Genomic DNA, 1084599 nt, shown 5'->3' on the forward strand with positions numbered 1-1084599 from the left:
TTCACGGCAAGAACATATGGAGTGATACAGAATTTTTGTCTCCCCAAAGTTAAAGCAGATGTGGTACATGAACTTGCAGGGCAATGAAGGCCGCAGAATGCCTCTGTGAGAATCCAATAATGTTTCACTTTATTTCAGACAACAAGCACGATCATTAGGTGATGTTCCCCTGTTTGCCTTTAACTCCGCATCCAGCTCTATATCACTTTCCACACAGACAGGACGCAGACCTTCCTAGTTCCGTGGCTTCTTTTGTTTTCACCTGCCCAGTCTGGAACCCCACATCAGGAATTGTTCCTTTGCTATACAAAAAGCCATCTGGTTAAAGAATTTTCTTATTAAAATTTAGAACCTTAAAGGTACTGTGTGGCAAACACTAAAGATAATTGGATTGCACTTATGAATAGAAAAAACTAACAAAACAAAGGAGGTGCTTTTATGTCCTTCAATTAACAGGTCTTGCACTGTCCTTTAAGTGTCTTACACTTTCCTTTAAGAAAATACCCGTTAAAATTTCTAATTAAAATTTCACTTGCAAATCACTGCTCTTGCAACACGTCCACCAGAACAACAAAGCAGGTAACAATCATAAAACTTTACGCCTTGAGGGTCTACTTCTCCAAATTATGTAAATTTTCATTAGTCTGATGTTTTAGTTTTAACTAGCTGTCCTGAAGCTTTCCTAACTGCCTAGTTCCACACCAAATTAGTTCGAGCTGTTCTACCTCTGAGACACTTTTATATGAGAATTTCACAAAAATCATCGCAGCTCAAAGACAACAAACTCCAGGAAATTTTAAAGCTTTAGAGAGATGAAAGAACTATGAGCTACTCATGATTACAGGAAAAAAAAAATATTACACAGTTCAGCAAAGATACATGAATAGACTCATACACCACAATTACTATGTTTTTTGCAGGGTATTTTTAGGAAAGGGAAGGTGAAACCATATAGGTTGAAGCCAGCTCTATCTGTAATTCCAAGTGTGATACATAGGTTTATACTTTGAACGGTGCTTGCTAGATTTAGTAGTCACTTCCAGAGTTGATAAAAATAATCCTATCAACTCATTAAGGTGTAAGTATGCATGCTTAAATTAAACTAATTTCATACTGATAAAAAGATACCAAAGGGAAATTGAAGGTCAAAGATTTATGCCATAACTGATTCAGAGACTGTGAAATGTTCTAACAGAATTTAAAACTGCATTTTTTTCTACAGAATTTTGCCTTTCTCAATAAAACTGTAACCAAGGGTCCATTCCTCAGAGTTACTACACAAGTGGCATAAAAAAACCACGAAACAAACCAAAAACCACAGAAATGCATTTGAAGAGCAAGAATATCAGAGGGAACACTACACAGAACAAAAGATAAATCTGTTTCAAATTATCTCCCAAAAGACCAAAATATGTCAGCAGTATGGGTTCACTGGTCTTTAATCACTGTGTGTTGAAATAAAAGCAAATTAAAGGCCCATTTTTGCAGGTTGTCACATAATTCCTGTGAGCTGCTAAGTGCCTCTGGCTTTGTGAAAGTTTAGAGAGCTTGAATTTCCCAGTATACTGAAAACTCTTAAGAATTGCAACTAAATATTACAATAAAGTAGTTACATTTTAAAATTGACTGTACTTCATTGAAGTAACACAAGTTCAAACTGGTTTTAGAAAAGCCCTCTGTTTCACACTGCCTGCTTCTACATCTCAGCTTGAGATACAAAAAAATAAGAAAAGCAGCTTAGATGTGGTGTAAACCAGCATCACTTTTAGAATTCACAAACTTAATCCAACTTACCACAGTCTTGGTTAAGAATAAGGCTGTAAGCATGTCCACATTGCTGCAATATGTTCACTGTCATTCTCTTCCTTCAAGTGATTCTGAAATGTGAAAAAGTCAATCAGAAAGCTGAAGAGAAAGATCAACCTTCCTTTTACCACCAACTGTGATTGACACTTCAGGCTTCACAAGTTTTATTGGACTGTGATCCTTGCAACCTGTTGACAGGAACTGCAAACCCAGACACACACGCACACACATCTTTTTATTTCCATTCTTATCTAGCACTCCTACCACTGCGTGCTGTAGTTTTATATAAAAGTTGATCTTCCTAAATCACTGACCATGCACTCCCTGAGAAAGCTACACCAAACACTCCCAAACACCTGCATTTCCAAAAGGGAAGGTGCTTCATCAGACCTTCAAAGATTTCCAGTGTGGCTGAATCTGGGTGGGAAACTGGAAGAACAGGGATGCAATTCTTGATTCATCCCGTTTCTAGCAGAGAGAAGAGGGGCCACCAAAAGGTCTCTAATAGCAAGGAATATCCCAACCTGCAAACCACTACCAGACAATGGCTGTGTTCCTGTGTAGGGGAGAGAATACATTCCAGCTATAACTAGAAGGATGTGCTGAACCTGCTCCTTAAGGGCATGCTCGTTTGAGATAAAAGCTGGCATAGTCATAGCTATTTGCTTGCTCAACTCTGGCTAAAAAGCAGCACTGAGGACTGCCAATATTTATGCGACTCTCTCATTTTATTCAGGGAGCAAGAAAAACCAGCCAAAAAGTCTTGGAGCACCCTGAATGTACCAAGACAGCAATAGCACTCATTTCTCTTAGCTGCTGAATAATAAAGCTTATATTAGTTTTGGAAGTTTTCCTCTTCCAAAATGTGGTGGGTAAGTCAAGTGGCTTCTAAGCTGAAGACTCCACACAGAGCTTAACCCTGCCAAAATTTATGCCTTGTCCCAAGGAACTGTATTTGCACGACTGGGTCCCATGAGGTAGCAGGGAAGCAGACCTAGAGGAACAAGTACTAATGCAGGTTTTTCCTCAGGAAACCTGTGACTGTCCATAAGAAATTACTCCAATTTCCATACCTTACTGGTTACAACAGATACAGTTTCCTCTTTCTTTCCATTCATGCCTTTTGTGCTGGATGGGGTAATCCATTTTTAATTCATAGGCTTTAGGAGGATCACTAAACACCCTGTGCCATGGCAGACAGTTTTTAAGCTAACATCTCCCCAGCGGTGGCCTTCAGTTGCACATCTGAGGAGCAAAGTGTATCTTTGTACCACTGCATTGGCCTCCCTCCCAATACAGTCACTCTGTGTACTTTTACTGACTGAAGAAAATTATTGAAGCAGCATCTTATCAGCATATGCACCAAATGTCCACATGAATGTAACAGATTCTGCAGGAAAATTGCTTTGGTGCTGAGCCAATATTAAGACATCAGTGTTCAGGATTTTCTCCCACTCTTCCAGCCCATCAAGGAAGTGATGCACACATGGACGGATGACATGCTCTTTCAGGGGCTGCAGTCCAGCTCTGTTCCAGCCAGATCTGAGCCTACTAGTGGTCAAACAGGACCCCCACAGTCAAGTCACTCTGCTGGTCCCCTTCTTATTTAACATCTCTATTTTGTTACTGCCTTGTGAGACAAACACTTTGTATTATCACAAGGCAGCTTTAAGCTACACTTCTAATGCTGTTATACAAATTATAACACTAAGTTGTAAAAACAGAAAATGATCCAGTGATTTAGCTCTTTCTCTCTCTGGGACCTCTGTCTCTTCAACATAAGAATTACCAAACCAAAGTTCACTTAACCTGACACCAATGGCTCAGAGAGATGCCTCCAGCCTACAAAACCCTGTCTCTGAATCACAGAACGGTTTGGGTTGGAAGGGACCTTAAAGACCATCTAGTTCCACCCCCCTGCCACGAGCAGGGACACCTGCTACTCGCCCATGTTGCTCCAAGCCCCATCCAGCCTGGCCTGGGACATTGCCAGGGATGGGGCTGCCACAGCTGCTCTGGGAAACCTGTTTCAGTGACTCACCACCCTTATAGTGAGGAATTTCTTCCTTATATCTAACCTAAATCTACCCTCTTTCAGTTTAAAGCCACCCCCCCTCGTTGCTGCACGTTGCTTTCCAAGTCAAAACATCAGTCCATTTTTAATTAACAGTGATGATTCGCATCATACAAAGACAACTCATCATGACTGAATTTACCTCCCCACCACCAAACTTTCTGACAGTTAAGACCCCACCTCAAAAACACTTTGTAAAGGCCCTGCATTGAATCCTGCTCTGCTCTGCTCTCCCAGAGGTCCTCACACCTTCTGTCTGACAGCCATCTAGTGGTACCTGCACTGCTTCACAAGGTAAAGGAGCCACTAACTCAGGGCTCAGACAGATGTGTCTTCTTTTAGAGCTAGAAGGAGCTCTGGGAGGATGGAATTTATACTATATATTTACATCACTTTATTTATTTGCCATTATCCTATTAAAAATTACTATGTATTTCTGTACATTAAATAGATCAACGATGCCAGCTGCACTCTCTGATGCATCTTGCCTCTGAGATGAGATAACAGGTAACAGGGCTAGCACTGCTTCTTCCTTCAAAGAAATGGTGGTGCAAGACCACCCCCCTCCTGCCACCAGGCTTCTCTTCCTCTCTAGGGGGAAATTAAGCACAGGGTGTTCCTGCTTTCTTCCTGCACTGCTGCCCCATGGATGATTGCTCCAGGGCATATACAAGGTATACAAGTGGTTCAACCATGGGCACAGACACTGAAGAGTCCAAAAGTCTTGCTGAAAGGTTTTCATTATGAAACACATACTGCAGTGATTCTTACTGCCGCCTTTAGCTGCTGCACACTCCTCGGTGCCCCTCTTATCCCTCCCCTGCTTTCAAGCATGCATCTGGTGCAACTCAACTAAAAGCTGTCAGATTCCTTCTGCAGACTAAGCTCCTTGCTACAGTAATTTCCAGTTGACTTAAAGGACTTCCTGCCCACTGTAACACTTACAACCTGAGCTTTTCTAGTTTCTTCCTCAGTTACTAACTACATCTTTTGTATTCTAAATGCTCGGATTTACACCATATGCCCAGAATCACCTAATGATCTTTGTCATGCTTTTGTCTTCACATATCCCCTTCTACCTGAGCCTCGTTCTGCACTGTTCCCAGCAGAAGCAATGAGGACTAGAACAAATGTATGAAATACTTTGCGTGACAGAGTAACAGAAACTAAAGTAAGGCTGAGCACATTTCTAAGCTCAGTAGACCATTGTACACATTCCTAACTATAGACATCATTCACTAGGCTTGAGACTTCACAGGTGCTGCATTGCCTTGAGGTTCTGAGAACTGTGAAATTAACAGTAAAATATCTTAGGCAGCTTAGCATGAAGGCAAGAAGATTGCAAATTAATGTTAAGTTTTATTCAGGTTTACCCAGAAGGCAGGAATGTATTCTAATATTAAAGGAAGAAAAAAATGGGGCGGGGGGGGTGGGGTGGGGGGGGGTGGGAAGAAAGATTAAAAGAGTCAGCAGAAGCATTCACTCAGGTATGATTATTCCATATACTACAGGCAACCCAAAGGAAACCACCCACCTGCAGTGTTTGCCTTTAGCTGTACAGTAGGGGAACACCTCATTGCCAAAAGCTTGATTTGGCCCCAGAATACAGTAGCTAGACAAACTACCACCTAACTGGTGCCTGGCAGATTACTCAGCCCAGGATTCCTACTAGAAAGAAATGTTGTGGATAGGATTCGAAGGAACACAAGTTCTGGTCAACTACAAAGATAAGAATCTTGGCAGATTTTCCTCTTGCTTTTCCTCTACCTTTAACACTAACTTCAAGCCCTAACTTAATTAAACCCCTCAGCTTATCTCAGCAGAGGTGCCTTGTAGAGAACTTGTATGCCATGCTTCTCTCCAGCACTCAGAAGGGATACATAAAACCCTACAACCAATAAATAACATAAGATAAATGAGTCCTAACTTTTAAAGATTGACAGAGAACATCATTCCTCCCCCCTGCCCCTTATTTTCTCCAACCTGAATTCCCCACAGAATAGAAGATACTCTTCCTTCTGCCTGCCAGCATGCTGACCACTCAGACCCAGGCACCTGAACTTTCCACAAAGCCCAAACTGTTGCTTTTCCCAGCAATTTATAATGGTCCCCAACTGGCCCTCATCCCCCAGCCTGATTAATTACACAGAGATGTTTCTCCCTTTGCTGTGGCTCGTGTCTCTTTGCAAAGTTCTGCAAGGCAACCAAAAAGGAAGAAGAGAAAGAAAAAAGCTTTACCTGGCCCCCATCCAAATGTATATCTTTATGTGGAAGGTAATATCCTTAGGAAGGAAAACCGACACAATAAGTTTCTGAGGACATAGTACAGCAAAAGAATGCCATGTTAGAGCACTCTGAGATATTCACTTTCAGCTTTTTTTGCCCCTATTAAAAAAGGCAGTAGGCTTTTTCATAGCCTTTGTACTAGCTCCTTTCGCAGTTCAGAGCCATCAATCACAGAGAGGTCTCAGGGCCGGCCCTCCTTCACAATAAATTCACACTGAAAGAAGTAAAAGACTTGATTACTGGTGTATACCTTTCCAGAATGGGAGCTCCAACTAATGGCTCAAAAGCTACCTGGGAGCTCCTGGTGAAACAAATTACTTCTTTTTTTAATGTATCAGAGCAAGTGGACCAAATTACAGAAGTATTAAAAATCAGACTAGTATTTCCTCATTTACAAATGCAAATACAATGTGCTTAAGCATACAGAAAAGCAAACAAACTACGCCCTATCCCTCTGGAACTTGAAAAGGTGGTTGGGAAGGAAACCTAACAAAATTAATTGACCTTTGGACTTTCTGCAGATAAATCTCTGTCAAAATTAAACACAAGCAAACCAGAATAAAAAATCTAACCACAAAACCAAAAGAGAATTCAAGTTAGTAATTAAGAGCAATAGGAAAACAGGGAATAATTGAAAATGAACTCACATCTTTATATTGGCAAAAGAATAAGTTCCATGTTTAAAAAAATTCAATTCCTTCCATGATTTTATATTACATTAAATGTATTTAGTCTATAATTGTCATATTTTTGACAATGGTTTGTTTTTACACTTAGTGTGATATCCAGTGCTATTTGAAGTACAGCATAAAATTCTTAAAACAATTATGTTTTAATAATTACAGTGGTTATTACTGTACCATGTTAAATTGACAAGCACCTACAAATGTGGTTCCCTTGAGCTGGAAGCCCAAATCACGATTTTGATCATCCAGTCTTGACCTATAGACTTTTCCTCCACATTAAGCCACTGAAATGACTGAATTGAAGTCTGACATAGCATTACTCATGGCAAATTGTCTGTAGGTCTAGCAACCTAGTATCATACCAAGTGTATCACCTGTAGAGAGAATTAAGATGTCTGCTCATGCTCAAACAGTTCACAGTCAATGCAAAAGGTAAAGGAGGGAAAGTGATTTATTATGAACATTTTCCACGTGTCTTACTGGTTCCACATTTTTATGTAATGTTCTTATCTTCAGCCATCTATTTTTAAAATGTCTCAGAAGGCTGTGCTAGTCGGTAAGTCAGGGGGAAGATCTGAAGGAGGCAAATTAAAAAGAGAAAAATGAAGCACAGCGGACAAGAAGGCAAATCCATGCACAGGGAACTGGGCCTGAACATGTGCAAACTAGGAGAGTTGTCTCACTGCCATAAAAGAACATTTTGAAATGTGGCTTTAATTGTAGGCCTGAAGCTTGTCATCGCCAGGTCTCACTGATTTTCACTGTGCTACTGACTTGCCTGTGAAGTAGTTAAGCCTGCATGTTGTGTGGCGTGCACCCAACTCAGTATTTTCCCGTCCCACACGACAGCAGTAAATACGCAGTAAGGTTAACATTACTACTATTTAACCATTTTCCTTACTTCAAGAACAGTGCAAAATCATTAATTACGTTATTGATGTGACGATTCAAATCCTGGGAGAGCACCACACAAGATTTTCACAAATTTTCCAGCTGAAAACCAAAGCTGACACCTGACAAAGTTACAAAGCTCAGCCCAGACCCAACTCTCTACTTCTCTGTCCCTTATATATTAACGTATATACTAAAGTCCCTCAGCTATTTAAGAATCACAGACTAAGCATGAAGCAGCACAGTAGGTCTATGACAAGTAGCTTAAAGTATACATCTCAGTCTGATCAGACATCTTGCTGTTGGCCTGGTAGATTTAAAATTTATTTAAAGTTATCTTTTTGCCAGCTTGTATGATTGCTGCTGTGGAACCTGGATTCTTGGGTTGATTTTTATGCAGAAAATTAGCAGAAAGTGGCAGATTTTGAACTATATATAAATATATATATACAAAATATATATCTATAAAATAAACATATATACAAATACACATCTTTTGAACTAGCATAATACCGCTAAAATGTCTTTAATAGAAACTGTTGATATGACATTTTTGTCTCAAACTGTCTTTTTTAAAAAAACATTTTTTTCTCACATCAACAAAAAAATGAATGTAATTTTGCAATTGTTTTCTATTTACAGATTTGTTTTCCTCATTATCAAACAGCTGGTTTTCTTTCTAAGACAATTAAAATTATCGATTTATGTGAAGCTGGGTCAGTTCTTTAGACACAGACACCACCTCTAATTCACAGGTTTTCCTTTCTTATTTGCTGATGAAGCAGAAGGGTAGATCTGTGGTCTGCTCTAAGAGAATATACAGTGAAAACCAGTAAAAACTGACTATCTATGATGAGAATGCCTGAAATAACTGAGAATACTGTGATTAGAGAGTTCACTGAAAGAGGAGAAAAAAACCCCACATTTCTTTTTTTTTCTGTAACAGCAGAAATTTTACCATAAGCTTTAGCTGGCAGCAGGAAAACAATTGTTTCTTAGGCTGAATTATCACTACATGTTTCATATGGATTAACTAGTATGTTGTTATTAGAGTAGTCAGTGATTCAGTATGATAGAAGATTGGAAGATTAAACAAAAGCTAATCTCTAGAAAAGTAGGACAAAATGCTTTGTTTCTTTTTCAGGAAAGAATTCACAGCTTGCAGGTTCTCAAAAGCTGGCTTCCCCTTGCTGTCTCGGTAAGACAAAGCTTTTCTCAACAGCAATACTTTCCCATCATCTCTCCCAGAGGAATGCAGCTTCCAACAACTGTGTGTTGCAAAACATTAGGGTACAGGAAACACCAATGTTCATTTTCTTGACAGTTTACACTAATAATAATGACTTTTTCTATAAATCAGGCACTGGTGGTCAGTTTGACCCAACTGGAAAAGGCAACACATCAGATCGCTGCGAAGTTTAAGAGGTATTCAGCAAACCCCTGATAAATAAAATGCTTCGGAAAGTATTTGTGTGTATTTAATGCAAACTGTTGGCAGAGTTAACATTTAGTTTAACCTGAATGCACAGCACAGCATATTTCAGGTTCTCATCACTGACTTAACAGCTGTGGGATCCATCATCTAAGTGAACAACAAGATCAGTTTTACATGTCATGTTCTACCAGAAATCCTGTACTACAAGTGACTGTCACTTTCACATAACTGTGAGTGCTGCCAACCTTTAATTATTTTCAAAAAAGAATAACAATCAGAGTTTTGGATGCAAAACCTGAAATCAAATTATTCTGGGTTGTAAGCAATGTCTTGTTATTCTTTTCTTGTGTTTCTGTGATGGCCTGTAAATCTAACCCAAAGCAGATAGATACATGTTCAAGTCTTACTTTCTGGCACTCTGTTTCTAAATGTAGAAACAATTGATATTGTTGTCAATGTTTCTACATTGTTGTTGAAGTACTCTTGACATATTGATGGAAAAGGTTATATCCAGTTCTTGACTAGGCAGCAATGTCACATTCTTCAACAGAAGAATGAAATAGATTAATTTTAATTTAGCATTATATTTACATAATGTTAATTTTTTATATGAGAAAGACGGTGAATTTAGAGCCAACCTCCTAATACAATTCTGCATCAGGTTTGCCTTTAATATTTAAGTACTAAATTTTCAGCAGCACCTCTCGATAAGTTCTCTATTGGAAGCATCAGTGGTATTCCGGGCTCTGATAAACAGGTAAAAGATAACAATGATAGATACAGTTCCTGGTAACATGAGACACAAACAGAGAGCAACTGATATGCCTCCTATATAATACTTCAGATTTTCAAAGGTGGCTTAGGTTCTGGACATTTTAAAGAGATTTTTAGTATTAAGGGATCTTTGGTAGGTATCAACAAAAAGTCTGAGTTTTTAGCACTCAACTTATGCAGAAAATTATAAAAATGGTCTAAAATAGCCTTTGAAATGTGCAAATATCTCCAGTAGCTCTGGAAAATATTTAGTGTTGTGCTGTATGACAGAGAAATGGAACATATTAGGTAGATCTCTTGTATACTTCTATTAAATATTCTCCTGCACTGGAAGAAACTTCCCATCCAAGTGCAGGAGATTGGCCAGGAATGACAGCAGCAGAAATAATGTGGCTCCTGGGAGGATTTATCCAGGGGAGGGTGAAGCTTTGAAACATTTGGCATTTGTACCTGAGTGATCTTGTACTTTCCTCCAGGTTCCCTCTGCAGTCATGTTCTGCTGAGAGTCCAAATTAAACAGATGCAGCTGCTAAAATTAGTTATCTTAACAGCAATGCATCGGTTCATGCTTCCTCTCCTTGGGATCAAAGGCACCTCCGCGGGAGTGCCTCTCTGATGGCTGGAAGGTCACCTAGGGAGTTCCTGTGCATCTGCTCTGGGGTCAGGTCTTTCCCATGGCAAGGTCTGGACCCAGCAGTTGGTAGTGGGCACTTTTTACCTTCAAGGAAGTTCTGACATGGATGCGGTGATCTGCTAAGTAATTGGCAGCAGCAGGAGTGCGGTCTTAGGTCTGCACAGCACATCCCCTTCAGTTGTACTATGCAGGAAAATGTAAGAACCAATTTTGACTTCCTGAATTAACTAATTTTAATTTTTCTTGTCAGTCCTGCAGCACACAACTGTCTATCCTTTGAGATTGAAACTCAGCATAGATTGACAAATTATAGATAGTGATCTGCAGGAGAAGAATGTTAAGACTACTTATCAGAAATAAAGTACATGAAACATCTGTCTCAACAGGATTAGGCAAATTAGAACAAGCTTAAAAGTCCTTGTTCCTTTTATCTCTGTTTTGCTTTGCTCTCCACCTCCTACATATCCCACTTATGGTACCTGACTTAATGCTGCCTTGTACCTCTTCTCAAGAAACATGAACCAAATTAGTGTTCAGTGAGCCCATGGGAAGCCTCCTACTAATGCAGAGTTTCAGCAAGGTCCATCATTGCATAAACAAGTGAGATCGTGAGCTAGCTTTAAACTCAGGATACTCCAGGCCAAGGGCTAGTACTCAATGTTTATTAATCAGCTCATATATTCACTTACTAGCTTGTTCGGTTCCCACGAATTCCTCTATTCAGTCCCTCAAAATTAGAGCAATCGTTCCTCAGTAAAGGATGAAGTTTCCAGAGTTTCAGACCTCACAGAAAAAAACTAACTGTTATCAGTGTTACAATATTTAGCATCTGCTATAAGTCACTCATGGCTAGTTAACAGCTTTTCTATGGCTCCCTAATGACTTTCTAGAGACGGGGGGGCAAGGGCAAAATCCATTCGATCCACAGTAAGATGATTTAGGTCATGCTGGCAGGCAGATCTGGCAAATGTTTCTCTTGAGTGACATTTTTGATGGACATTGCTGCAGTGACACTTGCCAGAGCAGCATCTGTAAGAGTAAGGGATGAGCACATCTATAACCATTTCTGTGCAGGCCAGCTGAAAAAAGCTGTAAGGAAGAACTCAGCAGACTTTACTGTTTGTAAACAGCCATTTTAGAGGATTAATAGCTCCTGTAGCCTGAATAAAATGGCAAAGCTGGGTTTTCTTCCCCACTGGAAAATAACTTTCCTAACAGACCCAAAATCAGAAGCAGAAGATCCGTTCAGTTTTACATGCATCATTCTAACTTCAGTGAATGTGCCACTTTGAAATCAAAGGTATGAACAGCATCATTTCCAAGGTGTTTTGGGCAGATTGCACCCACATACACTTAATAGGTAGGGCATAGGGTCCTTCTACACATCTCAAAAATCACACAGAATTTTTTATTTACATTCACAGGTATGTATTCCCCAAATATTGCATCTGCAGTGATTTGTGGAAAATCCAAGGGAATATCCATCATATCCTTAGCTGATACAAACCAGCATACCTCCATTGAAATAAACAAAGCCAACTTCTAACAGATTCAGCTAATAATTTCTTAAATGAGCTGTGTGAGATTGCCTCTGTGCAGTTCATTTCTAAGGGACAAGAGAGATGACACAATGATGTCTCATTTTTAACAGGCTACAAAATGAACCTGAGGAACCTATTGAAATTATTAAACAGCAATGACTCACATCTCAGCAGCTGACCTCATTCTGTGATTCAGGTATAGTTACCTGCCTGCTTTGTTACTTAGATTTTCATTGCATAATCATTTTGGTTGACCCCGACTCCATCATATTTTGTTATTCTAGGCTCAGCATTCACTTGAACAAAGAAGCTTAAAAATTGACTGTTAATGTCAAGACTTACGGAGTGATGTAACAAAGTTTCTTGTTAACGAAACACACATCAAGACTTAAAGTTATGGTAACAATTCTTGGTTTTCCTGAGACAGTTGGAAATTAAAAGAATGCAGAATCTGGGTAGTTTTATGATCTTATGACTAAATATTAAATTAGACTTGAAAAATAATTTTTACATGCTGGTTTACAGTTACCTGAAAATTCAGGCTTGAAAATAGGGATAATTTTTTCAGGGACATATTAATTGTTATTTCTCAAATCAGCTTGTTTCCCTACACGTTAACAGTCCCTTGGTGGGCAGCTTTTTACCTTGAAAATATTGCTGATTTGTAATCTATTTTTGTGTCTCCATAGAGTTAAATGCCATAAGATTTTTTTGTTTACATCCATAGTTGTAGTGACTGGTTGGGATCTCAAAACACACAGTAGGACAGCTACCCATAAGAAATGCCTAGTATAGCCTGGAGAAGAGGAGAATATCATGGGCAAACCCCAGTAACCATCCCTCCCTTGAAACCCAAACACAACCTTACACGACTGGTAGCTTTTGGAGTAGATCTGACCAGTGAGAAACCCCACTAATACGCCATATCCACATGGAAAGAAATGGTAAAGTTGGAGGATGCCTTGTCCAGTGTTCCCATTTAGCTAGGTAATTGGGGTCCCAAATCATCATTTCCAGTACTACCTTCTATCCTTGGTATTAGAAAGGTTGAATTACTGTTTATGATTGTTACTCAGGGCAAGGTACATTAATAAGACTCAGAGTGCAAGGGCATTAGAAATCAAGGCACCTGACTTTTATTCTTTGCATTTGCCACAGGTCCTAACAGGGTTATTCTGTACTCAGTCTACTAAATGGACACAGAAAGAATTACAGTTCCCTAGTTGTGGATGACTGATTACTCTCCTTGAATTCTAATTTTGCCTGAGCAAATATTTCAGGTTCTGGTCTTCAGGTTGTAAAATAAATCATAATATAATTATACCTTGTCAGTGTTTCAGAGGAAAAAAGTGCATGAATTTATTATTTCTGATAAACAATCTTACAATAACAGAAGCCTGAAGTTTACCAGCAAGACAAACAAATGAACTCCTTCTATCCATGCATTTCATTCCAGATTAAAATAACTGAACTCAGAATTCAAAACCAACCTATTTCATTCTGGAAGATGAGGCTAGTGCTTATAGACACAAGGAACATGCAGCAGGGCAAGCACTTGCACATTTGGAAGGCAGCTAGTTTCAAACTATCAAATAGGTCAAGCCAGTGTGCACTAAGCATTGTATCTACTGTCAATGGATATGAATTACTTTATTTTACATAATGAAAGAGCAATTTTTAAAGCCAGTGTTTGGAACTTGAGACAGTGAATTTATGTTGTAAGCTACCTGATTTTTTGGATATCAAGTTAAAAACCTGTCTGGAGAGGATGGAAGTCAAAGGCTGAGATTCACTCAAGTTACAGAGCAAGATTGCCGTGACAGACTGGACATAAACTGTGTGACAGAAGAGAAAAACACTTAATGGTATGTGATAATTCTGTATGTTTGTCGTTGGAAGTGTAATTTCCTTGTAACCTCATCGCTGTCTAGCCTGGCTCTTCCTTTCCTTTCCTTAGGCACATAGGTAATAACTCTCCTCCAGTGCATAAATAGGAGTTGGCCTCAGTCAGCATGCAGAAGCAGAAAAGTGCAATTTGGAAAGGCTGAATTAACTCAAACACTTTTGATTTACCAAAGCAAACACATGAAGACTTGATCCTGAATTAATCCTCAGATACAAGAGGCAGACACTTCTCTTGGACATTTTCTGGCCCACCCTGTTGCTAGAAAAACTGTGCTTTACTCAACAGCCATGACGGATAATAATCTAGCTATCCGAGTTAATGCATACTCACTGAGCCAGAACGGGACTCTGCTTGGCAGTAATCATGACCCAGACCCATAGCAGCACTTAATGTCACCAGTCATCTAAATTCACTGTGATAAATGGAATATTTCAGCGGATCCCTAATGATTTCTATTATGAGAGGATAAAAAGCAGAGACCTGAAAAACCTAAATCACACATCTCATTGGTATTTGAATGATAATAGCTCTGCTGCCTGTTTGCCTGGCAGGCAGGGTGAGCTGCACAGAGCAGAATGTGGCAAAGCTCTCACCACATTTCTTTTCCCTAACCCATTCTCATCAAGCAACACTTGATCTGGGAGACATTCAGGCTACATCTGGCATATTATCCGAAAGCAAAGGGAACTGCAGCTTGAAGAAGCTGGAGTCCATGCTTGCTCTGGACAGCAGGGAGTCTTTCAATATGGATTATTTTCAGCTTTCTAGTCTTTTAAAATTTTTTCTCTTCTGAGAACTTCTGAATTATCTACCAGTATCTCTTTTAGCAATGGAAACTCGTTTTAACCACTCTGCTTCCTAATACCATTGCAATTGTAACATTCAAGAATGAAAGAGTCTCAAATTACATTAAACTCATCAGGACGCTCTGGGAAATGCTATGTTTTAAACATCAGATAGCAACCTGAGCCATAAACTCAGAATAATAGGCTGTACTAACTAGATAAGGAAAAGGGATTTAATTTCCAATTACCTGATCTAAAAAGACACTTAGCTGTAGTCTCCCATAATCACCAGGCTAATTCTTCCAGGACTCAGCTCAGTTAAAGCATTAGATTTAAAACAGATTCCTGCTGTACCTTATTTCTTGCTCATTTCAAAGATACGGAATTGTTAGACCAGTTCTGTGAGATTTGTATTACCTACCACCGATGCTTCAAGAGGGGGAGCTATGCTAAAAATTAGAGGTATGGAACTCACATCCTGCACAAACGCAAGAGATTGAATACCTCCGTTGATGCAAGGCACATTGACACGATCCTTGTGGGAGAGAAAATGAACTACTTGTCTCTGTGCGGCAGGGAGTTTCACTTCTACTTGCACTTACAACCTATCACCTGGTGCAAGCAAGATCGAAAAGATCATGCTGATCATGACAACAGATCTTGCTCTGCACTGGCACTGGCTCAATTGAAACATCCTGGAAGGAAGACAACAAAGGTTTAGGAACAGTGTGATGTCCCCAAAAAAATAGGATCCAAACGTACATAAAGCTCTAAAGCTCAAGTCTAATATCTTTTATACAAATACCTAAATTCAGATATAAAATAATGTGCTTGGACAAATCCAGGTCTGGTGAAAACACTCCAGGGTTTTGGCTTAGGTTGCATCCAGATTGAAAATGTATATACTTAAAAAAAAAAACCAAACCAAACCAAAAAAAAAAAATTCCACAAAAGAAGAAAACCCCCAACAATACTGATTTTGAATGCAATGAATTTCAAGAACTATGCAGTCATATACTGGGAGACTAAAATTTACTCACAGTGGGTTGAAAATAGAACCGAAGAAGGACACTGATGGAGCAGAGCTTCATGACAACCCCTTGCTCAAGGCTGAATTTCTCTCTGAATACCTAATACACTGCAGTGTACTGAAAAATTTCTATTCATCCAAGGCTTTTAAAATTCAAATGATCTCTGAAACTGGTGATTTGCCTCTATATTCAAATGACTCCCCAAATATCAATTTAATTCTTTCCTGTTTGCTTCAAAACTTCCTGTTTCAGAGCACCAACAATGATGCAATGATTGTCATCATCTAAACCATAAATAGAATTGCTCAGGTGGTGGTCACACTAATACAGTCATTCTGGATTAGACTTCTATGATTCACTGTGGCTATCTATTCAATTAATTAAAAGTTCTATACATTGTACCTATACAGATTTACAGCCAAGTGGCAATTGACATGTGAATGGGTTTAACCTGAGGTTAACATTAAATGAAAAACAAAGGCAAACAGCACGGCCTTTGAATGGATAGTAATGCCAAGAAATACAAGTTTAACACACGGAAAAAGAATTTTAGAACAAAATCTTGTAGAAAAAAGCAACTGACTATTTGAGGATATTAAACAAAGATTTCATACAAGCCACTTCTAGGTAATGTAATTTTGTAGAAAGGCCACAGTGAATTGGAAGAGTTCATACCATGGTCAATGGAAGATTGAAATAATGAAATTTTGACCCTGCTAGATATTTTAAAGCATGTGATTGGGATAAGGCAATCCCATTATCTGGTTCATCATCTAATACTATTGAGGAAAGTAGCTATGAACATTTCAGAGAGTGGATTAGATGCTCTGAATAAGGACTTCGATGGCTGCGAAAAAAGGCCAGGGTGTGGAAATCCATCCCTTAGTGTTTGCAGCAAGTCAGAATGCTGAAAATAATGTAGTTGGAGTGACACTGAAACTCTTACATGCATCAAAGGATGGGAAATAGATGAAAATCCCTAATGAATTCCTTAATGATTTCCTGAGAACTTGACATTCTATAAAAGCACTGGAACACACAAGGATGAGGTTATCTATTTAGCAACAACCATCAATAAAAGCATGTACAATAAATACTAAATGCTAGATCCTATAAGCAATCAGACATTCAGAAGTCTCTTTTCCCTCATGGGAACTATTAAAATAATAAAATATTCAAAATGGCATTACACAGAAAGAAATTTGTAAACATGCCTGCTACAGAGACCAACCCTATTGACTGCAAAGGATTCCCAGGGCAAGACACAAAAGTATTCCTTCCCAGATCAGTCTTCAGGAACACTCTGGTGACCAAAAGGTTTCACGGTAGATGAATCTGAGGCCTGTGATACGCAGCACAAATTCTGCTATTGAATGAAGGCTCCTTCTACAGAATACCCCATTGAAGAGAAAAAATTTGTTCCAAACTGATGACTTTATTGCCATTGAAAGCTGTCTTTTAATAACAAAAAAGAGTTTATATGACAACAGAATTCTGGTTCACAACCCAGGCTACTCAAGTGCTAGAAGAAAATGACTTCTCCACTAACTCCTTCTTTACACACAATGTTTTCTCTCATAAACAGAACCGTGATTCAAATACTGAGAAAAAGGAATTTCATGACAACCACCAGAACTATTTATGCTTTCTTGAAAGAGAAAGTTTGGGACATCATGCTTCTTTTTTTTCTTGCTTTGTTAGTAAAGCACCGATGTTAACTCTCCCATACCAGTCACTTCTATTTAGCTTTGTATTTCAGGTAAGACTTACCACCTCGTTTACACATCTGTGGCTATCATTGAAATATCTTCCTTTTCAGTGCACATGCTAAGTCTCCAGCAAGCGGCATTGATCACTCTATTATCACTGTGTTACGCTTAATTTCCCCTTCATCTTTCAAGTCAAACTCTATCTCAGACTACATTAATTGTGGTGGCAACACACTGATTGATTACCCTTGCCTTTGGCAGGCTGGCATGCTGCAGGTACGCTGTAAGAATGCTTTTGTGTTACCCCAGCACGACTGAGCTCGCCTAATCAATTCAACGAACCAAATTAACAGGTGCATTGCAATCTTTAAACACTCTGATATGACTTTGTAACAAGCAATTCACTGATGCAGGCAGACAGCTTGACAAAGCACTAAAAATCTCTGCCAAGAGGGGGACTCTGCTGCAAGCATAAACCAGCTTCAACATCCACCTGGGCAGCTCCTTGCCTCAGTTCTGCCCCAGACAGTGACAGGCAGGGCTCAAGTGATCTTACGTGTTCCTATGCAGCCAAAGGAAGCAGCATTACTGCGATATGGAACAGCAGGGATAGCCATTCAGTATTCTCCACTCTGAATAAATGAAGGCAGAGCTGAAAATTAAATGCAAGAAATTTTGTGAAATGAAGGAACTCCTTCATCCTTCTAGAGCAAAGGAACTCGTGGGAAGGAATGTCCCTAGAGTTCCTCCTGGTAGTAGCAGTCGTTTCCTGATGAAATCAACTGCTGCCATTAGCTTTGATTTAAAAGATGAAAGAAGAGCTTTTCCTCTTCCTTCTCCTTTCCAAATCCAGCCAAACCACCAGCACTTGCCTCATCCACAGCCCAGCCAAAAGGCCCCATTTTCCTATGGCCATAGAATTGAATTACTGAACACAGTGGACACTGGGCTTATAAGAAATGCCAATTAAAAAAAACCCAAATAAATCTCACCAGTCCATCTTTTCTTATACCTGAAGATCCTCTGAACCTTTGGCATTTCCAAACACACCCTGGATGTTATCAGTAACTTGATTTCATGGTTTATCAATATATTATCTTGCAAACTGTCCTGCATAACAGTAGTCCATAGATATGCAACTCTGCAAGCAGAACAGAAACTGAACAGCCGGTCAGAAGCACAACCTGGTGACCTATTCTTCTCTTGCTTTGTGAAGCTTTCATCCTGTTAGATTTAGCTGTGCTGCCTAAGGCCCAAAGCGATGGAAGTTTGCTTCCCACAGAAGTGTTGTCCTGCAGGCAGATTCATTATCCGGTGCACAGCGCTAATTCACACACCAAGTCGAGGTATTTCTATTCCTTTGTTCTAGTTTGCGCAAAGCAGGGAGCTAGGTGGTTACCCACAAATGCCTAGCTCACCAGTTGTCAAAACTTCACAATATTTATACAGTTCAGCAAGCAAAGACTTCCGCATTCATTGGTTACAAGTTGCATAATTCCTTCATTACTTAATACTCAGTTTCCTATTTGTCCAGAAATTCTTTTGCTTCTCATGTTAATTAGTTTGCATGCTCAGTCTCAACTTTTGGGGTCTGGGGGTTTCTTGAGTCTCTGGTCAACGAGTCGGTGGTCACGATCTCCCCCTGCTGGAATAACTTTTCCTCTAGTTAGTGCTTCTTGTGGTAGACTTCCAGGCAGCTCGTTCATCTTGTGGTGGTACTTCTGAACAGAAGTGATAACTAAACCAGCCAGCATAGATTATTAACTCTGCACTAGTTTAATAGCAACAGTCTGGTTATGGAAAGTGCAGGAAAATAACCACTAGATTTAGATGGAGTTTCATTCATGGCTGGCTGAAAAATGAAATCACAATATGCATGAACAACACGTTGACAAGTATTGATTCACAAGTATTTATCACATTGTTTCTAGGATTGTTTTCCAGTTCTGATTTATTTTCAAAATGTGACTCCCTCACCTTCCATCTTTTTCTTATATGCCTATGCATTACTGACCCTGCTCAAGTTATGTATCTTGACATCTAAAAGTAAGAAACTTACAGTATGTAACTTTAACTCTTCCCTTGGCAGTCATGCATACACATACAATTTTTGAAAGAACACATTGCTTCAAGTTTTTCAGCCCATGTAGCCTTGGAGCAGGGAAGTGAAAGGTGACCTCTTTGTGTCCCTTTCAGGTTATACTTCTAAAGGATTTCTTCTACAGCTTAAGATATAGTAAAAGCATTTCTAAGATAATGTAATCAGAATTATAAGTGTTGAATTTTACTGCCATGCAATTAGGGTGTTGTTAAGAGTTTAATTTCATTCCTTCTTAAACTTGCTGGTTGTTTCATCCACATGGGCTATGATTATGTGATCCTTTCAACAACCTTCTGCTTGGCATAGGCTTCACATGTTTGCACTGAGCTAGATGAAATGATATTCATGCCACAGATTCCAGCAGTAGTCCTGCATACACTTTTATAGCTTGATATTGTATATTGTTATGCATTTTAATGCATAAGTGAGCACTCAATATTGAATATCAAAGGAAATGTATGGAAATGTATTGCATCTAAGAACTGAAAATAATCATGTACTATCAGTGCAGTCTAAAAATAGGCAGTGTTTTGAGACCCAAGGACAAATATGTTCTCTCACATGCAGACAAGTGTAACTCTCATTTATAAAATGCACTGAACATTTTATACAGTTTATAACAACATAGAGAAAGATCTAGTTCTTTTCAGTATTAGCCACTCATATTACCAATATAAGGGGGAAAGAGAGGAAGACGTTAAAACTTGGTCTTCATCATATCTGGCAATGAAATAGCTCTGTAGCATGTTCTTAGCACTGTGCCACAGATAGAACAAACTGAATCCAGAGTGAGGAGCTGGAGACACAGCTTCCCATAGGAAATGCTTACTTAGAAACAAAACCAGAAGAAATATGGATCAGTGGACATATTTTCACAGCCATGCATTAACAGCTTTCCCTGCACTGACAGTATTTAAATGTAATCATGCAGGACTAGTAAGTAGGATTAAAAAAATTATTTTACAGCACAGCTGAGGCAGAGACTGGAAGACTGTGTACACTTCTGGTAGCCATGTTTGAAAAGGACATTGGAACCATGACATGATGGATGAGCTGTGTCTGGTACCCAGGGTTCTGTCTGACTGTTGCGTGGCAACAGGGGGATGCATATTCTCATGTTCTCAAAGGAGTGCCTTTAAAGGGAACCAGTCTGCCAGCTGCAATCTTTCCTACAAACCCTCCTCCATTGTCTGATCCAGTACGTGGATTGTCACAGTCAGGCTCAGGAAAATGGTGAAAAGTTTCCATTCCCCCTGCAGATAAAAGGAAGGGGCTCAAGAAAGAGACGATCTAGGAATGTTGTGCTGATATGAGATATTGCCTACAATTAAAGCAGTTTCTTTTTTTTCTTTGAAGCACTTCATAGTGCCAGTTATGATGTGCTTGAAGAAGTACTTATTTTTCACTAGTGGTATTTCTGTTTGTCTAAGATAACAATTTTCTTCTACTTTTTTTTTTTTTTTCCTACTGAATACACTTCAAGCTTTTACTGAGGCTGGGAAAGGATTAAAACAAAGGATGGGGTTTCCCCAGTATTAGACAAAAAATATATCAAATATCCTTTGTTCTATCAGTTTTTGCTGTGTGGTAGAACAAATGATACATATGTGGCTTCCATGACACATTAACAACTTGAGAAAATCTAAATCTCAAGGCTTAAATTTTACAGTACCATTTTGCCATTTTTTAAACACCCAATCTTCCCTTTCTGTGACAGGGGCAGCAGAAGTACACCTGTCTTTTACACTCTACCCTATTCCTCAAGCCCTGACTGTAGAGTTGAAAAAATAAATCAGTCTCTGTTGCTGAGGCAACTGATATAGTCAGTGTCTAGTGCTAGCAGCGTGAAGACTCAAAAATCCAAAGTCAGACTCCAGAACCTATGTGATTGCCCCCAAACAAGAAATGTTTTACAAAAAAAAAAAAAAAAAAAAAAAAAAAAAAAAAAAAGGATGCTCATTTCCACAAATGCATTGTGTCTTTCTGCCCCACTATCTGTTGAAAGGGATCCGTGTGAGCCACAAATCCCACCAGGGTTACTGGAGAGACCCCTTTCACTCCAGTGGTTTCTGGTGTGGATTCTTGTGAGCAAACTGCCTTTCTCTTTTCTGATTCCTACTCATTCTCACCTGATCTAAGCTGGCCTAAGGGTAGGGAATGCACTACCATTAAATGACAAGGATCTTGCCTTCACTTTATTAATGCCTCCCTTGGGAGTGCTAAGGACAGACTGGGAGAAGACAATCACATTATCAAAAGCTCTGCTCCTCAAAGAGACAAGTCTTGGGAGTTTGTTTACATCAGATGTAGTGATTGAATTTCACTTGACATGTCACAAGCATCCAGTCTGTTGGCCAGAGAATAAAGTGAGTAATTTAGCAGGGAACTGCTCTATGCCAAGCAAGCAGGTTGTAAAACAGTTCTGCACAAAATCTGGGGAACCAGCTGTCTAGATATGAGACACAGAATAGTATTTATTGCTTATGCATCATGCTGAATTGCTAACAACGTGGCTCAAAATTAGGAAAAGGACGATGAACACGGAGGAATTCTTTTTTGTTGCCCATCGTCAAAAATTCTTCTAGCACATGGACAAATACAGGGAACTGCAAGCATTATTTTAAGGTTGTTAACATTTAAAGAAGTGTACACTAACCAGATATATTAATGTTGCAAACAGGGGAAGATCATAGTCTATGTACAACAGATGAGACAACTGCAGATTTCCATGTGATGAGAGCACTGCTGCACAGTTTGGGCAGAAAATGAAGAAGTCATTCTAATGAGTAATTTGGGATGTGAAATGTAGACCCATATTTGCCTGGATATTGCAGTCAGAAAACCTTTCCTTTCCTATCATGGTACTGAACAAACAAATGCTGGCTTTATTCATTCCTCAGCGGGTGGACTTTGCACAAGAGCTCAGCACTGACCTAAATTGTGATTGTGCCAGAATCAACAGGAATTTAACACCAGATGCAGCCAGAGTAGGAACTGGCTATCACTGCCCCAACATGTCCAGTGTTATAGATTTACACATTCTGCAAAGCCTTTATAATTAACCCATTATTCAGAGTGGCTGCACAAACATCCCCTTTTCTGGTTTGGCTTTCCTGCTGGCTTCCACACTTGCCTGTTTATTTTCTAGGTGGCACCTCTGTCCATTTACAAATGATTCTTTTCTCCTGGCCTTATAGAGTTGGAATTGGAAGGAAACATTTCAAATTTCAATAAGGAAAGACTTCTCCTGTCCTTAATTTTAGTCTAGGATATGTAGTCGTAAATTCATGATTGATTTGCCAAACTATTCTTATCTCATTAACAGAGGGAAAAAAATCTTAGTGAAACAGACACTGAGAATAATTACCTATTCTTCTCCACACATTAAATACTTATAATTAAATACATCCAGCTTTGTCTATTCAAAGCAGAGAAATGCCAATGAATTCTTCACAAAATATTCAAGGAAATGTCATTCTTTACATTCTCAGCTAATTCTTATTGTTAACTTTCAAAAAGTAAGATATACCTAAACTTAACTGATCATCCAGAAGATGGCCAGAAATAAAATAAGGGAACATTTAGTTATTGTGCATAAAAAACTGTTAGCAGAGTACAGCCCTTTCTTTTCTTCTCATACCACCTTAGCTGCGGTAGCACTGAGGCAGGAGCAGCTCAGACAACTTCACACTAATGAAGACTTTCTCTTTCCAATAGGAATTCCTCCTGATCCTTTGGCACTCAATTGTAACAATTCCACAGCCCAATTTTTCTGTCCTGTACAGATGCCCATCAGAAATAATGGGATTTTGGATTCAATGGTCCTCATGAAAATTTTATCAAGTCAGAGTTAGAACTGTAAGGTGCAATGTTAATGTCAAGTCTCTTTCTGAGGTCCATCCTTCCTTACCCCTCCCATCTGCAGTCTTTTCTCATGCTCAGTTTAAGATGTCCCCGTATTCCCAAGTACCCCCAAATACCAAAATTCAAACAGCTTTATAAAGTTACTACACTTTCTTGCTCTCGTACAATCATACATTTCTCTTGGTGAATTTAACTATTACATTTAATGGACTTCTACCAAATGAATTGTAAAAATGCTAATCAAGTAGATCATGTGTATGTTTTCATACGTGTGCTAATCATGGATTCTTTGACCAACATCTCCAGAGACTGAATCTATCAGAGGACAGATGGCTGTGTGAAGCAAATCACATCTGAATAGTTTCTTTTAAGGCTCACCTGTCAAGAATGAGTATCTATATTTAGTCAACTTTTCTGTTAGTAAAATGTCTGGGTTTGTAAGTATGACTTACCCTTTTCCTTACAGAACTATTGGTTCCACTAAAAGTAACCCAGTATAATCTTATAACCTTTTCATTGTCCTCTTATAGGTTGTTCCCTGAGCACAGTTCCTCTTGCCCTGGCCCTAGAGATGCCAATAAGCAATGCCATACATTACCATGAACTACAAAGCGTATATTATTAGGCCACTGATATTGCCATGCATTGTCATGCTTTGGCATTGTTTCTGATTGCTTTCTGCTGCTGAAAGCTTTGCAAATCCAAAGAAAGAACAGTGTAACATCCTTCCCCTTCCAGCACCTCAGCAGGTCTTTTGGAAAGGGCTTTTGGCTTTGTGGTCATTGACCATCAGCAGGCTTTTCCTTTTGGAAAAGGATAGATCGAAAAAGCTTTTCTTCTCTCAGTGACAGAGGCTTTAGCAGCAATGCTGAGGAATTAACATTCTGAAGTGTCTGTGTACAAGAATGAAGTGGAAGAGTGAGGAAGAAGGAGGCAGTGAAATGGTAATTTATGAAATATGATAATATCCCTCATATCTCCATCGCTTACCTTGCTCATCTTCCCCTGGTCCAACCTCCTAAAATGAAATCTAGTCTTAACGAATCCCTGCTTGTCCTTCTCTTCCATCATGTGGCCCAAAAGATCTGAAGCACCCAGGGAAGTACTCCTTGATCAGTTCTGATGGCAGGAAACAGCAAGCTAATCAAAGACTGAAAATGCAAATATAGGATAAATTACCAGAGGGGAACAACTACTGTAAAAATTAATTTATTTTGCAACAAGAGTTAACTTCATGTGAGAACTACTCATACAAAAGCTATTTGGTTTAGTCGCTGAGAATAATCTGAAAAAAGCACAATAAATTGTTTCTGGTTTAATATAAATAATTTTCACATTTATTCTAGACCTGGTTTGCTGTTTCTATAATTTATGCTTTATCCAGTTAAATATTCACATGAGTCATGATACTGAACATTTACTTTTCCCTTGACAGTTGTTTTTCTAAGCACAGTTCCTTTTTTAATATGATCTGTCCTTGTGCATATTTGACAGTGTCTAAGGAATGTTGTTCCTCTCGAAGTAATAAATGAGTACTATTTTTTATATTTTCTCAATCATTTGCAACTGAGGTTGCAATTGAGATATTAAAATTTCATTCTCAAGATTTCATCATAAGTCTTTGGCTTGAACAAAAAAATCTATTTGTGATTTTACGTGCTGAGTATGTGAAGATCCATAATGGCAGCACACTCAAATGAAGGAGCAGGCAAGAACAGCTGCAACAATTCGAGTACACAGCCATTGTACAAATAATACTCAGAACTACCACAATTACCTGAAAGTCATCAGGGAGCCCAAATAAGATCTGATAGTCAAAGCAATTAAAGTATAGTTACCATTTACTGCCTCACAGAATACACAGACGTAATAACACCTTTTCTAAACTCTTACCACTGAGCTAATGCACCAGAGATCTACCAAGAACAAGGTCCTCTGGAAGAGCTGCTATTAAAAATAAATGTAAATATAGGACCACAACTCTTTGAGGTCATTATAGATTCAACAACAGTGGTTCTGGTAAGAACAGGGTCTTTTGCAAAAACAACTGTCTTTGCAAAAGTTGCCTTTGGGAAATTTTATTCTGCCTTTTTAAACTTATATTTTATTAGATGCCTCCCAATCCCTGTGTTATGATTACTGGAAAGAAGACCTAACAACAAATATACAATTAATTCTGCAGCATTAACTACTTGAGGTGATTCTGGCATTAACTAGCCCCAAAAAAAAGCTGTTACATTAAAAGACTTTTTTCAAGTTGTTGTGCTCTAATCCTATGTCACTGAAGGAAACAGGAACTGATTCCAACCTAGAGACACCAGTACCAGAAGCCTCTGTCATGTTTCCACAAAGGTGAAGTTCATTTTGAGTCCTCTGGAAAACTGAAAATGTGCCTGCTTTTGCCCAAAGCCTGACCATGACTTACTGCTACATGATGTCAAATCATTCTGCACTGGAACTACATATCTCTGCATTTCAGAGGAGTTTCATTAACTGGTTTTAACTTTATTTTTGTAAATTTCCCTTGATTTTAAGGAAAACAACAGGCTTTTTGTAAATTGTAATGGTCCTTATTCTCTGTATACTTTAAATTAAGACTTTGTCAGTAAAAAGCTAGCAAGAGAATTCAGCCTTCTCCAGTTCAATTCATTTTAGTAATCTCTGAACATTACTGTGAAAGGATGATTAATCCTACCAGTCCTCCTTGCATAGCATTTTCTTTCAGTCCAGTCTCAAAAAGAAGACAAAACCCTGCAAATTTTCAGCCATTGTTTAACTATGCCATGCTAGGAGACAAATTAAAATGTTTTATCCTGACATGAAAAAAAATCCTGAAGTTATAAGAACAAGCTGACACTTATTAAAAACCTTAATGGCCTGAGGAATCATTTTGTTAGTCAGATCTGACTCCCTGCATCACAAGGACTGTTACAGCAGCTTAGTGGACACAGATTTTAAGTGATATCAAAACCATCTAGGGCTTATCCATACCTTACAATGGAAGGCGGTATTGGGATGTTTGAGAAAGGGCACCAGCTGAATCTCTGAAGTGGCTTATTTGAACTTGCCACAACTGGTAACAGTATGGTCACAAAGTGTGGAGTCAAATCAGTAGTGTCAAGCTGCAACAAAACCATTTACAAGAAAAAAAGCTGGAGAATCAGGCCAACCTGTAATTTTTTCTTGTTAAATGATGGAGAACCAATAAAAAAATGTGCATTTTCCACCCGCTGACAGCTGGAGGATTGCTGCAGGGAGGAGGCTTTGGACCATATGTCTTCTCCTGGCAGGCATCTGGCCTATGGGCTGTAGCCTTGACACCCTGGCCAGGAGGCTAGAAAAGACCGAAATGGCCTCCAACAGCTTGACACATCAAGCAGTTTCTGAAAGCTCCTCCCTTCTCTGCACTACCCGAGAGCAGCAAATACAAACAAGATACCAGGACACAGCAACTTAGTTTACCAGAACACATAATTGAATAAAGATCACTCAGCTCGCGGCGAGAAGGTGCGAACCCACATGTCAGACCTCTCCCTGCTGTGTTTGCATCTGCTGGACTCACTGCAGAAAGCTACAATTGTCTGCCTGAGCAACACGTGGTGCACACAGAAAAGAGTCCATGTCAGTGAGCCCCATGTTATTTCCCCGTACAGTCATATGTTCAAAAGTGTACTGGGGAAGATACAGTCCCCAGACAGACACTGCTATGCTGCATCCTTTGGGGTCTGGAGTGGCCATCAGCAGCCACAGCTTGTGTGTCGTGTGATCCCACCAGCATTCAGAGCTCTGAGAGATCTGCATCAAGAGACCAGATATACAACATTTTCAAAACAACAGTTTATCTGATTCAAGACAGGGGTCATAAAACCAACTGCCTTTCATAAACACATCAAACAAATAAATGGGAGTTAATTTCATAACATATTTCAGAACTAGAAGCCATATTTACTTTTAAAGAGACAACAAAATTTCCCCAAACTAGCACTAAGTATTTTTATTACTACTGCAGTGCTCCAAAAGGCAGATTAGTAATACAAACGCCCTGCATCTCACATTTGTTATCAGTTATGGGATAAAGCAAGAGTATCTCGGTGCATTGAATTGGCTTTCAGGTGAAATGAGACATGTGAGAATCATCTACTGCTAATGGGGAATGTTCCTCGCTTACAAATTCATATTCAATGTATTTTTAAATATTAATATATAAAGTGCCTATCACCATATTGATAAACAATCTTTGGAACCCCTCTTCATGGTGTCTTATCTCAGTACACAATAACCAAGCCGTGTAAACATTGGCTCGCTTCACAAACAAAAACAACTAATGAGTTTTGGTCTAAAAACCCTCTAAAATTACACTTAGTAAACGCTTATCCTGCTTCCATCGCCACCACAAAAAATCCAGTCTATGGAGCTTTATAGTATCTTAAAGACCATGTCACTAATCTGTGGTAGACATGAATTTAATCTATTGCATGCAACTTTGTTATTTGTGCTTTCTTTCATGAAGCCAATATGCCACAATAATTTCTCCTCTTTAATCATCAGTCCACTTACGTAATGTTCCTGACTTCCAGTGCTAATCCCTAATGCTGCCCTTCCCACAGTGAGCCCCCTTCTGAAGCCAGATTACCTGCAAATGTTTGCTGGCCAGGCTTAAGTGCTTAAATGAAAATGATAAAAAGGGAGATGGCCTCTTCAGACAGTACCGTTTTTCAGTCTAGAAAAATAACACGTGTAATGTATCTCCCCAAGTTGCAAAGTTCTTGTTTAAGAGCCTGAGCAAAACTATTGTAGCACTGTGTGAGGAAAGCTCTCATCCTAAATGGGAGATTACATGTAACCTTATGGTTCGGGGGATGGTGGGGTGTGTTTTTTTAACGCCTCCCTTTCCCGTACACCTGTGCCAGTGCTCTTTTCATACGAGACTTCGCCTCCCACTCGGCGTTAGCACACGCGGGGACCCCCTCCAGCGCCTTACTTTTCAGGCCCCGCTGCCAGTGGGGCCAGCAGCGCTGTGAGGGGGCGGCAGGGGAACAGGCCGACGGCCCCGGGGGCCCAGGCCCCACCGCCACGGGCATCTTGGCAGGTGTGCGCGGCCCCGCACGCTGCCGAGGGACGCCCCCACACCACGGGGGCGGGTGGAGGGGAGCTGGCGGCCGGGAGACGGGGCTTTGGGGGCCGTTCCCCGGCGCCCCCCGCCCGCCCGCTCGGCCCTCCGGCGCCGCGCCCGCGCAGACTGCGCTGCCCAGAGTGCACCGGGGCCGTCTCGCGAGAGGCGGCGCGGAAGCGGGGAGCGCGGCCCGGAAGCGCCGCAGCCCGGAGCCGGGAGCGCAGCGCCCGCCGAGCCGACCATGGCCGAGACCGACCCGAAGACCGTGCAGGACCTCACCGCCGTGGTGAGGCCGCCGGGCCCAGCGCCCCGGGCGGAGCGGGGAGCGCCGGGCAGGGCGGCCGGGTTGCCGCCGGCTGAGGAGAGGCGCCGGCGGAAGGGGGGCGGCAGCCTCCGGCCTCGCCCCGTTGGCGGCCCCTGGCGCGGCCGAGCTTGGCCTACTCGCGGCCCTTGCTGCGGGGGCTGCCGGGCCAGCGGCCTTTCCCCGGGCGCCGTGTGAAGAGCGTCCGGTGCAGGGCTGCTCCGGTGGGCCCCTCGGCGGGGCGCAGGCTCGGCCCGTGTCCCCGCGCCGCGCTGATGCCGGGGCTCGCCGACCCGGGCGGGTGACCCGTGTCGGGGAGGGCTGGGGAGCACCGGGGGACGGCAGGGAGGCTGATACCGAAAAAAGTGGCACCGTGTGATTAACGTAGGGTGTAAAAAGTGTCATCATGTGGTTAAGGTAGGGTGTGAAGTGTCATCATGTGATTAACATAGGGTGCCGGCAGCAGCTGTTGTGGTTTGACTCCCGGTTGCGGAACACAGGCATTTTCTAGACCTTAAAGTTGTTTACTGTGAGCCTCAGTTCTCCTGTGTGTTCCTATATATATATATACGTATGTAAAATGGTACTTAAATATGGACTTCTACTGCAGAGTTTGTGTGCAACTGAGCATACCAATGAAAGCAAACGTACTTATCTCATTACATGAGATTAAATACTGTAACAACCTCTTTAATGGAAACAAAACAGACTTCTTTTTTTCCTTTCTATTAGGTGCAGACATTGCTTCAGCAAATGCAGGACAAATTTCAAACTATGTCTGACCAAATAATTGGAAGAAATATCCTTTTTTTTTAAAGTCAGATAGGTGTTATACACTACAGAATCATAAGTATTTTAAAGTATATTTACCAGTGGGATTTGTAAGATAAATTCAAAGTGACCATAACAGCTTGAGCAAAGCTGTGATAAAAACAAACAAAAAAACCCCAACCACCACTGGATTGCAGTCGTATTCCTTAACTCCGGTGAACTTGATGACATGAGCTGTCGCATAGACGACCTGGAGAAGAACATAGCAGACCTCATGACACAAGCAGGAGTGGAAGAATTGGAAGGCGAGAACAAGACCCCTGCTGCTAACAAGAGTTAAAGTGAGACAGTTGCTTGCTAGCCTTGAAACAAATCCTTGGGTTGCTTGAAATTACTGACTTTAAAGTAGATTGACTTTTTCCTTTGGTTTGTGAGGTAGTCTGAAATGCACGCAGAGCAGAATTATACATGTGTGTATATATATATATAATTGTGTGATACATATACACAATTATGTATTATGCTATAATACAGGAAGCCTTCAGAATCGGTCCTTAGTAGGCTTCTGCTCGCGTCTTCACTGAAGGTGCTTTCCTCATAAATGTTGGGAGGAGAGCTATTTTGTTGGTGCCTAGTTAGTTTTGAGGGGGTGCAAAAGCTGTATTCGTCCTCTGGTACTCTTGAGTGAGATCTGAAATAGTGGCTATCTTTGCAGCATGGGAAGGAGAAGAGATGGGAAAAAATTATCGGTAACAAACAAGTTGTTCTCTTGTTTTCTTTTACTGTATCTGAGTGTTTCGAAAAAGACTGTAATCTTGTGTATGTTACCTATAGCAGCTCAAATTTCCATAGCTGGAAAGCCAGTGTGAGTGTGGTGCTATTTTTCCATCTGCTGCTGCATCCTGTAGACTTCAAGTCCCAGTAAGTTGCTGGAGACCAGACTTGCTGCTGTGCACTGGGCCTAATGAGTGAGTTACTGTCGATCAGCTGTAAATTCCTCCTGTGTAAGTTAGGAGCTTGCTGAGAGTATGTGACTCACACACACCATTGCAGAGCAGCAGGTCCTGACTTGGACGGTGTAAGACAGCACTCAGACATGAGGCAAGGTGTTTTCTAGGGCGACACTCACTGGAAAAAAGAAATTTCTTATTGATAAGTAAATGTGGTATTATATATTCTTATTATGTAATTTCTTAATCGATAACCTGCCCCTATATTACACCAAAATGTTGGAGGAGTAGATGTTTCATCTACTTGGCAAGCAGCAGTTCAAAATCTAGTACAAAACCATGTAAATAAATTCAGGTAACACCACACACGGCATTTACAACAATTGCTAGAGGCATTTCAGAAGATGGGGGCAATTCAAGTATGCCAAAACTATTTAAAGCAGAAACAAGGGGGGTTTGTCTGTGTGGTGCTTAATTATTATATGTGAGCGCTAAGGTTTCACTTCAGTTTTTGTAGAGCTTGATTTTTGTAATCCATGGAAGGCAACTGTTAAATAAAATGAAGTACTAGATGTATCATGTTAGATTAACTTTTTGGTTGAGGTGGCTAAGACATGTCTCAGCCTCTCTTTGGCTTGAATTTCTGAATTCAAGTCTAGAATACTATGCAGCCCATACCGTAGGCGAGTGTGTTTGAAACGGGTATACATCTTGTTTGTTAAGGTGCCTATTTTTTGTGATACTTTGACAGACATACAAATTATTATGGGCTTCATTGTCCCCAGTGCCAGTTCCCTTAGCCTGAACCCCAGTGAAGATTTCTGATAAGAACGATTCCCTTAATTCTTTTGAGTAATTTTAAAAATTATTTTTCCCCAACAGGTTGCTGATAACTTAAGATGAATCCTGGAAGACTTCCTTTTTTTTTTTTTCTACAAATCCTTGGAATTACAGAACCGCTTTTTGCAACTACTGTGTGTAAAAGCATTTTATATTGTTACAGAGCTTGCATTCCTAATGTATATTGTATAGTTAGGGATAGGTTAGTTTATATTTTGATTTGTGTACTGTAATTTCACTTTCTGAATTCTTGTTATGAGGATCAATTAGTTGTGTTATTAAAACACAGATCTTATGTATCTCAACTACTGGGTGTATTTTTTGTGAGGCCACTTTTTTCTCTTTCTTACACTTTTTTCTAGACATTTCATTTTTGATAGCTAAACATCTAGTGATTCCCATCAAATGGAAATCTTAACGTGTCCTACGTAACTTTGTGGAGTGAAGCACAAGACCGAAACTTAGCATTAATCTTAGCTCTAGCATCAGTCACTTAACTAGTTCAGGACTATGTGTTGTTTTCTCATAGATGTAATAAGGTGATTTTGGGAACATGAGCCACTGAACATCAAAATCCTATCTCCTACTCCTGGCGTTACCTTACCTGTGTGTTCCTAGAGCATGAACCAGAAATAGAGATTTAACATAGAGATGTTTGTACACAGTTGAGCAACCACTGCCATTCAAATCTGTTATATTTAGACAGACAAGGAACTATTAACTATGAAAAAATCTCACTATGGGATTTAAGTTTTTTTAAGACTTTAAAACTACTTTGACAGTACATTGTTTAGCATCACCTTTGAACAATAATTCTGATTAAAATAGTGACACTAGACAGAACAGGGATGGGATTGTGGGAGTGTCTATATGTGGTCTTTCAGTTTAAATCACAGGCTTGTTGTACAAAACAGTTTGCTGACAAAGCAATGATATATTGAGTAACAAAAAAGGAGAGAATCCAGTTAGAATTGTAAAGCCTTGCTTCTTCAATAACAACTAGCTGGAACTCTTCAAAATACTTGGTTTAGAAAGGTGTTTGCTTTTCTGATCATATCCACGTTTATGGGCCTGGAGTTGAATGGATTACATTAGAGTATTTTTTGCAATGCAAACTCTTATTTAAAGAGTCTGTACTATGTCACTTGTGAAGAAAAATGACCAATGTCAGCTGTTACTGACAATCATTGCAATGCTGCTCCAGCTTGCAATACAAATTTAGGAAAGCAGTAGTGGCAGTCAATGGTTATATGTGGACCATGCTCAAGACTGCTCTTTGAACACCACCAAATTAGCACCTGTGTATTATGAAGGCAATATGACAGGTCATTTTTCAAAACTGAGGGGAAATTGTAATAAAAGCTCATAATAATAGGGGAATTTTGTGAACATAGGAAATGTATCGATATACCTTGTAATACCAGCCCTTAGGCTCTTTGTAATGTCATTTTAAAAAAATCTAATAAACTATTATGTGGTAACAAATAGGTCGTATATATTAAAGCAAAAATCTAGCGTAATTACATCATTATATGTGAAGTTATATTTAGTGTAAGTTACAGAAAGACTTCAGCACAGCTGCTGCTTATAGAATAGGTATTTGTATAATAAAAGGGTGAGCATGATTCATGCCCTGTCAAATCTGGATGTTGCTAGGTAATTACAATGTAGATAACATTCATAGGAAGGTGTATTAAAGTGGAAGATCATTTTGTATGATGTTTATACAACTACAGATTCTCATTTGGCATTCCTCCTGTGGGGGAAAAATGGTCATGCCTGAATTTGCTTGCACTGTCCTGTATACAGCAGTAGTAGGCCTGCTTTCCCAAAGTTTATTGTGTCAGAATAACTTATTGGAAAATTATTTCAGCTTTAAGAAGCAGCTAGACTCTCCAAGCCGTTGGAAAGATTCTAATAACTTTTCAGTAGGGGTAGTTTTCCCTTATAAATACAACAACTGATTTTGAAAAGTAGCAATTCAATTCAAAACAAGCCTTTCAGACAGAAAGGCATTACTTGTAGTTCTGCATGTTTTTGAGAAGCATGTTTTATTCTTACTCAGAAGCAGTGATAGAGCTTCTACCTATGAACAGCACGTACAAGCCGAAGCATGGTCCCTTTTGACTACATTTTCTTGAAGTGCAGTTCCTTTAATAGACAAAGCTAAGCAGAAGGTGACAATTCTAAAGTTAGTTTATATGGATTTGATAACACTTTACAAATAATAGTGGTGGGTTTTGTTTTCTTTTTTCTGAATATGTGGGTTACATCTTATCTGACAAATACTTGTCCCTGCCACTAGGCTGTCTCACTTGGGAAGAAAGGAAGGGATCAAGGTTTTTAATAGGGATTGTCTTCCGTATTAGAACATGACAAAAACTGGTCTATATATTTATTAGAATCAAACTATGTGCTGTGTTTTATTTAGGACTGTTTGCAGCTTGCATTTTTTTAGCTATTTCTCTCTGTAAAGGCTGTAGAAAGACTTTAAGAGAAATTTTCTGCTACCTGTCATCATGGTTAACATGCACTTGGATTTTATCATTGACGTATTTACCTCCTACAGTTTATTTGCACAAACAGTTACAGATTACATGCATCTTGCTCTGATTTCCTTGTACAAGCAGGTGTAGTGGATGCTGCATTTTCCAGTTTGCAATTCAAAATATGGATTTGAGCAGACCTGCTGTAATTCATAGGCACAGCAGATCCACGACATGGCAGCAAAATTGTCTGCTCTGCCTGTGTGGGTGAGCATGGGTATCTGCTCATGCCTGCCTTCTGCCTGTCTGCAAGAGGGGAAGGGGGTTCTGGTGTAACAGATGCCTTCTAGGAGGAGGTGAAATAGATGGAAATGCACTCTCTTCAGCTTGCTGCTTCCTCCATTCTTTCCCATCCTAGCCCAAGCAGAAGCAAGGGGATGGCAAAACTACTTTCTGTAAGTGGGCACGAGGTACAGAATAATGTGGAACGAGTAGAAAGTCTACAGGTCCTGCACTTACCGGGAAAACAAAGAACAGCTAAGGATGGAGAAGACAGACCACCCCCGGCCCCGCGCCTAAGTTCCTCAGGCTCTCATTGTCTCTGCTCTCGCCTTGCACCACTTGTGCTCCAGATTCCCATTACCACCATCTTCTTCAACCCATGCTTCTCTTCCACTCTTCAGAGCTCAGTTTCAGTTGTTACTGGGGAAAAAGCTGTTTCCAAACTGTCTCCAGGTAACTACTTAGTATAGATGTTCTGTCACAAAAGATCTACGTTAGGAACAGCAAATAGGGTATTTTTTTTTTTCTATGACAAGAAATATGAGTGACACCATGCAAGTCTTCACAGTTTTCCCAGCCAATCGTTAATAGCAGCATTGTTTTCTGAATGGTACACTTAAGACCTGAGAACCCAGAAACAGGTTGAAGATCTCAGGAGCTGTATGGCCTGTGCATTTTACACTAGGCAACAGAAATAAATTTGAAACTCCTGCCTTGTCTCGTCTGACGTCTTGATTTCTGTCTTTTTAGCAGGAATGATACTCTCAGTACAGAGGAACAGTGTTACAATAAATCCCTGTATTGAAACGCATAGGCCTACTGATAAGTAATCCAGAATTACGGTATCCCTAAGAGGATTTTTTATTTAATCTCTGCCCTAAAGACAATATATGGTAAATAAGACTGCACCCACACAGCTCTTCAACTAATACCATCTGGTCCATGCACTAAATGAAGCCGGTTATAGGCCAGAGAGACACTGAACTGCGACACCCGCTGCCTGCGAGAGCTGGGCTCCCAGATGGCTGGCGAGTCCCGCTGCCTGCATGGCTGCCTGCCTCGGGACGGGGGCACGAGACAAGAAAGACCTGGCCTCATCCTGCGGTTCCTGCAGGCTGTCGTTGGCAGGGGAGACGGGGAATATTTGTGCAATTCATGTTATCTGCAAATTCATGAATCTGCAAAAACATGAAGGCAAATTCATGTTATCTGGCCTCCTCTAGACTGACTATCTTGACGCTCCCAATAAAGAACCGTTGGTTCCTTAGGTGAGTGAGGCACGGGGAATTGGTTTGCCAGAGATTACGATGGAAATCGGTAAGACCTAACCCGCCTGTCTCCCAAACCCTGGGGGAGGGCTGAAGTCACTCGGTGGTTCTTCCTCCAGATTGGAAAGCTCATGGAATTCATTCCTTCGTATTGTAAATACATCTGAGACTGTGCCTTCAACAAGAACATAATTTTGATTCCATATGGGTTTGCTGTGAAGCCCCTGCAACCAAGGCGGGAGGCACTGTCCAAACTCCCTCTAAAATTACACCTGAGCCTGCAGTTTTTCTGGAGGTATTCACAGGGAATTACTTAATGAAGCTCTTAGCTTTTCCTCAAGATTGTAACTTCCTAGCAGATAGTGCCTTCTAGTGGGCACAGTCTCACTAATAGAAGGAACACTACTCAGATTAATTATTTGGTTACCTTTAATGTACAAGGTCAGATGTTAGGACTTCAACGAGCCACATGCTGCTTTGAAAATTGCTTATTACACAAGACACTAAGGCTTTATTTACAATTAAGAAAATTAATAGAATACACAAATAACGTCCTGAGCTTTAAGCCTTACCGTGTTTTGAAAAGCCTTGATGCTCACTGAGATATTTTTTTTCTGACTCCGATGTAGAGTTAATGAAATTAAGTCATTAAGAAAGCCTGGGAATAGAAACTTTACATCTTGTAAGTACTGTGAGATAGGAGAGGTTAAACAAGAATTGTCTCTCTGAAAAATGCACATGTATTAATAGAAAGTATTCTTTTATAGTGCTTTGCTACAGAGCTGGCATTTTTTATTTATGAAGCTCTTGTAGTTCCATACATATGTAGAAATTCCTTCAGCTTACAAAGCTGTATGCCATGGTTTAACCCCAGCAGGTAATTAAGTGCTGCGCAGCCACTTGCTGGATAATCGAGGAGAAAAGAATTGGAAAGGAGTGTAAAACTCGAGGGCTGAGATAAGATAATTAACAACTGAGATAACATAAACCCCAAGGAACAATAATAATAATAATAACCATTATAATGAACAAGAGGGCGAAGGGGAGAGGAATGAAATCCAAAGGGAAGGGAGAGAACACTAGTGATGGACAGTACCACTGCCCAGCACCCGCTGGTGCCCAGTCAGACGCCGAGCAATGACCCGCAGCCCCAGCCAGCCCCCCCTGCCCCCTCCCCCAGTTTATATACTGAGCATGCTGTCCCATGGTATGGAATATCCCTTTGGGTCAGCTGGCCTGGCTGTGTCCCATCCCAGCGTTCCTGCAGCCCTCCTGCCAGCAAGGCTTGAGGAACCAGACAGTCCCTGACCACAGCATTCCCACACCAAATCCAAAACCCAGCACTGCATCAGCCACCAGGAAGAGAATTAACTGTCCCAGTCGAAGCCAGAACCCTGCAGAATATACAGTCCTTGCTCAAGAGATTAGACTCTGTTCAGAACAGCAGCTGGAGAAGCGGTGGAATTAAGTGTTTACAAGTTTCAGATTCATGGCTGTTCATGTGACAAGTCTGGGTGGAAGATCGGTGATCCTTTTGTGCAAGCCCCCCCCCGGATATGGAAAATATAGCAAAATAGTCTATTTTACGGGAAAAACGGAGAAAACTGGCAAAGGGCTACCCGAAAAGTGGAGGTGATAGAGAGGAGAAAAATTACATCAGGTTTCACAGCAGATCAGTGGCTGGGCCAGGCCTTAGATTTGCATCTTCCTTAAGCAACCTGCAAAAAACCCTGGGACAGACGAGAGGGCACTTACTTGCCCGTCTCCCAGGCAGGCAGGCGGCTGCACTTGCAAAATAAGGATCTGCCCCTTCGCACCCGAACTCCCTTCAGAGTTTAGATCAGAAAAAACCCCGCATGCTGCACAGCCTGCTTGTCTTCAGCAAAAGCTACCCCCAGTTTTGATGCAGCGTAGCGGTCCATGTAGGTGTCGGGTGGAGAAATGTTTGCCCAGGTGCCATCTCATGGGCACGCAGGAATCTCATCCGCTCGGGCTGGGGGGATTGCTGACACAGACCGGGCTGGCATTCCGCCAGCAGACAAGGCCAGGTGCAAATTACTTGGGCTCAAAGTAGTCCAGCTGCAGGGCACCTCTGGTTTACTTATAACATTCCTCCACAGACCAATTCCTCCTCTAAGAATATGAATTTCCCAATGGATAAAATTCCTGATTTTGCTTATTTCTGTTGCAGACACGCTTGAAGACCAGATTCCTGTGTCTTTGAAGCATATTAGAGAAGCTTTTTGTGTATTAACCAGCACCACCACACCGGAGGGAATCGCTGAATTCAGCTGCTCACTGTCCACTGGCATAGGAATACCAGTCCCTTCGGAGCAACACAGGACTGTTCCCAGGAAGATTTTGTTCGCTCTTTCATTTTTACATGCACTTTGAGAAGTCAGGAGGCCAAGGATACCCAGGACAGGCATTGTATAGTTTGGGAACATTAAACAACTGATAACACAGAGGAAAAAGAGACAAACTTTAAGACATGAGGCTAGCTACCGGTGTCTAGGCATTTAAGACCCCATGTGTGAAGACTCTGTGTGATGAAGTGTCCACCATGGTCTGAGCTCTGACATATGACACATCCCAGTGGCGATAATGAAGGAGCATTCGTTAGCTTCCCAAGAGGCTGCTCAACATCAGAACAGCAATTCATTTAGCTCGCCAACCGCTGCAAACCAAAAGTTTTGTATCATACAACAGGTGCCCAATTCAGCTAGACTGTAAAAGGCTGAACCTCAGCCAGATCCTCTCTTCAAAACATGTTTACTCTAGAAAGTATTCTTTAGAACTAGAAGGCAATAAGAAAAAAAAACCAGAGCACTGCAATAGTTAAATATCTAAGGCCCAAAAGTGCAAATGTCATTGATTTTTGCAAACAGATTGATTCTGCAAGGATTTTGTTCACTTGTGAAGCACCAGAAAGATGACCCTTCAAGGCTCATCACCAGATCTTTTAGGAAAAGTTATACGACTTCCTTCCTGGCTTTATAGAACAGTACATTTTTAATGCAAATGACTGGTCACCAAAGATAAAACCACCTGAGTGCTTGCTTGCCTAAATTCATACTGAGAAACACAAGTACAGGACCTCAGTCATGCTACTATCTTTTAAAAAAATACCTACTTCCAACAACTGGAAGAGTGATTGTTAATTAATGTTAATGTGATATAAGAGGGGAAAACCCAAACCAAAACCTCATACTTTTTCCAGTGAAGCCAGCCCTCCTGCTATAGACACACAAAACATATTATAAATCAGACCAAATCTTCATAAAAATTTAATGGGACTGCAAACGTTAAAATTAATGACAAATGCAATCGACATTTATTAGAAGGGACATCACTGGGATCTCCAAGAAGTCAGGCAAAAAATTTAATCAGGTTCTTATCAGAGGGTTACAAATAGATGTGTCATTTTAATAAATTTGACAAGTGTACCATGCAACTGAGAATTGGGTGCATCTTAAAAGACTATTAACCACAGATCCTTGAACAGGATTCACTGCTCTGGAAATTCTTTGCAAGTCCTTTTTCCAAATTACTAGTGTTACCCTGTCATATCAGAAGAATTGTGCTCTTCTTCAGGAGTAGCCCCAATTCTCACCTTTTTAAGTGAACATTTTAATAAAAATATATATTCAGAACCAGTATAGAATCCATATGCAAGAGCTCTGCAGTTGTTTGAGTGTTGCAGGTGGCAGTTAAGGAGACGATTGTGGTACCTTTGATAATCTGGTTTTAAATGCTCTTTTTTTTTTTTATACAAGGTTTTCACATTAATATTGTTTTTCTTTCAGGTCAGAACCACTTTTAAATAAAAATTAAGACAGCAGTTTAAGACTTTGCTACTGAGCAACTGTAGAAGTGAATATGACCATGAAGTTTTAATTGCTTCACAGAGATCTCAGACATGATCACGCCCCCGCCAACCCTGCATCCCCACTGAAGAGACTCTTTGGGGTTTAAGGTGATTAATGAGTTGGATTATTAGCCCCACTCATTAGCAAGAAAAGTAGTAAATTGAAGCCCTTGAAGGACAGGTTTGTCGCTTGCACAATAAAGCTCTTGCTTCAATTTCATTTTGAGCACTTCTAAAACAACAAAGAGTAAACAATATTTAGCGGAATGATACCATCTGCCTTTTTTTTTTTTTTTTATCATCTTTCCAGTGTTTTAAGCAAAGATTTGGTTATAAATGCTAACAAATGGCACTATAAATTATGATTTTCTGCTCTCTATAGCGAGGAGCAAAACCAAATAAAGCGCAGATTTAAATCTCAGTTTTCAGACATTATGGAGCTTGTGAGATGTGTTTCCAGATTAACCTGCTCCTGCCTCATGCTGCTGGGAGGGGATCCGGGCACTGCTGAAGCACATTCACTGTGTTTTGTAATTGATTCCTGGTTCTGCATTTGGTTGGGCCACCTGGAACTGAGGGTAGCGTTCTGCTTCATGGAGATAATGACAAAATGAATGGCTGAAAGAGTGGAGCAAGGCAAACCAATTCCCTTGGCATCTTTATTTGGAGGCCTTTCATGTGCCAGCACTGTTCTTTCTATGCCTTGGACTAGCAGAAGTGCCCTGTGCTTTCAAACACTGCAAAATTTATAGGAGCTCTATGTTCTTCCAGTGACACAAGACAACAAACAGAATGGAAATTTCTACTGTCTTTACACTTTTGTAGACTCATTGATCCAGAGTGTTTCAGGAAATACAGCTCCACCCCCCCGAAAGCACTGAACAAAATCACTGTTTCACACATCACACAAAATCAAAAACAAGTTTACTGAACCTGGGGCGTATTTAAAAATCGGGAGGCTTTTCATGCTGTAAGTTATTTTAAAACATCTTTGAAACTACTCCATAGACTGAAGTGAAACAATTAAAATGCATAATCACATTTAAAAAGCAGCACCAAAAATGTAAGTCATTTTGTCACAGAGGCTGCTCCAGCATGGTTTGATTATTTAACGTTATGCTCTAAAACCAATTTATACCCTATACCCTTGATCTCTATTTCAATTTCAGGATGTTAATGCATGCACCGTTGCTGTATTAGCTGATAGGGCAGAACAAATACTGCAGGAAAAGTCATGATTAGAATTTGAAATCTTTCTCAGCCATGTTTAATACTCAAATGTACTCACCTCGCTGGCTTTTCCTACAGATTTTCCCCACTGGAACCTCATGTTTTATACCTGGAAAGGATGATTATTTAACATCAGTAACAGGTGAACGCAGAGCTCTACAGGGAATATATAGGTGCAGTCACTCTTGCCATGAATGTTAAAATTATCAGGCATCGACTAAATCCCCTCAAACTGAACTGTTACGCAATCGGCTTGTCTCTCCGGTCAGGGAGAACAAGCAGTCGCCACGTACTGTGCTGCAGGAACCTGAGAGCCCGAAGGTGCCAGGGGCTATCTGCTCATTTCCCTCTTGGCATTACCTGCACCTGCAGTTTCTGCAAACTTCCTTCTGTTCTTTGCGCCGACTTGGTTTCACTGCCTACAACCCCGCAATGAGAAGACACAAGGGGGTTGGATCACCACAGCATACCTCATGTTTTCACACCTCTAACACAACCCTGAGTTCCATTCATTCACTACTAAAGGAAACAACACGGTAGAAAAAACAAGGAGACAGAATCACTGTTGCAGCATAAATGATTTTGTATTCTGAGTGCTGGCAAAGAAATAAGTGAAATTTAAGGAGAAGCTTATTTATAGGAATTTAGCCGGCAGGCAACGTGAACGCAGGGGCTACCACCCCCTGTATTATTAATGCTTTACCAATTGCACGGGTACCACCAGTAAAGTGATTCACTACCTTTTACTTGTTCAAAACACATTGTGTATAAATATAATCCACTACTGGAATATGCGTTCCCAAGCATCTGAGCCGAAGTACTCGTCTAGCAGGAGGATAGAACACATACTTGTGCTCTTTGAAGAAGGCACAGAGGGGCAACTGTTCCCATCCTCCCTGAATTCCCCCAAGAAAGGAAGGACATTGGGGCTGATTGCTTGAAAGGCACAGGGAGATGGGGGCATTGTAAAGTGTGTGTATCCATACCCCAAAAACCCCCACTTGGCATAGATGCAAGTCTTTGCCCCTTCAGGTGCATGTGCAGGTATGATTCAGTGCCGGTTACCCGCAGGGCAATCGCCATCTCAGGTAGCAGAGACATGGGCACTGGAGCGGGGATTTACAAGGCTGGTGCCTGCTTTGGAGAAGGCAGAAGTGCAGTGCAGTGCAACAGGGCTGTCTCAACCCCCCTGCTAAATAAGCCCATTCCTATAAAAAGGAGCAGATCATTTGGAGGAGACAGCTTTGCCTAGAACTAAGTGAACAGTTATTTTCACTGCATTCTCCAAATTCACTTTTAAAGATCTGTCTGGTGTTTGTGTAACGAATCTTCATTCCGAGGACAGAAAGCTTTCATTTTTGGTATCAGTTAAGCTTTTTCTTACTGTTTTACAGCTTGCCTCAAAAAAAGATAGAAATCTCTCCCTCTAGTAACCTCTTAAAAAACACAGAAACAAGCTGCTCATTCTTGATAGCAATACCCGCATATTTTCCGTGGAAAGTTTACTAGGCAAAGGGATTGTGACACTTTGCAAAAGTTCTGCAGTTTCTCTGGTACAAGATAGGAAGGGCTGGTAAAAGTAAAAGATTGTCCTTCAAGTGCCCTTGCCTAAACAAAATGAACAGCTTGAGTGCCTATCATTAGCAGGCAGAACACCTCTGCAGGAGGCACACGGCTTGAAACCCGGCGAATTCTGTATGATTACAGCTAAGTAACTCCACAAAAATCAAGCAGAAAGTTTTTCCTGAGGGAATTTATCTATGAAAAAAACAAGTTTACACTAAGGTTAGCATGTATTAACTGAGCCTGAGTATAAAAATTGTTATCTGGAGATAAACAAGGAATTTCAGCTCTCAGAGGGAGGAAGGGTCAAGGGTGCATGCCCTCACTGCAAGGACACAGACGGTACATGCTTCACCTCAGGGTACCACAAACAGTATCTGCAACTCCAAGGTGATGGGCGAACTCACACAGCATAGCATAAATATACAATTACTGGAAATGTTATTTAAAACTGGGAAAGGCTGTGTGCCATGGAACGCAAGACTACTTGAAATCTCTTTCTGTTAAATGGGAAATTGGAACTGCTAACCACAATTATGTCATATCAAGGTTCTGGTTCTTTTTTCTATGATTCTGTCTTTAGAATCATAGAAAAAAACTAGAAAATACCTTGAGAAATCAGCTATCTCAGTCTGCTCCAAAGCATAACTATGGTATGAAGTCTGACAGATTTAGCTGAACTGTTCTTACAGATGCTCAGTGATAGAAATTTCAGTGAGGTTTCATGATTTTGGAGCACTCCCACTTGACCATCCTCTTGGGCCAACCTCAAGGATGGTGTTCAGCCTGTAATTCTTTGGGCTTTGCATGATGCATGCCAAGGTGGAAGACCAGAAACAGTGAGAACAGGTCAAGCAGGTCAACTTCTTTATGCTAAACAAGGCACTTGTACTGGTGTAGGAGATCCTACACGTTAAGCTTTAACACAAACTAAATATGCATAGTATAATTCCTCAAAATTGTTGTACAAATGTCACTAGAATTTTTATTTACCTAAGGAATTTGGATCCATGACTAAAATTCCTCTAATCCTCACCCAAATATATATTGTTATTTACACATCAGCCCGTCTTACTTGTTCCAAGGGCTGTCAAATCCTGTCTTACGGTAACGTTAACTGATTCCATTCCCACTGGTCTCTAGTACATAGAACTGAATTGTCAACTGAGTGGCAAAAATCTTGCTAACAAAGGAAATATGTCTATAGGTTCAGCAGCAGAAATATGTTTTTTTTTTGAGCAGATGTCTCTGAACTGGTGCTATATTTCTATTACAGGAGCTTATTACAGCTGAAGTTTTGCTTCACTTTGAAATTAGCCCAGGTTTTTGAAAGTCCGTGTAAGCTGGCTTGCACAGAACATCTACTTTTGCCATTGTTTTGATTTTACCATTTTTCAGGTACAGCTGTTGGGACTGATGAGCTTCTGAAGAGATCACATGGGTGAGCAGACACCCAGGCCAGACCCAGCCAAGCCCCTGAATTTTGGTAAGATTCAGAGCCAAACTTCCTTGTGTCCGCAGCCTTTCACCAGGTAGCTCAACAGCCTACAGACCTGCAGCTGTTACACTGGAGCCAGAGCCTTGCGATGACAGCGAGAACAATCCCTTGATTTTTCCTGTTCCAAGGAGCAGGAACAGATTTATTGCCTGAAGGAAAGGAGTGAAGCAGCGCTAAAGCATTTACAACTGTCAGACCTAGAGCCTGTGGGACAGCCAACCTCCCCGATTACGTGAAAACAGCAAATCTCATCCATTTTCCCCTTAGATAACCAGGTGTGTATAGCCTTGAAAACCACCCGGGACTGTACTAATTAATTAATTAGCTACAGAAAACCTCAATGTTTGTCTGAGTTAAGACTCAATCTTATTTTGTCTGTTTACTTTAGGATTCTGGCCCACTAAGTGGATTCCCCATTCCCTTCCTCTCTCAGAACAGCCACGTTCTGTACACGTTTGTCAGTATGACTGGGTGGCTTTCAAGTGGCATATACAATAATCATTCACAACAGCTAAGAGTTCGAGAGCCACACAACTGTAAAAGAGCCTAAAAGCTGATAGACATGTATGAGACTTGGATAAAGATTAGACATTTTATATGAAGCCTGTCAAACAGTCTTCAAAACGACACGGACAAGTGGTTGGAATAACGTGATTTGGAAATCGCTCGTGTGACTGTTCTGCACTGCTCACGCTGTTATTGTCCGTTCTTTACCGTTAGCGCATGCAGCTCTAGGCAGAACGTACAGGAGGAGTCAGAGCGAACCGAAGGAGTGGAGAGTGCTGTCTTAAATGAACAGGCAGCAGAGAGCACTGGGATGAATCGATAAACGTACAAGATCATGTCGCATTTTTGAGGAAGGCACAAACCCACGTTGTCAGCCTGATTCAGCAGATGGCACTCTACCCTCTGTAATGAAGCCACGCTTCAGCGCGGCGTTAAGGGAAGGATCAGGTTCTGGATGAGGACAGCTGAGATCCTTGCTCCTTGTAGCCATTAGATGCTCAGGTACCGTGGCAGTAAGTGCCGCTGATAGGCATTAACAGATGGCAGGATCCAGGGTGCTTTCAACTCCAGGCTTGATAGCCCAATGACCCGGTGGCAGGCTGGGTATTGACAATCTGCCTCCCAAAATTCCTGTGAAGTTGAAATTGGGCATAAGGGCATCATTCATTTCCCGTCCTGAACTCCTTGGTCACTTCCCAGCCCAGCAGTGAGTTGTATTCCGGGTTGTGCTGGGTGATTTCTGGGTGTGTAAGTGTAACACTTGGTAGTTCACTGGGGATGAAGAGATGTCTCAGACAGCAAATACATTTTGCTTAGGCTTACGGGAGGCATTTTACAAGTTACATAATTAAGCAAATGAAGACATAGTCCTTCAGCTTTTCCCAGCCAGTCTCCTTCACAGTGTGCTTCCCTGTTTTCAGCTGTTTCTTTGCTAAGGGAAGTCATTCTCCGACCTCAGTCTAAGAGACAGACAGACAGACACATTTCCATAGTAGCACCTTGGGGACCGTGACCCTCTTATTGCAGGATGGGGTCAGATTGCAACCAGATTCCCTATGGCGTTAAAACTGGACAGAATGGTACTCTTTACTTCAAGTCTTAAATCACGTCTTTTACTTCATGTCTTAAATACTTCATACTTAAATGCTATCAGCAGTATTCCATCCCAGTATATATGCTGCACATCAGCTATGGATAAAACCACGTGGGCATACGTGCACAGGGTTTTAGGGATGTAACGGGGGTGGGAAGGTACTGCAAAAGTGAAGACAAGTAGTGCAACAATCAGAATGCATTTTACTTACCATAAATCTGGTGTCTGAAAAAAGAAATTGGTCAGAAACTTAGCAATGAGATTATGTTGGTGACCAAATAGGAAGCAGCATTCCTGGCCCACTTTATCCTACAAGAATAGATATAGAACATTTTAAACTTCTCTCCAAGCACAGCAAGAATCTGTAGCATCTCTGTGTTCCTCTGCAAAAATCCTATTCTCTTTTATTATCCCAGCACAAATCAGAAACAACCCACTTCAATGAGACAGAATCAGAACAATGTGAGGAAATAAATCTTTTTGTTCTCAAGGGCTGGGACCATGAGTGAGATGGGATGGATGGGTCCATTACTGATGTCCTTCTTCTCCCCCCAGCTCAGGTGGCAGATCGGAATATTAAAGACCCGTGATTCCAGGGATGGTGAGGCAGGGAATCTGCAGATGAAAGCCACAGATCACACTGTTATCTCACTTTTGGATGAAGGTAACAACTTACTTTCTTATATTCACTTGAATTTCAAACCCCATCCTGACAATCACCGGATAAGCACAATTTCTGATTACAGTAAAAGTCAAATTTTAGTTGTACTTTTATACCTGCACTATTCCACTCTTATAAGAGAATACATGGTCAAGAGAGATGATGTTCCACCCACCCTGGTACTCCCATCTCCCCAAGAAAAAAAAAAAAAAAAAAAAAAAGAGAAAAGAATAGCAGATTCAGCATTCTGCTGATCAGAATTCATCCCTGTCCCTTGAAGTTTTGGTGTTTCAGTCCAAAAACCAGCAAGACTCCACTTTAGTTCAGAATAGTGATTTTTCAAAATGAACTCATTCTACTATGATTCTTCTCATGACACTTTCCATGTTTTTTCCACATCAGCCACTTTCTAATAGCAGCAGAAAAGGAAAGAAGAGCTCCATAAAATAGTATAAAACAAGGAGCCTCATTGGCAATTAAAGTGGGAATGGAGATAAAAGAATACAGGGTAAAGCCTACTGGAATGCCTCTTTGGGATATTTCAAACAGTTTTTTGAAATAACATTTCTGTATTTCTAGAGATAATTGTACATTTGCTGCACACTAAGCAGAAGGCTAAATTAATTGGAAGAACAAAGGTAATTTGTTGCGGGTTGGAAGGAGGCCATGGATGCTTGTTTCCCTTGTGGAAGAAGAACTGATGACCTATCCTAGGTTTGCCGTTGACAAAAGATGGGATGTAGGACCAGAATGTGCCTCCCACTCAGCCCATCATGTAGTAGCACTATCCTCCAGCCTCCTCTTCACCCCCAGCTGTGCCAGCCACTGCGACTGCTGACTGGGTAGCAGCAGGTGGAAAGTCCCTCTGCCTACCCTTCCAGCCTCCCTCCATTCTTCCACCATCTGGCAGTAGATTGCTTCAGTAAGAGCTGCCAAATTCAACATGTCAATATTAATCACCAAAGTCACAATGGTGTTTTTGTGGGGCCCATACTCACGTTCTGCCTGTCAAATAGATCATCTCCTTTGCGCTGGTTCTTCATAAACAGCTGGAGATTTTTAAACACCTTATTAAAGTAGAATAGATCATCAGCAGCTGGAGCATTTCAAAGATGAATGGGCTTTATGCCAGTAAATATAGTACTTGCCAAAAAACAGGTGGCGACTGTAACTGCAGTGCTCTACAAGACTGCTGCCCTTCCTGGTGTGTTTATTGATTTGGACGGGCTACACCACATGGGACAGGTGGCGAGTACCTCCCTCCTTTCCCCAGGTTGTCCAAAGTTGCAAATAGAAAACATGTATTCTCAGACTTCCAGAGTGTCTGCTTAAATACGAAGCAATGAAGTAGTCCCTTTTTCTGATGGGGGGCAGCGGGAAGTATGATAAAAAATATCTGCTGAACATTTGCAGAAAATCAGTTTCTCCAAGGTACAAGGGAGCCTATATTGCCAAACTTGGAAGCCATTCAGAAATATACATTTCAGTTTGAGGTGTTAGTACTTTTATGATAAAACATACACATGCAGTTGGTGTCTTTAAACTCAATTTTATCCCCCTGTGAGGAGGATTTAATTGGCTTCAAATAAGAAATCACTGTCTCACGTAGTACAATCTTTCACTTAATACCCCAAAATCCATGTCATGTATTTAAATTGCAAGTAAAATACTTACTAATGAGCTAATGTTTTGCAAACACCCACAGAAATATTTGAACTTAACCACTTTCCTTTTAAACAGGACACGGTGTAGAGAGGGAGGTAGCTTTCTCGGGTAGCCACAGTGCTGGTGAGAGAACAGGGTTGTTAAACAGAATTGTGGCCCTTCATTTTACTCCTAGCATTTCCCTCTAATTCACTGTTTAACTTCGGGAAAGACACTTAACCTCTATGCGCCTCAGTTCACCCATCTGTAAAATAGTAGATAAGTCACCTAATTCACAGGGATGTTATGGAGATTAATTAACTAACGTCTGGAAAATGTCTCAAGATCCTTCTGTGAAAGGCATTATAAGGGCAAAGGATAGTAGTATAACCATATGCAAAAGGTTTTATCACTTGGCACAAGACAGTTTGGTTTTATCCTCTTTCCCTCTGCAACATCACTGAGTATTTTCACAAGGGCCATTGACTAATAGCAGCCTCATGCAGCTTTGCAGAGTAGCACTGTCTTAAGTCAAATGGCATGTTGTTTCAGCCTAAGTAAAATTGTATTTAGCTAGCTCCAGATACTGCTTCAAGATCCCCAATGAGATCAGAGCCTGGCAGGCTAGATGCTGTACACACAGTCCTTGAACGTGTAAGAAAGCTGCATCTATTTAACATAAGAGATCTTTTAAAGCTAATTTAATTGAACTGACAAACGTGCTATGCAGGCTGTCTTTCACAGCGGTGTGTTTTCACAGCCAGCCCTAGGTAAGGCAAAGCAGGCGGCTGCCTTGAGCAGCAGGCTACTGTGGGTAACAAAACGGCCATGGGCTGCCTGCCAGCCTTGCCTGTGCTGGACCCATGGAAAGTCTGACTGGCTACTGCTGCTTCCTGACAAAAGAAGAGTTGGGATAGGCGAGGGTGTTAGTTAGTGACTCCTCTTACCCCCAGAATTGGTGGCAGTAGGCTCCCGCTCCTGGCCCTTGCTTTTCATTTGCCATTCTGCATGTGCTGTTTCAAACTGAAAGAACAGATTGCAGCTCTCTGACATGAGTTTGAGTCAATCAGTTGATTTGAAGTCAGACCATACATTAATCCAGCTTTGCAGTACCCACAGTCACTGCTCTTTCGTGCTTGACACATGAAGAGGGGGGAAAAAAAAAAAAAAAAGGTAGAGCAGAACAGGGATGAAGCAGGGAAATGACATGCCCTTGAATAGCATAGCCAGAAATCCCAGAGTCCCGGATGCCTAGTGTCCTAACTCTCAGATCTAGCTGCCTCCTAATACAGATTAGAGATTTGTCGTGGTCTACCTGCTTTTCCACCACACTTTGTCCTATTATCTGATGGAGCTTTTACCCAGGAAACTGAATTCTACCGTGTTGTTTTCTCCACTGAGCTCTGCATGCAGCTTGACATGCTCCACTCCCCTTCACTTGTTACCTGCTCTAGGAGTCACTTTTGAAATAGAAAAGTGTCTGTCACAACCATGTTGCTTTCAATGGTGGCACAGCACGTTGCAGTAAATTTTGGTATTAGGAAGAGAACTGGAAAACTTTTGTTTTAAAGCAGCTGCTTATCTTCCTGAGCTATTCGGATTGAATTTCCTCTTCAAACAGCAGACCTGGAAGTGCAAGGGAATGGGGAGAAGGAAAGATTTGGTCACAATTTAGAGTCATTTGTTCCTGTCAGAATTTATATGAGCTGAATCTCAAGCCTGGACAAGCCTTAATAACGATCATATTTAAAGTTCAGCTTTACAAGGGAAGACTGTGTGGCCCAAGGGAGTAAGTAATAGAATACAGAATAGTTCACCTTTCGTACGCCCATTCATACCCAACCCAGCAAGGACAGGCTGGTGCTGGCCTTTCAGAGGCATACATGACATGAATTTAGCAGTCTCTAGCAATCCCATTGGACTAAACTACTGCTAATTGGTGTCCTTGCTGGATAAAGTCATTCAGTAGGTCACTGGCAAAGTCAAAAGAGCTGGCTTTATTGCTGGCACTGTACTGGAGGGATAGGAAATGTCTGCTTCTCGTGATAAACTGACCCACCCAAACAATTTTTAACGTTCCTATACATACTTTATCTTTACAGGCATGCAAGGTTTGTTTCAAGAGAATGCACCCTACTGAGACAGTAATCTAAAAATGAGAAAAAGCAAGGTGTAGGCAGACAGGTTTTCTGCGGAGTGAGGTGCACTGTGGATAGTAAGGACAAGAAAAAGTACCAAAAGATTCTCCTCCATTGAAGTGTCACAGTTCACAAATGGAAAAGTCCTCACAGAAAACTCGGGAATGGCTTTAGCATATTTTTACCACTGCAGACTGCTAAGCAATGAATGATTGCAGAGCAAAGCAATAATCTGCCAATTACCTCTTCAGAAATTGGCCATAAACAAGGACGTGCCTCCCATTATCAGCTCTCGAGTTCAAAGCTTCCCTGCTTAAGATTACAATATATGATCATGTTCCAGAACAGAGGAAAGCCAACACAAGTGGCCGGCCTTTACTAGAAATATTTCTATTTTAGCTGATAGAGGCCAGTGCTTTCTGTATGGGAAGTCCCAGAGCTGGTCCAGGCTGACCTGCTGCTGCAAGGTTTATGATCAAGAGGCATGAACAATACTGCTAAGAATCCCCCCTTGTCACAACCACTTCTGGCCCTAAAGCAGGATTCAAAGCTAGGGTGCTCAGCAATAGCCTATTTCTTCTTCTTCTTAGTGGTTCAGTCACGCACGATATCCACAGCAGTGGTCAGTGTTCCCCATGGAACTTAATGGAAGGGGCAGCTGGTACAGATGAGGGTCTTTTCAAGAAGGGAGTAAGGTAGAGTGGAAAAGAGGACAATAAAAGGGGGAAAAAGGTAGTTAGAAATAAGTTCAGTTGAGCAACCACCTTGGCAGTGATGTGGATGAATGCTAATGGGTGTGAATTATTGATGTGTAATCTAGTGTGAAGACCTTCAGCCCAACAGCCTTTTGCGGTACCTCTGTGGAGCAAGAAATCTCATTAAAAACAAGATCTGAGAGAGAGACTGATATGGTGAGAAAACAAGAGCGAGGGGATCCTCCCGTAACAGCTGTAGCTAGAAAAGACATATTTCTCCAGCACTAGAAGCTGACAGCTTTCTCCAGCGCTAGATTTGTTTTGGCAAAAGGACAAACACAAAGAAAAGGTCTGACATTCTGCATCGAGTCTTTAACCTTTCCCCCCGTGTCTCCAGCTCCTGCACATCAGGCGGTATCGAGATAGATCAGGTGAATCCTGACAGCGGCTTCCACATGCAAGTTCATCCCCCCCCCCCCCACCTCCGGACACAGCGACAGCCCCGGAGTGCAGGGGCTTGTTATTCCTTATGGATGACCAGTATGCCCAGCATTGCTCAGTGCCACCAACCAGTTCTGCTGGGGGACAGCAGCAAAGTCCGAGGGCTGCAGGCCACAGACCCTCGTTACTCATTACAGCCCCAGGGTGCCACAGGGTGTAGTCACGCAATGCCCATTTTATCAGGCTGCTGATTGGGATCCTGACTTGAGGTGGCCCCTTTCTATCTCCCCATACAATACCCTTCAGCTGGAAGCTGGGACCTGGTGAGTACACTTCATTTATAACGTGCTTACTATTAGTGGGACTCCACAGTGAAGAATATGCGTGCATGAAAGATAAAGTAGGGGAAAATAACATTTCCTTATTTTTTTAAATGAATCGCATCATTTGTTTTAAATTTTGCGAGCTGAAGCTGAGGCCACCTTCTAATTGCCAACACCAGGTTTCATAGAAGAAAGCAAGAATCAGCTCTAAAATTAGATTTTAGATTAGAATCTCAGGTTTAAAGGCATCACAAATGCTAGTCTTGTAAACACTCTCATCAAGAGAAATACAAGTATGCTTGCCATGTAATTGCATATTCAAAAATAATATGGAGAGAACATTTTGTAAAGAAATGCAAATTTAGCACTCGTGAAAGGTTCTGCCTGGACAGCCTACAGAACGAGGTTGCTCTGCTGGCTCACTCAGGTGATATGGCAGCAAGGCAGGTCAACCTCCCTTCTGTTCTGCTCACAATGGAACAAAATCAGTGCAAACAGCCCCTCATTTACACTTGGTGTTCCTGTAGGTCACTTCTCTTGCCCCAGAGGTTTCCAGCCTTTCATTATACCATTACAGACAGCAGACCCGTAAGGGTGCAAGTTCACTGATAGAGATAGCTTGTCTACAAAAGACAGAAAACTACTTGCTGACATGACTTCCTTAGACCTCCAGGCTCACGACATTCAGACAAAATCCTTGCTATGCCTCTCTTTCACTAGTAACTCCCCATTTTTCCAAATCCTTTTCACCCTGAAGAAAAATGATAGGGATAGGGAAAGATATTTCAAGATGAAGGAGCCAAAGGTGTTAAAATAACCTCAGTTTTCAAACATTTTAGGGGTCTGCTGTAGGCTAAATCTATCTCCAGATACCTCTAGGACTTCTGGGAAATTCAGGATCCAAATACGAATTTAAGTAACAGTCCTGTTTCTTTAAACTGGAATGCATTTCAACTATTATGAAACAGATGCTGCTAGTCCAGTGATCACCCAGACACTCCTACTGGTGGTTGCTCAACCTTCAAACCCAAATGTTGCAAATTTGAATTATCTGCAGTTTTTTCACACTTAATATGACGTTGAGTAGGGGATGGATCTACAGAGCTGCTGCTAAATGCTGAACAGAGGCATATTAGGAGGTTTCCCAGAAAACTTTACTCTGCATCTTCAATGTCTCAAAAGGGCATTTGCTAAAATAAACCAAAACATCACCGTTTTAAACCTCTGCTCATGGCTTTCACACAGGTCTAGGATCAGCACTGAGCTACCAGATGGTGTCACATGCACTTACCGGGGGCTGCAACTCAGGGACCAGACCAAATTGGTTTAAAAAGCAATAGAAGAAAAACCCTGGATCTGGTGTAGATTATAGATTTGCAGCTCTTGCAGCACATTCACACACAGACATGTTCTTCAGATAAAATCTGAATCTCTGCTATAATCAAAGGATATTGAGCAGTACATTATGCAGCTTAAAAATAGACCCAGAGACGGGTTGTACCAGTTACTGTAACTTTAATCGGCAAGAAACTTTTTTACTGAGGCATAAATAGACCCTGTCAAGAGCATAATACAAGTCCTATCTGGTAAGTCTTAGCATTTAGATTCCTTTTGAATATATGACCTCCTTTACAGTGTGTAAGACCCAAAGTGAGTCCTGTCGAACAATTTTTTCCATGTTAAACTTAAGCACTATTCTTGTGGGCTAATTCCAGTGAAATACTGGTTTATCAAGGGAAAGTTAAAAAAAAAAAAGGCACGGATACATTACGTTCCCATTGACTTCATTCAGATACTAAAAATGCCCCCATCAAAGTAAAAGTCTGATGGAAGCGGGGTGGAAAGCAGTATGCTTTGAAAAGGCACTTTGAAAATACTTCAGTGGGCACTTTCTAATGAGATTCGTGTGATAAGATCACTTGTAGCTCTGTCTCTGCAGCCGCATCAGTCAGAAGCGATAGGGAGTTGTAACTGCAGCAGAGGTCTCCAAGTGTTTCCAAAAGGAATTCTCCATTTTGTCACTTCCCATGTGATATTATGTGCTTGCAATAATGCCCAAAAGACTTCAAAAAAGCTACCCCGAGGGCCTGCCATGCTAAATTCTCTAGGTTTACCTAGGAAGACAAGCACCCTGAAAAGCTCAGTCTTACTTTTCCTTGCTAGTACAACATGCAGGATCTGCATTGGGAACGGTAACACAGGGTGAAGAAAGACTTTAGTGGCATGAGTAGGAGTTGACCATCTTTTCAGACAAAACAGCAAGGTTATATGTGGCTGAGAGAGTTTAGCAGAATCTACCACGATTCACCGGGGTAGGAAGAAGGGGCATTCTCCTGCCTCCAGTAGAGGTTAACACCATCCAATTACGAGAGAGAGCATCCTGGGGAGTTCAGCCACCTCACCCTTAAGGCTGTTCCATTCAGACAAATAAAACCAGCTTCCCGTTCTGCAATACAGGCACTTGAAGCAGAATTTATAAGTGATGTTCAGCCAGAGTGTTTGCTTTGCACTAACAACCAACATGCGTACATCCTAGCTCAGATCAAATGTAGCACAGACTATATGCACTCCCTCTGAGGATTAATCATCAAAATAGGGCTGGAAGAGAACCTCAAAGGTCATTCAGTCTATCATCCTCCCTAAGGCAGGCTCAGCCACACAAACAATTCTTGACAGACGTTTCTCTAATCTGTTCTTGAAAGCCTCTAAGGATAAGGACTTCACCACCCCTAAGGAAATCTCTTCCATGCTTAACCACCCTTGCAATTCCAAAGTTTCTCCTAGTAAGTAAAATCTCCCCCAGTTTATGTGGCTTGTGAAATAGCAAATCAGTGCAAAATGAGGTCAGAGAGACTTTCTTGTCTCCATCTTACACCTCATTGCAATGATTTTTTGAACTTTTTTTTAAGGCAGAGCACATGGCCATGACACATTTGATAGATGCCTGTATCTTGTCTGTCCAAGACATTAGCCAAGTAATAGGATTGCCATGGTGAACTTCTTCCCAGTTGTGACCCTATCTTCCAGATTGTAATGGAACAATAGAAAAAAGTTTAAAGTAGTACCTGTAAAAAGAGTGCATCTATGAACTGGAATGAATTTAAATTTTATCTTAACCTGATTGTTAATTGGGCCCTTTTTGACACTTAAAGACTTCACTACATTTCTGCTTGTTTTTGCTGTGACACAGGAGAAGAGCATTGATTTAAAAGAGATTCTTTTGGCAATCATGCTTATATACTGTTTTTAAAGATGGGCTTTTCATAAGGTTTCCCTTGACCTGAACCAGCATCCATCCCATCCCCAAATCTCAAGTCAATGATATAATCTCACATTGGACCAAAGTGAGGTCCTTAACACAATTACTTCTTTGGATGTTCAGTGTTTCAGAAGGACTTACCATTTGGTCAAGATACACAGATTTTAATGGTCAGAAAGTAGCCCAGAAGAATTAAATTAAGGCACTCGCAACCAAGTCAGAGCCTAGAAGAGGGAATTCAGTGCAAGAATACAAGTAGCAGGACAATGCAGATAAGTACCCAAAGCCAGCCAAGAAACACAAAGAATTCTGAAGCCCTTCCCCAGCTCCACCACGAACGGACAGGTCAGAATGCTGCCATGCCTGCAAAAGCAAGTGAAAACAGTCCAGACAGAGCTTTTGCATCTGCTAAACAGAAAACGCCAGCGAGCCCCCCGCCAGGCACGGGTTTACAAGCTCTCACTTCTTCATAGGCATCTTCCCCTATAAGCAGAATTTGATTGAACCTCAGCAAATGGAAAGCCAGGACAGCCAGAAGATGGTGCTCTTGGGTAAAGCACAACTTCTGGACCAAAAAAAAATAAAAAATAAAAAAAATAAAAAAAAATTAAAAAAGTTTCAAGATTCCCTTGGCTTTCATGGTATAGCAAGGATTCCTGCACGTTTTGTTCTTAATTCACAGAGGAAGCCCGTGCAATAATCACCAGGTAACAGAAAGGCAGATTAACGGGAATAGCACTGTGCCATTGAGCAGTGCCCCTCACCCCTGGTGAGTATGCACACGCAAACCATAAAACAGCAAAAATAAACAATTTTGCCAGCAGTTTCATCAAGGTCTGTGGAGGATCACAGGACTCCTTGCAGTCCTCCCAGATCAGAAAATACGGCAGAAATTATGTGGGGAAAGGAAACAAATAAAACATGAAGATCATGTCTAGCAATTCCATCAGTCATCGCATATTCCTTCCTGGGATACTCCTCAGGGACCGGTGTGTGGGGCACACCACCCCCGACTGTTCCCCACAGAGGAGGAGGGGTTAATCCCAAGGAATCAGGAAAGGAAGCAGCTGCATTATGAAGCTTCATGAATCAGTATTATTTAGCTAGTGTTTAATCTTTAAATGCATCTATTAAGTAAACAGTATTTTCTCTCAAGGATCTCCAAGTATTTTACCAAGAAAATAAATAAAATTATCTGCATAACAGAGATTGAAATGGAATTCTTTTCACTGCCAAGGAAATCTGTTTTCCTTCCCTTTCAAAAGATCAAAACAACTATTGTACTGTGGAGATGATGCACTGGAGTAAGCTACTGTGCCTTGTTCTCAGATTTTGATACAATATATGCACACTCCAGAAAGAAAAGAGAATATATGTTTGTGTAGATAGATACCTAAAAGCTTGATTCACAGGAGATCTAGCCGCGCTTGCATCTGAGGCGCAGTGACATCAAAAGCAGGCTGAAGGCTTTACAAATACCCAGGTAAGCGTCGAGTGCCTTCCCAGGCTGGAGGCTGAATCCGTGGCAGTGCCAGGGGTAGGGCATCTCCCACGTTCAGCTGTACCCTTGCTGCCACCTTCCTCAAGCCCTTTGTTTCCCAACAAGCAACCACTTCAACCAGCCCTATTGTGGGCACGCAGTGAATCCCTATGTGGTGGAACTGGGCCACCCAGTGAGATGCTGAAAGCAGTTTCTCTTTCTATTAATCTAAAAAGAGGTTAGTAGCTCTCATCTGTCTTTTTTTTTGGGGGGGGAGGATGTTTTTTGGGTTTTTTTGGTTTTTTTTTTTGTTTGTTTGTTTTGTTTTTTGGCATGGCTTTTATGGTTTTTTTCTTGCTTTGTTTTGTTTTGTAATAACCTTGTACATCAGTCCTTGGGTGGAAGAAAGAGGCTTCACCAAAAACAAATTAAGACCAGACCAGCAGGCTCAGAAACCTCTATTCCCTAAACTGAGAGTCAACTAGTTATAATCAATTAAATAAAATTAAGGAAAACAAAGTCACGTGGGCTTGGGAAAGGAAAAATGATAAATGGACTACCATTGTAGTCACTTGGGGAAAAAATGTCACCATCAAAGAGAAAAAAAATTGAAGCAATTAAAAAAGTTAAAGACTTTCCTTGTTGCAGGGAGACGAGGGAGTGCACCAGCCCCCCAAGGTTTTCGTCAAGACTTTTCAATTCATTTCATTTCTGTGTCTTTGCTGACAGTTTCTGGTGGGCTGGGGGAAGTACTTGAACCACGGGGCCCCGAGCTTGCAGGGTGCCCTACTTTGCAAACCCAGGTGTAGCTGCCATCACTCGTGCTAACACAGGCCAGATGCTTACGGCTGACTTCAGCCCAAATGTTTTGTCCCCGTTACATTTTAAGAACACCCTCCATGGGCAAAGAACAATCCTGGAGTCTACGCAACTGTCAACTTGAGAAAATGGATATTCACAGCCAAAAAAAATGACTAATTAGAGTCTACGACTGCTCTACTAGCTGCGTTCAGCAGACTCCACCAGAGAGAAAACCCTTCAGATGAGGAATGCAGATTACAGTAAAAACAAACTCAGAGACGTCTAAACTGCCCAGGACATTCTGCATCTCCTCGATAGCTTTGAAGCCTGCACTGTCTGGATTTGAGTCCAGGCAAATCTGACAAGTCTACTATTAATACATCTCACTTTTAACAGAGGTGGAGCTTCCATGACACACTGCCAACAAGAACGTCAATGAATAGCAGCCTTGGTGGTAGGTTTCAAAATCAATATAATCAGCGCCGTGTTCTATTCGCAGCTTATAGATTGCTGTCACAGTGGCTAACTTCACAGTCCTATCAGTTCCAGAAGCCTTGTTAAAACTGCCTCTGAAGTTTGCTGGACATAGTTCTGTCAAAAGGTGTTCTGCCTGAGCTTATCGTGGGCACGCTGTTCAGTCCCTACCCAGAACCTCCCCACATGGCGACAGCAGAGAGGCCACAGAAGAGAAAGAAAACGTGCTGACAAGATTTCAAGAGTCAGGTAGAAACAGAAGCGGCATATTTGGAATCATCAGTTGTTTCTGTTGCTTCCCAAAGGGGCATTTTTAAAGGCCACTAATTTGGAAATCTTCAAAGAGAAGCAAAAGGTAGAAAAATAAAGCAAATATCACGTAGTGCTTTCTACTTCAGCAGTCCCCATTAACAGCACAGACTTTCAGATGTCTAAAAGCACATGAAGGCTGAAACAACCTACTTTTCACCACAGGACAGTCCTACACCATCCACAAGGCATATATCCTTCCCATACAAATTCACATCATTATCAGCATAGTTGTCTTTCACCTATTGAGTAACTAGGCGAAGATCTCACCACCCACTTTGAGTAAGCTCAAATACTATTTCAGGATTCCTGTGCTATGTGCCTTGGACCTGAATTTCACAGTATTTCCTAATCTTTCAGTAGCTGCTCCAGAAGCATCTAATTTTTAAAACAATTTGAATAAATAAATTCTTGGTATAGCTCCCTTGATTTCAGTTGAGTTAAACCTTTCAGTTTCAAACTTGTTAACATATTCTTAAAATTTTGGAGAATAAAGTGCAGTTTTTCCCCCAGACAATCCCTTAAGGCCATAATGTTTCATCATGACCCTTAATAGTGAAATGTCATTTATTAAAATACTTTTCCTCTACTGTATGCAATGTCGTGCTGCTGTTAAGATCTTCAGAAATCAAACACCAAAATAAGGTGGAAAAGTACTACCGCAAATCTACAGAGAGGGAAATAGACACAGACATTAAGTGATTTGCCTGAGACAGTTGAAGAAAACTGTATCAGGGCTGGGAAATGAAGGGATGCCCCTTGGCTCTTCACTCAATACTTTATTCTTGGGATCACTCTTATCTTCCTCGGCTTCAACAGCCTGGAAAGACAACATTTAAGTGCCTTGGGTGGTGTCATCTTCTTTCGTTCAGCCCTGCAGCTCCTACAGCAATGACAAGCTCAGAAAGCATGAGCTGCTTTAACAGACAAAGCAAGTTTTTGCTTTTTAACAAGAACACTTGCCTCAGTAATAAGTTTCAGTTTCTTCCGAAATGATTTCAGGAAATATAAACTACCGAGATTAACCCATTATTCTTTGGATTGTCTCATTTCTTCAGTGTTACTGTGAAACAGATTAATTCTGTTATTGTCAAACTCATGATGCCAAAACACCAAATTGCCACAGCTATGAACTCTATTAGGTCGCTTGGTATTTCTGCTGAAAGAGATAGACCATATAGGAAATAACCCGTATAAAAAGAATCATATATATATGAAAATCCTATATATAAAAATATAAAAAATAGATGCTTTAGTATATGAATTTGGAACTGAACTGGTCTATTCTCCATTTCTGTAGATAGAAATCCTTGGAGAAGTTGTATAGAAGTACAAAAGCAGCTTGCTGGAAAAAGGAATCACAGATCACTATCACCTGTCCATCATCTTTCCTTCCCTAAAGGACTGTGAACATACATAGTCCTTATTGGTGATATTCTACTCTAAATGCAGGAACATGTCCTCACTTTCTTTCCCCCTGCTGATTTGTTTACAGGCATCTCTCACCTGCAAGAGATGGACAAATACTACCCCTTTTGTACCTAACTAAGTGGAAAGATAGAAAGTGTCTGCCATACAACCTGACTAGAAAGCTGAAAACCATACTTTCTCATTTTCGCTTTCATCTCACTTCTGCACTATCTCCTATGAGCCATCACATATCTGCTGTGAATTTTCTTGTATACATCTGCCTGAACTTTCTCAGTTTTTTCTGGAATGTTTTGCTGCATTCACAATGGAAGTCACATAGGGAGCACTTCACTCAGATCCTTCTGCATCTATTATCTCATGTAACATCACCAACATTAGCGAGAGATTCAATACAATGCTTTCAAACATCAGCTGCCGTCGTTAAGAATACTAAATCAGACGAAACCCAGATCATGCTAGATTTTCACCACCCTTCTCTATACTATCCCCTCCACCTGCTCACAGTTCTGTAGCAAGATAGTTCTATTTAAAGATAAGCCTCCACAATTTCTGCTGTAATTATACCTCCCTCCCCCAAAAATACAAGTTCTCATTACTTCAAGCTGCATTGCTGCTCATTTTCAGTGCGCTGGAAAAATCTGTTATCCAGGTCTTTCAAACAGGCCTGGTTTTGGTATGGACAAGACATTACATTTCAGCTTTATTTCACATCTGCAGCCACTACACAGGCAGACTCAAAGGCCTTTTGCACAAAAGGACCATAATTTTCCAACAGCCATGTGGGATGTTTTTTTTTTTTTTCCGTGCTGAGTATTATCCACCTTGCTGAGTTACTCGTACCACCTAGCTACAGACAATTAACTTCCAGTGTGCCATATTGCGTGTTTGAACGTGAACCCATGGCCTTCTGCAAGCAAACCTGCCGCCCCTGCAGGTCGTGATGGATGCTCTGTACGGAGTGATGTGAGGGATCACTGCAGAGCAGTGGAGCTGTGAACTGCTATTTCCCAGTCCCATGGGGCTCAGACTTGTCAAAACATTCTCCTCTGTTTATGCTCACAAGAAAAGCTCATATACATCCTCCTACTCTCATCTAAGGCATCAACAGCCAGCCCTGTGTTTTAGTTGCTGCATGCTTGTGAGCCTGCATTCACAGAGTCTTAATTATAAAAAGAGAGAGGTGCTGAGGTACCTCTTCCCCCACAGTGTGCACCTCCAAGGAGGCTTCTAAGCATCCTCAGAAGGGATGCCAGGACTGACCATGGAACCGAAACGTTTGAAAGCTCAGTGGAACTGAATTCTACCTTAAATGCTGGCTCAATTAAGTTGTGGGGAGCCCTTTTTCATCACTGACTTCACAAGGAGTATGAAGACCTTCAATATCTCCTCAGGGTGAGGTCCAGCTCATCTACTCCACTCAGCTGAGCTGCTCTTTGAGGCTAACCTTGCCATCTGCACTGCCTCGGAGCCAGAGAGAGAGTGGCCTCCAGGGAGCAAGTCATATACACTCTTAGCATGGAATCATCGCCTTCTGGGTGACCCGTCTTCCCATAGAGATCAAGCTTAAAGACAACGCCTGTTTGAGGGCAAGTAAAGTTAGCTGAATGACTCCACCCTTAACTTCACTTTCATAGAGCATCCTGTACCTGCTTCACACCTCGGCAGCACTGCACACATGACACTGTGCACTGACACAGCACAAAGATCTGTTTTTCCAAGGGAGTAATTAAGGTAAAATAAAAATCCATGTTCTTTGCCTGGCTTTCGCCACTGATGATGTATGTCACCCTGGGCAAGTCACTTCATTTCTCTCAGCTAAGTTAGTTTCTGGTGTTTCATGTAAGTGAAACAAATCAGAGTGCCTCACAACAGCAGTACCCAGTATAAAAATAATGTCTACAGAGAACCTTCAATCCTCCCATGAAAGAGGCAAAATCAAGACAAGGCATCACTTACCTGGGTATTTTTAAAGAGGCAAAGGCTATAATGCATCTTATTCCATTTGACAGGTATCACAGACTCAGATGAAGTTACCGTGGATTCCAGCCCAGTACTTTTCTATAATTATACAAATTACTCTGGTTACAACCACTGGATATATTCACATAAATGACCCTGATTTTTCAGAAACACTCCTCTTTTTCAAGTGTAATTTTGCATGCACAATAAACTGTGGATTTCAGAGAAGCACTTTAAGCATCTAAATATCAGACTGTGCCTACAAATTGTTTAGACAGACATTTTAATACTGTAATTTGTTAGTGCAATTACTTAAGTAGGGAAGACTGTGTGCAGGCAGGCAGTAAATAATTAAGATCGCCAAACTGGAGCCCAGGGCACCATTTTAAAATCTTTAATCTAATATCTAAATTTGGCAAGTGGAAGGAAAAGGTGCTTAAGGAGAACACACATAGATAACCAGCACATAAGCCTCCCATTGCACCATACAATCTAGTTTCACTTATTGCTGAAGACTTTTTGAACGCTCTGATTCTAAAGTTATCAGAATTGGCTTTTGTAAGTAGTTGATGCTGCTTGGCTTTTCAAAGCCTCATCAAGTTTTTAAAAACACAGATGGCTGTTCTACAATAAAAAAAAAGAATCTACCTGCAGTGATGCATTTACACCAGAATAATCAGGCTGTAACAAGAGAAAGAACAAGCCATATATTCAATATGGAAAGTTACATTCATGAACTCTAGTGCTGTCAGTATAAACAGGTGCTATGCTGAAAATGTAAAGCCTCATTAATACATCGTTTAATAAAATGCCCCATTTTCTATATTCCGGGTCTCTTTACATCTTCCATAAAGATTTGCTTTCCTAAGTTACTTAACCCAATGATGTGATAGATCTTGAATCTCAGAAATGGTTCTGACTACAGCAGTTGACAACATAAAACACCATACAAAAGAAATACTAAAACCTTTATGTATGTGATTAAGGCTACTCGGAATGCTCCATCTACAGCCTCGAAAATAAAAAGCTTCTTGCTGCCTGAAAACGTTGCTCCAGCAGCATTTTAACTCAACGACATTGTAGGAAAAACAAGAGACAAAAAGCCTTCAACAATCCCCCTTGTAGAAACCCATTAAACACAACAAATTTCACAATGTCAGATCAGTAGCTTGCAGCTTTTTTTACAGGCTCAGTATTTGTAGTGGGGAAACTGTCCAAGGCAATACAGCGTGGCATGAGAGGGACAGAAAAATGCTGCAGAATCAATGTGGGAGAAATCCTGGAGCCAAAGAAAATGAGAGGCAGCGGGGTGGAGATAAACCCATCGTTTGGAAACTCATTTTTCTGTGGCCAGCAGAGAATTCCCTTCAGAGTCAGCAAGCTGACAAAACACTGTCTTCTCTACCAAGAGGAGGTGGGCAGGGTGGTCTCTGCCCCTGCATGGACACAGTAACAGACTTTCAGCCTTAGGACACGAGGAGGAAAATATGACTGGGTTGCTCTGACTGAGACTGTATTTTTGGGAAACTACTGATCTACCCCAAAAAAGTGAATGGCAGCTTTAAACTGCAATTTTTCCTCACCTCCTCAGGTTAAAATAAGCTTCTGAACTGCCTCTGGATTTCTCAGCTTGAAAAGCTTACACCCTGTAAAGCCCAAGAACTCTGGGTTTTGAGATGCAAGGATCCTAAAGATTTCAGATCTTTGGACAGGAATTTTCCAAAGAAGTCTTGACCCTTTGCAGTTTCCACAAAATCTTTGTGTCAAGACTATCAGTAGCTTTCTGTAAGTACATTTTGATTGCACAAGGCTTAGATTTAATTGCCTAGTGGAACATTCAAACTTAAATCCTGCTTCTGGATCATCTCCATTTTCCTATGGAGATGCAATACCTGGACAGGACCTGCTCTTCAGTCTTCTCTTGCTTTTTCTTTTGACACTTCCCTCGGTGGGCCAGGCTCCACACAGGCCTGATGCACGACAAAGTTGGACTTCTACAAGTTCTTACTGCCCTCGTGTCTCTTTTCCCATCAAAATCAGAAGCAAAGTTCTCCCTGACCATGCAGGAGTTATACTAAGGACATCTTCAAATTCAAAGAAAGGCAAAAATGACCAGTTGAGGAAACTGAAATATTTCAGAAATAAGTTCAAAATGTAGTGCAATAGCAGAGATCTATTTTGGCAAGGTAGTGTAGAAAGTCTGTAGAAATAACAGGAATAGTGGATATGTCTGCTGTAGTTGCATAAAAATACTCTTTATCTTGTTATCAACAGTAACTATTTCTTCACAAGACTCCATAAATCTAGGTTACCTATACTGTCTTGTGTAGATTCACTGATGTCTGATAACGTGGCTGAGCTTACGTTGCAACCTTTTCCACTGTAAGACCGTTCACTTGGCTTTCTTCTCCCTGCCCAGCTGCCTATTTTCACAGAAGTGTTAACAGAAAATATCACTGATGCCATGATATCTCTATCAAGTTTCATTGAAAAGAGCTAATAGGATCCAAAGTTATTAGAAGAACAAAGAGACAGTGAATTAATAAATCTTGTTTCTTTAAGAAACCAAAATAAAAGAGATAACGTGCTGTATTAAATAAAAAATCCTGTACTAGAAATTGAATAGTTCACCTGTTGATGATAATGATTGATGATAACATGTATTTTAAGAAGTGCCTTTCAGTCAATTTCCTTGAAGGGGTGGTTTTTCATTGCTTAAAGTTATAATGTTAAGCTGTGGTGTCACCATAATCTCTTAGAGAGTAGCTTCTTAATTTAATGAATAAAGAATCTTTCACTGAAGTGAGGAAAAATAGATGGATCAAAAAGAAGCCTTTTGTTTAACCAGAGATCACAATCATCTAGCAGGTACAGGAGAAAAATTCAGGCACTCGTTACAGCTGGGCACATACTTGTTTGAAGTCCTGTTGCATAGCTCCCTCTAGGATATGAGAACTTTCCTTCTATTAACTCTTGTGTGCTGCATCCTTACAAATAAGCTGAAATTAATGTTTTAAACTGTATTCTTATAATAAAATTTCTGAAGACTTCTAGAGACAAGCATACCATTAACTCATAGCCTAATACTTAATTGAAGAGTCAATTAAAAAATGCTGTGTTAAAGAGGGGTGGAAAACCAGTTATCCTTTGCAAAGTATTCAGAGATCTAAACACGAGATCTGAGGTACTGCATTACTACAGATTTTGCTAGCCAGATCCACACCTACCCTTTGATGAATGAAACGCAGAGTAACATCAACACCATTGCTTAACTGTTAGACTACCTAAAAGTTGTCAGATTTTGTACAGTGTACTTGTCATGTTTCTCTATCTTAAAGTATACCATTTCCTTTCATCCTCACACCTCAAGGTAAAAATAAACAGAATTCATATACCACTCACATAATCTTTTCCCTGTTAGACCAGGTGTCCTTGAGATGTAAGCACTTACTGCCAGTACCTAATGAAAATATTTTCAGGCAGTTAGCTGGGTTTGGTTTTTGTTGGGTTTTTTTCTTTCTTTTTTTTTTTTTTCCTGGTTGTTGTTGTATTTTTTTCATTGGGGTTGGGTTTTTTTAAATCATCATTTATTTAGGGTTATCCCCTTGTCCGCAAAATAAGCCAGGAACATTCTATGTTGAGGTTACCAGCCTTTTCTTGATAATGATCCAGGACAAATTCCTACACAGCTTTTCCATTTGCTTCCTTCATTTCCTTAAAGGAAAAAAAAAAAAAAAAAAAAAAAAAAGGAGCATCTTTAACACAACTGAAGCCAGTCCATAGCTGGCTGTTCTATGTGTTCTAATACATAGGAGACTCAGCCAGAATCAAGTCACATCATGTTAACAAAATCTCATGAGAGAATCCTTAGCCCCAGGGAGCCTGCAGTATCAGAGGAAAAACATGAGGAGGAAGGGGGAAGCAGACAGACTACAGAAAGATACAATGTGCTTGAAGGAGGAGAAAACAGCACAACGCAAGAGCTTTAGGGTCCCTACAAGTATTTCTGGGAAACTTTTTCACTAGAAAATCCACAAACAGTTTGCATTTATATTCCACCTGGTAAGAATTGCTTCAGTCTTAAAGCACCAGAAATTCTTCACACCATTACCTCTGCAGGACCTTCTATCATGTCACTACTGACTGAAAAGGAAGAGAGGCAAGTGCATGCTATGCAAAACCCATTACTTATCTAAAGTAGCGATTCTATTTTAGTGTGAACCATTCATATTTTTCAAATAGAAGAAAAGATGTTTCCTTAAAAATAAGGCTCTTAAAAGCAGGTAGCTGACATACACTTAGGTTCAGTGTGTTACTTTTCTTGGCAAATTTCAGAACAGAGATAATTTTTACCTTTTAGCTGAAGTATTTGGGGATGGGGTGAAGGCAGTGAAGTGTCCTTACGGCTGATAAATCCTTCAAGCAGCAGCAGCATGAGGAGAGCAGCAGACAGACTTCAGCACAAAGACAAGACCCACAACCAGAACAATTCTTGCTAAAGTGCAGTTTTTGATACTAAAAGCAAATAAAACAAACATAACAGGAAAGGTTAATGCCCTGCTTGCTAGCTTTTTCCTAAAGTTTATTCTTTTGTGCAAAATGCTTAAATCATGCTGAATGCTATTTTTATTTTAAATATAATCAGGCAGAATGAGAAACTAATATTCTCAAATTGCAATTATGAAAGCAAGTATGTAACATTTTAGGCGCTTCATTTAGAGAACACTCCAGGTTAATTACATGATTTTTCTAATGAAGATATTTCCATGAATACTTAGGATTGTTGCATTCATCTCATTTGGTAATGAGTAGATTGATACGCAGATGATTTCAGCATTTCATTAAAATAGCTGCAGAATAAATGCTGAAATTCATTCAAGTGAATTGAGGATGCTAGTTCCAATTATGCTGCTTCCCAAGTTTAATTAATAAGTTGTATTGTAACAATTAATCATATTCAGATGGTTACAAAAAGTGAGGTTTTATGGTCCAAATGCTTTCTAAATGCACACTGTGATCCATCTATACCATTCAAGTCCACATGCAGTAAATCAAGCAATATTTACAACAATATCTAAGTACTTGGTATAACAGCCATGAAGCTGCTGTGAAACTCTGTGTTGACCTATATGGTAACCTGCTTTTTGGAACAGCTTTATCTAGCTCCACCTTAATGATGTCATGGAGTGTAATAGGAAGTTGTGTGTGAAACAACCAGGAATAGGGCCCCAGGCTCATCTCCTGCCAGAGCAGGATCAGAGAAAGCAGACTGCAAATCTGGAAGGATCAGAGGGTAGAATAATTGAATGACATTTGCATTGGATCACTGAGTTTGCCCATATACACAAATGAGCAGAGGAACAATGACTGGCAGACAGCCCTGGTGTGTCACCAGAGCAAAGGGACCACCTAGACCCTGCTCCTACTGGGCTACTAGAAGAGGATGGCCAGGCCACGATCCACACGTGTCACTCACCACGTGGATCAGCAGTAGAGGTTCTCACTGCTCACACGTAAGCAGGTGTCTGCTCAGTACATTTGTGTGGCCATGCCCTGCACCTCACCACAGCAAACTCTCCTGCCTTGTGTTCAGCTCAATTTCCATTTATTTTCCTGGGTGAGGTTCTCTCATATCTGTGCATGTATGGAAGTTTTAAGTGTCAGCTACCGAAGATGCAGCCACAGGTCCTACAGGTCCACATGCTTCAGGTACCAGCAACTGGAGAGACTCGAGTACATACACACTGTGTGAGTGCGCATGTTGTGTGTGCATTTACCAGTGAGCATCAAGCTCGATAAACCAGCAAGTGGGATAAGAGGCTTGGGAGCCAAGTACTGGAGTGGCTGTAACTCTGGGTTGGCTACTAGAGAAAACAAGTGACCTAAGAGTAACCATCTGTGTGTGTGTGTGTCTGCATGGGGCAACAGGGAGATCAGAGGACCCAGGGGCTAGCTACTGGAGAGACTGTCCCAGAGCAGCTACTGAAGGGATCTGTGTCATACATAGGTGCACATTTTCCACTAACAGGCTTTCATCCTCCTCAGTGCTGCTGCTCGTGTTGATCAGGAGCAGCCAGCCATGTGCGTGTGCATGGTTTGCATGTACATCTGCTGGGACAACAGGCTCAGGGGCACTCCTGGCTGGACCTGGGGACACCGAGCCCTTACAGCCTACTGCATCTGGCAGCTCCTAACACCAGGTACTTCAACCGACCCTGCTCAAACTAGGGGAGCAGGCAACTGGTATGGATAACATGCCCTAAAGGAAACCGGCAACTCTCCTTGACAGGTTCCTTTTCTATGATTTTCTCTATGTGCATGAGGAAGCAGGGAATTTGCAATCTCCTCACAGCATCTGCTAAAAATCCTGGCTAACCAACCGTGCACCCAGCCTGGCTATTTCCAGGCAGCTTCACAACTGCTGCTTCTGGCCTTCTATCTTTCTTAAAACCAGCTCTTCTCACTGTTTCTTAACTGTCCAGTTTCTCCTGTCCCTTTAATTTATGTCTGAACCATAACAGCAGTGAAAGCCCTTCAGAATACAGTTTACACCGATACCCATTACTTTCCTTGAACTGGAGTAGTAAAAGGCTTACTGTCGCTCTCAGGTGAGGGCTTATTTCTATACTGTAAAACAAGTGACCTTCCTTTGACCTGCTAAAAAGCATTTTTTTCCCACCTTACCTGGTAATTCTGCAGCTTTCTAACCCTCCATCCATCTTTTATGGTGTATTAAAAGAAAACCTCCATTTGACACTGCATCTGAAAACAAGTTTTAAGGACTTTTTGCTGACAATAAACCAAGGGCCTGAACAAAGGCCAGAGATGTTAATGGAAAGATTCCACTTGTCCATTTCTGTGGGCTTCAGATCACAACTTTTTGTTTATTGGTTTGCCAATAGGTTTTGAATCCTTTCCACACGTACTTTTGTCACAGTTCTGCATAACTGAGGGATTTGCATTGTGAAGAAAGAACCTTAACAACATTGCAAGTAAAAATTTGTTGACTTTTTCTCTTTTAAGGGTTGAATCTCCAAGAGTAATACAACTGAAAGGGATTATTTCAGATTCCCTTCCTTTTTTTTTTTTTCATTTCCAATTACAGTTAAGATATTAAATAACAACAAACTGCAGGCTCTTCTCAGAAGATCAAAGATAAATTGCTTTTACTGGATTCTGACTGATTGAATAAAAAACTGTGCTAGCGTTTACACATACCTTTATCTGCAAAGAACACCGTGGTTTCATTTCTACACCAAAGTGATACCTGATTTCCTAATAATGTTATTTTGAAATGAAAAACAAACTATATGATTTCAAACTGCCATAATTTGGGAGAGCTCTTGGTCCTGTAATTTCTTGAAGTATGATCTGTTAGCAATGTGTTGTTTTGACATGCTATTTATTTTGGAGTGGACTAGGAAAAGCAAAGATGACTTGAATAACTAAGCCCAAGTTATTAAGTGATAAAGATTTTTTTTTGAAGGTGTAGGCCAAATTAATTTTAACACCACTGTGATTTATTTCTGGATTCTTTTGTGCTAAGTGTGATCATATTATTTCTATCAAAAATTATTTGGTGATGGAAAAATATCTATTTTTAAGAAATCAAAGTATCACTGGCAAGTTTTCATTCTGGTCAGATATGACTTGATAAATAATTTAAATATTCTTAATTTTTGCCTCAAAACTGACTATTGGAAAAGAAACTGACACTACAGAAGGGTTACTGCTTTTAATATTGTGAAATTAAGAGGTCATGTAGGAAAAATATTGATTCTTTTATGCAGAACTTTAAAGAGAAGGAAGAGAAGAAAAAAAATATCATTCCTGCCCTTTCTCCAAGCCTGGCTGGATATACATGTTTTATCCACTTTCTTGTTAAATTGCTCAAGAGGTTGAGATTTTTGACCCATGCGTGACTCCTGATAATACTTTGCTAATCACGATGTAATCAGCACCTTAAGATGTCTAAGAAACGCTGCCCAGCTAACCAGCGAGCACAACAAGGCTTCCAGTCTTGCAGTCCTCACAATTCCCTTTGATCCGTTTTCTGGAATCCTCACATCAGACAAATTACAAGGGACCCAGCCAAAGCGAAGCCTTGCTGCATGGCACCCTGCTCCAGCCTGCCTTGCTTCTACAGCCTTGTAGAACTAAAGGCTTGCTTTAAAGATGTTAGCATATAATTTAAGTTCCCATTATCAGTTTTGCTACTTGAACACATCTCATAGGTATCTGGTTTTAATATTTTGTACACAGGTGTGCTGAAGGTCAAACAAGAATATTTTAGAACAACTTTAATATATTCCAAAAGATCTGGCTGTAAGAGAATTCCTTGGCTAAAGTATCCCTACCAGGATTTCTAGATTTAAATGTTCATTCACAGGAGATTCTAGATGAAGTACTAAGTAAGGGTTGAGGAGGCAGAAGACATTACGCTTCAGTAAGACCTCAATTTAAACAAGTATTAAGTCATAAAAATACAAGGCAGGAACAATAACCACTTCTAAGAGGTGTCTTTTAAGACAGTTGGGAAACAAGTGTTCTGCAGAATACATACCACGCTCGGTCTTGCCTAAGCACATTTCTAGGTACATAAAGTATAGGTAGTTTGGCAACAACACAAGCTTGCTTTAAACATTTTTCACCTATAGGAAGGGAACTCTGACAGTACAAAGTTTGATGATATTGCCTCATTGAAGAAACATAGTTTCTTCTCCCTAATAAGCAAGGGCAGTACAGCAAACCCACCCCTGATGAAGACAACTGGTCTTTAATAACCACTTCTCTACATTTTACACTAGGTATATATATTTATACTAGGTATTCAATCAAGCCCAGGAAGCATAGCACCTTGGTCATACCAAAACGATATAAACTCAGAATATAGTTTCTACAGCAGTTCCCACAGGTCATTTATGCTAAAATGCGTTCCAAACCATTAGTATAGTATATGAGAGGAGACCTACATTTCTGGGAAGCTCCACTAAAAAAAAATAATAAAACCTGATAGTTTTGTGATGGCTCTCCACATTAACCGGTTGATGTGGAAAAGGATGTGAAATCAAACCACATCACAGCCCTATGATTTTTTAATTAAACAATAAATTAACAGTGTGGAGATCAATACTCAATTCCATTTGAAAGTGCCAGATGGGTCCAAATTCAAAAAAGGTCACACACATTGTAGATTAGCTCTCCTGAAATAATTAGTAAAAGAAGATGCAGTCTAGCCTCTTAATTTGGAGCACATTTTGAAAAATGTGAGTAATTACTTATTTTCAGTATTAGGAAATTAATACAAAGATTATTGAAAGGCTGGAAATTTTACAACAGCTTGAAAAATGTGAACTAAGGGTTGCAAGACAGATGTTGCATTTAAAGGAGAAATTTAAAACTAGCTGGGCAGAAGTGGGAGAGGGATGAGGTGTTGCACTTTCATTCTGGTTTCCTTAAAGAACTGCCCAGCATAGGCACACAATTTCAAGCCATATAGAATTGCTTCTTTTCAGAAACGAATAGCCAAAATCAAGTTTAGCTATCTAAGCAAATTCTTTTATAGGTAAATAGAAAAATGGCAGGAAGGAATAATAAAAAGTGATAGTTTTGTGATGGCTCTCCACATTAACTGGTTGATGTGGAAAAGGATCTCAAGTGATGTGGATACCTGGGATCTCAAGTGATAGAAGAGAAGTATCAAGACTGAAAATGCAATTCTCCTAGATGCTACAATGTTTGATACACTGTATTTTGCTACATATATAACAACTACAAGGAAAATCATACTACTAACACCAGTTTTCCAATCTACCTGTGTGCCCGGTGTTCTAACAGAGCTGAGATGCAAACAAAAGACAATTTGATCCAGAAATGCCAAAAGCACCAGGGGAAACTTATACCAGGTAAGAATGTACTCATGTGTCTTCTGACCACCAAAACTGTGTGTGGCATTGTGCAGTTTGGACTGAGCTTTTTATTTGCTTGTGGACAGCTAAATCGCCTCCTCCTGCACCAGGCCAAGCAGTCCGAAGCCCTGCAGGAGACCTTCGGGAGGTTAGGATCAGCTGCAGCAGGAGGCAGATGCAGCGCGCACGTAGTGCTCCAGGGGAAAAAGAGATGAGCATCTACCTCACGACAGTCAAACCTACATAGTAAGTTTACCCTTATTAAATGGCCAGTTCAATGTTATTGCTCTTTTCTTCAAAATCCCGAGCAAATCAGTAAGCTGGTCTTTTAAAGGGTGTGAAAGGGAGAGACCCAAATCAACAACCTCAAGTACCCACGGCTGGATTCCAGTTCCCTGGACAAGTGGTCGGTTCCTGTATTAGGCATTTCAGAGCATGAGCTTAACTTCAGAGCTCTGCTCTCTATTTATCATATTAGGAGATTAATTTCTCTAAGCTTCTAATATATTTTACTAAAATTAAGCACTACTGATCTCTCTGCCTTTCCCCATTCTCCCAACTTTTCCCTGCCGATGTCTCACATAACTTGAGCCGCATGGATTACGGACGAGAAAGAGGGTTTCATTCTAGTGAAAAGTTCCCTAGCATAACTGACAGAAAAAGATGCCTAATTATTTTAAGCAGCTGTATTAATGGGACTACCCTTCGGGATACAGGCAGACTTCTGAATCTCAAGCTAACCTGGGAGGACTTCAATTTACTCATATTAAGAAGCTAGCTCAGGAAAGCTGAGCATAGATGAGTTTTGCTACTTGAGATTCCTTATGTTACTGATGAAGAAGATACTATATTCTTCAACAGAGCTTAATAAGGGCAATAAATTGAAATGGACACACTGTAGATTTCTGGTGTTCCAGCAAGCTGGAAACACACCTTTCACCTCTCAAGTATCATTCTTGCAAAATGACTATGAGCCTGCAACTGTCAGGAAACAGGTCCCTGCAGATAATTAGAAAATTATCAAGCTGGAGTCACTCCTCAAAATGGGAAAGGCTGACTTAACAATAACTCCATCATTAGTACCCTAGTAGCCACAGGTCCTAATTACACCTAATATTTTGTACTCTATGAAGTATCTGATGCAGTGTTGAAAGAAAAGCACAAAGGATACAGAAGCCAAGAGAAACACACAAATGAAGCATGCATCTTTTATAAGGTCTTTTTTTCTTCCTCTTTACAAAGCAAACTCTATTCTACAACAGACTGGAAGATTGATTTCACACAGCAGCTGATGTCCTCCCTCCCCTCCATCCTTTCTCCCCCCCCCCCCCCCCCCTTTTTTTTTTTTTTTTCTTTTCAAAAAGAAAGTGCTATTCAGCCAAGGGGTAGGTGCCAGTCTGTCTGACACCTCTGGCAGAATAAGTACTCTTGCTCTATCTTGTACCCTTTAATGGCCTGAAAAGAAAATACAAGGGAGGAAACTAGAAGGAAAATGCATGCACTCACCTAGAAGGAATACAGACATCAGTCTTAAAAAAAAATAAATAAAAGAAAGTGTACTATAATTCCAGTTCTTTAATCTGTACGGATATAACTAGGGCTTCAACAAAACCACATTTTTCCATGGGACATCTTATCACAGTACATGAAGGAGCTGAAACTTTTCTTAAATAGAATTGGCATTTAAGAAAAGTAGCAAAAAACCCCTTGAATTCAGGACCGAACAAACTGACAGAACTAGACACTCTGTCAATTGCAAAGAATACAGGCTTTCCCCTCACCCGCATTGTATTACTTCAGTGGTATTTAATGGAAAAATCTGTGTTGGAAATTGCTGCATCTTTACAGATAAAAAATGCAAGTAGCTGAGCAAACTGGAATATTTGGGAAGTGGCAGAAGGAATCTGTGCGTCTCACTTGGGCCAGTCACATCAACACAGGCCAAACAAGAACCTGACACACGGTATGTCAGATGTTACATCTCTGCTTAAGCTGTGGAAAGGCCAGTTTTCCCTGATAATTCTGTTCCTGGGTAACCAAACCTGTCACACACAGCCTTCCACCTTTCACAGAGGACACTGACAAGAGCAGCACAGACCGCTGCTACCAATGGGCAATGCTATAGCTTTTTATTTTTATAAAACATCACAGACACTTAACATTACATTGTCCCCTATGACCGGGGGTAGAGCAGAGCCCAGGCCAGGCTGCGTACGTTCACATAGCTGTGCACGCTGTAGTAAACCCTTCCATCTCTGTAAAAGCATCTCACGGGGCTGGAAGGCAGCAACCTCAAGATCTGCAGTAGCATTCCTGGTTGAGGAGAACCGTGCTGTCACAAGGATTAGCCCGAAAGCTGCGAACGCCTGGCAGACTTTGAGCTATTGCCATCTGCAGAATGAACAGGCTGATGAGGAAGCAGCTCGGATGCTAATGGTCCCTTTGTACGGCAACGCCAGAGCCTTGTGGCTGCAGCTTTCTAGACAGGTGACAGTTTTTACAGTTATTCAAAACCAGACTGGCCTGTCAACAGCAGATAGGGCAAGGCAGAGGATGGCTAATTGTGGGGTTTGGGGACTGACTGATACCACCCAGGAGTGTGCAGAGAGCAGCATCCCTTCGGCTGTAACAGCAGACTTTGCTGCATTGTTTGAGGCTGTCCCTGCAGCAAAGGGCCATGACGATCTCGTGTGGAAGGCACCAAGCAGCTGAGCTGCTTCCTAGCGTGCTCACAGAGGCAGATGACGACACTGCCAAGAAATCCCTTGTGAAGAGTGGAAGCACACACAGAGAGGAGGCAGCAAGGCTGCAAGTCTGGCAGTTGTGCAGCTCAGAGCTGCCCATTATGTGGGACTGTGACAGTCCTCCAGCGTCGCCGTTCACGCTGCTGCTCACCCACTCCCCTCCAGTGCCTTTAACACCGAATTCCAAGCCCAGCAGTGCTAGTCACACCCAATGCAATACTATTTTAGAAAGCTTTTCTACGAGGCATCCTATGTTCTTATAGAGGCCTCAAGACAGATGATACGGGCAGTTGATAAGCTTCACTTAAGAGCCCCAAAATATCACCATGAATTGAAACCTCATTGTGAATAATATCCTTTGGATGGAAACAGGAAGATGTATACAAACTATTTTTTTTTTTAAGAGTTACAGTACACTACTTTTAGTAGTAGTTTTACTTTTAGTAAAACCTTTATAACTTAGGAATAAAATAGCAAACAAAAATAACTACATTTCAACCAGGAGGGAGTGCCAGGAGGCATTACAGCATTTGATGGGTGACCTAAGCACCCTTAACAAGCTCTGTAATTGTTCAACACAAGGCAGTTCCTCTTCTACTCTCAAGACAGTCTCTCTTTTAATACTTATTTCTCAGAGAAATGCATCAAGGCATGAAGTAATAAAATAATAAGCCAAAGATCAAACTATTCAGACAGTGCCTGGACCAAATATTGAAGGCTTACTTCCTGGGAAGCAACAGATCACTAAAGGCAATAAGTTACCTTAAATGAATATTATTAGCAAAGCAGTAAGTTTGGAAAGAACCACCACTGCTTATGACTTTCCTATAAAATTGCTCTTCATATGTGGATCCAGTTGAAAACTGATATACCAGAAAGATCGCCATAAACTTTTAACCTCAGCATAAAACCTTCATTGTGATACATCCAGATTTTATAAGCTTGAGGTAAATGTTTGCTGCATACATCAGAACTGGGTCAAAAAAATTCAATGATTTATTGATGAAAATTACATCCATCAAAAACAATTACTTTGCACTCAAGTCTACATAAAAAGCCCAGGAAACCATCCCTGTTTCTCACAATCAGGTGGTTAGATTTATTTTTAAATATACATAATAAGGGGAAATGAAATTATCTTCAGGTTCTTGACATCCGCTTTAAAGTCTTAAGGCTCTAGCAGTAACAAAACCTTAGCTTCTCTCATCAGTGATGCCCCCCCCCTTTCTCTCCTATGAATCACACCAAATGCTTGGTTGTCGGCATACCAGACGATGGCTGGAAGAACAGCTAAGAAGTGGTGTGGCATTTCAGCCCAACTGGAATAGACAGATGGGCCAGAATAACTAAACTGCCAAGCTAAATACGTCTTCGAAGAAGCCCTCAGCATTAGTCTGGTCCTGCAATCGGTACTCGCTGCTGCTGCACGTGCCTGAGAAGAGAGGCCTTGATGAAAGACAGCAGGGGATGGACACATCCGACACAAAGGAAAGAAATTTGACAGGGAATGAGTTGCCTGATCACTATATTATTCAGCTCGGAACCCTTAGAATCTGCAAACAGGTTGCATGGACTGACAACAGCGCAGTCATGACAAAATTTGGAGTCATCAAAGGCTGTGAAACCCACCTGCTGTTTCAGTTAAGCACCAAAATAGCCAACTTTGGTGTCCCCCTGTGCTACGCTGCTCTCCATCCCCTATTACCAGTAGGTGAACCGGTTCACTTAGGCTGTTCTGTCCTGCAGCCCTCCCATTCCCACAGGATAACGCTAATGCTAAAACAAGGTAACAAGTCTTTACATGGGCAAGATTCCTTAAATACATAGTATTCATAAATGTAGAGCTATTAATTACGTTTATACCCCCCAGATTTAAAGTCACAGTTCAATATCTAGCTTTCAGAAATGTATTACAATATGTGTTGTCTTCCTCAGTTGGACCCAGGAGCTGCTGGGTACACAGTTAAAAAATAAATAAATAACAAAGGTCAGCGAGCAAGCCCGCACATTTAACCAAGAAAAAAATTTACCTCTGATTTTATTCTTGCAGCAAGTTATAAAATTTAACAACTCAAACCCTGTACACACTACTAGAACAGTGAAAGGTACTGTTAAAGCACTCTTGTAGTGAGAGCCTGGATTAGGTTCTTGAATTTTCAGCTCAGTCACATCCTGTCTGATATGTTTCTACCTTTTCCACTAACTTGTTTATTGCTCAGGTTTGCATTTTTCCAAGATGGGTATCTCTGTTCTGGCCAGATTTCTGTCTATTCCCCTGATTCTGCTGCAACAATGACAGAGATCTTGTGACACCTGTGGAAAAATAGCATACTTTATGCATCACTAAGTGATGCATAAAAGTGTTCCAGCTCTGATACGGATTAGAACACTAATTCCCACCCACAAGGCTACTGGGAAAGAGAAAAAAACTGCACGAGAGGATCAAAATCCTTGAATCAAAAGACGACATACTTCCACTTTCTGTTTGAAAATGTCACTAAAGAGAGCTTAAAAAAATCTTGCTGATGACAGGACAGGATATCTACTGTTTTCCTGTAGCCACAAGTGGTTTCTCTATCAAAGAAATAAAATAGATTTGTCAGGAGAAGATTTAAAAACAATGCTGGTTCTTACTCATGTCTCTTTTCTTTTCTACTTTCCCAATCATTTGGTGACTTTTCCAGTACTTTTCCTGGAACTGAAGCTGGGCCAGTTCCCCTTTATTTCCCTGAGCCCTCTGAGCAACGCCGCCTTTTCTAGTGTTTCTAGCACCTCATCCATCCTGAACAATCAGTTCTCAGACAATTGCTAGCACTGGCTAACACCATCTGAAATAAGAGTTCTACCATCCCTGTCTTCAGGATTTCTAAATTACATAAATATTCCATAGCCTGTTTTTCGCTGTCTTTAGGTAGAGGAATTCTGGCATTAACTGGATTAACAATCTCATTGTAAGTCACCTTCTTTGTGAAGGATGACGCAGTACAAAAATGCACAAACAAGAAAGTTTTATTTGTATCAGGTTATTTGGGTCAGCAGCAAGCCAACATTGTCTTTGCTATTTCTCTTATTACTTCTTTGATGATCAAACTAACGTTACATATTCACATCATTTACAATGGACTATAACTTTCCCATTGGTCTAGAAGTCAAAATGACAGAATTAGAACAGGCTGTTTATGTCAAAGGCTTGAAAATTGCCGACACCCTCCTCAGACTTTTGAGATACTAACACCGTACCCTGCCCTTTTCTTCACACACTGAGCAGTTACACACGAAGCATCCATTGTCCCCTGCAATTATTTCACACACGGGCAGAACTTATTAACTTGGCAAATGGCCCCAGCATCTGCACTGCTTTAAAAGACAAACTCAGAACTAAACCTTAGGAAGTTGATCTCTAGAAAAGGATAGTGGGGTGAGTGGTTTCCTTCAGATTATCCAGTAAAGAGTCTGATGAACACAGATGCAGAAGCTACTACTGAGAAACACCTGGACAGGATTCAAGTTTGCCCTGGTTTGCTCTTCTGACTACAGGAACCAATGTGATATTTAAACAAAGTTATTAACAATAAACAACTACATTCTCAGTCTGGAGAGATTATTTATTGGAAGACAAAGGTGAATTCAAAATGGTTTCAACTCCTCAAAGCTAATTTATATACTACCCTAACCATTAAACGCACAGAGTATAGCGGATTTATTGTTTGTAATTTGTGTTTTCCAGCTCCAGGATTTAATGTGATATCGTGTATGCATCACTATAAATTAAATGACCATTTTTAAACTCATGTGAACTCAAGGAATGGAAGGATGCTGCTCTGGCAACTGAAGAAACATTTCTCTGTTCACTCTAACAAATACAATACTGAAAGCAACTTGTATTTCTCATGGGTTGCCTGTCCCTTCTCACTCCACGTCAAATAGAGGTTTAACACCAAACCTGTCAGAACTTTCCATTCCTTTCTTTTATTCCATGACAACTTAAATTCATGAAGATCAACAAGTTTTCAAAAATTCATACTGATTTCTTGAGTACTTCAACACCAAAATGCAGGATCTGGCCAAAACATCCAATAATGTCACACTTAAGGAGATAGATTCAAATCTCTGCTGGACCAGATTGAACCCAGAACCTCCATCTTCCACGTATCAGTGGAGGGTCCAGACGAGAGAGCTGCAGAGTATTCAGATTTCTGTCTTTATTAAAAAAAGGAAAAAAAACCCCAAAACACAACCAACAAGAGACCTCATTTTGACCAGAGCAGAACAGGTTGTTTTTTGTTTTTTTTTTTGTTTTTTTTTTTTTTGCAAGAGAAGAAAGCCATTTCCTGCCCAGGAAGAAAAGCAGCCGTCAGAGGTTGGTGTTCACACAAATATTCACAGCTAGCTTGCCTGTTCATAATTATGCTGGGTGCAGACCACATCAGCTAGTACCAAACGTGGCGATGGGTGGACACGAGCCTCAGGCAACTGAATCAACAAACTCGTTTCAGATGGTCTAATCAGAGGTTAACGGGACTTCACAGATGTTCCAATGCATCGTCTGCAACTATAAATTAGTGATTCCAAGCATCAAGAATTCCAATTATATCTGCATTTCTTCCACCCTTGGGCAGAAATTACACAGAGGCACAACTATATGTCACTGGTACATATCATATAAAAAACATGAGGAAAGGTGTAAGAGCAACATGTGAGGCTAGTCACATACCCGTATGTCACACACTTCATGTATAGAAAGGGAACTACTGCAACTTTGCTATTTATAAAAGGACTTTTATGGTGATATATCATCTGTTTGGAAGTTGGGTTCTAAGCAATACTGGAAGCATGTGATTTTTCTTAATCCTAGAACTTCAAAGCTGTAAAAAGTATATATATATATATATATATATATATATATACACACATACATAAATAAGTATGTTATGGAGTATTTTCTCCTGAAACTATGGAACCATCCCACTAGCTTTCTTTATTCAGCTATATGGTGATTGCTATTAGAGTAATGCCATTTTGTCAATTGCCCTTTCATCTTTTTTTTTGTTTTTTCTTAACATGGATCCATTTTTAAACCTATCACAGGTTTTATGACTCACCACTTTAATGTGTCATTTATACTCTTCCCACTTGAGTCTCAGCTTTTGACCAAGGCTCCAAAGCTACACGATAGTCTGTTCAATCTTAGAGCAAAGCGAAATAATCCCGTTTCACTTACACAGGAGCAAGCCAGTTTACTTTGAAATGTAGATAATTCTAAGTGTTGGAGAAATGTGAAAGAAATTTCCTCACACAAATTTCTTATTTAATAGCTTACAAAAGAGAGTTTCGTCCCACTGCCACTGAACTCTAAACATTCTGGCTGCAGCTCGGCAGAATGGCTAATGTGCATTTAAATCCTGCTGATCAATATGGGATTTAATGTGCTTTGTCAGATCAAAATTTATAGAAATACATAAAAGTCATTGGTACCTCCCTATGCTTCACATTAAAACAATCTGTAATCCTAATCCACAGACAAGCATATAGATAACTAGGACACAGACAACCCTAGAACATACATACATGCATATATATATATATATATATATAAATAAAATCACATGAGCCGGTATTCCACAGATTGGTGTGTTTTTGTGTTATGCTGTAGCAACTGCAGGGCAAAGTCATTTATTCCATCACACAGCAACAAATGCACCTTATTTACATTATATATTTACATTATAACCTGCAGTTATCTCTGGGGAGCAACAGAAGCCCCAACTCATCTCAATTAAACCAGCATCAATTCAGAAGAACCCAATGAAACCAGGCTGTAAGTAGGGATGGCATTTAGTCATTTTGATGCAGGTAATCCATTAATAGAACTCGCAACATTCTCTGAAGTTCATAATTTAATAGAATTCCAGAACATTTTTTGACAAAAAAAGCTGGTTTAATTTGTTCTTAAAACAGTTTTAGTTGGAGCTAGAAAATCAACAGTTTAAGATAATTCCAACATGTTCCGAAGAGCCACTCAAGTGTAATGGTATTAATAAAACAAATGCTACTGTTATTGTGGAAACATCACAAAGTGGTTTTGGGAGCCCTTGTTTTCCCACAACATATTTTTGCTTTTAGTCCCAATCCCTATTTACTGTCATTGGCACTCCGATATGGAAATAGAAGCCTAGCAGAGATTATTTCACAGAAAAATCAGAACAGGCACCACATTATTTACCCGGGTTGGCACCCAGTTCTGTGTTACATATATAACACATTCAGAAAATGTCTTCACTATAAAGCAAGTTGAATGTTCTTTAAAATCAAGTCAGATTATTGGCTGGAAAGGTTTTTGTTATTGCTCCTTTGCAGTGAAATACTGTAACATTTTATTGCTTTTTCAACAGCTGCAGAAGGCCCTGTTCCCTCTGCACTTTCTCATGTATTATTTTTCAGATTTTATGAGGCATTTCATTATAAGAATTATGGGTGGTAGACATGACCTTGTTGCAGTTTAAATTGACCAGTCATGGGCCCACATTTGCAAAAAACACTGAACATCTGAAGTTGATATAAATTTTTGAAGTGAGTTATAAAATAATAAAATTAGTCAAGAAAAGCAGCATTTTAAAATTCAGATTGAAAGAAAGATAAAGTGGAAAATACATCAGGATTGATGCTGCTGAACCTAATAAAATTTTAATTTCTTCTTTCCACATGCATCACCTTTTGTTTAACTTTGAATCAATTACTAAGTTCATGTAAAACTCAATGGCTATGCAATTACACTGCCTGACCTGAAGATATGCTCAAAGCTTATTAGATGTGGGGAAAAAAAATGAGCAAACTGGAAACTGTTCTGCATAACACCATCCCTGTAAACAATGCAGTTATATTTTACATCTTAAAAACCAACTTAAAATGTTCCAGTACATGTTCAGAACTGATTTTGACTAAGCTCTGACATTTTAGATCAAACCTCATGCATTCATTTATTTGTCCATCTGGATGAGGATGTATCTGCCACGTCATTATGAACAGGGGTTACTCTAATGAAAAGCTCAGGGAATCCACCTTCCCACCCCTGCTTGTTTTCCTCCACGTGAACAACTACCAGTACTACATAGGTCCAATCTAAAAATTAGCTAAGATAGTAGATATATTTCAATTGTTTTGATAGGCTTTTGATCAGAACTCTGTATACATTTTCATGCCAAAAAGAAGACATGTATTACAGGATTTATGAATGAACACTATTCTATTTTTGGAGTAAGGTACAGGATATGAAGGGAAGGCAGTTAAAAGATGGTTTCAAGAAGCTTTAAAATAAGGTATTTTCCTACTACTGATCTCACTCACAGTTCTGATATTGATTATTAGTCTACAGTAGAAAACAACTTGCTTAGCAAAGTTAAGGTATTCAATTATTTTTTTTTCAAATACACTATCATCAGGTGATCCAGTGGTAGGACCTGTTGGAAAAGATCAATTATATAAACCACTAAACTCGTTTCAGTGGGTACCCTGATACCAAATAAAAACCCATACTGAAACAATTAGTGCTCACAAGCTCATTATTCAACTCATAACAGAGAAGGTAAACTTTCTACAGACACCTGCTGGGAGCCGTTAACAAGACAAATACATCTCTAGGGGCTAAATAAAAGAGGGGTTTTTTTTCACCTTATTACCTCTGGCAAGGATGTGATGTGATTCTAACTCCCAGAAAGATCAATCCTCAGAACAGGGAAAGCCAAATGCCATCCTGGCTGTTTCCCAGTATTCTGGTATTTACACCATAGATAAGGAAAAAGCTAGAGAGACGTTTGTCATGACAACCTATTACCCAGGATAACTTCAATATCAAAGGAAATGAGTCTTACATCATATGAAATAATTATTTCTTCTAGACTTTATTATTATTATTGAAATGAAGCATAAGGTCGTTGCAGGTTGGGTCTCTGCTGCTTGATTTCCGAACTGTCTGATCTGTACCCCAAACCAAAAGCAACCATTCCTGGTACACAGTGGGTTTTACAATCACTGTCAAATTCAGCTTTCAAAGCTTCTTACACAACACACCACCAGGTCAAAAACTTGATAGGCTTTTCATCTTTAAAAGCCCAAATATTAGTTCTCAGTAGAGTATTGAGAAAGCATCTTCATTCTACAGAAAAGAGAACATTTATTAGTCACTATGATAGAATCAGTTCTCCAAAACACCGTTGACAGTAATGTTTCCGAGTATAGCAGAAAATCACGACGTGCAGGATTATACTCAGACCACCAAACAATATCTCTTCATGAAAAGTGAAAAAATCTAGAATTAATGTAATGCAATTCAGTAGCATGTCATTATTAACAACTTGTCTGTGGTTTGGCACTGAAGTGACTTTTGCAGCTGTAGCTCTTACCACGCAAATGATGCAATACTACTAAGAAAAATGTTCCATGAGAAACATGCCCTGTAAGTATTGCTCCTTCAGGTAATGCTACAAATTAATGCTCAGAGCACTACGATGCCACCATTGCTAAAGTTTTCCTCTGAAATGTATTTTAATGTGCATGGCAAAGGTTAGCTAAAGAAAAATGCCTACTTAAAGTATAAAGCAATTATTAGGACAATAGCACAAATTTGTAGGTAGACTTGATTTTTTTTTTAATGAAACACTGAGGTTTTTTTATTAAAACCTTATTCTTGCATAAGTGTAAAAGCTCTGGAAAACCCTGGGGAACTGAATACAGGAGATGTTTGATCATTTTTCAATATAGAATATTCTTAAACTGATTATTATGCTAATTCACAGTGGGTGGTTGAACATTTAACAATGTTGAGTCATTCGGATACAAGTTTGCGAAATTACCTCTGAACTTCTCATAATCACACAAACAGGGAAGAAAAATACTCTAGACACAGGTCATCCTATTAGCATTGAATATTTCTTCAGGAAAGATTTTTCCAGTTTCAAAACTATATTGGAACTACAGTTTCTGACTGCATCATTGAATTGGAGCTACATTGGGAAACTGATCTGCCTTGAAATAATCCATCGCTCTGACTTCCCAGAGCGGCAGGAGGCAGTGGCAGTATCGAGGAGGCAGTGTTTTTATCCCGAATGAGTTTGGGATAAGATACCTCAATCATTCTACAGGATCCTTAGGCTGGACTTGCCATTCTGCCTGAGCGATCATGGATATGGAGTGCTGATACTAGTTTATAAACAAATATGACATTCAACTGTATGTACCAACCATATCTAATTCTTGCAATAACCCAATATTTCAAGTAAGAATGACCTAATGTCAAAAAAATATGGGATTCAGTTTGGAAATTACAATTCAATGACTGTCATCCAGAACCTAACTTCAGAAAGTTCAGCTTTTTTTTACGTGATAAAAGCCATCAAAGTAACCATGGAGTTATTTACATGCATCCCCTTGCATGCAACAGTTGATTTGGGACCTTTGAAAGAGAAGACAGAATCAAGGAGGAAGTTTACAGATACTGAGTGGGGTTAATTTCCTCATTTGCCCCTACATGCAGAAGACAGTGCAGCGACACACAGATGCAAAATGTGCACAAAAAAGCAGATTTAAACTGGCAGAGTGGTACTATGCAGCCAAATGAGAAAATCTCATCATTATTACAATGCAAGGCTCTGAACATCTGTACAGAGCAATATGATGCTCCGTTCTATCAGACAGTAGGTATATGGATATAATAAGGCTTGATAATCCCTAGGAGCTAAGTAATTTGAAAGGTTTTCCCATTCCTTGAGGCAATAAGTATAAAGTGGTGCTTCAGTACAGTTCAAAAATTATTGTTAGCATAAGTAAGGCACTGGCAATTGAGGTGAGGACAGATGGAACACTCCATCATGTTTGAGGGTAGGTGGGAGAAAACAAAGGAGAGTGCTTCTATCTTAAAGCTGGAAAAGTTAACAGCTAGACAGGAAAAAAAGCCCGCAGCTTAAGCGAGAAACCTGGTTTTTATTTGTTCATTCAGAGCTCTCCTAGGCCAGCCATCTTACAAAGAGCTGCCTTTTTCTAGAGATGTGTGAGGACACCACCACAGGATTAGGAGGTTTAGATTTGTTGCATCAGTTTTGTCTCCTGTTGTTTTTACCGTCGTTCAAGGAAGTCACACGGCACTTGGCTCTCTGGTCCTTTATCATCAAACCTCCTCTCAACACGGCCCAAAAATTTGGAAGGGAAGAGGGAAAGAAATTCTACATATGAAGGAAATAGCACTTCTAAAAGGGAGGAGAAAGCCAAACTACTTTCAGTCTCAAACATTAAGGACCAAACCTGAATTACAAGGTTTCATATAAATCTGAATCACAGGAAAAGCTTTTGATCCAAGTGACATGTACATCCTGAGAGATATATCCCTCAGAAAAGGTCTCCAAAGTGTAACTGGAGCTAGATCAGGGACAGAAAAATCTTTTCCTGAAGACTGGAAGAGTTACTTGCAGCAGAGGAGTCAAGGGTAAATATCAAACCAAGTTTGCTTCTTATCTGGGCAACATAGTTTTTAGTTATATTCACTGCCAGACCTGTAACACCAAAAAGACAAGTTTAGGGGTAAATAAAAGTGAGTAAATGGCCACTGCATAGCCTCTTCACCAAGTCTGTAGGAATGATCTAGCACATCACATTTCAAAGTTTCCCCAAATAAATACAAAATGCTTAAGTACCATATGCTGACTGTGCTGGAATCTAGAATAAAGCATGAATAACTGTACTTTTTAGGTGTTGCCGTAAGAATCAGAAAATTTGCTATAAGTAAACAGCTTTAAAAAGTGATTAATATGAAGCTGATCCATGAAAAAACCCCACATCCCTATGTCTTCCTCAATATAATTCTGGGGTGAAAAGTCAACAAATTACTAAGTCAAATTTGTCCATACTGAGTTTCCAGGAATGCATTTGCCTCATGTCTAGCAGATTCAATATTCATTTAGTAGAATAAAAATGGCCGAACCAGTCCCTTTACAACTCTGAAACTATAAATAAAAGATATCAAAGAGGAAAACCTCTATTTTTGCTTCTTGTCTGTGGAAATAACTTAGGATTTAATTCCTACTGAATACTAACTTGCTCTAGGGAAGAAATCCAAAAGAAATAAATTCAGGTGGAATGTTATGTACACTCTAAGAATTTAAAGTAATTCATAAATCTGGGGATCAGCCCCGATGTTAATTGCAAATAGCACAGATCAGGAGAAGAAACATTATGAAACAGATGCAAATATGTGAGTAGGAAATCTGTGACAAAAAGCAGCCTTCAAAGTAGCTTATTGTGTCTCAGTGAAGCTGGAGGCTGAGAGAAACAAGTCCTCATTTGGGAAACTGGGCAACTTTTGACATTAAAAACCCCAAGATCCTCTGCCGAGATAAGAAAACCGTTTTCTTATCCCCCTTACTATGCATGGAATGATGTCCCTGAAGTGCAGTGCCTGGAGTTCAGCGAGTTGCAGTTTATCTCCCCAAACACTGACACTGTGCAAATTTCCTTTAAAAACTCTCTCAAAAGTTTCTTTGGGAAAATGGAAAATAACAGCCACTTGTACTTTGAAATACACATTTTTATCCTTGGTGGAAGACCAGGAGGTTGACAAGCAAGACCTCGCTTTCACTGTGCAAACTTCTGTACCTCCGAAAGGACAAAGGGTAGGTCTCAAATACAGATTAGACAGATCATACCTGAATCAACTCTTCTCAAATTCACCTTTTGCAGTGACTTTAGCCCAAGATACACCTGGGTGCTATTTGGTTTTTATAATATCCTTACTTGGATTTCTGAATTTTAAGTCAAGTTCATCAAAAAATGGGAAAATTTTCCATTCTTTTTGAGCCCTCACAACCCAAAACACATCAAAAGAAGTGCTGTATACATGAAAAATTGGGAAAGGGGATTCTTCAATTCAGGTGATAGAGTCAAGCGTTTAACTGTATTTGGAAATAAGCTAGTAGTAGACCATCACATCCTTCAGCTACTAAACGATAATGTGAAAAGAAAGTGTTTACAAGCGAGTCCTCCAATTTTAAATCAGTAGTACAATATGTACTAACCCGGCAATGAACTCTGATATTTATGGGTAATTGCTTTGTGAAAAAAAATATCAAAGCATATTTGCATTGATCGTGGGTGCTGTATGGGGAAGACATTTCAATTCAAGAGATAACAGCAGCAAGTAGCTGGAAAGAAGAATTTTAGTCTGCTCCAGTGGAAAAAGAACAAATAACTACAAGTAGCAGAGTAATGTAGGAAGTGATTTGCAAATGCCTTTATGATAAAGTATTGCAAATGAATTCTTTCTATACTTACATTTGTAATGTGTATTTAACTATTTTCTAATAGATATTGGTTTGTCTGAAAACATTTATGAACCCTGAAGCTGCAAGAATGATATTTCATTTGAAATATGTTTTTAAAAATACACTTTGCAACTTTCACTTTTCTTGAAAAAGACTCAGCAAGCCTTTACAAAAATGTAAAACAAAGAACTTTTGAGCACAGTAACAAATCACACAGAGAAGTCTGACATCCCAAACAGGTAGTTTGGCCAAAATTCATAGTTCAGAAGTTATCTGCAAATGCTGACAATTAGAAATATCAATTAATACTTCCAGATTTCCCCTCCTTATGAATGACAACATGGAAGACTTGCAAGATAAATGACTAAATTCATAATCACTTTATTATGCAACATGGTCTTTACTCATCTTGATCTAACATGGGTAAAACCCTTAAATCCCTTATAGAGCACACACTTCATTAACCCTCTCACTGACTGAAGAGACACACCTTTGAGCAGCAGGAACAGAGCTGAGGAGACAATTTATGGAATTACAGCCGCTTGGCCTGAAATGACCGTGGACACATTGCGTATCCCATGAATTGCGAATATAATTCTAAAGCCAGGTAGTGAAGTTCCCAAAGCTCATCTCCCTCCTGCTTTAACCAGCATTAAAAATCTGTCCAAGCGCTCATGCAGAGGGGTTCAGACCACCAGACCTCAGAAGCTCTGCTAGTAAGAAAACTGGAGATTTGGGTGTCCTGGACAGAAAAAGTTTGCAAACCTTGACCCAGTAACTCAAGTGCAGACAGTCTAAAGTGTCCTGTGGTCAAACTTCTGTTTTATATCCAAATCGCTGGCCTGAAATCCAGCAGGACTTCAGCAGTGCACAGACTTCCTCATGTTGGTTAAAAAAACCCCAAACAACAGACCTCGTGCCTATGCATTAAAGCTGCGCTGCCTGGTTTAAAACCAGCACGATTTAACTTGAGTCATCTTGACCTGGCAATCTCAGCATCCTCTGACACTTGCCTCAGCCTGAAGAGTCTGTTCAAACTCCGCATGCTAAAGACCGATGAACCTGTGCGGTGTCCTGGGGGTTACATGAGATGACCTTTCAAGATCCCCTCTAACCAAAACTATTCTGATTCAAGAATCACTTTTAATGACTAGAATGGCTCATGCAAGTCTTGGAATGCTAGACAAAAATAGGACGTTGAGTAATCGGTAAAAAGTACCATAGCAAGGCTGGTAGTGTTCATGTTAACTTAGGGCTTAGAAACATCCAGCTTTCTGAAGTGGAAAGTAACAGAGTACCCAGGGAAAAATAATACATCTTCTAGGTATTTTATTTGCAAATCTGATAAGCAACTGACTAATCTAATATTAGGAGATTCCTCTGTCATGTGTTTCATATTTTTGGTACTCGCTTTTACTCTACAGAACGTTACTCTACAGCACGTTATTGATTTTTTTTTTCCCCTCCATCCTGAAGGCTGCTGCTGATGGCACCAACAAAGTACGCTCCCAGGCACTACGTGAAATACTTCACCAAGTCTGTTATCTGCTGTCGCAGCTGATGGGAGAGGTTTTATAGCTCTATGAACTAAAATATTCTTTCAGAGGCCCTCACCATTTGCAGATATTGACCCATCCATTGAGGCTACTGAAAACGAGAACATGGACTCTCCAGCTGCATCCCAGCCAAGAAACAGCAGCGTATCATTTATTCCAAGGCAATTACCATAAATGTGGTTTCCCTCCACCCCCAACAGTCTGAATAGTTTTGATTAAAAGACATGTACCGACTAAGCACTTTCTCACTGGATTGTGGCAGGTTTTCAGTGCTGCCCCATCTGTGGAATGTTTTCAAGTTATTCTCTTAAGTAAGCATAAGACTATAAAATGTAAATATAAGCATTAACAGTAAAAGTATCATTTGAATAAATAGGGAAGCTAATGAACCACCATTACATGTAAAAGACTATAATCTCCCTCTATGCACTAATCAGTGAACTTGCAACTGCAAATTCAGAATAATTAATTTGGCTCAATCTTTTGATTTTTATGAGAGTCACAAAAAAATGTGTTCCTATACATTAACCATTAAAGCTACCTTGCAATTTTCTTATTGTTATTACCTTTTCAGCCTTGACCTACCAATTGAGAGCAGATGAACCACTTAACTGTAAACTAACAATCAGGACAGTGGAAACAAGCAATCACTAACCTGAACTGCAAAACTCATATAAAGGTAGCAAAATATTTTTTTAAGATGAATAGTTAATAGGTTCCTCAGCATTGTCAAACATCTGTCATTGACAGGACAGTTTTTTCAAGAATGTATGAAAAAATTCTGATTTATAAGAAGTAAAGTCACGTACACATGTGGTTTTTTTTAAAGTGATCATGTAGATTTCATTATGCATTTGGATCAATACTTTGATTTGAGCACAACAGTTCCATTCGCCTATCCTTTAACATATAAAGAACACCAACTTTAATTTTGAATCAAGATTACTTTTGAACCTTCCTCCCTTAATAATATTTAGTGTTCTCTACCATATATTTAGGTCTTTAGCTCTAGCTGTCTAGTTACAAGCAGAGCTGAAAAGTGGCATCTACAAAACCATACAGCATTATAAATTATTATCTATAAAATCTGGAATTCTTTAGGCCTAAGATCAGTCTGGTCTGTTTATGTTTTTCTAAACAGAAAACATTAATCCACATAGTGTAGTATAAATATGCAAAAAGAAAGAACATCGAAATAACAAGACACCTCGCTTTGTTACAAAACTTTCAGGATTCTCTGTTACCATATTTTGATTCTGCTTATAAAGCACAGTAGTAGAAATCTGTTATGGGGACATTGGTGACTGTTTGGAAAAAAAAAAAAAACCAAAATCAAAAAAACCCCCAGGAAATGCTGCTATTTCAAGTTAGACAAAGCAATTTAAATCTGTAGAAATAATTAGACATGAAGTACTAAATATACTATTTCTGCTATTGTTTTGATAGCTTTCATCACAGTGATAAATTTGAAAAGAGGTAAGCATACTCAAACAGGGGTTTTTAAGTGTAGCTGTGATTGTCAATTAAAGAGATTATATCGTCAACAAAAGACAACTGACTTTTAAATGGCAGTTTACATATGTTTACCTAGAGTGCTGAAGACTGAGACTAGATTTTCCTCATTTGAGTGCTCTACTGTTAAACCAGAATGTAAATTCTAATATGTACTTACCATTTCTTTTGTTGCTTGCTCTCTAATTTCAAGACAGAACCATTCCCTACTCATCCCTTAGCTTGCTTTTTTACTGTTTCAGATAATTCCACTCTCCCTTAAAGTACAGACAGACATACACACATAAGAAAACCTCTGGAAAGGAAAACGTATTGTGCTGCCTGAAGTCATCTATCACATAACAACCATAAAATGTATTGCTCTAAAAGGTAATAAATGCAGCTTTGCTTTACAAAGCAACAGTGAAGAAAAACCAGGAGCTATAAAAAAGTAGAATCTTTGCTACCTCGTTCTCTTTGCAGCCTTGATACATTAAGACAAATTTAAAGATACTGCTTTATTACCGAATTCTCAAAAAAGGTTTGGTGTGTAAAACAGGGAAAGGGCCTTAACTTTCTGAAAAGTAAAAAACAAATCAAAACAAAGAACGACCACCCTCTCTCTGCACCAACACACAAAAACCTTTTCAAAACAAGGGACCCTGAGCCCGTGCTATTGAAGAAGTAAAAATCCTCATACATGGTGCTGCACTGAAAACCTGAGCTCCTCAACTCCTACACCAGGATTTCAGGATGCAGACCCAGAATTTGCAATTGCACTGGGGTTCTTGCGCCCAACTACAACCCCCCGGGCTCTTACAGCTACTCAGGAGCCATAAAATGGCCTACAGACAGATCAGAAGCACCTCTTACCACCCATGTAAGAGGAGCAGCTGCTTCAGGGAGGAGGGAGACAGAGGCAGGCACCTATTCAGGCAGCGCCGCTGCGGGATGCCTGCCCTTCTGAACTCTCCGGGAGCTCCGTTAGAAGCAGCTCAGAAATTGACTTTTAGACACGTTAAGGAAAAAGCTAAAATTCCTCATCAAGCTGAACAGAAGTTCAAAACTGTTTCTCTTCTCTTTCTGGCTATCTTTTTTAGGAAGAAAGGTTTGCCTGCCTCTGCCTCAGTTATGACAGGAGGTCTCTGTTCCAAACAGGTCACTGATTTCAACGCATATGTGTTTTCTTAAGTACGTAATTTCTACTCTGAGATTGTTAGGAATTGTCTCTGACTCAGAAAGTGCAAGTTACCTTGAAGTCAGTTAAATAGCCTTCCTCAAATCTATACTAGGACCTAAAATCAAATGAAAGCACAGGTAACTGGAAGTATAATAAAGAATGAGCAGAGAATGTCTTGAGCTGCTGATATAGTATGATATAACACTGATAGGGTATAACAGATCATGTTTATTCTAATGCTTTTTTACCAGCTTTGCCAGGAAAGGACATAAATACATGGTTTCTTTACAAGCTCAAACCCCAAAACTAAGTGGCGAGTCACTGCACATAGTAACTGTAAAAAGTATTGTGTACGTATATATATTACATGCATGTGTAAATAATATATAATGTAAAACTTGAACTAGGCTTAGTATGATGCTTAGCATAACACCATAGTCACAAATCATCAGTCCCATGGTACAATGAAAAGCACAAATAAAGAATAACCTACACACATCTACCCAAATCAGTTAGACTAGGAATAGGAACTTGCATTGTTGGCCTTCATGTTTCTCTCTCGTTGTTTTAGAATTCAGTATAGTCTGTTTCAGTGCACTAAACCATATTACTTCTTGAGAATTCACCTATCTTGGTCTGGTTTTGCTTAGTAGTCCTACAGTTGCTCAAGAGAAACTTAATTAAACAATAGTGATGAACTGGCAGGGTTTTACAAACTAATGAATGACTGCTTTTCTGATGATTAAATGCAGATGCCATTGGTTTTAAGAAGTATAGTCATCAGAAAAAAATATAATTGTTTATTTCTTCATAAACTTCTGCTGATTGTTCACACACACCATACCGGTACAGGGGATACTCAAGTTCACTTTTAAGATTTCTAGGCAGCTTTTGTGACAGCATACGTTCCTGAAGAGGCATATCAGAAGTTACAAAATTGTGTAGTCTCCATGTCTCACCTGGGGCAGTTAGAAGCATTTCCCAGGTTGGCACAGCCATACAGTTTAGATTATACAGCCAACAAACACATTCTTAGCTTGGAAGACCCATCCTACTAAGTCAGACTGTTCAGACATATTTGCAAAAAACAGAAGCACATGATCACAACTCACTCTTGCTTTTCAGAGATGATCATAAGAAAGCAAGGATATAATCTGTTTAATAAAATTCACAAGGACTGACTCCCAAGAATAAGTGTGGGCCACTCTTTATTGATTACAAAGAGCATCTCTTTCAACTTTTGAGTAAAAGGAATAACATTTTTTCTGAAAAGTTCTGAGTATTTGTTCAGAGGAAAAACTGTAGCCAATGCAATATGGCTCTCAGACTTACCACTGGTTGGAAAGCAAGGAAAAAATCTCTAAGACTGGTAGCTATATTTTTCTTATGAATACAATTACTGTAACAGTTGTTTCTCCTCTTTTTATACTTAGGTGACAAAAGTGGATTATTTAGGGTTTTTTTTGCTAGTTTAGTACCACTATTTCTACCCATTATATCTTCTTTTGTTATGAGAATGCTATCCTCTGGGGGGAGAAATTATAACTCTTAGTCTGATACTAAAACACTTTATGTAAATTGAACACAAGACAGCTTTTGTATTAGGTATAGCACTTTCTACAAAATTAGAGCAATCATGAGGCAAGCCTTTTACAACTCACTTGGCTTCACTTCCCTAGCTCTCACAGGGATATTATTATTTTTATTTGTTTTTTCATCTCCTGAACATTATGATCACGGAGGCAACTGCTCTCCAAAACTCTTAGTAATCAGCTCCTTTCCATGTTCATAAGAAAGGTCTCATGAACATTATAAATTATGCTAAATGAAGGGATACCTTATTCCCTCCAATTCCAAACCTCCATAAGAAACTTATCTGTACCTGCATTTCCAGTATCTGCTCCTTTTGAATTTTAAAGCCCAACAGGACTTAAGCTGGCAATGGAAACATGATTTTATGACTGAATCAGATCTGTCTCAAGAAAATTTCACTTCTCCCAGGAGAGACCTGCTAAGCTTCACCTGGAAAAAATCTTGGGATTTACTCACGTGGACTTTCCATGTTATTCTTCCCCCCAGCCCCCATCAGAAGCAGTTCCTAACCTGAACGCTAGCAGACCGACCATCATTTCCTGCCTCGTCATCATTCCCTGAGGATGCAATTTTTTCAGAGAAGTATATGGGACTAAATCTATGACCTGAAGAATAAACAGCTCATGCTAGTTTAAACAGACTCAAATGACAGTTCTGGATATATGGCCATCATTTGACTCAAAACTGAATCATCAGTTAACTTTGATATTGGCTATTTGAAAACAAAAAGAACAGAAAAAATCCTTGTCTTTTTTTCCTTGGTGATGACTTTGTTTAAAGAGGATCACTCAGATGTATTTTTTTTGTCCAAAAGTCTTGAACTGGAAATTGTTCTTTTTGTGCAGCCATATTTAACCTGAACCAACAGTCAATGACAAAACTGTAGACACCAGTTCCTATTTCCCCCTCACTTCCTTTAGCAGAATGTGCTTTTCCAGCCAGAAGCAATTCTACTTCAGTACGGTCTCATTTCAGCTGAGCACTAAGGAAATACATATATATTATTCTTATATCCAAAGCACACACTAGAAACTTAAATAATTGGAAATTCAACTGACGCATACAGTAGCTGCTAACTCCACAGTGCCCATCGGTGGCATTTTCACCTGATCTTCCCTGTCTTCTTTTATTATATGCAAAATAATTTGCAGAACAAAGAGCTTCACAGAAAAGAAGATATGTGAAATAAGAAGGGTTATTTTTTACTAGCATTTTCTATACTATATTTAGTTTCATCAAATCTCAGGAAACCTTATCTGAAGACGTCATCTTGATAAAGCAGTATCAATGCACATTTTCCTCTAATCTATAACCAAACCCAGATTTAAAAGTAAGCCTGAAAACTTAAGAGTCATTTTGGTGCCTAACATACTTGTCCACCTAAGAGCTATTCCCTTGCTGGTGTGATTAGCAGTACATTAACGGCAGGGATTACAGCAAGTACAGCGAAGCTTTGGCAGCCGTATGTGAAAAGGGCACAGGGGAGTTCTGACTTCACCTAGCCTGGCTTTCCTTCACAATGCTTAATATCTTATTGTTGCATGCACTTAATTCACTCCAGACATACTAAATGTTCACTGGCAACGATTGTGACAAACCTGGCAATCTGTGTTTAAAGGTTTAACTTGATGACACAGCAAGATACAAGCACATCCTTTTTTATTAGGTCAAGAATTTTGTAGAGACTTTAAAAATCAAAATATATGGTTTAGTATTAGTTTAGGTTCAGTGATTTTAAAATATTAAGTACTTAAGTACATGGTATTAAACACCATGATAAAATGTTCAGACTTGAGGTTTAGAAGTGAGAAAGCCTCCAAAATGGAGATAAAAGACTAAAGACAGAAAAAGCAATAGCTTTCTGACACTGATGTCAGACGGATTTGCTGAGTGTTCTTTATCTCCCATCACTGGCTGTTCCAGCCACTCTTTGCATCTTTTCACTCTAGCTTTACTCTAGTTGTCCTGCGTGCCTTGCTGTATCCTTTCAACCTTATTCTGTTTAGCAGTACCTCGCTTCACCTCTTCCTGCATGACTTTTTTTTTTTTTTTTAATATACCTTTGCCCTTGCATACATCCAAGATGTGAATTTCACCCCAAAATAGCACAAATACCTGAGAAGCCCATAAGCCAACAAAAACTTCCACTGTGAAACCAATTTTCATCCCAGTTCTCTGAACTTGCCACTTAAGAGTTTCCTAAAAGCTACCATGTCAGGCATTTTGAGTCAAGAGAAACATTTTATTTCAGTGTTATATTTTAAAATACATAGTATAAAAATTAGCACACTGTGAAAACCCCTAGAAATTCTCATTCAGAAATGTTTTGACATTAATTGAAATGACTGATTTTGACTTCTCTTTCACAACTACATTGTACTGAAGTTGGTAAGGACTCATGGAAAGTTTCCATTTTGGCAAAAGTGTTTTCTTGTGAGAAAATGTGCAGTTGGAAAAGCTTCAAGTAGTGATAGTTGCACTTTTTTTTCCCTCTGCTTCTCAAGGAACCTATTTGGATTCCCAGCTCTGAAGCAGCTATGGCTTTCTTTTGTAACTGAATAGCCCCAAACCTCACCGAGGACCCTAAATACCATGTTGATAAATAAATGACCATTTAATAATAGGATTAAAGGCCAATGAGATCCGTATGAAACCAGTTCAAGAGTGATGCTTTTATAGGAACATGTATTAAAAGAGCCTACACAAAACCAGACTATGGTGGTCAAAAAACAGACATTGCACAAATCTAGAGCAGTAAGTTCTTTCCTCAAAGTAACATCTGAAGTAGAACCACAAGAAGGAATACATACATCCATAATTTTGCTGAAACACAGTATCTCCAATTTCACCCTCGTATTTCAAATAAAAGCAATTAAAGTTGGAACTGCTTATTCAAACTTAAATATTTGAGTGTCTGAAACATTTAGAATTTTTAAAAAATTACGTAACTAGAAGTATTAATTTTAAAACCTGCTACACAAGTTCTGAGTTTTCATGTCTTTATAAGAATAGCTTATAGACAATATGCTGTCTTCATTAGATGCTGTTGATGAATACCATAGATACAATTAGCAAGGGAGCCAGCCTTCTGCTTCAAAAGAACGGTATCATAGGTTTACAATATAAATAAAGAAAAAGCCAGATATAATATGTTGTTTGCTCCATTGTCTAATCTGCAAACACAACATTTTCCCCGTTTCAAATCAACAGTATCTCCTAATCTAACAGAAAAATGCCTGTGGAAAAATGCATTTATCACATGACAAATTCTATAGTACATTGCAGACAATGTGGTATCTCTGAACTCCCAAATGCCAACACATAATAAATAGAAAACATTTTTACAGGAACTAATGCCTGTCACAGCAAGAAGGTTTTTACAGTAGATTTATATTTTTCAGAAAGTTCCTTTCATACAATTGCGTAGAGAAGCTTCTTACTTTATATTGTTATTAAGATGCATTTAACTGGAGACATCATGCCTTCCCTCAGACATGATACTAACAGTCTCAAAATTCTCTGACTACTGAAACCAGCTTTGTAAGCCTGTTGCATCCTGCTTTCTCCCATTCTTCCAAAAGCCTACAGAGAGCAAACCCCCCAAATCATTGTGCAACAAGAAATGTATTGATCAAAATAATACTTTCAGCAGATACTTTTACAGCCATCTTACTACTTGGTCACAGTCAATGCCCTGAAGCCAATGTCTCGATTATCAAGACCTCTGACCTCCACTGGGATTATCAGCATGATGCCTATGACAGCTTGTGCTACTACAACAGATGGGATGTTGCTGTGTACTAGGGCTTCTTTAGGACTTCAGCATCACCAATCATACACCTTTTACAAAAGCAACAGAAAAATACACTAGGAAATTAAGTCCAGAATCTCTCTTGGGTTTTGCTTCAATTATTTTCCAACGTCCCAAGTTTCTTCACTCTTGTTTTGTATTTCCAGCTGCAACTCTAAAATAAATAATTTTTAAGATAATATTATACTACCATATATTTACAAATTTCTTTCATGGACTTGGCATTTCTTCTCATCTGGTGCATACTGCAGAATGTACTAACCTCTTTCACTCCTCTATGTGTATCTAATACATAGTCTGGATGTGATCTGGAATGACTGATGGTGATTTCAAATTAACTTACATATGCCTTTCATCTCTCAAACAGCCCTTGGCCTCTTTTCTCTGCTCTCTTTGGACAGGGATGAAGACAGAATCTTCTGTTTTTTCTTTGATTGGTTTTGAACTGGAACAATTTTAAGTTTTGACAAGAAAGGGGGGAAAAAAAAGACATCCTTTTAAGTAGTAATTCTGTACTTCAGAAGGATCAAACTCTTAAGATTCCTGCCTCAAAAAGGGAGGAACACCACAGGAAAGAATTGAGGTAATGAACATTTCTGTCATTCACCTTACAAACTCATTTTTCTTCTACATTTTATTAGATGTGCCTTGGTCTCCTCCTTAAACACAGATGACAGATTATATTAGATTCATAAATTATATGGATTATATTTGTCACCAGTAAATTAGCTGTTAAATTCAGTTTGCATGATGCTATTGACAGGTCCCTGATTTAAGAAACTTTTCTCTTTTTAGTTGTTTTTTTCCACCTTTTCTTCTTTCTTTTTTTGTCAAGATCTCCATCACATTTTGGAATAACCCAGTAAAAGTTGCAAATATGTGTCACAGACTTCCAAGGACAGAGGGGCTACGTTTCTCTTAAAAAGGTGGGAAAAAGAAGGCTTCTAAATGAGTACATAAATTAAGTCAATATTACACAAGCATACTGTCCAATAAAAGCAGCTTTCAATGCAGTTAAATGCTTTAGTGGACTGATTTTCTTACTTTTTGTCCAAGTTTTTTCTAAGCCTAACAAGTTTTTCTATTCTAAGGAGGAATCAGACAACTGATAGATTTAAAATATTGCTGAGATTTAAGCTTTATTGTTGGCTCCTCAGTTTGGTTTTGTTTCCAGACCTCAGGAAACAATCCCTTTACTACGAAACCATTTCTACAGACCATGGGCAGCTGAAAAGCTACAGCATGGTTTGTTCAAGCTCTACAGCTGCAAAGTTCTGCCACGTTAAGTGCAAGCAAGTCTCAGCAGGATGCATTAGCTTCAGCACAATGAGGCATGATCCAGATTGATTTTTACTGGGGCTTGAACTTTCAAAGTTCAACAAATACGTACTCATTATTACCCATGGTTAAATGTCACAAAATAAATAAATACGTTTTTGAAAGAGTTGGTGATTTGTGTAACATTTCCTAACTTGTTATGATTGATGAAGTACTTTAAGAACACCACAGCCAGAACGTCTCACCCAAAATTACAGACACACTGTTCTGTCATCATTCCTCCCCAACTGGACAACATGGCTAAGCCTCAAGCTGCCATTTTAATAAATAATCAGGAAGGCGGCAAGCACTCATCTGAAGGGGCATGCAATGCCAGATGTGCCGTAATGAGCAGTTTGCTCAAGTCCAGCAACTTGCAATAACACATTGTTCAAAAACTTACATATTCAGCTCACTATCCGTTCCAGTATATTCATGCCAAATCCTCAAATCCTGTCCCCTTTAATTAGACTGTTGTTGTGGAATCCCCAGGAAGTTATTGGCATCATCAAGCTTTGCTGATCCTATTATATTTGTGAACTAATAGGAATTTCCATACACACAAAATTATAACCAAATGATCAGTCTGAAGATGAATAGTTTCTCCTGGGGGGCACTTTATCAAAAGTCTTAAGTATTCGATCACAGTAAATTCAAGCCCTTGACAAACAGACATTCCAGGCAGCTCTTGCTTTACTTGCACAGAAACATTTCTTCTCTCAGGACTGGTTCCTGAATTACTGCATAACCTTAAGGCAACTGTGCTCTACAAGCTCCATGAATAAATAGGTGTTTTAATGTCTGGGTTGAACTCTGGCTCCAACACGCAACAATCACCTCAAGCTACTTCATAAAGCCGCTGCTATTAGAAACAGCCGCATATTGTCCCAAAGTTCACAGCATTGGTCAGTTATCAAGTGGTCATTTGATTTCTGGGTGACATTTAGAACTATTTATGTTGCCTCTGGTTTACCTATGAGGGTAAATCCTATGGCACAGCAGGAAAAGAACCAAGGAATTCCCTTAGTTACACATCATACCAAAACTGGAACTTTCATAATCATGATGAAGGATCTGTTATTCAGGGCTCCAAGAAAGGGCAAAAATGCATTATTAAGCAGTTAACTTGAATAAACACTGAAAGTTGAAAAGGAGTCTGTGTTTAAAAGCTTTTAAATGGGCATATCAAGAAATCTGTTCTAAAGGTTTGCTCCTGAAGTATTTATTACAAAAACTTTAAAAGATGGAACCTTAAATGTGTTTTTAGCATGAAATAAATGCAATGATATCTTAAAACAAAATAGCCCAAGTACTGTTGTTTTGTCAGTGCTTCCACAGATACAAGTACTCTATAGACTACGTGATATTTGGCATGTTCAACTGCATAACAATCATATCAACACTCCTTTAGCTTTTATGCTTCTTTTTTTATCAGAAGTTCTGCTTGAACTCTGAACCAACCAATAGATTATTGTGTGCCTGCACAGAAAAACAGGGGTAGTACGGGGGGCAGCACGGCCGGGGGGGGGGGGGGGGAATTAAGACTCTCCTCTCATTTAGGTTCCTGATCCTTTAACATTCTTTACTGTATAAATAGAAACCAACACGATGTAGTAACCACCCAAGGAATCACTGGCATTTAAGCCCTGCAGCACAACAACAATCATCTTACTAGTGATATGTATCCCTTCCAGGGCTTTGGATTTTTTAGGGCTAGTCAGATTTTGTTTAGAAGCAGTTCACTAGCAGAATCAAATTATATTTGACAGAGCCAAATTATCAAAATAGATGTATAGACAGACATTTCTTAAAATCCTCAAATTTCCACATTGACTCTAATCTTCTTACAGTAACAATTTATACAGAAGTTAAAAATAAAGCATATATAAATAAAGCATACATAAATATATATGAGTCAGACTCAAGTTCTTGCATTCCCCATTTGTGCAAACATGAATTCCAAGGGGACCTACCTATCAGGGGTATATGAAAGGAAGCTTTGAAGAATTTGGCCCTAACAGTTAATCATAAGTACCATAAATTAAAGAGGAAAGCCAAAAGAGAAGAAAAATCACGGGTTTTTTTCTTGTATGCCTATATGGTTTAGTGTGGACAGAAGCAAGCTTACAAAAAAGTGTTTCAATTTGCTAAAAATCATAAGAGACTCCCCCCCCCCCCCCCCTCCTTCAGGCCCTGTTGCAAATTCTCATCTTTTAGGATTTAAAAAGTAAGTTTTAATCCTGGCTCTGCCAATAATCTTCTGGATGACCTTGAGCAAAGCGCTTTGCCTCTGTTCTTCCAGGCTAGCTGTAAAGCTGGATTAATTCTTACCCACTCATAGTGGTGTAAAATAAATGATTGTCATGCAGTATTCTGAAGCACTACAACATGCAAGAGATAAGCAAGACATACACCAGGCTTTGCATGAACTTGGCAAAGATAAGCTTAGAAACAACTGTCTGTAAGGTTTGAAGAGAAACTATCAATATTCTTATTCAAAAAGGTTTTCATTTTACATCCCAAATGACTCCTACCTGAAACTCAGCTCATTTTTATGAAAAGCATTTAAGACAATAAGCACACAAGAGTAAAAATACTAATTACTTCTTTTTCCTTGATTTTTTTTTTAAGATTCCTTTGCTGACATAAAGCGCTGGACTTAACCAGAAGTATGCATTGCTTCAGCCTTTTTTCAGTAGCATCCAAAATCTTAAAAAAACCCATTGAAATGGCTCAATTTTGCAAGGCCAGTCATGCAAAATCAGACCACCATCTCATTGCACCTGTAGCATGGCAAGATACCAAATAGTGCAGGATGATGACACAAATGCCTGTTAATCTCAGTCATTTTTCTAGTCAGTAACCAATTAATTTATATTTTGAAGTATAGTCACATACTTGTTTTGCAAAATATCCCTATTAAATGCAAAGCTATATTACCTAGTGTTCTTAATAAGAATTTTAATTAAACTGTCAGCTTTTTGAAGCCACGGTTATCTAAAGCCTGTTCTTACTGGTCTCTCATTACAGCTGGATTTTGTTTTCATTAGTTTCTTTCTTGTGGTGGCTTTATTCTCTGTTCTCATTACAGTGAAGATTCATAGATCAAAATGACACTTTTGCAGGAAACTCCCAATACAGCCAACACTGTGTTTGCTCATAAAAGATACAAACCTGCTTATCAGGAACTTATTTCTTCTGTATAAATGAACACACAAGAAAAACAATGACCTACAGCAGTAAAATTATTAAGTGTCAATCGTTTGCATGGACAGAGAAAAATCGTTCCAAAGGATTACAGGGCCTAATCCTTCAAGTACTCATCCAGGGGAATAACATCCATGCCCACATAGATGTTTGCAGGAATACAGCTTTTCATGAGTAATGAAATCATCTTCTGCCTTAGCTATATGTTTGTTTCTAATTTATAAAACAGTGGCAATGTACACCAGAAGACCAAAGCCAAACTTCCTACATGCATGGATTATATAGTTTGAAACAGTTTATCCTCTCAGATCTCAGCATGCAGAACTCCTCACATGCTAGAGATTCCAATTCCAATAATCAAGGAACTGTCATGTCATTAAAAATCCTCTTTTAGCAAGACTTCAGTCTCATTGTTTGACTGCATTTTAGCATCTATTCTTTTAATACACTGATAGTATATCCATGGCAGGACACTCATATCACAGTCAGGGGTAACCTGTGATAGTTTGCTGAAGGAGATGAAAGAAAACATTTATAAGATGAAGAACCTCAATAATCAGGCATCATAACAATTGCACAAAAAGGTCTTAAGACTAACACAATGATGTTCCCAGATGAGTTAGCAAGATCTCCTCAGTCCCTAAATTACTATATAATTTATTTAAAGTTCTTTAAGGTGATCTTTTCTGTACAAGTCCCTGGGACTAATTAAACATGTTGAAATCTTGTGCAGCTTCATATACTTCTTGAAGGTATTCTAAAATCTCAAGCAACAGCGTCTCAAGGGAACAGTGCAAAGCCATCATAAGGATTGCTCTTCTGGCTGCCACTGAGCTGAGTTACAAGTTTACTGACCTTAGCAGCACTCCGTCCCTACCTCCCTGCCAAGCATTACTATCCTCTCATATCTGCTGATAGAAGTGCTTGTGTAATTGCTTTCAATCCTAGTCATGTCAAGCAAACCTGATTCTTTCTTTTTTTTTTTTTTTAAGAAAAAAAGGACTTGCTATTAGAAGTGGACAACTGTTGAAGTAGAAAGACTTCGTGAAAACCACAAAATCCTAATGCATTATCTGGCTTCTCATTAAATATTCACATGCCTAAAAAAAGGAACCAGAACAATTAACAAAAAGGATCAAATTAAAGATTCACAAGGTCTTCTGCTAAACAAGTAACTTTTAGGAGGAGGCCAACCAATGGGAATGAAACCAACAGAGAGTGGGAAGCATGGCAGACTGAATGCAAGACAGGCATGAGAAAAGCAAAGCTCTCGCATAAGAACTCCATGAGTTTGTCTATGGGAGTTTGATAAAAATAACTCCACGTTAATGACCATCATATACAAGCCTTTTACAGACTGCTTTGTGTATTGGTGGCATTCTCTATTCTGTCAAAGTATTGCCCTAAATCTAAGGGCAATGTCTTTGGGTGATATATTTAATGCAGCCTTTCCTCCCTCTCTAAATGTCATTGGTCTTTGTATTTCAATTGCAAGATATTCAAGACAGGTACTATTTCCACATACACATAGAAGCAGTAGGATTACATTATTCAAGCTTTCATCCTGCACATGTTGTACAAGCTTTTGCTACATTCAAACTACAGAATCAGGAGAATAACAAATTTCCATCAGTTTGCACTCACCTATTCAGTGGCCTTCCCCACCTGTATGTACATTCTAGAAAGTTTTCTTTAAATTAAAAGGTTTGTAGCACAGCTATCCATCAGCAGAGACTAGCTTGCCTGCAGCCCGGTGCTGGCTTCCTATGCGTAGCAGAGAAGGCTCAAGCTTATTGCAATAAATATGAATTTCTTCCCCAGTAAAGGCAAACAGTGGCTGCACTTCAGCCAGTGACTAAGAGGAACAGCACTGAAAGATGCCCGAGTACATTCCGTCAACGTGACAAGTTATCCAATGCTTACATGAACCAAAAAACACAGGGAAAATGCAAATTAATTCACAAACAAAAGGGGTCAGAATAAACAAATATAAGGACATCAGACCATAGACTCATAGGATACCTACATGAGGTTAAGTATATACTTGCAGTCAGAAACAGATCTACTTCCAGAACTGCTAGGTTCATTTCTGTCCTATCACAACATACTATTGTTAAAATCAATTTAACTATGTTTATTATGATCTGATTTTGACAAGGCCCTATATATTTGACTTTATGATCAGAAAAAGGTTGTTTCTTGTCAATTTGTATATATTCTTTAGCAGGCCACATGCAGAGAATTAAGTGTGTTTAAATAAAGGATTTGGGTGAAAAGATGTTTGCTTTTCAATTGAGCTACACCATAGGAGACAAAATGCATAGTATGCAAAAAGCAAGTTTAGTTGTACATCCAACTTAAAGCTTCCAGGAATACATGACTTTTATTTATAAACATGTATTACACAATACCATTCAGAAGTATACACAAGTACTTGGCTTAAACACTGTACGCCCTTGTTACCAATATCTATCTACAAAGATAAATCATTTTTCAGACTATGGAGTAAATTAATATGAAAAGCATATAACTTAAATACAATTACAGTAATTAATGCATTATCTGATAAAGTAGAATCAGCCTAGACTAATACAAATGTTGGGGCTGTCACTACATGCATTCTCCACAACAATTTTGTTTTACGCAGTCATTTAAACTGTACACAAGAAGAAACCCAAAGAGAACAATTAAATGTCAAAGGCAACATTAAGAAGGTTAGAAGTACAATGGAATTTTAAAATTGTAGTATTAACAAATATAGAATTACAGAAGGGCCAATAGTTGGACAATTAAGGGGCTAAACTTTAAAATTTTGGGGCTGGTATATCTCCCAGCTCTGTATTTAGGTATCACTCAGACTGAAATTCCAACAATTTTGAAGTCAGGAAACTCTGCCTGACATGACTCAGGGGTGGCCATAACTGTAACACTTCATCCCTAAAAGGAGAAAAGTCAGGCAGATATTTAGTGTGGTATTCATAATTATAAAGATTGGGTAATTAGTCCTTTCTCCCCTCTCTGTATTTGCTCTTATTCTGTAGAGCATAATAAATGAGATGTAACTTTAAGTTCAAAAAGGTTATAAACATGTATAAACGAGCAACACTGGATGCTTCATTACTGCGGAACATAGGAACAAGAAGGCGGCTTCAAAAGGCATCAAATGACAGAATGATAATAAAACATTATGGACTCGCTTCTTCAGAAGATAAACTGAACTCTGTTTCAGTAAGTTAAATGACTCTTCATACAAGAAGTCCTGTGTTAATGCTTGGCCCCAGCCTGATGTTGGGCTCATGTGGGAACAGGAATCAGACAGTATAGTAAAATGCCAAACTGGGATTTAGGTTTGCAACATTTTCAGCTATCTATAGCTTAATTGTACTTTCAATTATCTGGCAGTTCTAAAACATTTCCGTTCACTTGGGGTCAATGGCATGAAAACTGTGGCAGTCACTAGAAATTTATGTATTCTATTGGTACATGGGGCCTCTTGCAAGCTGCTTAAACTAAGTTCTATTTTTACAAAAGAACTATTAATTTTCCATTTAAAGCTTATTTGTAGTAAGCTGCTGAAGACAAGTACAGGTTTGTAATGATCGCTAGTGTCTAGAAATATTTTGACCTGAATTTAGTGCATTTTGAAACAAACATTTTAGAAAGAAGACAGCTATCATTTAACTTTACGGCAGTCATGCATTAATCCCGAAACAATGTCCTAGAAGACCTCAAAACTATGAAAAATATATTTCTGACATACTGTGTGTATAACTGCTTTTATGGTGGCCCTCCAGTGCAAGCATTGTAAACCACTGAATACCTAACAAATACTTTCGAGCCAATAAAAGGCATGTGTTGACCCGAACTGCATCACAAACTTACTTTTTCTCCAAGTTTGCTTGCCAAAGCACTGTAAGAGTGCTAAAAGTGGTTAAAAAAATTAAATAATTTTAATATGACTGGCTTCACAAGTATCATACAAGGAAACCTATATTTTTCAGTTGCATGAGCTTGCTTTGAAGAAAAGAACATTTTTTTTTCCTTCTCTTTTTTTCTCTTCTCTGTTCTTTAGATGTGTCCTTGGGCTTGAGTAAAAATAATCTCTGTGTCCATGAGATACTATAATACCCTCTTTTTTTATATGTTAGTGTATTTAATGGTGCCTAGCAATGTAAAAGAATAAAGAATGGTACACATTTCTGAATCGTTCTTTCCTGCATGCCACCCAGACCATCTTAACACATTTCAGCCTGGGCCACTTGCTACCTCATGCTCAGCTCTCCTTGAGGCCACTTTCCATAGTAGTCATAAGTGTCAAGGAAAATTACATATCACAGTCCTACACTCTCTAAGTGAAAGAAATACTTCTGTTGTTGTTACCATGATCTGATATATGGTTAGAATAAACATCAACACTAATAAAATATTTAACAGCCTAGATTTAACTTGGCTTGCTATAGGGTGCAATGAAGCTTTTGACTTGATTAAATATTCTACTTCGGTGTGGGATGCAGGTTTAGCATTTTCTAATTCTTCCCCAGAGCACCATGCCAGGTTTTCACATAATTAAGTGGGTACACTCCAGACTGTTTACAACTGGGATCCCTGATGAGACTACTATCTGAAAACTTTATGTTCTTTTCAAAACTACATATAGGCTGTCAAGTTCCTTAATAATTTCCCTTGTAGTGGCTGTTTCAGAAAGAGTTTTAAGCAATTTATGATTAAAGGAAGCCAAATAGATGCTTCCCTCCTTTTATTTTTTTGGGTTTTTTTTTTTTTTTTTTTTACTTTCTTATTTTATTCTCTGCTATGGGTTTATGGGTCTTAATTACAGAAGTAATTGAGAAAAAGCTGAAACAGAACTAGCTTAATTTGAGGCACAGAAATGAGCCCATTTACAATATATTAATCTGTGGAATAATTAAAAAGCAAAGGAGAAACATTTAGTTCATTTTAAAAAAAGTGTGCCTGACAAAGCTATAGGAAGAGAATGATGCTTAATATATTAGAAACACACTGTATCTGAAACAGTCATCAAAACACCTGTGACTGCAAGGAAATAGTCTAATAGCAGATTAAACAGGTTGGGTTTTTTTCTTTCACAAATTTAATAACATGGAACAGCTTCTTTATTTACAGGTCTTCATGCTTTACCAGTCTGCTACGCCCCGTCACATCTCGTTAGGATGCAAGTATAAAAATCAAATAGGAAAGGGGTTCCGAATAAATACTTCATTAAGGAAAGCACAACAGTAGACAAGGTAGGAAGTTTGTATACAGGGCAAGTCCTACAGTTAGAAAAAAAGACATTACTATCTACATTTTCTTTGTTCAGTGACACAGATGACCCAATCAGCTAACGTTATGTGAATTTGTCTGCTCCTACACATCTCTTCCTTAGTATCCATGAGAAAATATAGTAGCCATGAAATAAATTTCACTTCAAATTGTAGGTGATGAATCCACAGCCAAAGAAAGGAAAACAGAAGAATGTAACAAACACTTCCAATAAGCAGTAACAAAACATCCTTGGAAGAATCACAACACTGAGCCTTCTTTGTTCTTTTGTTTTACACAAATTATTACACACCTTGAATGCCACTTCCAAAGATCTTTAGTAATTCCAGAGACACAGTGCTTCCTAACAAGGACCTTATATTTCCATGTGCTGATCCCAGCCAGATTATCACATAGGTAACAGTTGTTCTTCCTACAGCCCATCCATAGCGTAGACATTTGCTTATGAAGTGTTTTGAAGATTAAAAAGTACAAATCTATTAATTATAAAAATATCATATAATTAATTGTTATTCTGCAACTTAATCTGTGTTTTCTTGTCCTGAATGAATATTATACAAAGTATTACACTTCATATTTCTTAAACTACTACACTAATCTTTGTTAATCCCTACAAATTCAACTTAAACTGATGATAAAAGCTTCTGCTTTGAAAAAAACATCAAATAGTACAGCAATTAGCATGTAAAATAATCTTTATTTCATTGGTTCAGCCACTGGTTCCTATATTATTCATTACTGATAACCAGAGCATATGAGAACACTGAGCCGTACACAAAGCTAGGTAATTCCAGGTGGATGTAAATACCACATATGCAGGAAAAAAGATCACTCAATATTAATGCAAATACCTAGTACACACCCAAGTCCTTTGAACACACCATATAACAATGAACTCATTAAGTACACATTCAGCATTTCCTTATGATCAGTTATAAGCATGTGACTGTGTGCACCTACGTTTAAAATCCTCTACTGTAACTGCAGTGTAAAACTCAGAAAAGTCATTAGCCCCAGTCTCAAACCACTGTAAAAAGGAAGACCAGAAACACTGTACATCACCAGTACCACACTCAATTACAGGGGCACAGACACAGCAGCACAACAAAAGACACAAAATCACAGTTTCCTCCTACAAGGTGCATTCCCCAAAAATCCTTTCTATTTCTAATTTTGTTATGCTGTAAATTGAGGTTGTGGCCTTGACATTCTTTTTTTCTATTCTTCAGAGATTTCACCAGCCACTGGTATAGTATTTGCAAAAAGCCATCTGCAGCATCAGACAAGTCTCCCTGAGATTCTTCTCCCTCTTGTATAACTATATTTACTGTCACGTTAAATGAAATACACCTCTGCACAGCAGAAGTTTTCATGTTCCAGTTTGTGGGTAATTCCTTCGGGGTCAGTAATCAATAAAAGTTTAAATGAGAACTATGGACTACACTCCAGCTGCATTTAGATCTCTAAGTAATGGCATAACAGCACTTTCATACATGTTAGCATAAAATTCAGAAATTATTCCTCCCCTTCTAGAACTGGACAGACATTTACATTTCAATTTCTGCTCACAAGCCTCATAAGTATACATCAGCTGCATGCAGTGAGGCTTAAAAATTCAGGCCTAGGAATAAGGGCTCGCAGCCAACACTCCCGAAAGAGCTCCCATGCCGAGTTTGTATTACATTTGAGCCTTAGCCCTTGGAGTGACTGACACAGAAGTGTCTGCTTTTCACCATCATTTTAATGACAACACAATGAGGAGTTTCATTTGAAACGCAAGTGTTTGCTGATGTAAGACACTCGCTCAGGCTTACAGATATGCTATTACTTCATTATTGAATGTGTTCATAACTTACATGAAGGCTTCCCCATATGTTTCAAAACCACTTCCTTGCCCTAAGTCAGTGTTACTGAATGCAAGACTGCTCCTAAATATTGTTCACTGTAAAGCAGAAGAGTGCAGGTCTTCAGGTAAAAATTGTTTGTGTAACTATTCAGCAAAAAGGGCGCTAGAGGCAAGGCGCCAACATCTGCCATTCTGAACTACTGCAGTGAGCTTCCATGACGGGGAAAAATTGGCTTGAACCTGATCATAAAATTATTTGCAACTCTTGGAAGTAAGCACACTAAAGCACTTTTAATCTCCAAGATCCATTTTATTAGTACATAAACTAGAACAAGATCCATTTTTGGCAGGGAAAACAAATCTACTAAGCAGGAAAGAGTTAAAGGTTTAGTAACAACTACTTCAGTGCACACTGGGCTCTGGCTGATGGGTCCATACCTCCAGGACTCCTGAAGTTCAGGACCTTTCACTGGCTTCCTGACACAGCCTCCTCTGGAGCTTAGGGAGAGCTCTTCCCACTGCCCAAGAGGCCTGACTGTGACCTATTTATAATAATAATGAATGTTCTATGAAGTCTCTGCCCTGTGATCTGAAGGTATACGGGAATAAACGCTAGCTAGTTTCCTTGGGTAATATTGACTACAGACACCAGGATCCCTCTACAGTCAACGGAGAGAGATGAACACATTAAGTTACCTTCTGGAAGAACCTCTCTCCTCTCATCAACTATGGGAATAAATGTAGATCAGCAGAAGAACAGAAGCTAATCTATATGTATCTCCCATACACCAGTAATAGCTCTTTTTCAAACATCATTTAAAAAGGTGAGATTAACTGGCTGACAAAGCACCGATTTTTTTAATTCCACAGCTGCAGCAGCTTTAAGAAACTAAACAAATAAATGCACAGAAACAATAGAAACGACCAAAATAAGCATCACCTTTTCCTCACTGGCAATTCACACATGCATTGCTGTGGGAATAAAGTGGAGACACCTCATTGGTAATTGAGCTTTTAGAGGCCTTTAGAGCTGGTGATAGATTAATAGGTTGACATCATAAGTTTTGACATCCTTGCAATTTTGGTATTCTTGGTTTTATACATAAACAAACTAAGCGCTGTGAACACTTCAGTGCACCAACTGTAGCGTTACACTGCTGGTAACTTTATGAAATAAGACCACATGCATATTTCCATGTCACAGAGCAAGTCAACATGTTAACAAGAGAGCTGAGTCCAAGCACCAAAACTATTCCAACAAATAATTTTCAAAAATAATTTCCTCAAGGAAACTCCAGCAACATTAAAAATCACGTCTGTTGAAAACAACAACGTAAAAGTATTATTTTAATTGCCACTAGTATAAAAGCAAAAGATTTAAGAATACTTTGTTTCCTGAATATTAAGTTCCATGCTGTGTAAAGTAATTATCACATCTCTCAATTTCCCAATCCTTGTGTTATTTTATTAAAACTAATGAATGTTTTTAGCATACAAGAGATTAAATAAATTTGCATAGGATTATAACAGCCAGCCTACACTCATCGCTGTAGACATAAATACTAACTGGAAAAGATGTAACATTTACACAGTAAATAATGATGTTGCATCCTGAAATCCTCTTCACCTGATCTGGTAAATCCTTTAACTCAGCAAATACCTGAAGCTGAATTGGAAGGAGCTGGAAAACACACTCTAATCCCAGACAGAAAGAGACTGGTCATCCAGGGCAATGCCAAGGTCACTCATGGACAATTTAACACTTTACACGTAATCCAGTTACAAGAAGTCAGGCCTTTACTTCAATAAAAAACTGGGATTGTCAGTGCTTCAGGTCATTTATTCCCCTAAGCACTGCAAAGCTCAGACTCATTGGGCTGTAATGAGCTATTCATCTAATCTTTTATGATGGAGAAGAAAAAAAGAAAGCAATGAAAACTAGAAAGCTCACATAGTATTCTATAGGGTTCACAGTCTAAGTTACAGCTCAGGTGAGTTCAGCCCAACATCTATAACCCTGTCATGACAGATGAAATGTTATACGTCCTCCCCTGAAGAATCACAAATATATCATTAATTTTCCCATTCAACTTCTGTGACAAAGCACATAATTAAAACACAAATTATTCTGCATATTCCCTCCACATTTGGATCATGCAACTTCCCCTTCCTGACAACCTCTGTTCTTCTTCCTCCTTGTTCTGTTCCATTATGTTTAACAATCTAGTAATTTTTACTGTAAGCAGAAAAAGGGGAGACAGCTTCTTGCTCTTACATCTAGCCTTATTTCTACAGGCTAGGAGGTAATTTAACTAAGAACTTACTGCTTTGACATCCAAATCCATGCAAGTATAAAAATCCAGGTCAGCAATCAAGATGAAAAACTACAAATATCGGTTTCAAAATAACTATTATAAGGAAAAATTTGCTACCATCCTGTATGATTTGTGCTGTAAGCATAAAAGTTTTGTACAGAAAAGATCAGCTTTACATGCTGGATTCTGTCCACCGTACATTAGAGCCAGACATAATTAAAAGTATCTGCTTAAATCTTTGGTCTCATTTTCCTATACTGTGCCACCTGAGCCTTAACAAGAATTAATATCAAGGAACTGAATTAACTGGTTAAATACGAATAGAGGTATTATCTAGGAAATGAATCATCAATAAGACTTCTCAAGTCTAAGACAAAAAAATAAGGAAAAAAGGAAAAGACTATTTGTAAAGAGGTGGGAGGGGAACAACTTTGGCTAATATTTACCTTTTATCTTTCATACCGAAACAGAAGTTAAGAGTTTTGTTGCTGTTTCTCATGAGGCCAGCATAAACAGGGGGAAAAAGAGCAGCCTGAAGCCTGTATGCTGCCAATCACTGTGCTATTTATAAGGATTCTGTGGTAACAAGGGTGAAGGATATTCTATTTAATTTACTATCAAACCCTTTAAGAAAAAAATCAAGCTTCAGACAATAAAGCAAAGCAAATCACGTCAACGTTCATAAGAACATTAGCAACTTCCAACATTGTACTTAGGACCCATGACTGGGGAAAAAAAAAAGAAAAAAAAGTATCACATTCATTCTAACTATACACTGAAATCTTAAAGACATTTCTTAAAATCTCCAAGAGCACTTATTTCCCTTCTTTAAAAAAAGATATTTGAGTCTGAGAAATAAACTCAGTCCACTGTCAATTATAAATATTCTTAAAGTTGGTAGAAAAAGATATATAAACCAGTTTTATCATAAAAGTTCTGATTCTGCAAGCAGCTAAATAAAAATCCTTAGCATCAAACCCATTATTTCAGAGAACTACTCAATAGACAGATTAATCACATGAAACAAATACTACCATGATCTGATCTCAAAAAGAGATACCTATCCTGTTCCACACTTCATTACCTAGTGAACAACTCACCGCAGGCAAATTAAGCAAGCACTTGAAGATCTGAAGAATCAGGAACAAAATGCTGAACCCAGCTATTCTCACAATGGAACTCGTAACAAAATTGTTCATTTGAGCACATAGAATTTATTCAATAGCCTCTATGTACAAACCTCATGTGCTTAAATTCAGGTAATTCCATAAAACAATATCTTATTTAGCTAAAATTAAGATTAAAGCGAAACACTGGCTACAGCTCTGACAATTGAACATGACTATCTAATTTTAAACAGCCAGCTTTGGGAGTTGTAACAAAACAAGCCACAGAATTGCCATATAGAATTGCCTGTCTGGAAGGTCTAAATAATTGAAGAGGTAGTGCAAAAGCTGAAAAGCTCCCGCTTTTTACTATGTCAATACAGCAGATACTCTCTTTCCAATACCTTATGAGATTTATGAAATCTTCAAAATGGGATATTCTCTCATTTAAAGTCATTTTACAAACTCTTTTCCAAGCTATTACAAAATGCATTTCTAGCTTGCAACACAGCTTACAACTGTGCTATGACACTGTAAGCACTGCTAATTCAACAGCCTTGAAAGAAAAACAGGGGAAAGAGGCCTTTTACTGTCTCTCAGCCTTTTTTCTAATACCAACCTAAAAAGGGCTGTTTTTCAATTAAATAAGTAGGTCTTTTTAACGAAGTCTTTAGTTTGAGAATTATGCTTAGAAAAGGAAAATTTGTGTATACACCCCAGTATTATACACAAAAATAAAATCTTGGTCATGATACCTTTTGACAGGTGGGAGTAACATTTCCTTACAAATCTCCCTAGGATGACCACTATAGAGGCACAAACACAGACTTTACTGGAAATGCATGGCTCTGTCTTGTTTCCTTTGAAGTTAATTGAAGTTCTGCTGTTCCTTTGAAAAGTAACACAGTCTGTTCCTCATTTAAGACTCTTGTCCTACGTACACTTATATGGTACTCTAACATATAAGTGCAAATACTGAAAAAAACCCCAACACCAAAACTTAAGCCACAGGACTATGTTCACATCTAGCATAAATCAGTTTGTCTTCATTACAGTGGAATTATCAGCGGAGAAGCCAGGACATATATTTTATTTTCACTTGCCATTTGAACAGATCAAAGAGGGGAAAAAAACCCCAAACCCAACGAAGGATCAGACTGGCTTTCCATCTTTTCCACACTTCTCTTCTTGCTTGGAGACAGAAGTTACAATTACTAAAGCATAATTAGTCTCTTTCAGTCTCCAGTTTTCTAATAATATTCAGTTTTCAAAAAAGCCCCCAAATTTTCACTTTATAAAAATATAATAAATTCATTTCCAAGGTTTAGCATGGTCTTGGTTATTTCAAGGAAGTTCTTGGACCTGAATGATTTGCTTATTTACCTTTAGATTGGTGGCCTCATTTGCATAGGAAGTGTCAGGGAGTAGCAAGAGCTGGCTGCTCCCTATGGGACAGGGAGCCAAGGACAATAACACAGCCCCACCATACCTGAGCAAGGCGAGCAGGGCAGGCCCCAGTAGCAGCCAGGTTCAACTAAGAGTCAAGATCAACAAACAACTCCATGGTGTAAGACCAAGCCAGGAACGTGAGTCAGGATCAGGCCCAACGACAGAAACCAGAGTGAGACTCAGCCCACTAGTTGCTAGGCATACCCGCAGAGACAAGGCAGATCCAAAGTCAGGCCAGGAAAGTGAGTCTGGAGTTTGGGATTAGACACCCACAGCCAGGCACCGGCACGGCTGTACCTCAGCCGGAGAGCCACGCTCCTACCGCACGGTTCAGCAGGGGCTGAAACGCCACAGCCTGAGCTGAAATGGGGTTCCAGGGCCCACAGGGTGGTGTCAGGGAGGCCCCAGGGCAGTTAAACTCCATTAGCACCCTCAGGTCCTGACAGAAAGAGATGTGTTTTCATTTTTCAAGCAGCAGCTGAAGCAGATAATAGTTTTCTCTAGGGGAAAAAAAGCAGCAGTAGAAGATTTTGAAAGGAATATCTTACTTTACAAAGCCTTATAACTTACAGTACAATGGTTTTTTGTCGATGAACAATATACGTAGCTAGTTTTTATGGCCTGTGGGTTATGCAAGAGAACTATGTTACAGTAAGAAGGCCAGTCTGAGAGGGCTGTCAAAATGAAAAGACTAGAAGCGAGTTCTATATAGGATTTTTAAAAGGATTTGATCCTGAGAAATGCTGACCATTTCCTGGGAGGTTGTAAGCTTTCAACTCACATCACCACTCTCCCTGCGCTAACATCTCAATCTTGGTTTTCCTGAAATTTCCAGGAATCTCTAAATCACACAAGAAACTGAACTGGTGCATAAGGCTTTCTGCTACTATTTTTGTAAATACCTTAATGCTTTGATTTTATTAATTTACACAGACTTACAGGAGTGCTTTAAAACACTGAAGAGATATTGACCTGTCTTGCTGTGGCTACATACGTGCATGAGAGTATTTAGGCTTTCTGGCCCAGAAATCAAATGAAAGTTTTTTGTCCTAATGGTTTCAGAAGCTGATGTGCACCAACCAAAACTGCCACAAAGACGAACTAAGCTCATGGAGACTTTTAGCACAATTTTTAGGCTTGTATTAACCAAATTGGCATCATGGGCTGTAAAGAAGTTTATTATGTAATCATATATATAAGAAACATATAGCAGATTAAAAATCATCATTAAAGATATAGATGGAAAAGTTCGATTTCTAGCTACCCCTTATTGGAAAAAAACAAGCCTGTCCACCTCTTGTTATGAAGTATTGTTAAAAAATGTTTTATTTTCGTTTGCAAATGGAAAAAGTTGTACTTGGCTAATGGATACCCATTTAAAATTGCAGCATTGCTGTCTATAAACAGTGCATATACAAATATCATGATGTTATTTGGTGAAAGTTCATATCCATTCCTCCATCTCTGAAAATACTAGCTTGGGAATCTGACATGGACAGCAGCTTTCTTTGACAGCCCGCCTCCTGTAGAGGTGAAGCAGAAGGACTTACCAGTCAACTTTTCAGGGCTTTCACTTATGCTGAAAATGAAGTTATAAAGTTGTTAAGGGTATTTCTGAAACTTAATTTGTTGCCTGTGGGACTCACATGTTTTAAAAAAGTATTTTTCATATATTGTAATGCGTCTGAATTATGCTTTCCCTCTCTTATGGGTATCTTAGCTTACCTTATGACCCCTTATCTTATAACCCTCAGTTCTGCAGGGCTACACTGCTCACAAAGCATTTTTTCTTTCTTTCCTTGGGAAGCTCAAACATACTGTTCTAGAAATTTGCAATTAGGTGGTGCTCTGTTTTTATATTTGCCTCTTCACTGGTAGAAAGGGCTCGATTCCCTTCTCAGTTCTTCAAAAGTTGAGAAAAAGAATTCCCTGTGCTTCTGAAGGTCAGGACAATTGGTGCTCAATTCTAATCTCACTGACATCAATCTGACCTAGGTGTTTTTCTTGGTTTAACTGGCATGTAACAACAATAATGACAGAGCACATGGGATGTCAAAAGGAAGCAAACACATCTTTGTAAAAATGAACCAGGAGCAGTATGTATATATTTAGCTTCGTGCATGAGTAGTCCTGATGCAGTTTAGTGGACTTTGGGCTCATGACGGGAATTTTTTGCTAAAGATCCCAAAGGGCACACTACTTTCAGGACTGTGCCCTCAAATTGCACAATCAGATTTGCATGATTTCCTGCCCTTATTTCAGAGCAAACAGATGCCAGCAGGCCTGGGCTTCCTGGGGCTGTGAAGTCACCCCTGCCTGACAGCCAGCCGGCTTCCACGGCCCCAGCCTGCTGGCCTCCTAAGACCATGAGGGACAAAACTTTCTGGATGCCACCGCTATCGTTGGTGCCATCCTAACTCTGCCAGGGCCACGGGCCCATCGCGATGGCTGACTCTGATATTCTACGAATTCACTTTAGGACAGAATAAATCTTGTAGTTCAAATGTAATGAATATAAGATATATGACATCCTCATGTGTATTGTGTTTGTCAACATCTTGTAATGTTCTCCTGTTATCCGTCGACCTTTGGTGTCTGTCGACATCCTGTTATCCATCTACCTTTTGTTGAAACCTAAGCTAACGTCCTGTTACCTGTTGTCCTTCTGTTATGTTGAAACTTAAGCTAAAACACCCCAGTGGGGGAAAGACAGATAAAGCGAGAATTGGTTGAAACTGGCCAACTCAGCCAGCTCAGCATTTTCTAGCAAAAGGTGAAAAGTACACCATGAGGAAGACCTACGGCCTTCCTCCCAGAGACCCCTGCCCACAATTCTTGGAGGAATTTGCGCAAGTGCGAAGGACTGATAAGCTAATTAACATACGAAGTGAGAGTAGGTGGGGTTAGGTAATGCATATGTATAGGCATTAATGGCATATTCATTGTTTTATTGTAAAAATATAAGATAGTTACTTTAGACATGCACGTTAGGCGGAAGGATACCCCGTGCATCCAGCGCTGCCAATAAAGGATACTTAGTCACTAAGAAATTTTGACTTCATTCTTTAAATCACTCGGCTCATGTGCACCTCAGGCCTCTGTGCCCTCTGGTGCAGCTGAGCTGGGAGGGAAAGCGGCAGGAAGGGAAGAATGAGAGCAACAGCTGAGAAAGGTTCAGGAGCCAGGGGGTTGTACAGTGAAGCCCTGGGGAAAGCACACTTAGGGAGAGGCTCTGCGCGATGAATAAGCGCTGGTAACACCGCCGGGCGCAGTGGCCACCCCGGGAGGCGGCGCGGCAGCCATGAGGCAGCCCGGTGACCCGATCGCCCCTGCGCCACGCTCAAGATGGCGGCCGCCACCACCTCAACCCCGCCACACTCCTCTTACTTTCGATTGGCCAGGCGGGCTATCAGTCTGTGATGCTAGCCAATCAGCCCGCCCGCTGCGGCGCGAAGGCGGTGCTGCGGCCTGGCCGCGGTGGCGAGTGCTCTCCCCCTGTGGCAAGCGGCGAGGCGCGGAATGAGCCGCCTGGGCCCCAGTCTGAGCGCGCGGCCCTTCCTGCGTGGGCCCTGGGCGGCGCCGCGGGGGCTGCGCCGCGTCTCGGTGGCGGGCGGCCTGTGCCAGGGCCCGGCGGGCTCCGGCAGCGCCCCGGCGGCGGGCATGGAGGAGCTGCTGAGCCGCTCCGTACCGCCGCTGCCGCCCTACGAGACCAAGGAGAAGGCGCCGCCTCCGGCGGAGCTGCGCAGCGCGGAGTTCGTGCGGTACTACCGCGCCCTGGAGGCCGGGCCGCCCCGGGCCGAGCTCCTCACCCGCTTGGCCCGCGACTTCGGCGTGGACCATGGCCGGGTGGCAGAGTTCAGCGCCAAGGTGCTGCAGGCCCGGGAGCAGCAGAGGGAGCTGGGGGCCCTGCTGCAGGCCGAGGACCGGCTCCGCTACTACCTCAGCCCCCAGTACCGGGGTCTCTTCCAGCACCTGGGCCGCCTGGAGGGCGGGCTGCGCTTCCTGGTGGAGCTGAGGGGCGACCTGGTGGAGGGGCTGGCCTCCAAGGCGGTGGACGGGCCTCATGTCAAGGTGAGGGCTGGGCTGGGTGTGGGTGGCCTTGAAAGGGAGTTGGGGATGTGGGCTTGGGGCTTCCTACTCATGGCGCTACTCTTGGGGTGTCCATGGTGGGCTGGAAAGTGTCCTGTAAGCCTCATTCACTGTTGGGGTCCCTGTGGTGTTACACGAGTTAACCCCATCCCACAGGCCATGGCAGCAGTGGGAGGTGGCTTTGCTGACGGCTCAGGGCAGGAGTGGCCCGTGGTGTGACGCCATGGGCTTTCCAAGGTCAAGTGACAGCTGGAGGCCCAGCTGTGGGACATGCAGCATGACGTGATGCTGCTCGTGCTGGGGCTTCCAAGCGGTCAGGAGCTCACTGCAGGAGCGGTATGTAGTGGTGTGGCTTCTGAGTCCAGTGTGGGCCAGAAGTGACGTAGCAGTTGTGTCATGCTGGTGATGAAGAGTATCAACAGGAGGAAGGAGTTGCCATGGCTTAGCTCAGTGGTATGTAGAAAGGAGATGAGGCGGAACATCCCCATTCATGGCGCAGCGAGGAGGAAGTGTGGAGGACCGGATGGTGTGGGAGATGACTGGCAGGAGGTGCCCAGACTTCCCAGGAGGTGCCAGGACTTCCCAAAAGGCAATGAAGAAAGCAAGCTGGTCAGGTGTACATCCATAACTTATTTGTTGATACTCGGATCCAAATTAAGTTTAACAAGAATAGGGTGGTTTTGATGTTAGTGCTGCCAGTTAACTGCGGTCATCACGTAACTGAAGTAGCATCAGCATTGTGAAGATTCCATATCCAGTTGGATGATCTTAAGTAAAAAGAGACGAACTTTGCAAAATTAGCAGGATACAAATGTGTAAAGCAGCTGAATGTGCATGCATCAAATAATACAGTATGATGAGAAACATATTAAAGCTGTTTGAAAGTAGGAAAATATTGTCTGCAAAACTAAAACTTCAGTAAAAGGGCTGTCATAAGCATTCTGTTAAGTCTTCTCAAAATATTGTGCTTGTTGTTCAGTTTTATTTTTCAAATGTGATATACTCTAAAAATGAGAGGTGGTCATAAATAGCATGTAAGCCAGGAAAGATTAAGCTAGAACTGGTTTGCGTTGGGTTTTGTTTGTGACTCTATTGGCTGTAAGAATACTCTGGATACTGCTTCTTTGTAGTTTGGAGTTTCATTTAGGTTGTTCTCATCTGTTTTCTACAGGAACCAAGACCTAGAACTATGTGCTAGTCCAGTGTTCTTGCTGGCATGTCTGGGAAGGGTATTATATGTTGCTTCTGAAATAAGTGTCTTGCTTGGCCTTTAAAATCTAATTGCTTCTATTGCAAATAAGTGTCAGAATAACTATGAGCACCCAAAGGAATGCCCAACCTACAGGAAATCTTGACAGTTTCTGCAATGGAGCCGGTTACTAGCTGGTGCAAGTGGTTTGAGAGGAAGTTCTATGAGGGCGTGTGTATTTAATTTGATACCTTAAGCTGTAGGTGTTGAGATACTGTATTACCTGTTCTGAGGCTAAATGTCAAGAACAGAGAAAACTGTATGGTAGAATATTCAGGCTACAGATTTGGTGGTGAGAGGGGTTGTTAAAGGTTTGGGTTTTTTTTTCTTTTTTTAAAAAAAAAATGATCTTGAGTAGAAAACTGTTCTTGTGATACAGTGTGTATTTTGGGATCTTGGAGTGGACCATATCAGAATTGTTCTTCACTGGTTTCCCTAACTGCAGGAAAGAGATGAAAAAAAAGTATAGAAAAGTTCTGGAATTTGGAATGGATGTTAACGTGTCAGGATTCACTGTTAACATATGATGAATTCTTGTCTCCTGACTTTCTTATGGTATTATTTTAAAATAAGAAGATGCAAATTACCTGATGATTGTTTCTCCATTGGTTTCACTGTTTCCAAATCATTAACAAAATAGATGATGCACTGCAAACTGGTGCAGTATTGTCTTCTGTTATTCCCAGGTACATCTTCATAATGCCCTCAGTTGTCTCTCTTAAATCACCTCTTAAATTGAATTGATGTTTGTAGTAAAGGAAGAAAGGCAAATGCTTAACTTTGATTTTATGTACTGTGAGACATGTGCCTAGATGCACTGTGCTCCAAAATGTGTCTCATTATTAGACTTGTGAAAGATTCTGAACACTGAAGTCACTGGACTATTTTAGCAGTGTCCATTAAATCAGAAGTCATAGTGCCCTAGCTGTCAGGACCCAGTGTAAGGCAAATTGGATTGAAAAAGCTGACTTAAAAGAAATGGAGAAGAATGGTGACTACCTTATTGGAAGAATTCCATAGATCTTGAACATAGATCCTGAACAATGTATTAGAAATACTTAAAATGACAGACCGTGCAGAAAGGAGGAACATGCTACAAATAAGGTTTAGTTTATATTTAAGTTTGTTTTAGAAGGCAGAATCGTTGCCTAGAGCAAGACAGAAAAATTATGGGTTTTCTCAGTGACAAGTTCTTACGACACAGTAAATGTCTTTCTATGAACATGTGACAGATGATGGATACTCTTGATCCAAGTTTCTTGGTAATGAGATGGCAAAAATTTAGTGGTAAAATGTATTTTTTAAGCTATACAGCCTTTTTTTTTTTTTTTTCTTCAGAGTGCACCAAAAATATTTGCAGGATATATGGTGAAGAGAATTTTTCCTTTGTAATCTATCTTGGGGTGGATTTTCTTTTCTATTAAATATAAATATATGAATCAATTATTACTGTTGTAAGCCTCATGGTTAATGTTAAGATGACCATTTCAGAAAAACAGTACTGACACATAATACATTGTTTAACCAGTTAAATTACATTAAAGCTGGGCCTAATTCTTTTTCATGATGCTGTTTGAATTTTTTTCCCCTCATGTTCTTTTCATGTGTTCTGTTCCTTCCTTCCACTAAAGGACACACACATTTTCCACTGTCTTTATAAACAAATTGACTTTCTGATGAGCCCTTGCAATGCACAGAGTGAAATTGTTGAAAATGTGTTTCCTAAGTGTAATTCTTCCTCTTACTGTTCAGAACCTTCTCACCTGCAATACTACTTCTTCTGTGCCAGCATTTCCCTCTTGATATTTTTTATATTTTGCTTACTTACTCGATTTCAACATTTGAAATATGGGCTCTGGTGAAAATTTCACAACGTTATTATTATTTCAGGTAGCAAATCACTCAACTATTGCTTTTAAAATATTCTTCATCTTTCCATATGATTTAGAAAAATCAGTGGAAGGTTCATATTGCTGGCAAGATTGTGAAAAAGATAGCATTTTTGTCAAATTGATTTATACACAAATCTGCTTCCATAATTAAGCAGTTGTTGGAGTATATCTGTAAACTTGTTGTTCTTGTATTGGTCTACTAGAAAAAGAAATACTGTAATTGTTTTGGGTGTCTTTTGCCCCATAGTAGCAGCTCCTAAATGCAGCAAGGACCTAAAGTTGGACTTTCCCTTGAGTTCTTTTTTTTTTTTTTCTTCCTTAAAGTTTTCTTACAAATTTGAGCACTGACCTTCCTGTAATCAGGGAAGATGGTTTTCAGTTTTAATAGAGAAATTGAAAATGGTAAAACAGTCTTCAAGGGAGAATATTTTGTGTGTAAGCTCTGCTTGGCTTTTTGGGGAGGGGAAATACTTGTGATAGATGTCTTACATACATGAATCCACAGAAGGATGTATTTATTTCACCCAGTTGTACTGCCTTGAAAGAATTGTGGTCTGGTTGATGAGGATTCATCAATGGATTAGAATAGCTGTTTACTCAAGTGAAACAGTGGCTATATGGAGAATCTGAATGTTGAAACAGTTTGCTTTAAAGATCTAAGAAGCCCTTAACTAGAGAAACAAATGAAAGTTAAAAGTTTTTCTCTGAAAAAAAATGTTTGATATTAACGTATCAAAAGTCTTGTATAGCCATTTCATTATTGTAGATTTGATTTAAATGCTAACATACATAAAGACAAATGTGCAACAAGAATTTTATAACTTCTGTCTATTTTAGTCTGCATTGCCAAGTAAATGTGGAAATAAAATTAAATGGATCTTTGTGATGCTGGAGGAAAATTACAGAATGCATTATATGGCTTATTGGGATTTTGGTTTTGCCCAAATTGTCTAAAATGTTTCTTAAGACAGTCCTTAGTTTCTACTTTGCATTTTGAAAGACCTATTAAAACAAGGATTACCCGCTGCTGCATTCTAAACATAAAATACTTTCCTATTTCCTCAAAATGTATCGACACAGAAGCCGCTTGGACTGTTGGATAGTGGTTGATAAAGCATTTCTATTTTGTGTTTGTTCAATAGCATACAGTAAAATAACTTATACAGGTGATTAAGTCACTTGAAAATGCTCGTGCACACTTTACTCATCTAAATGAGCAAAAAAAGGGGGGGGGAATAAAAATTATTATTTCTAGGAATAAGACATCAAACAACATAAAACACAAATGCCAGGGAAGTTTTCAGCACTACCATTACCACTAAAGTAATTACTATTAGCAATAAAAAAAGCAGAAAAACAATTCCCTTTTATGTGTGTCACACTATTGAATCCCATTTTGCTGATGGGGATATTTTTCAGTATCTTACCAGGGGTATTCTGTATATATATTTGAAGCTAATTTGTAAAAAAAAATAAAGACACCTTTAAACACTCAGCAATATCAGAGTAGATCTCTAAGTCAGTATGCTTATATGATGAAGCATATTGAGTTAAATACTTCAAACATTCCACAGCTATGGAAAAATTTGACTCTTGTGAGGCTGGCAGAGTACTTTTCCTGTAGCCCTGTCAGGTACCTAACCAGCAACTAACAATAACTGTGCCATCTGTTTGATATGTGTGGAGTGTTAGTTACTGCTGTTTTGTATTATGTTTGTCTGTAAATATCTGCATATAAATTTTGTTCGTAAAGGGTATTTTATTTTTTAGTAATTTGAGAGGGAAATTTGAATAGTTCTTTCATCAGAGAGGCAGTTTTTTTCTTAATAAAATAAATTAATTTACATTTTTCATAAGAGTTTTACCATTTGTTGCCCCATAATAGGGACCTGGTGTGAAGATTAAAAAGCCTGTAATTTTCTGTCTTGTAGCAAGAACACAGAATGAAGAAAAATAAAAATAATCACAGTTTATTATAGTAAGGTAATAGAAACTTAAGTATAGCTGGTAATATTAAATACTAGTCTGAGTATTTCTTGTTGCTCAAATTTAAAATCAGGATGCTGAATAATAAATTGTTTTTTGTCTTTTTATTGAAATGTTGAAGATGTAATTTCATGACTAGAAAGCCCTCTGAAATGAAAATAAGAATTTACTTACTGCTAAATTTATACAATAAGGCAACTTAACTTGAGACTGTCATCATTGTAGTCAAGCCTTTCAGAAACTTAGCATATACTATGATATCAAACAACTCAGAATTTTGCTCAGATGACTTGAATTAAACACAGTTTTGGATAGTGTAAAGTATGTTACATCTTTCTGCACTAAGATGTTTAGTCAACATACACAGTTGCAGTTGGACTACGTGATCGTTGTAGGTCCCTTCCAACTGGAACTATTCTAATTCTTTGGTCTGCATGCCACTGGGTTGTTTTATAAAGCATTATTATATACAGCTGACAGATTATTTGAATTGAGTTGTAATTCCCCATAAACAATATTCCTTTCTTCCAGAATCATTGCTGAAAACACATCTTCTTCACTTTCTTCTTTGGATAGAATTGCATTGCTTTTATACAGCTGTATCTTGAACCAAAAGTAGCTCTAGAATGTGTTCTGCATCTTGAAAAGTAGCCTTTGGTTCAGTTGGGCATCAGTATGTCCCATTGTATGGAGCATGCTTGCTAAACCTGTAGGTGCTTTAGAGAAGCAAAATGCATGATTCCTATGTTCGCCACTTTTACCAGTTTCTGTGTAGTGTAACTGGCTTTCTCCCAAGTCACTCATTGCCATCTGAGCCATGTACTGCCAATAGATGCAGAGCAGTGTGTGCAAAATAATGACTGGCAGGAGTGCAGCCATCAGCAGTTTTTCCTCCTAGCTGCTAGACTGCAGCTCGAAGTGGTGCTCCACAAAGCAGATGGTTGACAAGAGAGCTATAGGAATCTGTTACTTTGACCCCAGATCTGACAACGCTAACTTAGTTTTTTGGTTTACAGCGTGCGCATACAAAAGTAAACAAACCAAACAATCCTGAAATACCTGGAGACTTTTGCTACACCAAGGGGTATTTGACCAAAATGAGTTATCGTTATTTTCTAAAAGCTTTAGAGCTGTGCAGAAACAAGTATTTACAAGGGAAGTACCTTAAAGCCAGAATAAACAAAACAATCAGAATATACTTGTTTAGGACAATTACACCTTTGCAGTTCAAGAGGAAAAATGTGTTGAGGGTGGGGGAAAGATGACAGACAAATCTGTATGAGAGAGTACTTGAATTAAAATTCAGCTTCTCTCAATAAAACTGTTGCTGATGCAAGCCTTTTTGAGGTTGAAGGCCGGTACCTGCTCGGTTGTACTGCCCAGGAGTTGCAATTCCTTCATGTCTTAGCTGTGCCAGAAAGAGCCTCTTATGGTAGATGCTGTTTTGCAGACAATTCTGGGCTCTTCGATACAGCTTGTTTTACCTGCTGCTTTCTTTTTAACCCACTAGCCCAGAAGCATCAGCAAAACAAGTTTTGCCCGTATAGATTACAGCTACTCTAAATGCAGCTGAGTGATGTTGAATTGCATCAAGTGTTGAGGTGCCCTGAGCTGACAGTAATTATGCATTTTTTACAGTAATGTCATATTATACAAATTGTCTGCTCTTTTGAGGTAGTAAGGCAGCACAGGTTTAACATGCGTCCGGTAACCTCCCCAAAGCATCAGATTTGCTATAAATGTGTAATAGATTCATTTATTAGGCAGGGGAGGGTATACTGCACGTGTCCCTCTTAACTATCCTAGTAGCAAAGTTTTGACATAGCTAATCTGGTCCATATTAATGTCATCTGTTTTGTTGCCTCCTCCCCCTTTCCCTGCTACTGTTGTATAGGATAGTGTCACCTTGAAACAGAGAAGGCAGGGCATTTTAGTCAAAGCGTTGGTGAAAAATTATGAAGACTGTCCATTGCCAGGGTGGATTTTGTTCAGTTTGATCCCTCATTTCTCAGCTCTTCATTGGTACTTGTTGCAGATAGTCATGTATGTGTATTTTTTTTCCAGAGTTTTCTTTATATGCTGGTGCCGTGCAGTGTTGTGGCTTCCGTTGTTTTCCAGTGCAGATTGCTTATCCTATAAATGTACTTAAGGTGATTTTTTTTTAATTTATTATTGCAATTTCATATTCATTTAGCAGCTTTTTTTACTAGCATATGCAGGCTTTGTTCGGCCTTGTAGTACAAGTGCAGGTGGAAGTACAATTTGGCAGATGACTTTTAGCAGCACCGTTTATTATATAACTGAAAGAGGCCCCTACTGAGAAAGACCAATAAAAAAACTAATTTACAAATCTTGGGAGAGTTGACCTCATGGAAGAGTTCATGGATACTCCCTCTATTTGGAACAATGCAATCAATTTTCTATTTGAAGTGTATGTCAATTTATGCTTCAATGAGTAAGCTTTTATTTTCTTAAATACTGGAGGATGCTACTGAAGGAAGTACAGAAAGATAGCATAAAATTTTCATGCATGATAGAATTGTTCTATGCAGATGAATGGCGGTTTTCTTCTAGATCATTCCTATAGTAGTAGTATTTCTGCATAAACAAAGATTGATGCCAAACAAAAGCCTATGTATTTCACTAACGCAGCTTTGTAAGTTGTTGTGGTTTCACACTGACTGCCAACCAAGCACCACGCAGCTTCTCGCTCACTCCCCCCTCACCCAGAGGGATGGGAGGAGAATCGGAAAGGAATGTAAAACACAAGGGTTGAGATAAGAACAATTTAATAGGTAAAGCAAAAGCTGCACTTGCAAGCAAAGCAAAGCAAGGAATTCATTCACTGCTTCCCATGGGCAGGCAGGTGTTCAGCCATCCCCAGGAAAGCCAGGCTCCATCACGTGTAATGGTTATTCAGGAAGACAAACGCCATAATGCCAGATGTTCTCACCTTCCTTCTTCTTCCCCCCAGTTTATATACCCAGCATGATGTCATATGGTATGGAATATGCCTTTGGCTAGTGTGGGTCAGCTGTCCTGGCTGTGTCCCCTCCCAAAGTCCCGTGCCCCTCCAGCCTTCTCACTGGCAGGACCTGAGAAATGGAAAAGTTCTTGGCTTAGTATCAACATCACCCCATAACGACTAAGAACATCAGTGTCCTGTCAGTGCTGTTCTCACACCAAACCCAAAACATTGCACTGCACTAGCTACTAAGAAGAAAATTAGCTCTATCCCAGCTGAAACCAGGACATAAGTGTAGAAGGGGTGGGTAGGAAAAAGGGGAACTGAAGGAAAATTTGACTCTGCACTTCAGGTATGGGAAAGAGCCAGGATTTGTTATGAATTTACCTTGCAAACTCCGTGATTGTGGTCATTACCATCAACTTCACTCTAGGAATTTTTAGGGGAGGAGTTAATTCTGAGTTTGGGTTGGTCCATGTAGATTGAAGTATCTGATCACAGTCGGGGTTTGAATATTTTATTTTTTCTGGTATGTTAAATTAAACAATAGAACTGTCCTTTTTTCAGTCTTGGAATACTTGTATCGGTTTCTTTGGCCCACAGGAACCTTCTTTGATGCTTGTCTCTACAATTTTAATCTTTTTTAGGTTGTAACAGGAAATATTTTTGCTTTTTTATGGAAGTCCCGAGACTATATCAGAGCTTTGGAAAGATGTTTGAAGTAGTTAAGTGTTTTCTGGATAGGTTTATTTTTTTTCCTTCTGCTGTTTTGGGTAAATGTAGCAAGTTGAAATACTTTGTAGCATAATTTTTGTCTATTTCATGGGCAGCAGCCTCTATTTCATAAAGGTCTGAAGAGGGTGAAGAGGTTTTGTTTTTAAATAAATGGTTATTTTGTTAGTTTCAGGTAAGCCTGCATTTCTGATGAGGCTGTTGGTAAATTGGTGCTGGTATCACAGGGTGTCCTGTATATAAAGCAAAAGTAAGAAAGAAAAATAAGCTCTAGAATCTCTGTAAGGGATATTCATGCTGCACTGAGTTCAAGAATACTTTCTAAACTCAACTTTAGACAGGAAAATCTTTAATAATGTAGCCAGCAGGAAATTAGTAGGTGATATAAAATTCATTATTATGATGAATGTTTCTGAAAGTATTTGATATTACAGTTGGCTTTAATTCTGTCGTACTATTCCAAATTTGTTGTGATTCTTGAGTTCTGTAGTCTTATGTTGCTGCTTTTGTTTGTCTTGCTCTAAAATTTTCATACTTATAGAGAAGAAAAATTCTGTAAAGATAATGGTTTTATCTGCATCCTGTTGAAAGATACTAATTTTCTAATTTATCATCCTGAGTGGGCACGTGCAGCTCCTGTGCCGAGTTGAACAATCCATGCTAAAGTCCAAACTGAAGCATTTTTTGTAGTTTACTGATGCCTAAATGTGCCTGTATGTGTTCCAGTCACCTCCAGTAGATATGTTACGTACCTTGGAGTTCTGTCAGAAGTAGAAAGTTCCATTTATTAATCATGGTGCAGACAGTGCAGGAGTAAATTTCTATTCTGTATCTTTCTCATAAAGGGAGATGGAAAAAATGTTTACTAAAGTATAGATGACTTTCTTATATTAATAAACTAGTACTAATAGTCAGCATGAACTGCTGAGCACTGAGAAGAGACTCAGATGTAGAAAATTATAGTAAAATTCAAGTCCTTATTTTCATCAAATTTCCCATGATTTTTTTTTCTGAGATTTAAATCTGAGCATCCCTGCAACTGCAGCCTTATTGTCAGGGCTGCTTGAATACTTCTACTTACTGTCTGCTTTTAATCTGCATTGTTTTGTGTTATCTTCCATTTAATTGTCTGCAGTTTACTATAGACAGTGTCTTTAAGCATTTTCATTGTTTTAGTCCAGTGTGAGGAAAGCTGAGTTATTATGTAGTTAATCTTCTCAAGCATATGCATTAATTTCCTTGAACTTTCTTATTTTGTAGTTTGAAATAATCAAGGTTATATTTACTCACATTGCTATGTTCTACCTAGTTTATTTAGCAGATAAGTCCATCTTTCTTCTGTTTGCAGGAAATGAATGGAGTTCTAAAGAACATGCTTTCAGAGTGGTTCTCAACAGGATTCCTGAACTTGGAAAGGGTCACTTGGCAATCACCTTGTGAAGTACTCCAGAAAATTAGTGAGTAAGTGCTAAAAGTTGCTAATGCTCATTGATGAAAAGGTGATGAAATACTTTGGGCTGCAGAGATTGACTATTTTCAAGATACTGCTTTTCAATATTGAACCATAGGGAAACTATAATTAAGGAATAGTTGTATTTAACACTCTAAAGAGCATGATTTTAAAACCTGAATTAAATAAACAGTGAAAGAGATAATTTGTCTCATAATTTGATCCTTTAGTACACATACTGCACTTGTAGACTGCTGTCTTTTCTTCCAACCTTAGTTATTCTTCCCACATTCCCAGAGGTGCTGCTGTCACTTCTACAAACCCAGATTTTTGCAGCAGTGCCTTCTGGCACTCCCTTTCCTCCCACAGGTGCTGCTGTCACTGCTGCCTCCATCACCACTGCCACCTTCTTCTCCCCTCAGTCTACACTGTGTTGTGTCTGTAGAGAATCACTATTTAAGTCTGAGGCAGCATGGGGTGCCTAAACCTCAAGAATGCGTTTTACTTCTAATTTAGTTAGGCTTCCCTTCCTGGCTGGAACTAGTGAGGTGCACAGAATCAATTGTAAACTATAGGTGAAGAGAGGACCCTGTTTTCTAGAAACGTTCCTTAAAGTCTACATTTATTTCTGAACTTCTGTCAAATATTCAGAGTTGTAGTGATGAAGATGACTGGCTCAAAGTTATGTTGTGTGGCCTTTTGTTATATAAAAAGCTTGAAGAAAAATGAATCTCTGAAGAGTTCTGAAAGTACATGACAAATGTTGATGAGGCAAGAAAAGAGACCTCATACAAGCTAAATTTTCAAAATAGAAATAATTAGTAATATTTAATCTTAAAGGTATTTGGCAAACACTGGACTTTCAGTATGTAATAGGGAAAAAAATATTTTGAATGATTCGTTGAAGACATGACTGTGGGAGTGCTAAGAGACTGCTTTGTAGCTTGGGAAAACTAATTCCTTAGAGGTGTGTTCACACACTGAATGAAAGTCATCTCAGTCGGATATTGAACAGAAACTGCAAGTGAAATCTCAGAATGTAATAAGCATATCCCAAAGAAAACTAGAGAGAGCAGGTGTTGCCACAGTTTGCTGAGGAATTTTAGTTTTTTCGCTTACAGCCCGATTCTCCTTTTTTGGTTGGAGAGTTTTGCACTGACATCAATGGGAAGAGTACTGAGCTTGTTTGTAGGATTGGCAGTTGACCTCTTTCTAAATAAAATCATAATTTTACTTTTTTTTTATGTTCTTATTGAGTTCTGAAGCTGTGCATCCTGTTAGAAACTGGATGGATATGAAACGTCGAGTTGGGTCATACAGAAGATGCTACTTTTTTTCTCACTGTGCAATCCCAGGAGAACCATTGATAGTCTTGCATGTTGCACTAACCAGTGATATCTCCAGCAACATCCAGGTACAGTCACTGATGCATTCAGTTCACAGCAAAGTGCTCAAATTGGAAAAAAAAAATCTTTTAAAACCTGTAATTCTTTATAATTTGGGAGTATTTGTTTTTGTTTCATTTTTTTTAAAAGATGAAAGAATTGGCATTTAAAAATTACAGGGATATTCTCTCTATCTCTGTGTTATGTAAGTTGAGATTTTGAGGTTTTGCTTAAGTGCAAGAAGAATAAAAAAAGAGAAATACATAAGAAAAAGATAGCAAAAGAGATTAAAAGTTCAAAGCAGTTGTGATTACTTCTGAAAGTTTTACAGTTGTTCCCTGCACTTTTTGATGGATAAGCAGCTCTTCTTTCTACTTTTTTATTAGATTTGCGGTTTTTCTCACAGAGGATAACAAATAAAACAGTGGGGAAAAGTGTTAACACATTTGAAAGTCAAAAAGAAAGGCCCCCCACCCCCATAGTGAGGTTAATATCTACTACTAATATTTTTTTAGTTCTTATTTTCCCAGGCCATAGTGAAAGAAGTGCCGCCTTTAGAAACAGAAGATACAGACAAAATTACAACAGCAATTTTCTACTCAATCAGTTTGACTCAGCAGGGACTGCAAGGTGTGGAACTTGGGACTTACCTCATTAAGCGGGTTGTAAAAGAGCTGCAGGTAGGTGTGGTGGGGGGTACTTAAGATGCTGCGTGACCAATGGTCCCCCCCTTATGTTGCTGTTTACGTTTCCATTTTGTGTCATGGCTCAAGGCAAGGAGCTGCTAGGTCTTGCCCTACAGGTGTAGCTTTTTAGCAGGTGTCTGCCAGGTGTAGATACTGTTACATAGTTAACATATATAACATAATAAATTACTGTGTGAAATATTTGTGCTTGCCTAATCGTGAGCATAGGTTGCCTAAAAGTCAAATTAGTACATTTCTGTTGAAAGTAGCTTTAATGGAGCTGCATTTTGCAATGTAGTGTATTAATATGATTCACTACTGTCTCTCAGTTGAGTGGGTGGAGCCTGTTAACAGGCTCTCTACCAGGCCTCTGATCAACGTTTTCTCTTCAATGGACCTGACTGTGCCTTTTTCAAAATCTTGCAGCTGTTCCAGTAACAAAAATAATTCCTGTACATTAATTAATCAGTTTTCTTGTTTGTTATGTTGAGTTGCCACTGATTATGCAGTTTGCATGCTTGCCTTAAGTATGTCTATTTAAAAAAAAAAGGGAGGGGAGAGAAATTTATTTGCCCAGACATTTCTTGCAGTGTAGTAAGTAAAGAAAATGTCTTTAACATTTGAAAGTCACAGGAATCGGTTACTGTATGCAAGTCAGTTCTGTGCATTTATATAATATCATTGCATGCTATGGGATTATTGCTAATAGTTTTAGGACTTCTTGTGGAACCTTCTTCCAAGCAACTGGAAAAAGTAATAAATTCATTATTTTATGTACAGAATGGTGTGAAAGAGACAGTTACATTTCTTTGTTGGGTACAATATTGTATTAAGTAGTCTTTACTACTTAAATTATTAACACAGCTACCACTTAAAAGGAACTTGTGTCTACATTCAGTGTTTATATTCATTGTTCCAACATTTGGATCAGTAACGATGTCTGGAAAATTGTATGTGATTTAGAACTTTTATACAAATAACTTAAAAGTGGATGTACCAAACTTCTGCTACTACAAAACGATTGAGTAGTCAACTACTGAACCATAGCTTGCTGCCCTGAAGTGTTTTGTTTTTGTTTTGTTTTGTTTTTAATTGATATTTTGGCTGAATTTTGTTGCTTCTTGCTTTCAGAATGGCTTTTAGATTAATTGTTAGAAGTGCGGTAGTCCAGGTATAATTAGGCCATGCCATCTGTCTGATCTTGACTGAGGGGAAACTGGAATAAATTCATGCAGTTATCTGCTTTCACATCTGAGAAATAGTTTCTGGATAATTGAGTTGCTCTCACGAAATAACGCTATTGACAATGTAAGCAATTAGTGATAGACAAATACAACTCTAGAAAAGTTATGAATGAGTTATAAAGGAAAATAGACACACTATACTTAGATAACCTACCTGCAAGATCTAAAATAGGATGTGTGCAACAGAAGGTGCTTTTTATTTATACTTATGTTGAAGTTTCTACATGTCAGTGTTATAAAATCCAGCCCTTCTTCAGTGTTCATCAACACATGATGAATAAGAAACACTTTGGCTGAGATACCTTTAAATACATTCTAATCATAAAATTATTGCTTCTAGCTTAAATAACTTAATATTCAAAGCTATTGAAAGCTAAGTGCTTTCCATACAATGCCAAAGATGGAGGTCTTCCTCCCTGCTTAAATTCCATACACTGCTTTAAGATGTTCGGAAAAATGTGCTGTTATTAGTAAGGTTTTATATGGCAAATTGGACATGTACTTCGTTAACTATGAAGCTGTAGCAAAACTTGAACAGCCTGTGTATATTTATTTCTGTACATTAAAGGTAGAATAACCTCCATGTATTGCCGCTACACCATGACTTCTTGATGTTAAACTTTGTAGGCATACCACTGTAGGGCTAAAAAAGATACAAAGGATAGTCCAGGATTATTTATCCATGATGAATCTGGTTCTCTAATAATTTATCTTCCACTCTTTGATGTGTTAATATATTTTTTTCTCTTCTTCCCATTCCTTCACGCTTTCTTTCTCCTCATTTCAAAGTGCTTTTCTTGATTTTGTTGTTTTGAATTCTGTAAGAACCGTCTCCCATTACGTATTTTACATCTGTGAAGTGACCCTAAATCATTATACTGTTGTTATCAGAATTACTTGATGTGCTCATGTAATACTTACTCAGCTTTTGTTATAAATGTTGTGATTCACCTCTCAGTGGAGAGAAGCCCTGTGTACTTCAGCTTCAAAATAAAGCATATACACTGTAAAATTTCTGTGAAGTTAGATTATTCAGGGCAAAGGCAGGGCATGTGACTCTTGGCAGCCTGATTTACCTGTCTCCCAAAATTCTGGAAGTCCTACTTCAGTGCATTAATTGCACACATGTATTCTTTTTCTCTGTGGTCAGGTGTAAGCAAAGCGAAGGACTTTCCAAGGTTGTCTGTGTTCAGGTTGGACATAATTCTTTGGAGCAGCATTATAGTCACTTTAAAAGGGACAAATGGTATTGCGGTAGTGCTGAGTTGACTTGGTGACATCAGCTGAAACAATATAGCCTCAGCAAGAAAATCTTGGTTCAGAAATTACATCTCATTAAGCAAGCTTCCAGAAGCCTTTGTAAAAATAGATAGTTGGGTTCTCTGATGGGAAGAGGATTTTTTTTATATAACCTTTGCATGGCTTTCAATAAACAATTTTTTTTTTTTAAGTGCTACTAAATCACCAAGTGTTCCAGGTTATATAAGTTGAGACTGTCTTTAATTTAACTGATAATAAAATGCTTTGGGAGGAGACCATTTGAAGGGTTGAGGATTTTGTTTTTCATTATATTTGAATTGTTGATGGTTAATACACTTTTTTTAACTTGCCATTTCTTTGAGGTATCTTTTGTGAACATCTGTTTGATCTGCAGAATGTTACTTGATTTGTATTTTCCCAAGGCACTACAAACTCTTAAAACTTTTCTCTAGTAAGAATCCTTTATCTGACTTTGCCTTAACTTAACCTCCTCTGACGCTTCTACTTGTAAGTGCCATTATAACCTCAAAACTGAATTCTCAGCTGTCAGTCTTCATAAGGAAAACCCCAAATTGGACCTGTCATGAATGCATATTATTAGATCGGAAAAAGACATGCACTAAGTTAGAAATATGCTAATAACCACTCTTTTTTTTCTACCACTGAAGCCTTTATTTGGTAAGGTTTTTAAAAATTGTTTCTGAAACATTGATCTAGCAGGTATCTACACTACAAAGATACGTCTATAAATTCAGTTAGTACCAGATTCCTTAAAGTCTCATTAATAGACAATTAAGATAGAGCTTAATCTTGTAGAAATCTTTTTAATTTGCCAGAACTGGTCGTATACACTGCTAAACGTGAACGTATGTAGGGTAGCACTTCTCATCTTCAAAGGATGTCAAGTACAGATTCCCTCATGGAAGTATTTATTGCAAATGGGTTTTTATTAGGACTTTAGGAAAACTGCAGCAGTAGAGGCTCTGGTGAAGATTACAACCCTCAACGTTAAGCACTGTTTGAGGCACTGCATAGAAGTTAATGGCCCCTGCTTTTGAGTCTTTCGCTAATTTAAGCAGATGGAGGACGTATGAAGTTGAGTCACAGAAATGGGTCCTCAGTTTCATCTCTTTATATGTGCACAGTTCGCAGTTTGAATCCTTAATCTCTACCTAGACGTTATGATTTGGCATTTGCCACAGGTATTGTAATATAACTGGGAAAGGGGAGGGATATAATGGAGATCAGAATAGGACCTTAGGGATGTAGCTTGTGTTGCATACAAAGGGCATCCTGGGAGAAAGTGTGCTGCTCTGAATAGGAGGTTTTTCTTGGTAGGTGCTTGACAAAAATTTGCTACACAAATAATATAGAAGGGGTTTGTTATCTGAGCACATCCTGTTTGGGTTATTTTGGGTAAGCAGTGGGATGAATTCATTATTCCACTGATACCACTTTGGTCCCAGTTCTCCCTATATGAATCTGAGAGTAGGCTACCTCTGCGTTCTGTGTAGTCTCTTGGTTATATTAATGTATGTAAAGCAGGGAGCAGACAACAAAAATAATCTCTCGTATTTCTTAAATTTAAGCTTGGATTGTTCCTAGAAATGAATTGGATTTTGAAACAATTTCAGGCAACTAGTAAGAAAACAACCCCCAAATTGGGTGCTGGAAAGTGAGCAAGCAGATGCATTTCTAGCAAGCTGGTAGGTGCTGGTGAATGCGTAGACAGATAGATCCCTCATTAGACAGACATTTAATTCATAATGTGTTTATAGCCACTCCAAATGGTCTGTAGCTCCACAGAAGGTACATCATAGCAATTCCGTCTGCAGATGACAGACACAGATAACTGTGGTGAAGCCTTTGAGAAAATTGCTTAGAATTTTATAGCCTGTGGCATTTGGGGGAGAAAACTGATAGCTACTATGTGGCTCAATAGAATGCTTAACAATTGGTGGCAGATTTTAGCTTTCTGGTTGGGCTGTTGATAATTGCTACCTTAATTTGATCTAGGTGACCTGGGGAGATCATAATTTCCAAAACAAGCTTTGCTTTCATTGATGAAAAATGTGACCTTGGACTACAGCTTTTAGAGTGCAAGACAGTTTTAAATGAGATACGGATAATAGGAGAAATCTGCACTCTTCTGCAATGAAAAAAAAGCAAACTAAAAGATGACCAAACCCAGAAATCTACCCCAAAACAATATGAGCAGCTGGTTCTTAATGGTGTGTAGGTTTCTGACAAGCAAATAAACATTAATGGATCTCCACCAATAGCCTTAGAAACTAGCACATCAATTTAGCAACAGCATAACTGTGCACACTTCACTGCATCTATTTATTTTTCTACAAGAAATGACCGCCTCAGATGAGCTCCTAAGCTCAAGCATTTATCAGATATGTAGTAGACTGTACTGTAGCTTCAAAATGGGGCCCTATGTCTTATCTTCTATTAATAGAGTAGGAGCTGCTAAATTCTGTGGAATACTTCGGGTTGGGCTTGGTGAACAGGTCGCCTCAAAGTGAATGATAAACAAAGAGCAGTCAACATCACAAGGAAGCAAAGTATCAGTTTCTTATTTAGGAGCTTTGCAGTGGTTATTATTGGTACACAGATATGAGAAGTTGGCGTTCCTTCTCACTTCTGTCATCGTGGATGGTGCATAGGTACCCTCTTGGCTTTGCAAGCTGGGAAATGAGATTGGAATTGTTACCCTATGGAAGCAATGGGCATGGCTCAGCTCCTGTGTGAAAAGCCCTATGCATTAGCTCTGTTCAGTAGCAAAACAGTATTTTCAAATGCTGTACTTTCTTAGCAGAGGTGGTGCAGAAGATTTCCAGGCTTGACTTCATGGTAAGCAGCCTTTTGTCTTGGTCCAATCAGTTTTTCCTTTTACCTGAAAGAAGAGATCTGCTTCTCAAATTTCAACATTACCTTCCTTCTTCCCTTCTCAGGTTTTAACCCCAAATATCTGTGAAGAGCTCATGAAAGAGACCTAAGCAATATGTTCTCAAAGGCACTATCTCTTATGGAATGGTTAATATAGTTAGAAAAAAAGGAAAACCTTCAAGGAATGTTATCCCATTTTTGGGTCAAAAAGAAACACATCGAGGATTTTTCATTTGATATGTCATTGATTTGAAAACTTTTACCAATTTATTCCTATCTCTTGTGTTCTCTGTGTTCGGACTAAGGAGGAACTTTGAAGCTCAACAGGAATGAAGACATAGAGGAATGAAACCTCATTTTAAAATCCAGACTCTTTTGCGGGGAGCTTGCTGCTGCTTAAGGATACTGACATGAAAAGGGTACTTCTCATTATAGATTACAGGTTTGTGTTTCTGTACGTTAAGGTTCGTTTGCAGGTCTGTCACGACCTAGGCAGTTGCTGAGTTGTCATCCATCATTATTGTGTGGACAGGCAGAAGGGTGCTGGGTCACTGAATCTTCAGAAGGGAGTTGTGGCCCTCCCTTCTGGGCAGAAATTCATCTAGTCACCGTAAGAGCTGACATGAAAAGGTCAAATTACTAGACAGCAGATTGTCTCAGCAGCTAAGTTACAGCCGGTCACAGTAGAGTCATCACTGGTCAGCTTTCAGAGTGCCGATGGAGAAATGAAGGTAGCAAGTGATGCTGCTTGTTACCATCTCGACAAAACTTGAATGCTCTCAGCTTTTTCTCCAGAAACAAATATCTTGAAATATTTTTCCAGTGGCCTTTAAAAACTTACGTCTGTGCCATCTTCCTCCCTCCTCCTTCTCCAGGAGATCTGTGGTTCTGTGCTAGTAGTGTTGTCTTTGGTGGGACCTAGTGTTTAAGCGAAGTGTAGCTGGTAAGGGGGCATCTGAGTGTAACTCTCCTCCACAATACTCATTAAGATCCTGCTGCTTTAAAGAAGTGGATTCCAGATGTGATGACTAGATATACTCCTTGACTGAGAAATCCTACAAGGAGACAGATAAAAGGTGACCAGAGGAAGATCTAGTGAATGCATTTTGTTCTGCATTCAAATTTTAAAGTTATTTTGAATTGATTTATGGATAGATAGTCTTTAGATCCATTGGGATGTACTTAACGTGGGATTGGGGAGGGAAAGATTTTTGTAGTCTGTAGAGTTGCTTTGTTCTGTTTTCATTCTTGCCTTTTTTCTGCCTCCAAATATATATATATATTTAAATTTCCTGTGGTCATTGCTCTCTTTTTCAACAGAAATGTTTCTAAAAAGGCTGAACTGTCTACTCCAAGAAACGTTCTTTTACTTAAAACATATTTTCTATAATCATGCCTCTTGTAGCCATAGTCCACAGTAAGAGCACAATCCTAATAAACTGTTCTGTTTTATAAATGCTGTATTCTCTAAAATTGTAGAGTTGCTAAGATACTGGCAGAAATTGTCTTCCACAGACATCTCTTTTTTTTTTATGAAATGCATATGTGATGAAACCTTATAGTTGTAGTTCACAGATCTTGTTACAGACTTCTGCTTCAGAATTGCTCTTAAAAATAAAATATCATGTGCTTTAGCAGAGACTTGGAAAAGTCACAGGAGGTCAACACTTTACTAGTATTGCACTACCAGACCACGGTCGGTATAGCAGTTGGGAATATGATAGACAGGATCTCCTGGGCGTGCTTGTTGCAAAAATGGTTGTTTTGTTCAGTAAGATACAGAAAGGAATGTTTTTATAAAATGATTTGCTTTTTTCTTTATCCAGTCCTCTAAGGAGATTGAATGTGGTGTTTTGTTGTAACTTGGTCTGCTTTTCTTATTCCTGTCGGGTCCTGAAAGGGGAATTATTTGACTTATGTGATTGTGTTATAGTCAAAGAACTTCAGATAAGGGAAGGAGTGAGATTGTCCAGTTTATACCATTATAATTCACAGAACCAAAGAGGTGGTGGATTTGAGTTGGCTGGTGTATTGTAGTGCTGGAAGCCAGGAGAACAGCACTAAGCTATTTGGGAAGCTCTGTGTGGGAAGAAGAAAGATGTAAATAACTAGCTGAATATTATTCTGGTTATTGAAGTTATTGGAATTGGTGCTTGGCTCGAGTCTGTAGCGGAGGTATGCCATGCCCGTGTTCCCTGGCTTCTGCATCCCCACAAAACAGAATGCAGGTGGCAGCGTTTTGTGGACCGCAGCGGTACCTGAGGATACAACAGCGCAGGTGCAATTCAAACAACCCAGCAGCATGCATGCCATTAACATTTGCTAGTATAAGGTAGCATCTGAGCAATGATGACTTTTTAATGGTTATCTCGGTAATACTCAAAAGTAGAAAAAATGCATTTTGTAGTCATTTAAAGACAATTTTGTGCTGACATTAAGATGCTTCTGTAAGGTTGATAAATGTCTTGGTTCTTACCACTTCTTCCTACATGAACAGTAATTAAAACAACACTGTGGTTGTTTCAGTTCAGCTCTGTCTTCCCTCTGTTCCTTGCCCCCCTCCTTCAGCAGAGGTGACTGACGTAATTTTTGTTAATTCCAAGTGACAGTAAGTTTAACAACCTTCTTTATTGTTCACAGTGGTGTGCCTCAAAATTAACATGATTTTCCTTGTGTATGTCTTGCTTTTTCCTTATGTATGTCTTGCTTTACATGATTACATAGTTTAATAGTTTTTACTCATAAATTAGTAGGAGTAGAGAATAAGTTCTATTTTGTTAAAATAAGTATTGAACTGTGTGATTGATTTTTTTACTGCAAGTATATATTTCTTATCTTGCTATATTATCAATGTATTTTATAGTTTGGGAATAGCATGAAAAGTAGTAGCCTGTATAAAGAACCTCTTTCACAACTTCAGGAAATACTCTTTCCACTAAAATCTAGAAATTGTACCTCTCCTGACTTTACAATAGAGTGAAATAATAACCTGCCCATGATTTAAAAACAGGTAGTTACCTATGAAAAATAATTGATATTTAAAAGGTTTTGAAAACTTCTATTTATTTTTTTTAAATTATTCCTTAGAATAACTTCTTTATGGCATGCACTCATATTTGTTTATTTCTGCCTATAAAATGATATACCAGAACTTAGTGTTGGTAAGTACTTTTATATAGATTATGTGTGTGGACTGTAACTCAGCGTTAAAATTTTCTTCATGGTCCAAATGCTTTCTAGTCACTAACCTATTACTGGCAGGGTAAGGTGTGGTTTGGTTTGGGTTTTTTTTTTTGGTTTTTTTTTTCTTTTGTCTGTGTGTATCAGTTAGTTCTTAGATTCCCTAGTCTTCGCTTGACATCGAGTAAAGGGTATCAGCTGTTCTTTCACTCAGACTTCTCGTTGTCAATCATGAAAAAACTCAGGATTTTTTTTCCTCTCCTTTTGTCTGCAGAAAGAACTTCCTCAGATAAAAGCTTTTTCTACTCTTTCACCTATCCCAGGATTCACAAAATGGCTTGTTGGTCTTCTCTCCTCACAAACGAAAGAACTGGAAAGAAATGAACTTTTTACAGAATCAGAAGGGCAAGAAATCTCTGAGATCACGGGAGACTCTACTACTGAAACACTAAAGAAAGTCTTGAATAACAATGAGTGGGTGAGATCAGAAAAATTAGTTAAAGTGCTCCATTCGCCACTTATGAGACTCTGTGCCTGGTATTTGTACGGAGAGAAACATCGTGGCTATGCTCTTAACCCAGTAGCAAATTTTCATCTTCAGAATGGCTCTGTGATGTGGCGGATAAACTGGATGGCGGACACAAGCCCTCGGGGCATTGCTGCTTCTTGTGGCATGATGGTAAACTACCGGTATTTCTTAGAGGACACAGCCAGTAATAGTGCAGCATACCTGGGGACTAAACACATTAAAGCCTCAGAGCAGGTTCTTTCCTTGGTGTCTCAATTCCAGCAAAATAGCAAGCTTTAGTTAAATATTAGGAAAACTAAGAAGTGTTCCTCGCCTGTAAAGAGCTGTAATATGTTGCAGTGTCTATATTTAAATGAGAATGTCCCTTGTCAAACAAACTGACTCAGCACAGTATGATGCAAAGTTACCTAGGTTATCGGTTGTCTTCCTTATATTGCCATGTATTCAAAACTTGATTGGGTGTGATTGAGTCACTGCAAGTTACATTTGTGATTTGTCACAAAAAAACCCACATTTGATGAGTCACTGTTACATGCAGATGGGTTGGAGGTGTGTATTAAAGGGTGAGTAAAATTATCTCAGTCAGTTACAACTCAGTGGTGACTTGAATGGAAAATACTTGTCATACCATTATTCTGTTGGTAATAAACCTATATAAACTGTGTCTTTGAAAGGAACTGCACTTTGTCATAATACTACTGTAGATAGATCAGTACCAAAGTACCTGGAAAGAAGTACTGAACGAAGGTAAATTTTTGGCCAAATGTATTTGAAAAACTGTAATCTATGATTTTATTTCAATAATATCTGTCCTTTTCACCCTGAAAAACTCAAATAAAACCTCATGGTATTTTCCTGTTTCAAACCTACTAAAAATCTCCTTGAATCCTTACTTTGTTGGAGCATGGAAAAGCCTTGCATTAATGTTGTTGAAAAAGCAGGATTTCTCAGTGCAGCCGGTATGTAGTATTATATTTGCACCTTTGTCTGTTAAAATATAATGAGCAGGGAAGGAGAGGGGAATAAGAAAGACTGATAATTTGGGATCAGTTGAGAAGTTTCTAAATATATATATATATATTATACTTTTGATAAAAAGCTTTTTTAATAATGAGGCGGGTGTGACCTGTAAATCAATAAAATAAACTTTCTCAATAAATCATGTCTTGCGTATTTCAGCATGTACCTTTCTTCACTTAACAGCCCTGCTTGATAGCAGTATCACCGCAGCAGAAGGACCATTTTGACAGAATTTCATGCTTTTTTGTAATTTCTGATGTATTCCATGTCTGGTGAAATTCCAGTACTGTTTTCAAGAAAAGAATTATGCAGAGGAATTGAATGTGATAAAGATCCTGCTCATGTGTGAAAACAGAAGTGAAGAAAACTGTAAGTGTCCAATTAGTTGTACTCCTAGAATGAAATTGTGTAATTGGATACACTTTTTCAAATTCATTATTAGAAAAAAATCCCATCCTCCAAGCTGGTAACCTGTTACAGGAATTTATTATACGTATCTTCCAAGCAGAGAAAAGCTTGTCTTAACTGCTGTTCATGGTAGATTTTGCAACAGTGATAGTCAAAGGAGAGAGTACATTCACTGGCTGTTACTTCCTTGAGAGCAAAGACATTTTTAAACAGTAGGTAGTCATCAGTGGCAGTGATGGCACGTTACCAGTGGCAACTCTTCTATGCCATGTTGCCTTCATTATGTTTTTAACAATAGTTCTAAAAAATGCAACAGCTTTCTCACACACTTATACATCAGCAATTAAAGTTAGTTTATTGACTTTGATAGGTATGATTTAAAAATAACCAATCTGATCATCTTCTTGAAAGCAAGATGTGTCCAGCAATTTTTCAGTTGCCAAAACCACTAAAGAAAAGTTGAGTTCCCCTTGAATTGTGGTGATGGTGGTCTGGTGCCAAATAGATAGATACATATATTTATAAGCCAAAATATAAGTTGATTTGGGCTTTATTTTTTTGCACTTTCTCTGGTTAGTAGGCTAAATGTGTATAGTATAAAGAAGTATAAAGAAATCTGAAGATTATTTGATTACACTTTCTTTATTTTCAACTGAGGAGCTAAGGACTAAGGATTAAATGCTCAGAGCATTGGAAACTTTCAGTGAGAGACTTTGAACGGGCAACTCCATCCTGGCCAACCTGAGGAAAAAACTTTAGAGTAATTGTCAGTTTTTGCTTTTGGATCGGTAGTTACAGTAAGTATTCTGCACAACCACATGTATGTATAGTCTTTCTAGTACTTCATATGGAAGGTTTTAAAAATGAAGTCTGTGGTTCACCATCAAGAAATGCTGAAAGTTGATCACAGGTATTGAACAAATGCATGTCCAGAGGAGACTTCAGGCTGGAAAAGAGACGGGGGTTGAAGGCAGCTGCATGACTTGAGTCAAATGTATATAATCTTTTGGTTTAATACATCTTCTCCTGGCATGGCATTATTACATTAAGAACCTGGTTGCCACTTCTATTCCAAAACCCACCTTTTTAAGGCATTGTAATTCTGTTAAAGTTCCCTCTGAAGTTTGTTATGCAAGTTTTAGAGCTGGAATGTTAACATTAGGGAGTACACTGTGTGTGTATATAGGTACACATACATAAATATTTTTAGCACCCTGTGTGAAAAGGTTACTCAAAAGTAATTCTACACTTCGGAATATGAGACTGAAGAAACTATTCACACATTGCTTTTTCTTTTCTGTGTAGCATGTGCATTTTGCTAGCCAGGTTTTTTCGGAGCCTTAGGGTGAACACATGCACTGAAGTGTATCGGTACAGAAATTTTCCCCGTGAAAATTACCACAGGACACATTACTTCTGTTTTTAACAGTGATCAGAAGATGGCTTCATTCTCCTGGGGGTTTTCTAAGTTTTCTGAACTCCTTTAGAATTCAGGTTTCAAAGTGGAATTTAGCTGTTTCTGTATATATGTACGAGCCATTCTTGGCTGGGAGGAACAGAGGAGAACTCTGTTAGGTTAAGCTCTTCAAGTTTGAGGAAACTGGGTTACTCACTTCAAATGAAAGAGTTGTGAAAATGCAGTGATTTTGAAAGATGTTTTTATTTTGAAACAGGAGGAGCTATGAGGGCAATTAAGTGCATCCACCTGCCCATAGTTCAAGAAGTACTAAGACTCCTGCTTTAATTGCATCTGGAAATAGGACATAATCCTATATTCCTAACAACTGGTCTTGAAATATAATGAGTTTTTTCCTACTTGGGCCCCCAGACAAATGTATGAGAATTGGTTCAGTGGCATGAAATGGTAGTAGTTTATGAGGAAGAAAAAGCAAAGCTGCTAATACTTTGTTAACGCTTCAGTTATTTCCGTAGACTTCTGGCTTCTTATATCTAATACAGGCACTACGGATACTTAGATCTGCCCTCAGCCTAAGAGAAGCAGGCATATCCCCCCCCCCCCCCCCCCTTTTTTTTTTTATTTCTACCAATCTTAAAATCAGGAAGATAGATATTGCCATTTAGGCACGTTACACCAGCCATAGGAGTTTCTCTCAAATTCAGATCTGTACCCTGTGGTTCCAGGACTGATTGCTCAGCTGCTAACTGATGTAGTTTAGCTGGCATGGCATGACCAGGTCTACCCCTTCTGCCTCACCCCATGCATATGCCACATGGATCTAGAAATTGAATTACCAGTCACTTCTGCATTGGCAGTCAATTTAATTTACTCATATTCACAGGGGCTGTTCTAAGGTGTTTGAGACATGGGGCTGAGAAGCAGATTACGGACCAAGATGTAGCAGCATCTTGCTGGAGCTATTATGGATGGGTGCGTTTGTTATATGACATCTGTTCTCCATCAGAACCCTAGCACCTGCAGAGTTATTTCCTTTTTCAACAGTTGTTATGGTTTTGGTTATTGGTTGTGTTTTGCTTTCTGAGGTCACTTCATCTGTTACATTGATAAGTTAGCAATGTGAGGCCAGAAATTCCTACAGTGAGTTCTGTACCAGAATCAGCACAAATTTAAGTGCAAAAGGATCATCTGAAGATGAAAGTGGGACAGTCTGTGCATAAAAGTCATCAGCTGTTAAGTGTTACTAGTTTTCTTTCATTGGTCACAGACTCTTAACTGTCCAGCAGTGCTTGGATTTTCCAACTTGCTACTAAAGAGTGATTTTAGCATGAACGATGCGGAAGAGAAAAAAAAAGCATATTCACCATCTGTACTACTTACTAGGACAATAACAATGTCGCTTGAGAGGGATCTTATTCTATCAAAGTGAGTCTTCGCAGGTCAGAAGAGAGAAGTCCAGTTCCTTTTTCTCCCTCTCAGTGTGTAAAAATTGTTACACCATTTCTGAGGTGCGTGCCCGTAGCGTTTAAAGATGCGTAATGGCTTGTCTTTTAAAGAAGCTGAAATACTAAAAGTTCTCAAAGTCATTGCTTCCTGTTACTGTAGTAATGTGTCTCAAAAAATGTATTTTAAGATTAATTTAGAGTATGTAATACTGCACTATGTTTCACTTTGAAGTGCCGAGGCTGAAATCATGAGTAAGTTTTCCTTTTTGTGGATAAAAAGCCAGTTCTTCTGAACGGCTTCTCAGGTGATTTCATTTCGTAGCAAATACTGGTTTGTTGCTTGCGACTGAGAAGTCTTGCAGCTGTGTGTGGGTCTTGTTACAAAACTGGCCACGCTGCATTGTGAGCTCAGAACTGTTGGGTGTGGAAGCTGCTGTGGTATATCACAACAGAAGCTGGCACAGATCTGATCTGTACATCAGATCCTTCCCTTTACCATCCTCAATTTTAGAGGCTGCTAACTATTTTGCAACTGTTACATTATTGAAAGTATCATTATAGTTACCAAGGCTTATGCTGTTAGAAGCAGTGGTATTGATAGCTGTAGAATAGCCGCCCAAGGTATGTCTTAGGGGTGGAAAAGTGGCATTAATAGAAGGGCAATAGCTTAAAATCTATAGCTCCTTCCATTCTTAGGTTCTAAAATGAGGCATAGTAAAGACTGAGAATTATTTGGTAAAGTTACAATTTTCTGCTACTGGCTTGCATCTACTTTTCAGCAGCTTTCACAGTTCTGATTTTTTTTTCTAGTATTCAGACAGGGTGACATGCAAGTTTCTGGGTAGGGGACAGTGGTTTTGAGTACAGGTTTTTAACCAGGACTGCTGAATTGATGTAATGCTGTAGGTCATGATGTAACACTGAGGCAGTAAACACTTCACATTTTGTACTGCTATCTGGACTGCTATATGAGACTATAGACTGTAGGACTTCTAAGTCAGAGTTTATTTCAGCCCTTAAAGCATTGGGAGGAGGCGTGCCATGTGTTGGGTCAGGGGCTGCTTTGTTTTCTACAATCATTTATTTTCTCAGTTGCCCTATGCAGTGCAGTTGGTAACAAACAAAATATTCCTAAGTTAGTGCCATTTGTTCCTCATAGAAACACACCTGACAGCACCTCCTGCTAGAAATGCCCTCAGGATGAAGTAATGTGATTGCCTAGTTAAAAGCACAGGTTTTGCCAGTAGGCTTTTGCATCCCTGACTTTCTCAGGACAGTTTCTGTTACCGTGTGTCTAGAAAGAAAAAGTGGTGGCTGGTTTCAGTGGCTCACTTCTTCAGGAAGCAGTAGGGCAGCTGCGGTGCTGTTAGGTGTAGCATACAAAAGCATCACAGTTTCACAGCTGCATCCCACTTTTGAAAGCAAATCAATAGAAATGATGCTACTTTGTCAATTATGCTTCTCTTATGATCAGCTTACACAGTTTTTCTTGTCACGGGAGTAGGGCCTGTCTTTGTACATGCATGGAGTTAAGTAGGACCCATGTTCTAACGTGTGCCTCTTCATAAGGAGACTCCCCTAGGAAGGGAGAGATCAGGGTTATGATCAGCATGCCAGGAGCAGTTTACACATTTACACAGTAGCATTATTTTCTTTAGAAAATGAGGAGTACGAAATCACATTTATTGTGTTTTATTGCTTCCATAAGCATTTGAATTTCTCAACAAATCTGATAGAACAGCAGGTGCCTCGAAAATACTCATTTCCAAACACAACAAAGATCAGGCGGAAGAAAAAGGCTGTGTTAGTATCACTCAGAGGTGAAAGCCCCACGTTTCTCAAGTCTGGTAACCACTAGGATGTTGTATAGATGTTTGTCACCATTTAGTACGTGTCTTCAAAAGAGGACTCATAAATGGACCTAAAGGGATGTCCTATGTTGTAGACCTGTTCAGATGTGTTCCTGCACTTATTCAAGTTACTGTCTGTTGACATATTTTTCCACATGCAGCTGCCATAAATCTTCCGTCAAGGCATCAGCTACGTGGTGCACAGGGTACTAAGGCCAGCTGAGTTGCCTTGATGTGTCACATCCAAGCTAGAGGCTTATAGTTAGGGAACTAAGCATAGTGTAAGTGGGTTCCATTCAAGGCATTTCATGGATCAGAATTAAGGGTTTTTTTTATTGAGGATACCTGAAACTGTTCGGAAAAAAAATAATCACTTGTTGCCACATTATATCTAATAAATGAATGCATACTCATTCCTCTTAAAATAAATCTGTACCAGGACTGATAAGTACTTGGAGAATGCTGAGATACAGCAATATGTAATCTGACATGCTGGATAAGTTATTAAAACCTTACACTCAGATTGCAGCTGAAAGCCCGAGGACAGTTTAACATGGGCTTCTGTCTTCCAGTCACTGTTTTCAACAGTGGTTTATTATGGCAATGCCTGGAAGCCATTACCCACCTGATAGGCCTTGCAGTTAGAGGGTAGTTCACAAAATACATGTCAAGCCCTGCTAAAGTTGTCACGGTTTGTCGGCTTCTTTGGATTCAATACCAGCCTGCTCATTAGCTGCTATTCCTGGAGATAGCTTGGGCCACTTTCCTGAGGTTCTCTTAATTCCCTCAGTGGTGCAGGGCTGGAAGAACAGCTTCTGGCATTTTAGCCACCTTTTCTCTCGTTATCAACAAGTGTTAAAGTCTGGTATCATCTCCAGATGCTTGCTGTCTATGTAGGCTGCTTAAAGAGAAGCTCAGAAATTCCATTTTAATTTGGTTTGCTAAATGCTGGAATCTGCTGATCTGGTTTAAGTGCTAGCATTGTTGAAGAGATTTGTTTTCTGAAAAAAATGGGGGATTTGGGTTGTATTGATCATTTTGTCCCAGTGATAAATGCAAACTCAAACTTTATATATGCTGCAAAGGCTATAATGGAACATGTGCAAATACAGATTTTTATGTTATTTTAAAGGAGTTGCATTCATTTTCCATGTGGCTATTCTGGAGATGCAGTAACTCCCTGCAGGACACGTTACCTCACTGCAATAGCTCACCTACTGAAAAACAGAAGGTTGTATTGCATTTTTGTATTATGTATCATATTTATCAATACCTTCCTTTCTATCATCTCTTAACTGTGGGTAGAATGAACAATTGCAATCCCTGAAAGGCACCACCTGCAACTAGTAGCTGAAAGAGATAACTAGGCAGGAACTGGGTCAGTAGTATTGTGAGGAAATAAAAGACACTTTGCTTCCATTTTTAAGAAATGGCAGTCAAAAGAAGTTTTTACTCTAATTGTTTAAACTAATAGACCCTTTTTTAAAGAATGGGAAGTACAAAGGAAAATTAAGGTAACTCCTTTGCTGAAACAAATATGCAAATTTTTCCCTAAATGTGATTTTTAAACCAGACAACTCCTGAACTCAATTACTGGGGATTAGGCTGGAATCATTTACTGAATCTTAACCAGAGCTGGAATTCAGGAGTGTTGGGGGGAGTGGTGGAGAAAAGGAAAAATTGAGAATTAAAATAACCTAAGTTGTTTCTGCTTAATTACAAAAAAAAGGAAACGATGCAAGAACTTTAAATTGTGAAAAAATCATTATTACAGTCTGTATCTAAGAATATACTTAAATAATTTCATGTTCCAGAATGGTATTTAAAATGCAATTGAAGTATTTAAGATATGTTTGCTTCAATTTTTTAAATAAATGTTGTTGTGGTTTTTTAAAAGAGTATTCTCCTGAAAAGATGGCCTTGAAAGTTCCTGTATTTGCTGCAAGTAAAGGTCTCATTATGAGTTATGTTAAAGTTAGGGGGATGGCTTTAGGGAAAGGATAAAGTTTTAACTGTTTTTTTGAATAATTCTTTTGAGTTCTAACCAAACTTCAGATAGTTCTGTGTTTGAAATACGTATTACACCATAGATCTTTGATCTTGTACTCAAAATCTGAAGCTCTGTGTTTTATTTATGGCATACTACTCAAGCCTTTCTTTAACATGACAGTTGCAGATTTTGTCATGAGATGCGTGTCACTGTGGTGCTGCATGGGATTGTTAGCTCTGCTGCAGCAGGAGCAGGGTAACTGCTACCGAGCTGTGCCTGACAGAAGTGTCTCACTAATTCTGAGAGCCCGGCATGAGGTGACTGCAACTTGATTGTAGCAAGTACTTTTGTAGCCCATGACCTGTGCGAATGGAGTTTCGGTTGGTTGACTATGCTGCTTGGCAACTTTTTGAATGGGGACTCACCTGGTTTTTGCTTGATGCTCAAAAAGAATGGACAAGAAACTCCACTGTGCCTGTGAAAGCCTGGCCTGGCCTGGGGCTAGCTCTTCAGCATCTTAGAGAAAATATGGGGAGAGACTCCAGCAGAATTCAGCTCTGTGGGTGGATATCAGATCTCTGCTTCTCAGCCACCCATTGACCCCCTTACAGCACCACTTGCTCCCCTTCCTGCTTTGCTTTGGTCTGGCCCCCCTCCCTTTCCCTTTTGGCGACCAGCAGCTGATCTGATGTCGCAGGAGACAGTTTGCCCGCATCCTAAGTGCCCTGTGCTGCACCCTGCTCTGGGTGCCAGGGACACAGCTGTAGGGGAAGTTCTGGCTCAGACCCTGCAATCCCAAGCAGTGGAGCATGCTGTGTACAGCTAAATGCTTCAGAGAATTTAGCTGTCTGATTGTTTTCCCTCTGAGCCTGTCCAAGCAAAGATTTTCAGAGGTTTAAATCAGGACAGCTTTGTCTGCCTTTCACAGGAACAAGGTGATCTCCCAGGTTCATCACCAGAGCACTGGGCTGGTTGGAAGGTGCTAAAGCATCTCTGTGAAAAAGCAACAATATACACTTGAGCAAAATGATACCTATTCTTCATAACTGGTTCTGAAAGAAACACCTAGGGCTTTTCTCTTTGCTGGAAAGTTTTACCAGCAGTTATGGCGGTGTAAGCGTTGCACAGGAGCTTTCAAGCTGAATGGACTAATCCAGCTTGGACACAGGCAAATGAATGTACAGTATTTTTAAAATAATACTGGGCTAGCCTAATTAGGGACGTCTGTCCACTGTTTCCATCCTAACTTTTCCCAAACAGCCTGTGGAGGGATGCTTGACAGATCCATGGTGATACATGATTGTAAGAAATTATTCTGTGAGTCAGAGCACCACAGGTGTATTTCTCTGTTTTTAATTATGCATCTGATTAAGATAAGATCACTCAGAAAAATCGTAAAAACAAAAAAGACTATTGTAGACTCGTTACACAGTTTGATCAGGAGCCTGTGAAGCGTTAGGTGAGAAAGAGCATTAACAAAACGAATGATGTAGGAGTGAAAGCTTTTAAAACAGAACAAGGTTGTTCTCACTTCTACATAGGTTTATAATTTCTTTTCCAGAAGAAAATTATTCTGAGGACTTGCGTATATTCAGGCTGAAACAAGTGGCTGAGAGAGGGAGTATTGAAAGCAGGTTTTTGATATAAAATATACTGAAGAAAGGTATCATGTGGGTACTTTACAATTCCCTGAAGTGTGCACTTATATACTTAGGCCATTGTTAATGTAATCGGATTTATTAAGAGGAATGTATTTACTACGTTGACACTTCTCTTGCTGTTTCTCCTCCCTCCCTAATGCAGAGTGTGTATATACTACCAGTATGTATTTGATAGGTTTTGATCATACATAATAGAAAAGTAGGAGGAAAGAAAACACTCATATTGTCTTGTGCGTAGAAAAGATCTTAATGAGTTTGAGATGAATACAGGTTTGGGTCTTCTTGAAGCAATCAAGCCATTTTCTTTCGTTAAAGCCTGCTAAACTCTATATGAGGAAAAAAAAAAAAGAGAAGAGAGTGAACGATGCCTTAACTATTAGCATGTTCCACTTCTTTTTTTTTTCCCTCAGTGAACTTATTTATTGGCATATCAGTGAGTATAATTTCCCATAATTGAGCTTATAAAAGTGGATGAGAAAAGAACAATAATTTGGTAGTCTCTGACTTTTATAGGATTAAAAACTTCATGCCCACAGATAGACAGCTGAAATACTGGTTCTTTTGAAATCAACATTGAAACTCCTAATGACTTTCATGAAGCCAATAGTGATTTGTCTGTCTGCTTCCTCATTTGGTCTGTCTTGATTTATCTCAGGTTTGCTCTTCTTTTGTGTGCTTATTGCTCTTGATGCAGCCTGTCAAGCCATGCAACCCCCTATGATAGCTCTGTGGAGATATATTTAATTTGATTTGCTGCTGTCCCCAGGAGTTTATTCTCTGTCAAACAGCTGCCTGTTGCAGTGAAACCTCAATATAGAAGAGCATAATGGCTTATGGATGGAGCATTTAACAACCACCACTGAATGGCATATGTCTGAAAAATATGTTCAAAACGTAGTTGTGGCATATGCAAAGGCCATTGTTCTGAAACAGTTATAAGGCTGCATCTACAAATACAGCACAGTAGAGATTTACCTGACAAGGGTATTCAAGAGTTTACAAACATCTCTGCTGGTTCAATGTTTCCGTACTGTACATTTTAGTCTGTTACTTCTGGTCAGGTTTTTAATGTAAGAATAAGGTAGCTTCAGTATTCATTCTTGTGCTTTGTTACTCTGCCATTTTTAATCTCTTTCCATTACTGCTCATTGTGCTCTCTTCCTTCTACCTCAAAAGAAAGACAAGATGAAATAAACGTCTATTGAAGATGACCGAAAAAATCTCTGTTAACAGGGAATTAACTGAGGTTGCTAAAGCAAAAAAGACACAGAAAGGCACATCATTTGCATGTGTTAATGGGAATAAGGAAACTAAAAAATAGAAAGTGCCTGTGCTCCATCACTGCCAGAGCAGTCATTTGTAGCTACCCTGACACTGATCTACTGCCACTGGCTTTATGCCAGAGTACATCCAGTAAGTGAAGTCCTGCCCTTGGTGAAAGTGCTCTGATATTAATTTCAATAGGGCCTGGATTTTATGCACTTATTTTAACAGAGCGATTAATTACTATTATTCCTATTTGTATGTTGCTTCTCACATACTCTCAGGATCATAGAGAGGAGCAGTAAAACTGAAAATGGAAACACTGGAATGCCATCTTAGAATAAGATTTTCAACTGAGCCTAAAAATGTTACCTTAAACCTTAATGAAGCTTGATGGGAGCTGGATGCCACATTCCCTAACACCTTGCCTGCCCGCTCGCCTTCCTCAAGGTGCTATCTACCACATTGCTCCTCAGCGCTTCAGGCAGCTACTTCCCCTTAAGACCTTCCAGCTCACTGGCTGCGAGGAATATTCGCAAACATTTCAGGGCTCTGAAATGCCTTGTTGGCATTTAAACTATTTGAGCCAACCCAGTTCAGTGTGAGAAAAACATCTCTGAGATGGCATGTCAGAAGGGGTACCAGCCTCCAGCAAGAGGTCACCAGCATGCAGGTAGGGAGTTGGGATAATAACCAGCTGGAACAGGGAAAGGTTGTGTGAACAAGCCCTTATTATTGTCCTCTGAAAATCCTGACCCTGTGGATCAAATCCTGACTTCACATACAGCAGAGGAGATGGTCAGTGCCTACTAGGACCCTTTTGAAATTAAGCTGAGCGTCATGTCTGTGGCGTTGAATTCAAGTTTGACTCGCCTGATTGATTCTTCGTGGTGCAGCTGTATTGCCCTTTGGCCCCGAGTCCTTGCTGCTCCCCTCCAGCTGACTGACCACCTGGATTTCTGAAGTCTGTATTCATCCAGGTCCTCACACGCTGAGGAATTCCAACACATGGCTTAGGTACTCACACATGTACAGATCCGTTCACTTTTAGGAGCATCTGAACAGATGTCAGGAAAGCCTGGCTTGATTTCTAGATCCCAGCATCATCTCACGGACTGGGCAGCCAGGACATGAAGTAGGGTCCAAAAGCCCTCAGGAGTCACTGCCAAAGGGACCTTTTTCGCAACTATGCTTCAGTGCCAGAGCCATGCTTTTGGGGCAGATGTTTACTTCTTAAATGTTTTTGGTGAATCCCAGTTCTCAAAAATCCAGAATTCTAATAGATACTCTTAAAAAAACCCCAACCAAATGAATGAACAAAAAAACCGCCACCCCAATTTACTTTTGAAGAGATATCTTCTTTCTCAGATAATCCACAAGAGTTTTGTGCTTTTGTTAACTGGTGAGTAATGCTAATCGTTGCATGAAAAAAATAGCCTGAAAAATTATGGGGGTTTACAGGGATGTATCTCCAGTTTAGATTCTGTTAGGTTTTTTTTATAGGAGGAGTCAATGTTTGTCCTCAAAATGTTTTGGTTTTGAGGACTGACTACTAGAGTCTTACAGCATAAGCATGAATTTGTCATCAGAATTTCATTGGTGTGAGGAAGAAAAAAATAATTCTTCCTCACATGCTGCCAGTCAAATGACTGACACTTGTATTACAGTCTCAGCTGAGCTCTTCACATTAAACTATGGTGTATTACTGCATACTTCCAGGGAACTGCCCTTTTTAAGGAGAAAAAAGAGAGGAAAAATGATATTTACCTCCTCTCACTAGGGTATGTCTGCACACAGCAAGCAAATTTCATAAGCTTGTTCTGTGAGTGACAGACTATCCTAGAGTGGTCATGCATGTTCTAACCATACGAGGCATCAAGATATTTTGAGAAGAAAAAATCTGGAGAATAACAAATCCAAGTAAATCAGAAAACAGTCGTAATCAAGATTGAAGTCTTGATCCAGATCTTTCATAATTTCTGTAAGAAATATTGTTGCAAAATTGTATCAGCACTATAACAAACACCCAGAATACAGCAGATGAATTATTCTTATTCTTATTCTTATTCTTATTCTTATTCTTATTCTTATTCTTATTCTTATTCTTATTCTTATTCTTATTCTTATTCTTATTCTTATTCTTTTTTATTATTATTATCATTACAAACAAGAATATTTTATTTAGTTATTTTTAATTTTTTAAATTGTTATTATTTTAAATGTTTGTGAAGTTACCATCAAATCCTCTTCATGTCTCCTGGGGTCTGCTTAGACTGGCGGCCATGTGCAGGTTTTGAACGTACCTTTATTTTAACCCCTTCGGAGCCCCGATGAGCTGCTAACCTGAGAACTCAGGCTGTTCTGAGCCCTGCTGTGTGCTCCTTCTGGTGCCTCCACATCCAGACATTCCCATTTGTTCTCCGCTCATCTTTCCCCTGCAGTTAGTTCTGTATGGCTCTACCCCAGATCTCAAAGAGGCTGGCTTAGTTGAAATCCTCAAAAGGTGCCTATAGGTTGTTGTAGAATTTGCAGTCTCTACGGTAGTCTTTACGATTCTCTCTTACCTGCGTTTTTTTTGCTGTGCACTGTAAAATAGTGCATTGCTACTCTTACACCGACCTTTAGTAATTGTTTTATACAAGACTTCAGACAGTAAATCTTTTCTGTGTAATAGTAATGCAGTGTCATCTTCTGGAAAATTATTGACTATATTTAATCAGTTTTATGGGATGCGTGTACCCCCCTGAATAACGAGACTGTGGTTTGTGTGTTTTGAGTTGTGTTTGGTGCCTTGGGCTTCAGGTGTTTTTCTGCTTCTTGGAGAGTACAGAAGCTTCAGGATGTGGCAAAGAGGTCTTAGGAACATTTGAAAATAAGAACAAAGTTATCAACGAAGGACAGTAAGCAAAAGGTGATTGTAGGAGAAAACTGGATTAAAGTGAAACCTACCACAGGTCTCACTTCTGCTGGGTCAGTATCAGTCTGCCCTGGATCTTCTGATGTCCTGAAGTTTTTCCTGAGGAATCTGAAATGTTGTTTTTTTCTGTGCTCAAACGAGAAATGTACTTATATATTTTTAAACAAGGTGTTGTTTTGCCTGGATGTATTGTTCTCTGAGTAGAATGTTGCTGTGCATTTTGAATGGGCAAACAATCCAATTAGGCAAGCATGAGGAGGTCTGATAAATACTGCTTGAAGTGGAAAATGAAAAATGTCTGGAGGCACCAACAAAACATATCTTTTGAATGCTAACAAAAAAAACATTTAATGCTTTATGGTAAACCCATCTGCATCTCTAATATTCTGGAGAGGACATGAGTACATGTTCAGGTTTTGTATGTTTCTTGCAGATTATTACAGGAGTGATCTGGGTTGAATTTTGAAGCCTTTCTCATGAATAAAGTGTGGAAGAATGTAATATGTTTAGTTTGTAAAAATAACAGCTATAGAGACAAGATCAGAGGAACCTTTAGAGGAATTAGCACTACCTTTTTGATTCAGTGGGACTTTTCCAGCTTATCCTGGCCAGGATATAACTCAATATGTGTAAAAAATGCATTAAGATACATGAAGATAAGAAATAAAGCAGCATGAAGATTGCTTTTACAATCCATCCTTAAGTGGCTTGGGGTTACTGTTTTATAAGAGAATGAATTTATCTTGAAATTTGTCCAAAGGGAAGGGGAGCAGCTGAGCAGGGAAACCATCAGAAGGGAACACATAAAGCTTAAAATTCCAAACCTTCATTTTTCTTACTAACTTCCCCCTCATGAACCCAAATCAGTCTTATTTCTGTACCATGACGGTTCTTTGTAGCTAGCTATATATACTAAAACATGCACACTACCTGTTCGTATTTTTTTCATTTGGTAGCGTCTGTAATTCTTTCTAATCTACTTAAGGGATTTAACCAAAGTGTTAGCATGAGCCAGAAGGCATAATGTTGTTATTCTGTCATAGAATAACATGAATAACCTTTAATATATGTAATGTCTGTGCTTCATACCTCACCTTTTCTATACTTTACCGTTTTCTTCCTTTCCACTCTTTGTTTTCGCTTTGGAAGTATGTCAGTTCTCTCCATCTCTGTTTATTTATATGATCAATAATTCAACACTGGATATTTCCCAAACAACCCCTTGAAAAAGGCCTAGGTGAGAATACACAGTCAAGGGGTCTTTCAGACTTGATTTTATTAACTTCAGTGCAACAAGCTACATATGCGTGTGCCGAGTCTTAAGCCAGAGCGGTCCCATTTCTTTCACTTAATTACTGGTGTACCCTGATGAATTAGGACTACAGATTGTATCAACATTGTATCAAATTATATCAGACAAATCCAGCCTCCATTGTCTGCTCTCTAAGCTGGGCAGATGTGAGCTAACTCTATTTTGGAAACCGTACAGGCATATTAATGAAATGATTTGTTGAGGCACATAAGCTTTGTGGAGCTGACTTGGGTACAAGCCTGGAGCCATGTGTTTGAATGGTTTCAGATCAGAGAAAGCTCACGACCTACCAGTTGTAACATGGGCAATCTGTGTTTGCCATTCTCTTACCTCTGCAGGGGGAAAATGATCAGATGGGACAAGCAGTGAAGCCAGAGTCAATGTGTACGGATGAGCACCTTACCCAGGGCTCTGCTAGGTCTCCCTCTTGGCCAGCACCACTGGGCCAAGAGCTCGAGTTTGTGTTTCACACCTTTGCAATACCTGGACATATGCTGACGCTGGTGACCCTAGCGTAGTGTTAGGCTGCTGGCAAACTGGGAGGGTTCTAGGCTGGTAGGTACTGAGGCTTCTGAGTCATGCATCTTTAAACCACATTCAGAGGCAGAAAATACATTTTTGCTTCATTTCAATGGCTCTGCAAAAGACCTACTGTTATCCTTGTTTACTGTAGACAAACATACCCAAAGGTTCTAAGGTTTAATTTGACAATTGAGCTTATAAAATAACAAACATAATCCCTCCATCCTCCACTGAACAGCTGATGAATACTTATATGGCAACTCCATGCTCACTCCACACATTCTTTCTTTTCTGTATTTCCACTAGCCTTTCTTCTATTTATGTATTACTTGTATTTCATTACCTTCTGCTTTGTATGACATTTGATACTTTGCTTCATGTACTATTATTACCTTCGATCTAATGCCTACCACCGCCTCAAATGCTGTCATCATTCTTGGCTTCCCACTCTATGATATTTCTAAACTACTTTTAATATCAATACTTTGCAAACTTTTCTAATTGTCCTCCCTCCCCTACCTCTCTGTGTTTGAAAACTTAGCATATTCTTATGATGGCACACTTCATTGCTGTCTGTTTTCCCATCTGCTTACTTTTCTTTGGGACCTCAGCCTAACCCATATGCATTTTTATACAAATAATCTGTGTTAGTGTTATTGGTCCTCATGAACCAGCAGGTATTAAAGAGAGCCTTGGTGTTCAGCTTTCCCCAGATAAGAGATAAGCAACACAGAATCAGGTTAGATGGATATTTTACTTAAACTGTGCATGGGAACAATAAACTCCTGGGAAGAGATAGTTGCACACAGAGCGTGTTCAATCTCTTCAGTAATTAACCCAGATATGAATACCTGGCTCCCACATGACAAGAGCTTAGCCTAATGCTGGAGAGAGCTTACCTCATACTGGATACTCTCTTGTTGCCTACTGTAGTTTTAGCCGTAATACTTAGATTAATTTACTGCTTCTTGACTACACAGGTCTTTCACAGATTAGGAAAAAATTTTAAAAAGTGTTCAAGTGCTGTTTCATGGTTTTCTTATAAGGGGGTAAGTGTGGGTGCAAGTGTCTCACTAAATACATAAACATAGATAATCCTTGCTTTCTCTCTTCTTGCAGGCAACATTTTTTCCTTTATAACTCATCCCTGGAGAAAGGTTCATGAGTGAAAAATCATTGCTAACTTCATTTTTTGCCTTCACTGTGAGTTTCTTTCCTGGAGCAATAATAAGAAATAATGGGTGTAATGCTTTCCTTCACAATCCATAGCATGTAATAAATTGTCTGTTGTTTTATTTGTTGTTGCCATATTTAATTTAAGTGCATTAATTTTTCTCCTTGTCTTATCTATTTCATTTTTAGGTTCAGAGGGCCTTCCAAACCTTTTTTGTAATATTATTTTAGGAGTCAGATCAGCTTTGTAGTAGATGTGGAAACTAAGATGCGGCTCTCAAGTCTTCCACTTCCTGGATTAAATTCAGGAGTTCCATTTGTTGGTTTTTTTTGGTTTTGTTTGGTTTTTGGTTTTTTTTCTGAGCAGTCACCAATAACCAGTCGTAGATGTTCAACTTAATAATAAACAGATTGTAAAGCAAAATCAGTCAGATGCTACAACTTAAACTGGCATAAGAAGAGAGGTCTTTTCTTGGTGTCCCCAGAAAGCAGACTAGCTGAGCCACAGAAATCAGTGTCTTGTTAGTCTTAATCCCTGTATGTTTCAATTTACGTTTCTGTAAAATGCTATAATATATAGTTCACAAAGAAGGAATGTTTAGTCTATTTAAAGCTTGTGAAACGTTGCACAGCGCTAAGTGAATTGCATTTGATGGGTGCTAAGTTAAATGATGATATTTTCTGTCGTTGTGAGATGGTTCTACTTAAAACAGATTTGGAAAAAATGGCTGGATGGGCAGATTCTTTTATCATATCTGAGCAAATTTAGCAAATCCAAGGACAAAAACATTTCCTTAGTTACAGTTTTGTGTCCCTGTTCTCTTCATCAGTTCATTAGTTAGAAGAAGAGACATTTGTAAGTGTACACAGTATGAATAATAACCTAGTGTTCACTTTTTGGTCTGTAGGTCAAATTTATTTTGACAAGTGAGGAGTCTCATTAATTAAGCGTGGGAAAATGGAGATTAGAGAATCGTTAAGTCTGCACTGTCTGGGTCAGACTTGCTGGGACCTGGTTTGTGCAGATAGTCTGTGTGTACCTGGACCAAAGGTTGGAGGGGCAGAGGGACAATGCACACTAACCCGTTCTTCTAAGCCCTCAGGGCTTACTCAGGCTCCAGCTGTGTAAGGCTGTCACAGAACAGAATTCATCCTTGTTGACAGCTGAAGTGACACCCAGGTGTGAGACTGATCCTTTGTGCTCTGTGTCAATGGCACAAGAAACACCTCACTGGCCTTTATCTCCTGCTAGACACTCAAACCATTCCACCATGCTGCTGAGATCTAGGCTGTTGCCCAGTCTGGTAAACATCAAAACACAGAGGAGATTTTTTATGTATGTTAAAGAAAACAGGATTTGCAGAAATGTAAATTATTCTTTGAGACGTCTGTTAGAGCTCTTAAAAAAATATAGTAGTAAATAACACATTAATATGTTGGTTTAAAAAGTCTTTTCAGTATCTAGATATCTGAGGAGAGTATATCTGTTGTAATTTTCTGCTCCTTTGGGTCTTTTAAAATATACAGCTGCTTCCTCAACACAGGTAACGGGTTTGAGGACAGGCGTTCTTAATTATGCTGCAAATAATTAAAGACCTTTCTTCGCAAAGCATTCTTAAAGGTTCAGTTTTGCAGAATCACTATAAATACAGAATCGCTGCTTGGGCATTTCATCCCGCAAATAGGAGCTCCCATTCTGTGGCCATAATAAGCAGTGAAATGCAGTCTTAGCAGCATAAGCATGGGTATGATGACTGATGAGTTCTTTGGCTTACAGGCACAGGTTGGCATGGGGTGGTTTTTTCCTCAATGCTTTCTGGCTAATATTTGCTGAGTGATTTTTTTCAGAAATAATTTGATTTCTTTTGGCTCCCTTGCAAAATGGGTAGCATTCTGTTCTTACTCACATAAATGTTGTTTGATGGTATACTGAGATCCTGAAATGAAAGCTGCTATAGAACTTCAAAACATTGTCGTTAAGCTAAAAGCAAAGCAGCATCGTGAAGTATGGATTCAGCTACTAAAGCTGTAAATGAAAAATTACAAAGGAGTTCTGCTCTGATTTTCTAGATCTAGATGACTTTTTAGGGCCCTAGTAGATTGCTCCAAAACTGACAATATTCCAGTGCCTCATCCAAGCAGATCCCCAGTAAAGCAGGACAACAGTTTAAGCAGGAGAATTTGAGGTCTTTATCTGCAGCATAGTGTTTAGTATAGGTAGTAATTTATTTCTTTTTTTTTTGGCTTCCACTCCAGATGTGAAAGTTTTGTGTGGCCAGCTCAGTTTGGCTTTCCAGGTAGTTCTCGCATTACATTATTTTGATGGCGGTAAATTGTAGTGCAATTGCAGTTTATACTATATGAGATGACTCTTCTACTTTGCAGTCTGTTAATTTCTAAATTTCTTCTCATAGCTGTAAACTAAAAAAAGGACTCTTTTCTTGGGGAAAACCACACATGCATTTTATTGTATTGTTATTAAATGCCACTTATGTTGTTCCACTTGGACTAAGCGAAGACCCTTTTAAAAATAACAATAACAACTTACACTTGCAGCCAACCTATGGGTAATCTATCCTTTACATTAAGAAAAATCTGTAATAATCTTTAAAAAATTTACAGATCCCACCAGTATTCTCTTCCAAACCTAAGCCACACTTTTTTCTTGTCATCTATACATATTTAATATACTCTGGGACTTATAAAACAATATGTCTTAGGCCCACAAGAACACAGCTATTCAAAGCAGGTTTTAAATTATGTTCTTGGCCTGTAGGTAACAGTATGCTTATAATATACGATAGTAACAGTAAATAAAAGGCAAAGGAAAGCCAGGAATTATAATCAAGAAAGAAGAAAATGATCTCCCTTAATAAAAAGGAGATTGCATTACATAGTCATGACTCCAGGTGCCATGAGGATGTTGGGTTTCCATTACCTATAATACCTAAAATATTTAATTTGCAGCTATAAGCAATCTTTGATACAGGAAAAGGCAGGGCTTATGCAAAAGTGATTTGGAAGGAATCAAATGCCCCAACTTTCAGCCTCTATTGTCTGAGATATAATTGCTGTACTTCAGAATATGTTTTTCACACTGCCACATTGCTTATTTGCTTTGTTGTATAACCTGAACTATGCCTTCTTTTCCCCTTGTTTTTGTTTTTGTTTTGTTTTGTTTTTTTCTATAACATATTCAGGGCTGGTGAGTTGCCGTTAAAGGAAAGCCTGCAGTGTCATAAAGAAAACCACTGTGAAGTCAGGGGCTCTGTCACAAGATGTTAATAAGAGGGGCAGGTATAAAATCAGGAGATTCAAATCAATGGAACCATCTTATAGGATGAATATTGGTACTGTATTTTGCAAGGATGTGTTATCAAGCCCTTCATTTGCACAGCCATGAAGAGCCGCATGCCTACGGAAGTGCTTCACTGAATTCCCACCTGTGGCATAAATATACATATATTCATTGGCAAGGTGCAGCTCTGGAACAGTAAAGCGTTCTCACGGGGACTTGGAATTTCTGTTGTACTATGATATTCCAGATTTTACAAGCTTGAATAAATTTGGAGTTAGGCACCTTTTGCAGAACTGATAAGGAACACATGCATGGGAGATAAAGCTTAAGACTTCATGCTGCAACACTGAGGCAGAGGTAGATGTTTCAGTGCAAAACCTGCTAGTTTGTCTTGAGGATCCACAGGCTGGCCCCTAAACTGACATAATATGCCTTATTTCTGTTGATGTCACTTGAATTATGATGGCTTACTTAATCTGAGGGTCTGATCCTATAAGTCAGAGGAAAGATTATTCCCTTTGGTGACTTAGAGCCAAACCAGAATAGAACTGCAACAGTAGGAAACTGAATTAGTCATAGGTGATGATGCAGGGGCACTGGCCTGAAGCTCTGCTCAGGGCACAAGAGGGGATAAGGCGAGATGCTCCCTAGTTCAGGGCATGAACATAAGTCTTTATGCAAGTTATGCTGCTGGGATATAAAGCTATGCTAGTGATGTTGTGTGCTTTTAACCTTCAGTACATTTATGTGAGAAAGCAGGGGGAATGAAAATGTGTAAATGTGCCTGTCAGAAACCTTGATCAGTCTGGGAGGTTTATAATATGCTTGTAAAAATATACTGTGGTCTATGGCTTTTATATGGTAGTTCTTAGGATGGAATCACAATTTTTTTAAATAACTGATACTTAAGTCATAGGAGAGCAAGGCCTAAAGAAAATTGTGCTATGTCTCTCACGTTAAAAGGCTTTGTGACTTTAACAAACAAAATGATTCAGCCTCCATCAGACAGCCTCTTATTCTGTACATATTTATTCATACGCTTAACCTTGGGCTCTGTGAATTGTCCCATTAACCGCCCCCCTGATGCCCTGCTTTAATATCAGTTAGTTAAGCTGGGTAACAGCAAGGAACCCTGGAGAGAGATCAGGATGTTATTGCACTAAGTGCTGTACAGGCACACAATAAAAAAGACAATCTCTGCCCCAAAAGTCTTCAGGTAAAGCCAAGAGAAAACAGATGGATACAGAGAAGCAGGCTCAGAGAGAGTATAGAAAGTGCCAAAATGTTATGGTTGGTCTGAAAGTCGAAATTCTAGCCAGGGCTGACTTTTGGCAGGCTTGATGTTACTGCAGGGTTTAAAAGAAGGCAAATAAGTTATTTCAGAGGTACTTGAAAAGTATGTGCCTTAGGAGTGTATCGGCGAGAGGACAAATGAAAGTTCCCCCTGGAAACCTTAAATCAGTGGGTTGAAAATTATGCATATCCACAAATACTTGCAGGACTGTTGCCTATGTGTTCAGGGTGATTTTTCACATGTTTCTCATTATGTATTTGGATTGTATAGTCAAATCTTATAGGCTTAGCTCTGTGGGGAAAAATAATTAAAGATTAATAAATAGATTCAGCACACGGAAATTCTATTTATGAACAGGCTGAGTTCTTCACCTTGGAAAAGTGCAAGAATAGATATATAGAAGCTATGTGTAAATACTTTCCATAAGATTGGTATTGTTTAAAGGCAAATATAGCTTTAACTATTTATGACTCCTCTTGGATGTTTGGTGTTTGGTTTTTGGTTGTTGTTTTGTTTTTTTTTTTAATTGATATTTCCTTAATTTCCTTCTTTTCCTTCCTATTCTCATTCTGCCACAGTTGAGGAATTGCCACTATGAATATTTCATAACCTCCAGAGTATGTGCTAAAAACATAGAAATGTGGAAACAAATCACCTTTTGGTATTAATGTGATATTGCAGAGTGTAGTTCTCAAGGATGTGCAAAGAAAGGATTAGACTTTACGGGGGGAAAAAACTAGCAGTAAAAATGTGTCTAGCAAAACACATTGAGAGTTTTTAAACAGTTTAAACAATTTTATCACATCCTGTAGTGACTTATTAACAGTGTCTTCAACCTTTATATATTCCAATAACAACCTGGTGTCTTCATCTTATCTTATGGAACTATAATTGGCTGAAACCAGGTACCAGTGCCTGGAGGCCATACAGTCTTATAGACTTTAATGGCTCATTAGGTATTTATTCACTTTAACTTAAACAGCTCAGCCATTTGTGGAAAATGAGCCTTTAAAATAGAATTAGGGTTTTTTTACCTAAGTGTAGTGTATAACCTGAACTGCCACTGAATTTAAATTTCCAAATCTGCCAGTTTAATTTGGCCTTGCTGTCTTCCCATTTCAAAATGGGTTATGGCTTTGTAATAACTTCATATGCTCAAGAAGTATACTGGTGGTACTTAAGACTGCTTGAATTAAACAGAATGATTCCTTTAGTTAAAAACCAAACCAGCCCCCACTAAATGCGTGGCTAATGTATTTCGATAACTCATGCTGACAGGTGTCATCTCTACAGGCTATCTCTAGCCTTTAATCATCAGAAAGCAGAGGCTGGAGGGGTCCTAATTAATCTGAATTTGAGCCAGGGTGGTGGGTGGTTCTACTTTACTGTTCAAAATAGCACAAGCCGCAACACACATGGTGCACCTTGGGTTGTGTCCAAAAACATGAGCCTGTGAGAGAAAGGGACTGTAAAAGATCACAGAGGATGGGGGAACATGTCGGCGAGTTGCCTTTAACGGTTCCAGCTAAAGCCTGCACTTTGCATGTTCAGCAGTTGTCGCACAACAGGCAAATCTAGTCTTCTCTTCTGCTTACTGATCTGGAAAGGCCTGACACAGAGAAAAATGTGGTTCTTGTGCAGGATTTTGCAGCCCTGTGCAAAAGACCTCAGAAGGATGCTGGTCTCAAGGCACTCCTGGCCTGATGAAGCACAGTCCTCTCTGTGGAAGGTTACCCGCGGTACAGCAGATAGGGCTTGTCTGAACTGAACCCACCGCTACCCAGGGGTGGTTTGGGAGTCCAGCTCTGCTCGATACGCACTCTCTCGTCTCACATTCATGCAGATTCTCTCTGTTAAATTGGCTGAGAGTCAGCTCCTTCCATACTGATTGGAGTCTCTGGTTTTTTTCCTAAAAAATTTCATTGGTTCAATGAAAATTTACCATAACCATAACGCTGTTGAATGGTCTTGGTACAAATCCCCATGCAAGGAGGCATGCTCTTGGGCTTAAAGAAAGTTCATTTCTGTAATGTGGTTAGCTTTATGTAGCAGTCACTGATTGCTTCTCGGTGCATGCAAGTTCTGCTAAAGTATACTCCTGTCCTTCACTGCCCAGTGCAACCATGCCAGGTGCAACGACAACATGGGCATGTGAGAAGAGAGAATTATGTGAAGGATGCCATGGAATTTATTGCAGCATTAGGCTTTTTGGATCATCAGGTTCTCTGTAAGAAGGATGTGGAAGGCTAGGGAGAACTCTTGTCCCTTGAGATGCCAGCTCTGGTAGAGAAGTGGTAATGACAGGTGAAAATTCTGTTCTAGAACCAAACTACATAATTTTCCATTCTAGTAGGTCTGTTTCAGACACCTTTATTATTAGGCTTGGGCTTTACAGCCTAAGAGGAGTTTTATTTTACAGATGCATAACATCATAACATCTGAAAAAATCTTTAAAGCTGCCATTTTTCATGTTTCCTTTGTTTGTGCATTTCCATTATTTCTATGATCTGAAAATGTCTATATTTCCTCTATTTTATTGGAAAAGGTGCTATATATTTTGCTGGCTGGCTGGCTGGCTGCGTGGATGGGCTGGACTGGTTTTGTAAAGGGGAGAATATAAAGCTCTTAAATGCTCAGGAATAAAAATTGAATCTTTAATATGAACGGATTGTGATGGACTATGCATACTTCAGACTCATGCAGGCATGGAGGTAGGGGCTAAAATACAGCATTTTTAGAGTTGTGGTCTGCTGAGTGAACAGGACAAAGCAGGTCTTATTTGTTCTTCCATTTAGAATTAAAGAAGCAGTAAAATACTGAAGGTTTCTGTGTCTTCCAAAGGGATCATTAAGGTTAGTTAGTTACTTTAATTCACTTAGAGTGGTGCTTAAGGACAATTTGTTCCTGATTCCCCCCTGCCAGCTGAAGCAAATGTTTTTCTTTTCTTTTCCTCCCTTTTTACCTGAGACCACAAAAGGCATTTTGCAGAGGGAATGGCCAGAGACAGGAGCCTGTGTAGTCACGCCACTTCCCCTTTTCATTATCCCATGTCTGTTTTCTGCATGCAGAACAGTATCTACATTTAATACCCAATTCAAATTGATTTCAAGTAAGTGGCACAGGAATCCATAAGCAATGAACTCTGTTTCATGGCAGGGGCACTACAGAGAGACAGTGGCTCGGTGACCCTTTCTTTTAAGCTTGTATAATCTCTGCTGCTCTGACGCTACATCCATTGATCAGCACCTCTGACAAATGACTCCATTATTGTCTATACAACATGTTTCTATGAACCATTTTTAAAAAAGCACTATACCTACAAAATTAACCCCTGAGCAGCTTTTAAGACTGTCCCTCTCCCCTAATAACATGGTTACATTTAGAAAAGGTGCCTTGATATTTAATTACTGCAGACAACTGGAATGACGTCTGTTACCTATGATATCGGAAAGCTAACAGTGATAACATATTCAGGACCGAATGTAGCTATAATGCACATAAAATGCTGCTATATACTCTACCACGTCAGAAAGACCGTACCCCACAATCACATAGTGAATAGAGGGGCCACAGTCCCTTAACATCTTCTCTTTCCCTCCTAGTAGATCCATCCCAAGAAACATTATTAGGATAATGGTTCTTCTGGGGCAAGATAGTTACTACTAAATCAACATTACCTCCTAATGAATAGCGGTTTTCCATGGAGCTCTTGAGCTGGGCCTAGCTCTGCTTAATTTAAAGTAGCTGTGTTGACATAATATATTTAGACTTCTGTAATGTGTTTGACTTAGTAGTGCACAACATTCTGATTAAAAACAATTATCGCTATACAAAATCGGTGTTGTACATATTAAACGGCTCCCAAACTGTCTCGACGATAGCTTGCAGAAGGAAAAGCTCTAAATCAGGAATCGGCACTTGGGGGAAGTTTCCAGTTCCTCTGGGGTCTTGCCATGGGTTTGGCACAGAAACTCCACTGAAGTTCTGCCCGTGTAAATGAGGCAAAGGGCTGATTTCGGTAGCAAATCAGGGTTGTGTGGTGGGTAGAAGTCGTCCAACATCTGCTTTGTAATGTGACAAGAGTCAGGCTCATCATTTAGGCTACACTTCTCCAGTAAGTGCTGCAAAATAGGAGTGAATTAATGTGAAAAGGCGTGGAGGCCATTGCGTGTACGTGAGGAAGCTGCTGCCTGGCTGCACAGAGCAGTGCGATGGGGCGGGCTGCACTGCTGTACGCATGGTGGGACTCGTGTTCTGGCAGAGGAACCCCACGGCAGCTTTTGGAGACGGTGCTGCTTCTTTTACAGCTTTTGTACAAGGCATCGGTGTGCGGGCTGGGTGGGGCTCAGGGCTCTGTGAGGAGAGGCAGGGCAGCTGCGAGCTGGACAGCGCCAGTTCCAGCAGGTTCCAGCAGGTTCTAGGCGGTTCCAGCTGGTTCTGCAGCTGCCTCACCAGAGGGCGCACCTGAGCTCATTAGCGCTGCTGGTGAGGACGGGGCAAAGCGCGGCCTGGGCGTGAGGCGTGAGGGGAAAGGTGTGAGCGGGAGCGAGCCGCGTGAACCCGGGGCGGAGGGGGAGCGGGAGGAAGGGCTCCATGCGCCGGAGCGGGATCCCCGCGGCTCCGGGAGGACCCCGCGCAGGAGCAGGTGGGTATGTCCCGAGGGGAGCTGCAGCCTGTGGAGGGGACTCGCGCGGGGGAGAAGTGTGAGGAGGAGGAGCCGCAGAGGAGCCATTAGGTACCGGCTGTGACCCCCCTTCCCCAGGCCCCCGCTCCCGGAGGGGAGGCAGAGGAGCTGGGCATGAAGGAGTGAAGCTGGGCCTGGGCAAAAGCACGGGGAGGGAAGGCTTGGGTTTAATTTTGTCTTTTTCTCACCCTCCGAATCTATTTTAATTGGTGATTAATTAATTTTCTCGAAGTCAATTCTGTTTGGCATGTGACGGTAATTGGTAAGCGATCTCCCTGTCTTTATCTTGACCCACGATATTTTTCATCGTGTTTTCTCCCCTGGTCTTGCTGAGGTGGGAGAGTGAGAGAGCGGCCGGGTGGGCGGCTGGGTGCACCCCAAGGTCAACTCACTGCTACTTCCTTTCTGAAAAGGTTCAGAATATACATACAATAACCTGATGTGTAAAACTCAAGGTAATCAACATATTAATGTGGTTGAAATGAAGGTTTTGATGCACTTTGATTAAAACCTATGTGAGGGAAGAGCTTGTATGAGGCACAGCAGACATTTCCTTAATTTAACAAGCAAAGTCAAGATAAGATCCAGTTAACTTTGTTTAAACCATAGTGACTTATTCTAATTGAAGATCTGGCCCTATAGGTCAGTGGAAAAATAACTGGCCTGTGTTGACTTTGAGCCAAAATACAGTAACATAGCAACTGAAAGCAGGATGTGACCCAGTGGCGACAATCACAGCCAGCAGAAATTCAGGTCAGGCTTCAGGTGCTAAAATTTCACACAGAAAGTAAGCAGATATTGGGATGATTTGCGGAGAGCTATAGAAGATTTTTCATATTTCATTTTATTATCTTTCTAAAAAATTGTTATAATTCGTACCACAAGATATGATCAGGGTGCAGGAGCTACCAGCTGACATACTTTGACCTGGATTATACTGGAAGTCACATAGATAAATGTAGTATTCCCTTCTGGTATAAAAATTCCATGAGGCTGAATGAGATCACAGCCTGCAATGATAGCATTCGCTGTCTCCTAGCTCCACAGATGATTAGAAACAGAATTATAGCATGGTGATTTCATGTCAGAGGACAATGCTTTATTACTGTTTGATTTACTTAGTAATATAAGTACATTGAATCAGAGCAGGGGAAACTGCTTTAGAATTAATTTTTTCATTAGCTCAGTTATTTTTGTTTTGTTCTGTCTTTCTAGTGACCTTCATCTGAGTCTAAGGGATCCTATAAAACAGGAATGTGACGGGTTTCTTTAAGTTATGATTCTTCCTAATATAACACTAGTGAAACAGCAATCTGCCAAGGGGACAAAGGATATTCAAGGGACTTGACAACAAACTGATGACCTAGATATTAACATGGAATAGATTATTTTTATAATTTTCATGAAGATGATAATAGCTACTGTTGATTACTAGGTGGCTATTGTTGATTCACATTCATGTACTCGAGTGGGAATTTATACCATTTAATTTTCCCATGTATAAGGTAAATCTGGTCTAATTTAGGAATATAGGTTCTCTCTACAGTCCAGTGGAAAGACTTAAACTTCTCCAAAGATATCATCCCGTCATAAGTATCCACCATAAGTTAGGTGGGCTAACATAACTTCTAAAAAGAGCTGTATTACTACATATTATTAGAGGTATTCCAGATAGGTGCCTAACTTGTAGACTCCAACAGAAAAAATGTTCTGTGCTGGCATGAGCAGCCCTGTCTCTCTGCCTGTGGTTTCTCATTCCATGCTGCCCTTTCAGAAACGCCAGCTGTTTGTGGAGCTATGACGGGAAGTGCTGGGGAACTGTTCTACTCCCTGCTGCAAGGGCATGACAGGAGAATGGTGAGATAGGGGGGAATAATTAGAGCAAGAAGACAAGTAGGCGGGTGTTGCTGCCCAGGAAATCTTTAACTTTCCATTAAGGATAATTCAGTGTTTTTCATGGGCACTTACATTCACATAAAAATAATTGCTATTGTATGGTTTCTGTCAAAATAACCCCCGCATACCCCACCCTCAAAGGTAACACTTGTATTCCATGCAGCAATATGACATACCACATCTTCAGTGAATGCATTGCCCTTGGGTACACCAGAGGTTAGTTAAGCGGTATTTCTGGATGTTTGATTACCATGTTGAGTTAATTAATGGGCTGCATGCGATCTCTATTAATTAGACCATGCTCAAGCCTTGATAAAGTGTATGTCCTTATAGTACAGCATAATAGTTTCACAAATCCCCTACAAACTGTGGTTAATTACAAGCTCATCATGATTTCAGGATTTAGGGGAAGAAAAAAAATAATAAGTTTTTTTTTTAATGGTTGTAAAATGGCTCTAAGAAAAATATTCCATGAAGTGAAAGTAAGGATGCTTTTTTGAAGATAATTTGGTAGAAAGAAACAACTTTTCTTTTAGAAAGACAGTTTGACAGCTTTCCTCTAACTACATCATCTGTGGGAGGAACAAGCTTAGGAAGGAAAAAAAGACAGGGGGTACACATTGCTTCCGTGGAGGGGGGGAAAGAGAGTAACCTATAGTTAATATTTCTTTGAATTTGATAGTCAGCTCTCCTCAGCAGTGTGAACTCCCCTTTCCAAATGCTGTGAGAGCACACCTACCACTTCTCACATCACAACGTCCCACCACAGAAAACTTTTGCTTCACTCCTGCAATTGAGATTTCATCCCAGTTGTCCTGGTTTTCAACCCGTTTGACTGTTACGCTCTTATGAATGCTCAGAGGCAAAGACATATGACCAAATTTGGTAGCAGGGCCGTACTGCCTACACTCTTCCGGCAGAAGATCACATATATAGGCTTGGGAAGACAGATACTGCTTCTCTGCCAACTCTGAAGGGTCAAATTCAAGAGTATTTAAGGAAATTAAATAGACCTAATTGATGACTGCCTGCAGTAGGCAGCCAGTAGCTGCCAGGCAATTTGTGTGTACAATTCTAATGCACCACTGACACATTTCTAAAAATATACCTTAAAAAAAGAACAGTTAATTAACTTTTCACTGACAGTGTGTATTCCTTTATTTTTATGTACCTACCATTTGAGCTGTCATGCAGGATAATCAGTTCAATCTCCAGGTTCATGCCAGTTTGACTTTTGAATTTGTGCACTCTCACAAAGTCCTTATGATTGGTGTGGGGTCCAAAGAGCATCTTCCCAGTGAACATAATTATGTTGCATCTATAGAAACTTCTACATTTTTTCTGTTTCTATTGATCTACACCCTGCAGTTCTTTGCCCTTATTCTAGCACGGCTGCCTTTACAGTCTATGAGAGTTTAGAAGGACTTTGTTCCACTGGGTTCCATAAAATGAATAACAGGTAATACTAAATATAATAGTAAATATTTTTATTACATACATATATGCATATTATATACAATATTTAATAAAATTAAAATTTGATGAGCTATGTGGAACTGACTGTGTTTAAATTACAGTTTTGCTCTTTCCTCAGTTATCTGAAGAACAGTCCTTCTGCAACTTTAATCATTGCGTGTTTACACCATTTTGCTGCAGCATCATTTGACCTCTTCAACTATTCCTCTCCATAGCATGAAGGCCAATGTAATGGTAAGCTCAAATATAAATTTTAAAATATTTTCAAAGCAGATTAGAGAGTTATTGTCTATCCAAGTCATTTTGCAGGACATGAAAAGCAATCAGCTTCATTTTAGGAGTGCTGTTTCACTTACTAAGTGCCTTGATTAAAATAGATGCAACTCTGGCTAATTTTAAAATGGTGGCTGATCATAACCCTTTTAATCTAAGACCACATTTAAAATTACTATGAAAATGTAATAGTTGCTGGGGAAAAAATAACATGTGCTACGTAGACAAAGCACCTGTCTAGGTAGACAAACAGCTTTCAAAAAGAAAAAGAGGAGAAACCCAGGAAAAAATGTGCAGAAAAAAGGAACAACAAGAAAACACCTCACCTCAGCAGGAGCTGAGATTACTCAATATTTCTTATAACAAAGCAGGAAGAATGATTCTCAGCACTGTTGAATCAAACCGTCATAAAAGAAGTTTTAGTACATTGTAAAGGCCAGATAAACTTTTCCATTTCCCTGTAGAAACAAGCGACAGTATTGCAACACAACAGATTTCTCCTGCTTTGATTTCCTTTTCCTAAACTTAACTGGAGTGTGGCCAGCGGCAGGACATATACCTCAGTAAACTACCTGCTCACAAAAGACGGGGGACTGTACTGCTCTGTACACCCAGCTTCAGCGCAGATTTTGTCACCTTTTCCCGTACTAGACGGGTGGCAACGAACAACAGAGGTTTAGTGTTCACCTGTGCCTTGCAGCAGAAGGACGGACGTCAAATGCGAGATGGATGTTGCTGCTGGGTTAATTTTGAGGAGGCTGACGGCAGGTGAGCGCGGTGCGGGGGAGCACGCAGCGGCGCTTCCCGGTAGATGGCTCTGTCACACACCAGACAGCCCTGCAGCTCCGGCACCTCTCCCCGGTGAACCTGCCTTTTGTCTCAAGCAAACCTTTTCAAAAAAACCAGATGCACAGATCTGTGCCTTTTCGTCTGGGCACCAGTGTCAAGCGTAGGTGTCTTCTTTATTATTACTAGTTTCCCTCCTGATCATAACATGTAATTATGAAACTACCATGACAACAGAAACTTTCACAGTTAAACCCCGGGACACGCTAAACCAGCACTTGGTAAGCTGAGCGAGGACTAAGAGCTGATGTAGACAGTTCTACTGAATTATTGGTTGCACATTTATTCAGATAAAATTTAACAAGGCCAATTAAAGCCTTTTGTTTAACGCATGGTTACTTCACAAATGGTATTTCCAATTTCAGAATTTTTGTTGTTTTGATTTTTGCAAAAAGCACAATATGGGATTGATGAGTCTTGTTATTTTGCCTATAAAGAGAGGTCTTAAATGCTTACAAATGCCTGCCAAGTGCAGCCATTCAGTTCTACACCACAGAACTAGACGAGTTTTGCTTGAGTTATAAAATGCATTAATTTAAGATTATACCCCTGTATGCTGTGGAACATATGTCGGTACAGCACAAAGCTGACAATTTGTCAGGCCCTTCTCCAAGGCCTTTTCATGAAGAATGAGATCCCATTTGGATCAATTACAAGTGAATAGACATTATACACTCAAAACCATGCCTTTGTTGCTTAACAGTGAAAAATATTGTTGGTATAATTATTTTTGTGCAGTCCTCTTGCCCTGTGGCATCAGTCCAAATGTGATTCCAACTCTACCTGGCTCTAAACCAAGACCACTCCACATAAGGCCCTCAGGATCCTAATTCTCTCATTCAACTAACTATGACCAGTGTCTGTGTGGTTTTGGTTCAACATACAATGGTACATGCAGGGAAATCCAAACATTTTTCCACTTCTCAGTGGCCTTCTGCAAAAATTGGTACAAATCTCTTGTATGATATAAGTTATTCATAGATTTCTCCTATGTTCAATGGAATTTTAAGTGCTATCTTTCTGAATGTCTTCACTTTGGCCCCTGACATTTTTAGAGCTGTTATATCATGCTGATGTTTAACTCCTGATACATCTGTTGCATTACACACAAGCAGCCATGCATGCAAATAAAGTAGGTCCCCAAAACACCTTTATTAACTGAGGCACCAGTCCATTTTGAGTAGCACATGATTTAGAAGGGAGATGGAGCATCTGACAATTAAGCGGAGAGCGGGAGAAATGGGTTTGTTTAGCCTGGAGAGGAGAAGGCTGAGGGAATTTCAGCCTTCCAATACATAAAGGAGGATTATAAACAAGTCAGTATCTATTCTTCTCAGAAGTGCCCAACAGAACAGCAAGACATAATTACAAATTTTAACATGAAAATTTCAACCATGAAAATTTCCAACTAGATATGAGGAAAAGGCTCTTTGCAGTTTTTAAGCACTGGGATAGGGGCCAAAAGAGTCAAAAAGAGCGGGGCCAGTATTTCTATTTTGGATATTTTCAGAATTTGACTGGACAAGGCCCTTGGCAACCTTATACAACCCCAGAGCCAACCCTGCTTGGAACAGGAGCTTGGATTAGATGACCTCCTGAGGTCCCTTCCATAGAATTTCTGTACAATTCTATGACTAACATCTCTCCTGTTTTGTTTTGGTGGTTTTTCCCCCCCCCCCACTTCACCTCATAAGGAAGGGGTACATAATGTATTTTTCTAGAAGTTTTGGGTGAAGAAAGCTGGGACCTGGGACCAAAGTCCTTGGATTAGAAGGACCTGGAATTTGTGATACCCTTTAGATCTTTTGGAGGGAGGAGGAAGGGAGACAAAATCTTGGTGTGGCTCTTAGGACAGTTCATTGTTCTACAAAGAAAGATGTGTGTTACGATTATAAAAATTTTCTTTATGCCAGAGAAACAATGATATTTACCTGTGGTGCTCATTCTCATGTTCTCATGCTGGAGACCTGCTATTGAATGTATTGTAGGTACTTCCAGTCCAACAAGAATCCATTCTTGCTTCCTAGAATCCTCAAACCCTTATCCATACTTTTACTTCTCAAAATTGGGTGGAAAATAAGTCTGATGTCTTATGCCAGACCATAATACTGAGCTGAGGAGTATGGTTTTCTGTGTCAACTGAAGTATGGTGACAGGTTCCTTCTGTTCCTGTCCTAGCAAGATTAACGCAGGACCCCTCATATGGTGCAATTTAACAAATGAGTCTTTGACTAAAGCTAAGGCTAACAGGCCCCTGATTCAGGAATGTGTCCTGCACTTTGGCATATGTAACAGATCCCACAGAGTTTCTCTGATGTTTTCTGAAAAGTTGGAGAGAGGTGGAGTTGGGCACTGTAGTCACTGGAAAACCAGAGCTTTGGAGATTTATGCTTCAGTATACAGCTTTAGAGGACATTGAGGAGGTACTTTTTACATTTACCTGCAACCCATTGCAGCAACATGGAGGATACTTTCTCTCTTACCAGACATTAGGAACAGATAATCAAGTCCAAGATTTTCTCAGAAATAACTTGCAAGAAATAAGCTTCTCATGCTATGTAACATAAACAATTGCTAAAATATGCAGATCAGGAAAACTAATGATGTGTAATACTATAATGTTTCAAATGTCTTAATTTAGTTTATAGGCACTCGAAAAAAGGAAAAAACAACAAACCACCTCTTAAGGAGCCAAGCATCAATAATGTGAGCCTGTGCTAGCTGAGTAATTACCTCTCAGTGCTGAATTCTTAAATATTAATTTGCTATATACTATTCATCACATGCAACACTGTAATCTGTGAAGGCAAGGCAAAATCAAGGCTCAAAGTATAAGGAGAGAGTAGCTTTTTCAGCCAAGGTTCAGAGTTGCCAGTTCTTCAGACTTACATCTCCCCTACCACTTGATAGGCATGCATGTAACAGTTTCCAGTGCCTGTTTTCATGGCAAGTACAAATACCGAGATGACATCACAACCTACTCTTCAAAGCACTGCTGTAGCTTAGTTGCAGAAACCAGCTTGGTGTGGTGGTTTGCAGGGAGAAGGTGTGAATGTCTGAGACTTTTACAAGTTTACCAGTTTGCTCTTAAATTACTGCAGCATCACTTTTATTCCTTGTGAGGTGGCCAAAGAAATACTCATGGGTTTATTTTTGTGCTTAGCAAAGAAGTGCAGTTCCTATTGTTAGTGGGGTCAGTGAATATCTTTGCAGAACAACTTCTATGTAATCAAATCAGGGTATATTTGCATTGCAAAGTGCAGCATAGTAAAGATACCCAAGCTAAGCTCAAACAAATGAGGTCAGACACTAAAGGCACTTCAGCTGCAGTAGTGTACAACATCCCCAACTAATTGTCTCATAGACTGTAAGGAAAAAACCCCAATTATTTAACTTTGAATCCTGAAATGTCATATTTACAATGGTTCTAACATTGTATTTCATGCTTTTTCACTAAGAAAACTACACTTCATGGACTTCAGCTCTTCCTTGTCTTGTGAGAGGCAATCTGTATCTAAGACAGGTAAACAGAAGGGAAAATTGATGTATTTCATATGCCCTGAAAATAAATAAAATTGATTTTGAGAGTTTTCTCCTAGTTGGGCAGGCTGTATTAGTTGGGTAGGCAGTCTTTTAATGCAAAGGTACATTCTGCTGCTATGGTTATGGTCATGCTGTAGTCACGCTTTTGTATGGTTATGCTGTGGTCACTATTGCTAGCTGTGGTAATCACTAGGATAACAGCTTTCTGACTTGAGAGAGAGGGAAACTTCAGCCCTGATAGAAGTCTCTAGTTCTGCTATTGAAAAGGTTGCTACAAGTATGTCAGTGTGCCTAATAGACAATGCCAATGAACACTGGAGTGGAAAAAAATAGAATATTCTGGTTTTACTACTTATTTGGTGTAGGATTCTTCATAAGGGATTTCAACCACTTGGGGCATCAAGGGTCTAATAAAAGTGGCAAGTCTCCACAGAGCCTGTGAAGTTATAATACTTAGTGACAGAAATACGAATAAAACTAACTCCTTTTTAATTGTTCTTCATGTTAAAATGTGTTCATTTAATAGGAGAGATCCATCAGGGCGGGTGTTTTCCTTCATTTGGAAAGCAGTGGACACCCAAAATCATACAGATGGAATGTTTGTTCCTTTCTTCTCTTCCACAATGGTTTATTCAGTAGTAGAATAAGGATAATTCCACTTACAGTCTCACAGGAGTGCTGTGGAGGCAGGAGTTTCCCGAGGTCATTCACAAATTTCCTGCAGAGTTTTACACTGGGTCTATAAGCCAAGGTATCAGTCCATGGGTGGGTATCACGTGTTTGCAACTGTCTGAAAGTCTATGGCTTTCTTCCCCTTCAGTGTATTATGAACTTGAGGTTTTTTTTATCTTATGAGAAGACAAAACTCTAGGTAAAATCTGCTGGGAAATATACATCTTCATGGACTCAGTTTTAACATCTGTAAACTTTCAGCCAAAAATCAGAACATGTTTGTTCACCTTTGCTTGTGCATTCCCTGGCTGCTCACACTTCCTTTCACAGCCTTCGTCATCCTGAGCCAGTGAGAGTATCCCAAGAGCATGTGTGGGTGTGTGCCACAAATCCGTACTGTTATTAAGGAGCAGCTAGTGTAGAAGTAATCATGTTCTAGTTTGTCAGTTCCTCAAAGAGCAAAGCCTCTTGGGAATGAAGATTGGAAAATGAGATGGGATACTCAGACCTGATCTTCCACCAGCTGACCAGAAAGAGACACACAATGGGCTCCTTGGACTGATCCTTCAGGGAAGCACATTTTCCAATCCTGCATCATCCAGTTTAGAAGTTGTTTACCTCTTTTAACATACAATTTTTAAATGATACTTAATCACACCAAAGAGCTTTCTTTTCCTCAGACAAATTATGTATTTACATACAATTCTCTAATTGCTTACAACATGTTGTCTTCCAAATGTAACACCTGCTTGGGGATGCTGCTAATTTAGATATAACAAGATAAACAGTAGAATTTTGCATTTTATAAGGCAGGAGAAAAGCAATTTTAAAAATATAATTAATTAAGATTACATAATAATAGGGATAAAAATAATGTTGTTTTCATATTTCATAGCAGTTTCTACAGAAAATTATTTGTTTTCCTGTTGATTAGAGGGCATATTTCTAGGAAAACTTGGCCTCATTATATGGCAGAAATGAAAAGAAAAATCACGCCTCCTATTTAGAATTAGGATATTTTAAAGACACGCAGCTTTACAGGTACGAAAGAGCATAGTATTTGGCATATACAACTCAAGGAGGAAGAACCCTTATTCTGAGAAATTGGCTGCAGTTCAGTGCAGGTGCATTACCTGTCTGCAGAGTGGCATCTGCACTTCAGAATCCTTCTTCAGAGGTAAGATTTTGTCCCAGGCTTTGCAAAGGCACTGCATAAATTTGTTTGTTTAGGGCTGGCAGGGTCTTTGCATCCTGCTGCAGTGCTCTTGTAGATGCAGACATCTATGTATGAGTCTTTGCTGAGTGACAATATTGTGATAATTCCCTCAGCATATGCTTGATTTCTGCGTCTGGCACTGTCACTTTGCATCCTGCTGTCTTTATTGTTGCCACTATGCCCACCAGAGCTAAGACGGAACATACTGTGTTTTCTCTGACTCCTCTTTTTGTTTTCTTTCACTTTCCTGGGTCTTACTGCAAAGACCTCTCCAAAACCTTTTTCTTCCATTTGCGGCCACCTGCACAGTACACTGAGAGTAAACATTCTTTGACCATGGAGGCTTCAAAGGCAAAGTTAGGTAATTGTTGATAGGCAGAGCTGTACCTGTCCTAGTGGAAGTCTTGCCCTTCCTAGTTGCTTCTTTTATTGTCAGAAATGAGTTTCTGTTACATTTAGTCTGCTTGTCTTGTTCTGCTCTGCACATCATAAACTAAAAGACCGATTTGGTTGTGGCTGCAAAATGTTGATTGAGATGAAGCACAAGGAAATTACCTGGGCTGAGAAAAGCATTCTGATTTTCATTAACCATCTTTTGAATATTGTCTGAGACCATTCATAGAAAATAACTGTATAGGGATGTTGTGTAATTTTTTTATGCCTACCACTCAGTGTCATTTACTGATTTTTCTTCTTCTTAGGACATAGCTTTTCTTTTCTGAAGATCTAGAAGTGCATCAGAAATTGCTGCTTTCTCAAACTCATATGTAGTTAAATGTAGTTTGTCTCCTTTTTAAAAATGGAGGGAAAATAGAATACCTCCTTTGTCCACTGTATCCAAGCAGATGGGTCCTTGCCTCACAGCTTGGGTTTTGCTTCATTCAATGACTTTCTGAGTTGCAGCAAAACCAGTTCCCTATGGTTCCAGAATTTTTTTTCATTTTCCTCTGTGGCATGATTATCTGTTCTTCACATTTTTATCATGAGCCACAGGTTCTTGGCTGTGCTGCAGATCTCCTGCCTACTATCCTTGAAACCCCTGAAGAATTCTCAGCTGCCCATCAGAATCCATTTACGTCCATTCCCTCCCACCCCCCCATACGTCACCTGAGTTGTTTTTAAAAGGAATATAACACAACGTGATAACCAAACAGATCAGTCACAGAAAGGGGTTTAACTGACCTTTGTGGACTCACATGCAAGTCTGAACCAGAACTCAGATCCTGTCCATGCTTTTAACATTTGATTTTGCTATGGAGCATTTCTGCTTCTGTAAAGATGGCTCTATTAAATTTAGTGCAGTGTCTTTGATAACTGCTGTGACAAATTGTAGTTATGCCACACAATGGCTCTGATTTCTGTTGCCTGCGAATATTTACAGAATTGTATAAAGTCACTTTGGATTTTTTTTTTCCTCTTGAGGAACATATTTCATTTTACATCCGTGTCATACTAAATCCTAAATGAGCATATATAGAAGGGACAGGAGGGGTGTGTGAAGTAATAGAGTCTTTTCCTTCATACTCGAAGTCCATTCTGTGCTGTAAGTAAGCAAATAGCTCTGCCACCTGCATCCATTTGCAAGCCAAAATGAAATGAGCTGATGTTCTCTATTCTATTCCAAGCATACAGGTGTCCACTGTATGAAAAGTGTTATTGCCATTGGCATCATTGTTAATAGTGTCAGCACAGGAACCAAATGGCTCTGTTTGGAAACTGCCCTTTACACTGAACTGGGGCATTCTGGCTGGCAGTACGGGTGAGTTTTGTCACAAAGCTGTACCTCGTTAGCAAGGTAACAGGATTTCAGTCTTTAATGGTTGTAGTCCAACATTGGCACCAGAATATGAATCAAAGTTCATTAAATCACTGTGGTCTGTTTATTGAATGCAAAGACCCATATACAAGGTCTTGAAGTCCTTTTTGGAAAGGATATAAAGCTTAAATTGCAAGGCAGACCAAACTCCCTCTGTCCTCACACATCCTCTTGTCTCTGATAGCGTTGTTACCCCTATTAGAATCATAGGACAGTTTGGATTGGAAGGGGCCTTCAAACGTCATCTAGTGCAGTCCCTCTGCAATAAGCAGGGACATCTTCAACTTGATCAGGTTGCTCAGAGCCCCATCCAACGTGACCTTGAAAGATTCCAGGGATGGGGCGCCTACTACTTCTCTGGGCAACCTGTGCCAGTCTTTCACTACTCTCATTTCTTCCTTATTATCTAGTCAGCAGAACCTGTTGGAATTTTGCTGTGGCAAAGATGTAGTGCCAAATCTTGTTGAAACAAAAACTTCTCATGGAAATATATTTGCTAGTTTTGAGCGGAAGGATGTCTCAAATCTAAGGTAGAATTTCATCAGTGTATCAGTCTAGTCACAAAAGGAAACATGGCAGTGACCAGGGTACTTCTTTGCCTGCTTCCACCCATCAGTCAGAATTCCTCTGACTGAGGGCAGGAAGGTACCATGCTGACACAGAACACAAAGCGTTATTCATGTGTGTTCAATTCATAAGCATATTCACATACTAAAACAACCTGCCTTGCCTCCTTTTTGTTGTATCCAAGAATCTAAACATTTTCAAAATTTGAAGCATTTTCAAAGGGCAATGAATCTTTTCTTCTCAGCATTAATTTATAATTCCTGCCCCCTGCCCTACCCCACCCCAAAAATCTTAGACTTTTTTACTACTGTCACTGTTTGTTTTTTTCTAAACATAAGGGTAGCTACTGAGTTCAGCTCTGGAAGCCAGATTTTTAGAAGTCTTATTCTCATAACTCTTCTAATACTGTTATTAAATCTGGTGAAAGATGACCATAATTTCAGCTGCCATGTCAAAGTATTGGCTATTTTAGTCTTATCATTGGCTTCTGAGCAACATCAAGGGGCCAATACAGACTTTGAAAGAACCATCAATTGAGAATCCCCTCCACGTGAATTCTGGTCCAGTTCAGAGGTGAGCGTGAGAGAGCAGGAAAGTAAAGGCTGTGCAATGGCAAGGGAGTCAGCAAAATAAGAAAGCCTGGCTGAAGCAAGAGGGGAAAATATAACAGTGATGCAAATCAAAGCATATAGGCGGGTGAAAACCACACATTGAGGCAGTCAAGTTAATAGGGACTTAGAAAAATCATGTTATCATTTGGTTGGAAACCCCATCAAATGTACTTGGCAGAAGAAATTTATTTAGATATAACTTCAGAAAATCCCATAAAGGATCCATTCTGACATGTGAACACTTTGCATTATCTACGAACACACAGGTGGCTTCTGGATGCAACATGCTGCATAACAGATGCCTTTGCCTGTGTCTCAGGAGCCACTCTGCATTCATTTTGAGCCAAAACACTTCGATAATGCAAAAGAATTGGGAAAGGCTGCTTGTCTGATGCTTGTGTGGTGAAGCTAGCATTTAAAACAGAAAATCTGGATTGTTTTCATTGGTCATTAGAGGATAGTTTAACTAGCTTACTGCTTACTGCTTTTATTCCCATAAAACTACTTAAAATAATTGGGGAGACTGAACCATTGCAAAATAACCCCTGCTTATATGTGCGTATATTAACATCACTGTCCAATTTGGTCTTTGGTACAAATTTCATTAGCACAGAATGCATAAACACAAGTCTCAAATAGCAATCAATACGTCACTAATATGCCATAAAGTGCTACATCATACATTTACATAAATGTTTAAAACTTCTGCTTTGCTAATGCATGCAAACTTGGTGCAGTGCAGATATCAATGCTGCACACATGGCATTTATTAGCACTGACTTCGGTGTTACTGAAGTTCACAGACAGGGCTCAAGAAACTGCAGCAATTAAATCAAAACTCTTTCCTGCAATGAGGGAGTTCTAGCCAAAGAAAGGCAGATTGGTTTTTCTTCTTTTTAGTGATTGCGCTGATTGTGTCAACCTCCTTGTCAGCTGTATCTGTGTCTGGGCTCTAAGACATCTAGGGTTTAGTTACTTGCAACAATTCTTTTGGAAGAACAATTCTGTTGTTACTTCAGTGATTTAAATGTGTAGGGGCAATGACTGTTGTGCTGCTAGCCCACAGAGACATCTGTAACTTAAACTTTCCCATATATATTATGGCAATATTATGATGATTATTCTGGCCTCATGGTCCTGAACTTTGGGTGACACAGGTGGGAAGAGATCATGTGGGACATGATCAAAGCCATGTACCCAGAACTACAGTTCTGTGCACCTATTTCAACAGGATTTGGATTAGTTCCTCAAAAAAAAAAGTTTATCCATCTGTACGCAGTCTCCATTTCCCAAAATTCACAGCACCTCTCTGACGTACTTGTAAACACTTCGATATTTTCATTGCTATGCTACTGCTTCTCCTGTCTTTTGCAGAAATACATTCTTATTTCCTCTTTCTGGAGGGATGTTTGCTTATCTCCTTTCAGCTGCCTTGGCCTTCAGGAAATTGAAACAGAAAGGCTAAGACCCCCTGCAAGAAATTTTGTTTCACAATGCTACAGTACTCTTTATTGTCGAATGATGAATACCAATTTAATTATACTTGGGAGTCCTGCCTGTGTTTTCTTTTGTTAAGTCAGAAATGTGGAAATGAGTTTCAGCTACTGTTAAAAAATTGCTACAATACTACTGTAAAATACAGGATTTCCACTGTATCTGGCTTGTTCTACAGCCCTTCTAAATTGAACTCAATTAGGCTGCATGTCTCTTTTATTGTGGAAGATACAGAACTGCTACAGTCACATGTGGGATGTTGTAATGCATTAAATCAGGAGATTTGTCAATATCTCTAAACCATGTCCTAAGGTGCCCTTTGCTGAGGCTCCTTTCAAACTAGTGTGAAGGATTGCAGGTATAATAAATACATCTTTATCTATATCTAAGATATTTATTATGGAATGGAACTGAAGGTATGCTATAAGACAAAGAATTTTGCCACTTTAAGACTTGTGAGCCATGCCTGTGTTCATAGATGGATAAATGACTTTGATCACTATAAAATTTCTTTTGTGACATGGGTGAGGAGCCTTTATACAGATACATTTTGCTTGAGTTTGGTCTTTCTGCAGAAATATTGTAGACGACATGCTTCTGGCATAAGCTGGTGCATTTCCAGAGATTTCAGTGAAGCTTCATCACTTAACATTGGCAAAAAATTTGACTTTGTTTTGAAGAAAACAAAACAAAGCAAAACTTGTAAGAACCTGATGCAAAATTCCTTTAAGTTCTCAGAAAGTCTCAGTGACTTTCATAGGCACTTCATGAAACACTAAAATTATTCATAATATATGCTTTTGGGTAATTTTGTCTCTGTTGTTTCGGATTCTTTCCCCAGCCCTATTAAACTTTACTAAGCAACACTGGTATTGAAGTAATATTTCCCAAAATATGTGCTCTAGCTGAGAAAATGTCAGCATACTGTTAAACAAACAAAGAAAAAAAAACCCAAACAAAAAAGAAAAAGAACATTTATTTGTTTTTCCTGAAAAAGTGGGATGAGGTGAAAAGCCCCATTGTCAGATATCTCAGATATCTATCAGAGCAGGCAGCTAGTATACTATGAAGTATACTGAAGCAGCAGTATACTAGTCACATTTGGAGCATAATTCAATAAATACATACTACATATTCATATTCTACAACTAGTAATTATAAACAGATGCAATCAACAGGTCTTTTTCAACATTTTTGCAAATCTCATCGAACTGTTAAGAAACCTCAAAAAGGAGATAATTCAAAAGTACACCTACACCACACACTCTGTGCTCAAATGTGCGTGCTTTTAGCACACCTCACCTCCCACATCCAAATAAATAGATAAACAAATAGAGAAACAGAAATGTGTGGGCAGAAAGGATTTATATAAGGAGAGAATTAAAAATTCAGCATGATTTCAATCACAGGAAAGTGCCCCAGGTGTCAAGTTTTAAAACAGACAGGCTAGATTCTCAGTCCGTGTCACTTCCCATTGTGCTGTATAAACTGCTGCACAGTGGTTTCCTTTGGGGAGGGTGTAGTTACTCTGTGATGCAAAGGTGGCTTTTCAGAAGCAGTCCCTGTGGCTCAGCTGCTCAGTAGTCAAAACACCAAGGGGAAGAAAGTGTTGAGGAAGAAGATACATGTAAAAAGAGGTTTCCTTCTTCTTCTTCTTGAGTGTACAGATGTCATTCATAAATGCCACACTTACTTGATGTGTGGGAGTAGCAATGCCTATTCAAACCTAATTATTATTTTCATACATTTTGTAACACAACTAACACTTGCAGTTCCACCCGCAGTCTTCTTTCTATACCCTTGAACAGCATCAAACAAGAAATTGTGATCACAAGACATGTTGTTTGTTTTTCCAAGTGGTGTAGCAGTTTATGTCACAAGAGGCATAATCTAAAACATGGGGAAAGATCTGGAATGTACAGCAAGTATTTCTGTGAATAAGCTCAAAGCATTACAGGGGTTGACTTTTAATACTTCAAACAGAGGACATGGCATGAAAATGCCCCTCACAATATTGATGTAGTTATCACTTAATGTTCCAACCACAAAGCAATCATGTACCCTGTAATGCCATTATATTTTCCTGCCTTAAGAACAGGATGTCATAGCATGGTCTGTCAGCACTGTGAGATCTCCCACAGAGAGTGAGAAATCTCAGATCCCTCATTATGAGAAGGTGAAAGATAAAACAAATCCTGGTGACCGTGAGCAGATCAGGAGGGAATGATCTGGAGGGATTCAGGTTTTGTTACAGTTTTCCTTCCCATAGTTCAGAAAGTTTGTAACTTCCTTATTGCTTTCTTGGTTCCAATAAGAGCAGGAAGATTTCCTCCCCTCTACAACTTCATTTGCTGCAGATTTGATAAAAAGTTGTAGCTAAGAAAAGAGGGGTCTATGGAACATGGATGGATAAGGCATTAGTAGAGGCATCAGAAACTCTAACATTGATTTATGGGATAAGTGACTTGGGGCTATATCCAGTAAACAACTTGAGAATTGTTCACAATCTTTATATTACATCCCCAAACTATTCCAGCTGAATACTATAATCACCAGGCCATGTTTTCTAGTGCTGCTGTTTCTGGCTTAATTAATCTTGAATTCCTCTCTGCACAGGACACAACTTTAAGAGGACGGTTGGAGGGTAGTACTCATTTTGTGACAGTCTTTCCTCTGAAATCTCCTCTTTCAGACCCTTTCTCAGTCCCTAGGAGACAGCTGTTCTGGGAGAACTCATTGACCTAAAGCCCTGAGAGTAGTGGCTAGGGGAGACCACACCAGTAAAAAGTGGTTGTTAGTGGACATCTAATTTCTGCATCTGACCATGTTCAGTTTCAAGTGGGAGTTGTTCCTAGGGCAGGGGCTGTAAATCTTTCATGGTATCGTATAGGACTGTATTTTTAAATTTTTTTCCCAAATTAGATGTAAGGATGATGTTAGAAACTTAGGGGGAGCTGGGACATACTGTATCTCGATGAGATATGCTACTACCAATCAAGTGATGAGCAGTATCATCACCATCTCTGCAAGGCAGAGGCTATCTTGTTGCCAGCTTTCACCGAGTTCAGGATTTTGCTCAATTCTTTGTTTGTAATCATGTGTGTAAGCTGTTCACCTTCAACTAGGATCAACAAATCCATTCCTCTTAAAAAAAAAGATGAGTCTGCACCGTATGCTATGAAATTTAATTTTCAGGTACTCAAGGAAATTTTGAGTTAAAGTTGTATTACCTCTGGGAAGGATGGTCCTGAAAGACAGGAAGAGGGGGCATGAATATACTTTGGTACCTATATTTTCATTCGGCCTCATTTTATAATCTTCAATAATTTGATATAGTTTTTCTCCATGTGTTGAATGCTCATTTACCTTTGGAATTTTTTATCAATGGGTAGAACGTGTTTATTAAGCACAAAGTATCACTTTATTTAGTTGGTGATTGAGCAGAGGGCCTTGTACAGGTTTATAGCAAAGAATAAACCAAGACAAAAAGAAAAACAATCACTCAGTTGAATTACAAATAAAAAGAGGCATGGCTTTGCTGCTGATTTACTCTAGCTGTATGAAATGCACATAATTTTCATTATCTCTGGTAACAAAGGAAGGACAATTGCTTGCTTCACATCTTTAAAATATACCAGTTGCAGAGTTTCCTGTAGCCTTCTTCACCCCGACCATCCTGAAGTGCTTCCCGTACTGAGACTCTATAGGCCAATCATTTTCCTGAGAGGAAATTTCCCATAGGACAGAAGGTAGCAATTGCTCATTGTAAGCAAGACCATTCTGGAGTGTCTGAGGCAGATGGGATAGTCCTGAATCTGAGTTACCCAAAGGTGAAACTTCGCCCATTTTAAAAAAGGAAGACTTAGGGAGTTCTTTGGTCTTCTCTAAAGAGACCGTTGTGGGTTTGATACTGATTTATTTCTGGGTGATACTCACCAGACCAGCTGGAAGAATGAGAGAGTCTCCAGGGTGTTTGTGGTAATGGCACATGGTCTGACTTCAAAATAGAGCACCAAATCAGCTATATAGCAAGCAAAATTCCCATTGGTTTGAATTGCTACAGGATAGGTCCCAAAGACATTTTATGTAACGTGTTTCTAAAATGAGCAGCAATCTTGTTCTCCTCATACCAGTTGTGTGGCCACTGAATCGTCAGCCTCTAATTTGCTGTAGCTCATCTTTTCTCATCAGATCTGCACATTCATCCAGCACACCGAAGAATTCTTATTTCATTTTGTTTCCTAAATACAGACAATCATAAGTGCGTAGATTCAGGTATACTCTTTTAAGGAACCCCCTACCTATGCTGCTTCTTTGTTCAACTAGACTCAAGGGTCAGTAGTTTTCCATACCACCATTTCTTTCTCATCTCTTGTTCTGCTTCTTTGAGCCTGGACCAATTTTTCATTAAGGGGAGCTCAGCAGTAGAAAGAATACATGTGGCAGCAAAAGCAGAGTGGCTTTTTTCATTTCCTACTGCCATATGATTTTTTATTTTGAAATCTAAGCACAACATGTGGCATGCTGTTCTTCAACTCAATGAATTGGTAACTTGCTTCTCTGTATGTTGTCACTAGCAATCATGAACTAGGGAAAGGCAATCTCTCCCAGAACTGCTCCTTCCTAGGCAAGTGTAATAGAACCCTTGCCATCTAGATGAAAGATTATTCATACCTTTCTACTCAGTCAGTCTCATATGGTGATTCCCTTTGGAGGAGGCAAAAAACCCATTAAAATTTGCACCATCAGGATCCTGTCTAAACACTGCAGTTTATTTCATGCCTGTAAGCGGGAACTGCGTTAATCAAAATACTTGCCGTAGAATTTCTATCACTTTACTGGCTAATCTGTGTTGGTCCCTGAAATGTTCACATGTGTAGGTTAAATGAAAGATAGAGCAACAGGGCTTAATTTGTCTTTGCAGACACTGATTTTTCCCTGTGTGAGGATGGTGAATGCTACATTCTTAATTGGGGACATTTCTTTCAAGTGATCAAGTGCCTTACTTACAGTCAGAGGGAATGGAGTTTGAAGAGGCTCTACAGGTATGGCCTGATGATCAGAAGCAATCGTATTCATGGCAATGCTGCCCATCTGCTGAGGGTGGTGATTTTCAGCTAATGAGTGGTTATGTTTTAAGATGCACTAACTTGGTCTCTTGTGATCATCTGTCCACATCCTTACTCTTGTTGGAGGTACAGTGTTGAAGGCTTAATTAAGCCCTAAGTCTCTCAAATATTAGGGAAGGAATTCTGTTTCCTTCTATGGTCTTTCTGCCTCACAGCCCAGAATGCTGTAGGCAGCGAACAAGGTCCCCTTAGTGCAGTGCAAGTATGACACTGGATTATGGTAAGTGGTCACATTCAAATTCTGGCATCAGAGGGAAAGATGTTGAGAGGTGATCTACAATAGGATGAAGCATAGAATTAATAATGCCAAGCTGTACCAGGCTAGGAGGCAGCCCACAGGCAGAGCCTGAAAACCTTAACGGGAAGAATAGTGATTTCACAGCACCTCTCATGTACTTTGCTTAGGCCTCCTGGAGAATCCCCTCCCAGAAGTAGATGCTGCCATGGGAACAGAAAGAAAGAGCCTTTAATATTCTGTGCATTAAGTAGACTCGCTATCAATATGCTTTTAGGATGGTAGCATTTCTGAGTTTAATGACTAAAGATGCAAAGGTATGGTTTGGTTTTGTACTTCCCAATGAAAATTAGACCCTCCAGAGATTATGGATAAATGACAAGGTATCCCAAAACGTAATTTGAGCAAGTTTCAGGCCACTGACCAGAAGAAAATTCAACTATTGAGCACAAAGACATGTTTACAGCCATGAACGTTATCTGACAGGGTAACTAGATCATGTCAGATTTTGCTTACAGGCAACTGAAAGTAAATAAACCTGAAAAATTACTTTACAGTGTATGACTGTAGGTGGTGAAAAATACCACTCATGAAGAATTATGATCCAGGCCAGAATTACCTTTATGTCCCTAATCTGCTCTCAAGGCTTCCTTTTTGTCTTTAAAATAATAAAAAAAAAGCTACAACCTTAATATTTCTTACATGTCAGCTCAGACCCCCTTGGGTTAATACATTCCGCAGTCTCGTTGTTTACTTCTCATTAAGCTAAATGTTTTATGCAAATCATCTGACATAAAGCCAGACGACCAATCTAGAAAGGCTGTAATTCCATCTGATGAGTTCATTCAACTGAAATCTGTACTTAATTTCCATAATTATACTACCCTATTCTCATAATGTGAACTGATTGCTGCAAAAACACAAAATAACTAAAATGCATTCAGATTTAAAATATGAAAATGATATGTCCCTTTGGGCACAAGAGTTATGTTTTACAAACAGTTTCTGTATTTTCTTTTTTTTTTCTCCTGCAAAATATCTCTTTATTTAAGGCTGTGCCAGCCTAATTTAAAGACTATTAAAATGATAAGAGCTATTTCTAATGCAGTTTTGTCTTGATAGTAAAAAAAAAATATGGGAGAAGAAAGGAGAAGGGGAAAAGAATAGAAAATTGAGAAAAAAAATGCCACCAGGGCATTAACAATTATATTAATGTATTATGCTCAGAAGCCTGAAGATTGCTATCTTCCTTGTCATGGAGCTTAAACTTAGAATGAACTGGCTGTGCTGTTGCTGACAAGTCTAAGCATCTTCTTAATTATAGAATCAGCCAAATTAAGTTACTACCGCACCAATCAGGCTGTAAAAGAGCTAGTGTGGCTGCTTTTCACATGGCTTGAAGGAGCTGACAAGGGTGTGAACTCTCTTTTGGGAAACTCATGGCTTTCAAAATTCATGCCCAAACATCTTGCTTGGCTGCCCAGAACCAGCTAGCTTTGTGCTGCTAGTTTTGAATCAGATTTATTGTGGTATTTGAAGGAATCTAGTGTAACAAGCAGTGGTATCTATTCAGCATGCTTCATTGAGCAGGTTCCTAAAGGATTCCAAAGTTTGAGCTTAGCATCTCTCCTAAAAACTAAGTCACTGAGTAACCAGAAGGCCGGGCTATTTATCTTTTTTTTTCTGTCTGGTTCTATTACCATAGTCGTATTACTGAAAACATGTTACAAAAAATTGTACTTAAAAAAGTGGACCAATACTCAGAAATCCTGATTCAAAGGGCAGGATGCCAAAGACATTTAAAGAGGCTGAATGGTATTAACCAGATGGTGTTACTCCTGTTCATGCACAGCCTTCACCATCAGTGATCCAGGAGCAGCCTGCAGGATGAAACTTGTGGCTGTTACCCAGAGTAAGAGCAAACTAATCACTGCATCTCATACGTGCTGTGTAGGAAGGTACTCTGTTATTCAGAAATGTATGCTTCTGTTCAATACAAAGAATCTTATTATCTTTCTCCTGCATTTTTTCCTTGGATTACTCAGAAATGTAGTGGCTATTTTTGGTATCAGTCACTGACTCCCTCAGGTTCTGCCAGTCTGCTTGGGGTCCTTGAGTATATCATGATTTGTGACTGCCCATTTGTCTGTCATCTAGAATCTGTGTTACCAAGGAATTCTTTTTTTATGTAGGTATTTTGTAATGTATTTTTTTTTCCTTCTCATTAGGAAGCAATGCTATGGCAATTCAGCTCTACTAATGATAATTGTAATACTGTGCTTTGAAACCCAGCCTCCTTCTCTGTGGGGGAAAAGTGGAAATTGCAGCAGTTTTATTTCTATTATATTTTTAATCACTCTTGTCTCATATATTTCTTCTTCATCTAAACTTCTTTTGTGTGTGGTAGCTGGTTTTAGGATTTGCTTGAACTCTGTGTGCTCTTAATTTGCAAGGAGTTGAAAAATGTAGTTCAGGTTTTTGAAATCTTCCAGAGGCTTGAGCGTGTAGTAGACAGTTACATATGATGGATGGTGAAACCAGTTCAATATGCCACACCGCTGTGAGTCTGTGCAATAATATTGCTGCAGGAATTCTATAGAATGCAGATAATTCTGCTGTTACCATGATGACCTTTCTGAGGAAAAAAGGGAGCTGAATCACATTATAGCTTTATAATAAAAATAAGAAGTAATCCTGTTAAATTCAAGCTCATCCAGCTAAATCACTTTAGCTTTCTCATATCCCTAGTTTAAATATCCTCAGCTGCCTTTCTTGAAATGAGAAACACTTGCAGATAAACAGCATCAGCCACTGCTATGTGGGGAGATGGATGGCAGCCCATCTGTCATCCTCGCCCAATAATGTTGAAATATGCAGACTTATATCCTTTGGTCAGGGAGAAGTTCATAGGGCACATGCATGTGGGAAGTGATTAAAGAACTGGGGTGAACATGGTACTTCTCTGAAGTTGCCTGATCCTCCATTTAATGATTTGTTCAAAGAAGATACATGTAGTTCAACAGAGCTCCTTGCTAGGACACTTGCTGTTTATGCTTCAGAAGAAAGAGTGTCACTTACTTAATTGTCAGCATCACTTCCTGGAGCAACTGGTTATTCTGGAAGAATGAACTCTCGCTTATTCAATTAGTTTAATGGACTGGAAGTGTCTAAACCCAAATGCTCACTCCAGCTAACTGAAAATATTTCTGTACTGAATACAAAGGTTGTTCATAGCCTTACGGATTATTAAGTTTATACTTTTTAATCAGAACTCAGAAGAAAATATTGTTCCATAAGCCAAGTCCTATGAATTTTACAGTTGAGAGAAGTCCCTTTAAGAAACTAAATTGTATTTTACTCATATGTGGGAAAGTCTAATGAAGCCAATTTGAAAAGGATGTCATTTGTTCTGAAAAGTGTCGGCCATTGTAGATTTCTTCATCTATTGGAAAGAATGACCTAATTTTACACAGGATGAGCCTAGTTCTGGATCTAGCAGTTTGGATATGCATGCACTCAATGAATCTACCTTTACTGGGCTCATTTGCATGAAGCAATTTGGATGCAGTTTGGTCATAAAAAAGACTCTTGTCTGTATTTCACTGGAATTTTCTAAGTGGTAAAGCACAGTAATTACTTAATGAGGAATATAAGAACCTTTTTTCAACGTCTATGGCTCCCTGGAATTTACCTTAAATTGATCTCAGTATGTTACTGCAACAGTGTTCCCCAAATACATATTTTGCTTGTTTCCCTCCTCTCTTCCTATTCCTGCCACTCAAAATTACATTAAATCAAGTGGATCCGCTTTATAGTACATAAAATTTGCATGGGTTGCAGCAATGACTGGCATTCCAGTTGAGCAGGCTTAAAAATTAGTAGTATTTGTATTGCGGGTGTAAGTACTACAACTTTAATTTACTACACAAGTATCCCCACTTTTATTTTTATCTTGAATTCTCTATAATGAGATACCTGTGTGCATCAGAGAACTTGTTGGTTTGTGCATCTGAGGAATGGAGTAAACTAACCTGCTGTGAGCACTCTATTGCTGTTCTTCCAATATCTTGTAGCTTGTTTAGTTACCTTCACTATCTGTATACTGTTCTGCAGGCTGTGGTACAGGCACGCCCCAGATTGTTTTGCTAGCACAACTCAGTATATTGATTCAAAATCTAGCAGATAAAAGTATTGTAGCTGCAGATGGCTGTTGCTGGAATTCTTTTCCTTGTTCAGCCAATTTACAAACTGCCCAGTTAAAGTAATACCCAACAATTAATAACAGAAAGTGTGGTTCTTAAGGCTTAGCTGCAACTCTTCTAAATATCAGACTGTGGGAGCAGAGGGAGTTGAATAGTCATCAAGAAAATGACTCAGGATTTTCAGCATGACTGTTCACTGCCTGCAAGACAGCAGTCCCCTAAGCAGAGCTTTCCCACTGAGGATACTTTGAGTTATTCTCCACCCAGTGTTAACCTATGATGACAAAAGACCCAAACTCAATTGGCTTGTGGAGACATGCAAGCAAGCAAGTTACTTCATTTTCTTGGCCCCAAATCAGCAAAGCAGTTAAGCATGTACTTCTGCCTCATTAGAGTCCAATGGTGCTTTAAACCCATACCTTAAAAAGTAGTTTTAATGTTTGCACTAGGTGGAATGAAAGTAGGTAGGATGAAATAAGCAACTGAAAAGAGACTTGAGGGATAGCAGGGGAACACTACATATATAGGAAACATTTAATATGAAAATAAATATTTATGAACATGTGCAAATATTATTGCATTGTACATGAAGCACCTCTGGTAATAGCTTAATCTTTTTCTAGGCTAAAGGGAAATTCAGTAGTAGAATCTTCCCTTTGCTAGAAGATCTTTCCGTAAGAAGCAGACAAGGGTGCAGAAGAAGGGGCAAAAGTAGAACTGCTCTGGTGAAATAAAAGGAAGTAAACTGAGGAGTGCAGATGGAAATCTGCTTTGCAGACTCACACTGATTTTATAGACCCCCAAATTAATTGAAGGGATTCAGGTAAGCTTAAACTATTGGAAGGCTCTACTCACTCTTGGTCTAAAAGTTTTCATTGAAAATATACTCTCTGAATACTGGGTGAGTAATTGCAATTCCTGTACTGTCTACTAATTGAATGGCTAATCAAAATATATTACTGCAGCTTCTCATAACAAAAAAATACCGAGTGTAATTCAACTCAAATTATCCACCATGTCCATAGATTCAGCCCTCCTAATCTTCAGAGAAACAGTTGTGCAGAGCAAATATTGACACATCATGTATATGTTACTATGTCCATTGCTGGTTTTTGTACTGCATTTAAAATATAAACCTGATTTTAATTTTTCTCTAAACCTCGTATGATAATCCATACATGTTTACTTTACAAAGAAGCTGCCTAATTAGTAGACTTCTAATTAAGTTCATATACAAAATGGTTATATTAGGTCAACATTTCAAGCAATAGGCTCTTTGGAGCTCCCAGAATTGCTTGTGGCCCTGAGTGGCATCCCCATTTGCGTGAAGCAAACTGTTTTAAAGTACTGATTAAACTCATGTGCTTTTGCCTAATAGATTTAATAACTAACAGCAGTGCTGTTAACAAGTTTAGCCTGAAGAAGCATGATCAGGTTAAGCTGCCCAAGATTGTTGGGATGGTTATGAGACATCAAGATTGTCATTAGGGTCTTGATCTGGCTGTAAATTAACTGACAAACTAACCCCATGCACATGATTTTGCAAGCTTATGTAGGTGAAGTCAGACATCTGCCCACAAGTCACAATCATGGAATCGTTACTAGCTCAAGAATGAAATTAGAATTAGTAATTATCTTATTTTTATACTGCCAGTATAGCACAAAGACTGGTACCCTGAGTGGTACGTTTGCTTAGTAGAGCATAGCACCAAGTGGGTATGGTAGATTAGGTCTTGAAAAAGCACCGTTAACACATCCTTGTGGTGTAGTCCCTGTGTTAATACCTAATTTTTCCTATTCATCCTGCTTGAGTAAAATACCCTGCTAGCAGTTTCCTAGTGTTGGAACTTAGTCTCCGCTGCTTCCACTGTATATTGGTCTGCATTGTGCAGAGTAAAGAAATAAACCTACTACTTAGTAAATAAATCTACTTAGTCTCAGTGTCGATAGTACGGCAAATACATAGTGAAAGATTAATTTTATTGTTAATCTTTCATATGTAATCAATTTATCTTCCAAGCATATGTCCGTTTTCTCCTTGAGTCCCTGTAAATTTCTGGCATCTGTAGCATCCTTTTGCAAAGTTTCCCAGGTCTGCTACCGGTAGTGGTAGGAATTACCTCTCGGCAGTTTTAAATATAAACCCTCCGCCCCTTCACTTGATGCCCCTGCTCTTGCATGAACGAGATAGTGAACAGTTAGTAAAAAGTTACTCCCTCTCCATCCTTTCAGAATTTTGTACACTTCTATCATATCCCACCAAATGATTCTTTTCCTAGGTTGAATAGTCCCAATTTACTCTATTATTGCTTTTATAGAGAGTTATTGCACAGCCTAGTTTCCACTTTCTGATTTTTTTTTTCTGCTTCTGATATATTCTTTTTGAGATGAGAGAACCAGCCCTACACACAGTATTCAAGGTCTGTTAATAATGCCTCTTTATATGGTGTATGTGATTGTGTCTTCCCTTTTCTCCAGGCCTGAGATGTTCAGGTTCTTAGATGTCCCTTTCAAGGGCTTTTAGACTGGCTTTGTTAGAGTTTGGCTTTATTAAGTAATCTCTTTTGCTCCCTCCTTTTTTAATTTGACTTTTAGAGGCATCTCAAGAATATACCAGAAATATGGTTATGTCTCCTTAAACAATTTGTCTGTATGCTTTTTGTGTTGGGTACTCTTTTAACAAATAACTGTATCAACAGGAACCATAAAATAATTACTTGTCCACTCTTCAGAGAGGTCAGCAATACCCTTCTTTGTGAATTGCTGAGGAACACAGTTACCTGGAACCCAGCTGTGTCTCTAGGGCTTTTCCTATGACTTTTATTCATTAAAAGGCAAAAAAAGAATGAAAATATGGAATTTGAAAGTTATTTTGTTATCATCCCGAATCTTGGCTCTCCTTCTCCTGCTAGTCAGTCCTCGTCACGGACGCAATCCCATGCCACCTAAATTCCAGCTCATCTAAATCTGCAGCCCCATCAGTGGCAGATGCATCATGGGAACGTCTGCCTTCATTTTAAATGGTATTTGGCTGCCAGTAGGGCCAACAGTTGTGCCCCAAAAGGTAAACCAAATGTATACAAACATGTATTACCCACTTTTCAGGACTGCCTTCCAGATTACCTTTGTTATGGTTCTCAGTGCTACTTCATTCACTTTTTGTGAAAGAATGTTCACCTGTGAGATTGTAATGAGCAGGATATTAGAAGCCAGAAATATTTAACTACGAATCTTTGGAGAGATGACAAGGTCTCTGCATAATCAGCATGACTTGAGCACTCAGCATCAGCAGGAGCTTATTTTCTAGTTCTAGTCCATTTATAATCCATACAATATTTCACTGTATTGTCACTAAAGACTTATGTTCACTTTTATATATATTTTATATGGACTTTACATTATGGCTTCTCAGATGAGTGTCTTAATATGAGATCATGCATACATTACCCACATACAAATAAATTATACATGTTCTATTAATTCTCCTTTTTCTTTATCACCTGTCATGTATGAACTGAGATACCAAAAATATATATTAAATGGCTTACAGTGCTGCTTAGGATATTCTCACTTTTCTAACACATTACTTATTTCTATTTATTGGACTAGAATGAAGATTAAAATTGGAAAAGATTTTTTCATATTTTTTCTACTTGGGAAGAGAAATCAAACAGAATGAACTGATTACTGCATCAATGGATATGTAGATTTAGTGTTAGCTTGTAGGAGAGAGACAGGGGTTGAAATGAAAAATGATTTTGGTTGGTAGCTTACGTTTATGATGGATTATAAAATACAATGATTTACTATTTATTGCAGGGGGAAGAACTGTGGCATTCTTAAGCTTTGATTCAGGGAGGGAATGAAATATTCACACAATTTTTAGCACACAGGTGGCCCATGTTATTCTAATAAAAGTTCTCATAGGCTGTAAGTCAGCCTTAGTTGTAGGTAAGCCTTTGTAGTAACCATGGTATCATTGACTTTTTAATAGGAGCCACTGAAATAAGGACAATCAGGAATTAAAGGTGTTAAAGTGAATCATCTCTTGAATGACTGGGTAATTAAGCCCCCCATTTCTGAACATAACCTTCTAGAGGACTTTGAAACATTAGAAGGGCTTGCTGCAAAAAGATGAATAGCAGAAAGAGTTTGGAGTTGTGATGAGCAGCCTGTAGCAGTTATCCCTGTAAGCACAAGTGAGAATCTTGTTTTTCCAGTGCTTTGGTAAAGAAAGAGACGTGGTAGGTATCCATAGATTCCAGGCCAGCATTTCCTCCCAGAGCAATGCTCTTGTACCAGTAATTGTAACCATCTATGAGATGTGACAAGCACAGAATGACTGTCTCTTCCCAATAAATGCATTTCAAGATGTTAATTAGAATTCATTTAGACTGCAAAATATATATCCTCTCAGTGTGCATTCTGGGGTTTGGGTCAAGAACATCGAGGAAAATGGCATGATTTTGATGCCTGACTATTCTGCGTACTGGAGGCAAGACTGGTAGAATACTTTTCATTTTCCACTCCCACCATCCCTCTTGAATATTTATTTAAGTTCTGAAAAGAACTTTCATAAAAATTGAGTTCAGTCCTTTTTCAGACTTCATTTCTTGTGAATCTTCCACCAAGCAATTTTAATCAAAATAGCCAAGCTAAGAGTAATCTTAACAGAAGGCACATTTGTAACTGTCAGTGTTCATTCCAGAAACCTTGATCTAAATGTTAAATTTTGGGAAACACAAATATACAACAAATTCTATGTATGCAGCTGAAACAATTTATATTCTTAGTATTTTTAAATGAGCACCCAGCCAACAACTATTCAAGTAGATTTATTGGCACTGAAATAATGTCAGAAACTTATGAGCTGTTCATGTACAATTCAAGCAGAAAGAAAGAGGTGAAATAACTTACAACTGTAGCTTGGATTTTCTGTACCAAGACATTCTCTCTTGCTCCCTCACTTTCCCTTTCTCTAGGTCCCTCCCCCTCCTCCTCCCCCCTGTTAGCAGCAAAAGGATGAATCCTTTCCGGAGAGATTTTCTCAGTGCTAGGGTGCTGAATATGTGTGATAATATGCTGAGACATTACTAATAAGAAACCAAGCTGACTCCTTAGATCTGATTCCTTAGGGTTGCAACCAATTTGAATCGTGTGTCTGGTGTAAAACAGCTCATTTTCACCCTCTCCCTCTAGAGATTAGTTAGGTTGTGATGGGAAGGGAAATCCAGCTGAGAAAGGGCTTCCTCCAGGGAGATACTTCGCTGAATGTTTGCCACTTCATTTTCAACACCAACTGTGGCTTAGAGAAATAGGACTGCTTTAGAGGAATAAGGTGTGGCCAGACCTCTCCTTCAGGCCAGTTGCCCAGATAGCCTCTAGGTAGGCTGCAGCCAGCATGGTGCTGGCAGGCTTAAAAACAGCCAAAGTTCAGGAAATTTCATGCACAATCTAAAGCCACCTCTACTCACCACCTTCTGTGCTGCAATGTGTTCTTAGCAACAGCTGAGGATCACCTTTTCTCAAAACTTGCTTTCAATAAGAGACATTTTGATTTAAATGGATTGTCCTCAATTCCCAAAGCAGTCCTTGAAACAAAGGCTTTCCTCATGCATTCATTCTTGGTTGGCAGCACCCACACAAGACCTAACAGCACTCATCTATTAATCTGCTCTGTGGCATGGCACTGTGGATCTAATCCAAATGCACTGCCACAACTATTTTTGGGAATAAGTTCATACAACAGTTACATAAATAGGAAAAAAATGCATTTCTAAGACAGGTTAAAATGCTGTAGATATAAAATGTGTTTCCATGTGTTTCCTTCCTGTAATGCCATTCAGTAAGAAAAGTCTTCCAACATGTTCCGTTGTACTAGATGCAGTACAATGCAGTCCTGTATACTGCAGTCCTCATGCACCTACATCCTTTTCCCTGACCTCATTATCTGGATGGCAGCACTCTAGAATTAAATTTTCAGCCTTATAGAAATAGACTGTATTTCTTACAGTGAGCATTCCTTTCCAGCAGAATTACTGAACACTTTTTTTTTTTTTTTTTTCCTTTTGTGCAGCAGTAGTTATGATCAGTCTATTCACATTTGTTCAACCAATGGCCATAATTTAAAAAGGCCCATCTCCTTGTCAGTAGGTAGTATTGCCCTTAAATACTCAAGTCTTTTAAAAGAGTAATGTATCAAAAAGGGCCATAACACAAAATGTTATCAAATGGAACACGGAATCTAGTGGCTTTATTCCAAGCTGCAAGGTAAGGTCAGTCACAGATGAGTGGATTAGTCACACCAAGGTACAAGCAAACCTACATATTTTCTTAAATTTCTATAAAAAATCATGCATAAATCAATTTTTAAGTACTTCACCTTTGCCCCAAAGGGTAAAGATAGGTGTCATTCAGCCCTGATCTCATTTTTGATGGTCTACTTCCCCTATTTGTCAGCACAAATAGAAAAGCAGATCAACTGTGAGTGCAGAAAAGCTCTTGTGTTGTCTCCCTTTTGAAGGAAGAAAACAAACAAAAAAAGAATAAGATGGGACCTCTTGGTCCCCCATCATTGGGACTTGCTCTTGGACTCAAGTGTCTAAGAGCAAGATTTGAATAACCTTAGCAGGGAGAAGGATTCTTATCTCCCAAAACTTTAGCTGTGCCACTCAGCCAAAAAGATACCATTTGAGAGCAGTTAACTTTGAACACAGCAGAAAGAGTTGAAGCTAGTTTATTATAGCAGACAAGAAAATCTTTAATAGGAAAACAAGACTTTTCTGAGAGGAGAAGGTTGCAGAAGATCTTGTATAGGGTCTAAAGGTGATGGAAAAGATACAGCATTTGACGTTCATGTCAAAATAGGTGTTTTCTTTGGTTGAAGTTTATTCTTGGAACAATATGGCATGATGGCACTAAACCATCACACTTGTTACATACTCCACTTTCAAGTACAGGTATTGCAGATATTTTAAAAGTACATGGAAGTTAACATAGCCCTGGACACTGGCATACCACAAGAAGTCACACAGAAAAGAAAAGTTGCCTGCTTTTGACCCATTTGTGGAGCGTTTGCAGAGGATGCAGTATAGTATCAAGAACATGGGTACCAACCCCAGTCTAGGGTGACTGCTTTTCTTCCTCTTTTTAACTGATCTATGGAAGCAGAAGAGGCATCAAAAATAGTCAGGTACAACCCAAGAATTTTTGGCTGCTAGAGCAGTGTCCATTACTTAGAGGAACCTGTGTTTACAACCTTTGAAAAAAGATGGTAGGCTGGATGAAAGTACCTTGTAGGTTAGATCTGACCTATGACTGCACCTCGCCTATACTGATCTAAATTTTCCATCTCTGGTATGAAAGGTCATGGATTTCTCCCATGCTGATTTTGCTGAGGAGTGTTTTACTAAAGCAGCTTCTGTAAAGACACATCCAGACTGAATCTGAAAAAAAGTTATTTTAATTTTGGAGGCCTCTATTCCATTCTCTTATCTTCCTGTCTTTTACTCCACTGGATTAGAGAACTACAGGACATGGTATTTTTATCTTCTTCGTCCTCAAGACACCTTTTTTCTTTTTTATGATAAGCTAAACAGAGGGAGCTTTTAAGCACCTTATTGTAAAGCATCTATTTGAATGCAAGAATTTCTCTATCAGACTCTTGAGTGAGGAGATAAAAATCACATTTCTGTTTCTACTCACATTGCCTCTGTTTATACAAAGATTTCATGAGTTCTTTTTGGTACAGCATCATCCTGGAAACTCATCCATTCTACTCCATAGCCACTCCGAGCAGCAAATCTTTTCAGAGTAATTTCTTTCAGGCTATAAATCCTTTGGTAGGCATGGCCAGCATTCATTGTGTTTAGCTATGTCCAGTTGCATTTGGCTGTGTGTAAGTGTCCTTTGCTTGAATTCCCCCAATTTACCAAGCAGCTCTGTTCTGGTTTCTTACCAATTTTTCTCTCAAGCAATAGCTACAGCAGCCACCATTTTTTTCAGTAGTGATTTTATATTTAATTCTGGATCACTGATGAAAAGATCAAATTCTAGTAGGCAGTGATGCACTAAAATTCCATTTTTCCATGACAACTTTTGTTTGTAAAATCTGCCATATGGCTGGTTATTAATCCACTTAATGTTTATCTTAAGAAGGAACAATGCTACATTTAAACAGAATATTGTGCATTGCGCATTACATTTATGGGAATTTAAGTGTGTTACATCCATAAGCTGCTGTAATTTTACCAGGATATGAAATTATGTTAGTCTTAGCAAACTTTCTTCCACAGAACTATGGTGACTCACAGACCCTTTAAATTTTTTTATCAGAGGAGTTCCTTTTCAGATATTTGACGATAAGCTAACAAGCCTTTGCTGAGCTGTGTCACTTGGTCTTCCTGAATAGTGGCTCGACATTTGCACTCTTACACATTTCCAATTTTTTTCAGTGGTTTACTTGAGTAGTCTAGGTATCTCCTAAGCCCGTTCTCATCGAACTCTTGAAAGATACCTATTCTTTCTGATCTTTGATTTTCTGATAGACTCTATCGAACATGCTCTTGGAAAGTATTTAATAATCCTTCTGACTAGAAAGGATGTCCGTGTTTCTTTCACTACAGCATAAAAACTTAGAAAAATAGAATTTAGGTACAAATCAATCACTTGCTGTTGAACCCTCCTTGCATTTGTGGGTTTTGTTTTTCTTTTTCCTGACCAACTAAAATGCAAATACAAGAACTTGTTTTGATAAATGAACCTTTCTGTCTCTCAGGCTTTCTTCCTGCTTGTAAAATTCCACAATACTTGGTTTAGAAGGGCTTTTTGGGTTTGCTGATTTCAGTAAATTCAGTTTTAGTATGTATGTACTGTTTTAGCTGGAGTCAGCGGGGCACTGGGAATTTAAAAGAAAAGCCACAGGAACAAAAGAGTTTGGGAAGGAGAAAAAAAAAATCTCCTTTGAAAAGCAGAGAGTTCTTTTCCTGGTTTTCCCTGGATATATTTAGTAAGAGGAGAAAGACTCTTGCAGTGACACCTAATTGCTTTAGTTCCTGCATATTCCCTCTGCAAAACATTAAAAGTTGCAGATCTTTTTCTGGATTTGAGGACAGTTGTCAATCACTTTTCACTAGTGAAAAGACAAAGGGTCACAGCCCCAACCCCCCCGCCCGCAATGCAAACAAAAATATTGATATATTTTCTGTATTTCCTGGCACAGTATTTTTTCATATTTCTGGACATACACTCATTTCATACATCATATTACCTCCATAACCTGTAGGACTTGCACCACTGGGTCAAAAAATGCCCCATATTGGATGTCACCCTTCAGGTGACAAGATGTAGCAAAAGGCAGGCTTGCTAGGTGCAATAGTCATCTCATTTGAGCAGATTGATAAGCAAATAGTCACAGTTCCCCTGATAACAGGGTGCATTTCTTCCTAAACTTGAATAGGATGTTATTAAAGTCTTTTTTACAACTCATTTTACATGACAATTTTTTCAAGCTTTAATATTGGTCTAGAATTGAAAGGAAAACAATGTTTACTTTTTAATTGCACTACTTATTTTTAGTTTGATCTCATTATTTAGCATTAAAATGAAATCTTTCTAAAGCAACTGCTCCATAAACCCAAGTGACAGCACTTAACACTGCTCCAGCACATATGTCTGTCACTCAAATAGACAGCTGTCTGAAAACACATATAAGCAACTTCATTCTTTCATCAGAAACCTTACTGTTCCCAAGTCAAAACAGAAACATGGGTAGAATATAATTGTTTTGAGAACTTGTTCCACAGTTTCTGTGCTGCGATACTGGCCTAATTTCACTGGGGAAGAATAGGAGCTTTATGGAGCTGGGAATACTAGTGTTCAAAAATCACTTATAATTTATGTGTGCCAAATGGTACTTCTGGCACCTTAATTATTTCTTATTTCTATCACTGGATTCATGACAGCAGACTGATTCATAGCTTTCACTTTTTCTCACTCTAAGATAATACAGGGAGAGGCAAAGCAGCTGCTGTTTTGCAGCAATATCTTTCACAGGGGAGACTCCTGAGCAGCACCTAGGGGAATCCTTTGAAGAAGGTCTATATGATGTGCTGGTTTCTTTGAGGAGTTGTGGAATACTTTGAAGGTTAGTTTAATGATACTCACTATTTTGTGGGAATGAATCACCTGAAATTCAGCAGCAATAATACCTGTATTCATAATGATGTCATTCTGCTATACATCTCAGAAAATGGACTGCAGGCAAAAGGCAATGTATGCAGGAACACTCTGCCAAAACCAAGCAAACAAAATACTCAAAACTATTGCTTTTACCAGCCATTGCTTTTTATTTTTCTTGTAGTGAGTGAGCATCATCCATGTGGGCTCCGAGTTCCTCTCAAGTTTGCAATCATATTCTGCATACAGTGACTTTCTAGAATTTACCTACTTGGGAGGAGAGGGACACAGTAATTACAAATTCATCAGCCTGATGTGATCTCTGTCCCATTTTTCTGACATGCCAGTGCCTTATGAGTCAAGTTGCAAGGTTTGGCTTTAAAAGCCAGAGCCTGTGGTAGACACAACCACCACGTGCACAGCAGGAATGGGAGCAAGACGAGATCTCAGTGTTTGGGTCCCTCATGCTGCCAAGGTAGTTGCATCAAATCTTCTACTTGCATTGGTCCAGGAACTCTGAAGATAGTTCATTAGGCTGAAAAGATGTGCAAAAAAGTTCATTTTAAATTCAGAGTCAGTGAACAACTTTGTCCACCAATGTCTGTTACAGTTCAATGACATGTTACTAGGTATGCTCCAGGAACTGTGAAGCGTGGTTCTTTAGATCATCATGGCCTTGCCCGGCCTCCACATGTATTAGTCTGCTGTGCTGCTTTGTAGGTAGATGAGTGAGAGTTTTCTGGAGGCTGATTGTATTTCTGTGATACTATATAAAAAATTCCACTCATGGCTGTCATAACTCAGCTCAATTTAAACCGAATAACACCTAACTATAGAGACTGTGGCATGCTGTACTTAACCAGATCTGGCATTGCATGATGGCGTTTGTAATAAATGCCTCTTTTCCTTCATCACTCACTCCTAAATTCTTTCCTTCTCTAAACATTCTTTTTATTTGCAAAATTGAGTTGAAATGTCAGTGCTTCATGCTGACATGCTTCAGTTTCTGATGGATTCATTTCTTCTGTACTTCTCTGTGTTTCTTTTCATTTGTTCTATATAAGAAAAAGGTAATAACTATATTAGATTTCCAGGGTTAACATCTTGTGTGTAATTTATATTTTGAAGGACCTTACACAGCGCTAAATGGGAATAACTCTTTAGGCTGTTTGAAAAGGTTCTCTCATATAACTTTTTATGATTGTTTCCTTTTGTTGTTGTTGGGATTTCTTTGGTAATTATGTTTTCTTAAAAAAAAAAAAAAAAGAAAAGCATGTTAACACAATATACTAATTTTGCTGAATACATTCTCTTTACTGTTAAAACACATTACCCTTTTTAAAAGGATCCCCCATACTAGTTAGAATAATGAGAAACAAGAAGTAATTTTTTAAAAAAGAAATTCTGAAGTGCCTTACAGCATAGGCATAGCTATGCAGTCTCATTTCAATAGTGGTCCTTGAAACCATTCAATGAAAGGTGCTCTAAGAGGGCAAATTATAAAGAACTTGCAATTTGCAAGGCCATATTGACACCAAGTATTAATTCACTGTGTGAAGAGTTGGGACCTCAGTAAAATGAGATGAATGCCAGTCCTTCTAAGTTTTTTGTACTTTTTTAGTTATGTCTAGATTCTAGTGTTTATTTTTCAAGAGCATCTTTTGCATGTCTTGCAGTGAATTGCCACTATCATTCTTTTGCTATCAGAAATAATCTAGGCTTTCTTCTATCCACAATTTAGTCTCATGTTGCAGTTGTAGGAGATATTGATTCTATGTGATTTACATAAGAGGGGTTTTTTTTTTTCCTCAGCCTATACTCAAAATTCTCACATTGTTAATCAATAGGTAATAGCAAGGACAAAGTGTACTAGGTATTCCTCAAATTCCTTTAGTAGTCTTAAGTGATTCTGTCCTCGATTTTCATTAATTCATTTTAAACATGTAAATTTTAGACATAATGGGTAGAAGAGAATATTTTTCTCATTTGCTCTGGGCCTGTCACATACAAATGATTTATTTGTAGTTGGACAGTTCCATTTCTAACCAGGTAAAAAAATATTGATCGCATTATGCATTTCTCTTTTAAGTAGAAGGACAATTCAGATTACAGAAATCCCCAAGATTGTGTGTTATGGATGTGTGACCTGGTGAAGAAGATAAAATACGAACCAGACTCTTCTTGGAATGTGAAATGAATCTGGAAGAACAGGTTTAAAACTGCTCAGAGATCTTGCGAGTATTCACTCCCTTATATACTGTATTTCCTCCTTGTGTGAAGGGCAGTGGACCCATTTTTGGCAGCTGCTTAGCACTTGCAACCTTCTCTATATTGCCTGCATTTTGAAGCTGAAAGGTGAAATTCACCTATACATTGAAAGCGAGCACTTTAAAAATCCTATTTAATGGGTCTCCTATATAGGAAGGGGGGGGGGGGGGAAGTAAAAAGAAAAAAAAGGTGCCCGATTAACTTTTCAGTAATGTGTATTAGAAATACCACAAGGAAATGTGTTTCTTGGTATTTAGGTAGAAAGCTACAATTTAAAAATCTTTTAATGAGCTTTCCAGCCATGCTGAGTATCCCCAAGATGTCTGTCTAGTTTATATACAGTCTAAACTTTTATAAACAGTAATTATAAAGATTTCATTTATATAATACCACATACTACCATATCACTTTGCAGAGATACAAGACAAGTCCGCCTTGCTAATAACCTTACTGCCCAAACAAGCAGCTAACAAGGCTGGATGCAGCTTGTTGATGGGAGGTAGCAGCGGTTTCTCCCATTGCATGATATTGTGCACGCACCTTTTAAAGGGTATGCTAGTTTCAGGAATTACACTTTCCCCAATCCCCTGGATAGCGTCAGGTCTGAATAACCCATAATATAGATATGCTCCTGCAAACTGATTCCTGTCTTTCCATGAAATTCATCTTTCATTAGCTTAGGTGCTATTGTTATACCCAGCAACCAAGTAAACTGACACACATCTAACTTGTTATGATTTAAAAGTTATTATTACTCTCTTTTTGTGTTGACTAAGCCCTACAATCCTCACTCACATCAGTAGCCTTCCTCCTAGTACCCAGGAGCAGTGTAAGGCATTTCACTGCCCTAGCAGAAAAATGCTGGAGAATCTGACTTGTGGGTGCTGTAAACTGACACTTTCAGTATTTCTTCCTACACAAGCAGAACACAAAAATGTGTAATTTTCACTTGCTGCTTAAATTACTTAAAATTTCATTTAGACAATTTAAAAAGGTGCAAAAATGTAATCAAGAGCTGCCAACCCATACCAGATTATTCAGATTCTCAACTGGAAGGAGGATATGAAAAATAAGATTTGTTAATGTTTCTAGTTTGTGTTGTCTTGCTGTGGCAATTATACTTTCAAATACGATGTGCCTGGATACGCAAGGACTATATGCATAACTGATTGATTAGAGAAGCTGTGAATGAGCTACCTGTGCTGTGCTAATTTGAGAAAGACAGAAGGCTCTAGAATGGCCCCAGGCTGGGGTTCACATGGCACATGCCTAGGGCTGAGGGTAGAGCTATGTGTCTTATGGGGCAACTCAGCTCTGATGATTTGCAAATATTTTTGTTAGCTTATACTAAAGAGCTTGTGATAGGAAGTTCTTACTGGTAGTAAACCGGTTGTATGTCTTGAGACAATTTTTTTTTTATTTTATTTCATGATGTGTCATGAGGGTATGGTGTCTGCCTTGGCTCTCTTTGCCTATTGTCCTTAAAGCAAGCATATCAAGAACACCAAAAGGGCTTTATAAATTCTACAGCTAAGTCTGATTAGAAAAGTCCAGAATCATGAACAATGTAAACAACTCATCCCCCTACACAACTTGTGGCTTTGTAACAGCTGCCCTTCTTTTCAGGATTGCTCTCAGTCCTGCAATCTCAAGGAGGGTCCTGGGCTGCCACAATCTCAGTACACTTTTCTTTCATACCTTGAGAATTTTTTTCCTTTCCACTGCATCTAAAGCTTGTTTTGAGTCTCCTCTCTTCTCTTCTCAGAAATGTCCTTCTTGCATACATTGCAGGGTCTGTGCTAGCTGTGTTTCTTTTTTTCTCTGCCCACATCATCCTGCACTGCTGTATCTTATTTCCCTGGGCATTATGGTTTCCTCTCAAAGAAGATGCAGTTGTATCCCCATGCTGTGTGCAGTAGTCAGCACAAAGTAAAAAAGAAGGCCTTCTTTCCTGTGGTCCAACCACAAACCCTTTAAAAGAAAACTGCACACAGTATAAGCAGTTGCTGTGAGCAGATGCATTGAATCATTACACAGTGTACTGCAAGAATGTTCAATGTCAGATCAACAGTGCACATGTTACACAACCTAAAGGAAATGATGGGGTTTAGAGGACTTCCAGCACAGCGACTGAAATTCAGCTGAGTGGTCGCCAATATTTTGACACACAGTTTACCAGGAGGAGAAGGAAGAAAGAAAAGAAGAAAGGAAGAAAAGAAGAAAGCAAGCGGCTGTTTTTTGAGTAAAGCTTCAGAAAAGGTGACACAGTAAAGTAAGTACAGCTTAAGAAGTGTCCTTGCTTAGGAATAGCTGAAAAAAGTTACTTTGTGTGGGTGGCTTCTGTCTACCCTTCCACCTGTTCTAAGGCCTTCTGTCTCCTTTCCTTCACTGATTGTGAGCTGCACTTTCCTTCCTTTTCTCCATCATGTAATCACTGCATAAATGTCTTTTCTTATGGGTGCAGTTTCAATACCAGGTCTACGTCATATTTTGTTCTTAAAAAAGTATATAAATCCTGGCCAAATATCACAGGATACATCCCTCTCAAGCTTGGTGAGAATGGGAAACCAGAATAAACACTGTCACATTAAAAGTGGCTTCCTCCTCTTTTACATGTATTCCAGGATGCATTGCAAGGACCAGACGAATATGCTTCTGTCCAAAATAATCAATACACAAGGACAAGGTTTCTTGGATGCTGAGGGGAGCTAACCATCCAGCTCCTCCACAGTAATTTACCTATTTAACACCACTGCTACAGCTCAGGCTGTCTCCATTCAGTCTGTTCGTAATTGTTCCTTAGAACATTCCTCCAAATAAATATCTACTGTGGCTTCCACTGAAGACAGGTGAAACCTGATTATTTGGCTCTCTATTTGTGAAGGGCCAAATCCAGCTGTTTTGCAAGTGGGTACAATTCTGGAGATGCTGTTACAGTTCCATTCACCATCACAAAATGGGAATTTAGTCCATCATCTCTTTCCTTAGAGAGATATCACAGCCTGGCTTTTGTTCCTCCTTGATGGATTTATTTCCTTTTCTGCCATGTGTCCTGGCAGGTAAGAAGCAGGATTAGGTTATAATGAATACAAATGGTTTTACATATTGAGGCTGCTGGCCATAGACTTTGCTTTTCCACCTGGCTTTTCAAGTTGCCAAAAGGACTGCATGTACTGGTTCTGGTTCGTGTCACTGCTTTGAACATTCATCCTGGAGGCAGCAGCCATTGTAGGGGTGATGCCACACTTTCAGCTGTCTTGGTTCTGCCAGAGAACTGGGGATTGTCCCTTATTATTATTGTTAATGTCTGATTTGGGGGGACTTAGCGTATCATTTTACAGTGTGTTTTTTCCATTCTCTGAAACTGTCAAGGATCCTCTTAATAAAAATGGAAAATTAATTTCCACTTCAGGAGTTGCTTTGAAGTAGATAATATATTGCAATTTGCTTTTTGGTATAGCATCTTTTCTACATACTGAATCCATTACTGAATCCGTATCTCTTCAGTGATTTTGATATTATAAAAAACAATGGATAGTATAGTTTATCCATCCCCCTTTCTCCCTCCCAAATCTTTTTAAAACTGAGAAAATAGCCTAAGGAGTTTGTTCTTCATACCCGTCATTTAGAATCATTATCATCAACTTTTTTCCAGGCTGGACATTATCTTGTCTTAGCATCACTTACCAAGATTTAAACCACTAGGGGGTCAATAGCATAGAGGAATGTCTGGCCTACCAGAGCTTATGGACAGACTAGTTAAATGACTCAGTTATATTCTCCATAGAAAGAGATTTTCCTGCCTTACTGCCAGCACACTGAGACATGAATGTGCCTTACCGTCTACATCGTAAGGTGTCCTTGAGAAAGTTTCCTGTAACAGGAATGATTTATTCTATGAGCTTCAAAACTTCTCATCCAGGAAAAAAGACAGAAGCAATGGCAACAATGAATACATACTTGGCATTAAGACAGCAGACAGAGCAAATGAGACTTGTATTTTCACAGATGCACTATTTTCAAGTAGGTAAAGCCGAGAACTCAGAAACAGAGTTGGCCTTTCGGATATTACTCTTTCTTTCTTAGCTCGCAGTAATTCAATGCCTAGCCTCAGTTTCTCTGTCAGGTGGCAGCAACAGTACTTGCATATTTTAAAGGTGAACTTGTAATTGCATCCTTCAAAAGACTCCTTAAGAGTACTTGATATGTACATCAGGAACATCTTTATTGGTACTTTTCAAAGTGCATCTGGTTCCAACTAGTTTAAAAGACCCAGAAGCACTGTGATAGCTCCTGGCACTTCTCTTTCTTTGCAACATAGGTGAGAATTTTTAAGGTGGCTGTTTATGTATGGGAGAGACAGAAGTGATGGGGAAAGCAAAAGGAACAAAACAAACCCAAGAGTTCAAATTCTGCATGATGTAAAATCATTTGGGATTGGGAGAACAATAGCAAAGGATGTCCTGAAATCAGAGCTGGTTTTTAGGCATGCAGAAATGAGGATATATTGTAGTATGCATATCCAAAGTGAGCCAAATAAAAGAGCAAATCAAATACTTGGCTGAATCATGGGGGAAATTCTGTAATGTGCATGGTTGCCATTGCACAATGGGTGGGCAGCCCTCAACCAAAGCAGTCCATTCCAGTCAATGCACTGGAAAGAATATTATGGCACTTGAAGAAAGAGGAGAATGAAAGTAAAGCATTGACATTGTTGCCTTCAGCTTTAAAAGAATGAGTTATGAGGACTAGTTTAAAACCTTAACGTCAGAAAAAAAGTTGAATAAGAGAATCTAATTAAAGAGCTCAAACTCTATAATGGTAGAACGAATGTCAGCATTATTCATAACTCAATGCAGAAAATTTGACAAAAGAGCACAAATGGAATTTAAATTGAAATAAAGACACAGGGGAGCATCTTTTCTGTCTGAAAGTAATAAATGTTTGGAGCGAACTACCTGGCAAGGTTTAGGAGGTGATGACACCAAGGGCATTTTCAAGAAGCACCTAAATTTTGTTCTGTAGAAACAAGGCATTAATATGGATGAGCTCAGATAAGCCAAATAGCCAATTCTCATTTTCATATGTTTGCTGCCAGCACCAGCAGCTGCTTGATCTCTAATGAGCGGGAGATTGGCAATGGCAAATGGTGTCGTCTTTCTCATGCTGATGGCATGAGCAAGACCCTATAACAGATAAAGACATGCCGACCTTGGATTTATGTTTGATGTCTTCTTTACTGTAATCTTTATGAAAATGTTTTTCTCCATTGGTATATACTGTTTTTCTGTCCATATATATGCCCCTGAAATATTTTACAGCCAAGCAAAAAAATGTTTACTTTCTTTTACTTGCCATAGAGCTAAAATAAGCCATTTGATCCCATTTGTTCATAAAATGTAATAAAAATGAAGAAGAAAAGGGGAAGAGAATGGATTGGAGTAAGCTTTACTAAAAGATATATTCAAGATCAGGTTTTACCTTTTGCTAACTCTTACTAACACCTTTTCTCACACTCACATCTCATTGATCCCAGATGAAATGCTGCTCCTATTGGCATTTGGACTGTCTTTTGAAATGCATACCTCTTTCATAGTTTAGTATTTCCCTGCTGCCTCTGGCCTGATGAATCCTGTTCTGTTTTGTTGTTTGTTTGTTTGGTTTTTTCCCCTATTTTCCCTCAAACTGAAGCCACTGCTAGAATTTTATGAGTCTCACAAAGGAGTTTAATTCCATATAATAACATGATAGTAGTTGTTTTGACAACTTTTTGAATATTCAGTATAAACACAGGTGTTCTGAAGGAATTACACTTTCATTTTCATCCATAAATGCAGTGGAAATTAAATATATTTAATCAACCATCACTGGTCATTATGAGTTTCCAAGAGAAAAGGACTGCATGGACCATAAGCTGTTCTCCCTTGTATTTTAAAGGCCACATTGTTCATTCTAGTTATACCTTGAGAAGATTTCTGGTGACTCTGATAACTGTTTCTGGTTGTAGGGCCTGAACTGTGGTCACTGATAGTGTAAACCTATCTCTATACAAATTTCAATAGAAATACTCCCCAAAGTCAACTGTTGCTGATATGAAGCAAAGCTATCTACTGATTAGCACAATGGAGCATGGAACAGCTTTTGGGGTTCCATTCTTGATTTTGCTACCTACATTTTTTGTAACTGTGGATTATTTGTGGGTTTAGGGACAAACGTCAAAGCCTGGTGGAATCAACTGATGTCTTTCAGTCTGTTTCAGTAGGCTTTGAGAATGGGACCTGTTGCCATTTGGGTGAATTGAACTTTTCTTTACACAGATCCAGATTAATCAAATTCTTTCTGTAAACTTATTCTGGATTTCATGCAAAAGCATTAATTCAGAGCGTTGAATTTCTTGCCTTTTTCTTGTAAGCACTTTTGCATGCTTCATTAAATATTTGACCATCTGGAGAAAGTTTCATGAGAATCACCAAAATGCTTATTTTGGGGGGGAATTTAGGCATTTACAATGGTAATTTTTCTGGCAAAAATTAACATACAAGTAGGTTACACATGGTGGTTTTCTCACATGCCATAAAATCATCATTACATCCATCTGTATGTGTATCAACAGCATTTGTTTCAAAAAGGTCAATTCTGAACCTGTTTTCAAGTCCAGACTCACCTGACATCCATATTGTTTACGTGTAACATGGACTAGTGCAGTGCATGCACCTCATGACCAAGCTGCAGCCAGACTAATAGACTGCCACAAAGCTGCATTGCTGCAGGCCACAGTTTCCTGTACTTGTCTGTTCATGAGCCCGTTCTCACAACTCTAGTATAGAAATAGCCAGGAATCGGTAGATCCAAGGCCAGGCTGGATGGGGCTTTGGGCAACCTGGGCGAGTGGCATGTGTCCCTGCCCATAGCAGGGGGGTTGGAACTAGATGATCTTTAAGCTCCCTTCCAACCCAGACTGTTCTATGATCCCAAATGCATGAACTCCTGCAACTGGTGTAAGAAATTAAGGTAGATTTTAATTGGGTCCTTAAGAAGCTTTATATAATTGCATGTCATGTCAGTATCAGCTAAATTGAATTTGTTATGGTGCTTTCAAATTACATTCCACAGAGCTGCTCTTTTTTGGAGAAATTCCCCATAGTCCTAAACACCAAGTTAAATCGTGTCTTTGTCGTCCAAGTCCTTAGGGGTTGTATGTAATTTCACTGCTTGCATAAGTTTGGTCCTTTATGAAATCCTTTAGATTGCTCAATAGAGTGGGAGAAAACATTGTATAAGAAACGGCTATTTTAAAAAAAAATATTTTTTTTAGTTTTTTTTTTAAATAATTAACTCCCTGCAAGCTGTGTTTGTTGGGTAGGAAAAATGTATACAGATGGCTAGTCTTCAGAGAAGACAAATAAAGGTCCTATAGAAAAATAAAATCAAAACACTTTGGGTTGGAAGGGAGCTTAAAGATGATCCAGTTCCACGCCCCTGCCATGGGCAGCGACACCTGCCATAGCCCAGGTTGCCCCCAGCCCCGTCCAGCCTGGCCTGGGACACTGCCAGGGATGGGGCACCCACAGCTGCTCCGGGCAGCCTGGGCCAGCGCCTCGCTGCCCTCACGGGGAAGAATTTCTTCCTCATCTCTAATCTAAATCCACCCTCTTCCAGCTCAAAGCCACCCCCCTTGTCCTGTCACCACAGGCCCTTGTACAAAGCCCCTCCCCAGGTTTCCTGGCGGCCCCTGTAGGTGCTGGAAGCTGCTCTAAGGTCTCCCTGGAGCCTCCTCTTCCCCGGGCTGAACAGCCCAGCTCTCCCAGCATGTCTCCAGGGAAGCGATGCTCCAGCCCTCGGATCATCTTTATGGTCTTCTCTGGACTTGCTTCAACAGGTCCAGGGAACCTGCAAACACAATAGAAGAACTTCCTATGACTGATTTCTTCTAATTTTAGCAGATTTCTACTTTCAGTTTGTAAGAGTGGAACTGTCAGTTCAACTAATGCAATACTTTGAATTTGATCAGCTTAATTTATTCACATTGACCAGAAACAGAAGTACAGGCTTCTTTAATTAAATAATAGACCCACAGAATGCAGAAAAAAATGTGATAGCCATAGGGGATTATTATTCCACCTTTCCTTCTTCCAATAATGACTTTCAAAAACCCCAAGAGTAACTTATGGTCCTTTCCTATTAATGAAATGATTAGGAGAACATCCTAATTACTCTTTAACAAGGCAAGACATATCTCCCTCTGAGCCAAGGTGAAGAGCAAAACAAGGATTATTCTAAAATATTTGGTCAAGCAACTGAGAGGTAAAGAGAGGAAGACAAAAACCCAACCTGCTCACCTCACCCCCCAGTAAAACCCCAAACTGCATTAAACTCAGGTATCAGATCCTTTAAACTTTTCCTTCACAAATCCCACATGAAGGCAATGGTTTCATGCAACCACTTATATTTCTACAGGATGATATGAAATATATTGAGGAATTAAACTTTAACATTTACTGGAAATCGTGACGTTTCCCTGCTCTTTCACCTTCCTTTTATTTGTTCATTTTCTTATTAAAGTCAGACTATATGGCTACTTAAACCTATGAATAAGCAGTGAAGTTGAGCTTTAAAGCGATACTCTGATGGACTTACAGAATGTTTACCTACTGTAGGGTAGAACCAAAAGTTTGACCTCTAGAAGTTTTTAGAGGACATACGCTTGCTCTTCTTCAGCCTGAGCTTACCAGAAGCTGTTACGATATTAACATAATACTGAATCCAAGCTAATAAACCTGCCATGTGCTCAGGTATTAAATGTGCCTTTAGTCACATCAGTGTTCCATACTCTGCAAATACTTTCACTATAGTCAATAGATCTAATTTCTGCAGCTGTAAATCAGCGCAGCTTCAGGGCAGTCACTGCTACTCTGGCAATTTATATCAGCTGAGGCTTTGATTAATTATATCAGGAAATCACAATCTTGACAACAGAGAGCTGTGTGAGAGTTCTTGCAAAGTACCCTTTGCTGCTTGAAGCCTGGAGATCTCCAAGCACAGTCCTGTCCGCCCCATGGATAATGAAACTGGTGCCATGCTGCCGTTAGCTGCTTCAGAGTTTATAGTGCGGTATCACTGTGTGCTGTGGTCCTGCTGTGCCAGCTATGATGGGCTGTGCTGGATCAGTTACTGAAGCTTAATGCCAAGATTTTGAGGAGCACCTAACTCTCTGGAGTCCCTCAGAGACTGAGTGTTCTGTGATATACAAGGTAGGACTGGAGAGATCTGTAGATCCAAGAAAGTTATAGGGTTGTCTAGAAGCCGTGATGTGCTAGGCTGAGTAAAGACATCAGGAGACTTCAGGAATCGGGCAAATTCTCTCACTGACTTGCTGTGTAATTTTGGGACAAGTCACTTAACCCCTTCTGTCTGCTTTTGTCATCTCTTGACTGGTAGTTAATGGCATTAAATAAAAAATTCTGGTACAAAGAATATTATTTAAAATAACACCAGGGAAGAGCAAATTAGCTCATGCGTTTCATGTATTTTATTCCTGGGTGGTGCCCTACAAAAATATCATGTCTAATAGGCAGTCTGTCTCCAGGAGTCACAAATTACTACAGTTAGAATGGATTATAAATCTCAAGTAAAGCCTAGTCAATTCTACAAGTGATATATTTCTTTTATTACTGACCCTTTATTGCTTCTTTCTCTCACATACATCTATCTTTTTTTTTTTTTTTTTTTTTTTTCTTGGGCAGAGGAGGTGTCATGCTGCATTAATATTCTTCTCAGCAGCTTTTCTAGTCAGCCCCATTTTCTTTCCTTCTTGCATCAGGAAATTTGAACCTATCTCTTTGCACCCCTCCACCCCCAGTGCTTGCTTTGCTATGTAACAAAACACAAGTATTTAAAGGTATTTAAAAAGGCAAGCTGGGAAATTGTGACATCTAAAAACCCCACTGTTTCCCAGAACACAGGGATTCATTTACTATCACTATATTTTTATGGGGGGTGGGGGGGAATAAAAGGTCCATTTGAGTTTAATTTTGCATCAGAAAGACAAACCTATAAATTAGGGAACAGTAATTTCATTGGTCTGGGTTGAAATTATGACAATGAAATAATTTGCTGTTTCTAAATAAGCATCGCTAGAAGCATTTAATTCCCTGAAAAGTTTTTGTTTTCCAATTTTCATCATGATTCACCTTGGGGAGAAAGGAGTTGAATCATCTCTAGGTGTTGCAGAGCAGTACCAGTGTCCAAGTCTATTAGCTGCTCATAGTGCTTGAAGGAGTGACTTTCAAGGGATGTGAGGGACCTGGTATGAGTCCAAATCTAAGCATTGGAGATACAGGACACAGTGGCCTCTCTGGTAATTGTAGTCACAAACAATAAGCTCTGAGTCAGTTACGCATAGTTGTTTTAACAGCCAAGTTGGACACTGGACCTTCAAGCATGAGCAATCGGAAAACTGCTAAATTAAATCCACTTACAGACTGGAAGAATGTGTGGGCTTCAATCTCTACTGCATAGCAGAAAAATGGGATAGACAAAAACCCTCGTGCCAAGTTCAGGATGTTGAGGGACAATACAGGCTCTATATTACAGAAGAAAATCTTGATCTGCTCCTGGTAACAGAGGAATGTTCTGCAGATCTTGAAGTCCATGCTGTTTTGATGCCTGAATGTAAAAATCTCCTGAAACAAATATACAAAACATGCTATTCTGGAGAGAGACAAATCTCTCTTCCACCCTCAGGGACTGAATGCAACTTACAACTGCTGAGTGAATAATTAGTGTTAATTAGCACTAGAAATTGATGCCTTTGGAGATAGTCTGCCAAGTTTTTAAGCACTTTAATACTAATGTTTTTTTTTTTTTTATCTGGGATAAATCTTTATAGCGGAAGCAAGTGCAAATTGATTTTTAAAGAGCCTGTCCAATGTTGAATTTATCTTACAAAAACATTGGGTTTAAAAACAATTACATTTACCTTCACTGTATTTTAATGCTTTTTCCAGTGGTTTAATATCTCTTTAAATATTTTTGCTGTCACTTTTTATCTAGTTTCTTGGAAAATGACTATATGGAATCTTTGGAAGGTGTTAAGATAAAATATGACACCATGTCAAGCTATTTAGTTCCTAAATAATTTTTCTGTTATGAAAAAGAATTCTGTTTTAGTGATAATGGCAATATAATGACACTTTGAATCATAAGAGTAAAGTTCACTGAGCAGAGTGGAGGCAAAGACCTAAATGTTAAGAAAATTATGCATGTGGTTTTGTGCCTTCTCTGTCCAAACAGTTGTTGACTGAACTCAGAATCCTTATGTATGTTTCTTTTCAGATCCTTCCAGCTAAAATCAAATAGTAAGGCAATAGGAGTTGGAACAAGGACTTGAAATTGCCCCTCTAATTCATGTGGTATATTAGATTTGGGCATTTCCATTGGGAATTAAACATTAAACATGTGAACAAGGGCTTTAGAGCTTGTGCACTGGCAGGTCAAGGAGCGGCAGATCAGGCTCCTGTTGCACTGCTGGCTTTGTGCAGGGACAGGGATGCAGTGCAGTCTGGTTCCAGCTGCTTACCTAATGCATTAGACTGAAAAGCCAAGGATAAATACAATATCTTGATTTCCAGAAGTTTTAGGCATCTTGAATTCTTTCTGAAGTATCTGAGAAAGGCATATATTCAAGACCTCAAAACTCTGATTGGAGAAAGCTTAGAGATTTTTTCACTGCCAGCTTGATATGAAAAACTCTAAAATAGCATAGAAAGGAAGCTGTCTTATTATATGGTATACAGGAGTCAGAGCATTAAATCAGTGCAGTAGTTTCTTTGTTGTTATCATCAGCAATACTCTGGAATTTCTGGAGAAATCAGAGCTGAAAGGAAGGTTTGAAACATCTACATGCTAAATATTAAGTACATTAATAAGTGCAAAAGTATGTAACTTCAAAAACAGGTGGTATCTGGATGCCAAGTTCAGTGAAGCGGTCTGCTGTGGGTTTTTTAACACTGTTCAAATTGTGCAGACAACATACAAATCACATCAATTTCCTGCAGCAAGAAAGAAGGACCAGTTTTTATTTACAGGGGAAAATAGTTCTTTTTCACTGCCAGCTTGAGACATCAGAATATTTGTTTATGGCAGTATAAACATGAGAATTACAAAATGAACAAAGGCAGACAACAGCCTCTCAGCTCCTCCCTCCCTTCCGCTTTTAGAATAGACATATTTTCTTACAGATCATGATCCAAAACCATCTCAAATCCATGATATGCCACTAGCCATTTCCATAGCCTTTGGATGAGGCTGTCTTTGAAAATGACTAACTACTCCATGAAAGTTTCTCTGACCCCACAGGAGACCTGTGTGGACAGGTTACCTTTGCATTTGCTTTAATAACAAATTGAACTTTTGTTCCTGAAATGCATAAAAGGGAGACAGGCCACTGGATTTATCTTGTGGACTATAGCAATGCCAGGTTAAAACCTGTCACCAAAGTCCAGGCACTATTTTTACAACCTAGTTCTAAGCACACTGCATTTATAAATTTGGGGGGGGGGGGGGGGGTTGGATAAACATGCGTTTTGGTGTTTGTCTTCTAGTTGAATACAATGTACACCACACTCTGGATTTCCATCCAAAATTACAGGCATGTGGACCATAATCTGCCTGTAATGGAACAGTGAGAGAGGGCAAGTATGTGAGGCATGGGAACAAATGATGTATAGCTGGCCCAGCCTGTGTGTCGTATCTGAGCAGAAAACACAGTGTTGGAAAATCCTATTCAGAACTCGCTGTGCACATTTGCACCAAGAAACAGACATTTCTCAAGTGGAGAGGCCTTTGAAAGTCTTCAGGTTTACAAAAAAGTTTAAGTCTGCAATACACTGAGATTTTTTTATACTTTGAAAACCTCAGACACCCTAATCCTTTGTGAGAATGCATCAAGTTTTGAGTTGTGTGTAAACCTCAAAATAGCACTTGGACAACTTAGGCAAATTATGCCTTCCTTTCTTATTTTATTGAAGTTCCCTCTTAAAATTTACAAAAACAAGTGACTTGCTTTTACTGTAAATAAAAAGTAATTAATGTAAAAGATGTTTTACCCAAATAATCCCTATGTCAGTTGTACACAGGTAGTACCAATATGAAGCCTCTGCATACACACCTTGTTCACCTTCACTGTTTATTATCAGGAGGTACTTGAGACACACATTGAGAAGATGTGCATTTATGCCTGTTTGGGCTCAAGTTCTTTTAAGTTGCTTGGGTGTAAACAAAACATCAAAGGAGACAAACAGTGATATTGAACTATTTTTGTTTATACCATCTAAGAGGCTTTGGGGATCACAAATATGTTGTATGCTGGTATTGGGAAATTCAGTACTTCACCAAAATTTTTTGTTTACAATATTCTTTAGAATGTCAGTTTTCCTTGTTTTCCAGTGAAAAATTGTACTGAGATGCAGTATGCTTTGCTCACACCTTTCCCTTTGCTGCACCCCTCCTCTTCCCCCATTTAATAATGCCCTTTGCTCTCTGGGTATATTAAGTACAGCATGATTACTCTAGAGGTTATTTGCTCCTTTTTTATTGCTTTTGACTCTTTATTACTGCTCATTAGAATGTTATTAACTTGGCCTCAGTTATGACAATATTCAACACCTGCTTCATATAACAAGCACATTTCCTTTCCCTTCCCTAGCATTGCACACCTGGGCCTTGAATTATTCCCTTTGGCTGAGTTGAAAGAAGGAGCGTGAGAGACTAGGTCCTTGATTTTTCTGAGGTAAGAGGCTTTTAATTTGTGACTTGACATGGATCCTGTTATTATTGATTCTGCAGTATGCTTTTCATCCTGATTGTACGTAGTGACTGACACTGACAATTATTTTGGAAGCGCAGTGACGTGAGTGGTATTTCAGTAGAAAGAAAAGCAGGATTTAGCCTGCTTTTAACTGAACTGGATTGTTTGCTGAAAAATCTCCATGTTGAGAACACAGACCCTAGACCCATGCAGACCTGGCTGTGGCTTGACTGGAGCATGCAATGTGCCAAAGGCAAGCAGTCCTCTGGAGTTCTAGCTGTGTTTTATGTCCAACACTGTTAACAGCAGGTTGAAAACAGAGGGTCACTGCTTTGTTTTACTCAGAGAAGGCTAAAAGCCACGATCTCTCTCCTTATGAGTAATGTTTCTGAACCTAATGCTATTAAATGCTAGTGAAGCAGAGACCTATAAGAGAAGAGAAAAAGCATGGAAGAAATGGAGAGCATTATATGAGGTTACCCTGTGATAACATGTTATCTGAAAACTGAGGAAAGCTGCATTGTTTGTGACTGTATTGCAAAGAAATGCTTCCCCACCTCTGTGGTGATGGTTATGGCTTACAAATAATGACCACAGGTGTTTTCTCTTCAGGGTTCATGCTTTTCCCTTTATTTAGTCTGCATTTTTCAGTTTTCAAAGATGGAATGAAATCACAGCAATATCCCACGGAGAGGTCATTAAGGGCAAGGGAAGAGGAACAGGATATAAATGTATCCATACAATTTAGATTCTATTTTTACCAAATTATGAAGTACCAACGTTTCTGTACCTCATGCATTGATAATCCTGAACCAGTGTTGTAGGAATTGTCAGCATTTGCAAGGAAATAATAAACCATTGAAAGTCTATTTTTACCAGTGTGAGACACAAGGCAAATGGAGAGTGGAACTTGTAATAAAGAATAAGTTTCATAGCCCATTTTATCCATTAAAATCAGCCATTTACTTAAGCAAGTTTTGGATCAGATCTGATCTCCAGTATGTATGAAACTCATATGTCTGTCTGCTTCAAATACAGTTCTTAAGTGCCGAAATTCTTTAAATCTGAAGAAAGCTGTATTTCTTCCCAGAATTACTCCCAGTTTTTTTGAAAGAAAAGAATTGAATCAAATTCAAATTATGATTTTCTAAATGTACAGTTTGATATTGTGAAAGTAGAAAAATAAATGAATCTGTGTTCTATAAGGGCACTGTTGTCAAAGGAAATTTGACTTTTCCTTGGTAAACTGAAAAAGTATCATTTGAAATCATGTAGTTTATCTGCTATGAATTGGGATACCTTCAAGTAATTCTAAAAATCTTAACTAATTCACATTTCTAATTAAAAATTCATTTTGAATTGAAAAATAAAGCATATTTTTTGGGAAAAGTAACCACTAAACGTACATTTTTTAGCATTCAGAGTAGAATTGTTGAGGTTTATTCAAGAAAAAATTAGCAAAAAGTAATAGTCATTGGATGCTTTTTTGCCAGTTTGTACCCAACTGCAGGATTTCTTTTAACATTAAAAGGATATGAAATGTGATCTGTTTATAAAATTGAAATAGAGAAAATCCCAGAGACTCCAAAATGAAGTGCCACTGTGGAATGATTCAGGCAATTCTATTTCACCTGCACTGAGAATTCTGTGGAATACTGAACTTAACCTCCTCACTTCCTTCAACGTCTTTATCAAGTAGGCAGAGTGCTTTTAAAAGAAACAGCAACACTGCATCTTAATATCCTTCCAAAGACCTTAAGTAGAACCCATACATCTTTTGTGGTTATAAAAAGTCTTGTGCAATCATGGGGTTGCTCCCTTAGTTTGTCCTATTTCCAGAAGGGTTGGGTTTTCAGAACTCAGCTGAAGCTACTGATGATGATGTAACTCTGAAGTTCAGCCTCCTGGAAAACCTGCTATAAGGAGGAGGACTACCTAATTCTCCTTTGGCTGATACATGGTTTGCTTTCTGGAAGGGGAGCTGACAGTCTTTACTGCTTGTCTGTTGATGTCATATGAATGGAAACACAATGTGTTAAAATACATGACCTCTATGTGTATATATGTATTGTGAATATGGGTATTGTCTGAAGGTAGTGAACGTGTATGCTTGGCATCCAGTAGACAGAATTTTAAATTTTATAGCCAGTTACTAGGCAGCTTTTAAACATTCTACTATTTGTGGGTACATTCATTTTCTAGGCACTATAAGATGATAAAAAGATCAGGATTTTTCTTTATAGCCTCAACTCTTTGACCCAATCTGGCTGTATATCTTGATGTCTGGAAGTGTGAAAAGATTCAAGGCAGAGTATTTTTATCCTAGGTCAACTTTCTCCAGTACCTAATGCATACAAAGGAGGCCTTCAGGAGATTTCAAACACACTGGAGAGTGGTATGGGAAAGTATATGCTTATGACAGCTCTAAATATAACATTTGTCACTAAGAATCCTTCCCAGCTGTACGCTATTTTCTCTTGCATTTCAAAGGGAAAGAAGGAAAGGTAAGTCTCAAATGACCAGCCCAAGATGGTAGTAATGGTTTCCTCTCCCCTGGGTTTCATGAGAGCAAGTGCTGTAGAAGTTTTCTATGTAACTGTGTTAGCTATAAGCATTAATCAATATTTGTCCATATGAACTAAGAAGAAATTAACAGCGGCCTTTAAAATAGAAATCTGTCTTCCATTAGATACCTTATTTTATTTTATTTTTGTCATCCATTGATAGCAATGGATTTTTATGTACACAGTTTTCTTTGCATTTCTCACCACCTGTCTTTTGCCTCTATTCGTTCATAATAATGTGATTATTAGTCACAATAATAGCTGGAGTAACTGATTGTGCTGCTGGAATTGAGGCTATACTGATATTTCTGTAATGAGCTGCTTTTTTTTTTTCTCTCAAGGCTGTAAGTCAGCCATGAAATAGCTGAGAGTGAGGCAGCAGAAGGTCGTAATTTGGGAAAGCTTTTTATTTTTGAATAAATGTTGATGCAATGGAATTGATTGTTTTGAAGTTCAAATGAGGCAACAGGCACATTTTTGTTTGTTTCTTCTTTTGGATGAATTTTGTGTCTCAGCCTAATAATGGCTTTTTTATTTTCCCTTTCAGGAAAGAAGTAACTTTTTCTGCCTGAAATACTGTGATGTAGATTGCATTAAAAATAAAATGGATATCTGTGGAAGTTAATTTTTTGGGGGAGAGATGAATGGAATTATTATGTGATATTATTATTAAAAGGTAAATTTGGAAACAGGAGGGAGATCTGTATTTAAACGCACACAGCCAGGAATTTGGCAGGGTGCAAGCCTTAGGAATGTGTTTTAGCTTACTGTTTCAACATCTTTAGAAACCTCTGATTCCCAACTTCTTCCTTTAGAGAGGAAATGAAATGTTTGCTCATTTAGACTTTGGTAGAGCAGCCTCAGGTGTACAATGCTGGGTTGGTTTTGTACCTCCATTACCCAGGGGAAGTTACACAAATCTCTAAACCCTGGTTTTGAGCAGTAGTGCTAGAGCATGGCAGGTGGGTTCTTGTTAGCTGCTACAGCCACGTCTGGTGCTCTGTGGTATTACAGACTTGACATGTCTTTTTATCCTTTTTTTTTTTTTTAAATGCAACTTTTGTAATGCTTCAGTGAATCCTATAGCTGTAAAATTTATCAGCTAAGCAACACTAAAACACAGAAGTGAAACTTCTGAGCTGGCCAAAGTTGTCATGGATTCAGTGGCTGCTGTGAAGCTACAGCCGTTTGCACCAGCTACTTGTTTGTGGGCAGGCAGAGGAATTGCAGGGGAAGAGCAAGCACCTTATGAGCTGGTCAGTTCTCAACAACAGGTACCGAGATGTTTATGAAGGGAAGGGTAAGGATAATTGTGTGTCTCAGCATGGTTAAAACCTGCTGAGATGCCCAGAAAAACAGGATTTATGATTTTGTACTCAGTTGAGCAAGAACAAAACTCCTGAAGTAGCAAAAATAGAAAAGGCAACTTTCAATTTGGAATCATGCTTTTCTCCATGACTAAACTGGCCAACAACACAATGATCACTAGATGAAAAAATCGCTTCATATTTCCTTTAGCAAAAGAACCTGTTGCAGACTCATTGTGCAAGTAAAGGATCTAATCTGACAAGTATAATCTCTTTCAGTCACAGGAAAAATACATAGGAAAAATAAGCCACATGTGTCCACACCATGAAATTTACCTGATTGGTATATGAGAGGCTGGATGGACCTAAATATTTGTTAATTAAAAAGAAAGAACATTAATATTTTGTAATGCTTGTAGTCCAGGCTGAATAATAAACAGCTGTCATTCTAAAACACTTCTAGTACCTTAAAGGCATATTTTACATCCATTCAGTTAGAACTGAATTAGCACTTTTGGCTGTGTGCCTGGATCACGTGTTGACAGGTAGATTTGTACTTGATTGGGAAAGTTATACCTGATCTTCGTGAAGACGGTTCCTGTACCTTATGTCACATCAAAGGAACAAAAGGACATCTAACAGACTGCTGGTTATTAGTTTTGTATTTTTCTTGATGCATAACCAGCTACTGGTTTGTTTTTGTTTTTTAAAATATAGTTATAAAAAAAAGTGGTATGTATTATTTTTAATTGGTTTCAGTAATTCAAATATATCATGAAATCATCATGTTTTTCCTGACTGTCCTATTATGAAATCCTAGTTTAAGGGAAGACTTTGGGAGTTATGCTTACTGAAAGGAGATGGGAATTTTATCTAAGGTATCCTGAACTGAGTATCTTGTCTAGAGATGCATCAAGCCTCTTGCCTTCAATTTAAACACCAGTGAAAATCTCCCAGGCTTGTCAGACCAAATATTTCAGTTCTCCAGAGCTGCTGGCTATATTCTACGGTAGGCAGTGCATGTATGATGGGGCTAATTACAAAATCTGCAGACAGAAGTGAATGACAGTTATGTGTAATGGGAAAGAGAAAAGAACATGATACATGCAAAAATTTAGCTTGTAATACTAAAAAGGGGGGTAAAATATGAAATAGGATATACTAGAGACACGGTGGTTGAGAAATTTCCCAAAAGGGATGCCTTTCTTTTTGCAAAAAGTGTTACCTGATTTTTTTTCCTCTTGGAAGATTTTTCCTGAGAGCCAGTTATCTGCCTTTTTTGAAACCCATATGAAAGCTATTTGCCAAGCATAAACTTTGACCGTGAATACCATGATGTGTATCTATGTTACCACTGATGACATATCCAAATACAGAGATCAGCTTCCAACTTAAGAACGTAAAGGGGTGGTTTAGAAAGAGCTGGGCCACCCAGTACATTGGGCTTTGTGTCACTGCGCTAGCAAGGATCTCCTGGTTCCCTAAGACCTATTGATTTACAGATTGTTCTAAGTTGTGATATGCTGGGTATGTCCCCCAGATGGGAATATTTTGCAGTCCCACTTCTTTTTATTACATCGAGGTGTGTTTTGTTTAGAAGGCCCAGCTGAAATATTTGAGTTAAAAAAGATTTTTGTTACAGATTGGAATACTGATGATATTCTGTTTTTCCTTGGAAAGGACTTAGTACATTTTAGGACAGCTGGTTTATTGGCTTGTGCATTGATGCCAAAATATAAAAGTAAATATCAGTTGTGTCTATCTTCATTTTAAGATGCATTTTTGCTTCCTCACCTATGTTGGTTATGGCTTTTTTCCCAAACGCCAGGAGATCTCCAGGAAACCACATCCTTCAAACTACTGCCCCTGTGCTTGTGTCTGAATTTCCTTGTTCTTCTCTTGAAAATACTTCTTTTCAAAGATCATTATTATATTAGAGATGGGTCATGCAGAAAGCCCTAATGATCTTTTCTGGGGGCAGATTTTAGTTGTTCATACAGCGTCCTGTCCATCCTGTCCTCTGCTTCATGGGGATTCCAGGCTATAGAAATGACTCTTCGCGTTTCTCGGTGTTGCAAGCATCTGGTGCCATCCATTATTCCATTCAGAAAACTGATGTCTTGTCTGTGCAGTGTCCCCCTTTTTTCATAGTTTTAGTGGGAAATAATTGGTTTCCTGCATAAAATGCCTGCATATTTCTAAAACAAGCAAAAAATACTTGACAGACAAGAAGGCTTTGCTGATCAGAATGTAATGTGCAACGTAGAAGCATTTGCCAGATTTTGCTCCCAGAAAATCTGATGGAATTATGCCATAACTATAGGGTCTGAACAGTTCTGTTTATTTTATCCTTTTTAAATATACTTCATTAGGTTTTACGTTATACAGACATGCAGAATGAACCAGGGAAAATGGCTGGAAGCCTAAATCACCAACACAGAGAAATGTTAGTTCTCTTTTCATGTGTAAAAAGACAGATGAAGAAGGAACACCTTGAAGATTGCATTTTGTTAATGTCTTACTTTCTCACTGTTTCTTTGCCCCCCTTCTGATTCCACAGAGAAATCTGCTCATTGACTTTTTTTGTGTGTGTTTTTTTTGTTTGTTTGTTTTGGTTGTTTTTTTTTAATCTGGAATGTATGTCTGTACACAGCTTCATGCACTGTGTTCATGCAGACAAATCCCACCCCTTCTCCCAGGTAACATTTCTATATCCTTAACTGCATAGTTCATAAAATTAATTTCTACTGCTTTATGTATATTTTCTAATGCTATTTGTGGCGGTGATCATAGTACAATAATGCTTTCCCAATAGAAATGTTTATGGCAAACTATATTATTGTTACAGAAACAATCACTCTATTTTGATTTGTATGAGGAATTGACACATTTCCTGCAGACTTCATTTTCATTTCCCTTAGATATCATGAAAGTCAAATCAAATCAAATCACCCCCAATTTATTACAGCATTTAACACCAACACAACAGCAACACAGGCTTCTCACTTTTTTGAAACTGCTTTTAAAAGACAGTTACATTTCTCCCCACCCTCCTCCTCTGAATAAAGCTGTAACCATAAAAGAAACAAGGATACTAGTACAGGAGGATAATTTGAACAGCTTCTTAGTCTGCTGCCTGAAAATTGCCTCCCCAGACTATTAAAAGGAATTGGAGTCTTCTCAATGCCATTGTGTGCTCTAGGTCAGACCTGAATTTTCTGGAATATGCTGTCTCTGGTGAGCAGGCAGGCTAGATTTGCATGGGAGAGTTTCATTTACTGTGCCTTAACCATATTGTTTGTCAAGCTTCAGATTTTTTCCTACATTTTGATATGTTTGAAGTGTTTATCAGTCAAACTTACAAATTAAATTTTATCAGTCTTTCAAATGCCAAGACTTTTTGTGTTTTCTCTGCACATGTATACAGAATAAAATTACTGCAGTGAGCAGTGCTGGGAGACGAGCCAGAATATAGCTTTGATTAATACTTTGAACCCATTCCTAGATTAAAAAAAATTACATATATATATATGAAAACATTTAATAATAACCTTTTTCCTGGCTGAGATGATATGATTAGCATTTTATTCTCATCTGTTTGGGGGTTACTAGTTTGATTTCTGAGGTTAGGTTTTGAATGCTGCATTTCTCAAGCTACACAGACACGTTATTTTATTGATAAGCTATAGGAAAATGTATTTGCAGCTGTACTAGAATGGTTATAGCAGCAACACAGGTTATTATTCACGTGGTTAGGTGGTGATGTGGTAAACATGACTGTAAGTTACTGTGCAGTAATCCTTTTTGTCAATGCACGTAGCATGGAGACATTAAAGGCTCCCTGCAAAAATAGTATGTGGCGTTTCACAGCAACTAATCTAACTTGCATGCCTTGTATCAGCACTACAGCTCATCTTAGCTTTCTGTCTAGCTGAAATGCTTAGTCGTATAATGACTTTATCCTGGGGCAGCCAAGAGAGGAAAGCTCACGGTCTGCATACACTTTGTAGACAGTGTGTAGGTGGTTGAGGGAACTCACTGGTAGAGGACATCACCTTTCATCGGATGAATTTAAACAGATTAGGTTGTTATATAAGAATGTCTTTATAGCAGAAATGGTAACATTTCATGTAGCATAGTTTAAGCAGGGAACCTGCAAGTACAGTGGGTTGCAGAGGTGAGCAAGTGTTGTCTCAATGCAGGGCCAAGGAGGAGAGACTTTCCACCTCTGAGTGACGAATCAGAGGCCACTTTTGGAGCTGGAATGTTGGATATGACAGGCTCTTGTCAGAATGACAGGGCAGTAAGGCCATCACTTGGAATATACTATTGCACAGCAGCACACAGTTTCCCTTATTAGATACTCTGGCTAAACAGTGATGTTATTCTTTAATAAAGCATGCTGATTAATGTCACATAGTAAGAATGTTTATGCATAGCTGTCTGTGTATCCAGCTGAAAACCAGGTGACTCAGAGATACCTGGTGCTGGCAGCACACAAACTTTGCAACTTCTGTTCTGCAACTTTTGAAATGTTAAAATATTAGATCAATCCAACTAACACAAGGAGCTCACAGATTTAATATGAAGCCTGAAACACTTGCAAGAAAAAAACCTTAACAGTATTATTCCTTCATTGATAAGATCCCCAAATCCCTTGCAGTTGAAAAATTACAGAGGATTTAAAAGACTTCATGCCCCAGGTTATAAATTGACAGTAAGCCAGTCACAGTGAGAAGTTCTGTGTTGTAGGAACACTGAGCCACTATTACTTCAAGCTTTCTAATTCTCTGCAATAAATCTTGACAGATGACTGCAAAGAGAAGCCAGAAATGTCACTTGTTCCACCTCCTATCATGGTTTAGTTATTTACTTAAATGCTTCCTACACCATCCTCCTAGAGAGATGGAAGAATAATGAAAATTGAAAGGAAATCTGTCTTGAAAACACAGTGAGCTCCTCTCACTGAGAATCGGCTTCACTGAAACGCAAGGGTGATTCCTGAGGGAGAAAAACCATCTGGTTGCCACATTGATGGGGAAACCACAGAAAAGAGGGTGTTCTGCCTGCTGGGCTAGTAGCACAGGCTTTGGGACAGGCAAGCAGAGAGTATAGTCAATGCTGTAGGCTGAAGCCAACCTAAAACTCAGCAGCCACTGAAGGACATGCTCTTGGAGAGTTCCTGGTGTACATTAGATCTTGTACATTCCTGTGGCAATGTCACCTAGCTGAAAACCAGCCCTGATCTGTTGTGTTGGTTTTGTGAGCGCTGGTGCCAGCCAAAGTGGGAAAAAGGGAACACGCAGCTAGCAGCAGAGAAAGGGACACTGCTGGGGGTTGCGCAGGTGGAGGTGTTTTCTTTGTGCAAGTGCACCCACTGACTGCTCCTGCAGGGTTGCCTTAGAGAAGGCATTTGCTCCCTACTGTTTAAACTGTGAATTCTGAGTTACACTTTACAGAAACCAAAGGGCTTTGAGCTAACAATAAACAAATTTCCCTGGCATTTTTAAATTAATGGGCAAGATCAATAGTAAAGGCAGAGGAAGTTTCTAGGACTAAATATTTACCGTTGCTAACTTTCATGGAAGTTCCCTTTTTAATTCATTCATTTCAGTTCCCAATAAGTTTAATGATAGAACAGGTCTCTTGAAAGAATTTTTGCAGATATGTAGACTTTTAAAATTATTTTCATGCCCTTTATTCCCTGAAATAACATCATCCCCCAACCAGATTAAATGGGTCTATCAGCTGCAGACCCTAAGCAAGAGCTCAGGTGGAGGTAAGCTGTAGTCATTACACTGAAATGAAAGCAGCTGTGCTGACTTGCACCAGCTGAGAATCTAGTGAGGTGCATAGAAATGGTTTCTTTAATTTAAGCAGTATCTGGGGTAGAAAAACTCACTTCCCTGGAGACAGCCTAGAAAGTCAGGCTAGGCTCGTTTCTCGCTGTACGCGCAGGGAGCTATTCTATACTGCATCTCAGCTGCAGTCCCTAAAGCACAGCAAGATCTTCAGGCAAGGTCTCTGGTGTGTTGAGTCAACACATTGGAACTCATGGGTATGTTCAAGAAAGCACAACCTAATGATGCAAGACTGCTAAGTTTGCATTTATGAAAAAGGGAATGCTAATTTAATGAGTGCATGTGTCTCATATAACTAGTTTCCTCCATGTTTTTTTTCCTATTAGTATTAGTTACATTCTTAACTGCTTTCTTAAGCTCACTTTCTTTGTAAGTCCATCAGGATGGTTTAACTGATAAACATTTTGCATTTAGCTATTTCATACACATACAGAAAACAAATGTAGGCCTCCCTTGAGGAAAATAAGAGCATTATTTTGTCTAAAATATTCTTTTTTCGCCTGGATTACTACTGACATGCAACAGCTTGGCTGACTCATGGCTTCAACGCTTCCCTAAGGGCTTTCAGCACAGCTGGTATGCGTAAGTGCTTTCCAGACCTCAGTCAAGGCCTGTAAAGAAGTGTTTTCCCGTAATGGAAAAGAGAAAACACATGGATCAGCCACCTGAAATCTATTAATATTTACCAGAGGGTAATGCTTTGGGTGTGGTTAAATAGGTAGCATTCATGATATGAGGTTACGGGTGTTGTAGCTGGATGGAAGTGCCACAAATAAAGTGTGGAATGCTTAGCTAGTAATTCTTCTCATAAAGACACACTTTCTCTAAGTGTCTGTGTTATTCTTAGACTTAATGCTTCTGTTTCCTGCTACTGGAGGTCTCAGATGAAAAAGCAGGTGTTTGGGGTATGGATTTCTTATCTAGCTCTCCCTTAGAGGTAAGTGAGATGTTAACTCATAATCTTTACAGATTGCTAGGTCTGTACTAAGTCAAAATCAGAAAGCTGAAGTTGTGAGTGAGGGGTAATACTGATTAGCCCTTTAACTGACGTTTTTCCTCCTTTCCCTCAACTTTTTCAGAAGTTTTCTTTGTTTTTTTAATTCCCTTGGGAGTATGGAAAATAAAGTTACTTATGGATAATTCATGAACTAGAGACTGAATATTTGGATTAAAGGTTTAAGGTTTTTTTCTAAACAACTTGATGAAATGAGCAAATAATGTATAGGTATATTTCTTCCATGTGTCAATCATTCTCAAGCTATGTTAGCACCTTAATTTTTTTTACATGTTAATAACATCCCCTTATTCCATTAATGGTCTGTACCAGGATTATCTGTATTTATTTTTCGTTAGTGCTTATGCATCTTGGTATGCCTATGGAAGTATTAGAAAGTTAAGCTTCAACTTTCCGTGGGAACATGGGAGAACTGAGGCTTCTTATAGATATTTTCTCAGTATGCGTATTTAAATGTTGAGTTTTAATTTTTATTTACTTTCTGTTCCTGTAAGTGTTATTCTTTAACTAATAACTGAGTGATTGAGAAGTTAGTGGGAATAAAAGCTGCCCTGGTCTCTAACAGCAATCTCCTACAGAGTTTTTAAAATGATATGAATGGATACACTTGCTCTGGTCAGTAGAGCTCTGTTTGCTTATACCAGTAAAGAATCTGGCTCCACAGCTTCAGTGAAGCTGTAAATATCCTGTGAGTCCTTAGAATCTGCTGAAGTAGGTTACCTTTATTAGTTATGTTTGTAGAGTATTTATATTAGGAAAAGGTGGAATAAAGTCACTAAGTTTGATTTAGGCAGTAAAAAAAAGGAAACATTTTTTAGTTTTTGCATTTATTGGTGAAGGCGGCTCTGGAATCCTAGCTTAGCAACAGTGCAGTGTTTTCCCTTGTGATCTCCTGCACAAGTGCTTTCCTGACTTGGTGCAAGATTTAACAAGATCAAAAAGCTTCTGGAATAGGGGTTTGGACTGAAGTTGGTGTTACCCATTTGAAAATGTTTTCTAAGTTGTGAGTTAATATCTATTCAGAAGCAATTGTGCTAACTCATCTAGCACAGGGAGATGGAGGTGTTGAATGTATCAAGTGTGATCATTTCAACTTGGCAATACTAATTGATGCTTAAAGATTGTCATGCAGGAAAACCTTGTGTTTTGTTGTCACTAAAGCAAAGTAACTTGTCACTTTAGAAAATAATGGGCTGGTGGCTTTTCCAAGATTTTGAAATAATAATCAAATACGATATTTGATAAATAGTTCCTCTGCACGTGGTTCCTGTTTCTGTCATGCTTTTATCACTGTTATTTGCTGTCTTAGTTGTTTTCCCTCACCATAATGATAAATCTCTTTGTGTAATACAAATTAAAACCTGTGCAATGATTTTAAACTTCTCTTAAGCAAGTGGAGACTTAGTCCAAAGAAAAGGGTTTTTTTTTTCTCTTAGCTGTTTCTTTGTTTGGAGCAGGGTACTACATTTCGGTTCATGAGGAAATCCTCTGCTTGAGGCAGGAACTGAAGCCAGCGTTGAATGTGTTGGCTAGTCCAAAGCTGTGTGTTTCAGTAGTACCTTCTTCATCTTTACTGATTATATATTGTTTGTTGGATTAAATCAGAACTGCTGCTTTTGAAATACAAAGTCCTGTATTGGTTGGGATAGCACTACTAGAAATTTCTCTCTTCTTGTGTTATGTTGCAAGCGTTGCAATAGGTAGAGGGACTTGTGCTGGTTTGCTATGGGCTTTGCCCAAAGCAGAGGAAAGGTGGTGGTTTATGTTAAGAAGCTTCAGCTGTGAAGTAGGCTTGCATCTTGATTTGCAAAGGCCTGAGCCTGGTGATGTCTCCTATGGCCTAGGTCTTTGAAAGAAAACTAACATCTGTGGTCAAGATGAGTTATATGTCCTACAGGTGAATTAAATTACTGACTTTGACCAAGAACACAGATTTTTCAGGTGAGTGCTTCATTAGTAAATTGTTCACATATGATTTTTATAAAAATAGATTAATGACGGGTAAGAATTCAGATAGGAAATCAGTAGAACACAGTACTTTCAATATTTTTTTTTTACATCTTTCAGTGTTTTTTTCAGTTCCTTTAAAATATTTCTCAGATTGACCTTCTTTCCTCCTCAGTATTGCACACTACACTTCCTACAACCTAACTAGATAGTAATTTACTTTGGCCCAGTAGATTTGTGGTATTTCTATTTTTTATCTTAGTCATGAGGTTCCTGTGATGCCTTGGAAAAGCACACATGTTATTTATTCTGTACATTTATCAAATAAGGTCTGACATGAAGACATTGGATTTGACAAGAGATTTATAGTGTTTTCAGTTGGCTTTACGTTATCCCAATGATATTCTTTGACAACATATTAAACAGAATTGGTGAAAGAGGTTGTTGTTGGATTTTTTTAAGGCCTTGTGTCCCATCAGGTTTGTAAAAGAGTTCATAGACTGTTTGTGGTTCAACCTATCTAACCCCTATTAAATTTGTGAATGTAGTATAATACTTTGTTGGCTTTCTTGCCAATTTGTGTAAAGCAAGTTCCATAGGTTTTTATCTACTGCTAGTTCTTCTGCTCCCTATCTTGGCACTTGACCACGTGAGTTGCTGTTTTTCCCCCACTGCCCTTCACTTCTGTGCTTCTGCTCACATCTCTCTCCAAAAATGGTCTGAAGCCTTAGAAAAAAACATTTAAAGTATGATTTTGGCTCTAATAAAGAGGAACAAGAAGTGGTAGAGAGAGGGTTGGAAAAGAGACAAATATAACTGGCATGGAGAGGAACATGCTCCTTCATACTTAAGTCCTTAACCTTTGGTGACCCTTCTGAAGGAGTGGTCAGCATCATTGTTTTGAGAAAAGATTCACCATGATTCTGACTGACATTCTAGAAGACCTTGAAAGTTGAAGCTTGTCTAAGAATAAAATCAGAGATGTTTAATATTAAACTTTTTTTTAAAAAAGTGCAGTCCAAGATGCTTTGACCTTCAGCTTAGAGTAGCCAGCTTGGGCCAGTTAACGTGTGATTGTAATAATACAACAGTCAAAAACCCAAAATAAATCACCCCAAAACACCTTGTGATCTTGAATATAGGCTTTGTGTGCAAAAGCTACCCATCAGTAGGCTGTTAATATTGACTGTGGTGCTTACAAAATTTCTATGCTATAGAACTACCTCTGTAATCACATAGAACATCAAGAATCAGTCTGCTGGATAATTCATTCTTTCACTAGGGCCTGGGCTAAAGGTCTGAATTTGCTTTCTATACAAGAATATTAGAGTTGGACCAAGGCAAGCTGATGTTTTTTCTGGTGCCTGTCATATTTCTGGTAATGCTTGGATCCAATCTGTAACTAATATATCTTCAAGAAAGTGAATATTTCCTTCCCTGCAGCATTATGTCATACAGAAAAGACTAGAAAATTACTAAAAAATTCATGTGAACTTGACATGTACTATAGTTGTGTCTAATATCTGATTTGAGGGATAGCTGGTTTGTTTTGGTGGTGACTACCTTTAAGAGCTACCCCTCCACCATGAGGGATTGGTGATGTTTTAGTGGGACTCTGAAAATTTTGACAGAATGGAAATAAACGTTCCTGTGGAAGGTGTCAGCTATGGCAGAATTTACAGTGCAAATCTAGTGGTCTAATTGGTGAACTGTTCTGCATGCCTAATTTCCCCCCGGTTTTGGTCCCTCCTCCTCTGTATGTGTTTTACTGGGGCATCAGGAATATGTTTAAAATGAAGTTGCCTCAAAACAAATTCTGCCATGAAAAATTGCAAAACTGTTTTATACTGAGTTGGATTATAAAGTCATCTTCTGAATATTGATTTCTTTACTTGTAAAATGGTAGAACTGCAAAATATGTCCTATAAGTCAGCACCTCCTGTATCGAAGAACAGTTTCAAGGACAGATGGCAAAATATAAATGCGTGACAGAGCTACCTAAGGTGGTTCTTTGACTGTGATACAGTGACAGAGTAGAAATAAACATCTATTGAACACAGAAATTAAGAAACATGCTTTCCTGAAAAAAAAAAAAGTTGGCACTCTTACTATACCACACGTGCATCAGCCAAGCCACTGTTTTCAAGAGTATCTGGAAGATCTAATGTTAGACTTGCCCCTCTCCCAGCTGAATTCATAAGAGGGACTTCCTCCCAATCTGCTCATGGGAAAGCATGCTAGAAAATACCAGTAACTCTGTTCCCTTAGTGCAACATTTGAACTTCTTGACTACAGCGGAAAACAATCTCAAATTTATTGTACATTTCAGAAGTGCTCACCACACAGCTTTGCAGCATTCATTTCTTCAGTATGAGTAATCAGTTGCATTATAAATGTATTGGACCGTTTTACCTTTTTCTTTCTTTGGCTCTGTTTTACATTACCACATTGCATTTACTGAGAGATGATTTTTACCCATCAGTTTGCAGAAGGTCCCACAAAAGTCATAAATAAAGAGCAAGCCACAGGGCATTGTGGAATAATTCTACCTTTACCTCCTGAGTAAGGAAGCCAACCTAATTAATGACTTCTCTCCAACTGGAGAGGTGCAGAATAGTAATTTGGATACTGGCAAACCAGGGATTTATTGTCAATTCGGAAGACTCTGAGTGCCAACTCTGCAGTTCTCTACATCTCAACTTACAACTGGGATCAATACTGCACTTGCAGCTTCCACTTGTATATTTTATTTATGGAGCATGTATTTTGAAACTTTTTCCCCCTGTTGTTTTTAAAGTTACTGCCACTACCTACTTTGATTTAGGCTAGCCAGATTTTATTCTGCTTTTCTTTTGAAAGTGGGGCAACAACTGCTAGGGATAACAGGATGTATGTTTGGGTATATATGCACGTTTCCTTGTGTGTAGTTAGAGGTAAATCTGTGAATTTGGATTTCATTTAACTTAATTTCTCCTTCAGCCTCCTCTTGCAGTGTTATTGTCATGAACACATATCATGACCAGCAGAATAGAATAAAGCCTTTGGTACATTTAAGAATTATACTATGTCTGGAAAATTCCAGTGAGCTTTCTATGGGTAAGTACAATTTGATGGTACATTTGAACCAAGGTCACAGATCTGAATATCTCTCTCCTCTGGAGCTGAGGTCACCATCTCTATTCAAATATTCCAGCTCTTTCCATGATGTGCTGATACCTATGGATTATGCTTGATATTAGATTTAAGGAGGAAGTATACATTAAATGATTACTAAAATAAAAAGGACTACTTCCAAATCCTTTGTGTGCATTTTGTGTGTGTGTGCAGAGATAGGCTTTGGGTAAACACTGGAGGTATCCAAGCTCATGATGCTCTTTGAGTTACAGATGCAATATGACAGTAAAAAGATAATGTAGTTATTCTAATGAACGAGGGGATGAGAAAATGCATATTTTTTAAAATGTCTAGCATAAAAAATACCTGGTTAACTATGTATAAGCAACGGGAAAACCAAGGAATTTTGATATAGAAGCCAAATGATGTAAACTATACGGTCAAATAGCAGAATGATGCTTTGAATAAAAGAGGGAAAATGCTTCACATTTTGTCTCACTTATATTATGTAGCTGTACTTTATCAATAGTATCACTGATGCCAAAGTATGTGGTAGACAATTCCGGCTTGATCCTTACTCAGTTTGTCTTTATGGGAACTCTTCTTTGTTTTGTGGCTAGAGGGTACTTTGGAGTCAGTCTTTAACAGCTGTCACGCACCAAGCAGTAAACCCAATGGTTCTCTCAGCCCAGCTGTCTTCTCTGGTGGTTTGCTAATGTAAGATGAAAGTTTCTGTACTGTATACAGAAAGATTAGATAACTAGATATTTGCCGTAACAAATTCTCAGGACAGATAAGGCTTGACTGTAGTCTTTTTGCTCAGGAGCAGGAGTCCCAAATACCAAACTCTTTTCATGTTTACTGCTGAACAGAGACCAAAAAAAAAACCAAAACCACCACCAAAACAAAACCAAAAAAAAAGAATCAATGTACGCTAGATTTCAAGCGGTAAGACAGTAATGAATGTGTAAACGAGTTCATTATTAGTCTCCTTTACTCTCACGCAATAAAGGTTTGGAGAACCTAAAATTATTTAACATACCTCTGTTTTTCACTTCTCAACATTAATTTTCCTTTTTAAAAAAGTATGCAACCAACAATTATCTACTTAACCCTTTTGCAAAAGGGTTTCTTGCATTTTAAGTTAATTGCATCACCATAGTGCATCTCTGTGTAGGTTTGTATTCCTTGGTCATTGCTCTCTGTTAAATACCTGTAAATTTATTTAATTTTGGGGGGAGACCAGGGAAAGACTACTAACAACTGAACAAAATGGAAATCAGGCACTTATATTTCTTTATCCTTTCCAATGAATACATTCACATTTGCTGGATTTAGTGCTTTACTTGTGACAATGACTGTGTTCAGGCAAGTCACAATATCCCTAGATCTCAAGAAAAACAGCTAGAAAATTTTAATTAAATTCTTCTTAAAATTTTTGTTTATTCCCTCACCCAACAAAACAGTCTGCCTCCTTAACCCCTACTACTGGTTTTTTTGTTAGTCTGTGGTTTATAGAACAGAAAACAAACAATCAGCTTAGCTGTTCCCTAAAAGGCAATGTGATGGAAGCCTGGCTATAGATTTGATATATCACAGGAAGGCTGCATTCATGAATTGTGAGTAAGAGCAACAATTTTTCAAATATATATTGTCAAAGCCGTTTTCTCTCCAATAACATTGCACATAAAATGTTACAAGTGTAATGGCTATTTTACTTGCAGTTAAAAAGTGCATACAAATGTAATATATCAACTGTTGTTAAAATGACATCTGGGAATATATGAAGGTTTTTTTCTTATCCTGTTTCAGACTTCTTTACTACCAGTATTGCCTGCTAAAGGTACTAGTATTAAAGAATTACTGGAGAGAGGACAGCACCTACGTGCGTACGTACACACACATATATGTATTTGTTCTTGGCAGATCTCAGTACCTGTATTTAGTAAACATTACTGTCTATTGAATGACACATTAATTTCTTCATCGTTCATATAATGGACCTCACTGTATACTTTCACTTGCATCTGTCAAATACTGAGTGACCATAGCTGACCTATGGTCATGCTGAGTAGCTGTTGTTTCCAAATCTCATAGAATTCTATCATTGACATTCATTGCTGTTCCAGAGATCACAAAACTGTAGGGATGATCTTGATACAACTCATCCAGAAAGTCAGTTGCAGTAAAATTAATTCTTCAACTGCACTTCAAAGGTATTCTAATACAGGTTGTTAAAAGCTCTGAAGGTCTGACAAAGAAATTCAAAGTGACTTATAAAGAAGGATTTCTCTGTTATAAGCAGACAGCATGCAGTCCTTGATCAGTTCAGGACAAATGCAAAACTTTCGCTGAGGCCAGGATTTCATCCATAGCAATGGATGTTTGAAAAGTTCCTATCATAGATGTTTGAAGTCTTTAATCGGAATACCAATGTTGAAAATCTCTCTTAATATGATATGTATATGGCACACACAGAGAACATCATGTTCCTTCTACTCATCCTTGAATAAGTCACGCTTAAACTTCATGCCTTTTCTACAGTTTCTTGTTGATCCTGCATGGGATTGTGTACTTGCAGAGCACATGCTAGAATTTCTGGAAGGACCAATGTTAGGTGCTTCTACTTTGCACTAAGGTTTTAGAAGACACATCCTTGAGAGTAGGAAACTGCACTTACTCTTTTAGAAATCTATAAAGCTCCTCACCTTAGTTCTAGGTCTGGTGTCTGATACTGAGAAATGTGGTGTGGGGCTATTGGATTAACTGGAAGATGTCTGTCGAAACTTCCTCTGCTTGACAGTAATCCTGGATTAGCAAATGGTTTCTTGCATAAAATGACTGCAACCCCCTTCTGTAGTCTGGGATGGAAATGCAGCTGAGCTTCCATGATCAACCTTAATTCAAACCCTAGAAATGAGGAAGCTGAAAGCAAGAGTCTGTTATGAAATTAAATTTAGTTGAATATTCTTGCTTAGTCTGAAGTGGCTGTTTTGTCCTTCTGCCTGCGTTTCCTGAGTGCTTTGATACTGCAACATGCTTTATCAAGCTCTATTCTGAACTGGTTACCTCATTAGTTTTAATGTTTGATTAGTAAGTCATTAAATACTATATAAGTCAGAACACAAACTGTATCCAATTCTTTTGTTTCCTGTAATGATTTGGAAAGTGTTCAGAGTACATGTGATATATCTTTGTTGTAGGCAGGACAGAGAGAATGATAGTTCCTAAAAATCAATTCTAGCCAAATGTTTTGGAACACAATGTTATCCAATAATTGTAGACTGAAATTGCTAATCTAAGGGCATTGTTATTAAATTTCTAATATGGTATTTGACAATAAGTTGTAAGTAGACCTTTATACTTTGAGTCTCTGGTGTCTACTTTTTCTGGTTGTGTTGAGCTGAAGAAGTTGACTTTCACAGGATTCAGTCTTCCTAAGAAACAAGAAGCAGAGGCTGACATAATACTGAGCCAGGAATATGCTACAAGACAGTTTATCACTGACAGCATTTTTGAGGTTTAATTATTCTTTTCCCCCTTCACTTTCTTTGTTAGCCCCCTCCCTTGTCATAAATGGTCTTCCTCAAAATAGTTTGATACTGCCATTCCTAATACAATCATGCTGAAATTATGGAAAAATTGAGCAAAGCTATGATCAAAGCTTGTGATTTTTTTTTTCTCCTAAGCAGACTGTAGGCTCCTTTTGATAATAGTTACATGCGTTTCTGCCAAAAAGGAGAAGTTGCTCGTCTTTTGTGTGATGTTATCTTAATTCTGCCATTTAAAAATTAAGCTCTGTCACTGAAACACTAGCTGTGAATAATATCTTGTGTGTTCCAACATGTCTGCCCAAGATGTACCTCTTGGGAAGTGATCAGTAGTTAACCTTGAACAGTATGCTTGTTGAAAACGTAGATGGAACTCTCAAGAAAATCGATCCATTAAATCTTAAATGTAATAAACCCAAATGTGTGCTGATGCCAACTAATGTGCATGGTGGTATGTAACTGCATGCATATATTGTTGATGGGTAAATGTTCTTCTGCCCCTGCTTTCTGTGGTGAAGGAAAAGCGAGGAGCCTCTAACAGGATCAAAGGTGCTGAGCTGCAGTGGCATCTTGCGCTGCGCTGTCTTTCATTAGTTGGGGCAGCGCTTCAGAACAGGGGAGAGAGTAAACACTATAAAAATGTGACTAACCTATAAGGTAAGAGAGAAGAGTATATGCTGTTCCGTTACTCAAATGCTATTTCCTCTTCCTAAATAGCCAGAGGCTTTTTCTGGATTCTTTGTGGTCACTTCACTCTCCACGTTGTTGTCTGTTTCAGTCACTGTTACAGTCAGTGCATGTTTACTCACAAGCAATCCAACCAAAATTGTACCCAACCACTTGATTTCTTTACTTCAATGGTAATAGGAACAGCAAAATCTCGATGCTAGTGGGCTGGGTAGTGACACTCAGTGTGAGCATTAATAAAACATGTACAAAGTGCTAGCTCAGGTCACAGAAACCTCTGGCAAGGAAAAAGTATATTTCCTTGCTGCAGGGGAAGTTACTGGATGAAGAAAAAAAAATCCATACGGTAATAAGCATTCTGAAAAGTTTTTATTGTGTTACTTGCATAAAAATGAAGCCTCTGAACTATTTTTTTTTGGTCATTGCATTGAAAAAAAGAATAGAAGACACTTATTCCTGGGCAATTGAGAGACAATATGTAATTTGTGGAGGTGACAGAAGAGCTGATGCAGATGAAGCTATGCAGGAGGGGAGCAGGGGAGAAGAAACATGCCTCGCTCACAAACAACAGAGGATCTGAAGAAAAAGGTTATATCTGGGCATGGCAGGATGTCCCCTGGCTTTGTAATTCTGTATAGCAGTTTTTTTGTCAGACCACTTTCTAGCAGTTTGTATTGATTCTCCAGCTACCCACAGAAATGCCTTTCTTCCTTGTAGGATCAGTGCTCTCCAGCATTTAGGAATGAAGTAAAAATCCCCATCTATGTATTTAGTTGGGTGTCCTAGAGCAGCTGAAGATAAATGTCAAAAGTTCAAAGGTTCCTATCACAGGCTTAGTCGTAGTGGTGGCAATGACAGGTTTGGCAAGTGTCGCACCAGGCTGGTAAAGAGGGAAGCTCAAAGCTGTGGCTTTTGCATATCTTAAATACATACAGCATATCCTGAAATGAGGCATGAGAGTTGTGACCGAGGGAAGCAGAGAAAGAAACTTTGTCTAAAAGGAATTTGGCCTAAACCAGTATTTGGCCACTGATTCAGTTTCACTTGAAAAATACACATTGCTGTCTCTTGAGAGTTATTCTTAGAGTTTGGTTTGTTAATAAAAATAACAGTAAATTTGTTGCTGCTATGGTTGTATGGAAAATTTTGGGAAAAAGAAAAGCTGAGGTGTTTCTGAAAGTCTAACAAGTATGAATGGCCTTATATGTTGCAGTGAAAATACCAAGTAATAGTCAACTTCCCCCTGGTTTTAACTTTCCTAGTCTTTCCAGAAAACCAAAGTCATCTTTATAGTTACCTGGATTTCTGAATTTTAAGAAAACATGAGGAATTGTATGACTTCACAGTCTTCCTGTGAATACAACCTCATTTTGGTATAGGTTTGTCCTTTCTTTAGTCTGCTTTTTCTCCAAAGAATGATATTTTCCATGTCTCGTGGCGTTGTCCAACCTCACTCACCTGACAAAAACGTTCAGGTGTTCATGGGGTTTTATCTGTCATACACTACCTTTTGTTGAACATCTAGAATTTAGTGTGATTATGTTTTCATGTTGATGCCTTGCACTGCCACAGGTCTCATCTTAAAGGTCAGCTCTACTCCCCCGCTTCAGTCCTCTCCCCCAGTCCAAGCTCTGACTGTGTGTTCATCTTTTTCTGGTGGAAACTGTTATTTATTTATTCCAGTTCACTAAAAGATGAAAGCTACAAGTAAAAAAAGGAATAGTCCAGTATCCTTCTTAACATTGTGCTCAGGGTGACAGACTGTCCAGGCAGTGGGGGCAGGGCTGTGAAATTGGTGATAATTCAATCCTCTCTTTTCATTGTAGGAAAGAGGTTTTAATTTTGTAGGGGAAAAAGGTAAAGCTTCATAAAAAGGAGGAAAAAGTTTGAGTAGGTAAGCGACATAAAACCAGTCTACCTATCACCAGGAGACAAAGCAGAGATGAGTAGGACATTTCCATTGGAAACCCTTCTACCAGTAGCAAGTAGTGCCAGGTAGAGTAGCCACAACAAATTCAAAAGCAAGTTCTTGTCAAAAAGGAGTAAATGCATACTTATGATTGAATGCACATCTCCGGGGAAGATGTGGTTGGAAAGCATATGAATTGCAGATAAATACCAGAAGAGGATATAAGGTATGTAAGGAAATTGTGATGCTGAGCTAGTGGAAAAGCAGATACTGCTAAATATAACTGGGTACAGATACGATGCTGATGCTCTCATTTTACATATTTCATAGACATCACATGGGGAAGTGACATGCAGTGGGATAACTGCTTTGGTATTTGACAGTCTTAAGTTGTGTCTTGCTTACACAAAAAATCCTGTTACAGTATGCAGGTAAGGGCTGTGCAAAAGGAATAAGAACTGCAGGAGAGGTAGCTTGTGATCGTGCACCTGGCCCATAAACGGCTGCTTCCTTAGAGGGAAAGAATAGAGAGTCATCAACCCAAACTATCTTTCCTTTCTTTAAGTTTTGGTGAGGCCTGAACGAAAACTTGCTCCTGCTTCCCTATAAATCCCAATGACTTCAGTTTAATATGTGAAAGTAGGTGAAAGGCAGAGTAGATCCGCCAGTACTGCTGTCTGTCTTCTGTTCTTGAACTTCTCTCAGGTGGTAATTTTTAATGTTTGGAACAAGTGCTGCTGCATAATCTGTGCTGGTTTTGACAGGTCCAGATGGTCAGTAAGACAACTTTATCTTGATGGGTCCAGAGAAGCTTTAAGAGTCCAGTATAATAGCCCTCTGGGGTTGGCAGGAAAGATGTTTTAGAGCTACCTCTGCATTGTCTGCCCCTTGTTGAGTTTCCTGCTCTGTCAAAGTCACACCTGGTCCAACCACTTGGCACTGGCAGGGCCTGGAGGCTGCTGGTGGTGACTATGAAGAACATGGATAGATAACTGTTCTTTTTTGTGCCCTGTTTTCAGTCAAGGAGTTGGGGTAGCCAGGGTTGGTAAACTTTCTGATTTGGTTCCTTCATGGTAGTGCCTTTCTGGACAGTGAAAGTGACTTAGCAAGAGTGGGGAGGGTGGAGAACTGCCTTGCTCTGTGGGAGGGGAGGGCAGGGTGAAGGTGAAAGGGCATCTTGAGACCCTTGTGGCTGTTCACAAGGCCGTGTGACAGATGAACAGTCTCAAGGGCTGTACCACAGAAAGTAATGTTTGCTCTTAGAGGTTTTATGGGGGGAGGACTGTCTTCCTTTGAGGGCCTTCTTGGAGGGATCCTAATTAATTGAAATGTGGGTTTACCAGCAGTCCACCAAAGGAGCTGTTAGTGTTATTTGTAACTGATTAGGTCTATTTGTACTGTTTTTCCTCTCCCTGTATGTTTATCTGCTAGATTGCTGCAGGCTTCCTGAGCGTTAAAAGCAGCAGTTTGGTAGTGATGTGATATTTTGCCTGAGCTAGAGAGCAGCAAATTGGCATCAACATCAACTCCCTAGCTTAGGCTGGTGTACAGAGTAGGTGGAGTCACCACTAACATCATAAAAAAATTACAAATGGACATTTGTTGGCAGCATACCCATACCATTGCCCTGATACTTTTTTTTTCTCACCCTAGTGACAGGTGGCTGCACAGCAGCGCTCAAATATTCATTTTGGTATCTTCATGTCATGAAGCCTTTTCTAACATTAAAGATTCTTGTTCTGACACATGCTCATATTCCAGATTGCTACCTTAATCCTTTCCTTTATTATTCTTGAGTGCTAGGTATTTATTAACAGCCACTCTTTAAGGGACTTGGCCACAAGGGACTGGGATTAATAGTCGTACTGGTCAGAAGTTTTGCTGTGCTCTGGAGGCTGAGTGTATCTCATAGTGGTTTTGGCACCGTGTGGCAAAATACAAGCTAAAGCAGGAACTGTCTATTATTTGAGACTAATTTAGATTTTTCACCTGCACTTGTTCCTTTTCTAACATTGATAACTATGATGGAGCAAAGATATTTCAAGATAAATTCTTCTTGAAGTTCTTTTAAGTTCTTGCTTGATGATGAGTTTGGGCTCTGGGAAAAAGAGCTGGGGAGATGGCCGAATGCATCTGAATTGGACCAAAAACACTGCTGGTGTGAGAAGAGAGCTAAAAGCCTTTAATCAAGGAAAGGGCTTGTAGTTTGAAAACTTGTAATGACACCTGAATAAGCAATTCTTTCATATACATTAGGGAGCTGAGTGGTAATGGAAGACACAGGTATTTTGTGGAACAATACATTAATAGAACATGGTCTTTTAGTGTGAATGTTTGTGTTATTAATATTGTACTATCACATTACAGCTTTCCACTCTAGAAACACAGAATTTTTGGTGCCTGACAGTACAGATCGGGGGATTTGGGGGGGGAAGAGGGTGGCAGGGCAGGGGGGGGAAGCTTTTAGGAGTAAATTTTTAGGAGTAAATTTAGGAAAAAGAAATCTAATCCCAGACTTTTTTTTCTTAAAAAAGCCAAAATACTGCCCCCAGCAAAAATAACAAAACCAACCTACTGAAAGAAAAAGACCTCAGAATATAAACAGAAAAGTATATCTAAGACACCTGCACTATAAACCCCTGCCTTATTTTCTCTGTTACCATAGGTTATAGTTTTAAAAATCCCTCAAATAAAGAATGTGGGGAAAAGACCAGTATCTCCACACAGATTTCCATCTATGTGGACTGCTTTGCTTCAAAATTAATCTGATGGCAAATGAGATATTTTGGCTGTCTTACTACCTGAAGACAGTTAAGGTTGTTTTATCAAGGCTGTTTTCTCATTTGATTTTACTGTTGATCTTTATTTTATATGAAGTTTATAACTGACTTGACTTTGCTCTTGCATTAAACAGTAGCTGAATTATTGTGTGGTTTCCTGTGCAATCAGTAATGCAGGCTAATGCAAGTAATATTCTGCTCCTGAGAAATGATGAGGTCAAATAGCAGGTAAGGGAATTCTTTTAAAATTCAGAACTGCAATACTAACTAGTTAGACCACAGGACACGTCTGCAATAGGATACAGAGCAAGTATTGTTACATGTGGGGTTTTGGTTGGTTTTCAGGACTCTACAAACTCTGCGAAAGAGATGTTTGCTTAAGGTCAGCTGTGGAAAGGGGATAACAGGGAACAATATTTCAAATTTCTCTTCTTTTGTAGGCGGCACTGATAAGAATTAAGAGTGTGAGTTTGATAATTTTGATATCTGAATGGGAGGTTACGCGCTTAAGTTTTTCAGTCTCCTAGTTTTATGGATGACCAAGGAGCACTTGTAAGAGACTGTCTGTCCTCATCTTATTTTTATTCTTCAGATATTTTTTTTTTAAAGAAAAAGCTAGCACTTCAGTTAAATTATATTTGAAATAATAATTTCAAGTGGTCCTGGTTTTGGCAAGAAATACAGTCTCCAGCTAACTGACACTTGAAACACTGATTGATAAATGTTTGGATGCTACAAGAGTAAAGATCATTCAACTTATTTTCTTACCCAGTTTTCCAAAGCATTTGCTGGTAATGGAAATAAGTTGCTGGGTTATATGAATCTCCTAGGCATCTATACAGGAAAAGACCCATCTTATAAAATTGGGAACAAATTATTTTTCTGCAACTTTTTTCTTTGTTTGGGTGCTTCTGTGGGTTCATTCTACCCTCTTTTTCCACTTTGCCATTTTGATACAGGGGAGGAGAAATAAAGGGCAAGGAAAATAACACAAATCTTGAAAAATGACACACTTCAAAACCCTTCAATGGAAAAAAAATTCCATCTTGCTGTAACTAAGGGACTGAGTTGGTATGAAGTTGGCTCATCCTTTCTTTACTCAGAATCGCTGTCGTGGGATCAGGAGCTAATAACTCTTCTTTACCTATTGAGATAGTGGCATATTCTATTTACTGTTGTCCCTTGTACAGCTAGGGCAGAAAGGAATGAGAGAGGATAGGATAATCTCTTGGAAGGCAGCATTTAACACCTGTCTGGTAGGAGATAATTGCTGCATTCCTGGGGGATTAGCGCAGTGGGACTTTATTATAGTGTAGCGAAACTGTACCCAGCTATCTTTCACCAGATGAATGTCAGGCTATTCTGACACAGAAAACACAGAGCACAGAATGAAAGATGCATGAATAAAGCATGTTTGTGCTGATGAAATGTGGTTTGTACCATTCTCTCTGCTTCAAAACGGGATAGGGATATTTCTCACTGCTGTCCTACTTCAAAACTGTTTAGTCATTCCTAAGCATTCCTTAAAGTGGTGTCTGTACTGCACTAAGAGGAGTGATTGTACAGGAGGCACAACCATATCATCTAGTCTGCTGAGCACCAAAACCAGTTTCATAGAAGTGTAGCTTTTGGATAGGTAGCCCAAAAAAGCATCCTCAATCAGAAGTCTGGGTCATTATGCCTGTGTTGCTTTCCACTGAGCAAGTTAAAGATGGCTTGGGAAACATTCACTGCTTCTCTGGCTGGTTTCTGCTGATGTCCTTGGGGATTTGTTGATACAGTGAACTATAGACCAGCATACCTGAGCCACCTGGAAAAACTGATTTTTCATAATCTGTACCCAAAGTAATATCTTGGGCGTGTGTCTACTCCTGCTATGTAGACATAGCTTGACACTTTTCCACTGCAGCTTCTACCTTGCTGTGGTACCCTTTAATGTGTATTGATCCATGTGATTTAAAAATAAAAATAACTTTCAAATGCATACCAAGAAACTGGAGCTTTCCTATAAGAAGTAAACCCCCCTTAACATCTGAGGCTGTAAATTAGAGGGTCTTCATGCATTTTCAGTCATTGTAGTTTGCTTATAGTTGGATTCTCAGCATGGAGTTTGAATTGTGTTAGTTAATATATTAAGCAAATAAAACATACAAAAGAGAAAGGAAAAGAAGATGAAAATCTAGCAGAGATATCCAGGAATTGGCGTATACTCTGTAACATACAAATAAGCTCTGCTAGGTTTGGATGCCAGTTCCTTGCATCAGCAGGAAGAACAAATTGATAGCTTCCTAATTCTGCTATTCATTTGCTTTTTATTTAAGTCTGTCCTGCATGTGGATTATAAAATACTGTATTGCTTTTTCTGTAAGCATGAATGTTGAATTGCATTACACAGCACACAGGGTTTAAGTCTCCTGGGGATTGTTGAGCCCTTAGTCTAATTATTTAATTAGACTGTGCTAGAAAGGAAATTATTTTGTAATTTTACTGTCTGCCCTATAAATTCTTCATGCTTTAGAACTGGGTGCCCCAAATGAGAAACTACTTAAAACGTTGCTTTGCAGTTCTCATATCGTGCTGGAATGCTGCTTGAGCAAAAAAACATGTTATTTTTGACACTTAATTTGCAGCACAGAACTATTTTAAAAATAGACTTGATTTTATCTACTTAATGACCTTCACTAGATATTAGAGTCTGAAAACTGAAAGTTACTGAGAGGTTTGTGATAGCAGAACAATTCTGAGTGAGATGAAATATTGTTTACTAGTTTTCTGAAGAATAAACCCATAGCTACAATACTTGGTGTGCAGCATTTAAATTTAGCAGTGAAACAAACCCGCAGTAAGATTTACAGTTTCCATTGTAGCAGTGTGGCCACTATCGATACAAAGCACTAATGGTACTGTGTAAAAGTAGTGTTCTTTACCTGCTAAAAGAAACACAGAAATGAAATTTCCACACTAATTGGTCCTGTGAATATCTGGGAGCTGGACTCGGTGGTCCTTATGGGTCCCTTCCAACTTGAGTTACTCTGTGTTGTTGACTGGTTAATTGCAATGGAAGACAACAGTCTGGTTTTGTGAACTTTACACTGAAATTGGATCTTTTATTTATTTTTCATTGTACACAGACTTGTATCATTTTGCAGTGATCCTTGTTGAATGAAGTTATGGCCTCTGAAACATAACTAAAAACCTGAACACAAATCTCTTATAGTAATAACATCTCAGGTTAAAAAAATCTTTGGATATATTGGGTAATAGGTATGTATAATTTCTAATGCCATCTCAAGTGAAATTGCAAATCATTGTGGAAAATGTCTTGGGAATAATAATTCCAAATCACCTTCATCCTGGGATCTTTTGAAAATTGTCTTCCATTTTGCTGATGTGTCAGGAATTACCTTGCCTGCTAAATAAGAAGTCATGACCCAACATGCCGCCATGGCCTGAAAACACCTAACGTTAGAATAAAGATTTAATCACAGCAGGGAGGCAAAAAATGAGCTGTTTATGTTACAGTTGCTTTCCTGTCACACAGTGTGAATGGTGTTAATAGAGAGGGGACCGTAACTACCAAAGGTGTTTTCAGCTAATGCATCCTACTTTGCATTTGTAATAGGCAAGGAATATGCAATAAAAATTGCTTATTGCATCATGACTAAATATAGCTTCTTTAAATGCGTCCACTCAGTTTTTGTTATCATAAGGGCATAAATGGAGAAAAGCCTTCTCTCAGATATGCTATGAATATATGTTGGCTTTTTTAAAAACACATCTTTTATCATGTTGGAAACATTCAGCACTAACTAATTTCCTGTAAAACCAAATGATCAGAAAATAGTGAATGATCTAGTAATCAGAATCTGCAAGTGGAGTTTAATTCATTTTCTGTAGAGTGCTTGCCAACACTGTCATGTAGAGCTCACTGCTGTTCCAAAAGCCACTTGTGCTTATAATAATTAGAGTTCCAATGATCTGGAACTGCTTGATTCAGCTAAAGTTTTGGCAGGTGGTTAACACAGTGAAGCATATTTAAACACTGTGCTAGTCTTGAAAAAGTCACTTCAAATTATTTGCATGCCTGTAATACTGTTACAGTAAAAAAAAAAGTGGCCAATATATCAGTTATGGATGCGTAGTTATCATTTTCTGTCACAAAATACAGAAATGACTGATATATTTTTTTTTAATAAATGGATTGGGAAAGCTCAATTGGTTAGTTGCATTAAAAATTTCACTATTATAAATCAAATTGTTTCTCTCTTTATTTTGATATATGTTAGCTCATGCACACTTAGCACGATTAGTAAGCCTTCATAACTGGAACTGTGCCTGATGAGCAGGTCTAGATGTGGAATTACCAGGAAATGGGTGAAATGTATGCACTTCCTCTTCTAATACCAAAAGAAAAACTCTTTATAAATATTTTGTTTTTGAACCTTTGCAAATTTGCAAAGCCTTACATATTAGAAAATGACAAGTTTGCCATCAGATGTCAGTTAGGATCTAAGGAGCTACTATTTTCCTAAACTGCTAAACCCAAAGGGACTATTGAGTTAATTTAGTCTATATCAGTTCCAAACAAATGCTAATGGACTTTTCAAAATTTTTACTAGAACATTAGAATAACTTTTAAATTAAGTACAAGATAGCACATCTTTTCAGTTGATCACTGACAGTTCAGCTGACTTTGCTGTGTTTGTGTAAGGTGGTCTCACAGGCTTTGAGGATTTGCTTGATTTTTTTTTTGCTTTTTTTTCCTGCTCATTTGGGGAAAAGATGAATATAGAGCTATCGTTCTTAACGTGCACCTCAGAACCCACTAAAGTTTTACCTAGGGAGTCAGACTGGCTCTGACCATGATGAATTTCACATACAGTGCAGGAGTTTAATAGACATGAACTCACTATCTGCTCAAAGTTCCTGGAAGTTTGTATTCAGATAATAATGTTTGGGTTCTTTGTGTTCAAATTCCATATTCCAGAGCTAATGAAATACTGGTTACACAGGGAACCAATGTGATGAGCTGATATGCAACAAAGCGCATTTCAATGACAGAAATGTTCATGCTGGTTATGGAGGAGTAGTTGGCGTAAGACGCAGAAAAGGGAGGAAACAGCTGGAAAGGGACTGAGATGAATTGAGGACTGATGCTTTTTTACTGATAGCTCACTGGTTCTTTTAACATGATCATAAACTTTCTTTTGTTATCACATGGAGTACCTGCGTAAAAATGGCTGCTAGCAATCCCTATTGACTTAGGAGTTGGGGTTTTCGGCCTTAAGGATCAGTCTCCCTCTTTGTAAAATTTTATACACCATTCCCTGTGATTAATTCTACTATGTCAAATCATGGTACTGTTTCATTTGCTGTCAACAGCCTTTTGTGATATGTTGTTTACCTGTCACAAGTCCTCTGGAGGGAGAGAACTCCAAGTGCTTTGCATTTCTCATGCAATTCATTTGTTAGCGGCAGTAGATACTTATTTAGGAGAATGATAGGCAGAAAAGAAAATGAAATAAGCTTGTGATTCTTGGTTTTGTTTGTTGCTGTTTTTTTTTTTACTGTTGGGTTTTTGTTATTACTTTATCTTAAACTCAATACTAAGCCAAAGGGAAAGCAACTCACATGACTGTTTCCACCAAGAAAAAAAAAATTATAAGCAGTTTTTCATAAGTTTTGGACTGCTGAAAGCCAGAAAGCGTTATAACTGAGAACTTGCTATGCAAAGATGCCTGTTTTCTGGCTTTTTGATATTTGAGTCGTGACATAATGTCTGCTTTGTAGACTGGTACTGTCCACATGCATTTTATTAGGTACTAGTAGGAATGTTTCTTGTACCCATTAGCAATATATCTTCAGTAAAAACTGTCCTGATCTACTAATCACAGCCTGTCACCTAGTAGAAGTAGTCACCACTGAAAGAGCCATGTTGCATTGTGCAAGCAGCATTCATTACATAGTAAATGATGCCAGCATATAAACGTGTTCTGGCCGCGTGAGAAGTCTGCATCCAATTTTGCTGCAAAACAATGTGTCTTACTCCCATCCACAACTTGGGCATTGTTAAAAAGTCAAGGAGTAGATGTAGATTATAGCAAGAGCTACTGCTTTTCAAGAATTAACTGCATGGAAAAACTAAAAGGTTGAGAAAAGAGCTCTGTGATTGACTCACTCTGGGACTCTAGTCCTAATGTTCAGTCTTTCATTTAGGAAGAGACATCTGACAGTAGACATTTTGTTAACCTTTGCTGGAAAAGATATGAGATCCAGTGACTGAGGCTAGAAGTAGACAAAATCAGACATATTTCAGGATGGACGACTTTCTAAAGAGTGTGTTAAAGCTCCAGGAGAAGTGAAGTGCGTGATGCAGAAGTTGTATGAAGGTTCTTGCACTGTGTTGAGGTAAAGGGCTGAGAGAATTCCTCCTGTAGTCTTAAGATCAGTGAGGAAAGCTTAGAGTAAATCAATTCGGTGTTTAAGGAGCAATAGCTGTGGTTCTGCAGTGGAGAAGCCTGAGGCTCTGGGCTCCTGGGTTCAGTTCCTATTTTGCTACAGACCTTCTGGTGATGTTGAGCAGATCCTCCATTGTGATGCACTACAGACTTTTCTCTGTAAACTAAGCAGAGCATTGTCTCTTGGCTGTCAGGCTGTGGATTAACTGCAGAGGCTGGATACAGAAGCGCCAATGCCCACTCTTTAGGACCCAGTTTTCCCTGGGAAGTAACACAACCTCCTATGTGCAGCGTGTTATTTGCCATATAAATTTAAGTCAGTGGTGATGCAGGAGCTGCACTTTGCCAGAATCTGCAGTGATGCTGATCTTTATCTTCCTTTTGCCTCACTATGTCCTCCCTGTGTGTCTTTCTACTCAAATTTTTGCATTCTCAATGTTTTCCCTTTGTGTAACCCTTTGTCCTAACCCTCCCTTCTTCCTTCGCTGGCCTTGATAACAGAGAATTGACAGAGATGTGGAGTTAACTACAGTAAAGGTTGTGAAGTACTTGGCTTCTATTGTGACAGTGTGTAAGTACTTGAGAGTGATACACATAAGCACAAGACCTCATGACATACATACTTATTCTTGGTAACAGTAACATCTAAGCTTCATTCATTACAAAGTCTGATCATGTAGTACTGTAGTTTCCTTGGTCTTTTATCTATTCTGACTCCATTAGTTTCTGAAAAAGTTGTAACTTATTCTTTGTCAGTGTCATACCCCCAAAGGAAGAAAATGTAAAACATGTTTCAATCTTTTCAGTAATAACATAAAAGTTGGCTAGTAAGAGCTTGAAATGAAGTTTGAAAATGGAGTCTCTGTAGATGTGAATGATTTTTTTTTTTTTTTTTGTGCACGTGAATGTCAGGTTCCATGTTAAATGAACTGATCTGTAATTTTGCAAATAAAGCACCAATGAGCTTTCCAATATGCAGAAAGAGGGCTGCAATCTTGGCTTCTGCAGCGATTCATCTTGGCCTTAATACTCAAATGTGAATGCAACAAAACTGGAAGCGAAATGTGCATGTAGAAAGCTGCACATGCACAAACAGTCTGAACCAGATCTCTTTGAATATTCAGCCCTTAGTATTTAGTGATTAAATGTTACACATTGAGTTTAAATAGAATCTCTGATGATGATGATGAAATAATTAATAAAGTGGTCTGAAATGTAGTTCAGAGCCTCTCTCTAGGGAGTCTTGCTTTGCCAGTTTTGGCAAGATGGCCTCCTACAGCAACAGAATCAGAAATGCTAGTTGTAATTGAAGTCTTTAATTGCATTTCCTGCTTTATTTCAAGGTAACAAGCATTTGTTGGTTGTCTTTTTTCTTTTCTTTGAATTTTGGTAATGCTGAAAATGTGTATAGGCTTCCTGTGAACCCTTGGCTTTCTGAAAATAATAATAACAACAACAGATGACTACAAAGAAAAAATGAGTCCCTTCCTGGAATAACTATAGTGTTTTGTAAGTCTTTACAAAGTTCTGTCAGGCCTTGTCAGGCATGCTGCAACTTTACTTAAATATAATTCTCAAATTTCACTTCATGTTAAAGGAAGATTTGAGCAAGTAGAATGGTGCAGCTGAAAAGAATAGTATGTGCATGGGCTCTTCAACCCTTGCTGCACGAACCATGTCTTAAATCATAAATCATGAAGAAAGGGCAGAAGGAGACAAAAACAACTAAGCCATTTCTTAGTGAGACAATTTCTTTAGTTCTTGTAAAAGGTTAATGCTACCATCATCCTTGTCAACACAAAGGAACACAAAAAGGCCACTGGAAGGATGGGTGATGTTACCAGGAACAGACCAGAACTGGAGAAAATAACTCGGGCTGAGCCTCAAGAAAGCATTGCAGCCTGGTCACCAGATGCTGAGCATACGCTGCTTTCAGTACTGCCTGCCGATGGTGTTCTGGCCTGGTATCTAGGTGATGCTTTGCTGCACTTAGTCATAACATCATGTTCATACCAAATCATTCAAATGAAACTATTTGGGAATTCTGCATCCCTGCAATGAAAATGGTGCAGTAAAAGGCAAAAGACATCTCCCCAAATTTGTTTTTCCTCCTGTTGCCCATTTAAGCAATAAGCAATTAAGTTTAGTTACAGACAGCTGCTTTTTGCAGTGATGATTTTTGCACGTCAACCACTTTTTAAAAAAATTCCTAATGATTTCAAAAGGTCAGTGGGGAAAAGATAAAGCAAGTTGTAGTTTTGACATTAGCAGACCATCAGTTAGCTTGATGGACGTCAATGGTGCTCACATGCTTGATAGATTGCAGCAAGGACTGTACTAGCCTTTGCTCTGGTTTGATGTTAAAATTCTGAGTGGCATATTTTTGTTTCCTTTGGGTAGAACTGAAGAGAAAGAAAGGAGAAATAAACCTTTATTCTGACCTTGTTTTCCCCTTTTTTCTTCTGGTGCATATGTGCTGCAACAGAATCTTTTTACTTTGAAGACATATCCTGTCTTCAGCAGTGGATGTTTCTAAGTGGGTGTTTATAAGTAGCTGTTCTTTCAGATCTGCTTCTGGTCATACTGTTTCTTCTGGGGATCAATAAGATTCAGTAGTAGCGTTAACCACAATATCTGTACCTTGCTGCTGTGATGATTAGCCTTTCAGATGGGTTTAGTTCTACTTTTCATGCTGAAATAGAACAAGCAAGGTTGAGGCTTTGGCCTGAAGACCTGCTGTTTGACACCTTTTGTATTATATTTTTAAATACAGTTTGTTGTTATGCTAGATGTCATGCAGACAGATCGTTGGTACTCAAAGCTGATGTACCTCTTCCTGAAGAACTTCCTTTAACTTTTGTATTTCAATTGGCCGTGGCTTTCATACTGAAGACACGGAATTGTTTGCTTAAGGAAATGCAATGAAAAGCATCACTCTTGTGATGGTTTTATTTGTTTGTGATAAAGCTGATGGCAATATTTCTTACACGTAGCAGGGTCAAATTCCTCGTTCGTGTGACTTTCCACCTCAGATGATACAGCAGAAATCTCTGTCAGGCTGTGTTTTCAAAAGATATAATCTCTTGTTTGAGAACAAGAGTTGCCGATTTTTCAGAACATTTCAACATAGCAAGGACACTTTGGACACAGAGTATCTGAAAACATTGGGAGTTTCTAAAATTTTCTTCATTTTCTGGATGTGTAAGTTGTCTTACCTATTTACAAAATCTTGTCTTGGCAACTGTGCTGACAATGTTAGTCTGTGTTTGAACATCATAAAAATTAAGCTCAATTAAATTTAGCGTAATGAAGTCAGTAGCTGTTTTTTACATTACAGGCTTCTGTAAGTATACACTTATTTTTAAGTATCTCATTTAGAAACATGAATTAGGAGTTTCAATAAACTGTAAGTGTTCTTTTGCAGGATGTTTTTAACTTTAGAATTTTTTCTATTCCAATTTGCTTTTCCTGTTTTTACTTTTCAAGAATTTATCTTTGAAGTTTAAACCATTTTTAGAGGGAACTTAAGATTATTGGGGTTTAGATCATGGGGAGAAAAAGTGTAAATCCATTTTCAAAAGGAAATTCTAGAATGGAGGAAAAATTAATTTTTGTTTTCTTAACAGGCTTTAAAAACTCCCTTTAAACTCTACAGTGTCTGAAAACCATTGTGAAAATTTACTTGGTGTTCCTTTAAATATGAATTTGTATAACCAACATTTTAGCAGATGATATGGAGCACATGGTTTTTTCTGTGGACTTGAGGTAGAAAAATTTTTCTATCCTTTTTTTTTTTGGAGGAGGATTCTAGGTTTTGATTTATTTTTTTTTATACATTGGTTTATGCTTTGCTTTTGGCTTCATTGAGATGCCAACTGCAGCAGAGACCCTGGAGTGCTTTGTCTGTGTTCTGTTGGTGCTTATTTTTACAACTACCTCTTGCACGACAAAGATGGTTTGGGTTAAGGCTCTGGAAATTCTGTCCCTGAAGAGGTGGTCATCAGAGAAAGGTTTTCTTTATTCTAAGCATATGTGTTTGCTATACATGGCTTCATGTGGGTAAACCACATTACCGACTTTAACACTTCTCCTGAAAAACCCTCTCTACATTCTCACCAGGGACATAATTGGTAACTGCAGGGGAGCACGATAGTACCCGAAGTACTACATACAGCAAGATCTGCAAGTTGCTACTTTCTTGTTCTGCCTTTATTCTGCCAAAGGGTGATGCAGCACTTCAATGTCAGAATAATTCTTGACATGCCTTGCTGCTGCAGCTGCTGCCACTGTTTCTTTTGCAGCGGTGAAAGGGAGCGTGGGATGGTTGGAAAGGTAAAGCGGAGGGAGCACACGGTGTTGTCCTTGCAGTGCTGTCAGTGGCCAGGTGCCCAGCAGGCGACTTGGCTGCGTTGCCTGAATTGTTAGTAAAACCTCTGGTGCATGTGCTACTATTTTGTGTGCTTACTGCCTCTAACATCTAATAAGGAATTTCTCATTTTCAAATAAGAATTTCCTTGGGAGAGGAATTAAAACACAGCTGCCAGCTTCCTTCTTCCTTGATGCAGCAATAAATATTGACCAGACAGCAAAAGCTAGTTTTATTTGCTCGTGTTCTCCTTTCCCTGTGGTTTCTTGTGCCTCACTTGTACTGTATGCATAATTATTCTTCAAATGGAAACAAAAAACCCAACTTTATTCAAGAAATTTTCTTCATGTGAACACAATGCTCCATCTCAAGGCAAAAGTTACAGGTTTGGGTGGCTTAATGGAATAGTGAGAGAAAGAGGCTGTAGATTATAAGAGAAACTTTTATGGAGCTGGTTGCAAAAATGAATGTTTTATAGCTTTTTAAAAAATTTTTCCTAAGTTCCAATGTTCATACTTAGCTTGAACACTCAGATTCTTTTTCTATAACGTTTCTGGAATACGCAGCCGTTCCTGACCATCCTTGTAGATAACATTCTCAAGAAGGTTCACATATAAGCTGCAGCACTGTCCCTTTTTCCCTTGTGCTTGGATCCATTCTTTTGCAAAGATCTTTTTCCTTATCTTCCCCTTGGACCACATCACTCACTGCTCTTTACATTCCTTCTTTGCCTCTCTTTATCACAGCAAATCTCTTGAGTTCACTTTTAAAGCTATTTGCTGCCTCTCTTTGCTTTAACCCTTATCTCATGGCTGGTATCGGAAGTCTGCTCCTGTATCTGATCAGCCTCAGATGCCAGTCCCTATGTCTCAGCTGTGAAATATTATGGACAAACAACATTGTGCTTCACACTCATCTCCCTCATCCTTGGGAAAAGATTCCCATGCTCACAGCAAAGGCACAACTTGGTCCTCTTTCAGATTCCTTTTCTAAAAAAAATAATAAAAAATTTGCTTCTGAAAGTTCATTTTGTTACAATGCCTTCAAAACTCTGAAGTGTTTGGCTGCTGCTGCTAAGACAGACTGTTGCTGTATGATGCAGAACTATTAATGGCTTGCTGCTTACTTCTGTTCCTTTATCTGTCTAAATTAAACTTTTTTTTTTTCCCTCATGTGTTAGATTCTTTGCATGGGCCTTTTTTTTGTGTGTCTGTATAGACTCTGTCTGGCCCTTAGCTATACAGAAATGCAAATAATGTATGCACGTGATACAAACCAAAAGGTTTATGCTCTTCATGCTATCTTTAAACTCATGTTCCCTAAATATCTGCAACATTAGAAGGTAAGTATGTTCTTTGCAGCATGAACAATTTCTCATGTTCCTTATGGGAAGTTGCTGAATTTTGCTGTTTGAAGTACTTAATGCTTTTATCTCCATCTGAAAACACCCATATAAACTTCCTAACAGTGTGAATGACTTGTTTAAATGTGAGCAGCTTTTCTTGGTTTTGCTTTGTTTACTTTCAGTGTGTGTGGAGGCAGACAGGATCTGTTAGACAAGTACAGGCATGAGAAAAGCGACCTCCTGCTTCCTTGTGCCATCACTGGTCATGTGGTCACACACAAACAATGTATCTGATCTCGCTGAGCACTGATCCAACAATAACAATAAATAGCAACTAAGATGAGCAATGGTCCTGTAAGCTCTCCACTGTGACTTGCCAGGCGGCCGTGTGACTGGTGCAGGCGCAGGGATGGGATGGCAGCGGAGCACCAGCCAGAAGGCAGGGGCTAGCTATCTCTCAGCACCAGCCAGCCCGTGGATTACAGTTATCGTGGACTGCAGCCACAAACCAGAATGCTGAAAATTAGAGAAAATGGAAACAGCAGAGGTACAATGAACAAAAGTAGTTGGGTTATGAACTGGATAAACATATCTAGCATTGCAGTGCTGCCACAATGAGAACTAGCTGGAAATACCCATTTTAGCATTTGATTGTCACTTCCGTCTTTGACAGAGCAGTTTACTTGAGAAAGAGCCATATTTCCAGAGCTCATTACGTGTGTATGGCCATGGACATGCTCAATACAGTATGAGTTTTGATACCAAAACCAGAAAGGTTATACAAGCAGGACTGGACTAATCCTAAATGAAAAACCATTTTAACAGACTAGCAACAACATTTGTGGGAGCCTGAGAAGCTGAAAAGAAAGAATGTTTAAACAGAGGTTATTACAGCCTTGTTGATGAGAGAAATTGTGTTGTGGGTGGGTGGTTTTTCTTTTGGGGATTTTTTTGTTTTATATGTAGGTCATCCAAAACAAGTCACAAATCAATATTGAGTCTGTCTCTGTTAAGATGGGAAAAAGGTTAAGAACCATTCTGAAAAATTGGGTAAAGGTTTATTTTGACAGTCTTTAAAGTTTTTAGTCTTTTGAATGACAGCTCCTGCAATAATCTTTTTCTTCCTTCCCTCCCACCCACCACCCCACCCCCCCCACCCCCCCGGCAAGTATAACAATGGAAAATCAATTAATGTTTCAAAATAAATGGTGTGAGTGTAGAACCAAATACCATGAGTTTGGAGACTAATAGAAGTATATGAAAATATGGTTGGCCTTTATTAGGAGACACAGGAACCTTTCCTCTGATAATAGTGGAACACTTCTGGGGTTTTGTACAAATCTGATACAAACCTGGTGCCTGTCAGACCTCAGACTACCACAAAGAAAAAGGAAATTAGAATGCCCCTACATAACTATAGACCTAGACTAGATCTCAAAGGGTCATCTTGTCGCTACTCTTTCCCCATGAGGGCCAAGTATACTGTATGCTTTCAAGATCTCTCAGACCCTGCAGCTTCCAGAGGCAGAGGGTTTTGGTACATTGCTCAGTCTGAGAAGGTTTTTCTTAGTACTAATGTGACTTTTCCTTTTTCCAGTTTAAATCTATCATTTTGTCATAGACATAGATAGAACACTTCTCTCCCCAGCTTTTATGTGTGTAAAGATCACTATCCGTTTCCCCGTCTGCTTTTTTCTTCTTCAAGGTTCGCAGCCATGTTTGCCCTCTGAGGAAACACAGGATGTATTTTTGAGACCTCTGAGCCCCATCAGAAGTTGATATAGATGATTGTTCCTCATGTTCTGAGCTTGTATAAGACTTCAATCCCCCTTTTTCTCTCTGAAGACATAGACATACTTAAAATTATATGCAGCTTCACAGGGAATGTCTGTCTTTACTGTGGTCTGAAGCTTTAATAAGTAACCAAACAAAAAAAGAGAGACAGAAGTTTGATTTCTGTATGCAAAATCAATGACTCTTCCAAGTCCTGTAATCCTAGATGGAAAAGGATTTCATTGAGAAGAGTTTCTGCAACAAAGGGACAAATGGGTGATTGAATATTCAGTTAGGAATTCAATCACTACATAGATTCTCAGTAGGCCTTAATTATACTCTTCCATGCATGATCCTACAAGCCTTATGCAAGTAAATTTTCATTAAAGTTAAAGAGAGATTTTTATTGCTTGAGAATTACAAATTTAGTCTGTTGGCGTGCATTGATTTGCTTGTTTAGTTTTGCATGGTTTAGGTGGATATCCAATGCTTAGGTTTTTTAAGCTCTATGTTTCAACCATCCAGATCTGCCCCAGTTCTAGAAGGTAAATAAGGACAAAACTATGCTTTTCAGAGCAGTGAGGTAGAAAGAATCAGTAACTGGCTATTGCTGCTGATATTTAGACTTCATGTCTTCAGAAGGAAATGCTGGAAAGTATATGATTTCCTAGCTTTGCCAGAAAACTCCTCAATGAAAGGAAGCAGCAAAGGAGATACAGAATAGTGGGCAAGATTCTGCATAGGTATAAAGGCAAAAAAATCTTAAGAAGTTAAATGAGATTGCAGTGCTGGAGCAGTATGTTACATGTTGTTGGAAAGTTCTTGCTGATCTTCATACAGGAAGCATAAAGTAGTGGCAAATCTTGCTAAATAGTCAGCCTATTGTGTGCTTAAGTAGCTTGCCATTCCTAGGTTGCCTGCCATGAATATCTGTGTGAAGTTAGCTGACCAGGTTTGCTTTGCATTCTTACGTAAGACTGGGAGAAAGTATTTGAAACATATATTTTTTTTTCAAAGCTGGAGTACTAAAAAAGGCCTGATTTTTCTGTATTTTAGCATGCCCTCTTTGCCCTGACCCCCCCACCGCCACCCACAGTATTTTACAAAAATGCTGAGGAAAAAAATGGTAAAATTCACTGTCTTCACCTCTCCACTTTCCATAGTGATGGAGGGGGATATTTTTGATAACCTGTTTACAAACAGGAAAGCTTTGCTTGTATGAGAGAAATGACATTTTTCGACTGACTTTCTAAGTCTTCACAGTGAATTGGCTGTAAGGTGCCACGGTGTGTGTTCAGGGCTCGAGATGAAGTGTTGGGTCTGAATGAGATGATTCTTTTTCTGGTTTCTGACTTGGATATTGCATTTGACAGTACAGCAAGAGGAGTAACAAATTATATCCAAGTTTGTTGTGGTCTGGTTAAAGTTCACTGCCTGTGCTATGGAATGGGTTACACATCCTGTAGCATTTGCAACTGAAATCTTTCGGAAATTATTCACATAAGTAATATCCACATAATTGTGTATAATTGAATGTATTCGGTAAGGTCGTGATTAGAATTCAGAATTTGCAAAGGATGAAGAACAGGAAGAACAATAAAGATTGGTCTGTGGGATGCATGATCCTCTTACAGCATTCACTTCAGAGAAACGAATCTAAGGATGGGGCAAGGGAAGAAAAATATTTGGTCAGGCAAAGTATGTGTGTCTGGCTGCCTTTGTGTAACAAGTGTTGGCCAAACAAATCCATGGCTCTGGCACCTGGATTCTGTGTTGCTAGCAAAATACAGTTCCATTTTTGTGGTAGCACTTGCGACTTAGGAAGAACACTTTTATTCCCACAGGTCTGTGAGGTGCCCTGTCACTTGCCTTACCTGAGATATTGTCTGCTCCAAGGAAACATTAGTTGACTTAGTATTGAATCAGCACCTGGTGGTTTTTTCCTGGGTCTGGGACTTGAACCAATTACAGCTAACTGCTATTCTGCCCCACAAAAACAGAAATAGTGCCTGTGAGTCCCCGGTTTATTAAATCAAGCTTCCAGAGACTGTTTGATTAGGAAACATACACATGTACCTATACTGTTAAGTTTGCGATCTCCTATATTCTTCCCCCTCCCTTGGTTATTAACTTCTGTTCATTGCGTTGTTTTTTGTTTCTCAAAATGATGTTTTCACAAACATAAAAAAATTGGGTACACCAATGAGAGAATTGCTTTGTTCACCTGTCCAGAGTTTGCAGTTTTTACTAATATTTTACAGCCTAGTTCTACTTATTCATCCTGTCTGAGAAGAAAAGTATCCTGTGAAGGGGGAAAAGAAATGCCTATGTGTTTTTACTTGACTGTAAGTTTAGGTCTTTAAGGACAACAGAACAAATATTTTCTATATAACAAGAAGGAAATACTTTATTTTTTTTAACCGTTAGGTCAAACTTCAAAGGGAAGGATAAAACCCTGATGTTTCCTTGTAGTTTCTTTTCCAATCATTTATTATGTTACCTTTCTAATCTTTGGTAAGCCTTTTGTGGGGCAAACAGCTATCTCTATTGCAAACAAAATGACATTTCCTAGGCTGTCATGAGAGCTCATACGTAAAGATTTAAACCATGGCACAGGGCTTCAGGCACAACTGGGCATGCAAAATGGTACATAGAAAGAAATGACTTATTTCAGCTATCTTCAGTATCCCTTGGGACAGAACTATTCGGTGCAGCATGTACAAAGTTACAGCTATTTAACCCGTATTTTAATATTTTATGCATTTTCATTTGGAATAAGTCAGTTGTTATCAAAAGATCCTATGCCTCCAGGTTGGGCAGCAAAAGACTTAATAGGGTATAAATTTTTTGCAGGGTGCCCCTGTATTCAGTCGCTGTGGGTGTATTTGCCTGTGCAATAACAAAAAGTCACCAGCCACCATGGTGGAGTAGAAAGGGAGCAGCAGCTGACGGAGGAAATGAGAGAGGGTAAACAGTGAAGCCCTGTGGTGGTCAGGTTGCTGTATTCCCTCATGCCCTAAGGAGAGAGAAATGCATCCTAAACACACTGTGATACAGCCTGCACATGTGGCAACTAACCTAGGAAGCGCAGCCTAGTAGGGGGATGCTCACGGAACTGGTCTTGGTTTAGTACGTCCCTATAACTCAGCCTTTGCAGCACCTTTCTGTTCTAACTACTGCTTGAAAGGCACTGGAAATATGTGTCTTATTTTTCTTGCTGGTCTTTCTTGAGGGTTATTTATTAATCAACTCTTATTCTCAAAACTCGGGAGACATTTAGCTCTGGCTGAAACCTTGTGGTATATTTACTTACTCCTCAGAAAAGGTCCCGATCCTGTAAGATCAGGCTAGCTCTGACAGATTTGCTTTATTTATGGTTATAGCCATTGACAATTACTTGGGTAGCTATAACTACAGACTAATTAGAAAGAAGTACTATTAAAATGCTAAATAGATAAGGGAACTAGAATTCTTTTAGTTTGTCAAATTGATCCATTAAATCTGTGTGTTGTACCTGTAATTGCAAAGTTCCAATTATCATACGCTTAGTGAAAGGAGTGATAAGGTTTTCTGGAGTGGAAAATGATAAGAGATAAAAGCGAAAAGTTGCCTAATAATAACTTTTACTAAAAGCTATCAACGGCAAATGTATACTGATAAGAACCAGAAGCCAAGAACTTTAAATCCTGATATCCCCAAGCAAACAAATTGAGGGAAAGTAGAATTTGGAAGGAAGTGTCATCATCTCATTTGTACAGGTGGTGTTTTAAACAATGTAAGACCCTCTAGTCTTTACGGTCTGCTCACGTTGCTCCTGGTAAGTGCTGTATTGATGTCCATGCACCACTGGCATCAAGAGACCATGGCCTTTGGAGAAGTTTAGTATTTAATGTTATCTTGGATAGAGTCTTCTTCCATAATACCGTTAGAGAATGAAAGATCTGACCTAGGGTGACATTCTTATTTTTTTCTGGGGGTCTTTTTTGACTTCTTATCGTTCCTGGGAAGCAGTCAGATCATAGAGATGGTTACGGTTTGTTCTGAAAACAGTGCTGCCTTGCAGGTTCTCTTGAAGTCTTTGGGGTAAGATGGGGAGGAATGGCCAAAATACGGGTATCAGTTCAGGCACCGATGAAGACTGGACTTTATGTAGAGAGGAGGGAATTGGAGTTCCTTCTATTTCTGCCATAATTCACGATGGTGGAAAGTTGCATAAAGGTATATCCTGTCTGAATACTTTTCTGTTGCTCTGAATCTTTGAAATGGGAGCTGAAAGTTTTTAGAAAGCCTGCAATCAATTTACAAAGAGGTATAAAGGTGAAAGATAGTGTAAGGCACCAATAATTTTGAGAAATACATAAAAGGAGGAGAAGGGTGTCCTTAAGAGCAGGCAAGATAGAAGGGATTGTTGTTGTTAAGCAGAACTTACTTCACAGAAAAACAATACCGAACTGACTGCTCTATGTGAGAAGGGGAAAGCAAAAGAATCATTCTTTACTGAGAACCCAAGAGGCTTTATCCATTTTAAAACCAATTCCGTGCAAAATAAAGGCAAGTGAGCACATGTATTCTAAATGGCACTTCAACCTCTCTCAAAAAAAGTCATCAGTGTTAAAATAGGCATCGTTACTCTGTGGTGTTGCTTGCTTGCTTGCTTGTTCTGTTGGTGGATTGAAAATGACAAGCCTGACTTCTAATTGGTTTTAGAGATATTGTTTGCAAAGTTTTGCATATAAAGAGGAGGAAGCTGAGTTTTTCTGCTTGTGTCAAAAGAGAAAAAATGGGAAATGATACAGATGAAAGACAAGAAAAGGATGATAATTTCTGCACTTTAGAGTGGCTCTGAAAATTTGACTTTAAATGAAAGAATGTTTTCTTCTGAATGGTTGAGATAAAACAAGAAAAAAAGTTTTGCCTCTGAGAAATCAAAATGTTTGTTCCAAGTGAAGGAAGGCTGATGGTCAGATGGTGAAAATTACACTTTTATTGACTTCTGAAGCTGAATCTTTTTTACTTGACCAGTGACAGTCATGCATGATACTACTGGGGGTATATAGATGGAAGAAGAAGGGAAAAACATGCAGTCAGATTACCAATTTCTTTTTACATCTTGAAAATACAATATACCATTTCTTCAATTTTTGTTTAGCAGAACCTTATTCTGAAAAGGATTTGTGTTTTGCAAACATTTAGATTTTTTAATAAGGCTTAAGATGGAGGAAGGAAGCAACAGTGGCCTAGTGCAGATGTAGTAGATAGTAACAAATGAGTCTGCTGTGTAGAGAGAGGAATGTTTACACTAAAGTTGTCATTTATGGTAACAATTGGCTTGGACTTCGGTCTTGAAAGCTATGGTTTGTTAAGCCTTGTTAAACTGTCCACCAGCTGTGGAGCTGAGGATTTTAAGGGGGAGGTCTCCCATCCCAGCTCCTCTGTACTTGAGCCCATTGGCGTGCTTCATCTGGGCCTCCCTGTTGCTACTTTCCCTCTTCAGTGTCCAATAGTGATGTAAAGTACTTTGCACTGATGCCTGCAGGAAATGGGTAAAGGAGGAAGAAGGATTCACTGAATGCACTCTGCAGTATGCCTGTTTGAAGTGGTACTGACCATCCCCACTGTGGCAGTGGATGCAAACAGTTTGACAGAGGATGTAATGAGACAATCACCATCTAGTTGCTTCAGAGTGAGTTTTTGATTGATGCATCAGAACAGTCACTTAGAAAGTAATCCGGCTTCATAATAGGACCACTTCAATAGCAGTGGTCCTAAAATTATAGTTCAGCTGTCATAATATTTGTCTCCCTGTTCTTGTAAATATAACTCTTTTTCAAAGGTTATTAGTAACAGAACAAGTTTAGAATTATTAAATGGTGAAAATTGTGAAACCTTAAATTTAATTATATTTCCTTAAGTGGTGGGAAGATCTGGTCATGTTGTGATTTATGTGTGATGGACTGGTAACAACCTATCTGACAGGACAAAGGGGAAGACAATTACTCAGGTTTTTAAAATTTTATGATACCTTTTCTGTATCTTGGTTCATAGCAAATGATTCTTGGGACAATCTAATATCAGATCAATAAATGAAGAATTTAGGCCCTGACAGAAGGGGTGGGTGGTGAGAACTGGCTGCAGATTTTTGGCTGTGGGGACATGATCTCAAAGAACACACTTTCCCAACACCAAAGACTCTGTCCATATCCATGCTCTCCGAGAAGCAAATCAGTTTTGGAGAAAGGTACATAGCTGCTCCAATATTGCCTTGACAGGAAGCTTTCCACGTGGAAAACTGTTGCTGAACTTCAGTGTGAATGGAAACAACCAAGTGATATCCCTCTGCAAAGGAAAGCAGCAGCTTTCACAGTGGTTACATCAGGAATGTGCTTTTGGCTTATGCAAGTGTATCTGCTGAAACAGCCCAACTTCTGAGCGATGTGCTTCGCCGACATGAGGAACAGTGTGCCTATGGTTTAAGACTGGATCACGGGATCTATGAATGCTGGCTGCTCATTCACTTCTCTTTAATCTGCAGAAAGCAATTCGTTTGTATGTTAGAGATTCTGTGGGATAAAATACAAGAACTTCATAATAAAAATAATAATACCCGAGAGGCCACAAGTCTCACTGGGGACTTTGATTTTATTTGCTAACATTTATTAAGTGTAACTTAAAACCTAAGCATTGCATCAAAAAAAGGTCTGGAGTAACACTTGCAACACACACATCTACAGGATAAAATAATTTGTCTGGGCCAATTTTAAAATTTAAAAAAGCTTATGTTTAATCCAGGCACTCTGTTTGCACTTTTTTGAACACTTTTTTTTTTTTTTGCTTGGGAAGTGAAGAATGACTTTTGATCACATAAAGAGGTTTCTTCAGGGAAATCAAACATTCTTAGAAAACCACAAAATCCCTTCTCTGAACTGCAGCTGCAAAAGGAGAGCATTAGACTACTGTGTCATGTTAAATGTTCACAGCAGGAATAGAGCCAGGTACTTGAACTGACGTGATGGATTCCCCCTTCACCTGCTGCCTCTATCTCATTAAACTGCAGTGATTAAAGAGTTATCAAAATTTAATACTTCAAAATGACTGCACAAAAGCAACTTCTCCTTACGAGAAGCAGTCTTTATAAACTGTCACCCACATACACAGGATTTCTCCCACAAATCTCTTCCTCTGTGCACCCCCTCCCTTGTTACACAGGCAGTCCTTAAATTTATGAAGAAGTGGTGAAACCTTTAGCCAGTAAGAGCCACCTTGAGAACAAATACAGGCTTTAAATTATTTGAGCCCATCGGGCATATTGGTTATTAAACCTCATCTGGTGCAAGAGGGCAGATGGATGTGCTGTGTCATTGCCAACTATATTAATTGCATGCTAAAGATTTTCAATTTTTGAGGTAGAAATATGGATTGGAATTATACCAGGATTATTCAGGTGACTCTGACAAGCCTGTAGCTTGAGAGATGTATTGAAACAAATTAGGAGCAGCTTAGTTTCATCAAGCATTGAATGTTGTTACCTTGCTACTTTTTTTTTCTCTCCCTTCTGTGCATCCATGCACAGGTGAGATTAGTGACAGAATACAGACAGAAATTGGTGCTAAAACTAATTCTTAACATTTTTCTATCAGAGGATCTCAGTGAAGTAGATCTGCCTTCACCCTTGTAAGTCAAGGAGAAATGCTAAGAAGCCAAGTGACTTGCCCAAAGTCACTTGGAAAGAGGTGGCAGTGTTACTTATAGAGTATCTGGAATTCTGATGCATTGTAATGTTTGCTAAGCGATGCTGTTTCCCCATATACAACCTACAGATGTGAAAAAGTTCCTTAAGAGGTTGGTGTCTGGCCTGAGGATCAGTACAGATTGCATCAGCTAGTGGCATGGCCCCTGGACAGTATTGTTTGCTCATGCCAATGAGGAAAGCTTGGAAGCTTTCAGCATCAAGCTGCAGAAGCAAGGGGATGACAAAGTGGGGAAAAAAAACACTTTGGAGCCTCCAATTCGTCAAGTCTGCCTGCAGCTGACAAAACGTGAATTTTTTCTTGGATAGCAATAGATCCTGTGAATTATGATATAGTGCCTGGCAAAATTCAGCTATACAACATGGGTACTGATAAAGCTGACAGTCAGCATGGGATGGGGTCCCTCAGTGCTGCTCCGTGTACACTGCGGTTTTGTCTTTTTGAGGTTGGATGCCTTCTGTGTTTAGGTATATAACATTTTTATTAACTAAATTCCTGGTGGCAAATAGTAGAACCACCTTTATGTAAGAAAAGGAAAAACTTCCTGCAGCAACCCAAAAGTAAACAAATATTACAGCGCTGATTTTTTTAAGCTGTAAGAGCATCAGTATTCAACAATTCACAGTATTAGTAATGGTTCTAGAATATTCGGGGAAATATTTTAAGGTGTAATTTAACAAGGTCTACGTTATATTGCAGAAATTACACTATAAAGGAGTTCTGTATTTAAATGAAACTTTTAAACTACTGCTCTGCAAGCTACTAGTATCACAATGTATTTATTGCTTTTGTTGAGTGTGCTGGGAACCTCAGTCATGCAGTGGCTGGGGTGGGTGGTGCGTGTATGCAAAGAACTCTGGCCTCAGAAGCTTGTGGCTTGCATATAGGAAAAGCAACATATCAGTATAGGCGAATGGTGGGGAAAAGGAAAGGAAGGCAGCAGCACTGGTTTGCCCTGGTGGGTAGTTTTGGCATGTGGCTGCTCAGCTACTCAAGCTGTCTGAGGCATTACAGAAAGAAAACTCTGGACAAAGGGTGGTAATGCTACACCTCTGTTTTGATCAGAGTTGATCTGGCTTTCAGAAGTGATGTCAAATACAGAAAAGTCTGAACCACGTAAATAAGCTTAAAAGTTGCATTAATTGCCTCTAGGAACTGCCTGATATGGTTCTGCTTATAGCCCATTTTATACCCCAGTGTAACAAATCTGAACTTATATACACGTTTTCATACATCCACTGACAATATATTCTCAGAGATTACCTTTTAAGAAAAAAGGAAACAATAGCATAATACACATTTTAATTTCTTAAGTTTTGGGGGATATTTATTAAAAATTAGTCAATCTGCATTCTGTCCTCCGTTACAGGCTTTGTTTAGCAACTCACTCTTCTATATCAGACAGTGTCATACCTCTGCTTTCATGTAGATTGTTTACTTACTAAGAGGTTATGTTTGGTTCTTAATGTCCTTTCCAATTTATTAGCATGTCCCCTTGGCTGCCTCTGTGTTAAATATGTCAAAATGTTGTGGCCAGGGTAAATAAATGTTAATTTAGGATGTGCAGCAACTGTTGAAGCACTGAGCTTGCTGGTCAAAAGTTTGTAATGTAATTTCCAGAGCACAGGAGTGTGTGAAAGATGAAGCAGTTAACAATGATGTTGGTCAGAGACAGCACAGGATGGCAATGGCTGGAGGGTACCTGTGGGATACATGTCTCATACAAAAGCTGGTGGTATGGTATTTTTTTGAGATGGTGGAGACAGAAACCCTCCCCACCTTCATTACTGTATGTCAGCTTAGTCAGTTTTCATTAGAAAGTGCAAATGGTAGCAGAGACACAAACAGTGGGAATGGAGTTCATTCTGTTATTTCTCTCATACAAATAACACTGGTCTAAACAGCTTGCACAAGTATTAATAAGCAACAGAAGGCAAGAAACATCGGGGAAGCAATAGTTACATCTATAATAAGAACATGTGAGATGATGAGTTTATTTCTAGGCAAGCTCTACAACTGTTTTCATAACCTGCTCTCTCCCCATATCACATGGTGGTTTACTATTCTTTTTCTAATTGATTGCACTTGTTTGTGGTGCAGGCCTACATGGCCATTAGGACAAGGTGCCCATCCCCTGGAGTTCATAGTCAAGGGGCCTGGCCTTGTGTAGCACTGAACATGTTCTGCCTCATATAGATACTTCCACTCAATCCAATTCAATTCACTTTCTGCAACTGCAGAGGTGAAGTGTTTGATTTGTTTATGTGTAGACACCTTTAACACTATGAGAGCATAGAGGAGCTTTGCACATGAGTATAAATGACCTTGTAAAACTTGCTATGCCAATATGCACACTCTTTTACCCTTGGAGAAATGTAGCTAGTGACAGCTTGTGAAGCTTCTAAAGGCCAATGTTTTCTACTGTAGTGTGAGTGAAAAATGATTACAAATGGCAGCCAAGATGGCCACCAAGAGGTTTGTGTAGATGCAATGTTGGAATTGCTAAGTATGTTGCCTACTTGCGTTGTAATTTGTTTTACTCTGACCAAAACCGAGGATGCTGCTGTTAGCTGGATATCCCAATGATTTCAGAGCTGTTGACTGTAGATATGAGAGTTGTAGCTCTTCTGTGCAATAAGGAGCTGCACAGAAGCAGGAGTGATAATGATGGCATGAATATGCAAGTAGTTCTTAGTGCCAGCATCATCACCACAGATGTTCTCATGCATCTGGGGTCCATGCACAATACATTCATTTTGCACATGTTCCCACTCAACCAACTACTCTGAATATTTTCACCCAATGGGGGATGGCTGATTGTTCAGCTTTTATCATATTTTCCTCAAGTTTACTCCAGTAACATCTGTGTATAGTCATTATAGACCTGGCACTTGTTCTGAGTCAGTACTAATTTTCTCTTTTGGTGACAGGCAATGCTCTTTTTCTGTCCCATTGAACATGCAGAATAAAGAGCAACCAATGCTATCAGATACTGTCAGGCTACATTCATTCCACCGCAACCCTGAAGTGTCAAGTTGTCTTAGTGCTTCTGTGATAAGCTGTGGAGCACTGGCAAAGCTGACTACAGCACCTATTCTACCAGGAGACCTAGGCTGTGATTTGGCTGCTGTTAACCTCAAACTTGGCTGGCCAGCTGGGCAGAGCACTATGGTGTCAGAACGTTTTCTTACACTTCTTCAAGTGTATAAGGCACTCCACCAATACACTGATCAGATTTTGCACTGCTTTTTCCATTTCTACCATATGTTAAAAAAAAAAAATAAAAATGGAGCAGCTGTTTAGTCAAATGGTTACAGACCCTTCTAGGCTGCAGGTTTGCTGGAGTCTGTCCCATTTTGGGTAAGGATAGTCTAGAACCCCGTTTCCCTTTTCTGGGAGTTGAGTGATATACATGTAAGGTAGTTGTCCAAAAATTATATTTTGCTTCTAACACATTATGTGGAGAAGTGAATGCAATGGCTATCAGCTCAGCATGACCTTATCCTGCCCATATTTGAGTTTTGAAGCACTTCCAATGATGTTACAGGAGTCTATGAAATCTTGCCATTGAGAAGTCAGGAGCCAAACAACTGGCGATGTTTGCAAGCTCTGACAATGACAATAAAGATCTGCAGCATTCACTCAGATGCTTACTAAGTTACCTGTCTTCCTCTTGGGCAATGTAGAAATAGTTTAAATGAGGGAGCTGAACAGCTCTGAGAATTCCCTATTCCTAGGAGAAGGATTGGGGTGAAGTTATTGAGTATACAGTGCAGTTTAGTTATCAAAATATGTTTGCAGTAGTTTGGCTGTTTGGACAGGAGATTGTACTTGGCTGGCTTGTTAGTGGTGTGTGCTTTCCATGAGCAATAATTGAGATTAAACATTCTCTAGGGAGGCAAGTAATTTATTTTGTAGTAAACTGATACCTGTTGATATTTTAACATTGCTTACATTATTTATATGTAGATTTGCATCCATGAACTGGAAAATATAATATTTTATTTCACAAGAAAAGTAATTTAATGTTAAAAAATTAATAAAATATTAATTACATATAAAAAGGCTTATGTAGCACCCGACACGTACGGTACATTATTACAAATTGTTCATGCTGAATAAATTGCTTTGCACAGGAAATGGGAATACATTAGCACAAAATACGAGCAGCAGAAGTTAGCTGTTCTTTCTGGTAGACAGGCAGGTATGGTTAGGAAAGTAGCATACATGGACTCATCTCCTGTACCTGAGGAGAGCAAAGCAGGAGAGACGGTGTATTGTAGCTACCTATCCTTGTTTTTGGAAAGGATCTGCTGGCTGAAAGCTTCCCAATTCCAATGTGCTGTGTTACTGCAATACATAATTGGTTTATGTCTATATTTTTTTCCCCTCTTTTGTTGGAGTGCCTGAGAACCTGTAGTTGGGAAATTTTGGGCTTCCACAGTGCTGTTTTCCAGTTCATCAGAACTGTAATGATTCAAGCAATAGTGTAATTGGGCAAAGAGTTGGATTAATGTTGTGACAATTAATTTAAGACTTTAATTCTTGTCAGGGAAAGGACAAGCTCAGCTGGCACTGGGGAGAATGGTTAAGTAGTGTTGGGGAAAGCATTTTGTTTCATTGACAATACCAATATTGTGTATTAACAACAGATTTCATTGCAAGCCATCAGCACATGATTATCCCTGGATTTTACATTAATTTCTATGTTGAGTCTTGGCCTCACTTAATGTTTTATGTGCTGAACAGAATGACATCTGAAACAAGGAGTTGCTTCCTTAGATGGATAATCTCCTGCCAGTAAATGCGATACATCTGAAAGTTGTTTGAATAATGTGCATGCTCTCTCAGGCAGAAAAACCTACCTGACTTTCATATGGTTGAGAGAAGTCATGCCTTTTAACTTTGCACTGCTTTTGGTCAAGATGATTTATTCTGAGGAAATACTCTTACCTCATGCACTCTAACCTTTGCAAAGCTTGTTCTATTACATGTTCATAGCCTCTTCTGCAGGAATGGTAGTTCTCCTCCTAATGTGCTCTGTAGCTTTATAAATGGCAAGGTCACGTCTTTGTAGGGTTTGCGACAAAGATGAAAGTTCTCTCCAAGCCTCTTTCCCAAGAGCTAAATCTACTGAAAAACAGGGTTTTCAAGATTTTTCCAAGCTGAGAAATGTTGAGCACTCAGATAAGGATCATACCTTTTTTTCATGGCAGCATCTACAAAAAAACATATGTATTTAATTTGCAGACACTCTGCATACATTTGGAACTGTCCTGCAACTCCCGTTACCTTCCTACAACCATTGTAATACTGAGCTAATCTGAGTAGTTTTTGTTCTTATGTAAGCTCCATGTTTCTGTGGGCTGGTGTTTGAGTGATTAATATTGTGTATGTTTCTTCTGAATATCTCAAAGATGATGAATTTTGAAATATACTCGAGTGCTTTAGATTGTCAAGTGTCAGTTAAAGTTTGTGCACACAAAGCAATTGTAAAATTTATGGAATAAGGCCTGAATACTTGGGCAGTAGTAGCTAACTACGTTTTAATAATATCCTCAGCAAGTGGTACAATAATGTACATATTTGGTATATGTAGTTGTTGTTGCGTGTCCATTCCTCATGTTTTCCTTACCTTTCTAAGGGCCTTTACATCAAAGACCCTTTTTGGTGCGTGCAGTGATACATACATTTAAATTCGCCATAGTGAAATGTTTTTCCTAGTATTTCTTTGTACATTTGATAGTAAATTGTAGTGTGCTACTTAATTATGATTCAGGATGGTTCCTGCTTAGTTGTCTCTCAAAACTATAAATATATTTCATCTATATTTCCTCCTTGTCTCTCTGAGCATCCAAGAACAGTGATGAATTCCACTCTTAAAAACATGCTGTCATCTGGCAACACAAACATGAAAAATAACATTAACTATATAGAACATTATGAGTTTGAGGAAAGTGCTGTTACGTGCCACTGGCTGCCCACAAACTGTTCAGGGCAGCTGTGATGGGAACAGTAGATGCCCTCTTAAAGCTGAAGTTGAGCTTCTGTATGGCTATAACAATACTGAGTCGCTGCAGGTGGAAGCAGAAATTCCTTCATTCCAGCATGTGTTCCCATAAACATATTAAATTAATATATACCTCTGAATCAAGATGTTGAGATACTTTCTCATAGGAATGCTATTGGGATTCTATGTGCCTGTCATAACATTGATCCAGGCAGACCGCTCCAATGGATGTGTTAAACAAGTTTTTACATCAGCACATAAAATCAGGAATTTATGGCTTGCCATAAGGCGTACAAACTGAGATTTCAACTCCCTGTAGTGCGTGGCACATCACGCATCAGGAATGTCACTGTTCCTTGTAGCATCTATTACTCCAGCCTGCTGCTAAAATGCGATTCTAGGCTGTGCTTCATGTATTTCAGGAGCTAGGATAAGACAGGAAGATGGATAAATTACTGTGGGGTGGTGGCACAGAGGTGGTATAGCCTATCATTCCCCAAAACTTTTTCTAATGTTGTTTCTGAACATGACCCTTTCTAAAACTAGTTTTGATAACCCTGACTATTCAGATGTCCACAAACAGAACAAATTAAGTAGAAGTGGAAAGCCAAAGCACACTTAGCATACGGAATTTAAAAATAACAACAAATAAATGATTTATTATCGGTCTGAAACAAGCTTTTATTTCATGCCAGCAAACTCTTCTGCAAGCTCCATTTGTGTGTAGCACCTGATGTTAATTGCTGCTGGGAGTACTACACTGGCTCTCCTCTAGTGCCTCTCTGCTGCAAGGCCCATTTCAGTTCTTACGAGCAATTTTTGTCCCCTGTACAGCCAGCAGCAGTTACCTAGCAAGTCCTTGCAGAGTTTCAAAAGCCTCTGCCAAGACTTTACAATTTCCTTTCATCTGCTCATGATCTCTAATTCTAGTTTTGCAGTGGCAATAGCAGTTATCACTGAAGAGACACCGAGTGTGGTTGTACTTTAACTGTCGAATAAAAATATTGAAACTTAATACCTTTTAAAAGCTGTGATGTGCTTCATAGCAGCTAGTGTTATGTAAGTTTTAACCACATCAGCCGCTGCTCCAGGTAGGTCATAGTCAAAGTGAACGTTTTGCTCTCTTTGAAGAGGTGGAGAATCTAGTGACGGTGATACTCTGGGGCTGACAGGCGTAAACTCAGTTGTGCAGATTTTAATTACATGTGAGCCGTGTTTCTCTCACTCAAGGCGTGAAAACCATTTTCACACGTATCCAACAAACCCTTGAGTTGACTTCTGTTTTGCTGGATGAATTTCAGCCCTGTTTCATCTTCATTTCATGTACTGGTGCACGAACTTCTTATCGGCTTCTTGCCAGAGTAATGCATGTGACATGCTATGGAACTGGATGTCAGGGTAGTGTAAGAATAAAATTGTTTCCATTGGCTAGGCTTTGGGAAGGGATAGTGAACTGAAAAACCTGTTACATCCTGGCCTCTGTTTCATACACTTCTCATGTAAACAGTGACCATAATCAAATAGTTGCCTGATGGCTGATTGATGCCTGGTATGAGGAGGAATAACAGCACTTTACTACACTGACAATTGACAAGTCCTGTGCCTTTTACAAATATAATCATCCCTGTCCTTGTAACCAGTTATTAATAGAAGATGCCAAGGATGTCGGTATATATAGCATGCTATATATATATTTATGCAGTCAGACTTCTCAAGGAAACTGCTACTCAGTCCCTCTCCCATGGGATCCCATCTCAAGCTTTCAATCTCTAGTTCTTCCATGGGATCCAATGCAACTCTGGAATGGGGTGCTGGATAGCAATAGGGATGCTGGTTGGGTGCTGTCTGAGCTTCATCTAGCCTTTTGTTTCTCAGCCTTGTGGGCTCTTGTAATAACAGAAATTTTCTTTATTTCAGGATGCACACACCTTTCCCTTAATGCTGATAACCCATCTTTCAGCTGGAGTAGAACAGACCTGGAATGGGGCGAGGGCTGGATTTTGTGCCATCTTCTTAAGTGAGTGAGGGTCAATGATTGTGACAGTTGGCTTCCTTTAGCCGATCGGGGCTTCTATCCAAGTGTTAGCAGCCATCCTGCTGAGCAGAGAGAGCAGGATCTACCCACGCTCCAGACCAGGGATACATTTTCCCTGCTACATTTATTCTTGCAACTGCATTCACTTAAGAGACACAAAGAATTGTAGCTTTGCCCTCTGAACTTTGACTCCAGCCTCCCACATTAATGGAGATCATGGATAGAAATATATCCATTTTTATTCACCATTATGTAATTTCTCTTTCTCTCTCATTTATTTTGGCATTGACAAAAACTGAGGAGAGGCTGCTGCATTACTCTTATTATTTGGCTCAGTTTCAAGAGAAACCTAGTCGATTGAGGTTTCTGTGCTAAAGACAGCTGGTCTGCCCTGCTCGAGGGATTTCAAAATAGCCTACCAGTCTTCGCATGGGTCTGTGCTCCGCTTCTCAGACTCCAAGGCCATATTCCAATTACTCCTTCACAAGGGCTGATTTAAGAATGAGGATAGGCATGCAGAAAAGTTGTATTTTTTAGCTTGTAGCTAAAATCAGCAAGTCTGATGTTGGTCTTCTGCTTTCTGGCTATGTGGCAGAGTACCTTGGCCCAAGAAATATCAAGTATTTCCTGCTAGCGTGGCTAACAGGCTGTTCTGTACAAGGCAGGGAATAAAGGGGACTGGGTTCAAGCAGGAATACAGGAGAGAAAGAAGATAACAAGGTTACCAGTTCAGCTGAATTCTACCAGCTTTACCTATCCCCTGTAGCGTAAGCTACAACATAAAGCCAGAACACCCAAAGTCCAGGGCTGCGAGCAGCAACTAGTTATGCTACATGCTGCTGCTCTCTGTTGGCTGTCGCCTGCTGCATACTACTCGCTTTCACGGTGCAACTCCTCCTTTTTTCAGTTGAACTGGTATTTCATATAACTTTTTCAGTATCTGTACCTTGAGATGGAGAAAGAGTATAGCTGTAGGACAGGACTGAAATAATGAAAGATCCATCAGAATTTACTGGGCAGCATCTAAGTATCTAAGAGAGTTTATGAGGGACTGGTGACTTTCATGTGTCTAGGGAAGTTGCATAAAACCAAAACTTTGTTGAAGATACCACCCGTTTGAGAAATGGGAATTCATCCACTTCTCAATCTGCTGGAGCAGTCGCTTTGATGCTGCTTTCAGTAAATAGGCAGGAAGAGAGAAAGAGAAACTCTGGGAGTGATGTGCTGTCAGAGGCTGAGAGCCAACATTCCACACTTTATTGCTTAGATTGCTGTTTGCAAAAGTTTGGTCCAAATAACTTTAGTTATACGAGTAGACAAATTAATGAAGCCTGCTTTTCCATGTATTTGGGTCTATGGTTCATTGATCTAGAAGACCTTTAAACAGACCTTTTTTTAAAAAAAAACCACAAACAAACCAACCAACCAACTGTGCACTGTGGCCATGCCCCTGAATCAGACATGAAAGCCCACATGGCATAAATTCTTGGTGTGCTTTAAATGGTACTGTCAAGGTTTCCCTGTCATTGGAGGTGAGAGCAGCCTTAAGAATGGATGATGTGGTGTCCGATAAAGGTCTGGCTCACAGGGCAGCCTTTTTCCCCAGTAAAGCTACACAACCTCTCTCTTCTCTATGTGCTTCCTCTTTTCATAAAGCTTGCAGGAATTTTGTGTCTTTGAGACCTGTCCCCTATCAAATGTGAAACTTGATGAACAAGCTTAAAAGTGGTTTGGTGGAAGAAAGACAAAGATATCCACACGCTCATGTATTTTATTGCCTGAATGGGACACCAGGCTACAATCTAAATCATAAAAAAAGCTACCCTAAATTTTGCAAGTTAGTCTTTGTCACAAGGGGGAAAAAGGGATAATTTGTTTATACTCTGGATAATGTTTCAGACATCATTATTCTTGGAACCCTGTAGTTTGCCATATCAAGTGAAGCATCAGTTTCTAGACACCCTGCTGACCACACAAGGAAGAATGCCAAGTCCTTCCCAAAACCCAGGACCTTCACAGAGCAAACAGATGTGCTGCCTGCAGTGCTGAGCCACCGAGTATAAAGGTTGAATCAGTTTCTAGGAAATTAACATTATTTAGCCTTTACCAGAGAAATCCTATCCCTGGTACTTTTCTCGTAGCCTCTGTTTCATTTGAATATATTCCCCAGTGTCACATCTAATTTTTGTATCTGTAAAGAATCCATTGCGGAGGATCAAACAGCAGAGTCTGAAAAAGCAAGCGTATGAGCATGGGTGATATGGCACAGAAGTGCAGTCTCCTTACTCCGTTGGCTACTGATCTGAGCACAACAAAGAAAATCGCTTTCAAAATACAATAACAATGACTGTCTGAAGCCTATTCAAACCAATGCAGGACAAACCTCAGAAGGGTCTGAGGTTCTGTTTGGCTCAGATAAGATTCAAAAAGCATCCCACTGTTTTGATGATTATCGGAAACTCTTGTATCTGCCGGACTGGGCTAGAAAACTTGAAAGAAGCTCCCAGCTTTCTTATAGGATTTTTCCTATTACCTGCTTTGGGCCAGATGTGCTTGTGGAAGGGCCTCAGTAGTAAAGATGTGCGGTATGCTAGAAAGAACTAAAATGGACAGAAGTGTTTGGTCTCCAAGGGATGTGGCCCTTCATTTTCTGATTCCAGCTGGGAAGAGATGATAGAGAAGTATATAGAAAGGAGGAACAGCCATTGCCTTTTTAGATCTCAGTAATGGCAATAAAACGTCCACTCTTACTTCTCATTGCAAGACTTTTCATCTTTGTGGGCCAGTTGTATCTCTCGTGCAGACCAGAGCAGAGAGTCTGATCTCCTCCTGCCATCTCTATCATTTTAGGTGGAACAAAACACAGATCCTGGCTAGCGCTCTTAAAAATACTGTAGTGTAAATATGTGGTGTTGATGTAATTGTTTTCTGTTTCTTCCATTGAATCTGGTCATCTTCATGCTGACTCCTTCTGTGCTGATCCTGCCTTTTTGCTGTTTGCCACCACGCTATTCCCAAGTATCGTACGAAGGAATTGACAAGTAGTAGGGAAGTTTGTTAGAAAGGAACATCCTTTTAAGAAAGTACACAAAAATATTCTTATCTCATCCTGAACATTCTGAATGTTGTGCAGTATTTGTCTTCAGGTGTTAGACATATGCGTATTCTCGAGACAGTGAGAAAGTATTCTGCAATGAAAATGTAAACATTTGAAAGTAGCATCCATCTTTCAAAGCTTTTCTGTTCACTGAATTCCAAGACACTTCTTTCATTAGTTAGGTTTGTTAGATTAGCTTAGTGAAATTAGATCCTTGAGAAAAAAGGAAAACAGTGAGCTGTCTCTACTGTGTTTCACACTGCATCTCTGTGCTTTGTGACACAGTTCTGATGACTGGATTATCTTTGTCTTGTATGTAGCACATCACGTATGTCGCAATGTATTTTACAGCTAGCTTAAGGCTACCATGGTAAGTCCTGGCCTTCTGCTGTACAACTTGGGTGAAAGACCTGTCCAAATGTCTCATGGCGCTCTCTCTGAAGTTGATAACCAAACTCCCCTAGGAATCTTGGTGTTACAATGTGAAACCGAAAGGTATACCCATATGTGTCCTACTCTGAATCGTAACAGATCTTTGTTCCTTATTTCTGAAAGATCCACAGATCAGAGTTGTGGATCCACAGGTGGTGAGCATGTTCTATTAAAACAAATGCACATAGATGGGGTGTAAGTTTGCAAGCTCTCTTTGGTTGTCATCAGTTTAAAATTTTCAATTTCTTTTTGTAAAGAAAAGATTGTAAGGCTGTTAAGCATCTTTAGCTTTAAAATAATAAATTATATTTCTTCTGGTTTTATTCTTTCTAAATCTGAAGGGGCCTTGGCCACAGCTTTATCCTTTGTTTCCCACAAGACCAACTGATTAAGTCAGTTGTAAGGGTTCAGAGATAAAATGCCAGTTCTAGGTAAAAAGTGAATGACTTGGGTAGGAAGATTCCCACATTAATGTTTTTCTATCACTATTTGAATGTATTTTGAGTACATGAATTTCAATATATTACTCTCTTTGGTGATCTGCAATAATATATTGCATTTTTAAAATAAGCTTTTTTTTTTAAGTTATATGCTTGGTTCAGAGCTGTGGCTGAATTAATTCTTAATATTATCAGGGTTACAGCATCATCTTTATTTGAATACCAAGGGAAAACCTCAGGGTTATTCTTTTTATATACAAAAAATATCTCTAGGGATAACATTTGCCAGTGGTTTCCATGTTATCTGTGTTACTTTAAACAACTTGTGCAAAAGGATATGTTGCTATATCTCTAATTGTGTACCACAGTCACTCCTGATGGACTTTTATTCCTTATTACTTCTATTGTCTGCACTGCATTACTGGAAGATGACAACACATCTGGTCTTCACTCTGTTAAATTCTGGACAAACGTGTGATGAGTGACTTGGGCACGTTGCAGTGTAAAAGTGATAAGAAGAGGTAGATTAAGAAATAGCAAGGCTAAGGTGAAGCATGGTAACATGAATGGACAAGTACTTGTAATAATTACATTTTTAACATTGCTAATGGTAAATCTGATGTTTTTTGGGGTTTTTTTTTGCAGCTGTAACTTTTACAGATGTTCTTGTTACAACTATGCCATCTTCAAATATTCAGTTAGGGATTTTTTTGCTAGCTTGCTCACAAGACTGTTTGTTGGCTTTTTTTTTTTATTTGTAGCTCTGCAACACATCAACTTGGACTGAAATTAACTGCCAAGAAATAAAAATTCTAATTTAGATTCTTAATTACCTGCCTTCAGGTATGCTCATGGATCATCAGAGACTAAGGAAAATCTGCAATGATTGTGTAATAATTTTGGACTGGCAATACATTAAACAAATGTCTTCAGCCACAGAGGTCTGCTGAAGCAGTTACCTTGGGGACAGCTCCACAAGCTGCCACACATGTCTGTAACCTGAAAGGCACCGGAATTGTTGCAGATCTATGGACATGAACAGCTCTGTGCCTGCACGAGAATTTAGTCAAGGAGTGACTCTAGTCGTGATGCTTGAATGAAGAAGTGCTTTGTAGGTTTGGTTTTGTTAGTGCAGAAGAGAAGCATTTTATAACTAGCACGTCACCATGTTCAGTTATATCAACCCACTAACTAGTTATGCCCGTTCATAGGTCTGGTGATAGGCAGGTAAAATTCTACACTGCTGTCCCTCAAGGGAAAGCAAGCTATATAATCAGCCTGTCATTTGGGAGAAAAATCCTGCTATTTTTATCCATGCTGATAGCCACCTTATCTTTAATTAGAAAATTTGTGTTGATAATAATCTGGAAGCTTTTTGTTTCACCAAGAGAAAGATAGCACCATCTATTCAGACATCATTCCATTTAGTTAAGTACACTAGTTCAGTACACATTGTACAGATTATCTTTAATTTTGGTGGCAAAATTCTGTTTTGTGATATATTTAATTTACATGGTAATTTTAGTAATTAATTTTCAGCAATCCAGCAAAATCGTTGAATTAAGAGGATCCTAAACCTATTGCTGCAAGCTAGCTGGTAACACTAGTCATCTGGCAACAAGCACAAATAGTGTGAGAGAAAGCGCTGCACCAGTGATAGAGGCAGCTGAAAAAGGGTCATTTCTACAGACTAGTGAATTCTCTTTTTCTTTTCCTAAGAACCGGGAAGATATAGTGCATGATGTTGGGTGAAAGATTTAGATCTATTTTATGTCTTTTCAGATTTGGCAAAACATTTCATTGAGATACTATTTTTTGTTGTTGTTGTTTGCTTTATCAAGAGAAATATTTTTTTCTTTTTTTCTTCACCCCCTTCCACTCTTCCCCCTCCTCCTTCTTTTCTCTTCCTTTTTTTCCTCTTTTCCTCCTCCCTCCTTCTTTATTTTCCTCCTCCTTCTTTTCCTCTAGCATGAACTCATTAACCAGAATATCTCTGCTTCTGCACTACTATGGTTTGTGCTGGGTTGAGTAAGAGTAGCTGAACAGTAAAAGGTTGGGGTGCAGGTTTGCTTTCCTGATAAATGAAGCTATGGTGAGGGTGAGTTACTTGTAGCTTACATCCCCTGCAAGTGCTAAGTTATAAGGGATAATCAGTGAAGATGTTCCTGTTGCATAACTGCTGTATGGCACTTCACGAAACTGCAGTAGACTACACAGGATTTCTTCACTGATTTGATGAAGTACCTTTTAAAACAAGACAGCTGATTAAACCGTGTCATTTAAGTGAGAGTGGATAGTGAGGGTCCAAGGTTTAGGATATGCTATTAGATGGTGATTAAATATAATCCAGCCTTGTAGCCCAACCAAGAGTGAGGCAGCACTGAGGAGATAATGCTCACAAGGGCAGATTTCCTCCCAGTCTCTACAGAAAGCTGGTATCGGTGTGCCAAGCGGGCTACCCATCATGCTGAACAGGACTGCCTGCTTTTGCTCCCACTCAGCTGTAAGGTAACTATATGATGTCTGATTGAATTGTTGTTGGGGTGGGTGAGCTTAGTTTGGCATGGAAGAGGAGCAGAGTGAGGAGGCATTTTGTGCAATGACAATATGCGTGCCTCTAATCTTTGTTCAGCTGTTGTCTTTGCTAAAACTCTCTAGGACTGGAATTAGTGTACTGGGAAGCTGTTTATGATGAGGCTTCCTGACCTTGCTGCAATACAGTAATTGTATAGAATAATATTTTACTTGCAAATGCTTCCTCATTGAATTCCTTGGCTAAGTTTAAATTAAGCCACTGTTCGGTGTGAATGAGGATGACAGAATTTAACCATCAGAGAGTAAAAAATTCTGCCACAATTTAAATTGTACTCCCTACCACTTTCCCACTTTTCTGCAGGAAAATGAGCTTCCCTTATTGCCAAGAATAGCATGCTCTGAGATAATCCAGCTGAAGCATGTAATGTATGAGTCAGCCTGAGTTTCCCTTTGAACCACAATGTTCATTAAAGTCTACAAAGTGGTGTTGAGTTTCAAACAAAACCCAAGCAATGAAAAGGGCAAAATTCTTCAGATTTGCTGAGTTCTACTTTGAATTTTGGGTGCATGTGTAGGGCTTTGGGTATAGGAAACTAGGCAAAGACCAAGGTTACCAGGTTACTTCTCTAAGGGCATCTTATTAAAGAATTCATTCATGTTAATCTTAAAGACACATCACCTAATTTAAGAGTTTATCCAAAGGCTATTGGAGTTGATTGGAGTTTTTTCCATTGACTTTAGCAGGCTGAAGTGTCCAAGTGTCACAGTTTAATCTGAAAATGCATTTCAGTGAAGCAAGCCATGTTTGCTATTACATGCCAAGTAGCTTTTTGCCTTGTTGATATAATGAAATATCCAATTTGAGCAACAGTTTAGTTTAATTGAGCAGTTATCTGATAATCTGCACATGCTTAATGGGGTAAATGTGTGAGGCAGGTGCAAAAATAACCCTTCAGTAAATTAAACTAATACAACATTCAATGAACTAATAAGGTGCAATGGGAGTTACATTTCAATTAAAAATCTATGAGGATATAAGCAACTTATGAAAGTTGTTTGTTAGTTTTGCTTGCTTTCAGTGGATGGAAGAATCAATCAAAGGCTCCTTAAACACATGACTGAGTTGGAAATGACAGCCAAAAATATGTTTTAATGAAGATATAACAGTTTCTCTTCCAACTGCATTTGGCAGTGCTACTTATTAACAACCTGCCTGGCCTCACTTACGTTCCACATAGAGTGACTTGGATTTTCTCATAACACTTTATGAAAGGACCAACTTTAGAGAATGACCAACATACGTCTCAATTCCTACAGGCATAGTAGAGACTACCTGTGTGTCTGAGAAAACCATTAGGTTTATAGACTTTAAGAATGAATAACTCCTGATATGCTTGCAATAAGCGAAGGGGATTGATCTTTAGTGGTTTTCCAGATATGCTGAGAGTTATTCAGCAATTTGAAACTCCAGGGGCTGCAGCTGAAGAGACCAAGAACAGATTTGATTGCCAGCCTTGCAGAGGTCCAGTGAATATATAGATCATTTGTAAGAGCAGCATGTTACAAATGGGCTATTTGAAGAGAAGCAAAGCAATAGGGAGAAGATGTACCAAAGGGAGTGCCATCGGCAGGACTTCTGTGAGCCTGAACCAACGTTTTCTGAAGGTTCTGAGACTTTCTTGTTAATGTAATGACTATAGAACCAGATGTCATCTCTCTTTCATGACAGCCTAACAAGGCTTTAATGAATTGTAATTGCACCTCTTGAATTGCAATTACAACATAAACTTACCACCAATGTCTACGTCCTTCTGCATCTTTCCCAGCAACAACCCAGGTGAGGCAGAATTTCTCTTGGGCTTTTTGTTCTCCCTATTTTGTAAAATGGAGGGAGGGGTGGGGGGTGGGGAATTATTCTGTTTTGTTAGAATCTGTGATGTGTTGTTATATGTGCTAAAACAGCACAGAGAGCAAAGGGATCCTGATTCAGCCCAGAGATCTAACAAACAGTCAATGGAATTAAAGGCTAACTAAACAAAATTAGCTACAATATACCCCCTCTCATATGGAAGGCCTTACTGAAAGAGAGGAATGGCCTAGTAGTATCTTAGAACTGAGATTACTGATAGTGATTGCTCTGGTGTTTTGCTAGGGAACAGATCCCCAAATAGTAGTAAAATGTTATTCCTGTCTGGTTTCATCGTCCTGGTATGCCTCGAGGTATCTAACCTGTAAGTTTCAGTTACGGTTTTGTCCCCAAAATGAAGTAAAGTTAATCTTTTACAGGGATTCTAATGAGGCTTTCCACAGAAAGGTTACAAATAGTCTTCTAAAACATCAAAATGATAGGGGTAGCATTCTTTACTAAAGTAATTACCAATCACAGGATTAATGAGTTTGAAATTTGCTGTTATTTTGTTAACCTGAATGCTTATATGTGTCAGTTGATATAGGATTATTCTTGACAGGTGGACCTGTAATTTAGGCTATCACATTCTTTCTATCAGGAGGAAATTATTTGTCATACTCAATGTGTCAAAATATTTGGAAAGTTGCCCAGAACAGGAGTTAACCAAACACCATACAACATTAGTTTTAATGTAAATTCCATTAGTGGATCTATAAATTACACAGTGGTTGTATTTCCCATATCTCTACTGGTTTATCCCAAGGACCTTGTCAGCATGAAGATTGTGTTTTGATGATGCAGTAGACAAACCATAGAGAGACATGCAAAAGTTGTGCTTTAGAAGAGGGATCAGACTTTAGGCTGCAAATGGTTCCTATCTGATGTTCTGCATAAGCCTATCTCCAAACCCACTGAAATGAAAAGAAAAACCTTCTGCTTACTTTAGTAGCCATTGAATCCATATAATTTACTAAAAATAACTCAAATCCCTACCTTCTCTGAAATCCATGGCAAAACTCCCAAAGTCTTCATCATGGCTATTGTTTTAGACTCTGGTTTTGATGGGGTTTTTTTTCAGCTTGCATATAGATACAAATTCAAGAATGTATTTGAATTGAGAATGAGAAGTTCATGCAGCCCTCAACATCTCATGGCATGTGCTGTCCTGTTTAAAGATTCAGTGTTGCATTGCACTGCAATATTTTTACAAATGCAAATATTTTTCTTAGCAATTTTTTAATGTCACATGGGCGTTTGCATTGTTATGGTCAGGATCAGTATTTGGTCTTTCTTAATATGCTAGTGACAAAAATAGAGTTTAAAATATTGACCTGTTTTGACATTGTCATTGTGGAAAAGTATTTTGGAGATACCTGCAAGTAGTCTATGAAAATGGGTGTTTCAGAGGGGGGCATAATTCTCTTTGATGAAGTGCTTATTTTAAAGCAAAGACATTATCTGTATTGCAACCTTGTATGCATTGGAGTTTTGCATAATTTCTAGCAATCTCAGTGTCTGTGTTCTTATCCATTACATATTCCACTGGTTAATTTATGAAGTGTGAGGAATAAAGCTGGTTAAAAATAAATTTACTTTGGTGATACTTAATCTTTTTCCACAATACGTGCTGTAATTAACATATTAATCTGTAACAAATGCTAAAAGTTTTTTCCTAATCGCTTTGCCATACATTTCATTTGACATTTCAGTTATATTTCACTGGCTTGCCCTATGAGCATAAAGCAATAAAAAAAATTCAATGAAATCAGACATTCATACTAAGAATCTGATTTTTGTATAAGATTAATTTGATTTTTGTGAAAAGACTCTGTAGCTGGGAAGACTATGACTTACATGAACAAAAATACCATTTGCTAAATGCCAAGCGGAGGGAATAGAATAAGAACTTGAAAATGATTATGTAACATTTTAGATATACTGAGATAGCTCAGAGTGTAAGTTAAGTGAAAAGCATTACAGAGGCACATTAAATTGCATCTTTATGGGGAATAAAAAGCCTACAAATCACAAAACCTGCTACACTCTGGAAATGAACGTATAAATATGCTGGCATCATACCATGCGGGGGGTCAAATCCCTCTCTCAGCACAACCGCCCTACTCGGTTTAACTTTGCAAATAGTTTGAAGAACTTTAATGAGATTGAGTGATTTGTATTCTTACAATGGTGGCTATATGTGGGATTTTACTTTTTCTTTTCAGTGTTGGGAATTAAATATGGCAGTACTGAGCTTAATCTGTAAGAGTTATAGAAGCAAGGTGATTACAAAAATGCTTCATTTAGTTTCATCAGTGTTTGTGTTGTATCAGCTCTTCTTTCTAATGGCTGAGAGCATTTTGGTAGACATATTATTATAGTTATTTTATTGTTTGTATTGGAGTAGCAGCTTAATGTGCTAGTTATGGACAGTGTTCCACAGTGATAGACATAGCAACGTAAGAGTATGAGTTGGGCCCTGCCTCAAGTTGTTTATAATCTACTATAAAACAGCAGTAGGAAACCTTACGATAGAGTACTAAGGTGGTACTTATGGCACACCATTCAATGTGCCATACCTAACTAAGCAAACTAATCAATCCATTTATCTATTTTGAATAATTTTCCCCAAAGTGTCCCTAATGGGTGTTTCAATTACTGAAAAAGGGAAAACTTTCTTTTCCTGGGATTACAGGAGAAGTGTTTTGTTAAATAGGAGCAACTGAGAGTTAAGGTGCCAAATCCCCTGTTATTGCTTCTGCAGGAAAGAAAGCCCCAAACTCTCATTCTCAAAATTACTGTTCACCTGTGATCACATCCTGGCAGCCAGCAATTATGTTTTCATCAGTAAATGATCTATAAGTGAAAGCTGCGATCTTGGGCTGGAGGACTAGGAGTATATAGGCAGAGATTATGGTTTCAGATCCTGTCAGAGCATTGACCTTGAAAGTAAAAATTACAGCACAACATGATTTCGTTCTGTATGTGGCCCCCTCTGTTATCCTTTCCTGAATTTCTCCTGCCTACTCAACTTCTTTTCACATTGTATTTGTGCGTTTGAATTTTCTTTCCAAAATAAAGCCATTTGCATTTGTCTTTTTAACAAATTTGATAAACTTTGGAGTATTTTGTGATGATTTTTTTTAATTGGCTCACTGATAATCTTTGTTTTCAAAGTGCTTTTTAGTTACCTGTCTAAATTTGCATCATTTTTATAGTGGATGCACAGACAAGCCCTCTATGCCCCGCTTAACATATTACTGATCTTGGAGCAGATTTATCTGGCTAATGTCCTCCCTCCTCACAGTAACTGAATGCTGGATGGGAAAATGCACATGGTCTGTCCATGGCCCACCAGAAGAGTTTGGTGCTCTACACGTTCCCCTGGAGCACTCTTCCCTGAACAGCTCCATTTGTGGGTGCCTGGTGAAGGTGGTACCCTGATGCCAGACAGTGGCACGTCCAGGTGTACATCAAGCAGCAGAAACCCTTCAACAACAGCTTCAATAATCTGTGCTGCTCTTTAGGAATTATTAATCAAAGCCTTACTAAATTTAAGATGTGTGACAACTGCTGCTCTATCCGTTAGGCAAGTTGTCTTGCCAGAGATGGAAACCAAACAATCTGACGTAATGGATTCTTGAAAATTGCCAGCCATTTCTTGTCACTTATTTATTCTCCAGGCACTGACAAATTAATTCTCTAATAATTTGCTCTAGTATTTTTCTGGGCACTGAAGTTAAACTAGCATGTCTCTGTCTGTATCTTCCTTTTCACCTCTCTGTGAAGTTAGGTATGATATTTGCCCTTCTTATTCTCTGGGGCCTCCCCTCTGCTTTGAAAGCAAGCCTGCTTGTGGGAACTGAGTTAATCATTCCATTTTGGCTTAGAGTTACTGACTGGCATTTGATTCAGCAGTTCTCTGATATTAGCGTTTGAGAGCATACAGAAGAAACTGCTTGCTCTCTTTTCCTAGTTAGTATTCAAGGAATGACTGAGGCAGAATAGACAGAGATGTCCAGGCTTAGCAGGATTATAATTAAAGGAGAACAAAGAAACTGAGAACAAAGGTGAAAAATAGAAGGGAGGGGTGAGAAAGAAAGAAGGAAAGAAAAGACCAGAAGTGTCAAAGAGTAATAAGAAGTGGATCTCTTGATTCAAATCACTGATATGTTTTTAGGTCATTTGTAGCTTAAAGTCTTACTGTCTCTCCCTCTTTTTTGTCTTGATCAGAAAAAGGAAGTTTTACTGCATGAAGTTGCTAAAACAAATACTGACATTGGGATTTCCTCCTGCCAGGACATCAAGGTATGTTGCATATGGCTGTATGTGTATATTTTTATTTATAAATAAATATGTAGATATATACACTCACCAGAATTGATAGTTGCTTATGAGAATGCTAAGCCTCCAACCTATGCAGAAATAGATGTTACTTGGGATACTGGCTGTAGCTAATGGCACTGACTCACATAAGATCCCAGTGTTCCTGAATTGTGGTTTAGTTGCTGAAAGAAAAATTCATTACAGCTTAGCACTGGACAGCTGGTACAACCCTTCTTTGGCAGTGTGTTTTACAAATCACCTCTAATATTCTGGCTGGAAGGTGGCTGCCAATGTATTCGGCATCAGACCAGAGACCAGAAAAAGCTGGGTTTTTAAGTCCTCATCTCTTATGTAATGTAACACTCTGTGATAAGTGATTTGGCTCTCTGGGCTTCAGAGGAAGAAAATTATTCTGTAACTGGTGTATTTGTAACCCAAATGGATTGTAGTGAATTCATCACTGAAATTCTGCTTTGTTCTTACACTAAGAACACTAAACTGCTGATTTGGATGGGTATTGTTTTGATTTTTATTTTTTGTTTGATGAACCATTTTTAGACAAGGTGAAGTAAATAGCTGCTTTCTATTTTCCAACCAGTTCCATGTAGGTGCAGTAAACAGACTTATTCTTCTAACGTAACTGTGTTTTTCGCATCTTGGGTTTTTTGTTGATTTTAAATAGTTTTTAAGACTTCTAAGACCTTTGCTATTATTTTTTTCACTACAGTGCACTCATTTATTGGTTGAAGGCCACTTGATCACTATGCTTTTGTGGGAATACGCTGTATATCTCCAAAAATCTCTTACAAAAAAGGGGGTAACCTTCAAGAGGATTTTGGAAGAGGAGAGTACCGTATATAAATTATCCACTTATTCTCTCATCTGTGGTTTCCTATTGATTTTTGTTTGAATGCAGAAGGGTTTAATTTAGTTACGTCAAGTGATTCTGTTGTTCTGCTTAATGACATCACATATGGGTTTATGTAAGCAGTGTAGAGGACCATCTAAGAGCATCCTCCCAGATTTGCTTTTGAAGTATGCATCATGTATCTTCTGACAAGAGATGTTCAAACAGCTTTGGATGCTAGTGTTGCCTGAAATCTGCTTTTGCATGATGCTTCTGGCTTATTTGCAGAAACATTTAAACATTTTTTTTTTTTTCTAATGCTAATAACATGTCCTTTTGTGGTTGGCAGGGGTGAATCTCACTGAAAGATCAGGAGTGGTTATGGTGAGTTTTTAGGAAAGGCAGCTAATCTGAGATCAGCACAAGAAGGAAAGATGACATGCCAAAAATCTATGTGCTTAGGAATAAATTATCTGGTAGGTGGAGTAGGGCAGCAGGCAGATCTGAATGTGGGTCACAAGTCCCAGAAGTGAAGTCTCAGGCAGCAGTCTCCCACTGAGGATTTGTGCAAGGGTTTGCAAGAAGGGGCTGTTCCTTTCTAGCTACAGCAGGAGTGTAAAGTAAAAAATGCAAAGTGGAAGAGTGTCACCTGGCCAAACAAAAGGAAGAGGCTGGAGGTGCTGCTGGGCTGAAAGAGAGGAGAATGATGTGCAGTCCAAGCTGTGCTCTGCCTGCACGGCCACCCAGCGAGTGGCTCTTCCCCAGGGGTGGGGGCCTGCTCTCCAGCGCAGGGCAATATTTGTGGCCTGAGCAGCATGTTTGATTTGGTTTCCTCTGCTTTCTGAGGTCCCAGAAAGAGCAATTGTTTTCCATTCAGTTTTCCTGAACCATCTGCATTTTGGCATACTCCTATCACACATCCTTTATTACTAAACAGAAGAGCCCCCTCTTACCTAACCGTCATCAGTACAGGAGACGATCAGTGCCCCTGTACGAGGTGCCTTTCTTTGTATGTCTCTAATTCTGCTAGGTCCCTCTGGTAGAAAAAAAAGGCAGGAAACCAACCAGCAAATCAAAAAGGAGAAGATAAAGGGTTGATGACAGAATGTTATGCTATGGGCACTGATATGAAATATGTGATTATGGCTGCAAAGACAAAAATACTTGAAGGAATGAGGTCTGGTTATTGAATAATGGGGTAGTTCCAAAGAATTTTCATGTAGCTGGAGAAACTTGTGCCCTTGGGGAGAAGTGCTATACTGTCTCCCCAGTGGAGACAGAAAATGGATGAAAATTCTAATGTGATTCTGGTTCACAAAAAAGAATATGAAAATTGCACATTATACAGAAGGTATGGAGAGGAGGAAGGTCATTATGTAACTCCTGGGAGGGGAAAAAATAAAGCCCCATTATCCTATTGGATGTGCTTAACAGCTGCTAAAATATATACCAGATGATCGGAGATGAGTATATTACAGTATTGCATATGCTTTCAGGTGCTGCTTATAGACTAGGGAATTTTTGAAAAAGCTGCTGTATTATCAACAAAAAGAAGCAATAATTAAAAAAGGCCAGAGAACTGAGAGGATAGGCTTTTAAGGAAATAAGGTGCAAATTTATTGGCATATCTCTGTAATGTGTTTGGAACGAAGGGAGAATAAAATAAAGTAACCAAAATCTGGAGCAGGGGGTGAATTTGCCAGCGTCAAGACACAGTCTGCCCTTTTACATGGCTACACTCTGCACAGCACCTGTGTCACTAGGCAACATTATCATGGGGCTTCCGTCAAGTTAATTCTCATCACCCTCTTAATTCTCATCTCAAAGACATTGCAGAAAGCCTTCAGGCTGTTTGTAAGAACATTTTTACTTTATTAGGAACTAGAACCAGGGGTGGCAGGATTCTCTAAAGTAGTCAATCTTGATATGAGGAATGAGGATGCTCCACAGGGACTGCTAAAAGGCAGCTCTGCAGTGGAATCAACAGATCAAAAAAACCCCACCATCTATCTAACTATACTAAACTGAAAGATGCTGCACAAATGAAAAGCCAACATGTCACTGTAAAAAATCACAGTTCTGAAGGCAGAGGAGTATGAAATGAACAAAATAATTTTTCAGGTCATGGAGAATTCATGTGTGTTCTCTGAAGGATATTTTTTAATGCTGAGTAATATAAATGTAGTTTTATGTTATCTCTTTGATGCATCTGGAAAGCATACACATGGAACTTAACCATTCACCACGTGTGTTTATATTGAAGTAGAGCACAGATTTGTAGATTACTTAATGTCATAGAGGAAAGTGAAAATGTAGCAAGTGTAGAACTTTATAACAGATAATTACATCAACAAAGACTGTGGTTATTAGTAGAAAATAGGAAGTGTGGCATGTATAGGTGAAGACAAATAATATCCAAAGTAATTTGAATAAACGCTGGTGTAAGGATTGTAATACCTAATATATTATTCTTAGAGAAAACTCTTAAATGGGGAAAAAAACCTGATGTCTTTGGGGCAAATTCATATCTAACATAAATTACTATACTTCCAATGTTCCAGAAGAGCTATGACATCCTACATCAGCTAAAGAATCTATCTAAAAATTGTACTGAAAGTAGCATCTGGAGGGAAAAAAAAAAAAAAAAAAAAAAAAGAGCAGGCATTCTGGTATTTAAAGACACCCAAATGAAATAACTGTTATAATCAAATATTTAGAAATGTAAACTTGCAGCCAAATATAGCTCATTAAAACAGATTAAAAAAACCCCTTTCATAAACACTGTTGTAGGGTCTGAAATTGATCTGATTTTCTATTTTTGCACAAATTTTTTATCACCTTAAGCAAACGCTTCTATTAAATTGCTTTAAAAATGAAGAAAACCCACCTTAACTACCTATTTTTTCCAGAAAAATGAAATTATAATCAATGTTATCAGTGATTGACAGAAATACACATATACTCACGCATAAGCCCCAGTGCCAGTATACTATATTCGGCAACGTTAAAAATCTTGAAAAAGTTTCTGGCAGCATTGTAAAACTCTTAAAGATGTTGCCATCTTCTCAAAACATTCTGTATTCAAGGAAAAGCCATTTACCATAGAAAACATATTGTATAACAAAGTGTTGTGGTTTAACCCCAGCCGGCAGCTGGGCCCCATACAGCTGCTCGCTCGCTGCCCCTGGGTAGGAGGGGGGAAGGAATCAGAAGAGTGGAAATGAGAAAACTTGTGGGTTGAGACAAAGACTATTTGATAGGCACAGCAAAAGCCGTATATGCAAGCAAAGCCAAACAAGGAATTCATTCACTGCTTCCCGTCAGCAGGCGGGTGTTCAGTCATCTCCAGGAAAGCTGGGCTCCATCATGCGTAACAGTTCCTTAGGAAGACAAATGATGTGATTCCAAGTGTTCCGTTCCCCCCTTCCTCCTTCTCCCAGCTTTATATGCTGAGCATGATGCCACATGGCATTGGGATGGCCCTTGAGTCAGTTGGGGTCAGCTGTCCTGGATGTGACACACCACACCCCACCCCACCCCCCCCCCCCCAGCCTCCTTGCTGGTGGGGAGGGGTTAAGAGCAGAAAAAGGCTCAGCAATAACGAAAACATTCCCTTATTACCAGCACTGTTTCCAACACAAATCCAAATTGTAACCCCGTAATACCTACTATGAAAAAAGTTCACTCTCTCCCAGCAAAAACCAGCACACAAAGTTACAGTCTCTAATTAATACAGGAGATTTTCACTGTGATTGGAATCCTGAATTTGGAATTATCAGAGAGAAAGGTAATTAAGGATAAAGCTGCTGGAGATAAGGAAATTTTCAGCCATCTTCTGGGTGACATATGAAAGCATCTGAACACCACTGTGAGCAATTAATCTTCTATAACTTGCTTAATATGCAGATTAAAACCAGACCTAGAAATGAGCTACACAATGCATGCTGAAGTTTTGAATCTGTACATGTAGTCAGCATCACATTTCAAGTTCTGCCTTAGTGGGCCTTCCATGAAAGGTTAGTTCTGGAGACAAGAAAAATAATATATGCTGTTAAATTGTTTATTAGCGCAAGAACTTCACCCAGTGGAAGAAATGATTGTTTATTGAAACAAGACCTTCAAGGGAGTCTTTAATTATAAAACAGCTTGATATTTTAAAGAAAATGACACAGACAACAGAAAGAACAATTTACTGTGGGTAGCAGGTTGAGTATAGCTTGGGGCCTATTAATCAGTCATGCATAACAAGTATCCTGTAAAGAAACTGGAATAAACATACAGAAATTCCTGCTTCTGCAAGAGGATTCAAAGAAACATTGCTAGGTTTTAAAATATACTTAACAGTTGCATCATATTACGTTAAGAGGAGCAAAAGTAGTCTCTGTCTTACAACAATGAATAAAATGAAGACATAATTTCTCCAGCCTTGGAACCCTCAGATAGCAAAATAATTGCAAGTTCAGAAGAAACTGGAGCATGTCAGCTACGTACCGTCAGCAGCTGCAGGCACTGGTAGTAAGACACCAAACAAGGCTTTGAAGCAGATGGGTTTTTTGTTGTTCTCCAGTTTCAAAGCCAGAGAGAATGGAGCAGCAAATTTTGTCTTGAAGTTTTCTGGAAAGTAAATGCAGACCATAGCTGTTATCTTTTTAAAAAAGAAACATCTATAAATATGCATAAATGCTTAATAATGGAAAGAGGATGTTTCCCCATCAAAATTGCATACAGTGATGTAATGAAACATGGACAGGGATAGTTTTCCATGTGTGAGTTGTTGGTGTGGATTATCTAAACTGCTGTTAGTGCAGGGCCCAGCAAGGTTATTCAGTGAGCTGTGATAAAACTCTGGGCTGCAGCCCTGCAGAAGCATAAGGTAACCCTTTACTACTTTTAGGAGACACCGAAGGGCCTTTTCTTTACCCCAAAGCACTACTATAAAAATTAAAGTCTTTTGAAAAACATTATCTGTCTGATCATCTTGCTAAAACACAATACATTGGGCTACTCTTTAGCAAGAGGCGGTAAATTTTGTTGTTGTTTTTTAAAAGGAAAACAGAACAGCGAGGAGGTACGATGGTGACTATGTTATTGGACAGATGAGATTAGATGAGGTGACTTTCACATGAGGCTTCTCAAGGTATTCAAGGAATTTAAGAGCTATAATTAATTTCAGGGTTTTTTTTTTTTGGATCTAGTTTTACAGTGTTGATGTTGGTTTGTTTCATCCCTTGAATTGTAACTTAGCTATGAGTATTTTGCTACCTGGTATGTGATTCTGTCTAGTTTGGCTGTGATAACACGTAGGTTTTCCTGCCCTTCTATCTTCCTACTGGCAGAGTGGCGGGGCAGCTGTTCTTTACAGGCTTGGGGTCTGGTTCACTTGCAGTTCCCAGCTAGGTAGGTAACATTCTAATTAATATCAATAAGGGTATAGTGTTTGGTTGCCAGCATCAATACAAGAGGTTAGATGGTACATTGAAGTCCCTCCACAAAGTATATAGAGAACACTCAAGAGACTTCTCATGTTGCAGCACGTGGTAATGGATGCAGAGAGCAATGATCTAATATTTTGCAGCAGTAGGATGTATTTCTGCTGGAAATATTTTTGCTATAGCCATCAATAAGCTAGGCAGCTCGTCTAATATAGTCAACAGTAAGAAACTGGCCACTCTAAAGGGCAGTTTGTCCTATCCTAAAATAAATTAGATTGTGATTCACACTAACTGCAAAGCTAGCTAATTACCTTAGATTTAAATCTTGCTTTTTAGTTGTTTAAAATTAAGCTGGGCTTGAATGCAAAAATAAGTAAATAGTGTTCTTGGTCCCTCCAGGCACAACGGTTGGTCCTTTTTCAAGGCCTCACAGAATTTTGGGGGTTGACACCAGAGTGCTTGCAGAGGTGCTTACGCTCTGTCAGGCTAGAATTTTAGCCATTCTTGTTTGCAGCATCTCCAAATTAGATGCATTTTTCTTCATTAATCACTGCTAGAAAATACCACATTTTATTGACCCTGAACCCAGAGTCTGATCCCCATCATTAACTGCCATCTGCTACTCTGTGATAAAGTTATCCTCAGGCTTCCCTTATCTGAGTCAGGTAAGAATGTCGAAATGGCATTATTAAAATTGGAAATACTGTTTTCTCATTAGTATGCCTAGAATAAGAGGCTGTATGTAAAATTAGATGAGTTAGGCTGTTTGCAATCTGCAGTTTGCTTTCAGTCAGAGACTGTAGTGACGGGTACTCCTGATTTTCAGTCTTTTACAGACCTGTTGCTGAGGCCAAATCCATGACTGCCAGAGAGGGTGGTGTGAGGCGTTGTAGTCCAAAATCTAGGCAGACAAAATGAGGCAAAGACACTGGCAGCACCGTGCTGCGTGTCCTTGTAGCCTACCTATTATATACGGTGGTACTATTGGTAGTGATAGCTCATATGCCACATTGCTTCATTTTGGCTCAAGGAAATTTCTTGACTCTTGCTTGCTTTAGCTGCAGAGCAGCTGGGAATCTAAAGCCTAGTAGCAACAATAAAAGGTTACATGGTTACTGCTTAGTGATGGGTCTTGTTTACTAACCTTCATCCTTGCAGTTATTTGGACTTGTTTCATTGAGTTTTGTGATCTGATGCCTACCTACAGCATATCTGGTAATGTTGAGTGATACGTACGTGGCAAAAGCCTAGCAAAGAGCTTCCAGTGAGCAAAAAAAATGTAGCATAACATGATACTGCTGATCATCAGGAGAGAAAATTGTTGACAGGCAACAAAATCAAAAATACCGTAAGCTAACGCCGAAGTGGCACCATTGACCCCGATACCTTGGCAGGAGCGTGGGGTGCTAACAGCACACTTCGACCCTACGTTCTTCCCCGTGGCATGCAAGGCTAGCAGCACCGGGATACCATGGGTGGAGAAATCTCAAATAACAGGGACAGGTATTAGGTAGCATACCCTATATATTACAGTTTTAACTGCATTCTTAACTTTCTCCTTTAATCAGACAACTTGTATTGCTGTGCAGGTGATTTTAACTGAGTTAGTATTATCTTTCATTTGATTTTATTTGGAATATAAATAAATTCTTGCACTCTTGCCTCCTTGTATGAAGTGGTTTTCCTTTTTGCCCATAGCAAGGTTTGGAATATAACAGCTGGAAGGGCCTTCCCCAGTCCTTTAATGTCTCCTGCTACTGCAGACAGGTACCATCTCTGTTTAAAAAACTTGCACAATCCCACCTAGAAGTAGTTAGGGTTTATGAGTTTTTTCTGAGGACCTCAGTAAAGACAGGTTATATGTTTATATATTTTTTTTAATGTTCATTTATAACTATGAGCTGTATCCTGATAGGAGTGGGGTACAGCTTGTCCCTGAAAGGCCTGATGATGTCCACTGAACATCTGAGATGTCTCCTCAATTGTCTGAAGTCAGACACCAACATATGTGGCAGGATCAGGACCCTGGGCGAGGTAAGTGAACATGTGTAATGAGTCTACCTAGTGCTTTGAGGGTTTAGCATTGATACTTCCCTGCAGCTGTATCTCCTGAGAGTTAATGAAGATTAGATCTCACCTAGATATATAGCTCCAACACACTGAAACTTCCTTAATAAATTGTAGGATAGACTTTAGTGCAGAATTACAGTGTAGGTCTCCAGCCATTTAAAAATGAATTATTGGCACTGATGTAACTCAGCAGCAGAGCACCCTGACAGCAATGGCCTGAGCTAATTCCCCCAAAGATTAGTCTCTGTTCCTGAAAGATAAGTGCTCTAGCCTTGTTTCCTTATGTTGTATTTTTATGTGGTACCTTGTGTAGCACCGCACCATTTCCATTTGCATGTACCGTACAGGACTGTATTGACAACATCAGAATTGGTGAAGGTTATCTCTGCCTGAAGCAAAGATACTACTAGGCTGACTATAAAACTGTTAGAATAATTTTTAACGAATAATGTATTAAACTATTTTACTTCCCCTCCCTCTGTGCATTAATTGTTTGAGGTTGGTGTTTTGGTTTTTTTGTTTTGTTTTTTTTTTTTAAGAAAAAAGGAACTGTTTAATAATGAGACTATAATAATGTTGAGTACGTAAATTAGTTACAAGTGGCAGATCCACAGACAGACTTTAGTCTGGTTAGATACTTTAAATACTTAAACTGTTAGCTACTATTCTTTGCTGGTAAGTTTTGATTTGCAGGTCGTTTATGAGTGAGCTCTTATAGGCAGCTGGCGCTTCATTTTCAAGTTATTTTGACTGGATACTCAAATCATCTGTTACTATTTTTCCTCCCCAAATGGCTAAAGGTGATTCATAGGATCGCATGTTTTGCACCCTTTACTTGTCAGATGAAATTTAGTTTGTAGCAGCAAGCTGGAGTGCCCATTGCTCTGATAGCCATTCCCTTTTTATTATTTGTACTTTTTAAAGCTGATAGAAACAAAACAAAAAATGGGCAAGAGGTCAATCTTTTTCAGACTATGACCCTTTTTTTATGATGATATTTGTAACACTCAGCTACATGTTTACAGGAAGATAAATATAAGAGATTCAAAGGGAGAAAATGTCTGTAGAGAATATTTATTGAAGTTCTCAGGAATGCGCTATGTTTGCAGAAATTCAGTGGTATGTAGGAGTAGCCTGTAACATTCCTGTTTTTATGGTAAGTGTCTTTATTTTTTCATTATGCCATTTTGCCATGAATGGTGATGTGGTCCCCTGAGGCTTTGGTGTCCTGGCGAGTGACAGCTGTGGACCGATCTCTCATGCTTAGGTGCAGGCTGATCTGGGTGGCATTGAGCCTGCAAGGCAACTCGTTCCCTTTCCAAAGTTGTTATCTTGAAATGTTTTAGATTCTTTGAATTTCTTTTTTTTGGGGGAGTGGGGGTGGGAAAATAATTTCATCTGTGAAAAGGGAGAAGCTTATCTCTGCTTATGATTTTGTCAAGCTTATTCAGATGTAACAACCTCATTGATAGGAAGTTGCTGTAATTTTCTTTAGGAAAAACAGGAAGGTAACGGCTTTCAAAGAAGTAGGTAAATATATTTTCATTATATCTTACCATTCTAGTAATCTCACCTTTTTTTCATTAGTGTAGTTACACAGTATTCTTTCCTCCTTTATATTGTTCTCTCTCTCTTTTTTTTTTTCTTATTTAAAAAGGCAAATGTAAAATAGCTAATTACCCCTATTCAGGGATGTGTGTGATATATTTCATAAAGATGAGATAGATTCAATTAACATAATATGCAGACAAAGCTCATAATGTTTGAGCCCCCCACACACAGGGCACGCATGCTAAAACTTTGGCATTTTTTTAATAAACAGAAAGGCAAATCACTTCTGCAGGGCTGATATCAAAAGAGAAGGACTTAATAAACAATTTAATTGAACATTTGTTCTTAACTTTACTCTGGGACATTTGACATGAAAATTCTTCCCATGTTTGGCAGGAAGTCCCACTGATTTCAGAGGTGAAACCAGTTGCGTGTATCCAGAACTAGGTGGTTTAGGGAGATAGTAGAAGATGATTGCATATCGTACAATCTCCCAGGCTCTCTGGAGCAATTAGAAATGCAAACCTGTTACCCTGGCAACTGCAAAATTTTACAGGACTTGAAACCTCTGATCTCTTTGAATAAGGCAGCAGCATTTATAAATTTTCCTCATTCACCTTACTATAGTTGTGATGTTGGATTGCATCAGATAGCCTCTTTGCTGAAAAGACCTCACGTGACTGCAGAGCTAATATATAACAGCAATTGTACGCAATAGAGGTTCCAAAATTTCTCTCCATGGACCACTGGTGAACTGTCGAGTGCCAACTGGCGGCAAAATAGCGGTTCACTCCCTGTGTTTCCAGCTGTTGATATTTCACCAAAAGGCAGCTAAACACATTATATGTTCTCCTAATAGCTCCAGAGAAAAATAAAATAAATGGCAAACATCTAAACTGCTAATACCAAGCTTGTTCTCTCATAGGTTTTCTCTTCCCCACCGTCTCTTTCGTTGTCATCACATACTCTCAATTTTGTGGAATTTGGAGGCTTGGCTGCACTTGACCACAATAAAGTCATCTTTGCTTAGCTGCATATTTTTGTTGTAAAATAGAAAGTGGGGAATTCTGCCTTAGATGGAGCTGGATTCTCTCTGGAATTTAGCACTGCTGAGATTAATACCGAAGATCCTGGTTTAGTTCTGGTGCCTTTGTTTCTTTAGGTTTGTGGCAAATTTAGAGCCAGCAGCCAAAAGGCCCTGAAATGATTTGTGAGGAGCAGAGAGAAATAAAGGTGATAAGTAGCATGGAAAGATGACTGGGAATAATTTAGTGGGGGAAAAGCACAGCAGATGCAAAAAGGTGCTTTTGCTAAGAAAAGAGGTATCAGGAACTAACTGCTAGTTAAACACAGAGAAAATGGAAGTAAAATACAAATTTTTCACCATAAGACAAACACTGTGCATAGGGAATTCCCTGTCTTTCTCAAACTGTTCAGGGAAGGACTGAATTTCCTTTGTTGTGGATGGTTGACGTTAGTTCAGTCAATATAGGAGTAATATTACAGGGGTCCTCTTATTAAAAGATCTGACAAGATGAATTTATATTTGAAGCCTTAGTATGAAAAACATACTTCAGCCTTCCTCTGTTGGTTTTTTGTTTGTTGGTGGGTTTTTTTGTGTTGTGTTTTTTTTTTTTTTTTTAATATATCCCCAGTTAATACTCGACATCACCATAATATTTTCATGCAGTTGATTGGCCTACTTTAGAGTGTTTTCTGTAATTTTATGAGGTTGATATGGAAGAGTTCACTGGAAAAAAATGAAATGTGGACATATTTTGCATATCCCTGTGCTGGAAAAGGGCCTCTTTTCTGTTCTCCCTGCTTCCTTGAAGTGGCCTCCTGTATTGGGAAACAGTTTCTTAACTTCAGCTAAGCTCAGTGTGTCCTGGGTGAGTTTTGAGAAATGTCGGACTCATTCGCTGTTACTTAACTAGAGTCTGTCTTAGATTGTTAGTCTTGGTTTACCCTCCAATAACTAATAAAAACTCAGCTAGCCATAAAATTATTCTTCTCCTAATTAGTGTTTTGGATTCTACTCATCCTCTTTTCCTTTCAACTTTCAGCAAATCTGGCATTTGTGCCCAGCACTCGTTCACAGCCTTAGAAATAAATCCTTCTATGCAGGGAACTTCCCTATTACCTGTTTTTCCTCTCCCTGATGGGGAAAGAATTACCTCCAAACTAAGGTGCTTAATTAAGTCATTGGCATTGTGATACAGCTGCTGACTTCACCTACTCTTCTTAATAACTCACACTAGTTAATGATTTGGCTGCTGCTAAGCTCTGGCTGGCATTAAGTGGCAAACTCTGTGAAATGGCTCCACGTGCCCACAGCTATCTAAACCCCTGTAATCTTAAAACTAGTTATATATTTTTAACTTCAGAAAGAAGTTTCAGATAATTACGTTTGGTTTTTTTTGGCAGATGTCAGTGAAAGGGCTGAAGGATTTCATCCCAACTGCATCATGGTTTTGTTTACTCTGTAGACAAAATACACTTAATAATCTATAAAAATCTGCATCAGCTAATAATAATCTATTCACTTTTTTCTAGAAGCACTAAGCTTGCTTGTGTGTAGATGCAGAGATGGAAAATTCTGTTTTAAGGTTTGGGGTTTTTTTCCTCTTTTTTTTTTTTTTTTTTCTTTTCCTTTCTTCCTCCCCCCCCCCCCCCCCCCATTACATTTGAGGTTCTGTACTTGTGGTATGTCAGCTAATTAGTTTTAGGCGAATTAATCTTCAAGTGACACTGGGAGGTGGGAAGTTAATTTTCACTCGTTCCTTGTTTCTTTATGACTATCTAATTATTCATGAATGTTGTAGGGGTTATGTTCTAGAAAGGCAACTCAGCATGGGGTTAAGCAGTGCCCGAACAGAGGAAGCAGGAGAAAAAATTTACATTTTTGACAGGCATACAGCTGCTTTGAGATTGTCATTCTCCAATTTTCATTTCTGTCCTGTTGGTATTGTAAATTATTAATGAAACAATGATTACTTGTACAATCCTCTGAATTTCCAAAGAGCTTTGTTATTATGAACTAAGACACCTGTCATGTGCTCGAGAGAAGTTATGATCTCTGAGCCAGATTTCCTCTTCCATTATGCTTATGAAACTTGCTTATGAATCAAGGAGTTTGGCATTCAGGAAGAAGCATATTTATGTTGCGAATTAAATAGAACAAAGAAAGACTTGTGATACAGGTTGGAATAAGGCCTTTTAAAAACAGAGGAAGAAATGCTGGCTCAGGTGGTCGTAAAGGATCTTACAATGCAGAAAAAAAAGTAAAAATTCTGCAGGTACCATGGTTTAAAGGACAAAAAAATGTAGATAAAAATAATAAGGGAAGAACTTAAATAAAAGTCTCAGAAAGAGCAAAGAGCAGTGTCTTTATGGAAAAAAGGAAGATGAAGCCAAACAGGTAAGATTGGGAAAAGTTTACATTATTCTTTTTTGTTCGCAGTTGCTACAGTTGTTTTGTTTGATATGCAAGGAGTAGAGATGGTCAAATGTGTTCAGTAACTAGCAAAAAGAATGTCTCCAAGAACACAGCTTCAATATTTACAGTCAAAATGGGAAGAGGAGAAATGCCTCAATTTAAAATAACCTTTCCCCCAAAGGCAAGTGTAAAATAACGTTAGTAATTTCTCAAAAAATGTGGGATATATTTGTTTTCTTTGGACTTTTCCAGATAAATTTTTGACTTTTCTGAACCCAAACTATATAGTTTTAATTTTGTTCCACTTCAGCTTTGGTGTTCTTCAAGACTCAAGAGCAAATATAAAAAATGGTTTCCCCACTCTTCCCTTTTGACCTTTGTAGAGAAGAAAAGGAAACTGTGGCCAGTGCTGAGACACCAAAGAGACGAGATGTGTAAGAAAGAGACACCAAGGTTAGCAAAAGGGTTCTAAAACTGAAAAGCCAGTTTTTAACTGAATGCAAACCAGAACAGAGCAACAATTGAAACAGAGAAAACTCAGCAAGACATTAAATGCACAGATCACTCACCATTTTCATGCAGGACCCTTGAGGTCTTAGTTCAACAAATTTCAGTACATTTCTTCTTTGCAGCAAGTTCCTACCTTAAGGACTTCTGGGATGTGGTGCTTTCTTCTTACCATCACTTATAAAGCTTGACTCTGCATCTGCTCCCTATCATGACTAACAGATTTGTGTTGATGGTTTCTTGTTTTCTGCCTAGTTTTTCCACCTTGTACTCCATGATCTGCTTTTCCTCATCGTTTTCTGCACTTTCAGTTGCTTTACAAGACTTAATGACTCCTGTTTGTGCCAGAGAGTCTCACCTTGGCAGCCTTTTCAGCAGAGCATAGCATACAAACCAAACAGATTTTATCCATCCCAGAAACATTTCCCCTCCCAATACCTGCTCACCTTCCTCCCTCACTTTTTGCACCACTATGAAACAATACTTGGAATATTTTGTTAAAAAAAGAAAAAAGACTAAATTAATAAGCTAATAAACCTTTCCTTTACTACTTGGTCTAAACCACACTGTTTATTAAGTGATTTATACAGTGATCATTTTGAAGCTGGCTTTAACTGTAATGGTACTGAAGAACAGCCACATACTCATCACTTGAAAGAAGCAGATGAGTTTGCCCATCTCAGTTTCAGGTAAATAAATGATGCAGGCATTAATATAATATTTGGCTGTTTCAGAGAACAGAGCAGACAGCTGGATTTTCAGTGATGGCAGAAGAAAAGTTGAGGATCCAGATACAGGAAGCAGTATTAACTAAAAGAAGTGAGGAGGTAGTCCTCAAACTTGTCAATGTTTCTAAGAACTGCAGATAAGACTACAGAAAACCCAGTAAGTACTAGCTTTCCCTCTGTCATTTTATTATGATCCATTCCAGGCAGAATTTATTTTTTCAAATGGTGTGTATCCAGCCAATTTCATGTCACATCCTCCTCTTCCTCTTGTTAAAATCTAAGCAATATAGCTTTCTCAAAAAAAAAAAAAAAAAAAAGGCAGCATAGTATCTTGATGATTCTTAAGAGATCTCTTCTTACAGTTAAAGGTATGTTAGAAAGAAAATTGATGTATCTTCCTTTCTTCTTTGCATGTTCTTGGTACCACAAGCTGTGCACAGCATGCTTTCAATTAATTTAAACTAAGTTTCCATCTGCTCCAACAAATGTAGAATTTGAGTGAAAGACAGTGTGATGGAGTGACATGAAATACGCTAATAGCAAACACTAATGTGAAAACCAGTCTTCTGTGGAAAATGTAATATCCATAGTGCACTCTTTCTACTCCATATTAAAGGCTCACTTTAGTGAAAAATGATTATTGTTTTCAATATTTGCCTATTCAAGATAGAAAACGAAAGCTTTGGCAATGGAGATAAGAGATTTACATTTTACAGAGTATGGTAATGCAAAGAACAAGATGTATCAGATCGATTCCTTTTTAATTGCCACTTTCATCAAGCTTTATGTTATGGAATTATTTCATTATGTTTCTACACTTAAAGCAAAAGAACACAAATGCTGAATATGATTAGCACTTTGGAAGCTTTGGCTTTGTTATCAGTTTGATCAGAATACTGTGTATTTTGCAGATATTCTATTTTACCCCCAACAAATTAAAGTTTCAAGAAAGGTATGTAAATTAGAAAAGCCATGGCCACAGCAAAATAACTACAATGGCTACATTCAAGTAATGACACAGACTAAATTACAGTAACTGTGTACAACAAAAGCAACAAAAGCTTTTTCCTACTAAATGTATGCACTTTACAGACATTACTGTAGTCCTTTGGATGTGGGTTTTGGTGGGGCTTTTTGTGTTCTTGCTGTTTTTTTGGTTTTTTTTTTAGTTTGTTTTGTTGTTTTGGTTTGGTTTTTTTTTTTTTTCTTTTTTGTTTTTTTTTTTTGTATAAAGTAGGAACCTAACTGTGAGTCTGGTACCAGCCTTTCAAACAATAACTCTTTAAAGCCATGTGGTAATTAAATTCTCCCTGCAGCCCAGTCTTGTTCCCAATTGAACAGGTTATGGCTTTTCCCCCCAATTTAAATTAGCATGTGAATTTGAAAAAGGGAATTTATTTTGGACACTGGTTCCTCTTCCCTGTGTTTCTTACATTAACTAGTGTGCTTTTAACAATGGTTTGACCCCTTCAAGTGATCAAATAAATGCAAATCAAAACTCTAGACCTGGTGAGATGCACAGGGAAGAATGGTGACAGCATTACTGTGAGCAATACAAGTAAAAGATATTAAGATTATTCTTGATAATTCATACCTTAACCTCAATACCGATTGCACTTAGAAGTAGAGTTTCATAGAGGATAATTCTCTATAATCTTGTGCAGATCCATGGAAAGCGATGTCACAGTTTTGTGGCAATTGTATACCTGGGTCCAAACTTGCAGTAAAGAGAGATACTTCTCAACTGCTGCAGTCTATAGCCACCACCTCTTTCTAGGTTAAAGTTCCTCAGGCACTGATGGGTTATTTTTTGAGTGTTTGTTTAGTTCTTGTTGTTTGTTTGTTGTGTTTTTTAAGACACGCCTGGAAGGCCTTCATTCTTGGCAAGGCTGGGCAAGAGCTGAATTGCAGGTGTCCTCATAGCCTACCTACAGAACAAACAGTGTAAGAGATACCCAGTAGATACAGGAGAACATCCTTCAAAGTGAGAAAAAAAAACCCACTGCATTTCTTCCTTTCCCTGGGACTATATAAGCATCTAGCATTTTAGCAGTGTGCCCTCATCACTAATTTATGGCAATTTTGGGGGAGACATTGCTTGCCATAGCTGTTCCATTCTGCAGAAAAGAATTATAGATTTCCCAGGGCAAGATGATGTGTGAGTAGAAGATGTTTAATTTTCTGTAGTTTGTTTTTAGTTTGCTGCAAACAGTCCCAACCAAAGAGAAAGTCTGTTCTTCAGATAGGTGCTTTTCTTCATTATGTGTGCTTTAGATGTAGCCATGGTTTCAAAGACAGAAGGATATGAGACAGGAAAGGTTTATAATAGTTTCATCTGTCCAGCTGGCACAGGTTAGTAAGAAAAAAAAAAAAAGGACATTCTTTTGGACATACACTAAAACCATTCTTCACTGATAGTTAGCAAATGGTCTATGTGTCCAAAAGCTTGTGCGTTTTCCCAATTATGTCATACGGTCTAATAAAAAGTATTAACTTTCCCTACAGATCTCTCCTCCGTACTGCTCTATAGGACATTTATACACCTACAGCAGATAACGTCCTCAAAAATTTATATGTTCAACCTGAAACCTTTGTAAGAGAAGTAATTAGAGAGGCTTAATTAGGGCTGGCATGACAAAATATATGTCAATAAACCTGTCCAATTCTGCCCAGAAAGGAATCTTCAAAGGGCTCTGACTGCTGTGTTAGTCATGCTCATTTTTCAGGTACTATATATAACAGTATAATACTTAACCACCATTCAATGTTTTTCCAGTTGGGACCGTTTCATGCATAACTCAACAATTTAATCAATCTATCTCATTCATTGTTAGATTATAACTGGTGTGACTGCAAAGAAGTGAGAAGAAAGGAGAAAATGAGATGCTCCATTAGAAAATACCATCCAGAATTGACAGATTAAGCTATTTGAAATGAAGGCAATCGTGAATGATTTTGGGGATATTTTATTTTATGTGTAAATCGGATCATTGGCTGAAAAATAATCACTTGGTCCATCAAAGACATAACCCAGAAATGAGGTGGAGATAGAAGTTAACAGAGGATGAGTAATAGAGGTAAGAGATCAAGCATGCAGCAAGGCAGGATGATAATACAAGTTATTTAACACGGGAAACAATAGCAACTAATGGTAATTATCAGTAAAGCGAACACATTTTTCCCCTTATAAATCTGGGGCTGGTGTTGGTGTGACTTGCCTGAATGCAGATTTAGGAGAGAACTTTATGGATACAAAATGCTAACAAGAAAACAAGAATTATCAGAGCATCATGTGTGGGGGGAGAAGGGGAAGTCCAAGAAGATTAGGGGAATTAAAATCAGAATGTACAGGAGAAATGTGCAGCCCGCTGGTATATGTGTTTCTAGACATTTCCTGTGTCCAAGAGAATAAAAGTCTCTAACGAACATAACTCTAGAGATCAAGCTACATATTTTTAGCCTGTAGGTTCCAAATTACACACTGATAGTCATTACTGAACAAAAGATGAACAAACACAGTCCCTTACATCTCTTACAAGATGAAAATCATGTCCTTAAAACTATGCCTGGTTTATTATATGTGTTAGCCAGAATTTTTTATCATGTTATACAAAATGCGGTATCTGCAAACATTCACTGTTACATGTGGGTGAGTGTAAATTGACAGAGATGAAGCAGAATATTACTAAAAAAATCTCCCTCTCAGAAGCACAGGAGAAAAGACTTCTCTGTCACATATGAACAGGTATTGCCTCTATGTGCAACTTCTGTGCCTAATGCCTAACATCAGCTGAGGAGAGCTCTCCTGGATGATTCTAATGTTTGTTAGCCATAACAGCTCCCTGCTAAAAGCTATTCCAAACTGATGGATTCCTTCCTTATTGAAGTGCAGTTTCAGTATTTCTCGCATTGTTAATACAATGGTATAGTGTTTTGCTAGAATAGGAGAAAACATCCTGAATGTTAGTTCAGATGTTATTTCCAATAATATTTGGGGGCATGATAGAGAATAACATATATTTATAACTTAATCTGCATGTTTGAGGCAAATTACCTGAATCCATTATCTGACTTTTCTCCTTGTTTCTTAGAAGCCTAATTTGAAAAAAAAAAAAACCACCATACATATACGGTGCATACACATTTATATATGGTGTGTCTGTGTATAGCTCTCAATTGTGATTTGAGCAATCTCCATAGGCAGAAAATATTTTTAGGCAGATTATTCTGTGTAGCATACAAAAGACAATAATTCAGCTATCAAGTATTCAATATTATTCACTCTGTTATATGGTGCCAAATTCTCTCTCTCACTTCCCCATCCTTAGGAATGCTCATTACTTGAAGTAAATTTGTGTTCCAGTCCTGAAGGATAGGATTTAAGATTAAGTATGGTTGTTCGTGACTAGAAAGACATGTCAATCTTGAAGCTTCTAGATTAAATTCAGAAGTTAAATTTGTCTAGTATTATCATGAAATGGAAATACACAGTCCTACTGTCAAAGTAGTTAAATATTCAGGAGTAAGACCATGGTTAATAGGACATTAATCATTAACCATTATTCAGAGACTGTTTGGATCAGGCTGGAGGAATTATAAACAGTATAAGTGAGCTCTGAAAAAGCCAGCTGAGGTTGGGTGACAAAGCTATTGAGTGGACAGGAGGAAAAAACTAATCTGTAGCTAGATAAGACTTGCACAAGTGACAGACCCACGGACTGCAATGAATGAACAACTTTCTGGCTGATTGATTGACTCAGATGTTAATAAGCAGTTCACTACCTAGACTTGTCCACAGTGGCAGTACATCACCGGTCTCCCGGGAGTCATTCATGGACAGACTTTGGGCTGGCCTTACGGTGGCAGGCTGGAGAGCCTGCTGGACTTCAGCATAATTCTTTCTGTTCAAGAATGCCTTCCCAAATGGCTTCTTACAGGAAGAACACGCTGCCTTACAGGATGATTGCAGGGGCTGCACAGGGGTGTGAGTCTATATAAAGCAGTCAAATAACGGATCTTGCATCAGCTCCCAGTAAGTACGTGAAACTTCTCCAGAGTGGGAGAGAGAGTTGTCCTGCATTAATGCCAACCAGAAACGGTGTTCTGTCAGAGCTCCCGTATTGTATATGTGAGTAAGAGCTGGGTCTTTTTAGGGCTGCACATCATTGCTGGGCCACTAAATGAATACAGATGTCTTTTAATTTTATAGTAAGCTATTGATAATACAAATCTATTTATAATGCAGGTAATAGTTTGTAATATGTAACACTTTTAAAATACTTTTAGACGTTAAGTTTTAGCTTCCCAGTCTAAAACTTTTTACTATATTTATTAAATGTTTAAGGTATTCCACCATTGAAAGAAAAGTTTTCTGGTGTACTTTTTACCATTTTCTTTGTTCAGCTTAATTTCTTTTTCTTTTTTATTGTTTTTTTTCTTTTTTCTTTTTTTTAAAGCAAATCTTTCTTACATGATTATAATACCTTAGAAGTAATCATTAAGATTAACAACTTTGCTTATATAAATTGTCATCTCAATTCACATTCAAGTAAACCAGAAGATAAACAGGTCTTTCTAGAATCCGTTTAAAATGATGTTGTTTGAATACTCCAGTTCTTCATATTCTCATTTGTGTTTTGGTTTGTGAAGGCTACTTCTGAATTAGTAAACGTGTTTTCAAGGCTTATATTAGATAAGGTGCAAAATGATGCTAAAATATGCAGTGATAATTGACTGTCGATTTGAGAACATGTTCCCCATTGAACAGGTGCCTGTTGTTTCCTGTGAACTTGTGGTTATTGTTAATACACTGTTAACAGGTTCCCAGGAGTTCCCATGCAGCTTATTTCACACTTTGGATGTTGCACTATTTGCAACAATTCATGGAGTTCGGAAATGTCCAGGAGACCTTGTCAGGGACAGACAAGCAAAATGCTAATAAGGAAAACAGAAAGTCTGAGCCAGGATGCGACTGTTGCCAGACTCCATCAGCACTACACAATGTTGACATGAAAAAAAGAGTCCTTTCATCTCTTACAGCCATAAACCAATGGGGATGTTATTTATTTATTAACGGAGAAATAACAGAATGAAATACAAGGGAGGGCTTGAAAGAAACCCATTGTGTTACGCCGCTGACATCTCTCTCAAATGAATGAGTATCTGTGAATGGGTTTTGCTTCATAATGCAGCTATATAACACAATGATCTAATGGTCAGATCACTGTTTGCCATCCTGCAAAGTAATTTACAGTTCTACAAACTCAAAAGAAGATACCAGTGTATCCAAGCTGATCTGATTTATAGTCTTATGCTTTGGTGTAAATGCACCAGCTGTTTAAATATATACAAGGTGTAAAGGAATAGAGAGTCAGCCAATTGGACTTCCAAAGTCTTACGTCAGTCAAACATCAGACGTGAGGAATGCCTTAGATCTATGCTGCACTTCTGCTTGGAATAGTTGGTAAAGTTTTGTTACATAATGAGGCTGACCTCCAAAGGGCAGGAATCGGAGTAGGCTGGCCTGTGTTCCCACTGAGATGTAAAACCAGACCCAGACTTCTAGGCAAATAGCTCATAAGCACCAACAGCATCATCAAAGTTTGGTTTGGCTTTCAGTCTGAAGCCCATCCTGGGTTTGGGTGTAAACAACTATTTATAGCAAATCTCTGCAGCAGGGCCCTCTGCTACTTAAAAGTTTGTGTTCTGCCAGTACTATCAAAACTGAGTGGCAAATTTTCACAGTCTTGACTCATGTGACTTCCTACTTCTACAGGTTAACTTTTTGATTGAGTGCTAAGACAAAAAACAAAAACCCAACCAAACAAAAAAAGAGGCTAGCAGGCTCCTTCAATGGTATTTCCTTAGAGATTTGGCATTCTTCTTTCATCTCAATTATGAGAAAGGCAGCAAAATACTTTCCATGAAAGTCTGGTTTATAACGAGTAAATGTCTTTGACTCGCAAGAAATTGGACAGCTGGTAAGAACACTTCTTGACACAGCGGCCTTTAGTAAGAACAAACTATCAGGGATCTCCCATAGGCAAAAGCTGTTACATGACTGAGGAGCTAAGCAGGCTGAGAGTTTTATATTAATAAGTCTTAGGGCATTTCAAATTTATTTGTGTAAAAGAAAGACACAGAATGCCAAGAGCAGGTCTCTACAGAAACAAAGTGAGAGCTGACTGTGTTACGGGGGTAAGTAATGAATATGTTCTCTTTTTTGTTTTTTTTGGTTGGGTTGTTTTTGGTTTTTTTACACAGTGTTTCTCCAGACTTTGTGAAGACTCACATTAGAAAACATTTTTTTCTGCCCCAGATCTCCTTTGAAACTAAAAATAAAAAACAGAACCTTCAGCAAACCCCAAAAGTAGCAAAAAATCCATCTGCTAGGCTAATGAAGATGATTGGTACAAGTCTGTGCTGCCTACTGTCCCCACTTCCCTCTCTTTAAAGGTATTTGAATTGCCCCAATTCCCATATTAATTAGTCTGTAGTACAGTTTAATTGCATTGTACTATTTTTTTCCCAATGAATTGAGCTTTTAATGAGTATTCACTGTTTAATAACCAATTAAAAAAATAGCCTTTTATTTGGTGCTAGTGGGATAATGAAACTCATAACCTTAGCTGCTTATATTTATATACACACATCTATTTTAATACTTTGAACAATAAATCTATTACATCTACATATCCATCCTTGTTATAAGTTATACCTTCACTAAATAATGACATTTAAATGCACATACTGCCTCCCTCTCTTGTTAGCCTAAGCAGGACAAGAGATGAAGAAGAGCTGCAGTAGCAAGAGGATTTTTGTATAAAATTGAAGAAAGCAAGCCTTGGATGCCATCCACTCAACCCCAGAAGACAGAGTTGTGTACAGCACACATTTTCATTAGCTTCAGGTATTCAGTGCTCATTTGCTAAAGAACAAAGTACACAGTGCCAAGGAACAGAAATTAAAGAGTGTGAGAAAGTACTGCAGCCCACAAGTTGTGCAAACGATGACAGACAACTACAATTAAAAGGTAGGTTTATTACAGAACCGATAAAAGAGTAAGCCCTGATGGCTCTTTAATAAGGTTCCAAGCTAGAGCATCAATGCAAGAATGATGACTGGATGTCAATGGCACAGAAACCACATGATAACGGTCTTAATTGAGTGGGGAAGGGTGGGGGGTAAAGAACCCAATTGAACAAAAAAAAAAAAAAAAATAAAAGCCCTTCCAGGTAACACTCTTGTTTTGTTTGCTGAGGTGGGGAGTCTGCTCATCTTGGACAAATGCTGACTGGCAGCTCAGCAGTACGTGGGGCCTGATGTGCACATCAGGGCTGATAGAAAGTGCAATGTCTGGCAGGAGTCTGGGGCAGTCTGACAACTGCTCAGCTGCCGCATGACCGCAGGGCTGCCCCACGTCCCCAGCCCTGTGTCTGGGGGGCTGAGGTGGCAGTCCCTGCTCCGGGAAGGGTCCACAGCTTAGGCCAGTGCCTGCCCTGAGCTACTGGCATGGCGTGCCTCTGCACCCTGGCTCCCTGGTCATCATGCTGGGGTGGCTGTGCTTGCCAGGAGGGTAATGGGCTCTGCTGCCAGCATGGTTTTCAGCTGTGCCCTCTGACTGTTTCTGTATTTTTATCTTTATATTGCAGTTCTGTCCTTATCACTGAAACAGAGTGAGAAGAGGGCGCTTTGTGTTCTGATGGGACTAAAGACACAAGAGAACACAGCTTGACGGGTATGCGTAGGTCAAAACCCTGCAGTCGGCTCTGCCAGTGTGGCGGTGAGCAGCTGCACTGGGCCCTTGGCAGGGCTGAGGATATAGGGGTTTTTGCCCAGCTCAAAGGATTTCTCTCTAGAGTCATTATTGTTTTGACTTCTCTGTGCAGGGTCCAAGAGCAAGCCATTTTCTGATTAATGTAGTTTTTGCCATTAGTAACAGTGGCAAAACTTCCCAGGCACCATGACCGGGCTTTCCAGCACTGGTCTTGTTCTTACGTGATGTAGCTAATAGTCACAGCTTACAGAGGTGAATTTTATTGCACCAAAGTCTAAATCTTTCCTTTAGACTTATTGTCTTGTAAGGTGGGTTATTCTAATTACTACAATATATCGTTTCTACTTTGCTTTATCTGTGGACTCTGTCCCTTTCTCTATGATCACCATATGAATTAAATATCCCTGATCTTGTTCTGTTTCTTTTTGCCAATCCACTGTACAAAAGGCAGAGCATCTGTTAATTGGGGCACCTGTTCTCTAGAGGTTTTTCGGTCTCGCTCAAAATCAAAGATGATGACAATTAACTTACCTTGGAGATACGGGGCGGGGGAGGGGGGAAGAAAGTATACGAGCTCATGATGACTTAAAAAAAGAAATAGTTTATAATTATAATTATTTTATCAGTTGGGGTGGCAGTGAAAAAATTCAGCTCTTAGACTTATGGCTTTCTAGTGATGTCAGGGAAACTACATGTTCAAATCCCACTAAAAGATAAGTCCCTTGGCACTAGCCAAGCCGATAATACCTGCTGTAACCCTAAGGCAGGTTTTAATCCCTGGTTTATGGCTACTTGGAAGGTATCTTACAGCACTGTTGCTTTACTGCAGCTGATCAAATAGCACAAAGAGTGACACACAGCTGATGTGATTATTTTTTTATTGATTTGTGTACAAAGAGGCATCATTTGATTTGCTGTCATTTCCAAGTGCAGGCTAGACTCATTATCTTATCACTGTCCCCAGCAGATCAGTTACAGCAAGGGTGAAGTTATCAGGATAGCTGGAATGGCAAAATTAGCCCAGCATAAAATTTGTTCCCAAGTGGCTGCTGGCATAAAGAGAGATAACAGCTGTAAACAACAATGGACACATTTATAAAAGCTAAAATTTCAAGAGCTTATTAGTGACTTGAAGAGTTAATGCAGTCCATAAGCACTGTCAACTTATGTTTGATCAACCTTCTGTTAAAAATACGTGTGGTCACTTTTAAAAGGCAACGCTATAAGAGTTTAATTTTGGTTTTTGTTTTTCTTTTAAGTGCACGACAAAAAGCTGTTTATGAATGTCCCCCTTTCCAAATCAATTACTTCATTATTGTTACTGGCTTGCAGAACACTGCAAGCAATTAATTACTTGTAAGTGTCCAGCTATATTTTACACTCTAAATTTTCAGCATGCTTTGCAGTGAAGAAGTAGCGTAAACATTTTTGCTTTTCTTGGTTTGGACAGTTAGTCATAAAAAGTATATCCAGCCACAGCAATGATGATGAGGATCCCGCAATTGCATGTGGAAACAGTAAGTCATAAGTAGTAAAATATACTGTCATATATTGTTGAAGTGTACTGGTCTAGAGTGACTTGCTGCTGTAACCGCAGGAGCAGCGAAGGTCATCAAGCACTGGGAGGTGGATGAGCAGAGTCCAGCCAGAGGCGTGGCAGTTGAGGAAGAGCATCCCAATAGTTTTACAGCAGGAGCAATGACCCTTGCTTTTTTTCTGCAGTTGAGAAGGTTGTACTGAAGCCAGAAGGGACTGTTCTCATTTATTGCTACTGGAGAAAAAAATGTAACTGGATTGAACTGTGCAAAGTTACCGAGTAACAGTAGACTGCAATCCAGATCACGTGGTATTAGATGAGACAGGAGGAGGTTGAAAGGGCAACAGAAAACTTCTAACTATCTAAAAACCATTCAGCATTTTCTAACTCTGTTAACATTTCTTTGCTTATGATTTAACTTTGTAGTGTTTCAAACATCTCTTTTAAGGTACGAAGCACAGCATTAGTTTAGGACAACGGTATCAACTGAGACCAAAGGAGGAAACGCTTTTTTGCTGTGGCTTTCAGGTAATGACCTTTTGCTCAATTACACCACAAGTTTCACATATGCTCTTTTATCCTCTACTTATTACTGACCACATTAAAAAGCCCCATTTAGATTCAAAGTCTGACAGAGCATTGGCAATAGTCAAAAGCTGGAGGCGGGTCTTGGTGAAAGCAAGCTGCTGTGGCTTGTACTCAAGTGTTTCCTTCAAATGCTGCCCTCCCTCCCCCAGCTTCCTCTATCCTCAGATGTAGTAAAAGGCTATTTTCAGGGATATTCTTTTTCTCTCAGTCTCTGTCACTTTAGATAACTTCCTATAAGATCTAAAAAACAACTTGCAGGAATTCCAGAAAGCCAACAGGTTCTATCCAGCTTTGTGCTGGAAAAAGAATTTCCTGGTAAAGAGGCAATAATGTCATACTGCTATGGTGCAAATTTCCTGCAGGATTTTCATTCTGCCTAGCCTTCTATTCTTTTTTGTGCCCTGGATTCTGGGCCAGAATTATCATGTATTTATTTCACCTGCTGGGCCCTTCTGCAGTGTCTGGGAGCAGCTGACAGCACAGGAAAGAACACTCCGCTTCCTTTCCCTTCATAATCACAGATTATGAGAGCTCAGTGAAAAAAAAGAAAATAATATCTTACAGACCCTAAGTCCTGCTACTGGGAATGCAGCATGCTAAAGCGATAAGCCTTGTCAATGAAGCCTGCAGTTCCCGGTACAGAAGGACATTGAAGCAGTGCAAGCTTTTTGGGGCAGCCTGGACTTGAAGGTAATAAGGGCTCTAAATTTTGGAGTAAGGTTTTCTGAGCCAGGGCAACAAGTAGATCAGGCCACACCTGTATACGTGTCTTAAAGGAGGAGTTAAGCACAGGGAGAGAGCACAGCAGGTATGACTACAGACTATGGCAGCACTTGCTGTTATAAGCCGTCTCATAATCGGCCCTGCCAGCCGTGGCAGGAATGCAGTCCAGTAGCATCGTAGCATCCCACACTGGTCCTTGCTGATTGACGCTTGCTCAGCCTGTTTCTGCGTTGTTTGCAGCGTTCACTTTTGGTGGCTGGCTGTTCTGTGTAAGCTGGACTGCTGGAGGTAGGTGGGGCAGGTGGCCAGGTGAAGCAGAAAGGAAGCGCAGCAAGGATCCATTAAAGCTCCTGCACACACACCCCCTCCAGCCGAGGGACATCTGACCCAGCTTTGGCTCAGTGCAACTCTTTGTACTGAAAGTGTGGGGCTCTATAATGCAAATCATTGCTGTTCGCTAAATGGATACTGAATAATCTGCTACTGCTTTCTTCTATGGTCAAACCTGATTTACCTCTTAACTTCCAGATTCTCATTCTATTTGCCATGGCACGGTGATGATGAAGGCTGCAATTTCTCTTTTACGTAGAGCAACGTGGAAGTTTCTGGTATTAAGCGCAGGCTATTCCAGCCCTTTGGCAATCTCAAGGTCATTTTGCTGTCCTCCATTCCTGCTGTATTGCATCAGGAAGGTCTACGCCCAGACAAAAGGTAAAAGCCCATACATCCTTTATTTGAGCATTTCACAAATAAATTACAAGTTTTTTGCAACCACGTCATAAATCGAAATGTTTATTTACACCTCAGAAACAGCAAGCAATTCAGCAACTAGGGCCCAAAGAAACAATTAACTGGAAAAGTAGCTGAATTAAGTGTGCTTAAAAAAAAAAAAAAAAATCCACCTTGCTTGAACTTTAACAAAAGAAAGAAAACCATAAAAAATAATCTTGGTGGTAACTTCAAGAGACAGAGTTTGTTATGGGGCAAATATGATTTTACAGGAGGGTACTGTCTGAAATGGCAGTAGCAACAGTTTGTTCTGAATTCACCATCACAGTTCACCAGACATGCTCTTATTCTGCAGTCCCAGGCAGGGTGTGTGTGCATGCGTACACACGCTGTGACACACAGCCTGTCTTTAGACTACGTTCATTTTAACCCCAAGTCATTGAGTACTTCCATTTGCCGATGCAGAGGTGTAATGTTCAAAGGATGGATAAAACTCTCCCAAATAGCTGTCCCACTGAAAGCACAGTAATGCAGAATTCTGGCTATAAACCCTTCTCTTTCCACTATTGGTGACCTGCTGATACCTAGGCAACTAAAAATGAGTCAGTAAACGATTATGCATATCTTCAAATGATATAATTGTGTTAAGAGGGAACAGCTAAAGGTAGCATACATACAACACAGGAGCTGGGATAAGCCTGGGTTTTAGTGTGTGGGTTTTTTTATATTTTTTTTTTTTTCTCCTTTAAATCAAGCTGCTTTGGCATAGGTAACCCGTGCTGTCCCTTAACTCATGTATTTCATCCATAATTCATGGAATGAAACTGCTTATTCCAAGTTCCCATGTTGTATTAGTCTCCCTCCATCTGCATATATATTATACATATATTTATATGTGTATGTGTATATCTCTATATATCTACATATATACACACACATAGCAATTGTGCAGCTAGTAACTTTCCACTGAGAGTGTATAGGTGTATCCATTTCATTTGGACAAACATAGATCAACTAGCATATCTTGATGTGAGGCAAAAGAACAGTGTAGTCAATAGGTTATGCGTTTTAAATAGTAAAATAGCTATATCTGCTTTAAATAAAATAGTTCTAATGATAATTACTAATGCACTTTGTATGTTAGTTCTAAAGTTTGTAGATCACAGAGTTAATTGAAATAAATTGCTATTTTAGCTATTTATCTTTTTGTTAGCATCGTACTGTATCTCAGGCAACAAAGTTTCTAGAGATGCAATAAGGGGAAGATGGGATTGGAGCTTTGCCTTAGACTTGGTGTTCTCAGGCTGATGTGACACTTTTAACTCGTGGTTTGTTTTTTTTTTTAATTAAATAAGACATTATTAGACCCATGCAGAAAGAAATTTAGCCTTTAGGCAAACAGTGGTGTAAAATAATTTATGTAGAAAATTCTGCTATGTTTCAAGTGGCTGAGTGTATTATTTGCAATCGAGAAGAAAACTGGCAGCTTTCTCAGTACTTCAGACAGGAGGTCTTTGCAAGGGAAGGACCAATGATGGAAAAGTTGTTAATATAACATATGTCTGTCTTTTTGTAGTGATAAAACATTTAAGCTAGAGCCCTACAAACTGATTTTAAGTCCAGAATTTAACAAATAAGGCTTGTAATATAGTGATCCCTAACTTAAATGACTGTGCAAGAGACCAGGATGACTTATTTGACCACAGGCCCCAGCCATTTAAAATAAACATTAAACCAAATTATGCCGGGTGCCTTAGAGACACATTAAAGTGGTCAGTGAAGGAAGCACGTCATCTGTGGGGGCATCTAAGCTGTAGGTTTCTCTGTATGTCACAAAAGAGAGACACTTGATAATACATAAGCACTCAACAGTCCTTTGACAAATACTGCTGCTTTACTGTTCACAGCAGACCCGTAAAAGCAATATGGGAAGGGGAAGTTTAGATGAAAAAATTCATTTAACTATGATTAACTGAATCTTGAACAATTCTAGTAATGGAGTTTTCTTTGATTTACACGTGTAAACATGATAAGAACAGGGCTCAGAAAGTGTATTAGCCAGTGTTCCACTCTTACCTAATCATCCTCTAAACCCAGTAGGATATTCAGCTCATTTCCCTTTGCTTTAATTTTCAGACCTACAGTTACTGAACAAAACGTACATTAATAAATGCACATAGGTGTGTTGCAAAAGCATACATATGAGGTGTACAGAAATGGTTCAATTAGCAAGTACAACACAAATGTGACCTTTGTCTTGCTGATAAACTCCTCTTATTGATTGTTATACACAATTTGTGTTTTAAACAGCAGATACTCTTTTCAAGTGAAATGATTTTTGCACAGGAAGTTTTGTGCATGTTACAAAATGAAAACCAACAAATTCACTGCCTTTCTGACTCTAGACAGTATTACATGTCTACAAACAGATTAAAATAAGTGTGGCAGTGACCAAAATAGCTAGGTAGAAATAAGTTCTGTGTTATAAAAACAGCAAGCTTGGCTGAACAAACGTTAAACATAATTAACTATTAAAAAAAATGACAACCAATTTTGTAAACTCTCTACTTTTTCATGATATTGTAGAAAAACTAATAAATTATTGTTGCTCCTTTGTTCCAGGAAACGGGCATCATTTTTTGAGCCAGATAGAGCCAACAATCTTACTCAGGTAGGAAAACTCAGATTCTAATATGGTTCCTCACTTGTATAATGCTACAGAAAGTGCCACAACCTCTTTTGTGTTCTCGGGTACAGAGAGAGAAACATTAACATGGTAGCTTTGTCTTCTCTTTGCATGCTTAGGTAGTCCAGTGATTAGCTCCGTTTGAAGCCTAGGGATACGCAGTATAAGCTGGGAGGCTTTAATCTAGGTGTAGAAATAAAGTAACAATGGTGAATGAAGGCTCTGAGGCATCTTGATTCAGAATTTAGCCATGATACTGACCTCTCATGTCAAAATGCTGCAGTATTATCCAACAAGAAAGATTTCTTGTCATAGGGCACAAAGTGGTAGAAAAAGTCTTCCCATTGTTAGTGCAGCTCCAGACAGAAGAGATTTTTCTTTGTTCCTCATTGTGGATGCCCTTGGAATGATCCACCAAATGCTATGTCAACCTTGGTTTAAACAAGAAAAGGGTAGCTTTATCTGGTACTTGATAGAAATGACACTAATGTCAATGAGTGTCTTTCCAGAAGTGGGTTTTGCTAGATAGAGAAGGGATGAAAGCAAGTAGAAAAAGAGTATTTGTAGGGGAGGATGTTATAACTTCTTTTATTTAAGATAGAGGTTTTATAGATGAAAGCATAGGGTGCAGCTTATCTTTGGGTGCATTTGGATGCATTCATTAAATATACATGTTGAAAATCCAGTGGTGGCGTGCATTTGTTGATTGTTTTCCTTTTGAAAAATTTGCCTGAAAATTATATATATATATTTTAAAAGACATGACTGTTGATGATAAAGCAGCATCATATGATTATTACAAGGCATGGGCACAGAAAGAGAACCAGAAGCATGCCCACATTAATGTTTGAGATCAGGCGCTTTCCTGCTGAAATGCCTGTAGCTGCCTAACAGCCCACTCCTGAAGCCCTCGCCCAACCGGAATTCGCACTAACCTCCAAGTACCACTTTGGTAAGGGAACACCTAGAGCGTGCTGCAAGAGAAATAAGGTTGGTGGGAATTTTACTTGTTCAGGACTGCAGGAGTGATGCTGGAAGACAAAAATAGGTTCCTGTCTGAAGGCAGCTTGTATCTTACTAAGAAATTTACAATGTTAGGAAAGTTCACAACACAAACTAATTTTTCCTCTGTCACTGTTGTTGTTACTCCTTTTGATTAAAAAAAAAAAAAGAAAGAAAAAAAAAAAGGCCTGTTTCATATTTGGAACAATACAGGAAGTCAGAGAAAAGCTATTGTACAGCAATTTTTAACCACCAACACACATTTAATATCTAGTGTAGCATTATGGAAAACCAAATGTATGTTTGGACTTTTTAATGCTTCCAAAAATCTTTACTATTGAAACATATACGTGGTGTGGAAGATATGCTCATAATCTCACTGTAGTAAAGACAACATACAGTATGACTCATAAGTACTGTAAAAATGCTAACTAAAGAATGCAGCTGCAAAGTTCTATTGCATAAGGAAGCTTTCTTGTTTAAACTTTAAATAAGCAAGTTTATTAAAATATTCTAAGATACTTACCTTACCCTAGTTACTGGCAAGCTCTAATAAAAGCCACAGTCTGTCACTAGTATACCTGTTGTGTTAATTTTATAAAAATTTGGTGTGAGCTTTGATGGATCATTTACAATTTATTAACAAGATGATCATCTTGATACAGTTAGAAGGTTTGTTTTTTTTTTTTTAACCTTACATGCTCACAGAATAAAAAAGGATTTCATATTCATATATAACGAACACCCTTTTTTCCCCATGTCTGCAAACAAGTGTGGTAAGTTTACACACAGAAAGAAATGCTCTTGTTACTTGTAACTGGAAACTGCGTGTACATGTGTATGTATGTATATATATATTCAAAACTATATATATGTGTGTGTGTAGATATATTTATAGAACTGGGCATCTGTTTTCCTCCTTGCACTTACGGATGTACTGACAGCTGCATAGAGGCTGAGAGAGAGACCCGTGCTGCTGAGAAATACTTTGCTTTTGCTGTTCCCAATCAGTTTCTCCCATACAGACATCTGCCTATGTAACGGTGTCTGCAGAGCGGATGAAATACTTAAAATTTTGTAAACTGCCCCAGCACATAATTATCTGCAGGAACATAAAAGGCGCTGACTTTAGCCCCGTTACCGTCAGGCCCAGCGCTCCCATTGCTGGCAGCGGTGAGCCACACAGCGCTGCTCGCAGCTGGCTGCTGCCTGCTTTCTCACAAATCAGAGCATCACTGAACCTCCAGGCACTGCTCCTGCGGGATCAGATGGTTCCGTTTGGGGCACAGGGAATGCAGTTCAGATCAGAAGGAAGCCAGGGGGCTTGCCTTTCTTGTTTGCTGAACCTGAGGTACAAGAAGTGACACTGCAGAGCCGAGCCTGCTTTATTTGTGTCACCAAGGTGGCTGTTGTAGTGGTACGATTGCAACAGGCTCTCTCCTTCTGGCCACGCTATAAACAGCAAATACAGTAGGTTTAGCGGTGGTAGAATAGTTACCATTCATCTGTGGCTGTATTATTCTGCTTTGCCCTTTGCACGCTCAGATGAATATTTTATAAAAGCTAAACCTGTCGTATAACTCTTCTCTCTATATAAATATATATATATACATACACTCATACATATACAAATACTAACCCACAGACAAAATATTTTCTGAACAGTTGAATAGCAACAAGTCAACAGATAGAAAAAAATGGAGTCAATCTGTTTTCTGCTCCCCCAGGGTCCGGTTTAGAAGTCATGGTCTTTCAACATTCAGAGAAAATTCGCATAAACTTTGCGTCTTGCAAGAGGAACCCATTAACAAACGGAGGTGAGGGTAGAGGCTGTCAAACACCAATGTAGAGTCAGATTAAGTGAGGTTGCAAATTAAACTGAATCTGGAGCAACTGAGGCCTAGTAGTGAAGAACAGTTACTGTAAACTGCAATCTTCAGATCTGACGTTTTCTTTTTTCTCGTTGCCATGGCAACTCGGTAGGACAGCTTCAAATGTCAGGAGTTCTTACAGACCTAAATGATGGGAAATGTGGGTGATTACTACTATGCAGATCACAGTATTTTTTAACTTTTTTGGGGTTTTCCCCAATTAAATTACTGATCGAGTGCATGCGCGTTTGTCAGTAATTAAATATAAATTAACCAGGTTCAGAAGCAATTATTAGTGAAGATAGAAATATCCAAGAGGAAACCCCAGAATGTCACCTGAGGCATTCAGAGACCTTTGTAGCGTAATTCAGGAAGATGTAGTGCGGAGGTGTGAGCATAAATCTTGAGCCAGGACGCGATCTTCCCCATTTGACACCTTGATCACTTATGCTTAGTGCAAGAGTGCAAGCAAAATGCCAGTGAGTCACTTCCTTGCATGCACACACCGTTGACAAGCAAAGAGCAAACAAACAATATCTTTTTTATAATAACACATTTATAATGCCTTATGGTTTGTGAATATACCAGGGAATAAAGGAGCTGGCATATCATCCTAATGTTGCTACAGAAATACAAATCTTATGTGGACTGCCTAACATTTGTTTTTTTTAAATAATGTGGAGGTGGCACAACTTGAATGGTTTTACCTATTTTAGATGGGCATTCTGATAATGCAGAGGTAATAAAGAAATTCAGAAAACCAGAGATTAAGAGCAAATATAACATTACTTATAGCTAATGGGTCATATTCCTCCAGGTTCCCTTGGACACTAGTAAATTGCTAATATTTGTCTTCACAGTAAACCCACACAAGAATAGTAAGAATAATGATAGCAAAATTATTGTTACTGTATTATAAAAACACTAGCTAAATTTGATCTGGCTCCTCTTAAATACAGCTTCTGGCTTTACAGTGTTGGTTTACTGGTTGTACTGGTTTTGGCTGGGATGGAGTTAATTTTCTTTATAGTAGCTCATATGGTGCGTGCTATGTATTGGATTTGTGACCAAACCGGTGCTGATACCACACCAGTGTTTTAGTTATTGCTGAGCAGTGCTGACACTGCATCGAGGCCTTTTCTGCTTCTCACCCCACCAGTGAGTAGGCTGGGGGACACAGCCAAGGCTGCTGGTCCCAACTGAACCAAAAGGATGTTCCACACAGACACATGCAGCATAAACAGTAACATAATGGTCATTATTAGATGCTTGCTTGTGGTTTTTATTCATTTTTAATTATCTGCTTTTCTTTTTGGGTAAATCAAGTTTAATATAATTCTTGATAAGGCTATTTTACTGTGTCTGTTTCCTTCTTGTTATTATCTTGGTACTATTTTGAATTGATTTCAATATTAATTTTTTCCAGGTAGAGGCCTGTCCAGATGGGCTATGCAGCAAGGCAGTCACCTGGATAGCGTGCAACAGCCTGTCCTTTCCCCTGCAGCATCACCTCGCTCTGTTAAAGGAAGGTAAGTAAAGCAAATCAAGCAAGCCTAAGAATCCATAAAGGAACTGATGGAAGGGGCTCATTGAAATGAAAAGTATCACTGAGATTTCCAAATAAGATAAAATGTGGATTTTTAGCATGCTGTTTAAAGAAAAGGTCCGGCCACAAACATAAGGAGCCAGACTTACATATAAGGAATTTGTGATCATGACTGCCAAAGTCTGGATATATTTGGTTTAGGGATTCCAGCTAGGACTAAATTCTCATTAACAACTTGATCTCCCAGGATAGTGAAAAGCAAGAGTTGAGGACTCTGATCTCCCAGACCACCTCAAAAATAGCACTTCCAGATCACAGTGAAGCTTAGTATCCTTAAAGGGCATTGTTCAATCCTGACTCAAAGGAAGTAACACTAGCTTTTGTGTTGGCAAAACTCCTCTTGATATTTAGGAGATCCCTGAAGGTCTTCATGCTAAGGACAGGCACTTGTATATGATGAATGCACAGCAACTGTAGCACTGAATTTCTGTACTATCCATAGGCTGAAACTTCATCAGAGGAATCTGTCAGCACAAAGTTTATAAATACCACACAAATTCAAGCAGATAGTGACTGCTTCACCAACAGCTTGTAAATAAAGGGCAATATATGTTGATTTATGGGCAGACCTGAAGAAAAGCTTGTGTATTTCACATCATATTGACAGATATAATGAATGCTACTACCTTATCTTGCCTTTTCTGAGTAAACAAATATTAAAACTAGTGAGTTCAGGTTTAATTAGGAATATGCTTTTTCCTATGCTAGTTTTTGAAGGCTAGCTTCTCTCTCTCAATATAAGCATGCTTTTGATTCTCCTTGTTGCCCCATCTGCCTCTTCAAGCACTACCCCATTCCTTCTCCCTTTCATCTAAAAGCTCTATAGTCCCTCTCTGCTTTCTTTCTACTGAAATTGCTTATCAACTGGATCTTTTCTGACCTATCAGCTGCCTTCTAGCCATTTAATCACATGCCTGGAAATCTGATGTTTGCTTGGCTCCTGTGACTATCCCCTCCTGCCATTTTACTATGATTTCTCTAATCGCTTTTCCAGCATGTCCTTCTGTACCATTCCCTCCATCCCAGGTTTCTGGGGAAACCTTTTTCACCCCCGCTTTAATTTCTTCCCCTTCTCTGTGACACCATTCATACACATCCAACAATCTCTTCAGTGCTGACAGACCAGAGATCTTACTCTCTTTACCTGCTTTCCCATTTAGACTAAAATGTCGACCTCTAGCTCTGATACCTTTTCAATGTTTAGCTGGCAGCTCTGCACAGGTAAACTGAGCTCTTAAACCTTTCCCCTAAAGCACTCCTTTCTAGTTCTTCCTTTTATTGCTCAGGACAACACTATCATCCTGCCTCTCACTCAAATCTAAAACCAGACCCAAACTGGAGAAGGTTTTTGTCACGGAATCTCCTTTCTAGGTCTGTATATTTAGGTTATGTCTTAATCTAGAGGATTCTTTTTCACATATTGTCCAAAAGTGCTTTTTCTAGCCATTCAAACAGCTAAATCTCCTACCCAGGCTCTCCTCAGTTAGCAGTTTTACAACACCTTTTCAAGCTCTTGACAAATTCAAGGTACCGTGTGTTCCTACCCTGTCAATCTTTTGCTGTACGGAGCATTTTCCTAGTCCATAACTTTGACAAAACCTCTGTTACTGTGACTCCTTCAAGGCCTCTTCCCTCTCAAGTTATCCCTACACGACCTGTTTTTCCTCTCATTCATAGCCCGTGATATCAGCTTTCATTGACACGTTTTCAATGAAACCTGTTTGGGCTTTTCCACAGGCTTTCTCATGTAATAGGAGGAGCTCCCTGCAAGCAGCTATAAAATGCTGTCTCCTTAACATCTGCTTTTGCTGACACCTCTACAAAAATCTTAGCATTGGCAAAGGGTGCCAAGACTGCTATGAATTCAGCTCAGCCCTTTTGCCAGCCTTAACTGGTTGTGTTAAAAGAATTACCTTTGGATAGCATTATATCCCTCTGCTCATTAATGCTGACTTGACCCTTTTATAAAGGTGGATGACTAAAGGAGTAGGTTTTGGCTTTTAAAATCAGATTCAACATTCAGAATTTTGGGCTGTAACATTTCAGTAGATAATAATCTTTGGTACTTCCAGTAAGAGCACTTGATTTCAAATCTGTCTTTGTTCTTTCTATTGCACACAAGGTTGATACAAAATTGTTCATGTCTAACAGAGAAGTTAAGTTAATCTAACTTCTGTGGTTAATAACAAAGTTTATCAGTTACACATTTACTTTCAAAAATATTCAAATATAGTCATATAAAGCGTTATTTGACAAACATTCTGGCCAGTAACTAACTCCCTTAATACAAAATCTACAGAAGTCAAGAACAAGTAAAGTATTGTGCAGAAAACTCCACGATGAATGTTAGCAGATCTGCTGAAATCAACAGAACTGCGCTATTAGAATTTTTTTTGGGATCTGATAAGCATCTGGTCCATATTGAAAATCTCTCTTTTTCCAGCTGGATTTCCAATGTTCATTATTGTTTTCTGTATAGGAATTGTAGTATTCTTGTTAGCTTTTTTTCTTGTTTATTTTCCCCATAATGAAGGACCAAATGAAAGTTCCAGAAATACATACTGCCAGATTATTAGGGTCTACTTCTTGAGTCCCACCTCTAAATAGCTCAGCTACGGACTACTGACTTCTGGTATTATCTACTGACTACAAGGGGTCTGTGTTGATTTTTTTGGGGTTTTTTTTGGACACATTTTTATGTATTTTATATCACACATGTTTTAAAGTTTGCAGCTGGTAACAGCACATAAAAGATATTAGTATTTAAGGAATACTGTGAGCATAAAATGTGCAAATAATGTGTGCAGGGAGCACATCTGCTGATCCACACTCTCTTTTAGGCACTTAATGCCCTGGTAAGCCTGTGCCTGGCAGGTTTAGAGCCGAACACTAATGATCATTATGCCTAGTAATTATTTTATTTTCTTTGTATTGGCTGTTAAGAACAACACTGTCTCCATAGCTGGTCTCGGCACTCAAGAACTATTACACACCATGTGTTGTTTTAAACGTGACTTCTGTCTACCTACAACAAGTAATTTTCTGCATACGGCTGCAGGCGTGAAAGCCACAGAGGCGGTGTGTGCATCCTTGTTCTGACATGGTCACCCCAAACCTTTCCCTCAAGGTATCTGGGGAATGCACGAGCAGCATAAAGCTAGCGTAGCTATATATAACTTCTTTCTGCAGAAATCGCTCTCACTGAAGCCTCTAATGTGATCCTCACCAATTTTAGAGGGTTTCTGACTATCCTGGTATTGTCTTCTCAGAAAAAGAAGGGAATCTTTTTCACCCCAAATCTCGATGAATTTGAGGTTGAAACAGCTACCCCATACAGATACCATGTGCCCTTATTCCTGCAATTAAGATATTTAGTTTTAGTGTCAGGAAGAGCAGTAGGTATGCTTGTGACTGCAGCAAATTAGCCATTTCACTGAACAGTAATGCCTTGTGGAAAAGTTTATAAGGAAGAGAGAAGTAAAAGAGTTTATCCTGAAAATTTTCAGCTTAAAGCATTGTATATAATTTGTTTCTCATTAATGTGAGTAAATTATTTCAAAGTTCTTAATGATAGGAAAAACACAGTATGCACTAGTACTGTGTTTGTGAAATGAGTGTCTCATAATTCTGCTCAAAGCTTCAGTAGGCTCTCATGTATCAATGTCAATATTTAACTTCAGGAGCTGAAATGATGGTGCGTGCTATGCAGTCGGCCAAAACTGGCAAGACAGTAGAGAAACATGCCAATCCAAAGCAATCAGCTTGCACATGGGACTAAGTTGCTCAGGCTGAAGTAATTTTCAAAAGGTATCTGTGTGTGTGTCTCAATGCAAATTTATTTATTGTAAGACTTTACTGGCAGATCTTAAACAGTGCTGATTTATGCCAAAGCACTCTTACCCTTCTGGCAAGGGCCCTGCTCCCTGTTGAATCCTTGTTTCTGCTTCACCTCTTCCTTGTCATATATACTCACTATGTCACGGGCTGTTCTTATGAAGTGCGAAATGTATGTGCATACAAGAAACACCAGCTGAAAGGAAAGTTCCTCAGATCAACTAAAGGATTAGCTATGTTTGCTTAAAAGTTTAGAAACATGTACAACTCAATCCAGGGCACTGCTACATTTATCACATAAAGCATCTTGTAATAAAATTCCTGTCCACTAGGAATATGAAGCACCGTACTGGTAGTGATGGTAATTTCTAGTGAAAAGCAACTAAAATGTCCTAGATTACTATTTTTTTAATTGATATGTATTTTATCTAGATACTTTGCTAAAGCAATGTTGCCTTCATTTGACCAACAGGAAATAAATGCTTCCTTTCTTTTCCAGTTCTTTCAAAACATAACAATTGCAGAACTGACTGCCTGCAGTCTGGAAGTATATTTCCTCGTGCTTTAATCTGATAAATTTCAGCAAGTGAAATGAATAAGTACAGTTTTGAAATAATAGCATTGAACAAGTCTCCTAATTTTTCATCTTTATGCTGAAAATGAAATGCATCAAATGTAATGGCTAGCCAGCCTTCTACAGCAATGTGTAACTGCTTAAGCAGTCAGTTCTCATCTTCCACAGCAGTACAGCTTAGTTTACTATCAGGTTTTAATAAGTAGAATGTGAACATAAGTAGTCCAGACGCATTCAGATCTGTAGGTATACATTAACCCCAGCCTGAAATACTAAAAGAATCATCTGAAAAAAAAAAACCCTTAGTAAATAATACTTTTCTCTCATTTATATTCTTATGCTTAGAAGCTATGGAAAAGGAAAAATCAAATTAGAAAATTTCCAGGTTTGGCTGTCTTGATTTCAACCTATTTCAGAATATTTCAAGAAGAACTCATAAGCATGACAGTTTACATAAGTGCTAAGAATGACATGTAAATTAAGTGTATGGCTAAAGTAAGGCTTTAGGATGTAGCCTGAAATACTCCAAACATCAATGGCCTTCCAAAGGACTTAGTAAGTATCAGCTGTCCAGTGGAGAAACAAAAGCAACATCATCTAACCTTTGCACACATTTTAGTCTATGCCTATTAGTTTTTAATATCACATATCACATTTAAAGCTGAATAACAAGCTGTCCACATTTTGAGGCATTTGGATGTTGTTGGATGTTTTCCCACTCTATAACAGAGACAGCTAAAAGAAACAAAAATCCCATGGTGTATAGTAGCCATTAATGACAGAAAACATATTTGAACTGGTCATTTATTCAGTTCTCGTTTTCAGCCATAGTCCACTACAGAACAAATTCAGATGATAACTATCTGAAGTTATATATTTATGTGACTTTAAGAGGTTGTTCAGAAAAGAAATACAATATATTATATATCAACAGTTACTGTTGAGAACTGTTGAGAAAATGAAAACATAAAATGTTCATTTGAATTCACAACACTGAATGGTCTATCAAGCCAATCTCTTTAAATGTTCATTTCATGTCTACAGAATGACCATCAGGAACAATATTACAGCTCTTAGGGAAGGAGCTGTATTTGCTAGTAATGCTTTTCTCTTTTGCATTCCAAACACGCATCTTCTAAACTGTCGTATTTTTTCATGTCTATACTTCTGGAACATGTTTGGATGGTTTAAAATGTGCATAAAATGCCATTTCCCAGCTAATTGACTCAATAAAATGTAATGTCATTAAGTACATTTTAAATATGCTGATGTACAATTTGAGAGTATTTCTATTTGTCATGTCTATATGACTAGGTATATAAACATCGTGTCTCCAATTATGTACATACATATGGACTTCTGTGCCATTTCAAGCCCCATTAACTTTAGGTGGGCTCCCAAAGCCAACTGCACAACAAATTGCAGGACTGAGTAGACCCGTAGAGAAATTAGAAGACTGGGCATAGAGGTCTGTTTAAAAGAGAGATTCAAATTGGAACCATCTTAATTTGAATGCAGTCCTTTAACCCCCCAAACCATCCTTTCCTTACTAAAGTCTAATGGACCAAAATCTTTAAGATGACATGTAACAATGGTATTGTTCTCATACATACGTTTGAGAAAGCATCTATATTCACTGATAATTTAGCGGTAACATGAATAATGTTTATATGGAGAAAAGCATCTGTAACAAATATAATAAGTATTAGAGTAATAGTGGATGTTGCTGCTGATATTATTTGTTTTAGGAAGTGAGATTTACATCACTGGAACTCACTAAACGTCAGTAATTTCAAATTACTTGCTTAGCATCACTTAGCTGCTACTTTAGGTACCCACATGATATGCACTTTAATGCAAGAATATAAATTAGAATAGTGCAACACCCACCCCACCCCCAACCTACCCCCTACCTCCTTTCCACAGCAAAACACTCCCTATCTTGGTAGTTTTTGAAATTCTAGCCAATATAGGGATGTTTTACTTCTCAGATATGGGAAAATTTATCTTGCAAACTGTCCTAGTCTTTCTAATTAAACTGATATTTTTTTTAATTAAATGCCACGCTCTGAAAGGAAGAAAATTTCTATAGAAGATTAAAATATGATCAGATAACCTAAAAGGTAAAAAAAAAAAGTATTTTTTTTTAGCAATTTCACCTGTTGGGAATGGTCCTTTTTGGAATATATGGAATAGGGATGAACTCTTTTCTTGGGAAAAACAAAAATCCTACTAGCTGCGCCATGAAAAAAATACGCTACCTGATTTTCTAAAACTAAGCCAAGTAACTCACAATAAAGGCTGAAAACTGTGAATCTGCAGGTAACAAATCTGCACTTGTAATGGAAAGAGCAATGACCTTAAAGGTCTTTTCCATATGAAACCTGCTATGATTTGTCTTAGTCTTGTGCCATTCAAGAATGTGTTGCTTCAGTCTTCAGACGTTTGATATTCCTGCACAAATAACATAGGATGTACAAGAGATACAGATGCTTCTCCTGCTTTGAAAAATGAACTGGGTGAAAGATAACACTGCAGTTTTAACTCCAGCTGTCTATGTTCAGGTAAATTCAAATCCACCAGTTTACTATAATTTGAATTTTTGTGATAGTTTAATACCAAATACGTAATTTTCAAGGGACAAAAAAGAAAAAAAAAAAAAAGACATTATTTCTATTTACCCTGTAGCTGCATTCCTCAAATCAGAAAAAAATTATGGTGTGGGATAGCAGGCATTAAACCAGGAAAAGTTGGTGGAAATTAATAAGTTAAATTCAAGGGTGTCACTAAGGCTTCTTTGCAATCACAGTACAGACATCTGTGCAAGCCTCTGTTTTTCAACACACCTGAGGCCTTTCACCCTCAGTTTAACAAATTAATTTCAATGTAGAGACCTTGAGCTTATTTAATTTCTTCATAGCAGTATTTCCCCCCCAGTCTCTCACCTTACATGCTGTTCATAATAATGGAATACTTTAAGCGCAAATCAACTTAGAACTTTGTAGTCTGCTGGCCATGTTAACAAAAAGAAGTTTCTTATCAATGGATGACAGTCAACTAAGATATCAAAAATATTTTATTTTCAACATGAAGTGTTTGAAGTCTAGTCTTCCTAACAAGAAAATTTAAGGAAAATATTGCTAGTGTGACTGAGTTACTAATAGAATTGCTCTGAATTCTGCTTCTTCAGGACATGGCTGTTGTGCTTTTAGTTCTTCTTTTTCCCTTGATTCAACACATTTGAATCTAACTTGATCTTTTATGCTGGTAGAATATAAAAGGAAACATTAAATGCAATTATCACTCTATGAATATGCCATTAAGTGAAATAATTATTGTCAAATCAAAAGTCCTGAAAATGCAAATATTCTTTTAAATAATGTTATAAACAATTTGTAATTGCTATAAAGTATAGTTCTGCCAGCTAGAGAAGTTATTTCGCAGTCTCCCATAGGGCCTGGGGCAGTTTTCATTGCCAACTTCATTACAACAATATACACAAATCTGGTTTTCTCTTAGTCTTTCACTTTCTTTTTTTTTTTTTTTTCTCAGTCACCTGTATGTAACTTAAGGCCTAACAGTTCTTTGATGCATGCCTTTGATTTGGCTTGTTCTGACCAAGTTCCATATGGAAAATTACTCTGCCATGTCATTGCTAGTGGGCAAAAAGAACAGCTTTACCAACCCCTATATATCTTGAGAAGAGATTGCTGTTAAAGGTTTTCTAAACATATTAATGACAACTTGTTGTGAAATTGATGATAAATAAAAACTTTCAAGGTCCGCTGTTCTCCTTTTTAGGTCTGGTTCAACCAATACCCAAATGAAATACCAGTGACCAATTTGCAATAAGGGGCACATTTCCCCCTATCTCTCTCTTCCCACATCCTTATGGAATGTTGTAGATACTCTCTTACTAAAAATGATCAGGAGCCTTCCAGAGGGAACTTGTTTATAAATCTAGTCTTATTGAGCACATCACTTTGGTTACATTCATTCTGAAAAGGAGCTATTTTACCTGCGTCAGTTGAAAACATGAGGTGACTGAGATGACAGAGCAGTAAAGGACAACACGGACAACCTCAGACCCAGCACCAGACAGCTGCATAACACAATTTCTCCCACTTTTTGTCTTCCTGAAGTAACTAATTTCTGCAGTCTTTCTTCCTGACTAGGAAGCCAGATCTATTTTTTTTGATCCGTTCTTTTAGAATTTAGTAATTCAGGTTGAGCAAACTTTAGTACATTTTGGTTCTATCTTTCCTCCAGTAGTGGCTGGGAAAAGCTAACAGAGGACAAGATCCCACTACACTAGGTCTCGTCTTAAACATCATGTCTGCAATAATGACAGCCTTAATATTCTCTCCAATATTTATTAGCATGAACTATTAGAACTTCAGAAAGTCCTCTACTTGTTCACTATACATCTTCCCAGCTTAACTTCAGTGATTCCCAGTGGTAACAAGTTAGGTTAAATATAAAAGATGCACCTTTTTTTCAATCAACTCTGTATTCACCATCTTTTAATCCCATGAAAGACCTTACTCTCTTGTTGTGGAAAACCAGCAATCTGTCCACATACTTTGGCATCCTGTATTTTCTATTTCTGACTAACAAGAACTCCTAAATATTTCTTCTTCCAAGTATATCTACCTTTCCAAGAGCTTCTGGGCAACTGCAGTCTGTATCCCATTATCCCTCAATATACTGAACACAGTAGGGCTGCTACAGAGTAAGCAAAACTGCTCCTTTTTGCATGCATTACAGTTTTAATCAGGCTCTTCAGTTCTATGCTCAGATACTTCAGAAATCTACCACATATGACTTCCTTCATGATTTATGAAAGAGGCACATATTCTAAGTATAGATAATAATTGCATCATTTAAATGATAATACCAAGATGTTTTGTATGGGGAGGAGATTCATGCAGGGCATTTTTACCATGAACAGCTCTTTCATAAGGCTATCTATCCTCACAGCAGATGTCAAATACAAAAAGAAATACTTTGGCATGAATAACAAAGTTCATTTGACTGAAGGATTTACCTCCTAGGAACAAGAGCCTCATAAAACATAAACATTGGGAGCAAAGTGAGCTACGTAAGGGCTTTTGCAAAAATTAAACCCATAACTTGCCACTAGAAATGGGATGTTTCATCTGTTCAATAAGCACTAAAGTTCTCTTTGTTTTTATGGCATCGTAATCTTTGATTACTCTGATAAATATTTGGACTATAGAAAACATTGCAATGGAACTAATCGCAGTTATAAAAAAACCCTATGTGTGAAAATGAATTGGGAATGCAATGATACCAGCACATTCTAGAGAAGTTCAAATACAGAACGACATTATTTTAACTGGCTCCTGGCCTCATTCTTTTACGTCTCCATGTAGCCATTTACACCTGAGGAAAATGGTTATGAAAATTGTTATGTGTGCTGGCTTTGCATAAGCATGATAAGGTGACTGTACCAGACATGGAATAACCAGCCTCACTTTGTGTCACTGGCTGAACCCAAACCCCACAACTGAATAAGCAGAAAATTTTAACAAAAACCGTGGTCCTGTGTTGAGGATTAGGTCTCCCCATGCTGAAGTCTATTGTGGAATTCACACTGTCACTCACAACAACCATGTATAAAACAGCCTCTGTCCCAAGAGGGAGATCTTTCCTTCCCCTTCCTTTCAACACACCTACTATTTCTCTTTGTTTTGGTTTTATTACTCAGATAACAGAAACGAACATCATCCTGCTGGCAGAGTATGTGCGTAATCTTACTCCACTCTTTGTTTAAAATTACAGCTCCCTCTATACTTATTACAGTACTCTGAATGAATGTAAGGTATCAGAAAGGCTCCAGGCATGTCTGTATTGTTCACAGTGTAAAGACTCTTCAGTGCTATTTATTCTTTTACAGTAAGAGAGGGAATCCCTGTCATTCAGAGCACCATTCAGGTGCCAGAGGCCTATATGCTGCCCACAGTCCAGCTGGACAAGATCTGTTAATCAAGAGGAGCAATGCAAGAAGAGCTTTCCACTCCCTAAAACTGCTTTTTAAAATTCAACATAAGGAAAATGGTCAGACTTCTTTGGGGGATAGAAGAAAGCAATGCGAATACTTTCAAAAGCAAAAAGCTTTTCTCTACCTCATTGTATTCTGAGCAGATGCATTAATGTAAATAAAGTTCAAGTGCAAATCATGTCAGATATGAAAGTAATTGCTGTGGTGAAAGTCATGCCTAGTATAGCACCAGCAACATTTATGAAGTAGTAACAAGAATATATTTGAATCAATGGGCTGCATATTTATATCACTGATGTAACAGTGTCACGTACTGTCAAATATTTTTAACAAATTACAGCTGAAGTCTGTATTTGGTTCCAGCAGACTGCACCCAGAATAACTGAGCCAAAGCCAGTGGAGATACTTCAGGTGTCACTGATTGGAACAAAGAACTTGAATTCGCACTTAGCATTTATATAGTCCTTTTCATCTTCAAAGAGCATCACAAACATTAGCTAGTTCTAATTCTCTTACAATGACCTTCATGCTACCCTTTTGGGATAAAAGTAATATATTATAAGACAAAACCTGACAAGATGTGTAATCAAGCATACAACACGCCTCAGATGTGTAAACTATCTCTGCCTTGACCTCTATCTCTGCCTCATGGTAGATTTTATCTCATCAAGAATATAAGGCCTTTCACCATGACTCAGGTATTAATTCACCAGACAATGTATTTTACTAACATAGAAGTATGATAATAATCCTTGAATAACAGATTTACTCTCATAGTTGTAGGATACTGCTATTGCTTTTTAGCAGACAAGAAATAAAAAATAACACTGCATCAAAACTTTTGCTGGAAGCCACCACAGGACAAGCCAGGGACATATCTAACTTAGATGCTGGGATCCCATGGCTTTGAATTCCTACTGTTCAGTCGTTTTGGAATTATTTAAAAAAACAAAACAACAAACAAAACCAAAAAAACCACAAACCACCTCCTTCCAATTCAAATTAGGGATCTTGTCTCTTTTAGAAAGCTTTCTCAGAAGCTTCCTTTACACATCAGTTCTCTCTGCCCTCCAACCCCAACTTGCAATTTCATTATCAATTCTGGATGGCTCTAAGCCCAGAATCTTGAATAAGTTCCTCATGTTCCAGTTGCTTGCGCACTTTATACAGAGGAATAGATTGAAGCAGACAGTACTCATTTTCATGGTGACCCTGAACAGCTATTGTTAGAAGTACACCTTTAATCTCCTGTTTCTGTTCTTGAATTGAATTCAAGTGGGGAGAGATGAAAGAAAGTGTCTCACAAATCTGCTACTACAGCTGGTGCTTCTTAGTTTATCATATGCTAGCTCTAATTCCCTTTGATTCTGCTTAAAATTATTGCTTCTCTTTTTTAATTTGACAACCAGGCATTTGTTGCTATTTTTTGACTATGAAACCCCCTCCCCTCCCTCTGCCTTATAGTTACTTCCTCAGGAAAAAAGACACCAAAATTTACTGCATTATGATATCAATGTATGAATTCAACTTCTCCCTTGGTAGGTTTGCTTATGCAGCGTACAAATGAGCAGCTAAATAATACTTCATTACTTACAGTTCAGGAAAAGACTTACAAAATAAACTGAAGAGTGAAAGAAGGATAAGGGTCATGCTGATATGAAGGGCATCAGTTGCACTGCAGTCCATTTTGGATTTCTTGCAGGAACACACTTGTAATTTCAGTTCTGTGTTGTTAGTCAGAGGTGGTTTTCCAGAATCTGTCACTGAGATTGGGATGTTGTAATTGGCCTTTTTCAGGTTTTGAAGCAGGATGACCTGGGCATGAGTATCTGCAAAGGATAAGGGGAAAATGAGCCAAAGAGTGGTTGTTTGGAAGGCAAGAGGAATCTGCAAATACCAGACGTGCCACAGTTACTCATGGAAATTAAGAATAAAATGAGAACACTCTAAGGAAAAGATTAAAGAATTGAATTGCAGGTAAGAAGAGGCAGTACAGAAATTCATTCATGGGCTGAGAGCTAATTGCAAACTTATTCTAAACCCCATCAAAAGAAAGACTTTGAAGAGCCCCTTTTGTTTGGTCTGCAAATTATTAGCAGAATTTGCCTGTGGAAACTGATATACTAATGAAATGTTGAGGCATCTCATCCCCAAAGCAACACAAGAGGGAAGAATACATCTATTTCCTAAAGGAAAAAACTCTTCTTGCAAGGAAGTACAGGCAAAACTGCTTCCCCAGCTTGACTGAGAAGGCAGTAAAGGGAAGCAATGCCCCTTCAAATTCACAGATCTGCTCCACCTGAGCAATAGTGGCTCATAACAGCTCTTGGTACCCAGGTGAGTGCCTTAACTCTTTTAGGAGGTTTGATGTTTGGAGAACAGCAAAGAAAATAACACCTCCACTTGCAAGTACAGGCATCACGCCAGTCTTTAGTTTTTTCTAAGAAGAATATAAAATTAACTGCTAGAGATTTGATAGTGACAGAGATAAATGATACATGCTAGAAAACAAATAGAAATAATCTACATTAAAAACAAATGTAGTACTTTGTGCCCACAATTTGCCATACAAACCTTCTTGCAACTGCATAGCATGTGCTTTGACCCTTTTAGCAATAACATATGGTCCCAGTGCATTTGGGCATTTTATTTGTGAAGACTCTGTACTTAAAATCAGGAAAATTTTCAGGTACATTGCTAAAGCCCATGAAAAAGTTTCATGCTGTCCTAAAGCAAAGCCTTGTGCATCTCATGCAAACAAATTCCATGCCATGAAATGTGGCAATCTTTGCAAAACTATGCCATTAGTTGTCTTTCATACAAAGCTGAAAGAGAAAAGTTTGGTCAATGTAATGAGAAGAGGAGAAAAAGTTCAGATTTCAGAGAAAAAGCAGGCAGGTGGTATGTCCCACCAGGCAGCTGGTCCGAGCCAAAACAGCATGGTGTAAAAGCTGCAGCAATGGGTCCATCCTGCAAGACTCATGCACAGCTGCTCCTGAATTCACATAATGGGTAGCCTCAGGGCGAGTATACTGGGATGTAGAGGTGGGAGGACCAAACGCATAAGGAAAAAAATAAATGTAATTGACTTACTGTTAAGCTTGGTGATTCTCCACAATTTTTCTGGGCCAGATTGCTTACTCAGTTCAAATTTGAAGGGATCTGTGTTGGGATGAAGGTCTTTGTCTGACGCTCCTAGTACCACTACCTTGAGATCTTTCGCATCGTCACAAACTTTTGCCAGTGTTGGATAAAGGGATGGGACATTGTCATTGACATCCTGCAAGGTGATGTGTAATGTTCCTGTACCTGTAGCAGGAGGGTTACCTATACGAAAAAAAACAAACGCATGTTTATTAAATCATAATTCCATAAACACTTCCTCTTATTTGTACCTGCATGCTTGCAGAGGAAATAATTTTTATAGTTCTTACCTCTGTTATATGAAAATTATGGCTTTAAAAACCTGATGAGTCGGTATTGTAAATTTGTTGCTGTATTTTCAGAATGCAGACTGCCTGATTCTCTACAGTATGGATAATTATTCTAAGGAAACCTCTGGGAGAGGAATATTTTGAAGTTAAAATGAGATTAGGACATGAATAGATATCTGGAAAACAATCTGTTCATAAACACATACTGAGAGAAACATAGTAGGAAACATCCCCTAGATAGACAGCACGGCATTAAAATAATCAAGAACAAGACAAGTAAGAGGAAAAATGAGAGCAGAGGGGAATCAATTTTTATGGCGGGTGCCCATAAACAGAACAGGACCAGATCGTTCCCCAGCAACCCTTAGGGCCACATTTAGTTATGTCAGCAGAAGTGAAACCTGTCAACATGCAACTCTGGAAGATGAGATCTTTTATCTACCCAGAGCCAGCCTGCGTTAGCAGTGGAGTTTCAAGCTTTCCCAAATTGTTTGTCAGCCTGCCTCAGCCCTGACCTGAAAGAATCAGCTTCAGAGGTGTGTATGTTGTTTATTCACCATGGTACTGCTACAAGCCTTTGTGCCAAGGCTGAGACTGACAAACCAGCCGTGGCACTGCCAGTGTTTGTAACGTCTGCCCACTGGGAGCCAGACTGAGACTAGCACCTCATTTCAGGGAGGTCAGAGAGGAGCTGACAAGTGATAATAATTTTTAGTCACTACAGATGTGGCCCATGTTGAGCCAGTAACCTACTGCTTTCAGTCTAGAGCTCAGTATCTTATTACGGATCCCTTTGCCATCCCATTTTACGTGATCCAAGATTTTTAAATGCACATTACTTCCTTCGTTGTATACTGTACTTAATAATTATTTCTCCTTTGAAATGCTGCGCTTCTGGTTTGTGTTATTCGTTCTGCTGGTTTGGTACACAAGATCTATGATCTCTGCACATCCCTTAGCTATAAACACTTAGCAAGTAGAAAGGATTCAAGAGGTTGCACTTAACCTGTAAAGCACTAGTGCAGTGTGTCATGGTAGTTTTAAGTTTAGCACTGAAAGAGGTGCACTTTAGCATAATTACCCTGCCTATAGCAGCCCAATAAACTATGGAAATACTGCTGCACTGTGAGTGCATCCTAAGGGAGAAGTAAATACCCTGTGGTCCAGATCTGATAAACTACTAAGTGTAGCAGAATGCAATTAGTCCTTTCAATAACAAATGTTACTAATGGTGACACTTCATCTGTTTCATGCACATAGAAATGCTTAACAAAGGCAGAATTTTCATAGTTCTTTAGCTTCCCCCCCGCCTCCTCATCCTGCACTTTGTCATCAGAAGGGTTAGGGTTGAATTCTTTTTAATGAAAAAGAAATTATTTTTCACTTTTTATTGGACTAATTGAATTTGCAGAAAGACTCCAATACATTTTTTGTTCTTGATATGTTATTAAGTAAAGTCATACGGCAGAATGGATGAAAAGACATTTGAGTATTTGAAATATGATCATAAAAGCCAGCCTTTCATGCACTTAATTAAACTGCTGTCTTTAATTTTGAATGCATTATTTCCACACTGGACTGATAATGTCTTATGCACTGCCCTTCTTATCTTTCTCTGAAGTCAGTAATATTAAAATCTGCCTTTTGAAATTAAGAAGCCAACAGCATTATGAACGTACTGTTATTTTGTCAGACGCAGATATGGCTGCATTTTCTCTGCCGCGCAAATGTTTCACTCTCTTTATATGGCTTATGGGCCAGTCAACTATTACACACAAATCGAGAGAAAGGAAATTGCTTCTGTCCATTTCAATGACTTATTCTCTGGTTGGTTTATTCATAATGATTTAAACAAAATCTTTTGGTGATTTATGAAGACCTCCAAAAGAAAAATAAGCAAATGTCAAGGTCATAAAGTGAAGCTTGTTAACACGCATGTCATAAAAAATACAGCAAGAAATGAATCAATGAAAAATGGTCACAACATATCCATTGGGAATATATGACTTTCATAAATTTGACAGTATTATGCCTTTGAAATAATTAAAAAAAAATCCCATGATCTCCAGACTGCTTTGGTTTTGAAATGAAAGATTTCCATAGCATATTTTAATTCTGAAATAAAACTTCTCCTGATTTGTATTGTAAAACCTTGTGGCTGAAAGCACAATTAATGCATAAACCAAGACACAAAGGGTTCTGTCCAACAGCCCTTGGGAGCAGCTTTTCAAAAGAGCTTTGCCCCATTTTTGTCACTGAACTGAATTGGCCATTCCTCCTGAAGGTGAACACTTTAAACCTTTAGTTGTCTTCAGAGTCATTTGGGACAGAGATATTTTCAAAGTCCTGCTAAGCTCCGGTAAGTGTCATAGCTGTGATTATATTATGGCAAACATGGATGAAACAGCATTACTCGTGTGTGTAAAAAACTAAAACAGAGACTGAAGGATGCTTAATTTCATACTGCAAGAAAGTGAAATCTTGGTATTTAATCCGGATTTAATACGCTAGGGCAAGGCTGAGAACTTTAATAAGTTACCTTCATTGAGACCAACACGCAAATAAAATCTTTCAAATTAGGTCTGTGGGACTGAAACTTTGGTCAGCAGCACTAAAAACATACAGATTCACCTTAGAACATGCTACAACTGGGAATGTGCAATACACTTATCTGAACTGGATCAGGACTGGTAATGTCTTCATATCCTGGCATTAGACTGCATACAAAACTACTAATAGCAGCCTTCAGTTAGGCAATAGCTACTGCTGTTGTAAGATGCAACAAGTGAAAAACAGACTAAGAAAAGTAGTTCTGTTCTATGAGTTAGAGAGTGCATAGAATATGATGAGGTCTGTTGTCTGGGAGCTAGAATCTGCAATGCAAGGGACTGGTACCACAGTATGTAGATGCTAAATTGGATTTTAGTGCTATCAGCATAAACCATGTTGCTACCTTTAGTTAAAAAAAAAATAATATAGTTTCAAAAGAAATATTATAGAAACAGAAGCTTTGTGTACTTCTGTATACTTGAATTTTAAAGAAAAGCCATGTAGAATCATATTAGAATTATTAAAGTCTTAAATTTTAAGCCCTCTGCAGGAGCACACAGCCAAGAAATTTGAAAACTGGCATTGAGTTTTGGTCCAAAAAATTCCCGTAGGAACAATGATGACATTTAGACATTTAACTACCCAAATGACACTGCCAATCAGGTAGTTAGTTTCTTAAAAGATACCAATTATGCACAATGATGGCCATGGACTAAGATGACATTTCTCTTAAGTATCAAGACTTTCATAAAATGGCATGTCTAACAAGCAATCATATGGTTGAATGGCTGATGATGCATTTAATCTAAGCATAACATTTTTATGGACAGGAAGAACCATTTCATGTTCCACTTTCTAGTTTTTCTACAGAAATGTGATGCTATTGTGTACAGAGGTCTAATACGGCTGAGCTGTGCTCCATGAAATTAAAGACAGTATCTGGACCGCTTTGAAGCTGAATTAAGGTATTCCTAATCAGATCACATTGAAATACCAACGGCTTTCATTTTTTTTTTTGAAATGACAGCAAAAGTACAGAGTTAGGAATTGCCACACAGCAGAAGAGATTTTATCTGGTATGTCTCGCACAGTAAGAAACCAACCACCCCTAAAACAACAGTGAAAGCTGAGAACAATTTTAGAAGTATCCAAAGAAAAAGTCATGATGTGATGGAGGGTTGCCTACACAGCACCTTACTTCTTTACATGATGTAAACACACTTTCACTTCTAACTTGCCTTCCTACTGTTAGCATCGTAGAAGACAGATAGAAGGATCCATGCTGGGTAAGTCCATAGCCATGCCTCGGTGTCTCACAGTATCGCGTGCACACATATCTACAGAGGCTATGAAATAGTCAATGCAGATGTGAATAACAATGTAGCTTCAAATTATTAATATGAACATTGGTTTTATATGTTTTAACTCAAAGTGTAACTTTCACAGAGCATTTTGAGGTCATACATTTTTTCACTTAATGGTAAGGAAGCCTTGGGGAACACAGCACTGGCCACACTGGTGTCTGGGCCATATCACCCTGTTATTTTCACATTCAGTAGTGGTTTTCCTTCACTAAGTGAGCTCTATCAACAGCAGCAAGAGTGGGAGAAAATTTAGGCACTTCATTGTAGGAATCACAACAGCTATGTTTAGACAATCTATTCTCTTCTAGGAGTACAGCTGAGCATGAGTGTAGTTAAAAGTAGCCATCCATCCACACTAAATTGCCAGTGTTTACTTACAGAAGGTGATGGAAAACATTGTTCTCAACTGGTAAAACATTTTCAAGGTAGAAGAGACGTTTAAATGCATCTCAAAGAGAAAAAAAGTCAGGAAGATTTAATCCTTATCTTCCAGCTTTTCCTTTCTGAATTGCAGCAAATCTCAAGATTAGCCTAAACGAACCCAATTATGTTTTCCAAGCATTCAAAACTGTAGTCAGAATTTAGAAAATGAACACATTTGGACATTTGAGACTGCGGTGACTTTAGACTGTCCTTGAAAATGAAGATGCATATTCCTTAAAGCAGTAAAATGGTTCTTAAGAACATATCCATGTAAAACAATTGCTTGAATGTTGCTGCTTAAAATATTAAATCATATTCTCTGGTCAACAGACCACCCAAAATTGAAGAATTTTTTGTCCATCCTACCTTGAGCTTTCTGAAATTTTTAAATCCCTTATTGGAATAACTGACGTGTATTTTGTAATATTTTGTAATATTTTGTGATTTTTTTCTTCTAGAATTTGGTATTTAAATTGGTTTTATTTTAAGAGTTGAAGGATCTTATAAGCTAAACAAATTATATGTAATAAGAATATTCATCCAGGTAAATAAAATTTCATGTAATTCTTCAAGAAATATTTCCTCGTCTAGTTTGATTTTTTTTCTTTTCCAGTTTGACACCAAACCTGACTAAATAGAACAAAATAGTTCTAAATAGTTCTAACATAGAACAAGCTGTACAAGGGAGAACAAGGATTATCAAACACAAAAATGTACATTTCCACACACTGGGTGAAAATGGGCTTTAAATAAATCAGATGAAAGTCAGTTCACTTGTAAATAATATAATTTGTTTAGTGGCGTGGCTAAGGAACAAAGCATTGATAATCAACTAACAAGAAAAATGCTGGTCGCACAAATCAGAAAGTGTTAAGACTGGGAGGCAGTAAGACTGTGTTTTCAGTTATATTTAAAATGTTCACCTAATGGTATCAAAAGCTAAACATAGGAAATCTTCTCTATTTAGAACTCTAATGGTTTGTATCTTGGTCATTACAGCAAAGGAATATTTATGTAAAGGCATTTACATAACAAAATCTAGTGAGAATGTAATTTTTAACTTTTTTTTTTTTAGAACATCAGAGACCCTGGATTCTGGCAAAACTTATCAAATTTCCAAAGAAGAAAAGTAAACCATTCTAGAGTATCCAGCTGCCACAGATCTAAGCCACAGTATTGCTGGAAGCCAGAAGAGTTTTTAGGAAGAATGCAGCATGAACCGTCCCATTTCACATGGTCATTATCAGTGGTAAAAAGACTTCTGTACTCATTTTTCTTATTAAATTAAGGTTCCAGCACCATCAAATTAATACATGTTGTCTATGCCCTTATATGCTATGATGCAGAAATTACAAGGCCATTTAATTCCTAGAGCAAGCAATAGGGTATCAAGTGCCATATAGATTCCCTCTCAAGCTGACAGAGTGGAAATTAATTTCTTCAAATTTTCCTAGAATATTTATGGTTTACCATTTAGCAGCAGTTGTTAAATCACTATCACTTCAGTGGCCAAGAAAGCTCAATTCCAACTTTTTTTCCCACTTTTACTTTTTTGCTGGTTAACAAAGTTAAGACACAAAATGAAAGAAATTGCAGTAAGAACAATTTTTCTTCATATCTGAGCAGGAAAAAAAGCCTTTGAGAATGTGGGTTTGCTAATTTCTGGCACAATTACCTCTCCTCTGAACCATCATGAATAAAGCCTTATCTCTTAAAGCTTCTATAAACTGTATCTGAATCATAGTCATATTGAGGTCAATTTGGAATGGCAGTGATGCCTGCAGAATTTCCTTCATTTTATTCCCATGTAACTAACTGTAAAATGTAGGACCTAAAATGCCTAGGATCTCTCCTTGGATGTGGATTTTTCACCAAACTTTGTATTTTCAGCTTTGTATTTCCCTGAAGGAGAACACAGCAAGCAAGGAGAAGAATAAAGAATTAAAAGAACATGTTCTCTCTTTAAATTACTTTAGTTCAAATATAGACAGCAAGAAATAATGTTGCATGCTCTCTAATGATACTATTATGAAAATCTAAACACAAATTTATGTATCCTCCCTCTTTTTTTTTTTTTTTTTTTTTTTTGGTATATGTGTGTGTGTGTCCCTGCTCTTTTTCTGATCAGAAAATGTGTGCATACTAGGTGATTTGGTAGCAGGTACCCTCACTGCTGGCATAAATTCTGTTCAGACAGGCATATTCCATTACATTTTTTCTTCAAGCTGAACTCTGTCTATGGTTCAACCAAAGGACAAAGAACAAGTAGACTGGGAAGATACCAAGATTTGGGTGTGCTGCTCAGAATCTGACGTATTTGAAAACTGATGTCATAAATGCCATATGCTGACATTTTATATAAAAAAGGTCTCAAATTTCCCACGAGTTGAAATTTCATGTGCATTTTCGGTAAGTATTGGCATATAGATATTTTTAAAAATGTGTAAAATAGTCTTTAAAAGTTATAATCCTTCATTCATTCACTGAAATAATATATGCAGATCCTATTTTTGAGTAATTACATTTCAAAAGAGCACAGCTCTTTCAGCATATCAAATTGCTACTGACATATGCTATCCGTCTTAAATACTGTTTTCAGCATTCTAATTTCTTTTTCTAATCATGAGTCCGTGATGACAAATTAAAACAATATTTTGTGTGCAATTCATATTTTACTGAAATTTAAAATGGCAAGAAAAGGATGAGTATCCAATTTATTTTCTCTTCCCAATTAATACAGCAATTAAGATAAGGGGTATAAAACTGGCTTAATTGGGTTGCCATGGCAACTAATTGCCTGATTTCTTCAAAAATAGCATGTTTTAGGTGGAATCAATCTGTGGTAATTTAATTATGTACATCACGAAGCAAGAAGACAGGTTAGATACACGTAAGGAAAAGTTCTAATTGCAATTTTTTTTACACATCTCTTTGTTACTCCAGTTTTTTCTAGATGTTGCCTGCTACCGTTCATTACACATAGTGCAGAATGGTAATTTTTCTTTTTAATGATTAAGAATATCGAGACTTGCACATTAAATGAGATTCAGAATTGCTTGGGTGTAGTTCAACTGGTCCTTGGAAACAAGGAAAAAAGTGAAAACTAGTCCCTGACTCACTTCTTCCTCATTTTGCTTTGCATGTATAACAGGGAAATTAAAATAGTGCCACTCAGCTAGGCAACTTATATATGTGCCGCTGGCTACAGTCATACAAGCAACACCCACATTGGTTTTGTTTTTTAAATGGCCAGTGTAGCTCAAGGCAAACACTGAAATCACACCAATCTAGAATCAGACCTTTGTATAGCCCTCCACACCTCTCAGCCTCTGCCTTGCTCACACACATGTACTCCACTGAGTAGAGGTTACCGCTCCTGAAGCTTATTTCCCGCAACTCAGCCCTCCCGTTGGCCACCCTGCCTGTGATGGTGGGTGCTGCCCTGCAATGCTTAGCATGTCAGGCGCTGGAGATGGTGATGTCATGTAGGGAGCAGACCACTTTCAGAGAAGAAAAGTTGTTTTCACTCACGCAGTAACAAGAAACAGCGCTGAGTGTGGTTTCGAGCATTTAAAGACACATCGGTTAAAAATTTGAACCCTTAAGTCCATCTCTGAGTGTCTTTGACATCTGGAAGAGACGGCACATTTGTAATGACATTTATCCTTCTCTATGTTTAATGTAGTAGAAGTACTTATACTCCCAGTTTTTGTCACAGTAGCTCCCTGGGGATGAGAAGAGCAGGGGAGGAAGGTGGCCCGCTTATACCAGGTGAGACCATCTGTCTCGGTGGGAGACCACCGCTGCTGGCTTTGTGTGGGTGACTGCACCAGGGTGGCGCGGGCAATGTGAAGCTCCTAAATGCATTTAGCCAAAGCAGCAAGGCTGGCTGTTGTGTGCCATCACCTGTCACCAGCAGCTGACGTACTTGAACAGCATAGGTGGTTTTTCCCTGAATCACACAAACAAAGGTAAGCAAAGGTTTTTTTCTAGAGAGATAAAGTCACTTGATGGGAATATTAACTAGAGTATCATGCCCCTCTACAATAACATGAGTGCTTATTGCATAACTAAGTTAAATCTGGACATACTTTATTATTCATCCCTCTTAAAGGAAAGGGAGAAACGAGTTTTAGCTTTTTTTTAGATTTCACACATTTTCCAGACATTTTTTAGCTTCACCTCCAATTTTTTCATGTTTTTCTTCCCCTTTACTTTTTATAAATACTGACTCAAACTCTGAGAAAACAGGAAAAAAGACTGTTCCTGGAGCGTTTTCAGCATGACTGACCTTATGAGAAAAACATACAGGTATTCTGCTTCATGCTAATCATCCCCAGAACTCCACTCTGTATAAACAGAATCTGTAGGAAGACACTACAACATGGTCACACAGCAAATCTGGAAGGTCTATCCCAAGCAGATTTCTCAAACTCAAGTGATTTCTTGTCTGTATTTAACAAATGTATGTTTTACAGATATACTGCCAATAATTGCACTGTATGCTTGTGAGACTGCATTGGTTTTAGCTATTAGAATCCTAAATTTAGGAAATAAAATGATCACCATTATTGCCACTCTTGTTAATTGAATGAAAACTATGGTGTTTTTCAAGTCTGCATAAAACTGGCTTTGTCCCATTGTGAGCTCATTCCCAGATTAAACACAGTTCATGACACTTTAATGTGTTAGCTCTGCTTCATGATATTTCCTACCAGTGTTTAATTTCTTCTTTAATAGACTGGAGACTCTATGTCCACACAAGTCATTATTAAAAAGTTTTCGAATTCTAAAACCACTACCTTGATTTTTACTGAAATTAAAAGAACAGAAAAAAATAGGGCATTCATGCCAAAAAGTCCTTTTTAAAGTGAAATTTCCCCCCAATAAAGGGTCAAGCATTATTATCTATAAAATTTAATACTGTGTCCATCAAATTTACTCTTACACATTGTTTCAGTTATGTCTGGGAAAGTACAAAAACTGTTTAGGTCAGAAATAACATAATTCATACTTAACTACCTTTCTCTGCAGTTAATCTGATAATGCTGAAAAATAATATCATAAAGTTAAAAATAATATCATAAATAACTAAAAAATTTCCTGCAGTGGAATAACTCCATTTTCTGTGGTCCATTCATGGTTGCTGTCCTACTGGTATAGAACTGGTTTGTGATTTAATGAGAAAAGATAAAAGTCGTGATGGATATATATATAAAGAACTACCAAGCATGTTTACTTCCTACAGAAATCGTCAACATTATACAAATAAGAAAAACACCCTGTCACTGGTCCCCTGTGCTGAGGCATAATAACAAGAAGCCAGCACCTGCTGAAGCCAAAGACAGATTCTCTATCGACATCAGTGAAAGGGTATGGAAAAAGTGTCACTGTGAGTTTTGTTTTCAGCTGTACGCACTCTTCACCCAAGACAGCACAAAAATATAAGGTTGTTTTAAAAAGAAGTGATCATGGAATATGATGGAACAACAGTATCTTTTCTGTAATTATAGAAGCTCTATATGCTATGAATACTAATAGAAACTAATATGTTTGTTCACTGTTTATAGTGTATGGCTAAGGTTCTTTAGCAAGTCTATGGTCCAAGGTTTTATTTGATTTTAGAGCCTCACCTTAATCTAAATATTGTTAAAAACCAGTGCAGAACTCAGGCAGCCTTCCGCAGCAAGCATCATGTTTGCCGTCCCTTATACTGGCAATTAATGGTGCTAGTGCTAGTGCTGTCAGAAACAGAACTTGGGGAAGGATGGATTAGGCGCTGTCAATACGGCCACAGGGACATGCAGACGTCTAATGGAGCTGGCTTGTCTAGGAAGCTTTGCAAGCACCAGCGTGGTGCTGGGCCGGGGCTGAGGTGCTCTGTTACGTTTGGAGCTGTGCTGGGTACCAGTTCACACTGCTGTGCAGTGGTCGTCAGCTGAGCTCTTCTATATTCCCCAGTTAAGGAAAAGAAAGTCTGTGGCAGCTCAGGCTTCCTCAGTGCATGTGCCAACTCATCCCAGATTTGATTTAGATATAAGATGATAGGCCAAAGGAAATAATAACATACACTGAATGCTTTTGAAAAAAAATATCTCTGATTAAGTATGGGTTTTTTTTCCTCTCCTCCCTTTTTGTCCCAAGTCTGTTGACCCAAGCAAATTACTTGCTTTATTGGAAATGCCTCTGAATTTTCAATTTATCACCCTGCCTCATTTGGCAGTTCTTTATCCTGCCTTTCCTGCCCTTTCACATAGAAGTCCTAACCATATTCACCAGTATTGGATAGGCTACACTTACTAACCTGAAGAAAGAAAATGCTGTTTTAAAGAGAACCCATACAGTTACGTTCAATCTGATTTTTGTCTTTTTTAAGTTAACATAACCTTCTTTTAAAGTCCTGAAAGAATTTGGTATTCATTTCTTATTATTCTACCACACTTTGGCTTGTTGTCAAATGTAATATCCCTTTTCAAGATGGACATTAGCTATGATGGCTGGAAAAATGAAGTGGGTTTTACCGCTTTGTTAGTTGGCATTATCAGTGGCCTGGAAATAAATTGGGGAACACCTTCCAGGGATATTATCAGTGCCAGTTGTAACTGCAGAGGACAAGGCAGACCCCCAGACCTGCCTGCTGCAATCAGTTATAAACCATCGTGGGCTGCTGTAGCCAGAGTCTAGACTGACACTTGTGAGCAGCAGCATGTCGGTGCACGCAGCACCGCTCACTCCATGCCTGGAAGCAGTCCAAGCGCAGTCGGCCAGTGTGGGTGCTGGAACTTGCCTGTCTCCCCCTGCCCCCCCCCAGTGCAGCGGTGCTCCCCCGCAGCCCCCAGCCCCGCGCCACCGGAGGCAAGCACCTGCCTATGGCCAGGGCTGGGGCTCCAGCGGAGCTCCTGCTCCTCTCGAGTCCCGAGTCCCACAGATTCCACTCTTACATACTTATGCAGACCAGCTGAAAATTTTTCCAGTTACCAACCTGCCTCTGTGTTTTACAGTCTGTTCGGTAATTAATCAGGTGTGATACAGACCACAAGGTTAATACTAGCTACTTCAGTTCTGCTGTCTATTGACACTTTCACATGTGGCTCAGGTACATGCACTGAAGTAGTGCAATACTCCTAAATGATCATTATTAACGCCTTAGCATGACAGTACTAAATACACACATGTGGTTTCTAATTACTTCATTCTAAGAGGTCAAAAATGATGGAGCAGATTAGCCTCTGTGCTCACAGTACTGCAGGATTACAAATAATCACAGGAACAGCCGCTTGAATCAGATGCTGACTCAGTACCTCAAGTGAATAGGATTCCTTTTCTCTAGCCCACGTTAAATATCTTCTCTTGCTCTGCTGTTCAGTGCGCAGACACCTTTCCCTTCTCTCATTTTTCCAGAATGGAAAATTCTGGGTTTTAAGAGGGGTCACCCAACAGGGAGGATCTTGGCTTAGAATAGATGAGCAATGTGCATTACTACCCTAAGTGCAACTTAAAGGCATAACCCCAAATCCACTTTCATTCAGACTGGTTGCCACAGCTACAAATATTCAGATTCTTGTTCCACCTATTCTCTTTGAGGGTACTTGTCTACCTTTAAAACATGCAGGTTTGTCCTTTTGATATTCCCTCAATAACATTATCTTGAATTTTTACTTTCATTGGAAGATGACATTTCCCAGGGTACCAGATTTTAGGATGCATTTAAAAAAATCTTTATCTAATAGCAAGTAAAAGACAGAAATAAGTTGCACTACATTTTTCCATGGAAATTTCTTAAGAAAAATGTGTTTGAATATATAAGTAAATCATCATCTCAGCAGATTTTTTTTTCTTTTATACTTAAGGCAATATTTTCTTTTTCCTGTCAGGCCCTGCAAATGTTCCCTGAGTCATGTGGTTACGAAAATGTAGAATTACTCTCCTAAAAAGAACATTTTACAATTCATCACCAGGGCTAAACCAGCTGCAGCTGTGAAAAAGCATTAGCATATTAGCTGTTATATTACAGACAAATCTTTTATTTATTTTGTGCCTTTAGCTCTGGAGATTTGGAATGTTCAGGATTTTGTCTTTCTTTCTCTGCTCCGAAGTCACTCACTGAATTTTCACTAGATAGTATAATTTTGATTATATTTGACAGAAGGAACTTTAATCCACACAATATGTAAAAAATATTGCATTTTAACAAGGGTTTTTACTTATGTTTTTATTGTCACTGTCATTGTATTGAATCAAATAGAACTCAGCATATCAGGGGATGAGTTGTTATTGGTATTTAGGTGCCTTAGGCTTACTAACTGCTCAAATATTATGAAAAAATTAACTCTGATAAAGCTGATTTATTACTTTCCAAGGATGTTCACAGACAATTTGCATCTAGCAGTGAGATCTCAATGTAGGATTAAATGTGTGAGACGTAACCTTAAATCAGAGCTGTTCTAAGTTTGAAGGTTTAAGTTGATTCCTTTATTTTCCGTTTGTCACAAAGATCTCCGATATCTTTAGCTGGCACCTAGCAAAATGCTGAAGCATATGCTTAACTTTGTGTGTGCACCCTTCTGAACAATACAATTCAAGCAGGAAAAAAAGTCATATACTTAATGAATATAATAGTTACTCACCACTGTCTATTGCCAGAAAGAGAGCAGTGTATATATTATTCTGAACGTAAGGAGATTCCCGATCCAGGATTGCAGTGGTGCTGATGGTACCGTTGGTAGGGTTGATTTCTAGCCAGCCTGCTGGATCCTTGAAAACCGAATACCTAGATAAAAATATAGAAATTATTAACAAATTAAGTATCTAGACATAAAACAATTACATTATTGCAAAAGAATATGGTTTTGCACTCTCTGGCTTTCATGGGGTGGATCTCTTAATACTTAAAAAATAGACTTTAAACCCTATGCCTTCCCTTTGAAATTCATTATTGTTAGGCTTACCTGACAGATGGAGAAACAGAGAGGTTTGAGTCAATTTCTTTGGATACATATGTCACAAAGCTTAGTACAGAAATCAATGTTTAAAACATTATGTAATACGTGTTTCCTACTGCTGTGTTATACAGCCAGAGCACCTACGTACTTTCAAGGGACCTCTGCATCAACACCGGTAGTTGTAGACTTCTCACAGTCTCTTCTTTTTCCAAACTCGAAATTCGGGCTGGACTAGGAGTTATATTTTTAGTTTGTATTTCAGGTGTTTTTCATTTTTTTATCACAATTAATTATTTTGGCTAAGACTGGAAATGCAATAAACCGCGGGGTATGGTAGCAAAGAGAGTTAGACTGTGGATTCATTAGGTCTAACAGGAGCTGGTTTTAAGCGACCCGGTTTGCACACATTTGTCTTGCAGTCTGTGATCTGTAGTTCCCTGCTTCTGGTGTTTTCAAATAGATGCTCAGAATCTTGGAACAGTTCAACCACATACATGTTGTCTCAGTAAGGATTTGAAAATGCTGTCTGTCAAGGTGCCTCGACACAAAATTCACTGTCAGGCTTTCTTTGCATTAATCTGCACACTCTGACACTGGAAATGTTAGAGAGATTGTGGAGTTTATGCACTAAGAACTTGCCCTACTTGACTGAAGTAATAACCAAAAGACTTTTCATGATTAGGGACTAATTCTATACTCAGTTAAATATATTAAGTAATATAACAAGACAGAGCTGAATTAACTGGTACCAATTCCCTCTCCAATGAAATGTAATATTTTGAAACAAAACTCCAATTGTATAATCAATACTTAGTATAATAACCTGTTCATTCTTTTTGAGGTGAATTGTTATAGATCATAAATGGCCGTAACATCTTCTATAGACATTTCAAATTACAAGTAATTGACGTGAGACCTGTTAATTGTTTAACGACTATGTGCCTAGCCAGTGCCTCATAGTGGCATTCATCTAAAAGGTGTCCTTTGTGATAATGTTGCTAAAAATAATTTATCAGTGCAACTATTTCCTGAGGGAATAATCAAAAATAAAAGATTGTTAGTGAGGTAAAAATAAAAGTAAGCAAAATGAAGTAAAACGTCAGTTGCTAGAAGAAGAAAGAATAAATTGCAGGCCAACAAAGACAGACACGTTCTTATTGAATGCTTATTTCAGACGCTTGCTTTAGTCTCCTGTGCTGTCTAGAAAGCGGAAAAATAAGTTGTGGTTAGTTGCTAAGTCCCTCTAGCAGGCTGTTAAGGGATGTCCATTATCATAGCTAACAACGAGAGGGCAATGTGTGGCTGTCCTATCCAGCTGCCTCTGACCCCCAGTCCTTGTTTCAGACCTCTCAGTCCCATATAACTAACTTGTGCGTTTTCACTGTCCAGGTATGTTGATCAGGCAGAGTTTGAGAACTTTGGATTTTTCCTGGGATCTCAGAAAAGCTTGGCAGAGCCACAGGGCTGAGCTGTCAGGTGTCCGAGATAGCCATTAGCACCGTTCATTATACATGCAGCAAATTTTACTGTGTTTGAGCACTAGGTCTGATCGTTGGCCAGGGGTAAAAGGAAAACAAAAGCAGATGACTTAGTGCATGGCTTAAGCTTAAATTCTGTCATTAATATGGCACTGTAAAAGACCATTGAATGAACAGAAGTATGGATCCTTCCATCCCTCATCCCAGGAACTTCCCTTCGAACATTTGAAATAATGCCATAGGAAGGTGTCACTAAGCAAAGATGCTTCCCCCCACCCCCCACCCACCCCCCAGATTAGAATGGATTTGGCTCATAATAGCCTTTGAATAATAAATTTTGGGCATGGACACTGTACTGTTCAGCAGGAAGAAAACTTAATTGTTGAAAAGGGAAAAGTTCTGGGCAAATTGTTTTCCTCATGCATAAACGAGGCAGTGCACAGACAGCTACTCAGGTCTGAGAAAGACAGGCCAGAAACATAGGCACCTTTTCCCAGCCCACAGACCAGGTACCCATTATAACTGGACTAGCTGGTGCCTCAGGAAGCACAGGGCTCCAGAATCCCTGTGAATTTGCCATGTGGCCCACAGGCCCATTTAAATAAACTATTCTAAAGATTGACATTATACTTCAAAGATTGATAAAGTGCTCATAGAATCATCTAGGTTGGATTGCCTTTAGCAGAAAGCCCTCTCAATTCATCAGAGAAATACCTCTCACCAAAAAAAAATCATCAGTTGCCATGAAATTTCTTTGGTGTACCTCCAGGGAAAGTGATACCATCCTACAGAGATGAACACGGCTGATCTCAGGGGTGCTGACAGACAACACTCCACACGAATGCCGTTCCTCACCAAGATTTTGCTTCAGGTTTGAAAGGTGCAACCTCCTCAGGGCCACTGAACCAGGGTGACTTTTCCATGGTATATGGGAACACACTGGTGTCCAGGCAGCCAGTGTCAGGATCAAAACTTCAATATAGACAGCCAGGAAAAAATTCCACATTTTTATGAGGTATTATTATGTTAAAATAAATTAAAGGACAAATTTGGAAACCAGAACCTTTTGGAATTTATGAGAAAATGAGGCAAATACTAAAAAAACTGGCTTATTCATGCTTCCACAAAAGTCACTCAAAATTTCACCACTGGCTTCCCCAGGAGCAGACATTATCCCTTCAGGAATATGTGGAAAAGAATCAAAGGCAAATGCTAGTGCATCGTGAGACATTCCATCAACCCAGCATGTCCTTCCACTTAATAACCATTTAAACATTAATCAATACCTAAGCTTTATCTCCCATAAAAACAAGTTACTAGAATAGTAACAATGAAGATCATTATTTCATTTCACTTCTTTGTTTCTTCTTTTATTGTTGTTTTTATAACTTTGGAACAAAGGTATGCACAAAAATATGAAACGAGGGCAGCCTAAACAATTCCTAGTCTATTGTAAAACTGCAAATTCTCAATTAACCCTGAAACAATTTAAGGAGATTCAACACTTCTGAAGTAATGAGAATTTAAAATGGATTGTATTATCTTCCCTGATTGCTCTACAAAGCACTGTTGGCTGTGCAAATAAAAAACTGAATTGTATAACCTGTGATTTGGCGCAGGATATTGTAAAAGTAGTACTTTGTCTTTCCCACTACATTTTTTACTTATTGTAAGTGTGTTCTGCCGTACAGTTAAGATGATTGTTCTTTGTTCAAGATTTTGAGGGCTCTGCTGGCAAAGGGTTTAGAATAGACTCATTAAGAACAGCACTATAAAAATCCAGAAGTACAGAATACAAAGTTTCACATTCTACTTTTGACTGTAGTGGGATCAGCTGACTGCACACCAGTTTTGAAAATCACGTCATTTTTTTAAGTGGTTAAACATGAACTTATGTGCCTGCCTGTACCTACTCACTTTGAAAATTGTAAGTACATTGATGCTTCTGTGTGGATGGATACAGAACTATGTTCTTTGGTGTGCCAATTACTGTTTATTTTGACCTTATTCTACACTCCAGCAGTGAAATTTAGTGCTGCTTTGTGTAGTGTCTTTATTTCATTGGTTTGTTATTTTTTTTTAATTTTAAATCATGCCAACAGCTTACAGTTCCCAAGGGCCTATACGACAACAGGCAGGTGGGTGTAACATATTTTGATTGTGACCTCCTTGCACTAGGTTCATGTCCTTGCACTATCTATAAGCCAAGTATTGCAAAGTAAGCAGAAAAACCCCAATTCTCTAAGACTTGAAATTGTCTGCTGCAAAGTTTAAGTATTCACCTTAAATATAGACCTACAAACAGATGCAAGAAGCTATAGATGCAAAACGAGAAAACACAAATCAAAATCTGCACTTGACCTATTTAGTGCAGAGCTAAAATAAATTAGCAAATAAATGGAAACAATTTAAAAATTTTAAGTGGCATCTTCCCCTTCCTGTATAACACAGGAAAATAATTCAGAGAACAACCCCTGGGGTTGCTAGTAGACATGCAGGGTGCCGGTGGCTGGCAGCTTGATTAGCACAGAAGATCGTTATGCAGAACAGTGATGATAATATGGCCATAGAAATTTAATCAGAGTCACAGCCTTGCACTAGCCATAAAAAGAATTTCACAGCCAACAGTGCAGTAGCCCAGGGTGTCATAGGAGAGCAGCCAGGCATCGAGGCACAGTCACGTGCTGCTCTTGGCAAGGACTTCCAGGGCTTTGCAGTTGCCAGACTTTTCCCGTGTGGAGTCAAGGGGTCCTGGCCCTTATGCTTTAACAGAAAGAGAAAGAAGACAAAATGAAGCCGTGCCAAATCTGTGCTGAGTGACACATCTGCACCGGTTTGATGTGTGGCATTGACAGGAGCTAAGGTGAGCAATTTAGATAGGCTTGCTGGGGTGGCGGTGTTCAGCCTCGCGCATCTGGAGACTGCTCAAGTCATGTTGCACAGAGACTGTACGACCAGAAAGACACCGTAGAAAAGCAGTGGTACAGTGGCATCGGCCCCCTGAAATACCCATCCCATTCTGCAATCAGGCTTTGCTATGATAATGCGTAACGGGGTGAGAGACTGTAGGCAGCAAGTTGACTCGGTGGAGGACTAGTGAGCAAGGCTGGTCTGGCTGAATGAGGACTGGGAGAACTGGGCTTTGAGTCCTGGCTCTGTCACAGTGGAATTCGGGCAGCCTTTGAATTCATGCTATGCCCCCAGCTCAGCTTTAAAATGGTGAGGATGTGTTTCTGCCTTGAAAAGCTGTTAAAAGGATAAAATCTGGAAATCACTGCAAAAGGACCAAGAACATATAGCAATGAGGGACATCAAAAGTACTAAGACAGAATAGAAAAGAATAATTTCAATAGCTTTCTAAAGATGTAGGAAGATATTTACTGGAATTTTCAAACTGTAGAGTTGCTCATCTCCTTATTTTTTGAAAAATTACATTTAAAATAGAGTTAAATCCAGATGAGTAAAAATTAATATTCTCTGTGATACATACATGTATATCTGCATGCATGCTTACTTCGTCTTGGCTGAAACTGAAAGTGTCAAAATATTGATAGTAACCATTTTCATACCATTTCAATCTGCCCGGCCAGGAGTCAGAATCAGAAATATAAACCATCTTATCCATATATTAGATTTCCAAATCATATTTGCTGCTTTTATGGATCGTGATGCCAGTGAAATAAGTGACAAAAGTATCAGTTGGATAGACCCAATATTTCACCTAAGAAGTATAGCTGCACGTTTGTATTTTGAATGAAAAGCCCTCACATTATCCACGTTTCTGAAACCGTAGCAGTTCACCTACAATTAGGTAACATATTGAAGTTACCGTATCTGCCTTGCTCCTGCTGGGACTGTAACATATAATGACAGTCCCTGATTTTTTCCTGTGAGCTCTTGATGAACTATTCAAGTAAAATGATCAGTGGGGAAGGTAAATTCGCATTGTCTGTGCCTAGGAGCTCAGTGTGAGAACTCTTTTGCCTCTGAATGAAAAACATCTCTAAACACAGACATTGTGTAAATCTTTAAATCAAGCCAATATGAATTTTATCTCATTATATCAAGTCCACCTGAAAAACCAAGACTGACTGCCTCTGGAAAGAGATTCACTGGTGTCTGGGAGAGAGCTGGGTAGCAATTAACAGCATAAATATACCCACCCACGTAAACAATGGTGGTTTTAAGAGAAAGACAAAAGCACTACCCCAGACATAAGTGTAACATTAAAAAACTGGGTTAAAACTGCATTGTGCTTCATATGCTCTATGTATGGATGCCATAATGTAGAGCTGTAGAGATCAACCTGCTTCCCGTCATGCTCCATCTTTTCCACTGTGCTATCATTACCTTTTGCCTGCACTAATTACAGCAGCATATGGCACAAGAAAGAGTAGAAAGGAAACCTTATTGCAACGTAGCAATGCTCCAACTAAAATATCCTCCAGACGCATTAATGATGACACACGGCAATTTTTCTGCTGTTTGGCTGCATGATAACCAAGGTATGCATGCTCCCATACTGGTTTAGGGATAAGCTTTGGGAGGGCAACTTACTTTTCATAGATGTATGTTCACAGCCTTGCACAGCAGGGTCTGTAATTGCATGCTGAATGAAAACAATAGTAATTCCTTACCATATATTACATCTAACATTCCATAACTATATTAACATTTAACTTGGTAAAGATATTTTTTATGCAAACTTGTTTGTTTTTTGGTTTTGTTTTTATTTTAAAATATTTGTGTCGTTAAAGACATTGGAAGATTGTCTTTGGAGCATTGTAGGTTTTCACTTTTTTCAGATATTGAAAAAACAATGTTGATTAATAAAATGTATTAATTTCAAGGCGCAAGTGAATATACAGGTTTGCTTTCCATTTTATACCGGGATATAAAGCTACTGCCTAAATCTTGTGCTGCAGCCCCTAAACACCATGTTGTACAGATCAGTAACACATGATCCACGGATCTTGTGTTTAGTATGACAAAACATGTCCTAACAATAGAAAACAGGCATTATCTGGGATAACTAAATTCACCACATTAACAAAATATTCTAGCAACAGAGTAGAGAGATTGCCAGTAAGACTCATATTCAGCTTATCACATTAGCCTAAAGCATACTACCAGTAAGCAGTTCTGTGGAAAATCAGCTATTAAAAAGGGCTTTTCATACCTCCTTTCAGTACTACTTCCTCATCTGCTTTCCCATTTAGATACCCAAATACATTTCTCTTTTTTATGACCCTTGAAGAGCTCTACAGTTTCCACTGAGATCCATACAACAGGATGCCTTCACATCCCTCGGTGCAAGGTAAACTCTGAGGCTGGAAGCTGGCTGTTCCATTTGGAAGTGCCTGGATCTGAGCCTGCAAGTGAACGTTACGCTGTCTCACGTCTCCGTCAGCAGTCAGTGATGGGCTGTAGTCCGTCAGAGCGCTCATGCCAACCGCTCATCTCCACTGCAGCTGGCATCAGTCTGCCCTAACAGCTCTGTGCCTTCTTTTGCAACTCCTCTTAAATGACTGCATGCAGTTAGAGTGGCAGTGTTGTCAGAACTACACATTTACTATTACGGGCACCAGATCATGACAATTTCAACGTAACTCTGCTGTTGCTTAGTGTTCTGTTATGCAGGCATAACTAATTCAAAGCTAAGACTTTTTTTTCAGAATTTATTTGCAATTCAAATAACACCGCCTGAAATAACAAAAGCATGCCAGCAGGTCAGTGGCTGTGTGTTGGGAGAGAGGGGCAAAACCTGATGGGTGCTGTTTTTCCATACATACACAAGTGACGCTGCGGCTGGCAAGTGGATACGCAGTGCTACCCTGGCACTTGCTGTATCCCCTCTTCCACACTGCTGTCACCACACTGCGCTGTACCTGGCGTGCAGGTCCCTCTGGAGGGGATGCATTGGGCACTTTCACGCTATTTATAGACATACTGACTACTCGAAGTGCTGCTTGCAATAGGTCTGTGGTTCGTATGCAGGAGACTTGGATACTATGCAGTTCAGGGACACGGGACATTTGAGGATCTAGAGTAACAATTTGGCAATTCTGGGGAACTGGTAACAGGTAAGTATTCATAACAGAGCTAATGATGAATAATGGCAATAGGTTTGACATCCAACATATATGACACCCATAAGATGATAACAACACACGCAGCCCTACCCAGCCAGCCAGCTGAACCAGTTCTTTAGTTGTAGCATTTTCCTTTTCACCCCTGTAACACGAATCAACATGAAAAAAAGATCCTGCTTAAGCTCAGTGCCAGCAATAACAGCCTGTTACTAGTTCCAGCTAACTTAAAGCTAGCCCAGATACATAACCACCGTGCTGCCAACCCAGCCTAAAAACGCATTGCTGTTGCAGGTAAGGACTAAAAAGCACCAGAGGATTTCATTTCACAGAGAAAGCAGAAGTGCTTCATCACCGAATGCTGTTGAGGCAACGTGTAAGCATGTGTTCATCTCAACAACTACAGGCCAGGTTATACAGGCTATAAGAGAAATGATAAACGCGACAGTACTGAGAGCCCATTAAAAGGTTTTTTTCAGATCTTTTCTGGTCAATATGGATGTGCATGTTAATCACTGATCCTCAAGGCTTTCAGAAACTGCCTTCTACAATAGATGCCTAACTTTGCGATTCCACGAAAAGATCACTGACAGTTTTTCAGACCTGTTTTGAATCTTAAACTTAACTGCGTCTGGCCGAAACCTTGACATACACATACCCTTTGTAAATGTGTTCTATTAACACGAAGTTAAGAAGCTCCCAACAATCTTCAAAAAATGCTATTAAAAAGTCAGAAAGGAAAAGAAATCTAAACCATCATCTGATTGTACTTTTCAGCCCTCATATTTCACTTATGCACTACAGCTGGCAAACTAAGCATAGTTAGCCGTCTTTTCCCATTAAATGTACGATCATACAAAATGCATGGTTTGAATTCGGCTTGAAATGCTCTCACTGAAAGTGTGGCTATATGCTAAATGTGCAGTAGGCTGTAAAATATCTCCTGCAGTGCTCTCCAGCAGAGATTTGGACGTGCTCAAATTACTTTGGCTAGATTCTTTAAAATAAAAGATTTTAAAATATACAAAGCAAATTCAACTGAAATAAGCTATTATTAATCAGAACAAGCATATTAACAAAATCTCAAACCTGAAATTAATCGGATTTTCTGGCAACATTGTTGAGAAAGTTATTAGGTCGGATGCATTTTTAAACTTACTGAACATAGAAGATTTATGCAATAGCCATTTTTCAGCTTCATGGAACAGATTTATGGGTTTGCAGACCGTCTGTATTTTCACAGGCTGGAAATGTCAACTTGGAGTAGAATTTAAAAAAATAAATTAAAATCTCCATCAATGCTCTGCCACAAGTCTGTCTGTGCATTTTTGGTCACTGAAAATTCATGTTTCCCTTTGATAAACTGGACATATTCCAGGGTGAATTCATTAGCTACGCACCAGTGCATAGCTTAGCTCTCAGGTCAGGCATGGCAACCTTTGCAGTAACTCACTGCAGCAGTTTTTTCCTGGGCGATCCTCAAGCATCTCTCAAGTTTCTAGGAGTTTATGGACAAACAGAGGCGTGCACACACTTTATTCTAACACTATCTCAATTGGCATCACACTTTGCTGGCTTCAGTGCCAGTCTGGCACATGAAATAATGTAATGACCCTCTCCAAAGCACATGCATACCTGTTAGGAGGGACCGTGGACAGGACCTATAGACTGCTAAATTCAGTGGTGCTGCACAAGACTTTTTAAGGCTTAAGGTTTATACACATTCATGTTTTGGTCAGACGTTTGTCGTTAATATAAATTTTTCCATTGGTTCGGGTCTCAAGAAATAATAATTTCAGCTTGGCCCAAAGAAACATGTGTTTTACAGAGAATGCTGTGGTGCAACAGGGCTGAGCATACCACTGAAGCAGCTCAGCAATTTTTAGTAAAACCCCTCTGTATAATAAACATGGAATATTCTGTAAACAAGTTTCCATCGGAGCTGCCTTCTTTCGGTCATCCTTTCAGTTTATGAGTAATATACAGATATTTATTGCAAGAAAAAGAGTCTGCCCAGTGCTTTGGAGGACAACTTGTCTCTGCTACAGCCTTTTGACTGATACCTGCCTTATGTCAACAAGCCACAGGAAAGTCTGCTGAAAGTGTAATACAATTTTTTCAAAAATATTTTAGCTATTATTATTATTTTTTTACAACCAAAAGTGCACTTTTACAATACAACATATTAAAAAAGGTAGATGGAATAACAAAATGGAAACTCTAGACACTACCTTGTCTATACCAATATGCCATTACCCTTAGAAACACTGTAATGTAACATTTCCAGTTTACAGAAGTAAAATTCCTATTTAAAATTGTAATAAAAAAAAATATTTAGCTAGAAATAATAAAAATTAAACCCTCCTCCCTGCAAAGTATATTTTCTACAGACAAGAGATCTTGGCAGGAACGATTTTGCTTAAAAACAAAGCAAACAAAAATAACAAAAATCTTGCTTACTTCAATCTTTCTTGCAGTTAACTGGGCTGAGTATAAATGCCATTTTATAGGGCTGGGAAGAGATTATAATGCTGTGATACCTCTATTTGTGGAATTTTTTCGTGCCTTCTCTCCGAGCCTAGTGCAGACCCAGCAGACAGAATTAAGTAGCACACCTCTCACAGAAATGTTTTTTGTCTCATTCAATTAAAAATGAAGTATTGCTGGTACAGGCAAATCAGAGCATACGGGACAGCATGAAAGGTCAAACGACAGAGCTTCAGCTGCTCATCCTTACTGCTAATGACAAATCAATATATACCCAATATTGGCTCCTGCTACTCACAGAATCAGAGGGAGCCAGTGAGAATTAGAGTCAGTGTTACAAAAAGAAATGTTGGTGCTACTCTGCATCACACTTAGAAGGCAACGAGCTCCTTTGCTCAGACATGAGTGACCAAATATTTTTTCAGGCTGGGACTCTGGTAGATTTTAGCACTGGAACCAGTTCCTGTGCTCCGAAGGAACGGTTTGCAGGGCTGCAGCCACACTTACAGGTAGTATTGGCTCTGTTTCCACCTGCAGAGCATTTTTAAAATTATGCACCCCACCTCACCTTCTGAGCAAAAAGATTCATCCCTTCAGCATTATTTTGTTTGTCACATTTGTGATTTAGCAGGCTGGCTTTCACTACAGTTCTCTATCTACAATGATATGATAAAAACAGAATGAAAAATTAGATGAAATTCAGTTTCTAGTTCCCTGCCACTGAGAAGTACCTGATGAGAAAATGGTTGACTAATTAGTTATTTGTGTGGTGAAACAATAGACGTAAAACCTTTGGTAAACATGAAGAAAATAACAGGAGAGTCATTGCAACTAGAACAATAAGAAAACCCAAACAAAAAACCTAAAGCAATTAATCAAATGAAAACACTAATATTGTAATCATGAGGCAGTTAAATAAAATGTTATGAAAAGGAAAATATTTTTTGTTATTATTGTACAGTCTTTCAAATATTCCTCTATACCAAGATCTAATTTTCAAGGTTTCTTTCCTTCAAGGGGGAAAAAAAAAAATCCTAGAAGCTGAGGTTTAACAACAAAAAAAATTCCACAAGCTCATTTATGTATTTTTTAATCAGAAGTGATTAGGGCTATAGTTAAATGAACCCAGAGGCTCTATCTGAATTATTCCTAAAGCTAGGGAAAAATACACCATATCTGGGATTAACACACTAGTATAATCAGGTTGTTACTGTTAGAATAATTGTCAACACATGCAAATCAGTAAAAGTTTTTTTTCATTGTAGCAATTGTGACTCAAAAACTAATCAATGTGAGATGAGCTGGAGGTTCTGTTATAAACTACCTGGAGACTGTTTTGGCAGTAAAACTCTATCAAGTTTCTGCACATGCCAGTTCTTTGCAACTGCACTCCCAGCAAAAGCAGCTTCTCCCACTGCTAATCCATTTGCTGCTTTCTCTTTCAAGCAGGGGTCCCGGCAGCTCTTGAAAAGATAGGAAATTTTTTAGAAGAGCCCAGCAGATTCACTACTAAAATGACACTATTGAGCACAGCCATGAAATAGCACATTTCTACAGATTCCGTGCAAGTTATTTTTTTCCTAAGGGATGGGCAGAAAATAGGTGCAAAGTGGCTCGCTACTGTGAAGCATTAGTCTGTCCGGATCGATACAGCTCCTATTGGACGGTGGATCCTACTGGCGGGAGCTGGCTGGTCCCAGCAAGGGATTTACTTCTGCCAGTTGCCGTAACGCCTCCAGTTTGCCCTGGCTAATGCTCTAAGGTCCCAAAGAAAGCGCCCGGGCCCGGCTGCACCCCCAGAGAGGCAGGGCAGGTTTGCAGCTGAGCCCGTGACACAAACGTACTCACATGATCCAGTCCTGGCCCCCATTAACACCTATTAACTGGGGGACTCATCTCATAAGGAAGGGAGGGAATTAAGGTGTCTGCAAATTAATTTCCAAAAGGAAAGCATAACGAATTGGTGTATATGCTGAATAATCATTTTAGCACCGTTTCCGCCCCGTGCCAGGCTAAGGCCTCGGCAGCACCGACGCCTTTCGAACCGGCCGTTCATGCAGCCCTGCCCTCGCACTACTCCAGCTCTGTCACACTCGCCTGCCTCTTTTGTTGCCTTTTTCTTATCAAAAATTTTCAAAGAGTTACAGTGCAGTATAAATCTAGAAAACAGTGGGACTAGGTCATTCCAGAGATAGGAAAGAACTCCATGTCACTCAGGGGGAGAGGGCTAGAACTCTCAGAGCCCCTTCTCCCCATGGCCAGAGCACCACGACAGCCGGAGGGGGACACCTTGTCACTTGGTTTCTGCAGGTTTAGTAGAATGACTTGATAGTAAGCATGCACAACCTTTCCCATTAATTACAGATGTTCATTGGGAAGTGAAGAATGTTCGCAAATGACACAAACGGAAGGAGGTGTCTAAATGAACATACACACGTGGTATCTCTGGGACCACAGCTCCTGGCTTATCTCTAGGCATTCAGAATTATTAATAGCATGACTTTCCTCTGTCTTATCCCTTACTGCATGCAGTAATTTTTATCTCTTCACTGCTAGAGAAAATGCTAGGAAAGAGTGCTGAAACTAGGAATTTCACATGAATTAAAACTAAAATGCTCCCTTGATTTATGTGGGAGAACCTACACAGGAATTTGAAAGAGGAAAAAGTGTGAAGTATTTTTGTCATGCTGCTTATAAAGAAAATAATTACCCCTAGCAGAAGATTAAATTATGATCCTCAAGGTGAAAGATGATGGTTTTGTCAGTGTTTTTTTTAAGGACTGCAACTTTTACTAGGGAAAAATGAGCCCAGGATTTATGAACTATAGTTTTGGTTTTGTTTTAAATTAATACCTGGGAAAAATAAAGGGGTAGCAGGGAGGGAGGTGAACTACAACAGAAGTCAGGAAGTAGGTATTAGCCAAAACAGTGCAATTCCAAAGAAAGGAATCTTATGAACTGTTAACGGAGTTGAAAGGCTGTAAACACTACTGAATGGACAATTACTTAAAAGTTAATGGGACCTTGAAAATGTAGTGGCTTGGTGAAATCTATTCTACCACAGAAATCTGGACCATAGCCACAGGAAGCAGAAATATTGACAAGATGGACTTTTTGTTAAAAAATAAGTTTCAGACTCACAAACCCCAACCTTGAAATCACCAGACAACATTAGTTAAAGTTGTAAAAGAGATGCCACAAAGGAAATGTCTGCTCAGTCTGTCAAGTCAAGGTCAGAAAAGATAAAGTGAAAGGTTCCAAGCTATGAAGAACAAGGGGCTGAGTCCCTGTCTTGGACAAAGTGGGAAATACTCATCTCTTAAACAAAAACGTGAAGTATCTGCTATGAATAACACATAACCACAGTAAAGGACAGACCAGTGATTCACAAAAAAGGTAACACATCAATCACATGGCAATTTTCTTATTCTTAAGTAACTCTTTGAAACAAAAATTTCATTATAAAGGCCAAATACTTCAAAGTTATTTGAGACCCGGGTCCTAATTCCATGAAATTTATATTTTCTTTTATTTATTTTTTTTTTAAATAAAAGTAAATTAGGGCTCCCCTGACTATATAGGGTATTTCAGCCACAAAGTTTAAATAAAAGTGTATTTACTGTGATAAACCAGCATAAATATCTTCACTAGCTTTTTCTTAGCTTAGCAAGAAAAGACAAAGAAAAAAAGGGGACAAAAAAAAAAAAAGGACAAAATTTAACACACAACAAATTGACCATGCAATAAGTAGCAATTCAGAAAGAAAATCTGTGAAGAAGCTGAGACTGCCAGAAAAGTAATGGAAGTAGTTTCCTGTGCTGACAGAGCTGGGGCATTCCTGAGTTGGCTGAACTTGCACAGGACTTATTTCTAAGATTCAGCTATTTCTAAGGTGAGCACCATAACACGAGAGATGATAAGAGAGCAACAATGTTCTGCTGACTTAGACAAGCCTCAGAGTTTCTTGGCAGGTTACAGTTATGGGCCTGGCAGGAAAACCAGCCCCAATTCCTGCGTGTTCCCTCTCCTTTCCCCATCAGGCGTGCGACACTGTCCCCTCCAGCTCTGTTTAACTGCATGTATGGGACAGCTGGTATAAAATACACAGCTGGTGCAGGTTTCCCTCTCCAGAAGTTCATTTTAATGAGATATTGATTACTAATCTTATTATTATAAGAGTATATTTCACATATTTGACAGGCATAATCCTGAGTAGCAAAGATCCGTGTTAGAATCCAGACTTCACCAAAGTGAAAGGAGAATGTTGATCCTGGGGGTAGTGTTGAACCTGATCCAGGCAAAAAAATCTTGCTTTTTCTCACATTAGAGCACTGCCTGAGCCATTATTTGTAGTCTTTGCTGAATACAGAGCTGATCCCCAGAAGTATATTTCATGTTACCGGTTCACAGTAACAACTGAATTAACAACTGACATCTCTTAGAGAGGATTTGTTCAACCGGGAGAGGTGTGCGAGCCCACGGCAGCCTGGAGCATCACCCCTCAGCCTCCCCTGCCACCCCAGAATGCTGCACGCTGCTGCTGCTGCCAGCACCTGCAGACTCCATTGACCCTGCCGAGCGCTGTCCCAGGCACGTCCTGTCACACGGACCCGAGCTCATACAATTACACATCTCCCATTACAGGTTTCTGTACCTCTGGGGTGGGTTGAGTTTTATCAGCAAGGCAGGGTGATTTCACTAAACCGTCCCCCGTACTCATCAACCACAACATCGTTGCCAGCTTTAAACCACCACAATGTTCCTATGTGTCTCCCTGGCCTGCCACCAGATCCCTGAAGCAGGGAGCTGGACAAAAGCAAATTCAAGTTCCTGCTGGTACACGGCACTGGGAGGAGGAGATTGGGAATAAAAGGCTTATCCTAACTCAAGCCCTTCACGTGGACTTCCAAAATGCTACCCCTAAGGAGGAGATATATGGAGTTCTGAACACACTCAAAATATTTTAGAATGAAACAGAATCCAATCAGAATGGATTTTGGTCACAATTGGGTGCTAACCCATGAGTGAGTTAGGAGATAGTTAACTCCTTCCCTATTTAATCTACTAAGCATCTATTATGAAAGTTGAATTCCCTAAAGGTCAGTGCAAGAGCAGGAAATAAGGATGTTGTTTTGGCTGGTTTGATGTTGTTAAAGAAAAGGGTTTTATTAACCTTTTTTTTAGTAGCCTACATTTTCTTATATTTCCTCCTAATTCTTAGTGTTTTTTCATAAAAATATTTTATACACACACAAGTGCATGTAAATAAGTCTGTCCAAGAAGGATTTCTTAAGGAAATTCTATGAGTTATTTATGCAGATATGAGAGAATTAGTCTGCGTAGGCATTAATTTTGAAAAATTATAGAGGCAGTGATGTAAAAACTTGCACTAAATTGATGTCCTAGTAAAAAAAAAAATACCCTTACCATAGCTGACCATCAGATTATGTTTTCAGTTGCATATTACAATACATTAACATGATAATGTTAATTTCATGTCAATATCTATTTGAAACATATATGCAAGGCTGTCTAAAATTTTACTAATGGTCTGAACTTATCTGGAAGAACTGGAAATTCTCATAGGGTTTTATAAATTAGTGAAAAGCTAACAAAATAACTTTGTTCCTATATAAATAGAAGGCAACTAATTCCATAAAACATGTCACTGGTGTTATTATTGTAGCAATTAAGATGTTTTACCTTTTAGTTTAGCTTTGTTTAAAATAACTGTATTTGTAGTAGGAAAATAGACTCTCTTGACAGTTTTGTAGCCCAGAGGAGTTAATACCCACCGATTAAAAATTACTTTCCAACCTTTTAACATTCAATAACAAAGAAAGAAAGGGCAGGTGAGAAGTTCTGTAGGATGTGTGATAATGTGAGTAGATAATATTCATGAAAAACTCACACTACCATCCAATCCGATAACATAAAGAAAAAGGCACAGTTATTCCTTGCTAATGATAACACAAATTAAGTTTTCACTTTTTCTGGCTGATTTTGAATACACCATGCTCTTCATGGGTGCAGTTCTTATAGAAGAAACTTAATTAATTCCCTTTCATTCTTTTTGTAATAACAGGCAATCTCTATCTGAGCTTTATTTGACTGAGTACGCTGAACTATACAAAACACATGCAACTGCTTTCTGTCCTAAACGTTGGAGTGGCATCATGTCACATCTTTTCCTTTATTTTAGGCCAGTTTCTTTTGATTGCCTAACTCACTCTCTTTAATAACCATGAAAAATGGAAGTGTGATTTACCTTTTCTAATGTCTATGAATCAGATTCACAGACATTCAAGCTGTCCAAATGCACTTTAAAACCCACGGACTTCCCTCTTCCCTCTCTGGCTCTTATAACTTTTCAAGATTGTGTATAACCATGTCTTAGTTCTTTTATATATAATATCGTCAAGTCTAGGTTGTTACATTTGTTACAGGTTGCTGTGCTGAATTTTCCCCTCCCTCCTCTTTCTGCCTTCAAGGGATGTTAGAAAAATGAAATACGACTTTTCACTTGTTGAGCAAAACCATTAAAAGTCAGATTCCACACACAGCTATATTCACTCCAGGGATATTCATTGTAACATCCCTTGTCTAACTAATGTTACGGCAAAACAAATTTGGTCCTATACCTGTAGATATAAATAGAGAATACTGACAGAGATTAAATTCTGCTAGATATTTGAACAGCTTGTCACAAAGATTAAGAAAATGGTGCTTTTGTATATATTTCAACATATGATATATGACCTGTGAAAAAAACTCGTGTTTTTCAAAGAAAAACTACAGGATGTTCTTTACATGGAAAATTATCCTTTATTTGCTAAAAGGTAAGTTTGTGCTGAACACTTCTCAGTACTATTCCTTTGGAGGTCAAAAAGCATTTTTTTTGTTAATTGACCTGTGTGCACCTGAATGCTTCCTTTGATATACTGCCTACAACCAATCTACTTCATATACAGCACGATTTTTATATCATGTTCATCATCATAATAGCCAAGACCCTTTCAGCAGTACATTAAGCAAAACGACAAATGTGTGTCATTTAAGAAATCTGCTGGCCAATTATGGAAAATGTGAAGTTAGAGGAAAAAGCTCCATGTAAGTATTTGTTTATGACACAAAAAGACTTTCGCTAGGTGTTACGGGGTTAGGTGTTGAAAGGACAGGAAACAGAAGAATTACCGGTGTTTGTTTAACCTTAGTTTGCCACACTGACAGATGCTCAGATACTTTATATCTGAGCCTTCCCCGACCGCAGTGTGGGACTGGTGAGGCAAATACTTTACCAACAGTCTTCCACTATTTGGTTCACGTATAGTTTTATTTTCTGCTTGATATCTGTCGTGTTCAGTGCACACAATATATAGTGCTCTAAAAATCAAAAGTATTTAATTGTCTCCTAAGCTTCATATTCACTATTATGTCCCAGTTACTCTGTGCTATTTAACCATGGATTGGATGCCCAAGAGTTAAACTTATGCACTTTTCCCTTGCTGTTAGGGACTGGAATGTTTTGCCAGCTGCCTTCCACACATGCCCATAGTATGACTGTGGGATGAATTTTAATGTTTCAATTTGACAGACAAAAAATGGGAGCCTCAAGACCTTTAAAACTAAAAGTATCTGCTATTTTTTTTCCTGAAATGACAGAAGCTGAAATGAAAAAAAACACTTAACTGCACAAAGAAGGACTCATTCAAAGGGTTACAGTTCACCATGATTAAAGCTGTTACGGCTTTTTCATCTTTTTTTTCCCTTGTACTTAAATGCCTAAGCTCTGTGGCAGTTTCCAGGAGTCAAACTAATTTCACACAATTGACATGGAGATAAGTAAACCCGAGACAATGGTGTTTTCTTTCTCTACTAAAATGTGTTTAAAACACACGGTAATAACTTAGAAGCTTCCAGGGCCAGAAGCAACTTTTGAGTGCTCTGTTTTGAAGCTGCAAACCTTGTGCCCTACCAATACAAAAATTTCTTGTTTTAGCCCTGAAGCATTATCAGATAAACTCTGTGGCTGCATTTATTTTTTATGTATAAAATGCTACCAGTGGCCCAGGGCTGAATCTCTTGAGAGGCTGGGCCTTAGGCAGGTAGAATTCTATTGGAAATTTCCCATTTGAAAGAAAAAAGAGGAAACATTGCTCTGACAGGCCCACTAAAATAGGTAAACGTGTAAAAAGGTTCTCCAGGGTTTGTGCTGTTCAATGAAATATGGGTGAGACAGGTTAGTATCTCCGAGGCAGTGCTATGCTAAGTACTACCCAATGGAGCTGCCCCAAGGGATCACATGGATAATAATTATCTAGCTCCATGAAGAGTAGGCATGCATGTCTCGAGGCATATTTACCTAGAGCATAATGGTCATAAAATAGGAAGAAGTCAGTCCCTAGTAATTTGCATTTGAACCCAGAATGAATCTGCAGGGTTACTGCTGCTTAACAAAGTGCATAATTTCACTCTTACTCAGAAACTATTTTACAGAAATTGGCATCCTTATTATTAAGTTAATAGAAAAATTCCAATTGAACTCTACAAGACTTTTTTCCTATTACAGTAACATTGCAGAGCTCCATTTAGTAAAAATGAGTGCTTAAACCTTCTGACAATTTCTTCACTGAACTTAAATTCCACTCCAAGAATAACCGTATGTGAGTCTGAAAGAAGATGGGGTTCTTTATGCCTCGAAATGCACAGAACTAGGTACGCCTTGCAGTTGAGCAGTGGCTGTAGACATACAACAGGAGTTGTATGTCTTTGGGAAAGCTTCTCCTCTAGGATCAGATCCTACACCCAGATTCAGTGGGAGCTTTGCCACTGAACTCAGCGTGTCCATGATTTAGTCTGTCCTTATTCTGGAGGTGGCAAATTAATGAAATATAGCCGTAACACTAGCATCTCTTATCTTCCCAGCAGGGCAAGAAGCCATGACAGTACTACAGCATTTCCCTTTTCCAGTCAGGACATGAATTGCCAGACAACACCTGCTCTGTTATCATCTGATATCTATACCTGCTTTAAAGACAGACGTGATGAACTCCACAACAAGTACGGCTTAATTATATACTCCCACTCGACGTCAGGAATCTGGCGTAGACACATTACCAGCCTTTCTGCAAAACTTTTGAGTGCTCAGTTTTCCAGCGTTTGCCTTTGTATAAAATAACACTAGTCACTGGATCTACAATCTTACACATTACAAGTCCAAATATATTTCTGTCAAAGAACCACTGAAAATTGTAACCACATATGGGTGTGCACGTGTGATCTAACTTGGTTGAATGGGACTCAAGAATTCAGTGGCTTTAAAACATTAACAGAAATTCATATCATGCCTGTCCCCATCAACTTGCCTCTTCACACAGTGTCCTCAAACTTGATAGCTAACAGTATAATTAAGATACTCTTCTTCCAGAGGCAAAATCCTGCCTTTTCTGGAACTAGAAGAGAACAGTAAATGACATAGTGAGTTATTGTCAAGATCCGACTTCCAATGCAAGCATAACTTGTGACTGATATATACTTTTGTTATATTTCTCAAGAAGATCTGCAATATTGTTTAGTCAGTGACATGAAAAATGCACCCTATAATTTTACAGTTCACAGCCATTCATTCTGAGTGCTGACATGGTTGAAATCATAATGTGGCAAAATATTGTTATGCAGGATAAAGACAGAGGGTCTAATTAAACTCCCCTTAAATGTTACATTCATCCTTATTAATCAAGAATTTGGGATTCTTAAGGTAGTATCAAGGGAAGTTAAAATTGGTTTCTATGGCTTATTTGATTACATGGATACACAGATTCTCAATTCTATCATCTATAGCTTTAATATCAACATATTAAGTCTGATTTATGCCAACAGAGCAGGGCAGATGGAAAATTTTAGGAAAACAATCTTCTGACAAGTATTATCAGGAGTGATAAAGTCTGGCTTCAGGTAGCTAGGCTCCCTGCAAAAATGTGAATTGCTGGGCTGAGAATCCCTGGGACATCTGCTTTAGGTAGTCTTTAATAATTTAACTCGGACACTTCTGCTATTTCAGGGACTAATCAAAGGGAGAGGGATTAATCTTTTTTTTTCTAAGTAAAGGCAGCCTGTTCTTCCAGGGAACTGCTTCATTCAGTCTGGGTGAAAATTTGCTGCCTCTTTTCGACTAGGAGAGGATAAGGAAAAAATAGGTGCTATAGCAACCTGTTTATGTACACTAATCTTTCCCCCAACCTTGGCAACTACTAGGAGGAACAAAGCAGTAAGACAAGATGTTAGCATAGATAAAGTAAGCGTGGGAGTTCCCCAACTCCCCACAAGGCAAAACCTGGCATGGCAAAGTTTAGCATCAACTGGTTAGATGGGGTTGGCCTTAAGTACTAAAAATTAAGATATACAAAAGCAGACAAGGAGAGAAGAGGCCTGACATCTGCTCCAACACAGAGAATATCAGTAAGAAGAGGGCAAAAAGAAACAAGGGAGACTTAGAGGAGTTCACCACTAGGAGCAATACCAGAAGCAACTGAGAAATCAAGGAGCCCTGGGGACTCTCCAGGGTGCAATAAGGGAGGTGTCGACAGGTTGGCTGTAAATTAGAGAAGCCAGGGATGCCTGTGAGTGATAAAAGGACTGAATAATAGACTTTGGGAAGAAGACTATTGGCATCTGTTCACTACTCTGAGGAAAAGAAGGTCCTGCAATAGTATAGCTCAGCTACTAAAGCTGACAGAGTTGAATGTGGCTTTCCTGAATGGTCAGCGTCAGATGCTGTCCACAGCTTTTATAGGACCTGGCTTCCAGATTTGGCAGTTTTAATTCTCTCAGCACTGGGATTTTTCTCCAGTCATTTATTTTCTACAGAGAATTTTTTTTATTTTATTATTATTTTTTACCAGCTGCTTCCTCCCCGCATCTTAAATCAGATTCAGTGATATATCTGCACAGTGTCGACCAGCTACAAATCATCTTCTGCACAGGAAAAATGGGGCCTGATTTTCCTCTTCAGCTATTTTCACCCTTCCAGAGTTACATCAGCATAGCCATGGGTTTGAGAGGAGAATAAAGGAGGTACAGTACCACTCCAGAAGCAACTTTGCTTCTTTCCGACCTTGCTGTAGGCCTAAAGCATTTTCTGTATGGGGAAACGGGGATTTGTTCACTTTGTTCAGTAAACAAAAAGGAGAAGTCAGTTTGTTCAGACAACAGCAACAACAGAAAATGCATTTTTTTTCCATTGGTTTTCCCCTTCAGATATTAATATTATGATAGTTACATCTGTATCCAGTGATTAACTACACAGATAGTATTAACACATTCATGAAACAGTTTCAGTACAAAGGCTGCTGTGGAGAATACTGTTGAGCTAACAGGTGACAGGTAAGTACCTGCAATTTTAAGTGGCAGTTGTGTAGCATGAGGGAATGGGCTCAGTTCTTCCTTTCAGAAGTGATTAAATCTCCCTTTCTGGCATTGCTTGCTGGATACCCCAATACAGGCAGCTACCTAGGGTTAAGAAATTTTGTGTCTCAAAATTTTGCAGGAACGACAGAAGAGGAAAAACTTTTTGATTCAAGCAGATTCCCTCTCTACCTGGCGTTCTTTCTAACTTAAAAAAAAGAAAGGTAAAGAAAAACAATGTGCACTGTTCAACATACAGCAACTTCAGTTCTAGAGATGTGTTACAAATTCCCAGTGGCCGGTTTCAGGCGGGCCATAAATAAAACTGCAGAGCCAACTTGAGATGCTCTTGGGTGTAACTTACAGTGAAAAACTCTGGTGCTGCTTGCTGAGAGCATAGCCCAGCCATTCATTTTATAGCAATAGAACTATTCTTCTGTCTGCACAAGGAAAAGAAATCTCCCGTGGTTGGGTATCAAAGAGAAGTCTTTCAGACTCTAGGAGACATACTTAACAATGACTAAATGTGTTACTTCATAAGCGTTCACTCTTTAAGGCGTTCTATCCCTCTCTCATTATACAGTAGTTCTGTAAGTGATTGTAGCGTATCCCAAAAAGCAAGTTTATCGACCTCCACCTGCAACAAAAGTGCTTTAAAAAGACTTAATGTGCAACTAAGCATGCAAATCTGATCCCTTAAGTGTTTGTGAAGAATGTGATTTGAAGCCTCATCCTTGTTCAGAGGGGGTTCGAGATCTCTGAAAAAATCCTGGCAAGAGACATGAAAAAGGTTTTGAATTGTCTTTCCGATTCATGGCTTATATATTCCCTACATGTAATGGTGGTGATTAGCAACAAAGAGAAGTAACAGAAATAAACTTGCTTTTTCCAGTGAGTTCTCCAGTTTTCTCAAGTATTTTGAGATCTGTAAGAAACTCACTGAATTATAAATCCTACTTCAGTGCCATTTCAGCACTATTTTACAGAATTTTAGGCAGTCAGTTTTTTGACAAAGAGCATGCAGATCATAGTTTCCACCATTAAGAGTTTGGAAAGTTTCCACCAACTTCCACCAACTCTATAGGCACTGACCTCAAAGTTACGATGTTGCGATCTCATGCAAAATGTGGCCCAGTAGTAAAAGTTCCCAGTCCCAAAGGCAATGGCCATCCCATTATCCAGTGGCTCTTGGTGAAATGAAAAATAAATGAACACGATCTCTTTTAATTCAGTGTCTGTTAGGTCCAGCCTGACCCATTCCCATGGCCAAGGATGAAGCCTCATTAATATATACACGTAGCTTACACTATAGAAAAATGCACTTTATGTAGAGAGAAACAGAGACTATCCACCTTTCAGGCAGACCAGCAGCTGTTATTTGGAAATGATGACAATAATAAATATGACTTTGCTCCCATTTCCAGACTAGCAGAGCTATCGCATTCACAACCGGTACAACAGCAGTGTTACTTAGTCGAACGTCCAGGCTGTGGGTTCAACGAGCAGCTGGGCAGCTGGATCCAGCACAGGCTATTCTAATCTGAAATGATTAATCTCAAACAAATGGAGGTTTACTGGTTTCATATTTGTGTAATTCCACTAAATTAATGATATGGTGGTAGAAGGAGACTAGAATCGAATAAAAGGATGTCAACTTCTGAGCAAAAAATTGACATTCTATAGATGAGACTTCACCACTAAGGCAATGTACCTATGCTTCCAGAAACAACAGCTATATGGGGTAGCAGGATTCAGGTGCAGATAAATTGCACACACATAGACAAGTATATAACTTATTTGCATATATTGCTTCCATGCCACTTTTGGCACTTTCATATTCCCATGAAACTCACTGAAGTTTGGGTTCTGTTTCTAAGTTCTCCAGCTTCAAATACTGCATTTTAATTCTACTTAGTAAATTAGATATGCTTTAGAGCTATAATAAACTTTTCTTGTGAAGATATTTCTGAAGCATTGAGTCACATTGCTTACTGAGAATAAATATTGCAATAATGTATTTACATAAATAATTCAAAATCCAAGAGCACAGTAGGTAATAAAAATATATTGCCATGATAAACCATGAAACCACAGAACAATGTTGCTTTAATTAAAAATTACAAATACACTGCAGTAAACAACTTATTTACATGTACTTAAAAGTCTAACTATTGAATACCCTGGACTTGTTGAATCCAAGAAAGGGAAAAATACTGAAACCAGTCTCTTCATACAAATACCGAGGACTGTAACTGTGTTTAATTAAGATCTACTGTTAATAATGGATTTCAGAGAGTGAAGTTCTTTTAATTTCCCAAGGTAGGAAATGTTATTAAATTTGGCCTTTAACTTTTCATTGACATGTACACTTGAAACTTCTGATTAAAATTTCAGAGGTTGAGAAGAAGCACCCAAAATTAAACTCTTAAATCTGGCACAAAAATAACAATGATCCCTGATTAAGAAATCAAATTTCAGAAACTTCATTACTGTTCTATTAATAAATTGGTGGGTTATAATTAAAATGAGGCCTGCTGGATTTCTTTCATTTTTTAATTCTAAAAAAGTTTGAATCTGTAGAGGGAATTAAATACTTTTTTTAAAAAAATAGGTTAATGAATCTAAGAAATGTGATCCAACTCAAACAGGTTCCTTTTCTTTCTGGGAGTGATCACAGCAGAACAAACATTATTGTCCACCCAACGGGGTGTGCTCATGAAAAATTACTGGTTCTGTCTGCTCCTTCCCTTTTACAACATCCATAGTCCAAAGCTCACTATCCTCGTAGAATTTTCACAGGAAATTATAGATGTAGGTATAGCTGTGAAAGTCGGTGTTAACCAAGTTTTAAAGGGGTATGTTTTAGAGTAAGATTAAACTTGATGCTTACATTATTTAGCTGGTCAATATGAGCGTACAGTTCTTGTTTCCAGGATGATGTTTCTACCTCTGCCTTGAGTTTCTTTGAAATGTTAACGTCAGTAGATCAGAGAAGAGCTGACACCATGAAAGTTCACTGCTAATCGTGTGCAGACAAATAGCTAGAGCTCAAGGTATGTGCTTTTGAGTCTTACAAATACTTGGAGTCATATTTTTTTCAGTGTGATACATTTTGCCAGCTTGTTTGAGCTTTTAAATGAAATTCTTTCTCAGTCTGCAAAAACACTTCAAGCTGAAGAATAAGAAAGAAAATTGCTTCAAAAGTACAGCTGCCTTTAGGAATTTTTACAAAGTAAGCCATGTTTTTCAGAGAGATAAGTAATTTGAATCTGATTCAGATATGCAATGTTCAAAGAATAAATTCAGTCTAGATGTGGACAATGGCACAAATGGTTTCTATATACTATTCATGGTTCTTGAAATGCATTTATGATGTTATATCTAGTAACTGAATTTCCTGATTACAAATAATCATCAGCTCACCCTACAAGTTTTATATAGAAAAATAACTAAAAATATCTCCCTGCAGTTAGGCATATCTCAGTTGTTATAGGTTGAAAATAATAATAAAAAAGTAACATTACTAATTCTCTGTTTGCATTCACCTGCACATTTTCAACAGATATATAATTTATTGGGGGTGATGCATATTGTTCACACAGCACACAATACAAATTTATTGCTTCTTGCAGACACAAAACATTGCTTGCCTGTGGTCATTGTTATTTAGTGTAATAGCTCATTCAACAGTCTGTATCGTGCCTGCTTAGCCTTTATTTTACCTATATAATCATAGTAAGGATTCTCATGATCTATAGCAGCACGGTCTGAAAACCATGCGGTTTGATATATACTCTCTATAAATATGAAGTCCTGGACCTAGACCCAAATTCTAAACATGCCTGTCTGTAGATACTTGTTGGAAAACATTTTGGCCAGACCCAAACTAGCGAGTAGCTGTTGCCTTTATACATGCATTTTTACACTACCCTTAATTGCAGATGCTGTTCTCATATACTAGTCTTCTTTTTTTCACGGCTAGTAGCTATGTGTTTCAATAATACCTGCCAGTGTTAAAAGTATCTTTTAAAAATGCTATTTTACGCTTTCCTGTTATTTTAGCAAAAGGACATACAGGTAGTCACATCAGCCCTTTGTGAATCATTCCACCATTTCCCAGATTTTCAGTACATCTGCATTATTTTCTTCTAACTTATACAGCCACTTCCTTCTACATAGTTGCTGTATATGATCATGCCCCATTCCCAAGCCAGTCTAGCTTATTTCTGCTCTTTCCTGCACATGGAGAGTAAGAAAAAACATAGTCTTGCTTTTGGCTAAAATCCTTCCAGGTTTTGGCCATCCAGGTATGGTAAAACAACTGGGAAAATTCTATTTAGATTACAACCTAGTTACAGTCAAGATTTGAGAGTTCCTTTGCAGCCAGCTGTGAGATGTGGTAGACTCAAAAAACGTTAATGTTACCTAACTGGTTACACACAATACTTAAAGCCAGGTTCGAGTTCTCAGTGACTCATTGGCTATGTCCTATAATTTTAATGGCAACATAGTTCAGAGAAATTCAGCAAAATCAGTAAGTAGGTCAAGGAGAAAAATTCAGATAATAGTTTTTGGATTGTTGGTTTTGATAACCAAATCTTTATACTTTCTTGGCTTTTCTAGCATAAAAAAAATATCAACTGTTACATTAATTAATATGACTTTCCTTCCATGAAAATACATAGATATATGCAGAACTTCAACAATTATGTTTCTTAAAGTCAGTCCCAATGCAACTGGGAATCAATATCTTTTCCCTACACAGTCCAGATTCTGAGTAATGCTTATGAGGGTGATATTGCTGCATCTGACAAGCAATAGAAATTCCACAGGTTTGCCACCCATAGACACAAATCTGTATGACCACAGTGAATGAAATAAGGAATCTTTGGAGCAAAAAATAAAATTAGGAATCAAAACGCATTCTGCAAATAAATAAATTTAGAAAACAAGGGGAACGACATACGCTAAGATATTTTAATGGCAGAAATCAGAGGTGTTTTTGATAGAGAAAACCTGAAATATTCATACTCCATTAACTAGGTATTTCTTAGATGATACAGAGAATTGGAACTTTTAATTATCTGCCTTGCCTTTTTCCCCCTTCCCTGGAGATGAGCAGGCTTGCCTGCTTAAATTCATCTCACCATTCGAATCCACGGCTGTCAGCACGGGGCTTTGCAATGGCATGCTTACCAACACTTGCTACTGACAGAGAACATCTCCAAGATCAGTAGCTTTCTTTTATTGTAGAACTGTACATATGTCAAAACTTCTTTAAGAAGTGCTAAATAATCCTGATAGCAGAGAAATCTATGTCTATGGTATAGATTGACAGTGCACACTGTTCAGGTTACACTTTGAAGTCATTCTCACAGAGATGTTTATGCCCTTTTATATACATTGATATCTAGGGGAAATTAGACTCACAAGTAAGAACAAAAAATTAAACACAATGCCTAACCTGCAATTCTCAAACGCTGAGAAAAGCATTCTGCAAAGTCAATTTAGTAGGAGAGAAGAAAGGAGTTGATCTTTCATTGTTCAACAAATCTAAAAACAAAAGACCAGACCAGGTAGATTAACGTATAAGATGATGGCACCACTTCATAGTCCTTGCACCATGGCACACATATGGGATTATATTGTCATACCACAGAAATAATAATTTACTTTCATCTATCAGAGCAAATCCAAGTCTTAGTTTACTGTAACTTTAGTGCTTCACTGGGAAATACTTACTCAGCCCTTGAACACGAATGGACGGTCATTATTTCACAGAGAGACATCATAAACTGACTTAAACCATATGTAAACCAGGTAAATTATTTCTATACACATTATCAATTTTTACACATTTTTCTCTGGCTCTCATGAAGGAAGAGGAATAAACAAGCAGGCAAAAAGTGATTTTAAAAGACTATGTGCAGCTACGTCTATTGCTTGTGGCACTCGAGCGTTCTACTGCAGTAATCTCAGAGCCTGGAAAACTACTGTCCTCTGTCTAATGTGGTTCTTTGCTTTCACCATACTCAATATCTTCATTGCAGTGGGAAAAACAAGTGAATTGGCACTTATTATGTAGGGCCCAAACAACTTTAATTTAATTCTGTACTCACAGGCAAATTATTGGGCACAAAAGACATATTTTCTGATAGATGAAAATTAGAGGGTACTGCACTCACCTGATAGTCTGATGTTGCAAAGTATCTGGATCAGTGGCATTTACTGTTAGCACGACACTGCCAATGGGGATGTTTTCTTGTTTTGTCACTGTCATTGGGTTTGGGTGGAAAAGTGGACCTTCATTCACGTCTTCAACAGTGATCTGAACTGTTGCCGTGGAGCTGGGGCCATAGGCTATGTCTGGAATCAGAGGGTCCTCGTTTTCTACTTTGATCAGCAGCGTGTGAAATGCCGAAATCTCATAGTCTAAAGGCTGTAAAACACATTATAAAACCAGAGTGCAAGGTGCAAAGACAGTACTTAACACTTTTTCCTTGTACCCCATTGCAAACTCAGGGAAGACACAATCACCCAGGCAGGGACAACAGCATTCCTCGCATCTGGTACTTGGTCAGAGTTCAGCATTAGACACAGTGGTAGTTATAAAGTGCATTGAAGATAATGAACGTAATGGACTTAACGAAGGATGGAGACATCCCTTTATCCAAGAACATATACTTTTTTGCCATACCTCACACATATAATTTAATTCTAATGTATACATGCTTATTTATGATGTAATATACATTTAGCAAACAAATCAGTCATACTTAGTAGCTACTTATGATAAGTGACATGAAGTTATTTTCTCAACTCCTACCTTGAAATTAAAAGCATTACCATGGAAATACATGCCATTTGTCTTAAGAATTGAAAATGATTCTTCTGAAGTCAGAGAAAATTCCGGTACAGGCAGCAACCAGGGCTATTTTCTTTCTTTCTTTAAGTATGAGATATAGGATTATCTTCATACAAAGATAGGCAAGAAAAATTTTCGTGAGACTTCAGAAATGTGGGGCCAAAGATGGCTCTCCAGTTCAGTCCGAAGCCACGTCCCTTACTTCCCTGGTATTTGCAGCTGTGTTCTCTAACTGAGAACAAAATGTGGCCCTTGAATTCAAATGACCCCTAGCCACAAACAAAAACTTTTTGTGAAGTCTCACTATTAATTTTGACACTTACTGCAAAACTACCTGTTATTTAAGCACAGTGGTGATATATTTAGCAACAGGCAGGTCCTTATAACTAAAGAAGTAAGGTTACTGTGACCGAGGAAGGGGTTATACATATTTTTTGGGGCAAGGGCTGGTAGCCAACTACATATTTTTGAGTTAATTATCCTTGCTGTGCTTTTGCTTATGCACTATATCCAGTGGGTGGACCTTACAGTAATAATGCAGTACAACAGCAAATTGTTCTTACTTTGACAACAGAGAGCATTCCCTCATTAGTCTGGGGATTGGTATGGATTTCAAAACTCTGCCCTGGATTTCCATTAATAATGGTGTAGACAGCTCTCCATGCTCCGGTCGCTGGGTCATCTCTGTCACCAACGGTCAAGTTTACTATTACACCTGTGACTCCCTCCTTCACGGTGGCTTGAAACTAGGAAAAAAAAAATACATAGAGAAAATTGTTACTATTTTCAATTAATGACCACATACACACACACAAAATATCCAAGCCAGAATTAATTATTTATGACAACAGGAGAAAGATGTAATCCTTGATTAAAACTGAACGTTATAGGCTCTAAATAATACATTCTCACTCATGAAATATAAGGTAACACATTACAGCTGCTCTTCATTTAATAGATGGCAGATAAGCAGCAATGTGATAGGAGTCAAGTTGTGAAAGATTCTGATCACAAGACAACAGTCCATCTTGTAATACTGGAAAAGTGAATCTTGGAAATATATAGTGTTGCGTAGGTGCCCATGCTATCAGAAAGGGAACTATACTGATAGCGAAGCAGAAGATATGCTGACTAACATAGCCCATTCTTGCCCTTGAATGTACTGTTATTTAAAAATAATCCAGTTTTGCATTTCAGACTATTATTTTCATAAATTACTCCACCCATAATAATTTTTCACTATACTGTTACCAATACATGAAATATTTTTCACAAAAAGTGTTCCCATACCATTTTTTTGAGGGGTTGCTCTAACATGCTCAAAAATAATTGGACCTCATGCTACCACTTTGTCTGCATAACTAAAAGTCAATGTTAGCTTCTTTTTCCAGTGGAAGAATTTTTTATGACCTTGTGAAGTTTGTTGCATTGCTGTACTATTCAGCCAGCCAAACCCTGTGAGAAAATTCTAATTTACTATCCAGACAAACAGTGTATAACAACAATCTTATTTATGTAGGAAAAATATTAAGCAAACCATTGGAAAAGCTTGTAAGGGTCAGACTTAATAACACTCCTCACCTTTCAAGTACTTGAGGCTGACGTGCTAAAAGCACTGTATATAAAAGTGATAATACTTGCTTTATAGGTGGATAAACCAGAATGATAACATACCTAATCCTGAGAAGTGCTGAACATCAGCAGCACCACTATAGATCATTAGAAAATCTTAGCATTTCTAGGGATTAAGCCTTGAAAAGTCTGAAATTACAAACTTTAATGACACAAATAGGCTTTGCTGTACGTGCACTGCTTAAAAGATACATCATGCGGTGACAATATATCACTCAAGGGCAAAAATCACCCAGGTGGCCTCAAGACCTGAATAGACTAAATGTGTTTTGCTCTGCCTTATAGACCACATGAAGCCATAACACTACAGAAGATTTTGTGAGACTACTGAATCCAGAAAATGGCATTTTATTAATATATAGATTTTACAATCTGGACAAATAGCAGGTAAAATGGATTTCCTCATAGTAAAATACAGCAGAGACAACTATGTTTTTTCCTGCATTCAGTTATCTTTGTTTTCATTTCTTCCAAAAGATTTATGTTTCCAAACCGTTTTTCAATTTAGCTATTTGAATGTAGGCATTCAGTTCAAGCTTTCCAACCTCAAACCTGATTTTATTAAAGGATGACATTAATGATTGGCTATTTCTACCTTCTTTAGTGTATTTAAGGAAGAAATGTAAAGATTATTTTGATTTTTATATTTAATATGTGACAGGATGTGATTGAGCTTTGTTTCCAACAGATTATTAAGTTCATTGACAATTTAATTAACTCTAAATGAGAATATAACAATATTTTTGCTTGCTATAAAACAAACAAAAAAAGCTCTATGAAGAATCTTGGAAATAACACAGGAACGATTACCAAGATTGTGTTCCTTCCTGCTCAGCAAAATGCTGCCACTGGAAAGCACACTTGGACACCTCTTACTGTAACTGAAAATAAGCGATTAGCCTGATTGATATTTTTGTGTTACTTCATATTGTCTCAGCTAGAGGATGATCAGAACCATAAAGGCGAGAATTTTTTCCAGCAAGTGTTCAGTACCAAACAATTCCTATCGAGCTATGCAAAAAGGTGACTGGATTTCAAGGAACCCGGTCCTAAAGAATCTAACCCTTAGATCTGACTTGGCATCTGCTCCTAATTCATATTGATCCTTCTGAAAAATCTTTTCCTTAATCCACTAGTCTGATTCAATTAAGTGTTCAATACTCCCTGGATCACCTTGGGAACAGTAAGACCTGTTGGGAAAAAAAAACGTTTCAAGATGTGGCTATTTTATTCAGATACATAATTGTGAAGCCGGTGAGATAAATTTATTATGCTTACCCCACCACTGCCAGACTATGATAGGAAAGGTTGCCATGATGCGCCAGCTAGTTCAGAAAATATTGACTATCACTTTAAGGATACCTAATTCAAGGATATCTCAGCTAGGGTCGGCTTTCCTCTGCATTCCTATTTTCTCCTTATTTAGGAAGGGCTCTCAGCAGCTTCGATTGCAGTGAGCTAGGGCAGAAAGGGGACATAGACTTGCTGGGGGTATAAAACTGCAGAGCTGCTGGCACCTGCAGATCAAGGGAATGACAACGTCTACCGGCAAAGGCTGTGCCAAGCCAAGTAACACCAAGAGTAGTGGTGCACACACCCCTAGCATTCCTTGCATTTTAGAAATGACCCTATAAACGCAGAGGGTGTTTTGAAGCTGTCTGGAACATTAGACTAAAATCTGTTCAAGATGGGTGAAAAAGTGGAGTGATCGAATCACAGAAGCTGTCACATGGATCTACTCTAAATTTATAACGTGAAAGCTGTAATAAATCACAGATTTGTGATTGCAAAAGATAAATACTGACTGTGAAATAGTGAAATATCGTGTATATTATCTGAAAGTTGAGCCCTTCTTCCTGTTCAGCCACCTTTATATAAAGAATAGACTGTATATCAAAAATAGCCTTCCCAGTATCTAGAAAAATCTGTTACATTTATACTGGATCCCTTTCAACGATAAAGTACAGGAATTTAAAAAACTATGAAAGGACAAAAATAGGAATTACATTTGGAAATAGAGAAAAGATAACCACAAGTTCATCATATTTCAAAATAAAAGGTTTACATTCTCAAAGCATGGTGCTTAACTGAGAGAGTCTGATCCAGTGCTCTAAAATAAAACCCCACAGTGGCTAACACAACTAATTGGATCACAAGTTAATTGATTTCAGTCTTTTTAAATATCTGCACATCCCCTAAGCACCACTATAAATTAACAATAAAATAGATGAGTTCAGTACTCTATTTAAACTGCTATCTTCTGCACCCATATTAAAAATAGTAAGTTAGAAGGCTGGAAGGAGCTATGTTCATTTACTACTACTGAGCATTTGAATATGTAAGGTTAACTTGTTCTGTGGAGTGCTATGCCATGTTGTCATTTCTTGTGTTTATCATGCATACAGCCTGGAAATTTTAGTAATTGTCATATTTATTTATAAACGTAAGGAAAAAAAAAAAAGACCTTATTATCCTCTTCTGCACCCAAAAGCTTCTGGAAAAAACACAGAAGAACAGACAACAGACTGATAACAACTCAGAAGGAAACAGAGTAAACAGCAGCCAGCAGTCTGTGCTTGATCATCTGGGTTTTGTAGACAAATGAGACTTTTAATGTGTAACTGAAACACACTGAGGAAATACAATGACAGATGTAGATGAAGAGATCCTCCAAGAGTATGAAGGCAGCTTGTGAGGAAGCACAAAGAGACTTGAAAATATAACAAATGAGCAACGTTTGCCATCATGATGGACTGATGGGAAGCAGATATTGACCACTGGATGTTCTTGTGAGAGCTGGCAAAGGCGGTTCCGCTAGGCATGGAGGTCCCTGACAGCGAAAGCAAGCAGCTCGTATTTCTTGCAATGAAGTCAGTAAAGGGATGGCGAGGAAACAAGTACTGTTGAAAACACTGCTAGAGTACAGCCTGCGTAACAGTGCCTGGGATGGCTCTGAGCGGAAGGGATATTCTCAGTCCAGCAGTCAAACTCTGCTCCTCCCTCCCCTGGATATTGCAAGCCTGCTCCTAAACTGCGTGCAGAGCTTGAGAAGACAAAATGAAAAATTATGATTCCAAGCTGGCAGGAATTTTCTTTTACTGAGTATAGGAAGTTCAAGATGGCAGGTATCTAGTGAGAATAATTAGGCCTGCTAAAAGGCTAGCTAAAGGGAGAAGTGGGGAAACAAACTTAATTGAACAACAGCTTCATCTTAGTAGCTGTTCCCTGGCAGACCCAGAATATAACACTGAGCCAAATCCTCCTCCACACTGAGGTCTGCGGTGAACTGGTGGGACACGACAGTGACAGCTCCCACCAAACAGCAAAGTGGCTCTGTGCAGTCTCAAGAAAAAAACAGTCTTGTCAGATTTCTGCCATGGGGCAGAGACGTGAAAAGATCACTTTGCAAAATGTTGTCACTTGAGAATCCAGGCACTAACCCCATTCTTAGCCTCAAACCCCCACTAGAAATAGCACCTAACCTGTATGAAAGTTGAATTCTTATCAGACAGCATTATTTAAGGCTTCTGTAGTAAGTGAGATTTTATTTACTCTGCTTCTCAGAGCACAGGGTAACAAATGAACTGAACTGCCTCAGAATCAGCTGTATGCCTACTGTCCAGCAACAGCATGAGCATGCAGCACTAACCTTAATACCTTTATGAAACCACCAAAAACTGTCTCAGAGTGGGTACCGATATACCCAAATTAAAGAGCTGCCACAAGCAGCAAACACAGCGCAAGATCAACGTGCCTGGGGTTGGTGATCACTACCCCATGACTCATTAAGATTCTGCGTGCTGTGATTCCCAGTCAAGAACAAACAAATTAAAACTGCATGTCAGTTTGCATTTATCAGGGTGATATTCCAGTTGAAGGTATTCTGTGCTCCTATCACGTGTTTGTTTCCTCATCTATATCATAACAGATAAAAAATAATGGGATGTATTAATTCAGATGTCTCTATTAGAAATTTCCCAGGGAAACTGTATTATTGTATTTGTCCTCCTCCACTGAAGGCCACTTCTCTTGCAACTGTATTTTTCCTACATACTTTCTTGAAAATATGAAGACAAGCTCACACAACCTCTTGCAATCTGTTTGCTCTTTGTCTGTGTTTTCTACTTTACACGCTGTCATTCGGTATGTGTGCACTTGAGTGGCCAGTATTTATTTGCTAAGGAAACAATGTATTTTCCATAGCTCTGTATCTGGAATATCTCCAAGGAAAAATGAATTTTCAATGTGATCACAAGGGTTCATACTCTCAAGCAATGAGGACTAAGAACCTCCTAAATGTCAGTAATGGAAATTTCTTGTGGAATTCACTGGGATACGAAGCCCAGCTCAAGCACTAACCACAAACCAAGCAGTCTGGCACTAGGAGCTCATCAGACTTCACAAACTAGGCAGGTGAAGTACTAGGTGGAGCTATTTAGTGTAACATCTGTGCACTGAACAAAGTGATACTGATGGTTCTTCAGTCACCTTTCATCTTGGCACCATCACCAAACGTGCTGGCCTGCTTTCGGGGGCCCCGGGGCGGGCTGAAAACAGGGGAGCTGAGCAACATCAGTTTATCCGAATTTTCCACGTGAGCAATGTAAGTGCCAATTTTGTGGGCAGGGCAAGTTGTAACTTGGTATTACATTCACCCTAATGTTTTCTACAGATTTTGAAGGTATTTTTCCTCTTAAAACTGTGCTTAGCCTTTACTATATGGACAGGAATAGCTGCTGTATTTCACTATAGAGAAAGCTGTATTAACGTAATGGATTCAGCTGATGTAAGGTGTACATGAAGCAACATATGAAGCACTTTGGAAGCCATTTAGATGAAAGATACTATGTAAAAATATAAAGCATTATCATAGCGTGACAAGGATTTGATGGTGTAAACTAGATATAAAACACAAATTAAAGCTATGAGTCACCTAAACAGTCTTTAGTAATTGTCATTGTCTTACTGCCATAATGCTGGCTCGTAGGCATTATATTAATTCTTAACTTAAAGTGTTTCTTTCATTTTATTCTATATTTTTTCTAAGTACGTAATATTCTTCCATTTCCCTGGTGAAATTACAGAAAGAATTCAATTGTTGCTTAGGAAAAATCTTTCCGAATATATGAAATTGACCATAATAATTTTAGAAGCATTTTCACTTTTTACTTTTGAATTGTTTTCATAGGCTATGTATTGTAAATGCCTTGTGATCTTTCAAGGCACACACCAGCTACTTTACAAAAATAAAAGTACTGCTTAACAACAAAAGACTTAATGAATATTTTTGCCTACTAGGTGTTGTCATTTGCAACAACAGCAACAAATCCAAAAGATTAATTAGCTAAAAGGAAGGCCAAACATTAAGTTCTGCTCCCTGTAACATGGCTACAATTTCTGCAGGCTCCATGTGTGTGCCTTTTCATTGAAAACCATAAAGATGCTGGATATCACTGGTATTAATCACAAATGATCAAAAAAAGGCAAGTTTCAACATGACTATCTCATTTTGCTGCTCATCAGTCTGCTTGGAAAAGTACTGCCAAGGACTACTAGTGATGCAACAAAGAAACAAGAAAATATTAATCAGGGCTCCAGGTACAAGTCCCTCTGTGAGCAGTTTTCCATTGTGACAAAGCCAAGCTGTCTCTGGGATTCAGTGGGACCCCTTCAAGAATTCTTTAGGTATTAGGATTCATGACTGAGTAGGACAAGGAGAGAATGCAAAAATAACAGGGTAAAATGGATGGCTGGGTCATCTGCTGGGTGCTGTGAGAGTTGTCTGTGAAGCTGCCAGAGTGGTAATGAGAAAAGTTCTTCTATCCCTCTTGCAGACATTGTAAATCTTAGAAAATATTGGAAGATCTACAGATTAAGATCCCCATAAGATTCACAAAAGAATTTAAAGAACTCTCCTTCCTGCTCCTTTCCCACAGCAGTGCTGAAACCCCATTCAGGGCTGACGTTGTATTTCTATTCTCTCATTTATGTGCTTGCAGAAGACTAAAAAGCCATTCAGGGACTGTAAATAAGTGATGGTGAAGGATACTTGAAAATAGCCACTTTTTTTGAATCATTTTGAAGACTTCTGTTTACATTAGACTTTGACTCTCTCAGCCCAGCTCATGGCCTCACTGAGTGAAGGCAAAAAGATATTCCTAATACGTATTAATCGTATGTTGAACGCTTGCTTCAAAGCCCGTTACCTCCAGGGTATACGTCAAATGTAGTACAGTTCTCTGAAGATTCAGAAAGAAGACAAACATGCTCCCTTTTTTTCAGAATATATAAGTAATTTAGAAAGGATTAATTCTTTTTTTCACTTTTCCACCTATAAATGCAAGGTGCATTTTTATGCAATTATTTCTAGAATAAATCAAGTACCCACAAATACAACAGACACTTCCAGACTGATGGTCGTATCATAGAAAAACAAAGAGTCTTTTCTCCAGGTGGACAGAGGACAATGAAACATCGCTATAAGATTTACTACACTTAAGGTACTTGTGAGAAAAAAAGACTTGAAGAAATAATGATTTTATTTTCTTACCTGTCAAAAATTCTTTCCTTTCAGGTAGGAAAAACCTATGTTTAAAATAACAGCATCATAGAAAACAACGATCTGACCAAGCCTGAAAGAGCAGACTACACCTATTCACCTCTTGCAGCATCAGTGCTGCCTAGGCACCAGGAAGAGATCTGCTTTTCACATTTATGAGACCACTTGTGATGTATTCAGCCAACTCAGCAATGTATTATTTCTTCCTCTGTGCACTTCCCATCGAGAGTAGTGTTAAGCCTATCTTCTTTCTAAGATGCTGTATGTCTTCTTTAAATAGAACGAACTTTAGATAGAATAGACGTAGCTGGATTTTTCTTTCTTTTGCATCCACTGCATTTTAGGAGCAGAAAGGTTTTACAGGCTTTTTCCCCTATCAATCCACACAGTTCTCGCTTATGCTAATGACAATCATGAGGGATGGGAAGGAGCCCTTGTTAAATGCTCCTCTTTCACTTTTAGCAGACTTTTCCAATCCAAACCAACTTTTCTGATGCTGAAGATTAACATCTGAACATATATGATTGAGCTTGCTGAAAATGCCTACTAATAGAAAAAAATGTGCAAGACACCTACTTATGTGACAAGGAATTTATGCAAACTGTCTTGAGCCACTAAGACTGCTTCACCTGCCAGTCCTAGTTACAGGTGGGACGCATTTGCTCCATGGGTCAGATCAATAAGCAACAAATTCCTGCTACTGGTTCCCAGCCTGTCACTTTTGGGGGGTTTGGCTGGATGTGGAAAGGGTTCAGAAAAGGTGTCATCTTCAACTTAATGGTTGAAGTTAGCACCTGTACCATTTAGGCTCCCTTAACAGCAGGACAGATGAATTTGCTCCCCTCTGAACACTGAAGAGGTAGGTAAAAGGGGAATTTCATCACAACAGAAAAACTGTTTTGATAGCTTTAACTAATGTCCATAGGCAGAGACCAGTTCATTTGCTACAAAGTCTGGAAGATCTGGAGGAATGAAGGAGAAACTACACTAGTGGCTTTAGTCTCCTCCCAGATATAAATAAAGGCAATATGTCCTCTGTGCTGATGGAGAGGGAGCTGGGCAGTGACAAGAGCTTCAGTCGGTGAAAACTACTGATGATTTTTAAGTTATTGTCATGTTTACATTTAGGAGATAGAGAAGGGGTTTTGTGACTTCTTTTTAGGAAGGTAACTTCCAGGGTTTCTTCTCATATTTGTACAAAACCTGTATTTTAGTGCTTATAAAAGCAAACTAATGGAAGAAGTTTAATAGAAAATGCTTCATTCTAAATAGGTCAAAGAACAAACATTTCCTAGATAAAATTCCGGAGAGATCTTGTTCACCTATATAACTACTAGTACAGTTAGGAATGAATGTTCTGCGAAATCCTAATTTCATGATTTCTTACATTTTTATCAACACAAATTTGTTCACTCCTCTATTCTATTATTTGAGGACTTAGCAATGAATAAGGTATTCCTGAATACCTTACCAAACATGCCCTTAGAACTGAAAAGATCTACAACCGTGTACAGATTTGATGAAAAAAATAAAAGTCCAAGAAATCCGTTCTGACAAGCAAGGATTTATACATGTCTTGATGGGGAAAAAGAAAAAGGAAAAAGAAAAAGCTCATTAAGATGATGCTCTTTTTACTCAGGCAATCATTACCTAAAGTGAGATACATTTTTCTATGCGTTTCTCCTGACATATGTGAACACCAAATAGAAAATGCAGTCAGTTTTTTGAATGCACATAGTCTAATTTATGTGAATTCTGTAATGCTGTTGGCTGTTTTAAGTATTTGCTCAAACAAATTCTGAATAGTCATCTCCAGTGACTCAGCATCAATGCTGACAACTTGAAGTTCAGCACAATTTTTTGAAAACCCACCAGTCCTAGATTTAAAGAACCTAAGTGATAAGAATATCAGGAAATTCTTTGACAGTCAGCTCCAATGGTTATTTGTTCGCTGTTTAAAATGATGATGATTACCTCTCAACTCCACATAAATAAGGAAATAACAAATTAGTCTATGAAGCTCTTACATATAGACACTAGCTTTATAGCAACTGGCACAATATTTCAGAACCCAGTTCAAGATCAGGTTTAAAACATAGGTCAAATACAATTTCATTATTAAATTGTAGATTGGAACCAAGTCACAATTCAACAGTATTTCTAAGTAAGATTGCCTGCCTAAGGAAATCACAGATTAACATGGGGCTTTTCAAATCCTTTACACACTTTTCAGAATGTTGTGAAAACACTCTGTTTTGGTATCTTATTATTGCAAGACTGAACCATACTCTTATCAGGTTAAGAAGCCAATATGTCTTTGCAGAGAGGTAGAAAGTACAATGTAAATGAGACTTTCTCCATGGCAGAATCTTTGGGCTCTTTGATAAAAAGAAGCATATGTATCCAAACGAGAAAACCTTGCTTTTTCTGCCCTGAGAGGATATTGCTTCCAAAGAAGGTAGTTATTCACTATGCCAGTTTACAGCTGATCACGACCCATGCTGCCAATAACAGATGTTTTGACAGTGGTTAAAGCTTCTTCACATGGTCTTTGGTGAGCCATGCCTAGCAGCACCATTTGAAGCATTCAAAGCAACTTGTATCTCTAGAATATTTTAGCAATGAATTTCATCAATTCCCCAGACTTCTGGCATTTTAGGTTGTGCCAGCTGATGAGGATGAGATGCCCTACATTTACATGTCCCTCCAGCTGAGAGCTGTCTGAAGTTAGCCCAGTTTGAAAACTCTTTTTTTGGAAGCAGATAAGAACTCTGCAAGGTTTCACACTGTTCCAGTGGAGGCAGGAGGTACAGATGGAAGTTTACAGGCAGTATTATCTGCAGTGATACAGAGTTTGACTGAATTTTAAAAATTAAATCTCTAGCCAGCATTTTGTTTTCTGTGGAAAACTGGGCGGGGAAGGGAGAATTTGGGCTCACTACTTCATATTTCAATTTATCTGAACACAGTAAGTTTTCCAAGTCTGCCAACAAAGCGATGAATGAAGTCTCCTGCATGTAGTTTTTTCTATTGGATATAAATGATTTTTTTTCCTCAAATTGTCTAGCCTACATCTGGTTTGCATAACATTCATTGAGCATAAATATTACTGCTATATCAAAATGCTATGATAGACAAAGACTCATTTAGAAATCACAGACATAGGTGAACTTTCATGATTAATCTTTTTCCTTTTCTCTTGTCCTCCCAATGCAGAAAAACCTTTGTCATCTTTTGAACATCCAGGTAAGCACAGAGCTCTCATTACCCTGATAGGGGACAATGAGGTCCTGGAGTCTCCAACCCTATTAACACAGAAAAATTCTTTTCACGAGGTCATCAAGAAAGAATAATAGAAATAAATGCAGCTCATTTGACTAATGACTACAGAGTGATCTAGGCCTCCCCAGCTAGCAATGTAATGGGAGGTTTCAAAGGCAGTTTGGGAGTTCACCTGCAGCTGGGGTGGCCTCCTCTGAAAACACGTAAGATTTCAGCATATATTGAGACATACAGTACTAAGCAGTGATTGAAGCAGGGAGCCACAGATGTATGGTTTGGCACTGCACATGTGGAAAAGGTCAGGAAAAAGGCAAAGGTATGCTAAATGGATTTATTGCTTTCTGCTTTAAGGATACCCATGGCCGCCTCCTCCCATTGCCCAGCTCCTTTTGTCAATGCTGGTTTCACCTTTTCTTGAAAGAAAAATATTTGTACTAACAGCAGACAAAACATTTCTTTTGTGAGTGCCCACTGTGTGCTCATTTCCTGTCCAGAACATGGCAGAGGGAACATTCAGGGCCCTTTCACTTTCTCACCACTAATTTATGTCTTCCTGACTATACATTCACTGCTTACACAGCTTTCTGGAACACCCACAGAGGTATAGCCTCCATTGGATGCGTTTTGCTGTAAATAGGTAGGTATCCATTTGGTCCTTTTTATTAATAAGGAGTATAAAGCATGAACTAAGGGGTTTTGTATATCCTGACACTGAATTCTCTCTAAGCAATTTGGAACATGTGGCTGACTACAAGCTTGGTGGCAGTGCTCCTCAGTTTGTGTCTGAGCACCAGGAACTGGGAGGGAGGTCAAGACAGGCTGAGGCACTACACTTGTGCTTCGGACAGAAAGATGTGCAAGTACATAGTGAGGTCTACATACATCGAATCAAGCTTGTCAGACTGACCTTGTATGGGTGACAGAGGTTACCTGAACAGGAGCAGCAAGTGTGGCCTGTCCCAGTGGCACACCATGGATATTGTGGCTGTGAAGACCATCAGTGTAATATGTTGATGGAAGGTGAGAAGCATCACACCTAGCTCAAACACACACCTCTGGGTAGGAGCAGAAAGTTCAGTGCACCTATGCAGCATGTAATCGCTAGAGCTGACTCTTGCTGGGATGTCCAGAATTCATAAAATTACTTCACCCTGGTCACAGCTAATGAGCAGCAGCTTAAGTGCTCCAGTTCCAAGCAGACCAAATTTCTAATGCAAATAAAGGCAATTCCCAGGAAATACAGGTGACGCCAAAAACCTAAATGTTTGGTATTATCATTGGTGTGCATCAAAAAAGCTTTTCCACAGGATTGAATATTTATTAAATCAGGACATGTATGAAGAAAATTAGTTTATTAAGCAACTGTGCTGCTACTCTCTCTTAAGACTGCTTCCCCTTCTTCTGTAGCAAATCTTGACATAATATGCTAATAGATCTGCATCAAAATTGTACACTAAACTCTTCCCAAGGAGAGAAAGCAAGTACACTAGCAATTAATTGGATCCTAACACACATTTCTAGATACAGATTTTTCAACTTAGCTTACCAGTTCTAGGGGAAATAATTTTAAGGGACAATAAATACCACTTTATTTTTATACACAGCAGTATGATATACTGTAAGCAGCCACCTCTTCTCCCCTTGGAAGGGAGAAAAATGCTGTGTTTGCAGGTACTTGAAGCATATACTATTTCTTGCTTCTGAGTAAGCTCGTAATTAGAGTAGAAACATGAGGAACAATTTCAATGGAGCTTTAAACTCCAACAGGAGGGAAAAATCTATTTAAGGTTAGAACAAAATCTTTTTTAATCTGGCTAATGCTACTTTTGTGCTGATGCTGATCATTACATTTATTACTAAACGGTGGGACATTCCAAAGTGTCGACATCTGACTTCACTTACTAGAAGAGCAATCACTTTCAGATATCCAGCTTGGTGATCAATATGTAGATACCTATTTTTTAGTGAATCAAACCATGTTGTATCAATTTGGTGGTCTTTAGGATTTATAATCAAACTGCGATGACATCTGATTAATGCCAGCATAGGCTCCCTGAACCTTACAATATTCTTGTTCGTTTGGAGCTCAGATCATGGCAGGCTGATTACCCCCCTGAGTAACCGGGTCAGAGGTTAGCTAGCACCACAGCACACATTTAATTCAATCAATTCAGTTAGTGAAGCAGTTGGGGGAAAAAAACCATTCCGATTGGTGTAACACTGCATTAGAAAATTTGTCCAGGATTTCTGTGCTCCAACTGATGAACATTTGTGCTCAATTTCTGATTTAATATTCTTCTGGGGTTTGCAACTTCAATTACTTGCAATATTTTCACTCATGAAGTCAGGGGTATTTAGCCTGGAGAAGGAAAAGAAAACCAGAGGAGGAAGAGCTGCCTGTATTAACCTGTATAATGCCCTTTTCTCACAGACACGCACACTTGCATGGCTCAGTTGTGGTTTTCCTGGTTACACACTCTGGTGGTGGCTCAGAAAAGACCTCTTGGTTCTCTCCATTTGTCTCTTTTGCCACTGCCAGATTTTAGCTCTTCTTATACTTTTTGTAGACTTTTAATGTCGTTAGCTGAGTACCACTTCATCTGACTTATAAGCAAAGAGACTTTGATCACTTGTGATATCCCAAGTCCTACATTCAGACAGCCCAGTACGTTTGTGTGTGCTCAGATGGAGATTGGGGGAGCTCATTAAAGATACCAGCACTGAACTTCAGTCACCTGGAGCAGCAAGGACTATGTCTGGGATGACATATCAAAAAGGACCTCTTACTACTCCCTAAAAGCCTCCAGGCACTTCTCACGAGTACAAATGCCCAGCAACTCAGTTTGACTCCTGCTAGTTAGGTTTGCATCCTACATAACGATCCCAAGTCTGCTAATACACAGATATTCTTTGTTGTGAGTCCTGAGGCTACTGCCACAGCACTGACTCTGCCTTCCGACCCAGAAATGGGTTGGTTATCACAGTTTCAGTGGATTAATTACAATGGAGAGCTTTCATCACACTTCAAAAGGAGCCAGTGCACATCACTCTCCATCAGTCAAGGCACAGGCCACAGCTGCACAGTCCAGACCAGCCATGATACTTAAACTTCTTTCTGCTACATGTGGGACCCAAGTGCTGTCCCAATTGTTAAATGCTAACGGCAGCCTAGAAAACACAGAATGACACAGTAACTGTGTTGCTCTGTAATATGCTGTTGCCACTGCTAGCAACACACCAAGTTTTGAGTTTGCAAGGCCTCAGACCTCCGGATGGAGGTTTGTCAGGCTGGCTCTGCGTGAACTGTCTTTGACAAAACTGATTTTAGGGGCAATAAAGAAAAAGTATCCAACAAATGTAAAAGACATCATATATACTAAATTTGGACGTAACATAGAGCTTTCGACCACTGAAGAAACAACAATGTGTAAAAGTATGTTAGCAAATACATAAAAATGACCCCAAATGATCCCAAAGGGAGGAAGAAGAAATGACCAACATGAGCATCATGCTTGTCCTGGCAAAGGACTCCAGTGCTGACAGCTTGCCACAAGACTTCTACCACAAACACTGGAAAAAAACACCAACTTTATGACTTAGAGGAACCACAAAAAAGCAAGAATAACAGCACAAAAAGGGGTAGAAACTAAGAAGAATGTGTACAACAATTTTATAACTGTCATATTATCATTAATGAAAGTTTTCCCGAGTAGATTTTTTTTTTTCTGCAGCAATTTAATCTGGATTAACAATGATTCTTGGTTTAGTTTTCCAGTTTACTAACAATAAATTCTTGGCTTTATAAATAAGGTGGGCTTACCCTTTGCACATCAACAAGATTCTGAGTGTAACAATACAACACCAGGGTTAGCCATTATTTGCAATGCTTCTTTAGAAGTTAAAGGAACTTTCCTGAGTAAGATTTTTTAATAAAGGAAATGAAGTTTTACACCTCCATTTTCCCTGCAAGCAGCAGAAAGTTGCAATTTAATCTCCTGCTTGCCCACGGAGAGGATCCATTTTCTGTATGTTCCTTTGGGGTTCTTTGGAATGAAAAACGCTCTATGGTTATAAAACATTCTCTAATGAAACTCACTCTGAACTAACTTTGGAACTGATGAATATCCTCCTAAGCCCATGTGTACATCTGCCCACGGCACAAGGTCTGACGCAGCTGTCAGACTCCCTTACCTCAAGAGAAACCTCAAATAGGAACTCCAGGATCACTGCAGGTCCGAAGTTAGGTGTGTTAGCAGAGGGATGTGGAAAGGATCACAGTGTGCCTAAATGGGACACAAAGCTCCCTATCCAGTGCTTACAGACTCTCACTTGTGTATGAAATATCCTCAGCCTGTTTATAACAAAACCCAAAACAAAGAAAACACTCAAATGATATAATCAAATTCTCCCTATTAAACACAAAACCACATGTATAGAAGAAAACAAACAGCAGCAAAATCCCATCACATCAAAATGCTTAAAATATGCATATTCTTTTCCTCCTGTGGTGAGGATGAAAGAAGAGGAAACCACATATAGCAGATGTTAGTTTTGTCACTTACTCTGCTACTGGAAAAGAATTGTGGACAATAAAGGCAATTTGATGTTGCAAAACCAGCAAAACTGTGTTGGGATGTGTAGGAAGTTGCACCGTGTGCAAGACAGAAACAGGAATTCTTCCATCTGCTCAGCGCTGGGGAGCCCCAGCTGTATTACAGCACCCGACTCCTGCCCGCAGTGTGGAAGGCAAAGAGCAATTGGAGAGGCAGATGTCTAAAGCTCACGGTCTCGAACAAATCTGCATAGCAAATGCACACAGGGCTGCTGTAGATGAAAGGACTGTCTGTATGTCACCTTCCTAGTGCACAAGGCCAAGAAGTGATGGGCTTCGGTGCAGGCAAGGAACGTTCTCATCAGAGGTGAGGCAAAGGTTGATACTAGCAGGGTAGCTGCAGCACTGCAGTAGGTTGCTGGGAGATCACAGATACTGTATCTTCAAAGCTCTTAAAGGAAAAATAAGCAAATACTGGCACTTATAAGAGGGAGGCACTTGAGGATATCCTGAGAACCCTCTCCCTGCAGATTTCTTTAGGGGAACTAAACACTTCTGCATAGTTTTCTAACATTTTTAAGGTCCATGGCGCTCATTAATTTCCATGAAGCTCACTGGATTGCCTATTTTTTTTTTCTGTGCCAAAAATCAAGTGATAGCAAGGAGTTCCCCAACTGAGGTTTTAGTCTTCAACTCCCCATCACACAAGACTCTTCATTACACTGGATTTGGTGCTGACAGCTAGAGATACAGGGTGTTACTGCAAAATCACGTTTGCTCTCCCTACTGCAGATAAAAGATGAAAACGATGCCTCTGGCATTTGCTTTCCTAGCTGGTCATATTCTCTTTTGGCAACAAAACGTAAGGAAAGGAGAGAGGAAAATAATTATGATCTCAGCTTTGGGAAGGATTAAAAGGGAACAAGAACAGCAGAGCTAGATACCCAAATTTAATTGTTTTGAGACTGTCTGCAACGTGGCCACTATAAAAAAACAAAACCTGCTCCAGTTACAACTCCTCCACTCTTACTAGTGAATAACAACTCTTGCCCAGCTGTCTCACAGGGACAAACTCCTCCTGCCACTGCAGACAAAGTTTCTGAAGAAAATCATGCTTTTTTACAAATCTCAACCATTACTTCATAATTTTCCTGAATTGTCTGGCAAAGAGGTATTTAAAGGCCTACCTTTAAATTCCGGAACAGTTATGAAATGAAGAAAGCAGATTGATTCACATTCTGTTACACTACTTGCTCTGCCAAAGTGATTTTTATCAGAGAAGAAAAATCCCCCCAAAAAACACAATCGGAGCCTGAGAATTCTGTTGTCAACTTCAAACCACTGAAAATTTTTACAGTCTGCTTACAATATAAACCCTTAGAAATAAGGCTTACAGAAGGAATGCTGCCAGAACCCCTAGGGCATATTATCCACTCATTCCTAAGATGGAATTAATGCAAAATATCACCCTTACATTGCCCACAAACCTTGCCAAAAAATAAGAATGGTAATAGGCTGACATCACACTGTCTGGGATTTTTATACTCATTTTTTTCCATGGCAACATGTCTGTTTCATGCATCTTTAAGCCTCCATAATTTTATTCTATCTAATGCCTGCATTGTCTTGTTTTGTTTGTTTATCAGTTCCAGGGAGCACCTGCCACGCTCCTTGGTTGCCACAAGACAAATAAAAGACATCTTCATGAGTGGTTGGGGCCAGCTGGTGTGTTCCTTAGCTGCAGATTTCACTATAATTACACCCAACCTTCTCACCTCTCCCACTTTCCAGTCATTATTTGTCCCTTTCTTGGTTTTTCCCAACTTGTTGCTAAGAAATTGCATAGCCTCCACCAACATCATAAATGCCAAGCAAAAAGATTAAACGCAGCTGTGTGCCACCTCATTCTGTCAGACAGAACAGATAGTGTCCTCAGAGTCAGAGTCCACCTGCCAATCTTCAGTGTAGATGGCAAGGGAGTTTTCCAATCGGATCCTGGGTGTTCCAGTGCCTAGGTTTTGCTGAATAGCCTTGAAGAGATGGGATTTAAATTGCATTGAGGGTATTAGTCTAAAGTGAATGAAGTGGAGAGTATACTTCTCGTTTATATCCCCAGAGTGATAAATGTGAGAGTGTAATATTTTTTTTTTCTAAGACAACGAAAATGGGAAACCAACATGGATTTCAGACACATGAGAAATAGCTTATGAATTTAGATGATAGTTCAGCAGAAATAAATTGTACATCTGTTCATTCATTTTAATAAAGCAGGGAAATGACACACTGCTGGAGCCCTTTGAGAATGCTGGTATTTTGAAATTATGATCCTATAATAGTAACATTAACATTTGTAATGCTGCCCATACTTTATGAATTTAAGAAAAATAAATTTGTGGAATAAGTGAGCTTCAACCTATAGTCTGGACTCTGGGCATTTAAAAGTGAATAAGGTGCTTCCTGAATACTTACACATTAGTCCAGGAAAGACATTACAATAACTTCACTATGTAAAACAGGTAACCCTCTGTGTAAGTGTTGACAAACCATGCTTATTATTTCCGATTAAATAATTCAGATGTGCAACTTGTAGCTGAATGCATTTATTTCTGCTGACTAGTACTTAGTGTTTGCATTTATAGGCAGCTACAGTCTAGTACTTCCCCTTGAAAGTTTTCTTGTGAAGACACTAACTAGATGCTTTTCTTGGCTGTGTGTATGCATGGAAACACATAAAGACTTTCTGCCAAATCCAGGCATCTCCCATAACACAAAAATGAGAAACAGAAAAAGTTATGAGCTGAATACAATTGCTTCACTGCTTCTATTTTACCATTACTTACAAAGAGGATATAAAAATTTAAGAAGTAAACGAGACTGCAGGGAGTGTCATATTTTAAAAGCTTATGTTTTGATTTTTCCAAACTGATCACCATGGGAAATAATAACTTAAGAGTTCAATAGTAGCTGTCATGTTTCCTTTAAAAGCACAATTAGTAAGATCATTAAAATTCCCTTTTAATCGATTGCATTAAAACAATTGCTACTAGAGTAAAGAGAATGTAAAGCTGATTAGTTGCTCCCATATTGCCTCATTGATCAACTGAGATAATCCTCATTCAAGAAAAGGGTAAACAGGCAACCCCGACATCTAGAAAAGTGGTGAAGCTCAGCTGAAATCAGCTGTCAGAATCTGAGACCTCTTTTTGTAATCCACCCTATACTGCTTCCTATTTACATGCCAGATAAGCCAAGAGTGCATGCTTAAAAATTTAATCTTCCTAAAGCAAAGACTTCACAGAGGCTATGCTGGAACTCAGTATTGCTAAAAGAGGTACCTTAATGCAAACATCTATATCTATATCTACCAGCATGTGAGTGCGTTCGTGTGCTCTGTATTGCTCACTCCAGTTCCAGCAGGTGGTCTAAACCCAATCTCAACAGGCAGCCTAGGTAAACAAGACTTACTGTAATTTGGTTTTCTCATGAATACAGAAGAACTGAAAAAAGGAAATACCTCTGGGACAGAGAGGACCCCTAGGCGAACACTTACCGTTGACAGAAACTGTACAGATTTATTGATTAGAACTGCATTTTAATCATATGGCTGGAGGAAAGAAAACAGTTCCTGGAGACTGCCAGTCAGCCCCAGCATGGGGCACGATAAAACTGGTTCTGTTGTTAATATCAGGCAGTGGCTACGTCGGAGTAAAAGGACATTAGAGAGTTCAACATCTGCAGGCAAAGTTGAATTTATTTACTCATGGCTTCAATTATTATTTAAGACGGAAAACTTGAAAAGGTCAGAGCTGCTAACTTAGAAAGCATGTCCTTCATTTGCCTTCAAACATACACTTTTTTTCTTAGCTTAGTTCAACAGTGAATCAATTAATCAGGTACAGTGTTCTCTGTTTTCAAATGCTAGTTGTGTTATTTTCAAGTAGACGAGTAAACCCAAACTAAATTTCATTTTTGTTTAAATCCATATGAGAAAATGCAATTTTAGGACAATAAAACATCTGGTCCTCAGTTTAGGTAGGGAAGCATCTGTAGGCCTATGTTTCTATGTATATAGATCTGCATATGTATAAAATCCAGATTTACATTAATAGTCTAATCCTGCATTCCCGTCTCCATGGAACAGCCTGGATGGGAGCCATAGCTTGGATACAGGCAGCTAAGGATATCAATACTATAGGTAAATCTTTTTCCATGATATTATTTCAGCAAAAGTCAACTCTTGGTTTAGATTTAAGCTTATTTAGCAGGATTGATTTTTCTTGCGTATCTTTTGAAAGTTTCTCACATAACTCCTCAGATTTTTAAAACTTTTTTTGAACTAAAAGATTGCTTTCAACCCTGTAAAACTTGTTGAGGACAGCAGTACTCTCCTTACCATCAGTCTTCTAAATGAAGAAAAATCATTGATCTAAGAACATCTGACAGTGCTATATAACGTATGGGCACTGCTGGCCTCAGTGACTGAAGGCGGTCAAAACAAATGAGCTGAGGAGGAGGAAATAAAGCATAAAAGAAAAAAATGAGATGATGTGTGGAAGCAGACAGTGATGGGACTCGATTTATAGAAGGCAGACAAGGAGTGTACATGAACTTTTGTGAGCCATAAGCAAACAGTCAGTTTAAGCCATGGAAACGGAAAGGTGGTTCCCAAGGGAAGCAGAAACTGAGGGGAAGAAGAGTTCACTGGGGGAAAGCATCAAAGAATGGAAAAAGGAAGATCTTCCAGAAACAATACTAAAGGAACAAAATCATGGGGACAGAAAGAGGATCATAAGGTGACAAAGGTCAGAAACACAGCTTTTTATGAAATACTTGAAGAGTTTTCTATATAAAAAGACAGTGGGGAAAGCAATGAAAATAAAAACAGAGAGAAAGGGGACATCACGCTCAGCAAAAAGAAGTCAATGGATACATCACTGAAATTAGTTTTGGTAGATCTGACGCAGGAACTGGAAACAGGAGCAGAGAGGTATTTAAGGGATGCTACGTATTCAGGCTCTGGGAGTCAAATGACAGAGTCAAGGAGTTTAAAGAGGAAGGAAACATTAATTAATTATTAAAGTTCAGAGAAAGCTCTTACAGGCTGGTGACTCAATAATAGGCTTGAAAGGGAGGAAACCCCCCTAAAAAAATGAGTTTTCTGTTTGACTGGTTGGTTTAGGGTGTTTTGTTTTGCTTTTAAAAAAGAGAATGATGAAGCAGGCAGAAGGGATTTTGAAGTATGATGCAAAAAGACAATGATGAATTTCAGCACTAGGCAAATTAAATATCAAGAGGACTAGACAAGTAAGTAGCTATAAGAAATCTTCCACAATATGCAGAGACATGAAAAAAACATCTCTATAAAGTTGCATCAAGCTAAGTAGAAGAGGAGAACAGGAGTTACAGCGCAAACTCAGAAGGACCAGCCATAATCAATAGTGTTGGAGGGAAACACAGGGTCAGGCAAGCAACTGGGATTCAGGGATTTTTCATAATGGGGTCAACGTCGAGAACAGGAAAGTGAGGATAACATCAATACTCTGTGTAGTGTTGGTATTATACTTTTTCTTGTGACATATGGATGGGGAACACAGGGGAAAACATTTGTAAAAACAAATAAATATTAAGTGACTGTTAGACAGCCGGCTAGAGAAAGGGCTACCCTTTAAGCAAATAAGCATCTGGGACTCTAAGGCAAACAAGTCCTGGAAATAAGCCAAAGTAGAAAGCACAAGGATATGAATAAATTACACTTTTGGACCATTTTCCTCAACAGAGACTATAACTGCAGAGAGTTCTGTCTGAATCCCCTAATCTGCTTTTTCCTTAAATGTATCAACACCGTTTTCATTCCAGTAAGTTCAAGAGATGATCAGCCCTATAGAATTTTATTACTTTCCAAATGAGTCTCTTTCATAGGCACTTACTAACAATTTTACTTAAATAAATGTACAGCTCCTTTTAGCATGGTGATTTTTATCGGTTCGCTATTTTAGTGTTTCAGAGCAGAAGGAAAAAAGATATTTTGTCTAAATAATCCTGACATTTTGATTCGTGTGCACAGATGGTTAGCAAATTTTGTAGTAGCCAAATCAGTTTTAGTGTTGCTGACGAAAAATCTTAAAATCTCACTTGTCAGTGAGGGAATTGATAAACTGATCACAAAACTCATTCCACTCTAGTGGAATGACCTGAGCAGTCATATAACTATTATTTTTGTATGAATATACTTCAGCTTTATAAATCCCTGCTGCTCATATAAACTGCAACTATGATACCAGCTCACACATATTGTGTAATTGCTATTAAATAGGGTTTTGTCTGGCGCAAATTGAATATGTTAAGATCTATAGTGTTTTATCTTGTTTAATCCGACTTTTAAAATAGAACTCCTACAGATGCTAGAGGCGTATTAACAGTGTGGGTTTTTTAACTCATGGGATTAGAGTGATATTTTCCTACACATCTAACAATTCCTGTATTTATTACTCCTCAAATCAGCTGTGCTGTCAGACAAGGAGATTTAGAATTCTTCGTATTTCTGTTAAGATTCCACATTCCACATGCAAGGAACTGTAACTGTTTATGTACATAATATAAAAGTCCCTTCAAGGCACAGAAAATGTTTACTGGCTGTACCACAAGGGTAATCCCTGGTCATCTCCTCCCCACTACCTGCCCACCAATGTACATACTGTCTAGGCTGAATCAGATGATGATTTAGGAGCCACCCTGCAATAAGTACCATTGTGTGGAAACCACAGCGTTTCCACACTGAACTTAGGATTTCAGTCAACTGGATGTCACAGCCAAATGAGGTCTCCCAATACAGAACCCAAAAGTTAATTTGAGAAAAAGAGATTGATGCATTCTTTCACCTTGATCTGAAAATAATTGTGTTAAGTTTCTTTGAAGTCTGGGTGTCACCTGCCTGCACTTGATGTTGAAGATGGAACTCCTTGGGCAGTTAGTGAGGTACAGCACCACTCTTGGAGAGGAGTGAAATTAAAGGAAATTTCCATAGAGTGCTCAAGCAGCACATTCAGAGGAGAAAAAAAAATAATATTAATTGCGCGGGCAAAAGACTCCAATTTTTAAATTTATATTAAAATTGAAATCTCTAGAAAGCAGTTCTAATTTGATTTGAAAGCAACTGCAAAATTCCAGCTGGAGAGAAAGTTTAATTGGAAAAGCACATAGCCATTCCTAGCAATGACTGCTAGTAATTATGTTTATACAGCTTTCCTGAATAAGTGGCCCAAGACTAGGTCTGGAGACATTACATTATCTTTGTTTAGCTTGTGCTTCTCTCAAGAGCCTTTGCTTGAGCCTTCCCTTCCTCTTTAATTTCTACTATCCAGTTACTTACCCAAACGTATTTGTGCTAGATGTAGTCATACTCTTACTGCTACTGTTTGCTTTGTAATTCAGACCTTAATATCTATCGTAAAGTTCACACTTCATAGACCACATTGAGGAAGCATATTAACCTTCACTTCTTGTAGAAGAGAGCAATAAATTGTGGGTTTATGGCTTTTTTGTTGCTTGCAGTGTTTGGATATTTGCTGTTCACAGAAGCAGATGGAAGAAGTCTTCAGAGGATAGTCAGCATTGGAATGGTTTTGTGGTGAGAATTTACCAGCTGTAGAGAGAATTGCTGTTATTACCACTGACCTTCCAAGCATAACCAAAGGGTTACAAAAGGCAAGGACTCACGCAGAAGTTTGCATCAGGACTCCTCAGATCAGCTGATCATAACAAATCAAGGAAACTAAATAAATGTCAGGAAAGGAACACTGAAAATAACAAAAAAGAAAAGGACTGGCAAAAATACAAGTTTACTATGTAAGCTGACTTGGAGAGCAAGAACGCTGGGAAAAAAATTGGATCTGGAGCAGCAGTGAAGCGCTTTTGCGTTCCTCCCCAATTTCACACTGTTTGAATGATCATTTCTATTCATAGAACCTTTCCTGTACTTACACAAGTGTTTCTCAGCTGCTTTCAGATTATGAAGCAGGCACTCTGTTGTTTTATGTACCACTGAAATGTGTTTATCTGGAGATTAAATAGACAACTTCATGTATTTCATGACCTTGGTGGAGAGAAACAAAGCAATGAACTCACCCCTCACAAGGAAAGATAAATGTAGAAGTCTGCTGCCTACTGCTATGCAGTGTATCCAGCTCTAATTATGTGATAAGTGGATGGACTCGGTGTTAAACATATTTTGCAAAAGTTCTTGAACAAAGTGCTTACACTGGTTATGCAGATAGCTTGCTGAAAGCCACATGAATACAAATTATTATGCACGCAGTATGAATCTGGATGAGTACAGGAAACACTGGTCTTCCAAACCCTGGTTTTTGCTGAACAGTCCTCTATTACAGTCAACGCACAGAATAAGAGTATTTATTTTTCTTTCTCTCTCTAAAATTATTCCATTCCCACTTGTGATGCTACAGCAGAGTATTTGTTTTAAGGTCATTGGTAATTCAATCCTGAGTGGTGCTGAGCATTTCTCATCACATGTGAAACCTCAAACCAGCTAATTCTAATAAGAACTGACACACACTATTGAAGAAGAAGAAAAAAAAATAACAAAACAGTAATGTCATTATCCAGATAGCCAGATTGTTTAAATAAGCCTCCCAGATGTCCTGAGTTTGGTACCACCACAACACAACTCAGAAATGTTAACAACTATTCTTGATCACAGGCATTTTTCCAAGTTATTTGAAAGTGGTTAGGTTTAAAAGATGGAAATTTGTGAACCTAACTGCACTGAGAGTGAAAGCCATCTATGCCCTTAAACCAGCTTTTTAAACTCCAGTGGGGATTAGAAGTCTTAACGTCTATTTTTAAAGTCCAATAAGATCTTCTTTTTTTAACTGTGACATCCAAAATGAATTGGAGGGGGGGGGGGGGGGGGGAGGAAGTGGTTTACATACCTATGGGTTTTAGATACTCAAGATTTCTAAAATGCTGATGTGATTTTGAAAACGTGTTCTGCAGCTCATGACAACTAAGAAAACTCTGAATGCCTTTGACTTTAACACAACTGAGAGTAGTGACCAATTATTAACCACGAAGAAATGGTGCAGTTAATAGAGCTTTACTGAAAATGTCAAATATTGTGTTATTTTGCAGTGAGAAGAGAATGCCCACAGTTCTTCATTTAGAAAATAAAATATTTATAACTATTTAGGTGCTTGTTTCCTTTGACATGGATTTAATGAATAGCTTTTCATTTGACTAATAGATACTCTGTAAACTTAATTAATAGGTACTTTGCAATGGACTCTAGTAGAAACAGACATACATCTACATCTTTGGCTCGGCTTAAACATGACAGAACACAAGTCAGCTATGGGACAACTTGATCTCTTCTTTCACCAAAACTGCTAGGTTAATCTTCGTGGGGAAAAAAAAGTATCACACATTTAACACAAGAGTTATTTCAGAAATAGACAAGATATCCTGAGTTGCAAAGTTGTCTTCATGCATGCTCCTGATTATAAAAGAATAAAAAGAAATACTAGTGGCATAATCTGTCCTCCACATCTATGAGGATAACAGAAGACATAATGATTTTAATTTCTAGCATAGGAAATTCAGATCAGGCTATACAGAAATTTTCATTGCTAAGATTTGTGCAGGAACAGACTGAGGAGCCTTTTGATTTTTAATCTCTGGATGTTTTAAGAACAGGTGAGACAGATGTCTTACAAGGATGACATAGGATTAGCAATCCTGCCTTGAACCTGTTTCCTCTATTTTCCATAACCAAAGAAATTACTTTTGAATTCTGCCTTTAACATGTGAAAAATATACCAGGTAATGCCTTTCATTTGTTTTCAAGGAGGTTTTTGGGCACCTGGAACTTCAGATATGTCAAGTGTGTTAGTGAACTGCTACAAGAGTATGAAGTGGAAATAAAGCTGAGTGAAAAGGTCAGTGCAAATATTTATCTAGTGTAGGGGGTTTCTGAAGGTTAAGATGTGCTTCAGGAGACTTGCTAGCTGTATTTACAGCTCTAGAAAAAAACAAGGATAGCCAAAGAGCTCATTTCCGATGAACTCTAGCCATCACAAATCTGATCTGTATGCCAAAGTTTACTAATAGCCGTAGAGGCTTTGTCCTGCTCTGTTGAGTTTCTGTATGACTTCTGCTTTCCCTGCATGTAAATTGTCTCAAAGTCCAAAAATGGGAGCCAAATGGAAATTCCAATATGCATTTTGTTCATGTGGTTTTGCTAAAATGATTTTATCCATTCCACAAAATTATTTCTCGTGACAAAGCAGTACTGGAGATGGTTTGCTCCAATTTGAACAGGCTGCTAGAATTTAAGTCTGGTTCCCCTAACGTTTAGGTCATAGTACAGCTCTATTTCTTAACTATTAGCCTGGCAATGGCTTCTTCTCATCAGGTCAGATCTGCTTGTTGCTGCTCAAGTACCTCAGCTCGGTCTGGCCTCGTAACATCCAGCCGGAGGGAATGGTAGATGAAAGGGGAGAAGCCAACTGAGCTGGTTGTAACCACCTTGCTGAGCCACACCAGCAGCTCCTGCTGGTATTTTGCCTCTGTTTAGTCTGGTTTACACAGCGGCTTGCCCCCAGCAGGACAGTGGAAGAGGGCTGGTACCCTGGCCGTGCTCCTGAACTGGGTGGTAGCTAAAGGACAGACTCTTTTGCTCAGTTTTGCACACAACTGTGGTCCTCACTGGTGATTTCTCCAAATTAGATGTAAAGGTCTAGAGGAGGGAGCTGCAGGGGAATCACCTACTGTTAACAGAATTGTTAGTTTTCAAAAGTAAGGTCCAGCTCACTGGAAAGACCCACAGAGATAGGAATATGTTTAAATAGGAGTCCCAAAGCGCAACATTTCCCCTCTAAGACAAGATACAAAAGACCAGGTTTGACTTTCAGATGACAGAAGAAGGGGAGGCGAGATTTGTTGTTGTTTTTAAGTGTGCAAACTAAATGGACAGATCTGGCCTGTGATGCTAAGGTATATCTAGCATGGAAAATAACAGTATCATGTCTAAGAGAGAAGATTTTGTGAAAGACATATGAAAGAGAGAGCCAGGAGCAACCTTAAAAGTGCTTTTAGCTCAGTATTTGGTCTTCAATATGATTTAGCCAATACCAAGAATCAAGACAGGGACTCACAAAGCTACAAGTGAGTTTCTCAGCAGCCTGAGCTGAAAAATAAATCTCTCCAGATGGTGCTCTGGAAGTCTCATATCCTCTTTGAACCAGAGCAGACGGAGATACATATTGTACTCCAGGGGCTGTTTTACCCCAGTGGGTAGCACAACTGAATCAGAAGACAGTGCTGGAAGTCATCGTAAATCATGGTGACAAGCAACCTATTCACTTACAGGTCTCTATAGGAATTGATGAAACATTTATTAAAGCACACATTAGTCATTTATTACTCTTTTATAAACCGTTTATCAGTAGGCATTCAAAATGTGAGCAGACCATAATTTTCACTTAAGACTCACAGCACTAGTACGCCTCAGATTTCACTGTGGTGATATTTTGTCAAATTACACAGATTTTATTCTGTTCAAAGGAGGCAAGCTACTTTATTTAACTGAAAAAGAGATTTCTAAGAACACATATTCAAAGCCTCTAAACTAGGAAAAATCTTTTTCCAAATCTTACTGTCCCTGATGTGACAGAATTCTATTTTACATTGCTTTGTCCCAGAAATGGGTGAAAGTGAAGGTGAGGGTGAAAGTGAAGGTGAGGGTGAAAGTGGCAGAAAGAGGAATTGTCTCAAGAATGAGACTATTCCCTGTCTAGGTGAAGTCTCTCTTTCTTATGTGCAGGTGAGAGCACTCTGACAAGTCCCACTACTTTTCAATATACAGCTAGGGACATGCTGCTGTCCCAGCTCTGCGGTGAAGGACAGATGTGAGAACTAGGTGGAGTATAGCAAAATCATCCCCTTCAGCCACATGACTTCATTCTTCTCTCAAATGCCTGACAGCATTTACAAAGGAAAAAACATATCATATATTAAGGAAAAAGAATATATTACTGAAGAGCAGCAGTGGAAGCTTCTTTCCTAGGAACAGATACCTTAAAAAATCAGGCCAGAAGCAGGAGGCCAATATACTCAGTAGAATCCCATTTTTGAGCATATACTCTGCTTTCAGGAATGGTATAAGATCAGAAGTAGGATTTGTTGAACTATTTTTTTTAGAGGAGGAAGAATAGACAGGAAGGGGTCAAACCCATACTTTTGTCATGCTGAAACAACGTGGGTTTTTTTTCCACTGAGTCTTAGGGAAGATCTGGGCAGAACCATGCCTACAGGGAAAGATACAAGGGAAGTATTTGCCAGCTTGTGGCTTCCAGCAGATGCTACATCGCTAATTTTTCATCACACTTCAACCACAGTGATATTAACTATAGACTAAAATCACTGTTTTGTCGGCATACAACACTGCAGTGGTCTGTCATCTGTTGTTAAAGTGACACAAGAAAATAATTCTCATTTTTCTGAATGTGCTAGGTATAAAACCAGTACTCAGCACCATTAATGTTCACTCAGTCTAGCTCGTTCCCACACAGTACACAAACCAGGTATCAGATTTTCCAGAATGATCAATTCCTGCTCCTTGCTTTGCTTCATTTCTTACTTTCACATAAGTAATCCCTTGCTACTGAACAAAAGTTGAGCCTAAGGCCTTAACTTGCTAGAAAGGAAATGCCAAATTGGTTTTTGTGATACCAAATACATGCTGTATTCAGTAATAATTCACAAATTTAATTTAAAAACTCTTTCATATTATAGAAATAGGGTTGTAAATTTGAAAAAGAGGCCACTAAATTTACAAGTATCTTAATTTTAATTCTCTATAATTTAAATCTGGCACAGTATCCCAGCCATTGTGACCTTTTAAAAGGTAGACCTTGTTACCTCACCTGGGATTTTTGAAGGAGCTCTTAAAACATTGCTCTTTTAGGCATTAAAGATGAGATTATTTAACCCCCTGAAGGGAACAGGGTATTGTTTGAATGTCTGAATGGACCTTTGCAATGCTCAGAGCCTATTATGAACAGTAAGGATAAGTATGTATGTGAAATACAAGGCAGGTACTTTGGAGGTGTGTAGAGTGATAAGACAGTAACAAAATAATTAACTGGGTTGAATCCCACAAAGGAGTGTCTCATACATTAACCCATCCAAGTACCCGACACATACTTGTAACCTCAAGGGCTTAAACTATTCCTCCAAAGTTAATGGAAGTGCCGCGTTGGATCACAGCCAGGTTGCTCAGCTGCTTCTGTGATCATGCCCTGACATACGAACAATGAATTTGTCCCTAAGCATGAAGGGCACTGCATCAGCAGGAACCGCATCAGAATGGCACGGGCATGGAAAAAACAGGAGATGGAAAAACAGATCACCAGATGAGTACCCTCTCCTCCAGCAAGGTCTACATAAAACCAAAACTGAGTGCAGCAACAATGGAGCATTCAGACCTTTCTGAAAACATCAAATAAAACTGTTAATTAACATTTTGAATAGGTGGGTAAGGACCTGACCTCCAAGGAATAAATACAGTAAACAGAAGTACACAGCAGTATAACAGTGCTTAGAAGTAGATCCATAAACTTCTTTCTAGAGCAAAAAGAGGAGGAGATTGGTCAAGTGACAAAAGATAAAACTCATCTTTAATGGACAGAGACTTGCTCACGCATGACTGAGATTGCCTCGCACTGAGGAATCAAAGAAATATCCGTTAAAACATATAAGTCTTCTTGGAAATAGAATTATAGACATTTTTCGTAGCTTTCTCCACAGTTGAAAAAGTAATTAAACTTCTGACTTGGCATTAATATTATTGAAATAATATATATCTTTGTTAAGATATATATAATAATGCATTCTACAAACCCCTATTTAGTGCCCAGTCTGGGGTACCCAGTGTTGCACTCATACAGTGTCCAGACTTTTGAACAAATGCGTCTCTCATAACTTCGTCGACTTTCACTGTGTTAGATCAGAAATTAATTTGGCCCCGGTGTTTACAGATGAAGAGAACGGCAGAGCTATTTTAAGTAGAAATTATACTGACAGAAGAAACATAGGCCACTGAATAAGCATTTGTTTTATAAAAGGGAAAAATGCATTGAGAAAAAGTATCTTTAAAGAGAAGGAAGATAGCTGGGGAAACATGTCAATACCATAAGAACCCGATTCAAAGCAGGCAATCTCAAAGTAAAAGAAGATGCACTCTGAAATCAAACCTTCAGATTTACTGAATGTGAGCTTTCTACTTCAAAAGTTATCTTGTAGACTATGTCTTTTTCTTTCAAGTCTTATTCAAATCAATGGTACTGCAGCAGTTGGTATGCGACTGGTATTTAAATACAGTAACTAAGTATGTTAAGCAGTAAGCCAAACAAAGTGGCATTAGCTCTATTAATAGGCACTCTCCTTCTTACGCTACTTATTTTAAATAGAGCATATGTTCCTAAAGGGGCCTGACACCATACATCTGAAGACTGATTTTTCCTGCCTTATTCACAGAACAAGAATATCCCTTTAGCAAGGCAGAGGGAAGATTTCTGAGGTCATTAACATTTCTAAACAGCAAAAGGTTCAAACCCATGTCACAATATATTAAAAAAGAAAAGAAAAAAAAGAGACGTCTCTATGGGAATATTTGTATGTCATATAAAGTACAAGAAAAATGTATAAGACTAACTTTCTTTGAAAAGTCTGCATAATGCTGTCTCTTCACACCTCCTATTTTATTTCTATACTCCAACCACCAGACTTTTTAATATCACTGACAGAACTGGATTTATAAACATTTCCAAATTTCCACAGAAATAGACACTAACAGTACGTTTAGGGCTAAGTAGACATTAAGTATTTTAACATGTTTGCCCAAATTAGCAAACTATTAAGTCAAACAGGACATATAGTTGTAGAAATATTTCTTCAAAAGAAATCTGTAGAAAGATATATAGAATGATTCATTCAAAAGAAGAAATGTCAAAGTTTGGACATTCGAGTAGGTAGGACTCTGAATGTCATGAATTGCTATCAGTATTAATACAATTACTTCCTATTTCTAAATACACCAAGATGTCCTTGTATGTTGTTATGTTCCAGAGGAATAAAAATTAGCATGTTTTAAATACATTTTAACTACTTATTGTCTGGAAACAGCTTTCAGAGCATTAAAAGCTGATCTAAAAGGTAATTCCAAGGGAATTAACAGTTTGATCGAAGCCACTTAGTTATCATCTATGTACTTGAAAGTTTTGGATCAGGCTCTCCACGGTACTTTTTAGGTTAATAAAATGCTCTGGCCAAAGCATTTTATTGAAGCAATTATAGCTATTGTCACTGAACATTCCTGTTTGCAAAATTTTCATTATTTGTTATTTCTTCTCCCCTCCCCCCGCCCCTTTTTTTTCCCCAAACTTTCTCTGTCCTTTTTTTAATCTGGTTATCCACTTTGCATTTATAAAAGAAATAATTATTTAAGTAAAATTACAGTAATTTGTTTCAAAATAATCTATTGTCAAATCACTAAAATTAGGTCAGAAAAAAAATGTAAAAATATACTGTAAGCAGAAAACTGAGACTTCTATAGCAATAAGCTTTCCCTTTCTTTTCCTAAAATTACCTTAAAATCAACATCTGTCATGTTTACTTCTCATCTTTTGGGAATATTCCTTAAAATTTGAAGAACCTCAGGAAACTTTTACAAGAAAATCCAAACCAGCTGTTATTAGGTAAAACTTTTGAACTCTAATTCTCTCCAAATATCAGAAGCAAAAAAAGCCCACAACCCAAAACAAAAACAAACAAACAAAAATCCCCAACAAAACCCAGACTAATAATAAATGTGGGAGAGGGAAGGAAGCAGCACGAGAAGGGAGGAAATTTGGTAGGTGCTTTGCCTGGCACCAGAAACTTTGCTGTAGCACTCTTACACCCTCCCACAGGCAGTGAGTATCTTTTGGTTTGGGTTGGGTTTTTTCTAACTTTTCAGCACACTTCCGTGGAAAAAAAAAAATCATTCCCTGAAAATTCCACCTTTAGGTTAAATTTAAAGCTTTTAAGAGTAGAGCTTTCATTACAGAACCCTCAACACACTGTCTCACAGGTGACTACTGAAGCCAGGACAAAACATGTTGCTTTCACCCGTGTTCCTGCTTATCAAAAGCCCTCAGCTACAACACAGGCAAGAGGGAATTCTCTATTTCCCCTCATAGGAGCAAAAGAAAGAAAGTCACCGCTAGCAAACTTATTCTACGGGTACTCATCCTGCTAGCCAACCTCTGAATGATATCTCTTGGCATAAATTTTTACCTTGTGGTTGCATTTTGTCATGGAAATAATGCATACGCATTTATTAACGTAGAAGAAAAAAGAAGCTCCAGGAAAGTCTATAACATTGAGCTACAAAGATGTCTTTAAGTATTTTCTTCCATAAAGGAACATTTTTATATTTAGAAAGAAGATAAATACAATTGCATACAACATTTTATAGAACAGAGATGACAAACTCTTACCTCCTTCTGGGTAAATTCTGGTGGATGGTCATTTTTGTCATCAACAAGAATAGTGGCAGTTGCTGTGCCAGTTAGTCCCACATCAAGACCACCCATATCCTTAGCTTCTATAACTAGCTCGTATTTCGGGGTTTCCATAGTCTGAAAAAAATAACAAAAAGGAAAGGTTAAAAAAGCCACCACAACAGATTACATACTACCTTTAATTCACATTAAAACAATCAACTTTTAAACCTTAATGTGGCCTGATAAAACAGCATAGAAACAGATCTGTTATCACAGTGTTTTACCAAAACAGAAGCACAGCTTTCTATGAGCTTCAGCTGCTACACTGGAAACCTTATTAGGAACACAGCGTGAAGGAGTGCAGGTGAATATTGGTAAACAGTACATAATCTATTCTGTTATTTAAGGAGATTAGGAAAGAAATTAAAATATACCTGCTCTTCAAAAGTAAGCTCTCTCTTCAGTGCACCAATATTTAGCAGCTTGCTTCATCAGTGTTATGATGGGTACATAATTAAATACTAATGTCACAATCTACATATAAATTCTCTTTATTTTATTAAATCACATTTATTAGCATTTAGAATAGTAATTTAAGTCTGCTTCACTGTAAGAAACAACAAAGCAGTTTCTAAAGTGGACAACGGCTGCCAGTTATTGCACAAAGCAAATGTGTATCGTAATGTTAATGATTTACATCTAATATATCTGATGCCTATGTCATGGTTACTTATCTGACTGCCCAGCTACTGCAGAACCAGACAGCATAGGTCCACAGCAAAAGCCATCCTTAATTTCCCTCCTCCAAAAGACAGCCCTAATTTAGGCAAAAAAAAATGTGGCCAACGTTCTGCAATGGGAATGTGACAGCATTTCTAATTCACCTCTCTCACATCAGGCACAAAAGCACATCTGTTTGCAAGTTAAGCAACAGGGTAGTAATACATCCCATCCAAGGGATCTATTATCGGCATCAGGACCTGCTCCCATGGAAATCATAATTTTGACATGGATTTCACTGGAGACAAGACTGGGCACCTAATTACAATGAATATTTTCCCTGTTTGTATGACTGCCTTATATGGAACCATCTGCCCAAAGACCATATGTGCCGCATCATCAGTGGAGGACACAGATGGGGAAGTGCTGCGGTCACCTTTAAAACTATATGGTAAGAATATCACATATGCTCAGGAATGATTTTTCAAACTTTCCTTGAAAAATAAGTCTGGATCTCAGGGGCAAAAGGACATAATGGTGCCTGAAACAGTGGCTAGGGCACCACTCTTAGAGGGCTTCTTTAACCTCAGAGCAGCTCTATCAGCCAACTCTGTTTACAAGAACCAAGGCTACACGTTTGACACCATTTATCCTATGTCCTTTAATACTTCTCCAGAGAATCAGCAACTGGTGTGAAAATCCATATAGCAACACAGTGATCTCTCTTTACCATCCATACACTGACTTATAAAGCAGAATCAAGGAAGGTGAGGGCTTATCCCATAGCAGAGAACAGAGAATGGCTTGGGATGGAGAGGGCCCTTAAAGACCATCTAGTCCAACCCCCATGCGATGAGCAGGGGCATCTTCAACCAGATCAGGTTGCTCAGAGCCCCGTCCAACCTGACCCTGAACATTTCCAGGGATGGGGCACCTACCACCACTCTGGGCAGCCTGTACCAGTGTTTCACCACCTTCATCAGAAAAAAAATTCTTCCTTATATCTAGACTGAATCAACCCTATATTAGTTAAAAAAAAATTAAAATTAAAAACTAAGAAAAAAAATAGTTTAAATTACCCCTCATCCTATTGCAATAGGCTCTGTTAAAAAGCCTGTCCCCACCTTAAGTCCCCTTTAATTATTGAAGGGCTACAAGAAGGCCTCCCTGGAGCTTTCTTTTCTCCAGGCTGAACAAGCCCAACTGTCTCAGCCTTTCATCATAGCAAAGGTGTTCTATCCCACTGACAGTTTCAGTGGACCTCCTCTGGACCTGCTCCAATGCGTTCATGTCTTTCCTGTGCTGGGGACCACAGACCCAGATGCGGTGCTTCAGGTGGGGCCTCACCGGAGCAGAACAGAGGGGCAGAATCACCTCCCTCAACGTGCTGGCCATGCTTCTTTGCATGCAGCCCAGGATACAGCCGGCCTTCTGGGCTTTGAGGGCACATTGCCAGCTGACATCCAGATTTTCATCCACTAGTACCCCCAAGTCTTTCTCCACAGGGTTGCTCCCAATCCATTCATCCCCCAGCCTGTATCTCACCATTTAAAATTTTAAAAGACTTATTTCTGATCTCTAGCTTAGCAAAGCAACTTCTCAGATCACACAGTTTTCTCTGTAGCTAAGAGATTTGAAAGCGTTCACTAAATAGTGCATTTTGCATTATGCATTTTCCTTGGTACATCACAACAACTTTTTTTGAGCATGTGTGAGAAGGAGATCCCAACACTTAGATTGTGAAGCATTTTTAGGCCATGAGAGAAGGAACCATACCACTTGCTCATCAGATCAGTAATTATGAAGCAATATATTTGCATGTAAAATCAATGAGTTAAACCAGAAGATATATTTAGTTCTAAAAACATATGGACTACTAGAAAATCAGATGCCACTGCCACGTAGGGGATCCTAAAAAATATATTTCCTTAAGTCTTACAACATCATTCCATGAAATTCATCTCAGAAGAAAGAAAACCAAGAACAGGATTTTGATTTATAACATCATATAAATATACACAAAAAAGTATTACATCTCTCCAACACAAATTCAGAGTATAGAGTGGAAAAAAATTATAGTTTTCATATATTTATTTTCTAAAATGCATTCAATGTATTAAAACCTGAATAGAGCTTCCATCCCCTCCTGTAGATGCAAATTTTTCATTACTTTGATTAGAAAATTGTTATTATTGTATGAAAAACTTGCAAAACCATTTATCACTTCATGCCTGTAAGCCTCTTTGTTGAGCAAGAGGCCCATTTTTACTCTCAAACTGGCCTTTTTTCCTTTGAAAGCTGTCCCGTTTTCTATTGAAAGCAAGCCCATTTATGCTAGAAATTGTGCCTACTGCAGCAGAAATTTCTGTGACAGGAGTCCAATGTTTAAGCTCACAACTAAATGTGAAAAACATTGAATTTTGAGTAGTATTTCATATCATTATGAATACTTCACACTTTCCTGTTATGCAGCACTTTTCTATGTCTCGTTCTGTCACCAAATATTTGCTTTGTTAGAGAAAGCAGCTCCTACAAGTTCCAAACCTGAGAGCAGAGGCACATTCCCTTCAGATGCTCTTTACAGCAGAGATTGCATGTAAAGGGCTTTTTAACACTTCTCATACTCCTAGCCCAGTTTGGGCACTAGTAGTAACTACTTGGACCTGTGTGGTTTATCACATTAGTGGCAAACCCTGGGACGTGGCAGTGGGTATCTGCGGACAGCGATGGGTCCCCGCGCTCTTCCTGAGCCTGTTACACTGTGATGATGGTGGGGAGGGTGTGGGGCTGGGCTGGGGGCACCCCTGCAGTAGGGGCTGCAGCACAAGCTGTCCTGCCACCTCCTCCTCCTCTGTTCCCTCGTGTCTTTTTCCCCCGTGCATTGTCTCCCTGCCCTTGCTCACATCTTGTGAGAAATGAGTGCTCCTGGAGGGAGGGAGTGAAGGAGAAAAGCAGCCTGCCTTCACCTTCTCCGTCCCTGCTACACTGTGCAGGTTAGGGATAAATGCTGCTGGTAATACCCAGCTGGTAGCATTTTGGGACCCTACAGTAGCTCAGACTGTTGTCACACCATGACACTGCCTGTCACTAAACCCAGGCCCCCTGCTTCTTGAAGTAGTGACGCAGCCCCTGAAGCACGCTCTTGCAAAAACAGCCCCATTAATACCATTTGGAAAGCGACACGTGACGAATATTGCAACAATTCTCAGCAAAGTAGATCTACAGCTAAAAAGGATAATAGATTATTTTAATAAATGAACATTCAGTCACTGTTTGTGTGGCTTATTATTTATCAGCTGTGACTTTGTGAAGTGTAACACTGTTGAGAAGGTTTATAGAATTACAGCAGGAGAACCATTCCTTTCCCCATAAATTTTCACTCGTCATTTAGCCGCAGCAGGGGTGACACCAGCAAATTGTTTGGTTTGCCAAGGAGGTGAGCTGTGTTTGTCTTTGACGGTCCACCCACTGCCATTCTCACCAGTGTAAAACATTCCTGTCAGGTTTTGCTCCCCTGCTGCCTTGGTATAACCGGTTCTGCGCTAGCAAGGAACCAGAGGCTGGAAAGGCACTTTTCCAGGTTTCAGGTTCCTGACAAAGCCAGTAGGATCTAATCACAACAGGGGCAAACAAACAGTTCACTGCAGATACACACAGGTGGAACAAACCAAGCGACCACTTTAAGGTAGCGCTAAATGAAACCAGATAATGATGGTTTTCTGCGGAGTTTTAATCTTTTAATATTTCCTACAGATACAATAAAAAATTATCAGTGACTTAAGAGAAGCGAGCCATGGCTAGTATTTCATACCACTGGCAGTAACATTCCAAGTCTCGGTGTGGGTTATCACTTGCAGGCTGTAAAGCATTCAGCTGGCATTGACAGCATCCTCAGCACAGTAGGACTCAAAATGTAAGACAGAAAAAAGTGGGACTACTTGCATAATTACAGGAAAGGTTTAGAACCCTTAGGTGACCACTGGTCTTTTCAAACTTCAAGTCCTGAATTTCTAGTTATGAACATGGACTCTTGGTATGGCTAGAACAACAAATCCCCTCTCTGCAACTTCAGATGTCCAAAGCTTTTAGAAGTGTGACCCATGTATCCTCCCTTGTTCATCTATCTTGGTAAGGAAGTGCAGTCACTCAGGAAATTCATGTTTTCACTGAGGCCTGGCTTTTTTCCATCTAACTTTAGAATTCAAATTAAGTGTCTAACTTTTGGAGCATCACTGTCATAGAGTCAAAGGACAGGCACTAGTTCTGTGTTTGGCTGCACTGATGATCGCAGGAGCCCAGTGCTCCCTAGCGTACCTGTCTTGGTGCGTGACTAAAGCTGGCTGAAGATCTTAATGATTTCATAAAGATCAAAAAAGGTAGCACTAAAGTGAGGAACAGAAATCATATTCTGGCACTGTATTCAAGCAGCATATTCAAGCAGTGAATGATTAATTGTTTATCTGGATTTGATGGCCCTAGTAACTTTACTTTTGGTTGTGGGAGAAGGTAGGAAAGAATCTAGTTTTGCTTCTGAAGTTCAAAAAATTCAATCAGACTTTTTTATCTGAATATAAAGAAAAGTAGAATAAGTAAAGCAGATTCACAAGAAGGAAGAGTATGAGAAAACTCTTGTAATAAACACCTCCTTTTGCCATTGACACCCGAAGCAGTTATTACTACATCTGATCTCTAAAGCTGGCATATAGATTGCACATATATGAAAAACACTTCATTTTGGCTAAAAAATGAAATCCTGATCACTGTTAGAGTCTGTTAGAGACTATGAACATTGGGAAGCCTATTTACTAAAATAACGCTTTGTGTTTTTCCGATATAACTATCTAGTTACTTTCTGCAAGGACACACCATGGGGTGTCTGGAAATCCATTTGCAATGCAGAAGCTAAATGAAGAAGAATTTGGGTTAAGCCTTAATCTTCTTTGCATCATGTGAAGATGGAACAGGTTGAAAATTTTAGGCTACTTTAGCCTTTTATTTAATCTGTAATTCAAAGATGTTTAAACAGGAGTTCAACATATTTTCTTGCAGATCTTCACAACACTTTTTACTACTGGTGTTTAAATGATACGCAGGGGGGTTGAAAAAGAATAGTTTTGTTAAACGACATTGTTTTGTATTTATTCACATCATCAGCCTGCTGCCCAACTCAGTATATTTTCTAGTTCCTCTTTCAGTGAATTTTAGTCTCTTGCTAATGATTTCAAGGCTGTGAATCCCTGCCTCACATCAGCACCCAGCTAAAAGCTGCAGAGAGGCACCAAATTCTGGAAAACAACAGGACTCCAGAAACCACCTCCTCAGTGTTTCCTCCTGGTTGGGTGTCCCCCATGAAGTGCCTTTAGCTACACCTTCATCCAGTGCTCTCCAGTTATTGCAAGACACCTATGAACTGCATGGCCAGAAAAGGGCACACAGCCTTCCCTTGGTGTTTCAATGCCTCATCTGAAAATAACTGGGGAGAACAGAAATTCCCAAATTTACACAAAGTACTCAGTTGTTAAGATTGAGACAAATACTGTTTGGGAAGGAAATACCGTACAGAATGTTCAAAACTCTTGTAAAGGTTTTAAAGGCTATCTTACTACTTATTACCAATAGGGTTTTTTTCACTATTTCATGGAAATTAATATTTTCTGTAACAATGCCTCAATATTTCTATTTATAATTGTGTTTATAAACTATATGTTAATGCATAATGCTATAGCAATAGTTTGCTACTCTACCATAGGTATTACTAATGCCTTTATAACATAATACTAACCAGAAAGAAAAAATTTTAGGATTTAAATAATTTCAGTTCATGCTAAATAAATGCTTGGGTTTATTTAAGATGATAATTGCATATAGTATGCATTGAATACATTCTATTAAGACATAATCAATGTTCTTGTTGAGTAACAATATCAACACTGAATCTAATATTGTTCCAGAGTATGCTGTCAGGATTTTGACTAATGTAGAATAAAAAAAAGAAGTAATATGACTATTAACAACTCTAATGGACATAATGCTTTTATAATTATAATATCAGCATTTATTTTAAATGCCAATTGCCGCTGCTTAAAAAGGTCAATATGCGCAGAGGCTTTGCATTTAGAGCTTGAATTACAGTTTGATGAATACAAAAACCAAAACAATTTTGTAACATAAATACTCTTTAGCTCACCAATTTCCAATTTTTTTTGTATCATAAAGGAAGGTCTACAGTTTAATCACTGTAATAACGTACTTCTATTATGAAGAAAATCAATATCTATTTACTAACCACAGGAGACATATAGTTCGTAGGTATATCTGGAAGGAAAAGGAAAACTAAATTTTCTCCTTCAGGAGTTGCTGTTAAAAAAGGAAAGAAATTGTTCCAAATTGTTCGATACAGATAGGTTTCCTGGCCAGAGATATTTGTTTCCCATGAAGAGGAAATCTATAACTATTTAATAGATAGGATGTGTAGGATCAAGACTTTAATTCTTCATAATGCTGACACAACTATAGGGTTGATACACATGGATATGTTTGTTATATTTTACATGGAATTACAGGAACTCTATGTACATGTTTCCAATATTTTGCTTAAAATTAGCAGTTTTGACTGATATGCAAATTAGGATTTAGAATTGCCATTGAATTCATATCATTTGGAGAAGGCTGCCAGCCATGGTGGGGTGACAAGCTTTCCTTGGAGAAATATTAGAAATCCGCAGAGAAAACCTGTTTGCTGCTTGCTCACTCACTGCACAAATGTGCATCTCAGCTACTATATACAAGCACCACAGTCTTTGTGCAGACATTAACTTCACTTAAGGGAGCATCCTTACATTGAAGATGTTAGTAGTAAGGAATTTCTCCTTGGGTAGAGATCATCAATATCTAGGACAGAACAGTGACTGAAGCTCCATTTAGTCTGACGTATTTGCACTTAAATTATTATTGTTAGTTAGGCTACTACCAAAAATAAACCTTGGGAAGAGAGCAATTATTCAGTATTCTAAACAAAATCCTTAATTATCATAAAAGATATAACACCATTGAAGTTAATACCCTACACAGAGTTTTACTAGCTAAAGATATTCCCCTGAAGTATAATTCATTTGAAACATTGGAAGGAGTGGCATGTTGATCTGCAACAGCTATTACTAGATGCTCATGGTTCAGGAAAAGAAATGTTTTCCATGTCAGCTAGAAATATAAAGTACATTAATAATTTTAAATACTAATGGAGAATAAGAATCACAACGTCCCAAAGAAAATAGTCCCTGTTAAATGACATTAAATCATACTTATTTAAAAAAAAAAAAAACTAAACAAAACAACAAACCACAAACCAAACCCACAAGCTATGTTTCAGCTTTCCTTCTGGACCAATGTATGTAATTTCTTTTCTCTTCTCCCCCCCCCCCCCCCCAAAAAAAAAAAACCAACAAAAAAACCCCAACCCCCCCCAAACCACACAACAACCAACCAATCAAAACTAAATCAATTGATCCTTATAATTAAAAAGTACTGCAAAAACCTTTCATTCCAGTGTGAAAGCATCGGTTATTATGTAACTTCTTTTGCTGATTTTAAACCATTTAATCATTCTATTATTATTACATACATTCAGAGGTGTTGGGAATACAACTACTACATTCATCTCACCTAGAACTTCTGTCAACAGCAGAAATCAGCTGTAGTGTCTACCCTCCAGTAGTAGGTCTGAATAAAGGACAGAACTACAGTATAGCCTATGTGCAACTACAGACCTTGATACAAACATTCCCTTTGTGTTTACATGTCACTAAGACTCATTTCTGCTATGCCCCTCCAAAGATTGTCTTAAGTTTAAAGAATATGTATGGCCATACTTGCTAGATCCAAGTTCCTCTGAGCTCTGTGTTACACCATAGTCCAACTTGCCACCCTACGGCCAGTTGAAGTTTGGACACCCTTCCTGCAGCCAGATATACCCTTCAGGAGATGAAGCATTTAACTCAGCTGAAGGTGAGTTTGGAGGCTAAGGCACTGGTGAGCTGCTTTTGAAATTGCTACACACAAACCCGATTTGGCAATGAAACCAGCCCAGGCTGGAGCATCCTTTCCACTATCCATAATTCTTCACAACTCTGACTTTTCACAAAGTGACATGCTGCCCTAACACACCTTCCTATGTGCGGCGTGTTCCTAACGATAACACTTCCCCTTTCACAGTGCTCACACCAAAAAGAACCCTCAACCCTTCTGGTAAATGAAGCGCCTACTGTTCTGCTAGCTTGGTTCTTTAACAGAGTACCAAAACATTGCTGAAACCATGGCACTACATCTATTCCTTATTGACTATATACCTACCAGTGTTTCTATTCTGATTTTTGATGCTGGATAGAAAACACTATGTTATTTACGTTAATTAATTGCACCCAGATAAAAACTATTGAGGGAGTGGGTGGCAAATAGTTTCCCTGATGCTTAACACTTTCCAAGCCTTAACATACTGAACCCTATAACAATGCTAACAAGCAAAACCATCCAAGGACTTTTTCATCAAAATCAGAGCATATGATCAGAAATGCTAACAGTCTGACTGATGGGCGTAGGAACCACCATTCTCCCCAGTCCTCATTAATACACTTGTAAGTGAATATTGAACATACTACCCATTCTGCCAATTTATACTTGATTATTTTTACAATGGTAACATTTTGAGCAGAGTGTACCAGAAGACCTTTGCCTCAGAACAAATAAATGTCTGCGTCAGCACAGCTCGCTGGATAAGGGAAGGTAAGATTCACTTCTGTCTGAACAGGACGTTCAACTTGATTGTCTCGACTGCTTCAGAAAGTACTAAACCCCAAGCTAGCTGTCAGGAGCATTCAAGATAAGAACTCCCTTCTAGATTACAGCTATTTATTTCAACAAAGTTGTTTTTTTTTTTTTTCCCCCAAATCACTGTTTCTGTAGCAAATGTTCATTTCAACAAATCAATATATTTCCATAAAAACTATTCTCCTGTAATATCCAATCAGTTCTATTTGCAGTGTTAATTATATATTTCAACAGTCACAATTTGCAATTCAAATAATCTGCCGACCAAAAGATATTTGCTGAAAAAATGTTCAAATAATTTTCAGCCATTAACATATTAGACTTGTACAATCTGTTTGCAGACAATTTGTGAAGAGAAATAAGGGCAAAGTTGTTCTAATAAATTATTAGCTGCAAATTACTGAATCTTTCTCAGTCCCTGCCAAATGCAGAAATGAGTCTATTTAAATCTAAAAACATGAAAGGAAAGACAAGTTTCTCCAACACAGTAACCTACAAGGGTTATCAGTAGAGACAGTTTTTCTAATACCTCTATATTAAAATACCTCTGCCAAGAGAATTCCCTAAGTATATGAAGGGTGTAAAGGTCACATAATAAGGATCAGTACACAGAGGTGAGTGCTGTAATTTAAAGAGGAAAAAAAAAAAATCATAAGCAACCCCCAAAGTATTCAAGCCTGAAGAAATCCTCAGGCTAGCATAAATCAGCATAGCTCCATTGACTTTAAATGGGTTACCCTAGTTTATTTACACATTTATTAAGCTATAACTTACCATGTTTATGAAACATGCATACGCACTTTCATGTCACAATGTAAGATGCTTGTGTCTCTTGTAAAACTGGCAGATTCCCATAGATTTGCATTTAAAACAAAGCAGAACTAAGGGCAAGACACTGCCTTCCAAATCATTATAGCATCAACAACAGGAGAGCCAAAGTTCCCAAAACACACACTTTGAAAAGAAGTCCCCAGATTCTTCAAAACAGGAGGATGAGGTAAAATTTCCTGCCTTGTTGCAGGTATAATCACATCAGAATTAGGGAAATCTTGCTCATCAGTAATCACAAGAGGGTGTTTGTGCAACAGGCTGTGGAAACTAACGAGACGTTCTATGCATTTAACCCATTGGGGAGAGGGATCAATCCATGGTATAAATATTTCATACAAAGCAATAACATGCAGCTGGTCAGCACTCCCCTCTGTTTACTGGGGAAAAAAATTGCTTTCCTAAATTGTGTGGACAGCAGCCAATGTCAGTTATCAGTGATCTTATTGCTAAACACACATTACACCTGCAGCCCTGAATCACGGGAATCCTTCACTGAGCAAAGAAACAAAAGGCTCTGTCAAGCATGCTTATCAGTGTTTGAATTTGCTCCTCCTTGAGTCTGAATCAGGCTCCAGAAGCCCTGAAGTGTTTCCTACAGGCTTTGGAGGAGGATACTGAACAGTTCCGAAAGCGAGCACTGCTTTTCATGGAAGCATCCCCCGGAAAAAGCATTGCCAAAGCAGGGTGGAAAAAAACTAAATAGCTGGAGTTTTATCTTCCTAAGGTGCCAAGAAAAGGGTCTGAACAAGGCAGAGGTAAAACCTGAAGCAATTCAAGTTAATCTTATTCCCAACTCCTCCCTTTCCTCACAGAATCCACTGAAGGAAACAGCAAACCAGTAACATAGCTCAGACCCTGGACCCTATAGGTCTCTGTACTCCCAGACTGCACTTACCAGCACATGTTTTTGAAGGAATGCATTGCAGGAAACTAAGTGAAACCTCATGCTGATTATTTTATTATCTGCCACCATCAAGCACTCTATCATAACACCAGAGCTGAATTTAGATTGATCAAGTTTATGCATTGAGGTCTGCCTGGATGCCAATGCAACACTTGTACCAATCTATCCCATCATTCCAAGACATCACAGACCCACCCAGTGCTTTTCTTCATCTTTTCATCAAACATAAAATCCCAGATGGATATTCAGGCAAGTCAAGTTCATTTAAATGCATTCAGTTGACAATAGCAATCCTAGAGAAAGCTGCCTGACCACGTGCCCATGCAGGGTTTGTATACAGTGTTGCTTCAGCAACTATCGGGAAAGACCTATTAAAATGAACTTTCACACTGTTTACACTTACTACGCTCTAGTTTGCAACACCGAGTGCGGCATCTGGATCTTGTTCAGCTGAAATTCAACTGGAGAATGTACCCTGGACATCACCTAATTCTTTCCACCCCCTGATTCAGTCTGGGGAACCAGGAAAAACAAACAAAACCAAAACAAAAACGCCAACCACCCAAAACCAAACCAAAACAAAAGAAAGTGAAAAGTTGCAGCATGCAATATGGATGTCAGGTCCTCAGAATGAACTATTTCACTCTACAGATGCGCTTCTACTGGTCTACTCTACCTGCTAACACACAAATAGCTTTGCACTTCACAACAAACTAACAGATACAGAGTTTACAGTAAGCAACTTCTTAACCCTGACCAGGCAAGGAGACAACACCAGGGACAAGAACCGATAGAACTCCTGAAGTTCCAAAGGCTGTGACACTGCAAGAGCGTTGCAGTTGCAAGACAAGGATGAACCATCCACTAAACCATCTGACAGTACTTTTTGCAGAGGTTTTTTCTGACCCCCAAACAACACCTCTAGATATAGAAAAGCTTAGTGTTATTCCTGTGCCTAGTTCATACTGAAGGATGTGAACATGGCCATTTCTTCACTAAGGTCCTGTGACTGATCACTGGGAAACAGGTTTCTCGAGGGTCTTTGCACAGCAGCTGAAAATGAAAGTTTTCCTTCAGTTCCAATTTATAATAATCTAAACCAATATTCTCTGCCTAGGTAATAAAAGATAATAAGTTTTACGATCCCTCCCTCCCTAATGCCAAGTCTTTACATAATCTGTTATTGAATGAATCAAAATGAAGCTTACTGGGTTAACATCAGAAATCACATTCTTACAAATTAGGTGCACTTAGATTATATTTCCCTCCATAAACATTCCAATCCCCACAACAGAAAGCGATGTTATAAAGGTCACGATGGAAATTGTGTTTCTGCTGTGTAATCTGCTTTGCAAATTTGTACCAGTGGTCAAAATGCTCAGAAAACTCAATTACTGACTTACTATGACAACCATACATCAGCAGGCCCACGCAGACAGAGGTTATTTCTAAAATTAGTACCCTAATGCAGAAAGCATATTCTATGATTCCAGACGTACAACCTTTGCCTGATGTTTATGTTGTTAAATATTAATGGAAGCACTGTCTACTATTTTCAGGCATATTATCAGGAGCATAATATTGTACTTAAATAGGTGCATTCTAAGTTGGAGCTGCAAAAAACCTCTCCATGCTTGTTTGAACCACTTACTATTTAAATGTGGTATTCCAATCAAAATAGTCATCAAATGTTACTTTTAATCACTAATATAATTTTCCTTTAACTTTAATTTTTTATGCAAATCTTATTTTAGAGTTTAGTGTTCTATTGCCAGTAATAATTCCAGGTAGCTTTTGAAATAAAGGACCCTGCTGGGTGTGTAATGAATCAGTAAATGATATTGGCTTTGCTCATGGACAAAACCAATTCTAGAAGCTGCATTTGTACTCTCATTGGGTTATACCCGCAGAATATAAATTGATCTAATTCTAAATCATCCAAGGGAAAATCATGTAAAATGGATTTCAATTACACTATTGCTGTTTTACCAAAAAGCTTATCACACTATGGGGTGAAAAAGCAACCCCTCCATAGGATTTACTTTCTGATGAAAGACGTAACCATAGTATTTTCCATTATAAATTTCTCCAGTCAATTTCATTCTTTCCTTATTTAATTCTACATATCTTTTTATCAGCTTCCTTTCAGGATAAAAAATAATTAAATGCCTTATTTAGAACTCCTGTACTTTCTGCTTTGGTTAATAAGTTCTACTTTTGCTAAACTTCCATAAACCTACTCATATCTTCTAAGAGCATCTGTCAACAAAAGAGCTCCCTCCAAAGTCAGGCTTTGTGTTCTTGCAACCAAAGCAAGATTTCTAGTTTATTCTCACTTCCAGAGTTAGTAAGTCACTGCCTTGTGCAGATTTTGCACTGTAGTACAGTTACTTTTGGTGAACAGTAAGAGATGTTGACCTGCTACAGGTTGCTCCTTTTGTAAGTTTATGCCTGTGTACTAGAACTGTACACAGCTTCTTTCTTTAAATCAATCTTCAAAAGCTTTTCACATTCACTATAAAAGAAAGAATTGTTTTCTAACTCATTTGTTTTATTAGCAACACTAAGATACAATCTACTAATAGTACGAATGTAGTGTGGTTACCTAGGGGAAAACCAACAAAAAATAAACATAAAAAAGTAAGTGTGGAAAGATCATTCATGAGAATATTTTTTTCCTTTCAAGGATTTTGGAAGTTTCAATAAATGCATAACTTTTTGGATAAATAAAAAATATCACAAAAAGGCATAATCATCAGAACCCTGGCAGATACTTGACATAAAATATAGGACACATTGCTCAGTAATAAGAAATAATACTGAAGTATAAACTTGACTTCCCTTCTGTACAATCCAGCAGCTGTATGTTCTTTTAAACGTTTAACAGCATTGTTTTCTGGCCCAAAACTTTGCTCAAGGCTTTGTCTCAGTGAAAGAAGTTTTGCTTGATAGGAAATACATTATATTTTTATTCACTGCAATGCTATGGTATTTGTTAAAAAATTCACCTGAAGTAACAGCATTCTCAAAAAGTAAGTATTTGGCTGATTTTGTCTGCTTTCCCCCATGAAGTATCACTGTAAAATATTTGTATCGGGTTCCTGAGGACCTGTTATCCTGGTCTTCCTGTTCAAGGAACTATTCTGCCAGGAGGTCTGAGATGTGATGGATCTGGGAGGTTTATGACCATCCTGGCCAAGAGATCAGGAATGTTAATAGAAAAGTTCCCTTCAGCTTCAACAGGTTTGGGTGACACATTCTGTACAACCGTCTCCTCAGGTAGCAACACTCAGTGATGCAGTCCTCATTATAATCAGGACATCGCACAAGCAAGGGTCTAAGAAATCTTACGTGCTGTGCTTTAATAAGGAGACAGTGAATCTTTTACAACATTGTCTTCTTTTAACTGTTTTATATCACATATAAAGTAACTTAGTTAAACTGGTACAAATGAAGTTATAGTGAGCTAAGACTGCACAGCATATTTTATACTAAGCGCGGTACCAAAACATCCTTTATTCATACTAATCAACGTCAGAAATTTATGGAGGACTTTTGTTTTACAAAGTGGCTTTATATACCACTTTCCTTTAGGAGAGATCCCAAAACACAGTGTAAAGAAAGAAAAAAAATATCACTACTAATTTGCAAAATTAAGAAAGAAATAAAGAGAAGAGTTAATGACTGAGAGAAATCCACTGTTGTGTATTAAGGAAAGACAAACTGCAATTAAGTGAATAACGTCTACTATCATGGAAAGACAAGAAGGGAGGTGAATATACAAGGTATGATACGGGTAGCTGTGGGGGTGAGCAGAGGTCAGGGAACTACAATGGAGTGAGTCCGTAAAGAGCTTTGCAAATCTGAAGTCCCATTTCCAGGCAGTTCTTATAGACTGAAAGCAATAAAAGCAGCAAAGAAGAGAATGGTATGGGAGGCACTGCTAGCATGAAAAAGAAGTGGGGGGAAAGAATGCTTAACTGCCTTGAAGAAGTGGGAAGAGACACCCATAACATTATTAAAGGAACTATTCAAAGCTAGAACGTGCTGAGCTGTAGCTGTGGATCTGAGAAGCACCACCATACTTAGATTGGCCATGGGGAGACCGTGCCACAGGCATAGTGTTCAAAATTGCAATCCTGTCCTGCTTCCCTCATTTCTTGCTATGAAGGTGAAGGATTAGTAGTTTGCTGCTTGTCCAGAAGCATATTGTGCTCCATGTGTCTGTGGCACGTTCTTAAACTGTACGTTTTTGTTAGCTCTGCCAAATTCACACGCATCTGTTCTGGGGAGGTCTGTGCGCAGAGCCTGCTTTCTCCGTGTGCCTGGAGGGCTGATCCAAGTAGCATGGATGTCTGAAGGGATCCATACATCCTTGTAATCCCCAGCATGGCATTTTAGCATAGCTCATATGGCAGAAGACAGAAACTATACTATAGACAAATTCTGGGCATAGTCCAAATGTTTTGATAAGCAAGTCTGCCCACAAGCAAGGCAAGAGTTTTTAATAGCATGAAACAAACCGGGTCAAAATCCTTCCAGCGCAGCGCATCTTAGACACGTGTAGATAAGCGCAATTTTGTATTACTGCCTGACATCTCATAAAGATTTGTGATTTATGCCAAATAAGTGACCGAGGCACCTTTTCAATTCTTTACAGATTAGCATTTTCTGCGTCTAGAATGTAACCAGGGGAACGTATGAAATCCACAATTCATATTTCAGGATGTCGTTCAACAGCTGTTGGACCAACGGTACATTTGATACTGACCTCAATCAAATCAAGACCTAATTCCTGACATTTCTGCAGGTCAGAGTTTGGGTGTCACTTTGGAATGCCCTGTAACCTTTACTGAATCTAAGAAACATTCATATGATTAATTTATATGCACAAATCACCTACTGAAACCAACAAATAAGCCAGAGTTGCAGGATCAGGTTAATGTCCTGGAACAACTCCAAAATATTTTAGTAACAAGGAAATCAAAGTGGGCACAGCAAATATAAATCTAATGGGATTTAAATATAATTTATATTGAATACTAAAAAATAGGGTGTATAATCATAATGACAATTCTAGCTTAACAAGAGTAGCACAGTAATGAAAGTATTAAAAGCAATACCCTTTCTCTCTCTCTCTCTCTCAAGGGAAGTGTTTGAAACTATGATTTCATACAAATCCACTATTTGAACTGAGATTAAAAAACATTAGTCTAATTACAAAGTTTAATATTATTTGCATAAACTTTATTGAGAGAGGAAGAAAAGGAACAGAGAAATTTCAAATTCACAAGAAAATGGCAAAATAGAATTGAATTTGCTGCTGCTCTAAAAGCCTGCTGAGGTCACTTTAATTTAAACAGATTTCTAGAGGTAGAAAATGCTGAGCTAACATTACACTAAACAGAACCGATTGGGAGGGAAGCTACAAGTAAAAGACTTCGCTCAACAGACAGATGGAGAAGACACTTTTAAAATATTGTCTTTGTCAAATGTTCAGCATCTTAAGCCTAGAAGGATCCTATTTATTGAAGGAGGAGTGCAATTACTGGTGAAAATGTAAAATAAAATGTATATTAGATATGTGTTAACCTATTAAAGCAAGAACCATCATGCACAAACAAAAGTAAAGTGGAATAAAAAGATCAGCATCTATGTTTCTCTCTCTGGGAATTCAAAGTCTGGCAACAAATTGTCAAGGCAGAATTCGGTTATTTTCCAGGATTCTCCCTCTCCCCGAGCTTTGCTTTCTCTGCATCTATCTCTGTTTCAAAAATATTTCAAAGGCACTGAATGAGAAACTAGCACAGCCAGATGTGCTTCCTGTCAGGAGGGATATCACAATGGGAGATAAAATCGAGCAAGGTTATTGCTCCATGGGAGTGAAACTGTCTGCAGTTCTCCAGGCTTGATGAGAAAACACTTAATGAAATGCATGATTCTCAACTAATAACGATATATATACAACAACTAAAAGCTGCCTGTAAGGTCTGAATGTGCCCTGGAGTATACTGTGTCCCAGGACAGATGTGTTACATTTTCATGGGACTTAAAAAATGCAATGAACTCAGCTATTAAGGTCAAGAAAAAGAAAATCCTTCCTTAATAAACAGTTAGGATAGCAGTTTGCACGACCCCCATGCCTCAGGATGGGGACCACGATCACGGTGCCATAAGAACTCGCTCATGCTGCTGCCTGAACATTGCTCCAGTTGAGCCTAGTCTGGGGGCATACTAATACATATCTAGTCCACGTGGAGCTTTGCCTGGGACACTTTAGGTTATTTGCTTAAAAACCTGTTTTGTGAAGGAGGACCTACAACAAAGCATCAGAGAATAATGAGTTTGCACTCCACTGATACCCCTGGACTTAAAGCTTTACCCTGTTTGTAGCATAGGTAAAACGGATTTATAACATCCACGAGTTTATCAGACACATTCTCATTTTCAGTGTATTCTGGTTCCAGGTGGTGAAGAGCAGCACCAAGCAGCACCCATTTTAGTAGGCATTCAGATCATTCATCATCTTGAGTAAACCACTGAACCATACCCACACAGAGATAACTAACACCTCATTATTTGGTCCACAGTGCATAATTCACAATGCAAATTTTCCCTTACAATACTTAGGAGAGAAGCACTTTAAAGAAAAATACACAGAGAAAGGAAAATATACAGTTTTTAAAATGCTTTCCTAATAACAGCAAATTACAAAGTATTTTCTGATCAGTGCTGGAAGAATGAAGGGTTGCGTTGAGTTTAATCAATATTTTTGAGATATGGTTCCACAGAATCTAAGCATTTTAACAGAATTTTATACCACTGAGACATTCCTCCATCAATATTCAAACTAGACAGTTGATGGTATCTGTTAGACTACAACTTCTCCAAAACCAGCCCTACATTAAAAAAAAGCATCAGATTCTGCCCTTAAAGTTTATTTATGGGTGCCCTGTTTACCAGAGGTCAACGTATTTGGTCCTGACAGTGTCCAGAGTAGCACTGGACAATTACTGTGAAGAAAAATATATCTTTCCACCTGTAGGGGTCAAAAGAAAGAGTACAGTATCTTTGACTTTGATGTAACTGGTAGCATTTTTGCCAGCAATCCCAGAAACAATTGGCTACTAATAAAGGCACCTCCAAAGATAATGCTCTCTTCAAGGGAAACTATTGCAACACGTAGTGAGGACTCAGCCAGGAAGGCTTCAGTTCCACTTGGGAAGCAAAAGCCAGCAGGTGCCTACTTCTACCGCTCACATACGCACTGTTGGTAGGAACTGCACGTGGTCTGCTAGTGTAAGGCAGCCAGTGCCTTGTAAAATTACATGCTGCTGTTCTGTTCACTCATTTCCCCACATAGACAAGTTACCAGGATATGCAATTTGTTCATAATTATAAAATGAAATGTCTTGATTACAGGCTAAAAAGGAACAGGAGAAAGCCTGTAAAGAAATCCACACTTTAAGAGTGAGCTGTGCTTCAATAACTCCCATGTAGGCAGTTGTATGGGTTCATGTGAATGAACATGTTTAGGAAATAACCAGTTTTAGTTAAGCGACTCTAAAAAGAGCAAAGATTTCATCTTTACAAGTGCCTTTGTTAACAGGACTTCTTTATCCAAGCCTTTCACTAAAGGAAGGATTCAGCTATTAAATAATGCACTATTTAAACCTATGACAGAGCAATAGGCTACTCTTACTGTGTGTAGCCATTTAATTAACATGCAGCATAATAACCAGAAGTAATGAAATGTGTCTTTACATGACGATCCTGATGTCCACCAAAACCATCCATTAACTGGGTACAGCAACACCCCATAGACGGGTTAATGGAAACAATGATAAATGGCATGACTGAGGTCGTGCTGAGAATCAGTCGTAGACAGAACAAAAGACTTCTAGTTCTTAGTCCATAACTCTTACCACTTTCTCTCTTTTAGTTATAAATGAAAAAGATTATGACCCCCTTCCTATTTTTACAATGACATGCACAATTTCCTTGCTTCAGATGGCTGATGTACACATCCCTCGTGTTACTCCCTCGCCTTACTTATTGACCAGCTTGCCTTTCTGGCTGAGAATCTGCAGTTTGCGTTCCCCACAAATATAACATTAAGGTAAAAGAAAAGAGCATGTGTCCTACTTTCTGCTGGTCATGGTTTCTGTGATTCAATGGTTTTCTTTTTTGAATATTACAATCTTTACTAAGTGCTCCAGTAAAATCAGAAGTATAATTGCTTTAGAAGGCAGCAGGAATGGCAGGGTTTCAGAACAGGTCAGTCGCTCACTGCTTGTTACTGAGTGACTCTAATTGGAATATTTGCCTCAGAATTCTAAAGGCAATAAGCTTCAGGGATATTTGCATAGCTAGTTTGGTTTGGGTATATCCTTGCTTATTAGCTCTCCTAAGGAACCAACATTTGTATGCTTATTTTCCTCAGACAAACTTAAAATCCTCTAAGCCTCCAGGAAGTAGATCGTTTCTACCATTTAATTGCTATGTGTGTTGGCGTGGGGGTTTTTTTTTGGTTGTTTTTTTTTTTTTTGTCTTTGGTTTGGTTTTTTTTATGTGACAGGGCTCTCTGATGATCACAATGTTCAGATGCATGGAACATTTTTCTTTTTTTATCTGTTGTTTTTACCTGGAGGATAATACCTGAGCTTCAGTGTACTTTGGGGGGGGTAAAAAAAAAAAAAAAAGGAAAATTGAAATTCTTAAGCCACTTGCCTTAAATTTGTCAATGGCCAAGTGACACACAACTATTTCTGAAGAAGTAATAAAAATATTCTAATATCATAAAGATCATCACACCCACTTGAAAAAATGGTGTGTATGTCAACCTTTGAAGGCCTAAGGAAAGATCTCTCTTATTCATTGTATTGTAAGCTCAGCATACATTCCAATTCTTTATACAGAAAGCTTAATGGCTGTGGATTATTTGCCTCATTGGTTATGGCACTAGGAAATAAAACAATGGGAAATATTCATTATAATGCTCTCTTATATTGAACTTCCACTTGGTTGAAGTATTAAAACAAGCTGCAAGGAAAATTAAACCTCAGAAAGAAACGGCAGGTGTATTTATGAATGCAAAAGACAAACTAAAGGCTCTATTTCTCTTGGTTTGCTGTGGTTATACTGTATGTGCTCTTCACTATAGGCTTACTCCTCTATCTACCCAACAGCTTTTCCTTCACTTCTACTACCAGGTGGCAGCCTAACAACAGAAACTGGGGACATGGGGGAGGTGAGACTAAAAAAAACACAAAGCAAAACAAAAACCCCACCAAATGACAGGAAAAAATAAAAAAAAGAGACACATTGTTGTAGTCAGTATTGCAAGAAGAATGACACTGAGTTATATATATATATATCTGTGTGTGATTGCAGAAGTACAATATAATTTTTTCTACTAAAATTACTGATTTATGATTAGGTTAACTTCTGTCCAGCTATTTGTGTTGATAAATTTGAAGGCATTGATAATTAGAAAATTCAAAACACACCGACTAAAATGTGATCTCAGAAAAAAAATTAATAGAACAAAAGCTGTGCCTTAGGCCTATTATGTTGAAAATTTAGCTTTAATCTCTTTGGCAGTTAGCATAGACTGTGAAAGACAACATAAGGTCAAAATTAAATGGTAAGCCTTGATTTGGAGGCACTTGAAACGCTGTCTCTGATGGATTTCCTCCTGTGATATTCACAGGATCTTCAGAAAGCAGGCAGACAAGACTGTTTGCGTGTAGCAGGAGCACCTAGCTTTTTACATTTCATACAGCTGCATATGCCAGCCACAGCCAGAAACACATAATTACTCTTTCCTTCTGGATAAGGCTAAGGCTGAGAGTACGATTTCCCACTTTTTGCAACTGGTTTATCCCAGTAGCAAATAGCACCAAGTTCTGTGCTCTGACTGCCAACTGATGACAAACTGCTAAGAAAGGCAGTCACCCCTTTGACACATACACTGCCCCCACAAGTGGGTAAAATACTATTTTGCGTGTGTTAGAGGTGTAGACTAGGATCTAGTGGGAGAACCATCCCCCATAGGAGAATCCTTACTGCTACACTCACATTTGCAACTCAAAGTCAAAAAAAGTGCAGTGGGTACCCACACCATTTTGCAGTAAGTTTCTACACAGTATCATTATAAAATCAGTTCAAAGGCCTTCTTTATCTACATATATATTCTTCAGTTCACTACAGTCACATATTTGAAATGAGGTAATTTCATTAACCAGTTAGAGACACCTCACAGGGTGATGCATTTTGCTTTCTTAAAAACAAGCAAAAGCCAGGACAGTGCTGGTTTTGCCATGTCCCCTGAGATCAATAAAACTGAGGCTCTAATCCTTTGAAATAGGAAGCAAATTTTAAAGACAAAAGTATGGTACACTTCACCATGGAAATCTATCAACTGCACTGTTATGTTACCAAAAATGGTTCTACCACCTACTCAGGCCTCAAAGTGATACACAGAGTAATTATTCATATCTGCAATTTGTCTAGGCGCTACCTTTATCCTGTTCCAATAAAAATGAGGGCAAAGCTGCACTACATCCACCTATAAAAGGCTTACAAATAGTCAGTCTTAGATACCATGGCTTCCCATTCAAAATGAAGAATGTGAAAGAATAAACTCCCCTAACAAGTCAAAAAGAAGTGTGTTAAAGCCAGCAGTTTTGAAGATCTCTAAAAGAGGACTCTCCCAAGAGCAATGTAATGCCTTTCTTGTGACCTGCAAGACCTTTACTCAGAACTAATCAACCACTTGTAGACTTGAAAATGGGGTAGGCTTTCCTATAGGTAGGAATAACCAACCGCCACTAAGTGAAGTGGAACCAGAGCAGGTTCTGGGCAGTAACCAGGTCTGATGCGGGACTGGCAACAAGCAAAAACCATGCAAGAAGTCCACATCCTGAAATAGTTGGCTCATTACTGCTTTTTGAACAACCTTGCCTGCAAGGACAGATCATATAACAGGCATTAGACAGCAAGAATTTAGTTTCAGAATCTCATCCAGTACAATCTTGCACAGGCAAATGGGAAGCAATGAATTTGCACTACAACTGAGGAGGATCCAGCACTCCTGTTCCCCCATCTTTGGGAGCTGCTGCTCCTTCAGGGAGCAGGAGCAGCAGCTCCAATAACACCAACAGATCCAATAATCAGACTGCTCTCTGCGAGGACAAGAGAAGGCGCTCGGCAGCAAGTTGTTTATACCTATTTCAAGCACCAGGGTTTATTTATGACAGCCATGGCAAATGAACTCTTTAAAAACTAGTCCACTGTGGAGCAAACTTGCACATCTGTTTTATTACCTCTTTCAGTCTTTCTATGTTAGTGGAGGTTTTCTTTTTTCACTGGTACTATGCAGATTAGGTCATAAAGCCACATCTAAACCCCAAATATAGGAAATTAAGACACATAATTTTTGAGAAACATCTGCAACGTATTTTGAAAAAAAAAACACCCCACAGTGTCAAGTTATCATTTGAAACAGTAAATAAATATTACTTTATGGTATTATTTTACTGTGAATAAAGGTCATAGATTTATCAGTCGATTATAGTTTACTATGTGGAATCAGTTATCTCGGAGAGGCAGAATAATCCCTACAAACCTCATATTACACATAACTACACAGTTAAATATAGGCTTTTAATGAATGCATATGAAAACTGTACCTTATAGCTGGATATTGTCAGTTTATTAGCCAAATACCAATAACTTTTTTTACACCCTAATGGCTAGTGCTTTCTTCTGTCAATAAGACATGGCTGTAATTCAGAATTACTGCTGCAGGTCAACACCGAACTGAACCCACATCACTCAGTAAAACTGATAAATACGTGCATTGAAAATATACCACCTTAAGCTGTGGTTAGTGCATTTGATGAATGCTTCATTAATAATAGAGCAAAAATGCTTCAGGAATTTATGGTGGCAAGAACAGACAATTAGATCCCTTTTTTAGATTTAAGGGTGACAAGAAAGTGCCATCAGGGATCTAGGAGGAGCGATAGGAATTTAGTCTTGCTTGCTTCTTCCTGAAAATAAGGTTACTTCCTTGCCAGCACTTTTACATTTCATCTTCAAAATAAATTAATATTTTTAAAGGCCAAACTTGTGGTTTCATTTTTCACTTTGACAGCTCCTGAAATGCAGATAGATTTTGCATCATACATAATATTTCCCCTGTTTTATGTTAGTCTTCTTTTGTTCTAGTGCCATACAGCAAACCACTCACTGACTTTTCAAATAACCTTGTAAAAACACAAGATCAGAAAACAAAGCTATCCCAGAGCTGGACAGGAACACTGCCTTCTCATCTTGAGAAAGCTGCTTTTTATTTTGATTTTCTTCCTTTCCAGCATTTCCTTTTTAATCTATTCTAGCAAGAGGTTTAACCACTCAGGATCCTTTTGCAAAATTCTGGTGAACTCTATATCAGTGAAAATTCTTAGAACTTAAGTTCAAAGGTGACATAGGAAAACAAGTTGCTTGTTCCACCTAAGGCCGTTCAACTTTCCCTGTCTGGTAGCTGTTTCTGAAAGTTTTGCTGTGCCAAAAGGAAGCAGCAAACACTGAGATTTAAGTAAAAAAAATACAATCAGATGAATATGGCACAGCCTGTAAATACAGATTCCAGTAGATGAACCTATCATTTAAGTCAAGACAGTATCTATGAGTCGTAGGTGCATACCTCAAAGATAACAAGTGTCTTCATATGCATCAGCCCAGAGAAGCTTGAAAATACTGCTTAGATAATAGCTTTGATATTTTGAAGATAATATGACTTCATTTGCCACTGAAAAGCATATCTAGTTTTCACTTTTTGAAAGAGCATACAGTTTTCAAGGTATGTTCACCTTCCAACTGCCTGGATGACCCTTGTGTGCCCAGGGGAAGCTTTAAGAATTGTTGAAAGGTATCAGTACCTTGTTGAGGTATTGAACTTCCACTTGTTTTTCTAGAAGTGCAAGTAAGGATTCTGCTTCCCAAAAGATGAAAAATTTGTTTATAAAAAGCTTGTCTATCTAGTGCATGCAGAAGTGCAATAGAGGTGACAGTTGGGCTTACCCAATACATGCATTAAAGCATTAGCATCAATGTGCTACGCAGAACATTGGTCTAGAAACTTGCTCTAAGTACTGTAATTTTGATGGTAAATCAGCTATTAAATTATAATATGTGGTTTACTATACAGTAATTAAAATTTAATTTTTATTAATGCTGTGAACGTTAATCCATCCCAGGTTCATTTGTTTTATATAATTCTCATACAGCATTCATTACTGCTTTTCTCAAATATTTTTTGTGTAGCATATCCTTCGAGAGGGGTTGGAAAAGGCCCCTGTATGTATCCAACAGTTCTCAGTGTGATTTATTCTTGAGAAACTAACACCATATGGGCTCTAACAGCACACGCTATAATGGTATTGGGCACTGGCTTATTTTTCTGTGCTGTTTTGTAGACACCAAGGACATGAGGTGAATGCAAAACCTGACTATAAGGTATCAAACTGATGGGGTATTAGTCAGTGAAAGAGAAAACTTTTCAAACTGATGATTGACTAGGGATATGTTTTCCTACAGGCATTTTACATTGTATAATGAAACCATAATATGAGCATAAGTTATTCTGTGCCTTCATTAGAAATTTAAACAAGCTGTAACAACACGAAGTATAGGCCACAACGTGCACAGCAGAGCTCGGTGGGCAATTTATTATCTTCTTAAATAGAAGCAGAATTGGACTTGACACTGCAAACTTTGATTCACCTGCATCAAGACAATAGTATGTCACTAATTCCGACATTAAGTAACACTCAGAATATTAATTATTAGTGGAACAATATTTTTCACCTGTTTCAATTTATTCTAAAGCAACAGGCATGTAATGACAAAGTAGAAATTAATTAAAAGATTCCAAGAATATCAGGCCAGTACCTGATGTATCAATTGCAAAGTCATCCAGTCGCATTATGTAGCTAAAAGGCTAGAATTTTATATTGCCAGATTAAAGAGAAAATACAAATCAATTGGTGTAAGATGCAACCCTGAAAAATTTATGTAGCAGCAGGAGAAAAATTAAGCACGAAGTGTTTAAATATTTCCCCAGGTTTGTGTCAGTGGAGGATTCTGGTATCCTCACTCCCAGGACAAAGCTGTAATTGCAAGTCTATGCATCTTGGAATAGCTTCTGATTCCCAATACAAAACAGCTTTTTATTTAGCAAAGACATTCAGTCCTTTACTCTACCCTATACGGAAATGAAAATGAGACATGGATATTCGCAACCTGGGTTTATATTTGGGAATAGACAGATGAGAAGGTAAAAAGCTTTTTAAGTTACTGACATATATTTACTCTAGCAAACGCACTGCTCAGATACTAACTGGAAACTACAAACAAAAAGAAAAATTCTCTTTCAGCAATAGGCACCTTTTAAACCACTGTTCATTGTGCTTAGGAACAGAGAATTACAATATAGGTAACAGAGGAGGGATTCAGCAGTGAAGACTGGCATGATGCACAGATGCCAGGTTGAACATCCCTTGATACATGTCTGTAACTTTACAGGGAAGTAAATAAATCAAACAGGATTGCCTCTCTCATGGACTGCTCGTGCAGCTAACCTGCACACACCTGGGCAGACCTGTCCATTGCCATCAAGGTACAGTAGACACTTTTTTGTAACGTTCTTTTTATTTGCCCTTCAGGAACACTTGCGAAATGAGGGGCTATTTGGCTTAGACTAGTGACAGCCTTTTTGACAAGTGATCTCACACTTTGGCTCTGGCAATAAGTGAATGGGCAGTTCCAGATACATTAACAATTTTTGAGACTGGAACTGATTGAAAAGTCTGTCTACCCTGACTTCTATGCCAGAACAGATGATGTTCCCCAGTTCCTGCAAAGCTGGGTGGATTGTATTTGGTTTCAAAGTTCGTAGACTTTGATTCTGCCAGCCATCACTACATAATGCGTAACAGGCACTCTGTTTTCTTTTTCGGAGTAAAAAAATCCCACATTTGTATAAAAGTCAAGCATTAAGAGTTAAAGTGATTCACAAAATAGACTAAATTATAACCAAAAATATCAAACTTAAGTCCCATATGCTTTAAAAATAATGTAAAAAATTCCCTTACATATTTCTGCATCTGAATTTCAAAACCTTGCCACCATTCCATCAATCTCCTCCCCTATTTTCTTGCCTTCTACCTGAACTCAGCAATATCTGTCACTGTCTGCTCTGAATTACTTTCTCTTAATTTATTCACTTTTTAAAAGGGCACAATAAAAAATAATGACCATCTAAAGACCAAACCTGAGGATAATGAAAATTCAGTCACCAGCAGCACAGTCTGTCACTGATCTAATGATGAAAGACTGTTTAAATATGATAAACCTCTTGTTAGGAGTTAAAGTTAAGATTAAATAAATATAAAAATTGCCTCATTTAGGTCATTTGGTCTATCATTTCATTTAAGTTATGTGAGAAATAAATTAAACATTTCATGATCTATGCTGTCAGCAATTCCTTAATGATTATATATTATCCATGCACTCCTCACTCTACAAACACAAGTCTTAAGGCTGCACTAATCAGATTAGTCCATATTTATCACTAACTTTAAGGGGAAGAAGGACAGTTTCAGTTTCAGTAACATCAGCATACAAGCAAAACACATCGGTTGACAGTACAGTACAGCCAGTGGCTTCCACAGCAGCACCTTCTGCACCACTACAAAACGATGAGTGGTGTTTGTTTTTGTTTTTTTTTTTTAATAAACCATCTCAGTTATAAACACTTTGCAGAACTGGACATCAAACGACCACTAAACTGCATTGGCTTGTGCAGCCTTCGAGGCAGGACCTGGCACTGGTTATTGATCCTGGCCTGAATATTGCTCCTATCTCTGCTGGCCCTGTTGCTATTTTTGACTAGAACTGCTTTTCTGCTCTACGACCTACCAATGAGTCTGGGTCCCCAGAACACCCTGAGGCACATCTGACAACAACAGAACCGCACAAAAAAGGATCCCAGAGTGTGCTATTATGTGGCAAAGGTCAGCAGAGGAAGAGGTGGTGGTTGGTGTCCTATAATGTCTAGGGCTGTTAATGTAGCCCTCCACCAGACCCAATCAGCCCTGTCTGTCAGCAGAGCTAATTAGTGGCAGTTCAACAAGGTGTTGATGTAGCTACACTGCTTCCAGTCCCAGTATAACTTGCTTGTTGCTAGCTCAAAGTTGCATGATGCTTCGGCTGAACCTCCACTACTCCATGTTCCTCCTAAGTTGACTATTCAACCAGAGTATAATTGACAACTCACGGCAATTAAACTCTCCCCCCCCCCCCCCCCCCCCCTTGTCCATCTAAATATTTTGGTCCAGTGAGGCTTTACAAAAGGTGACTGAACAAGCTGATTTTCAGTCGACAAAAGTGTACTCAAAAATAAAAGCAGCACTGCTAACAGCTGCTCAAACCCCACATACAACCAGAGGCTAGGAGTGCATTTCCTGAGGCTACTGTATAATGCAAACTTATCACAGGCTGTCCTGGCTTACTAAATGTGCCAGCAGAAGCCCACTTCAGGTTACAACTCTAGATCATTCATCCAACACAATTCCCACTCTTTCGCTGCTCCTCCTGTATATCTGTGACTCAATTAGGACAAGCAACTTACCATTACTGGTGTCTTAGTGGCTCTCCAAATTAGCTGCAGCTGTGTTGGACAGTATCTGGTGTCAGGGACTGAGACTCACTACCTTATTGCTTCATGGATTCAGAAAAGTCATCTGCTACAATATACTTCAAACAAATGAAAATATGCTTGAACTGAGAAACAAGGAAAAGAGGTGGAAAAACTAGGGAATAAGTTGATATTTTTCCACCCTACCAACAGATACCAATCTACCATGGTCAGATCAACTTCCATTCTTGGTTTATTTATTATCACTTTGCTACATAAACAGCGCAAAAAAGAATAATCCCTTTAATACAAAGTGCGGATGCAAAAACTGGCTGCTACAAGCATAAGACAACTGATGGATGTGATTTCCAATATATACACAGAGCATCCCCAGCTTGTGAGAAACTGTAACACTTCCAGGAAGAGAATAGTGGTCAAAACAAGTACCACCTTTTCTCCCATTCTGGTTTCCCCTCCTATTAGCTGGAACAAGTTGCCAAGAAAAAAGCTAATCCTGTGTTTTCTAAGAGTTCTCCTTTAAGAGCAAGACTTAGACTTTAGTGCAAAGAACCACAGGGCTCTCTTAAAAATGGGTATTAAAGAAAAAAAAAATCATAAAACAGACATTATAGAGGGGTTCAAGAACTTGTGCAAATATATAAAAGAGTTCTCACGATTACCAAAAGCACAAGGCAAACACTGTGCAATCCTCCATACAGTTTAGCTGCTACAATTCTGTGCTTACAAGCAGCCATTCTGCATATCATCGCTAATATCTCTCTAAAGACAAAATATAAGCTTTCCCTTGGTGCTACAAGGTACTGACTTCCTAACATAAACATTTCTGTAAGACTGGAAGGCAATTACACATAAATTATTTTAGTGGAACACAAGCCAAATCTGCAGCTTGACATGCAGGAAAGAGTGTGGGGAAGATCACAAGGGGGACAAAGACTTAAAACTAGTGCATTAACTTACTGAACTTTCTATCACTTACTCTCATGTCCCTCTCTATTTAAATGATTTTCTATTGAATTGCTCAGCAGTGCCTCACCATTATGGTCTGAATATGTATAGACACAGCAGGTGGTTTAAAAATAGCTGCAAGTGTCTCCGAAAAAATATGTGGAATGTATTAGGTTGTTTAGGGAGAATTTTAATGACACCTACAGCAATTTAAAGTTGACAAATTTTTATGTTTCTGTGGTGCAGAAATACCCAAAATGAATTATCTTGTTTATCACTGGGAAAAGGACAGTAATGAAACATGCTAATTTGGAAAGCAAAATTAAATTCCAGTCAAGGCAGTATTCAAACAGGTGCCACCCGAATTACATTTGTTACACCTTGGAATAACATTCTGCAATGTTAAAGGCAGAAAGGTATCACAGATTCATCCAAATCCATTTAAGTGAGCTCTGCACGGGACTAGTGCTGCAAAAGCCTGGATGCACGCTTCGCACTGCCTGCATTACATCTCAGTAGGCTTTGCCCATTACCCGGTAAAAGAGTTTGCTCCAAGGAATGTTGAGGAACAGCCGTGTCACCAAATAAAAAGCCACACATTCCCAAAACTAGACCCTCTACTTAAATTGGATCCCTTCAAATATATACCGTGATAGTAGCAACCTCTTCCTAAAATACATTTTATGACATAAACAACAATAACAAAAAGCAAGCATTATCTAATATTAATTTATATTCTAACAGTAGTATTAGTACTGGTTTGGAATAGTTCTGTATGCACATATGATTTACTGCTAGCAGTAAATTAGAAATATTCGACTATTTTCCTTCTAAGCCCTTTGATTATGAACTCACAGGTTTAATTCCAATAAATTGTAGTATTAAACTCTCTCATGAGAAGGTGATGCCTCAGTCTGTCGAGACACATTTATTGATGTGGATCTGCAGTCCCTCTGCAGCCACCCATCATCATTTCTAATTATCACTTCAAATCATACAAAGTCTATCCCCTGCTATGCACACAACACAGGTGAGTGAGTGGAAATCTATTATAAAAATAGGGCTCAAGGGATTGGGAATTAAGCTATGCTATTTTTCTTGGTTTTCAAAAAGTAGTGCTGTTATAGCCCCTTTTCTAGAATAACTTAACAGCTTTAGGGGCATCCTTATGACCTGACAAACCACGTACCAGGAAAAGGTGGTAGTTATAACACAGAGAGAAAAAATGTATGTGTTTCAAAGTAGTAAGAAGAGCACCAGTTACTACAGGATGACATACATGACAAAATGCCTCCAGGACAACACAGTTGTGTATCTATAAAGCAATCCTGAAAAAATGTTGAGAGTTCAACACCTTCAGCACCTTCTGAGTCTGAAACGAGCTCAGTATCTAAAGGACAGACCAGAAATCACTGTTTGGCACAAGACTGAACATATTTGATAAAACTAAGCTAGGAAATTAGGAAATAAAAGATAACCCTAGTTAAGAAACAAGCAGAAGCTTCTTCTGCATCAGGGTATATTACTGTCTATTATAATTAATATATTAACTCTCATTTAGCATCGAGAGCAGGCTCTTATGCTTTCTCCTGGGCTGCCCTGGCCATATGTGGGAATACTCAGTGCATCTGGGAAGGTGTTTCAGTATCTTCTTTCAACATCCCCTTCAGGGTCCCCTAAAATCTGGTCTTCCTGGATGCTACAACTATTGTCCACCGTGCTGAGAAATTCCATAGTTTCACCTGTATGTGTATTTCCCATTGGCTTTGCTTTTCCTATATGCTTATCATAATTCCTTAAAGGAAGTATTAAGGAGTTTTTACATCACATTAATACAGTTATGTGACATGCTGGGGTCCTGGTTCAGGACTGAGATTCCTATACACTAGTATTAATAACAGCAGAACAGTCCCAAATGTGGAAAAATGACCTACGATAAGGTCCAGTAAGACATGGCAATAAGAACAGCAATAAAAGGACCATTTAATATGCCTCTCAGCCACGATGGAGATTTAGAATGGACAACATGATTTGCTTTTGCTAGTCATCAGTCAGAAGAGGGTGCCTTCTGAAGGTGTCTCCTGTTGCTCAGCTGGATTTATTAGCTTCACTAATGAAGCTTTGCTGCAGGTTTTGAGCCCTTTAAGGAACACACATTTAAATACAGCACAGCTGGCTAGGATGGGACAGCTAAGCTCCCTGCAGTAGTATGTCTGGAAAGCTTTCTTAGTTTAGAAACGGTAAGTAGTGCACAGAACTGAGATGAATTAAATCTTAAATTGCATTTATTTATTAATTTCTATATAAAGCCTTATCACAAAAGTGCTAGAATGTTTTTTGCCTGGAATGATCTAGTACTGCAATACAAGAAAAGCTGCATGGATCTTTTGTGTAATCAAAGCTATTCCCCCACATAAACCAAAAAGGCCAAGTAACCCATTTCTCTGTAAAGACATAGGAGGACATATAAAAAACCTCTCTTAGTTGTAGACCTGGTAACAGAAATATTACAGGTCGATAGTATGCTATATCTTCAACAGACAGGTACAAAACCAGTCCTTTAATCTACAAGTTTTTTACTAAAGAGAAAAGAGGCAGATGGTGAGCTGGGGAAAAAAAAAAAAAAAAAAAAAAAAGAAGAGAACCAATGCAGCATTCTACATTTTGTAAGTCAACGATGGAGACAGGATAAGAAAATAAGGCTATTTCAATAGTTCTCTGAAAATCATAGTCGCAGTTCCATCCTCTTTCAAGGACAAAATTAAAATACCAAGACCTTCCATGTGGGATGATAAAAAGGGCAAAAGAAGAGAGGTATGCCATTTCAGAGAGTATTCCTACTGGGCTCTAAAGGGGAAAATCACCAAACAAAATCCAGAAATATAATATGGAGAGCAAACTGAATCCATCAGAATGGACATGTTTCATAGGAGCAGGTGCGCTATGCACACCATCTTTACCCAAGGATATGACAGGCTGCCGAGTCAGCCAGGCATTGAGGAGAGACAAAATCATCAGTCTCTGAACTGCATCATATTAGAATACTACGAATAGTAGCTAGAGTAAGTTTGGCATGTGTGGTGGGTGGGTAGTTAGAGGCTTTTCACTTTTAAAAGAGAAAATTCAGCTGTGGTGGGTGAAATGGATTTAAAAAAAACTGGAAAAAAGAAAAAGTTCTCTCCCTGAGCACTGTGAACTCTTGGTGAGGATCAATTTTCCTCTCCCTCCAGCAACTTGCACTGCCTTCTCAATCTGTAACAAACTCACACAGACCTCCTAGGAATTCTCTTTTTCTCCACAGCCACTGAGGCTTGGCTGGAGATCTGCTCCCTGCTCTTTTTGGGTGTCTGCTGTTGTTTCCTGCATGAGAGGCTCTCAGCTTGCTGTCTTTCTCTTATGCCTGCACTCCCGATACCTCTGCTCCCACATGAACACACTTTGTTGCTGTCCCCAGATAAAGAAAAAACCTCCTGTCACTGCTCACCTCCTGTGGCTGCATTTCTCCACCCTACGTTCCCTGGATCACAGTGTGCAGGAAAAAGGACAAGGCGATCAGACAACATCCCTTGCAGCTGCCAGCCTACCACATGAACCACTCATACTGTTCCCACCCAAGAACCAGGAAACGCAACAGAAACACCTCCTGTCCCAAGGGATGAATATGAAGAACCTTAAGCAAGCTGGAACAAGGAACCAAGAATGAGAGAAAAGAGGAAAAAAGTCAGCGTTGGGGTGAAAAGCAACACGTGTTAAAGTTGTGAAGGCAACAGTGATCTTCCCAAACTCTCTTCAAATACAACTTAATGAGATAATCACGTTTACTTTGAACATGTGATGGCAAGAAACAAGTATTGCATTCATTTCAAGAAGCATTTTTTCTTTTTTTCTTTTTTTTTTTTTTCTGTATGAAACCACCAGGACTTCTAAATTCTGAGAGACAATCTTTGTTCCCATTATAAGCAGTTTGTAAGTTTATTATTAAATAGACTTTTAATCACAAAACACTGTTCTTTCAAGACCATCATTTTTAATTGGAAAGCACTACTTTCAATGAAATATGTGTATCAAGATAAACTTGGTCTTATTAAAAACACACTGAGGTTCACATCCTTACATGGAACACACAGAGCGTGCTTCCAGGTGAATATTCTAGCCATGTCACTTTATCTTTCTTTTTTTAACAGTCTCTACTTTGTCCTAATGCTGATTCAGATAATTGTTGAAAACTAAACAGGAAAGGTGTGCTCTGTCCTAGTCTAATTAAACTATTCTTAAAATTCCTAATCTAACATTTCTTCTTTTTTTCCTGATTAAACTTCTCTTTAAAGCTTCCAGTAAGGTTCAAAAGCTTAAAAGCTGTCGTAGGAAACCCTGCATTCTGATGAGGTTCTTTAAATCTCACACCCTATAACACATAAGAGTCCAACATAAATCACGCATTAAGTCACTATACTGCCAGATGGAACCCATTTGTATAGTGCTTGGAAGACAAGGACCTTCATTTCATTTGAGTATTGCTTCTTATTAGTTACAGGTCATTCAGTCACAAGATGTTTCTAACACCCAACACAAACCAATTATGACAGCACATTCTGTGCAAGGATGGAAGTCTTACGGTCTCGCTGAGTGGCAGGCATTGCTAAAGGGGCTCTGATTAATATGCAATCCAGCCTGATTTGATCTGTGCAGAGCAGAGCAGAGCAGAGCAGCCCTTTTTTCAGCATGCTGAAAGGAAGATGCAGAATCTCCTGAGCAGTTCTTATTTTTGAAAGCAACAGAAGCATGCAGTGTTCCTGAAAAGGAGAACACAGACGGACTCTATTCTGTTTGATGTGCCGTCTTATGTCTGTTTTTACTGCATTTAAAAATTCCATTTCATTATGTTCATAAAAGCTGAATCTATCACACTGCTGAGTCTAACAGCTGTGTTGCATATAGATATTGATACCCACAGGCAAAACTCTTTTATGGGACATCTCATGGGATCAAATAGAGAAGCTCCAAATGTTTCAACTAAGCAGTACTGGGGATGACAAATAAATATTTGAGACAGACAGACATGTACTCAGGCTTTTCACTTTTGATTTCTAAATAAAGTTTATAAAATATGTAGCTATGCGTAGATTCAAATGCCTTGTACCACACACACTGAAATGTATTACCTGCCTTTTAAAGCAATACCATCATCTGTTTAAGCAGACAACTTAATCTATGTCTCTATCAGTGACACAGAAGATTAGGTTTAATATTTATTACCCCTCCTAACCCACATCTAAGGCAACACAACTGTTGATGCTACTGCACAAGGAACTCTTTCTGTGCAATTTCTAATCCAGCTAAAGCAGGAGCTGTCCAAAATTGCACAAAAAACTTTCTCTTGTGAGTTTTCAGGCCCAATATTCTAATTACGGAAGCTCATATTCAAAATGGTTGCCTAACCTGTGCAGGTGGAATTTTTACTATCAAACTAATGGAAAATATACTCCAAAGTACTGAGAACTTCATTGCAGTTAATTTACTGCATTGCCTAAGAAAGCTGAATTGTAAAAGCATAAAATAATGCAAGATGACACTAATTTCTTCCCATATTAATCACAGCCTTAAACATCTGTAAGGCACTGAAAAAGAGAAAATGAACACTTACAGGGCCTGATTTAGAAAACTGTGTGAGGGTAGTTATGTTTGGTTTAACTTGTATATTTTCCTTTTATTTTAATAGTGATTTAAGTAAATTTTATGAATTGAAATTTCCTAGCTGATTTTAGCCTAGATGGTCATTATTCCCATGCATCATTCTTCACCTTCTCCATCTGTGAAGCTGGTATAATAACTAATAATAACAATAGCAACAACTTTCACTCTCAGAGGCACTGAAAGGTATTCTTATTACGGGCCAAGCACCTGGGAAATCTTGAATGAGGGGGGCCACAAACAGCAGAATAATTTGGGAGCAGTCATCAGTGTTGAAAGGTAGCTGCAATTTCAGCTTAGCTGCTCTTTTTGTCCTTTTCTGTTAGTTTTAGTGGTTATTTCTTTCATAACGGATTGCTGCAGCAAAGGACTGGAAATGAGTAATAAGAGTAATTTGCTGTTTTCATTGCAAGACAACACAAGTTATATTTTCAGTGTCTAACAGAGAGCATTGCAGGGAGAGCACACACAGAGATCTGGCCAGAAGTGAATCCAGGGGAAGGTTAAAGGAAAATGCCAAGCCTGCGAGTAGCTCACTCACTCAAAACCAGACAGGCAGCAAAGTTCAAAACCCTGTGCGGGAGGGCAGGGGAAAGCGTGACTCCAGGCTATGCAGTGGCAGGGTGAGGGCGATAAGGAGGTCAAGGCCAGAGCAGGGGGGAGGATGCCTGTATAGCCAGGGCTAACAAGGTCCGGTAAATCCTGAGAGAGGGTGGGAACAACAGCGGCTAGTTTGAATTAAGCGCTCTTGCCGAGCACTAGGAGTTGATGAGCGTGTCACTGTCCTGCCTCCCTCACAGCTATCAAAAAGTCAGATTTCCTTTCTCAATCAGATCTGAATTTGATTCCAACATGCATTTTCAACCTGTGTAAATTCAGGTTGCCTTTCTGCTGACACATCTGTGTCAGTTCAGTTAGCACTGGATAAAAACCTAACCAGCTGGCATCCCTGGGTGACCCAGTGACACACAGAAAGCACAAACCCACGCGGACAGCTCGGGAGATGCATTCCTTAGAGTACCAACATCGGTACAGCCCACACCAACGGAGGCACCGGGTGGCTTTCAGGGGAAAGAATCACCTGGACTGAGAACATAGTTCAGACCTTATTCCAGCAAGTGTAATTGCATGCAGTATTTTTTAGCATTATCATCCTCAACCATCCAGAGTTTATACTGCTGCGGGGTCCCTGTTTAGAGAGGTTTTTTCCTCCCCCTGCCCCTATTAGTGGCCAGATACCTGTGTTATTTCTCATGTTTCAGCTCAAGAACAGTAGCCCCAAATTATTTCTGGCGTTACTCCCTCTACTCGCCTGATCGTTAACCTCTACCTTTGGGTTTTTAAAACCAGTAGCAGAATGAAGGTGTGCTTTTTGCTGAGCTCACATCTCAGAATGAGCTACTTCACAGACCAAATGTTCCGGCGTGGTTATAATGTTTGACAGTTAGTTTAATTTTGCATAAAATTTTGCCTGTTGCAACTAAATAACCTTAAAAATATACAGCTAATGACACAAGTATTACTGATGGAAAGAATATACACAACTTTAGCTCAGTTAAAGTACTTTTATGTTGTCAATACATTAAAATCAGTATCAGTTAATAAGAAATAGCATATCTACACGAAAGTCAAATGGCCTGATTCAGGCCCGGGCATCAGTTTAGAGCAAATTAGCAGCTAATGACCGACTCTGCCTTTCACTTGAAATAACTCTATAATGTAGGGTCAGCACAGGGAATGGTCATGCAAGAAATGTGAGCAGCATCGTATTACCAGCATTTGTGGTTCTAGGTTGTGCACGTTTTTTCAAAGCCATTAAAACTATTTCTAGACTACTGCATGAAAGAGTCAAAACCCCTTTTGGAAAACTCTGTGTTCATCATAAAATCTATCTTTATCTTATTTTCATACACTGTGAAACATTTCAATTTTTATTTTTTATATTAAAAAAATATTAAAAATCTGGATTAATTTAATGACTGAAGATATATGTGGACCATAAAAGCCTCTACGTGGGCCAAACATCCATTTTTTAAAAACCTTTTACTGAACAGCTTAAATTAAGGTTATGTTGAAGAAACATTGGAAGTCAGAGCCCCAAACAATGAAATGTTTTTCTACATTTACTAAACACTGGTAGGTAAAACAGGTACCAGTAAGTAAAAAACCTGCTATGATCATGTTGTTGTATGAATAAAGTAGATTTTTACTGTTTACAGGCTAGATTTTGAATTCATTACACTAACGTAAATCCTAATATAAATGGCATTAAAAGACTTTTAAAGCTTAGAAAACATGAATTACATGAAGTATCCCCTAGATGGAGCAAGTTGGCAAGGGCTATACACAGGGAGGTGAGGGCATTCAACTGTTCTGCCACAGGCAGCTTCACAAACAATTGCTAAATAACCAAATTTTAATGCAGGACAACCATTTCCAAGTCCTTAAGCACATGAGCGATCATATTCAGTGTTGATCATCTAAAAAAAAAATAAATTCCTCAGTCCATTTTTGTGCTGAAAATGGGATACAGGTTCTTCTTACTCACATCTCCTCAATCTTTGCCTGAAATAAGCTGCAGACCAATGGTCCCCCCTCCACTTCTCTTAGCCCTGTAAAGCCTGTAAAGCTACAGGAGAGTGTAATGTTAGCTTTTCCAAATGCTTTTTTAGTCCATCAAAGGTCCATGATGAATGAAGGTTTCAACAGAGGCCCAGGTATCAGTCTCAGTTCTAACACTTGAAAGTTCAGAGTAAGAATATAGTAATAAGCATCTATAGTGCTTAGCACTAAGAAAAAAAAATAATCATGGCTGTAAGGCAAGCAATTAGATTTATTTGTCAATTATAAAAATATATTTGGGAGTCACCAGGGAATATCAATTCTTAATGCCCCATAAAACTCTGCTAATAACTATAGATACACATGATTTTGACCTTTCTATTATTTAGACTTATTTTTTCTTCTGTTTATATAGCCTGATAAAATTAACGATGCTTCACCCTTTAACTAAACTTCCCATGCTTAAAATGACTTCTAAAAATGATTTTGTCTCCTGTGTTTTGTTTGTTGCACAGACCAAAGTTAACAGGAAATCAAATGGCCCAGTTAAAATCAGGCCATGCAGAAAAGTTTTTGGAAGGTAAGGAGCATCTGAGAGAGATCAAAAATTCTCTCTTTAATGCAGTTAAATAAAACCCCTTCATAAGCATACCCATCTCACATTCTCTAAGAAGGAGAAGGTTTGTATGAAAAGCCTCATGAGAATTTACAAGCTTGTAAAGCTCTTCCCAATTTGCCTCTGTTTTTTTTTTTTTTTCTTTTAAATACTATAAATACAGCATATAGTCTCAGATGGCAAAAAGATGGGATTAAAGAGAGCTATTTTCATGAAACAGGTACTGTTTTCCAACATTTCAATTCAGGGTATGAACATTTCTGGCACCCTATTTAACAGAACAAAATAAGAAAAGCAGCAGTTTCCATGGGGTGGAATATTTACTCTGAGGTGAAAGATATACAGCTACCTGTACAGAAGTACATTAACAAACATGAATCAGCAGAATGCTGGATATGAGAAAACCATGACGTATAAGAATCCGTCTACACATGCCCTGGTTGCGAACACTAAGAGCCGTGGACTAACACCTAATTCTGCTTTTCTCTACCCAAGACCCATTAATGTCACCAACCACGTGCATGCAGCCTCGCTGCCTGCACCTCAGGCTCTGAGTCAACAAATGGACCAACTCATTACAAGTCTACTATAAATCTAATATGAACAGTCTGTGCTGAATGCCAATGCCCTCTGGGAAAAGCTGTAACCTAAGCTTTGTCTTCACTAGAGAAGAAAAAAATATTTTTTACTTGTTTTAATTATCTAGTATAAATAATCAGAATTTTACTCATGACAAGCCTTTTGTGTTTTTCACCTAGGTTAGGAGTGGAAGGACAGGCTCTGCCCCCATCTCTAACTAGGCCTGCTCTAAACCTGAACTTCTACAAAACTTAAAGCTCTTTTTTCTTTCTTACTCAGACTCCTGTATTACCTGCATGACAATAACAACACACCAGCTTTTCCTTCACTAATGTCCTGGAAAACTACACACATCCTTTATATAATGAGTTCTTTCTTCAGTGTAAGACTTATTCAGGCTACATTGTCCAATATTTACACATTTCACTCCTTTGTTTCAGTCTTGTTTCATAAAACTGGAATATGACTAAAATTTGAGGTATTTATATGTCTATTTTCTACTGTAATAACACTAATCTTTCATCGTGCATTTGTTTACATAACTACCATCATCTTGACTCAGGGCTTGTACGGCCTTATGCAGCCAGACAAATACATCTTGGATCTGGGATTTCACTGTAACTGGCTTAAGGGTTAGTTGTCTTGAATACATTTTCTTCTTTTACCTTTAAATAACTCTGATGTGTTTTACATATTAACTTAATCCTACTGATTTAGTAAATTTAAATGAATACTCCTATGTAGCGCTACTGCATGAACACACCTGATTTCTAGTGTTTGCAACATTCCATAAGTTTTGCAATTATCAAAACTATTCCCTTTGTAAATAATGGGGCTTTCTGAACTTGAGCAACAAAAACGATACAAATGCATAATTATATAAAATATGATCTAAAAATCTGTGTGTATTGTCAAATAATAGGGATCACTATCATCGTGCATGCTGTGTTTTACTTTAGGATCACACAACCACAATGGTTCAAAATTAAGGAAGAATATAAACCCCAAGTTTAGGAAGAAAATAAGCCCATTTTGACAGCAAATTACATCTCAATCTAAGATTCACAGTTCAAGACCTCAGTCCAAAATAAGACTTTCCCTGTGCAGAACAGTCCTTTCATGCATGTTCCATGGAAAACTATGTTACTACCTTCCTTTTCAGAACAACTCTTTATCCACTGAAATGGCTTTTCACAGTACCTGAGGATACAGAATTGCTCATTAATGTATAATAAGGGACTCACAGACTGCTCCTATAGATGTGGGATCTCTGTAAGGGGGTACTTTTACCTCTTTGTTTAAGGCTGTAACTTAATATACTCATGGCATCCATATATGTTTACAAAGAAATTGTATACAAAGGAATAGCAACAAAAAGGAAGGTTCTGATCTGTTGGGGTCTGGATCCATTTGTGCTGTTTTAACAAATTTCCATTTTGTTGATGAAGTAAAGATTCAAAAGATTTCAGCTGGCAGTAAACCAAACACACTTTACTTATGAACATTGTCTTTAAGCCTGTGATCTGTTTTAAGTGTTCAGTACATCTTTTCTAGGCAAACATTTTTCAAAACCTTACTATTATTTCCTTATCTGCTAACAAGTGTGTAAAAGAAACAGGTCAAGTGAACTACAGGCTACAGAGTGGGGCATCTTCAGATGAAACACCTGTTTCAACCTGCAAGAACCCATCATTCTGCATATCAATAGCTGATTAGCTGAAAATGGATTTTCCTGTGATTAAAGGGGGATGTAATAAAATGTATAGCTGTCTTCCTCCTTCTATTAGCTCATTTGATATCCTTCATATCCTTTGTATTTATAATGCATGTCTTTGAGGAACATTTTCAAGTAAATTATATTTTAAAAGTATTACTTCCCCTCTGCTGATCCCTGGAATATTGATACGATCACTCTATTGCCATTTCCTTTTCATCAGATTGCTAAGATTAAGCCAATGCAATTGAATCTGACATTCCAGTTGTCTAAAATGAAGTTTTTACATAGTTCTTTCACTAACCATGTGGAAAACAGTCACATTTCAAACGTGTTGAGCAGTCCCACCTCTTGGTAAAGTCCATACTTTTAAATCTCTGACCCTGTCTATTTAAATGATCAAATACAGAGGAAAACATCTATCTTTACCCATCAGGACAGGAATTTTTGCCTCAGATCTCTAATGTTCAGCATCCTATTGCCACATGGTCTCACTCAGGTGAGGTATACACTATATCATCAAGTTTTACTTTGACTGGGTTAACTTCATCTTTGCTAACGGCGGGAAATGACGTCTAAGCAAGGGCTTTATGTCAACAGAGATTTTATGTAACTTCTGGAGGAATGTGTCTTTGGCTTACTCTCAGGCTTGGACATGTCTGCCGTGGTGATCAAGCTACCAGCCCACTCCTACAACAACTAAAAGAATGTTAATTGCTGTTAAATAAAGTACATTTTAACACATAGCTTAAGCAATTACCTCCCGCCCCCCCCCCCCCCCAAAAAAAAAAAAAAACAACCCAAACAAACCAAAAAACATCAGAGACTTCTCACCAAGACTATCTTTTCTTGAAGCTTAACCTGTTAAAGTTAACGTAAATCTTTGCAGTGTGCCTTGGAACTAGTATATCATCTTTGAGAATAAAGAAATTACCCTCATCATTCAGCAAAATTCTCCCCATCAATAAATAGGGTCAACATGCAGCAAAGCATTTGGCCAGCAAGCTCCACTGGGAGCTGGTTTGCTGGTGACAAAAGGAGGAACAGAAAAAATCCTTAACACAAGCCTCACAGATATTTATGTTTAAAAATTATGCTTAGGTTTCAGAAAACCTTGCACCTTAATTAAGTTCAAAGTCTGGGACTAAGACCAAAGTATTTCTAAGCGTCCATTTAGAGTGGGAAAATGTGAACAAGTGTAGGAAGTCTATGAACAAATCTGGAAATGTGATTTTTGAGCTAACAGGCAGAGCAATTTCTGAAACAATTTTCCACAGTAGAGAAGAAGCTTGGATGACTCACAAAATCTAAAACAATGCGGATAAAATATCATTTTAAACCCCTTCTTGTTTCTATTCTTCTGCCACGCTTATATGTGTTGATTTGCATTTTTTACTGAAGCACTCAATTTATATCTTTTAAAAGACTTCAAAAGTCTGATGCTATCTAGAGAGATAGAGGGAAGTTTGTGCTAACTTTAAATAGCACCTTATTATAGGAACATCTGGATATTCAGAAATGAACTGTTCTTCACAAAAGTCATCAGGGTTCTTCAGAAATAACACAGATGCTTTTCACCTGTTTCCTTTTCCATTACATCCACTGATATTCCCCACACATCTGAGGAACACTGCTATCTACAGATTGATTCATACTGTACATTCCGTAAAGGTCTTATTTTAATAGGTCTTTAAAAACAGATATTCCTTTTTGTTTACTTATTCTATGTTTTTGAAAGCTTAAACACAAAGTTATGCATGAAGATTCAAAAATAGGTAAATTTGATTCCATGCTGTAAAAATTGTCCATTTACTTCAAAATAAATCTCTAAGAAACACCTCTAAATGTAGGAAATAAAAGATTTTTGCAGCCTGAAAATTATTTTTTCTGACTGGTACATTATTAAAAAATGGCTTTGTTTTGTTAAAGCACGGACATGGAAGTTACTTCCTTTTCTGTTCTACTTCAAGGTATACCTGTGAACATTCATTTAGAAGGTAATTTCATAGTTAAATCTTTGATAGAAAATGTTTCTGGATATTTTTATTCATCCAGTTTCATTCGTTTATTCATAAATACAATACATGCAAGTGAACTAGACAAAATTCTAACTGAACAGATTATTTTTTATGTTTTATTGTCTTCTACAAATTTCCCTATCCCTCCTTCCCTTCTCTGACTGTTTTTCCCATAGTTTTGCTCTGATGTATTCCAGAGTGGCAAGTTCACCTGTGTTTTGTTATTGCAGTAATACATTTCTAATTCCTCTTGGTCCCTTTATATTTTTTCTTTAACCTCACTGATGTCGAACACTTCAAAAAATAGATTATTTTCTTAAATATATGTTCATTGAAACAAAGAAATTAATCAGAAGGTGAGTCTCACTGAAAAGATACTACTTATCAGACTATAACTGTAGAAGGAAAAGGAAAATAAATAGAACCAGATGAGAAAATAGCTTTAAGAGAAATAGTTCAAAGACATTCTTTTTTATTCTGTCATCACCCATGCAATTATTTCAGGACATAAATTTCTAACCTACCAGCTACCACAATACTCTGTTGCCAAACACGCAAGGATTAGCAGAGGAATAAATCAGTGTGCCACCAGCACAGGAGTCTGGTCCTTCCAGGCAGACAATTATACATATGAAAGATTGTTTTCAGAGACAGATTACCCAGGAAAAGGTAGATGTGTAGACAGGCCATTTGAGGTTTTCCCTACTGCAGGAAAACAAAGAGGATAAGGAGCAAAGGGATAAATCTTAGTTGTGCTTTTCTTGGTCAGTCTCTACCAACATCAGCACACAACTTACTGCAGAATTTTGGAAAAGCAGGAATGGGTGGTCCTGCATTAGCTAGGTCCTAGCAACTTGAGAATGAGTATTTGTCAACAACAACAAAAATGGAATAGGAACAGCAACTAGATGTGCTCTTCTTAATTCATGTTACTTAAGAACCAGATGGATGCAGACAGTAGCAGAAGTGTTCATGAATCTTTTACAAGTAGATAAAAAACAAAGCCATGAATTATGTGACTGGTTGAGGCTCTTTTGAGATGAATCATTGTCTTTTATCTGGTAAGGATGGTGTTATTTTCTTCTCCTATGACAGAGAATGCTATTAGCTAGTATAATCTACGTATCACAGAGATAAAGTTTTTGCACTCTTCAGAGTTTTAGATGTACACTGAGCTAAAAGCAAAAAGGAAGGAGAAAATCCTAGAATTATTTTCAACTGAATTCATGTCACTGAGATTTTTGAATACACATAATTGTACCTCTCCAGATGTTTGCACAATTGTACAAAAGCCACACAGCAGTATTCCAGGGAGAGGAAATGATCATGCAAAACAGAATTTGTCCTGGGGTCTTTTTTCCCCAACTTTTCCTCTGCTGCTTTTTTGCAGATGGTGACAAGAGCAGTCACTCACCCCTCGTGTCTGCAAGGGGAGGATTCATACCTTCTAATGTTTTTAAGCATAGTGTGGCTCGTCATACACCAGCCTAGTGAAACAGACATTTGTCATGGACTAAGCAACATGTCTAAGAGCAAACTACCATTTCCTCAACGAGTATACAGGAGCACATCTTGCCCAAAAGCCTAAGTGCTGTGAATTCCTTCAGAAAATCTGGAAGAATTTGTATTTGCTCCTCATTTTCTTCTCGATTCTTGTACTTTCTCCTAGAATTCTTATAAGAGCGACTATTCATTTCTTGGCCTTTACCTTCTATATACAACAGATTCATTTTTGCCTACAAGTTTTAAATCAGCTGTCAGATCTTTGAGTGGTTACTGTTATGCCCATATATGAATAGGAAATATATTTATATGTAAATTGCTATAACACACTTTTCTAGTTTTCTCCAATATTTATAACTAAGGGAAAAAACAGATGTAAAATGATACAAAATATTCTAGTATGTTTTCCACAGTGCATTGTATGATTTGTTTTAAAGATACGGTCTATTATTTCCTGAGATGTGCTGTACAGAAAATAGGAAAGTGCTTGGAAAGGTTTTCTCACTACTATTTACTGAAACTTTGAATATTCTGTTTGATCCATTACACTTATCAGTAACAGTCTGAATTATACTATATAATTTATCCTCCCTGGATAGGATTGGAAAAGACAGGCTTTGCTCCAGCTAAAGCACAAGGCATCTTCTGCTTATCCACTACCTCAAAATGTCATCTAAATTCTTAATTTATATTCCAAAATCTGTGTCAGTTTTCTGTCTTCCATCTTCATGAAACAAAAATTACATACTTCCTTCTATCATTTCAGGGATGAAAAGAGAAAAATATATCTTGCTTTATCTATTGGAAACTAATATCCTTGTTTAATTTAAATTCTGACTCTTCAAGTAGGAGTAACTTACCAAGTCACTAAGATCAAACCATCAAACCCCTTTTGCCTCCCAAAAATAACATTGACATGTCAGATCATATAATCAAATCCTCTTGGCCTCATATGAAGGCTGATAAACTAAATATGATATATGAACTACAGGGGAAAAAAATAACAAGCTGATACATTGATGCTAGTGGAAAGTGCCTAACAAGACAGGAGTTTCTATTAAAACTTTTTGAAGCCAAGTATTCATTATTCTGCTCCTTCCACTTGGAAGGAGACAAGACCTGCTTTACAGCTGAAAAGAAATTTTGTTCATTTACACAGCCTTAAACCTTGGTTTTGCTTGTTAAAAATTACTTCCTACCTCAAATGAAGTTGTGAGCCTCCATTTTTGTATCTGCTTTAGTAAAAGCTTGATTTAATTGTATCTATAACTTTCCATGTGATGTGATTGGTCTTTCATGCTAAGATATGACAGCCACAACAGAAGCATATGAGATTTCATGTCCCTTTTTCCAATTAAAGGCAAGCCAGTTAGAAAAAGTATTTCAAAGAACTCTTAATGCAAAAAAACCAACCAAAAAAAAACCCCACCCAACCAACATATATGTGTATATATAGATTTAGATATATATAAATCTATATGTACTTAAGCAGTTCACAATTACTAGTTCAAGGATCCCTGTCATTTTTGTGTGTGTGTCCTCCCTATTTGCAGTGTACCCCAAGAACTGATTTGTAAAGAATTCCTGTTACCTGAAGACAGTTCTTCAGATAAACTCACCCACCCCTTAACAAATTAGGCAAGATAGAAACTCCACTGCAGGCTTGTGGCTATTGCTAGTGGAATGTTCTACTATGTAAGAAACAAATTCCTTTTCTTATTCTCTGGGGAAGAAGGGCCATATTGTCATTGATGACATAGTGCTGAGAGCATTTTTTTTACAAGGCGGAGAGTGCCTTCAGCTGTGTCATTCTGTACTGGGAAGGAAATCAATGCACTTTACGGACCCAGAGCAGTGTACAGGGAATTCAGTGGCAGTATGATCTGAGATACATTACATCTGCCACCCAGTGAGGTAAAAGTGTTTTGCCAGCCTTATCTGCTGTTCTGCTGCTGGATGAAATGGAGTGTAACTCTTGAAACTTTGTTCAGTTTTTTTATTTGGTTTATTTTGGTGTTTTGTTTGGGAAGGTTTTTTTGGGGGTGGTGTTGAAAATTATGGTGCAGCAAGGTTAAATGCAATCTCTGCATTGGGTTTCTAAATAAGCTTCCAGGCATTACGCATGCTTGAAAGAAGGAATAGTTTATATCAATTAAACTATCTACATAAGTGACAGTAAGCTGTGGACCTAGGAGAGGGGATTACCCAAAGCAGCTGAGCTAATGAATGTCTCACCGCTGCTGAAAAAGAAAGGCTTTGCTTCATGTCCCTCTGGCTCAGCCAGATGGTTCCATCCCAGTGACAGTTTGGGAGGCACCAGGCAGTTCTAGGAGCTGATTCAACTCAGCAACCCAGCAAGCTCCTCTTGATGGGTTAGCCTCTTGCTAGGTCAGTAAACTAGACAGATGTATGGAGAGATCTAGCATGAAAGATGGAGGTAGAAAAGAATTCCTCTTAAAGCACAAGGCGGCATCAGACACGTGGCTGGTGGGGTGGCACATCGCCCTTTTGTAAAGGGGACCTGGCAGAGCAGCACACCCTGCCTCACCCCTCATTCTTGCTGCAAGGGCAGCCTAACCCAAACGAACTCATAATTTCCCAAAACTTCCTGAATGGGCTTAGATCTTTTCAGTTCTTATCAAAAAAACAATCTACTTCGAAGAGCTGGAATTTTCTAACTGAACCACTGCTGACTTCCCTGAACCTCTTACAACCGTCCCTTTAGCCACACTGCTAAAAGCAATGCTTTTACCTTTTGTCATCTGAAAGTGCTACCTTTAAAACTGGAGGGATGACAGTGTACAGAGCCCAGTGATTATTTTCCCTTCAAGGCAGGAATGTGATGCCTTAACGGTATAATTAGGCTCTGGTGAGAAGTCAAGAGTCCAGCCAAACCCCCGATACTTCTAATTCCCCTGTTCAACTGCACAACTGCCTTGGACCTGCGGCAAAGTCTGCCGCAAAAAATCAAGAAAGCCTAAATCACACCTGTATTACCATCAGCATAAATTGCACTGTCTTTCTCTTGTATCCTCAAATATTCAATCACATTAGTAGAAATCTCTAGACTTCCAGATATTAGTGGTACGCTTTTGACAAATTCCTCTGAAAAACTCTCTCATTTCAGCTCTTACCATTTATCACCCATGCTTCAATTAAAAGGCAGAAATCCTGTGGGGAAACTGATCTCCCTTCAGTTTGTCTCCACTGTAAGTTTTGTGTTTTATCAAGGATACATTAAAGAAAGTACACAGAAAAAAAAATCAGAAATTTCTAAGATAACAGAAATGAGGGTAATGAAACATAACGCAGCCAACAGGATTTCTGTGACCTCTCATGGGTGAGATAGCATTGCATGAAAACACGTCTCAGAGTAACAGTTTTCCTTAAGTCACGCTTTCTGCCAAAGATTTTCATGCACACAGTGTCAATGCTAAGGTAAATGTCAAAGTAGCAACTGCTTCAGTCTTGTAATTTTTTAACAAATCCACATATTCTTTTTATTACTAAGCAGACCTTTTTCCTCTCTAAATTGTGACTTCCACTGAATTGTTACCTGGATAGCTATTTAGAGCTGCATTTGCCTATCTTCTGGTGCTTCACTGTCCAGTGACAGCTGAACGGAGTGTTCAAAAAATCATTGTGCCAAACCAGAAATAATTCAGAAGTGAGATATTAGGCCAAACACCTATATTTGGTCAATTGTAAGCTGCGCCACTGTTTCAGCATAGAAAGCCATCATCTGTGATGGCCATAGCATGACTATCATTGTCCTTTGTGATATTTAGATTAAGATATTAATAGGAGAAACTCCTATTATAGGAGGCCTGAAGCTGAAAATTAAAGTATATTGGAAGAAAATTTAATTAGGATCTTTTAGTTCATCAGAGGGACTGTAGAATGAATGTGAATGAACTTACACGGCTATAGAGACTTGTATCTCCCATAAGAATATGGCTCCATAACTTACTTTCAAGATTTTTAAAGGAAATTCAGCTGTAAAAAATTGTGATAAACCTAAATTGAACCAAAGCAGCATATCTAATTTTTACAGTCTAGTTACTGCTAATATCAAATATTCATTTCTCCCAACAAGTGGGTAACTATAGCAACAAACACAACATGGCTGTATGCAAAGGTACTGAGGAACATAAGAAAACCGGTGAAAATCTTTATGTTTATCTCAGGTTTTTAAATTTTTTAACCTTCTTGAGAATTACCAGTACAGCTGTCAAGTATTTAAAATATTTGAAAATGATTAATTTAGTAAAATATTACAGACACTGAAAAACTTCTGTACACACACAATGGAAAGAATCCCATTCCTCTCTGAAAACTGCAATCTAAAATAATTTCCAATTAAAATACTTTGACAAGAAGAAGAAAATTAATTTAAATTTTAGCTCTAGGACGAAAGGAGAAGGAGCAACGTCAAGTTTCATTTTCTTCAGCCTGTCACTTCAATTCTCTTCTGAGGAGGACTTATTTTCAGATGATATAATTACAATCCTGAAATGGCAGTTTTAAATATACATGACAGATGTTTATTAAATTGAAATACATTTGGAATAAAATTTACTTCCTCTCTGCTTCACTGCAGAAGCAAAGGCCAGATTCTAGGGCCTCTTTTCTGTTGCAGTCCTTTCAAGCTGAAATATTGTCATGATTGTCAGTGAATTATCCGCCGTTTCAAAGAGCGCAGCTCTGCTCCCCCATCAGCACTACCATGCATTACACCTGTAGCACGCATGCTGCCTGGGCCATCTGAGTGTGCCTGCAAACTTTATGCAAGGCAACATCCTACTATAAATACTATACAGAAAAATTCAGGTGGCAAGGATATTCAATTCTTATGTTGAACATTAACACCTCACCTAGGGCAGGTTGTGGTCCAGTATTCTAAAAATCATTAAACGAGCAGTATCAAGCAGCATAGTCTGAAAACATCATATGTTGTACGTCAAAAAAGTAAAGTCAACATTCATAAATACTGCTCCATGGGACCATCAACCTATGAGGCAGAATTCATATTTTAGATGGAGGTATCTATTTGAAGATGGTAGTATAATATGGCTCAAACTTAAAAGTGTTCGCAAATCACTTTTCTGAGTGAGCAATGTCTTCCCTAAAGCGTGATTTATACATGATCTTAAAGAAGTCAGCTTATACTTGTTCTGCAGGGAGAATGATGCTTTATGGATTTCCTCTCAAGGAAATTGAGTTTGCCTTAAAAAAAAAATAAAATATCTATGACACAAGACAGATCAAATTAAAGATGTCACAAGCAAACTGTAAAAAGTAATAAGCAAAACTGAATTATATGCATAAACGGCAGCATTTTGATCACTGACAGATAATTCAGTGATCTTCCAGCAAGGAAAAGTCAATCATTTAGGGAACTTTCACAGCCGTATCAAAAACTATATAAAGAAAAGGCTAGCCCTTCTGTGCTAAGTGGAACTTCTTTAATTCTACAGTAATCAGCCACGTGATTGAACAACTTCATTTCTGCTTTACATTTTGAGCTTCTGAAATGTTTATATATGGTTGTGAAGTCCAACATTTACAACTAAAAACAGACTCAAAGGCTGTCACTACTCTCTCTGGGATGTTCCAGCTATATTTCAATTATGATTTAAAATTTCACACATTGCTTAATGTATAAAAATGAAAGACAAGTATACAAAAAGTTACAGGAATGCATCACAAGTGAAATTACTAGCGAATTCTCCAGTCCAAAAGAGAAGCAGAGGAGAATTTGATTAGCATGAATCTTTTTATTTATATGTGCTTAATTCAATGATTTAGCCATCTCCAGGTCCCTTCAAAGGGATGTTTGTTCAGGATATTTCTGTCTATTTACCTGTATTTATCTGTTCCAAGAACTAAAATGCATAATTCAATCAAACATACCAACATCATTCACATTCTGCCTTCTCAGATTACCTTTTAATTGATTTACTGAGTATATAAAACAGGAAACAAAAAAAATAACATTATTAATGTAGACTAAGAGTTTGTGTTTGGTTTTTTTTAACCTTGAATTGAGTTTTATATAACACAGTAGTCCAGACTGAGGACTATGGGTTGTTGACACAATGCTTTGCAGAAGCCAAAAGAATACAATTACACTGAGAGTAAAAACTGAACATCCACTCCCCAATTTTAATTCACATGATTGTGGTTAGATACTTCAGCACAAATGATAGGTACAATTGGGCAGAGAAAGAATTTTCTCATTGATAGTATTAAGATAAAATCTCCTACAAACCAGCATATTTTAAATAATATTTGCTACATATACCCTAAAAATAGAAAGTTAAAAAAAAAAAAGAAAGATAAAAGAAAGTGAAAATAAAATGAGAAAGATGAACCTGTTATGTGACTGGCATTTGGGGAACCAAAAGTAATGCCTATTGATACTAGATGAATTATCCCACAGTAACGGCACTGGGAAATCTGAATTATGCTATCGAAACACTAAAAATAACCATATAAGTATTTGGCATTATCTTTTATATGTTTTTTAAAAAAGGTGTTAAGGAATCTTGATGCAAACCACAATTGTAGAGCTATATTCTTTTTTCCTTTCTGGTAATAAACATAAATCTAAGGATGTTCTTTATTTTCTCTTGGGAAGATGACCAGTGTGCAATCCTGATTTTTGGAGCTGGGTAATTCTCTCCCTTGCCAAGGTGTTAACACAGCATACGGATGCACGTATGTTTGGTGAACTTCTAGAGTTAGGTGTTTGTTAATATCATGAGTATGTAAGTATATATTTGGTACTGCTTTTGATACTGCTGCAGTTAATCATTCAGTTTCCAAAGCTTTATTGTATGTTGAGAAAGGAAAGAAAAGTGATTGACTTTCATATTAAAGCATACAAAACTTTCTCTTCTGAAGCATTTCTAGGGTAACTCTCTTAGAGTCCCAAGTACTCTGAGCTGCAACTCTGACATAGCTAAGCAATTATTCCTATAGTGTTTTTTAAGTAATTCCATTTACTTTTTGGTACTAACTCTACTTGAGTCATGCTACTTCCAGATGTTTTTCTTTTTACTCTCATGCACTAAGCATTCTGAAAGTATTGATATTTGACAGAAAAAAAGCAAACTTTTAAGACAGAAGTAGTAAGGATGTATCGCAGTTAATGCTTGAAAAAGACTTTTTTCTATAACAATGAGAGTTCATCTTATCCAGACAGCAAAACCAGTTTAGAAACTAGGGATATTTGCAAGAAAGAGAGGATCTATTGGGATTAATCAACCGAAACTTACTTCTACCTCTTGTAGCCATATTCCTTGGCCCTATGGCAGGATTGAAAAACATAGTCAGTGAGACTCTTTCAGATTTTTCTCACCTTTTGACCCTTCCAATCCTCTCTACTGAACTGAAACTATTGCCCCAGGCATCCACAAAATGCATGGTATGTCTCCAGTCTGGAATTTCTAAGTTTTACTATCTTCCATTTTAGGTGCAATCTAGTGACCGTTAGGCCATTTGTACCAGCAGAATGTGTGTCAACATTTAGTAATTAACCAGCTGTCTCTGCAAAATCTACCACTTCAAGTTTTCTTGTATACTTCTTTCCCTCTTACGTACTTATTTGTCACAGTGGGATTTTAGCATCTAAACATCCATAGAGCTAATATTCCTTTCAATTTCTTTAAGTAAAGAAAGTCTAGCAAAAAAAATAACATTTCAGTTAACAGCCTCGATTCAAAGTATATGGGCAGCTGATATGCTTTGTGTCACTCTTATAGTGTCTTGAAGATGATATTTTTTAAATCTCTCCAGTAGTGTCAGAGAAACATGTGATGTTTAGATGAGCGACACGTCTAGAGGATCTGCAAACTATCTGCCACGGGAGCCAGTACACCAAAACTCCTAACCCAAAATGTGAAAGGGAGAAAATAAATATTTCTCAGTGCAGCTTACAGAGAACTGAAAGTTTGAAAAATCATATTCACATGTTTTTGTGGAAAATACGGAGCTTTTTCAGAAAGTAAGCTATTATGACAGTATATATATTTTACAATTATGCTTGGAGTCATCAACAGCTGAGAATCACTTGTTTTTCATAATGCGATGGATAACGTACTAGAGGAATTAAGAGCTTATAGCCGATCTAAGGAATAAACCCAGGATCCTCATGAAGAGCTGAAAATGCTCTTTTTTTCTTCCCTCAGTATCAGAGGGAAATGCAGAGAGAGTAGAAAAAGATTCCTTTGAGAGATGGCTTGGGATTTCATGTGGTTTGTCTACACAGAGGAGGGAAACGTGTCCTTGCCGAAGCTTGCCTGTTAAGTGGGTTTTATTTATCTCACTTGCAATCTACAGTTTAAAAATCTTAAGTAATATATATAGCTGTCATCCCAGTTTATATTGGATGAAATTGTAAATGAGCACCTACACACGGATTTTGGCCAGCAGATCTGGCAGGATGATAATGTGGAGCCTACAATGGCTAGCTGTCAACAAACCGGAGTTTAGGACTGCAAAGGAAAACCTGCCTGTGGCCTCAAGCATCCACACACAGAGGAGCTAAAGCAAGACTGTGAAGGGAGCTCCAAGGGTCGCTAGGGTTTTGCAGCTAGTCAAGCTCCGTTCAGAGTAGGAAAGGTACATGCAAGACACAAAGTATAAGCAGTAGCTTATGCAGAGATTCTTTCATTTACAAAGAAAGCAAATGTGTGTGTTCACCCAATGGTTTTATTTTTCCCAGAGGTAGGCTTCTTACACGTTGTGCTTAGTGTTTTGAAAAAAAGCCATTCAGTGATTTCTCTGCCTTGTGATCTTGATACTATATTCACTGCCCAAAAGAATAACATTGTGCTGAAATGGCTGTCTGTGAGGTTCTCTATGTGATATGTTCATCCCTCACAGATTTTTATAGAAAAGAAAATCTGGTCCCTGTTATTGTCAGATAAATTTCTTTTTTTTAAAAAAAAAAACACCAAAATCTGACTATCAAAATGTGTGTTGAATTAAATGAAAGTAGAAGCAGATAACAACAATGTAATGAAAGATTTGCAGAAATTCTGCCACTAAAGCTTTATGCAGATTGGATTATTATTATTTTTTTTTTTATGAACAATTGTTCTAACGTTCTGGCAATGGGAATCTTTACTATTCCTAACCTGAATGATACTACTCATATATTGACATATTTTTTTAAAATTTTATTTACCTCTCTTGCACAGCCTCTTTCGAGATTTAAGAATATGTCAGAGAGCTTTCTTATCAAAAACGTAATAGGAATCAAACTATGAATTACTGGTACATCTAGTAAAATAGATGTATTTTCTCACTGTGGACATTTAATCCCAAGTGCTAGAAAGTTCATTAGAAATTTAACTTTAAATAAGAGTTTACACCTCACTAATGAGCATTTTCCATTTCTGTCCATTTGTTCATAAGCTAGCATTATAATCGGAAGCTTTTTCCTCCCCTTTTTCTATTTTCTAATATTTGAGACACAATGGACTATGTAATAATCTCTAAAAAGTGATTGAAGACCCACCACTTTTTCTCTGACCAAAGACCCACTGCTCTTCACATTTACAGGCATCAGAACCACAGTATAAGAAATGCATTAATCAAGGGAAAAGGATGAATGCCTTGTTTATCTTGTATTTTAAGCAGAAATGTGAGATATTGCTATATCTGTCACTATAAAACCCTAAACCATAGAAATTGGGGTCCAGCTATGGAATTTACTATATTGCAAAACAAGTTAAAGGTGTGCAAGTGGGAATTCTGTCAGAGAAGACAAGACGAAATGATACAACTATTCCAACTCAGAACTGATATGCTCCAAGGTATAAGTTTTCTCACAATCACTGTAAATATGAATATTTTAGAGGTTAATATGGAGATCAAATGTGGAATGCATTTGCTGAAAAGATTAATATCTTTTCATTAAAAATGAGAGTGCACTGTTGGTTCAGCATTTGCATTTAGATCGAGTAAGTAATAAGTATATTGACTGCTTAAGACACCTATCTCCAAAATGGAAGATATGGGTAAAGAGGGTAGTGTCCATATGCAGAAGTGGCCAAGCTTTTCCTATTTCCTACTGCTACCCCTTCAGAGACCTTAAGCCCTATCAACAAGAACACTGTGATTTACTTATCACAGCAGAACTGGTTGCATAGTGTAAAGAACATTTATGCAAACATCCATTCCTTCATGAGAGCAGCGTATTGCTGAATATGTATCGGTGGGCTGCTGTTGACTTGAAAAATTGCTAACGGCTGTACGGTCATCCATCAGTGTATGGACAGGAATGGATATTTGCAACGCTGCTTTTTGTTGCAATTGCTGTTTAAAGCTTAGAGACATCCGGTTAAGCGGGAGACTCAGCCAGCTATTACATTATTACCTGTAGTCCACATAAACATGAGCAGGATCAGCTAATATAACTCCAGGTTTCGCAACATTTATGGCTTAAGACTTTCAGCTCCATGTTTCCAAGTAATAAAGAGAGGGAAATTTATATAAGACTCAAGTAATGGTAGATTGATGCACCAAGATTGGTTCTAATGGTTACAGAACATAGCACTTGCCTGCTGAAATGGCGGCATGGCTTGCAAAGGCACACCAACTATCAGTCTTGCTGGAAAACATACATTTCACATAACTGAATCAAGGCCAGGGTTTCTCAGAATCACAGAATACTTGAATTGGTTTTCTTAAGGTGTTTAAAAACATATGGGACAGCATATAGCAGATATCTCAGACTACTTGTTAACCTTAATTCAAATTAAGCACAGCAATTCCTATCAAACGCAAAAGCATATTACTCCTCAAACTGTGGGAAGCAAAGTAAATATTTCACTTGAGCAACTGTGGCGGCAGCTTTCTTAGTACTTTAGTCATATAAAATTTATAAAAATCACACAGCTACTTTCCCACCGAGCAGAAGGGTCTGCAAAACAGGCAAAACAGCACTGTGGGTAAGCAGAAAAAATGACTACTGATCCATAAAGGGAATTTACGAGTTGGTCCTACAAGGGAACAAGAACAAGTGTTTTCTCCTCCTATACACGTGGGGAGTTTTATTTTTCTTTTACTGTAGGGAAGTGCCACTTGGAAATGGACTGTCCATCCCTGAAACACAAAATTCAGGACATTTTCTCAAGGTTTCTTTCATCTTTTTTTCTTCTTCTCCCCCCTCACCCTGTTGTGCTCTATTTTGGGTCACTTAAACCATAGACTTTGATGGAGGGCATCCTTCTCCTTTGAATTTATAAATCAAAATATATTCTCCAGTGGGTATCTGGAGGAATAATTTGCCCCCTAACACTCTTCAATCTTTATGGCTGACACATTCAAGGATGCTTAACTCCCACAAGGGGAAAAAAAAAACCAAAAACAAAAACCCAGCACATTAATCTTCAAAAATACGTCCTTACCTGCCTTCTGAAAATGAAAATGGATGTTCTTTTAGAAATTATCTCTGAGTTTTGCTTTAAACCCTGAGGATAATGCACTTTTCAGAAACAATTTTGAATCTGAGAATTTTATAAATAAAAATACACTGGCATATAAGTACAAATCCTGCATGGTACTAAGTATTTCCTTGAAGGCATGAGGCACTCGGCTTCCCTCAGCAGATGTCAATAGAAATCAAAAGCACTCAGCAGCTTGCTGGATGTAATCCATGGGATTCCTACATACACTTTTTCTGCATACTGGAGAGAATGACTTTTTTACTTGATGCTTTTATAGATGATACTACACTATGGAAATAGCTCCAAAGCACACAGAGTCACCCATCTGTGCAAGATCACCACCCCACCCCCCCCACCCCCCCATTCAACTACTACCAAGGTTAAAAAAATAAAATAGCTAGGTTGGGGATGTGAATGCAGACATGCAACTCAAAGAAAAGACCTAAAATGACCTTTCTGATTCTAGATAGTGCAAGAAACAAAACAACCCTGAAGAGGGAGTGTTGCCTTTTACATCACATATTACTTCTGGTGCTTTATGCACAGAAGACCTTTGGAATAGCCTTTGAAGGAGAGGACACCTAACACACCAGGGAGCATTCCCGTCTCCATACTATCAGTTTAGCAAGAGACCTGGTAAATGCTATTCACAGAAAAAAATGTTTTGAAGGCCTGTAGGAATTTAACAAAATTATCTTGATTTTGAGCTGATCCTGTAGAGCTAAAAACAAACAGATGAACAATTGAGGTTCACCAGAAACAAGTTAATTCTTTCCTTTTCCCTTTCTTTTAAATTTTCCTTGATTTTAAAAGTGTCTACTTAGAATTTACTTTTAACTCTAAAGTATTACCATAAAAAATATTTTTATTTTCATCTCCTAAAAATTTTTAACCTAGATGTTTACTCATGCATGTGAACATTCTCCCACATATATTTACTTGGATATAAAAACTGAGCTCTCCAGATGGTCTTTTTTTTGTTTTTTTAACTTTAGGGTAAATACCTGTATTTTCATTCTTTGCACTGAAATAAGAATTTCTGAGGCTATGCCTTAGCAACTCTTCTGAACATGCTGAAGCATGGAAAAATAGCATGGACTATACAATATGGGTTTAATCTGCCAGATACTTTGTATCTCCAAATCTCAGTATCTCCCATTGGGCAGTACCCTTGGCTCCCTCTGATGCACAAACATGAAATAAATTATACTTAAGACTTAAAAAGGACCCAAATCAAAATATAAGCTCAAACAATTTATACTCTTTTAAATATGTTAAATGAAATGGAAAGTTTCCGAAAAGCATCAAGATCCGAGCAATAGTAAAACTTACTAAAAGAGATGGAAAATATGAGTAATTTTAATCAGTGTTTTAACATGCTTTAGAAGAGTTTATATCACCCTCTGGTGCATATGATTGATGAGACATAGTTTTCTCTTTTCTCTGTGTCCACGCTAGAGAAATTTTTACTTTAGTTCAGCTTCTTAATTGGTGTCTAGGACTAATGCAGTTTTAATCAGCACACTTACAAGGAACAACCACGAAAAACCACTTTTGACTCTACTCACTTTTAAGATTCAAATAGAAAATAAACAGAGTTAGCAGAAGACAGAAAAATCACAGGCAGTTGACCCAGTTTAGAGTTTAAGTAAAATCTAGGAGAAGCCGCAGGTCTGGATTGGCAGCCGTGGATAATCAGATTCACCCAGACCAGTTTCTGGAGCTGTGGAATTCCCCAGCAGAAATGCATCTCCCCTGCCGCCCCTGTACGGTGTGCACCTTCAGCAGCTGCACCCACTTACTTGCAAATACTGCTGACTCAAATCCCAGTCATAAAAAGGATCAGCTGAGTTGCTCAATATTTATTCTCTTTTCCAAGCAATGGAAAACATTATGAAAAATCTTGCTGCTCCTGACGCATGTCTGCTATAACACACTCTCCAATGAGACACCAACAAAAGAAGGGTAAGACCTGAGGAGGTAAAAGCATCCGCCCTTTTCACAGATACTGTTTAATGCGGTCTTTGCCCAACCATCACTTTTTTGTCCTCTGATGTCACACATGTATTAGCAAGGCTTTCAGGGGAAAGATCACTTCTTTGTCCCGTGTTTCTACAACGCACCTCCATAGGAGATAGTGATAATAGCCAAAATGTTTAAGACCTAAAAAGGCTCACCAGGAAAATAAAACAATAACATCCTTATATCAGCTGATACCCTACAGAGGAGTGCCAAATAGTACACTCCCCCTGCCCACCACCTTTCCAGCATCCTGATAATCACTTCTTCAAGCCTGGTGATATGCAGACACCATATTCCCCAAGCAGTAGCCAGAGAGCCATTTCCTCCTCAGCTGTTACTCCCATCTCTCTCCACCCAAGGCAGACAGTTCTTTTACCATAGTTCAATTTCATGAGCTACACAGAAATCCATGTTATTTATATAGTATCAGGATTATGTTGGTACCCAGAATTGTTCATAATAGGACCATTAGGCTGCTCATCCCTAAAAGCCAATACTACAGTTAAAAACAGAAGTTATACATCTTTGACCATGAATGGCTAACTCCACAGATCTAAAAAAGGAGGCATGACTACCAGTTTCTACACAAGATGTACATAAGCAGGAGAGGGGAGAAGAGGCTGAACCCACGAAGATGACAGAGAACACTTCTTATGAAGAAATGGAAAACATGCTTTTTCCTACACCTTTCACCTGACAAGAAAATATTAGGCTGGACTTTTAACTGCAGATAATGATTAGATTTAGTGTTAAAATTTTACATAGCCCTATATTTTGGCTTATAAAACATACAGCATTTTTAGCAACAACAAGAATTTGCAGTTTCAACGAGACTACAGCTTGCCATGTCACCTTTAAAGCAAAGGTATTGAATCTACTATTACTAAAAATCATGAGGAATTCAGATCTTGCTTTCAGGATATACTATCCAGCTGTAATACCAGTTCGATTGAGGCCAGGGTTCTTGTATGGAGACAGCATCATTATTTCATGAATCACCAGTGACCTTTGGGAGATACTAGGAAAAGCAGGCATGTTCATTCCCTTCCATTGATTTTCTAATTTTGAGTAAATTGGTTTAATCTGGGGAACAGTTATCTGCTAGGAATAAAAATACCTTAACTGACTTTAAAAAAACAGTATAAAGCTTTTGAACCAAAACAATGAATTTAGAAGGGAAACTTGAGGTAAAAAGGCAGCGATTATGTAAGTCTTGGGCACGATTCTGTGGCCAGCCACACAAGTGTGAAAGGACTGGAATCTCTCTAAACTTGACAGACAGATCCTACATGCCCGGACCTTACTTTTACTGCACTGTCTGTCTGGAATATGTGTCTGGTTTACCCGTTAAACACCTGCTGTTGGAAAAGCCTGCAGGAAAATTACTGACCTGACATGGGAAGTGGTATGGGTATCATTTTCATCTGGTTAAAATGAGAAATAGCGTGCTGAATATTGACAGTCCTCAATCTAACCAGCTTAGAAGATAAGTTCAGTAAATTAGCATGTACCTGAAACAGCCTGCAAGAAAAGAACTCGGTCGTCTCCACAAACCTAAGAGTACACAGGGCTACATAACTGGTAGGAAAATGGTGATTTATAGATTGACTAACTGCTCAGGGTCAACACTGTATTGGTGCCCAGATCTCATTTATTCTGATAACTAAACCTTTGTCTTAACCGATTGGCTCTGCTTTATAATCTTCTGGATGTGAAATGATCATACCTAAGCTTTCTTTGCTATCAATTTACACTCTTATAATGTTTATGACCTATAATAAACATAGATTTTGGCACTATGGTAATTCACCTTAAAGCCACACGCAGACTACCTTTACTATTCCTTTTTTGCGTTTTCATTTTTGCCTAGGGGGTACAAATTCGATTAGTCTATTAAGTCCACTCAATAAAAAGAAAATTCTAGAAAAGGATTTAAGGCACCAAACTGTAACAATCACGTAGCAAGCTATATATACAATTAGGTTTGTGGTTTGGGTTTTTTTACTTCCAAAGAGTCATTTGGTAACCCTAAATTTAATTCCACTTATTCCTAAGATCTTTGCTCTTGCCAGTCCAAAACACTAAACATCTTGTCCAGAAATTATGAACTACAAAATTTATAAATATTGATCAGAGAATATAACTTCTTAAGCACAAATAAGAAATAAACAAAACTCTTGAAAAGACTCCTCAAAGTTGAACATCTGAACCCCCATTGCTGCAATATTCTGAACCTCTTTTCAAGCCACAGAAGAAGATTATAGACATAAACGTTAAAATATCAGACTAGCAACAGGAAAACATTCACTTACCTCACGATCCAACAGTACAGGTGACACCACTGTAACAATATCTCCCTTTTCTGGGTCAATGTAGAACATATTTGGAGATGGTTTGGTAGGTGTCTGTTTGAGGATGTGATACCGCAGAAGAGCATTGTCTGTGCTAGAGTCATCAGCATCGAATGCAGTCATACGCATCACAGTCGTACCTGAGAGAGAGGTAGACACACAGCAGGATGCAGTTAGCAACAACGTGTAAAATTATATTGCCTTCAAGTGTGAGAACCAGGTGGGCACAATATATAATTATCTCATCAAGACCACTAAGTAGTTTCACCTGATACTTATTTTGTGCTTTTAATTTTACTTGCTACTGAGCCAGCAACAAAAGACCAGTGTTTCTGGTTTGCAGCAGACCTAAAACTCTGTAAGTTCCCCACGTTTGTATGCCATCAGACTAATTACATTTCACTAAGTGAACTACAGGTGTATCTTTTTCACTTTAAATTCTACGGTACATTTATGATGAAGATGACCATGCTGAAGGAAAAGTCTATCTTCACTTTAGTCTTGCACAGTTTCAGAATTGGTTGGACATTATAATTTCTGTCAGTAAGGAATTTTGTAATTATTAAAGCCTACATTATTATAATTGCAATTTGTACAAGTTTATGGGCTTACTGTATCAGTGTCAATAAAACAAAAAAACCCCAACCAAACACGCCTCTATTGCCATGCTGTCCTTCAAGTGATGAAGATTGCTTTTAACATTAAAATCCTAAAGCATACAGTTCTGCTACACAGTGCAATATGGTAAACACTTGACTGCACAGATTCCTACAGAATCTGTGTACGGAGGAAAAACGTTACTCTTCTATATCATAATTAATACAGGAGGACTGAGATGCTGCCAATTCTGTACTTAGCTACTGGAACACATACTCCTGCATTGCAGGATCAAGTCTTTTCCTCTCCCTTAGACAGGCTGACATAGCCTACAAAATTCGGTCATAGCGTTCTTTTATTTGCTTTCTACTGCACTTTAAGAATGGGAGAAAAGAAGTATGTAAAGGTGAACAGTAAAGTTCACCTGGGCTGAACCATGAGATATTCACCCCTAGATCATTGTGATTTCTTAATCCATTCGTTTATAGGTATAAATGCAAGCATTATTAAAAAAAAATATTGAAAAGGAATATATCAGCACACCAAAACAAAAGTATTTCTGATAATACTGACCTGAAGAAAGAGTAAAATCCTACCAAATAACAAAATAACCAAGTAACCAAATAACAAATCAATAAACTAATTTCAATGGTGAACCAAAGTTAAGTAACAAATTAATGCAAAAGATATTTGCAAACTTGATACAAATAAGGAATCTAGAAAAGCATCCGTTCTTTTGCCTAAAAATCCCAACTGAAATAATGTATCAAACTCCATCAACTATACAATTTACATTTAAGTAGATTAGCACTGAAACCATATTATCTAACGTGTGAACCACAACGTCAAAGTTAGTTATAATTCTTTATTAGAGATTAATTCTTATGTGGTGGCTAACAACTACTTTACCCTCATAGACTTTCAAATAAAAGTATTATTTTAAAATATCATGATGAAAAACATTTCAAATTAGACATTCTCGTTGCTTAACATGTCTGTAAGACCTTATAATCTGTTCTCAGTATCTGTATAGACTTTTGTGGCGAAAAAACTACAAGTGATTAAAACCTTCTGGTCAGACAAGGTCTAAGACAGTACATCACAAGTGCCTGCAAAACAAATATATATCATTCAGGTGCAATGCTAAACAGCGAGTCTATATTCTTTGTGAAGGTCTTGAAGCACAGAGCACTTAAAAATCAAAACAAAAAAATAAAATAAAAATGAAATATTGTGATGAAAGTTCAAACAAACCCAGCTTCATTTATAGGCTGACATAACAACTGCCTTGTTCACTGTTAAACAAACACAACTGGGTTGTTTAGATATGTTTCTCCTTTTTTTTTTTTTTTTCCCCCTGCACTTCCCAGAGTACAAAGTATCGCCTCTTGTTGTAGTGACCTTGAATATAAGCGCTCAAAGGTTTTTCTTCATTGCTACTTCAGGCAGAGTTACCCCCTTGAGAAAAATAACAGAGATCTGACAACATGTTGGTTTTATTCACCAATGATTAGAGGTCAGACAGCTCAAAAAGAAGCTTTACCGCTGGATACCATGCGGTGTTTTCCAATATTACAAGATGATTCTAGGCCTGATATTTTTTCCTTTGTTTGAGACTTCCTCTGAAGAAAAAAAGAGCAGCTTTCTGTTTCGAAGAATGAAGATTCACCCACCCTCTTTTCACAAGTACAACACATTGTGCTATTTTTTAGATATTTATCACATTTTGAGAAGTTTATTTATGTTCACATTGGATAACGTGTTTCACAAACATCTCCTAAATCACAAGACTTCAGTGAGATAAAGAAGAATTAAGGCAAATCTTCAAGGGAATACCTGAGTTAAAGTGAAACTGAATGGGTTTCAGCACGCAACTCTTTCCTGAAAAATGCAATTTACTAAGATGCTATACTCAAGTACATTAGATTATATTTTTAATGAATATACAGTTGCTACTATTATTAATCTATTAGATGAGTTGATGCTCAGCAGAGGTTTAGAAACTGATTAAAATATATGCTTAAGTAGAAATCCTATTGCCCCAGACAGTTCTACTGAAATATTTCTGATGCTAAGACTGTGGAAGGCACATGTAGGTTTGAAGATCTAATGTAAATCCCCAAATCTCTAGTACACTGGCATAAAACTGGCTTAATACAATGGCTGAGTCTGATGCTGGTTTGCCAGCTGCAGTTCTTTAACCTTTCAACTCCATGGACATTAACTTGTTCTGTGCAATCATTCCTTTGGTGCATACAGATAAGAAATTCCAGCAACACAGAAGAGCAGAATGTTAACATTTGTTTTGCATAGAAATGATAGCTTCAGGAGGAAAGCTGTACAGAAATAGATCTATTTCTTTCTATGTTGCTTCTGTCAAAAGTTTTGTGATGCTGGTTTCTAGCTACCATCAGAGTCTCATTTACATTTAAGTAAAAGTTATTCTATTCTCACAAGTTAATATAACATGTAAAAATGCACATAAAATGGGGTTGTCTTTAGATGTCATTATGCATTAGTACAGTCCGAGGTTGTACCTGTTTTCTGTTCATGAACACCAATACAGAAACCTACATCTCTCTAACCATCACCTATACGCTCACACCACCGCAGCCAGCGGAGCTGGAGTACTGCAGGGAAAGGGAGCCCTTGCACTGATCTGAAGGTTGGTGCTAGGCTTCAGCAGCCGTGCTGACGAGGGTTTGTCCCCCAAACATATCCTTTCCTCTCTTGCACTCACAAGCAAGCTCACAAACTAACCAGAGTTCAATGCTGTCTGTTCATTTCAAAGCACAGTGGTGCCTAATTACATTCTACTTCATTAAAACAAAACAAACAAACCCCACACACGTACAACAAGCTAGAATGGGCTAGTATTTGTGGTTGATGCCTCAAAAATCACAACCACTTTAAATCAGCAGCTAAAATATATTCCAGTGACCTTTTGGAGAAGTCTGATAGCTATATTTCCAGGGAAAAACATTCCTGTCCTAGCTGAGGTGTTCACATAGAGAACACACATGACTCTACATTTGGAACTGGACCACCATAAGAGATAATGTTTATAGAGTTCTTTTTCCTAAAAATATAGTGACACATATTTTCATTTTAAAAGGCTCTACAGCATACATCCAAGTCCAAAAGAGTTTAATTCAAGATGCACACTTCCTCAGTGTTACTCCTTCATCATAAAGTTTTATTCTTCATAAAAGATTCATTTCCCCAGACCCATAAACTGACTACTTCTAATTCAGTGTCATTTTATAAATACTTCCATTCCTGGCATCAATCAAATGCAGCTGGCTTTCAAACCACAAAACAACAGCTTTCTACATTATCATGTTAAACAATATATATTAACTTATCAAGCTAGAGGAAGAAATGTCTGCAAAATCAGCAACTTTACAGTTCTGCCAATGATGCACAGAGACTGATTGAGGCAGTCTCTCTCAGTAAAGGTATAGTTATGCCTTGGTGTATTTCAATATTCATGGTTTGTCACACCTTCTGGGCAGTTTTGTTATTACCATAATCACTCAAAACCTCTACTTGCACCTCCCAGAGCTCCTCATTGATCGGACATATATCCCAGTAGCCAGGTCATTGCTCCAGAGGCTGCAGCTATCAATCTGTTGTTTGCTCATTTGGCCTGGAAGTCAGCTTGGAAATATTGGCAAAAAACTCCCCTTAGGCATTAAGAAGTAAAACACAATGCTTGCACAATTTTGTGGTGATTGGAGCAGATGGTTTCTTGGGAAAAAAGCTTGTTGGCATTTTGTTATTTACCTCTTAATAACCTTTCCATTTCCTTTTTTTTTTTTTTTTTTTCCTTTTAGGTGCATTTTTTTTTTTGTCAAGATGCCAAAAGAACCCTGGGAACAGTTCAGCTGATGGATGAGATTACTACTAACCACCTATCCTTTCTATTTATTTATTATAGTCAGCTGGTGGGTGTACAAAAAGGACTGGAATGTACTGGAAGGGAGGCCTATTTCCAGCTTAGTGAAATGTGAACAAGTGTCATAAGCCTACAAACTTAAAAGACAAATTTGAATACTAACATTAAAATATTATCCAGTTTAAGGACTGAATAGTTTTAACTTAATGAGTGCTCAAAAGCTTGATATTGGTTTTCTCATGTTATTTTCACTCTTTTTGTGAGTCTCAGCACATTAAATACTCTACGGAAATGGAAGGATCTACTTGCCTAATTAACTTGGATTGCTGTGTTTTATTTCCACCTTCTTCACAAGTTCAGATATACGTCTGTACACAGATAATAATCAGTTGAACAATGGTATACTTTCAAAAAGTAAAGCTATTTCAACCCAAGGGAGCCAACAAAGAATGAAAAACAGGATGAAAAAGGAAGAAATCAAGGTTACCTATAACTCCAGAACACATCACATTTATCACTACAGAAAAAAAAAAAAAAGATATAAACTTTCAGAAAATGGAGCAAAGGAGAATACCCTCCTGTTATACTCATCATAACTAATTGCATGTTTGACTGTCATTTTGTACTTTAAAGACAATAAGCCCTAGGGAAGCAAAACAAATGTAATGTCTATAATGTTTCCAATCAAGTGCATTTGAATTGCAACTACAGTTATTAACTTATGTGTGTTATTAAAAACTTGAAGCCGTTGTTCAGTAGAGAAGATACTTAGTAAGAATTAAGTAGCTCAGGCTTTTAGCATATCTTATGTTTGTATAGGGCAGTAATTTTCTACCCTACAGGACATTTTCCATATCGTCTATTTAGATGTCTGGCAAATTCAGGATATGTGCATACTTTTTAAAATAGAGTTTAGACAGCACAGCTGATTAGTGTGCTGGGCATGCCATCTGAGCATGCAGTAAGCACGAGTGGAGAGATGCACTGGTGAACTGTCAGTTGTGGAATGAATAATCAACAAACTTCTGTTGATACACAAAAGAAATTTCAGTAATGTTAAGTAGAGAAGAAGACTGTTAAGAATTGCTGCTATGTGTAAAGACTTAATGCAGTCAGAAAGCATATAAATCGAGTAGGAAATAATGGAACATTCCTAGTTGAACATTATGACAAAACTGTAAAGATGAATGGGCAGGTCAGCCTTTAGCAATACTAGCATTTAACCTTTTTTTTCCCCTGAGTAACACAGCCGTTTTGGTAGAATAAGTTATTCACTCCTGGGGTTTTTTGAGAATGAGTTACATACAGTAGTGTCCCTAGCCGTACAGTCGGGTAGAGTGTCTCATGCCTGGAAATGATGTTAAGAACTTGCAGGTGTCTGTTGCTCAAGGAGAGACATGGATACATGAAATGCCCATAAATGAATTTGTATTAGTTGAAGTTACGTGAAATAAATGCTACTTTGGTATATTGTGCTTTGTCTCTGGTGCTATGAATGCTTCTTTCTTCAGCATAAAATTTTTGGGTGAAAACACTGAAAATTGTCAGCCCCAACAAGGTTTCCCAAATCATGCATATATTATCAGTACATACCAGGTTATGAGATGTTGTGGTAGCATATACTTACGCTCTTCTTTGTGCAGATACAAGAAATTATGAAGCAAATAAAAAGAGCATTATTTATCCTTTCAGAATTCTAAGATCCCCATCACAAATCTTGCATTCTACAAAATATGAAATTTGTGGTCCCTGATTGGGATAACTTACATTTTAGACACCATGCAGTCTTCCCTTACACAAAAAAAAAAATAATAAAAAAAAATAATTGCACGTAGTTTTTGCATTTGTCTGATAGACTACAGATAGTATGAGACTACAGACAGCATGAAACAGGCAGTTCCATGAGAAGTAAAATCAATGAAGTCTCATTTCTTTTCCTGTCTTTTACTGTCCAAAGGCTAGTGTCCTGGATGGATAAGATGATGATTTAGAGGGGCTAAAGTCAGTCATTCCCTTAGGAAGACCTTTCATAGGATCTTTTTCTCTTTTATTTTCATGAGTTGTATGAATTTAAGGTACCCCTTCAGACAACTTTATCCCTATGAGAAAATTAGTGGAAATAGAGTAGCAAGTTCAAAAGTTTTGAGGGACTGACTGCCCGACAGACGGGTAGAAACACATGCTAAAAGCTAACTTACTCAGATGGCTTCTTATTTTTATGTGCCAGTTTCTTTTCATCACGTATCTATATTAAAACTCAAAAATAAAAACTATTCCCAAGCAGTCAGTCCATCACAGGAAAGCAATATGCTGTTTTTTTCTGTATGCCAAGTGTACTACTTATTAAGTAAAAAAGTAACAACAGAAACCTTGATATGCAGTGACATAGCTATTAAAGGCTTTTACGTAAGAGGAAGAAGGGCTTGTTGGTGGAAATGTGTTCTTTTTCAAAGTACATGTCAAACTCCTCAACTTTTTAAAAAATATTAACTTTTCACCTTTAAAAATTAAAAGGGTTTAATATTTTAACACACAGGGTAGCTGAGACAGAAAGTGTTGTGGTGTGTTCCCGAACCAAGTTTATCCTTTCTTAAATGTGTACCTAAACCTCCAGACAACGGGAACAAGGGAAATAGGAGAGGAGAAGAATAGTGACTGCTCCCCACCAAATAATATCTACTACAATTCCATCTTCCATTAAACAGTTCCCCCAGTATTACTCAACATCATTGTTACCCCTTCAAGAAGCAAGCCTTCCTTGTTCAGACATGGGGAAGTCATCACACTTGTTCACTTACAGCCTCTTCAGATGGACTGGGAATTGCAAATTTAGTGAAAGAGGGCTTTGAACAATAGAGCTGTAGATGAAATGAAGACATCCTTCCTCCAGATATGAACAGGCTGCATATTTAAGCAAACCACTAAAGATTTTTTCTTAACTAGGATTCTGCTTGATTCCTGGATCCATAGTAAAAATGTCGCACTCTCATGTCTGCTTCCCTTTTGACCAGTGAAGTCTATTAAGACATGAATTACTTCTTGGATCATAACCATAAGCTATAAAAAGTCCCACTGTTCTAATATTCTAACTGCCAATTCATAACATAATCTTATATGTCAGATAACATAATTCATAAAGCAATATAACACATTCTCTTGAAGTAAATGGTTTAATGTAAATGATGATATGCATTGAACATCTCACAGCAGGCGAATATGACAGAATGGTGATTTATGTGTGAAGGAATAGCTATTCAACATACAAAAAGTAAGATTCAGTCCTAAGCACACTCAGAAGACAGTCAGGCTAGCACTAGAAGTCAATCAAAAAAATCACAGGAAATAAAGACTAGATGAGACATTACAACATCATTAAAACGAACCCCCTAATAACAATGCAGGACCATTCTGAAAAGATAGAGAACAATACTGGCCTCATTTCTGAAAACCTCAAATGGAGAAATTTCCATAATCCCTATGTAACTTATCACCACGACAAGTGCATTTGGCACACACCTGCCAGAAGCTAGCTCAAATCCTAAGAGGAGGCAGGTCAATGCCTGAAATAGCCAGTCAAACGCTAGACCATCACTGCACCAGTGGAGATGGAGGATGCTGAGCTCTTTCCTCACCTTTCACAAAACCAGAATAAAAAGTCTGAGACTCAACACCTCTTGCCTAGTGACTTGCTCATGCACTCAGCACTTTGATCTGAACTGTTTGACAGCCGAAACACTTTGGCAGAGATGCTTACAACTCACATGACTCACCATGCTGTTTTCCCAGTTCCCATGTAAAATTGGAATAGCCTGCAATCATTCAAATTTGATTTCAGGCGCATGCAAGCTGTTTAAATGCAGATGCAGACTTTATAGTCAAGAACATCCAAGCAGAAAGCTTACTAAAATATATATATTCTGCACTTATATCTGTTTTATAATCCAAATATTTTCTTTTAGCTTTTTTCTACCTTTTATTTAATAGTTTCCCATTCTTCTGCTCTTCCCTGTTTATCTGTGTGGTATAATTTTGGCCAGAGCAATGCAAATTCCTAATATACAGCAATTTTTAAATAATACAAATATATAAAGCCTGATGTGAATTTCATATCCAGAAATAGCCATAAGTAATTACCTTTTGAATGTAGCAGAAAGCTTCCCCTGAACCTCAAGACAGAAAATAAACCAGACAAAATCAGATTAATCATTTCACTTTCTCCCAAAAAATAAGTTAATAACCAGTTTCTCCTAGCCTTTAAGCAGGGAGGCATTTTTAATCAAGATAAATGAAGAAAACAAAACACATCTCAGAGGCTTCACTTAAGCTAGTAAAAAAGGATTGTCAATTATTTGCATTCTGAACTTCTGGGAGAGAACGGGCTGTCTTTCAGTTCAAAGCCACTTTCACCTTGTCTCCATCCAGCCTTGTCAAGAAGAGTTAGCAATGTGAAAACGTGCAGGAATGGCAACAAGAGCAAGTACCGACTCTTCTCTTAGCCTTTATATTAAACAAAACATAGCTAAACATTGGGAACCTAGCTCACATTCAGCTATCCATTAAGCCATGAAAGCCTCTGAATTCAAAGACCTAGCAGCATGCACCAGCCCTCGGAGCCAGGTGAGCACCCTAGCTGTATTCCAGACAGCAATGCTTTCTTCAGCATCCATGTCCTCTGGAAAGGAAACTTAGGTGCACTGGTAGAGACAAAGCTGCCGTGTATTTTAATAGGTCCACCAATACGGACTAGTGGAGAACCTGGGCTGTGAGGGCATACCTTAGCTGAGAAAGAATTACGGTAACACTTCAGACTGTTATTCTGTTATTATTTTTTAATGGTGAAATCCCACATCAGTAGTGGTTACAACACAGAGGTGTTTCTCAGTCATATTTTCTTTTTAAGCTAGGACTGTCTGTAAGGCAGAAGTGAAACTAGTTTAAAATTCATGGAAAGAGATCAGTGCCAACTGTAGGCTTTAAATCAGTAGTGTATTAAAATCTAGTAACACGTTGAGAATGAAAAGGAAATGAGAATATTTTTCCTTTCATTCGAACAACAAATTATTTCAAAATGAAAAATAAAAGCAATGCAATTATTGACAGTAAGTGTCTGCTTTTGTTTTTGTGGGGTTTTTTTTAATATGTGAAAATACAGTCTGTGTGGAATGGGTAATAAGAAACCTTGCATTAGGACTTGTTCAAGAGCAACAACACAACTGAGAGATTTTTCTATGAAGGTGGTGTTTTCACAGATTTCAATAGTCTCTTGATCAGGGCCACGCTTCATAAATGGAAGATCTCATTCTTTAAATTAATTACTTTTGTAAAGAAACTGACTGGCTTAAAAACATCTTATAAGAAAGCAAATATACTTCCCTTTCACAGTGGGCTTTAATCAAGAATATGTCATTACTTTACAGAAATCACTTTGGACTATTCTTCTCTGTCCAAGTAAGGCACACTGGCATGTTTCATGATTAAACTGTAATAATATTACATTTTAATAAGATCTCTCAGTGCAAGGTCAATCTTCCCTGATTGGAAATACTTTTTGAGACAGTGGGCCAGAATTTCTGTTGATCTAAATCAGCCCAGCACTACTAAAGCAAAGATTTATATTAGGTGAGGCTATGGAATACAGGAATGACCTTGAAGCTCTATATCAGGTATACACAGCATTACACTACCTTTATTCCCTCTTTACCTTCCTAATTTCTCACTTCACTATAAGTGAAATGAAAAGAGAAACGTAAAAGGACAATCTGTGCCTTTTTGCGCCTCTCCTGTATTAGACCCTTATATAAGTTGCTGGTACAAGAAATAAAAGTACTGATTTTTTTCACCTAGATCTATATGATAATGATAATACACCAACATACACTTCATCAGTAACTGCACCTCAAAAGTCTTTATTCTTTGCCTCTAACCAATATGAACTGGTTGTGCATTAATCTCATGTTAAAAGGTGGGGATATAATTGGAACACCCATCCTTGTTATCCATGCATCTGTCACTGATTCTCATCATCTACGTCAATCCAAAATTAATCCATATAAACCAAGAGTGCTTCAATATTATAAAAGTGGCGCTAATGAAAGAAGAATCAGACCTCATAACGAGAAAGTAGATCTTCCTCCATAGTTTCTAGCTTCATCTGTAGAACCAGAGCACACACTTATTCTAATGTACCATTTCATCTTTGTATTGATCTCATAGTCAAGCCCTAGCCATTTGATCTATTAAACATCTGAAAGTTTTTGTCTGAAGGATAAGTGTTTCCATCTTAATACAGGATCTTTTTAGGTAAGTTTTGGTTTTCTTTCCCCCCTCCCACAGATGAACTACTAGATAAATTATTTGGTTGGTCTTCCAGTGTTTGCTTTGTTGAAGTTATTAAAATTCATCCTGCCCAGACAATACTTCGTAATGAACTTCTTCACTGCTACATCAAATAAATGAATTGGACAACTATCCCCTGTTCTTAATCCAGAGAATTGCATTGCCCATCACACTTTTCTAGATAAATCAAAGGTGCACTAATCTCTGTTAAAATTACAAACAGAAGTGGAATATTTGATTGTAAGGTATCCAAGCTAGTATTGAAAAAAATCAGTACAGAAGGATCATAAGGCATGTCTTGGAAAGATATAATTTCCTTTAAAAAGCATTCATTCTTCCCCCATACATTCTTCTGAATGAAGTTCAATAGCTTCCTACAGTAAAAGGGTCCACAGTGAGGTAGGATAAACACCATCAGTTATTCTGGAAACCTACACTTTGGATTGGCCAGCCTTTAAATCAAATCCATAGCAACAGCTCATTCCCTAATAGCATTCTAGAATAACAGACAATGGAAAGTTTTTCAGCCATTTCTCCATCTTGAGACTGAAATATCTGCATATAGAAATCTTTGCAGTGCAACTCAGTATCCTCTTTACGGCTAAATTATATTTGAAAGCCATTGATAGCTGAATTTAATAAATGACTCGGATGCTGAAAGAGTATGGTCTATGATTTTAAAGCAGGTCTTTGAAACTACCTTATAAATCACAGGTTTCAAAAACTCTATCCATATACGTAACAAGAATACAGTTTGGAGTGTGTGGTATAAGTTTTCAATATGGGCCTTGGATATTATTTTCTGATTTAAGTCATTAATTAAGTCACTAAGTTCAGCAAGTTTAGGGTTAGTGTGATTAATTTCACTCAGTTACACCCTTTTCAGGGTCAGAGATATATAGTCTTTAAGTTTCTTAATAGTTACTAGAGAGGGACTGGCAATTTCGGATGCAGTTCATCCCATTATAAGCTAAACATTTTAAGAAAGGTGAGATGAAGAATCTTTAGAAGTGATTAATTCTGGAGGAAACCTCAGAAAAGGTATCAAACTCCCAGGCACTTAAAACAGGTGTTACCACTCCTATTAATTCTGCCCATCACTACACATGTGGAAAAGAGGGTTAGAATGAAATTATTCTCTTGTATTTTTGTTCTAGTATCACACCCCCCCAAAAAATCCCTTTTTTTTTTTCCCTATTTATGACTACTTATGGCTGAAGGGAAAGCATGCTTGTAGGAAGTGCATTACAGGCATGCCCCAGCCGTGCCGGACAGTTTTACAGTCTGCACTGATGCTTGACCCTTGGAAAGTGGAGGTCTGCAAGGATTAACAGCAGGCCTTGATAGCATTGTTCTTACTCTCTCAGAATTGATGCATCATATTAGGAAAGAGCCTTAAGCAACAAATCAAGTTATTTTAACTTTGTGTATAATTGATTTAGTATTGAAAGGGCTACATTATGTCCCTGCAGAGGAAATATGGGTATGGAAAAGGCTCTGTATGTCATAAAACATCTAAATATTGACTGTGGAACTCCTTAATGTAAAATTAATAATTAAACACAGAACAGCTCATGATATATCACTGTCAGTAATTGGATCCTTAGAGAACACAAGGATTTGCACAGCTGTGTGCAAATACAGTTATTGAGTCACAGGCCTGTTCAAGTACATTTACACATTTGCACATATTCATTTGAAGCCTGAAGAAAACAAGCATCAGTCAGCGCTATATTGTGTCAAAAAGGAAGACCCAGAGACAGATTTTAAATGGTGAAACACTTCTACCTTTCCACCAAGGCCTTTTACACAGCCTTCAACTTGAACACACTTAAAATTCGAGTGGGTCACATGGCTTGCAGTGAACGGATTTCAACCACTAAAACTTCCTAAATCACTGAGCCCTTTTTCCTTAACGTCTCTTTGCCACGTGTTGGCTGGCTGAGGACAAAAGTGGGTTTGTTCCTTCACTCTCCAAACTGACTGGCAGGGATCTAAATAAAGTCCATAAGCTATAAACAATACCTGAAGAGTGCTGATAAGCTCTCTCTCTGCCATGACTTTCATCGCTCCCTGATTTTGAAGCTGAGCTTCCCATCTTCGAGAACTTCATGTGAACCTGGCAACATGGTCTTTGGTGTGAAGATGGCTCAAGTGTGGGGCAGCTTGGAGTGCAAAGGAATGAAGCTGTATCTGTCTTTGGGTATCCATTTTGACCACTTCTTTCCTATTTTCCCATATTGTGGTGCTGTACTTAACTGGCTGAGTTCTAAACTGTAGGAAGGCAAATATATAGACTGTTTTCTGGGCTGAAGGCCACCAGAAATAGACATAGCGTTATACAGCCCACTAGTTCAGTCACCTCCGTACCTGTTCTTGCACAAAGTGGAAGGTCATTTCATGTCCCAAAACAAATATCGGTTTTCAGCTAGGACAATTTTATAGGCAAGGACATTAAATGTACACTAGTGGTTCAGTCCTATTGTATTCAATGACATATATCAGGCATATAAAGAATAACAGCTGAACTTTTTACTTCGTTTTTACTTTTCAAATTCGGGATTTCAATGAAATACAGTTTCTTGGGGAGAAGGTTGGTCTTGCCTGCATAAAGGATGCACTGAATGGAGCCAAAACAGGTGAACATCCATTCCACCCATCTTCTTGTCCTCTTAGAAGTAAATGGAAAAGCAAATGGGACTTGGAAGCAGACGTAAGTGGCCCTGTCTTGGGTTGCCTGTTGACTTTTGCCCTCACAATTTCCAGTGTTGAAAATGTCAATAGCAATATAACACTAAATTTAAAGTCAAATACATGCATAAAACTTCCCCCCTGCCGCCCCAGCTCTTTTGTAATTCTGAGTGGAGCCCTGGTGCAAGGCATACAGAAGAGTGACAATTTCAAAAGATATCAACCTTCAGGGTACAACGTCTAAGGGTTTGAGTGGCATTCTTCCATGCAAAACTTCAGTTAGAAAAATCAAGAAATATTTTACTTTACCCCTTGTGCTTCTGTGACTTATTAATTTGTTTTTCCACTAACTTCTATGAAATCCTACTTTCTATGGATGTGAGCTGTAAATCTCCCTGCTAGTCAATGAAGCCAAGGTCAGTACTGAGTCATAGCTTTTGTCTCCAAGATGTCTGCTAATATCTTTTTCTTGAAACTACCATACACTTCAAAATTGGATGAGATCATCAGTATATTATTATGCATGATATTTATGTAAACTCAAGGGAAGAGGACCACACAATCCCTACTACAGCTGTATTTTAAATTCCTTGGCTTTTGGCAAGAGCAGTAACTTCCAAACACCACTAGCCCCAAACTAAACACCTGCTAAAGAGAAAAAAATAATAAAAGCACACACCCCCCCAAACTTATAAATTTGGATACCTATAAAATACAATTTTTTTATGTCTATCTACAGCAAATTACCCTTGACAGTTATAAATGAGCCACAATTATTTTTATCTATGGATTACATGTAAATTTAAAAAATTGTAGCTTAAATCATACATGCATGACTGATCTTGAAAGTCTAAGAGAAAATAGGTATTCCAACAAAATGTACCAATGTCAAATAAAGTTATTTTGTGGTTTTATTACATTACCAGAAACATGCATTAGATAGCTGCAAACTCTTTTGTTCAGGGAATTCACTTTGTGCTTCCTGCCCCACCCCCCAATGTAGTATTTTAAAGAGAGAACAGTTTGTAATTTCAATCACTTGCATGCAACTTATGAAATAAGCCATTGATACTAATCCCAGCAGCATTCTGTTAAGCATATTGTGCTTTCTATCCCTCTAACAAGCAGATCTGATAATGATCTTTGCACTGAATATATCTGATGACACAGTGCAACTAAGAATTAGACCAAATGGATAATTTGCTAAAGCAAATAAAAACCAACATATTTTACATTTCCCAGTTACTCTGTAATGACACAGAATACTGATAAAGTTTAAAATCCAGAGAAAACCATCATGTATACTCATGCAAGCACTGACTTTCGAAACTACACAACTGGTGACAAATCGGTTATGTTGTCAAAAGCACAGAAATGCAGGTGCTAAGTCCCCAGCTTTTTGCATGGTGCTACGAGTGTAATGTTCTCAAAGAAATTAAGCTCTAAAGATATCAGGCATGCGATTTCTTTCCCTAGTTAATAAAATTCCATCTATATTAAAATATACATAAATACTTGCCCAAATAGAATATATTTAATAATACATATTAACATTTTGTAGAGAAACACTTACTTCTCTGTATTAAATACCAGGGATATATTGTGTCCTTGAAGTGATCATTGTGCTAAGTTATAGTTGAAACTTCTAGATGCATTCAGAGCTCTTGCTAAAAAATCCCAGACCAAAAAGTCTCCTCTAATGTTCCATATAGTTTTCACATTTAACAAATAAACAAGTTGCGCATTACATTACTCCCGCTATAGCATGCCATTCTCTCAGTTTCATGTACCATGAAATACTGTGATCTACTAACCTGTTATTTTATTTGCTGGAATCAAACACAACAGCAAAAAATAAAACAGCAGTTTATAAACCTCCTTCAGTGAAAGTGGAGGCTCCCAAAAACGGGTCCTATGCAAACTGCACTGCAGGCTGACTCCTTCCACCAAGTTGCAGCTTTCTCAAGAATTAAGTGTCCCTCAGACTTGCAGTTCATAAAGAAAGTTGCTTTTGTTAATGAAAAATTACAATTACAAAATGGTTATTTTGATGGCAAGCGATAATGCTAGAGCATTTCTATCATTGACACTGACATTTTGCATAAAGCAAGTTTTTTCATTCAGCATAAAGCAGTTGCTAGCTGAATAACTGAGCTGCCTATATATCCAACTGGAACAGGCACCCTGGTGCCTGCAACACAGTCCAAGCCAAAATTCTCTTCCCCTGCCCCCACCTTGGCTGGGAATCTGCTGGTGGTGCTGGGGCAGGAAGCAAGATAGTTTTGAAGAAGCAACATTCACACCTGGGTTCTCTACTAAATAAAGTGAAAAAAACCGCTGCCATTTTCTGCTTAGACTTTGTCCATAAATCAGTTCATTCTTTTGCAAAATTAAGAGGTAGTAGAAGCTGCAGAAAAGCACCACTGAAGTTTTTGTTTCAGTTTAGCACTCAACGCTAGTTCATAATATCATTCAGCTGCATCCCACTTGCTAAAACAACCTAGTTATGCTAATTTCAGAGGCATTTTGTCACATTTACATGTCAAAAATAAATTTATATATGTTCTGTTGGCATATCAGTTATGGAATCTACTGTGTATACTGCTGGCGCTCCACATACAGGCACTTCCTTCTGCTTCACAGCAATAACCTTCCCGTGTACAGGAAAAAAGTTATACCATGAATAGTTCAACATACACGTACAGCTTGTCTCGAAAACTTTTATTTTTACACTAATGCTTTGTTCACCATTATGCCAAGGTCTGGGCACTGTAAAAAAATGCATCTGAGCTGTTTTATGTAGGACATCATGAAGGCATTGCTTCATCAGAATTTGAATGGAAATGCTATGAAATGGTACCAGTGCATAGTAGTTGGAAAGCAATTAGCAACAAGTAAATAAGAATTTTTTTAATTCTTTAGTTGTGTGCATGTTTCTGAAGCAGGAGATCTATGTACACATCTACAAATTAGATTATAAATTAGGCATGCTACAGATGTTTATAAGCCATAATTAAAATCAATCCAGTGACCCTCAATTAAACATTTATGAAAGATTTTTTCAAAACCGGTTAACCATTTATAAGGCACTTATAAAGAAGCAGAGTATAAATGATGACTTTCAGTTTTCCACGCAAACTTTATAAAGTACTTTCATTTTGTCTTCTGTCCTAGTTACTGCATGTGGAGACACTGTGCTACTGGTTATGTGGTAATTTCTTGCAAGTTTTGACTTTGTAGTATTGGAATGACAGTACGAATAATAGTACAGGAGTGTTACAGGCTCATAACAGCAAATGAGTGCTTCAAGAACTGTCAGTGCATACATTCTTTAAAACTGGAACCTATTTAAATGTATTGCTCTGAAGCAAAGAGATATATTTTAATATATATACAATTATAACTGGCTATGTGTTTTTCTTTGACATAATTCCATTTTGAATAGTACTATTTAAATATGTAATGCCATTAATTTTGTATATTATATACACACACATATATCCTTGGTATAACATACACACAATAGATGTATAGATATAGGGAAAGGTAATAAATAAATACATTTTAATGAAGTTACTTTTAGTTTATATCAGTGCAGATGACTTTCAGACTCAGGTTCTTTTCATTGACATTTTCATCTGCTGAATTACCCACATTGATTTGGCTTGACTTAAATAATACTAAAAGAATCCCTCGTGAAATAAGCAGCTTAGCCTCACCCTTAGCTGCTGCAGCCAATGTCCTTCTCACATGCCCTGCTTCCTGTGCATCTCTAAGATGCTCAACAGCTAACTGCTCCCATAAACACCTGCAGCTCTAGAAAAGAAGGTACCTACCCCAGTGCTCATTCTTCCTACAAAGTGTAGTATGCTTCCTTTTGTGGTTTTCATTATTTCAGGAACTTTTTTATTTAGTACTCTGTCATCAATAGCTGAAAATATAACTCTCCAGTAACGGAAAAAACAGTTACAGAATTTGAAGGTAACAATGCAAGCTCTCTTTTCATGCTCTTTTGATGCATGCCAGTAGAGCTCTGGTCAGGCTGGAGTAACAATATCACCCATGGCATACACAATTCTTAACTACTCTGCTGAATGTCAATTCTAAATATTTTATTATTATTGTTGTTACTATTATTATTATTCCTTCTGACGTAGACTTCGGGAACAAAACCGGGATCTCAAATTAAGTTCACATATGTTACCAGTAAGGCATCAAAGCTTTTCACTATTGACACATTGACCAATTGATACGGTTTTGCACCAGTGAGCTTAAAGATGGGAGGTTACACAGTCCATCAAATTCCTGAGAAATTCAGGTGCTTGCTATTTTGTTTTCTGAATTAGAAATATTGTCTTCACCTGAAGGCACTGGTCAAGACCTGAAGTCTTACCTGATCAGCCAATTATGGAAACTAACAATATATGAATATATGAATATAGCATTCATACTGTTCATGTTTTGCATGCATCAAAAGCAATTAGTATTAATGAAAAATTATATATGTTGAAAAATACACCAAAATTATTACACAAGGAGGAAGAAAACATAATTTCTGCTCTTGCTTAAATAATACTTTCATTAAAATCCCCAGAAACTGAAATGTGACACTAGAAAAAATATATCTGTTATTCATAAAGGTGACATTTTTGCAACCTTTCTGTATGGAACTGGTTAACATTTATTCTTTACAAGATTTATTCATTTAGAATATTTGGAAAATATACAAATGTGTTAAGCAAACAGACATAAATAATTACAAAATTTAAGAGTTTGACTTCTGACTTCGGAAGCACTTTCAAAAGTATCATAAATAATTTTTCCATTTAATGTTTCAATTCCCAAACATAGTAACAGAGAAGTAATTACAGAACGCTAACTAGCACTAGAATTTAGAGAGAAAAATATTCTGATTTCCCTAATTTCTTTCATGTAGGCAAACATACAAAACCCAAACAAAAGAAAATCTAAAGATCCCTCTCCCTTTGTAAAAAACCAGCTGCATTTGCATAATCTCCTACAAGTCTGAGTTTCCTTTATGATATTTTGGAATGTTTTCCTGATCAGTGAATTCCCTACAGCAGTATAAAAAGTTCTACACTCAGTAATGAAACACTTTTTTAAACCACAAAATGAGGACTTGCAGTACAAATATCCCTGGCACCTTTCCATAAGATGAAACTATTTAATTCCTTCCTTTAACCAGCATCCATACAATCAGTAAGAGATTTATGCTTCTGTAATAGAGAAAATGAGTTTTCATGAGAGGGGCATACTTGTGCTTACGACTAACCACCTGAAAATGTTGTTTTGACTGGCTGGAACCATGAAAGTGACTCATTAGCAATCTCTGTGCTTCCTGTCCTTAATGGAATAGACAAAAGGACTTTGAACAGAAATCAAAGAAATGAGCAGCAGTGTTTGTGAAGCATGACCCTAACAAGTATTTCACTAACTTGTACTGCTAACAAAAACCGGTACCCAGATGGCTCCAGTGGTAAGACTCTTGCACAGTGTTATGATGTTCAGGCTTGGGTGATTCATACCGGGGTATGGTATCGTACCTGCTGCCAGAAGGCAACTTAAGATGTGCCCGTTATCCTTCCCTCATCCATCTTAGATATTATTTACTTGCTGATAATGGAGAGAATCATATGGAAAAGAGCTGTTTGAAGGGCCCTAGAGTTATGGTAGAAGTGAGTGACCTCTGAGTCCACCAAGAATCCTTGCAATGGCAATATCGCAGGAAAAGACACTGACACAGAGATATCATAGAGATTCAGTACTCTTAACAGCTGCAACGCTGCCCTTAAAGAAAGGCTGTGGATAAAGCAAGCGCAGTTGGTGCACAGCAGCAAGAAGAGCTCTCCTACGTTAGGGTCAGAGGGCACTACAGAAATATGCTCAAGACAGATGAAACTAAATAGAAATATGAGCAGGGAAACATGAAAGGACAATCTAGGAAATCTATTACTGTTGATTCTGAAAGCCAAAAGTGTTTATCCTTCTGTAATTTTCAGAGGGTGTTTGATCACATACAAAAGGAGTGAATGAAAAGTTGGTGGTGATCAAGGGGTGAGTAAAGTCATACTGCTTTATGAATCACTGCACTTTAATGTACTGCACAACTGGTTAGCGGCCTCTTATCGTACTGCTGGAGAGTTACATAAAATGAAAAAAATGTTTATTTTGCTATGTACAACCTATGCAGAGAGGGTAGGCCAGAGGTTTTAGAAGAAAATACAGACCTCTTGAAATATTATCAGCACAAGACCAATATAAAATAAAACTGTCATAATCTTTCCTGCCCTTGGATATACTGAAGAGTTATTGCTTTGCCAGATTTCAACCTTCTTCAAATATTTAGTAACCACAGAATTTTAAGGTCCTGAATTTAAATCCACATTAGCAAGCAAACTGGTTCCCAAGTATGGCCCACACATATATTTCTAGGATAGTGACACTTCTCCTGCTATGTATAAATCTTTCTCTGAATGGAGGATCACTTAGGAAAGGTGCGGACATAGGATCAAGTTCTTTGGAATATGGATTATATTTTAATATATATACTTTCATATTAATGCAGAAGAATCATTAAATAAATATTACTACTGCTGACAGCAGTAATATTAACATGATGAGCAGATCATTATTTAGTTTCCACATTTCCAATTTGTTCTATTTATTTCACAACCACACAAGCTTGAAAAGACTTCTTAAAACGAATCATAGAAATGAGAGTGTCAGAAAACCAATTAGATCATCAAGTCTACATCATTATGCTGTTACTTTCTTGTTCTCTCCAGGTTACATATGTGGGAACATTTTTTAAAGACATTTCCAATAAACTTTCTTTGCTGATTTTCCTTTCCTTCCCTCCTTCCCCACCTCTACAGCGTGCAGCAGTGACCAACAGGTAGTGCGTTTATAAGTAGTCTGAGACCACTTATAGTAATACTACTTCAGTAATGCAACAGCCTCACAGCACACTATAGATTGTGCTTTTTACTCAGCTTCTACTTGAAACCATAGGCAATGTTTCTTTTTCTCTGTATTGTTATTTTTCAGATCAATGATTTTCAGCTGCATTTTACTTAAAAAAAACCATAAAATAATCTATTCTTCTTATGTATACATAATGCAAACTACTCCAAGAAATGTATATAAGAAACGAGGCTTATTCTGAACATAAAAATGAAAAGGGCTGATTCAGCCTTTCTTCCAAAAATAAATGGACTCGATTCTCAGCTATATCAAGCTAATACTAAAGGTTGTTCAGGAATGAGGGAGAAGATGAAGATGCAATACGCCTTCGCATTTCCCCAGCCAAAGGACCAAGCAAAGCTTACCCAAAGCAACCTCCATGCATCAGTTACTCTTGTGACATTGCACAGCCTCTGTGCTTCCTGCTTATACCATTGAAACTCTCCTTGTACTGATAGTGGCAGTGATAGCTATTCCGGAGAGGAGTCTTTGGCTGTTAAATTCACTGAACAAATCTGAACCCAAGACCAGGTAACTCCTCTACCTTAAGAGGTCCTCTATAGTACATGTAGGGACCAAAATTCCCATTGAATACCAAAGCACACAAACCAATGTTCTTTGCGGAAAACAAGTATTGTTTTTGATTGACTAAATAATATAACTCAAAGAAAACAGAAAAGCTTTTGGGCACATCTCTTAGTTCAAGGGTACCTTTCAAAAGGGCTTGGTGTCCCAAAGGTAGTCATCCCTTTCCAATTCTGCTGGACACATAAAAAATATTATTTTCCCTTACAAACATATGCTACTCGAACTCTTAGACCACCGCAACCACAGAATACTACTGTACAAAGAGGTTTATACTTAAATTTTTAGGTAAACTTGTCCTGTACTTCAGCTGTAAGCCAGGCACAATATATCATCTGTGATCATTTAGTCCTATGGTGGAATCTCAGTAGTAAAATAATTTCTGAATGTTAATTTCTGAATGTTTCTGGTTTACAATTAAATAATTGCATACTTGTGCTGCAGGAAGGATGGGGCTGGCAGCCCAAATCCTGACAGAAGAAAGAGTGTATGACTGCAAGACACTTCTTACCCAGCTTGTGATCCAGGCAATTGTCTCTTGGCATAAGCCCTTCAGTCATGCAGTGGCCTGAAGGGAGCAGCTAATGCTCGGCCAGCCAGTAGATTATACCAAATTGTTGATCTTCATTTCCCCTGCACAGTGAAGATTTTGGTATGCGTGTGAGCATCACACTGCACAGACCTCTACAGGGTCTCTGTGGATAGAACCACAATATGTAACACAAGCTAAGGGAAGTATTTGACTGGCTACTGATCTTTGTCCTCTTTCTGTTAGGCTGTTTTAGCAAGATTCATTTAATAGGGAAATTTAACTGCATCTGCATGAAAATCACATAGATTGTAGAGCAGAAATAAATATTTTACTCATGTCAGCCTTTTCTGTTTGTAAACCTCAACAAGACTAGTACTGTGTGTTTCAGAGAGGAAATCTGCATAATGCCATATGTGATAAATTTCTGAAGATGAAAATTGATAAATGTTTTTGTTACATTTCCTACTTTGTCCTTGGAAAACCTGCCTGTATAATAAAACATATATAGTTTTTCTGAAGCTGATTAACTAGCTTGTTTCTAGTAAAATTACTTTCCCTTGAGAGGAACATTAAGATTTCTTTAATGCAATCTTCATCCATTACCAATGATTATGGCTTCATTAAATATGAAAATGAGGATTTACTCTTTGCAACAGATATCACTTTCTGCATAAATGAGTAAAGATTTTCCTCTGTATGCTTTGCTCAGAGAGAAGCGCGAACAAATATTTTATTTATGTACTATTTTGAAGGAAGAAATTGCCTGTGGCAAAAACCAAAGCACAGCTCACTGGAAAAATATTCTTCCCTGGCAAGGATGGAGCAACAACAGGGAAGTCAGAGGCACAAATCACTCACAACCTAGGCATCCTCTATGGCACCAAGAGGTTGAATGCAATAAATATTCATTAGGGAGATAAACTGAGGAATCACACAAATTCTTACTGGTAAATGAATTGATAAATTTATGAAGAGGCTGGTTGAAGACAAAAGGATATTTCAGTCTGAGTAAAGTTAACTGTCCAGTCAGCTTGGTAGTAAGAAGGGTTTTCTCGCAGGTGCATTGCTTTAATTTAATAGATGTATATAATAGACATAATGTAAGGCAAAACAGCAGAGAAATTACATATTAATGTGCTAATAGCACTTGAGCAGCACTGAAGATTTTTTAATTTTCTTAATTATCTTTCTTGCTAAATCATTATTTGGAATTTCATTTTGTCTTTGAAAAAAATTAAGAATCTTCTAGTACTGAGAAAATATCAGGGGTTTCTCTAATTAATACACTGTTCTATAGTAAATACTTAGTACACAAAGATTTGAAATGTTAAATTCCAGGCATAAAGGCAACTCTTGTGCCTTGCTATGTGAGTTTCCCAGCATCAGGTGAGCAGGTCTTGTACTGGCTTCTTTAAACCAGTTCACTCCCATGGTGTATGAGATATTTTAAAGACCACATTCAAATTCTACCTCTACAACTTTTGCACACATTGTAAGTATACAAATTCACCAAGTACTTGCTGTAAAGGCTATTCCCAGTTTCCACATTTATCAAGGAGATGTTTTAAAGGGCTGATCTATAACCTCAGGGATCAATTTGGACAAAAGCACATCAGATCAATAAACTAAGGAAGAAAAAGTAAAATGAGAGAGGAAAGAGAGTGAAATGGGAAGCTATTACTTTTAAGAGGCACTGCATACATCCCCTTGCAAACAAGAGCTATTCTCATGAGTAGACAATCTCACTCTTGGTTTCCCTCTGAACCACTTTTAATACTCATGCATCTTGTTATCTTCACATCATAGTGCCAGACGCTGGTTTCTCTCTCAGGGCCAGACATTTCCATTGGTACACACTGAACTGCTCTCAGCAGCTTACTACGAGGAAATGCATTAAAATAGATTATAAAATGTGTATACCTCTCTGAATAATAATCCTATACGTGAAACAACACTGATATAACACCAACATTTGAGAAAAGACACCCAGTCACTCTACTGCATAGACTTAGCTGTCCCCAGCAGAGGGACCATTTTCTTCATGCTTTGATCCAACCCTAACCAAAACCCATGGAAATATTTCCACTGAGATCAATGAGATCTAGCTGGGTCCATAGGAAACAGTGATACCAGAGTATTGTGTCCCCTCTGTCATGCATTTGTAATTAATATTCACAAATTCCTAGTGAGCAAGGTACATTCACTTATGATACATGCTCCTGATACAGGTAATCAGAGATGACTCATTGTCATCTACCTCCCACACGGCAGGTAGATTGTAAATAAAAGTTTTGCCTGGATTTAAATGTCATCTGCTTTGTCCTAGGTTCTCTCTAGGACTTGCCAGCACAGTCAGAGGGCATTTCAGTTTACCTGAAATGTAAATGCCTTCAGTATCTTATGGGATAAAGAAACTATACAAACTTGAAAGCATAGCGCAAGAAGTTAATTTCTAAAAATAAGTGCTATAATTTCAATAGCATATAATAAACTGTACTTGAAAGAAAGTGAAATCATTCTGTCAAAAATAATATAGATTGTCAATCAACAGATTTCTTTGAAAACAGACTGTAATGAGCATAGCAAAAAAAGCATCCCTCCAAGAGGACTGTCTGCAATTAACAATGTTAAAATGGTATCTTTTCAATTCCTCTAAATTCAGAAAAGAGAGACCCCAGAGAACACTGAATATTAACATCAGCAGGCAAAAGGTAGGCACATATTCTGAAGGCATTGGACTAGCTCAGCTCTACTGTTTTCAAAGGAACTGCAATAAGAGTGGAGAAAGACTGGAGGAATCAAGCTCCAGAGCACTACGTGTAAAGATTTAAGAAGTGATAATCGGAAGCCCACCATCTATAACTATGCATGGGAAACACTCCTCTTTGTCAGCGATTTGATATCCAGAGTGCATGGATAGCCTATACTCTTTTTCCATGAAAGTATTCCATTAGAGGTGAAAAACAGACAGGAAAAAAGTAAAGACTGAATTTTTCTTATGATGAGCTTATACTGTCTTGGAGCAGTATGTTTTCTGCATAACTTTTGATCAGTACAGAATAAAAGGTAAATATTCAGGTGTTATAATCAACAGCTTACAACAGCATCAATATTAGAGTCACAGCATGGCACTCCTGCATTTACACTGGGAACGGAACCCTAATGAAGAACATGCACCTTTAAAAGGTGCTAACTGAAACACACAATAAAACCAAAAGAAATTTAATTACGGAAGTGAAATGCCATATAAGTCATCCATTTACTGAACTATTCAAAATTCTGCTTTTGATCTATCACAGAAATCAGACAGATACAGAATGAAGGATGGACTTAGTGGGTTCATCCATGTAAGATTACCTTTTTCTGTTTCTCATGAGGATTCACAAAAGCTCACTTCTTACACTTCTACAGTGTAAACTTGGCAAAACATACAAACAATTCGTAGCCTTAGTGGAACACTGAAAAGCAGCTGATTAAGTATTTATTTGTTTATGATGCTCTTTAATACTTCTTGTTCATTATCATCAGGGATATCCTTTCACAACTTTCTCATATTTACCATGAATCAACACTGATTAGCATTAAAAGCTGTACAATATTTATCACACCAGTGTATTGACTGCCTAAGGAAAGAAGCTAAAGAAAATAAGGATTTCAATATTAAGAACAGATAACACAAGATTTAAACATACTTGGCCAAATATTTTTTCTCCATAAATGTAAATTCTATGAAGTTCTCTTCATAGGGCATGGTCAGAGCAGCTCTTATCTGATAAGTAAAGACAGAAGTGAAAAGGATAGTCTTGAGCTAAGTATAGCATTGGAAGTGGAACAAAGGGATCTTTGCAGCTCTGCTAAACATTCCCTGTGATCTCAAAAAAAGTGTATTTTTTCTCATTATTGTTATGGCTCCCCATTTGTAAAATATGATCAACACATATGAGGACAGTACAGTTGGTGAGCTGTAAACCAATGAGTAGACCTAATTAAGAAAATTTTAAAAATAATTTCAACACTCAACTCAAAAGGTAAACATGACAGATTTGCACTTTAAATAATATGGAAAAATGTGCATAGTTGCATAGTAACCAGTTTAATTGTTTATTTCAATTTTTTTTTTTTCTAATGAAATAGTAGGAAAACTGACAGAGGAAGTAACAATACCTTGACTTGCAAATTGGCCCATCAGAAATCTTTTTAAAGAGCTGGATTTTCACATCATAGTGAAACCTTACCTTAGAAAGGTAAATATTCTAAAACACCTTGTACCCAGTCTCCCAACTTTGCGGCTTTTGAAAACATGCCCAGCTTTCAAAATCTTTCTAAATCATTATAGTAAAACTTTACAGAAAAAAAATTTCACTGATATCAAATGAGATTCCCAGGACAGTGTGTTAATATGAACAAGGCTTTGGTTACAAAACCTATTAAAGACAAAACCAGTCAGGAATATGTTTTCCTTTAACATTATATATTATTTTGAGGTTGTTCTGATTTTTCTAAGGTAGTATGCTTCAATAACCATGTGAATTCTACAAGTTTTTCTGTAAAACTTTTAAAATACCACTTAGAAATTCTATCAATATATTTACATTTACTGTATACCAAAAATAAAACCTGTCTGTACTATGCAGATACAGAGGTAGATGAAGATGACCTAACATGAGGGAGATATCCAGTATTAACTGTCAGGAACCCAGACCTTGTTCAGAAATACAGCTATAGTAAGACCTAAGTGCTCTTTGCAGTGAACACACTGAAAACATAAATAGCTTATATACGCATATGTGATAACTCTAACACTTTACTAAAAGAACCCAACCCAAACTAAAATATATGTACACACATGTTAAAGATCACAGTCTGAGAGTAGCTCTTCAGTTCTTCAGCTAAAGCAGAAGAAGTAACAGCAATGAACAAGTACACATTAAGGCTATCATAACTCATCATCAAGCTGAAAGAAACCACAAAGGTTTCAAAAAGATTTACTGATCAGCTGGAGACTTGAGAGATCAAGGTAATGATGAATTTTAAGTGAAAACAGCATGGTTGGACTTGAGCTTCATTTTCTCCCTTGCACTTCAATAAAAAAAACAGTTTTCTTAAGAATATTTTTCTTAACAAAGACAAAATGCAAAAGGTATGTCCAGTTATAGAATTCTGCTAGACACTGCATTCTTAATGAAATACTGAGATGGTCAGAACTATACCTTAGATGTCAGTAACTGATGCTTTGAAATAGCGCTAACAATAAGTACATAAAAAGGAACATTTAAACATACAGTCACCACTAAACTGATCACGACACATCACTTTTTCAAAATTAGAAGTCTCCAAATGTAGGAAAACACCTCTTTTGGCAGGTTTAGTTCTACCAAAAGAGCAGTCACATAATGTGGTGGAAGTCGGGGACCATGTTCATCAAAGCTTCTAAATTCAAAGGTAAAATTCAAATGTTTCAGGGTTATCAGCCACTCTTTCATAAGTGATTTTAGCCAGCTTCCTATAGAATATCCATCTCTAATTAGAAAAGTAATGAAAAATTACCATATCAATCAAGTGTAATAAAACACTTAACAAAAAGCATTTAGTTTGTGCCTGTTCACCTCGTGCTTTGTGTTTCTCACCTGATCAAAGATGAGGTAAGTGAACATAACATTGACAGAAAGTCCATATGCTTTCTCAGCTTTAATTAGGCTCCACTGCTGGAAAACTGTCACTCATGTTGATCTGTTCTCTTTAAACCTCCACCGTGAATCTTTGCTTCTGGTGCTCTCCTCCTGGGCACAAATCCCCCAAGATTATCCCCAACTATTAGAAAAAGAACCCACAGAAAGGAAAATAGTTTTGTATTAAAGCAGCTTGAGAAGCCAATGGGGAAAAATGAGAAAGAGTTGTTGGAATGACTAATAGCACAGCAGGTGTTATATTAAAAAAGGTGTAGTATAAAATGAGATAATAAAAAACAGGTTAGTAGAAATTCATCCCCAGTGAATCGTAAGTTTAAAATATTTGCAGAAACAAATGGAATTACAATATAAAATTCCAATTATTTAGAATTGAGGTATCTTTCTGCCTTACATATTTACCAAAGAACTATAGAGATGCTGAAAAAGCTTTTTAAAATATAAAGTAATGAGAAAAATAATTTTCTCATAATGAAATCCCTGACAAACAAGTTATAACTGCATAACAAAAAATTCACCTCTTAAAACTTCATAACTGCCAAAACTTCATGCAAATGCACTGAAAGCTAACCTTTAAGAGGTGTAGAAAATCTCTTTGCTGCTAGGAGACTCCAGTGAGACATCTGTACATAAAAGCTACTAATGGGAAAGCATTGACTTCATGCTTTGTTCTTAACAGTTTGCACACTCTGACATACTGAATAACATTTGAACATGGAGAGTCATGATTCTTTTATTTTCATGGGAATAAAATTTATTTGAGGTATTGCTGAATTTTGAATGGGTTGCAGAACTTACATTTTTAGACACAATCTACATTTGGGAATGGAACTTTCTTAATTCTTTTGATTTACTGGTTGTTGCAGAAGATCACACCATCAAGAAGCAATGTTTCATTATCCTAATGTATGAAGAAATGGAGAAAAAGCCTTTTTCTTCCCAGGATGTGTATACTATCTGTATTTTCCTCCCAAAGGTTGCAAGTAATTGATGGGAAACCTATCCTAGTGTTCAAGGTTGCGAATTAAGACGTGAATAGTTAGGTAGCCTAACTCAGTTCTCATGGCCTTTTTGCAGCCTTTCACTGTACTGTTAACAGGCTCTCCTGTGTCCTCTTTAAAACAGTTATCAATTGGTCAACACAGTCAAAATTTCCAATTTGCCGCCATCTTCCCTGGTCTCTTGCCATCAGCAATTAGCACATTATTCTCAAAATGACAGCTTCCTATTACTCTCTATATAGTTCATGTGATTGTCAGCTGGCTAAATGCAATGGAGAATTTATTCTTGAATATATTGCATGCACGTAATCTTTTATGTTATTGGCATATCAACTGGCTATGTCATTAAAAAAGAAATTTACTAAATGGCAGGTGTGAATGGCTGTAATTTATTCATTCTTTCTGCGACTCAGCTGTCAAAATATCAACCTAAAATTATATTGTTAAAAATAATAATAAAAAATATAACCAATAAGAGAGAATTTTTCCTTTTTTTTTCTAAGTACTAGAGACAGCAAACACATTCAGCCTTAAACAGTGTACCCAGTCTTAAAATTTTTGTTAAAGTGACACTAAGAAATCCCTAGGAAAGCATGAAGTGAAGCATCAGTGTAGAGACAATGATTTCATTTGAGGAACTCCATATATCAGTACTGATTCTGTATTGCACTGGATAACAGCTGCTGAATCAAAGAGGAACCTAAAGAATATAGTATCAGGCCCCAAACAGACATCCACAAAGTTCTGCTCTTGGAATGCTATAGAAGCAGAGCTCCTAACTCACTTGATAAACACTGTAAAAATGATTACAGAACACAGGAAAACGTCAAGAAGGAATGTCTCCTGGCAAAGCACCTAACTTACACTCAACAAAACCCTAGCAGTCATCTTGAAATGCCACAGGATGATCTGGATATGAACCCTTTGTTTGAGAACCATGTCTCTAGTTTTGCACAGTGGCTACATCCCAGCTTTGTAACGATCGAATTAATCTAATAAAATCATAGCCATGGAAAAGTTAAACCTACAATCTAAGATAATAACATATATTCCTGTTAAAGTTAAGAAGAGCAAGAATCCCTTTTGTAGTGCAGTTCATCTGCTGCCCTAAAACCTCTTTGAGGATGAAGTGAGTGGTTCTCAAGAGCAGAGAGTAACTAATTTTTTATTCAGCTGGAATTCAGGAACATTAGTGTTGTAATAACTTTGTTCTGAGTCAAGTTTCCAGACCCACAATGCCAGGCAAGCCTGACCTTCACACCGCCTGCCCTCACTTAATTTGATCCCCGTGCCTACACCAGCCATCCTGATTCCCTCTAATCACTTGCTAGATCACCTCTATTTCTCTCTCACTTAACAATGAAGTCAATCTTGTGAGGGGCAAGGCAACCTCAGCAAAAAGCTGAGCTCCTTTCCTTCCAACAGAGGAAAATGGATGCACTTCAGCATCTCGAAGGATCTAAGCCTTCTGGGGAAAATGAGAAAATTGCGGAAAATAAATCATTGGGATTTGAGACTACAAAACCTCCTCAGTGGCAAAAGCAATGAAAAAAATGTCACTCAACAGCAGGAAAAGGCTTTAGACTTTGTTGATAATTTAGATATTGGTGAACTTTGTCTGTTTACAAAGAAACAGACACTAAGTTCCATTAGCAACCTGGCAGCTTGAGGTTCAGTTTCAATTGAGAAAACAAACAACCGAACAAAAACAAACAGGGAAAAAAGACGACACTTCCCCAACCCTAAGGACATACCCCCTGAAACTGTGAGAAAAATGTAAACCCAGAAATCAGACTGCTTTTTAATGCATATACAACACCAAAGGAGTGATTTATTAAGGAACCTGTGTCTTAACGAAGGTGTGGCCCATAGTTAGACCTTCCAAATTAAACTAAAAGATCTCTTCCTGCCCCTGCACTGTCCTTCAGCTGTGTCTGTCTTATTGTTTTGATAGATCACAATTACTTAGAAAGGTAGCAGAGGCTGTAAAATAACCAAAATAACATCTGTAGTAAGCCATGAAAGTGCTACGCCACAAGCTACACAAACCTCCAGTGTAAGTAGAAAGAAAGCACAGCATGAGACAGGTTGTGAAACCTTTATGCGAGCCAGTCAGCACTGGGTTCTGCAGGAATACTGGAGAAAGGGAACTACACTCCATCTCTATTCAAATAATAAAGGTGAGAGTCAAACTGTTTGCCAAATGGTATTCTGGGTGAAAAAAAAAGCACCAGAAGCTAACAATCTTAATACAAGGGAGACAAAAAAGCAGTTACTCCTTTTTATATAAAGTCATGCTGCACTTAAAATTTATCTTTGCATATATTATATAAAGCTACATATGCATCTTCAAAAAGACTTGGTCTTTCCACTATCATCCACTGCGATTGGTGAAAGCTTTTCACTCCCATTCTTAACAACTGCAGAAGGGCACTGTCACTAACTGATGTCTTCAACTACTTCTTGTAACATGACTTAAATGTGGATTTGTTCTTGAAAGTTCTGCTTCAGAAGGTGAGCTGTACCTCTACTGGAAACACACTGCACAAAGGATTTGCACTATGCTCACACGGTAAAATAGCTCTTATTGTATGTGAGGGGTTCATACCCCTGCCTAGTAATCTTATCCAAACAAGACAGACATAAGATTTCCCAAAATCAATAAAGACACGCATCCCAGAAAACAGTACAGACTTCTATATGCTGTCCGTATTGTATTACTATACACAATTCTTATTGCTTTACTTAAAATATCATTAGCTTCAAGTTCTGAATATTATCACTAAAAATGGTTCAGTGTGACAGCTCTCCCTGAAGAAGGAATCCGAAAGATTTCATAATCAGAAACGCAGAGTCTATAAGCACATATAAGGAAACCTAGCAAGTTTCAACGCCAGAGTGGCTACAAACATTTCAGCAAAGTTTTAACTAATTTGCATGGAGCAAACTGTTGTGAGCCTTATTAAAACATAAGCGAAGTGCAAATTTGCCATCTCTTTGAGATGGGTTTCTAATTATTATACGGTGCAACCAATTCCCCAAAGACAGAGTAAGCTGTTTAGTCAAGGTTGCTGCTTCAAGAGAGACTAAAATTACCCAAAAAGTTTACTAAGTCAATCTCAGATACCTCGTGATCAATAGGCTCAGGAAATCTCAGGCAAAATATAGCTTAGACCACACAAAGGACCACCAAAATCCACAGGTACAGGATTTAACCAGTTGACTTCAAATGAAAGCTAAAACATCAGTGTTATAGCTAATGTGGTTTTTTTTCTCTTGCTAAACCTAATATAGAATGCAAACAGAGAAAAATCTATTAAAATTATTTTTATTATTGGACCACACTAATTTAAGGTATGTGAAATGCACGACTTGGGAAGAATGCTGTTACAGTAAAACTGAAATAGTTTAGCAGTAATTTCAGCATCTCCAATTATGCATCCTAAGCAGACTGTGGAAAATGATCATTGTACTATTAAAAATAAAACATGCTCCAAAATTATTTGAGCACTATGGGTGAAATATAGCTTTCAAAATAAAAATATATCATGAAACAATATCTTTAAATCTGAAAAACTGTAAAAAGCTCTGACATTACTTGCTGTTAAAGGTGTTTCTCATGAGTCTAGATGACTTTGTGATTTATCTGTATTTTCCTACTGTAGTTCCAAGTCCAACCTACAATTTCATGCCAAAATATTAAGTAATTAAAAAATGATTACACACCACTGCTTCTGAATTTCTGTGTCCTTCAGATAACTGCTAATTTAGCACCAAAATGGCACATTAGAGCTCAGGACCTAGTGGTTGTGGCAATGTCTTGCTTTACAAAGTTTTGGGATTAAAATACAGTGGGATGCTGTGACAGAGCTGTATGATGATCCAGTTTTCACCTGCTACTAGCACTGAACAAAGAACATTTCTATAGGATTGCAAATAAGGGCAGAATATTTTAGGAGATCAGTTTCCTTCAAACAACACATATGTACTTTCAGTGCCATAAACATTAACTCATATTGTAACTTGGCAATTAGGGTATTACAGCTGCAGCTTACAGAACAAATACAGCCTGTTCCTGTGCTGCAGGAACACAAGTGGAAGGCACTCCATGTTGGTCTGCTGATGGTGTTAAGGGAAAGAGGGCTTGTAATAGTTCAGCTCGGAGCAGCAGGTAAGAGAATGTTCCGAACAGGGAATGGACCATATGTCTTATTTCTATCAAAAATGGCAAAATAATGAATCTGGCCTGCTGCTGGAAACAATGTGGACTCAAAGCGTGGACTTAAGAGATATTGCTTTAGGTAAAAAAACCCACCCGTTTTATGAACATAAAGATCATGTAAGTTCTCTGCTGTAGCATTTGGCAATTGCCTAATTGTTTGAATTACTCTCCAATTAATGTGTTTGCAGGGAACTACCAACCAATATTTTCTGTCATTTAATAGTTTCTCTTCTTAGTCCTTTTCCATTTTTTTCCCCATACTCTCCAACAAACAGTTGCCTGTTACAAATTTAACTCAGTTGTGTCTTTTTAACTTGTATTTAATTGGTTTTTTTTACTCTCGGTTACCACAGTGCCCTTTTTCATGTAATGATAGACATCAAGGAATGACAGAAAAGCTGTGGATTTTGAAGGGTTACTGCAATTTTTTGTTCTTGTAAATCTATTCCTCACGATAAAGAAGCAGTATACATCTGTTCTGCAACAGAGAACTCATTATCTTTTGGGGCTTCTATTAGCTACAAGCTGTGCAACATATTTTTATTTAAAAAGGATGATCATTTGCAAGTGAAGTAGGGGATTTGTTGTATACATTTAGCAAGAGAATTCCTTTATCATTTATACAGTTGGAATGTAACCCTAAAAAGTTAAGAAATTAAAGAAAACCAAGAAAAATAATGAACCTTTCAAGTTTTTTGCCTAAAATGAAAATGTTGCAAGAGCACTGGAAAAGGCTAGCATTTCCTTTTGAACACATACTTTCCAAGGGGGGTGGGGTGGGGGGGTGGGGTGGGGAAGAACAACCCCAAAACAAACCAGCAAGGCTGGGTCAATTACTATGAGCATGAAAATCATGGACCATCACAGGAGCAATTTACCAAACTCCATTGGCAATACACAGTGCTATGTCAGCTGTCCAGAAGGTAGAGCATTTCTTCTACTTTATGAGACTATCTTAACAACTCAAAGTCTGTATTAGATTAATAAATGCGTTTCACATCCAAGATCCTCTGCACAGAATAAAAACAGAAAACATACTAGACTTAAATATATATGTTAAACGCCCCCGCCCAAATGAAAAAAAAACCCCAAACCACAAATAAAAAGCTTATAGGAATTAGCTGTCTGCAATTTGCTAGCTACCATCAAGAAAACAAGGTTAATGAGACATCCAAATTAAGAGGAGGGTATGTCTGTATAGGGGAATCCCACAACCACAAATATATAGATGTCCTTTGTTGCTACTCTTTTTCATTTCTCACTTACAGATTTAGCAAGACATTAAAAAACCTATAAATTTTTAACACTCTGGCTTTTTATTATATTTAAAGTACTGGAATGATGTCACCTTCAGTAGTTCTTGAATATCATTAGTAGGTGTCTCCCAGCCTCTCTGGAGGTCTATTTCACAAGATGCTTTAATTATTCCTAAACTATTCTTAACAGAAATTAGCACATCAAAGCAATGAGAAACCAATGAGAAAAAATTCCCTTTGCAGAAGTCCTCAAGTTCATGTATAGAGCCTGCATGATTATAAAAGGTACCATTTCTGTAGAAATGTTGTAAAAAGAGGACACAGAACGATAAAGTATTTTTTTTCCTAGCTCCTAAAAATTCAATTAAATGAAAGATCTCTTCAAAACTTGATGTCTTACAGAGTGGCTGCTCCAATGTAGTTTTTCAAAGTACACACTTATTCAAAACCAACATCAAACTGGCTTGTTAACTTAACCTAGCTTCTGTTCAAGTCAACAGTTAAGCTAGAAAAAAAAGTAATCTCACTTAGGAAGTCCTAAGAGGAAGCCTGAATTTGGTTTTCTCAGTACCTGGCTCTCTTATTTCCATTAATGGGCCAAATCATTCTCCGCTGATATATAGTGGCGTCAGATTTGAATTCAATCTTTAACAAGAGCTTTGGACATACTGCGCTGAAGGCACTTGGACCCCTGGTATTTTGATTTTAAAAAGAATTCCAGGATGAGTTCACATATTAAAACCAAGAAACGAGAAATTGTCAATTATAATCAACCATTTGATAATTCCACTCCATAAAACAGAGCTCCCAATAACTCCTCTTACCCAATGTCATAGCTGAAAGTCTTGTTAACAGAGATCTCAGGGAAAAGGAGTTCCAGACTGTTGTGCATTTTATGTCACTTTAATGTGTAGGGAGGCAGCTGAGGAAACATATTAACTTATGCTCTACGTTCAAGCATTCATAAGTGACAGTTTATGGGCTAAATGAAGGACGAGGTTTCTTTTTTAATAGATGCAAAATTATTTCCATGGTATAAAGCATAATTAAATTCAAATATTCATTCTATTATGCATTTTAACTTTAGGTTGAATCAACCACAGAGATACATTGGCTGACTTGTTTTGCTAAGCTAACTGTCTGCGGGGAGATTAACAAGGGAGACAGGCTGTGAAACAGATTCATTCCAGGACTTGTGGATTTTAAGATTAGATTGTCCATTGCTTTTTACGCAAAATGTAAACATATTTGCAATTACTTCTTAGAGAAAGCTAAGTACTCATAAAATATAATTAATATGGCACACTACTGTATGGAGACATATAGTTGTGTTTTTCCTTTTACTTAACACTCAAATTAGTCTATGGTAAAAACTGTCACTAATCATGTCATCTGAATTAACTGAGATTAGCAGGACTGATAAATGACTGCTTCCTTACACTCTTTTGAAACAAACAAACTAAAACCCCTCCGATAAACTATAATTTCTGTTCTCTCACGAGAGGGAACATGAGTTTGATGGCTGATGTCTATTTAGCAGTCATTACTTGTAAATTTGACATACACATTGATGAAAGAAATTTGTGTTTAGATTTGCTTTTACTCTATAGCTTTTGATTGTGACTGACAGATAAAAAATAAAAGCAGTATTAACAGAACAATATCAGATTATAACAGACTTGTAGGAAGATTTGTTATTGCCTGCTGTTAAATTCACTGACTCAAAGTTCAGTGATCTCATCAAAGATGACTGCGTCAATGTCCACCTTCCCTACTGGTACCAGCTGTCACAGCCCAGCATGCAACAGGACTACCCAGCAGCTTCCCGGGTAGGGTAGAGCAACAGTTGTGACAACACAGGACACAACAAGGACAACTCCTACAAGTGCACTTTCTCTTGAATAGTGTGTGTATATGTGTGTGTGTAATAAAAATCTGTGCTAGCTAGATGATGTAGTTTTCACCCACCATCTCTTACTAGCACAATAATAAACACAGAATAACAATCAGAATTACAGTATCAAATCCTACAAGCATGGCAAAGCTATGTTTAAAATTCCATTTGGGGACACAAATTGTAACCTCACACAGAAAAACTCATAGTGAGGGCTCTTCAAGGAAGAAATGTCCTTTATGTTTCCTTTCATTCCATTTCCCATTATTCAGTGCTGGATTACCATTAAAGGTTATCAAGACTACCTCCAAAACTAGTAGAGCTGGAACGTTGTAAGAAAGAATATCTGTTTCTTTTTAAGTCTCTTGGACCTGAATAGTCCTTTTATCTAGAGAATCCAGACGAGAGTGCCCTTCTGGAGAGCTCTTTCATCTTAACTTCCTGAAGATGAACATCCCTAGCCAAGCATCAACACAGGACTGCACTGTAGCAGTGCTGCACAGAGATAAAACAAGGCTTGGCCAGCACAATCTCGTGTCTCCTGTCCACAAGATCAGATAATTTTTCCTTCCCCTGTAACTTCGCTCTTTTTTTTTTTTCATTTAACAGCCTATCTAATCACAGCTACCCAGACCTAGACTTTCATAGCATCTAAAACCAAGAGCCTTTGGAAAGCATATTTAGGAGGACATGCAGAGCTGATTAAGTCACAACTGTTAAGTTAGAGAACTTTTAGAATCTTGGTTTGAATTTTACATGGGTGTACAGGGCAGCATTAACAACATACGTTTTTAAGAAGAGGCAGATCCATAAATCTGCCCTCAGATCACTGATTAAAATTTTGCCACACTGGCAGTGATACTGCAAAGTTATCAAGGAACTTCTGAATTTAAGCTAGTTAATCACCAACATCCAAATCAAAATGATACTTATTCTAAGGCAGTATACCAGCGTGCAGTTTGGAGTGTCCTGGACCTACAAATTACATTGTGACTTAAGAACCTATTATATTGCATTGCCTTCAATCTTCTACTGGGTTACAGTTCTGGGTGAAAATGAATGAATGAGTAGGTATCACATTAACAGGTACTTACAGTATTTTATTGGAAGAAATGGGAACAGCTAATCTTATAGTATAGTTTTGTGCTGTTGTCCATAGAACTCCCAAATAACCAAGTATACAAGGAGAGGCCTGTTCCTCAACAGAAATCAATTACATTATCAACTTTTTTATTGAGTGTTTTTATTGTACCACCTCTAGAGAATGATTTATAAAAAGTTATTGTAGATAGAGAAGACAATTTGAGTTAGTACCTAGGTTAGATTTGCAGTCTTCTCTTTACTCATAGAAAAAAAATATGGAAAAAGCAAGAAACTATGTGCTTAAAGCAAATTAATAACATACACCAGTCATGTTAGTAGGGCTGTAGATGTTAATACAGTTAACTAATATCAAGCAATAAAAGAAAAGTTCTCTTTCTTTAAAAAATCTAATCTCGGTCCCTGGTTTATTCACTGTACATCCTCTTTCCCTTCACATCACCCACCTTTTGCAATAAATGAGATGTGTCCTACAGAACACAATTTGCAACCGTGTAAACAGAAAAGGAAGTAATGCATGCATGGAGTGAAGACAGCTAATGCTAATAACCAGCATTCACTGTGGCATTGCCTAGCTTTTCTTTTAAACTGTGATAATAAAACATTCAAGAATTCAGAAAAAAACCTGCAAGATTAATATATACAAAAGAAACCGAACAGACTCTAACCTTTCTAATTTCATGGTGTATAAAACAGAAGTAATACAGATGATTATCTCACAGGAAGAAACTCAAGACCTGTTCTCCAAAAATGTCAGTAGTTCTGCAATATTTCTACTAGAGGCATAGACGTTGAAGGTTAAACACAAGATCAGAAAAATAGGAGCTACATGCTTATGTGGAAACTGGATCTCTATGCTATATTATATAGTCTGCTTATTTTCTTACTATTTGTCATTTCTTTTAATTTTATTTCACCTTCCTTTGTGCTACATAACAAGTGGGTATAATGTCAAAACACTTTATCAAAAAATGGAGTAAACTCACCAATTTAGTTGTACTGCATTTGACATATTGAGACAGAATCACAGAATGGCTTGGGTTGGAAGGGTCCTTAAAGATGATCTAGTTCCAACGCCTCTGACAGGAGCAGGGACACCCACCAGGTTGCTCCCACCCCTGCCCTGCCTGGTCTTGAGCATTTCCAGGGATGGGGCACCCACAGCTGCTCCGGGCAGCCTGGGCCAGCGCCTCGCTGCCCTCACGGGGAAGAATTTCTTCCTCATCTCTAATCTAAATCCACCCTCTTCCAGCTCAAAGCCACCCCCCTTGTCCTGTCACCACAGGCCCTTGTACAAAGCCCCTCCCCAGGTTTCCTGGCGGCCCCTGTAGGTGCTGGAAGCTGCTCTAAGGTCTCCCCGGAGCCTCCTCTTCCCCGGGCTGAACAGCCCAGCTCTCCCAGCCCGTCTCCAGGGGAGCGGTGCTCCAGCCCTCGGATCATCTTCGTGGCTCTGCTCTGGACTCACTCCAACAGGTCCATGGCCTTTTTATGCTGGGGGCTCCAGTACTGCAGGTGGGGTCTCACGAGGATACTCATAAAAAGGTATTTTTGAGGAAAGAAAAACTTCATTTTGACTTTTAGCTTTTCATTACATAATTGGGTGACTTTTTTTAACGGTATGAACATTCATGCCTTTTATCATAGTTTTGTATTTAATGTAAAAGAAGAACATCCAGTAAAAACAAACTTAAGCTGAAAGCACACACAAGCTTACAGTAAGTGAGAAAGGATCAAGTCAAAACCAAATCTAATCTGCTTAAAGTAAAACTTAGACTGCTACGTGCATGCAACCACAGAATGTTTTTCATTGGTGAAACAAAAAGGAGGCATTCAAAATTGTAATATCAATTATCTTAATGAAATTAAAGAATTAAAAAGAATTTATAGGTGAATGGACATGTTTCTCATAGTTAAACCAACACTGACTTTTGTGCCTTTTAAATTAAAATAAATATTTTATAAATGCAATGTTCTAAACACAAACCTGTTATTCAAAATAGGAAGGAAAATATTTTTTTCTCTCACCCCCCACCTCCCCCCCATTTTAAGTGAAAATTGGTCCTCAAATTTGATAGAAGAATGTGCAAAGTTTCAGTGTGACAAAATACAAATCTGAGATGCTGCCTGCTGCGTACAGGCAGCACATCATGATTGATAGCAGCTTCCAGTAATAACTGAAACAAGCAAGTAAATGAGCAAACCAAAGATGAATCAAATGCAGATAGAATTTGAAATTCTACCTTCCATTTCTTTGTTTCACTTTTCTGTAGCACAACACGATCATTATTAGAATTAAGTATCTATGATGTAGTAGCACAGTAAATGCCTGCATAACCAACCAAATGTTTACCGTTACTAAACATATATATGACCGATCTCTATACAGTGAAAACCAAGTTTATGATAGATGTTGATTTGATTTAAGAAGTTGCCTGCTTGTACTCTGATGACACCCAGCTTAAAGACATCTAGTTACGTAGGGTGACATTTAGTTTATTGATGACTAGACATTTAACGTAGTTTTCACAGAATCACACCAATTCACTAGAGGATTAATCACCCTTTAGAAATACCTATTTCCTCCCACTGACTCTAGAGGGAAGTAGAGGACCAAGCTATAATAGACATCTCATACATTAGATAAATCTCCCACTTTACAGCTATGTTTGTTTTTCTGCCTTATTTTGAAGATGACTGCAGAGGTATGTTGATGCATGACCCAGGATCTTCCACATTTTAAATTCTTGCTTCTTTTATTATTTTTTTGTGTGTGTATGGATATTGACTGTACTTGGAAGTCTGATGCAATTTTTCAAACATTTGGAACTTTAGAATATTGAGTTTGACAGCCAAGCTCCCAATGTATTCACCAGAAGCAGGATTTCACCTTGGAGCAAAAGAAATTTTTAAAGAAAAATAAACCTTGAACTTTTCTGAACAGCCTTAATATCTCAGTATTGCTTCTATTATAACAATAATGTGTGCCAACATGATAATTTGTGTTTTGATGGCTATTTTAAAAAAGCAGAAGCATTAGTAACTCGTATAATATCACATATAACATATGACATCTTTCTCTGATAATTGAAGGGAATTATGAATTCCCTGTATCTTTCTGCAAAATTCCACTTGCCATATGTATTAGAACTTATAAAGAGAACACTAGGTTCAACACTATTCAGCATTTAACAAATAATTTACATAATGTAAATATTCACGTAGCCTTTAGCATTATAAGGCTAAGGAATTCTGAATGCTATGCATTTAACTACTTCTAATATTGCAGCTAATTACTTATTGCATGACACTGGGGAGACTCTTGGAGGGATTGATATTATGTATAAATAAAATATAACATGAACTTTTTAAAACTCAGAACATTCTGCTAGAACTACTTAAGTATCCCTTAATGACCCTGTTTCTACAGATCTTTATTTTCATTGTTAAAAGATTTGGAACTATTCTTCATTGGAACTCTCCCAGATGCACTTTTGTTTATAAATCTCAAGGGTTCATGACTTCTGTCCATAGGGTAACATGATTGATAGCAGAGAAACAACAAAACACCCCACTCCCTGCACCGTACACTAAGCACTGCTTTTTTGTAGACACAAATAGGAATGGTAAAGCATGAGTTTAATATGGAAGTATTTTTTTGAAGATTGCAGTGTTAAATATTTCTTTTTCACTCTTGGGTTCTTAAAGTTAATGATAGCAAAAAGCTGTATGTGAAGCCAATATAACACACCGGCTTCTTTCAGCTTTGAAATACACAATTTTTTTAAAAAAATAAAAATCAGTATATGTGCATGGGGGGTCACAAAAGAAAATGAGGTTTTAGTGTCAATCTCATTAGCTTCCATCATCTTACTGGCATTTTCCATTCCAAGCACGGCCCTGAGGCAGATTTTCTATCCCTATATGACTCTTGCTTCCAACACTGCTGACCATCCCCACAAACAGTTGCATATGATGTGTGAGACTTAGACACTGAGAGAAACTGCAGCATCTGAAAGGTTTCACACTGGTTTGCTTAAAGAATATACCTAACAACTTTCATGACTGAGCCTTAACATACTGTTAACTTCACAATTTGCCTAGTTTATGAAATCATCAGGCAGTGGTGTTATCACACTTAGCTTTGTATATCCAGAGTTTGACCTCAGACCCAGGAGATTAAAATCAATTTAATTCTTTAGTCTCCTGGGCAAATTAAGGTCATATTTTTAAGCCTTTTCCTGCAACTTAAAAGTGTATTAAGTTTCTGTTCTGATGTATTCTCCTGCTTATAGAACTAAAGTTATTAAAAAATATAGATTAACTTACAGCTCTCTATTATATCATAAATTTTGGTAATGTCTTCTGTGTTTCCCAACAGTGCACTGAATTTCTAAGATAACCAAACAGGAAGTAATGAATAACATCTGAATAACAGCTGTCTTAAAACGTAAAGGAGGAGGTTATGGTTGCTTCGTCTCACTGCAGAGCAGAAACTCCAGAGCTCACTTAATCTTTTAAAAGGAAACTGCTCCAGAAGTTTCAATAGTGCGTAGGCTCTTTACTGATCTGTGGCAGAACAGATTTCATCAATGAAAAGCATCTGCCTCCCAACTCTATCAGCTGGACCAAACTGTTAACATTAACTTGTATGAGCAAAGGAGTCCACAAATATGGTCAAATCAAACATTCATGCAAAATATGAATAATAATAGTAAAGATCTTTCTGGCATTTGTGTGGCCTTTAATCCATCTAAATAAGCTGTCTTCTACCTAAAAACAAGTCTGCCTTTTAGAAACTATTCAGGGAATCTGGTTTAAATTGTTTCCATGTCCTGAAGGAGTATTCCATGACAATGATCTAACTATAAAGTTGGCCCTGCTTTGAGAGGGGCTGGACCCCAAAACCTCCAGAGGTCCTTCATCCTTCGATATTCCGTGACTCTATATGGAGTAAACCATCCTTTACAGTTAATCGTTCCAAACAACATGTCACAGTTTGACCTCAGTTACAAACTCCTTCCTAAGTGCTTTTCCAACCTACACCAGCAAGTGCTTGTTCTCAAATATATAGTACTTCGCTATATAATGTACATATAAAGTAGTCAATATTTTCTCATTAACAGAAAATATACTCCAAACTCTAGTGGGACCATATTTTCCTACCTGCTTTCTATTAAACCTACACACAGAAAGTATTTCCATGGCAACTTGCAGTTCCCAACTGTAGCAGTCATTTCCAACCATGCAAAAAAAATTAATTAGGAAGCAAGAACTTATGTTTTTCCAAATTAATTCAAAAAGTCAAAAGTAGGCTTAACAACTTCTGTATCCTATGCCAGTGGTCTTCCAAACCAGTCTGAAAAGCTCAAGTGATATGCTTAAAAGTAAACATAAAGCTATAGGTGTTCAGCATACTTCAGAAAATTTAGGAACCAACATCTTAGACTAGTTTTTATGGGACCCATTCCCAATAGTGATTTGCAACAAAAGGAACCACATGTGTGCACACATAAGCGAGAATGTATTCTATAAAGTGCCATCTACTAACACATGGAAATATGCATTGCTTGGTAGCTTATGGGCAACAAAATTCTTACCATGTCACAGATATTACTGACAAGATTACAATTCCCATCAAAGCTGAGACTTTTAAAGTCACTTAATATACCCAAGACGCTCACTTGGAAAAATTCCTGACACATACATAACAAAAACCCAACAACCCCAGCCCCAAAAACCCCCACAAAACAAACAAAAAAACCCCAATCAAACAAAAACAAACAAACAAAAAAGAAACCAAACCCAAATGTGTACTCTTTAAGAAATAAAACAAAACTAAAGTTAAAAAATACAGCTTCTGGGTTTTCCAGTTTAACACATGAGAAAATACACTGCATACGTGATGCAAAAGAGGTCAACAGTGCCGGTAAGGCAAAATGGTTTAAATTCCTGACATACACGTTTAAGCCTGTGCCCACATAGCTCAGCAGCACTTTGCTGCTATTCCTCAACAAGGACCATGACAGAAGCAATGCAGGGTCAGAGATGAGGAAACATGCTGCTCTGGTAGGTATAAGGCAACCCAGATTTGCTACAGCCAAGGGAAGAAAAGATACTACATAGAGATCACAAAGAAGCCACCAAACTTACTGCTTGGGATGGTACAAGCATAGCAATCCTAGGAAACCCCACCAACTCCTCCACACAGGTATCAGCCATTACAAGCATTTAAGTAATAGTCTCTCCACAGCTGTGGTGAGTATACAGTAGAGGGGTGGTTAATTTTTCAGATTTTTTTTTTATTGCCCCCAGGAAAAGAAAAAGCAAAAATAGCATGACTCTTTTTTTTCCAGTTTTATCTCCTTAAGCAGCTGTTTTCAACTGGCAAAATGTTTCAATTGCAATTTTTGACCAGGACACTCATTTCTTAAAAATAACTCCACCTTTTCACTATAAAGCAATCATATCCTTGAGAAAGATGTTAATTTTTTACCTTCTGGATAAGAGCAAATGCCAACTAAATGGCAGAAGTTGTACCAAGTCTGCAGGGCATCCGTAAATGCATCCGTAGATGAATTCTAAATGGATCCAAAGACTAAATCTTGCCATTTGCCCTAAAGTCATTCAGAAATAACCTGACTGGATCTAGTTTTCTCAGAAATTTGACATAAATTAGAATTTTGGGGATACAGCATGCAGAGATGGAAAGCAAGAACAATCCTCAGCTGGCGCATTACCTTCAGCTTACAGTTGTCTTTGGCCCAGGATCATAAAGAACAAAACACAAAAACTGATAATTAATTTGCACACCGTCAAAACAAAAGCGAGGAGAAATGAAGATTCCACACTCCCAAAAAGCTTTGTACCCCTTCCTTCCATGCACTAATAAAGCCGACAGTCTCAACTACAAACCGAAATATCCCGCCAAGAAAACTGTCCAGGAGAGGAGACTTCAAGGAAACCCAACGGCAATCACAACAGCTATGTCTGCTGCCAAGACCCCATCAAGCAGTCACGTTCCCCTGTCTCTTGTACTCTGAAGACCTGTCAGATAGGTCTGGGGGAAAAGTGTGCTTTATGCAGAATTAAAGAAACGAAATAAATAGAATACCTGTGAACAAAACTGCAAAAAGTTTTACTGGAGCACAAGTCCTTGCTTCTTAGCATCAAGCCATTAAAATTCTTGGCAGAAGCACACACTCCTGGCTTGCCAATGGCCTACTTTAATGCAGCCTATTTTTGTTTAGAAAAAACTTCAGAAAATCCTGAATATTAAACCTTTCTTCAAGCTATAATGATCATGGAGATTAGCTCTGATCAGCAGTTTTAGGCCATATGTAAATTTGATATCCCTAGGCAGAATAGCAAACCACAAAATAGCCTTCTTTTTTCCCCTTGCCTAGCAGTAATAAGGAGATGGCTCTACAGACCGTCATTAACATTGGTCCACACCACCTACTTAGCATTCAACAGGTTGCAATCTCCGGACCATGTCAGGGACTAGCCTACAGCTAAGGTATACCAGATTTGCAAGAGAAAATATAATTTAAGTATTGAAATAATCAGCTACAAAAACAAAGAAACCTTTACCTCATTCTGTTTCTCTTAATTAATGCTTTTTTAATGTTTTCCACTTCTTTGGCTGCTCCAGTCCAAACAAATTTAGTAGTATTTAAGCAGCTTTACCACTACCAAACCTCACAGACATGCTTATGAAAATGCTAGGATACATAATTAAGGTGTTTTTTCTCTACTCTAGCACATATTCTTCAAAACCCTCAGGACAGGCCAAAGTAATACTAGGATGCACCACTCACAAGAAAAATATCACAGCACATTTTAGGCAACAGTATAGTCAACACAGAGCCATGGTGGGAATGAACAAACTCCCTGTTACAGCCTGTGCAGTACAGCATCTCTCCGTGGATGAAGCCTAAGAAAACAATCCTTGCCTTCATCAGAAAATGTGATTTAGTTTCATTTAGGAAAGAGGTATCTACATTCAGCAGCAGACCACACAGAGCAAGGGTTCCTTGGGAAGTGGTTCCCAAATTCCAGTGCATGGCAGGAGGCGGTAGCTCTGAATGCCTCTGCGCAGGGGCTGCTCTGAGCATAGTACGACCTTATCTCTTCACACTGGTTTGAAGTGTATGCTAGTAATACTGTAACTGCTGTTTTAATTTATATAGTGATTGAGGAAAATATTCTGAATTTTTATGTCCTTCCCCTACACCTTCCAGTTATAAGTAACTATTTGTAAAGGAACTGTCTTGTAATCTAGAAACAGGAAGAGGGGAAAACAAAGAGATCTGCTTGCTCACTTCCAAAAGGATTCTTTAGTTTGAAGAAGAAAAAAAAAAAGAGAAATGAATTAAAACTTTATTCAATAGCAATGAAGCCTGAAGCTGATAATTTCAGCCTTCATGGATACAGCTGTAGCAATGAGAAAATAAGAGCCCAAAGGATGGATAAACTGTATTATCTTAACTAGCAAAGGCAAACTTTCAAAATATGAAATTGGAAAGGAAAAGCTTTACTATTAACTTTTTTTCCCTAGCTAAGAAAATATGATCAAGTTTTCAATTCTTTAGTTCTTATTTAGTAAGCCTGCAGCATATACCAAGCCTGCTGGAAGTGTAACCTCCCAGAATTAAACTGCCAAATAAGCAAGATTACAACAAGCCCAAGAGGCATGTCTATCTTTTTGTCTTATAATTGAGTACTGTATTTTTTGTTGTTGTTGTTAACAGAAACTATGATAGAGTTCAGCTTAAAATCAAGAAGGTAAAACTGTTTAAATTAAAAAAACCAAGAAGTTTGCAAAACAACGCTTGCAAGTGTGTCCAAACAGTAATGTATGCAATTTCATGATCCATTACACTGTCTGTTAAGTACTGCTGATGTGCCTGTATTGCTTTGTTTTCCATAGTTAGGGCCCTTCTCTGTTACAGCTGGGAAGGGAGCTCCCAAGTTCTGGCCAACCAGATTCGGGGACCATTTAACCCACATAAATGCACAAAAGCTGACATAAGAACAGTACTGCTCATGGTATCCTGAATCTATCAAACTTTGCTTGCTAAACTAGCATTAGTTTTATTAACATTGCATAGTTTGCCTCTATTTAGCAGTGATGATAGGCAGTGCAAAATCCATTTATTCATAGCTACACTATAGACATTTCTCAGTATACTCCTCTGACAGAATTGAATTCTTCTAGCGTTATTTATATTTTTTGGTTTATACAACTACTCATTCAATGTCTGGCCACTTTAACTACCAGAAATTCTCGTAGTGGTTTTAGGGTATGAGCTTTCTCTCCAATAGGATTTGTCTGAGTAGTCCTCAAACTAATTCATATATCTACTGCAGAATTTGACAGATGAAAACCTTAAACCACTTTGATTTAGTTGCTACTCATACTAGTGTTATTATAATTGAGTGTCCAGTAGATCCTGGACACGAAGTACCTCTAGATACCAGTTCTCTGACTTAAAACGATGAACTGATGTCTCTTAGTGGAAGAATCCAAAGTTCAGTTGAAACAGATCAGTGGGATCCTTACTTATCTTACATTCACCCTGGCTTCATGCCAGCGTTTGCTCAAAACCAGGCCAATCCTGCAAACGTTTACAATTCTTCTGACTGTAGCACTTATATTGCCTGTGGGAGTAAGAACCTATTCTTGCATATAGAAAAGAACTCTATATTGTTTAATAGTTTGATTTGCTATTATATGCTACTGCATAAGTTTTATTTTAATATCATGCAATTGCTGGGATTGCATTTTTATAATTGGTGCTCTACCCCAGAGGAGAACTTTTTGAAGAGTAAAAAATGCTACCTAAGTGCTGAATCAGGGAATTCACTGAGCATGCTTTGGGTAGCAGTACTTAGCTACAAAGCTTCCCAGCATAGGTGCTGCAGCTGCTAAAGATTTCAAACTACAAGATCAGTGACATTAATTAATGGTTCATGCAACATAATATGAAAGAAAATTAAAGTAGTGAATTAAGTCTTGAAAGAAAGGTCCTGAACAGAATCCAGCTCAGATGTTGATGCCCTCCTGAAATCTGTGTAATACATTATCTCCAGGTTCTGGATCAAAGGTGTGGTGGTGTAGCAAGAATTATTTTTGCTGTGCTACATAGTAATGGTTGCTCATTTCATCTCCAAAGACTTGGATTTGCAGTATATGGGGTTTTAGCAATAACAAGCCTGCATGAATTTCATTGACATTCCTACACCCATTGATTTCACAATATGCCTATCTCAGCTGACACAAAGGATTGTCATTTAACAGGAAAACACAAAGAGTTCTTTCATAAACACTCCCTTTATCTTAAGTGTTTTAGATGACTCTGAAAGGCCTCCAATACACCACAGGAACACAGGGTTGACGGCAAGAAAAGACACAAAGAACTTTTAAATAACTACCTATAAAAATTAAAAACAGCTTTAAAGAGAGTTATCATATTTATAATTGCCAATGAGAAAAGAGAATGATTGTTCAACAGAATTTTTTAGATCAAACATCATGGAATTTAGATTGTAAAAACATACTTGGACACTGGCAATGTTTTCAAAGCCCAAAGGAGCTGTATGTCACTATAGATGAGAGAGTACAGCTTGGAGCAACAAATCAACACAACTTCATTTGAGAAAAGGAAAAAAGGTTTGACCAACTGAATTTGCAGAGTTGTTTTTTTTTTTTTTTTTTGTTTGCTTGGTTTGTTTGGGGGGCTTTTTGCCCCCGACCAATCTGGGAGAAAACATATATCTTATTTCCCTCTGTGAGGTCAAGCATAATCCACCTTTTTAAAGCCTAAAGCAGCGAGGCCAGGAAATACTCTTTGCCTGCGTACTTAATAAAATTACACCCTTGACTAGGCTGGAAGAAAATACATCATGTATATTCATTGAAGGAGTAATCATTTGACCCCATGGACAAACCCTGCAGTGTACCACAAATTACTTCATTAATTAAAGTATCTTTGTCTTAAGGAGTGTGTCTCAATTTCAAAACCACATTAAAAATAAATTTCCCTGCCAAGTTTCCTAACAATGCTTTTGATCATTAAAATGAAATTATATTAAAAGTGGAATGTGCTCTTTACTTTGAAAGTACACATCATATTCTGCTTTCTTCTTGGAGGTTCCACAGAGGAAACAGATAAATTTCACCCAGTAACATCCATCTGATTTCTTTGCACTACTACATGTGCTGTCATAATGTTTGCATGTCAAGTGTTGCTACAGAAGCTTATTTTATTTAAAACTGCATTTTTTGTAACATTCTTATTTCTTAAAATAATTATTGAATACTTCTGTTCTACTCTTAAGATCACATTTTGCCAACACGAAATTTTAGAATAGAACATTCTGTAGAAGTATACTGTTAAAGATCAGAATTGGAGCAGGGACAGGCCTGTCAAAGAAAACATCATTATCTTCACCAACATAATTCCTAGCTCAAGCATACTACTACCCATTTCAAAAGTACAAGTAGCTTGTAAGTATAATATGTAATGGTTGTGGAAAAATCAGTTAAAATGTTCTAACCAAATTATTTTCTACATCTAGCTTTGAATCAAAATTTATTTTGCCTTCATTGAGTTGGTTTGTTGTGCTAAACTGAAAACCTGAAACTGAAGCCATATACTTTACATCTGAAAACTGTAATATCCCTTAATTTTTTTTTATTCTCCTTTTTACTGGAAAACCATCAAGAAAATCTTTCCCATTCACTTTTGCCTACATTGCTGGGAGACAAAGGGGCAGAGCAGCTACCTCTAACACAATACAGTCAAAAGAAATTTCTTCAAACTTGAACTACATAAAATCTCATCCCAAGCCCCCAGTATGCTGCAGGTTGAAGTCAGAGTTGCATATACTAAAGCTGTGAGAACTGAGATGCTTAGAGTCTCCCAAGCTGCAAATAGTGAAAAATCATGTTGTCCCTGAGTGGCAGCATTCCCGTTTTGTGCAAGGAGAATGTATGTACTGCAAATAAATGAAAAGAATATTCTTGTTCCTATCAGAAAACCTGAGATTCCAGCACCACATTATTTTTTTCTCAACTCTTTGTAAAAAAAAGGCAGGCCATTCATCTGTACTGATACTAGATTTAAATGATAATAATAAAGGCTTTATTTGATAAACAGCCATGAAATTTAGTGATAGGAAAACATTTATATTTCAAGTATTTCATTAGCTACATGTGAAAAGCGAGATTATCAGTCATGATTTTTTTAACTTTTATTTGCTACAAACAATCGCTGCTGAAAACAATTTGGAAGTTGACTTAGTGTTATGAACTACAAGGTGTGAAACCTATTTCTGAAAGCTCTTTGCAAAGTGCGTGCTAAACCTTGGTGTGCTGAAATGGCCAGTTGAAAAATCAAGAAGTGAGTCATTGCAGCTACAATTATGCATCATTGTATATCATACACTGCTTTTTGACTTGTTTACTACGATGGGATACACAGTTCCAGGTAATAAAGGCATTTATACATTTGGTCAATATTGGGGAAGGAATCAACAATTCTGAAATCAGATTCAGACACAGTTGTGGTGGCAGGTCACCCCAGACAAAAGCTGGAATACTTAAGGAAGGAAATGGCACAGTGTTGTCAGGTAAGTTAATACATTTAAAGACTATGTTAACTGTTCCCTAACCCCTACGTTTCTTACACTGTGATTTGACCTACAGTGTTTTAGAGACAGAAAGGTAGTAAGAATCAAAACAAATACTCTTAGCAGAAAAATATGAAGAAAACTTATTAAAGTTATTATGGTACCAAAATATGTAGTTCAGTTGCACTTCTGTTACTACTGAAACATTTTGAAAGACAAAATGAATTTCTCCAGAATTTTTAATATAGAGAAAATCAGAAAAACAATTCATAGTGTTAAAAGTCAACCATAGAAAACAGTTCCACTTTTTTTTTATCAATTGCTTTGAAATTACTTTAAAGTTTAATTATTTTAGATTCATGGATGTAATTTTCTTCAAGGACAGGTTTGCTTTTACTGTAATTGAAAAACAGAGAAAATTTCAAACTCAAAATGTTTTTTAAATACACCTTTATTGTCTGTTAACCCAGTTCTAATTCAGAACTAGAAAACAGACACAAATATATATACATAGGGGCTTAAAATGATACATTTCTGTCATCTGTTTAATATGTTTTTATTTCTGGCATCTATTTAAAAAATAAATTTGATGTTCAATAGAATCCCCCCTTGCAGCAGCACTTGCTATAGGTGAATGGTTTCTAAATTCTACCACACACTTTTGCACAATTTTCCTCTTTATTTTTTTATAATAGGTATTCCTGAAAGAAATTTGTAAACCATCGGTGAATGCATTCAGAATCAGAATGTGGCCCTCCTATCCAACTGTCTCTCAGCTGCTTCAAGTCAATATATCTTTTTTAGTCATGAGACACCTTCAGAGTAATCCTCTGTGTTTTGGCCAACACAGCCGTCATCGTGTATCAAACCTTGGAGAAACTACAGTGCTGCTTAAACCAGCAAAGGGAATTAAAACTCAAGTTCTTGACTAGTAAGTGATCCTTAAATTTGTTGTTGTTGTTGTTGTTTGTTTTCCCTTTCTAGGTTTAGAGTTTTATAAAATAGTCAAACTTGGAACCATGTAGAAAATGTAGGATATCCTTTTGATAACAATTACAATGATAACCATATCATACGTATGCTTAAATCCAATATTGATGAGCGACATTCATATTCCAAAGATTAGTCTTGAATACATATCTCTTAATATTTTCTCAGATCCCTATTTAAAGGACGTTTCTACTAGGAAATTCCAACACATACTAGCAGAAGATGGATGGAAAGTAAGAAATTTGCACCACTGAGAGATTTCACCTTTAACCTATCACATTTCCTACATGTGATTCTAACCTAGCCATGCATTTTTGCATATCTTATATACCAGCTGACAGCAACTTCCCTCCTGCAAGAAACCCATAATAAGCTTTTCAACTTTACAAGAATATCCTTGGGGTACAAATGTGTCATTTTTTTAGTTTTCTTACTTTCAGGCGTGTTAGTGGTGCTCACTAACAGGACTTGATTTCTAACAAGAAATTTAATTTCCCATCTATTATTGGTGGACAGCCATGGAAAGCTGCTACACAGAAATATGTTTGCACTTAGTGCAACTGTGTGCAAATGCATAGCTGCATGGAAAGGTAGACATTTTCTGCATTTCAAAGACAATCTGAATGAAGAAGCCAAGAAATTACATTTTCTAGAAATTTTGCTCAACATAAGTAAGCCAAGTGAACTATTTTGAATAATTCTATATGACAAAAAAAAAAAGCGCCTTATCACACTATAAAAAACAGATTACCTCTCATTATTGCTCCTGTTTACTTTTTACTATTCAGTCATTCTCACTAAAGTTTCCTTTCTTATTGCAATTGCTTTCAGTCTTCCAAATGTAAGGTGCAACTGTCCTTTGACTTCATGGGGCTACAGACTGCAATTTAAACCCCAAACACTTTATTTAAGGGTGAGAGAAAAAAACCAAAAAGACTGCGAAGGCATGAAATAAATGGGAAGGAAAAAAACAAAGAAAAACACGAACCCTCAGTTTTAAAAATAACATCCCTTTTTTCTCTCTCTCTTTTTAAAAAACACTATCTACCTGATATTATCTTTCAAATAATATTGGGAAAAATATTCCATTAACCTAAAATGGAATAAATAATCCTGCCATTCTGCAATGATGAGGTTTTTCTTTCAGCTACATTTCTCTCACCATAAAGGTAGTATGGATCTGTCTATTGACTGATCCTTGCATTGCATACTAAGGCAAACAAATCCTGCCTGCACTGACAATTTATAGGCTTTTTCTGTTTACTACTTGGAGTAGCAGCCATCCCATAGCATTACTGCCAAAGGAAATGATGTCCCACTGTTATAATACCTGGTAACATAACCGCAGGATTTACGTCCAGTTGAGTGAGAGGACAAGGAAGGCGGTGTAGGACTTCAACTATTGTATCTACTGCCATCAGTCTCCAAATCATATAATAAATTTATGGTACATGATTGCAAGTTGTGAGAATTTATCACCCTTTTCATGCACTTTAAAGGGCCTGAATGAAATACAGTGGTGTGGATGCTGACAGTCCACTGACTTAAAGCACAACTCACCATATAGCCTACGGGGCTGCTGGCCTGCAAATAGGTGATGGGAAGGTAATATCAAGAAATGGTGACTTAGAAGTCTATCAACACAAGCCGAGGTTTTATACTGCTAATAAAGTCTATCAAGAGAGCCACAGCATCCTCCTCCTCTGCAGTATGCCACACAGTGATGCATTTTTTTCAAGTAACTTCTTCCTGGCACTACAGTGTCTTTCAATTAATTGATTATATGGATAAGGTTGTCTTGTGTCCAAACTGCTTCAACCTTTATAGCTCATCCTTCTCTTTCCTGAGAGAGCAGAAGTGGATGCATTAAACAGCTGCAAAAACTCAGGTACCAAAGCCACTGGTAAATCTATTACTGTATAAACTTCCCTTCACAAAGAATTACATATTGAATTACATACACTCATTTAAGACCTTGTTTTTCAGTACCCAGCAAGGACTCCAGCATTTTTTAAAAACATAATATTTTGTTCTTTAATTAAGAATCATGCTTATTTTTATTTAATGAAGCTGGGCTATAAAGAAAAAGAGCCAAAAGAGCTAACCATCATCGTTTTCACTGTTCTGTACATTGAAGTCCGAATACTTGAATTACTTGAAATGTCCAAGGCAGAGAGACCATAATGCTTTTATAACCTTTAATATTAGGCATTAATGCTGATCTGGCCATAAGACTAATTTTGGGGATATCATTGTGTGTAGCTCATTTTTGCAGGAAGAACAGTGAGCAAACAAATCAGTTGTGCAGTAAAAAGCAGAAAGTCAAGGGGAATTTTCCGCTGGCGCTGAAGATGAGGGTGACTCATAAACAGGCCAGTAATTCTGACCTGTGCACCTCAGCTGATCTGGAGTCTTTTCTGCGTCTAACCTATTTCTGCTGAAAATCAAGAGCAATTCAACCCTGGAGTGAAGTGCGGAATCCTGCTTCCAGACACTCACATGCTCAGTTTGAGCGAACTACTAATTGCTACACATGAGATGATTTTAATTTGCTCAGAATATACTGGTTTAACAACAACTTGCATGGCTGGGCACCTGTTAATTACTGGATAATACTTTAACTAGTTACTCCCTTTAACTTCTTCCAAAAAACACAGGCAGATTAAACTGAATGTACATCTTTGTCTGCCATAATACAAGACATTATTAATAAATACATATCTTTTATTTTCATCGAGTACATACAAAGTAACTAGAACATACCAAGATCCCTAGGTCCTACTAAAGGATCAGATAAGCATTTGTGGTTCTGTTTATCTTTCTGTAATATATACATGTCATATAGATATGTAATATATATGTATAGAAACAAATATACACACATACACACAATACATTGATATACAACTATAAATATTATATATAGCTGTACTACATCTATCTCTCACAGATTTGAGAACAAATTCCTAGTGGGGTATACAAAGCAGCTGTGCATAATTAGCCAGCTGGCTTCTGCTTGGAAATTAAAATATTGACATTACAGATGTTTCTACCTAGTTCACATCCGTTACATTAACAGGCTAGATGACAAAAAGACTTCAAGGCAGCAAGTACGTTTTTGCTAAAATGCACATGATTAATCCCAAGAAAAAATTGTTGAAAGTTTATCATCCATAATTTTTAAAGTACGCACAAAACTACACATATTCATACACAGAATTTAAAAACTATAATGATGAGTCATACTCAAAGCCCAGCATCCCAACTCCACCAGCAGAGACCTTGGGAAAAGGTATGTGAAAAAGGCTTGTTTTTCCAAAGATACACTTTTCTACATTCTTTTGCTTCCTTTAACTCAGAGGCGTCCTAGGCCACAGTCTCATTAAGTACCACTGTGCTGAATAACCAAGTCGCTTCTGAATATTTCTCCCTGGATTTATCAAATTCCTTGAACCAATTTATACTTTTGTTTTCCATAACAGCTTATAGCAATAAGTTTCATAATTAAATGTGTAGCACTTGACATTTCAAACCTCTTCTAAAATCAAAGTATTGCTCCAAGAGACACTGCTCTGATTCAAAAAAACTCTGGTTCAAACATTTAATTTTGAGATAGTTTTGAGGTGGACTTATGGAGATATTTGAGCTTTGCAGTTCAGATCTATATATACTTCTGCTGATTTTTTTTTTAAAGTATGAATATTTTAATATGAATTAATGAGCTCACTCATTACATACCTTTAGCAGCCAACAGGCAGAAACTGAAAATGAATTGATAGGTCTTCAAAAACAGATAAAGCATCATCCCTAAGAGGGGATGTAAAGAGCACTTCAGTTTTCAACAAAGCTTTTAGTCAGAGCTCTGGTTTATACGCAGGATATAAAGCTGAACCATATCTGTACAAGCTAATTTTTTGTTTGTTGCAAACAAAAAGAACAAATAATAATAATAAAAAAAAGTTGAAATCATCTTTTGCTTAGCTTGAGAGAAAAAAAAAAAATTGATTATACCAGTATAGTAAGTACAATATGGGACAAATATATCCCTCAGGGTTAGCAGATCATGCCCACCCAATTGAGACCAAGACAGGATCTAGCAGGCAGGCTATTAAGGACCTAATTTATTATGTAGTGAGACTCCTATAATTAAAATTTACAGCAAAGTGCAATATTTTACTTTCTAGTATTAAAATGCATCAATATTCCCATATCATAAAAAGCATTTCTACAATGCATAAATGCAAGCTTCGATCATATGAAAATTAAATCTTTGTTTCTTATTTTCCTTGGTAAACCCAGTGGTAATATTAATTTTCGTAAAGCTGAATACCCCAAAGAGTTCATTATAATTCTCTTATTACAAGAACTGTCAAAAAGCATTTGTAAGTAGTCGGTTCTCCTTATACATTGTAAGCAGAAAACCATTTCTGTTACTGTCTCGAACTCGTTTTTTCATTGTTTTAAGACAATCATTAGCATCAGCAGTATTTCAGGCACGTGCCTTTACTTAAAAGTGCACTTTGAGACCCATCAAAATGTACATCTTTGCTTCGATTACAGTTTTCTGCCATTCTTATTCAAACAAACCATATTTTATTCTCATTATGGTCATGAACTCTATCTACACACAAATTGTTTTTCAAGTATTTGCCCCAGACTACTTTGCTTAGGAAGCGTTTTGCTTGGTGAAATAGTTTTACACAGTGGTTGCATCCCACTAAACCAATTGCAAATTTTCTGTGTAGAACTCTCAAAAGCTTTGTGAAGCTTCCCATCATACTTTCAGTAAAATTCAGCACAGTAAGAATCATCAGCACAATAAACATATGCAACCCACATCCAACTTCAGACCTAGACCATAAACTGACGATTAGTGCTTGCTCTAACAGGGTGATGTTGACACTATCTGGGTTTTCATGCTATTTAGGCTTTGATATCCTGAACTACCCCTCCAATTTAATCTTCCAGAAAGTGTATTCTTATTTTTAAAACATGTGCAATGCATTAAAAAAACCTGCCACTAAAAAATGCATGTATATGCAGAACGCAGTAACTTCTGTGACAAAAAAGCATGAAATATCATCTCACCACTGACGCTGGAAGAATCAGAAGACACTGTGAAATTTCAGATGCTACTTTTACCTACATAACAAGAAACTATATCCCTTACTATTATCTTCTAATGACTCTTTGTGAAATTTCTTTTTTTAATTTTAATATTTCAGTTAAAAGAAAACACTTAAAAGCACCTTTGCATTTCCCTCCATGTTGCTGGATTTGTAGGTCAAAAGGAAGAAGTAGGCTTAAACACTTCACCAAATTCAATGCAATTTTATTAATTTTACAGGTTTTGTAGCCTTCTTACTCCATAAACCAGCAAGGATTACACAGAACAAAAAAAACCATACTCCAGAAAATACTGTCGTAATATTGGAAACCTACCAAAGATGACAGCAGATGCATATCAAAGAACGATGCCTTGTATATCTCCGCAACTTTGTTAGGCCTGCCTACCCATAGTTTACCTATCCTGGTATCTTTTGATTTTCATCTATCATATTCAATCTCATTTATATTCATTCATGTACAAATCTTCTTCTTGTTGTTAGGTTAAGTATAAAACAAATCCCAACCAACCAACACTTTGACAGGTTGTTCTTGATAAGAAGCTGCCATCTTTAGAACCAGTTTTCATTTATCTGAAGCATATCAATGCACTATTATTACACAATGCAGAGCTATCAATAATACTTAGTGCTTCAGACCCTTCCTCATGCTTTATCCGTTTTTGCAAATTATTATTTTATGATACTGAACAACACTTTAGGCTACCCATCTTAACTCCTTCTGCTTCCTCTCTAAATGTCTTCAAATGTCCCTTTATTTCTAGCAATAATTTATAGACCTCTGTCAGTACTGATCTGGGGCTCCTTGACCAGAATACAAAGGCATTCAGGCTATTGTGCATCATGGAAAACAAGTTATTTTTTTTAAATGTAATTCTCAAACAATTTTCCCAACCTCTGCAGTTTTTACCCCACTGCGCTTGTAGCATATTGTTACAAGCCACATAATGTCAAATGTGTTTAAAATAATTTCTGTTAAATGCCTCCAGCAAGTGAAAGGAGATGGCTGCCAAGTTCATTTAACCAGCCTTCACTTTCCAACCTTTAAAAAGAGTGAGATGTCCAAATGTTTCTGTCTGCCTATGTAATCTATAAGATTACAGCCACTATCATTAATGTACTGAGGCAAGTCTGCAGCAGGACACAGATCCTAAACCCTAGAGTTGGCAGCTGGATAGATCAGAGATCTATAAGAAATAAAATGAGTCATAGCTTAGAAAATAAAAATGTAAGAAATCAGCAGTACAGTTAACGCAAAACCCATTACAGTTAGTAGAAAAACTGCCATAGGTGTTACTGCATCAGACTCAAATTTTTTTACTAGTTATGAGGCTGACTTCAGTCTCATACAAAAATTATAGACTTTAAAAAAAAGTACAAACTATTTCTCTGTTGGTTTCTGGGGTGGTTTGGGTTTTTTTTCGGTTTTTTTTTGTTTTTGTTTTTGGGTGGGTTTTTTGGGTTTTTTTTTTGTTTTGTTTTGTTTTTTTTTTAAATAAATAGCCTCCAAATTTGCAGTTTATCCAGGAAAAGATACCCTAATAGAAATCTGAAAACGTCTGTGGTCACTTTAAGTATACATTTGAGTTTACTTTTGTTACAATTTGACTCCAGGCTATTTCCAGGAACAGGATAATTTTCCATGTTACCTGTTAACTAACTATATCATTAAATTTCTTCTGAAAAGACATATCAGGCAAGAAATACATTACTATACCACCTACTACTCACATATTTTAATAGTTAATTATAAGCTATGGCAAGCCCTAGCTTGAAATTCAGATTAATATTAATTCATGTAATAGACATACAATTTTATATTTTCAGTAATTACACCCAGGTATTTGCTTCTGTAGTAAAGTCACGACACACAAATCGTAGATGTCCAAATAACCTGCTGTGCTTACTGTGAGTTCAAAAAATCACACATGCAACAAAAGAAGGTGCATGGCCTTAGTAACACAGAAAATGTATTTAACACCATCAAAACACATCCTCACTGGGACTACACAGAAAAAGATCCTTTAATTATTCATAGACAGATTAAATCAATACAAGAATTACACACTATCTCCATTTTCTTTTGGGTTTTTCCACTTGTACCTATCTCCAATGGCACAGAAAGGAGGGTCCCTAAAACAAACTTGGCATAATATTTCACTGTAATTTCTGTCTTTCCCTAATTAAGAAACTAAACCTTCAAATCATTAAGGAAAAAAGCCATTCTGAAAAACAATAAAAAGTTGGATCATGTGTCTTACAGCAACATCAAGGAACTCCAATATAAACATTAACTTGAATATTAAAATTAAGATTTATAGAAATAAATTTGTGATCCTCACTCTCTCCCAAGATTTATTTATTAGTAAATCACTGATATTTCTGATGAAAAATAGACAACATATAAGTTCAGCTTTAGAGTCAATAAATAAGTGGAAAGTCACTAGAAAACTCTATTTGGTTTGTGACTACTAAAATTATGGTCCCACAGGAAAACACACAGGAACCTGGCAATGAATAATTTAAAGCAAGATAATAATATCATCCAAATCCCTTAACAAGGCCTCAAAATCCTTCAGGCAAGTTTCATAGTCCAGTACACCTATAACTTTCTCAACATAATTATGCATCTCTCATCACTGAATTATTGAAATCCATGGGCATTTACACTTTAACCCAGTGATCACGAAGACAGATCCAAGATCTGTCTTATAAGAACATTGTTTATTTTTCAGCAGAAGACTTTTTCAGTGAACGGATTTGATTTAGAGCTTGAAGATAAAGGTGGCTGTGACAGGAAATAAGGTTATGCATATAATGCAGAGCCTTTCCTTTGGAACTTCAAAAAAGAAATACAATACAATTTTAATCCAAAAGAAGAAATCAGGAATCATACATGCAAACACACACACATAAGACTTCTATCAAGCTGTGCAGTGCAACTATTGATTGGGATCAGCAAGACAGCAGAACCTGATGAATATTTTTAGGATATATGTCATAAAATTGGAAGAACTATGGAAAACAGAAGTAAACAACATGAAAACTTGGTTGGCTGGGTGCCATCTGCACAGAGAACTATGACAGATTCTAGCTAAATCTGATTCTACAGGTTCACTTTTGCACAAAATAATTTTGCAGGTATTGGTGTTCTTGACACCAGCAAAATGAGGTTATAAAGTTTAATGTGATGAATACCTGGGGAAAGAGGGAGAGGATAAGAAAAAGATGAAGTTGAGAAAAACTATTCAGACTTTGACTAACAGGTAAGACAACCAAAATGCCAAGTGTTATGCGGATAAATACCAAAGTGCAGCAAGAAAAGAAAAGGGATAAAAACAATTACAGAATTTACTGGAAGTTGGACTGAGAAACCTATCTACTGAATCAGAAGGATAAACTTCAATATAAGGAGTGAAAGAAAGGAAAAGCAAGGATAGTTTATAGATGAACAAAAATAGGGAACCGCCAGTTAAAAATTAAAAGTCCTTGGCAGAGAAAAGAAACTTGGTATATAGTTTGAGTAAAGAGGGAACACTGAGCAGATTACAGGTAAATATTTCCCTATAACCTAGAATTAACAAAGCCAAACCTTAGACCAAATATTGTTTGGGAGGGGCACATGGTACATTAGAGGTGAAAACTTCTGCTTTGATGGAAAGAGATGAGGCCACTGAAAGACTTGGAGGAACTCACAGCTTGTACCCAGAGCTTGTATACTATGAGCAGGATTAAAGCTTAAAAACTGCAGAGTATGAGCTGTTTGGGATCACTTTCTTTTGCTGAAATACTGGATTTAGGGGCTGTGAATCGACTAGAACTACATCATCCTACTTAGTGGTCTAGAAATGTGTATCTAAATGGGCATGACAAGATGCTGTAGTTTAAATCAAAACATTGGTCCCTTGATCCAATTAGATAGTCACACATACTATTGACTGTGCAAAGGCATCTCTGACATTTGTTAGCAATATATTCTCAGTTAGTTATGAAACTTTTGTTACAACACAGAGGGAATGGAAGTGGGACAGTATATGGAAGTTTCTTTTGAATTCTGAATAAGTGATCAATACCTGAAATAAAGAACGTACAAGAGACCTACAAGAGAAAAAGTGTTCTACTTGCAACCGTAGTCACAAGGATGAAGCACATTTCTTGTCTGAAGGAAAAGGTGGTCAATTGGTTCATTACAGGCTTGTCCCAACTAAGTTAAAAGAACATTTACCTGAAAGCTCTTTCTAATCTGATGAAGGAGCAGCTCATAATGCATTTCATACCTGCAGCATTTCAAACAATGGCAACTATACATAAAAATGCAAAACTCACTACAAAGGTTACAAGATTCCTAGAAACTACATAAATAATAAAATAAGGACAAAGAAGAACTTCTAGTCTTATCAATATGTAATACGAGGAAGTGAAAGGTAATGTCTATCCTTGTTCAGAGTAAACAAAGCACATGTCACCACATTAAGCTTCAATGAATATTAAATATTCATAAAAATATAACATACTTGATCCCAGCGTTCATTTCAAAGTATTCCAGTACGTCTATACAGCCAAAACCTTATGTCTATACTCACAGCTTTGACTGTATAAGGAGGATAATGTGTTCATGAAAGACATGCAAATATATAACCCAAAACTCTGATCTCAATTAAATCACTGTCACTCTGCTGATATTAATAGGAACGTCTACTGTTTTAGATTTCTTTCACCAAGATCCAGGTTAACTTCATAACATAATCTGATCAGACAATTACTGCTTACAAATGCAGTGGAGATACCTCTTGAGCGGAATGCAACAGCTATTTAATAGCTCACAACAAAATTGCACAACAGCTAAGGACAACAGTTGAAGAAAACTAATTCAGCCTTCACCTGCAGAAAGAGTTTAGCTACAATGGTTGTACCTAAACTGAATTTTGGAACAATATCTTATTCTTATGGAATTTCATCATCAGACAAAACCAGCAGTGAATTTAATCAGAAAATTTTCACTGCTAACTTTAATACTCTAAGTGTGTTTTTATTTTGTTGCAACTGTTGTATCAGCGTTTACACAAGATACATTGTTCACTATTTCAATCTGCCTTACAACATAAACATATTCATAATGAACTTACCATTTATTCCTATTATTTACCTAGCCTCATGCTATATAAACAGATAAAAACGACCCTTCCAGCAGCTAATCTTACAGAGAAAAAGGTGGAATTCCAACTCTGAACTGAAATTGTACATGTAATTTGGTCTGAATCTTAACCATATCCAAGGCAATATCTTTGTTGATTCCAGATATAAATATAAAAATGTAAACCTAGATCAAAGTTTTCATTCCAAACTATGTGTTTTGGGTTGGGTTTTTTTGTTGTTGTTATTTGTTTTTTTTTCTTTTTTACTGCACAGAGTTGACTGTTTTTCGAAAATCATTACCTGTTTTCCTGAAGGGCTGCTCCCACCCTTTTATGCAGAGGAAGGAGCCACAAACTCAGCAAGAAAAGTTGTACAGTATGATAATAATGCATTTATCAACACAGAATTTGTTCAGGCATTATTTTTAGATGTATTATTGACATGGACTTACCTGTAGGGGATCCCTCCATGACATGACCAACATAGGGTCCTTCTTTGAACATCGGCCTGTTATCGTTTTGATCAATAACAGAAATATCTAGGCGGACTGGACCATCAATGGTTTTCCCACTTAAATCTGTGACCTCAACTTCAAGCTGTGTGAACAAAAGGAGAGGAGTAAATTCATTAGTTCACTATCACTGTGAGCAAAGAGTAAGGAGAAAAAAAAAAAATTAATAGCTGAGATCATTGCTGCTGTAACCAGACCCTGCCAAGGATACTGCTAGAAGCCCATTCTTTTGGACCAGGCTCACAGTACATTTGCAATCTAAGCAAAACAAAGACAGCTGTATGTTTAAATCAGGATACCCCTTTGGCAGCTTGAAATGCCATATTCCCTAAAGAGTGAAATTACTCAAGTATAAGAAAAAAAGATTCCCTTTAATTTGATAGTAATCATGTGAAGATTTAGTTAAATTTTTCTTTATTTTTTCCATACACATTTAGAGTAGACACATATAGAACTATCACAGTACAACTGATACATTTCCTAATGCCCAACTGAAAGAAGCAAGAATGCATTGCACATATTAAAAAAAGAAATTCTCAATGATGATATGAAGTATTATGTTAGGCAATGTTGACAGTTTTCCAGCTTTTCTAATAGGTTGTAGAAGGGCAGAACATATGCAGTCTTATATAAGCTGGTATATACACTCACAGTGCAATGTACAAAAGCATCTATTGAACTTAAAGCTGACATATGCAGCTGAAGATTTGTTTGGACTTCCTTGATTTCAAACAACCGGGTGTATTTCAAACAACCGTGCCTCCACTTGCAATGGAAAGTCACAATGAGTTACCAAAACTTATTCAGTCATTAGGGCAAACTATGCCAAAACTACTAAGACAATAGAAAAGATCAATTTAGATTGCACCTGCATGCTGTACCTGCAGTTCTCTCCTCTCACCAAGACATCAGTAAAATACAGCAATAAACATATTAGAGACACAGCGATCATTTTCACCTACCCTATTCGTCCCCAGACTCAATCTTTATTGGAGTTAAGCCAGCCAGAAAATGAACCTGAGCAGAGATGTTAATATCACTCTCTTCCAGTGTTTCCCTGAGAAAGTGGTAGCAGCAGGGGCTGGAAATCTCTGAGCATTTTGTTTATTCTGCTAATTTATTCCTCATTGCCATGTCTTATACCTGTAAGTTATTTATAAGTTAGTGATAAATCCTACTGGGGAAGAATTAGGTCAGAATGCTAACTCCTTATTAAAATGGATGGCTTTTTATCACATGTCTCTGTATTTTGTTAGGTTTATAAATACATTCCACTGTTATAACTCAATGTGCTGGGTGTGAGTAGGAGTATTTGTTATGAGTAAACTATCTACTCACGTACACTATTTGTAAATAGTGTCACAGTCCATTTTAACATCTGCTCACAGCTTACCCTCACTTCTTTAGCGATTGTTCTTGCAAGCCTTATTTTTTAGTGGATATATAGCTTAACAGCATAAAAGCAAACAAATACTCTGATGTGAAGATAGATGATTCATGGGGCATTGGCACAGCTGAAACTTTATGGGAAACATGCTCCTTCAATTTCCAGGGCTTGTTTAACTCTGCACTCTAAAGTCAACGTAGGATTACAGATGATGTGATGGGAACTACAGAAAAATGCAGTCTTATTACTAAACTACATTAAAGCTCAATACAGTTTTAGATACAGTTGGAAACTGCTGACAAAAAGTATCATAGAATAGTTCGAGTTGGGAGGGACATTTAAAGGTCATTTAGTGCAGCCCCCTTCCACGGGCAGGGACATCTTCAACTAGATCAGGCTGCTCAGAGCCCCGTCCAACCTGACCTTGAATGTTTCCAGGGATGGGGCACCTACCACCTCTCTGGGTGACCTGTGCCCATGTTTTACCACCCTGACCATAAAAAAATTCTTCCTTCCAACGGGTCTAAATCTACCTTCTTTTAGTTTAAAACTATTACCCCTTGCCTTATTGTAACAGACCCTGCTAAAAAGTTTGTCCCCATCTTTCTTATGAGCCCCTTTCAAGTACTGAAATGCCGCAAAAAGGTGCACCTAGAGCCTTCTCTTCTGCAGGCTGAACAACCCCAACTCTACGAAACATTCTTAAGAGCAGAGGGTTCCATCCCTCTGATCATTTTTCTGGCCTCCTCTGGACCTGCTCCAACAGGTCCATGCCCTTCCTGTGCTAAGGGCTCCAGAGCTGGATGCTTTATCTTAGTAAATGTTGACTCATCAGAACTATGTTAATTGCTTTGGGGAATGGAAGAATAGCAATATTTCTCTGTGAAATTCCAGCAAATTCATTTTCAAATTCAAGATGATTTGCTCTTAATCTATCTCTCAATATTAAGTGACTATACTGCTCACTGGAAAGAACAAAGGCTTTGCTAAATTAAAAAAAAAAAAAAACTACTTCAGCTGCTTTATCAAATTTTAAGTCATCTACAACAAAGGCTGATCTAATGCTAGGGTGGGTGTTTTTTTTTTTCCCCAAGACTTGCACAGATTAAGGAAGAGAACAGGAGATACTTACTAATGACTGAAATATATTTTCTTTATCATTGCCAAGTCCACTGTGCCTGAGACCAGCTGGCCAAAAAAGCTGGCATGATAGGTCCACAGGAACAGTTACACAATCTCTGCTTTATTTTACTAAGATGACAGACGGCTTTATTAGTCTTTGTACAATAATTTCCAGGCTCATCCTAAGCATCGTGAGTTAATTCACCAGCTCCTTTTAAACAGTCTTCTACAATGTTTTTAAAATAAAAGCCTGCAGCGCTGAAATTATGACCATCTATATTTATATGAGCAGTTTGTGAAAGAAGCTGCCGTATATCTTATCTTGCCCCAATGACACAAAAACAACCAACCCCCCGAAATCCATAAAGCCTCACCACCCACAAACCCAAAAAACACCACAAAGAAGTAACAAAACAGCAACTGAAGTATATTGTTAATTCAAAAAACTCAACACATACAAGAGAAAGAAGCATTCAAGTAAAGACAATATTGGCACAAAAAACAAATTACTTTGAACAGGCTGTAAATAAAACCAGGTGGGAAATTAGATTGTGCCTAACTATCAGAAGAGTGAGATTTCAGTCTTTCAATAAAGAGGAAAGGCAGGAAAGCCTATCTAGTTTTCATGTAAAACTTGGCTGATGTATGAAAGATACTTCATCCATTCTTTTGATAGCAAAAGATTGTAATTGAACATTCATAAAGTATCTAAGTTCCTCCCTGATTATAACAACATACCCCTAAGGAAAAGCAGTAAGCATAAAGACAGACTTGGACAAATTGACAAAATAAAAAATAAAAATCTGCAGAGCTCTATAGCTATTTATTATGTGAAAACTGGATAAGCTGAAACATTGAAAGCATAATCAATCTTAAAAGTTATGGAATTATATCCCTTATGATGAAGTTATGTTCATCATAATCTAACAAAATGTATTTTCTGGAACACCTGAGGCTAAATCCCAATTTCGTTTTTGACAAAAGTACACACAAGACAACTACAAAGGATAATCAAGGGTTTATAAGAACTGTTACACTTCACAACACAAGTCTCCATGATAGGATATAAAGCAGACTTTGGCTATTGCTTCTAATGCAGCGGAGAAACACTGATAAAATTAAGCACATCAATAACACAGGGAAAAGCAATATAAAACTGAAAACTGAAAGCAGTAATAGTTTTTTAACCTCTTTGTCTAGACAAATTCTTACTCAATACTCTCCCTTTTCAAAAGGGACTTCTTGACTTCCCATGCAATTTCCCTCACCTTATGCGATGTGAGGATCTTTCTCATCACTACAAATATGATGTTATTACCAGAAGTTTAGTAAGCATAGTCACAGCTGCACAAACCATTTTAAGCACTCTGCTTTATTTTATATAGTCTTAATTCCCTTCCACTCCGCACTCAGCAACAGCATTTACTGGAAAAGATAACCAGTGTCATTCTTACCATTACTTAAAGTAATTTCAAAGGTTTTTCTTCACAGAACAGTTGTTTTCATTCATTTATTGCTTTTGGTGAAACGATTCTGGATAGCCACCTTCCTTCTCTGCATATAAATGTCTATTTTTATTTGCAGCCAGCCAGCCAATAGCACACACAAAATTACATTATAAATTTAAAGGTTTTCATAAGTAAATCTGGAATATTTTTTAGTACTTAATTATCTTCAAAGTCTAATACAGGTTCTTTAGTCATTAACTGCCTTCTAGTTTTAATTTCCAATTTGTTGCTGATAAGCATGTTTCTTACAGAATTCTTCCACTTGATTAATGGGTAGTTTTTCTACATGTTCCTTGTACCCAACTTCACCCGGAAAAAAAACCACCCAAGAACAACAAAACAACCAAAAAACCCCAGTGGTTCCTGTGTGTCAAACCAGCAGCTTTGCAGAAGCACAAGGTCCCTATGGTCAGGAGCACGCAGGTGCATTGGGTGTCCAACTGGGTGTCCATACCTGGATGTTGGCAGTGGGGGCTGCAGGGCTTCTGTGAGGCAAGGTCAGGGCTGCTCGGGGATGGGGACAGCCAGCTCCAGCCACTTCCATGGCAGCCCCACCTCAGGGGACAGCCTGGTCCCCCAGCCACACTGGTGGCACCTCTGGGAAACCACGCGTAAGAAAGGGCAAAACGCTGCATGAGTGTTTTGACTTCATCTCGACCCATGAGTTTTTCATCCCATTGCCCTAACCCCCCCATGGCAGGAAAAGCAGGTGAGTAAAACCGACTGAGAGAGAAGAAATGGGCATCATCCTGGACTTGGGCTACACTCAAGTACCTGAAAGGAGCACTGCACCATTACAGAAGGATGCTGTACCGCTACCTGCCCCTATCTGTTATGCCAATATATCCACAGGTACAGACCACTGCTGGCTTTATTTATTCCTAGCTTGATGAGATTTATTATTGAGAATATTTTAGGTTTATTTATTATCAATTTTTAAGTGTGGATCGACAGTAAAGATAGGCGACAGAGTTACAGATGTTTCATGTAGGCAATTTCCTGGTAAGAAAAAAAAAATAATTTGGCTATCTCTGGGTCATAAAAAGAAGTAAAGAAATTCTCTTTATAGTGAAAGGTTTTAATAAAAATCTGATGCAATTACATAAAACAACTCAGAGAAGACAATAATTCAGACACACAGAAATTAATTACAATTAATTTTTCCTGTTTTAAGAATATGAATAAAACATTAGCTAATTTTTCTGTGGCACAAGGAGACATGGAAGGAGAACATATAAAACCAAAATACACTGTTTTAATAGGTATGCATAATTCTGTCTCAAACTACTTGATGACAGGATATCGATAATCTCAGGAAGGTTGTACAGATGATGGCAAAAAATGGCATCATTAGCCACAACGGGAGAATTTAACCTTGCATTCAGAGTTAGAGCCTAGGTGGGAAGGGATTAATTAGCCATTCTAAGTACTACTATGAACATCTTACAGAGGCCTTATCTTGCTAATGCATCCACTTAAAAAAATAGATTATGATTCCTTAAAAAAATATACAATTTATTACTCTAATTTTATTGGCTTCTTATCTAGCAATAGTTACGTCAGCACTACCTTGGTATCACTGTATTTGTCTGTACATTCTATACTTATGAAGACTAGAGGTTGCTTTTATTGTAAGATAGGTGCCTGTCTTTATTAGACATGTTTGATCTCTAACATGTTTTGCAGAAATAAAAATGATTGGAAGAAAATGTAGAGCATTAGAGAGTTTCCTGAATGCAGACTTTCTTTTACCCAGAGCTGCAAAACATTTTACCTACTATGCAACTGCTATAGGTCTTCTGATTCATTCTTCCCCTAACAAGGATCCATGTAATGTCTGAAAAGCTGTTAGATTTAGAAACGCAAAGATTGTTTTCGGTTCCTATTAAGTCTTTGTAACCATCAGCTTATCACGAGGAAGTCCTAGCTTCAAGTGTTCCTAAACAGTATCCTATTTCTTTTCTTGGATATTTGCAAAATATAATCTTACTTTTTAATCAAGCTTCAAATGCTAGTTGTCTCATAACTGCCTTCATAAAGAAATAATTTGAAAAGTGATGCAGCAGCATATACTTTGTAATGACCCGTCAAACTGTAACTGTTCTGCAGCTCTGAATCACGTGAAAGACCAAAGAGTTTTAGCAAAGATGTCACTAAAATAAAGGTCTGCACTGACTTGTCTTACAGTCCTAGAATCACCCTGCAGTTATTTCATAGTTGCTATTTCCTTAGCACACCTACCTCTTTTAACTGTGTGCATTAATTAAACAAATTATTTTTAAAAATACAAGACTTCTGTCTCCCAAAATGATGTATTCTTCATTAGGTAAGAGTCACTTAGTCTTCTTTGACCACATTAGATGCAACGCTTTGTAGATATATTAATAGAAGTTTTGTGAAAAAGAAAAGGAATTTAATATTATAAACAAAGATCTTTTCTCACTGGTTTTGAAGGGAGTGGTCTGAGTATTGTTAAACTACCTAAGTAGACTGAAAGGACAATGTCAATGTCATAATATCATGGTTTGTGAAATGTAACATATTGAATTCTTCCCAGAAAGTACCAAAGAATAAATATTTAACTGGTATTCTTTATATGACTTAACTTTTTAAAATGTCCTTGAACTTAAACCTAATTAAGAAAAAAAAGAACGACCAAAAACACCCCCCAAAACCACCCCAGTGACAGTATGAATGTGTATTTACTTACAGTACTAGACTTGGGAAAAAGGGGATTTAACTTAGGTACTAAAACTGGTACAGAACTCCTCTGAGGAAGTAAGAGCAAAACAAACTGGAGTCACTGGTCTAATGTTTGATAACAAGACATACATCAACAGAAGAGCAAGATCACACATGTCTAATGAAATTAATTGTGCTGTAATTTATGTTTGAAGCTAAATGTCATTGGACAACAAAAGTGCCTTTTTTTCTTTTTTTTTTTTTTTGGGGGGGGGGTGGGTAATGGGAGGGAGTCAAGGATTTGGGAGATAAGCCATTAAGAGTGAAGTAATAGATAATGTGAGTAAAGAGAAAATTATGAAGAATACCAAAAACCTTTCTTAGACGGTCTTGTGTAAGCAGAGTGAAATTCTGGAATACTCTACAGAACCGACCTGACTGTTGTCCCATGGTCTAGCAGGAGGCTGTCTGGTAGAACACTGGTGGCAGGACCTGTCTGTGCCCACCTAGTGCAATTCTGACTGGTCCCTGCAACTGCATCCTTCCCAGCCCGAGCTGCCACGAGATCATTCCTAAATAAAACTGTCAAGTTTAACAGCTCTTTTCTTTTTGAGAGAAAGAAGGGACAGAGGAGGAGAAACAGAAGTACAAATTGCATTTTCATAGTTCATACACTTTTTACTAATAAGGATCTTTACCTTTCCAAAGCTAAAGCTGCATCTGAACCTGTCACCAAAGGGGTTTATATGTGACATTCCCGTTACTTCAAAAGTTTTTCTTTAAACAAAACCAGCCCAAGTCAAGAAATTTGCCTCAATTAAATAGTAACTTTCTGTATATTTTCCGTATTAATTTTTGTGCAGTAAATATTTCTGTTGTGATTCTCTACTGTTTTACCCTTCCCTTGACGTGTGAAGTGCAAGAACATTGTCTTTGCCAGTTTACATTCAGTAAAGGCCAATCTCCAAAAGCACATTGCACCCTCACCTCCTGTTGGCTTGAGATAACATCAGAAGTTGCCCAATCTCTCAGGAAAACCTGGCACTGGCAATCCAGAAAAGCCAGAACACCTTGGAGGAAGGAACTCTCTCACTGTGAGTTTGAAAACAAATCTTGAATGATTAAACTAGTGTTCTTTATCCCATATTGGCAGTACTACAGTCTGTCTTCTAGCATCAGCACGCCTCTTGATTTGCAGTTCACTTTATAGAATATGCCTAGAAGATGCCATCAGTGAGATACAATCATTGCCAAAAAATGAAGCTGAAATACTATAAATTTAATATTTTTCATTTTAATATATTAAATTCCTCCATTGCACTAAACTAAGCAATTATGAATTCACTATCTAATTGAATGTGTATACTGTAAAGCTATTAGTGTCACAGTAAATGTATTTTCTTCCACAGCTGTGTGTCTCTGATTCACAATATTCCTAAAAAGGCATAGTTTTCTTGTAGAACTTCAGTTCTGAAAATTTCTCTCTGCTGTGTGAGTATAAAATGGTCCCTTTCCTGTGAAAAAGATCACAGTGCAGGAAAACAGAAAAAAAATATAAAGAATTATGGAATCAAGCTCAGAAAAAACAATACAGTATATACATATTCATAGAAAGCTTATACCAACATGAACTCTGCCTTTTCTGCAGGAAACACCTAATCTAATTAAAAAAATATTTTGAGGTTTTCAGCTCATTGAAAAATAAAATAAAGAAATAAATAAATCGTCACTTTGTAGAAGCTTTCTTGTGTGTCAACAGAAAAAATAAACCCACAAAATGGATAACTTAATCTTATATTTTTCACCACTTATTCCTGAGGATAGTTTTAAAATATTAAAAGCAAAGCTGGTTTTCAAGTAGTAAATAGTATTTTCAGTCATTCGTGTTAGTTTGGAGCAGACAAGATTTACTCTTGTGAGTTCTTGTGACTAATTTTAAGATTCCATATTTTTGAGATTTAAATATTTGTAAGAAGTAATTCTTTGCACATGTCCGATTCCTTCTGATGCTCACAGAATGTTTAGTTTTATACATAAGATCAAACACTAGCAATTCTTCAAGGCCTCAGTCCATCTTATGCCTCAGATCCACCTGTCAAAATCCAGTCCCTCCGATAAATCTCATTGCCTGGAGACACTGCACTCTGAACAGTCAGGTTGCACAGGATAAATTTGGTTTAACTGGTTAATTATGCAAAAGTCACAGTGAACAAAAGAATTGGCAGCAGTTAATGGAAGACACTGGCATTATCACAGAACTCTTCTGCTGTGCAGGGAACCTCAGCCACACTGCACGCAGCAGGGCACGTTGGGGTCGGGAGCTGGTAGCTGCTCCAAGGTCCTGCCATCCTGGCAAACCTTCCCCATGGGCTCTGGGCACACGTGCAAACACTGCTGCACCTGGGAGCTATTGAAATGCAAGCAACATAAGAACTTCCAAAAAGGGTCAACATTACCATCTCCATTTTAGAGGTGGACATAAAGGAAATATGAGGCACTCAGGCTGATCGTAACCATCCTGATTAATTATGACAGAACTGATGGAACCAACTGACGCTATATAGCAGCGTGTTTCAAAAGAAAATCAATTACTTGAATAAGATAGGTAAAAGATGGGAGAAGGAACAACGATGAAATGACTTCACCAAAGCTATACACAAGACAAAATTTAAATCAAGCTTGAATCCAGGGGTTTTGATCTCCGAATACAGGACTGATAGCTAAATTCTATCTCTTGCTGAGCAAGTGATGTAAAATTAGATTTACAAAGGTTATTAAGCTACCAACATGCACACAGTGTGATTTTTCAGTGTCTTACAAGACTGGATAATATATCCTATTAAAATCAAAACACCTTTGAAAGAGCTTTGAAAATCTGATTGTCCTCTCAGTTTCTCATTTTTCCCTCCATTACGCACTATTCTACAGCCGTACAGACACAACAACACAACTGAAAATAATTTTCTGCATCCTCAGAAAGCTGCATATTTCTGAGGTTCTGTCATACAGCTACAAAAATAGAATTCAAATTACTTTGAAGCATACTTCCTGTTAAATATTATCTATGAATTTTGAAATTAGAATGCCCACTCCAAAAATAACCTCAGTGAACAAATGAGAAGGACATCCTTCAAATCTGTGGAGCAACACAGCTCTTCAGATGAAGCCATGTGTACTTCACACAGACCAAAAGCATTACAGATGATCATATAAACACTAATTAAAATCTTCCCGTATCACAAGAGAACACATGTTGAGCCCCTCAAAAAGGGGGGTGTGTGTGGGAGAGAGAGAGGATATCAGGATTCACCAAAGCAATCAAGTCTAATCGCCACAAAAATATTAAATTAAAGAAAATCAAAAAGAAAGGAAGTAGGACTGAAATAAAGGATTAAGACACAAGCTGTGCCTGAATTTTTAGGCTCTATGCTGCACCACAAAAACAACAAAGACACTTACAAAAGAAAAAATGAAAAATGGCTTTGCACTTTTAAATAACTCCTAGCAGTATTCAAGCACTTCTTACCATTTTTATTACTTGAAAATAACTCCAAACAGCATGTAGGGAGTGGCAAGTGTTTAACAAATTTCATCTCACAGAAGAATTCAAGAAACAACAGGGTCAAAGACAGCCCATAACTAATCAGACCAACAACAAAACCCCAAGATCTAAAATGCATCGGTTACAAGAAAACTGACTTATTTAGGCATAAGAAATAAAGGTCAATGTAAATGTCAGGTATATATCACACACACATATATTTTGCTTTGTTATTATTGCTCAACATATCTGTTCCTAAAAATGAATAGGAAAAGGTCTTAGAAGTCAAGGATCACTCAAGCTTATAGCAATCTAGTACAGGTGGAACCAACCAGGTTTCTCTACTTTAAAGCAACAAAACAAACAATGACAAAAGCACTTGTATGGGGGCCTTTACAGGCTGGGCTGAAGGGCGTGCAGCATACTGCTGTCTTGCTGCCCAAGTCTGTGGCTTGGTCAGCATTCCTGGGATGACATCTCATCCTCTTTACACTGCCAGCTTTCGACCAATGGGCTGCAGCCAGGAGTGCTTCAAAGCCCCATCCAAGAAGGGAGCAAGAGTGCCTGGGATCTAAGTGTCAATGAAGAGAAAAGAAATCTGATAATTTGGAAGCAAGGTTTTCCTAGTGGACTTTCTCAGAGATTTGCTTAATCTGTAAAAAATTGCTCTCCTCTTTAAAATTTGAAACAGCATATTTTATGTATTGTATTTGCCACACGCTCATAAGATGCAATTCTTCTTTGTCTTTTTAATTGTCTTTTTAAATTTCACCTTTTTAAAAGTTAGTCTGTAGAATCCAGATAAAGAGAACTAGATGAGATTTATTTGTACGTGCTTCATAGGGTTTAGATGACTGCATTGCAAATCATAAAGGCTGTGGGTTATGAAACCCATTCCAACTGCAGAGCTGCAAAACACCCCTTGCCGAGAGTCTTTGCTGTGAAGCATTGTGTTATGGTACAAAATGCCTGTCATTCCCTTTTTCTCCAGCACACAGCATGCAACGATGATAAACTGTTAGGTACCCTGTTTCTGTACCTATACAATCACTAGTAGATTTATTTATTTTTATTCTGCTTATAAATCTAATTCTAACTTCTTTCTCAGTCTCTGGCAGCCTCTCATATACTCAGTGCACCTGCATTACCAACCAGAGCCTGCCCGTTTGACCACAGATCTGAACCACCTTCCACGGAGCATACCTCTCCTTCCTCAACATATTCTACTCTAGTAAACATTTTACACGTTGTTGAGACTGTTTGCTAAGCCAAAGATAACATATTTCAATGCTGATGATAAAAGGCTGGGTGCTGGAAATGCTTTCTTCATGATTTGCTACCCACTCTATTCTTCATCATGTATGTCAGTAAAAATGAGTTTATCAATCTTCCTCAAAATCATCACAAGAGGTTGTAAACTTAGATTATGAAGGTTGAATTTTAACATCTGACTGGCTAAATACATCACAGAAGTATTCACAGTTAGCACTTTGCTTTCATTTCCCTCCCGTGTTCTTCGCCCAGCCTCAGCAGTAACAATGATGTACGAGCACTGAAGGTAACAAAGCACTGTTTATCTTTTCCTGTTATTCTGAACTAAATGAGGTTTTGCTGATTTTGTCTACGGTCAGCTTTATTGAATTTCACATTATGCCCGGTTGTTTTTTCCAAGAGGGTGTCTATGGCAGATACTTTTATAATTCAGACAGCTGATCTTCCTGGTAACACCATCTAAAAGGATTAGCACATCCCAGCTCACAAACATGCAGCAGCTTCTCTGCTTCAGTGTAACAATGTACTACTACTGCCTACTTCACCAACAACCGCAAGGTATATATTTCAGAGTTAGAAAACAGAACTATCTGAATGGTTTCTACACCATTTTAGTAGGAAAATAGTTTACAGACATGTACATAATGGAAAGATACACCAAGAACAGCCTGATCCAAAATAAAAGGTTGTGTCTAATTACCTGTTTTCTCTCTCTATAACTAATCTTTGTAATTCTTAATGTGTTTGACCATCTCTCTACATGAATTGTCAATAAAGAAAGATTTAGTCAATGAGCCTCAAATTAGCTAAATTAACACAGTAATAGCCTCTTCTGAGTAGTCCAGCACTTCTAACTTAGCTCCCAAAGGATCAACAAGGGTCTGCTATGTAGTAACACATTAAAAGGAAAAAAATATTTCATGTTCTTTTATTTTTTATTGCTTACATTTAGCCCAGGAACTTTCTGAAATGCTTCACTGGTCTTCAACTCTGATGACAGCATTACCTGTTAAAACTATTAATCTTAAGGTATAATTACCAGTTCTAGCATCTCTCAGTGGATTTTTATTTATTTTATTTTTTTATATCTCAGTCAATCCTTAACTACCACATTGAACATGTCAGTAAAGGTATCTCCTCAGTAAACTATATGCTCCATCACCACTTTCTTTCAATTCTGAACTCCCACTTGGTGTTTTACAACATACAACAGCCGCAATTCCTGTGTTTCATTTTCATAAAGTTAGATCTCAAGCCAAATCTACAGACTCCCAACATACTGATTTTTGCTATCTTTCAGACTTTATCCACTCTACATTTCTACACTTGTTTTGTTTCTGGAGATAAAGTAGACCTCACTTTTTCTCTCCCTCATACTCCTTCTAAGCTGCAAATTATGTCAACCCCATGCGAGCAATTTTCTGAATTCCAAGACTCAAAACATAACTGTCATCTTTTGTCTTCTACCCTTTTCAAACCCTCTGATAATTTAGACATCTGAACAGACATGATTTTGACTCAAAAAATACAACTGAAATATTTTTTGCAAGGAAAATTATTATGTTGCAGGTCACTGCTTTTTCACTGCTTACATCAGTTGCATTAACTGGAAAAAAATGCACAGAAGAAGAAAATTTTACGTATTTTGCAACAAAGGGAGAACTGGAAAGACACACTTATTGCAGCAAAAATGGTGTCTGGACATAGTCAAATGAAAAAGACCTTTTTGAATCACAACAATCAGCAAAGGCTCTTCTCCATGTGTCTGCCAAATAAATGACCATGAAAGGAATAACTTCCAGAACTCACCACAGCAAGTTGTTGCAGTAAAATTTGCTTCCCCTATTACAAAGCTGTAACTGAAAAAAACCAAGAAAAGTAGCTTTGCAGCCACAGAAAAAAAACAGTAACAGAACACTGGGAGGGAATTAGATTAATAACAGAAATAAAACTATGCCCTATTGCAAACTAATAGCAATTAAAACAAAGGTAACTGTAATTTCAAACAGGATTACCATAAGACTGGACAATTAAACATACAGTACAAGCAAATATGCAAAGTAGGAGAAATCTTGAATCATTTTACACCTGTTAACATCTACTGAGGCATAGCATTTATTTTTTTCAACCCTTAAATGACCTAGAACAGGAAGTCCTTGAACAGACCCTCCAAAGTTCATGCCCTGAAGCATCACAGTGACTTCTTGTATAGAGTAGACGTTTCAATCTTCATGGATTCAGTCCCCACAAAGTAATGGAAATTCATCCTCTGTTATTTTACTCCATTATGCTCTCCTTGAGTCTAGCTACATCAATTAAATTAATCATCACTTAACATCAGAGTACAGATCTTTTCTAAAATAATAGGCCTATGTATATTAAAATCTGAAGGTGTTTTTGGTTTTGTTGGGTTTTTTTTTTTTTTTTTTTTTTTTTTTAATAAGGAGGTATTTTAACAATACAGTATGCTTTTCATGAATAGTATTCGATTATAGCTAGTACCCCAGTGAGTGGAAATAGTATCTTATTGCACAAGTTCCTGTCTAAAAAAAGGAAAACAACACTGCACCTAGTATTTATTCTTCTAGATTCTGGTGTTGTCTGTGACTAGGTCTAGTCCTGTCTCCATTGCATTGGTCCTGTCTCCTTCTAGTTTTTAAAATTATATATGCAGCATGCATAATGATTGGACTTTACTGTTCAATAAAATAACAATTAGTTGCAAATTGCATAAAAAGTTCTTCACTCAGTTCTGCTACATCACCAAAACGTGGTGTTCTCCTTCAACTTGGCAAGGTCACTTTTCATCAATATATTGCTGGTTCAAATATAAGATAATTTCTTTTATTTGGAGTAACCTCTTTATAAATCCATCACTATTAGAGTAACTTGCTAGCTCAATGCAAAACACATACAGAAACTCAGTCCAATCAATACTAAGAGTTTGATTTTTGAGCTCAAATCAGTGGCAATCCATCAACCATACAGAGCCTATCAAAAAGAGTAAAACTATTTTGTTCCTAACTGAGGCGTCTTGTGGAATTAAAGGCTTGTTACTATGACACAAACTAAATTCTATGCCATCTGAATAACAAAAAGCACCGAAAACTGTATAGCAACCATATTTATAAAGTCATAGAGTATTTTAAGAACTATGGAAGTAACAAACAGATCACTGTAATATGATCACTTGCCATATAAAAATTGTCCAGTGAACACAGAAGCTGGAGACACAAATTAAAGAAGATATTGCATGAAGTGGTATCATAGAGTCAAGTTTATCGTTTGGGAGAAATGCCTTCATAAGGAATGCTGAATCAGCTGTGAAAAAAACAACTTAAAAGTAATAAATCTTCTTATGAAAGCAGAAAGAACTCCAAATATTTTCTCAAATGTAAAGTAGGTCAGGAATAATTATTTTATAGGCTCCGTGTTTGTTTCATTTTACGTCAAAGAAGGAAATTAAAATGAAAGGAAACATACTAAAATTTCTAGTAAGCTGTTAATTTTTCTGTATGTTAAATGTTTAACAAACATGGTTGTGTCCCACCTTCTTACAAAACCAGGGCTGCAGGCACACCTCACTGTTCAATAGATGGCACTCTATGTTCTTCTACAGATAGCTTATACACACCATTAAATGGAGACAGCTGAGAGATAGGAGTGGACTGAGTTTAGTTACCTGCCCTAATTTTACTACAGACACCACTTAAAAAGAATTACTCTTTATCAGAAGTTAAATGAGCTTCATACTAAGCGGTTCAAAGAAAGCGTAAGTTTTAACCACAGAAAACGTGCCTGACAAATAGATTTTAAGTAATCAGACCTTTATATTTCTCACTGAAAGGTTAAAAAAATAAGTATGCCTGCGGATTGCCTCTTCAGCAAGGAACTAAAATTGTACAACAGCAACATTTTCCTGCTGGAAAAAAAAAAAAAGACGGTCAGAGGAGGATGCACTGTCTGTTTAGTAGAAAGTTGGGGAAAATCTTAAAAAAATGCATACTACTAAACACAGTATTCATAGTTCATCAAATCTTGACATGTTCTGGAATATGCTAGTCCCAAATTATGTCACTTCAACTGGTTTTGACAGCAGGTAAATTACATCATGTAAGAGTTTAACTAAAATGAAGTTGCTTACCAAAAATATCTTGATCTAGACAGCATTTTCAAGGTTAGAAGAAATTTCTATTACTAATAAAACAACAGACAGGAAAAGTGACATTAAGTTTATTATTCTGCTTTATGTTCTGCTTTACCTAGCAGAAGATTATAGACAGCAGAACAGAATAATGTATGGAAACTTTTTTTTTAACCTTTTCTCTGAACAGCTTCATTTTCAGAAACACATTTATATTTTAAAATTATCCATCAAATGCTGTAATGGAACACATTTCAGCTTTTAGATTTTTAATACAGTGTTGAATAGCCATGCTGCCTGATCACTTCAGTTCCATGGCATTGCTGGCACGCTCTGACTTGACCTCCCTTATAAACATTTATGGGGCTAGAATAAGTAACTTCCAGCTCAAAGTTTCATGGCAACATACGGCGGTATGATTATCCTATCCAATAGCATGACTACTATTTTAACCTACAAATAGTCACATCAAACCCAAATTTCTTAAACCCATATTATTAGAAAGCAGATGCATGAACAGCCACTACCACCATCACAGCAAACCTGTTGTTTGCTGTACAAGTAAGTGTTTGACTTGCCGGTTTTCAAGATTCATATCATACAGCTAGTTTGGGCTTTTTAATATATATATATATAATCTATGTATTATATATATAATAATATTTAGTAATGAATGCAGTTAGATAATTTAACAGATACAATCCAGTAACCTAGAAATAGGTTTACATTGAAACCTATAGTACAAAAAACTATTTGCAGTTTCCAACAGCTGTGAAGACCCAATTTTTGTCCAAAAATGGTTTTATCAGTGATTTTGTTGCTGGCAGTGTCTTAAAGTGTCCTCAGCGTTTTCTGGAAGAATGCAAACTATCTTTCTGTGATCTTGCCTTTATAACTGCTGTGTTTTGTAAGCCGATCAGAAGAAATAAGATTAGTGAATAATATGACACTTAGCCTACAGGTATGGAGCTAAGTATTTCTTAAAGTCCTATCCACAGAGAGAAACCTAGTATCTGTTCAGTCTTGTCAAGTCACACCACATACGTGGTTGTTTTCTTTCTTGTCATATGAAACCTTTTCTTGTATAAGTAAGTTAATATTTAGATATTAAGAGGTCAACTAAAAAGTGTATCATAATCAAAGAATAAAAAAAATAATAGGGGAATTCTGGAATTCTGCATTTACCTAGGTGATAGTTGATACAATAGCCTAAGAAATATTTCTCTAATTGTCATTCAGCTTTCACACCTATTCTATAAATTCCAAGAAATGTCAATGTTCTCTTACCAAGACAGGTTTCTGTACATACATGTTCCCTCAAGTATTTTTTACTCCAAAACTGTGTATAATTATCAGCAACATTTCATAGACTTATTTCTTGTTCCTTCCACCAACAACCACAAAAGCTCATTTACCTTATACAGAATGTAATTAGTAGGTATGGTATTTATTTGACGGCTTTCTCATTTTCTCAATTCTAAACAATTTGACAGGGACCATTACAGATCCATAACTAGTCTTTCAGAATGACTTTCACAAGGTTAGTTCACTTATTAATTGACCCTTGGTAATGGTAATTTAAGAAGCATATTAATCTCATCTGTCAGTTCTAACACATACTAGATGTATAAAATAATTTGTCTTTCGCAAGGAGCCTTGCAACAGAAATGAAGTGTCTAAATTTTTAATTAATATGCATTTTCTTTCAACAAATGGGATTGAAGTGGAAGGAGACTTCTTTTCAGTGGTTTTCTTTATTCTGCTTTAAAGGTCCTGCATTTTCTTATTATGAAGATAAACACTATTTCACCAGTCAATAAAGCCTATGATCTAAATAATCTTCTACAAAGGACATTCTGGTATTCTGAACACAGATCCTGAAACTTAAAAATGTGTGAACAAAGCATTAAGCACTTCAACAGCAGTGTCTTATTATTACATATACAGATTAAAGGTTTCTAGAATTCAAGAAGATTTAATTCACTAAGAATATTAAACAAAAATATACTCTTCAGAAATTGAAAAACTTCAACCAGTACCAGATGCTTAAAGTTGTAATCTTTTTAAATCTGGTTTTCTAATGTATCATAGGTTGAGCAGAGCCTGCAGTTTATGGCTAAGAAAGTAGTATATAATATTCTTAATCCAAAGTACTGGAAAAGGGAATGTGTGAGTTCTCCTCCGCTATTCCATTCATTAACTAAATTATGGGACTAGGTAACAGCAAGGGGAAGAGAAAGAAGAACTCTGTGAAGAACCAGTTGTGCACTTAGCATGTGATCATCTGCACTCGTAACACATGGGTGAAACAGCTCCCCGTGTCAACACTCCAAAAGGGCATAAGCATTTATTGATGAGTGTGCACAGTTCTCATTCAGGCTAGCACAGGTCTGAGGTGGAACAAAAATCCTATGGTCTGCATTTAAAAGCAGAGAAGTACAAGAAGGTACAAGGTAAAAAGGCTGAGGTCCTCCTCCAGCCTCTTCTACTTTTTCTTTTGTAGCCAAATAATGAAGAGACCTCCTGACAGGTAGCTTTACAAAAGGGTAGACCCTCATGCTGTAAGCCTCCCTAGGCTATACTATGAAAGCAGGTCAGGCCAATATCTCTGCATTACTCTGCAGCTTCTTACAGACTCAGCTATCTTTTACTTCATGCTGACAGCAGACTTTACTGTTAGCACATAGCAGCAATGCAAAATCCTTCCAGCTCTACAGGGTATAAAGCCCTTACTAGGAACAGAGATATTACTATGTAGACACTTTGCAAAATTAACCATGCAGAACAGACGGCCATACAGCAGTTACAGTCCCTGGGTCCACCACACACTCACAGAGGGCCTTTGGGGAGAAGGAAGGTCTGGAGACTGCTGAGGGTGGGTGACACTATCCAGCCCTCTGGATAGGGGTGGGGGACCAAACGCTGTGGGAATCCATCTCACAGTGCTTGTGTTTTCCACCATGGAAAGCCACTGTGGATTAGGAATGTAGAGGATGCTATACTAGTTCCTCATACCATTCCATATGTGACATTCCCCACTAATGATGACTATATGTGTTATTTAGATTAATCCAGCTCCGAAGTGAAGTAACAAAGAGCAAAATGTTATCAACAGTACTGACAAATGCCAAAACTCCCACAAGTTCCACATGAATTCAGATCAGACCAACAATTTGTTAATTAATTGTTCATGAAATGAAAAAATACCTTATATAAATGTATTATAGAAGATATAAGCAGTAATACTATGATCCCCTGTTTACTGAAGCTTATCCCACCGGAATATGCAAGCCACTAATAATTGTGATGATTAAAAACTAGAGGCAGCTAGACCAAAAACATGGCTTTGTCTTTGCAGAATTAAAGAGGTACATGAATATCCATTTCCTCACGGTGATCAGGCTGGATTTTGTTGGCATATATTTCAGATACTTTAAAAAAATAGTAACCATCTTATTTATTGGCTGTATCGTCACAATGTCTCCCCCGCTGTTATAGTCTACTGCGTAAACAGGTATTCAAGCAATTTTTTAAAAAACCAAATTACCCACTTGACAGAGTATAGTGTCTCCTTCAGAATCATTAGTGTCAATCATGTGAGTACAAGCTTTAAGTGCTGTTGAAATGCATGCTACTTAAACAATTGATCATCATATGGAACCACTTCAAACTCAATACAGCCCATGAGCATACCCAGTATTAGCAACTCAGCTACTACAATATTATCTTTGGTTTTAACAATACAGTAAGAATTTACTATATAACCAATGCCTACTTCTTCACTCACAATTAATCAAAGTAACTCATTTTCTCAATTTTTAACCTTCTAACTTTTGAAAAGCTATGATTTTTTTTTATGAAGATGACATATATTAGTGTACTTAAGGAACAATCCTTCAAGAAAGGACATGGACCCTGTATGGAGATGTTAGAAGTCAACGAAATCAAATCAGAATGTAAAACTGGTAAAGAAAATTATCTTGTCTTACTGCTTGTGTTTCCTAGAATTCAATGACATGAATTGATTTTTTCCAGCTAAACATTTGCATTTCGTTTGAGGATCTGAATCTAAAATGATTCTGAAGAACTGCTAGTGTCAAAGAACTCCGTGCAGAAAGAACAAGTTTTCCACTCTGTCACAGTGTATGCTCCTACCAGTTTATAGTACAGCAGGGAAGATCAGAGATTACCTGGACCACGTACTACACTTTGCCACTGTTACTACAAGATTGGCAAACTACACTGTAATCAGCAACACTTCTGTAGCCAAAAGTTATTGACAGCTGGAGAATCCTGACTGTTATCCACTGGTTTGAAACATCAAGTGAAGAAACCAACCAAACTGTCAAACTAAACACATTCTTAAAGTTTTACTTTATAATTTCTCGGTCCCTAACTTCCATCCAGTATCTTCACCTAAGTTTGTCTAGATCAATATCTGTAAGAACAAAATGAAAAATTGAGAAGTGAAAGGCAGACTCTTGGACTTTCAGCGAAATCCCTTTCATATACTGCAACGTTTCTGAGTAACAAAACCCCATATTTTTCTGTTTGTTCATTTTTATACTCTGCTGTGATTTGTCTTCTGATGATCACTTATGTCAAACACTTAACAAGAAACCCACATGCCAAAACCAACTTTCTTTACTTCCTAGTTAGGGAGAACAACAGAAATATTCACACATACACACAAAGAGAATGTAAACAGCAATACATTAAGTGTTTAATTTCTGGTTTGGAAAAAGTATGAATCTTTTAATAGCAGAGGCAAAATCTCTCTCTTGAAAATAGGCTGCTTTGGAAACTCAGAAGAGATAGATGATAAATGCCCTATTTAATACTTTCAAAAAAAGCTGAATTACTGCATGGGTGGTGATCATCTCAGCAGTTCTCACATAATTATAGAAAAACTTCACACACAGTTTTGCAGACCTAAGGCAATTTTATCGCATCTTCTGGATCCCTTCAATAATATGAAAGGATCCATGTTTGCAAACTAGCATGTATCTTTAATAAGAGGACAAATAATTATTCGGTGTGGTGTGATGCATGGTGTTAGTATCCAAACAACAGGAGATGCATGGAGCCAAAAGTCAGTGAATAGGCCCTGAAGCCTGTACTCCGCACCTCTTCAACTAGCTCCCCTCTCGATGAACACTAGTATGAAAGATGTGTTCCCAAGCATAATTTTCAGTTTGTTTTCATTCAAAAGGAGTCCTGATCACGATCTCCAAGCCTGCACAACCTGAAGCTAAAACACAGTAAGAGGTGACAACTGGAGAATTCATTTCAGAAGCTCCCTCCCGATCTAAACTAAAAGCTAACGAAGAGGTACCCTTAGATAACCTCCAATCTCACCTACTTAGCCTCTCTGCAGCCTGCACACTATAAAGTCTTACACAAGTTGTCACCAGATATATCTTCAAAATCAATTCAGTTCTGGATGATGCTATTACTGACCTCACCTACTAATGTTAAAATACAAGCTTGTGATATGAAATGTTTGCATCCTGTCTGAACAGCAGGTATGCAGGAAACCTCATACATAAAGTTGTTTGTCCTTCATGAAGATGAAACTCCAATCAAAAATAGGCTATTATGTAGAGAGGGCTTAATTTATGCCTCCCAATACAAGCTGGAATGAAAGCAGCCCCCAGAAGAATTTGAATATTGAGCTTTATCTGCGTGCAAGTCAGAATTCAAGCTTTTAATGTTCTTTTTGCTTTCAAATTGTCCAGGAGAAAAAAAAAATAATTGAACACTGTTTCATATAAAATGTGCATTCTGAATAGCCATTAGCTGGCAAAAATCAAAATAAAAAAAAAAAAAGAAAGAAAAAGAAAAAAAAAGAAGAAAAGAAGGGAGAGGAAAAGCAGGTAATACAACCATGTAAATCTTTGATGAGAATGGAAGCTTCAGAAAGATGTAAAAGTCAGCATGGAATATACTTAAATTAAATTGAATTCTCGATTATGCTGTTTGAAAATGAAGTGGGTATAAATCTAATATTTCTGCAGTTGCAATCCTGTAGGACATTGACAAAAAGTCTAAAAATCAGTGAAATCTCTTCCACAGGTTACAGTATAAGGCTGTTTCAAGACAGTTATGTAATTAAGAGTTTAAGAGAAGTTTTCTTTTTTATTGGATGATGGCAATGCTATGTATATATGCAGAGATTAAACATGAATAGAGCAGAAGATGGGATAAGTAGGGAGAAGGTAGAGATCTGTAAAAACCCAACCATGACTTTTTAATGAGCCAAGCCGATTTTGTAAACTAAGCTTCAAAATGCAAATTGCCCTCATTCCTTCAGTAAACTGTCAGCAGAGAATTTAAAAATGCGAATGACAACATTTCTAAAGACTGCTGACTAAAATGTCCGCTCTCTGTTTTCACATTATTTCACCTTATTGCTGCTTGTTATACCTATTATGGTAATAGCGGGAATAAATCAGGATCCTTACTGGGATGAGCAGCATATGAACTAAACTACGTGGTTAGAAACAGGCCCTGCTCCAATGAGCTTGAAATCTAAATTAAAAGATACCCTTGTGACTGCAGGGAAGACATCGCAGTGCTATTATTTCAAATTAAAATACAATCTCTGTGACTAATTTTGTAGTAATGTCTCAGAAACAACCTATGCTGTACTGCCTGGACACTGTGCCATGATCTAAGCTGGGAAGAATGAATTTTCAAGTGTTAATACTATCAAGTAAGTCCTTTCTAAAACTCATGGATGGATTTCCTAGATCTTGATAGATCCTTACTTAAGTATTTCATCACAGGAAGCAGTAAAGGCAAGTTAGCTAAAAGTGAACCATCCACATAATAGAAGAGAGTGTCTTACAGGTAATATGTTATTGAAAGAGCTAAATAGAACTTGGAAGCAGCATCACTACCATGGCTTCAGAAAGTCAAAGTTAGCACAACGCTCAAAATTTAGTGATTACTTCAGCTAGAAAAATGTCTGTGAGATTAGTTGTAAATCCACCAGTGGCCAGGAATCAGGAAAGCAAAACAATAATTAAAGGCATAGGATGGTATCGGCACAAGAACAAATGAAAGAACATTCAGCATGGACATACATGGATTTTTCCAATCAGAGCAATGACAGTCTGGATAAGTTTTTCAATGGGAATTTGAGCGTACAAAAATCAGATTAAAGGTGGAGCTAGATCAGTTTATGCAATGAATTGTAATGGCATAGATAATCACGCGTGACACTCCTTTCAACTTCTTTTCTAAGACTTACAATCATTCTGGTTGTGTTCTCACTTTCCCTTCCCTTCAGCAAAGGATTGTTAAAACACAGTGAAATGCCAAGTGAGCCTGTCTTCCTTTTATTAATAAAAATATGATGGTTTTATTCATGTTACTTTTGAAGAAAATACCCCTACACACTATTTTCCAACACATTCTGGCCACTGTGGTCAAAGACCATGACTCTGCAGTTTTTGCTCTAGACACCTCTGCTCTTTTTTTCTACTGTCAATATTTGTGATTTTCTTTTTTACTGTGAACTGCTGGATTTTGCAAATGCAGAGAACTTGTTAAAAGTAGTAATGGTAGCTAAAATGCAAATATCATAAGTCTTTTCAAAATTAAGGAAAATGAATAGCTAGACAACAAACTGACAATTGTACTCACTGAAAGCAGTAACGAACCTGGCTTGGACTGCAGTAAAGCCAAGACTTCATGTTGTGTATGTAATCTGAAAATACTCAGTTTGCCATATTTTGCTTGTACCATATGGAACGTAAATATAAAAACTTCACTCCCACTCTAGAGCAATCAGCCTTGACTACAGCCACACCTAACATCTTTGCACAAACAGATGGCAAGTCTCTTAATATTTCATGGCACTGCCCCTCATAATTACAGGTTTTGCACAAATAAGCAAAACACACATTACACAGCACTTTGCATCTTGCAATAAAATAGATCAATGGTAACATTTAACACAAATTTAGGAGGTAGAACAGAAGAGCAGAAAATAAGGATTTTATTTTTTTTAAAAAAGGATATACAACAGGCATTTACTGCCTGCAAAAATTCTGTGACTTTTCAATGAAGAATGCCTTGGGTAAACGTGCTTTTAACTTTATAAATGTATCACTGCATGATAGCTACGACTGTAATAGCTATAAAGTCTAATGCACTACTTGCTAATATTTGGTAGTTGACCCCTTTGATGGTTTAGGGCTCTGACTTCACTAGGGTTATTTAATTAAATAGATGTTGTTATCTCGTATTAACCACCAAATCAAGTATTACTGATTAGTGAAGATTGATTTTTTTTTTTTTAAATTAGATAGTATTTACAATGAACAAGATAAATATTTAAGGGACATAAGTTTGGCAAGTTAAGCTTAAACACAGTTCCATCTAAATAGTCACATGTAACTGGACAGTAAAATAGTAAATCACTTACTGATTCTGATAACTTCTGCCTTTCCGCTGACTTGAAAGACAAGAAACAATTTGCAATCAAAAGCTGTTTTTCTGTATTTTCAAGATTTTGACATGGATTGAGGAAATGAAAGTCAAGATGAAGCAGCTTATTCATATTTCTTAACATTAATTATCTATGGGTTTGTTTCTCTCAGCTATGAAATACATGTTTAGAATATAATGCAAAGACCATAAAAGCCAAGGGAAGTCTCCTTATTCCTTTTATTTTATTTTGCTACACTATTTGCGAATCTAAATTCCATTGAAAATACAGGTATATGCCTAATGATATGCTGAATTTGTTGTATAGTCTTGGTACAGGAACAAGTAGCTACAGGAACCAGACATGGTTCTCAAGGTACAAATGGAGGATTTTCATAATTTCTGACATTGCTGTTTGGACCTGCAAAAGTCAATTAACCTGAACAACCATTTCACATCATTTCGTATATCCTTCTGTTCTATAGAAAATCCATATGGAAGGACACTTTATACAGCTTATAATTTCCTAAAGCTCTTTGCATAGGCTTGGTATATTCTGATCTGTTGTGAATGCCGCTGATTTCAAAAATGTATATTCAAGCAATAAGAAACACTTCAGAAAAGCTACAAGTAGTAAAATCTGGAACCCGGATGGAAAGTTCTACACAGGGCAAGCTATAAGACTGGGTTAATTCATCTTTTTCAGTGGCTTTTACCCCACACCGCCTTGCCTTTACTAGCCACAAAGTAAAATGGGAGTCTATGAAAATGCCATTTCTCAGAACATGCTCAACTATCTTTAAAGTTTTTTAGTATCAGTAGCAGACAAAGCTACTGTTACAATATGACACATACACACATTTTCTTTTCTGAGTGAAAGAAAGTAGGTCTCTCTAAAACAAACTGTAAGTAAATACTTCTTGAGATTCTATTCATAAAAAAAAAAAACCACATCTGATTTATAGTCAGGACACATTTATTCCACAGGTTTTGGTGCACAATTCAAGTTGATTTATTCTATTCACTAAGAGGGAAAAGAGTACTCTTTTTTTTTTTTTTTCCTAGTGAAGACCAGTATTTGACTGGGGTCAGATGAGTCTTCCTTTACTTTTCTAAGTAAAAGTAACAAAAATTACTAAAATAAATTTGGTATCAGAACATTGTTTCCTTCGTGAGCTACCTGTTAATTGAAGCACCATGGTTCACAAGCACACGTGGATATTTCACCCCTATTCAATGGCTCATCTCAGGATCACCAGCTACTGAGCTCTTGTTGCTAAGAAACATTACTCATTTATATTTGAAATATATATTATGAAAAGGTGCTGCTTTTCTTTGTCAAATAAGTATGTTGCCAGATTGACAGCCATGGAAACAGGCTTAGCAGTATGCATTGTTTCTTTCAGTGTTTCACAATATAGCCAACTATGCTACCTGATAAAGCATTCACAATCGTGAAATGCCTCTTCAGCTGTTGTCAGTATGCTAAGACAGCCAAAAAGTGTATTGAGCCAATTAGATTCATCCTTTGTTGTACAAGATATTTCTTCACATTAAGCTAGAAACTGAAACTCAGAGTCCTCATTATCTGAAATAACACAGAATCGATACATGCATATGCTATACCTATGTATGTGTATCTCTGACCTGTGTCTATGCGTGTACATACACACGTACATATATGCAATAGCAATAAGATGTGCAACTGCTGTTCTGGAGCAGACTGATACCCATGATGCTGTCCTCACTTCTTTCAACAAGACTATGCTTGGTGCTCCTGAAGATGAAGAATTTAGATGTTACATTCACACCTTCCTTTCCATGGAGGCAGACGCCTTTAACCTTCATCAGTAAAAAAAGTATGCATAATTCCAGACGATTATGAGAGGAAAATGTATGGTTTGTTGAAAGGCATTATTTTATCCTAGCTATAAATAAGCAAATAAATGAATATATAAATTCATTATATCTTGCTTCTCTTGACCCTAAGATTTTAAGACTATTTTGCATTTCCTGCTTTAATAAGATTAGTTTTTGCCAGCACATTAATAATGGGCAAAACACACACATTAGGTAGGGTTAATTAATCTTAAGATGACACAGAAGATGAATCTCTTCTTAATGCATCAAGTTAGCTCTCATTGAAATACAACTGAAAAATAAGACTACCACCGTTTCAGTGCCATTGAATTCCTATTATTTTTTCCCCAAGAGTATTATCTTACAGATTATCAAATCTCTTTTCCTTTAGTTATAATAAAAGTTAGGAGTTCAACAATCATAACACAACTATATTGTTGGTAGTCCTAAGGTATTAGCATTTATAAGAAGCCTTTTCCAATGGAAAGTTATTCAGCATGTTACCTCTAATTAATCAGGGCGGATTTTCCACCCTCATCACTAGTTTGTGACTTTGGCAATTCAGAATATATGATAGTTGCAAGATCTTATTATGCTTACTGTTACTGCAGTAGTTTACCATCCAGCATTCTCAATCCAATTTTCAGTTCATAGGAAGGCTGCATCATATCATATACTAACAACGCAATTAGTTCTGTACAATAGTTGCACATATTTAGTTGTTCATTGGCACTGTGCAATATAACGTCTTCTGTGATCCTTTTACTTCAAATAATGGGAGTTTGAACAAATTAATGTTCTGAAGAACAATAATGGCAGCAGAAAACTGAGTGAGGATTTGCTGACGTAAACAAATTTTAACAGAAATAAAATTTTCGACAGATGCAGAGTCATTCTTACTTCTTTACTTTTTTTCTCATGAAACACTGATTCTGAGTCTGTTTTACACCAAGGACCCTTTACAGATTTTTTACAATTTGAGGTAAGATGTGAAATAACAGTGGTTGTTAAAATAGTTTAGATTTAATTCTGGAATATTTAACATCACCCTGTCATGTGAAGAGTTTTCATTTTAAGTTCCAGCATGTATCCACTTCCTAGCTGATACAACGCAAGGCCACAAATATTCTACAATTTTTTCTTTAATAAAAACCTCACATACTTCCATTTTAAATTATGCATATGTTCACACAGATACAGACATATGTATATTTTTTTTTAATGCAAGGATGTAAAAGTGATCATCAACAAAATTATTCAAAACAAATTTAATTAAGAAAATTAATATTCAAAAAGTCAAAGAATTCAAACACTTTCAAATTAGCTGATGCCACTAACTAGAAATTAAATGATCTGTTATTTCAAAATTTGATCGTTAATTTATACATTTTAATTGAGTCAAATAAGATTACACAGAATGAGAAAAAACTCACAGAAAATTCTCAGTTTCTTTTCTGCTCAAAACTTAAAAAAATATTACATGAATGAAAAATATGACATGAAAAGAGTACTAATAGCAGAATTTTCTCTATATCCTCTAAATAGCTTTTATATTTTTTAGTTAGACAAAATTTGAAATTAAACTATTCCTCAAAAAATAAAATTTGATTTTAAGCTTTAGAAATAAATTTCAAATAAATACTTCACTTGAAATGTCTGCTTTGAAATAAGTACTTCAATGTCAGAATCACACTCCTGAAAAATAGTAAAAATACTATTTTTCATAGAAAATGCATATTTTGAGTACCAGTCTCTTAAAATATCCAAATAGTAATCCCTGATCTTGTTTGACCTTTCCCTCAACAACTACATAAGACATAAATAGGCATTTCTGGGAAAGTATTTGATAAGTAAATGTTATTAATACTGTCAACAATCTTGAACATGACATAAACGCACTCTCAGGTAGTTGATGATAATTCAACCAGAGTGTGCTGATCCACACCATGAAAGAATCAACTCCAAATGATGCCATCTAGAACCCCCAAAATAATTCAGACAATAAAAATCACTGAACTAGGTAACAAATAATTTGGTGTTGTTAAACAAGGAGTATCTAATTCAAGGTTAAACCTTTATGTGAAATATTTAAGTCAATCAGACATTGACTGCAGAAATAGTTACGTTGAGTTGGAAAAAGAATCTTCTACTGTCTGTTGGGCTAACTCTCCTTTATTTTCCCTCTCTTCATATACACACGGTACAATATATTTCTTCAGCAAGTTCTCCTGCTTTACTCATTAATAATACCTCATGTGACTAGAACTATCAATTCCTTCATCATATCAAGTGTGTATATAACTCTAGCCATTTACTCCTCAATATAGTAGGAAATAATGTAAAGAAATAGTTGAAGTCTTCTAGCTCACTCTGGCTTGTGAGATGGTGGGAAACCTCAAAACAAAACCTAACCTTTACAGGTCATACCAACAACAAAGCATTGGCTCACTGGGGGTTTCTTTGTACAGATGATATTTACTGAGAAGGAGTGAAAAGTTTACAGTTTTAAAACTGGAGACTTTTTTCAATGAGTGCAAAATGACTTTAAGTAAATAACAGTGCAATGCTCTTAAATGGAAGCACATGGGGTTTGTCATTGGGTAGGACAGATCACAAAGTTGAAATTCCATCCAACTTTGGGAATATTACAGTTAAGGTTTTAGTTCACATAATTGCTTACTCCAAGCTGCTCTTGGGAATCAGAGACCTGATTCTCCCTTTCAATGACCAAGCCTCCTCTGACTTTACAGAACCCCGACAAACCTCAAGGAAACCAATGGCACAGCACTGAGGCAACAGCAGTGTAATGGGAAGGTTTCTAAGTAGGTCATGAATATAGAAAATAGAGGGTGATACCAAAAGTATCCTGTGGCCTTCCCTAAAGAAGTCTGGACACAATGACTTAAGGGACAAAGATAAAAAAATGTAAGGAAATCTATAGTACTTCTTGGGACAATTTTGCACTTAACAGGAATCATTCTGGTCTTCATATGTTTGTTTGTTTGGGGGTTTGTTTGTTTGTTTGTTTTTTTTAACGACTCTGATGTCCATCTACCTATCTGTGTGGTTTCTAACACCACTTATTATTCTACTTATTTCTAACTGATTTCCTACAGTGCTAACAGCTCACTCAAACCGTTCTTACCCTCAAGACCATTCCCAACACAGAGGTATGATACCAGGGACAAAAAGATGATGTTGCTTGCCAAAGATGTAGTAAGTAGAAAGAGAACTAGGAACGTAAAATATATAACTTTGTAGTTTAGCATAACCACAAAACAAATCCTTCTTTTCATCCCTCTTACAGTCTATCATGCATAAAAATATATGAATTGTGAAATACACGTTTTAAACTCTGGTCATTAAGAAGCTTACTGTCTCAGAGGAATACTATAAATTACTTGTCTTAACTTCTTATCTCTATCCATTTCATAAGGACACACAGTTTTCTTATGCCAACGAATTAATCCACACTTTTAACTTTGATTCCTTTTCCTAAAGTACAACCCCCTCCCTAAAATACATCAAAATTTCTTTAATCACTCTTTATTTATGTTTTAACCAAACTCCCTTCCAATAAAATATATCCAGTGTGCAGCTTCAATGAAGGCTCAGCATGTTAACGAGGTTACTTAATGAGCTTAAAACTGTTAGCTTTGGTACAAAGGCTAAGACTAGCTGAGATGTATCTCAGCACACTTACTAAATAAATGATTTCATATTACAGTATTTATTTTTTTCAAGATAAAAAAAAAAAAACCAACAAAAAAAACCAAAACACATTAAGGCAGAAAGGAAGCTCACCAGGACTTCCAAAACAAGAACACAACAGAAGAAATAAAAGAAAAGAAAAGAATCCCCAAGCAGAAAGAATAAGATGATTACTGCCAAAGTCTATGTGCTTACAAGCTGAAAGTTATAACCTGGGATTTCAATAGTGGTTGAAATGTTGGGACTTCAGCCCCCAGCCACCACACAGGCTACAGGCAAAACAAACATCTGATGTCTTAGTATAAGACTTCCCATTATAATACTCTGCTATAAAGCTAAAACATAAATATACAGTTGCAATGGATGTAGGTGATAAAAGGAAAACTGCAGAGATAGTAACTCTCCTCTATAGAAGATTTAGAAATTTAGAAATTTATTTTTTGTCTGGAAATGAAAACCAAACCTGAATTTCAATCCTATGAAAGATAATGAAAAGAAATTATTAAGGAAATCACTTAGTTTGCTTTAAGACACAAGAAAAGGATTTCTTTGAAAGAAGGCACCAAACTGGATCTTTGGAGCCTTTTGACCCTCGGCTGCAATACATGATGAACTTAATGTGAATTTTCTGAACAAGATCATTTTTCAGACAGTGGTCCACAGAGAATTTTAACAGTTTGGAGTTTCATTTAAACTTGCCCTTAAGAAGGCACCAGTACATCTTCTCTGATCATAGAATATCTTCTCTTCAAAAAATTTGTGATGTTCTGCAGACAATCCTGCTAAAGTGACATCAAATGTCAGCAATAGATTAATTTTACAGTGTTTGTGGGGAAAACATCCCAGTTCAGTTTCACTTGACAGCTTCTATTAATGCTATGGCATTAATTCAGTGGTAAAGTTGTTGGTTAGGACACAGAAAACAACTACAGAAACTACTTGCTACTTTCAAGAGGTAAATGCACTTCAATTTAGCAATGACATCAAAATTTAGTTCCCCAAGGGTGAAAAAATTGGGCTCTAATATAAGCTGTAGGGTTGGGTTTATTGGTTTTGTTTTTTTTTTGGGGGGGGGGGGGGGGATGGGGGAGTATGGGGCAGGGTAGGGGACTGGCTTTTATTGTTTTTAACCATATTTAATCAACAAGAGGAACAACAAAAGTAACTTACTGCCTATTCCTACTTCAGGACTCCTTGAGGACCACTTTTCTTAGTCTGTTTGGACCACCACTAAGGCTCTTTGATCCCAGACCATATATATTTTTTTTTTTTTTAATAAATTCTGAACAGAATAGAAGCAGAAAACAGCAATATTTAAAATTTCTCAGCATTAAGAAACGATGTTGCCATCACCTGGTATTCCATTGATTTGCATAGTGAGAGACTGCTGCAAAGACATTTTGCAAGTGATAGAAGTGCCTAAAACTTGGAGATTATAATTTTCTTCTGACAATTATAGAAAGGAGGAGAAAGACTGTTCTCCAGCTAAATGCAAAACAATGTAAACACATGCTTTATACAAGACTTCAAAACTGAAAAACTTCTAAGGGGAAGCTTTAATTTTAGTGCACCTCACCAAATCCATAAATTGCACCATTCCAGTGGAATTCAGAATAAAATCAATGGTAACCTTGCCAGGTTTGACATGACTATGCAAAACCAACACAATGTATACTCTAAAAAATTCTTTCATCTCTCCTTTATCATTTCTTCTTTGAAACAATGGACAAATAAAACAGCTAAGTTCAGCTCAAGTATTAATATTTGTATTACTAAATATCTTATAAAGGACTTTGAATCAGTTGGACAAAAAAGCCCAAACCAAATCAATTCCAAAAGACAATTTTGTTTTCATCCTGCTGTATATTTCTTCTGAGTGAATAATAATACACAGGATTGCAAGGAGAGGTTTGCTGTGGCTGAGACTACAACTAAATGAGAATATAAAAAGCAGACAAATAAGGGCAAAAAGACTATTCCCCAAGCCACAGGATCCTGATGGTTAGCTGTCACAGCAGGAGCCACGCTGCGTTACTGAGACTATTAGTCTCTCTCACAATCTGAAACATAAATGATCCATATGAGAATTCATTGCCTTTCTACTCAATTAAAAACCCAAGTTACAACAAGGAAACAAAACCAAAGTCCAAATTAAACATGTCAAACTTTTTTTGTTAGAGTTTCTGAGAAAGGAAGATAGAGCTAGGGGAGCTGAAAAGCATCAGGACTTCATGGAGTCCCAAAATGCGGCAATAGGGAAACTTCTACTGCTTGGTGGAAGCATATGGCAAAACATGGGAACTTCTTAGCAACCGCTTCTTATACCACACTGTGTCATCGGATGTGAGTCAAGAAATTGGCTCATCCTCTTGAAGTTCACTGAAGACCTTCCCATACAGGATTTATTGGCAGCTCGGATATTACTTCAAGCTTGTTGTAAACCACCTGGTTTAATCTTAACATCAGAGGGCTGGGGATTTTATTTATGAAACTTTTAAAAGTTTTGCTGGGCCCATAGCAGCGAAGTATATTTTACATCCCATCTGCTTTCATTCTTGTTTCCTCCTCACAAAAAACTATTCTGGTAACAATTGCACTTGGGCAGAAGTTGAAGCCAGGAAATGCAATAAACGAATACTCTGGAAAATACAGAAATGAGGAGCATGATCACATCTATTTCACTGCAAAAGCCCAAGAAAATTACACTTGTATTTTTTTTTCTACAAAAATATTAAAGAATTATTTTATAGTCAGAAAAAAAAAGAAAAATACTTCACTGAGTAGTTCTGAGAGAAGAAAGAGGAAAAACAAATACTAGTTAATACAGCCAGTTTAGAAGAGCAGAATTCCACTTCAAACACTATCAAGTATTTCCACTTTTTTATTAATAAAAGCAGAATGGTATATTCCATCGCATGTTACATTCTTTGGTGGTCCATTATGCCATCCTTTTGACAGCTACTTCCATTTATAGTGTTGTACAAAGTCCTGTCAATATTCTACAAAGTTGTAACAAATGAAAAAGTAGCAAACACTCTCCTTTATCTAATAAGAGATGTTCCATTTTCAACAGCACTCAGAACCTCGGAATGTGCCTTTCTTCCTACTCAGATTCCTTGAATTTTTTCTGCAAATGGCTTGTTAAAGACATGCATTTTCTGTAATGATTCATAATTTAAATCAAAGCTGAACTAAATTTGAGAGTAGAGAAAGAAATTCTGGAACATACACTGTACTGTAACTGTCCCACTTTTGCACAAAATGAGATCAACCCTTTGTGCCTTTAATATCTGTGGTATTTCCTCCCCCCCCCCCGCCCCCCGCCCCCCATACATGAAGAGAAGCATTGATAATTAATTCCTCCCTGCAAGACTGGATGTTACATCGCACAGTATATTCAGTCTCAGTATAATTTCAAATCTGCAGACTTCAAAGCATCACAAAATCCTTCTATCATCAGTACCATTGTCCTTAGGTCTCCCACAAGTTTCAGAATTTGATCACAAAATTTATATTTCAGTGGTCTCTACTGGGTTCCACCACTGCTTCTTCTAACACAAGGTATTTGCAGCATTAATTTTACTGCCACTGACAGGATTTCTGTTTTCCTAGGTGCTTTTTTTCCATAAATTCTAACTACCAATCTCCTTACTTGAATTCCCAAAATACAGTTCCTCAAACCCCTAAAGATCATAAAATATTTCAACATTGATTGTTTACTGCACTTTTAAATAAAAGTTATCTCTCACATCCTTATATTCTAGGAAATCAGAAGTGGACTCCTTACAATAGAGATTTTTTGCCAATATCAGAGATGCTTACAAATACTTAGTGGAAAGCTCCATCCCTCCTCTTCCATAGCAGCTAATTTTTTTCTATTGTAACTTGACTGCTCATATATACTGGTCCTAATCAAGTCATATATGCTTTATTTGCTTACAAGAAGCATATTAAAAAACCCCACAGTTTTCACTGGCTGTCCCTCAGATGAGATTACAATCCAGAAGAAAGCCAATATTATTCCCAAGCGATGGGTTACATGGTGGGGCCTGTGGAAGGTAGTCATTCTACAGACACCCAAAGCACAGTTTTAAAAACATGGAGAATCACAGAGGATAAGTTAGAACAGGCTTTAATCAAAGCCTAATGCAGATGGAATGAAACTGAGCCCCTCACCTTCCAAAGAAGCTTTAAAGAATTTATCTACTACCATATAGACATCAGCTCACTCTACAGAGATCAGTTTTTTCGTTACCTCACGCGTTGGAACCAGCATCACCCAAAGATTTAAAGCAAAACTGCCCTACTTACTCTTCTAATTGAGTATACAGAAATACTTGGACTGACAAGGACAAAAGCTGTCTTTTATTAGATGCACCTATGACCCAGTACGATGCCTCTCTAACTAAAGAAAAAATTAACTGAACCAAAACCCAGATCTGCTGGTTGTGATAAATTAAACAAAAAACATTTGAATACAAATTTACTCCTCACCCACATGTCCAGTTTTAGTACTTAGCGAAGAAAAACCTCGTTGTACTTTTTGAACGATGACAGCTTTTTCACCTTGGTCTTTATTCACTTTTGAGACAGATTTTAACATTAAGCAAAATCGTACAATAAACGGACTTCTTGGCTTTAGGGAAATTTGCAAGTATATTCATTATCAGGGGGGGTTTCCTGTTCCTTATTTTAGATTATTGCCCTGCTGTATGATATGTCTAAAGCAACAGTAGTACATCTTACCAGTGTTTTCTGAAAATTAAAAATCTTGATACCATGCTAATTAATTTCCACAGGGAAAACAGTTTACTTTAGCAAAAAGATTAATGAAAAATATTGCAGAAGACAAAATTCCGTTAGGCAGCCACAGTGCCAAATTCCTCTCATTGGAATTGATTTGACTATGCTATCTGTTACTGAAACGTTCTGCCTTGTTCAGGCTATTTAGCTTTATAGAATAAAGAATTGAGGAAACTGCTGGCCCACAATAGGTAATGATAATGGAAGAAAGTGTTAGCCTACTTAAAACTGATGAAAAGCAGTAATTTTACTGCATCACCTTCTCAGCATAAGGAGCATTTTCAAATACAGCATTATTTATTCATCTATATTATTTAGAATAATGTTTACCAGTCTTGCATTAACCTGGTCATATCAAAATGCCCGATTTGTACATAAAGTACTTGAAAACAAGCGGTTCATATTTCATTGCTTTTTTTATATTTGGACAGTTCTAAACAAGCCATGCAAAGAAAAAAATACGTGAGGAAACAAAGAAAATTAACCAGCCCATTTATACTCCCACATTTATGCAACTACCTCACTCAGTTGCAGAAAAGAACCATCTGGAAAACTTCTGGGACATGGAAAAACAGGACAAATTTTATTATTTTTAATGCAAAATTCCTTATGCTTTTTAAGGTGAAAGAATATATTTTTAATATTTGAGTAATGTAAGTCAGAGCTTTCTTCTATCATTTAATCACAAAGCTAGACAACTTGCCACTTTATTTCTTGGCAAGGTAACTCATTGCTTTCCCATTTAACATAAAGATAACTACATTTTAACCACAAATACATGTCCAGTCTCCATATGTTTTATCAAAGTGTGGATGCTAAATTTCAGACTAGTCCTTGATCATACTTAAAAGCATTCTGGATCAAAGGGTAAATAGATGAGCCATTACATTTCATGTCAGCCAAATGCCAAAACTTTGGAAACTGTAACAGGCTGTATGGATAACGAGAAGCTTAGACTAATTATGAAACAACAAAGGAAACATTTCATTTTTAAAGGTACTAGATCACATATATGTGCCCCCTGATGTGTTAACTAGCATCAGCTGCTCAGCCTGGAGGTCAATATAATTCATATTTCCCTGGATACACATAATTCCTGTTAATGTCAGAGACTTTTGGGCATGATCAGTGAAAAGTAAATAGTGTGATGTCTGCTAGAAAGTAACCACAAAATTAGATTTAAGAGGGACCCAAGTTCAAGTATCATATCATGGTATCCGCTGTAGTCAATCAGCTTTAAGGGTCTTGCATTGGAATAGAATATCGATGAAACACGGAGTGCAAGAGACAGAAAAACACAGGAATATTAATTGAATTAGAAGCTGACCTCATGATATTAGATATTCCCAAGTGTTTCATGTTTCATAATAATGCAATAAGCAACAAAGAACAAAAATAGAATTTGAAAACAGAAGTTCAGCAGTAGGAGCAGTGGGGAGCCAAAACAACTGATATTTTGGTGACCATGCGGTACCAGACTGACCTCATCCTTTCTGCTGTAAGGTTAACTCAATGAGCAAGCGGCTCTCCTCCTACTTAGAGTTAAAGCCTCCTGTAACACCCATTGAGAATGCTAGAATAACAAAGTCACAGTGCTTGTGCTTCTTGAAACAATCCTGAAATAATCTTTATTATTCAATAGGATAAAATGCTTGTATTGATCCAATATATAAGCTGGGACAGCTCAAAATTCATTTTATCTTTCCTCCAAACAACAAATTTACATCTGGCTTCTCTAAAAACACTTTGCTGGGCTTCCAGCAAATGGTAATTTCTAACATCTTACAAGCAGATCTTAAAAGCCATTAGCTATAAATTTTCCTCTGAACTAAAACCTATACATTTCATTTAGAAGTTGATCTTAATAAATATTGAAAAATGTATTAAGACATAGGACTTAGACCCATGGGCTTCATTATATATTTTTGTCTTCTGCATGTAATAAAGAAGCAGTAATGGTGTTTTGCACCTCGTACCACTCACACAGTTACACAACACTACACAATGCCATGACAGAAAGAGAAAGTCTGCTGTTTCCAAAAGAAATACTCAAGTGAGAGGCAAAGGTAAGTGATGGCTAAAAAATTCATAAGAACTGAAGATAAATAAGTGTTGACCAAAAGGACAGCAGCAACTTGGGAAAGACCAACTTGCCCAAAGTTTCAATATAGGAATAGCCTGAATTTAATCCAATGGAAGGAAATCCAGTGGGTGCCCGGTAGTAGAGGTAATAGCAGCTTCATTTGCAATTTACAGAAAGTACACAGTATTTTTGCACTACAGAAAAGCTGGAAGAGATGTTAAGACTGAGAAAGGCTTGGCCATGGCAAGTGTATGTGGAGCAAGCAGAAAAGAAGACAGTGTTGGGCTGATTGACAGAAGGATGGTTGCATTGCCTGTTAACAGAAAAGGGGGAAGAGCAATGTGGATTTCTGACGTGGCAGTGAGACATCCAGGAGGACACGTCAAACAAAAAGGTTTTGATATAAAACTTCATTAAGATAGAGGTCAGGATAGAGATGGAGCTGTCAGTGTATACAGAATTGGAAGCTACAGGAGCAGGCAAGGGGTGCAGAGCAAAAGAAGGTGAGGACAGGCCAGAGAAAACCCCACAGAAAGGACATTCATCAGAAGAGATGCTTACAGATGAAACAGAGATAAGACGCAACTAGAAAAAAACCAGATTCATGAAAGATGAGGAAACTGAGATTTTCTTATCAAAGTACAATGGACAATGTAAAAAATAGTATACTTCTCTTAAGGTAAACTAGAATTTTCTTCTCCTATTTTACTAGCACTCTCGTAAAGCCAATGCTTTCCTTAACAAAGTGGTTGGAAACATCACACGTGATGTTTATATTGTGATATAATGAACCAACCTAAACTTTGTCAAGCTTTTAAAAAATAAACACATTTCTACATGCTTACTCAGGATGAAAACATTCAGTGATGTGAATACAATCAGTGCATTTCCAAAGTGTCAATATGAGGCACAGTAATTGAAAGCACCATTTAAATAACAATAATATGGATATGAAACATGTACCTGTAGTTTATAACAACATGATGTGCTCTATACGATTAACTTTTAATTAACTCCAATTTTGCCACAATTAAACTCAATTAGAGCGGAATGTCTGACATTGCAATTAGCTGTATATAAACACCCCAGTTGGTGTCACATTGAATTAATGTCTCCTGATGGTGGACTCTCTTTCCAAGGATAATGGATTTACCACCATCAGACTGTTAATTGGACCTGGCATCTCATGTGTATGTATCTGAGACGCAACACCAGAACTTAAGTTTCCTGAACAACTGTGCTTGTCAGATCTACACAGATTTCAAATGCAAAGAGTCAAATTCTTTACTGCACTGTACATTCTGTAATCATTCCCATATAGAAAAGCTCTTAAAAATTTGAACATTCCATTTTTTACATCCCAAATTTTACATTCACTTTTCTACTCACTAGCTTGTCAACAATGAAAATTATTATACAGCAAAAAATATAACAACATAGGAAAAGAAATCATGTCTGTTAGTAAGCACTACATTTAACACAATAAATCATGTCTTGTTAGCAGAGTTTATTTTGAATTTCTATTTCTTTCCTTTTCCATATTAGAAGTTCAACCCTATCTCATGAACAGTCCTACTGAAATTATTGGGGTTTGGCTTAATATACTACAGTCTCAATGGGAAGCAGTTAGACAACTTTAGTCTCAGATCAGTATCAGAATGTTGATGCAATTATGCTACCCCTAAGATAGATATTGAGATAACAATTAAGATAGATATTAAGATAACAATACCTATCACTCCATTGTCAACCTCGCCACTGTTGAGCAATGTGTGCATGACAAACAAATTGGCATTAGTCATAGAATACAACATTTACTACTAGTTAAGTGCACTAGTATCCGACCTTAAACAGCGAGTCTGTGAGATTAAGGTGACAGCATCAGAAAACTGATCCTAACACCTTTAAGAAAATGGTTATTTAAATACTCTGATCTCCCCAACAGCTGTTAGAAAAAAGTTACAACCAAATTAACACAACAGACAAGTGAAACTAAAACACTGGCTTCACAAGGGAAAAAAATGAGCATTTGCTTCCCTGCACATTTAACCCTAAAAAAGCTGTAGAAAACATATATAAACCCCAGAAAACTGGAAGATAATATACCACATGTTTTAAAGAGCTAAATCTCATTTCACGAGATTAGAATCTAAAAATCTAACACTAAGTGAAAACAATGGGAAGTAGAGTCACTGAAATACTCAGTGCTTTGGGTTTTTGTATTTTGAAAAAGATACATTTCAGCTCCAGTTTGTAAAGAACCCCTGGCTTCTTTTCCTTCCATCCTAATTCCTCCATTTCATTCCTGTTTAGGATAAAGCAAATAGCCTGTGCAGAAGCTAGTAACTTCTCCATGCTACTCACATAGGACAAGTTCTGTGTTACGAAAAGGAAAACATTCTCATTAATAAGCAGTTTTAATAAGTCTAGCTTAAAATTATGCTTACACGTTTCATACCTATGTCCTCACATTCTCTGTGAAAAGATAAAAGAAAATTGACCTGTTGGATATACCTTACCATAATTAAATGCTTCTCAAAAGTTTTGGGATTTGGAGCAGAATGCATAATTGATTCAAATCATACCTTTTTTACATTTGCCATAAAATACCTTAATTTATGGTGCTGAACAGCAAAAATTAAAATTGAGTAGCTAATATCAGCACACTAGCTTCTCACATAATCCAAATGACAATATCAGCAGGAGCAAGGGATCCTTCAACACAGCTGTATGTTTGAGTCACTACTGATATTATATGAGTAGCAGCATCTACTAAATCACTGAAACTACTTCTTTGGGAATTTGAATGTGTTCTTGAAGTCTGCAGGCTATGGTGATTAAAATATGCACATTTTGCAAGAACACAGAGATCAAAATGTCAGGTTCTGTGGTCATTTCCAACAACATTGGACAATCACATATACAGACTGAAAGGGAAAAACGATGAGAGATTGAGTAAGTGATGAAAATATGTCAGAAAGACATTAATAAATATTCTAACACAGCCCAGAACAAAACATAAGGAAGGAAGAAAGGGAGAAACCTCATAACAGAGTAGGAAAATACTGCCAGTATTGGGAATAAACATGTTCATAAAATCCTTGGCATTTTATCTGTCATCGGGGAAGGTTCTGCTTGAATCTCAAATGCAGATGTGTATGCCTGAAGCATTCCCTGAGACTGCTACAGCAAAGCATACATCAATACACTGTAAATAATAATTGCAATTGAATCGACAATGCCCACACTGTCATTTTAAATACCTTGAGCAGAGTCTGTTGAGGGAAATAAAATAAAATTATAAGCTGCTGATGGCATTTATTTATAATTATTTTTACTGCATCACATATTCAATATTTTGAAAAAGCAATGGAATTTCCTCTGTAAACCAAAAAACTGCAAAAAAATATACTGTATCTTTTTTGTTTACTAATTGCTATTATTCTAAGAGTCTGATTTACAAATAAAAAAAAAGGTTATTGAAAATAGTTTTTATTCACCATGCAAACTTTGTCAAAAGCCTGTAAACTGACTGTTATACTTTGGGGAGATGACTTGAAGCCTTTCTAAGAGATGCAATTTTGCCTTTAATTGCAATTTGAACTCAGAATTCAACTAATCAATTCACTAGTCCCACTCACTAGAATTTAGGAGACACCTTGCTTTTCATATTTGAGCCTGGGTATATCAGCAGAAAATTGACATGGGAAATTATTTATACACTTGCATCTACAAGTTCAAAGCGTGTTGTAGAGGTAGTAAGCACAGCATTGATCAAAGCTACCAATAAAGAAATGGAGTGAAATTAAATGCATACCCTCAAACATCTAAATTCCTTTAAAACATTTTCTTTAATACATTGGAAACAGGTTTAACAGGAACTGAGTATTGGTATCGTTAGATGACTTGGTACCTTAAAATTAATAGTGAACATTAATTTTGCAATTTAAAACCTGACCACATGCAGTGTGTTTTTCAGGTTGATGTATTGTTAATATATTAAAGATTGCAAATGCAGTTACAGTCTCCTACTTCCGTACTGCCACATCTGTGTTCTGCAAAGCTGAATGACAAGCAAATTACATGTTTGGAGAATCAGTTTGCTGGCTCTTCAAGCCCATAAACATAGCAGATTGTGCTTTAATTTTGCTGGTTTCACGTACAGCAGATCCATGATTCAATAAGGTCAGCATCATTAGATACATTCTGCAGAGCACAGTAAATGCCCAGAACAAATTTTCACAGCCCAAGGTTTGAACTTAGAAATGCTTTAGGCTGACAAGTACCAAAATTGCTGGGTTTTCTCCAAGTCTCCATTGGAAGCTCTAGATTTCTGACTGCGACAAAGATTGCAGCCATCTCCAAGGAAAAACTCCAGTTTCTGGGAATAAGGCCTTCAGGTCTGTGAATCCCAAGACTGTTGAATGAAACTCAGTCTCTCCTTATAAGTGGGGGATAATTGTCACACTGATCATGGGAAAAATAGAAGCTCATACAAAATGGCAAAACAGTAGGGTATTCTTCCATATCAAATGCTTTCTTTCCTCTTCAGAGGGGAAAATGCAAAATACAGTAAAGTTGCACAGCATTTAGGGATTATATGTATTTTTTAGAATAATGTCTTTACTCTTTTGTTGTCCTCTACACTAGGTTTCCCTAGCAGCAAGGAAAAAATTGAAGTTTTTAAAAATTGGTTTAGATAACAAGAAAAATTGGTAGTTTAAAACTGTCATGATTTTCCTCCCTCTAAGTAGTAAATCATAATCCTGTTATTTAACTATATTAAACCTTCTAAAACTATTGGAAATACAACAGCAGCACGTTGCTTTATTTGTTCGTATCCACAAATAAAATCTGCAATCTGTATTCATATCACCTGTGTATTATGTATATATAATACATTTAAGAAATACATATAACAACAGAGCCTTAAATAGATAATAGTTATTTTCAATGCACTGCATTCAGATCTCTGAATTACCATTATGCAAAATAAATATTAAGAAGAATGTCAGAGCAGAGGTTGGGAAGAATTCTGCAAAGATGAACTATCTCTATTTTGCAAATTTAAACTGCAAATACAACTGCAAAGCAGGGTACACTGTATAAACATGAGCTAATGACAAAAACTAGAAGAAATATTTCTCCAAGCCTCTGATGCATATTACCATTTCAGATAAAGGTTTTCTTGCTCCATACCACCTTCTCCAATATTTTACCCATGTCTTTTCCTACTCAGAAGCCTTTACTCCCAAGTGGACTGTTTTATGACCCTCTACATTTTAGTGTTAGACTTTAGGAGAGATTGAAGTAAAACATTTACCAGCCCTTACTCCTGTTGCCAGCAGCCTAACAACTTTAGACAAACTGTTTCAAAGCCATTACAAATGCTCTGAGAGAAAAAATGTCCTTATGGGGTAACTTCGAAAGGATCAGGATTACAGTTAATGTATCCATCCTCACAAACTTCTAGTCACACACCTGCACAATGAGTTTTGCCAGTAGCTACTGAGACCTGTTCTATCCTCTAAAGAAAAACTACAAAGCCCCTCATAACAAAAAGATACATCATGTGAGTTTAAACATACGGTGTTTTACATCAACTGATATAACCAAATTATCTAGTGAAAAATCTTAGAATAAAGTCACATCTCTGGTTAATGAACCTCTAGAAAAAATAATATCAAGAAATTCACATAAATATAGCTTCATTTTAAGGAATATGTGTAATTAAGAAATAATTAGTAATGACCTGAGTAAACCTGGACAAATACAGCAAGACTCTTATCATTTACATGTTATCAAAACGATGCCAAGTAAAATTTCCATAATACGAGAAGTCTTTTCACATAATGATCTCTAAATATTTATAACTGTAGTCCCCTACACCTCTCTCTCATCTCCTATTATGCACTGGAAAAGATTTAAAGAAGGAAAAAGGTGAACACAGAAAAATCACCTGTTTCTATGAATGTCTTCACCACAAAAGACTAATAAAGGAAAAAAGAAGATTCTTACAGCTCTGCTTGTAATGTGTAGCATTGCCAACTCATACATTTTTATGAGTTTCATTAGTTAGCGGGTTTTCTTGAAGTTCCACCTATTGAGTTCCGTCATATTTTCATTTCACAGAGATAAATATATAAGCGCCAAAAATAACTCAAAAGGTCAGATGATGTGGCTCAAAAAAGTCCAGATTAAAAGGGACTCAATGCATAAATCAAACTCAGGCAAATTTTGGGGCTCTGATACATTTTAAATTCTTGGGACAGGTAACATTTCAGATGGTGAGAGTCAGATCCCTAACGTTCAGCGTGACTGAAGCCTCCACAAATAACTTAGAAATACTGTAATTAAGAAATAATGATAGTGCAGTAGCGATTTCATGCTGTCAAGCATGGAAACAAGATTTCCATTTGACTGCAACAGAAGTGAGATTTGAGCAGAATAGACAAAGTAGTTGTATATAAATCTGTTAAAATATGCTAAGGTTTATGATATCACATATTTGTGTTTATGCTCTGATGTATACTTTTGGACATATTTGTAGGTATTTAATCAAAGTATAGCAGAAAAGCAACCTGCATGCACACCATATATGCAGACTGAAGTGCAGCTGTATTTTTTCATTTTTTGAAGTGCATTGATACATAAATTAGTCCCTTTTTGTTTGATTGGTAAATGTTATCAGTCAGAACTATAGTCGCAAAACATACATTTTCTTAGATTTTATTTCTTGTAAACGCTACAGAGTTCACCTGTGATGCAAGAGAAAAATGGATTCTCTTTATGCTCATGCAGCATGAGTCAATTTGTTAGCTTCAGTATAGCTACAGGGCCAAATTATGCTGCTAGCTATACCCATGGCAAGCTACTCAAAAATACTTAATTACCATCAATGTGGTAACAGAGACACAGTTGATATATTCCAGGGTAGGGGGGGGGAGGGGGAGAGTCAACCCATAAAGGGTTCTAATTTTATTTCCACAGATGAAAATATAAAGTTTTACTATCACCCACCCACAACTGGTCATCTGCCTCATCTACAGACCTGAGAAACAGATGAATCCTGCAGTGGACTTAAAATACAGCAGTCAAAAATGTCAATAATGGAGACTTTATGTTCAATACTGCCATTTTTCCACAAAGTCCATTACAGACATAGAGAAAATACATAACAATGAACATGCCATAGTAGGGGCCCTATGAAGAAAGTGCATCATATTAGGGCTCCTGAACCTTGGTGCAAGAAAAAGCAGATGCAGAAAGGCTGTATTTTTAAGGTAACTTAACTGCACATTCAACTGTACCATGATATTTAAATGATGAGATTTCTTGTAGCCTAATCCCCCTAATGAAGTTTAAAAAAATGCACAATGGAACAGAATCCAGAAATTGAATCACTAAAGCATGCTTATTTCTTAGTTTTATACAAATTCTTTTTACACATTTTGCAAAAAAGTCATGCCACACCACATTAAAACTTAACTTTGCATAAAAATCACTAACCTGGTTAGTGTTTTTGCCACAAACACATGCATATACAGCTTTAAAACATGGCCCATTATCCTACAACAATTTTACAGAGATCAAGTATTAAAACCACAGTTCTGAAGTCACAGAACTAATTATTATGTAAGGTGTTCTATAATACAGCCCCATTCAGAGGCTGGCCCCTTTTGAGCAGACTGAACTTCGGTGTTGACAGAATTATGTATTAGAATAATTTTTAATAACGTAAATTATAGCAATTTCTAGCCATTCATATACTTCTTTAAATGAATATCCATAATTTGATGGAAGAGAAACACAGTCTAAAAAGCATTAAAAATGGACACACCGCCTCAATTTTCCAATTAAATTTCTTAGTATCACATGCCAACTACCTAGGCTCTTCCACAAAAATTGAAGAAAAGATCATGTATTAAGTAATCCAAAGTCAAGGGTTTCCAGAACATAAGTTTACTTACGAACACAGCAGATTAGAATGGATAAAGCAGTACAGCTTTTATGAAGACAGTGGAAGGGTTCTATATAATAACAAAACCAATTTATGCTTAGATGATGGTTATGCATACCCCTAGCAATGCTGTTTATAAAGAGCATGAAACAGGTCAGTATGTCTGAATAAGGAATTGCAGAGAGTATAGGGAGAGTGTAAGTGAATGACATAAAACATCAAAACAGACAGGGGGAGCAGAAAGGTTATGGAATGAAGTTAAAAGCACAAGGAGAAAAAAAAAATGTGAGAAGGTGGAAAATGAAAAGAAGATTGTAGGCGAAGATAAGACAGGTAATATGATTTTTTTCAGGTACATAAAGAACAAGAGGTCAGAAAGGCGACAGCAGGTCCTCTAGCTACAGACAGGAAATTATTTACAAAAAAATATAATGAATTCATTGCCTTAGTTCCCAAAAAAAAAGAAAGAAAAAAATATCGTTATTACAGACCAAACCTCAGTTTTCATTTTAAAAAAGGTATAGATTGTTATGGACTCACATTTACAAGATGAAGAACTAGCTATAGAAACCAAGGTCTTTCCAGCAATCAGAATATTAAGATTGTGGTGGGTTGACCTTGGCTGGATGCCAGGTGCCCACCAAGCCACTTTTTCACTCCCTTCCTTGGCAGAACAGGAAGAGGGGGAGAAAATAAGATGAAAGAGAAAGAGAGTTTAATGAAGCAACAGCAAAAGTCGCATGCAGTGAAGCAAAGCAATACAAAAGATGTTGTTCTCTACTTCCCGAACATCAGCAGGTGATGTTTGGCCACTTCCCAGGAAGCAGGGCTTCAGTAAGCATAGCAGTCGCTCCAGAAGACAAATGCCATAAATAATGCGTGCCCCACCCCCCCACACCATATTTCTCTCAGCTTTTACATTTGAGCAGACATCATATGGTATGGAATATCCCATTAGTCGATTTGGGTCAGCTGTCCAGGCTACGCCCCCTCCCAGGATCTTGCCTACTGGGAAGAAGGCGAAGGGGGGGAGGGTTGGAGTGGCAGCCTTGGTGCTGTGCGAGCACCCGTGTTATCACCACCTTTCCAGCTACCAGCTCAAGCTCCGCGCTGTGAGGGTTGTGATGGGGCTCAGCCAGACCCAATACAAAGATTCTAAACTTTGACTAAATATCTAAATAAGACAGACTTCTTTCTTTATTGGGAGAAGCAAGAGATATGGAGATTTGAGCAACCAAACTTCAAAAAGTATGTATTATAGTCTGAATGTTAATAATGCATTAGGAAAAGCTTAAAGTAGTGCTGCAAAATAACAAGCAAGGCCAGATCTCCAAAACTTTGACTTGAGTCACAGGAAAGGTACTTTAATTCAAAATACACACTGCAAGATTTTTTCAGGCTTAGTAAAATATTAAGAAGCTCAGAACTTGTACACTTTTTGCAGAAAAAAAAACAACCGAAAAATACATCCCTAATGAGAGATGAAAATAGGACCTTCCTTGCCATTCATAAAAACAAGATTAATAGTTTCTGCTTAATCTATAGTTAGTTGACAGAATGCTAATATATCAAAATGGGTTTGAGTAAAGTTTTTGAGCAGATTTCCTTTACCAAGATGTTTGACTCACACCAACCAAAAAAAAAAAAAAAAAAAGTAAAATATTTCCATCTTCCTTCTAAACTTCTAAGCTGCACCTTTGCATACCTGAGCATACTCAGGCACATCTAGTAAACCGCAGACAAAACCTGTGACAAATTGTACACAGTTGGGAAACACAAAGTTAATGGGTATACAGATTGAAGCTGTAGGAGCCCACATAGTCTTTCCCTCCCCTTTTCTCAGACCTGACATGCTCTTGCTAGAAAGACATAAAACACCAACAGCCTCTGTGAAACTGTCACGTCCATCACTGCATAAGGCTGTGAAAAATTATGAACATTTGCAAGGCAAATGCTTACTATAGAGAAACTTGAGGTGTGGGGAAAGGGCAAAGTACCTTCCTAGGTATTTATGCTGCACCTAGAACAGTGAGCCTTCAAGCAAGTTATTTTGAGGGTTGCTATAATACAAATAGACATGGAAAGGAAATGAACTGATCATGCTGAAGAGTGAAGAAGTATCATGATGATATTTACATGCCTTAAAATGCAATTAATATGTAACAGCAAAAGTAGTTTCACAGGCTATTAACATAATATGACAAAAACATTATTATTCTTGTTTTACTGAACACATCATTATTCTTTCTAGGAATTGTGTTCTATTAGAAAATAATAATAATAATAAGCCAAACAAACAAAACAACCATGAAAACAATTTTTATGTCATTTGTTACTGTCTCAGTAAACTCCCAATTTTTCTTTATTTCTAACTGCTGTGCATTTCTACCTCCCACTCTTCAATGAGAAAATACTAATTTTGCCTGGAGTTTGGAGTTTGCATTATTTTTAACGTGGAAATCCAAGCCCACTACCTTGTCTTGACAGTTATAACTTATAAACAAACCTTTGCTGATTTTTCCCTTTAATGAAACTTCACTCTGTTCCTCCTACAAATGACATGATGGTGCTGTTGAACAGCAGGAATGTCAAAGCCATGAAAGCAGTTATATCTAAGAATAAAGCATATACCCTCCAACAAAACTAACTGTTGACTTTTGTATGCTTTCCACATAAATGATATGAGGATTCTAGTGGCTTCTGAAATGAATCACAGTACCCTGCTGATATATCATAACATTAAGATCTACAGTATGTATTGAATAGACTACAGTAAAAATGAACAAGATACGGTAAACTAGAGAGTTTATATAAAGTAGATATCTTGTTCCCCCAAGACAAAATGGGAGAATATACATAAAAATAACATGAATTTTAACTTCATTTCATGTCAGGTTTTCTTTTTATCCCATTAACCAACCTTAGGAGAAAAAGAGATATTTCCAGTAGCTGGAAATTCCATTTATATCCCAGCTGTGCAAGCAATTATTTAAAATATACTTCTAAGAAATATGACTCTATAAAATTTATATGCTCAAATATTTGATTTATGCAAAGTTATGGTTACCACCTTGTTTTTGACCTTGGTAAACAATCAATGCCAAAAAGTTCCCCAGGAATTCAGAAGTCTGTCCATAAAGATCTCACTGAAGGATCTACACCTTTGCTTCTACTGGGTTTGCCCCTGTTACTACATTTCTGCTCCCAGGTTTGACATACCTGTTAACACTTAATCTTGCACTTCATAATCTAAACAGAAAAGAAAAAAAAAAAGATTCAAGAAATACTAATTATCTTTTAACAAGCCACACCTGTTTTTCTCCATTTTTTTGTCATCCTAATAAAAGTCTTTCTATGTCTAAATGCCTTTGTTACATAAGAACAGGAAGCAACAATTTTTTGACTAATCCATGACTTTTAGTTTTTAGATGAAAAGTGGGATTTTTTAGATTGGTAGATACATTTACTTCATCCTTTCCCCACACAAGTAAGGAGTGCTAAGTCATGAACAATCATGTCAGAAACAAAGTTCAATACCAAGCCAGTATTGTCAGAACAAAGAACAAGTTTCCATAAGATTCGTAGAATCCTCTGTAGCATAATCCTATTTTATGGACAGAATGCTTTATTAGAGATTACAGACAGCAACAGCCACTTGATGAGAGATAAAGAGACATACAGAGCCTCATATCAAGAACCTTAAATTCATTCAAGGCATCTCAGCCAGGCTACACTGAGAAGTTGCACTGGAATAAAGGTGTTGCTGAGGGATGAGATTTGTGTAACTGATGCAGTTCTTTCCCAGTAACAGAACTTGTGTGATCACATGAACACTGCATCAGCCTCACACACCATCAACAGAAATGAAACTTTGCTGCTCCAAAAATTTTGGCCACAGTGAAAGTTTCACAAAGAACATTAACAACAGAGTAATGTTACCCCCAGAGCAGACTATCGTAACTTCTGGCATTTTGATCTTCAAGATTTGTTGAAGTAGAAGGGATTCCGATATAAAAGTAGAGTTGATCTCTTCTTCCTATATGAAAATGCCTATATGGGAATAATGCCAATTAAACTGAGTTTCAACTATGAATTGACCAATTTCTGATGCTAAGCCTGATGCTGTGCTAACATAGGTTTGCAGAAATTACAGTCTGTGACTATTATATGAACAGAGTACGACTGCTGAGACATAAGTCTCTGTGATAGGTTAAGATTATTATGTCTACCTTCGGATATGGAACATCCTGCAGTTCCTTCATGTGCAGCCATGACAGAGGAAATTCAGTGTTTTTTCAAGAGGCTTCTCATGTTTTTTTCAGAACCTACCTAGAGCAAATCATTATTTTTAGCATTCATAGTGATGATTTTTCCTCTTTTGCATAGGCGTTATCATCAGCTTGCTTACTGAAAAGTCCATGTAGGGATAGTTAAATTTCAAGTAATGCTGCCAGGCAACAACCTAATGGCACTTTCTCAGTCAGTGTTCATTTTTCTATCTGTAGTCAAAATATGGAATTAATTCAAAATAGTCCTCTCTGAATTTACCTGGTGCTCCAACATATGAATACATTAATGAATGTATATGTAAACTTATCATTATAAAGAAAAAAACCCCTAACAAAACATCTCAAGTATTCTCTACATACACATATGTAACGCAAGCTACAGAGATCATTTTCACTGCCAGAATTTTCAGCTTTATGTCAGTTGATGTAACTACAGCTCATTTATATGAATCAGTTTCCAGCTTATTAATAACAAATCCAATATCTGCACAAGAACTCTTCCCCACCCCCACCCCCAGTGATTTTTTCTTTCTTTTCTCCTTGTTAAAATATCAGGATTCCTCCCTGAAATCTTGTACTCACTCATTATCCCAAGTTTGTTTTTTTTTTTTTTACAAGGTCTAACACACACAGTTTGGTCTTATTGCTGATGCTTAGATTAAATCAAGCACATTTTATTGCAATTGAAACCTCTACAAGACCAAACCCCTCCTGCCACCAAAGGCTGAGTGACTTTTTTTTTTTTTTGGGATACTAGTGGGACATGACTGAAGTCTGACATTCCCATCAACTGGTTTCATCTCAGGTCAGAGCAGATCACTTACACTTCAGACAATTCTGCCACTACAGACAACCCAGATTAAAATACATTTTATACCTATCTTGAAATTAGAAGCAAGTTTGTGGTTTTCCCTCTCAAAGAGAAGCATGCTTCTGTGTGCTGGCTATGCATCTCCACACCACATGGGGCAGAGATTCAATACCAGGTATGATAAATGATTCTGGAAAGGATGTGGCTGCACTAAAGTGGACTTACACAGAAGACAAATTCGTTCCTCTTACAGGATGATTTACAGCTGTTCACTTCTAGTTTTTTGCTACAGTATTACTTTCAAGTATCTGCAAAAATGCATTCAAGTACTTAAAAATCTTTCTCACAAAATACTCTTTGGGTAGTTTTCCTTATGATTGGGAAGCATTCCATTATTTGTTCCATATTTAACATAGAAATAGAGTCCATTAGGACTGCATCATCATCTTAAATATATGCCTCTGTCACAGAAACAACAGTTTCACGTAACCTAAACTGAAGCAGTTCACACTAGAGATTTGATTGCTGTTGATTGGTCTGAATTCTTTATCTTGTTCTCAGTCTACCTGTTATCCAACACGTAAAAACAGTACTACATAGAACGAATACTTCTAATTTGCTTTTCAGGCCTGTTAACATAAGTTTTCTAAATATCTCTGTCTGTCACTACCAGTTGCAAGGTGTCCTTTCACAGAATTGTGATCTGTCATTATAAGAAAATCTGAAAGCTGATTTCACACCTCTGCTTGTTAAGTATTTTCTAAAGCAAATAAAGCTCTTTACCTAAAAAGTAATTAAAACTAACTCTTCATTAACAGTCCAAATTGCCTAGGTAAATTTGGTCACAGCTTTAATTTGCCCACTGTCGCTGAATAGTTTTATCAAGCTTCCTCATTTCATGCTTGCAAAAAATCACTTTCTGATTATTTCTCTTCCACACATATTTACACTTGGCAAGCAGTTATGAAAAAGCCCATCAACAATGGCAACATCCTTTAAAATCTTGAGACTCAATTGAAAGTCCCCTATTGACCAGATGGCTCTTTGCCACTGATGCTTAAGAGGTTACAGAACTGGATTTTACTGCTGCAGGGATTACATGCAGTGATAAGTGACGGGAAACAAGTATATAGAACTTCAGGCTTTGTCCTGTATCCAAGGAATGTCTAACCAAAATTTGATGCATTAACTGCAAAAAGTTAATAGAATATTGTTCCCAGTTCTTCTGAGCCTATCTAACTTCGAGTAAAGAACAAAACATAGTTCTTTTACTTCACAGTTTTTATCATCTTGGTCATGGTAATCGATATATGCAACTCTTTCTGCTTTTACTTGCATGAAAGCATTCTGCTTACAAATACATCATCTACATAAATGTGAGGTTTTGAAAATGAGCTCAGTGTTTTTAATTAACAGATTACCCTATAACCACTGTTTTTCAGGCAGTCTTCACTGGCTCTGTATCTGAAATGTTGTTTCCCAGTGCACTACTGTTTTATCAACACTTAGTACAGACTACCAACTTCATTGGAATCCTTTTGTTCTGTTTCTGCAGATCTTTTTAGAAGCACTTGATTTTTTTGCTAAAAAATGCAACTGAAAACTCATTAATATTTCCGCTCTGTTGGAATCAGAAAAGACTATGGATCTGAAGTGACTCTAGAATTGCAATAGATATCGGCAATTTTTGGATGGTAGGTACCTCAATGATTTGGACTAGAAACTCCATCTTAGGTCTCCCCACCCAGTTCCTTCATTTGTTTTTAAACATCTGCATTTTTCAACACTAATAAATGATTTGCCATTGCATTTTCTGAAATTTCCAACTGGTCTTATTTATTCAAATCTTGAGAGAAAATGAAAGAATATTTTTGAGAGCATATTTGTACAACCGAACACCTTTTGCTCCCACTAAATACGGGCTGTAGGCTACCTGCTTATCTCACCAAGCCAGAAGCAATTCAATAATATGCCCATATTCTGCTTAAGCCCCTTCTTCAGAGCATCATTTAGTAGTTTCATCAACAGGCTGTAGCAAGCCCCAAAATAAAACCATTCAAAGTAAATCCACTGGTTTACTCTGACCCCGGGAACTCCTATCAGGATGTTCTTTATCAAACCTCTTTAGAAGAAAAAAGGAATTACTACACAGTTTTGCCTGTCTGTGCTAGGCATAACAACATCCTTACATCCTCTTGATGTTCTTCATAAACAGCTTTCACTTAAAACTGAAGCTGACTGACATTCTTTGACCTTAAAGCAGGCATCCCACAAAGTTACCTGGACAAGCACACCAGAAGCATCTACTTTTTTTCCCTTGGTAAACACAATTTCATTGGCATAGTTCTATACACATAAGAAAAAAATAATACTAATGGCTAATCTCAATGTAGTGGCTTTTGGACTTTTGCTGTGTCACCCAGCCTCCAAATGTGCAGGAGAAAGGGCAGCAAAAAGCAGAATTTCAAACACTTAATGAAAACAACTACAACACATTTTTAGATTAAATATTCTTAGCTAATTTAAAACATTTTGTGATACATGGATAGTAAAATCTGCAAAGTTCTACGAAATACTGCAATCACAAAAGCTCTATTTTTTGCCCTATAAATATTTTTTTAGTTCTTATCCTGAGTGTACATGAACTAGGCATAGAAAATAAATCAGTGCTCATGCACAGCACCCTGTCTGTGTAGTTGGAAGGATTCAAACAGATTTCATGTTTTTATTCTTGCCCCACCACTGATAGTATGATGACTTGCAAAGAACTTTTATTTTTTCATGGAGATCTATCTATTCTTTCCTTGTTTGTCCTTTGCTTTGAACTTTGTCTTTTAAGGCATCAATACTGGGCAGGGGGGAGCTACAACAAAACCAGAAAACAGAAACACTTGAGAGAAATTTAAGGGTCTTTCAGGTAATTCATCTTTCCATGCACCAAGGAAATCAGAGGGGAAAATCCTGCTGCCTTCCTGACACCACGATACATCTTTATTGGAAAACAATGGGCTGGATTCAAAGGCAGGCTAATCAAATTGAGGGTTCTCCTACATAACTTTTTCAACTACATTTTGCACAACAGGATGCCAGTGAGCATGCTGAGCAGAGTGCTATATAACAGGTTAGAAAGCACTACAGCCTATAAGGATATGCATTCACATTCCTCTGGATAATCTACCACACTGCACTATTTGTATATAACTTTCATTGCTTCAAAAAGGCTCCTCTAGGGAAATGTTTTTGCCTTAATTTAAGCGTATACTTTGTCAGATCATAGGAGGGCCATTTGTGGTTTGATGCATTAGGTTGAAAAGACTACTATGATTTTCCAGTAAAAAAATATGCAAGGTGTATACTGAATACATTAAAGTTGAAAGCCACTGATAAAATAAGAAACAGCTGGTAAATGAAGACAAGGAACAGTGTTAAAAAGAGAAACTGCAATGTTTTTCTTATAAGAAGGACATCAGTAACTACCATAAATCCTATGCGAGTGGTTAACATACATTTCACTGTAGACCCGGATGAGAAATAGATGTTTAAGTGTTGAAAACCAACATATGATAAATTTTAACAGTACTGTTTGAGCAAGTATGACTAGTCATCTAACTGGCAAACTCTTCCAGAGGAGGAAAGAAACAGCATTGAAAGTACAAGTAGTGATTACTACGCTGCAGAAGACAAAACGTAGCGGTCAGGGATGGCAGTCAGAACTGCCACCAGAGCCTGTGCCACCCACATGAGCTGGAATGCTGTGTGCTCACTGCTCACATGAGGATACAGATGTCAGTCCCCCATGCTGTGGCAGAAGTGGCAAGATGCAAATGTACTAACCATTTCATGTTTTGAATTCTGCTGCTCATCTGTATTGAAGTGGCCAGACACAACTTATCTGATTGTACATTTCAAGAGCTAGAATGAAAACATGAATTGACATATCTTCTATTTATACTATGCACTTCAGGACATTGTGGTGCAGCTACTTTGCAGATTTCAGGGATCATTTATTAGAATTTCAACGGGGAGAAACACAGCATTTATTGACAAGTAAAGGCATCTTTAGCAAAATCTTTGTAGGAGACTTACATTTGACAGAGATTTATCTGCTAATATTTTCATATTAACAGAATCTTCTTTATCTCTGCTAAAAGATACACATTACTAAAAATGGAGTTGAATAGTATATTCCATTGACAGCTTCATAACAAAAAAGAAGTATAACCATGTAGTACCTTAGTAGCAACTTCCTGAAAAAAAATCTTCTTTTGTCCAAACATAATTTTGTATTCACAATTCAAATGCATACAAGATGTTCAGACAGTATTTTGACTAAAGATAAATGACAGAAATTACATGCAGAAAGCAGAGTAGAGTTTCGATTGCACGTAAAAATAAACACATTTACCATTTCCAAAGGACAAATGCTTCTTTTGGGAATTTTATAGGACAGCACCTGCAATTTAGTCTTCAATAACTGCAGCCCTTTCAAAAGCAAATACGCATTCAAAAAATATATGTTATCAACACAGAGGCAGAGATCATTTAGCTATGAGTACTCACCTCATAATTGGCAATTGCTTCTCTATCAAGGGCTCGGGTCACGGAGACATCCCCACTGATTTCATTGATTCTAAAAATTCCTTTTGGATCTTGATCTACTCCCTTTCCAGAGAGTCGAAACTTTGCTCCCTCTGTCCCTTCACTTCTGATGACCTGCGAGGCAGAAAACCAGAAGTTACAGACCATATTATAAAAACTTTAAAAATCATTATGAAACTACATAAGCCATTTCAATCTTTTACCTAATGATGAGGTATATTCCCTGCCAATAATATATAACTATAAAATATAGTTCATTATAATAATGTAACATATAACCATAAATTATTGTTTCAGTCATTCAGAAAACGCTGTACAATTCTTATGTTAAACTCTGGAAAAGCTACTCATGTACTTAACTGGTTCCCAGCCTATCTTTACTATCTTCTATTTCACTGCTTAAAGTTTCTATTATCCTATTGCTACTGTATTCGTTCTACGTCTAGAATTTGACATTTTATTTAATTCTGTTTAGTTTTTCAGTTAAATAGATTAAACAGCTACAAACTTAAAAAAAAAAAAAACAAGCAAGAAAAAAATGTGTTCCACTGAGCAGCATAAAGCGTACTTATTTCACAACAACCCTTACAATACCAGAGAGCCATTGCACATTATTTTCCAATTAGTCAGGCTGTTTTATTAGCCATCATAAAGTCATTACAAAATAGACTTATTTCAGATCGCTTTTTTTTCCCCCTGTTCCCCTTTACACTGCTCCTTTCCCAGGATTTTAAACCAAGGGGAAAAAACTCCTCATGAAAACATCTGGGTATCCTGGCCCGAACCCTGCTTAGTCACACAGTTGGAATTCTTCCACTTTCCAAATTTATGTGTATATTTTTATATATATATCTCTATATCTCAGAATTTCCTTGTTACTATCACAACCTTATTTCCCCATAAGAAAACAAACATCCCTAAAAATCCCATTTCAAGGCTATCTCATATAAGTGACAGTAGCATATAGCATATATTGCAGAGATAAACAATGTTTGTTATAAGCTACATGCTTTGCAAATTTGTATTTGTACAATAGAATCTAGAAGGTTTATAAATTAATCTTGCCCTTTAAGGCTGACAATCTTGCCAAGATACTCCTCTCTTTTGCTGTTTCATGTTCTTTTGTTTCTAAATATTTTATATTGCTAATATTTCTACAGAAACATTAAGTCAAATATATGCTGGTCTGAATTACAGCTCAGGAAGAGGAAAGGAAAAAGTGGCCTTAGAAATCTGGACCTCTTCCCATTTTGAGACAATAAATATGCAGGGTGTTTAATAACGTCCCTGAGGAAATACATGTTTGTTGCCCTGTTGCTGTGGGTTCAGCAACACTGGTTTGCAGATTACTGGGCAGAGAGATTTTGACTTCACTCCATAATTGTTATTCCTTTATTTTAATTGAGGGAAAAATGGCCACAAGTTATGAAATAGGAAAACAGGAGTCCCAAAGATAAAGTTTCAATTCTCAAACCCTTTGGGGAAGGGAGAAATTTCAAAGTAAAAACTCGTTTCACCTTTTTTTCCTTTCTCCTTCCAAGTCAGAAACACTAATGGATGAAGTTTTCTTTTCATGTATTTTTGAGTATGTCATGCCAAAACACAGAGACAGACAACACTGCAGATGACAAAAGGGCAAAGTAACTTTGTAACTTCAGGTTTTGTGATGAAACTGAAACTTAACAGTTCCTACTGAAAAATTACCTGCTGTTCAGTTCATTTTCTAACCAATCTCTGGTATTTTTTACAGCAAGACTAAAAATATGTGTTTTTCTTAACATAAAGCTATGCTTACAATTTTGCAATGTCACGACCATTGCTCACTTTTGTAGGGAAAAGATGAACTGATCATCTCCTGCCCTGATTTCTGAGACTTACAATACAAGTGCATCTTCCCATCCAATATAAGAACAGTGATTTGAAAGGCCTGAAGTCAGCCACAGGCCAGCATAAAAATCTAATTCAAAGGCACCTACACAACAGCCATTTCTACCATAGCCTTCAAACATTACCCAACTGTTTACCACGAATTTAAGATGTAGTATAAGCACAACGCCCCAGTTCTAACAAGCAACAGAAAGAAAGCAAAACAAATAATGGGCTCTGCAAGGGAACTTAACAGAAAAATTCCAGATAATCACATACAGAGCTTTCTCCAGACTAGATAGAAAAGCAGGTGTATTAAGAGTCCCTGCAAACCTGACCAGAGGAAAAATTTGTTCTTAACTCTAAATCTGGCAAAGATTTTAACCCTGAGGTTGGTGGCAAGACATCCCAATGTGGTACCTAAAAGTTTTGTACTCCTTGGAGTTATGACACATCCCATATCTCACCCTTGCTTTAGCTGTAAACCGCTCTTCAGTTTATAATGTATAGGACCAACAGAGTTACCAGACAGCAGAATTTTTTCTAAATGACTAAATGTGTCCATTTTAAAGCTTCAGAAAGCCGTCACATTCATGGTGCAAGTATGTACAGACCTTTCTCTCCTATCTATTTGCCCATCTATGCATCTAGTTACAGCACAGCGACTTATGCTTGGTATAGTAATAAGAAGCCCAAGTTAAAGATCCTCTATGTGCCACTGCATCTTTTTTTCCAGAGCAATGATGGTCGCACAAAAAGTAATTTTCAGAAATAAGATCCTTTAAAAAGTTTAATTAGCCACAAGAGGGAGCTATAAACTCCCAGGAATGTAAGGAAAAACATTAACATCTCCTAATTAAGATCCTTATATAATGGCTGCATAGTTCAAAGAAAGTGCATTTCCCAGTTCACACTAAGCTCAGTACAATGAAAAGTTTAATAAAAAAACAGGCTTAATTTGCCATATGGTTTGATGCTTTAACAAGAGCAAAGAAGAAAGAACAGGAAGATTGTCTGACATCTCCTCTGGCAAGACTGCTATTCAGAACACTGTCATAAACACAGCACTGTTCATATGAAAACTTCCTAGCTTACAATGTATTTACACAGCGATGCTTTCTCAATTTACTGGCTGAGAAAAAACAAGGCCAGATTATTTCTGCTGGAATGTTTACTTTGGGATGTCATTTTTATGTTTCTAAAACACGTAAATTACTTTCCCACAGTTACTACTACCTGAAACCCAGACAGAAACATTTATTTCTGTAATTTATTCACAGCTCTTGGAACTTCAGTGCAGGTTATAATATTGAAAATGTCTGCATGATATGACAGTGGCCATGCATCACATATAGACTCTTCATTCTTAGGAAATGGTCCAGTTCAGGTAGCATAGACCCAAGCATCCATGTACTGAGGACAGGGACAAGGCAGCGTCCTGGTTTCAGCTGGGACAGAATTAATTTTCTTCTTAGTAGCTGGTGCAGTGATGAGTTTTGGATTTGGTGTGAGAACAATGCTGACAGCACGCTGATGGCTTTGATTGTTGCTGGGTGATGTTTGTACTAAGCCAAGGACTTCTAAGTTTCTCAGGCCCTGCCAACGAAAGGGCTGGAGGGGCACAGGACATTGGTAGGGGATACAGCCAGGAGAGCTGAACTGGCCAAAGGGCTATTCCATACCATATGACGTCAAGCTGAGTATATATAAGCTGGGGGAAAAGGAAGAAGGGGGGACATTCGGCATTATGACATTTGTCTTTTCAAGTAACCTCTATGTGTGATGGAGCCCTGCTTTCCTGGAGATGGCCGAACACCTGCCTGCTGATGGAAAGTAGTGAATTAATTCCTTGGTTTGCTTTGCTTGTGTGTGTGGCTTTTGCTTTATCTCAATCCACAAGCTTTCTCACTTTTACTCTTCTGATCCTCTCCCCATCCCACTGTGAGGAGAGTGAGCAAGCAGTTGCATGGTGCTTAGTCGCCGGCCAGGGTTAAACCACAACAGCAGGCATACTTAATCTTCCCCCCACTTTCTACCTATTTCATTTTTCTAGTTCTGATCTCACAGTCCAGAAGAGATTTGACTTTGCGTGGGCAGGATGCATAGACACAACAGATTCCAGCTGAGCATTCCACTAAAACAGACTCTTGAGGGCTATTTCCTCACCCAGGACCCAAAGGACAGTATTTGATGTAGACTTAGACATCACTCACTTCCCCACACCTGATAACACTTTCCAATGTCAAGGGTACATCAGAGAATAAAGGTATTGAAAAGTGAAGCAATCCATGCTAGCCTTGTCAGGACCACCAAGACAAACCAGTATTTTATTTCTTTTTTCCAAAAAGGCGGAGACTGTACAATTCTGCCTAACTAAAAGACACTTTGAAGAAAACAGAGTGTTACTTAGCTGACAGGATCTGGTTTTTGCTGAACCCTGGCCAAAACATATTTACCAAGTGCTATTTTTCAGCTGACATTACGTATCCCTTCCAGCTCAACTCATTTCAGCAATGTGATCCCCCTGTTGTTACGGGTTTATCATGAAAGTAAATCAGAATACTCCCAAGAGAGAAAGAAATACTGAAGTACAGAAAAACCACACTTCCCCCAGAGTAAGACTTCACAGTTCTGCAACCCCAGCAAATCTGTCCTTAACAGCACCATCCCAGTTTACCAGTTTCATTCTTTATAAAGTATTTGCCTCAACCACTTCCATAATTTCTTAGTTCTCTACACCATCTGAATTTGAGATGCACCATATCAGTTTCACCTTTCAGTCAGAAAACAAATCCCACCCTCAGACAGGAATATTTAGGTTGTACCCCAGTACTTTTCATTTCAGAGCATTACACACTCTCTCGTGGGGGGTTTTGGGGGGCAGTGGGGTGGTGGTGGTATTTAGTTTTGGAGTTTCTCTCCCCTAGTCTCCTAGAATGCACATTTATCTGCGGAATACTTAGAGGTGAACTATTTTTTCCTTTAATCACTATGCTCCACAGACTGGTTTAGGCCCATTGTTTAGATATCTTAAACATATTTAAACAGACACTTCCTGTCCGGCCATACTGAAAATCACTCTTTGCAGTCAGAGGCTCCCTCTGCTCCATACTAACTCCAATAATCTTTCAACCAAAACAAATGCCAAATATTCCCATCATTATTCAAAAGCACTAACCAACAGAAACTGCTTCATTACTATAAGATAAACATACATAGACCATGGTTAGAAAGCAATTTATATAATTTGCTGAGTTTAATAATTTATTACATCTATTGGTTCTCGATACTGCTAGCCAATTAATTAAATACTAGATAAATCGGTTAAGCATGGGAACCAAATTCTGCTCTTTGACAAAGGGAGACATGCTAGCCAAATCTGACCTTTGCTTTCTCTCTGACTAGGACTTTCTTCCAAATTCATTGAGTATACAGGTGATAGCCAAGAACACCCAGGTGACTTATTCACATAAGTGAAAACAGAAATTATAAAGCTTCTGTAAGCAGCTATATCCTTCGTTGATGATAATTGGGGATAAAACAATATACTATAAGACAGTAGATATTTTAGGTAACAGTCTTCTTGTTCACATAGTAATCCTTGCTATTAGCTTAATTAGATCACCAATCAAAACACATCCGGACAGATGCCCATCCTGTATGTTATCCAAAACACAAGCTAAATTAATATAGACACATATGAACAATATTTGCAAAATTCAAGTACACAACAGAACAAAACTTCAGCAAATAAAGATACTTATACAATACAAAAATGCAGGCAATGCCACAGTTCTAAATCTCAAAACATTTCCAGATCACTTTTCAATCTCCAGTCTATGAGGCAAGATTTTCAAAGCTGTATAAATCTCCTAGACCATGTGCTTTCACTGCAAAGCTTAAACCAACCAGTCAACCAATCACTCAAATTCTAATATTTACACTTGCACTGGAACAGTACTCCAGAAACCACAAGCGCAGAATGAAAAGGGAAATGTGAGCAGCAATATGAATACACAACACTGACCCAACCTCCTATGACAGCTGAGGTAAAGGAACACAAAGTCAAGGTGAACAGTTTGGTTTCTGGGGGAACCACAGCTGGTGAAAACTACTTGTAGAACAACAGACATTGCTTCTGTGTCATCAACTACAAAAATATTTTGCTTGATGCTGTTGACATTCCTAATAAGAAAATATATATATATCTCCCAGACTGAAAAATCTATATACACAACAGACTTAACTCAGTGAAGAAAGCCATAATTCAGTTATTTTAAACTTCAAAAATGTATTTTCTATGCCAGATCCCCAAGACTCAGTTTTAACTAGGTGAAACACATAACTGAAGCGTGTCTGAATTTTGCACTTCATTGTACACTTCAACATATTCAGTGGCCACTGGACAAAAGTACTATTACAAGATTAGTCAGTACTTATTTACATTCTTTCTCATTGCTTTCTTAAGTTTCTTATGAACTACCAAAAAAAGTTCCTCAAACAGGGGCATGTACTATTACAATTGTGCATCTGTAAACTAAAGACTTTTTAATAGCTGTATCAAATTTCTAAGGCGTTGAGTACGGGGTGTACTAACACCTTAAATGTTGAAACTTTTATGCCAACTGTCAGAGATCTAACATTGAAATAAAGAAATAACCAGGAGCTGAAATTAAATGAATTATGAAAATGAAAAATCATACACCGATATGGTGTATTCTCAAGAGATTTTTTTATTTTTTAGCATCTTAACTAAGAGCTTTGTATGGAAAACATTCCAGGAAGTGTCAAATTTAGGAACAACATTGTGAGAACTAAAGCATATAGTTGTAGCATATTTTTGATGCACATTTGCAAGGCTGGTTGGCGGCTGCAAATGGTACAAATGTTCCTTGCCTGGAGCAATCCAGACAAAACTACATGAATACTCTTATCAGCTATCTCAGGTATTGAGAACTTTATGTATGTTAAAAAAATTGAACTCATATTGCTTGAAATACAGATGATATATATAGGTATTTTGTTGGACTGGGGCTTTACTTCCTATAGAAGTTACTGTACCAACTATTATTTCATATACACCAGTGCAAATGCAATGTTTTAGTAACTAATAAAAACAACTCTAAATCTCAAGTTTGAGAAGTTTAATAAATTTTATAGACAAATATTTCAACAAAATATCTTAATGGATGAAATTAATATATTGAAAACTAGTGAAGCTGTTTCACCACCAGTGCTCATTTTTTGAGATATTTTTACAATAATCAAAAAAATAGGGTGTTTTATATTCAACCAAAAGAATAACTTCTCAGCATAATGGTGTTTTATCATAATTATGCATAAACATCTACAAAATTCAGATCAATTTTCTAGTAGGATGTACAGGTGTCCAAATTAAACACAATGAATTCATGCATGTGGAAGCCCTGTGAACCAATGGATCCCTTCAGCCTGAGGTTCATTATCATAGCTGTACTCAGATGCAACAATTGCCCTTGAAGAATCAGTTGTAGCACAGGGGCCTGCAGGTTTCATGTACAATTGCAACATATTTGAGGATTTTAACCAATATAAATAGCTAACAGTGAGAATTTGCTCATAGATCGAAGTAATTCGATGAACACATCAAGATGTGCATTATATTTTGTAGCAGGTTCCTTTTAATTTATGAAGAGCAAAGGATTCATTAAAAGTAATTTTCACTTCCCCTTTTCTTAAGTAATGGTTGATTTCACATATATATCTGCAAACTCTGGGTTCAGTACACAACAACATCATCCTACTGACAGCACAGAATTTGCAAACAGTTTTTCATAATCTCAGAGGAAAAAGACTTAGAAGTATTACTTGTCACAGAAGGCCTGGATATTTCACTGGCTGACCTGGCCTTTCAGCAGCCATCCGATCACCACATTTTAATTGATGCTTAAGTTATCAACTTGCAACAAAACCTGTTAGTTGAAGGAATTTGAGGACGACTGTTTCTTAAGTGACAGCCAGAGTGGCTCAAAAGCTATGGTCAGTTGTTTGGAAAAATCTGACTGTGATTGACAATACTAATGAAGAACTCTAAGGATGCCCTTAAAAAAAAAAAAAAAAGGATATTCTGGTTTATAGAGGTGCTTTATTGCACATTTATCACAAATCTAAAAAGGCAAAAATGCAGAGACAACATTACAACATTTAATGGTTTTTAATTGCAGTAATTCAGGACCTAAAACAGAATACATAACTTCTAATCACTACACATGTAGCTAAATCTACAAGAGCGGAAGAGAAGAGCCAATTTACAGTACCTTTTCCCAGGTCTCTCACAGTACTATTTATTCCAAATAAGATCAAAGTCTTAATTATTACTGAAGGCCACTTTTGCAGCATCCAAGAAGGCATATGTGTGCTGATTTAGCACCAGACTGGAAGCAACACAGAAGCATCTCAGCTGCACTGTGCCCAGGCTAAAATAATCTGCTGATAAGGTCTAGAGAAGTCTGCCCTGGGTTGTCTGGAGAATATAAAAAACCTAGCTGCTTCCCCTCCCTGCAGCTACAATTATTGCCCATGGGACTTCACTACAAATGTTATCTTTAGATCCATGCATGCAGCAAAGAAAGAAATCAAGATCTGGATTAAATGGGAACTTCCAGCCGGGTAGAGTAATTGGAATTGCAGAATAAGGCACTGAAGTTGCAGAGCCAACCTGAGGAACTGAATAGGAGTAATAAAATGAGAAAAATGGAGCTGCTGAAAATGATTCACCTAAAACCACTCTTGAAAACTAAGATTCAGTTTAAGAAATTTATTGGAAGATGTGTCTAATTTTATTTTTGTTTTAACTAGCAACTGGCTGAGTCTTGATTTTTGAAAATACTTTGCAGTTACAATGAACCTAGAGGAAAAAGTACTCTATCAAAAGTATTTAAAAATTTTAATTGAAGATATTAAAAAAGAAATATCACGATGAAGGGCATTTTAAAGAATTTGGTTCTATTACATTAAAGTAATACTTCTGGATACTTTAAAAACCTGCTTAGCACCCAATTCCCATTTGTAGCAAACAACCTACAGATCTAATTATAGATTTTCCTCAGTCACTAGTTCCCTAGGAAACAAATCCATGGCTCACATCTTGTGCATGGAAGGTCATAGTAAGAAGATAAATATTTTTCTGTGTATAGAAACTTATCTAGAAGTCACAGGTCTGCATCTCAGCAGATGTTGGCGCTTCTGTCAAGGACAGATGGTAGCTATATTTGACAGTTATCTCAGATATTTAAAACTTTAAACATTTTAATCTAATGAAGAACTTAACAGTTCTATTAACAACAATGCTTTATGATGCTTTATGCTGAAAATAAAGGATTTTAATTTTCATTCTCTAAACTCATTTAAGATTTTAACAATGGGTCCACTTCACTCTCCATCTTAAATGGTTAACTGTCAGAGGTCAATTTTAAACAGCTGTAAGTATATGCAACTTAACAGAAGCGATAGGCAGAAATCTAAGTTAAAGTCATGAATGGTAAATATAATTTGTGTTTTCTGGTATTGGCCCTTAAAGTTAACAATGTCAACACAAACCAGATTAACTTTTTTTACCTACATGCATGTAACTGCAATAGCCTTAGAAAAAAAATAGTGTAATTATTGTTACTCTACTACTGATTTTATTCTAACTCATGGCTAGAAAAAATAGACAAAATATAATTCATTAGGAACTCTTAGGTGTTTTTTATTATTTTTATTATATAATTAGAAACAATTATGTGTGAACACATAACTGGAACAGGGGTGAACTAGAATGAATTCAAGTATGACAGACGGAAGCTTTATCAGATTTGTGTTGCTCATTTATAACACAAAAACACTATTCAGCTCTATACTGACCCACCTACAATGACAGCTTAAAAGGTACGCAATTAGGCAACAATCCTGCTCACACTTAGTATAATATTCAGCCTGACTTAAGATCAAATAAAGGATTTAAGCTAAGTCAGAGTGTCTGTAACCTGTGGGAAGTGGAAAAGAAGCCTACATTGCCAGCATGCCAAGTAACATGCAGTGGACTCAGAACTGACCCCCAAGCCTTGCTCCACTTGTCTCTGTGGAAAGGCAACCATCCACACCCAAGCCCACAACTAATACCACTAAAACCTGCTTTCCTCCTTAGATCACTGGATGGTTATATAAATGAATTTGAGTCTCAGAAATGTTTTTGTTTCCCTACATTGCTCTGTTAAGTGTACATTCTTTTTCCATGTGCTTTTTGGTTTTTTTACGCTCCTTCCATCTTTTGCAGATAGTACCAATTGTGCTACATTGCCTTTGTTTCTGCAGCTTTAAAGTACTGAAATCTCATTAGCTAGGTGTGAAAAAAAAAAAGGTTGGTAAAACTGCTACCAATACAGAGCATTTCAAATCTTTTAGTGACTTCTGCTCTTCAAATTGGTATTTCTCTGCTGAGTGAGGGGTTACCCAGTTTATTGCATAGAGTGCCGCAGGCATGATTACCCAGCCAGGGAACACATATAGGAATCTGGGATCTCCACACAACATCATGCTCGCTCCAAAAACAACAAAAAAAAAAGTGCAAGTTGTCATGACAGCTTAGCAGTTACCTCACTCACCAAGGCTCAGACAGCCTCATCAACATTTGCTCTGCTTTTCTGAAAACTTCACCCCTTCATGCTCTCTTCTGTTTCCAAAGGACAGACTAGCTTTCTGTAGCTGTTAATTTCCAGAGGGGGCTAATAAGCATTTTAACACCACCATTCCTTGATTACCCAACTTTTAATAGTAAAAGCATTAATTGAAAGTCTTTTTTGTTAGCAATTCTATAAATGACTTTACCACCATTAACAAAGTTTCAGATTCCAAGTTAATCCAGACCTGGGGTTCTGAAATAATTTGGTTTTGTCAATGATGGTGTCACTAACAAAGCATGGTGAAACATGCCTTCAGTATTCTGTTATGGTCTTTTCAATACATCATTTGTTCTTTTCCTTTTCTTCCTTTTTTCCCCTGTCTTCCCCAAAGATAAAGGTTCAAAATCCACCATACATTTCACAAATTATCACCTTCTGTTAAAAAGCTGCCACCAACTCTGATTCACTTTCCCACTTCAAAGAGGTCAGGTTTTAACCTTGCTGAATGCTTGGCCAACTCTTGCTAGAGTTAGAAATGTAATGTATCAAAGTACAGGTTATAACATGCGAACATCTTGATAGAGTTGCAATTAGTGACAGAGTTACATTACTTTCTTAAGAAGCTTTCAGATGACTATATAATTGCAATACAGTCTTATATGTATATCGCTTCACAGAATCATGCTGGGGAATTTTGGAATCAATCAAGATGAAATGAGCTGAAAAGAACACACAATTGCCAAACTAGTCATTGTCAATCTACAGAACTTAAACTTCGATTTAAACTTCTAAAAGCTGGAAGATCTCTAGAGTAATGGAACAAATAAGCTTCAATAATAGATATGGTACACTGTTGTAGAGCATGTCAGTTATTGTCTTCCACGTATATTATTACTGTCTTCAAGTAGTCAGAATTAAAAGTTATCTAAATTTAATATTCATTTACTGTGCTGCAAAGCTGTATACTCAGATTTGCAGTTAATAGCAATACCTGAAACAGCCTTCGAAGACAAGACCTATACTTGACAAACTTGGGCTAAGAGGAACTCTTAAACTTAATAAAAGAGGAAGTATATGATGAAAAAGCTATGCATTGTGAAAAGCTGTCTAACAGGGAGCCAGGAAAGCAGCTCTAGCCAGGGAATCAGATACCCAGAAAAATCTACTGTATCTAAAGAACCTGGTCTACTACCAAAGGGCTGCACAAATGACTTTCCCAAATCTTTCAAGGTTGAAACAAAAATGCTAATAAGATTGAATGAGATTGAAAAAAATACAACTCTGAAATCACAGTGAAAAATAATCATTATTTATAATCCTGCACTCCTGTATAGCGAAGTCCAATGTCCCATTCAAATTCTTCAGTGTTGAACTTTCTGCTGCCTGGGTGAGAATTTTGAGCTATCATAGGACACAAAGCCACTACTACACACCACTTGTTTATCAAACATCTCACGTAATTTTGTCAATGGTTAGGAAATACATGCTTTGACGATCAGACGTAACAGAGCTATTTTGGCTGCATTTATAGACATAGAAGAAAACAGTATGTCCTAAACCTGTGAAAGGAATATTGAAATTCAAAGAACAAATACCCATGAACACTCTTTAAGGTTATTTTCGCACCTCTCTTTTATCCACTTTTTATTACTACAGTACATTTTACAGTTAGTTTCAATTCAACATTACAGGAGACAACTGTGACCATCCTCAACTCCAAGTCTATTAGAGTCAATATAAAATCTCCCATAACGTCTGTTTATGCAGGCCCTCATTGCTTAGGCTGTGTTTGGAGATCTAACAGAAAGACAACATGGCAGTAGTTAGTGATAATGTTATATACTCAAAAGGAAGTTATAACTACGCCTTGATAAATTTGACTGCTTCTGCTCGAGTAGGTAGAAAAATTGAATGGTGAATCTCTGATCCTAACATTTTCATTGGAGGTTTTGCAATTTATTCCCTGGTGGTTTTAGTTCTACCTAACAGTTTTCAATACAAGTATGCTGTTTCCTCAAGATACAACACGCTAAACCATACAATAATTTAAGGTGTTTGTTGAGCCCCAGAAAATGGAACATTTGTTCTTTCCAAGGTACTTGACAAAAATACAGAAGTTTTTTAGAGCGTACTTCTAAAAACTAGCGCTAAATTTCTACAAACCCACAAACGGATCAAATCATGAATTGCTGATAGCTATCATGAAATCAATATGGTTCTTTTTACTGGTAGCCACCAAGAACTTACTTTATCTCCACATATACACTGTAAAAAGGTCTTCACCAGTCTGTAGCTAGGGTTCTCTCCAACAAAATCATAGACAATAAAGTATTATTTATGTTTATTTGCATCGAGATTCCTCAGTACACCTCATTTTGAACTTGCAAAGCTATTTAATTCAATTTTGCAGTAACATCAATTACAAACTTAATTTACGGAGAAAACAGTCACTCTAGGTTAGTGTGATAATTCATTCAAATTATATAATTTCCTTCCTAGAAAAATTAGAAGCTGAGCCATAACATTTAAATATGTACATCTCATCTACATTTTCTGACTCAGCAAAGCAAAAGTTGTCTTAATTCCAAGTGAGCGCATCTTTGTTATAGTTTTCTCATATTGACACAGATTTTTATACAAATACACATGCATAAACATATGCATATACAAAAATTGGCATCTATAAATTAAGATAAATTGTAACGTATGTGCATGCAAACATTAATGTGCTTTCAGAAGTTTCTCTTCAGTCTATGCTAGTCAGCAAGAGAAATGACACCTAAAAGTTTGCAGGTAGCAAGTCAAACACGCACTTATCTTTCGCAGTTACTAATACAAATCCCTAGTTCAGTTCATGGTGTTAAATCAAACTGCATATTAAAATTTGCACTGTCATTGGAACAAATGCTTTACTAAGGAAGTAGGGCATAAAGCAGTAATAATGTATACCTCAGGTTACCAGAGGTTTTGCACTGTGGAAAAAAAGACCAAATTTGTAACAGAAAATAGAGGTTCTGTTAATTATCTTTTTAACATAGCGAGATCTTTTACAATGACAGTATTTAGCAGGTATTACATTAATCATCTAAATTGCCACTGATATTTTCTGCTATAAAAGAAATGTTAACCTGATTTAATCTAACAACTAATTTAGAAAAAGAACTCCAAATATTTCAAAAAATTGCCTACAGATATCATCTAAAACACTGAAGTGATTTCAAAGGTATTGGAAATAACTGCTTGCTTTTAGCTCTGATAGTTGTAAATTTATGAAGATTTATTGATATCTCTGAGAATAAGTAACAGATAATCTACACAAGCAAACATAATGTTAACACTGTGGTGTGATTAATTACATTGTAATTAAAGTTTTCTGCAATCTCTGATTAAGAAGCCTTATGTAAGAATTCAGCTAAATCAGTATCTTGTTGACCATCACAAGCAAAAAATCCCTTTAATTCAGATGAGACAGATTCTTCAAAACATTTTCCAAATTTTCAAAGCACATTGATAAAGGTCTTTCCCTCAACTTCCACTATGTAACAAATAAAACTACTATAAAGTAGCATGAAGCTATAATTTTCACAATCACCATTGTCTACTTTTGCAAAAGAATCCAACAACAAAAAAATTAAATCTACAAACTCAGAATTCAGTAAAATCTTGAGTAATAGCTTCCTTTCCTTCAAGATTACACATGATAACCTTTGGATGTTTTAACCAATAATTGTTAGAGATGGGCTTAAACTGTAAATGCTCTGTCTAGATATGAAACAAAGTTTAAGATGATCTTTATAGGAAGCTGTAGATTGAACTCAGTAACACACTATCTATACTGTATTCTTTTAGAAAATAACTTTCTCTCAGCTACCTAACAGACATTAAAGTTCTCATGTATATCACCATTTAAGAAAAAAAAAAGAAAGTTTCAGCCTCAAAAACTTCTTCTTGGTCATTTATCTTTGGTTTTATCCCATATGCAACTGAGCTTTGCTATTTTTTATGAAACCTTGTCCATCAATACATAGCTTATGTCTTTTCATAACAAATATACTTTAAAAAACCCCAATATTTCATGACATCTAAGCCTGCAGAAAAAATATTCTATGTTATAATCTAATAATGTAATTATATTTTAAGGCTTCAATACCAGCTATTAAAAATTTAGGATTCAAGAACCTATAAAATACAAAGAACAGAAATTCTTTTCCTTAAGTGGAATGAAATTTACTTTTTAGAGGAATGAACTGGATGGTAAACACACACAAGGTCCTATAACAAAACTTCTTCATGTTGCCCAGTGGTTGCCTGAAGACAAAAAAAAATATTGTAGGCAATAGAAGAAGATTGAATCTTTTCTTTTTTCTTTTTTTTTTAAGGCAACAGTACTTTGCTAGTTAGTGTCAGCCCATGAGTTTATCAATTATCAACACATAAATCTTAATTCCAGTTATTATACAATTAAAACATCATTTTTTTTCCCCAAAAAACCCCAAACAAAACCTTCCCAGGCTTTCTAGTCCTCTTGTGACTAAATACAAGACTTTTTTCCCTACCTGTAGCAGCATTATCTTTTCTAACTCTGAAAAATTATATGATTTCCAGTCACATACAATTGCTTACCAGAAATTGTTCAATGTCAAAAAATACAATTTAAATATAATGGTAAGATTTTTGTGAAAGTTTAAGCTGTTAAATTATTAAACTGTTACATACATAAGTGTGGTGGATAATGGCTATGCATTCTATATCTTGCAGAATGTAAATGTAGCTATTAGTGTGGGAGAAAAAAAAAGTGTTTAACACTTTAGTTGAGATTGAAGAAAAAAAGACTAAAGATATTCAAGAAGCAAAAGTCTTCACATGGAATAAACCAGAGGGGAAAAATAAAACAAAGCCAAAACAAAACAACAAAACCCACCAGTGGGATATTTGTATGAAGTATTCTAAATGTAAAAAACATTTTCTTGTAGCAATGAGGTCTTGCTTCTCATAAGTTTAGGAGTCAAGGAGTTCTTAAAAAAAGCTGTTCAAACCTCTTTAGTAGGGATGAATCTGATATAAACCTGACTGCTTCTCTGAGACACACCAGGATTCCACAAAAAAAAAAAAGCTATGCTGAGCTGTGCTCTGGCAATATCTGGCACAATGGAGCCTTGGAGAGTGATTCACACCAGGGGTTATGTGGATGCCAGCAGCTCTGACCTGCACACGTGGCTTTCTGCTTCAGGTTGGTCAGGAACGTGAAGCCGATGTTAGTGTCTGGAAGGCAGTCTGCTCCGAGTAAACTGGGGCTTTGGTGATTCCCTTAATTCATTGATATCAGGGTTTTTACTTATTATGTGCAATGAGCATGATTTATCTTTATAATGATGGAATTAAAATAGAAACAAAATAGAAATGTAGATTTTCAGTACCATTTTAAACTGGCAATATATATATATATCCAACCAGTACCTGCTCCACCTGTACTGTACAGAGAGAGGATTCAGCTGTATTGTGCAATTACTGTAAGTAGCCACAACCATCCTGGGGCTTGGTTTTATACCTTGTTCAAAACATAGCTATGAGAAGGCACTGGCTTACTAACAAAGAGAAAAGAGAACAGACACCTCAAAAGGAAAACATGATTTAATTTCATGGCCTTTTCCACTTCATACTAACCAGTTCTTATTTGTACTAACTGACATTATTAAAAATAATCTATAATCATATATGGCCATATTTGACTCCAATTATATAGGTGTAACTCAAAAAAATACCTAGTTTTCATAGATATTTCTTCAACTCAGTTTTAACAAATAGCACAATCCACACATCATCTGATACAGGGTCAGATCACTACTCTACTTTCATGCTTTAGAATTAAAGAGTTAAGCACTATTTCTTATGTAATTAATTGCAGTCTCCCTCTGTTTAACTGCAGTTATAGAATGACTAAAATCTCTAATGATAATAAATATAAAGCATGTTGCTTATAATAATGCACCTGCTTTAATCTTAATATATATTAATATAGCAACATTCAAATTGCACTCTCAGGCAAAAAGGACTGGACTTATCTAGAGGATTATGAACTCCCCAAAACAGAATAAAAATATTTGGAGATCCTCTGAACAATAAGCTGACACATACAATGATGAAGGCATAAGACTGCATCCATCTTCACAAAGCATTCAGCAACATACCTAAAATAAATGTTTTTCTCTCCTAATTTAAGGGAAATGCAGCTTTGAAACTGTAGGGATAATTAATGAGGTAAGGCAAACCTTCAGATTAACAAAGCAAGTTATTTTCCCCAGGATCAGACTTTTGTTTAATTTTTTAAAAAAATTAATGCTTCAGGCACATGATCACAATTCTCAAATAAATGGCATTACTAACTATATACTTTTCCAAGTATATTTCCAAGGTCTACTAATTTTATTAGTAATGAAAATCACCTTAATATGAATGTTTCTATGGCTATACTTACTTTGTCTAGAATACAGAAAGATCTTAAAACAGTCCCAGGACCACCAGATAATATGAAGACCAGAGAGTGTTTTGAAATTGGTATTTAGGAAGAACAGTCAAGTCTTTTCAATTACAAATCATTCATTTCAATTTCAGCCAAAGAAATCAATAGGCAAGAAAACCTATCTCTCATCAGTTAGGATTACTTCGCTACATTCATCACTTTAGCATATCTTAGAAATTTTCAACTGACAACACTGTATATCAGCCTTAAACTAAATTTACAGAGCAGTACAACAATTTAAACATACCAGTATGTGCAAAAATTTAAACCCTCAATTTACACAATTAAGACTAGAGTTATTTTTCTCATTACAATGACAGTTTTGATTTATGGCACAGCATGTCTGCTTACCATACAGTAACAAAAACATTGCTAATGTACAATAGTATTTAGTGGATATCAGACATATTCTGTACCCTTAAATTCTGTTACCTATCACAGCACTATATGTTACTGAAAACTAGATATTACAGTTTTATCACTCATAACACACAGCATCTCTGTGCATTTCACTTCTTTGAGTAATAGGAAATACATATATCTAGAAAATAAACATCAGAAAACAGAGTTGCTAAATTTAGCCTATCTCCAGTGCCTTGTAGGTGAAGAAGTAGAAGTGAAGCCTTAAATAACCCAATTAAAAAGCCGAACTTCAAATGACCTTAACCTTCAGGGACAACTTCTCATGGTTAATATATTAGGTTAATTTTACCTGAAAACAGCATACATGTCAGCCCAGCATCACAGGTGTGAATAGCAGTAAGGAACCAAATCAAATGACAATAGCACTTTAAAAAAACAAGACAGCATTTTTCTCCAAAAGGAGTCACACTAAAGACAAGGGATTTCTTTCTGAGCAGCTGTAGGAGCTACGCAATATTCAGGAACATCCAGAACTTCTCCAGAGGCTTTTGGGGACCTGCTCAGAGAGCTGCACTCCATGGAAGACAGAGTGGCTCCTACTGACCACTGCCTTTTACTACCTATTTCAATAAATAGACATTCTAATATTTGCTTTTACATTACAGGAGAGCTGGAGGTGCTCAAATGCTCATAAATGTCAGAAGAAATAAGTGTTTAACTCTGCTTCCTAACTGTGGATTACACACCATCATAGCAAAGGAAATGAGGGACCTAAATTCCCCTGAAAATGTGGGCTTTCGTAACTTAAATCTCACTACTTTCAGAAACAGCTTTTTATTTCTAACATTGCCTGCATGCTTTTGAAATGCTGAATGACTCTATAAATAATAAAGCAATATCTGAAGACAAACAAGTCAGACATTCCTCACCCTTTCTCTCTACTTTCCAGACACATTTGCATGATATAAATTGTATTTAGAAGAACAAAAGCTTAAACTGCAAAGAACGTATTTGGGCAACCACCCTGAAATCTTTTTGCAGTTTGTTATCTTTGCAAAGAGCAGTAAAAATAACATGCAATTCAAAGATGAACGATACACATACATTTGTATTTTGCATATATGATGCAAATTACATAAGGATGGTCACTGGTCAGTCCCAGGAAACACCTGCTCCTATATTCTGCCTGTAACAATGACTGATACTACCCTGTACCAGCATCAGAGGTCAAACCATCAGGGATAATAGCAAGAAGTATACCCCTCGCCTTTGGCCTTTATATCTTGTGACAATAAGTGGAGTGCCACAATACTTGACAAACAGAATTTTTTTCTTTCAATCCACCACCTGGTAATCAATGGAAGTTCCTTAGTTCTCCAGCAGGGAAAAGAGTAGACAAATGTTCCTGTTTCCAACATGCAATCAACAATTCTCTAGAGCACTATCATATCCATCCTTAATTGCTTCTTTCAAACATGATGAGCCTCGTTCCATTTAAACTCTCATTTTCTTACCTTTGGTTATCTACATTGCCCTTCTCTGAAGCTCCTTTAGGTCTGCTGCATCCTTTTGAAGATAGTATGACAAGAACACAAAATACAAATTTCTATTTGACATCTAGTAACTGTTAGGGATTGAGTTTACCTTTTCAGAAACAAATCCACAATGGTTCCAGAACTGCTCTTGAATTTTATATAATATTATTTTTGTAGATATTAATCTGCAGTTATCAACAAACTCAATCGTTCCATACTGTTAAATTCTTCTGCAACACCACGATATTTTCATTGTCACTCTCTTGAATCATTTTGGATGATATAAAAACTCCCTTCACCTAAATATCTGCTTTTACAGATAATTTTTTATTGTGTTAAGCATCACAAATCACTGTATGAATCATTGAAAACACATTGGTAAAGCCTTCTTGGTAGGGTTAAATACAGAAGAACAGTGAGGACATAGGAGATGGAGGTCACTACAGCTATAAGCCACATTCCTAATAATGAAGCACTCTGTGCTGTTTATTCTACATTGTAATATATTGTTACTTATATTGTCCTTGGTTAAGTCTTCCCAAATGTGTTATGTATGAGGCATTTTCCCAGAGCTAGGCATGCTCTTTTCACATGATTACTTGCAAGGATGCTTAGGTAATTATAACACTTCATGCTCGTGCACTAACTCACATAAAAGCTTAAGAATCTCCTGCCCATTGTTCTCCACGATGAACTATCACTCCATGGTGCCAGGGACCTCCCCACTTGCTGCTTACCTCACTCAGGAAACTACTGGGGACCCCTCGTTGCAACACTGAGGCGATTAAACACCTTCTGACCATCTTTGTGTGTGCTGCGTTTGTGTATCTGACCCTGCCTGAGTCTGGACTGGCATCACTGCTGGAGAGGCCAGTCTGGGGCTGCTGCCTGTACAGAACACTTCCCTCTGTAAATTTCCACACTGATTTTTCAAACTTTCTTAGCTAAAAGAAAGTATTCCCTCTTAGTAGAGAAATCCCAGTATAGTTTATGGATCAGTTTTATCTACACCTTTGACTCCTTCACAGATCTTCATACATTTATGAGGTATGACTTGCCTTTAAAAGAGCCATGTTGACTATTCACTTTCCAGTGACTGTTACAGCTTGGCTTTGAATGATTCCCCTAGCGTGGGAATGGGACTCAGTTGGCTGTAGTTCCTATGGCATTTCAAGGCTTCCCAGGGTCTTTTCTAAAAAGGATGGGCAGTATATGACACCCACATTCCAGCGCAAGCAAAGCCAATGCTTGTGAGTAGTCACATACCATAGTTATGAATTCAGTAATTCCCTGTTTGACCTCCCTTCAAATTTGGACTTTGCTATTTCATAATACTCATTTTTCTGGTTTGCTCTGCACCTACTTCTTTGGACACTCCAGCTTGAGATGCTCCTTCAGACTCCTGTCCTCTTCCTTCATTCAGAACATCTGCAATGCAACACAGCTTCCTTCCCAAGGCACACACTATTTTCAAAAATACTTGAAAAACCTTTACCAGTAGTTACTCTTTCATTTTGACAGGACTTTCACTTTTTAAGGGAGGTTAGGGGTTTTGAAGAGCCCTCTTACAGTCTTCCTGAACCTCCAATGGAAGTAAAACTATTTATGTTAACTGTGTCAGCTATTTGCTTGTCACTGAGATACATGAAAACTAAAATCTCCTGACAGTAAATTCATGACTGAAACCAATGGCAGATCCTGCTACTAAATTATATGCGATGAGATAATTTCCCTAGTTCTTCAACCCAATAATTTCTTACTTTGAAAGCTACTGCATAAGGGTCCACATGGTTCATTACACAAGCAGCAGGGAGTCCCTCCTTGAGAGAATGAAGGACAAAAAATAGCAACCTAGCTGTATTTTGCCTTTAGTCCTTGATTTAAAAAGCTGATGGGAAAACTTCCGTCTAATTTAAAAATATAATTAACTCTGACAGTCTAATAAGAATTTTAGAAAATTGTTCTTTTGAAAAGCATGTGAAGAAAAAAATATTTTCCCTCCTACCCCTGCTGTAAGTAAATATTGCACCAGAATGCATTGTACCTGTCTCCATTGGCTATGCATTACATACATATATGTGTACATCTAAGTTAAGATCAGTGAATATGTGCTTAATTTGTTCCAAGAATTGAAAGGGTGTTCAGGATAGGAAGGTTTTCAACGTAATAAAATGTGGTCAAAATCTTACTTTCTTGTAAACAAGATAAAAGACCTGGAGAATTCTTTCAGCAGCTAGCACATTCAGAGCTCACAGCAGGTGGCTGTGAATTACATCTGTTTCTTTTTATTTGAAGAATTTGAAATCATCAATCTTTGTGGAATCTTAGAAAAAAAAATACAATCAATTTTCTACTACTTACAAAGAGTGTCCTTTATCAATCGTTCCCTAAAAGAAACAATATGCCTGGTTTTTAAGATTTCTCATTAACGAATCATTACACTTTTTTTCCAAAGCATTACTGACTGTTATAATGATGGTGTTAATATTTTTTTAAAGAACATAATTTGTTAAATAATAATTAAGATTCTCACAAGACAATAAATTAATAAAATTCAGTAATGGTACTATATGACTTTTTAAAAAAAAATAAACCATGTATAATAGTTTCTATTAATTCAAATTAATTTTCATGTTCCAGTGACCCTTAGCAAATTCAGATTAGAAAGCCCAACAGCACAGTAATAATGGATGAAGTTGATTTATTATGTTTTCCTATTTACACAATTTCAGCATGCTCTCTATTGTTCATTACATTTTATTGGTGATAACGTTCATATAGATCCTTATAGTCTCCCTTTTACATAATGAGTGAGTTCCCCATTGCAGACATTGTTTTCTGAATATGTCTGATTTAACCATTATATTCCAACCCTACAAGGAGCAATTACTTCTTCAGTAACATTTAAAGGCTTTTTATCAAGTAGAAAAGAGTCTGTCAAGGAAAGGCTGTTATGCTAAATACCTACTTCTCTCTTATCCCAGTTTAAATTGCCAGAAAGTAAAAATAAAACCAGTGGTGCTGAGGGCACTGTGGGATTACTTAGGGTGATTGTGCTTGAGGTGTTATCATAAGATGACGATTTGTGTTTGTTGCAGGAAACTAGTATTTGTAGGAAAAAAGCCCTCATCACTTCAATTGTTCATCAAAAATATTTGTAATATATTGTAAATCAGATTTGAACATAAATTTCTGTTAAATTAATATAGACCCAGAATTCAAGCTATACTCAACACTCAGCTACAGCCACATTTCCTCTTTTTCCTTTTTTTTTTTTTAAATTATAGTAAGTAAAAAATATATTAAGACACATTTTATTGGATTATAGGGATCACTACTACTTTCAATTTCTGGACTTCATTGTTGTACAGATTTCTATTATCAAAATCCATTCACAGTTCCAGCAAGCTCAATTGAAAACGTAAGCTTAATAGTTTTGTCTGTGTTGTAAGAATGGAAAGAGAAACTTCTGAAGCAGTGCAAAAATGCCTATGACATTGAAAAAGAGCCATATTTGAACCTTCACTAAAATCCTATTTTCCAAATGTACTTTCATAATTTTCCCTATAAACATAGTGAAATAAAATTTGACCTGGTATGTACATGATCAGCTTAGTTCACACTTCCTTCAAGTATCCTTTTTTCCCCCCTTACAATCTCCCAAGATGGTTGGCCTGATCGATGAGATGGAGGAGTTCAGGATTCTGATGGGTGGGGAAGGAAAATAAAACCCAAACTCACTACATCCTAGACTTAAGGAGAGCAGACTTTTGGCACTTCAATCCTTGAGTCCCATGGGAAGACGGGCTCAAGAAAACTGGTTAATATTCAGGGATCACCTCCTCCAAGCTCAAGAACACTCCATCTCACCAAATAGGAAGTCAAATAAAAATGCCAGTAGGCCTGTATGGGTGAACAAGGAGCTCCTGGCCAAACTCAAACAGAAAAAGGAAACACACAGAGGGTGTAAGGAAGGACAGGTAACCTGGGATGACTACAGAGACATTGTCTGAGCATCCAGGGATAAAGGAAGGACAGCTAAAGCCCAAATGGAATTGAGCCCAAATAGCTAGGGATCTCACAACCAAGAAGAAGGGCTTTCACAGGTACATAAGTGACAAAAAGATGACTAGGGAAAATGTGGACCCATTGCTGAATTGGTTGGGGGGCTGGGTTACACAGGACATGGAAAAGGCTGAGGTACTGAACACCTTCTTTGCCTCAGTCTTTACTAGCAAGACCAGCTTTCAGAAATCCCAAAGACCAGAGGGAAAAATCTGGAGCAAGGAAGTTGTACCCTTAGTGGATGAGGATCAAGCTGGGGAATATTTAATTAAAATAAACGTACATAAGTCCTTGGGCCCTGATGGATGCACTCACAAGTGCTGAGGGAGCTGGCAGATGTCATTGCAAGGCCACATTCAATAATCTTTGGTGGATCACAGCAAAAGGGAGAAGAGTCCAAAGACCAGAGTAAAGCAAATGTCACTCCTATCTTCGAGAAGGGCAAGGAGGAGTACCCAGGGAACTACAGGCCACTCAGCCTCACCTTGATCCCTGGGAAAGGTTATGGAGCAGATAATCTTGGAAACAACTTCCAGGCACATTAGCAACAAAAAAAATCTACAGTAATAGTCAGCACAGATTCAGCAAGGGGAAGTCATGCTTGACCAACTTGATAAACTTCCCCACTTAAATGACTGACCTGGTAGAAGAGCAGTAGATACTATCTACCTGGACTTCAGTAAGGCCTTTGACACTGTGTCCTGTAAGATGCTCATAGGGAGCTGCTGGTGTATGGACTGGATGAACAGACAGTGAAATAGACTGAAAACTGGCTGAGCAGTTGGACCCAGAGGTTGGTGATCAGTGGCACAAAATCTAGGAGGCCAGTAACTAGCAGTGTACCCCAGGGGTAAATACTGGGTCCACTCCTGTTTAACATCATCATTAATGATATGGATGACAGGGCTGAGGGTACCCTCAGCAAGTTTACTAGTGACACAAAATTGGGAGAAATAGCTGATACCAGAGGGTCCATACTGCCAGAGGGATCTCAACAGGCTGGAAAAATGGGCTCCATCAAACCTCATGAACTTCAACAAGGGGAGGAGGGGAGGAACACCTGGGGAGAAACAAGTCCATGCAGCAGTATATTCTGGGGATCACACAGCTAGAGAGCAGCTTTGCAGAAAAGAACCTGGGGGTCCTAGTGGACACCAAGTTGAACATGAACCAGCAGTATGCCCTTGCTGCAAAGAAGGCTCATGGTTTCTTGGGCTGCATTGCCAGCAGGTCAAGGGAGGTGATCCTTCCCTTCTACTCAGCTCTGGTGAGGCCACACCTGAAGTACTGTGTCCAGTTCTGGGCTTTTTGGTACAAGATGGGCGTGGACGTTCTGGAGTCTAGTGAAGGGCCATGAGATAATTAAGGGACTGGAACATCTCTTCTATGAGGAAAGGCTGATAAAAGTGGGATTATTGAGCCTAGAGAAGGCTCACGGTGGATCTCATGAACATATATAAATACCCAAAGGGAAGGAGCAAAGACCACCAAATCAGTCTGTTTTCAGTGACGGGACAAGAAGCAACGGACAGAAACTAAAACACAAAAGCTTCTGTCTGGACATCAGGAAACCCTTTTTTAGTGAGGGTGGCTGAGCACTAGGACATGCTGCCCAGAGAGGTTGTAGAGTCTCCCAATTAATAAAAGAAAATTGCCTTTAGAGGGCAGCTGGAAAAGAACAACAGATGTTTTGGAAAGGAGAAGGGAAAATGTTTATTGAATTAAAACACAACTGCCATTATAGATATTAGCATCATACTCCTTCACCTACCCTATTGATCTGTTAATATACATCACTCCAAAATGTAAAAGAAAAAAAATTCAAAATAAGAATCAGCCATGTATGATAAAACCAAGAGCAAGACACAAAAAGGTTAAAATTAGTTAGTAATCAGTGAAGAGATCCAGTAGTTTGTCAGAAAGAAGAAAATTACTATTGTTGTTTGAGTGACAGCTATTTACTCCACCTTACAGCTGAGCCATATATTATACATATCATTTTTCCTTCTGGAAATACTCTGCCAGCCATCTTTTCTTAATACCACTTTAACAAGCCACAGCTAGCAATATGAAATTTGTCACCAGTCCAGTCCACAAAATGACTTTATTAAAGTCTTTCATTAATGGAAGTACCAAGGTTGACAGTATGACAGTACTTAGTTTGTAAATTGGCAGGGATAAGTTAGTTTTCTTTCAAAAATGTCATTCATTTGGGTATTGCTTTATATTACTCTATACACTGGCTAACAACTGACTTTGCATAATAGGAAACCAAAGGAATAATTTGGAATGAAACAGGAAAATGCTTGGAAGGAGACGGTAATATATAACAAACAGCTCATGTCCAAAGCAGTATGAATCAATTCACAGCTATAAAATAAATACCTTAATTGATTTAAAGGAAGCTCTGTGGTCATATTCTCTCCACTGATTTCTATATTCTGCAGATCTCATCTTCTTGATAGCGATATATTAAGAGAGCACACTGCTAAGTAATGCTGGATAAGTCTGTTGCATTTATCATCCTGCTTAAATAAAAGTGCTACTGTAAGTAGATTTGTAGCAAGAAATTTTAAAAATTAAAAGGTACCAAGCAAACAGAAACCCTGGATCCCAATATCTCATTTTATCCTAATCTCATGAGATTAGAGAATTAGGCCCTACATTTTGTTAAGGTTAAAATTTGACCCTACTAGGAATGCAGAGATCAAGGTTTTGCTCAAAAGAAAATAGCTTTTTCAAGCTGGACAGATTGAGCGTTTATTTCCAATAACTGAACTGAACCAAGACAGAGAAAATCAAGGGGAATAAAAAAAAATATAAATGTTTCCATTAGTCAACTGAGGATATAGAATCACGTTTGTAAAGACAAAAGTTAACAAAAAATCAGCGTCATCTCATGAAAACCACAGAGAACCAAGTTAGGGAATGGCAATTAAATAACTATTATTCTGCATCCCTAGAAGGGGCTTTCTGACTGCTGCTGATGGCACTCTGTTTTTAGTATGCTCAGTAAAACCAGCTACAGAGTCACACCCTACATGTGTCTCTTAAAATATGAGCCTGGGGTTTTATTTGGGTCAAAGAAGATGGAGTAGGCCTAGAGTTTTGGGGAGATTCTTTGGGTTTGTTTTTGCAAAGTGGATTATAATTAACCATTTAAGAAAAAGCAAAAAATAAAAGAACCCAACAACAACACGAAGCAACTACTAAAAAACAAAACACACATTACGGAAGGGTGTCTAACATCAGGCATCATTAAACGAAATAGCTGTTGCAACTAAAAATATTCCAAACATTTTCCTTAAACTTGAGTCTAGAATTCAGTTAGTGTGCCAATGAAAAATGAGTTGCAACGGTTTTATTTCATTTTAGTTCTTTTCATAGGTAATTTACCAGAAGGGACAGACTTCCCCCCCCACCTTCACCTGCAACACCGTTTAAGATATCGACTTCTGAGATCAAAGTCAACACAAACAACGTGACAGTTAAACTGCAGTATACTTTGCTGAACAGCTTCAGAGCTTAAAAATCTCTTCTGTTTGGTGCCCTCCTAAAGGTCATTAGCATGATTTATTATGAAGCAGGAAATTAAATACTGGGTATTTCACTATTGGGCAGAAAACTTAATTCCACTGTTGCCATAGAACTGCTTTATCTCCAACAAACTTGTAGCCATAGTAACTAGATTAGAAAGTATTCCTCAAATGTTTAAAAAATTTTTATTCTTATTAACGCCACCAAACACTTAAAAATAATAGTAAATTCTTATTATTTCCCGGTTTTCCAAGGAATCTGCTGCTCAAGTGTGATTCTTCTGAAAGATCTTAAGTAAACAGGAGTATTTTAACAAAGCTTTCTATTAAAATTCTGTTAGCTTAAAGGGAACAAATGTATTATGTTGGAATTGTTTGTGTGACTATCAATATTTTAAGAAAAAGGGAAATTTGAAGAAAGAACTTTCAGAAAAAAGAGATAAATTTGAAGTGCTGTCTTCACTTAATGGTTTGTTAGGACATCAAATACACATCCCTTAATGAAAATTAATATGCTGTACTTTAATAATTCATGTACTTGCATCAAAAGCCCTTTAATTTAATGGAGCGCTGTTCATTTCATTACATTCATTGCTGAGGTAAGTTGGTATTTTTCCATGAAGGTCAGAAGTGTGCCATGCTTTCATTCAATACATGAATTTGATCAGATGTTAAACTCTGACATCTCCAACAGCCCATTCAGGTCCAACTCAGCAGGCTATTACACATTTTCAAGAACACTGGAAAGCCCTAAACCTCTAGGTGTCTGTTCTTTCAGATCAGAAACAGCTGTATTATGCAACTGTGATCATATATTTATCAAACTTTGTATTCCCTCCTCAGTACCTCTGTTGGAAATTAATTCCCCTTCTCTGGGGACTAGAAACTTTTCTTCTAATCTTATGCCAAAATTTGTATCCATTAGTTACTATGCCAGTGTATTCCTTCCACTGAAATCATTACACTCACTCTGGATTTACAGAAAACACTTACTGTGCTGGGCTGAACAAATTGAGCTCATATATATTTCTGCCCAACCTTACTGTACTAGTATCATAACTTAATTGTGCTCTCGTGCTCTAATCCCAATCTTTTTTCTGGCTGGATTAAAGTGACCTTTATTTATTAAGAATGTCTTTATTGTGCAAGTGCTATTCAACAATAACACTTTTTTTTTTTTTCTTTTTCTCCACATCTTTCTACCCCTCTGCTGCTTGCTTATATACCCTCATCATGGATGTGTCTTTTCCTGCATAGAATGATAGGCATACTTTAGCAGAGTGCTCGCCTTATATGCCATCAGACTTTGATGCAAGAAAACAGAATTCTTTCTACCTGGGTAATTCCATCTGCTCTCTGAAGAAGGTCCTCACTGAATGCTTGTCAGGAGTCAATCATTCCCACATCTCCCAGGTGGCACCACTTTCTCAGTTCTCACTGAAATATTCTTACCTTCTGGACAAGTCAGAATTGCTGATGAACACCTCTCCCTTTCCAAGGGGACCCTCTGGAACAACCTCATCATTACATTTGATGTGATGATGATTTGAAAACCACCAAATGGATATTAAAAAGTAATTTTAAAAGATCCAATGGATTTTTCCTGTAGACCTCAGACCCACTTCTAGTTCCCCAGTAAGAAATACTTATGTTGCTTCTGCATCATTTTTAGCAACTGACATGAAGATTCAGACCTTTACCATCTGAGAAGTTGCCAAGGAGTCACACTGCCCTCTCAGTGTTGCCAAGGATTTTAGGTATAGCTCCTCTTGTTCTGCACATCATTCTCTTCTCTATTAGCACACACCGTTACCTCCAGACCTGGACATCCATCCTGGCTAAGTCTCTTTCCTCCTCCACTTTCCTTTAGACTTTCTCCCCCGACCCCCTCATTTTCTGCCTAAATTTCCAGTAGAACAAATGCACTTCTTAATTCAGCTTTTATTTCACTGTTGTCCTTTTTTTCCTCTGTTGTCTTTCACAAATCCTCCTCTAATCTACAATCTCTAGGTTCTCTTCACAGGTTGCTGGATCATGATCATCTCTCTTGACACTTCTATCGCCTTCTTTTCAAACTTTTGCCTGAAGTTTGGCATTTTCTCCAGCTGCATCTTTAGTACTTAACACTTGTCTTCTGTGAAGCATATAATTTATCATATATAAATAGCCTCAATCAGATAGCCACTCAAAAATAATAAGCTTCCAGCAGCTTTTCCATAGTTATCTTCCTCCCCTCTTCAGCTTTTTTATATTGCTGCATTAACAGACAAGCTGTGTTTTCTTTTTGCCTTAAATTCACAGCTCAGACGGAGGGAAAATCAACATCTCCTCATATATCTTAAAGATTTCTATCCTGTTTGCTAGCCTGCACCACTTTTATGCTTGAGCTTTGTTTGGAGTGAGCCCTGCCATCTAATTGTTATCTGACAGCTAACTGCCCATCCACCCAGATCAGAGGCAGGAAGCATATAAAAAGTATCTGATGCAAAATACTTGAACACCCCCTCCTTCCAAAAGGACAAAACAGCCAAGTGACAAAGAAAAAAAGTATCTTAGTGGAAAAAAATGGTTTTGCTTTTTCTTATTCAGCAGTTTCCTACAAAGTCTCTTGTGTACCTCTCTCTGTCATCTGGCCTTCACTAAGGATAAGAAGTTCTGCGAATTTTTACCAGTCCATTCATGGCTTCCATATCTTATGTGGCAACAGTTAAAGTATTCATACCTATGAAGAATAATTCCTTTAAATTATAGAATAGAATCATGGATTCATCATATGTTCATCAATAAAATCCACAGAAAATCCTCTCAGCCTATACTAAAGCACTCTTAATTTGCAGATGTCCTTCTCCATTAATGCCTGGAAAAAGCTGGCAATTGATCATCTCCACAATTACTTTTTCTGCTCTTTGAGCTCTTTGTTAGTGTAAGGATTAACCTTCAAAAAGTACCATCATGCAGTTCATCACCATAGTTAAAGTGTGTCTGGAGATTGTCATCAAATAAATGTGTAGAACCACCACTCAAGTTAGTCTTAGCAAACATCTCTGTAGCACAGTGGTGAATAACCTATCGCCATAATTACAAGAGAATCCTGCATCCCCACTGTTTTGTACTTCATTTGACTTGATGTGGACAAATAAACCGGAAAATTAACATATGGAAAGAGGCTAAAAATTGAATATCGTATCCCTGTGCTATATCAGCAAGACCTAAAGAAAACACATCAATAACAGTCAACAGTTGTAGCCTGGGCCATCTGGTCACAAAGGCCTATATTACCAAGACTGTATTAAAATATTTTACTCTCACTATTTTCCCTCAGGAATGAAGGATAATATGCAAAAGCTTAAATTCTACTAAAAGGTGAGATTCCTCTACCTACAAGCACAGCGTGTTTATGATAGTTATTTAATGAAGACATACTCTAATGAAGGGTGTGCAAATGGCAAGGCAATAACCTAATTCCTAAGCAGGTATGCTGGAAAGCCAGCAACAGCGCAGAGAACAGCCTCTACACATGTATTTCTTTGTTAAGCTAAAACCTAATTTGAATTTTTGTAATTAAAACAAACCGATTTTTTTGCTTGTCCAGTGCAGTATCTCCTTCCTGGTTTATATGACCAAACCTTAATGGATAAAACCCACCCCTCTTTTTTTTTCCTTTTTTTTTTTTTTTGTTTTTTGTTTATGCTATTGCTTGCTAATTGTGAAATAAAACATAATTTATTTTTCTCCCCCTGCTCTCCTGTTTTCTTGCACATCTGCCCTGCTCCCAACTAAGTGCTAATAACCAGTTTAACTGTTGGCAGCTGCTGCAATCACCTCCAAACAGCCTTGTGCATTTCCAGGCAACTTAGCATGGGCTGGAAAGCAAGAGGCAGTCAGGACAGCTGAATAAACTACACTGGTAATTTGCTAAAGCAGGTAAAAGAAAGCGGAGATAACACACCCAGGGTGCAACTGGAAACATAACTTTTATGCAGACAACCAAAACAAACCACATGATGGTATCAAATAGAACAAGTCATATCTGAAAAAATCACTAACCTATGTATTTCATTCAGTTAGGAAAGCTTCAGTTTCCTGATGAGCAGAAAATATAACATTGTAGTAATAAAGATGAAAGCAAAACAAAAGCTGGAGTTATTTTTCACACAGGAAACTGTGTGGTTATTCCCTGCCCCCCCCATTACTGTATTGGAATTCCTTGTTTCTAAATGATTTTATTATGTTTATTGTTATGTCTGAATAAAATATAAACTGCCACACAATGCAATCTCACAGAGATTTGACCCAGAATGCCCATCGCAGGGCTCAGAAGGATACTGCTCACGGTGCTGGGCAGAGAGGGCAAGTCTTTGCAAGCCCCCACGGTATGAGACAAACTCTGCTGTTCCCATCACAGCAAACCTACATGAGACCTACATGACAAAAGTTTGCTCCAGAATCTGCTTTCCTTTCTTCTTCCTTCTCATTTTTAAAATTCTATTATAACTCTCAAATTTTCCGTTCTCTGTATGTTTTCTTTCTTCCCCAAAACACTGTAGAAACCACAGCTACTAAATACGTCTGCAATGTTCCTTCACAGTGATTCAACAGACCAGAGATGGCAAAGTTTAAGTTCAAGAGAAATTCATGCAGATCCTAAGCTGTAATTCATCAGTCCACTTAGTGCACTGTTGAGGATTCTAAAGTTAAGCCCCAAAATATTGTGGAAGAAGAAATAAATGTATTTTTCTCATGCCACACAGAAGTGGGAAACTAAATGAATTTTTGCAGTATCATGAAGCTACATACAGTTAACAATAAATATCTAAAGTTAAATGAGACAGATGATCAATTTTTTCTACAGCTTGTGCAGGACCTGAAACAAGTTCATGAATTGTGTGTCCCAGGCTCTCTAGATTAGTACAGACTATTCTATTTATGAAGACTACATGGCCTATTTTATGAAGATATGTGACATGTCAAAAAGACCTGAAAGAATTGCTTTTATTTTCAGCATGGACTCCTACTGATTTTTTTAGTTAGGGAACAACAGACTCTCTTTCCTACCATCAGTATATCTGAGGCCTCAAACCTTTTTATTTATGCTTTGATAAGCATTCAGTTGCAAATTACTGCAGTTGGCCTAGAATATTTCATTCCATTATTTTAAATATCTCTAAAATTTTCGCCTCACTTGACACATATACATTCTGTGTTACTACTTACAATAGACTATAGCCTAAGTACTCACGTCTAGATACCTAAATAAGAAATATACTGAAAAAATTATATTTAAAGACTTCTAAAACTGATGACAGCTCAAAGTGTTTCAAGGTGCCGTTCCTATAATTTAAACATTAGTTAGGCATAGGTATCTCAGGTCCTTTGAAAAACAGACTGCCAGATGCTTTTACACTTCTCTGTACATCATCTAACGCGCTTGTGATCCCTGACTAGCATTACAGGAATTAAAACAAATCAAGATGACAAGATGCTAGGAAAACACTTAAGTACAAATAGGACTCAATTCATCTCCTCTTGCTTAAGGAGCCTCAGTTACCAGGACTAGCATCCTGAACTCCCAATGAAAATACTTAGTGAAGGCACTTCTAAAGCGCAACTCAGACTACCTCAGATCCAAAAATTCAGTGTTCATGAGCAGTAGGGGTGGAAGGGGGCAGGGAGAAATAAATCAATAACGAAAACAAGGAACTCTGCAGATCTATGTATAAGTAGCATTTTAAATTCTCTCACTGTGTTAAAATTGCACAATAGAAGTCTTAAAAATTAACTATTTATCATTAACATACATATCTACTTTAGTTATTGATCATTAATTCTCACTGAAATGTGAAGGGAAAAGTTGAGAAATGGCTTTAGAAAGTTTATTTCACATTAAAAAAATACTTCAGAAAGATAGAAAAACAGAAATTTATGAAATCAATATAAATTACTGATGGGGAAAGGGCAGAAAATGAAATCTTCAGAGGTTATTCTTTCTTTTTACTGCTAGGAGAACAATCCTAATTATTAAAGTAACTGATAAGATGCCAGCTGGCTAAATTACACATCAATTGTAGATCAAAATTCTGCCCTTGAGCTGTGCATTTAGCCCCAGCAATCACATTGGTGGGAATCAGACTCCACAGCTTATATGCCGCTGTGTCATTAACACACCTACTAAAGTCAGAGTGATGCATACAAGTCCCTATTCCAAAGCTGTCAACATGCAAAATAGATTCATGTAATTACAATCTCTAATGCCTAAATTGCCATTTGAACAATTCTTGGTCTTTCGGTTTTAATGATTTTGTATGTACAAGCTGTATTATCTGAAGTTCTGGAAAAGGAGCTCTTAGAACTCTTGCTTATTGCAGACATGAGAAAAAAAAAAAACCCTCTCCATTTCTTTGCCAGACCTTTGCAAAAAGCAAAGAATAAAACTGCAAATGTCTACAAATATTTTTTTTTCCTTTGGACACCAGAAATTACCAAAGGAATGAACAAAAGATATTTCTACATGTAATACCTTATGAATTCCTTCTAGGTCTTAAGAACAGAAGATAATCCACAAAAGCAGTAGGATATTCTTTGTAACATTCCTGCCCTAGATTTCTGCCCCAGTTTAACGCACAGATACAGAGGTAAGCAGCTCTACTGAAGAGAGTAGCTGCATGAGAACATACATCTCTGATTAATATTTTTTACTAGAATGTATGCTATTCAAGTCTGGCATGAATAGAAAGCCATTTTTATCTGTCTACACAATACAGATGGAAAAACAATCTTCTCTGTTCAGTTTTACATTTCTTAATTATTTCTATGATATTAATACTAACATGATAAACATTACAAAATTTAAGGATAAATAGATCAATTACTTAAGATCAAAATTTGATCTGGTCCTTTGTTGACTTACCTTGCCAACAGATCTGGGAAACGGTGGTCTTTGATTTTCGGGAATTAATATTGGAGTTGCCAAAATAGCCCTTTTTTGTCTTGGGATTCCAAGGTTGCCTTCAATCTTAAAGATTTCCTGAAAAAGTCCAATTACAAAGCCTTTAAAAATAATATTCCGTTGTTATTTTCATTCCCTGCGTCTTTAGACAAAATTAACATGAGCTACGAGATTGTAAGTTTTGTATTACATGTTTTCCAGCAATTAGTGAGCGCATATAAAACAATTTATTTAAATCTGTCAGGTTACTGCACTTACTACAGATACAGCAGACAGGATGTATTCATTTTGTATTCCTGTAGACCAGTTTTAAACCTAAAGTATTGCCTACCTTCCTAACCTGACTGCTTAAATCATAAGTCTTAAGCAAGGTCTGGCTTACCTCAAATACTTGCATGAGACCTGTAAAAAGCCACAATTTAAATGTCTTACATAATTTTCACATCTCAAGTCACATCTAAACTTAGTTGTTTCTCAGTCCAGGCTTTTAATCAAACAGAACTTAGAGGTGAATTTGCTGGGACTGTCCCTACCTAATGAACTCTCAATAAAAACCAAAAGTTTGTAACAAAATTAAAAAAAAAGACACCAAAACCCAGGTGTAACTTAGAATATCAGCTAGTAGGGGCTTTTTTGTGTTGGGTGTTTTCTGGCAGGTTTGTTTTGAGGGTTTTTTTTAGTTAGAGAAATCTTCATGCCACTGTATCAGAAAGAACAAAAGTAGAAGTGATTTATACATAATCTTCCTTTTCCTTCTGTGTTTTCTGGAGTATTTAGTTCTAGCTGAGCTTCAGTCTAGCCAGCATTTTATAAGCTACAGCAAACTCTTCACTGTGGCCTCTGATCCCTGAAAAACTCTGTCTATCACACCTTTGCCTTCTGATCTCTGATCCTCAGTGCTCTCTCTGCATGAGCTGCAGTTTCCCAGAGACCATCCCCCTCTTCCTTTTGCTTCCTCCTACAGTCTCTGCAACTCTCTTCTCCAAGCACAGTTACCACCAAGGTCAACACCAGCCTTTCCCCAACTCCTAGAGCCCTCCCCTTGATGCAGGCCTCTTTTTTGAGAAATGTATTGGGGCTCGCTGAGCCCTAGAGCAGCCCTCACAGTGCTGTGCTTGAGCTGGTAGCTAGTAAAGTGGTGATAACACCCCAGTGTCTTGATCAGTGCTCCCACAGCACCGAGGCTGCCTCTCCAACCCTCCCCCTCGTCCCGCCCAGTTGGCTGGGGGTGGGGGGGTAAGATCTTGGGAGGGGACATAGCCAGGACAGCTGACCCAAATTGATCAGTGGGATATTCCATACCATATGACATCTGCTCAGATGTGAAAGCTAAGAGAAAGGAGGAGGAAGGCGGGTAATTCATTATGTACAATGTTTGTCTTCTGGAGCAACCACTACACGTACCGAAGTCCTGCTTCCTGGGAAGTGGCTGAACATCACCTGCTGATGGGAAGTAGAGAATAACATCTTTTGTATTCCTTTGCTTCACTGCATGCACCTTTTGCTATTGCTTCATTAAACTCTCTTTCGCTTGACCCACAAGGTGGGTTTTTTTCCATCCTATTTTCTCCCACCCTATTCTGCTAAGGGGGGGAGTGATAGAGCAGCTTGGTGGGCACCTAGCATCCAGCCGAGGTCAACCCACCACAAGAAGAAAAAAAAACCACTAACAAAAAAAGAAACCGCAAACAAAAACAACCACAAAAAAACCCCCACAAACATACAATCAAAACCAAAGAAACAAAACCCAAAACAACACAGAAATTTGTAACGTGTTGGGAATTGTGAAAGTGAAAAACATTTACATCACAACTATTCATTCAGGTTGTTGTGAGAGTTTTAGAAAAGAAATCATAGGTTGAATTAAATGTCTAATTCCAATAAGGTTGTTATATCCTACAGATAACGTTTTGCTCTCTTAATGCAGAAACTCCAAAAAACTAAATTTCTCAATCAGTTCTGCAATTCATGTTGTTGTTTGAATAGCTGCAACTTTATTACATAAGGAGAGCTCCATCCCAAGGTTATATTTTTATAAAACTGAGAAACCAAATTAGTTTTCTTGGTGCATATCAGTCTGCATATCAACCAGCCAAGAACACAGGCTGCTCCTACTGCCATCCATATAGGTTCCTCCTATCTAATGAGTCTATCATCACCAAAACATTGCTATACTCTACTAGTTTTAGCATCACTTTTCAAATTTGGCAACAAACAGTTGCAAGGATAACTCAAGTCTTCAACAGTTAGCTTGAATCATGCTAAAGTCAAAGAGCAGTGGGACCCATGCAGAGAATCCCTTCTCACAATTTGGCAATTTTTGTAACTTTTTGAGGCTCACCCTGATATGCAGTTCCCATCTCTCCCAAAGGCTTTGCAACTTCTGTCTAATCTTTCGGTCTGCAGGCCACTTGGGTCCCTATTTTGTCTTTCAATTCCTCTCCCAAAAGAATTTCCCTTAATAAAAATTCATGAGAAAGTTCAAGATAAAAACATTTGAAGTGTCAAATAAAAAGGAAAGAGCTGAATTCTATCCAAAGGCAAATGCACAGAGCAGTAAGCTTTCAAAATCACTTACACTATAAACACAGCAGACAGTTTGGCTGGCATGTGTCTGTGACATTTCTAAGCAGAGTGAAAATGACTACTAGTATTTCTAAAAGGAAGTAGCAGTTCTTTAGCTTCGCAGCAGCAATGCTCAGCTGATCACAATTCTCACTCATGCTAACTCCTACCTTCATGGTTGCCCTTCAGTTCATGAAAATGTAAGGAAAAACTCCCAGATGCATGCCCTTTGGAAATAACCACGACGTTTATGCAGATTTACATCTCTTTGTACAACAGAATCATAAAATAGTTTGGATTGGAAGGGACCTTAAAGACGATCTAGTCCAAACCCACTGCTATGAGCAGGAACTACTTCAACTAGACCAGGTTGTTCAGAGCCCCATCCAGTCTGATCTTGAGTTTTCATGTTTCTTTCTATGCTATTTAGTCTGAGGACTAAAAGGAATTTTCAGGTTGTTCATTATATAGATCTGCTAGATCTTTGGTAGTCATAGACCCATAAACAATTAATTCATCACTTTCTCATTACAGGTTATCCTTACACTTTCCCAGAAGGTCCGCAAATGGGTGAAAAAGTCAAATTATATTAAATGAGTCAACATTTCAGTCATTAACACAAAGAATCATACAATCATAGAAACCTTTAGGTTGGAAAAGATCTTTGAGATCATCAAGCCCAACCATTAACCCAGGACTTCGGAGTCCATCACTAAACCACGTCCCTAAGCACCACAGCTACGTGTTTTTTCCAATACCTCCAGGGAGGGTGATTCCACCACCTCCCTGGGAAACCTGTTCAATGCTGGAATACCCTTTTGGTGAAGAAATTTTTCCTAATATCCAATCTAAACCTTTCCTGGCACAAATCTGAGACCATTCCCTCTTGTCCTGTTGTTAGTTATCTGGGAGAAGAAACCAACACCCACCTGCCTACAGCCTCCTGTCAGGCAGCTGTAGGGAGCAATAATGTCCCCCCTCAGCCTCCTTTTCTCCAGGCCAAACACCCCCGGTTCCCCCAGCTGCTCCCCACAGGATTTGTGCTCCAGCCCCTTCCCCAGGCCCGCTGCCCATCTCTGAACACCCTCCAGCCCCTCTACGTCCCTCCTGGAGTGAGGGGCCCAAACCTGAACCCAGCTTTCGAGGTGCGGCCTCACCAGTGCCGAGCACAGGGGGACAGGCACTGCCCCGGTCCCGCTGGCCACCCTGTTGCAGACACAAGCCAGATGCTGCTGGCCGCCTCGGCCAGCTGGGCACACTGGGGGCTCATGCTCAGCCCACAGGCCCAACCTGCCCAGGCCCCTCTGCAGAGCCCCCTGCCCTTGGGGACACCAGCACTCCCCCCAGCTTGGAGTCATCTGCAGACTGACTGAGGAGGTACTCAATCCCCTCATCCAGATTGTAGTTTTCTGATTTAATTTATTATTATTATTATTTCTTCACAATGACAGCTGAGAAATTCTACCAGGTTCTTTATTTTTACTATTTAACTGCAATATCACATCTGTGATTGCTATCCTTTAGTGCTGTTTTCATTGACAGTGGATTATCTGATTAGTATTCAATTATCATTTCACTGCCCTCCATTTCACAGTCAGGTTTTACACCCTATTTTTGACTTCATTCAATTCCCTTTCTAGACATTGAATAGTTCAACACCCAATATGCTGATTCACTGGCAATAAAGCTTGATTCCCTATTCACATTAAGCAACAACAAACACAGCCTCCTCATTTTTCCAGCATTTAGGTTACTCTTTTATTGAAAGATGCCACTTTGCCCAAACTAAGATGCTCTATGCAAGTTGCTGTTTCCCTATATCCCTTGAGAACTCTCCACTCTGTTTCAGTTTTCTTTCTTTTTAACCAGGGATTCTTGGGAGCATTGCAGTACTTGAATATTTGAATGAATGGCCTAGTCACTATCCAGTAGCAGGCACCATTACTCTTGGCAAAGAAAATTTCATTAGAACTTGTCACGGGAATAAGGTGGCTGGATACTGGTATCGATTTGTCCCAATAAGGGTTGGAAACATCACTGGATTAGCAATCTGTAATCCACCATGGTGACCAGAAAAGTGGTTGCAATTCTTGCTATTTAGTTGTTTTTATATACTAAGCTTGATGGTATAAAATGAGGTCAGTCCCAAATACAAAAAGATAAACAAAATTAATTGGATGATTGTTGCAAGCAAGATTCCCCAGAAATAGCAAATGGGATGTGATATTTGGTGGTATATTGGTATTCCTACAAAATAACATGACTATGTAAGACTGAAAAACTAAAACTTAATGCAGATCAGCTTAAGAAGAAATAGTTTTTGTATAATTCTTAGCTGAAAGCTCACTATTGTGCTGTAATACTTGGTTGCTTTATGAATTTCATTTATATCATCATAATATTATTATCAACAGTATTAACAATGATCTTTAAAACATGTGCCAAAACAGAAAAATATTTTCTCATGTTGTTAATAACATGAAAATTTAAGAAATGTACTAGAATTGTACTTGTAAGTTAAAGAACAACTGTTTAAACAAATAACTCAATGAATCAAGTTAAGAATTGTAAAGGTCAATGGCATACACAAAAACATCTGCTCAGTAGTCGTCTGTCCTCAATACCTGTAAATGTCACACTGTATGCTTTAGAAGAACAAATCCAGCTAAAATCTAGCATGCTAAGGGGAATTGGGTATTTCAGAGAAGATAAACTTCCAGGCTTGTGAAGCATGATCAGATATAACATCTGGGTAATGGAAATTGCTAGTGGAACTTGATTTAATTACTCTGGGTGTTTCTACTATTATAATTGTTACATAAATAGAGAGGCAGATCCTTACACTGCCTAACCAATATGCCCATTACCTTCATAGATACTTGGTAATCTCAGACTACAGCTTTGCTACTGTGCCATTCATCCAGGTGTGCTACATGTATTTTCATAGGATGGAAGTTCCTTTTATCTTTAGAGCAGTTAAGAATACACTAGGAAAAAAATTATTCTTGTTCAAATCATTTGGTCATGTGTAAATTCTAACCATGTTAATGCTAGTTTATTCTAAAGTATTTTTGTACTGCATACATGACAAAATGTTAACTAACATGGAGACAAATCTGAACTTTTGCCTTGTGAAATGGTACATTCCATTATTGCCCTGAACCTCTGCATTACCTGTCATGATGGAAAAGTCCCCTTTCTATTCAAGTATAAGTTCCATTTATATTCACACCTGCCTTATTATGTGTCAGGGAAAAGTTTTTCTAAGGTGATAATGGACTAAATGCCATTAACATTCCTTTTGTACACATTAACCATGGGAGTTACCTTTTGTGAGAATAATACAGAAATGACAACCATTTCTTTTTTTAAATTAACATTTCAGACTTTTCTTGTCATCGTTTAGTGAGTGTCATTTTCAATTTGAACCATGTGTGAATCACCCCCTCTTTCAGGAAATCTCATATTGGTTCCACACTGCTCATTAAATATAATGAGGTATCCCTTATACACAAACAAGGAAATATGCTGTGCCTGACTGCATCTGTCAAACAGCATTGCAAATATGGGCTTAAGGAAAAAAAGACAATGGCTGACCTTATGCCTCTGTCTTCACCAGGATACACTAACAGCATTACTTATCACTATGAAAAATGCTCTTCTCCCCATCTCTACTGTGCTTACACTGGTTGCAAAGCAAACAAAACCAGACTGCTTTTACAGAATGCCAGAAAAAAAAAAAAATCAGAATTGTTAAAGATATCCCAAAACCTTCAGCACCTTAAGTAAATGTAGCATAAATAAGGAAAGCACTTCCTGATGCAGTTGCCAAGGCATATAAGCCTTAAGAAAAGCGTAGTGCAATAAAAATTTATCTTGAAAACAGGTTTTTTGGCTTTGTTTTCCTTTTTTTTTCTTTTAATGAAAGCATCTCCCATTGGGTTAGATACCACACTGCTATTGAAAATAGTACTAGACACATTAGCAGAGTTCTGAAGCAATTAAAAACTTTCACAAAACTGATCCTTTTGAGACTTAACCAAAGCCACATGGAAAATTCATTGCACAGCACGGACACAAAGACTCAACTTCTTACTCTTAATATTCCTACTGAGTCCACTGAGTGGTCTCCTTTCTTCCCTTGTACTGGAGGAACTCAAAATATGAGAGCTTCCATTTAACCCCCAGCAAGCTTCACACATGTTGAAAACACCCTGATTTCCAGAGCGAGAAGAAGAAAGAACACAGAGAACACATATCTCAATTCTAGGGCATGATAAATGAAGACAAACTTTTTTGGTGGAGCAGTAACCCATATAAAGCTGCAAACTCCAGATGTGGAATAACATGAGCAGCCATGAACAAGCTGTTCCATGTTTCACCTCTGGGATACAAGGACAATTTCTAACAAAGATTTACTTATGTAAAATAAACCCTTTTCATAGCATAAGTTCTACCTTGGAAAAACAGCTTTCTATGTCTTGCTGCAGGGCAGCCAACTATAAGTATAGAGAAGAAAACACATTTTATACCCATGTTCTGGATTGCTCAAGTGCTATGGAATTCATTGCATTGTAACACTGCTGCACAAAGGCAATTTCATGATACCCTAAAGCAAAAAATACTCTATGTTAAAGTCATGTATATTGTTCAATAGATCTAGTGGCTGCAGTCCTAGTTCCATGTCTGAATGGATGCATAAATCACACTTCTTCCTAGACCCTACAAGGCTCCAAGCTGTGATTACAATTAAAACCTTCTCAGTCCTTCTCCCGAACCAAAGCTCTGTTGCCACATATTCTTTGTTATCCCTTAATTTCTTCACCATCTCCGTTCCCTCAACAAAACAACTCCTCATCTCACAGAACTGTAGAATGGTTTTGGGTTGGAAGGGACCTTAAAGCCCCCCCGGTTCCACCCCCTGCCAGGGGCAGGGACACCTGCCATAGCCCAGGTTGCCCCCAGCCCTGTCCAGCCTGGCCTGGGACACTGCCAGGGATGGGGCACCCACAGCTGCTCCAAGCAGCCTGGGCCAGCGCCTTGCCAGCCTCATATCTAGCCTAAAACTATCTTCTTTCAGTTTAAAACAAATGATCTGTGTCCTATCATTACATGCCCTTGTAAATTCTAATTCCAAACGTTGATTATTTACCTTGCTATTCTTTTCTAAACTCTGCATGATCCTTCTGTCCTTCCTCTGTACCTCCCACATTCCCAGATAACACTTTCTCTTTCTCCAGGTGTCACTGCAATTCTGCAAGTTTTGCTTTTCTTTGGAAAACATTAATTCCTTAACTTCATATCTGAATTTGTCTTGATCACTGATGATAGAACTCTATCCAAACTGAAGTCATCTCAAATTCGCATTTTTGATTCCAGAAATAGCCATTTTTTTTTCAATCTTCCTATGTTTTTTTTTGAGCAAGACCTGTCTTTGCATTACCACTCCAAAGATTCCCTACTTTGCCTATCTTTATCAGCTAACCAGTTCCGTTCAACAAAAGCACAGCCAGCATCAAAATTTATGAAATCCTGGTAGATTTGGGAACACTTCTGATACAGGTCCTTCAACTCATTCAAGACAAGAAAAATAATAGCAATTCCTCATAATGCCATTTTTTAACCTCTGACATTCTCAATGGAAGCTGACATGACATGTAGGAAGTCCTGCAGCAAATACATTTGTAGATGTTATACATCAGTCTAAAGCTGGTGAAATCCCACCATAACACATCCAGGACCCTGTTTTCCCCTCCCCTATAATTTTCCCAAAACACAACTCCCCAAGCCAATTCAAGGAATGCACAAATTCTGTCAAATCACAACAGTGGCATTTTTAAATCAGTGTACATGATTCGGGTACAAATTCAAGAAGCAGCACAGCAAAGAGTAGCCCCGTGTTAAGCTACCAGCAGACCCACAGGTTCTAAAGCCTTACAGTCATTGTTTCTCACTTTAAATAGGAGCAGATCTTTATCAAAAATGAGAATTAATTCACGTCATGTTAGACAGATACACGCATTAAACATAATCTCTTCCTTCTCTCACAGTATATAACTAATCCTGACTGCCCAAAAACCATCTTATTTTCCCATGCCATAAAATTCTTGGGGTGGGGGGGGATATATGAGGTGTTTGACCTGAAATTTCACAAAACTAAGAAAATAAATGACAATGCAGACATTGACTGTGTGTCCTACAACCCTACCCTATACATTTTGGCAACTTGAACTGTGCATGTGCAGTCAGTTTGGCACACACAGATGAATCACGGTATTTGCACAGCACAGATTACATTTAGGAGACACGGTCATGGGTATTGCAGAAAAATTGCCAGTTACCTCATGCTGAAAAATAAGACCTCTTTTTATTAAGAGTCTGAGAAGTCTGTTTCTTGTTGCAGTAATCAAAGACAGTTTAACTGGGAGGGAGTTTCAATGCTTTTCTGTTAGCACTGGTACACCCTTGCATGTAACATCATTGCAGTCACGTGCCTGCACTACTTACCTTCCTCCTTTCCATTACATCAAGACTGCATTGGCTCCCAGCAAAAATAACGTTGCATAAGACTGCAAAGCAGGAATATATTATCTTTAGACCACAGATCCACACAACAAAAAAATCTGGATATATTCTATTAGACTTGACTATGCATACATGGTGCCCTACAGAGCTGGCATTCTTGTGCTTTTCTATATAGGAGCTGCCAAACTGGCAAACAAAGTGGTAGTCTGTGATGAAGAGAGAATGCCCACTTAGATCTAGGTTATGGCAAAACTCCTCATTCACCAAGCTAGATTTGAAATTTGGTTGAAAGATCTGAAATGTTAGTGCATTAATTCACTTCACCACTTGGTCCAGCTACTCAGAACAAATTAATTAATAGACATTAACTGAGTTTAAAGAGCTAGAATCATAGTGTATTAACCCACTTCACAACTTGGGCCGTATTTTTACTCTTCAATACAAACACATTAACAGACAGTAACATTCTGATATCAGAAGCTTAATTCTGTTCTGTGATACAAATAAAGCATTGTGGTGTCTTGTGGACAGCTTTTTATTACTACCTGAGTGGTACTAGAGTTGGGACTGGACTTTGCATTTGTCAAAAATGAAAATACAAGAACTGAACAAGCCCTGTTATTTGTTCCCACTTTAGTGACCCAATCAAACTCACAGGACAATGCCCCTTAGTTCTAAACCTTTCATTAGTCTGGACAGTGCCAAAGACCCACATCGTTATTACTGAAGAAGAAAGTATGCAGGTGAAGTTCTGACTTAGATGAGAGGTATCTAAAAATTCACATGCAAAAAACATCTTTTTAAAAAATATGACTACTGATACACTTAAAACACCCAGTCATTCACTCAAATTTTAATTAAAGATCCAACTTCTCTAGAACTTGTAAAATATGCTAGTCCGAAACATCAACTTTGTTTCGGTTTTGCTGTATCTGTTCTGCGGTGTGAAATCAAAGCTCAGCTTTTTTGCAGAACGTTTCCAAAAGAAACGTGGAACATGCAAGACACAGACATAGGCTTGGTGCTTTCACTGGATTCTCACATTTCTCCTTAATCACATGCTGACAATTAAGTCTAATTCATGAAATTCAGAGAATGTACCTGTCAGGAATCAGAAGGAAATTAATTGCTGTAGTGGAACAGATCAATGATTCATAAGCTGTAACATCAATCTGTTAACAATATTAATTGCCACATACTTCAGGAAAAAGAGCCTAAAATGGCAGGAGTTATAGTTTACAGTGCTTTGAAGGGTTGTTTTTCTCTGAATTATAACTGCTGAAACTAAAGTTGAGTACAGCTTTACAAAACATGAAATGTGACATTGATATTTCAATACTGATATTATTAAAATTTGTATGTTTGGATCTGAGCATTTTGCCCTAACAACCTGCAAGCCATAGTAGCATAGAAATATTTATATTCCCTACTACAAACTTGTTGACTTTTAACTGAGTGTCTCCATGAGATGAGAACAGTCACCACCTACACAACCACCAAGTAAACAGGTTTTATTCAAGTTTCCTGGCCAAGACAGAAGACGGATCCAACCTTACTCCCTGCCTGCATACCATCTGTTTGGCAACTCCACTGCTACTCCTACTGCCTTGCTTTTGTAGCATTGGCCATGGGTTACTTCTCGGAGTTTCTGGTCAGTGGGAAGCAGCCTCAAAGAAATAATACTCTCAAAACTGTCAGACAGAGTTGGAGCACCTCGTAGTTCCTTATTGACTACATTGGGGTGACTGAATAGGGACAGATAGTCCAGTGGTCAAAGCATTCACCAGGTATAGAGAAGATAAAGGTTCAGTATTGTTCTAATGAACGCTTCCAGAGACTTTCCAGTGAATTACATAATTTTAGAATTTACACCCCACAGATCTAAAAAACCCTACTCAGGTCTCTTGATTTCTAATCCAGTGTCTTTCTGAGAAAGAAGAGATGCATTCAAATGCATTCAGAAACCTGGGCTCTGACCAAAACAGAGTATTATATCCAGCCCTTAATTTCCACTTCACTTTTTTGTTCATATTTCATATTTATTCAGTTCTGTCAAATAAGTTTTATTTTTATCTATATGCATTGCCTTACTCCCAAAGCCACTGAAGTCATTAAAGCCAGACCTGTAATGTCTGCTGCCTTTACTGACATATTGAAATTTAAACAGAAAAATTCTAGAATTAAAAACCTGAGTTCACGCAGCTTGAGATAAATCAGCAAAATCTCTCTACTTCTCATAATTATCCATCACACAGCTAGCCCCAGATTAATCTCAACTGGACTGTATTTAAATGGTTTTATGAATTTGAAGGATGAATTCTTCAGTTCGCATTGCACATGCCAAGTACAAATGTTCTGCCTCAAAATGTGACTGAAGACCCATTGTGTATATCAGATTATGCACAGCATGTTGCTTCTACGAAGTACAAAATTTCCAAGGAGAGTAAGAAAATTGATACTGCTCTGTGTCATTCGACTTTCTTTATACTATTCCCTTTGGTATCTGAATGTAACACTGCAACAAAATCAAACTAGCAGCGTAGTGCTTAAGGTTCTGGTTGCTATTGCCTGACCATTTCACAGTGGAGTGAAGCACTATCAGTTTCTTGGCTTAAAATAGCTTTATTTTGCGGATATTGTCTAATAAAGACAGGTTAATAAACTGCAGCATTTGTAATTTGATACATTTTTGGTCCTGTTTCAGTTTACAAACTGTCCATTAACAGACCTTGAAACCTGTGAACAAATACGTTGCCTACCATTATACACAAGTTTCTCAGATGAGTAATTTTTGATCTTCAGATTGCTCGGGCAGTTGCTTAGAAACATTTGTCTGTATTAGTTACACAAGTCACGTGGTATTATTTTTCTTTTCAGATTGGATGGCTTCTGTGAATAAGCAACAGAGCATGAAATGCAAATTTCATGACATAAAATTCAAAACTTGCTTTTGGCAAGGATTTGATTTATTACATTTACAGCACAAGATGAAAACAAAAAGGTTATCTCTGTGATCTGCGTGACTTGACAGGGGAAGCAATGCCTGTGCCACTTGGAGAACTAGTGGCATAAACTGCAAAAACAAATAAATATATTAAAAAAAAAAAAAAAAAAAGGAACTGCATGGACTCAAGAGCATGGCCTAAGGAGCTTATTTGGCTGAAAAGATCATTCACAGAAACACGAAGATAATAAAGAACAGGATGGAGGTTTGGAATATTCTTGCAACGGAATGGAAGGGGAAGCTGTGCAATAATTAATTTTATTACTTATCTACATATAAATTATGTGTTTCTCTTCTGTCAATTAGTATTTTCCAGTAATTAGTACTTTCTGAGATTAAAGCACAGGTAGTTAGGTCAGAAAAAAATAATCATGTAAACTCAAGTAAATTATTATTTGCCTTTTTTCAGAATTTTGAGCAAGCAAGAAAAAGAAACAAGTAAAGAAATAAGTAGTCTTGTTCATATTGATAGTGACAGCCAGATCTCACTCAGTAAGGCTCGAAAAATTATTCACTAGTATTTCATTGTAGATTATACAGGAATATAGTCGAATCTTTTTCCTGCTGATGTTATCAGCATGAGAAACATTGAAACTCACACCTTTTTGCTTTTTTTAACTTTGTAAAACACCTCTGTTGGCCTAAGTGTTTCTTCACTGATAGTAATGATTTTTCTTCTCTATTGGATGCAACAATTTATAAAAGCAAAATCATTGGTTCAAATTAAATATAGAATTTTACTAGCAGAGGCTGCTTCTTTCAGTTAAAGATAACCAAATATGGTAAAAATATTTTACTGAGTACACTCTCAGGCTGTGATCTAGGCTACTTCTACAAACCATAAAGTCTACGTTCAAAGTGTCCCCAAAGTCATGAAGGCCAAACCAAATAAACCCTGAAGGGGGAAATACTGCTAAAACAATGGAGAGAAACTTAGAAAACAACAGTAATTCCACCCCTCAAGTAAATATTTAAAGCCAGGCTGCAAGGATTGATGTAAAATAAAACTATTTTCAAAGAAGAAAATATATCTGTGTTTTCTTGCTGAATTGTAATGCCACATTAGAATATAAAAGTATTGGGTCTAATTTTTAGTGATGCTCATTCTAGCCAGCAGAGACACATCATCTTATCCCACTACTAATTAGGTAAAGTCTCTGACTAACTTTCCTAGCGCTCCCTTTCAAGCCAGCAGCTCTGCGAGAAACTAATGCCAGTGGGTCCCAAATGACAGCAAGTGTGCCTAGCAGCTGAAGCCTGACATCAATGCAAAATACTTCTGCCACCCATGATTTAAAGCAGGCTTAGTTTTGGGTGGACTATGACTAACCCATGATTAAGAACAAATCCTTTTGCTAGCAGAAACAGCATTGAGTGAATGTGAAATATGTATGCACAGTCCTTGCTTACTGTTTAACAGCCTATCTCATAAATCCTAGTAGACATTCCACAAAACCAGCCAGACGTAGTGTCACACTCTCAGCACTTTTCTCAATATTCAGTCAAATGCCAAAGTGTTATTAATGAAGTATTCAAACACTGAATATGAACTCTATTTAGGGGAAAAAAAAAAAAGTATAAATTTTGATCTTGGCTAAAACAAAGTCTTCAATAATCCCAAATTTCTCCACTGTATACTCTCAATGCTTGTATAAAAATGTACGCATTTCTTAAATACCAAAAAATCACTTGGTTTTTTCCCCTCCCTCCTTTCTCTAACACACATCTCAGTCAGGTCATGCTCATGCATTTTCAATAGTACATTGCTGCCTTCATAGCTGCACTAAGAAACTTGGTTTAAGGAATACAAGCTTATAAATTGCCATTCTTTGCCTGTCTCTTAAATAAAGCAGAACACCCCACCCCCACAAAAAAAACCCCAAACAATAAAAACACCAAAAAAAGATATCAAAACCCCAGCATCCTGAGCTAAGATTAAAAGCTGCATTCACGTTAAAGAATGCTGTCTTTTACCACTGAAACTGTAGCTGTACGTTATTCTGTGCTGATAAAGTGCTACAGTGGGCAAAGAACTTTCTCGTAATGAACGTTGCTGTAAAACAATTCATCTGCAAGAAAGGAAACAAGTTTCCATAAACCATTTATACTTGATTCAGCTTTAGAGGAATTTGTTATATAAATACATCTTGCCCTAGGGAATTGTTTTCCAAAATAATAAAAGTGTTTGAGCAACTTAACACTGATAATTAATAGGATTTTTCAGTATCACAATGGACAATATCTTCCCATGTACATTAACCATCTCACCAGCAAAGAGACAAAATTGGCAGACTCCAAAAGCCAAATACATCAGAAAGTGAAGAATGAACTAACTTAGCATTTGCAAATATGCTAAGTAGGAGACATGCTTTAACTGATCATCAAAAGGTATTTTAAAGTACTTTCTTTAAAAACATCCCATAGCTCTTAATTATCACTTTAAAAACTTAATTAATAGTTGGTCAAACAATTGATGAACATTTCTACTATTCTGCTATTATGCTGGAATGTTTGACTAAACATAATCAAGTACCATTACGTTGTTATACACCTCTAGCAATCACAAGTTATGTTTTAAGTTTAGGTGTCAATATTAAATCATCAAGAAGGATTACCACAGGTAACTCTTTCACAATCTCATCAATATCTCTTTGCCAACTACAATTCTGTAGAGACTTAAAATTTACAGTGAACCTTACCTGCTTTTGTGGTCACATAATTATTTTTATTACGCTTTGTGGCAATGTTGGCTGCCAAAAAGGTTGTCCTAAAATCCCAGTGTGACAAAAATCAATTTTCAGATGCAAATGAGGGTGCCATAGGTGACATTTTTCATACCCAATAAATTGCCTGTCTGTGGCTTTGAACTAATGGACACATAAACAAGAGAGATTGGTGCCAAGGTATTGCATTATAATCTTCGTGAAGTTTTATGAGACTCATGCTACAGGCTGCAAAAAGAAACTAAAACGAAGTGGGAGCATGAACAATTTCAGGAAACTTGTGAGAATAGATATAGATTTATTGGGGGTTTCACATTCTTTTCCTTTATTTTTTTCTGAGCTCTGTTATCCCATCTCTCTGCTTACCCTTCCACACACAAACCCTTTTTTTTTTTTTTTTTTTTTAAATTTTAGTTCTCCTTGTGTCCTCTTTGGCTTGCCACAACTCTTACCTCATTATTTTCCTCCACTTTACCTCTGTCCCTTACCTGTCTTCCCAGAAAATTTGTACCAACACAATTCCTTCCCACTATTCTTTTTTTTTTTTTTTTTAATTCTGGCAACATGGTTTCCATTTATTTCCACCTCCTTGAGGTGACAGACATTCCCTGGCAGGGAAGTTATTCAAAGCCACCCCACTGTAGCTGACTAAAAACAGATGTGAAGAGCCACTAAGGCAGACCTCAAAACTTTGGCACGTACTTCTAAAGCAAGATGTCCAGAGGACAGCATAACAACAGTCTGTCTACACTATTAAGAATCTTTACAGCAGTTCACTAAAGGGAAGAGCTCAGATCAAAGCTGCTGAACATCTGGGTAATGAAGCAGAACCAGCAGGTAGGCATCTCAGTGATGTCTCACCAGAGTCTCAGTGAGACATATCCTCTTCAGGCACTAGGTCTACATGAAACTTCAGTTGAAGTCTGCAGTTTCAGACTATTTTGTTTGCTGCACAGATACAGAGATTATGACCAGATCACTTGTAGAAAGATCTCCCCCCCCCCCCGCCCCCTTTATTTTTCTCTGAATAACAAGCACTTCAATTTGTGTATTAAATAATGAAGGGATATTCATTAGTTCTGTGCTACTAAATCTGTGTACCACAAATACTGTTAATTTTTCTAGGAAAATACAAGAAATGCACTGAAACCTGCATTACCTTTAAAAACAACAAAAGCTTTAAGTGAACACACTGCTCACATCAGGTATGGCTACAGTTCAAAAACATGAGGAGGTCTGCATTTGTACAAAAAAATTGCAGGGTTTTATAGGCTCATCTGAAGCTTATCTTGAATAATAGAAATTTCTTAAGCCTGTGAATTTAGAAGTCCTGAGAGATATTTAGTCTTGCAATACAAATAGAAACATGATAAAACCAATATTTTTATGCTATGTTGACAGTATTGTTTCCAGCTATAGCTGAAATGAAAGATGCGATTATATAATAGGTTTTCAAACCTCCTCAAGATTTAAGTAAAGTTAAAATCTTAAGCTTTTGAAACTTTAATCTTGAAATAAAGATGAATCTTTCTGGTATTTCACCTTTTTCTCACGATAGGAAAATATGAACAGTACTAAAATGACAAAAAACTGGATCCTGGATCAGACTTATCCCCGTGTATATCCAGTTGCAAGACTGGGATAATAGTACATAGAACAACTTTAACATCCTTTCCAATCTCTCATCCTGGCATCCTTGATGAACAATATTATTGCTGCTGGTGCTCTTAGTTTTGTTTTGAGTTCTGTTTGTTTTGGGGCAGTAGGGAGAAAAAAACTGTTTTCTTCTGGACATCTAGCTCCCTCCTCCTGAAAAATCAGAGCTCCCCCTAAAGTCAATAAACCAGTGCACCTTGACTTTGCCTGTCAGCATCAGCACCACAGGAGAGCAGAACAAGCTCCTAATACTGTGCAGGCATAACTTTGAAAACACATTTTAAAACTTTTTTTTATGCCACTTGCTGGTTGGCTGGATACCATTAGTGTATTCCTTAGAGAAAACAGTTTATTCCACTGCCAGAGCAACGCCTGGCCAGGCGTGCATATGGAATTCAGGGCAGCATGCCACAACCATCTCCACCCTGTTCTTCTGAAATGAGAAATTATGATGTAAAGTATGAAACAGAGTGTTCTCTGCCTTTTAAGGTCACCACAGAAATTTACTTCACAAGCTAACTAATACATACAGCTTCTCATTCTTCCATCATTCTATTTCTGCATGGTCTTGTAACTAGTACAAACATTTGGAAAGCAAGTTTCATACCAAAAGTCCACAAGTGACTTTGGTGGCCAAATTCCCCAATCAGATTAAGTATCTGTATCACTGCTAGTAATGCAGAAAGTGTCTAGCCACAAGTTCCCAGGTGGTGGAGAATTACTTTCGAGTAAATCTACACCACAGAAGAGTATGTCTCTTCTATGGTCTCTTCACCCTCTACAAGCATAGCAAGTACTTCAGGACCGCACACGTTCTAGATTGGCACCTTTTAACATAGAGCTCAATTTTACCCGGCTTTACAGTTCACCCTTTCTGGAAGAAGCTTCAAGTTGTATGAACTAAAAAAACCCTACCCATAAGACTAGGAAAGAGTCCCAACGATTTTCAGCTTTTTCTGACACTGAACCAGATTTGACCAGATTATAAGTCCCAGCAGCAGGAGATACCAGCGAAAAGATCAATTGCATCAGATTCACCAATTTATCTGTGTTAAAAAACAGCAAAATCAAAATTGGAATAATATATACAAACAAGCACCCAAAACACAAGGGGCAATCTTCTTGGATGCCAGATATATTCATTGACAGTATATCAAGGCAAAAGATTTACAAAACAGTTTAGTTAAAAAAATCTGCTGAGAGGTAGTTCTACAGTTCTGTTCTTCACTACTATTGTCCAAAGCTATTAATTTATACAATAAGTTAATTTAAAAACAGGAGATATAATGCAGTATAGTTTTATGAATATTTACTAAACGTAGAGCCCTAGGGCTCAGGGCACTTTCATTTTAAGTAATTGTATTCCACTTGCAAATACTAAAGACTTAAATATACTGGGATAAATGAATTTAGACTTGCTAAAAGGTTTCTATAAATAGCACCCTATTATGTCACTTCTCCAGATAGTCTGCTTTGTTGACAGTTACTATAAGAACAGAGCATTCCAGTTTCCCTGTAGCAAACATGAAACAAGTCACCTAAGGAAAACCTTTCATAATTGGAACAAGGCAGGTACTAAACCTATCCCTTGGCTTATCTATGTATTTGTAGCTGGAGTTCATTAACTTGTCAGCACTGATTCCTTTTGAATAGGAAAGGGAAATGAAAAAATGACGTATAAATCAATATCAACTCTTAAGTCATGTTCTCATTTAGCACAATGTCAGATATGAAATACTGAGAATTAAAAATAAACTTTCTAATAGAAAAACATGTCTAGTAATGCCTTTAAAAAAAATAAATAAAATTACCACAGTGACTTAAGCTAGCTGTCCTACAATAGAAGTTACAGCATGTTATAAGTTAAAGAAAATCTATTAAACCCTATTTTTATTTTCAGGTATTTTTAAAAACTACATTAAGTTTAATAACTAGGAAAAGCATTTAATAATATATAATTCATGCTCATTAGTTGGCTCAAAATCTGTGTAGCACATCCACATATATCTAGAGAGAGAGAAAGATCTGCTAAAAGGACTTTCACATAACTCAGCATTAACCACAAGTCCATGTATTTTTTTTAAATAATTTTCATACATGTAAATGACACTGTTATTAGAAGGGACTACAAATCTGTCTTCATGGACATGTAAGATGGTGATAATGGGTGTCAAAATCCAGAGGAAATCTGTGGGAGATGAGCATAAGGTAAAGGCAAAGATCTGTTTCTACATCCTGATATACACTGAATTGCTTATTACCTTCCTAGAGAAAAACAAAGTCAGCAAGCTCTACCCGGTAAAGTGCAGGCCACATCAAGATCTCCAAGATGCCCCTGCATGTGCCCCCTAGAGCTGAGCTCAGATGTAACCCATCAAGTAGATAGCTTGGGATAGGGTAAAATCGAACAACCAAGTGTAACAAATTTCAAAATTGTTAGGTCTCTGCCAGCAAAAGGTAAAAGCTCCCTATAACTTGGATCTGAGTATCTTACCTTTAATATACTTATTGAGTATCTCCATTTTGTACACAATAATCTGAGGAAGAGACATATAAAGTGAATTATATAGAATATATAGTATGAAAGTCAGTATTATAACACTTTTTTCCAATTGCGCAGCCTCTGATACATCTGGAATTCTTTGGGCAGATGCTATCTTTTACTACATGTATGAACAAAGTCTCAAAAGCCACAATCTTTGTCAGCAGTTCCAGTAAAATGAAGGGGGAAATAATGCAAATGCAGAATGTTTTCTCTCTCTCCATTGATTGTCCTAAACACGCAGTCTTACACTGGAAACCAGTCTTATCTTCCTTATTGTCTACTCACAATTAATTTCCCTCACCTTATTTTTTCATTTTATAGTTTTAAAGACTCAGTCTTGATCAAGTCACTTATCTAATTCACAACTGTTCTGAAACACATTTTCAATTAATAAAATGATCTTAAATACAGCCTAATACACTGAGCACCAGCTAAAAGAAAAAGACACAGTAATTACTAGCAGTGGCAAGGAATTGGGAATGTAATTGAACAAAACCAAAATAACTTCTCCCCACAAACCCTTTAACTATTCTATAATTTCATACCACTAGAAGACACAGTAATTATGTCCCTCAAGTAAATCAACTATTTTTCTGTTTAGTAGACAAGCATTAAAGAAACTCTTTTTTTATACTTCTAATATATTTCCCATATTTTTCCTTTAATTGAATTAAATATGATATGTTAAAGCAGAAAACATTTCCATTTGGGATACAGATGATTGAACTTTTCCAGCAAATGTTAAATTCATTAAACATCATAGGACTGAACAGAATCTGCCTTATGGTATTTATAAATTTGAGTTATAATTTTTAAGTAATTATAGTCAACACATAAAATCTGGGATTAAAAGCCACTGAGTAAGTGTGAAACTTCTGAGATCCTCTAAAGAGCTATTTGATCAAAAAAACATTAATTTTTCAGGGATTCAGCTGAAAGCACAAGCAACATCAAAGATAACTGAAGAAATTTGTTTTTCTTTTCCTGTTTCACAGGCACAAAATATAACTGGCATACTGTGACTGCCCATTAACATTATGCACACTTAGTATTATATATATCAACTTGATGCTAATAGTATCCAATAGAAAGGCCTATACCATATGATGGCACCACTAATACATTCAGTTTTCCTGGCAATTAAACAACATGGAAGCACTAACAATTAACATCAAGGTCACCCGCAAATAAATTTTGATTTGGACACTCCTCATAGCAGATTTATGAATAGATTCAAAGCTCATTAAAATAGGTGGAACGACTCCTGTTGACTTAATGGAGATTGCATTTGGTGTACTGCTCTCTTTTTCCTGTGACAGATTAATTACATGGTTTTGTGAATAATCACACCTAAAATCAACACTGTAACTTAAAGCTTCAAGCCGTACCTCACGTATATATGTTACTTTGTCAGCAATGAGTTCAAGCGAGCCATATCTTCTCCATTTTTACTTTCAATGTTTAAACTGAAGTTTTAACATCCCCTCCTCCTACCTCCACCTTAATTCTTGGCTTGCAGGTCATACAAAGCACAACAGACTTTTCTGACTTTAATGACAATATCACCCTCAAAAGGATGGTTGTTAGGAGTGGGGGGTCAGAGACCAAACCACGTGAGGACAACACAATACAGCAGCACAGAGAAAATAAATTTGTCTGCAGACGAAGTCAGAAAGTTACTTAACCTGCCCTACACAGCTACATAAGCGATAAGGACACACAGTTTGAACTATCCATAGTCCTTTTGACATAGACAGGAAAATTCTTCCCCCTTTACCCCCTTTTAGAATTACCAAAAAGTACAGGAGGTGGGTAGAACTTTGCATCACTTTAAGTTGATCACATGGAAGAATTGACAAGATTTCCCTTGACCTGCTACTGAAACAATTCACCTCTGTGGAAAACCAGAAGAGAAGCAAACAAATAAAAATTCCTTAGTATCAAATTGCAGGCATTATTGAAACAGAGTGGACAGAACCACCAATTGTATCAATTTTATGGTTATGATTTCAGTTAAGTAGCAGGAACATGACTGTCAAAAAATTGACACATACTGTTTCTTTTTTTCATTAAAAAACCCAACATGTGCATGTTCCTACATTATATTTCTCAACACAAAACTACTACGCATGCATTAAAAAGAACATATTTTTTAAATCTCTCTTTCACAATATCCCACACCAATGTAATACTAGTAATGTTTCTATGAACATATTTGGAAATTAAATACATGTGAACAGTTCTAATGAACCTTTCAGTATGGTGGCTCAGTTTTGATATATTTAATAATAGTAAATGAATAAACCTATGACTGATAAGATAACTGTTGACTGAGCCAGTACCCAAACAAATAATGAAATCCCCATTTCCTAAATCAGGAATCCAGCCTACGTGCTTTTATTTCTAGCAGGCAATTCTGCTGCAAAGGGTAGTATTAATGCATGCCAAGTCAAATACAGAATACTAATGTAGTAAGTATCTTAATCTAAGGCATGACTTTATAGTTTGCAGCAATGAGAACAGAAGATCTAATCTGAGTATTCTTGTTGCCAGGTGCTGCCATGTTGGAGCACAATGACCAAGTACATCTGACAGAGGTTTTGTCTACCTAGTCTTTAAGCAGTCATGAATTTCGTATCAAACAGGAGTGGCTGACTTTTGATTTCAACTTCAGGGGAAAAAAAAAAGTCACAGGTATGCGAATATTCTTCCTGTCTAGAGCAGAAACTGCCAAGTGTAGTATTTGTCAGCCAATCAGGAATTTTTAATTTACTGGAATTCTTGTTGGCGAGTTCAACAATATCCAAATCAGAATTATATGCCTCATGAGAGCACTCAAGTGTCCTATTTCATGGGGGCTGATACGATATGCTACTTTATCACCACACTGTTGTGCTTGAAGGAGACCCTCTGCATTTTGATATAGCCTTTTAAATTATTAGCAGCGCAAACACGAACAGGTTTCTTAATAGCATTTCCTTTTTGGGGACATCAACAAAGTTGGGTGATATCAATGTGTACTAATGTCAGTGCATGCATAAAATCTTTAGCATCTCCTAGGATAGTCCAGTAGTTCACAGGATCATACCCTTGAAATCCCTATAACAAAAATTTCTGTATTAATATCTGATTATTTAAAGCTTGGTACAGTCTTCCAGATTTTAAAAAACTTGTACTGTCACCTTTCTTCCAAGTAATTATAGGACAAATCTTTATACAGCACAACAGTGTTCAATACTGTAAAAAAAAAAGGCAAAGAGCAAAAAACCCCCCACAAACATTCAACATGTTAACAGGCAGCATCAAATGGGATCTAGGAGAATTAAAAAGAGATTGGATTTTTTTGAAATACTCATAGATTATTGCCTTTAAATCTGCAAAATGTATAAATCCTCATCTGATGTATAAATTTGGCATGCTTGTTCTAATAACTCTGAAAAGACATTGGGCATCATGAGGATATGAAAATGTTTGTGTTATTTATTATTAGCAAAGTCCTTAAAGCTCCAGAAAATCTTGTCATTCACACTCATGCAAGATACAAGCAACCTAAAGGCAAAGTTTACACACACACACAAGACTCCAAATTTCCATTTGTGAATACGTAAGTTATGTCACAATGTTCAAAATAAAAATAAATGAACACCCCCTGAAAAAAAACCCCTAAAACCCACCAAAAACAACAACAAAAACCCCCAAACCTACACAAAGAAACAAACTACCCAGTTCATGCGTACTGCCTTGACAAACTGTAGAACAGGGCACTTGGCCACGTAAAATATTCAGTTGTTCTCCATTGTGGCAAATGTACTTTAAATAAAGTAAAGCATTTAACCCATTTCTGATTGATGATGCAAAAAAGGGCACTTTTAAGCAGCAGAAGCTGCAGTATTGTATTAAGGTCATACAATTTAGTCCACCAGAAGGCCAGTACACCAAAAGCTAGATCCAGCTCTCATTTTAAAAAGATTATACTCTATTCCTTATCTTAAAAGCTGCATATACTAGATCCATGCTTCATTTATCTCAAAACCACCAGGTAATTCTGGAGGTAGAAAAGAAATGAAAGACAAATGATTTCAAAATAATTTCCTACTGAGTTCAAACAATATGCCAAATGGTTTAACAAGTATTGAACACCATCAACCACAAGGGTGTTTACTGACTTGCAGGTAAATTAAGGTGTATTTGTTCATGGTAGTTAGAACAGTTGCTGACTAGATGACTTTGTGCTGCTGGAACTTGAATAAAAGCAGTCACCAGAACAATTACTAAAAATATTTTAACAAATCTATTCCTACTCACCAGGAAACTTCTTGTTTACAGCTATGCACCAAAGTATAGTCATAGTGAGGTTGTTAAGAAACTAGAGGCTCTTCTTTCCTACTATTACATCTGTTTGCCCATAACCTTAAACAAGAATCTACCTTTTCCATAGTAATGAAGAACACTGAGGAATTGTAGCGGTACCAATAGTATTAGCAGCAGCCAATTATTGTACCTAACAGAGCTACTGGCTGGCTTAAATCAACCTGTTGCCCCTCCGCTCTCTTCCTGTGTAATCACTATCACTAAGTGCCTTCTTGGTAAGAGGGGAAGCTATTTTTAAGATAGATCAACTGCTTAATACAAAGGTTATTTAGTTTGATTTGGTGGTGAAATATGAAGTGAGGAGCTGGGTGATTAATAACTCCAAGATGATTGTAAATATTAACAGAGTTGTTTATTATGGAGATACCAAATTATATTAAGATTTAACTCTGTCATTCTTCAACTTGCCAAGTTATTCTAGGTACTTAAGAAAGCTAGCTGTAAAATAAGATACAAAGGAATACTCTTGAAAGCAACAGAATTGCATCAAGTAAGGAATTTTAGGTCCACAAGGAGCCATCTGTCCTTGTAGTAGCAGAATCAATTCTTGTGGGAGGACAAATGTAGATTTTTATCCTGTGATGCTCCATTAAATGCTTAAGATGTGTGCTGAGATAGGTGTTACTATAATAACCATAATAAATGCTCCTTCAGGTTTGTGAAAACCAGCATGGAACTATTGGGGCAATCATTAAGGATGATTCTTGATGTCTCTGATAAAGAGAAATGACTAAACCCTTACTCAGGGAATCATCTCTTCATGTGAATAATTTCTCCTGTTATGGCTTTCTCAAATCCACCCTGTTTCTGGAAGCTGATGGAAAAGCTTGTAGTGGGAAAATACCAGAATATTTTGCATCTGACACAAAAAAGAACACTGAGTTTCATTTTGGACAGAACTCTGTCCTCCTCTTGGAATTGTGTCTGTTCCTTAATAAATCTGAGGTATCGCTGGTGAAACTGGACTAGTTCTCATATACTGACTGCATCATTCCTGCATGTCAGATGAGAGAAAAACTGTGGAAGGAAATGGACAATTTTTCTTCTGCACCAGAAGTCTCACAGGTTCTTCTGGTTTCTGTAACATCTCTTGTTCATTAAGGATTTGAGGACATTAAGGATGTCATGGCGATTTTAATATTGTATAGAAATGACCACGTCTTTTCCCAAACCTCTTGCTTAAAAATTAATCTTCCTATCCTGATGTGGAAAAGTCTTATAAACAATAAAGATATCTGTGCAAATAGCTCTTTTTACAGATGTATGTATACAGACATGCACGCATAAATATTCTTTCTCTGTACTTAATAGTTACACTTTAAGGGTCTTACAGGATGAAAGCTGCTTTATAAATGAAAGATATTACGTATCCTAAGAGACATCTACTTATCCTTTATGATCTTGCTTAATGTTCTACTAAATCATGCTTAGCCTGTTGCTTTCCCACTTACGTCCTCATTTACTACAATGAATTTAAAATTTAAACCTTTTCCAAATGGCTCCTGTAAATGTTCCCCACATTTCTGGCACAAATTGCCACACAACTCCATCAGTCTCTGGAGACTAACACATAGGATTGGCATAGTCTTCTGTATGTCAGAATACTTTCAGGATGAACGCAGACAATAACAACTTGGAAAAAAATTACATGTCAATGCATGACGGTTTATCACTCATCCACAAAATTTAGTAGATTTTTTTTTTAAATGGGTAAAGGACAGTTAGCATCCTAGATCATAAAAAGAAACTAATTAAATTCAAAATGTCTTCACACAAATTATCTACCGTTCAAACTCTTCTAAAAATGTTTTAGGGGCAAGAGGCAAGTAGGTATTTTCTTGGCACCCTGTGCCAGTGTGAATTTTAGTCCAGTTAAGAGACTTCATCAATCTTTGAATCATCTCTCCCACTGAGATTTATGGAAGCTTTGCCATTAAGTCTTATGGATGAAGGATAAGACCTAAGTGTGTTTCAAAAGAAAATAGAATAAAATTGTTGCATTCCAGAATCGCATTTGGTGCGGAGCTTCCACAAAGACCTTTGGTTTACACCAGAAGCACACCAAGCAATAGTGAAAACGTCCTGTGGACAATACTTGTTACTGCAGGGAAAAATAACAAATCTAAATGTAGTTCAGGGCTGAAAGGAATTATGATTTTAGCAGTTTTCAAATAAAATGCAGTCATTTAGAATATCTTTGTCTGTCTTTTTTCATTAGTCTGTTAACAATTTGGAATAATTAACAAGGTTTGCATTTGTTTCAAAGATCATCTCATTTCACCTTTAAATCCCTGTTAAACATATTCTATACTTGTCTTAGCTCTGCTTGCTACTGAAAAGCACAAAGTCCCTTTTCCTGGATAAATGCATCCCTAGCTCACATAAAATCTGAATGTAGATTACTCATAGAGAAAGGCACTGAACATTCACAGAAGCTAACACCTTCTTGTTTCACAGTCAATTATTCATGTTTCCAGTCTATAAGACCATTTTTCTCTCCTTAAATAACCAAGTACTTCTCATTTACATGCTGAAGTTGTGCACTGAAGGAAATAGAAGGAAAGCTAGCCCACATGTTTGATCCAAGCATTTATATGTACAGTGAATAAACTTACAAGACACACTTTGCCCAAATAAGGAACATTAAATTAATGAAAATCACCAGTGGCTCGTGTTCTTTATAGTATTTACTCTGGTATTCAACACAATATGTAATTGTTGCTATGGTAACTGCCACATCTCTTGGCACCATAATAATTCTCAGATAAATGGATCTTTGTCAGAGCAAACTCCAAAGCCAGTGTATATGAAACCTGCATTTCTTTGGTGGTGGGAATCTGCAGAGTGAAGCTGGAAGTATAAATTCAGTCCAGGCCTGAGGGAAAGCATAAGTCCGTCAATAGAGGTGAGGTTCTGCTGCAGAGCCAAGTAAAAGCGAGAGCGTGGCTATGTATGAAAAATCCTAACCGCTGCGCACTGCCATGGGGCTTGCAGGGTCACTCAAGAAGAGCCCAGCAAACAGTTACGGGACTCACGCCGGTACGGCACTGTCAGACAGAACTCCAGCTTTGTGGGTTTGATCTAAAGTCTGCTAGAATCTGATTATTTCAGCAGGTTCTCGATCAGACTGAAGGATAAAAAGGGACAGTAGGTGACTGGAATTTCTATGGAAAATAGCTTATTTCAGTAGTTAAGGAGGTTTCTTATATAAAGGAGCTCTTGTTGTTTCCTCAACAGCAAGTGGCCTGCAAAGAGGATTTTTATAAAAATATAGTCAAAAAGGCAGCTAAATGATACTACAGAATGACCCATTGATGAGAACAAGCTCTTGCTTTCATAGACATTAATTAAGATGTATTCTGTGAAACCTGCAATGTAGCATTGCAGACTTAAAAAAAAAAAAGAACGCTTCCTCTCTCTGGTGATTAAAGCAGGGAAAAGTCATTTACCAAAATACCATCAACACACAAATATTAAATTCTAAAATCACTTATACCTCAGCTTTTTATGCATGAATTCCAAGTCAACAGGCACTTGCAGTGTGATAAACTGAAGTATAAGTAGTAATAACAAGTTAATAATTTAATAGCTAGTAGGAGAATGTTACCATGTTAAGCTTTCTGCCAAACTGAACGCAAAAGTGAGAACATGATTTTTCTTTTCTTTTCTCTTTAAGAAAACCTACCTTTATATGCCAGAAGGACACCATCATAGCCAAAGGCAAAATATCTCCACAGTTTTTCTGAAAATGCTATTCTATATGCTGTTTTGATCAGTACAACCCTCATAAGTGTATCATAGATATCAGTGTATCCCAGTGACTTACTCTATTTTGTGCCTTAAAATGAAATGAAAAAAACGGTATTTTATTTATGCAGTGCATTACTTTTTGCAGCAACTGCTATATGCAAAATCTAATAATATTAATCTATTCTAGCCTGTTTATCAATATCTCATGAGAGTCCATATTCATGCTTTTTGCACAGTCATTTTCAGCCTTCTTGGAACTCTATTCTAACCTAAAAAACCCACACTAATATACATTAATGGGAACAATTCCTTGCTGTATGAGAGAGGCTCATTCTTGATCTTATTTTCCAAATAAATTATTGAACTGCCAGATGACTAAACTGAGCTATTCACTTCCTTGCATGAATGTTTTTTGTATGAGAAGATCCTGATTCATAATAAGATTATTGATCCTTCATCATCTGTTCGAAGACAGAAAGCCATACAGGTAGGATTTTAGGCTCTAGGCACTTTTTTATCTCATATCAATAAAATTTGCAATCTCTACTCTGCAGGGCTAAAGCAGAGAGTAAGACACAAACAAGAAATGCTAATGTTTAAATCCAAGGAGCTTAGTTTCATTATTTCAGTTTGATACTTTAGAAAACAGGCACAGGCATAAAGCAACTTGCATGAACATGTACATCCAGGCAGTGACTTAGTAAGAAATAGAATTCAGGTCTGCAAGGCAGCTGGGGAATTTTTCAGCGAGGCTGCCTCTCCTGTCCCTGCTATATAAACATAGGAGGGTACTGATGCTGGGAAAAGCAATGGTTTAACAAAGGCAAAAGTAGAAGCAGAATACCTGACTAGCCCCTAGCTGTTACAAAGTGGACTGGATAGAGTAGCAGGACGAAAGCAACTTCATTCCCTTCAATCTGAGCTGGAGATTATTTTAAACTTTCTTTGTCCACAACATGCTGTTTCAGGGTGTGCTTGTCCCTCTTATCTCTTCTTTTCTTTCTCCTATTCTTTTTCCATCTAGTGCCTGAAAAGTGTCCTGAGGGTTTGACAGTTTCTATTTAATCATTTTATCCTTCTGTATGGAAGACCGCTGAGCACCATACAGTGAAGTTACTACCAGCCTGGAATTTCTGAATATCTGCCTGCCCTCTTACCTGCTTTAGTGCCAGACTCTTGATATCTCACTCCCCCCATCCTTCATCCTGTTTCTGTGATGCAATAACAAATAAAAGTTCTAAATAACTCCCTTTGCTAGGTGGGGGGAAAGGTTTGCATTTTGCCAACACACTGAAAAAAGCAGAGAAAGTTTCCCAAGGTTTTCCATTTAGGTCCCAGTGTATTAAGGGTATATTCATTAAAATCAGTGTTAGATTACAAAGGGGGAGGATAAGCAGACAACCATTTTATTTAGCTTTAAAGAATGCTGTTCAATGCCCAGCTTGCTGCCTTTTGCAACTCACAATTTGTTATGAGACTCTACAAAAGATTGGCTATACTTGCCACCTTTCACAAAACCAGACTGTCTAAATAAATAAATAAATAGATCCACTATTTCTTGTCAAATGCTCAAATGTGATCAAATTTCTAACTTTTTTCCATAAAATTACCTACTATTTCCTTAAAACAAAGCAGGGGCAAAGCATTGGGTAAGACATAAGCTAAAAAAAAAAATAAAATATTGCCACTTATTGGCTCAGTCAGTTTGTTCCCAGCTAGGGTTTGCAAATGATTTATTTTTCCATTATGGATTCAAACCTTCGCAAATCGATTAATTATTCAGAATGAACCCAAAGTTCATTTTGGGGTCCTGGGTGAATCAAAACATTTCCATGTCTTTTTTTAATGTCACCAAGAACTTAAGTCCTGACTGTGTAAAAGGTTATTAAGCAAACATCAGGCAAAGCAGAGCACAAGCACAGATGTTCATGCCTCACCAGCCCTACCCCATGGTGAATGCAAGGGAACGTCATTTCTTTTACTGAGCACTCCGACTGCCTGAGGGTGCAAATGTGTACACACCCGGAACTATTAAAAATGACACAATATAACGTTACACCTTCCATAGGCCCTTGGCAACCCTTCTGTACACTCATTCTACATCTCTCTCAAAAGTGACAGGTTGTTGGGGTTTTTTTGTGAATACTCCCCTCTGTCAAGAGAGACAGAAACCAATATATCTAGCCAAAACCATCAGAGGAAAGGGGCAGTAACAACAGGTTGTAGAAAGAAATCTCACTGTAATCTGACATACAGATTTTTGCTCTCAACAACATGTATGCATATCTGTAGGTACAGATATTTTGCAGAAACATTCAGACATCTGGAAAAGTAGCAGTGCTATATGTACTCTTCTGACACTAGACCCTGCAAAAGGTTCTGTGATCAGAAAGCAATAGCGAAGTTGGCTGATGGTGTTGAGGAACCATCTACTCATATTGTTGTCATGGCCACCTTTTAATAGAAAGGTGGTTTTGATCTGAGACGCAGGGTCTGCAGATCTAATATATATGCACTTAAGACTCAAAAAGCAGAGTTAAATAGTAAGCGGTATTCTAGCAGCCACTGACTATACTATGGCCATGAAGTTAACCATGTAGGAGTGATCAGTAAGGCCAGCTGGAATATTCCCACATCTTCAGCAGTAAAGAACCACACCCCTCCACCACAGGAATACCAAAAGCTTTTCTGCACATGCCAGATTACACCTCTAAATATTTTCAGTATTTGTCTAAAGTATGGTTGGTTGCAATCAGAAAGTTTTATGAATTATACTATCTCTTCCTAGGCTCTGAACTGCCAGTCAGCACATTAGAGATCATTGTTGTCAGTCATTTCCAAACACATTGGGAATCTGCAATTAGAAACATTAACAATGGGATTTCACAGATGTAGGTTACATGCTTTCAGAAAAGAAACAGCAGTTGCTGGCAGTGGGGAAATACTTAAGAACTACTTATCCCCTAATTAAACAAGGTACTGTACTCTAAGTACTGAATGCTAAGCAGTGCTCTAGCATGTGCTCATCTTAACCCTACAGAATTATGCTGAATTACTAAGGATCCATCTGAGCATTTTGTAGCCAAGATTCCTTGCATAAACAGATGGAGCAGTTCTGCTGTTTCCATGCTGACACATTTAGACTGCAAAAGTACAGGATTAAGTTCAAATTTATCATAAAATCACTTTAGATAGGACGCTAAAATCTTTATATCCTTCTCAAGTATGACAGAGTGACAAGAGTGTCTGCGTTGTGTTTAAAATAGGCAAACAATAACTGAAACAGTTGTTTAAAAAAAAAAATACGTAACAGCTACAGAGTGCTGGCTGAGGCCAGAGTAGGACAGCCAGCCCTAAAGATCTTTATATTCCCTTGAAGAAGGGCATGATCCTCATCGTGTAACTCCCAGTGGCACTGCACACACCAAGACTCCCCATACTAAAGTGTAATCTACTTATGAGCTGAATATCAAAATCCATATAGAAGTTATGAATGCAGGTAGAGATGATGCTGTAATATTGTTTTGAGGAGTCATCTATGAGGGAAGACGGGCAAGTGGCAGAATGTGCCATATTTAGACTGGGTTTCTTTCTCTGAATCAACACAAAGTGATTGGAAGAGAATTCAGAAGCGGGGGCAAATCAGACTTGGCTTTTGAATGTAGTCTGGTGATAGATTTCAACACTAAGCATTAATTAATATCTCTGGAACACTTTGAGGGGATACTACTCAGAACCCAAGCAGGACATAAAAAGAAAAGGTCACTGGCAAAGCTATGTTATAGTCTTGTGCAAATACACACCTGTTAGTCCTTACTACAAGACAAATTTCCCCTAGATTGTAACTTCTATAGAATAGCTCCCCTCAAAGACATTGAAGGGCTGCTTCTAGAAGAAAACCACAATAAAACAGAATGATTCTCAGAGAATCAGATCTTCAGACCAATCCCCTGAAGTTTAACTTCAGACAACCTGTCAGAGATGTCTCAAACTCCTATGTGGTTTCAGTAACTTCTATCTGGAGATGAAAATTCCCATTTTGAAACTGTTCCTAAGATTTCAAAACCTGGAGCGAAAACAAAATTTGAACATTCTTGTGAATGCATCAGAAGGAGAATGCATTACTAGTCTGAGACACAGGACAGCCGAATGCCCAACTCCAGCAAGTGCAGCTTTCCTACACTGAATTTGGCACTGCGTGGTCCTAAATCCACAGCTCCACCATGTAAAAGACTCTCTGAAGTATGACTTTGCTAAAATTTAACTTTGTGAGGAAACAGCGTATTTAAATACAATTCAATTCTATTTCAGTGTTCTGATCAGCTCTCTGCAGTTACACATTCTGGTATTTTCCTGCTAGCAATCTATATTCACGTCACATTCTGCTTAAAGTGCAGATCAAAACATTTCCTCAGCCATGGACAGGGGTTTGTTCAACCTTTCCCCTAAAGCTAACTTTTTTAAATGGAAGACTTAAGTTATACTAAGCTATTATTGGATATATGAGAATGCTGGCAGCTGAAAGCCTAAATTCCAAAATAAGACAACAGATCAGTCATTTTTGTCATGGTTTCTTTATACTTCCTTGAAATTATAGCTCTGTGAAGGTAGCAGGCTTAACAGTTTAATAAGCCACTGCCTTGCCTGCCTCTCACCTAAATGCCATGACACAGAAGCAAAGGCTATCTCACATTTCCTTTTGTTACACTTTCATGGGTGTGAAGTAAACAATTCTATCAATTAGTGAAGCACTTTTCCCCCCATAGTAAGGGGTTAGTATTACACTGAAATTCAGAAGCGGAAAAGAAGGGACACATTCAGTGAACAGGGTGGAACAAAAAATACTAGTGCATAGAGACAAAGTTTAAATATCTGTTGCTATTTGTGTGCAGGTGTTTATAGTTAACACATAACAAAATCAGATAAGCAGACCTACATGAAAATTTAAATTCCACAACATACGACTTAGTTCTCAGACACTTAAAGACTTGAGTGAACATGAAGATTCTGTAAATTCTAAATTACACAATTAGACAGTGTTTTTCCATTTCAGTTGTGGCCAAACTGTGGTTATCTGTTATAATGTACATCAGAAGAACCAGCCATTTTGACACTTGAGTTCTTTCATTTGAATCACTTCTTTATGAATGTTTAGCATTTACACCTGATGATGCAATACATCTTTCAAAGATGGCAAATTTCTATTTAAGTTAAACTAAGGGCTAAAATGTTACAGCAATATCTAGACTGAAGACAGATTCTAATCTCTGCTTACAGATTAAAACAGCCTACAGTCCTAGATGGCACATGTAAATATATAGCCAGCCGTGTGCCCAGGTGGCTGAGGCCAATAGCCTCCTGGCTTGTATCAGGAACAGGGTGGCCAGCAGGCCCAGGGCAGTGACTGTCCCCCTGTGCTTGGCACTGGTGAGGCTTCACCTCAAACACTGGGTTCAGGTTTGGGTCCCTCACTTCAGGAGGACGTAGAGGGCTGAAGTGTGTCCAGAGAGAAGCAACAAAGTTGGTAAAGGGTCTGGAGCACAAGTCTTATGAGAGGTGGCTGAGGGAACTGGGGGTGTTCAGTCTGGAGAAAAGGAGGCCCAGGGGGGACATAATCACTCTCTATAGCTACCTGCAAGGAGGCTGTAGGCAGGTGGGTGTTGGTCTCTTCTCCCAAGTAACAGGAGAAGAGGAAATGCCTTCAAGTTGCACGAGGAGAGGCTTAGATTTGATGTTAGGAAAACTTCCTTCACTGAAAGGGTTGTCCGGCTTTGGAACAGGCTGCCCAGGGAAGCGGCTAAGTCACTGTCCCTGGAGGTATTTAAAAGACCTATAGATGTGGCGCTTAGGGACACGGTTTATTGGTGGACTTGGTAGTGCTAGGTTAACGGTGGGACTTGCCCGTCTCAAACACCTTTTCCAACTTAAAAGATTCTATCCCCTTGGCACTTTCTTCTAATCTTTTATATTTATCTTACCTTTAATGCACCATGTTTTTCATTTGCTCCAACAATCAAAATTTCTGCCATATCCTCAGCATGCTCAGACCGCCGCGTGGACAAACAGGCTCTGCCAGCTTCTGATACATTCTTTAGTGCAACTAAAGACCCGTCACGTTCCACCTTAAAGTCTGGGTTAGAAACTTCGAAGTTCAATTTGTTATTCCCCTTGCAGTCATCAAATTCCACTAGGGGAGGGAAAGAAAAAAAAAGAAAAAACACAATTATAAGTATATACTTCGGAACATAGACTTCAAACATCTTTATGTTATTGGCTTGTCTACAGATCTCAGGAAGAAATGTCTCCCAATCTAAGGGGAAAACATTTCAAAGAAGCTTTATATTTGTGTTACTATAATTCATAGGCAAATGTTATGAATATGCGCTTTCAGAAGGATGAAGAGATTTTGACCATGCTAATTGGGGAGGAAGGAGGTAAACAAAACACTCTGGACATGAACATTTTGTGATCACTCAAATCAAATGCACAGAATGCACACCTAGTTCTACAAATCGGGCAGTAGAGTCCTTATTAACTTCTTCATCATAACCCAGGATCTCTAAAGGCTCTTCTGCTGGCAAAACGGTTTCAGATATACAGTAAATCCTTATGCTTGGAAGCGGTTGTTTACAGAATATTCAACCTCAGTCTACTGCAAAAGTGTTACTTAACAGAAAAACCAAACTATAACATTTCTTACGAACTACCAGGATTGTGATATATTGCATGAGCCGTACTGTTTGTATAGCTAAGGATTGAGAACTTTTAATTACAACCACAGCTGCCAACAATACTGTTTCACTTTACGTGAAAGATGTAAAATATTTAGGAATGCTGACATAAAGAGGAAAATGTCTCTCAAGTACAAAGTTTTGAGACTTTGCCTCAAGTTTTTCTTCTCCAGCTGCAGTAGATTTCACTTTGCACAAAATATTTGAGAAAATATTAGTGATGTAACTACCAGCTAATATGATTAAGAGGCCTTCACCACAAACTTGTAATTGCTAAGTAAATTTTTCAGGTTTTGACATCTCAGAACAATATATTTGCATGAGAATGGCTTTCTTTTTTTTAGACAATACGTTCTATACTCCCCATCTACTCCTTGAGTTACAGTCAGTGTAGACTTTTGACTTACCTGTATGTTATCACTATTTTGTTTTTACACTTCATTTCTATTGAATCTTTAAAAACTGCATTACACATTCAGAAAGGAATACAGACAGGGATACAAACTACAGAAGATCAAAGACAATGGGGTTTTACTGCAAATAAAGCACTCTGAATAATTGTTTAAATTAATTGTATAGACTTCCTGTATTGGATCGTTGTTTTTAAAGGAAAAAAAATAATCCCAGATTCTCTCACCGTCTGGCCAATACCTAAGCTTTTCCTGACTATTTAATCTCTATAACTGGTCTTGAAGCACAGACAGAATCTCATAGCAGATGGCCACATTTCACCAAAATTCCATCAGATTTTGCAACTACTTCCAGACTTGAAGAAAGGGCTGCCAGAGGACCTCATGGAGATCCTTCCTCCCTGGACATTCACTGGGACTGAATCACAAAAACCACAACAGGGAAAAAGAACTGTTGCTGGTTCCAGAACTTCAATACAACCTCATTTTATGATGAATATTGATGAGACATGTTAAATTAAGAATTGGCCAAAAGCAAAAACCTCAAATGCTCAAACTTCAGAATAAGAAACAGAACACAAGACATGGGACACTATTTGCCAAATTGACAGTGGTCGCTTGACCTTGGGGTGCACCCAGCCACCCACCCAGCCGCTCTCTCACTCCCCCACCTCATCAAGACCAGGGGAGAAAACACGATGAAAAATATCGTGGGTCAAGATAAAGACAGGGAGATCGCTTGCCAATTACCGTCACATGCCAAACAGAATTGACTTGGAGAAAATTAATTAATCACCAATTAAAATAGATTCGGAGGGTGAGAAAAAGACAAAATTAAACCCAAGCCTTCCCTCCCCGTGCTTTTGCCCAGGCCCAGCTTCACTCCTTCATGCCCAGCTCCTCTGCCTCCCCTCCGGGAGCGGGGGCCTGGGGAAGGGGGGTCACAGCCGGTACCTAATGGCTCCTCTGCGGCTCCTCCTCCTCACACTTCTCCCCCGCGCGAGTCCCCTCCACAGGCTGCAGCTCCCCTCGGGACATACCCACCTGCTCCTGCGCGGGGTCCTCCCAGAGCCGCGGGGATCCCGCTCCGGCGCATGGAGCCCTTCCTCCCGCTCCCCCTCCGCCCCGGGTTCACGCTGCTCGCTCCCGCTCACACCTTTCCCCTCACGCCTCACGCCCAGGCCGCGCTTTGCCCCGTCCTCACCAGCAGCGCTAATGAGCTCAGGTGCGCCCTCTGGTGAGGCAGCTGCAGAACCAGCTGGAACCGCCTAGAACCTGCTGGAACCTGCTGGAACTGGCGCTGTCCAGCTCGCAGCTGCCCCGCCTCTCCTCACAGAGCCCTGAGCCCCACCCAGCCCGCACACTGACAAAGCCATTAGGAACCTGAAGTGGGATTTTAAAAGAACAAAGTTGTGATTCTGTGAATTTGTGCAGGAGTTTCCTCTGAGAGGAGTCCGAGCTCTATATTAGCCAGTCTCTTGCACAAAAACTAACCCAGCACCTGAAGGATCTGCTTCTGCAGAACTTTTAGGCTTGCTTACACATTTTTAACTAAAAGCTGCTCCCATTTCCTCTGCTTTACTTGAGGGCAAGAAAACTATCCTTGGAGTCACAGTGGGATAACAAACCAGACTTTCATCAGCTCATTTGCCATTTCATTGAATTTTGCTGAAAGCAAGAGGGATTATAAATAAAAAAGAAACAAAAAGCTCTCTCCCCTCAGATACTCCGATCCCTCCAGACAAACCTATCTCAGTCTGTCATGCCGCAGACCCCTGCTTGCAAAGTCTTACCCTACAGTGGAAGCAGGGAGAAAAAACACAGAATTTGGGAGCAGTAGCAGGTTAGAACAATTTCACAGTGCTCAGACTGTGCTGCCCGTGCTGCTCTCCATGACCAGGAACCCTTGCAGAAAGGGTCTTGTGCTCACAGTGGGGTTTTGACAGAAGGCTGTCAGTCAGCAAGACCTTCCTGGTGTAAAACCACCCACTGCAATTTACGTTGGTGACATGACAGGCATTTTAAGAGATTCACTGCAATCTCCTAAAGCTATCAACCCACAAAAAAAAAGAAAAACGTTCTCCTGTCACCACAAATGTGGGAAGTTGAAACTGTCTATTCTAATCAGCGTATAGATTATAGCCTTGATGAATTATGAATTATGAGTAGATTAACTTATTCTTTTGCTCCCATGGAAAAAAAACAACCAACCACCCAAAAAAACCCCAAAAAACAAAAAGCCTCCACCCAAACAACAATGAAACAAAAAAGCCTCCACCCAAACAACAATGAAACAAGGTCCTAAGAAGGTACCTTGTTATAGTGAATAAATATGTGCTTCTCATAGTCAAAAACTTTTGGTGATCTGCAGTCTTACAACTGGAAAATTTGGCATCACTCTCTGAGAAATTAATTATGTCAGGAGTAAAAAGTAAAAAAATATATTTAAAGTCTAAAAAACCTATGATAAAGTAGTTACTCAAATATAAACGTCATAGTTCAGAACTACAGCATCACCCAGCAAAACACTACGGGTCACATTCAAGAATACGCCACACTGTGTCATGCTTCAAAAAGAGGGGAGAAGCTAGCTGGGAGTGTACTTCTGCCACCTTGCTCCTCGGCATTCACAAAGCTTGAGGTTCCTGCATTGCTGCCATCTGCACGCATTGCAGAAATTCAAAGACTGCATGCAGATTCAACACATGGAACCAGGAGAAATATTTGGATCTATATTCTATGCTTCCTTGGAGTTATGAATTTGACACTTCTAGACCTTTTATGTTTTTCTCATTTATTGACCTTGCTTTATGAAACCCTGCAACTTTTTCCAATAAAGGCAGAAGGAGAGTTGTTTAAAAGTGGGAAACTGTTTTCTTACCATATCTCATCCAAAAGCACTGATGCTTTCAATTCCCAATTCTACCACAGAAACAAGAGTATTTGACAAGGTTAATAGCAAGGAGAGGGAAAGAAAATGGGAAGGCGCTGAGAAGTACTGATATGTAGGAGAGAATTAGAAGTGAGTGGAAGTAGGTGAAGTGATCATAAGGATAGAGGACATTGAAGATTATTTGGATCAAGGGCCAACAGAGATGGAACTGAAGCCAGTTGTTAAAGAGAGTGGAGGGGAACTGTAGCCTTAGATAAAATCCGTACCCTGAAGTCAGGGGCAAATATACGTTATTAGAATGACGTCGTCTCCTGGACTGGGATGACCAGGGAACATTGCATGAGATTGCACTGCATTCCCAGTCATTGTCATGATGTCACCCACTGGGACCATTTGCTTCCTTAAATTCAGATGGCTTCTGTCAAATGATACCAAAAAAATTACAATACTTGAGCTGCTTGCACCAGGCTCCAGTAGCAGCTACATAGCCCAAGGACCTGGCCCTGGCACTGACCAAACTTTCCCACACTGCCAGGCACTCAGGAGAGACCTGAAGAGTTTCAGCTTACTCAGGTTTCCCACCTGTGGCACTACACCTCTTAAACCAACCTACACATTTCCTATGCTCTAAAAAAGCATAGCCTAATAAATATAGGACAAATAGAATTTTTATTTCTTATGCTCAAGTGAGGAAAACTTGTTTTGTACACAAAGCCTGTGTACAAATCTCAGTGTAAAAGAGTGATTAATTACTCCTCATGTCCTCCAAGTACTAACTAGTATAACAAGAAGCTAGAGAGGGCTTTGTGGGTATCAGTTGTGGGAAGGTTCAGACAGATATTGAAGAAATCTTTCCAGCTAACCATTAAAAGAGGGTGCTGAGGACATGCTGAATACCTACGATTGCAGGGTTTTAACACTAGGTTAATGGAATGCCAACTTAATCCAAAGCTCACTCAAGACTGGTCTCAGTACCTGATCCTGCTTTAAATCAAGAGGATGGACTAGGTGGCACCTTTAAGTCTTTTCTACACGTAAAGGTTCTAGATTCAATTAATGTCCCTGTCCTTTCAGGTCTATATTAGGCCTATATATGTGGGGTTCATTCAAGAAAAGAAAAACTACAAAAATGCAGTTAATTAATCACTGTGCTTTACTACACAGCTTATTCATCTAGCTGAGCCCTGGACACTGAACTCTCTTCCGAGGACTGAAGGAAATTTGAGCATGGGACTGAGAAGTTCTGAGTACAGGATGAACAAGCACATGCAGGAAAACAGAAAACAGCTCAGACAGTTCCACTGAGAAGCTAAATAATCAAAAGTACCAGGTTTCAAGAAGGTATGGATGTCTTTTTTTTCAGAAATAAAACATTCCATTACAAAGAGTTCTTCCAAGATTTTTTTTCAGATTAGTGTTTAAACAATCCCCAAGGCACCAACAAATCAAAAATAGTTACCAAAATGCATGTCACTTGGATGGATAGTGCATGCTCTAAGGAGCCTGCCAAGATTCATGGAGAAAAGAGACCAAACCATCTGGCAGTCTGCCTGAAATGAAAAGGTGGTCTCCCCATACACAACACTTTGCTGCTTGGCAACCGTGATGACGTATGATCCTTATGATGTATGATGATGTTTATAATGTTTATGCATTTGTCAGACAGATTAGCTGTGAGGAAAGCCGTGAGGTGAATAAATAATATTATTCATACGACCCAGCTGCGTTATAACAGACTGGATAAATAGCAGCCCGGTGAGAGTGGCCACACACACTAAAAGCTCCCATATCCTACCGCACACTCACCTTGTGTTATAGCCTAAGGAGTCTAACTACTTACAAGCTTACAAAGCTCTTCAGAGCAAAGACCACTTGTTCCCTCCGTGTTGGTACGGCACTTGCAACAAAATGATTCATGTTTGGTGTTCAAGGTGCTAGAGCAGTGCAAAAAATTAATAACAGCAACTGTTCAGCTGTAGCCCTAAACTAAAATTTTGTAATGCTACACCAGACGTGACCAGTGATAGTATCTCGTTGTCATGAACTCAATAGGTAATTAAAACAATGATCTAATATTTATTTACATGAAGGTGGAGTTCCTCATTTACGGATGCATGTGTGACTCTCTTGATGTTCCTAGTCATGCTCCAGCTGCCAAATGAACATCTTTATTGTGCTTAATATGCCACATGGTATGAGACAGGCTCCAAAACTCCACACAAGCAAAATGAAAACACTGCCAAGCATCTCTCAGTGAAAAAAAACAACGTGCGTGTCACTCATCACCCTCTGTTCATTTCTCAGCCTCCTATATTAGACTTTTACTCCTTTCTGTAAGAAAGCTCATTCACATGTGAATTGTGCATAATATTTTTGTGCATCAAGCAATATTCATTATTAGTAATATCTGCATGCATGTCAAGGCTTTAATCGCTGACTTTGGGCTTGTTATTATCAAGGGACCTGTTGTAAAAAGGAGTTTTGTGCAAAATCCCAAGTCCATTACTGTAATGATGGGAAACTGAAGTTGTAATCGGAAATACTACTACCCTTTATAATCTCAGCAATAAATCTCAAGTTCCTGGGATTCATAATTTTAGTGCATCCCATTCTCACTGTTACAATATACATATGTGAGGGTTCGACACAACTGTGAGGTTTATGATCATGAGCCACAGATGTTTTAAAGAGTATCATTTTAAAACATTGGAAGGTTAGCAGTTAGATTTCTTGTAAACTATATGAAAGGAAAACAAGCTGAAACAGATTTCTTAAATTCAAAAGCATATATTAGATTGATATAGCCCTCTATCAAAGTAATTTTTTTCCCCAATTTTAATGCTCAGAAGTTTAATTTGTTTTGAACAAGAATACAGAATACATAATCTTCTATCTGACAAAATCTCTACAGATGATTCTGATTAAATATGCATATTTGTCTATAAGCACACAAAAACTTACTCTGTATGTCTCTATGTAGGAGTATTCTTATTTTCATGTTAGCTAATAACTAGCAACCAAATGGTTCCTCAGTGAAGAAATTTCACATTGAAAATACATACCAAACACATACTTAATTACTCTATTGATGAAGTTTAGGAACCTTTTTATAAACAACTTAGCTTTGTTCAAATGAGGGAATTACACCATCATGTGAATATTATCCTGTGTATTTTTTCTCATCCTTTTTAACAAATAACTTTAGATCATATTGAAACCACAAGTTGGAAGCTGTACCTGTCAGAGGTCTAGAGATGCAAGAAAAGTACTTTATAGCTGCACAAAGGCAACAACTCTCCAGCCCAGCAGGGTTCCCTCAGTTCTGCTAAAAAGTCATCCATGCTCAATGATACTAGTAAAATAGAGAAGTCAAAGAGAAACTGACAAAGCTGAGCTTCATTAACTACAAAGAGAGAAAAGTGATGGCTGAAGCAAATGGAAATGCTTCTGAGTGCTATTGTTCTATATAAAAATTCATAAAGTACCATGACCTAGCAAAGCTCTTGTTATCAATGAACATTGATGCTGGCTGCAGGCAGCTAACTAAGGAGATGGTAACAGGCCACCATGTGACAGCATTCGTCACACTGTCAAATGCCTGACTCTGGTACAGGGTGTCATATAGCAGCCCAACACAAACTAATAGCAACGCAGTATTATGAGTCTTCAAGAGATTAATTATTATGTCCATGTGAAGTAGAAGAAATTTATCTGGAACCAACATATATGGACAACCTAAATCCATCCAAGAACAAAAGAGGAAACTATTATAATGGCTAATGGCAAAGGAAGCTGAGAAACAAAAGAAATCCTGCCTTTCAAGCCAACAATATTGTCAATTAGGAGAAACAGCTTCTCTCCCTTCCTTTGAGATGCCTTCAACATCATCTCTGGAACATGGGTTCTGGCAGGGAGCCCACAGCATGTTTATTTCTGCTGATTTTCTGCAAAAATACCTGAAGAGCAGAAGGAAAAAACAGAAAGAGAACAATGCTGCCCCGTGACACTTTTGGAGCAGCCTAAAGTCCAGACAAGACATTGTCAACAGTTAAGTCAGAAAGGATGATCCTTAAGATAAAGGGGTTATCGTTATTTCATACCTAAAAGTGCTTTAGAAATAATAGATTTGTGGCTTAGAAAAGCTGCAAGCATAACTATAAACCACTTTGCACAAAAAAAAAAAAAATCTTATTGAACATTTAAAGAAAATTTTTAAAGTGAATGTTAAGAAATCCCTTTTGAAGGTTTTTTTAAACATTTTAATGTTAAATTCTAGCCCTGTAGCAGAATTGCTACAGAATGATTTTTTTTGTTGTTTTTTAAAATCCAGGAAGCAATAGTACATTATTATCTCCCACTACATGTTTATGATTCTCTTGTACCTGTATAATGTCTTTTTGTGGCCCTGAAGTAAATTATAATGATGACTTATTTAGCATCCAGGTAGTAAAAAACGGAGGAAACATGAGTAATGGTACCATGTTCATCAAAATATAACAAGAATTACTTAATACAAATACACATCTATACTTAATTACTTTGGAAGAACAAGTACTAAACAATAGACTTTATACTTGCATGCACGTATAATGTCTACAAAAAACAAACTGATTACCTAAACGGGAAAACATCTCTGTGCAATTTCTGTGTGGTGACCAGATTTGTGCATAGCCCTGTTAAAATGCAAAAATTAGGCCAACAGTTCATCCAGTGGGCACTAAAGCATACGTACCTGCCCTTCAGAGAATACCCTTCCACAATATAAATGGTACTTATTAATAGTCAGGGTTTTTTTCTGTGCTGTTAAAATGCATAGCAAAAATATATCACAGAGAGCAGATAAGCTTTCATAGATCAAGAAAGATGAGGGTTTGCCCAGCTGCAGCCCGTAACAGCTGTGACATTTTCACTGGAAGAATCATATTGGTCCCTCTCCTGCATTACCTGGCTACCACCAACAGTCCTAGCAGAGCTGGGAAAACTGTTTACAATTTGAAATTCTGTAGCACAGCTCACCCAAGCCGTAAGCAATACTAGAGTGAAGGTTCCCTCTGCCTTTGCGTGATGGGTACAATGCGTGGTTCCAGAACAAGCAACTCGCTCCACACTGAAGACCCACATTAGCAATGCTCTGCTCTCTCTCCTTGCTCTCCGCTATGCCCAACACTGGACTCTGGCATCTTTTCACATCTACCAAGCTCTGCCTCCTTTCTCCCAGCACATCGCAACACCACTTGCCTAGATACGAGTGTCACATCAGGTACCCTAAGCTAGAGCTGAACAACCCAGCCCTAAAACCAGAAGCCTCACAACTTGTATCAGCCCAGCACTGAAGCAAAATATATTAGCTCTGCAGTGCTAGGGTTGCTGTTTGGGATTCCAGTGAGTATTTTCAGGGAACATTATGTGAGCAAAATGGCTCCATCAGCACCAAACTCAAGGATTCCTAGCTTTGTCAGCAAATTTGTCGCTGCTTCTTGCCTTTTTCCACCATGCCCCCCTCTTTTCTTTCTCCTAGAAAGGAAGATCTTTCCAGGAAGGTGATCTCTTGATGGCATCTCATGCTCTTCAGCAAATGTATTCTACCAACAGGGCTCCATCAGCAGTTTCTGGCTGCTTGAAATTACAGGAAAATACAAACACAACAGTCAAAACGGAAGGTGTTCCCTCCTCCCCCCAGCAGACTTCACCGACTCACATTACATGATACCTTCACACATCATTTTGCTGCCTGTTGTCTCACTTAGGGCAAAAATCTAATCAAGTGGAAGGAGTTGTAATGAGTTGTTCTCTGCTGGAAGTTATCTTGACTTATTCATTACAATGTAGACACATTATTGACTGATCTCCTGGGTCAGTGGCTGCATTATAAGGCACAGTAATACTATAGCTTCCACTCTAAGCCCTACAGATAAATTACTATTTCACAAAAATATGATGTCAGTCACTGTATCCGAAGAAAAATATAAAAATCAAAACCTAGATGTTATATCAGTCATTGATCTTCTGAGCATAACATATAGTTCAGTTTAAATGGGGCTATTGTCTCTTTGTAAATGCAGAGGACACTTAAACTGATACTACATTTGTGAAGCTACAGTCTCAAAGGAACTGTCACATCTATGGAGGAACATGACATTTCACTATTAACACCGCATTGATTTTGAACAGTCCAAATGACCCCAAACCCAGAAGCAATATGTAGAAAAGACTTTTTAACTTTGTTAGTTTCAGTGAAAGAGTTTCCCATTGCAATGCAAATGATCAATATTATTCCATTTTAGCAGATTTACATAACATTTTGCTAAACCCCCAGCAGAACACAAGATGAAATTAACTTTAGATTCTTAACAAAATCTTCACTGGCTGAGCCTGAGACACAAGCAGACAGAATGAAAGACATTCAAATGTATTGAATATGTTGCGGCTCTGCACATTGCTGTGAGAAGTTTGTCGATGTGAAATTAATTGTATACTATAGTGGAGAAAGATGGGACAGAAGTCTCTGTTTGTACAGGAATTTCCAGTGGGATATAATGGATAATTTCCTTTGAACGCTGGCTGAACAAGCGTGAAGTGGCAGTATACTACTGACCATGAATTTTCTTGGCTTCTGCACAAAGACACATTTGATCTTTGAGCAGTCACCCTAATTGCTGCCGAAATCAAATTTCTTGATATATGTAATTTATTGAAAACTAATCAGTTGAGGTTGTATAAAGGGGAAGAAACAGTGTCCCAGGAGATTTAACGATGTAAACAAATTTCTGCCAGCAGGTGTCAAAAAGCAACAACAAGCAATCACTCACAAGGAAATAACTACTGTGCAACCGGCACAGAAAGTACCTTATTTACACCAGTATGTCTTTAAAATGCTTCCAAAGCCACAAATTTATTTAGTAAGGGTTTTCAGTTAACTAGACAATTAGCCACAGGTCATGGGGATATTTTCCCTCAAGTTCACAATTAAAACTGTTTGTCTTCAAGGTCGGCTTGTTATAATTACAGTGATCTGTCATTTCTTAATGTGATCTGTCATAACTTCTTGGGGTTTTTATTTTCTTTTATTTTTTTAATGGGACAAGCTTCTGTCAATGCTCAGCTAAGATGATTTTTCTATGAGTCTTAAGTTAATTTAATTGAAATTATAATATACTATTAGATTAACAGAAGATTCACTGAATTATGCACACATTTAGGTTTGCCTGAAATTTTGGCTATTAGTATGAAAACTTATTAAATGACAGAAATGAAATATTGGGCCTCACTGGAGGAGTGGATGCTTAGCCTGCTCTTTCAGTGAGAAGCACAAATAAGTCTGTGATTTGAGGATGGAAGAAGAAATTATTATTATAAAAAATATTTTGTCCTATACCATGGCAGTCACTTGCACCCTTATACACTTGTTTTTTTCCAGAGATGGGAGAAAGAATATTGCCTAATACATCTCTCTTGTTGTACCAGTATGTTGAGACAAGAAGTCAAAGTGCAAGAGCTTTACATTAATAAGTTATCAATTCAAATTTCTTTTTACCCATTACCAACAAATACTGCGACAGAGGCAATAATGCCTCCATCTTCTCAATCTTGGATCTTGGTGTCACCATCTGTGTGAAATTACAACTAATCTGTAAGTCAACAGTAAGTTTCCTAGATTGCTTCCTAACCTTAAGACTCTGATAAGAAGCAAACTATCAGTCACTACATGCTAGGAAATGTAAAAAAAAAAACCAAAAAAACCCCAACCAAACGACCAAATATACATACACACATGGACATCTACATACAGCTGCCCGGACTCATAATCATATAAAAGTCTTTCCTGATATACAATAAAGTTTTCTTTAAAGCCATCCACAGGAATAAAGCTTTCAGCTTGTGCTATGTGCAACTAATTTCCAAATAACACTCAGTGGCAGGAGTTTGCTTCAGAAATAGAGAATGACGCATCATTTACAATACATAAAAGGAAATGAGAGCGAGTAATAAATCCACTGTGTAATATTTTCCTTTCAAAATGGATACTGTAGGTTGCTGGCCTATTTTCCCAGCTGCTGAATGAGTAATATCATGCCTGAAGATCCGCTCAAACCATTTATTCAGTGGATTGTTCAACTTTCCCAGTGAAAAACTGAAACAAAGTTCCTCCTGTTTCCAGGTGAAAACTTTTGCCTTCTCATCTTCCCCATCAATGAACCTGACAGAGAAATAACAATTTCTCTTAATGCTTTTTACCAAGTTCTCTCAAGCGAGTTCCCTCAATCTTTTTGTAAGTCACCAGTAGAAAGTTAATTTTTCTACACATATCCAACAAATGCACAAACAATAGATCTACACTCCTTTTCAGTCCTCAGTCTAAAAATCAGGTTATTAAAATATAGCCCTGGGACACACTTCATGAATAGCTTTTCAGAATGCCTTCATAAAATCTAAATTGTGTTTAAATTTGCAATATTAGTTAGTAGTTAAGCTTTTGTTTTACTCAAGTATCAAGCCAACTCCAAGACACAGATCATTCTATAAACCATGGGACAACCAACTGCTTAATTGCAGTCTGCTAATGTACAAAACTTCTGAGATTAATGAGGAAAGCCACCTCCTAAAACTGCTGGATTTTAAACTTGCTAAACTTATCATCATCTCTTTCAAACAATATCAGCGCTTGACTAACAGTTACAGAACCAAATAACCTTGGTTCAAATTTTGACTCTCACACTAAGATCAGACAAGTAGCACTGCTGAGAACAATGTAATTAAAATTGCACCATGTAATCTTGCTCTGCACAGTCATTCCCAGAACAGTTTCTATTCACATCAAACACAGGCTTTTATACTTTAAAGAAAGACAGGCTTTGGCATCTTCCACAAAAGAATTGACCTAAGGGAAACTATATTCTGTCAGTCAGGATCACTTATAAGCAACCTGAAATTTGTTTATATAGATAAACCAAGGAAAGAATGTCAGACTACTGAAGTTTCTGCTTCATTTTAATAACTAAAAAATAATATGGGGGGGGGGGGGGGCGCGTGGCGGGGAACAAACAACAGGTAAGACTACAGCCCTGTAGTGATTATCCGATGAGCCAGGAGACACTACTATTCACATTTGCTACTTAAATGGGTGGCGTTGCTACACATGTTCACATTTTAAAAAGTAGCACTGTATATGAAGCAAATGACAACAAAAGGCCATGTCAATTACTTAACACAGTCTACATCTCAAATGTACACTACGGTTGGTAGCTCCGTTTAGCTGCTTGCTGGTTTCCAAAGGTGAATAACCACTTTCATTTAGCACTGCACATTTAGCACTTTTGACGTGACCAGCTTAGTTTGCATCAATGCAACTATAAGCTAAGGTTGAGATCAACGCAGTGTTTAACTCAAAGGTTTTTTTGTCAGCTCCAGGAATATGGATCAGGCCAATAACTCACAGTTTCTGCAGAAAGCTGTGAACAACAAGTAGTTTTCCTTACATCAAACCTCAAGGTCGACAAAAGGGTGCAACGAAAAGCTATCCGAGCCAACATCCCAGATATGAACACCCACAACAGGGACCGTTTGTAGAAAAAAAGCATTACACAAAAAATGAAAACAGAACATCTCCTGTGTGGAGATTAATGACACCAGAATACCCCTAGTGAATAATGTTCTTTCAAGTGATATAGTTTTTATATTATTTCTTGTAAGCATCATATGTAATTTCATATGCTGATCATCCTGGAGACAAGGTGCTGGCCTACCACCCAGTAATTACAACACTGACTTGGTAATCAATGTGTAATTAAAATTGTATTACCGTGTACTCTCAGATTTAATAAATTACAGTTCTCTCTAAAACGACATGAATTCCATGTACAATCATAGTTGCCAACACAAGAAAATTGCCAGTCACTCAGTGGCGGACCTACCCCCAATCAATTTATTTTAAAAAAATCTAATATTTACTTTCATTTTTCCAAGTCAAAAAGACGAAAAAACCCAAGATTTCTCATCCTCCCTTCTCTCTTTCTTTAGACTTGGTATAGGTACCATTAACTGCAAATGTTGTGCTGACTGCCCTGAGGATTAGCAATATAGATTTCCTAGACTGTCACCTGACTTTGCAGTATCGAAATGCAGAAGTCTTAGCATATCTGTTTGAATAACTGTCTCTTTTCTTTCACATTAGAATAACCACAATGATTGCAATGCTTATGAAGTTTAAAGAGGTAAGATAATAATCAGTCAATCTTTACTTTGCTTCTGGTTATAAACCCATTAAAAAAGAACAACACTAAATCTGTGCATTTTTCCAGCTCATGTCCCCTTCTAAAGCATTAGTCTCTTGTGACAAATAAAGCACTATCCTTCTGTACACTGATATCCCTCATTTGTGTTGCACTTTGCTAATGGCTACAAACATGACAAACTGAGAATTCATTCTGGCAAATGTGATTTGCCAAAAGTTTTCAAGTGAGACAATGTTATATATTTATACACATGGCTGCTTAGCAACTTTGTAGTAGTTCTGCTGAGGAATTGAGGAGTAAATAAAGAGTTATGCTATATCAGAGTGTGTGTATAAGACATATATAGATCTAGGAGCAGAAAGGTTATCAGAATTCATCACCTAGCAACAAATATAGTATTATCAGCTTCCCTGTCTAGCAAGCATCTAGGAAAAAACACATTATAAACTCCACTGACTAGTGAGTTAACTTGGTAGTTTGAAGTTTAAATGAACTCTTCAGCTAATTAAACTTAGCTCTATGCTTCTGTGGGCTGTATGTTTGCATTTTAGCACATGCTTTATTCTGCAGTAAACAGTTGCCATTCACTCACCAACAGATGGGTCACATTCAAAAGCTGACAGATTCTGAGGAAATGAGAATACAAAAATGCCATACATTTTCTTACAGATACCAAGAAAATGAGAACAGTTACACAATGCATGTAAACACAACATACAGAAACAATTCTGCAAACATGCTGAGAGCCCTGCAGACTCTGAGAATATGATCAAACTGTAGCGTCAACATGGTTTCCACAATGCAACTTTGGTGATGATTCCAGTAGGAAAGATTGGGTTTACAACTCCACACTTGTCTTAAACATTTCAAAGTGATGGATGTGTAATGATTCACTAGAATCATTTAACAATAGACTAGAACTTGCATCAATGAATATTAACGAAAAATAAAATCAGTTTTCAGGTACCAAAGGCTTTGTGTATTCAGCCTGCTAGACAACTTTCATTCCCTGCCTCTCCGTCTCTCACTCTTCAATGTTTTGCATAAATACTCTGTTATTATGAACTCTGCTGTCTCAAAACGGATGACACATATTATTGCATTGGCAATGTCTGCTATTGTATTTCAATGTAGAGTGATATAGATGCAGTGTTACCATCATGCTTTAAAGTTGCTTATGTGGCATTATTTTAGGAAAGCAAATTCTTCATCATCACCTCCAAGACCTTTGTTTTTGCAGACCTCTTTATGAGAATTTCCTTGCAAGGCTGAAGACAAAAAAACTAGATTTCATTACAACCCTGACAGATGTCCATTAATATTTTGAAGTTCTGCCAGAGACAAGTCTAGAAAGAGTACATTCTTAACCATGTAAGGTTTCACAGAAGGCTAAATTACAGAGCTGGGATCCTAAACTGGCATAAACACCACAGCCCTACTAACAATTTCCTACACTTAGAACAGTTACCTTAGATGTTTCCCAATCCCAACATATGAGAACATTTCCTTGCAGAAGGAATGAGAGCCCAGCAGCCCTGGCTTAGTGAAATGCAGTTACCTGGCCAATCACGACAAGAAGTCAAGAAAAAATATAGACTCTTTACATTCACCCACATCTTTGCCTGTCTTCGCAGACCAAGCCTTTATACCATTTGTATAGTCAGTCTCTAGGCTACTTGCATGGCTCCCATCTTGAGAGCACATGACTGAGCAAGCACCAAGGATTAATGTGCTCAGTTCTTCAAGGAATTGTTTCTCTTACAGTGACTTACAGCTTACGTGCCTGCCTTCCATCAGCTCTTCTGCTGACGCTATCTTTCTGCAGAAGGCTCCTATAGAGTAAATGACAATCAATTATACTGTTCAACTTCGTTACTTTTCCAGAGCTGTTTCCCAATTCTATATTCCTCCTTCAGCCTCACAAACTACCAGAGGAGTAAAAAATATTTTACTATTGCATTCACTTGCTGTTCCAGGGGACTGTTTTTCTTTCTCTTTTGCTTTTAAAGTATCTGAATACCTTCATTTTATAGCTGTGGAAAATAAACCAACTTTTACCCTAGCTTAATATATTGGGAGTTCCAGGTTCTGTAACTGTAAATCGCTCATTTGAGGTCACACCAGCCAGTTCCAGAGCCGGTACAGGAACTCCAGCTGGCTCTCTCCACTGCAGGGTCCTGCCAACTGGCCATAGGTCTGTAGGGCACTACTCGTATATAATAGTCTCAATCAGAACACCACATAAAGTTGCACACACCCCAGAAGAAAAGCAGGCGCTTTGATGCAATCATCAACACTTGCTTGGGAAGAAATCTGGAACCGAAAGGATAGTTGATGGGCACTTGTAAAATAGCCTCAGAAAGTTAACTACCACCTGAAAGCACCATTTGACAATAATGTTACAAAGACTGTCACTCTCAGAAATGGCAAAGGTGTTCATAAGCATGTTAAATCTATTTCATTGTCTCCTTGTACAGAAGCCATCAGTTTTTTATTTGCACTGAAATGGGTTTTGGCTACTAGTATTGAAAATTCATTTGTTCAAAATGCGTACTATGACCTACAGAAATCAAGTACAGCCACAAAAACTGCCTGAGAAAGTCCATCTCAAGGGCAAGCACATATAGGAAGTGCTGAAAATCTTAGGGATGTTCAAATCGATATTTAGGATTAAATAAAGATATTTAAAACTCAGTAGTACCAACATGAGCATCCAAATGTTGAATATGGACAATAACTAGTCACCAATATTTGGAAACTTGACCTAGTGCATTTAACCATTATTAGGAATGGAATAAAATGCACAAAGAAGCTTCAAATACTGTCAACTCCATTCCCATCCCCAGCTAGGCATTATTTATACAACCTGGACCAACTTTTTAACGGGCAGGCACCAGTTCCTCTCCAGTTTGTGCAAATGATACAACATGGAATAACATCAGTAAGAAAAGTCAAGAAATGGCAATTAGATTCCATAATGTGATACAACATTATGGTTAAGAGACAAATGAAAAAGGAATTCATATATTCAAAAGCAAAGTGCTACTGGTTATTTCAGTGAATTCTTTAATTCCTAGGCCATAGGACACATAGAGATTTCATTAACATTGAGAGTGTTTGATTCCGTGTGACAGAAAAACTGCATCTAAAATGAGTGTTCATATTGCTGAGCTCCCAGAGAAAGATAATACTAGCCCTATACTTTTGGTAAACCAAAAGCAACCCTTTTTTTAACAATTCTGCCTCTGCCAGTTATTCCAAACATGATTTTTCACTCTAGAGCAAACAAAATATTATTCTTCTTCTCTTAATATTAAATATTCTTCTTCTTCTCTTAATATTAAGAAGGTTTTTATTTTTAATTTAAGCAAGAGGGGAAAAAAGCATACAAAAAAGAAACCCCAGCTTTTCAAATTCAAATGAATTTCTGGATCAAAAAGCAGTTGCTCTTGCAGGTCCATAAGGTTCATTATGTGGTGTTAGCCAAATAAACTAATGAGTAATACTACCTAAGTTACATTAAACACAAAATTTCAGTATTTTTAAATAAACAATAAAATTAAATAGGTTTACAAAAAATACAAAAACATCAGTGCCCCATTAAAAAAACACCACCTTCCAACCAGTAAAACTGTCTAGTGTTCTTTATCTTGTTTGAAGTACTGTGTGAGGTAAACCAGATTTAAAAAAAAAATCTATTATTTTTTTACATAGACCCAATATCCTTTCTATGTAGAAACAAATACTGGTGCTGTGTAAATTAATTTCTTGCTTATTAAAATAATATCACATTCCCAAAGGCAAAGACGACAATTAGGGTTTTTTCTTTTCAGATGTTACTTCCTCCATAAATCTTAAAATTTTATACATAATTACAAACTGATGCAGTGTATAAATCATCATTATATATATAAGCTAATAATTCTTTTTAAAGGCTATGGATTTTGCAATTGCAGCTGCTGCATGGTAAACAAGGTCTTTTTACATGCTCCCCTCATAAAACAATCTATGTTACAGATTCGTATTGGTTTGTTGTTGTTTGTTTTTTTTTCCCCCCCGGCAGGTAAGTACATTTCTGCTATTCCTTTGAGACAGCATTTACCTGAGAAACAGGAGTCTAAATCCGGCATTTTAAGAAATCCCAAAAAAGACACTTCTTGGCAAACATCAGAGCAGAGCAAATAATTCAGAATAATCATTTATTTATTGGATTTGCCATTTATTTTTCTATTCACCACAGACTGCTAAATTATTTTATGTAAATTATTCATGAATTTCTGCCAATGCTTCTTCCATTTAAATTACTACGAAAATGTAGTTGCAATTATTCAGATTTCAACATTGGCTCTGTCAGCTTTTTGGAGCACGGGTTCTGATCCATGATTGGTTGCAACTTGCCAAATTGGGATAGGTTGCAAGCATTACACTTGAGTACACAGTTCAAAATTTATTTTGTCAGTTCTATACTTGCAATTTGTGCTCTGAATATAATGTTTTCTGACATTTCCATACTGACAAAAGCTGTAGTGTAGACACAGCTATATCTTGCTTCAATGGACTTTTCAGTGGCATTATTTCAGTTATTTTCAGTGCCAAAGCCATTACCAAAATACAGAGGACAGGCAGAAGAGTTCTTTGACATTAACTGCCTCTGTGTTTTCTACTACTTATAAAGGTGCTGCCTGTGTCTGAGTCAATAGAGCTTTTGCTAACAATCCCAGCTGGCTGCTGCTCAGACTGCATACCCAGCACTTGAGGGAGTAGCACAACAGATCACATCCCAAGGGTCCAAAAGAGGTAAGGGCATGGCAACTAACAGTCCCTCTCAACAGTCAGTTCAGACCTTGGCTCATCAGTTGATTCCCTCCACCCAGGAGAGAGTTTCTCTGCTCTATGGTGCTGTCAATCATTTTAGACAAAGCATCCTGGCATCCCATCAGGCCACCCCCAGCCAGAAGTTACTAGACATCTCCAGCACCTGGAGCTCATGCATGTGCACAGCAGAAAGTCCTCACTACTGCCCCTACAAATCTTCTCTGTCAAAAAAGAGGTGATGAAACTTAAGGGCGCAGAGACTGTTCACTACCAGATCAAAACCAGAGCTCTCCTAACGTAAGGCAAGTCCTAGCGGTTCTGGTTCCCATCTCACCTTTTGTTTCTGTGTTTTCTCCTAAGCATCTCACTGTACCTGCTTCAAACTCAAGTAGAGGTGTGAATATAAAAAGGTTTCCACCTCAATATTAGCAATACTGAAGATCATCACATTTTCATCTCTAAATCTACCTGTGAATCTACATTTGCACCTTTATTATTAAAATATTTATACCCAGTGCATGCCATGCACATGTTGACAGTCAAATGACCTGACTATCATGCAGTTAAACAGAGTTCAGAAGGAGGGACAGGCAGAAAACATTGCGAGTTGCAAAACGGTAATTCGCCAGTCTTCCCAACTTTCAACAGTTTACTTTTCCCATCACTTTTCAGAAGATATGCCTTGGAAAAGAAAGATTAGAATTGAATTTCCCAGAGTTAGCAGTAATGCATTTTACATTAGAGAACCTGATCTTGCTTCACAAGATTGAACAATGTTTGCAAGCTAGTAAAGCCACAACGCTTACTGTAATACATTCCTCTTTCCTCAAAACAGCAAGCTCCAGCCGTGATGGAGAAGGCACTCAATTGAAAAGACCCAAATAAGCAGGTATCACCATGTGAAATAAGGACAGGTTATGTACCATATTCAGACTGTGTATTTCAAGAGTGAAGTTTACATAAGAAATGTACCTTTATAATGGTACAGACAAAATACAGTCAAAGAAATAGTAATATAATCTAAAATTAAATCTAATGTAATCTAAAAAGCCAACCTAAAATTACATTAGCAATTGTAACTGGGATTCATAAACAAAGCGTTTTTTAAGAGGATGTATTTTGTATAAGTTTTTCTTTGAAGTCCCTGCGTAGCACATCAAAGAAGGGAATATATCATGCTTATCCTCTAGGGATGATTCTTAAGAAATCATCCTGCCACAGAACAGGGATCCATAAAAACTATATTGTGGACACGTTTTGTCACTCCTCTCAGCAGAAGAAATGCATGTAGGCAGGTTATATCTATTGCCTTCAATGAAGATTTGATCAAATTGCAGCTGTCTGGTAATTGCCTTTTGGTATGAAGAACAGCATACATGCTACCGAGCTGGGGAAATCGTCATCTTTCTTTAAAAACACAAACAGGAACATGGTATGCTGCTCAAAGAACTACCCAGTGAGACATCTTACTGGGTCCATTTGGAGTGGGTAGAGATTCTTAAATCACTGTGTCCTGATTTTTAGTGGAAAGCAGGCTTGAGCCGTGATGTATGAAGGCAAAACTGAGAAAAAGATGTGCATTTCATACAACTTCTTTTAGCAACACAACGCTTCTATTTTTTGTTTTCAAACAAGTATTTCAACAGTACTTGAATGATTGACCTGAATGCTTTTGCAGCTCAGATAGAGAAGTAAATCAGTTAAATTAAAAAAGAAAAAAAAAAAGAAAAGAAAGAAATCTAGATGTTGCACTGCAAAATTTTGTGCAAGCCACTGATGCCGCAGCAAATTGATTTTCCCACAGGTTCTGCAGCTTTGCACTGCCTTTTGAAGTACAGAAGCTAGATATATTTTGCTACGTATATTTCTCTGAACTAGAGCCCATAACAGTTTTATATTTTACCGAACATTTTCCAGCTGATTAATGTTATATTTACCAAACTATAAATATAGAATGATGCTTCCTTGAAGAAGTAATTTAACTTTTCTCCTCTCTTTTTTAAAATTGTTTTTGCTGTGTGTTTTTAAATAAATGGTGTAAACATAAAATTAAAAATAGATCCCTGCATTACATATTATATATATTTTTTCTTTTTAACCATGAGCAGCATCAAAATAGCTGTAACCATCCCGTGTACAAACATGACTCTGATATTAACCATACAGCTGTTGAAGTTTAATACAGCCTTAACTAGTTATTCAGTAAAACAGAAAATTGTCTCAATCAGACAACTTTATAAGAGGTTTTTTAAGTAGCATCTGAAGTTTAGCAATTTCTCCATGTCCCTTCTAGGAAACCTCTTTGCTGTCGCAAACACAGACTTGGTTTTTTGTTCATTTGTTTGCTTCAGAGGGGAGATTCAGGACATACAGTCCTTTGGCTGGCTGTATCTGTTAACCTATTTCTGCTTTTACTTCCTCACATACAAAGGATACCAATTCTTGCCCGCTGTAAGTTCTTTAGTACCCACTGACAGAACTGTTCAATAGACTTCTCAGATCCCTCATGTCAAAGGGGGTTTTGCATAGGTCTCAGAAGGTTTTGATTAGGTTGTAATTAGAAAATATTCTGTTGAATTGGTAGGTAACTGTACCAACACACCAGTCTTCACAAAAATATTTTTTCCTTCTCACCTTTCTTGATTTGCACAATTATATACTGGTAGTGCCCAGAGGTGCTGGAGAAAATGGAGAGCTTCTCAGTGCCAGGTGCAAGACACACGAGAGCTGATGACATTTCTCCCTTGGCCACAATGTCGTATATATTCTTCAGTGCTTTGTGAAGCACAGGAAATGTGATTCTTCAAACTCAGACTACATCATCCGGTGTAAGGAAATGTCTTTGCTAATGATTTTACTGATTCAAACCAGGGCTTCTTTCCAAAACTCATTACATAACAACTAATTTCTCATATCTCATTTTGACATTTTGTACATAGCTCAGTACTTTTCCCCCTGTGCTAAGCATTCTGTATTGTGTAGTGTACAGATTATAAACAATGCTAAAATTAATTTGTATCTCATGCATTTGGTTTCACCCCCACTTAATCATTCTGCTGTGTGTTTGCTTAGATAAATGCTTGACAATGTTATTGACGCTTCAAAGAAAATAAGCCATTTTCTTTATGCATGTATATTAACACGGCTCACATTAAAAAAAAAAAGGCAGAGAGAGAGATAAGATCAAAAATAATCCTGTCTTAATCCAAATTCCATTTTTCCATTTCCCCAAATTTGCAAGCATTGCAGTGCAAATATTTCACTAAATTATACTACTCTGTCCTCCAAACAGCAAGGAGCCACGAACAACACACTGATTAGTCAGGCCCTGTTCTGAATGGCGCTGAAATGAGTTGTTTTTCTGACACCTCTCAAGTATCTCTCATTTGTGAGCACCATTCATTTTTGTCCCGGAATAAACTCCATTCTCAATACACTGATGACTCCTGACACTTATTGGAGAAAACAAATTATTTCCATCAGAAATAAAGAATCCAACAAGGTAACAGAAAAGAGTACCTTTTTTTCAATAAGTTAATTGGTTTTCCTGCATCAACATGTTTAGATCTTACCTTTGGACTTAACAGGGTAAAGGAAATAATCATGTTTCTATAAACCTTATAAGACAATGCTTCCTTACCTGCCTTACCTAAGACCCATAATATAACTGAAGAGAAATAAAATAAAATCCAATAACTTTATTTTCTTTTAATATTAAACTACAAAAAATTCACAGAAGCATGTTACATTTATTTTGGAAAATTAGAATAAAATCTTCTCTTTGCTTCAATTCATTTCAACAAGCCCTTTGGGTCCCTAGATATAGCTTTCATAAACTTATCCAACACTGATGTTATTCAGAATCTGCAAACAAAATGTTTTGTCATTAGAATGGTTAGGTGTTTTGCTGTGCTTACTGCAATGTTTGTATTTCAACATTTTTCCATTACTATTTCACACCTTTGATTTTTTATCCAGATCACAAAGAAATGACTTCTTTTTTTTTTTGTTTGGGGGCTTGTGGTTTGTTTGTTTGGGTTTTTTTTACAAAATGTGCAAATTTCTATTGGACAAAGATTTTTTTCAAGACCATGTTCAGTTTTTATGATGGCTTCTTAGAGCACTGCAAGGCTAGAACAGGGTGAAATATGAAGAACAAGCACCAGTGTGTGCAGAAAAAGTCACAAAACCAAATGTTACACAGCAAGGCAGTTTCCTAGCCTTTAAATCCAACATCTATAACAACACTGACAACTTTACAAAAGCTAACTTTATAATACAACTTAGGTTGACATCTTAGGTAAAGAAAAAAAATGGTTATTTTTGCTCATGCTGTTATATAGTCATAGATTCTTTTGGTAAAAGTAAGATCCCAGGAACCGTACTCAGGTTTTCAGAAGAACATCTGTAGAGATATTAAATCCAGATTTAACATCAAACCTTTCCTGCACAGACTACAGCAACACTATCTCATTCCAGACTTTCAATACTACTCACTAGTTCTAGGGACACAGATTACGGCATCAGAGGCGAAATTCTCACAGATAAACCCATAGAATTAGTGAAACTGGAATTTCTCCCTCATTATTGCCACATGCTCATTCAAAACAAGCGGCTGTTTTCAAAGCAGCTGCAGTTCTACCTCCAACAAGCATCTTTTCCCATTAGGAGGTGCTTATAATTACACATAAATACTTCCTTCACTTGAAGGAACTCTATTTCATCTGGTGTTTGCTTAAAAATGCTTTCTGATTTAAAAATGAAGAATTGGTACAAACACAGACTTGTCAGCAGCCATCCCAACTTGACAATACATCCCACCTACATTGCACATTTGATTGCAGCAAGGCTTTGCATAACGCCAGGATCTACTTAAGCAATGTGTTATATGTGCTTTTCAGGTCTGATTCTGCTCATTTTATTTAGCCGAGTAGTCTTTTTTGAAAAGACCTTGTCAATATTAAAAGAGTATGATTTTGAACTATAGTTCTATAAAAGTTTATTGGAAATTGTAGGTGGAACTCCCATTGGTGGAGCATTAAGCACACTTCTAAAATAACATATAAACCACTTAACAGATTATTAATATCAATGTTATCAAAGTTTCTGAAACATTTTTCCATCTTGCTGTGTCTAAATCACTTCGCATTCTCTTCTGTGTAAACATTAAGATGTACAATTTTTAAAGCAAGCTGACACCAGTTATTTTATGTTCTGCCACTAAATAGTTGTGTGATCTTCTATAATTTTGCAGAAAAAAAAATTCAATAGATTATGCCAAAGGTGGACTGTTTCTGTAAATATCTCCTTTATTATAAATATTAACAATATAGGCTCCAGTTGAATTTTTCCCTCCATACTTATTAAATATTTAAAGTTTGTGTGAAGAGTTTGTGACATTCCCATGAACCCATGGTCAGAAAGGCTGGCAGTCACGTCTTGCTTCTCTAGTTTCCCCATGACTTTAACTCAGTCACCACTGTCTGAATGCACAAATGTGAGTCATGTTATGCGCTCTGATTACCAACTGCAAAATGTGATAGCGGTCTTTCCCCGATCTGAACACTTTTACAAAATACACATGCCCTCCACAGCTCCTCTGGTACTCACTGGAAAAACCTGAGCCAACTGATAAGATCTTGTGTAAAGTCCTCATGTATTTAAGTAATACTAAAGCAGTTATGCATGCACTCCCCTCAATCACAGGGAGAGATGTGTATTTGCTACCTAATAGATTATCTGTGCATTTACTTACATAATTACTTGTGTACTTTTGAGAATTGAATGCACTTAGGAGCATGTTGAAGTTCTGAAAACCTGAGCTGCCTTGTTTTTAAACAAAAAGGGACATTTTCTCTTCCCTAGCTTAATGGTAATGTTGCATGAAAACAACGAGGACTTCAGATAGAGCTGTGAGGTATTTGTCTTCCAAGAATGCTGCTGTAAGTGTAAATTTGAGTAGTTAAAAACACAACAGCTTGCTGCATTCATGTAACACTTCCAATAACTGATCAGGTGTCATTAAAACCTAGGAAAGAAACCCAATTTGGTTTGTTCTTTCAGGTAAAAAGATTCATACAAATTGACCTAATTAATGATAACTAAAGCAGCAAATAACTTGTGTTAATTTTTATCTCAGATCACAAAAGAAAAAGTGAATACTTACGGACTTATCACAGATTCCACAAAGTTGAAGCAGAACAAAAAATCCTCACCTCTGAGCTGTCAGTTAGTTATTGTGCTCTTCCATTGTGAGGTTTTCTTTACGTTATGCATTAAGAAAGTGTAAATGATAGCTTCATGACTATATTTTCTATAAACTTGACAGCTGCTTTCAACACTGTTGTTAAATTGAACTTGCATTTAATAGTTTCCTTCCTATGTTATTGTGAGGAGTGTTTACAGTCCATCTTTGTTTAGTACCTTTCTTCCCCTCCTGACTGTTCTTCACTGATAGTTTAAGCTTTATCAGCTAATACTTGCTTTTTTAAGTGTTCCTGATGCCTAGTAAGCTGACTGCAGAATCATGGTTGGTGGCTGTAGACAATACTCCCCCAAAGCAACGTGATTTTGGTCTCAGCAGAAGTGTGCATTATTACAGCAGAATTCAAAACCAGTTTGCCACACATGGAACAGAGCTAAGTATTTCAATAACTGTGCTGGCAAGTGTAAGAGATTTATTTGTCATGGCATGGAGCATTCAACAAAACACTGCTAATGCTCCACATAGTCAGCAAATCACCCATCTACAGCATCGTTCTTCCTGAAAGAGGCAATCCTTGCAAGGAAGGAGAGAAAAGGAAAAACTTCATCAAAGCACTTCTGATGGGACTGAGACTGCAGCACTTCAGGACATACAAAAATGGATCAGCTTGCTCAGCAAGCTCATCCACTGACCATCCTTCAAAGAATGCTTGAAAGTGAATTCACGGGCTCTTCCATTCCTCCAGCCCTCTGAGACGAGAAGGGAGGGCTGCTGAAGGCTGCCTCTGTAACTGCTATCTGCCATGCCATGCTGGTTTTATTCTTATGAAAATTTTGTGTAAAAGGAAGGGGTGTCTTAGCAAATATCAATGAATAGGAAACAAAGGAGACTTCTGAAGTCTAACTGTCTTCCAGTGAGGCACAGGGCACAGAAAATTTTATGCAGCACTGCGTAATATAACATGAATTCATCACAAACTAAGAAAAAAGTACAAGTTCAGAAACAAGACATTTTATGTGTTAAGAACACATTATATGTGTTATAGAATCATTTTTCTGACTCTGCTACTATCAAGGTCACACATATAAGAAATTCCTCAGTAAAACCAAGGCCACCTTCCCCCTGAAGTATTATCACAACTGAACAATAAATTATTTAATGCACTTTTCAAAAACGTCTGAAGATATGTATCTTTCCTTATACACTGCAAATACCAGTTGAAAGACACAGAAGAACAGAACTTTGGGAGTCAATTTAGGCAAAACAGGGGGATCTGAGAGAAAATTAAGGATTATGAAAAAAGTAACCAAGTCAAAGGAATAAAACCAGGAGCTCATCATGAATCATAGTATCAGGCTTGAGCACTCACAACCCCTCCTCAGTACCAAGAGGCGGCTGTGGGCCCCAAACAGTTCTTGGCCTGGTCTCTCACAGTTTAGTTCCCTTAAGTCTTGACACTTATTGAGACTTCACGTTCCTGTTCTCCAATTCCAACTTTAACTCCAAACAGTTCATCTAGTGGGACTTTTAGCTTTTCCCTCAGCCTTGGAAAGTCCAGCAAGGGACAGAAACCTCTGAAAACACTTGCACAGCTCTGTAGCATATCCACAAAGAGAGGAGTTGGACAGAGGTGAAAATAGGAGGGGACCTTCTAGTTGTCACAACATCCTATATCATCTTAGTGTTTTATTAAGTCAGCCACTTTGCAACTGTAGTGGAAAAAAAAAAATTAAAACCCTGCTTTACAAAGTGTTGCAGTGGTTTCAAGGTTATCTCCACGTATCGAGGGGTTGCCTCTGACCCTTATTTGCATGTATTTGGGTGAATCACTACCGTACTGCAGGAACAGAGAGAGGGTTTTGAGAACTTTCATTTCCCTGCTAGCTTCCATTTACACAATTTGCAGAAAAGGGGCCTTTTTGACCTTATATTTATAGACTACAAAACAGCAGGATACTTCTGAAGTAATAGCAGCTATTAGGAGAAAGAATAGGAAATAGATTAAACTTTTACTCCTTGAGAAATAACCTTAGGGTCAAATCCTCCTATCCATTGTAAGGCAAATCCTTCTCTTAACATCAAGGACATGAAAGTTAGGATTCTCAGCTTCCCTCTTCCTCTAGCTTACAAAATGGTACAACCAGAAAAATAAATCCTTCCATCTAACTTTTATAATCTTGGAAGAACAGTTCTGTCTTTTAGGAATTCATGATGGGAAAGAATGCAAGGCTGTGCCTTATGAAGTAGAGCAAGAAAACAAAATCAAATATTTGAACAGTTAATTTCATTCTGCTCTAAGCAATTATTCCATAAAATATATTGCTACAGAAGAGCATAAGATGTCAACGTTCTTCTGCAAAAAGTAGTACAAAATGTCTATAAATAAGCACATAACTACTAACAGGTCCTTTTATTAGCATTATTTTTGCTGTAGATATTTCCGTTTAAAGATTACTGACTAGAAGATGCTGCCAAATGAAGGGAGAGGGTAGTGAAGAAGATCATAAATGTACCGTTTTTCACATTTTTTTAGTAGGGAAAAGCTGCTTATTAGTTTTAGAAAACAGTTGGCTTGGTGACTAACTCACCTTTGAAAGAAAGCCATAAACATATAACGACCTCTTTCTGTGCCATTTCATCAGTTGGACTCTTCCCATTGGCTTTGTTATTGGGCTCCATGTTAGATTAATTAACAAAAGCATACCCCCTTCAGTACAGTGGTCAACATGTGTGTGCAGGAGGAGTTCAAAATTTTAATCAACTGTAGCATTACACAATGTCCTAACTGATTTCGTGTGCCAGTTCCTTGCATATTCAGTTCTGCACACAGGTGCCCAGTTGTACCTGCAGATCAAAGACTTCTCACCATCCAGTGCTTTCATCTGCTAAATATACCTCACCAAATGAATTTTTGCTCAGCAGCTTTTTAAGTAGCCTTACACTAAGGTATTAAGAGATATCTTGTATTTGAGTAAGTCCCCTAAAAGTTTGACAGGAATCAGTATTTTCCCAGACGAACGGCGAGAAAAAGGCGAGAGAGCTTTTAACTGTGCATCTTGAAGGTACTGTGACATGAGGGTAAAAGCACCAGTCATGATTTTCTCTCTGAGAACTTAGTTATCAGCTTTGACCAAGTCAGTCACTATCACACGGCTATCACACAGTCATCCTTCTTTTGTGAAACAGGCAGAAAGACACACATTTAAAAGCTTCCTCCCCCCATCACTTATATTCATCACTTGTAATCCTACTACCTTCTACCAAAGCCCACCTCATTCACAGTAAACATTTAAAGTGAATTGAAATAGAAGAGGGGGTAGGGTGTTTAAGTCTATGGGACAACACAGCTGAACCATCTTAACAAAAGGACTGAAAGCAAGGAACAGCGGATGCTGCTGATTCAGCCTGGAGACAGAGGAGCAACAGCAAGAGAACCACTGGAAGAGCTGTACACCCCACGGCTTCCTACCTAGCCATTTCCATTATCTTAAGGTCTTTATACCTAGGTGAGATTAAAAACAAAACCAAAAAACCCTCATAAACAAACAAAATACCAAGAAAAAACCCCACCCTACTAGAATGCAGCCATTACCCCATTCAGTCTTTTGCTACATACAGACCCCAGGGCTTCAATCCTAAACCAGACAGTGCCAAGCAGAAAGAGAGTTGAAGGCATTCTATTACAATGAGGTTGCTTCAGTGGCCAGTCTTTAAAGCCTCCTACATTTGTATTAGGCAAAATACAGCTAGCTCAGTGTTTTAGAGAGATTTAAATTTAAACCAGGATATGCCTGAACTACAACACTTGCTGAGGCAAAGTATTTCTTCTAAAAGACAGTGTATCAGGGCAGTTAACAATCTTTGAAATCTTGGTAATTGCTTATCCACTTGCCAGATACCTGAGGACTTTTTAAAACTGAATGCAAAATATAGGTACAAGAAATTCTGTACAGACCTACCCTCCAAGAAGATGACAAAATGATTCACAAAGTCCATTAAGCACGTTCTCTGCCCTGCTCACCCTATAAGGTCCTAAATAACGGACATAGTATAAACCAGCCTAGATTAATGACTTTTTCAGTGAAGAGATGATTTTACATCCAGAGTTAGGTTAGGAATCAAATGACAAAAGATATGTCGGGAAACATTCTTACCCCTTACTTCAGGCCCAACTAACACCTGATCTACACAGTGATGCAAGTGTTGCAGTTGACAGTGATTTCCTTAAAAAGCAGTCTGTTAGCATGGATTCCACAGTGCCTGACATCATACTTTTCCTATAAATTTTACGTAGGAGCTGTACCATTTAACCATACAGATTTGAAACAAAGTAAAAGCAATACAAAAGCTTCAAAGGCTTTGCTTGTTTTCTGCTCATACTTTTACAACACTTCGACATTACCATGGCCTTTACCTGTACCTTTCTACCTGTATAGCTTCCAAGGTAACTGGAATATCCTTGCTAGCTTTTCATCGAGGAGCATTCACCGAGGAGCAGCTCTTACTTTACCCTCACTGCCATTGGTTGGGGACCTGTGTTATCCAAAGTCAGAAAGTTCCTTGGCAAAGGTAGCAGGGTACAGGATAACCCACAAGCTGGGAGGCGAGTACTGTAGGGCCATGTTCTTTGGAGCTCCACAGGGGCAATGGGAGCTTAGGCAAGGGGACATCTCCTCGTGGGACAAGTGGAATGACTACTGCTTTCGCCAGACAAACCCCTTCTGACAGCCAGCATAAACCAGAGCACTAGATTTCCCCACTGACCAGTTTGTTGAGCTACAATTTTCATCAAGAACTTCAATTTCCTTAACACTTTTTAAAACCAAACAAGACTTTCCGTAATCTGCATAAATGCAGAGGAAAACTACCACCTGGTTTTACGAATTGCACACAGAAATGGTTAAAACATGAGAAGATATACAAGACAAATGCATTACTGCAATCAAATCGAGAACATATTGAGAAAACTGTTGCCTGGGGTAGTGTTGTGTCTTCAGCATCCATAACCCAGATCTAACAGCCTCTCCACAGCTGAGAACCTGTCACAACTTCCAAACCTTCCTGCAGTCCTGAAGGAAGACTCAGGCACGACAGCCGCTTGCTGCCACTCCATCACAGCAGGCTGGAGCTGCATTAAGGAGGAGCAATGGTTAACGCAGCTGTTCAGCAGTTGGCCCTTTTATCACTAGCCAGGGAACACTAAAACCACCACAACTGAGACCAGGGCATGAAGATCTTTACTGTAACACAAACCACCTGCCCTCGTAGGCATTAATCAGCCTATACAAGTACAGAGAGCTGATTAGACTAACAATTCCTCTCTAAGGCTCCCATGATTAAAGCAGAATGAAAATACATATACAGTCAAAGACACACAAGAGGATACTAAATACAATATAGGCATCAGCACTGCTAAGACCATAGTTTGTAAGCAGCCATAATAGCCAGTTATTGAGCTACGTTTTAACACCGGGCAGTGGTGTGATGCAAACATAAGGCTTTGAAGCCTCCAAAGTATTTCATATGAGACTTATAGGAAACCATATAGACCTAATATATTTTATCAGTGAGGCCATAACTGATTTCCTGCCAATACACCTAAGAACAGCCTCGTTCTAAGACTGCGGCAAATACCATTTTCTGAAAGTAAAGCAGTATCTTCTGGTGCTTACTTCTAGTAAATGGAGCTTCAGCCAGCACTTTTTCCTTTCTCATCCAATTGTCCCAGCTGAACTTCCCAGGAGAGTTCTCTCATCTAGGAACGGTTAATTTGTGATTCTGAGCATTAATAAGTAGCAAAGCAAACATCAGCTCACAAGGCACTTTCAATCATTGTCTCCTATTTGTCAGATGTTAAAAAGCATCTCGAATACTGTAAACCTCACAAAACTGTTAGCTTATGTACTTCCAATTTTGTGGTACTTTTGTTTTCCCTGTATCTCCCATAACTATTAACATAAGCATAACAGTAGGACATTCTGTACAGAGGGAGAATATTGCCTTGGTTTTATTTAGCACAATGTGTTGTTCTGGTTTATTTTGCAGAAGGGAGAAGAAGAAAATTGCACCCTGGTCCATCATTTTTTAATGGTTGATCCTATTTTCCTAATTGGTTCTTGTGCTCCAGCAAAGCCTGTCCAGATGACAGATAGCCAGAAGGAGGTGAAAAACCACAGCTCCATAAGCACCTTTTTATATAACACAATGATATTTCTTGCCTCATCAAATTCAGGATTCATACAGATTTTTCTTGTGCCTCTACATATTGTAATGGATATAGATTTCATCCCACAGGCATAGCCTTTGTTCTTTTCTAGCTTTCTCCTGACAGTCTCCTGCCATATATCTCTGACCTCTTCCAAAACATGTTTGTTCCAAAGCCTCGTTTCCCCACAGCTGGAGCTATTCTCACCCTGCACCACTTCTCTCTCTTGAGTTAGGCACCCTTTCCCCCATCCCAAACCCTTTTTTAAAAATTTCCTTTTCTTAGCTCCTTTTAAAGTTTTCTCTCCTACTGTTACTAGCCAAATGACAGACTTTTAAAATTCATTCACCGCTGAATATCTTTAAATTACAATAACCTGTAACTTCTATTGTGCTGAATTTCCCTTGTACCACTTAATTCCAGAATGTGTTCTGGGATGCAGACAATCCATTAAATGGAACTGGGAGCAGCAAGTAGCAAATATAGTTTGGAATTTTGTGTTTGCATTGAAATATGTATATGTGAGATATAGTTAATGGATAGAGCAGTATTGTCATCTTCAACTAATACAATACTAACAAAAACATAAGTACATGAACATTATTTTTTTTAACACATAAGCCAATGAAATATTAACACTCCACAAAAGTAATTTGACGTATTTTAGAATATTAGATTAAGTTTTCAAAACGTGACACCATTTTTTGATTTTGTTATGATACTGGAAATACAGTTTCACAGGGAAGGGAAATTAAATTAGCCTTGTTGTCATGTGCAAGTTGTGCCTATTTTATGTGTTTTTCTCTCACTGGCTTTGATTGTATAATCCTAGCCAAAATAAATGTTTTTTAAAACCGTCTGGTTTGTGCTTTAAATTATTGTAGGGCTCATCTTCAAATGGGGAAAAGGCAGGTTCATGGCCTGAATTATCTGTTTAAAAGTTTCCTAGAGTGGCCTACAATTTACAACAAGCCCTGGCTCTTCTGCTGCTCTTAAATATTATTTCTTCTCAATTCAAAAGAAATTAATTATCAGAAGGCCAGAGAACTGATGACATCAACATCTAATATATTAATTTTCATTTAAGTGTAACCTGACTGAAAATGAAAATGAAATTGGCAGGTTTTGTGTGCAAGGCTGCTCTGCAGTCATTGGGCATGGAATTTTTTTATTCATCAAAATATGCACAGAAGAAAAAGCTCAAAGAACCAAAGTTAAAATCACCTCTAAGATTTGCGGTAGATGAAACAGATGATCTATCTTTCAAGATAAATAAACAATCTAATTTTTTTCTTGAAAATGTGTATGTTCTTCCCATATAGTTAAGTATTTTTTCAGAATTCCTCAGAATTTTGATGCAAGTCTCAAGTACATTCCAGTGGAAACTGTATTTGATCAGAAAGAAACTCAGTCTTACTGTACCTCAGCTAAACATCCAACACTGAGCATCAAGGTCTTCTTTCTAATGAATTCTTGAAATTTTTGGGCTTTCTGCATGGTAGTAAATACAAGAAACTCCCAATGAGAAGTCTGAAAGATCCTTTACAATATATAACTCTAATAAATCAGTGTTAATATAACTTAATTCACCTTATTGGCATATGAGGAAGTTTAAACAGGATTTCAGAGCTGTTCTCAAAAGATGAAATCCTACCTGTTTTTTCCCCCTAATGAATGACATCTAATATTACTTGATCGTATTTATTTTAGATTAACCTCATCAAACCAATACCTGTGAAATAAAACCATCACCAGCTGCCTTATGTCATGTTGGTCATAAATTCAATACATGGAGCAGGTTCTCAGCTGTAAATTCAGTGGACACAAAGCAGAACTATGTCAATGGACATTTTCTACAATGATTTTCTTAAGAGGGACACAGTGATTGCCTCTAAAAAAGTTAGGATTTTATCAGTGGTCCACTGACGGCCATATTTAAGGCCAATTAACAGAAAACAATTTGTTTCTTAGTTTGTTTTAAATAAAACAGTTTTGCAAAGGATAAATCAACTTCTGTCCTGTACAGATGACATCATACCTACATGAATTTTCAAAATAAGCGCAGCGTATGTAGATACATAACTACTTTACCATTTTCTAAGCATAACTGAAAAGAACCTAGCCTAAACTTGTATTTGAATATATGTTACATATTGCAACACATCTGAAAAAAAAAAAAAATGGTTCTGTCACAACCATGCTTTTACCATGTCCTTCTATTAACCACCCAAGAAGCAACAAAAACATGGTAAAAAACCTTCAAGTTAACTCTTGCAAATGAAGCTGGAGATGCCCTTCAACACATTTGTGTAAATACAGCATCACTAATGCTATGAGTAAGTGGGGAAAAAATGCAAAGGAAATCTATTTTGGTATATAGATTTAGAACTACAAATCATTTTTGTTTTAAAATAACGTCAGTGAGGTCTGCTGTGACATTGATTTTTTTAGCAGAAGTCTCCATTTAATTCAACAGGAGAGTTCTGCTTGAAAATAAAGAGCCGCAGCGTGCCTGCTATATTTAGTGCCAGCTGATGTAAATCAGAAAAACACTGATTATAATAGACATATCCTGATTTACTTCATCTGAAAATTTGGCTTTTAAAGGCTGATGGAAATCATTTGTATGTGCTACAGAAGTATGATGTAGAACAGAAACAAAACCTAGGATTGCATTATTCAAATGTCAGTAGGTAAGCCATTGCTGTAGAAAAGAATTTTCTTCTAAGCTAAATTAACAACATATGAATGAAAGTTGCCTTTTCAGAAAATTTTACATAAAGCTGTCAGCTGTGGTTGCTTTCTTATGTGTTGATTTTATCTGATGTGATTTTACAAGTCTTTGTAATCAGAACAGCAGAGGAACATATGTTCAGTTTCCTATTTTTCAACTTTATCCGCTGCTAATACAGTGGTGAAAAAATTATGACTGAATTACCTTTAACAGAATTTAACTGAAGCAGAATAAACTAAGTTTAATGTATATCTCCTTTAGTAAGAAAAATATTTATTATCAGAATATATGCATTATTTAAGTGCTTTGTTTGGTCTCCATGCAAAAAGAATATGTGCATTCAAGGAAAATAATGGAACTGACAAATAATCAAGGATATGACTATATCGCATGTGTCACACCTTGTGGTTAAATCCTGCAATGGATATTTTCCCATTACGTTCAATTCATTCCAAAGATGTTCTATCCCACACAGGCTCCACTTAAGCTTTACGCTTGTATGACCATTTTAGCTTCCAGGAAGATATTGATAAAATGAAGTAGTCAGTGAGGAGCAGAGGAATGACTAAAGGATTGCAAGGCATGCCTTATAGTGACAGGCTCAAGAGCAGCAATCAATTTAGCTTACAGAGTTTGCCAAGGAAATGCTTACAGGTTAACCTGATCACAAGCTGTACAGCGAGGAATACAGGGAGTGTGATGCACATTCCACTTTGCTTTAGAAGACAAAATAGAGTCAGATACTATGTCCAAAGGTGAAATTGAATTGCTTCTCAGTTCTCTAACACTGCCAAAATTTAATTTTTTATTATTATTTTTTCCCTCCTAACAGAAATGCTCATGGTTAAGAAAGAACCAGTTCAGGGAAATCACTTGATCTGTGAATACCAGGGTAAAATTCATATGAGTCCTCCATAGATATATGTTTTTCAGTTTCCTCCAGAATAAGTTGTTAATCAGTAAAAAGAGAAACATTTGTTCATATCACAAAGTAATGAAAAACATTAATTTCTAATTATAAATACAAATCTTATTAAAACATGAAAGAAGCAGAATTCAATAAACAAATCTTCTCCAACTTAACACTTATTTAAAACAAAGGCAAAAGTGATATTATCAATATACATCTTATTTTAAAACACAGCTTTGAAGAATACATGAAGTTTAAAAACCCAAACCTGATGTTTCCACTTCAACATAGCTTTATCTTATTTGCCAATTTTATGTCGATTATAACAAAAGGACATGTCTTCCCTAGATAAATTGTAAAGTGGGAATTAAATGTTCATCAAGAACTGCAACAGTAATGTTGGTCCATTTAATAGAAGTTTGGTAAGCAATATCATGTGAAAAGGCACTTTAAGAAGAACTTTCACAAAATTTTCCTAGTATCACATTCTACAGTTCATCACAATCCTTCCCTCTACCACTCCTCTACCAAGACTTCACCAGAATCTTAATTATAATAGATAATTATTCTCTGTTCAACATTTAAAGTCTCCATAAATTGCTACCACTTCATTGCGACAGGAATGAATATTCTTTCTTAGCAGGGTTTGGTAAGCTGAACAGATCCATACCGTGGTCTTGGCAAAAGGAGCGGTTTCTGCTTTGAAGTGAAAAGGATTTTGGATAGATTGATTGAAACAAAACCTTTAATCTCTAATCAAGAATCTAATTCCTTGCACAGTTCTAGCAGTCAGCTCACCCTTTCCATGACCTGCAGCAATAGCTGTCTGGTTTACATCGCAGGGGCTGTACAACAGAAACTCACGTTAGTTCAGGGCATCTCAAAAGGCAAAGGGAAGCACAATACCACTTCTAAGTTTACTAGTACAGTGAAGATATGAATCTCACTGGAATTAAATATCGGCTACTAAATACCTAAGAAGTGTTCTGATTTCATAGCTTCATGGAATTTTCAGGTCAGTTGTAAGAGAGGGTACAGGGTAAGCTTCTCGTCAAGGGCTCGCATTTGCTTCAGGAAAGGCAGCAGTGACAACTAATTTCAGCCAGGGTATTTTCAAAATCATACCAACACTCTTAGTAAAGGCTTGTATCATAATTCACTTTAAATCAGAGCATTCTGTATATTAAAACTAAGATAGAGAATAAATATAAATAAGAAATTAGTTATGTTAGGAAATATAAGGATTAATTTTCTATACTTTTCCAGGAAAACCTCACAACTGTGCAAGCAGCTTTTTAAGACATTTTTAAATGCATTCTGTGATATTACAAGTCAAAGTTTGAAAGAGATAGCAGAGCCTTTTCTAGGCTAAATGGTTTTACAGTACATTATACAATTATTAGAACTCATTGGCACTTAATTAGTGAGTGTTACTGATTGATTATTGATTCACCATTGGGAGACTTAAAAGTCTTTGTTTCTTGTTTTAATGTCAAATTTCACCCCTGAACAAGGTTATCAGCACTATGTAATCTCATATCTCAGATAGAAAAATAGATTTTAATTAAAAATGTCTATTCAATATAAAGTTATATGAAAATTACTCAACAGCAGCATATCCCTGCTTCTTTCTATTCTGTTTCAAAGAGATGATTCAGATCTTTATTGAGATAACAGATTTTCTGAGCTTCTAAATCAGAGAGAAAGAGATAAAAATCAAAAGAAAAAAAAACAATTAACAAGATTCATGATTTTGCTATTTTATTTGATTTTGTCAGTCTATTACCAGGACTTTTTTGTATCCAGCATCTAGGCTACTTTAACAGGATATTTACCCACATACATAATTTAAAACATATTGACAAAAAAGTCCCAGCAATAGGTGACTGGTGACATGGACTTTAAATTAGTCTGGGAAGGGATCAAATCTGCTTCTCCTTTTATTTGGAACACAGACAAAAGTGTGGTCTTTGCTTTGGTATCTCTACACTGTTGTCATGCAAATCGTAAGTATTGATTGTCTGAACAGAGGCCCCAGAAACACAAATGCACACACAGTTAGTGAAAATGACACTTGAGCCCATCCACTAAAGCCACAATCCCTTGCCATCCATCCAGCTATATAAAGAATAACACAAGTTAAGGTAACTATCCCCTGCGCATTCATGGTGTATTTGATGCACAACATGCATCTTTGGTCAATCTAAAATTACTTTATTCATTGAGAGCAAAAATTATAGCACCAAAACAGATTACATCCAAGAGGTATTCTTTCCACTAGGGCAATGTACAAATGACACTGGTAGCTAGAAGCCCCCTCTTTATTCCTTCTGCACCATGTCTAACAAAACCCAATTTCCAGAGCTGAGCAAAAGGACCAAAAGCCACCTGCTTTGGAGGTGGCGTTGATGAGGAAACATGGAAAAAAGCCACAAATGATAGTACTACTCCCTTAGGAAAAAGCTATGCAATTTTAAACCTACCATCAAATTTGCATCATTTAAAAAAACAAAACCAAAACAAAACCAATTTAAAAATAATAATAATTATTATTATTATTATTAATAATAATAATAAAAAATAAAACTAGCACAAACCCAAACACATAAAAAGCAACATCTAACGCTAAAATAAAAAGGTGATTTCCTCTCTCAGAGCATGGTCACCTCATAATAGCAGATCTATTCAGTACTTTCTTACTGTCTAAGAATCCTGCACGTAAAAACTAAATTATTGCACTTCATTTCTGCATATGTAACAAGCGTAATCATAAAATGTCATTAGGAAATTCCTCATAAATGAGGTCAGAAAAAGTGATAACAAAGCATTTTAAGAAAATTGTGCTTCAGCATATGTGAAATAGCTCCATTGATGCAACTGGAAACTTGTCAGAATATAAATCTCTCCAGAAAGCAATGAGGGATGTATCTTAGGCTCATTGAAGTAGTGTGTGCTACTTGCAGAAATGACATTTCTCAAGTGCTAGATTTGGTTCTGATCCTCTAAGAGGCTATCAGGCATTATTTGCCCAGTTTAATAGAATGCTCAAATACATGTATTATATAAGTACAGTAATAATCCTTCTGAAGTCAAAAGATCTATCCATGCATTGAATATTTAGCATCAAGTGAGGCACTCAAGCACACATGTAACATTAAATGCATGGGTCCTCATCAGATCTAAAAAGGACTACTCATCAGCTTGGTGGTTTGGGTAAATTAAATGATGGATTAGGCATTCATTCCAAGCCAAGTATCCAGCCTTCTTTTATTGTCCTAACCTTTTACAGCCACCAATTTATGAAAACAAAATTTATGCTTAGTTTGGTTTGTTGTGCATACTATCATTGTAGTTGACTCCCCAAACAATATTATATTGTCTTTTATTTAAAGAATAGTACTCCTGACATGTGGTGATTCCACATTGGAGAATACACTCAGTATTATTTATTCAGTTACAAACCCTACTTGCTTTGCAATTTTCTGCTGTATTTCATCATCTATTCACAACAATAAACAATATTAACTAGGTCAATGTTATATACTATTATAAACAAAATCCTGCATTCTTTAGGATCACTTACAGCCGGCTATCAAATTGTTTCAGGAAAGGTTTTGACAAAAAAGGATGGCTGCTATATCACATGAGCATTTGACGCAAATGAAAAAAATACCAACCTTACATTCTTAATGATAAATCCTAAAATCAACTTTTAGAAATTATTTTTCTCTCTCCTTTCCTTCAAAATAAAATCTACATTGTTATTAGAAAAATAAATATTACCTTCACTCTTCCTCAAAGTTTCCCACGTCTTTGATGTCTGAAGAGCCCTGAAATAATTATTTTTTTGTCTAGAAATACTTCTTCCCCAAGGATAAAGTGTAAACTTCTTTTTCTGACTGTATTATATTCAATAACACAAATAAAAGTCAAGAATAGGTGTAACTTCTGTACATGTCGTTTTTGGAAGTTTAACATACAAGACCCAAAATATGCATCTGAATCCAAGATGAAAAAGCAATTGCTACCAAGAGAAAGAGAATTTACAAAACAATTACTTGACAATTGTATCTGAAATGTTACAGCCAGAGCCTGACTGAAAAGCCTCTGAAGTGAATTTCTTCCATTATTCCAAGTAGAATTTAGGCTAGGTCTTTGCTTTGTGGTCTGAAGAATCCTGTTAAGGCATCACTTGTAATGATGAACAAATCAAATAAAATACCCTCATAATACATCTGCTCAGTGTGGTTGAGGTTGCAGGGAATATTGCCCTGAATTCAACCGGCACAGGGGCACCACCCCCACCCACCCCACCCCCCACCCCATGGTACAGGTGTTTAGGCAATAGTTACAGCAGTATCCCGCTCTTGTCGCAGGAAGACAGCAATCGTGCTTTTTACAGCACTGGCGAGATGGCATCTATAATATTACAGTCCCCTGCACAAAAATATTGACAAGCCACCGAAGTAAAAAACAAATAATCAAGGGGCTAGAAATATTGATCCAAGGTAACGATTGAGAATGCCAAACATATCAAGCTTGGCTGAGAGAAAACAAAAGGAGGGATCTGATAACTGTACAAACACATGAAAAGGGCAGCTTTCCAAAGAAGAAAGGAGGTATTTAGGGTCTTTTGCAGCAGAATCAGCAGCAGTTACAGGAAAAAAGGGGGGTGGCACCCTCACCTCATTCCTTTCAAAAACAAATCTCTTCCTCTTTGATTAGCAAAAGTTTGTGCACAGAGGAATGCTCGGTGGTAGCTAACAAATAACTGACTCAGAATCACGCACAGAGCTGCCCTGTGGCCTTTTCCTTGTTTGCAAAAACCACTTGACTTTGTAATTAAGCTGAAAATTCTTCTAGGCAGGGCACTGTGTACTGGAGTCTTTACCTCAACTAGTGTGCTGGTTATAAATAATGCACTAAGCTAGTTAACAACACACCCAAGTTGTTAGAAAGCTTTAGGCTGTAAGCGCAACTGCAGTGGAGTTCTGGCTGTATAAAAGTGCAATCTCCAACACAGCTGAGCCGTAACATTAGGAATGTAGTATAGAGAAAGTCTAATTTTGAGACTTTTTGAAAGCTATATGAACATCTGTTTTATTACTGTACTAGCAATCTGTAAACCCTCCAATTGTGCAAATTCCCTTGCAGCAAGAACGTTAGCGGGGAAAAAAAAATCAACAACAAAAAGAGTTCACCAAATAGCCTCCTTCAAGAAAACCAACATGTTTCTTCATATTTCTAAACTATGAGTGGAATTTAAGTTATTAAATCATGGCAACGTTAAATAGTATGAAGTTGTCTGGTGTTCATTCATATCACTTGATACAATATCTAAGTATATATTTTAAATTACTAGAAAAGAAGAAGGTTATATGAACTGAATATGAGCAATGCTAATACAATAAATAACACTAGAATCACAACACAGAAAAGTGCTGTTTTCCCATCGCACTCCAAAACTTCATTATGGTGCTGTGGATATCCACTTAATTTCGACCTTGTTTTTAGCTGTATATGGTGACAGACAGGCTTTAGGCCTGAGTTCTGGGACTTACATTGGGCAAAGGACTTGAAAATGTGTAAGTGTTCCCATCTGATAAGTTCCTGAAATATTTCAGAACTTGTTTATTTTCAGTTGGTAAGAAACAAGGATCAAAAAGCTCCTGGGGCTCAGGGGAAAAATATTTTTAAAACATATTTACAAAAATTTAAGTTCCTTGAATTTTACAGAAATTTGGTGCTCTAGATGTCACAGGGTGAAATCATAGGTCTACTTCAAAAGCTATTAAGATGGCAAATTCCACACAGACAAGAAAACATCATCCATATAGGCTGTCCATTGTCGAAAGAAGATACTTCTCAAATAGATCAAAAAAGGAACTGTGAGTTTTCAGTTTGAATTGAGTTTGGGTAACAGAAAAAGGAAAAGAAAATGTTCCAGCTTTGGGTGAGACACGGACCATTCCCATTCAAGATTCATCCTCCTACTTAATCTGATGCAGGGCGGGGGAAGGAATCAGCCCAAAGCAGAAACTCCAGTGAATATACAGATTTTGCCTTTGAGATGACTAATCCTGATTTAAAACACCACAAATAATAATCCCATATCTCCTTCATACACTACCGAAATCCTTGCAGGCCTCCTGGCACACGTGACTGTACTCAAAAGCCCTACAGGCATATACCATGTTTATTTGTGCCCTCAATAAGGAAAAGGGAAAAATAGAAAATACTAAGGCCTAGAAGTCCTCTGTATCCCCTCAAAATTAGCCCTTTATTTCTACAAGGTCCAAGTAAATAGCTTGAGTACACTGGCACAATTCACCTCACTAACACTTATTTGCATCATAAAATCCAGCTCATGTTATGTTTTTAGCGTGATGATTAAATACAGAAATAGAGGGGAAAATAGTCCTTCCAAACCAGGCAGTGACATGCTTTCTGCAATCTGAACGTGGTCTTCAGCCAGGGCAAAGAATAAAGGGCCCCAAATGAGCAGAGGTCGCGTCCAACCTCGACTCCTCAGCCACGCGCTGCTCTCACAGCCATGGCGTTTCATCCTATGAGCTCAGAATATTACCTGTAATACATAAACCCAACGTACTTCATCTTGAAAGCTTATTTTCTTGAAGTATGAGGTTTAGGACTAAAAAAAGGATTGTGTTTAATTGTACAACAATGGAAGGGTTTGAAGCAAAGCTCTGAATAATGGAACTTTATCCTCCTGCAAACAACAGAGGTGACACAATGTATTCAATATTATAAAACCTGCTGTGCTGCCAAAGTTATATTATAATAAGGCATTCTTAGAGGACAGCCTAATGATGGGGGAATATACAACATTTTTTTCCTTACGTGAATTGATAAATTTTCCCAGAGTCACATCTAAGCAGTAAGGTACTACCTGCAGGAAAATAAATTGCCAGAAAGTAAAGCTGTTGCATTGGGTTTGGGGGTTTTGGTTGCTGTTGTTGGGGCTTTTTTGATTTTTTTTTCTTTTTTTTTTAATCTGCTACAGATTATGCTTTCTTACTGAATATTGCATTAAATGTAGTTATTACAGCAGAGCTTTTAACGCAAGCAGTTTGAAATGTATGGAAAACGGCTTTGATGAAAGAGGTTTTTCTCAGCTTCCCGTCTGTTGGATCTGTTTAAATGCCTCAGATCATATCGTGTTAACTCTGAAGTGTACAAAGAGATACCGCTGCTTTTGTTGTACAGGTTTGAGGGTTCAGCTGTATCTGCCAGCCACGCCAGCAGAGCATTAAGAAAACATATTCAAGAAATTCAGAGGAACTTTCTTTTTCCCTTTCTAGCTGTGAGAAAGCATGCTGTTTTGGGGCATATTTTTTGTTGATTTTTGGGTGTTGGGTTTTTTGAGGGGCAGGGAGGGGCAGAGGGGGTTATTTTATTAAAAATAAAGGCCTTTGGAGACCAGCCTATTTCTTAGCAGTGGAACAGCTCAAGAAGAAAGTGCTCCAGAGCAACAGAAAATGAGCTTTTTCACCATTATTTTTACCTTGTGGTACACAGAATGCCTCCTTTTTTTTGTCATCCAGTAAGAAAGAAACACAATGACTTGCAATTTATTCACAAATATTTCTTTATCTAGGGAATATTAAGTCCCTCAATTTCACTTTACAGTTTAATTACATACAAAAGATGTTTATTGACTAGTATACTTCTTCATTATGAGCAATTAATTAACGTGACTATTCCAGCTAGGGCTCAGCATGCACAAAAACATAACTGCATTGAGATGCAGGCAGCAAATATTTCAGGTAGTTCCACGGGGAAGCTAAGCTAACTTTGGCTTTATCTTATGCTATTATTGATAAGCCATATAATTGAATGACCAGCACTCTGTTTCCAGATAAAACCAAATTCACAAGAGCACAAGGCTTTCAGAGCTGTGTGTGAAAAAGATCACTGGTCTGCACGTTGTACAGCAATCCTCCACTCATGACTGAAAGTTAAGCAGAAAGATATCTTATTATGCAGCAGGAGTTAGATACCATATACTAAGGTAAGTGTAATACTTTCACAGGCTCACTGCTCTTACTGTATTGGGGAAAAAAGGCAAGGACTGTCATTGCTTCAGTGAGATCTACTAAGCATATTATCCTCTATTCTAATGATAGTAATGAATTAAATCATGGTTAGGTAATGAATTGCTGCCTTCTATGGCTAAGGGATAAATCGTACTTCATCACAATGATTCCAGCACCATAGACACTTACATCCAAGTTTCCCGGGATCAGAAGGTTGAAGGCGGCACATAGCTAGGGTACTTGTTTCATGGTGTGGAATTTGCTTTTTGTTCATGTCTTCATTTAAAACCACCTGCTCCATCCCGTAATAAAGAGTTTCAGGGGTTATTTCGAGCTCAGGAAGAGCTAAAGCTTTCAAACACAACCAAAACTAAGAACAGATCCCTCACAAGCAGGTTTTATTGGAAGTTAATTCTGAACTTGGCGCATATTGAAATGTTCTCTCCAAAAGGCCAGATGTTCCCTCCGGCTTCACGTGGGCTGCTCAGACACTAGAGCCACATGGGCACGGCCCGTGGTCAGCGGGGTTACACTTGCTGCCAAATTACAGTAGGAAATTTTTAATTTTTTTTTACACTGATAAAGACAGTTTTCATTTACTGATTTTCCAAACAAGTTTCAGGACAGATCAAATTTGAAGGAATAACTATGAAAACAATAACTTGCACTTTTGTGCTGTGTCTTTTCAGAGATGACTGTGTGCAAGACCTCACATTAAGGGAATTGTGAGACAAAAAACCAGCAGGGATTCTTGTTACTCAGTTCTGAGCTGCTACCTTATTCTTGACTCTACAGAATTTAACTGGACTTTTGCTTTTATTTTTCCAGGGGAACAGGATTAGAGGCTTAGAAACACAGTTACTTATGAAAGCCTGTGTAAGAATTAGCTGAGACCTTTAAAATGAGAGGACAAGAACCCCAATAGCTCTATGTCACCACAGCTAGGCATATGCTTTACAAAATACATGTTTTGGTAGGGGTTCAGAAGGTGGGAAGGGAGGGGAATATGTGAAATTAATTCATCGTTGAAAAGGAAACAATAATTAAAGCAGTGACTAATTCTATTCTGAACCTCTGCATGGACAAAACCGAAAACACTGAATAAAAAGCAAAAAATATTTTAAGAAAATGTTCTAATCCCAGTTCTTTTGAGACAGCCCCGAAATAGTATTTCTGCAATAAAGGGCGGGGGGGGGAAGTGTTCAGTAATTATATATATATTTTTTTAAAAAAAATCATTATTCTGAATATTTTCCTAGGGCAAATTAACCTAAGTGTAATTTCATAACTACAGGTAGAGTTTGCATCCCGGAGCAATACATTTCACTTATGCCATCTGAAGACGACCAGGACTAGGTTTTTTTCTACCAGCTAGTGTACAGCTTCTCTATAAAAATGACTGGAATAGGGTAGTACATATCACAAGTCTGCGGTGTTTTCAATAGTCACACTAACAATGTATTAGTTCCATGACACATTAGACTATTAGCTTAATGCTTTAATTATATGGTTTAAAACACATGGGCAAACAAAAGCTGTAATCATGAAAGAAATATATGTCAGGTTATTATTTTGAAACACTGGGTCTAACATACATTTGAATCCTAAATGAAAAAACTTTGTATCAGTGACACTAGGTGTTAAAGTAACAATATCAGAAATATCAAAGGATTTAATGAAATCATAACCAGATTAATAAACAGATACACTGCCACAAAGCATTTGTGCCTGATAAATTTGACTTTGACATTTTAGATAAACGCGCAGAGAAAAACAGAGACCCCATTTTTTTATAAAACCACCTTTTACCTAATCTCACTTCATGAACCTATACAAGAGACAAAAAAACCACCGGTATCATCTATTTCTTTAGAATGGTTTTTAATTTGGAGATCTGGAGTTGAATGTCTTTGGACAGACACTTGCAAAGCGTTACCAGTGAAAGATAAGGAAATCAGGTATACTTTACAAAAGAGTTTGTGAAAAGCTGTCAGGGGAATGTCTGAAGCACTGGTGTGATAAAAGGGAAAGCCCCAGTGGAGTCCATCTCAGACAGCCACATTCCACATGCTAAGCTTGGTATAAATTGCTCTAATTCAAAATAAATAATAAATAAAAAGACAAACTGACAAAACCTAGCATTCCAAAGTTCAAAATGTCATTAGATGAGGTCCAATGAGAAATACCGAGTGCTTCTGTAGTGTATTTCAGAAGAAAGCCCTCAATAATTAACCGATGCCGTGAAGAAGCATTGTAAGCATGTCTGTCTCAAAGAGATCAATCCCACAAAATCTACTGCTTTATGGACCTGAAGTAGAAGAGTCTCTTAGCACCAAAAGCTTTTTTTCCTGTAGCTTTCCAGGTTTGCCTTAGCTTTCTCATTTCTAGTGGACAAGAGAAGTTGACAGATTGTAGAGAGCAGCACAAGAAAAACAAAGCAACACGTTATCTGGCAGTTGTAAACAGCTAAACCAGGAGCTGCCTTGGTATTTATCCTCACATTGCACCCAGCACACAGAAGCTTTAGCCTGCTTCTATATATCACCATATACCACACCAAGTCATAATCCAGGCCACTAGAGTGTAATAAATACAGATGGTACAAGAGATGGATAAACTTTTGTGATTCGTCAGTTCTTTACAAAGATAATGAAGCTAAGCTGAACTGAAAACAACTGTTCCTAGATCTGCCTGAGCAGGAGTGTTACTCCTGCTTCAGAGCTGAAGACTAGCTTGTGAAGCCAGAAGCTTGTCTGTTTCTTCTAATTGTATCAATTATTACAATGTGCTTGCACCTGCAAAGTTCATCCTGCTAAAATCCAAGAGCACCATGGCTAAAAAATAACTTTTGTCATAAAACTTCTGAAAAATATGTAGACAACATGACCTAACTGAAACAGGACTCAGATTAAATTAGAACATTTATATGTAACAGCAACTATTTCTAAGATCTGGGTAAAATATCCACGTACCTTTCAGAACTGTTTTGAACTGACAATAGAGTCACAGATTTTATGACCACAAAGTGCCAAAAAGTGCTCAGTGTTTTGAGAATACTCCCCACCAATGGAAATAGTCGCACGAACCAGGTTTGCTTACATGGGTTAATAAAACCTTTCAAACTGAACACAGAAACCTTGTTTGGTAGCATAATGTTGTGCTTCATTACACCAAAGTTCAGTCCCAAGTTTTGTCCCAGCATCTATCATTAGAATTCTGGACACTGAAGTATTAACACTGATGCTACATCAAAAACAAAATTAAAGCCCACCAAATCTAGCTTCTTTCACACTAACAACTTCCAAAAGAATACCCGATGACATTTTTAAAATCCCGTATTTTAAAGTTCTGCTGTTCCATTGTAACAGTTCTGAAACACTTATAAACTCAGCCTGTGTGTGTTCTAATCCCAGTGGCTGGTGTAACAACGGCCTGAGGATCCTGGGCTGTCAGGAACAACAAATTGCCAACAAGAAACACATCCTGTAAAACACTGCCTGGGTAGTTTATTTAAATTTGAATCCGTATCTCTGTTGTTGGCACATAGCATTAGTCATGACTTAAACCATTAGTAACAGAAGACTCTCCCCCACCTAACACACAATACAATAACAAATGCGACTACCGTATCAGCAGGGAACAGGCTTTTTATCAGTTTATTTTTAAAATGCTAGTTATTTGTAAAAATAAAATAAAACCACAAAAACTAAATAGAGCGTGCAGCAGTTTTCGGCTGGTTATCTAGCCCAAAGAGCGACTACAGAAACCAGAGTATTAAAGGTTGTGGTGTGCCTGTTGCTTGATTTTCATGCCAGCATATTTGGCATGGTGCAAGAGCATCAGTACGTGATAAACTACAATGTATTTCATAATGGGATGGTTTGCATTGAAAAGGGAAAACAAAGAAGGATTGCTGGGTGCAGGCCATGGCATGCAATTTTTACTGTCTTGGGGGCAACATGATTTATGGTACACTAGCAGACACCAGTTTATATCTATCTCTACCAGCTGTGTTTAATAACCTTAACTGTCCCTTTTGCCAAGAAGAAAGCACCCAGAAGCCAGTGGCACAGTCAGCAGGGGATTACTGTGCTCATACCCACAAGAAACTAATGCAATCCAGCTTGAAACACTAGGAGAATCCACTCTCCTAATGAGACTCAAATAAACAATGAAAGAAAATGCACAGAAATGTAGATTTTACCTATTTAAACCAGGCTTATAAAACACCTCCAACAGAGGCTGAGTCAGCTTAAGGTCACTGCACGGTCAGTGGATGAATGGGTCACCTCCAGAGGCATGAATATGTGTATCTCAGGAAGGTTACGAAAAAAACAATGTTAAAAAATAATTTTAAAAGTAAAAGAAACTCTCTCTGATGGTACCTGTTTCCTCTCTGTTGATAATACAATTACTTACTATAGGCCTGCTACACCTCGCTTTGGTATCTCAAATAAGTGCTAGAGAAAAGTGGGATGAATCTATACATCTGCACACTTATTTTATTCCCTCTTTATTCCCCCAATACCAACGGCTAAATTCTAGCCATGCTTTCAGGTTCAGAAACTAAGCACAGAGAACTAGCAGCACTTGGGATGCTTGTATCTCAACCAGAAGACATTTAGCAGCCTTCCAAATAAAATACAACCTCTCATGATTTATCACAATTTTAGTGACCGTGATGTAATATCTTACAAATGGAAGGACCATAGGCAGTATCTGGCAAGGTAGCCTACCACAAACAACGGGGGTAAACATAAAAGAGCATTAATATAAACCTATGGCAAGCTGCAGCACTGAGGAGTTGGATATAAATGGCAAAAACACATTTTTAATGGCAAAACCACAACTTCCAGTTTCATTAAAGGTTCAGTGTAAACCGCATTTGTAATGTCTTCACTCCTTTTAAGCCACTACTCTGGAGTTTGGTACCTGGGCAGTAACAGCAAGACCACTGGACTTGAGGATTCATAACGATTCTCCATTCAGAAAGTCGTGACAGCCTATAGTCGTGGACGTCACAGAAATAAATTCTTCAAAGCAAAGTTGCTACTCTTTCATACAAAGCGAAATTATCGGAAGTTTGAGTTCTTATTTTTTCCCTCCTTTCACTCAGTCTTCTCCTGCATTTAGAATGCATTTCTCCTAATCCCATTACCTCCACCTCTGGTTTACAAGACTGCAACCATAGTGTAACATGCACCTCTGATGCTGTAACCTTGCACACATGTCAGGTTTCTATCCCTGAACAAAACTACTTAGCTCACGTAAACTCCCTCTCCCTTTCTCCCCCTCAGAGTCCAGTTTTGGTTTCATGTTCTTTTTTGTTCCAGACCTTATCCTTGCAAATAGCAAACCACGGGTAGCCCAAGTGCAACCATGAATGTGGCTCTTCTACAATAAATAGCTTCTCTGCTCTTTTCTCAAGGATTCCTGCTGTCATGCTTTTCTTTCTTCTGCTTGTATTTTTCAATAAACACCTTTCATTTATCAAAATGCATTCAGAAAAGATAATAATATATCAGAAAAACTAAGAGGCATAATGCTGTACAATTAATTCACAAGGACAGATTTTTTGCCAGTTGTTTTTGAATGGTTTGTTTATTGCATGGAGATTCATTAAGTTTTACCTATGCTTAAATGTTTACAAACAAAACAGATTAAAATAGAGAATTAAGATATCAAATCTCTAATTATGCGAGATTGAGGAAAAAAAGATATATTTGAAGCTTAATGTATTTTATAAGTGAAATTAAGAGCTGACAAAGAATAAGTATCTTCCCTAAAGAGCAATAGTCTGTTGAAAGATAACAACCTAAGGAGAGTTAGTAAACAAATGGCAAATTTGATGACAGCAGACCTGTTAATTTGGAATGGACTCAAATATACAGATAAACACACATTTATTTTCAGGCTGAATTTTCTTTTAAGTGTCCTGAGATTTTCATTAATCACTCTGCAGGCAAAATATATGTCCCCTAAGGTTTTTCCTGTACTTCCTACTATGTTTATTAGAGAATAATTACCAGCTACGTTTTACTGGCTTACATTTGCAGCTTTGAAGAAACTTATGCTTTCATATAGTATCAAAATGAAAACTGCAACTATGTCTTCCAGAAGTGGTTGTTATAATTACTTCAGAAACCTTGATCAATTCAAAATACGTAGCTCTGCTTTGAACTAAGTCAGTCTAAGCAGAAAGTATTAAAACTGTGGTTCAGATATCCAGTAAAGGTGACAGGCAGAGAAACCAGAAAAAGCTGCAAGAAAGAAAATCTTTAACTCCATGAAAATGGGATTAAAGAATGAGTCTTAAAATAAACATAAAGAGAAGAGATATTAAGCCCCTAATCCAACACAACTGAGCTGAAAAACATGTTGTACTATGTTCATAATCATCCGTTTTGACGAAAACATGCTGTGGTGACTGTTTAATATGCACAGTGTATATTCAAACCCTTTTTGCAAATAAAAAAAGTAAATCTGTGAATATAATTGCCTTAAGTATGCACTGGAAACAACAATTAAGGATAAAAACCAAGGCAGGAATCACTATTAAAACAAAGACACACCAATCAAATTTAGGAGTGTGGTTGTCTGTTTTACAATTTCTCCAGATCAGTTCTGCTGCTCCTCACCACCCAGACATTGTATAAACACCTATCGTACAAAGTTTTGTATGCATTGCATACTGTTTAATGAACCTTCGTATTCTTTATGCATCATTGCAGGCTGAACTCTTTCCTCCAGAAAGCTGACCACTCCCCTCTGTTACCCTGAAATATAGGACACTTCCCATTTAAGTCTCAAAAGTTTTCCAACTTCTTTTACCCTGGAGAATCACTTGAGCTTTTTAAATAGCTACGCTTTATCTGTGCACTGGCCTTGGAATTATTTTTGCCATGCGTTCCTAAGAGATCATGTTTCTCAAGCCTAATAATTCTGCCTACAAGCGCTGCTGGGAGCTCTCTGCAATCACAGCCCAGCAGCCAGCTGGCAGCAGACTGGTATTTGAACCAGTGGCCTGGTTGCAGATACAACAGCTGGAAGTTTGTCATCCTTTTGTGAAACATGGTCATTTGAATGTTTGCAATATGACAAAATATTTATCCCCCTCCACCACCAGAAACCTCTTTCAATTACTACGTTACAGATGCTTTTCTTCCTTCTATGGCAAAATAGGATTCTGACCCCTGACAAGTTCACTCTGGACTGCACATTTTAATTCTTCTGTGCCACGATGGCTGGATTCCCATGTCTCTGTGACATTTGTATGTCTTTAGTTTGGTCCTAGAGACTTCATCTGTAATAATCGGCCATCACTGTTTTAATCTATTCCCCAGATTGCTGAGATAGTACCCCAGAATGTTAGATTTTATTTGATTTGAGACATTCCAGGCAATATTGTTTGACTCCTGCTTTCCCTTCAGAGACAAAGGGGATAAGCATGCTATTTGCATCACCTTCCTTCCCTTTCCAGGTCTAGAGGAGCGCATGACCTAGCAGTAGTTCCACTGCTTTTGCAGTTTGTCAGTTGTCTCACAGACCGATAAGCTCGAAGATCCATAAGCCAGCACTCAGCTTGTTTGGTTTGCTTCCACATCTTCTTTTATTTGCACATTCAACCCATCCCTTCTTGGCTGTGCAACGTGCTGGACTGATTTCTGCTGCTATGCTTGACATGCTGCACAGACAGAGGGCTCCATGTTTCTAACACAGAACAATTTATCAAGAAAATAAATCAAAAAGGTACCACATTTCAGCCTGAATTGTCGGTGTATCCCTAGTATGAGAGCAGTAGATGTCTTATTGGTCCAGTCAGGAGCAAATCATTCAACGTCTGTTTTAGAAGCAATTTCATAGACACACTATATCTCTCAATTAGTACGTATTGCAGCGTATCTGTTTATCAGTTTCCACTCTGCTCCCCAGGTAAATCAGGAGGAGGACAGTCTCTAGACAAACTACCATCTGAAGTATGACTTGGAATAAGCAGTCAAAATGACGTTATTTGCCCTTCAACTATTCCATTGCAAAAGATGCCTTTCAGTCCACTGTGCAATGTCAAATTGCCTCACTTGAATTGCAGAGGAAAAATTGTATATGACCTTTATCCTCACGCTCAGTCTTCTCTATCCTGGAGCTTTTTAATACAATTTAACACAATTATTTGGAATGATTTCACAGCAATATGAAGGCAACATTTTTTCTCCAACCTTCTAAAAGGCACCTAAGATATAAATTAATTTCATGGACACTAATTTCGCTGAGCACTCAAAATAAAACATAACTAATAAAGTTCCACTGACAAATAGGATGCAACTATGCAATTACAGAACATTTTTACAGGGGGAAAAAAAGCTGAGTTTTCATGTAACTTTATCATTGACATTTTGCATCTTTATTGGAAGAATTCCCTTTTCATTTAATATACACAATTTTTTAGCATTTTTGAATCATACTTTACTGGAAGAAAAGAATTTAACAACCCACACTTTTGAGGCAGACATGACATGATGCCAGACACAAAGAAAATAAGCTGGTTTTACCTGAGTTTGTATCTTATAAAGTATCAAAACCTCTAGAAGGCTACAGTCACACTGTCCAAAAAAAGCAGGCCACAAACACACACTATATACTATTTTACTTATTTAAACAAAGTCCCTTACCCCTGCCAAATCAAAACCAGCTTTCGCCCAAATAGAAACATTTCTTAACAATGAGTAATACTGCGTTACCGAATTTCAGCTGTCCTCCTACGCTAGTTGAACTGTATGCCACAGAAGATTTGTTTTTACAGAAAGAAAATGGGCGTTTTTATTCCTGCTGCATATAAAAATACCCGTTTTCCTTTTCAAGTTGAAGAGTGTTTTGCTCTTTTTGGTTTGGGGTTTGTTTTTTTAAGATAAAATAAACTGCAAACTCAAAAATACAGACAGCAACTGAGGAAAAATATCTCAGAAGTGAGAAGTTAAGAAAACTAGTAGAGTTGAACACAAATGCTTAGGCAACGCTTCGCTGTACCTACACTTATTTTTCTACCGATAGTAAGTCCATTAAGGTACGTTAACTTTGATAATTACAGGCTATAATCATAAATAGCTTAGGAATACTTTAAAGAATTATTTCTCAACAAAATTTTAAATGTTGATGTTTGGGTTTTGTTGGGGGGGGGGTGATAGTGGTGGGATTTGGTTTGGGGTTTTCTCTGTGTGTGTTAGTTTGTTAAGAGTTTTTTGTTTGTTTTTAACCAATACTATTCACAGACTTAGGAGGCAGGGAGAGGGGGAGGCCAGTATTATGATCTGAAATTTAGAAATGTGTAATTTGGGATTCTCATAAGTACAGTCAACATCCCAGTACATGAGGAAGATCAAGTAATTTACTCTTCTAGAGAAAAAAGCAATTCTTGAAAGGTTTACAGTATACATAACATTTCCTGATATACAGTAATAAATTCTGTAACCAACCGAGTACTTTGAATAAGGATAAATGATAAAATAATTAAGTTGGTGCACAAAAAGACAGTATTGATAGAAAAAACCCTCCGGACTAAAATCACATCTATGAGCTTCTTAGCCTGATTTTTCCCTCAAAATAGCCAGCACTCTCAACAGTAGGCTTTCTTCAAAATCAAAAGAAAAATGAATAAACACATTCTCTGAGACTTTCAAATTTTATGTGTTCTATGACTTCCAACAGTGTCAGCAGTTCTTCTCTGCGTATTTTGAAATAAAGTGCCAATCTAACCAGACAAGTCTTACAAAATTTTCATCTTCAGTTTTGCTGTCCTTGAATCTGTATCTTCACACTCACAGATGCCCAGCATTACCACAGATGGCAAACATCTAGCACAATTCATAAAACAAACGGACATTTTGAAACTTGATTTAGTTCTTCTAAGCTTCAAATGGAGATTAAAAAAAATAGTGAACATGTCATTAGTCAATTTGCAAATGTAACAAAAAGGTTATTCCATAAAAATGTCAAAACAGCAATAGAAGTTTATCTTGTATTAATAGTTCTAAAAGTTACCAGAAGACAGTTGTACACCCTGGGTTAACAAAGAACACACAGATACAAACAATGCAGTCATCTACAGAAGATGACTTTTATTTACAAGGATTACAAATTAAACACTAGTTTAGAGACTGATACTGCTGAGTTTATACAGCGTAATGACAGAGAATTCTCCAGGAAAAATTGACTTGAGAACAGACCTGGGAAAGGACACCTAAACTTTGTCCATTTGTAATTATTAAACAAGTAGGTTTTGTCAGCTTATTCAGCTTATTGACAGACCAAGAATTACACAGTGTTTGACTGTGTTTATTACATTGGTTCTGTACTGTAGTTCAGAGTGAGTAGCCTTAACCTTACAAATAGAAAGCTGTTTAAAAAAAATTGCTACAAGCATTTGAACTCATTCGTTACACAGGTAAGGACCCGCTGTGCATGCACTGTAGCCCAGGCAAGTCAGGTTAGCCAGTTCTTCAGCAAGGAAACTCACATGCAAAATATTCTCACCGGGCAGAGATCAGCATCTTGCCTTGCACATCTACACTAGCTCTGACTGTTGAGAGCATGGATGTTGTTGATCTTCACATTAGAAAGCTGCCAGACATGCCTGGCATGTGCTGACGTCGCCATATGTGCTCAAATGAACTGCCAGGTATGCAAACAATAGCTTTGACATAAAATGTTATTAATAATACCAGTAAATTTGGTCTCGCTACCAGCTTCCACGGCATCCATAGAACTACCATGCCAATGAGATCTAAAGAATGCTGGGATGCTTCATCTGTATTTTAAAGTTAGGAGTTCACTCAGAACTCTTAGGAGGCTTGAGAGTCTGCTCATTTGAAAAAAGGGCTCTAGGGGACACAGTAATTTTAAATTAGGTCTCCTCCAGACAGACTGAGCTGAAAGAAATGTCAGGAGCCTTTGTAAGGGAGCAGCCCAAGAAAGGGACCCCATTCTCAAAGGGGCTGATTCAACATCTGCTGATTACAGTGGCAAAACACTGCTGTTAATTAGCGTGTGTTGCGATGAAGGAACAAATAATATTCTGAACATGACTTTGGTCTAAGTCTTCAAACACTGAATGAGCTATATACAGCAATAGATTTCACACAACATTGTCCATTACTCATAAATTAGTGTTATCCTCTGTGGAGTCTGGTGGGTTTTGTTATTAGATAGCCAACAAGAATGGCAATTAAAGTGAAACAAAGTATACAGCGATGAGTACACGTTACAAACAAAATGCTCCCTTTGATCCTCCAGGTTCAAAGGCCTTCTGAAAACCCTTTATCTTGTGAGTAGATAACCACAATATTTTAGAACTTTTTGACTTATCTGATATCAGCCTTGAAACTTCTTTTAGTCAGTTTTTAATGATTCTTCATGTAATTAGTAACACCAAAGCAGAAGCTGATTGGCAAGCTACCAGAAAGCTGTTTATACAGTGGGAAAACCAGGAAAATTACAACAGCATGAGCTATTTAACTCCCTATGCAAACACAACGCAATCTCACATTTCCAACACTGCTGAGAGAGACACCTTGCAAATGGCGTGGCAATGAAAGACCTGCTGCTCACAGTTAGCAAAGACACCTTCTTCTTGATTCTGAAGAGCATTCCACCAGACACATGCCAAGGCATAGGAAATTACTGTCAGTCTCCACAACTGCAAAGTCATATGCATCTTCTCCTTACTGTCATCAGCACAGAGTATTACCCGGCACTGAGATTCTCTGGGATCAACCCTTCAAATTAACATTTGGACAAGCAGTCATATCAGACACGCGAAGTCTTCCCCCTCCACTCCCAATCAAAGTACATTACAATAGCTCACAGTTACATCATCGCCACGCCAGGCAGCATAGACTTCTGTTAAATACAGCTTCTTAAAGCTCATAAATGTTTTAGACTAGGTCTGTTCCTCTGCACCCAGCCTAATAGCGGACAGATAACCAAACAGAAGGAAGTTTCTTAATTTTTCTTATCTCTGCAGAATAAAAGAAGAAAGAAAACATTTTCAAAGTGAATAAAGTGGTAGAAAAGGCATCAGAATGATGGCCCTAGAAATTAAGTCCTACTTCTCCAGCAGATACCTGGAATCTACTCGGCACCTGCAAGTATTTAATATTATTCTTTAGCCTTCCCATCACGGCACCCAAATAACTTGCAAATTAGAGTTAAATCAATCACATAATGCACTTGCAAAGAGAGTTCTGATCCCACGTTTATGTGATAGACAGAGATGAATACCTAGGCACAGACCATCAAAAATAATTTAACACCTTTTGAGAGTCTTGGCTCAAATTGCCTACCTACATGAAATCTGTGGCTAGTGGTGACTAAGAAGTCTTTTTAGTTCTGAGCAGGTACCTGGTGTCTGGACTGATAGTTTTCCCTCATTCCCTAATGCTCTGACCATGAAGAGTTTGGACAAGGCCAAGGCTTCTCGCCCTCTGCAGTTCTGCTCTTTTTTGTTATTGAACAATAGCTTTTTGGTCATTGGAATTTTGATCCAACTCATCAGAAATCTGTAGGATTTGACTTTCCAAAATGTTAGCTTGTATTTGAGCTATCTCTATGTTTTATGATTTCAAGAAGAGCATGACTGAATATGGGAAAAGAGAAGAATGTACCTATCGGAACAGCAATATCAGACAAAAGCAAAACACATTATTTTCACTCCATTTCTCCCACTGTTAAATAGCTTGACTTTTGTATACCAGCATTCCACAGTTATATTATGAAGACAGCTACAGCATAATGTGTTTTCTTTTAAAAGGTCATCATTATATTAGCAGTATTTGATGCATTGTGACCACAGCACACATTTTTTAGAGATAAGAGCATATCTAACATTTTTCTATAATTTATTGGCATCAAGAAAGTCTATTTAATTTTTGCTTTCAGAAGAACATTTGCAAACGATAAGGCATAACTCAAGAAACCTTTGCAGCTGCAACTTCCCTCAAAAGTAGAGCAGAAATCCATGCCTGTCAATATGCCCGAGCAGGATTAAAGCAGAACAAAAAGAAACAAAAAACTAAAATCCCCCAAACTATGAAACAGTTAATTATTGGAAGCAAATGCTTCATGATCTGCGTATGGTACCCAGAGTTGAATAGATCGTTAGCTAAACTTCCAGTCAGCATTCCACATAAGCATATGTTTTCCTCATAAGTGGCTGTGTAAGTTTGCCAGCAGTCTCGGTGACTTAACTGGAAGTACTTATGTTCATTGTGCAATAAACAGGGCCAAGGAAAAGCAGTGATTTTTCTAGGGTCTTAACTTCATAATCATATGCATTTCCAACAGTCCTGTGCATGTTTTCCAGTTCTTACTGCTCTTAATTTTCCCCTCCATACTGAATCCTCAATAGAAAACCACTACATCTGGTAAATGTTAAGAGCTACACCCAAACTCACAATGCCCTTTAGTAGAGCTCCTATTCTCTGTTTGTGCTTCCCTGTTGCAGCTTAACTACATATATTCTCACATCAAGCTTGAGAGCATGCATGGGTCAAGGATCATACACAGTAGACAGCTTGCATGCAGCCACCCTGGTTTTAAGAGTAAGAGAATGTAATGGTATGGATGCCGGCAGCTCAGTGCCAGCTGGCCCTGGTGCCATTGAGCAGTCCCAGGCATGTTCGGTTTACTGCTATAAATGTAGCTGTAGCGCATTAATGAGCAACACAGACAAGATTTTGTGGATTCCTGCCTCCTGTCCTCACAATAAGCACTGCATGAATGCTGCCCATAAATTAGCTGACAGCTGAAGATCAATAAACGAGAAATCAGTTAAATAAAAGCATATCCAGGTAGAAAACACTGCAAAGATCTTGAGGGAGCCCATAAATGAATAAGACACAGGTGCTGACACACACACACACACACCGCCTCCCATGTAGATCTGACCCATAAGTATTTTAGTATGATGGGCTCTAGTGACCATCTGGGTGTAAAGGTCCCTTCAGCATTAGGTTCCCAGATTGGCAGCAACAATCTGTGTACAAGACAAAGTGCCCCCAGACAACCCTGAGAAACATCTCAATTCAAAACTCCCAAGCCTCGAGTACCCTATGCATGCTAATGTCTCTCAAGAACATATTATTTTAATATTTTCAACATTTTATAAAGTACTCTAAAACCTAGAAAATGTACTCATCTCCATTTATTTACAGCAGTGATCTACTAAGATTCTCACTAACTGAAAACAGATGTAGGAAGATATTCCCTGCCACAGAAGACATATTACTTCTAGCAGTTAGAATTATTTACCAGCTACAGGATGCTGCTGAATGTGGTGTAAATAAGATGCAATTTCAATAATGGAATACCCTCTTTATTCCCCTCAAACAGGCTGTTTTGAGATAGATTCTGCATCTCATTTAATTTTAGAACAAGAGGAACAACCTATTTGCTGAAACCTTCTGGTCAGATCTGTTTGTTTGCTTATTTCTGGTCTGTAGGTGGGGTGGTGCTTGGAGCATTTGAGCTCAAGGAAGCAGGTGGGTGGCAGGGACCTTGCTTTTCCCACTGTACTAATTTCCAAAGACTGAAATAAACATAAAAGTAAAAAGTGCAGCTCACAAAAGGTGGTCAAACACATTAAATGAGTTCAAAAGCCTCCGAGAGGCAGAGACTTCCTGAACAGGGAAGCTACAGTACTAAAGGAGCAATATTAATTAAATATATTTTAATAGTATCTGCTACAAAACACTTGACAGCATCCTAGCTCTTCCTGGAATTCTCAAAATATGGCCACAGATAGATACTGAGTAAGGAGTGACAAATGCTGGAATTTCTTCCATAGGAAAGGATTTTGGGAAGGAAAAAAAAAATACAACACCAAACAACAAACCATCCAACCCCCCCCCAAAACAAACAAAAAAACCCAAAAAGTAAGCAACCCACAAGCATTTTGATGGATACAGCACACAAGGCATATGTTAGGGAAAAAGAGCTTTTGCTTTCTGCTGTACTTTGCTACCATGGGAGTTGTACACCTCCCAGAACACGTGATTCTTCTTGAATAAAAATCAAAATAACCAACACAAGGTGCTGAGTTTTGTCCTAAAAAGCCCAGAGCCTTCATTGCTGATCCCATTTCTCATTATTAAAATATTATTATTAGCATTTATCAGACATTGTATTGATTGCAATCTAAGCTCACTTTTCATTGCTATGTAGCCCACGTGTGTCTGCTACAACAGATTCTTATGAAAATCCAATATCAACTAGTAATTTTGCTATTTGATTACTGGGGATCCCAGCTCAAAGAATCTCCAGATACAGACAGTATTCAAAGTCCTATAAAACTCTCTCAGCCACATGCTGAAAAGAATTACGTGCCTACCTGAGAAACCTACCCCAACCCTGAAGCAATCAAGCTCGTTAGTTAGCACACATTAGTGACAAATAGTCTTAGGGGACTCAAACCCCCTGCTCCAGGCCAGAGGTGCATGAGTGCCCAGCCTGCCCCCAGGCTGCTGGCTGCTCCTAAAAGCAACAGGTAGAAGTGCAGCTAGATGTGAAGTTGAAAAGCAGCAATATGTTTTCTAATCACAGAGCAGGGTTAAAGGAACTAAATACATTAAACGTGAAATGAGTAAATAAATCCCAAGAAATAGAATTAAGATGAGCATTAATCAGGAGGATTTTGAGCATGGCACATGCATGGACTAGTTCATAGGAATCTTGCTAATTGCCTTTCAAAGGCCACTTTATCCTATTAAGATTATCCTCAGGAGGCTCAAGACTTTGGGGGCAGCAGGGAAGACTGAAAAATGTAGCCACATTTATCACATTTAGAAACAAACAGAAATTGATTTTTATTTATCTTATGAAGCAAAACCTCTGTTATCTTTCTCTCCTAGCATTTAATCCCTTTTTTTTCCCCTAGCAATATAAATAATGAGACACACCAATTAAGCTGAGGGTAACCTTCTAAGCAGTAAGAGATAAACACCATGACACCAACTTTAGTAAGAAATAAATGTAATTTCTCTTGTGCACAAGTGTTGATGCAGACTACATGACTGTCTTAGAATTATTGCCATGACCAAGCAAGGTATAAATTATGACAGGTCCACATGGAATACAGATGATTTGAAGCAAATCAAAGGCATTAACCTTAGTAAGGTGCTTTGTCTCTCTTAAATGCCACTCTTACTTTCTGTAACAGCAGCCACTAAAAATCAATGATCAGAGAGCTCTGCATGCAAAAGAGCTGTTAACCTCTGGAACTTCAGCCAAAGGAACCCATGCAACCACAGCCACAAATCCATCTTCCAGATTCCTCCACACTAACACATAGCACCTGCAATAGCCCCAATAAAATCTACAATTAAAAAAATAATAATTAAATTTTCACTTTTGAAGTCAACTCTACAAGAGTCTCCCTGAAAGCTACAGTCAGGCATTGCAGTACCCTACACACTGCTAAAAGTAGCAAGGCCACACACACAGCAGAGCTAAAATATAAGACCATGAAAGAGACTGAAAATTGAATAGAAATAATTCTTTTCCTTTCAATAACATGGCAATAGTTCAATCCAAGTCTCAGCCAGATCTCAATAAAGTCAATGAGAATTGTTTCATTGAATCAAATGATGTATGATTAGGTCCTCGCAGAATTATATGTAATACTATACTCAAAATTGTAAAGAGTTTCATGTTGACATCTAAAAGCCTATTTTCCTTCTGGAATTCTGCAATGAAGCTACTGTAAAAAGGAATCAACACATAGTACAGTGGAAAGATTATTATAAAGGGTTATTAAATCTAGCTCAAAGATTGTGGATAAGAAGAACGAAATCCCTCATGTCATACTGACTTATGCCAAACACACTGTTTCACACTACAAAAACCCTGTTCCAGATTTCAAAATGGGATCTCTAACACAGTAAAAGCAGTAACAGTATGGTTTGCAAAAGAGGGGAGCGGGGAAGAAAGCTCCTAAAGCAAAAGATAAATTTTGGGTTTGTACACTGATAACAACTTAAACTTTACTTTTTTCACACAGTCTGCCAGGACAAGGCAAGAAAGTGTTACTTAGTCTACCAATTTCAGGGTAGCACTGCTATTAATATTATCCATCACTATTCTTTGTCTTCCTAGCAGGCTGGTAGAAGTATCTAAGCGCTGACACACACCTCAACACCTCCCTGTCAAAGTTAATACGAAATTGATTTTACTTTCCAAAGGTAAAACGAAACTGCATGAAGTCAGATACAAATGGTGTTCACACATCACCGTACAGCACTTTTTATAATTCCTGTAAGATTTCATAAGTATACCACAAGAATTTTCTACCTAAACCTTGGAAGCTTCAGATCAAAATAGTCAATTATACGTCTATGTTTCGGGGCGGGGGCTGGGCAGAATATATATGCATATATTTATATATTTTTTTTTCCCCATTTTGTTTCAGTTCTTGTAGTTCTTCTAAATAGATTCAGTACTTTTTTTAGCACAGATCTGGGAGGGAACTACACATAACACTGGATTTGGATTCATTACAGAACATCAGACTTTTTGATAGTAGAAGAACTGGCAAACACCACTGCTAGTTTCAGCATGGCAGAAAAGGAGCTTTAAGATCAGGTTAATTTATTAGAAGCAAATGAGGTACTGCTATTCAAAAATTCTTCTTTAAAGGTAAATTGTTCATTCTTGCTTCATTCCCTTCTTTCTTCAAGGGAAGATTTCCCCATTGTTCTCCTATCTGAAGTCTCTGAAATAAATATAGCTGAGGAAGTGCCAGTGGATTAAATCCACTGATCTCCTGGAAATCAACCATTACCACTTTGACTTGAGGTCTTCAGCTTTGTGCTGAAAAAATAAGTAGAATGCCAACCATTCCTGTCTCCTGTTGACACGCAAGATGGCACGCCCAGGTAACACAGCTGCATTAGCTCCACTGCTTTTGATAACACTGCTATTCGTTGATTTATGTGCCATCTGGCTTACTCTGAGTATTGCTTTCATATAATCTGTTCATGAACAAAGAGCAGATGATGCACAAAGGAAGAGATATTCAGATGTTCTTTCAAGGGCATCCATGTTGCTTTTTTCATTTCATAGGAACATCTAAGCTATTAATTTCTCTGCAAAATTTCTATTGTCATTTCTCATTAATAATGATCACTTTAGGGCATTCCAGAGAGGAAATGCAGTCTTGTGTTCTACAGAAATCAATTTACTGACACCATTAGAGCTGTGCAAATAATTTATTTTTGGTTCATCTGCCAAGCAGAAGATGTTGAGGGAAAGTGTTCCACCAGAATTAAGTTCTAAAGAACCACCAATTTCTTGCCAAAATGGAAAAAAAAATACGTAAAATAATAATAAAAAAAAATCAATGCAACAGAAAGCATTCCTCAACAAGCAAAGCTTTAATTTCTAACAAATGTAGGAAAAATAAGTGAGATTCAAGAATTATAAAGCTATAAAGTGATGGAGAAAGAGCTATGATGTTCTTTATACACTCAGTAGTGCCAATATTCCATCAGGATCTGGAAGGCTCCAGTTCAGCTGCTCTGTTTGCTCAAAGCTACTGGAGCCTGTACTAGCCCCCCCTACTTTTTAAAAAACTCTCCTAACCAGCAAGCTGTTCAGCCCCTTTTGTTTGACCTATTTCAGTTATATCCAATTAATGACTGCAGAAAAAAGAAAAAAAGCAAATCACAGGAATGACGCTCGAGCATGTGGCTTAAAAATCCAGAGAACAAGGCACTTTTTCCTCTGCTGCCTGCTGAAACTAATGTTTAAGTGCTCTACATACTTTGAAATCATTATATCTAAATATTTTGCACACATCAGAAGCAGGTTCCAGTTCCAGCTGCCTGAATACTTATTAAAATACCTATAGAAGTACTTACTTTTAAAACATGAATGTTTTTCATGGTTTTATTTTTTTTAAAAAAAGCATTAAAAAAGTATAAGCACACAGGTGAGCAGGGACCGAAAAAAACAACCTTCCTTCATGTAGAAATGGGTAAACTACCAGGCTATGGAGTCACTCCTTTAATCCATGCATATTTAAACCATTTAAAGTATAACGGTTTCAACAAAAGGAAAAGGCAACAGAAGGGTAAAGCGAGGATGTATGTACACAGTTAAGGGATTTCACTCTCCTGGGTGTATGGCACAAGCTCTGCTCCTCGGGAAAGCCTAGATGAGAAGACACCACATGGCATGTAAGACCTCCAACACTGTCACAGAGGTGAGAGAGCAGGAAGAGAAGCAGAGGTTTGCTCTCCAGCATGCTGCATCTGCCTGAATCTTCCTTTGAGGGTTCTATTCAGGTTTTTGTTTGTTTTGGTGGGGGTTTGGTTGATTTGGGATTTTGGTTGATTTTTTTTTTTTGGGGGGGGGGGCGGGAGGGGGGAGGGGTGTGTGTGTGGGGGGGGCGGGGGCGATGGATGTGTCTGGTTTTGTTTTTAAACGACCCAGAAAGGCAGGATGGACTGCTATTCTGCACAGCCCTACCCAATGACCCAGGCACTGGCTCAGCGTGCGCCATCACCCTCGCTGCACCTCACACCCACCCAGCCCCGGCAGGTGCTGAGCACTGGCCACGCGTGGGGCGCAGTACCCACGTACCTTATAGTGTTTTTTTGGTCTAGACATGCTCTTCAGCTGACCTTTGTGTGGACTGTTCCTGTTGTCTTGATGGAAACAAGCACTCAAGATGAAATCTTGAGCAAAACCAGGTCTCTCCCACTATTACTAAATTAGCAACACTCTATTAAACTCACACAGATGCTTTCACAGAGGACAGAGTGAAAGCAGGGCCTTCTGTTGGGTTTTGTAAACCCCAGCTCTAACATTAAGGCTGTGTTACAGACCTGGCACCAGAGGCCAGTATAAACAGTAAAGCTAGACAGAGAACAATTTTTTGACCTTTACCCATAACCTAGCATTTTCAATCCGGTCGCATTAGACCTGGCTTTTAATCTTACTTAACAAATCTTTATAATCTTTATTAAACTTTTAAATCTGTCTGTTCTCATGGGGGCAGTGCCAGGTGTTCTAGCAAGAGCTGTTCCTCCCCAGCCTTCCTCAGCAGGAGCCCTGCCAGCAGCTTCGCACCCCGAGGCTCTCGCCCCCATACCCCAGGCAGCAGGGGTGCAGCACCAGCTTTTGCCTATTTTCAGCACTCAACCCCATCCACAGCTTCGTTATATTTAAGAGGTCATTAAGAGAACCTAACAAAGAGCAGTTGCTGAGTTACCTAAAATCCAGCAACACTTGCAGCTAGGAAGAATGAAAGTTTTGGCACAGACTTATGCAGGAAAACCAAACTTCAGTAGGAAGAGCACTCATCCACAGAAGTTGAACCTCTTGCTGTATTTATCGTTGCAAGCATAATCACTCCAAATCATTTACTTCAGCACAAAACCCACATGTGCTAGGAAACTTCTATGCCTTTTCTTTTGCATGGCTGCATAGGTAACAGTCACCTTGCCGTTTTGCCATTGTCAAGCCTTTCCCAAAGGGAAAACATTCTGCATAAGCAAAAACTTGCGCTGAAGCTAATAGAATTTATGCTTATGGTACACTGAAATAAAGTCAAATTTATTTGACACAAAAAAAGTGTGGAGGGAACTTAAATTAAGTTGCTGCTTGAATACCTTGCTGAATCAGGATCTAAAGCATATCTATGGTAGCAGAAAGAGTTAAGTGAAATGTGTCCAGCACACATTCATCATAAAAGTAATTTCATTTCAATTAATTACCAGCGCTAACTGTAGTTAGCATCATACAGTTCTGGGAAATGATGCTGACTTATAAAAACAGTAGTAAGAACTCAATCCCTAATACTTCCAAGAGCATTAAGATTAATAGATTTATTATGTAAGTGTTAAAGCTTCTATATTTCAGTTTCTTCTAATTTTATTGGAGAAGCTATTAAAGACCGTGTCTCAAAGAATAAAAGTAAAGTGCCAGAAGTAATAATATAATTTTTAATAAAGTTTCTTATTTTGATTTACAGTCGACAGAAGCTGCTGTTCTTTTATGCCAAAAAAGATTCTGCCTACCTGCATAAGATCTGACATTTCTCAGAAGAAACATCAAGTCTCATAGAACATTTGGAGCATTGCATTTTCTTATTAGTCGGAAGAGTGAACTGATTGGCTCTGTTATTAAAGATAATTTTAGACTATTTCCTGTGTCACAAACCTAACTTTAAAAAATTTAAATGAAATAAGCTATTTGGTTGCAAATTACACTGTATAACTCCCACAATTCTGCTTTCACTTCTCTACAAAAATATTGTAAAATCATTATTTCCTATTTTCTTCTATGTCACACTTGAATTGTTTCTCCACAAACACAAGCCAGGCTGAATGCCATTTTTGCCTAGAAAAGCAAAGATTAAAACCAAAGAAAAGCACCAAGAAAAACCCAAAGCAATAGTAACTAGAAAACCACACACAGATTCTTAGGCAACTGAGTTCATGGAGTTACTTTTAGTCACAACGAATCCCTGGGAAGCTCCCTGACCACAGCATTACTTAATCGCTGCCTTCCTACCCTCTATATTTTTTGTTCACATCCAGCATTATGCTTGAACACAAACATATTTTGAGTTTGTGCTTTTGATGAAATTGAGGATTCCTCAGTTTGAGGATTAAAGAAACTCCCTTATAATTCTGTGTCAAGCCTGCCTGCCCTTTAGGTCTAAGGAAACTCTTTGGTCAACAGGGATGCAGCCAAGCATTGAACACCAACACAGAAGAGCCATTCTGCTGGAAATATTTCATCCCCTCCTTCCTCAAGCACTGAGACAGCAGAGGAAGCTTCTCCTGGAATGCAAACAGAGAAGTTACTGGAATTGTGCTGTTCCCCACAGCAATACAGACATACCGCCACATGTGCGACAGCTCTTCAAGACAACTTTCAACCTTAAATGCACCTGTGAACCCTCAGGTTGGTGAAAGTTTAGAGTCCCGAAACATTCCGTTCCCGTTTCTTTCTCTTCCCCATCTATCTGGCATATAGCATTATGCATATCAGAAATAGGTGCATCTTACTAACAGAAGCTATCCATAACATAATGTGTTGTAAAACATAACATCAGGAGTACAATTAAAGAAAATAGATTTGGGCAGTTAATGCTTCAGCTGTCAAACAAACAGCAAAATAAAGGTGACACACAAGCAATGAAAAGAAAAATGGTTTAGATCACATAAAAGCAACTTATAACCTTGGCATTCAAACATCTTCAAATTTGATTTTTATTACAGGACATAAAAAATAATTTCTTTAAAGTATCCTTATGTTTACAGTTTCAATTCAGTTTCACAGAAAAAGAGTAAAATTGATTAAACTATGTTTTGAATGGTATTAAAGGCAATGGAAGTTGTGGAGCACACTCAATCACTTCTCCACAGCAACAGAACTGCAAAATCCTGTGAGCTGCCACACTGTGACTCAGGGACTGGTTTAAGCCAGAGCCAAGCCAAAATGTGTTCGTATTTGTGCCCTTTAGGGTGCTGTACACAGCTAGGAGCCAGTACCATCACCCATTTCTGTTCCAATAGTGCTGTTACTGACATTGCCATGCAACTCAGGCATAGACCATACTCCATCTCTCCTCTTGATCCCCACCTCATTCTTCTGTGTGTCTCGGCAGGAGCAAGGAGCACTGGGTCCAGGGTACAATTCACAACAGCTGACTGGTTTGAGACTCTCCCCCTCTAGGGAATACAGCGAGGCAGAGGACACGGAAGAGTGACAAGAAAATACTCAGAATGAGTGGGCACCTGAAGTTTCGGGAATTGACTCTTCTGGGGAAAGAAACAAGCTGATTTGATACATCAAAATTTCCCATATGGTTAGTATAGTATCCTTTATTCTAAGCCTCGCAGCAGCACTGCTTTCCCTAAGACATGATAAAACCATGAAAATATTCTTCTGCTAACTGTGCAGCATTTTTGTATAAGGACCAGAAGAAGGATACAGGAAACTGAACACACCAACTGTGATGTCCACACTAGTGTATTTTCATATTTTCCCCCCAAGTATTATATGCACATTATTTTCATAATTCCTTGAATTCTGCCTCCCACTGTATTTATTCTTTGAAGTTGGAAGTTATATTTTTGTATAAGTTGGTGTTAATGTTTTATAAAGGTCAAATTATAGTGTTCTCCCTACTGTTTTATTATAGGAGTTGAGAGCTGGCACTGTAATTAAAATTTCAGCTAAATAAAGTCTGCAGGATTCCTAGTTGTAACCAGACAATATGGTTTTCTAGCAAGCCAGAGCACATTTTGCCGCTAGTTCACCATCACACAAAAGAAGGTGAACAAAGCCCATGTACCTGAATACATTTATATAATGTTTCTTAGTATGGTTAGCAGATAATATAAAAATATTCTCATTATAGGAGATAAATAAAACTAAAATTAAAAATGCACCCGTTTTCTACAACCTACTTTTCAGCATTTTGGCAAAAATTGCAAGACAGGACAACTCAGTATGTATAAACCTAGGTCTAGCCAAACTGTTCACACTACTGTTGATACAGGATATCAGAGATTTGCAATTTACCCTTCAGTAAATTTAACCTGGATCCCTGACTGCAGATCAGTCCCACGCATCAATTAGATTATCATTTGCTTCACTCTAGGCAGCATTTAAGCTCTGGTACTTGCTAGCAAGTGTTTACAAAGTGTCAAAGATATACCAATGCTGGCTACAACTTCACTGTTGACTCTCTTGTTATGGGCTACCTCTAAGCTGCTCTGGTATTGCCTCCATTTTGCTTCCTTCTTTAAAGGTCCCTCAGTTCTGCTTCAGTTCTCTCCACAGCCAAGAGAAAGTTGCACTGATATTTTTTAGAAGAAAGGAAACAAATCAAAGCCAGTATTGAAAATGGAGCTCCTGCCTAAAAAGCAATACCCTGACCACTATAGGAATCATCTTTTAGGCCTTCCCAGGGCTCTCAGTTTCATTCTCACCCTGGTTAAAAAGAAATCTTTGTGAAGAAATTTCATATTTTTGTTAAAGATAATCCCTTTCAGGCAAGGCTTTCTCCAGCCAATTTCTTATTTCAGCGAATCCTACCAATCACCAGGGTTGATATTTTTTCAGGATAAAAAAAAAAACAAAAAAACAACCCAGAACACAAACATTTAAGTTAATATTCACATCACAGAACATGACATGCATTCACTCCACTGTCTACAGCTTCACTTGTCTGCCCAAGAAGAAGCAGTAGGTACAAGGCACACAAATATAGACACAAAGTCATTGCAAAATGACCAGGGTTTTCAGAATCATTCCATAAAAAGTTACATTTTTTTCCCCTCCTTCTCTAGAGGAAAGAATTTGAGTAGATAAGCTGAGCAGAGACATAAGACAGAAGCAGGAACACTAGTCTCCAGCTAGGGGAAAAAAAAAAAAAAAAAGCAGCACACAATCTAATAAATTTCTGAAAGACTTTATGAGTTTACTGTTAGTGTTAATTACTCTCAAAGCGAGACAGAGATCACATGCCATGAAAGCTATGTAAAAAGGAGATGTGTCCATTAAAGCAGACAAGAGCTGATGCGTACAGATAGATCGCTCTGTCCAGGAAAGACTGCTTTAGAGTAAGCAGAGGGAAAGAAAAACTGCAACTTGAAGCATAAGTGTAATTACATTAGAAAAGTTATAATATGATTTAGATTATCAGAGAGAAATCCTAAAAGCTAAGAATTAATTGTGAACTACATCTACGATTATTTCCAAGGATACTTGCATGCTTTAAGGTATCATTAACTTAAATGAGATTCTATGTTTAAAGGAAGATTTAACCTCATATACTCCCATTAATTCTTGCTAAATGTCCACACTGCACTTTGAAATGTAATGAAAAAGGTTAGCTAGCCATCATTCTTTTGAAAGGTGCTTTCCTAAGATCCTCAAATTAAAAGTCCTGTCAGAAATGCTGTCTGGGAAAATACAAAGCTACGTACTACAGAAACGCATTAATGTCTCAGCATGTAGTAATTTGTGCTGCATCTGTTTGTCAGATACGGACAGCAGCTTCCTCCTGACAAAGCTGGGCTGATGCTGTAGCCTCTTCAGAATGACCCCAGCAATAAACTCCAGCCAGAAGTCATGTGCCCCTACCCCTCATTTCCTCAGGAAGACAACCCTGATACATTTTGTCAGCCATAACCAATTAGCATCAGATTATTTGCCTGCTGAGTTTCTCCAAAGCAAAGCTACCTACATTTTCCTAAAAGGCAGATTTTGGCCTTTCCACATGTTTATGCACCTGCAGAGAAGGAGGCTGCCTCTTGGCTTGCATTGTTAATCACTTAGGGAGTAATAGCTTAGTTCATCTGATTTTTTCTGGTTTGGAATTGCCAACTGGAAACGAACAGAGAAGTCTTCCATTGAAGCACCTGGGGACATTATTAATACAAGGGTTGCACTGCACTTAGCAAGCGACTCATCCTACTAATACTGAGCAGTTGGTCATTGATTTAGACTATTAGAAGAACAGCTGGCGTGCTTCAGCCAACCAAAGTCTACAAGTATTTTAAAAAAATCTGCAAAACAGATAAGTTTGTGTAGGATTGTTGGGTTTTTTTTGTTTGTTTGGGATTTTTTAACCCAGGGTTGCACAGCTTTTCCCAACAAAACAGGCAATACACATCCTGGATTTAGATCTTCATTTCCTCCACCATGGAATTGTAACGTCAGGAGGAAGTTTCACGAAACATATAAGACTTTCCCTCCGTTCCTCTACAACAGCCGGCTACATCCCTGAGAGATTTTAACTTAGCCCTGAAGATGTTTATCACATACTAAATTGTTCTTTCACATTGTTCTATCTAACATCCTACCTTTTCAAAAAAGGTTTAATTAAATGTATATACATAATAAATCAAGCAGTCTGTTTTTAACTCATTTCCCTTTGGGTCCTGTTAATAAGCTGACATGCACTGTTTGAAAGGCAACTGTCTGACCCCCTGGCACTCAACAACCATTTTTTCCCCAATTTTTTTTGCTTTAATCATGTGTGAAAGCTGTTTAACATATGATACGATATTCTGTTATGTCGCAACATCAATCTGCATACATCTATTCAGAGACACATCTGAGATATTCTATATTTCTTAGTTACCATACATATTTGCAAGAGACATGCAGACAACTTTCTCCTTCTGTGCAAGATTTAGGCATCAAATTTAGATTAAAACGCAGTGCCTCAGGTTTTTAAGTGCAAAAGGATTTTCCCTTTGAAGATCTTCCTCACTCTGCCCCCATGAACGTGTTGTAAAGTTCCCAAACTCCCACTTCAAAATTATTTGCACAATTTTGCAACCATTTTCCATAGCCCCAGATATTTTCTGGAATTTTAGTAACGTGAGTTTGGCTTCCTAAGCCATTTAAAAGGGAACAATGTGATTAAGAGGTATCTCTAATGTCTGGCTTCAAATCCTGACCAATAATTCTGTCCACATGGCATAAAAATGTCCCAGATTGCCTGATCTTAATCACGTATCCAAGTGTTAGAACTGAAGCTCTGATATTCAAGTTCTAAACATGTGCACATAACGATATATTTTAGAGTATAAAAAGCATTCCACTATCTGGGTAGAAAAGTTGAGACGTATTTCTGCAGAACCTGCTACCACATGCCAAACACAGGAACCAAGTAATTTTTCAACATTTTCTATAAAGTACATTTCTTAACATAGCAAGTGATTGCAAGAAATGAAAGTAATTTTAAGATGTTTGTAGAATTCAAAATGCATTAAAGACTTCTTTATTTTGAAAAGTCACAACTATGTATTACAGATATGTACACCTTAATAGATGAAAAATCCAGTTATGCAGCTATTACCCAGAAGTCTAGTTTTCCCTGCAAGAAATTACTAAGCCAAAAATCTTACCTCACTTGAACATGTTCTTTTGCAAACTACAACTACCACCTCTAGTTCAAATTACTCCAAACCTGCAAAATTCAGCATGAAGAGCTAACACCAACATGTAAACCTCATGTTAAAACCCACAGAGGGTCTGACATATTACAGTATGTTGAATTGGGCTGCCACCTTGGCTTTATGCAAGAGGAAGTGAAGCAGTGGGAGATGGATCAGGTGTGTGTGATAATGCATACTGTAAGGATCAGAATAAACAAGAGTAACAGCAGTGGTATTAATAGCATGAAACAGTCGCAGAAAAAGGCCACCTGTACAGTCAAATGGCATAGTAATCAGCGGGAAGAGGGGATGCGATAAATCAGCGATCTTACACGGCATCATCTGACAATCAATAGGAAATGTTTTGACATGCATGTGGTTGGCACTGTGACATGATATTGTAATGGTAGGAATGGTCCCCTCTGATCTTTCCACAGGCATCATTCAGTTTGAACAAAGAAAACCTTCTTGGATGCTACAGCTTTGCTAGACAACACAGGAACTGCTTTTAAGCATTAATGATAAGCAGACTGATACATTTCCCATCATGTGATTGAACAAAGGTTTTCAATATGGTTGAATAGAAAATTCTGTGTTAAAATCCACAGAATAAAAAAAGTACCCAAATGCGGATAGACAAAGCCCCAATGTTGAAGCAGCCGAAGCTCTGAAACATGCAATCTATCACGCAAGAGACAGAAGAGGTCAGCCATTAATTAACATCCAAATTAAAGCTTTTCAAGTAAGGGTCAAAACTTCCTTTGTTTTGACATTTAAATCACTCGCAATGTATTCTCCAGTTTAGTATGCACAACACGTCACCTAACGCCTTTATGTTAATTGCCTCAATTTTTCAAGTGCACTATTTGATTAATTGTCAATTAAAAATACCCCCAAAAGCCAAGACTTGTGTATGTTAAATATAAACATGATTAATGTAACACAATTACATTTCCACATTTGATGAGTCTGATTAGGAACTTTCTATCAGCCTGGCATGACAGAGCACTGTCACTACCAGTGACCTGTCAGCCTTGCCAAAGACAAGCTTTCTGATGGGGAAGCATTTCATGGCCACAAATATTTCAGAAAGGTGTAAAACCTGTAATTAAATGCTGTCAACTACCACTTTATTATCTTCTCTGTTTGATTGTGGAAGGTAGTCCTAGGTATATAATAAATAATAAAAAAAACCAACCTGAGGAAGAAAAATCCAGTAATGCAATTGCTTGTTAAAGCAACAGTTCTGTGGACAGACCCTCTAGTATTTCAGAAAGTGGCTCTGAAACCTCTCCCACTACAACAAGAAAACATCTGGTTTAAGAAAATGGCACTCAGGGAAAAGAACTGGTCAGACCAAAAATAGGATGGCAATGCCTGATTTTGTTTAAATCATTGAAAAGAAGTTATAAGGAGATAGAGGTCTGATGAGGAAAAAAAAAAAAAAAAACCACCCCTCAAAATCAGGGAGAATAAATTACAGAATTAGGAAAATAAAGTAGCCCAAGTCTAGAGATTGCAGTTAAGTGAGACACAATGGTAAATAAAAAAATCCCAGCAGTTCAGCCTGAGCACAATGTGATAAAAGCTAAGAAATAGCAACAGAATCCCACTGAAACTAACGGGAAGGAGGGTATACATACACAACTGATGTAACTGTTACAGCCAGCTTATAAGTAGGATTTGATATGAATTGGTACAAATCAGAATAAGAAATAACATAAAATTCTGTACCCTCAATTCGCACTTCTCTTCCTTCTTCCCATTAGTAGATGTAGGATATATTTAACATTGCTGTATGTAGAAGTAATAAATACACAAGCAGCAGCCATAACCTATATCTAATCACAAGGGAGATACTAGCAAAGACATATACAGTAAGTCCTTGTTTAAACTGACAAATAAAAAACCTCCCTTCTATTACACTTCAGAAAAGAATGGAGGACTACAAACACAATCACTGCTATAGGCCTACTTTGCATATTTGCCTTATTAATTTACATAGCCCTGGTAAGCCTCACGTTGCAGCACAACTGCTAAATTACACCACTCTTTGGTAGTAGGTATAAAAAAATGCAAGAGCATACAAAGCATATTAAAACAAACAATTAAAAATATTAATTCTGTTGACAGCTAAAATGAAGAAACTGTGCAGAGGTTTAATGCTGCTGCATGAAGGACATCGTGTTTGAGTGATTGAATTAACTAGAATCACACATTGACAGGCTGCCTTTGTTGAACATTACATATTAGGCCAATTTAGTGTCTGCTTATCAAAATAATTTAATTTTGAAGATTGTTTCCAGGCATTTCTAAATCTCATGCTCCTTTCTCCCCAACCTCTCCCCCCCTTCCCCCATTAATGATGAAGTCTTATTAATGACAACGTCTTAATTATTGTGCTAGTTTCACACCAGTGCAATTTGGTAGGTGACCACAAAGCAGCCCAGTCAACTTTGGCTTGACCAACTCATCATTTTGGTGTCTGGGAGGACAAGCACAAATCAGGACATCTGGCCAGACAGACTACAGCCTCAAAGTTCTGAAGCAGCCAAAGAATACTACAAAGGTTATTTTATTCAACTTAAAACTAACATCTAATATTACTTTTCTTTACATAAGTCTTCAACATCTCGTGCTTATTAAATCTACTGTATTTCCCAGAACCTAAGAATTCCTACTTTTAAACATGTAGGAATGATATATTTATCAACTTTTTAAAATAAGAATTTTAAAAAAAAATGCCTAAAGAAATTAAAAGTTTGAAATCTCTCTTCTAAACTGAGTAACAATCTCACATCTCTGAACAGCATTACTACTTATCATCCAAATTTTCTCTGAAAAATCAGCGCTGAATAAGTAACTTAACAAAATGCTTAGACTAAAAATGTTATCCTAAAGGTTTATTTTAACACCTGTTAAAGGCCGAGTGACTTAAAGTAATTTCAACAGACTCTGGCAACTAATTCCAACATTACATTTTGAAAAGTTAGTGCTATTTTAAAACGAGCACGCATAGATTACAATTTCATCCAAACATACATAACAGCAAAAATATATCAATACGTAGCAGTAATATCTGGAGGGAACAGAGAAATGTAAGCATTTAATGAGTAATACTGTTCTGCATTTCTTGATTTCACCAACCTATTACTATGTATCACCACATTGTAGGATCTAGATACTGTATGTAGTAGTGTAGGTGCTGTGCAACTATAAAAATTCTTGGCCTAACAGCAAGAAACCAAGCATGATAGAGAAATTTTTGTTAATATGTATTATATGCAGAAGTCCTGGCATGTTTGGAAGTTTTGAAGAATTGCAGCACTCAGTATCTTTGTCTTCAAAAATCATTGGCCATTAGGTAAGGTACTATCTTAGTCTGACAGACCTGAAGGCCCAAAGCCACAGACCTGAACGAACAAGTTTTAACACTTGCTCACAAATTTGAATGAACTAACACCGGGACTGAAAGACAGTTAAATCTCCTTTGGTTTAAAGAATTTGGTGTAAAGAATTGGACATGCACCAGCTTTGAAGGAAACTTTTAAGATATAAATTTCTAAATCTGAGTTGCAGAGATAAAGTAATAGTGAAATGCTGATAGCAAAGCCCTGATTTCCAAGATTATAGGAAAGACAGAAAAAACAAAGTAAATTTACTTTCTAAAATAGAGGGTGATTTTAAGTTTTTTCAATATTCATATTGTCATAAATTATTATAGATAGTATTTTGTCTTGTCTAATACATGGAACAGAGTAATGTCTGTAGAGATATGGGATTAATGCAGGGGAATCCAGACAAAATCAAATATTGAAAATCCTCTGTACAAAAAAAAAGTTTTCTGATAAATGGCAGGAGCAATATGAATACACAAACAATTCTGATTTTTGCACAATAATAATACATGAAAATAACATACGGTTCAGAACTGGCTGGTCCTCTGTGAATTCAAATGGCTGTTCAATATAAAAAATCTTTCGCTGGAATCCAGGGACACATTCTAAGTCTTCTGCACAGGCAAGCAGCAGAACCTGAGGAGAAAAAAAAAGGAAATGGACTTTTAACATCCACTCATTCATCCACCAGTCGGCTTCTGGGAATGATACTTGGTTTAGGCTCAGTGCTCATAAAACAAAACATTAGGCTCCACACTCATAAAACAAAATATCCATCACATCACGCTTCCCCTTAAAATCTTGCTAAACATTTTTTTATGTAAGGTTTTTGCTTTTATATATGTGGGCTGGCATGGAAATTACAAAATAGTAACAACTTTCAAGGTTAGGTTCAGTTCAGACTGCCAATAAAGGATATTATCAGTCTTTTTGAAAACGTAGGATGTAACGTTGCTTCTAAAAATCACAGGTGAATACAGTTAGGCTTAAATACGTGCTTGAATTGAGCACATTTAAGTTTATTTAAATAATTGATAAGTTAGTTTTTTAAGACCTAGTTGCAGAAAGTTGATCACCAAGTTACAGAAGGAATTCTTTATACAAGGATGAAGTTTCACAGGAAAAAGAAAAGTTTCCTTTAAAAAGAACTTCTTTGCTAACAAATGTGAAGTGTTGCTTTCCGTATCCCCCCCAGCCCCCCATCTGAGCCACAGTTTGTCTGTTTCCCCTGTAATAAAAAGCTCATTTACACCAAGGGAAGGCTGAAAATGAAATGTGTGCGTTATAGCGGAGGTGGATCTGAAGGTTAGAGTTGAGTACAGTTTGTGTCACTGTTAGTACATGGTCAAAGATGCCTGCCACCACATGAACACCTTAGCAAGAGTAAGCTTAAAAGCAAAATAAAATTGGTTGGAAATAGGTACAATGCTAATCTCAGTCTCTGAGGTTTTGTGTTCTGTCCCTGAATAGAGACAAAAATCTGAAAGGCTATTTTTCTTGGCAGCTTTTAAATGAGAGCATGGGGGTAAGGATGCTCAAGAAAGAGGCAGCAAAAAAGAAAAATACTAAAAAGTTTAAAAGGTTAAAGAGAGAGGCAAAAGGAGGCAAGTTCAAAACTAGGAAAAGCTATTTTTTTCAACCTATTTATGTGTAATTGTATTTCCAAAAGTACTTTCTGCTTCAGAACCTCCAAGGGTGTTTTTCAAAACCTGACTTTTGGCTAGTACTCTGATCTCAACGGTATTATGGCCAATCTGCTGCTTGTTGGATGGCCGAAGAAAAAAATAGGTTGAGGGGGCACACAATGACTAAGAAGAAAACGGTCAGACACAGTGATTCTGAATGATATTCATTCTAAAACTCAAGTGGCCCCGCACAAATGACTATTTACTCAAGACATCCTCAACACATGATTAAAATTTTGCAAATAAAGCTCTTCAGTTGTAAAGCAAGAACAATTTCTCCCCTCTCCCTTCTCCTTCACCAGCTCAGGTGACATTCTCAACTGCACGCACTCTCACTTCTCACAACCCAATAGCAGCATCTCAGACATTTCTAAATTTTATCTCCACCACATTATCATCTAGGTATGTTGATCCTGATCCTAGAGAGATGTCCTACAAAACCTTAACATTGGCATGTTTCCCTCTTAACCAGCACTCACAGTCCATTCGCTAAACAGAGCAACACATATCTGCTCTCTCCCTTCACACACTTACCGAATCATAAAATTTAGGTTAGAAAAGACCCTTAAGATCATCAAGTCCAACTGTTAACCTAGGACTACCAAACCCACCACTAAACCATGCCTCAAAGCAACACATTAGGCATTTCTCAAAAACTTCCAGGGATGGTGATTCCACCGTGTCCCTGAGAAGCCTGTTCCAGTGTTTGACTCTCACTGTAAGTTTTCACTTCACGCTCGCTATGAAGTTTTATGTGAACCCATTTGTAAAAACCAAAGACAGCAACACCCCCACCTAGCCTGGTTAATTCTTATTGAAACCAACTGCTGGATCATTTGTTTCATGTCACTGACATTTGCTATAAAAGCTTGGCTAGAAGTGCTAGCAGGCTGTGAGAAACAGCCAGAATATTTCATGACAATTAAGCTGGTGGTAGTCAAACGCAGCAGATGGACGCCTTTGCCTTCCATCCTGATCTGCTCTGTTTGTGCCTTTGAAGGATTAACCAAGAAAGAAGAGAAAAACTTGAAGCAATACATCAAGCAAGGTGGAATGCACTTGACTACTATTCACTTCTATATATCCACATAACCACCTCCTGTCTTACAAAGGCTTAAAAACAGAGTGCCTAATCCTTCATTCAATTATCAACATTGCTACATTGATTTCATTGCAGATGCTGGACTCTACGGGGTGTTGAGAATTGGATCTGTCCCCTTCAGTCTTCCAGAATGAGACATCTGCAAATGCGTACTGACATATTTGGAGCCTGCCCTCAAAACTGTGCATATAACTTGATTACCAATTATAAAAAGAAAATAGACTTATATGCATTTAAATGGTCACATGCGCAGAAAAGCAGGCATGCGTGCATTTTCTGCACACATTTTCTGTGTGCACAGGTGCATTTTTAAAATACCTGCCTTTCTGACTCATGGTGTTACTGAATAACTATGCAAAAAAACCCGCAGTCACAGCAGAAGGAAAATTCTTCCGATTCCAAGACGCAAGCAACAACCCAAGCAGTTATATAAGTTCACAACAGAAAAATAGCCCAAGCAATGCATACTGAAAATTAACTACAAACAACTCTTCCCCCGCATTATTAACATAGCTAGTAAGAGGCAAATCATGTTCTGATCTCCCACCTACTGCCATCTTAAAGTTGAAACTCTTGTTTTACAAACTATAGTACAAGCAATAAATAAAGAGCCTGCTTTGGACAGCATCTAGATCCTCAGAGAAAGGAATAAGTCTACTTTATCAGATTTGTGACAGTATAAGTTGACTTTGAAATCTGGGCAATCTAAATAGGTCATGAGTTAACTTCTGTAAGCCTGATACAGAAGCCTCGCACAATACAGATGTAGCAAATAGAAAATGACCTTTACTCCCTTTGAAATAATTACAAGACTCAGGCTTGGCCTTGCTGTGAAATGGAACATTTTATTCTACTTGTGCAATTCCAGGCACTTTCTTCTTCTCAACATGTCAGACGAAATGTTAAATTTGTCACCACACTGAGAGTTTTTAACAAATTAAAAGAATAATTGTGCTTTTAAAAGATAATTATTTTTTCTCATGAAGAAACTTCTTCTGTTGAACTAAATGTCTATCTCATTAAAATAAGTTCTGTTGAGGTTCTTCAGTTTGGGAAAAGAAGTCTTTAAAAATACCTTGAAAAAACATAAACTAAGCAGGTATACGTTGAAGGCAAAGAGAATGTTCTTGAAAGCAGAATACATACTGAATTTAAGCACCACGTAGGTTTTAATATTTTGGGGTATAATAAAAGGTGTTATGGGCTGATAGCTGTCTAAAGAAAGACTTCAGGTAAAGACACTAAAAATAATGTTGAAATGTCATATATGTAGAATTCAGAATACATAAATATTGTTCTCATATATAGTCAGGTAAGTACTGAGCAATTAGTATAAAAGGATCCTTCAGCCACTACTAATTAAAAAGCCACATTCTCAAATGAATGACAACTACACAGCAAACATCTTTTGCTCATGAAAATCTAAAGGGGTAGAAGTTTGAAAAGCAAACCAGAGAGTCATGACTCCTCAGACCTACAGATCCTATATTCACTGACATGCAGAATCAAAATTTTTCATAACCTACTGCTTTGCAGAAATGTACAGAGCGAAGACTCATTTTTAATATCCTGACAATTTGTCTTTCTGAATTTATTACCAGTCACTATAAGGAAATGTCACCAGTTCAGATGGCTCCTGTGAAAGTTTGGTCACTGGGCTAGGACTAAACTACTGATGAGGTATCAATCCTATGAAACACCTTTTTTTTTTAGTTAATAAAACAGCACACCCATGCTGGTGACCTTGACTGACCTCAGCATTTGCACTGAAAGCTGCTCAGATAGAATGTGGATTGAAAAGCAAAAGAGGACAGCAATTTTATACCATACTGCAGAGGAAATTACTAAAGCCTCTGATGTTAAAGTACTTTTGGGTATTACCAGATCTCAAAAGCCAGGGTTCTTCTACCTCCTCTACTGGTGACGGAAAGTTAGTCTCTGAAATCACCTTCTAAAGAATTTCAAAATCTTGATGTCCTTGTTGACTCTCCAAGTTTCAGTACATGAAGCAACTCCATTCAGGTTAGATTGGCCACATGCTCACTCTGGAAAATAATTGTCTCATTTTTTACTGTAAAACACTCATATCTTCATTAACCCTACCTGTATGACATCAACTAGCACAAAAATGCAAGCTTCAGAATATTAATTGCATTTCACACACATTCTTATGGTGTGAAATTCATCCTTGTGCAAGGCTTTATTTAGAGATGTAAATGGCTCAGACACCTGTGAAAACCATCTGCCCAGACATGAATTTTACACACAATAAACGCAAACAAATCTCATTTCATAGAGCAATATTCTGTAGGACCACATTCTATCTTTGACTCCAGAAAAGTAATTTGAAATGCAAACAAACCAACATAAAAGCCCATAAAAGAGCTAAAATAGAAACCACACTCAATTCTAATAGCAATAATCTTAAAAGTACAAAAATTATGAGTCACTTCCAAAGAAACGAGGGGTTTGGTTCGGCATTTCTGGGGGGCAAATGGGCTTTTGGGGATTTTTTGATGGGTTTGTGGTTTGTTTTTTTTTTTAAGTGTGGTTTTGGGTATTTTTTTTTTTTAATCATGTGACTCATTCACTTGGAAGCAAGTATTGAAAATTTATGCTTCTGAGCTTTTCTCTGGAAACACAAAACCTAGAAATTTGCTTTTTTGCATACGAAAACTTCAGATATTTTTATAAAATACAGCAATCCTAAAAACTGAGAACTGAGAAGGAAAAAAAGTAATCAGAATAATGAGAACCACTGACACTGAATTAAGTTGCACATGCCAAAATATTTTTGTCATGCAGAGCAAGATCTTTGAATCTTAAAACCTTTTAAAACCTTTTTCTGTCTTCAGGTGCTGCAACACTAGACCCACAGAAATGGGTAGGGAGGAAGCCACCAGAGAAGAAAAGCAAGTAATGTGCAACGCACAGTCACAGCAGTTTGCAGAGAGATGATGAAATCTTGCCTTCACTGAAGTCAGTAAGACCTATTAGCTGATCTTAAGGGTTTTTACTTAAGATTTAAATGAGTTAAATGAAATTAACAGAGGGATACTGAAACAGAATGGAGAGAGCACCACTTTAAGTAAGGTTCTGATTCTGCATTATGTGGACTCCAATTAGCGTGTCAGCAGGTCCTAAGGCAATTGTTCCATCAAATAACATACAGACTGGACATGAAGTTCTCCTTGTTTGTATTTTTTAACATCAATTGGAACAGAAAAAAAACCCAACTCAAAAGCCTGAATAACTTATTCTCTGGTGGGTATAATATAACAAAGGCATTTTAACATTGCATAAAGGTACGTTGAATTATTTATCTCTGAAAGTAACTAAATTAAACAAAACACACAATTCTTTTGCATTAATTTCATTTCTAGAGAACTACAATTTGGAGATTTTTTATTCAATATTTTAATTTTGGAGGGAAATTTTTCACTGGTTTAGGCTGTAACATCTTTTTTTTTATTATTAGGAAGGAAGTTCAGGAAAAAAAAAAAAGAGTATTCCCAATCTCTGCAGCTCTCCCTATAAATCTGATAGTGAATTCCAGTCATTTTTGTTAGAAATGCTATTAAGATTTGGCACTAAGATTCTTCAAGGATGATAAATATTCTTTTAAAGGGCCTATATATCCATTTACCACATAGCTCTGTCCTAAAAGTGAAAGTCACACTTGGAGTACTGAAGAGTGGGCTATGAAAATGCAAATTAGAATGATTTTATTGGCTCAAATGAATTCAGTTCTCCTGTCACTAAGCATTGTGACTGCGGTAGGCATCCGTTAACTGGAAACAAAAAATTACAAACTTTTTTGTGATTCTATCTAGCACAGGAGCTTTTTTATTATGAGAACATTCCTTGTGGATGTACATTTAGTATAGGAATTCTATCACATATTCAGTTAAAAGTGTGGATCTTCCATGACACTGGAAAACTTAAGTTACTCAAGAAGCAGTTTGCCAGCACTTGTGTCTGAATAAACAACTACTTTCCTTCTGAAATTCAACATCTTGGGAAGAGGTACTATCAGTTAGTTAAGATAAGGGCTGTTCTGAGCCAAACTAACTCCGGAGTCCACATTGCTTTGAGTAAAGGATAATATGAGGTGTACTAGAAAATATGAGAGCACTTCCACAGCACCCCAATTTGAAACCAGAGTTGTGATAATCCCTCTCTCCCCAGGCACTGCCCTGCCCGTAAACCAACTACTCTTTGTTTTTCTTCCAGTCACAGCTGCTTCTGCAATCAAGTCACCGGGTAGCTCTGCGAAAGCCAGTGCCCACAGAATAATGTACCTGGAAAAGCATGGTCGGGTGTGTGACCATCACAGTCCACATCACCATCTGGTGAAGCTGTCATGAAACTGCACTCTAAAATTAAGGGTTTTTTAATAAACCCTTACTGACACATCTTCCATGCATCAGAACTTGTGCTACCTTAGAGTTCGCTTGACCTGGGAACCAAGAAAAGCCTTACATGGGCCTGAAGGAACCACCTCTGGTGTCACAAGCAGGGACAACGTACAATCTTCTTGCTGGATTACTTGGTCTTGATCATAAGCAATTCTTGCATTCCTCAATTCTAGACCCTTATTCTGATGGTCTTTTAGTTGCTTTCAAAATAAATTTGTTCGTGGTCAATTTACAGCCATTTATTCTCGTACAAGTCTTGCCTCATAACTTAATTAACCTTTCTCCTTTCTAAGTCTTCAATTTATTAGACTAGGCAAACCAAGCTCTTTCAATCTCCTCCTACCAGGATAAATTCCTTTGATCATCTTGGTAACCTTTCATTGTGTCTGCTTAAGTTTGCACATGTGCAAAATACACAAAGAATTCCAGATTACCTTTCTCCAGGGTCTGGTAAGTGGTATTAGTATTTCTTTAAGCCCAAAATATGTTGCCTAATGCTTCCTAAAATTCTCTTTTTCCTTTTTAAAGTCTTGTCATACTGATGGATCGCAATTATTCTAAAATTAACCAACACTCAAAGAGCTGAAACATTTGACAAGGACAGAGATGCTGCCTCCATTTAGCTACAACAATGTTAAGCAGCTTTTGCAAATGGTCAGGATTAATCTTTATGAAATACAAACACAGATGCATACCCTCATGCATTGTTAAATCTATGCCCTTTGTGACCAGATGGGAACCAACTCTGCTCACAAGTGGAAAACATCTTTACAGTGCCGAGCCCAAGCTTAACCTTCCCTCTCAACAGAGCTTATTAGCTGATACTCAGGATTTGCCAATACATAATGGTTTGCAGGCTCAAGATGGCTTGTACCCATATGGCTCACAGCGCAGGATCAACTTTTTATCTACACAGAAGTATCTGAACATCGTTCAGGTTTTTGTAATCCAGGCAATAACTACCATCCTGGTTCATCAAGGATTTTCACGTTTAATAAAATGTATTTAAGTAGTAAATACCTACCCATCATGTTTATTAACATCATTTAACAAATAAGGCTCCTCAGAGAAAAGGACAGTCTGGTCTCCAAGGGTTGGTTTTTTTTGTTTGTTTGTTTATTTTTAAACATTATGAAAAAAAAAGTAATCGTATTTTGCTGAAACCCATATACCACTGGAATGAGATTACAACTGGTTAGCCTATTTACAGAAGCTGCATAATAAATTCATTTTACAGGGCACAGAATAATGCAAATAAGCCATTCAATAGCACTCCTGTACCAGTGAAAGAGGCATAAAAAAGAAACATTGAAAGTCAGAGTTCTGATCTGGTTATACTGCAAGGTATGGTATTACTGAAACCTAAACTGCATTACAACAATGTACCTGTTCAAAGATCTGCTTGTAACAAACATTTTAGTTATTTATCACCTAATGCAATAAACAGGTTGATCCTATTTTCCAGCAGTAACGACTCAACTAAATGCTTAGATGAATGAAAATATGGATCTCTGGTTTTAAAATCAGGAAATAAATTAAGATTTGTTTAACCATATTTATAACCCTTCACATGCAGTTGCAAGGGGCAGAGTCGTTATTCCACACAAGAAAACTCTGATGTGGCAAAAGCCATTAGAGAAAAAATTAAGATCATATTTCTTACAGCAGATAGTGTTTTTTTGATAGGATGGCTGGAAACTATAAGGAATATGATACATGTTTAATTTCCCAACAGTATGATCATTATCAAAAAAAGTGCAGCCTTCCACCTATCTTTTTCTTTATGTTCCACAAAGTTATAGTATAAAGCACTGAACATCTGTCTTTTGCGCTGGTAAGCTAAAACTGAAAATGAGCTCACTGAAAACAATCTTTCAAAGAACAACATGGATTTGAGTATTAAACACATACACAGTGCTATCACCTTGAAATATTAAAAAAAAGGGGAACCAACGCCCAGATCTCAAAAGCATAAGGACAAGTGAAAACGTCTGGTTTTCAGTTTCAAGAAAACATTTGTTGAACATTTTCTGACCTTCTCCTAAACAGTCACGAATGCAGGATTTTTAAAAAAATTGATACTTTCAGGTAAATCACTTGATTCCAGCAAGGGTATTGGGGGGGACGGGACGGGGGGGGACGGACACCAAAAACCAAAACTACAAGCAGCCTAACATCTGAAGACTCATAATATAATTTGAGAAATTGCCACAAGGCAAGAAGCCAAATGCAGCCCTGTCTACCTATTTTGACATGCTTTTATTTGACTTATACAGGAAAAAGGGCCATATATTCTGTAGAACAAGCTATAGACAATTTTTTGCACAGTTATCTGCACATGACACATTTTTCCTTTACTACAAATCATACTGGGCAATAGTAGTACGATAGCGTTAAATAGCTCTAAAGACTAGCTTCCTATTGATTTCCATTTAAAAAACAAACAAATAAGCTCATAGGTGGTTTCTCTTTGGTAAGGAGAGGGCTTGTCAGTCATCTGAATCTTTCTTTCAATGAGTATGACAACACATTTGTCTTCTCATCAGCTTCCCACTTTCACAAAACTCCTATAAACTCAACACAGCTCAGCCTACCAACTGTAAGTGAAACTGCTCAGTGGTTCCAAGTGTTATAAGAGGGAATCATGAGAAACATCGTTAAGCAATAAGAGAATAAGGTTTATACAATCTCACAAAACCAGACCAAAAAGCACTGTAAGTGAAAGCTGGTGGCATACAGTACTACATGTCATATTTAACAGCTGCAGGAAATAAAGAGGTGTATGCTAGGTTTTTTTCCATTTGGTAAAGTTTAGGGACATAAATAATTTCAGGATATAAAATAAGTTTAAGAAATACCTTTTTAGTTAACTATAGGACAAAATAGTTACATCATGCACACAATATATAACTATAGAAGAAGGAAATGAGCTTAGAAATCAAAGTACAAAACAAAATACAAACCAGAATCTTGCTCACCTATAAACTAACTTTTGCCCCCAGGGTAGAGGAAAGCCTTAAACCAGCGTATTGAATAAATACATAGCCCACCAAAAAGAAAGAAGGTGGTAGTTAAAGTTTATTAGATGTAGAGGCAGAGGTCATTAGCATTGCCGTTATCCTACACAGTACACTTAGACATATTACCTATTCTACCTTTGTCTCACAACCCACAGAACAGAAATTCCAGGAAGGAAAGCCAGTCAAAATAAAGCACCACTATCCCCAGTAAAACTTGATGGTTGATCAACTACTGCAAGAAGTTGTCAGAGCTAACAGAAAGACAGTAACTGATCAACTTGGAGATAACTACAAGAGGGGAAGAAAGATACTTGAATGAAATGGAGAAAAATATATTTAATATATATGTATTCTTATATCGCACATATATATTTAAATATATGTATAATTTTAAATTGTTTCAACAGTGACTGCGAAATACAGAGGATCTATAGTATAATTAACATTATTTCAGCCTAGAACTCAATTCCAAAATTGATTATTAGAAGTATGTACACTTTCATATTTTCTTGCTCAATGCTGGTTTTCAAGTGATTTTACGTTCTTTTACTAGGAAGTGTTAACTGTACCTTATTATTAAGAGACTATACATGTTTTTAATTAATTTAATTAATGATATGACCCAAGTTGTTTTATCACTGCTCATTTTACCATTTTCAGGCTCCTAGAGTCATCCAGAAATAAATAGAAATAGATTATATATATATAAAAAAAAAAAGACCCAGATCTTTTTGACAGTGCATGCTGCTACTTAGGAGTATTTTTAATGAATTTTAAGAACACAGTCAAAAATTTAAAAGAACTTGTACTAACTCAGAAGAGTTTAGCGAAAGCTCGCCCCAGGGGAAAGACAGCATGTAGTTGAACATTTTTGAGCAAATCACAATAAAGCAAAATCTCTAAAGCTTACAGCCTCCCTTGTGTTAACAGTGACATTACATCAAGAATGACCTTTCCAAAGAAATAAAACCCATTAATCCTAGGAACATGATAACTATTAAAGATCAACACTTAGTAGCCAAAGAGGCAAGGGGAAGGGGAGGGGGGTGGTGTGGATCAGACTGGTAAATTAATTAGAACATAAATAATATGAAACCAAGACCTTGGTCTATAAACCTCTCTCATAATTGCTTGCCATTTAAAAGCTGAATGAAATCTTTTATGTAAAAGATACAGCTATTGACCCCACATGTATTAGTAAGTCAAAGAAAACTTTGACACGTTGAGAATGAGATCTCAGGAGTACTGGAGCATGCCTTAAGTAACCCCTATTGAACACCTATTTCTTATTTCTTTAAAGTACAACTTTCTTTCATCCATCAAGGAACGATGCTGCTGGGAAATATTGACATTGTTAAGTATTTCAGGGCTTTTTTTGGATGGTTGTAGAAACAATCATCATAGAAAATTATTCGCACCCATGAGAACATAATGATTATTTTTTTTCTTTACACGAAGGGACAGCTGTCAGTCCTGAGGCATAAGGACACATGCATGGTTGTATCCCCAAACTCCATCATGAATACAATAAAATAACATTTACTTTTGAAGTCCGTAGTTTAAATCAAGCTATTGTAGCCTCCCCACTTAACATGGTGGGCAGCACTTTCAGTACATTGATTAGTTCTATAATTACCTGTGTTTACCAAGTCCATCATCCGTTCCACGTGAGATTCAACAGGCAACAGACACAAGCAATAAACACAAAACACGTGAAAGGCTGTGAAAAGTGTAAATAGCTGCCTTGGATCTTGCTTTTGCAACCTATATCCACATCTAAACATGATTGTCGTTAAAGTAGTTGAGAGAAGTCAACGTCACATCTTTGTTTAAAATTCCTGGGCAGAAAGCATGTAAGGACATGCTTTTGCATCTGTCTAAACTGACCAGTAGAAAGGTCTAACACAGTTCTGATCTGGGGGATCTGAAGAGATCTATTTTTCATCAGCAAGGCAGGCTAAAGAAGAATACTAGTGTTTAAGTATTTTCTTTATAGAGCTATATTTTATTTTTGTCTGATCTCCATATACCAATAAAAGCACTGGGAATTCCTACACCAGGATATATGCATTTCATCATGGAATGTCCTACCATTACTATTTGTAACAGGGATTAGTTGAATTTTTTTACAGATTTCTACAACCAGAATTTTTTGTTTCATTTTGACAAAAATAAAGCTGTTTTAGTTGTACAAAAAAAATAAGAAACTCAAAAGAAAAAAAAAAAAGTACCACCAAATAATTTAAAGGCCTTTCTCCTTGTGTATAGCAATTTAAATTTACTGAAACACTTCTATTTTAAAAAGATTTCAGTTCTTCAGCCTGGAAGTGATTGGAGTTCTGTGCTTGCACAGCATAAAGCAATTTAAGATTAATCACCTGCTTCAATTTTTTATAGGTACTTTTATTTGACAGTGATCAGGGTTCTGATCATACTCAGCATTGAACAATTTTAAATTATTGAAATGCCTTTTTTAATCAATGCTTTGTGTTTGGAACTGAATTCTGGAAGGCTATAGTATATTATCAAGTAGCTTAAATTATACAAGAATTTTATATTTTATACAATCTTTCATCTCCTAAACAAGAATCAGTCTGCAAGGGTGAAAGCATATAGCGTTACACTTCAAAATAAATCAGCATTATGCAAAATCAGAAACCTAATTTATCTTTTTTAAATATTATAAGAGACCTTTTTTCCATAATCAGATTTTGATGTCTTACTACATACTATGAAGCATGAGCATTTCATAAGCTACATACTTCTGCTTCACTAAGTGGAAATAAATAATTTTGAAGGAGGAGAACAAAGTCTAAAAGAAATTTTCTGAGTCCACAAAAAATGAGAAGGATTTATTCCCACAGCGTTTAACTTATCAAACTTCATGTCCAGTAAGGATTCAAGTCCTCTGGAGCATTGATACAGCATGCTCAACAGCTCCTGATTCGTTTATTGTAAATATTAAGTATATCAAGTAGGAAATTCAGGTGGACTTCAGTGACATCTGATCGTGACTTAACAGAACTGATGTACAGAAACCTGTTTGTTTTAAAAAAAAATTGATTAACGGAGTTGTTGTTCTCAGTAGTCAAGAACATGCTCTGCTCTTAAGCAGCTCCTTGTGGAAGGGAAAGAAATTAAGGTATGACATTTGAAAATAGCACTGGAGATGTACAAATGGAGAACGAAGAAAGAGAGCTGACTGGTCACATTATTAGTGAAACTTCCACTTTATTCTTATCTGGTATCCTTTGTTAATATTCTGCCAATACACTTACATTTACTATGAAACAAAAAATCAAATGCGAGTATTTTCATACTTCCCACCAAAATATTCAATAAATATGAACTCAATCTAACCTCTATTTTAAAGTGCAATATCCTAGGGAAAAAAAAAAAAGTGAATAATTTCTTCAGAAGGCTTGCCTTCTGTATTTCACCTTTTGCTTTTAACACAAGTCACGTAGAAGAAATAGGATAATTTCTCACCAAGAAAACCAACTCTGTGTTCCTCTGCACATTCATTTGAAAAGATAATAGCTAGTCCTTAAAGATATTGGCATGCCTTACTAATCATAGGCTTTTAATTCTGTCTCTCCCGTTTCAATTAGTAAGTAAACACTGACATCCTCAATTGCACTGCGTAGAGCTCCCCTTTATCCAGTTAATCACATTCACTGCAGCTATTCCCTAGGCTGAGGTTTCAGAGTTCCTAGCTTCTGTAAATCCTCAGTATTACATCTTTTGATTCAGAAACAAAAATACTATCATATCTTATCATTCAAAAACATGTGTCCTGGTTCAGGAAGGACGGTGTTTTCCTCTCTCCCAGTAGTCAGCTGCTGTGCTCCACGTGCAGAATTAAGTTGCAAAGCATTGCTAAACTCATCTGAAATACTGTGCTTAAGTTAAACCTCATATTATAGTAATTAAAGAAGCTGTGAGAAACCATAATTAGGCTAAGTGTCCAACAAATATTAATCAGTAAAGTAATATTATATTATTAAGAAGCTGTTATTCACAGCAGGAGTTTCTCTTGTGAGAAACAAGATTAGGAACTGAGCCAAAGGCAAACCAGAAGGCGTAGTAAATTGGGTCATTTGGTGCCTCATTTTATTTTATGAGCACTTTCACCTGTATTTTACTTATTTTGTATTGCCATTTTAGTGCAGAAGGTGTAGGCAGGCTCCAGGATATGATTCTAGATCTGTTGGTTAGTCCCAGTGTTACCAGTTGCTGTGACAAGGATTTCCCTTGCACAGCTCCAACCCTCAGACTGCACACCACAGGCAAACCACTTAACCTCCCTATGTTCCTTCATCTGTAAATGAAAAGAATCCAATTAACATACATAGCAGGGAGGCTCTGTGACTGACTTAAGTGGTTTTAAGAGATCTGAAATCTTGATCAAGAAGTACAGTATAAATGCTGACAAATATTGCCTGTTTGAGGCACCCTCAGGAACCATTTTGAGCATACAAGAAATAGGATCACATCAACAGCATCAAAGTTTCTAAAATGTTAAGCCTGTTTTAGCTTCTTACTTCCTTGTTACACCCTCTCCATGCATATCAGTTAAAACTAACAAAAGCAGTCTTGTAACAGGTCTCTTTTGCCGAGATCGGTTTTAGAGCTTTCCTCCTTGAAGTTTATTTCTCTGCAGTGGGAAAATCCTGAGTAACAGGACAAACTGGAATCTAACAGGAAGTGTCAAGAGTTTAATGTAAGATACTGCTATTTTTCAGTAAAAAACTCTTTGTAAGTTACCCTGTTAAATACAGATACAGAACAAGACAGTGCAAGACCACAAATTTGTTTGGTGCAGGAATCACTAATGCAAGGACTTGTAAGCAAGAAAAGGATCTATCAAATATCTGTTCTTTCCACTTCTGAGTTATTGTTTCATCAGAATTATGTGAAATAAACTGTGCAAGTAGTCCAGTTTTCCACTGCTGTCCAGAATTATTTCTTTAATCTGCATTTTAAATCCCAGATTGTTACTTGAGCTGTTACAAAATAGATATAGCTTAGATGAATACTCAATTTTAAAATTTATTTGCTCTATCTATAATACACCAGTAACTTCCTTATATATTGCTCTTACATGTCTTCATCAACCCTAAAGATGACACTTCCTTCAGTGTACAGAAGGAAGAAATATCTACAAAACACAAGGTTTTTGAAACTCTGAATTGTATTTTATTTTCTAATTAGGTTATGTAGGTGTATTTATAGAGAGATATTCAAGGCAAACATCCAGACATTCTGATCTTCTCAGCACCACTGAAAATTATAACCAAGCCCAACTTCTAGCTCTGTCATTGCCAGCACTGATAGAAAGTTCTTTTTTTACCATTGAAGCAGCAACAAGCAAACCGTCCAGAGTTTCCAGAAGAATTGCCTTTTATACATGATGAAATGCAACTCAATTAGAAGAGTCATTTCAGTAAGTTCATGTATACTACAGTGTTATCTTTTCCCTTCTGCACTCATTAGTGCCTTGACAACAGCAAAGGCTTCATTAGTAACTAAAAAAAAAAAATAAAATCAATATTCATAATACAGAATTGACAAATAAAACTCTTTTAAGAGGTTTGTGCTCAATGCGATACTAGCTTTCAAATCCACACAGGACATAATTTAAAAACTCTCATTTAAAGTAGTGAACTACATTGTAAGAGACAAAAGAAATTTTCAAAAACAAAGCCATAATGCAAATGAGAGAGTTATGTTAGCTTCTGCCAACAATAAAATTAAAATTCCTCATTGTATGCATTGGCCACAGAAACATGCCAAGTAGCAACAGGAACAAAAATTATATGGAGCAGACAGAGAATGAGAAAGTGTTTGATCGGGTATCAGGAAACTACTAATTTTATTACTTTTATTTTTTAAAAAATAACCAAAATCCAGAAAAATAGGCACAGTAGATTGGACATTAGGTATCTGCTAGTAGTTAAGTTCCTGAAAAGCAAGACGTTGCTCCTAAAATTTATTTCCATTTAGCGAGATAAACTGGTGAAGAACTAGATCTCAGAGAAAAATCAATTAGCCCAAAGGGGAAGCACAGCACAGTGGAGAGGATTTGAAAGAGGAAAAATAATAATAATAAAAAAAAAAGTTGGTGGGGACAAAAATATCATGCTTGCTCCAAAAGCTTGCAGAAGATGTTACACGACAGTTGTGTGCACAATGGTTCTATGTTCGGCACCCCCAAATATCCCAGCCAACACCTTAGGCTACCTTGCTTTTGTATCAAACACAATCATATCAGTATTTCTTGGCACGTAATTTGTTTCACTAATATAGTTCATATTGTTTTCTCGCTCACCAAAAACTGTTAAAAGAGGGTAAGAAAGAAGGAATAATTGCTCTTTTTTCATAGCTTGCCATAGTCAGCTTAGAGGATGGAGAATTCTGCCAACTGACAAGGGCAAAATCCTAACCCCTCATGAAAGTCTCATCTATGACAGAGCCAGAATCCCATCCCACTTACTTTTTATTTACACTCCATGCCTTTTTACTTGGCAATTTACCTCTTGTCATTAGCTAGCTTCTATGTCCTAGATTTGGTTTCTCTTTCTTGGCTTTCATTTCTGCTCCTTTATCCTACGTCCCAGAGGCTGCCAGGATTATTGGACAGTTGAAAGGGGCACATGTGCATGAATTCCCTTCGCAGCTCTGACAAAGACAAGAGCATCCATTTCACTCTAAGTAGCATTCCATTGCCAGCTATAAAAACGCAGGTGGTCTCTGTGTTTATAAGTAGGTTCAGAAAGTATTTCATAGAAATACATACATATCCATATTTAACTCAGGTTTCCACTCAGAGTTCCACTACAGCTGACAGGCTACAACAAGACTAATATACTTTATAACCTTTACCTCCACAACAATATTAACTCATTCTAAAGCTTAGTGCAGTAACACATTAAGACTTGAAGAGCTAGAAAACGTTAGCTTAGTTAACTCATTAGTAGGCACCCATTTCTAAGTTGAAGGATAAATGAAGCAAGAGATCAGTATGTTAAAAGGTCTGTCTGCAGTTAAAGTAAAGGGAAAATTTTATCAGAGAGAAAATTTCTACTAAATAATTAATATTAATCTTTCTGCCCATGAAAATCCTAGGGAACAAACAATAAAGTCAGTATCTTTAAGGGAGGTCGCTGTTAAAACACTGCAATGGGAGAGCAGGCGGCCATCTGAGAACTATCAAAGATTAAATTAGGACCAGAAGTTATATTAAACGTTTCCCCTCACCCCAGAGCCAAGCAGAGATTAATAAGACTTACAAAGCAGAAATTAAATAAAAATCTACAATTCTGTTAATATTAATGACATCTGTTGTCCTCAGTTATCCATAACTTAAAATATTCTATAAAAGTTACTGAACTGGATCTTCCCTCCACACACACACACCCCTCGGGTAATATTACTGGTTTGGGGGTTGGGGGTTGTACACTGGAACAGTGAAAAAAAAGACACCAACTTTTTTTTTTTTTATTTAGAAGCAAGTGGAGGTGGAGGGAGGGGGAATCTTCTGGAAGTGTTGAATCATTTTGCTTTACCATTTTTGAACAAAACCAACAGTTCAGAGTCTTCCGAAACAGAGCATTTCATTTTTGGTTTAGAGTCAGACGGTATGATTTCATCGAGATTAGCTCAACGTTACACTTCAACTGCTGATGTATGGTCTGGAAGGCAGTAGGTTTGTCTCTCTTGCCCTGTGATAAGGTCTCCATATGAATGTGGACATGTTTCTGCCATTCAGCCGTACAGGAGAATTGGGTCCACAAATGAGGCGCTTGAGCTGTAGCCTTAGCAGCCACATACGACTCCAGAGAAACACAAATCACTATTAAACTGGCACAAAAGTAAGAGTTCTTGTTTGCTAATCTTTCAAAACTGAAGTATTCCAGCTAGAGATGACACAGCCTAAAATATATTCCCATTTCCAAATGGGGGAGGAAAAAAAGGTAAAACCCCTTTAGAAGTTATCAGAAAAAAAATGCAGAAAAAATATTTTTAGTTAACTGTATGGTTCAACTTCACTGGCTCGCTGAACCACTAGTTTTTAGTTATTTTTGTCATTGTTTAAAATTATTTCAGTATGCCATTATCGTGGCAATTTACACCTTCATTAATTCAGCATAGCATTCTATAGACATACCAAGCCGGCACAAGTAGCAAACCAAGATATTAGTGGGGCATCCCAACACAGGCTGTACTACTCTGTTAGGAAGGAGGATGAAATTTTACCTACAAGGAAAATTAAACAAGTAACAGATTTGATTCTAGTGACCAAACTATATTTTTCTGAATAATGTAAACAAAGACAAGCATTGCGTTACTGCCGAGACACTTTTCCAAACCTCAGCCAAGGTTGTTAAACTGGTAATTATTATTTTTTTTTCCCCCAGAATAATCTATAACAAAGAAATAAGCGTTGGGAGAAGAAATGGTAACATTAAAGATAGTCGTTTCCAAATCAGAACCACATTTTGAAGTAGTTCAAGTATCAACCAAGCTGCCTACATACAACTTTCTGAAGTATTGAAAACCAGACCTGCCACCTTTACTAGTTTCAATGTTCTGGATCACATGATAGTTTTGCAACAGCTGCTAATGAAAAGTACCCTTTAAAAGTTTTTCACTTGAACTTCAGATCTACAGACGAAGAGTGAGAAAAGCTGCAATAGCATTTCTAATATACCGACCTAGTTTCTAAAAAGCTATATTGTAAGCTATGCTTTCATTATGCTTAAGTGAATGCTCACCAAAGCAGGTTCTGGCAAGCAGGAGTAACACATGAACTCTGAAGGTATTGTAGGATGCCTTCCTTCTCTATTGTCCTTAGTTTGTATTCACCATCATATTTAGGGTCCCCTGTTGTGCCATAAAGAATGGTAAATCTATTTTGAGCATAAATTAATGTGAAGCTATTGCAGCATTTTCTTGCTTCCCCTATGAATACTTTCATGAACACACCTGTTTTAAACATGCAGTAATTATTTTGCTGTTACCTGCTACTAGAAGAAAGGAAGCTTGATAACAATGAACCGAACTTGCCCTTTGTCCCCTTTCATTGTATCTGCCTACAGCAGACAGCACCAAAATGCATCTCAATTAAACACAGCCCCTCTTGTCGTAATATAAACAGAAACCCTCCTCACAGCAGAAGCAGGAAAGTTTTGCCATGACACTCCTTGTTGCATTTGACAAGTTTATTCAAAAGCAAATATTTCAGCGGGGAGGTCTGTCATTCTAATCCTGGTTTTTATGCGAGAGCAGCTAATGCAATTTCAGCTACCTGAATAGAAGGGCTCTTGCTTCCAGATGTTCCATTGTGCCTCACAGACAACAGCTGCTACAGGACTGACACCAAAAGACAGGTATTATTTCTTCCCTAGTTAGCTTCCTCTTAGCGCAGGGTTTACAGCTTCCTTGTTGATTCCTGTAATTCTGATAGGCATAGTAGAAGCCAATGTAATGCTATCCTTCTGTAGGTCTGTCACAATAGCAACGGGAAGAGGGCAATTGCGCTGAACAAGGTGGTAAACTTAAGTTGCCCCTGAGCTATTGAAAGACTGTTTAAAAGATGAAAAAAGACTGATTCAATGAATCAAGCCTTGAGGAAAATTGTAGGCTATTTGTACTTCCAGGACACAAACCTCAAATCGCAGTGTCACAGATTATCTGTATTTACACTGATTGAAGATACAGCAAACCTGCAGGAACACCTCCGCAGGGGGCACCAGGGCACTGAGAAGGACAAGGAGCTAGGGTAGCCATGCCACTGTGAATATTACAGCCAGCTGAAGAAAAGACCTGGAAAGAGGCTCTACTAACTCCTGGCAGCAGCTGAAGAAGATACACAGACATATCTGTTGCCTGCTGGGTTGCAGTAAGGCTAGGTGGAAGAAAACACATATGAAAACCCCTGCTAACAAACCAGGCATTAGCTTTTCCTGTTGCACATATTGACATTAGCTAACCAATAAGTTGGTTTTATTACATTATTAATGTATTAATGTTTATAATAGGCATAACATGGTTTTTTAATCCAGCCTTTACAAGTACTAAAGAAACAAGCCTTCTCATGAAACTGTGGAAGCTTTTTTTTTTTTTAAACCCATTGGAAAATAGCAAATAAAGCCACGCAGGAAGAACAGCAAAAGAATAAGTGTTTAAGTCTACATGTAGAAATGCCTTTAACAGATTGAGATTTACATTTGTCTTTGCTTCTTAATATCGATTTACATTATCTGACATACTGTTTATTGTCCAATAGCAACAGGTTTTCTTCCCCCTACCTGTGATTTGCAATCTAGAAGTAGTATTTATCTAGATATTAGGGGTTTTTTTAACCATGAGCTTCTGCTGAGAAATAAAGAGCTTTCCTTATAGTATGTAATGTATCTAATAAGCTGCTCCACAGGACTGCTGAGCATTTGCAGTTCTCTCTGAAGTCAGCGGAGTCTGTAGGTGCTTAGTTATTTTCCATGGCTAAGACTCACATAGGTTCACACATAGGTTGGTGAATTAAGCACTGCCCCAGAACAAGTCTACCACCTGTGCTGAGCACACTGTACTTTACCCAGAGCAACTGAGAGTAAATTGAGTAAATTAAACTGTGTGTAAACTTGCTTATGGGTAACGCAGTTTCTGAGTGTGACAATACAAAATTTCATTCTACATACAGTTACTCAGACAGGAGCAATCACTATGTAACAACCCTACAAATCTGTTTTCTAGTTGCCAAAACCTCATGGAAAACAATCTGTTCTGCTCCTTTTCTCCTTCAGAATAGGGGATGTGTTCTAAAGATCAAAATCTGATCCCCCTGGATCATAAGTCAATGATATTGAAGAAGTGGCATCACCACAGTTTATCTAATTCAACAGCAGCAATCTATTTCCTAAGTGCAGAGATGCAATCATACACTGTGAATGGCTCACACTCAGTGAGCTAGAAAGAAATGGTAGTGTCTCAGCTTACATAGAGAAGGATTATTATTCTGTAGCCATTGGGGGGAAAAAAACCCAACTTTTAATTTTGAAGTACTGTAAGTGATCCCCTTTTCTACGAAAAAGTAATTGCTTCTGATTTTCTTGTTATCAAAGCATGATGATGCATCCTTGTCCTCTGTACCGTATCATGTATTAGACATACATATCTGCCACTTCTCATCCATATGCTATTTTCTCTGCCTAGTGTTTTGGAAAAAAAGAAAAGCTATAGCACAAAAGGAAAGCAGACAAAAATGCAAAGTTGTGCAGTGGTGCTAATACCAATAGAGATGTTCTTCCAGAGACTTGACTACAGACTGCACCCTCTCTTGTTAAACACACTAACTAATGTGAGCAAATTAACCACCTGGTCTATATTCAAATTCCTTTTCAAACATCAATTCTCTTGCAATTCCTTCCCCTATTATTTTAGTGTTGAAATAAGAGAAGTGTCTGTACAACCTTAGAATATAAATTGTTGTTAGGTGACAACATGGCACTCCACCTATATGAAATATATTGTTTACTAACTGCAGAAGGGTAGGCAGACTGGCTTGTAATTAAGGCACCATACTCTAACTTAGAAAAGTAGGTCAAGTCTCCAGCATTTGTTATCAACTATCTTTCAGAGTGGCTGGCAGACTTGGACTGACATCATCCGTGAGGTTTGGCATGGGTCCTCCACAACTTCAAGGAAATGTGGATAACAGCTGCCTTCTCTGCCTTCCTGATCCCCACCTCTTTTATCTAGCCAGTAATTTAGGGGGACAGATTATCAGTTACATCTCTTGGCAGCACAGACTCATGCTTCCCATTCTCAGTCAAGCAAGACAAAAAAAAAAAAAAAAAAAAATCCCTGAGGCCATGTCTAGATTTTCTCCCGTTTTTACAGCACAGAACACACAGCTCTTGTTACAATAAATCATTCCCTGAAATGGAAACTGACAGAGTAAAAACACTTTGAATAGTAGCATATTTACACGAGATGCGAACATAGGTCACCAGAAAAACGTTCAGATTAAAACAGATGGAGAATCAATGAGGCAGAGAGCTATAGGAAAGCACTTCTGGATGGCTGAAACAGCAAAGGCAGCTGTGAGTTGACTCTGGAAAGGGGGAGACACTCTGAGGGAATATAGGGAGAAAGCCACTGAGGTCCCTACAATCCTTTTTCTACACTGAGGCAAGTTGATTTTTAACTGAGAGATCTTAAGAACTGTTCCAAAACCTATGAAAATCAATGGGAATTTGTCCAGGAGGTCTAATAGGTTTTGGATCTGACGAACAATTAAGTATTTCCTAATAATAAAAAAAGATCACATTTATAAGATCATGTAGTGAGAACAATAATTATCCCAACATCTGTCATAGTATTTTCCGGGGGATAACAGTACATACATATACATATATGCAATTCAGCTTTACACCAATGCACTACCAAAAAGAGGGCTTTCATGAGACCTTCCACATGGCGGGGGGTGGGGGTGGGGGGATGGAGCAGGGAAGAATAAATGGATAGAAAAGGATAAAATATTGTATATTATTTTTCCATTGTCAGATCCTAAACAGAAACAAAAGCAGAGTATTTTAAAATGAGTCACAGATGATGTGCTGAAAAGACTATTTAATACAGTCATTAATTTTTGTATTCATACGAACATTCATTTCCTATAGAAGATATTTCTTGCTATCCAATGTTTCATCCTAGCAAGTCAGAACCTACGGGGGGGCGGGGGAGGGGGGAAGTGAAAATTGTATAATGTTCTTTCTCTGAGATTTTTAAAACTTCACTGAATGAGTGACATTGGTTTGTGTCCTTCCTTTTCTTCTTCGCTGTTCTTTTTTACTTACTTATGCCCCGAATCAACAGTAGATGCTTCAAAATGCCTACCTCATCATGAAACATGTTTTAATATTGTTGGTACAATTTTACAAGAGACAGAAAGGGTGTAAAGTACAACAACTACATTGACCTTTTCATATCTAGAATATATTTGCACGCTGGTGATGCTTACATACATCGATGATCCGAGGCCACGTTAGTCCTTGACAGGATCTTCTTTTTCAGATCACTTATATTAAAGCAACACTAACCATATCTGACTTGATCCAAAGTCTAGTAAACATTAATAGAAGTTTCTCCTCAGATCAGATCGTTAGTTTCCAGGGCACAGATAAGAACCTGGGTATTCTTCCCATAGCCAGCATGTTCATATCCAGCAGTCTCCTTTTTAAGAGACCCTTAAGCTCTCTTCTGTCCCAGTTCTCCTGGATTCTTTTCATAGCCTTAAAAAACAGGATTTGAGAGAAAGTCTCTACTTACTTCAATGCACTAGCAGCACGATAGTAATCTATACAAAAAGAAACCATAGCATTTAAGGAATAAAAGTAATGATGCGAGAGATGTGTTTGCTACTATATTCAGCATTTACAAAAAAAAAAAAAACAAACCACACACACACACACAAAACACACACACGAACACCACAGTTACTGGGGTTTTGACTTTTAAATGATGTGGCTCAGTAAGTATTCCCCAAGTGTGAGGATAGGTTGACAGAAGTAGAGAATAATCATTTGCCAGAACAGTCTCTGAAACAAGGTACTGTACACAATTGAATATCGAAACATCAACAGCTCCACAGGAAGTATTTTCCACTTCTCTAAACAAAGTTTAGGACTTTTTCATTTAAAGGGCTTTAAAAAAAAATAATAATTAAAAAAAAAAAGCCTTCTTTACTTATGTTCTAAACATTTTCTTCTCTTCCCCCCCAGATTACTGCTAACTCTTTTCAGCACTCCCTGTTATGAAAATGTTCTATGTCAATGTAATTTGCTAACTTTCTTCATTTCCTCACTGCCTTAAAAACATTCCCTGTATAGATGCATCAATCACATTAGGAAGATATCCAGTTTTCCAAAGCTTTCTTTTCCACTTAGAACATACCTACCCAAGTATCCACTACCAGAGATGACAATCTGCTGAGCTGAAAGACTGAGCACGCACCTTAAGCGGCAACCTTCAAGCAGATCTATCCCTTTTTGTGCTACTAGACTTGTTACCAAGATACTTTAGCCAGGCTTGTTCGCTAATCCACAACTTCTCCTCCTGTTGCCCACCTGCAAGGGAGTTTTCTTTTCCTAGCTCACTTTCATAAGTCCATTTCAATATAAAGTCTACCTATGTGCCAAACAGAAACCATCTGTCAAAGGCAAAAGCTTACTTTGCTAGTAGAGATTTCAGTCCCACATATCGGGCACTGCAGTGATCCCATTGCACTACCTGTGTCTTTAGTAAAAGAAGCCAGGAAATGTGGATGAAAAAAATTATCAGACTGGTAACTTCACTCCTGAGGCAGCTTCTCCAGCCTTTCAAAAGAAAATCCCATCCAACAGCGCTTCTTCTGTACTTTGGATTCATGATCACAATAAGGAGACATAATAGCTAGGTGGGAATTGGGTAGCACTGAAGAGGAATTACTTGAAGGGCTGTGATAAGTGAGAAAGATATAGCAAAAGAAGGTACACTTAGAAGTCCCGTTGCTTTTGTGAACTCTGTGGCAAATCACTAGAATACTAGAGCTGAAAACCCAAGTTTCAGATTGCATTTTTAAATTTCCCTCCCCTGAAATTGCTACGTAGAGGACTCTACAACAGGCTGCAGTCCCACATGATACACAAGGCTCATGGCCTCAGAGACTACTTTGGATTCCTTTGAATATTACAGTGATATTATCACTGGGAATAATTCCAAAGAAGCAATTATAAATCTTCTTAGAATTCTACACTTCTTAAGAAAACATTGATTTTAAAGTCAAAAAGCAACACAATGATCACCCAGGTCCAAACTATTACATAACAAATACCAAATATTTTTCCTCAGTAATTCCTCCTCCTAGTTCAATGACTTCAGCTGCGTGCCAAGGATGAGAGGATGATTTCCTCATTGAAATAGCCTACTTTGGGACTTAATTTCAGCAAAGGATGTAAAAGTAGTCAGAGGCCTCGTGTGATGGAAATGCTAAATATGGAGCAGAGCCAGTATCACAGAGTGGTGAAACTCCCAGCAACTGCTAAAATATTAACACCCGCTCACTGGAAGGTAAGACCTACCTACCTCAGCCCAGAAGGGCTTCCCCTGGTGTGTGGCTTCAGGCCCACGATAACTCAAAAATACTCCATATGATAATCTCATCACATAGCATACTTTAACCTATACTACATTAAGTTGCTGATGTAACTATACCAAAGTAAGTAGTAAGCAGAACTCTTAGCGGATGGTATTTATTATTGTTTCTTCTTACACAGTATGCATGAACATACACATGCCAAAATCAAACTTTAACCAGCTCCACAGATCAGAAAAGAGAAATCAAGGGTCTGGTAGAAGAATCTGCTTGGAAGAGAGCCAGTATCTCACAAATGAGATAATCCTTGCTGAAATACAGGGCTAACCAGTCAGTTTTCAGCATAGTAGCTTTTTATCAGAAAAGGCAGTTTTACCAAGAGGAAAATATTTCAAGGGCATGTATTTCTATTTAAAACTGGTTTCAGTGATGCCAAAAGAAATTAGTGATGTTTTGACCTGCATAATATTGTGTTACATAATGCCAAAGTACTTAATATTTAAAATCAAAATACAGTGTTTCAGTAATGAGAAAATACAGCATTTAAATTATTCTAAAATCAAAGACTATTTGTTTGTTTGGTTTAGCATTTAAGTTCCATAGTTATTTTTACTGGGAAAAATTCAGAACACTGTCATCTTGAAGCTTTTTCCTTTCCCTCAGAATATCAGCTCTGCTTCCCGGCCAGTGTTAATCCAATTCACTTAATTGAAAATTTTGTTTCACTCTATCTCAGAAATCCCAACCCAGATGCTCTAAACTTGACTGTCTCCTAGGGATGTCATCTCTAATTGTCACCCTGAGAAGAAACATGCATTACCTCTTAACTTGATAAGCAGGGGAAGGTTCCTCAGCTTGCAGCACCATAGCCAGCAAAACAAACATTGGTTATAAGCCTGGCAGTTACTTTCTAAACGTACACACCTGTACCTGAATAGCTCTTCATGTTTGCTACACAGTTCTCAGGCATATTTACCTCTGATTTTCAAAAGCAGCCACCACATTCCTCTAAAGACACTGGGACATTCATAGTCAACCGTAAATGAGACATGCTGATAAATCCTCCCATCATTTAAATGTATTTGTACAACTATAGCTTATTCCCCAAAAGTAACTAGGGTTTTCAACACAGCCTACCTTGGTTTCTACTAAAAGCGCTAAATGCAGATCATCCTGCTTTTAATAGGCAATGCTAGCATACACAGGTATAGTTTAATCCTATAGGGCTGTATGTGCCCCAAGAGAGATGTCTATAGGAGCAGCCTATACGTTCTGCTGATATAGCTAAACTGGCACAACTTTTGTTGTACTGGCAAAGCACTAAATGAAAGCAGAATTAGGCCAAGAATGAACACTGCTGAAAACGTCCACTTACCACTTTTAAGGCAGAAGCCCAAACAATAGCACTCTGAAAGTTAATACAGGGCAATAATAGAAAGTGGCAGCACATGTCACTCAGCCTTTATGGCAGTACACAGGGAAGTATATAATCAAATGAAAAGCAGCACAATGCACATACAACCACATACATCTTACAAAAGCACGAGAACTATTCCATCCCTCCTGCCACTGCAGTTGTGGAAACTGCAGGCTTACCTCCTTCCTACAAGAGTTCACCTGAACTCTTAATAGAAACATAGAGGACATCAGAAGTGATGTATGTGAGTATCTTCTTTGACACTGTTTCACTAATTTGATACAAACAATGACACCTGGGTGCCACATCTGAAAATCAGCATGATTTCCCTCAACTCTTAATTGTCATGCTGCATATAATGCACCTTACTCTGATATGCCTGGCAGGAGACAACAATATTAGCTATGAAATCTGTAGGCTTCTGCCAAATTCACAAATACAGGCAGCAAAACCTATGGAAGGGGCAGACAGGGCTGGGAAAATGAGGAGTAATTTAATGCAAATGTTCTGTAGCACTCCCCAGGCTCCATGATTAGGGATGTCAAAAAATTTAAGTGCTCCTTCTAGTTAATATTATGGAGAACTGATTATTACTCACTGTATATAAGATTTTCTAAAATGATTGTATTTTTCATAAGTCAGTCTCTCATTATTTTGTTCACTAAAGTGCATTTTGTATTGTGCTCAATAATTTCCCCCCCAAAGTGAAAGCTAATTGTTAAGTTCTGATTTTAACCATGATTTCCTTTTACTTAACTGACTTTTACTCCCTGGTGTAGTAGATAATGGTATATGTTTTTTTAAAAAATAGAGGGGGGGGGGGGGGGGAAGAAAGAAATGCATTTGCTAATGCAGGTAGGCATAACTTACATTGAGGGCTAGATTGTTTCAAACACATACCATCTAATTTTCTCAGAGAAATGTTTAAAAGGCCCATTTGGAGATTGCTTTTGAAGGTGAAAGTAACCATGTGTACAAGGTGAGTGGAAGTTATGTTAGTTATTTGCCCATACTTCCAAATGCTGAAGTATATGTTTGTGCAGGTCACAGATTCATTGAGTCGGATGCACCTTACAGTCACATTTATGTAACAGAAATAATCCTGATTATTTACTGAAAATTTATGGGTTAACAGCTATTCTCTCATGAGCAGCTGAAGAATTCATTAGAGAATTTAACTGCAATATGTCTAAAGAAGAATAAAATTTGAGAAAGAACTGTAATGAGATAAGCATGGTCAGAAGCCATCTGAATTAAAAAACACAATTTTTTATTTTTTTTTTTCTTCAAGGAGGAGCTGAAGGGAAGTTTGTTTCTTGACTCTGTGTAGAAAAATCTGCTAGTGAGAATCCCTCATCTCTTTGATTTATAAGCCTATTCCTAATGAGTAAAGACTTAACTGGTAGCATCCAAGAGCTAATTCTCCACCGAAATAACAAGCCTCCTATCTTCAAAAACAAAGACTTCCATGGAAAAACAGCCTAAACTTCTTAAGGTCGGTCTTTGGTTTACTGTAATTTTGATATTCAAGCTGTGTTCAGTGTCTGGTAGAAGCTGTGTTCCTGAAATAGAGATCAGTCTTTCACAGTTGTAAAGTGATATAACTGTACAGCTAAACCATTGTGGTAGAACTTTGAAGAGATCCAGCATGAAATGGTGTGGATACTTCCTGAAAAGTACCACCGTTTTCTAGTACTTAATCTTCATATGCACTGAATGTCAGTATTGAGCTAACGTGAAGCATCAGTTTGATATTTCATTATCCATTAGATGTCCACAAATTCACATCCAAGAATATGATTCACTGAGTCTTCTGATCCACGAAAAGAGACATGTTTCTTTAATATGACTATTCAGACCTATTTTAGGACTGTACATCAAGTAAAGACTAACTACAGTTCAAAATTATACCTAATCTTCTTCATTGGCTATTTAAATAGCTAGGACAGTAGGTCAGATACAGACATATACAGCCAAAGTCTAAAATAAGATGAGACGTATGTAATGGAGCACCCAAAGAAAGGTCATTTATGAGACTCTGGTTATCTTTCTACTTGCAGGAATATACTTCGTCTGATTCAACTGCTCCTGTAGTTGGTAAAAATCTATCTTCATTTACTGCAGGGAAATCTTGATTCCTTAGTTCCTATTACAGCTACACAACTATCTTCAGCTTCCTTCAACTTCTTTCACAGGTATATATTTTTATCTATCTTATTTACTGAAAACAGTCATAATGAAACTTGACTGTTTTCTTAAATGCTTTATTTCTAACACCACAGTTGAGATAAAAATCACTGCCGGTAAGCTGATGGAATGAAAGCATTCATTAATAACTAGTGCATAAGTGCATGGGAGATGCAAATCTTTATTTTGCTTGAGAAAGAGGTAATTTACAGTTGCCCACGTTCCTCAGAATTGATCCAAGTTCTTCAAGAGATGCATAGCAAGTTAGTCTATAATCAAGTGTTCTCTAATGAGATTAAAAAAAAAAAAAATTAAAGTCAGGCAATGGGAGGTTTGCTTATTACCTAAAGTCTAAGAACTGAATGTGAAATTAAGGATATGTTATTCACCACACAAAGACAGTATCTGTTACTGGAATTCGAAGTACAATTAATTAGGCACTTACTCCAAGTGATTTATCCTACCCACTGTCTACACTGGTCCGCAGGAGACATTTGGAAAACATTCAGGTGTATTACTCTGCTTCACATATTAATCTGATTCTAGAGCTGTGCATTCAACACTGTTTCCAAGATTTACTAAAATTCTCCAGAATTTCAAAGTGCCTAAGATTTCTAGCCAAAAAGACCAATACCTACAGGTATACCCAAACAGGAGACTGTTACTATACACCACAATAGAGTACAGAACCAGAGGAACACCACAATCACCTAGCTATGCAGTTCTGCACTTTTCTTTTCCCATGTTATTTTCATCAGATTATTTTTTCAACCCACAATAGTCACACATACAGGTCTGGCAAAACATACAAGCACTTCCTCCATGCATTTTGCTGTTTAAGGTCTGGTGTAAGAATACACTTGAATACTTTGGCCAACAGCTTCAGCCCAAGTGGCATAATAGAGGCACTGACTACCTATCCTAAATAAAACAAAAAAACTTCCAGAACTTTGACTGTCCTATTGCTATGCTGTTTCCTTCTAGAGTATTTCAAGGCTAGCTCATTTTGTAACTAAAGCAGAAAGCCATTTACTACAAAAGTCTGCTTGAATTTTTTTTCCTGAACTGTTTTTAATCAAGCTGAAAACATGTCTATCATTTGTGGAAATCCTAGAATTTACTAAATTGCTTATTGTTTACTGCTGCTTAATAACATGACAAAAAGTTCATATATGCAGCATCTTCTGTAGCTGGGAGTTCTTCCTTGCATCAGAAACCCAGGAAAAAATGAGCACACTCACTGCTGACGTGCGTGCAGAGCAGACAGGAGCCACAGAGCTGCTTGCACACTGCTGGCCTCTCAGCAAAGTGGCTCTTGCCTTATACCCCCAGAAGTTTTACAAAAATAATGAATCCCAAGTGTCAATGAAAAGAGGCAGGAGGAAGGTTTTCTTCTTCACTTCACCTAATGACAGAGAAGGCTCATTCCACACAGGTGTGGCATGCAGTGGTTATTTATTTGCATAAATTAATCTTGGTGAATTACGTATATCCACTTTTTCAGAATCTCCTGAGATCACATGAAATCACACAACTAGATTGTGCGTGTGTACATGAAGTCTGTGTGTGAACCCCAGAGGCTGTGTTTCTTGCTTATACTAGCCAGCTGCGTAAATTTAGGCTTGCTTAACTAGGAGGTACTACAATGGTTCACATCAAGGACCACCATGCCCCAGGACAATACTGGTGGATACTAAGCTTGAGTAACACAAGTGCCAGCATTTCTAACACAGAAGTGTAACTTCCCAGGTGGAAAGGCTCTGCAGAAGTCATTGATTCTATGGCTTCAAGCCACCACTTAATCTGATTTCATAGCTCTCTTCTATGCCAACAATTAGCTGTAGTTTTCTATGTTTGGATGCTCAACTGTTATCATTCATCTGGTCAATAAAAAGGGGAAAAGATAAGAAAGGGTAACAGGAATTTTTGACAAACATCTGGCTGTTAAAGGTACTAAGCTGCAGTGGAAAAGGTACACTTGAAAAGATAAAATTTTAGAAGTAATAGAAGTATTAAATGACAAATAAAAACTAGCCTTTTTATGACATCAGCTCTGGAGCAGATAAACACAAAAAGGTTAAAAATAATAATAAAAAAATTAAATATTTTTAAAAAACAAATTGTTAGACCCAGAGCACCTACACTTCATTCTGCTGGATTTACAAACATGCATCATTCTACTTTGTGACCCAAAAGAACAGAAAACTTCCTTGCTTAGTAGAAAAGATATTCAGAAGATTGTTTTACATTTCATTTTGCCGCATCAACCTCCCAGCCCTCAGCGGACTTAACCAATGAGTTAGCAACCCTGCAATGTCCATGTTGCATACAAATGCATATTTTTCTAACCATTTTTGACTGGTGTCTGGGTAAGTCCATTCAAGAGAAGAATATTCAAGGTAAAACAACGCAAACATCTCCATGACTAACAACCCCTTGCAAAACTGTCAGTATGTCTAAACAGACCAACTTTTATATTTATAAAAATCTCAGATTTGGTCAATTTTCATATCTCTACCATATAAAGTAATAACGTTGTTTTGCATCTTTTGCACTAGTTCAGGCAGATAGAAGGCAAAGTCAGATCTTTGCAGGAACTGATCAAAAGAACCTTGATTTCTGAACCAAAGCAAGTAGTCAAAACACATGGTCTTTGCTCAGCTGCCAAAACCATAACATCCAGATTAGCGTCCAAATAGAACCCATTATAATGTAATCATTAATCAGTCTGATTTAGAGTAATGTTTGCAACAACTGATTACTGCTGCACATAATCATTTATCCTTTAAAATCTGAAAATGTTTCCTCTACCATTCAAGACAATGCAACTAATTCCACCAGTATGCCGGGGCTGGGCTGAAATGCCAGTGACTCATCTCAAAAGGATGGAATCTTGCCTGAAATAAATAGTGTATACTTCCAGCATATTCAAAGGCTAAAAGCCACCGTTCCTCTCTCGAAACACTCGCGATGGGGAGCTGTATGCATTTACACTGTGGCCTGTGACTTTAAACATAATTGCCTCTGAATCATGTGCTGCAAGTACACAGTTTTGTTGCTCTGATTATCAGATCAAATTTCCACACGTTGAAGTTCAAGACGAGAGAAATAACTTCATGCCACACAATAGCAGGAACTATGGAAATAACTGTCAAGCATATAAAACAGAATTAGAATTGCACTTGGTGTTATTTGAAATAAGCATGTATTGGACTTGGTAAGAGGTTGATTCAAGACAGATTTTTATTTATTCCTGCACAATGTATGCAAATGAACTGTTGCCGTTTGGGTTCAGACTTCACTGGAAGGTTTCGATTTGGGGATGTCCCCTGTGCGAAAAGAGCCCTGACAAATCCAAAGCAAACATCTGAACTGGGAGAAGGGGAAGAAAGCAGCAGAGCAGGTGGGGTGAACTGGAGTATTTTTTTTGCTGTGAGGGTGCCTGCTCCAGATACAGGTAGATTCAGGGCAGGCACAGGCACCAGCTCAGCACACGCAGCAGGGCACCAGCTCTAACACAACAGCTAATGACATGCCGTTAGTCCCTGTGAGCATCTCTGTGCATTTATTTCATTACTGTCACACCAGCAGGCAGTGGAGCTGCCAGCAGCAGAGGCTAATCTCCCTTGCAGTTTGTTCACACTGGGATGAGAAGGGGCCAAAGTGCGACAGGGTGTTGAAGGGGTAAAAGGCAAAACGGAAGTCCAAAAAACTGCAAGAAATTCAATCCTAGGGGTAACATGACAAGGTTCCTATGCAGCTGCCCATTAGCTACAACCTTTATCCTGTCAGAAGCATCCCATCTAAAAGAAAAGACGTAAATAGATAATGAGTGAAGGAAAGATGCTAGAAGAAACAGAACAGGTCTGTTTGGGAAGAAGAGGCTCTGCCCATCTAATCTTTCTGCTTCTCTAGAGCATAAGGAACAGGGAACATTTCTCTTGCACTGCTGATTTCTAAACACTTCATTAAAAAAGAGTTTCAAGTAATTCTGTAACTGGGCATAATTCCACCTAACTGAAAGCTGAACACTGCACTGTTAGCATCGCTGAAGGACTGAGCCAAACTACTTTCATATGAACAAACTGTTTTATTTTTCTTTGTAAGTGTAAGTTTATTTTTGTGTAAGTGGCAACACAGAAGTGATGTCAGAAGACATCATAACAAAGTGCCTACACAACACCACTCAGCATCTGCAACATCCCTATTTTTTGCCAGAATTAGATGCCAGAATTAGATGCGCTTTTCTCCAGACTTGTCTAACCACTTGATCTGTGTTTTGACGCTCAGAAACAGTAAATGAAAACCTTTCCCTACCAAATATAAATAATGCTGAAGTTGCAATAGGAGACAATGAAGCCAATGTTCAACTTTGGTAGTGGAATTAATTCCTCATTACTGCAGGCTGGTTTCAAAGAAGAGAATTTTATCATCACGTTGTCCAAGTGCTCCATCTTCCATAGGGATCCAGAATCACTCATGCTTTTGCATTAAAAAATCCAGCTATTTATATGTTTGCATTCACTCTAACTAAAACCTAAAATAAAGACATATGAGAGGGCCTCTGCCACTGGGAGCTTGCAGCATAGCTCTAAGTTTTGGGGAAGGGGGGGGCGAGGTTGTTTGGTTTTATTAAACAAAAAATACATACTGAGGATCCTGTATTCATTTTCTTTCAGAGAAATTTTGAGAGCCTTTTAACCTATTAACAGTGGACCCCTGCTCCAAATACCTGTATCTGTACCACGGCAACAAAATCATTGGAGATCCTTATCATCAGCCTCTGTAAAAAGCCCATGAGAAAACTCCCAGTACAGCTGGCTATGAGCAATTAACTTGAAAAACCCTCTAAGGAGGTGTTCTCATTGTTCAGCATCACATTTAGCATGATGGGGTCTCAGGGAAAGATTAAGACATAACAACAGTGTAATCAATTAATTATTTGAAAAGCTCAAGAGCCTTCACTGCTCTTACTTTAGAAGACCACCTTCTACCAAAACAAATTCCCAGTACAAAAAGGGAAGCAAAAGACTATCAAAGATGTCACCTAGCACAGATCTGATGAGAAAACAGATTAAAATGGGATTTTTCTTGTAGATCTACAGGTAGAATTGAGAAGCACAAAAATCTCTTCTCCAGGTTCCCCCTGGATGGGCAGCATTAGATGCTGAAGGGTTATGAGCTGCATGCATAAAGCTGGGACTTGATGGAAGTTTATTGGCTCATCCCATGTTGCTACACTGCTTTCCCAGATTCCTGCAGCTAGGTTTTTAACAAAATCTAAAAATTCATTAATTGTTTTCCTGTTGCTACCTTCCCTTTCAGTTGATTACTTAGTTACAAGCAGTAACTCTGCATGGTTGAGAAAGGACAAAAAGAAAAGCTGGGTCTGCAAATGAAAGACAACAGTTTTCAAACCAAGGCACACACCACAGCTTTCTGGTTTGAACTGCAAGATCTACAGGACTCTTCCCCAAATGAAGTGACACCACACCACATTTCCAGGCTACAGAAGCACACAACCCAGATAACTGAACCTGTGTGTGCAGTCTTGTGGTCGCACTTTGAACAGCAAGACTGTTCTTACACTGTACATATATGTTTTGCAGGATAAAATTTAGTCTTTTTTCTACTTGGCTCATCCATGGGGAAAATTTGCAAGTGATAAGGATTTTTCCGTCTCCCATTTTAGAGACTTCTTTTGGAATCTAGTATTCTCCTGTTGCTATGAAAAATAAAATGAAAGCCTTTCCTTAGATTCTGAATTAACACTAAATAGATAACTCTACAGCTGTGTTGGTTTGATAAGACTGAAGGCACACATTTACTGGTAAGGAAACTTAATCAGTTTCTATAAGGAAAAAGTAAACCAACCAACAGGCAGGGCATGCGATGTGTGTAAGTGTGTATGGTCTCAGAAGCTAACTTTGATGAAAAATTACATATTAGTAGCTGTACTGCAAAAGTGATGAAAGAAATCAAAGCAATATAGATATACATAACACAAGAAGATCCTGATCTTTAGTATGGAATATACACATGTTGCACTTCAATAATTATCAGTAGTAAAAAATGAGATTCAGCTATATAAAAGTCTAATTACATCCTTAATCAAATTACGAGATATTTAAAAAGGCTACTGGAATAAATACCTTTGAAGCTACATCAGGAATAAGAAATAGCATAAGCCCTTTGGTATCCCTCTGGTTAATTAAACACCAAAAAGAATTAAAACTTGTAGTTAGTCAAGAAAGAGCCTTCCTTCAAGGCCACACCAACACCAAGCAAAAATACAGCCTGTACTTCTGTTCACACAGAGCCTTATGAAGGGTTAAATTCTGCCCCCAACCTCTTTCCAAGCAACAGAAGTGTGGGTGCAAAGGTAAAATTAGATACAGAATGTGTTCCTGCAGTGCAGTCATTTGCTCCGTTACCAGCGCTGCAGAAAGGCTTCTATGCCACCAGCAGACATCAGTGCTCCTTTGTTTTAAGCAGAACAAACATCAAGGAGAAACGCTCCTTGCCTTCAGGAGGTTAAAGACCTGAGAGACAAGAGAGACAAGGAACAGAAGAATGACAGGGTCACAACCAAGAGCTGTTCTGTCTCCACACATCTCCTTTGCAAGTCTATAAAAGTTCAGAAGGCTTAAGTAATTTTGTATTAAGAAAAGAGTAAACAAAGAACCAAAATTTAAATAAGCTCGTAATAAAACCAGGACACAGCTACATCACACCTGCAACTTTTTCATGGATCCATATTGGTCATTAACTCTGTCAGTGTTCAAACACCTGTGACAGCTCAGACACTGCCTAAATTATTTTCAGAGCTGATGCAGTCTAAAGAGCATTTTAAATCATTCTTTCATACCACATTTCCTAACTCAATGGCACAGGTAAAAAGAAACCATCTGTCTGTGTCTTTTTTGCATAACCTCATTTGCATTCCATTAATACAATTAATATTATATAGGCATTTATACCAAAGTATTTCTAATTCTTCCAGCTAGTAGCACTCCAGTTTGTAGACTGCAAAATAGATACGATCGCTTCAGAAGCCAACTAAATCACAGGGAGGTGGGGCAACCAACAAAACAAATGTTTGTTGCAAAATGACAGGTCACTTGAATCCTAACAAGATTATATCAACAGCCAGTTACATTTTTGTCTGAATATAAGAATCAAATCATTCAAAGGAACACTACAACATTAATGAAAAAAAAGATACTATTTATAAAAATCCGTTTTATTCTCATGTTTCTGCTTTTGGTAACACCAAACATTAAGAGGCAATTAGAGTAGCTATAATGTTGTTAGGATTATTGTTTTGTTTTTGCAATGACACACTTTGCTTCAGAAGCAAATCCAATAAGCCATCTGAAATTATCTTTGAAATTGTGTTTGTAACAGTTACTTAAAACTACAGAAACATAATAGTTTCACTAACATAATTTATTTTTTGACATCTAGAGCAAACCTTTATTTTCTGCACTTGCACAAGGAGATTGATGTTAGCCTCTGATTAATTCAGAGCATCAGGTTCTCACCCAAGCTTGTTAAACGTGCTGCTTCACATATTAGACAGCAACTCCCTATAAACCTAAACTATCATAGGAAAAGGGATAGTGATGTTGATTTAGCAACAAACATGGGGTCAATTTATTACCTGGGCCCTATATACCTATAACACACAGTAGGAACACACTGTGACATGTCCCACGGTCCTGGTCTCCTCAGTGTTGTGTGCTCTGGGAGACCTGATAAAGACAACAGCTCCCATCCAACTTGTGCCCACATTCCTCCAGGAATCCCAAACACAGAGGGAAGCACAGAGCAGGATGAATCCAGGCACCCTCTGGGAGCACAAGTGCAGGACAGTACCAGCCGACTGTACGTAACATAGGATATAGACTCAGCCATAATACATCCAGTTTGTTGCGTGTTTCAGACGTTTGGTGCTTGTAGACTTTCACCTGCAGTGCGCAGGCAGTCACCTCCTTCAAGTCTTACACAGGCCAGTCACGTGCTAGCTTTCAAACATCAACATATGTATTCCAACAAAGCTAAAAACCAAGCCTCACCATTCAACTTCATTCAATTCTCTCTTTGTAGTCCTTCCTGACACTGCCAGTATGCTAAAAACAAAGGGGAAAAAAACCCACAAACAAAACAAACAAACAAAAAAAACCCACACCAAACAAAAAAAAGCGCCACACACACAACCAAAAATCCCCCACAAGCAAAACCAGAGATCACCAGCATACTGGAACTACTGCCTCTTCCAATTAGTGACTTTAATTCCTTTCTATTTTTCATCTCTGCATTCCTTACCTTATGGTCACACTAAAATCTGCTTTCAGAAAGGATCAGCCCGTTCTGTTTGAGCACTATGGTTTTAGCCCGTTCAGTAACACACGCAACCCGTGACACGTAGCAGATGCTAACCTAGCAAAGAGCGTCTGCTGTGCAAGTGCTTACCCTCAAGGACAGGGAAAACATCTCGCCAGAACAGAACCGAGGCTTGCAGCTGGTGCTGCAGTTAGTGATTCCATGATGAGAGTTTAAAAATCAACTCCCACCCTTTTTCCACTGTTAGTTATTTGTAAAAATTTACTTTTTTCCTAATCACTTTCATTTGCCAAATACTGCTTTCAAATTTCCTACAACTATACTCACTCTAGGGAGGGTTTCAAGGTTTTGATGACCATTCGTCATCATTTTTAACATAAAAAAATATTAACCAGAAATGGGTAAGAGGAAAACGGCTAACATTTTGCCACCACAACTTGCCCAGGGACACGCACCCAGATGACTCACAGAAGTATCAGCTGCTGTATAGAGCTGGAGGTATGGCAGAGCATGGACAAGTTCACAGCTACACAGGAACTGTTAACATTTAATGTGGAAAAGTGACAAAATAGTGTGCATAAAACAGTGTTAATATTAGCCAGTGGCAAATGTATTGCCAAAGATGCAATAATTTTGCAAGCAATTGTGCCACAAGTGGCTTTTTTAAAATTACTGTTCTACTGAGAGAATAGTTCGGCTCTGTGAAATTGCCAAAAAAGTTCTAGTTTAAGAAATAAAATCATATTAATTTTTAAATCACATTTAAATTGCTGTAAAGTGAATAATCTACTAAGGAAGAAAGAACAGTATGCTACTTTTAGAGAAACCTGCTGGTGGTTGAAACACCACCTGTGTTACTGTGATAAACCATGAAGAAGAGGGAAGATCTCTGCTCGCTGTTTAACCTGAGAAATCAGCTGAGAAGATCCATAGCGGACATACGAATATGTACGAGTCAGACTGGCTGTTTTCTCAGCAGCACTACACCCCTCTCTCATATCAGCTATTTGCAGTGTGGAAGGGGTAGAGCCAGGTGAACCATTTGACTAGGATCCAAGCCACTGCCTGCACTGCCATCACTTCAACAAGCCTGGAAGAGATTAACCAGGTGGATCAAAAGCATGGGCAGGCTCTGCAGCCCTCTGAGACAGCGGTCACTGGAGGGGCTTACAAATCAGGGTATGGCATCACTGCAGGAGAGTGAGGAGTAAGAGCTGCACAGTCCCAGACCCAAACTGCTGAGCTGGAATAAGTTTTGGGCCACTACAAAGTATAATTTGGAGTCTAATAAAGAACCTTTTATAATCACATTAACCACTGATACACATTTTTAGCCTTCATAGTGAGCTCAACTACTTCAAATGACATGCATCATATTTTAGATGAAACAAGGTTAAATCTAATGTCAAAAAGAAGGTGAAAGAGCAATTTCCCTTCTATGAAGGGTAGGCAACATTTAGAGGCTATCAATTTAACTGTACTAAGCCCTTAACATTTTGCTCAAAACTGTAGTTGGGGGATAAAGGAGTGTACTTCTGCACACCAGGCTGATGGGCTCAAATCAGCTTTTTGATGAATAAACTAATCTCCATTTTTAGTGATGTTCGTGGTACTTTTTCCACTGTTTGGACTTAAAGGTAATCAGAGTTCATTTTCCTGTCTGTCTCATGACTACTTTTTCCCCAGAAGTTGCTTGCTGCCCTGCCTTTACGTTACTGATCTTGGATTTGTCCAAAGTAGTTTAAAACACAAAAATAATACATAAAGGAGTCTTTGGGTAACCAGGAGTTGAATGCTTAGAAAAGAAGAATGTGTGCAGCATGAATGCTAGAGAAAGAAATTTGAATAAAGGGAGAGTTGATAGCCAACATCTCTTATAGATACTTACATAGCCTAAGGCCAGGATATCCCATCTTCCCACCCATCAGTCTCCCACGTGGAAATTTTATTCACTTATTTCATACGTAAATCTACTATTCAAGTCAGTCAGGACTATTTGGATTATAAATGCTTCAAAGTAGCGACTCTGTGTTAGGTTGTGTCTAGGCACAGAAGAATTAAGACTGACATCTGAGGTAGAACTAAATGAGAGTTTCTCTAAATGCGAATAAATTATATCAACTGCAAGAGGAAACAAGTCTTTAGTCAGCTTGATTTCCTTTTCCTGAACGTTAGGATGACCTATATATAAATGTGTCCAGCAAAGTGGGTACTGTATCCTTGAGGGACATTTTGCCTGTCCCAGATCTTTGAGATTACATTTAGCACTCCAGAATAGCTTACAAAGGCACGCACCACTGACTAGAAGCAGCAAGGCATTCTCTCTTCATTAGCAATGTGATCCTCTCCAGATAGTCAGAGGGGACTATGTTACTGCACATAGCAATGATCATTTCAGCTAATTAATTTTAGCTGAGATGCTCAAGCTGACAATTTCTGAAGTTGTGCATCTGTCTTCCCCAGTAGAGAATCACTTATTCTGAGAAGGCTTGCCCTGAAGAGTGAATCTCCATTAGTTTGTTTCTCTGCCCTCCTCCACTAGCACTGAAAAGAGTCTTAGGGCATTAAGGGATCACGTCACCCATCTCTAGATCCACAGTGAAGTTATCAACTCATGGTTAGTCCCTTGCAACACAGTAACTCCCATCTCCTTACCAAACCTATCAACAGCATGCCTGCAGCCATTCTGCATCAACAAAGATATTTATTTTTTTTCAGCTCAAGATCAGCCTGCTTAGAGGGGGTGATTTAAAAACTCATTCATTATTTTGTGGTTTACTTATCCATGTGAAACATTTCAATCAGCAAATTGAGTTTTGGTGGATGCGAAAGAGATGGTTCTTATTCATGCAGAGTTGTATATGTTACTGTTCTATGTATTTTTCTATTGTTCCTGTAAGGGAACTAGGGGTAGAAATCAGTAATTTATAACATTAAAGTTGAATATAAATTTCATACCTACATAACTGAAAATTACTGAACTGTGGCCAGTTCACTACCTTTCAATACTGCAAAGCTCAACCCAATTATTCTTTGTTGAGAGAGCAAGCTAAGCAACTGCTCCTATAGCAAGTATGTTCTGACAGCATTGTTTAGCTGTAAGTTACACTTCTTACTAGTTCTATAAGGCTTCCTCTGGCCACCTTTTTGCCTTGCAGGATCTCTAGCATTCCTAGGATTTCCTTGCATGCTACTATAGAAAGTTTCTCACCCCCCAAAGGCCCTTTCCCAGCTTTCTCACGTTTTATTACTGACTTGGAACATTTGGGGATACCTTTATATTATACTTCTAATACTAATTTGGAAGAATAGAAATGCTATGTTGACTTATGAAATAGTAGCCAAAATGATGACAGCTACCTGTCCTGTCTCTGAAACACACAAAAAAGCATCAGTTATATGTTTTTTTAATAATGTGACCGTTGTAAAAGCCCTGTTCCAGAGCCTTGTTCAACTTCAGTCCTCATCCCAAGCTTAATGCAACTACTGTGATACTTTGAAGGTAGCAACTCAACAAGACTCACAAGACGCTCACATTTAGACCATGGCCTTTCCCAGACTAATAACAGAATGCCAAGAAAGTGACACTCATAACTATTCTGAAATCAGTAGGGAATAGATTAAAGACTAATTCAGTAAGGAACTCACTTGTTTAATACGTATCCCACCTTTGCCATCAATATCTAAATGAAATTGATTACTGCATGTGTAGACAACGGATAAAATACACTGCCCTGTAAAAGGAAAATTCTGATTTATGACAGTTTCTCAGCCTGTTCAAAAATGCACAAGGCAAACTAGTAGTTTACAATTCTAAATGGCACCCTCACTACCAAGTAACTTCCTGACCATGACAAAAGATCCACAACTTCACGTTTTTTACAGCTTCATCCAGAAATCATCCTGTAATACAAAATAGGGACAATTTTTACACTGCTGAGGCATATTTATATGCCTTGTTTGTGCATGGAATAACCGTGATTGCATTTGTAATTTGGGTAATTGTGCATGCACAACTGGCCAGCTGCATGCAGAATCACCCAATTTGCACATGTTGCCTTAATTGCCACTTGAATTATGACATTTTACAGTTATGTGCATGCAAATACGAGAAGAACAAGACTCATTTGATAAACAAAGAACTTTGCACTGGTTTTCAGTCCTTCCTAATCAGTCAGAGTACTTGAGGCTGTTTCTGCTGACACTTGAAACAGTAGATGTATCCTGAATTTGGTACTGGAAAAGTTTCTCCCAACCTCATGTAAGTATGGTTCAGTATCGGAAAATAGTCACGCAAGTCACTTGTTACAGCAGATAGAGGAGACCGCTACCACATTATCGCTTGCCACCCTGGATGCTGAATATTAACTGATAATGAAACAAGTAGGTCTATCCCTTTGTAGTCCTATGAAATTTCATCCACTAGCCTCCAAGTAAAACAAATACTAGAGGTCAAAGCAATGAAGAAGCATCCAGGAATACCACAGAAATTAACTTACTCTAGTTTGCGAAAATTACCTGGTTCAGAGGATTACAATTACACTGAAGAATAAACAAGCAGAGCTGGATCTCCCACTTCAGCAAAGAGGCTTGAACTCAAGAAAAAGATTTGAAGAGTCTTAAGCTTAGCACTTTGAGGCTGTGCCAGTAACGTGCAGACTCAATGAGCTAAAGCATCCTTAAGACCACCTGTCAAAAAGCGTAATATCAGGATCCACTTCATCTAGCAAAATTATCTCCAAATTATACTGCACCTGGAAATATTGTTATTCAAAAAGGTTTCCTGCACAGATGAACAGAAACGGACAGAAGATATTTAAAAAAAAAAAAAAAAGTCAGTCATATGACTGAGTTCATTGTCTAAATGACTCAAAAGTCAAGAAATTACTATGCTTGCTAATTACTTAATTATCAGTGCAGGAATAGGAAAGGAAAAATTAAGCCAGCAAATATTGATCAGTATTTCAAAGGAGATTAACAAATATATTCCAGTGGTTATTTCTTAAATAGATAGCTAGAAAACCACCTTTAAGCAATAATCAGGGGCCACCTTTGCAGTCATGAAGTGTTGGGTTTGGAGTTTCTTCCCTCCAAGGAATGCAGGTAATAATAAATAACCAAACTTTATTTATTAAGGCATCTCAATAAATACAACCAAGTCATCTACATACACCCAAGAACAGAATATAAAAACATGGTTTTTGGCATGTTGTACATGAGATTTAGTCAAATTTGTTAGAGGGAAAAAAACCTATAGTTACCTAAACACAGATTTGGGGTAGTAACCACATGCCATAGTAAGCTTCAGTCTTCTTCCCTTACGTGCTATAAAATATTCCTGTATTCCATTAACATACCCAACATAAATTGTACAAACACCCAAGTAGTCACTTTTTGAGTATTTGAAAGACTTCTATATCAGAAAGATACATTGATTTTATTTGATGGGGCTTAGTTTAAAAGCACCATCTGTCAAGCATCTCAATAGCTTTATAAACCTGCCCCAAATTCTCCACAGTTCATTTTGCATTTGCCTTCATCTATACTATGTGATAAGGCTGATGAGGTCTATTTCCTCAAATATAAAAATATGACTGGACTGAAGCACCCTGGAGATTACATCATTCTATTTTCGATAAATTCACACTTTTTTTCATGAAACAGTCATTTTCCCTGGTTAGAAAAAAGTAAGCCTTCCTGTTTACAATTTACTGAAAGACAAATACAGAGAAAAACTATCACCATAAGATGTTCAGCCTTAGGAGCATGGAGTGAAGATGATAATTCCCCACCCTGTCAAAGAAAAAAAGAGTTACAGCAGCAGAGCCAGTTTTTGCAAAGGTAGCTTCATATCAGATGTAGGGAGTGGATACTCTTGTCCACCTCCATATGCCACACCTCTGCATTATATCAGATTCACAGAGCCCAGTGTGCAAAAAACTCTATTTTTGTCACATAAAAAAAAAAAATTACTGCCTGATGCAGCATTACATGCTGACTTCCACCATGCTGGAAGTGTGAGTGGAAGCAGACTTCCTGTACTATGTGTTTCTTCACATAGATATTGTCATTCCTGACTGCTTTGCTAAGATGAAAGTTTATCTTCCTTTCTCAAAATTTAAGCTCAGGATTTTTTCCAAGCATTTTTAGCTTCCATCTCTATATTTGTGACCACTTTTATTTTTTTTTTACTTATCTGAAAAAATAAATAACTTTCCAATACACAGGATCAAATTTATTTAGAAAAATGGATTTCAAGTATCAGTACAGGTAGGGTAAGAAACAGTACTGGAAACAAGAGCCACGTTCTGCAGTTAGTTCCAACCAGAGCATCTGTCTCTGTAATGTGTTGTTAATAACGTGTGAAATTATGAGCATCATCTAGGTTTTTTTATTTAAATCTTTCTTTTTCCAAATAGGCCAAACCACCACAGAATCTGGATGTCTCCTCAATTTGTGACTTCATTTTCATAATACTTCATTGCAGCTGGGAAGTAAATTTGACACTTTGTTTAAAAGAGAAGGAAAAAAAGGAAGATGGGAACACAGATCTTCATGGCCTGCTCAGACTGACAGAAGAAGTCTGTATCACATGTGATACATTTCTGTCACAACCAACAAACAGTCTGATAAACTCAGGTTGTCAACCCAGTAACCCCAAGGTAGACTATTCCCTAAAAAAGCTCTTCAGACTGTGGGCAAATGATACAAACACTGTCTGCACAGAACTGGTCTTACCTCTCACTTAGTTACATCTCTCCTAAATCATTCACGTTACATTAATGCTTCTTACCTCCACAGTTATAATAGCAAACCTACACTCCCTTCTGCATATGCTTTCCAGGCGAATAAGGGGCAGATAATAGATGCTAATTGATAAGCTAGTGAGGTCAGATATACGAAGGCTGTAATTGCTAATTCACACCTACTAATGCATGTTGTCAACACGTTAAGGAAAGAAGGATGAAACCGATTTCCTCAAAACCATTGCACAAACTACACTTCCTGCTTCTTTTCTACACTCTATAAGCAATTAATAGACACCGACAGATTTAAACAAGCGTAAAGATATTACGCAGTATATGAATTTTAAAATAATCACTTTATAGAGCCATATAGTCTAGTTCTCATGTGAGACATAATTCTATCTGTATTTCTTATGTATTATACACAGGTAGTTGAAGAACAAGGTTTCAGGCTCTGGCAGTTATCTGCCAAAAAATACAGGATACTCAGCCAAAGACATAGTATTCCTTTCCAAACAAAACGTGTTTCTTACTTAAAATGTCCCACAAGAAAAATAATTTAAACCAAGATTCCATACAATTGAAATCTCCTCATCCAAGGTGTGTTTTCTTCCTGCCTTGCATTTCTCAGGTTTTGTTTAGTCTTATTTTAAATGCAAGGGGGTTTACTACCAAGTCATAGTACACTGATGCATTTCAATAGTGTTACTAATAACCATTTGAACAAATAGCTTTACCAAACAGTAAAAATGGTTAAGTCCCAATGGGGATACAACAAGTTTCAGCCCACAATAGGGATGGCTGTGTATCTCTGGAGATTATAGCTACCCTATTCAGCTTTTTGAACAAAAATACTCATCAGCTGCAGTTCCAGGAAACTTAAATTCCTTGTGGCATGAGTAAAAACTCATAAGTAAAACCCTCGTCCATCACCTTCCAACTTTCAAGAACAAAAAGTCTGCATTAACATAAAAACAACACTCCAGGGGTTCATCTTGAGACACAAACTTTGTGGGTCAGTAGGTTTCAGTCTCCGTCTTTTCAAGAGCTGGAAATTAAAGAAATATTTCACTGAAATATTGCAGCCTGCATCCTGTCAGCCAAAATACTGCTGACAGTTTAAAGGTGAAATAATTTCTCCTTAGATTCTTCTCTGGACCAAAGCATACAGTTCTACAGCACTTCATGCTGTTTTTATAAAGGTTCTTTGTTAATGATAGTATAAGAACAGGCATTACCACTTTATTTTCACCTTCACCACAACCAGCATCTTCCACATTATCCCATTTCTTAGTTTCAGGAATGGCAGTTACTCCAAACACCTCTTGTTAACATATCATGTAGAAGCAGTCATAATCATAGGCCTTCTAGTGTTATGCCTTCAACCAACCTTGCCGCTGCCTATTTGGCAATTTTGTGATGACAAGACACCATCCTAGCTTAGCAAAGGCACAAGCTGATCACCACCACCATCCCACCTCCCCCACCCCCCAAAAAGAAACAAAACCCCAAACCCAAACAGCAAAACATTTAACCATTTACTCACTTAGCAAGCTCTAGAAGCTAAAAAATAATAATAACAAAAAAGACCAAAAAAGGAATACAGAAACAAAGCAAAGTGTTTCCTTACTAGCACTGCTTTCGTAACCTTTTGCCCTCTTTCTTCCTTAAAAAAGACTGTATCAAAAGCAAGTTTCTTAAGCAGTACTAAGAAGGCACTATTAAAAAAAAAAATCTCAGACAGTGTAACAAAATAGGAAATAGATTTCAGAGAAACAGAATTCAAAGTCACTGAAGTTAGAAGCACAGTATTGATGGGAACCAACTAAGTTTGGCTCAAGAATCTTTTGTTTTAAATATGCAAATCTTAATTCAAAATTGTAGGCTACATTCTAGATATCCATGCAGACAGGGAGTAAGGGAACAAGAGTTCTTGATAAAACAGTCAAAGCAGCTTGCTGAAAATACCACTTGCCATACTGCAACCTACCTCTGCAGGGGTGAGGCACCCAATACATAAAGTTTCCTACTTTTTTAATGTTCAAACACACCTATAGATAAACAAGAAACTACTATTTATGGAGAAGAATCCAACAGTACCAAATAGAGTTATTCATCAATCATCGCAAAAGGGTGAAAAAGATAAAATCCGAACCAAAACCTAAAGTATCTGAACCATATTAGTCATGGAACTAAAGCCCCTGCAAATTCCAGGATGCCACTACTCATCACCCCAATACTCCCCCCTATAAGGTGCCAACACCTCTGCAAATTTTCAACTACTCAAAAGAATTGCAGTAGGAAACAAATGGCCCCTTCAGTTGAGAAAGAATGTTTAGATGGGGGCAGATCCTTTATTTCCTTAACTTTCATCACTTCCACAGTGAAATACCCGCCCTGGTGTACACTGCAGGTCTCCAAAACACTCACTACCTCTGCAGGTGACGTGCATCAGTCCAAGCTAGTGGCAGCAGGATGCCAGCCTCCCTTCCTTTGTGATATCTCACAATTTTAGATAAAAACATAACCAAAAAGAAAGTTTTTCTACTCTTAAAGAACTCATTTAAAGTCATAAAATATACTTTTTTTATTATTATCTATCAGTGAAAAGGGATTTAATAAGTTTACTTCCTTATTTCTATTTTTAGAAAACTGCTATGAAGCCTAGATACACGTTTCCTACTATCACTTTCTACATTTTAGCTTTCACTGTTAAAATTTACTGTGCCGTTATAAATCAGACACCCACAGAAATAAAAAACTAAATTAAATATTAGGCATTTTTACCAACTTAATTTATAAATGCACTAATCATTTCCTAAAAGGATGGCTTTATCCTGTATAGAATAGGAGCCACTTCTGATTATACTGTAAAATTGCTGTCCACTAAGTTTGTAATTACTAGCTTTACACATGATGGGGAGGGGACTTGCGTGTAACTGTCACTTACAATTTATTACAATGTCCTGAAAATAGGTCGATCAATTTATTTTTAATAGACTCCTAAAAGAAATTTTTAAGTATACTCCTTAGACTTATTGTAGTTCACCAACACTTTCTTCCAAAGTATGATGGATAGTTTCCATTTTAAAATATGACATTTGTTGTAATATAGCTTAAATTACTTTTCTTCCTGGAGCATGTGTTATTCTGAGTTACCATTATGCAGTAGGAAATTGTACATTATGTTGCCGCTTTATCTCCTTTTATGGCTCATGTTACAGTTGCATCCATTCAGGTACAATTACATTAAGGGAAAATGATTTAACATTTGTATTAAGAACAGTCCTGTTTAGCAAATTTATTTCAGATTTTGGTTAATTACTGAAGAGTAGTGAGAATAACCCAAAACAACTGCAGTATGTAGACTTTTTAATTAAGTAAATAAAACATATTTCCCCCAATACATGTACTCACAGTAAACCAGAGTTATGGCACTGTATTTATAGGCAAAATTATGGTAACCTTCATGTATTACATATATTAACTGTAACATAGGTTAAAGAAATTTTTTCCCTAATGACTCAGCTTTTAGTATTAGTTTATGTCTAAATTCTCTCAAGTTTCACAAACTGAATTTTGCTGGGGAAAAAGTCATGGTATACACACGTAGCAATATATGAATTAAGTACCGAATTAAGAACCTTAAGTTTCCCAAATTCTAGGCACCATGTTACTATATAGGACTTCAAATAGAATGATTAATATCTGTTCAAAATTAAAGAGTTGCTCTTTTCTGCTCCCAATGTAAACTCAAAGCATTCCCCCCCCCCCCCCCCATTATTATATCTATGGATATAAACAATAAAAATCTATGCTGCAAATTAGAATTTGTTTTGTTCCCATTGTCAGTAAGACAGTGAAACAATATTTTTATATATACACAGTGTAACCTGTTGGACAAGTACAAAGGCATTTTAATCAGGATATAATAGGTATTCTTATTCTGTTCATTAAGATAAAGAAATGTTTGGCAGGCAAATGTTTCATGAGGTTGTAATTTGCTTTGATATGCAAATTAAGATGTAATTAGTTTTGAATTTCTGAAGAGGTAGAGGCTATGTGCTAGAGATATTTTTATGTTTTGAACAATGAAAGTTCAAGTAGTTCTCTTTCCCCCCGAAATACACCTCCAAAACCCCACTCCATCTTCTCGTATGTATCCTTAAAACCAAAAGCCTTCCACACCTTTCTATCAGATGTCTTAAGTTCCTAAAAATTTACTTAAAAACATAGTTACCTAGGAGATGCCTGTTAAGATCGCATTTTTTTACCCCCTTTTCAACTCTATTCTGCAATATTAGAAATCGCAAGACAGAATGAAAAGCTGTTGTAAATAAACATGGCTACAGTATCAGTAGGGCAGCTGCATTGATTTACACCAGCTGTGAGCCTGACATATATACTGCGGAAAGAGCTTGAGGTTAAGTAGGGTTGCATATTTGAAATGAGAGAATTAAGCGTAAGACACAGAGGTATGTAGGGTTATTAACGAGCAGCTAAGGAAAGCACTATTAATTCTATACTTGCCTTATTAAAAATATGACAAAGTACAGAGTTAAAATTTACAATAATCTATTTGGCTCAGCTCACTGCAATAGTTGAGTAGAAATTAGTTATTTCTATGACACAAGTTTCAGCAGTACAAGGCGTGGGAGTTTCTGCACATCCTAAATTGTCACACTTGACATCAAGTGCTCAGTCCAGGGCAACATCAGAAACTAAAAGAGCTTGATCCAGCAGTATCACCCAACAGCAGCAGTAGGGCATAGTCACGCTCCTACAGGGACTATACCGTGCTGTTCAATGAATTGGTCTCTTTGGCGCTCCAGTGGGTCAGGGGGCCACAGCCCAATCCCCGGCAACGTTTAACATTTCTCCGTAAAAATATACCTAAGGATGGAATCTGCCAGGCTGCACACACTCCATACAACAGCTGCTTTTCCCTTTAATACATCACGAGTTACAGGCAGCCACTTAGCTATAGTTAGGGCCTGTTGGAGTTTCATCTTTTAAAAGATATTTTGTTAAACTAACATTTTCCCTTCATTTAGCCAGGAGCTTAGAAATGTGGTAGCTGCAAAGGTTTAAAATATCAGAGTTCAAGACCTTGGGTACCTTCTGCTGTGAGCCAAATGCGATTGAACTCATACTAGTTTCATCAACATTGTTGAGGGTTTCCCGATTTTAAGAAGAAAACCTAGATATTTTGTTAGCGTGTTAAGAAATTATCACTAAAAGTTTACACAAAAATAATTGTTAAAGACCTTTGTCAAAAAGGACTTAGGACAGAATACTCCTTTTTATCTTTATTCATTTCTGTATCAATTCATGAGTGTCTCAATGCATTCATTTTCAACAATTAATGAAGAAAAAATAACTAAGCCATAATAACAGTAGAAACATTTCAAAAATTCTCCAAATTTCATATAACTAGTTTAAGATACATATTAGTAGATGGATTTATTTTCATTCCAAGAGAGGCTGAAAGTCATCTAAAATACTTCACAACAGAGAAACCCGGATTTTAACCAGCTCCATGCTTATTGTTTTGGGAGGGAGAGGACTGACTGCTTTGCTTCTCTTCTCAGAAAGGTTTTCATAACTGAATAACAATGTGGAATGAATGTATAACCGTGTCCTCATTTGAATACTTCTAGCCTGTGTGAAGGTTACTGATGCTGTCCTACAAAGATGTTTAAGTGCCACTCTAGCAAGGCAATTATTTTACTTCAGCACGAGTTGTCTCTGCAGGACTTTGGGGCATTTACAGTGAATAACACACTGTTTCCATGGGACTAAATCCAAATGTTAAGGTTGGCAACCGTACTGAAGATGAGCTCTATCAGGCTGCCAGATGACAAACGCGCATTTGCAATTTTTGACTCTGAGGACTTCAACATCACCCTTGCTCATACAAGTTGACTGGACAGTACCACAAGTGGAATACAATTATCAAGTATTGAAACAACAACATAGTTTGCCACATAACCAACCACCAGTGGCATTAGCATGTATTTAATCAACTTAATCAACTGTTTCTACTTCATGATCTGCTAAAGTAGGGAATTTTGGAGATTATGAAAATAGCCCAAGCCGGAGAGGAAGCATCCAGAAATCCAGAGAAAGTTACAAGGAGCAGAATGAGGAGCCGCCCTCCCACAGAGGCCAGGCTTCTGCTCATGTTTTGCTGCTAGGTTAACTCTATTGATCTTTCAAGAGATAGGGAGGGACTAGAAAATTATTTAGTAGTGAAAAAGCAGGTCTGAATTTTGAAGAGGGGCGATAAAAGAGAATATTAGTCCATAAAACTGAGGAGTGCCTGTTAATTCTAGATGAGATTTCTGGCTTAACATGTTCAGAAAGAGTAATTGCAAACATATGGGAAAAACACTTAGAACTGTGTTCCAAGAAGTTTGAGACACGTTTGTGCTTAGCCCATCATCACAGCAGTTTAGTTCCTGGCTGATGAACTAACATTTAGAAGTTTCTTGCATTCACTTCCACCTAAAAAGCAGAACCCACCATAAGTCTTCCTGGTATACTTGTATGCTCTCACATGACAGCTTCAAACAGGTAACAGATGTCACTGGAGAGTAACAAAAAACATTTTTTTTTTCATATAATCAGTACAATAATGGCTTTCAAATGCATTAGTGGCACTTACAGATCATCTACAGCTTTTGCTCTTCAAGTTAAGTCATTCTCCAGAATACATGCACCTTTTATCCCACAAGTATAAAGTGTTGAGGTCTATCATACTATATTTACTATACTTGCAAACAGAAGTGCCATGTTCAAAAAATCAAGAGTTTACAGGCATCTTTCATCCTGACACTACATATTGTGTAGTATAATATTCAGCTCCATCTGTTTTTTTCTCCACCTTCTGAAACAGGAAGATGATATAGGTTTAATGAATTTACATATGTTTTATCAAAACACAACCCAAGAGAAAAGAGCTGAAATTGAAAAAATTCAGGTTTTGACAATGAAAATAATGAGGAAACATCAACAAGAGATAAGGAATGATTGATACTGATCTACAAAGATTTACAAGTGTGATTTGTCATGTTCTGAACAGGTCTGATTTTACGCCTGTCAAACTCAATAGAAATACTCCCCTGAACTCCACTATGCTTAGGTGCAAGCCCTTAGTCTGTAATCTTAACAAGATCTACAGGCTAGAAATGCCTGACTGGAAATGGGATCACGGTTTAAGTGAGTTGCTCCCCAGCTTTCCAAGATATATAGTGGCTAGACTATCAGTGCAGTCTTTAGAAAGACATTGAATATTGATTTAAAGATAAGTTGTATTTCAGGCACAAGTTTTTTTGACAGAAATTGCTATTCAGATCTATAGACACACCACAGAGGTCTCCAACTGCAACAGTTCATTCCACTCTAAAAACCCCTTGAGGCCATGACTAAAATAAAAGTGTTGATTGAACTTCTTAGCTGTTTACAGCAGGAAAAAACCCCAAACTTTATATAATCAGCATTATTGTTAGGTTTGTAGTGTTGTCACTATTCCTAAAAGGGAGCAAGGATGATCTCATTTGCAAAGGGAAGAACTGCATGAAACCAGTGGGCAGGTACTAGTAATATGTATGCAGGATGACATCTGAAGTGTTATGCTTAAAACAAAGAGCAACAAAGCATCATCACAGTGATATCTTAGAAGCTATGCCAACAGCCTAGTATAAAAATAAAATTGTTTCTTCTGTGGCACTTCCCCTTTGATAATCTTCAAGTGAATTGCAAACATGAATTAATCAGTTCTTAAAAATCACTCTGAGCACAAAAAGATGGCTTTGACTGTCTTACAGACAGGGGAAACAAGATAAAAGCTATGATTGCTTGTGCTGTAGAAGTCATAAGTAGCTAATGTGACGCTATTATCCTGTGTTTGAATGGAAATGCTTTGTGATAGTCTACAAGAAATTAAGGAACAACATATTAAAGGATGCCATTTAGGAGGTCATTCTGCATTATTCTACATCTTGTATTTATTATCACCCTAATTCTGCTACAACAGAAACATTTAGGAGCTTTATCATAGGCTTACGCAGTTGCATAGGAAGACCAGTAATACATGCTTTCTGCAAAGTCACCCTGGGTCTGTTGCTTAAGTTTCTCATAAAATGCTATATGGATGTTCTCATTCTCTGGTCACTAGTTTTATTATCATTTTGAAATATCCATTGAACAGTACAGCTTTAAACTAATTTCAGTAGAGTAAGTTTTATTTTTTTGCTGTGTAACCTTAGCAAACAAGTTTTAGCTTTAATGCCCCTGTCTGACTTATGAACCTTTTTTCCATACACAGAATCATCTTAGTATGTATTCACAAAAGAGTATGTCAGACATTTAATTGATAACGATTTAGCTTTCCTTTTAAGAGTTTTTGTAACAGAAGCAATGCTGCAGACAGTTGTAGATAAGGTTGTGAAGTGTAATTTGAACAACCACAATTAGTGATATGAAACTGAGCAATTTAAGTTACAGATGTGATCCATTTAGCAGCATAGCTATGTTAACCACTGTTAAGAGAATTAAAATAAAATCTTTACAGTATTAGCTTTCAATAGCCCTGCAGATACTACTCCTATTGGTGTATTCTTAATTACTAAACTACCTCCAAATATCTGCACTGAAGCATGAATTTATACCTTTTTTTGAAAGGTCTGCTCTCTCGTTTCAACTGAAAATATGTGTCTTATTATCAACAACAAAAACAATTAAGTAATAGGAGGCATAAAGCTTCACTTTATATAGTAAGCAGAAAAAGCACGTGTGAAAAAGAGAAAAGCATACAAATGTAATAGTATGCTCTAATCTACTTTAACCTTGCAGCATAAAAGTTCTAAAGGAAAACTGATCCAAATGAGTTTTCAAGCATCTTCTAGTGAGTGTGGGAACGTGTAATAGTTTCTACCTCATCCCTTGAGGTCTTTAAATGAAGAGATAATGTCTTTATTAAAAATAAATTAAAAAAAAGGCAAGACAATAACTTGATATCAAGATGAAAATACGGAATACAGGGTCATGTAACTTTGATTGCATGGAGACAGATTTCCATTCTCAGAAACTCCTTTACATATGCATCTCTAACACCTCACCAGTGGTCTCCCACAAGTGTACATTAGAATGCATTTCAGCTGGTTGCTCAGACAAAAAGACACACTGCACCATTCTTTTCTAGGCTTCTATGAAAAAAGGTTTATAAATCTCATCACTGACCTAAAAATTTTAACCATCTGCAAACTGAGGAAGTGAAATTATAATAGTACTCGCCTTGACGAAGTGGAAAACTATCTATATGCAACAGCCATGCGATCCTAGTAGTTACTATGTTTTTCTGCTCACACAGTATTAATATATAATGAAAAGAATGTTCTGCCTTATTGATCTTTGGACCACAGCTAAGTGCTCTAATGCTTGAAACTAAGATGTTTCACTTTTTATCATTTTTTTTTTTTTTTGGTTACATTATGCCAACCTCTGCAAAATGTGTGTGTGGGGGGGTATTACTTGATATGTTGTTGGGCTTTTCACCTTGAAATTGTTGACAGAAGAATAAAATGCTCTGTTGTATTTTTAATCTCTGTTCAAATATACATCTTGCTGGTTTTCACCCTGTCAAGTTAATCCCTTGGAAGTATCATAAAATAGCAGCAAGGTATAAAACTGCAGAACTGCTCAGGATGGGACAGAGCTCAAGTGTGCCAATCATCTGCATGGAAAGTGTGTCCCTCCCTCAGAATGGGGAAGGAATTCCTTTGGGCTTTTTAAACTGAAACCTGTCTTAACAATAAGGTGACTTGAAATAGAAAGCCTTGCAAATGAAGCAAACTGCCTTCGTGCTTTCTAGGATCAAGTGGAGCTTTTCTGTTTGCTTGCTTTTATTGTACATTTCTTTACTCACTTCACTGCTATTGCTCTCTAGGATTTTAATTATAAGCTGTTTAGAGTCTAATATTCCTTTTTCTCCCATTTTACTACCTCTCACTCTTGTAATAAGACGGTTACAAACGTTTCAGAACATGAGAGATGACAAAAGACTTTGAAGGTGCTGGCACATGGAACACGTATCACAGGGCAGTGATCAGCTGTTCTAGTCCCACAAGCACACATTCAGGAGATCAAAGGAAGCATTAAGATTATGATCCCTCCATGGATCCACAGGAAGAAGCAGATGAAGGTCACTCTTTCATGAGACACCTACAGGACACTATCACCCTGATTCATTCAAATCACATACACAATTCACTGTCAGGATTTCCTCACTGCAAAGCAAGGATGGTCTTCTAAGATTTGTGAGGGGCATTTTGTCTTTTGATGTACCAGGTTAGAGACCCAAGTGAAGTAACTCCTGTAGACAAAAAACTAATGGTTTATGTTTCCACAGCCACTCTTGCACTTCTGTAAAATGCAGAGAATTTGCTTAGATGTTACATAAACACATGAATCTGTTACAGAAAGTATGTCAGGAAACACAGAAAAATACTTTAGTTACTTAAGATTACTCACCACTGATGCTACATAATTTATTTATTTTTGTTCATGTTATTTTAAGTTACATGCAACTTATGCCAAAAATACACCCTGTAACTTCAAAAACAGTATGTATGAAAAGGGAGTCTTGACATTTTAACAAACTTCCCCTTGCTCTTCTGGACACTCTACTGTAGCTAGGTTCACTGGAAATAGGGAAAAAGCCACAAATTTCTCTTCCACATAATGGTCACGGCAGAAAGACAGATTAAACAGCCATATAACTGAAAAAATAAAATAATCCTGTTCTAGAAAGATCAGAATTCCTGTTGTGCAGTTTCAGCCTTGACCTGAGGCTTTATGACAATGAAATATCATACCCAAATTCCACTTGAACAATTTCCTATTGACTAATATGAAAGCTTCAGCAAAAACAGTTTTAACACAATACTAATTTCAATGTCCTTTGAACTGGGACCTAGATTTTGTAATGGTTAAATGAATCCTGGAGCCATTAGCTTCATTTGAAGCTGATATTAAGAAAAGACAGAAGCTGAACTATTCAAACATTCTCTGCTTTATTTTCACTACAGGCAGTCATTCTGTTCCTCTCTTTAAGGAAGAGCGGTAAAATAAAATTGAAATTGAATTAATAGAAGGTATTATGAGCTAATGCCATCACACTGCTATTAACTGGACACCAAGTATAGGAATACATTTAATGTTAGGTTTTAATCCACACCTACGAGAAATTTTAATGCTTTATTCTGTCATTTGCCAGCATAATATTTGCATGTATTCATATAGACTGAAATCTGTAGAGAGCCTGACAGTCCCAGGGTTAAAATACATAATTGGGGTAAAAGCACTAAACTTCTATTTCTTGCATTTAAATCTTTCTACAGGTTTCTGGAATAAAAGTGTATTACTGTTTCTGCTGATGCTTAATGTTTGGATCACAACATGAAAAATTATGGACAAAGTTTGGCTCAAGTTGGCTCTCTTCCTCAGTGAGCCAAGAAATATTAGCATTTTTCTAGGGCATCTAAGATTCAGGGAAGAAAAGTTTTGGAGTCCACGTTTTGGGCGAACCCACAGGCAAGGTCACGGGGATGCTTCATCTGTTATACTCATCTGAGCAAGCATTCATGCTTAAGATATAGCATGCAATTAGAACTTAAAATGAAATAAAAATATTCTAAAGTGATTTACAGCTGTTAAAATCCAACCTTTTGGTGGGAACATGCTGATTTGATTATACTTTTGTCAGAAAAAATTTCCTATAAGGTAGGTATAGATAGGCACTCTCTTAGGCAGCCAACAAGTCAATTGTTAAAGCTAATCAGCTAAAGCTCTGTTAGGCTTCCCATCCTACTGGCTATTCAAAAGTGCCAATGTTGATTGTATAAGAAACAAATCCAAAAAGCTTTAGAAAAAGCTTGGGGTCATAAGAGTATACCAAAGGAAAACCATTTATATCTCAAATATTTCCAGCAGAAAGTTATTTCACATGAAAATCCATGTTAAAGGTACTTTGACTTGAGCTTTACAATTTATGATCAAGTGCTCTTTGCTGAATCTTGTGAAAAGTTACACTTCCCACTGCTAGCCAATATGAGAAGTTCTTAAAATAAACTTCCTTTATTTAAATCTTAAGGTTAAACACACATCACAAACACAAGAAATTAAAAGAATAGGTCCCATTTAAACCTGCCATCACTTCTGTTTGGAAAAAAAAAAATCATTGTTGTCTTAGTTATGACTATGTTCCCATTCACATGCAGATAAAAATATTTATGGTTTTTAAAAAGTATGTTGTATTGTCAGCTCCATCTATTGCTGTATCAAGCATGGATGATGCATTAGGATTGCATAGGATGATCACCTACAGAAATTAAAAAAGACAAATCCAGGCTATACAATAAGTTGCATTCAGAATGCAATTTAGAAGACCCAATCCCCTTCCCTGCCTAGATAAACATCCCGGCTCCCAAAGTACCTATGGTCTTTGAAAAGCTAGAATCTTACTTTGAAATGCTGGTGGTCAGTCAAGAGCAAGGTTTGTTCTAATAGTCCATGACAATTTTTACTTCCATTATATTACAGTAGAGATATTCTAAGAGAACCCTTTAATTCTAAGTGGCCAGTCTGAATGATGTGAGGAACATTTTCTGTTGAAAGCATTCCCTAGTAAATTGTGATTCACCTATGTTCTACTATTCTTAAGCTTTAATGTCACTGTAGTTGTCTTACATTTACATAGTCTCTTTCAGAAAAACGGGAAAAATGGATGAAGATGACACCAAAGTAGAAAAGAACATACATTCAAGAGTTTATAGAAGAGTTTTAAAGAGGAAAACAAAAGTTGCTGGAGTGGGTTTCATTGTCACAAGTCGGAGAGGCTTATTTAGTTATACCAGTATGCACCTGAAAGAAAGTGTAACAAGTTCTTTGTTCATCTTCTATGATGCAAGACATCTTTGCTCTTCCATTTGATGAGAGAGATTTACTTTTTAGCGTGGTTTGTATTCTTCTTTTATTTCAGTACTCTGCAAAGATACAGTATTTTCTGGGAAGCCAGGGAGTAAACCCCAGCAGAATACCAGGTTAGGACTATGCCATGCAATTACGCAATGGTGCTACTGTTATGTCTTGTCATAGAAATGAGAGGTTTGTTGTCCACAGTGTCCGTATTTTCCATGCCTTCTAGACATCTCAGATTCTTGTAATTTAAAGCAAGGAAGCCTCGGCGTCCTATCTCGAAAGGCCTAATAACATTTTGACTGTTCATCACTAAAAACTGCAGACAGTTTTTAATAGGAGTCCAAGTCAGTAAATTTCAGAAAGATTTTTTTACCCCTTCACACTTTCACCACCCAAACCAAAGGCAACTCAGCTGTCCTACAAAGCAAAGCAAACACTATTTTCACACCACCAGGGGCAAGCTGAGAATGAAACGAAGCATTCACAATTTTCTCCTCCATTTCACACAAAGCTACTGCAAAGCTTCTGAGCAGTGCAAGCTGGTCTGAATCTTTGGCATCCCAAAAGGTGGAGTATCAGCCTACCTGGGACAGTAAGTCTGGGGAAGAGCTCTGCAGAGCTGCAGTTGCAAACCTTGCTCCACAAAGAGAAAAGAGGGGCAGAGGAAGAAGAATCAGCCATTCCCTAGAAGATTAGGTGGGACTAGACATGTCCCTGCTTGCCTTTCAGGTGCAGCAGCTGTGAGAGCCACTAGCAGCATAGCAGAAAGAAGACTGGGCTCTGCAGAGAGCTCAGGAACCCTGCTCACATCTGCCCTAGTTCAGGAAACAGGAGCAGAGCCAAAGCCATCCCTTTGCACAGTTTTTGTCGCTACCAGTCCTTTAACATTACAGCCAATTGCCTACTTATTCTTAAGGGTAGCTCCAATTCTGGTCCTAAACAGGAGTCACACCTTATGCATGAAGGACTGCAAATTATCCAAACCAGAGAAAGCATTTGGAAAAGACATCTTTGTTCATCCTTTTCATTAAAAGCGTTTCTCACTCTTCAGAATTATTCTGTACTCAGTGATGTATCTTGTAACTTTGAGCAGCAATGATTATCAATTTTTGCAGCTCTATAAAACAAGATTTGTTTGTCCTCCACAGACCGATTTGCACAATAGTGTATAAAAGGCTCTTTGGAATGAATGTGGTTACCTATATTGTAAAATGCAATGTAGCCATGCACTGGGATTCAGGGATGCTGTAGAAAGCACTGCCAAAGTGAGAACAGGCAAAACAGCCACTATGCTAAAGATACCTGACAGAGAATTTTACACAATTCTTTTAAAATAAAATGCAGTTTGAAAATCTCTGAAGGAAAAGACTGAAACTGATACAAAAGTTTCTTGTATTATAGGGAAAGAACACACTGCAGGTATTTATAGTTTTTAGTCAGTTTTAATCCTAGGTAAATCTACTGTAATATAAAACTAACCTACTGTATTCCTGTCTTTTGCCCAAAAGCTTAGTGTTTTCCGTCATATACCGTGTGTGAGCAAGGTACATACTGCTAGCTTCAAGTGATCAAATAAATTTAACAGAACAAGTTCTCCATTGTCAGAATGTGCTCTTCCAGTCCTAGTGAACTTAAGATTTTTGCTTAACTGCTGAAGGAGTACAAAGAATAGAGAAACCAGCAACACACCACGAAAAGGGAAATCAGGAAATCTAGCTAAAGGGGACTCACAATGCACAGGGGTCTAAAAGGTGTACTGATGCACAGGAAATTCATAGGATTAACTCTCATTAGCACTAATTGAATTTACACATTCCAACTACCATTAGCATTAGTACAAGTCATCCCCTGACTCTGGAAGGCAAGTAGACCCTATGAAGTGGAGAGTAGGACTAATACTTGAGTCAGAAACAACAGGGAGAAAACTAAAAAGCTGTCTCAACTCCAAGTGCATATGCTGAACAAAAGCAGATAATGAGAACAAAAGAGGGTGCAAACAGAAATTTCATGTCATGTCAGCACATATAATCTCAAGTTTTTTCCTACTTAACTGACAAGCTTTGAAATAGTCTGGGTAACTACAAACATGAGAACCAATGAAAATGTAGCCAAAGAGAAAACAAAAAAAAAAAAAAAAAAACCAACAAAAAACCACAACACTACATTATCTTTTTCAAGAGGCATCTAAACACTTCTAATCTATTCGTACTCCAGAAAGGACGGACCATGGACACATGTTTTGATTTCCAAAAGCACCACAAAGATAATGTACACAAACTCCATTACATTTTAAACTACTGAGTACCACAAGCATGTGAAATTCCCGATTGCTCTGAACTGAGTACAGGAAGGTCAAAGTTATACATTTCTCTGAAGTTCACATTTGTTATTTTTAATAAGGGTAAGCCTGGAGAGTTGCTCTTGCTCTTATTTCCCTTCACACCCAAGAAATATTAGTACCTTGAGTAACAGCGACCAGAACAAGTAAAACTCTGCTAAATTAAAATTAGAGTAAGTCAGCAAAAGTGACTCTGTGTGTCTGTAAAACTCTGGTACCTGTCATTACTGATGACTCAGCAGATCTCTGCTTTTGCTGCAGAGCCCTGGGATTTTGCAAGTTAGTCCATACCGAGGCTTTACAGAAATAGTTTCACATTACCCGTTACAAACAGGGATGAAGAGAAGTTGAGAGACAGGATGTGATAGCAAATATGCTGGTAGAAATTGTTTATAATAGCTATAAACTGCAAGGGGAAAACATTGTCCTACATCAGCAAAAGGCAATTCTCAAGCAAGATAATGTGGATGTCATAATAAATCATATGGTGCTATTCACATGTCTATTAATCATCTCACAGACCATGTCCTAGTGTCCCACTTTGCCTGTTGTAAGGGCAGGGATAACCTTCTGAGGATACTATGCCTCTGTAAGGCATTGAGTAGACTGCCAAAGTGACAAAACATTTCACTCTGTGTACTGTTGGTCATGGTATGGTAACTGCTGAATATATGCTTTAATAAAGTGCTCAAAGAGCATAGATGGCAACAATGACCAGATTAAAAACAATTCCTAGCTTGCTGAAAATATTAAATTAATTTTTGCATTCAGCCCTTGAGAATGGCAATCAGGATGCTCTCTCACTTTCCAGGGAGCAATGGATCCCATTTAGAATTTGACGATATGGCTGTTGCAATTGCTACTGGGCTCTGGTGTTTCAGTTTGAGGAAGATACTCATGCTTTGAAGAGAAACTTACTCAAAGCTCATTTTCCAATGCTAGAAAGAAAAGCTTTGCATGTACTAGCTACACTCTAACAGTAACAGAAATAGCTTTAGGTTTAGGTTTATCCCTTTTGGCTCATTCCTTCTGGCTTTGCATGACATCATTATGCAGGATCACAGGGGGATCTGCAGAACACTGTACCTGCTAATGGGAAAAGGGCCAGAATTCTGCACGCATCGAACACAATTCCTATAGGCACATAGCTGCTTAGGCCCAAAGTAACAGCTTGCTTTCTGTGTTGGGGGGATCTGCCCAGAGCAATAGCACACAGGAAGATAGCAGGTTACCAAACCGGCCATCCTCCTCATCAGCTTGCTCTTTCTCAACCACAGGATAATAAAAGGCTTTTTTGAGAGCTGGGGACACTTTTTCATTTCTCAAGTCTGTTCCATTTGCAACACCTTCAGTTTATATTTAAACAAAGCATCCACTCCTGTTAGGCGACAGACATCTGCTGTGAGTTGTTCAGGGTCTACCAAAGGCACAAGCAACTATACATCACCAGCCTCTCCAAACACACGTTTTTAATTGCACACTTAATGACTGGTAAAAATACAGATTTGATGCATAAACAAGCAGCTGCTTCATCTATTTGGAACGCATTAAGTTATAGCTATCAGAAAAGTCATCTGCCTTGCTAATCCCTATGCTGAAAGCATAAAACAACAAATACAAGCTAATAGCACCACCAATTTTCACACACAGAAAAGATCAGAAAAGGTTATGAATGGAATGATTTTGAGCATGCGTCAGCAATGGCTTTTCAAGCAGAACCGTTCTCTCTCACAACCTGAATCCAAGGGGCTTTTCCTTCAGCTCTATAGTAAGGAACATTGTAAATTTCAGCAAGAATGCATTTAATTGAAGATTGGCAGAGAGAAGTCTCTAGGATAAAGAATCATCTACAACCAATTAACTAAGTTAATATAATAAAAATTAATAGCCAGTATCTCTCAGGTGAGTGCCCTGCTATGAAGCCAAAACGGCTCTAACTCTTAACCTTACCACAGCAGTCTAATCCTTCTGCAAAATTGCACAGATTATGTTTCCTGGCTTTTAAACAGGGCCCAAATTAGCATAGCATCAGTATGTGGTCCAGGTATGATGAAATATGCGCACAGAGGGAACTAAGTTACAACATCTGAGAGCAATTGCTTATCTCTATTTTTAAAAGTAATTTGGTAATACTGTAGTGAATTCCTCAGCTAGGTACTGATAATTGGACATAATCTACCTCGGGCAATAGCAAGTGACCTCATCCATCCCAGTCAGCCCCAATTAGGTACCATGTGAAGATGCCTTCACATCTGCTAAAATAAGGAAACATTCATTTTTTCAGTGTTCATTATAAAATCAGAGGGGAGGGTGGAATCAAGTCCTGATGCCAAGGGACAATTCAAAACAGAGCCTCAAAGAAAGAAAAGTAGAAAGATGGAAACATAAGCAGTTTGATTAAATGTTCGGTGAGTAACTCTAGAAGGACAAGAAAGGGAAAAAAGCTCATTTGTTCCCATGTTAGATGAAGGGGAAAAATTCATAATCTCTTGTCATCTGATTAAGTATCATAGGGACAAAGGAACTGTACTTACATGGACTAAAGCACACTAGTTTTCCCAGAGAAAAGATCCATTTATCGTATCTAATCCAATTTTTGCTTCTGGAAAAGACAGTCAAGAGGGCACTGTCAAGGTATTTTGCCACAATGATTGATATATCCTGACAGCAGCTGTTCAGCCTGGAAGATCTGGCCTCCTAGAGTGCAAAGATTTAGTTTTCCTACCAGCTACATCATGCTTCATTGTCATATACTAGAGTTTTGAATTAAACAAACCAGTTTGTTCTTAAACCGATAGAGTCAAGCGCCTCCTTTTTACTTAAGTTTCATAGGAAATACTGGCAGGTTGGAAAAAATAAGGACAACCTTGCGTTCCTGTTGAGGGCCAAAGTCAGGGCTGGTCAGGGTTTATGTCACTGGAAACTGAGAGCATGGCTTTGATCAAGCTGCACGTTACACATCTTTCTTCCATGCATAAAGTACCTGTTCATCATCAATCCTTAGCAATAAATATTAAAGATTTTCGTACATGAATACTGACCAAATCCCAGATGCCTCATTCCAGTAAAATCCCATTGACTTTTTGGTCAGCATTTAACAGAACACTAGAAGAAAGGCACTTATGGGTTTTTTTCAGATGAATGCACAGCCAGCCTGGAATGAATCGTGTATGAACATTTCATTAAAAAATTTTCATTCAGTTCATAAATATGCATAAATATTTGGGGCTCATTCTTTGCCATTTAAAGCCTCATCTAAAGTCCTCTAAAGTCAATACAGAGATTTCCATTAGCTTCTCTGGAAGCTGGGCCTGCCACCTAAGCCAAAAGGATAATGAAAATAAATTGTGTGCACTGAATATTTTTAAGATATGATAAAATTAACAGGAAAAAAATGTTACTCTGTCAGCTCTAATCTTTATCCTCATCTATGTACATTTTTTCCTTAGGAAATCTCTAATGCTAGTTACAATCTGTATTTTTTTTTTTCATTCAAATCCACTGGTTCCCATTACACATTACAAGGTCACAAATGAAACGGGCTGTTTGCTGCAAGGTCCTGTGCATTTTGTTGATATGCTCTTCTCGTTATGTCAATCAAGAAGTTAGCACTGAATAAATTCAGCTCTGTTGGAAAAACAGCTTAAGTGCATTTAAAGGCTAAGGGTAGTAAAATAAACAGTCTGCTAATCCACCAAATGCAAATAAAGGCTCAACATCCAAAACAGCCTATATCTTCAGGCAATTATACGGCAAATGCATGCACAGCCCTTTGAAGTGCCAACACTTATGACATTTTATTTGCATAATAAATCTCTCAATAAACTTTTCTTTACATAGACTACAATAAAGTGTGATGTACAGCTGTACGATTTGTACTCTTAGTGCCCCAACAATCCTGTATTTTTACTCACCTTGTAGCCCATTCGGCATTCATTTATTCCAACTCTGCTTCATTTTCCTGGAGCTTCAGAATGGCATCCATAAGACTTACCCATAGCTGAAACACTTCTGCTCCTAACTTGTGAAATCTGTCACATTTTGCAAGCAGTTAGACAAAACATTTCAATTGCAATCATCCGATACAGCAGTATAGGAACCAGTCAACTATTCCTGTTGTAAGCAAGTATTAAAAAGACTAATCCTGGTAGGTTTTGTGTATATACATACAAACGTATTACCTAATCTAATAGAAGACACAAGTCATGCCAGTTGGAAGTGGTATTACAAAGAAGCTATACTCTGCTAAATCAAGCTAGCTTTAATAAATTCTTCAGGAGCAAGGTGGGCTTTAATTAAGTGAACAGAAAAGCCTTTCCAAATCATATCTACTACTTTCAATTATTTCAAAAGGTGTATGAGAAGTTTTCCTTTTGATTTTTTTTTTTAATAACAAAAATAGATGTTAGTTTACCATGGTTGATGATTTATGGGACTGCAGCTAAGATAAAAATTTCATGGTTGGTTTAGTCCAGTGTAACCTCAACTGTTTCCTAACTACCCAGTGCAAATGTAACCACTATGCACACCACACTGAAGGCAACAGAAAGACTATGAGCAATTCAGTCAGTGTTTTTATAAACTCTATACCAAATTGACTCACATTGTTTGTATCCTAAGTGATGCCATTGCTTAGCCAGAAACTGTCACAGAGCAAGGCTTGACATGGTCTCTCAGCCCCTGCTGTGGAATAAGCTGAATGTTTACCTACTGGTTATGAAAAACTACATTTCATAGTACTGCTGAGGTCTTTAATATCCTTGAAATGTCTTATTTTAAAATTGCTATATGACTATCTCATCATGCCTCAATTCTGTAAGAAATACAAAAGCACTCCATAGCTGATACTAACTTCTTTTAGGGAGTAGGGAGGAAACTGTTACTTTAATTAATTCCATTCAATAGGCTGAGTAAATCACAACTGAACTTCTTACTATCATTTCATACCAATGGTGCTTTTCCACTTCAGTTACATTGGTATTAAATTCAGATGTAGGAACGATATTGCATTTTTTAGTAGAAGTTGAAATTTCATTTTCATGAAAAGAGGAAGCCTTTTTTTTCAGTATACAACCAAGTAAGCTGCATATAGCAGAGTAAGATGGAAATAACCGTGTTGAGGAGAGTAAGCAAGGAAAGAAAAACAGAAAAAAGCCAAACTGTCTCTGAAAACAGATTAAAGAGAAAAAGACGACAAAGCAGGAGAGACAGCTTTCAACTTTTGATTGTCTTTCAACAAGAGCATATTACAGGATGAAGAAATTGGGAAACTTTGTTTTGGTTTGGCTTTTTTAAAGATCAGGCTCAACAGCTTTGATCTGACTCTTCACAGGTCTTTATAAATTCTTAAGGCAGCTAAAATTAGGCAGCCTTAATCAAAAGGTTTCTAAATACCATAAACTATTCATTTTACCCTCGTTTCATGTAAAAATCAGGAAGTCCCACCAGCATCAGCAGAGCTAGGGACTTACACAAAGAAAGAACATGGTCCAATATTCCCTAAATACTTCACTTATCTAATTAGGACAGATCTAAAATCCTTAAATTCTTCTCCCTGAATTATTATTTCAAAACTCTCAAGCTGCCTTTCCCATCTGCTCGCACAGAGCAAGGGAATCTAATTTTTTGGTTTATAAGATCTGTTATGGACTGTTTGGTAAGGAATTCTGTTAGAGTTTCTTTACTTGGTTCATGTTTAGCTGCTTAATTATTTGTCAAATAATCCTTTAGCATGTTTCATATATTTTCATTATTTGCTTAGTTTATCCAAGCACATTCTGACCATCTCCTTTCAATATGCCTGGCAAAATATTAACCTACTGTTAAGCGAGACATTCATGAAATTTATCATACTGGATTCTGGGATAAATTAACCTTTTTATGAGTATACAGAGAGCTTCCCACCAGCAGCTAAAAAAAAAAATAAAAATAATAAAAATAAAGGTTGAAACAGGGCATTTGTTAGGTGCACAAAATTCAAGGACCTCCTGGATACCTCTGCATCAGTGTTTTTGGGCTGTTTTTTCTTTTTTTAGTAACAGTAGATGTAGCATTCTGAAGACCAGAGAAATGATAATGTGCGTGTGGTTTTTCCCCATTTCCATTGATACCCAGAAGATCATCACCTGAAGCTGTCTACATGAGAGGATCAGGATTTAGGGAAAGTCATGTATGCTAATCTCTGGCTTTACACGTTTTTTCCCTACATGAAGCACCAGATCCAGATCAAGTTCCTCATCTTCTCATCTAAATTTGTACGCCATATTACAAAAGCTGACAGACAAAACCTTCCTGGCCAATTAATATAAACTACCATAAACTGCTGCGACTAGCATCACAGCTACTACAAGCAGCAAGGAAGACAGCAGTCTCCCATTCTTACCCCCAGCATTCCCTTTCCAGCACAAGTATGACCATGACAGGGAAGGGTCTGTTTGCCCAACATTTCATTACGAAGATATAGGCAGTCAGGAAATAGGAAAATCCCAGCCTTCCCAGAGTAGCAGAAAAGAGAACATTTCAGGTCCTCCAGCACTCCATTCCCCATGCTACCACCAGGAGTTGGCTCCTAGAGCTCACTGCAAAGGTAGAGGAGCTCAACACTTTTTGCTGTTTCCTTCTCCCTACAGGCTTCAGATTTAACATGGCAAACTTGCTTTTATGGACTCCTAGAGAGAGGCTTACAATTTAAAACAACAGATGATTAGAGCAAGAAGAAATCTAACAGTTCCTTCAAATGAATTGCACAGATTTAAGCCTAAAAGTTAACAAAACCTGACAGATATCTTTCCAAGCTGTAGAAAAGTTTGGCAATACGTATATAAAGTCGTAAGAAGAAACAAATTATGGTTTCTATGAAGCATGAGGTTATTAAAAGTAGTAGTATTAGATAACAGAATGGACTACAAGCTGCTTGAATTGGGAAAATTGGGAACAGACAAATCAAACTAACATGCTTACCACTGAAGAAAAAAAAAAATAAATCAGATAACTAGATCAAAGAATGCTTCCCATCAATGTTTTTGACAGTTATGTTAGTCTGAAAATGACTACTGATCTTCCTCTAGTCTTCAGACTCCCTTTCTCTCATTATAAGAATTCTTAGATATAAAGACACATTTTTAGATGGCAAAACTGTAGAGAACATGCAGCAAGTGATCAGTGTCATGCACAGAGGCAATGAAGAAACAAAGCAAGCTTGTTACAATGACAGATTTTACAAAATTAAATTACAAAAATAAGGACTAATCTTGCACTATGTTGATTGCAGCTGGTCACATCTGTTAGTAACTATAGAAAATAATCATTGATGTGTAACACTGCATGTAAAACCCAGGGGGGCACAGAACAACCAAAAAACAAACACACAAAAAAAAACCCAAATACTCAGATTCCTTCAGAAATAAGTTTCCTGTGGACATACTCAACCTAAGAGTGGAAGCATTTCTGAATCATGTGGAAGGCTGGAATTGTTTCCACTTCTCTACCTTATCCAGGCCCTGAAGCTAATAGATTTGTTGTTTTCGTATTTAGCATTGTCATAACTGGATGTTTCCAGGTAGTTCCATTTGTAGAAACCTTTTACTATAAAACACTGTAAATAGTTAACTAATTTGAGAACAACTATTACCCTGTCACTCAGTCTAGTAACAGCAACATTGCAGGTGTTTTGTTTTTACAGTTAAGGTTATAAAACAGTAATAGCTAGCTCCTATATAGAGCTTCAATAGTGCATTGCTAGAGCTTAATGTGATTTACAAGAGATCTCAGTATCATTTTCCACATCTTGATATGTGGAATATGAGGTAGCAGAGCCTACAAACACCACAGGCTGTCACCCCCTAACTCTTCGGGCAAACCCTATATACCAAGTTATATCAACTTCTAAAGACAGTGTCATGAAACTGCTTATTAAAAGTAGAAGAATGCCATTTCCTTTTAAATCTTTTAAAGAAAACATCTCAAAACTAACAATAGGGAACACTTTCTGTTATTTTATCTTGGTGTTCATTCAGACTTCACTTTTCAAACCAGCTGATGCTTAAATCAGCAACATCTTGCTCCATCTCTGGCAAGCAAGCAAAATGGAAAAGAACAACCTGTCCCCCCTAGCTCCCACACCCCCTTAACTTTTCCATCCATGACAAGCATAATTATACCACCTTGACTGCCACAGACTCACTGCAGCACATGCTGACTTTCACACCTGGTACCCAGCATTCAATTAGTCATTCACAGATGCTGAATTTGTGGCAGCAAGGTCAAAAGCCAAGTTTGAGCAGGTATTAGTTGATTTGGCATATGAACTGAGCCAAGATGCCAAAAAAACATTCAGATAAATTGTCAAATGAGCAGTTAGGGGAAAAAAACCCTATTAAAGTTCTTGCTGGTGAGAGCACAGCAAAGCTGAGTATCCCTAGTGTGAGCCTCAGAAGCAAGCCTGTGAAAGATTTGCAAAGCATGTGGTTTGTCAACATTTGTTAATAGATGCCATCCTGTTACCACTAGAGCTAGGCAAACCACATGCAGCGGCACATGCTCTCAGCTATGCTGCAATGAGCTTGTGCCCTGCATTCAGTCCAACAATTCACCTGTACCTCAGATGCCCAGTGCTTGTCCTGTGGGACAGCAGTCACACTTTTGCTGGAATAAGTGGGTGATGTAAAAGCAAACAGGGCTCTTTCCTTTAGCCAGCGTGCCAGCTAGCAAACTAAGTATGAAGAGAACAGCTGCATGCTATTAATCTCTGTATTGTAAGAAACCTTGAACTGCCTCTGAATCTTTATTCATTCTAGCATTAGCCCCTTTTTGCTTTATAACATTTCTTTTTTCACAAATATCAATGTTATTTTTATTGCATACTTGTTCTCTTCCCCCTACTCCTCTTTCTTATGTTCTCATCTCTTTCACATCAGTTCCTGAGCATTCAGACAACTTTTGTGCAAATGTACCTCTAGCTTGGCACTATGAATTACAAGGGAAAGAGGATACACTTTATAGCGGGACAAGTTTTAACCACCTTTCCTCAAGAACCTCTTCTAACCAAGTAATAAGGAGAAGATAGTCCAAAGACGACAACACCCTGAATACCTGAAGAGTCAGGTGAGCTAAAGTCTGAGGGTAATGGGGGTATGACAGATAGGTCTCCCAGTGTTGCAGAATTATTTTATTGATCTTTTAAAGCAATCAGTCTACAGATTGTATAAACACTGGGTGGTGGTGGTGGTGGTGTATTTTTTTATTATCTAGCACCTGGCTGTGCAGTAGAGGAGACATCATCATCACCACCATTGCTAAAATCTGAAGTCCGGTCCATTTTTTTTCTGCAGATCATGTACACGTAGCATATTTGGCTGTTTTCACAAATGTGAAGTAACTGGAACAAGATGGGATGAATGGAACCAACTTTGTACTTGGCAATTTTAGTGTTTGCTTATCTACAAGTGCCATTTCTGGCTACATCTCACTGTTATTGTGCGCATGCCTGAATACATGGTTGTTGTTGCCTGTAAGAAAAAACTGCACTGCAGCCTACAATGCTTCCCTTAAATACCACATTGAACGGGCAAAAGCTCTTGCATTCCCACTGTACCAAAGCAGACACATAATAAAACTTTGCCTTTCAGAAAAAATAAATAAATAAATCTCAATTAACAGAGTGAAAACAGGCAGTAAATCACATGCCAAATCACACTGAGTGGTCACATTCATTCACATATATTGTATCAGCTTAGGATCCTGGGCACTCTCACAAGAGCAACGCAGCCCCTGTCAAGACCAACCAAGTATTACGATACATTACGCTACATACATCCCTCAAATGCTTTGTACTCCCTCCTTTTGTATACACCCTCTGATACAGGTTTGGCACCTGGTATCAAAGCTTCCTACAGCATCTGCCAATGCTCACGAACCCCAAGGGTCCAGTGACCTTGGCTCAGCCCATTATTTTCCAGGTGCTGGAATTAGTTTTCTTTCTGCTGCTATAACAGACATCTCACTAAAGGAACAGAGACCAATAAAGACTGAAGATGAAAAGGCTTTTTGGACTAATAGTAAAATCCTGCACTTTGTATGGCAAGAAACAGGCATTTGAAAATAAAAGTTTAATTCATTTACATTAAGATTAATCTGAGAAAGTAAGACCATTTTATAAGCTAGGTTCTAAAGCATATTGTTGCCCCTTCTTTCAGTGAGGAAAGAATGCTGGATGCATAACTGTGCTAAAGATGGTGGAGATCCCATTTTGCTTAAACAGCTTTCTGCTTAGATACAACAGCTCAGAACTAGAAGCTGCCTGATCATGGTGTTGACAAAAAAAAAAAAAAAAAAATCTTTAAGCTAATAACACGAGCCAAACATGGCAGTAAGGCTGCTGCCACAAAAACCTCTACAAGCTCGTCCATAGCTTGCTTTTCACTTGTGAACTGCGGCAGTTCCCAGAGAGAACCATCCAAACACTCAGATTTCACAGGAGTTCCCATATAATTATACTTACAAAGACACAAACTTTTGATTTACAAGAAAAACTCTCCAGCAAAGGATAAACAGCCGTTGTCTCCACTTCCCTTGTTCATAAAGCATATTGTTGCTTCCGAATAACGTATCCAAATCTAATTGTTAATAAATAACTGCAGCTTGTAGCATGCAAGCTGTGGACTTTTATGTCATTTTGCCACTTGATTTATTTATATGTCTCCACTTGGCCTGTTATTCATTTAAGTTACATGCTAATGGAAGCTGACAGCAATAACAGTCTGACCTCCAGTATATCGGCCAGAGATGCACCCCATGTCATGCAACAGAATAAAGGGTTGTGCCTTTAAGTGCTACAGTATAACATGTAAATGGCAAAAAACCCTCACATGCCACATTTTTGCCCCAGATTTGTGTCATATCAAAAGCCTGTTTATTCAAGCCATAAGCGATGGCATAAGGTCCCACAAGAAAACATTAGAAAAGAATATGTAGTAAAACATAAAAATGTCCTATGCATTTTCATTAATTATTAGAACAAGGAGAAAAGTTTAATTACACTCAACTGGTCTCTCCTCAGACAGTTCAGATGTCTGCAATAAATTGTAAACTAATTAGCTAGACTCTTCTTTTCTATTCATTAACTGTACCATTCCAGCTAGGTATTTTCCTAGTTCTCACAGAAAGGGAAACAAAACAGAGTGTAGAGAGCTTCTAGCAACATTCTATTCCAGCAAAACAAATCTCTTGGGTCTTGCACTAGGGAGCAATGCCCTCTCTTTCACAACTTGCATGAAGATGGGCATTCTTAAAGACCCCAGCAAAGGAGTTCAGAGGTCTGTCACAGCTCTGTCTCATCTTTTCATGCTCATAGGGCCTTGAAAAATAGATGAGACTGTAGCTAAGATTATTCACACTACACGACTTGTCAAAATTAGGTACACAGCTTCACAGCACTGTCAGAAAAAAGAACCAGGCTCCTAATTTAGGTGCTTTCATTTGCCTGCTAAAGGCTCAATTACTATCAGAAAGCCTAGGTATCTTGCTTAGCCTCTCAAATCTGGATGATATGAACACATCTCCTTCTCCTATCTTGCTCTCAAAGATGCCTTTTATTCACTAACTGTTAAATAGCAAAAGGGAGCAAAACAGAAAACACCATTAGCAAATCTGACTGAATTAACACAAGAAGTGTCATGACCGTGTTCAGTAGATTCAGCTACAGAACCAATATCATGAATGTTTCATACTAAGCTTGCCTAGATTGACCTCATGTCCCAACAAGCTCTCTAGGATTTCTTTATGTATAATGTTTGTAGTTTATACATATAGCAGTAGGAGTCCCCGGATCAGGGCCTGTCCGCACACAAATGCAAAAACATTTGTCACATGCCCCAGGCATCCAGCCTAGGATACTCAGAGAGGAGAATAAGATTGTACTGTTTAGTGTTACTTGCCAACGACAAGAACAAGACAGAACAGCTACTGATTCATTACGACAGAGGAGAATTTTAAACAGTTGAATGAGGACAATGAAATGGTCTTCCAAGCGTTTGCAGGTAACTCCTCCCAGGTCAGAGTAGCAGCATAGGAGAGAACATTTGCATTACTGTTCACATCACCGGTAGAAAAGATAGCTGACATTTCAATAAATAGGAGCAGATATTGAAAATGGGTACTTCTATGGCCCTTTACAATGAGGATTGATGCTGCCCCCATAAAAAAAATGAAAATGCAAGTGTACAAAGACACTACATTATTCAATTAAAATCTCTTCAAAATTCAGTTATGCTTTGAGCAGCAGGCAGCTATCAAGGGCTGCTAAGTAGCTGAAAAGACAGCGTTACACTTGTAAGAGCACTTGCATTGTACTTTTCCCCATTATCTTGTTTTTTCCTCTCAATGAGAAATACAAAAACTGTTTTAAAAAGATAAGCAATATACTGAGTCACTGATACAGAATCTCTAGATTCTGCTGCACGCAAGAAAAAAAAAAAAGATAACCAAATACTGGAATTATAGAAGTCTGCACACCTGACTTAGTGGTATTAAAACTTTTATTTAAGAAAACCATTGAACATCTTCAGAGCAGACAGGCACAAGCCAAGTCCAGCTTGCTTGCTACAGCCCAATTCAAGAGGTTTAGAACTTGTTTAATGACATTAAAGAGGTCCCCTTCCCTGTTACACTCAAACACTGAAAGAACTTACATATTTTCTGAAAGATCAGAGCATCATGACAAATATCACCACAGCAGAACACCCTCTGCAATTCCGACCCACTCACTGAAGCAAAGACAGCAAAGAAGAAAGTCTGTATTGGCTTGCTAGGAACAAAAAGTCAAATTCAAAGCCTAACTGTAAGTTGCATATTACATCACAACAGAAGTTACCAACAGCACTTCAGAAATTATTGAAGTTTTAGTTGATATGTTTGGTCATCAAGAAGCCAGAAAAAATTATACAGAATGAGACACAAGCAGAAACACTGACAGTACGGGAAGCTTTTCCTCCTATTAATCAAATATCAAAAACCTACTTTCAGCTTGGGGTCATACCAGGGAGTCATTTCCCCTTCAATATATAGTTTTTATTTTTCCTATTTTTAAAAGGTACATTAAGACCACAAGCCAATTTCAGTTTGTAAGAGAAACACATCCACAAAGATAAAGAAGAGCATTTTGCAGAAGAGTATTACAAATAACGAGATCACCACAGAGTCACAGAAAACTTGAGGCTGGAAGAAGCCTCTAGAAGTCAGCTAGTCCAGCCTCCTCAAAGCTTCAAACTCAGACCACGTTGCTCAGGCTTCCTCCAGATGACTTCTGAAGTCTCAAAAAATCTCCCTCTCTCAAGGAAGTACAGTAATACCATCATCAAAGCTCTCCCAAATAAAATGAATCAAAATCGTGCAGGGAGACTTTCACTTGCTTTGGCTGAAATAGATTAGAAAAGCAGCCACAAAAACATTCTTTACACGATGATACTTGGCATGCATGCTCTACACCAAATAAATCTTGGCATCTTAACCAGCTCCTCTTGCAGGTTTGAGATTAAATAACCTAAGGTGAAGCAACTGTTGCCTCTTATGGGCTTATTGGCTACAAGGAACATGAAAAGGTCCTTCCCATTAACTTTCAGATTCACAACCCCAGAACCCAGGAGCCCCAGAGATGTCTATGTCTCTGCTCCCTACCCAGGGAGCACTGGGCACAACTGCAGTCTGGGAGACCCAGCACAAAGAGGAGGAAATAAAAAGTCTGCACACTGTGTATATATTTAGAGGCAGCTGGTGCTATGCAAAAGCTCTTGGGCCACCCTAGCCAGCTCCTGTTAACAGTATCCTGGCACATTTGGGAATGAACATAGGGTAGAAACCACTTCTAGTAGGCGTTCTACATGCAGAGGAAAACAATTTAATAGTACAGACCTAGACAACAAGATAATTGCCTAGTGCTAGATCAGTCCTAAGCATGTTTGAGAACAGCTAATGTCACCTCAAGAGCTGTAGGATGAAGCTCCTTCTATTTAAGATACTGATGACTTAATTTTGTCCTTTCATTGTGACCTACTCCTTTCAGTCTTTTTAAGTGACAGAATTTGACGAGGTAATGGTTTTATATCTTCTATATTTTCTTGTTTAACACCAAGAGCATTCACTTACACTCCAGTTCATCCTCCATCCAAAGGTGACTCAAATCCACACTTTCCTCTTTCCCAGGAGTGGAACCTCAGTCACCAAGGCAAGCTGCTCCGGTGCCGGCACAATCAGCAGCAGAGTGCTCCGGTGTAGTTTCATGGACTAAGGGAACCTCAGGGGAGCAGAGACCTGCCTGGAGCCCACAGCTCAAGCAACAGCAGCTGACCAGACCTGGGCAGGACCAGGAACAATGGTAGACAAGCCCCCCCTGCCTCCACCCTCCCCTCATAAAAAAACTCCTTAGGGAGCACTAGCAATGAGTATGCAAACATCATTTTTGTATTTGCATCCTCACAAGCAGATCATGCAAACAAGGCCTGGCATGGCAGCTGACATAGAAGGGCGTATAGGAAGGGCACTGAAGCCCTGTCAGCTTGACCAGGGAGCAATGGCATTCACCTGGCAGAAAGCTATGACCTCTCTAAGTTCTGCACCCACCACAACTGATGCAGTTGCCCAAACAGAGCTCTGGTGGGAATGTGCAGCCACCCAGGTGCCAGGCTGCAGGCTGTGCCCTGCTGTTTTGCCACTATCGGATGGCAGCAGTGAGCACACCTGTGCAAGTGCACCCCAGCAGAGGAACTCTATAACATAGTTACTGCGTAACACACCAACAAAGCATGAGATACTAAATGCCACCTTTGCCTCAGTCTTTAATAGTAAGACCAGTTCTCCACCTACCCAGCCCCCTGAACTGGAAAACAGGAATGGGCAACAATGTGACCAGGTGGCCAAGAACGTCAACAGCATCCTGGCTTGTGTCAGAAACAGTGTGGCCAGCAGAATTAGGGAAGCGATTGTCCCCCTGTACTCAGCACTGGTGAGGCCACATCTCAAATACTGTGCTCACCTTTGGGCCCCTCACAAAGAGACACTGAGGTGCTGGAGCACGTCCAAAGGAGGGCAACAATGCTGGTGAAGGGTCTGGAGCACAAGTCTTATGAGAAGCAGCTGAGGGAACTGGGAGTATTTAGTCTGGAGAAAAGGAGGCTTATTGCTCTCTACAACTACATGAAAGGAGCTTGTAGCAAGGTGGGTGTTCATCTCTTCTCCCAAGTAAGAAGCAAGGGGACAAGAGGAAATGGCCTCCAGTTGCACCAGAGGAGGTTTAGATTAGATATTAGAAAAAAAATTCTTCAACAAAAGAACTGTCCAACACTGGAACAAGCTTCCCAGGGAAGTGGTTGAGTCACCATCCCTGGAGGTATTTAAAGAAGGTATAGATGTAGCACTTCGGGACATGGTTTATTGGTGGACTTGGTAACGCTAGGTTAACAGTTTATCTTTATAATCTTAAAAAGTCTTTTCCAACCTTAATGATCTTATGATGATAATTTGTTAATACAGAGTAAAAACTCTCCTGATCAAGCTGTAGTAGCTGATACCTGCTGATGGTGATCAGAGGGCTGGAGCACCTTTCCCATGAGGACAGACTGGGACAATAGGGGTTGTTCAGCCTAGAGAAAAGGCAGCTCTAGGGAGACCTATTGTAGGAGCCTTCCAGTACCTAAAGGGCCTACAAGAAAGCTGGAGGGAAACTTTTTACACAGGCATGGAGGTAGCAGGAGTAATGGCTTTAAAGTGAAAGAAGAAATTTAGGTCAGATGCAGGGCTGGCAAGGTGCTGGCCCAGGCTGCCCGGAGCAGCTGTGGGTGCCCCAACCCTGGCAGTGCCCCAGGCCAGGCTGGACGGGGCTGGGGGCAACCTGGGCTGGTGGAAGGTGTCCCTGCCTGTTGCAGAGGAGTTATAAATAGATGTTTAAGGTCCCTTCCAACCCAAACCATTCTATGATTGTGATGATTTGTTGTATTTATTGTTTGAAAGAGCATCATAATCCAGATGACAGCAGCTAAGGTTTGGTTGCAAGGGAATACACTGTACACACAATCAAGTCAAAATCCTGGATTCATTTTTAAGTGCTTACAAGTACTTTATGTATGCATATACGAGGACTTATATCTCACAGATGAGTTAAAACCTGTAAGATTTAGGTCAGTTTGTAGTGAACTTCCAAGCCTTTAGAATAAGATGACATACACAATTATTACTCAATTAATTAAATTAAGATTAGATTAAGCAGTAAGTGTTATCATTTTATTTTTTAGGTAACACTTAAAATGAAATCCTGACATTACTGAGGGCAAGGGAGTTTTACAATCAGCCTGCTGGGAGGCACAATGTCATCCATAATGAATTATAATACAAAATTACTGATATTTAGCATCCTCCAGCATGAGGCTATGATTATAAATTATTTACACTTGAACATCCATACTGCATAATGTTATTAAAATCATCTTATAGGTAAAGTACCTGAATCATCCATTGAAAATATCACTTCACTATAACAGAAATAAGGATTTTTTTTCTAGTTAAATATGCCTAGATGATTAAAAAGTTGTGCCTACGCAGTCACAGATCTAGTTGTTCTGCAACACACATTCAGACTCATGTAGGCACAGATCAAGATGCTGGATGGGTGACTTTTAATCACTGCTGGAAATAAACATCAAAAGAAAACCAATGCCCCAGACAGAAATAAACTTCATTGTGCTCGTGTTCTTAAAGAGTCCTCTTGTGTCCTTACTAGGAAGTGAAAAAGAAAAACAGCCAGTATCACAGTTAACCATTTGCCCTCATCAGGGAGTCTTATCGTAAACACAAAGTGAGAAAAATCTATTCACGTGTCAAATATCAACATTATTTTATCCTTGAAGTGATATTCTGTATAAGAAGTTTAAATAATGACTGGCTAAATGGATTGCTAGAATATTGGTGTCCTAAACAGAATTCATACCCCAGAGGAATCAGGAAGGGAGCATCAAAAGAGAAGGAAAAGATGTTAGTGCCACGTGTACATGTTTTTTTCATGCTCTGCAATATTCAAGGATCTCAATATGCTTCTGTATAAATCCCACCATTGACTCCGGAATGCCCAGAATCTGCTACAAGTAACACTAAAATCAGATTATTTGGCTAACACCTGTTTCTTACAGCGGCAAGGTTTAAAAGGAACAGCTTATAGACATGTCACATGAACATCTACTTGAGTGTAGAACTGAATGCGCACAAACCAGCACATTCTTATTGCTAGGGGTGTCTGAAATGCTCGTCCAGTGTAATATCTATGCAAAAAAAAAAGTTACATTCCCTCAGCAGATGCAACTGATGCTACATCATCTTCTCACCCTCAATGAGCAAACATGTGATGCCCTGGGACATAAGGAGAAAGCCCAAACCACAAAACTTCAGAATGGGCAACTGAGTGGTATTACAGGTCGCAGTAGAAATTGCAGCAGCCCAAAGGCACATTTTCTCTGGTCTATGTGACCATGCAGCCTACACATTTCCTCTGAATCCCAAGTCAGAACAAGACAATAAAAGCAGCAAGTGAACTGCAGAAGGGAAAGACACAGCTGTCACCTCATTTTTACTTTGCTTTCACTTTTGTTTGCAGTGGTGGGTTGTGCTGGGTTGCCCCTCCCTCACCCACCCCCCTTTTATGGCTCAAGGGACAGTAACACAATTTGATATGCATATCACCACAGTCAAATCACTGGATAATTTCCCCTGTAGGAACAGGGATTGAGAAAACCAGTAAGAAAAGTTAGACTTGTTAATAGGATGCACTCCAGTAGCAAAGCACAATGTATTTAAGGGCTATAATTCATTTTAAGATTGCTTCTAAAGTATTTTCTTTCATTTCAGTAGCAAAAAAGTCTTTTTACAAACACACCACTATTCCTGATTTAGATTTTATTCAAACCTGTTCTATTTGCTGAAGTTTTGAACAAAATATATTGTTTTTCAGCCATTCTTTCTTCTGACCAGACCTATTTCCTAATGCACCTACTCCAAAACTAGTACTTCCAGGAAAATTAACTGACAGCTATGGATAATATCATGTTTTGTTTATATTTCAGGTACTAAACAGCTGCTACTAGATATTGCTACCAGATGTTCTAGAATTATATGCAACATTATGCTCAATTTTAAACTTTTATAAAATTACAACTAATAAAAGATGACAGTGCTGTAGTCAAATGATTTAAAGGCAAAGCCATTACGTTCCTTTTAAGCTTCATATCCTACTACCCCAAATAACTTGTTACATACATCAGTGAACAGATGCAAATGCTTGTACCATTTTGAGGTTTCAGTACTATCCCACATACCAATGGTATATCCAGATGCCTTTTGCTTTAACAGCCTCATGCACATCTGTCCATCTTAACCCAAACACATGACGACCATTCATTTAATGGTTAAACTACCTACAAGATAACACAAGTCTAAGTTTCACACAGTTCACATAAGGATCATCTTTTCCTGCCACGCAAATGAGCTCATACACAGCTAACGTTGTAGGCATGTGGGGGTTGGTCTTTTCTCGAAGTAAGAAGCAACAGGACAAGAGGAAACAGCCTCAAGTTGCACCAGGGGAGGTTTGAATTGGTTATTTGGAAAAATTTCTTCACTAAAAGGGTGGTCAAGCACTGAAACTGGCTGCTCAAGGAGATGGTGGGATCGCTTATTGTGGAGATGACTTGGGGAAAAAAAATAAAATCACATAGATGCAGTGCTTAGGGACATGGTTTAGAGGTGAACTTGCCAGCTCTGGGTTAACAGTTGGACTTTATAACCTTAAAGGTCTTCCCCAGCTTAGATGATATTACGATTGTATGACATTTTACATATTGAAAACACATATAATCTGAACACTGTGATTATTGTGTAATAGAACATACAAAAGTTTGCTAGGTTACACTTTCCAAATAATTTTAAAAGTTGGAACATTTGTTGTGGGTTTTTGGGGGGTTGAGGGTACATGTGTTTTGTGGGGTTTTTTTTTGTTTTGGTTGTGGTTTTTTTTGGTTTTTTTTTTTTTTTTTTAAATGAGGTCATATACCCTGATGATAATCAAAATACTGGCTTTATTTTGCACAAGCTCTCCAATTAAAGTCACAGAGCAGCATGCAATAGTCACTGTAGCTAACATACTTTCCCATCTACAATCACAATAAACATAAGTAACATCAAAAAGAAGTGACAGCCAGTAATTACAGAACTGAAAACTGTCGTGTATTCTTATGTCCTAATGAAGCCAGGAACAAATATAGTTAATCTAAATAGCTCCTTTCAATCTTCTAACAGGAAAATACACACATTAACTGGTCCACAGAGTACTTTAAAAGTTTCTATAAATCTGTGTCTAGGCAAGCAAGTAAAATATTCCATATCATTCTTCCCTCATATGTGGCAGCAGAAGGTCCTCACCAAGTAAAGCAAATTACAGCAACTTGAAGCTTGTAAGAGCACCCATTAGAGTCAAAGACATTGTGAAAAGGTCCTCAAACTGTGTTCTAAATCAGGAGCAAGTTCATTCAAGTCAGTGAAATTTCCCTGGGATAACATGAGGAAAAAGAAATACAAGTGCAGGGTAGCTCCAGCTTAATTTCAGCAGTTAAACATCTTATACCAGAGACAAATATATATATGTATTACTTCATAAATTTATTCTACCCTAAGTACATCATTTGGAGATAAAACAAGCAAACACCAGAAAGGAAAAGGAGAAACAGTGAGGGAGATGAGCCAGAAAAGATTGTTTGTAACCTTAGATATCAAGCTCTCAGTTAATGTATAATAGTCTAGCTCCACTGAGGTCACAGTAGTCACACAATTTACACAGCTGAGCATCTGGCTCAAATATTTAACTGTTCAAAATGCTAGTGTGCATCCTTGCGTAGCAGAGCTTCTCTGACTAATCACGCTAGAGGTAACCACATCTTAAGTGTGTAGTTCTAAATTGAGTAATATTACCATTAATAACAGTGCCTAATTAAGACATCTATAATGTTTTTAATGAGAAAAATTGAAAGTCCTTCTGGAATTTTTCCAGTCAAATTAATTCTGAGGACTTTAGACGTTATTACAAGGAATGTTACAGGAATGAAAATTAGGTCTAAATTAGGACATGTCACTGTACTTAAAAGCAGGAGAAAAAAGGAAACACATTCCATGTCCTCCTCCACACACAATTCTCTGCTATAACACCACACCACAAGATAAAGTAAAACGACCATTTTGTAGTCTGCTCCAAGCTGCCATGCAAGAGTTATACCTGATGCATCTCTAATGTCTGTGCATGTTTTTAATCCTTTGTTTTCAGGCTTCTTTTAAAATCCCATCATTATTCTCTTGCAAACAAGTATTTCCAAATTCTTAAAGTGACAACTCCTATGGCTTGTACAGGCCCATATCCTTTTGGCTATAGTTCACAGGATTTATGCTTGTCCAGAGGAAAAAAAATCCCTTTGTGAGGCTGCATGTTTACATAAGAAGCACTTGTGGTTAAAAAGGATCAGATCCAGCCTGCTAAAACTGTACAGGAAGGAAATAATCCACATGGTCCCATACAATGCCCTTTAGGGTAACAACTGGACATTTGTAGGGGTATCAAACCTGGCAAGTCTTTATTTGTCTTCTAATAGACCAGTCCTTCAAACTACTCCATGCACCTTTCTGGTCCACAGTTGCCATTTCTTTATCACCACTTTCATTGTAAAAATTTAGCAAGCATAAATTCAGAAGTCTACCATGCAGCTGGATTAGGTTACTTTGAAGATGCAGAGACACTCAATTCTTGCTCTTCAAAACAGCTTATTGAGAACTTGCTTTCATAGCAGAAATACAAGTTTGTGTTCAAAAATACACACAGGTTCAAAACATAACAGCAGGAGTCATGACTATGTTCTGACTGGATTTTGTTTGAATATCTGACTCAATTTAGAGGAACTTTAAATGCAGCCTAAGTTGAGCTCAAATTTTAAAAAAAGTTCAGAAGCTTCAATCTTAAAGTGCAAGTATAAATTAACAGAATAATGAGTTACAAACCAAGTGTTACCTTTGGGATTAAAAAAAAAAAGCCATTGTAGCACAACAAAAGCTATAGCACTTACATTTGCTTTTGCCTGACCTACATTGTTTATATGATCCTGCATATATTCATACATACCTTCACATATGCATACATACAAACATTCACACAACACACATGCATACGCACAGCACTCTCTTGATTGCAGTACCTAATGCCTTCACAGTTCACTTCCCCTATCCATCACAAAATGTTTCTCTCCAGATCATTTAGATTCCAGAAAGCAAATACGAATTCTGCCATTTGTTGTGTCTTAATAAACAAGCACAAACACAAGCGTGTGTTTCAGGCAGGTCAGCTGATGTGGTTTGTCCTTGAGAGCAGAGATTGCACAAAAGACTCTTTTAATGCATTGTACTAACACTGAGGATGTTGTCAGTACTTAGATAATATTTTGAATGGGCTTACAGCAATGATTAGAGTATGAGAATAGCAAGGACATTCAGATGTATATATGTTCCCTAAAAGCTCAGGAAGGTTTACTCTCTTTCAAATCAGAGTTTTATTTACAAAATCCCAGCTTAATTGAATTGTAAGGATTCCTCAGAGAAAGAAAATCTCATTTTTATCATCTGTTAATACCATAAATATTAAAAGCAGAAAATAAACAAAATGCTTAACTGTTACCGATACTTGACAGATATGCATCTTGGATTTTTAAAGAGACGTTACAGCAATTGCTCTCAAGTATAACGCCAAAATCATCACAAAGTTTAAAAAGAAATCAAGCATTTCTTTTCAAGGTCTTCTAATTCAAATGCTGCCTGTTACCTAAAACACAGAAGCCTAGGAGAAAAGTGCTAGTATTGAACTAATATACACAACTGTCATAAATGCAAATTCATATTTCAATTGTATCATTCATATTGGCCAACATTACTTTGTTTCTTACCAATTGTTTCACATACAGGAGTCTGATGAAATATTATTTTAATAACTAATTCTTAGCTATTAGGTTTAACCTCTAGCCTGAATCATGCTATAAAGAAACAAAAGAAAATTCATTTCAGTAGTCAGCTACAAACTCTTTGATGTAAGACTTCTAGGTAATATTTTACTGAGGGCACTAGAGATCGTTACATGGTATTTCTGGGCTCCACAGTACACTAGACCTGGAAAGGAGACCATCAACTTGGTCACGTTGAGAAGTCTGTGCAGATACACTTCTCACTGTTTCCCTCCTCAGACCATCTCAGAGTAAGACTGCAGCAATTGAAAAGAGCTACTTACATGGCAGTTTGAGCCATCCGAGAAGAATTTAATGTCTGCACCAATACTTCATTACAAGAATTGTCAACTGAGCTCAGAAGTAGGTAGATGAACATATTATTCCAATGAAGGAGAGAACTGTAGTAATTTGTTCTTTCATGCAGAAGGAGAGAAGCATTCCTAGTAGACCACCTCCACTCTTTTCTTTGATCACAGCTAACTGCAGACAGCACACAAAGGGAATAGGAACCTAATTCTTTCAACAAGTTTAAAGCATGACAGAAACATGGATCCAGCAATTGCCACATGTGCTACTGAGTTGTTTGACATTGCATCTCTAAGAACACCTACAATTTCATTTCATAATTCCCCAAGTGCCTTTGCACATTAATGCCTATCAGGATGACAAAGGAGAATGAACTTGAAACAAAGGACAGCCTGACAACTTCCTAAGTCTGTGCAAGATGGGGCTTATCCGGCAATGGTGATGAGCAGCTGAGACGACCTCTGGTGTCCATCTGTCAGGATTCACATGGATTCTCACGTGAATTATGTTTTCCAGTGCCTGATTATCCTGATTTAGAGGGCAGAGGGGAAGAGCTATAGTAAATACAGGAGGAATAAAAGAATTTATTACAAGAGAAATATTTCCTGCTTTTATTCTCAGGTTTGTAGGCACACAAACTAAATCTCGTTTGTAAGCATTTAATTGACAAGGAAAAAAAAAGTCTGAGTACACTTGAAGGAAAAAAAAAAAAAACCACCACAAAAACCCCACGCTCACTCAGATGGGAAAAGGGAAAATATTCTTTAAAAAAACCATTGATCCTAATCTTATTTTATTTCTAGTAAAGCATTGATGTCAATGATGTATTTTGGATTATTGAACAAGAACAAAATGACAACAGTCACCCTTCGGGTGAAATCATTCTGTTAACTGCAATTCCCCAAGCACACTAAAAATACATCTTCATTGTCACAACAAGAGAGCAATGTATCTTTAAGAAAGAATTAAATGCTGGCAGTTAGATGCACTGCAGAAATAGACAGATGGATTTTTTTCATTAAGATACAAACTAGTTACTGTAATTAAAGTTTTTTAATTCTAATAAATAGAAAGTATGCAAGTCACTTTCCAAGATTCTCCCCACCCCCAACAAGGCACATTGCTCTGGGTTCTCAGTACCAGGGACAATGTGTACTGATGGGTGAGTTTGGGGGTCCTGAGCTGTGATTACATCCTACTTGTTAAAGACTTCCTATAGGGCTTCACACAAGCTACTTTCCTGCTTTATGTTTTACTTTTTCCTGCTCTTAAGTGAAATTGTCATCCACCTTCTCACAGAAGTCAGGAAAATAAAAATTAGAGATATCGTAGCATACAGAAAGTGAGGTCCCTTCATTACGTAAGGTTATTCATAGCACCCAAGTTATGAAATTCTGCCTTAAAAGATACATCCACCTGGTGTTCTTAACTACTATAAAGAGCTGTAAAAGGTAATTGAGAAGAGGTACTCTGAGTATTGGTCATCTGTCCTTCCCCTGTATTTGCATTGCTCTCCAACTAAGGGCTTGGCTTCATGTAGTTTCCATGCAGCTCTATTCACAACAGGCAAGTGCCCCAACTTTAGCCAAATCAAAGAGAGACAAGCATCCAGCATCCCTTAAAAAACAGCTCATCTCTCTAGGAGGTATGTTTTTAGTTATAGCCTCAAAAGGACACAAAAGCTCATGGCTTAATTTCTTACTCTTCCTACTGAAAATAGTTCTTAGTCAGAAGGTGTTGGCATTTGGTTTTTTTCATTTATCTGTTTCTGCCACTCTAGAGCCAACATATCAAAATCCCTTCCCGATTGTTCTCCAGCAGTCCATAAAAATCTTACAGTAAATCCTGCAGCTGAAGACACACTGCTGGTACCTTGCTAGATGCACTAGACAGCAAAAAGAAATAAATGGCTAGTGTAAGAAAGAATATTAACTTAGTTCCACAGAGCATTTAGAGATTTCTTACTTTTGGTTTCACTTGGTTCATAAAGCAGTTGAAAACTTCTGAAGTTCTCTGCAAAGTGGAGTTGTTGTCCCCTGCTAGAAGACCCAGCTCTAAAGCAGTTGCTTTGGGACATATACTCAGGAACTCCAGAAACCCTGGAGACCTGACTCTGGGACAGTCTGTCAGACATTAACCTACCCCCCCTCAAAGAAAACAGAGTTGTTTCTTTATTTTAGCATACTACACACTAGAGGTTTCTCACTATTAGGTTTTAAAGCTCTTTGCAGATGGGGAAAATCAGGTAGATGGGCATGCTGATAAGATCTTAGATATCTCTGGATAGCAGGAGCTCATCTTTCTAGTCATTGTACACACACAGGACATAGCCATAGGTCCCCAGACTGATGCTGCAGCTCTGGGATCTTGACACTCCTGGTTTCCAAAGTGCTTCCTTTATGTACTGCAAGTATAATGCAGCATTGAACATGTCAGGGACTGCTCTTGGTGGCAAACAAAAGGTTAATGCTTTCTGAAGTGCAGTTACTCACAAGACCATTCTGACATTTCAGAAGTCAAGAGGAACTATTATTAGCTGTGTCTAATAATATTGCAAGTTCCCACCCATGGAATTTGTGTGCAATCCTCTATTGAATTGGCAGCCTTTGGCAGTATCACTGCCACATGATTTGAACCAGGCAGGTCTCAAAAAGCACTGCCATAGCACTGTGTAGCCAGCTCAAAAATATCTTCACTGCCCTAGGGAGATGAGTGATCCCTTCGGAATTAGTTGTTAGTGATTCATTAGTTTACAGTTCCATAAGCTTTAAAGTAGACAAAATGTATCACAACACAGCATGTAGTGCCACAGAAACGAAGGAAATCTGTTTACAGTGCTTCAACAGACACTTGAAATCAAGATGCTCAAGAAGGATGCGGCTGTTCAGAGAGAAGCAAAGCTCCAAGTGCTGTGAGCACAGTTATCCCCACTAGGGCCAACAGCCATTCCCTGTTGCCAGGGACAGGTCTGAACCCCAGGCACACTAGCCAAGCACAGAAAGGCAAGCCACAGCTCTAGGAAGGGTGCCCACACAGAAATAGGGCAAGGGACAGGGGAAGAAACAGCCCTCTTCTGCTGGGTCTGTTTGTGCATGTGCTTCGGTGCCAAGTACAGAGATCAGAAGTTACTTGTCGTTCAGATACATTCACTGCCTACATCCCCCTCAGCCACAGCTGCCTGGAAACCCTGTCAGTAAGATTGATGCTATATTTGGTAATAGGACAAGGTTGACACCAAACTCTGTATCCGAGCCAAAGGTCAGTTTTATGCATGTGGCTCTGGTGGGAACAGGCACTGCTTTACAGTTCAGATTCTTAATGAAGCAGGACAGTCTGGAGACAGAAGTAAAAAAAAAAAAAAAAAAAAAAAGATCAAAGTTGACAGAGTTTGCTGGGCAAAGGGAAGGCCAAAGCTCAAAACTCTCCTCAACCTAAAGGACATTCAAAGCCACAGCTATTTCTTAAGCAAGCTCCCTGCCCTACTTTCCTCCGGCCAAAGCTAGGCTGTTGCACAAATAAAATGCCTTGGGCTAGAAGGAGACTACACAAAAAGGAGCATAACTTTGAAGGGACTAGTTAAAACTTTGTCTGGGAAAGACAGCAAGCTTGATACACTAGTGATGCTTATCCAGGGACTAATTAAGTATTTTACAGTAAAGAGTTACTAAATCATATAGAATACAAAGGAATCCCTTCCTTGAAGGATGCTCTTTACCTATGAAACTGCAGTCACACTTTGTCTTCCTCTCTTTTTAGGCTTCAGGAGTACTACACACCTTCCAGTCCAGCAACTCTGCTTCAGCAAGAAGCCTTGCTAATAGCACTGAACCAGAGATTATTTTTTTTTTTTTTTACAGGTGCCAAGGTAGTCATCAGATCAAATAGTTCACCAATTCACAACATACGTACGGAAGAAGGCAATATTAAAAGACACATTGATTGTTATTTAAGCAGATTTCTCAGGATTTTCTATTAATGAAATTCATGTAACCACAGGAGGCGACTACACAGTGAATCAGGAAATAAGAAAGTAGGATGAGAAGGGAAAAAACATTTCTCCCTCTTGCACCAGACTTGACCAGCACAACAGGCAGCAGGGTAGTGGAAATAAATCAAGAAGGTACTATTGTTTACAGTTAAGCTGCTTCAGAACCAAAAGAACATCCAGATTCCAGTGCACCAACTGCAAAGTAGTTTTAGAAATACCAAAAATAGTTGTAGCAATACCAGATCAGAGCCCTGCCCCAGGTGCCGCATAGCCTTCCCTCCCTTGCCCAAAGAGGCTTAAAAGAAAAGTTTGCCCGATCACTTCGTTCAAACCCTACCCCTAGAGCTTGGCACAGCTTTCTGTACACCACGTACACCTCTAGCTTGTAGGCTGGGACATGTACTGCATGTACTTCTCTGCTTTTCAAACAAAGGAATGTGCTCACAAGTCAGCAACAGTTTTATGAGGAAAAGCAAGGAGGATCTTCAGTTCCCATCATATTTGGATCCATATTCAGAACTACACATACTCCCCAGAAGTAGTTGTGACGTGGGGAGTGGCAGCGTAACAGGGCTGGCATGCCCCTGACTCAGCCAGGCTGCAATTTAAGAAGCCCAGCCCTTCTAGGAAGGGCTAACTCAGGGCAAGAGCAAGCCCCGCAGCAAGCCCACTGCAGCACCAACTGAACAAGGGTATTTACACCATAGAGCACCCAAGGAATTACAAGGTTTTTAAAGTTTCTCACAGCAGTATTAAGAGGCGGCTGCATCCGAGCTGACTAAGGCTGTAGTTAGCTGGGGATTTCGGCAGAAACATTCACCAGGTACCTAGGCCTTACTTCTGTATTGGTGCTACTTTTTTATTTAAAAATGAAAAAAACCTACTGATTTAAAGTGACAGCTGCAGCAATACTTCACACTTGAAAAACTCCTGACCATCAGGCAAGTGAACCAAGACCAGCATGCCAATTATACAAGCACAGCTTATCAAACAGTAAAGATTTTGGGATGCAGCAGACCTGAACTACAGGCCAACATATGAACTTGAAAAAAATAATCTAAATTTACTTGCACCTTTACTCCAGCATCAGGCCAATGCACAGATGCTGTCCTGAGAAAAGCAGATATAAAACAGTGGATCTCAGGCCCAGAAGCCTCTGTGCTACCCAGGCTCCCAAAGCAGAAACAAGAATGCTAGTTTGCTGGCAGTCATTACACATGTGCAAGGAAAAACTGCAAAGTAACTATTTCCCTATTTTTGTTTTCTTCTCAAGGTTTTGAAAGGTCAAACGTATTTGCACTCCACTGTGTTCTCTTTATCAGCGCTTAAACTCAGGCACTGCCAGCTGAATCACAAGTGGTGCAAACACCCCAGAAAAACAGTGTCAGAAGGAGATCCATTGTACAAAATGGTACACTCCATTGTCAGGGGAGGGTTGTTTCTACTTTAGACATGGAAGGACCTACAGAAGACTAACAGCTAGTTTGCAAATGTGTCTGAAGTTCTTTTCCCTTTAATATCTGCTTTTCAGCTGGCCTCTAAGGGATGTCAGTGAATACGAGAAAGGGGATACATCTATGAAACCATATATTAACAAAAGTGGTAGGGAAAGGGTTATCATAATATATGACAAAGCTTTGGAGCATCTATGTCTCATAACAGCTGCCCCACAATACTCATTTCAGCAAGACATTGCCCAGCTTTTCCTAGTATCTAGCTTGATTCTTATGTATTGCTAGAAAGCCAGAATTCTCCTCTCCTCCCAGGTTGTCTGGGATTTCATTTTCCTTTCCATTTTCTCTGGGATATACTCACTTCCACCAGTAGGCAGCTAAAAAGTATGCTTGTGTTACACTGAGGACATGTGGGAAACCACCTTTTGATATGCATAAAACAGTTTCAGACAGTTAAAGTAGTGACAAGCCAACAGTTCCAAAATAAATTGCAACGTGCTCTCCTGCAACGAAGCTGGTTTGGCCTCACACCCTATATCCAGTCAGTTCTCTCCTTTTTTATTCCCTCCCCAGACAACTAGTGACTTAAAACCTAGGAGATACCTTCCTCTATTTCAGCTGTTCAGTAACAAGTTTCCTCAAAGCATCAGTAGAATGGATTTAATGATCACAAACACAGCAATATCAAAGCAGCAGACAGGGATAAATATTGCCCATGAAGACGTAAAGTAATGATAACAAATAAGTCCCACCAAGACATATAATGTAGAAGAGAAGAGTTCTGTGGCTGGACAGCTAATGAATGCTGGAAACAGATACAGTTTTACAAAGGATTAACTTTCCTGCCTCTCTTAAACCAACATGCTGACACACAGAAATGTGCGTAGAACAGATTAAAGTACTGCTGTTTCCAGATGCCAACTTCAGATCCAGATAGGAACAAGAACTCTGGATATGGGTGTCAGCCTAAACTATCAGTTAAGGCTGCATGTAAATGAAGATATGGAAATCAAGCGGGATCAGACTAGATGCTGCACTCCATTCCTATATACACCTGTTAACTCTATTGCAAATACAAAAGGCTGCTTTCTAAATCCTAAAAGCTGCAAGATGTTACAGGTTTGAATACAGGGGGGGGGTTTCCCCTTCCATTTTTGCATGGTTAGGTTTGATCTTCTTTCTTGTATTCCTCAGTAAGCCAAAGAAACAGACAAGAAATTCAGCAGCTATGTTGGCATATTTATTATCAAACAACTATCCCAGTACTTTAGACTCTAAGAGATCACCAATTTAAAACCATTAACGGGGTAGCTAAATTAAATTATCTTTTCCATGCGCACAGATAGAACTAGACTGCTGTGAGGGACTGAGGCAGAAAGGAGTAGGGCAATATGAATATACCAAGAAATGCACGAGATCCAGGCCAGACCTAAGAATGCAACAAATTGTAACTAATTCAGCTAATACAGTAAGCGACTATTAAACACTGCACTAACTCCAGGCAATCTGCAGATTCCCAGTGAAAATAAGGAGTCACTTTCCTTTAGCATTTGACATAGGTCCTGGTTAAGTGTGTCTGGTTTTCCTCATGCTGCAAGAAAAATCCCCATCACCTTGTCATCTATCACAAAAGAAAAACCTCTATAAGCACCAATAACAGGGATGGAGTTTCCAAAAGGGCCTGTTGAAGACCATCTAAAGTAAGTTAATATTAGCAAAAAGCATTCATCCTTTCTCCCAACACTAGAAGTTCTGGAAGAAAGTTTGAGTAGAAAAACTAGGAGCACTCAGACTATTCAAATTTTTTTGAACAGATGAAGTGGAACAGACAAAAAGTAATTTGAAGAAGGAAATTACAGGAATGCTGATGCCTCCAGTCAGCCTGGAGGTAAGGCAAGGAGAACCACTCATGCTGTGCGTGATTGCTTTTGCTTCCTTTATATCCCAGCTAAACTCCACAGACTGAGCATGCAGAAATCAGTCAGGAACAAGTTGGAAAAATTATTTTGTTCAGGTTCAACACGAGTTTATAGCAGTCAAGCAAGTCTGTTTCTATTTTAGCCAAACTCCTTCGGCTACCCATAATCAACATTTAACTCCCATGCACAGCAAGAAACAGGTTCTGTGCTTGTGTGCCTGACTCATGAGGGAACAAAAGCTTTGAAAATTGCATTCCTGGTAGGCAACTGTAAGAAGATTGAATCCTCATTTCAGGAGGACATAACCATACAGGAAGAGGCAGCTGTTCCGCGGAGTCAGAGGTTAGCTTTCAATAATCCATACAAGCCCACAGAGCCACGTGTTTCAGGCTTGTAACAAATGTTCCATCCACATGTAATAGTCCCCTCAAGGAATTCAAACATTTACATGCGTCTCACTAAGAATGGCACTTTAGGACAGCACCAGCACACCTCTGGAAGGTAGGCATAGGAGGGGAACAACGATGACCATGCAGCTCACCCTCCATGAGGAGCCCAAGCATTCGGTAGCTCTGCCTCCTCCCATCTGAGGAAAGGCGGGAATATGGGAACCTTTATCTGAAAACAGGCAGTAGGAGGAAATATTCTTCCATTGAGACTATGTCTCACATTGCAGTGGAATCCAGCACCTCCCCCCTACCCAAGTAATGGAAGCATAGTTTGTTGCTTATTATCTGCCTCCGTCTTCTATCCCAAATTGTTTTGGTCTCAGATGTTGTGAGTATATATAGCACCGCCAGCCTCATCCTCCTCTGCTCCCACTGATCACTTTACCAGCAGCCATCAGACAAACACCCGTTATAAGCAAGTACGCTCCATCTTCCTTATGCCTAGAAGAACTCTGTGCAGTTACCAGCTAAACATTTTCTCTTCTTAGTTTCTGTTATATGCAAAATACTAGCTGTATAGAGATAGGCAGTTCTTTGGCAAATCATAACTAATTATATTCTTGAAAGTTGAAAAGCATTATTAAAATAGTACTACATACACCAATTTCTGATTGGCCTAAAGACTATATTTATTCTGGGCTCCCTCCAATCAGAATTAATCTTTCTATAGTACGATGAACTGTCACTACTGAATCAACACCAGCAGCAAAAGTGACAGCAGCCTACATCATTACTCAACTAAGATAACAGAATGAAAGTCATTGAAACAGGCAGATGTTGGAGGCTGTCTCCCATTTCAGAATAATGTTCCTGTCGTAACTCAGCACTTATTTTAGGGTAGCAAGGATAAATTCATTACCATTTGCAGGGTGCTCAGATATAATAGTGATAGAAGCCACGTAAGCCTCCCAATACGTACACAGTAGAAATGCACACGGCATTGATACTAACCATCCTTCACCTAGATAATGCAAAGCAGGGCAACGCAATCAATCCCTGTCTGCTGGAGACCTGCTCCCACATTACTGTGAGCAACAGTTTTGCTGTTGCAAACTCAGAAAACTAAGTTTGAGAGATGTGCGAAACCAGAAGTCATTTCCACAAGATACAGAAGTTTCAGCATTTATTCCCAGCATCCTTACCTTATTTCCTGGTAACATGTTGTATCCAAAATCATCATCTGAAGAGTTGATTTTTTGTCAGACTGCAATAATCAATACCCTCACTACACAGAGCACCACATTTCTGCATTGATAACCAAACTGCATAGATGCAACAACTGGGGAGAATTATTGAGGGCATTTAAAACTGGAGATTGCATTCTTTACAATTTTTAAGTGAGATTTTTTTTTTAATTGAAAGTATCAGAAGGAAAAAAATTCCAAAAATAGAAGCAAAATTCCTGAACAGTAGTTTAAGTGGGTGCAAAAAGGTGTACATCCCATTACTGTTAGGCTTTAATGACCACCCTTATCCCACTGAACATTATCTCCTGCAACGAAATTACCACATATTAAGGAAAGGTGATCAAATAGGGGCCTAAATACTTCAGTGTTCAGGTCAGAGTTGTGTATAAGTAAACTGATGGATTATCAATATTCATAAATCAAGACTTACAGAGCTCAGAGTCCAGATAGCTCAATCAAGTCATGGATTATGAACACAAAAGACATTTTGGAAGAGAATAAAACCACTTAGCTTGACACCTATGATACAATCTTCAGGTAGCAAACTAATACAAGTGCCCAGAAATCAAAACCAATTTTTATGAATTGTGCTATTTTAATTTCATTCTCATTTATCTTTACCTGTAGATATTCATTTTGCATTTCACCTGAATAAGGATAGTAGATAATACCCATGACTTTCTGGCACTTGCAAGACCAGTTATCTTTTCTTGGGAGAAGGTCAAACTGAACACCTTTTAATTTAGCTAGTTAGATAACTGTACTGAACAGCTCAAACCTGCAGCCGAGATATCCATTCCTGCTACATAGCCCAGTTGGACTTGCTCAGCTTCCTCTGATAGAGCTCTGAAACAACAGGTTTAAAAGGGAAGGAAATTCCCATCCAATTCTAATGGCTAATTCCATCTCCTTTCATTTAGAAAGCAAAGTACCAGATGCTCTGGGTTTCCTGCTTTGTCAACTATAGCACAGCATTATGCTCAGCTCTCACATTTTGATATAGCTGTTTGTTGTCTGATAAAACATGATTCCTCAGGGCAAAGAGAGGGCTGTCTGCAGAGAAACTTATAAAGTACACTTTATTCGGCAACAGGGGAACTCAAAGCCAGAAGTTTGTCTATGGGAAAATGCAAGATCTGGGAACACTGTTCCCAGTTTTTAACTCTGTTCCCAAGCAGTTACCAAGAGTTGGCTCAAAGTTAAAACATAACAGACACTTCAAATACCATCTTACATCAAGATAACTATAATAGGCTGGAGAAGGGGCAACTTCACATGATTTCTCCCCGCCTCCATCCTTGTATGTCTATACAAGCTATGGACCAGCCTCCCAAATAGCACATGCTGGGATAGCTCCCTACCTAGTGGATCCAGGTAGAATTTCTCCTTTTATCCAGTGACTGACTCCATGGAAAGCTGACAGCTTTTCTTTTACTCTTATGGGTTCAAAGTCCCTTATATTTGACTCCAAGACTCTTCTTTAGAGACAGTTTGCACAGAGATCCTTCTTGCAGTTTCAAGTTATGCCAAGACAATGAAAAGAAATAGATTAAGTGTCTATAAAGTAGAAGATCCAATTATCAGCATGGTATGTTGTAACATGTTTTTTGTTCCATAGCAATTCAAACAAAACTCAATATGCTAACAGTTTTGTGGACTGATTTGAAGCAGTATGAGACATTATTCTTCCTCTTTCTACCTGTGCACAGATGTATTGCTGTCCATGTGGCAGACACCCATTTAACGTATAGAATCAGTACTCCCACAGCTGTGTTTCCAGTCAAGCTTGCCAACTTTGTCCTGGGGCAAGTGAGGAGCACTCACACTTAACATAACTTAGGGGAGAAAAAGGGGCCAGTAGGCTTCAGCACACAAGTAGTGATAGCTATGAAAAGCTTACAGGTATAGGTATTTGCAAGTGAACATCTCTTATCCTAAATTCAAGCTGTACGTATACATATTTCTCTGCATACAGCCATATTAACAATACTTGACAGCTTAATGGCCTAGAACCCATGGTATTCAGCATTTTGAGTCCTTGTTACACTACTACCACAAGGTCCATCTGTCACAATTGCTCATTTGCCAAGAACTTCTTCAAACTTTCAGAAATCCACTTTCTGTCTGTACTCCTATTAACATAGCCATCATACACACAAGAATTATTTGCTCTTCATTACATACCAGACTGCAAAATTCTTGGGAATTAAATATTAGCTTTCAGAAATATATACATTGACATTAGTAATAAGGAATTAAACATCAGTTGTTCACAGCAGGAGAAAGAGTTTAGACCGAAATAGATAGCTATTATTAGGTTTGGATTTTATTTTTTTTTTCAAATGGTAATTTGGGGAATAGAACCTTCAACAAATGGAGCCTGAAAAACCTTAAGCAATAAAAACTTGATCATTTCTAAAAGCTGCATATGGGTGCCCAATTTTGAGTCATGTCAAAAGCTTGAAGGCAGATGTTCAGCTTCCTAAAACCAAGGCCCATAAAGATACCAAATTAGACACCCAGACATGGACATTCATAGATATGAGAAGTTATTTAAACACCTTAATCAACTTTTCCAAGTGGTTGGAGATACCGATAACTGCCATGTGCTGAAAAGATTCACCCCACTTTTAATAGCTCGTATTTATTTTAGTCTGTTAAAGCTGTTTTAACCAGCTCCATCAAACCAAATCTTCAATTCCTTCTTTTTTCTTTAGCCAAGAATGTTAATGGTGTAAAACAGCAGAATATTGGATAACTTAGTAGTGCAAAGAGTTCCCTTCATACAAAACAGTAAGGCTGTCAGAGTTAGATTCTTCCATTTGACAGGGAATACAGTCTGCATCAGAACCCAAAGTAAAAGCAGAGGGCAAATTTCCAATACCTTTGAATAATGAAACAGTGGTTAATAAATCAAGTCTTGTTTTTCACTCCTGTTTGGCATTTAATACCCTACTGATTTGTATATACTAACATTGTGCTAGCTGCAGGACACATGAAGTGACAGAAAAATAGTCTCCCATATGGGCTGGTCCCATCCATCTGGTGATTAGGGTAGGGCACAATGCAACCATATGGACATGATCAAGAACCCACTAGTATCATCCAGAGTTAACTGGGAAGAGCTATAGCCCACTTAGCAAACTAAGGATGATAAATCCCTCTCATTCTGTTTCTCCTCCCGGTGGACACGGTATATTTGTCTTTTTTCCTGCACAGATGAAGCTTTGCTGGTTAGAATACTAGTGATACATAAAAAAAGTGAATTTAGTATGTGTACCTGACAAAGATGGAATGAAGAAATTATATCCACAAAACAAAAAAACCACTAACCTCACGTTCCTGCCTCGAGTCCCAGATGAAGCCCCCCTTCCTCCCAAAAGGTTTACACTGGCATAGGAACTCTGAAATGTGAGGCCAAAATCCTGACACACAGCACATTGGTACAACCCAGCAGCTGAAGATGTGACTCTAGTAGTGAGTGCAGAAAGAGTCTAACACTAACAGCTTTGTTTCTGGCTTGCCCTTAAGGATTAATAGGATGGGAAAAGCCTACCGATCTAACAGCGAACAGGAAGGAAGAAGGCAAAAGGCAGAACTTCACATTTTCTTGAAGGGGCACCACTGTTACTATCTGCAAAGTTCTAATAATTCCTGTTGCACTGGCCTATCGAGATACCTTTTTGAAATACTTGTTGCCTAGCTGACAAGTCACTAAGGATCAAGTCAATAACCCCAACGGATCATGGCACAAAAATATTACATGTGCTAAAATAACCTTTTTCAATCTTTGATCATCAGAAACAGAAACCAGGTCCCAACATACTACCCAAGCTACATTTTAAATTGAAAGACAGACTTTCTTAAGTGGTACACAACAATGTGTTTAGTTGTAATGCCATAACCCCAGAAGCATTTTCACAAGCAGTTTTCTCTCTTCCATTGAGACAAATCCCCCTTATTTAGCAGTAAGGGGGGTGGTCTGGTTCTGTTAAGAATAACTTTAAAAGGTTGAAGCTGTTGCCTAAAATCATACTAATTACCAGGGGCCAATCTTCCCTCCAAAGCGATACTTTGACAAATAGCACAGCGTGACTGCTGGAATGGCTCTGTGTTTGGAGAGACACCATCTTTTAAGTGAGGTACGCAAGTGGAAGATCTTTTTGACTGCATAACCAAAAATGATAGCCTGTAACTGTCAGGAGTGTCAGTCAGCTCACAAAATGCCTATCGGTACAAATAATTGTACATAATAATTAGCAATTGAGTTTCTCTAACATTTTTAAAGTATTTTTTACAACTCAGATATAGCACAAGAGATACAGAACTTTTCCTCTAGAACTCTCAAATAATAAGCAATCTTAAACAAAATAAGACCTATAGCAACATGATACAACAGGTAAATGCTTATTCAGAATTTGAGCATCATCTTTAGCATTATAACTGACTGTGTGAACAAGATTTTTCTTTTTTCATGAAGCTGATAAATTTCTTTTGCTTTTAATACATGGGTGCTGACTTTCAAGCTGTGCATGGAGCCCTCTTCTGGAGAAATTTGAAAAAAAATAAAAGCTTAAGAATGCAGCAGAATGGGCTATGCATAAGAGTTTGAGGACTAAATTAATCTGGTCACTGTAATGCTAAGCTTGTAAAAGCTATACATTTCTCCAATTGACTTAGTTGCAACCCAGTGGAACAGGACAGTTATTGTTAAAGCTATCAGAAAATACTTTTTTCTTTATCTTGTAAGCTTTACTTTATGTTGATTCATCTGCCTGCATGAAATTCATAACATATAAACACAAGCCTGTGAACAACTTTTGTTTTAACACAAATATTTGTATATATGCCTTCAAAAATAACCTTCAGAAAAAACGTAAAAAAATTCTGATAAATATAAAAATTTATGTATTTACTGCTTACTATACACTGTATAGTGAACTGTACAAGCTACCGAAGTACACCTAGTTTTTATTGTCAGCCTCAGATCAATAAAGCTGTATATTATAGCTATATTTTGTAGTTTTAGAGGTGATCCTGAATTAAAGTATTACTTGAAACACATTCCTCAGCTACTCCAACTAATGTTGATTTCCTTTTGGTGAAAACAGGACAAATAGTAGCAGCATAGACAAAGCCATTGCAAAAAAGTTTCATTTATTTCCCACCTCTTCACTGCAATTTTTACAAACTTACTCAATGGGATGCTTTGTTGAAATGAACAAGTGATTCCCCATCCTCATCATGCCTCAAAGGGCAAGTTTGTTTCTTTTATATATATTTAACAAATGCAGTTGAATTACATGCAGACCAAGAACACAGAAAAACAAATTTACTAATTTTAGAAAAGATCTTTTAATAACAAAAAAGCCTTTTTCAGTTCATGTTCTTATGAACATAATTCCCTCAAACTTTTTCTACACTGTAAACCACTGTCATTACTTTGAAATGAAGTTATTCCTATCTTCTACTTCCACAGAAAGTATTGCATTACTAGATTGCTATTGCTTAGAGACCATTTTATCAAGATTGAGCTTTGCTGGTTCCACTAGCACTGTATTATATGAAGCATTATAGCTACTGCTAAGGGAAGAAAAAAAGAAGACAGACGACATAAAAAAACCCCACAAGATGTGTTACAACCACTACACAGCCAGATGGCTGCATGTTTAATATGTTGTTTCTCACATTCTTCTGTTTACTTTTCCTGTCACATGAAAGTTGTGCATGTGTTGTGTCAAAGAGAAAAGCCAAACAGCATTTCAGCTATTCCCTTTTCTTTCCCTAGCATGTTATCATCTTGAGTTCATGCTTTAATCTGCCAATACTCAAGCCCCTATACCTGAAGACAGAATTATGTACACTTCCTTGTTATGGCCTAATTCGTTACCTTAGACATGATCTATAAAGTAAACTTGGAGATGTGTTAAATCATCAGGTGGAAACATTGTCAGATAAAGCTACATAGGCTATTAAAGAGGGTGGGGTGCAGTTTAAGCACATAAATACAAAGCAACCTTAAAGCACCACAAGCTCAGTCCTGCAGTATACTAGAACTCCTCTCAGCTCAGCAACGCGAGAAACACTGAAGTATTACTGAAAGTTACCAATGAAGTGCAGCTGTTTTCAGAATCAGGTGTTCTGCAACTTGACAGATTTTACATAGATACTGTTGTTTTAAGAAAATGCCAGCTATGTGGTTTAATAGGCCTCAGAAGTCCATCCTCCTCCATCACACACCTACTGCTTTTCCTACAAGGGACCACTAAAGAAGATCCAAACTCAAGCTGATTAACTCAGTAGTGTACTAGAGAAAATGGCCAACAAAAGGGCTGAAAACACCAATAAAGCCAAGGAAACCACAGTCTAGATGGCAGGTCAAGCCCAAGGTAAGGGAAGACCAGCTCAGTATATCCAAAAGTTACCTTTATGCTGTCTTTGCCCTCTCCCCCCAGCCTCCCTGCTCCCTGAGCATTGCCTCCCTGGGAAGCTTTGCCAGCCCAGCTGCTTGCCCAGGCTGGATATCATCCCACTTAGACAACTTCTCCTCCCCAGAAGCCCTTCAGGTAATCCTAGCCCACCTGAGAGCCCTTCAGCCCTCCCCAGGAACAGCAGCTTGCCCACTCGTTTCAGGCAGTCTCAGGGGAGCTGCCCACTGACCAGCCCTCCTACTGAGTCCCCAGAGCCTCAGCCTGAGCTGTTAGGGAGGCCCTGCAAGAAACTCCGCACGTATCACCAGCACACACTGCTCTGCCTCCTCAAACTCATCGTTCACCAATGCATTCAAGCATCATACCTACGGCCCAAAGCAGCTGCTTTCATTTGTTACACCCCCTGCAGCAGGATAGTTATCCTGAACCCACCCAACTGCCTATGTGCTTGCTCAAACGAGTTCCCCGGCACCGAGACTCCCACTATCCCATAACTTCAGCCACCCACATTCACACTTTTACTCCTTATCAGGTTAAGCCAGGACCCAAATATCCTAGCCTTGGTCACAGCATACATGCATCTAGTTCACCCTGCTGCTTCCTACTTACACACTCTTGGTGTGTCTCCTCTCAGCAATAAAGCTCTCCCAGCAGCAATCCCTCACCATTTTTCAAAATAGGATGGTAAGGAGAAAAAGCAGACTAAATGCTTGCTCGAGATCACAGTTATACAAACACAAGTGCACAAACTCACCGTCCCAAGCACTAGTTTGACACTCTAAAACCTACCACAACCCCATAAGGGTTAACAAAACCACTTGATCACAAGTCAAAAAGAAATTAACTTTTTTCTCTACTCAGTGGCACCGGCATCCTGTGCACTGTCACTAAATGCAAGAGTTTACAGAGCTAAGACAAAGGAAGGAAGGAGGCATTTAAACTGGACAATAACAAAGGATTTTCAAACCTTTCCAGAGCTTCCAAAAAGTGAGCCCTGTAACAGCAGCAAGATGAAAAAAGAGCAAGCAGAAGGTATTGAGAAGTCAAAGCCCAGCGAGTCCCCTTGCTCTGACAGACAGCAGCAGCAGGGCTTTAGCAGCTCCGTGTTTTTAAGGCTGGGTGTTTTTTCCTCAGCTTTCTGGCAGAGGGGGATCTATTACATTTAATAAGAGAAAGGCTACATAGCAAGTCACTAACAGAGTATTATACATCTATCAAGAGAGTATGGGGAAGGGAACCTTTTGCAAGGTCTGTTTTTATTTTTCCTCCATATTCCCCCCCCCCCCCTTTTTTTTTTACCAAAAAAAAAGAGCAATAAATAATGTGAGCTGCCTATAACCGGCTATAAGCCTGCTCCCCAGCAAAAGGCACAGAGGAAAGAGGCAAATCAAAGTTGCAGCATTTGATACGACAGAAAATATTGCTGCTGCAGCTGCAACCGAGACACTTGAAAGATTCCCTCTACCACCCTTCCTGAAGGAAAAAAAATGCCATATATCACACAGCAAATTTGTTGTAATTGTAAATCAAAGAACTGGGAGATTCCACATTCCTAGCAACTGGCTTATAGCAGAGATCTTGCATCTTTCAACAGTAATTCAAGCAACATAATTACTCAAAAATCAGACCTGAATCACAAATACTTTCAAATCCAAATGCACAAGAGAATGAAGATGAAAGAAAGCAAGGAAAACACACACATTTCTTACCTGGGACAGCAGGAAGGACAGAGTAAGTTGAGTTTTGTGCTGCATTTTGCCAGACTAGAAGGTACCAGAGGCTTTTTCATTCATGCACTCGGCTGCACTGAGCATATTTTCACTGTGAAACAGCCTTTGAGAAGAGACTCTGCCTTGAGAGCCAGCCAACTTCCCAAATAGATCAGCAGCATCATCACTAAAGCATTGGATAGACTCTGATGACCAGAACCAATGGCTTTACAAGGATGATTTCTTCACAAAGCATCCCCATTTTGCATCACACATATTGGGCAAGCACCTCTCACAAACACAGCACCTTTAGAAAGGGTTTTGCTTTGGTGTATTTGTGTTTAGTTTCAGTCTAACGAATTATGCCTTACAGATCTCAATAGTATTTTCTCTTTTAGAGAATGGAATTGCACAGAGAGAAATAAAAGCAACTCTAAGCACCGCTGCAAAGAGATTGTCTTTATTAAAATGTTAATAAGGTATGCTTTGTTTTCAATAAATCAAAAAAATGACCACTGCAGTTTTAGTTACTTCCAAGCCTTAGAAGAAGAACACAGTGAAATTTCTCAGTGCAGCAGAAATACAGATTATATTTTGTGTTTTCCCCTCAATCTCACAAATCACAACGAAGACAGATCCATTCCAGCCTGCAGAAAAAAATCCATCATAAGGCAATAGATTTTATTAACTGCTCAGGTAATGGCAGAACTGGCTTTTGATTCAATGAACTTGAATCTAGGGCAAAGTTTCAAAGGTGCATGCCCTTCAATTACAAAAAACTTTCCCTGCTTGAAAGAGAAGACCTAATATCTCAGGAACCTGCTTTCTCTGGATTGATTGTGTTGTAACCCAGCAAGTAAAACCAGGCAGATGGACCAAAGATTACGAATGAATCTTCTGTCTGCATTTCCAGCTCCACCTCTCTTGCCACTTCCAATTACCACAGCAGTCCAGTCCTTTTTTGACTTGTCTTCTTGCAGTCACCAGAGTTACATAGCAGCACCCTTCCCCCATTTTCAGTAGGGTCAAAGGCCGCCTCAGCTCTGACAACTGATGATTTTCCCTTACTTGCTCATCCAGCAGAGCCAGCTGCCACCACTTTTTGCTCTTCCCCACCACAGGTAGCTGCTGCACCAGTGGAGATGAGCAGAAACATGGGGAGGGGAAGGCAGGTAGGCAGATAGGAAGGGATAGGCATTCAAAGAAGCTACCAATTACTTTGAGTTCTTCAGCATCAGCAGGAGCTTCCTGCTGTGAATAGTGTTGTATGATAGCTTCCCCAGCTGCTGCTGATCTACAGCTCACACCTTCCTTTACTTACACACTGGACTGAAACCAAGGGAAAACAGTGTCCTTCCAACTCTAACCCCTCATGTGTGGCAACAACTCTGCTCCAGTACTTTCATCAAACATGAGTATAAATTAATACTCTAGATAGATCAGAATTCAAACCAAACTCAGCAGGAACTACCAGTAGCAATTATAAGGCTCTACATAGAATATTATATATCTATATATAAAATGTTTACCACTTAGACATAAAAAAGCAGGTAGGTTGCTTTCTTTTCCATCTTTTTTTTTTTTTCCAGGCAGAATGCCAGTATGACAGAGAAAAAAATAAATAAAACAGAAACAAAACAAAAAAAGACAACTTCAAGCTTTTTTTGATTAAGAATAACTGAGTGACCATTTTCCATTGCTCCTTCAGGTTACCAGCTTTCCACCAAGTGTAAGTCCCAGCCTCAAGAGAAACAGCTAAGAAGTTTACAAACAAGACTGTGGGGTTTTCTTCGGGCATAACCTGTGTACACCAGTACCAGCTATACCACAGCCTTTGTATGGGAACACCGGGATTTGGACAGCCTCTTAAACTCCACAAACAGGGGCCAAATAACTGAGTGAGTTACCAGACCAAGCAGAAGTAGGTGTTGGCTGAAAGAAACAAAGGCATATCTACATCCTGTTTTACAGGAAAGTGACTCATTAAAAAAAAAAAAAAAGTAATGGGGTAGATGATTCACTCTACAATAACACAACACAGGAACATGAGGTTTCAGCCAACTTGAGCAGTTACTTTCTGCACAAGACAAAGCATGGCTGTGGGGCCACACCACCAGCCTGCAAAGGAGAAAAAGAGAAGAACAAGGAGCCTAAGACCTTCCCCACAGGGCTGCTACCATAGCCTCCCCCCTCACCACCGAGGGGCCAGGCACCATGGGCCTCCAGCCCCTCACAACCAAAAAGAGCCACATACCACAGCCCCTCACCTCCACAAGCAGCAACTACCCTCTAATAACAGTGAAAAAGAGCAGATTTTTTTTAAAAAAAGAACTAATTCACTAACCTTTACCTCAAGTCCCACACAGCCTATTGTTCTCGATACAACCTGCCCTTCTCACCTCTGCTCACAGCTGTTCCTACTTACCCCCATGGGGTAATTAACCAGTTGTAGAGGGGTAATTAAGAGCACCTGGCATTAACCCGTCACAGGCTGCAGCCAGGTGCAGCATGGTGCACAAGCATGAGGACAGCGCTCACCCACACAGGGTCTGGTGCCTTTGGGAAACGGCCTTTTTAGCACTGCTCAGGTGAGGTAAAATCCGGCTGCGCATGAGGTACTGAGGTACTGAGGCCCAGGGCCAGGGTTTGGCCCACGGCAGGTAGGCTCCCAGCAGGGCCATATCTTCTGGCGTCAGGAACATAGTCGTCTCTGCTAATTAGATTATTAATGAAAAGCTGGTAGGTTATTAATTAGAAATTAAGAGTTTGTTCCTCAGTCTTTCTCAGATGCAGGTAATAGGAGGAAGTTTGAACTCTGTAAAACATCTCTGAGGAGCCAGCCAGGAGGCAAGGAACGCTTGAGGTGAAGGAGGATGGTTGCTTTCTAATCTTTTCCTTGAAGCAATTTTGCCGCACAAATGAAACATGAAGTTGTGGGGCCGTGGAGTGACAGAAATAACAGCCTCGGGTTTAGGGCATGGTCAGAGGAGAGGCTGCAGGGTTCAGGCCTTCCCTCTCAGGGCAAGCTGTGGTGCTCATGCCTGCTGCTCGCTGTTGTAGAATGTGTAGTGAGGTTGGGGGGTCTGACTGAGAGGGGTCTCCATTTGTGAGCAAAGAAAACTCCTGCTGAGACCTTTTCTGGATCCAAGCCTACGCTAACTGATGGATGTAACATGCTCCACAGTCTTTAGATGTGAGATGCCATCATTTTCACTTATAAAATCTTGAGCAACTTGACAACTCAGCTCACTCTCACTCCATGACATACTGTGGCAATAGAGGCCAATGCTGAGCTCAGGCTAATGCGAACAGGATTAATTGCCTGCAACACATAAGGTGTTGTCAGATATAGACCCATTAGCAGACGAAGGAGTGACTGTATGCTGCCAGAAATGCCTTTTGACCTTTGGAAGATTTGCCCTGACTATTTTGTAAAAGCTGAGGATTAGCAGCTATGAATCTATCAGAACAAGGGAAGTTTAATTTCACTTTAAAGTGAGTCGCATAAGAAAGCTGTATGCGAGAGAGAGGGACTAATTTCCCCTGCCATAGTACTGGCAATCTATATATTCCTGGCTGCTACACCACACTGCAGTTTCTGACTCCTTCAAGCCTGGTAAAAGGTTTAAGCACTGGGCAGCAACTGGAGGTGTGTAAACTCGAGTGGCATGTCTCCAGGACAGAAGGAACAAAAAGGGTACACCCCCAATACGCGAGCTTAAATAGAATCCAAGACCACTCAATCTTCATCAGATTAGCATCTGCTCCTAAAGGACAGGTATAGTTGAATTTCTTTCAAAGCAGATGGGCCAGATACATAATAGAACAGAAATTTAGTCAAGCAAACTAATCCAAAGAGTAAGTTTAACTGCAGCGTATTTATTAGGAAAAAACACACTGGTTAGGGCTTTCTGAAATCCTGCTGGGTTCACTCAAAAAACAGCCAGTGAACAAAAGAACGTGAGCCTGACTTGCTGGGTCCATCAGGTTTGGCACGTTACCCTCCTGCTATGCCTGCAGAGCCACCAGCACTTCCTCAGGATAATAAGTTGTAGTGAATGTCCCTGGCTAGAGCTGGTATCTAGCTATATCTAATCCGTAGAAGAGTGAAATCCCCTCTTCCTGCCTGAGGGTCTCCAGCAGGAAGAAATGAAGTAACTGGCTGCAGCAGTGTTTTATTCTGGAGGATGGAGATTCAGAAGGCTGCAATGGAGTTGATTTAATGAAGGGTTAAGGAACCTGTTTCCAGGCACTGTGGTTTTCTCCTTGGCAGTTCTGCCAAAACAAGTTTAGGTAGATTCTCAGTCTTAGTGCAGCTGAAGTTTCTTTAAGAAAGATTTACAAAAACACCAAAAGAAGAGTTTTGCAGTGTGAAAGTGAGCCCATGGCTTTTTATTATGTACCCAACCCAGTACCTCCATAATACCTCTAACTCCTACCGGTATTTCTTACACTGGGGGCTTACTGGCAACAGAAAGTTTGGCATTAGCGCAGCTTTCTCTAAAACCTGTGGGACTGCCGGGTGCTTTGTCTGCTGTTTCACTACATCCCAGACCAAGCTCTAGGATAGTAAATGGGTTTTGTTTTCTTACTTGCTAACAGGCAACTAGAACAAACTGATACTTCAGTGAAAAGAAATAGTGTGCTTCATTGTCAGAAGAGGACTAAATACAGTTGGTGAGTCAAACAGGAATCTTACATTTTAGAAAACCCCTTAAGAGACTATCACACCCTCTTCTTTCCAAATAATAATCATCCCTGTTTATCATGACCACAGGAGCCATTTCCTCAATTCATAAAGCAAAAAACCCTATTACGTTTTGGGTTTGCATTCCTGAGCCCTTTAAGCATAGAAAAAATGTATGTTCAATTTCTAAAATTTGAGCTATTTTAAAGCATTCTAGAGTGACAACTTCCAGTGTTGTGCATCTAATCTTCTAATCCTCACTTGGACCAGAAACAAGCTGTTCCTTAACTCAACCTTCATCTGAATTAATCTGGGGAAGGAGTGAAAAGAGCCTTAGGTATGTGGTGGGTGGGGTGCTCCACAGCATCTGCTTCATGGAAACAAGTTTGTTTCTATCCCCTTCTCCCAGTGGGCCCCTGTGTGCAAGGAACTCCTGCTCCTCAGCTGATCTCCAGCATCTAACTGTTTTCTGGAGGGGTGGCAAATATTTTCCCATATCTGTTATGGGCTTGTGCCTTTCAGCTGAATCATAGCAATTGAGCTTGTACTGTGAGCTTGCCTGGGCTGCAAAGTTTCCAAGCACTTTGGTTCAGCAGTGGTCCACAGTAATTCAATCACTTGCAATCCTACACCCATAACCATGGGCGGGTAGTTGGATTCTGGCCTTCTATTTACCCTCTTTTCAGTAATACAAAGTTACCTCATGTGCATTAGCGTATTTTTCCTCCCCAAACATCAGGGATATAGCAAAATATTCCTGCAATGTTACAGAAGAAGAAAAACAGGCACAGGATGCAAAGGAACCTGATTAAGATCATAAAGGTGGTCAAACAGAACTAAAAATTTGACTGCTTGCTAAATGCCTTAAACACTGGCCTTTCCAGCTATTGAAAGAACCAGTCAGCCTTCCTGGGGAACCTGGGAGCTTCCTCTGTTATTGTGTAAAACCAAAGCTGAAATGCAATTTGATTTCAAAAGCCTACATTGGCTGGGCTATTTCCATTCCCCACATGTGCCTCTGCCTCCTCGTTTTAACACCACTATTCTTTGTCCTCCCCCTATATGTATGATTGTTTCTGGTCTAAATACAGGTGTTCTGGAAGCAATTACAGCTCCGTTGGAGCAGAATATGATGCATGGTAGCTCATTAGTGTTTTGCCCGTGTTAAGGGAATGACTCCTTGCTTCCCTTCTGACCTTGCCTATTGTCTAGGAAATGAATGGATCTAGGAGTGAGAAAATTTTTTTGGCAATGGGATCTGTATTTTCCAAGGGTCTGTACTGCTGAATTCTGCCCAGAAATTAACCAAATAAATGTACAAAAGAGCTTATCATTCCCTATTTTGGTATCAACCATACAAAGTCATTATTTAAAAACTCACTGTGCAAGTTTATTAGAAAAGTTACTCTTTTATACATTAAAAAAAAAAAATCCACAGGAAATGGGAGAAAAAACCAAGTTATCACTGTCAGAGATTTTTCTACAACTTATCCAAATTCAAGATATTCATCATGAGTTATGGGAAAGTTAATACTACAGGAATAAATTAACCACAGAATTTTAATGGCTTTATTGTGTGACAGTTTCTAAAGCCCAACCAAAGATCAGCTAGGAAATTCAAATGTGAGAGATATGCTCTTAATTCCCACAGTTATGGATTTTTTTTTAAATCCCTTCTTATGATACAAGGGTCATTTAAAATATTCTACCATGAATATACAGCTTACTTTTGGGTAGCACATTTCACCATTCTTTACCCAGCCAGAAGCCAGCTTAATCTTTCATCTTTTCACGGAGGAACAGCAGATGCATAAGTATATTTTAGGGGGAATAAAATAGTTGAGAGAGAGAGGCATAATGTGTCAGTCTTTGAATATCTCTGTGCACAGGGCTTCAGCTGACACATAGGCCTAGAGCTGTTAAACCTCCTGACCTTGGGCATAGCTCCTTGCACTGTATGTGTTAAAGAGAGTGGTGCACAGCTCTGTTTCTTGTTATTTTCAGCTACTGTGTTTGCCCTGGCCAGTGCAGCTCTATATTTCACATACTATCATCATAAAGACATAGTTGCGAAGCCCCTCCATCAGAATCATGATTGTATCTGCCCTGGGCATGGTAGCAACCAAACTGTCTTGAGCTACAAACGGAGTCAGATACTAGGGGGTTGTGTTGTAACAGCTGCTTGAGCAGGAAGACACAATTGTAGGAAAAGATACCTGAGCAAAACCTTCCATATGAAATGAAAAGGCACACTTACGACCTGACCTGGAAGAACAGGCTAGGCAGCCTGAGTGAGCTTTATAATGGGAGCAAGCTTAGGCTGGGCTAAGGGGTATCCTTGTCCTGCTGAACTCAAAATGCCATAGATTTCAGCAACATCAAGATTTCACCCTCCATCCTTAAACTCTTTCTTCCCCATTTATATTCACAACCTTTTCTCTGTGCAACTTTCATGGTTTTTAGGCGGATAAATATCTTACATGCTTCTCAAGGGTGTCATACGCTATTTAGTATTTTCCCTCTGGTATCAGCACCTGTTAAGCATGGAAATAAAGTGATTAGTCTTACATGTTTGGCTTCAAAAATTGATTTTAGGATACATCTCCTTATCATTGGCAGATTTGCCAACTCAGTATAATGTTATTGTCTTCAATGATAAGTTTTCTCAGTCTTGAAAAGTAGGAATTACATTGGGAAATTTTCTGGATTCCCTTTCTCATGGAATTTTCTATACCTATCAAATAATTTGTGACAAAGCTGTCTGAAGTTATATAGCCTTAGAGGAAATTTGTCTCTGACAAATATCTCTTGACTCTAGATATGACTTAAGAAAAAAGGCCTTGTAATGCAGGGGAAAAAAATAATGTTTGAAAACTGAATATTCTTTAAATAACCAGAAAGCTGTTTTGCTTGGGTTTTTAAGTCTGAAAATAATCTACTACTTTAATCAACCTAAATAAGCTTGATGATTGGGTTGGATAAAAAGTAACACTATATTACTATGCAATTACTTTAAAACTAAGCTAGTGGCATCTCAAAGAGCAGCTAAAACCAGCTAGGTTCACTTTTAATAGGTCATTAATTACCTTTAAATTAGATGTCTATTCTGTGGTAACAAAACATACAAGTATTTCTACAGACAATTATTAGTGAGCATACTGAAATGATTCTCAAAAATATATATCCATACAGAAGTCAACCTAAACCACAAGACCCTTTCTGCCCTCTGCATCCAGAAGGTTCATTGTGCCTGACGCATCTTCAAGTTTCAGCTCATTAAGAAGGAATACCTTTCAAACAAACTATTCTGTATATAGCAAAAGCACCTGATTTTTACACTGCTTCTTTGCATACCTTTGAAATATTGTATATTATGCATGAATTCTTGGTTCATTACATATCTTGAGATCTCTTTGTATTTCATTGTCTTCAGTTTTGTATCTTTCTTACATAAAATTCATTAAGTCTTTGTAAATATGAGAAAAAAAACTGTTCCTTTTGCTTTCCCCCTTGGGATTGTAGAAGGTTACCTTGCCTCATGCTCAGCTGTAATATCTCTCTTGGGCTTAGTTTTTAATACTTGCAGTACTGAAAGAAAGAGGCAGTCTAGGGTGTTTTACTAGACTTAGCTTCGAAGTGAAACAAATAATTTCTTTTGAATTGATGGAATTGGATCCTCTAGTGCTAGAGCAAAATATTCTTATATTATCTTCCCTTAGTCAGTCTGTGACCATAATTACCTGTTTTTTTCCTGAGTGGGCCTCTCAGAGGAGGTAAAAACAGATTGCAGTGGGTCATTCTGGGGCTCTGAGGCATCGCATAGCTCTTGTGCTGAAGTCCCTTGTCAGCTGCTCGTGTGATAGAGCGTGGGTTGGAAATTTGCTTTTGCTGATGCAGGAAGAAAGCACTTAACTTGGAGGAATGGAATGCTGTGAGAATGACCCACACCCAGGTATTTAATTCCTTAATTTTTCCTATGTTTTTAATCAACATAGGACTTTGGTAAATCTAAGAAATCCTGCTGGCCATACTTGATAACAACAAGTGCTGCAAATTCTTGTGCATGCCATACAGCCAGTATCAGCAGGTCGTCAGTCTCCTGGGAGCTGCAATCAACTGGCATATATTAGAGCAGCTTTGGGCATGTTCTACTTTAAGCTGAACCCAGCACAGACAAGCCAGTAGATCAAAGATGCTACAGTCAGCTTCACAATACCTTTTTTCCTTATGCTGCAGTTAACAACATCAGATCAAGAAATCCCCTGAGCTGCAAGTAGTTGGAAGCTGGAAAAGCACTCAGGGGAAAGATCACATGAGAGTTGCTTGTTCCTGCTCTTTCTTAGGTGTCTGTTTATGACCACTGTTGTTGTTGGTCTCCTCTGAGACACAAGTGCAAATGCATTCCTAAAAAAATTTAAAAGAATGCCTAAGATGGTAAGGAGGCAGAGCAAAAGGAAGTGAGGTGGTAGGGCTATTGGTGTGGTGGTACCTGTAGAGCTGTGATGAAAGTGGCAGAGGTTGTCATCTCAGATGAGAAGGCAGGATCAGATCTTGCAGGTAGCAGTCCTGCCCCATGGACAAGCTGGAGGTGGGTAGGCTGACCCTTCCTACTCTGCTGGTGGCCATTATTTTCTTCTTTTCCTATTTTTCCTAATCAGGGAAAAGGTCCTTTTGTCCTCTCCCATCAGTGCAGCTAATACAGGTAGCTTGCTGAAATGAAATGTGATGAAAGGGTCTACGCAGTTGCAGGGCAGGGACTGTGCCTTGCCAAAGGACAGCCATGTCCCTGTCAGGATGCCGTTATCCCAGGTAATACAGGTGAGATAGATGGAGCCAGTACAGCTGTTCTTGCGTTAGGTACTGAACAGAACTTAGTAAGGAAAAAAAAAAACCACCCCAAAAAAAACCCCCAACCAAGAAATAAGCATTATTCTGTAGTACTAGAAGTATTCTATAGAAATAGTGGTATTTTCTAAGAAGCAATTTCTTTCCTCATTTAGAAAATAAAAGAAACATTTTTTTTTTTTCTGAGAGCAGTTTAAATCTGGTGAAACCAAAACTCTTTTCTGAAAGGTTCCTCACAGTGATCAATGACTGGTTCCAAAAAATGGCTACCCTAAGTTCCTAAAACCCATGTACCACATCCTGTATAGCAAGACTGTCCATCTTTAGACTTATGGAAAACAGCTTCTATGCAGCACAGTTTGGAGCTGCAGCAAAGGTATTAAGGTGCTGAGAGGTGCTGGTTTTCCACTTTTCAGCAGGTTTCCAAAAAGTTCGATAGCATCAAGGCAACAGGATCTCTTATTAGGAAACTGGGGTGAAAGCGTCTTGAGCAGACATCCGGGGATGCCCTGGGTGGACGGCACAGCATGAGGACAGTCCGTGGGTCTTTTCCTGAGGTATAAACTGCCCTGGGAAGAAAGGGAGTGAGCTGTTTGCCCAATCTGTCCCATGCCTCCTGGGAACCCAGCACACACAGGGTAGTGCAAGGACATTCCATTATAAAACATATAGCGTAAGATATTGGCTTGGTGCCTGAAACCCAGCCTACTCAAGAGAGATGCTAAGATTCTGTGCCATGGCAAAGAAGAAATTGTTTTTTCAAGCTTTTTTCATCCTTTTATATCTTACTTGTATTTCTCCATTTAAATAAAGGGGAATTAAAATAAAACTCCAGAATGTACAAACAAAAATACTGCTTTATTTTTTGAAGAGGGGTTGCGGGAATGCTGACTCAGATATTAGAACCAGTGCTTCCCTGACTTCCCTCACTTTAAGACCAGAATTTAAGTAGCTAAGTGAGATATACTGAAATAAAGGGACACAAATGAGTTTGCTAGCCAGTGGGTGGGAGGTGCACCTGGGATAAGAAAGGTGGTTCAATGGAAGCAATTAAGATAATTAACTCTTTCAGTCTATTGAATCTTGAAGGCCAGAAATATAAAGTAATAGCAATCAAATTTTATTAAACATGCCAAGTGTCTTAACAGATACAAGCTCCAATAACAAGAAATAAATTTTACTTGTGATTAAATCTGAGTCAAAACAGTCAAAACAGATGCAAAAGGAGCCAGGAAACTCAGCAGAAAAAATCTTCAGGATATCTACTAATGTCAAGATCTAATGGAGCTTACTAAATAAGTAAGTTGACTAAAAAATGATAAAAGCTGGTCTCTGAAGTAAATAATCAGATTGTACGCTCTTTGGGAAATGTCATTGTATATCTATATAACACCATTTCAAAGCATGTAGTTATAATGTTGCCAGGGTGCCATCAGCCTTAAAGTAGAAAACAGTAGTTATTGAAGAACTTCCTGAAAACCAACTTTTAAGCCTGCAAAGTTGATAAGAGATAGGTTTAATCATAGATCAAGTTAAGAAGGAAGAAAGTAACAAAGCAGAATTCCAATGCAGACAGTATGCTGTTTCAACATTTAAAAACAGTTGCAAACAATAGTGGCAGACAATATTTCAGCTTTATATTTTATTCAAAAGTTGTCAGCACATAAATTAGGAGCCCTATAGCCCTATTCTGCCATGACAGGATATTAGATCGCTAATACAGGAAAAGAAAGGACTAGTACTATTTTCTGCTTATTTAACAGGAATGAATAAATGGCCATCAGTAACTTTCAGCTAACTAACTGAAAGTTCAGTAACTGGATTTTATTAGGTGTTGTCTTTGTGTAGGTATGCAGCCAGCTAACATGGGAGTTGATCCAGGTTTTTTTGTGGCTTTGAACTAAAGTGGAAAAGAGAAAGCTATGCGCTTATCAAGACAGTAGTGAAAGCAGAAATGAACCCACGCTCTTTAGAGCCTGATTTCCATTGTTTGGTTTGTGCTTTTTTTTTTTTAAAAAAAAGCATAATTTCTCCCTGAGAAGTCTGCCTCACTGTGAACTCTTTTGCACAGTGTCATTACTTGGATGATGATGAAAAAACTGAAACAGGAAAATGTGTAATGTTCTTCTCTTCCAACTTTGGTTGAAACTTTGGTTCAAATTTGGCCCTCGGTTCTGACCTAATATTGCTGGAGTATTGGACAGATTTAAAACACTGGGCTTTCGGGAGTCAATTTTCCAGTGGCGTATTGGAGTAAGCTGTCAGCTCTGTGTGAGCTGATGTGGCGGTGTCCAGGCTCACCGTCTCTTTCCACCATCCCTCCCCAGCACAATCCAAACCTCCAGCAGAAAGCAAATTGGCTTGGGACTGCCTGCTGCTGCTTTTATGCAAAACACTTGCAGACCATAAACCTCATAACAAGAATAGACAAAACTGACTTGTACACTGAGGAAAAAGCCCTGGAGGTCTAACTGCCTGCTGGTGACACTTGCCCTAACTGGAAACTGTGTTTCTATTGATTAACCACAGAGGAGTAAGGAGGCAGAGCGCAAATACATCCTGAGGGCATTGATTATAGAAATCAGTGCTGTCACGTATTTATGCCAGATTTTGTTTCTTGGCACGCTTCTTATTTTATGGCTCTGCAGTTACACAAAAGCCTGGTGAGACATTGCTTCTTCAAACACCCACTGCTGAACACGAATTTTGCCTGAGTTCATGTGGTTTCATGGGTTTTAGCAGCAGTGAGTTCAGTCAAGCTTAGCTCCTTGCTTTTCCAGTTTGTAGGGAATTTATCCCAAACCATTTCTTCCATGCCAAGAAATACATTAACCTTAGTCAGCAAGTAAGATGCTGTCAGAGACGACAGGTTGCCTCGTTCCTTAGTCTTTGCTATGAAACAAGCAGCATGAAAACACATTTAGGCTGATACATTTTTCAGGCCTTTTACAATATGTACGCAGCTGCTTCAGTTGACAGAACTATCCAAGTATTATAAAGCATCTAAACATCGCATCTTTATCTCTGTCCCGGGCTAGCAGGCAAAAATATTTTTATTCCCCACCAGAGAACTCGAGCAGGTGCTATTTGTCTACAGTTATGTCTTCTACATTCTTTCTTACTTTCTGAATTTGCTTTAGGCAATTCATAACTTCGACATAAATGGTCAACTCATAGCATTGGTCATTACTCGTGTGAGTAATGCAGATGACCTGGTTTCACACAATATTTTGTTTCCTTTTACACAGAAGCTAAAAGGGCTCATGGATTTCATACCTATAAACATAATTCTTCATCAGGGAAGTTCAGGCAAGAGACAAGGTTTAGTAGTGATTTTGGTAGAAACTGCACCACAGCCGATGCTTTGCATTTCTTGAGAAGATTCCCTTGATATCCAGATGAACAGAACCAGACAGACAATGTACAATAGCACCATCTGGTGACTCCCAACAATCTTACTGTTGCCCCCAATTCCCAAAGACAAGGTCCATTACAAAGGGAAAGAAAAATAAGAATATACATATTTGTAAAAAGGAGCAGGATTCAGTGAGGAGCTATTTTCAGTTAAAGAGCCAGTCACCTCCACATGTGTGCAATTATCGTATTACATGAAGCGGTAACAGCAAAGGAGACAGTTTGTAAAGGATTTGGGGAGTCTATCTTTAGTTAAAGAGTGTGTGATTTTCTATCCCTATTCTAGCATATTCCAACATTTAACAAAATATTCAAAAATCAACCCAAGCACTAAAAAAACATACTTGGCTAGTATTTAATAACCAAGCATTCTACACCTATGCAATTCAAATTAATTGGATGACATTTATGCTTTCATTCTGACTTGTTTGGACTGAAGATTGTTTCCTGTAGATGAATTTACAGCCTTTAGGTGGAAGGGACAGAACTGGAACGCTGATTGGAGTCTCTGGGAGACAATGACACCATCATAAATAGCTTTGATAATTACAGAACTATTTCCTTCTGAGTATCACCAGGAAAGATATCCTCAATGGGTTTAATAAATTCTCCAAACTCTTTAGTTTCATTTATTTCCTTGCTGACTTAGCCCAATCTACAAACTGAATTTCATAAACATCCAAAACCCAGTTTTCTGCTATGAATGTGATTAGAGACAACATCTAGGCAGTAAGCTGGTGCTTGGGTAACAGTCTATCTTCTGAAACAGGAAAGACTGAGAGGGTTTCTGGAGAGCACAGGAGAAGCATGAAAAAGTCAAGGAGCTTCTTTGCATAGTTATGTGGTTGGTTATCACTTAATAAAGAGTTGCATAAGAAATATTAAAGAAAAAGGTTCAACTTGCTGTGACTGCAGCTGTGTTTATGTTTTTCTAACAAAAATCTAGAATAATTGAGCACAATAAAAATTTCTGCAGAGCTAAAGCCAAAGGAGAAGGCTTGGGAATTTGGAACTGATGAGAAGTCACTGGAGAGTGAAGCCAGTAATTACAGGGTCATTGTAGTCTCATGGGTCTGAATGATACCCTTAATGCATTTTTCTACTGCACATGGATCCCAAAAGATTTCCATTTCTCCATTCAAGTCAGCTTGGATGTGAGTTTGGTGCTGTGCTGTGAATTCTTCACTGACAGCACTGCATGATTTTATGTTGGCTAGATACAGTCTCTTCAGGTCCTCTTTTCTGTATTCAGTCTTGTTGAAGGATGCATGTGAAGGGACAATCTTACTGCAGAAGATTTTCCATTTAGGTATGTCTCAAAACAGTAAAGAAACCATTTTGAGCTGTCTTCTGTGGTTAAGAATAAATTATTGTCGTTTTGATTTATTATATATGTACCTAGTATTGCAATGACCTACAGCCTGCAGGAGCTGAGACTTTTACTATAGCATAATATGCACCACTTTTATTTATTCATGAAGGGTGAACAATCTGCTTTTCTGCTATATGTATATGTATATTTTTTTAGTAAGGATATAAATTGGAAATGTCCAGAGCATGGAATAGGAAACTATTGACTGAATGCCAAATATCTTTCCAAATCAAAATAATAAAGAATAATCCTTGTTGTGCTTGTCAGCTGTAGCCAAGTTAATGGTATGATGATAAAAATAAACAAACTGTTTCACAAATTGGCTGTAGCACACTATGGAACTTATAATGCTTCACTTGTTATTGGCTTTTCCTGCTGATTTTTCCATTTCTTGGGCAACAGAGCTTCTTCCATGTTGTTTGCCATCTGAAATACGAATTCCAGAGACTGACTGTGGCTTAGTGTGCTCTGTGCAACTGATAGATATGTATGTGTGTGAAAGAAGTTTTGCACATCATTACATCCTCTGAGGGTTTGAGCCATTCAGATCTTTTGGGCTGTGCCAGTTTGCTCTTTTGCAGAGAAAGGCAGACAGAAAATGCTTGTGCAGATGGAGAAGATTTCTTCAAGGAGTCAGAACTTTGGTTTTGTTTCGTAATGTCATCGTCTGGTGAGCTCTTGACTTCTTGCCTGGAATCCATGAAACATCATTTTGAATACAGAGAACCATTTCAGGATGATTTATTGCATCAAAACAATCAGCACAAGCAGAGGAATATATTCCGGTTGCTACTTTCTTCTGGTCCCATGTGTGTTCCTATCCTTCACGTTCCTTTGCTAAATACAGAGGGGAATAAGTATGTAGGTGTAAATATGTGTCATTTATTTCTTAAGCTGAGAGTGAGGTCTGACACAGATGATTTGCAGCATTTCCCACATCTTACTATAGGGAATGCATGCAATGAAAGAATAAGCATTATTTAGTTCTCTGTAACAAACAGTAAGATTTTAGGAGAAAGTATAGCAAGTACTTGTGAATACAAAGCACCAGCCCCTCATATTGCCTACCTCCCCCAAGACACATTCGCAGTGTCATGTTAACACCCAGAGTGCTGGGATGTTGAAATAGATTCACGGCTAGCAAATTACTGCTCCTCACACGGAGTACAAGATGGGCCTAGCAGTACTGCAGTGGTTATTTCTGCTGCCATTTTTATATTTTTTTCTATTAAAAGTATTTTGAAATCCCCTCCTGAATCAGCTTGCAACTTAGGATATTTAAATATTTAAACAGACATAGGATATCATTCCCAAGAGTTTTGTTCCCTCTGCTTGTGAACCTCATTGTACCTTCTGTCATGTTTACGTAGCATATTGGTGTCCTCAGAAATCCTGACTGTGCTTGTGATTGGAAGGAGATGCATGGGCTGTGCAGTGCCCTCAAATGTGCACAGGCATGACAACACCTTGTTCCAATGATTCATGAAAGCTGTTAACATCTACTGCATCTTGAAGTGACTGCTAATGTAACCCCTTATATTTTTGTAATCACTGAACTCCCGAGCAGTTCTTAATGTTTCAGTATAATTCTTCCCATCAATTCATACCTGCTTTTCACATGTTCTTTCCTTGCATCCCACTTTCTGCACCTAGTAACTAGGCTGGGAGTTAAGGAAATTGCTGTTGCATGGGGAGAGGACTGTTTAGGAACCCAGTCTCTTACAATGAAAAATGGGGCCCTCAATTAATATTTGTTTCAGCTCACTTTAGTTTTGCAGTCTTCAAATTGTAAATACTTTTTTCTAGGTGTTTTTTTAAAGAATAGATTTGTAAATGTTGGGGGGGAAAGTGAAGAAGCAGAGATCAATTTATTCTTGGTATAGTTTTCTTGTCATGTCCTAAACCCTTAAAAATGAGGGTTTCAGTGTGGCCAGAGATAGAAACATATCACACACTGAGTTTTTCAAGCTTATAAGCCATTCACTGAAAGTCAAAAGTTTATTGAAGGGTAGCTGCAATTTAAAGTTGTTTCCTCTAACGTATTATTAAGATTTGACGGACACTGATAGATGTTACTAAAACATCTTTGAAAGGCAAAGGAATAATTCAGCCAACAGTTCCACTGATTTTGCTTTCTGATATATCCCCTCATAAAAATAATATCCCTTTGATGGATTTTTTCCAGAATAGAGTGCTGTATCTGAAAAAGAGAAGTAAAATATTTCTTGCAGTATTTTCTCATTGATGAAAAGCTTGCAAGAAGGAAAAAGTCGCTGCAGTGGGATGCAATGAAATAATTAATACCTAAAACACAAAAGGGCAGAAATAATGGACAGGCTCTGCCAGAAATACCCAGTGCTGTGATGTGGATTACTTTCCTCATACAAACGGGAAAATCTGGGGTTTTTTTTCAAATTTTCAAATAAACAGGAAATCCCTAGCTGTTTTTAAATTGTTTCTTACTCATAAGAAGCTATTAAGTAAAAAAATTTGACCTCTCTCTCTTTCCTTTGTGTAGCATCATTTTCTGACTCTCATTTGTGCTGATGACTTTGGGCAGCTAAAGTTTTATATGAGACTGTTCTGAAACTACTTTTGCATGAGCATTTCCTTTAGCTTCAATCCCTGCTCCCTTTCTCTTGAATTATTTACTAATGCAGTTAATTTATTGGCATGAATCTGTCACCTTTGTCAAGTTTGTCTACCTCTTTTCTACAAGAATCCCCTATGACTAGCTATTCTTTCCTTTTGACTCACATTCCACAAACCTTTGAACCCTTATTTTTTTGTTGTTGCTAGAGCTCTACCAACTCATTCTCTGCTGAGTGTCTTATATTTCAAGGAGCAAAATTGCTCATAAAATGTTAATGGTGTCTATCTTATTTCCCCATAATGCTAAAATAACTGTAATGTTCTGTGGGCTTGTCTACCCCAAGAAAATAGTGCACAGTAAAGCAAGGTTTGAATTTATAGCGCCTCACTTCCAACATAGACATTTTAAGGGCACACTGAGTAGCGGTTGACTTCTTCCACTATGTATGAAATGTGGAGTAAGTCACCATGAACTTAAGTGTGCATGGGCTTTAGAAAGTAGTAACTATGGCAGAGAAAATCCATCAGAGCTCTATACCTCCTGTAGTGGAGAAGTCCTGTATTCTTAAGCAGCTTCCCTGTCTCTAAAAAGGATTTTCTTGCAGCGTGGAAGAGAGTCAGTCATATCCAAGTACTCCATCCATCTCCTGTTGGGAAGACATCAAATAACTCAATGTAAGATGGTTGAAATTTTTCTTTCAAATTAATGTTTCTTTAAATTGGAAGCTTGGTTTACAGAGAACTACTGTGTATATTAATTAATTCATGCTTCTGCTTCCTTTGAAAAAGCTTTTCTTGGGAGGGCGGTAAAGGAAAAGACATGCAGGAATATTTTCGTTGTTTTTTGTTGTTACCCAAAACACCAAGGTTTGTAGCTGCAACTCAAAATTTCCCATGAGAATTGTGACAAAATTTAAATATTTTTCATTTTCAGCTGTATTTTTAATTAAAAGGTCACATTTTCCAAGCAGCTCAAGCTTTACCATCTCTCTGCCTCAGTTGTCTGTCTGTCATTTGGGATTATAGTTCTTTTCTGTCTTTTTGTTTCTCCTGTCTGTTTAGATTATGAAATGCCTCTTACTGTGTGTTGATACAGTGCCTAGCAGAACGGGATCCTGAACTTGGCTGGTATATAAAGTTGCTACTATAATGCAAATCAATATTAATAAATGAACATCAACCTACTTTTCTTTCCACCTTTTACATTTCATGTTTCAGTCAATATGCTCTTGAAATTATTGCTGGACTTTCTCTACTCTTATAAATAACACAGTATTTTACTATATCATCTGCAATCATCTTACAAGCCCCTACCATGATCAATGTCTCCTAAGAGTATACTCTTATAATTATTTTCTGTCCCCTGCTGCATTACCTTATACTTCCCTACTGAAAAGTGTATCACACATTTGCTTGCACATAAGCCTAATTAATTTTGTCAAATTATTTTTAATTTGTTGGCTTTGTTCCATCACATTTGTTGTCCTTCTGCCCTGATACCCATAAATTTATTCTTTTTTCAAAATACACCTGCTGCCAAGTTTACATGTGTAATATAAAAAGTAGTCTCTAAATCATCCTTGATGGGATCAATCCTATTGCCTCACTCCCTGTTTTGAAACGTTGCCTGATTTATTTCTTGTCACTCAGCAGCCTTTTTTAGAGCCAAATGAATAGGGTTTTCCCCACTTACCAGGTACACTGACTTTGTAGATTAACCTTTTGTGTGGTATGGCTTTTAAATTTGCATAATTTATACCATCTACTTCACTTCTATCTGCCAAATCACTAACGTACTCAGCAATGTCACACGCATCCCTCACGGGAGCGCAGGAGGAGAATTCCCATGCACACTGAGTTCAGCTGCACATTCCCATGATAGTCCTGTGGGGCAGCCCTTAATTTCACCTGGAGATAGCAAACAGTGACATCATTGCACCTTGTTACTACAGAAAGCAAGAAAAATCCGGAATAGAGATACCAAATATTTAGGGAAGGATTTGCTTTCCTTTTTTTTGGAGAGGAACAAAAATGGAGGATTAATGGTGCTGTGATGGATTAAATGAAAGAAAGCAAGACATGGCACAAACTGTGCTCCAAAGCTAAGCAGACTTTCAAATGGAGTATTTTGAAGATAATTTGAGAGGAATGTCATCATTGCACTAGCTGCACATTTGTCAAGATGCCACAGCAGGTTGACCTTCCCATGCTTGCCTAAGAGATCTGAACCAGAAGGGCTCATCAGATATCTCAGGTAGCTCTTGAGATTGACAGGCTTTTTTTGCATACATATAATTAAGCTAGAGCATCATTATTGTTTGGTGCTATCAGGTCCAGCCACCTGAGTTTCTTCCAGCAGAAACACAGAGTTTTCACAGGGGGAAACTGGAACAAAGATAGGTGGTAATCTTTCTAAAAGAGAGAATCAATTAATAAATTCTCCTGGATCTGCTCCAGGTGTAGCTTTGTGGTAGTGTATTTGGAAGCACTGCCATCTACGAGCAGTCAGGACTCCCCAGACAGCACAAGATCGTTCAGCATGTGAATTATAGACTTCAGCCTTGAGAGTATAAATGATGGTGAGGAACAAGAGGGCAGATACAGAGTGGTAATCATTCCAACTTCAAAGTTAACTCAGTACTATATTGCTTCATTACAGTGCAGCAGATCAGCAAAGGGATCTGATTAATCCTTTATGTAACTTCCTTGACATGCCCTGGTTGTTAAAATATGCTCTTTCCCGAGCACCTTCATACTGTTTCAACAATAAACATTTGAACAGCTACCACAGCACACGGACATCAGGAAACCTGAGCGATCTATATTATAAGCTCCTCCTTAGAAAGTGATGAGTCAAGATGACTAAATGTCCTGACACACTAGGAAAATGCACTTACCTAATCAGTTTATCGCCCTTTATTAATAAACTGATATGGGTTTAGACCATAACACATAAGACAACATTTGATCTGAATTTACTAATTGATAACTTTTTAATGGCAATCCTTAAAACGTAACTAGCTAGGTGTAGTTGGTCCTGCCTGGAACAACAGGGGAGGCAGGATAGGTGCTATTCTATTGTATCTAACAGCAGTCTGATAATCTCAAAAAGCTAATACAAGGTAAACACCTGCACAGAAGTTTGCAAAATCAGAGCAAAGTCTGCATGTGCAGTAAATACAAACCAAAAATGACATAAATATTCAGGTGGATTAGTAGATAAGGGGACAGGCTCACCGATTGCTCCTGTAGAAGAACTGATATGTGTATAGATATAGATACGTATAAGAATGCATTAATTGTATAATTTAGTTCCTATAAATCTGGAAGGGTCATCAAGTACAAGGCATAATTGTAGTCTACTGACCTGTAGCCTCTGCAGATAGTCACAAAAGCACAAAGCAGATTATTTCTCAGAAATGTTCTCTGGGGTTGTAAAATGTATTTTGCTTAATACAGCAATGGTGGAGTCTGGGGTCATGGGGAGAGTGAATAACAGGCTTTGTAATGAACCTTAAAAAGAGAAGCATTCTCAGAGCTTTGTCTTTATATGTCCTGACACGCAGAACAGTTTTTTCCCTCTATGCATTTAAACCCTAGCAGTCGAACTGAAGCATGTAGACATGCACCCATGTGCACACACACCTACACAAAAACCAGCTCACACTAAAAATCCCTTCAAACACTGGTTCTCCCTCTTAATGAACTCTCCCCTTTGTGAAAAGTCTCACTTCAGGATAATCTCATTATGGGGTATCTCCTTGACAGGTTAATCTTCTCAGTTACCTCCTGAAGATTTTGTCATCTTTTAATCTGGAATACGATCGGATAACATCTTCAGATCAATATCTTCTTTGTAGTCATGTTCCAAAGGCTATGAGAGCTGTTCTCCCATGCAGTTCAAATGCCTCATTAAAGAGTTCTCAAACTGTAAAACCCTTCCAGAGATATCATGCCTTCATTTGCTATACATTTGGTATAATGGTCCTTAATTCACTGAAGTGTTTTAATGTCTGTCACAGTGACTGTTCCTTAAAGCCAATATATTTCCTTAAAATAAACTTAACAGCTCCTACACATTTTCAACAAGTAGTATATTAATTTGAACAATCTTTAAGCGATTTATAACCAAACATTTCTTGTGATGCACTATCATATTTACTGCACATTTCAACATATGGTGTCTTCTCATTTGTTAGCTTTGTCTCTTGTGACAGTATTTTAAAATGATCCGTTGAACTCTGATTTTCTCTTTTTGAATTCACTTCCTAACATAATTACTTTCCAACATTTTATTGATATTTATTTATTTATTTATTTATTTTTGTGGTAGGGTGATTCACATATATTAAGATCTTTGAAATTAAGAAAAAAAATGTAAGGTTACTTGTTGAACATTCTTCGCTTTGCACATACTGTTAATCATTAACAAGATCTGATGCATTCACAGAAATATGAGCTTGTTTCTTTTCTAAACAGCACTGATAAAGGGATTATACAGGCCAAGAGCTTCATAACACTTACCATTGCCAAATCCTACCTTTTGTATTGAATTCTGCTCTCCAAAAAGCACTGAATAAGCAAACTAGACATTTTCTTCTCAGGGGAAATATCCTGGTGACAAAAAGAAAGAATGGATAATATTAGGAAGACATATGGAAAAAGCTAGCCAAAGAAATATGAAGAAATAAGACTAACACCAAATGAGCGTTTCACTCACAAAGGAGAAAGAAAAAAATAATGATTTGCCATTTTGCTCTTTGTAAGCTTCAGTGATTAAGAGTGTGAAAATATATCTGGTCTCAATTTACACAGCAAGGTGTTTATTAGTTTGTCAGATCTCACATAGACAGAAGTTGATTTGCTCATAGGGTGTGCTGTAATTATATCACTGAATAGTTGTTTTAAGGGATCCAGTTTTAATTTCTTCCTCTTTGATATAGTCATTTAATTACAACACAGCACAATTGATTAATTGCAATAACAATATTTTCTTTCTGAGAATTCACCTACAAAGTACAGCAGGGTATTAGAGAGTGCAAGGGAGAGAGCTGTGGGATTTAGTTTATGAGGCCAACGGAATATGTACATTATATATACCTGTTTCTTTAGGTAGAATTACGGCACGGGCTGGTGAGATGATTCTGTGTTCCGTTCCCCACTTCCATCTCTATTTAATACGGGATGGGGTAGGGAGCAGTCTCTAATGTCTCTGTATGCCCACTTGTCAAAGCTCTCTTGATGGCCCTGATCCACAACTCGCTGAATTGAAAGATTTCTCTTGACTTCAGAAGCTTTTGGGCTTGGCTGGTTATGAGCTCATCTTTCTTTCTGATCTGCAAGGTGCCTCAAACCTTTGAGGGCAGTAGAGATAGTCATAATAATTGAATCAGCATGGACTCCTCACCTCTGCTTGCTGCTTGGGTTACATCGGCTCTGCCCAGAAGAGCTGGTGGAAATCGGGACTTGTAAGATGATGCCCAAATTGCCTTGCTACCTTTGTCTCAGTAATGTTTCCAATAAACACAAAGGTTAGAGACAGGCTAATAGCCAGTGAGACAATCAGTGTCAACAGAAAGCTTCTTCAGTGAGGGTCTAAATTGCAGTTAACTAAGCACTAGAGAGACAAGAGGACACAGGCATTGCAATGCTAACACAAAACCTGGCTTTTAGGTGCGCTCAGGAATCCACACAGCCTTGTATTAGGTCAGAGGCTGCCAGTAATAAGAGCAGGTTAGCCTGTGTGCAGCTCTGTACTAAAGCAACAACATCACCTATCATTCTGGAGGTGGTGGTGGAGTCCTGAACTGCACTTCCAAGCCCTCAAGAGCCCATGCCATAAGCCCAGCCACACAAGACTTTTTTTTAAGGAGGGGGACTGCAGAGTCAGAGTAACTCCAAGTCACACTCAAGGGGTAATATTGAGGAGGAGATACCGCTGTCTTTGTCCTTTCCTAGTATGCATCTGTGCTAGTGCACCTGAGAGAGGTAGGAGGATGAGGAGCTGCAGTCTTGAACCCAAACACCTGAATTTTGCCAGTCTCTTTTAGGTATCAATATCCTTTTGAGGATCTTGGCCTTTAAGCCTTAGTTTCTCAAGCAATTTACGGTGATGATCAGTAAAACACTATAGGAATGTTCTTTAACTCACCATGAAGGGTTGAGGTTTAAATTTAATGAAATTTAATTACAGGATTAACATTGTACAGATACTGATTTCAATTCAAAACACCAGAGTCACAGGGAGCACCTCGAGAATTAACTCTGTCCTAACTTACTCTGCTTTATGTGGTGGATTTTTTCTGTAGACAAGAGGGAAATATTCCAGTACTAAATTCACAGTTAAGATGTTGCTTTGATGATTCCCCAAACAGTGTACTCAGCAGAGTTCAAACAGCCTGACATTCAAAATTAATACTATAAATATGACCCTAAAAATGTCTAGAGTTCTAAAGTAGTGGGCCATTAACTTTTACAGGGTCGACCTATTCACTCTTACATCAGTTTAATTAGTATACAATGTAAGACATAAGAGTAAATATCACATGGACAAGGACAATAATCATTGTTGGTTTCAAAACAGATAAACTTTCTGATGAGCTGCAAAACATTAAAAAAACCACCTACACATTACCCACACATACCCATGGCAACAAATACACATCAACATAAAGCAGAAAAAAGCTGCAACCTATCAAAGTTTTAATATTCATCGTCTGATGCCAGCGTGATTGCATTTGCATGCCTTTGCTGCCTTTCCCCCACCCCACCCCCACCCCTCTCCCCCAAGGACAAAATGAGGGGAAAAAAGCATAGAAATGTAAAAGAAAGTGCTCTGAAGTTTCCAAACAGTTTTGATCATATGTCCAAAATGAATCAACACTTAGTGAAAGTGTGTGTTATAGGACATTGCCTATGCCCTCTGAAAATAAATCAAGATGGACATTAATCAATATGTGAATGTGCACAGAAAAGCAACTGGTGGCAATACAGCCCTGCCTGTTAGCTTCTTGGACAAGTGATCTGCCACTAAACAGATGAAAAGTGTCATAAGTTCAATGCAATTAAGAATCATTTTCACTCTCTTGAAAGAGGAAGGTCTTTGCGAATCGGATATCTATTATTTTTCAGTGGTAAAGCAAAACATCTGATAAATGATTACTCTAAATTGCTATAAAACGTAGCATACATTCCTTTCCATACATGTGTATTGACATTCTTTCCTGGCATGGGCTCAAATCCACTTCTTGAATGCAGTAAGTTTTGTATTTCCTTCTGCTTTTTCCATTCTATTTACCTGGCATTTCATCAAGACTCTGGACCTTCTTTTCAAATTGTTTTTACAGCAGCAGAAAGGGGCTCAAAATTGCAAGGAGCCCAACCCTCCTTGCAAAGCACCAAATGATTTCTGCTCAGTGAGATGAGAACATTCAATATCCTGCAGAACCTCTCTGTGTGAATGGGTCTCAGGGCAACATCCAAAGGGTTATGAGCTTCTGTTGTTGTGTGGTTTTTCTTTTGCAACAGGTTGTGAAATGGGTCCTGACATTGTTTCAGCTATGACAGTGTAGTTTGAATTGGAACCACTGGCCTATGAGATTCTTCATTAACGTCAGTTCAACAACATCCTCTCCTGCTCTCCTCTGCACAATTTTATAAACTCAACCACCCTATCTCAGAGACGGCACAATGTGCAGATATAGGCAGTAAAAGTGATTAGCAGTCTGGAGAGGCTTCCATGTAGAGGGAGAGAGAAAAAGAATAGACCATTTAACGTGGAGGCAAGAGAAACCCCATGGAAGGGACAGAGGGAGACAAGTAAATTCAGTGGGATACGAAAAAATGCATCTCTTAATGATATTTACCCTCTCACTTAATGAAGTCACGATCAATTCATCTGAAAGGCAACAAATTAAAAGCGATAAAAAATAAAAGAAAACACAGCAAGATCCATAGTGGCACTAACCAAAATGAAATATCATCGAGGACAAAACCTAAATTTAATCCAAAACCAGATTAGATATGCAAATCATGTGAAAGTGGATAGTTACACTACAGAGAAACACAATTGATTTTATTCATATCAAGTAAAAATGACTGTGATATAGGTCATAAGTCAACTGCCACTAATAAGATTTAGAAGAATTTTCCCTAGGATCATTTTCCTGTGGACTAGGCAGACTAAAGAGCCAATAACTCCTGTGTTCTTCCAGCAATTACAGCTCTTCTTTTCACTGTAGATATATAGTTATGTTGGAGGGTGGAACAAAGTTTGCATATGTACTCAATACACAAGACAATGTCTGGAAACAAATAGGTCTGTGCACTGTAGAACCAGTGCAACTGTCTTAAATCAGAGCTGCTGTGTGAATTCTCTTTTAATACCATTTTTCTCATCAAGTACAAAGGGATTTTTTCCTTCTGTTTCTCTGAAAAGCTAAACATTCCAGGAAAAATATTCCTGGGCACTAGTCACACACAGTAACCCTTATCTCAATGGGAATATTAATAGCGTCTCTCTAGTCTCCCTGTTTATTGCAGGACCATAACACCTATCAGATTAGCCGATGGGTACAAAATGGATATAAAAGAGACCAATAGATCAAAATGCACATAGACTGTAATTGCATAAGCATTACAGCAAGAAACAAGGACAGAAACATTAATATGGGAAGCGTACTCCAGCCCAGCTGCTTACCTCCCCCCACCGCAAAAAAAAAAAAAAAAAAAAAGCATTCAGGAACAGCAGATTGCAAAGAGCAATCATGCCAGCCACAGGTTGGCAATCACATCTTCTCCAAACAGCAATCATGGCTCCTACTGATGGACAACAACATGTGAGAAACTGTCATTTTGATATTTAAAATCTGTGGTGTGTAAAACACTGACTGTCAGTCTCAGCTGGTGGGATCTGAGTTACTGGAGAAGGAACTGCAGAAATTACTGGATCTGAAATAGATCCTGCAAGTCGAAATGTTTATTTTTTGCAACTCTTCAACATTATTTGTCTATGCTGCAGACTGTACTGTTCTTTTATTTACCTGACACTGTACTTCAGTGAACAACATTTGGTCTTAGGACTTCAAAATTGTATTTTTTCTCCCAAGCTCTATTTTACCAGGTAATTCTTAATTGTGTAGGGACAAAAAAGTGTATTCTTCCCTTCAGCTCTAAGACCTGAAAGCAAAGTTGTCTAAGGCCACTTATCGGGAAAGACTATGTTAGCACCATCTTTCCTGTCCTCTTCCTATATATAGTACTGCTATAAAGGTGGTAATGTGATCGGTGATGCTGAAGAGGGATTAAGGGCTTGACCGAGTCAAACTTTACACTTTCCCAGCTGGCAGTGAGAAATTACTTCCTGTGTTCCCAGTGCCAAAGAATGACTTAACTGGAGGAATTGGATTTTTTTCTTAAGATAGACAAAAGGAAAAAACCCTGATGTTTTTATGAGAAGAACAGAACAGCAAAAAATTGTAATGGATTGTCCAGCACAAAACGTCCATGGGATGAATGAGGCCCTTAAAACATCACGGCTTGGGCTGAAATATTGCCAGGCTTTTGAGTAGTTTCAGGACTTTGCTTTCAATTTGAACTTTAAATCAATTGTCCCATTCATTTCAAAATCAAATTTCAAAGCAGGGAGGATAATGTAACCTTTTGACTTCTGACATATTTATAAAGGGGGGGAGGGAATTATATGACTTTTTTTTTAATGCACAACTTTTAAATTAATAGACATCTTCAGAGACCAAAAACTGCCCACCCAATGACACATTTTGTAGGGTTTCCTTCTGAAAAACACTGGGGTGCACTGTTAGTGCTGAGAAGCAAGTTTCTTTCCTGTCCAGAAACCAGTAATCTTTGTATGTTCTACTGTACATGACTCCAAGAAAGTAAGCTGGTGTTTATACAGAGAATAAGAAAGAAAGTCTGAAAAATCATCATGAAACAATGTTAAAATACGGGTGGGAGCAACATCTAAAGATACAGCACGTTGTTGCAACAGACCAAATTCTGTTTTCTTCATCTGAGATGTCTGAGAACTGACCTGGTATGTCTAATAATGGAGGAGCTAGTCATCACCTGAATTGATAAAGACTTGATTCAGCAATTTACAGATTTAGAATGGGCTAATGGAAGGATCATGAAATGAGGAAAAGGTGTTCCTCATTAAGTGACACCTACTTATTCTAGTTGGAGTTTCTCCATTAATCTCCACAAGCTTTGGAACAGGAGCTAAGTGTGCTTCTGCTTAGTCCTCTCTACAGCAGGTATAAAGCCATCTATCTCAAAGGGTATCATTTTTCATATTTCATTGCAAAGATTTTAGTAATTTTTGAAGCCAAAATATTTTTTGGATAACCCAAATCTAGGAGAACTCAGACAACCTGCACCTTTTCTCTGATTTTAATGTTGGGTAATGAAGATGCGACACTGCTTATGGTATCCTCAGCATTGCTTTAAGTCATGTTGCATAAGCACAACAGCCATGGTCTAGGATATGTGGCTACACACCTTCCTCCTTCGGTGTGCCACGTGAAACGAGCTGTAGGCAATGCAAAGCAAAACCAGCCTTTGCGTTCTCTGCCAGGGCAAGCACATCTGAGAGATGTGCCAGTCATGCTGTGGAGCCACAGCTGAAACTTCTGCTATAGTGCCAGATACAACAGTTGTTGTTGCTCTTGTTTGTATGTTATTGCTGCTGACACTTAGTGTCCTTTAGCTGCCACAAACTTGAGCTGATCTGGCTCTCCTTTAGAGAGATAAGTAAGTTCTCTAACTATTTTCATGCAAATATAAAAAAAATCAGCTGGGTGGTTTTTCATGGCCATTCTTTGGTGCTTTTGTTTTATTTCTTGGAGATCTACTGACAAAGACCTTTCCTGAGCAGAGCACTGGTTATTAATTCATGAGTTTCAGGCAAATTTTCAGTGTTTCAATGATGAAGAGCATTGCTGCTATTGGAAGGAAAGCTGATCTGGGATAGAGACCCATCTGTTCCTTAATAAAGTTTAGAGGCAATATTCCATTTCTACCTGGAAGGCAAGCCTAGAGACATAAAATAATCATTTTTTATGAGATATTTAGATAACTATCAGAGACTCCTGCTTCTTATAATCAGCGGTATCTGCTACTGCTATTCCTCATGCTTTAGTGGTTTGGACTTGTGACAGAAAATTCATCTTTGGGAGGATACATCTGTGAGTGCCACAGCATATAAGATTGATCAACTTCTGCTATTGCTTTGCTGTGTTCAGTTCTTTTTCTGGATATATATATAGTCAGTGAGGTAGGCGGTCAATTTCTCCCTTTTTTTTGACCACTGATTACTTCCTGCTCTTAAGGCATAAAAAGATGATGATAATTTACAAGGACATTGGACAGTATCCAGACTTTGTACTGGAGAAGATGGTGGAGTGCCTCCATGCATCCATTTGAGCTCACCTAGAAGAAAAGTGGGCTGCCAAGTCTGCAGAGTTTTCTGCATAGTAAATCTGAATTTTCAGGTTCTAAATAAATATGAAGTTCATTCCACTGAATGACAGGAATGGAAAAGTAATCTCTGCAAGAAAGGGAAAAGATAAAATTCTGTCTCTCTATGGTGCCTTTCACAAGAGGATTTTACTCATGTTAATGAGGCCTCGTAACATAATAGTGATATTGAATTTCTTATGGAGGATGAATTCAGGCTTTCCAGAGATATGTGGCATAAAGTCATAGTGCTGAGGGCAAAAGTAGAGCTTGGGTAACAGTTTGGCAGTCCGGAGTTGTGGTCTTTTAAACTAGCCATTAAATCATCTTGATTTAAGGGAAGAAAAAGAGCAGAGCAGCTTCCTGAGGCTCTGTCACATTGCTGTGCTTGCCAACCTCGCCTCTACAGTGAGGACTGTGCAAAATTAGCCAAAGTGGGGAAGTCGAACCTCACTGCCATTTATCTTCCAAAGGGGCTCAGAAGTTGGGGCTGTACCGGTTTTAAAGTCTGTGCTTTGTGGTACATCAGAAGGGGTCAGCATCATCCGTGACAGTTACCAGAATTAATGCACACAAGAAACAAGTGCTGGGCTGGTTGGGGTGAGGCTGTCTGAGATCTTACTAGCACAAAAGCAATGCCAGAAGGCAAGGAACCAGCACAGGCTGCAGGCGCCAGCACTCCTGAGATGTCCAGTCCTTTGCATTCCTGCAAGCTCACCTGTTTTGTTTTCAGCAACATCTTCATTACAAGAAGGTGTATTAACTGTGTATTTGATTTTTCCCTTTTCCATCACACTGTTATCTGAGGGACACTGCAAAATGTAATTACTTGTGCCAATATGTCTTTTGCCTGAAGATTTCATTCGTGCAGTTTCTTGTCTCCCTTCTCCCCAGCTGACAGAGCAAGGACACCCTCGCTACACTTCACAAACAGTAAGAGCCTAATTACAGATTTTTTCAGACTGGATCTTAGTGAGTTTAAGTAGAAGACAAAATATTTCTACAAATTAATGAGGACAACAGAGCACACATCCTTTGTATGTCAATTAGCAACATATGGTGTAAGGCTTGCAAAACAATCAAATGATCAAACAATAAAGAAATGGAAGAACGTAGCAATTTCTCCCTCTCTTATTAGCTAAATATAGCATGTGATGCTTGTGTTACAGATTTTCCAAGCAGATTGTGGAACACCTGCAAGCACATAGGTATTGTTTTATCAGGGTAATCAGCAGGTAGATTTTCTAGATAAACCATTCTGTCGAATTTCTTTTAAACAGTTAGAAATGTATTAGGATAAAAAAATAAAGACGTCAGATAGTTTGCATTTTTTTTTTCTCCATAAAAATCACTGGGGAGACAGGGGAAGAGATTTCTTAAACCCTTGCCACCTACTTTTTCTGGTGCACTGGCCAAGCATTGGGATTTTCGTATATGCAGGAGCAGCAAAGGGAAATGGGAAAGACCTGGGGTATTCTCACCTGTTGCAGCCCTTCTGGGGCTGCTCCTGCAAGCAAGCTTTCCATCCCAGGTGGCATGCATATCTTTCATATTCTCACTTCTGAACCTGGCTCATGAGCCCAAAAAAGGCAAATTTTTCTGTTAACAGTTCTAAAAATCTGGCCATTTATTTAAATGTGAAATATAAATTAGAACTTGTATTGAAATCTGGCTTTAAAGCCTTGCATAGCTTTGTTATATGAAACCTTTATTAGTCTCACACCATGAGCTATCTGTAGAAAAATCTCCCTATTACTACAGATAGCTGTGCTCTTTGTAGATAATATATGTACATCCTCAGATCCTGATTTTCTAAGGTTATAAATTCAATACTCGGAAGCACAGCAGCAAATCTAGTACTTGAAAACACACTTTACTGTTGATGATGATGAAAAATAGTATTCACTGGTTTCAGCAGCAGAACTGCGGCTTGATCCACTTTGCCTAGATGCCTAAATTGTAAAGTAACTTTATTTGCCTGCAGAAATACCTGTAGCGTGATGCCAAGGGGCTGAACAGAAGTACAGGTGGGGATTACTGGGCCATGGAGATCAGGAGGAAGAGAAGAAAACTGGAGTGTAAAAGAAGGATATGGGTGCAATGGCAATTTTTAGCTGTATTTTTGTGACGGCTCATGGCATGGGCATAAATGATGGGAAGGTATCCACATGTAGTGCACAAAACCATTCCCACAAGAAAAGAATATTTGGGGGATTTGGGTAACAGACAGACCATAATGGGAGTTTTCCATGTAAACTTTCAGAGGTCTTAAAAGTAAAGAAGAAGCTAGGAGGAAGGGGCATCATTGCAATAAATAAAACTAAAGATGGCCAATCCTAGAACTGCATACCTCACGATGCTTCTCTTCTGAAACCATCTCCATGGCCCACTGGTCCCTAATCTGTCCTTCAACTGAATCTCATTTGTCAGCAGCAGGTGAGGAGTTCAAACAGAGGGTATTCCCAGAAGTATACTAGAGGGAGGAAAACTGTAGAACAACTTAGCATCCTAGAAAAGTATCAGATTATAAGAATAATACACTGTTCTTCTTTGGGATCACTCATGAGAAGCTTTGGGCTGAAGATGAGATTACCCAGAGTGGCAAAAACTAATAACTTTAGTTATGGCTTCCATAAAATGAACGAGGACATTATCTCCTCTTTTTTCATATTGCACAGACAGACTCTGAGGTGAGGCAGAGCAAGTACAAGAAGAAGAAAAGACCCAGCCACTGAGCTATAATGTGGTACAGATCTGAAGTTACAGAGGAGGCAGGCAATGTGGCAACCAGAGGAATGGCACTGCAAGAGGTGGGAGAGAGGAGGTGGTGGTGCTGTGCAGCCGCTGGGGTGGGCTTCAGGATCAGCCACCACCAGGCAGCTCAGCATGGGCAGGGAAGTTCAGCATCTGTGAACTGAAGAGATGTCAGGATCAACAGCAACACGACCCGTGATGCTGTGCCTCTGTAGCAAGAGTGAGCTGTGTTCCTGGTGCAAGTATATCCATCACAGAATAACTTCTTAGTGGAGAGAGAGCCAGCTAGCTTTGTCAGCTGCTCAAGGTCAAGTCCAGATGGGGAATATAATGCTGTCCATGACTATACTGCAAAAGGAAAAATTACTTTGGTGCCTTATCACAGAGTTCAGCCAATAAGTAATCATAGTGTAAAATAATCATGCCTGGTGTGTGTAGTGAGGAGTGAGTCCAAGTGGGTATTTGTGACCTATCCATTGAAAACTAAACTGAAAACAACTCTTTTATATAGGCCACCAATTAGCTATTTCATTATAATAACTTTCACTCTCCATGTATAGAGCTGGATTTGAACCAGTGATCAAAGGATTTGTAACTCATACCAACAGCATAAAGCAAATATTCTGGATTGTTTTAGCTCACACAAGAGATTAAACATCCTCTTTAGGCACTGCGATTTCTTCTTTCTTTCTTGTAGAATCAGAAATAAAAAAATTAGTTTCCTTTTTGTTGTACCATGAAATCTCCTTTTTATAATGAGTATATGAACCAGTCATTTCGCTCTTAATAGGCCACTTACTGAATTTGATGGAGGAGATAATTAAATGTGACAGATATTCGCATACATCTATCTTAAAACTAGCACTCAAAGATTATAAAAGCCGTAACATTCCCTTAATGAAATATAGCTGAACATGAGAAAAACACATTACAATGTATCTGAAAACAATTGCAAAATTTAGAGATAAACACTGTTAACACTTGATAAGCCTTTACAGTTTTGATATGTACAGAAAACATAAGAGTAGCAAACAGAAACCCCTATTTGAAGTAGATGAAAGCTGGAGATAAATTTGTTTGGCATCCAAACAAGAGAGAATGAGTTTGTAGGTCCAAGAGAATATATGTGTTATAACTACTGAAGCATGAGAGAGGCTTTCTATAACTTGTAAAGAAAATGCCAAAGAAAATTCATTTAAATAAACTCTTTCAAAACCTCGGTGCTGAATTTGAGTTGCCATCAATCAGACCTTGTGTTCCTGGGTGATGTTAAAAGGCTGGGTTGCATGGTGAAATAAGTTGGGAAATCAACTGGATCGATAGCTCCCAGGATTTTCTCCATTCAGTCTCCGTCCTGCTCTATTCACCCAGCTGGGTTCTTGGCACTTCCGCTTAACCCATTTAACTAAAAGATGAGGAGATGTTATGGAAGGTGGAGAACTAATTATAAAAGCATTCAGAAGCCATGAAAATGGGATGATTCTTACAGCTCATGAGATGACAAATACAATCAAGTGTGCTGCCAGAAAACCAGTGGTGTGCAGCTGCGACCCAAAGCCAGTGCAATGGGAAGGGAGCGCCAGGGAAGGGGGATGCTCCCACTTTTCACTTGGCAGAGCACTGGTGCCACATGAATCCAGGTACTTGTTGAGTAGCAGCTCTGGAAAAGTTCAAGCAATCAAACCTTCATGACAGGTGGAAGGTACCAGAAAAGAAAATAGTAATTAAAAAAAATATATCTTTGAAAAAAAACCCAGTAAAATGGATGTGAAGAGGAAGGCTTCCTTACCAGAAGTGAAAATGCTGAGAACCCAAGAACCCCCAGCCACCTAAGTTTGACTTTGTACAGTTCCATTGATGATGCTAAACAAGCCTAATTTAGTCTGTTTGTTGTCTTTATTATGACAAACAGCTAAAACGTTTCAGAGCTTGATGAGTTTTTGTGTCCTTCTTCTGAAAGCAGGAAACACTCCTGAGTCTGAAATGGCTCAGTTTACACATCATTCCCTGGGTAAGGAGGGATGGCAGATTCCTGTGAGATGCAGCAAGTGAAAGTGTGGAAATAACTGAAGCTGAGAAAGGGCAAAGGCAATAGCTGTTTATCAGGGCTGGACACTTTGTGCTGACTTTTAAAGAGCAGTAGCACTACTGAGGATTATTTATATTATATGACTATTTACACTTTTGCAATATTTCCTATTTGTTTGACTTTACTGCCATTCAGAGTTCCCTACTCTGTCCTGAGACCTACTGTGGGGAAGATGGAACAGGCAAGGGTGCTTGATCGCCTTGCTACCGGCTCTCAGGCATGGAGAACACGGGCTTCAGGCTATAGTGATCCATGTATGTTGAACAGTGTTTCAGTTGGATAGGGTGACGTGGTGGGCTCATCTGAGACTCCTCTCCAAGGCTGCTGATGGGTTTCCACTCTAAATTTTATGCTCTTTAAAAAATACGTGGTTGCCTTCCTGTGGGGAAAGAACTGATTTAAGTATTGCTAAGACTGCTGTCTTGTCCGTCTGTATTTCATGTTACTGTGGTTTGACTGCTTGAATTCAGAAACCATGCCAGGATCCAAATGACCTGAAGGGGAATAACCTCCTTGTCCTGCTTCGGGACAATTCTCTCTCAGACATCTGCAGAATCACTGCCCACTCCTTAAATTTATTTACAAGGGATCCCTTGTTTACAAAGTATTTAGACTTTAAATTCTCCTCAGGGGAAAAAACAAAACAAAACAAAACAAAACAAAACAAAAAACCAAAACAAAACAAAAAAAACCAAAACAAAAAAAAAAACCCACATCATTTCAGGGCTCCAAAATCTGTTTCTAGTGCAGATAAACTCTCCTGTTCCTCCTCTGCCTCTAAGGATGTTACTGCTTTTAGGAACTTCTTTTGGGTTAAATGGTTTGATGAGCAGCTTCTGATAGAGAAAAGTATTTATCCCACAGTTTTGCATCAAGACCTGAATACGAGGTTCCAAGGCAACGGCTGAGTTCTGTTACGCAAGTGATTGGTACATGCCCCCTCAGATGATTACTGCCGTTAGAACCCAAAACCTGGCCTCATAAATAGAAATAGGCATTTTGGAGTAGAGCAATGCCTGGCGGTTGCAGGCCTTGTTCCAGGAGCAGAGTTTGCAGAGCTGAGCGAGATGCCTGAATTCCCTCTGGAGTGAATGGAGAGGATTAAGTGCCTCAGAATGAGATTCAAAGCAGGCAGCAAGTAAAGCAGGGAACACTTAAGCCTGCCTTAGGAAATACTAAAGAGAGGGGTGTATTTGAAATCCTCCATATATCCTGGGTTTAGCATTGACCCACATCCACAAGATAGGAGACGCTGTGAAAATGGGATTCAGAGCCCATAACCCCTTTCCAGAATTAATTTGTCAACTTTGAGTAAAAGATTTCTGCCTGCTGTTGGTGCCAAGGTCAGAAGCCAGATGGAGCGGGAAGTGGATGCAGTAACCACAGCCACCTTTTACAGTAACTTAGTAGCTAAAACACATGCCTGCAAAGCTGAATACCCGTGTCTGAGTTCCTCCTCGGGTTTGAAGAGCAAAACCACAACTTTCCTTTTCCAGGAGGGTACATATTAATCTCAGGACCAACTTTCCCTTTCTCCTTTAGAGTAACAGTGCAGCAGTGATTCGTGGGGCCAGAGATGGAGAAGGCAAACAAGGCAAGAGGTGGCAAATAGAAATGGTCATCATGATCCCTTCTTCAGTAACCCACAAAGTGAGGAGCCTTAGCTGCTTGTAAGAACATGTAGCTTTATGCTTCACTCACCTCTGTCATGTAAGGAGGGATACAGCAGGTCTAATGGTAAGAGGAAACTGCTTTGATCATGAAGAAAATTTTTTTCAGGCCGCATGAGAGGAGAGAAGCTATGGGGTGAGAGGGAGAAGGTGGTGGAGAGGAGCCAGACATGGCAGCTGCAGGCAGCGTGAATATGCTCTCGTTACCAAGCTCTCATCTTGCACGAGGAAAGCCTCTGGATGAAACCCTTAGAACAGCAGCCTTTAGCTATTAGCTGAAGATTTTATTAATTTCCATGTATGTGCCCTTGCAGAAGGTTGAATTTTTTTATATCTCCTTCAGCCCCAGTGTTCTCCAGCCCTCTCCCTATATTCTGTGTTGGCAGCACTTCCTTAACATGTGTCTTTAGGGAATATAATCCACACACTTTTCCTCCTTGTGTCTGTGTCATTAAAGGGAAAATCCAGCAGGACCCATGGCAGGCATGATTTTTAGCCTCCCACCTCCTCTCATGAGTGCCTGTAGTCAGACAAATCCGTGCCACTTCAAAGCACCCCACTTTCTCCAGCATCCAGAGCACCTTATACCGGCTGCTTTATAGACACTGATATAAATAAGATCCACTGCATTTCCACTCCTTATTTAATCTATTGCTTCTGGGGCTTTGTTTTCAAACAAAACATCAAGGTAGTTTGGCATGAGCTATTTTCAGTAAATCTTAGTTGTATTTTCTGTTTTCCACTCACCAAAATGTTTTTTTCCACTGTGATTAGCTCTGAACCTCACGCAGAGGCAGTACCAGTAACAGGAAAACTTTTTGGTAGGCTGTGACAAATACATATATTTTTTAGGCATAGTAATTCTTTCTTCCTGGTTCTATCCCAAATCACTCTGTCTGTCAACCTTGACTGAACAACCAAAGGTTTACCATCCTGGGTTAAATAAAACCACCTACTGTTGCCTCCGTGATATTTTATTTGCTATTCTCCAGTCACACAGGTCTCATACCAGTTTGAGCAGTTTATTGCCAGACCTGCAGTTTGTTTTGCCAGTTCCCTCAGAAGTCTGGGATAGAAATTATGTAGTCCCCCTCCCATGGATGCATTGAGCTTTTTTCTTTAAAGGAATCTTAAAAATGCAAACAAACAGTCAAGGGGAAAAATAAAGCTTTTTGGTCTTCTTGAGTGAAGGGATTTTTTTCCTTTCAACATACCGATATGAGGAGGTTAATGTGTCACTATAAAAGAAATGTGGCACTCTGCTGTTCTCTCACAGAATACATTACTTAAATTCTCACTATGAATTTACATCTTTTTTTTTCCTGAAATGTAGTTTGACACTTAGTAAGAATTGAATCTTAAATATTTTGAAAGTATAATTTAACATCTCAGCAAAACCCCGAACTGCGAAATGTGTTTTATAGAAACTTTAAGGGCTAGCTGAAGCTGACTTTAAAAAGACTAGAGAATTACATCTTTAGGTGGTGCTTTAAGTGCAGATGAGTCTTCTACAGTTTTTAGATACCTTGTTCATCCAATTGTATCATTAGGATATATTCTTTACAGATTTCCTTTGGGTGATTTTTATTTTGAATGACTTTTCATTCTTCATTTAAATATCATATATACATGTAAAAAGTTATATGCTACCAAAAATAATTTTTTAACTAAACCATAGCAAAAATCCAGAAAAAATCCCAACACAATATTCTAGAAAGAGAGAGAGAAGTGTCTGATTTATAATTGTTCATCTATATGGTTTATAATTTCTGGAGACACATCTAAACCATGCAGGTTGACTCTATAAGACTTGAGACAGAACCAGTGTTAAACTCATCATCCTTTGCTGATCCCATCCAATTTGCTAGAAATAATCTGCCTTTCTGCTTATATCAATTTTACATCAGTCCAAATTGATGTTCACATCAATCAATTCTGTTTTACATGGTTTTAAGTCAGAAATTAGGGATGATCTGAACATATAGCTGAGAAGCCCAAAACATTCACAGGCGCAGGAAAGTAGCTTTACTCCGTATAGAGCCATTGCTGGATGTCCTCAAGCCATTGCTCATGTGCACAAAAAAAGCCCCCTGCAAAACCATTCATTCGCCTTTTATTTCTTTTTACAGTGAAATAATATCAGCTTGTCCTAAGCGTGAGGGCTTCTGATGGACCTAAATGCAGTGATAAAGTACAGCTCTGGTAAGCACTTTGGGATCCCAGAGAAGTGGGCGCACTGAGGCGCATTGAACTTGGCAGGCTTACCTGAACAGAGCACTCTCCCGCACTTGGTACTTGCTTGATGGTTGGTGCTTGGCATTAAATGTGATCATTATGTTTCCTCCTGAAGGCCTGATCCAATATCCATTAAGTCAGTCGAAATCTTTCTTCCAGTCTCAATGAATGTCGTTTCAGTTCTTGGAGATGTGCCTGTTTTAAACTCTGGTTTTGATAGTGTATTGAGCATGCACTGGAAGGGGTTGTATTTCAGTAACCTTCCCTCTGGACTAATTCATTGTTTTACTTTGCAGTTCATTAACATCCTAATAGTTATCCAAGTCTTGTTTGCAAACAAGAAAAAAAAAAAAAAAAAAGCGCCTGATAAACTTACAAGAATGCTTATTTTGTAAGATTGAAATCGATGTGTACATGTAACTCCTGGTAACGGTGCTGGTTCATACCAACCTGCATTTTTCCTTAAATCCAGTTAGAATATGTTACAGAGATTAATTACATGTTATACAAAGGATCCTATTATTTTTTATTATTTTCAGGATCATCTTGTTATGGGGTATGATGAATAGGATCATCTGACTGGCCTATCCTGTAGCATCATTTTTTTTATATAAGATAACCTCCTTTTGTTTTTCTTTTCCTGTTATAAAAATGAATAAATCTTGAATACCTCCTTTAACTGAAGCTCCACCTATTTTCAGCTTTTTCCCTTTTTTTTTTTTTTTTTTTTGGCATTTCCCTGGATTCTGTCTATTTTTTGCATTTTCTCTTTTTGAAACAAGAGTGACCAAATGAAGCACATAGCCTAAACAAGGTTACTGAGAGTCTTGCACTTCTCTTCCGTAGTCTCACCCCTGAGCTGGTCTGCATATGCTGACTCAGGAAGTTTTCCTTTCACAGGATAGCTGTGCCTCTATTTATTTCTTCTAGTCAGGCTGAGTCAAGCATATGCTCCCTTCTGCTGGAACCCTCTCCTCTAAAACTGTTTTGGCTGAGGCTTTATTAGGGTTTTAGATCTATGCTGCTCACCCTCTTGTTCAAATCTGCTTTTGGGCTTTGGTCTTTTATGCTTGTCTCCCATCAGTCCTTTTAAAATGAGTAACTGTCAGAGCTATGTGATTTATTTTTATTCTTGCCATCAGTTTCTGCTAACAGAATGACCTATTCCAGAGCATGTTCCTTTGCTTGACATTCTTTTCTTTCCCACCATAATAAATAAATGCTTACAAGAAAGTTTGGAGATTTGACACGAGGAGCAAGAGGGAAATAGGGGATCCAAGAGTCCCCAGATCAGAAGAGGACACACTTCCAAAAGAACTGAATTTCAGCTGCAGCCTGATTTGTGAGGCTTCTATTTTGCAGCTAAAGAAACAAAAGAAAAGCTGGGGGTGGAGGGAAGGAAAGGGGGTGGAGGGAAATGAGAGCAGCATAGAGGACAAGAAAAGCCTTTGTGTTTCGGATAGAGTTTTGAGCTTAATTTAAATGATAATCAAAAGCAGGATGCAATGGGGAAAAGCAGACAATGAGAATACAACTAAACAAAAGACTGACCATGCTAAATGTGAAGAGACATGAACAAGTTCTTTTAAAAATCAAAGGCAGGGATGGTGTAAGCTTGGAAAAGCCCTTCCTCTGGCCATTCGGGTAGTTCAAAATATTTTTGTTCAAAGTCAGAACAAAACCAATGAGTATATGAGAATTCCTATCAGAAAGGAAATACTGAAGAAATTAACTTGGATAAATCAAACTGTGGTAGCGTGATGGTGCAGCACAATGGGGAGCAGGCAGCTGCCCAGCTGTAGGAAGCAATCTGGGCTGGCCAGGGAGGGATGGACCCCAAAGCCTGACAACCCTGGGTTGAATCAAGGCACCTAAGATCTGGAGGCTTGAAATTCCAGGCTCCTTCAGGGCCTGTGCTACAGGTACCCTTCTGGAGACCAGGCCTCCAGGGTGCGTGGAGAGGGCTTTCTACACATAAGGAACTGCTCCCACATTGCCAAACTGGGCACATCAGCACCTCAGCAGCCAGCCCAAATCTGGCAGAAAAGAAGCAAAACTCCGTGCATTTATATGAAACCTGGTTCATTTGGCAAATAGAAATTTTCTGGATAAAACATATATATATATATGTAAAAGTCTGACTACTTGCCAATCAAAATCTTCACTTGTCCTATTTTATTTTATTCTGACCAGTGCACTGCTGCAGCAGAAAACAGGAATGTGAGAAAGGATGTGGTGATATGGGATGCTCCTCCTCCCTGTCTCCAGATCATGGCAATTACTGAACTGCATTTTCTTATGCCATGGAAAGATAATGAGCTAAATTTGGTTAATTTCTTAGCTCAAACATCAAGTAGTAGAGAATTAGCTTATTGCAAACCCAGACTCGGACATCTCAGTCCTCCCTACATAACTTTACTAAGCTGTGTGCACCTGTAGTCTGGAAGAATTTTATTATACTAAAAGGGGAAGTTGTCAAAGATGGGAGCTTAATTTGCCTTTCCATGTGCATGAGCAAATGTCTGCGCATGGTCTTTGATATCTGTATGCAAGTAGTAAGTATTCACAGGCACAAAATCCAAGTAAAATTCTCCAAAATGCTAAAAAATTACAGCTGTAATTCGGTTTATCATGCCCATGCTATGGGCAGCTTTGATGATTTAGTATTGATACCAGTGGAATTACTCACTGGCTGAGTACTCACTAATGTGAGCTGAGGTTATGCACTCAACCTCATCAATAGCAAACACATCAAAAAGCTGTTTTCCTTCCCTAGGGTTTAATTTTGATGTCCTGGATGTCCTGCCTTGTGAAGCACATCACAACATGTTGAGAAACAGCAAAGGGAGAAGTACAGAGCCCAGGTAGACAGCAATAAGCTGGACTGCTGTTTTCATATGCAGTTCCTGAGCCAAATCTGGCCACCTGCATTTTGCTCAGCATTTTGGCTTGTGAATAGAGAATATTTGCACCTGGGCAATTACATCTATTTGTACTTATCTGCATATACATATTTGTCAGGTAGAAGTTAATCATCCATCTTGCAAAATGTAACCTTTGATGTATAGAGGAGATAGCAGTAGTTATTAAAATAAACATTGTTTCCATATCAAAATGCAGTTTTCCTCAAAGTTTTCTCTTGTCTTTTTGAAATTTTTATTGGAAGTTTGGCGCCAGACATTTTCAGCAAAAGCATAAGCAACCAGTGGTTAGAAGAAAACATATCTCTTAAATGTGTACATGCAGACACATGGCAACCTATCCACATCTAGTGCTCCCATAATACTGGGGTCTTAAAACTTGGGAAGAGATAAACTGTGATGTTCCCCTGACATTTTCTTTTGAACTTCTATCCAATTATTTATATATATTTTTTTCTTTTTTGCAAATGTAATGGGCATAAAATGTAGAGAGCATTCACAACTGCACAAATACAAAGAAGCTATTCTGTGAAGTGACTCTAAGATGTGTAGTACAAAGTAAATCAGCTGCAATGGCCTAACGAACCCAAAATCTGTAAATCTATTGAAAAAACAGGAAATTCAGCACTGGACAGCTGTTTGCATGAGCTGTTATAGAAAAGTATCTCTGTTAATGGGAATCATTCTCAAATGGGAAACATGCTTGTTAGCGATGCAGGAAATTCAATTCTGAAACTAGTCACGGTATATTATACAATATATAACAATAGCAGCAACCAAAAGAGCCACTTTATGCTATGTTTTGTCAGGGTTTTAATTTACAGTTGATTTATAACATGATCATGAAGATCTGAAAGTCCATGCACTGGATTTCAGCCTGGGGAGAACTTTACTTTTAATACTTTACATTAAATATAGTTTATTGTTGGCCCATTCTAAAGGTATAGAGCAGCAAGGACAAAATAAAACAAAAGTTGCTGTCTTTTGGCAGTTTTGTGGCAGTTCTGAGCATCTTCTGAGCAGGAATCACAAATTACATCCTATTGACAAGCTGAACTATTGTAAAATATAAATGAAGTGAGGGAAGTTTTGGGTTTAGTGTCGTCTTTGTTTTTCAAGGATATTTTTTTTTAAGGATTTACAGTTTAAACCCATGAGTAGTGCTTATGCCTGCTTTGAAGCTTGAAATGTGTCAAGTGAATACCGGCAATAATTTATAAAGCAATCTCACCATTTCTGCACCTCTCCACCCTTTTCTCCCCAAGAGCCCAGATGTTGGCATCACAGTGAGAAGCACCTTGGTGCAGTCCTCAGTGCCTCTCAGACTGACCTGTGCCCACTCGGAACACCACGTGGATGATTGGATATGCTGTGAGGGTACCACGTAAGCACATACAGCATCCAAGAAGCCCCCAGAAATTAGACCCTGCTGAGTGGGTCCTCTGCACACCCCATTAATGTCTCTCTTTATCCCACCAGCCTTATAGCAAGCAGTGTGCTGGCCATGGGCTGCCATCCCACTACCCTTTGTCTCTCAGCAGCCACATTCCATGACCATCTGGAGCAGGATGGTGGCCCTTTGCTCAGGAGCTGGAATTGCAAACAACCTTTTCACAAATGCTTCTACTGATGTCTGGGAGGAGCCTGATATCAGGTCCATGGAGCTCACAATAACCCAGGTATCTGCCAGAAAGGCATCAGGTGCCACCTCAGATGTGCAGCTTCCAGCTGGTAACAGGCTGGTAACTGGGAGGACAAGATAATTGATGACTGTTTTCATCCAGTTGATCTGGAAAAAGCGAGTGAAGCAGTGTTGTCCATCATGCACCCGGCTTTACTACACTCCCTCTACTCTCTTATCAGAAGTAAAAACTTCTAGGAGTTAAAACCTTCAGTATGTCAATGCTATTTACATCCCTGGCGATGCATGGGGCTCTGATTTTTATATTTATGACCAACTGTTTCAAGTCCATTGCTGTTTTGTTTTTAGTGCCTGACCATGGCTTGACTGCCCATTACCAAGGCAATAACTTAGTTCTTTGTATTCATTGAGCAGCACAGGTTAGAGAATGAAGAAGTTTCTCCATGTTAAATACTTGATTCTAAAGTAAATTTATAATCTTCATTCTTTTGCCACCGCAAATAAGAGTTCTACGGATTTTTGCCATTTATTGCTATTTCTCATTTTAGATGTGGATGTAAACATTTAGAATACCGGTTGTGAAAGTCCCAGGAATGAATATGAATGGATGACTAATCCTAGTAAAGATGCAATTCGCAGCATAGTTGTATCAGCAAATGCACGTTAGTCAGCCTCATAGTACCTGCACCAGAAAAATGCTGCTGTTGTACACTCCAGGCATGGTGGTGAGCAAATTGTAGAGTCACAGATCCAAAAAGCTGACACAGAAGCTTCAGCAGTACCGAAAGGCTCAGGATGTGAAAGGTTTGCCAATGTCTTGTGAAAAGGGTAAGCTCCCAGCACAGGTCATACCCTTCATGTAAGGTGCAATGGGAGCTGCAGGAAAGACCCCAGGCACTCAATTTTTGCTCTTTGCATCTTGCTATACCTGTGTTTTCTTCTAGCCTTCCATCACGGCTGTAGAGGTGCATCCATTTATCAACTGTGGGAGGGGATTTGGTTTTAAACTCCAACATAGCAGTCACAACAGCATAGCTGGTAAAGAGGGGAACACTACGGAGCCCAGACACCAAGCTGCAGCTCTTCCTTGGTGTACTCCAGGACTGCCAGAGCTACCCACAGCCAAATGGTAGAAGAAGGGACCCCTGCTGCCCCCAAAAAATGTAACCAGGGGGTGAAAGGCAGCATTACCTCCTTCTGTGCTGTCTCCTTGAGCCGGAGCACCCTGCTGGAAACCAGGGACCCACCTTCCTCCCCCACCAGCATTCAGAATTCAAGGTGGGTAAGAGGGTGAAATGTCCCAATGTAAGAATATTTTTTCATTTCATGTGAAATGAGATGAAATAAGGATCTACCTCTGTGGCAAGAAATGGGCTTAGCAGCCTGGAGGAGGGAGACAGCATCATAGGTTTCGTCTTTAGCTGCATGACCAAAATGCAGCTTTTCACTTTTACTTATGTTTCACTCCCTGAAAGCTATGTAGAAGGATTTAGAGCTGCCTGAGTAGCCTGTGATATTCTCACTGTAGCTTGAAATTTGACTAAATATTGACTCTTTCAGAAGAGGTTTGGTAGTGAAAGGCAGTATCTTGGACCAGCGTATTTGCACTAAAACCCTTGAAGATCAATGAGCCACAGTGATCAGACAATTCCAGTTGCTTTTGGGGACTGCATTTTTCTTACAAGCCAGCCTTAAAATTTGGATTTCATACGTTATCCAGAGTCCAGATGCACCCAGTCTTTATATATATATATATCTTCTTGCTTGTAAAGTCTCTTCATTGCTTTTATTGCCACTGTAATAATAAAGCTAGCTTTTTAATATGCACAGTAGGACTGCCAAAGCTGTACGTTGAGCAAATGTTTTGGATCAAGTCAGTTCAGTGTAAAACATGCACTAACGATTCCAAATAGAAACCTCTCTCCTGCAGGAGCTCCCAGGAATTAGGAAATTAGATGTAAATGCTCATGTTGCATAACACAGAGGAGCCACGTAACCCTAGGAAAACACTTCTGTGGTCTTGTTCTACCCATGTTGCAACAAGTGTATTTTCTCTAACTTAAAATGGTATTTTGCAAACTGTCAGGATGTGTACATACACAGCACAGGGATACGTGATATTTTCTATCTGCTTGGGTTCTCTGTTGGATCAACGCTTTAGGGCAAAAAAAAAGAAATTATTAGCTTACATAGGCATATGATGCATTTATGTATATGTTTAAGTATATAAATACGTATATATACACATATTCCAGTTAGTATTCAATGCCAATAATTCACATTCATAAGCTGTGAGGGGCTTCCTAAGCTGGTCACATGTTTGAGGATATCTACCTGCTCAAGAGCATGCTGCAGTCCTAAAAGATTCCCAGCTCTTTCTTGGGAAAAAAAAAATCCAGAATGATCCAGCATAGAAATGAGATAGGTTTGTAAACCCATCTCCTCTTTGCCCACAGCATCCTCCAAAAGTGGGACTTATCCTCCCAGTTTCTGTCACCATAGCCAGTTTTGGTGGCATTTGGGCTGGATCAGATCTTATGCTTAGAAAAAGGCCCTGCAGGTGTGTGATTACTGCAGGTGTGTGATTGCTGCAGCCTGCATGGCTGCTCTCGGTGGTGTCCCCAGCTCTGTCCCCAGCTGTGCCTCAGCTCCTGACCACTCCCATCCCCACCACTCCCCCTGCCCCAGCACATAGTGTGGCTCTCACAGGGAGGTAGTTTTCTTCTCTTTGACCAAGGCAGGACACATAACCTTTACCTCTCCGATTAATCACATTTTTTTGTTGGAACAAAATCTGCAATGCTCCGCATGGTGTCGGCAGAGCAGTTCAGAGGTAATGGCAGCCCTGCTGAGGTGCTGGGATGGGAGGTGGTACAAGGGTCTGGCTCTTTTCTTGACAATAATAACTGTGCTTTGGTCTGTTTCTGCAATAAATGCATAGGCCTTGGATTCCTCATGCTGCTGCTTTAATGTAATATCCCTTCTGGAGTAACGCAGTCCCAAAGGTTTTGAAAGCTTGAGCCTGAACTATCAATATCTGTGTTACATGTAAGCAGAAAAAGGAGGAGATAGATGGGAAGAGCCGTTATGCTCACTCTCAGATGTGGTTTTGTGAGCTCAGGCTTTCGATAGAGTTACTCTGGATTTATACTGGTGTAATTAAGAATGGTACATGGTCTACTGTGGTAAGCCCCTGAATTAAAAAAGGCCCCTGAATTTCTACTGCTCTATTTCAGCTGTTTTACTTATTTGCTCTTATCTTGCAATGATTTTTTTTTCCTGTTTTCTTTGTTTTCTCCCTGTAGCCTGTTTATTTGCTAACACTTGGGAATTTTGCTTTTACAAGGTGTTTACAGTGTTTGCTTTAAGGCACATATTTAAGTATCTGAAACGCTTTGGGTTTTTAATGCTTGAGGTAAATAGAGTATTACTCTGCAATGCACAATGTGTAGAAAGCTATGGTGTAAGCATTTTAAAGTACTCAGTGGTGAAGTCCCATTGCCCCCACATGCGTTGTTTTCAGTACAGGTAGATTAGGTTTAAGTCAAAAAATACTTGCATAAATGAACGTGAGAAAGTAAAAATTCCCTTCTCCCAAGGCAGTAGCTTAAGTCTGTCCAGATTGTGTTACTGCCCCAGCGGGCTGTGTTTGGGGGCTGTGCCACTCAGCTGCGGTGGGTATTTGCTGGGTATGGTGTGAGCGAGAGGCTCAGGAGACTCGGACTGAATTCTTTGCTCCGCTACAATCTGGTTTAATTCTCTGTGTGCCTCCATTCAGCCAAAAGGACTTCACGGTTCCTGATGAAAGTTGAGATAAATGCACTGAAAACTGTGAAAGTCTGAAATCGGAGGTAGCAGGGCTGTGGTGGCAGAGTTGTGTTCTGTTCTGCTAATCGTTTGCTGCTGAAGCTGGTGGAGAAGAGGGAGGCTTTATACTGAACGAGCGTGACAGGGTCATGCAGGACTTCATGTACCTCAGGGACAAAGTTACAGAAAAGAGTTTCAGGTTTTTATCAACAGTCTCTGCAGCTGAAACTCAAACAAAATTGTTTAAAGAGCTCCAACAGTGCCATACAGATGACAGTCTTGGGGGAGCAGGATGGTTGTTAGACTATCACCGGTGTAAGCTTATTGACCACAAAGTCATGTAGACAATAAGCACAGAAAATGTAAGCGTGAAACTGAAAAACCTTTGAAAGATGCCTTTGTGAACACATAGGTTCTCAGAGGATGTTTTCCACCTCTCTATTGATCTGTTGATGTAAGTCACAATGACCGTCCTGCTCAGAAGAAAAGGACTGCCTCCCTCGGAACATGTATTAGATAAAGCTTGCGATCGTTGTTCTCTAACAACAGCCAAATGCATGCACATCTTCACTGCATGCAGCAAATCTGTAAGTCCTGTATGGGAAGGGGGTGTGTGCTTACTTAATTGTTGCTCTCTGGTTTATTGAGGCATCACCTACACACCAAGCTTCATTTCACCGAAAGGCCCCAGTTTGCCCTTTAGGCAGAATTTGACATAGGGAGGAACAGAGGGTGCTCAGCATCTCAGAGGAGATGGCAGCCTCCAAAGAGGCACTTGGTATGGTGGGAGATGCTGAACCACAGCCTGCATTTCCCATACCGCTCCTTACAAGGCTGCTGCTGTATTTATAGCAGCAGGCTGTATTATGTGGTTGTTGCCTTCTGCTGAGAATTACTTTGGCGGAGGAATGAGCTTCTGCCTCTGACTGACATCAGTGCTCCGTTCCAGTTCACGTCACGGCTCCAGGAGGGTGAAAACCCAATTGCAAAACCATCCAGACTTCGTTATTTATTAAAGCTGGGAAAAACAAGTTACCAGAGTCATAAATACATGGGTAACATCGGTTAATCCTGCAAAGGCAGGGTGCTCTTATCACAAAAAGTTCAAGCACAAATAAATTGTTTCTGGGACCAAGAACACATTTACAAATGTGACTGAAGCTACCAGCAGTATTAAGATGAAGGACATGGTGGGGTTTGGATCATGAAATGACTGATACTGCAGACAGTCCTGAACCAGGCATTATTAGTGCTAAGAATGCTTAACAGCAGCATGCCACAGATGGAGCACAATGGCATGAATAAAAAACCAGAACAAAGTATATGTTGCTTGGTAGTGACTTCTTACGTGTAAGGAGTTGCACACACCTTTTGCACTGCAGTTGTGCCTACTCTGGGGGATTGTTCTCCCGGCTCCTGTTGGGAAACAGTTAGCCTTCTTGAAACTGAGAGTTTATATTCCCTTCTGTAGATGGCTGCACTGAGCCACGTCCATTTTACTTCCGTGCAGGCATATCATTAAAATCACTGGTATAAGAGCAGAGATTAAGATTAATCAAACCCAGGATTGTGTTCTTCTAAAATTAATGTACTGCCCTTCTAATGACCGTATGCAGCGGGCATCTGTTAGTATATTGCCTTCCCGTTACATGCTCTGTAATCACTGTTTTATGTTTTATTACCTGTTATGTGCTGCAAACCCATGAGAAACACAACTGTGTTTAAACTCAAGTTTAATTCCTTTTCATGCTGGTGGTCTTATTTCATTTTATTTCTAAGGGATGAGGGTCAGGAAAGGGTCCAGTAGACAGGTTTGAAACCCTTTAAAAAAAAATAATAAATCTAATCTGCATCTCTTTTTAGATCACACTCTAATCCCTTTGACTGTTATGACTGCAGCAGACTTCAGAAGGTTTTCCACCAATTATAGTCTTATTTCTGGAAGTCATCAGTAGAGCTGAGGAGGGTGCTTTTTTGTCTTCCTTCTTCCCCACAATAAAGCAGCTGCACAGAAAACAGATGGTGCAGAGTCAATCCAGTTGAAATTAATGGAGTCAGGCTATCCACACAAATCTTTGCAATGAAAAAGGAGAGGTTCTTTTTTCAGTGAGTTGCGTACAAGATGTATGTTGTTTGTAAAGGGATTTAGTTCGTGTAAGAGATAAAAAGCTGTAGCCAGTGAAGAGGGAAAGCCTGCTTTTTAAATCAAAACTCAAATATAAGTACAGAGGAGCACTCACTGTCTCAGTGGAAGCCTCCACATTTGTAGTTGAAGGATGGAGTAATATTTTCTATTCTGGCAAAGTTCCGTTTAAACCATAATTGTACATGCAATGGTACAACAAGTAGCCAAGCTTTACGTGCAGGTTAGTAACTAATTTGTAATTGGACTTCTTTGAACCTGCATGTGGCAAGGACCACATAAACCTCTAACAATGCAAATAGACCTTACAAAACCAACTAAAATTGTGTGACTGCATGAATAGTCATTTGTACATTGGTGTTTATGGTCTGTGTCCATAAAAATCTGGTTGTGCAAGGGAGCAGGTTTACAAAGGTCTTTTGATGTCTCCCGGGAGTTTCAAAAACACTTAAGCAATTAGGTTCTGAGTACTTTTACGACTGGTACAAATTAGGTGACTAACTTATGCAGGTGCTTTTGTGAATCCCATTAGGCTCATATATGCATAAATAGGTGCCTAAACAATGTTTATATGTTTGCTCCATGGTCCTTAAACCTTTTGGTGACATATTTTGTTCCTTCCTCTGAGTAATGGAATTGTCGTCCTGCTGTGAGTAATCCACTTGTCAGGAGCTAATGCCTCGTCTTGCAGCTGCTCCATGCAGGTGGGGTCACGCCTGCTGTTGTGCCAAGTGAGCTAATTCTCCTTCTTCTGTTGCTGCTGCTTGGAAAAAGTCCAAAAGTGCATTGCACGTATGGAGGGAACAAGCACGTTTGCTGGAGCACACCTGTGTTTGGCACCTGGGAATAGTAGCCCGGGTTTCTAAGAATGGTTCATTACGTGCACGATTGAATGTGGAGTGCGGTAGATGTATACTAGCCAGCTTGGGTAATGTGGGGCTGTGTCAGGAGAAGCGCTGGGTGGATGTGTTAGAGACTTCTTTCAGAAAGAATGTGTCACAGTCTGGATGTATTAAATATATCTGTGTTGGGGCTGGAGTCTTACACTGTTGTGATAAGACAAAGTGACAAGTGTACGCTAAGCAACAATCTTACATATTTTCAATGAAAATGTAAAAGCTTTTTTCCCCACGATAATCAGAGAGTTAGAAGAAGAAATGGCAGATATAGTGTAATGAGGGTGAAAAAGCATTTCAAGACAAATAATAGAAGATACTGATTAGCCATGAAACGTGGCAGGTTATGTACAAACACGAAAAGCTGCCTCAGGATTGCAGCAGACTCCTGTTGCTGAAGGTGTAAGCTCTTTACAAACAAAGCACTGGGAAATCTGAGTCAGCCCTCTCTCCTGGAGTGGCAGAGAGAAGCACTGGAGGCCACCAGGCAGCAGCCGGGGAATCGTATTTTCTGCCTCCTTGACACGAGTGGCATTACATGGTGTGTGGCGTTACATGGTGCGTGGCCTTTATTTGCGTTACGTTTGGGCTTATGCACTGACATTTTTGTTTCTGCAAAAGGCACATCTCGTTAAGTATTGCCATTTCACGTGTGAGTGTTGGCTGGAGAGAAGGGAGAAAAGGAAAACTTCCTAAAAGTGAGCCCGTTAGCAGAAAAGGGAAAACTACTACCAGCTGATATTTAAGGTGAAGTTTTATGATTGTGAGCCAAACCATCAGGCATTTTACCCATATGTTTTCCTGCTAGAAACATTTTATTCTCTTCTACTTCAAGACTCAAACAGCCTTCAGGGATTTATAGCATTTACTTAAAAACAGCAAACATTTTCAATTATTTCCACACTGTTCAGGGACCATAATTTACTTAATGCTATGAACAATCACATTTCCCAGGGACTGCTGTGAAATGTCACCTCTAAAGGATGGCTCCCTTGTTGGTAGCAGTGAAAGCCCCGTTTGTAGTTTTCATTTTTTATTTTGATTTAATTTTCAGACAATTCAACTTCCACACCATGCATGAGTGACTAAATTCATTTCACTTGTCAGAAGAGAAAAATTTTCATCATTAAAATCTAAAACAGGGGTGGCCTGTTCTTGCTGACCACATATTTCAAACCTGTTATATTTTCTTCTCTTGTGGTTGCCTCTTGTTCTGGACACGGTCTGGGGTTGGGGTTTGTGTTTGGGTTTTTTCCTCTCCAAGATATTATCAATGGAAAACCTTCCGTAATTTGTCTGAACTTTGGAAAAAATGCAACGAAAGGGCCAGATGAGCTGTGGGTGGAAATCATCTCTGTCTGTATGGAGACAATCCATTCTTGTTTTTCAGGCCAGTGCAATACAAGTTGATATCACATGTAATTAAGCTTCTTATATGCAGGAATTCCCCAGGAATGCCCTGGTGTGAAAAGGTGTGTGAGCTTGCTTGTTGCTCTAAAACCAGCCACATTCCAGCAAGATCATCCCAACACTTTTATGTCATCCCTCTTTGGTTGAGCTCGTGCAGCTATGAGTGACCATCAGTTGAGCAGGTCTCCATGTGTTGTGCTGGGAGCTGGCTATCACGTGGGAATAACCTGAATTTCCTTCCTGTGATGTGGACAGTCACTGGGCAGAGAAGGTGAACACGAAGTATCCCATTCCCACTAAACAGCTAGTGAGTAAGTACTAATTTAGTTAGTTTGAACCGGCCTTAGATCCAATGCTAGCACAAGGCAGTAGATAACGTTGATAGTTAAAATGGCTGTGGCTCCACTACCTGCTTTGCTACCACAGAAAGCTGGGCTGGCTGCCTGCATGCTTGGTCCAGGAATGCAGGCAAACCTTGGGGAGGGTCCATCATCTCAAAACACACCTGGAAAAGACCTGCTGATTACTTCTCCCAAAAGCTGGGCTTCGTTATGAATCCATGCACTACTCTGAATGTACTTGTCACTAAAATCTTAAGCAAATAAATATTACAACTAACCCATGGTCGTAATTTCCATTTCACCGAGGTCAGTTACATTACATTTTTAGGATTAGTTGCCAGTGGTATAACTGGCTTACACTCCTCTTTAACGGTGCTGGTTTTAAATTACATATAGAGCTGGGATGTGTGCATCTGCTTTAGGCTTGCAAGCTGCTAATATGCTCTCTTTAATCAAAATCCATTGCCTTTTATAAGATGCAAAGGATTAACCCTTAAGTGACTCTAGGGGCTCTGTTCAGTAAAAGTTGCACTGATAAAGTCAGTGCTACACAGTATTTATGCTCTCCTGTTGAGATAAATGGTCCCTGGGAAGTGCTGAACTAGGCAAGCCAGCAAGCACAGAACTTCAGAGGTTAATTGTATTCACAGTGTTTTCCAAACATGGCTTTCAAAGGATTATTTTCTCCATTCTATTTATTATTTTTTTTAAGCTGGTTAAAACTTTTCTAAATTCTATATACATCCTTAATACAACCTGGTAATCTTTTTTTCCTGCTGCCAGGAAAATGCCTTTTAAAGATATGGAAACACAGATGCACGTGCACTTATGTTAACAAAAGTTTATCTTTCAGTTAGCCAAGGTAGGAAAAAAACAAGAAAATCAAAGGTTTCAGTTGCTACAAAAAGTGAAGGAGAAATGAAAATTAATTTTAAGCTGTGTAAAGTGCATACTGGAAATGAATTGTACTTTTAATTAAGTTTGTCAGCACACTACGCATGGCTGAAGTTTAAGAAAATATTATGGAAGTGTGGAAATGTAGGGATAGAGAAAGGTAGTATTTCATCTGGGATGTTCTTGAGGAGAAACATGGTACATGTGAAAGATCAACCCCTCTGCAGCAAATCTAAATTATCAGAATAATGGTCTAATTAAGAGAGATCTCCCCACCAACCTTTCCTCACTAATATCCCTCGGCATGTGAACACGGGGGCTATTATTTATATAGCACAAGCATAGTTGCAAATGTACCATTAAAGTTAAAACTTACAGATTTAACCACCGTAACGGATTTACCCCAGTTAGTAGTAATCTAAATATTTGAATACTAGGAAGGAGATGAAAACCCCACTTATTTTCTTCCTCAGCTTTGGAGAAGTTCCAGTCCATGTATCCAAAAAACAGTCCCAGTGCAGCAGGCTATGGGCTGGGGTGGGCAAAGGGCAGGTGCTACCCTGCTTTCAGCAGCTGCTTGACCTTCCTGACTCAAAAAGGTCCCACTTTTACTAAGCTCTAATTTAAGGATATTTATTTATATGTTCTAAACTTGACCTTGTTTTTTCACGTTTGCGCATGAACAAATGGAAATGTCTGTGTTGATCGTGGTAAATCCACTTAAGCATTGATTCTTCTCCATCAAAGGGGACTGAGGCAATTCATTTTCCTTACAAGTATCTTTTTACTGCTTTTTCAGGGAGTTTCTCACTTGTTCTTAACCTATGGGGAGAAGGGTAATTCTTTTTTTAACCATGATTTGCTTTTTCCCATCCTCCACAGAAATTAGCAAATAGGGTCCTTCATATCACCTCATCCAAGTAATCCTTTGAAGTTGGGGTGGGTGGAAGCGTTCTCTGGTCTGTCTTTGGGACATGAGTATCAGGTGCAATTAATCCTGCAGAGTGGGACAGGAGATGTGGTGGTCAGGAGGTGTCCTTGCTTCCCCTTGCTGGGAGAGGGCTTCTGTGCTAGAGAGCTTTGCTTTGGCAACACTGGTTCCTTTGAGGAACATGTCCAACCTGAAAAGGGGTGGAATTCTGGTGCTTGTGCAACCAAGGGAGGTTTGCTGTAGTTTATTCCCAGGAGTACCAATTTCATCTGAGATTTTTACTGTCACTGAGAATTGACAGAATCCTGAAGTCTCCATTTACTTTATGTGAGTCAGCTTGGAAGCTCTTACTTATTCGTCATGTAGCATCCCCAATACGCCTCAGGAATCATTAACCTGCATAAATTAACTGCATCCTCAAAATGTATAAACAAGTTAATTTTAAGCATCCTCTAGACCTGAGCGAAACTTGTTTTGTGTGTTAAAACATTTAAAATTAGAATGCATGATGGTGAGAAGAATCAACAATCTTCAAAGAGCTTAAAGAAATTAGTCAATAATTTAATAAGTAATGTATATTAAAGTGTAAACAGTGTGAATACAAGCCTCGCTTTATATTTTGATTTGGCTTCCATGACTAAGGATTTTTTCCAGATAAAGTTGGTGTTAAATTCATCGAGCTATTAAACGAGCTTATGCATTCACTTACCTATTAAACTCAGTTTCAAAAGCTATTGTAGTAATATAAAACCTTAAGTGTTTTAAAATAAACAATTATATTTACATTCTTCCTAATTTCTGGATTGGGTGGTCAATAAATAAGATGGCTGAGAAGTAAACAATTGTTAGAAAAGTCCTGTGCCGGACTGTCACACCAGCTGTCATGCTAAATTGCATTTCCAAATGACACGTCTTCCATTTGATACTTACAGAACAAATTAGGCAGAAAAGCACCTCATATTCCTAAATACTTTTAGCTAGGGGGCTTTTCAAGGTTAAATAGACAACATGCATGATCTTTGAAGTAGCAAATGGTGCTACTAACAATCCATTAATATGCACATTAGCAAAAATTTGACAGCCCCTTGTGGCAATCGTTGGAGACAACTAACGAGGGATGTTTCACAGGACCAGCCAGACTTCCATGAGGCTCACTTTGTTAATTATTTGTTACTCTGTTGGCAGTGATAAAAGCATGCTAATATGCCATAGAAGCCTTTTCTTTTGCCTGGCCTAATTAAGGACAAACTCATCTTTTGGGTAAGACACTACAGTGGCATGTCTTCAAAAAGGTTCTTTTAACTTTTCTTTTCACTGTGTCTCTGATTCTCCTATCATTATCGTGAAGAGGCAATCCACTACTGCAGCTAAGTGAATAGCATTAGCTGTCAAATTAGTAAATATTGTCTGTGTTTACAACAGCCAGCAAAAATACAACAAGGTGGTGAGAATCTTAAGGAAATAGCTCTTCATCCTCTACAAGTTGTCATAGGACCACTGGCCTCCTTGGTCTATGGGAACTTATACCAGCAATAGATTTACTCAATGGTTATGTGCACTGAGCATGCGGTGAGTGCTCCTGCATAATCATCCTTTTGTAAAACCTAGCTATTTATATAGAGCTCTTATGATTGACAGTTTTAGCTTAAGGAAAACACCTGGGCTGATATGTTACGGCTCCTGTGTAAGTAGACTGGATGCTTGCTGAGGTTGAAGCCTTTTGTAAGCCCTGCTTCTGTTCAGCAAAAGCACTTCAACATATGCTCAGCTTTAAGCCTGAGGATAATGACATTCCTGTCCAGCAAAGCACTTAAATGTTTGAATTTCAGGGTAACAGCAGCCTTGCATTAAGTAGATGCTTGCCTTTAAAGAGACAAGCCCATGTTCTTCTTTGCCAATATTGCTTTAGCTACTAGCCGTAGATCACTCAACTCTTCCTGCACTATCCTTGCAAGGAGGATCAGTACCATTTCAGCCTTTTGCAAGATCCTCAAAGATCTATAACGTTCCTGTCCTTCCCATGAGATTCCCTTGAAAAAATAGTCTAGAGGTGGCTCCCCATGTGGGTCTAGAGTTTAATGTGAGGATTGTGCAGATGTGAGGGAAAAGGCTTCTGTTTCCAGGCTGTTAACTTGCAGTGTTACCAGTCCTGAAGTGCTACATAATGGTTCACACTAGATCAGAATAATCTATCCCTGAGTTGTTTACTCCTGAATCAGGTGGATGCTCAGGACACTTGGGTATTTTTTTTTCTTGTTCTTCCAGTTCTTTGTACAATACTTCCATCCACCCTCAAGCGTTTCCAGATGAATATTTTTAGTACGCATACGAAAATTTCAGTCACTGAAATCCTCAGGGTATTTCAAATGTTCTCAAAGTTAACTTTTGCTGTGTCAGAAGTGTTTGCACTACTCTTCTCTTCATAAGCACTACGGCTGTTGAAAAGCACTGCCACTGCCCACTTCTTGGTGGCATTGTACCCCTTTGCTGTCCTCCCAAGGAGGTGTCAAAAGTGCTTCGTTGTGTTCACTTTGCAGCACCATCTCCTTGGAGATCCTGGATTGTGTGTACGTGACCATCATATTACTTGGGAAGGTGGGAACAAGCTTCTTATTCTGTGCATCCCTAATGAGGCCTTCTGGGGCATCACATTACCTCCCCCTTTTCACATCTGCTCAGCCTCTGCTCTTCCCCTGTTAAACACTGCACCACCACATCTTCACTTACGAACATAGTAGCTCTTTTAAGCTGTTCTGCTTCCCTCTCCTTCAGGTTTACAGAGTTAAATCCATTTGGCTTGTCAGTTTATCTGAATACTGAATACATTTTTTGTTGTTGTTGTTTTAGATAGATAGTAGGTATGGAGCATCATTAAGACTTTCAGCACTGCTTAAGCCTAAAAAATAAAAATAAGAGCAAAGCGATTCATGATTGTGCTCCTGTACAACAGGCCACAGTGTTCTATGTAATCAGCCTCTTTCAATATGTACGAAAGAATTAATTTCCATTCTGTCTTAAAAATAGCACCTTGTTGAACCAGATTGAGACAGTAAAATTATTGTAAATGAAAAGATGATATTAAATGTATGGAAACCACCTTCATGGGCTATTCAGATACCAAGGAGAGAAAACATAAGAGGAACAATGGAGTATTGATGAGAAAATGATTACTAATGGCTTGAAAATTTAAGAGTCCCCAGGTAGAGCTTGGCTTGAAGTAGGGAAGCATTGATACTTGGCTCAGATGTGAGGAGAGCATGGATCGGCCAGGCACACAGAGGACTCTAAGTACTGAGTTAGTGCCAACTTCTGTCACCAACCTGCTGTCTGAGTTTAGCAGACCTTTGTCCTGTTTTCCCCTGGTGAAAGGAGATGACATTCAGAACCCTGGGTTCATGGGGATGATGCTTAATCATTTTAAGCTGACATTTGCAAATTTGAAGCTTGATCACGTTACAATGTTGTACAAAAACCTCACAGCCTGAAGTGTGGGGTGCTTTTTTGTTTTTGAAATGAGGAGCTATTTGTACCCATCTTGTGCTCGTGGACAGCTAAGGCATTTGGGGGCTCTGGATCACCCAAAAAGTCTTTAGCAGAGCAAGGACCAAACTTGCATCATGACATATCCCGGTGTTAAACCATCCTGCCTCCATCACGTGTGCTGTTTCAATAAGGGAAAAGGCTTTTAGAGAGGAAAGTTTGCATCTGCTGAACATGGCAAGCTGGTTGTTTGAGCCATTCCTTGCTCCCACCCGTGTAATCGGAACTGGATTCCTTCTCTCTTTGAAGCTGACTAATGTAGTTTATCATATAAAAACCATTTACTCAGGCTATATGCGGGAGGAAGAAGGGTGAACTTCCCCATAATGCTCACAAAACACTTTGATATCTTAGCCTGGAAGGCACCATAGAAGTGCAATGGATTATTATTAATGAATTAACTAAATGATTAATTTAGTTAAAAGCTAAATTATTTAATTATTCATTAAATTAGCACCAAATGTGACAGCAGCAATGAGACAAGCACTCAGTCTGCAAAGCAGTAACACAACTCACATTAAAAAGTTGTTTTCTCCATTATTTAATGAATTAAAGCTTTGGTTATAAACAGTCATTCAACAGCCTTTTCAGTTGTGGCAGGACTGATGCCTCTCCGGTGGGTCGTTACAGATGATAGCAGTGTGTGATTGGAGACAAGATGAGGTCGTTCCTAATGAGGAAGAACTTAACCTTTTTGGTAGTGGGATGTCTAAAACTAATTAATCCTATTCTTAGAACCTTTAATTGAGGTGAATAAAGCTACATCGTTTAACAGAAACTTCCCTCAGGAGAACAACTGGGGGCTTACCGAAACTGCAGAGGTTTTCCAGAACTTAAGCAAATTTGCTTTAATAAGACCACGTGTGAGACCGAGAAAGTGAACCCACGTTCATTTCTGGTTTGTGGCTTCAGTGAAATCAAACACAGAAAAAAGGGATCTTGGCTTGTTTGTTTTTCAGCCGCACAACCAAGCCTTCCTCCCTCTTCCTCCCAACCCAACTATTTGAAAGGAAAACTGAGAGAGGGATATTTCTTACTGTGTTCTGGTTTGCCTTCTCTGCAATAAGAGAAGCTTTTGAAATAATGGCTTGCCAAACAAATGGTTGGAGCGCACGAGTGGGCTGGACTGCTCAGCAGATCCAGTGGTGACAGGTGAGGCTGTGGTGCCTTCGGAGCCGGTGACACCCCTACGGGCAGCACAAGCAGTAAGAAGAAACCCCTTTGAGAAGGTCATAATTTGGATACATAGGGCAGAGGTCTGCAGAGGAAAAATGGCCTCTGCAGGAGTTACTGAACATAAGTTCAAGGGCAGATGTTCAGGTAATAGCTGTATGTGCAGTGGATGCGGTCTGTTGAGGGTTTATGGATTTTATTCATTAGTGGAACTACTGTAGCATATTCTTGATAACATTTAAAAAAAAAAAAAGACGACTTGAAAGAATGTGACTGTAAAATGAGCATTTCTGTGATGGCAGGCACTTGTCCAGCATGTGGGAGATCAGAGTCGAAGCCAGGCTTGGGCTGTGCCACCATGTGCTCCCCCAGCTGCCTCTCCACACGCAGCAGCCCCAGCAGAGTCTGGAGCAGCTCTGCTCCAGGGCTGTGGCAGGGAAATGCCTCTGGGATGTGGGAGAGCAGCTTTCTGTGTCCAAAACACTGGAGTGTGTATTTCCCACTTATCAGGTGAGCGGTCCTATTAGCTGTTTACCTCTTTCACTCAAGATACTCCATCTTGGAGGTTAGAAAACTTCCCTAGCAAACATTTTGATGAATTTACTGTAAAAGACTTTTTCCTTTTCTGGCATACTAATGTTTCTGAAAAGAAAGATGCTCCGTCAAAAATCCTCAGCTAGTTCTAGTGAGCACCTAAGGGAACTGTTCTACCTACGTCCTTAAACTCGCAGAGCCCCTCTGGTCTGCCCTTCATTCCTGGCCACTGCGAGGACCAGCCTAGGCAGACATCTCGGGCTGACCTGGGCAGTCAGGAATGTGGTGGCAGCCAGTCCTGGCAGTGAAACACACCCCCAGCCTCTGCAACACCGTGACTTTTCCCTTCTGCCCAGCCCTGCATTTCTTTTCCTTTCCAATTCTCCTTTGCAGACACAGGAATGCTGACACTGCCATTATCATCTTGCGAGGCAAGAAGTCAAGCTGCATTTGGGAAGAGCTGTTTAACCAGATCCATGAAGTCTCACAATTTAGATCATCTATCAGCCTCTGGAGTCTGGGCCTTGATTCTGCAACATCCCAGACACACAATTAAATCTTGTCATCCAAACTGGTTTCTATTGAAGTCTGCTGGCTTAAGTTATGTACGTCCTGGAAAGGTTAGACCACTTATTCTTCTCTAGCACTTCAAATAGAATGGTTGGAAGCCAATTTCTTGTAAAGTTCACTCTATCTCCACCCGCAGAGCAGCTGCGGGCAAAGGGCCTTGTGTTTTATGGCTATTAATAATTCTAGCCTGTGCTACAAAAATATACAAGAAATTTCAGCAATTTTTTCAGCTCGGTACTCGAGTTCTAGAATTAGACTTTGAGACATCTTGTTTCACACATACTGCAGAGGCGGAGAATGGAGACAAGTTGTCATGCATGAATGAAGATGCTGGGAATTAGATGAAAGAGATTTTCCCACCTCCTAATAAAAGTCAGAAGTGACTCATTTGAAATAGAAGAGATTAACAGTGGCCAATAATTTGAGCTGCTTGCTAATGTTTGATGTTAAATATTCTTACAAAAAATACGACCCAAGAAAATCTGCATGAAGTGCCTGAGAGCCGAGAGACTTGATGGTTTCATGTAAGAACCATTTTTAGGCAAAAATTTTTGAAACAGAAGTCTCTGCTCTTTTTCCCTCAAATCCACAGATCCTTAAATCTGAAAAAGTAAGGATTTTTTTATCTATTCCTAAAACAAGAGCAGAGAGGTTTCCGAACATCTATTTTGTAAAATAAGGAAGAAAAATCATCTCAGGTTAGCGGCCATTAACATGTCAGCTAGATAAATCAGGTTTCTTCTACCCTAGATCTTATAATAATAATAAAGTAGTCCACTTGGGACCATGAAAAGTAGGAAAATAATCACCGGTAGACCTTTATTTCCCCCAGGTTCCAGGGGGGAACTATGAAAATGTTAATTCATAGAGGCACTTCAAAAGACATTGCCTAAATTTATCTGTATCATGAATTCTGGCTGACAAAAAGTTACTTTAACCTAATTTATCGCTATCCATCACAAAGTATCTCTTTAAATAAAAGGTTTGGATTTTAATGCAGGACTGTAAACTCCCAAGGACTTTTGGACAGTGAACAATGAGCTCAGCCATCCTCTGGAGAAACCGGTGGGACCTACAGCCTCCGGAGGCTCTGGATGTGGCTGTTCACTGCTGCAGGGAGATCTTTCAAGTCCCGTGTGTTTGACAACATACGGATCTCAAACATTGACTGGGGTTTGGCCCGGATTCTTACTACCTGTAACTTCTAGCTGTGCAACCAAGTGGGAGGGGATCTGCATCTGATGTAATCCTTGCAAACAGGAATTTGGCTTGGTAGTAATGGGAGCTGACTTGGGACCAGCAGGCAGGCAGATTCTGCAAAGGCTTTGTTAGTGTGTTGTGGAAGAAAAGGATCTGCCTCTTTTCCATTTCAAGAGGGAAGAGGTCATAAGGTTTGTAGGTTTGATGCTGCAGCAGGGTAGATTTCCAGGCTTATTCAGGTACAATTGTCAGTGAAGCTCCAGTGAAGGAAACAATGACTTTAGAAACAAATATTGCCTAAACCGCTGTCGTTCTTTAGATCAAGAAGCGAGCACCAGCAGCAGCAGGGTCTCTTTCTTCATTCTGTGCAAAGATAATTGTGCTGAAGAATTCCTGTTCTGAAGTCTTTTAAATAGGAGGCCAAAAGAGCCTCAGAACCTTTTCCCCATGACTCTCCATTCAACTCATCTTACAATTGAGCTACTTTACAAACTGGGAAAGAAATCCCCCACCTTCGTTTCAAGTTAGGGATTTTCAGACATGTAGGCTTCAGTCTCTTTAATGGCAGAGAGCTAAGAGAGGTGACATAATCATATATTAACGACACAATAAGCTACTTACTATCCTCTCTGATACTGGAACCTGGCTCTGGGGAGGCAGTTAAATCATCATCTATTTGAAGGAGCAAAGGTGAGGCATCACACTGGTGTTTTTATGAATATTTCATAGCTTAGAGCAGTAACCTGTCTATTCCCCTTACAGATGTCTACATATGCTTTAAACAAAACATGGAGTGTAGCTGTAAGCAGATGTACATTTGTTTAAATTTCCCTTTGTACATCAGTAAGTTGACTGAAATTGCATGGGCAGAGTGTGAAAATTTTGTACAGTGCAAAGGAAGAAGGGAGGAAAAGACACCTCAAGGGTTTAACAGCAATTTTCTCCTACTCCTCTCAAAAGAGAGAAAAGCACGTAATCAGAAAACCTGGTAACAGACCTCATCTGCTGCCTCTGCCCTGCATCTGGGGCGCACTCGCTGTGCCAGTGGGACTGGTCCTGCCACATCCCGCCACGGGATGCACCGCTGCTGTGGGATGCTGGGGGAGGGAGCTGTCCTCATGTGCTGTTTACGATACACAAACAAGCAGCTTTGATTCCACCACGCCCAAGGCAACAATAACATGTATGCCTCTAACAGTGATTGCCCTTTCTGTGACTCTTACTGTTTTATTTGCTCAGCAGTTTCAAGGCCAGGCTGTTCCTTTGGAAGGGTTACTAGACTATAAATTAAAAAATAAAAATTCCAAAGTCTATCTAAATACCGTTTTATGTCTTGTATACCGGTATTAACATCTAACAGAGTTCCCCAGAATTATCATTGATGCTGGCTTATGGATCAACCTTAAATTTAGTTTCCTGGCATTTTCTGGACTTTTCACAGTATGAAGTACTGGCGGCAATGCAGTAAAACATGAAAACTGTGTGTCGGTTTTCAGTATTAAGGTAATGACATCTCTCAGCAATTTTTTTTATTTCACAAATTTTCCCAGCTAACAACCTTCAAAAGTAACAATAATCCTGGTATATTTTTTTCTATGTGCTTGTGCTGCGAGAGGGGAGCAGGTAGCTCAGAGGACTAGCATCTAAATGCCATGTGTAGTAATTTGACACACAACTGCCATTAACAATAATGGGAATTGTATGTCTGATGATCCATCATGAAGAGCAAAGAAAATTCAGCCCTGGGGGTTTACTGTGCAGTGTTCAAAAGTGCAAGGCAAAATATGGAGACAAGTAAAGACTAAGAAGCTTGTTTCTCCTTTCGTGCCCATAAACAAATGCTAAGATCAGCAAAAATGCTGTTTGTGAGACAGTCTCATGAAAAATCTACATCTGTTTTGTTGTTTGAGGGGTTTTTAATTGACATGATAAAATAAAGGGCTTCCAAACTTGATTATTTCAGTTCAGGCTTTGAACTAGCTGCTTGTAACCAGGTGATTAAGAACTCTTCCTGTTCTCGAGCTTGGGACTAGGTACTTACAGGGTCAAGAGCTTTGCTCGCTGGCTAACTTCTCTCTTAAAATAAGCAGGCTAAGCTGTGTAAATGGCAGGAAGGCCCAGAAAAGCCTTGGCCGTGCTCCTCTCTCTGGTGTTATTTGATGAGCTATCTCAGCATTGGAGCTGATTTAAAACATAAAACAAAAACACAGTTTTCATTTGAGTTCTTCCAGCCACTTTTAATTATTCATTTCTTGAAATCGCAAACATTAAAATGTTCTGGGATAACTTTTGATGTTTGTTTAGCTTTTTTCATGGATTTTTTTTTTTTTTTACCCCCTCAAAAAAGAATATTTTGTTTCCTAACCAAATCTGGTTTAGGACCCAGCTTGCAAAATTTATCCCACACACATCTGAACAGGGAGGCAATGAGTTCTCCGTGAGTCACTGGGGAAACAAGACAGTGCCTTGTGCACAAGGACAAAATCTGGGCCGAAGCAATTCATTAGGTTTCTAAATCCAAATAGACCACTGGATCAACTTTCTGACTTCCCATGTGGCATAGCCTTTAGAAGTCTGGCCCATTCTTGATGACTAACCTAAAATCCATTGCATGGTGAAAAAATTTTCTCATTGATATTATTATTTAAGGCACAGTTTTCCTCTGAAAAGTCAAACTCTTGCAAAAGGTCAGCCTCTCTTTGCACTCCGCACTCTGTCTGTCCATGTCAGCAACAAAATGTATTTTCCCTTCTTATTGCTTAATCAGTGATGGAAACCAGGCAGGAGTACAGGGTAAGTGTTGGAGCTTGGCTTTAGGCATGCACACAGGCGTGCTTTCTCTCACGCACCCACACACAAGCTCAAATGAGTTAAATTTGGAGGAGCCCACTGAAAATGGTGAATTGGTGACTTGGGAGCCTGATTTGACTTCATATCTCTTTGCTATCTGTGAGTAAGTGTGAAAAGAGAAAATGGGAGAAGAAACCAATGTAAGTTTCAGATCCAAAGCTGAGCCTGCAGATCTGGCAGGCAAAGATGCTTTTCAGTTGGAAACGGGACACATCTGTTATCAAGTTTTGAGAGAATTAATACTGCTCTCCTGTGTTGCTTCTATCTTCATGTTTTGTACTGAGTTGTAGTTCACCTTCCCTGAAGTTGGGGTGGGTTTTTTTCCCTTCAAGCTTTCCTTTCTCATCCATTTGCCACTATCTGGAAACATAAGATGCATGGAAGATAAGCTGACGGACTGTTCTTAGGCATAAGGCTTTCTTAGAGTTTGTCGTAGTTGCTCACTGTGCCCCTTTGAAGGCATCTCTACAGTGTGACATTTCAAAAGGAATAGAAGAGCAGCCCTGTGATTCTGGCAGGAGAAGAGATTTGGTTTGTTTTAAGTTCCTTCTGTGGGCAATTTATATTTTTTTGCTTTAGTTTTCTGGAGAGTAGGATTGTCTTCCGAAGTGGGAAAAGCTCCATCATTTGGAACACTTAACAACAGTGAACAAAGCATTAAAAATGAATGATCTGGATCAGCACTAAGGGGTTTTTTGTTGGTTAGAGGGAAACTATGGACAAAGTGGCCTGATAGCCTTTTTTCAGCTGCGGTTTTCATGGTCCTAAAATACACTTCACTTAAATAATTCACTGCCCTGTGTTTGCAGTAAGCTAGTAAGCTCCCACCTGTCCCTTTCACAGCATGCACTTGTACTGTATTAACAAATGACATTGCATTTGTTAAGTCATTTTTTTATTTTTTGTGACCTAAGAAGTCCTTTGGAAAAAAATCTTGCTTAATCCTTTAGTTACACATGTCCCAGTGTTTTAAAGCTGCAACAAACAATGGAAAGATGGATGTTTTCTAGCAGTATAAATGCAGAATCATGCACCTGGGGATATACCTAATTCAATCACGGAATGCTGGAGACTGTGCGCAAATGACACAATTACAGTTTATGCAATTCAGTAGGCATTTGTCCATACCAGCGCCTGACTTGCACACACAGTGCCACACATGGGATACAATACACAGCTGTTTATGCTCTGTCTAGAACAAATAGAGTTTAGATGTTAATATTTGAGATCTGCATTTATTTCTTCTACTGTTGTTTTTTTTATTAATTTTACTGTCGCTTTCTGATTGACAGCTATTCAGAAAACTGTTTTTCTGGGCTATGTTTGTTTGTATTTTCCAGGTAGAAGTGTATACTGTATCTATTAAGACCCTATGTTGTCTGTCACTTTCATTTTATTCAATAATGTACCTGTCGTTTTTGTTAAAACATGACTCCCATTTTTATGTGGGCTGTTTCTTCTCTTTCTTCCAATATCCTTTTAAAGTTAGCTTTTCTGAAATCATAGACTGCATCTTCAGAACCAGCCCTTAAATCTGCTCTAGCAATCAACTGCAGGTGCAATTTTGTGAGTACAACCAATTGCAGGAGGAAATTATAGAACTTAAAGATCAAGCATCTCCCTGATTTGTAAGCACAAATAGCAAGTATAAATGAAGCGATGGGAACTGTAAGTGCTCAGAGTTTCTCAGTGTAAGGCTGTTGTTTGCACCCACAAATTAGATGATAAGAAATCAAATCCTCCTATTCACAGTGTCAGTTGATTGCAGGATTGATGTGAGAGCCTGACATGAAGTCCCTCTAAAAATGTGACCCTTGAAGCTTACTTGTGCTTTTCCACTAAGTGCAGGATTTGCCATGCACTGTTGGCTAATCTGTCTGATTTGGCATCTTCAGCAGTGGATGGTAACCCTTGCTCCATATTTAAAAGAATTAAATTAAAAAATGCGGAAGACAAAACATAAGGCTGTGGGGATGCAGAGGTTGCTTGCTGGAAGCGAAGGGGTGATTTTATAACATTCAGTCCCATATATGCTGGTGCCCTACCGTAGATATCAATTATGAGAGTTAGCTCACAGGTCCTGGGACAAGAACTGGGCAAGAAACCCACTCTGTCCCATTCCCCTTCCTTTTCTCACCATGTTTGGGTCTCTGGATTACACGTTCCTTGGGAAACGCGGTCTCCCATGACACCTCTGTACATTTATGGTCCCCATCTCTGTGCTGCCAGGTGATGACAGAAATTGCAGTGGATAAATCACTACATAATCTCTGTGCCGCTTTGTGTGTTTCTTAAAAAAAAATAATGTAAAATGTTTTATGTAGTACCACCTTGGGTTATAGGTTAAACGCAAATCCAGCCATATTTTTTTGTATCATTTGAGCCTTTTATACTTTGGACTAGAAGGTAATCATTTACTACTGGCTATCCAGAATTTTACATCTATATATATCTCGGGGTTTTCCTAATATACACTTAGTAGTTTGAACTCAACCATAATTACACCCTTATTATCTTCATAAGCTTTACTTATCTCATTATCAGCTCCTTCCTACGTTGGAGGTCAGTAGCGTATCCCTTTTATTAGCCATTTAATCCTTTTACCCAGTAGCTCTATTCTCATTGATTCACTTACTGTATTTCTCTGCAGCTAATATTTCTGACATTTCAGACTAACCTCTCCCCTTGCCTTTTACTCTGTCCAAAGTAATCTCTACCCCTATAGATTTTGAGTTCATTACTGCCTGTTTTAGGAGGACTGGAGGTCACCATTAAAATCTTTATGATTTTGCCTTTAAAGCCCTGCATGGCCGTGTCGCTGCAGTTGGCTGGGGCTGCCTGTCCTTAGCACAGGGTGTAACCGGGGGAGGCTCTCAGAACACCTATTATTTGCAAAGAGACAGGTGAAGCTGCAGCGGTGATGAGAATAAATAAAATGGCTCCGTTTCCATAACAGTAGCAAAACTACTCTGAAATTACCATTCTTATAGCACGAGATTTTTGCTCATTTATTTTGTGGCAGATATCTTTACTGCTGGATACTGTTTCTTTAGAAATAGCATTTATTGATTTTACTCTCCCTTTGAGATATAATTAACACTTTGGAGGCTTTGTTTTCTTATTCCCTTTTCCATCATGTTGTCATTCACAGGTGATTCCTATCAATGCAAATTCTTTTTTATATTTCTGACTGTGGTTGTCTCCGCAGGCAGGAACTTCTGGGGAGGGGGGGGAGAGTTTGGTTTTGAAAAATCTTCCAATTACTTTCCCAAATAAATGATTTTCTATAAGCTAACTTGAAGTATCATTAAATTATGATTTTTCTTTTTTAATTACCCAGTCTTTTTTCTTTTTTAAGGTGGTAGTTCCTTAGGCATTCTGAGTGTACTTCAGCTCTTGGCAGTCCAAAGTGTACAGCTGAACGCATGCGAAGTCTAGCAAGAATAATTACACCAGCTGTGACCTTTTTGAACACTTATTTGGACCAAAGCAGTTTTCAGTCACTTTTGATTGACTTAGAGCTTACTTGAATTTGTTTTCTGTAAGCTTCAAATATTACCTTCTTGGTGCCGTGGTTAAACTTGGTAGCGTGTGTGTGTGTTGTCAGCGGTTTTATCATTTGATATTTGTTCCTCTTTATGAAGTCTGGTGGCTTTGGGGAGGTTTTACAGTAGATTGGATCATATGTTAACTGTGGCTTTGGGCTCAGGTGGCTGTAAGAGGCTGAGGTGCCCCCAGGGGTGGCCACTGGGTTCCTGCCCTGAGGCCAAGGAGGGATGGAGTGAACTCAGGGTGCTTCAGTAGCTTAGTGATTCCTGGTTTAATGCTGTGTGTCTCAGCTCTTAGGAGAATAAAGGGAAGATGAAAATTAGTAGAGATGAAAGGGGGGGCTGTTGTTTGTTTCTTTCTTTTCAAATCAGGATGATATTGGTATCGCTGAGAGTCTCCTTGGGTTCAGAGTGGAGATTTGGATCTACTTAATGGGCTTTACACCTGTAATGCTACGTGTTTGGCTCTGGTTTACTATTAAAGAGCAACTGCTTCATTAAGGTAGCTTTATTCAAGAAAAAATGTCCTGCAATGTATGTAACAGAATTTTTACTTCTATTTTAAAGGTATACCCCTGAGTCTGCACACTGGATATTAGGAACGCTTTATGTAGAATTATTGTTAGTTAAATCTAATAAATGAGAGATCAATACAGACTTACCAGAAAGTGCATGACAACATTTTTTTGTTAATTACCTCCTTTTTAGAATTCTTACACTCGCAAGAGCTACATAGTTATATCTTATCATTTTCATCTTTAGAGTTCCTTCCTTGCACTAGATAACTTTTCTGGCTTCTGTGCTGCAGGGCGGGCAGCCTTGGTAGCATTCATTTACCAGAGTTGGTTGCTTTCCACTAAACAGTTTCACTGTTGACCAAACAATATGTTTGGTTCTCTCTCTTACTGTGAAATCCAAGTAACTATCATAGTGGAGACATATGATTTTAGGCTGCTGAAAAGATCCTGGGCTTCAAAGGGCTTTGTAGCCTCTCAGTAGCCCTTCTTCAAAGCTACGGTGGAGCCCACCGCATGGTTTCCATCGCTGTTGTGTTGAATAGAAGTAGGTTTTGTGGGAGTTTCTTCCCAAGAAGGTAACTAGGGGTAATTACTACCTAAGGGGATTGAAGAGGTGACATTTGTATCTTCTCCTTGATAATTCGCTTCTGTGTAAGACTAAAGAAGGGGCAATATTGCTCTGAATGCACCAGTCTTGTGTCTCTGTCTGACTTGGATGGAGCAGGTGAGCTGTTTCCTTTCAGAAGCCCATTCTGGGGCCATCTGTGACTACTAGACAGACTCTGGCAACACTAGCATGGCTTGCCTACGTTGGGAAGTAGCACAGCCCAGCTGAGGCAGATTTACAGAGTAAGGCAGTAGCTGCTCAGGACAGTGCTGATTTCGAGGGGTTTTGCTCCCGGATAGCTCTGGATACCCATTAGTGCAGGGAGCGCGCTGCACGCCTCTGGGGTGCATCTTCCAGGGTCAGTTCATCCCAACCTGTACATCCTCAGGGACTGCTCTGGGGTGTGAACCACATCAGAGGGGGGATGATCGAGAGGCATCGCTCAACAGTGCACTGCTGATCTGCAACAGAACACTAACAGAGGTACTGGCTACATTTTGCAGCAGGAACAAAGCTTAGAAAGTGCTTTTAAAGCAACCCACTGTCCTTACGCATCCATCTTACCTAAAACCTGAGACTCTGTCTCAGATAAGTCACTTGTGTTCAGATTCAACTCATCTAACACCAGGACCACCTCCCTCCTGTTAAGCCTCGCTGTTATTTTTTTGTCTCAGAGTTCCCTGGATGAGCTTGGCCAGAGCCAGTTCTGCTGCTCGGCGGGGGCTCGAGGTGGAGGCTGAGATCCAATTACCCAGACCTTGTCTCCGAACAACCCTTAAGTGGTTGCTGAAGGATGGTTCATCTTAAATCATTCCTTCTGTCAGCTTTTTTGCTCTACACCAGGCTCTTGTTTGTTTAAACCAATATAGTCACATATAAAACACTGACAGCACATGCTCAACGTCCTGGTAATAAAGAGGGCATCCTTTCAACAGCTTGTCCTCTTCAGCAATCCTTTTTGTGTATTGCTGTTTCCACTGAAATCTTGCAGGTAGGAATTTTGCTCAAAGGAAGACATTAAGCTGAACATTCCTGTAAATCCCACCCTAACTATGCATTTGGCATAATCATGTTGGTTTAAAAGATGGTAAAAGCAAATAGATGGGATGTAATATTCCATTAGCTAATAATGCATGCTCTGCTGAGCTACATTTGTTTTTCACGCAGGTTATATATAATGTTATAGATATTGTGGCCAAATTTTTCCCTGGTCCTACCATTTTAAAATGGAGATGGACTCTGCTGGTTCCTGTATGTGGAAGTGGAACATGAAGACACAGCAAATACCTGAAAAATGTGTGAACCTTGCAGCAGCCACCCTGCTGTAGGCAGTCTGACCCAGCAATGCCACACGTAAAATAGTAGTACAGTAAAGGCTCTGAGCAAAACTGCTTTTCAAATTTGAGCAAAACAAATGCCCAGCATGAAGGAAATTACTTCAGGAACACGGATGCAGACAGCTTTGCACCCAAGAGACTGCAGTACAAAGGCCAAATGCTGCATTGATTTAGAGGACCTGGAGACAAAAGAAAGTGGGGATTTGGGGTTCAGAGGGTTGTGCCTTTTAGGAGCATTTTAAGCATCCGTACTGAGTAATGAGTGTGGGCCAAAGTGTGGCATGTTTCAGGGTCCCCGTCTCTGACCCAGCTCCTCTGGGACGATATAGAGAAGAAAGCCCAAAAACCTCGGCACTAGCTTCCACATAAAATGCTGTTGAAACTTAGAAAGTGTTGTAAAGTAAGCTGCACATTTCCACCCTACACAATCCAACCTGCACGGCCTCTGCTGTGGGGCTGTCACAAGGTGAGCACCAGGAGCAGCATCACCCTGCACCCAGATGATGCGGTGGGAGCTTGAAATTTCCCTGTATGTCAGTGTTATGAGAGGTAATATCCTGAAAATCTTTCTCACAAGTATATCTTGGGATATATTCCCAAGAGGTTTTGTTTTCTTTTTTTTCCCTTGGAGAGAATCCAGGGTCCATTCTTTTAGGCTATAAATTCTTCAGTGCAAGGATTTTTGCTTTCTTTTGTGTCTCAAATGTACTTCGTGCCATTGTATACTCAGTCCAAGCCAAGTAATATATTACCATATGAAAACATCATTTACATTCAATCAAGGTTCCTTTTATTCTCTCTCAGAAAACTCGGACATCTGAAAACCAGATAGGGGTAAATCACACAAGGCTGACTATCTGAAGGCCACCAGCTATGGGCCAGCCAAAACCTAGCACTCTGCCCCATGACATCCTACCTACTGCAGTTCATGGTCCTTCAGTGGTGCAAAAGTGTTAGAGTTGGCCCCTATAGAGTTAGAGTGCTGCTGGGGGATACGGCCCCATGTGAAAAATCTAGGCAAAACCACAGAGAACTTCCAATGAGGTAAAAAAAATACAGCAAGGAAATTTCTAAGGTTTAGGTCCTGATAAACTTGTGAATTTGTGTAGTCTGCATAGTGTTAAGGATCATTAAAATGAAAACACTTCACCATTACAGCCAGGAAATTAATCTATACCACTTATATGATAATACTATGAAGCTACATAGAGGTTCATGAAATATGGATGTGCTTATATGCAACATACTCTTAACTTAAATTTGTAATGCTAAGTAAAGAAACTACCTGCAAAACATATTCAATCAAAAACATTCAAGTGGTGAAGGCTTAATTTGATTTACCATAGGTTAGCACTTTATTATTTTCCTGTTATTGTGGCATCTTGTTGTGCTTGTTATGCAGAAATTCTGGCATTGGGTCTTCTAATATTTATATTGATAGATGGGAGGTCATTGAGGCTGAGCTCTGGGTCATTTTCTGCTTCCTCCTTTTCTTGACAGCTATGTTTTGTGTTAGTTTCCCCTTTAAAACTTGGTTTCTCTGCTTTAGAAACTGCAACTAAACTATGCATGCATATTCTGTATTTGAACATGTACCACACATGCAGATTATGTGAGGTTATTACTATTTGCTTATTAGATTTTTATAGTTTAACGATTTTACATGCTCCTAGACAGCAACAGCCACATATGCAACAGTGTCCAAATGCACAGAAAATTAATTTCTGTTGCAAAGAATTTACAGACTAAGGCTACACACGTGTTTAGCTTTGCACGCTGTAGACTTCAGTGAAACCACTTCTAGCACGTGAAGGTTTGCATGGGTATAAACCTTTATGGGTCTGCAGCCTAGAGACTTAAATGCACTAAATGAAAGAATGAAGTGATCGTAATGAGAAAATAAAAAAATACATCCTGAACTCACACAGGGTTAGGGCAAAGATTAAGAGACTCTGGATTTATCATTTTAATATGAGTTTATATGGCTGAATTACGGCTTTAGGTTGCAACTGTTGTGAATTGTCAAGTAAGCATACAGATTCACTGAAACAACCCAGAGTAAAATGTGCTTTATTAGAAAATGAACTATAGGAGATTTAATAAAAATAATGGTGCCTTAGCTATAAAAGACTCCTCTATTGCTCATTGGTACTATATAATTGCTTTAAAGTGTCATGTTTTTGGAAAGGAAAGAAATATTATTTGAATGATCAAGAGAGAACCGGACAGATCCTGTTGTGTCGGTGGACCAGACCCAAGGCACGCCAAGCGCTGCTGCTGGCATCACCAGCCTTTGGCTCGCTGCCCTCGGCAGCAGGAGCTGCAGCTCTAGGATGAATTTGCAATCCAGCCCCCGCTCAGTTAAGCCGGCTGCAGTCACAAACGTTTAACACCAAATGCTGCCTGTCCACCTGAACATCCTGAGTACGGGGTATTACACAGGCTGAAAGGTCGGTCTTGTGGGGAATGCGTTTTTAGGGATTAAACGTCAGTACTGTTTCAAGATACTTCCCCCAGCAAAGGCTCTCTGTAGCAAAGCTTGCAGTCGTTGGGCTGCCCCATGGATTTAGGGATGCTTAGAAAGGTTCTGGTGAAGCCTCTGGCTCTTTCCGTTGCCCCAGGGGATTTTGTGCATGTGGAGATAGTAATAGATGGACCCCATGGGGTGCTCAGCCTTGCTTTTGCTGATGCTTCTTTTCGTTGCCAGTAGGTGACACATTAAAGCTTTCAGATATCGTATCTCATTCTCAGTGCGGAGATTTTGCTGGGGACATCTGTAGGAGAACAAAACCTGAATCTCCTGTTGCTCCACCAGAACCCTGGGGCCAAGCCCTGCCCTAGCAGAGGGTGGTGTGTAATTGCACAGACAAGCACAGACAAGGGCAAATCAAGGATAAACTCCGGTTCTGCGGTGTGATACATTTATAAACACATTTTCTTGTCTTTCAGCATTTAGGACAAGTGTCTAACAATCTATTTTTCCTTGGGTTTATTTTTTGAAGTCTGCTTCTCCCCAGAAAGTTGAATGGATAAACAAGAGTTTGATATTATCTGCCCCTTGCTGTGGAAAATGTCAAAGGCATGCCATGACAAATGCCACTGCTCTCCTGTTTCATAGGCAAGAGCATCAGTTGCCAGTCACACACAAACTGGCGGTATATATTACTAGGAAAGTAAAGCTGGCTTTTATCCAAATCCGCATTTGTGGAAGAAAAAATGCCTGTGCATTCCATTGTGGCAGAAATGAAAACCGAGATCAATGACTTACTCTTTTTAAGTCTTATGTGCAAGGTAAAACTACTCCTTCACTCTGTGATAATGTCAAGTGGAGAGAAATATACACCTAGCGAGGTCATGGTCAGTTCAGGAAAAATATGTTAAAGAATAAATCGCCTGCCTTCTCTCTCTGTGTGTGGTGGTATGGGGTGGTCTTTTTTGTAAAGAAAATGAAATTAAATGGATGATTACTGTATCTGGATTAAATGTAATGAAAATGAACAATGATGGGAAACTTTATTTATTTTTTAATCAATATGATATTTCTACACTTCCTGGCTGTTCCAGCTCTTCGGTGAAGGAAAACTGCTTGTGGCTTGCTCAACACATTGATTTAAATGTTGTCAGCTGCATTTTGCAGCACAGCCCTGTAGCTTTCCTGTTATTTATTGCAATGCGAGGGTGAGATATTCATGAAGCCACTGTGGGGAAACTGGAAACCAGGGGACACTCTGCTCTGGAGGATAGGAGGAAGATTTCCCAGCTCAGATGCCTGCCAGGAGATGAGTGCAGCTGCCCACAGGTTAGGAACAGTAGTTTCTTATCAGGAAAACCAAGAAGCCATCCTGAAGGTGCTATACTGGATGAGAACCAGATCTTCCAGAGCTTTAACCACAGCAAACAGCTGGTAAAGAACAACCAGGTACAGCTCCTTGCTCCTCAGCCAAGGCCAGGGAAGGGAGTAACAGAGGTGACCATGGCATAGGGCATGAGGCTGCCCTGGGCAGTGTTTGCCTCCTCAGACGGCCCCATGGGAAAGGCTGGGATGTAGCAAGGATGCTGCTGGACACTGCTGATCCCATACACAGAGCAGCATGTGCAGCTCAGGGTGGCAGCTGCTCCAAAAGCTCCCTAAAGGCTGACCTGCCCACCCCTGGCTGTTACTTTAGCTCATAAAAAATGAGGAAATATGAGAATAAATGAGGTAATAATGTTTTGAACAAGTAGATAACAGTAACCAGTAATCCTGAACCTTCAGTCCCTGATGAAGGAATGTAAGAAATATTGAGATGATAAAATTTGTAAGTACCTTGAAACCCATATAAAGAGTAGAAGACCTCATATTTAGGATAGCTTTTACAAGTCTTTGATTCAGAACCTTGAATTTCTATTTTTTGCCACTTTTTGGCTTCACTCCCTGGTAGGGTGGTTGCAAATTAACTCGTGATATGGACTGCAGAAGTACCAGTTGACTTTCTAATGTTCTGCAGTAACTTTCTGTGTGGACGGTTCCTCTGTACTGAGCACCTTTTTGTTTAAATTGTTCTGTTTCCAGAGTGAACTAAAAGTCAGAAACTAATTCAGAGGTCGTTCTGTTTTGTTTTGTTTTTTAAAAAAAAACAAAAACAAAAACAAAAACAAAACACCACACCTGGAACATCTACAGCTGAGGATTTGCTCAGGAACAGCTTTTTTGCTTTGACTTCACATTCATCCCTAATGTAAATTTACTGTCCCATGTAAACAAGCACTGTTTCTTCATAAGAGTTTCCATATTAAGTAATATCATGTGAGAGAAGTATTCCAAGTTCTTTTTCCTTTATAGATAACCCTTGATCTTGCTTTTACTTTGCATATCCCTGTATTTAATTTAGACTTTTAAGTAATTTATTAAAATTACCGTTGGGCAAGATATCCCTTCTTGGTCATGGCACGTAGCACAATATTCCAGTTTGGGGATCCTAACTGCTGCTATGAATGTATAGTAGGGAATAGGTGGCTGAAAGGAATACTTTGCTTTCTGTGTGTAGATCTGTTCTTCCAGCCTTGTGCACCCAAGGTTGAAATTTGGATCCCTTGGAGAGGAGGTCTGCCAAACCATTGTTAGCTTGATTGCCTCTTTATTAAAATTACAAAACTGGTCATTAGAGGAAAGGCAGTACTTATAATCCATCTACATTTTATAATAGGCCAGCTCCAGAGCCTCACAAAATCCTGCTCGGAAAAGAAGTGCAAAGGAAGCTGGCTGTGAGCATGATCGCATGGAGCCTGTCTGGCTGAAGGACAAACTGGTGTATCAATCTGGAGAGAAATAGGCATTAGGGGTACTTTGGGGACTGGCGTTAAGCCTCGTTTTATTTAATGAACTGAAAGTTGGGGTAAACAGCAGTTTAATGCAAGGTTTCCTAAATTGTGAAGGGCTGCATCACTTTAGAAAAAAAGAATAAATGGAGGAGGGGAAAAAAAGTGGGGGGGGGGGGGGGGGGGGGGGAGGGGAGGAAGAGAGAACGTGGCCAACATAATAAAATTCAGATTGTCATAATATGAAGTTAAAAAAAATTGCAAAAAAAAATAATCTAAGAGGTAGATAATCAGTTGGGGGAGGAAAAGGGATTTAAGGAGCAGTAATGGTTGCAAGCAGTTGAGGAAAGCAAAATGAGAATAACGTTGCCGTGCAGAGCGGGAGCACAGAAAAGGCACCCCGGTTTAGTGCTCTGTGTGTAAGTGTCAGAGATACACGTGTCTCTAACACCACAGAGGAGGGCATCATTAAAATATGGAGGACATTTTGTCCTGAAGGCTGGAATTTTCATAAATGCTCTGTACTTGCCAAAACCTGCTTCCAGTAAGGATCCCGGGAGTTTTGCCATTGATTTCAATGGGAGCAGATTTGGGCCATTGCTGAGACCGTTCTAAAATTGACCCTTAAAATACAAAACATGCTGACAAGTTAATTTGGCCTCAGAGGTAGGCAGCCAGAATGATTAGAGTGATTCATTTAAAAGACAATATTAAAATAATTGACTACATGTTGGCTGCACGGATGTTTGGCTAGATAATTGCCTAAGCATCAATTATCTGTGGGTAGCACCAAAATCTGCAGCGCTAGACACGGATCAGGAAGGTCTAAGGGGGAAGCATCTGGAGTGAAAAACTACTAAGCGAAATAAAAGTTGAAATTCAAAGTCCTTTCCCAGGATGAAGGTCAGCTGAGGACTGTTTTTCAGAAAAAAATGGTAGGTTATAAAATACAGTGAGGGCAGCACATGAGATTATAATAGAGCAGTGTCTAAGCGGACTCTTTCTTTTCTGGTCTCAATTATTCCATAGAAAGTAATTGCATATATATTTGTGAACTGGGATTAGAATGTTTTGGTTGACTGATGGCAAACATCCCACGTGCAAAGCAATAATTTTAGGTTCTTCTTGTATCGTTCTATGAAGTGGTGACATTTGGGGACAGGAATGTGCAAAGACACCCTCAAGTCTGCAAAGAACGCTTGGTTGGTATTGCTGTGTTACCATTCATGGGTGGAGAACATTGGGCTGATCCCTCTATGATAGGCCTGCTCTAAAGAGATAATATTCTTCATGGAATATACCAAGGTGTGATTTGTCAGTACAGCTGGAAATGTTGTTTAGGAGAATCTGAATGCAGGTGTTTAATTTAGCTGGGGTCTGCTAATGGTCACATTGTTAAATACGGCATTTCACATTTCACTGCAAATAGCACCATGCTGCTGAGAACTTCTCAGGTTTGAAAGGGCTCTGTAGAAAATGATGCTCTTCCTGACATGAGATGAACGGTGTAGAACTCTGTCAGGTATTTCTTCCATCAAACCCATCATATAGAGGTTATCTGAGGACATCAGAGGGTAAATTCCTGCATTTCATTTAGAACTGAACTAGGACAACATTGAAAATTGTTAAATCAAAGTCAAGGGGAATTTCAGATGTCTTGTTCCTCAGATATCTACTTTTGGTTTATTATATATCCTTATTTGATGTTACATATTTCATGTTCTCACCCCAACCCAAATATAGTGAAATTTGCAATGCAAAAAAGGTCACTGTGTTACTACAAATGAAAAAATCGCTACCGCATTTGTTAGCCTTAATCTATGATCTTGTCTGCAAAATATTTTATTCATAAATGTGTATCTGCAAATCTAAAAGTAGCATCTACATAAAGTATAATAAAAAGCTATATGGAAATATTGGAGAATAAAGAGGTGAAATACATCTTTTCACTGATATTCTGAATTAAAAAAACATTTTTCAATCAACTCTTAAAAATAAATGTCTTGGCAGTGAGGTGAGCAACAGATTTAATGGGCCTGATGTATTTCAGTGGAGGTGCAGCAAGTGTGGGTATGAGGCAGGAGACATCTGACTATGAAGCAGTATTGCCATCCTCAAGCACTCAAAGATTTTTATTTCACTCTTAAAAACAAAATAATTTGCATCTTACCTATTCTAAAAAAATAAAAGGAGGTAGACAATGTTATTTACCTAATGGGTTTTGATGCTTTAGGGTACATTCAACCCCACCGATCTTTCTGTGGTCTTAATCAAACGCCATTATCTGTAATTCTTATATTCTTGCCTAATTCTTATGTTCTTTCCTAATTTTTCTTGGTACGCCTCGGGATAGCGGAGAGGAAAAAGCTGAGATACTGTCAGATATACGCTCTTGCCAGGAAGCTGACAAAATGGAAGGTTGATATGAAAATGTGAAAACTGCAACTAGGGAAAAATCATTCCCAAACCATGAAAGACAGAGCAGGGACAGACCACAGGCCATGGAGCTGCTTGGCACAGGGGCTTGTTTGTGCTTTGGGAAGGGAGGGATCGGTGTGCTCTGGTGAAAATCCCTCCTGCATCTGGGCCACAGAGGTCTAGAGCTGCGGTGCCACCACCATGCCACCACCATGTGCTGGTGAATGGCAAATGCACAATGATTTTACAAGCGTTTTGGCACAGCACCATAGCAATACATACTTCTTCTGGTAAGAATGGGTGACTAAATACCACAGTACATGTTCGCTCTTTGCATTTTTTTGTGGAATGTTTAGCACTGACTTGTACATGCAAAAGCTATGCTTTATTATAAGTCCTAAGCATTTTGAAACTAGCTAAACCTAATATAGAGTAGATTTTAAAATTAGAACTTTAAAATTAATATCTCTAAACAGTTTTCTCTGAACTATTAGAAATCATGCATTTCTGTGCAGTCATAAAAATCATAAACTGGCAAGATTAAGCTATAATCCCATGACTCTAAGAGCAAAGACTTCATAAAAAATCTTCAACACTCACAAGGCTCAAAATAAAGTCCCAAAAGCTGAATGAAGAGGTTGAGCAGCACTGGTTAGAGGTAATAATCTTTTATTTTCTATTAAACTCACCCTAAGTTTTTTAATATGTGTTCCCAAGTAAATTTGTGAGCAGTGGCAAGATCCCTCAGTGCACACAGGCTCCATTCTCCGTGCTCTGGCATGACTACAAGTTAGGAGACAGCACTAGCCTAGGGCTGACCCAAGCTAATACTCGTATAGGAGCCAAATAGGCTTTTGTACTCATGGAATTTCACATATCTTGTGTAGGAGACATCTTATGCATTGTGTGGTCAAAGGAGAACTCCAGTGTTTATTCCTGTGATATTCCGTGAATGTGCATATATGTATAGGTAACTACATGAATGATGATGGAATCTATATGAACAGTCAGTAAAACATTAAAAAAAACCCAAAACCTCTAAATATTGCTCAGAAATATTTTTCTGAGATTCCAGCGCTGATGCGCAAGAGTCAGTTCCCCCATCTTATCTCCTACCCCTTTCCCACCAGAAACCTTTAAAATGCAATGCTTTTATTCCAAAATCAGATTTACAGCTTGCTAAACTTATAATCTGTGTTAAGAATGGACCCAGAGAAAAGAATTATCAGAAATAATTAATGTTTTTATAGCCTATGCTGATTACTGCAGCATCATATTTCAGCACCAGTGTATATAATTGCAAATTATTTCCTAGAGGTGTCACGCAAAAGCAGAAGATGCCTTTTGGAGTAGTGTAGTGCCTGTGGAATATAAGATTAATGCTTGTATAGTACAAGAATACATGTAAAGACTCACTATCTTTTTTTTCCCTTTCTAACCTTGTTGATGTCATGAATATCAATTTACTACTTTTTTTTGAGATAATTTAACACTCCATTTAGTCATCCTTGGTAATGCAAATCATATCAATTCTGCTGCCAGACTACAAGGTGATCTCCATTGTGTCCCTTGGAAATGAGAGATCCATTTTTCTTCATTTATTTTTATTAAAAGAAAAATCTTCCCTCTTAAGCCTTTTGATAAGAAACAATTCAGAATTCCAGGAATTTCAATCAGGGAGTGACGCTGTAACCATCCAAAAGTATTACCCTTTACTCCTCAGTTTTTCTGTCTGCCTCCTCTCCCTCCTTCCCTCTCAGCTTATTTGCATAACATGATTAAGAGAGCAGTAATAATTACAGCAGCACCTGAGGAATGTACAGAGCATTGCAGATTCCTCATAGGAAGCAGAAATGCTGCCCTTTGCCTTTTCAAAAGGTGTAAAAGAGCATCTGATGTCTTGGCGAACTCCCAGGTCTACCTGAGATGTCCTGAAGCCTCCTCTCTGTGGTGCTGTGGGTCATGCGTGGGCAGCCCTTGCCCACCCTCCGTGGAGCTGCCTGGTCTCTCAGGACATCATCACACCTGAGAAAGGCATTGAGCTCCTCCAAGGCAACGTGGTCCCCTCAGCGTTTCATTCTTCCCAACCATGGTTCGTGTTAACGCAAAGCCAGAGGATGTTAAGCTCTATAAGGGGAATTTTTTTTTCAAATAGAAATCAATGGGAAAAAGGTTAAAAAGCTAAGGAGAGCATTTTTCCTTTTAGGTTGGTTGTTTTTATAATTTTTTAATCACATGCTTTTTCATACTTGTGATTCTTGCTGATAACATTAGTTGCAGATGTTTTGTGTGCGCTGGCATGTATTTAGGTCATGCCTCAGGCTTGCCCTACCGCTGAAGGCTACTGAGGCACATAATACCTTAGAATGAGGAAATTCAATATGGAATTTCAATATTGTATTGTACCTCTGTTAATCAGGATCAGTTAATACAATAACAACCGCTGCTCAAAGCCTCTGAGGTTGTCTCCAGCCTCACAGCAGCTCTGTGAAATGGAAGACGTCAGAGCAGGGCTTGCAAGTCAAACCACCAGAATAAGCTCCTGCCCTGCAGAGCTGCAGTGGGACAGCAGCATGTGCTGGTTTGTGCCTCTCCATCCTCCTCAATATATACCTGTTCATGTGAAAGGTGCAAAAATATTTTTTCTGTTAATTTTTATTTTCACTGCACAAATGCAAAAATGAGAGCTGAGTATGTGCTGTAAATGAGGAAAGACCTCAAGGACTCATACCTTTACAGCATACATCTGATAAAAATATTCAGTGTTTCAAAGGTGGGAAAGAACCCATATCCATGAGAAAGTAGGGGGGGTTCCTATTGTGTATGTCCAGGTGCCAAAAGAGCTGCAAAGCCATTTGACTGTATCTTCAAGTCAAATATAGATGGTGGGCTTTTCCCTTCTAGAAAAGATTATCTGCTCTGGTTGATCTGGGATGGGCTTGCACCCAGATACAGGTTAAGGACTGCCACAGGTGGTACCTCTTAACACATTGATATTGCTGCCTGGCAAGCAGCACAGGTTGCCATGAAGTGGAGAGGTGCTGTAAACACTTGTGAAAATAAACGTGTCAAGTCCAGAAGGAAAGTAGAGCACATCAGAGCTGAGTAACAAACTGCAAAGAAAAAACCTTCCCCTGCTTCTGCGGGAAGGCCCAGAGGAGATGGGTTCCCAGGGACCATCCATCCTCCGGCTCTGCTGGTGATGCCAGCTGGGGTGGTCCAGGTGCACGGACCTCCGGGGCTGCGAGTGCAGCACCCGGGCTGTAGGGAGGAGGAGGAGGAAAGTAAGGCCAAAGACCTGTTGCATTAAGCATAATGGGCTCTTGGCTTCTTTGGTGAATACTGGGGGGGGGAGGGGTGGGGTTTAACACAAATAAGTCAATGATTTCTTTTTCAATTTATTTTTTTGAAGTTTTTTTATTCTTTAGCAATTCACTGGTTGAGCACTATTGCATGAAGACAGGTCATTTAGTCTGCTGAATGAAATGCTTACAATGGGAAATTGGCTTTCCTGCAGAATGAATATCCTTTGATTCCTGTGTGAGTACCTTACTGAGAATTTCACTGTGAAGAGCTGTATGTCCAGTTGTTTCCCTTTGAAGTGAGTGAGGTTTGATGGGGACGTAGACCTGGAAGCGCACATCTGCGTAAGAAATGGAGCGTGCAGAGGGAGAGGGCAGCTGCCATCTCCCCCTTCCTGCAAGTCAAAATTACATGTGTGTAAAGGAGAATGCTTTGCCAGGGCTTCACATGCAATCATCCATTTAGTAATAAAAAATATAAAGTCTGATTGTGTATTCGGATATTAGCAGAAATCACTTTCTTGGGTCATTCTTGTGGGGTAAATTTGAGGACGCATTTGTTGCAAATCTTGTGCAGAAAGCTTTTCCTTTTATAAAATAATGGCAGTGCTGAAGTCTGATTTCACTTAGGGAATGGCTAAGAAATTTTTCACTCTGGAGGAAAATATACCAAAAATATTCTTTTAAAATACTTGTTTCTATAGTTTAAGAGCTGTAATTATTTTAAATGCTTAATGGTAGCTCAGTATCTATATTGGTGACTGCTCACTTCTGTTTGCCCTGTAAATTTATCCTATTAGTACATGTGTGTGAGTGTGTGCATTAATGTATGTTTAAAATACATATGGTGTGGAAAAAATATATATTTACCCATTAGAAGTTACTTGTTCCATCTTTTAAACGTCTTGGTGCCAGCTGCCTGTATCAAAGGAAGTGAACAGCTGAAACATTACGGCAGTCTAATTTTATGTCTGTTTATCAGGCACTGCTGCTTTGCCGTATATTTTCTAAAAGAGTTTATTGTCCACTAGGGCTCTTTTAAAGGGAGGCTTGGATACTTGGGACCTTAAAAGTGATGAAACTTAAATGCAAATCCATTTACCTTTTCTTCCGTGCAGTATATTCTACTACCTGTGCTCTGAAATGCAGAAGATAACTGTTATGGTACCCTATTTTTTAATCCAACGTTGACTTTTTTGTGCTAACTTTCTTATATTTACTCTTTCTAAATAAGATGCAAATTGCAGGATACAGAAATCACCCCAAGGTGGCTGGTTGTTCCAGGTAGGGTAGGATTTAACATGCTTGGTCAGTGCTGCGCTAGTAATTTTACCTTCATTTCACCTTTGCTAGAACACCTATTCCTGAATAATGGTCATGTCCCTGGATCTGAAAACATAGCTACAGGAGAGGAGGGGCTGATAGGGAAAAGTGAAGATGGGTGTGAAATACCGAGGTAGGAAAAATATTCCTGCTTCAGACCAGCAAAGTAACAAATATGTTTCTGGTCTGTCTTTTGACTCCTCGTGACTAATCTCTACAACTGGAAATAGACACTGCATCCTTACGAAGACATTCAGTTCTTGATTCGAAATGCCTTTAACAGTCTGAGCTTAGCTCTAAGCCTGTGCTTAGCTCCAAGCTTTCCCTCACTGCTGCTGGGAGGATGGCAAGCCACCTTCTGAAGTGTTTTGACTGATGGCAGAAATAATCATTCTCTGATGCTCAGTTTTGTTGGAAAAAACTTCTGCTCCTCCGTGGGATTTACATAATGAATTCCTAGGGCCATCTTTTCAGTTCTAACAACATTAATTAGGAATAAGCACATCAGTAGCAGAGCTTATCTGCCTTCGTGGTGCTTGGTGGGGCCATTTGCATGGAGGGTGGTCTTTAGGCTCTGGCAAGATGAACAAGTAGCAACATACACTCAGCTCTTTTAAGGTGCGTTTTGCAAATGGTTTTCCATCTTTTGCATCACCTCTGTGATGCTTTTAATAATGAGCCTCATCACGGGCAGCCTTTTTGCAGGGTCATGGGAATGTGCTGAGGCAAGCAAAACACTGTATTTCTACCTGAAGTGCTGTTCTTTTCATACCAGGTAGCTGCAAGTGTAGAGTTGATGCTTCATAAAATTCTGACATCCTGGAAAGGGAGTCCTAGATCTGTTTTATACGCTGTAGTAAAGGTGATCTTTGGAAATTGTTTGTTGAATAACTCCACAGTCTGCTGTACATCACTTTTATTGATGGTAAGGAAGATGTCATCAGTATGGCTTGCCTTGGAGAGGAAGGTGGTGAGACATTGAGTTGGCTGAAAACATTATATTCTGCGTAAAAGACTTCAGTAACTATTGTGGAAAGAAAATGTTCCCGCTGGTACTCCTGGGGGTATTGGCTGCGAAGTTTATCAATGTGCCCCTCACTGTGCAGGCCAGTGGCACGTAACTCTGCAGCTTCCAGGAGGTCCTTTGCTCTTGTATTAGAGCCGCTTATTTTTCAGCACCATTTGGTGGTAGTTTGCTGTGAATTACTGACTTCTGTTAGCAGTCCAGCCATGGGGATGGACATGCGCAGGTCTTTAACCTTCATGCTCAGAACTGTGCCCCTGCCTGCTAAATATGGGTAGGGTGTTTTTATGATAGCTGCAAATTGTAGACTGTTAGGGGAGAAAGATGGGTTTTATGAGCGAAGCAGGATCTCTCTCATCTACTGCATGTGCTGGGCCATAAAGAGGTCACCTATCTCTTGCGGAATTTACGTGGGCAACTGCCCGCTATGCTGCTGAGAGCAGAAAACCATTACAGGAGATTATGAGAAGCAGTTTACAGATTAAATTGTAAAGCGTACACGGCTGCTAACCGACAGTACTCTGCAGATTGTGTGTCTCCTAAATCAGTCTGTGTCTATTGAAGTCACACAAAACAATTAAAAACGAATCATTCTCAAGGCAAATGCCTGTTTTTCCCTTCAGATGGGTCTCTAAACCTCTTTATAGAGCTTTTTCTTCCGGAGTTTTCCACCTTCAGAAGAAAACTATTCTTTTAGCCCTGGGCATAAGGGATATACATACGTACCAGATTGTCATGTTTCTATGGATCTCTGGGGTTACAACCTCAGTACCAGGACTTGAACACAGCTTTTTTATTCTTCTGAAAGGAATTGTAAGACAGGATCGTCTGTAACTAGGAAAATAAGGACTTAATGACTCCACAGATCACCATTCTGCCTTATTATTTAGTACTTGCGCTCATAACTGCAATTTCTGCCTGTCCCAGACAGTCGTGTATGTTCTGTACTTTTAAACCCTGTAAGTTTTCTTCCTTTAGATATTATGTGATAGAGGTATCCCTGAGACTGGAGCCTTTTAAAAGCTCTTTTTAGGGGGCAGCTGCCATAACCTTGCTTCTAACACATCTCAGCTATTTTCATCTTTTCCTTTGGGTAACTCTGGGAAGAGACTGTACTTGAATCTTGAGAGCCCACAGCATTTGTCATACCTTCGTTTCATTTAATACCTAGTACTTTCTCGAGACATTTGCTTTCAGAGGCATTTTCCTCCTATTTGTAGTTTTGATGGATTTTTCAGCTTTTCCCATCCATTACTGAAAATGGGAATTAACCTTGAGTTTGAAGATTCATAGTCTGGTCATTACAATATCCACAGCTCAGAGATCGGTCTTGTGTGAGCAGGCGCATGCAGCTGCTTGCATCCCAATTCGTGGCAGTACTTTCCTGTACCTGTTGCCCCAAATAGGTTGATTGACATGTGCCCTATAAGCCTTTTCCTTCCGATGTAAGGACTGCACTGAGGGTAACTTTCACGACATTTGGGGTTTTGTAGTGCCGTCTAGTTTGTGACACTGGCTGCTCTTTCGGTCTTTCCTTGGATGTTGGACGCACTATGGCCATGAGTCAATCGTGAACTGTGGTTAGACCATAGTGTGCCCTTCCAGATCTGTCCGTGGTGAGCCACAGCACTGTGCAAAAATACATCCTCTAACTTTCCTCTTTAACAGACTGCTCAAAGGTCTGGTATTTCTTCCTGTTCACACCCTGGCCTGTGTGATGCCCACCGTGTCAGAAAATCAGAGCAGAGGAAGGAAACTTCTGTTGTCGGTATTCACAATCTCTAAACTCTGGAGAAGTGGCAATTACCACCCGGGTGGGAAGCCAGGGATTTTTGGATATCCAGCATGTGAGAGCTTCAGCTAGATTGAAGTCTCCAAAAATGGGATTCATGCCCCATGGTGGGAAGAGAGGATGTCCCACACCAGCATAGCAGGAGCCTCCTCCGAGCCACGGATGGACGCGCTGCAGTTGAAGAGACCCGGACTGGGCAGAGCTGCCACAGAAGGCTGCCCGCTGTTGTCAGCAGCGATTAAAAAAATTAAAAAGGTAAAAACTTATGGCAGCACTTAGGAAGTCCCAGGTTATTTGCTCAGTGTATTAAGAGACCTGTGTGTCAGATTTTATATCGGTGTGTGCACCAGGAGCATATTTAATGTGCTGCACACAAAGCGGTGATATTCTGTATTTAATAAATGTGTGCGCGTGTGAGTATTGATGTATGGCACTCGGTGGTGTGAGGAGCAGCCTTTTTTTGCAAATGAGGCCACCTGTTCCTCCTTCCCTGATTTGACAGGTTTTAGTCTCTTCCCTGCACGTGGGCGGACAGTTGGATTTGATTTACTGGATACTCTCCTCTAGTGTGATTGCAGCATAATTATATCGATAATCAGCTCCGTTTGTGGTCAAAATGTTCTCCAGCATACACACACACACACACACACATCTCCCAGATCGTAACACTTTTGGAAAATGTGTCTCGCTTTTTGTTCAGAATGGTTAGCTTATGTGATAAATATAGATTGATTTTTAAGAGCTTGTAGCTGTTACTCAATCGACCAAGCATGTGTGGTACACGATAAAATTTACAGTTACGCTTTGTAGGTATTTCATCAGGTAAGTCTGGTCCTTGTTAAAGAAGTGTGAAAAACTGGATAATTGATTTATTTTTTTTTTTAATTTATTTGGATTTGCAGGTTCACCTGGAAATTGGGAAGGAGACTAAATCGGGGGGAGCAGGCAGGTGTGCATGTGTGTTCATGCTGCGCAGGCAAAGAATATATATTTCTCTACCAAAAAGACTGATCAAAAATCATTTTGGAGAACATACAGTTTTTCACTCAGCTGAAAACAAAAATTGCTCTATTTGTTTAGGATTTCCTGCCCTTTCTGTGTACTCAGCTTTGGGCTAACACCTTTGAACCTCCAGCAATGCTCATACAAAACTCTTCTGTTGAAATACTTTCTTTGACCAAACAAGCCATTCCTGTTGAATGCTTGAATACTCAAAGCAGGACACCCTCAGTGCTCACGCTGGACCTGCTCTGGATAAACAGGCAATGTCAGGGGTGTAGGTCCGGCTCCTTCCCACATGCACCAAGTTAAATATACTCTCTCCAACTCGTACATATATTGTAACTTCCTCAGGACTGACGGTTTCTCAGTGATTGTAATATTTCTCTTTCTGTCCAGCTGCTTCAAAAGCTCATTACTGCAAAGTATCCCTTGCCCTCACAATGTTTTACGATGCCCACGCTGTGCTGAGCCAAGTGCACAGATGCTGGAGGCTACCCCGCTGCTTGGTGTGATGCACACCGGTCTGCAAGACCAGGACGGACCAGTGGTCGTTTCATTTTTGACAGGACCAAAAAAGGGAATCTCTCAACCTTAATTGTTGTAGCAAAAGCTCCCTCTGCCTTCAGCTCGGTAGTTCTCTCTGCAAGGAAACGCCTGGCAGCAGGGGAAGGGACGGGATGTGACGCCTCTCTCACCAAGAAGGTCTTTGTGAGCCTCCTTTGGCTCGCTCCCACAGCCTGGCAGATCTGTAGCCAAGGCAAGTTACAATTGCCTTGATTTGAGGGGAGCTGAAATGAACAGCCTGTTGTAAAAATGAGCAGAAGGAAGTAACAAGGAACGGTGTTACTGGGTTTAGTGGCTGGCCAAAGCCTGGGTAGCAGAAGATGCTCCAGAGAATGTTGTGGCTTTGCTTTGTCCTGTATTGGGCAAGGTGTGGAAAATCAGTCCTGGGCAAATTCCCTGCACAGTGCCTTGGGTTTGAAAGTATTTCCTACAGAAAATCAATCCCAGTTAGCTGGAGTTTATGCTGCCTTTCTATCCTCTTCTCCTCATCCTTCCTGCTTCATGGGTGATATCCCAAAATACCTCCTTTGGTGAGGTGATGGTATTGATGTCTGTGACATTTCTGAGGCTTTTGACATCACCACCCAGAATTTTTTCAGTAAATGACACAGGACTAGGATGGTTTGCCAAAGTGGAAAATTTATTTTTATTGTTGACTATACTGAAACCTGGGTGTTATAGAGCTCGAGTTTTGCCTTTGTGTTCTTCCTCTTGAAGTTAACTGTATGCTGTGCATCACAGTCCACCAGCAAACACCACTAATAATAACAAACCTGACACCTGTAATTAATGTCCTTACTGGTACTGCCCTGTATGTAATCACACATTGGGTAGGACAGAGGAATTCATCAGAGCAGTGGGAAAAGCTAATTTATTTATATGCTGGAAGGAAAGGACAGAAAAGAAACTTGGCAGGGAGGAATACCTAGTATCTTGCTGAGAAGTGATCTTAAAGATGATGCAAATTATTATTAAACAAAAATCATTATATTTGTTTTGTGAACAGAAAAGTTAAAAAAAAATCATTTCAACTCAAAGAAAAAAAAAAAAAAACCACAAAAGAATTCTTCTTCTAGCCACAAGGAAAATTCCTTAAGATCTTAAAAGCATCTTTAAATAAAATGCATTGTGAAAGACTGCAGTTCAAATATGCACAACTCTTTTTACATATAAAAAAGCTAGAAACTATTTGCAGAGGCAAATTTGTCTGACTTGAAGTCACATTTTTGGTGATGAGGGGACCAAAATTCATCAGAATCTAGTTATAAGTCAAGTCTTCAATTAGTGTTTTGTTATCCTAAAAATATCTTAAGACTCTAGGAAGGCTGGAGAGTATTCAGTGTGTGTGTGCATGTGTGTGTATTTATGTGGGTATTTAATAGAGGTAGGTCTTTATCTTTAAAATTCCTATTTGAGTAGAGATTTAACTAGACCTTTGGCTTCTTCATGCTGTGAAAAAGGAATGTGTTAGCATTTTATTGGTGAAGCGTGTGCATTCAAAGCAGAACATGGCATTTAAAATCCTTTGGGAACATTGTTTGAGCATTTTCTCCCTGATAACGTTTGTGTTGCTCTTGTGTGGCTCTCTTCTTGTTTCGTTACTTTGACTGTGATTTTTATCTACTCACCAAACAAATTGTTCTATCTGTTTTTATAAACCTGTGCCAGATAATTTATTTATTAAGATAATTGGTCCAGAGAAAGGAAGAGCAGAAGATTTCCCCTCTAGAAAAATGAACTTCAGTTAAACTGAAATGAAATTAGGAAAGGAAAAGGCTTCCTTCTGTTTCATCTTTTGTGTGAGCTGGAGGTGGGCATCAGATCTTGCCCCCTCCAGCCTTGCTTCTGCACATGTCAGCCTTCCTCACACCATCCCAAGCAATGCATCGCGGGGTACGCCCCTGGGAAGAAGTGAGTGACTGCAGTGGGTGGGAGAGGATGGACACTGGGGATGGCTACACTGCAATGGTCCATGCTGTTTCATTTGATCATAGCAGCAATAAACGAATGACTAAAAGTGTTCATCTCGCTTCTTGCGAGGAAGGATAACTGTAGCCTGTCCACCTCCGCTTGTAGAGATTTATCCATCATTGATGACTTCTGCTGGATATGACTGATTGTATCCAAATTGTACGGCCTTGGAGAGCTGAAGGGTTTTTTTTTAAAAAATAAAGGCAGATTCTTCCTGTTTCTCCTATGCTGTCCCACTTGGAATCACTGTTTCTGCATCTGAGCCTCTCTGGTGTTGATGTCCATATGACACAGTCCAGCCTGAAACAAGAACTCAAGGGAAACCCTAATTCTACCTTTTGTGCTTGGCTCTATCTATAACATACAGCTAGAAGCACCTTTTCTTGCAGCCTTGCCCCTTTCCTTCCTGGTGGCTATTGTGGCCATTACTATCCTCTGTAAGAAGAGTCTGTCTCCCCATGCAGTACCACGTGCTGTGATATCCAACCACAATAGGATCGTTAAGAAAAGAGCTGCAGAACTTAAATGTTTTCCCGTCCCTGGTTTGAGAGTGTTATATTGTTACAGTTGCGTTATGTGTAAAGCGAATCGGAAGAACAAACCATGGGAAACTTTTTCTTGGTAGTGTTCTTCCAGCTGTAACGCAGCGAACAAATTGCCAAAAGCAATATCCACGCTCTGAGCTTAATATTAAAGAGGAGGTTATTTTTAGAAGCTCTGCCCAGAAAGCACAAACTGTAGCAGCACAGTGGTGCACTAGTGAATTGACTGTGTGCTTTGGAAAGCCTGTTTCTTCGTAAGTGCAGATGAACGTGTCCTTGCTGAAGCTCTGTGCTCAGCCAAAGCCTCTGCAGCTGGAGTCAGGCAGCAACGAGCAGCTCCATTCTGCTTACAAATCATGTACGGGGTTAAAGAAGCTCTGGGCTTTCTGAAGAAAACATCTGGGGATGTTATCCTGTCTGGTGATCATGCTAATTTTTCCATTTGCATTGGTTTTTGACTGGGTGCTTGCCAGCAGTCCCCAAGCAGCAGTGCCAGGCATGAGCACAGGGCTGCCCCGGGGACTGTGACACAGAGGGTGACACTGGAGGGTGACACCGTGCCCCTCTCAGCACAGACCAGGTGGAGCAACTTGAATTTTTCCCAAAGCACAGACAGCCCCGTAAGCCACAGGAGCAGTGCAGGGGGAAGCCAGGCCACAGCATCTCTATGTGTGCTTAGCTCAGGCTGTACTCAGAAGTCCATATATAAATGATATCAGCCATCATTTGGGGTTCTACAGCTGCGGGAGGCAAGCTGGAATTTGGGGAAAACAATAGCAAGGAGTTAGCAAAGCTACGAGTATGGTTGATGGGTTTCTGTAATGCCCATCAGCACAACAGTCAGCAAACTGCTAAGTAGCTCAGGAGGAAAACAAGAAACATCAGAGAAGGTATGCCCATACAGGATCCGTTTCATCCCACTGTAGCAGCTGGTCTAATAGAAGCTGATGTCTCTGCTTCCACCTTTGTCTCTCCAGCAAGAAAACGTGGGTGTTAGCTGTGCTGCAATGCTGTGTCCCCATCTCGCTCCAGTGGCAGCTGCTGTTGTGTGACGTTGGCCTTTGCAGGCTGAATGCAGGTGAAAACCAGTCTGGCATTTAGCAGATGTTGGGTCCAAAACCCTAAGAGCTGCTGACTACTTCAGAATTTAAGTTCGTCTTCACAGCTATGTTGACACAGCCAGCCCCCACCTAGCAATCTTCCCTAGCAAGAAATAGATTTTACAAAAAAAAAAAAAAATCTTTACTGATAAATTAAACCAGGTTTCCAAGTGATTTTGGCAAAAGATATACGAGGATTTTTGTACATTGCTGTTACGACAGTTAGAGGGTGTGATTATTTTTTTTTTCTTTTTTTCCTTCACGCTCCTATGTGGCAGAGTTGGGCTAGAAAAACTTCAAATATAGACCATCCTATAGCTTAGGAATGCAAGTTGTATTTTACCATTACTCCTCGGACTGGGAGTATGGCAAGTACAAGAGCACTTCACCTCCATGAGTAGCAGATGAAATTAAACGTCCATTTACTTTTCACGCACTGAAATTGTAATAGCAGCTGGAGAAAGGAGGTGAAAATTTATTTTGGCCACCAGTCACTGCGGCATGGTTGTTGCAGAGTTAGGGCTGGTCCATGGCTATGCTGCAGCCAGTGGGTTTTAGCGCGGCAATTTAACCTCTCTGCTTGCCTAGGGATTATCTGTAGGTTTTTGAAATGCATCATCTGTACCAAAAAATGGTCTTGGGAGTGTTTCTGGGACAGGTCCTCAAGCCTGTAATACCTTCCCTGCAAACCAGGAGCGTTCCTGCCTGGAGCTGTGGGTTGCACTGTGCTCTCCCATTTGCTAACTGGAACCGGTTCAGTGTTAAATTCTGTCCTTTGTTTTTACAGATCCTGATTCAGCAAGACATTAGCATATACTTGAATTCAACCATGTGACTATTTCCATGCTGAAATAAAATAATAGTAATAATAAAATTTTAAAACCTACTTTCAGGCCTGAAAGTGAAGCTTATGCTTTATAGCCACATCCAATCCCAGCCTGCATGCTGGTGTCTGAGGCATATAGCAAAAGGCTGTAATGGAGCTATAAGTGTAATCTTAATTGTTCAGCACTCTTAATGAGTCAGATCTTGAGTTTCTTGTTTAGGCTTGAGTCAGGCAAAGCTCTCCCTGGAGCTTTGACAAAACTTCAGGATCTTGCTCATAAGGATTTTCCCTTTGCCTCCACCTCACCCGCCTGCTGTGATGCACAGTCCCGGCATGCCCACCATCCACCCCACCTCCAAAATCCCCGCTTAGATCACGCTGCTGCCAGGAAGCACATCAGCTCTAACCCATCCCTTCAGACTCAGGAGGGGAAAGAGAGAGAAAAAAGGAAGGAGACAGGCAGAGCTATAGATCACATCATCTGCGGGAGCCCTGGGGCGTTGTGCCTCTGGTTTGTGATGTTTGCCTCCTTGCAGTGCAGGCGCTTTGGGCAGGGAGGCTGTCTCCCTCCCTGGTCCATCCCACCGGGCCCACTCACAGCAAGGAGCAATACAAATTCCAGATGGCATCCTGCCTCCGGAGGGCCTTCAAAGGCTTTTTTTGCTTGTCGCTAAACGAGCTGCAGCTTCAACCCCTAGCAAAGGGGCTCATTCCAGACAGGCGCCGGGAGAAGACTCAGAGCAATCCAACTTTAATCAGTGATGCTGTTAAAGCAGTCTCTCTGTGCATCAGCTCAAGTAATGCGCACTTTAAAAATGCATCAAATAAGTAAAAAACAAAAAACAAAAAAACAAAACCAAAAATACAAGCAACAGATTTCAGTGACTTCATGCTTTTGTTTGAAGAAGGCGGGAGGGAATTAAAAATCTTTTAGAGGCAAAACCAAATTCAATTTATAAAGATATAAACCAACTGAGGGGGAAATGTAGCTGAACAGAGACCCTGAACAGAGACTTTGTTCAAAAGTTGCAGGAATCTGAACAGCAGGTGAGGTCACCAGGCTGCCACAGACACAAAGAGACATGGATGACCTTGTCCAGGTCTCTTTATTTGTGCTGGGCTTACGTTTTACTTGGACCGCCTTAGGTATTCAGGTTGCAAACTCTTCCCAGCTGGGACTGTCACCATGGATTCACACGGTGGCAAGCAGGAAAGGTCCTGAGTGATTCTGCATTTCTGGGCACTTGGTAGAAAATAAGTAATAGGGTCTGGGGTTAATGCATGAAAATCAGGTTTTACTGTTGTTTTGAAAAGAGAAGGCAGCCTGCACTGAATATTTCTATCCAGAAATTCTGTCCTATTTATTTATTTTTTAGATCTGCCAGGAGTCCTAAGCCACAGCTGAAAACCAGTCACTTCTGTGCAAAAATGAAATAGCTATTTTTACAGCACACAGTTGTTTTGGACAGGATATGAAGAATATTACATCTGATTGAAAGTATAACAGCAGCAGAGGTGGGCAGGATGTAATTACTCAAATTGTAGTTTGGCCAGGACACCAAAAATACCCAGTATAAAATGCCAGCAGGTTGTCGATTCATTTTAGCGTCCAGGACATGTATCTAACAGCTCCTCCGGAGATGGTACCTCCCTTAGCACAGCTAATTCTCCATCGAAGGACAAGTATAATCAACTCAATTGCTCAGCCCATTTCATGCAATACTTTCTGTTTTGCTTAACAGCCTCCTTTCCTGAAGCTGTCTAAACCCAAACTTGTCAGCTTGCAAAAGCTGCCCAGCAAAGCGTGGCTGCAGGGATCTATGACATCCTTAAATATGTATAACACAGGGTTTAAATCCACACTTGTTCCATGGGGTGGAAACATGCTCCTTGGATGGAGTAGGAAAAAGAAGTGAGTTGTAGTGATGTGTGCATTCATTTTAAGAAGTGCCTCACGGGTGTTGCCTAGGCTTTCCTCTTCCCCCCTCCCTGGCCATGCTGGTACAGAGGAGCTCAGCTATTTGGGGGTTAGTTGGGAGAGCTTGCTTTAGTCAAAAAATCAGTCCTGAAGCCATGAACTGTAATCAGAGCAGGATAAGTGAAGGAAATCACCAAGGAAAAAAAAAAAAAAAAAAGGAGGGGGGAGAAGGTAGTAAATGTCAGGTTTTTACAGCTACAGCCATTTCCTTTCCTCATCCAGAACCTGCAGGGGAACCTACAGCAGGTCCAAAGCCCTTTTCATCTCTCCCTTGGTCACGGGGCAGTTGTCTCCTTTTCTCCCTTAGAGAATGGAAGGGCTCTGCAATAAGAAGTTATTCCTTGAACTTTGTAGGCTCGTTTTTACGCATATAGTCTTTAAACAGTTCACTCTCACAGATTTCTGCTTCTGGTGGTTCTATTCATGCAACCAGACTCTTTAGCAAGGATTTGCAAGAGTAAGTTCACAAACCCTTTTGCCAGGGGGGGAAGCTTTTTTCTCTTTTCTTCCCTCACTAGAAGTAATTTGTGGCTCTATATTTGAAAGCTGCTTTTTATTGAATATAAAATTACTGTCATCCCGAAATGGTCTCCAAAGTGCCACAAAGTTGTACTTAAAATGTATGTTAATCTTTATACCGCATATGGCCTTCTTGTTTCCCGCTTTTACAATCCTTTTCACTTCTGAGAACTGTTTTTTATTTACACCTCTGTGAAAACAGAATCAATTGCCCCATACACATTGTTGCATATTCTTTGGAGAGAATGTATTGATTGAAAAACCTTCCACCAGTCTTATTAATCTCAAGCAGTATTGACTATGTACAGTTAGTTGTATGTACCAGTTGTACATGTGGAAAGCTCACAAAATAACAATATCAATAACATTCTGCAACAGAAACAATCATTTTATAAATAATGAATGTGCCATATTGAATTCTAGAAGGATTTGGGGCACTTTTTTTCTTTTACAGGCCCTGCGTCCAACTTTGTTGGCACCAATATAAATAAAAAATAAACCCGTTGCATTCAACGCAGTTGCATTCATGCAAGAGCCAATATAAGAGAGTCTTAGAGCAGTCGTTTGTCAAATGAGAAAGTAGGACATGGCATAAGTACCATCTGTGAGGAATGATTCATAAGACAAGAATGCAGCATAATCAGTTAAATAAATACTACCCTTGTGTTTTGTAGTCTAAATGGACCTTACTCCAGCACAAATCATAGTGCAAGGTCAAAGCAATTGCAGGGACACATGGAATTCCTAGAACCGTGAGAAATTAACTCCACCTTAAACTGAAGTAAAGCCAGAGACCTGCAACTATTCTTTCCCACATAGAGCGGGATCTTAATTTCTGCCTGGAAGGACATGACACGAGAAGCTGTGGCAGGTCTTAACAAATCAACTGACCCGAAGGCATGAGTCTTTGAGAGAAGACATCTAGCAGCTAGTGCTGGGTCACCACGGGGTGCGTGTGAGCGCACACCCAGCGTGGAGAGGCTGGCTCCCTTTGCAGGCTGACTGGGTTGTTCCCCTTGGCATCCCATGGACGGCGGTGGGGTATACAAGTTTTTATGTCACAGCAGCTTAAACTAAAGGAAGCTTACCTTTCAAGTAGCCCGAGCTCTCAGGGCACAGGCAGGTTTGTTAGATGCAAGGATTTGCTGGTGCTTTTGGGCAGCTGCAGGAGTGTCCGGGGTCTGGGCGGCAGAGCTGCAGGCTGGAGGCACCGCTCAGCCTGGTTTCTTGCTTGCTGGGGGGGACGTGACTGCAGCGTACATGTGCGGTCAAGGAGAAGAGAGGTGCACAAATATAAAAGCAATGCTCAAATGTCATCTGGCAAATGGAGAGGGTGACTTGTGGGCAAAAATATTTCACCCGTGTCCTTTTTCTCTCAAACTTGGATTTTGCAAGGAGTTTGCTTTGTGTGTCCTCTGTCTGGGAGGAGGAGCCTGTGCTTTTCATAATTTTGACTCCATTAGAGTCATGATATCCTTCAAAGGCAAAACAAAACCTGACATAATACATACTTTAGCAATGAGTAAGCCCTTTAAACAGTGACTTTAAAAGGTACGAGATTGTTATGTTGAAATATGCACATATATTTCTTTTTTTCTTCGCTGAATCATCACAGGTCCTAAAGGTCACTGTTAAGATTAGTATTCAGTATCACCAACTTGTAGTGAAACAAAGACCCTGCTCAAAAAGGGCCTGAAATGAGCCCTGGGATTTTTCTTCCAGATTACATGGCCTCTTGGTTATCTTTTCTATTCAGATCTGCTTCTTCACCCTGTAGCTATTGTCACACTCAAACCCAGCACTTTTTCGGACTGCAGTGGACTTGCGCCAGGAGGAAAGTGCCCTTTAATTTTCAAGTGTTCAGATGGGTATCTGAAGACTGGGTGCCTTGGTTTAGCACCCCAGAGCTTTACATTCTTATTTCAGCAGTGCCTGGGTCTGGGTGTGCCACTTTGGACCAACTCCCTCATCATTCTCTTTTGGTTAATCACAGCAAAAATGACTCAGGCAGATACGTGCGAACAGGGCTGAGCCCCTAGGAGTATGTGTCTCCCTCTGAATGTCTAGAACTTTTTGTTCTTGCTTGTTCCGATAATAAAAAAAGGAATAGCGTTTCTTTGGTGGCGTTCTGGCATTTCTGCTGCTGTGAATCATCAAGAGGTATGTAACAACAAGAGGAAACTTTTCAGAACTTATTGGCACTAGGAGACAAGTGTTTATTTTAATCCAGCTTGCTTACATTTTCCCCTCTCTTTTACAATTCCATTTTTAAAAGGGAATGCAAATTACTGACATAATCTTAAACATGCAAAGAAGAAGAGCTTTTAGAAACTGTATGGAATGTACAATTCTAAATCTCTGTGAAAGTGCCAAACATTAAACTTGAGCAAATTCTAGTATTTGGGCACTGTCTGAAGGACAAAGGATGCTAAAAACATTGCAAATGCACTAGCTTAATTTTTCAGTTTGTGATGGATTAGCTTTAACATGCATTTTAATTTGTAGTTGGATTTTATCAGCTGTAGACAAAGTTTGATAATCTCTTCTTGTTTAATTAGCACAATCCTCTTAGGAGGAGAAATGCACAGACAATAATAATTTACGTTCTATGACAATTTCATACTGACAACCTGAAATATCTTCTTTCTTTCAAACATACCTACGTGTGGTTCTTTTAAACACCTTTGTCCTACCTTCTCTGTTGGTAGTGCATGCGTATGTGTATATGTAAGGGCTGGGGGGGAAGAGAGGGAGCTTACAGTAAAAAATGTTTCCTCTGCGTAAAGAGCCAAGAGAACGTGTAAACAGACTGCATAAATAACAGCCGGCTCCTTAGAAACCAAGAGGCACACTCACATAGAGGCTCAGCTCTGTTACGCTGCTTGAAAAGTGAATCAACTCATTAACATCGAGGCTTTACTCCAACCTTTTTTTTTTTTTTTTTTTTTTTTTTTTTTTGCACAAATGAGGTCTGAATCTGGCCCTTTGTTTCCATGTAGAACGTAAGCATTTGTTGTTTTCCTGGAGACTTGAATCCTTTCTCTGGGGTTGGGGGGCAGGTTTTTTTCTCCTGCTATAAAGCAGAGAGACTTTATTTTCTCTGTTAAAAGTTTCACCCAATAGATCCATCTTTTTCACACTGACACTGGGTTGACGTGCCGTTGCTCATGGAGGTCCATGGCACTACTTCCATAAGGACCTGGGGGAGGTGAGTTAACACTGGACCAGTAACCTGTAGCCTGTTTGGGAGTTAAGCTCAAGTCACCAGGTTCATAAGGTTAGCACGAGCCTCTAGAAACGTGGGCTGTGGTGGGGGAAGGGAACACACTGAACCACCCCATCCCGAGAGGTCTGCAGCGCCTTGCAGCTCAGATGCTCAGATGCTCGGGCAGCCTGTGGCAGAGCTTCCCGACACCCAGTGTGCTGACAAGCAGAAGAGATGCCCTGAGCTCTCTTCTCCGTGCGAGCAAAATCCTGCTGAGGCAGGGGGCAGTGATCTGGTAACTGCCCTGTCCCATTCAGCTCCTCTGCTCGGCTAACACAGCTGTTCCTGCTGACCACAGTCAGGCTTTACCCTTCCACTGGGAAGAGCCCTTTGAGTTTCATGGCATGTAAGGCCAGTCAGGGCAAGGCTGAGTTTGTTCTATATCATACCCGTACACACATATAACCATAGAAACCTGACATAAATATTTTAGTGCATATTTTACACGGCAAGATTTTTTAGGTCAGACTTTAAAAGGACTGAGTATATTTATTTATTTTTTTCACTTACACCTTCCCTTGACGCTGTTTTTCAAAATCAAAATCTTCCCCTCTGATTCTGGCAAGCCCTGATGGTAAATTAATGCTGTTGTAATAACTTGGGCTGTGTCTTTGGAAGACATCAGTATACTCTTTTATTGCAGCTGTATCCAGAAAGCTCTCGCTGGTCCCCAGCCCTCCATGAGGCTGTTCTCCCATCCTTCCCTGCCAGTTTCCAGGCTGGAATAGATGAACATTGCCGTGTAACCACTGATGGCTGGAACAGCACTGTCATAGGTATCATTTTCAGGCACGGTTTCAGTATGCTTGTTCTGACCTTTAGGGGAAGCAACAGTGCCCTGACATTTACGTTGGTTTATATCCCCTGCAATCCCTTTTCAATTAAAACTCATATCTATAGGGCTCCCTCTGAGCACCCTGCAACCATTTATGACAAATCCTTGATGAACCAGCATTGAATGGACCGGACTGTGCTTTCACCTGGCTTCCAGGCTGCCCTGAGCATCAGGAATCTCCTTGATTTGACCCTCTCTGGATGTCTTATTTTGGTCATGAAAATCCCAGAGCTGCCTTAAAAAGCTGTGCTGTTACAGATAGAGGCTGTGTGGGAATATTCAAGACTGCAGCGATGCAAAGCAAGAGGGCTGCTATCCATGTTGATGAGACCGGCGGTGCTCCCCGTAGGGAGCTTGGCTCTTAATGATGTGTAAGACTGGCTGCTGGACGGGTGAGAGGCTTGAGAGCAGCCAGCCACAGAGACAGCTCCATCCTCTGTCTTGCAGCAGGCTGCCCTGCGCCACTGTGAGCTGCTATCTTGGAAATACTGTGAAGAAATGCACTTAATTAATTAGCTGTTGAAGCCTGATTCTGCCGTATTGTCTGGTTCACACCGATGCCTCTGCCTTCTGTTCCCCAGAATTTTACCTTTGAAGTACCTTCTTTGAAAACTCATATTTCGTGTGCTTAGGCTCGGTGGACTAGGATCACACTTAAACCACTCACATCTCCTGATTATTCTTTTAAGAATAAATATATACAGGCATTGTTGCATTTCCTTGCTTAATCTCTGCAGGCACTTTCATTTAAAAGTATCTTTGGGTAATTACTACCCAGCCCTTCCCACAGCAGCTTTTCCGACATAGGACACAGCTTCCCGCATGACAATACCCAGATCAAAGAGCGCTCAGGTATTGTTTTATCTTTTGTGTTAATGCTGCATCAGGCCAACATGTGAAGGAAAATCTCACCCAATGTTTGCAGACCCCAAAACAGAGGACAATCCAGCATCTGAAGCAGCGATTGGTCACTGCCCGTGGATGACTGTGTGGCCAAGGGAAGGGTCTCCCAACACAAATCTCAGTTGAAGAGGCTGAAACTTAGAAGGGAGGATTGCAGGTAAATATAAATAATAGCAAGTGTACTCATTTTTATTTGGGGCAGTATAGTTTACTTCTTGTATATACCGAACAAAAGAGTTTATCCCCTTTTTTTTTTTTTTTTTTTTAATTCACCTCTATTCTTCTGCTTTTCTGGTTAGTGCAGGATATTTACAATATTGACTTAAGAGTCCCTGAGCTGCTTTTAGGCTGGTTTTAGGCAGAATGTGGTTGGTTTACTTGTTTTGCTGCTGGCCATAGTAGGCAAAAGAAATTAAGTGCTTTATCCATTGAGGTGGTGTGAACCTGTGTGCAAGCTAGATAGAAAACCCAAGAATTCTGCTTACAGTAAATCACATCCTGGCTTTGCCTAACACTAAATATTTTTACTGTTATTATTAAAATGTTAAGACTATCAAACAGTGTTTTGCAGAGCAAGCATTAGGAGGCACAGCTGAGCTTGTCTGACTTGATCCGGCAGAGGCGATGCATGCATGCTAATGAATTCGTTGCCTTATTTGTCTCCTGATATGTTTTAAAAAGTAAATTAATGTTGTTCTACCTGGTCTTTACTGAATACCTTACATCCTGCATTAGGAACTCATTCGCTTTCCCAAACTATTGCCAGCACCAGTCAGGGGGAACAGTTAGAAATTTGCTGGTGCGGGAAAAGGTAGTCTTCAGAGCTGCAGATTACCTTGATAATGGGAATTCTTCCCTTTTCACACCTATGCTTGCAGCTAGGATAGTGTTTATATCCAGCTGATGAGCTGTACTTGAAAGATTTCTGGAATAATTAAGATTGCAAAGAAAAACAGTTGCAAGTCCCCCTTTTTTTTATCAACACATATACAGGAGGTTGTCTTTTACTAGTGTAAACAAAGAGAATGATTGATGCTCTCTTGACATTTAGGAGTTGTCTTAAATGCAGTGCTATACTTTTCTCAATATAGCAACTTTCCAGAGAGAATTTTTATTTTACACAACAAAAATGGGTTGGTTTTTTTGCTCTGCCTTGTGTACCCTGCCATCTCCACAGGCACTGCAACCACCTTCCCCAGCAGCCACAGCCGGCTGCAGCTCAGACACAGCTGTGACACTCAGGCTACGCAGTTCATAGTAAAGACTTCTCTTTTTGTGGGTGGTAAAACATGAGGAAAGACCATGTGGGGACAAGCTGATGGCAGCAGCCACCCCCAGATGAAGGTAAGAGCCCTCTAGACGTGAGCTCCTGTAGCACATCTCCTCCCAGAAGTTGCTCTTTCCTCTCATCCTCAGTGTCTTCCCAGGGTTATGATCCTTTTGAGCTGGTTCAAACCACATCACGCCGTGGTTCCCATGAGAGCAGAAACCCAGGAGGGTGGGCTGCAGGCAGGTTAGCCTCCACGTCAGCTTCCGAACGCTGGGCTGCTTTACATGCATTGATGTGCCCCTGCGCTGTCAAACCGCAGCCAGTGCCTAGATAAATACAGGATGCATGTTTTTAGCACAAAAGTCTTGCCCTGCCTGTCTCTGCTTTCACATGCCCACTTAGAAAATGAAGATAAGGATGCTCAATTCCCTCCTGAGAGAAGAGCAAGAGGTGTTTGTTTATGTGTGTCAAGTACCAGGAAACACAGAATGGCAAATGCTGATTTTAATGCTGCTCTGGAGGAAGGGAGCAGACTCGAGGCAGTGACAAGAGGCAAGTCGGGCTAATGAATGACAAAGTCCAGGTCCCTGTCAGTCACTGCTGCTCCACACTGCTGCTCAGCAGGCTTTATTGCTCTTATTTCATGTTTCAGTAATCTCAGCATTGCAAGAGCAGAGTAAGAGATAGCCCACATCTGAGAGAGTTTCCGTGTAACTGAAGAAGAGATGAAAAAGCCAAGGGGAAAAAGAAGGCAGAGGCAGGCCCAGGTGGCGCAGGATGCCTGCAGCACCAGGCAAGGGGCAAAGCCCATTCTCCTGCACTTTTCTCTGTTGCTCTGTGCATTGGACCAGGCTCTTCCCTAGAAATACCTTGTGTGAATGAAGCGATGCCCAGAGACACCTGATGTGGGGTGGCCCTTGTCAATGCATTGGGGGTGATGCATAAAATGGACAACTACATGAGATGGGGTGTAGAAAAACCCTACTGCAAGGCTTGGATTTTTATCTAAGGGTCTTTCCTTGGATTTCTGGTGGGAATACAGCACCTACACAGGTGTGTGCTGCAGGAATGCCTTCCCACAGCCTCCCAGTCCACCAGTCACCAGGGACAGGGTCTGCCATCGACACTGCTGTATCACTGCATCCTCCCTGCTGCTGAAACATCCTTAGGATGTTGGATCATCAAAGCTCTTTGGTGCAAATGAGGGTTTTCACACAGACTTTAGCTGGCACTATATCCAGCCCTTGCTGGATAATTTCTTTGACTAATTTAGTCATTTAACATTTTCAAATTAAGTATAAATTACAAAAAAAAAAAAAAAAACCAAAAAAAAAACCCAGTGAAGAAGGAGGGAAAAATGGTTGGTTGTCTACTACCAATTTTAGTGTGTAATATTTCTGACACTATGTGTAAGTTTCTCTATGGACTAAAGATCTCATGATTTATTGAGCCATTTATTAATTAGAAGATTACAGCAAGACTGCTTCACAGTAGCAAAAAAAAAAAGAAAAATAGAGTTAGAGTTAATTATAAATGCTGTAAGAGGGTATAAGAAGATTCATAATCCAGTTCACCCTTTCTTCCTGCTTCAAGTTATCCACAGAAACACTTAAAAGATGTTGAACTTTAAACCTGCTAAATCCTATTCAGCAAAAAGATCTTAAACTTGGGTAGATGCTGTAATGTCTGTTCTTAGCCAGGTCAGGTCTAAATGCATAAAATACAATTTCAGCATTAAAACCTGTCTGCGTCTTGGTTGTTCTCCTCCTCCTTTGCCAGAGCTAAGCTGTGTGCCTTTGCATTCCAGTGTCTGCAGAAGTTCTGCTCTCCGTTCCCTGTGACACCTCCTGTAATTTACATCTTTCTCTTTGGTCTTTAAGGACCAGCTCCCTGCCCTTAAAGCACTGTTAGAAGACTATGGTTCCTGTCACCTGTTCCTCCAACACATCTTCACTTTTGTGAAACAAGAAAATCCGATTCTTGTCTTTTGCTAAGAGTTTTGTTCCTATTTCCCATAGGATTCTTTTTTTTTGTCAGCTTAATAGCCACAAGCTCTCTCTTTGTGCTTGATAATCCCTTTGATCTTCTTCACTCATTGCTCAGCAGAGTGCCATAAGGACGTTACTACCTTTAATCTTTTTTGCTATTGATCAGTAATATTCCTGTCTGCTGCTTTTCTGTGATTCCTTTGCTAAAATTGCCACTACATCCCCTCTACGTTTTCATGAAGTGTCATAACATGGGTAGCACTTCAGGAGAAGATCATAGTTGTTGGAATGAGCAAAGAGTTCGAGGAGAAAGGTTAGGACCTGTAACAGTAAATTTTTTGGAAGTTTTACATATTTGGACTGTAGTATTTTTTTCTATATAGGGAAAGAAATTCATGTTCAGTCCCCATTTCTGGTGTTTCAAGCTGTCTCTGATGATTTTCTCTTCAAGGCATGAAGAAGGAATTCTGTAAATTCTATGAACTCCCATTTCTAGTGTCTCTCAATGATTTGTGGATGGAAGTACATCCTTTTACAAGGCAAACAGGGTATTTCCAAGAGTGAATAATACAAACTCAACTCAAGATCCAAGAACACCTAGCGTTACTTCTGCTTCTTAAAGTAGGTCATCGCCAAGAGCAGATTAGCTGATGATGTCGCTGGTCATAACAGGGGATGCAAAGTAAAACCTAACCTGCCTTCCACAGTTATGTTGCCTAAAAGCAATAGTAATAATTAAAAAAAAAAAATGTACCCTGTGAAGAAAGTGAGGCCAGCATGACTCAGAGATTCAGAAAAGGTAGGCATTGGATCCAGTAGGAATATTTTGCATATGTTCATCATTCTGGATATTATTACATTTCACTGCAAATGTGCTTCATCTGCCACATTTTGTATATAGATTTTTAATCGTCTAGGTTGTGAGGTGGAGGAGGAAGGAGACAGATTTGGTTTTGCATATTATTTGCATATATGTATATCAGGACTCTTTGCAAAACTGTAATTCAAATATAAGTTAGAATTTGGAGTGTTCCAAGTAATGAAGCACAATTACAGACTTCTATGAAACTACAGTTGTAATGCACCAGTGGGACAAATGACTTTACGTTAATCTCTTATCATTTAAAAAGGCCAGACGCTGGGGTGGTAGATTCAGCTCACACTTTGTTACAAAGGCATGTTCTGCTCTGCCACAGGTAAGGAGGTGGAAAAGGGGGGTCTCCAAGACCCCATTTTTTCTAAACCCTCCCAGATGGAAGGTGGCTGTGTTGGGTGGGGGGCGGTTAAATGAACTTTGTTGAATGTTTATTCTGGTAGTACCATCTCCGCCTGCTGTGGTTAGAGGTAGTGCTGTCTTACCTGCTTATATCTTCTTTTTTTTTTCTTAGTCGATTAAATAAATTAATTAAGAACATTCTGCTTGCTTGAATTCTAAACAAGCAAAGTATGTTGCTGCTCCACTTATGTGACTGAAGGTCTTGCGTTCCCAGAGGAAAGGGTCTCTTCCTCACAGCCCTGTGTTCAGACTTATTTTATAACCAGAAGCAAAGCTGAGTTCCTCTAACAGACCAGAGGCTGTGGGTGCTGAAGTGTCAGGGTTCGTGATGTATGGCGGAGTGTCACGTGTACGGAGAGAAATTCTCCCTTCCACTCCCTCTGTATTCACACCTGGCATCTGTGAATTATTGCATATTTTCATGGCCATGAGAAGAGTAATGGGCATAAGGGAAAATTCCTATCTGGCTTCACCCTGGAATCTGGAAGGTGGCCGTTTCCAAACATCCACCCAGGCTGTGCATGAGAGAACATGGGGCTTAATTCACTACATAAATTCACCTTTTAATCCCATATGGTGCAATTCTGCGAAGCCGTGAAGCCACCTTACTCTCTCCAACCCTCTCCCCGGTATAACCGCTGCTGCTGTCATTTGTGTCACTGTCGGACCTAACAGCTCCTCCTGAGTTGGGGGGTCCATACCGCAGGCACCGGTCATGGACTGTGTGTGCCCTGAAGACTTCTGTAAATGGGACAGATGGAGCATGAAGGGGAAGGGGAGGTGGTTCACCAGGGTGGCACAACTCAACAGTGGCAAAACATGAAACCTGCTGCCAGCCAGTGCAGCACACTCACTGCAGGTTTACATAATAGCTACAAAATATGAAAATACATATTTTCACATAATATTGCATGATATCTAATGCCCAATTGCGTCAAATGTGAGAAGGTAGACAAGAGCTGGTTATAGGCACCTGCAAGGTGATGTTTGCCATGAAGCATAGGGGGGGCAGAGCCAGAAATGGTTGGGAGAAACAAGAAAAGCAAATGAAAGGGGACCAACATCCTTGCACCCTGCTGTGTTAACATCTTCTGATCTCACGGCACATCTTCAGTGGCCTGAAGTGATTCTAGTACTTATGACTGGTGGTATTTTAGGAACTACATATCAGGGGACTTTTCAGGAAGGGGATGGAGGCAGAGGTTGTGCAGTGCAACTCTGGATTTCTAGATGTTCCTCAGCTTGTGGAAAATTGTGGGGTTTAATGGAGCTGGAAAGCCCATCTGGAACCCAAAGACCTCAGTCACATATTTATGGGTTAAAGCCAGGCTGTCGGTGGGACTGGCTGTCTATCTGCAGCCCCATTTGATCCCTGTCAGTCCCGTGGGGACCCCCTGTGCTCCCCAGCGCCTGCTATCTGCCTGGCAGGCATCCCCTCTGCAGGTGGGAGCACAGTCAGCTGTTTTGCAAAGCTGGAGGGTTCACTTTTAGCATCATTCGCTGTTTCTTGAATTATTTATTGGAATTATGCTGCTGATCCACAGCAGCATTGCTGCTGTGCATCATATCCAGATGTCTGCAAATGCACTGCCAGGGCCAGATCCTAATTTTAGCTGCCTTTAGAAAATATTGTCCTCTGGGCTGAGGCCCTATTTCTGTTCCTGTTGAACCCTACAGCTAAGCAGACCACTGGCTTGCGGAGCTAAATACTGTTACTCTGAAAGAAAGAGATCAGCAAAGGGCTCAGATTTTACCAGTGCAGGATGATGTAAGGCTTCCTCTGCATCGTTTAAAAGCCCAGGTGGAAGCACGGAGACCTCTTACATGGTCAAGAAGCAGAGAGCTGGAGCCAGGGCAGAGTAAGGGTGACCTACACTAAGGACATTGCAACTGTACAGCTCTATCCCCTGTGCATGGCAAAGCCCCAAGACTACAAACCCCAGTTAAGCCTTTGGTAGCATGTGGGAGCTGTAATGGGGGTTCTGGAGTTTTAGTAAAGTCAGAGCAGTGATATTCATAAAAACTCACCTGCCGTTAGGACATACTGTAATCCAGCCTGAGGTTCCTCATCTAAATGAATTACTAAGCAAACATAATAAGCTGCATCTATTTAGTGACAAATATAAGTCGTCCACCAGGAACCTGGAGTCAGGATTGGTTTTGCTCTGTTTAATGACATGCCGGGCCAGCCTGGGAAATGGAGCTCTCTCCCACTACCCAATAAGTGACTCTCCATGGAAAATGTCAACCCAACATATGCCAGAGTTAGAGGGTTATTTATTTGGGCAGTTCTGAGTTGTTCACATACCGGGTTTGTTAATATTGTAAGGCTGAAGTTTATTTCCCTGTTCTGATCAGTTGGCTCATAGGCCAATTTGAACAGCGGGTAGGACAGGAGTAAACATCAGAAAATCCACAAAATGTGTGCAATGGGGAGCCAGTCCTGTTTCTTCTCACAGCCCTCTTTGCTTCCCAAATTAAGCAACTGATGTGTTATGAAGCTGTGCATGTAGGAGCACACTAGGTTGTCCCAGCATGAGGGAGTTTTTGCAGTGGACTCATATCTCTATTTATTGCTGGCATTATTATTGACACCAGTAGTAATCTTATGCATGCAACGTCTCCTGGCTGAGCATTTGGGGCACGGTGCAACTTGTATTTGGAGTGATGCAGGAGGCTTAACCACATGGGTTTCTATTCCACACTGCTTGTAAAAGGTGTGTTTATTAATAATAAAAGTCATGGTGGGTAGCTTTCTGGCTGAACTGCTGTGAGAAACGGGATGCCTCCACCATCTCTCAGTGGGCCTCCCCATCCCAGACAGCAATACTCTAATTAACTTTTGTCAAGTGGTTCATTGAATCTAGCAAAATGGAGTGATCCAGAGGTGCCTACAGATCTGTCAGCTGCTGCCTGAAAAATTACTTTCCAGTCTCCACAAGGAAAGTGGGGCGAAAAAAGACTTTCTGGTGATCAGTCTTCTAAATGCAGCCTGTCCTGGGACAACAGATGCACACGAACTGAAGGGACACTCTGGGGAATGGAGCAAAACCCAAAACTCTCAGGATTCATAAATGAAAGAACCAGAGGGGAGGAAGAAAAAAAAAAAAAAGAAGATCTTCCCTAAACTGCATGGCTCAGTAAGGAACACTTCTGCAAAAGGTGGTAATAGCACTTCTCTTAAGATGGAAAATAATGATGAACCACTGGGACTGAAATATTTAGTGTCCATTTGAAGAAGAGTTAAAAAGTAGCAGTAGAGCTTTCCTGGAGTCTGCGTGCATGTGTAAAATCAAAAGCCTGAATCATAAATTCTTATTTCCCTCATCTCTCCTCTCTCCCAAATTCATAGATATTAATACAAGATGAGACTATTACGATCGTTTTTTCTGGCTTGGCACAGTATCTGGAGGGAGATTATTTCCATACAAGGGTCCTGCTGTGCCTTTCCCATCCCTACAGTTTTCTCCCCACGCTTGGATGTTATATTTTTCTGGGGGTTTGCAGCCCGCTGCACCCCCCGACAGCACTGCTGTATCCCCATTGCAGTCTGCCTGTGTATGCAAAATTGCAAGATTGGCACCTTTGATTGCAAGCTTGTTGGGACAGGAGGCATGTCTTCTGTTCCATGAACTGCCTAGCACATTTTTAGCACAGTAACGATAATAATCACACTTCTGAAATATGTTCCTCAAGCATAAAATTACTTCGGTACCTAAAGAAAGTCTTAGCTGCTTCAATCCACACTTTAGGTCTTGAAGACCCTACAAGAAGCCCTGGGGGTAGTTTTTAACCCTTAAAGATGCTGGAAATACTCTATACTTATCTAACACCAAACCTACATCAGGAGCCAGAAACTTGGCATTTCTCTGCTGAGACTCAACCGAGTAAATGTCCTCAGAGCCTCCCCTTTTGGGTCCAAACACACCCCAGCATCTGTTATTTCTTCCCTCTACTGCATTTCTACATGCTTTTCTACTAATACAGCACTCCTCCTGCATGAAAGCGGTAAGATTTTAGCTCCCCTCTGAACCTCAAATCTCCTCTTTTCCAGGGAAAAGTGGGGTCCCCATCAGCCCCGTTCCCATACAATGGAAGCTGCCTACATCATTGCACACAAATACGTTTTTGGTATTGGTAGTCTCCCACCTGTTCATACATGCATGTATATGTGTGTATCTATTGAAAAAAAAATCTGCGTTTCTTTGTATCTGTGTGTATATGAAATAGGAAGTGTAGAATATTTTCCACTTCAGTCTTGTTATTAGTTCCCCAAAATACACCCCTAACAGCATATGTAAAATTGCATAATTTTACAGTGCTGATTTGTTCTGAAGTCATTTCAAGCAGGGAATTTGGGCTACGTTGTGGAAGTTCAGGAAATCATTAAAATCTGACTTATAAAATTGTGCCAGACAGTGAAACTACCAGCTACTCCCTTACTCGCTTCCCACATCCAAATATTATAATTATGGGATTTGTAAGGTAAACTTGAACATAAATCCTTGCTTACATTTTAAATGTAAAGACATGTAAATGTTAATTACATAGTCTTTATAGATAACCAATTAATTTCTTAACTTCCAAACTCAAGGGGTAGATTTGGAAAGTCCCACTTTTGAGGCTGCCTAACAATTTGAGCTGCTGTTGACATAATGGTTTTTTTGCTACATATTGTATTTTCTGGTAATAACATAATAGGCATAAATTTGATCCACTGTAAATGCACGACCAAAAATAGAATTTAAAATCGTTGGCTGTTCAGGAGGATGCACAGGACATTTTATTGTTGGACAGTATTTCATGTGAAGCTTAGAACAAGCCTTTTTGACTGTAGATGGGTTTTTTGTTTAAGTCTTTGAACAGTATATCAAGAATCATTGTCGACTTTTGAACTATATTGCCTTATGGAATCATAAAAATATTAATCTATACAAACTGTAAACCCGTGTCTTTTCCAAATTTGCAATTCACCATTCAGCTCTGCTTGAATAAATCACACAGGATTTTAAAAGTCAAAATGCTTTTTGCTGTCAATGCTCCATTGCAACTTCTTGTTTAACCTGGTTATTTCTCAGGGTGAATTTTTTCCTCCTGCCATAATTATTTCTAATTGAATGTAGTTAGCTGCTACTCCATTTTGCACAGGAGTGGCTGCCCATCAGTACAAATTTTAAATTTCCCATTGCTGATCTGTACGAGGAGGCTGCATTTGACTTACAGTGCAACAGAGGCGTGAGGATTTGTGCAGCCCTGAATCATGGGGCAGCACAAATGTGATCCTGCTCAGATGAGGAAAGACAACTGTCCCTTTGCTTAACTAACTAAAGGGTGCTGCGTGGTCCTCACCACCATTGGAGTCAGACCCTCGAGCTGGGAAAGCCGCTGCCTTTCGAAGCTGCCAGTTCCCTGCTCTTCTTCCTTGTGCATACTTTTTGTATTTGTGGGAGTTCAACAGTTTGTCACTTGGAACCGATGATTTCCTGCTTTCGATAACCTTTCTTCAGGTCACCTCAAAGCAGTTTAGGTGCCCTCAAGTATGTGGGAATTAATGTGTCCCCATGGCAAAGTGCGGCTCCCCAGCCTCGCGCAGGCACTGCCATCGTGCTAAGACTTCTTGAGCACCATCTCCAAGTTCAGCCAAATAACACTGCTCAGATGGCACCAGTATGAGTCTGAGAGAAGGACAAAAGGCTCCAAAGGTGCCTAATCAGGTCCCTGCTCCTGTTGCATGGATGAGCAATGCAGCACCTCATGCAGCTCGTGTGGATAAGCTGCTGCTCTGCTCCGCAGGGTGTTGGCTCTGGCACATCCGCGGTACAAAGCTGGGATCAGTGGAGGAAAATGAAGTGCTAATACTGTGTTATTAAAGCAAACTGCTGAGTTTGCTCTCCCCTGTAGAAGTGGAATTCTTCACGGGGAGAAGGCTCAGCATTTCCAGCAGGGTTTTCCGAGGTGCCCCAGGGGCTGTTCGGTCTCTTGACGTGACCTCTGCCAGCCCGGCTGGAGAGCCATGGGCTGCTGGGCACCCACCGTCCCCACAGCACTACTGCACGAGGAGGATTTGACCTGCTCAGCTCCCAGAATTTGCCCTTCTTTCATCCTTTGCTTTGTGGGATGCTTTTCATGCTAATATTTTGGAGAGCTGGAGCGTTATCCCTGTACCGCCAGCAGCCTCTGTGCCTGTGGTATGTAAATTTGTAGTCTCCAGAACTGTTTCTACGTGAAGTTGTGTCTCAGGCCTATTATCATTATTTAATGTCACTTTTGCAGCAGCATAACAGTAAAGCTTTTTATAATATATATTATCATTCTGAACTTTGTTGTTAGCAAGACAAAGCAGAAATAACAGTATGCTGGGTTCAGCCATCAATATAGAGGGGTCTGTCATCAATCAAATCCATAAAGCTTTTAAGCTGTCTTGTTTTAAATTAAGGTTTACAATGCATTACAATGGCATATTTAAAACTGTGTACATGTTTTATCAGCTCCTCATGACTCTGTAAATGCTTTCTGATTAGTAGGTCTAAACACAGCAGACTTGATTCAAAGCTGACTTTTACAATTAAATCCATTTATTTTGCAGGATGTTGCCTCTATTGCATGGGGGGTGTCGGGTCTCCATTTTCTTTCCTCATTAAAGGCAAAATTAAATTGGAAATGACTTTGATATTTGCTGGTATCTAGCAAGACTTGATAAAACTGTTGAATTACATGTTTGCTACTATATGAAGACTTTGGGCAGGATGTGCCATTGTAGTAGAGAAAGGGAAATATGTAAAAAGGGGAAATATTTGTAAGGGTAATATTTGTAATATAAATATATATAAGTATATATGCCATCCTTTACAATAGTGCTCACATGTCTCAGTGTCACAGCTGCTGCCATTTGGGTACCTCAGGGAGACATTAACGTGCTGTAAAGATCTCGCATTCATTTAGACAACACAGAAAAGGATGGAAAGGGAAACAGATGCGAAATGGCTTGTCTGCAGTCAGACAGCAATTCAGCAGGAGAACTGTGATTACAACCAAGTCTCCTCATTTACAGCCTGGTGCTCTGAATTCAACCAGCCGAGATCCCCTTTCTTTTCCTTATCATACCTGCACGCCCCAGCCGACAGGTAAGAGAAGCCCTGCTTAATTTGCAAGAGTAGATGCATCATTGTCAGCAGCAGGGGAGGCTTCATCCGCAGTGGGAGAAGGTCCCACCTAATGCTGCTCCCACACTGCTAAGCATCTGCTCTGGCACTAGGTGTTTAGTGTGGGATGAGCTAGGTTTGATATGTAAGAACAGTTTTGTTTCCAGCCCTAGGCTTCTCCAGTAAACCTGGCAAGAAGGCAGTCCGCCTGAAAAGTTTTGTGATCCACTCAAAGAGGAAGAACGGAGAGATGAAATGGGATATACAAGCTGTAGATGCAAACATATGTGGCATGGAAATTCAGTTTGATGCTTGAAAATGTCTTTCTTCTTCCCTTTTCCATTTAGAAATTTGAAACCCCATTGACAAACATCTTTGGGGTTCAGCGGAAGAGCTGCGGACAAACAGGAGTGGAGGAGTTAAGAGCAATACGCAGAGATGTGGCAATGGAAGAGGGCTCAGTGTGGAAAAGTAGAGCCTACACGTGCAGGTAAGGTGAGCGAAGTCCTGATGGGAACGGAGCAGATCAGCAGTTTCAGGTTGAATCATAACCGTACTGCCAAGAGCGACTGCTCTCTGCAATCTTCGTTGGCACTGTTAGATGAAACAGAATAACCTTCTCGGTTTCAAATTCAACCCACATTACGTTAATGGGTATTTGAGTCATGCCCACAGTCTGTGCAACGGCAGGAGAAATCAGAGGCATAGATCAAAAGCTCAGATCAAACCTAAATATTCTCTTCACAATCTTAATAAAGGTTGCGGTCAAGGCAGGAGCTGGCTTCTAACTGTAACTAGACAAGACTGACAACTAAATGAACGGGAAATCAAAAGCCAGTTTAATTGTTGCCTGTTGTTATTGTCGAAATGACCGGCTAATTAAATATTTATTGTTTACTGGTTTCAAGCATACATTTGGCATGTTGGGATACTGTGTAATCAGTAGATCATACATTTCCCCAGAACAAAATAGTAGCCTCACAAAAGCCTGTTGTGAGAATTAGCTGGCTAATGGGCTTGACTCACCCCCGTGAGCACCGAGGGTGCAATTTGCAATTGAGGTTTTGAGTTCCCAGCTGGAAGTGCTTCATGCTCCCATTGCATCTCCCAGCGGGGAGGCGCCGCTCTGCGCCTCCAGCCTGGGCTCTCTCGGAGCCCTGCCAGCACACGCTGCCCAAGAGAGGCAGTGATTTAGTGCAGCTGGCTCTGTCCTCCTCTCCTTGCTGCCCTCACCTCCTGTCCGGCCACGTCTGGCTCCCGTGCTTGCTGGCTCATCAACTGCCCTGAGGAATGAGGTACTGCTCTGCTCTTCCTAAAGGGAAGCTTCCCAGAAAGCAGGAATGTCCGAGACTCCAGAAATCAAGATGCTATCTGTGCCTGAGCTACAAACTATTGGCTTTTTCCATCAGCAGGAAAAATAGAAATCCTTCAGGATCACACAATCTGCCAAGTCTTAGATGAATGCTGGTCCTTTGGGATACAAGTGAGACATGTAAGAAATGAGGATAACGCAAAGACACCTGCAAAGGTGCGCAAAGTCTTAAGATGTTCCTTGTGCTCCCAGCTGCAACTTCCCAGGAATGGTACTTTAGGGTGGGGGAGGAAAAACATTTGCACCATACCATGGCCCAAGTGTATGGCAGCGGCTGGGTATCGAACCTGAGAGATGCTCCTGTGAGACCCTTGACGGATGCAACACTGCCAGCTGCTCTTGGGAGGGGGAGACCACGCTCACAGATTGCACAGCAAAAAACACTTCATGCCAAGGCTCTCAACGGAGCCTTTTCTCTGATTTCCACCCCTGGGCGACAAGGCTGGGTCTCAGCAGACTGTCAGCCTCACACGCACCTGCCTAACGGCAAGGAGGGAAGGGGCAGAGGGCAAGGGGAGAGCCAGACCACCCTCTCTCCACCAGCAAATGTTGCAGGGGAAGACTGCCAAGCTGCGAGCAAGCAAGGCTGGGAATGCTCACGGGCCTGGAGACATCTTTATTAGGAAGGAGGAGGAGAATCCAGGCAAGCAAAGCCAGGAGGAAGGAGGGAAAGTCTGCAAAAATGAGAGTGGGCTCAATTGCAGTGAGCTTCACTCAGAGCTATCCCTACCAACAATCAGGCCTTTTTAGTCACAAAATAAAAACAAACCAAAAAAAAGCAAAGTTGGCATTTGCAATTTCTCAATTAAAATATAATTTACACCCTGCGCGCTCTCTCAGATCAAAGCAGGCTTTATTCACCCAAGTGTGAAACAATATTTACAGAAACATTTTGTGGCTTAATACGCTGCCTGGACGTTTCAGCCACCTGCCCGCACATGGACATGCGCACCAGCTCCGTGGGCCAAAGGCAGCTCCACTTCCACAGCCCAAGGCTGGTACCTGGGGATCAGCAGGAGTGGAATTTCCCCAGAGCTCATCTGGCTGCTCGGGGCTCCCTTTGTGGCCCAGGAATAAAACCACACTGCTATAAAGTGCAATCCATCAAAGCCTGTGCTGGCTGGGTCGGCTGAGTCCTTCCCTAGGAGCCGTCCCTTCCTACAGCAGCTTCTGGGCCTTGCCAGAGGGTCTTTACCCCTGCCAGCTCCTGATTTCAGGGGGTTTTTTTCCTGAGTGAATAGGGAGCCTTGAGAGTGAAATGGAGTTTTACTGGGCTGGGAGGACGGAACTAAAGTGGGAGCAGGGATGCTCTTGTAGAGGCCTGTGCTAAGGAGGAGTTGAACCGCTGAAGGGTGCTTTCCTCTCCAGCAGCTACTCAAAGATGAAAAAAAAAGTGTGGAGAAGGGTTTGCACTTTGCTACATAATTTCTGATCGTTTTGATTCATTCGTGAAGGCAATTGCCTTCTAGTTCTGTCAATCCCAGATTGCTCTGAAGAGCTTTTGGCATAAATAGGATTGGAGCAGCTTTCTGGTACTTACCTTTTTGGTATGAGGTATTGGCATGAGGTCTTCCAGTGCAAGGATTTAATCTGTATAGAATCACATACTCCTTGCAATAGCTTCATTAGAAGATTTTGGTTACATCAATTTTTTTTTTATTTATTTTTTTTGCAAGTTACCTGCATTCAAGGGCAATGAATATGCAGTTTGTGTTTAGGAAAAAAATCTTCATGAAACTTAATGGAAATTTTATAACAAGCACCCCACTTTCATTAATTGGTTCCCTAATTCAGTGAAGCATTAGTCATATAATTAATTTTAAGCATTCGATCTCTACAATCAAAATTGCTGGCTCTGATCCGAAGCAAATCAAACTATCAGCAGCTTTGCCATTGATTTCCATGGATGGGATCCAAAGGAACTATGCACATGTTAGAATTAAACATATCCTTAACTGACTTGCTGGGGGCCATATTTAGATCTTCTTAAATCACCTGTACCAAACAGGGCCCTACAAGTACTTATAACAAAAGTGGGAATGAAAAGGTAGTGACCTCCCCAGAACGGTGCCCATCCCTCAGGACAGAAGCTTACCCAACTCTTTGTTGTGTCCTCCTAGGGTTTTGCTCACGTACCTAAACCACTTGCTAAATTAGAAATCTCTAGCCACTGTGACATAGACTGTCTCAGACTGAGAAATATGTGGGACCAAAACCTCCCCTTAGCACCTGACCGGGTCACGGGGGATCAGCCACCTACCCTTCCCCAGTTGTGAAGAAATCTAATAAATCCTGGGTTGAGGGCCTTTTGTGCTTCCCCCCCCCTCCTCCTTTTTTTAACTTACTATTGTTATTATAACATTAGCTCTACACACTCACATCTTATTTGTGAGCCAAAGAATTATAGATAGTAATTGGGTAATCTCTCAGTTATCCCCAGTGACGTAATTATCATCATTAACTGTATTTATTTCACTAATTTGGAGGATTTCTTTTGGGGGTTTCATTCTCCAGGCCTATTAGTTTGACTGATTATTGGGTATACTGGAAATAGCAAGGCAGAATTACACAATTATTTCAAAAACGATGGGTCATATCTTACAAAACACAAGGTAAAAGAAAAACTCATTCTATTTCAGGGATATATCTAAAATCAGGACTTTCAGTTCAGAACCTGATTATGTAAATTATGAAGTTTCATCTCTATTGCACTGAGTTTCTGAATATACAGTGTAATTTGTTGTGTTATGCTACAACAAGAAATGGCTACTGTAAATTGAAAGTCAATGCAAACAGCAAACATAATGCCTCAAGGAAAGAGTGCCATGATCTGAAATTTTGGAGGTAATGCAACTTCTTTGTCTGACTGGTGCACTTGTACTTGAGCGTAATTAAAAAGCCCTGGAAGTGAAAGTAATTCCTGCAGCTTTGTACCAGGAGATGGATCACCCAGCTAATGAGAAAGATCTCATCCACATAGTCTCCACAGCAATGTCAAGCACAGGGGGGCTTTCAGCCCCATCTTGCTGCTGTTGAATCACAAAGGATGACTTGGGCTTCGTATACAGTGCTACTAACTTTTATATTTAGGAACACATGTGATAGCTGGTCCAGCACCACCAAGCAACAGATGACATTTCTTATTTCTTTCCACCCCAATTTTCTGTGTGTTTGTTGTGGGTTTTTTAAGAGCCTGAAGCAGAAAAATATAACTGTTGGAAATTGCTTTACATCAGTTGATTATCTCTGGCTAAGTTGAGAGCATTTGGCCTTGCTTATTTGAAATAATTTAACACGAGAACCCCATGGAGGGTGGTAATTTACAGGGTATAGTCTCAATTGTGGTATGTACATATTGCGAGGCAAAGGGCGGGGGAACTGCCAAACATATTTAGATAAATCTTTGAACTGCTGCTTATTATTCCAGGCTGTGTCTTGTTTCAGTAGACCAAATGCTGTTAAAATCAGCAACGTGCTCATATTAGAAGCAAAATCATTTGATGCTCTTTCTCTGCTCAGAGCCACGAAACCTAAAATGTTCAGTGTAACCTGTAAGTTCATCTAAATGTGTTGTACGTCCATGTATGTTTGCAGGGTTTAAGTCCGGTGCTCTGTTGTAGGTGGAAGGTTGCTTTTTGTTCTCCCCAAATTCTCCAGGTTAGTACCTCGTGCTTCTTTAGGCTACACTGCCCCATCAGTCATCACTGCCACCTCCTGCCTTCTGCCGGCAGAGCCTTCTGTTACCTGCCTGCTTTGGTGGCCACCCAGCAAAGCCAGCTCCTTACTAGCACTTGCTATGGATGCAGTTTTTGATTAATTAAAGGATTATCTTGAATTTTGATTGTTATTTCTTTAATTACGACCGGTGAATTGCAATACTGTTTCAGTAACCAAGTATCTGTTTTATACACAAATATTGGCTTTTTGGTCTGATGTGGCAGAAGCCTACTCACACCTCTGCCAATACCTTCCTCCTAAGTAATTGGTTTTCTCAAGGTTATTTATTTAGATGACTGTTTGATAGCAGACTGCAATTTTATTGTCTTCAATACACATAAAACGAGTTTTTCTCTATTAATTGTCCTCTGAACGTCATTCTTTCACTCAAACTAGAGCCAAAAGACAAGACCAGTCACAGATCAAATGCCAATATCTGGTGTAAATCTGTGTAAGACAATGGATTATACAAGCAGAGAATCTGGGCCCGTATATATTAGAGAAAGTGAGAAATAAATCTTACCTGTGCTGAGAGACTGCATTAGCTTATTGTGCTTGTAAGACTTTGAAAAACCTAATATAGATTCCTGTAGTGGATGAGCAGAGGGAGCTCCATCATTTCCTACGTGCGTTTGGCAAGCCCAACCGCTACGTCAAGCTCCTTTGTGCCTTTCTTTTTCTGCCTTGTTAAGAGTAGGCAGCGAGTTTGCTCACATGAAAAGTTAACTGGTTAAACTGGATTTCATCTCACCCGCTAAAGGAGCTCAGGTGAAAGCAGCCTGATTTCAAGGTACAGTGGTGTTAAAATTTAATGTGGTTTAGCCAGGGCGCTCTTAAATCACATCTCTGTTTAACCCCGATACCTTCCCTGAGTGTCCCCCGAGTTGCCAGGGCACAAATTAAGCCAAGATTTTCTGTATTTTCACAGGCCATGGGAAACAAGGTAGAACCAGGAGGGTGCCCACCCATGCGGGATCTCATCCCTGTGGCTCATTTCCATGTTTCCAGAACAAATTTTTCCCCAAAGGCAGACCTGGAGATATCTCTGCTGAGTCTCTCGACACCCCGTTTCTCTCTCAGACCTGGAGCAATTTGATAAGGTAGGAAGCTCAGCTTTCGCTTAAGATATTTTGAGCTTTGCTCATTGCAGAGAAAAGCCTGAAGGCATGAAGTGGGGATATCTGGGCTCAAAAGCCGGACGGCAAAATAAACCTCTTGCCTCAAATATTAATACTTCAAGCCTTTTCTCATGATCCTGAGGAATGAGGGTGGTGACATAATTTTGGGGAGACCTGAGCACCTGTGATTAACTGTGCTGCTCACCCCTAGAGAAGGAGCCGCTGAATCCCATGAGGTTTAGCCGCCTTAGTGGGAAATCAGAGGTACAAATGAGCAGGAACAAGGGTATAGCATATTCTCGCCATTTCCTAGCTGTTGCTGTTACATGGGGTTACAGCACTGAAGGATTGTATTTAAATCCCCAAAAAGGTTTCCAATTTAAAAAAAAAATAAAAATATTCATGTTTTGTAAAGTTCACCCTTCAGTGTAATCTTCCAGTGATTTAGAAATGTAATTATAAAGCCAATTGACAGTGCCCTTTAAAATATGTCATGTAGGAAAATTAATTTTAGGATTTCTTTCCTTTTTTTTTTTTTTTTAACTTCACTGTCACGTCTTGGGCTGGAGAGAAGCATTTGAAGGTCCAGTGAACCTTCCTCACAGGGACAGGGAATAGTGAGGCAATGATGTGCAATCCCACCGCGTTCCTCTTTCTTGCTCCTCATTGTAACATTTTTCTGTATCACAGGCCAGATGTTCTTTCTTCTCGGAGCTTTCAGCCAGCACTGAACAGGGAGTGGGACTAACCTGCTCAATTTTTCAGAAACCTTAGGCAGCATCTAGATGACAGTACATAAGCGCTTTGGGATGAGAGCATGCTGATGGCCAAGCCAGGGAGATGGAGCCAGCAGGGAAGCTCAGGTCTCCTACGTGTAACTCCCTGCATGTGGAAGGGACCTCTTTAGCCTTGCCTGGTTTCCATGACCCAAGCACAGCCTGAATTAAGTTGCTGCAATGCAGGTTGCACAAATACAGACTAATATAATTTGTCACAATTAGGGCTTGATTGGATGTTTTCAGTCAGGGTGCTCCACGCCAAACTGTTACAAATGACCTCTTAGCCTTAGAGCATAAAACAGATTTGCTAAATCGAGGGAGAGACGGGAAGGCAGACAAGGGGAGCCGCTGTCTCCCGTGGCCGTGCACCTCTGTTGCACAGCACCTGCAGGGCAGTGCCGCTGGGACACACCAAGGCTTGAAAGCAGGGAAACTATCCGGCGCATATGATTGAGGAACATTCCTAACTTAGGAGGAGTATTTTAAGGTCTCTGAGTATTTTCATCTCTGTGAAAGTGTAATCCGTCCGCTTCGTCCTTGGCATTCATTTCCATTTGGCTGGAAAGATGGGAAGGGAGGGGAAATGGGAGTTTTGTCTGCAGCGAGGTCAGGGCAGCCAGTGTGTGTCGGGCAGAGGGGGGTCTCGTGGGAAGTGGGGACAGTCCCTCCCAGCCTGTGGGAGTTGCCTAGTTTGGGGCTGGGGAGGAGAAAGGGGCTTTTGGCTGGGTTCCTCCAGCCCCTCCTGGGAAACCATTCCATTTTGCAGAGATTGCTGCTATAAATACCAAGAAATGCTCACCAGGTCATGGGTGGGAATCCTCCCCTCCACCCTGGTGCGTGCCCTAAGGCACAAACCTCCCACAGCAGAAGATAGAGCCCAGCCCTTCGTTTCCAGCTGGGAAGCTGGTGGAAGAGCTGCCAGTCCCCCAAACGCATGTCCATGCTGCTACCAGCATCTGAAGCCCTCAAAGCTCATTAGGGGGCGGCGAGAGACTGGAGCTGGAGGCAGAGTGAGGTGCTACTGCATGTAAATAAAAGTTTGAGGCTGTCAGCTTGGCTTGCTTTTTGGGCAGCCGGAGCACAAAGCACCCGCTTCACCTTGGCACTCTGCATCACTCATGAAACAAGTGCTGATAATGATGGGATGACCGCTCTGCTTTCCTCCACTTGCAAGCAGTTGGTGGTAATGATGTTCATTATACATTCAATAGGCTATTTTACAATATGAAGTCATTTAGAAAAAGATAATTAGTCCACAGCTTGCTTTTCATTTTATTTAATTTTCTTTACTTCTGTTTGGGGAAGGGAAAAAAAAAAAAAAAAAAAAAAAGAAAGACAAAAAAACCCAAAAAGGATGTAGGAATTGTGTCATTTTTGCAGCAAGCAAAATGGAGCTGTTTGATTATCCTCGTTCACAAGAGTGAAAACGGTGCCCCATTTTTTGCTGAATAATTTCTTGCGATTGAACATCCAAACCAGCATTTTAATCTCAACGTATGCTCTGTTATTGTATCAAATTAAGAAGAACAGGCATGGGAGGCTGCTCAGTGAAGAATCCTCTTTTCCATTAATTTGGATGTCTTAAGTGCACTTCCAGAAGCCAAAAATATTCTTGTAAAAACACTATTGCACAATGGGATTTCTTTCTATGGCTTCAGTTCTCTACCAGCGCTTATCACTGTAAAACTTAAAGTGAGGGTGAAAGAGTGACACCTCCAACTGACAGAGGCGCATCACTTATATGTTTGTTTTGGTTGGGTCTGTCCATTTGATCCTATGGGGTAGACATTCTACAGACCTACCAGAGCAGAGGATCTGGGGCTCTGGATCCTTCCTTGCACTTCCAAATTTCTTTTTACTTTTCTTACAGCAGCCCAAAACAAAGCAGTCCCTGTTAAAAAGGCTTTCAGGCACAAGCTGACTTCTCAGCCTATGAAATGGCAATCGTTATGCTCCAGGATGATATAAATTTCTTAATTCATGTATTGGCAGCTGCAGTGCAATGAACTGATAGCTCAGGGAAGATGGTTCCCAATGGTTTCCAGAAGCTGAGGGATAAGCCTAGTACTGGCACCCCCGTTGCTTCAAGCAGGGATGCCTGTTGTCATGTCCCTGGAGACGTCTCTGCTCCTTGCATGGCTGCAGCCCCCGCCCAGAGCCAGAGAGCCCCCCTGGATCAGGTCCCTCGTCCCAGCTTAGTTTAAGGTCTAGTTAGGGAGAGCTCCCTCACCCCATTTTTGCGTGATGCACTGCAGAGCCAGGCAGCATAGGCAACTGAAGTCAAAAGGTTTTCTGTTTCTGTCAAAGGGAAATTAAATTCATGTGTTTGGGGAAAAATACCTGGAACTGCACTGGTGCATGGAAGCACTTTCAGGTGACTGACCTATTTATTGAGAGCTCAAGTACGATTTTCAGTAAGTAGTCCCTTGAGTCTCTGGCCAGACGCTGTACTAGGTATTTCCTAAAGGTGATGTCTCCTGTACAGTTAGAGTCAATAAGGCATGAAAGAAATAAGACCTGAAACAGTGTAATGTATGAAATATGAATTGCACAGCAGCCTTGGATTACAAGTCCAACTGAAATGGCTGGTGCTCCCCTTTACTTTTATTTCTATTAATATTCCTCAAGCAACAGCAAAGATCGATTTGAAGTAGAGAGCACAGAGAGTCATGGGAGCTTCATTAGCATGCAAATCTGAGTGAATTCATTAGCCCTGCAACTGATGCTGATGCTCCTGGAAACTAGTAAAAGAGTAAAGTCTGCAGAAGTAAATCAGGCCGTGCTAATGAGCCTGTTAATAAAGCTTTTGTAAGCCTTTTCCAGAGCCAAAGTGACAAAGCACATTGTCAACGTTAAACCTCTGGTACTGTGCCTTAGATGAAGGACTCATATTTATTTCTTTTTTCTTTTTTTTTTTTTTTTCAGTGCTGTGGAAGAAAGCAGAGAACCGTAGCAAAGGTAGAGAATGAGACAAAGGCAGTTACAATATTTCCTCATCAGAGATAAAAGTATTGTGTGGTTGCAGAAAAGAGACAGAATGACAATTGCATCTGTGCAAATAAGATTCATTTGACTGAAATTATATTTTAAAGAAAAACAGGAGACCACATTTTTCATAATGGGGCTTTCACCTTCTGGCTGTATGTTCTCATTTTCCCTTTCACCTTATTAGGCGTAATTTTAGGATTGCATTTTGTTTCATCTCCTCCTAAACTTGCAGAACTGCTTGGGGCACCAGTGCAGTGCCTGGCTCACTGGGAGCCACTGGACCCCTCGCAACTCCACACTGCGTGGGATGGCTTGTGGTGAAGGGCAAGCGTGCGACTGGCCAGCCCTGCAGCTCCAACCCCTCTGTTAGGGGGTCTGGGAAGACCCATTCCAGGGCAGTCTGCGGTCCTTTCCCCTCACCTGTGAGATATGCTGGTCCGGGGCAAATCTGGTGGGGTCTGACAGACCCAGCCCCCCCAAATCAGGGGTCGGTGGTGCAGGGAAGGGCTCTGCTGGGGGAAATTTGGCCCAGCTGGGTCCATGGCTGCTGGTGTAGATAGGTAATGGAGCTGATGGCACGTGTGTTAGGAGCAGCATGTGGGCCCCAGGTGGTGCTCTGATTTCTTCTGGAATAGACAACACTGAGGAGGGGAGCACATTGTGTGTAACAGACTGAAAACTGCATTTCAGTCCATATCACCTTAAAGCAGACCCGTTCCCTGCATACAAATTGCCATTTTGACCCCCATGGTTACGGGCAGTAAGATAGGCACCAGAAGGACTGGGTGATGTTTAGTCTGAAGACTGACGCTTAATTTTAATACCGACGCATTTCCTCCTTTACCTTGCATTTTGCCACCATTCCAGGTGTTGCAAAGTTAGAGGTCCCTTTTCCCTCCTGTCACACCAAGGCTCTAAGTTTTCCAGGTGGGAAAGAACTTGTGGTGCCCAATCCACAAGCCCTGCCAAGATCAGCTGGACACCGGCACTGACAAGCTGTGATGCTGGTCATCCCCATCCCCATCCCCAACCTTGCATCTGCTTCCTGTGGCAGCAGCAGCCGCAGCAAACAAAAAGGCTGCTGCTGCACTGGGCTCTGAGGCAGAGATAAGGAGGAGGCCAGTTTGAAACCTATTTGGTTTCTTTTTGCAGCAACCTCATTGTGTAAAAGAGCTTGGTGCAGGGGGAAACTGATTACTGCTTTCTCATCAAGTGGAAAAAGAAGTGCTTTATACACAGGCTGATGGAAAACTACTGGAATGCTTTTTAGTTTCCCTCTCTAACCTTTAGTGCTTTCTGGTACCTTAAAGGGAACAAAAAGCTGGTCTGGAAAAAAGGGGAAAATACATCAAAATATATTTGGAGATAATGGCAAGTAATACAATAGACAATGCAGCTGGGCAATAAAAAGAGAGGCAAGGAGAAGGCATCAAAAATACCATCAGAGAGTGGAAGGAAAGAAAGAAGACAGGGAGAAAAGGTAAAAGCAAGGAAATGAAGAAAAAAAGCCACTTCTATAATGGGGTGGCAAAGGACAAAGAGGAGATGAAGAGAAGGCAGAGCAAGAGCAGTGCGAGAAAAATGAAGAAGAGGCACGCGGTGAGTGATGGAGCAGAGTCATGGGCAGGCACAAGGAGGGAGGAGAAATGGAGTGGAAATGAAGCAAAGGGAAGTGTGGAGTGGCAGTGATGCTGCTGACCTGTTTTTCTTTTAGCTGCGGAGTGATGGCAAGTGTTTGCATTAATGGCGCTAATGCTTTGTTGCCTAATGGGGGAGGGAGCCATGGCTAGCTGGTGGCAGGGACGCCAGCCAGTGCTACGGGCTGAGCGATGCTGAGCCTTTTCCACAGCCTCCTTGGACTAAAAAGGGAGAGAAAGCATCAAGAGGTAAACAATGCCAAGGTCTGGGCTAAGACCCATAGGTCTGACAACCTGCTACAGACTGCCCTTTTTCCTTTGGTGTGGCACATCTGGCTCGCTGCCCTTTACCTCCACAGAGCTGAATGTAATTTGATATAATATCAGAGATCTTTCCGCCCTGTTTTTTTCTGTTTTCATACACAAGTTCACCCAGGTGGTTCATCCTGCCTACAATCTCATAAGAATAGTGTCATAACGCTTGTGCTCAGCTGCATTTCTCACAGCCTGCTGCATATTTACATTGCGCAGCAATCGCAGCCCTCAACATGCCACACTTTAGGTGCAATCGCACTGACGCCTTACATACCAACTGCACCATCTGTTTTGATTCCTCTTCCTTTTGTATTACATAGCAGCATCACATTTCCTTTGTTTTGGTTTTGGTTTTTGTTTTTGTTTTTTTGTTGCAGCTGCAAAAGCTTTGGGAACATTCCTATAATAACTCCCATACAGCTTGGTTTAGCAGATATTTGGGCTTTTTCATTCTTAGCTGCTGAATTACATTTGGTTATCAACATGCATTATATCTGCTGTCAATTAGCTGTTATCTAACACCGTGAAATGACTTAACTCCAGCCTGTTTGGAGATCTGTCCCCAACCAGCACACCGCACAGCTTGTATCAGCTTGCAAAGATCCAGGCAGTTTTGTCACATTTATTTTTTTACTGGTGCTCATTACAGCTGAGGTCAGTTGTGTTTCCGTTGTAAGCCTAGGGATAACGGTGCGATCCAGCGAACTCTTTCTTGTGTAAAGTTAACAGGACTATTTGCATAAAAATCCTTACTCAGGGAGTAATTTGCAGGATAGCACCTTTACAACCTTAGCCCCAGGAGCAAGGCAAAAGCTAGGACTTGGAACAGCAATCTTCCAAAGCCATATTTTATCAGAGAAAATGATCAAAATTTAATGAGGAGAAAAAGGTACTTAATGGCTGTAGACAGTGTAATTTCAGCCATCAAAATGGAATCATCTTGTGAGACGTCTTGCTGCGGCCTTTCAAATCAATGGTACAGCTGGCAGCAGGCTCAGCAGTAGCAGGGAGAAGCCCTACAAGTCATTGGGCAAAAGTCCTAACCCCATGCAAAAAGCACATGGTGGGTCCATAGCTTTTAGCCGGATGGACCACTTGGATGAGTGGCTGGGGCTCTGTTCTCCATGAAATCCGTGCTTGGCTGTGGAGTCGTTGCATGACCACCTTTTATAAGCAAGCACAGTGAAACCCGGCTGCAAGGCACAATGGCCTTGCAACCATGGCCAAAGACGCTCGCATCTCAGGAGGGTTTTCAACTGCCTTCACAGCAAATGTTTCCAAGGTTTCACCAGCTCAGTTGTTTATAACACTGGAGACTCTCTGAGGCTCAAAGCTAGCCTTGAAAATCTGTTTACATTTTTAAATACATGCTGAAGTGTAAGCCCTGGGACAATTAAGAGAAGTTAGGTAGGCAAAACAACCAAAACAGAATCGAAAAAGGCCTTTAGGAAGTCTTGGGTGAGTGCGTCTGCACGTTGCCTTGAACAGCCCAAATGACAAACAGTAGCCTTCATATCCCAAGTCACATCTGAGAAAGGCAGCGGATGGGTTTGGCCATTGGTGAGCAAATATTAGTCCTGGACAAAGGCACTGCTTTATTTTCCCAGTGTACCAAAATTAGAGAACCCCCTAGTGCTAAATAATTTTGTTCCTGCCTCACTGTGAAAATTCCCAGTGTTCAATAGCCCTCCACAAGTTCTCATTTTATCCCTATAGTGCAGTGCTCCTGCAGTTAGATGTCAGCTGCAGTAGTGGTAAACATGTACACACTACTCATTTAAGAGCTTTTAAAAGACTTCTTACTGTGCCCAGAAATTACACCTGCGCTTTCTTACTTACCCATGCTGTTGTCTTTGGTTCTCAGGCTATATTAAGCCTCTTTTTTTTTTTTTTTCTTTCCTCCTTTAAAAGAGTGGGAAAGTATAAACACCTTTAAGTCCTGGCTTTCTCTCCGGCAAATGAGTTGTGCAGAGGGACAGAGACAGTTGATCTGAACAGAGGGAAAAAATATGGGTGCATTGCAGTGGGGATGGTAGAAGATGTCTGCCCTTCCTGAAGACAGTTGACTTTTCAGGAGCTCGGCAGTGTTAGCTGAAATCCCTGGCAGCTGCAGCGCTTGACTTCCCCGAGACGGGGCCCTGTGATATTCTGGCTGGCTTTTCTGTATCTAGAAATGATGAAGGGAGACAGAGCCCGCAGTACCTGCAGGAGCTGTGTCAGCGCAGGGGAAGGTGGATTTAAGGGTGCAACGAGGCATTGGCCTCTAATAAACTTTTCCATTGTAGGAGAATCTTTCAATATTAAAAGATGAATTCATAGAAACAAGAATAAGAGGAGATGTGGTAACATAACATGCCATATCTAAAAGACTCTGATTTGTTTGCATTATACTGCCAAAAAAAAAAGGAATTGAAGTAGAGGTCCTGCTAAAGTCAGTGGTCGAATTCTACATCAGTGACATTTGTCCAATATTTTATGCGGGAACTGTCACTCAGACAAAACCAAAAAAACCCAAAGAAACAAAAAAAGGAATCAAGTGCTTACATATCTGATAACACAATGGTGCTTTGGGTGGTGTGAAGTTGATCTGTGAAGCAGGTCAACATCTCTGATGCAGGATACGACTAAGAAAATAACTCACAGATTTTGAAAGCAAAGGGCTGGCATAGGACAGGTTTGGTACCTCCTCTCTGGCAGTGACAGGAGTGCCAGCAGCGAAACTTCACTGAATTTATCCGATCCAGCCCGCCCCAGTGACTGCCCTGTGAGTCCCTGCATGCACGGGGTAGCTATGGCTGCTGTCGGGTTTGGACCATGTCTCGCCAGGCTGCCACCTTCTGCAGTTTTTAACATGCTTGTTTTATGGTGCCGGGCTCAACATTTTTCCCAACGCACGCCCCATTTGCTATGCCAGCACTGGGGTTTACTGTTAAATATCTGCTGATGCACCTCGGCTGAGAACTTGGCCTTTGCATTTTATGCAATACATTTTCAAATAACAAAGCTCTTGCTCTGCATTTCACAGATAGTAGAACCAAGCCTCAGAGGCATCTGCGTTAATTATGTTTAAATCTTAAAAAATGCCTTCTGAACTCCCCCCTTGACTCATTGCAGCTCTTGAACCTCTGACTGATCATGTCGGGAGTGATCGGCAGGCAGATAGCTGGGCTAGGGCTCCTATTAACACCTGCAATTAGCACCGACAAAGGTGCTGTTTCCCCCACTCCCTGGAACTGCACTTCCTTGGCTGATTTTTTTTTTTTTTTTTAGAAAATCCCAGTGCAGTGTAATATCTCCCTGGTAGTCATGTTTCAGCAGAACAGCGAAGTCAGTGAGGCGTGACAGTGCTCTTTTTCCTAAACCTCTACTGAACATCCTTAATCAAGCTTTGCTTTTTTAAAAAATAATGGGTCTAATTCTCTTTTGTCTTACAGTATATTCATGCTTGTGTAATTCCATCAGGCCGTATCCTCAGCTCCTGTAAATTGGCAGAGCTCTTCTGACTTCATTTAAACCCCAGGAAGATCTGTAATAGCTAAGGATTTGGGCTGCTGATTTCCAGGCTATTCCTGATTTATGACAGCTCAAAAGGATAATGGGTTCAAGTTGGTTTTTTTCTTTTTTTATTTTCTTTTCTTTTTTTTTACATTAAATCCACACTCTTTACCTCATTTATGTCAAAAAATACACAAAGTACATCCAAGCAACTGCTTTTTTCCTGAGGTCTTGATCTTCCTCCATTCCTGCTGACCCTGTTACAAAGCTCACACACTCAGCAGCTCCTGAAAACATCCACTGATCTCCCTAAAGGCCCACAGGAGGATCAGAGCAAGCTATCAGGAAAAGTTGCCTTGTACCACTACCTACATTGCATTTTTTTGTCTTCTCTAATTTAGATGACGTCTTCCCATATGCAGACATACGATGAGATGTTGCCGTGGCTAGACTATGCTGTCTCCAGAGTCTCCCAGGAGGAAAGCCTATGGATGCTTCAGCACATCTCTGCCACAACCCAACAAAGACAACATGTCCTGGGCCATTGCTCTCGGTGAGTCCTGCAACAAAGCAGTCATGGTTTGTTCCTCTCTTTCCCTCCCTTCATTCCTGTGTTTGATAATCCTATGTCTGCTGATGGTAGCCACCATTCACAGCTCTGGGGATAGCAACAGACAGGAAACGAAAGTGAAGCGGACAGAGACAGCATGTTTCGTCTTGGGGGTGTCAAATTTGTCTTTGGTAAGATCCTGGCCAATTTGAAATACAAGAAAGATGTGAACCAAGAAAGAAATGTGTTGAAGGGCCGCTGGTTGCAAGTCCATTCGCGTGATCAGAGAGCACATATTTATAGTGGCAGTACTGCGGCTTGTCTGATATTAGACTGACGTTTAAATTAGGTACAGACTTGGCGATAACTCTGATTGCACCTGGGACTTCTGAGTGCAGCACAGGGCAAATAAATAATGATGTCTGTAGCAGTAGATAGAGATGCTGTTACTAACTTTGATACAGCAATGTGAAACACTGGGCGAAACATCACACAGGCTGACAGATTAGAGATTTCATAGGCTTCAGGTACAAGAATAAAGAAAATAAAACTTGAAATTAACTTTCTTTGATAAAAGTAGCCATCAAAGAGGCTTCCAAACACCGGTAAAACCACTAGGTGGTTTCCAATGGTGACTGCACCCAGTACTTCAATGTAGAAACATGAACTGTAGCAACTGAGCTGCAGTTCTAGAAACTTCCAACAAACCTGGGAGTTTATGGATCTGGAACACTACAGAATATACAGCAGGCAAACTTTTTCAGAGGGAAAGTGCCTAACTGTTGGGTTTGCACTGACTCACTGCGTTCAGAGACATAACTTGTGATCTATATTGTATCATACTGGCCATACGTACCTGCGAAAAGAGTCAGACTTGTTAATTTTGAGTTCTGAACTACCAGTTGTTCTGTCCTTCCTCATCTCCCTTCCCAAGGAGCGCCTCTCTGCAAGGACAGGAGGACAGACACGGTGAGGCAGGTACCAGAAAACTAGAGGACTGTTTGCATAAGCTTCCATGACATATTACACTGTATAAAATACTAAGATACATGCCAACACATTTTTGGGACTTCCACACAATGATTTCCTGTACAGGGAATCACTTCAGTGCTCTGGCACTCTCAAAGTTGTAAAGATGCAAAGGTGCCCACAAAATCCTTTGCTCCTCCCAGTTGTGCTTTGATGTCTTCATCAATCTGAGCCTCCAGGAACAGGACGTGTCTCCCAGATACAACTAACATGCACTCAGCTTTCTGGAGCACTTCATTTCTCTTTGTGTTTGGGGCTTAGCAGCACAAGGCAGAAGAATTTGGTATCATCCTTTTGGGAGGGCAAACCCTGGCACTTGAAACGTTTCCCTTCCTGAAGGATTATTGTCATTATTTATCACCCTGTAGATGCGGTACCTTTGATGGTAGGACTCCTTGCTCCTGACCCCACCGATGACGTTACCAGAAGGAACACCACACCTGCGCAGTTGCTTCCTCTCAGCTGCTGACCAGCTTCTGCTAGTGATTTGGATGAGTAAATCAGCACAATTTTATGGAGTTCTGCCAGTTGTGATTCACCAATTGTTCCAGCACTTATGACACCAACGTTTCTGTCCCCTCGCAAGGAGCCTTTTCCAGCATCACTCCAATGCTGGAGAGGGCAGCTGGCTGCCTGCTGCCACCCTAGCGAGGCTCCCCACGCCGCTGTGCCCACCACGGGGGGCTGCACCAGGGAGGTAAGGTGCCGGGTGAGGGCTCAAACCAACACTTATTCAGAGTGCTAATTATTAAAAGCTAATGCAGCGTCCTCCCTCCACCCTCTTCCCAAACCTTTGGTTTCCCTGTGATGTTAAGAAATGGAAATGAAAATGGAAAGAAAAGATGCTGTTTTCAGCTGTTTTCTCCAACCTACACAAGAGCAGGACTAACCACCACTATAAGCTCGTGGCCACTTTTTTGTTAGCTTCAGCCTGATTCAGATACCACATCCTGAGGTGTAAATCACTGGAATAAAATGCTTCTGTTAGATGGAAAAAAACAGGCTCAGTTTGGTGTAAATTACCCTCCTGCTTGCTGAAGTGCCCATCAGCACTGCTTTCCAGGAGGGCAGGGATTCTCCAGGGCATTAGCTGTTTTCTGTTGTGGATAAAATGTATTTGCTGAAACTTGCTGCACATTCGGAGGCTTCTTTCAAGATGCTGGTTCGTGAAACCAAGTGTAGGACAGTGCCCTGCCTCTCCCCACAGTACATTATGGTTGAACTCATAGAAATAAAACAGTTCTTGAAGAACACTTGGTGAATCAACATAATTAAAAATCTTTCCTGCTGGGGGTTAATGATTTGGGTAGATTAACTTGATAATGTAATGTAAAATGTCGAAATCAAGAGTGTGCATCCAGAAATACTGGTGTAGCTCTGCAATGGGAGACAATTTTAAGTAAATAAACAGAGAAAGTATTTTGCAATTAAATTAAAGATGTTTCCAAACTACTGTACTTTGCTATAAAAAAACCATCATCTTGAAAAGTCAAGTTTCATTTATTTTAATTAGCACTGTCATGAAGTATTCCATTCAGCAAACACTGACTAACAAGCCCTTTTCCAGGCACCAATTTGAAGTGTGTGCATCAGAAAAAATGATCACAGACCCTTCACATGGTGTCTTCTGGGCTCAACTCACAAATAGTTGGGATCAGCCTCGCTCCGCCAACATCAGTGTGGCATCCTGATTTCCATCAGGGGAAAACAGAGGCTTTAATCTCCCTGATATGCCCTTCAGGAGGTGATGCAAAGTCTACCAACATCCATCGGAAGATTCCTGTTGTCTTCAGAGAAATTCAGTTACAAAGCTGTGTGCACCAGGGTGAATCTCTGATCCCTTCCACTGTTCCCACGCTCGAGTTATTTAACTGGAGAGGCATCAGTATCAAATTGATGGAAAGTCAAAGTGATCTTGATCCTCCTTTGAGACTTATTGTTGAATTGCATTATATATAAGCAGAGAAGCTTTTTTTATTATTAATGGGATAGAAAATCAGAACCATCAAGGAAAATGATGTAAGCCCTATTAAGATGGATGAGTTTGAGTTAAGTCCATGTATTCATAACAAGACTGTTCCCTGTGACTACTGTAAAAGTGTATTGTCCTCGCAAAGGAAGACCTCACCAGGGTGGAAAAATGCTGGGGGAAATGGCACAAACTTCTCCTGGGGCAGCTGCCCTGCCTGGTGGGCAGCTGTGTAGACAGTGCCCACACGTGTCCAGGCAGAGGCTGCTAGGGGATGATCCACTCCAGGGTGGTAAATCTGGGGCTGCCACCCCAGGAGCTAACCTTCCTCAGCATCTCTTGATTAAATCCCTTTCTCTGTCATCCAGCTTGTTTTCACATCTGCCAAGTATTGCATCTCCTTCTGCATGTCCAATGAGGGGATTATTTCGCAGGCTTAAATCTCACTACTAAAAAAAGAAAGTTACACTGATAAATACTTGTCTACGTGGGGAGGCTAGTGAGGAATAAACTGAAAGAAGTGTGAAGGGCATTGTCAGTTCTGTAGAAATGCCTCTTATTTCACATGGCTAGCATCACAGCCCAAGCGCTCAAAGCAGTCTTTGTGCAGCGCAAGGTATCCTCTGGGGACCAAGTGAGGACCAGCTATTCTGGGGTGCCCCTTTATTTAGGTAAACCCACGTATATAAAATCTGAGTATGCTCTTTTAATTTCATCCTGTTGCTCACAGCTAAACCCCCTCGTTCCGCCTTAATTTATCCCTTCTCTCTGTTAACACCCTTCAGATGCTTATAAACTCTTCCCCCTTCCTTGCCATTTAGCCACGCTTTAATCTTACCTCTTCATTCATTCATTCATCATAAATCAGTCTCTCCTGCCCCCTAATCAGAGCAGCGCGGCGGCTCTGCTGGGAGCTCCCTCCACTCCACGTGCCACTAACGAGCCGGACCAAGCACTGGCAGCCTGGCGGGTGGCACAGCACCATGCCAGGACAGATCCTTAACACCCCACCCCGGGGTGTCATGTTTTCTATGTGCTGTCCCCACATGCCCCACCGCCACCTTCTAATGCAAAATCAAGGTCTGTTTTCCTCCTGCTGGCAGCCCTACATATCTTATCCCCATTACTATAATTTGGGGAGGAATGGCTTTATCCAGATAATAATAATTTTCATTTCCCTATTCAGAATCTCCTCTTTTCTTCTACCTGTGCTGAACTGATTGAGCGATAAGGACATTCCCTCTTTCCTTCTTACCTTATAATAAGCACCAGCAAATCTCTGCCACTTTTGAACTGAGCAAGTGTGCACTCTGCACCTTCAAGAAGATCCAAATCCAAACATTATATGGCTGAAACAATTTGAGTGCTTAAAGGATCCACAGCTTTTCTCCCCACTCCACAGGGGGAGTACACACAAACCTACCTGGCAGCAGGTCCCTCCCCAAACCTTTACAGCAGCAGCATGACCCCTGAATACTCCCCATCTACGAAGACTCCCACATCTGATTTCCTCTCCACTGTTAATCTGCACTCTTACATAAAAGTTACTACTATTAGGTTGTCTTTCACTACGTTATTCCCATGCTGGATGCTTCTAACACTCTCAGCAACTTTCATCTTGGCACCCCAGAGTCAGGTCTGTAGCCCCTTTACTTTGAATTACACCAGCCTATGAAATCCTCCCCTGAAGAATATCTTTGCTTTTCTTCATGTTTGCACTCAGTGCAGGTGATGGGCGAGCTGGTCCCTGGCTGGTGTGTCCTTGGGCACTCAGGAGCAAGCCCAGTGCTAGATTTGGAGCCATAAGGAAAGTTGTCCCCCAGACCAGGGTGGCAGCATTTAGTTCTGCTTTATTTTCTTGCCTGCTCCTTAAGGAAATGGTGCAACTTCTCTCTGACGTTGCATGGTATTAGCCTCCAGACAAGTGATCTTTCCTGCCCTGTCTGCGGTACTTTACAGCTGCGTCTTTTCATCCTTCACTGCAAGCCTGCATTTGTTACACGGTAAGGGAAGCCCACCGCAGGAGGTACAGGGCATATATTCCATGCACTCCTCTGAATCGAACACAGAGCTCACAACCATCTGCAGCCATGGCAAGCTGGACTGGATGACTGCTATGAACACTCCTACTCTTGTGTTTCTACCCTTTCTCAGTTTGATTCATTTATGTTTCACCATCACTGGGCTATTCTGAATATCTTTTGTTCTGTGTCTGGTTCCTGTTGACGATGCTTTTCTGTTCTTCCATTATTTTCTCTATACAGGGGGACCTGGCCTTCCCATTAAATATCTGCTGCTAGTGACCATGACTACCTGTGTCTTCTCCTTTCTCATCATGGTGCAGCTTCCATCTACAAACACAGTCCTATTTCTGTTCTCCAGCTCCTCTTCAGCTGCTGGGAAGCTTTGACACCCTTGCTTACCATGTGTGCCTGCTCTTTTACCAGGAACCCGCTCCTTCCCCGTGGCTCTCCTGGCGTGACTGCCCACTCCTCTGACCCCATGGAGCACAGGGCTTTCCCTGCTCCCTGCCTGGTGTCTCCCAGGCAAACTGCCCTGCTTTCCCCACTTCACCCCACCCAGCCAGTGAAATTAACTCGGCTCGCTCCCCAGTCCAGCTCACATTGTGTGGTTTAACGAAGTGAAATTGAGCTGAAGTCAGAAACAATTACTGCAGCTGACACCTCCCCAGTTTGTCACACAAATCTGGAAAAGGTACTGGATCAGGTACCTGTACGCTACACTTAAAGTGGACTGTTTCTCAGAACGTTAGTGACTCTGCTACTTTCAATGCCCAAATAGCACAAGATTTTTATTTTTTTTTCCTCAGCATGATGCACTGAACTATTCATGGCAATGTCACAGATCAGAGGGAGAAGGAGAAGGCTGAAACAAAGAGGGGAGCAGAGCCCGGGCAGTGGGAAGGAAGCTCGGTGATAAAAGAAATTGGTGAGATGACAGCGAGATGAGCTGCGATCTAAGCCCTCCTCATACCTTGTGTTTTTATACATACACTCAAAACATATTTCAGGGCTTGAGATCGTTTTCTCCTTTGTGGAGATCTATTTTGTCATTACTTTAGCTGACAGCTGTTGGGGAGAATGAAACACTTTGGTTAGCCTCAAACACCTTGATAAGCTCTCCTTAGGCTGAAGCACAGCAATGTTTTATTACAGCTGACACCAATCAAGGCAAATAGACAAAAGTGAGAATTTTGATTTGGAATCTATGAAACAAAGGAAATAAGTGCAGTGAATTTGGACCCACAGTTCAAAGGAAGGGGTAAGTAAGTCCCAGGCAAAGGTTTATCTTATCAACACCTTGTGATCTGGGAGAAATGTGCTGGTTTACAAGGGATTCTGCAGCCTCTGCAAAGCTGCTTGTGGCAAGATGAGTGCTTGGTACCATCTCTGTTCCTGGGATTTTGTAAAGCAGCCAAGGTCATCAGAAACCTGTGATGGGGGGTGGGGGGAGTGGGGGTGTTAAAAAACCAACTTTGACCTTGTCCATCATAAAGGATTGAGCACTTATGAGTCTGGTCCCAAAAGCATTAAATAACTGTATGTTTCTTCTAAGGCAGCACCTGTGGTCCTCTGCAAGCCATTACCCCCCTGTATTAAGCAGTATACAACGACAGAGAGACGTCACAAAGATGCTATTCCAAGGTAAGAGAAACCCTTGTCCTTTCAGCAGCTCTGATCCCAGCCTCTGCCATTTTAAGTGACCTCTGCATATCCTGGTGGGGCACTAAGCAAGAGGAAAACATGACAAGGCATCAGTGATTGACCTGGTTGGATAGCCAGAACAGGGTCATGACAAGAATTTTAAAGCAAGACATGATGGTTTAGAAGTTGAACTTGGTTATGTGGCAGCGAAGCCCCTGCCATCAGGGGAGCTGCCCTGGGCTGGCATCCATGGGAACGGCACAGGAACCGGCCCACAGCGCTGGCAGGGAGTTACAATGGGGCTGGAGCAAGGAGTTACAATGGGGCTGGAGCAAACATCTACGCTGACCTGCTCGTGTGAAAAAAGGCGAGAAATTTTCACAACAAAATGTGGAACTGTTTGAAATTCACAGTTCGTCACAGCCCATTGTGAATTCAAGAACAGGCCTTCTTTCAAAGGAAATTTCTGTGATGGTGTATTAAGAAAAAGAGGCCACTTTCTAGTAAAAATGGTGAGCAAGCAGGCAGCTCCTGAGTGAGGCTTTGATAACACCAGCCCATTTTCCATGACTTTGGCATTAAAAATACAAAGAAGTGCAGTCTGTCCAAAGTTTGTACAGAAAACAGATGTGTTGTCAAGGCTGTGAATGAAGTAGGAGACACCTAGAGAAAGGCATTTCTACCCTCCTTTCAGTGAACGCTACCTGAACATCTGCTGAATAGCGAGTGTGTGTTTAAGATATGAAAGGAACTTACTCACACATCCACGCACAGAGAATACACGTCCTGAGGGCTGTACCCATGTTGCAGCAGGTTTCATTGCTCCAAATTGGTATTAAGGCCATTTGTTTGTGCCAGTGAATTACACCGCTTTGCTTTTTGGCCCCTGAGGCATTAACAGCAGCAAAAAAGTCACCTCAGAGCCCCCAAGGCAGAGCCAACCGAGCCACCTCCCAGCGTTGCTCTGCCACCGCCATCTGGGCACGGAGATCTGTTTGAAAAATAAATAAAGCCAAATCTCGCTTTGTTTTCCTGTTGTCCTGAATTTCACACTGCCTTGGAACAGCTTTGCCTCCGCACTTTGAGCTTTGCGTAAGTCTTAAAAATAAGGAGGGAAAGGAGAAGAAGAGGAGGGGTTCCCTGTAGCCGGAGCGGAAGCATCCCTGTAGCCGGAGCAGGAGCATCCCTGCCGCCGGAGCGGGAGCATCCCTGCCGCCGGAGCGGGAGCATCCCTGTAGCCGGAGCAGGAGCATCCCTGTAGCCGGAGCGGGAGCATCCCTGTAGCCGGAGCAGGAGCATCCCTGTAGCCGGAGCGGGAGCATCCCTGCCGCCGGAGCAGGAGCATCCCTGCAGCCGGAGCGGGAGCATCCCTGCCGCGCCGGGGCCGGGCACGCAGCGGAGGCTCGGGGCGCTGCTTGGGCTGCCCCGGGCTTTGTGTGACTTAACAGTGACATCCAGCGGTCACCGAGGTCCCGCTGGCATCGGCCTGCCCGGGAAAACACACCAGGTCCATTCTTTTAGGGTTACTGTTGGCAGCAGCAGCTGCTCCCCCTGGCCCAGGTGCCCCCCCGCAGGCTCGGTCCCTCCGGATCCGCCGCTGCATCCCCGTGTGCCTCCTCCTCCTGCCCTAAAGCTTCCCCTCCTGCCCTAAACCTCGGAGTCTAAAGTCATCTTAAAATCATCCCGCTTTTCCTCACTTTTATAACCCCTGTGTGTTTGCAGCATCATGAATATTACTCATAATTAAGCTGCTCTAAATATAAAAATAAATCGAAAACGTATTAAACGTTAGATCACAGAAACTTTTCCTTCCACTAGTTATTACACTAAACACAAAAATAAGCAGTTTTCATCTCAAGTTTAACATTACAGGCATATTTTTACATGATAATTTGGTTTTCAAAAAAAGTCTAACTGTGAAGTTTAATGATACCACATGAAGCAGCTTGTCAGTTCATATTTATATTCAAACCTGAGTTTTCACAGTTCCCAGTGTGTTTCTTTAGTATTTTGTTGAAGATACTCTGACAGTCTTTCTCCAAACTGTCTCTAGGAAAAGCAGCATGAAAACCTGCAAAGAAACAAAAAGCTTCCTCCACTCCTGGCTCAGGGTTTGGATGCTGGAGGAGACATTTCCTACACGCACACAAGGCTGATGCTCAAAAGGCTCCAATGTTTGGCCGCCGCAGCGCAGCCCTCCTGGCTACGCTCATCTCTCCCTATGGGCACCGAAGTCCCGGAGGAGTCCACCGAGGTTAAAAATACAGACATCCAAAGCATGGAAAGCTGCAGCCACCAGAGCATCGCTGAATCTGCCCACAGAGGTCAGGTACCGGTTCTGCGGCTCCCCTTTGCCCTGCTGCCGCCAGGCTGGCTGTGCGTACCCAGGCTGTGCGTACCCAGCAGAGGTATTTGGCTGGTGGCTTCTGAGTGCTGCTTTCAGTGCCGAGATGGATGCAGCCTGCCAAGCACAGCTTCAGCCTCCCGTGTTACAGCACCTGCCTTACCATGGGTGGCAAAACTTGAGCCATTACACATCTTCTGTTGCTCTACAGTGAAAAATAGGGGTCACCTCCCTGCTGCCAGGGGTTTGCAAGAGAAGGTGTTACTCTTGCCCTCATCCCAGGTGAGGACAAGTCACCGATCCCAGTCTGGCTGCTTTTATCTAAAGGGACATTTCAGTCTGCAGTTCCCACAAAAGCCACATGCGCTCTGAATGAGTCTCCTGTCGCTCCCCGAATCCCTCCTCCTCCTCAGCTGGTGTGGCAAAGAAAAAAGCAGGGTGGAAGGAGAGGATGTGCCTGAAATCATGGGCGCATCCCAAATCATGGCTGTGCAAGATGCGCGCCGAGGGTTGAGAAGGTAAAACCTGGGGCTGAACCCTGCCTCTCGTAAGTGGAACCTCCTACCACTGGGCACTAGAAATTCAGTGCAAAACACTTGGCTTGCCGGAGAGCTGGGATGCCTCCTCATCCCACCCCGCTCTCAGAGAAGGTCACCCCATGTCACAAGTGTGCAAGCAACACCCCACCCCCCACCCCCGCCCCGTCAGGAGCCAGAAGATGTATTTCTTTTTAATATAAGATGTGGAGGGTCTAAAATGACCACAGCTGCCATCGCATTAAAAAATATATGTCTACTCCTTCAATGTTTTGACATTAGATGTTCCTTTCTGTCTCTCCTTAGCTGACAGCTGCATTTCATGGTCTCATGTCCACTCCGGAAACAAAAGCAACCTTTTAATCCCAGCAATCCAGCATGAATGACCTCTCTCACCGCACCTACTGCTTCATGAGTGTTAATTTGTCCTGGTTTTCCTCTTCTCTCTCAGCTACACTGCAGGAGCCGGGGACAAGGTGACCGGAGCTTGGGTCCATCCCTCTGTGTGACCTTGGGTGAGTCACTTTGCTCCCTCCCATGCTTTGCTGTGTGACAGGGGGTGGGAGGCGCAGGGGTGAAGGAGGTGAAGTGATGGGCACTGCACACCGGGGTCTCAGCAACAATTCCCCCGTGCTCCCCCAGCCCCTCATGTCTGCTGTACACGTGCAACCACCGCTTCCCACAGCCCCGACCACAGGAGGCACGTGCTAATTCTTGATCAGCTTTTAATGATCTCAAACCCCTCTCCTGACTCAGGCAACAGCTAAATTTATCCCAAGGTTAGGGTGACTCTGCTGTACCGAAATCTATTTAAAGTCAAACCAAGCACGTAGGAATAACAAGTTGTTATACAACTCCAGAGACCAGGCAGCTCCCCGTATTCTTTTTTTTATGTAAAAGGTAATATATTTCCATATTTTGTACGTGCTAATTGTCAGGAACACTGTCAGATGGCTCAGCAAATTGAAAATGACAACACCAACCTGTTCGATCCATTAAAATCTCTCCAGGATAGTAAGGGACATTGTCAGCCAAGTAATGCTGGCATCCCTGTAGTAAAGCCATCTTGCTTCTTATTAATGACTGACTCCAAACGAGCAGATTTTTTTAGCATGCACCGCTCCATCACATTGTCCAGGAGGGGCACAGGCACAGTGTAAGGAAACCCAGAGGTTAAAAGAGAAGACTTTCACCCCAATGCAGACTTAATGAAGAGAATGGATGAGTAAAATTTAAATAGGTCCCAGGCCACACAGACAAGATAAAAGGTTGGGAATAGCTTTCTCCTCGTCCAAGGACCACTGCGGGAGTTTAGAGGGAATACAGTGCAGATTCTGGATCAGTCTTTTGTGAGAAAGAAGTGGTACCATTTTGAAAAACACCCAAGTCCCACCTTCAGGACAAGCTAAGGAAAACAGCAACCCAAACCCCACTGTAATTCAGCTCTGGATAGTCAGGTGTTTAGTACCTTGACCTGAACCTTAGCTCCTTTGTGCAGAAATACAAGCCAGCTCCAGTCCAAAAAGCTGTAGAGATAAGTTAGTGCAGTGCTATGCCCAAGCCAATATACCGTGGTATTTATTTCCAGTAGTATTTATTACCTTGGCCATGGTATTTCCCAAAAGCAGAAAGCAGCTGTGTATACCTTCCACACCAGAATTTCCAATGAGCCGGGACTGAAGGCAGAGAAAACGCATCTGTTTTCATCCATCCTGACAGACACATCCAAAATTATTTTGCTTTTGAAAATGTTGCCATAAAGCTGTTAATTCATTGTAGCCATGAGCCTTTCAGCCCATCCAAAAACCAAATGTGAAGATCCAGGTCTCTTACCCAGCTCATTGTGAGCAGGGACCGTTCCTCCTCAAAGGAGGGTAGCGCTGGCTTTGCTGGGGACTGTCATAAAACAAACAATAGCTCATTATCTTAATACTAATGGATCTCTAATACTAAAATAATAATTATTTTTTCACTTCCCTAGTATTTTCGGCACGCTCTTTGTCTCTGCAATGCTCTTGTGGGTATAAATATCTACTGGGATGGATCGCAGATGGAGAGACAGCATTAATTTAAAACAGTGATGGAATAATGGCTACAACACAGGGGAGAAACACAGGGCTGTTATTTAAGTTAGGAGTAAAATTCCCATTGTTTTGTGGTTTAGGGCTGTGGAACATGTCCCAGGAATAGCACTTTTTCTCCTTCGATATCCCCAGCTGCTTCACGTTAGTGTCTCACAAGCTAAACTGTTGTTCTGGGAATGTTGCAGACTATTAGTATGTCTTTATCTTTCATTTATGCCATCTTGTTTGTTCTCCTGGGCTGCTCTAAAGCAGGCTGACATTGCCAAAGAGATTTACTGCATGTACTTTGTATACACTTTAATTAGGTCTCCATTCATGTCTCTTACCTGACACTTACATAAGAAATCACTCATAAAGTACTAGCACAGTACGGAAATCAATACATGTCTTAAACACACAGTGACTTTCAGGCTGAAATTAAGTGCCTTCACCTACTCAGGCTGCGTCCACCTCCGCCTCATGGCATGGAGACATATGGATTTGCTCTGAGGGCTGTCCTGCAGCCAGGCTCAACATCTGCTGGTCAAGTAGCAGCATGAGTTGTCCCAAGCGCCAGGATCTCGGCACAGCTGGGATGGTGCATTTCCCATCTCCGCTCGTTTTGACACACAACAGCCACCGCCAAGGAGGTGTGCAGAATTAAAGCTTTAAACAAGGAATTGTTTCTTTCTGTCACTCCAATTTCATTTTATTGGACTGCCTGACAGCTCCAAGCTTCAGACATAGGTGGCAATGGTGGCTGAAACATAGCATTGTTATATTATTTTCACTTCAATTTTTGCTCGTGTGTCTAATAGAAATCTACATGATTAGGTATTTAACTTCCGTGCTCCATCAATGTGAGGCAGAAAAAATCCCAGCCTAGCACTCTGGGAATGGGGGTTTTTGAGAAGGGATTTTCTTCCAGCTGTCGGGTTATACGACTGCCTTTGTCTCTACCTGGGTGAAAGGAGCCTCCTGTTCACTGGGCAGGTTATCTCCAGAGAGGGAAGGATGGATTATTATTTTGTTTAGGGGTGAACACTCAGCTTGCGGCAGCACTGTAGCTGTGTGCCCTTGCATATCCCAGCCAAGACCATTGCTGTTAGCAAGACTAAGCTTCCTAAGGCATTAGGAAATGCCTGCTTTGACAGTCATCTTGCAGGCTTGTGAGCACAGAATCTATAAGAAAAGTGGCTTCTTAAACTTAACCCCGCAACCTACATGGAGGAGAGACCACTGCAGTTTTGATTTCCAGGTGGTGTGAGACAGAGGTGAGAACCTTGCGGCTGCCTGGGCTGCTTCACTCCTGTGGGAGCAGGGAGCCACCAAGAGTGTGAGACACACGTGTATCTGCAAAGAAAACCAGCATCTGAAGTGTAATCACCTCCAGAAAAATAATTTATTCCATATGACATTTATATGGAAAAAATTTAATAAATCCTGAATAAAGATATGGCCTATGTAAACACATACTTCCAGAAATACAGGAATGTACATGACAGCTTCAGGTGGGTTTTTTTTTCTTTTTCAATAATAGATGCATAGTAGAACTCAATTTACTCTTGTTTGTTTTTTTAAAAGAAGATTAACTGGGTGCGTACATCCAAACAGGCTTAGGAGGCATCATCAGTCATTTACTGAGTTTTCCTTCATACTCATCCATTTCATTTTCACGTATCCTTTTCTTCCTGGCTGTGACATTCAACTCCAGAGCTGTTTCTCCTGCTTCCTGGAACCATGGTAGAGCCACTTAGAACTTACATCACAAGAGTCACTTTTTCAGAAGGGGGAAATTTCATCAAGGGCATCAGTTTTGACAACTGGGGACCTCGCAGAGACCAACAGAGCAGCCTTGTTATAGAGGTGACTAAACCAGGGTTGGAAGCCTAACTTTTCACTCCCATTTGGACTCCCTTTTCTTGGACTAAAACCCAAAAATCTTTTTTGGCTTCAATGAATGGTCCCACAGACTGGCCTCCCCTTCTCAGAGACACCAGGCTACAAAACCTTCCCACCAAGCAGCCCTATTTCATTTAACCTGAAATAATCACACCATAATCAACAGGATTGCTCCCAATACAACACGCTGTGCGATACAAGCAGCAGCACTTCTAAAGAGCAGAAATGAAAGACTACAGTTTCTGTGTCTGGACATTCAAAATCTACATTCAAAGCTTCAACATCAGGGGTCAACTTTGAAAGCGCAAATCTTCAAATCTGGAGAACTTTGGGGGGATTCCCATTCTTACGCTTCAGAGGAAAGAAATCCCTCTGCACACAAGCACATGCAGTAGATAATCTCATGCTGGAAATTAATTTGTAAGCAGTGTAATAGTTCCATTAATAAGATTAATGCCAGGTACAGCTCTATAGATTATTGAAAAGACAAAGCAGCCTGATCCGTGCAATTAGACTGAGATACCTGCGTTAATTAGGATGCTCACCTGACAGGAATGGTTACATCAAGCAGCTCAAGGAACTCAATCTCCTCCTCTGGTCTCATAATTCTTTCTGGTTTGTGCTGCCAATAGCTTTATCAGTTTTCTTATGTCATACATATTCAGGAAGAATAATAGTGTTGTTCTGACATGCAAGTGTAAAATCCTTTCTTTCCCTATCTTGGTTCTGATCTAAATGATAATCAAATATTCAGCATCAGTTTTTGTATCAGTTTATTTGAATTACGGAAAAGCTCCCCCAGAGGTCTGGTTGGTGTGAAACAGGGCAGCATGGGCTCACCTTGTTCAGACCCCGGCCACTTTTCCCCTTCAGCTGAAGGCAGAAACCACCCCAGCAGATTCCATCACGATGTCTGCACGTTACCCTCCATTAAGTAAATAGTGGAGTTCAAATAACAACCAAGGCAGGAGGTAACATACTTTCCTAATCCAGAAAGTCTCCTAAATATTTTACAACAAAACCAAAGAACACACTGCCCAAGCAGAGATCGCTGCTCAGGCCCACGGTGTGGCGATGCTTAGGGCTTTGTCTCAGCGGCGGGGCACCCTACCTGCCCTCCGCCGCCACGTGTGCCATGGCTTTCTGCAAGGGCTGCGCTGACTTCTGCATCCTGCTGATGCAGAGCCTGACACATGAATACAGATGAGGCCACTGGCACCTGGTCAGTGTTACCTTGCTTGTGTACCTCCAGGGCATGTTCCTTTGTTCCAAGGAGTTTACAATCCCATGGGGGTCTTCGCTTGCCCTGGTGGGCAGCATTACTGGCGGGTTTCTATCCTGCAGCGAGTTAAGCGCCGAGTGCCACGTCACCCGAACAGCCATCCTTGGGAAAGGAAATCACTCTGTTCTGCTCAGTTGTGCTCAGTCCCAATTACAAGCCAAGTATCTCAGTCATGAATGTCAAAACAGATACTATCTGGTTAAATGATACGAGATAGGCGCAGTTAAGCCATAAGCTGTCATGCACACAGAAGTGATTGACAGGAAAGCTGTCTCCTGATGGTACAGGGGAATTAGCTTAATACTTAAGGTGAAGTGATGTCTGCTTAGCAGAGCTCCTGTTGTTCCACAGCGGACATAATGCTGGCAGTGTTACTGCCACCACATGTTATTTTCTTTTTTTTTGTGTGGTTTTTTTTCAGAGAGATTACCATGCTTTTGTATATTTCTAAAAACATGTTGGGCCTTCTAACCTGCTGTGATTAATTTCCAAAAACCAAAGTTACAACTTAGACTAAAGAAATGTTATGGTTTTTATATCTCTGCATCACATGAGCTACATTGTGTTCAAAACCACCAGTCCTCTTTGGGGGTTGGTACCCTGGGCTCCCTTGAACGGCGTGATCTATAAACAGTGCAACACTCCTTTGATTTCTGTCTGTGCAGAGCTTTGGCCATTCCTAGTTATGCCCAGCTGTGAGATTAATGTGTCATTCTTGTTATGTCAAAATCACTGGCATGCTGTTCTGCTCATTTTGCTGAGCTACAGGAGCTGCTGGGCAGCGCTGGATCCTCTCCAACACAGATGAAAGGAAATATCGGGTGAACTAGAATTGGGGAATCTGTCTTTGAGATTTCACTGCTGAAGCTCTCAGAGTCACCTGCTTCATTTTGCCAGGCGCTGGAATAATTCCTCTCTCATCCTCTACTGTGAAGGTATTTGCTGAGAGCTTACGGATGAGAGGGAAGAGCCAGGTCAGCCAAAATCCGATTACCCGCACAGTCACCCCAAGCACTGACCTGTCCTAACAGGCTGCTGAACCCGTCTTTTTTCCCTCTTCCCACCAAGCCGTGGAGCAGGAGGATGCCCGAGGGCTGACACAGGTCCGTGCTCGGAGCAAGGGGCTCCAGCTGCACCCTGCGTGCAGGGCACGAGCACCCACCACAGGAACAGATGAGTGCAATAGCGCAGCAGCACGAGGAAGGCATCCTTGTGTGATGGAGGGGCAGATGTGACTTTCCACTGGTATAGCACTTCTAGAATAAGAGTAGAAGAAATAACGAAAAACACTCCAAACCATAGGAGCTGGATGTTGAGTCCAGTCCTTCATTCAACTTTGAAACCTCTACGATCAGCTATGCTGAGGAGCGTCCTCCTTCCAGCCCACCTACCTTTGGTTTGTAATGCCCCCCTGGAAATGCAGAAATCATTTACTGGGTGGAGGGAAAATTGTAAAGATCTTTGGATGTTTTTCTGTCCAATTAGAAAAAAAAAAAATCTTACAAAACGGGGGGGGGGGGGGGGGGGGGGGGGGGGCTGTCAGCAAGTTTCTACAACCTGAACTGCCATTTCTTGTGTCTTTATGCCCAAGCATTTGCAGCCTATTGGAGCCACAAATCTGAACCCCTTGCATATCTAATGCATAACTGGCCAGTAAGGCTGGACTGTCTATTCCAGTCCCAGATACACTGAATTTTGTAAAGACCTCACTCTAACCTAGCTTTATGAGAGTTAAATCCTTCTCTGGATATTTCCAGATCAGTAAGCATTTGAGGTTAACTTGCACCTTTCAGACCGAAAGTGAGATTTGGTCTTTTGCTGAAAGTGCTTTCCCTCAGGCACGCAGGTACCCCAGTAAGTGCCTCAGCAAAGGGGGTTACTGGAAGGAGCATGAGCTTCTGCATCCTGCTCGTCATCTGTGTTTTCATGGCACTGGGACACTCCAAGCAGTCTCAGAAGCTTCCCACACTGGTGCAGGCGCACACCAGGGACCCACCATAAAAGCTCAGGTGCCTGCGATGCTCAGACTCCTATGTTTCTCCAAGTTATATTTGAACTCTGTCCATGATGTTTGTCGAAGAGCAAAGTATTTGGATAGCATTCCAGTTTCCTATGTTTGAAATGTTCTCACTCTGCATAAATTTGTCAGGCCTGAAGATTATATTAAACATAAACTCGCACAGGGACATCACGCAGCCAGCCTTCCCTCCCCCATACACACTTGAATAGACTTGCTAAGTGCACAGACAAGGAACCCTTTCAGCCCGAGTTCATGAGTCAGTGAACCAACCCTGAAATGCAATTCCAGTCCTGAAAGTGAGATATGCTCTCATTTTACTCTAATATCTGCAGTTTTACTAGCTTTTTTTTTTTTCTTCTTCTTTTTTTGCCCTGGTGTTTTGCCCTGATGGGCCTTGTTCTTTATTGCAAAGAATTATATACTTGACGAAATAAAATCGGGGGGAAGTCTGAGAGATATCTTAGGAAGTCTTAAATGTTGCCAGAAGGCCTGAGGGGGAACAATTTAGCTGACAGATAAATCGTTGTAATAAGTGACCTGACATTTCTTTTGTGTTGACCATGTTGCACGGTGAAAACTGACAAAATCCTGTTCCAATTGAAAACACTTTCTCCTGGTTGTATAGCTGGTTGATCCTTAAAAAGACCCACATTTTCCATCCCATAGCAGAAGAGCTCAGCTGTAGCTGTGTGCTCATTATTCCCAGCTGGCTCGCGTTATTTTTCAGCTGTTCTCATTCTGGGCTATTGTTCTAGTTCACCTTAAACCAGTGACACCAACAGTATCTTTGAGGATAGCAGTGGCACCATTTTCTGGGCAGTTGGGGACTTCAGAGCATGAAAGCCAAATAGATGGAGTTGATCTGCAAAAGTCAGCTTGTAATCAGTAAGATGATACATTTCAGGTGGGAAAATGCTGAATAGTTATTCCAAAATGCTTTGGGATTAGGTAAAATGTACTTCCCATCCTATTCATCTATAATAAGTCATTGGTGCTTTCTGTATGATTGAATTTCATTTCACATCTGTGTTGTATATTAAGATTCACCTGCATTTGTGCAAATTTATTATTTTTTTTTTTTTTAGTCCAAAGACTATTTCAGAAAATTTTGTGGTTTTTAAAATAAAACAATATCAGCACAGAGGGCAACTGGAGCAAACAGTTCTCTGGGATATGCCTCCTGTTAAAGAGCTTCACTTGAAAAGAGAATTGTCCTTTTGGGGAGGCTGAAATGCACTATGCAAGAGGGAAGCCAGAGAAGTTTGCGGTGGGGTGCAAGTGGTCTGCAATCCTGAGGGCTTTCCTGAGGGCACAGGAGGGAACCTCAGCCACTGCCATCGCTGGATACTCCAGGAATGTGTGGGCACTTGCACAAAACAGTGGTATTTGAGAGGGGGGGGGAATAATACAAGCTCAGTCCCACAGTATCTTAGTTAGCTTTGGGATTAATGAAGAAAGGGTTAGCAAGCTAAGTAAAGAGAAAATGCATAAACTTCCTTATTTAATTTCCTTCAGTTTGTTTGGGCAGTATATGCACACTGGTGGCAAGCAGACTGAATTTACAGTGTTGTTTTGTTTGTTTGTTTCTTTGTTTCCTTTTAACTTTGCCAGACCTTGAATTGAACATAGTGTATTCAGGGTCTCCTTTAAGAACTAAGTGCAACAGTAACAGTGTGAATAAGCAGGGCTGTGATAGTGGTCTAGGTTTGGAGGGCCCAGTGCCAGAGCATCAGAAGGGTAGCAACAGTCTTTACCTCCTCCAGAAAGGGCACGGACTGTGCATGATGTCCCTGCAACCCCCGTGCCCGGTCCTCCACGCCCTGCTGTGGGGCTGGCCGCTTGCAACTCAAGGCAGGGCAGAGCTCAGGTCGCACCTCGTGCTGCATGCATAACTGCGTGGCTGCAATCCAGACGCCTTCACGTTTTCCACGCTCTCTGGGATGCAAACCTGCTTTCCTTGTTTACTATCAGCTCTTAAGTTTCCCACAACAAAAGTCAGCCCATGCTGGGAAAACCCCTACCACGTGTGGCTGTTAGCACCACGCTTTTCCAGGGGCACCCTCTGCTGCAAATAAATCTGCCAGTCTCCAAGGTTACTAATAATTTCAGTGCATGATTTGTATAATGATGGGGGGGGGGAAGTAGCATAAAGATATACATTTTGCCTTTAGTAATTCCTCCATCTGTTGATAGGCCTAGCAGGGTGTGATGCTCAGCCTCTACAGATTTCAAATTAAAGGTTTGCCAAGATACTTAACTGAGTTAAAGGCAAATCAAATACAGCAGCTTTAGCAAATTACAGCAACCGCCCCATTGTTTGACTTCCACAGACTATTTCAAACCCTCAGATCCTAAAGCAAAGCAAGACTCAGCTTAGTATTTTAACAGTATGAGGTTCAGAGCATTGATTACGGGTGGGACAACTGGTCTTTTGGGGTCAGAGGGGCTACGGTGCACCCTGTCGATGCTCAGCATACTCTCATCATCAGTTAGGCGTGTTCAAGTACTTTTTAACCATTACTTGGGTCCCACTTACAGAAATCACTTACAAAACCTTTTTTAAATCATCCAATTGATATGAGTAAATAGCAATCGTGTTTTATACAGTAATGAACATAGGCGTGGTATAAGTTGTCCAAGAGTGATAACAAGAAAGTAATGCCTTTTCCTACATAGTTAATGACTCATGAAATAGCATATGGATGAATTAGCCACCACAAACGTACAGGTAGCTGAGCAATTACCTCAACATAATATTGATTTTAAGGATTAACAACATTTTCAAAATTTGTATACTTCCAAGAGTTTTCACCAGATGTCCAAACACCTAACTGTGTGGCTAGACTGAAGACTTAAATAAGAATCTGAGTTGAAATAAATGTCCTATTTCCTACTCTTTAATCTTGTTTGAAGCTCTGGGAGTCCTGCCGTTCTCAACAACAGTTGGTAGTCAACAAGCAAATAAAGCCCATGTTGTATTAGTGGATTTTATTCCCCCCTTAGGACCTGAACATTTTTTCTTTTCTTTAATGTTCAGACTGAAACACTTACTGCATAATAACAACAACCTGAGTCAGATGCAAGATGCATAACTGTGAAAAATATGTTCATTGCTTCCCATGCAGCCTGCCAGTTTGGGAAAGAGAGAGCCTGGCTTACGTTCAAGGTTTGGGGATTGTATCATAATTTTGAATGGAGCCCAGGATGCATCTGAAATGGGAAAGTCGAAGAGCCAGGGGGCTTTATACTATTAAAAGTACTACTGGAAAAATACGAAATGGACAAAAAAAAAAAAATATATCAATCGGATGAAAGCTGTAATTAGCCTGTGTGAGTTCCTTGCAAGAAGGACCGTGCTGAATGCTTGGTATATACAGTACTGAGCTGGTGCCAGCTCTCCTCGTGCTGCCTCGCCCAGCAGAGAGGACCACAGGGACTGGCTTCCTTGTTCTAGAGGAATCGAATCAGTGAAATCCAGCCTAGAGCCAATCCCTTGCTTTAATCTCTCTTTTGAATGACAGACCCCCAACTTGGATCAGCATGTCCAAAGACATTGTTTTGGTTTTACTTAGGAGAAGGCTGACAGGAGGAAACGCTTTGTTCCTGGGCTCTGTGGGTACTTCCAGCCAAGCTTGTTGTGATGGCAAGCAATGTGCGATTCTGAAATAAATATCCCTTCATTCATTTAAGTAGGAAATAAGTACAGTTGTATACAACAAAATAATGGAGACACGCAGAGATCAACACCTATTAATGCAAACTGTGTCTTTATTCTGACATAGGAGGAAAGTTCATTTAAGCTCCACTTCCCCCATCAGCTTAATGCTAACTGTGCCCAAAAGCGTGTGTCCCAGACAGAGTGCCAATGGGCAAGAATCAGTGGTATTTTCCAGATGTAAACTCATGATCCCCATCAGTCTGCCACCATGTTTAATGATGGAGCCAGTCAACACAGGTTCTTGACTGAAAGGGTGGCAAGCTCAGAGTCTTCTCCTAGGGGTTTCTTTCTGCGGGTCTTGGTGCTGATTGGATGTTCTCAGGACTTTCCACGTTTTTTCTTGATAAGGAAAGACCTTCAGTGACTTTTCCTACTGGTTGTACAAAGCCAAAATTCAGCTGTTTGTGCTAATATGGTATCACAGCTTCTTTTGCAACTGTCGTCATAGAAAAAGCATTGACACAGTTTTAGGTGGGCCCAATAAAAATAAAAATAGAATGAACTCTCAAAGGGTAAGTCTGTAGGAATGCATTTCCCTCTCTGGCTACGGCAATGACCTTACAGCACTGCAGATTGCCATTCAGGCAGAAGCAACTCTTGCTTCATGTGACACAGGATTCTCACATTCTCACTTGCTTCTTCTGTGAGAGGTGAACCTCAATTTATTATCCAGGAGCTGGTATCCAAGCCCGCACTCTGCATGCAAACACCTCACTTCAGCTTTGGTACCTGTTTCAGCATCATGCAACTTGCTGATGCCAAGCTCCCTGCGTGACATGTCACCGTCCCTAAGAATGCTGGCCCTGGGTACCACCACCCCTGCAGTCCTGCTGGGACAGCGACAACATCTCTCTCATGGTTTTGTACCATGAAGCCAGTGCCGACAGTCATACTACAAAAGGAGAAATTGTTTCCTTCAGTTATGTTTGAAGAAACAAATGAAGCCTGAGCCCCAGTTGTTCTCTGGTTTCTCTGGCCAGGCCCTGGTCCCTACCAGTAGTCAGAGGTTCAGCTCTTCAATATGGCCTTCACTCAGTGACCCTGTTTGTACGTTTTGTGCTGCTTTGCTCCTCCAGCTTGTGTATCTTCCCAGTGGTTTTCTAGCTAGATATTGAGACCATTAATGATAGAAGCAAGGAAAATTTGGCAGAGTAAGCTAGGTATTATTATTTTTTCTCAAGACAACTAACGCTATTACATGTGCACTGCCTGCTGAAATCTCCTCTCTTTTTTTCCCCTCTTTGTTAAACCATCTTGAACAGCATCTGTCTCGTTCCAAGAAAGCTGTGAAGCAGCCTCTTTCCTGGGTAACACTTCTTTGGTCTGGCCTAACTTCTAGAAGTTATTTATTTTCATACCCTGCATGCGCTAATTCGCTACTGCAGAAAGGAGCAGACTGAGAAATGAAGAGGTTTAAGCTTACATATTTCACCTTACACATTTAGTAGCCAAAGCGTATGGCTGGCCCAGCTCTTTCTGCTGGTGCACAGCAGCAACCTGTTGAGCCACGATAAATTAATTGCATTTCTAAGCTCTCAGTCTGGTGCTTCAGCTGCCTTTGAAGGTGCAGCCTTCCTTCTTTGCATAGCCTCACAGCTTGATTGTTTCATCAACTTATAAGTGAACTTTTCCTGAGGACTTTCAGCTCTCCATATGAACTCTGGGCATCTTGAAAGGTCCAGCGAAGCAGCTATGTATAGATGAGATGCCCTATGAGTCAAGGCCAGGCCCTTTTCCACATTTTAGAGATGATGAAATGAAGACATCTCCTGTATCTGACTCATAAAAGAGATGTTCTGTTTCCATTTTCCTCTGCTTTCACTGAACAGAGGGGTTGAGCCCGGTATCGCGCAGCAGTCTATTCACCTCTTCCACTGTCTACATGGAGAAAAGGGTCAAGAGGGGGAAAACATAGAAAAGTTAATCCATGGAGGAATTCCTGCTCTAGCATGGGCAGTGGAACAGCCTACAGTGACAACGATAATCAGATTCACTCCTCATCTTTACTACTAGCAGGAGGGAACACAGAAAGTTTCCCAAATTTTATTATCTTTTCTGCAAAGCTGTTTTGAGAATCCCTGGGCCACTGACAGAACAAAAAGCCAGGAGCCACGGACCAGGGAGGCCCAAACCTGCTGCAGGGCTGCATGTGTTCCCCAGCCAGTCTTGGGTTTGATCCCTGGTTTAATTCTGAGGATACGCTGGCTGAGATATCCAAGATACTCTCCAGTTTTCTTCCTGGATGCTGTCACATGGGGATTGTCTGAATGTCACCTAAAACCATGAAACTGCAGCTGTGTCACCTACGCAATGGGACCGAAGTGCTCCTGATGACCAGAACACGGCTGTTCGTTTACACCTACCCGCCTGCTACATCCTCCGTGGGAACCTTTTATTTGATCTCAGTTATTCCAGCTGGGCAAATTTTTCACCATTATGTTCTTTTTCCTCCTCGCTCTCGACGGGTCAGCAGCACTTTAACACAGCAATGCTGGCCTGTCACCGTGTCCATGAAGTGCTGCAGTCAGCAGGCTGCTCCAGCAGAACCTCTTCTGCTCCCCACCGAGCAGCACCGCCCCAGAGCTTGATCCAGCCTTTGAATATCAGAGATACGAGGATCCTAAGGCTGGACGCTAGCTCAAGTTCCCTCAGTAACAGCCCAGCGTCAGCCCAGATGAGCTGTCAAGCTGGCTGATGATACTGTTTTAAATTCACGATAATATATTTTTCTAATTTAATCTCTAAAATGGAAGTGCACATTTCAGCTCATGATTTCCAACTTATCTTCTATTTCCTTTCAGCTTTTCAATGTTTCTGAAATGCCTTATGCTACAGGCAAAACACACTGATTATGATGGGGCTTTTCTTTTAGCAGCTGCCACTGAGCAATGTCACACATGGAGAAAATGGGAAGTTGAATCTGCCCAGTTGTGTCAAGCATTTGAAAAGAAGAGAGGAAAAAAGACCACGTGGTAAAAAGCAGGTGGCAACAGTTGCTGTTGAATCCTGCTCCAAGGAAAAGTACAGGAAGGATTTTTTAAGAATTTAGACATGGTGAAGCTCTACAAGCCAAGTAATCTAATAAAAATCAGCCCATCAAAAACGCATGGTGTTAGGCACAATGACTAACTGAGATTTGGCTTAACAGCACCAAGATAAATGCATCTGTGTATCTTTGAGAAGGAAGGGGAAGAAAGGAAAAAATTAATTTCTATTGTGTGTCTGGAAGAAGTGTGGCCAAAACCTCATTTATACCAATGTAGCAAAGTCCACCCCCTGCACAACAGGGGCAATTATTTTTTTTTCTGTCCAAGGGGCAAGTGACACCCTAGAATTTCAATTTTGAAATTAAGTAGGTCTGCCTCCCCACTTGCACATTGTAGCTTTCCGAAAATACTAATGATGTATATGTTTGCTGATCCCATCTTCATCATTAACACCCAGACAGACAATTGCAATTAGTATGAGAGTGGGGTGGGGGGTTAATAACGTGTACCGTGCAGCGCTGTGGGATGCAAGGTTTTCTGTGCAAGTCTGTCCTCTGCCTATAGACGCAGAAGATGCTGTACTTGTATCTAAACTGGGAAAAATGCAGCAAGACATGTAGTTACTTGTTGCCTTCAAACAGCTGTTCTGAAGCAGCACATCTCTCTTTTTGCTATCGAGAGACATCGCACTCTGTGAGGGCAACCTCGATTAGAAGCAGCTTGTTGCAACGGCCCAGGAAGAAGTCTGCATCGGATCAAAAACTCCCTCTCCACCTTTGGAGAAGAAGGTTCTCCCTCTCTTTTTCAAGGTAACCGTCTCTGAACTGTCACTTTGTGCTCCCACCTCCATTTTGGATAAAACTGTTCCCCCACAGTGAGATGCCGAGCCCCGCAGGTGAACAGCCAGGGAAGAGGGACTCATCAAACCCAGCAGCTGCGAGTGACTTTCTTCCTGCAACAACAATTTTGCTGCTGATAGGGGGCATTGATTTTCAATGGATTCACTACCCTCAACCTGTTTGGGAGTGGGGAGCTGGAATTTCTCAGTCTAGCTACACGGCCAGAGGTTTGACATTGCTCTGCACTGAAAGAAGGGGCAGGGAATGTTATGTAAGAAAAAACTGCTGGAGAAAGCAAAGCCAAGGAGAAATTCTAAACATGTTTGCCTTGGGGTTGCGTGTTCAAGCTGGGCACCACGATCGGTCGCCCCGCAGACCCAGATGGCACCGAAACTGTGGGCGAGAGCTGCTGGCTTCACTCATGGCCAGGGGGTGGGAGCCAGGCTGGCACATCTGCAAATGGTGCTGCATGAGAGGCAGCCTGGCAAGCCCTGCTCTGCTGAATCGGTGGCTTTCCAGCTCACTCCCATCCTCCGCAAGGGCACCTACTGCTTGGCAAAGCTGGGATGCAGCTGCTTTTTGCAGTCATGTCTCTGTCTCTTGGCCACCGCTCCCCCAGAGCCACGGCAGACCCTGCTTCTTCAGTCCTTTGAGCCCATAAACGCCGCTGGCTCAAAGGCAAGAGCGCCAAGAAGTAATTTTCAACCCAGCACAGCTGCACTCTTTGCCTACACGACACATTTTGGAGGAGCAAGAAGCAGGGTGTACTCCCAAAATATCATATCGTGCAATTATTTTTTTTTTCCTTGTAACCCTTTCTTCCAACAGTTTAGATATTTCCAGTTGGGCAATTGGAAAAAAGCTTTCCCCAGAGCGATAGTGGGAGCTGCCTGCCACCGCCTGCCACCCCCTGCCCCCGGTGCTGGGCACAGCAGAGCCAAGCTGTGCCGCAGGTCACACCGGGGCTCAGTGGGAATTAAACTCAGGGGACCCCATCTCCCCTCCCTTGCTTTAACCACTGCGGGAGCTGAAATTTGAAATCTGTGCCATGCACTTTGAAAATGTGAGGGATTAATTTAGTCCCTCAAAATATTCCTGCCTTCCAAAGTACACAGAGCGAGCACGGCTCTCATTTAGTGCTCATGCTCTGTGAAGAGGTTTTGATGCTCGCTGCGGGGAAGCAGGGATTGTTTTTATTCAGAGCAAGCAAGAAAGGCGCATCTGATGTAAAGGCGATAAAAGATGCGATGAAGATGTAGTGCTGGGGAGGGAGGGGGATAGAGAGACGCTCGTGGCGTGGCTTTCAATTAGGTACCCTATTTTGTTCACAGGGATGGGGAGATATTTTAATCCAAACTGTTCTGTAGGCAGATGGTGATTGCACAGGACCAATGCCCTCTGCAAGGAAGCTCATATCTCCACACGAAAACGAAAGAAAGGTACTTTCAAACAGACAGTTAAATAATGAAAGCAGCCACACATGCCTATTAACGGCTGACGGACCCCATCGCACCCACTTTGCTGACAGATAGCTTCTCTTTCAACTTTGTTTCACAATACGGGAGATGTTCATCGTGTGTGTGGCTCAGCTGTTCTCCCAGACTCCTATTACATTAGCAAGACCTGGATCCAAGGCTTGTTTGCCATTAGCAGGTAGTGTTCAGAGATTTAGAGTGGATTTGGCCTAGAGGGTGGCATTTAAGAGTTTGTGCCTAGAGACTTGTTGGAAATCCTAATAACATGTTCTCTTGTACTTTCTGAGTTGCTGAAGACAGTTCTTGAGATCTGCAAATATATTCCTTAAGTGCTTCTATTCACGGCTTCTTTAATACAGTATTTCTTTGGATTAAATATCCACCATGGGAAGTCCACGGACACTGTGGCTGAATGGTTCCTTAGGATACTCTGTGGGCTTTTTCACTTACACAGCTTTGGCAGTGCATCTCCTTCTGGATCACAGAGGTCTAATAAGGCAATTTACCCCCACCAGATGCAATGGGGAAAGGCTTGGAGATGAGGAGCTGTTAAAAGTAGCTGTCTGGGCACCGTTCAGAGCTCCAGCCCGCCAGGGGAGAAGGTCAGGCAGCTGCTGGAAGGAGCTGGGAGGGCTGGTGGGGTGACAGGCACCAGAAAGTGGCCGTTCACCAAAACCAAGCCCCAGCTCACCGCTGCACCCAGCGCCATGCCAGGGTCAGGGTAGCCCTGTCTGCCTGATGCTGTCTGAGATTTCTTTCTTTTTCTGGAGGAAAAGCTGTACCTTGAAGGAGGTCACTTCAGCTCTGCCTTTAGTCCTTCTTGGGTGATGGGAACTGTCCAACTGTGTTATGCAAGAATATAGAAATGCCAAGTAGCTCATAACCTCAAATGATGAAAAGCAACTGAAAATGCATACAAGTCCCAGAATTTGCAAGTGTTGTCCAAAGTGAAGCGGCAGGTATGTTGTACAATCCTCTGTGCTTCATCACAAGATAAACTGTAGCACTAATTCACCCTGTGAATTTAACTTGTCCTTAATTTCTCTTTGCTTCAGGTTCCTGGCTGTAAAAGGTTATACATTAGGAAATGTAATCACAAGGATAACTCATGAAATTCATGATTTAAGGGAGGTCAGGGATCTTCCATCTCCGAGAGGCTCAGGAGCAGTCTAACGAAGAAGATTTTTGGCATCACTGATCCTGCCCTGGTGCACGGGGGTGGAGAAGTCATGTTCTTGAATTCTCTTTCTACCCTCTTTTCTCTTGGTGGCCAACCATGCTCCAGCCTGAGAGGGGACTTCCCAGGAATAGGTAATAGGTATTTAAAGAGCACCAGGAGATCCTCAGCGAAGACAGTACACCCCAGGAACTGTTACATTTGTTCTCATCCAGTTCTTGAATTTGACCTAGCACACGTCACTGGAGCTTGTTGTTTCCTTGCAAACAGCAGAGGACAAGGCAGAGTGGCAGCAGGCGGGTGAGCAGAGCTGGGTCAGCTGAGAGGCAAACGCTCCCCCGGCAGAGCCCGCTGCTTCTCATACTGGCATTAGCTCCGCTGCAACACCGCACTCCAAGGATGGGATTCACCTTGCCTAACTTTACATGCCTACAGTGATTTTTCTCTTCCCAAACTTGCTCAGATGAATTATACCTTAGAAGAAAATCCTTCTCCCTGCTTACCGTGGAGGCAGTACAGCCAACGGCCCCGCGGCAGAGCTCTGGAAGACACACTCACTCCGCCGGGATGAGCCCCTGCTGCCCAGTTCTGCCTGCCAACACCCTGCCCATACTGTAAGTGCCACCGATTAAAATTAGGTTTCCACAAGGCACAGCCTCGTGGCAAAAGCATCTAGTTTCAAGGATGCACAAATCACTTTGGAGCAGCAGAACCCATAAAACTAGTTACCAGCGTCACGCTGTCTTGAAATCGAGCCCTGGCATGAATTTTCTGATGCCTAAGGAGAGCTAAACTAACGCTGCAATGGTTTTGCCAGCAAGCTTGTATAAAACCTGCAGAAATTAAATATCTTTAAGGCCATCCCCCCAAGCCAAATTTGCCTGAAGTCAGCCCCTAGGTTCAAAACGTGCACAAGGACATGAAGCACAGTGGTGTTGGTTTGATTTCTGGTAAAACCGAAATGAAATGAGATTCTGACTCTGCTGAAATCGATCATGCCTCCGTGCCCAGGAGTTTCCTCAGAGCAAACCTGAAATGACTGCTTTCCACAACAAGGGGACATTGCCAGCTGAGCTCTTTGAAAATGCAAACACTTCTCCATCATGCTTTATTTTCCCATTATCCTGAGTGCTCATAAACCTATTTCCTTAATTTTAATAAGATTTTGCAGACTTTGGTATAAATACCTTTTATCCATCACCATATTGGAAGAAAGAGAAACAATAATAACTTAATTATCTCTTATGCAGAAACTAATTATAATTCTCTGGATTCATAATCAATACTTTAAAGCTGTTCTATCTCAGAAAACAGTTTGTCAATATTTTATATACTGTTAATAATTCATGGGTTTACTACATAATCAAACAGGAATCTGACTGCAGAAAGCCTCAGCACAGGAGGAAACAGCCCAGGAAAAAATGAAGTGGAAGAATGCAAAACGTCAGGGTACAGAGTGAGGGGGAGACTGACAGCTGCTCCCACACACATCACACCACCAGCCTGCTCCTCACCTCTGTTCGGCAAGGGTAAGGCTGTGCTCGTAAGACAGAAGAGCTGGTTAGTGGAAACAAATACGCCAAAAATCCACATTGAAAGAATCAGTTAGAAGGCAGACTGACATTTTTCAAGCATGATGTTGAAATTCAGTATTTCCACTGGCAGCGTGCATTTGGGAGTGGAGGAGGGAAGGGATGAGGACTGCCCCTTTTGAGAGGCAACCGGCATTCTACTGGCTCAGCCGTATCATCAGCTCTGTCCTAAAAATACAGAGACATAAATCACAGTCTCGTTTCTTAATACCCTTCCTGCCTTAAGTCAAACACTTGCCCTTTGTTACGGCAGCGCTGCAAGTGTTGACTCCATTGTCCATATGCCTGAACCCAAAGTCACCCAGGATGACGCACTCCGTGAGTAGCCCCTGCAGTGATTGTCCCAGGAGATACAAAAACTGCCTAAAACCAATGGGACACATGGAAGCACCACCTCTATGACATGAAAAAATAAAGTGAAAGATGATTTATGATGATCTAATTGGCATTTGAAAGAGCTCATCGCCAACTTTTGAAGGGGACAGAACCCAAGGGAAATGCAGGGAAAGAGTGCTCCTCAGGTCAGCCTGACATTTGCTGTCCCACGCGTGGGCAAACACATTCTCTGAAAATAAGACGTTACAGTCATGAGGACTTGGAAGCAAAATGGGGAATCTGCTGGCTGTGATCCTGAGCAATTAGGGACAGCTGCCTCTGCTAAGTGTGCAAGCACATGTGTTGTAGGAGAACGCAGAGCCCACAGCAGAGATGCAGTTCTTCTGGACCCTGCACAGAGATGTGATAAAAGATGACTTCTTCCTCCAAAAGGATAGAGTCTGAGCAGGTGCAGCAGTGAAATCAAGGCTCAGCATCGCTTCCTGACCAAAGAGAAACCCAGCAGTGAAGCAGCAAATGCTCTCATTGGCAGAGGGAGAGTGTGACTGTCATCTTCTAAGTGCTGCTGCAGTGTCTTGCACGCAAAACCATCCTCTGTGTCAGTTTGTTTTATTTTATTGAGTGCAAAAGGGGTGTGTTGGTGTTGTGTAGCAAGATTTTGGTAGCAGGAGGGCTACAGAGGTAGTTTCTGTGAGAAGCTGCCAGAAGCTTCCCCCATGTCCGATGGAGCCAATGCCAGCTCGCTCCAACATGGGCCTGCTGCTGGCCAAGGCCGAGCCCATCAGCGACGGTGGTAGCACCTCTGGGACAGCGTATTTAGGGAGGGGGAAGAAAGACCTGTGCAGGAGCAATTGCAGCCAGGAGACAGAAGTGAGGATGTGTGAGAGCATCCAGGCCAGGGCAGGAGGGGCTCCAGGCACCCAGAGATTCTGTGGCAGCCCCTGGTGAAGCCCACAGTGAAGCAGGCTGTGCCCCCAGCCCATGGAGCCCCGGGAGGGTCCCACACCAGAGCAGGGGGATGCCCGGAGGAGGCTGTGAGCCGTGGGCAGCCCGTGCTGGAGCAGCTCCTGGCAGGACCGGTGGCCCCATGGGGAGAGGAGCCCGGGCTGGGGCAGGGCTGCTGGAAGGGCTGGGGACTCTGCGGGGACCCAGGCTGGAGCCGGCCATGCCTGAAGGACGGCACCCGTGGGGGGACCCACGCTGGGGCAGCGTGAAGGGCTGCAGCCCCTGGGAAGGGCTCACGTTGGAGAAGGTCATGGAGGACTGTCTCCGTGGGACGGACCCCACGCTGGGGCAGGGGCAGAGTGTGAGGAGGAAGGAGCGACAGAGACAGCGTGTGATGAACTGACCACAGCCCCGTCCCCCTGCATCGCTGGCAGGGACAAGGAGACAAAATTGGGAGTGAAGTTGAGCCTGGGAAGAAGACAGGGGTGGAGGGAAGGTGTTTTAACATTTAGTTTTTACTTCTCATTATCCTACTCTGATTCAATTGGTAATAAATTAAGCTAATTTCCCTAAGTTAAGTCTGTTTTTCCTGTGACAGTAATCGGTGAGCGATCTCACGGTCCTCATCTCAAACCAGGAGCCTTTCCTTGTATTTTCTCTCCCTTGTCCAGCTGAGGAGGGCAGTGAAAGAGTGGCTCGGTGGGCACATGGCATCCAGCCAGGGTCAACCCACCACAGCGGGAGTGCTCTCTATTTTTTCTATTTCTCAGCATTTGTATTGCACTTCATTAGGAGCAGGTTTGGTATGTCTGTAGTACAGTCCTGGACAGAGCATTTCTCACTGCACACTTGTCTTTTCTTTTTTTATTATTACGTTATGCTTTTTATATCATTATCAACTTTTTATAAGTGTCTATAAAACAGGTGCAGAATAGTAAAAGTCTTCAGAGTAAGTAAATGGACATTGTGCTAAATGAGTTATGTATTTGATGCTATTATCTCTAAATCAGCATAGATTATTCAGGCTAGGGGCTTTTAGAATCGTAAGTGGCTGAGATCATTTCTCAGTTCATCATCCTATTACCTATAATGAGAAAATACTTCTTCATATGAAGATTACTCTTTCAAAAGTTCCCTTGTGAACAATTCCCCAGGCACTAACAATATTTATTAACTCTTTTCTTTCTGCATGGAAGGGACCGAGAGAAACTCAAAGTCCTCAAGGATTCAGCAACTCTGAATTTGCTATCACTCTCCTGGGACCCCTTTGGCTCTGCGCTCCCATCTCATCTCTAACAGCATTTTCTTAGTTTCCACCTCTGCAGCTGCTTTTCTGCAGTATGTAAATTCAGCTGCTGGTGCTGAACCTGGAATGTGATAAAGCCTTTTAAAACTTCATTTCTTTATTTCTGAGTGGCTCTGTTTATGCTGGTTTTAAGTTTCCATTTCATCATGCGTAAGTTTTACTGTTTCTCCAGCCAATGATTTCTACTTGCAAGCTTGACAAAATGACAGGTCCCCTTCCCTGCCCGAAGTGGGGAAGGGATACCCGTGATGAAGCTTCCCTGCCATTCCTTTACTTTTTCGCAGGGTCACTGACTCGTTTCCTTATTGTATGAGTAGAATCACCGGTTTTATTTATCAGGCTGCACATTTCTAAGAACCCATTTAATGCACAGTTTCATGAGACAGTTTTCATGGAATATAAACTTAATATTTTAGTTCTTGAGTAAAGTATTCCTTTTACCTTCCACTGAGTAATACACAGATCTGTGAAAAAATACCTTCTTTTTCTGCTGGGCAAAGTGAGATTTCAATATACCACACAATAAACTGATCCCATCTGCTGCTCCTGCTGGGTTTGGCCCCATTGTATTTGCAAAGTTTAGATCTGTGATTAAAGAGCTGATTAGGTGTTAAAAGCTTCCACACAGTCCTCCTGTATGACCCTTGCAACCCCACTTTACATCAGCTTCTGCTAACTGCATTATATAATTCCCCATAATGTCCATTTACTTGGATAGGAAAAGTCAAACCAGCTACAATAAGTCAATGTCTGGCTTAACTACGAGCGACTGGGCATCGCAGAGGTTTCACAAAATCTGATGTGCTTTAAGTATAGTCTTCATCACCTTTTCTTATTTCTTGCAAAAATTACCATGCTTAGGTTTGCCAAATTAGTGCTGTATTTTCATTTGTGTAAAACCATACTTCTGTAAATCACACGTATAATATTTTTTCTTTTTACAGCAGAGGATGAAGCAAATGCAAATGTGGTTTTTTTTACTCTAGGTTAACTGGTATGCTTTGCACGTTATACGAAGAACAACTGCTACTACCAGCTTGTGCCCTGCTTTGCTATTGTTTTCTTATTCTCTTTTCATTAAAAACTACCTGTGCTGGTCTAATTATTTATTGTAATTTGTGTGGTGGGGAGGTTTTTTTCAGAGATCTACATCTGCAAATAGCACATGATGTTTGCGAATGTTTTATTTCAGAATTGTTTGAACAGCTTTACGGGCAAACGCCAGCCTGGTTGTTGACAAGCAGCTCTTTTGTGGCAGTTTATGACAGACTTTTTTTTTTATCATCACAAAAGTTGAAAGAGGCTTTTGTTAACACCATGTCACACCAGAAGCCTGATGTTTACTTGCTATAATCATTTACTTGTATAAAACTCGGGTAGCAAGAATTTACAAAAACAAGGAAGGCTGAAACCTAGTGTGAAGGGTGAATTATTTTACAATTGCCTCCTGTGTGATCTCTATGCTTTCATTGGCAGTATTTCATATTGGCTGCTGGTAGAGACACCACACTGGATTAGAAGGACCCCACATCCAAACCAGTAAGACAGGCAACATGAGCCACATTCATAAAAAATAGATACTAGCTATTTGTCCAGTCTTTCACCATGAGATAATTTTTCATTATTTTCTACGTGTAGCTCCATAATTACAGCTCGAGTACACTCTAAAATGTCAACATTTAGAAGAACGTGACTGGAACTATCAGTGTCTCCCAGAAGATCTGTCCTCCCAGAGTTTTGCACACACACGTGTGTGATGATGAGAGGTTCACGCATTATGAAATATAGTTTTTAAATTAAATGGGGGGGTGGGGGTTAACATCTGTTTTACCTCATGCTGTCTTGTTGCATGGAGTCTCTGAAATCCTGCTTTAATACTACCCCTTTTTCCTTTGCTTAGGCAGGGACGGATAAAGCAACAGAGCCACACATCTCAGCTTCCTTGACACAGGGTCAGAGCTCAAGCCATGCTCATGATATCATAAATGCTGTTGCTATTATTAACCACTGTGGGGGCAGAAAACAACAACCCTGGCTTTGTAATAGTCAGAACAGCTAATGAAGTAATGCTGTGCTATGATGCTATGCTCATTTAAATAGCCTGTGGCATGGACCTCAGGCCTCATGGCTTTAAGCAGCTGAAAGACCTTGGTAAGTCCCACAGCTGCTGTGCTTTTGACCAAACTGCTCTTCTTTCCACGGTTTTTTAAAACCTGGTTTGGTGTTGAGCTTTGCTCTAATGAAGTGCAGTTGCAGTGCAGAGGGCAGCAGGTCAGAGGCATGGGATGTCTGGGGGAAAATGTGGAGCCAGGTAAGATCCAGGACAAACCCTGGAGCTATGCTCAGCACCGACCTGGTCTTGGCAGGATGTGCCTGACCAGTTAATTCACCAGCTGGAGGTTCTAGAGGGGCTCGGGGAGAGTGCCACATCAGACCTGAAACAAATTGTGCCATTGCATAAAGAGTATTTCAGTGAGTACAGTATATTGAATAGGATACCAGAGATTGGCTTTTTTCATCTTTATTAAAAAAGCAACTTCTAAATAGTAAAAGTCCATTTTTTTTTTCACTGTACAGGTATATTAGATGACAGTTGTCATAGAAGAGACCACTGGGTGGGACTGAAAAGAATATAGTGTTGTTACATCCCTTCAAAGGATCCTTTGAAACACATTAACCTAGTCCTGAGATTATTTTTTTTCTGAAACACATTAGTGTTGGTTTCTGAATTTAATGTGATATATAAATCAGCCAACTTCAGCTGCATTTGAAAACCAGCACTACTTCACTTTTCCTGTGTCTTGAAGCCTCCCCATAAAGCACGCTAATTTTTCTTAAAATTAAAAAAAGCGCCTATCAGTTTTCCAGAAGAAATGTATTTTATAATTTCAGAATGTCTTGTTTAATGATCATTATCTAGCCATTTAAAATAAAGTCTCTCATGAAAGATGTCTTAATCCTAAAGAAGATTTTATATTGATTTTTCCATTTTTCATTGTTTAAGATTCAGTTCAAGAAAAGCAAAGACTGCTTTTCAGTACAGACAGGCTCCCAACATGTGCTGCCAAAGTCTGTACTTGTCATTCTTTCGGTGGGAATAGCTGTTTCAGAAATTTTTATATATTATCAAAATTACGTTCCAAAATGAGCTGCAGTATCTATAAAAAAAAGTGGATAATATTATTTCAGAAAAACTAATTGGAAACTTGTTTTTTGCTAAAGTAGTTATTATTTCCATTATGACAAGCTGGAAGCAGATGAAATTCACCTTTATCTTCCCCAGCCTGGTGTCTCACACTACTTATTCAAACTGAAATTAAAACCTGACAAAATCCCAGTACAGCATTTCACACCAGTTAAAGATTATTCTTCTGGAAAAGAACTTTTGTTCAACAATTTCATTATGTTGTTACAAACGTATTTGTTATAAAAGGATGATACATAAAAGCTATCTGTTCTGGCACATCTCCCCCCACACCCAATTAAAAAAAAAAAAAAAAAAAAAAGCTTACGATTGGACTGTTCCTAGGAAACTAAAGTTTTAAGAAAAAATGACCATGACTTCATACAATGGAGAGGATGTGCACAAAGAAAACTGCCACAGGAAAACAGATGCTCTGCAAGCTTCCAGCACCAACTGGACCAGCACCAGCGCTGTGCAAGGGCATAGTCTGGCCAGTACATGCAAGAGAAGAGCAGCAGAAAATAAGGTGGAAAACTCTGGTTGCTTTATGCTTCCTTTATCCTGCCATGCCAACCTGTAGCTCTGTGCCCAGGGAAAACCGGAGCATCCTCCTTAGATTTGCACAGGGGAAGGAAGGGGGTGAATGTTGAGTCTGTACTTTGCATGGTTAAAGCCAGCACAAAATAGCATCTGGTTGTAATTATGTGCTGAGGGCTATGCACACAGGTGTTACCCTTGAGTGAATTTAAGGCTTTGAGTCCCGTCCCCCTGTGAAAAGTGACCAGCCTTAGGCCAACACAAAGCAAAGCGAATTGGTGGAGCATGCAGCACCACAGTGGTGGTGGGCAAGCGTTGCTTGCATATGGAAGCAATGGGGTGAAAAATTGTTTCCTGCTCTAATAACCAAAAAATATTAAGAAGGATAGATTCACAGGGGTGTGGGCTACTTTTCATATTTAGGAGAAATTTCGCAGAACTGTCAAATGATAATTGCATAAGGAAAGAGTGGTTAATAATTTTTCCTCTTAATTCAAATGCACAAAAGTTAATTGCAGTTTTGCAGTCTGAGATATACAAATTAGGAGAGTTTAATCCTGCTAATCCTCACTTTAAGTTGCAGGGCATTGAATACAAATATGATCATCTCACAAAGGGACAATCCTGCCTCCACTGAAGCCAGGAGGAGCTCTGCCATTGACTTCAGAAGGAGCTGGGTTGGCTCCCAGGTGCCTGCGCTAGCTGCGCATGTGTTTCTCTCAGAATATGGGCCAAAAATTCCTCAGAGATTCTGAAAAACTCTGGAAAACTTCCCCAGCCCCACTACTCAATTCATGTAGCTATTTTTGGCTACCCACATGCCTTGCGGGAGAGGTTGAGTTTTCTGTGGTTTTCCATTTCCCACTTCATTGTCTGACTGATTAAATAACCGATGCCAAAAATATCGAAAAAATCAAGGGCTGTAATGCAAACTGTGCCATCTCACATTCAACAGCCTGCAACCGTCTGTCAGCCTCACCAAACTCTCCTCCCTTCCCAGTATGCTGTTACCACCACTTGTTGTCTTACACATCTCATTTGAGACCACGTAAGATTTTAGCCCCCTCCTCCTGTGGGTAAACCTGGGGAGAGCAGAAGAAAGGCAAGCAAATTTGCTGCCAGAGGCTGTATATTCTGCTTTGATGTAGGTAACAATTCCGCTGTTGGCTTCAGTGTAGGATGAGGCTACACATTTGCAGCAGAGGAAGGCTGCAGTTTGGACCTCTGCCTCTGAGCTAGTACGTGCTTTGGGACTAACTGTTATCGCTGAACACCTCTAAAATGATGATGCAGCTATTTATCCACCTTTGTAAAGTATCTGCATACCTGTGTAGCTGAGGAGGGTAATTTAAGGTTGATCAAGTGAGCAGGACTTAATCTCTTATGGGGCGATATATCTGAGCCAACCAGCTTGCCATCATTTAATTTGAATTCATGTGTGCAAATGACATGAGATAAATAGCACAAAGATCAGTCCAATCAGAAATGGGTATTGCTTGAAAATATCCATTTGGCTTGAAATATTGCAAGAAAATCAATCCAGGATCACTACAGAACTGAATAAGACCATAAGTCACCAAATACATCTGATGCGAGCCAAACCTCCTCATCTTGAGTTCAGTTATCACTGACATTTCAGCTATTATTCATCAATTTAGAAGGGAAAGCTGAACCTAGATCATTTGCAGAACCTGTATGGTATTTCCAAACACTTCTGCCTTCCTGCTAATGATTATTACATGCTGCTCTAATTAAACAGTTTCATTTACATCTCCCATCATGAGAGGATACGAGTACCAGCGCAGATTTCTCTCTCTGGATAGCTTCCCTCAGTCACTGCTCATAGCTGTGAGGCTACAGCAGTATTTTCTCCTTAGACCTTCAAAAATGCAGAAGCACAGAGATGCTCTGTGATTTCAAATGAAATAATTTTGATGTCATAAGAAATGTCATTAAAAACCACTGCAGTCTTTTAATAAGCTCATTCTTGGGAGAATGGATTTTCAGCCTCTTCGCATCAGCGCTCAGCAGAGTAACTACAGTGAAGCTTTGTGCCAGTGTCCCTGTTACAAAATCCGTTTCTCAAGGGTTTATAATTACAACATGCCTATAAAAATTTACTTTAGTCTGAAGCCAAGGATATAGTTTCTCAGATGGGGAGGAAATATTGCTGGCTGAACTTGGTTTAAATCAATTCTGAGTTTCAAGAATCCAAAAATAATAAGGTTTGTGGGTTTTATATGCTTTTTCTGTGGTTCTATAACTCAGAAAGAAATCACTTTGTAGAATAAAGTGTCATGTTTGTTTACAAAGCAAAGCGGGAGAAAAAATAGCACAGATAAAAGTTCAGGCTTTTTATAGTGGCTACTGAAAATTCTAAGAAAATAATTTTCTCAAAGAATTTCCCTACAGTGTCCTCACACACAAGCCATGCCCAGAATAGATATGATAACACATATTGCAGGAACTCAGCAGGGCTGTGGTGCATATACTTGAACTAGAGAGCTCTTTTTAAGGAGCTGGAGAAATAAGGGATAGTATTTCCTACATCAGATTTTGTTCATTGAGGCTGCTTCAATGAGGACTGGTCTGCTCCGTTCCCTTAGCCAGGACAGGAGAGGAGTCATCGATGGGCAAAGATGCAAAGAGCCACATTGCTGAGACACCCTGCCACTGTGCTCACATGTATTTACATTAGGTGGCCGGTCACAGGACAGAGATGCGTTCAGTCAAAGCTAAAAAAAAAAAAAAAAAAAAAAAAAAAAAGTTTAAGTGCAACAGGCTTTTTTCCTCTTTTCCTCATTTCCCCATTATGGCAGTGAGAAGGAAGACGGAATGTGCCCTTATAGGGGTTGCTAATAAAAACATCAATAACTGGACCGCACACAAGTGAGAGTTCCCATTTATATTGGCATTGCCAAATGTCTTGCAATATTTAGCCTTCGGCTTTTATCAATAAAAAATATAATGCTGCTGCTAAACTGAAATATTGATGACACAAGCAAAGCTTCGCAAATACAGACAGAAAAAAAAAAAAAAAGACAGAAAAAGAGCCCTATAAATCTTAGTGCAATATTTTTAATTTCATTTGGAATTCATAATCAAGTCAATTTTATCCAATTAAGCATTATTCAGTCTGTCTTTGTCAGCTCTTCCCTATTAGAAAAAGTGTTCTGCTTCTCAATATTCTACTTCTGTATCAAATTGACAGGGTCATTTTTCACATGGCAAGCTGGGATTAAGGTGATACTAAACCACTTTGCATACAACAACCAAAAGCCTGCTGCAACAAAAAACGAGCCGTTTTCTTCTGTCGGTGTCATTGAGCATGCCCTCCGTAGCTGTTCTGGTGGGTTCCTGAATATCTATGGTTTGGCTAGCCCCACGGGATCCTGATATGGTACTGCAGGTCTGGAAATTGTGTTTGGACCCATAATCGTAACGCTCTTCTCTTTCCCATTAGCAACTTTCAGCGGTAACCTTAGGGCCCACTGACGGGCAGCACAGGTGTACCCCAAAGTCTTGCAAAAATACAAATTTGCCACAGGTGAGCTTTCTCCTTCCATTTTTAGGGAAGGGAGGGAAGTGTTTTTAATTACTTCAGTTAAATTATTAATTTTATGCCTAGCACTATGACTTCCCTAAAGTCAACCTCCATTAGGAGAATTACTTCTTTTTAAGTGTGCTATTTCCACCTTGCCATATATTGGGTATTTCACTCTCACAAAATGATTGAATAAATGATTTTTTAAAAAAAGCCTTATCAAGGAACATGGTTATAAATGCATTTTGTTCTTCCTCCAACTTCAAGCTTTTAGTATTACCGATTCAGATCCCATATGTAAAGAAATATATTGAGTATGTGCGTGGGTATAAGAGGAGGTATGTGTATTTTCCACAACTGGCTGAAATCCAAATGTATTCCTAAATCCTAAAGAAATTCTGCCCATGAGTCATCCTGGTAGTGCAGTGTAGGAGTGTGTAACTGTGTGGGAAAAGGTGGGCTCTAGTGAAAGCATACAGCACTATGCAGAGGGACTTGGTAATAAACTTGATTATTGATGGTTTACACCAATCTAATGGTTGTCCAGGACTTTATAAAACTTTGTTTCTATAGCAGTCCTGAAAATCCTAGAGGAGACGTTGAACACAAGACAGATGTTTGGGTAATAGTCTCAGCTTTCTGGTTTTGTACCATGTTTGGTTCCCTAACTAGCCCTGCAATTCAGTTCAGTCGTGGCTCTAGGAAGAGGTGTTCTCTGGTGCTAAAAGCCATTCGAGAGTAGAATTTACTCTAAATTTGGACTGAAACCATCAGGGCTTAACCACACAACCATGGTTTCTACAGCCACGCAGGAAAAAAGACACAGGAATAACATCACAAAACTTATCACTCAGTATAGTCCCATGGCATGATGCATTCCATATACCATGTAACGTCACTGTTTGACTATCACCTTTTTTCATTCTTTTGTTTTTAAATGTCATGGAACACTAAGCAGTCTGATTTTTCTGAACTAGCTTTTAAAAACATATTTTTCTCCCATAATAGGAAACTCCTCATGATGACTTCTGTGCTTCCTTTCTTCAGTTTAGCTGGCAAAAACAAAACAGGTATCTACCTATATTAAAACAGTCCTATGCAATGGCCCATTGCAGGAGAATTCAGGAAGAAAAATAAAATTAAAAAAAAACCAACTTGTGAGAAGGGTAGCCAGATAACAGATACACTTCCCAGATGATGAAAAGTAAGATTCTTACTGGCTTTTTTCCCAGGGCAGCCCTAAGTCAGTAGCTTTACCCATTGTTTTACATTATTACTCTGCTGCTTTTACCCTCCTTTTAGACCCTGCAGTTTCTTAGCCAGTATTGCAAAAGGTCAGGGAGGTTCATCAGTTCATCTCTTCTCTGTTGTACAAGACTTTCAGACAGGGATTTTTTTCCTTTCTCATCGTCATGTAGCTTTGTAATGAAATGCTAACTTGAAACCCATAAATCCAGTTACTTTCAAATAAGTTTCAGATAGGCATCATGACTTTAAGGGACATATTAAAAAAGAAGTAGGGTTGGGTTTTTTTTTCTTGGTTTGTCCAGGAGCACCAAGGACTCATAAAACTTTCTGTTAAATATCAGCCTCACTTTTCACAATATTGCAGTGATGAAGAACTAGCTCAAAATTGATTTATCGATCCCTAAAAAGACAGAAATATAAGGTTATTAAAGTTAATGCTTCAATATGTGAAAAATCTATTTTTTGAGGTTGTTAACATTCATGTGTTGGTTAACAGTGGCTGTAAAAAGGAAGAAGCAGATACCTCCCTTCTGAAACAACTGCTCATGGACAAGAATTCCACACTATGCATTTTCTAGTAAGTATCCACATCTAGGCTGGAGTCACTGAGAAGCATCAGCTGATGTTTAGTTCCTTCAAAAATGAAACCACATTCCAAACAGCTTTTCCAACTTTGGTGTCTATAGCCATACCAGGTATGTGTCTGAATTACTTGGCTAATTCTTTTTCCTATGTAGTTACTTGGAGGAAGAAGAAGTGAATGTTCACTGTGTTTTACAATCAGCCATGAGTCAAAGTATGGATTTAAGGACTGTTGGGTGTGCAGCTAAATACACATGCAGAGAAAAGTGTTTCACCTCACAGATGTAAACAAAATACTTTTTCAGTCAGAGAAAGCAAGGTCCTTGTGGTCCTTCATTTTGAATCCATTAGTTTTCAATCATTTATTCACATGTAGAGTTTCTGTCGCAGTGGGTTTGCATTTGTCACATCACCTCAATTTTTCTAATGAGTTGCTAATGAGAGGTCAATTACTTATGGAAATTCGAAAAACATTCATTGAGGAACTGTACTGAGGTAAAGTGTGCTACCTTGTAATGTTATGATATAAATCATTACAGCTTTAATGAATTTTTTACTTTTTTTTCACATTACAGCTTATTTCCCACTCTGTAAAATGGCCTCAAGATGATTTTGAAATGAACATGAGCAACTTCTCTAAAACTGTTATTGTGTTGTATTTAAGGTAATTGCAGAATACCTCAGTTTTTGCTTTTGTCATTAGAAGTTTGCTCATGCATCGACATCTTGCTGTGAAATGTTTAGCTGATTAGAACAGAGGTGTTAGGAATACCAGATTTGCCATGCTGAATCCAAGCACTAATCTGCCATCTACCCCGGCTCTGTTTCCAGCAGTCACCTTTCATTTGGCACTCTGCAGGGGAAATGGACATCCTGTAAAGCACCTGGCCAGCTGGATTGTATCCAAACTGGTGCTTGAAAGGGTCCTCCTGACCCCGCTATCAGGTAACCAGCACAAGCAACACTGCAAGAAAACAGCCAGAGCCTGCAGCTCCTGACCCCCAACATTGGTGAAGAATACCCCCATCTTTTTATTGAAAGACCTTCAGGAACTGGCGGCGGGTAAGGAGTTTAAATGTTCATTTCACAATTCACCTTCTTCCTGGGCACACAGTTTGCTCTTTTTAAAGGTCTTGAATGAATGGTATAGAAATAGAGGGTAAGAGGCAAAAAAGAATTCAAGGAACCAAGATGGATAGCGGGTTAGTTGCAGTATCATGCAATTAAATTTTGAGACCAGGGATATAATTCACTGCTGAAATTCAGCTTAGCACTGTCATAAGTTATTATTTCAGAGCAGAAGCCAAAATGGCCAGAGAGGGGAAAGTGTACAAGCAGAAGTATAATTGGACTTCAGTATTTCATATTGGTACCCTGAGACTTCCACTGTTAAGCACAGTTTCAGGGTAATGCTGCAGTGAACAAAGGTAAGATCTCCCATATTCAGACCATGAGATTATTCCATTTCCCCTGAAGGCACTGTAAATCAAAAGCAAAAGACACCCTGTTATGTGCTCCAAGACAGTTTTGTTGGCCTTTTGCCCAAACACATTCTGAACACACGTGTTTTTTCTGTGAGCCTAATTCACTTCAGCTTTAATGTCTCAAACACAAATTTAAATTGAGGGGAGTGAAGGAAAGAAAAAAAAAAATCAGACCTTGAAACCAAGCAGCTATCCACAGAGAAGGAATGTGGCAGCTGGCTAAATAAAAAAATTAATGCATCATCACATGGATGTGATTTTCTCGGTTTCTAAAGAATTACAAACTCTATGTCCCTTTGAAGCAGGCCCAGCCTGGATTTAGGTGAAAACCTTGCAGTTATTTGACTTAGCTGTGTTCAGAGCCCACCGTTTTGGTTTGAAGAAATCCATTGTGAATATTAAGGGGCAAATCAGTTGGTCCAAAGTACAATTCTGCCACTTACTCGTAATACTACCTTGGGTAGCACTCACAGTTAGGTCTCTAATTCCCCCTCCCTTACTTTCTCCTTGGAAAGATCAACATGTTAACAACAACAAGGTGTCTGACTACTAATCAAAAGCAATATAATACTGCACAGATCAGCTCCATGATGGAATAAAGAAGAAACAACCATGAATCTAAGTACCTTCTTCTGATATCATAGCCTTTACATTGTTTTCTGAAGCATTTTTGTCAGTCAGTGATGAAAGGCTGAGAACAAAGTCAGTAAAATTTCCTTTTACTGCTTAAAAATTCTCAGCTGGTTTGCTATATCAAAATGCTGTCTCTTTAAACAAATCACACTGTTAAAAATGCCAAGTTATAATTCAGCAACTAACTCAGAAAATGACAATTTAATCAATCAGAACCAACCCTCCTGAAAAAGAAAAAAAAAAAAAGAAAAAGAAAAAGAAAAAAAATCTTCAAGCTTTCATGCAGTGTGAGTGGTTGGAACTATAAAAAGGTTCAATCACTGTAGAACAAGCCTGCAGCATCAATGTTTATTAAAGTCAGGGGAGCCATTTATTGACCTGGGAAACAGCAAAGCACCAGCAGCACTGCTGGATTGCATTTTTATAGTTAACAAACGGAAGGTGATATTTTCCTTTTCTCTTTTAATTGTGATTCTATCAAATCCAAAAAGTTAAAAGCCTCTCAGATTTTAAAGGAAAGCAAAGAGAAAGACACTCCACACTGTTCTTCAGTCATTCTCTCTGCCTCCCACCACTGGGATATATCAAATCATTGCCACACAGGATCAAATTTTTAGCCTTACCCACATGCCAGCAGAATGACAGACTGGTGTGTGTGTCCCCCACCACCACTTTAGGTGATGGCTGAAGATAGGGAGCTACCATTATGAAGCTGGTTCTTTCTGTAATCAAAAAGGAATTACTGTATTTATTCACATAAAGGTCACCCTGCCATCAGGACAGCCAAAAGCACTCAGAATGAATTGTCTTCTCCCAAACTGACAACAGGCACTTTCTCCAAAGACACATCCTGGTTGTTCCGGAGATTTTGTCACTTTATTTTGCTACAAGCACATTTTTAAGGCGCACCGTTTCACACCACATAAATCGTGAACCACATAAGGCTATTAAGAGGAAAACACCAGTAACATGAATTGTGCTTATGGATCTGTATTATCCAAATTACAGGAGTTTCCTTCTTCTTCATTCTTTCCATATCATCCCCATCTACAGGAAACCTTGGGGTCAACGAAGGAACATGAGGCAGGGATTTAAAACACTCTGCATGTGCCAGCTGCCATCTATACCAGAGCCCATGCCAGGAAACGGGACTTCAAAATCGGATGAGTCAGTGCAGTCTGAGCTGACATGTTGCACGTTGAAGCCAAGAGTTGTAGCTAAACCGTATCCTTTGTGGATTAAGCACAAAGCAGGCTGAGCAACACACGCAGGCCAGTGGGTTATACATGCATGCATCAAAGGGTAATGTATATTGTAACAAATCCCCAGTCACCTAGGACCTCAGCAGTTGTCAATACACTGCATGCATTAGCAGCTCAGAGCTTGGTGGGAGCAAGAGAGATAAAAACCGAGTTCTCCACTTCAAAACAGTGCCTCTCTACCACTTGGAGAATTTCACACCATTTCTGTACGGAGCACAGGGTATAAAAATGCCTTTCTGATCCCACCCAGTCCCACACAGCACTTCACACCTTCCTTTCAGGTTTGCAAACAGACCTCCGGCAGCTCTACTTCTCTTTTTCTTTTCCTTGTTCATAGAGAAAAACACATAATATCCTTACTTAAAACATAGTGGAGGAGTTTGACACAAATTAATGACTCACCTGTCATACTGTAAGAAATTTGGTATTTGCAGGGGGGAAAAAAAGGCTTCAAGTATTCTGAGAGTTGTAAAAGGCTGCTTCAGAATTCAAAGACAGCTCATAAAAAATCAAGTCAATGGATAGGCTGGTGTAAGGTTTGAGACACCCGTTTTGCACTAAAATTACAATACTGTGAGAATATGAATAAATAAAAGGTTACAGAAAAAGTAACCCACAAGTTCCCTCAAATTAGATCCCATTGGTATGAAATTAGTTCACAGCTGTCACTTGTGTTGCTCCAAGAGAGATTACTTCTTAAGTAATGTTAATGACAACTTTGATTTGACTTCTGTAATTACTAGAGGGAGAAGGGACTGAATTTCCTAGGAAGAAAAATCTTTTATCTGCTTGTTTAATGTACAATCTTTGATGAGATGGAGCTCTTTTCCCCTGAGTTATTTCCCTAAGCATTTTTGTTTTGAAAAAGAAATGGATTTCCAGGTTGAAAGCAGAGCTGTGATGCAGCTGTCAGAGATGTGGGAGAGGTGTCTAATTGTCATTTACAATGACCCTCAATTCTTCTCTAAACAGAGCATCTCTCCTACATCATCTCCTCACCCTTGCTCTGCCTCACCAGCAGGCATATTTACAGGGCCGGGTTCTTCTCTGAGTTACCTTTACCACCACCAGTAAATCATAAAAATTTCTCCTATAATCAATGGAGTGTCTTCAGATTTACCAGACAGTATAATCTGGTCCACAAGACAGCTGATTGTTATCTATAACCTCCCCATCCAATTCAAGTGATGGGAGATGTAATCCAAAAATTTCCTTCAGACTTTTTTACTGCCAAAATAGATCAAATTCTGTGGCAGCCTTTTTACAATCTCCACTTTTCTAAATAAACACCACACAGCCTGTACTGCCTTTACTGCAAAATACTTCTCCCTGCCCGTATTGAGGTGGGTTGTTAGCTGATGCGCTACACGCAAGAGAAACAGTGGCAGCATCTCCATGCAAGCCCATGGTGCGGCACCAAGACACGAGGTGCAGTGGGGCTCTGGCTGTGGAACCCCCAGCTCCTGCTCACCAGGGAGTGCTAGGAATAATCCTCATGGTCAGAGGAGTTGAAAACCCCTTGCACTGCCCCCCTCCCAGTTAAGACACTGCACAGCATTGTAGATTGTTATTCAGCTCCCAGAAGACTAAAGAGCTGGTGGTATCAGGCGCCTTCCCATTAAAGGTATCGGGCAACCAATGCATGCAGTGGCTTCACCCCAAAAAGGCTGTAAGCGGAGTGTGCTGAGGAAGGCGGCTGCAGGAACCGTCGAGCTGTGTTGCTCTGCGGGCAGGGCAGGGGGATAGGAACAGCTCTTGCAAAGGGCACTAAGCAAAGCCAGGCACTGCAATAGCTCGGTGGCTGGAGAAGTGCTGATGAGTGCGCAGTAATGTATTTAGAAGGAATCATTTGAAGTACGTTCCTGGACTGTAAATTAACTGAAACTGCTCAGAAAAAGCCCTGAGTGACACTGAAGGCCATGCAATTAAACACAGGGCTCTGATTTGCAAGGATCAACAAAAAGCACATACATTATTAGAATGCATGGCAAATAGAAAATAACACAAAAACGGTCAGATTATGGCTGTATTGTGCCATTGTATTAATTAACAGCTTTCCCCCATTGGTTTGTTCACTAAGATTCAAACATATTCATTCTTTGATGAACATTTGTATTCACAAAACTGCAGATTTCTTCCCAGCCTTCTTTTGTTGTAAGGGTTGATAGCCGTTAATGAGAAAGTGAACAGAGAAGGAGCTAAACACGACAGGGCCAAGCGAAGCAGAATAGCTCCCACACTCACAAAGAGATTTTCTTGCTGGGGCCTTGAATTTCAGAGCAGCTTCAACTCATTTACAGAGCCTGGAAATGAAGGTGCCTTGCCTATAGGAAAATTAAATATTTCCACACAGTGTTATGGCTTTGCCTTGAAGCAGTTGTGGCTCCATGTTTCATTCACATTCGCGGTCATTTTAACCCACAGAGCTTAACTGTGTAATAAGGATGCCTGGATGTGGATAATTCTTCCCCCTCCTTTCCCACTGCAATCAGGTTTTGCCCTTCATTATACTTTTTTGTGGACTCTATTAGAGCATAAATCTTTACAGAGTTCTTCAGGCTTTGACCTACATCTTGCATATATAGGAACTTTTCTTCCTAGATTGTCTTTTGAAGCACGGCAGTTCATTAAAGTTTTGAACACTGAACCCTCACTCTCATTGCTTTATCGCCTGGTTTATGTGCCAAATGTCAAAACAGGCGTCAGAAATCTGATTTATGAGGATATATACAGAAATTGTGGAACCTGCTTGTGACTGGGAGTCAGCTGGCAATTTCCTATCAGGATTTCCTCCTCAGCTACCCAGACCCAGCCCCAAGACAGCGCTGCCAAGATTGAATTCAAAGATCACGATGCAGGACTAAGAAAGCTTTGAAGCTTTTTGTAGTATCTTTGAATTTATGTGCTTTCCAGTTTTAATCACATTTAACCATTTCGTGATTAATTTTTTTATTTTTTGCCAGTCGGTGCCGATTTTAAAAAATGAAAGTTGAATAAATCAAGCGGCCTCCAAATGCCATTATGAGATGGATTTTATACTCTCTTTCCTTCTCTCTTTGAAATATCAGGAAATTATAGATGAAACCGTAAGCTGGCAGCAGTACAGAACACAGGACTGGTGATAAGAAATCTCAGGTTCCCTTACTAATTCACCATTTCACACCGAGTCAGATTTATCTCCTGCTCACACACTCGATCTCCCTCACCCCACACAGCCGGCTCTGTATAGGAAAGTTGCTTTTTTTAACGTTGTTTCTGCAACGACCGTGCACCCCCCTGGCACCCGGCCGCACCGCCACGACCCCGCGCTGTGGGCTGGGGCCTGTCCCTGCAGCCGCGCCCCGGACGCGGAGGGTGGAGCCGCGCCGCCACCTCCTCCCGCTCCTCCCCCGGCGTGCGCGGCCTCGGCGCTACGCGAGCGCGGGGATCTGTTGCGGCCTGCGGGCGCCGCCGGCCGCCATGGCCGCGGAGGTGAAGACGAAGCTGTCCAAGAACCTGCTGCGCATGAAGGTGAGGGGGGGGGGGGTGTCGGGGCGCCGGCAGCGGGGCAGGCGGGGCGGGCAGCCCGGTGGCGGGGGTGCTGCCCGCCGCGCTGCGCAGGGCCGCCGAGCGGGAGGGGCCGAGCCGCGCTGCGGGCCGGGACGGGCCATGTCGGGCGCCGCTGGCATCGTTTTGGGTATTTTCCGTGCCTACACCTGGGCACGCAGCGTCTGGCCTGGCCTGACAGGCGAGCATGGTAGCCTCTCGCCTCCCGTAACGTTTTACACGTTTTAAACGTTTTACAAATGTATTATTTCTCCTTATCCTCCAGGCCTGCGGCCTGCCGGGCTGCTGCCTCCCTACGGCGGGGTGGCAACCCCAGCGCCGGCCTGGGCAGGGGCAGGCAGGGCTCTGGGGCCGGGCGTCTGAGCCAGGAATTCCCGATTCCCTCATGACTGCGGCAGAAGCCTGGCCTGAGCCTTAGTGCCCGCTGCAGGGCATCCTTCGGGAGTCTTTCCATCCCACCTGGCTTCTCAGCTTATGGTGAATAAAAGTGATAAGGAGTTCTTCCCCCACCGCACACAGGTTGAAATTAAAATATTAATGTTGCTTGCCTTACTTGGCAGGGCTTTTAAGCTTGAGGGGAATAAAATAAAGTTCTAAGTTTATGTTATTGTATCCGATTTTTTGTTTGTTTACATGGATGGTTAACGTACCCGACCTGAGCAGCTGCGTTACCTGCCCTCTCGCCTCATCAATGCCAGGCACATCCTGAGGTGCTGGTTACCCTTGGAATTGTGAATCTCTTGTCAAGACCAATGTGAAATTAGTTTCCACTCACCGGCTAATGGATTCTGCTTCCCTAATTCAGTGGAGCACATTCTCCTGTGATTGATGGTTCTTTATTGCTGGAAAACAACCAGTAAAAGTTGAATTGGTATTCTTTTTTCTTTTTTTTTTTTCAATTTTAATATCCATTAAGTTTTTATAACTGAGTATGATGGGCCTTAGTGGCTTGTGGTGGTTTATTTAGCTGGTTTTTCCCCCACCTATGCATGTGGGACTGTGTTTCAGACACTGGCTGAAAGGAGCTTAGCTGACTTCAGTTCAGTCTCTCACGTGAGGTGTACTCTGCCACAGTAAGATGCTGGAATATTTACTCCAGTTAGCAGATGCTGCTAAGGAAAGACTGCAACTTGTGCACAGAGGGAATAGAACACATCTTGTCTCGCTCTCAAAAGGGAGTAGATGTTTGGCTTAGTTAGCCAGCAGTGTATGGCAGAGTAAGACTCCTGTGAGTTGGATTGCAGTGTCATTATTTTTTCTTATTTTTATATAATACACTCTTTTAAGGTGGCATTTCTTCTCTTGTTGCTTGCCATTTTATCAACCCCCTGGAGATTTCAAAAAAACAGTTTTTAGATTTTCTTCCTTGGAAGGCTGTGGAGAGCCAGCCTGTGAATGGGCTACTGTGACATTTGCAGGTTTACGGTCTGGGCAGTAGTAACCAGCTTTAACGAGATGAGTAAATTTTGAAAAGGTCATGCACAGATCTTGTATTTAGCACTTTGCTTCTTCAGATGTTCTTGTTTACAAATGTTTTAATTAATCCTTTAGCAGCTGCCTCCAGAGGCACTGATAAGATGTATTATTACAACTCATCAGGCAGGTAAAGTGGCACCCAAAGGTGACATGGTCAGTGGTAGCGTTGTTTTGAAGACCATTTGTGCTAAGTACTGGGCCGCATGTGTTCACCATTTGGTGTCAAAAGATGGCTGGTGCAAGATGGGTCTTGCACCATTTGATCCAGGTCCCGTTGCCTGGGGAAACTAATCCAAATAACTACTCGGTTATTGACTTACATGCTCTCTGTCTACCACAACAGGTATTTTTTTAATTCATTCATGTGTGTTTACTTACATTTTAGATAAATGTGATCATATGTTTTTCATCTAGTTATTCCTGTAGCAATCTTCAGGAACATCATCTTTAAAATGTAATGTGAAATGGTTATTTAATTGCATGCTTATAGCAGAATTTCTCCTGTTGAGATTGTTCAAGGAAATTGGTTAGCCAGTCAGAAATACGGTTTTCCACATGATAGACTCACTTATTTTCCTCAAGAAGATACTGTAATTTTAATTGCAAAGCTTTGACATATTTTGGATTGACTCAGAAAACAAAAGTCAATTTTTCTTTCATTAAAGATCTTGTACAATGGATGCAAATAGAAATATAAATGGAAAATGAGACACTAGCCTTATATTGGTTTTACTTCAGAGTTTGGTTTTGTTTGCTTGGGCATTTTGTAAAGACTGAAAAGGTGTGTGGAGTGGATGTAATACATATATTACACATCTGTATTGCCTAAATATTGAAAATAAACTCAGTAATGCATGTTTTTTGTAGGAGGGAAGTGTTTTTTCATGCCTTCTTGGGCTTTATCCCCAACCCAGCCCATCTTAGCTGGGACCTAAACTATGTCTAAGCTTAGTGTTCCCCCCTGGCACATTACCTGTCAGCTTGCAGGTTTATCTAAACACAAAAACGATGCTGCTCTAAATGAGAGGGGTAGAATTAGTTGATATAAAATTCCTCTGCAGTGTTGCACATACAGGTATGTTTTGATAGCCACAAAGTAATTTTTGTACAGGAGTGTGTATAAACTCTACTGGTAGACTTGCCTCTAGCTGGGAATTACATTGGTATAAATGTACACCTTTGACAGATACCGTTATGCAAATGCTTTCTGTAGACCCTAAGGGAGGTCCCAGCTCCCAGGGATGTGAGGATATAAGGATGATTACCATAAAATTTTGAAGAGTTCTGTTTTTTCCAGTATGTTTTGTTAATATTGTTGATAATTAAATTGTCACTCAGTTCAGGGACCTGACTTGAAACAAATGGAAATAAAAGGGATGTTTCACGTATCTCAGGTCTGTAGTTTTGCACTCTCAGCAATTTTTCATAGGCTGTGACAGATGTCCTCTTTTTACTCCCAGCTATGAGAGAGGTTACTGTTCCTGTCTGCCTGTTTCCATCCCCTGCCAAAGGTTATCACTGAGGAAGCAATTCACAGGAATGTCCTTGTATTAGGCAAAAATACCAGTCTTCCCCTAAACTAAATTATTGGTCTCAGCTCATCTGGTAGGGTGTTCCTGCAGTGAGTTAACAGGTACTTACACATAATGCTTGAGTGGTACTTTGATGGGTCAACAGTAAGAAGAGCTGGTCACATCTTCCTTTATCACAGCTGGATACAGAAGACTTCTTTTCATATCCTCAGTTACTTCTTTCTACTTCCAGAGGCAGGTTTCAGCCTTCAGAGCTACAAACCCAGACCAGTTAAATAAATCTGAGAAAAGAAGAGGACGGTTGAATGTATAGATGTTTCAAAAAATGGCCAACCTGGTATGACCGACCTCTAGCTCTGAGCTCCGGTGCTGTTCATTTGTATGGGTGGTGTAGGCTTCTGATACACAGCAGTAATTTTTAACACCCTTAGGTTCTCTATGGCCTTTGTTGAAACATTGGAAAAATAACAACTTGGATCCCTCAAAACTAACCAGGAATGGTCTGTTACTTTGTATGCAAGTACAGTTGTGGCTGACTGTTGACTTCCAGTAGATTGAGGCGATCAGCAGTTGTTAATTGTTCCATTGCCTGTTTGCCCGAACTTAGACCAAATCACAAAAAGCATTTACTGCTTAATATTTGCTAAATATTATGTAATGGATAATTGTTGTCATGTAATTTTTGCACTTTTCAGAGCATGCTCATGACACAAATAACTGAAGCTCTGTGTTTATGTCTTTCTTTATAGTTTATGCAAAGGGGTTTGGATTCACAAACTAAAAAGCAACTAGAAGAGGAAGAAAAGAAGATAATTAGTGAAGAACACTGGTATCTTGATCTACCAGATCTAAAGGAGAAAGAGTAAGCTTGTACCCTTCTGTGCTACTTATCATCGGATTGTTGTGGGGTGGGAGTAGAATATACCTATTTTTTCCTATAAAAAATATTATTAATAACCAGTTAGCTGAAGCAAAATTGGTGACAAACTGGCACTACAGCTTTTTTTATTACTTATTTTCAGGGATGTTCTGAAGGTTGCCTAGTGCAGTTTGACCCACTTCCATTTCCTGTGTGTGTTGTTCTCTTTCACTCACACATTATTCTAGATGCATGTAATTAGTTTCTTTCAGGCAGGGACCAATTCAATCATTGCTGCTTTTTTCCTTCATATGAAAAAAGAAGTTTGAAACCTTGTGTTAGTAAATTCAGCTCCAGTCATGTGGTCAGATCCATTCAGGACAGTTCTGTCTTGAATCCAGCTCACTTCAAATCCTGCTTTTGAAATAGGATAGATAATGGCAAAAATAAAGGAAAGTTTAGCTTATAAGGAGGAAAATGTCCCTTTCTGCTATTTAGAAAGATGCTTTAAATAGCAAGAGAATGACTTTTGAACTTGCTTGATTTTTCTCCTTTCAAAAGAGAACAAAAATTCCACCGAGGGAGAGGATACATAACTTTCAAAAAGCTGGGATCCAGGGAATTAACTGTAGCTGAATAAGGTCATTGATAAATTATTTTCCATTACTGTTGGTAGATCTGGCAAAAAGGTTTTTGAGCTTCAGCTGCAGCAAGGAATGTTCAGGCTGGACATTGGGAGAATTTTTCTAACAGTAAGGCTATTGAAGCACTGGAGTAGATTGCCTAAGGAGGCACTGGATTCTACATCATTGGCAGTCTTTTGAGGACAGGTTAGATGGACCTCTGCTGTTCCTGGTACATGTTTGACTGATCCTACCTTGAGATAGGAGGATGAGCTTGATCTCTTCAGCCTCGTCCTGTGATAGCAGGAGATTATTTTACATGGGAGATGAAGAGGATAAGGGAAGAGGTGCATATGTGTGTGAGGAAAAGAAGGATGGAACAATTCACGGAAGTACTTTTATCTAGCGCGTGTATTATGAACGCCTCAGGGTCATGTTTCTTTTCTCACTCCATGCTCATTAAAAGAGGGAGAAAGGGGAAATCTTTCTCTGCTGAACAGAGTATTACACAGTGTTTTATATCCTGACAGACTCAACTAATGCCAGGTCTAACATCACAATGAAAAATTAATTAGAAGCTTTTGCTGGTATAGTAATGCCACCTGGAGAGTGATATTTATGTGGTATTTTTATTCTGGCAAAAGCATTAATGTGGGTGGAATCATACCAGCAAAGAGTGCTTTTTGTCAGGAGAGTTAATTTTGCTTGTGGAACTGGCACAGCTTTGCTGGCAAAAAGTATTCCTTTGCACTCCAAGCTCCTTGTATTGAAAGATTTATCAGACCAATTGTGCTTCAGAAAGTAGTTGATGCTTTAAAATACACTGTGGCTTTGTTTATTTGTGTGGGGGGAAGACAGCAAATGCTTTTTGCATTTGTTTAATTTGATTATTTTAAAGTGCACTCTTTGACAGAATGCTGCGTTTGGGGTTTCATGCAGGAGCTTTATAATAGAAGAGAGGAGCTTTATGCCGTGTGAGGATCTACTTTATGGCAGAATGTCCTTCAAAGGGTTCAATCCAGAAATTGAGGTACTATTTACATGTTCTGTTTAGAGGGGATCTTGCATTAGGATTGAAGCCCTTGGGAATGGGGATTTGAGTGTTCACCCTGCACGCTGTTTGGCCTTTGCAGCACCTTCCATAAATCCTCCTGTGTACAGGAAGTCCGTGACTCAAACCAAATTGTTGATCAGTGTAGCATCTGGTAATAGAAGCTTTTTGTCTCCTTGTGTTGATGGTCAGTAATTGCATGACTCCTGCAGATTTTTCCTCCCTGAAGTGAGGAAACTGTCCCACATGCTGCTTGCCAAAACAATAGCTCCCTTTTCCTGCTGCCATTTAATTTAGAGTCCAGTCTTCAAATAGTCAGCACTATTTACTCAACACTTACTTGTGTAAGTAAGGGCTTAAAGTTCCAAAGTAAAAATTCTGGGCAAGGGAGTCTTTAATTTTTTTCTGGCATGATTTATGCTGGTACAAGTACACTGAGATGGTAATAAAAATGTTACCACAGAACTGAAGCAAGAGGATGAAGGTGTAAAGGCTAAGAGGTATACAGAAGGCTACACAAGGTGGTTTACTAGGGGATTCTTTTAGTTATTTGGAGCTTGGTCTCACTGTGACTTGGCATATTATTGCCTCATGGTTTTTACTGTAAATCCTTGCAGATATTTTTCCTTCTTAATAAAACCATTTCAAGGACTATGTGCTAACATCACAGTGAAAAAATAATTATGACCTAATTCTCCGGTCTCCTTAAGTTGTCTGGCATGCCCTTGAGGGTGTTTGAATAGTACAGTACACTGAAAACCCTGTCTCTGTGTTGCCACTTTTCCCAAAGGCAAACTCTAAGCTCAGCTTCGGAACAGACAGTCATGCTGCCTTTTCTTCATGGGATTTTGTAGCAGTATGCTCTAGCCTGACCGGGAAAGGCAAATAATGATTAGATTTGATTCTTACCTTTTATGAGTTTCTCTTACCAGTGAATTTCAGCATAGTTACCATTGCATCAGGGTTACATGTTTAAGCTGTTTCTTACTTTGTTTTCAGAAGTTAATGATCCAAATGAACTCTAGGGGCAAGAAAGAAGAAATTGAAGTGGATGATAAAATGGAGGCTGATGTGTCAGATGAAGAAATGGCCAGAAGGTAAGTTATATTTTATGACATAATCAGTATTAGCTAGGAATAAAATATGATACTACATTATGTGTGGGAAAATAAACCCAAAAAGCAAACAAACAAAACTGTGCCCCCGCAACAGATATGGTACTTTGCAGAGCAGATTTCCCACAATTTCAGGTGTGTATTCACTGGAATCTCCATCACTTTTAGGGGGTAAAATACCTTGTGGGGGTTTTCTGCCCTTTGACATCCAGGTGTTCCATGCTAATTCCCTCCTTGTTCCAGATTGCAAACAAACCCAAACTATGAGAATGAATAATAATGTAATAAGTGATCATAAGTACTTGTGCTGCTTAAGTTTCTGATGACCAGCTTTTTTACACCACTTAAATTATTGACTAGATTTATTGTTTGCCTCATTGACATTTTCTCTGATTTTAGTAAAAACTGTACATTTTTTATTACCTTTACAGATACGAAACATTAGTGGGAACAATAGGGAAGAAATTCTTGAGAAAAAGAGACCAGTGTGTGCTCCAGGATGAAGATGAAGATGGGAATAGTAACACAAGACCTAGCAAGAAAGCTAAAAAAAAGTTCTTAAAACCTCAGGATTAATGTCAACTGTACGACTGGAGCTAATAGGAATGTTATCTACCAAATATGGTACCACGAACTGGAGATTGTTCAGAGTTTTTGCTATTTAATGTAAAGGATAGATTTGTAAATCTGAGTCTGTTCTCATTGAAATTTCTACCATCCACGTGACACACATTTTTCGAAGTGGATGTGTGTATATAATGGATGTCATACATCCTTTCCTCTCTCAGCAGCTTTTAATGTGTGGGGTACTAATCCCATCAGTCTTTTTAAATGTTGTGCATAACTAGATGGAGTGTCACAGGCAATCGAGAGCAACATTATTTACGATTTATGATAACATCTGAAAGAAGTAATTGGAGTAAAGACGAGCTTTGTCCAATCTAGTAAGGCAGTTCAGCTTTCACTGCTTTTTTTTATTATGAAAATAAAAACCTTTGCTGTCTTCAAATTGGAAAAAGTCAGCAGAAACATGTATCTCTCTCTCCTTTTTTTTTTTACTGTGCTAAAAATAAGATGAGAAAAGAACAGATAAAATCCATTTTGTTGAATTTTATTTTTTATAAAGCTTATTTAAAAATAGGGAGGTTTATAGTAATTTTTTTTAATAGAGCAAGCCAAATATTGGGTAACATTTGCAGTTTGACACTTGAACAGATTGTGAGTCTTAATTTCTGTCTTCCAAAAGAAGTTTGCTAATCTTGCCTCTTTTTCAGCAAAAAAAATCCAGTCTTATAATTATCTAGGTCTTCTCATAAAAGCGTAATAACAGCTTCAGAAATATATTTGAAAGCTGAATAAAAACTGATTTTTTGTGTAGTTAATGGTGGTGGTTTAGCTAATTTAATGTAAAAATTATGCTTAATACTGTCTGATAAAAGAAGCGATCCTGTTTTGTGCTGGCCACAGATGTCCCCAAATACTAGTTGACTGCGCTGATTTTTTCTGTTTAGCATGCAGTGAAGCCATCTGGACTAATGTTGGGAAAGAACAGGAATTGTCATGCTCTTTGGTCAGTGGTCTGGGCCTGCTGAAAAATGTTAATGTGGTCTTCCTTAAAATTATAACAGTTCTCTCCATCCTGCCTTTCAACAAGAAATATTTCTTTCTATTACTTCATTTCCCCTGCTAGATGGCGAAGTTACTCAGCCTTAATGTTGACTCTCTGGAGGAAGAGGAATTTGTTAAATTGAAGTAGTGGCCATTCTGTCCTGGACACAAGAGGCTTTTTTTTTTTTTTTTTTTTTTAAACAACTGAGTGAAGCAAGACATGAAACTCAAATTATATAAAGAAAGGGACTGTGTGTCAGCTGTATTTAGCATGTGATGTATGAACTATAATCCATATATCAAGAGCACCTCATTAGATATTCAAGATGGATCACACACGGAAAGAGAAATTTACTTTTAACCTAGTAAGGGGGCCCCATATAGGTGGAAAGTCTGTGATTCATGATCTGAGAGAGTTTTCCAGAGCTAATTAAATGCTACTGGTTCAATTACTTAAAACCTGATCATATATTATTGCTAGCTGAAAAGAAGTTAATGATGGCAAGGCATTATTCTTCCTATGTAAGATGTGACCCAAGCTAAGAAATGATTTATTGGTGGTCATCACAAGAAAAACTCAGAATATATGCCATTATTCTTTCTTGCCTATTAGTAGGGAAGTGATTTCCCTCTACCTTAACGCATTTCTTCAATGGAGAGAGAATTCCTGCAGAACTATGCTACATAGTTGAGGGGGAAAAGTGTGTTCTAGTGAGCAGCCAGCAACCAGGACACGTCACTGCAGTTGTATGCTGAGAGGCAGTGCATGGGGAAAGGTTCCAGTGGTGTCATGTAAAGGAGGTTTGGGGTAATTCTGGTAGTGGTTAGTGGCTCAGATGAACTCCTTGTGAAGTCTTTGTTTGCCAAGGCTTTATGCAGAGAGCTCTCTGGTAGGGCAGAGTTTGTGTCAGTCCAGCGGAGGTAATTTTGCGTAAGGTAAAGGGCATTCTGCCGTACATTGTTCCTTAATTTAATGTTATTTCCTGGGGAATGGCTGGAAGCGTGAGTGGCATGGTGCATGCGTAAGGGCATGAGTGAACTCTATAAACAGCTTCCTAGAAAATCCATGACTTCGGGAGTGGGGAAGGGTGGTTCTCCTGTTTCCTAAACATGCTCAATACCAGCCGTGGAGAAATGATAGATTTTGGTTTGTTGTTTTCAGATCTGGACGCTCTGTTGTTCACATTTAGCTGGTTTCTAGGTGAGCTATTGAAATGCTACAGTAAGAGCAATTACTAATTTTTAGCAGAATCTCTTATTCATGGGGAGTTTGTAAAATGCACCTTTGAAAGCACCATCCATAGAGCATGATTATGAGCAAGACAAAACTAAAAATCAGCCCTACGTGACTTTTTAAATGCATTTTAAGTGCCCAGAGTTACAAGCAGGCATTTTATGATGGGATCTTCTGAAATACCCATCTATATTTCTAACCTGATAAATACATATATATGTATGTATTTTAAGTCTGGCTCTAGCTTCCTAGCCAGGGTGGAAACATTCTGCTGTATAAAATCTGTGCTTGAACTACTCTTGACAGAGATGTAAGTGTAGCGGTGAAATATTCATAATGCGAACCTACATTAATTCAAGCTGTCTTGGCTCTGACAGAGTCTCAAATGCAGATGCATTTTCATGTGCAACTTCCTAAGCTGTAGAACTTTCCCACGTGTTTCTAAGAGGAAAGCATTTCTTCTTTGAGAACAAAAGTGAGTTGAGTAAGTAGTAGGCAGTTTTGTTGAAGAAAATGGCTACCTACCTGCAAAATGTAATGGGTAAAGAGTTATGGGACACCTGGAGCGTTTGTGCCTGTCACACTAAGGTACCTATTAAAGCGAACAAAGCAAAGTGTGCTGACAGCTCGTGGTGAAGTTTAAGCACGTCTCTTGTCAGGTGAAGTTTTGTCCCTCCCTTTGACGGACTGACAGTTTTTTATTTCTGTAATAACTGCTGATGTTGGAAACATGGAAGTGTAGAACAACTTCATCTTCCTTGCTGATGTTTCTCATTTTGTTATTTTTATTTTGCTTAGTATTGGCTCTTTAAAAGTCCAGGACCAGAGTCCAACTGAAGTGAGCCATCCTGTATCCTCTCTTTAGCAATGCATGACCTGATTGAACTTTGACTCTTGGAGGGGGGGATGTTCAGTGGTGCCGTGGAGTTTGAACTGTGTTCCTTCTGTCATATGTTGTCTTTTCCAATAAGACACTCCATTATTTAATTCCACAATCGCGGATGGCTGTCGTTGCCATTGGGCATTGCGTGTGTGTGTGTGTAATGGGCAGCTGGCCTGGGGTTCTGGGACTTGATCCAGCATTCAGACTTAAAAAAAAAATAAAAATTGTCTCATCTTTCTGTTAATTGGAAGGCCATACTTCTAAATTGTATTTGGAATTAGACAACTCCTGGGTGGGGGGTTCTAAGTGTTTGTTCTGCTTCATTTCAACAGCAGTCAGCAACTAAAACTGCACAATCGCTAAGGCTCTCATTAAACCGTTCTCAGAGTGTTAATAAAGTGTAGTGGTGGTGAAGGATGTCAAACATCCCATGTTTCCCTTCTGCATGTGAAAGCAAGTTTCTCTGAGAGCTGATGCTTTAAGGACTTGATTGTTTCTTTTCTTTTTAGGCTGGGAGAGCATCTGCCTTCTACAATAATGCCTCGCTAATGGAACCTCAGCATGGGGCCTCTGGGTTTGTTTGGTTTTGTTTGCTTTTACACTATTCTCATCTCAGACCCTTGAGGCATTTTGGGTCTGGCATTCACACCTCAATAACCTGCTTTCATCAGCTTTTGGGGAGTTTTAGTTAAACTGTGAAACAGTTCCTCGGCTGTACATGTTGATACTTCATGTGATTTGATGTTGCACGGTGAGGACCTGGTTATAATTGTCTCGTTAAGAGGGAAGAATCCTGCTCAGAGAATGGCTATCAACAGATGGAACTGGGGAGAGGGTTGAAGCTTCCGTCATCGACAGCCCTGTAGGTCTCTAGTAAGAACTGAACTGTGGAAGGGGGTATCTGCGTTGAGTCCCATCATTGCAGGCACAGGTAAAAATGCTGATAATGAGCCTATAGACCTCTGCCCCAGAAACCCTTGCATACCATAACCTGAGCAATTACCAGGGACCAAGAGCAGGAACATCTCTGAAGAAGCTGGGAGACAAAATAAGCGGTCTGTTAATGACTGTCCTCGAGGCAAGAGGCAGTGGCACCAGAAAACGGCGAGTTCATTGCGAGAGAAATACGTTTTGGAGACCTGGGTGAGTGCAGATGGGAATTCCCATCAACTGGAATAGAGGTGGTGAGTGTGTTGAAGCTCGCAATGTTCCTTGGGGTGTCAGGGAACACCACATTTTGATCAATCATTTTGAAAGGGGTAAAACCCCTTAATGGGACCTCAGTATGGTGAGAGAATAATAACACAAATTACAGAGCGAAGTCCTTAGTTCTGTTACTTATAGAAAAATGTTCCCGCCTCTGTAAAATCTTTCAGTGTCCCCTGTCCCCTCTTGCTTGGCCCTCAGATCCTTGTCCCCATGCAAGTCCATGCGCACCCAGGCCACCAGTTGCTGCCACGACTGATGGGCAGGGAAGAGCTGGCATGCACCGCGGGCAGCCCGGAGCTGTTGGCTGCTGAGCCCAGCAGAGGCAACGGCTACTGAGTCTCCTCTCTGGCAATCATTTTCTTCCTCAGCCTACAAGCTCTTTATCCAGGAACCTGTAGGATCTGACCACCTCTGACACAACTGTCAGATTTGTTCGGTGTTGTTCTGTTTGCTTCAAGAAGTTTGTGGTGGGAAGGGCTGACCAGCAGATCGTTAGTGTGATTGGTCAGACCTCATTTACTTAGCAAATGGTGTGTGCAGGAGTCGTGCAGTTGGAGGAGCTGTACTTAAAGCAACTATTTATGTTTTTATTTTGGTTTATTTATTTTCAGGCATACACTTAAAGTATTTGTGAGATTTATGATCAGGTCATGTCTTTGAGCAAAAAGATACACTATCAGAGGGAGGAATCAACATTGGACCAATACTTAGGGTTATCGTAGATTGGGGAGGAAGTGTTTTTCAGTGTTTCTGCTATTTTTTTGATGCTTTGGAGAATGTTTCCCCTTTATCGGTGGCTTCCTTGTTGGGCTTTTTGCAGAGAGGCATGGTAGGCGGAAAACAATTTTTAAAAAATGGGGAAATGTGATTGTGAAATAATTCTGAAGAAATTCTAAAGAAAGATTTTGTCAGCTCCTTGATTGTTTTCACTTTGATACAGATGAATGAATTTGCTTGTGACATGAAAGCTCTTGTGCTAAGCAGTACTCATTCAGGACAGCCATATAGAGTCCCATATTGCTGTGCACAAAAAGGGAAGAATTAAAGATATAGTGGGCTTAGCGTCGTTGTTCTACCTTTGTTATAAAAATAATTTGCAATGGTAAAATACAAAATTTCCACCCCTTTTGGGACAGAAATAAATCTTAAGCCAGTTGTGATGTTTAATCACCATTCACGCTTTATATGATGATTAATTATCAGAAGCAAAGCTTGTAGGTATCTCCTTACAGCCTATCAGCCACAATAATGGTGCAATATATACAGTTTTCATCACCGGAAAAATATGTACATACCAAAAATTACTTTGGGCAATTTACTGCAGTAATGGCAAAAGGGATATACATGATGATAATTTTCATTTTGTACTATGTTTTGTCTAAGGATGATGGTGAAAGAATCATTCCTCTTAATGGTTCTTTCAAAGATGACTTTGTTTTACTTATATTAGAGGTAGAGAAATGAGATGATCTGCAAGTGGTTTGATCTTGTGAACGATGAAGTTTTAAATACGTACTTCATTGTCTAAATGCTCACAGATTACTTTTCTCCGTATAATAACCATAGTGAATGTGTTGGCGGCATATCACAATTAATAATCCATACTCCTATTTATGTGCTATATGCACTCCAAAATTCCCCAGACACATTTCTTACCCAAGTTTGTGCGAAAAATTGAACTGCAGTCATGTCGCAGCAAATAATTCTGTCTACCTGACTGAAGAGTCTTAAATTCCTGGTTTTTCCCAGAGTGCCATTCACTTTAATCTCATATTAATACATTTTTTCTTCAATCGCCTGCACATAATCTTGCAATAGTTGCACAGACAGTGGAAGTTACTGCACCTGTGTAGCATTATTGTACGTTTTCCTGGCCATCTAGATTGTGTAAAATCCTTTAACATTAATTGGGACAAGTTTTCTGTCTAGGGTTATGTTGAATTTCTCTTTGAGGGTTTTTTCTATCTCTTCATCTTCAAGATTTACGAATTCCACCAAATCCATATTTTCCTTGTAGTTGTATATGGTCTCAGTGAGCGTCCACCCAATTAGCGCTCGAAAGCCATCAGTGGTCTGGAGGGTGCAGATGGACTTCTTTGTGAAGAGGGAATCAGGAGAGGTCTGAAGGTACGTGCACTGGAAATGGAAATCTTCCACTGTCCGTGGCTCAAGGCTGAACATGTAAACTTTACGACACTCTTTTTTCTCTAGAAGATCAGAATTAGAGAAACTTTGGTTGGGGATACATTGTTTCCGTCTCACTTTCTCAAGGTACCAGATGGCGTTTTTTTCCGTGAAGCGAAAGATGCCGGGAGCCTGGGGTTGGTCTTTCCCTGACACGAGCTCCATGGGCTGCCACATCTGATAAGATACACCAAAGCCTCCATCAACTATATAGTCTCTGCCGTCGATCGCTACCTTTACAAGGAGATGGGTCATGATGGTGGCATACGCGTTTTGATGTGGATTGAACACATATGCTCCCAGAAAGCTGGCGTCATACCCCAGGCGTTTGAGGACCCAGCCCAACAGCTGGTTGTTTTCCATGCACCAGCCACCCCGCTTCCTCTGCACAATTTTATTATAAACATGCTCCAACTCCAAAGTAATTTTCTCCCCACAATGAATGCTGAGGTTTTCGAAGGGAACAGCACGGATGTGGTGCTGGAATATATCAGTTAAGGTTTCCAAATCTTGTTTTTCAAGGGAACCTTTATAGCCAGTTCTCGCAAAATATTCTTCAAGGTTCATGTCACCTGTAATGGAAGGAATTGTGTTTTGGTTTTGTTTCTTTACATCAATGATTTATGATGCTGTGAAAACCTGCTCAGGCTGCTGCCAGCAAAAATGCTTTAATCTACGGAACCTCATCAGAGCAGTTTTTAAAGGTAACGGGTATTCGTATCAAATGGTTCCCTGAGCAAAGAACAGCAGTGCACGTGAGGGTTTGTTTTTTGTCTTAAGAGTCATCCCTGCGGCAAACAGCTGATGCAATTTCAGCTCGATACGTGGTGGCTGCGAATTGGGGATTTGCTGTATTTGCATTGTAACAGCAGGGTTAAGAAGAAATATGGTATGACGCCAGGGAGCGTTCAGGAGGGTTCGTGAAAACCGGTCTAAATCGACTGTTCAGTGAAAGGAGTGACATCTGCTAGCTGGAGGGAGGATAATCTGAGCCAGGATTCACATGTCCTTTTCATGAGTCTGCCACTGATCTACGTGACAGTAAATGAACTGCTCGTTCGGTACATGTCTCTCTCGTGCCACTTAGGAAAAGGGAAAATGATACTCCCTGCACATTTTGTAAAGTGTCAAGTTTTATCCAGATAATTACAACTGAAAAAAGCCTCTGACCTTTGCAAGAGTCGCAGACCACCGAGTCTCTTGTCTGCTCTGAGTGTTGCACAAGCTCATTTTGGTGTTGGGATAATGGATCTGAGCGGAGGTGAGTGCCGCGGGAGACAAAGAGCACATCTCTCTTCCCCGCTGTGCCCCGCGGCTCGCAGGGTGCCCCGCAGACGGGCAGGGGCTGTGTTACATCTCCCTAGTCCTGGCTTTTCTCAAAACTCACTTTATTCCTTCCAGCAGAGGGGTGACTGACAGTGACCAAAGCCTCATGCAGTGCATCCCTGGTCTGTCCTGCCTCCAGCAGTGCCCACCTCCTGGCCTGCCTTGGCAGGACTCCTCATGAGTCAGATTGCTGGGTGAGGAGCTACTCAACTTATTTTCTGCCTTCTAACAGTGTGGAAAGTCACACACAGTCCCCTACCCTTCGCAATGGCCCATCACAGTCTGCCAGCTGCCGGTGCGAGCGGGCTGCTCTGTAGGTATCTGGTACGTACTGTTTGTAAAATTGTAAAATGCGCTGGAGGTTGTCTGCTTGGGCGTGGAGCTGGGCACAAAATCTTTTGAACCTTTGCAAAGAAAGTTCTAAGCTGCTCAGCAGTCTAGAGTTACTGCAAATACTTAGCTTCTTGGCAACCCACAAAGCTACTGGGAAATCTTTTGTGCCTACAGTAAGCTGAGGCTTAGACACTTAATATTAGTGACTCGGGAAGACTATTTTATTCAGATAAATTCAGTGGTGAGCTGTTGAATGTTTACTGCAAACCAGAATGTCTCAAGATGACTTTCAGCGACAGATTCATGATGTGCATGGCGTAGAATCAGCTGTCCAAAGTGAATGGAGAGCCCTATCAAAAACCACATTACCTTCTACAGAAAGGAATTTAGCTTCCAGTGATATTTAAGTATATTGTTGGAGGATATTCTCAATATAATATTTGTTAAGTATAACATAAGGCTTACAACACTCTTCTTTTGGTTTGCAGAATCTAAGTCTATCTGATCATACCCCACTCAAATCGTGAATGCTAAAAAGATGACACCAGCATAAAGCTGGTTCTTGAGTTTATATTATCTGTAATTTCCCTCTGCAGCTCCATAATATGATTAATCAGCGTTGGATCTTGACTGTAGGAGATGAAAGCTACTGTTCTTTCGAATTGTGAGCAGATCAGATGAAAAGCTAGATACTGAAAAGGTAGTCCCACAAATGTGACTGTGATTTATACAGAGAAAAACAACAGCAGAAGTAATGTAAAGAACTATTTCTAAATGTGCAAATGAAGGTGCTAGTACAAAAATATTCCTTACCAGAGCTATACACACTATCAGCAATTCCACTTTTTAGCCTAATACGTGGACTTTCTGAGATACATAAACCACAGTTTATAACTTCTTGGGTTTAAAGTTGTTTTTAAAGGATTGTAATTTTATTCCCATAAAGCATTTATTGGGTCATTTATAAAGCATGATTATTAGGTTGCTCTTTTGCTTCCTTTGCATTTGCAATATTTTAAAATAAAGTTAACAATCTAAAAGGATAACTTCCAACAAGAGGTTGTAGTTCTAAATTTACATCTACTATTGTATCTAAACAAAAGAATCTCTCATAGTCAAGTGAATTTCCTCCTGAAGAGTGAAAGATTGAGGAATTGAAATTATATGATCACTGTTTTGCCTTCTTTAGGAGCACATGTTTAGCAGGCGATACTTTAGCTCTCTATCCACACATTTTTATAATATTTTGCCTAAAGACAATCGTACTTATGTTATTGTCCATGACCATAAAGAAACCGGGGGGTTTTTTTCTTTGTTTGGAGTTTTTTTTAAGAAAATAAGCTTACCTTTTAAGATAGCCTTATTTATTTATTGGTGTCTTCAGCTTCTGGGTTGTTTATTACTGGGGTAGCAGTCAGTAAAGCCAGGGGTGGATACAAACCGTGAGGGCTTGTCTTCTTTTGAGCTCTGCTGGCCCTCACTCCTGAATCTTAAATGCCACAAAAGGGCAGAGTCCACCCAAAATGAACGCACATTTTTGGACTTCACTGATCCATGAGCAAATTAAACTTTGTTTCTTCTCAGTTCATAGATGTTTGTGTTTTTCCCTGGTTAAGACCAGAATGAACTTGTTTTAGATGTCAAATAATTACAGTAGACAGTTGCAAATGGCTCCGAAACTTTTTTAAATTAAATTATTATTCCAGCACTTTGCAGTGGAGGATCTGCTTCCTTGTGGGTGCAGTGAATTGCGAAAGTACTGCAGGCTGTGTGTTCCCGTGCTCCGCGAATGCACAAAATGATCCTTCTTTGCCCACAAAGGAACTTTTTCAATCGGTTCAAAGCTTCAGCTGCAGCAGGTGGTTATTTCAGAACTGCCACAACTAACAAATACACTGCCAAATATTTATTTGCACAAAGTAATGTGTTTCCTCTCTAAAACTTGGCGTTCTGCATCTTCAAAGGGCTGCAGGGCTTTTTGTTTCATTCTCTCCCTGTCAGGCGTGTCTCCTCTTCATCTGGCGGAGGTGGAAGGTTGGAGGTCCCTTTTGGGAAGGAAAGAGCACATCAGACTGCATCTGGGAAAGCACCTGGAGTTTAGGCACATCAGGTGCCCTGTGAGTCTGTGTGGTTGACTAATACAAGCATCAAAAGCTTCTCCCTGGCTGGGGACCAACGCTCCTCTGTCACCCTCTGTCATGACACATCCTGCACCATACCTGCCACAGGTATCATAAAGGTAAATGGCTTTTCTGTTTCGTATAACGTGCTCTGACACCACACTGGTGGCATGTCCGAACTTCTCGGTGTTTTCTTTTGCGTCTGCAGTATGACTTATCTAAGGTAGCTTTTGTGCAGAATGGTGTTCGTAATAAATATGAAGAGTTTTCTCTATAATAATGTCAGGCTCGCTTGACATTGTGGGAAGGTTAGACCCCAGAAGTTTAGGGTTGATCTAACTTTTGTTTTCATTTCTGATACCAACAGCCTGATTTTTAAGAACTGTTGAATCATCTCGGCTTCTATTGATTTTGTTTCAATTAAAAAAAAAAAAAAAACAACAGAAAAATCAGATTCTGAAAATTTGGATGCTCAAAATCAGAGAGCTTGTGGGGGTTTTTAAGTGCCCTTGCATAAATAGGTCACTTTAAGTCAATTTCTGGTGAAGGAATAGAACTCAAGCCTTTCCTTATTTCATCATAAGCTAATCAGCACCTGATAGTGGCTTGTTTTGAGAAAGTCTTAACCTTTCCTTTTTTTTTTTACGAAGTCTTTGAAAGCCAAATTCTGCTCAACTTTCTATTTCAGCCTGTTAAAGGAAGTGAATAATTTGTAAAAGTCTGCTGAGAAGATTGGAAATAATACCAAAAAAGGTTAGAGGTCTTTTGTGTAAAATGGTAACACAGCTTCTTCTGTAGCATTTTAGTCTCCCTTGCCACATAATACCTCTGAAATAAAATGAGATCCAGAGAGGTGGAAAAAATGTTATGGAGTCAAAAAGCAATTTCCAGATGAGCAAATTAGAGGTCGTAAGATGTAGACGGAGAGGCTTAAGAAAAAAAAAATGCAATCAGACTATACAGTTAATTAGCAATGTAGTTGAATTGACCAAGCTTTGTGTTCATCTGACTAGCTCAACTTTAGAATCAGATTAATGTTATTAGTGTTAATTTTAGAATTTTTTATATTGGCTATTTAAAGATCCATCTAGCACAGTGTTAGAATTAGATCGTATCCACTAAATTAGGTGGCAAGCCGCGAACGTTTACTGGTGTGAGCTTGTTCTCAAGCACTATGTTGAATTTGTCTTTCAGTGTCTTCTCAACCTCTTCATCTGTGAGAGTTGTGATCTGCACCAGGTCCACGTCTTCTGTGTAGTTATACTTCACCTCCGTGAAGGTCCATCCAACTAAGGCATAAACCCCTTCAGTGGTCTGGAGCGTGCAGATCGACTTCTTCGCCAGTATGTTATCTGGAGACACTTGTAGGTATGTGTTAAGCTCCTGAAAGTCGTTTATATGTCGTGGCTTGAGAGTGAATGTATATATTTTTCTGATGTTCCCTAGGTCTGGAGTATCAGTGAAAGGGACGCTTTGCTCAGGAATGTAATGCTTCCTTTTGACTTTCTCGAAGTACCAGGAGCCATTGTCTTCCGTGAAGCGGAAGATGCCAGGGATCTGGGGTTGATCCTTCCCAGAAATCAACATCAATGGCTTCCATGCCTGGTAGGCACCGCCAAAAGCAGCATCTACAATGTAGGAATTTCCCTTGATCACCACCTTCAGTAGGATATGATTTGTCTCAGCAGTGTATGCCCTCTTTGCCGGTTCATAACTGTTTCCTCCAAGAAGACAGACATCATACCCTAATTCTTGCAAGGCCCAAAATAAAAGGTGGTTGCTTTCCAGGCACCATCCACCACGTTTCTTTCTCACAATCTTATTGTAAGTAGATTGTAAATCCAGTTCAATGGTCTCCCTGCAATGCATGCTGAGGTTTTCAAAAGGAATTGCCTGGATGTGATGCTGGAAGATGATGGTTAAGGTTTGCAAGTCTGCGTGCTCGTGGGACTCATTGTAAGAAATTCTTGCGAAATACTCTTGAATGTTCATTTTGCCTGTGTGACCAGAAAAATCACCAGTTACTGTTGTGCAGCTGTCAAGGGGGTCACCCCTATTCCTGTAGCACAGGTTAACCAGCCTGCAAGGGGAGCCTAGGCCGTTCTGTGCCCTTGATGGAGGTGAATGCCTGCCATCTGTATTTCTTAAAAAAGAGATGCAGACAGGAGCGGGTGACTATCATAGGACTGGAGCAGGTGGCTATCATGCTTTCACTCAGATGTTGCCTTCAACCTAGGTGGATGTCTTTCCTATGGGAAGACACGGCACGTGGCACAACCACATCTCTGGCCCCGGATGAGGGTCCCACGTGACAAAAAATTCAGAGAACTGACAAACAACAGGTTTGCAGAAAAACTGCTAGTTCATACCAGCTGAAAAGTCACAGCAGTTTCTTACTGTTTCCTTTACCGTAACAGGCAGGCAATTCTTTATTTATCCCACAGGTAATTTAACTGGAAGGTTTTACATTCGTGGCTTCAGCTAACTGGGATTAACATCTCAGTGTGTCACCATTTCAGACAGGCTTCCATGTGAAGCAGATTGTTGTTTTCTTAATCCGTTTAGTTTCCCTGTCGAGTTCAGACAGAGCTTTGACCCTGGCTGTTGAAAGGAAGGAACTGTTGGTTTTTTCTAACCTAAGGGTCAGAGGAATTGATAATTACTAACAATACATTCAAGGCATATTCATCAGCCTTTGGTTTCTTTTACCATCTTTTACAAACCAAAGGCTTTTGTTTCAACTCAAATTATTGGATATATTTTGTGTCTTCATGTCTCTGATCCCCTTTCCTTTCATTAACAGAATGAGACTGTCGTTAGTACTGGCTGTGTGGCTAAGATACAAAAGGTTCCCTATAACGCTTTTAATCCACTGACTCATCTGGTATCTGCTTTTAATTTAGATTTAATGTGGCTTTTTTCCATGCAAGGATATTTGTTTTCCAGAACAATTCACAATCTGCTAAGGACTGTATTGATTTCTGAATTGATTTCTTCCTCCTTGAAATTCGGTTGCATGTTTCCTGGGAGGATTTTCCAAAAATTATTTGATGTAGATGAGATGGGAGAAGTTACCTTCCAGTAGCTTTGGTCCAACTGCTACCGTAGGGGTGACCAGCAGTTTGACCCCAGGTCTACGCCAGCACTCAAGCCAGTGCTGGGAGCTTTGGAAAATCCCACCTCAAGCACATAGGTGGGAATGCCCCCACCTCAAACACATAGGGGGACATACCCCCACCGCAGCCAGTGAGCACATCACACGATCTAATCGCTGGGCTTTAACCCCGGTTTTGATGCCAGCAGCACAACTCAGTTATATTGCTCCTGATCTGCACTAGTACCAGGATTCAGACTGGCTGATGCAGCAACACAGGAAAATGTAATAGAATAGAGGGCTATCCCACTAAGGGAATAAGAAATAAACATTTTCACTTCAAAAGGACCCAAAGAGGCTACATGAAAAACAGTAATGTGTCTTTGATACTGCATTTTATGGGTTTTTTCCATCTCTTTTTTAGGACAAGGGCACTCATCTCTGGCAGGATCTCCTTGGAAACGCTGGTTGTAGAAAGCCATTCCCTCCCCAACAGACAGCGCACGTGTACACTGGCAAGCTCATCCTGCAGTCCTCTGCCTCATTTTTCTTTCTTTTCCCACTTCTAGCCATTTTGTGTAGCCAGATACAATCGTCTTTTCCCTGTGATGGCGTTGAGCTGAACCTCTGTGACCAGGAGGGGCCCAAGTGAGTCTGTTAGTCTGGTGAGTCTGATATGCGTGAAGTTTGCTTTGAAGCAGTAAATCAGGCAGCAGCAGAAGACCCGATGTCCTCTCTCTAACCTGTCTCCTGGGTCTGTGTGTCCCCATCACCCCGGTGAGAGTGCAGTGTATAACCAGCTCCCCTCTTCCAGCTATGAGCAACCTCCCCCTTGAGAGCCTCTGTAGGGTGTTCACAGTGTGGCTTTGGGAAAAAATATTTTGTGAAATTCGCAGCCCGTGCCTCAGTTTCCCCAGCTGCCCCCTCTCTGGCCTTATCAATTTAAAGACTGCATAGTAGAGACGGCCTCCTGGCAGCTGATAAAATTGGCTCTGATCTCTATGAGTACTTAAGAGGTATACGTATAACAAAGCTGCAGTACAAAATCATCGGCTTTAGGGAGCATTCATGTAAACCAGTGTTTACTCCCTCCCCTTCCCGGAGGCGACTTTTCTTCTTGGCTCAACCCGTTCCCATCATGCTAGCGATGGGGCTGCAGCAGCGAGCGAGCCCTCGCCTAGGGGACAGAGTTTGCATTCCAAAACCAAGTTGCCAGATATCTTAAGCCTCAGCCTGGATCTGTCTTGTTTACTTTTGCTCCTGCAGCAGCCAAGCTTCGTTCAGCATTCGTGCAGCTTGGTGGGTAGCGAGATTCAGATGTTAGTTCTGCCTGTCTGCAAGCATCCCTGGGGATCGCTGCGTCCTTTCATAATTAGACTGAATATTAGGAACAGTTCCTCTCTGCTGAAATTCATGAGAGGCTTCCAGAGCTGGATCCTCTTGCACATGCCTATACTATTTGTTTGATTTTAAGCCATGCTGGGTTTTTCATACACTCAGGCTCAGCATAAAGGGGTTAGTTTAAGTCTGGAGCACTTGATCTTTGTACTCGTACGATGTCCTTGCGGTGCAGTGCACGCTGTCGGCTCTGGGCTTCCTGTAATTTATACTTCGCTAATATGCCTGTGCTGCTAAACACATGGTATGCAGACCCAGAGGGGTGGGCTTTTCCAAACAGGCTGACCCACAGCTGCGAGATGAAGTTAAAGATCAGACACTTGAGACTCACCTCTCAACCCGCGAGCTCAGGCTTTCCACTTCGGTTTGCTCCAAAGTTCCCAGGAAGACTTGTACTGGAACTGCTGTTCTTAAAGGTCCAGGCTGCCTTTACTGCCTGGCAGGAACAGCGTTATCCTCCAGCAGAGCAGGAAAAGGGGGGAGAGTGTTTCTTCTTTTATAAATATATATAAATTCTGATGGATTTATTGGCTTATTTGTATCGGCATATGTGTGGAAAGCCCTGACATGCAATTCATTGTGTTAGGTGCTGCACAGAGAGCCTGAAAATGATCCAGTCCCCAAATTGATTGCAATATTGAGTAGTTTTTAATCTCCCACATTACTGATGGGACATCTGAAGCCCTCCACAAATGCAAAGGAGAAATACGGTATGGGTGTTGCAAACAACTTTTGTGAGTGGTTACAACCCCGTCCTCAACCCCGCAGGTCGCCCAGGAGCTTCAGTCTCTGGGGCACCTTGGTGCTTGCACCCATGCAGCAGCAGCAAAGCGACAGTGCAAATTTTGATACAGATTTTACAACACTGACACTCGTGTGGCCTGGATCCCTGTAGGAGGCAACCCGTGCTAGAGAGGTAGTAATCCAAGCCAATTGATTTATTGGTGGGGGATGGCAACTGCTGAATTAATCGCATCGCGCCAAGCTATTCTCTGCGGCAGATACCAGAGCACCAAGGTGAGATTTGCCAAGTCATTTAGCTGTCTGAATCCCCTTGGGTTCAAAGCAAAGCCCTGTCCTTTGGCAGGGAGGACGCTGCTCCTGGAGTGCTATGCCTTTAAGGATTTGTTTCCAAAGTTAGTGATAAGGAAACAGCAAACCAGTACAAGCTGAGATGAAGAGCCTCCTCTTCTTTTTTTTTTTTTTTTATTTTTTTTCCCCCTTCAACAGAGAGATTCATTTGCTTGCTTGGCAATAAAATCTGTTTTTGTGGCTGTGCTGAGCAGGAGGGCCAGAAGCACTGAGCTGTGCCATGAAGGGGGCAGCAGCCAGAGCAGGGGATGGGGCACACGCTGGAGATGAGTCAGCTGAAAGGAAAGCAGGTTTTCCTGTTATAGTTTGTCCTTCACATGCTGAATCTCCAGGGCAATGGACATAACACCGAACTCTGATCTTAAAGGTCTGTTCCCAACCTAAATGATTCTAAGTTTCTGTAACTCTATACTCCTCCTCCAGAGCATATGCAACAGCCCAAAGCACGAGAAACACCCAGGCACAAGGACAGCAATGGGTGCAGCCCGTTCTAGATGTTTCCCATGTCTTTCCCCACAGGCGATGGAGCTTCTGGTCTCTGCATGGACCTTCTCCTGCCCCACAGCTCTGCGAGACCTGGCTGGGCTTTTACCTCCATCCTGATGCTCTGCCCCTGCTGCCAGGCTGCTGCGAGGATAAACGCACCCAGCTTAGCTGCTTTCGCTCTTCCACGGACCCCAGCGGGGACCACGGGATACAGTCTGCAAACAAGGCAGCTCCTGGGACAGTTTCTTCCGACCATCTGTGTTGCGAGCTGCTGGGCCACACTATAAGCAGCCCCTTTTTCTTCTGCAATCCACTGCAAGGTCAGTCGTTACCATTTTGTTTCCCTGCAGGATGAGGGAGCCTCACACACTCAAAGGGACCCTTACACACGTGCAGCCAAGCACATGCACACGCATTTGACTCTGGGAAGATGGGGATTTGGGGAACTCGCTGTGATTCTCTGAAACACGTTTTGAATGTAAGAATAGCTGCAGCTTTTATTAAGTATAAATTGCTAGTTATAGAAAGCTGCACGTATTGCATAACACAAAAAAGGGTCAGTGAGTTACTGTATTTTTAAAAGCCTTAGCTTCAAAATAGCAGCACATACAAATAATCAGGACAATTGCAGTGGTTAATGACATTTTTCACTTTGGGAATACATGTAATTTGGGGAAAAAAACAGCTGAATAGTTCTACTTCACAACTCTTGATATTTTTTTATTATTTAATTGTAATTTGCTTATATAATTTACTTAATTATAAGTTCATAGTTATAATGCTTCCAAGATTTGTACATAAAGGAACATCAAGCATCTTCTCACAAGGGCAAAGTGATCACATTTTAGTAATTTCTCTTGCTAAAAAATCTTAGCTATTAGGTATCCGACAAAGATTCATCATTTCTCCTTATATCAGTACAATTAGTATCACTGCAAACACATCCTCAATAGAACAGATATGCTTCAGAAAAATAATTCTGTGCATGTGCTTGAGCTCAGCCACAATAATTAATGTGCAATAACACTCAGAGTAGAGTCTTGAGAGAGAAGCATGTATTCCCAGCAGTCTGCTGCTGGGTGGTAGCAAACGAAATGTATGTGAGATGCTTTCAGTTCAGAGAAATAGTGCTTTTTGGTTATGTCACTGGGAGAGCAGGGCTTGTGTAAAGTCTGAAACAAGACTGAATTGTCCACTAATATTTCTCATCATCAGTTTTAGGCCATAAATAGTCCATCCGCAAGTATTCACGCAGGGTGGCACAGGTGTGGGACCGTCCAGCTGCCACATGAGAGGGAGGGTGTTGCGAATGCAAGAGCAAAAAGGACAGGCTTATGGCTTAACTGTAGCAAACCTGGCACGGGACGTCTTTGTTTTTCTGGCTATTAAATTGCAAAAAATGATATGGTATTCATTTAAGAGGTGGGTGTGATTTTTCCCCAGGTGGCAGCACAAAGTAATAGAGAGACATACAGCTCCATCACTCCGTCCTGCTGCTCTGGGTGTATTCAGAAAAGCTTTTAAGAGATGAAAGGAGTAGGGAATGGGCAGAGTCTGCTTCCAGCTAAGCACAAACAGAAGGGGAGTGATTTGATTGAGCAAGGAAGAAATTATTTGTACCCAAACCAAAAAGACATTCAGGAGTAGTTGTGAAAATCAATTTCTTTTCCAGATTCATGCTAATATGCTCTGCCTTACACTGGTGTAGATGGAACGAGAAGGCTTAACCTTTAGATGCTTGTCAGAAATGGGGGTAAGGATTGCATGTAATGCCACTGGATTGAATTATAATTCAGGCAGCGAGTTAAACCACCGACAGCCTGCTTCTATTGACGGGTACCAATTTCTTGTCTAGTGTTATATTGAACTTCTCTTTCAGTGTTTTCTCTATTTCATCATCTGCAAGGATTTTGATTTCCACTAGATCCATATTATCCTTGTAATTGTACTTCATCTCGGTGAACTTCCACCCTACAAGAGAGCGGATGCCGTCAGTGGTCTGCAGGCTGCAGAGAGACTTTAGAACAAACAGGGATTTCGGTGCTGTCTGCAGGTGGTTGTTGCGGGCTCTGAACTCTTCAATGTCCTGTGGCTGAAGGGTAAAGTGATAAATCCGACGGCGACCTTCTATTTCCAGCTCATGGGAAGTGGAGACAATTCCATCGGGAGTGCACTGCTTCCTTCTCATCTTCTCCAGGTACCAGACCCCATTGTCCTCCAGGAAGCGAAAGATCCCCGGAGTCTGTGGCTGGTCTCTTCCCGAAACCAGCTCCATTGGCTGCCACATCTGGCAGGCCATCCCAAAGCCACCATCCACAATGTAGGATTTGTTGTCAAGCACCACTTTTAGCAGCAGATGATCTATTTCCTCTGCATACGCATCATACTCTGGGACAAAAACTTTTGCTCCCAGAAGAGTGACGTCATAGCCGAGGGTTTTCAGGACCCAAGATAAAAGGTTGTTGTTTTCCATGCACCAGCCCCCGCGGTTCTTCCTCACTATTTTGTTGAAAGTCACTTCCAGGTCCAGCACGATCCTTTCCCCACAGTGGATGTTGAGGTTTTCAAAAGGGACTGCTCGGATGTGGTGCTGGAATATATCTGTCAAGGTAGCCAGGTCTGGCTTATCGTACGAGCCCCGGTAAGAAATTCTGGCAAAATACTCCTTGATGTCCATGCTGCCTCTGAGAGAAGTGTGCAAAAAAAAAAAAAATGTTGTGTCAGAAGCGACGGAAGGATCTTCCCCATCCCTTATAACGGGGCGCTCATCAATATGGGCGGTCTGCTCAGAAGATGAGCGAGATTTGACTAATGGCTTTATCAAAGGCAGCTGAGTGTGAGTATTAGCGCTGAGGGAAGGCAATGGGACACTGCTGATGAGCACAAATGTTCTTTTTAATTGTTTCTTTTACAGCTGTGACGAGAGGCTCCAGCTGTGCTAAGCACATTTCAGTAGAGTTCCTGCCCAGCAAAGCTACAAATCTCCACAGAAAAGAACAAAAGCAGTAGCAGCACTGTTTCCCTGCTAGAAATTATAGGAACTGAGTCTCTCCAGATCTGAACCGCTTCACTTGTGGTTTGACTTAAGAGAAGCAGAAGCAGAAAACAAACTCTCCCACTCTCGCAGAACAATCCAGAGCCTCCTCTGCAACCAAATCTGAGGTAAACCTGCCCTGCAGTGGTATTTCCTTCATTATTTAGGCAGCCTGGCACGAGCTGGTCTCACCTGCTCCCGCTCTCCTTGCTGGTGGTGGCAGGCATGACCTGGAGCGCAGAAGGGGGTTTTAGGGTCAGAAAAGGCATTGGGAGGGGTTTTTTTGCTGCATCTTCTGTGAGCCACCTCCCCTCAGGATGGTTTAGCTGCCCAGCTCTGCCAAACACAGCCCTTACACCAGCAGCAGGAGAAAACCAAGGTTTGGGCCAAAACTACAAGTTTCAGGGGCTTCACATTTTCTGACATCGTTTTTTGGGATGCATTTGCTCCTTCAACTCATAGTCCCCCCAGCTGCAGGTGTGGGTAAGGGCCCAGGCATCGCCCTCCCCAGCACAGCAGAAGGGCTCAGCGGGAGCCTGTGCAGGGGGAGTGGAAAGCAGCCCGAGCCCTCCCAGCCCTTGGTTGTAAGGAAAATGAAAAGGATTTTGATGTAGCCAAGTACTTTTATTATTCCTCCCCAGGCACCGCTAAATTTCAGACATCTCTGAGTACAGAGCAATGTTGTCCCAGAATGTTCTCAAGTTCCTGTAAACTTTTCTTAAGGTAAAATTATAAGAAAACGATCAATTGTTCCAACAGGATTAAATTCTCAATCTGGTGAAAAACGGCACACCCAAAATTTGATGAGAATTGTTGAAAGATCCTTTCATCCTATAAACAAAATAATGAGATGAAAAATTTCCATTTGGCATAACCTTCTGACAAAAGCAGAGGGTGCCCTGGTTTGGCTGCCCACATTTCCTAATCTTTCAGATATCTATCTGGGATGTTTCTGTAACTGTTGCATCATGACCACCACCACATCTCCGACATCCAACAAGCAGGACCGAATGTTCCACCATCGTGTTGAGAGCATCGGATAATTATTCAGGGGATTCTCTTTGTCAGCTTTTGGCTCATTCTCAAGTTTTCCCCAAGGCCCCAGAACCACAACTCTATTTATCCTCAAAAACTTGGCAGAAACTTAGTTCTTGCTGAGTGAACTTTAAACTAGCGTTGCCGGCAATGAACTGTTTCTCCCTTTCTTTCTTTCTTTCTTTCACTATGCCACAGCAGGCAAAACACGTACAGTAACTTTTACTTAAAGAGAGAAAGTTGGTGTGGTTTTTTTCCATCTGTCCGGCCACCTCCTGTGGATGTTTATAAGGCACTTTCAACTGTGGTATCTGAAATAAGTCAGATGGCACAAATGCCCGATCTGCTTGAGGCTGAGTAAATAAAGCAGCATATCTATTACACGGAGCAGCTGAGGATTCCCTGCTCTGACGTTACACCATTTTCTGCTGTGTTTTGTCTTTGAACGGTTTCAATTTCCTGGTAAGGGAGTACTCAGCTACCAAGATTTGGTGTTTAAAAAAAAAGGCTTACCTGGAAAATCAGTTCAACCACAATTTATCTCCAGCGCTTGGGGAGGGGGGTGGGTTTAGGCTAAAGCAAGTGGTGTGGCTGGCTGTCCTTTGCCTAGTGCAGACAGGGCTTGAGGACCAGTCTCCAGCTCCTCTTCAACTTACTTTCACCCGTCTCTGTCAGATTGCAAAAGCTGGGGGAAAAAAAATAACAATAAAAAGAAAAAAAAAAAAAAAAGCCAGAAGGGTGGAGCATGAGAGCTGTAGTGAGCAAGCAAAACCAACTTCACTGACTCAACATGCATGCAAAACATGTCTATTATTAGAGCAAAGGCTGCTCCGCGTTTTCCCTTGTTTCCTGCTTTCTGCAGGGGCTAGCTGGGGCTCTGAGGGCAAGGCTAGGGGGTTGTTTCAGTAGCCGGCTGAGTGCACTCCAGTAGTATATGTGGGTTTTTCCCCACGTATTAACTTACTGTTTGTTTAGAAACGTGGGGAAGAAATCTTGCGTGTGTTCAATCTGAGAAGGTTTTTGCACTGTTTCTGAAAAGCAGCAAGGTTTCAGCGCGGTACTGCGCACCTGCGATCCCTTTGCCTCGATCAGCACACGTGAGAACTTCAGCGCTGCCTTTGCTTAATTTGCTCTCTATGATTTACATGCATTTTTTTTTTCTTATTACAGAATATTTCATAGAATGTACGAAAGCACTGGGACAGCAGCATGTCTCCTTTCGTCTTTCCCAAGTAGCACCTGAGGACATCATGGTGGTGAAGAGGCTCTTGGCAAAGCGATGACTATGGCTGGCTAAGCAGAGATGATAAATCAGACCAAAGAAAGGTGGCTGTTGTAGCCCATGACACAGCATTATATGTGCTTCATACAGCACATATCAAAACTTGGTTCTTTGTCATCCCACAGTGGCCAGTGCTTCACCCCGCAAGCAGGACCTGATGCCCAGGCTGAGAGGTGCTGAAGGGAATGGATTACCTGCCCTCGTCAGGCTCCTCTGGGCAGATCCAATTTGGTACAAAGAAAGTTCATATTCCTGGGTGGATCTTGCTGTATGTGGAATAATTCCTTCTCTTCCCACAGGCTAAAAGTCCTCATTTTGACAAAGAGAAGCCAAAAGCCGAGCAGGCAGACCCGCAGTCCTGGTGGGAACTGTACCAGAAATAAGGTCGTGGATCCGTCGTAGCGAGATGTGCGAGCAGAGCTGGCTGTGCTCCTTGCCCAGGGCTGTTTGGGACCACAAGTGGTGCCAGAAGTGGACACGTGCCGTGCTTCCTCAAGCAACCATCTGAAGTGGTTGGGGATCTGTTCCAGCTGACTTTGGGGTCCTGTTAAGACACAAGTGTCTTCTAACCAAGTAGGAGCAAATCACATTTCTCCTGGTACTTTGATCCTCAGCTTTTCTCAAGTCTTCTCCCTATAATGTAGCTCTGATAATGAGCGTTTTCTTCCCACGTCTTTCAAATTCTCATCCCAACTCACTATCCTACACTGACATTCCTGCATCACTCTCCTTTTTCTTCCCATCCCGCACATTTTGCTCCTCAAGCCATGAAAACCATGAGCTCTCACCCTCCCTAGGCGTGCCCAAGGCCAGCAGAGGACAAAGCTCATTCAATGAGCACTAAAGGTAAGAAAAGGCTTATCTCGAGCCAGGAACCTTGCCAGAGTCTGTTTGCATCTCAGATCTGTGCCAGGGGCTAATTTCAAGCTTGGTGGGGCAATAAACTGCTATCGTGGCTGCGGGTAATGCGGCCGTCATGTGTCCGCACCCAGCCCCAAAAGCAGCAAAGGGCAAACCCAGCTCAGGCTGGCTGGGTTGCCAGGAGCATGACCATGGGGTCAAGGTACAAACGAGAATGTCCTTGGAAATGATTATTGCTGTCCACCTGGCCACTGTAACTCAGTTTCCCAACCTTGGCAGGAGCTGAAGCTGATTGAGCTTTTCCCAGAAAACCCTCAATGTAATTGCACTTGCTTTTATTTATTTAGAAATTTAAATTGCTGATGGCATTTAATTTCTTACTGAAATCCTTCCATCACCCTAACTCTCCTGAGAGGCTGCATCAAATTTCCCTCCCTCTCCACTTTAAGAGAGTCTTATATACTACAATATTTGCATTGGGAAATAAAAGCATAGGGGGCCCTGTTTGGGGTAATAGTCAAGTGTCTGCTCCCTATTAAACAGCTCCCCTCTATAATGACCTCCGTGATGGGATGTATAACAAAGCAAGTTATATAATATTATATGCTATTATATTGTATCATATCATATTATATCATTATAACTGGATGTTTAATTTAAAACTATATGGTATTTTACTTACCTATCTGGTTTTGGTGGGGAGAAGAGAAGAGAAACTTGTAAAGCAATAAAACAATCGAGGTGTTTTAAATGGAATCAGTATAAATTCCTAAATTCTTACACAAGGTCAGATTCTCCCGTCCTCCTGAGCTATGAGTCACTGTAAAAGGAAACCTTGCACACCTTGCACACACTTGCTGGCTCTAGCCTTTCGTTTTCAAGGGGAATTTAATGGATGTGGGCTGCCCTAATACTAGACTGTTGAATGATATTCATGGCCTATAAACATATTCATAATGGCAAAACTCCCTCATGCTTTAAATTCATTGCCTTCCTTATGTTAATGCTAGATATCAAATAGCTGTGGCTACGTCTCTTTCCAGCTTTGTATCTGCAGCATCCATCACGTGCCGCTTTGGTGGTGTCCACCCCCCAGCCAAAGGATGACCCTGCAAGCACGGCAGAAGGGAGTAGCTGTGCTGGACATTGCTTGGCTTTTTCTTGGTGAGGAAGAGACCAGATTTCATTTTTAGTGTTTCCACTACCTGAGGCATCTTTCTGAGGGCTGGTGACTGTCAAAACCGATCTCCTTCGCTTCTCTTTACGCTGCCAATATGAGGTTTTTCACACAAGCCAACTCCAAGGGTGTTAATGCAGACCAAAGAGACCACATTGGTCTGTAGGGCCTTCCAGTCCTGAGGGTTTCAGCATAAATCTCTTACACGTAAGTGGTCATAATTCAGTTAAATTCCATTACAAGGGGAACAATCGGCTTTTCTACATGAATGGCTTTATCTCATAGAAGGTTTGAAGCAAAAAACCATTTTAAGTAACTGCTTTGGTGAAAAACATGCCCATACAGCTGGCTGTTATTTTCCCACGAATTGTGACAGCTTTGGTGGGACACATCAGGGCAAGATCCTTGTTGATGTGGTGCCAGCACCCTGGGGACACCCTATAGCTGCTGCTGCCGCCCTGGCGTGAGGCTCCGCGGTGCACCTTAGGAAGGAGAAGTTGTCTTCCATCTCACAGGCAATACTCACACCCTCAAGGTGCTGTTACTGTCTCCATCTCATGGGCCACCTCTTGGAGATGCCAGTGGTGGTGTTGTCAAACTACAAAAATGTTGAGGAGAAGGTTCTGCAGACTGGAAAGCAGAGAGTTGCGCTGGTTTCTCTGAACGGGCCAGCAGCTGGGTCTGTGAGGGCTGGCACGTGGCTGGCGAGGCTCCGAGCCCTGGTAGCAGCAGCTTTGCTGGCATCTGGAGACGGGGAGTGATGGAGAGCACTGAAGAGGAGGATGAAGAAGACAAGGAGAGCGAGACAGTATGTATGCCCCCAGTGCTGCCTGTCCTGGTAACTGGAGAAGGGGCTGGAGGAGAAGCCAGCAGCCTGGGCAACAGCCTGAGAGCTTTCTGTATGTGACTGCCCGCCATGCCCGGGGCTGCTGCTCTTTATCAAAGACCTTGTGTAACTCACTCAGGCTTTCGCAGCAGCTCTTTAGCCAGCTTTGCCCTGTCCCCGCTAGCTCCTTCCTGAGAGGAATGCTGTCCTACCCAGGCTCACATACTTTTCCTCTTGCCTACCTGGTACCTCCACCACTCCCTTGGCCGCAGACTCTGGTTTTTCCTTCTAAAGTGTCTGGTTCAGCAGGCAGCAGGGATCTCCTCCGGGGTCTGGGGCATGCAGGCACTGATTCTGGAAGCAAAATAAAGCAAAACTCACTCTGCCACGCTCGGACACATTCTTCTCATGCAGCACTTGGACATAGCAATAAGGCAGCACCGGGAAGTCAACTTGTGTGGGTGAGCAAGGAGGGGGGTCCCCCATCCCAGGCAGGGAAGGGAGCTCCTGCAAAGGATCGGCAGACCCCAGCCCTCTCCCTGCTGGGTGTTTGGAGCAATGCACATCTGCAAGACAGCTGCAGTTCGCACTGCCTTCTTCCACATCCCATTTTCCCCATTCTCACAGGCACTGCCCAAAATGCTCCTTACCAGACCGGAGGTAGGACAGCACCAGCGGGGTCTCATGGAAGTGCTTCCAAACAAGAAATTCAGCTCAGTGGGAACAGGATCAGGAAACAACTCTCCTGCCTGGGGCTGGGGGGCAGAGCCAGTGGCTCCCTCCCCAGCCCGGGGTACCTCTGGCTGCAGCCGCCCCCAGCAGCTGTGGGGCTGCCCCTGGCCAGGCACCCTCCTGCCAAGCAGGAGGTGCCTGTGTGATTTGTCCCCACCCTGAACATCAGCAAATGGTGAGTTTTTTCCTGCCTTCCTGGAAGTTCAAACCACGGTGTTATCACACAGCACCACTGCTTCCTGCAGCACTTGGCAGAGCGGTCCCCTCCCGCAGGGGGATGCGGGGTCTTGGCCTCTTCCCAAAACCATGGGGGAAGCAGGGATTGCCTCTCGGCAGCCTCCCAGGGAGCTCAGACACTTGCTTGTGCCTTTGCAAGATGTGCATGACCTACCTCCCTCTCTCTGCATCTGACCACACACACACACACACACTGCCGCAAAGATATTCCAGCGCTTCCCATATCAGCATGTAATATGCACCCAGAGCACCTTTGGAGATGCAGGGCATTAATCTTTCTCTCTTCATTTCAATGTCCTGTCTGGAAATGGGATATATTCCATTTTACTGGCTTTTTATGCAGTACTTCCCAGAGCTGCTGTGCCACTTTCGCATGATTAACCAGTTAATAATTGCCATCATGTTACGCTGTCATTGCCGAAGGGAAGTACGCCAGTGTAATATGTAATGGGGCACCAGCATTGCTGGCTGGACCCTCAGACAGCTTCATTACACACTTTCTAACGAGAGCTGTCCATAATGCTGTCAAAAGCATACTTGGGACATTTTCCAAATGGGAAAATTTGGAAATTTGAAAAAACTTGGGGCTGGAGTGCTGGTACAGAGGTGTAGTTGGGTAAAACAGGCATCCACAGCAGAGCCCGCAAACAAAGCAGATGGTCTATGGGGAAATACTTAGTTGCTAAAGACCGGTTGCTAACTCTCTAATTTTACCACATTCTCACCATTACCAGTAGCTGCTCGGTAATTGCAGGGCAATGTGTTTTTCTGTGCGGGGACAGAAAGGCCTCATTTGAAAATAAAGACATTATGTTCATCTAGTCCAAAAGTCAACAGGAGACATTCCGTTCAAACTAATTAGCTGATAATCTGCAAAAATTCTGTACAGGTGCTAAACAAAAACATAAAATAGCCTGCGACCTGCACACATGCAATTCCAGCCCTTTACGTGTGACCTGCCTGCACAAGGAGTATTCACAAGTCCACAGGCTCTGCCTTCGTCAGGCACGAACGGCTGGGTACTCAAACCTGCGTACTGTACACAATATACTGCAAGATATTTTAAGAGGAAAATAACCCCAGCTAAAGAACAGGCACACTGACTAACGTAGAGTTATATATGTGTGTGAATACAGGGGAGGAGGGGGAAATGAGAGTTTGCTCAGCCCTCTAAATTGCCTTCGGTGAGCTCACATTTGGGAGAACAGAGAGGTACTGATGAAACACTTGCAACGTTTCTGCAGCTGAGATATGAAGCAACAGAAAGAACATCTCAAAGGGAAATATTCCTTAATTTTCCTAAATGGAAAATATTTTGCCTTTATAATTGAAACGTTCTTCATATAGTGATATAATTTATATTACTGGACATTTTATATATTTACATATATATACACACATAGATTAGCTCTGAAAAAATATCTTCGTACATGTGCCTAAATGCAGCAACCGTCACCATTTATGACCTGTGAAACTACCAAGCCACATCCTCAGCAGGATTAGATTGTCTTTATTCCACCCAAGCCTCATAGCAATGCTACTTGCACTCACCTGGCTTTGAGCCTACTCCTCCAAAAAGCTCCTCCAAAACCACACCGTTGCTTCAGTGACAAGGCAATGGGAAAAGTCCAGTGGACTTCAGTGGGAATTCAGATCAGCCCTAATTCAGGCAATCAGCCTGGAAACATGCAAGGCGCGAGCAAATACATGAGTTCTGTCATTCCCATTCGTCAGGTATTTTTCTTGGGGGGGGAGTAGGTGGGAAGGAAACCTTTTATCTCAGTGAAGAGTAGGAAACGGGAGTTACAGCGACAACAAAGAGGGGAAAAAAAACCAACTGCAAAAAAAACCAACCGCACCTTCAGGAAACACATTCATTACAATGTACTAACACGCAGCACAGAAATATATGATTGCAATGATAACATATTCCCTTCACCCCATTGCTGACTCAGGAGTGCAACCAGGAAAAAAAAAAAGAAAGAAAAAAGTTAAAGAGGGATGCTCTGGATTCGAAACAGTGCCCAGGCTTACCTTTACTGGGGTCTTCTGGCTGTGTCGAGGAGAGGCTGGAAGTTGTGGGAAGATTCAGAGGCAAGACGATGGTTTTGCGGGGCTCTCCATTGCTTCTTGGCAATAAATAGCCCCACCACAAGTAGTATCAGTGTCAGGCATGTCCATGGAGCTGGGTGTTTACAGACGGAAAGGTTTTTCCCAGTGTAAAAGCCAAAGGCGGTGGAGCAAGGGTTACTGTGGCAACCAGGAGCTCCTGGCTTTCCTCCCTGCTACACACTTGTGGGGGGGGACACTGGTGTGACTTCTGAGTGGCACTGCAGGGACTCGTGGACATGCAAAGACACTTTTCACCTGTTTTTTTCCATCTTCCCATGCACCCACAGCTGGTATATACAGCACAAAGCGCACCACGGAGAGATGTATGGAAGAGAAGAGAGACCACAAAGAAAAGGGGGCTGAGAGAAATCACCCATGGTTTTGCCACGGGCAGCCCGGATGCTGCTGTACCGAGGAGGGATGGAAGGAAGACTGCAGCCCTCCGGGGCTTCGGGAGGGACTGAAAGCTGGGAAGCAGGTTTTAGGTATGGTCAGTGCAGGGAGCGCTATTCTGGAGAGCAGAGTGGGGAAAGAGTCGCTGTTGACAAGGTAGATTGTCATAGCTGGTGGGATCTAAAATTGCATCCACTTCTGCATTGCTGGGCTGGGCACTGAGTGAATCTTGTAAAAAAAATAACTCAAGCTACTGAATCTAATTGTCTTCTAGGAATCGAGCTATGCCAAGAAGCAGCCCTTTCTCAAAAACCAGCTCCATGCCTGCTGTGCTGCCCCAGGGCTGATATCCACTATGTTATTTTTTTTTCCCCAGCAAGGATCAGTTTGATCCTTGATCATCTGAACTGGCGAATGGCCTTTGCTGTGGGATGATGCACCTGATTCAAGTGACATCAACCCCGTGCATTTTCATCCTGTAAGGTAAAAGGCAAATAATCTCCATGCAACGGTGGTGGTACTGTCTTTTCATGTCACACCGTTGCAAATTGATGCTACATCCAGGTCAGTGTTTCCTCTCAGGCAGATGCTGAAGATTATCATCCGCCTTTCCAAACCTTTATTTAATAGGAGCTGTGGTATGAAATTCTGGTGAAATAGTCCTTGAAAAGTAACCACCTGCTTTTTAGGTGGCTGGAGGCACATCTCTGCTGCTCCCCGTTTTAAAATAAATAGACCTGTCATGGAGAAAAGCCTACGGTTCAGCCGCACACCATGGAGTCCCACTGAGACCAAACCCAACGCTAAATACGTCAGTTTACACTGATGTTCTTTTTAATTGCTTTCTCAGCAGTTGTGCCCAGAGCCCTCCTCATGTTCCAGTGCAGCTCCTGCCCAGCGCCGCTCACCATCCCCCAGGGCCAGAGCAAACAGAGACAGGGATAATATTGACAAATAACAGTGATGTCACTGGGGCTGGACACTGGGACCCTGAGCCTGGGCAGGTGATGGAGGGAAGTGCTTTCCACTCAGGGTAGCTTTCTGCTAAAATATCACTGGTGCAAGCCCTTTGGGAAATTTCCAAGCTGTAGCAGGACTCGGTGGCTGCCCAGGTGAGCAAAGCAGCTGCACGGCCCTTTTTCCTCCCATTTCCAGCTTTCTTGAGAGGCACCAGATGCTCCCCAGCCTTGCAAGGAAGATGGGGTGAGCAAGTCTGTAAACCCTTCAGCAAGCAAACCCTGTCCCCTTCATTAGCCCAGGAAGCACTAAGCAACCTCACCAAAAGCAACCACCAGCCCTCTGTCAGCTCTTTTTTGCCAGGTCCTTACCCACTTTGTAATTATTCTTCTAATTCCTGACTATGCCAGCATAGCTAATAATTTTCCAAAGAGTGTGGGATCGAGAGCTTTGCCAAAGGGCAGCACCTGAGGTCTCACCACACATTTCTTCTTTCTAGAAAATCGCTTACCCAATCATAGAAACCCAGTGGTTAATTTCTGCTACCATTTTGGATAAACTCCCGTTCTGTTGTTATTGCTCACAGCAGTCAGAGGCAGCCACAGCATCCGATGTGCCTGAATCTGTCTCCCCCTCATGCATGTATCTGAGGCATATTCTCCAGTGGCATCTGAAATCAGATGGTGGGAACGTACATTTTGCTTTCAGCTAATAATTGAGAGACTAAACCTGCCTGGCTGCAAGGGACTCCAGGGAAGGGCTTGGAAATTGGCTGGGAGCTTCCTTCTCAACTTATATTGAAGCAGCTCCTGAATGTTTCATCATAAGAAAATTTGACTGCATATTTATATGGCCTCAAAGATACCCAGTTTAAAACTGCAAAATCAATTCACCAGCTGCATCAGTTATCTCTCTCTGGTGTTACTCCAGCTAACCCGGCGGATTCGGTTTTCATCACTTTGCACATGAAGGCATGAATAGGCAATGCCCTGCCCCATCCTCATCAGAGAAAGAGTTTCTTTGCTCAGTAACACACCATTTGCCCACACCGAAGGCTTCAGCTACAGCAGGGTACTTCAGCAGGACAGCAGAATTGAAGCTCAGCCTGACCAAGCGGGCATGACTGCAGTCAGATTGCCCGTCTGACATGCAAAACCAGAAGAAAAAAATCCTTTTTTTTAAAAAAAAAAAACAACTATACCACTGGTCAATCAGTAACCTGGACTAGAAAACAATCTAAACATCACAAAACCATGAGTTCCTACTGCTGCCAAATGCAAACCCAAATCCAGCTTTGATTCAGGGTGCGAACCTGAACTGCAGCTCCGGTGCCGTCGGTGCTCGGTGCTCTGTACCCCGGTGCTCAGGCAGAGCTGCTGCAGCAGCACACGCGCCTGCCACAGAACAGGGGGAATTTTGCTTTGCTCTCCCTGGGGACCAGCACGTACCTTTCGAAGCTGCATATCATTTCAGTAGTTACTCTCAGTCTCCAAAACATCAAGCTCCTTTTATAGGAATGTGCTGCAATTTAGTACCATCAGCAAACCCCGCTGAAACAGGGAGAAACACAGACCCATCAAAGATCCCTGCAGAAACCCACCCACAGCCCACAGCCCTTCTCCAGCGCCGGCACTTTTCTCTGTATCATCTCTGCAGAAATTTAATTCACTTAATCTACCCTCATTTGTAACCCATCTCATTCCCTAGGCTTAGCTAATGATCTGATGTTGTGTGTTATGTGTTTAAAACGCTGTCTAACAATAAATGGTTTATTTTTTCACTGGTAGCATCTTGGTGAAATATTTATGATCACTAGATGTCACTGTAATTTTACTCCGTCTCCAGCCCTACTGAACCAACGTGATTCCTGGGCTCAGTGAGCTCGCTTTAAAATCCTTTCCAATTTACTAGTGATCAGAAAAATACCCAGCTGCTGGGCTGGCGGAGGGTTTCCTAGGGTGGGAAGGGAGAACTGGCCTTGGTCCACTGTTAGTCTGGGGTGCTGTGCACAATGCAAAACCATGCAACTTTGGAGCCAAGCGCTCACACCTCTGTGTATGTGTGTGTACACATGATGCGTGGCCACACATGCGGGTTTCTGCTCAACACATCAAAGTCCTGCTAATTTAATGTTGAGTAATTAAACCCCTCAGGCCTGTGCACACAGCAAAATGTGTGTGCGGACACACTGTGCCCTGGGCTGTCTGTGGTTCATCGGGGCTGGCACATCTATAAGGCCATCTTATCTGGAAGTCCAGAAATCTGGACTGCAGATTTCCCTGGAGCTTTAACGATCAAGTGCCCTTAAAATTTTGTTGTTGTTCTTTAATAATGCCCCCACTTTTCTCCCAAACACACAGCCCAAATTCCCTCACCATCATCTGAGCACTCCCATCATCCTTTTCATCCAATCATCCCATTCCTACTGCAACTCCGGTTAATCACACAGGCTTTAGGACTCAGAAATCTCTATAGAAGTATCTTGCCTCTTTCACTTGCCCTAAAAGATTTTACAGAATATATTTCTTCAGGGCCGACTCAAATCCACATTCCCTATTTCCTGAATTGTTGATTTCTCCATTGTACTCAGCCTCTGGGATATGACAGTTTAAATATTATAGACCACACTCCCGCATAGGCACACATGGGAATTCTTTTTTTTTTAATTGGAAAAAAAAAAATACCACTGAAATTAGTGGAAAAAAATTTAGCCTGCTTAAAAATTATTTGCCTCTGTCCAATGCCATTATCCAGATCAGCAGAATATATCTTCACTCCATACTCCGGGTCCCGCTGGGGAATATGCCAAAAGCAGGTCTTTCAAGACAAATCAGCTATCCAGTGTGCAGTGCTCCCAAGGCAGCGCTGGCAGCTGAGCCAGAGGAAGCAAAGCTCTTTGCTGGCATCTTTTGGTGAGCCAGGAGAAAGGACTGAGGGCCACAGCTGTCTCCATGTCCCTGCAGTGGCAAGGGGTGGATGGCAGACCCTGGCCACATCCAAGGGAGCTTCACAGCCGTGGAAAATAAGATCTGCTGTGAGGCAATTACACGGAGCCGTGACGGAATGAGGGATGCTGGGGTGATGCGCGCTGGGTAGAATCTAACTGCAGTGCCTGTAACAACAAATTTCCCTTTGAACTAGTCCACACTCACTTTGCAGCAGTCTAGTCCGGCAGCAGCAGGTCTTTAAATGCTCATGGGTTGCCTGCCACTCCTGCAAGTGGTAGCAAGAGGTGGGCTGTCTGGGCAGGGGGTAACGCCACAAGTGAAAGGCACATTCTGGCTTGCTACCCTCACTCAAATTATGGCCTGTCCACCTCTATTCATCCCAGCATCCTGGCTGCTGTAATACATCACATTCTAGTATCGACACCATCTCACTTTTGAAAAGCCTTTCTCTTCAGGATTCATTAAAAAGAGCCAAAATGAGCAAAAATGCTTCTAGACAAGCATTTTATTTTCCTGTGGAGCCACCAGAGGAGCTTTGTTGGCTCCCATAAGGTCAAACGCCTTTCATCTTCTATGCCAACCACAACCTAAAAAGCCCTAAATTTCCTTTGAGTTCTGTTAATTAGCTGAAGCAACACAGTCCTCTCTTTAGAAACCCTCCTCCACATCTCACCCAACAGGACGCACCACACTTTTCCTGATGCGTAACAGCAACACACAAATCAGAAGATAAAGAGGGGCTTTAAAGATTTGCCACTGAATAGACACATTAGGGCTATGCTGCTAATCCTGAAAAATGACTGGGAACCTTGCTAGTACAACCACATCTGTGTTAGGTTAGTGCTCAAGTAGGCACAAGTATCTCCTTGTTCACTGGAGACTCATTAGTCCTGGGTTAAAGCTAATACGGAGTCACCGGTGCTTTGCCTGGGGCAGGAGTAGGTTTGAGGTGCGTTGGGTGGAGCACCTCAAGTTTGGCACGCACCCACTTGCCAAGCTCATGGCCCCGAGGGCCGATGTCTGTGAGGGACCCTTGCAATCCCACCAGCTCTCTTGCTGGGTTCCTCTGCAAGAACAGCCTGAAAGGTCTTCCACCAAGCTAACTGGTTAAAAAGGGTAAGGAGGGACAGAGAAACCAACGGACTAAAGCGACTAACTCATGAAAATGACATCCTGGATCTATTTTCATATATATAGCACACTCTTCTTCAGGAATTGCATGAGTTTTCTTATTTGTTTTGAAGGGTTATAAATGACTTGGGAGCCTGATGGTGCATACATAAAAAGTGTTGAAACAGTTCAGTTACAGGTGTGACAACTTTAAGCCCCATTTATACTTTGGCAGCTCCCTGCACACAGAATCTCTCTCCAGGTCATTGACTTATTTCAACACGATTCAACTCAATCAAGACCCTTCTCAACAAAACCCAGCCTAAACCATTGCCAGTCCAAAGTGCTGCATATTAAGAGCTACCACACATTTCATCATTTGAAAAACAGATTAATATTATAGGGAAAATATTCAAAAGCGAGGCTAAAGTTATGTGGAACACCCTCACATGAACATTGCTGTAAACCATATTTTTAAACAGATTTAATCTTTGTTTACCCAGAAATACCCCAAAGAATAACTTGAACAATACTGGGCTGTGGATTCATAGCACAGATTATTTAAAGCAGATGGTGAGCCTGTGTGGATGCGCTCCATCAGAGAAAATGTGGCCATAATTGGATTTATTTTAATTCACTTATACTTTGACTACAGGAGAAATGCGAGTAAAGTTCCTCATGCAGACAAGCCCTGAGGTTAGGGCTGTCAGGGAGCTGCTGGTTTCCTTGCTCTCAACTCTATCTCGAAAACTGGACTTAAATGCAAAAGTAACATCAGATGCTTATAAGCGAAAGTGAATCCCCCGTCTTAAAGCCTTTATTCATGGTCAGATCTTTCCTCCTTAATTCACTCCGACTAGCACTTTATGCAAGCAGTCCTGAATGAAATGATACTCCCCATAAACAGCATCTCGCTTATCAAAGTGTTTTGCAGAGACCAGGCTAATGCTGGGTGCGGGAGGGCATATCACTCACCTCCAGCAGCTTCAATTTTCACATGCTTTGCAGCAGTGGAAGGAGACGAGTTCCCCTCGGGAGGTGCCATCCCTGCCACGCAGTGTGGAGCCGGGGGAAGGACAGTGACACCCATCTCCAGCCACATTTTCTGCTGCTGCCTTGGACGTGCTGCCTTCCCACCTCTGCCGCCTGGCTCCTTTCAGGGGATTCCTTTCCTCTTCTCGATTTCTAGGCTTCCTGTGTTCCCACACATCCTAGCTGCTACCTGGATGGTACCTAATCATCACTTCTAACCTGGGTTCTCATTAAAAGGAAGACAACTTGCTTTTTCCAGCTAGAAAGGTGCTGGTGGTCTGAGCCTTGACTTGCTGGAAGGTGCGTGCAGCAGCTGTGAGTGCTGTGCCCCAGCCAGCAGGAGGAAGGGGCTCACTTTTCTCTGTACTGAGCTATAATGTATGTACGTATATGCTGTAATTACAAGCATATTGCTGTGCAAATGCATAATAAATAAAACTCTCATTTCCTTATGAATTACACGTAATGGGCTACCCAGTGTTACTAGCTGGACCACATATCGCATTGCCTGGCCATGCTGAAACCTGCCAACCGCATCATCACAAGCCTCAGTTTCCCTTATCATTTCCCAAATGTTCTCACTTGCAAAGTGCCCCAGCAACCCGTGAGTGCAGGATGCACGCAAGCAGCGGACCAGCTGCCAGCACCCCGCCGCCAGGCTGGCTGCACAGCCGTGGCAGCACGCGGAGATGTGCGGCTCCACGGGCAGATGGTGCGTGGGAACGACCTGCCCGTAGGTACACCTCCGATAGCTGTTTATTTCCACACATTTAACTGATGCTAGCGCTTTTTGTGTGTGTGTGTGCTTATTCTATGTTTTAATCTGAGGAATACTGGCTGGGTGAGGCAGTGCCCAGTTAGTGAAAGGCTGCGGCTGCATGTTGCAATATGGCCAGCACGCCGCCACAAATACAGTGCTGCCACGCCTGCCAGCCCTGTCCCCAGATTAGTCGCTCAGACATTACTGCTGATGCGTTTGAGCAGAACCCAAACACAATTTCACTCGTCCATCACTAGAAAAATCAAAGCATGTTTCCCCATGCAAGGCACAGAGCGGAAAGCGATGGGGAAAGACCAACCTGGCATCTGTGCTCAGCCTCACAGGGTGGGCAGCCCTTCCCGGAGCCTGCCCTGGGGGAAACAGCTGCCAAGAGCCCTCCAATATACAGATGTTGCTTCCCTTCTACGTTTTTTTTTCCAAATATTTCCTCTGTCACACTTATCTCTGTAGTTCTGATATATATTGGCAGTAGCCTGTTCCTGCAGGCTGCACAACATATGCGCTTAAACTCAAATCACATCAGTGTTTCTTACCTATGTACCAGTACTACCTGGCATGAAATCAGCATATATTCTAGCACCCCACCCCAAACCTTCCAGTTTCACAGAATATTTCTTTTTCTATTTGCTAATTACCACGTAATGCCATATTAATTCCCTTGCAATTGGATTTTCAAAATATTTCTGTAATTGGCCAAAATTTCTCTCCCTGGACATCTGAAAACTAACATTCCCATGTTACATTTCAGCAAACAGCCAGTCTGTGGGTGCTGGTGAGTGCATCGCCCATGGAGTGCGGAGCAGTGGGACACAGGAGGCTGTCCTGAAGGGAAGCAGGATTTGGGGGCCAAAAAGCTGTTTTGGTGATGTTACCTATTTTTGGCCTCTCCAAAGCAGCCCAGGTGTTGGGTATGACAGGGAATGTGGGGATGGCAAGGACAGCATGATGGGACTGCTTGGACAGCTGCACTATTCATGGAAATTCCAGCAATATTTAAGCTGAGAGTAGGCAAATTTAGATCAGATATTAGGAAGAAGTTCTTCCCTGTGAGGCTGGCGAGGCGCTGGTCCAGGCTGCCTGGAGCAGCTGTGGGTGCCCCATCCCTGGCAGTGTCCCAGGCCAGGCTGGACGGGGCTGGGGGCAACCTGGGCTGGTGGTGGGTGTCCCTGCCCATGGCAGGGGGTGGGACTGGGTGGTCTTTAAGGTCCCTTCCAACCCAAACCATTCTATGACTCTATGATTCAGTTGTCATTGAGCAAGATGGGGAGGACTCTCAGTCCAAGTTGTGTAAGTCTGTTGGTCTTGAAAGGCTCAATACTCTGAGCACAACATGCTTATACGTCCCCGGTGAAGCTGTTCTCACCTCTAGTACCACTGCGAATTCCCAGCAGCCACTAGATGTCACCAGGATTTTACTGGCTTTCTGTTCTATACGCAACTGGGGACCGTAAGAAAATAATTACCATTAATAATACAAAAATGTCCACTTATTCCATTGAACACAGAGCTCAGAGAAGGGTAAAAGTGACCCAGACTCCTACTTCTGCGTGTGCCATCTCTGAGAGTACTTAGACAGAGCACCTGCACACATGGATACGATTTTTAATTTGTCTCTCGATAGCAGGAGAATAGTTTGATATCATAATGATGGAGTTTCTCCAGCTAGGTATCAGGCTAAAACTTACTTTTCTTACTGCATTTATCAGACTCCCATTTAATTCTCCAGCCTTGCTAGCTTTAAAGTTATCCCCCCGGCTTGGTAATCCTGCCCAGCATCACCTAGGCAGTAAAGAGGACAAGGAAAGATTTGGGAATGAGATGAACCAAATGGCTCCACATGCAAACAAATCAGCAAAGCCATTTCTGGGGATACCTCTGCCTCCAAAATGTGTGAAGCTGTAGGAAAGCAAAGGGCTTCCAGCGAGCAGTGCAGTTTACACATACATTTTCATTAACCTTTACTGGTTAATTATTAACCTGTAACCATGCCATTCACAATCTGGAGCATAAAGATTAGAAATTGTGTTCATAATCCCACAAGGCTCCACTTTCTCTCTCACCTCACAGGCACAAAGCCACGTAGCCACAGCCCCGTGGGGTGCTGGCAGCCCACCGCAGGCTCCGCGGGCGCTGGAGCCCCATCGCAGTGCCCCAGTTCCTACACCTGTGCCAGCATAAAATGTGGGAATCCTCCTCCACTGTGTGCTCAAACACGCAGTGCATGAAGCAAGTTGTACGTGCAAATCCTACCAGGCAGGGGCTGAAGCCTCTCGCGGTGGCAGCACAGCCCGTGCCGTCGCTGTGCCCGAGCACCAAAAGCCATCTTTGCTTTTGGTGGTTCCCTCTACCACTAAGGAACTGCTGCTAGTTCATGTGTCTGTCCATCAGGCACTGAACTTAAGGTCTGGCTTTTAAGATACTTAGATACTGAACTGAGCAGAATTCCTTGCTTTTCCTTAAAATCCCTGCTCTCCAGCTGTTGGGTTTTTTTTAACACAGGTATTTTAAGAGTCCTACCCCACTGGCCTAATACCAGCACAAGCCCTAATGCCTGCCTCTTCTTCTTTGGCTATTAAATTATCCATCCAGCTCAACTCTTCAATCAAACCATCCTTGTCCTGTTGTTCTGCTTCTTTGGGCCCAAGAAGATGCTTGTGTAAGTTCGTCCCCCTCACTTACACAAAAGCCCAACAACACAAGCCATCAGAAGGAATTGGGGTCAGCACCTCATTTCCCAAATCAGGCAGGAACTCGGCAGATCCCTGTGAGACTGTTTGGCTTTGGATAAGCCCTAAATGCCACAAATCACTGTAAATAGGAGCCCCTTTCTGAATACATTTCCTTCAAAATTTCCATAGTCAACACTTCGCAGAATGATAGGAGTCCCTTTCTGAATACATTTCCTTCAAAATTTCCATAGTCAACACTTCGCAGAATGATAGGAGTCCCTTTCTGAATACATTTCCTTCAAAATTTCCATAGTCAACACTTCGCAGAATGAAAGTGTCCACCCCCTCGTCAGCACCACTTATATCCCACTCCTCTACTCAGAGCTAAAGGTGTGTACATATATTCTAAAGGTATATTACATACCCCACAGCAATAACTAATGGAGATGCCCATGTCTGCTGTAGGGATCATTCTGGGTCTCCTACAACACACATCCTTTCAATCTGAAGCCTGCTGTCTTCCAAGAACAGTCAAACAAAACAGACTTTACAGCTCTGTCTGAAGACAGCTTTTTAAATTAACTCTGGGGTTATTTTCATTTTTGTTTCATGACACATAATATATTTAATACAAAAGAAAATATGCCTGGCTTAGAACTTCAGCCAAAGATGACAAGTCCAAAATTATCTCAGCTTAGAAATATTACTACCCAGGTTATTAGTCTTAGGTTTGGTTTATGATCACTTCTTCCAGCAGTGCTGCTACACTTGGAATTAATTGCAGCTTGTGTTCTTTCTGCACAAAGGAAGGTGGAACAGAGTATGCATTTTACCACTGCTTCTTGCACAAATACAAAAAGAGCAAAGGTTGCTTATTGCCATTTCTTTTATGCAAGTTTATCTGTAACTTTGTCACTTTGTAGCCTGCTACTGGTTAAAAAGTGGATATAGGTTATGTTTCATTTCAGTTTTCCTTAAGAAGTAAGCATACTCCTTTTAGGATCAAGAAATTCATTTAAATTTCAAATTACCATTTTTTACCAAATATCTTCTGTTCTCTCTGATAGTAAAACATGTTTAATACCCAGTGGGACTGGCCAGGTCTCGGTCCCATAAGACAGACAAAAAGGAGTGCATATCTGTATTTCATGCCTCAGTTCTTGTAACCCTCTCCTCTTTTCTTGTTTCCCTCACCCCCTGCTCAACATAGGAAAGATCCAGCTGCCAGGTAGGGAAGGTGACTCTACACCCTGGGCTTGCCCACCCAGGACACAGCTCCCACCCGGATAACCCCTCACAGAAACACTCACATGCTCCCTGCTCAGAATCCTCAGATTTGGGCACTGAGATTTCCTTTTTTTTTTTTTTTTTTTTCCTGACCAGGCAGATACACTCTTCAGGGGATATGGTTTCTTAAGAGATGGAAAAAACCTACCATCTTTGTTCCTTGTCTCTTAACAAGAGGTGATGGATCCTCCCTATCTGCTGATCACACCCTCAGGTTGGAATGGCCACCGCTGGGGCAACCTCTGCCTCAAGCAATGGCTCTGCCAGCACCACCAGAAGCCCCCAAAGATGCTCACCTCAGCAGTCCGCTACGAACTCTAATACACAACCAATATTAAAAGAAAAACACACACAAAAAAAACCCACAAAGAAATACCAAAACAAACAAACAAAACAAAACAAAAAAACCCAAACCAAAACAAAAAAAACCAACAACAAAAAAAACAAACCCAAAAAAACCACAACTGCAATGGCCACAGATGGGTAATTCCTTCTCTAGTAAATCACCCAGTCAAGAGTCTAGTGTCTCAGTGCCTGGTAGATGATAAAAGCATTTGGGGACAAAACTTTCCACAACAGCCCCAGCCCCTTTAACACTTTGTCCCCACTAAAGCCAGTGCCAACATGAGTGGTGGATGCTGTGGAGGTAACTGGTGGAGGGGACCTACCACTGCCCTGAATAATGCAATGGAGCAACGGCATCTTGGTATTTCTCAGCCTTGTTAGTTTAATACCACTTATTTAACTTGTCTGTTTGCATTAAGTCCAACACTTTGGATGCCCCGATGTATTTTATGATACTTGCTTGCTGTTGCTTTTGATGGTCTTATTTGTGATTCAGCAAATAGTACCTAAGTAATCAATATTCTGTCTGGGTGGACATTTTATTTATCTACAGAGCCACCATATGAATTTGGTTGGTTTACTGGAGGTCAAACACTTTTCATCTTCTCCATGAGCCAAAGAAAATTGAAAGATTTAAACTCCCTTTGAATTCCTTTGATTAACTCAGGGAAAATATCGCGCTTTTTTTTTTTTTTTTCCCCCAAACTCAGCAGCAGAATTGTCTTCACTATAAATCTACCTCACTTTGACACATTGATCTCTGCATAATGGGCAACATCAAGTGTTGAGGCATGAACTGGAAGATGAAGGAAGCTGTAGAAGAGTTATGAATGGTGCTGTTATCAATTACCATACATACACACATACCTCCTTTGGGATGGATTTTAAAAAACCACCACATAAAATCAATAAGAGCTGTATAATTAGCTGGGGGGGGGGGGGGGGGGCGCGTGGAACAAGGGCTGGGATGCTGGGATCCTCATGTTTGGGAATTGCACAAAGCACCCACACTGTATCAGCAAATGAATGGTACATCAATATTGCATACTTACATCAGTATCATTCCCCCAGTTGGTCCAAATTCAGACTGTACAAGTGCACGCCACGCCACTGCTTTCATCTCGCGGTTTTAAAAAGCAAGAAGAAACCTGTTAAGTTTCAGACATGGGGAGGAAAAGAGAACAGAAGAGCAGATTTCAGCCCTTTCCCACCTTTCTTGCACAACTCTGAAGTGCCCCAGCTTGCAGGGCTGTCAGGGACAGAGAAACCCAATGACTAAACCAACTGAATAATGAAAATAACACCCCGGATCTCGCTCATATGCTTTTTCTGCTGACTTCTACGATTTTTACAAAAAATTACAATTTTTTTTTTTAATTGGTAATGTTTCAGAGTCAAATTTTTAAGATTGCTTAAATGATCCAAGCCTTTTCACATAAAAGTTGCATCATTTTAAATAAAAATATGGCTTAAACCCCCCTCATTTAGCTAAACAGGTAAATCCCTATATCGACACACTTCTGTCCATTTGGTGACTTGTTCCCAGTTATCGCATTTGATCTGGAACTGGTTTAAGATTAATTAAAATAAGTCACTCTTTCGATACACTGCAACTTGCATTCATTTGACAAAATTAATGTGAAAAGCAGAGTCAGGTTAAGCATATGAGGATTCTTCATTTTGACAGGACCTAATGGTGGTTCTCAGCGGGACTTAGACACCACTGCCCAGGATCACACAAACTTCAAATACACTTAGCTTAATCAGCTTACACTTTGCGTGAGGGAGAACTGACTTCTTCCAGTACAATCATGGCCTGAGTACCTGTGCAAAACATCCAGAAGTTTGCCTCGGGTGGTTTTCAGGGATTCAGATTTGAAATTATGAGAATCTCAGGGATGCAGGATGCGAAGGGGCAGCAAGAGCTGCTGGGGTCCCACACCCTGCGCTAGGGCAGGTTCAAGCAGACCACACCTGCATATGGTGCAGAAGAAGAATTAAAGAAATCCTTTGTGTTGCAACACCACCAAATCCCAGGTTTGGCACAGGGAGCCAAGGAGCTGCCTCCCCCTGTACCTCCCACCCCGGCAGCCCCAGCTCCCTCCCACTCCCCACCAGTTCACCGCTTGCCCTCAGCCATCTCAGACAAAAAAAAACTTGTTATCCCTTCTCAGCTGTCTCCCTCGTGGACTAAACAAAGCCTGCTCTAGCCACAGTTTCTGATAAGGGTTGTTGTTTTTTTTTAGAAAGCTTGAATTATTTTTGTTGGGTTTCTTCTGGAGTCCTTCCTCCCCCCTGCTGCACCCCCTCGTTCATGTTATGCAGCAAAACTGGACACATCTTTGCGTCTAAATCACCGCAGTGCCTGGACCGCTGCTCGCTGCTCTTTGTAAACAGCCTTTCAGTTTAAATACATCCACCTTGCCGCAAAATTATTAAACTGTATTTCCTCTCCTGCTTTAAAGGAATGTCGCAGGCACTGTGTCAAAAGTCCACTGAAGATAAAGGCAGATCAATGCATGCTGCAGCTCCATCTTAGAAATAAATTAGATTGGGCAAAAATTATTTGTTCTCAGAAATCTGTTTAGCAATGTATTTTTCCTGTAGACATTTATGTATTGCTCAATAAGGCTTTCCAGTAACATGCTTGGTACCAATGAGAGAGAAAGAAGGAATACATGGGATAAAAGTCATGCAGGTGAACCAATGGAGCCAGGAGCTGAGGAGGAGGAAGATGAGGTGGACAACCTTCCATGGTTCCCTAGGTAGTTTCAATTGCATTCTGGAGTTCTTGTTTCACTCAGATGCAAGCGATGCTTTTATGCACCTTGGGTATATTTTTCTAGAGAGCTGACATGTGTTTTAACCTCTGACTCCAACAGGCAGGTGGGTGCACGCACATCCCCAAAATGCCATCCCGCAGCGCTCCACCTTTGGGCTCATTTTTACTTTCTGCACATTCAAACTTTCTCACGCTACATTGGCGTTGCTAAATATTTACACGAGGCAGCAACACTCCTGGCTGCGGTTAGCAGGGAGTTACGCATTTGCAGCATCTGTCAAGGTGGGTTTGTTCCTGCACTGCTGGCTGAGCGAGCGCCCACGCCACCTCCCGCGCCCCTGGAGAAACAACCCTTTCCTCGCAGCCATCACCAAGCAGTTTTTATAACAAATTACACCAAGAAAACAAAGGTGTTGAATTCTTATTGGGCTTCCCCTCCTTGGGGAAGCAAAATCAGCTCTTGGCTTTCACATCTCCATTGCAACCCTGCATGACCCTACTGCCATGCAAACATCTCTGGTTGGCGTGGCGGTGACAAAGAGGGGTCTCGCTGGAGCGCAGGAGTTGTAGATATGAAATGCATTTGTCAACACTGCAGCAGTAACAGGAGGTTGTTACATCAAGATAAAAGTGTCCAAAATAGGTGGATCAAGCTGGCAGCGAGCAGCAAGGGAGGCTGCTGCAGCCAGCAGGAATGGTCACAGCCGTGCGGGATGCTGCCCCCGGCTCTCTGTGAATGGCACCGCTTCACAGGGCTTTTATATATCCTTAGAAAACTCGAGTGAATGAGTGTCCACCTCCAACCAACTGCCAGGTAATAACAATCTGTTTACTACCAACCATCTGACGCAGAGGTGCTTGGCAGCACCGTACAAGAATACCAGGGCTTTTCCTTCTGCCAGTCCCCAAGCTAAAAAGAGACGATTTGCCTCAATCCAGTTTGGCTACAGACGTGCTTGCGGGGCACTCGCAGCAGACAAGCCCGCGAGCAATTTGGCTCTGAAGACCCTCAATAGTATTTCTGGACACCTGATTTTCTGCAACTGGGATAAGATGACCGGCTGGTGGTCAAGGCAGGGAAAAGGCTGGAGAGGACTGAAGCAACTTCTGGGTGGTGATGTGTCACGTCTCAGTGAGCAGAACAAGGTGACATCCATCCTCATAGCCCGAATGATCTTCTGACAGTAGTTGGCTGGGTTTTTTTAAGGGATGATCTTTTATCATGCTGAAAGAGACTTCCACCGAACCCTTAGGAAACATCTCCTGGTGACTGGATTCATGGCTCCATGAATCATTAGACATTCAATCAATCATCGATTTCTGGTTTTTTGTAAAATAGCTATTGATGTTGTACATTATTAGTTTCTTGGCACCTGATACTAGGCTTTCATCAAAGCAAAATGCTGATGCAATTAGCAAAGGATACCAATTTATGCAGCAATTCACATTATCCCTCAAAGCTTCATTAGCCTCAGAAGCTAAGGCACTGGAGGGAAAATTTGGGGAAGTGTTCTGCTACCTTCAGCAGCTCAGCCCATCTGTGCGGCGGCGGTGCTCCCGCATTGGGCTGCCCTTCGCGGCCGGGGACAGGAGATCTGTGCGCAGCACAGGGAGAGGACGATGATGCCCCCAGCCACCCCAGTTCCACCTGAGGACCTGCTCACATGTTTTGCACGGGTCAAAGCCATCACATGGGACTGACCATATTGCAACAGCCACAGTCAGAGCAGCCAGGGGCACTATTTGCAAGGAAAACCAAAAAATTAAATTCAGGTTCCCTGTCCTAGAGATACCCTGGAGATCCTGCCGGCGGGTGATGCTCTGCTGCTGTGGCAGCATGCCCTGACAAACTCATGCTTCTTATTGTTCCCTACAAACACTCCTGAGGTCAACAAGGCGTAATTGCCCCATTATTCCATAGAAAAGACAGACATCAGCAGGAAGCAGCTGCTGGTGGGATGGAAACCTCACGTAGTGGCCCTTTCGCCAGGAAGGTAATTTCATCTTCACAAGCTCTGAACACAACCACCCCTTTATACCTGTTTCACTGCATTTACCAGCAAATATTTGGTCTCTGGGGTTTTGGTGTAGGTTTTTTTTTCTTTTTCTTTCAGCTGAATAATCTTTATTATGTTGATCGCCGTTGTCATCTGCCTCTCCACAATTCTGAATACAAGCCTTGCCCTTGACTGCACAACACAATGAAAGCCTTCAGGTCACAGCTTTTAGAACACTCGATATTGTTTTTTCTTTCTGAAAAGAATAAATAATGTTAACCTCTCTGACAGTGTAGAAGGAAAATGAAAAGGAAAAAGCTATTAGAGGTATGTCAAACTGAGTGGCGTTGGGCTTGGATGAGTCTAAATCCACCGACTAGTTCCTGTGGTCTGACACAAAAATTAACTCACCTCCCAGTTAGCTGGATAATTAAAGTGCCTCATCAGATTTCCAGTTACATCCCATTGCTGGGGCAGCCATGGCCAGATGAAACAGTATTTTCCTTTCCCTGCACATCGTGGCTGGAGCTGGCTTGTACAAACCACGGGCACTGCCCCAGCGCTGTACCTGGAAGCGAAGGCTCAGGGTGGGGGGACCCCAGCCAGGGGACCCCTCGGGCTGAGCTCACAGCAGTGGGCTCTGTCTCTGGATGTCTTCACATCAGGAGCAGTGAATATGTTTTAGTCACGGACAAATCATTTGGCTCAACAAAAAGGAACTGATGAATGCTGCTGCCAGCAGAACACATTACACTAATTAGTGATCTGTAGCAAGCCTAAGTATCTATGGATTTATGGAAAATTACAAAAAGTGACAGAATTTAACCAACTCATTCATGTCTGGTATAAATGTAGCACCAGAGCGGCATTCGGCTGAATGCACTCTTGTACAAATCCAGTCCCAAAGACCATCGGCAGCTTCCCTACCTCGCGAGGCTCCCGAGCCCAGCAGCAAAACATCTTTGCACCTTTTTACTGGTTTTTACCAGAACGCTTTCTGTAAGCACCCTTGTCCTTCTGAGTCAGAACCTCTGGCATTTTGTACCAACTGTACATCTGGGGGTAAGGTGGACTGGAAACATGGGGAACAGGTCGCAGCCCCCTTCTCCGGCTGCGCCCTGCTGGAGCCACCTGGCCAAAAGCAGCCGACACTGCGCTGCTCAAGAGCCCCTTAGCGAAGCCATGGGGATGGCAAGCATGCTCCTTGGAGAGGCTGCTGTCTCCTTTCCTGGAGCTCATGCCATGGTTTGCAGGAGCAGGAGGAACTTCTCATGCCTTCCTGGGATGGCACACTCGATTCTCAGCCAGCAAAAGCTGTAACAGCCCTGAGCAAAGTAAATTCTACAGCTGAGAATAACTTTCTTTTCTTACCCCCTCTTTGCCGTGTGGCCTTCCCTTTCACCAGGTCCCAGACAAGCAAAAAGAGACTGATATATATGTTCAGGTAGCTGATACATCCATTAAAGCAATAAACATGTTCTGAGGGAAATCCTGCCTCTCATTATTCTTAATTATTTACTTACACATCCTTTCATCTAGATTTAAACTTTCTTGCAATTTTGCAAGATGAAAGAGGTCAAAAAATTAAAATGCAATTGATTTTGCTATTTTACTTGTCTACAACGACATAAATTACTGTCTTTTTAATTTTTTTAGCAGCTTGGAAAACAGCAGGAACTAGCAGAGGGTTTTTTTAAGTGAACCAGCCCATTAAAACTGACTGCATTACCCAGTTGCCTTCTGGCTTTTTGCTTGAAAAATGAAGGCAGGTCCAACCACCAAAAGAGCAGTGCTGCTGCCGTACAGGGGGTGAGAAGGGTCTGGCGGAAGAGGCATTCGCATGGGGCTCGGAATAACCCCACCGCAGCCCACGTGGCAGGCGGGTTAGGAGCTCAGGTACACCTTGTCCGGGCCTGGTGATGCAGATCAGCACCCCGTGGGGCTCATGGGAGGAACGGGGCATCTGCCCCAGTGCTGTACCGGGGGGTGTACCTCTCTCAGGAACGGAGTTGCAGGCTCCCAAGTCACATTAACATATTTCAAAATTTTGACATGCACAGACCTTTAAATTAATTCAATCTTAAATTTAATTAGAGAGACTGCTTTAGAAGAACAGGTAGAAAGAGCCCCGTGTGCCCCAGCACTGACTACGTGCCACGAAGCCTTAATGCCTGTGGCACGGTCCCTTCTGCTGCCTGGGATCTGAAGTCCCAGCAAGAAAACCAATCCCACGCTTGGCACCTCGCGGCGCTGGAGCTGCCGTTCCCTTTTCTGAACCCCACAGCTAGAACAGGGGACATTGCTCAGCTCTGCCAGGAATTCTAGAAGCTTTTCCATTTCTGGTTTTCCTAAGTAGGTGTTTCAGCAGCCTCTGTTGGCACCCAAATTTGACACCAAATTCACTCTCCTGATGCAGCTGTGGATTTTCCTTTATCTCTGTGAGATAAAGGAAAGACACTTCCGCAAAACCAGTGCCTCGGCTGGCTTCCCAGGAATCACTACACCTGATGAGATTATCGCGGTGCTGTCTTCAGTTCTCCCTTCTCCTCCCATCCTGCCCATCCCATCCACGACAGCATCATGTACCTCCAGACACAGAAAGGCTGAGCTTCTCCCGCTGCCATCTGGGGAGTAACTTCACAAAGAGCCGCATCACTCATTAGCACGCAGATGGCCAACCATCCATCGCTGACCTCCATATGCCATCCTCACAGACAACCATCCCTTTTGGCCAACCACAACTTTACCTCCTTGAAGCCAAGTAGTATTTCTGCAGGACAAAGAGGACACCAGGCACTGCAAGATGCAATCATGCTGTAAATTCCACCCTTTCAGCTGTATTTTCATGACAGATGGCAGATTGTGACACAACTATAGCATCTTCTGCTTAACTGCAGAACAACTTGCCCTTCTGGCTGCATAAACTCCATCATCGTGCAAGCCCTTGGTGGCAGCTGCTGCGAAACCATGGAATATTAAGAGGCTGTCATTCATATTTCTCTGAATCTCTGCAGAATTGATCAAAATTGTATTTCTGGATAAGATTTGAAGGAATAAAAGTCAGTCCTCTAATTAAGAAGCATGGCCAGGCAGTCACGTAGATAAAGAAGAAGCAAAAGAAGTTTCAAGGTGGAAAACTAAATCTGCCTAGAAATACATGAGAGGGGTGTAAGGGCTCCAGAGAGAGAGAAAGAGGCACTTTAATTAATGCTGTCTGATGGGGACCTCTACCCAGATACAGCCTGAGGGCTGTATTACGGGCACAAGGAAAGAAACAAAAAGCCTGCTGTCAGGAAAGGATTAGGTGAGGAGGTGGAGGAGAAAGCTCTCTCCTGTTTAACCTTAGTATCAGTAAGCTGAGACAGCTTTTCTCATTTCTTCATGTGTTGTCTTGGTTTTGTTCGATGCATACCTGTGTTGTCTATTCAGACATAACGAACAAAGCGTTAAGTTCTGCCGACGGGTTGACGGTCTTCAGACCTTTTGTGCTTCCCAGGTGAACGTTACACGACCACGAGAAAAGAGGCTGCTAGTGCTGGGGCTCGGCTTCCTCACCTCTAAATGCTTTTTGATTAGAACAAACAAATGAGGAGCCCTGGCAAGAATCTCAACAGCCAGCTGTATGCCCGTGAAACTGCAGTGGTTCTCATGCCTGGGAATATTTCACAACTTCTTCTGAATTGTGCACGAAATACAATTTCGTTTGAAGATTCAAGCCCTGTACTTTTCCCCTTGGCTTTTGTTGTTCACAAGGATACAGATTTTAATCAGAACGTCCTGTGAATCCCATTCTAAATCTTTCTGGCAGTAACTGTTTACTCAAGATGAGAATATTGGTTGCCTCAGCCCAACGAGTTTAGCTAAAGGAGGGGAGGCCGCGTGACTGCAAGGAGGTTGAACGGCTGGCACTTCTCTCTTTCCTTAGCCCAGAAAGCAAATTTGCAAAGTTAACTTCTGTTCAAACTAACTAAGGCTTTAAGGTCAGACAATGTGTACCGTGCACCTGATTGCCAACCATGTCCATAGCGCATTCAGATTAGTTTCCGCTGGTTTTATCCGTAGGTTTATGCTCATAGAGTGCACAAAAATACATTTTGTTGAAAATAAAAAGCAGCTCAGACTTGCTCATTGCAAACAGCTTCCTATAGGCCCATGCAGACAGTGAGAATTACCTGCTGCAAGTCTAATGCTGTATATCAGCAACTGACATGTGTCCAGCCCCAAAAATGATGGCAACAGTGCTGGTTTTATAAAACCATAAAAACCTTTCTACAAAATGCATGGCTTCAAAGCTGCCAAGAGAGCTTGCCCTGCTTTCTAGGGCTGTGGATCATTGCACCAGTAAGAATAGCCGGGTCGGGGGGCTGGGGGCAGGTCGGTATTGCCAAGGTAAGCCTTTGGGACCACCCTGCCCATGTGGGTCATGCTCACCAGGCCACAGCCCTTTCCTGGAACCTTGGCAAAGCAGTGTGAGGGTTGGTGGGAGATGTCCTGCAGCTAACTCTGAATTTACTGGGCCTGGTGCTTGGGATGCCTCATTAGCTCGCTCCTGCCAGCTCCTCGCAACGTGCCAAGATGCATTCCCTTGCTTCTCACCATTCACACCTCCGCCATTCAGAGGCAGGAACTATTTCACCTGTCCCTCTTGGCAGCGCACATCAAGGTGACACATCCTTAAACCACCGGTCTCCCCAGATGCAGCTCAGCCATGGAAATCCCTGCTTTTCTTCAAACTCTCCAGGTGGCTACCTCCCCTCTGCTCCATTCCAGCCTGATTTTCCTCTTCATCTACCACTACAAAAGAAAAACAGCTAAATCATCTGCTTGCCTCCCTGTTAAATCTTAAAACAATTACATTATTGGAGTTAAAGGAACCATAACCCAACTGCAGATGTTGCGTAAAACCAGCGTGACTTTTAGGGATTCTTGGGATTATATTTTTTCAGTATGTTGGATCTTTCCCCACAGCCCAAAACAGCTCTATATGCAAGGGGATTTGTTGCTAAAATTCAGGTGTAAATATGCTGTAAATATTTAGCAAAGTGTAGTAAACTGTCTAGTTAATATGCTGGCAGAGAACTGCTGGCTCTAATTGCTGTCTAAACAGAGTTATCAGCTGAGTGGCCCCAGCCGAGCTGGCAGCAGCGTGTTGGGCTGTCTGAAGGGGGATTTTTACTAACGAGTGTTGGCCAGCAAAGTCCTACCCCCATGTCCCTGGGAGCACCAGCAACATTCCTCCAGAGAGTCCACACAATGGAAAGGTGGTGCCCCAGCAACACCTACTTTTCAGTTTTTACCACGGGTCGCAAGTCATACTGCGGTCTCTGAAAAAAATCACATGGGGGAGAAAGAGGAGCTTTGGCTGGTTTAGCTTGGAAGTGGGTAGAAAATTGCTCACAAGAAAAATTAGCAATGGGATCTGCTGCCTAAAGGGAATTGGATTGTCAAAGTCACCCTTGACAGGAGCCGAGAGCAAACAGGGGTCACAGGAGAAACAAACTGCTGTCACCACTGCTTCCCAAAATATACCAGCAGTATTTATCACGGAGAGATTTCCATGATGCTGAAACAGCTTGTGTGACAACCCATGGGGAATCGCAGTTCATTAGAGCAAAAATTAAGACACTTGACTTAAATGCTCCAGTACAGAAAACCTAATGACTGCACCAGGAATTTGTTACATGTAGAAACAGCCATTAAGAATCAGGAACAGCCCAGGTTACAACAGGGTTTCAAAAGGCTGAAGAAACCAAGCCTGAAGAGCTTTCATTTCTCTCTGGAAAGATTTGCTTTATCTCCAGGGGCTCCTGCCGTAGCAGCATGCCTTGGATGCTGCCCTCGGCCATGCTGGTGCAGGTGCCCAGGGGACCCTGCAGGCATTGCTGGTGCTCTGGCATCGCTCCTGCAAGCTGCATGGTGCCAGTGACATACCAATGGACGTAATCTAACTGCCCATTCCCTGTGTGAAAGCCAACATTTATCTTCACCCCCAGTGACTCCACTCCTAGAGTTAAATATGCTCAGGAGCTGTCAGATGGAGGCAGCTGTAGCACAGCTCTGATGTGCAAGTGTTGTCCTGCTTGAGTAAACAGCAGTAATGTCACTCTGGAAAGAAAAAGTCCTGGGGAGGTATATCACGTGTCCAGGTAGGACCCTGCCAGGTACCTCACAGCTGTCACAAGCTGTAGCAGAGCCAGGATCGGTCTTACAGTGACTGTGCCTTCACGTTAGTCACAGCAATCCTGCTTGCAGTACACGCATCGCTGCACACCAAACAGCAAAGGAGCAAGGACTTTTCAAGACCAGCCTAAATTAAGAGCAAGGCGAGGTTCTGGGGAACCAGTTTCCAAGGAATATGAGACCACCAGACCTCAATAAAGAGGCAACCATGAGCAAACCCTATTTCATCAGCCCTGTTCTTCCCAGGTGAGGGAAATCCTTACCCAGACTCACACGCCGCCCGAACAGTGTCCTCTTGGGCTGATCAAGCACTATGGAATAACAAGAGAAAACCAAAAGCAATGCCTAGTTTCAGCAGATACCAGGAGGTTGTGCAAATATTTACACAGAAGATTAACTCTTCCAGAGGCACCTGGCACTTCTAAACCAATTCCCTCCAAACGGTTTGAACTGAGTTTTATCTGCAGGCTCTGGGTATTTTTATTTGCAGTAAGATACACAAAAGGTCACAAGAGGTGCCTCTCAGCCTACACAGCCAGGAAACATCCCCGTAATCTTCTCCTCATAGACAGAAAGCCTCACCTCTTGAATCATTAATCCCCTAAAAGACAGGCAGTGGGGTGCAGACACCATATATTGCAGTTAAAAGTCTCAGATAACTTTAGGATGAAAGCCCACATTTCCTCCCTTCCTCACAGATGAAATCTCTGACACTTAGCAATGCTTTCAAGAGACTTCAAACCAACTAGCCAAAGCGAAAAAAAACATCCACTCCAGGCAACCCCCGGCCCCTCGATGCAGCACTCCCCACTGCTGGCGAGGACACCCCCTCTCCCAGACCAGGAGCTCCCTTTACCTCCATTACACAAAGCCAGTTTGCCAGATTTTTAGCTTTAAGCTCTACCTGGAACACAGCACATCCATCATGTCACCCTCGGTCATGCTCAGGCACCCTTTGCTGCCTGATGCTCAAACCCAGCTGACACTGCTGGAGCCGGGATGCCGCGCCGCTCCCCGTGGATGCGGCCATCCATCATGGTGCACGTGGGTCTGTCACCACATCCCATTTCCTTCTCCACACTACATGCGAAACCAGTAGGCCGAGCAGAATAATTTATCTTCTTTTTTTGACATCTATCCTTTTTTATTATTACTCTTTTTATCCTTAAGAACACTTGAAAAATGCAGAGGGAGCAATGGCATGGCCCAAAGCCGTGTTTTCGGGTCACTGCTGGTGAGTGGGTGCCTTTTGGGCGATGTTTTTGTATTTTGTCTTTTTTCTTTTAAGAACAGTGCTTCCCACTCTAGCATCTAAGGCAACGCATTTGCAATCATAGCGGCAACATTTACGGTGAAAGGATATAAATAACCCTATATTACTGCATGAGCATGCAATTCATATGAGACCATGAAACAGTCAGCTCCCAACGAGAACTTTTAACACAATTCCACATGATAAAACATTTCCAAAAATGCTAAGTTTTTAAGCCCCTCGTTCCCTTAATTCATCTATGCCAAACATGCAACATGATTACATTGCTGTATATACATTAAAACATAATAATTGTATCATGTTCGCTCTGTTTTCCCCCATTCATCTTTTTAATTAAATTAGCTCCTCGGGATTTTGTACTTCAGGCAGCAAATTGAGTTTGTTTGAGAAATTAAAGGCAGCACGATGCTTCCTGAGATAGGCAGAAGCCATAACAGTGATTTCTAACCCTTTTTTTCTGAAAAGGTAGGATTCACCCACACAGCAGGGGGATAAATCACCCTCGGGCTGCTCTCAGATGCACATCTCCTTCTTCATCTGATTTGCTTTGTTCACTGTGTCATACACGCACCAGAGATTTCCACAGACGCTGGTGGATTGGTCCCAGTGCCTGTAGCTAACAGTGCATGCCCACAGGAAAACCAGGACAGACGATGCCTGCTTTCACAGATTGCTGTTATGGAAATTACTATGGCTAAAGGGCAATATTTTTTTCCCCCCCATTGTGAAACAAAGTACAGTGTAATTTTCTCTCCCCCAAAGAAATCAACACTGCTAGACTTGTGCTGCTTAGTATGGGAGCACTGAAGTGCATCATCCCTCCACCAACATCTTCTCCCCATTCCCAGGGATGTGGGAATAAGAGACCTGCTTCACCCATGTACCACCCAAAACCACTGCGAGTAGGTCAGGCTCGGAGCATCCAGCCCCTGTCCTCACCACAACACCCCGTGTCAGAAGGGGTCACCCCCATCCCAGGGGGTTGCACGCTGGGATGCTACAAAACCAAGTAACACAGGTAAGGCATCAAAGTCAGTAATTTTACCACAGTTCACAGTGCCTCAAATAGTACTTTCTAAAGTCAGGTGTGGTAGGAGGTGGTGGAGGAGGTGTGGAAGGCAGCGGGTAGGTTAACACGACCAAGAGCAGGACATGCCAGCAGAGCTGAACCTGCTCCCACACATTTCCTGAGCAACACCGTGCCTGCTTCCTTCCTTCGCCTCCTTCGCTCTCTGCCATTTATACCAATCGCTGTCGTTTTGTTTTCTTTTGATCTTTCATTCTCACACCTCTTCATCTGTGCTTCACCTTTCAGCTCCTATTGTGAAGCCTGAAACGTGTCATGTTATACCACAAGGGGGAAGTCCCAAATCCAGGTGGGCTGGGTGGAAACATGGCTGGAACGTGAAACTCAGAAATAAAACAGTCTGATTCACGGGTCACCTCTGCAGGGCTCTGCAGAAAGAGCTGTGCGCTCTGCGCCTCCCAGACCCCCCCCTGATCTACCAGGCTGGTGGCAAAGGCAGAGCCAGCTCCACCAGGATTTGGGAGCCATCCTCTGACCGCTGAGCTGTCCTTACTTTTCTCGCTCACGGCTGCTGGCAAGTTCCAAACGCTTAGCTCACAGGATTAGTTTCCAGCTTGCTCAGTGCTCTTTCCAAAGCTAAAGGCAACAAGATGAACGGGGATATAAACTTGGATTGTTTAACCTACATATTCCAGGCATTAAACCTGTGGAGACTGTTTATATCACCATAATTACTTTCGTACAGGTTGGTAACGCCAGATTCATTAGCTTAGGTTACAATGACCTATACAACATGCCTAAAACCCATTTATCCTCCTAAAGAGATTTAAAACTCACCTGCTTTCATGAGATGTCAGTGATTCTTGATTTATGATTTGGTCATGCTTTAAAAATAAAAGCAATTACCTCCCTTACCAGGGTAAAGCCCACTGCCTCAAGGCTGCCACAGTACATCTATAATTGAACAGCAACAGCTCTAATGTTCGGCTCTGATGACAAAAGCGTTGGCTATTGAAATACTGCCTACGATGGTGTCTGCGTGCCAGGGAGCACTCCATCAGCGGACAAGTTTCAGCAGGAATGATTGCACCTCAGAGATCTCAGGATCCAACGTGCCGGGTGTTTCCTGGCAGTGGCAATACCTTCCATTCATGTATCCTAGCACTTTCAAGAAAGAAAGTGAAAAAACCCCAACAACAACAAAAAAAAACCAAACAACAAACAAACCGAAACATTCTCCTGTTAATTTCCTTGCAAGAGCCAAGATCCTTTGTTTCAAGGCTTTTCCTTTGAAGCCTGCATGAATTTTCTTTCAAAGGAATTTTCTTTTGACCATCCCTAGAAATATGATGACTCTGTCACGCACAATACACTTGGGTGTTGCATCATTTTGGGAACCCAGCTGGCTTGCACAACACAGCCATAAAAAGGCTAAACCAGGCAACGTTTTCTCCCAGGAAGGATCCCAGAACCAGTCTCTTTAGGAGAAGTGACCAAACTCATATATATGTCCCAAAGATGCTGTAAATATGATCGGTGCACAGATGCGTGTTGATGGCTCGGTGTGGACTCTGGTTCTAGTACATGAAATGTGACCCATTTTAGTTGTATCTGTGCAATGCCGTGCCCAGCCCAGATAATTTACAACAAAACCAGTGTGTTTTGACATCACTGAGATCTGAAATTTCCCCAGAAGCATCCGCTTGATACAAAGAATAGATACAAAAATTACAACGACTTTTCTAATGCAACTATTAACACACAGGAAAAGCCCTCACATACACCAGGGCATGCACTTGTAAGAACACGGAAGTTACTCCTTCTCGTCTCAGGATAAGTAGGGACTCAAACTGGCAAAACCTAGAGATTCTCTAATATTCATGTGTATCTTAACAGTAAGAATGCATTGTAACAGTCACAGAGTTGAATTTTAAATACTTTAGAAGTAACTACACTCCTGTTCATGCTCATTAAATTAGAAAAAGTGACTATTCCCTTTCTCCCCGTCCCTGTTGTTGGCCTCTCCTAGTGAAAAATGGGGTTTAAGGTTACTGTACGTATTTGATGCTACATTGATGGCTGTGGCTTGACTAACAGAGCTGTGCATAAACATTACCAAGGCAGTCAGCATAACAGGGGCTGAGGCAAGCGGGTCTGCTCAGCCTCCTACAGAGCCTGAAAGCAGTTTTCAGATTAATCCTTGTCCCCAACATAACTGTCAGTGACCCAGAGCTCCCCACTCTCCTACACCACCAGTTTCACCCAATCCAAAACTCGCTAACCGAGCTCTCATTTGAATGCCCTTGAAACTTTCACAGCCCTTTTCCTTACCTCCGGCCACACCGACAGTCCCACACATTAACACTTCTCGAAACGCAGAGATGGTCCCTCGGCAGGTGGCCACCAAGACCTCCCCACCATGGCTTCCTGCCATGGCCAGCCAACGACACAACCACAAAAACGCCTGACATTTTATCTCTCTTCCCCAGCTTGCAACGCTAGAAGCATGCATTAGATATGGCTGTCATCAGGGGCTCTGTGAACAGGGCAAATGGATCCAGAATTAAAAAAAGTTATAAAAACGAATGACTCTAATTCACTTTTTGTCTCACCAAAGCTACATATCTTAAAATCAGTTGCTCACATGAAATAAGACCATATGCCAGCCAGAGTAATAAAGGCAGAGTAGGAGAGTGGGAGCCCCAGGACACCAGCCAGGGATTTGCTTGGCAAAAAGCATCCGACAGCGTTTACTTCTTGGTCTCAACCTGCATTCCAGGGGCTGGAGCAGAGGGATGTGTATCAAACCCACTCTTTAATCATGACTTCTGCAGCTTATACCCCCTTTCAAACTATACACGCTTGATTAGTGTGGGACATTAAGTGACATTTTAGAGTATTACCTATTAGCCCTTTTTTAGGGCTACAGCCGATTTCCTACATTTCTCAGCTGCTTTTCTTCATGCCTTACACCTTTTGTTAGACATGTTATCTTTGAAAATAGGCCCAAATCGTGGTGGTTAGTTTGGGGGGTTTTAATACATCGGTTTCCACTGCTAGAACTAAACCTCCTCTCTTCCCACCCCTAAAACAGCATTGCATTAGATCAGCCTTTATAGTCAGCAAGGAGCTGGTCCTTGAGAGCAAGAGCTAGCATCAGTGCTAACATCCACACAGGCATGTTGGCCACAAACACCCACGATTTATTCTGCAGTTCTCCCAGCCTCACAGTTCAGATTATTTTCAATGCAAGCCATTAGCAAAAGAAATTCACCTCTAATACTACAGCCCATTAAATGACACATAATTCAATAACATGTTACAACAGAATTGTCTTTAAAACACAAAGATCCCTGTAGGAACAAAAAAATAACAGTCTTTGACACCACAATTATTTGAGACTTGCTAAAATATCTTTGAGGTTAGGTGAAGAGTAAAATGACTATTTAGACTGCAGATTTCCTGGGAGATAAAAGTTGAAAAAATTAAAATGAAACCAAATCTTCCACGTAGATGCTTAGTTTAATATGTCTGCAACGTGCAGGATAATATTCCTATTAAAAAAGCGAAGGGGAGGGATAAAAATACATTTTATAACCACAGCCAAATACCAAAGCAACAATTAAAGACTGGTATGAAGACTGGGACACAAAACAGCTAAGTGGCTGATAAGAGGGATCTTGGTTGTATAATGCACCTAAGGGGAAAGTTCCAGCCCACCTAAAGTTGCACCTAAACTGGGTGTTAAGTGCAAAATACCACCTGGGGATGGAGACAGGCTGGCTGACAGCAAGTTCCCTTGCCCCGAAGGCAGGCAAAATTCAGAGGCTGCTGCCCAGTACGCCCCTGATTCTGCATTCCCACTGCACCCACCTTTCCTTTCAGCTCACAAGCTGCCTTTGAGCCATTTGAGATTGTCCCCTGCCCAAAACCTGGGCACCAACAGCCACCTCGTCCCTTTTCCCTGGAAAAGGGTCCCCACCACCTTCCTCCTCAGTGCTCTCCTGCTGTGGGAACAAGGGCAGCCTGGGAAGGGAGGGGTGGTAGCACTGGTCCCCAAAAAGCAAAAAGGGTCAAACTGGACAGAAAGAGAGTCACAACAATCCAGTTACTAAATATTTTCTTTTCATTATGCACTTTTGCTGACAAATAAAAGATTTAGGAAATAGATAAAGGAAGAAATGGGCAGAGATAGAAATAGTCCCAGATTTCCCGAGTGAAAAACATTTTTGGTCACAATTCCTCAACAGAAAGCAGAAGTCTGTAATCAGGGGACTGATATAAACCCATGAGGAGATAAGCCTCAGCAGCTAAAGCAGAAATCATGGCAAAATGGGCAGGACAGGAGGATTTCCACACAGGGACACAAATGAAAATGGTGAGCCAGGTCTGCTGAGCATCCTCTGTGCATTCACAGGAGTCTTGCATTGACGTGTAAAAGTTGCAGGAAGGAGGTGGAAAAAATACTACAGATGTAAATTAAATGGTGATTTTGTTCAGTTGACTGCAAGATACATCACATGAGTAGGATTATGACAGAAGACTGGAGGTTGCTCATCTAGGAAAGGAAAAAAGTGCATCTACATTTAAAGCCAAGAAGGTAATGACTTTTAATTTTTCATCATAAGAAATGCATCTTGTCAAAGCAAGGCACAGGACAGATTGCCAAACCAGGGAACTCAGAGGGATGAGGCTTTGTTTCAAAATACCACAGCTTTCCAAAGCCCGAGGATGTGATGGGCAATGCAAAAAGAGAGCAGGATAGGAAAAATACAGGTGAGCTGCCCAGTTCTTGGCATTGGTGAGGGGTTTATGGGATAAAGAGCAGGGACAGCCAGCAGCAGGGAGGGCACCTGGTGCTCCTAGAATGAATTTAGGGGAGTAACCAAAATCTATCAGAAGATGGACACTGGACTCCAGTAAAGCCAGCCTAAGGACTGACTGATCTTAGAGGAGCGAGCACACTCTTCCCAAAGAGGAGGGAGACACAGGAAGGTGTGAGGAGAAATGAGCAAAACTACAAGCTCGACATAAACCCAGAATGAGTAAGGAATCGTACAAAAAACAGAAGTGAAATCAGAGTTTACTAGTATTTAAAGAAGGACAGGCATATACAGGCAACGCATAGAATGACCAAGACAGTCATGCCAAATTAGCAGCTGATGTACTTACTATTACTTTGTCTAATACCATAGGAAGGAGATTGTTTGCTTCTTCATGAAGGTCTTGATCTGCCTTTGTTCATTTTGCAACTAATTTACGTTGCTCAGTCTAGCAAAGAGGACACATTATAAGCATCACAACTATATTTCACAAAATTTTGGGGGAAAAAGGTCAATCATTTCTCAGGTACACCAGCAACAGAACCAAAACAACCCCAAACATATTAGGCTGAAGCTGCAGTGAGGAAGTTTTGCATTAGACACTCCTAAATCTCTCCAATGATAGGAATACATGCAACTCCTTTAACTCTTAACAAGGTTGTTGACTCTCAAGATTTTTTTTTTGTTTGTTTTAAAAAACAGGTCATATATCTGTCTGTGTGTTGGTGGTGCTTTTTGAAGCAGACAGAGACTATATAACCTCGTAAAATACCGTAACACAGAAGGCAGGATACAAAGACATTAGAAAAACATGGGAATTCCTCCAAAAATGCCCACCTGGGGATAGCTTTCTATTTATCCACTGCTTTTCCTGAACATTAATCTTCACACAAAGATTCACCTCTGTTTGCAAGGCAGTGTAAATGCAGTTGAACAAAGACAGTACAATAAATAGCAGCGCCTTAAAATAAGAGTTTTTCCCAGTTATCTCATCAAGTAAGATAAAAGCTGCTGGACACCTTAGAGATTCTTGCTTTCAGCTTCTGGTGTTCTCAGTGCCCTTGGGACAGAGTCAGTACTCAGCATCTTCCTAATGAAAAAGTCATAGAACCAGAGGGGAAAGTAGCAGAAGATGCAGAGGGGCATGTAAGCCCCCTTGCCAGGCGTGTACAAGCCGCGTGGTCTCTTGGCCAGCAGAGCCTGCAGGATAGCGCTCAGCACCGGGGAGAGGTTGGCGTCACAGTACGTGGGCATCCGCGGGAGGTAGCTCTTCAGCCCCAGGAGGTAGTCCTCTCCGTAGGCTTGCCTTGTGTCCGCTGGCAGGTTCTCCAGCAGCTCCTTTTCTTGCTTATCCCACAGGTCAGACGTGCCTTGTATACCTGCAGTAGCAACACCACAGGATAGCAAGTGGGTTTGGGGCTGAATTAAAAAAAAAAAAAAATCTATAATTAATAGTCAATAAGTCATTCTCCACCACCACCCTGATTCACAGTTCTTCCAGCCTGGGCCAGTGAAGAACAGACGAAACAGCTGGTTAGCTGCGAGTGCTTTTACCTGGAAGAGATGGGAAAGCACGGGCTACACAACAAGCATGGGGCCCATGCACTATTTGTTTACCGGCTCTGCCTAAAAATGTCCCCTCACAGCCAAGTCAGCATTTTGTCCTTCCCCCTGCTCCCTGCCATTCTGTCCTTAACCATTTCGTAGGTGTTTCTATCCAGTATTTGTTAACTGATGCTGGGTGTGAGTGACTGAGGAAGGCAAGCTCAGATGGGTTGGCCAAGTGCTATGCCTCTCATCCACAAGTGACATTGGTATTTCAATAACTAGTTTTGTGAGGGATAAGGCTTGTATTAGGCCAGATTAAACAAACAAAACAAACAAAAAACCCAAAACACACAAACGCAAAAAGAACCGTTTTCCCCCCATCTGCATCATGTAGGAATGAAAGCACAGCCTTTTCCAATGCACGTAATGCCCATCATGAATTAAACATTGCAAATAAAGGAAATTCTTTAAATAAATATTCAAACCTCAAATACCAGGACTTGTCTTGACACATGACGTTTTCATCCAGAGTTTGCCAACAGCTAAGCAGGACCCTGAAGGTAAAGCCTCAGACAGCTACTGCAGACCACACAGGCACTGTCAGAGCTCCCAGGGGGGCAGGCATTCAAGGGGCTGAGGTTTAATGAAACAGACCATTTTGCTTTTCATCAGCATAGAAATTGTCTCCATGAAGTCACCAGGACTTGCTGAGTAGGCAGCAGTGGGATTTGACCTTGTCCCCAGGTAGGTGCCAGGCATGCCCAGGGAGCGGGGACCTGCGTGACAGCCACCCTGCTGCTGGGTGGGCGCGGAGGCAGCCGGAGGGGAGCCCGTGACCCAGGTGGGCTCTGCAGAAAGTGCTCAGAGCGCTGGCAGGGGGAGGAAGACTGGGAATGGAAAGCAGCAGGAGCACAGTGGAGGGAAGGGGAGGAAAGATCAGAGACGAGATGGAGTCATGCTGACAGCGGGAACGCAGGACGGCAGGTACTGCTGCAGATACTTCGATGCAAGACTGAGCAGCTCAAAGACAGCTCTGATACTGAGAAAGGAAGGAGTGACGAGTCCTGAAGCTCTCGGGCAGGACAAGCAAGCCGTAATACTCCAATCACTCACACCGTGATGCTCTGTTTGTTAACTCGCACAAAGCTGGAGCAAAGGGAGGCACCGACTGCCTGAACCCTGCCCTGCCTCAAAGCAACAAGAGCTCTGCCCAGGAGACAGGCTGCGCTCAGAGGCAGCGGCAGGCAGCGTGCAGAACCGGAGGGAACATCTCTCACAAAAACCGTGGATCTCAACTTCCATAGCCAGTACAAAGGAAGGGAGGGGAAAAGTCCTACTGCAGGGAATCACTCAGGGCTCTGTGTGAGGATGCTGAACTACAGGAAAAGAGGCGAGGCAGAAAGAACTACCCAAATGTGGAACACCAACCTGTTCGGAAGCCTGACGGATGAATTGCAGCAACTTTAATTCCCCATTTGGAAAGCTCTTGCCTCATTACTCCAGAAAACATGGACAGAGCTGCTTTTGATGCACCGTATGCAGCATATCTCGGTAGTGGAATGCCTCCTGCAGGAGCAATGTAAACATGATAAAGCTCGACGGTGGCTCTTTCCAGCCTTTATTGCCGTGATTTAGAAGGAAGATTATAGCACAACCAAAATTATGCAGCTCTCACTGAGGTTAAAGACAAGTTAGTGAGAGAATCATTTCTTTCTAGAGGTTAAAAAGAAAAAAACTGAGAGTTGTAAATCAACAGTTACCTATAGCAGTTATGCTCAGTAACACCTGATAAGACACCTTGTATGGAAGAAAAAAAATAAACTGTATTGTATTTAAGGGTAAAAACTGCTGAAGATTATGATTGTTGGTTTCAGAAACACAGATAATGTTTTAGTTCATATAAATAGTGAAGCAATAGTTTAGTGCCGCTGTTCTTGTTGTCACTGTAACACAAATTCCAAGCTCCTACTATAAAGTACATTTACAACAGGGTAAGCAATCTCAATTCTAGCTTTATAAAGCCAACTTATCTTCCAGTTCTTTCCAGCTCACTTCAGAAAGACCAGAGACAACAGCACAAAAGTGGGGAAGATCTCTGTAGACAAACCAAAGCTGGAATCACATCCCGTGGGGGACGGGACTCCCCGAGACCCATCATAGAAGTTATGCCTATAGTTATAACCCATCTTTTCCAACCCCAGCAGCATTTGTTCAGATGGAAAGATAGAAAATTGCCAGCATTTTAGGTGAATATAAAATAAACCTATACATTCACTAAACAAAAGCTTCCAGAAAGAAATATCTTCCAAATACAGATATTTCTTCTGTTCCAAAAACTGACAGACTGTCACTTCTTCAGCTTCAGAAAAATCCAAAGATGCTTTGATGATTGAGCATCTTCCCTGTCTTCAGCCCCTTCTCTTTCTCTACAGGTTGGTGTTATCACCGCACAGAATATCGCTGCCAGATTTAGGGGTCATCCCAGCCACCACGGGCTGTGTTTGCAGGGAGGAGGGAACAGGACGGGTGACCCTTCTCCTTGAGGCACATCACACCTTCTCCCGCCTGCATCCTCCGGCACAGCCTCCCTTTCAAACATTACACAGTTATCTCAATGTATTTGAATCTTAGTACTTCGAGATACAGGGGAATTTTCAGGTAAGCCACTGGTGCCGTTTATTGGGTTTCGTACTGCAGTGGCCAAGGTACCATGGGGGCTTCTTACACGGAGTCATTCCTTAGAAGAAGTCAGGCCAATTATATGTTAATTATTCTTCTGCATGCATCTGAATAAGTCTGAGTTTCAATTGGTTAGAGCCAATTGAATCACATATTTTATCCCTCTGAGGTCAGGCTAACCTGAGCCCAGCTGAATTGGCTCTACACAGACAGGAATAGACTCAGCACAATGAGACCTCACTAACTTTTCTGCTAATGTTTTACCAAAGGACCCTCAGACCCTGCGTTAAGAGGACGCTCTTTACCCAAACCAGCCCGCGTGCAAGAACATCTGCGTGAACAGCTATGGCTTAAGCAGGGTCATTATCAACTCCTGTAAGGGCAAATTATTCAGCACAGGGAAGCTCTCCATATATCTCTGCACAGCAGCTCAGGGATTCGTGCCAAAAATGAAGACATCTGCCCCAAAACACCAAAAGTGCAAACTTCACTCGCGTGCTCAGGGAGGACAGAGGTCTGTCCTCTGGCTCTGGGATTGCAAGGGTTCGTGGGCAGAGCAGAACCAGGAAGGTCCTTCTGATAATTCCAAACTGGTTACTCAAAGTATCAGCAATGAACCATAAACACAGACATGCTGATACAAAACATACATGGGATTATAAAAAGAAAACAGAAGACAACAGTGTCAGAGCTGGGCTGTGGCCACACCCTCAACGTAAGCTGTGAACACAAGGTAGGACCTTCACAAGCCACCCTGGCAATACAGCAGGATTTGGGTGGGCACCAGCTGCGCAGAAGTTAGGGTCCAAGCCCACAGGGCAAAGGAAAATTTGGGAAGCAGAAAACACGGTAAATCCTGAGGAGGTCTTAAGCCAAAATATTTTCCAGCGTCAGGACATCCTGCTCCTAGCAGGTCTCATTTTCAACAAAGCATTCTTGCTCCTCAGCTGTCAGCTACCAGATACTGTATTGCTTCACTTCCTACATCTTAGCATCTCACCCGTCCTAGATTTGAAGGTCATGTTGTAAAGATATATATGGAGAGAGCAAGTATAATTTATGGAACAAAACTGAAAAGCATGTGATATGCCATTAATAATTTTTTAAAAACTGTTTTATTCATGAAAAAATACCACTTTGCTAATAAGTTATGCTAAAGTATTTTTAACATGATAACCAAAACCTTTTTACAGAAATACAAGCACACACTCTCTTCAGGTCCCAGGTTATTAGCAGACCATGCTCTAGGACTGTGCTCTCTGGAAAGAACTGTAGGATGCAGCAAAAAAAAAAAAACCTAGCTTCTGCCCTTGAAGAATTAAATGTTTCTCTTCAGCAGGTGTTATATCATCGTGCTTTCTCACTCTAACTATAGTACTTGAGCCCTAGAAGGGCAGAAAGGTGGAGCTGCCCAAGTGAAATACCTTAACATTTATTACGGAGCGTTGCAAATGTCATGAACTTACCCAAAAGTTATTTACACTCAAATTTTAACCTTAAGTATTAAATAAAGGTTGAAAGTTTAGGTGTAACCAGCCTAAATTGAAGACATCCCATCTCTGCAAAAGGCAGACAGCTTTTGGGCATCTCCACAGCGTGGTTCAAAGCCCCACCGATGGAGGTCACCACAGACAGCTGCTGGAACGTGTTATAGAAACATCTGCAACTTACCACCTTTCTGGACGCTCACAAAGCTATCCCTCATAGCATCTACAACACAAGATCCAAATTTTACTGTCTTCTATATAACAGCATTATTTTTAGCCATATTAAACTCTTCTTCTTTAAGGGCTGTTTACTGGAAAGAGTTACCCAAACAAAAGAAAAACCTGCACTTATTACCTACATACTAATTCCCTAGGTGTATGGACAAGCAAGACTGACCAACACATTCCTCAGCATTTTTGCCAGGGAAGTTAGTTGTTTTTTCTGTTCACCAGAAATGTATTTGGTGCTTTAGCGCAGCTCACCTGCCATGCTGGACATGTTAACCAGCCTCCCCCGGGATTTCCGAAGTAAAGGTAGGAAGGTCTTGGACACCTCTACAGCCCCAAAGAAATTCACCTCCATGCACTGCCTGTAGGTGTTCATGGGGAGCAGCTCACCATCAGCAGGGAAACCCAGGATGCCTGCATTGTTCACGACTCCCCAGAGTCCTGGGAAGAGGAGAAAGAACAGAGCTGTTATACAGCTGGAAATGGACTCCATAAAAGATTAAATCGATAAGCTACATGGTGCCTCCAGATCAATGCAGAGACGATCTATAGCTACGGATACACACTACCCACTCATGAAGAGTCATCACCATGTTTTGTACGTTGCAGAAAGCAACGGTCATCAATATAAACGCCCTGGCTGCCCACAGGCTGTGTGTGGTGTGGGAGTGACCTACACACCTAAGCCATGATGCAGCCAGCAGTTAAGAGATGCACCTTCTGAAAAGTTACATTAGTACTCCTATTATAAAAGAGGTGGGCTGGGAACTGTACCTGTATTTTGCACCTTTTTTGAGACTTTTAGATAGGCTTCCTGGACTTGAGTGGCATTGGTTATATCCAGCTGCAGGAGAGAAAGTCTCCGAGAACAGGTCCGTCTCAGTTCCTCAGCTCCAGGTCCATCCTTATTCAAAACCCCAGCAAACACAACAAAACCCAGGTTATCCAGGTATTTAGCCAGTGCATGTCCAATCCCAGTATCGCTTCCTGAAAGCATCAAAGAGACACTTGAGAAGTGGGTCTGTCCTAAACCATCATTTTAAAAAACCAAAAATTATGCATACATTGGAAATACATGCAAATGTAACCAAAAAGATGACAAATAAAGTCACTCAGATACATATTACAGTAGGAAGAAAGGTTCAGATCTGAAGGTTTGAGGAGCTGGACCTTTGCATGTCCCACAAAGACCACCAGACCATGCCCTCTTCACTTAGAGCTGATAGCATTGGCTCAGGCTCTACCACAGACCGATTCTAAGACTTATTTCATCCATACAGAGGAAATAAAGCCCTAGATTGGATTTATATGGATATACAGACTGAAACCTGGTAACAAAAGTAATTAGAAAGGAAACAAAGCAAGCAAAAAAACCACACAAATATTTTAATTTGATATCTCAGAGGGACAAAGAAATTTACAGGCATTGGAATTCAAATTGTTGGGTTCTATTTCTTAAATCAAAGAAGTAGCATTATTTTATTCAAACATCTACCATCCAGATCCTTCTGATAAACACATATTTTGTTTTGGTCACAGGCTGCAACCAAGCCAAAGCTAAGCAACTGCTTACCTGCAAAGGAGCACAATGCTTTCAAACCCTAAGAAAGCTTCAGAATGGTATTTTTAGGCCAAACCAAACAGAAACAGCTATTTAATTCCTGCAAATTTGCATCAGAATTTCTCTCACCCTCTTCCAAGCTTATTCCCAAAGTTTATCCATATAAAGCAATGACCTGCCAAATGCAGGAAGCGCTATTAGAGCAAACACACAATGATCTTTGCCATCGTGACTGTGCAATTCCTCCCACCAGGTAACAACGATGAATATTTAACAAACAATTCCACTGATTCACAGGTCTCTCCCTCTGACACAGTATTTTGCCGCTGCTTTCTTAAGATATTTTTAAAAGGCTTTTTTTCTCCCAGTGTCTTTTTTTATTCCAGTTTCCATTCATCCCATCTACAGATAAACTTCTTAGCAAGGGAACAAACATCTCGCCCATCTGCCCACGAAGGCTCCCAGTGAAACAGAGATGGGGAAGGAGGTTATAGGGACTGCGCTGCAGGAGTTTTGTAAAGAACATCAGGAGGGAAACGAGGAGTTTAAGAAACGAATGCAGTTTTTAACACCGTAAAGCAGACACACGTCGGCATGTCCCAGCATACCGCACCCTCTGCGGTACCTGCGGCAAAGCCAGCCCCGGGATGCTGATGTGCACCCAGATCCATGGCGCTAGCCCAGGGCTTGGCTGTTTCCTGCAGCAGCCATGTACCCCATAAAGGCTCGGCTTCCAAAGCCACGTGCATGGCTGGAAACCTGAATGTGAGACAAAGGGCTGGGACTCCTGCCAGCTTTTTTACTATTTCCTCGTTTGTGAAGGAGCTGCAACACACCCTACTTAACCCTACCATAAATTTATAAGGGTTAATCTGTGATTTCACCCAGGCAGATATTCACATGCCCACTCCTGCACTCAAAATCTGTATCAATAGAATCTGACTGCCAAAAAGACTCGTCTTAATCATGCTAGATCTTCATTTCTGGATTCTGTCTTTTAATTGGGACTTTAGTCCTGAAAAATTAATTCCAGGTGACTTGAAAGAAACATGTACTAAATGCCTGGATCAATCAGTGCCAGATGTTGAATGTATGAAAATAATTACTCATGCTCTACTTAACTCCTTCCTTTAAAAAAAAAGATTTTTAGCATTTTTGAAGTCTGCAGTTTGTTGAAGATGCACTGGAGCCCCACATATATCATAGTTATCTCCTTGCAGCCCTGACCCGAAGGAGAGCAAACCTGCATTCTTGGAATTGCCTGAGCAGACACAGACGTGAAGAGGCTTGCAAATACCCCAAAGGCATGATGGGTTTCTGGGTTTGGGGGTGCGGTGCCTTTCCTTCTTTTTCTTTTAGTGAAAAAACCTATTTCTGGATCAAATCCTTCCCCTTTCAACCTTCCCAGAAGGTACACGGCCACAGAGCTGCATATTACTGAAGTTTTACAACATAACTTTAATTTGGGAAGGGGAGAGCGCTCAGCAACTGCAGATGGGTGTAGCAAACACAAGACGGAAATAAAAGGCAGCGTTTATCTCTGCTTGCCACTGGGTTTGTCCCCAGCTTTTATCAAAACAAGTCTAATCCGAGTTTCAGACCTGTTAGTGAAGTCCAGAGAAACTCAACCCTTCAACTCATAAAATTGGAACAGTAGTTAGGTCACTGTAGGGAAAAAATGGAGAATTCTCCCCCCACCTTGCTTCTACATCAAAAATAACAAATCTTCTAATAATTCACAAATTATCATAAGAAAGGTGGTCACCACTGACTGTAGCTGAATTGTCACTGAGAACTTCTCGTCAACTCACACCCAGCACCTGAAATGTCAAGTCACATGTCAAGAATGAAAAGACCAAATTAACTGGAGAAATTCATCCCAACACACACACAGAATAACCAAGACAAGAATTTTATAATTCCTGCTACTTCAGATCTTCTCAGCAATTTAATTTTTAGGGAAGTTGACCATTGGGTCTACCAAACTACACTAAAGTGTTTGCATGCCCAGGAGCTTCTGTTTGAGGCCACTGAAGCACTCGCTCTTAGCAAGAGGACCCATAGAAATGTTTCACCAATGACTCTAAGACCTCTCACATGCCCACGGCTATTCACGTGAGAAAGCATTTTGACAAGTAGGCACAGTTTTTCCTTATCGTGGTACTCTGTGAACTGCTGGCTTAAATAAATAATGCACAGCAGCACCCATACAAGGGACATCCAAAGAGGACCAGAGCAGTACGTGATGAGAAGCAGAGGGATTACTCCATCGTCTGACCAGAGGCAGCTGTCTCACGAGCGGTACGTGGCAGCTGCCCCCAACACAACAGCATTCCTCAGCCCTGCCGGGCTGGAAGGGGAGGGGGGAAAGAAAGGGGAAAAAATGTAAATAAATAAATCACCATTTCCCACGAAGTGCCTGCCTCAGGCTCTATCTAAATTGGAGAAAATGACACTCTTTTCATTTTCTGCATGCAGACACACACCCTACAGTTGGTATGGGGAAGAGTACTACAGTCGGAGCGATTTAACCAAGAAATGTGTTGAGCAAACCTTCCATTTCGGTTGATGGAGGGTTTGATCGGTTGCATACCAGTCTGGATTCAAAGAAAGACCAAAAGGAGCCTCCTCAGACATGTCAGCTGTCAAAGGTGTCTGAACTCACATTTCTGCAGGACAGCTACAGCACAGGTACAAAAAAAAAAGCACATTCACTTGCTGGAATATACCCAAATGTTCTTTGCTTCCCTATATTGCTCCAGTGCAAATTCTCTAGAGCCTGTAAGCTCTGAGAGGGTGCTTTCTCCTGAAGAGCTGCAGTCTTACAAAAAGCAAGGAGATGCCCAAGTGCAAGTGCAACCCCGGTGTCTGGAGGGGTGGGAAAGCAGGGCTCCCAGTTCCCCCCTGCCCGATACCCATCTTCATCTAATACACCTGTGGGGAGGAACCCAGGGGGAGATAAAGCAGGAGAGGAGAACTTGCTGCTTATCCCATCCTCTTCTCGCTTTTGTGTTTGATCCCTGTATAAAAGCCTGCTAGGCAAATCTATTTCCAGGTGTCCCTATAAAACAAAATTAAATTCTGCAAGAAATAGTCACATAAATAAAAGCAACTTAATTCAGCTTTCCAGAGGGGAAAAATAGAAAATAAAACTAAAAAAAGCACAAGTTAACAGTGCAAGAAGCAGTTGGCAGCACTCAGGTTTAAAGGTTTGATTAAGACAAATAAACAACATTTAAAGTTTTAGAAGAAACAGAAGAAAAGCCATAAAACTACAAAAATGCCATCCCTGCAAAACTGAAGTGGGTTTTGAGTAGATCAGAGCATTAACAGAAATTGAATTAATTAGCCCTGAACTTTCCCTGCTAGTGAAGGAAATTACTCACTCCCGACTGATTTCATACATCGTTTCAAAGAGATGGCACCAAAACAGTGTCCTGAAACACATGTATGATATACACAAAAGATAACCGTACAGCCATAACCAGCGCAATAAATTCAAGTAAACAAAAGTAATGTATGAATGTAGTGTTCGGAGGGCTTCCAGAAATTAACGTCTCTCCTAAAAAATTAGACCACCGTAAGTATTCTTATGCTTTTTCCACCAGCTAATTTCACAAGTATGTCTAAAAAGCTACTTGTAAAGATTAAATGAGACAGTAAAAAATAATAGCATCTATTAAGATGCTTTTCTACTTAATTTCAGAACACTTATTTACCTGGAAGAAACATCTCTGGCAAAGCAAATAAAATGAGAAAGAAAAAAAAAAAAAAAAGAAAAGGAAACCTTATGAGCATGCATTTCATAGATATCTAACCCAAGGACAAAAAGTTTTCCAGCTCACTTGTGAGAAAAGCCAGTTTTTGCTGCTCGGAGCGCACCGCAGCACCTTACCTGTGATGAGCACAGCTTTGTCGCCCACGGGCAGCAGCTCCCTGCTGCCCAGGTACATGGAGGAGATGAGGCACGCGGCGCACGCCACCAGCCCCCTGCCAGCCCCCAGCGTGGCCATGCACAGCAGCCCCAGCAAGACGGGCAGGAGGCTCCACGCCAGCACATTTGCTTTCCCTGCCAGGCTCCTCTTGGCCCTGCAGAGGATGGTCACCCCAAAAAGCGCGGTGATGCCCACGCAGAGCCATCCAAGGGGGCTGCCGGCAAGAGCATCCATGGCAGGGGCAAGGAGCAGACACGCACACCCCACCACCGACTGGGTAAGAGCAGGTATGGCTAATGCAGCATGTGTTATATAGGAGCAGGGGGTGGGGCAGAGAACGGGGACTCTGTTTAAAGCTTTGACATAATCTCACTTACCCCTGGCATCAGCAAGAAGCAGAAGCCTTCCTTTTCTTACCTTTTATTCCTTCTGCCTGACAGCTCCACCTTCTGAAAAATATGCTGGCTGGATAATGATTGACAGCACTGGGAATGGACATGATGTAGCAAGTACTGGCTTCAGGAAAAAATTAACTGCTCTGTGTTTTCTATGTTTCAAGCACATTTTCCTGGAGAGTGAAAAAAGGAGAGTTTCCTTTATGGGAAACAGTTGGAATTTCCTGCCTAAAAACTTGGGGTATCATTTCAGCGGAACTGATTTCTGATGGGCAGTGACAAAAGTGAAGCAGGACAGAGTTATTTACTCGCTGTAGTGCAAACTGTGTGGTTAGCGGCAGGGTTTATCACACACAGGGGCCACCCTCCTCTTTCAACAAAAAGCCCCAGCTGACCCCCCCTGCCTCAGTGCACACCTTTGGCTATTTACCCACTCCCCATTCAGCAAATACCGGCGGCTCATTGATAGTCTGGGGGGCTGGGAAGGGCTGATTGCTCATTTGCCGTTAAGGGCACTTTGTTAAGTGAACACATGTAACACCTGAGATTAAGTCTTGAGTTGACCTCCAGTGACAACATTCACCCTAGTTTTGGGAGGGATCACTGGTTTGATACCCACAGAAAGTTGGGGGGGATGAAACCACTTAAATATATTTGAGAGATTTAACATCTAGTGTAGTGTACTCTGAAAGTTACTTAAAACAAGAAGAAAATTGTAAAAACCATCTGGCTCAAAGGATTGAAACAGAAGTTAGGCATGTTTAACCCTGTTTAAAAATCCCTGCTAGTTGGTTTGAGAGATGAACCTAAGTTATCACACAACCAGCTAAGAAAACGTAGTGATGACCTATTTTATTTTAGACAGATGCCAGAAGACTGAAGTGCAGGGTGCAAACCTAACGTGAGACACCAGCATATTTCCATTCCATTATTCCTTTGGGATTTTATGAGATGATAAATCTGTTTAATAGCAATTTTTACAGCCAGTGAAAATGTTTACATACCTCTATAGGTAGTTTACACTACAAATGAGGTCACTTTCTTAAAGGAACATTACCCTCGAGGTCTGCTGGTCATTCATGACTAGTGTGAACACACATTCATCCTTCCTCCACCAGAGCACAAAGTGTAAACTGTTCTCACTCTTTGCCATTTGCTGCTTCTGCTTTCAGTAGCGCACGAGCGTCGAGGTTAGTTATACCCTGCCCTCTGTTAAGGCGTCTTCTTACAGATTTCCTTGGAGAATTTTGCTTTCTCTCCCTCATTGGTCTTTATCACTACATTTAGATGATCACGAACGTGCCGGCATTTAAAGCATCCGCTCTCACACTTGAGGGCACGGCGAGGTGGGGGTTTTGCACAGGGAGATGAAGGGCAGAAGTGACCACCTCCCCGAGCCTGATGTCTGCCCTGGGTCCCCTCAGCCTGTGGGGAGGGGACGGAGGTGGGCAAGGGCCCAAGCTGTGGTGGCCACCATGCCTGGTTCCTGCAGAGCAATCTCCATTTGAGTCGTCCCCTCTGCTCCATGCGCCCCTGCCACGTCCCCCACTGAAATGCATACATGCCCACGCACACCCTCTGCCTCACACACTGGATGGGAGGGTGGGGGGATATATGGGGATATATGGGTTGCAGGGGATGCTATATGCACACACTGCACGCACGCCTGCTGCTGTGTGCCGACACAACACCCGTCTGCACCCACGACACTGCAGAACAACTGTGGGGAAGGGCTGGTGGGGACCGATCTCTGCCTAAATTGATGCTGGATTTATATTTTCAATATGAAATATAATCATTGAAAGCTTCTTTTAAATGAGAAGCTGACCATGTGTTCACCCTGCTATGTGAACACAATTACATGTAAGTGCACAGACCATACACACCGTGAGACAAGCTGCTATCAGAAAGGAGGGTATGATCTAAAACTGCCTGAGAAACGTAACCTTGGAGTGCCCGCCTCGTGAACCCTCTGCACTTTCTGTGACACCAGCAGAGACAGATTGCTGCTCGAGGATTTTTCAGCACAATTTTGCAACAAGGTAAGTTTTATCATCTCGTGCCCACTATGCATCTTAAGAAAGCATCTACTTTCTTCTTTACTACTTTGGGAGGTCTCCAGTTCTCACAGCTGTACATTAACACAAGTTTGCAATGGAGTTTGCATTATTTCCTACTTCTTTACACCATGCCTACTCATGCTATGTATATTCACCCTTATCGCACCTCCTTCCTGATAGTTTTGCTGGAGAAGATGTGGTACCTCCAAATTATCACTCCAAATTATCAGGATGTTGCATCAAGGCATCTGTGCTACGAGGAGGATGGATTTGAGCTAACATTTTGAGCTAGGCTTGACCGACCTTTGGCACATTTGTCTTTCTTCCCAGCTTTTCAGAGCTGTTGCAAAATAGCTCGGTGCCCTGTCCCTTTACACCCCAGCAACCTACACATTCTATACCGAAGCGTGAACACTGCTTCCACAGTCAGCCCATGCCAATGCCACGTGAACGATTCAGACTGGCCTCCTGGCTGAACCGTTCTGTTGTGCCGTTACTTCCCCTCACTGAGCCCTTCGATCTATGCGCATGTTTCTGCCACTTTGCAGATCTCAAGTGTACCCCACCACGTAAGTCTCTTCATGCTAACTGATGACTTTTGAAGGTCAATTAAAGCAATGGCAAAAGAAGGTGGCTTTCACGGAGAATGATCCTGCCATGGTAATCTGGAACGTGAATGGCCAGTCTCTACAGAATCTCTTGAGACTCCAAACCCAGCTTGTATTTCTCAGAATTCTACAGTCACAGCATCTTTCACCCTGTGTAGTACCACTGCAGAAGAACTTCCCCAGAACAAAGGAAGGACACCTCTACAGTCTGTGGGATCTTTATCATAGGCATCCACTCATTGACTCCACATTCTCATCCTTTAGGCACAATCACTTCTTTCTAGATATTACTTTATTTTCTTCCCATTTCTTTAAGTTTTTCTCCAGTTATCCTTTGCTGGCTCTATACTTTTCAGCATGATGGCTGCAGCCTGTGCTTTCAATTTCTGTTCTTAACACAAAAAAGGGCGAGATGTTCAGGTTCTCCTGATCCTTTAAAATGGGGTGAAGCTGAGCCTTTTCACAACTTCTTTGAAATGCACCACCAACATATTTCCACCTTGGCAATGGCCACTCTTCTGTCTTCGCTTTTCATGGCTCCATTTCTGGTTCAGAAATTTTCCTGCTGTTCATTTTTTTAAAGCCTCTGTGACTTTCCAGCATAGTAGAAGCTTCCCGTTCAACCACAAGACCTTCAGCATACCTCTGTTACCTTTCCCTGCATCATTTTTCACTTCTATGGCCACGTTTCTCATGTACTTTCTTTGAACTCTCCAGTAATTTACTAGTCAACATTTTTCTTTTCAGCGCTCCCCCTTCGTGCAGAAGTACCACGTGCCATATCCAACAGTTGCTGCCTGTTGATATTCTTCTGGCCCAGCTGCAACATGAATTACATTGTCTAGAAGGATGAACCATTCCTTCTAGATGTCCAATCTCCATCTCAGCTTCCTCTGCCTTTGCCAGTCACAGATTTGGTTTTCAGTTCAGGCTAGAATTTCTCACAGAACTCTTTGGTTTCCTATTTTGCCCTATTTTGTTTGCTAATTCAGGCATTTTCAGCCGTGCAACACAATGACTGTCACTCCTGAGAGCCCCTGCTCTGTCTGCTTTGTGTGCTTTTGTGGCTTGGGTAAGGGATCTGCGCTTCATGTTCTGCAGGGAGGTTCTTGGCTACGAGGCTTTTCTCGGAAAATAATTTCAGCAGAAAATAGGTTGGAATCAGTTTCACCAAATGTGTCATTAACCAAGCTAGAACAATGATTCTCATGAGTAAATACATATATGAGCAGAAAAAATATGAAATCATTTACTTTGGTTGACTACAGCTTCTAAGTGTACACGAAGACCTTCATATGTTCAGATTTTGGTGGACTTAATGGCTGCACGAGCCCTTGTCAGGCTGTACGTCCTGGATGCAGAAGCTATTGAACTTGCATACACAAAACTCATTCGGGCAAACAGACTTTGCCCTTCCAAATACTACAGAATTCCTATACAAAGGTTGAGATAATCCTCTGCCTTCAGCCAGTTATCTATTCGTGCACTCAACCTGAAGCACATGAATCGTCCCAGTGAAGACAACAAAACTATTATTCTGGCTAAAGGAATGTAGCCAAGTACCTTTGTGAATTAAGATCTCTGAATTCACAGGAATGTACTGAATAAGGGCAAGAAAAAATTATGTGCAACTGAAAATAAGGCTGTATCATTTCTCTTTTGTCTTCAAACTATTTCTTTAAGGGACCCTTAGGGAAAATAATTCCTGTCCAATAAAGTATGTATCCATTAAAGAAAGAAATAGATTTTACCTCTAAGTTACTGCAGACTTTGATTTTAGAAATACAGTAATTGTAAAGATTGCAAGTTCAGAGATAGACAGGAATTCCTGAAGATCACTTGGCAGTGCAGAAACAGCTGTAGCTCACCATTTATCAATATTCAATTCTAATAAACGCTAATTATAATAACAATATAAATATCCTGTTACTCTCTCAAGTGTAAGAACCTTAGAATGAGGAACTTCTGTACTGATGGCCAAACTGGACCTGTAAATCCTTTTGGCAGGTACCGATGCAACACGCACCTTAGCATTATACAATCTTCAAAAGAAATAATTGCAGCCTGCATTCCCCGTGTGAACCCAGTGCCTGCAGCAGCTCTATCTTTGCTTTGAGGCAGTAGGTCTCGTAATAACGTACCGTATGAAATGAAGCCATGGGCAGTTAAGCTCTGCCTTGGTATTTACATGAACTCTAATCACCCTTTGTAAATTTTCTGCAATAGACAAAACATCTTAAATCAGAGAAATCTTTAAGAATAGGAGCACTCCTTTGTACTTGCACGGGAGGTTTTCTTTAACTCTCCAGACATCTATGGATCTCTAGGCTTTCAGGAACAGCTAGAAATGGGCTGCACTTTTTCCAAAATAAGTCATTATTTTATCAACCCAATTGTCATTATTTTCCAAAAGGAGGATAGAATCCAAAAAGTTAGAGGCAATTAGGTATTCTTTAGGAAGTTAGCCAGGAATCAGCTCTAGGTTATCCTCATGAGAAATTACACATGCCTGCCTTTCTTCTGTCATGCGGTAACATGAAACGGCTTTCACAGAACCATCACTGTTAGAAAAGAAAACGTATCAGTTTACTTTAGTCCACTTCTCTGACAGTAACAGACTCTTCCCTAAAATTTCCTTTGGTATTCAGAGTAAAATTCCAGCCCTGCCTAGGACAGAGCACAGCACAGCAGTGCCTCAATACATGAGAAATAAAGAAGCTAGCTATATTCTGAACTGAAAGATTAGTTTGTTTTACCAACTAGATTTTTATTATATCTCTCTGTTCCCTTCCCTTTCCTACAGCTTTGCCTCTCCAAAGTTAATGGTAGCATCTAAGTGCTGGGGACACAAAGGATTTACACTTTTTCCTAGCCCACAGTCTGCTCACTTCTTTGCGGGTGCTTCCTGAAATGAAGCTGCAGTTTTGCCTGCCTTACTTCTAGATGGTTTCTCCTAACCACAAGTCATATAGACCATATCTAGAGCAGAAAAAAATACACTTCTGCATCTTCTTTCTGTAACTTTTCCTCTTGCATGTCTCCAAACAATGGCAGGCTGAAGAAACATCTGGTTTAAATCCGACCTTTTCCACACATTACTAGCAGACCACAGAACATTTTCAAATATTTAGGTATCTTCTATGCAAAAGTCACATAATTTTTATCATAGTTAAGTTCATAAATAGCAATGTGAATATGGAGGCAAACAGAAAATTTGGCATACATGGTAAAAAGCATGATTAAAGCACAGGCAGACAAACTGAGTAGCTAAGACAGGGAACTGTAGTGATGGAGATGCCAGCTTCAGCAATCCCAGCTCACCAGGGACTCCAGGCACACGTGGTAGATTATTAGTTCCCATTGAAATCTGAGCCCTATAGCACCCTTATAAATATTTAACCAAGCAGTGCTAACTTGCAGCTAGCATGAATGCATACTTTTAATCAGACCATTAAGTGCAATTTAGACATGTACCAATATTGTCCAAAGCCAGATTTTGACCAAAAAAATCCCCAACTCGAAGCCTATCTGCACCTCTCTCTTTTGTCCCCAGAGAAGAGTCCCTTCAAAGCAGTGGGATTTACTACATTGCCAGCATGACTGGTCATTCATGGTAGATAGTGAGAATATTTGAAAAATCACATGTAACCTGGAGCCCCAGAACATGTATCTGAGCTTTGAGCATGGATTCTGCAAAGGGGATGAAAGAAAATGGGTGGTAGCATCTCCAGATCATCACTTGGGTTATTAACCATGCACATCTGCAACATGCCTTCCCTCCCATCTGCAAACTCTTAAAAAAAAAAATGTTCTGCTGCTCATAAATGCAATTCACTTATTTTTAGACTTTCCACACAGTTATATCAGCTAGTCTTTGAAATGAAAGCCGAAGCAAAATGAGATGAAAAATGAGTGGTGATTCAAAAAGCATTAAGCGATCAACCATGACAAAGTGTCACCTGCCCTAAACACATTCTGTTTTTTGTCACTTGAAGGACAAGCCCCTCACTTCCAAATGGTGAAGCCATGTATTTTTACTGTTGAGGAATCATGACCTCACTCTGTGTGTAATCAATGACTTACATTATTATTTTGATTGAATGTGTGTTTGCTACATACCGAAAGTCACCCATTTCTCCTTTTAATGCAGCTGATCCGAAGGGCATTCCCGTCGCTTTCCAGCAACGTTTGTGCTGCTTGTAAACCACCACGACGGCATTCGGGCACCGGCAGCCAGAGCAGCTCGCCGGCAGGAGTGAGTCCGTGATAGATGATCCTCCCGTGGAGCAGGGGGACGAACGAGGTGACCTCTCAAGGTCCCTTTCAGGATCGGTGCGGGGTTTTGATGGTTCTTTGGCAGGTAGCATTTTAGTTAAATGGTATTTTTCCTTTAGGCAACCCACCAACTATAGAAAAATCTGTATAGTCAGTGTCATTTTTTGTTGGTTTTTTCCTTTTATTATATCATCCATCTTAGACGTTTTATATCATGCAGTAACCTTAACCCCGACTCAAAAATTGTTTAGATGCAAGCATATCTAATCCCATTAAAATCACTATGACTATCCACACCTAAAACTAGACAGATGATTCTGTAGGTCGCTGAACGACGGTCCCAATACCCATTAGGTCTAAATGTTCCCCAAGAGCCCAAACCCACAGGCACTTTCATAAATTCTTAGAAATAAAGACAGATATTCATACACAAGTAAAGGACAGAAACAGTCATACCCATGTATTGAAACATGTGCATATGTGCAGAATTAGACCCTGCGTTAAAGACCTCCTCCACCTGGATTTGAGACATAGTAATAGCTTCATGCAAATGAACCTACACCATAAAACTATTTATTTCTCTTTCCAGGTGACACAACCATCGAGTCAACTACCAAGCGCAATTTTAATGAACTTTTCCAAGTTTTAAAGTCAGTATTAAAATATTGTCAAGCCCCAGGTGGTCTTACCTGAACAGGCACAGATTCTATGAGGATAAGTCTGCACAGGCACTTCACACTAACCGTCCCTTGCAGGGAACTCCTTCCTGAGCTGTGCATAGTTTGTAACTTGTTTTATTAATACTGTAAACTATCACTTGACTTTTAGTTTTCATTTCAAAACTGCTTTTTAACAACATATACGACAGCCTTAGGGCAAACCTCTCTCTTGGATGCATGCAAACTTTGCTAGAATCACTAAGGGCTATGCAGGCGTAGCTTCAAAGGCAGATTTGGGACCTATAACTTTAATTCATCCACCAAATGGAGCTCCAAAATCCATTAAGGAAAAATAACTGGTAACCATCTGTCTTTATTCATCAGGCTGAAAGCAGTTAATCAAACCTAGTGGACATTTTTACTTTCTTCTTTCTCTCTCAACAGCTTTGAACACAGATGCAGCCTTTCCATAATTAAGCTGAGCATAGTAGCTCCCAGACAGATTAATTCTGGAGAGCTTGTCAAAAATGTCAGATGTCATACAGGTTCTGTGTCTTGTCCCTGGCATTTCTGTGGTTTGTTGGGGGTTTTTTTTGGGCGGGGGGGGTGGTGCAGATTCAGGACACGATTTTTAAAATTAACAGCTACCTATAGCCCACGCTCCTAACCCATCACAATGACAGCGGTGTTAGGAGAACCCAATCTCTCTGCTAAGGTATATTTTTTCTCTCTCTGTTAGGGGTGCAAGTCAGGATACCCCCTCCGCCATGAACTAACGTCTCTGGGAACTGAACTGAAACCCAGGATGCGAATGGCCACCAGAAGGCAGCTACTTTTACTCACTGCCGAACCACATTTTTACTAGTAACTGAAGGGCAAAATTTTTTGTAAACTCACTGAGAGTGTTTTGAATCAACCTAAAGATGTTCCAAGTTACAGGAGTTATATTCTAACAAGCTGGAATATAATTAGATAGTTCATGCCTAACAACTATTCCAGACATGTCTTTTTAGGAAAGTTCTCAGGTATATGGTAAAGTTTCTATTAACTTTAAAGGGATATACACAAGTATCTAAGGTGGCTTTTACATCTTGGTTACTATTAATAATGAGCTCATATGTGTTTTCAATTTCCCTTTTTCTTAGTTCTAACATTTTAGAGCAGACAGTGTCTCCAATTCGTAGGGATTTTATGTTACTTGTTAAATATTCTGGGTTTTCAGTTTAACTCTACAATCAAATTTATGGACTGAGACTAGGATTTAAAAGTACCAGCCTAGGAGCAATTTTTGCTTCCTTTAAACTGGGGTTTTATTTTATTTTTAAATGAAGTAAAAGCTCATGTCAAATATATCTTTGTGCTGTTAGAATTTCAATGTCATATGTAAGTTTTAAAGTGCTTACCTTTATAAATGGCTACAAAGAAGAGTTGATTACTATTACTTCCTATTTCACAATGCAGTTTGAGAATGAGTTGGGCTAAATAAGGAGAGACCATCCCAGGGAAAGCCGTTCAATTGCTCTAGAAAATTCTAGAAAAGAGACAGGCAGTGGCCTTCAAAGTAGTCATGAAAACTGGAGCACAGAGAGTACCGATACAAACCAGCAGGTACTGGCCAAACTTCACAAGTTGAATTCAAATGAGATTTTTAAAAGTACAGGAGTCTCAGACATGGAACCTGTTTGTATACTTAGGAGTATAGTTTTGCCTCCCTGTGTTTAATTGCTGATAACTGGTTCATCAATCAGTATTCTATCCCCACAGAGATATTCAAAATGTTAAATAGAACTGAGGCACCCAACTATACTTGGAAAAGTGGGCAAGAATTAAGCAGCTTTAGCACCTCTTAGTACCTGGGACTCGACAACAGAAAATGGAGAGGGAAGAGGTATTTTGAAGAAAAAACTGTGCTGGCATGCTCTCTCTTTAAATGGTGCTCCTTTCCCTCAGGAATATTTAAGCACTTAGCTATTATAATTGGCCTAAAAGGCAAGACAGAATTACTGTTCCCACAGTACACATGAATGAACTGAAGCAAAGAGAGGTCATCTTCTAATTATTCAAAAAATCAAATATGAGAACTCCCATACCATGGCACTCGGTCCAGACCCTGCTGCTTGAATCTGCTGTCAGTAGCAAGCACCTTGGTAGGAAGCGCTCTTGGAGTACAAGTGAGCTAAAGACCATCAAATAACGTTTTATAGACACCGCAACACAGTTTAAAGGTCAGCAGAGAATCACGCTGTAGATACTTCTACAGAATTCCTCTGGAGAATGAGAGAAACATGAGAAAAAGAAGGAAGATGCCTAGCTGAAAAAATAAGCAGGCAGCGGGGACTGGAATTGTGGGCTCATCGGAAGAGAGTGTGTCCTGGTTTCGGCTGAGAAAAGCGTTGTTTTCCTCTTAGTAGCTGGTCCAATGCTGTGTTTTGGATTTAGTATGAGAATAATGTTGATTACACACTGATTTTTCAGTTGTTGCTAAGTAGTGCTTACTCTAAATCAAGAACTTTTCAAGTTTCCTTTGCTCCGCCAGTGAGCAGGTGCACAAGAAGCTGGGAGGGAGCAGAGCCAGGACAGCTGGCCTGAACTAGCCAAAGGCATGTTCCATACCATAGAGCATCATGCTCGGTATATAAGCTGGGGGGAGTCAGCCAGGGCTTGCCGATCGCTGCTGGGAGACTGGCTGGGCATCGTCAGCGGGTGGTGAGCATTTGTATTGTGCATCACTTGGAGTTTCTCCCTTTGAGTTTTAATCCTCTCTCCCTCTCTCTCCTTTCCATTACAACTGTTGTTGTTATTATTATTGTCACCACCATATTTTATTTTAATTATTAAATCGTTCCTATCTCAACCCACAAGTTCTACCTTTTTCCAAATTCTCCTCCTCATCCCACTGGGGGCAGAGAGGGAGCTCGTGGCTGCATGGTACTTAGTTGCTGGCTGGGGTTAAACCACACGGGGTGTTAGCATCCCTGCTGGATCAGAGATAAGTACAGAAGATAAAGACATACATATGTAAATGGAAAACCACAACTAAAAATCATTGCTTTTACAAAAGTGGCCAAGGAAAAAAGATATTACCAATCCAAGGGAACGATGCCAAAAACCTGAATACAAATGTTATTGTATGAAGTATGGGCAACTGCTACCAGTGACACACCTGGCCTCACTGGTGTGATTCGCAGAAAGGTTTTCCACATACAAGATATTCCTCTTCTCCTATTTACCTTTTCTGATGTTATCATCCCCACTTGGTTCACACTTACTACCATAAACTGTTTTTCAGCATTGCTAAAACCAAGCATAATTACTCAAAATAAATATTTTTTTAAAATGGTAGGAGTCTAAAAAATTCTAAATGTGAGGCTCTTCCTACTTACTTTTTTGGCGTGTTCAGACCTGAACCAACCTGCCAGAAGAACAAGTCTCAAATCCCATATCTTCCCTCAAGCACAAACTGCATCTGCATTGCAGCAGAGCCACGTTCAGCTAGAATTTGTGGCAAAAGTAGCAGTGAGATGCTAAGCCAGGTGAGGTTCTTTACAGGATCCTGTTTTGCAGAACTGCGACACATTCCACCCTGAGCACTGCCTCAGTTTCACAGCTCTGGCAGGAATTGTTTGCACCCTGCTCTTATTTTCTATTCATCTTTCATACATCTGCCTTGAACATAAACCCAGTTAGAAGAAGCTGAGTGTGACTTGCCACCCGCTGTGTCCCTTTTGAGAAAGAATGTTCCATGCAAAACTCTTTGGATTTAACCAACAGAGGTCAGAGAGGAGGTATCTCTCCGAATGGAAAAAATACAAAGCTGAGCCTCAGCTCAAGCAGATGAGCATGTTTAAGGGTTAAGAATCATGGAATCATTTAGGATGGAAAAAGACCCTTGAGATGATCAGATACGTGACAGAAATTAGTAACACTGGGATCTTTAAAACTGAAACCTTAGATCTGTGAAACTTTGTCCGCATGTTAAACAGCTACTGCAACCTCAGGAGGCTAAACCACAGCCCCGCATTGTGCAGTAACACACCTGCACAAATGGGGATACATCCAACAAATTATCCATTAAAATGAAAGTTCAGGTTTACAGCAATGCAAGCCAGAATATTAAGAGGAAAATACAAAGACATTTAATGAAAAGATGAGAAGTGGCAACAACTGTTTTCATCCGTTCTTTTGAATGCCACCACATATCTGCACATTGCGCTGTTACAAAGAAGTCTCTTTGTAATCTCTGAAGTCTAAAATGCCAGAGGACACACAAAGCTTTACTAAACTCAGTGTCTATAGTAAAGGAACATGAAGACCTAGCTGAATGGTATTCAAAGTTTACATTCGGTACCCCACCTGCAAGAGTACAGTTCAACTACTAAGAGTCAAAATCAAACAGCTCCACTGCCCAGAGATTTCAGAAAGTGCAACTGAAAGACAACAGTCATAACTCAAATGCAAATGCAGCCACAGAACACATGCACCAGAAGAAAAGAAACTCTGACAACCTTTGAGTGCTGTTGTGCAGCCCTCCTGCACTATGCACTAAACAAGCTATAGCCACTACAGTATAGTCTGTAGTATTTACCTTCCTATGTTTAGTTTAGCCTTTATTTTTGTACTAAATATTCCTCTTCTTAGTCCATAAAAGGAGAAAATAAATTAAAGGTCCATAACCCACAGCCCCTTCACCCTAAGATATCAGGCCATGATAGCTATCAGGCCATGCAGCTATTATGGCCAGAAGCACCCAGTGGTCAACGTGTTACAGAAATTTAATAACTCAATCTATTAATTCTAATTTTAAGAAGTCTAAATTATGGAACACATTAATGATGTAATATTGCACCAAGATTATCTATAAAAGCTGCATTCAGTGGAGCAGATTTTAACTGAGACTCCTTCCTAAAGTATAACCTACAGAAATTGGAGGCCTGCCTCCTTACTCAGTGCTGGCTGGACTGCTCCATTTCTCACCAGAGATAATACGGGGAATAGGCTTCCTACCGAAATGGGAGGAATGCGTGTGGTCTATTCTCACAAGGGTCTTCCGTACTTCGAAATTCTCTCCAAGTTAATAAACTTCAAGACGCAATGGGAAGTCCATCACTGACAAAAACCTTACCGAAAAGGCAAAAGCAGCGTGACCCCCTTTGCAACCCAGACACAAGGAGAGTTCTGCTGCATAATATATTCTTATTAACACTTACAAACCGTGGGTCATTTTGTTTTTTTCAGTTACAATTATGGAAGGCATTTTCTTCATAAACAGAAAAAAACATCATGGGAGGTGTGATGATTCTGCCTGATAAGCTAATTTGCATGTTGCTTAAATGTGATTAACTGCCTGCTTTAGATGATGCCTGCTCCTAGCTGAGCCAGGACCAAATGATGAAATCTGTTTGCCTTTACTATTACAATATGGCACTCAAGGGATTCTCACTGGCCACTCAGACTGCCTTCCCAGAGTGTTTTTTAAAAGGGCAAAGGAACTCAGGCAACGTCAGTGACAGACTTGGGGAAAGAATTGTACTAGATAACGCTTTCTCTTGGGAAGTGTTAAAATGACAACCACTAAAACAGGCATTCTTGTGATAATAATGATTATAAATTGTTAAAGCTGAATATCTAAATCGATTAAGCAAGTGATTTTCATCTATATAATTTTATTCAGCTAGTGTATAAAGAACTTTAGGTACCTTTTTTTTTAAGATTACGTATTAGACTTAAGAAACTTTCATTATACAAGAAATCCAGTTACTAGAACATGTCATTCTTCTAAGCCATTTAGAAGAACATTTCAGCTTATACAGCCTGTCCATAATGCATTTGATGTTTGATTCTTCCATATTCCTAGGAAGAATGAAGAATTGAGCTGATGTATGTCCTGGAATTAAGCCAGCCTTTTCTGCTGGCACAAATTCTGTTCCAATGGGTTGGATACTCTCTGAAAGGTAAAGCAGCAGCACTTTAAATGCGAAGCTCAGTCAGAATTCTTTCACTGCAAGAATCGAACAAAAAATCATATATTTGCATCCCCCAGTTATTCAGGTCTTGCTTCTCCCTCAAAAGTACCAAAAATTCAAAATTAGTTATAACCAGATGCCGCATCCACAACTTCTGTTAAGCGGAATGAAAATTAAGAGCTGGAATACAATGCAGTAAGTCAAGCTACAGCACACTCACACTCCCAGTTGAAAAGATCCCACTGTGAACATGTTCTTTGTGTTACCATTCCAGGACAAAACATGTCCAAATAAGGCTTTTGAACAGCAGATAAATTCATAGCAATCTCATCTTTGCAACTTAGTAACTTTGCCCCTTTGTAGAGTGTTAAGGGATTTGTTTTGTTTTGACCAAGTGCCTTCAACCTTCAAAATGTTTGGCTCGAAACAAATCCATGTCAAAGGAAAACTCAGGTTTGTGCCAGAACCACTTGATTTGATTAAGCTCAAAATTAAGCCACACATCAGACCATGATAACAAGCTTATGAATTCTGAATTCTACAGTCATTAGTTTCATGGAACAGAACAAACAGCATCACAGATAAATAAGAACGTTTTGCTACTGTAAATACCAAGATGCCATTAAGTAAGCCTTATAGAAGTTATCTAATTTAAACACACCTGAAGCAAGAAAGAGACTGCATCCTTTTTTTTTTTTTTTGAGGTAGTATTCCCCTACTTACATCTTCAAACTCTTACCTAATCCTTCCTCTGCAAAATTATGTAATTTTTGCAATGTTTTCAAGGTAATTACAGAACTAAAATGGGTAGTACCATATTTAGGCCAGTGTCTGTTCTGTTTTCTTGCTTCTAAGTGCCTGAAAATAGGAGACCACTGCCTAGACCCTGAACACAGTATCATTAATATGAAAGCACCAGATGTAAGTGCAAAGATGGGGAACATTTCCTCAGCAAATATATTTCCTTTCCCCCTCAGCAAATACAGCTTCCATTGAGAAACCAACAGAAATGCTACAACAAATTCAGGCTTTGGTGTTCTTGCTGACACATCTCTTCCTCACCACCAGTACCTACAGCTTTCTTATTCAGACAGAAAATTAACAGTACAAAATACAGATTAAAGAACACATTTTGCCTCGAGTCTGTTCTACATATGGTATAATAGATGATTAGCTGCCTGTGAAGATGGAAGATCCTTTAGATCCTTCCAAAAGATCAAAGTAGTACATCTCCAACCATCAACTGGATGTTCAATTACTAGTGTCAATGATTCATAGCAGACTGACCTCATCTTGGTTTTGCTAGCTAAGAGGGTAAGATTTCTGTAAACCTATGGATAACTGAAGGAAACTACAAATTACTACAACAGAAAAGCCATTCCTCATTATCAGTATGGTAAATAATGGCAGATGGGCGCAAATCAATCTCACTTGAAATCGAATCAGACAATTACTGAAATGTAAGTATATAATCACCTTCTGACATAGTTGCCTATTTCAATTTACAAGAAGACACGCTTTAAGTAACTGAATCAAAGGCATTCAGCATTGCATTCCAAAACCTGTCCTCCCTCACTCTGAGAGCAAAAACATTTGTGAAAGTCTTAGTTCAAGAATATTTTACATGTCTTTTCATAATACGTTTCTTAATGTACTAATTTTTAAAGTATATAATCCATTCAGGTACAAAGAGGCTCAATCCTTTAGCCCCTGCAGTTCTGTGTGCCTCCTCTGCATTATTGAAATTACTCATGAAGTTACAGGATGGACTAAAATTTGGCTTTTTACCTCTAAGGTGCTGCAATTTTATTGGACAACATCCTTTTATACCGTTAAGTACTAACATGTTTGCAATGTGTTTTGCAACCAGATATTAGCACCTCAGAACATCAGGTAATAAATACATCAGGTCAAATTACAACTTTAAAAAAAACCCACTAGGCTTAAGGGAGCTTAAGATCAATATTGCTGGAGCAACCACTTACTTCAGACACCTAGGCTGAAACGCTTAGGAGTGGCTGTTAAGAGTCCCTTGAGACTGTTCAGCTCCGTGGAGGTTATGAAGATTAATATCCACTCATTCTGAAAACTGAGTTATTGATAAGCTCTGCAGAGTACCCAAAGAGACACACAGACCATAAACAAGCGAAAAGGCAGAACACAGGTTCTCAGTCCTGTGCTCTAACCATTCGCTTATCCTAAAATACATAAACTTTCTTCCTTCCCTTCCTTTTAGGATAAATAAGTAAATGTTACTTTTGAAAACATGAAAATTACATTTTTGAAGCATTACAGAATGGAAAAGTAGTTCATTTTTGATGACTTCACAGAAGGTGTTCATCACTTCATATTGCTGAAGACACCTCAGAATCAAGCTTGTTCTTTAAGAATCCTTGCAAAAACAACTCAAAGCATTTTCAGTTTCTTTGTTAGTAATGATTTCTCATAACTAATGCACTAAAGATGACCGCAGTGAAACCCACCCACAAAATCCAAGATAGTCAAGGCATGACTATTGAGCTTAAGCTGTTCCAACCTGTGAACAGCTATCTGGAAAGAAAGCTGACTTGTGTAATCCCGTTGTTTACAAGGTAAGTGCCCATATGTTGCATGAAATACCTAGTTAGCAATTAAAACGTAAGCTCTGGTACCATGACATCAAATATAACGCTGATGTTAATGACGTCAGGTATCTGTGCTACATCAGCACTATGGTACAACAGCACCCTCTCTCAGGTCACCCTGAAAAATACATACCTGCAAAGGGAATTATCTAGATGCTTTAAGTTGTTTCAGCTGGCAACTGCTCAGTATTCCTACTCAACCTGATCTTTCGGGGTGAAACTAGCCAAAATGTGAGCAGTTTGTACCTTCTGAAGAGCGGACCACAGTCTTCTACACCAGCACCACAGGCCGGAGCGGTTGCCATCACCCGGTGAAAGAAAGGGGGCTATGGAAGGCTCCTGGCTGCGGACAGCTTTGAGCAGAGCAGCCTTGACGGAACAAGGTGGTACAGAAATGCAAGCAGGGCCCTGCACTGCTGCTGCCAACATCACATCCGAGCCCCTCTGTGTTCTCTGTTGGATGTTGCTTCAGGGCGTGTATGAAAAGGAACTTGCTAGCGACAGGTTAACATTCACCCCAAAATCTGCATTCGCATTCAAGATGCTCTTAAAACTGAAATAAAACAGATATTTTTTTTTTGACATTATAGGAAGAATCATATAACAGAGACCACATATCTTCAGCACAACATATACCAAACTTCTTCCTTCACCCAAGGACCTCATACTCTGCAGACAGTCTGACCCTTTGCAAGAGCTCTGTTGAGTGGAAACTACCTTCCGTTTTGCGAACACTCATTTCGGTAAGGAATCCACTGCTGCCCGCACCTCGTTCTGGTCGGGGCTACAAATGTTTACAAAGTCCTATCTCCTAAAGTGAGAGAACAACAGAAGAATCAAATCAGGAAAATTATATAAAGCAACTGTTCAGATGAACAATATTAATCAGCTTTACTGAATGGTGTTCACTAAACAGGGAATACAATTAATGTTGAAATTCTTCTCCTTTCTCAATGTGGAAGAGAGAGGCTAAGTTTTTCCACTACTGGAACTCGCAGGAAAAGAAACTTACGTACTTTGGGGTTTTGTCTCCACATCCCCAAATGTATGACACTTCCCACAAGCAATATTGTACAGTGGACAGGTCTCCTAAAAAGAAGTCAATGTTAACATTCTCAGAGGATCTAACTTGCATACCTGCCTAAACTCTTTAAGCCCCATACAATTTATTTCCTGGTTTATTAATATTTGTACAGCACCTCCAATCTGAGCGTCAGAAACACAAATGAAACAAGCACCACCACAACTTCAGGGGCACTGAAGAAGTGCAATGCTATCTTTGTTACAGAACAGAAATCAACTTTCTGAAGGTCACAGAGGCTCTCCTAGAGCCAAGAATAAAACTCAGAGTAGTGTTTTTATCCATAACCCTGTCTCCTTTAAAAATATTCCAGTCTAATCTAGACTGAATGTTTTATTCTAATTTTGAACATTACAGTTCTCTCTACTACCATTCACAATGTAGATGCTGGTTTTACCTTTTTAGTCCTATTCTAATAAAATTGGTTTTACATGTTTTAGTAACACCATTTATGTGGTTGGTTCTGACCTAGTTTCAAGTCTTGTTCTCTTCTCTCATCCCATTGTTCAATGAAAAAAACCCACAATTTAGTAATACCAAAAAGAAATCAATCAAATAATACAAAACTAGTAGACTAAGGTTTATTTCCCCAGATGAAATACTGCCCTGCTTCCTGAGACAGCACTGGTGGCACGGGCTGTATTTTGATGACAAAAATAATTTTACTAGCTAAGTATTTCTAACCGCAAAGGGAACCAGATGAACTACTGTACTATGAAAGAATAATTAATGATTTCATTGCTCGTTCTTTGTAACTTGCATTGTTCGCTACAGCTGCTTATTTAGCTCTGTTTAGTTGCTGATTTAAGGATTTCTTTGCAGCCTATTTCAGGTTCATTTCAACTCAGGTTGTGCCAGATAACCCCCCAGTTACACTGCAAATGCTTCCATCCTGACACGTCTTGCCCTAGTGTGCAATTCCATGTATCAATACGATCTCTTCAAGTGACTGTAGCCCAATCTGATTCTCTGCACGCCAAGATATATGCAATGTGTGCTCTGAAATGCCGGGTTCTTTAAAGTGCAAATCGGTAGCGGAGACCGGGTTTACACGTTTTTTTTAAAAGACAAAAAAAGAAACAATCCCAGGACAAACACTCCATTATGTATAAGGTAAAACTGGAAGTCGATCTATTTGATGGCAATACAAAATTTATGACACATTCAGAAAGTCCATAAAGTCTTAGGAAAAGCAGAGTCTCAGAAAATGAAAGAGCATGATAAAATGGGTTGTGCAAAACAATCAGAGAGTCCAGTCTTAACGTCAAATCAATGTAAAATGAGGACAATATTTACCCACAGCTTTCACAGATGTCACCCTTGTGAAGGAATGAACGTTCCTTACTATTCTCTGAAGCCAAAAAGGACTATTTACTATAATGAGAAATAAAACCGATAGCGGTTTAAGAGCAAAAGCTCCACAGTATCTTAACTACAGCTTTATTATATTCATAACATTTACTCTAATTATGAGACAATCTGACACAATTCACTTTACCATAGATAACATACCAGGCAGAAAGCACAAAAAAGCAGAACGCGTAAGGAGAGAGAGGTCTCAATCCTGCAAACTGTCCTGCAAGGACATACCACAAAGCCCAGAGGACAAACCGTCATCCTGAGGTTAACAGCTGCCTCTTCAAATACAAACATTTACCTACACAACATGGAGGGCAAGGTCAGAGCCACCATTCAGATTGTACAAAGCTCTACAAGCTCTCCGGAGAACTGTGAAGTTTCCGTTCTTTGAGATACACAATAGCAACAGTCCCCAGTAACCCCTCTGGCTGAACCCGCTTTGTGCACGGGGTGCAGCTGGGCAATACCCCGTGTCTCCTTCTGGCCTCAGCTATTCTGCCGTTCCGTGACACTCCACTCAAACACAATCCGATCCATCACAAGACAGACATCAGCTGTGTATCACCATAATCTGCTTGAGAGTCCTTAAAGATAAACCACTTTGTGTTAGCAGGTCTCAAGAGAAAAATCAGGACTCTTTTGTACTTTGCCAGTGATAAAACACTCAGGAAAATTTTCTAAAAATCTTCATCGAGTAGTTTGAGGTATTATGCATAAATCCAGAAGACATATGCAGCACTACATAATTCATATACTTAATATTTAGGAATGCCCAAACAATTTTTCTGCTTCTGAGCTACA

The 1084599-nt window shown here is 39.2% G+C and overlaps 8 protein-coding genes and 3 long non-coding RNA genes across 19 annotated transcripts; 5 read left to right on the plus strand and 6 right to left on the minus strand.

The window, feature by feature from the left end:
- Positions 1-1800: 1800 nt before the first annotated feature.
- On the minus strand, positions 1801-28658 carry LOC119158079. 2 transcript variants are annotated; one of them, XR_005107754.1, is made up of 3 exons: positions 28505-28658; positions 24514-24674; positions 1801-1877 (listed from the first exon to the last, which is right to left on the minus strand). It is a non-coding gene; the product is annotated as an uncharacterized LOC119158079 (long non-coding RNA). The 2 variants fall into 2 exon arrangements; XR_005107753.1 differs by lacking the exon at positions 1801-1877 and adding an exon at positions 17282-19410.
- Positions 28659-28793: 135 nt separating this feature from the next.
- On the plus strand, positions 28794-32983 carry HSBP1 (heat shock factor binding protein 1). Its single transcript, XM_037409251.1, has 4 exons — positions 28794-28922; positions 29670-29736; positions 29930-30049; positions 31541-32983. The coding sequence occupies exons 1-3, from the start codon at positions 28878-28880 to the stop codon at positions 30046-30048; spliced, it is 231 nt and encodes a 76-aa protein (XP_037265148.1). The 5' UTR covers positions 28794-28877; the 3' UTR covers position 30049; positions 31541-32983.
- Positions 32984-115490: 82507 nt separating this feature from the next.
- On the plus strand, positions 115491-138645 carry MLYCD (malonyl-CoA decarboxylase). The gene is made up of 5 exons (XM_037408728.1): positions 115491-116108; positions 126299-126411; positions 127658-127814; positions 128316-128465; positions 137325-138645. Exons 1-5 carry the CDS (start codon positions 115557-115559, stop codon positions 137856-137858), a joined length of 1506 nt encoding a protein of 501 aa, XP_037264625.1. The 5' UTR covers positions 115491-115556; the 3' UTR covers positions 137859-138645.
- Positions 138646-294986: 156341 nt separating this feature from the next.
- Positions 294987-336205, plus strand: LOC119157654. 4 transcript variants are annotated; one of them, XR_005107619.1, is made up of 14 exons: positions 294987-295058; positions 295847-295997; positions 298675-298917; positions 303610-303872; positions 304492-304577; positions 306602-306681; positions 307993-308175; positions 310816-310864; positions 313609-313698; positions 315179-315281; positions 327589-327768; positions 332635-332740; positions 334638-334811; positions 335453-336199. It is a non-coding gene; the product is annotated as an uncharacterized LOC119157654 (long non-coding RNA). The 4 variants fall into 4 exon arrangements; XR_005107621.1 differs by having other exon boundaries at positions 303610-303749; positions 334638-336204; XR_005107618.1 differs by having other exon boundaries at positions 334638-336202.
- On the minus strand, positions 312124-817440 carry CDH13 (cadherin 13). 2 transcript variants are annotated; one of them, XM_037408727.1, is made up of 14 exons: positions 817305-817440; positions 718946-719057; positions 644853-645061; positions 611697-611813; positions 578224-578376; positions 523995-524139; positions 462836-463014; positions 403405-403545; positions 371390-371572; positions 370147-370400; positions 342190-342332; positions 328885-329118; positions 327405-327620; positions 312124-313896 (listed from the first exon to the last, which is right to left on the minus strand). In XM_037408727.1, exons 1-14 carry the CDS (start codon positions 817347-817349, stop codon positions 313889-313891), a joined length of 2139 nt encoding a protein of 712 aa, XP_037264624.1. In that variant the 5' UTR covers positions 817350-817440; the 3' UTR covers positions 312124-313888. The 2 variants fall into 2 exon arrangements, with proteins under 2 accessions (XP_037264624.1, XP_037264622.1); XM_037408725.1 differs by lacking the exon at positions 312124-313896 and having other exon boundaries at positions 327382-327620.
- A 171198-nt stretch (positions 817441-988638) lies between these two features.
- Positions 988639-996195, plus strand: MPHOSPH6 (M-phase phosphoprotein 6). 2 transcript variants are annotated; one of them, XM_037408636.1, is made up of 6 exons: positions 988662-988777; positions 989477-989684; positions 992571-992683; positions 994243-994333; positions 995354-995451; positions 995901-996195. In XM_037408636.1, the coding sequence occupies exons 3-6, from the start codon at positions 992574-992576 to the stop codon at positions 996043-996045; spliced, it is 444 nt and encodes a 147-aa protein (XP_037264533.1). In that variant the 5' UTR covers positions 988662-988777; positions 989477-989684; positions 992571-992573; the 3' UTR covers positions 996046-996195. The 2 variants fall into 2 exon arrangements, with proteins under 2 accessions (XP_037264532.1, XP_037264533.1); XM_037408635.1 differs by lacking the exon at positions 989477-989684 and having other exon boundaries at positions 988639-988777.
- A 4774-nt stretch (positions 996196-1000969) lies between these two features.
- On the minus strand, positions 1000970-1005679 carry LOC119157612 (arylamine N-acetyltransferase, pineal gland isozyme NAT-10). Its single transcript, XM_037408633.1, has 2 exons — positions 1005593-1005679; positions 1000970-1003159 (listed from the first exon to the last, which is right to left on the minus strand). The coding sequence occupies exon 2, from the start codon at positions 1003152-1003154 to the stop codon at positions 1002282-1002284; it is 873 nt and encodes a 290-aa protein (XP_037264530.1). The 5' UTR covers positions 1003155-1003159; positions 1005593-1005679; the 3' UTR covers positions 1000970-1002281.
- A 703-nt stretch (positions 1005680-1006382) lies between these two features.
- Positions 1006383-1017816, plus strand: LOC119157614. The gene is made up of 7 exons (XR_005107600.1): positions 1006383-1006485; positions 1007561-1007734; positions 1010030-1010125; positions 1012470-1012756; positions 1014490-1014633; positions 1015351-1015598; positions 1017676-1017816. It is a non-coding gene; the product is annotated as an uncharacterized LOC119157614 (long non-coding RNA).
- On the minus strand, positions 1006781-1011254 carry LOC119157611 (arylamine N-acetyltransferase, liver isozyme-like). Its single transcript, XM_037408632.1, has 2 exons — positions 1011190-1011254; positions 1006781-1008363 (listed from the first exon to the last, which is right to left on the minus strand). The coding sequence occupies exon 2, from the start codon at positions 1008356-1008358 to the stop codon at positions 1007471-1007473; it is 888 nt and encodes a 295-aa protein (XP_037264529.1). The 5' UTR covers positions 1008359-1008363; positions 1011190-1011254; the 3' UTR covers positions 1006781-1007470.
- Positions 1013133-1051034, minus strand: LOC119157610 (arylamine N-acetyltransferase, pineal gland isozyme NAT-3-like). The gene is made up of 13 exons (XM_037408631.1): positions 1050845-1051034; positions 1044630-1044827; positions 1042620-1042803; positions 1040094-1040289; positions 1037079-1037228; positions 1036307-1036402; positions 1025594-1025752; positions 1023655-1024199; positions 1023172-1023298; positions 1020894-1021005; positions 1017019-1017190; positions 1015663-1015700; positions 1013133-1015120 (listed from the first exon to the last, which is right to left on the minus strand). Exons 12-13 carry the CDS (start codon positions 1015695-1015697, stop codon positions 1014241-1014243), a joined length of 915 nt encoding a protein of 304 aa, XP_037264528.1. The 5' UTR covers positions 1015698-1015700; positions 1017019-1017190; positions 1020894-1021005; positions 1023172-1023298; positions 1023655-1024199; positions 1025594-1025752; positions 1036307-1036402; positions 1037079-1037228; positions 1040094-1040289; positions 1042620-1042803; positions 1044630-1044827; positions 1050845-1051034; the 3' UTR covers positions 1013133-1014240.
- Positions 1051035-1053578: 2544 nt separating this feature from the next.
- HSD17B2 (hydroxysteroid 17-beta dehydrogenase 2) lies at positions 1053579-1065499 on the minus strand. 3 transcript variants are annotated; one of them, XM_037409159.1, is made up of 6 exons: positions 1065152-1065205; positions 1063774-1063900; positions 1060053-1060265; positions 1059534-1059719; positions 1056313-1056450; positions 1053579-1054715 (listed from the first exon to the last, which is right to left on the minus strand). In XM_037409159.1, the coding sequence occupies exons 1-6, from the start codon at positions 1065158-1065160 to the stop codon at positions 1054357-1054359; spliced, it is 1032 nt and encodes a 343-aa protein (XP_037265056.1). In that variant the 5' UTR covers positions 1065161-1065205; the 3' UTR covers positions 1053579-1054356. The 3 variants fall into 3 exon arrangements, with proteins under 3 accessions (XP_037265056.1, XP_037265057.1, XP_037265055.1); XM_037409160.1 differs by lacking the exon at positions 1063774-1063900 and having other exon boundaries at positions 1065192-1065499; XM_037409158.1 differs by lacking the exons at positions 1063774-1063900; positions 1065152-1065205 and adding an exon at positions 1064735-1065143.
- Positions 1065500-1084599: the final 19100 nt, after the last annotated feature.

Source organism: Falco rusticolus, chromosome 15 (assembly GCF_015220075.1).
Source record: "Falco rusticolus isolate bFalRus1 chromosome 15, bFalRus1.pri, whole genome shotgun sequence".
Taxonomy (NCBI): Eukaryota; Metazoa; Chordata; class Aves; order Falconiformes; family Falconidae; genus Falco; species Falco rusticolus.

What these genes read in the sequence shown, in the direction of transcription:
- HSD17B2 (XM_037409158.1), bottom strand. Translation starts at nt 1,065,008, where the DNA reads ATGGATGCTCTTGCCGGCAGCCCCCTTGGATGGCTCTGCGTGGGCATC. An exon ending in AAAAAAGGTGCAAAATACAG is followed by an intron (nt 1,059,720 to 1,060,052) that starts GTACAGTTCCCA and finishes TCCTCTTCCCAG; the next exon opens with GACTCTGGGGAGTCGTGAAC. An exon ending in TAACATGTCCAGCATGGCAG is followed by an intron (nt 1,056,451 to 1,059,533) that starts GTGAGCTGCGCT and finishes TTGCTCCTGCAG; the next exon opens with GAGGCATTCCACTACCGAGA.
- LOC119157611 (XM_037408632.1), bottom strand. Translation starts at nt 1,008,358, where the DNA reads ATGAACATTCAAGAGTATTTCGCAAGAATTTCTTACAATGAGTCCCAC.
- MLYCD (XM_037408728.1), top strand. Translation starts at nt 115,557, where the DNA reads ATGAGCCGCCTGGGCCCCAGTCTGAGCGCGCGGCCCTTCCTGCGTGGG. An exon ending in GTACTCCAGAAAATTAGTGA is followed by an intron (nt 126,412 to 127,657) that starts GTAAGTGCTAAA and finishes GTTCTTATTGAG; the next exon opens with TTCTGAAGCTGTGCATCCTG. An exon ending in ATATCTCCAGCAACATCCAG is followed by an intron (nt 127,815 to 128,315) that starts GTACAGTCACTG and finishes TTATTTTCCCAG; the next exon opens with GCCATAGTGAAAGAAGTGCC.
- HSBP1 (XM_037409251.1), top strand. Translation starts at nt 28,878, where the DNA reads ATGGCCGAGACCGACCCGAAGACCGTGCAGGACCTCACCGCCGTG. An exon ending in TGCAGGACCTCACCGCCGTG is followed by an intron (nt 28,923 to 29,669) that starts GTGAGGCCGCCG and finishes CCTTTCTATTAG; the next exon opens with GTGCAGACATTGCTTCAGCA. An exon ending in TGACCAAATAATTGGAAGAA is followed by an intron (nt 29,737 to 29,929) that starts ATATCCTTTTTT and finishes ACTCCGGTGAAC; the next exon opens with TTGATGACATGAGCTGTCGC.
- LOC119157610 (XM_037408631.1), bottom strand. Translation starts at nt 1,015,697, where the DNA reads ATGCCTGCCACCACCAGCAAGGAGAGCGGGAGCAG. An exon ending in AGCAAGGAGAGCGGGAGCAG is followed by an intron (nt 1,015,121 to 1,015,662) that starts GTGAGACCAGCT and finishes CACTTCTCTCAG; the next exon opens with AGGCAGCATGGACATCAAGG.
- LOC119157612 (XM_037408633.1), bottom strand. Translation starts at nt 1,003,154, where the DNA reads ATGAACCTTGAAGAATATTTTGCGAGAACTGGCTATAAAGGTTCCCTT.
- MPHOSPH6 (XM_037408635.1), top strand. Translation starts at nt 988,727, where the DNA reads ATGGCCGCGGAGGTGAAGACGAAGCTGTCCAAGAACCTGCTGCGCATG. An exon ending in GGTTCAATCCAGAAATTGAG is followed by an intron (nt 994,334 to 995,353) that starts GTACTATTTACA and finishes CTTTGTTTTCAG; the next exon opens with AAGTTAATGATCCAAATGAA. An exon ending in GATGAAGAAATGGCCAGAAG is followed by an intron (nt 995,452 to 995,900) that starts GTAAGTTATATT and finishes TTACCTTTACAG; the next exon opens with ATACGAAACATTAGTGGGAA.
- CDH13 (XM_037408725.1), bottom strand. Translation starts at nt 817,349, where the DNA reads ATGCAGCACAAAACTCAACTTACTCTGTCCTTCCTGCTGTCCCAG. An exon ending in AAAAACATGGTGCATTAAAG is followed by an intron (nt 611,814 to 644,852) that starts GTAAGATAAATA and finishes GGACTTTTTCAG; the next exon opens with GAAATCTTTAAGATTGAAGG. An exon ending in CATGGAGGGATCCCCTACAG is followed by an intron (nt 463,015 to 523,994) that starts GTAAGTCCATGT and finishes CCTCTCTCTCAG; the next exon opens with GTACGACTGTGATGCGTATG.